The following is a 1128794-nucleotide window of genomic DNA, read 5'->3' as shown; positions in this document are numbered from 1 at the left end:
TCCTGTATCCCTTCCCCACTCCCCAACCTGGCCAGAAGCTGCATCCTTAACCCGGTCCATCTTTATTTGAATGTAGTTCCCCTACCCCCATGGGAAAGAGAAGCTTTGTCAGGTCACGGTGGCTGCTATAAGTCGGGAGGGGGCGGTTTCTTTGTTTTGTTTTGTTCTTTTAAAATTTCCAGCCAAAACCAAAGATTTCCTAATGATTGTATAAACTCAAAACAAACAAACAAACCAAAGACAAAGGGCGTCTTCAGCACCAAGCCCACCTGTGAGGCCGGCCTGGCCTGGGGCTCCAGAACGGCCCGGGCAGCATCTCCCGGCCCCAGGCTGAGATCTGGGGCGCAGGCTGGGAAGGGAGGCCGCGGCTTCGCAGGTGGGTTGAGGAGCTGAAGACTTGGGTGCAGGATTGGCTGCTCTGCTGGGTGCTTTAACCCTCTGGGGGCTGGGTGATGTTGATTAATACACGCTGAGGTGCACTTCTGAGCTTCCCCCCCCTTCACTGCTTGGAAGAGGCTGTCCTGTTGTGAGAAATCTCTGAAAGAAGAAGAAGCAGCTTTTCATTTCTCCTCTAGTTCCTTTTTTCTAGATTTCTTTTATTTTTGCAGCACCACTGTGCAACTATGCATTGTATTTCTCAACCTTTTATGCTAGGTAGATGCCTGTGACTTTTTAACTTTTGGGGGGGATTGCAAATGGAGGAACTTTTTACATGGATCTTTTTAATCTCAGTTGATTGGGGGGTGTTTGGTTCTAGGGTCAGACAAGCTCTATCCCAAAGCAAAATCCAAATGTTAATATTATTAGCCTGATGCAGATACCAAAGATAATTTCTTTCCTGCAGAACCTTAGACTTGTGTATTAAGTACGATTACCCAGCACTTGCATTAGTCTAACCTCAGTAATTCCAAAGCTTAGATGTATATTTTGGTATATTTCTGGGATATTAAAAAATTGTCGTTTAAATTCTTGTTTGTTTCAGTGTAATGCTCTTAAAGTCATAGCATGGAGATAACTGAACTTGTCCTATTCTTAGTAGTTTGAAATAATAGTATTTTTGTATGTTTTGGGTGTGTCTATGTATGTATTAACATAACGGTTTTCACTGCCTAGGTGTTCATAAATAATAATAAAAGAAAAACCAACTACAAAGGGTTTTTAAACTGTACATAATATTCCGTGAGGAATTTCCACCAGACCGCCAATTTGGATTGCATTTTCACTGATGGCCGCTCCCAACTGGGATTCTTTCTTTCTTTTTAAAGAGACAGCATGTTCTTTTGTTTTCCCCACTGACCTGAGGTTCTTTCTCAGTGCAAAGGGGGTTTCACTGTTTTTAAGGGGTGGGCCAAAGAGGAAGTAGCTCAAATTTTGTTTTAAAAACGTATTTGCAGTGTTAGTTTGAAAACTACCCCTTTGTATGAAGAATTGGGAGTGGAAAACCGAGCCCTTTCTTCTAAATCTGATCATAATTTTCAAAATGAGGATTTGTGAATGTTTGTAGTGTCTGGGCAGTCCTTTTTTGCTTTGTTTTCTAAATAAGACAAGTTTTTGGTCCTAATGGTTTCACTGGTCTGTGCAACTGCCTGCTTACACTGGCTGGGAGGTTTTTTTTCCTTGGCCTTCCTCATACACTGCATTTATACACTTGAGGTCAGCAGAACACTTGAAATCAAGGGCCATTGTGGGAGTACCCTACCCAAACGCAACCCAAGCTTTTCTGGAGACTGAAATGTGAGAGTCCCACACATTTCAAAACCTTGCTGATCACACTAAGGGTGAGGAGGAAGGCGAAATGCTGTCTCTTTAAAGATGTCCTTTATTATTATTATTATTATTATTATATTATTATTATTTTCCCAGTGGTTGCCTACAGATAGCTGTAGGCATTGAGAGATTGTGTAGATTACAGTAAATCAGAATGAAAAGGTAGATTTTGTGTAGATGCATTTGTCTGCTGTAATTTTTTATATATATTAAACTTACTGTAATTGTACAGTTCATTTCTGTTGTAAACATCATTAAACCATTTTCCAAGTGTTTTAACATGTATGCACTTGTTTGTAGTTTTTAAATGTGTCAAGGGAAGCTGATTGCCCTTCCCCTATGCATCACACTGGGCCAGAAGATTGATCTGGTGCCCTTTGTCTTGTTAAACTGGAGGAGAGCCTGGGTTTTATGCACTCTGCTTGAAGCTTTTGTTCTAATTCTGTATTTATCAGCTCCTCTCCCAAAAGCAGAAACAGCTTCAGTCGCTTCCTGAAGGCAAAGAGAGGACTCAGCTCAGCCCCACAGGGAGTGGCCCCAAAACCAGCGTTGGATGCTTTTTGAAATCAAGGTATCCATTGATATATAAAGAGGATAAAGTTGATTTTTTTTATCCCCCCACAAAGAATTTCATTCCTGTTGTTTGGTGGTTGGTATTTCACACTGCTAAAGCATGTGACTTTTACATCTTGCAGATACAGTTATGGTGATTTAAAAAGAGAAAGCTGTTTTCAGCACTCTTTATTCTTGCATAGAGTGCTTTGCAGCATAACTTTACTGTAATTTTCAGCTCAGCTGTCTCAGTTATCACCCAGTTCTCTCAATTTTTCTTGTCACTGCAGAGGACAGTAAAGGATCTAAGAATTTTTTTTTTTTGCGAGAAGCATTCATTACCACGTCTCAGTTTACTTTTTTTTTTCTTTAGTTTATTGCAAATATTCTTTAAAAGCTAAAAGCACCTACTGCAGATACAGTTTTACTGCTTAAAGAAGTAAAACTGCCTTGGAACTTGCATAGCACCCATTTCGGCAAGTTTTTCTGCTGCTAACCCACCCAATCCCTGGAAAGAAGACATAACCTCATTTGGCCAGCACCCAGAACAGCAGCTCTTGTTCCCACAGCCTTCTTCTGTGAGGATTGGTGAGATGGCTTAGTCAGCTCCTGAGTCGAGGTGAAGCACCCCTGATGTTGCTGGGCTGGATTTGTCCTTGCTGAATTCCTCCAGCCTTCCCTGTGCAGTGAGGCACAGGCAAAACTGAGGCTGCAGCAGCAGGAGGTGAGTGTCCCTTTGATACCTGGCTTTGGGGCATTTTCCCAACAGCCCATCCCAGCTTCTGGGATGTGTGTAGGAGCTCCAGCTGGAATCCTGTCCTCCTCAGCTTCCCTGGGAGATGGTGCTGCTGGGTGCAGGCTGCTGCAGACAGGCTGAATACCTCAGGTAAGGAGTTTGTGCCATTCCCACTGCTGCTCCCTACACACACATGGGACTGTGGCACTGTTTTATTAATTCATCAAAAACACATGACACTATTGAGCTGGTTCCTCCTTGGAGTGATACCTGCACCTTTTAGAGGCAGCCTCATGAGAGACTGGGCTGGAAATTGCATTTATGTTGGCTCTTGTACAGTTTGTTGTCTGGAAGTGGTAATAGGGGAACCCATCTGCTTGTTTTCTTTGTTTTTCTGCCTTCAGAGGAGTCTCTCACTCAGCTTACCTGGCTCATATTTATGGATGAGTGGCAGTGCTATTGCTTGATCTTTTTTTGGATATTGGTGCTCATACTCTTCCTTCTGGAAAGTTGGCATTCAGCCTCTCTGCTTCACTATGGTAACATCATGTCACTCTTTATAATTAAAGAAAAAAAGTTGCCCTCCACTGAGGCAGTTTTTTAAAGGCAAATTTAAAGCAAAAGGGGTGAAATAGTCTTAAGATAAATACTACAGGAAGTAAATACAGTAAATCTTTGCAAATTATTTAAATGCACTAAAGCCATAATTCCATGTCTTAATACTCTGGAAGACAAGGAAGACTTATGGAAATAGCTGTGATTATTAGAAGGTGTGGTCTGGTCCCCACAACACAAACCTGACCAAAAAAAATCAGCCTAATACCCCTATAATTGGAAACAACTTTACAGATATGTACATTCTAATAGCAGAAGCAGTTAGATAATTCAGGAGCAGAGAGAGAAGGAAAGGCCAGGTCCAGGTCCTGTGCACCAACCCAAGGAGGTTCTTGCACACAGGAAACACACAGTGCTTGTTCTGGATGAAAAAGGCTTTCCCCCCTCTCCTCCCCAAAGCAGGTGGGCATCTCTCACTCTTGCCCATCCCCTCTGAGGCTCCCACCTAGCGAGGGGGCAAAGGTTGCATTTGGAGAGCATCATAGGTGTCCTTGGTTGCTGCACTGAGCCCCTGGAAAAGAGAAAACCAGAGAAGCAGGTGAGGGATGAGTGTGAGTGCTTACTTATTTCTTCCTGGCTGACTGGCAGGGGCTCACTCAGGAGCAGGAGTCTGATCTTTTTGCCTCTACAGAGGTTTTTTACTCCTGAGTGATTCTTTAGTCTTTGTGTGGTACAAATAGCTATTACTTACCTGAAAGCAAGGTACATCCTGAATAATGGTTATAAAAATATGATTACAGCAAATGATCCTAACTGGTTCTGCAGATCTTTGGAGTACATTTTATTTGTGTATTATTAAGAGCTAACTGATGCTAGAATGAGCATCAATAATTAAATGAACAGACATAAAATCATCATAAAATCCCTTCTCTGTGCCTCCCTGACATTGCCATTGGATATCCAACTACAGGTGAGGGGAGCAGCTGTGGGAGGTGGTGCTTACCTGGTAGAGACCTTCATTGCCTTTGCCTCGCCGCCTCTGCTGCTTTGGGAAAATAAAACAAGCACAGACTGATTAATGGGTGCTTTCCTGATTATGCAAAAAGAAAGAAGCCTCTGAGTTCCCCCATGCTGTGCTGAGGGTGTCCAGGATGTACCAGCTGTGCATGGCCTGGACTCTGCTCTGCACAGGAAAGGGCCTGATAGGTCTGGACCAGCCCTGACATGCTGCTAGTGCTGTTAAGGAGAAAATAGAGAGGATAGGAAATAAAAACAAATTGTTTTCATTTGCTGACATATTTTCCTGTCATATTGTTAGAATGTTGCTATTTCTTTGGTTCACTGTATATATAGAGATTTGGCAGCATTTCTGTAGACACTGATTATTTAGTATTAGATTGTATCACAAATGTGTCAAGGAGTAGTGCTTGTTACAGTTAAAATTGCAGCAAGCTATTAAATGATCATATATTTGGAATGGGACAAGGGCTTTGGTGTTCTTGTCCCTCCAGAAACAGAAACATTCAAAAAACACAGTGCAACTTCATAACCCCATAGCTCATAGACACAGCTTGACTCTGGCTGAGGAGTATTAGAATAAAAAAGGGGAAGATACTAAATGTTGGTGTTGCTTCAGCATTTCTCAACACTAAACTTTGTTTTGAAATGCCCCTTTTTTCATGTGTCAGAAGGAAATGAAAGGTTATATATATATATATATATATATATATATATATATATATATGACACTTTGACACAAAATAGAACCTGTGTAGGTCAGAGCAATTTTTCATTTTGCCATAAACAAGTGTCCCCAGATGGTTTGTTTCTGACACAAGCCCTCCTCCCCCAGCAGAGTGTGCACAGTGCTAAAAGCTCTCCCTCTGCTGTGACTGATGTGTGCCTTCTTAAGCATTTGAGAGCAGAGCTGTGGGAAGGAGGACATTTCCCCTGTTCCTTGTCTGAAGTCAGGCACAAGGAGGGGCTGGCACTTGCTCTCCTGACCCTGGAACACCAGCCAGCCTCAGCAGCCCATGGAGGGGAAACCATAAACCTGCAGCTCTGAGCTGTTCTGGAGAAACATGCCCCAAAATCTTCCAGTGCTGCTGGACCATTGCAGCATTTGACACCAGACCTTTCTTCAGCCCCTCCAGCCAGGGCAACTTTTAGGGGTTTTCTGGCCAAAAGCTGAAAGGTTTTCTGTTGCCATGTTTTCAGTAGGAAGGAAAGTAAGACTCACCTCTCCCTTCATTCCAATCTCACTGTATGCCTCACCCATCTTGTCCTTCTGCAGTGACTGCAGGCAGAGAGGGGGAAAAGAGTCAGTGTGACAATGGAAAAGCCAAGGCAGCCCCTGGGTAGCCACATTCAAAACCAGCTGAACTTAGAGTGTCTCATTCAATAGCAGTAAAGGTCTGGGAAACAGGCTCATTCCTCAAGCACCAAAGACCCAAGTTAAGACATGAGAATCAACTTTCCTGTGTCTGTGCTTTGGAGCATAGACCACACATTTAGCCAGAGTCAAATCAATTCCATCAAGAGGTTCCTAAGCAGCCCCTCTTTGATGCACTGGTATTTGGCCTTTGCCAGAGAGCAGGCACAGTGGCTGGAAATGCACAGGAATACCTGGAAATGCCCAGGAAATACTGCAGCAGCAATCACACGGGGTCTAGGTTGGTTAGTCACTAGCATTAGGCATTAGCAGATATCTTGCTCCAAGTTCTTTTCCACATCTCCCCAGTGTTTTGCTCCTGTCACTCAGAAGTAAGCAGAAATTTTCTAGCAAAAACAGAGGGTCTGCTGGGAAGAGTTGGGTAGAAGGGAAGAGAAGTCTTGAAAAGCAGCTGTTGAGTTTTCAACCAGAGCTGAAATTGGGTGGCAGGGGGGAAGTCTCCTATGAAACAGAATCTCCTGTTCCCAGCCATCCCTCCCTCTGTGCTCCCTCCAGAGTGCTCTACTCACAGTGTAGACAGTGTCCTGAGGGTTCTTTCTCCTCTGCTGTAAAACAGAAGAAAGAAGTTGCCCATACATTGCACTACCAGCATCCCCCAGCACCTTTTATGTGCTTATGCATTTGCTGCATGGCACAGCTGCAGCTCTATGGACCTTCCCTGCCCATTCCAGTCCATCCAGCCTCCACCCAGGCTCTGTTCAGATAACTTGTTCTGGGGAAAATTAATTTCACTTTAGCAATTGGTAGAACTTAGTTCTTCTCTGCTCAGCCACTACAGCTGTCACCTGCTGATGCAGGAGGTTTTCCCTCCCTTTTCCTTTGAAAGCGCTGGGCCCTGCAGCGAGCACAAAGAGTTGTTTTGGCTGCTGCTCTGCTTTGTGGGCGCTTGTTTGATGGCATCAGAGCAGCGAGCTCTGTGAAACACCCACCGCTGCCGGGCCTCCTCCGCATCCGCCCCGGGCCCGGGTGTCACTTCCCACCCCGCTGGCTGCGAGCTCCGGCCCGGCGAGGGGCAGACATCAAAGGGGAGGGGGAGCTTCGCTGCTGCCGCCCGGGTTACGACACAGATCGCGTCCTTCCCTGCCCAGGAAGGCGCTGGGGTGGCTGGCTGTGTGAGCAGCGCCGTGACACGGCGTGGGAGGAGGCACCAGATCAAAGGAGAGGCGCACATGTGCCTGGAGGTTACCTGGTGTCTCCCGCCCAGCTCGGGGTCTGCTCCTCGCTTTCCTCCCAGAACATCGTAATCGTCTCTGTGCCCGCGGGAGAGTTTCTGAAACGGGAGAGAGAAAGCTCTGGATGGACACCGTGATCATGAGATAACAACAGATCTTAGAAAAGAAAGGGAACCCAGCTCAGCTCACAAGGACTATCACTGAACTAGAAATTCCTTTTATGCCCCAATGCAAGTGTCAACAACGATGTCTACATTTAAGCCATGGGAATGACACAAAGCTGCAAGCTGTTGCATCAAGGACCTTTCCTAAGTGGAAATGAGCTGAAAACCAGAGAGCATGAGGGGGAGGGACTCTGACTTTCACACTTTCTTTCCCACTGGAGAGTGAAGATCCACAAGCTTCATTTTTCTTGCAGAGCTGCTCATCTAAATTTGCATTAAGGAGCTACAGAAATTTTATGCCCAACACAATTCTTAGCTGGAAAAGATTACCTTGGACAAGGGCAAAGGAGAGATTTCAGGTCAAAATAACACAGCTGACAGAGCACTACTTGAAAGGTTATGGGCTACACTTAAACTCAAAAGAAATTGCATTAGTGTTCAGACATTGCGGAGTTAAACAGAACTCATCACAGGATGTGGCTATGGTCAAAAGCGTGAGAAAAAAAATTAAAAGACATCTAGACATAGCAAAAATAGCTAGAGTTTAATGCTGCCATGAGTGGGCAATTTAGTGAGGAGGCTCAGGCAGGATCTTGTCTCTGTCCTCTTTCACTGCCTAAAGATGCTGCCCTTGGTAAGGGCACAGGACAAGGCATTTCTCTGGTATGATCAGGTACATCAGGGCTTGCTGTGGGGCAACAGGAAAGCTTGGGAATGGAGGCACAGGGCCTGTGGTGGCTCAGGCCCCACACACTTGAGAGTGCACGAGCTGCAAGTGCAAAGGCAGCTCCACAGCATTCCTTGGCATCTGCCCTTGGCCCAGCCCACATCAAACAGCAACAGGGGCAGTGCCTGCACACACACCCAGAGCTCTCACAAACCTGTTTGTTCCATGGGGCAGCACAGCAAACAGCCTGGGCTCCTGCCAACCTAGGGCTCAGTGGGCCAAATCAGGAACCAACAGGCCAAAGAGCTCTCCAGGATCTGGCCCGAGTGGTGACACCAGAAGCTGTCCCTGTGAGGTTTTACCTTTCCTCCCTACAGCTGCCATGCTGCACACATCTACAGCCTTGCTCATCAGCTGGCTCATCCAAAGCTTTTGTGACCAGCAGCCAGTTCAGTGTCCCTGTGCCCCAAAGGTCTGTCTGGATGGTGGATTAGGGAACAAGGAGCAGCAGTTACTCACGTTGTACACGTCATCCTGGCCTGCTCGCAGCTGGGGCTCAGAGGCCTGGCTGAGCTGCAAGAGAGACCATAGAAACCGTTCCATGAGCAGAGACACAGTGGCTGCTCTCAGTCCCTTCATTCCCTCTCTCCTGCCAGTTACCCTCATCAGAAACAGGGCAACCCACAAGCAGCTCCCTGTGTGGCTACAGGTAGTGCAAACCCCTGCTGCAGCAGCACTTTTATCCACACAGCAGCCTGCCCTCAGCAGCCAAGTCATTCTATTTCACATAACACCAGCTCACAAACTTCTGAGTTTGTTCCCTACACACCTGCCCTCCTCAGATTTTGTCTCTCCATTCTCTTCCTGTCCTAATCTTGTGCCTCCCTGAGACTTTGGCTCTCCAGCTGCCTGCAAAGCTGTTGGGCATCCTGCAGGGAATCCCTGCACCCCTCAGGAGCAGCACTTGGCTTGCAGGACTCCGGTGCCACCCCAATAAGTTGATGTGAGTGGCAGTTAGCAAAGAGGTAAAGGATTATCCCTTCTGTAGCTGCTCTTTGGCTCAGCTGCTCACAATACTTATGAGAAATCAATTGGTAAGCCAAAACTTGTGGTAAAGAGGGGCAGTTTTGGATCAATGAGAGCAGCTGCTTTGTATTGTAGTGTTTAAACAAAAACCCTGTCAAACTACATTCTGTATTGATTTACTCCTTTTGAGTTATTATCACATCCAATTCTTTATTAAAAGTAACCTTCTAGCTCAGTCTATATTTAGGCATAGAACCATGTTTGTAACAATTACACAAGTCCTCTCCTGTGGTTGGCTTGTTGCATCATCACACTCATAGTATCAAACATGTCTGATTTGTTGAGACATTTAGTACATCCTTCACAAGCTTGCCATTTCCCCTGTATGTTCTGTGTATCCCTTCCTCTCTTTCCAATGACAAAGCAGGAGAAAGAAATCCACATTACTCCTGATCAGTCACTTCCCATCTACAAAATCCAGAATCTCTGATGTATCCATAAGTCTAACATCAAAACACTCTCATATACTCTTTGGAAAGAACTGCTTTAGGTTGCTCAAGTAGACACCAGAAACAGAGGAGAAAAAATAAAGGAAAAGAGAGAAAGAAAGCAAAAGAACAGAAAGGTCTCATTCCAAGCGATGGTTCCCCTCCACTCCCACTTTCCAGCCCAGCTTACACCACCAAATCCAAATGGATCTGTGTTGGGTTAGACTGACCTTTGCCTTCACAAAAAGGGCTGTCATGACCACTGCATAAATGAAGAGGAATCCATCCAGCATGTAGCAGAGCCTGGGATCTGTGAGGCCGAGAATTGATGCAGCATCTGTACAAAAAGATCAGACACATCAGCAAACAAAGTCACTGGGTGCTTGGCAGCATAAATGTGGCAGTGCTGCCAAGCACTCCATGGAAAAATAATAGCCAGTGTGAGGGCAACACTGCCCCTTGGCAAAGGAGATGGAATTCTGAATAGAAGAATTATAGGATTAATCTGGTCAAAAAGGAAAATGGCAAGTCCAGCCTTCTCTCTGAACAGGTTCAGTTAAACCAGACTGTCAGGACCTCAGCCAGCTGAGAGTACCTCCATGGACAGAAATGTTGCAAGCTCCCCCAGCCAATACAGGACATTAATTTTCTGGGAAAACCCAGCAACATCTCCTGCAGGGATTCATGACTGGGCCTGGTTAAGGCTTCCTTCATCAAGTGTGTGAGAAATACATTGTTTGGACAAAATTTTAGGGGAGGTCTTCTCAATTCTGCACTAAATGTAAAGAAAGATTGATACCATCACATTCACTTGAACCCATTGTCCCTCATGTTTTCCATGTGACTCCTAAAAAGGGAGTTTCCATCTTTTCAGCCACCATTTAAATATTTATACACTGACCACATCCAATCTTAATCCAACCTTAAAATTGTTGGGTTTCAGCAGATAAAGCTGATAAAACTGCCCCTGTATCAGTTAATAAAGATATAGAAAGTTCACAAAGTATAGCTAAAAAAGTCAAAGGCTAAGTAACCATAGATCCAATATGCATCTCCATGGCCATCCCCCAAGAAAAGCTGTATTGCACAGTTATATAAAAAACCAAAGAAACAAACACTTTAAAATTAATCTGAGTTGTGCTTTGTGCAGATTTGGAGTGAGTTCAAAAAGGAAAGACAAGAATTATCAATAACCTGAAAAGCCCTTTGATGAAGATAAACAATCCCTCTGACAGCCTCACACACCCAGAAAAAATACCACAGAGTAGATTTGTTTGTTTGTCTGAGCTAGGAGCCTGCATTCATTTTTTCCCTAAATCATTCATTTGGAAACAAATCCATGGAAATAAATTGAAATCCTAGAAGGTTTTCCTTCTTTTCCCTCTTTTTCTGTCATTTAAAAAATATGGTTCAAGCACTTTATGAAAAATACCCTTCACCACATTTCCTCAGGACTATAAAATTTTATTTATATGGGGTAAACAGAGACAGAGAGATTACATTATTTTCCCAACATTGTATATAAAACCAACAGACGAGCTGAGATTGCCTTCCCAGAGATTTTCTTCTAAACAGTTCACAGGACAATATTTTACACCAGCCTGGAGGCATCTGAGATGCTGCTGAAGGCAGCATTTTTGTGTACTCTTTGGGTATCCTGGCCCTGAATCCCTCTTTTTGTACCAAAGCCAGGCACATTCATACAATCATCTCAAGTCCAATATTTCTCCAGCACTAACAAAATCCCCAGACCAGGAGGAGACATTGAGGACTGTGGAGGAGATGTCAAGAGTGCAGGGGATTTAGCTGTGGCCCTGTGCCAACCATTGTCAACCTTGGCTGACTCTGCAGAGCCAACCAAGTGCCCACACGGTGCCTGTGTGGGGCTCCAGCATCCCAGGCAATGGATTAAAGCTGTTCAGTGAGGGAAGGCCTGGTGCTCTGCCTGTGATTGTCCCTGGAAAAACATGTTTTGAGACTATGACAAAGTCCAATGTTTTGGAAAAAACCCAATAAAATGAATAGAATTATTAGGGTCGGAAAAGAACTCCGATATCAAGTTCAACCTTCAGCCAAATACCACCATGCTCACTAAAGCATATTGTGAGGTGTCACATCTATTGATTTTTTAACATTTCCAGGGATGGTGACTCCACCATTTCCCTGGGGAGCTTGTTGCAATGCCTAACCACTCTTTCAGTGCAGAAAAATTTCCTCATATCCAGTCTAGTGCAGTTTGAAGCTACTTGCCCTTGTCCTGTCTGTTAGGTTGTGTTATTTCCTTCCTTAATATGTTTGATTTCTGTATGCTTAAACAAAGCAAAATGTACAGAGCACTTTCTAAATAATAACCTTTGAAACAGGGTTCTGGATTAGAACGTGAGAAAGAGAAAAAGACAGAAGGTAAAAAGCCTATTGAAAGAAAGGTCAAAGAGATAGGAAGCACAATGAACAAGTGGCAGTTGAAACAGTTACCATCCATTCAGGTGAACAGGACCAGTTTGGGTTTTTACATCACCAGAGGAGGGGTTACTGGCTCTTCAAAACACAAGGCCAGTCCTGTAGGCACCACCAAAATGTGCTTTGTGTCCCTCATCAGCCATGGTCTGGGGCTGAGGCCAAGGTCACAGCAGATGAACTGATCATGGGAGCTGGGCAGAGCAAAACCTGCCGGGCCTGAGGGAGCAGCCAGACTCAGCTGTCTCACACAGAGCAAAACACAAACAGCAAATATTTCACTGATGATTCCCACTCTGTTAACCTCACAGTGCCTTTCCAATACTCACATACCAGAACTGAGAGGAGACAGTCACTGAGTAGAGCACTGCCCAGGTTTCCAGCCCTCCTCAATCCCAATTGCCTACAGCTGGAGCTCTGTCAGCACCTGTGCTTCTGCCCCTGAGAAGTTTCTTCCCAGCACCTCCTCCTTCCAAAGCCTGGATTTTGTTCCCCCCTTTTCTCCTCTGTGCCTGGGCACTCTCTCCTGCTGCTGCATCTGGACGTGAGGCTGGCATCTCCCCAAAGCAGCTCTGCAACAACCCCCTGTGGCCTTTTACTTTCTGAAGCACGGGTGAAGAAAAAAGAAAAAAAGAAAGGAAGAAAAAAGGCAATTCAGAGGTGCTGCGGACAGCAAGTGAGAAAAAGGCAGTGGTGAGAGGCCGAGAGCAGCCCCAGGGCCCGGCAGGGGAAGCCTGGGGCCGGCAGGGAGGCTGCGCTGCAGCGCCCGCCTCGAGAGCCCTGCGTGGTTTCACAGCTTCAAACCCCGGCTCAGGCCCAGCTCCAGCTCTCCTGCACAGGGCAGCAAACTCAGCTTCAGCCTCCTGCCCACACTGCCTGCTGCTCCCGTCCTGGAGAGACACAGGAGTCCCAGAACCACATCCAGACACTGCTCCAAATCATGACATGAGGGAGGGAGGCTGCACCCCAAAGCTGGCTGGGGTCCAATCCACAGGGCTGGCCCAATGCAGCCAGTACCAATGGGGACCAGCTGAACTGAATCACTGGAACGTGGCCTGGGCCCTTGAAGCGTGCCAGAACATTTCTTTTTAATAGGATTTTTCTCCTCCAATGTTTTTAGTGTGCATCTGGATTGGGTTAGACCATGATTCCTGATAATAGTTTGAGAAATACAGACCGTAAAAGCTGAATTACTTGTAAATCCAGATCACATCTGTCTACCATAAATTTTTTTCTCTCTCTCATGGGCCTTATTCAGTGATTAATTTAAGGATTTTACTTTTAGGGGTTACCAAAATTCAGTAACACAGCTGTAAATGAAGCGTTTTATCTTCCTGGAAACCGAGTTTCTCAGTGAAGCCCAGGAAAACCAATCCCAGCACAAGAGATTTATTGATGCAACTGTGGTTACATACAAAGGTGTTTAAAGGCAGATCCTGCAGGGCCTTCTCCCAACAGCCCAGAGCTGCCAGAGCTGCTTGCTGGGCAGCTTTTCTCAGACGCCACCATCTTCCACCAGCAGTGATCCCTGTGACTCTGGATGATGCTGGGTGTGATGGTCTTGCCCCACTGCTGCTGCCTAAGAGCAAAATTCTGAACCCAAGAGAGCTCCCTGGGCTCAGAGGAGAGAGATGAGTACCCTGCATGGTGCTTCACTTCAAGTGTACGCAGGCCTGCAGCTGAAAGGACAGCCCAGACTAAATGCCTACAAGTTAGCCAGCTAAAATTATTACAGATAATCCTGTTCATGAAGAATGTATCTATCTTATATTTATATTTTTCTATGGGTTTTACTCATAGATAGAAGCAACAAACAAACCTGTGACCCTTCAGGGATGAAGAAGCAGAGGCCAAATTCTCCTTCACTTGCAGAAGGCAGAGGCTCAATTAATTTGTCATCAATATTCCATCACATATTTGTGAAACACAGCATGGCCCAAAGCAAAGCTGTGCCCTTCAAGTTCAGCATTAGAGTTCGTTGTTGTTGTTGTTGTTGTTGGAGGAAACTGCTGATACGATCAGGATTCAGGTTACAAGACCAAATGTTGGGCAGCCCAAATAATTACATTTAAAAAGGAAAGTATTTTAGGCCATTAGCTTCCAATTTTTTACACCAATGAATTTTAGCCCTATGGAAAGTCAAGGTAAAGCTCTTTGGGATTCCTGTGAGCCCTTCCTACTCCTTTTACAATCCCTTCCAGGGAGGCACTAACAAAAAGTTCAAATCATTCAAGTTTGCCTCTGATTTGTTTGGAAGAAATAGAGTCAAAAGAAGGAAAATATAATGCCACATGGGATTAAACATTGTTGTTCCTGCCCATGGCAAAGGGTTTGGAACTAGATGATCTTTAAGGTCCTTTGCAAGCCAGATTTTTCTATGATTTTATGATCTTCTAGCACATCATGGAATAAAGACTCGAATAAAAAAGTCCAGGGTACTGTAACAAGAGCAAGAGAAGTAGATCTCCAGTTGCTGTCTGACCTGTGGGAAGAGGAAACCTATCTACCTTTTCAGTCTGAAGGTGGAGAAGATTAACTTTGAATATATAATTAAACAAGGCAGCCTTTCACCCTCCAAATCCTTCTAGAGCCTCATCAGAAACAGAAAGGAGGGGAGTGCCTTGCTCATCTCTGGAAGGGGACTCCTTGCTTCATCAAAACAGTCAGTCATTCTCAGAAAAAGCAACTGCTTTCACTTCTCACTTGGGCAAGGCCTCGGTGCAAAGGGCTTTCCTGAAGCAAGCCTGGTGTTGCCTCCTAGAGAAAGGAAACCATGCACAGGGCAGCTGCAGACATGGATATCCAGCAAGCTGCAAGCTCTGCAGCTCTGTCAGCTTTTGTAGGGGATTTAGATTAGGCACAAGTGCTTTTACTAGACCCATCTGCATCAGGGACAGCAAAAGTTTAATCCAGTTAATGCAAAAGGTGTTCCCCGCTGTAAATTTTCTAGTGTTTAATTCAATCTGGTGTTGAGTGTACAAAGAGGCAAGAATTATTATTCAAATGCTTCTAGGTCACTTAACCTTTCCCTTGCCCTACCAACTCTGCCCCACAGCAGTAACTCATCCCAGAGTGATTTACTATCAGGTGCCCTTTTCATTCCAGCTCCTACAACCCTGTGCACATGATGGAGGACCACATAAGAGAATTGAGTCTCCTTGTCCCCCTGGGAATCCCAAAGAGACTTCACAGCTGCAAGGCTGGAGGAAGAGACCCCGAGCCAGGCACAAGATGCTGCTGATCACAATCAGATGTGTTCCTCTGTTCAGTGAGCACTTCTCAGAGTGGCAGACATTTCCCTAAGTACTTTAAATTGGCATTTTTAAGTTGGACTTTACAGCTAGCCCATGGCTCCAGTAATCAAATATACTGATACCAAGAAGAACAATTCCCAAGCAGGAGATTTATTCCCACTCACTTTTATTTTTATTTTATAGTTTCAAACTTCCAAAAGTCATTCAGCCCAGGTGGGCTGTCCCACCTGGTGGGAAATGGTGGGAACTAAATGCAGAGATGCACAGGCCCAGCAAGAGCCTCACCAGGACTGGTGTCCAGCCTGAGCTTGATTGCAGCTGCCTTGATTGGCTGCGAGCAGAGCAGTGAAAAATCTCTCACAAGAGCACAAGCTAAAGGTGGAGGTGCTGGAGGGAGAATTGCAGCTACAAGGAGCCCATTTCCAGAGAGCAGTCAGCCCATGAGCCATTCCTTCCCCTGCAGCCAACATGCACCAAAGCTGGGACAGTGACAGGAGCCATCCCTGAAGTATGCTCAAAGCCATGCCTGGACACTCATCACTGCTAATCCTACTGGAATCTCATCAGGGTTTTTTTTTTCCTTTTTCTGGGATCAATTTTCACCTGAACTCACTGACAGCGCCAGATCTAACCAGTGCCAAAAGAGCCAGAGTAAGGAAGGACACCAAACACCCAGCAATGAAACCATCCACTTTTCTAGGTTAAGTTCATAGGAACACTTTTCAAAACCCAGGTAGCTGTCACTCAAGTCTTGCAAAACATTTCTCATATTTTTTTCAGCAGATAAATGACTGAATCACAGGGCAGGCAGACATACAAGGTGGGAAAATGGTGAAAGGCTAGCAGGACAACTAGGAGCAGACTGTTTTAAGGCTAGCAAAATGTCAAGATGTTTTCACTGCAACATCCACTTGCAATGAGGCTTCTGAGGGTGAAGAAATTCCTGGTGAAGCTCGATGTCAAGGAGGGAAATGGTTAAATCATCTGCAGATGCAGTGGGCAGGAAGGAGGTTGCACCAACGGCTGAGGCTCTAACCCCTGCAGGAGCTGCACACACCGAGAGGGAGAGGTTTCAGAGCAGTGCCCTGCCACTGACCCACTTAGTGCACGATGTTTGTGCCATGTCCTGCCCCTGCCTGAGGATGCACAGGCCAAAAAACCTCCCCTGTGCAACAGCAAGTTATGTACAGAGTAGAGAGAAAGGGTGATTAAAGATTTGGGTTCATATCAGTTCCCTGCATAGTTTTCCTGCAGCATTGCTCAGCAAAACTTAGCAATAATAATATTAAGACCACTGGGGGATATTCCTCTCTGAAAGGAGCACATGAAGTGTTTCACGGGCCTCATAAAAAAGAGCCAATGGATGAGCTCTCACAAAATGGAAATATCACAACAAACTTTGCCTGGGTTCTCGATGGACTCCTTCAGCAAAGGGGCTCAAACAAACCCTAACTCCTTGGAGTCACGCATTCCACTTGGGGAAAAAAAAAAAGGAATTGCTTCTTCCACCTCTGAAATACCCTTCCTCTGATTTGGGAGCATTCACATTTCCATATCATCCAGCAACTGTGCAGCTAAAATTTTATGGCAGAGCAAAGCGCTGCTGAAGAGAAAGGGCTCTGTCATGGATCTGCAAGTGGGGCAGGGATTAATTTATCACTGTTAACACCTCACTGCTGAGGCTGTGCTCCTCTCTCAGGTGACAAAACTATAGCTGGTGCATCTCCTCTGCTGCATTTTGTTAAGAGACACCTGAGGAACTACACCCAACTTTAGAAAACCTTATCTCAGATGGCATTACAGGATAAGGGGAAAGCAAAGTGCTGTATTTTGGGACACACCTTCTCACACATAGGTAAGAAATGGCAAGAATGAAGAGCTTATATATAAATTTTGACTGGAATAAAGACTGTTAGAAAGCAATACATTCTGGTGTGGGGTGGGAGAAATAGGAGGAAAGAATTTCCTTATCATTAATGACTTTATGTAACACCTTTATTTCACTAACTATAAGATAAAACTAATGCATTAACTGTCAAAAATACTGAAGTGCTCTCAAAAGCTCAGGCACTGGAAGCTGGTACCTACTTAATTCCTTCTCTATGGAAACAGACTTGTAGGAAAAAAAATTCAAAACCCAAGGAAGAGGACCCCAATCTCTCATCACAAAGAAAATTTCCTATTTATTTATACTACAAGTTCAAACCATTCTATGGCAGTATTTGTTGTAATCTTCACTGCAGTGTTGTTCCTGCCTCTCTGCTGGGGCTCTTCTCCATTCTCTGCAGCACAGTCCTTCCTGTCTTCTCAGGGGCTCCTCCTGGGCTCTCAACCCACCCCTGTTCATTCCAGTTACCTTCACGACTAACTAAGGACTTTGCAGCTGTAGCTCGTTTGGAGCAACTCGCACCCACACAGATCTTACAATACATAGATCTTAACAGGGACTCTCTCCATAACAATACATATATTCAGGCCCCCACAAGTATTTGGAACTCAGATGAAGTAATTATGATTTACCCATTGTGTGCAACTAATATTAAAATTTGTCCAGTTAATTCCAATAACTACTTAGGAATACACTGAAAATCTGGAAATGTGAGCTACCATGAGTAATTTAAATTCATTTCATCCACAGCACTAAATTTACCCTATTGGTTTATCTTCAAGATTTTTTGTTAAAAGATTTTCCAGAAATTTAGCAAAGAGAAATGCTATTCTGTTGCTTATGACTAGATTTAGTTTAGTTTTTTGTTTTCCTGGAGTGGTGGCACAGCCATTTCAGAAGATTTAGATCCCTTGTATTTATTTTTTCCGTCTTAACATAGACAAGCAGCTCTCAGCCACTTACCAGATGTATTTTACAGAATAATTCTGTTCATACCTTCAGGTTTCAGAGCACCTATCTGCAGCAGCCACTTGAGATGGGATATTATGTTGTCTCTGATTTTTCTCATTCCAACTAATTTTGTAAGTGTAGAATCAAGCACTTGTACTGCCACTGCATTTATCTAATTGCTTGTCAGCCTCATAAAACATATTCCTTTTAAGATCTTTAATGCTGCTTCTAAAATGGATGAAAATTTGGAAATTATGTTTACTTTAAACCGCCTCTCCCACAAAAAGCCAGATTGGGAAGCCTCTGGGATGTGGAGAGAGATAAAAAGGCTGTGTAGAAACTGTATTTGTTTGCTTTCTGTGTGCAGCTGAGATGGATTTAGAATGCAAAGGAAATTTATATGAGCTCCATTTTTCATAGCACTGGGAGCTTAGGTCAGCTTTATTGAAAGCACAGTTTGGGAAAGTGCAGTCACAGAACTGCTGGATGGAGTGAAAAATTGCCAAGTGATCAAATGCCCACAGAAAATAAATTTTCTCCTAAAAGGATCCTTAGTGTTTAATTTACTTTTTGTACTCTGTAAGAAAAATCTTTCTTCTACTTCTATCCATTACAAGTTTTTCTTACACAGAACCCTTTATTGTGTATCGCACTATCTAAAATACCTAACCAAAAAATGGGTAGCCAGAAAATGCATGGGCTTGTAGAGGACAAAACACTGTCCTCCCTTAATACAAATGCTTTTCTGAGATTAGTTGTGATGAATCCATTGTTCATTCACATCTGGACTTGGTGTGTATTGCTAATAGGACAGAGGGGAAGAGGGAAGGTACCAGGGACCCTGCTTGAGGTGCTTTGCAGTGGCCTCATCTGTGCCACCGGGAGTTTCTGCCGTGTGCAAGCCTGGAATTAATCCCATTAAGCAAAGTGTTATCCTACAGAATTAGCCATTAGATGTGCATTAATTATTTCAATCGACCCCCTGAAATCCATTTGGAGAAGCTGCCCTGTTCTTACGGACAAAAGAAGTGAAGCTGTGGGAGCCAATGGCACCGACGAGGATTGTGCTGGGGTTTATCGCATTCAAACGGAGGAAGAAACTCAAGTGAATGTAAAATGTCCTGGTTTTTTTCCCAGTAGAGAGCAGATTCCAAAATGGGTGGATTTATTCCCCACACCACTGATTTCAAATTAGCAAAGGCCATTTAATTCAATGAGAACAGGTTTTGCCACAGAGCAGACACGCACACCTTCAAAGATGCACAAGAAACAGGCAGTGTGCATCTATAATTCAAATATAAATACAAATGTTTTTCTAACACACTACATTTCATTATACAAAAAATATTTACTCAATCTAACAAATTTAAATTTGGAGAGTATACTCTACACAATTTTTATCTGGAAAATAAACTTTTTCATTACTCTTTAAATTCTCTGTATTCTACCCTGATTTCGAAGTAACCTGACAGTTTGTTCTTCTGCAATTGATTTTCACATGCCTACACATTAGAAGTCAGAAAAAAAAAAAAAGGAAAAAATTGCCTCTGAACCCTTTAATTTAAAAGTATTCTTTTTCTAGAAATATATCCTAAAGCAAAAGGACAGGAAAGACTGGATGGTTCAGCTAATTGCACAGCACCAAATATACATATTTAATTCTCCAAACATTTCTGCATTTCCACTGAAAAAGAGCACAGCACATGCACAAAGTCTGTGCACATAAAACAAAAGAAATCTGGCTTTGTAACCTGCTCTACCTAATAGTGTTTAGGATATAAAATTGGTTCACCAAAAATGATGGAAAAATAAAATCACTATGTATTTCTGCTGCCAGTCGATTTTCTGCTTGGACAGGACAAAAAAAGTAATTTCCTAACAGATTCCATGCACCTGAAATTTATTGAACACAATGGCATCCACTGTCACATAGTGAGTTTTTATCTAAATTAAATTATATAGGGATGTAGATACAGCTACAGAGCAAACATTATCTTAATTAATTCATTTCATTTCATAAAGATGCATTTAATTAGATATGCTGGGAAAAAACAATGAAACCTAAACAGTGAAATCATAGGCAAATCTGCATAGACCTTAGACAGTATTATTTCACCAAACTAGTGCCACAGCCCCCTGAAGACAAATTTTCCTGCTAGCAAGACCCATCCTCCTCCAGTGTCCCACTGACTCTTAAATATCTCACTCTTGTAAGTTTATGATCAGAAAAAAGTCCCAAAATGAGAAGTCTGACCAGCTGCGACAGAGAAAATCTGTTCAGTTATTTTATTACCATGCTAACAATTGGTGATCCAAACACTACAGTTTTCAGACATAGTTTACAGCAATAAAAGTAATTTCTTCTCTTTTCCCTGTAACATTTCTAACACTGTCATAATGGTGGCAGCATAAAAAATACTTGTAAAATCCTATGCAGAATTATTATGTACTCTTTAGAAGCAGCAATTGAGTGACAGTTTTGTGCTGCTATTTATAATCTAGGTAAAGCTAAATAAACTATAACACTGAACATACTGCTTCACTTAAAATTCTCAGCTGACTACAACACAGAAATACCCTCCTGGTGGGCTGTTCAGAGATTAGAATTTCTGCAGCTTTTAAGAGATTAAATTCTGCAGCTGGTTAAGCTGTCTGCAGAATAACCCGATATCAGATATTGTGCATAGTTAGAATTCATGCACAACCAATTTGTAATTCAAGACACACCTGTATAATTAAGATTTTTCAAAAATCATATTTCAAAAGTAGTTGTACTTTCAGCTTTTTGGGAAGTGTCACTTAATCATGTTTTAAAAACAAAATAAACTCTGCCATTTCAATTTCTCTTAGCAGAATACTGCATCTGGAGTGAAGAGGGCACATTTGTCTGTTTGCATAGACTTGCTTCCCATCAGAAACATCTTCTGCAGACTCAGAAAGATCAAGCTCTACTGGCAGATGGACAGCTTAAATTTTACCATCTAGAAAGGTATGCAGCAGTGCTGAAATCAATAATGAAAACTCTAAATAATGTTATTAATACATGTGGACCAACTTGTGAACTTTTGATTCCCAGAAACCCTACTGACTACTGATTTCCACAGAAATGTTTTGTGCTTATTCTGTTGTGGGGGAGTCTGATGGCACCAACATTTTTATGGAAATAATGCATAGTCATTGTGCTCAATGACTACTCACTTTACAACTGAAGAAGCAAAATTGATATCCTTATCTTCAGTCAAGATTTGTATTTTATTTTTATTACTGACCAAAAGTGTAAAAGTGAAAAAGCCAGTTCCATATACTGCTTGCAATATTATAGAGAATTTAGCATTACACTCCCAGTTGTTTTTGTCCAAGTTCCTCAATTCACAAATGCACCACTAGGTCCAAAGAGAACACCAGCAGTTTCTGCAAAACTATGCCCAACTTTATTTTAAAATATCCTTTTTAACCTTATTAGGTCACATAGGAATCAAAATCTAGAGCACAAACATGGAGATGATTATAAGATGTTGAATTCAAATGATCTCACTCAAACAACTGCTGCACAAACTTCCTGGGTACTTGTCAAAAGGCCAAGAAAGTGCATTTTATGCAGACAATCTTAATGGTGGGAAATGACAGAAAACAAAGTGATGTCATCAAATTATTTTCTATAGTTACCAGAGTGTTCCATGCTGTCCCATTTGTAAAATCACTTGGTGCTGTGAAAAGTTATACAAAATAGGGCTTGGAGCACGAACAAGTACTTGCAGTGTAATGGTGTTCTCAATGCTTGTCAGGAAAGCCCAGGGAGGAACAGAAAACCCAGAGCCATGACATCAGCCAAGGACACTCTTTTATTTGCTGCCCCCCTGGGCATTGCACACCAGACACTCTCCAGGCTGGTTTTAATAATAGCTTTATAGCCATAGTTAAGGAGAGACTGACTGCTTTATTATCCTTTGCAGACAGATAAATCACATTTCTTACACCTACCCAACTGGCTCACCTCTGTGTTACAGCTTTCCATCCTGAGTACTAATTGTCCTTTGATCAGCTTTTGTTAATGATGCACTCCTCTTGGTACAGACCATACCAGAGATACCATGACTTACCTTTGCCTTTCTTTTACATTCTAGATGTGCTGCACTTTGGTCAGAAAAGATCAGGTCTGTGTTTCAGTGTGGACCATACAAATCAGGGCTTGATGCCACACTCTCAGAAAAACAAATGAATTTTCTTGCTCCAGCACCTTGCTGCTGCATCCTGGTGCAGCCCCAGAAAATCCCCCATCATTTACCACAGAGAAGCTGCACAAACCAGCCAGGCCATTTCAGGAACTGCTCAGGAGCTGCTTGCCCAGCAGCTCACCTGTGATTTTTCTGGTTTATTCTGGCCTGCCAAGGGGCAGGACATGGGCTCAGTGAAGGAGGAAGCCTTCTCCATGTATGCTCCCCTCCAGCACTGCACAAGCTGGCTCTGGCCCCCATTGCCACAACACAGGCTGGCTCCTTCTGTCAGAAATCTCCATCCTTTTTGTCTCTTCAGTCAGGTTAACATCACTAATCGTGGGGTTTTTTTCCTATTCCTTTACTTCAGCCTTTCTTCCTTGTTCAAAACACCTGATTTCTGGGAGCCCTTTGAGTATTTTGAAGATCTGGCTACGAAGCTGATTATGAAATGGCTCGAATATTTTATACAGATTTGTTTCCTTGCTGAGACACTCTTGGGGTCTGTGCTCGCCTGCCTGCCAGCAACCACAAGATCCATGCCCACGGAGTCCCTTTCACTTATAAACTGTGGCAACAAAGCCAAGCTCCAGGTCCCTCACTCATGCACACCCTGGCCCCCTCAAACCTCAAAGCGTGACATGACGCTTCCCTTCGGCAGATACGGATCTACCCCCCACACACCGCCCCGGCAAAAACACATCTGAGACTCTCCTCTGCTCAGACAGCCAACCCAGGTGTGGCTGGGAAAGCACTTGCTCAGAGCAGCTGAAAACTCCTCTAACTGAGGTAGAAATTGTTACCTCAAAATAAAGTAAGTGTGGGAGCAGGGTTTATAATTTCAGGGCTCTTCAGCCTCTCTTTTTTTACAGCAGGAATAAAAAAACCCAACCAAATGAACAAGCACAGCACCTTCAGGCTGGGTCACAGGTATGGTTTTCCCAAACTTGGGACCTTAAGCAAGCAATCCTCTGAGAAACACACAGGCAGCCCTGGGGACAGGTGACCCCACAGAGGCAGGAAGCAGCAGCAACATCTGGGATCAGTGTGCCAGCTCTGCTCCAAGGCAGACCCTGCGGAAAGACAACCCACCAAAGAGGCGTCACACCAACCCCACTACGCAGCAAGAGCAGGGACTGCTTTTCCTTTGAAGTACCTGGCTCCAAAGAAAGCCCTTTTGACACCCTCCAGGCAGTATGTGTATGACACCATCTTACACAGCAACACTTTTTTTTAAATTAAAGAGTGGTGGAAAAGGTTGTTTGTTTGTTTTCAAAACATGACTCTCTTTGTGGGAGTTACTGTGTTCACCCATGAAATGGAACTTGTCTGCAGAGCTCAGCAGAGAGGACCCAATGCCTCAACACACAATGTCCTGCACCTCTGCTGCCTGAGCTGGAAAATTTGGCTCTCAGCATATCCTGGGAGCTTGGAGAAAAAAGAAGAGGACAACACCCAATGATCTTGTGTTGTAGTGCCAGACTAAGGCTGCAACAGGGCAGTGTGAGTCCAAATGCTGCCAGACAGGCTAAGGCAGAAAGGGAAGGTGACAAGTTGTTTTTGCTTCTTCCATTTTTTTTTAAAGGCAAAACACTTTTCTGGGTTTGTTTTTTTTTTTTTTTTTCAGAAGACAGCTTTGACTCTGGATTCAAAATTGCCAGACACAAAACCAAATTCACATCCATATGGAACAACCATGGATACACAAACTCTCCTCTTTTATGCACAGGACCATGAATTACAGCATGAATTTTCTGAATATTTCTTGCCAACTCCCACTTCTTCATAATGAGCAACTGGAAAGTTTCAATCTGAATAACTGACTTTATAGATTTAGGGAAAAACAAGTCAATTTATTATGACAAAGGGCAAAAAAAGCCCTGTTTGTCCTCTCCGGAATATACTGTATTGGCTCCTGTGAGCAAGCAACAAAACAGGTTGTCATTCAGAAGTTTAAACCCAAGTCTTATGATGTTAGGCTATATCTTTCTCATAAGAAATACAAATTCTAGGTAATCACAAAATACCGGCAGAGATGCAAAAGCATCAAAATATCTGTATTTGAAGGCTTTCTTCTTATTCAAGAACATTTCACCCCTGCATTCCAAACACGTGCTGGAGTTGGAATAATCAAAATCAAAATCTATACTGAACTTTCGATAAGCATCTTCAATTTGACAACGCTGGTATTGCCTTTGCCCCATTATTTTGCATTTATGTAGCCTCAGAGCATTCTCCTCTTGAAGTGACTATTGATAAGCCAGTGACAGATACACTGAAAGAAATACAGAGATATAACAGGATTCCCTTCCTGCCATCTTCCAGAGCTGCAGGACTTGGCTGAATCAGTGATGCTCTTCAGTTTAAGTGAGTGCCTCAAACTTTTGGGTTCACCCATTGCCATTTTCTCTCACTTAGGTGCAACGTGCTCACTGTCTTTCCCTTCCACAGAAACATAGGTGCAATACCATAGACCAAGGGTGTATGTACATATGTTCATGGATGCACCACATAACCCTCACACATATTTTTATATGTGTGCCTATGTCTACATGCACTCACCCCAGCCATTTCTTCTGTCTGTGGAAAAGAAGAGTAAGCAGCTTCGAATGGATTCATAAAAACAGACAATAACATATTTTCCACTCAAGCAGGGAGGAACTACAGATTCATTTGTAATTTTACTCCTCTATGTAAAGGAAGAGACCTAAACAATACAGACAAAACAGTGGAAAATTAAAGCACTTCGTCTGTTCAGCATTTTCTGTCCTGTTCTTGCTAGTGGTAAACAGCCCTACCAGTGGGCAAGCCCTGCTTCAGCTCAGGGAGCATCCCTAAACACACTGGTACAGCCAGGGAACAGCTGATGCCCCAGGCACAGCAAGGATACATCATACAAAGACAGACAGGCCTGTTCTCCCTGGCCAAAATCTTTTTCTGGATGAGAATGTAATGTTTTCCTGCATACAGCCTGGGCTTTGCCAGCACTCATAAGGTGCCAACTCAACTACATCAGGGACAGTGCAGAACCTCAAAACTACATGCACTTGTTAGTACTCACATCCACGTGCTAGCTCTACCTAAGTCACTATCATCTATTTCAACACTATTATCTGGGACATCTGTTATCACAGGCAATCAAAAGGGCTGCAGGCCACATTCATTCACACCTCACATCCCAAGATCATGACAAAAGAGTTGCATCCTCTCTTTTTTTTTTCTAATCAGGGTCTTTGCCATACACACATCCACATTTTTCTATCATTGAGAAGTTAAGAAAGGGGTGTATTTATTTTTTGAAGAAAAATCTCTAAAGACCTGGTCAACCACATGAACCCCAGCAGTTGAGGTTTGAAGAAAAATTATCACTTTTTTGAGAAAGGTGAGAAATTAAGGACAGGTCAGAGTTGTAGTTTTTGGAGGATAAAAAATCAGGGTAATAAATGAATTCAGCACAAGGTATCTTAGGTTATTGCAGAATTTGTGTGGTGCTTTACAGTGTGTCCTTAACTGCATGGACAAAAGAGCCATGAAATCAGATGTTTGCTTCTTTCTCTCTTTATTTACAGTGTTCCTAGCTACTGGGTACTTGTCAAAGCCCAGCCACCAGTCACAGAAGCTAAATAGTTAATCAGTAAGCTGAAGGAAAAGTCTGTGGGAGAGCATGTTGTGTGTCTCCTTCAAAGTACTGCACTGGAGAGCCTAAAAGATAGCAGAGCCTCAACTATCAAAAGTTACAGGGCGCCAGAAAGTAAGATGATAAAGTACAAAAACTACATTAAGTAGAGCCTGTTAATGTTTGTACTAAAAAGGACTAAATTGTTAACAGAAGTAGAAAGAAAGGACTTCAAAATAATAGTATTTTTTAAAAATCAACACATTATTTCTTGCTTGCTTTTGACCATAAAATCTTTAATTGTGAGAACATATTATGTTGCATTTGGTATTTAGACCACGTTACAGGAACATTTTTCTTTGCAAAAGTAAGAACACATTAAATTTCATGCTTGACGCGTTCATTTGTGCTAAAGGAGAAGTAACTGCCCAGGGCCCAGATTACATCCGCCTCAAAGCAGCAAACCAAAGCTTTAACTTCAGCTGCTAGGTTAATTGCCTGCTTGAACATCCTTTTCAACCTTGAGATGAACCTGATAACCCAAAAAAGCTGAAAAGCTCGATTTATTTTTGTCCCAGTGCAGAAAATGGTATGTGTGCTCTAAGACAGTCCAGTGATGGAAATTCATATCTTCTGGTGCCCCAGACTGTTAGCTGAGTTAGCACGCTAAAAAGTTCAAGTTACGTTCATCAACTTGCTATAAATAAAAGTGGTGCTCTCATTGCAAACACTCTTGTTGGTTTTCTTCTTTAAAAAAACCAAAATCTTGTGGCACTAAAGAGTGGCAAAAATGCAGTTTTAATACTTCATGCTGCTGACTTGCGTCCATTGTAATATTAAAAAAGAAGGAGCACTCTGTCTTTGCTGAAAGGTCCATAATGGAACGCCACAGCTCAGAGCACCCCTTTGGAAGAGATTACAATTTACAAATATTTTCTTTCTGAAAAATGGAAACTTTGAATTTTTGGGGTTGTTTTTATAAAATATCAAAGGAAATATAACACCATGTACACTTTCATGCGATATTTCATTTTTAATTCTCATGAAGTCTCATTTTTAAATATCAAACAATACATCTTTTCTAAATCAAAGAATCTTCTGGTTGTTATGAGAAAACTCTTTAAAAAGCTCACAATTAAACAGATAAAAGCTTTTTACTTGACTCTGGAAAAGAGTTTTTAAGTCTCTCTGTTTTGGGATCTAAGTTCTGGTATGATTTAGTAATGTCTCTTTGCTGTGCTGGTATTGAAAAGTCGTAATTTATCTATTTAATTTACTACAATTGTACAAGAAACTTTGTAGTATCCTGAATTTTAATTTAGTCTACACCATTTCAGATAGAGAAAATTCAACAGCTCTATGGCCAAAACCCATTTATTTAAAACATTCTCTTTTTCAGTGCCTCAGGATCTCCTCTAGGATATTTCCCACCTTCATCTCTATTGCAGTGACCAATAGCCCCAGCCTGCAACCCAAAGGGTGAGTGGCACAGACCCCCCAGAGTGCAATTTGGTTCAGGACAAAGTCAGCAGAGAGCTGTGTGTGGCTCAGCTCTGCTGGGCAAGCCCCAGCCCAGCTGCTCGCCGCTGTTTACGATAAAAGGTGACCCCACGGGAGGCAGCCTCACCCACGGAAACACCCCAGTTCACAGAAGTCATTGTCTTTCTGACTCTCTGTGGGGTTTTCTGCTGCTTGTTTCAGTCCCCACAGTGCCAGGATGATTTTCCAGCTGTGCCCCAGAGTCACAGCTGGGGGATTCTCTGGCTCTTGGTGGAGTTTACAGAACCTTCTCCCACCCAAGTCCACCTCCTTGCCCCTACATCCCTTCCCACTGCAGAAACCTTTCCAGTTCATCTCCGCATGTGCAAATTTCAGATGGATATCCACGAGGTGCAGCGAGGGCAAAAATATGAGACAGACCACTGAGAAGCATTCAGCAACTCCCAAAGCTACAAACACAGCAAGGGCTCCTGTGCCAGCCACAGAAGGACAGAGGAAAACGTGTAGAGGCAAGCAAGCACATGACTACTGAAAAGGTAACAGCAAATTTAGATAGGATGTGGTGGAAACAGCAGAGGCACTGAACTGCCAACCCTACATGCTTAAAAAAAAAAAAGCCAGGGTTCTATAAATAATTAGTTTGCATTCAAATGTAAATTAAAACAAAAGCACAGGATACTTGAGAAAAATATGATACATTAGCAGTTCTGTAACAGACAGAACTGAGCAAATGTTTAATGGGACTGTTTAGTTATGCAGCAAGGCAGGCATTAATGCCCATTTTGGATACTTTCAAAAAAGCCAAGCCACCATTTTTGGTCTACCACCTTCCTTCCAAGTGCCACATTTCCCTGCAAACTTGTTATGCTTTCAGCACTGACTAAAAACACAGAAAAAAAAATGGATTAGACTAAGATTCTCATCCTGCTCCCTCCAAATTTCACAGTACACTCAAGGAACAGGATCCAATGTTGATATATTAATGACCAATTAAGTATTTAATATTTGATACTGAGTTTCTTTTGATAGACACTGAAACACATTGAAGGTAAATACATGTGTGATACCCCAAATAAAAATCACCAGGGGAAACACTGAGCAGGGCACGGAAATCCAGGTTAAACTGGCAGCAGGCTTGAAGTGGGGGAAACACTACAACACATTTCTCTGTTTTTGTTTTATAGAGGAAACAGTGATCTCCTCTTGTTTACTGAGGCAGAAGGCAGCACAGCAGCAAACATGAGTTTTCTGACATATCTGAATCACACTGATGCCTTTTTATTGAGTAAAACATAGCTAAGGATAAAAAGCACTGCAATACTTGTATCCAATTTTAAAAAATGTTTAAGAATTATGTAATTCACACAGCAGTCAGTGAATTAAAAGCTGGTGCAAACCATCATTAAAGTTGGTGCAAACTTTGGCTGAACTTCTGATACCAACTTACATCTAATTTTTCCTGGTATTCTGACAGGAGGGAAGGGAACCCATGAGCTAAGCAGTTTACCTCTGTTTGGTTAGCTCTAAAGACATAATCTGCAGTGAAGTAAAGTGGTCATATTCTGGAATTTTTAAAACAAAGATAAATGGCACACATTGGATGAGTTATTGCATGCCTATCATATGTCCATGAAATTCTGTCTGATATTGTAGACTGCTTCCGAGTTAAATACGTGTTCCAAACCTGTGTCATCTATAAGTTTTATTCATATACTCCTATATTTCTCTGCCATTGTTGTTAAACATGATATTAAATAGTAATATCCATATCAGATCTTACAGATCCTCACTAATCATCTCTTCAGACCCAAATTTTCACCTGCATATCATACTGGACCAATATTATAATATCTACAGGACGAATATTCCATCAGGTACAATACCTCCCACCTCTCTGTTCTGTGTAGCACCAGAAAAAATGATTCAGATAAATCCATCATCCATTCCTTTGTGGAGATAATTAATAACAATTCACCAAGTAATCAGTTTAGTTATCCTCATAATCTTTGGTAAACCTACTTTGCATTTTATCTTTCTGCATTCTTCTCTTGTGTATTTCCCAAAGATTTTATCCTGAAACATTTCAGCCCAGTGAGGTGCAGCATGAACAGATTTGTTGCTTGTCCCTGCCCTTCTTGTTCCTGGGGAATTAGCAGCACATTTGCTGGTTTTGTGTCATGCACAGAACTGACCCTGTAATGGTTCAATCCCCATTTTACCAGCCAGTGGAGGAACAGTAAGGATTACTTATGTGCAAACAATGAATAACAGAAATACCTGAGGACACAAAGTGTTAAAAGGTAGGAATGCAAACTCTGGTGTGGACAGTTCTGATGGACAGCATATATGTTTATCCAAACCTATGTGCTCACCTGCAAGGAAGGTACCACTGTCACAGCTTAATGCTATGTGAGATTCAACCCCACAACCCTCATGAGATGAATCCAGAGCTCTCTCTGGGGTTCTGTGCTCATCCTCATCTGTGTAAGCAAAACTTTAGGAAGGTCATTTCTACCTTTGCCTTAGGGGTCACCATCAAAGCAGTGTTTGAATCTCATCTTGCCTCTGAACCACAGCTTGGCTTCCCAGGATCATTTCTAACATGAAAAGGATGATATAAAGGTAAGTTACTGGGCTATCATCCCTACAATTCTCCCATTAACCCTATCCTCTGCTGCTTACCCTCTGATGCTTCCCCTTTTGTTCTCACCTCGGCTGTCTCTGCAAGAAGCCTAACCCTGACAGAACATTTGCCTCGTTCTCTCCTCCCTTCCTTTTAATCTTACCCTTTCTCCCCACTCCACATGCATCCCACAGTTCCAATTTTAAATCACCCAGTAAAAAATTCCAACCAAACTCAAACCATCTGCAGCCACATAATCCCAGGTAAGAGCAGAGGGCCTGGCTCTGTGCAAGCTTTGAGGTCCCACTTATCCATCCCAAATGGAAGGTCTAGGTCTGTGTCCCTCACTGTGTCAGGCCAAAAGATTCACCTGCTCTGCCTTATCAACAAAAGACCTGAACAAATCAGGTACTTGACTGAAAAATTTTTAGGAAGTTCCTAAAAACTACCCCAGGCTGCTTTTGCAGCATTTTAGCCAGCAGAGAGAAACTCCACTGATAAAATCCCTTTTGTTCAGAGTGCTGAGGGAAAGATGCAGGTCAGATGACTGATGTTGCTTTTCTGTATGAAAAAACCTCCTTATTTTAATGGCCATAGTAATAAAATCTTGCCCCAGAGCCCAACGTGAGACACAAGCTGTATATTCTCTTGGAAAACCTCAGCATTATTAGAATACACTTATTTTTAGCATGCAGCATATTGAGGTATTTTATATATCAATGCTGTGTTAAAAATAACATAAAATAGATGTAACACATAATTATATATTTATCTTAAATGCTTCTTTATCTATATTGGGTTGATTAAACCAGGAGGATATAAGAAAACAGGCTATAATAGGTTATATTGGATTAAAGCTTGAGTTACTGAAATTGCTTAGGATATTTGGTTCATTTAAAGTTATCCAGTAGCAATGAATAGTTGTAGTATTGCCAGAATTTAGGTAGCTTAAGTTATAAAAAAATACACATGCACTATTCCCAGTACTTGAACACACTATGAAAATTAAATCAAAGTTTTAATGCACCTGTAAATGTTATCATATAAAAAAATCTATCATAGAATACTTACTCAAAATAACTCAAATGCAGTCATTTTCTTTCCTGGGACAAAAATAAATCTAAAAAATTTTCCTGGCTGGGAGAAAAATAAATCTAAATCTAATTATTCTATTTTCCCTTAGCTATTCAGGGAGCAGCTGTCTCCCAGGAGTCCAGGTTGGCTTTTTACAAATAATAGCACAGTACATAATGAAAAATTAAAATATTTAAAAATACTCTTTATTTCCACTTAGCTGTAGTAAGTGGTAGGCAAAGCTTGCCATTGTCATACTCAAAGCAAGATTCCCACTTCCAAGAGATAAGGCACTGAACAGGGTCAAGATAAAGAAAAATATGTTTATAATCCAGAAATATAATATGACAAAAACAAAACCAAATTTATTTGGAGTTATATTGTTCCAGTGTGAAATAGGTTACACTAGCTGAGTCCATATCACCTCTTCTTATACATTTGTCTTTTTTAATCAAAAGCCTGGAGTATAAATTTGTAACAAATTTTGTTGAATATATTCCAATTAAAACATCAAGGACTCTTAACAAAAACAAACAAACAAAAAATAGAAAACAAAACCCCAGCAATACTAAAAAGCAGTTTCATGTGAGAGAAGGATATACAAAAGAAAACCAAAGTTTCCAGACAAGTCCAAAATTAGGGTATACAGGAAGCAGAAGGAGATGAGAACTGCTGTATAATTTCATTTAAACAAACTCTTAATTTGACAAAACACATTATCCCTGTGAACTGCAGGCCTACTAATTTGTGTCCCCATTTGTTTTGTCTTTCAGCTGAGTCTGCAGCTCCCAGAATAAAGCTGTCACTTGAGGCAGCAGGTGCCTCCATCCCCGCCTCCAACCTACAACAGTTATGACACGAGATTAAGAAAAACAGCCACCCCTGGCAGCCGGACTGGCATGTAATGAACAGTTTAACCCTGGATAAACCTAATGACAAGTGTGGGTGGCTTTGATTGAAATGACAAGGCAGTTTGTCACCCGTTGCTCTGTCACAGAGATCAGCAGTGCTAGCTGAGTTTTCTGCTGAGTTGAGGGGAAAGCAGCCCGGCACTTGCGCATTTCAGAAGGAGCGCACAAAAACACTGAAAACAAAAGGAGTCACGGTCTCGGTGTTGAAGCAGCTCTCTGACCCTAAACGAGTCAGCAGTGGAAGAGATGCAGCCTCTAAGATGCTCTTGTGAGAAAACAGCACTGTCTCTGGAGACTGATGGAAAATTTTGAACAAAAACCCAACCAAACCCACAAAGCTCTTAGTTTAAATTACCCAGAGGCTTTTGACAGAGGTACTCAGCTATCCAGTTAACCTCCACGTGAAACTCCCAACAGCAACCTGCCTTGCTGTAGGCTTGTATTTCTCATTGATGAATGTTCAGTGCCCATAAAACGATAACAGCAAGAGTTGATTGCCGTTGTAAATCATTAAATAGTCTTGAGGCCCAGCCATCAATCACTGCAGTTTTAGATGATACTGTTTATGATGTTACACATGCACCTGCTTAAATACAGCAGCTGTCCGCAAAAGACTGCATGTGCCTCAGCCCTGCCAAGACTTGTGTTTCTGGTTAACCCTAGCTTCAATTAGTGCATTAATTAATACACTATGAGGTGCAACACAATCAGAACCCAAGGGGTATGGCACAGAAACAGGCAACGGCCATTTGACATTCATGTGGCAGATCAGCGACAGTCCTGGATCCAAAAGGACCACAAATGGGAAAGGCATGTGCCACACCAAGTGACAACCAGCACTGTGAGAGGCACTGGGGTTTCCTGTACAAGAGGAAAATGAATACCACAACTTCAGACCCTGTGACATTATTGAACTGATTCTCTGTATTAATTTGAAGACTGTAGCCTTACCATGCTTTCGTTTTCTACACCCACACATGGCTTTCCTGAAAGCCCCTCTGATTCTGGTCCTCAACTTAAGGCAAGCCCGAAGGGGAAGAATTCAAAACATTTTCAGCCTCTGTATCTGAAGAAAATTTATGATAGCTCTTCCGCCACCTACTCTCCCCATTCCCTTTCAACACCTTGGAAAACCCCTGCTGTTTTAAATTTAGAAACCTTTCCAGTTACAGATGCCAGCGTTTTGAGGCAGTCAAATGTTCATCATCCTGCTGCTCTGCTCAGATCAGTAGCAGTCCACCTGAGGGTTGGCTACCCAGCCATAATCCTTGGACAGACATCTGGGTTAATGCAGACACACAATCCAGTCTCACAGCAATCCCCTGGGAACTCAAGATTTTATTCCTGCTTTCCACATGTATTTTGCTTGGAAACAACAAAGTACTTCTCTATTTACATGTTGCTAGAAATAAGAAACAAATCAAGAAGGTTGAAGGATGCACTTTCTCCACTGAAGCCTCTAATTTAATGCAGCAGTTGCAGTATTGCCTTTTCAAGAGAAAAACAGACTCATAGCAAGATTTCCCTCCTGGACATAACACCCTTCTGCCAGCTCACTGCAGAACAACACATCCATGGCGAGTTTTTTGGAGGTTGTTTTCATCTTAATCCCCTTCAAATGTCAGCTGCTGATGTCCAGCTCCTCCAAGGTAAAGCCAGCTTCACTGTTTCCATCCAACAGATGGTTGCTTAAGCTGAATCCTGCTGCCTTGTGGTTTTCAGCACATCTTTAGCATTGCCAGTAACAGGGTGGTATCACAGAGAGTACCTCTTTAACAACCACACTCAAACCTTGTATCTAATATCAGTTAAGGCTTTTCCAATGCCCTTTCTATCTTAACCTAAATCCTCACTGAAGTATCTCATTTACTCCTTATCTTCTTTGCACATGTCCTTTTGGGCTCTACTATTTAGTAAAATTTCAGCATCCTCAGAATCCTCTTATGAGTCACCAAATGGATCTTAATCATATTCTGTGTCATACTGCTATGTCTGGGCTTTTCCATACTGGACATGACACTTAGATATATCTAAATGCTGTCAATCAGGTTGGCTTTGGTTGATCATTTTAAAATTTCTTCCAATTTGGTGGTTGTAAAGGTATGCAGAGTATCTTACAACTCACCTACTACATGCATTTATCTTCCATTCCTTTTCATTCTTGCTGCAACAGCTTTTATGGAGATACTTTTCTTATCTTGAATTTCTACTTATATAGCAGTTTTTGTGCAGAACCAGCAACATGAAACAACTTCCCCTTGCTTCAGCTGAAAGCTCATGAGCGAAGCTCCTGAGATATACTTTTACATAAAAAGTTTCTTTCCAGCTTTAGTCTGGTTTTCCATTCTATTAGTTCACCATGAATTCAAGCACAGAAAGATTAAATATGGTTATTTAATGGATAAAGCAAGTGGGAGTTCTGCTGCTGACTTTGACAGAGACTTTCTGAAAAACAATTAATCATTTTGCACTTTGATTTACCACATTAGAATAGAAATTATAAGACCATACTACTTCAGGAGAGGAAGGTGAGGACCTGTTATGGGTTACGAAGTACTTCCAATTCCTAAGGAATTCTTAGGTTAATGAAAGCAATGAGATGAGTAGCAAGTGCTGATTCATTAAAAGATTAAAAATAGTCTTCAGTGCTGGAGGAGAAGGTGCTCATCAGATAATTGCTCAGACATGCTGGGAACATCATTTATTCTGCAGGTAGGTGGTGTCAAGCCACATTCCAAAATCACGTTACAGCCCAGCCAAAACCAAAGGCTATCACATAATTCAGGGATGAGGTGAAGACACAAATCACAGTCCTGTCTGCCTTGCAAGACGAAAACGTGTTAGATTCACTATAATGTCAACTACCAAGAAGCTAATTTTAGCATAGCTTGACTAATTTGCACCATAGCTTGTCTCTGTCTGCTTTCACAAGAGTCCATTTGTGGTGATGCTTTTAAAAGATGTTCCATTCATACTGCAACACTGATACCTGCTGAGGTGCTGATAAGGGCCAGCAGTCTGGTGTAGCCAACCTAGACTACCTTCAGCACCCACACAGCCACTTTTTGATGCACAATGCTGGGCATGGAGGTGACATGTCACATATTGAACAGGGCACTGAGGCCTCTGTCCTTCCATAAGTCCACACACCCCACCCACCAGCAGCGGCTCTCTTGGAGAAGAGGGAATGTGACCACAACAATGACCTACACCTGGGGATAAACAACATGAGCAGGCCTCTCTGACCAAAAAAGACACAGCAAAGGAGTATTTCCTTATAGGAGAGCATCACCCCTACTCTTCCCTTATGGGAGGGCACAGACACCTAGACTTGTTTGCTCCTTGCACTCCAGTAGGGCTCACACTCACATACACAGCCACCTAGATGTACGGTGCTGGTTTAATGGTTTGCTCTCCTGGCTTATTTCTCCCCTAAGAGAACAAGCCATCAATACCTTTCTGGAGCTGACAGAACTGCCATGGCTATGATCAGCTCTCTAGGTGTCTCCTGTCATGAACTCAGACATTTGATTGAAGAAGAATCTAAATAAAACATTATGTTATTTCTTAAATTTCAAGTTCAACAGGCAAGCTGTCTGTATTTAATGGTAACTGCACAGGCAGTTACTGCCACACCAGAAGCTTCAGACCTGTTATTCAGAAAACTGGGGCTTGATGTAAATTTTAGAACCTGCATGTCACAGAACTGCATTATGTTCATATGAAAGCTGGCTAAGAGGGTCATCAGCAACAAAATTTCAGGAATTAAACATATTCATGTCCATCATTGTTTGATGAACCCAAGCAAGAAGGCTGCTGAAAAGCCCTTTCTTTAAACTTAGTTGCAGCAACCATTGCTCTTCCAGCACTGCTGACAGTTCAGAGACCCTCTGTATGAAAGGATTATACAGGGGGGAAAAAACAACTTGTGTCTCACAATTCCATCAAAAGGATCTGTACTATTCCTTTTTCCACTCACAGTTTTAAATTCTCTTGAAGCAGCAGGAGTTTTAATCAAATCTTTCTTGCAGCAGGGAGGTTATACATCTCTCAAATACTATCAAAGGTGTTACTCCTGTCATTCAACAAATTCAGTATTTTAAAGACAGGAAATTTGCCAGCCCTAAAGTTCCAATAATGTAATTCTAAAAGATGACAGGCACACACACAGAGCCTTTTTTTCTTATACAGGAAATATGTGTGTAGGAGAACATCCAGGGATACACATGTAGTATGGTCAGAGAAAGACAAATGGAACAAAAGTGAAATTATATTAATGAATTTACATTTCTGGATTTTTCAAGTTCTGTTTGCATATTTCCAACCATTTACTGTTACAGAAATGATAATAAATCTCAGGTGGTGGGGAGGTAAATAACTAGGAAGACATACTCACACCATTTGATTACAGAACACAAAATCCAGGTAGTGAAAAGGAAAGAAGTAGGAGAAAAACAGAGGAGGTTTCAGCAGCAATAGCCCTCACTGCCTTTGAAACAGTAATGCAAAGTTTAAAAAAAAAGAAATATTCCATTTTTCCTGGCACCTGCTGAGAAAACATTATTCCCTCCACCTTGGGCTGCATGTATCTAATAGTAGAACTTCACTTACTCACAGGAAACTGCTGTTTATCTGATAAAAGATGAAAGGTGATCAATAGATTTTGCAATTTTAATACGTCTGCAGGCTGCAGTAAACAAATGCTAAAGATTTTCTTTGATCCTCTTGAAATCTACATTGAAAAATGGTTTTGATAATAGACATGGAACACATTTTCATGCTGATACACCAAAGAGCACATGTGAATTTAACCATTAAATTAACATAAATATCTCTGTAATGGGATTGATCAAACACTTGGCTTCTTATGCACCTCTCAAATGCATAAATTAGGACTGAGGAAGGTCTCCCTGGCAAACTTTGGCTCCTAGAGCCAATCTGAAAAAGTCCATTCTATCAACTCAGCCAGTGGTTCCCAAGTAAGGATTTGAGCTGTTTGGATAGTGTGAATCCTTCTTCTGGCCTCCTGAAGTAATTCAGCAATCAGTTTATAGCCTTTTTTTTTTGTTTAATAACACATATTCTCATTTTTATTTCATCTTCTCTCCCCCAGTGTATTTTAGGCAGCAGCCATCCCCTGCATGAACACTCAAGTGGGTGTTCCTTTACATGTTACATACAGATGTTGAAGAGGCAATATTTTGGCTAATTATAGGTAAACTCCATCCAGAGCGCCACTTGGCTTAAGGGCTCTATCACCAAATATTTCACACTTTTCCTTCTCAGCTCAGAAAGGCTGAAGGAAAAGACTGAAAGGCTTGGGAAAAAAACAAACCCCCTGAAGTAGCTTTCAGTCAAACTCACGCCTGTCTGGTTCACACTCATGCCACAGAAAATGGGGAAATGCCAGGTGTGGAGCAATTCCCAGCCCCTTACAGGTATTACCCTGGATAAGCCAAGCAGGCAGAACAAGAGCTCTGCTGAAATACAGCTCCCCTCGGGCGACTGCACTCCTCAGCAGCCCCAGCCCAGCGAGTTCAAGACCAAGGTGCTCTGTTTGGTGCCTGAGGCAACAGAGCTCTGCACACTCAGAGCAAATAAACTGCGGCCAATCCCCAAAGGAGGGCCTTGCCTTGATGCCTGGTTAATAGTTAATGCACAGGGCAAATCCTCGGCAGCCAGGGGCTACCTGGGGGAGAGCAGCATGCAGGGGGAGGCAGGCAGGCAGTGAGAGCTGAGCTTCAGCATCCACTGCAACAGCAACAACTACTCCCACCCAAAATACCACATTTTAACTAGCCTAAATAAGATATTTACACGTTACAATCGTCAGGTCTTAGCACAGATGCTCCTGCAGGAGTAAGCAGTAGGTAGCTAGAATAATTGGGTTTGTATTTTTGTGATCCCAGAAAGGCTGTCTCTACACAACAACACTTGGTTGCCAACCAGGCTAAACACCATCACGCCAAGAACTGTGACAGATGCACGGTTGTGTGGAGAGCAATAAATGTTCTTCAGCTCTCAAGCACATTCCCTAAAGAGCTCTAGCTTCTTTGTATCTGTGAAATAACACTGACATCATTTTTTTCTCTCTATCTCCACCTAAAGAAGACTAACAGCACATCCATAATTAATTTTTACTTTCTTAATCTTTATTTTACTTTTTACTCTCATCAGTTCAATTGAGTTTTGAATTACAAAGCCTTTTCAAAGAGTGGGAAGGGAAATAGTTGGCTGTTTTCCCAAGGCAGCTAAGGGCTGTCCTGTAAGCAGGACATGTCACTGTGTGTGTGAATGTAGCAGCAAATTAGATGCAGGCACTATTTAAATTTCCTATACATAATTTTCTTACTTAATTTCCTATATATATAGCACATTGCTCTGGAGGATCCAAAGGATGCTTGATAGATCTCAGCTTTCAAAACACCATCATTAAATAGGCAGATAAACCTCTGTGTTGGTTAATCAAATTCTAAAGTACCATATGGTCTTCAGGACCACATGCATTAACACTTTCTAAGTCTTCTTTGTGTATTGTCAACCAGATAAGTAATGTACAGTTAACAAAAAAGGCCAAAGTATTGCCCATTTTAGCTGGAATTTATTGTTCCAGTTTATTGGAAAGCCTACACACATTCCAGTGGATTTCTAAAGGTTGCAGAGTAAATCATCAACCACAAGTACAAAACCTGCAACCCCATTTTTCTATTTCCTTGCCTTATCTAAAAACCTGCACTGTTTCATTAAGGGGAGAAAGACCATTGGGGATGATTGGAATTGCCAGAATTATCTACAAATCCTTCCAAAAAGATTCCAAAGTTCAAACTGCCCGATTTAAAAATGTTACATTTAATTCATATTGATTTTTCTTAGTATCTTAATAGCTATCTTCCTAATCAGATGGATTAAAAAGCACCAGAAGAAACTTTCAAAATAATCAGAAGTACAACAAAACAAGATAATGAGGAATTAAAGATGAAAACCTCAAAACAAAACTGCCTTAAGTATTATACCTTTTTAAACTGCAGATCTCATTAAACTGCTTTGTATAATCATTTATACATGCAAATTTACAAAGAAATGCTAGATAATATAACTGTTTACAGGCACTCATTTCCTTGTGCATAAGATACCTTCTAAATGTGGATGAGGCTGAACACTATCCTGTTTTTATTATAGTGTGACCCTAAAGCTTCAAAAGAGGTGAAGACCCCACTGAAGCCAAAGGCACAGAATGAGAAACTTTCTCCTTCCCAAGTGGATGGCATATACTGCAGTCTTTATGGAGGTGGCAGCAGCTCACAAAAACATCACTAAATTGGTTTCCAGCTATCTGATAACAGCACCTTTTCTCCAGCACAGATCTTTGTGTGAGCTGCAAAAGTCTGGCTGAGCAGCTGGGTAAATGCCCAAGCAGTTTGTCTGAAGTAAAACCCCTGCTAACACCAGTGGGCAGCTGCCTAAGCAAGACAGCCAAATCAGTTTTAAATTAGCTATGCTGAAATAAGTGGCACTTACTAAAACACTGACATGAGCTAATTAGAAGGGGAAAGTTTGGCAGAAATTAATTACCAGCCCCACATTACAGTCACAGCACATCTAGAGGTGATACTGCTTGCCAGATCTTTTTAAATACCTGAAACCTCCAGATAATCGTTCTGTTCAGGAAAGGTCAGCACACGTGCTGGGCTTTCTCAGACTGCCTCTGCTGATCAAATTTCATGTTGCTGAATCCCTGAGACCCCTGCATATCTTTAAGATTTGCTAGCCACCTCCTAAATCTTTCAGTCCTGTATAATTTCATGTGCTTTCAGCAGTGGCAGAACCATCCACATATAAGCATGTACTATCAGTCCTCATAATAATGCTATTTTTATATTACCAGACATGAGGGACAGCCCCACCTCTGTGCACCATTTTGCAGAGTCTCTCACAGAGGAACCTGCTCAGTGATCCTGGTTTTGCTGGAATACAGATGCCACTAAAGGGAGCACAACAATTTTTGCCAGTGTGGATGGGAAAATAGAGACACATCCTCCATTAATTGACTGCAAAGGATTAAACTGATCCTGTAAAATACTACAGCTGAGGTTGAGACTTTTAGTAGGCTTGTCAAGTTCATCAGGAGCAAATTCTGATGACCCTTTAACTAAGGAATTTTTCTAGACTCTGTTGGAATTTCTCACCAAAATCAGCAAGAGTCTCTCAAATGGCTTAGGATGTGGGAGCCCCATTCAAGCTCCTGCTCCAAATCATTCAGAATAAAGAGCTGGATCTGCATTTCCCTCTTCCCAATGCAGAACACAAATTGCTCACTGACTTTTTGGTGTCTCACAAAAATACTTTGGAAGGATTCTGATTAACCTAATAGAAAATAGAAGGGGGTGGGAGGGGGGAAGTGCTAAGATATTTTGGAGTTTTGCAGAAATTGCTTCCCTTTTAGCTCTGTTTTAAACCTGATGTTTGTTCTACTACAACCATTATGTCTAACAAATAAACATTTGGTTCAGGATGTAAAAAGAAGAGCAAGAGAGAAAGGGGGCAAACTTGTTAGCTACTTCTTTGCAGCTGAGAAAGATAAAATCAGAGAAAAACACTTTGGAAAAGATGTTTCCACAAGATAGGGCTGAAGGTTCATATCTGTAACTTCTTTAAGAGAGTTATAAGAAGAAAAAAAGTTGTCTCAAACCTGAAAATAAGCAGTTCTCCTTTTCCATCAGGAGAGACATAGTTAACAGCAGAAACAAATGCATTATAGTGCAGCTGGGGTTTGAGTCAAGTAGTGAAATAATATCTGAATTACTAGGAAAAATTAGATTAATTTAGTTGCATGAATAGGAGAGGGAAAATAATACTTCTGCCTAGTTCACATTAATACTAGAGACATCTGAAATTTAGGAGACAATTCAAACCAAGATAAATTAAAACTGCTTCTTCTAGGAAGAAATAATTTTGTGAGAGAATTTGGGGGTTTTTAAACATTTGAGTCAAGGAGAAACACTTGGAGATGTGATCAGAATGGATTACATTGTGAAAATTAAAAAAAAAAGTCAATTAATTACTCCAGTTGGCACAACATTGAATATTTGATTATGTTTTAGGCAAACCACTTTGGAAAAAGAAAAGCAAAACTCTTGAAGTTGCCTAGTTCTTTCCAAACTTTTGGGAGCGGACCATAATTCTGAAGTTACAAACTTTCTTCATCAGAACTTTAGATCACATCAAGATAGCCTGAAAAAAATTACTCTCTCTGGCAAACTTGCTGTGTTTAAAAAAAAAAAAAAAAAAAAAAAAACCACAAAAAAACCCCAGCAGGCAATGGCATGCTATTTCCAATAAAATTAGGAATAATTTTCTGGAGAAAAAGAAATACGGAAATACGGATTGTCAGCAAACTGTACTGAGCCTGATGCAGAAAACTGGGGCCATCTGCCAAAACTGGGGATGGTTTGGGCTTTCAGATGAGGCCATTTTACAGCTCATCGGCAGTGAGCGGCCACCCATCTGTGCCCGACCCGGGTGGAGCAGGATGCAGCTCTGGGCCATGGGAATCAGCGCTCCCTGCCCCACCCTGCTCATCCAGAACACGGGGTGTGGGTAGGCAAAGCTTCCACCACCTCCCTGCTCCAATGAAAATGAGAACGGGTCCTATTGAAAGCATAATTAAAAGTAATTTTTTCCAAGAGATTTTAGAGATGTTTTTTTCCTTTTTAGATGCGTATTCGGAGAGGGTAAATTTTAGAAAACCTTTCTGGCATATAATAGAAGCTCATTTTTTAAAGTAACTGGAATGGTGTTTGACCTTCTGCTTGAAATCCAGATGAGTCAACCTTATTTATCTTCTCTGGCTTGCTGGCTATAGTTATGTTCATAAAATGTGAATGCTCAGCTTTACATTTAAAAGATCAATAGTTTCAAGAAGTTAAATATTAGGCAACAAGTGATGGGGTATAGTGATTCCTGTTCCCTTCTCTCCAAGGTTTTCTCATTTGCTTTCACTAATTCTCTTTCAGATTATCACCTACAAATATTGCGTTCTTCCGCATCACTCGCCAGAGAAACCCCTCAGAAAAATTTAGGCAGAGAATGTACATGTCCTGAAAGAACCAGAAGCCTCTTAGTAATGAAGATATCACTGATAAATAAGCAGGAAAAAATGCAGGTAACAAACAAGAATGAAGTCAAATCCTTTTCTAGTGTAAGCCTCCAGTTAATTATCACATAAGTTACTTTGGTTGTATTGCATTTGTATCTCTTCAAATTCCAACAGACTATTAAAAGCAAGATTTTTTAAAATTTCCTGAGAAATATGAAAATTAAAAGTCAAACAAAAATGTACACTTGCATTATTTCATACAGCACTGCTTCCATATATTTTTCTTGAAATTCTTTTTATTACAAATTGCCTTAAGAGTTTCTAGCCTAAAATGACTTTGACTTTCAGAATGAGTTCCCCTCTGGACATAAACTCAGGTATTTTACCTCTAGGCAACAAATCAAAAAATAACATAAAACAACAAATGAATCCTGAACATTAGGAGCAAGTTGTTTGAAAGAAATACATAGAATTTAAACAGCATTCTTCCAAAAATTATCCAAAGACACTAATTTGCTACACAGATAACATTTTATGAACGGAGCAACTCTTCTCATAGTAATTCATAAGAATTATTTGTTTGCTTCTTAGAAACTGTCTTTAGGTAGAGGTTTTTTACAACATACCAACAATATAGTATTCCTCTCAGTCTGTATTCCATCTTCCTTCCCTCAGAGGATGATTATTAATCCAACCTGTAAGACTTATTCTATTTTTGCCATCTCCAGAAATGCACCTGCACACATGCACAAAGTGCTGCTGAAATTACTTTACTTACATTAAAACCCAAAGTGATGACATTGTGCACATCTGCATCATGGAGAGAAAAAGGTCCATGAGAGAATGAGAGAAAGAAAGGACTCCAAATTCCAGTAACGCTTTCTTTCCTGGAGCTGGCTTTACATGGCTGGATGGGAAACTACATAAATGCCTACAACACATAGTGGATAAAAACCAGAATAATTTCTGCTCCCAAAGACTTGATGTGGGATTCCCTGCCTGAAGCTTGCTGGTATGCAACTGAAGAAATAACCTAAGTTGTAGCAATTTTATTTTACAACTCCATATAATACGATACGCGCCACAATTTTTTTTTGCAAAGGTTTAAAATTCTGCTGTATTAATTGTGAGCTGCAAGATCCCAGCTCAGGAATCCAATTTATATATTTTTTTTTAAAAGGAGTTATTAAAATTTTCAGCTATTTCTGAGTGACAAAATGAACGTTTGATACCTAGAAATGCACATTGTCCACCATTAGGAAGTTGAGTTTGCTGAGAGTATTTAAAAACTGACATTGTCGGATTATACCAAACTCTTCCTTCAGATTGATCTGCTCAGAAGTAAAATAGTGGATGTTCAATTTTAGTTAGAGCTGGATTTTTACATTAACTAATTCAAAATAAATGTTTTGAAAACAAAGTACCTCATTAGTTTGAGCCCTGGTCCAAAATCCGCATCGATTTGCTCCCACCCATCCAGTGGTCAGCATCTGGAGATTTTTCTGTTCTGCTTCCCCCAAGTTTCAGTTTGCTTTGTGAGGAGATGCACACCGTGGGAAATTGGAATGAATTTACAACACACACTGATGTGTTAAATATCTGGGAAGTGTTTTTATAAATATTTGGCTCTGTTTATTTCACGTTTGGCTGTGACGCAGACAACAGCAACACTCTTAAGTGAAATGAATGCAAAACACCCATGGCTCTTGTCTGGAACAAACTTATTATGAAATTTGGAAGAACAACCAGGAAAAAGGGTTTTTAGTTAGATTAGTCCTTATTCAATGACCAGTGTACACTTCCTTGAAGTAAAACACCACCCAAATTAATATTCCCTCATTCATTTCCTGGATATTGCACCTTATCCCATTATAAAAGTGTTTCAGACCATTACTCTGATGTAAATAATAAAATCTATTAATACATTTTTATTATACAAACTTGGAGGGGTATTAGGAAAGTTTCTCTAAGTGTTCTCTGGGTCAAAATGTTTCATGTGCTTTTTTTTTTTTACAGGGACACTATTTTTAGTGTTTGTAACCATGAGCACTGCAGCATGCTATCGCTCCCCCAAAAACAGCAATTGCCTTAAAAAAATTATAAGTGAGAAGTTCTATAGCTAGTTTTCTCTTTTATTTTTTCTGGAGCCATGCAGGCTGCATTTCAAGGTTAACTTACAAGCTAGAAAATGTTACCAGGAAACTAGAAAAGTTTATTTGCGGTGAAAGTTAAGATTTTCACCTAAGTCAGCAGCTTGAATTGTAGATAAATCATATACTGTGAGATTTCCTAAGAAAACCAAACCAAACAAAATAGCCCACAAGTATTTACAACTGGCCACCCTCCAGACTTATTTGGTGTGTTTTGCTGCTGTTTATTCTATCATTTGTTGAAAATTTTCCAATCTTTTCCCCCTGTCACCTTCCATTGAATTCTAATTCGGTATGTATTTCACCTCCACTCATTATCTGAGTTTTCAGAGAGTTGTGTTATCATTATGGCTTCTCCTTCACTTAAAAAAATACAACAAACTGAAAAGAATGGTCTGCTACTCAGAAAGAGTCAGGATAGAGGTGAAGTTTTCACTACAGATACATCTCACAAAAGAAATAGGCCAGATGGTACAAGCATTTCATCAGGCTCCACAAGCAGATATTTAACATACTGCCATATACCAAAAGCACAGAACGATGGAAAACTCCACAGTTGCTGTTCTTGTAAGGCTTAACAGATATATATCTAAGGATTAAGAACAAAATATGCAATGAGCTTCCAAAAGTTGATGGTTTACTCCTAGGGAACTTGTAGGACTTAAAATACTTCTAATCTGCATGGCTCAAAAATTGAGATGGCTTCTATCACTTAAGCAGAACTTGCACATACCAGTGCTTGTGACCTCTGAGGCTGAGGAACTAGCTGGTTTCTACTTCTATTTTTTATAGTTATATTGGCAAAGGAGTGAAAAAAGTGTAACTTCCACAAAGATGGATGTACCCACTTTTTGGGGCTGAACACAAGCATTTTGCTGTTTTCCAAGGCTTGTGTGTTTGGGTGAATGGATCGAAGAACTGCAAACCAAGATTTTCATTTGCCTGCACATTTTATCTGTTATATTTGAAGTTATAAGTCAAAGGACAGAATGGAGATAAATGTTTTCATTGCTTTCCTGAAAAAAACCCTGCTTTGGACTGTCATACTTTAAAAGCTAAAAATACTATATACTTCTTAAAGGACCAGAGCTTAAGTTAATTAAGAAAACAGTATTCAGTCCCAGTCTCAAAATATTACCTTAGACAACAAGACAAATCAGAAAAATCTGAAAAATTTCATCTTCTCACAGACTCTAGAAAAGCATAAATTGCTCTCTTAACACTAAAAAAACAATCAGCAGTGAAATTCAAATTTATCTATTGTCTAAAGTCAGCAGAAGAGTGAAAAGTCAACAATATGCTTACGAGTTTAACATGCACAGGGAGAAAGTAAATACCTTTAGCAGAGTACACGTTTTAAGTATTTTTTAAAAAGTTGCATCTTCCATTCATGCCATCTAAAAATACCCTCTATTTTCTTGCCAGAATAGCTGATGCATCTTACATTTCTATGTACAATACAGACACTCGGATGATTAGTTGGAAAAGGGGAGGAGGAGTCGATGGTTGTCTGCAATTGTGCAAAAAAAGCATTTTTCTCCTTTTTTAAAATTTTTTAAGGGACTTTGGTTAGAATTTGGAAAGAGTTAGGAAATAACTCATATTTCCTAATGGAAATATGCAAGAAAAAAAAATTAAAACTTTATTTTTCATGCTAGTCACCATTCAAAGTCTGTGTGAACAACAGAAAATGGTTGTCAAAAACATTTCTCACATGAACATTCATTTAGACATCAAATTCTTGTCCCCTTAAGCTGCTAGTGAACCTCCTTTTTTAACTCCATTTCAGCTTTTTATCTACATGGTCTTATTTAAGAAGGACACACAAAGGAAAAATATAAATATATTTCGCAGATAGACTTCTGTATTTTGTATATCCTTCCCATCTAGTGCACAAAAAAACCAAAAGGAATGTGGTCATTAATTTGTTACTTCACTGATTAGGAATTCTGCTTGGAAGGGTTAAGCTAGAAAGCACTTGCTCTGTAACAAGCATTACAGAATTGAACATAGCACTGCTAGGGCTCAACAAATGTCCCTTCACAAAGAAAGGCTACATTGCCTACATTTTGTTCCATGCTGCCAGTTCATAGGTTTTTTTCCATGAATTATTAATGAATCATTGTGAACAGGCAGCAGAAATAAAAGAAATAAAACATGTAAAATTAAGCCTTTAAATTTTTTTCCCCCCAGGTTTAACAAGAACTCAGCTCAGAGAACTTAAGACAGCGCATAAGGACACGAGGATGGTATAAAAAGAAAAAAAATCTGAATTTACTTGTTTGGATTCCTCAGACAAGCTTGTAAACAACTCCTGGTTTACAAATCTTGCCATTTGCAGACCAGCTAAATCATCTGATGAGAGAGAAGAAAAGAAGTAAGGTAAGACCTATTACCTGTCCCTGAACTGACTAAAAAATGCTGATGGCATCACCGTAACCCAATGGGCAGGAGATAGAGATATGCAGAGCAGAAAAACAGTGTGGAAATGAGCTGTGCAAGTAACATCTGCTAAAGACCAGCACTGCTGTAGTTTCCACAGAGTCAGCTGAAAACGGGGCACTGTCCAGTTCCACTTAGCAGACAATTCTGGGAAAAGTGGCTCTGTAAAGTGTAGAACAGGGAGGGCCATTCTTAAATTCTTGCACATACATTTATATACATGGATATGGCGTGTGTTGGTATAAATCAAAGCATCCTCTCATCAGCCTTCAAAAAAATAGGGGAGCAACTCTACAGTATTGCTCACAGGACTATTTTATTGCTATCAATGCCTATCATACTTCAGAACAAAAGCTGTGTCAACTGTATAAAGGTTTTTGCCATTTAGTTGTGATATTCAGGTACAAGTCTTCTAATATTCTTGTCACAACAAACAACAGGACTAACAAAGTCATCTGCTCATAATTAAAATTATTACTTTTCATGGACTTTTTAACAGAGGTGTTATAGGAAGACCTCAGCTAGATTTCCAGATGTACACTTCTGTGCCTTTGAAGAGGGAAAATAAAGAAAATTAAACCTGTATATATATATAAAAATGTGTAATTGAAAATGTGAGATGCCTTCCCTCTGTAATTGCTCAAAGGCCAAATTTGAGCATTCTGAAATTTGTGGTCTGGCGTCAAGAAATTCAAAGTCTGCATCAGAATTCATGGCCCATCTCTAGAATTACTTTAAAACATTTTTCCCTCATGCCTGGTGTATTTACTACAGACCTCAAAGATCAAAAAGAAAAGCTTTGCAAGTTCCTCAGTGCTAATCTTGGTGGCATCTTTCAGCTGCCCTTTTAAAGAATAGGCACAAACACTTTATAGTGAAGTGGAATTAACTCACTGTGAGGAGGTATGCAGCTTACTGAATCTGTACTGAATCTGTCTGAGATTATTTAATGAAAAAATTAAAAGTTCATTTCCCTACAAATCCTTCTAGAAGTGAACTCTGAGAAAGCTTGAAAACACTCTAGGCAGCAGAAAATCTTTCTGCTCACAGCTCTGAGCTGGAAAACCCAACTGTTTGGTCTCATCATTGAACTAAATTTCATGACAGATCTTACATTTTTGTTTTTGTCTATTCTGTACCCATAACACGGCAACAATTCCATGAGTTTTTATTTCTATTTCTTCTATTTTACCCACACTCTTTGGCTAAATGCTGCTATACTTCAAACTATTATAGGTATCCAATCAAAAATACTTCCCCTGCAATCCACAGGCAGTCACCTCCAAATCACTGACAACAGTACCCGGTTCACAACTTGAACCATTTATTCTTGGTGAGTGTGAATACCCCAAGAGCTTTGCACCAGAGACCTCTGCAAGCTGTATTACATATTTTTCAAAATTTTCTGCTGAAAATGCACAAATAGGAGCCTGAACTATAGACATTGCGTGACAGGTTAAAAAGGAGGAAATGTAAAAAGATGGTTTTGCAGATGGATTTTGACCCAAAGTAACTGCCATACTTTTGTAGCCTTACTTGCATCTGTGGATACAGAGCAAGGCACAGAGTATGAGAAGTATTCTAAAGTACAGGATCATATTTGGGTATCAGAAAGGGACAGAGGCCCCAGACATTGAAGGGAAGACAAACACAAATCATGGCCTGCCACAGAGCATAAATCCCCTCCAAACTCTCCTGAAAGAAAAACCCCAGAAATCACCAGGACTGGTTCCACAGCATTAGAAAGCAGCTGCAAAATCCTCCTCTCATCCCCAGAAAACTTTCCAATAAAATGTCTGTGGCAGTCATGCAAGCTCTTGAGGATGCTGGGTTTAAGTACAGCAAGGGTGTACATGGAGGGGGAAATCTTCCAGAGGATTTGGCTCGAACTCAAGCTCAGATATGGCCTATGGCACATTCAGACCTCACCTGAGGTCTTTTCCAGATGTAAATTTTGTTGTCCTTTTGATCTACTATGCTCCTAAAAAGTAAATGCCTCCTTCTCAAACTTTACATGGCTTTGGAAGATCTGTGCACACCGAAGCTGCTCCGTTCAGTGCCCAGGCAGGGCTGGCCTGTGCACCACACAAATAAATAACACAAAGGAAGAAATGGCTTCATTTTGTGCTGTGTCTGGTGGAGAGGAGCAGCCGGCAGGGACATGAGGGGAAGGGCCCTGCCCTTTTGTCACCACCTGTGCCCCATTTCCTGCCTGCCAGCTCTGCTGTGGGCCACAAACCCGCAGCCCAGCTCCATGAGAAACCTCTCCATGCAGTTTACTTCAAGTGACAACACTTCCATCACTGCCTTAAACCTCCCCTTTGGAATCGCAGGGCAAGCTGCCCAAGTGAGGCTTGGGAGCTTTGTTTAGTTACTGTTCAGCTGTGGCATCGCTCCAGCAGGAGAAGTGCCCCTCATCCCTTCCTTCCTCTTTATCCCAGGCCAGTTCAACACAGCAGATCCCCCTTCTCCTTCACAGCGGGCAGACATGGCCGAGGTGCTCACACAGACACCTCCTGCTGCCAAAATGGTGGTGAAACGCCGCAGCCTTTCCTCAAAAGAGCTTTACGGGAACCCCTGGCAAACCCAAAGCCCACCTTTACCTGTGGCTGGGAGCTGGGCCTGCAGGGTGGCAAGGATGGTGATCCTCCTCCACTTGTTCATCTTGCCAGGCCAGACAGTGCTGGGAACGGGAGAGAAGAGGAAGAAGAAGATGAAGAAGCTCCTCCACGGGCTGTGCTGGTGTGTGGCCACCACAGGAAGAGGCTCAGCTCCTATGAGAGCTTTCGGAGTCCACCTGCCGGCTTCCTCTGCCTTCACAGCCTCTGACTGAGGGCTGGGGTTTGCCTTCTTGGTACTGATGTTTGGGGTTTCCTTTGTTATTCATCCTTTTCCTCTCTGCAAGATGGTTTTTGCTGTGAGTTGGGGTTTTTCCACTTTGTCTAATGGTTCCTAGATCATCCCCACTCAGCGGCTGCTGGTCTCTGTTTCTGGTATCGAATTTGACCTGACTTCAAAAAGTGGTTTGTGCAACTATTCCCAGTGTGCAGCACAGGGCATAAATAGAAATTTAAAACTGTAAGTTATAGTCACTTTTGAACAATATAGTTGTCTAACCTCATAACGATATAAAACTCATTTCTAATTCACACTTTGTGAGTTTTTATTGCCTCTTTTTGAATGCGGGCAAATTTTCACTTTTTCATTAATAAATTAAAGTTCATTTTAGACAACTGTGAATTAGAAAAGCTTGAAAATGTAGCTTAGATAAACCTAATGGCTTAAAGCTCAGCCTCACTCCCATCAAAATACATCTGGCTCAACAGATCACTGAATGTTTAATGTTTACACCAGTAATACTAATAATGCACTTGAGGAGCAGAGCTTAGGCTGAGAGGAAGTACAAGCATCTCAATGCATATTTTTTTTTCTCCTGTCTGTAATTCTTAGAAAAGAAAGAGGAATGTGCATCCCTATGATGATAAAATTTCCCCACAGATGATAAAAATTTCTTTGAAGTATGGTGGGATGAGAATTATTGTGCCCGCAAAAAGGAAAGACTTTTGAAGGCAAAGTAAATTGAAGTTCTTGGAAGAAATTTGTCACCTTGCTGTCTGGAGTAATAAGGCTAATACATGGATAAAAGAGTCTCTTCCTTTAATTGATTAATTATGTGTTGTGCCAGTCAGTACCAAAAGTACTAGACACTAGTAGTAGTCTAGCACCAGGTGTAATAGTGCAGCACACCCTTCTGTGATATGGAGTCTGCTCTCTCCCAGCCCTGGAGAGGGTGTTCTTTGTGGATCTTCTGCCCCAAAAGTTCCAAGAAAAGGCTGGAGATGGGCTCTGGCACCCCCAGGCAGAAAGCAGAGCACAGCCCAGGAGAGCTGCCACGCACTGAACCTGAACAAGGTGTCATTAGCCCCAGAAATGCTGTGCTCAGGTACATGTTCTATATTCCAGTGCAAGCTGGATAAAGCCCTTTCTGTCCACATCTCTGTGTGACAGAAGATTGGCTGAAACAAGGAATTAGTGAGCAGAAAAAAGACCCCTGCTCTCACTGCTGGCTGCCTCAATCTCACTGATGCCTCTCCAAAAGCTGAAATATCATCCTAGTTATTGATATTTTTGGGTAACGGTGTTTCCAGAGAAGCAGATGGCACTGCTCATCACTATTCCACTGACCTCTGTCTCCTCCTGTTATTGATCATAGCTTCTCCCTCCGGCAGAAAGCCAGCAAATTATCACTTTGAATAAAGAGCTGAGGCCAAAGGTAAGGAAAAGAAATGAAGAGCTGTGTAAGAAAGAGAGATTAATAGCAACAGTAGGCACACTGGGAGAACAGCAGTTGGGCCAGTGTGTTTTGATGTCTAGATAGGGAAAGGTCAGAGAAATTGAGTATATGGACTTCACTTGGAAGTGTGGGTAGAGTCAGAAAAAGTCTTTGCATGACAGTGCCCCTAGAAATTCCCACCTCCCCATCCCTCAGCTTTTAAACTAAGGCAAGCTTATCATTATCCAAATATAATCAAAGTATACAGAAAAGCACTCATGCTTGCGTTATGAATTATTGTCACAACAAGCATGGTGTGGGAGAGATGCAAATCACATTCAGACAAGCAGTAGAAGAAAAGATAAAGGGGAAGTGGTCTCCTCTCTAGGAAAAAGTTCTTCAGTCTTCATAAGGCTTGCAATTCTACCACGAGGAATTGTTTGCTTAGAGTGTCACCTTCTTTTCAACCTTTCTAGTCTCTGCATCTCCAGGAGCTATAAAAACTTCAGCACCTCCTGCCCACATTGTGCATTGCCCCATCTTGCAAATGCACTTCTACCAACGGTTTAAACCATACTGATGTTTCAGTTTACTCACTTCAGTCAGATTGTAAGGACTTGGTTAACCCTGGACTAGAAATGAATGCCAACCCTTGTTCAGCTGAACCAGCAGCAATTTTTCTCAATGCAGACAAGGCCACAGTGGAAATATAAAACCCTTCCTGCTGTGTTAAGAAAAGCTCTCAGCTAAACTTGACTCTTCATCTAAACATATGGGTGGAGGGAAGTACATTCTCAAGAATTACCTGCACTGGGAAGACTGCAATATTTGATCTGTGGTTCCTGAAGCAGAATGGGTCAGGGAACTGAAGTGGTCCCCAAGTACAGCTCAGTGTGTTTAATGCTGGTTAAGGTGCAGCTCATTATCTGTAAGGATAAGATCTTTCATAAAGTAGTCAAGGCATACATTCAACTGGTTCTGTGCATCCATATGCCATCCTTTCTCTGAACACAAAAAATCCTGGAACAGCTCTAATGCAAGGGGCTGATTCATTCCCAGAAGCATTCCCTTTTCACGCTTACTGGTTATGCTTTGACTGTACTATAAAAAAAAAAAGCAGCAGGGTTTGCAGTTTTAACAGGAAATAAATGAAAACTAAAAAAAACAAACCCACACCACAGTCAAGCTGAGGATTAAAAAAATATATATAACTACACACTGCCCTCTGGCTCCTGCATTGCTACCACAGAGATATGCCTGTAATCATCACTGCAGACTGCTGGGATTGAGAACAGGTCGGTTATCAGGAGCTCTCCTAAGCCTATTTGATACAGTTAACACTTGCAGGCAAAATTAATTCCTACATCACCTGATGGAGGAGCTGGCCGACTTCAGAGATGTGAGAATCCAGACAGACTGCAGAGCCTTGCCCCTGGTCCAGCAGGGAGTGATGCTTGTAGTGCCATAATTAACTCAACAAGTATTAAAAACGTTTCTGAGATGTTCACACAAAGATAATGGGTGTTTAAAAAGCAACAATTTTCACTGGTGAGCAGGCTGTAGCTTCCAGCCAGGCATGCCACTCAGACTAAGACACTGAAAAGAAATGGTCTGCTGTTTATAGTGTATAAGCCCACAATTTTTATTGATAAAATGTTGGAGACTGACAGTCCTACACTGCTTCACTGCATCTCAATGCACTGTAGTGCCTTACAGTGCAGCTTCGATTTGCCATAATTGGGTTCAACTGTGCTAATCCCCTTGGAATGCAGCAATTAATACTTATTTAGTGGTAATGGCTGCATTCCAAGAGGATTAGTCCCTGCCCTGCACTTTTGCCAGCAAATGGAGAGCTGGAAAGAAGACAGTGTCTAACTACAGGTCTTGCTTTGCAGCTCCCAACAGGGAGACAGAAGGAGTTGCTCTTGCTACAACTGCTCCCCTTTGTGTATGAAAACACTGCTTTTCCAAGGAAAACCCACCTGACTGTCACTACTCCTTGCAGCTGCATCGAGCAAATAGAAACCCTGACACGTGCAGCAAGAAAAAGAGAAAAAATAAGCCAAACATAAAAAGGGACACCTGTGTAGGACCACAAAGACAAATATGGCCAGGACTGCATGTTTCCTGTGGGAGATTATAAACAGGCCCTGATGCAATGCAAAAATATATTGCTATTTGTTATTTCAGGGATTTTTGTGACTGGCAGTTTCCTTTTTCCTGCTATAGTCTTAAAAATCTTCAGTGCAACAGGGTTTGTGGAAACCTATAAAGGATTTGTTAGGAGAAAGTTAAAATGCACCCTCTTTGAATGCTCAATTTTGAGACTAGTGAATCTGTAATATCCAATTTTTCCCTCCCCAGTGACACCTTTATGATCTGCTCTGGATTTTGTTGTTGTTAATGCACTCAAGAGACCACTGCTTATATCATATTTTAAGGAGGAGGAACAGTGCTTCTTTTCTTTTCAGTTACTCAAGCTACTCTTCCTGGCATCATCAACAACCCTGTTAACTGCAGGTGAGTTTCCCCAATTACTTTGCAGTATATGTAGAAAAATTCTGTGACTTGATCACTACACACATGCTCAAAATGCTCTTTAATTATAGAACACCTTCAGTATTTTCTTGCATGGCTGTACAGAATATGACTTATCAGGTTATGCCTTTTATAAATCTAAAAATATTGAAAAGCCAGATTTTAAGGTCTGTGGCAAGCATCTACTTCTCCTTTATTCTCCTCCCCTCTTTACCCCTAAAATACACCTCTTCTCCATGTTTCAAATGTTTACCTGAGGAAAAACTCAATTAAATTAACTGAAATTCATTTAAGCATTTAAAACAAATAAAAAGTCCAATTCATACTTGATTAGACAACTGTTTTTTGGCTAAAAGACAACAGGAAATTAGTGTGCAATGTTCCTATAATCATGCCATTATAGGAATTGTATGATTTTGCAACTATTTTGCAACTAAGGGTTTGTGCAACTATTTCTCTGTCTTATCTCTAAACAATTGCCATCTTTCAGTCTAGAAACAGTTACTTGTTAACACTGGAAGATGTTTAACAGGTTCCATTGCCATAAAAACATTATAGGAACACAAATGATCTTCAATGTTTTCACATAAATATACATGCTTGGATATGCAATTACACAGTATTTCTTGACACCGTCTCCCCCTTTACACACACATCCCCTCTGTTCGGTTTTGTCAGCTTACTCTGTGCTTGTAACAATCACAGATTTATTTTAAAAGCTTTAAAATTAATTACTCACAGATTAAAAACAAGCCATCTTATTCTTCAAATAAAGCATTCCTGTCATCTAAGGGTATCAAGATGAGTTACAAGTATTTTACATGAGTGCTACAAACAGGTATCTACATTTTTATAGGTAAGGGGAAGGGAAAAGTAATCATGCAAAGTAAACTTACAATCTGAGTCAGTGACAGTAGCAAAAATAACATGAAGTGGTTCGAGACCTGTGGGGATACACTGACAATACTACTGAGGTCAAGGGAGAGACTCTCCTCTTTCCACAAGACCCACAGCAGCTGTTTGGCCCACCACCAGAAACGTGGCATCTCTTTTGTTTAAATTGGAGAAATTCTATGCAAACCTAAGCCTAGCAGCTGCAAGAATCAGAAGCAAATAGTAATGGGAAATTTCTGAGTCTTTTAAATGTAGGATATTAAGAGCTAGAGGAAGAAAATAACTCAAAATCATCATTACAGCTATCAGGTTCTTTGATTAAACCTAATATCCCCTGAACAATACAGAATTGCACCCTCTCTGGTACTAACTGCATTGAGTCACACTCAACCAGGGCGCTACAGCTCTACAATCAGCACAACTAATGAAACTCCAATTTTCAAAATATGACTTTTAAACCTTTAATATATGTGAACTAGGGTTTGTTTCCTCTCCCCAGCTCACAGTTGTCATGACATTTATAGGAGCTTGCCAGCTTTGAGGTCAGACTCCCCATTTCAAATCTGAATCCAACAAAGCAAAACCAAATCTGACAAAGGCAAGTACCCAGAAATGTTACCTAAGCTTTGTTTCCACAGAAAACCAATCTGTGAAGAACAATAATCTCTACACTCAGAATGAATACAGCCTAATCTTTTTACACACCAATTCAACTTAAAATCTCTGAGGAAGCCTCTAGACACAGAAGTTCTTAAGTCAAAGAGCCCTGAGAGTAACTGCAAGAGGCTTGCATGAGAAACTCAAGGGCTGAGCTCCCCAGCAGAGAAAATACAATTATTAAAGAGAACCAAGAAGAGGAGGGCAGGGCAGTGGTCTCAACCCCAAAAGAAGCAGTCCCACGGTACCTGGAGAAGAGCAGAGTTAGGGTGGCAGCAAGCAGGGTCAGCCACACTGAGTCAGGCTCAAGGCCAAGACAGCAGGAGTGAGCAAGCAGCAAGAGCCTGAGCCCGAACACAGCCCCCATGGAAAAAGGGGGAGCTTCAGGCTTTTCCCAGCTTGGCCTCATCACCCAAACACCTGCACATCATCAGGGCAACCCAAACCACCGGAGAGCAGCCTGGGAGCGCTTGAAAAGCCCGAGATTAATTAGCTGGTGGAAATTACAAATCAGAGTCAAGTGGTTTAATTCAGCTCTTAATAAGCCTAAACCAAAGCATGGTCACCCTCTCTCTGGATTTGACAGAAATAAACACTGTTGGGTCTGGAGCTGGCTGCTCCCAGCCGATGTTCCAAGGCATTCTATACCTGTCTCCATTTCCTTTACTAGAGTTACTTAATTTAAAAACCTTTAAATCATTTTCATGGATATTACTTCTGAGCTCTCCATAGCACAAAATGATTACAAAACAGAAAAAAATGATGAATGCTCCTTTTTTTTTTTTTGCAGCCAGCAGGCTGCTGTGTTTATGGAGGGAAGCATTCATAATGTAAAGCACTGTAGAAAAAGAATTTGTTCATATTATGCCCCCGTCGTTTGCTTTTCCAGCATCTTTGAGTTATGATGAATTCAATAACCACTTTTAAGTATTAAACATTTAACACTCCAGCCGAATGTGAGTCTGTGGCACCCTCTTGTGTTCAACAACAATATATCACTACATTGGATTTTCTCTCGATTCAATTTTTTGCTCAGGAAAAGCCTTTGGCAAACAAATTAATCCGTTAAGTTACGAGTAACACTTTTTGTGTTAGTCTGATACTCTGCCTGACCTACCTCTATTTTATTGTGAAGATCACAGGCACAATATTAAACAGCTTAGAAATTAATTCCAGAGAGAACTGAATAAAGGATTAAATGAATACTTGATATATTTAAGATCTATAGTGCAATGGTGTTGCATGTTGCAAGAGCCTACTGGGCACAAGTCCTCCATTTAAAACAGAAGAAGCAAATTGAAAATCAAGAAGTAGGAACACAAACATGTCAATAAGCAAGATCAATAGAAGGAAGAACATGTAGTAGGAAGCAGAACACAACAAGTTGTGATTACCCTTATTAGATTCCCAGCTAACAAACATCCTGTGGCTTAGTGAGGTGCCTGCAGTTATCCTGTGTCAGATTCCCATGAGTGCAGTGACTTCATTGCTGCTGAGAATATGCTCAGGTACTCCAAGCATGCCCTGGCAGAGGATACACACAGAAATCAAAACACTGATTCATTGCTTACAGCTGTATCAATTGATTATACTCAGCCTCTCCTGTTCTAAGTCACAGTATTACCCTGGATGGCAGGAAAAAAGAAAACATGCTCACAAATTCCTGAATGAGCTGAACAGAATGAAGGTGAGCACAGGGAAAAGAGGTAAGGAAAAATAGGACCAGCTAATGTCTTTCTTGGGTTGGTGATATAAACATTTACATACCTATTACTAAGGGAGAAGATTAATAGCCTAAACTGCTTTACATTCCACTTCTACATATAAAACACACACAAAAAATCAGGGAGATGAACAGATACAACTCCAGAGTTCTTCTCTATTGACTCTCAGATCCAGGTCTGTACATGTAGCTCAACCAGTCTGCTGCTCATCATTTTCCCCAAAAAACATCTGGTTGGGGTCTTCCCAGATTTCAAAAGTGAAGATATTTGGATGATTTACAGTTGTTGCAGTAGCATTACAAAACTGTTTTAAGATATTGCTATTAACAAAAAAGGCCCTTCCACTTCCAAAGAGAAAATACTTGGGAACTTATAGTAAAGGGAGAAGAAAACCAGAAACAAAGCCAGCCTTATTCTACACCAAACCCTCAAGTGAAAGCAATACTTTTGAAAGTGGTGTACTGGTTTTGGCTGGGATGGAGATTTGGGTTTTGTGGTTGGGGTTTTTTTGCCTTAGTTTGCTTGGGGCTATGTTTACAATTTGTGCTAAAAACAGCCCTGATAACACACCAATGTTTTACTGTTTATGCACTGCCAAGACCTTTCCTGCTTCTTTTCTTACATGCCATGGAATGTGGGGGTGCAGAAGCAGCTGGTAGAAGAAGGAAGTTGGAGATGTGTGGAATGATGGCATTTGTCTTTGCAATTTTTAATTTCAGAGCATTGGATGCAGGAAAGCATATGAAGTACAAAGACACAGACTTAACCCAAGGAGGGGAAGGCAAGTGTAAGTAGGAACATTTTCTCATTAGTTCTAGCAAGAATGAAAGATATCAAAGAAACAGTAAAACAAGAACACTGAAAAGAGAGTTATGAAAGACAGCAGGAGAGAGAGAATAATTCTTGGACATGCAATAAATAATGCTTGACACCACTTGTCAAAAAAATATTTTAATTTTAACAAAAGCCCAGCAACATCAGTCTCACACATCAGAAATTACAGGGTTACACATAATGCATTCAGATGTCCTCACAGAAAGTATTGAGTCCATGACAGAGATTCAGTTGAGTTTTCACAACTATCATACCCTATATAACTTTTTTTCAATTTCACATTAAAACCAGTGTTACCTATTCAACATAAATGTCTCTATATTATAAGTTTTTTAAATCCTAAATTAGTTTTAAAATAGTTGAACAGTACCAATAGCTTCCTTCCCCTTATGAAGAAAGAATTCTTAATAAGTTACATAAAAATACTTTCACAAATCACCCCAATATCTGAGAAAAGGAGTGATATAACAACAACATTAAGATATGGGGATCTTACATGACAAATCCCACTGTCCTATATATCAACCTCCTCTAAGGAGTCTAAATTCTTTACTCTAGGTCAACTAGGTAATATTTGCTCACTGTAAAATCAATTTGTTTGTTCATAAATACTTTTTAATGCTGGTGAACTCAGTGCACAACAGATTGGAGAGGATGTTAAAAAGGTTTTTTTTTGTGGTTGGGTGTAACTTAGTTAACACAGAATTAATTTAAGCACACCTTTCATTAATTTTCATTCTCTAGAAATCATGCATCATTTGTGTCAAACTGTATTGTGTCTTTTTCACTTCTGAGTTACTAATCCAAAATTGCTGTCTAAGGCTTCCAGACCCCAAAATCTGCTCAGTTCTGCTGTGGAGGGGAACAAAAGCTGATGAACTGCCATTTGATCAGATTAACAAAGGTGAGTATTTCAGAAAACATTTATCCTTCACACCATTCTCACTGAATTTACAAGACACTACTCTTCTTGAGTCAGATATTTTAGGTACTACAGATCTGCTATTACAGAGTCAGGGCACATAATCAGCTGAGGAATTACCAAGAACTCATCCTGAGGTATAAGTACAGCTGGCATGAACACAACTGTATTCTACAGCACATTCAATAAAACAGAAAAATGGCTCAAAAAAGTGAGTTTATCAATGTGCAGAGAAAATTCTTAACATGATTTGGAAACTCAGCACATCCTTTGTCACTGTAATACAGACAATGCTTTCTATTCCATCAGCGGAGCCATCCTGTAGAACTTCACCATAAAATTCTAAACTAAACTGCTACTAAAAATAATACTGGAAAGTGCTCAGAAACATTATTTAAATAAGGCACTTTAGAACTGGACTAATCCTTTAGATTCCAGTAAACACAACATTTCTGAATGCACACTGTCAGACACCTTTCCAAATTCACATCCAGTGGGTACAATTTAGTTATTGCTTATGCACAAAGGTTTTTCATTGTGACATGAATCAAGTTAGTGAGAAGTTCAATCTGCTTCATAAGAGTAATATATGCTCATTAACAATGCAAGGTGTTTGATTTATTATATTATTAATTCAGCTCTACACTACATAGAAAAAATAAATCTTCCACGAAACAGCCAAAGCCATTCATTTCCATATCAGCATCACCAAGGATCTTCTTCCACCTACAAGGAGTAAGAATAGGAGTGAAATTAATGCAGAATTCATGTTGACTGTGCTAAAATATATTTGAAAGTTTGGAAGACTTGGTTTTATGTAGACAATAGAAGACAATTTCTCTATACTTCAAAATCATAAGGACAGATTCAACAGCAATTTTGTTTTGGAAGTATCAGCAATATTGCCCCAATTCCATTAATACAGCTTCAGAAATGCTGAAGAGTCTCACTACTATTAATTATTGGACCAAAACATCATCAGTCTTGCAATTAATTCAAACAGAGGACAGTGACTGTGCCAACTCTACAGGAGTCACTCCTCCCTGTTACCAACAAGGAGTTCACAGGTGTGAAACAATGAGAGTTAGCCATGAAGAACTTGAGTACTTACTAAGGCTTGACACTGTAGTACTCTTCTGGTGTCACAATTTTCAATCCACCAAAGTAGTCCAGGACCCAAATATTGGTGATGTTGAATTTGGCAAAGAACCAATTGTGATCCTTGGGCCAACTTTCCATTTCAGGGTGGCGAGTGAATAATGCTTTTTTGGCTATGTCTGCTTCTGAATCATTCACCTACACAAAAGCCAGGAAACTGTTACAATAAGATAGTCATGTAAAGATGAGTTTCAGCTAAAAAACCTCTGCTGACTGCAGTGTGTTTTTTGAGTCCAGCCATGTCTTGTCCCAAGGGGCTCATTACTGTGGCTGAGGCTGCTCATCCTCAGTGTGGTGTGCAACTGTGTGAGACAGACAACACTTAAAAAGTAGTGGATTCAACATTAAATCAAAATGCTGCTTTTAGAGTCAGCATGAGCAAGAGTGTTTAATCAACATAAGAATTGATGATTAATTGATTGTTAAACAAACCACAAAACAGAGAAGTATGGATGGTAGGTGAATTATTATAATGTGATGTCTTAGGTGTAATTTCACCTCCTCTGCACCTACTCATTCAAACTGACAGAAACAGATACAACTGTGCTCAGACATCTGCAAACACTCAAACACAAATGGGATGGTATAACAGAATCTACAGAGAAGGGAAGCTGAAAAGTGTGATGGCACTTAATATACAATGTGCAGATGTTTAAAGGGTGAAATCAACCATTTAGAGCTCTGGGTATAGAATAAGAAAATAAATAAAACCCTACCTAAATGAAATCAACTCCATTATTAATGAGAAACTCAGTAAAGTAACTACAAGACTGCTGAGTGCAATGTGCAAATATCAGAGCTGTGAAAACACCAAATAAGAATGAGACTATCAAGTAAGAGAGTAGTGATGAGTAGTTCTCATCCTCAACCATTACCCCAATAACAGGATTAGGATCTTCAATGATTAACACATGCAGTTCTCAATTCCTCCTACAAGACACCAAAGTACTGGTGCACAAAAGAACACTGCCCTGGCAGCAATGCCACCAGATCACACAATGCACACTTTTTGTCTATAATATCTGCAACTTTGTAGCTCAGGTTAGTATTTACTTGAACAGTTTCAGAAGCAGGCATGTCACACTGTTTGAACCAAAGAATTTAACTGAACAAGAGAGATGTGAATGAAATATGAAGGTTTTTCCAAAATAATGGCCTCAGACTTAGTTTTGGAACACATGACAGCAATGAGGGAGATTCCCTGCATTACTGTATACCCAAATTCCTTGCTAAAGGTATGTCAAGAGAGCTCCTGCAAAAATCAAGGGTTAACTTTTTTTTTCCTCCCACAAACTGTGAGCTGGCCTTTGGGTATCACAGCACAGAACAGCTCAGCTTATGCTTCTGCACAGAATTTCTCACCTTTCTCCTCTCCCTCCACTAAACAAATCTGTATTTGATGCACACAACCCTGCCCAGTGCCAGCTTTCAGCTGCTCACCTTTACAATGCTCCCAACAAAGATGATGTGGGCACAGAGGGGGTTCTGGGGATCATATTTGTGCTTCCTGCAGTAAGGAGTCTGTGCCAAAGACACAGTCAAGGAGGCATTTGAATTGACCTGAAATGCAAGAAGCAAGGTAAGAGGTTTATGCTTACTTTTCTTATGTGAAAAAAATGTCATACCCACCACATTTTCAGCTCTTGGTACTTTATTCAGCTCAATAATACTGGCAGAAAGGAAAAGGTGGTGACAGCTCTGCTCTAGCTACATCTGAAAGGCTCCTTGGGTGAGCTCTGAATCTGAAATAAAGCCCAGTTCAGAGGCATGCTGAAGCTTGTTAACAAAAAATGCAAATCTCACAGAACACGACTCCTTAATGAATTCAGCCCACCTATTTCACTTGCAAATGATGATATATTACAATTTGCAGATACAAAGGACAGTAGACAAGGACATACAGTGAACGTCATCAGGTGAAAGGGCAAAGTGTTACCGAGAAAGCAACCAAGTGGGCTTCACAACTGTTGGTAAAATTACTTAAAACAAAAACAGCTCTTCCTAACAGCCTCCTAGCTCTCCCAAACAGCTCTTTTGCCATTTAAAGTGAACTTTAGAAGTTTTTTTTTTTTAATTCAGAGTATTTAAGTGAAACATCTAACTTGAAGGATTACAGAACCCATATCTGATTTTTTGTCTGAAAACTAATTTGGTGACCATGGCTTGAAAAGCACTGGTGCCAAACAGGATTGCAGAATGCCACCTACTAAGGGTCATTATTTCCCAGTAAGAGAAGTTCCCCTGCTTCGAGGGGGTTCATTAGAAGGGCTCATGTCCAAGAGAAACCCTCCACAGTCACTTGAAAACTGCGGAGAGCACAGGTGATCTCGTGAAACAGAAGCAGCCACTTGAGAGAGAGGAAGTTGCTCAACTCCCAAAGAGCTGACTCATGATTACTCGGCACCTTCTCCTTGCCTGTGACTATCACGTGTCAAGAGTTTCCGCCCCAAAGCAGCAAAATAAGGACCTGTTGAGGAGCTTTCTGAAGGAAATATTCATCATTAGTTTATACTAGTGGGTTTTATGTTCTTCTGAAAGCAAACAGCTGTATCTGGGATGGAAAGAAAGGTACTAGGCAAAACAAATTAGACTCTCTACAGTATTTAGACATATAATTCAACTATTTTAAGGTAACAAACTAAAACCTGACATGGAACAAACAAAAAAATGGTAAAACAATGTGAAAAACTACCATTATTTTGTGTTTACTAACATTGTAAGTTACTAAAACAAACAAATCCAATAAAGGAGGCATGACTGCTATTTCATTAAATTTTTAGCGAACTCTTGGCCACAAAACTCTGGGACAAGGCCAATTACACACTCAGAGTCTCTGCATGCCAAAGCTGCCTTTCCATGCGTGCTTCCCTTTACGGTATGCTCCAGAGACTGAATAACTATTCCTTCAGCAGGCTCTGTAAGAATTCTCTTTGCTTAGGTCCCACACTGACAAGTTCCACTCCTTTTGACTTTGTTGTGTGTGAAACTTCCTCTGTTCAGATATTCCATGGTGCCCCATTTCTTTCCTCAGTGCTTCTGGAGGCTGCAGACACTTGCTCTGCCTGGTGCTGCCTTTTCTTTCTCAAGACCACGATCAGCAGGAACTTCTCAGGAGCCTTACCGACTGCCACCACAGACAGCACTGCTCAAGGGCTAGTAATTGTCCCCAGGGCTGACAAACGGGGCGACATCCATGGAAGAGCCATAAACTAAAACACAGATGAGGAAGAATTTTACGCAGAGGGTGGCACGGCTCTGGAGGACCTGCACATGGAGATGGCAGTGTCTCCCTCTCTGAGGGCCCTACCTGGACACGTTCCCGTGTCACCTGCCCGAGGTGACCCTGAAGGATCTCCAGAGGCCCCTCTCAGCCCCAGCGATTCCGCGGCTCTGTGAACCAGCGCCGTCACACCGCCTTGCAATCACCGCCTGCTGCTGAGAGCCAGCCTGACTGACCCGGCTGCTTCCCGAGCGTCCTCCCCGGGGTCACTCCGCACCCCAGGCCCCGCTCACCTCCAGGTCCTGCACGGAGATCTCCATGTCGGTCAGGTACAAGTAGGGCACGCCGCTGCCGCCGCAGGGCCCGGGCGGGCCGTCGCTGAGGGAGAAGATGTTGGCGAAGGGGCGGCCGCGCAGCCCCTCCTGCGCCGACAGCGTGGCCAGCGCGCCCCAGTCGCAGCTGTGCAAGACGTAGCGCGCCATCCGCGCCGCCTCCTCGGGCGGCGGGATGGCCGCCACGGCCGCCAGCAGCAGCCCCGATGCGGCGCACAGGAGGAGCGGCAACCGCGCCATGGCTGAGGACACAGACATCGCTCCCCGCACAGCCGCGCACCAGGACACCCCACCCCGCACGGCGCCGGGCACCGACTGCCGGGCCCGCCTTTACCGCCTGCCCACCGGCCGGGAGGGGCGGAGCCTCGCCCTGCCTCACCAATGGGAGCGGCGCCGCCCACCCCCCCAAACCAATGAGCGACGACCTCGGGAATGAAGAGCCACCACCCCCGCTGTCAGCCAATAGACTTGCGAGATTGGCCGTCCTCAGCCAATGAGAGCCGCTGGAGGCGGGGCAATGAGCGCAGACGATGTAAACAACCGCGAGCGCGCGGCCCGGGAGGGGGCGGAGTCACCGGCGGCCCGGCAGCCAATGGGAGCCCAGCTCTGCGTCACCGAACTGATGGAAAAGACCCCAAAATCGCCGAGTCCGAGCTGCGACCCAGCACTGCCGAGTGCCCCGGAGCACGGCACCGAGTGACACCGCCAGCCCTTCCCTGGGCACCTCCAGCGAGCAGCCCATCCCAATGAATAATCACTCTTTCTGTGAAGAAATTTCTCTGAATGTCCAGCCTGAACCTCCTCGGCACAGCTTGAGGCCGTGTGCTCCCATCGTGTCCCTCGTTCCCTGGGAGCAGAGACCAAAGTCCCCCTGGGCACACCGTGCTTTCGGGGGGCTGTAGAGCAGTGAGGTCCCCCCGAGCCTCCTTCTCTCCAGATTCAACACCCCCAGCTCCCTCAGCGCTTTCTCACAGCACTCGCGCTCCAACCCCTCAAGGCCTTTTCCGAAGTGAGAGCCCAGAACTGGACACAGCGTTCGTGTACAGAGGGACAATCCCTGCCCTGCTCCTGCTGCCCACGCTACTCCTGCTCCAGGCAAGGGTGCCACTGTTGGCCTGCTTGGACCTTACCGCGCTGGCCCCGTCCCACAGAATCCCCTCACGATCCCGTTTCCCTGGAGCGCCGGCGCGGGAAGAAGGGAAGGTGGCGGCAGCGCTCCCGCTGGCCTGCGGGGGCCGCTGGCGGGACGCGGCTCCCGGAGATGTCCCGCGATGTCCCTGCTGTGTCCCGAAATGTCACGGACATGTCCCGACGGCTCCCGCCTGTGCCGAGCCAGGCCCCCCGCTCCGACACCTCCCGTTCTGCGTGGTCAGAGTGACACTGAACAGGCCATGGCAGCAGCCGGCCCCCGGCATCGCCCCTGCTTTGTGTGCCTGGGGAAGTCTGTCCCATCCTGCAAGTGTCCAAAACCCGCGTGGAGATGGCGCTTGAGGACAAGCTTTAATGGTGAGCACGGGGTGCCGGGTTAACAGGTGGGCTCGGGGATCCTGAAGTTCTTTTCCAGCCATAATAATTCTCTCATTCTACAGTCCTTCAGCCCCACTATCCCTGCCCACTGCTAAATCAGCCTCAAAGGCTGGTTCTGTGCCACCACAGGTGTTTGAGGCCCAGCCTTCCCTTGGGAAAACCTTATCCTTTAATCACAGGGATATATCACAGCAAGGACTATCTGTTTTGGGCCACAAAACCCCAGAATGATTTGCCACTGGGCAGAGCCCAGGTGTTACCTCTTGCACACTGCAGGGTGTATGTCAGAGCCCTTGCCTCTGTAAGGCTTGGGTTTGTCAGTTGAACACCATTCCACCTTCCAATGAAGGCTTTTTCCAATCATTACTTACCCAAATAAACACTTAGCTTATTTTATCACTCACTTTGTGCTCAGTAACCTTATAAAGGTTTGTATAAAGAGATGCTTTAAACTGGGGTAATACTGAGACTTGTTTCAAGTGGTCCTAAAAGATGGTGGGTTTTTGTATTTCCACCTGGATCCAAGTATGTCCACGCTATGTAAACAGCAGTGTAGCACTGAGAAAACCAAATTAACTTGCTCTGTGACCCCCAGGTGCCCCACAGCACCCACAGCTTATAGCAGCCCAGATGGATCATCCTGTTGGGCTGAATTCACCAAGGAAAATACACCACCCATCCATTCCCTGCTGTTTATCTGCTGTCCTGTACAGGCAGAACAAAATAATTTTTCCTCCAGTATACTCCTTGCCTGCAGAGCATGGTTAGAGATCCCTGCTGTCCTCCATGGTTAGAAATCCCTGCCTCCTCTCAAAGATACATGGAGCCTCCTGCTGCTGCCTTCTCCTGGAGATGCTCAGGAGAAACTGAAATTTTCATAGGGCAAAAAAAAAAAAAGAAAAAAATGATGCTCCAAACCCCTGATGTGCAGCCACTAGGCTCTCTCACTTCCTCAGTTAGATCTCAGAGAAAGGAGAAGGATTCTCTCTCTTGTGCTGCAATATTGTCTAGGGGCTCTCAGCATCCTTGCATAACAGGGTCAAGAAAGTATTGGTAGGCACTACTAGTTCTCCTTTCCAAATCATGTGCCTCACTGCATTTAAAAGCCAGTAAATAGACAGCAATATCTCACCATAAATGGAGATATCCTTCCTCCAAGGTGAGTTCATGGAATGATCTTAATTTCAGTGTGTTTTATATGTGATGGGCTTCAGGCTGTGTCCCTGGAGGAGATGTATTTTAGTCAGAAAGTGGGCAAGGTTTCCATCCTGCCTTGTGTCATGTTTTGTCGGCCCTCTTCAGAGCTGCTTTTCCCCAGCCAGCTCTCTCTGGTTGCTGCACGGGCTGGGCACGGTTTCTGCTCAGACACAGCCTGGCTGTGCTCTGGTCCAGGCTTCCTGTCTCGGTCAGGCAGTCTGTCCGTGCACAGGAACCTTTCTGTGCCCAGATAACCCTTGGGGGCTGTGCAGGCTCGCTGTGTGCAGCGCTCATTCCCCAGCCAGGGCAGCTCTCCCGTCCAAATGCCAGCCAGGGTGATTAAAGTCACTTGCCGGGGTGATTAAAGTCACTCGCCTGTGGCAGAGGAGACTGACCTGTGAGTCAGCTCTGGCAAAAGCTGAAGCACTCAGTGCTTTGAAGTGCCAGTGCTTGGTGCCACATGAGACCCACCATGCAAATTGTTTCTAAAAATGTTGGTTAGATTCTGTCCTGAAGAGGTGTCAGCCCTGCTGCTGCTACAGGTGGCACACAGCACAGACAAATAAGACATTTATTTGTTCTCACCCTCAAACTTCCTGAATTACCTTGCTTGGGAATTCAGCTTGTGACTCCTTCTTTGGTGTATTTTTTAGAAGATAGGTAAAGTTATTACAGCGCTGGCCTGGTGCTCAGCCAAAAGTACTTTTACATTTTTGACAGCCACCACACAGGCAGTGGCAAGGCAAGCTTCCTCTGAGCACGACCTGTTAGGGACAGAAATATTGGTCCATTGTCAGTCAGACAATCCTGTTCAGTCAGAGCTGGGGCTGCAGGCTGAGGAAGCTGCTGGTGATGGCCACTGCTTGGGGTGCTGCTTTCTGGGACACTGAGAGATGGGCAGTAGGACTGGCCTGAGAACATCAAAACCAGCACATACACCCAGAATTGTGTCAGCAGCCATGTTCTGATTGGTTTTGTTGGTTTATATTGAGCCTGGAGTACTAAAACTAGTAACCATAGAGGAATTGCTCAGTCTGGAAGCAAGCTGTCAGTGGCTCATGCTGATAATATTTGTCCCATCACTATATGAGTACAATGGGATGCAGCCATGCCTCTTAACACCCCAGCTCAGTTTGGTCTCTGAAGCCAAGCAGATCAGGAGAAAGAAGAGCTCTCCAAAAACATTCAGGTGCTGCAAGCGATGACACCAATTATCTGAACACCACCCCCCAGCCCCTGGTGGGCCCAGGGTGATCCACCTCGCTGTGATCTCATTATTACAAGGTGAAATTCTCCTTGTGCCATGCACCATTTTTTAACTTTACTCTGCTGAGGGACAGGCTTTTAGGAAGGCTTTTCCAGAACTGGCAATTAGGAAGCCCTAATTAAGAAGCCTGGTTAGTCTGAACCACGATGTTAGCACTTGGGCACCAGCTGACAGTCAGGAACATGTCAAGTTGATCAATTTTTCAGTTTGTCTCTACCGCCTACTTTTTTAGGTGGCCAGCACGAAAAAGACACAAACTCACATTCCAATTCAGCTTAGTGAGAGCCACTTTATAACCACATCCTTCGATTTAACTCCCTTTGGTACCGGGACTTTCCCGCTGACATCAGTTCCCAGGGGTGCAGAGAGCCTGGCACACGTGTGTGTGTGTCCGTGTGTCCGTGCTCTCAGCAGCGCTTCCCTGCAGCTGCAGACCCGAGCACAGCAATGTCAGTGGCACTGAGGAGTTCATTTCATTATCTGCTGATAAGCCCCCGAAGCAGAGGGCGAGGCTCCGCGGCCGCGGCGTTGTTTCAGCGCCGAGCGCCCCGGGCAGGCAGCTCGGGGCGCGTTCAGCAAAGGGGGGGCTCGAAAAGCGAGTTTCCCATAGAAAAACGCTGCTCACGTTCGCTTCCTGTCGGGCTGCCAAGTGACAGACCTGATGTGTAAAGGCAACCCAAAACAGGATGTTGGCTTTTCGAGCTGATTGATCTTTGAAATGCAAATGTTGTTTCTTTGGTGGTTATCTTATCCCTCCCCTTTTTTTTTATTTTTCAGTTGAGAATTGAGCTGCTTGAGTGGGAACAGAAAGGGTTGAAACCCCATTTTCAGGAGGTCAAAAGCCCAATATAGAAACAGCTGCTGGTTAGTGGTGTGAATTCCAGGAAAGGATGTGGGTAACAGCAGCCAAGGCCAGGCAGAGAGCTGGACAGAACAACCTCAGAAACTGGCACTGACAGGTGAGCTCTACTAAAACTCTCAACAAATGTCTTAACAAAGCACAGAATTGCAATCTGTCCTGCAGGAACCCACAGCTCCCTCCACCCTTTGCTCTCCCACCACCCTGACAAACATACCTTGCCGGATTTGGCAGACACACCCAAATGAGATAACTGCATGGACACCAATGCCAGAGACAAAATTTCAGATGCACTCCAGTGCACTTTTAACTAACTGATTTTTGAATAAAGCATTGCCATGTCTCTGCACATCCTTTTTGTTGCTCCCTCTGAGCACCTTGCAGAGGCTCCATTCTCCATCCTTAATAATGCAAGAAGCCAGCAAATGTTGCCCATGGTGTTTCCAAGCATGGCAGAACCCCTTACACCACCTGTTTTGAAGGAATGCCAGGATGAAGGAGTTCCTTGCACCTCTCCCCCATGTGCTGCCTGTAGCAGGAGTGCCATTCATTTCTTCTGAAGCAAACCTGCTGTGTTGGCCTCACATGTCTTGAAAAGAATCAGACAGGAAGCTGCAAAATCCAGGGGGCCACAACTGCAGCGTTTTCTCAGTCAAATGAAATTTCCCCCCAGAGCCTGTTTTAATGGCACTAGTGATGATTTTTTTTTTTTTCCTGCAGAGCAGAACAGATGTGGAACTTTTTTTTTTTGGATATAAGAACAAGTTAGTCTCATAGACACTGCTACATCCCAGGTTTGTAAGCAGGGATATACAGAAGGATGCAAAGAGTCATACTGGAAGATACCTCCAAATACTTGCAAATGCACATCATGTGCAACACCCAGTTTCTCTGTAGAACCTCCCTTAATAAGGTTTTTTTCAGAGGTCTTGCAGCTAAGGCATGTGGGTTGTTTGTTCAAATTTTCTAGTGGTTTTCAGTCCAGAAACAAGAGAGAGGAAAACAAATCCACACCTCATGTCTTCCTGTCTGGAGAAAAACAGACACCATATCTCTGTGCATTCATCCCTTGCTCCTTCAGGAAGGAAGATTTAGCATGGAAAAGTGTCAAAAGTACAGACAAAATTATAAAAACGCTCTGAGTACTGCATGCCATGCCCAGAGCAATGGGAATCCAGCAGGCAGAAAAGGTTTGCTTTGTGGCAAGATACTTAGAGGCAGAAATAAATGGAGTGAAGAATTGTGGTGGGGCAGCTGCAACAGCTTTTGCTTTACTAATATGGGTGAAGTGATACTGCCTCTCCCTAGCAGTTTCCTTTTCTGTACACCTAAGCAAATGGTTTCCTCTGCACAGCAGAGCCCCTGAATGCAGAAAGAAAATACTGAAAGAGCCTCTGAGCAGCAGGAAACAGTTATGGGAGGTGTCACTGACGGTGTGCTACATGGCAGATATCTAGAAAACAACACTTGTGACCCATGTCCAGTGAAATCCCTCAGCTTGAAATCCTCCTGCTGTCCCACAGCAGGCAAAGCATGGGCAGTAGAAGAATCCTGCCCTCCCTGCCTCAACCCTGTTTCTCAGTTCAGTTTCTATTACCTGTCCTAATGTATCATTGTCAGGACTTGAAGAAATCAATAGGATTTCCAAACAAGTGGTAGTTCCATTTTCATATTTATTTAAGATTTTAGTTTCTTATATCTACAGTTGGAGCATCTTGTGGTTGCTTACAGCAGAGGGGTTTCATCTAATCCAGTGTTTCAACAACAGAAGATTAATTAGTCCTCTTGCCCAATCTCCAGATTGTAACAACTCAGCCTATCATTCTTTTGGCCGAGGACAGAGTGACTATTGTATATTGAATCTAGGAGATAATTGGACCACAATTTCAATCTGCAAATTCCACAGGAGTCCTGCAGCATGCAGGACAGCAACAGTTAACTGCACTGGGAGAACCACTCTCAGTAACAGGGAGCTGGGGTATCATGATGCTCACATTTAAATCCTCGCTGGAGCGTTTTCAGCCACAGCCAGCAGGGACTTGTGAAACACTGCAAAGGAGAAGCATGCATCCCTTCTAGAAAACATGCTTTAGCTCTCCTCGGCCCCCGAGGTACCGTGCCAAAATGACGATATGACATTGTGTCACTTTGCAGCTGCACTCAGGGCGAGGAAGCCAGCAGAAGACAAAGGGAGCGTTTCCAAATTCCTCTGCACCGCCCTGCTCTCGAGAGGTGGGGACTGAAATTCTTTGAGAAGGAGCACATGAAAACAGTTGCTAAAAGAGATGTCCGGTTTACAACGCTGTGATCAGCGCGGAAAGGGAAACTGCAGCAAAAACATCCCGGAGCTTTGTTTTTCCCCATCTGAATTTCTCTACCACCACGGGAGCGTCTCACTTCAGTGCACAAGTCTGTCCATCCCTGTGAAGGGAGAGGAGAACAACCCGCACCTTCCGACCTGGTGGTGTGAGAGACAAATTCAAGGCAGAAAGAGCTGGTCCTGCTTTACAGCTGGACAGTGCCAGCCCTGCATGGGCACCCCCTGCCAGTGCCCACGATTCAGCCCTGTCCTCTCCCTGCGGGATCACCCAGCAGATATTTGTCCTTCCTGGGAGTCCCGGCCACACACCAGGACAACGCCTTAAATTCTACCCAAGCCCCATAATCACCCTTGCTCTCCTCCTGTTCTGCCTTTTAAATACAGTTCATTGCCGAGTGAAATTACTGAAAAGGAGGAAGAGAAAGGAAAGCTGCAGTTAGAAGGAAAGGGATTCTCCCCTCACAAACAAACAGGCAAGAGACCCTGGGAGAGGGAAGTGTGGACAGCAGAGATCAAAGCAGAGATAGCAGGGCAGGAACTGCAAGCAGTGAAGAGAAATAGAGACTAAACGGAGGGGTGGGAGGGGAGTAAAGATAAGGTGATAGAAAATAAGAAGGAGGAGACAAAAAAAGGGAGAGAGGAAATGCACACGCGGTGTCCCCCAGCTTGTTGCTTGTTGTCTCCCGAGCCCGGCGCTCCGGGAAGGACAGTATCTGTTTAGATTTGTGTCTAAATTTAAACCCTGATTGCCTTGCCTCCCCCTCCCCTCCCGTCCCTCCCTCCCTTCCTCTCACCCACCCGCCCTTCTTCCTTGTTCGCAGCGCAGGGCCACTGGCCGGGCTCTGTCTGTCCGTCTGTCCGCTCGGGCTGAGCAGCAGCTGGGATCTCCCAGCCCTCCGCGCTCTGCTCTGCCTCTCCTGAACTTTTCCCACAGATAACAGGGAAAGGGGTGGGGAAGAAGGATTGCCCCGAGGACACCTCTCTTCTTGCAGGACATGGAGGTAAAGAAAACTTTTTTTTATTTCCACTAGCTTGTGACTGGCTCCGCGATCTGCTTTAGCTCCACCTTGCAAAGCAATTTCTCCCTGAAGGCAGCTTCAAAATATCTTTTTGCTGGGGTTCAGATAAAGGTCTCTTTCCTCCCACCCCGACTCCTGTCGTGCACCTCAGACTCTTTTGCAGGTTTTAATCCAGATTTGGAAAGCAGGGGCGTGGTTTGGGAAGAAATTACCTCTGTGAAAGGGGAACGAGGAAAAGTTGCCATTTACTTATTGGTCTCTAAATGTGTTAGATCTCTAACATTATCTCTAGCTGTGTTAGATTTTAAAAGGTATTATTTTGAAAGGAGGTTTTAAGGAGTTATTAAAAATTGGGGCATAAGAGAACAAACTTTCCAAGCTCCTTGGGGTTGGTTCCTTTCCCACCCGTGCAGCAGCACTTGTGATTCACACCCCCAGCTGTGTGTGGCTCCTGTCCCAGGTGGATTGGGAGGTCTCATTTTGCTTTCAGTAGAACATTTTGGGACAGGGAAGGCGACCCGAGAGCCTGTGCTTGAGCGAGGTAGATGAGTAGCACACCCCCAGAGGGTTTTCTGTCCCTTTTTCTCTGTGTACCCTGGGCTCCAGGAGAGCTGGATCTCATGTCTCAGGGTGGGCACAGGACTGGGGTTTATGTTCAAGCCTTCTCCTGTATTACACCCTCCTGGGCAAGGCAGTTCACCTCCCTCTGCCTCCCCTCCCATTCATTTAAAATGGGAATGGTGGTGTTTGCTTTGCTCATGTCAGGCTGGATTTGTGAGCTTTTCAGTCTTTTAAAGTGGCAAGGGAAAAGGAATATTTGTTTTTAGGAGGGGCACAGGAAATAGAAAGGTGATTACAACATTGGCAAAACCTCAAATTATGAAAGGGGACATTTGGTATTTCTCTCTGCTGAACAGAGACCTTACTAAACACTTTATATTATCTTCCCAGATAAGCCTTTTTCTGCATGGATGCAGCCCCAATAGCAGGGGACACTCAGCAGAGCCAGGGAACAGTGTGCTTCAAGCACCACTTCAGTTTTTCTTTGAAGAATTCCAGTGCATAACTCAGCTGGGCAATTGTGATAACACCCAGGTGCTACCATCACCGTCCTGGTTATCTGTGCTGCCCTGCCCCACAGGCAAGGGTTAAACATTTGGCCTGTTCAGGTGTGTTTGTTACAAAAAATGTCCTCAGCTGAATTATCTAAACAGATTTTGGGGTGTAGAAGGATCAAGCAGTGGTGGAACCAGCTCAGCACAGGCTACTTACGTGACATGACAAATGTTTGGCTTTACAAGGGTTTTCAGGTTTGACAGAGCCTAGGTCAGTCACTGTTAACACTTGTTTTATTCTTTCTCACTGTAGTATCCTTTCATGTTTCAGAGGGGAGGGGGAATTGAGCTCCTAATTTGTTATAATTTAGGGCTGAAACAGGTATTTTGGCAAGCTGAGGACACTCTCCCTCACCCCCTCTTCTCTCTACACACAAAGGATTGCGCCCCTCAAGTATCTTCCGTTGTCTGTTGAGTAGAAAGTAACACACCTGCCATTTCCTTTTTGGTGACACATGTGGAAGGTCAGGTGGCCAGGAAGCTTCTCTGAAGTATTTGACCTAAGAGCTCCCTGCTCTTGATTCTGTCTCTTTACTTCTATTTCCCATCTTTTCCTTGTGTTACCTGGTTTATTTTTATCATCTGTAGATTGCTATTTCCCAACTTTCCTCCTGTTACTTGGGTTTTTTGGTCCTCTGTAGATTGCTGAATCCATTCTTATATTTAAAACATCTCAATGTCCAAGATATTTTATAAGTAGCGTGCTTGGTCTTGCCCCAAGCCTCCAAAAAGGTGTTTAATATCCCAAAGTTAAGAAGATATTAGATTAAAATAGAGCCAAGAGCAAGAGCTTGATTTCTCACCAGCTGATTCTCTTCTCTGCTTCTTCCTGAGGGCTTTTCCCAGGCAGGACACAGAGGCTCACCACAGACTTTTTGCTTTAAAACCAGATTTAATGATCCTGTGCAGCAGGAACAAGAGGGGTCCTGTCATTTCCCTGTTTGCTTCATCAGTGGCAGGCAGAGCTGCTCCCTGCTTTCCTGCTGGCACAACTGGCAAGCTCTTTGCTCTAATGGGACACATGAGGATTACCAGCATTAGGAGGAAAAGGGCAGAGGGCTGACCTAGCCAGCTGATTTCCATCACGTCCCTGGCAGGAAGACCCTAGTTTTGAAAAACCCACAGAAGCAAGATAGCTGGGATCTCTTTCTTAAAGGCAGCAAAACCCTGCCCTTGCAGTTCACGTAATTTTGTGTCTGTTGATCATCAGTGTTTTGTTTTGTTGTTTGGGGTTTTTTTTGGCCCATCTTCTTGATGCAAAATAGATTTGACAATCAATTTTCTTTCCAGTGTTATGGCAGATGAAAAGAAATAATGAAGTTTATACCACAGATTGTTAACATGAGGTCATATCTAAAATGTGTAAAACTGCAGTGGGGAAAGCTAAGCCACTTGTAAAGAAAAGCAGCCATGAAACATTCTTTGCACTTATGATACAGAAAGTATTAGAAATTTTTGTGTTGGTTTGTTAGTTTACATCTTCAGATTTGGCCCAAGCTAATTCCCATGGCTTGTGGGTTCCCAAACCTTGCTGCAGATGTTGTGAGTTGTGAGTTAAGGCATCCACTGAAAGTGCTTGTGGCTTTCTGCAGCCCATATTCCACAGCAGTCATGGCATTCCTCTTCCCAGCCTCTCTGTAGGGGCTTGGGAGCTTAGAGACTCTTGAACTTTGCTTGCACAGCAAAGGGAAACAATCCCAGAGTGAATTTCACTTGAGTGGCTCCCTGTAGTGTAATGGGTTCCTAAGGTGCAGGGGTGCAGCAGCCAGGTGTATTTTGGGAAGGCTCCCCCCTTCTTTATGCCTTCCAACAGATGTCATTTAATTCTGTGACATCTCCATTGTCTCTTTTCAGCACCTACTCCTGCTAGATCTCCATTTTTCCTGTTGGTGCACTGACCCAGCAGAGGGAAAGCTTTTCCAAGGCTGAGGGCAGTTCTCTGCTCACTTCACATTTCTGGGCAGCCTCCTGGGCAGCACTCACCCTGTCCTTAGGAAAACTGCACTGAGGAGATGTCACCCAAGGGACTGACCTGGAGGGGATGCAGGAATGGGTACTGTGCAGGTGAGGGGGCTGAAATCTGTGACCCTCCTGGTCCCCAGAGCAGCAGGACAGGAGGGGAGCTGGGCTGAGAGAGGTCTCTGCCCACCCTGCAGCTGTGGAGCTGAGATTATGAACAGGCATTACACCATGGTTAGCTCTGGCAGGAAGCAATATCCCTTTCTCAGGAAGCTCTGATGATTGGCTTTCATTCCAAAAGTTAAAGTGTTCTTTTTCCCATCTTCTATTTTTTTTTCTTTTTGCTTAATAGAATGGTTCAACCTCAAATACAGATTGTTTTCAGTGTTTCTTCCCAAACCCATCAAAATGACACATTTGTGCAGTGTGTCTGTAAAAGTAAAGCGAAGAGTATTTAAGTAAATTCGGAGAGGTATTATATGACCCCATTTTACCCCTCAGGTCTGGGCAGATTTGGGACCTGCTTGACAGTAAATGTCTGCAGCAGAGTCCTGGAAAGGATCTGGTTTGCCAGACTTCCACATCCCTGTGACTGGAGGCCTCCCTCTCAAAGGGCAGGAAACAGCTAAACCAAACCCCATGGGCTGTGCTGCAGCCCTTTCTTCCCCCTAGCAGAGACCCCAGAATAAATGGAATTAAGGCTTTTCCTGGTGTCACCAAGAGGGAGAATTCTTCTGAACCTTTCCCCACGCCCCAGTTTGGTTGCCTGAGTTTCCCAAGCCATGGTGACAGCATTTTGGAAACGCCTTCTGTCCTGTGCTCCACAGTGTAATTGGCAGGATGCTTTGCAGTTGGGCAGCATATCATGCATACCTTCCCATACATTCCCAGGAGCTGCTTATCTGGAGAACAGGGCAAAACATCAGCACTGCTTTATCAATAGATGCTGCTTGGAAACTTGCTGGCTTTTATCATGGAAATGAACCAGCCCTGTTCATTTCCACTTTGGTCGGTTAACAGAGGTGTTTTAGAGAGGTGGAGGCTCCTTTTCCTGAAACAGCAGCTCTACAGCCTGAATTTGGGATCTGAGCTGGCAGCTGAACCCAGCAGCAAGGAAACCTCTTTGGAGGACGTTGTTTGGTGCTTTGCTGACAGGGCAGCAGGCCCTGAATGTGGTCTAGGGACAGCAGAGCTGTTGTGTAAGGAGAAGTTGTTATTACACACTTACTGCAGAGTTGCTTCACATCTCATTGTGACAGAGGCATGGGGCACTCATTCCCACAGTCTCACCTAGGCATGGATTTCAGTTACTTCATGCAGGTCACAATTCATCCAGCTGTGCAATCTCATGCCAGAAATGCCTTTACATCAAATATGAGTTGTATCTTTATATCTTACCACCAGTATCTGTGTCCTGTAAGGCTTATCTGTAAGGATAAGCCTTATCTGCCCCATTAGTGCCACTTTTCTGAAAGACAGGAAAAGAGGCTACACCAAATTCTTGTCAGATTGACGCACATCACTTGCTGAAGGTGTTTTTGGAAGTCTTCTGCAAACAAAGACCCGCTCCTCCCTTGCCAGGTTTACAGCATATTCACACGCGTGGCTTTTCCTTCATTATTCATCACCAGATTTTAAAAGAGCTCAAACCCTATACGTAGTAGTTTGCCCTAAGTTCCCTCACCTATAGAAGAGGTAGAAAACTTGTAAGCTGTTATTTTTGCATATGCAAATACACCTGTTTACCCTTTCTGATGAGATGCACGCAGGGTTTTGGTCAGTGTGGATGACTGGTGCCTAATCTACAAAGGATATTGGTTTACTACTGCCAGCTTCAACAAAGCTCCTGTTCATCCCAGGCTTCTCAAATGCACAGAGAATTAATGTGTGTGGTTTGGAAAGCCTGTGGCAATTGTGATAACACCCAGGTGCTATCCAAGTCCAGACCAGTGACTTCTAGTGCATAAAAATGCAAAGGAGAGGGAATTCTGCCTCAGAAGTTTGGAGTTGAACAAGTCAGTGTGGCTTTGCAGGAAGACTGAGGACAATACTGTAACACTGTTAGCACAGAGGAAACAGAATTTGTTAGTGCATGAGAAAAAGCAGTATGCCTGGCAATAATGGGATCCAATTAAAGGAAAGATTTATATCTCACCAAATAGCAGGAAAGATTTCTAACAGTGAGGTCTGGCATGGTTTGGAGTAGCGTAGTGGAAACCAAATGTAGTAGAAAATCTTTTTCCCATGAATGATTCAAAAATAGACTGGACTGAGTGGCAGAAAGATAAGAAGCAATCTTCAGTTGTATTCAGTGGTACTGATAGGGCCACCAGAGGGACAGCACTGTGCTGTTTCTGCAGCACGTGTGGGCTGCTGGGAGAAACCAGTGGCTATTGAGCATCAGGCCCAAAAAGTGTTTATGATCCCTCCCTGCTGCAGTGCACTGTTCAAGCCCAGCAAACTTCTGCCTGTGGGAAGCTCAGGTCAAAATAAATTGGCATCACATCTGCTAGAGTCTAGGAATGGTAATTTTATTGCCTGTGTAAAACACAAAACCAATTTTATTTTTATTCTTTCTTCCTGTTTTTAGAATGGGTTTCTTTATCCTTTAAAACTGCATACTACCGCAGCAGTCATGGCTTACTCAAGTCAATCATCTTGAAATACTTTCTGCTGAAAGTGCCATGTTTCTCCTGATGTAAGTTCAGATGAAACTGTTGTGCCATGTTTCTCCTGATGTAAGTTCAGATGAAAACAGATGCCCTGTTTTCATAGACACACACTCGAGCTGGTGTGCCAGGCTTCCCAGGAATGTCACCCCTTGGGCCTTGCAGTGAGGGCACGTTTAACTTGTGAAATGTGCACAGTCTAATTTGGTTTCCCATTCAGTTTTTACAAGGGGCATGGAGTTGTTGACACTGTCCCTCTGTGAGAAGCCAGGGCTTGCATTCCCAGTTTGAAGGCGTTCATTCCCAGTTTGAAGGCGTTCATTCCCAGTTTGAAGGCGTTCATTCCCAGTTTGAAGGCGTTCATTCCCAGTTTGAAGGCGTTCATTCCCAGTTTGAAGGCGTTCATTCCCAGTTTGAAGGTGTTCATTCCCAGTTAGAGGCAGAGGGGCTCTCTGTGCAAGCAAACGTGATACTCCAGACAGTCTGTGAAGAGCACAGAGTGGAAGGAAAGGGATGGATTCCTGAACACACTGGTTAGTCCTACAAAAGAGAAACAATCCTAGCACTGTGTCTTTCATCTCCCAGCTCAATGCAAAGTTGCCTTTTCCACTCACATCAGGACTTTACTGATCATTCCAGTGATTCCAGAGATCAAAAATTGAATTTAATTTTTCTTCTCAACACCTGTGAATTCAGGGCCTTGCTGGCCAGAGCTTCCTAGTGCTGATTCACTCACTGAGCAAGAGTTGTGCAGGCACTGAGCCCACACTTCGTGGACACCTGGTTCCAGTGGCCCACCTTGAGCCTGGGGAAATTGTGCCTGAGGTTGAAGGAACTTTAATTTCTCTTCTTGCCAGAGAGAAAGAACATGTAGAGGGTCCAATCAGCCAGCAGGTAAAAGAAATGGAGCACTGATGTAGGGGTAGAGTGTTTCAAATCTCTTATGAACACTGGGTTTCTCTGTTAAAGCATTTTGGGAGAACTTTATGAGCAGTTTTAATCAGAAGCAGAGATCATTATCTTCTTCACATCACCAAAAAATAATCTATGTCAAAGGCCAAGCTGCAGCTCAGGAGTTGCTTGGTGCATTTTCCTTAGGGTATAGATGAGTTGTTGACCTGTGGAAAAGACTAAATTTCCAATGCATCATTATGGCCAATCCAGACTGGGCTGAAAACTCAGGCACGTTCAAACATAACAGCAAATTACAGCTGCCTGGGTTCATTTCCCCAGTGTTTGGGCCAGTTTTCAGGACTCTTGCAGGCTGGAGACTCTGGATGAAGCCAAGGGGTGGGAAAGCAGCCTTGCAGCCCCAGGTCCTCAGTGCCACTGGGGCCACTGAGCCCTCCAGGGTCCAGCTAACAAGGCATCTCTGTGGGTACAGCTCAGCACTCACACCTCAAGCTGGCTGCCAGCAGAGTGCTTGCTATCACTTTCCTCCACTCCATATCTGTGTACCTTTTTAGACTAAATTCCTGGCTTAGATAAATATGAACCTCCTTCTCTGTCCTGCCTGTATCCAGTGTAGACCTAATTTAATAGCAATGTGTTACAAAGATAGCACAGCCCTAACTGATGAGTCTGGAAGCCTCTGTAGTTGGAAGCTCTGTGTAGGCTCATTTACCCTTCTGATTTTCTGTTCCAAGCCTGATAAATTGAGAGGAGTTTGAATCCCTGTGCTGCTCCAGCTAGGCTGTCTCTAACTGAGTTTAAATGGCAGGTACCACACTCTACTTACAGCATTTATCAGAAGTATTTTGAACTGTCCCTGCATCTTGCATTCTCTGTGCACCTTCTCTGACAGTTCAGTGACTTCAGTTTCTAATTTAACCTTCTGAATAGCTTCGGATTAGATAATTTATGCCTTTTGTATATGCACTTGCTTAAAGTTCATCCTCTTTAACCACTTATTAGGCAAAGAGCAATCCCTCCCCCCATCCCATCTTGAGTCTGAGCCTCCTCGTGTTGAAAGTCATCTTTTTTTTTTTTTTCCTGACCCCTTGTGAGGCAACCAAGGGAGAAGATCCATTGGGTTGAGACCTTTTCTGCTGCAGGGACTGTTCCATTGGCTCAGCAATGGGACAGAGCAGCTGCCCAAGGGTCTCCCAAGGGTTTGCAGGTGAGAGCAGGGTGTAGCCTTCCCTCATGTCTGAAGCTACAGCAAGGCACTTAAAGGAGCACCATGGCTGAGATGGCATAAAATAATGATTTATTTCAAGGCACAATATGATAAACATGGTCTATGCTTTTCTTTCCCCACTGAAGTAATGCACATGCAAGTCCAGCCTTCCTGGCCATCTCTCCACTCTGTGTCTTAGCCTAGAGTTCCTTGCTCACGTGAGAGCAGAGCACTTGCCCTACAGACCACATTATTTTCTGTCTCCTGCCCTGTGGGCAGCCTGGGAGGTTTTGCTGGTTGCTCCTCCATTAGCTCACCCCTTACTCTCCTAGTGCAGCAAGAGCTCCCCAGAAGAAGGCCTGGAAGCACACACAGAGAGGCACCAATTAATTTGGGGGAGCTTGACAAGCTGTGTACAGTTCCCAGACCATTAAGAAAAACAGATGTCTGGAAGGGAAGCACTGGGAAGCTGAGAAGGATCCTGAGGGAAACCCTGGCCAGGAGCAGAGCTCTGTACAAGCAGCTGGTGAAGGCAGCTCACCAGGAAAGCAGCTACATCTCACAGTGGCCACCACTGCTCTTCATCAGAGCTGCCAGCACGCCCCTCCAGCCATGGAGCCTTTGGAAGCAGCCTTTGGAAGTCTCCAGGACACGTCCCAGAGGCTGCCTGGACAAGCTGCTGAAGACACAGGGGAAGCAATGCTCTCCAGGCCAGCCAGAGCAACATCTTGCTAACAGCTGTTGTCAGCTGTAAATCAGGACATCAGCATCACCCTGCCAGGGTACAGATCAGCCCTTGGCTCCAGCGGAGCAATTCCACATTGGGAGTGTCTGTGGATTCTTAAAACAACACAACCTCATCAACTTATTTATTCAATGAATGATTTCTGAGAAATAACCCATTCCCCCCCTTCAAGCATATTATGTGCAGTTTAGATATCTGCTATAGCTCATGTCTGTTGTATCACCAAGCTTTCAGACAGTATTTATTGCTACAGGGCTCCCATCAGATGGAGAGAAGGAATTCATGACAGGACTTTATATCCATATCCTGCCTGACATACCAGAAAACCCAGATGTCTTCCTGAACTAAGCTGAAAACTGTGTAGGTGTTCACCTAATTTAATTTTGGAGAAATTAAAAGAAGTGCTGCTTGAAGGAGAGGGGGATCTTCCATTACTTAAGGAAGTGGTGCATTAGCTCTCAGATGACACTGAAATCCTGCTGCCAGGTTAATCACAGAATCATCTAGATTGGAAAAGACCTGTAAGTTTATCAAGTCCAACCATTAACCCAGCCCTGCAAAGCCCACCACTAAAACAAATCCCTAAGTGCCACATATCCATGTCCTTAGGGATGGTGGCTCCATCACTTCCCTGGGAGCCTGTTCCAGTGCTTGATCAACCCTTTCAGTGAAGAAATGTTTCCTAACATCCTATCTAAACCTCTCCTGGGGGGCAGCTTGAGGCCATTTCCTCCTTCATTGTGGCCTCCTTTAAGTGAGGAGCTGAGGGCTGTATTTGACAGGGCATTCCAGAGCAAGGGACTTTATTTTCAGCATCCCAATCTGAATTTTCCTAACCTCAAATAATAGGAATGCTCAGTGTATCTGCTGCAAGCTTCTGGCTTACTGATAGCACTCCCATTTAAGCAGCACAAGCTGTTTCCCCCAAGAGACTTAGAGATGTGGTAAGCTTGATGGACAATTGCTTCAAATGTGTCCCTGTTGTTCACTTGAAGCAAGAGAAGAGCTCTGCAGCATCAACACCATTCTTTTACGGCCACATGAGAAAAAAAAAAACCTTTTTTTTAGAAACTGTTTGTTCCAGATAAATAAAACCAGTATTTTTAAAACAAGTATATTAACTTGAAGGAAATAGCAAGACACTGAGTTTCCAGGACTTCATAAAGGGAAGAGGTGTATTAATTTAGTCTCCTAGTGTAGTCAGTCAGCTGTGGAGATCTGTGTTCAGCTATTTGTTTTTTGTGTCTCAGTGCTTAAGGTTGCTGATGGCTGAGCTCCAGTTTGCAGTGGTAGAGCTGTAGTCTGATGGTTTGCAATGCATTTTCACCTACAGAAGCCACACAGTAAACTACCAACTTTTCAATAGTTCTGTACTTCTTTTTTATTCCTTGAAGCTGTATCGTCTTAAATAGTTCAGCCTCTGAACAGAGACAGCAGTGCACCCCCAAGAGTCAAACAGAGAGCCCTGTGTGCTGTGTCTGGGCTCAAAACCCAGCATAGTGCATTTCTGAAGCTGTGCTGCTTCAGGTGGCAGGAGAGCCCCCTTACATGGAGCCTCTCCAGGGAAAGGCTGCCATGCTCCCTGTGTGGGCACAGCCTCACAGATTTTCCCTCTTTTTCCACTTGTGTGGCTGGGTATGACCACATCCAGCCAGATATCAGCTTTATCCAGGATCCTTTTCCTGCTGCCTGGAATGATTTCCATGTTGCTGCTGGGCCTGGCTGTGAGCAGCTGTGCTGGGCTTGTTGTGAGGCAATTGCAGACGCAGGGCCCTGCGACAGGAAAGGCGGAGGCCGTTCCTCCTTGAATGCACTGCACTCCTTAGTGAGGCTTCTGTGTTTTCCCTGCTCTCTTGGACACCCTGGGCACCTTGTCTGTAGGCAGCTGGCCTGGCTGGCAATGTAGATTTTTGCTTCTCTGCTTAGCCCTCCTGTTTTTCCTTGTCACTGTCTGCAGGCAAATGTTGTTATGTATCTTACAAACCAAATAGTCCTGATGATGATGATCTCTTTTTACTGTATGTCCCACAGCCTCTCCCCCTCAGGTCTCACTGGTACTTAACAGCCTTTTATTTCACCTTCCTATCTCCCATCCCAACCTCCTGTCTTCTCCCTGCAATAGGAGTCACCTTGTCCTTTCTTGAGTACCTTTTGTGTCTTTCCTCTTGAGCATTCTGTCCTCTGGGACCCAATTTCATTTTAGCTGTTGCACTAAAATTCTTTCCTGGATTTTTGAGTAGCTGAGGGGAATTCTCAGGTCATAGATCAACTACAGGACAAATGCAGAATGGCAAGGCTGCAATCCATATCTTGCAGTCACTCCCTGATCCTGTAGGTTCCTCCAGTTCACTGGGCACCTGCTTGCTCTATATTAAAACTTAACCAGTGCCTGGGATGCTGCTTCTGGACAAGCCTGGATTTGCCTTGTTTGACCTGTCCTTGGGTCCCTGTTACATTCCCCCTGTCCCACGTCCTCATCTCTTCCCAGCACTCCTTTTCCCATTAGAATACTCTGAGCATGGCAAACAGGATCAGGCATCTCACAAAAAGCCCTTTTTGCAGAAAAGGAAACAGTGGCACCCGTGTTTTGCTGGAGGTTTCTGTGGTCACCTCAGTCACGGATTCCCAAAGGAACGCGCACAAAATAATTTATTTACATGATTGATTTTAACTGGTTTGCCATCCACTGCACAGAGAGCCATGGCTGAACAGGCAGGTGCCTTTTCCTGCTCAGGGCACAGCAGAGCCAAGAGCTGCCTGTGTCTCTGCAGGGCACAGGCTGAGGTTTCACACATGCTGCCCCTGCACAGGCACCCTGCCCACCAGGGACCAGGTGCTGCAGTTCACTGCCTCTTTTGGTCATGGTGGTGCTGGATCAAACCACTCTTGGCAGCCTTTGCCAGGAGCAATAAGACACTTGCTCAGGAAGCCTGGGCTCTGTGCTGTTCTTTGAGAGTCTGGGCTTCAAACCCTTTGGTCTGCCCAGCAAGGGATGGGTTTTAATCCAGGGTTTAGGGCAAGCACTTGGCAGCCTGCTTGTTTAAGCCATTCCAACATGTAGGAAAGAATTCAAGGTTTGCTGGGGCAGAGGAGACCTCACACACCTGCCTGGTCACCTGAGTGCTCTCCTGACAGGTGAAACCCTGCTTGCCTCAGGACCAGTTCTGGGGGTGTGCAGCAGTAGCTGTGCAGGCATTGGAGTGTACAAGCCATACATTGCCCTCTCAGCACATGCTCCTGACAGTGCTTTGAGGTAATGCTGCTGAGATTAATCAGCCCATGCAGTGTTGGGAACATGCAGGCACCAGGCAATTGCCAAATATTCTCAGTGCCAAAAGGGAGACTCAAGATCTCACTTGTGCCTTTCACAATGACTCTTGTTGCCTTTCCTAATCTCTCCAGACAGAGCTTGGCAAGCACAGGCCAGACACTCCTGAGAGGTACATACCTACCATGGCAAAAGGAAAGAGCAACTTGCTTAAAATAATGATTGTCTCATTTAATTTTCATTGTAGTCCCTCTCTGAAACAGAAGGTAGATTTTATTCACCTCATCAAATTTCCCAATGTCTGCAGATGTTTCCTCTAATTCAGTTGTGAGGGACACAGCTCCTCTCCTGCGTGTCTGGCACTGGCTGCTGTCCTCTGCCTGTGTCCTCCTGCCTGGCACTGCCTGGCTCTGCTGACACCACAGCATCTCACTCCAGCCACCACCCAGTGGTCCCCATGGCCCAGCACACCTGGGCTATTGGTACCACATAGGGACAAATAGACCTGGGTACATCAAACCCCTAAAGGATGGAAAGCCATCAGGAGTTTCCCCTCTCCTTTCAGTAGGCAAGGCTGGGAGTACACAAACCATTTATTTACAGTGTAGTGGATAAGTTCAACACAGTGCTTCATCCTTTGATAAACATTTGTCCCTTTACTAGTTTTGGGCTACTTACCAGCCTCTACCCAATCCCCAAATCTTGCTGTGGTTAGCCTTTAAATATGGCAGATCCAACCCTCTGTAATTTTCAAGTGAGGCATTTGAGAGATTTTCTTGCAGTCTTCTGGATGGAAGCTGCTGAGCTGGAATATCCTCACGTTACCCTTTGGGCAGTGCTTGACCCCGAGTGCCAAGATGGCAGCACTTCACAAGGGAACTCTCAGAATGAGAAAATCAAGACCAGATCACTGCAAGTCTTGAGAAGAATGTTGCCCTAAAGCAAACTCTTTCCAAACTCAGGGAAGTGTTACATATTTTTACATATTTTATGTAAAGTGGAATTTTTCTGCCCTTTCTCTTAAAACACAAACAATCCCTTGTAGTCCACATTCCTCATAGTGTTCTGCCCTGGGTTATGGTCAGAGCTCCTTCCTTGTTATCACCCTCATTATAGCTGTGCAATAGCCTTGCAGTTGAGGCCAGGCACACACTCATCCTATATTCACTTAGCTGTGGTGGGATAAGGTTGACCTGGGTGCCACTCTGAGAAGGAATGTCATACTTCTGTGTTGTTCTTGTGGCTGACTTATTCAATAGACTCTGAGAGAAAGGCCAGCAGTGATTTACCCTCAGGCAAGAAGCTTGCTCTCCACTGAAAATATTTCAAAAAGAAAGAATTCAAGAGAAAACCTGATGTGTTTTCCTGCCATTTGCATTTCAGGAGTTTTAGCTGAATCTTTGTTAGGGCTGCTGTGAGAGGTGCTGTTTTCAGAGGGAACTGAGGAGAGTTGCTAGGGATCTCTGGGTTCTAGCAACACTGACTGCCTTGAAGGACTCCTTACCTTCTCCTGACTGCCTCCAAAACTTCCATGTCCAATATTTCTTTACTTAGTTGACACTTCTCAATTAACGAGCAGTCCCTTGTCTCAGGAAACCACAATCTGCAGCTCTGTAGAGATATGTACAGAAGAGATGTGTGGCTGGGTCAGAGGAATCTAAAACCCAACTTTGGGGCCAGGAGCTCAGACTAATCCCAAACCTAATCTGAGGTCCTGTTGTTTTTTTAGAGTGTTCAGAAATCTGGAGCCCAAACTCCAGCATTCACAATATAATTCACAGATTGCTTTCCCCAAAGCTGCAGGAATGAATCTGTTGCATGTGACAACAACCAGATGTGGAGGCTTCCTCTGCCTTGGCTGAGGCTTCACAATGTAGATGAAGCTTTATCTTGGATGTGCAGTGGTCCTGCACGGTTGTGTACACTCTCATATGAGAAATTAACTCCTTTTGTTGTAAATCAAACTAGAAACCTGTTTGCACAACCTTCAAAATGCCAGTCCTGGCAAACAGCAGCCAAGAATTCTGCAGAGCCTGCTGGGGTCATCATTATACTCCTCAAAAAACCTTTACTCTCTTTCATAACCAGATTTTATGGCCAGGTATCAGTTCCTGAATTATGCTTGTATCTTTGAAGTAGAAATCTTACTTTCTTTGCCCAGTTTTCTATGATGTTTCACTCCTGCATTCTAGCAGTGAGAGGCCCATGGCACACTGAGACCAGTTATTGCTTTTTGCTCAGCCATCTGATGGCAGCTTGGGGGGAAAGGATGAGGACTCTGCATGCTGCCATTCATAAAGCTCACAAAATTCTCATTGGGATTGTGAAATGGAGGTGTTTAGCATCTGGTAAAGGCTGATCAAAGAAAATATTGCAGAAAGATAGAAGTAGAAAAGTATTGTTTTTTTGGTAGTGTTTAGGATACATTTGAAAGACCTGCAAGATATTCTTGGAATATCCTGGGAAGTAACTGTGGTAATGCTGTAAATGCTCATTGAGTTCTCAGGGCTAGCCTGGCCCCACCAGAGGAAGGTGCAGAGGTGGCTCACAGGGTACCTTTTGTTCTGGTGGAGCACAGCACAGTAAACATCACCCCTGCTGTACAGTAAATGGTAGGAAAGGCAGGTGGGAGCCTTGGCCTTGCTTCCCAAGGTGCTGCAGGCTGCACTGACACAGTGATGGACAGGGCTGGCTAGGAGGTATCACAGAGCCACAGCTGCAGCCACTTCCAGCTGGGGCTTCTGCCAATAATTAAAATTTACTACAATGAGACAAGGAGCAGCTTCCTTGCCAGATCAGATGCCAAGTGAGTAAATAAATCACACAAATCCCTCCTGAAACAGAGAGCTGGAAGGTCTCCAGTGAGAATGATTTGTGAAGAACAGTAAAGAGAGAGATGCAAAGAAGGATGCTTTGCTGGGCTGAAGAGGGGTCAGAGTAGCAAGAAGAGTTTTGTTTATTCAGGGCTTACAACTTGGGATGTGTTGCTTCTTGAGCCAGGGGCCCAGCGTGGTGCTGAGCTGCAGTCGGAACAAGCATCATGAGATTTCCTTCTAGGGATGTGGAACATGGGCCAAGGGCAGTGAGATCCCACCTACTTCCTGGGCCATCTGTGTTCAGCCTGTGTTTGTGCTTCTGTGGGTCACAGAGAACAGGCAGGCTCGGCCTGTGGGTAGCAGCACCTCCTGCTTTGTGCTGCCTGATTCCTCACGCTGTGATTCAGGTGTTTTCCCACCCTCTTGCCTTTCAGCTTGCTCTTTTGGGGGAGTTTGTGTTTTGAACATACCCTGCTTACTTGCCCCTCCCTTCCCAGTCCAAACAATGTTCCCCTTTCAGTATGATCCTGATGCCACTGATGTTCTCACTTGGGTACAGATAAACAAATGAGTTCAGGTTATGTTGGCAGGAGGGTGCAAGCTGGGATTCGTCTAAATGTCAGAGACAGAGACATTACTTTGAATGAAGCTACAAATTACAGAGGTTTTTCCATTCAGTAGCATGGGTCCTGTCCTAATTAAAAACTCCTCTTGAGCTTTTTTAGTCGATTTAAAGAGGACTTCCTTGTGAGCTGCCCATCTAATCTTATCTGCACTTAAAAAATGTGAGAGCCAAAATAACTGAAATGCATTTGTGGTGCATTTTCCAGAGCATGAGTTCATGTCCTCTGCAGATAAACAGGAAGCGTACCTTAGACAGTGCCTCAGTGACCTTTGCCTCCAGCTTGCCTCTGTGGCTGCATCAAAGATGGGTCAGGGAGAAGAGATTGGCTCTTGGTGATGGAAATGATCACCCCAAATTGGAGCTGTGCTGTCATCACTTCTCCATTGCTTGGTCTGAGATGTGCAGGACATCTCCAGTCCATCACACCCCAGCTCTGCAGGGGAACCTTTCTGGGGAAGAGGCAGCACCTCAGTGCAGGAATAGGAGACATTCACCCGCTCCAGCCCCTGGGGAACCCTGAAAGGAGCAGTATTCCCTGATGCAGCTTATGGTGTCATTCCCAAAATGTTGCTTTCTGTGTCAGAATCAGGCACTGGTGAGCTTGAGAACAGCTCCTTTCAGCCAATTTGCAAATGAGTTCAGTTAGGCAGAAAAGCAGCTCCTCGATCAGATTAAGGCTGTGTTTTGCCCTGCAAGCTGGGAGAGCTGGCTCAGTTTGGTGTAAGCTTTCCTGTGCAGACAAGGGCTGTGGCTGGCTGGCTCCTCGAGTCCTGGAGCTACCTCACTGAAAAATGAGAAGGGTCAGTCCTGGCAAGGCTTTGTGCAGAATGCTTTGCCTTGGGAGAGCTGAGCCAGGCAGGAAAGCAAGGGTCTGCAAGAGGCTCTGTTCCCTCCTGAAATCCAGCCTTGGTCAGGATTGATGCTTTAATCCCAGCAAAACCACAGCACTGCTTCCCAGTTCTGGCCTCCAGGCAGAGTGTGGTGATGGTTGATTTTTGACTTCAGGAGTTTCCTGCCCGCAGATGCATCCCCCTTCCCTTCCTTGGCTGAGCAGGTCCTACAGGTGTAGAGCTTGGCCTCTGCCATGCAGCAGAGAGAACCTGCTTGCACTTTGTGGCTGCTGTTATTTGATTTAGAGCTGCTGGGGTTGGCTGACACGGTATTTATGGGTGTTTTGTGGGTGCTCAATGGCAGCTTCTTACCAGTGATGTGCTCCCTGTGGTGGCTCGCAGGTCATGGCCTGGACTTGGCTGCACCTCATGAAACACCAGTGCTACAGACCAGCCCAGCCTCTACCAGCAGGCATGCAAAAATAAGATTTTTCTATCTTGTCAGAACAGGAGGACACACAGGGATGTAATTTCCTCTGGCTCTGGCTGGAGCAGTTAAAGCTCCAGCCCTCTCCTCTGTGCTTTAGGCTGGCCCTGTCACCTCTCCCTCCCTTTCCACTACAGCAGGGCAAGCACGTGGTGGGCCATGCTGTGAGCTCCAAGGCTGAAATGATCCGGGTTAAAAATAACCCTGTAAAGAGTTAAGGGGTGTATTTTAAGCCTGGATCATTTCAGTGCTCCAGTTTACAGCGCAGCCCCACAAACTCACACAGGTGCAGGGGAGGGGGGAAGGGGGGAAAGGAAAGGTCAGGGGAGAATGAGTGGTTGGAAACAGAAGCTGTCTGAAACCCAGGGCTTATGAAACTGTGCCCCAAAAACTGACACCTTCTTGTTTTCCTCTAGCACACTGACAACTCCCTTCTCATGGTGCAGCACTGGGTGCTGAATATCACCCTTTCTGAATCTGAAATCAAGACACTGGCCCTGAGCCTAGGATGCCTTATTGTATCTGCCTCTGAGACACTGTATTTAAAATTATTTTTGCCTTATTTGCTGTTGCTGAGGTAGATTGTGTGTGCAGCAATGAAAAGATCCCTATGAGAGTCACACTGGAGCTTTGTAGCACTTGTGTGAGCACAGGATCTGGCATGATGGGCTGGTGTGAGAACAGGCTGCAGGGAATCATTCCTGTGAAGCTTTTTGGAAAACAGGACGTTTTCAAACCATGGAGATCAGGGACTGGCCTCAAAATCATGTCTAGATGCAGTTGCATGAGAATTGGGCTGATAGTTGCACAGGACCAGTACCAAAATTTGTGTAACCATCACTGATTTCATAGCTGCTGAATACTCCAGCCTTACAAGGTGCTGTGGAGGTTTCTCTGATAAAAGGTGACCCATCTGGCCAAAATGTCCTACCTGCAAAAGCAGATGAGTGAGAGGATTTGTGGGGGAGGGAAGGAGGCTAGGGAAGTATGGATCTCTGCTGGTATTTAGCCAAAACTCTGCACTGAATGACAGCCAGTAGAACTTGCCTCTCTTCAGCAGTCAAACCAGGTACATGGTGGGACATTTCTGTGGGGACCTAGTGGAGCAGGTCATTTCTGTGAGGATCCAGTGGACCCAGGCAGCCTGTGAGAGGAGCAGGATCTGTGCTAAAAACAGTGGCCTCACTTCACACAATCTGCAGAGCCAGGGGTTGGTGGGCAGTTCTGCTCTCTGATGCATAAGGAGAAGTTTGGGAGGCTCAAACTGGCACATTTGTACCTCAGACACAGATAAAGGCAGAATTTTCTTCCCCAGTGCTAACAGGGACTAGGCTCAGTTTTAAAAGATGAAGAAACATGGTTCTGAAAACCATTTTCAAATTTACTCAGTTTTATAAATTTATTTGGAAGAGAAAAGTGAAACAAGTCCCTTACAGAGAACTTGGTAGTTGCACTTCCTTTTTTGCAGACAGTGCCATGCTTACATTGCTGGTATAATTAAATTCCCATTTACAGTTCTGTCTGACATTTCTCAGAACATACGATGCTTATTTTTATGGAACAGCAAAAGATCTCAGAATATCAGTCACCAAATTATTGATGGACTAAGGCTTTAACTTTAGCTCAGTGGTTTTAGCCCATGCAGGCTGACCATGCTTTTCTTGTGAAAAGGAAAAGAATTTTGACTGCAAAAGGACAAAAATCATTTGTGAGTAATTGCACCATTATAGCAAAAAAATGAACAGAGCTACTTCTCATAACCATTTAGAAAAGTAGTGGTGGGTTATTTCACCAAGGTGGGCAGCATGACCAGGAATAGGAAAGATTGCATAATTAATATTGTGGGGCAAGAGAGAGCCAGCACTGAGATCTGGGGTGAGAGAAGCAGATGTCTGAGTCTTAGGTGTGGAAGAGGCTGAGGGCTCTGGGTTGAAAGTGATAAAATGAGGCTTCCCACCTTCCTCACAGTGGTGGGAAGGAGGAGAGGGAGACTGCCAGCCCAGCTCCTGGAAATCAAAGGAATTATGTTCCTTGCAGTGCAAGGAAGGGAATTTTTTGCACACAAATACCCAAATACAACATCTTCCCTTGACCAGAAGACACTGAGCCTGGCACATCACCTGAGGCAGAGAAAAAAAGTTGTAAAAAATGCTGGATATAGCACAGCAGTGTAACTGCCAGAAGGGATCTGAGTAAGGATCCTTTCCTGCCTTTATTTTCCATAATGGGAGAGTGTGCAGCTGGCAGTTTGTGGAGGACACAGCCCCTGGGCTACTGGTGCTAATCTTAGAATGGCATGTTCAGAGCTTCCTGCGCCCGCAGGAGCCGCCTGCACAGGACACCCATGGAACCCTCCCAGCTCTGATCAAAGAAAGGCAGCTGTGTTTTCAGGCTGAAGTGAAAAGAAAGAGAAAGAAAGGAAAAATTCACCCCGAAAGCAAGAGGTCAGAGGGGCCAAGAGGAAGTTCAGTGTCTTTTCTGGGAAAAGGCAAAGGGCTGTGAAAGAAGCTCTTGGAGGAAAAATGGACTACGAGGGAGGCAGCCTTTCTGCCACAGACAGAGCACTTAGAGCTGCTCAGTTTCAACTGAGTCCTTACTTCAGGTGTCCATTCTGCCATGCCCAGAAGCTGATATGATGAGCCAAGCCTCCCAGTCCATTCTGTATTCTCCAAGTTCATTCTTTGCTTCTTACTCTTTCCAGCCTGCCCTCCCTTCACAGCAGGGAGACACAGCCTGCATCTTGGAACTGGTGTCCCTCCCCACTTAGCCCAGCCATCATTCTTCATGTGCAGCAGGTTGTCCTGCTGATCTGCTTACCTCACTCTTTCTTCCATTCCATTATCTGCCACTTTCCCTGCCTGTAATTACTCCAGTGAAAGGTGAAAAGATGGGGGGAAGGTGCGTGAAGGTCACTGGGACGAGACAGCTTGATATGATTCCTTGGATTCAGGAAAGCTATTCCAAAGTGTATGGGAAATTTAACAGGGAATGGCAAACACCTACGGGGCCCTGTGGGCCTGGGAAAAAGAAGATAACGTTTATTGGGAGTATTTATTTACAGCTCTCTGAGAAAGGGAAAGGCTTTTCTCCACCATGCAAACAAGAACTGAGAAACAGAAAGGGCTCTGAGGCAGTGGGGTGAGAAGTGTGGTGCTGGTCATGGGTTCATGGTGGTGGTACAGGGAGCTGTGAGGTGTGAGGTTCCTTACTGATGGTTTGTAGCCTGATTTCTTGTTCTGAGCTCTCCACCTCTAACAGAATCGGGGTTGTTATTCCTGGTTGGAAAAACAATTGTTGGTTGGTTATTCTCAGTTCCTCTGGTTTGGTTTCCCTGGCATCAGATACTGGAGATGAAGAACAAAGGTTTCCTTTAACAGCTTTGATTTCAAGGCGTTCTACTCACACTGCTCAATAGACACACAGCAAAGAAAACAAGGTGAATGTGGGATGACACCAGGGCAGTGTGGTGTGGGAAGAGCTGCATCATGCAGACTCCAGCACAAGCCTTCTGCTTCTCAGCCTGCTGCAGACCCAGGGGAGGGGAGGCTTCTCTCAGCCATGGTAATTCCTCCTTCCCCCCTCTCCCACCTGAATATTGCACTGAGAAAAAAGCAGAGCAACAAGGGATACATCTCCAAGCAGATGTTGGCTTGCTGTGAGGATTGGAATCACAGCAGAACCACTGGAAAAGCAAGGCTGATGGTGACCAGGGCAGTAACAAGGGTATGAGAGGGCTGAGGATGTGTGTGGGAATGTATATTACTGCCTGCTCCATCTGCTCACTGCAAGGATAAAAGGAGCAGACACGTGGCCTGAGACACCTGGTTTGCTTCCATTGAGAAGTACTGAGTGTGGGCTCTTCAGCTGGAGCTGAAAGGCTCTGCATGAATTACTGATTTTCTGGGATATTTGAAAATGCTGCTAAATCCTGTCTTCCAAAACCTCTTGCTCTCAGGCTGGCTGATTGATGCCAGATGTGAGAAACTCTGCTTCAAGTCCTTGCTTACTCTTGAACTTTGTAACACATACACAGGCTTGCTTTTTCCAGCCTTCACTCACAACTTGTTGTTCCTGGTTTGTCAGAACAGGCCAGCAGAGACCAACTCAGAGGTGGACAAGTCAGCATCGCCCTCGGTGGCTCAGCTAGCAGGGAAGTTCAAAGAGCAAGCAGCCAATATCCCTGGAAAAGAGGTAAGGTGTTCTGCAGCCGCCAGCAGGAAATGAGTGGGAAGTTAATCACTTGTCTCTTCCTGCTGGAACATCAGTGATCTGAGCATGAATCCACCCTGATTTTGGATCAGCACAAAGGATTCATCTCCTTGTGCAATGCAAGCTGGGGCTGTATCTTCCACGCATTGCTGATTGGTGGGTGAGTGTTTTGTCTTGGGAGAGACACTAACCAGGACATTGCAGAGCTTGGTAAGGTGCACAGATTTGCCCAACAGCAGCAGACAGCAGTGCAAGCATGTCCTGTTTGGGCTCCTTTTGTGGGCAGGCAGCAGCAGTGAATAATGCAATAGCCAATATTGATGGGAAAAGACACAAACAAGAGATGATGCTGTGTAGCAGCCAGTGGCATGTCATCAAAAGGGAATTTCCTCCGGGTTATTACTGCTGTGTAGGTCTGAGAGAAAGCTGCCTCTTTACTCACCTTCATTGCCTCTTCCCAATGATATTTCAGACTCTGTGCCTATCTCTATCATGCTGAACTTTATTTTAATGACATCCCACTATGCCAAGCACTGCCTCACACGCTGACTTTCTCCAGCTAAGCAAAATACTAGAATACCTCTCTTAGGAAGAAAAGAAAAGTCAGGGTTATTTATGAAAGGAGGACATTTTCAGAGAGCCTCCTATATCACTATGCCTTTTTCTTTTAGAAGCATAGATGTTTGCTGATGGCCCTTTTCAGGCACCTTTTGAAACTGAGCTGCTCCCTTCTGCCCCTCAGCTCTGGATCCCAGCCTGGCCTAAGGGCATCCTCCCTGTCACCCTCCTGTCCCTGGCTGGATGCAGTGGTGACCTCTGCCCTGCAGGCTGGCATGCCATCATCTGTCAGAGTTTAGCACTCTCAGGATGGGAATAGCCACTCTTTTCCCAAGCTCTGTTTTTTTCCCTCCTGTTGCCAGCACACACAGTCCATCCCATTACAGTAATTTCCTCTTATGAAGGTTTGGGATTTACTTGCACTAAGTCCCTCACCCTTCAGAAGGCAGAAAGTTCCCAGACCTCTCCTGTGTTATCTGCAGACCTCTGCTGCTCCCCAGCCAGGGCAGTGTGGAGGGGCCTCACAGTGCAGAGAAACTCATTTTCTCCAGAGACAGGGGAGCACAAAGTTTCCTGTCTTTTCTCTCCAAGCCATCTGTCACTTCCCCACCAGCTTTCTCAAGCTGGCTTCAGATTAATGACCCAAGGGATGGTCTTTAACCCTTGCTTGGCCCATGCCAGCACAGGGGAATCCTGTCAGCCAGGGAACCTCTGACACATCCACTGTGGCACAGTGCAGCATTTCATGGTTGCAGAATGGTGGGGTTTTCACAAGGCACATTTTTGCTTCCTGGCATGACACCAGGATAAGGGCAGGGCTGCCCTGGACTGCTTAGAGATGCAGCAGTGCCATGGCTGGGTGCAGCACCTCCAGAATTTAAGTGACATCAGGTCCACAGCTCCTCCAAGGCAGCCAACTGTAGAGAGGGCAAAGATGCCATAATCCAACTTTTCACATACCATCCTGTGAGAAGGTAACAAAATTATGCAAATATTTAATTGTGGATATTATCCAAGATTACAGATATTAGCCAGTTATTTTGGATTATTTTTTTTAACACATGAAAAGTGTGTTAACAGCTTGGCAGGACACTACAAGCCTGGCATAAAAATAGAGATAGCTTGGCTGCAAGAGCAGAGCAATGGTTATGTGCTATGCATCCCTCCTTCCTAAGGAGCTCTCTCTTAGTTCTGAGAGCCCAAGGATATTCAGAAGGAATCAGTGTCCCTGCCATTAAGTTGCCTTGCTCCTTCTCCTCTGGAGAATTTGTTTCTTAGTCAAATTTAAGGTTGCAGCTGAGGCCTTGTCCCTGTGCACTGCTTTATGTCATTCGAGAGAGATGAATGGGCTATAATTCTGAAAAAGTCAGAATTCTCCTTTTTGCCCCAAAATATATCAGACATAAAGGAGGAAATCTTGAACCAGGCAGCTGAGACTCAGTGAGAGGAGATCCTGGTAATGACAGGAAAGAGAACAGTAACAACCTCTCCAGTGTGAAGGGGTTTCCAGGAGGATGCTTTGCAGGCAAAGTTTCTGGGAAGGCTTCTCCACCCTCCACAGCTTAGAAGAGTGTGTGTTGCACAAAGAAAAAGATACAAACTGCTCTTCCAACACTAGGACTGGGCTCTACATGCCACAAGCACAGCCATGTGCCAATACCATCTTTTGCTGCCTTTGGATGACTCATTGGGCAGGCTGAGCCAGGTCACTCAGGAGCAGGTCACTCACACAGCATGCCCTTTGGTGCTTGAATTTCACTTCCTTTTTAAGAAACCTGATTTCCCTGCTGCTGAGTTGGTTGTTTTCTTCTCTTAGGTACCACCACATAAGCCAACTCGGAGGAAACCACCATGCTCCCTTCCCCTGTATTCCCACAAAACTGAGACAAGTGACAATGATGAGCAAGTGAGTATCAATTTAAGAGGGGGACAAGGTCTTTCCTCTCTGCAGCCTGTTCCCTCCTGAGACACAAGCTTGGAGGTGGCAGAGAGGTCAGGCTGCAGTCAGAGCCATCAATCAGGCAGCAGCAAACCTGCCCCTGCTCTCACACATGTCCTGACCCAGAGTCAGCCCCATGCTGTTCCCTGCATGGATGCACAGCCCATTCCTAGTGCTTTTGGCTGCTGATGGATCCATCCACTTACCACTGTTGAGGAACCACTGGTATTTATTAGATTTGAACAGGGAGCACCCATGCTGTTTGTTGAGCGTAATGAGGATAATAGTTGTGCTCATGAGATTTTTCCATCTTCAAGGAAAAGGAATAATTAATCCAGAGTGAAGAGAGGGCTTGTTGGCAATACCCACTGAATATTTCTTTAGGACCCTGGAATGAGCAGGTCTCAGTAAGCTGGCTGCTACTTATGAAATTTTACTCTCAGGCCCTCTTTGGTCATTTCTGTCCTTCAGTATTTCAGGGTATGAGGTCTACCCACCAAATTTCACATTGTCACCTGCCCTTAACAAGCAGGTAGTTCTTTGTCCTTCTTATCTGTGAGCTACAGGCTCTTGCTGCCAAAGGAACATTAAGTTTTAAAATGTTAGATTCCTTCCTTTTCTGAAAAAAGTAATATGCCCCTTCTCAAAGCAATGCTCTCTCTTTCTCAAACTGCTTCCAGCCTTTTCATAGCTCTACCTTTCCTGCCATTTAGGCCCTTCCTGCTTATACTAATTGGATATCCTTTAACTTGGTTACTCAAGTGGTGGCAGAAAGTCTTTCCCGTTACAGAAAGTTCACAATATTTGCCAACATTAAGGGTTTAAGAGGTAGAATTTTAATCTGCCTGGTCCTGAAATAATACTAGGAGAAACTGTGCCACAGGCTAGATACTTTAATGAAGGCAGTGTAGGAGCAGAGCCATCCCACATCACCTAACTCAGACACTTCAGACAGCAAGCAGCCCTTTTTGCCCAGAAGAGGGATTCATAAATCTAGCCCTAGGATGACTAGATAGCAAAAGGAGAACAGGGTCAGGAATGAAGAAAAAGAAACTTTAGTGTTGGAGCACTATATAAAGCTTCATTTGCTTCCCTACAAGCAGTTTCTGCTTATCTCTTCCAAGTTTTCTGACTTTATTATATTTCCTCTTTTCCACCTACCATGCTGTGATGTTCTGTTTCATTCTGTTTTGCAGAAGCGGTCGCCAAATGCTTGCCCCATTCCCAAGGTCAAGGTGAAAAGTTCACCCATGATTGAAAAGCTGCAGGTAGGTCCTGGCAGAGCCCACATGGCTTCCCCAGCAGATTAAAACTGATTTACACTGCTGACAGCTCCTTCCCTTGCAGAGGAGAAGGGGATGCAGGAGCCAGGGGTGACAGCCAGGGAAACAGGGCCTCACTGGGGAGGATCCAGCCCCACTACACACAAAGGGGAAGGCAGAGCAGGTCTGGTAATGGTACTGGGCACCAGAAGCAGTCCAGTGATCCCCAGCAGTCCACTGACCCCCATAAGCATGTCAGTGCATGGATCAGGATCATTTGGATTTTGGAGTACATGGCTGGGCATGGGCATGGCAGCAGCTCTGCCTGAGCAGGGGCAGGGCCTCAGTTTAGGTGCAGCTCTTGAGAGAAAGTGAGGGAAGCCCTGGCTGAGACTTCCTCCAGCTCTTTCCTCACAGCAGTGTCACTCACTTGAGTCCCCTGCTCTCCACTGGGGAGCTGGCCTCGAGCACAGGCAGTGACAATCGTGGCAGTGGGGTGTGTGCTCCAGGCAGTGACAATCGTGGCAGTGGGGTGTGTGCTCCAGGCAGTGACAATCGTGGCAGTGGGGTGTGTGCTCCAGGCAGTGACAATCCTGGCAGTGGGGTGTGTGCTCCAGGCAGTGACAATCGTGGCAGTGGGGTGTGTGCTCCAGGCTCTGGCTGTCCCCTGTGTGTGCCTGGGAGCTCTGCACTGCACTTCCCTCCTCTGGATTCCTGCAGCTACACACAGCACACCCAGCACTTCCTGCCCTTTTTTTGCTTCTCTGGTGCCTGATCTGTGCTGCTGAGGGCAGCTCAGCAGTCGATGGCCTGAAGACAGAGTGCCCTGCCCCTGTCAGCCGTCTGTCCCGGCAGCATGTGTCACTCCAGAGCCTCCTGGCCACCCTGACACAACCTGAGCCTATTCATAGCACTGTCCCTCCTGATGCACCCAAGGACATTTGCCTAGGGGAGCTTCCCAGTGAGAGGCCAGCAGGAAGTGTTTTGCCACAGTTAATCACAAGCTCGCTGCTTTCCATGATCTTCTCACAGCTGCACAGGTCAGTCTGCAAGATCAGGCTGGAAAATGCAAGCTCCTCTTGGGCACATGCAGGAAGGTTTAAATCTTGAACCATTGCTGGCTGCTTGTTCAGATTTTCTGCCAGCTCAGCCACTGCACTGTGGTGTATTGGCTGGGTCACTGGAAAATCCCAAAAGGCCTCAGGATGACAAAAGAACATGTCCTGAGTTCCAGCTGCCAGGGAAAGACAAATGTCCAGTCATAACTTCTCTGCCCAGGCTTGTTTGTTGACAGTGTCACCAGGAGGAACCCAGAGCCAGGAGGTCTGTGGCTTGTGACAGCTGAGAGCTGTGGCAGGGCAGGGGTTCCCCTGTGTGGCTGTCGTGTGTAGCACACGCTGCTGCCCCGCATGCCCCTGATGGGCGTTTTTCATTGCAGGCCAATCTGGCTTTTGCTCCAGCTGCTCTGCTGCCGGGAGTGTCTCCCAAAAGCCCTGGGGTGAAAGTCCTGGTTTCTCCATTCAGCACACCTCCCACAACGCCCACCAGCCCAGGGAGCCAGTGCCAGCCCAGCGAGACGCCAGTGAGCTTTGATCAGCCCCCAGAGAGCACGCAGTTGCAGTTCTACAACAAGGTAGGGGATACGTGCTGGGACTTCTCCATTCCACAAGGCTTGCTTATTGCTTGGGGATGAGGGGGAAGAGGAGGCTGAGCCCTCAGTCCTGCTGTAAGAGTGTGGCCAAGAGAGATTTGTGCAGCAGGTTCCAAAGAGCGTTTCAGTGTAGCTGTGTGGAGGCTCCTCTCTGCCAGTGTGTGGGAAGGAAGGGAAGGAGGGGCAGGACCCAGTCACCTCAGCTGGGCAATAATGGGGTGGCTGGTGCCAGGGGCTGCTGTGAGCAGGTGCCAGCAAATGTCTGAGGTGGCTGAGGCTCAGTTTGGAGAGCCACACAGAGTTTCTCAGTTTCTCAGGTGTCACCAGAGCACTCAGCACTTAAGTGAGGAGCTCTAACCTGCATTGACCATCACCAACTGGAGTACAGACTCCTTCCCCAACCTGCCTCATCTGCCTCATTTCAACTGGTGCATCCAGTGGCATTTTCCTGTGTTGTGCATTCCTGCTTTCCATTCCCCTCTCCTGACTGCTTTGCTGTCTGCTTTCCCTGCCCCCAGGTGCGGACGCGAGGATCCATAAAGCGCCGGCCCCCTTCCCGAAGGTTCCGGAGGTCTCTGTCCGAGTACGGAGATGGGGAAGATCTGGGGGTCAGCTTGTCCTCTCCAGAAAATGGTGCCAGGGAAGATGAGGTCTTTGGGCCCAATGGCAAGACAGAGGAGGTGGAAACGGGGAGCAAAGAGCAAAAGGAACGGGCAGGGTCTGATGAGAAGCCAGCCTCAAGGACGGGATCCAGCAGATCAGAGGAGGAAGAAAAAGGGAGCAAAGAGCAGAAGAAACAGGCAAAGTCTGGTGAGAAGCCCCCATCAAGGAGAGGATCCATTAGATCAGAAGATGGGGAAAAAGGGGAAAAGCAGGCAGAGGAAATTACTCCTTGCAAGAATAACACAGGGAATACAAAGGAGGAGGAAGTGTGTCATGATGGCCCAGGAGAGAACTCTCCTCAGCCTCCCTCTGGAAACAATGAGATGAGTGACAGTCCCCAGGGAGAAGAGCAGCAAAGCACTGCCTGTGAACAAGGAAAGGGAGACAAGGAGGAAGCTGAAGCTGAAACAAAGGAGAGCAGTGAGAGCACAGACACACAGAGAACATCAGACACCGAGGAAACAGCGCTGGCACCTGAACCACTGCAGGATGCAGTGGGATTAGGGACTGCCAGTGAGCCTTCAGTGCCTGTCACACAGGACCAGGGCACAGCTCAGCTGTGACACACAGGTAAGATGGGCCAGCGTGGTGGTGGCTCCTGAGGCACCTGAGGGTTTTGCTGTTAGCAGAAATGGCAACTGTGACAGAACACAACAATGATTTTGCTGCTCCCCACATGTCAAAGCCTCAGATCTCAGGCGTGCAGAGACTGTGAAGCAGGGTTCTCAAAACAAGCAGCTCTCCTGGGTGGTGTTACAGAGAGGATGGGAAAGAAGCAAAGCTGATTGTGCATTCAGTATAATGGAGAGGCTCTGCTCACCAGGCACCCTCCTGCATTGCTGTTTTGAAAGCAATCTGAAAGTACTTGCAGTAAAATGCACATTTCCCCAGCAGTAGCCATGTATACACTATATCAGTATGACTCCTTACATATCAATATTTATATGTGTGCACATGTATGTACACATGTGTACATATATATATATATATATTCCCTATGTGTTTAGCTTGTTAGCTTTGCCAGCAAACCCAGGGCACCCCAGTTTCATGATCAGCTCTGAAAGCATGCAAGCATGGCCCTTTGCCACTGTAATAAAAGAGGATTTCCCCTGGCTGAAGCAGGCCTTGTTCCATGCTCCTCCTTGTGTGTTCTGTAACCACTGATGACATAGCCACAGATGCCTGAGGATGTGTCTTGTCCCATCTCAGCCACCTCCTCTTCAAATGCTTCCTTGGTTTGGCCAGGAGCAGCTGAAGGAAGGATTCCCATGGTCAGGCTGCAGCTCACCTTTGCCTCCTAGCACAGCAACCACCAAAGCACCCCCAGCACTCCCCAGCACTGTTCTTCGCTTAGACCCATGATTATTTTTCATTATTTCCTTACTTATTTTCCCCTCTCAAAAGGACACACCCAATCAGGGCAGAGGAGACTTAACATGTGCATAGGAGCCACCCAACCCAGTCGAGATGGAAGGCACTGGAAAACCTTCAGTGGCAGGAGAGGAGCAGAATGCAGAAGTCCCCTGAGGTCCAGACTCATCACAGAGCTGAGTGGCCACTCTCTGGCTCTCTGCTTGGCACCATCATGTTGTGGGACAGCTGGGACAGGAGGCTGTTTGCAATCTCCTCAGGGTTCAAAACTCAGGTGTTGGCTGGAGTTCCTTGGTGATATTTGGGGACCTGATACCCACTGTCCTGGAGACAACAGCCACCACCACTGACAGTCCTTCTGCTTCTTCATCCTGCTCCAAAATGTCTTTTTCTTCTCCCCTGCAGTGGTCTTGGATGAAGTTCATCAGTTACATACATACATACATGTACAGTGCCTTTTTGGTAGCTTCTTTGGGTTTTAAAACTTCAGTAAATAATGTTTTAGCAATAGGAAACATAACTGTTTCTCCATATGTGTTCTATGGCAGACAATGTGAACCCTGATACAAGGAAAACTCCTAGAACATTGATCATAAAAATATATAAATATAAAATATAAAAATAAAATCCCTTTGAAGTGGGCTGATCTGTGAAACAGCCACCTGTGGTAGGCTGGTAGGTCCTGTGTGCTTCAGCTTTGGGGTGCTTTTAGTGTGGTGGAAAATGACAAGCAGCAGATTGTATGCAATGAAAAGACATGCTGAGTAGGTCAATAGGGCAGGTTCTCTTATCTGGCTCTGGGCTCCAGTCCAGATTTAGAAGGGCTGCTTGTCCCTCTGTCTTTCTCACTTCCAAACCCTACCCAGTCTGTTTTGAAACTTCTGGTGTGTGGCCACCAAGAGCCAGTCATTACAGAAAGCATCCCAGCTTCCTGGAACCAGCCAATTCATTGTGTGCAGGTCAAAGAAGAAGTCTTAGCTGGCTGAATTTCCAGTGGCATTGCCTGGCTGAGTTGGTGAAGCTCAGGCAGTCAGTCCCCCCAAAGTATTTATGCGCTGTACTAGATTTGTATTCACTCTTGGGCTACTGAAAGTCATGGGCTGGCAGTCACTGCAGTTTAAATCTGGAGGATATTTGGGGGAAGGTGGATGTCAGAGCCTTGCTTGACCAGTTTCCTGACAGCAGTGCCTGGAGCTGCGTTGGCCACACAGAAAATGTCCATACTGTGACGTGGACTGAGGTCACGCTTACTGGGACCTCAATTATCATGGGCTGGTTGGCAGACACGACCTCCACACCCTTTTGAGCCATGCTGTGGAGCCCTGTTGGCTTTGAATCCATTTTAATCTGCTTGCTGTAGCTTGTATTCCAGGCAGGCTGCAATCGCTGGCTGCCCCTGTTCCCTCTGTCAGCACAGTGGATGTGAGTGGTTGTGCCTTACTGGACATAGAGATACATGTGTGCCTGTGCAGAGAACGTGTGTGTGTGTCCCGAGCACGGGAATGGAAATTGAGGGAGAAACGGAATAAATAAATGGTGGAATAAAACCAAAGCAAAACAAAAATCTCTGTGTTTTTTTTCCTCCTGGAAAAATGAAGAAGCCTAAGGAAGAATGGACAGAACTGGTAGTAGCAGGCAAAAAAAGGGGTGAGATTTCCACTGGCATTAGGGCTTCAAAATTTAAATTTAATATGAGAGAGCAACTACTGAAGAACAGGGAGGAGTAGGACTTTTTGAAAAAAGTCTGGAATGCAGAGGCGTGGAAACACGAGGATGTCAGGAAGCATTAGCAGGACAGAGCACATCAGGGACACGCGGGATTCAAGCCAGGGGGGTGCTGTGTGCTCAGAGCCCCCGGGGTGGTGCTTGCGGCTCCCGTGGGCGCCTGTCCCGCCCGTGGGTCAGCCCGGGAGGCTCCGAGCGCACCGGGACACGCGGGGGGACCCACCCGGTGCGACCCCTCCGCGCCGCCAGGGGGCGCAGCGCAGGCGCGGCCCGGCACGAACCAAACCCGCTGGGGGCGGGGGGGATGGGGGGCGTTGGGTTGTCCCATTCCTCCGCCTCCCCTGGGAAGGAACTCGCCCGGCTTCCAGCGCCACCGCGCGTGGAACGGGAGCGGGAATGGGAGTGGAAGTGGGGATGGGAATGGGAAGGCTGCGTTCTTCCTGCGCCCCTCGGATGAGCGCGGAGCGGGGTGTGCGCGGGGGAAAGCGGCGGAGCGCCGCGCGGGCCGCTGCCCCCCCCGCGGACACGCGGACCCGTCGCTAACGAGCGGAGCCGTAGGGTCGGGGGAGGGCGATGCCAGGGATTACCCTGGGAAAGGTGACGGAGAGGGCGAGCAGGGAGAAATGGCCGCGGCCCCCGCAGTTCGGGAGAGCAGCAGTGTGCTCCGGAGCGCTGGGAAAAGCCGCCGGCGGTGGTCGGCAAGGACCGACCCACACTAACGCTGACGCGGGCAGCCTGGGCGGGAGGAGGTGGAATGACAGTGAAGTGCTGAGCTGGGAAAGTACCGACAGAGCGGCTCGTTGGTCTAGGGGTATGATTCTCGCTTCGGGTGCGAGAGGTCCCGGGTTCAAATCCCGGACGAGCCCGCCGGGAAAGGGATGCGCGAGCCCCCTTCCTATATTTTGCTGGCCCGGGGCCCTCCTGCGCTTTTGCGCCTCGGGGCCGCCACGAGCGGGACCGGGGGCGCGGGGACGGCGCTCGAGCCGCTACGGTGAGTCGAGCCTGAAGGGCGAGGAGCGGCCCCGCAGCGCTGGCTCCATGAGGAGGAATGCGGGGTCTGCCTGGGAAAAACTGGAGTAGCGACGCCCGGTGCCAGACGAGGAGGAGCGGCCTGTCCTTGGTGGGTTCTTTAAAGTTTTTCTTGCACTAGAAAAGAACGAGTGGGTGTCGTTGTCAGTCCCCTCCGTGCCCCTTCGCCGTGTGCGGGAGCCGCCGCTGCTGCGGAGAAGATTAAAAAAAAAAAAAAAAAAAAGAAAAACTCGGGCTCGTCCGGGATTTGAACCCGGGACCTCTCGCACCCTAAGCGAGAATCATACCCCTAGACCAACGAGCCGCCATGAAAAGGTGTTTCTCTGCCCTGTAGAGGAACGCTGCGGTGGCGTGGCGCCGCGCAGCCCCTGTCCAGGACAGCTCCGGCCCGTCCCAATTCCCGCGCTGCTCCTGGTTCGTGAGGGGGCACAGCCGCTTCCCTCCGGCTATAGCTCTGGCCTGTCCCAACTCCTGCAGTGCTCCCGGTCCCTGAGGGGGCACAGCCGCTTCCCTCCGGCTATAGCTCTGGCCTGTCCCAACTCCTGCAGTGCTCCCGGTCCCTGAGGGGGCACAGCCGCTTCCCTCCGGCCGCCGGCGCTCCCCGGGCCTCTGAGGGGCAGCCCCGTCTCCCTGTGGCTGTGGAAGCTGCTCGTAGGCGGCGAACCACGGACCGCGGCAGCCAGGCCACAAACTCCAGCGCGGCGAGGGGAAATCCGTGGTTCATTTCCATCATTTCAAACTGCACCACAGCCGGGTAGAGGTAACGTCACTTTCCTAACTTACAGATGATGATTTTATGCGGAGCTGTTTAAACAGAGAGTCTTGGAACGCGGATGTTGGCCAGGGTGGAGGTCACTGTTACCTTGGCCTTTGCCTCTCTACAGTAACAGCCTCTAAACTCATTTTGCCTACAGTCCAATATATTCCAAGAAGCTTGGGAAAAGGTAGGAGGAAGAGACAGGAAGACAAATTGCTTCTATTTTATGTGCTTTCTTACGTATCGAGGTTATCAGGAAAGGTTATCATGACTGAAATTGCTCCTTAGCATCTATTCAACACTGCAATAGCTCATCAATCCCGTCCTTTTCCATCCTAAGTTTTCCTGAGAACACTTATCCTTGCATAGTGGGTGATTCAAGACATTCTTCCCAATCAAAATATGAAAAAAGTCAACTAGTTGAAGATAAGACTGAGAGGGGATCTTGTCAATATTCATAAATACCTCAAGGGTGAGTGGCAAGAGGATGGTGCCAGGCCCTTTTCTGTGGTGCCAGTGCCAGGATGAGGAGCAGTGGCCACAAATTAAATCACAAAAAGTTCCACTCAACTTGAGGTAGAACTTCTTTGTGCTAATGGGCCAGAGCACTGGAACGGCTGCCCAGAGAGGCCATGGATTCTCTTTCTCTGGAGATATTTAAACCCCACCTGGACATTTCCTTGTGCAATCTGCTCAAGGTGACCCTGCCTTGGCAGAGGGTTGGGCTGGGTGATCTCCAGAGGTCCCTTCCAGCCTCAACAACACTGACTCTGTGAAAAATAGTTTCCCAACTCTTCAAAGTCTGTATGCAATAACTGTGCTGCTGCCAGCTCTTGAGTTTTGGAAAAAACCCTGTGTTTCTGTTTAACCAAAGTAAACATGAATGTGGCATTATCTGCTAGTCACAGTTTCTCCCAACTTGCAGAAGAAAAAATATTGCTGTGAGGGACACAAAATGCTTTCTTGTACAAATAGAGCCTGTTTTTTCCCCTTTTTCTCTCATGTTCTTCTATTACTAATTCAAAGTGAGTGTGTTGGGTGGGATATTTTTTGCAGGAGTGCATATCTTTGCACACTAAACAGTGTACACTGTACAATTCCTCTAGGACATACAGAGATGCAGGCTAAAGAAAAAACAGTCAAAACCATTAAAAATGTAAAATCAGTCTAAAATTTTCTTTTCCTCCTCCTAGAAATTAATTACCTCCTTTTTTTTAAACACCTAAATCCTCTAAGCTACTAGAAACCTCTCCAAAACAAAGGTTAATAAGGCTAACAAAGGTTTGAATTTCTAACACACACAGGAAGAAGAGGCAATATATGTTCCCAGGGACAAATTAAGTTGTTTGTACCCTGTTTCCTCTCTGGAAGTAGCAGAAGAGAATGATTTGATAATATCTATCTGGATAAAGAATTTTCTGCTGTAAGTAGACCAGATATTGTCCCAGGTGTTCTGTGTACTGAACACCTGTGTTACTACACAACAAACAGGGAAGTCAGGGCTGCTCCTGCAGCAATGTGATCCCAGCTCTCTCAGGGAAGGGACAGGGTAGGTGAGGGCTGTGTGTGGCCAAATCAGGTTTAGGACACAAAAAGGGAACATGTGAGCTCTGTGAATAAGAAAAATGCAATTTTTTAATTTTTATTTTTTTTTTTTTTTTTTTTTTAGGTTTACTATCTTGCAAAATTACCCAGAAGGGTGAAGCTTGGCCTCTTCAGAGGAGTGAACAGTTTTAAAGTGTGCAGTACTGAAGGAGCTGGAGGTGAGCAGGGATCTCTGATACTGAGGTGCTTCCATGCTGGTAAGAGCACTTCCAGCCTCCCAGGAGAGCAGTTAGGCTGGGTGGAGATTCCATGGAAAGGAAGAGCTCAGAGGAAGGATTGAGGAAAAAGGGCTTGGAATGAAAATGTTATCACTGCTTATCAGTTTCTGCCCCATTTGGAAAGCAGGGTATTGATGGATTGGCTGAAGACCCACCCACCAGGGAAGTCAAATGAGGTGCCAGCCAAACAATTTCCCTGTGATATTTCCCTGTAACACAAAGAGTTGCCTGTGCTGTTGATATTTATTCCCAAGAGGTGCCCTGGATTTCTGCTGGGCTGGGTTTCTGGAAAACACGTACAACAGTTAGATGAGGAATGTGCTCCAGAGCTTTCCCTTAGGGTATAAATAATGGATGCACAAGCTGTTACATTTTAAACCCCACGAGAATTTTAAGGTGGTGTCTGGCATCACAGCTGGAAAGAAAATAATCTGCCTGTGTTTTTGCAGGCTTGCTTTGTCACAGCTCAGCATGGCACAGAGTGACTTTTCCTGTGGCCTCTTTCACCTGCAGATGTGATGAGGTGTCCAGGGAGCGGCAGAGAAACTGGTGGCACAGGGATCTGGGTGAGGACCAGCATCCATGGAGCACTGGGATGAGCAGAGCACCCCCCAGGCTTGTGGAGCTCAGGGATGCAGTGAGCAACAGCCCTGAGATATGACTCAGCTTGTGCAACTTCTTTAAAATGCATGGTTGGGAAAGCATGCATGATGAAACCGCTGTGGTCCTTACGGGCCACAGTCACCCCACAGCTCCTGGCTGTTCTTGGCCACGGGAAGCACAGCTCCACTGGAGTGACTGTCACCTTTGTGGCTCTCAGTGATGCTCCAGACAGGTTCAGTGCCAGCTGGAATGGTTGGTACCGTGCCTCCAAAGGCACTTGGACAAGCTTCCTGCACTGCAGGGTGAGTGTTGGGCAGTGCCAGGGCTCGGGGCAGCCCCGTGAGGAGTGGCTGAGGGGATGTTCAGCCTGGAGAAAAGGAGGCTCAGGAATGACCTTATTGCCCTCTACAACCATCTGAAAGGGGCCAGGTGGGGTTTGACCTTTTCAGCCACAGGACAAGGAGGGCAGGGCCTCAAGCTGCACCAGGGGAGGTTCAGGTTGGACATTTGGAGGAATTTCTTCACAGAAAGGGTGATGAGACATTGGAATCGGCCACCCAGGGAGGTGCTGGAGAGGTGCTTAAGGAAAGGCGGGACGTGGCAGTCAGTGCCGTGGTGAAGTTGATATGGTGGCGTTGGGTCCTAGGTTGGGCTGGATGCTCTCACAGGTCTTTCCCAGCCTCGCCGACCCGGCGATCCTGTGATCCAGCGTTTCTGCGTCCCCCGGGATGCGCCGGCGGGAGCGGCCCCGCAGCGCCCGCGCCCTCCGCAGCACCGCCGGCCGGCCGCGGGGGGGCGCCAGCGGCGCGCCCGGCTGGGGGGCGGGACAGCGCCTTCCCTGCGTCCATAGGTCATCTGGGCTTGACTGATGGCTCTCTTGTCCAATCACTTTGGAGCAGCGGGGCAGGGCGCGGGCGGGGCGAGCGCGGCGCGGGGGGTGTGTGTGATTGACGGCATCAGCGGCCAATGGGCGGGCGGGGCAGGGGGCGGGGGCCGGGCCCCAGGGCCGGGGGCGGACAATGAGGGCGCCGCGGGGAGGCGGCGGCGGCTGGAAGATGGCGGCGGGCGGAGGCAGCGCGGGGCGGCCCTGCGCGGCGTGGCTGCTGATCGCCGCCGCCGCCGCCCTCACCGCCGGTGAGTCAGGGACCGAGGGAGGGCCGGCCGCCGGTTCGCCCTTCAGCGCCGCTGCCGGGGCCGAGGGCGGTTCCGCGGGCAGGGCACGGCTCGGCTGTGCCGCTCGCTGCCCGCCCGGTTCGGAGCCGGGCTGGCGGCGGCCGAGGACCCCCGTCCGCACCGGGGGAAGGGTCGGTGTGCCGGGACAAAGCCCTCGGAGCCGGCGTGGGCAGGGCAGGGGTGCCGCGATGCCGGGGCAGTGGTGCGCGGCGGCCCCGTGTCAGCGCTGGCTCCACAGAATCCGTGAGCTTGGGAAGGATCCCCGAGATGATGGAGCCCAGCCGGGAGCGGGCGCCGCCGTGGGTCCTTCCCCGGGGAAGCCGCGGCGTGACCGAGCCATGGGGACGCTGGCGTTGTGGTGAATGGCTTGGTTCGGTCAGCGGTGAGGAATTTGGGTGGAGGGGAATTGTGTCAGTCGGGTGATGCACTCATGACTCGTAGAGGTGGAAAGTGCAGAATCGCTGAACGGGTCGGGTTGGAAGGGAGCACAGCGGGGTCATCTGGGCCAGCCTCCCTGCTCGGGCAGGGTCATCTCGGAGCACATGGCACAGGATTGGATCCAGATGGTTCTGGAATATTTCCAGTGAGTACAAGGCTGTGGAGCAGTAGGAATTGCAAAAGTGATGCTTCATTCCTCTGGGGCTTATGTTCTCAAAGGGTTCCGTGCATCACTTGGGCTCGACAAGTTACACGCATTTCCCATGCTAGCACGCTGTGTGTGCGTGCTGGGCATGGACAGTGAGGGAATATCCAGTATTATATGCCCCAAATGATGGATATGTATCCAATGATGGATATTTTGGGTTGGCAGCACTTTCTTAGTGGATAAAACTTTGTGAAGTATCTCAGTAGGAGACATTAAGAAACCTGATGCCTCCTCAATTTGTCCAGAAAACTGTGTAAAACCATAAGTCTGTCTGGGAAGAGGTTTATTAAGAAACTGTGCTTAGTAAGGAGCTTAAAATTTATTTCCTAGAATTTTAGAATGGTTTGGGTTGGACCAAATCTTAAAGATAATCTTGTTCCAATCTCATTGCCATGGGCAGGGACATTGTCTACTAGACCAGATTGCTCACAGCCCCATCCAGCCTAACCCTGAACACTTCCAGCGATGGAGTGTCCAGAAGCTCCCTGGTCAACCTGTTCCAGTGTTTCCCTGCCCTTACAGCAAAGAACTTCCTCCTGATATCTAATTCCTATTATTATTCCTCTTCCTAAATATATTCCCAAAGGGCATTGTTTGCATTTGTTTAAGATGAGTGCATTTTGCAATAAAGAGGTAGAGATTGCTAAGGCTTCCTGTGTGTCTTCAGACAGACTTATCATTCAGGATTAAGTAGGTAGATGTGAAATATGCATGTATTACAGTAAAACTGAGATCTTTGGCAATATGTATGGAGGCAAGAGGAGAAGGAAGCATATTTTCCCCTGACCACAACAAAAGGTACAGCTACAGTAATGCTGTGGGTAGATGGGAGTATTAGATCATTGTAGCAGGTCTGAATTTAGTCCTGTGTTGGCTTCTTCCCTCCTTGCACATCCTTACTCCTCCTGTCTGCTGTGTAAAACAAGGTTTACATCTTTACATGGGAATAAGTGATCAGAGTGCAGGCTCTTCACCTGTTTTGCATACCCAGAGGAGTTTGGTGATGGAAGGAAAAGATGACCTTCCCCTGAGTTTGGGGTGCTAAGGAGTCCTGGGTAATCAGTGCTGTGCATTTCTTCTTGCCTGTGTCATTCAGGCCCCTGATGTTTTTTCAAGGGCCCTCTTCCCATTCCCTTTCCTCGTGCTGGGTTTTCCCCTCGTGAGAGGTTCAGAAATCCAGACCTGCCTTTTTGGCAGGGCCAGGAGTGGTGTTTGCAGAGGGCTGTGCTGCTCCCTGGCTCAGGTGTGGTGTGTGATGTGCTGCACACGTGGCTGCTCTGCTCCCTCTTCATCTGCTCCATGGCAGGTCTGCTCCTGTGGCCAGGAGCCTGCGCTGAGACAGGAGTATTGCTCAGGGTGCTCTGCTCTGCAGGCCCCTTTAAACACCACAGCCTGCTCTGCCAAGCCTGGTTGCTTCACAGCTAGGCACAGCTAACACAGTTGTGGGATTATTTTCATGTGTGCCCCTGCATGTGTGGGTTAGGAGTTGATCTTGCTTCTTTATGCTCAGTCATCTGAAAACCCCAATCCTTCAAGAGTGAAGGATCATTGTCAGATGTGCTGTCTGTGATTCTGGGGACATTTTGTAGCATAAATTGTTAATCTAGGTATAATCTCTTCTGTGCATGAGTGAGCCTGGAGCAAACAGCCAAGAGTATCAAGAAAATGGAGTATTTTGCAATTGTGCATTTGTAAGCCGTGTAATTATGACTTAAAGTGGTATCCTGCCTGTGTCTGACTTGAGGGTGGTGCCTCATTACTCCTGATAGTCTCAAAAATGTCTAGATATTACTGGAAAGAATAATTATGATATTTTTATTATTCTTTTTGATACCAACAAAGCTTGATCATTTTTGAAATTAATTTTCTCCTACCACCCCTTTTATACACACGCATACAAGTGCACGTGGGCACATCCACATGGGTCAGTAACAAGCAGAGCATTGAGATGTTAAACAGCTCAAGTGCCTGTTACTGCTTGGAGCTCATTTCAGTTGCTGCTTGAAATGTTTCCTGAAAATAACAGTGTAAGTCAGGGTTGCAATGCTCACTTGGTGCCTGTGCCAGCTTCAGTCAGAATTCCCGTAGTCACCCCCGTCAGAAGCTGTTAGTCCTTTTAAGCTCAGCCCACTGATGCTGCAGGTGGGAAAAATGCCTTGCCTGCTCTGCTCAGTGGGTTCTGCAAAGGCAAAAGCTGCATAAACTCTCAGCTCACCTTGCTGGCAGCAGCAGCAGCAAAAAGTTCTTGAATATGTTGAAAAGTCTGTACCTTAATGTTTGGGTGATAAAATGAGGTAAGATAGACAGATGCTCCTTGGCTCCAGCTACCCAGCAGACTGTCTCTGACAATTAATTGTGTAACTAATAGCATAGCTGTGTTGCTTGTTTAATGCAATTAATTAGAATGAATTGTATTAAACAGCAATTCCACTGCCTGTCTGTGGACCCATCTTGTCCTGACTAGTGCTGGATATCCTGTGTCCCATACAGACTTGAGATGGAAGACCAAAAAAATGAAACCTGTTATTGTCCTGTGCTGTTTGTCTCGGAAGATTTTAGTCTGAGTAGTTTCTAAAGGCTTACTGTTTTTCTGGAGAAGTGACCTATAGATCATCATCAGGCCATCTATCCAGAACTTATTATTAGCCCCTGTAGTGGGAGTTCTCCAAGTGTGCTGTGATGTGATGTGGTTTCATCATGTATGGCATACATTAATATACCTGCATGTAGATAACAAAATAAACAGCCTGGTATGAAAGAAAATACATTTTTGAACTATTGAATGCTAACTCAGGATATCCTAGGAATACATCAGAAAGCTGGAAGCTCTGTGTGTGAAAACACTAACATCCTTATGGCATCTATCCTTTTGTTTTCTGTTTGGTTTTGGTGTGTGTGGTTTGTTTGTCTGTATTATTTCAGTGGTCTGGGTTAGTGGCACCCCACAATAAGTGATTAGCACCATGGAGAGGATGTGAATGTCTTGTGTGAGAGAAGGCTGTGCCAGGAGAGGACAAGAAGTTTTGAACTGGCTTTATTGCCAGCAAAGGGACTTGGGGAGCTCTAACTGCAGTGATTCACTGTTATCTCCAACAGCAGTCATGTGGAAAAGCAAGTGTTTACTCAGATTAGGGTTTAACAGTAAGCAGTACCCACAGCACAGATGATGTGGCAATGCATCCTAAGGCAGGGTAAACACCAGTACTTTTTGCTGAGCAGGTTGAAAGAAAGTTTTTGCCTCACAATCTCTTTTATCTTTAAAGGGCTATTCTGTTACTTGTCCTGAATAAGCTTTTTTTTTTTTAAATGGAAAATGTTTATATCAAATGAATGTATTGGTACTAATCTGGGACAGAATTAATTTTGGATGGTGCTAAGTTTTGGACATCTGGTGAAAAGAGCCTCCATAACAATGTTTTGCATTGGCTTGCACACCCCAAGGCCTCTTTTGTCACCCCTCCCTGCCAGCAGATGGGCTGGGGGGGCACCACAGCAGTCATGGTCAGCAATTAAAGCTGGGAAAAGGAGGAAGGGGCTGTTTGGAATTACAGCATTTGTCTTCCCAGTCACTGTTATGCCTGACAGAGCCGTTCTTTCCTGGAGGTGGTGACCACCTGCCTGCTGATGGAAGCTGATGGGTGATGGCTTGTTCTTTCCCTGTTAGAGTTTTTATCTCAGCCCTCAAGTTTTTCACTTTTACAGTTCCAGTTCCCTCCCTGGTCTCGCTGGGGTGTGAGTGAGGGGCTGTGCAGAGCTGAGCTGCCTGCTGGGGTTAGCCCACAGTCCTTGTACATTGTTCCCTTTGGCTGCTGTGCCTCAGCTCCTGCATTTTTATGGATCTGTTGAGTTGGCACTTTCCACCTGGTGCTGCTGCTGGATTTTGGCTTTAAGTGCATGAGGAGAGCTGGAAGGCTGTGGTTGTTCTTGTGAGCTCCCTTTCCTCCTACCCTGCAGAGAAAGATGCTTTGTGGTACATTTACTGATGCTTTACATACTGGTGTTAAGGGGCATGAAGGGAGCTTGCCTGGAAACACTGGTTGTACCCTACCTTTTGTGTTTCAAAGCAGATTGAGATTCTGATCCTTAAGGGAGGGTTAAACTCTGGGCAGTGTAGCAGTTGCCAGTGCTTGGTGGTGCTTTCAGTTCATGAGGTGGAGGTAAATCAGGGCAGGTCATCTCCATCCAGGTGGGTGAAATGGCCATTGCTGGAGGCATTTACTGTTGGCTGCAAGCCACCTGTTATTCAGTAACTTGTTTTTGTAATGTGGGGAAGTGAAAGGTGGTGAACAACCCACTTGGCAGTAAATTCCATAAAGCTGCATGTGCAGCAGGAGTTTTAAAATCTGACTGGTTTCTGCGTCTGGAGGTGTTCAGATCAAGGTCTGGCAGGGTGGAAGGCACTGCTCCAATCCAAGGGATGGCTGTAGAAATCACCCCACGTGTAAACTGGGAAAGTGATGTAGTGTGCTATGAGGAAGGCCATAAATTCTTCACGAAGGAAATGTTCCTGGGAAAAACCAGCTGAATAGGCTCCTACTTGGTGCTTCCTAACCCTCCTCAGTTGTACAAAAGAGTGTACAGTGGACTGGGCTAGGGTGTTGGTCTGGTTTGAAAGAAAACAATGGTGAAAGGGCTGTTTTGAACACAGATGAGTTCCTGATCAGATTCATCTCATTCTGACTGTGCATGTGAGCTATTTAAATTGGCACCACCACTGACAAATTCTTGTGGAACAATGCTTTGAAATATTTAGCATGGGCTTTTCCTTCTGGTTTTGTGGTTGTGCTGCTGCAGGTTATAGCTGGTTATGAGTTTGCTCAGCAGTTCAGTAGCAAGTAAGTGTGAGATTGCTGCAAGCTTGGTGCCAGAGCTGGCTGCAGATGTTCAGCAGTCCATGGATCAGTAAGGAATCTGGTCCTCCAAGGGCTTTGGATTGGCTTGAACTGCTGAAGTAAGCTCTAGTCACACCAGAACAGATTGGCTGCATGAATACCCTGTCAGCTGAGGAGGGTGAGCACTTCAGTGATGTAATTTCATTTTTCTTACTGCTCAGTTAAATGGTAGCATTTTATTTAAGAGGTTTTAATTGAGTCTCTCTGTATACAGGGAAAAAAATTTGTGCTCACTTGGCAAGAGATGGGCATGATTCTGGTTCAGGAATGATGGCAGGTGGGAGTGAATGCTCATGGAATGCTAATGATACCTTGGATGGTGCAAAGTGCAGCTTTTGCAGATGTTTCTTGCTGTGTGTATGGGCTGAGCTGGTTGCAGCTTTGTGAATTGGTTACTGTAAAAGGGTCAGGAAAAGGGCAGCTCCCTATGTCTGATATGTAGGCTTTGCACTGTGTGTCCCCATGAACATACAGTGTATCCACATCCCTTGTGTATCCACTGCCTGGTTTGTTTTGGAAATTGGTAGTTCCCATGCTGCTAATGATGGATTTTGTGAAAAAGATGCTGCATGCCATCAGCAGTTGGCAACATGACTGGTGTTTTTAACATAATTTCACTTGAGATGGTATTAATAGCCCAAAAAAGAAAAAAGCCTGCAGGGAAGCTTTTGTCCCAGCCAGCAATATGTCAATCTCTACTGTCCACTCCATGGATTTGGGTTTTGCTGTTGTTTGGTTGTGGTTTTTTAGTCTACAACTTCTGATCCTTAATACTCTCATTTTCTTAGTAGTTGTGACAGTTTTAGTGGATTGCTATAGCAATTTTAGGAAATGCTTGTGATGGTGGGATGCTTTTTTTATTCTCTGTGCCGTGTGTTGAGATGTTTACCCAGTTCCTCTCAGTTCTTGAGCTAAGTAAGCTTTATTCCCTATTTGTGGGGAAAAATCTGGTGTATTTCAAGGAGACTTTTCTGTCCTTTCTGGCTTTCTGTAATCTGTGTTCCTATTTTCTGACATCTTTACTTGTGTCCAGAAAATAATGTGCTACGTTTTTAAGTGGCTCTGTTGGTTTTGCAGGCTTAGAGGTAGAAGAGCTGCCATCAGCTGTTCCAGGTACCCTTTGCACTTTGAACAGCTTTACTTAACTTGCCCCCTTTGGGTTCTCCACTCTTTTGGTTTGGCTTTGTCAACAAGAACTGTTTACTTGCATTTGAGGTCTTGTAAACTTACTTGGGCATGGAAGGAAAACCACTTCAGGGCTGTTGAGCAGAAAAGTGCAGTGTGTGGTTTGGAAAGTACCTGAGCTGCTGGTTGGTGTCCCAGCCTGCAGCACAGGCAGGGAAGTGTTGCTGAGTGATCCCCAGGGAAAAGCACTGGAAGTAACCAGAAGTTACTTGCCTCGAGACTGAGTATCTGCCCAAACCTGACGTGTGAGTGGTGCTGTAATAGGAGCATGAAGCCGTGCAGCTACACTGCTTGTTCATGGTTCTGAGCACCTTTACAAGCATCTCTGTTTTATGAGATGAGAGAGTTGAGAGAGTGATGTAGCAGTGAAATTATTTCCTCAGGACTGAACAAGAAATCTGTTGCCTGGCAAGGGAGCTCAGGCAATTTTTGCTGTTTCTCATTGTTCTAATTTCTGGTTAAAGCATGGGCTTTGAAGGTAAATCTCAGCCTAGTTTTTTTTGCCGCTCCCTGGCAGAACAATGAGCAGCTCTGCGTCATATGGAGGAGAACACGCCAAGAGCTGACCTTGAGGTGTGGGAGGAGAAGGAAGTACCAAAGTTTGGTGGCTCTGGAGATTTAAGTCCTGTCAGAGTAGGTGCATGGAGGTATGGAGGGCTGAGATACATAGATGTTATTGTCTGCTTTGACAGCTTAGCCACAGCCTGCTCAAGACTTCTCAGTGAAACTGCTTTCCTTTCACTTGGGGTGACAAGATGCTATTTTTTCCCTCATTGTTGAGTCAGGCAGTGCTTTGCTGCATGTGCAAAGAGGCCAGGAGAAAGTGAATGTTTCTTTAGCAGATGCTTGTCTCTGCTTGGGGGATGGTTTCCAGCAGCATGGTGACAGGAGGTGGTAGGTGTTCATGGGCTGGGTGTCACAGCTGTGCTTTCTGGTTCCTGGAGTTGCAGGAATGTGTTATTGGAGTCAGGAAGCTCTCTTTCCTCCAGCAGCCTGGGTTACTTGAGAAGATTGGCAACCTGGGAAGATGCTGTGGCAACAGCTAAAAGCCGTTCTGGTGAATTGGCATTTGAGAGTGAAATTTAACTCTTCTGTCCTCCTTCGAGGCAATGGAATTTAGTTTTTGTTGCTTTGAAACTTAGATGTCAGATTTGGTTGGTGTGACTCTGTCTAGTCACGGTTTCTGTAGCTGTTTTCCTTTGTGTCCTGTGTAAATGTAGGGAGTGCAGACATAGAGGTTGTGGTGACAGGGGGCTGCAGGGACAGTCTCTGTGAGGAGGAGCTGGACACATGTGGCCTCTCAGTACCTGTGTGGTGTTGTCCTTGTGAAGTACACCATGGTTTGCTCCTGGGTGGAAGGCATGGGTTCTACTTTTCTGTCAAGGCTAAATGATGTGAAGGAACTCTTTGTGTGGAAATTCTATCCAGCATCTGGGTGCTTTAACAGATCTTGTGCAGTTTCACGGGAACAATTTTGGCATGTCTGCCAAGGCAGGAAAGCCAAGGCTTCTCCACCAGGTGTTTTATCCACAGTGAAGAAATGGTCTGGGGGGACATAAGTGCTGGGGGCTGTAATTTTGTTCTGGCTTTCTGGGGTGTTTTCTAGGGGTCTGGCTGCTGTTGTTTCATGCTGACTGTACAGGGCAGCTGCTTTGTGGGGGAAAGGACTAAATGCCATGCAACCCTAGCTGAGAATGCTGTCAACAGGAGGTGTTTCACAAGACACTTGATATTGAGCAAGAGTATTTGTTAATGAAAGCACCGATTCTCAAGTGTGTATTGTTTTTGTGACTTTAGGCCCTTAGTTATTAGAAAAAACCACATTCTCTTTTCTGATGAAACTTCTGGGCTGCTGGGGAGACCAGAGTGAAGATAATGAAACCCTGAATTTTCTGTCATGTTGTCAAGACCTTGCCTCCATAAGCGACTTCATTTATAAATTGTATACATGGCTGTACTACCAGGTGCCTTTAAGATAAACAAAGCAAGTTGCTTGTATTAATTAATAAACTGATGATTGGCCATTTCAAAAAGAGGGGAGTAACACTCTTGCTGGAGTAGGATGGGAATGGTAGCAGCCATAAGCATCCTGTATTTAGCAGTGTGAGGAGAGTGTCCATGTGGGCTGTGTTTGTGCTGATGGAAATAACATGCCTGTGATTACAGGGTTAGCTGTTTGTGTTCTTGGTTTGTTAGGTCTCTTAGTGATCAAATTGAGTTGAATGCAGGGGAATTGAGTTTATTTTGGTGTGTTCACAGTATTAATTAAAAGAATGTTTTCATTAGATCCACGATCTCAGTAGAAACAGTGGTCTGCAAAGAAGTTTTAATTATCTACCTGTAAATTAGTGTAAAACTTTGGTGCACAGAAGAATTTCTTTGTGATATGCTACCAAACCAAATGGTGAACCATATTTCTACATAAAAATGTAGAATAAAAACAATTCTTGCCCAAAATATTTACAAAAAAAAATCACGGGGGCAAGCGCTAGCAACCAGGGAGTACAAGTAAAAGTAGGACAAGATGAGTTCAGTTTTAAAAGGTGTTGATCTCCAAGCACTGGCAGCTTAGGCACTGTTGGATTCATACAGATGGAGTTACCACTTGCTTTGGAGGGCTCAAAGGAAGTGAAAGGATTTTGCAGGTTTTGAGCAGATCCTCCCAAGCCTGAGGGACAGCGTTTAGGAGGAGCTGCCACAGTTTGGTTTTGAAAAGTTTTGGATGAGACCAATAATATAATGTGGTCTGGGACAAGAGTCTGTTCATACTGAAACAGGGATGTGTGCTTGGTGTCATTCCCACTAGCAGTGATCTTGCATATGTGATGTCACCCTTGGAGCAGCTTGGTTACCAGGAACTGCAGCACTTACTGCTCTGTCACTGTCTGTTGGGGCACCCAAGACAGAGTATTTTGCATCTGATTAGCATAAGAGATCTGATAATCAGGATGCCTTGGCAAGAACAGAGCTTTGAAGGCTGAATCAAGACTGGCTGACAGGAAAGAAGATTGAATCAACTTCTGCAAGCAAGAGATGTTGCAAAATGTATAAGTTTGTTTATGTGATGATCAACCCAATCATTGTAGTAAATCATTACTAGCCTTTCTAGCATAGTATATAAGCATATGTAGTCCACAGTAAATTTGGATTTTGATCACCAGTCAGTCTTTCTCATCATGACCAATAACTGTCCATCTGTCCAGAGCAAAAAGGACATCACAATAATGAAGGCCAAGGTACAAACTGGAGGTTTTAGTCTGGTGTCAGCTGAACAGGTGCCTGGAAACTCTGACAGACTCTGCCTTGAGCTGGGAAGAGTTCAAAGTCAGAGGTGCTGCACAGGTGTTGAATTGGAGAGACACATGGCAGGTCTGTTGTGGTAAAAGCAGCTGTGGAGGGCTCTGAGCTCTGCTTTAGTCCCATTTAGTGTGAGCTGACAACTTAGCATTGACAGAGATGTCAGACTGAGGCTGTGCTTAGAGCATAAGGAGACGGATCCTGAGCAGAGACACAGATCTGAGCAGTCAGTGCAGGGATGGGAGCTTGAACTTGTGCAGATGAGATCTCTGAGGCAAGATACTGAGGAAAGAGAGACCTGAGAGTAGAGAGAGCATTGGTGAAGAATGAAGATATGTGACGGAAAAATAAGAAAATATCATTAAGTTAGTAAGAATATGAGTGTCTTATCCTATTTCAAGAGCAGGAGGATTGTCTGGAAAGGAAGATGTGGATGGAAAGTTTTAATTGCAGTGTGGGGGTTGAAAAGGGAGCTGGAGGAAGTTATTATACTTGGAGTAAAACTGCTTGAACAACACTAGAGATTTAAAAGAAATGGCTGAAGAGGCACAGGGTGGTTTTTTCCAAATTATTTTGATGATAGGTGAGAAAATGAGAACCATTTTTCTGCTGAAAAGAATAAAAGCAGCTGAAGGCTAAATGAGATGTTCAGAAGGAAATACTGGAACTATGGGCAGTTGGACAGGGTGATGGGATCAAGGAGGATGCATGGGAGAAGAGCAAATATTTATTTTTGCCCTATGTACCTTGCTGACCTTCCCTTCCTAAAGCACTCTTCTCTCGCAGACAGTTTCCTGTGATCATTTTTTCCTCTTGAGAGGAACTAAGGCTGAGTAAGCTTGAGGAATAGAGCAGTAGCTAGGTGTGACTGAAATATGACTCAAAATTCAACTTTCTCCAACTGGAATATTTATATAGGTGTAGGAGCTGGAAGGTGGATATAATCCTGGTAAATGTGGAAAGAGGAGGAAAAGAGCTAGAGCTGGAGATGATCCATGTGGATTTTATTATGACAGAGGAGGCCAAAGAGTTCAAGGCAGTGGGAACAGCCACCATATCAGTAAAAGTATGTGATCAGAGGGCTGAGGGTGAACAACTGATAAATCTTGTGGTCTCTCTGCCAAATAGTCAGGTTATGATTTAAGGAGCCTCTGTCTCATGCTGTAAGGCAACAGAAGCAGGAAAACAATTTTTGAAGCCGTGAAAGAGGCAGAGGAGAGAAATCAGCAAAGAACATTGAATTGAGCCAGCAGTAGGACAGATGAAAATTAAACTTGATAACTTGATAGAAATTTCTGCACAGGATTACATAGTTCCTTCCTTCCCAGACTAGGGATGAAGTAGGGAAAAGTAGAGTCCTTTTTTTTTTTTTTTCTTTTCTTTTTTTTTTTTTTTTTTGCTTCACTACAGTTCTAGTGAGAACAGTGACTTCTTTAGATTAGGCAGATCTGTGCTACCCACTGCCTGTGTGTGGCAAGGAGTTCTCTGTACCATGTACAAGCAGACAATGTCTGTGCAGACTCTTTTCTTCCTACACGAATACTGAGGGCATCTTGCTTATTTTATGGTTGAAAGAGAGGTTTGTTCTGTGGTTTGGACTTACTACAATGGATTTTATTTTATTTTATTTTTCTTTTCTACACCATTAGCTGGAAAAAATACATAAAGCACAGCAGCTCTCAGTTCATTTGATTTGATTGCTAGAAGTCTTTGTATGTTCCAAATAAATGTTTGGTAGTTGTTTTATAAGAGAATATTTTTTGGCCCATAGTCAGAGTATGTACAAGAGAAAGGAAGCTCTGACAAACCCTCATGATGAAAATTCACCATCCCTACTCCCCACCCCCTTTGGGGCTCTTTTTCTCTTGGAAATGAGAGCAGTGATGAGAGGAGAATCTTGAGGTATCAAGAGATAACCTGATGGGACAGAAGAGTTAGTGAGTTTTGGAAGTGAACGGTGTGGGATCTGAGCAGCAGAATTAATGAATGGTTTCTTCTGGTTTTGGTTGTTGCAATTACTGTGATGTGCTCCTCCCAGCCCTGCTTGCATGCCAATTCTGTCAGGTGTTTGCTGTCCAACTTCTGAGGGATGCAGAGCTGGTTGCTCTCACTGACTGAAAACTCAGACTTCATGATTTGAGGACTAAGGTAGGTGAGTATTGGTGATAATGAGAGACAGGGGACTGAGTGGTGATCAGAATCCAAATTTATTGTGGACTACATATGCTTATATGCTATCTAGGAAGGCTAGTAATTTTTTACTAAAATGATTGGGTTAGTCATCCCATAAATAAACTTATACATCTTGCAACATTTCTTGCTTGCAGAAGTTGATTCAATCTTCCTGCCGGCCAGTCTTGATTCAATCTTCTGGTAGTCTTCAAAGCTCTGTTTGTTCTTGCCAAGGCATCTTGATTATCAAATATTTTATGCTAATCAGGCCCAACGTACAACAGGTGGGATTTTCTTTATTTTTTCTAAACAGTCTTCAACTTGCTTTTTTCTGTTTGGTCTGCCTGCTATGAGCTACTTTATTCAAAACTGAGAAGCAAATCAGCTGAGGTACTGATGGAGCAGGAAGGTTTGTTCTGCTGTTCTGACAAGGGGATTTAAGGTACTGAAGCCCAGAAACATAGACTCCTATGAACAGAAGTAGATTGCTGTTACCATCTCTGTGCTTAAAATCATGGCTTAATAAAAATCAAAACTTATATTTGAGGTACCAGGAACACACATTATATGTGCAGCCACCTGCACTGACCTGACATGATTTTTGCTTTCACGTGGATGTGACATGAGCACTGACATTCTCTTGTGATGTCACAAGACCATGCTTTGCTTTTCTACATAAATCTGAATGAATGTAGAGATGTATCTGCTTAAATCTAGATAGGGATAGTGCATTGGCAGTTTAGAAGGTGCTAGATAAAGCATATCTTCAACATGTTTTCCAAATTATGAATATAACTTATTAGGAAAACTAGCAGTACAAGCACAATATCAACATTGATTACTTTAAATCTGGGGGATGTTTGTGGTCTGCTTGCTGTTTTCACTGTGCAGAAGGTAGAAAAAAATTAAACTACTCTCATGCTTCTGAACTATAACAGAGATTATTTGTGAGGCCTTGCACACGCAGACCTGGGAGCATGGCAGAGAGCAGGAGTAGAGGCATAGCTGTAAGTGAGAGGAGTTTGCTCCTCAGCTTTCTGGAGGTGAGCCTTTGTTTTACCTACTGCTAGGAAAATCTGGAGATGTGAAACAAGATGTGTGCCAGAGAGGAAATTGAGTAATAGCTGGGCCAGGCTGTTAGTTCCTCTGATGAGGCTTAATTATTACAATGCCTGCTGTCAGCTGGTACGAAAAAACATTAAACTCATCCCTTGCACCATAGAATTGACTTCCACAAAGTGTTGTAGAGGAAACATCTGTGAGTGGAAAACATCCCGTCACAGATAATACAAGGAAGGAGAAGTGAATGTGCTTGGCCTGCTCTGTACTTGTTTGATTGCAGGTATAATGCAATGTCTGCGCAGTCACCCGACGCAGGAGTTACTGATGCCTCTTGTCTCCTGCCCCTGTAGGCAGTGTGATGTGAACTTGCTCATTCTCAAAGCAGCACTGATGTGTCTTGTTCTCCTCCTTTCTTCCCTTTGCCTTTGCCATGCAGTGCAAGTGTCAGCAGTAGAGGTGAACACCCCGGAGGAGATGTTTGTGGAGAACGGGACGGACGCGAAGCTCCCGTGCACGTTCACGTCCGTAGAGGTGATCAGCAGTGCAGCATCTGTGTCCTGGAGCTTCCAGCCAGAGGGAGCAGCCACTCGTATCTCAGTAAGCAATGGCTGGAGGGGAGCACACCTGGGAGGGGAGGCTGGCATAGCTGAGCTCTGGTCTTCTGGTTGGTGCTAAGGAGCAAGCAGATATGGATTGGACCCTCCTTCGTGTGCCTTATCTCCATCACTGTGATTTTAGGGGGCTTTTATAGTGCTGTATGAAAATATTGCTAGATCTCTGCCAAGACTGCAGTGGGCAGTGACCACAGAATATACTGGTTACTCTGTTAGTCTTAGAAGAGGGATGTTGGCATGGAAGCTGTATGTATGAGGTAGACGAGCATCTAGGAATCTTGTAAATCCTCCATCCTTTTGCATTTGACTGAACATAGCAGTCAGAGAATTTGAATTACCTCTGTAATTGCATCCTACATTGTGTATTGTTTGTTTTGCTTGTATACTGTATAGCCTCTGTTTGGGAGGGTTTAAAGTAAGACCAGTCTCCCTGGTTTCAGAAAAGAATTGAATAGCTCAAATCAGGAAGCAGTTATATCCTCATATTATAGTTACTTGACAAATGAAAAATCAGACTAGCAAGGAACTTAGGCAAATAATATTTGTCATGGCTCAGTTCCTGTATATTGGGCCCAAGGGGGCTCATATCCTTTGGATGTAAGTCTTCAAAGAAATGGCTTTGGTAGGTTGATAGCTGTCTTCTTCCTCTCCTTCCTCAGACACTTGTGCTTCTTTCTTGTTCCTTGTAGTGAATGAGAATTTAGAGGAAGCAGAACATGGAGCTCTGGGACACCTTTGAAGATGTGGGGACAGCAGGTTGCTCAGCCTGTTTGTGTTTGTCTCCCTCCCTCTGCTACAGACATGAGCTCATGTAAACTCTAGGAGCTCTTCAATGCTCAGAGATGGTCAAAACCAGTGTGTGAGCATCTTGTGTAGAGTTCTGAAGGACAAGCTTCTGAATTCTCAGTGAAATAAATATTTAGTTTTGAGGAGGGAGCTCTTCCCAGCTCCAAAGCAGGAGTTGGGGAGAAGTAAGGGAAGTAGGGCACATTTCCTGCCAGTGCTGAACAGGATGGGTGAAGAGAAGCCATCTGGTGGTGCATTTCCGCTCCCCGTATATCCTGTTCTGCCGTTCCCTTTCTGCACCACTGCTCACTTGTAGGAATACAGCTTCAGCACATAACATTGTTTTTGGAATTGAAGTCAGTTCTGTTCCACCTGGATGTAGCCATCAGCACAACTGAAAGAAAAGCAAATTTTCTTTGAGCTGCAGGGACCCAGCATAATTTGATGTCAATTCCCTGTTTCTTTTGAGGGTCTGGGGAGGTGTGGAGGGGATGTTTGTTTATGAGCCTGAGTGATGGCATTGCATAGCTTGGTATGTGTGAATTTGAAAGACCAATCTCATGCTCAGCTTATGTCTGAGGTAAGGCCATGCTTCTCTTTACAAGGATGGTCCTGTGTCCCTTTAGAATCACACTGGCAATCTTGTGGCCATGTGGTGAAGCTGACTCAACTGGGAGTTTCTCCTGCTTGTCCCCTTCCCTCACCACATGTTCCAGAGTCTCATCTCACTCCACCACAGGCAAAGGATGGCTTGAGGCACTTAACTTGTGTTTCAGGACATGTTTTACTTTGTGATTTCTCCTTCCCCAGGTCAGGACATCTAGAGAGCTGAGGAATCTGCTTTTGGCATTCTAGATTTCAGTGGGATGGCTTCCCCTGTGCACAGGGGTGTGGTAATGCAGTGCTGCTGTGTTAAAGGTTACAGTCCAGCTGGAAAAGCTGCAGACTGATGCAGGGTCCCTCCAAAATGTTGACAGCTGGCTGTGTGCTTGCCAGCTTTCCACCACATGAAATACTTCATTGAATTTATGGTAATCTGTAGACAACAAATAAGATTGCCTGCAAGTAGGACAGATGGCCATGATGTGCACATACCTGATCTGGACAAGATTTGTGCTGCCAAGTGATAAGGCCTGATATTCAGACTGCAGGTCTGATAGAGAGGGTGTTGGAGAAGCAAACCTGAGATCAAGGGCAGGAAAAAGAATAGGAGGTGACTTGAATGGAAATATGGGGCAGTAGGCAGGCTGTTCTGTGGCAGAGCCACTGCTTTGTAAATAAGGCAGGAGGAAGAGGAAGCTGGAATATTGTCCTGAATTTCTTTCATTATTCTCTGGAGACTGAACTGAAGGGAATTCGGCTTGATTCCTGATTAGATTTATCTTGCTGTGCTGTGGAACACCAATTAAGAAAGAATGTGCTCTTGCAGTTCTCCTGCAGCCTTGATGCCTCTCTTAGGGTATCCCATGTGTTTGAAGGCAAAGTTGTCCTGTAGAAGTCTATGCACTTCTGCTGCTGTAAATTCCAATTTTGGGCAGGTATGGTTAGGAAATACTCAGTTCCTCCTTAGCCTGTACTAAGGAGATTTATTCTTCAAAGGGTTTTGGTCATGTATAGGGAATGCAGAGCCAATGTGCAGCTTAGTCACTTAAAAACTGGGAAACAGTTATATTTAGTTACCTGAAGGTTTCTGGAAAACAGCTAGATATACTCTAAATTGGTCATGGGATTTTCTGAGGGGGTGGAAGGAAGGGAGAGTATTGCATGTTAATTTAGCTGTGCTTTAGTTGCAAGTAACACACAGCAAAACACAAGATGGGAAACTTGGTGTCCTTTTTCTGCTAGGATGCAGGCGGCTTCCTGTGCCTGAAAGACAGATGGCTGTGTTCCAGGAGTGTTCTGTCCTGTAATTATTATCAGGTTACCAGGTTGTTTTCTTTCCCCCACCTCCTTGTCTGCAAAACTCTGTCCTCTGCAAAACAGAAAAAAGCCCCAGCCAATCCAACCACAAAACAAATCAAAACCAGCAGAAAACCGAAACTTGCAGTCTCTTGTTCTGGTGTGGTTGAGGTACAAACATGGTTATGTTATCAAGAGGCAACAAGGCAGACTTGGTAGACCACAGAAGTGGTGAGGCAGGAGGAGAAAAACTTCAGCTACTGGCTGAGGTTTAGTAACACAGCTGGCTCTGGGAGAGTGCTGGAATAGTGGGAGAAGCACAGTGGCTCTGTACTTGCTAATTGGGTTGTTCTTGTATCCTCTTTTCCTTGACTGCAGTTTTTCTATTACTCTAATGGGAAGTCATACCCTGGAAAAGACATACCATTTAAAGACAGGATCACTTGGGCTGGAGATCTTAACAAGAAAGATGCTTCTATCACAATATCAAACATGCAGTTCCGGGACAACGGCACGTACATTTGTGATGTCAAGAACCCACCTGACATTGTTGTCAAACCAGGAGAAATCCGAGTTAGAGTTGTGGAGAAAGGTATTCATTCACCCTATATGATTTTTTTCCTTCTCACTTGTTTTTTTTTCCCCCTCCATTCCTTGTCTAAATCACTTTTATTGGGGGTGGGGGAGTGGCCTGGAGGGAACAATTGGTTTTTAATTCTCTTCTTCCAGGTCCTAATAATGGAGCCAGTATCTGTTAGCTGTTTTAAAATTTTATGTCATACCCTTTTCCTCTATGCCCACTAATTCCTGTGGTTTAAACAATTACTAGGAAAAGCTGATGGAAGGCTTAATGAAAACACATTTCTCATTTTGAAGTCCTGTGAATATATTTCCTGCATTATGCTGCTTCAAGGGTTAGGGTGACTTATGAAGTCTGGTGAGCAAGGAGAAAACCCTTGCTTGCTTGAAACCCTTCTGGTATACTTAATGGAGTGCAAAACTGTACATCTGATCTAAACATACAGAAAGTGAAATGCTACTGTGTTCCATGCAAAGGTGTTTGTGTTGAGTGTGCATTCAGTCTCTTTTACTCAGGTGTTCTTAAAGAATCCATGGTGGTTCATAAAAACCTCAGAGCCTGGCTACTTGTAGTTACACGAGGCTTCTGGTTAGCATTTGGCAACATTTGTCACAGTTGAAGAGCACAAAGATTCTGTTTGTCAGTTTGGCTCTTTATTTGCCTTTATCATCCAAAACATTTGATTGCTCAACTTGAGGTCAGCCAAAAGGTGATGTTTTGTACAATGAAATGAGTGTTACAGTAATTGCATTTCAAATTTATAATTCAGGAAGGACAAGAATAAATGTTGAATTCATAAATGGCAGTGCTGATGCAGCATTCCATTAGTTTTGATATGTTAGGGAAGATACCTGTCTGTGTGTCCTAATTGGAATGATTCTGCTGCTAGAGCAGGTGTGTACCCCTGCTCAGGAGGTCATTCCATGTCCGTATGTAAGAAAGATCTCTATCTAATTTTTCTCTTCATGGAACAGTTTGGGTTGAGCAGGATCTCTGGAGGTCCAGCTATCACTTAGAACTTTCTGTTTCTTGGAAGTTTGAGGCCTATATAAAATAGGATCTGTTTATTTTCTCATAATGATTGTCACTATGAAGAAGCAGTAAAGCAGCTGCTGGTTTGGCAAAGTCAGGCTGGCTTGGAAAAGCCTTTTCAGATTTTAGTCCAGGTTAAGTAGCTAAAGACTGACCTTAGTACACTAATTCAGCTGATATTTTTCAACACACTTGCATGCTGTCTTCTCCATAGGTGGGGCACCAGGAAGAGAATCTGATTCTGAATGGAGCCCTGTATTTGAAACACTTCTCACCATTGGAGAAAATGCTGCAACAGTTCTCTTCACATTTTTAGGATGACTGAAAATGTGTTTCCAAGCTCTTGCAGTAGGTTGTAACTCATCCTGAACTGAGCTGGAGCAATGTTTTCAATTGGAATAAATGCATGATGACATTTGTGCACATTTTTTTACTGTGTGTGCATCTAATGGTTCTGAATTGTACATCTGGTGGTATAAACTGTTCAAAGCCATATTCATTCTTTGCCCATTTCAATGAGCTGATAGATGATAGGTTAGCTTTAGGTTTTGCATTAAGCATTTAATAAGTTCCATGGTGGCCTCATTTTTAAAAATTGCCAAACTAACTGAGCTGCTTTTCACTGCAGTACCTACATGGTAGGTAGTGTATTGGTTTGGCACTGCCTGCTTGTATATACCAGGGGACCACTAAGATATCTCCTGTGAGAAGCTGCTGGAAGCTTCCCACCGTGTCAGCAGAGCCAGTGGCTGATGGCCCAGAAGATGGACATGCTGCTGGCCAAAATTGGGCCCATGAGAGGCTGGTAATGCCTCTGTGGTGACATATTTAAGAAGAAAATCAAAACAAGGTCACAGGGTTTTTTTGCTCGTAGACAGAGAAGAGGAGGAGGTGAGATTATATGAGGGGAAACAACATGAAGAGACCAAGGTGAGTGGAGAAGGAGGGGAAGGATGTGCTCAGGTGCCAGAGCCAGGATTCCTCCGCAGGCCTTGGTGAAGCAGCTGTGCCCCTGAAGCCCATGGATATCCACAGGGGAGGCAGAGATCCACCCACAGCCCCTGTAGGAGGTGCCCATGCCAGAGTGGGTGGATGCCTGGAGGAGGCTGTGATCCAGTGGAAGACCTGGTGCAGAGAAAGGGCCCTGCTTGCAGGCTGGAGCAGCCCATCCTTGGAGGACTGTACCCCAAGGAAAGAGAGATGTCACAGCAGTTTTGGGAGGACAGTCTGCCCGTGGGGGAATTCACGTTGCAGCAGGTGTGGTTTGGCTGCTGCTTGTGAGAGTGAGCCACTCTGGAGAAGCTCATGGGATCCCACAGCCTCACAGGAGAAGGACTCTCCCTGAGCAGTGGAAGAAAATCTTGGTGAGGGGCTGACCAAAACCCCCATGCTGTCTCTCTGTGCTGTGAGTGGGAAGGAGGGAGGGGCTGGGGAGGAGAAGGTATTTTGAGGGCTTATTTTACTTCTCATTATCCTTCTCTGAATCTATAACTAATACATTTCACTTTGCAACTAAAGTTGAGCCTGTTTTGCCCTTGAAATGCTTCTCCTGGTCCTTATCTCACTCATGAAACCTTTGTTAACTTTTTTTCCTTTTCCCTCCTTTGCCCAGCTGTGGCAGGGGAGGGTGAGCCTGTGACTCTTGTGGTGCCTGGTGTAGGGCCACTGTCAAGCCATGACAGCTAGGTTGCCTGAAGAGTCTCCTGTCCTTGGAGACAGTCAAATCCAAAGTGGACAGAGCATTGAGCAAACTGTGCTACTTGGCCCTGCTTAATTTAAGCAGGGGATTGGACTAGACAATCTCAAGACTTCCCTTCCATCTCAACAATTCTGTGATGATTAGATGGAGGTGTCTGAAACAGATTTTTCTATATAGGTGTAGGTTTTACTTGTTGGAGTTTTTGCTGATTCACTTGGTTTTGGTATAAGTAGCTAGAGCAGCATGGAGTCTTGTAAGAAACCCTCTGGACAGAGATGTTAACGTGATGTGGGGGGAAGGAAAGGACTTTCTCATTTGTAATGGTAGTCTGTGTATTCTTTGACTTGTAGGTATTTTGTACTCATTCTCTGATTGGCTTTTGTTTCTGGCTGCTCATTTTTGGCCTACTCTCCCCCAAAATAATATTAGGGAAAACGTGAGTAAAGCAACACTGTGTTCTTCTACATGTTTTCCTGGTATTGTACAATGATCCTGACTTAAGAAGGTTAAAAAATGAGTCTATAAAAATGTACAGGGCTGTGTTTGGAGACACCAGTCATGTATAAACACTGCTAAGGGTGATGCTGGGTGGGAGCTGTGCTGTGTGCTGCATGCTCCCTGGAGAACACCCAGCATTCAGCACTCCTGGTGGGTTAGCCATGTGCTGTGTCCCAATCCGCTTTCAAGTGTGCCTGCCTCTTCCTCTTGACCTCGCTGGGAATTGCCAGATGGCTGTAACCTGGTTTTTTTTTCCCCTTCAGATACAATATGAGACAGGGTTGTCCTCATTGTCACTTGTGTTCCCTGACATGTAAAAATTTTTGGTTGAACGTGAACTCTCTCCTGAAGGACGGTGACACTAAGAACACTCCTGGTGTGTGCTCTGTTGATGTTACTCTGCTGGCTGCCTGCTGCCACTGCCACTCAGGCTGCATGCTGTAATTTCTGGGTATTACATTACTGCCTCCTGCTCTAAATGAACCCAGACTCAGGGGCATTTGTGGTTTGCAGTTGTGTTGAGCAGGGATGCAGAAGAGTTGAATGTTTTCTCCCTTCTCTCCGCAGACAGCCTGCCTGCGTTCCCCATTGCCACCGTGGCGGGGATAGCCATCGGTACGGTTACGGGGCTCTCATCGCTCATCTCTATTGTCGTGTGTCTTGTCATCAGAAAGAACAACTCTAAAAAACGATACTCTGGGTAAGAGATCTCCCTCCTCACCCCTGGCTGATGTGTGGAACAGCAGCAGGCTCAGAGGGAGGGCTTAAAGGGGGGTAGGAGTTATTTCAGCCGAGCCTTGGTAATCACAGCTAGAGATTGCTATGGTCATGTGGAACTGTGATCATCTGCATTTAGTGGTTACCTCTGTACTGAGCTTGAAGAGACCTACTGACCATGAGTTGCACCTGAAAATCACTAGGTGTTGGAGCTGATCCCCAGACACAAGGATACATGCCCTCAGAGCATTTAATCCAAGACACTCTAGCTCTGATCTGTTCCCTCCAGCTCTCCTTACCCCTCCAAAGGAAAAGCACCACACATGCACTTTTAAGGAGTGCTGTGTGTTGAGATTAGGACTGGATTTTTCTGTTACCAATGTCTGCCTCCTAAGCCTGGACCAAAATACGTGCCAAAACCTCCTTCATCACCACACTTGAAAGTAAGGAAGGAGTAGCCACTCTGCATCCATTCTCACTCACTGCTTGTTTTTTGTTAACTGTTCGTATCCCTGCAGGGTTTTTAGTGTTAGGAGAATAACTCCAAAGTGAAGCACAGTTCTTTGAGTGGGCATGTGAAAAAGCAACAAGAACTGACAAAGGCAGATGAGAGTCCTGTGGTGATGAAACTTGCTGCTGGTGGAGGAGGTGCTTCCTTTTTTCTCCTCTCTAATTAGCTGGTAATTTGCTTCTCTAAGAAAGAATGAAAATTATGTATGTAGTCTTAGAAACAACCCTAAAACATACAAGTTTCTTCTGTTCTTTGCCCAACAAATATTCCTGCTTATTGCAGGTTCTTTGGGTTGCCTGTGGGATAAAAGAAAATAACTCCAAAAATAAGCTTGTGGGGATTTCCAAATTAAACTTTGCCCTGTCCTTTTCCCAGTTGGAGAGCTTAGACAAAGTGAGTTGGCTATTGCCCTATGGTAAGGCTAAATACAGCAAGGGTGGCTGTGTGTGCTCAGAGTTGTGTGGAAAGCCTGGTTTTCCCTTTCTGCATGTGTCCTTCCCCTAAGAACTGGACAGAACCCTGCAGTGTCATGCCCCAGCAGTGTGCCTGAGGTGGCCTGCTTGCCCTGCTTCCCACTGACCTGCTCTCCAGTGTCTTCCTGCTGGAGGACACATCTTGGTGCTGAGCCTGGAGCAGTAGTTGATGCACTGTGATTTCTTGTAGCAGATTAAACTACTCTCTTGGGAAAGTAATCTCTGAGGTTTAAATCCTGCTTTCACTGACCATGCCAGCTCTGCATGATGTGTAGAAAGAAACCAAGTGTGCTGTGACCCCCTCCAAACTTACGGACTGTCTTCCACATGATGCTAACCCGGTGTGTGGTGGTGGAGAGAAGCACTTACTCCTAGATAACCATTCTGCCTTGAACTGAGGTGGGCTGGGGCCCTGCGTGGCATCTGGAACCCCTGCATGGCCACAGTTTCCATTCATGCTCTGACTTGGGTGTTTTTTTGTTTTGTTTTCTTTCTGCCCTGGTGTGCTGGGATCGGATCCTGCTTACCTTCCTCTCCTTACAGAGATCCTGATATAGACGCCAGATTGGGAATGTAACAGGGCTGGGTCTTCTCTTCCAGTCCCACTAGACACCATGGTAACTAATCAAGTTGGTGGTTGCTGTTAATACCTGTGTGTGTGTACACATTTCCCCTTCCTTTGCTGACTAACCAGCTAGCTCTCTACTAACATCACTGTAATTTGTGCTGGAATCTGTTGGCAAAGGGATGCTGCATTTCACTGGGTGCTTGGGTTTCATTGTCTCGTGTCTGACTGGGGTGGAGTTGTTGTTTATCTCAGATGATGTCCCTCCATCTCTTCCAGCAGTGAATTTGCCAGTGCATTCACTAAAACATAGGAAATTCAGAGCTCTTTCTGTGTCAGAATAGAAGTAAAATCCCTGTAAGCATTCCTCTGGCTCATACAGCTTGGATATTGGAAAACTTGCAGGAATCTAAGTAGATCAGTTGCTTAAACCTGAATGATAACATTTAGACAGTGTAGATCTGAGGAGTTTTGTGAATAAAGCAATTATTGATTACATAATTTTGGTAACAGAGGGGATGCATTGTTTCTGAGACAGTCACGACCCCTTGCCAGGATGGCTGGGGTAGTATCTTATTTCTAGCTGCTGTATGTATGAGGAGCTAAATCTGCCATGGTAAGACCTACCAAAGGGTGAAAAATACTTGCCCTGTGAGGAGGTGGTCTGCTTAATGTCACTGTCCTTGTTTGTTTCTGTACTCAATTTATACACTGTCTACAAAGACTGAGAAAAAAGGATGCCCAGTGGTTAGGGGGTTGTAGCAGAGGGCACTCCTGTGATTCTTGCCAAGGAGAAGGCTACTTAACTCTGCTGGGTGCTTTGGTACAGGAAGGCACTGAGAGACCCATCACTGCATTGCCCAGAAGTCACCAACTTTAAGGGCATTTGCTCTGTGGTATTCATTTTTCTATCACACGCTTGTTTTCTTTTCAGTCCTGCTTTAAGCAGATGAAAAGAAGCAATCAGAGGGTGAAAACCAGCAGCCTTCTTTTAGGGGTGTTGGTTCCCACCACAAGACCATTCTTTTGTTTGAAAACCATGATTTGCATGATTAAATACTCAAGTAGCTATATGAGGGCACACAGCATAAATGTCCTGTGTGACTCTTAAAGTAGTTGCTCCACAGACTGGTGTCTGCTGGGAGAATTATTCTGGGCTCACAGACTAACTATGAAAGCAAGGGAACTAATGCAGAGTTGGGCAGGAAGTACCTTGCTTGTGTAGAGAGAGCTGGTGGCTCTTGCAAGTGTTGGCTCTAACTAGCACTGGTACAACACTTGCCTCAGTGACTGGCATTGTTTAGCTTCTAGGTAGAAGATAATTGCTGTTTACCACTGGTAACTGAGAAGAAAACACATGATTTTAGAGAGGCTGAGTTGAATGAGAGTATCTAAGGACCAGGGGTTGTGGAGGAGCTGCTGTCCTATGTTAATAGCTGCTCCTCCCAGTGAAGCTCAGAGGAAGGACAGAGAAATGTCTCGGGAGAGATGGAGAATTGTGTGTGTTTATTTCAGAGTCCATTATGTTCATTTTTTTTACTTTGGCGTAGCCTGCCACATTTCATCTTGCCATCATTCGTCTTTTGTTTCTTTTTTTCTTTTTTTTTTTTTTCTTTTTGTTTTGTTCTTTTTTGTTTTGTTTCTCGTGTGCCTCTTGAACATTGTCGTGCAAACTCTGCTCTGCCACCTCGTCAGCTGCAGTACCTCTGAGAGCTTGATGTCTCCGGTTAAGCAAGCTCCGCAGAAGGCGCCCTCCGACACAGAGGGCCTGGTAAACAGCGTGCCCGCCCGATCACACCAGGTAACTGCTCCTGCTGCTCCCCAGGCAGGATTCCCCCAGCCTGGGCCGGCTGCTGTGGAGAGCATCCAGGCAGGGTGGGATTCGTGCTGTAGGGGCTGTCTGCTGGTGAAAGTGTGTGTGCTGCACAAGGGGCGCGCAGGGAGCTGGGGCTGCTGAGCTCTGCTGTAGAAGGCTTGGTGCACTTCAAAGAGGAGCATCTTGGTATTAGCTGAGATGGAGTTTTAAGCACTTCTCATACTAAATGGTAAAAAACCATGGTTGTGTGTGACAGTGTTCACAGGGGTCTGAGGATGAGGGAAGAGACGAGGATCTGACTCTGTTTCAGAAGGTTTGATTTATTTTATGATATATATGATATTAAAGCGATACTAAAAGAATAGAAGAAGGATTTCATCAGAAGGTTAGCTAAGAATAGAAAAAGGAATGATAACAAAAGCTGTTGTCTTGGACGGAGAGTCTGAGCCAGCTGACTGTGGTTGGCCATTAACCAATCACAGATCTACCTGTTGCATTCCACAGCAGCAGATAACCATTGTTTACATTTTGGTTTTGAGGCTTCTCAGGAGAAAAAATCCTAAGGAAAAGATTTTTCAGAAAATATCATAGCCACAGTTGTGATCTTGTGCATTAACATGCACAGGTGGTAGTGAAGTGCAAGGATGGGGAGTGGTCAGTGAGTATCTGTTTAACACAGACACAGTCAATGTCTGTCAGGTATGGATCACCCCATAGAGCTGCCAAGTCTGTTCTGGGATGGTAATGGGGAGGAATTGCCTTGCACTCTCATGCTCCATGGCACTTAGTTCCTTCACAAGGGGAGGAGCTAAGTGCTGACCAGTTTGCAGATGATTTGTGCTGCTCAGAGCTCTCTTCTGCTGAGACTCCCAACTTTTGTGGGCTTGAAAGTGCCAGTCTTTGTGCTTGCTGTGTCTGGCAAAGTTCTGCTGACTTTGAAGGGAAAAAGTGGCTTTTATCCAGACTTAACATCCATGGAGGGGACAGAGCATGAGTCAGGCAGGGATTCTATGCAATGGATCATTACCTGTTAGTAGTACAGGATTTCCTTATTTGGAAATAGTTTCTTCCCTCGATTTGAGTGTTTCTAGCAATTTTCTTGTGTAGATACAGGTCCTGAGAGACTTTTAAGTTCAAAATGGACTTTTTCTTAATTAATCCCCTTTTAGCAAGTGGCAGCAGTGTAGTGTGTGGAAGCCAATACCTGGTTTGTTAATTTCTCCTGACACAATAATGGAGACGTGTGTTAATGTATTAACAATACAGGAAAAAATAAATGTGCTAATAGTCAGCTCAGTAAAGTCTAAGCTCCTACTCTGCTGGGCTACTGGTTTGGTTTTGAAATGCATTTTGTTCAGGGCTATGCAGTATTTCCAAAGTTCCAGCACACAGACCCACAAAGCTGCCTTCTGCCTTCAGAGATAAGTTATTCACAGAGGCTATAGAATCAGGGTTTAAAAATAGTCAGATTTTGATTGGACTAGGTCTTGTAACAGCATGCTGCCTATAAGGCCTGGATAAAAGTTGTCTTTTGTAGATCATGGGAGATGCTTCTGGAATGGGTGAGTGAGACAGATGATTCCCACCATCTCCCCTTCAAAAAAAATTTAGCAAAACCAGCACACTGAGATTTATGACACAGTAGCTGTTGGAGTCAACATCTATAGGTCAGAAACCCCCAAAGTTTAAGCTAATTATTGTCATGGCATGAAGGAGTACTTGCAAGTGCCCAGAGAGCTACACACAGATGCTGTTCTGTGCTTGCATCCTCACAGCAAAAATACTCCAATGTTTGGTGTGAAAACTTGCAGTGTCCTCACCTTTCCGTGTCCCCAGGGTTCTGAATCTCAGTGTGCTGGAAGGAGCAGCAGAGTAAATCTAAACTTTGTATTGTTAACTCAGAGTCAGGGTGCTTTTGCCCTTCTGTACTCACTGCAGTCTGTTTCTGTTTCTTCATTGACAGAGTTCTCCCTGCAGGTAAGTTCCTAAAGGAAAACACAAAGTGTGAGCACTGCTGACCTCAACTGAAAAATACTACAAATGGCTGTTGTTTCATTCAGTTTTAGTTTGGTTCTTAGAATTTTAATCTCTTTTGTCAGGCAAACAGAGTTTCTTTTTGTGGCAGACTTTTGTAGCAGCAAGTAGTTCCTCTACCTCCTTTTGAGCATTTGCCCCATCTTTACAGAACAACTAAACATATTTCCTTTTCTTTAAAAAGATCCACAGTGAAATCAGGGTAGATCAGATTTTGAACAGAATATTTCAACAAGTGAGGAAACTAAATTTCATTTGGTTGGACTTACATTGTTAGCTTCTAGCCATTGTTTGGTTGTTTCTTTAAGGGTCCTATCGGCATGCAAATCAACATATTTGAAATCTTTCATCACATATAAGTGTTTCTTGGTAATCAAGAAATGAGTTGTAGTATTCAAGCTTTTGAGGTGAAAGGCAGATAGTCATTCCTAGCAGTTCCCAGAGCTGTTGCAGGCTGTTTGCTGATTCAGGCACACTCTTGTCTCTTGGAATGCCTGGCAGTTTTAGACCAGTGGCTCCCACAGTCAGTGCTGTGGTCAAGCAGCAGAGGCCTGTGGTCTTCCTTGGAGCTTTTTTACAAGGTAGGGTGTGTAGGAAGTGAATGAATGCTTTGTACTTCACTGGTGGAGAAGAACTGTGAATACAAACAAAACTGCCTCTGCAAGTTAGAAGCAGTAGCAGAGGTGTTCGCTCTTAGAGTGGCATTTAAATGACTTAAATGAAGTTTATTCATTTTTTAATTTATGTATCAGTTCAAGAATCAGTGATTGAGTATTTTTCTGCATTACATCTCTGCTGAAAGTGCACTGAGCCTGCACTTTTTTGTTTTGAGTGCAAGTTACTTAGGTGTGTGCCTTGCTTTCTGGAGTTTGCATATCTGATTCCGTGAGTGTTCAGCTGCTCGAATCAGCTCTGCTTGTTTTCACTGTGCCCTCCTTCTCAGCAGGTTTGTTCTGTCCTGTCAGATTTCTCTGTGGTGGTTCTTGTCCCTGCCATCATTCTCTAGTGAGTGCTGTTCTACCAGGACTGTTATTTGTGTGGGTAAGAAATGATTTACAGTGAAAGCAAGAACTACATGGATTTCCCACATGGATGTCCTTGTTTGGATCCCAGGACCCTGAGAAGGAGCAGTTTGTAATGCCAAGAATCTGATTGAAATTTCAGCTAACTTTCCCAGAGCCTGAATCTGTAGTAGTTGCAACATCATTCAGAATCTGAGAAATTTGAATGTTCTGTAGATTCCTGTTGGACCATGGTGGTCTGACTTTGTAATTCCTTTTTCTTTTTTGTAACTTACAATTAATGACTGCTGTCAAACCCTTAGCAGGTACACCTGCTGCTTTTTTCCCTTCAATTCTGAATGGAAAAATTGCAAGGCTTCAGGAAATGCTGGTTTTATATAGCAGTGCTGATCTGTCTTCTGGTTCTGAAGAGTCAGGATGAGCTTACTTGGGATTAGATGAAAGTTCTGAATTGTTTAGACAGTTTTTAAAATGGCCCAGGTGATGCTTAGAGTGAGCTAGAGAATCAGTTGGCAGTGAATCAAATAGATGAACCCTGCAATGAATCCTTGGTCTGTCCTTTTCTCTGTATTGGCTATTTACCACTTTTTTTAGTTGACTGACAGTGAGCAAATTGAGACAATGATAGCTGGGTTTGGATCAGCTGATCACAGCAGTTAGTCTCTCCACAGCACTAACATGCTGCTGGCAGCACAGTGACTATATGTAAACTGGCAAAAATCCAGTACAGTGCTAACTGATACTGAGTGAACTCCACTGGTGGACAATTGACCCAGCAGAATTACTTGAACAAAATTTGGAATGTCACAGTGAGTACTTCCTGCAGATAGATTTATTATTTTTATAATTTTTTTAACTGAAAATGCTCTTAAGCTGAATTTATCATCCCCTTGACCTCTGGCCTCAGGCAGATGAGATTTCCAAAACTGCTTGCAATTAAACTTCAGAGTTACTTTGTCTTGAAGTTTATATAGACACTGTGATCTGATTGGAATTATTAATCTCAATACAGTGTTGGAGACCAGACCAACATGAAAGCAAATAGCAGAGGAGTTTTTTTACAAAGTGGCTGTAATGAGATTTGAAATCCAGGGTTTTCTAGGACATCAGTGTCTTTTTTTTTTTTCATTTTCTCAGTGTGTTGTTTATATTCAGGGTTTTATACCTACTTGCAAGTTTTCACCCTTCAGTCAAATCTTCTTCCTCTATTCTTTACAAGTTTGGAAATACTTTACCCAGAAGGAATAAAATGTGGATTTAAATCACTTCTCAAAGAGAACAAGGTATTTATCAGGAATGAGCCTTGCCACTGTACTGGGGGGAAAACAGCTGTGCAGGAAGGTATCTGTGGTCCTTCAACAGCTTAATTTTCTCTACAGAAGGTCTGTTTTCATCTCTGGCTCATAATTGCTTTGGACAATAGATGGAAAAATTTTTGCGTCAGGTCCATACAAATGTTTCCTAATTTGTCAGGATTCCAAAAGTACTGGCAAGAAGAGGGTAGAGGAGTTACCACTAGGAGTAGTGAAGGCTACTTCTTCCTGGGACATAAGGGACACCAGAACACTTAAATGGATGAAAGGTTTTGAAGGAAAAACTGCTGAAAAAGCCACAACTCAACTAAAAGCTCTGTATTTTCAATTCCCCCCAGTCATCCTGAGATAACACAGTCCCTTTGCCTCCTGCATGGGCTGTGTGGTGGCAGCCCTGTGCTTGTCTCAGCTGGAGGGTTCACCATGGGAGCTGCAGCTCCCTTGCCATCAAGGTCCCACCTGTCTTGCTGGAGCTCTGCTCCATGGAGGTTGCAGTCCTGTCATCAGTAGCTGCAGTTGGCTTTCCCTGGGCTATGTTTTAGAGGATGTGGTGTTTAAGGAAGTGTTCACACGTTCAGCTGAAAGCCAGGGCTGTAATGCACCCCAGCAAATGTCACAGGGTGTGAGGCCATGCCTGCCCAAGGTGTCTGTGAGCTGCTGCTGCCTGGGCTGGCTCGGAGGTCAGGTAAGAATTCTGTACTGCTGCACCATTTTAGCACTTCTGGCTCACTGCTGTGCAAGTCTTGGCCCCGTCACTGGCTTGGGCAGTGACTTGAGTCACAGGGTGGCTGCAGCTTCCTTTTCCAAGTGGCACAGCCATGCTGGGATTTACAGGACCTGAGCAGCAGTTTGGGAAGTACACTCTGCTGTTGACTGGTAACCTCTAGGACAGTTCCTCTAGAACGATATTAAATCTGGCATGCATCTGTCTAAGCCACGTCTTTGCTACATAGCACACGAGAATTGCTGCTTTTCAGAGCAAGGGATCCTGGATTTTGCTTTCTGTGGCAGCAGGCAGGTTTGGAGGGAGGCAAGGGTGCTGTTTGGCATGCTCCTGAGGGGAGAAAGGTGGCAGACTAGAGCTCACGTGCAGCTGAGGGTTCATTCCACCCGCTTCCCAGTGCCGTTCGCAGTCATTGAAGCTCCGTGGTGTTGCTTTAGCATTCATCTGGCTGCAGCCCCCGTGGCAGTGAGGGGCAGTGTGGGCAGCTCTGACAAAGCTGACTGTGCCTGTCGCTTGTGTCCGCAGGGCCCAGTCATTTACGCGCAGTTAGATCACTCCGGGGGACAGCACAGCGACAAGATCAACAAGTCAGAGTCTGTGGTCTACGCCGACATTCGGAAGAACTGAGATCCTCAGCTATCCAAAGGACAACACACATTCAGACTGGAATTGCTTGAGCAAGATTTGACCCAGAGAACTCTCACATGTGGCCTTTGATGCCTAGGCTAGGACCAATGCATGTGCATACAGAGGGAGAGATATATATGTATTGTGTGTAAATAGTCTATTTAATCGTACAGAAGTGAGACCAATGTTGCATGTTGAAATGCGGTAAGAATTTTGCTTATAAATTGCCAATATTCTTTTTTTTTTTTGTATCTTGTGTGACGAGAGAGAAAGTGAAAACTCGCATCACAATTTTAAAATATTTTTATCTTGATTATTAATGGAGAAACTGGAAGATGCCTAGATTGACCTGGAGATTCTTTTTTTCTTTGCTTATAGGGCTTAATTTCTTTTGTTGAGGTGACTATAAAGAAGACATTTTCTTTATATTCAGAATTCTTTATGTATGCAGGGTATTTATCTTTCCTTGGTCAGATTCTCAGTACAGGCTGCCTTCTCGTGTAAACTGGACCCTCTCACTTGGTCATGTAAGCCAAATTGTGACTCCTAGCTATCAGAAATGTATGTCTTAGCAGTGTGAGTGAAGGAAACCTTTAGGCCTACCTGACCTGTGTAACGTGGGTCACAAAACTGTTTACTTCTCAATGAGCCCCAGCTATTCAAGCTTAGTCCTTTAAGGGACAGGGATAGTGTTGATGTAATTTTGTGAAATGGTAGTTTACCTGTGAAAGCAAAGGAGAGGGTGAGTTAAAGGCATAGGAGGATGTAGCTGTAGGTGGTTACCTCAGACTCTGTTGAACCTTTCAGTGAAATATTTCTTCCTCAAAGCTCTGTCATTTCATGTGTTAAAAGGGCTCCAAGGGATCTGGAAGCTGTAGTACTCCCATACCACTCTCCCATGGCTCCATTATGCCACTGTCACCTCCTTGGAAGTGCTTTATCTGTTCTCAAAAGCCTGTAGTGGAGGCTGAACAACTTCTGGAGGAAATCTAGGGCTCTTTGGGTTTTTTGATGTGTGGTTTTTTTTGTGTGACCAATATTTGCACAGAAGATGCGGATGGACAGTTTATTTCCTTAATCTCTGCAAGTCTAGTGGTTGAATACAATTCTCCAGCCTCTTTTTTCTGGGTTAAACTCCTCCTAGATTATTAAAGGTCTCTGCTGATGAGGATTTCTTTTGCTGACCCATTGTATCCTGAAATCTGGTGCTCTAAACTAGAAGTGGCCTTCCAGCAGAGATCTTCTCAAAGCGGCATATAGAAGAAGGATTTCTGTTTTGTATATCCCAATGTGGTGGTTTTGTTTTGTGTTGGGGTTTTTTTTGGCAGCAAGTAGTTTTCAGTTTGGTCTATGGTAACTAACCCCTTTTCTCTGATTCTTGCCCATTTCCTAGTTCAGTCTGTTTCAGAATCCGTCCCAGAATGGTTGAGGTTGGAGGGAGCTCTGGAGATCATCCAGCCTTCCTCCAGCAGGGTCAGCCAGAGGAGGCTGCCCAGCACTGTGCCCAGTTTTGAGCATCTCCACAGGTGGGACCTCCACAGCATCTCTGGGCAACCTGCTCCAAACAAACTCAAGCCCACGTTTGACTCTTTACACTAAGCATATGCAGAATAGTTACAGGCCCATGGCAGACCCTTTCACAACCACATTAGGTAATCCTTTAATTATGACAGTGCAATTTAAATAATTATTTTGTGTTCAGTGGGGGTTTTTTCCCCAAGAAAATTAGGTATGCCAACACTATATTCTTTCATCAGGATCAGACTTCACTGGTTTCCTGACAACAGCTGCCTTTATTAGAAATCAACAGCTTTATTTTTGTACACGTGCATTGCGTAGATCTTAGGACATTGTCCTCAAAGCCAGAATCAGCTTCTTAAAACTGGGGCTCAAAAGGAAATCATAGATTAATTTTTTCTGCCATATGTCAGTTGCTAATCCTGCAATATCTGAATTTGTCTAATTCTTCTTCCAAGACTTGGCTGGTATCAAAAAAAGGGCATGTTTTGAGTTTTAAAGCATCAGTTTTCAGGTATTTGCCAAGTCTTGCAGGGAACTGAGCTGTGGCTAACTAACAACTCTGTAAATATTTTAGCATTTTATTTTTTGGCAATAACACATACAAGATGAAAAATGGAAAAATTTCTTCTTCACAGGAGACCTTTAAATATCTTCTTCTATATCATGGATTAAGCAGGGGTTTTTTAGCAGCATTCCACATCAAGGGCTGTGGTGCTTGTACCCAGTGCTGGCAGCTGACAGAGTGGGACCTGCTCACCCAAGAAATGCTCAGGGGTAGTTTGTCCACTCAAGCTTCCTTCTGTTGATAAGATCCACTGCTGTGGTTGCTGCAGTGCTGATGTTGGTGACTGTAGTGAGGAAATTCTTCACTCAGAAGCTGGTGAGGCCCTGGCACAGGTTACCCAGAGAAGCTGTGGATGCCCCATCCCTGGAGGTGTTCAGGGTCTGGTTGGATGAGAGTCTGAGCAACCTGTTCTGATGAAAGGTTCCCTGCCCATGGTGGGTGGGTTGGAACCAGGTGATCTTTAAGGTCCTTCCCAACCCAGTCCAGTCCAGTGTGTGGTTCTGTAGGATCGAGTTGGACTCAATGACCTGATGGGTCCCTTCCAACCCAGTATAAATTATGGTTAAGATCAGGAGGAGTCCTGCTGCTGCTGCTTTCCTTATCTATCAGGCTGTTACTTCCCAACATTTATTTTACACTTAATAAAACACTAATGCTTTGGATGTGGTTAATGGAGAAACTTGATTTTGATCTGCCTGTGTTCATCCCTGTGCATCACCATCTTGCTCCCCCAACATTTTTGAGTAAGAAGGAGAATTGTGATGAATGTGGCAATCAGAAACTTGCTGCTATGAGAAGATGGGGCTGGCCTTGCCTCTGAAGTCTGCTACTAATGTTTGCTTCTTTTCCTGCTGGAATGTACTGGAAAATCTGAGCACAATTCTGATGTGGTGCTAACTTTAGGAAGCACATGAATCTGGTGCTAACTTTAGGACTGATCTGGTGCTAACTTTAGGAGACACGCTGGTCTGGCTGATTTTAACTGACTTAAGGAGACATCTCCTTGCATGGCTCCTGTCTGGCTACAATATTGTTGATATTGCCTACACTGAGGAGGCTCCCTGCAAGGCTTCTTGGGTCCTCTTTAGGAACTTGGAAGTATTTTTAAAAAACACTAAACATCCTTTTGGAAAGAAACAAAAGTCTTCCCCCAGAAATGGCAGAAATCTGTGAATCCCATTCCAGTGCCAAGGCTGTTGATTTTTAAAAAAAATTTTTTTTTTTTTTTGGTAATGGAAAAGTGAGCAATATAATTATTAAGTAATGTATTCATGCTGAAGTCAGAAGAACTTCAGGCATTGTGAGACATCACTTGTGAACTTTCTGTTCCTCAGGTTATCTGAGCTGGTTTAATGATATGTTAACCTGTGCTGATGAAAGGGACTGATGCTGAGTTGGCTTACTTAGAAAAGCCTCAGGAGACAGAGGACTTCTCTTCCTTGATGGGTAGAGGAAGCAGATTTCAGTCAGACAAGGTTTGGTTCTGCTGTTCTGGTGACCAGCAGTTTAACTCTGATTGCTCTGCTGCTGTTGTTCTCTCAATTTGCTGATGCTGTTCCTTGCAGGAGGAAAAGAACAGCTTGGATTTTGAGGAACATGAAGGGTGGTTGTCCTTGTCCTGTTGTTGCACTGCTGCCAGCTCTTTTTAGGATCATCTATTATTAAAACAAGGGCTGCATGCCAGGCTTGCAGCAGCCCAGAGCAGGAACAGGCACCTCTCTTGAGGCAGTAGCCAGGGACTAAAACAGGGGGGGTCATTGCTCCTGGATAGTGGACATGGGAGGGCCTGTGTGATGAAAGACTTGCAATAAATTCTCTCTTATTCATCGTGCAAACAAAACTGGGATCAGTCTGGAATCTTCCTTATGGTTTTGTTTATCATAAATGAATTTCAAGAGGACTACAAATAGGTATCAAGCTAAGGAAATTGGTAACTGTACTCAGTCCATCAGGTTTCTGTGACCCTTTTTGACTTCAGCAGTTGTTCTGTGAGGAAGATGCTCATCATGTTCACAAAATGTTAGCATTAAGACCCTTTACAGGGGGGCAGATATGCCCCTGCAACTCATTTTCTAATGTGTCATTTATAACTGGAGACCTGTAGGGTTTTGTTTTCTCTCAAAGCTTTAGTGGTATTTCAGTTTGTGACAAGAGCTGTAATTAGGTTTTTAAACTCTTTAAACCTCTGAGAACTGTCTAGGTAACCATCTGTCTTGTAACTGCAGTAGAGGTGTGCATGCAGCTTAAAAGCTGCATCACCTTAGAGTGGATTCACTGAGGTCAGGTATGGAGTTTTTGATTTGTGACCAGAACACCTTCACTCTGTATTGGAATCTTGTCTTGGAATTCTACATCACTAGTGTATCTGCCAAGGACCTCAAATACAAAAAGTTACTGTATCACAGGTGATGGAAATACTTCCTCAATAAAACCACCGAGAGAGAAGGTGGGTGGGACTTCTGGGCTATGGCCACACCTCTGCAGTGTAACATTTTATATGGGAGACTACAAAATCATATTAACAAGGCTCAGCAATTATTCTGTTCTTTAGGTTTCTCTTTCCCTTCTCTTCACTGCCCTAAAGCTAATAAGCCCTTTCATTTACAGGTATTTTTGCACTCTAAAATCTAAGTTCAATGCCTTTGGAGATCAGTGTGCTGTGCAATGTTTTCTGTCTCCCTGCCAATGCCAACTATTCTTATGTGGTAAATGTAACTGAAAACATAGACTGGGTACTTTTCTTATATAAACCTCTGTCCTGGAGGTGTGCAAGACAACAAACACCTGTAAGACAGGTGTATAATCTGTGTGAGGGAGCTAGATATGCATTGCATGGCCTGATTACATGAAGAGCCAGTGTACCAACTGTTAGTGCTTTTGCAGACTCATCTGGAAACAGTTATCTTGGATATTTTTTCTTGAATGGACTTTAATGTTTTCTATTGTAATCTTGTGAATATTTTAATACACTTTTTTTTTCCCATTACTGGTTTGCTGGATGAGTCTTACCTGGCTGGGGACTGGGAAGGGAGGGGGACTGGAATACACCACCTCTCTTCCTAGCAGTATTCTTCTTCAGTCACTGTGTCCACTTGGTGACCAACACAGCTGCAGAACTTGCCACTGGAGACCCTGGGACCAAGGACCAAGCCACAAGGACCAAGACATGCCAGTGGAACTGTGGCAGAGCAGAGAACTGACTTAATGGTGGCACAGCCTTTGAAAAAGGGGAGCTGACAGACTCATCAGAACCTACCTTGCCTCAGTTATCTTTTCCCCTGCATGTGAATTCCTGACTCTAAGTCTGGTGCTTCAACACCCCCATCTTCTGCCTGGAGTTGTGAAGGAAGCTAAAACACCAGTGGCACATTTGTTTGCGGTTTTTTTTTTTTCAGGGCAGTGGTGGCTGGGAAACAAATGAAGACATGCAGCTGAAGCTGGAACAAATATCCTTATGCTACCAGGGAAGCAACAGCACCAGGAAATGAAATGCAAATACTACTGTTTGCTATTGAAATATGGCAAACCCCCAGCCAGGTGGTTTTCTGACTGTGACAGGAAACATCACTTCAGTCTGAGGCTCTGGCTGTCACCCAGTACTGTGTCACTCCCAGCACTGTTCAGTGGAGTCAGATAAGGTGAGGCTCAGCAATTCTTTCTAGACAAAATCCAGCCAGTTTCTTTAAAGAGACAAGACAAACAATTCTGCCTTCATTTTAAAAGGTTGCCCTTTATTCGTGTGGAGATACTTGGTTATTTGCACTTAGAAAACATTTGCTCTCTTTATTTTCCTCTTTTATTTTCTCAGAGAAAAAAACATTAAAATTAGTGAAGCTAGGTCCCATGGGGATGGGTTTGTGCGTTGCTAGATTTGACCTGTTGGGTTAAGCATCTCTTTATTGCATTTGCTTTTGTGCTTTTAGCTCCTGATTATACCTATAGGAATAAAAAAGAAAGAGCACAGGCTAAGAATAGAATAGAACACCAGTTACAATAACAGTGTTTTCCTGGCAGTCTGTTCACCAGAGGAGGTTTAAAATTACAATGGACTTGAGGGTGGAAACTCAGGATTGGATATCTTAATTCTTGTAGGAAGTCCCAAAGTAGCTAAGTTTGCCACATTTATGGCCAGTACTGAAGCCAGAAAACTCCTAAAATTTCCTTCAAGAAACAATTTTTTTAAAAAATGCTGCTCTGCTTAAAAGCCTTTTTGATCTAGCTGGAACTGACACAGATTCGATGCTGCTCTAGCTGGACTGAAAATATTTACAGCTTCACTCGATTTAACTGTAAAACTAACAATGTAGCAAAAACATTCTGTAACATTTCATGAATGGTTCAGTTCCTCTTGCCTGTTGCACTGACAGGCTGGCAGCATTTATAAATTCCTGGTTAATGCTTAGCTGTACTTGTACCCTTGTTAATGCATACCTCCATATTCGGAAAAGCTGGGAAGCACCAGCACAGCCAACAAAGAAGTTCACAGCAAACAGACTCCAGTTTTTAGGGATAATCACCAGGGAGTACCTTGACCAAATAAGGCCTGTTGAAAAAAATGGTGAATTTAAAGATAATTCAAATTAAATATTCAGCTATTTCCCTAAGTTTGGAGGCAGATTCATAGGCCAGTTGAAGTAAACAAATTTCATAACTTCATGTTAGACAACTGCTTTGCTTATAACTACCTTTTTCTCAGTGAAGAGTGCCAGTGTGACATCTACAGGTATGTACTGCATTGTTCTGAAATAGCTACAGTAAGGTCAGTCATGGTCTGAATATCAAAGATTCTCTGTAGTCTACAGCAGCCTAGACCTTAATGCTCTAGAAGAGTCAGGGTAATGGTATTTTGCTGTATATCTAGCTTGCTGCACTACATTGGAGATTGTGCAAAACTTGTGCAAAATGCACAGGACTGCATCAGATATCAGTCTGGAGAACCCTTTGAGACAGGAAAAGCATTGGAAAAAGCTGCCCAGGGAAGTGGTGCAGAACCATCCCTGGAGGTGTTTCTAAGAAGTCTATTTGGGTTACTTAGAAATGCATTTTAGTGGTGGACTTGGAAGTGCTGGGTTAATGGTTGGACTCTATGATCTTAAAAGCCTTTTCCAACTTAAATGATTCTAGGATTACAGAATATTGTTTCTGCCAGTGTGAGAATTCTTGGCAGACAGCAGTGCAGTAGTCTATGTGCCACTGCTTCCAATTTCTTGGAACACTTGGAAATTCTTTCCATTTATGTTAGTGTAATTACCCTACCATTCTTAAATCCCTTGAAGTCTTGTTCTAAAAAAGTCACTGTATCCTGGACTGATTTCAAAATTACTTGATCTGAAGGAAAAGAGGTCACTTACTGCAATGAATGGTATCATGGTAACTTAAGGGATGACACTCATGCCTAACTCGTAGCAACTTGTGCTGAACAATGCCAAATTAAGACAGGTAGAAAACTGTTACATAATTACAGAATGCTTACTGATTTAATGACAAGTACAGGTCTGGCCTAGAATCAGCATCCAACAGCAACAGTGACAGCTAGCATGTTGAAATTAAGGCTTTCTGTAGAAGTGTATTAGTAGTGATGGAAGATTCTGTGTGAAAACAGAGAGTTAAGTGTGGCTTTACCTGTGGCCATGAGAACTGCAGACTGTGCTGTGCTGAGCTTCTCTGCTGGTCTGGCCATGTCAGCCAGTCCAGCCCCCACCAAGCCCTGCAAAGAGAAATTCAGTGAGCACAGTCTGGGACTCCTGTAACAGATGAAGGCTTTACAAGGGGAAGCTGCTTCACAGCTCCTGCATTATGCAGGACACGGGATGCATTCTGTGAGCAATTAGACTCTGGGAGACGCCATCCATTTCCAGTCCTTTGTGGCAGGAAAAAGAACACACTTATGGCAGCTACAGCTGTGTGGAATAAAATCCCAGGCACTGGCAATTTTGTATTAATTCAAGAACAAGGTTAATTTGAACTTAGCTGCTTGAAAGCAGCTGAAAAAATCCACCCTTGTTTTCATGCAACAAGTAGAGGCTTATTTAAATAAGGGCCTTCTTTCCACAGGTCAGGCTAAGATACTGCTGGTAAACTTCACCCCATAGAGTCTTCACTCAGCTTTGTCTGAGGGGGTAAAAGTGCTTTTTTTAAAATATAATTTCAGTAGTAGTAGAAAATGTGCAGGCAAATTGAGGAATAGCTTGGCTGATCTAGTTGACATTAGCAGCAAACACTGCTTGCTTTGTTTGTTGTGTTATTGCCCTCTGCTGGAAATAGAATTTCATGTTCCTGTTACAGTTTCATGTTCCTGTAACACCAGCTCACAAAAACACCCAAAGAAACCCCTAAGTAAGATAGTCCTGACGCTTTCACCCAGGACTCCTTGGGCACAGAAGAGCTGCCTGTGTGCTCAGGCTCAGGAGGGTGTTTGCAGGGAGAACCTCTGAGGAAGGGAAGGTTAGCCATGGCTCCTGCAGCTCCAGTCCACACAACTGACAGAGAAACCAAGCTGGAGCTCAGAGCACAATGTTGCCTGTGGCCTGTAAAACCTTGGGGTTCACAATGGCAAAGTTACAAAGCAGCTGGCAGTGGCAAGAGCAGGTTACATCCTTGTTATCAGACAAGATCAAACCCTCGTGGGTTTGGAGAGCTCTTGTTTTATCTGTACCAATGCAACACCTCAGAGAGCACAGTGAATTAGGAGGTGGCATTTGCATCACCTGCAGGCAGTGGGAAGCAGAACCTCACAGGAGGCAGAGAACTGACCACAATGGCAATGTGGCTTTGTCTTTTAGGTCAAGACTACCTTGCACTCTGACATAGCTTCAAGCTACCAGCCTTAGGAATTGGCTTCCTTAAGATACTTCTCAAATTCCTCAATCTTAGAAGAGACACATGCTTTATGAGTTTGCATCATGCCTACCTTGAGCAACAGCTGGTGTTTCACAAGACAAAGCCTTTGTGAAACCCAGTGAAAAGCACAATTCTTCACAAAGCATTTTCCCCACGCTGTATCCCCTTCAGTGTGTGCTGTTATTAAGGCTAATTTCCTTCCTCCCCATATATTAACAATTAGAGCCTCTAATCTTTCTGCAGGCTCAAGTGTCTGCTGGGAAGCTCTTGCTTGCTCAGTGTGTTGCTGCAGATTGCCCTGGGCTTGACACCCAGACACCAGCTGGCATCTTGTACTTACCCATTTCATAATAGGTGCCCAGAAAAACACTGTTTTGGGACCTGAGGGAGGATGGAGAAAAAAGAAGTTAAATTATTTAGTAAATGTGGCTGTTTTTAATACCCATGGTAACTTTAAAATGGTTTATTTTGGTTTCTCTTTTTTTTTTTTTAATAATGAATTGTTTATATTTGCATTTTCTACTGCTGTACATTAGCTCTGGCACCTAATACTCATAATTCATCAACCCAATGCATCAGCCTTCAGTTGTGTAATCACTCCATACATTTCTGCAACAGCTGGACAGCATGTCCATGTTTAAGCAATTGAGGACACCAGAGGAGGCACAATGCATTTATAATTGAAGGAGTTAGGAAAAGGTCTAGGAATAGGGAAAACACCCCAAAAATCTACCAGGAGGCAAAGGAGGATTATGGGGAAGAGGATGAAATCTCCAGAAGGAAGGGAGAAAAATCCAGTGGCATGGGACCTGGGGAAAAAACAACTTTTTTATGAATACATATAATTTTCAGTGGTGCTAAAATAGCCAGTGGTTGGTTAAAAGAAAGCCCTGCAAACCCACACCTACAACCATGCCAGAAATCATTAATCTGGGACTTCTGCTCCAAGCCTTAAATGAGAAACCAAAATCCAAAGTACCACCCCCCCCCGTGAAACAGTCAGGACACTGTTCTAATTTTATCACAAAAAATTAATGTTTAGGGCACTGCTCAGCACTCTGATAAACATGCAAGATGAAGCCAGGTTTTCACTGTAATATATTACACAGGAGTAACCACCAGGACTTTGGTTGCCTGCTGTTTATGAGAGCTATTTCTTCACTAATAATTCAGCCTTTAAAATACTTGCACTAACTACTTGTACTTCCAGTTTTAGCCACCCTCAAGTTTAAAACTACGACTTGGGAAACAAAAACTGGCTTGGCAGCTTTGCATAAAGCCCTTTTTAACCCACCCTGCTTGTGATCAAGTTTCAAACTGCATCTAATAACTACAAGCATATTATCTTTTGTTTAATATTGTTGAATATTAGATAGCAGCAGCTTAATGTTCATCCTTTAAAGATACAAACTTCAGCTGCTGTTCTCTTAGGCACTTATTTGGTGTGTCAGTATCAGGCTGCAAATTCAGCTTGTTATAAATAAATCAGTCTTACAGAGTAACCTTAATTACTAATATTTATCTTATTCTAAAACACAAACTCAGATTTGGAGTACTAGAGGATGTGGGTATAAATTATTAAACTGACATTCCCTAAACATCTAGTAGAGTTTTCAATAAGAGTGACATTGGTTTTTATTAATAATAGAAAAGCCAACCATTTCAAACTGCTGACTGCAGAACTAAGAAACAGCTGGAGACAGGGAAGGTACCAAGTCAAGTCTGTAATTAGGTAAGACTGTCCAACACCTCTCCTTGGAGGCACTGCAGCAAGCACCCAGCCTGGCTGAGTTCTTCCCAGCTCCTGACATCCACAATTTTTTGAGGATGAATAGAACAGCAGCACAAGAGAGCAGGGGAACACCAGAGGCTAATCTGGATATCACATGTGTGACCAGTTCACAGAAGTTATGACTTCTATGAAATATAAGAAGCGTTTGTGCTGAAAACTTGAGTTTAGCCAGGCTAAGTGAACCAGAGAGGCCAAAGGGGAGGGAGCACAAGCTCAGCCCTTGCTTTCCCACGGCAGCCTGGGGAGCTGGTGTGCCAGGCCCTCCACTGTCCTCCAGCATTGCCAGCCAAAGAAACACTTTGTAACAGGCACCAATTATTGTGCTGGAAGCTTTCTTTATGCCAGAAAGTGCTTCATGCCTCACAAGTGACTTACAATGCTGCTTATATTCCTGAATTAGACTAGAGATTTAGATGTCACTGGAGATAATAGAAAGCCTTTCATTTTTAACCCACTTTTTTTTTTCTGCAGAGTGCCATCTATTGCATAACTTTGTCACAAACACACCTTCAAGGCTAAAATAGAAGTTGCAGGGGCTCAGTTTCTATAGTTGCTTGTGCTGTGACTTTTCTCACTTATACCATCAGTAACAGATCATGACTGATATGTGTGTGTATATATAACATACATATATACACAGAATCCCTAAAAATGGATTTATGAATTACAACATGATGGTGATGACTAAAAGCAGCCCACAGGCAGTTTTATGAAGTGAAAAGCACTGCAAGAGAACCTGCAAAACCACCTCCAATTCCCACTACAGCTCTGTTGAAGAAGGAACATGGATGTTCCTAGTACCTGCTGTGCCTTGCATCCACTGAGAGCATCTGGAAGCTGCCACATTTCCCACCATTGGAATGTGTCTCTCAGTGTTGGGCATATTGTCTCTTTGTGTATAAAAACAATACTTTAATGTTAAATACATTGGTCAAGTGAATTCAGTACAAATCAAACAGTTTGAGAACTGCACTTTTCACTCTTTGTGATCTCTTTAGAGCAACGATTTTCCTTCCAAGAAGGGGGCCATTGTAAGAGCATAGAGCAAACGACTGTAAACCAAAGTCCACTTTTACAGGGCATATTCCTGGTAGGTGAAGAGTCAAGGATGCCTGTGCCACTGACACAGCGCAGTGGGGACGGAGCCGATGGAATGCCAGGATTTTATCGGGAGCTCGTTTTAACAACCGACGCAATTTGTTTACATGCCAAACACCACGTAGACGGCTCTGAATGAGATCACTTCAAGGAGGTTTCTCCCTGATAGCACAAACCCCCGCGGAAAGGTAAACTGTGGGTCAGGTGAGGGGAGCTCAGTCTTTACCCACAGGAGTCCTCCAGCAAAGGGCACGAGTTGCTTTGCTAGAAGCTGGGATTCAGCAGAAAGGAAATAAAACCAAAAGCTGCCTGACTTGACTAGGGCACATTTCGTGATAAGAAATCCTGGAAGTGTCGAGGGCCAGGCTGGATGGGCTCGGAGTGCCTGCTCTGGATGAGGTGTGGAAGTGGATGATCTTTAATATCCCTTCCAACCCAAACCATTCCACCACTCTATGATTTTTCCAGCACATCCTTTTGAAAGGATCGGCTGCCGAGGCCTCCAGGTCCCTTTAAACCCACGACATCCCGTGGGCCAGGCTCTGGCATCCCCCGCGATCCCTGGACCCGCGACAGCGGCAGCAGCGCATCCCTCCCGGAGCCGCCCGATGATCCCATTCTCCCTTCGCAGACACAACCGATTCCCCGTTACGGAGCAGGACTGCGCTCCAGGGACGCTTTCCCGCTCCTACCCGCGTTACCGCGGCCCCGATCCCGCCCCGCACCCGTACGGAACGCATCCCCCGCTCCGCCCTTCCCGCCGCTCCAACCGGGAGCCAAGGTGACCCCCGCCCATTACCCGCCGGGTGGTTGTAGAAGGGCCGGAACCGCGGCGGCAGCATGAGCTCGATGCGGTCGAGCATGCGGTGGTAGGAGGCGCGGAGTCCCGCGGCGGCGGCGGCCATGGCGAGGGACGGGGCGAGCGGGCTCGGAGCGGGCAGCGAGGGGCGAGCGGGCACCGAGCGGGGGCCGCGTCCCGTCCGGGCGTCCTTCCTCCGCCCCGGCCCCGCCCCCCGGCCCTGCCCGCCGCCAGCCCGCGCTCTGATTGGCCACCGCCGCAGGGGGCGGAGAGCCGCGCGCCGCGCTATTGGCTGAGCGCGCTGGCCCGGGCGCCTGGGGAGAGCTGGCGCGCCCGCCCCCTCGCAAGGGCAAGGCGCCCGGCTCGGAGATGGCCTCCCCCGCTTCGCTCTCCCCTCAAGATGGCCGGCACGGGGGAACGCTGCGCCGCGAGTAATGCGCCCAAAGCCAAGATGGCCGCTGTGCGGCGTCACAGCGCTTCACTGCACAGGGCGGGTCTGTTCCCGGCGGAGCCGAGCGCGCTGACGCCATCGCCCACACCCATGACGCGCCCTCCTCTCAGTCGGGGCGGAGCGACGTCACCGGCTCGCGCGAGACGCCCATTAATCTCGGGCCCCCCGTGCCCCCCTCTTGCCCGGTGGGCGTGGTCCCCATCGCGGCCGGGGGTGGGCGTGGCCCCGAGCCCGGTGGGCGTGTCCCGGAGCCGCCGCGCCTGTGGCTCGCGGTCGGTGCCTCGGCGCGAGGCGGGCGCGGGGCGCGCGCGCGGGGGCCCGCTCGGCGGTTCCCATGGTGATCGCGCGCGCCCGGCCGGTCCCGGCGCACCCCCCCCGCTCGGCGCGCGCCGCTGCCGCCCGCGCGGGGCCATGTCCCGCGGGCGCTGCCCACACCTGCTGTGGGACGTGCGCAAGCGGACCCTGGGGCTGGAGGAGCCCGGATTGCTGCGCAGGCACTACCTCGGTAAGCACGGGCACCGCGGGGGCGGGGGGTGCCCGCGGGCTCCGGCCGTCCTTGGCGCCCACCAAGCCGGGAGGGGGTCCGGAGCCCCTTCCAGGCGCCGCCGCTCCCACGCTCGGCCGCGCTGTCCCGCAGCTCCGAACTTTCCCGTGCCCGGTGTGGGGCGGCGACACCTCCTCCAAACTCGCTCCCGGCCCCCTGCGCCCTCAGGGGTGCTCCGGGACACCCTGGCCCCATCCCTCCGCGCTGCCGGGTGTCCCGGGCCCGCCAGGAGCCCCCGGTGCCTCGGTGCGCGGCTCCGCTCGCCCGCCGCCCTCGCTGCCCAGAAGGAACTGTTGCACGCCGAGATCCAGCCGGGAAGTTGGGCGGCGGCTCCAAATAGCTCCGGTGTCGGCGTTCCGTGCCCGGCGCCGGGCAGGCTCCGGGTTTACCGGCGCTGAGCTGCCCGAGGCTGCGAACAAAGCACGGAGACGCCTCCGGGATCATGGCGCGGCCGCTGTCCCGGAGCCCGGGAGGTGTTCCCGGGGTCGGGGGAAGCCGATCCGCCGCCCTTTGTGTCCCCAAGCGCTCCGCGGGGTCCCCGCAGCCCCGGGCGGCCCTCGCCTCCGTGCCCCAGCCAGGAATTGTCACTTTCCAAGTTAAAGGCAGCGCCACTCTTAGTTCCCGAGGCCGCGGGGAGGTTTCCTTGTCGATATTCTTTGTCGTGGCGTAGATTCTGTAAAAAAAACGTTACCAAAAATATTTTTAAACACTGGTATTTATTCCCGTGTTTTCGGAGGTGGGGAGATCCATGGAGGTAGTGGCACTGTGCATTTGGAGGGTCTCTCCAGGGTAGATGGCTCGGAGGGTCGGGAACGCGTTCTTTGTGCTCGTGTGGCAGAACAATTCCTGCCTTGGAGTGCGAACCTCGAGTACTCGAGATGGAGCTTGATTTACAGCGTTGTAAAACGAGTGTCGATCTGTGCATCCCAGGCTTTCCCGGCTGTGCTCGGTGGTCATGGTCTGTCGTTTGGCTTTTTTCCTGGTGGAATTTAAGGTGGGATATCGCATTACCGAGCCTAACTCAGGAGTTTTCTGTCTCTGGTCCCTGAGCGCTCAGTAATCCACAAAAGGTTAATCGAGGAAATCAAGGTTATTGCTGGTAGGTTTCTACCGGTTACAGAGATGGATGTGTGTGTGTGCAGTGCACAAGTCCCTTGGAAAGAAATTTTGAGTCCTAGAATAAAAAGAAGGTTGAGAATTAACGATCTAGCTGCTTTTGATTTTGGTAATGTCTCAGGCTGTGCTTGGCCATGCCTTAAATGAGGATCGTTCTAAACTTTTAGTGATCAATCCTTCTGACTAGATTTTTTTGTTGTTGTTTTTGTGTGCTCTGGAGCAAAAAAGCTCAGTGTTAAATTTAGGACTGTAGCGTGCAGATTCTGAAGAAGTGCCTTTTTTGAAAAAGAAGACCTTTGTTAGTTTTTTTTTCTGCTTCTATGTGGTTGTGTCTCTGAGGGTCGAAGTACTAAGATTTGAACAGTAGAAATCTTCCCAGCCTTATCAAGATGTCTTTTCTGGATGCTGCTGCAATAAAATGCATGTAACTTTAGTTAAAAACAGAACTCTGGTGCCTTGGCTAAGGTCTCATATTTACTGTTCTTCCTTTCACCTAAACAAGTTCAGTTGCTTGAGAGGCTTGAAAGAGCAGGACCTGGGAGAGGCTTCCCACTGAACTGATGTTGGGATCTGTGTTGGTGGTGGCAGGACGTGCTCAGTCCTTACTGACTCCTGATTTTCACCAGGGGTTGGCACAGGGTGTGCTTGTCTTGAGGAACCACTGCACTTTTACCCCAAATGGCATTTATGGCCTTAATAAACCCACTGATTGGGCTGCTGGTCAGGTGTGCTTGTTCAAGCGCAGATTTCCCAGAGAAGAGGCCTGTTGCTATGCCTTTTTTTGTGCAGGGCAGTGTAGGTGTGGGTGTTTTCTCTTTCAGACTCCTGTGTAGGAGCTTTGTTCTCTGGCCCACAGGTCCAGACTGCAGTGGGCAGCTGGGTGCCACTGCTTGTTGGTCACTGCTGGTCTGATCTGCATGGGAAGTGAGGCTTCTTCCTATTTATAATTTATTTTTTTTAGTTGAGTTTCAACAATCTGGCAGACAGAACAAATGGAGGACAGGAATTTCATTGTAACTTAGGAGTAGTGGGAGACTCAAAGCATTGTCCATGTGCATCTTTTGGGTTTTGTTTGGGCAAAATTTCTTTGTAAATTTATCTAAACAGTTATGGGTTGAGGTACAAAATGAAGTAGTTTATATATATCTTTGCTTGCTGCACCTTTTCAGTCCCCAAATCAAAGGAAAAGCATTATAGCAAGTCCATGACTAACAACGCAGTTGGGAGGGAGATGTTTCTGTGTGAATGGTGTTTGCTTAATGAGCCCTTCACTGGGATGGTTGTGTTGTGCTACAGTGTAAAATATCAGAAATATCGACAGTGACCATGTTTTGAAGTAAGACATCTGAGAACTAATTGCTGTTTCCTATTTACTCAGTGTTTCAGCTTCATGTGAACTGGCAATCAAGTGGCACTCTATAAATAGCCTCTCTCAGCTTCTGAAAACAGCTGCTCCAGGAAGGATCTGTGTAATGTACCTTTCCATGCAGATAGCTCACCCCTGGAATTTATTTTGGAATTTATTTTGCCTTGTAAAAAAACTGTCTGATTTTGCAAGATCTCTAAGTAATTGCTCTGAAGCCTGGTCAGTTCTGGAGAGAGTTCCAGAGGAGCAGCTCATGGACACGGGGCCGTGGGTGCATCCCTGGGATGTGTCCTTCAGATGTTATCCCTTGGTGAGAGCTCCTGCTGTGCTGTCAGGGGGGAGATGTGGCTCTCAGCAATGTCTCTGTTGGCTCTGTTTCCTTCTGCATTTGTAGGCTAATTAGTCTCAATTTCAGACACTTCTTGTATTTGAGTTCTCCAGAGGAAGGCAGCCCTGGGGGAGGCAGTCAGTAACTCTCTTTAATTCAGTTTAGGCATCCTCTTACTGGTGTGAGGAGCCCTGCTGCTGGATCACAGGGGCTTTTACCCTGAAAAACACTGGTGCAAACTGTAGTATCCAAGTTAAATTCTGCCCTGAAGCTGGCAAGTGTAATTACTGAGGATACTTTCACGGGAATCTCCAAATCTTGCAATTTTGTATCATTGTGGCAATGTTTCGGCCACCAGCGAACAAACCTGTTCTGGTGGCAGTGAAGTGTTCTGGGCCAGCACAATAAAGGCCCCTGTGTGGATTAAATATAGCATATAATGATTTGGCTGGAAAAAAGGCAGCATGGGTTTCTTGCAGAAAGAGGGATCCATAATTCCTCTGAAGTATTTAATGTGATGGGTTTATTTGCTTTTCTGCGAAGGGTCCTGCTGCCAAGAATGGCTGTTTGGACAGCAGGAAGAATGAAGGCTTTTCCTTTTTATTTTTATTTGTTTGTTTTGGGGGTTTTTGTTTCATTGGTTTGTTTTTGCTGTCTGACATAGCAGGTTATCCAGAGAAAATCTCTCAGTTTAAAAGGAGAGGAACTGATGCTGTATTTTAGCTCAGAGTGGTTGTTGGAAGCTGTGGTGCTTGATACAACAGGAGCAAATATCAAAATAATCAGCTCTCCCCAATCTCTGGTATCTTCATGCAGATACTATTTTCTGAAATCTTGGTTCCTTCTTTTTCTTTTAAGCTTAGCATATATCTTAGAGATAACATTGTGATGCTTTCCCATGAGCTCACACTCCCCCTTCTTAAAAGATTGTTTCATATCTTACTAAGTTGTTATCATCCTGGTTTTTGAGATTTGGGAAAAGTTTGAAGTCTGTAAAAGACTCGCTGTAAGGAAACCAGTGATCAAATTTTGTAAAGCTTCAGCAGTTCCTACTAAAAAGAGATCTGTGAATATTTGTATGTAGGGAGAACTCACTGAGCTACTTAGGTGTCAATAGTTTCCTGTTTGTAGGGATGAACCACAGTAACCCCAGAGCTAATTACAGTTTTGAAGTTAGCTGATTGCCCTGCTCGTAAGTAGGGTTGAAAACCAGGCAAGAATTGCTATTATAACTGGTTAGTTTGGATACTGACTGCCTTCCATTCATGTCAGTTTATAAAAGCAGTAGTGGTTGGTTGAATGAACATAGAATTGGGTGTTGCTGTTGAACATTTGGTATTTCCTAAAACACGTTGCCCAGAGTGTGAGAGTGCAATTAACATACTTCCTTAAAATACTGTGAACTTTCATTCTCAGTTTTGCTTTCCTTGGACAAACAAACCAACCAAACCCAGCAGAAGGGAAACTTGAATGCTGGGGACAACAACCAAAAAGAAAGGCATTATTTTCCCCAGTTTTTGCTCCAGCTATATTTTAACATGTGGTATGTTGGTCTTTGAAAATAATGCAGAGTAAGAAGGGTCAGACAGCTTTAACATGATCAGCTTTGTAGTCAGTGCTCTTGCCAACTTGGAGATGGGCAGAGGATTTAATCAGCCTTTCTTCTTCAATTCTTTGCATTATATTTTTGATATTTAGGGTTTTTTTTCTGGTACACTGTTATATTTCATGTCCTAAACCTCTGGAATTAATTCTCTTTTCCACCACGAGTTAAAAACACACATCTGTCACGGCTAAACTCCAGATCTGGTAGAGGTGTTTTATGTTGTTTTTTCTTCAAGTCTAACAGATTAACTGCTGCTTGAAAAAGAAGCATTATAAATGTACCTGATGGTCTGATTATGAGAGCACAGTTCTGTAGTGATATATTCTATTACACATCAAATACTTTGTGAAACTTGACTTACTGAAGTGTATAGAAAGATGTAAGTGAACTCCTCAGATTTTTTTCATTAGAAATGATTTCTGAATAATAGAAATAGGCAGAGGCAGAATTGAAGTTCACTGTGTAATGAATGAGCTGGAGGAAAACGCATCTAGAACAATTTTTACACGCTCAATCTAATATTGGAAGGAGGCAGGAAGCATTAGCAAGGCAGGAAATTTGGTGTAGTCATTGGATCTTCACTGGTTGTGTAGAAAAGCTGAAGATGCCTAAGATCATTGCAGAAAAGAGATGTAGCTTTTTAATTGAAAAATCCACAAGACAGGACCACGATCAGGTATTGCCTTAAACTGGATATCTTTGGAGTTTTTCCCCTTGTTAATAAAATCAAGCCTTAGTGACTACAGTCCTTAAAAAATTACAGATGTGCTATTGAAAGAACAATGTGGCATTGAGACTTGTTGGTAACAAATTGAATTTGGAGGAGTTTAATCAAGAGACTGTGTCTGAAATGAATTCCCTGATACTATCTCATTAAATTGGTGCCAAGGAGCAGAAAGGCACTATATGTATGTCTAAATAGCTTGTAGGGAAAGATATGAGGGGTGGTCCTAGCATACAGGATTAATGATTTTTTTTCCTACTTCAAAGTAAATCAGCTCAGATAATAAAGACACCAATTTTAAAGCCTTTAATGTTGGTAAAGGATAATAAAAGCACAGTGTAACAGAATCATCTGGACAAAACAACAAATAAAAAAATGCTGCCTGGTAATAATTTAGTACATATCAGAAAACCAGAAAGAGATGTGAGCTGGGAGGAAGGATTAAGGTTAGATGAGTATTTCTGTGGCCTAAGTGCTGAATGCTTAGCTTTAATTTCAGTTTAATCAGCCTTCTGTTATCTTTGGGCTTATTTCAAGCTGTGGGAGTGGAGGACAGGAGCCCCTGGGACCTGCAAGGGGTACAGCCATGTAGCATTAATCTAGGTACATTTGGCAGCTTGTTTTGCTGTTGTCTTAGAAATCTTTGCATGTGGTTGAGATCATTGACCTTTTTTCAGTTTCATCTTCCTGTGTGTTTTGTGGTTTAATTGATATGGTTTGTTACTGCTTCTTTCTCCACAGTGTTGGCTCATTTTGCTTCCATTCAGTGATAACCTGTTGATGATATTTTTTTTTTTCTTTTTTTCTTTTTTTCTTTTTTTTTAAAGAAGGAAGAATTTAATGCAGGGTCTGGGATTACTTGGTGCCTTCTGTCACTCTGTCCTGAAATAAGAGAATTATTTCCAATGGCTGTTTTTAGGATGCTGGGGATTCAGAGTAGCACAGCTTCTGTTTGTGTAAAACTGAAGATCCTTATGGATCACGTTATTGTGTTCTTTGGTGGGATTACTTTGCAGAAACCTGCTTTTTGGGTTTTCTTTTTCTTTTTTAAAATTTTTTTATACTACTGCCTAGATCAGAACTTATCAATGAACCTACTTACTGAGTTTTGATGTTTTAATTTTCTAAACCACCAACTGCTTTGCTGCTGTTGCATTTTGACATATGAATTAAAATGGAAGGTGGATTTCTGGCATTATATTTGGCCAGAAAGAAATTATGAAAATAACTGTTTCAGACTGTTGATTTTCTGTCCTTCAGAAATTCAGGAGGCCTTTCTGGTTGTCTGCAGATTTGTCATTATTTCTTCAAATGGAGAGAACTCTGCAGATGTACTTTTTGATTTTAAGGGATTAACCTTATGTGTAATATCTGTGATTAACAGAACATTAATCATGTGTGTTAATGGCTGCCAGGTAGTAGGAGTGTGTGTAAGTGGGTTGTAGTCCCAAGGCTTTGCATGTATTATAATATTTGAAATATACCCAGTCTTAGGATGCAAATGTATTTGCTTTATATCCTTTGGAGCCTCAGTGTTCTTCTGCAGACAGCTGAAGACTGCAGACATTTGTGTGCACTTCTAATACATTTTCATTTTTGATTGCAATATTTCACTGCATTTACATTGTGTGCTGTTAAAGACTGTACAGGAAATGTGTTTGCTTTGTAAATAACTGCCTGCCTTGATGCTGAGTGTTTCAGACAGCCTCGTAGTTAAGTTGTACCTTGATCTTCTAATAATGAGCTTTGATACACGAAAGCTGTCTCTCACTGCAAAAACAAGTGGTGTACAGCATGTGCTGGATTTGTATTTCAGGATGAGGCAGTGATGTGAGAGATCCTTTAGATCTCTCTCCTTTATTTATTTATTTAAATTTTTTTCCTCCCATAGCTTTCTTCCAGTTGGATTGCTTCCATTAACTGCATTAGGGCAGAGCATTAAACCTGCCTGTGTTCAGTCCCTTCCAAGATGTTGCACTGCAGCTCTGTGAGTTCTTGTGACTTTGCATGTGATAGCTGATCTTCTATCCTTGAGTGTCCCCAGAATAGTCTGGTGGGGTATAACTGATCATGTATCAGGAACCTGTTGACACCTGAGACCAGTCCTGTCCTGGCACTAAGGAAAGGGATCAGTTCAGACACAAACTCTGCCAGCCTTTGAGCAAAGCTGCATTTTTCACTGTTTGAGTGCAAGTCTTGGCTTTTTTGTGTCTTTGGAGCTTTGTGAGCTGCTGATTCAGATGTGTCCCAAGTGCTCTAGTGTGTGTGAATCATTAAATATTGAATGTGAATATCGTGAGATGGAATCTGAGTCACATCAGTGAATTTTAATAACCCCTTATTTTCCTCCTCTTGTTCTTCAGGGATCTGCAGGCTTGTCTCTGGGAAGATTGAGCGTGTCATTAATGCTGACTGTTCTCTAGCAGATATCATGGGCAAGATGAGAATCTGTCCCTCTCTTCCCTGTGAACTTCATGTGTTCTGGGCCATCAGTGTTTGTCCAACCCTTTTTGAACTGCTGAAACTTCACCAAAATAAAAAACTGTTAAAATTAAACTGTTAAAATCCACCTCTGTATTTAGGTTGCATTGCTTTGTTACAGTTATTGTAGTCTGTTCCTGTTATTTATCTTTCTAGGAAATGAGGAAAAAATCTGGATCCTTTTTAATTTGGTTTTATTTTAAAAACACTTATGTCCTGAGAGTGCTCTTCAGTAAAAAAAAAGTCTTTGGAGTTAAACAGGTTGGTTTTTGTTGTCTAGGATGAATACATATAGTTTAATGCAACAGGCAATGTAATTTTTAAAGGGTTTTTTTTTCCTCATTTGTTTTTAAACAAAGGGAGTTTAAAAGGGTTTTTTTTCTCCCATTTGTACCCAGCTATAATTTAACCTATGTCAGTACACTGTTAATTTAACAGTCATCTACCATCAAGGCTCAACTTTCTACTTGAGCTCAATTTTTGATGTAATCTGTCTTTAATCCTGGTCAGTTTCCTGTTGTTTGCATTTGTAATCTCATGGGGTTATGACCCATATCTGTTATGGTCTCTATATATTTATTTCCCAAGTTCCCCCAAACAAACCCAGCAGTGTACAATTCCTATACTACCAGGATTAAATGGTGTGTTAAATTAGTCAGGTGTGCAGAATGTTAAATGCCTTAATTGAGTTCCATGCTGTCCAAGTTCTCAGTTTCACTTGAGGGAAAGGCAGGCCCTGGGGTGCTTTTTGCTGGAAGACATGGCTATAGATATGCTGGTAAGCCTCTGTATAATCACTTCTTAATCTGTTTAAAGATGAGTATTGAGTTAGCTTAAACAACTTTAAATAGTAGGCTTTAATTTTGCCCAGAGCCTTAGTCTGGAATTGCTGGGAGAGTGGGAGGAGCAGCAGGCACTGGCAGGTGATGGCAGGACTGGTGACAGTGGGGGCACACACCTCCTCAGCAGGAAAGAGGACATCCCTTAAAAGCAAATTCCACTTTTTCTTTCCTTCTCCTGGCCATTCCACGTGCTCCAGTGTTCATTTTGCCTGAGTGCTTGGAGGTGAGAGACCCTGGTTCTGCTAGGAGCAATTTTAACTCCTGCACTGGGGTGGAGCAGCATTTCAGCTTCCTGGCTATCATCTTTTCCTGCTGGAGATGGAGCTCCTAATGAACCTTGGGTGTCACCGTCGTCAGTAGCACCTGGGAACATAAAGCAGAGTTCCTGATGTGGATTTCTCCAAGTGGTGTTAAGCATTGGCTGGGTTATTACATTGATGGCATTTTTATAAGAAAGTATTCAACATTGCTGCCCACATAGTTTCAGATGAAGACTTGTAAAAGTCAAAGGAAAGCATTTCCAAAGGTGTATTGAAACCTACAGTAATACTTTTTACTCCAACCTGGAACAATCTGCATAATATTTATTTTTCTCTTCTGTTAATAGAAGCCTCCTTTGACTTTTCTTTGGAGAAGAAAGCAGGGCACAAGTGTATTTTTCTTGATCTGGTAACTATTGTTTTTGTGTTGATATCTGTTTTAGAATTTGGAGGAATTTCTTTGGGAGTCCTATTTTAGTGCTGGTGGAGAAAACAGCAAAAGCTTTTTCATGTAGTTAATCCTATGTCCAGTTAGTCACTTAAGCTATGCCAGATAGTTTTCTGTTGAGAGGAGTAAGGTGGTATGTGTTATCTTTTACATAGATAGAGCTTCTCTTAGTTTTGTCATATGAATTTTGTCCTCTGCTCTATAAAAATCAGAAATATTTGTGGCATAATATAAAAATTTCAAATGCCTTTTGTCTCAGTGAGTAGTTTATATTTGATCATCGGACTACTTTAAAGGACTGAATAAATACCAAAGTTGCTGAAAACTGGCATATTTTTCCTCCTGTCACAAAACCTCACTTGCAATCTGTGGCAAGAACAATACAGAAGACAAGTATGGGCAGTGAGGGGAAGTGTAGGATATCTGTCAGAATGTGGTGTACTTGTGAATGAAATCCACTTAGCACCAGTCAGTGCAGCACAGATAAAGTGCCTTCCCTGAGAAAGGTACTTGTACTTTAACCTTTTTTGTCTATTTTTGTCACTGAGAACACCTTAAATACTTTGTATTAATGCAGCTGAATTTTATGAAGTCTTTCAGGCATAAACCATGGTAAATATCAAACAGAAATCGAAGACATTGGTTTAAAGCCCAAATGCTTGTAACCTTCCCAGTTATGGAGCCCAGTGGAGGCTTATATTTGGGAGCGTATCCTTTCAGGGTCCAAAACTTGTTTCAAAGTGAATTACAGCCATTGGTACTAACCAAACACATCTTACCCGTGCTCTTACCTACAGTAACCTATTTTTGCAGATTCTATAATAGCAAACCTTAACAGAAGTATTTTCCAAAACGCTTATTTATTACCCTAAAATGTATAACATTGCTGAACTGCTTTTTTTTTTTTTTTGAGAACTTCAGCAGATCTCTTTTTTGGTTGGTTTTTTTTTTTTTTTTTTTTTTTGTTTGGTTTGGGTTTTGTTTTGTTTTTTCTTTGTTTGTCTTTGTGGTTGTTTGTGGGTTTTTTGAGATCAGGTTTTATATTAATATACTCACTGTAAGATATTACAGGTTGCTGATTTATAATTTAGGGCATAGTGTCCTGTCTTCTGTAGTTTCTGTCTTGGTGTTATAATATCTGAAAGTTTTGTGTTTCTTATTACCTAAAGCTCATTACTTGAGCCTATCTTAGGATTTGAGTACAGGCTTGATTAACACAATGTTGTTTGATGCTGGCTGGTTAGTAGCAAAGCTCTGACATAATAAAATGGCAAAGAAGTCTCTTTGTAGAAAATAAAAAAAATTTTGTGTTTTCTTCGTATTGTTCATTCTTTCAGGCTTTGTGATGTATCATTAAGAACAAAGAATAATTTGGGTTATCTGCTTTGAACTTAAACCATAGTGAAATGTTTGATCATAGTCTCTTGAAAGGTAGTCTTTTAAACATTGACAGAACCAGGAGTTGTATTTTTTGGCGTTTTTGCAGTTGTGCAGAAGAGTGAGGAAATATAACACAAAGCCTTGTTCAAAGGATTGGAGGTCACACCATGGATTTGGTTTCTGGCAGTATTGCTGGTTCACTCTTTTCCTTTGATAAATTGCTTGAGCCTTTGTCACAATGACTATAAAACAGGGCCAGTGTTGGCCTACATAGCTAACAAGTGATTTTTAAGGTTGTAATTAATCTTCACGAATTTAACTTACCTTGATGGAAGTTAATTCAGTTCTTGTTATGTGTAGTCCTGTTTGTTTTATGGTATATGGAGAATTCTGGTTGCTGGAAAAATTGTGTTTTGATGTGGATCAGAAGAGTTTGATGTAGTAATCCAGCAAAATAATCTATATACAAATGGGGTTACTTCAGAAATGCCTAAATGGTACCCTGAAAAACCAAGAGAAGTTTTGAAATGCACTCAGAGTGCAGGATACCATGTGCTGTGCATTGGGAACAGATGCTGGCTCCATTTCAGCTTTAAACTAGGGCATTCCAAATGTCACAGCGAGCCAGCGCTGAGGGACTTGGCCTTGCAAAGAGCCAGCTTGATATAAATGAGTGTTCATTTGATAAATGGGGTCTATTACTGAAAAAGGGTTGTCTTTTAACATCTTATACTGTGCTGGTGCTGCTTTGGATCAAAGTTTAGTTAAATTTCTGTGGAGCACAAGTGTGCTTTAAAGCTAAACTTTCATAATGAAATGATCTGTACTTCTTCAAGGGGAAACTTTGGAGCCCAGTTTTAAATATATGAAGGTTTTGCATGCTCAGAGCATCTAACTTGTCTGCTGTCATTAGTTCTGAAGCAGGTTTGACTTAAGTTACTTACAAAAGAAAGGTATGTGTCTCTCTCTGCCAAAACAGGCACGCAGGAAGCACCTGATGAGCAATTCTTAAACTGAGGACTGTGACCTAAACGGTGTTGTAAGGACTGTGAGTGGGGAGTACAAGGGATGCTGGTTTATTTTGGTATTGCTCCCTGAAGTGAGGTTAGGGCTCTGCCCAGACACGCAGGCTGGGTAATTCTCCAGCTGGGAATGGCAAGGCAGTGTTTGGTTTGACCTTGTGCACAGTGGGTGTTTTGAATACATAAAGTTACAAAGAAACAGTTGCAGCTTCTCTTTCGCCTGCTTTCTCATATTTAAATTTGTATCTTGAATGACTCAGGTTGAGGCTTCTTTCATACAAAGAATGATCCCTAAGTCTCCTGCTTAATATAAAATAAAAAATTGTTGATCACTGCACTGAGAGTTTCACTGTACCTTGAGGCTTCAGCAGTGCATAATGTTTGGTGAGAACAGGTGGATGGCTGAAAACTGAGAGTGTTATTGGTCATTGTACTGAGAGTAGCACTGAACCCTGAGGCTTCACTTGGTGCATAACTAGTGAAAGGGGGTGGGTGGAGCATTAGTTTGACAGCTTTCCAAATTTCAGCTATGTAAACACAGGGAGGTCATCACAGCCATTTGAAATTTACCAGGGCTTTTTTTTTTGTTTTGCTTTATCATGTTCTTGTTAGTAAATTCACCTTCGCAGTTTTGAACAAACCCCATGTGTCCAGTGAGATAATCTTGGTCATGACAGCTTGATCACTTGATCCATGTCCTAGGCCTTATTTGAATATAGGAAACAGTATATTGAAGCACCTTCACAGAATTAAATTATTGCCTTTCTAGGGGTACTACATGGTTAAGGGGAAAAAGTTTCTGGCTTGAGAGCCTGTTCTCAGTATTGGGTTGGGAAAAATCTAAACATGACAGAGGTCTTGATGCTGATATTGTAAGAGGAAAGTACTTTTGGGGTTTTGTTAGAAGGTTGGGTTTGATCCATCATTGTAGCTGAAAGGGGAGCCAGGAGAGCTGCCTTTGTAGGACAGTGGAGGGAGCAGGCAGCTTTTGGATTAGGTGAATGGGAATTAAGGATTGTGAAGATTCTGGTCACTTGGGAGAGCAGAGCCCTTGATGTGGAGCATCTGACTGTTAGGAAGTCCAGCAATTAGAGCTGAGATGCTGAAGAGTAAATACAAAACAAACCAAGAGGTATTGCTTCTTAATTTTTTTCAATGTCATAAAAGTGGATCAGTGACAAAAATATTCAGGTGACAAATTCTAATACTTACTGCTGAGCATTTTTATCCAACCAAGTGAACCTGTGGGAGTCATTGCTGAAGTACAAGGAGCACAGATTCACTGACTTTGCTCAGCTTTTAGCAACAGCAAAAGCAGAGGCAGTATTTTCTTCAGATCAGTTTATTCATGTTGTTCAGGTTTTTATTTAAGAGTAAAAGCACCACTTAAGACCTAGTGGTTCTAGTTTTGAATGATCAGATAAACTACAACCAATCCATTCAGTAGTCTTACTGCTTTTAGTACTTAATCAAAAAAGAGGGGGTTTGGAGGCAAAACATTTTAACTGATTTCTTCCTTGCTCCCTTTTTCCTTTAGGGAATATAGAAACTATTTAAGTTGTATTTTTTTTTTTGCATTTAATTCCTTTCTTAAATATTTAGATTAAAAAATGATCAAAGGATAAATAACTAAACACATATATAACAAATCATATATGCAATCCTAACAATTTTTAAATAATTTTTTAAATGGCCAAGTGTTGAGTATATGAGACACCTTATGCCTGCATCTCAGGTTTACTGAAACTTGTATGAATACTGTGTTCTTATTAAGATCAAAAAATCCTAATCTAACAGCAACAAATTGTTCATATCTTTTGTCAACAGATTTCTGTAAGGAAATAAAAATTGAAACTGAAAATGTGATTAGAACACAGTTGTTGTTTCTTACTTGCTGGTTTAAGTGATTTGGATTAAAACCAGAGCATGCAGGAAGGAGAAAAATCTGTTGTTCTGTTTGTTTTTAAAAATCAGTTTGAATCATCTTTGGTGTTTGTGTGTACAGAGGATTCTCAGCAAGCACCTGCCTGTTGCTCTGCAGACATCACCTTGTTCCACATGTATTTTATGCATGTGATGCAATGCCCAACAATCATCCACTGCTATCAGATTTTTTCTGTTCTTCAATGAAAGTGTGATGGCTCTGGCAAACACTGTATTTTTGTGTTGGTCTATGGAGTATACAGTTCTTAATGAAGTTATCCTATTGGAGGTCATGTATTACTGCTCTGTATTTTGCATTACAGGAGCACCCCAGAAGCAAATTTTAAAGTTTCTGTTGTGCAAAATGATACCCAAGCATGCAGCAGGTGATATTTCCCACCTTAACACTCACATTTACTTACAAGCAATTGAAGAAATCAAAATAATCTGATAGTAGGAATCTTCATTGAAAGCACAGAAATCATTTGATTTGAAAAAATAATAGGATTTCACAGAAAGGTACAATAAATCAACAATTAAGAATCTACAGCTGGAGTGTGTTCCTGGAGAGTGGAAAAAATGGATCAGGAGAAGTGGTAAAGAAAGCCTAGCGAACTAGGTAGATGTGTATTCCTAATCAAAGAATGCATTCTTGCTAATAGAGCATGGTGCTTAAGATGTCATTATTTTAATTTTTCTCTAATTATGGTTACTCCTGGTTAGCAGAAATTGTAGCACCTGAGATGTCACAAGTTCAGTGTTTATAAAATGGGGCATGAGGGAAGTCTGGCTTTTATATTTTTAAAGCTGGCTCAGACATGCTTTAAGTGCTAGCACTTTATAACCATTTCACCCACTAAGTACCTCCTCTTGAAACAGAAAAAATATTTTGCCCAAGTATGATCTTCATCTTCAATGTGGTGTTTAAGCAGTGTTATGAGCAATTCTGAATTGTGGAGGTGGCTTCTACTTCCAGCCAAACTGAGGTATCTAGCCCAGACTTTCTGATGGGGGAAGGCTGCCTGAGCATTGGATGGGCTGCAGGAGCTGGTGCTGCTGGAAGGGTGTTCTGGCCTGGGAGGAGGGAGAGGGGCAGGGATGCTCAGTGCCTGCTTCCAGACAGGTGTGGATAGCAGGTGTTCTTTTGCAGGGCTGGAGAGTGGATGGGACAAACTAAAAGCATTCAGAAGCAGCAAGAGGAGAGAGGAGAAACTACTTTTCCAAATATGTGCTACACTGCCAGAGACAGGACTGAGCTCTGACATGGCTCTGCCTTGAGCTGAACCAAAGCAAGTTCACAAATGTAGGATTTTTCAGATGTGGAGTCTCTTGCTGTTCTTTTCCTGATTCTAGGTTTTTAAGGTTCATTTTGAGTGCATTTCACAGTTACATATTTGGAAGCAGTGCAGCCTGGCAAAAGCCTACAGTCTGATGCTCTTACCTGGAATTTTGTTCTGAGAGATGTGCTAACTCAGAATTAAAAAGGGGAAATGGTCCTTGAGTTTAGAAGCTTTTGGGATTGAAGTTAAAAATATTAGGTTTACCAGTATTTTTCTTTTCTGAGAGTGTTTTCTGGGGAATATTAGATTCAGTATAACCTGAGAGTTGAAGCCATGTGTTGAAACATGTAGTTCAGGAAAAGACCACATTTTTGTCAATGTACTTTTGTTTTCCCTCTTCATGTGTTTAGTACAGTAGTGTTTTTGAGTGCAGTGATAAAATCAGTTTGTACATAGGGTATAAAGACATGAAAGTTCCTGAGGCTTTGTCTTCATATGTGTTGATAGATTTCACCTTTATCCTTCATCTCTTCTTTTCACATACTTGGTATGAAATGGAATGTTACTGGTCTTAAATGTTAATTTCCCAAATGCAAGGGTTGTACTGCTTGAACTATGTTATCATAGCTCCCTCTCAGCCAAGTGAACCAAATAACCACAGGATTAATTTCTGTTTTCTTGCTATTAGTTTTAGAGGGAGCATCAGCCTGTGAATCTGTGAAATGTTAGTTTTGCCATTTCTGCACCCTTCATAAAGGTGGTGGAAGAACCAGCAAATGTCATGTCTTAGGATTTGTAAAATGAGAACCATATGAATTGTTTCAAGATTTAAATCTATATTCTGGTTCTTTACCATTTAGGTTTTTACCTGTGAGTGGTCATTAGCAGGCTCTTAACTACTTCAGTTTTTAGAAGTTATGTAATTGGCATTTTTCTTCACAGGGAGAAGAGAATTCATCCAAAGATTAAAACTTGAAGCAACCTTGAATGTGCATGATGGATGTGTAAGTCACTTGTTGCTTTTTTGTTTGTTAAAAATTATTAAACTGTGATTTTGTTGCCATGGTAATAATCCCTCAACTTAAAAAGGCAAATATCTTCTATTTGTACATTAAAACTGAGCAGGACCACTCTGCTTGTTGACATCCACATCTGAATTCTCTTGCTATTTGTTTCTTCTTGAATATCTTGTGTCTGTGGCTGACTGAATTAATCTCTCCTGCCATTTAAACACATTCTTACATTTTCAGTTAGGACCCATCTTAAACCTTGAAATGAAGTTGTTTTTTTTTTTTTTTTTGCTATACTGTATTGAATTAAAAATTTATTAGTGTTTTGAGTGATTTATTTTCCAGTTTCAAAAAGCAAATCATCAGGTGCTATATGCTGACCAATAGGGAATGGAAACAAAATTAAGCCTTCCTGAAAGGCTTATTTGAATATTAATATTAATTTTTGAAAGGGGTCCAGATATTTTAAAACAAATCCTTTTAAAGAAAGCTTTTACCTAAACTAGGTTCAGGACAAAGAGGCTGCCATGTTACATTTGAGCATTAGAGCAGAAATTTATAGTTTTTGTTGTACAAGATATCTGAAAAATGAAATTATTCTATAAAAAAGAAAATGTAAGTCAAGCTTTTGTACTTTAATGTGTATTTCTAAAACTGTAAAAGCATAATGATTTTTTTAGCTTGAGTTGCTTGGACTTTTAATTAATTGAGGAGCAACATAATTTTAAACTAACACAGTCGTAATTTTAAGGAACAAGTGTTGTTAACATCCAGCCTTCTCAAGATCAGATGTATGATTTTGATGTGCCTGTGTTTTTGTGAGCCTGGGAAGTCTGGGAAAGGCCAGGATTAGAATTGCTCTGTATAAAATGTGAGCTACTTTTCCTGTGCTGACTACATTATAAGTTCAATGTTCTGGTTCAGATGCTGTTGGTGTAATGAAACAAATATATACATTTCTAGTTTTTTTCAAGAAATGTTACAAGAATGATTATATACAGTCTCTTCCAACCCAAACAATTCTATGATTCTATGTGTATTTATTCATTTTCATATTCAAGATTGTAACAGTGATACTTTGCTTCCAAATTTCTTCTCTTAGTAATTTTTCATCTCCTCAAATACTTAAGATTAAAATTTTCAAGTTTCTTTTCCTGAAGTTGGTTAGGGCATTTTATTTATTTTTTCTTTATTTCCTTGTAAAAAAAGTATTTTTTTCCTATTAAAATAGAATATAGGAAAATATTTCTTCACTACTTGTTAAATGTTAAGCAACTGATCTCTATTCAATTATCTGCCTCTGTGTCATGTAATAGAAATTGCAGATTTGGTGTTGGCTGTTGATGTTGCTTTAATCTACCTGATGGATATTTATTTGAAAACTAACTTTGATGTGCTTATGTTAGCTTTGAAAGTATGCTTTAACATATGGCCTAATTGTTTCAGTAGGTGGAAAATCCTTAAATTATAAACTTACAGCATTGTCTGCAGGTGTTTAAAATACTACAGTATTTAAATACAGTATTAAAATACTACAGTTTGAAAAAATGTCTTCAGAAGTTAAATTTGCTCAGAACTCTCCAGCTTTAAGGAATGGGATATTGGGAGTTACTACCTCATTTACTGTGTGTTTTTTTTTGCAAGGAATTATCTTTTAAGGCTAACAACCACTCAGTATAATTTCTTACTATTTGTTTTTAAAATATCTGTGGCATAGAAATCAATGAAATTACAATGCTTCTACTGATTAAGCTCCTTATTACCATCAATGGTAATTAGGCTTTTTTTTTTTTTTTTTTTTTTTCCCCATAACTGTTAACTTAGAGAGCATTTCAAATGTAGGCAATTAATGACATGTTGTCCTATTAAAAGGTGTTTCTGGATTTGGTTTTTGGGTGGTTGGGTTTTTTTAATGAAGGTTGGATGGCAGGGGTTTTGGGTTTTGTTTGGTTGCTTGGTATTTTTAAGAACTTTTTCATTGCTCTGTTGAATAAGCTGTGACTTGTATTTTCTGTATAAAGCATGCTGTGTAATTGGATACAGTGGACAACTTACTTAAGGCAAGAAATTTTTTTACTAATTGAGGATAAAAGTAAAGTCCAAGTTCCTACCTGTTAGACAGAAGCGAGATCCTGTGGGAGATAGAACTGTGTGTATAATCATACCCAGGCAGGATATCTGTGAAGAAGGAAATATTCCATGAATTACTTCACTTATCCACACTCTTGTAACAGTAATATTATCTTGTGTTTAAAATCTGAGTATTCTCACCTCAGAGTTCAGGGACAATTCTCTTTGAAACAGTCCCATTTTCCCCTTGGTTTGAAGACACAGTTTCTAGCAGCACCGTGTGAAGTAATTGAATTGGTTCTGCAGAATTATTGATGTCTGCCAGTAGCCTTATCTTCCTTCCAGGGCAGGAATTGCCTCTTTGAACAAGGTTCACATGGTCAAATTCAGTAAGATCATTTGTATGCCAGAACTTGCCATTTTCTGTGGTAGCTGTAAAGGGAGCTTAAGAAGATGAGGAAATGTACAGAGGTGAGCTGTTGTGTATAAAGTGATTAAATCCAAAGGAGAAATGTTGAAAGAGAAGCAATCTGGACCAGCAGCAATGAAGTGTGAGGAAAGTAGAGGATAAAGAAACTCTAAAACACATTGAATTGCAGTAAAAATACTGATTATTTTCTTCCTGGTTTGGTCCTGTGAAAGCTGAGGAAGGCTGAAATGCAGGATGTAGATGAAGCATTTGACATGAGTAAACACTACATTTTGAAATAAAGAATATTACCTGAAGCAGTAACTTCTCATTTCTATGTACAGTCTCATTTTCAGATCAATAACAAACCAGCATTCTTCATGGCATTCATCTCCTTCAGGATGGCACTTGGGAACAAGTCCTTTTCAGATGTACTCCTCAAAGCCAGACTTAACCCAGTATAGGGAGTTTGTGTTTTCTTAGAAACAATTTTCACCTTGTACTCCACAGATGAAAAGCACTGCCTTTTTTTACCCCTTCTTTGCCTGGGGGACATTCCTGATATTTTGGATATCTACAGCCATTTAAATTTCTTTTCTTCTATTTTGGTATTCTGTTAAATTCATTTAAATTTCTTTTCTTCTATTCTGGTATTCTCTTCTGTTCACAAAAGACTTGATTCTGAGGTCACTTTGCATGGAAGTGAGGACTTGGCTTTTTTGTTTTTTAAGGATTGCCTGCACTGCCTCCTGCACTGTCTTTGAGAGATAGTAAATTTATATCTGACTAATTGACTAATGAATCAGAAGTGCCCACTGACTCCTTGCAAGGCTAGATGAGTGACAAATAAAATTAGATACAATTAATAATGTGGAGTACTTAATAGAAAAAACTAATTTCACACCCTTCGGCTTTTCTTAGCTTGTTAGTAATTGTCTGTCATTGGTGTTTGATGTATCCTTTCTTCTGGGTCCAATACCTTTTCCAAGGTTTCCAAACTCAGAATAGTAACTGTTACATTATGCTTTTAGTTGGGTGTTGAGTGGCAGTGCAGGTAGTACAATATTTTTTCAAAATAAAAAGCAATTTTCTAACCCATTCTCATTTTAAATTATATTTCAGTAGTTTACTACCATGGAATGAGAACTTTTTTAAATTCTGGTTTTTTAGTGATCCATATGCAAATTTATTTGAGTTATTTGAGTTCAATGTTGCTGAGTAGGTTGTACTGAACACTGTGTATATTGACTGGAAAGTCTCTGAAAAACACTCCAAACAAGCTGATTTCACTGAAAAACTTCCTTACTTTTTGAGTTATTTATTGCCAGCAGTGCTGAGAAGGTGATTGGGTACAGAATAAAAAAGCCTGTTTAGTTACAGACCTCAAGTAATTTGGTTATGTCATTCAGGATTATTTTTTGAACCAACTTTGGTCTGGTCAGGCTATATTAAAATTGCTCAACTGAGGCAATAATTGCAATGAAATTGGAATTTTGGAGGAGAATGATTGATGTCTTGTGTAGACTTGTGATGCTGCAGTTTAGACAATCTCATCTCCCCTTTGCATCTTCAATGTTTCTCTGCTTTGCTGTCATTCAGATTTTGGGTTTATACATAAATATACACATCCACCCCCTCAATTTGTTTAATTGTTTGTGCTAACTTTTCTTTCTCATATCATGACTTAAAAATTTTCGGTAGCTTCCTTGTTTTTTCAGTGTTTCATTCTTGTTTCTATTCCTGTGTTCTTACATTAGCATTTTGGTTTCTTTAGGGCAATGATAATAATACTTTTCTGCCTGAGAGGAAATGCAGATGAAAATAAACATTGCTGGGTTGTGTTTGCCCTGGCTGTAGTGCTGTGCAATGTTTGACAACATTTTAGAGTACAGCCATTGTCAGGACAGGTTATTTCAATGATAGATGGTTCTGGGGGCTAGTTGAAATTGTGGTTCTTGGTGATTGACAGCCAGAGTTATAAAATCATAAGAGTAGCCATGCAAGGTCATCCCCAAGCTCAGTGGAGCCTGATAACCTGGCCCTGAAAGTGGCCAGCACATATTTTTGAAGGAAGTTGAGACAGGGCAAGCAGACAGTATTTGATGGATGTTCTAGAGAACACATCATGTTAAATGGGTAGATAGAGGTGGAAGCTGCACCTTTGTTTCTTATCATTTTTCATTTCTCTTTGATGAATATGTATATCCTTCCACTTCTGGTGTTTAGGGTGTTCTATAACAATGATTTCCAGCTTCATTAAAAAGCCACGTTTCATTGGATTGTTTATTTAAGGCCTTCCATTTCTTGTACTGTGAAGATCCACAAAAAATTATTTTTTACTTTTTCCATGTCATTCATGTTCTCATAAGCTTCTATCATTTCCCTTCCCTAGAGTAGTACAAAATATTTGCTTCTTGCCATAAAAAGTGTTAGATATCTGTGAGCACCCCAGTAATTCCTTGTCATGATTTCTCTTTCCAAGTGGGCAGTAATAGAAATGGAGAATGCAGGAGTGGGATGTGAACCAAACTGCATAGTGTGGGACATGTGGGATTGCCATGCATGGATGTATATCCTGCTCTTCTGTGCATTTCCTAATAAATCCTGACAATATCTGATTGTTTCTGAGCACTGAGCTAGCTCTGGCATAGGCATGTTTAACACCAAGATCTCTTCAAGTTCCTGCACCTGAGAATATCAAGGTGCTGTTGTCCCTGTGATCCACCTGAAACTGCTAACTCTGATTTTGCAACTAACCCCCACTCAACTTGTCATTAAAACAGCAACTAGAATGGGTGCATTTATTTTAAACAAAAATTATTTTTATTGAGGGGGGGCCTCAGAGTGAGACATTTGAATTTAAAAAAAAAAAAGCATAAGAAAATAATTAAGAAGGAAGTGGTTTTTTTACCAATTCTGTAATCCAGTCTGGTACATCACACTAAGGCAGCTGTTCTGCCAACAGAATCTAGCCAGCAGAAAATGGTGATGGCTGCAGTTTGACACTTAAAAGGTATTTTAGAGCCGTACTTGAAATAGTAATGGTCTTGCATGCAGTCTTTGGTGCTTGTGCATGAGCTGCTGCTTGGAGGATACCTCTTGAGCTTCCTGGATTTTGAGTACTTTCACAGCTTTGTTTCACTGACACATTATTAAGCACAGTCCTGTGACAAGGAGAATTGATAAGGAAATGTGTTGTAAAGCTCTCCCAGTACAATTCTGTACCTCACTGTAGGATTCTTCTTTCCCAGCCTACTCACACTTTTCAAAAGGGATCTGGGATGGATTCTGCAGTGCTTTTCCCTGAGAAGGTGTGGTCACTGAAAATGTGCAAAGCAGTGGATGGTCAGAATTTGGATATGGTGAAGATGCAGTAATGAGAGCACTGTGATGCCCTCCAGTTCAAATTCAGAGAACTCTCTGTGGAATAGATTTGGTTCATTAAAGCACCTGAGTGTGTAAAATTGTGGCTACTGTGGGAAGCTTAATTTACCTGATGAACTCTTGAGGAGCAGAGGGAGTAATTGAGATGCCATAGGTGAAGCAGGTGATTCCCTTATCAATTTGTTTAAAAACACTTTTTTTTTTTTTTTTTTTTAAATGCTAGCTGCTTAGAAATTACATCATTTCAGTTGAATTTGTTAACTCCTATTTCTGTAGTGTTGGATGAGTTTGATGTTTTAATATGGTGAAAATTGAATTAATATAAGTCTAAACAATATTTTTTTTAAATTCATGCAGGTGAATACAATTTGCTGGAATGATACAGGAGAATATATCTTATCTGGTTCAGATGACACCAACCTGGTCATTACTAATCCCTACAGCAGAAAGGTAGGTTTGTTTCTGGCTGCTTGTTAATTTTCAAATGGGATGCAATTTATTATTTTTCAAGGTATTAAAAGATATTTTTAAATATATCAGTTTTCAGATATAATTATGTAAAAAAGATAATATCATGCACTTCCTAGTGTATATAAATGGGAATAAAACCTCACAGTGCTTTAAAACTTGAGAGTTCTAATCCTTTGTGACATTGGTATTATCCCATTTTACGGTACATGGCCGGGCACAAAGGGAACATGGTCTCACCACAGATTAGTGTCAGGACCAGCAATAGGATTCAGTAATTCTCATGAAATCTTGTAGTCAGATAAACTGTTTTCCTCTCACTTTTAAAATACTGTATTCTCTGCTCTGTGTAATGTACTGTATGTAATGTCTTTCTGTGTAATGTTGTTGGAATGTCAATCTTGATTAAAATAGATCACTCCAATGTAAAATTACATTGCCTTGTGTGTGCCTGCAAGTGGATGGAGAATAACTTGTACTGAAATAAGGTGGAAGACTCCCAGCAGTGCCAGCTGGCATCCATCAGGTAGTGGCACTGTCCCACACCTTTCTCTTGAAGGAACTGCTGGTAGTTTGGTAGAACAGATGCTCTGAGCTGTGTCCTCTCAGAGGCTGACAACTAAACCCCGAGGATATGCTCAAAAATTAAATGTGTGGGAGAAACAGAAGGTATGGTGGAAGAGAGTTTGAGTAGAAAATAATAGTTTGCTTTCCTGAAGGGTTGTGGTGGTTTGGAGTGTTGCCTGGGCCTATAGGTAAGGTCCTTTTGCTCACCTCCCCAAATAAGCCAGAGCTTCCAAACTTCATCTCTTCCTTTCAGTTTTGGTGTCAGCCTGAAAGTTCAGATCAGTATCACTAGGTAGGGTTTCTCTTGGACTGGGAGTTCTGCTGGAAAAGTGATATCAAAGACAGCTGTGAAGAGGATGATGGATATATTCCAAAGTGAGTGTTGGTGGAGTGACTTGCAGAGTTAGAATTTTTCATGCAGATAAAGGATGTTCAATGTTATCTATTGTGCAGAGTTTATTTTAATATCCTACTAGGGATAGTTGCTCATTATATAGTTTTTACATTAAAATATTTTAATATTTTAAAAGGTGCTGCAATTTAAAGCTTTATGCTTTCATGGGACAGTTTCTCCCCCTGTTGTGTACTACTTCTCTACTTAAACATAATGAGGAATATGGGAGATGTTTTGTTTTCTTTTTTTATTTTTCACTCAGTTAGCTGAGTTATTTATTTTTTGTAACAGCAGAAAAGATGATTTTTGAATTACTTTTTTCTCCAGTACATGCAAATGTAATTATAAAACAGCAGGTACCAGCAAGAAGACTCAATAATCAGTGTTATTCCTGAAATGTACTAGAGATGTGATTTTTAATGAGTGTTACAGTTATGTTAGCTTAATTTTTTCTGGCTTGAATAAGAGAATCTATACAGGAAAAGGCAGCAAATTGGTATCATAATTGTGTTGTAATTCTGTCATATTGGCAAATATCCTTATTACCATATTTTCTGTTATTATCTAGGTAGAGTAGCAAAAATAGACTTCAGCCATCAATATTTTGTTCCTTTCAGAATATGCAGATAAACTGTTAAACTTTTTTAGTGGGAATTATTTAAAAGGTGTGAAATAGCACTTCTGAACTGTTAGTCATGAGCTGCTACTGACGGAAAAACTTCATTTGCAAAACACTTCCTTTGATTAAGTTAATTGAGTGGAAATTTGGAAGTAATTTTCATACTGTAAACAACTTGGTGAGTATTTCTTTCCTAATGGGAGTGGTGAAAATGCAGTTTGCTTCAAGTGCTGCAGATGGGAGAAATAAGAATATAATGTTTACTTGTTCACAGGAAAGCATGTGGAGGTTTTTTCAGTTTTGGTAAACTAAATATGTGAGGAAGGATAAAGAGTCACTAAAAAGTGTTTAAAATCAGCTGTGATGGTGAAGTAAATTGTATGTTTCTCTGCTTTAATGTTAATGAATGAGTCTAAGTCAAGTCCTGATTTATTTCCCTGTATAATCAAGTTCTTAAATGTTTATTTATTTTTGGCTAGTTTCAAAACATTCTTGCTTATAAACATCAGTTCTCCTTTTTTAGAGTGAGTTGAAGAGTAACATCAAATTTTAAAGTCTATAAAGTTGGCTTGGATTGCAGTACCTTATTCTTCTTGGCTTACAATGTCCCAGATCTTCTAAGTGTCTCCTCACAGATGTGCTGAGTGGCTGCACCATCACCCTGACTAATGTTTCACTTTGAGAAACCTGATGTGCTCTGGAACCAGCATTGCAAAACCAAAGGTGGCAGCTGCATTCCAGCCCTTGCATTTTGCAGACTGCTTCGTGCAAGTGCCTGAGCAAATCTCTCTTGTAGAACCACTTTGTTCTTAGAAGAAATTTGGTGTAAAGGCAGCTTGTGTGTTGTGTTGTACTGAACTGTAGGTCCCTGGCAGCCTGTGCATAACTGGTATTTCACAGTCTGAGTTTTTTCCATGCTTTATTTGCTTGGAAAACACTGACCTGCTGCAGCCTCCTTTTTGCTTTTGTTCTTCAGGTTCTCACAACGATTCGCTCAGGACACAGAGCCAATATTTTCAGTGCAAAGTTCCTGCCATGCACCAATGACAAACAGATTGTTTCTTGTTCCGGGGACGGAGTCATTTTCTACACGAATGTTGAACAGGATGCAGAGACCAACAGGCAATGCCAGTACACCTGCCACTATGGGACTACCTACGAGGTACCTCCTGAAATAAATCATAAGTTTAAGATCAGTAAAATATGTATTTTATTGTATTGTTGCCCAAGATTTCAACCAGACTGCTGAGAACTTTGTTGCAATACAGCGAGAGTTACAAATTTTCTTCTGTCTTTTTTGAATTGTTTTTTTATCCCATTTAAAAAGTAGACTTGAAGAGAGAAATGTGCTAAATTAAATTGAGAAATTTGCAAAAAGTGGTGCTATTAACATTACTTTGCACATATGAATTCACCTTCACTGAGCTGAGCAGAACAGATTAAAATTGAGCTCTGAATTTCTTCCTGAGGTAGGCTGGGGGGTGGGGGAAGTGACTGTTTTGCATTTTTATTTTTATTCTTCCCCCCTGCCCCTCCCCTCTTCCCTGAACTTTTCAGCAGTTTCATGCCTTTTTCACAATTTAGATTCTTCTAAGAAATGCTTAACTCAGCATGTGTAAATAACTTAATCTGAAAAATGTGTTAAGAATTGTAGATAATTTTTCTATTGTGTATTCTAGTTAACTCTTTAGGTGTAAATTTAGCCACAGTCTTTTCAGTCCTCCCTTGGAAGTTTTGTTCATATAAATTAGGCCAGTGAGAAAGCAAAGTATTACTTAAGTTAGGAAAATAGAAAGAGTTGTTGTTCTATCTGCCTCTTTTAAATAACAGCAAAAGATGCTGCTTGCAAAACTTATTATGCTTAAAACAGAAAAAATTGTAAATTTTTTGCTAGGTTATAAATATTCCTGTTACTTTCACTATTTGTTGGGGCTTTTTTAACACTACTGCAGTACACTCACGGGGGAAAAATCCCAAATGCATTGGTTTTTTATTTATCCAGCTCAGATTTCATAGCAAACTTTTAGATCACTTTCTTTGCATATTAAATGAATAAAATCTTTAAAACTTCTCATAAAAAGAATTAAGGTGTGTGAAAAAAGAAAGTGGCTGAAGTACTGCCAGAGTTAATTTTTGTTCCTGTAGTAAAAGTGTCCTTATGGTAGTAATTACACCAATTACATTTCCTTGCTGTATTGCACCATCCAAAATGGTCTTTATTGCTGAATAAAAATCATCCAAAATATGTTAACAAGAGGGCATTATTATTGTTTTGAATGACAGGAGTGTGATACAGTTTTGGTGGGTTTTGCTGCTTTTAAACACTGTTAATGGAAGGAATATCAAAACCTCTATATGACACTGGCTGTTTTAACAACTCTGTCCCTTTATGAGGTTGTTTTTCTTATCCTGTTTTGCACTGAGGCTGGGAGGTTCCTGGAGTGGAGAGATAATTTCTAAATATTGTGATGGTACTGCCCAGCTGTATGTAACCACATCACCATGTTAAATATAGAACTTTGACTCACTGGGTTCTCTAAATAACAAAAGCTAAAAGCTGCCCCTGAGGTACCAATTCTAAATTTGAATGTGGTTTGGATTTATACAGCCCTTGGAGTTTGTGGCAGTTCAAGACATTACAAAAACATGAAACAGAGGAGTGTGGAAATTGGTGTAGATTGTTGTAAACTGTGAGATACTTGTACAATTGTTTTCAGTTCTGAGTGAGAATAGATTAAGAGTGGGAGAGGCTCTTGAGACATGCTTCTGAAGAAATTATTGTTTGTACAAGACCTTGACAAGTTTGTTTTTTCTCAGCCAAATCTTTTCTTTATTGCCCTTCATGTGAATTACATTTCAGAAAGGGAATGTACTTTTATGAACACCTCTTACTTTCTTGTTTTAAGTACAGTGAAGTGATCATACAGCTATACACTTTTAAAGTTAAGTAGCAAACAAGTTTTTAGTTAGTAAAAAAACAATTTAATATTTATAATGTACTTGTTGAACTTAAATATAGTAATATTGACTCAATTATTGGGGCTTGCACTTCTCCATTTCTCTGGTTTAGTGCTTATAAAGAACTTAGGATGTTTGTGATCACTGGACATAAAAGTTGCCATGTGCAAGTTATATTACATGGATAGGGTGAAATTGCATCAGTGTGAACAAAAATAAAACACAGCTACTAAAAATAAGAGCTTTTCACGTTCAGCAACATTATTGGAGCAAAATGTTTTCACTGAAAGCTCTGCTAAATGCTTGAAGAATTTAGTGGATTGCTAACTTTTATAGCTATGCAAATGAAGTTAATTTGAATGAAATATGTAGTGAAAACCAGTCTTCAATATGTTACACTGTTACATTGAAGAATTGTGGTCATAGCTCAGCAGTTCTGTTGGTATTCAAACCTTGCCTTTGTTCTGCAAGTTACACTTCTTATTTGGCACAGCAAGCATTGTCTCAGTTACTGTGCTGAGCCTTAGGAGAGAGGCTGAAGCCTTCAGCAGTTACCTTTGTAACCCCTTTTCAGGTAGAGAGATTTGCAGATATCCATAAGTTACTTTTATTAAGAATTTTGGGAGGTGAGCGTGATAAATCATCTCATTTAAAATGTTAAAGAATCACTCATGCTCTATGCTCCATGAATGTATTACACTATTAACCATTGTTGTTGCATTATGAACTTCTACTGATAGTAGCAGGAGTGTAGGAAAATAAAAATAGTGCCACAACATTCTCTGTTTTCTGTTCTAAGAGACAGAGTGTGAGTAAACTGACATTTCCTGTGCATTCCCTGACCTGTGGAATTCAGGTCATATTTAACATTATGATCACTTGCCTTTTAATTTTGTCTTGAGGAGGCTTTGAGTGAAGCCATTCATGTGAGACTCCGTCTGAGTTGTCCCTAGCTGGAGAAGGGCTGAGCTTAGGAAAATGGTTCAGTACAGTGCTCTCTCAAAAAAAAAAAAAAAATTAAAATATTGCAGTGAGGAGGTAGCTTGGTAGCAGCCTTTAATGCAGACTTGCTGCAGGGAACTACCTAGGATGTAAAGGAATAACCCAATGGGAATAAAAGCCATTTAGTATTTTCAGGGCATTCAGACTTCTGAGGACTTTGTTTGTAATTGTCTTCTGTTACTTGACGGAGAATAAACAGAGCTTTTGTTGATTGTTGCAGCAAACTGATAAGTTATCTGAAAAGTGATTGCAGTAAATGTATGTTGTGTGTTCAAAGATAATGGAAACAACTGTAAGCCTTAACCTATGGATATTTAATCTTATGTGACATTTAAAAGTTTCCTTTGACTTGAACAGTTCAAACCTTTTCTTGAAAATGAAGAAACATCATCAGTTTTTCAGTTTTTCTCGTTACTTCACTGGAAAGCTTGAGTCCTTGAGCCTTACTGCTGCTGCAAATATTGATCCTTTTATTTTTAATTTAGTGTTATTTCTGGAGGCATTAATAATCTTTTTTTTTCTTTTGAGCAGATTATGACAGTACCAAATGATCCCTACACTTTCCTCTCTTGTGGTGAGGATGGCACTGTGAGATGGTTTGATACTCGCATCAAAACAAGTTGCACAAAGGAAGATTGTAAAGATGTAAGAATGAAACCTTTTAATAAAGATTTCAATAATAATAATAAGTAAAATAAAATAGCAATAAAAATCTTTTAATAAAGATTACCTGAATGTAGAGCTGTGCATCATACAAACACATGATATGAATTCTGGTAAAGCTTTTAGAAGTAATAGATTTCAGGGTCATTGGTGGAGATGACAGTATGTTTCTCAAGGAACAATAAAATTTGCAGAGGCTTTTTTTATTTTTCTTTTTAAAATTTATTATCTCTTTTGGCATTTTTTTAATTAAAACAAATATAAAAATGTTTGGTGTGAGGCTTCAGATATGGTAGAAAAAAATTGTTGAAATTGAATCTTTTAGTCTGGTTTACACTAAAACTGGAGGCAAAATATGAGCCTTGAGAATCGCCTGCAGCCTTGTATTCTTGAGCACCCTTTGTCCCTCTGTAATAAAAGATTTAGTAATGAATTTTATTAGATTACTGGTATTACCAGTGACCACTGGTTTTGAATTTTAGAAACAATTTTAATATTGAATTGGAACAAAATTATCTAAGTATGTATTGCTAGTCTTGATTAATTTTGCTCAGCCTTGTGCACATTGCACATTTACCAGTTCTAGGGGTTTCCTTCATTTTTTTCCCTTTTATCCAGTTAGTTATCTGCCTGTAGATGGAACCTGCTCTAATCCTTTAATTGATTTAAACTGTTTCTGCATATTTAGTGCTCTTCCACCTCCACAGTTAGTGTGTTTCCATAAGGAAATCCAAGATGCAAGGTAGTTTATAAGTCTGTTTACCTTATCTATTTTTCAATGTTCCTGTGTTTTTGTTTTGATTAGGTTTCTTTTTCAGTTGTTCTGGTAGCAGCTTGCTTTCTCTGATAGTTTTCCTTCTGTGCAGTGGCTTTTCTGATAACACATTTGTGATCTGTCTTCACAGGCCAGACCTATTTTATCAAAATTTCCTTGACTAAGGGAGGGCCCTGTGTAGTGAAACAAAACAAAACAAAGAATTATACTTCAAATGTTCAAGCTATTGTTTCAATGCTGTGTTTTTGTGTGTTCCAGGATATTTTAATAAACTGTCGTCGTGCTGCCACCTCTGTTGCTATCTGTCCACCCATCCCCTACTACCTGGCTGTGGGCTGTTCTGACAGCTCAGTGAGGATCTATGACAGGAGAATGCTTGGCACAAGGGCAACAGGTAGGAGCCACATGGTGCAGACACCATTTCTACCCACTAGCAGTGCCCAGTTCAGGTTATTTTCAAAACAGGTGGTGAATGGCTCAAGTGGAACACTGCAGAAGTGTAGCTTCCTTCTCTGGCAACTCTGCTTTGTAACAGTAGAGTCACTTCACTCTAATATTTGCTAATGTAGAAATCTTCAAAGTAAGTCTAATCTCTTCATGCATCTCAGAATGCATTGTGTACTGAGTGCAGAAAAGGACATTTTGTGATTTCTCTTATTTTGTCTTGAAACATGTGATTCCAGGATTCCAAAAAGCCAGGGATTGCAGCCTCCAGTGGTCCACCTGAAATTTAATTAAGTTCTTGTCTTGTACTCTACCATGGTGGAGCTTGATGCTTCTTATGGGAGATCTCATGAAATCCATAATATCCTGCACTGTGCTTGCCTTTGTAGTGCAAAGGCACTAAATTTCTTTCTAATTTGTGTGTAGATATAGATTTGCATAGTTGTTTTGTGGTTTTTCATTCTAAAAATTCCATTTGTGCCACATTTGACAGATAGCTTCCATACAACATCATGTAGTGGGTATGTGAGACATTTATATAAGCGAATGTGTTTTCATTTTTTATTTTTTGGAATGTATGTAGAATTTTTAAACAAAAATAATAAAGATTGTAAAATCTGATATGTCATTCTCCAGATCAAAATTATTGCAGAAACTACAGGATACATAGCTTTTCCCTGATTCTCTTTTGTTGGATCCCAAATAAGAGGTTTATTGAAGCTGTTGAAAATTTGCAATAGTAGATGTGTAATTCTTTTCTTCCTCCTCTCTTTCCCCTCTTTTATTTTTTTAATAAAGGGAATTATGCTGGCAGGGGCACTGTTGGAATGGTCGCACGTTTTGTCCCTCCTCATCTCAACAACAAATCCTGCAGGGTAACATCCCTGTGTTACAGTGAAGATGGCCAAGAAATCCTTGTGAGCTACTCCTCAGATTACATTTACTTGTTTGATCCCAAGGATGACACAGCACGAGAACTTAAAGTCCCTTCTGCAGAAGAGAGAAGGGAAGAGGCAAGTGGTTAAGATGACCTCCTTTCATCTTTTATGTTTTATAGCTTGCAGCACACAAGAAATACCATCAGTTGTGTTCCCCTTTAATCTGATAATAAAGTTGCTGGTCATAGACTGAGGTGTGACAAGTAGATTGTCACAAAAATTGTGTATTTTTAATACATATTTATTTATGTATTTATTTACCGTATTTTGTCACTCTGGTTTTCCTTCTCATCTGGTTTCCCTCTCTCTCAGAGATGAGAAGGCATCTGCCTGAACCTTGGGGCAAAAGGCCAGCAAGGCTGGCAGGTCACTCTGTGTTCTCTTACTTTTCATGCCATGAGAAGCATATTCCTTGAAATTAAATATTAATACTCCTTGGTAAAAGCTATCATTTCCTGGCAGATATGAGGGAGTACAGGTTGTTTAGAATAAGGAGGCAAGCCACGGTTACTGAGCAGTATTAAGATTTTCAAAACTCAAGCACTTGTCAATTATAAGCTCAGTTACGATGATACTGACCCTTCCAATCTAAATTTTCTGATTAATATTAAAAAAATGCCTTTAACTACAGTGAAGTTGTTTCTGTCTCTCCCTGCACTCTCCTAACCATCCCCTGCTTTTTTCACTGGTGTTTTGTTCAGCCTTTCACAAACTCTGTATCCTGAGTTCCTCGTCTTTAGTCTGAGCCCACAAGGGAGTTCTCAATGAGTTGTCAGCATCCTGCTGTCCTCAACTGCAGGATCAGTGTGATGATAATGATGATGATTCCTGTTTCCTTTTTGCTGTGAGAAGCGTGATGTTGACATTTCCTTCCTCCTTTTTCTTAGAATCTGTTTGGAACCATTTTTAAATGTTTTCAAACACATTTTACATTATGTGTTTTCTTAGTCAGGAATAGTCAGGAATTTTGCTTTTAAATGCTTATTCTTTGTCCTTGTTGTCCCTAAAAATGTTATTGCTTGAGTATTTTTATTTCAGCCTGGCTTAAAGTTATATACAGTAGAAGAAATGTAAAGACTTCTGAAATCTGCTAGTGGAGTTATGAAAATTAAAACTTTATGTGCTTACACCACAGGGGATTTAGTTTAAAATTGTCAGCAGTTTCTGGGTTGGCTGGTTGATTTGGTTTGGTTTGGTTTCTTTATTTTTGTTAAGGCCAGAAATATCCAGCCAATACACTTGACTTCAAACTCTGACCTGCCTTTCTAAATGAGCAAAGCACTCCCTGTTTCTCTTGAAGCTGCTGAAAATAACACCACCCATTTAGTGATTGTTTGATACTTCTTGATGTAAAAAAGGCATTATAAAAGCTAAAAGAAATTAGATTGAAAATAAACCAGAGTTTATTTGCATGAAATGTTCTCTTATTTTAATGTCTGATATTTTTCCTTTTACTTAATTACAGATCCACATTTTCTTAAGCTGAAACTCTTATATAATTTTTAATGTGAAGAGATGAATATTTCTGCAGAATTCAGGCTGAATTTAAGAAAACCTTAATTATTACTGGTCACTAAAGAAAGATTCAACATTATGAAGCTAGTTTAAAATAAAAGCTGCATTAGTTCTGAGAGTCATTTATTCAGACTGTTAAAGCTAAAACTCGTGCATTTTGTTGATAAGTGTTGTGCTTATTCATGGATAGCCTGAACATAAGGCTGACGTTCTGTGTTTTGGTGACAGATTTGAATTTAGGTGACTTAAAAAAATAGAGATTTATCTTTAGGCTCAGAATCCTGTACTGTAGAACATAAATAGCTGTGTGATGCTTTTCTCTCCTTTTTTCTCTCCCCCAGTTACGTCAGCCTCCCGTTAAACGTCTGCGGCTCAGAGGGGATTGGTCAGATACTGGGCCAAGAGCAAGGCCTGAGAGTGAGAGGGAGAGAGATGGTAAATGCATTTGCATTTGAAGGGGGCTGTTGTCTTTGCTCCTGTGTTTTGCTAGGTTTTTGTTTCATTTGGGGTTTTTTCTTGCTTTGATTTCGGGTTTTATTTTCCAGTTTTTCTGACGTATTCCCAAAATACGTGCTTCAGATTGTCCTTGAGTTAACAATCAGCCAAGCTTTAAGATGGAATTCTTAGAATTTAGCATAGAGCTGCTATTGTACAATGATTTTTAAAATTGAAAATATTGAAAATGTTCTTACCAGGAAAATGATATTGTTTCATTTAGGGTGCTGTAAGTAAAGGAGAGTTTTTGTTTTCATTGTCATTGCTCAGGGACTAACACTAGGGCTTATTTCTTTTTTTCCCAGTCACACCTCATATGCAATCACAATTATAAATTAAATGCTCTTTAATGGTTGCATTAGGGGACTGGAATTCAAAGCAATAGGATTTTTATGTTATACTTTTCATTTTTATAATGTCATTTAGTAACACAGCAAATTTTTATGCTTAAATTAAATATATTACTCAATTGCTTGAGAATTTAGTAAATAAAGCATTTTCAAAGAATGCTTGGATATCAAAAATTGGAATACCAAAGCAGGGCAGAGCCTTTTTTGTCACTCATCTTAATTTTCATCTATAATGTGTTCCTGTTTAAATCTGACAAGCTGTGGTGTTCCAAGTATTTGACTCTAGTTCCCTTTAATCTTCTTCCCTTTTCTGCCTACAGTTTCCCTTTCCAGATTATCTGTGTTGTTCTCATTTTCCTGCATCCCCAAACTAGAGTAGAAGTGTCTGGGATTCTGTACCTGACACAGGCAGTAGGAGATGCTGTTTAGGGAGAGAACATAAGCCTGTCCTCTTAGTCTGTCTTTTGCTCCTCCATTATTTGGAATTAGTGGATTAGAAACATTGGGGGATGTGATCCCATCTGCTCCTTTACAATCTGCATGTGGTTCTGTTGCCTATGGGCTTCTGAAACACATTTTTTAATATGTTGATAATATTCCTTATGGCATCTGTAACCACCTTTAGTATGTTTTCTTTGGCTGTTGCAATTCCATTTTTTAAGGTCAGAGCTGTACAGGAGGGGAATGAGGGATCCCAGCAGAGGGTCAGAGACCTGTACTGTGAAAATGAGGTTACACAGGGGCATTGGGAACAGGCTGAAGGGAATTGTTTCCTGTGGGAGAAGGGGGTGAGGGGTGGTCTCCATTCCTGGAAGAAATGTGGGGGGAGAGGCACTTTTTGGTAAACTTGCAGATAAAACTTCAGCACCACTTGTTGTACAGGGGAGCAGAGTCCCAATGTGTCTCTGATGCAGAGGATGTCAGACATGCTGTCAAGGTGGTTTGAAGAAGCCAGTGAAGTTGCACAGAGCAATCGAGGACGGGGAAGATCGCGGTCCAGAGGTGATTTCCTTCTTTTCAACTACAGAAATTGTGTTTATAGTGGCTGTGCAGGCTTGGAATATCAGCCTTTCCTAGGTGTAAGTAAAATTTTAGTGCACTGAAAAACTGAGCACATTTATTTGCTACAGGAATGATAGTGCACAGGGATCTTTAGAGACAGAGTAAGTTTACTTTTGAGCTCTTTTTCTTGCTTTTTTGTTCTGTTTTTAATCAAAGGTGGGACTAATCGGACTGATGCTCCTTCTACTAATAACATGGCACCTGGTAGACAATCAGAAACTGCAATGGAAGTAGATGGTTCTGAACAGCTTCCATCATCCTCCTCTTCTACCATGTCAGCTCAAGCTCCTTCAACATCATCTTCGACAGAAAGTCCCCCTTCAACTTCATTACTGTCCTCTCCTGATAATGAACAAAGGCCTTCTTTTGGGGCCTCAACCCAGCCTGTGCTGCATCAGTCTGGTGAGAAGAAATCCATCTTGTCATTGTTTGTGAAAAATAAGAAACAATTCTCTTTTAGGATATTTTGGGTAATAGATCTCCATCTGTTTTCTTCCTTGCACATCCTTAATGAGACTTAAGTGTTTTATAGTTACCTAGTGGTTACAGCGGTGGTTTAAAGAAAGAGTAAAACCATCAACTCTATAGCTTTGTCTGAAAAGGAAATTTGCAAGGGAATCACCAGTATTTTGAGGTAGAAATAAAAACTTTTTGCTTATTTTTCTAAACTTACTGTTGTTTTCTTCATGGAGTAGAGTGACATCTTGCCCTCTTCCACTGGGATTTGGCTGTAGCAGCACCAAATCTTCTGCAATGAATAGCAGAACCTGTGCATGTTAAAATCAGGGGAGGTAGGGGATGTCTCCTTCAGGAGGAACCTCCATCCTCAACATTTCAGAGTCAGAATCTACCATATTAAACACAATTGCTTCAAGCTATGTCATTGAAACTTTGTGAGTTTCAAAACTTTAATGCACCAGAGAGGATTTCTAGAATTGTGAGGCATTTTCTAGCCTGCATTTTAAGAAATCTGTGCTGACCAGAAAAATATTTTTCTCTGAATGTGCTTGAATTTCTATGCAAAAGTTTATTCTGCTAGCATGAAGCTGAAGTTATTTCTTAGTCTAGCTCTTTTCTAAGAGTATTTCTTCTTTTTCAGTGTTACTTTAGATTTCAGAATATATTTAGTTTTGAAAGGGGTAGTGATGTTTGGTTGACAGACAATAGATACTTTTTAATTTGCTATATAATATTTGTTAGATTCTTTGTCTAAATCTAAGCAGGGTGTCAGATTGGCAGCTTAAAATTGTCTACAGGACTCATGCAGGCATAAATGTAGTAGTGCAAGGTGTTTGCACACCTTATAAGCATCCTGTTTCAGAAGCAATGCAAAAGGGATACTAGAATGACTGTAAAACACGTTTTTGGGTAACATGGTGAGTTCAGGATGAGGGGAGGCTCCTGGGCAGAGGGGTAGCACTGGGTCTGTGAATGAGCAGGCTGCATTGGGAATGTCCATTTTGCAATGTTTATGCACCCTGGTATCCTGTGGCTGTGCTCAGATGTGAAATTTTATTTACTGACAGTCTGTGGTTTATAAATCTGCCTTCTGCATCAAGGACAGGATCCCCTGACCTTGTTCACCTGCATTTAAAGCTGAATAAAACCTGCTGCTTTTTTGGGCTGACAGGAGAGGGCAAGTGCTAATAGGAATAGTTTCAATACAGTGGGGCTGAGTAGGAAGGCCAGACAGAGGTGTGTTGTAAGAAGTGGGTGACTGGGGAGGCATTTTGGAAGGTGGAAGAAAGGAAAAAAGGTTTTCAGCCCCTATTTTGTGTAAAGTCATGGCAGATACAAGTTTGACTATTGTAGCAAAGAATCAGCAAATTAAGAACTTGTTTTCAGGAAATTACTTCATTAGAATCAGAGCATGAATTCCTAACCCAGGCCTGTAAACAGCTTTCCAGAAATCATTTCTACACTCAACACAGGCACTCATGGCAATCCTGTGTTTGAAATCCCAGTACCTTTGCATAAGTATACAGTTCCAATTTATTGTTGGTTTGGTGTTCCAGAATATTTGTGATGTGATGAGCGTTTGAGCCTCTATATTTGAATTACTTTTTAAAATATTAAGAGATGAAGTGCCTGTTCAAAATAGAGTTAGTACAGAAATGATTTGGTGCTGGGTCTTGGTGGGATAGATTTCTTTAGCAGAATATGTATTCTAGAAGTTGGAACATTTAAGTTACAATTAAACAACAAAATCAGTGCAAAATCTCAGTAGCTCTTTACTGCCAGAACATTTGAATAATTTTTAATATATGTATCTAATGAGAACACTTGCTGGAGATTGTCATGCTTGTCACGAAGGAAAAATACTACAAATTTATTTTTTTGCCCTGCTTATGCCATTCAGTGGAAACTTAATTTTTGTATATTAGTTTTAAGATGCTGATGTTTTAAACCACTAATAAACACTAGGTACAACAAACAGTAAAATATAATACAGTTTTTGTCATAAATAAAATTCCAGATACACATGGGGAGGCGATGCAGGGGGCCAGTTGGCTAATTAGTACAAAGCTTAACCCTAATATGTGTTCTGATGTAAGGTAACTGCTTTTAAATTTTGAATGGAAATGTGACAATAACTGAGTTTTTTTATTTATTTCTATTTCTTCACTCCATTTGCTGGCAAAATAAACATTTGCTTAGATATTCTGGAATATATTGAAAGGTGTTGTCACTGAGCATATCCAGGATAGCAGCTTTTATATTTAGTATTGTAGTTCTTGTTACATCTTAAATTGTGGCTGTCTCTCAACTCAGTGGAACTGAATCAGCAGCAAGTACTGAAAACTGCAATTTTAGGCATCACTGAAATTCCCATAAAAGTATTCCCTACGCTATTTGGAGTTTTTCTTTCCATAAATGGTTCTGGGACATGAAAATAATTCAGAGCAAATCTCCCTGATGCCATATTCCTTTTAGGAACTATATCTTTATTTTTGTTACACCTTATCAACCATAAACTGAGAGTATGTTTTTCCCAGAAATGATATTAGACTAAGTACATTAAACCTCATGACCATTCAGTATTAACTGGTGCTTGTCACTGACTTTCCAATTACTAAATTCTGGTTTTGGGTTTGTTTCTCTTTATAAAAGAAAATTTGTTTCACTGTATGGATAAGGGTTACAGAACATTTGTTAAGCTTTTGCCTGGCTGAAAGGCCCCATGCCAGTGTAATGCTCTCTACTATTTTAACATTGTGTGATTCAGGCACTGCTATTAAAGACACAATCTGTGTTATTTAAAGAGGAACACTTGCCACACAGCACTTGTGTAAGTGGAGGAAATCTGCAAAGAACATGGAAAGAATAAAAATTTGCTTGGTCACCTCATTTTATAGCAGTTTGCAAAAGTACTGGTCATCAGGCAATGAACTTAACATGCCAAAATAGTTTAACTGGCAAATGAATAAAGACAAAATTATGAAAACAGTGAAGCCTCTAAAGATGGGACTAAAAGAATAATCTATTAAGAGGATGCTACTAAGGATTGCTTCTGATCCTATAAATTACTTTGTCTGTAGGACCACTTAACAGTGATTTCAGACTGCAAATCCTCTACCGCAGGCAATGTCTGACATTAAAAATGAATTCATAGAGAAGTCTATTTTTTGGCTTAGCTGTTGTTTTGCCACCTCTTTCCATAGTTCCAGTTTACTTTTTGCACTGGTTTGATTTGATGAAAATGTACCTGTTTTTTTTTGAACCATCAGGAAGCTATTACATTTGTTTTGGAACACTGTCTGTAGACCACAGTTGCATAGTTTGACACCAAATATTCTCATTTATTCCGTGTGTTAGGGACATCAAAATGAATACATCTGTTGTGTGCTTTGTTTTGATGTAACCAGGCTGTATCTATTTTCCTTAACTAATTCTTTCTTTAATGGTTTCATTGCTGGAGATGGGGAGGGGGCTGTATTGTATGGCACAAATCCTGGATATTTAAGTCCTGTGATTGATGCCTTTAGGAAGAGAAAACCAATTTCATTATTTCTATTTGATGATTTCTGGCTGCTAGTAATTTTTTTTTCACTGTAATGACACTTAGTACCTGTTGCTTGTCTCTTTAGTCAGTCCCTCACCTCTCCTCTATATTCCACATATTGATTGCTCACTGCTTCTCTCTCCCCCGTGTGTCTCCCTCGCTGTGTGTCAGAGCTAATGGGACCCGAGTTAGCAATAATCCGTAGGGGCCTGCAGCGACTGAGGCTTAAGAAGGCAGAGCAGCAGAGACAGCGAGAGCTGGCTGAGGGCTCTGCACCACAGCCCTCCTCTTCTGAGCAGCCCACCCCTAAGGGCTCCCCTCAGGACCCTCAGGCAGCAGGTTGTCACTTGCCAAGGTTTCTCCAGCAGTGATGTAGCTGTAGTTTGTGCTGCTGTTGTTTGCTGAGATGCTTCTCCTCCAGAACAAGGCATTTCCTGCATTCGCTGCTTGTCTTGCCTTGCATGTGGTGGTGTTTATCATCACATGGGCAGGGAAACCTGGATGGACAGGTTTATTGATCTAACATGTTTGAGTTGAGTGACACTATGTGGAAATGGTTTTCTAGGTGCATGGTATCAGGCTTGTGCAATGGCTGTTAGAGCAGCTGAGCAAGAAATTGCTGTGTTCTGAGTAGAAGGAGAATTGCACACTGAAATTGCATTTTGGTGCTACGTGTATCCAACATTAACATTTACAACTTGGCTTTGGGGTAGCATGTGTTCTAAATCAGAGGAACAATTCAGTAAAACAGAGTTTTGGCACTCCTCAGTGCTGTGGTTTTACAATAAGTGTAGTGAAAATACCTGTACCTAGCCAAAGTCCCCAGATATGCTCTCATTTTTCGAACAGAGCAACTTTTCATTTCACCATCCTCTTTCTCTCTTGTCTTACTGAAATTAAAAATGATCACAAGAAAGCCTCAAATATGTTTGCAATAACGTATTTGAGAAAGTTAGGGCAGAAGCATGCATATGCATAAAGAGGCAAACCCTAAAGCATAAACTTGAAGCAAACTTTGTTGTGGCACCATGTAAAAATGAGTGAGCTGCATGCAGTGTGAGAATTCAGTGTATTTTGTGTTGCAAAGTCATGTCTAGCAGTGTCTCTTCTGTGGATGAAGCCTGTGACAGTTGAGATGTGGCTAAATTGCTTTTAAAGATTGTGTCACACATTTACAGCTATCTTGCCATGGTTCAGTCTGTTCCTTAATCTGGAGCTCCACAGAACAATTTAATGTAACAGTGGCTGATGTTCCAGTCACAACATGCAGTTACTGAATTTTGAATAACTTTTACACTAGAAAATACTGCAGTGAGGTTTTAGAGGGTTTTGGAAACCAGTCCATCCTGGGAGGGTGTGTGCCTATCTTAGGGATGCCACCCATGTGTGCCTGTTTACCTGTAGGAGAACAGGAAGAGCAGTGGTAGTGGTGGCGTTTTAGGGGGCTGCAGGCTTCTGCCAGGACAAAAAAAAAAACACCCCAAAAATCTACCAATTTTGGTTTTGTCTTTTTTTTTTTTTTCCCCAGCAAACTGAATATCAGAATTTATTAACTCAAATTTAAGTATTGATAGAGAAAAATTGTAGCACAGTCAATAAATCTTGATCTCCCATTTCCTTTTCGGAATGGCTTAATTTTAAATTTTTTTTTTTGCTGAATTGCTTCCCACTGAATTGAAGTAAGGAATAAAGTTTGTTTACAGCCATGTCTGGAGGTTTATCTGTGGGGATTTTGCTATTTTGCTACCTCTGAAGGGTGTGCTGGTCTGGGTTTCACTGGGTACATCTCTCCCATCTCTTCCTTAGTGCTCCTTCAAGGATGCCATGTCATTTTTTTACTCCCTGTTGCCTGTGGGGTTCCTACAGCACACTGTGTGATCCATAGTGCCACAAATGGAGAGGCTTAGCTGATGCTTTGACTGGGAGACAGAGGGGTCTTGTACATAATTTGGACCTCCCCAAGACTGCCTCTTGGAGTTTTTTAGTTCCCCCATGGTTAGAACTTTAGGAGAACTATTGGAAACATTCAGTCCTTTTGTTTGGGATCACCAGGAGCCACAGACACAGCCTTGGAGGAAACTAATATTCAAACATTTATCTCTTTCTGCATGTAAATTAATTTACATTTACATTTTACATTGTCATATCATGCATTACATGACAATGAATTTGCAAATTTAACCATTTTACTTACTAAATAATTGCTTTGAAAGACAGATTTACTCAGTGCTGTGGAAATATTTATTTCTGGGGAGACAAAAGAGGAGCCATTTTTCTCCCTGAGCTCCAGCTCATTGGGATGTATCTTCTTGAGGTTTGGTCTGGTGGGTGGAATTGTTGTCTTCAGCAGTATTGGCAGTGGAAGTTATAAAAAGAGAAATTTAAATTTGAAAATATTTAATATGTTTGGCCAATTCTAGAGAAATTTGATAATAGATTACATTGTCTTTTCCTTTCTATTTGTATGTGTAAAAATAATATATTCCTGTTGTGCTTTGCAGCTTCTTTCATTGCATTCCTCCTTCCTCTGCTCTGGGAGGGAACAAATGAAGCTCATTTCTTTTGACTCTGGATCTCCTTTGCACTTCTTATTTACTTCATAAGATTTCTGCAGTCTGGACATGGAGATATTCTCTGATATTCTCTGTACTTGCTCTTTTCTTTTTTTGAAAGTTTCTTTGTTTTGTTTTCCTTTTCTGACCTCCCAAAATATATTTTTGCAAGTTGCTTATTCACAATCTATTCCTTTGGAAAACCAGTGCTGCACATTTTTGGTCTCTAGCTTCTCCATAGACACAATTGTTTTCTAACCCTGTGCTTAGCTGGTTATTCAGAAATATGGTAGGAGAGAAATAAATGAGTAGTTTTGAATTGTTTGGAGTCTTTTTAAAGTAATAAATTCCTATACAGAGACAATCTCTATTTTTTTCCTGAAAGGTTGTCTTTGCTGCCCTGTCATGAAGCAGGTATTCTGGTTTCAGGCACATACTAGATGTAAATTTTCAAACAAAAAAATTACACCACAAAATGTGTCTGCAGGTTCTCAATCCCTGCTCTGATAAAACCTGTATAAATTGCAATTGCAGTTTTGGAGGGAATTCAGCGTGAGACCATGGCCACTTCTTCTGATTTGTGCTTTGTTATTACTCCTTATCTTTGCAGGCACAGAAGCTTGAGTAGGAAGACAAAACTATCCCAGCCATGTAAGAAATTACAAGTAGAAAATGTCAAGAGCTGAAAGCTTTTACAGGTTTAATAGAAAATTAGACTGTGTGGTAGTTATTCTGTCTCCCAGTTACATGAGGATTTGTAAGCTCAATCTGTAGCAGTTAACCTATTTAGAAAAATATGGTCAAAAGTTTATAGTTTTGAATGTGAAAGGGAGATGAGTTTTGACTCTGAGACAAAAGGTCTCAGATGAGAGAGATTTTGTTTTGGTGGATACTAAATTTGGAATTTGGCTGAATTTTAGAAGCAGTGTTTGCTGCATGGATCAGATCTATTTTGTCTTCAAGCCTTTGCTTTAGGTATTGAATGGATTCAGATTTTTTTGGTTGCAACTTTATTTAATTAGGGAAACTATAGTAAATATTTCAGTTTAGTTGGATTTTTATTTATTGAATGATTTCTCCCTCAAAAACCTAGCCTCTCCTTGCATTTTTGTGTTATTTTATAACATTTACATCCTGTGCAGTATTTAAACAACTGCATTTATGTGCTATATGCAAACAACAAAGAAAGTAAACCTTTTTAACCTGTTGTTATTGCTGCTATGCCACATATGCATCACCATTACTACATCACTTATCATTCTGAGAATTTCAGGGAGATGGAATCCAATTTGAAAAGTAACAGAAATGTGAACCAGCTGGTCATGAAGTGAAAAAGAAAAAACATATTATAGATCAAGGTTTCCTGCAGTGGTCATTGTACCTAATCTTACCCACAAAACCATGAATCAATATTAGCCTTTTTTTTCTAGAGGAAAAAAAATTTGATTTATACTGCATTTGCTGTTGAATGCAGATATATACATGTGCATGCTGGCATATTGCAGAACCTGTGCTGCAAATTGACTTTTTTTTTTAAGCTTTTGGTTGATCTATACATTGAGTCTCTAAAGCAGAGCAAACTGGACCTTAATTTCTGTGTTAAAGCTTTTGGAGGAGAACAAGGGAATGACAGCAGTTTTGATCATTACATTCTTTGCTAACACTCAAATGTAGGAATTTTATTTGAAGATGTAGAAATAATATTTGAAGTGCAAAATATATAAGTGAGAGCATATTCACTGTGCAAAGCAATTATTTACAGTAATTAAATCAAGTATTTAATTTCTTAGATTCCTCTACATGTATCATGTTTAGGACTTTAAAACAATTCTCACTGCTTTAGACCTCACCTTGAAGCTGGTCATACAAGGAAGATTTTTTTCAACCAAAACTGAGGTGGCATGCTAATATTTTGGTGAAGTCAGGTGCTGATTGCCCAAACCATAGGAAGATCCTTCAGCATATAACTGACCTTAAAATTATCTTCTATTTTCTGTTTGAGGTTCCCCAAATTTATGAATCTCCAGTTCCCTCTTTAAGTGGTGCTCCAGTTTAGAATGTACTGGTGACATTACAACCAGTGGTGAACTGCATTGGGATGTAGACCCAGCCTGTGAAGGCTCAGGTAAGAGTTTGGATTTTTGTTTGTTTTTTTAACTATATGGCACAGTTTTGGTAATGCTTTTTCTTCAAAAGCTTTATAAGAAATTATGAAAGTATATTTTTCAGATTTTTTTACAAAACAAAGCCATATATTAAAAAAAGAGGCATTTACCTGAACTTCTCTAGGCTGGTTTCATGGTCATGCTGATTCCCCTGCCTGAGGTGGGGGCTCCAGACTGCAGAGCCACTTGAAGGGGTGCTGGTGATCTGTGGCTTCAGGGTGCTTGGAAAAGGAAACAAGGAGGTTTCAAATTGCTACAAACAACTCTATTCTAAACCATGCTAATTCAGGTATTTCGGATGTTTCCTATTGTTGGTTAAATATTCATTTATTAAAGTGAAATGCATTCACAAAGTTGTATGGAGACTTGGGTGTAACAGTGAGATGTGGGAGGTTTAAGCCTCCTTTGGCATGGACTTCTACCTGGAAACCTTTTCATTTTCACTTACTGTGGTTGAATGATGCACATGGCAAAACATACCTACTTTTTTAATTACTGCTGTATAGAGTGAGGTCTTAATAAAATTAGAAATGCTGGAAAGGGTAGTAGAGGTAATTTCTTAATGTTTCTAATTAATATATGTTAATTCAATATTCTGATCATACAAGTCTGAATTACAGAGTTGATGAGATGAGCTTTTCCAGCCAAGTGAAATATTTGGCAGCACAAAATACCTTTTAAATAAGGGCATATGAACTTTTGGAAAGAATTGCAGTTCAGGAACAGAGCGTGGCTGGGATCACTGCATGCATTAGGTTTCTCCGCTTCTAGTCCAGGATCTGCCCTCCCTTTAGCCCTTCTGATACCAGTTAATCCCAGCCATGACCTTTGTGAATCCAAGATCAAAGCCAGCCCTTGAAAGAGGCACAGATTCCTGTACTGAGTCTGCTGGAACACAAGGAGATCATCTCATGACGTGGAGCATCTGTACACCAGCTTTTTGCTCTGGTTTACCTTATGAAAAGTGGCTTATTAGTCCATTGAAAAAACTCCCCTGTAAATCCTTCTCTTCTGATTTAGGTATTATATATAAAGCACACTTCAGTTTTGGAAAGTAAAATATATTAATGCTACAAATCTTCTACTTAATAGCTGCATGCCATAAATCTAGATGATAAATTCTGTGATCTAACTTAGGTGTGCTTGGTGCAAGGCATGGGCATGGTTGAGCAAGGAAGACAAACCAGAACCAATTTAATGTTCCTCAGTTATAGAAATAAGCTGTGCAAGTTCCCAAAGCAAGGTACCCTCCAGAGCACACTGCCTCAGATTTTCCTGGTCTCTCTCCTTTGCTCCTCCTCCCCTTCCCTGCTCTTGGATATCAGTGTGGCAAAGGAGCACACTGCCATGCTTCCACCAATGCCTGGGAGTGAACAACTGCTTGAGAATATGTGTATTTAAAGCAGCTTGGTCAATTCAGCAGGTCTAATGGCTGTACTGCAAAACAAGTCTCACTGGTGAGTCTGGCTCAAAGCTGGAAGGGAGCTTCCTGTAGGAGAGATATTATTTCATTGCTTTCCTGATATAGGATGTACATTTATGTTAAAAGTCACTTAGCATGCTGTGATGCTGGCAGACTGTGACTCAGTTTGTAATACAGGATATTAAATCCTTTCAGTTTAGGATGGATTTGTTTATAATAGATGGTTATCAAGTGGAACCAAGATATGATACTCTAGCCAATATCTTTAGAATGCTGCATTAATTTATGTACATCAGCTTATCTTCAAATAATAGAGAAGTAAGATCTGGTCTTCAGAGGTGACAAGGGAAATAGATTCACAGAAGATACTGAATACTGAATATTGCATCTGTTGTGTCTGTGCAGTGAATGAGTGCTGGTGATAGTTATTAACTGGTAGTGTCCAGGGGGAAAAAAGGCACTTATCTGCTGAGGGGGGTGATTATTCTACTTATTTGTTTATGTGATTGATGGGGATGCTTATAAGACTGATGGGTGTGGTACTGCGATAAACTGATCAAGACTTGCTCTCACTCATCAGCGGTGCAGCATCTAAGAATGCAGAACTACCAAAGTGTCATATAATTGGGATGTATTTTGGTGCTTTGATGTTCTAAAACATTATTATTAAAAGAGTGTTTAAGTATTGGAGGTACTGGTATGCCATGGATTATTTTATGCTGAACTATAAATATTCTGAAATTTACATTTTGCACATAGTGTGAAATACTGGTGTCATTTGGTAGCTGGAGCAAAGGCTTTAGGAGTCGTGACTCTTCAGTGTTTTTCCTGATATGTCAGAAGTGTGAAGAACACAGTAAAATATTTGGTAATGGACAGGCATTTTCATTATCAACATGTCAGCAAGCTTCAGGCTGTTCAGTGAATAAATAATGGTTTGAAACCAGTGGCTTTGCTTCTGTCATGCCTAGAAAACGCAATATGGCTGGCTGCTCATTAAACAAACCCAAAGCTTCCTTATGTTGCTGCTTTTTTATTTTAAACTAACATATGATCGTGACATTGCTGTGCAGTTCTCTGCTGCTTATGTTTTAAGTTGAAATCTCGTTTTTGTTTCAGATTCTCCTTCTTCAGTGGTTAACAAACAGCTTGGATCCATGTCACTTGATGAGCCACAGGGTGCGTGTGACAGGAAATGCGCTATACCCAGCCATAGCTGATTGCAATGCTTCTTTTAAAGTTGCTTTTCATGATGAGAAACAGTCTAAAAATGCTGTTCATCCACATATAGTAGAATTCTGTAAGCAGATCTGCTGGAAACTTGTTATTTAATGATCAATATGATTAACTGAGTGAGGTTAATTGTTGTTTTTGAAAACCATCCTAAGCTCAGTTCTTCATGCAATTACTACGGTTCAGTGTAGGTACAGTAAATGTCTCATGTGTTCTACCTACATTTGGAATATTTTTGTAAAATGCAAAGTAAAATTAATTATTTAAACAGGTTGGTTTTGTTTTTCTGAATGGTTCTTTTTGGATCAAAGGGCAGATAGCAAGATTGCAATAACCTTTAATTTCATAATGCCATATTATTTCTGTTATCCATGAGTGATATGCAGCTTTGTGATTCCTGCACAGTTTGAGTAACTCCAGAGCACCCATTGCACTGAGGTGCATCTTCCCTCTGTATCCCTTGTCCTTCCCCCCTCCTGCTGAACAGGTACTGGTGTCTCTTGTAGGATCCCTGTGGACTGGGGGTGGACAGAATGCTTGGGAGCTTTCTCTGTGCCCATTATGCATCAGTCTCCAAACTGTGAGCACTGCAGTGGGCCAGAGGTGACCCTATCCAGCTGCATCAATGTCAACTGTAGGGCATATTTATGCTGACTAATTAAAGAGTGAGAGATGCTAATTTAAAAATAGATTGCCATACACTCTGCATTATGCTTCCATGTCAAAGTGTCTGTAGAGATTTAATAGCTTAAACCCCACAAAACAGCTTTGTCTTCTTTTGCATTCCAAACTAGAAAGCCATTTTGAAATCCCACTTCCAAAAAACAGTGTTTGGCAACTATTGAGATTATGGTTTACTTTAGGATGCCAGAATGTTGGGGGGAAAATCAAGCTGTACCTTGACAAAATGAATTCTTTTAGTGGAAATACATTTTGTGATGAAATAACCTTCAACCTCCATGTGTAAATTTGTTAATTATTCATGGGTTAATAGTCTACATCATTTCAACAATCAGGTTTAGATGGAATCCTTGCTTATAACAAGTGGCCAAGTTATGATCTCAGTTCTAAACTCAGAATAAAACATTATTTGATCAGAGTAGAATAACTTAGAACTAACATAGAAAGTCTGTAAGTTTCCTAAGATTCTTACAACTAAAAATTTAGGAAAACTGGGGTTTTTTTTCCTCATTAAGTTACTTGAACTAAGAGATTTCCTCTCATAGAAGCACTTCAGGTTTTTTAATATGTAGAAAAAAACCAACCCAAAATACATTTGCTTTTCAGTACACCAATTCTCCAATTGTTTTAAGGCAATGTTTTTCTGCTTTGTTAGCAGACAATGTTACTTCTAATTTGTGAAACTAGGAGTTTGAAAAAGGAGCAAATTTATTAGGAAATCTTTTGTGCAAATGATATCCAAAAAGAATAGTTTGCTGAGATCCAGTTGAATTTCTGAAGTTTAACTGCATTAGTTTCACTTCCATTTGAAGTCTCAAAACAGTGTAAATAGTTAATGAAGGAGGTCTTAACAGTTCTTCTCATACAGAATTACCTTTCCTTCTTATTCCTGCCTTCTCTTAATTTGGAATTGAATCAGCCATCTTCTGTTGGACTTGTTTCTCTTGTTGGCATTCATGTTTTAAGAATGGTTTTGGGTTTAAAGATCTTTTTATTCTTTTGCAATCCCGTCCATTTATAATGCCAACATTCTGATAGCCCAGCAGAACCCAGAAGTCATTGCTGTGTGTACAAAATAGTTTGAAGTGGATCACAGTCATCTACACTTGATTTTTTAACAATGTTTTGGACTGAGATTGTCATAGTGGAGGGTTGGCCTTTAGATCTATTGCAGTGTTAGGATTTTAAGGTACTGCCTTAGTTGGAATGAGTAAAGAGGGAACTTGAGGCCTGATTAAATTTCATGTGTTAAATTCTCACAGAATTCCTGTTTTTATGAAATACACAACTTATTTTCTCTTCTTTGGGTCAATCTTTCTCCCTTCCAGAAGTATCTCTGTTAGGTCTTCACACAGAACATAGTGCTGGATGGGAATTATTTTGTGTTTTTTTTAAATGAGAAGTTATCTATCCTCTTTTCATGAGGTTGCTAATAGATGAGTGAACAGGGCAGCATTTGAGATGTGGCAAACTGGCCTGAAGTTCATTACAATGTTAGTTTAATTAGGAAATGCAATCTGTAAACTTGTCCTCATGCACTTAACTCTTTCTGGTTGAGAGCCCCAGTGTCTGTGAAGTTACACTTGCACAGGTTCATTTTCTAAGGGAAAAAGTGGGTATGAAGGTTGTTGCTGTCAGTTATGTAGTTTGGCTTGTGGATTTGTTTTTCATGTCAGGTTTTGTGAATGATATTTTATCTTCAGTTTTAAGAGTGATAGTTTAAAAGTGTCTCCTTGCTGTGGGCACCTGGAGAATGGACCATTTAATGGGAGTGTGCTTTAGACAGTGTTGTTAGTATCTTCAAAATATCTTGTGTTTGGCTGTAAAATTAAGTAAAGTTTCAAGGTATTTTTGAGGAATTTAGAATGAAATTTAGTAAGGTGTTGACAAGCTACAGCTTTCTCTTGTAGCAGTGATTACTCTGCTAGAGTTGGCAACCAGATTAATAAATTGAACTGCCTATATCGCAGAATTTGGACCATTTTCCTCTTCTTCCCTTCATTATCAGTGTGAAGTAGATCTGCCCTGATGGGATGAATTTAGTAGAAGAGAACAGAGCTTCATTCTAATCTGGGCAGTCTTTAGCCATCACATTTCTCCCAGAAAACAGAGTTCAAGATTTGTAGGGTTTATGTTATTTTTTCATAACTGAAAGAATGTTCAGTTATGTAGGAAGCAAAGCATTTTCTTCACAGATGCTCCAAGTCAACTTTCATTAGCAGTGTAAATTCAATATCAAATATTGAACCACACCACTAATTCTCTGCAGTTTATTATCAGATTCTTCTCTCATCTGTCTTTTAAAAGGTTTCTTGTTGTTATTAACATCTATGTTATGCCCTAAAGCTACTTGAAAGAAGAAACTGACCCCATCCGAATTCTAGTTGGTGTTATTGTAGATTTAGGAAAATGCTATTATCCAGTATGGTTTAACAGTTATCTATTCCCAGAAACTTGTAAAAATAATTTGTCAGTCAATGTCCTCTTTAGTGAAGTCTACAGCAATTCTTCCAAATTTTTGGGTGCGGACAAATACAAGCATTGCTTCCAGAGTAAGTGCAGCCAGTCCTTATGCATCTTGGTTGGATTTTCAGACCCTGAGATTTTAGGAAATGCAATCCTGGTATTCAGTTAGGCTCGTTGTAGATAGCCAGGTTTGGTTACTTTGATTGGCAGCATTAAGTGGTTTTGTGCTGAAGCCAACCTTGCACAGCAGTAGGAAGTCCATGAGTAAAGTCATTATTTGGGGGTTGTCTTGGATTATTCACAGCAGGAAATTGTCTGTCTTTAGCTGGGTTCCCAACTCAAAGATCTCTCTTGTCAGAGGCTGTTAAAAGGAAGCTGAAGAATTCTCCCACTCTCATTTTTGGCCTTCAGTGTCAGTTCCTGGTGACTTGTGCAATATGTGGGATCAATCAATATTTCTACTTGCTGAGGAAAGGATGTTTGAAGTCTGAACAGACATTTTTAAAAAGAGATTTTATAAATCATAGATTGTCAAAAAATAGAGGAAGAACCCATTTAGTTAAGGAAGAATGTCACTTTTGTTCAAACTGTCTACATAGCACTATAAAATATTTCCTTACATTTCATAGGTTTCCAGTTCCTTAAATAAACTTTCTTTTAATCAATTTTATCCTTGCTCCACTCTAACAAGAATGTAACTGGAACTTTTAATTTCAAGGGGCTATAAAATTTTCTTCCCATGGAGTGGGGCCCATACCTTGTGCATTATTGGGGTCATGGTTGTAATTGGTTAATTCTCTTTCATTTAAAAAAAAGTATTCTAATTTGTTCTTTCAGGGGTTTTGTGGTATGTTTTGGGTTTTTAAATTTTTCTTCAGAACATGTAGAAGTGCATATTTAAAGTTTTTTGGCACAGTTGATCAGTGCTCTGATCCTGTGAGTGGGCTTCTGCCTGTCAGCAGTTTAAAAATATGAGCATTGATTGTTAGCTTAAATTCTGATGTGCTATCTCATAGTTGCTATAATTTAATTGTATCTTTAAAATTAAGTATCCTGTGCCAATACTGTAGCCATTACTGTTATGACAACAACCTTTTTAGTTGGGAAATTTGTAGGCTTGTGTTTGAATGCAACATTAGGTTTTAACTGACTTCCAAAGATGATCTGCAGCTTTTCCTTTATTACACTTGTCAGTGTGCTGCCAATACTGCAAGGATATTTATAGTCCCATTTCTGTATTCTAGAAACTTAAAGAAAGGACAGAAGGTTTTGTCCAAATAATCCTGAGATAAAAAGCTCAGTAGTCAGGAAAAGCAAGACTATAGAGACTTTGAGTGGCCATTGGAACACACTAAATAAACCTTCCCTCTGAGAGAATGGCACCTGTCTAGTGAGGCTCCATCTGATGCTGCTTTCCATGAACTTTTTAGTATTGCCCAACTTTAGGACTGATGGCAAACTTGCCATTTGTGGATAGGTGGTGACCATGAACTTTACTCCAAGGGGATGGATGGATGGATGGATGGATGGATGGATGGATGGATGGATGGATGGCACTGAGCAGTTCTCTTCTGAAGGAGCCCATTAACATCCTTAGAACCATCTCTGCAGCAGAGGAGTGACCAGTATGCTGTGGTTTTCAGTTCCATTCACTTCTGTTGCTTTTGGAAATTGTGAATGAGCCCATTTTACAAGTGATCCCTTCTGCTTGCAGTTATCATAATTTAAAAAAGGGTTTTGAGCACAAAATTCTTGAAACATGAATTTACAGTATTTTTATGACAAGTGACTGACAATTTACAGCAGGCTAAGGGTACTGGTAGTTGTCTGGGTTCTAAGTAGGCAACAAAGTACAGGATGGTGATTTTTCTAGGCTGATTATGTCTAGATCTCATAATCTTTTTTTCATGTGTATTTACTAAGGCAAAAAGACTGAATACCACTTAAAAATAATCCTATTAATATAGTTGCTATAAAATGGATCTGCTTATTAATGATTATATTGTGTGTACACATACCTATCTGAAATTTTATTTACTTGCATGTTGAAGGACAGCATCTCCTTTGTTTGCTCTTATAATTACATACAATATTAGGCCATTTTACAAGCATTGCAAATTTGGTGTGTTTACTCTGGAACTTTTTAACTTTGTGCTTGGGCTGTAAGAGATCTTAAACAGACAAGATATATGTTACTGCCACATTTGATAATTAAATTAATCTTCAGAATTCTAGCAACTTTATGTACATTTCTAATGCCTGTTCAAACTTTATCAACCCCATATTTACAGAGAGTGATAAGCCACGAACAGGAACAGGTGAACCAGTTTTAAGTTTGCACTACAGTACAGAAGGAACAACTACAAGCACAATAAAACTGGACTTCACTGATGAGTGGTAAGAACAAGTTAATTTTGGCTTTGACTAGCTCATGATTAGTACATATCAATAACACTTGTCTGGCATAGCTATTAATTATTTTTCCTGTGGTTTATGTCTGTTTTTAGATGTATCTACACAATTTGAAATGTCTGTAGTCTTAATGCATTCAGAACATAAGATAGATGCACTCTAATGTGAAATTTATACAAGAGACTTGTTTTTGTGTATTTACTGTGAATCTCTATAATGCAAACATAATTATTCTGCAAGTGAGTCTTTCTGTGACTCAGATCCTGAGTTGTAAACACTGAAATTGCCACATTTAGCCACTCTTAAGTGCTGTGGCTTTAGACGCAACACATGCACCTTGCTCACAGTTTGGAAACTTGAAACATTGATTTTTCCTCCAATATCCAGCAAACTTTGAAAAAAGTAGTTTTGCTGTGATGCTTTTATGTAATTCTGCAGTTAGTCAGCAAATTCCATGGAGTTTGGTGGTGGGTAGTGTGGTGTGGGTAGTGAGAGGAAGAAGCATTTTCTGGTAGGACAAAGTTGCAAGTCATTGTCAGTTCAGAGGCTGACTAAAAACATTGTGCTGAGCTGAAGAGTGGAGCAACAGGAGCAAGATGCAATTCCATCTGACAAAATGATGCAGTTGAGAACAAATAACTCTCTAATCTGAGAATTGGAAGTTGTGAAAATGAAATAGAGGAAGACATGTAAATCCTACAAGTCAAAAAAATATTTTACTGCTTAGGCTGTGGTAAGGTTTATAGAGAGATGAGACATAACATAGCAAAAATCCTCCACCTGGTGTCTAGCAGCATCCTTCTTGTCTGGCCATTCAGAAGCAATGCTGAAAATTCTGGATTTAGAAGAAATACTGAAAAGGTTAACAAAATTTTGCCTACAGCTTCCAAATCCAGTGCAGCAATGAATACACAGAATATTGCTCATCAAAAGGAGTAAAAGCTCTGATTTAACATAAGACATAAAATTCCTGAAGTCTAGACTGAATTCTCAAGAATCTCAACTAAGCATGATCTGTGCTGCTTCTAGCAATGTAGCATATTAAATATTTGCTAATAACATCCACAAGTCAGAAGATATTTGTAAAGAGACACTAAATTATTGAGAATCATGCTTATAATTCTGCTTTAGTGCAAAGATTTGCCTGAGTTTTAGGCCACATCACATTAGAAAGCTCAGCAACAAGACTGCATTTCCTGAAAGTCTTTGATAGAGAGTCTAAAAACATGAATTTCAGTGACATTCAGGACAACATTTTACATATTTCCTGAGGATTTGTTTTCCATATTGTAAAGAGAAAATGGTGTCCCACAATAATTATCTAAACATGAATGGGAGTAAATGTCAAATACCAGCTTATAGTGAATCTTGAGAAATAACAAAACTTTGAGAACTGAAAGTCCATACTTTGAAAGGTACAGGAATGATAATTAGAGTTGAAGGGCCTGGAGACTTTTATCTGGATCAAATTTTTATTTGAATGGGATAACTTTTATTAGTGCTCAATTGATAGCTTGTTATACCTCTAATAAGATGATCTCTGATTATTTATACATCTAAAAAGTGTGCAAATAGTGAAATAAACCAAATCCTTACAATATTTGGAAAAGCAATGACAATATTCTTTAAAGGTAAAAAAAAAAAAATATAGGAAAGAGAGAACCAGGTTCTGTGATGCAGAGGAATTGTGTGGGATGAGTGGCAATGGACACAATAAAAGAGAATTTTGAAATTGCTGAGAATTGGTTGTAGCTGCTGCCAGGAGCTCTCACTTTACTGCAGTGAGATAGACAATGTTGGTCAGGCTGTGCTGTTGAAATGATCTTATTTATTCATTTGTGTATTTACATGATCCTAAATGGTTTTCTTTTTCCATGTTATGTTGCCAGGAGCAGCATAAATTCAAGCTCTAGAGGGAGTGGAAGTCATTGCAAAACTGAAGGCCAAGAAGACTCTGTAAAAACAAAAGCTTTGGATGAATCAGAGCCTGATGGGGAAGAAACAAGTAAGAAACATTGAGATTTCTAACGCTAAGGCAAAAATTCTGCCCTCCTATGTCCCTGACTCCCATTGCCATAATAAAGCATGAATTTTTTAGGAAAGAAGACATTAACCTGAGATAGCTGTAATAAATATAAACATTAACTTACCTTGTCTTTAGTTGTAAAAACATTATTCTTCTTAGGGGATATTGTGCCTCGATTTGTATAGGAAAATAGAACAACTGCACTTTGCAGTCATAAATGATTACTTGGAATTCTGTTACATTTCCTTCAAGCTTTCACTGTGTTTTATTAAATGTGTTGTCTTGCTCAGTTCATTGCCAAAAGTGCAGTGAAGTCAAATGGCTACCTCCAGAAAAATACCAAAAAAAAAAATCCCTTTTAATAGACTGATAACTTCATTTGTCTTCAGAAATAATAGTTAGTGTCTGTATTAAGAGTACAAATGCTATTTTTGCTGCTTAAATTCTCATAGTATAGGCTGTTAAATACATTAAGGAATAAGAAATGACTACATTTTTCTTAGTGTGTTGACCTGGTCAACTAGATAGGTTTATATATACTGATTTTTATGTGACTGATAGCTGAGATTTCAGTAGAGACATTGACTTAGTAGTGGATTGCTTGGATTGGTTTCTTCTAGGAGTGCTGGTGTCATTTAGACTTGCTTACATTACAAGCGTGCATCTAATTGAAATCATGTGGTTTTCCATTAAATTGCTTAATTTAGGGGGTTCTGATGAATCTCTCAAGGAAGATGCAAGTGCTGAAGAGCTGAAAGATACAGATGAAGCTGCAGAGACAACAGAAGCAAGTAGGTATCTGTACATAGCAAGTATGTATCTGTACTCTTTCAAATAGTTATAAGAAGAAGTAGAGAATGAAATATGAACTCAGTTTGCATAATTTAACTTTGCTGACCATTTCTAAAATAGACTCTAGTTGTTATTGAGACTTGTTTTCCCCAATATTTGCTTTTCAGCAGTATCAGATCAAGCTGCTCCTGAGCACTCTGGAATTCAAGCAGAAAAACCCGACGCCGTCTCTGGGAGCACAGAGGAAGAAGCCTCCGGTGAGCAGGGGGCGCGCCAAGCCCTGTGCAGGCAGAGCAGTGACCCCAGTGCCCGCAGCCCCGTGGCCAGCGAGGAGCCCCAGGCGCAGCCGGAGCCCTCGGGGCCGGCGGCTCCGGACGACGCCTCCACGCGGAGCTCGGCGCTGCAGGAAACCGACGACAGCGACGACGACCCCGTCCTCATCCCCGGGGCCAGGTATCGGGGAGGCCCTGGCCACAGGTGAGGCCAACACCTGCTCCGCTTGGCAAATGCTTCTTGCTTTTTGTTTTCCTTTCTCTTTTCTTGTTTACTGCTTTGAATGAAAGATGGAGAAACTCAGCCCTCATATCCTCAAAGTTGTTCTTTGACAGCTGGCCAAGAGCTTGATGGCTGAGTGTAATTTGCCTATGTGTGAGAGTTGTACAGCTGCATTTGCCCTGCAAGCCAGGAAGGCTCTTGCAGATCTAATACCTGCTTATGCTGATCTCTTGCCTGCTGAATACCTCTGTGCTAAGTATTTGCATATCTAGTCATATGTATAGAAAGTTCGTAGATTTGGGGACAGGGACCATCATCTTCTTCCAGTTGTACTTTAGGTGTTCTTATTCTGGCAAAGCGAGAGCTTTTAACTGCTCTTGTGCATCAATGGTTTGTTTGTAGTACATATATTAAACTGGATGTGTTCAATTTTTCATTCTTCTTTTTCTCTGAAAGAGAAACTGTAATCCTTTTCCTTTTGTTGGTTATTAAATATTACTATGTATGTCAGTTAAAAAAAGGTAGACTAGCTGTTACCATGAATAAAACATGCATTTAGTAAGCTTTGTGCTTTTTTTCTATGAAGAGCTGTACATACTTGCTTGATCATTCAGTAAACTGAACCCTCAATTTGCTATTTTTGGTTTAATACCTTTCTTCACTAATTTCAAAACTATAAAATTATTTAAGCAACATTTCTGCTGTTAGACTTCATACAATACCTCTTTACTAGCTGTAGATGTAATTTAACCTCATGTCACATACCTTTGCTGTACTCCTGTTCAAAGACAGTGCTATTAATTTCTTATGCTAGCAATGAAGATTGAAGATTCTTCACAGGAATTTACAATATATATTCATTAGGAAATCAGGAAGAATTTAATAGCTGTTTCTAGAGAAGGTTTTGAATAATTTGCAATTAAAATAGAAATAGTAAGCCAGCACATTGTCAGTAGTGGCAAAAAGAACAGTCAGTGGTTGTTTATTACAAAGCACAAGTAATTCTGCTCACTAAATGACAGTTTTTGTGAAGAAGCCAATATACACAGATTCTGTCTTAACCCATTAACTTTCCATGCAGTACTAAGTTTTTGTAGGCAGGTATGGAATGGCAGAAATATTTTCCCCTGCAGAGCCAATGTTCATTATGATCCAGTGATTGAAGAGCAAGCTGTGAAAAGCCCTGCAATTTTAATCCCATCTCCATTTTCAAGCAGGATTCATAGCTTCCCTCCATGCACCATGTTGTCTCTACAATGTAATAGTTTCTGTAGCAATGTGAAAAGAATTACACTTGCAGGTATCACACAGCTGTTACAATTTCCTACTAGTGGGGACATCCTAAATGAAGTTACACTTTATCTGACAAGCTTCCTTTCCTCTCTGCGCAGTGAGATCTTTTCCTGTAACAGTTTAAATGTATCTCCTAGGAAAGATCATTCAGCCAAATGAATGATATCATTAAAATCCTTTATGCAGTCCCCTGCTCCCTTATTCTCCCCCCAAATAAAATGTGAAAAAAAGTTGCTTCATAGTCAGTTGGTTTAGGATTTTCTGTAGGCTTTCATTGCTCAGGTTTAATGCCTGACCAGATCATTTTGTTCTGCTTTTGTGTGTGTGTGCAAGCAGTGAAGGTTTCCAGTTTAGCTACTGAGCATTATATTCCCTCCTATTCTTCAGGTTTCAGGAGTTTTCAAATGCACTCTGATACACTAAGGAAAAGTAAGACATTCTGTGTGTGCTCAAAGGAATTTGGATTTTCAGAAGGGAAGCAGACACTGATGGTCCTAAAAGCCATAGCTCTAAGCCCTCTTAGTATTTATATCTCATAGTAGAGTGAAAGGAACTGGAAGTTCTCTCTAGTAGTACCATGGCAGTTGTTATAACCTAAAATACCTTTCACAAATTGATCAAATTTATATAAAATCCCCCATGTCCCTTAATGAGTAGGAAGCTAACTTAAAGCATTGCTGCCACCTTGGGTGTACATGAACTAAAATTGGTCATTTTGTTTTGTGCTAACATTCTGTTTTGATTGAAATAATTTTTTACACCCAGTGCTCATCATTGAATGATGCTCATCCTGTCCATTTTCAGGTTTTGTCTCCTCAGACTGAGTACCAAGTTTTTCTCACTCTTAGCAGTAAAAATTCATGGGTTTCCTGCCATTTTGCTGGTTTCTGTCTCCTCTTCATGTTTCACTTTTTGCCTGAATGTGGCAGCCCAGCCCCCTGCGCTGTTTGGGTTTTGCTGGAGTAATTCTGTGGTTGTTGCTCTTGGTCTAGGGAGGATTCTGTGAGCACAATGAGCTGGGGCTGAGTCCTCCTCCTCTCTTGCCTGTCTCTGCTCCAATGGGGGCTCGTGGTCAGGCACACCCTGCACTCTTCCCAACTTTGTCATTCCCAATGAATGAGTGTTCCCTTTCACCAGAAGGAAGCTCAGAGGTGTATAACTCAATTTTATGCTGCTGATTTTCTCAAGGCCCTACAGTCCCCTCTGTTAATAAGTTGCCCACCCTCAATGTGCTGCATGATTCCATTCCTACGCCCTGCTCAAGGACCAGTAGCAATACAGGGCACACAATTGCCTGCAAGTCTGGGGCTCCACTCCTGCAGGATGCTTTCTGTAGGCTTCTTTTCTCTTTCCTCACTCAGTAAATTGTGTTATCTAACAATTCCTTTACTAAATCTCTTTTTTCTTTTTTTTTTTTTTTGAGTTTATCTAATACTTTACTTTCCAATGTGTCATCTTATAAGATAATTAATGGCATTAATATCTGAGTAATAAAGTAGATTTTTTTTTTCTCAGTACAATACTTAGGGGGAGCTGCTTTGGTCTTTTTTGTTGTGGGTTTGGTTTGGTTTTGCTGTGTTTTATTTTTTTTTTCCTGAAGAAGAAAGACTAGGCTGCAATAATCTACCTTTTGTGAACATTTTTATGTAATGAAGAAAAATGTTTTCATTTTTCTATAGGACAAAAAATTTTAAAAAGGCTGTTGTAGCCTTCTGAGACAGAATGCAAAAAAATGTTTGACTAATAAGCCTTTTCCAATATGTAGCATTATTGGTTTTGTCTGCAATCAATTTGTTTTTCTTTAGGCTGTGTTTTCTCATAAACCAAATAGCTCTTGCTTACATTGAGCAGAATATTCTACAGGTAGAGAAATTCAGATAAAGGAATCTGTCTGAGTAATTTTCCCACTGTGAAGTACAGTTTTCTCCACTGAAACAGGAGGCTAGATTTCTGATTCTGTACTCTGAAATTATGATCTGTAGCTTCCTCTTAAGGAAAGAAGTGGCAGAATTACCCTTCTGATAGCTCTGTTAAACAGAGCTCTAATTAAATGAGAAATTCTTGCTGCATCTCACCTTATTTTTACTAAGATGGATGTAGAGTTCAGATTTATTTAAAAATATTGTTTATTTTGCAAATCTAATTGTACAAGACTTCCATTATTTGAATATTATTTGTAGTTGTAATGTTTTCAAGCTGAGGGTTTGATCTTTTTCTCAAATAATCTCATATTGTGGATACTTATAAATCTCAAACCATAATGAGAATACGTGGTTTCTCACCAAATAACCTGAAACTGAGCTATCAGGAAGGACTGGGCAAAGTCTGCACCTGCTTTAATATTTTGAAATGGACTTTAAGTAGTAGCAGCAAAATGTGGAGAAATACCATGATCCTTAGATTGATTGGCTAAGTCAGCTGCAGGTTTACTAGGAGTCAGCTAGGAAGAGTTTTGACACAGAAGGACATTTCTTTAAAAGAAATAATTGAGAATGTGACATCTTTCTATTTTTCAGCAGCATTTCTGTAACCACTGATATCACTGTAGGAATGGTCTTCACAAGTGACTAGAAGAAGCTAAGCAGTTATTTCATTTTTTCATGTTGTTGGGCCAGTCAATGCATGCTCTTTTTAACAAAATGGATAAGGAAGTGCACAGAGTATTTTAAAATGAAAAAAAATTAAAACTCTTTCTGTACAGCAGAGCAGTTTAGCCAGATACTCACCAGAGTAAATAACCTCCTGTGTATTTTAGGGAATCCCCAGGAAAAGGTGCCTTCTCTGACAAATAAGACAACATGTGCAGGTCTTTCAGTCTGGACATATGCAAGGGCATTTGTCATTTAAAACTTTCTGGATCCACTAAGTTTAGTTCAAACAGAGGGTGGTACCTTGTAATCTGTGGGAGAGGGGAAAAAAAATATGTGCAAAATGTTCTTCATACACAGAGAGTGCAGTTTTTAATTGATTGATCTTAATTTTTACAAATTAGTCAAAACAGCTCTCTGAGGGCTGATTTCCTACTTAAATGACTGAATTAATTTTGTCTGGACTTTGAAGTTGATCTGGGGGTGGAGGCTAAGCCTGGAAAAAGCTACAACTAGCTTTAACTAAGGTTAAAATTAAAGAAATACAAATGTAAAATGGAAATGATGATACATCTGCTGTGATCTATGAAGAATTGCTGCATTTTATACCTTTACTTTGTGTACCGTTATATAATCTGAATACTATTTTTGCTGAAATACAAATAGTCTCATGTACTGACTCACACACTGGGAAGGAGCCTTCTCAGTTGGAATTCATAGAGCACATTTTGTAAGAGATGCTAACCTTTGAAAAACATGGTGCCTAGCATTTGTGAATGACTTCAGTTGTTATTCCCTTTACTAGATATAATATCAGAGGAACAGCGATAGGTGATAGAATAATGAGGTAATTAATTATTTTATTCCTCCCCCCCTCCTTTTTCTTGCCATATATTGGATTTATCAGGTTCTGGTTTTTCATATCTAACTGGCATTTTAAGAATTGCTGTACTTCAAATGCTATGAATTACAGAGCATATTGCTTGAGTTATATTTAGCTGCATGTGTTGCATGGAAATTGAAAAGAAATGGCAGTGTATACATTTTACAACCTATTAACATTTTTATCGTGTGCCATAGAAATTAATGGAATTTGAGAAGTGTGTAGTTTGTGAAAAGAAATATTCCTTTTATTTTTTTTTAATTGAGCTGCTGAGGAACGAGTTCTATTTGCATGGGCTACTGCTGACTTGCTTTGTCTGGTAGTAGAGAACATCCAGTTCTGGACAAAAATATAAGACTACATGGATCAAAAACCATTTATATTTTTTGCCTGAACAAGATTATGGAACTAAGCATAATTATTAGAGCTATACTGGGTAATACATATTTAGAAAGAAAGATGCTAAATTTTATACTATATTGCTTTTAATGAAGTTAAATGAAAAAAAAATCACTTGATCTCATATTCTTAATTGAAATACTTGAGGGAAGCAGTTGTAAGAACATATAAGGCAATTTGGGTAATTATGTTTGGCCACATGCTGTAAGAGGGAGAAACTTTCTGCTGTGATTGCAGCCAGAGGCCATCTAGAGGGGAAATGGCCCAAAGTTGTTACAATGATGAAAATTAACATCTTGGCTTTCTGTGGCTGAAAAGGCAAAGGTGCAGGATAAGGCTCCATAAAATACTTAGCCTGAGTTCTCTATTTTAAATGCCTCCAGGAAAATGGTGCAGATCTGTATTTCTTTGTCTTATATTTTCATCTTAGCTGCAATTGGAATACCTGGATTTAACTCGTCAGCTTTCTTAGAGGTTCAGGAATCTTTGCTGTTTGTACTGGCAGTTTTACAATAGGCATTCTTTCTATATTCAGCATGCTTACCAAGGAGTTCTTTAGCTCTTCAGCACAGCCCAGGGGAATTAGTTTCATATTGCTATAAATTTAATTTAAAATAAATGATGCATTCAGCATAGAATGTTTTATCAGTCTTTTTTTCCTCTGCTTTTCATCATCATTCATCAGCATATCAGGTGAAAATTTTTAAATGTGTTGTAACTGAGAATAGTTTAAACATTGATTGTGTTTGAAAGCTGGGGAATTACCTAGGAGGGCATTACAGTAAACATTTGGTTTTGTATGATCAACAGTGAAATAACTTGGGCTTTAGGGGTAGTGTCAGTGTGCTGTTAACAGGATGGTCTTGCCTTTGGTGTTGAGCTGTCTTAATGCTTGCAATTTGACAGCAGCAGTAAATCTCTTCCACAGGTTCAGAGGCTCCTAAAGGAAGTCATCAATATCAAAAATATAATCAAATGTTGGCATTTAGTCAAGGAATCTATTTTAATATGGTGGTTAAGACAAGCCTTTGGAGTTCTTGGGCAGATCAGTGGTAGCTGGCAACTGGATTCCTTTACAGGATCAATGAAGAAATGCCAGACCTGGATCAAGGTTTGCTGCAGTAGTTTAGATACACACACAAATAATATCAGGATCATGGAATGCCCTGAGTTAGAAAGGACCCAGAAGTGAGTCCAACTCAACTGGACACCCCCAGGAATCCCACCGTGTGCCTGACAGCATTGTCCAGATGACCATAAGGCGCTGGAGAAATAAGATCTAAGTTAATGGTTATAAGCCTTAGGTTCTCTGCAATTGTTTTGGGTAGGGAAAACAGTGCAAAGGAGAAGGTGGCAACAAGAGTGGATAAAAAAATAAGATGTTAACATCAGAGAGCTCAAGAGAAGGAATCAGGGTTTGTGGTCCTCAGCACTGGTCCAGTGGAAAATCTCTCTGTCCCTGGCAGGGGCTTGGGGGATGATCTTTAAGGTCCCTTCCAGCCCAAAGCTGTCTACTATGAAAAATAGACCATGTTTGTCTCTGTGTGAGTACATTTGGAAACTTGGGAAATGAAAAAAATCCTCAGTACTGAAGGAATCAATACTGAGCTCAATACTCAGTGCAGAGCTGAGACAAGAGGGATGGAGCAAGGAAGCAGGGAGACGTGAGCTGAGCTCAGGAGACTGACCATTATCAGCCTGGATAATGGTGTTTGGAAGAAGCAGGGTTATCTCAGGTACCAGATGAGTTTTATGGCAGCCACTACATTATTGTCCTTTAACATACAAGCCAGGTATATAATTGTGCAAATTGTACAGATTCTTGTTTTTAAAAAACAGAATTTTTTTTCAGAACTTCTAAATATACAGAAAACACCCTATGTGACAACTTATATATTTTAAGACATAGCTTATGTGTATACATATTTTCCATTTCTCTCCATTTATAATATATAGATGCGGATCAGTTTGCATCAAAGAATTTTTGTGGGTTTGTTTTTTTGTTTGCCTATCTTGAACCTATGTTTAAGTAAAAAAATATGGCCTCACTTCTGAATCCCTACTCCATTAATCTCGGGCTTAATGTAAATGGACTTTGGATAATTAATTACAACTATTAACTTTGAGGGCTTTAAACCTGGCTGATCATAAGGGGAAAAGCAGTGCTCTGTGAATACTTCCTAGAGCTGTACCCATTGATGGGGTTGCCTGAGGAGAGCCAACTCAGTGTGTTAAATTCCATTGTCTGGCATTTTGTGCTTGGAAGAGCAGTGTGGAAGGGAAGCAGCCGCTCTCAGCCAGGCTCAGCTCAAGCTGACCTCAGAGCAGTTCAAATTGCACAGCACACTTCTGTACCCACTGATGCTCCAAGTGATGAGGCTGCTTCTGTGTTTGTGTTGGCAAAGGCAGGAATTGCTCATCACAAATACAAATGAAAACAGCTATGTCAGATTTTTAAAATTCTTGCACGTGTATTACTTAAAAATAATTCTAGAAAATCTGTAGTTATCTCAGAGAGAGGGTTTTTTCCTGTAATGTTTTTTGCTGTAATGATCTTTCTTCTGAAATGTCACTAAATTGGGCTCATGTTAATGTTTTCTGGAGCAGACTAGCCTCTGCCATGTTCTTGCTTTCTGCAAGGCTCAATCCCAGTATGACAGCTGTGTGTGCTTGGCTGCCTTCTCCCTGGTGAAGGTAATCATTGGCTTCCAAGGAAACTTAATAGAAATCCACTCCTGCCTTTTGAAATGAGGCCCCAGATGAGGAGGTTAAATTCAGAGCTCCATTTAGTTGAAAGACAGTTTTAACCAAAAATTGCTTCTGTGCTTCTGCTCTTATTTAAAAATGCATGATTCTGATTGCTGAGTCGTATTGAGTTTTTTTTGTAATGTCTGCATATTTCAGCCTAGGGAAATGGAGAGGAGGAGATCAATTTTCATAGAGATGTTTGGATGAAAAATTGTGCAAGAAACTACTTTGCTTTACCAATTAGCTACTTTAATATCATCTTCTAATCCCAAGACTTGTTACTGCTGTCCAGCAAGTAACCCTTCTGAAACAGCTGGACAAGTCTACTGCTCTCTCAGTCCTAATGATGTTTAACTCCCCAGCCTCTTCACTGCACATCTTTAATTAATTTAGGTAAATAAATGCACCAAAATTACCAAAAGGAATCACAGTAAATGATAGATGCTTTTACTTTCTCACAGAAACCCCATCTTTTTTTAAAAGCAAGTAAAACCCAAATCTGCACAAAGAGTGAAGTTTCTGTAAGTGTTTGATGCAGCCTATCATGTGTCTGTCACCTTTTTTCCTTTATGTAGAAGCAAACTGGTGAGGAGAATAACTCAGTGATCTTTAAAGCACAGTAGATAAAGAACATAGACTTCTTTTTTTACTCCTCCGTTGTATGAACATGTGAAGAACTCTCTTAAATCTGTTGAAGAATAAAGTTGAAAGTTGGCATATTATAAGGAATAACTAAAAAATACAGTGTGTTTATTTACTGTAGTATAAGAAAGATGAACCAGGAAATTGTCTGGGGATTGAAAGGATAGAAAACTCTCACCAAGAAAGTAGTAGTAGTCTACTTTTTCTGGTGCTGTTTGCTAGGCAAACATCTGAGAAGTGTATTATAATCAATAACACACTGTTAAGTGGATCTATTGGCTGGTGCTTTCAAAACTCTTCTGGTTTCTACTAAAGAAGTATTAAAATTTATTTTAAAAGCTTAGCTGTATTAGGTGATCTGTCTTAGTAAAACAGTGTGTGGTTTGTTGGTTTATTTGTTTTTATAGTAAATAAATTTGCATGAATAGACTTACATTCCTTCTTCTTTGCTTAGCTGTAGCATAATATTTATTTCACCTTAACTTTTTGGTGCAACTTTCTCCTGTGGCAAAAACTGGACAAAAGTGTAAGCAGATCAGTGGCTGAGAGAAGTAGTTATGGGATAAATCTGGTAGGGCTTTTTTCTGGAGTAGAGGACTTGTTGCTGGATCTCCAGGATCAGTGACTAAAACACTGGAAAACATGACTTAAAAACAAATTCAGGTTACTTTTTGGCAGCAGTGTAGTGAGGTTCCTAGGTCAGTTGAATTTTTAGGATCATATAAATTGCTGTAATAGTTTCACTCCTTGCATTCTGCTAAAATCTGTACCTGCTTCTTCTTGAGAGTGGCAGTCCCCTTGGACTTTGTTCAGGACCTTAAAGCTAATAATGACAAGGAATGACAGAAGAAAAAGAACTGAGATGTGACTATCTGGTCATAGCTGGAATTATGGGGATCTGCAAACTGAACAGCTAAACAGGAAAAATTTGACACCAAGGTCTGTTCACAGATTAATAAAAAATTAAGTTCCTGGAATTAAACATTCACAAAACAAATTACATAATTTGGCTTTTGTTTTTTCCTCTGTTATTTTAGGAAATCTCCAGTTGTAAATCTTACTGCTGCCATATAGGATAGGTGCTCCAATAATTGGTCTCAAATCATCTTTTCCTTAGTAGGAACTTCTTAAAAGCTGTCTAAACCTTGAATCTTTTCATAGAGGAATACTGACAAGAAATACATTGGACAAAATCTTATGAAAAACCAAATCACACTGAGACACACATTAGGTCGTTAATGGCTTTTTAAAAACTTCTGTTCTGGCATAGATTTTTTTGAAAAAAATTTTTGATCTTATAAAACACCAAATCAGACTGAGAGACACGTTAGATCATTAATGGCTTTTTAAAAGCTTTTGTTCTGGCATAGATTTTTTGAAAAAAAGTTTTGATCTTACGAAAAACCAAATCATACTGAAAGACACATTAGATCCTTAATGGCTTTTTAAAATTTAAAAACTTCTGTTCTGGCATAGATTTTTTTTTTCCCATTACAGAATTTTGCTACCTCAGTACGGGTGGAGGATGAAAATAAAATAGCATGTGAATTTTGCCAGCAGCTGAAGTTTGTTCTATGGAGGGGGAACAAAACCTGGCATCACTTGCCATTCCACTGTCATGCATGCTATTCTTGTTGTAAGCCAGGATGGGAAACATTCACGTCTGTAATTTTACAGTTGGGATGATGCTGATGTCTGTGTCAGGCTCATGGAGAATGCGGTGGAGTGCCTAATGCTGGTGTTTGGGAGCCCCTGGCAGTGCCTGGGCTCTCAGTGCTGCTCTCTCTGGCTCACAGACGCTCCGCTGTGGCGCGCATCCAGGAGCTCTTCAGGAGGAGGAAGGAGAGGAAGGAGATGGAGGAGCTGGAGACGCTGAACATCCGGCGGCCGCTGATAAAGATGGTTTACAAAGGGCACCGCAACTCCCGCACCATGGTACGGCCTCGGGGCTGGGGCTTCGTGGGCTCACCCAGGGCACTGCCCCTGCTGGCCCTGCCAACAGGGATCTGGGGGTGCTCTGGAAGCACTGGGCCTTCTGTGTCACTTGGAAGGCACAGAATTGCTCTGTGAAAATTAAAATTAATGTGACGCGTGTCACTGTGAACGGCAGTGAAATACTCCTGAGTTTAAGACTCTCTCCTCTTAACATCCATTAAAATTTAGGGTATTTTTCTTCTTTTTCATTTTTTCTTCTTTTTCATTTTTTCTTCTTTTTCATTTTTTCTTCTTTTTCATTTTTTCTTCTTTTTCATTTTTTCTTCTTTTTCATTTTTTCTTCTTTTTCACTTTTTCTTCTTTGTCATTTTCTCTCTCAGCTTATGTGGCATAAAATGTGCCTACTTCCCAAATTATGATTTAATCCTCACTTTCTTTTCCAAGCTGTTCAAAATGATTATTTAATCTTTCAATTTGAAGAGCTTGGAAGGGAAAGTGAGGATCAAATCAGAGTTTTGAAGAACCTTAACATCTCTGAATTACAAAAAGGAAGGAGTGCTAGTTATTAAATTACAATTTAGCTACTAGATGCCTCAACTTCTCACACAAAATCCTGTATTTTAAGAAAAATGCAGTTACTGTGTTTGTAAAGCAATGGTGCATGAAAAACAGATGCTGCTTTCCTTGCTATTTCTTCTTTTTGGTTTTTGCAATATTTTGAAGATGTGAAGTTCTGAGTTCTAGGTGGTATTTTGCAGAAATAGCTGGTGTGTTATTTTGCAGCTGATGAGAGGAGTAGTCCCTTAACCCCCAAAAAACCATTTTCTAGGGTTTGTGTGAATAGCTTTGATTACACTGGGGAAAATGCTTGACTAAATTCATGTTTCAGTCTACATAAGCAACAGGGTTTAGAATACACTTTGATTAATGACAAAGAGTTCTGCACTGTATTTCAGAAATGCATTTGAATTGATCAAACCCTGATTAGTTTAAAATTCCTGGCATCAGGCACTTTGTGGTTAAAAGATACTAAAAGTGAGTTCATAAAGCTTAATTCAATCTCTGTCTGCATAGCTGTTATTATATAGATTATTTAACAGATTTTGTTGTTTGGTTTCTTGGGGATGTGGGTTGGTCTTTTTGCCCTTGTTTCACACCAGCACCTATGGCAAGGAATGCACAGAATGAAAGAAAATATCATTTTGTTTTCCCTGTTGGTCTCGATGGTTGCAAACTTCTTTTTGTTCTGCTGCTTTGAGTAATGCCCTCATTCCTGCAAGGCAAGAGCTAATGATTTTCCCCTTTCAAATTTATGAAGGAGAGAGCTTAAAAAAGCTTTGTTTCCTACACACCTGAGCAGCCCAGGGATAAAGTTGTGTTGTCAATTACATGAACCATTTATATATGTATGTATATAATTTTTACATGTACATACACACATATGAGTGTGTGTATATGCATATATAGTGAATTCAAGTTATGCAAGCAAATGGAATAATTCTGGTTCTTCCTTACTTTTAAAAACTTAATTTGGCAATCTTATATTTTTTTATAGTCCTGCTTTTAAAAAAAAATGACTTTTAGAAATGTTTGAAAACCAAAATTTTTAAATGTGAATTTCTGTTCTGTTCATTTCTGGGGTGCTAAAATTAGGTTTTATGAGTATTGAGAAGTATGAGTAAGAGAATACACATGACACAGGAAGAGGTCATGATTGAAAATTAAAATAGAAAATTAATTTTCTTTTATTATTGGGGATAATCTAGATGTAACAGGATAATGAAAATATGTATTAAAAGGAGCTATAAGACAAAAGCTGCTGAAAGATTAATACATCAGAATTCATTACAGGAATGCAGCTTCTCTGGTTTATTTTTAGACATCAGGAAGACTTTATTGCACTGACTGCAGTCATTGGGACATATTCTATAGACAAAGATCTACCAAGCCTGAAATTTAAACCTGGGCATTATTTATGCTGGAAATAAACCACATATTTCTAACAGCATAAGGGTGCAACTTCCCAAGGAATCTGTACCAAGGTAGCTGAGGCAATGCACAGAGCAAGACAACGTCTCTGCCCGTCTCTTCAGGGCATTTTCTGAGGGATGTCTGCAAAAAGAAAGATAAGGATCCAGGCATGGCCCTCTTTAGAGCCTTAGCTGGAAAACAATTCATAGCAGGATTCTGTGTAAATAGTCTCAAACTCAAAATTCTCTCCCTTCTGCTGGAGTTACTCCTAAATGCCAAACTGAACTTGCAGCATTGCAAAGGCTCTGTGTGAATCCAAGCTGCTGCCCAGGCAGCTCCTGCTTGCACAGGCACCTCCCTTGCCCCTTGGATGTCGAGGAAAAGAGTTTGTAGGAGGTACTGCTGGCTCTCAAAATAACAGTTCTACACACAAGGCTACAACTCAGCCTTCCAGGCTTGTTCCTGCAGCACAAACACCAGAGTGTTGGGGAGCTCTCAGCTCACTTCTTGTGACTGGATTTTCTGGCTGTTGTTGAATCAATGTCCCTTCTCCCTCTGCCAGCCCATCAAGCCTCTCTCCTGTAGAGGACACAGGATAGCAAATTTATATCATTTCACAATGGTTATTTTGAGGTCCTATGCTGAGTAAAATCGGAAGGGATTTCTGAGGAAGGTTTCACAAGTTTCTGTCTTGTCTCCTGTTTCTCTGTAGTGGAAAATCTCCCCCAGGAATTAGCCTTTCACAAACTTTAACTTGGCCAAACTTTTCTTAAAAACTCCTTTGCATACCCCTGTCTCCAGTATAATTTCTGTGACTTCAGAAAGTGGCAGATCTACTGACATTTATTTTTATACTGTTCAGTCTGCCCCAACTCCTCTCTCTTTTTTTTTTTTTTCTTCCTGTTTGCAGCTATTTTGCTCTGGAAATCTAAAACTTTCTGAACTCTCATTTTTAAAATCACTCTTCTTTAAATGTTTCCTTTAAAATTTCTTCCATCTCATTTCTGCATGGGCTGAGCTTTGCTTCAGCAGCACTGTTAGTACAGACACAGGAGTGTGCTCTTTTCACTGGCTGGGTCTTACAAAGTTTTGCTTTTCTTGCAGATAAAGGAAGCCAACTTTTGGGGATCCAACTTTGTCATGAGTGGCTCAGACTGTGGCCACATTTTCATCTGGGACCGCCACACTGCTGAGCACCTGATGCTGCTGGAGGCTGACAACCACGTGGTGAACTGCCTGCAGCCTCACCCCTTTGACCCCAGTAAGGGCAGCATTCTCACTCTCTGCACATCCAGCTTATCTGCACTAGAGCATTTCAGTCCTAAACTCTGTCTCAGCAGAGCAATGCAATGATCAGTGAGATGTTGTTCATATTTCCCTTTATAATATTCAGATAATAGTGCTTTTAATTTTGCCTCTTACTAATGACCTTTGGCCCTTAAATCCCTCCTTACTCAAAAATTTATTGAAATCAAATACTCCTGGCACAGAATTTATAGAAATACTGTCAGATGTAATAAGAAGAATCTCAATTTTTTGCTGCCCTCAACACATAAAATGTTTTCTATAACACTAATGAGAGAAATATGGAATCTGGTCTCTTCTTGGCTCTATTCAAAAAATGCAGTGGAAGTGGGTGTCTCCCTCTCACTGGCATTGTGAGATTAGAGTAATTAATAAAATTCACAGAAATCCTAATAATTTGTGTTTAGAGGAAATCCTTCATAGAAAAGATGGACCAAAGCAGTAGAAGGAATCACATGTAGCTGGGAAATCTGAACCATCCTCCAGCCTCTGACACAGTCAGGGAAAGTATTTGTGAGGTTTGTTTTTTTTCACAGCTTACCTGGCTGTGTAGTAAGAGTCAGCTATTAGTAAATTAGCAAGTAAAGTTGTTATAATAATGCTAAAAAAGGCTGGAGGTTTTTCAAATAGTTTAGGGGAACATAGAATATTGTCCTACAAGCCTTGAACTTGTAACTTTTTTTTTGAAATTGAGTTCTTGTAAATGTCCTGAGTTGGATAGTCCCTTTAGAAGCACCTTTCAAAGTGCCCTGTAGCTTTGCTGATGTCTTGTTGGAGTGTGTCACACTCTGAAGGTGTCACCACTAAGAGAGTTCATCCTTCCTCCTTCCAGGACAGTTACTCTTGTTCAGCTTCCCAGTTACTGAGAGCTTTCCATGGAATTTTAATTCTTACAGTGGCTGTTGTGCAATGATCTAGAGAATGTTCTGCAATTTTTCATATTTTTCATACTTTATTTATAACAACATCCATTGCATATTTATATTTAAATATCAAATAAATTTATATTAAATTCACTGAAATTATCAAAGGTACATTTGAAATTATCTTGGTTCTGCCTTTGTACTGGATCTACAAATTCTAAAGCTTTGTTATTAATGCATATACTTATCAGCAGAAATGGATCTGTAGTGGCTGGGTTTGCTCTTTTTGCTTCTATCTTTTGTATATTTCAGTGATTTTTTTCAAATTTAAAACAAGGAGTCTTGATGTTTGCATTTGTTTTCTTCATATCTATATAGACAGATTCAAAAACAATCTATGGAGCAGACCTCATGTGGAGACTTGGTAATTACAAGCTCTGTTCAGCATGAGATCTGACATTTGCAAATAAATGCTTCAAATGAAATATTTTTAAGAGCAGAAAATACCAATAAACATAACACATTTAATTTAGAATTACTGTTATTCACTTCCAGTTCTGGCCTCTTCGGGTATTGATTATGATATAAAAATTTGGTCACCACTGGAAGAATCCAAGATTTTTAACAGAAAACTTGCAGATGAGGTAAGAACCTTTCCTCCTTTTTCATGGTAATGTTGTGTCTTTAATTCTATAAAAGCCTTGGGTACAAATTACTGATATTGAATTAGCAGAGTTATTTAATGTTCCACAAATGAGCTACAAATAAAAAGCTGCCCTTCAGAACAGCTGACTTTCATATCCTTGGCACTTTGCATTTCCTCAGCTCTCCTAGAAATTATATAACATGATCTGCTATTATGTACATGAAAGGAGTTGGAAGAAGTGTGAACACTCAGATATAGAAGGAAAACTGGCAGGAATTAATAAATGAACATAGTGCCTGTCTCTAAACTAATAAATGAAGGGAAAATGAGGGAAGTAAACTGAAGGTAATACAAGGATATAAAGAAAAGCACAGAGTACAAAAATCAATGCTATTAAATATTCAGTGGCATAAAATAGACTTAAAGTTTAAGATTGCACATGGGAACCTCATGGAATAAAGCAAACATTGCAAGCCCAATCAGTTATCAAAGTCCAATGTGAAGTTATGTAACTCATTATTTTCATATTGCCCTCAGAGCAATAACTGGATATAGCAACTGGCCTGGGGTGACCATATAGCTGACTGCTGAATAATCATATTTGAGTGATTTATATAACACAATGTATCAAAATGTTATATGGTTTTCTGTAAATAATATTATAGGACAGATTTGGTTATGGGGTGGTCAGGTTGAGGGCTTTTTTGTGAAATCTCTTGGGCACTACAGATAGAGAAGACTGGGCATTTTAAAATAATTTAATTACTCTGTAGTAGTGCTAAATATATTTTAAACAAAGAGAAACACACAACCCTTATCCCTTGAAAAAAACCCCAAACCATCCACTTGTGAGTTTTGAACCTTTCCCATTATTTTAGCACTGAGTGAAGAGACCCTTCCTTGCATATTGTGTGACAGCTTTAGTCGTGACATGTTTTGGAGCCTTTGGGGTTTAGAAGTATTGCTTGTGTGCTAAAATTAATCATTGTACTTTAGTTCCCTTCCTTTATTTCTAATAATTGCAAATTATTTAGACAGTTATGTTTTCTTTAATAAAAATGCAGAACTCTCAGAAGAATTGACTGCAGTGCTGTTTGTAATTTTACATGGGTTTTGTTTTTTAACTTATTCCCTGTATTGACATACCTATGTAGGGGACAGGAGATGTTCATAGCAATAAAGTAATTCTCACCATGTTAAGTTTGGCTGGAACAAGTGTCCAACATACCTGAACTGGATTTTCCAGAGAAGGGGGGAAGTCTGAGAAGAAAACACTGTGTTTGAGGAAAGTTCCATATAGATACAGAAATGTATTTAAAATTGAGAGAGGCCATGACCTCAGTGAATAGGGAAAGACAGTGGGGATGAGGACAAACCTCTGAATGGAGAAAAAGCCTCAGCACCAGGTTGTCAGGGGGGGTTATTGATGATGCACTGCAGAAATATGGGGTGAAATATGGGGTGCCTTCTCAATTTGCTCCTGTTAGGGAGGGATCAGCTGTACCAAGTGCCTGGCAAACAGGTGGGAATGACAGAAAAGAGGTGCTTGGATTGGGAAGGGAGGAGAAACTGCAAACATTTGCAAGAACATGTTCCTCACACGAGGAACAGGCTTGAAGACTCTCAGAGAGAACAAGAATTTCATTATTTTCCTGTCTTAGAGCAGCTGATCTGGGAGCAAAGACTGAAAATGGTCATAACTTATCTCCATCTAAAGAAATTCCTGTGCTTAATGATAATAAAAGAATATAGTCTAAAAGCTGGGACAACCTACAGTGTGGGATTAAAATTTATGGAGGAAGAAAGAAGGATGGCAAGGAAGTACCATGAGGAAGGAATGAGGAAGAGAAATTAAAGTATTCATTAGTGGATTTTTTTTCCCTTGAAAATGAGATGGTAGGAGCTGGCTCTTTCAAGTCATTTAGAGGCAAGCTGTAGCTCTGTTTACAAAGAATTATGGAGCTAAAGAATGTTCCTGAAGTGGGATAGAAATGGCTTGTGTTCCTTGGATTTTCTCCAAAAGTTTGAAGCAGCATGAAGGTAGGAGTTGAGGGTAACCTCATCTCTTTTCCTTCCCACATTCTTGGCCAGCACTGGTGCTAGAACTTTGTTCTCTACAACAGTTGCCATTTGGAAACAGCTTTTTCTATCATCAATCTGCTTTACTTCGTGAAAGATTTCCAAAGTTTTTCTTAGTCACTCATCTCAGTATCTGCCATGCATGTGGACAATGGAACCATGATCTCACTGGAATATTCTTTAGACAGAGAATTGGACACCTGCAAGCAGAGTCCACTGGCTGATTTTCCTTACCAGAGACAACAGCATTCAACAGCAATTATTAAAATATTCCTCCCTTATGGTAATTTTGGGTTCTGTAAAATAGCTTTTGCACAGAAACTTTGTATCTACAAGCCCCTATCAATGCAGTATAATTGTATACTGCTGTATGCAGTATACCCCCATCAATGCAGTATAATTCTGTGTTTATTTCTGATGCTGGTCTTCTCCTTTCCCTGCCTGCAGGTTATAACTCGTAATGAATTAATGCTGGAAGAGACCAGAAACACCATCACTGTTCCAGCTTCCTTCATGCTCCGAATGCTGGCTTCATTGAATCACATAAGAGCAGGTGAGAGACTTCTGAAGAGCTTGTCCACAGCACTGGTCTGTGAAAGAGCAGCTTGGCTGGGAAATCATCAAGACCTTCAGTTGCTGTGGCTGTACTTGGGGTTGGTGAGGAGATTCAAGGGTTGTTCAAGGTTCTCTTAATACTTAGGAATTGCTTCTTTGCTGTGAGACTTGCAACACCTTTGCAGCTGTTTTTTTTCATCTCAAAAAAAGAGCAAAATATATTTTTAGATGTTGAAAAATGCTCTCTTCAGGAGTGATCTTTCTAGTGAGTATGATGGGAAAACTATTGGGGAGGAGTGGAATGAACTGTAAGACAAACTGGCTGTGAGTGTGGGAGTTGTCTAGGGGCGAAGGAAGGTGTGAGGATTCAGGAGTGTGGGAGGCATTGCTGAGGCTGTGGCAGCTGTTCCCAGGGCTGCAGGATGTCCCTCCAGTTCCCATGGGGCTGAAACTGGAGATAAGAGGGTTGCATGGAAGAATCATCACTGGGAACTGGATGTTGGTGCTGGAGAAGCTGAGTGCAGTGGATTGACCCTAAGATGGAGGACAGCGGAGAGACATCACACACTGTGTAGGAAGAAAGGAGATGAAGTTTTGGGAGGCTGGCATGGCATATGGGGTAAAAACCTAACAGACCTGTAGATGAAGGTGAAAGTGATGGGAAGTAGTGAATTTGGGGGCTCTGGCTGAGCAGAGCAGTGGCTGGCAGGGGTGAGGTGTGAAGGAAGCTGTGCCTGGTGGCAGCAGCTGCTCCTCTCACCTCTGGCTGCTCTGTGAGCCTTGGGAGCCAGGAGGGTGCCATGTGTCCAGCCCAGTGCTGCACCTCCATGCCCCTGTATTTCCTTAGTTGTCATTATCTCTTCTGAGTGAAATGCTAAAAGAACTGCCCAACAACACTTCAGCTACAACAATTTCAGCAAAAATCTATTATGGCTGGGTGGAGAGTTTCTAAACCTGACTGGCATGTTGCTTGAGTGATTGCTCTTGAGCCAGCCATGTTCCCTCACACATTTCTGTATTTGCCTTTCTCTAAATATTTACATCAAAGGCACTTTTTCTGATGTATTGTAGTGACAGGCAGTGATCCCCCAGTTTCTGGACTATCCACATTTCTAACTGTAGCTATTGTAGTTTCAGCTCCCCAGCACAGCATTTCTGTCCTTTGTAGTCACCATCTCATTTTAATGTTATACTTGCATTCATCTTTTCTGTGCTGACAGCCAGTCAGCAGCTACAAGGTTTTTCCTTTTGTACACAGATTTTGCTTTCATGCCTGGAAATCCTTAAGGGCATTTCTCCTTTTCTTCTTTCTTGTGGTAACATTTCTACCCACTCTCTGCTGTAAGTGCATACAGACTTTCTTCTACCCTAAAACCCACAGACATATCCCATTGTGTAATAGTCTAGGGAGACAACAGGTAATAAATATTTACCAGAAAAAGAAAATTTTGCAAGTTCTTTTTACTAAATCTGTGTTTTGCAGACCGATTGGAAGGTGACAGATCAGAAGGATCTGGCCAGGAGAATGAAAATGAAGATGAAGAGTAACGAACACTTGTGTGTGAGCACCTGGAAGTCAATGAAATTTGTATAAGACATTAATTATATTTTTCCTTACAGAGCTTTAGTGCAATTCTGAGGTATTGCTTTTGGATAACCTAACCTTTTGTTTTTTTTGAATGACTGTGTGCATGACTTGGGGAGAGTGTGCAAGTTAAAATAAACAAAAATGTTTTTAAAATGTTTTGCCATGTATGAGGGGTGCTAGATGATGCCAAGTGCAATATTTTCCTTAAACAGCAAATGTGAGAGCTTGGATCAATGTTTTAAAGTAACTTTCATTATAGTAAAAACGTTGGTTCAAATAAATTTCTATACCTGCTGTTTGCATGTTTGTTGCTTTCTAATTAAAAGATTTGGTTGTTTTAAATAGTTTTCTGGTTTTTCTTTGTGCAGCAAATGGTTTATCACCTTGTAACTACAACCCCATTGCTGCCTTTGCAGTATTTGCATTCTTTCTTACAGTGTTTGTGAAGTGACAAGCACAATTATTTCTTGCAGTGAGCACTGGGGACTTTTAAGATCCTGTATCTCTTGATTCTTGCATTTCCCACACTTATGTAGGCAAAAATTATCTCTCTGTGCTTGGGTCTGTAAAGCTGTGAAATAGTTGTATTTCACTGATAGATCTGTGAGTCTGCCTTTGCAACAGCAGCAGGCACATCTTCATTTCCACTGGATTTAGGGAACATGAATTCAAAAATTCCTGTGCATTGTTTCCTAGGAGCAATTATTTGGGAAGGCTGTTCAGTCTGTTTCATGGGCTTTACCTGCCTGCACAGATTTCTGGATGGCAATGGGGAAGAGCAAGTGAAGGAAGGAAGGTGGAGCAGTGGAAAGAACTGTTTGCTCAATGGCAGTTCTTGCCAAGGATGGCAGATGCTGAGAGGCTCCATTGGGGAATACAGAATGCTGGGAAGAATTCTAAATCAGGGGGATTGTGGGTGCTGGAGGCTTCATTACCCTGCTGACATTCAAATGCACATTCATCACACGAGCTGCACAAACTTTGCTGACATCAACAAAAGGAATTCCCCACACTAAATAAAAAAGAACATTAGCACAACATTCTGATGTCCTGATTCACAGCACAGGCAGGCTGAAGGGACATAAAGGGAAAACTAAAACAACTGAAAGAGATAAAGAGAAATTTGTGAGGGAGAAGAAGTGGGAATTATATGGAACTCAGCTGGCAGTAACAGTGAAGACATCCCCTTGGGCAAAGGAAAAATAACATTAGGGGAGAGGAAAAGTGTGAGGAGATGAATAAGGGTGGCTGGGTGGTTTCCTTGTTTGTTTTAAAGGAGCAGTTAAGAAATCATTGAAAGTGATGCAGTGAAGAGAATTTAGCAAAGGAGAAAATAACTGTTGGGGAAAGAGGTTTTTTGAGGCAGAGGATGTGAGAAGAATGGACACCTCAAACCCTGGAAACATCACATCCTGAGGAGGTCAGTGCCACAGAGAGAGAGGATGGAGATCTGCTCAGTGTTTGATGTTTACCTAACGTCAGCAGGAGAGAGGAGATAATGTCAAGGTAAGGTGTTTGTTAAGGAAATGGAGTGGGAGGAACAGCTAATATGGATATCTGTCTTTTCTGGTGGAGTAAGTGGCTCTTCTGTGGGAGAAGGGAGCATAACTGTAGGGTTTTTTTTTCTCATGAGATAACATTTTAATCATGTTTAGATCAGTAAGAAATGAAAGAATGTTTTATGACTTTGTGGTGGATCTGTTTGGAAAGGGAGGAACACAGGGGTTTAGCACTATTCAAACCTTGCTGCTCATAGCACTGCACTGAGCAATGTTTTTCTATCACATGTAAATATGGTTGAATTTTTATAACAGGGGTTCTACTCTCATTAGATTTAAAAGAGCTATACAGGAAATATCTAAGGTGTTAAGTGTACAGATAAAATCGGATTCTCTGCTTTACTGCTGGGGCTCCTGAGCAATTTTGTGAATCAAATAGAGTAACACACTGTTTGATGCAGTTGGGTTCTCTGTAGTTGATTTTTGAGGTAATTTCTTCCAAAATTAGCCCTGGGGTTTCTACAGAAGCCTGACTCTTCTTATTTAGAAATTATTAGTTTTCTGCCTTGAAAATAAATTCTTCCTCAAGTAAATATATGGAGAGGATAGCTTTTGTCTTCCTCAGAGAGGTTTAATAAATCACTGTGGATGTCTTTCTAAAAATAAAAAAGCTGCTTCTGCCACTTTTGCTTTAGCTATAGCAATTGCCAGCAAAGAGCATACCAACAGCAATAATCTTGTCTTTTTTTCCCCACAGTTCCCCAGTAGGAACATTATTCCCTAAATGTCTCTTATTTATTCAAAGGCTAAATATTAGCTTTAATTCCTGATGCACAGCTGCTGGCTTACTGATTAAAAGGAGGATTTAATCTCAATAAGGGAAAAAATGTAATATGTGGAGGGTTTTTCAAATTTCATTGAAGCTTTTCAGGCAGTTTTTCTAAAACAAACATATCTATAGTGTTTGGGTTGGCTTTTTTTTAATTAACATTTATGTAATGGGCTAAATCTGAGTTCCTAGAACTATACACTAATAGGAGCTGTTGGCAGAAATGGGGAATGCTGGCAATTCCAGAGTTTGCAGCTGCAAAAGAATATTGGAAAATGTTATCCAAATGTGCAGAGAAGTTAATCAAGGCAATAAGCCATCCCAAAGCCTCACACTTGAGAAGGAAATTTCTGCTCGGGGTCTGGTTTCAGGCTGGGGCTCGGAGGTGGGTGGTGCTGCTGGAGCTCCCTCTAGTGCCCCGTTCCTGCTGCTCTTGGACATATCCAAAACGTTTATTCCTAATGGCAGCCCAAATCTGATGGACAGGATGCTGATAAGGATACAGGGAGCACCCTCTCCTGCTGTGAGGAGTGCACATCCACTTCAGCACTGTCATTGCTTGTGTGCTGGGAAGAGCAAGGGTTCAGGTGTCACTTCTAGGAAGGATATTCTTACCACCACTGCAAAGATCAAAAGCAACTTCTCTGATATGTTGCTACAATTCCTGGTAAATAATTTGGTGTCCTGAAGCCTGGGCAGATGGTCCCTGTAGGACACAATCTCCTTTAAATGACAAAGATGCTGAGCTTGTATAAACCACTCTGAGTTCTGCTCTTGATGCCTCCCCTGATGGAGGCAGGACAAGGTTTGTTAAAGGCATCCTGCGTCACTTGGATTGTGAATTTTTCTTACCTAAGCAGTAGATAAATATTACAGTAGGCTACTGTGCTCACCTTTAGCTCTTTGAGAATATCCCAGACGATGTTTTTGAGGAAGAAATTCCAAAAGTAAATGTTCAATAAGAGTTTTACTGGCCTTGTACCAACAAAATAACCACTGAGTGTGTGTGGTTGTGTGCAGGGCATGAATATGCTCAGAGGGGCTGCCTGGGAGAGCTGAGCCACTCTTTTATGGAAAGCCAGTTTTTTATGGAAAGATCTCACTGAGCCAGGCTCAGGCCATCACTCACAATCCTTGGGAATAGTCCTGTTCCGTGGGCAGAGCTGGCAGCACTGTTAAGAAATGAGCTGCAATTAGCAGCAGTTGGATCCCAGCCCATATTCCTCCTGATCCAGTCACACACTCGACAAGAGACCACCCTCAAAAGCCTCAGCTGAAGCACAGGGAATGACACAGGAGGCATCTGTGAGGTCACTGCCTGCCTAAGGACAGATTGAACTAGTCTTCGAAATGTGGGGTGAAATCAATTTTAAGCTCTTTCCATGAATTATGAAGTGTAGAAATACCTTTATCTGTGTGAGTATCCAGTTTGTCTTCTCAGTGACATTCTGTACTGCTGAGCCTGAGTTATTTAAGGTAATAGAGATTTATTTTCCACAGGTTTAAATGTTCCTTTTAGTATTTGCATTTGCTTTGTTCTCTTTGATGAAAAGGCACCATCCACCTTCTCGGTGCCTTTTAAGAACTTTCTGTCAATGTTCCCCTCTAGATTAATTTCCCTTTAGTGGCAGAGCAAACTGAAGTTCAAAAAACAACTACTACTACAACCCACAGCAAGGTGTTTTGACAGGAAAAATAGGGATATGCTACTCTTCAAAGCAAGCTCCTTTTTTTCTGATTATTACTCTACCATATTATCATGCTGCCCTTTTTTTTTTTGCAGGAGAATGGCTGTACACTGGCATAGGCCATGGAATTTGACAGATTCACTATCCAAATAAGAACTGATGGCTACTAATTTAGGAAAATCTCACTTAAATAGAAAACCCTCTAAATAGAGTTTGTTAATGAGCTTTGTAACTAATTGGAGAACAAATCCCAGGGAATCTGCAGCTGTTCACAAACAGCACTGCAGTTCTTCTCCTTCCCCTCTGCAGCATGACTCCATGCTCAGACCCTGTTTCCAAGACTTTCCCCTTCCTCACCTCATTTCTTAAGAATTTTGGTTAAAAACCACATACCTGTAAAACAAACCTGTCACAGTTAAGTCATCTAAAGGAATGATAATTAACACTAGGTACTTTTAATGCTGGGTTGAATGTGACACTGGCCAAGTTGCAAGATGGAGTTTCTGTTCCTCAGAGAGTCATGACCATTCATAGTTGTGCAAGGTGAGTTGGGGGTTCAATTCTTGCTGACTTAATGTTGCCATAGTTGTCAGTAGACAGCTCTGAGGATGCTCATGCAGCACTTTGTTGATGGGAGAATGTTTGGGACTGTTACCTGTCTAATTCCATGAGCATTCAAAGGGGAAATACTGTGCTTTAAAATAATTTCTGGTTATTTTACCCAGGATTAGAAAGAGCAAGGAAGAGTTCTTTAAATGAACATAGCTTTAAAAATAGTGTCAGGCACTGTGACAAAACCTTTTGGCTTGGATGCTGGTTGCACTACAGCATCTTTCCAGGCACAAGGACGTGGAAGAGCTACTTCAAAATTCTTTCCAATTTTTCTCAGGTGTTTTTTTTCTTTCTAGATAAAATTATACCATGCACCTGGTGCCATTGCATGTAAAGATTGTGCAATGAGCACACTGAAGCTGGGGGTTCTCTCTGTGGCCCAAGAGCAGGGAGACTGGCACACCCCCAGATTTACAGTCAGCCTCTCCATCAGCACCCCCTCCCCGTGGCAGGAGCAATTCCCAGCCCCTCTCTCTTCCCAACCACGCTGTGCCTGCTCTGGGGCCTGGGTGCCACCAAGGGTGACAGTCACACACTCCCCCAGCACACTGAAAATCCATGTGATGGCTCAGAAACTCAGCTTCATTCACAGCACTTGAATGCCACGTCGCTGCGCTGAATGGATTTGATTGCCGTCTGGAGGCTCTAAATTTGGACTGTTACATACTCTTACAGAGGAGAGCTGGGCAAGAGATACAGAAATGAGAAACTAATTTAATTTCTGACACCCTGCTTCTCATGCTGTCTTTCCCCTCTGTTTGCTGGCATTCCATGAAGCAGTTTGGAGAAGTGACTCAAATGTTTAAGAGAGTGAACCCAAGATGCAGTTTTGGTCTGTCAGTGGACAGGCAGAGAGCAGACAGGAGGAGCAGAAGGGTCTCCACTTCCCTCTGCATATTCATTCCCTGGGAAGGAGAAAGCAGCTGAAAGCAAACAGTGTGAGGATAAATGAAAAGGTGAGTTAGACACAAAGAAGGGGGAAATTTTTCAATGCAGCAACGATATTGTGGTTCACTGAAAGACAGTCTAGAAGCAGAGGGATGTTACAGAGATGACTGAAGTGCAGCTGAGCTGCAGGGAAATGCTCCAATGCCACGTGCCTGCAATATGGCAGGGAGTGTTCTGCATTAAAAGCTGTCAGAGGGATGTGACCTCCTGTGTTGCTGGGCAGTGGCCACAGCTGTAACAAAGTGTTTCCAAGTTGCAGATCCATGCAGAAGAGAAATGGGCTTCTCCTTTCCATGAGAGGACAGCTGACATCTCAGTGAAACTACAGATTGAAAAATAAGGGACATCCACCAGGATATATACCTGAAGAAAGAGTAGATGGGAAATTGAGGCTGGGAATCTCTTCTGCCTGGCAGCAGAGCCCCAGATTTGTGCTCACCAAGGTTTTGAGCCATATCACCAAGGCTTCTGGCAGCCAGAGAGCAAACAGGGGATGCTGTAGCATCAAGACATGCGGCTGTGAGTCAAATGTTGCCATCCTCCTCTGACAGTGCTCAGCAATTGCCTCAGTGCTGATGTAAGTGGTGATCATATTTAGCTTTTATACAGCTTAGCTTTGAAATGGTGTTAGAGCCAGTTGACAGAGAGAGACAGCATCAAAAGTCCTCTTCAAAAGACTGAGAAATTGGGCATGAATGAGAAAACAATTTTCCTATCATCCCTTATCAGCCTAATAATAAAAGCAGGGTTTGGAGCCTCAACATTTCTGACGTGAGTCCCCTTCTACCAGCCTTTTAAAAATAGGAGGTGACTCAGTTTCTAACAAGTGCCTCCACACTGGCAGCTTCACATTAACCTCTGGGGGAGAGGGAGCACGTGTGTTTCTTGGTAAACCATTAGTGGCATTGCTGCTGCACTGCTTGGTGAGCTGTGTGAGGGCAAAGCTGAGTGCTTCATGGGCTTTCTCAAAACAGCAAACAGGCTGGTGCAAGAAATGCAATTACTTGTCACTGATAGGGGAATAACAGCTCTGAATGGGGTGGGTTTGTGCAGGTGTGCTCTGAGCTCTTTAACCACCTTAGGTCTTACAATAAAGACCATAAAATGGAGCTCTGGTGGTTGAGCTGTCTCTGACAGAAGCGGAGCTGCAGCAGGATCGGCATCTGCCAGTCGTCCCTCAGTTGCCATGGTAACCCCCTAGGATGGGGTGCACTTCACAAAAATGCAACTTCTGGGCTAAACTGTGGGCTGGAGGGTGCCAGATGGATGGGATTCAGCTGCCTCAGAGGGTGGTACTCCACAGCCAGACATTCAGGTTTAGGAATCTACCCAGGTGGTTCATTTGGCACATCAGAAGCAAAATTCAATTTAAACCATCAATTTGTTCCCAGATTTGTTCACTGAGCCGTGAAACATGCAGAGCTAGCTGAATCCCATGTAATCCAAGCTTCAGGCATTGCCCTGAGCAAGGGACTGGATGAAGCCACAGCCCTTTCTCATGAGCAGCCAGCAGAGACAGGGAGGGCTCCCCATTGTGCTGGGAAGTTGAGCTGTTTGGCAGCCTGGGACATGCCCAGAGCCAAGGACTGGGATCCAAACGCAGCTGCGAGCTGGAATTGATGTTGTTGGAGCCACTGCACCCCTCGCACAACACAGGCAGCGTATTTCCTTACAGAAATGTTTGGAAAACTGAATGTCCTTAGAATCTTCAGTTCACAAAACAACATGAAATGAAGGAAGGAGAGAAGAAACATGCTGTTCCAACATGGCACAGGACCATGTTTTAACAAAACATTTCTTGTAAGGGTTTGTCAGCCAGCTGGAGTGCACAGGACCTGAGGATCTCAGAATCTCCTGGATTTAACTGCAGAAATCAAGAGAAACACAAACAAACCAGCCAACCAACCAAAATACCCAGCACCACAGGTGTAGCAAAAGTCAACTTAATTTTTAACAATTACTGCTGTGGGTTGGGGGATTTTGTGAACCACATTTATTGTGCTTCCTTTATCCTGTGTGCAATGCTAAGTCCACTATAACAGATGTGCTGTTATATAAAATTAATTTTCCAAGATTGTTTTCAGAACATGATATGCCTTGGTATCCAAAATCTATGAACAGCTTGTGTGTGCCACTTTTTCCTGCACTTCTCAGCTACCCTGTTACTTTCTACATGCAGCATTTCCTAAACCTTTCCTGATTTGCTGGTATTTCAGGTTAAGTTCATTGGATAACAGATTCATCATCATTCAAAGGTAAAGAATTCATATCTGAATATACTTTTGATGAACTAACTAGATTATGAGCAATGCACTCCACACTGCCAAAAATGTAAATATTTTTTAGGCTGAGCAAACAAATATTTATTGCAGAGAGATATTTCAATTCTCACTCATATTTTCATTTCCTAAGGAAGAAGAGGAAGCGAAAACTTCTCCCACGCTTTTTTATTCTTTTTCGTCCCCAAAGAAATTTGACATTTCTAATTATGACAGAGCAAAGGGAAATGAAAATCTTTTTCAAGAGATGATTCTTCCTGTAAACAGTGCCTGGGCACTTCTGCCTCATCTCATTGCATTTGGGCTGTCAGATGAGCACAATAAATAACGCGTCCTCTAACCTCTGTTTTGTTGTTCTTTTTTCTGTTGAAATAATTGTCAGTTCCAGTCTTTGCCTGCACTGAAAGAGTTCCTAAATGACAAGTATGTGAGAGCCTTTGGTTTAGCTGGAGATAATTTTAGCCTCTCTCTTCTGACAAAAATTGCATGGGCTAAATTTGGACACTATTTTCTTGCAGAAGTATTATTTTATTTATCTTTGGCTTATTTTTAATTTGTTCAGCAGCCCTAGCTATTTGCTTAATAGTATTTATTCATGTGAGACAATCTGTGTGGGGCTTCTTTTTAACCAAAGTCTCTAACTATTCTACCAAGGAACATGATAAATGTTAGCAATTTCTAATACATTTTCCTGGCTTTACAAGAACATTAAAAACCCATCAGATTCAATCCACTTACTGAAAAATTTAGACTATGAAGAAAAATAATTTACTCTTCAGGGAAAAATTACTTTTTTTGTTTACTTGGAAAAAAACATAATGAACTTCAGAAACCTTTGAGTTGATTCCTCTTCCTTATATTCCATATGCAGTAGATGGATGAACACTGGAATTGTTTCAGCAGTGTCCTCTGGATTTGCCAGGTGTTACCTGAAATTCCTCATCTCCAAACTGGGATTTTAAGAATGCCAGCTCCAAAACGGCACAACCAGGAAGGTCCCTTTGCTAATGGACAAAGCAGAGAGAACACAGGAGAGGGCAGAGAAGGGAAGAGTTAAAAGCAGCTCTTCCTCCAGGTGAGTGAACAAAAATGATTCCATAATAGCAGCAGCACAGTAGTAGTTCTCTACTTAATTCACTGTGCATCACTTTGGGCTCTGCCATTGTGAACAACACATGGTCTTGTTATGGCCAAAAAAATGCAGTTGCCAGCTGAGAGATGCACTGCTGTTAAAGGCTGTGGGTTTGAGCTGTAAGGCATGGTGGGTTTTGGATGCTTCCATTTGTTCTGGGCTCCGTTTGATCTGTTTGTGCAGTACAACCTGAGAAGTCCAGGATAAATGTGCCAGGTTTTTTCATTTCTCAACATCCTTGCTTGAGGGATGAGCACAGGGATCTTGTGTAGCTGAATCTGCAGATTCATTAATCTGCACTGAGCGTGCAGTAATCAAATTCCAGGCCATTTTAACAGATTAATCAATAATTCTATAATCAATATACATTGAGGGCAGCTCTTAAAAAAATAGCAGTTGAAATGAGGAATCAGTATTTCCATGGAAAACACACTTGATTTCTTATTATATAACACAGAGGGGAAAAAAAGAATCCCCAAAAATACACATCTCACTGTTTGCATGAGATAAGGTTTTTTGCTAGTTCCACTTGAGAGATCATCAGCAGTATTTTTCTAGCCAGTGGGAAATTATGCAGCTTGATGGTTTTGCTAAGCTGCCAGCTTTTAAAGGCACAGGATAGAAATCCCACACCTAATCAAAAAAAGTTTGGATCCCTAATTTTTGGTCATTTTTGTGAGTATGATTTGTTCATCTCTTGGGCCTAGTAAGAGATGTGCTACTCTCTTGCATAAAAGGATCACTTGCCCTTATACTCTGAGCAAGCATTTCACTAAATCACTGAGAAACTGCAGATTTATTTTTATTTTTAATAATCTCTAATTTCTATTTGCTGCGCAATGATTTGCATAATCATAATGATCTATCATCAAGGAAGATAAATTCCTAGACACCATTTTCTCACACACTTCTACATTTATTGAAATTCTTCTACCTCAGCACCAAGCAAACTTGGATTTTAATCCAAAGGGGGGGATTATACTTATCAGTCATATTTTTATTTGTAAAGATGAATAATTATGGCCTTTTTCTACTAGGATATTTACAATAGCTGAATTCAGAGTTGTTTTCCCTCTTGTTCATGAGATGAGCCTGGCTGGTTCTTTCTGCTGTAAAATGCATGTTTATGGTACTGCATGCCTGTTAAACATTGTCTGCACATAAAATTCACTGTTAAATATCTGTACTGCTGATCTGCACCAAGACATTAATGTGGTACAAGACATTCAGCAGAGATTGATGTCAGCTGGGTTCCTAATGCATTTTGGCTGCTGGCCTCTTGCTGTTGTACCATCAGCTTGGGGCCATGGCAGTAGCAGAAGCAGCAGTAAGTGGCAGGTTGGTGTCCAAATTTAGTCTCCTAATGATTTCTTCTTGAAGAAAAAAACCAACAAAGCCCCCAACAAAGTCTGTGGAAATAACAATGGATAATTTGAGATACTGTTTCATGTTGCTTTCTTAGGACTTTCTTCATCCACTCCCAAGCAGAGTTGATACATTTTCTTTCACAGGGTTACATTTCAGTCAGAAAGCGTTTCAGCCCTTATCTTTGCTATCCTCATTCCCCATGGTGAGCAATGTTTCTTCTCACTTTCTTCTCCTGTCTCTGCAGTAGCTGCAAAGCCAAGGCTTGCTGAGTGAAGAGAGTTTCCAGGCCTGCTCTTCGATCAGAGCCTCTGGAGCAACCCCACTGCTGCCATCGGAGGTAACTCCTGTGCCATGAAATGTGGGCAGTGGAGCACCAAAAAATTACAAGTATGCAACCACTTGTGATTTGTTTCCCCTTCTCATTCTAGTTTCCTGTGGCTTGGAAGGAATGCTTGAAGAGATGTTAGTGTTTTCCTAACTTGAGTAGTGGCTCAAAGGATTTTAAAGCTTGAAGGTGCCAGGATAATCCTCCTGCTCCAGGCCACAAGATTTCTCTTCAGTTTTTAGCCACTGGATCTTGCATGCATTTTTCTCTCAGATACAGACCCATGATGAATGAAAATCACATCTGTGCTGGAATGGTCTCACTGCAATATTTGAATAGTTTTTTTTTCTTCCAACACCTTATGAAAGGGAGAAGTTGGTACTCTGAGGCTGGATGTGATACTCAGTGGTGATGATCATGAATTGGCACAGCAATGCAATTACCTTCCTATTTCCAAGGAGTAAAGGATCAACTCTAGATTTTTATATAGACAATTAGCTTTTAGAATTTCTCTTTCATTACTTGGATTGGATAATGCATGTGTTCTTGGGACAGCTGTAATAAGGTTTCAAAGAAAATGGAATGAGACAATGCAATTATCACCCCTGATTACTCCTTTTGTTCTTGTCTTAGCTCTTGGGGGGAGAGAGCTTCTTATTTAGTGTTTCATAAATTACCTCCTGTTGTAGTGGTTTTAATTTATTTTATGAATCAAAGTGGTGGAGATATCAGCCAAAAATAATTGCATTCCTAAAACAATGTATCAAACATAGAGGACAGCTAATATGAAATGTATTGTGAAAGCCAAAGCTGGTACACCCTGATAGGTAAGGAAATGCACACTCAAAAATGATAATTATGTACTGAAGGATGCAGATGAACACCAAGGAGAAAAGCAAGATGAAGCACATGTTGGGTTTATAGATATGTACACATAATGACTTTGCATTTTATACATGGTGCTCTTGGGAGACTCTTCAGTGCCTGTAGCATTTGATTCAAGCTTTCAGCAACTGCACTCTCAGATATCAAGAGTTTTACAGAGGCTGCCAAAAAAATTAGGAAATGGAAATGCTATGGTCATGGCTGGCCAGTGAGAAAAGGTACCAGATCACACCAAGACTTCTCAAGCTACTGACAGAATCAGCTGCATCAAGAGCAGGATTTTCTAAGCCTGTTCAATGATTCTTAGCCAACTGGTCACTCCCCATCTTTGCTTTCAGTAAAATGGGTCCCCAGAGGCAACACACAGCCCTTTCAGTCACAAATGTTTTCTCCAGGAAAAATATTTTCATTCTTAAAAAACCCCAATGGACTTTACTTACAATTTACAGAAATATTTTAACATAAAACTTTTATAATTATTGGTTTCAAAATGCTATCCCTTGTGTGGCTTGTTGTAAACCCTAATATTATTTTCTGGAGAAAATAATATTGTCTTATTATTTGTCTTATATTTGTCTAATATTGTCTTAATATTTGTCTTACTTGTCTTATTTCTCTCCAGATGAGTGAAGCTAGCAAGAGCTCATAAACCACAGGAAAGTAGACCTGAAGAATATTTAATAATATAAATTACCTTCTTCAAGAATAATTAGTGAAGAAAATATATTAGAAGCTTGCAAATATACTGAACAGTTCTGAATGAATTGGCAGCCAATTTTGAGGTTGGCTGTACAATAGAACAAAATAAACAGAATAGAAAGAAAACTTATCCAGTTAAAATTACTTGGATCTATTAATTACTGACAGGGTAAGAGCATTTTAAAAAACCAAACAAACAAACAAACAACACATTAAAACAGCTTTTTCAAATTATATTAGTCTTTCCAAACCAAACACTGGGAAAAGTGAGGTGGTTGTACAGTTTGTTTGGTTTTCTAATTTAAAGGAAAGAACTGATCCCCAGCATCTCTGCCTAGAAGATGTGAAACTTGAAGGAATGTCAAGAAGGTCATGATCTAGCCTTTTACTCTTTTTTGTTTGTAAAGAAGTTAGCAAATTCTGTGTTATACTGAGCTTCTGAGACAGTGAATCTGAAAATATTCTCTCCAGATTAAATCTGAGTTAAAGTAATACTTTTGATTAACTTCGTAATAAACAAGGTTTACTTCATGGTATTTAATGTGATTCAACACAGTGTACTTTAGTATTTCATATAATTAAGCACTCCTGAGAAAGAAACCTGTCTTGGTTAAACAAGAATTGCAAAAAAATTGTAAACCTTAGTGCAAATGGAATAAAATTATTTTTGACTTTATTTTAATATAACATCTTACCCACCAATGTACTTTGTATAATACAACCCTCAAATTCTGAAATCTCTGTCTTTGCCTAAACAAGGAGAAATCAGTTGAGTTCTGGATGATTTTGGGGACTTAAATCTAGGAGCAATGTGGGGCTTGAGAGTGGGAGCTGGGAAAGAGGCACACAGGGTTGTGCAAAGACAGTCTGGGCAGGGGAGAAAGGAGTGCACAAGGGCTGTGCCTTTGTGAGAGGGAAGCTGTGTGGTTAAGAATAAGGCAGAAGGAATGCAAATGTATTTTTAGTTGAAATTGGAGCCACCTTTCTAAGTCTATGGCCAAAGAATCCAGGCTCCCCTTGCGTGAGGCACCAGCCATCCTGGGGACTTAACCCCATGGTGACAAACGAGCCCAGCTAAAGATCTCAGTATTGTATTGCAGAATTTCAGTGCTGCACATGCAGGAGTTCTCTCTTGGTTTTACTGAAGAATCTCCAGAAGATTCACCTCAGCTTGCAAGGATAATAGTAAAACAGCGTGTTATTTCTAGATTTCCCAAACTGAGGAGCTGCAGGGGAATACTGAGATCTCTGTGGGCTGGGAATGTCAGCTGGGAGCAGGGAGCTATTTAAAGCATGAAGAAGCTGATAGCTGCACAGTGAGTGGCAGGGAATTCACAGGGTGGCTTGGGTGAGAATTCCCGTGCGTGTGGAGCAGGCAGAATGTTGCTAAGCTGATTGCACACAGAATTTTGAACAAGTTACAGTGTTTTCAGAAGAAAGGACATTCTAAAACCACTGGTAAAGTTGGGGTTTTTTTTACTTCTGTGGGATTAGAGGATTTATCCATAGGGGGTGAGGACACAGAACCTTGCTGGGTATGGCTCCTTTTCTAACTTTAATCAAAAGACTTTTTCAACCTGAATTTGCAGGGGCTGAGCATATCAACTCTGAAAAAACCTGCTTGTTCTCTGGTCTACAAGCAGACAGTACAAACTTTGTTTTCCCTGTCTCCACCAAAGTATCCCTCATTTTAGTCCAAGCTGCTTACTTGACATTAGTACTGGATTCCTGCTGTCTGCAGAAATAGAAACTCTATCCCTGTGGGTCAAAAAGTGACAAGGCAATTAATGAAACAGTTGATTAAGTTTTACAGGCCTCCCAAAGCCAAATGATTTCAGATTGTATTTCATTCATACTGCAGGCAGCTTGGGCTAATTAGCAGGAATTTTGGTAGTCTGCTCACCTTCCTATTTTCTAGATCCTGCTAGATAAGAGTATCCAGGCTATGATAATAACACTTTTTAAAACCCTCTTAAAATACAGGTTTGGCTGAAGAGCTGAACTTTAGGAATGGCTGCTCTTCTACCCTTACTGCAGATTTGTAGCCAGACACTTGCCTCTGTGAAGGGACAGTTAATGGCTATAAATGGTGAGAAGCAAGTAGGAGCACTGATACTGGCTGAAAAAACAATGAGGAGGTTGCAAAAGTTTAAATTGGTCAAATTATGAAGTGAATAGGATAAAAAGCCATCACTGATAGCCAGGGAAGCAAATGCTCATGAAAGTGGCAGAACAATCAGGTAAAGCAGCACCAGAACTGTCTCCTTTCACTCAGCAGTCACTGTTGGAGGGTTCTGCAGGAAAACCAGGACAGGAGCTGTCAGAGAAGACAAGGTCCCTCAAACCTGCCTGAGACATAAGGAGACAGCTTGAGGAGACATGATCTATTTTGTTGTCATGGAGTTCAGCAGCTAATTTATTGCAAGTCAGAAAGGCAGAGTGTGAGGAAGGGCAAATTTTCCAAGATTAGAGAAGTAGAGCACTTGTAAGCAAAGAAAATGAAGCAATTTAAAATAATGGAGGGCATATTAAGACATGAAAGGTAGAGGTACAGTTTAAGTGCAAAATGGATTACCTTCCCCTAAGCTGCTGAAAAAACCAAACTCTTAGCACAACTGACATCTTTGTAGAAAACTGACTCTCCTGAAAGCTGAGAACAACATACAAACATACAAATCATCCCTTTGTCTTGTGTAAGATCTTTAGAAAGTAGGATATTCCAATGTAATGAAAATGCATTCTTTTCAGCAATGACAAGGCAAATAATCCCACCCCTACCTAATCCTTTCTACACTTGGTAGGTTTGCTGAGAGTTACAGCCTTTACTTGAGTAACTCTGTTCTGGGCAGGAGAAGATGAAAGTGAGAAATTGTCTTGTAAAAACACATGTCCCCAAGAGAAAATTTAAGGCAAAGAGGATTTCCAAAGTGTAAACAGAAGTGTGAATCATTGCCAGAGGATGTTAAGCTTCATGACTGCTTTTTACTTCAATTTGCATAGTTGCACTTTCAGGCTGACTTTAGGTGATGTACAGTCTTTCTAAACCTTTTTTTTCCTCCTATGGATAAGGATTCATGTCAAAGCATAACTGATCTAGAGTTTAGTAAGGAAAAGTATTTAGCAGTAGTGATACAGCTGCCTTCCTCACTCCCTCTGTAGTAGTAATATTTGTGTTAATATATGTCTTTTTCACACTGGTTCTATACAGGCCGGAGTTAAGATCCTACAGGATCAGAGCACTGACAACAGAAGGGCTGGAAATTCTATGAACACCAAGCAGTGAATGTTTGCCAATGCTCTCAACTACAAATACCCTAAAAACACAAATTATGCATTTTCACTTAATGCTGCAGGAGAGAAAGTAGCTTTTCAAACAGCTTTCCTTACCCAGTGCTGAAAGCCCTGCAAGCTGGCCGATTTAATAATTGACCCTGTCTCTCTCTTGCACTGAAATTGTGATGTGCTGGACTCTCTACACTGCCCTTCTCTCAACTCCTGAACACCTTGATCTGCAGCCTGAAAAACAAAGAGGTAGAAGCAGCACTGTGAGAGGCAGAAAAGAGAGATTTTTTTTTTCCAGTGAGACAATCAGAATCTATTTCTATTTTCCCTGACATTTCACAAATTGCAATCCAGAGCCCTGAGCTTCCTGCCTCCTGCTCAGAGCGGAGACTGAGATGAGATGCAGATGATGCAGATGGGGATGCTCTCATCACGCATTTTCAGTGTGATTTTTTTTGTCCTAAACACATCCATGAATAAATCCCCTCGCTGTCACCACTGAGGGAGGCACCCACACCCGCGGTAATCCATCAGTGCAAGGAGTGTGCTTGTGAGACGCCGGCAGGGCTGGGAGTCACGGGGCGTGGATTGAAGCTGCTGATTTTAACTCGGGGTGTGTTGGAGGCTCTGCCTGCCCTGGGGCTGGGAGATATCTCCTGCTGCCTGGGGCAGAGATATCACTGCTGCCTGGGGCTGATCCAGTGAGGTGCACAGGGTGGGCACTGACAACAGCTGCACGTTGTCCTCCGTGTGCTGAGAGAAGCTCCTCTGTTACATGAAAAAAAAAATCCACTTCAGAAATACTGTAGAGGTTTCTTAGGTGCTGAATCCCTGAGTCTAATCAGCTCAGTGTTTATTCAAAAAGAGGCATAAAGCCTTTAAAAATTACCTTTATTTGTCACTAGGACTCAAGGTCAAGTCTCCATTAGCTCATACTCCTGGAAATGTCTCAGCCAGAGTTTGCACATGCATTCCTCCATGAGAACAGTATTAATCACACTCCTGCCATCTCAGGGTGCTGGAGTACCTCTGCATTTCCCAAGCATTTATTTTTCTTCTCTTCATATTCTCCAAGTCCACACACTATGGTGACTGCCACAGGAATACCTAGCAAATTTACCACCTTCCTTTCTGAGCTGTGGGTCTAGAACAGGCTATAATGTAATACTTCACAGACCCACTCTCTGTAAAACAAAACTTTGTTTACTCTTTTTTTTTCACTCTTCCACTCTAGTGGAAAATCTTAAACATGACCACTCAGGACTAACAAAGGAGGAGGCAAGCAAAATAGCATTTCTTACCTGAAGAATTTTTGCACTTGACAACTTCTGAAATTTGGGGGCAAAATGCCTACTATGTTTGCCCTCAAATTATTTCCACATCAGCAAATCTGCAGTGTTTATTTCCACCATATATATATATATGTCACTCCTGCTAGTATTGGTGACAGACAAAAGCCATTGCTGAGTTGCTAGGGATGCCTTGTGCTAAAGTGATCAGATTAAAAGTGAAAAAAAAAAACAACTTGTGCTGTAAGGAGCTTCCTCCCCTTCTTAACATGTGCTGCAGAGTGATGCCACCAGCAGCAGGTCACAGATGTCAGTGCAGATGGTGTCACCTTATGTAACCTGGCAGGGGCCTCACAGTACTAGGACACCGTGTCTGGGTCAGGTTATACAATTGTGGAGGATGTGTTTGAGCCTGATGGAACAAGACTCAGAGAAACTGGGACCTCTTGCAGTCAATAATTAAAATATGTAAGGTCTCCAATACAAGCAACCCCAAGTAAATAAGGATGAAAACAAGGCACAAAGAATGCCATAAGAGGAGGTGGAAGCAGTGTGCTCAGGACAAGCACAAGGAGGGAGGTGTTGATCCCTGCACTGGGTAAGGAGGCTCTGGAGCTCCAGCTGCAGGTTCCTATTATGGATGCTGCTGCTTCAGGCTGCAGCCAGGAGCACCATTCCTGAGCAGACTGTTCCTGCGTACTATGAACTTGTGAAAAATGTGTATTTTTTGCAAATATTAAAATTAATATCATATGTGTCATGTTAGAAACTTATGCTGTATTAGTTTTCTTAAGTAGTGTGTTAAATATAGTTTTAGGTTATAATATAAGGTTATAATAGGAACTATGTATGTGGGATATTTTTTAAAAGAAGGGAATGAGGTACTCGCACCAGATAGCAGCCACAGGACACCTAAATCTTTCAGAGAAAGAGAATTTATTGCTCCATTATCAGAAGAAACTAACTTCTTCCCACCTCACTCAGCCCTAAAGATGCTGTTAGGATTAAGAGGAAGAAGCTGACACTGACCAGACAGAATCCTGTGTTTGAATGGAATTTATGCATCATGTATGAGATGTATCAATATGCAACAGGCTGTTGTTTTTAAGGGTTAATCCTCTGTTTACATGGGTCCTTTTTTGGGCTTATTTCGAGAAAGAGGTACCTAGACCGTCTGTAGCTCTTTGTTTTTATTGTCTCATATTGTCCTAATCCAAATTGTCCAAATTTTTACTACTCTAATTATATTGCTATTTTTATAACCATTTTATTCCTATTAAACTTTTAAAAAATTTAAAAACAAGTGATTAGTGCCTTTCACAAACGGAAACATTCTTAATGTACATGAAGTAAACAGGCTATTTCCAATACTGAATTATCTGGGGAGAGGGTGTGTGTGTGCACTCATTTCTTACTAATGAACGCCTTTACGTTTTTCTAGTGGTCTCATTTCCAATAAATCCAACTAAACTCCAATGGCTTCCCTACCTTCTTCTCATACTTTACGAAGCTGCCAACTTTATTTCAATTTTACATGACTTCCAGTGGTCCCTCACACCATAAAATACAGTGAGGATTACTGAAGGAATTAAGATCACAGCCAGCAGAGCCGGTTTTATTCTTGTGCTGAGGGGCTGCAAGTCGGTCTGTGTAAGGAACAACACTGTGAAGAACAGCAGGCTGCTGGATATGGACTCGTGAAGTGGGAACCTCTTGGGTCATTTTGGATGTTTGGCCAGCCTCACAATCACTTTTCTTTCTCCCCCTTCGCTTTTATCATCTCACACTTGCTGCTCGCTGGCCTTTGCCAACACCGTCCTCCCTCAGGGGCGTGCGGGGCCGCTCTCACCTCCAGCGGCCCCTCCTGCGGTGTCACCAGCGGCGGCCATTTTCTCTCCTTCTCCCCTTCACCAGCCCTTCTCGCCCCTCTCCACCGTCCCCACCGGAGCCCCGGGCGGGTCAGCACCTCCCCTCCGCCCGCATCGTTCCCTCCGGAGGGCGCCCCGGGCCGCGGCTGCCGGCGGCGCTGGGGCTGGGGCGGCGGGCGCTGCCATCTCGCGGCCGCCATGTCGGCTGCCTAAGGGCGCTGCTGGCGGCGTCCGTGTGGAGACGCCCGCAGTTTTAGAGAAAAGTGCTGCAAAATGTGGAACACGTCAAAGTTTTTTTACGGAGGGATGCTCGTTGTTGTTCGATCTTTGCATGCTTTCAAGCCTACTCAACAAGAAATGAGATTTAATCCGTGAAACACAGCAGCCAGCAAGCGCCGAGCGATGCGCAGGTGTTAGTAGGACAAGTGAATTGTCGGTAGAGTTGCCTTGTTTAGCTTTAGGGCTTAGCAGGTTTTAATGCTCTGAGATGTAGGGGGAGGTTAACCAAGCTCGGGAAGAAGGATGTGCCGCTGATAGCGGATATTTTTCTGATAATTTATGAGGATATTATTCTGATAATGCAAAATTTACGGGCCACACGGACACTTGGCAGAACCCACAAGATAAGGAGGAAACCAATAAAGCCAAGTCAGCAATGAGCTCCAGCTGGGTAAAAGGTAATCCCGGCAGGGGCAGACCATGACCACCGACTCTGGGACCACCGACCCAAAGTAAGAGGAAGACTGAGCATATGGACTGATTAGCATTGGAAACGAGGGAATCATGAACCAAGAGATGACAGAATGCTAATTAATAAGAGAACTGTGTAACTTGTAGTCAGTAAACACTAATTCCTTTGTTTGATAATATGCGTAAATATTGAAAAGTTTTGATAGTCTGGGTGCTGGATTTGTGGAATACCTGGGAGCAGCCAGGTTTGTATAGCCCTGAGATGAACACCAATGTCTCTCAGTGTGTAATCACTGGTGTGGTGCACACCGGGTAGTGAATTTGATTTCTGTGGACAACAAAGAGGTTTGTGAACCAGTGAGCAGCCCTGGGGCTTTTCCCCCACAAAAATAAAAGGAGGGCAAAAGGGGAATGAGTCTGTCTTGAGTCCTTTGTTGGCCCCTAAGGGTGAGGGGGCAGAGCTGGAAGACTTTGTTTTTTTCTGGGTGATTTTTTTTTGTCTTACAGAAATCCATGTTGACACATTCCAGAATCATCCTCAACTCTTCCTGCATCTGAAGGTAATTAGCAGATCAGGATTTCTGCTCTGAAGGCATCACAGCTGGCTGATCTTGCAGCACAGGTGCTCCATTTTGTTGAGGATCTCAGCTGTACTTTATATATCTTTTAAGGATGGAACATGGCATAGCCAGCATGCCTGTATTGTATCTCCCAGCCCAGACATTTGTAGGGCATTATCTTAACAGGGAAATGATGAACAGGAGCACAAGAGTTTGGGTAAGTGCTAGAGCTTCAGGAAGAAATTCTTCCTGTGAGCATGGGGACCACACTAGAAGAGGCTGCTCAGAGAAACTGGGCTGATACCCCATCCCTGGAAGTGCTCAAGGCCAGGTTGGATGGAGTTTTGAAAACTTGTTCTAGTGGGAGGAGTCCCTGCCCATGGCAGGGGGGTTGGAATGAGATTGTCTTTAAGGTCACTTTCAACCCAAACCAGTCAGTGATTCTATGAGGAGATTTCCAACCAACCTTCTCTGCTGCTGTACCATCCCTTAGCTTCTCTCTCCTTCAAGATTTTAATGTGAATTGTTCAGATGTTTATTGATTTAGAACTACATTATCTTGTCAGCCCCTAGGAAAACAGAAGTTGTAAAGCCTTAGAAAACCCAAATGCACTTACCTCCTCTTAAGTCTCAAATATATGTAAACTTAAATATATATTTACTTAGGACTACAATTCACACAGTAAAAATTGGCTTCCACTTTGAAATGAGCACCTGCTCTGTGATGTTAACATATGTTTCTCTGGAAGATATCAATGGGAAAGAAAAGCCTGGAAAACAGCCCCTGAGAGTTGTGCCTGATGGCTTTTGAAGCTGTTCTGTGGCCTGTAGAGATCAGATTTTAATCAATAAATCTGTCTCTATTTTCACTGTAAGGTGAAAAATGTTTGCAGTGCCAAAGCTGAAAGGCACATTTTTTTTTTCCCACTATTCAACAATTTTTTTTCTCCTTATGTTCATTGGTGACAGAAAAGGAGCTTTGTAGAGATGCAGTACATTTCATAAATTAGTTCCCATCAGAGATGTGTTGTTGATTCCTGGACAGCAAACAGAGAATGCTGGAGGAAACACTTAATTCACATCAGCTTGGCATCAAGGAAAGAGTAAACACCCTTGCTGAATTGTTCTGGTTTTGTCTGTGGGGTGAAATGAGCCAAAAGAACTTCAGGTAGCTTCTGGTAAGCGCTGATGAGAGACTGTGCTGTTGACCAGACTGCCAAGGAAATAAAGGAATAAAAAATAATCCCATGCAGTGTATATTGCTTTTGGGATTGAAGCACAGTGTTGAGGCCATACATATGGCAAAGTAGCCTTCTTCTTGGGGATACAGTGTGCTGCTGCAAACACTTGCTTTCTGAGAATTGCTCAGGCTTAAGGGTCAGTCCCTTCATCCTCTCTGACTTGGTAAAGAGGCTAAAAGATTTTTTTTTTCTTTTTAAATCCTACAGAAATAAAGAAACAAACTCTAGAAACTGCTCCTGGGAAAAAATGGGCATACATGCAGGAGTAGGGTAGCTGTGTTCCATGCCTGTGCTCAGCATGAGGTGGCAGAAAGGGAAAATTTCTGCCACTGAGGCTGTGACAAATGTAAATCTGGGGAAGATGTGGCTGTTTGTTTTGTCAGAGATCACCCTCAATATGCAGATGTTCCTTAACCAGAGGCAGCAAAACTGATTGTTCCACTTTCAAGGTTGTTGCTGTAGAAGCTAAGTAAAGGGATTTAGGGATGAAATTAATTCAGTGATTGTTCTGTCCAGGGCAGAATGATGAAAGGGAAAGAATCCCTGATTTAGAGGCTCTGGAAATGGGGAATGCAAAGAGTTAGGGGGAATGTGTGGGTTTTCTTTGTTTTTCTTGTCACTCTTTCAAACCAAATGTCTGATTATACAAAAAAGTGTGTAGCCAACACAGCTCCAGAGCAAACAGAAGCCTGAGTTTTGTAAATTGAAGGAAAAGCAGAAAAGACCCTTATGCCAAACAGAGTCACCTGTTCAAGCCTGGAATTTAGAGGCTGTTTTATATGGGAAAATATATACCTGCCTTGGGTGGATTATGGTTTTGTGAGGATCCTGCAGTACAGTTTTAAAACATCCTTTGGATGAATAGGCAGTGGACAGAGACAGTAAGAAACTGGACTAGGCTCAGGAATGGAATTTGGTCTCCAGTCTGTGGCATTTTAGCCCAGCTCTGCTCTCAAAGCTGCAGACTTTGTACAGGTCCCTTGCCTTGTTTGTGACTGGATTCTTGGACACCCAAGGAGACCTCATATCACAGAACAGCTGTGTTCAGGAAAGTGTTTAGCTGACCTTTACTTTTTAATGAGCTGCCCTTTACCTTAGTGAAAAATAACAGCTGGTTGTTCTGTAATGAGCAGAAAAGGCACTTGCTCTGTTCTGAGAGCTGCAAACTGGAATCATAATTCCCAGCCTCTGCTTTCCTCCCACTTCATCCTGTTGGGAAATGTGAATGGATATCTTAATTCCTGAAACATGGTTTGTCATTTGTGTTAATATAAGCAGGACAAACTGTCCTTAGTTGTAACATTAATTTTGTAAGTCACCATGATATAAATGGTGAGTGCTCTGTTACCACAGAAAAGCAAAATGCTGCCTATTCCTGTGCTGCTGTATTGCATTCACACTCAGAGTCATGGATGTGGTTAATCTGCTTTCTGTGATTTGCTGGTTGGTTGTAAGAAGTGAGTGCCTCTTAGGAGACTTATTAATGTTTTCTTTCTTGTATTTCATTCTCTGATTAGGAGAGGAAAAAAATACTTGCCATGTAAACCTACACTCCCCATTCCACACTGCATCTCTTCTCACTGCAGCTAATTTATTTTTAATAGATGGAAAAGTGCTTGTGTGCTGTGGTCTTTCATCTCCATATGTTTAATATGGCCTTTAGGTGAGATCAGATTTTCTGCAAAATTCGAGCCTCTGAAGCATTTCTTCATCCCTGGTATTCTGTTCTTGTTTTTACAGTAGCTGTTGTCAATCTGCTGTGCTCTGTGATCTGTGGTGGAGAGGGGTCTGTAGCTCCAGATTGCAGTTACCAGAAGGAATGTTTTATTTTGCTGACTAAAAGCAGGCATCTCATTTTCTGAAACCAGGTGGTGTGTTCACCTTTGCTTCTTTTCCTTGCTGGCTTGTTTGCAAACTGTTCAATGAGCTGATGCACTGTTACCATGTGCCAGGTTTAGTCCCAGCAAAATAAGCATGGTAAACTTTTAATAGGCTACAGATCATTTTAAAGGAATAATTTTACTGATAGCAAAGAGACACTGCTCTGTGTCTAAAACATGAACTGATCAGCAACTTGCCCAATACAAGCAAAATGTGTTATCTTGTTTTTATTCTTCTCCAAAGAGAGATCTTTTTGGAATTTATTACTGACAAATGCTTAGGAGATTAACCTATTTTCTTAATGGTAATTTGTAGTGGTGGTATAATCTGCTGTGTGTAATGCTCCCTTCCCCAGAGGAAATGAAATCAGGTCCAGCATTAAGAAACCCTGTTGCTGTGGGTTTGCCCTCACTGATATTTGTGCCCATCAGTGAAGTGCTTTTGGTTCCCCTCTGCAGGAGAGGCTCCCCTCCATGTGTGTGGGCTGGACTGCTCCTGGAAATGTGCCACAGGACAGAGGGGCAGTGCTTGCATTTTCAGGGTGCTCAGGCAAGGCCTCCCAAGGTATGTTTACGACATTAGATGGGTGAAGGTGGGTGAATATGTCAGTGCATGCAGCCCTTTCTCCTTTTATTTATTTATTTAGTTAGTTTGTTGAATTAAAGCTGATTTTAGCAGGGATAGTCAAAGGAGCATTCAGCATGCTGTGGAAATTCCCCACGGAGCAGTCTTTTCAGCAGCACAGCTTAGTGTAAAGTTGCTGCTACAGCCAGGAGTAATAAAGCAGCAGGGTGCTGATGGCTCGATGAAAACAGCTCTAATTTCCTGTCTCTGTTAAAGACTCCCTCTTCTGGGGGAGGGACATCCCTGTGCAGCCTGGCCAGGGACATGCCAGTCGTTCTGCACAGCCACATCTCTGGAGCACCAGCACTTCTAGGCACTCCCCTTTCCAGCTGGAAAGTAAATCCACAAAGCCCTTTTGATTTATTTCTTTCTAATGGACTCCTTTGAGTTCCTTGAAGTCAGCACACAAAATCATCATGTTTCTACATTAGCATGACATGATGTACCCACAGGTACCCTGCAGAGCTGTTGGTGGATAAACCTCAGCACCCAGAACATCCCCTCTCTCCCCATTCCTAAATGTCTCCTGCTTACTGGGGATAACAGCCACTGCATTCAGCTAAGGATTATATTAACATCCAAAATATGGCTTTGTCCACAGTGTCTGGGAACAATGGGAACTAGAATTAGCAGGGAAGACAGGGTATAAATGTTGAATTCTTTTATAGCTGAGGAAAGTGGTTGGAAGTGAGTTCACTCTGATGGATGTGCAGGTAGCCAGACATGCAGAAATGTGCTAACATATTTACCACACAGCCTGCACTGTCATTTGCTTTTTATTTAATTTGCTGCCACTCTTGGGCCTGTGTTTGCGTGGGGAAAGAAGAGGATCCAAAGCCTCTTGGATCTTTTCTTACATGTAATTTAATTAGTGGGCTAATACTTAGATATGTGTAGGCTGGGTGACACTGGGGAACTTGACCAGACTGGCTCAGGCACTTGTATTTATCTCGACCTGGAATAAATTCTCATTAGAGTTATTGTCTTATTTTCCTTTTCCCGCCCAAATGATAGGAAATTAATGGAACCTGTTACAGGTTTTATTAACTGCAGCTCATGTTTACCATGTCTGGAAATTCCACCCTGGAATAACACCAGAAGCACTCTGTGACTGTCCCTGGGCCAGGCTGAAAATTCTCCTCCCTAAATTTGCTGAACAGGAAAGGATTAAACTATAAAACAGCTGAATGATGTGGATATTAAGGTTGGGAGCCTTTGATCTTAGACCCAGTTTAGGCTAACAGTGGGAATTAGCTGTCCATTAGTAACCTCCACCTGGAAATCACCCATACCTGAGAATTATTTCTTGGCCCAGGTGAAGTTAGTTGGAAATCTCTGGGAGCTTCTGAGGAGCAGCTGCCCACATGGCAGGATTATTGTCCCAGAGTGTGTGGGTGCTCACAGTTTCTGCAGACACAGTACTGGGATTGCTTTTATTCCTGGGTTTGTCTTAGTTAGGAAGAAGCCTCCAGCTAGGAGACCCAAATTACTCCTCCAGCTGCTAGACTGAGGTGGGATATTCCATTTCCTGATCTTTCAGTTTCAAATCTCTGATTTTTAGATAAAGAAAAAGAAATGTATGCTGTCGCTTTTAATAACCACTGAACTTGCTGATGGCTTGAAGAGGATAAATTTGACTGTATCAGCTGTGTCCCCAATATTGTCCAGTTTTATGAAATCTTACTGTCATTTCTAGCTGCCATGTACAAGTTATTGCCTAAGCAACATTTTGTTAATACCATGTTTTGCAATTCAACCTTCTGTTGAGCAGGTAGGGCAGGCTAAATGAAGTAAAGATAAAATTATCCAGGATACTGGATCTTAGACATGCACATACCTTGTAAATGTAGGGTGAATTAAATAGCTGCAGAGCTCAGTAAAAGAAGAAGAAAAGAGAGGGGGGGGAAATTGTGTTTTCTGGCATTGGGGAGTATCAAAACAGGAGTTCATTTTTAGTTTGGGCTTGTTCTGTGATATTGTTCTGTTCAGAAGGAAGTGTGTGTGTGTACTGACAAAGTGCTGGCAGTCGACAGAGCCAGAATTGATGCTAATGGCTGGGAAGAGAGGGCAATGTAGCCAGTTAACAAAAGGGCTTGATCTGTGCAGAAGATGATTTTGAGCAGATACACCCATCTTTAGAAAGCAAGATTAATTTAGAGACCTTTGTCATTAAAGCAGATTTTTGTATGGTTTTGTGTGGGATTTAAGGGGGATTAAATGTTTGACATCACTTTGCTGCACAGGCTATGTCCAGGAGGTTACTGAGCGGGTGATGGAGAATTTAAACCCGCGCCTTTGCTGAAAGAGAGGCAGCAATGGATCAGAGCAAGGCAGCCTGGCCAGGCAAACTGCCCTACCTTCCACAGTGCTGAAAACAAGGTGCTCCTGGCTGGACAGCAGATGCTGCAGGGATGTAGAGCTGAGGGAATGTTTATGATTTGCCAAAATACGAGGGGAGCTCGGCGAGGACATCAGAACTGGGATGCCCCGGTCTTCTCTCTTCAGAGATGCCTTGCTTCAGGTGCATCTTTTGTCTGCTATGCTGATTCTAAAGGGTAAAAACACTCACAAATAAGAAGTCAGCAAGGTGGATTGGGTGATCAGGCATTTCTCTTTTGGAAGAGATGGTCCTGGTCATGAAACTTCTGTTCCTCACCTGCCTGTGGCCAACAGCAGTGCTACACAGCTCTCACAGTCAGCATCACCGTCTTCATCGCCGGCAACAAATGTCATTCTCAAGGAAACATAACAGGTAAGAAATAAACTTTATCTGTCTCTGTTCAGCTGGTAAACTTCATGCTGTCAGCCACCTTTCAGCACACCCCTTTGGTTCACTGTCCTGTTTTTCCAGTTTCTGGGTTTATAGTATGCATGGTATTGATAGGATGTTCCCAAAGCAGAAATGGTGAAGTATTAATTAATTTTTCATAACCAGACCTTTCACATTGTGATTTTATGAATGTCTCAAAAATATGCAGTTATGTACCCACCCACACCCAGCTCTTTTACGTGGTGTGATGCAAGGCTACCAGATTCTTGCTGTGATGTTCCAAGTATTCTTGCCCTCTAACTCCCATCACAAGAAGCAGAAATGCCTTCCAAAGTCCTGTGCCAGTGTTACAAAGTGCATTCCATTACCTAAACAGCAGAGTAGCTACACTATAAAGCTACACAAGACTTTTTTATGTCACTAAATGAGGTGAATTGCACTTTATTTGTAGTGATGATGGAGTGTGTTCCCTTTCTGGAATATATTTAGTGCTTTTAGACATTGAAAATTGACTTTGTTCTTGGCCTTTCAGTCGAGTAGCTGGTTGAAAATGAATAATGATTGAGAGGTTTTTACCTGTATATTTCTGGGCAAAGTGTCAGTGCTTTTCCCCAGGAAGGCAGCTCACATCTGCCATGTGAAATCTCTCAACCTGTTTCCAGATTAATCTAATACTGTGTGAACAGACCAGTGGCTGCCAGTGATAATCCAAGAAAAATTCCTCTTTCTTGGGAGCTCATAGTTTATTTGTCCAATATCACATTTTGAAGAAAAGTAACATAATTGCACTCCTCTGATATGTTTAAGCTGCTTTTTCCCCCTCAAGTTTCATGCCTTGCAGCAGGTGTAGAGCTGTTAATATCCTGTATCATTTCTTATGCAATCATCCACTTGGAACCCTCCAATTCTTGATAAAATCCTGTTTAGCAATGCAAGTAAAGAGATGACACAACAGAGGTGCCCAGAGGTGCTGTGTCACTCAGGACTTCTGGGTTTCTGTTCAAAGTTATGGGTCCAAGTTTGGTGCAAGGCAGTTATTTTCTTCATGAAAAGAATCGCTGTTCAGCAGTCTGTTTATAACATTCTGAGTGCTGGTGCACAATTATTTGTAATAACAAAGGAAAATAAGCAGAACTAGCCCCAGTATCAACATAAGATTTCATCTGGTGCTTTGCCAGTCTCAGGAAGCAGTTGAGAATCAAATGGAAACAGAATAAAATACCTTGGTAGTGGCAGTGGCAGGGAGGTCTGTTTTAAGCTCAGCTGCTACACTTTTGTCTCTGGTAAGAGGGGAGCATGTGCTGCTGTTGTTTGCATTTATCCTGTTCTGCCTTAGCTGGGAGCAGTTGCTCCATGTTGGCATAAGAAATCACAAAGCAGGAGGCGACCTGGGGGTAGGAGACAGGAAATTTTGTGGCATCCTGATGGCAATCCTCTTGCAACACCAGAGTTAGCACGGTGTGCTCTGCATGGTCACAGGTCTTTACTGGCACGTGCACATGAATCCACATGACAGTCCTGGGAGACAGGCATGAGTGTGTTATCAGAAAAGGAGAAGAGGAACAAGGAGGAACCCATCTGCTGCTGCCTGGTGGGGCAGTTTTCTGTGTACCAGGCAAGCTTTGGCATCCCACATCCTCCTTTCCAAGGTCCTAGTGATTCTGAGCTGGGGAGAAGACTGGAAAATCTGATCCACAGAGGATCCCAAAGCTTAACAGCAGCAAATCAGCTTTTGTCTGCAAAGGATCCAAACGCGTTTAATTTCTCTTTGTTTCATTCTCTGCTTTTGTTCTAAAGGCTGCATTATCCTCCAGTACATTGCATCAGGGTCTGACTTTCCAGCAGCATCTTTTTCTTTCTGGGAACAATCTTTCAGCCAGTGCTAGAGTTATTAGGGACACAGCTGACAGATGGCCTTGGTTAAATGGGTGGCCTTTTAAAAAGAATCCCATGTGAAAATGTTACTTAACCTACAAGTTCCACTGTTTTAATAGAGTAACCCAATTCTCCCCCCAAAGCTGTTTGTCTGCATTCTCCTGTAAAGAAGATTTTGAAGCATTAACCAAAAGTACATGAGAAAGCGATTATTCCATAGTCCATTTCCTACAGCAAAGAACAAAACATTTGATTGTCAAAATATTGGGGTTTTTCTTAGTATATATTGCTGATGTTACTGAACAATTAGAAATGCATTTTCATGTGTATGAGAGAATGGTGCAATTTTGATTATTTCATTTATCTGGGCTTCAAGGCTTGATGTATTTAAACATTTAAGAGGTCACACTGGATTACCCCATGGACTCCCCTTGGAATAGGATTTCTGTAACTTCTACCTTTTGGATACCTTTGATTTAGGAGTAGCCAGAATATCCTGGGGACACAACAATGGAAAGAAACTTATGGCCATGACATCCAGTGTATTCTTTTCACAAAAGGCACCTTAATAGTATTCTTCTCGTGAACTTACTTAGTTTAATTCTGAATATGAAGGGATGGTAGGGGAAAAAACCCTTTCTCTAGTTTCCTACAAGAACTTTTACCATGTCATTAGCAGAACTCTGAAACAGAACAGCCAAGCAGGATCTTTCCAGGGATCCCTGTACTGTACTGAGTTTATAACAAGGGCTTGCAAGCACAACCTTGGGTAAATAAGATATTTCTCCCTAATATTCACAGCTGTACCAAGCCACCAAATTTCCTCCAGTACATCCTGTGTTGGGTGTAATTTCTTTAGATTTAGTGATCTTCAGTGGATTTCTTTTCCATGAACTTGTCCTATTTCTCCTTGAACCAGCATAAAATTTTGATAGCCTAGTAAGTTAAAGACAACCAGATGGGACACGAACCACTCATGCCATTGGTTTGTGGAGCTACACTGATGACATTAAGTGATTAAATGCTTTAACCAAACATGATCTTAGTGCCCTTGAGCAGACCTTTAGCCTTTCATTTGCTAATGGTTTTCAAGGCTAGGTAGGAGCAGCTAAATTTGTCTTTAAAAGCCTGACACATCTTTGTCCATTGTTAATTAATTCTGAATTAGCTGCTTTGGTTTTGTAGGCAGTGACTAATTGCTCTTTGAGATCTCTGGCAAATGCCAAGGTCCATGCAATAGTATTCAGCCAGAAAGTTACTGCCCCCAATTATTTAATATAGAAGTACCAGCAAGAGTGAATTCCCTATGTGATCTGAAACAGTTCAAGTGCTTTTTATGACCTCTTTTGGAATGTAATTATAGATTGCCATTTAATTTGCATAATATAAGCCCTTGTCTGAAATACAGCTGTGGGAGGCACAGCTATGAGTGGAAACAGTAGTTTCTTGAGCATGTGCCTCACTGAGACCAATAACTTTTTATCATTGCCCAGATCTACACCAATGCCAGGGTTATCTTTGTTGCTACTACTGCAGCTAGGTAAAGAGAGATTTCCTGTCCTTAGGTGCATCTCTCTGCTAATGGTTTCACAAAAATTTCTTCCTCAAAAGGGCTGTCAAGTTCTGGGACAGGCTGTCCATGGAAGGGATTGATTCACAAGGCATGAAAAGATTCCTTATTATTAGAAATCTACAGTTCTTATAGAAACAATGGTGGACCTAAGACCTGATTGGCCTTCAGGAATCTTCTCTCACACAGTTGGTGAACTGTGAATGGCACATTCTGGAGAACCATATCTATAAACAACAGTTACAGAAAGAGAGATATTAATTGTTTGAACCCTTCTCTCTAAGTTTCCCACAGCTTCTCACAGCTTCCCAGGAAAATCCTGGGAGAATGTCTCTCTCTGTTCAGAGAATATGTGGTTACCACAAGTTCCAGAATCCTGCTACCTACTGTCACAACAAAATGTGGTCTTTTATCTGGTGACATTTCCAGAGGAACCCCAAACTTTGGAATTAGATGATTGAGCAAAGCTTTCACTACTTCCCTTGCTGTGTTGGTGACTGGGGTGAGCTTCAGGCCATTCACTGAAGGGATTCACCAGTCTCAGTGTAGATTTCCATCCCTCCTTGTGGGGCATCTCAGCAAAATTTATTTGCCAGTAATTTCCTGGGAGAGCTCCTGTCTTCGTTACCCCTAGCACAACTTTGCTTGTGTCAGGGTTATTTTTACAACAGGTTTCACACTTGCTTGGTGTAGATTGTACAATATCAATCATTCTTCTCCCTATTATTACTTTCTCCAGATGTTCTAAAGGATTTTCTGCTCCCCAGTGGGTACTCTCATGCTCCTGCTGGGCTGTTTCTCGAAGGAGCAGGGGTGGAACTACAACCTGTCCTGCTGGGCAACAGCCCACCCACTTTCTTTGATCTCAGCCTCAAGAAACTTAATTAATTTGTGATCTCTCTGATCATATTTTGGGGTAAACTCTGACAAATCTGTTTCTGTCTGTGCTACCACTGCAAGAATGGCCTTTCTTGCAACCCCTCTTGCTGCTTTATCAGCAAAGTGATTTCCCAGCTTGGGGGCTGTTTTCCCTTTTTTATAACCTCTGCAATGCATGATAACTACTTCCATAGGCTTCCAAATACTTTGCAGGAGTGTAAGAATCTGTCCAGCATGCTTAAGCTCATTACCTTGAGCAGTTAGCAGGCCATGTTCCTTCCAAATAGCTTTGTAGTTTAAAATCCCAGAAAATCTCTTCCCAGTGGCTTATTAAATAGGAAATTCCTGCCCTGGTAGCTTATGTTTTGCCTCTCTTGTCCAGGGAAAGTCTTCCTCAGTCACAGACTTGCTTCCAGTGAGGAGTTGTAAAAGATGAATCAGTTCCAGCCTGCTTCTTCCAGTGAAATCCTTGGAGCATCAAACAGGCATTTTCCTTGGCACATCCGATGACAAATGACCTCATGCTTCCCAACTGTATTAGCTGTGCCATGGCATTCTGAACATAATTCATCATTTTCTCCTCTCCTGGATCCCAGGCAGCAGAATTTCCTCATGTAGAACATTGCAGCTGTCCAGTTCTGCTGCCCATTGTACCCTGCTGCAGGCTTGATCTGTGGTGATTTTAATTCTCTGAAGCATGGGCTTGCATTTCACCATCCACATGATTTTCATACTCCAGAAACCAAAGTCTGTATTTGAAATGCCTCATGGACCTTCTGATGGCCCTGGTAATTTGATTCAGACAGCACTGCCAGAGACATTCAAGAATACTGAGGTAAATGAATTTGTTCAAGCCCAGCAATTCTGAGTAGCCCAGCAGCCACCTCATCATTCCTGTAATGTAGAAGTAATTTCTTGGGCTTCTTTATCAAGAAAAATTGAGAGGGAGGACAAAAATAAGTAAATAGAGGCATACACCTTATCCTAAGGTGTTCCATACCTTGCCTTAAGCAGTGTTTGACTACAAGGCCAATCCTCAGAACACATTTCTATCCTTCAGTCAGAAGTAATAATTGCAGTTGCTTGCAGCAAAGTCCCAGAGAATCACAGAAGCCATGAAAGAAATTGTGTCTAGGGAGAGTCCCTTGCCTGTGGCAAAGCAGCTGCATTCAAGTCATTCCTGCAAATAAATATCTGACCTATTCTAAAATAGCCTGAGTGAAAGGAATCTCAAAACCTGCCAAAGCACTACATTCCCATGAGAACACTTCTGTGAGAAAGGTGTTCCTGATGTGTACAGTAGAATATAAAATCATGAGATCATCTCATTCCAACCCCCCTGCCATGGGCAGGGACACCTTCCACTAGACCAGGTTTCTCAAAACCCATCCAGCCTGGCCTTGAACACTTACAGGGATGGGCATCCACAGCTTCTCTGGGCAGCCTGTGCCTCACCACCCTCGCAGGAAAGAATTTCTTCCTGATATCCCATCTAAACCTACTCTCTTTCCACTTAAAGCCAGTCCCCCTGCAAGTCCCTAGATCCAGGATCACCCTTTCTCAGTCCTTCTAAAAAAATTATTGACTCATTTGAGCTCCTAGGAAAAAACCACATTTATAAAAAAAGGAATTATTGTCTCTGTAATATGGATAATGTATGAAGTGGTTAAATCATGGATATGTGGTGTTAGTTCCAAGTATGATTTGCAAGTGTTTATGTGAATAATAACTTTAAACAGCTCTATTCTCTTGTATAATGGTAGCTGCAATCTCTGAGGAGAACAGCAGAGGATCTAGTGTTCTTCCTGTGACTTCTTATAAACAATTGGTGTTCTTCATGGACCTGGGCACCCTCCTACCTCATTTCCCAACCCTTCCCAATATATCTTTCTCCAGCTTTATTAGCACAGTTCTTACCCTTAACATTCCAGATTCAGCTGCCCAGTATTCCCAGGTCCCTATTTCATTTGACTAGCACTGTCAATGTCAGGGCAGCAGAAATAAATTAAGTTTCTCACTTTGTTTTTATTTTTCTTTCAACATAGCAAACGAGAAATTAAAATGAGGAAACTTGACAGCACGAAGGTCCGACCACTCAAAACTGAGCAGCTCCTTCACATAGAGGACCATGACTTTGCTCTGAGACCTGGATTTGGAGGTAAGCAGCACCTGCCTGGGCTGGGTAAGAGTTTATCCTCTCTCTGGGAGTTTACTTCACCTTTGTCATTTCAAATGGAATGGCAGACTTAATGGCAGCACAGCTCAGTTGTTGTACTTCAGGAAATAAAGAAATACAGAAATAGTCAAAGACAAGGGGCTTCTCTGTGTTTAGTGTATCAATAGGAGGAACTGCTCAAAATGTCTGCTTTACAGAACTAAGTAAGAATAGTATTAGAATAAGGTTCTTTGAGAACAGTGATGAAGGTATCCCTGTAAATGGCACAGTCTAGTAGCAATTAGCAAATTACTTAGTCATCAGATTTGTTTTGAGAGATTGAAATGATCCATCAGTTCCTAAATCTGTTTGCTGTTTACAAAATTAAGAACAACAACTACCCACAGGCCTGCAGGTTATTATGATATTGTTTCTGTCTTGTTGGGCACTGTGAAGATTATTTGTTCATTTAACTAAATTGCATCTGGATCAAGGGAGTATTCAATGGGATGTTCACAGCTTGGATTCAGTTTTGACTCTCCTTCATGGGAGGGAAAATGAGAAAGCTGCCCCACTAATAAGCTTTGTCTGAGCCTTGGCATCACCACTTCCCTTGTCATGATTCATGAAAATTAGACTGGACTGCTCTGGATTATGAGGCCAAAAGGAAATATCTGAGGACCAATAATCAGTTGTGTAGACAAGCACAGATTTGGGAGGCCAGCTGAGGTCTGGGGAGCTGCTCTTGTTGACACCAGCTGCTGGGATCTGGGGCTGCTCATTGTGCCAGGAGGGAGAATGGGTAAGGAAAACATCTTGGGATGCACTGGGAGAATGGGAAAGGGTTTCTTGTTGCTATAGAAATGATGTCTTGTCAGACAGCAAAAACCTTGCCTGGTTTTGAATAATAGTTGATACAGTCTGTTTCTTGGCAACAGAAATTCAGATTTCCTCTTGCCTAATACCTGTCTTGTCTAATATCTGTTAATCTGGACATCTTCTTGTTACCTCGCAAGGAATTTAAATTTCTGAGAGTGTCACCTCAGAAAGAATGTAGCATTTCCATGTAAGCAGACAGAGGTTTGGGATGTCCTTTATCACTGAATCATGCCAGAAACCAGTATTGATGATGTACATAAAAGCAGCTTTGAGAGCATACCCTGTGACATGGCAGTTGTAATTTTCCAGGGGCAGTGAGGATTTTTCACACCCAGGCTTTTTCTCCTTGTCCTTTTCTTGTAGATGCCTCTTCACAGAGCCCATTCAGTTCCTCTTGAAGCCAGCTGTAGTTTTTCCACTGACTTCACTGCACAGGCCTCTCACTCATCACATTGCCCTGGCTGTGATTTCAGCTCTACTCCTGGCTTTCAGAAATAGCTTTTAGAAGGACAGTGCCTCAGCTCTGCTTCTCCTCTGTCACCCACATGCCACACTGGCATGGGAAGCACCTTTTTCTTCACACACTTCCAAATTTTCAGAACTCCCTTAAGATGTGGAATGTGAAACTCTTAGACTAGAACAGATCCACTGGCATTTTTACAGCACAGAGTGAAAAAAGTCCCAGTGAAATGAGTGTCAATCCCAAATTCATACCCCAGAGTTCCTGTTTTACCATTGATTCCAGTGGTGTTGCAGGAGTAAGGAGTGGTTTGGCATTCATAAGGCAGTAGCAGAGATTTAACACACCATTGTGACCTCCTCAGTGGACAGATTTCTCTACAGAAACATGAATCTGAATAACATCCTTGGGATTATTTTATGACAGCAGACATGGGGTGTGGGTTTCTCTGAAGAACAGTGATGATTAAGTGTGCAGCAGGAGCAGTCTTACCCAGAGGAGAGGGAGAAATTAGAGATATCATTGCTGCAGTCATTGCCACAGCAGTTACAACATAACCCTGAACTGCTCTGAGACTTACAGCACTGTGGCTTTGTGCAGTTACCACAGGTGAAATCCTGGGTTTGTTTTCATCAGATTTAATGAAGCAGCGCTGTACTGTGACTCATGAGGGGAAGAAAATTCATGCTGCTGCAGATTCCTCAGTTCAGGGAAATCTTAAATCTAAACCTGCCTTGCTTTGATTTCACTTAGCACAACACATGCCATGTAAATGAGCAGACCACAGGACCCAGAATTTGTAGTACCTACAGTTAAGTTGTACAAAACAAAAACAGAGGGAGCACATGCTGAGTTTGATTTGTAAACTGAGCAAACATGCACAGAGAAAAACGTGGGGGAAGTAAATGTTGAACTGTTGGGCACTGATGCTACTGGCAGCAGTGTTACTGGAAATAATTGTGGAGGTGAGAGATCAATTTTTTGACCAAATGAACACAACTCTGCTGCCATTTATATGAGTGTATTTTGGCATTCTTCTGTTGCTTGCAGTGCCACTGCAGCTGCACAATCAGAATTTGACACTCTGACTGTAAATTTTTTAATTTAGTCCTGACATTGTCTGTTTATTAGCAGATTAGAGATCAAAGCCAGAGAAACACAGAGCATTGAAATGAAGCAAACTCAGCAACTACTGGCAAGCTGATCCTACTCTTTAAAAATGTTACTTTGCAGTTCATGGTACAGTGAGGATAAGTGAAGCAAACCAACAATTCAGTGCACCCAAACTTTAACAATCTAAACTTGGCATTGTTGCATTGTATTTACTCTCTAAGCCAGGCTCTTGTTGATGGAAGCTGGTGGTGTTTTTTTCTTTCCTGAATTTTTTGTTGGGTTGTTGTTTGATTCTTGCCTTCTGTGTAATGTCATGGTCCTGTTTGGTTTGCAAGTGAGAAGGCAGCTTAAACTGGGAGTGGAGAAAAAGTCAGAAATGAAATTATGCTGCCAGCACTTCTTGGAATGCCCATCCCCAAGTTTTAAATTCAGCAAGAAAGGGTGAGCACAGACAATGAATGAGACTTCTCAGCATATCCTGACTTGTAACAGCTCAGATGTGAGGGCCACAATGCAAATTGCCATAGCAGCCAAAACTCCACGTTGAGAGAGGTCTGAGAGCAAATCCATAGAAATGCTTTAAATCTACTTTTTTTTCCTTATTATACATCTATTTATCTATATATTTTTATTTTCTGAACTATCTTATTTCAAAGTACTGGTGGAAGTAACACATGCATGTGTGTATAAATGTCTTTGTACTGTTTTTTTATATATATATTGTTTTTTCTTCTACCTTGTGTCTTAAGGACCTGTAGTTTCCTACATTACAAGTGTGTTAGTTAAAGTTTTAAAATTGATGATCTCTTCTTTTTTAACCAATATAGAAGATAATAACATAAGTAAGTATTAGAAATTATGAAAATAATTCACAAGCATTTAGTTGGTCAAGAGGTCTTTCCTGAAAATTTGCACCTCAATCTGCAATTAAACATAATCTTCATTCTGAATTTTCAGAGGATCAGAAATCCCATTATATCACCTCCCCCTTTATGCTTCCTCCCTCTTCAAAATATATGTATAATACATAAATATACATAATATATGTTATATAATATATAATAATATATTATATATGAAGGTAAAAGGGGGGAGGGAAGGAAAGAAAATATGGCCCAATGTATCTTCAAAAAGTGCTGCAATTCTAACAGCTCTTTGCCCCCAAGTTCTTTTCTGTTTTGCACCACAGCTCTCCCTGAAAGATGAGAAATGTCTTCTCCCTGTGGTGAAGACTCACATGGGTGAAAATAGAATTTTTGTCACCTCTTACTGGAAGGAATAACTGGGGATCCAGGACAGGAGAGGAGAGGAAATATATTGATTATTTGCAAGACCTCTAATAGTCTTCCTCTGGATTTTTTTCTTTCACATTGCTAAATCTTCCACTCCAAGGGCTGGTTACTGCTCATACCAGACCACCTTTGTTTCTTACTTAAAAAAGAAAGAAACACAGTAGTAACAAGAAGAAAATACTGTTGCCAGTAATTCTCCTGTTCCTGTCATTGCCAGAAGAAAATTTAAAAATCCACAAAGCTTCACCTCCCTTGAGCTTGTTTACATTTCTATCCAGTTTTCTTCCTCTGTTTTAGAACCAAGTCCACCTACAGATCTTAATTCTGCCTTAGTCTCTATCTCTTGCTGGTAGATTTTTGTAACATATACAAAGCCAGCTGGGTGCAGTTGTTTCTAAATTCAACATTTATCCCATAGATCTTCAGGTGCAATCTGTTGTGTGCCCAAAGGTCTGATTATTATAAAAATATTATAGCATTCACTAAACCAGTCATTATTACTGTAGAAATTGATCCTAAAAATGCTAAAAGGATAGATATCCTTTTTACATAATATCCCTTCTAGAAAGGGTATTACAGAATTAGCCTGATGTACTGTCTATTAATAAAATTCCATGCTCATCAAGGAATTCTTTTGCTATGCTTAAACCTTTAAAATAAAAGACTGGAAATGGCTTGCATAAAGTCAAACCTGTCTGAAAACAATGCTTTTTTTTTCTGTTGAGGAGTAATTATCCTGAACATCTGTGGAGCCACCATTGTGAAAATCACTAATCCCTCTAAAATAATGATTTGTAGTGACCCTCCAGAAGCAACTGAAGCTGCTCAATTTAATAACAAAATCCTCTCTGCCATCCCCAGTTTTGTCAAACTGGGAAATAAAAACCACAGCTTTGCTCTGGTTGCTTTTTTTAAAGGGAATTTGATGCTGTTGTCTGATGGTCAGCCAGAGATTGAAATTCTCAGTCTAGCAGGGAGAAAGCTTGGTGCAGACACAGAGGTAGGAAAAATTGCTTTCCTATTTTGGCTGGTTTAGGAACCTTTTCAATTCTTACTGTAATTATGTTTTTTTTTAATAAAAACAGCCTCTTGTGACAAAACAAATCCAAGGGATGAAGAAATTACAGTTCCTAGCAGCCTGTTCCCAATAGCTAATTGTCCCTCCTGTTTCTAGTGGAGGTGATTTTTAATCACACAGAGAAATGTTCCCAAAAACCATGATTAGACCAGACTGAGGCCATAGGTATCTTGTTGGGTGTGTTAGTGACAATGATATAGAAGTGCTCCAGATGAGAAAATTGAACAGCACAGTGATCATATCTGTGCAGTCTTTACTGTCTTTATTATCTACTTACATTTGTTGCCAAAGTAGAGTCAGAATGGGAAGGAAATATTTGCAGCTGCTCTGATCTGTTAGTAATGGATCAGGGCTGGGGTAATTCTGCTTTAATAATTCTCTGTGCTGAATGCTTGACTGGACAGTGTTTTCTCACTAAGCATCATGAGTAAGGTTGTTGTCTTTCTTCAGACAGAGAAGAGCAATCTCTTCTCAAGGAGTCTGTTTCACACTTCTCGCATTTCTACCTAATCAGGAATGAATTTAATTGTAACAGTTCCCTTTTTATTCAATTCACTTTGGAATTGTTCACTGTATTTCTCCTGGCCATAGGTTTTGATTTCTTTTATGCTATTCATTGTCACCACCAGCCTATTTTTATAGTAGTTCCCAGTGCAGTACAGGCTGTCCTTTCCAAGAATCAGGTGTCTCTGTGTGTATTTATGGATAAGGGGCACTTTGGTTTGTGTGCATGCAGCCAACATAACCATAAGCTGCACTGATTTCTAGTTCTGTGATCAGATCCTTTGTGTCTGCCCAGAGGAGCTGATGGAAATTTTGCTCACACTGGAATAATATTTGTTTGGGTAAGAAATTGTCTGTGATTTTTGAAATGACAAAAAATACTAGAACTGCTGTCATCACACTTGGAGCAGCAGTCACTAAGAAAAGCCTTTTCCTCACTACACAACACAGGCTTAGAAAGTCAGATGTCTGATTCTGGGATGTGATTTGTGCTGAGCTCCTTGTTTGCCTGAAGAATGCTGATGGGAGACATTTCACTTTATTTGCTTTAGATTTGTCCTTGCCTCAGGAACTGGTAAAACCTTTCTTGACATTGAGAGCTGTTCCCCCTCCCCTCCTGTTCCACCCACATAATTCAGTATAAATTGTTGTTTGCATTTAAATGATGTGTGAATGCCTTTTGTGAACGATGCTCACATCAGGTATAAATTCCACAATGACTTCTACTTTGGCTGAACCTGTTTTTAATTTACAAGATTTCAGTGGAATACAGAAAAGATGACTCAGATTACAACCAGGCACTTTTGTACCAGCGTTTGCTACAAGCTGGTATTTCGTGTAAATAAACTATTTTGGTGTCATGATCAAGACAAAGCAAGAAGTGGGCAAAACTAGTTTAGGAGAAGTTGAAAAATTTCTGTTGTTTTGTATGAAGGAGTCTGGCTGAATATATTCATTGATACTTTTGTGCATCAGCCTCTGGAGCAGCTGTCTTTTCCTGTCTCTATTCTCCAGAAGAAGCAGCATTTTTCCAAAGTACTGCTTGGTGTTTTATTAACAAACTTTGCTCTCTAGAGCCCTGAATCTTTGGGCTTTGGCCAAGAGGCTGAGGTAGGCATTCCTCTCAGAGAGGGACACGATTTCTGAGCCAAGGAGCCCAGCTCTTGTCAGTGCCTAAATATTTTCTGGTGTGCCCTGCTAACTCTGAGAACATCTCACTTTATTTCCCATGCACAGTGCATCTTCATCTGTTCTGTGCAGGGACAGACTCCCCATTAAAAAAAGACAAGTAAAATCAAGAGATTACAGAGCCAGATTTAAAAATACCTCTAAAATAGTTCAAGATCTTTACTGGTAAGAACTGGAGGCAGCTGTGTAATCCTCGAAGGCTGCTATTTTAAGGATAATTCCAAAAAGGGACACGGTATTGTGGCTGGTTATCACCAGAGTGATGTTCCTGGACTATTTTGGATTGACAGGGCTAAAAGGAAAAGACAAGAAAAAGATAAGTTAGAAAAGCTGTTGCTGTTCAGACTTCACTGTATTCATGCTTTTAACTGGTTATTTGAAATGTGTACTTAAAAAATATTTTAGCTGGCTATTTTTGAGATAAGTGATTGGAATCCTGTGCACAATAATTACTACTGATTTTCATGCTAAAAGCAGAATCTTCTTGGGGTGGTGGTGTGATATGCATATATACATGCTCCTCTCTTCCTCCCCTGTGGAATTGATTAATCAATTAGTGGAATGACACAGCCCATGAGGAACTACATCCTTCATTCTTGATATTTCACACTGAAAAGAGTGGAAATCATTTCAAATATGGCTGTAATTTTTAATTGGTTTGGGGTAACTTCATCCTAAAAATGCACTCAGTAAATACACAACACAGTGACAGACCATGATTAGCATGTGTACAGCTTTTCCCTTGAGAGGTGGTGAGCAAGCAGTGCTTTTTCATGACCAGCTATACCAAACCTTGAACAGCTCAGTAACTAAAGATAATAAGAGTCAGAATAAGTATGTTTTTTGTGAATGAGCATTGGAAGTGGTGAGAAAGCTTTGCAATCTTTGATGTATTCCATGTATTTACTCAGCGTTTTCCCATGGTGGTTCTGAATTGCACTCCAAGGGGTTCATTAATTTGCTGTGGCATCACAAGGACACTGCCACTGCTGGCCAAACTGCTGTGCCAAAACCAACTGCAAAAAGAGCACTGAACATCTTGTGCTTATTTTCACAACTGTTTTACTTTGTTGCCTTTCTTCATTGTTTTTTTAAGGTGGAGAGCCTGCAGTAAATTCTGGGATACAGTATTCTCTGTGTCCTGCTGGTGTTGCTGTCTCCCCTTTAAAAATATGGATTTTTGCTCCTCATGCGTCTTTCTGTTCCCATGCAGGGTCACCAATACCTGTGGGCATTGATGTGCAGGTGGAGAGCATTGACAGCATTTCTGAAGTGGACATGGTGAGCAGGACTGGAATAAAGGGTTTCAGTAAAAACACAAGGGGTTCAGAAACATGCAGATGGATGGTACAGAATAATGTAGGTAAAGAAAGCTAACCTTAAAGAGCACATCCTTGCCTTGAAGCATGCATTTACATTAGTAAGTGTTGAATTTCTCCCTGGGCCAGAGGAACAGCTCAGAGTGGGCAGTGCTCTGGTTTGAATGCTCCATTGCATGATGAGGCTTCATGTTCTTTGCTTCTTTTGCCTATGCAAATCTGAGTGTTCCATAATTGTGGCTTGGGTGGAGCTGTGATCATAACAAATGGAAAGAGGAACATGAGTTCCAGAAATGGTCCTGGGGAGGAGACACTGCACTTAGGGCCTGTGGTACTGGAATGCATTGAAGAATGTCCATTCTTCAGCCCAAATTGTCACTAATATTGTCAGTATGAGCTCCTGCACTCCTTTACAAACCTACTCAAATCACAAAATCATATTACAGGGGAAGATCAAACTCTCTTCACAGTATTCTTACCAGAAGCAAATGTTCTACAGAGATAAATGGTGTCTGCTTAATAAGACAAAATTTATATAGGTGAACACAGAGCAGTCAGGCTGTGCAGAAGCTCACACTGGCTTTGCAGCATCCTCTCCATCTCTTCCCACATGTAGATTTGCAGTCATAATGTTTCTCTAAATAGGATCATAAAATATTTGTAATAATGTTTTATAGTAAAAAAATAGTGTAGTTATTTTAATTATTGTAAAATCTAACTCCTTACTCTTATGATATTCATTGAATTGTTTCTTAATGATGCATTTGATTAATAAATGTATTAATTTAGCCCCTGTACAATATTTGTACAAAATGAACAGGCTTGTGGATTTTAAAAATTGACCTAGTGCTCATGAAGAACTCCAGTTAATGCCTTTGTAAAGGAACCTTAAGGGAACCACAGTCTATTCTTGGAGAAGGTTGTGAAGATTTCCAGAGGAAACATTTTTTCCATTTACCCTTGTCTGGTTTTAAAGCTTCTTTATCACTGCACAGCTGGCCCAATCCAGAAGACCACTGAAATATGTAGAAGTTTTATCTAAGGATAAATGAAGTCTTAGCCTCAGACACCAGGGACGAGACAAAATCTCATCAATATTCAAATTCAAACTCATTGAGTGATGCTTGGTTCTTCTTATTAAGGATCTTTCAGATAATGTGCAAAGAAGAAATTGATCCTTTGCATATGTAATTTGTGTGTTTTCTATTGCACATGACTAAACCAAGTATTGTCTCCTTTTATTTTTAATGAAACAAAGGACTTCACCATGACTTTGTATCTCAGACACTACTGGAAGGACGAGAGGCTCTCATTCCGTAGCGACAAAAACAAAAGCATGACTTTTGATGGACGACTGATAAAGAAGATCTGGGTGCCTGATGTGTTTTTTGTGCACTCCAAAAGATCTTTCATCCATGATACAACTGTGGAAAACATCATGCTCCGAGTGTACCCTGATGGCAATGTGCTCTTCAGCCTGAGGTGAGGAAATACCCTTCCCTGAGAACATCCATGGCTGCAGTTGTCATGTAATTAAAATGACTGGAAATGCTTGCAGGTAAGATTCTGGCATTAATCCCCTGGTAGCACATCATGAGAAACTGGTATGCCAGTGGGAAAATTAAATGAGGATTGAAAACATATTTTTTCTATCATTCAGGTATTGTTTCCCATCAGGTGTTAGTTCCTTACCAGTGGCTCCAGCAGTATTGCTACTGAGTACAGTAAAGCAAATAATTATTAACAAATAACCATCATTTTGGTAGTTTTGTTTGTTTTATTCTTTTTCCTGAGTCTTTTGAAACTGTCTCAGCTATTTTCACCCAGTTAACATGCCAGTGATACAAACCAGGGCTCTAGATAGGCACAGATTTTTGGTGCTGATACCACCAGTGTTCTGGGACTAAAAGGAACTGGAAAGTGAAACAGCAATTCCAGAACTGGAACAGCAAGGTCATTAATGTGTCTCCCTTCCCTGTGTATGTTACTGCTTTGCTTTCTGAAGGAGATTTGGATGATGTGGCAGAAATAGTTTCAATGCAGCAATTTTCCCCCTAGGGTAAGGAATCTGAGGCCTGTGCATTGCAGAAATTCAGTTTGGTACTAATTAGCTCTGAGCACAGAAGTGATAGTTCATCCAATCTGGACAGTTTGAAGATTTATGGAAGCATTTGAGGTTGTGGCTGTGTAATTATTGTTGCAGCAATTAATGAATTTATCTCCTCTGTCATGAGGACAGGCAGAAATCCTCACAACAACAGCTGTACACTATTTTTAAGTAGTGTATGTTCAAGTAAGGAACGATGAGGTGAAGTGTGCTTTTTATTGCTGTATTAATTTCCATAATTGTTGAGAAGGAGGGATCAGAGGAACTATACCCCTCCACTAAGGCTTGCATCAGTGATTTTCCAAGTGAGAAGCAGGAATTGTTCCTTAGATGTGCTTTAAAATACCCTTTTTTATTGCTAGTTTTACATGTAGTAAGTAAATTAAATTCCAAATACTTACATGCAATAAATCTGCATATTTCACAGTTTTTCTTCAGTGGCTGGCATCCAGGGTTTCATTGAAGCAAAGTGAACCCAAAATCCAGATCTGTTGCTAAAACAGACTTTCTTTTCCTCTTGTTCCCATGTCCTTTAGCCAATAGCTGAAGGATGGAAACAACATCCATAGTTAGAAGTCCTATGCATGTCTTCACTCTTAGAATCTGATTTCAAGCCAGTAAAGTCTTAGATTTGTAAAACTTCAGCTACAGTGTGGTTACTGAGCCCAGGTTTTCAAAGGGCACTTGTATAACCCTCACTGAAATCCCTGTGGGATTCCATTTGTGCAAAACTGAAAAATTGAACTTAACCATCAAATGACATGCAAGCTGTGACAGGAAAGGGAAATGTGGCAATATTTACCATATTTAATTTGCTGCCCCTAGCAGGTTCATTTTTTTTTTGTTTGTTCTTTATTAAATACAAAGGGGTATTTGTCCTCTAAACATTTGTGGAAAAGCAGGTGGAATGTGAAATAGGCTTTGCCTAGATTTCCTTAAGCTTTTTACAATACAAAGCATTCCATTTAAGAGGAGAGTAAGCTTCCAGAAATTGCAGCTAATCTCTTTTTACAATTAAATATTATAATCATTCTAGCTAGGAAAACATCCCTTGGAATAATATTTGCTCTAATCTGTAATATTATCTACTTCAGTCTATGAGAAATCAAGTGAAGAAATGTGAACTCCCTTTGTTAATCTTTGTAATTGTAAACCTTCAAACCAAAATGTGTGAAAGGCTAATGAAGAATCAGGCCAAATATAGGGTTTAAAAATCAAAGGTAATGTATTTAATAATAAAGACTATTTATGGGGCTTTAAAAAAAAAATAGGATCTCTCACTGATTTAACTTTATTTCACCATCTTGAAGCTATTTTAGAGGCATCTAAAATGTCAGAAAACCTCAATCAATAGGATCCTAAACAGCAGATTGGTACTAAGGTGTGTGCACAGCTAAGTGTGAAATTATTCATTTTATTTCTGTTTTTCTCTTCTTTTCTGCAGAATAACAGTTTCTGCTATGTGCTTCATGGATTTCAGCAGGTTTCCTCTGGACACACAGAACTGTTCTTTGGAACTGGAAAGCTGTAAGTTTAATTCCTAATTTTTCTTCACATGTGCATTCTTACCAGCACTCCCTCTTGTGCATTATACCTCTTTCACTTGCTTTGAGGTGTCACCTGAACCCTTCAGCATGTACATATTGAACTGTAAGCAATTTAGGATCTTTCAGTGAGCTTTGGCAAGGTGGAAAAACAATGATGCACCCTGCTTTATTCCCACTGGTATGTATTCCAAGGCCTAAATCTAAAAATCTCTCAAAAATCATGAGAGTTTTTTTCTCTGAGAAAAAAGATGTACAGATTAAAAGTAAAATAAAATGTCAGTTTTTGACTTGTTGGAAAAATGAAGATGGGTGCTTGTGTTAGTGTGAAACATCTGCTTTTTCACCCCTGCCTCAGCTGGAAGCTGCTGGCAGGGCACAGGGCTGCACTTGGAACAAGATGGAACATGCTCTTTTGCCATGCCAACTGACAAATTGGTGTGAAAAATGTTTCTTTGGGGTTTTCCCAGATTGCTTGAGTGGCCTCCTGTCCCTAAGAAAGGGAAGAGGAAGTGATCAGGAACTCTATAACCTCACTTTCTGCTCTCTCACAGATGCATACAATGAGGATGATCTGATGCTGTACTGGAAACATGGCAACAAGTCCCTGAGCACAGATGAGCACATCTCCCTCTCCCAGTTCTTCATTGAGGAATTCAGTGCTTCCAGTGGACTTGCTTTTTACAGCAGTACTGGTACAGTAAGCCCCTCTCCTCAGCAGAGAGCAGCACAGGATAAATTCATGCAGAATGTCCTTCACATTCAAATCTTTGCTAGTAAATGACAGTGGCTGCTGAGAGATCAGTTCAAATGAGGTCTTGTCAGTCTGGGGCCTTGGTTCTCTTTGCATTATCAATATAAAACTTTATTTTAGGGAAAAAAGGCCATAATAATACTTGTAAATTCATATCTGGCATTAAGAGCCTGGAAAAAAAAGCACAACCACCAAAAATGTGCTGTTCTGAGCTCTTGCAAAATCATGGTGCCTCTCTGAAAGCCACTGGAATATTGAATTTACAGGAATCTTTATGTCCTGGCTATACAGAAAAGCTTGAAAATGGAAATCCTAAAGGGTCAGATACTAGAAAGCAAACGAGGAATTCCAGTGTGTTTTACTGGCTAAAATATCCTCACTTTTGGAGCTGTGTAACATCACTAAAAGTCTGCTAACTTGAGGATTTTCATATGAGATTATTACCTGTTCAGGTCTAATTCATGATTTGCTTAATTTTCCTTGTTTATACATAAAGTTGCAGGAAAAAAAATACTTTATGTCAGTGCAACATAGTTTAAATTCAGGTTGATCTGCCTCAGACAGGTTTTATTTCTCCCTGTAGATCTTGCTATATACTTTCTGGCAAACTGCACAAAGCTTTAGGGGTTCATGGTTTGATTTCATGCAGGGTGAGCATTTGTCTTCCTTGTGTTTTACATGAAATTATAAATTTTGAAACACTTCTCTATGTAAGTAGTCTAACCATAGATATTTAACCAAAGAAAACAGCACTCTTGCTATTGTACTTTGCAGTCTGAGTCAATTTATTTCAGTTTGGTTAATGCCCTTTATATCAAAACAGATGAATAAAAGAGAAATTGCTGCATTTAATACAATGAAGTGCACAAGTCTTTGGAAAAAAGCCTTTAAAGAAAGCAGATATATTTATTTAGTGTATTTTATTTACAGGTTATTTTCTTTTTGTTTTCAAAAGAGGGCCATCCAAAATTGTGGTGGCTACTACTGAATGCAGAAATCCCAGTTTAAATTGTGATGCAGCCTCAGCAGTGAGGAATTCACAGCTTGATAAGGTTCTTCACCCTTATCTCCTGCTCCTGTGTGAGCCAAGAACAGAGCTCCATCTTTCAAGGGCCACTGTCATGTGGATACCCTGCTATGATAACTCTGCCTTGCTGAGAGCTGCATCCAATTTGTCCTTGTTGCCAGAAGGAGACTGGAATATTTTCCACCACACTGGGTCCCAGGACCTCAGCTGGCTTCTTTCTGCCTTGCTATTCTTATCAAAAACCACTCAAGGCAAGCAGAGAGAGCCTTGAGCACAGCAGGGCACCCTCACAAGGGCCCTGCACCCAGGGCTTTGCAGCACCTCACAGCATCTTGGACTTTGCAGAGTGTAACTTTACACTTAACATGCAGAGATTCTGTGGGTGAGCTTATTCAGCAGCATAAAGGTGAAAGCAAAGATTTTTTTAAGTCCCAGGGACCACTGGGATAGTACTTGTAGCATATCTGGTAATCAGAATTTAGACTTACACTTGGCTTTGAGGTTTTGTTTTGTTCAGGAGGTTCCACTTTGTCTTGTTTTTTTTGTTTCTTGTTGGAGGCAAATTTACCCTCCAAGTAAATGATAGTGGAGAACAAACAGCAGCATCTAATGAGAGTCATCATTCCCATAAAGCAGCTTTCTGCATTTCAGGTTCTGCATCTCCTGTCCTGTGAATCTCAGTGAACAGCAGCTGTGGTGTTTAGGCTTTTGGAGTTCCCAGGCCTCCAGAGGAGCAACAATTTAAATCCATTTTAGAGACAATAATCTTTTAAGCAAAAAGCCTTCTCCACAAAACTGAAAACACAATAGAACATTTAATATTATTTGGGGTTCATTTTGATATGTTCTTCTCTACAGAGTCCCTCTTTGTGATGGCAGGAGTGCTCCAGCACAGGCTCACAGATGGCTCTGTCAGTCCTGGACAGGCAGATGCTGTGCAGGCACCCACTTCTGCCTTTTTCCCTCCCTGAAACCTGGTTTCCCTGCCGTGGCAGGAGGTGCAGCAGGGATGCAGTGCTGCTCAGGCAGAGCACTCCCTAAATTCACTAGATGGCACCCTGTCCTCTCAAGTGAGTGCTGGGCCGGCAGGCAGCTTCCACCAAAAACACCCAAAAAAACCTGGAAGGAAGGGCTGCTTCTTGTCAGGTAATTCAGGGAAGGCAGGGTGTTGGCATCTCTGCACAATTGTATCCTGTCTGTATTCTCCTGGCAGTTTCATTTCAAGTCTATTTGATTTTTTTTCAATTTCCCAGCCTCAGTTATAACAGAGTGTTTTAGACATGCTCCCATAAATGAGGGAGGATGGACAGTTTGTAAAGCACTGTGTATAACTAAGGTGCTGGCAAGGTTTCTGAGGCATTTACTGCTCCTGCCAGAAGGAGGGGCCAGCAAACAGAGCTCACAAATAACACAGCTCTCTTCTCTTCTCCCCAACCTGTTCCTCTCCTTTTTTTCCCCAATAGGTTGGTACAACAGACTGTTTATCAACTTTGCACTCCGCAGACACATTTTCTTTTTTGTGCTACAATCCTATTTCCCAGCCATGCTGATGGTGATGCTGTCTTGGGTTTCCTTTTGGATTGACAGAAGAGCTGTTCCTGCCAGGGTGTCACTAGGTAAATCTTTGCTGTATATTCTTTGGGAGGTATAGAATTGAGAGGGGAGGGTTTGGAGTTACCTTATTTACACAGGATGTGAGCAAAAATATCAGATAACTGCCTGAACAACACTGTTATTACCTCTGTTGTCATTACCTGTAGTCAGTCTCTGCATTTGGAAAGGGGATGTTTGTTCAGACTGGCTTTGCTATTTTTGGAAACAGCTCACACAAAAGCAAAAAGGGATGATTCTGCAGATTTCCTGATAGAATTTTACTTAATTGCAAAACCTGGGTTTTCCTTCCCTCTTCCCTGCAAAGTAACAGGTAGGAACAGGCAGTCAGATCCCTCCCCAGATCCATGGATCATTAGGTGTAGCCCAGTCTGTGGAAAAGCTCTGCAGCTCTTCTTTTTCTCAAGAAACATTCACTATCTTCCTACCAACTTGGAAACAGCTGCCTGTGTGGCAAAGCCTTTCATTGTGGGGCACCTTAGGAATGTTTGCTTTGGTGTCTTAGCTGTGCAAGACACACAATCTTTGTGGAAGCCAAAAAGTAGGTTGTGAACTCCTCAGCTCAGGAGAAGAGGACCTATTATGGTTTTTTATAGAAACTTATTTTTTTCTCACTGGTGTATCATTGGATGCCACTTCAAGGCTGTCTTTGTTGGGAATATAATACTGATGGCCCTGGAGTGAGTAGATTTTTTCAAAAATTAGGATCTCTGAAGATCTGATGGAAATTTGTTAAGATATCTAATGCAACCATAATGCACCTGAGTCCTGCAACTGTCAGGTTAAAATAAAGAAGTTCCTGTTCTTTCTTCTCACTGATGCTGGTCCCAGAAGCCAACTGTGTGTTGCCATATTTCTTAGGCAAGAGAAAAAGCCCTCATTTTTCTCTGTAACTATATAAATCTAGAAAAAATAGGACTGTAGCCACTCAGATTCCTTTCTATTAGCAGAGTCTAAAGCTATTAATACATGAGATATAAATCTCTTTGTTAATCTGTAAACAAATTATAGTACCTCCTACCTACTTTTATTCATGCATCTATGAATTCCTTTTATTTAGAAGAAATTTAACTTCATCTTTACAAATAACCTTTTAATTCTCAGTAGGCAGTTTTTAATGTTGTCAAGATGGTTTTTCTGATCATGTTTTTTATGTATGGATTTCTGCAGAAGGTTATGCATCAGGAGTTCCATGAATAAAGCACATTTCATTAGCATAATCATACATAATTTATAGGAAACCTTAACAACAAAGTTTAATAAGCCTAGCTCCTTGGCCTAGAGTATATGTACATTAAATAAATTGATTTCCTCTAACATGGTGTATTTCAAGCTCCATCCCTCCATCCTTCAAACTAAAAAAAGCTGCAGAGAGGTAGGGGGAGAGTTCTTGTATGTTCCAGTGGACTTGAACTGGGGTAGAACTGGAGAAGGGCTGCAGAGACTCAGCTGACAGTGCTGTCTGACAGAGTTACACTGATTTCTTTAAAAGCAGAGCCTGAGTTGAGTGTTGTTTTTTTGATTTTTTTTTTCCCCTGAGCTGGAGCAAACCAAAATGAAGTGAATAGCTGATGTAAGAGCAGAGATTGAAAAGATGAGGGTGAAATTTTGGTCACGCTGAGGCAAATAATTTTTTCTTAGTTTCAGTGGCTGTAGCATTTTTATGCTAGATTGCTTTTAGAGAGCTGTGGAGTTATATTTGTTCTCAAGAAGTACAATTTGAGAAAGGCTTGGGAGGGAAAATGATTCTTTAGTGATTTTCCTGGACAAGAAAATACGCAGCGGCAGCCCTGGCTCTGGGAAGTGAAGAAAGGCCACAGCTTTGCCCTGTGTGTGGCAGGGCCCAGAGCTGCCACAGAAACCTGCTCCTAGTGCTGCCCAGTGACCACTGTGAGCAGAGAGATGGTTCAGTGCTCTCAGCATGGTGTGTGATGGGTCCTTCATGGTGCACTCCACTTGCCAGAGCCTGTGTGAGGGAGTTAAAGGGGGTGTCAGTCACTCTCCCTCACAGAGCTCTGCAGTGGGGATGGGCTAAACAGAACCTGGGCCAGAACTGTGCTAACCTCTCTCTTCTCTCTGGCAGGTATAACTACAGTGCTGACAATGTCCACCATCATGACAGGAGTAAGTGCCTCAATGCCTCAAGTGTCTTACATAAAGGCTGTGGATGTGTATTTATGGATCAGCTTCCTTTTTGTCTTCCTGTCAGTCATCGAGTACGCAGCAGTGAACTATCTCACCACCATTGAAGAGAGAAAACAACTCAAAAAAAGGGGCAAGGTACAACCCTCTGTGTTTTGTTGCCTTCTGAAAGTGTCATGCAAGCCACAGAGTAATCATAATACACCCCTGTGATAACAGAACAGTAACAATCTCGGTCTCCACTCTCTATCTCACTTTTTTTTCACTTGGTGAAGGGAGACACAGTGTCCTCCTCTCTGAGATCCCGAAAGGTCTGTGCTTTCTCTCCTTTCCCTTGTGGCAGAGGTTAGGGATATTTTTTCCCCCCTCAGAGGAATATATCTTTCCTTCTATTTTCAAATACCTATCAATCAAGGTATTTCTCCTGTCTCTGAAATAGACCTCAGCATGCCCTTGTATGATATTCCTCCCTGTTTCCTGGTTTGTTTGTTTTTTTTTTTTTTTTGTCCCAAGACCAGATGAATGACAAGGTAATTTTAGAAAAGTGTACCTGAAGTAGAAATAGCCACAAGTTAAACATCTGCTTTCTGTGAAGCTCTCACTTAGAAAACATTTGCTTGAAGAATATCCCCTCTGTGAACTCATTTGCTGGAATATCATGAGGGGAGGAGCACAGAAAGAATGCATATGTTGCTCACATGATTGGATAATCCCATCAAAAACCTACTCCCAGCAATGTTTGAAGTAATTTCCCACAAGACCTACAGGAGAGAGTTAGGTTGCTCTATTTCAGGAGCTGAGGCATGAATGGGCAGCCAGCAGCTGGCAATGATCAGACAGACAAGAGTGGTTTATGACATTTGATGAATCCTTGCTCATGTCCTGCTCAGGAGGGCAGGCCCCACAGAGAGCCATACTGTGGGACAGCCCTGTTCTCCACATGCTCAGCACTGAGGGGAAAGCTTTCTTTATCTTCTGGTTTATTCATTTCTGCTTTGCCACCATGGCTCCTGCTGGTAACTCTCCCTTGTTTCCAGGCCTCAGGGATGTACAGCATGGACGCCGTGCAAGCGATGGCTTTCGACGGCTGCTACCACGACGCAGACGAGGACATGGACCTGAGCCCCTTCCCAGAGCCCTGTGAGGACAGTGAGACCAGGGCAAGTCAAACCAACATCTCCAATGCTGACACACCTCGCCTGAAGAGGAAGAGATCTCTGAAGGGCAACGTGGGCAGGATTATTTTGCAGAACAATCATGTTATTGACACCTATTCCAGGATTATATTTCCCAGTGTATATATTGTGTTCAACTTTTTTTACTGGGGTTTGTACATATGAACAAAAATGCTTATAAGCTAGGCTTTATTTTGTGTATGAGGGTTGCATCATACTTCAAAAATAATGCAACAGCAGTAGAGGAAAAGGTTACAGTTTTCCAAAAGAGACTTCTGCATCAAACCTGGTTTGGTCAGCAGCAAAACTCTTCATGAAAAACTCTCACATGTCTGGGCTCTTTTCCAGCTGGACTACACAGAGCTTCACTGGGGTGATCCCGTGCACAGGCTCCACTGCAGTAGCACAGGAGCTGTGTGCTCACTAAGGGAGCCCTTTGTCACCCCCTGAACAGACAGCAGCTCCCTCCTGAGCCATTGCCCTGTCTGTGTCTGCACTCCAACCCTTCCTGTCAGATCAGCCTCTCTGTTCCTCATCTATGCTCCCGTTTTGTTCAGCAGTCAGCACCAACGGCTTTGGGACAGCTTGGGACAGCTCCTGTCCTTGTTTCACTTCCTGCATTCCAGTTTTCCTGGGCAGCCCCTGTGCACCTCTGCCCTCGGATGGCAACCAGGGGGAAATGATGGCTTAGCAGTGCAGGAAGCCAGGCTGATGGGGCTTTGTAGATTGTGCATCAGCAACACTTGAAGAAAACCCTTCACCCTTGTCAGCTGTCCATGACTCTCCATGGGACCTCTGTTTTGAAGAATCTGGCTCAGCAGTCCCTGAGGCAGCACAGGAATAACAAAGGTATTTATGGATCCTGTGCACTTGCAGCCACTTCCCAGGTGGATGAGCAGCATCCCCAGCAGGAGCTGTGTTCTTCATGAGTCACCCCACCTCTGCCTCACCTCAACCTGCTGTAATCCCCTGCTTCCTGCAGAACCTTTGGCTTAGAAACACAGGCTTGGAGACAGAGATTTTAGACCATTTTCTCAAGAGAACAATCCAACCACGCCTTTGGTTCTTCTGCTTTCTGTTGCACGTGAACTTGGGGTTTTGCCTCCCTCCCTCTCACTCTGGCATTTGAGATTGAATGTTCCAGTGAGGAGAAGCTGCATCTGCCCCTTGCAGCAGTGATGCCCAGCATAGTTCCAGGAAATGAAAGGAAACAGCTGTGCCAAAACAGAGACACATACAGGAAACCTGTCAGTCTCAGATGAATCCTGCATGGAAATATCCTTAGGTTCAGGCTAAGGAGGCTGAATTAAGGATGTTCAGGGATAAACACAGAAAGTTTTTACAGCTCCAGAAAATAATCAAGATTACTTTGGCAACTTTCCCAAATAAGGAGCATTTTCCACTAAATTCCTTGGGTTTGTCTGTCATCTAATGAGCTGAGTTTATATTTACAAAGTCAGATCAAAATTATCATTTTGAAGTTCCAAATGATCATTTGGTGACAAAAAGTGTCACAAGGTAAATTCTTGGTCAAGTTTATTGGTCAAGGAAGTGGGAATAAATTTGGAAGTCTAAACTACTCTCTGATTTCTTTATTTATGTTATTTTATTTTCTTACTCTTTTTTTCTTCTTCAATTTACTTATTTTCTTGCTCCCATCTTGTTTGCTCAGAGCATGGTGACGTCTCTTAACTTTTTCAAAGAGCTGCATTTATCAGGCTCCCAGTTCCAGAGCTGGAGAAGTGGTGACACGGTGCCTGCTGAGTGACTGAGATCTCACCGAATGAGTGGGACAGATTGCTGCCAAACAAATGTATCAGAGCTGAGCCAGCTTTGATACTTTCCAGGAAATCCTGTCATGGAAAGCAGAGCCATACCAGGAATGACAATTCTGGGAATGCAAAGCCAAAGGACACAGAGGCTTTGGCAACGGTGAGAGCACAGCAGAGCTCCAGCTGAGCAGATGTATAGTGTAGCTGTGTATAAAAATAAACCATCACAGCCTTGCTCCTGCACTGCCTTTGTGAGGCATCCTCACAGATGTTCCACATTGCCTCAGAAGATCCCATCTAGTTGCTCCAGATGTGTAATGTGTCTTCTAAACTTTTCACAAGAACTAACATCATTGCTGTCATATTTTTTTTATCTGCCCTGCGAGAAGAAGTATTTGTTGTGTAGCCAACAGTGAAGCCTGAGCCTCCAATGGAGAAAAGAGTCCAAATCAGTTCCCTTTTCTAAATTCCTTGTAGGATTTGCAGCAGCAGAAGCCCTGCAGCACAGCATGCCCAAGCCCTGTGTAGGCTGCAGCAACCTGGTCCTCATGTCCGGGTGTGGAGGAAATTCCTGCCTGCTTTTACCTTCCAGGCACATCTGTACAGGTGCCAGAGAGCTGCAGGGTTTGCTTCAGGTGGAGAAAGCTGGTTTTACTTTCAGCTGTGAGTGAAACCATTGGCCAGGGGTTCTCCCCACCCAGAGTACTGGGCAGGGACACCTCATATTAAACCAGGATGCTCAGACCTGTCCCTGAACACTTTCAGGGATGGGACATCCACAGCTCCTCTGGACAGCCTGTGCCAGGGCCTTGCCAGCCTCACAGTAAAGAATTTTTTTTCTAATATCCAATCTGATCCCCCTCTCTTTAAGTCTGAAGCCATTCCCCCTTGTCCTGTTCTTGTAAATGATGATGACATTTAACTGCACACTTTTACAGCAAAGCTTATAATATTTATTATATTAATAACAGGGATAATATCAGGATAAATAATGCTTAAAAATTCTATTGCTTGTATAAATAGTAAAAGGTAACAAACAGTATTTCAACAAACTGTTTCTTGTCTCGAGGGTGCTAGAGGGCTGGCTAAGCTCCCATGACCCTGAGAGGTGTGTGTTAACTTGGTGACAGGTATGGTAATAAATACTTTCAATTTGTCTCTGCAGACCAGCACGAAGTCTTTAAGAAGGTGTTCACGAGTATTTCCCGTTCCTGCTGGTGCTGCAGCCAGTCCCATGTGTGGGTTTTAGATCCCACAGTATTTACTGTGAGTTAAAGCACCACAGGCACGATGTAAATACACATTGGTGAGTGTTCATCCCGATGGCACTCAGGCAGTTATGCTGAGGCTACTTTGTGGATTTCTGGAGCAGAAATAACAGCTTGTCACCATTTCTGTCACCAGCTGAGGTGCAGGATGTGGCCTCACTGTTTTTAAACATCTGCAGCTACACCCATCTGTAATAAGAAAACATCCTGTGGGTGTTAGCGTAGGTGATGCAAGCTTTTAAGTCCGGACAACTTCATTCTTAAAGGTTTTATAGTTCTTCAAACTATGAGCACACAAGAATAAAGCTTTAGCAAAGCCTACCTAACATCTTTTCCTGATGTCATTAGGCAATATAAACTAAACCATTAACAGGCCTCTTTAGTAAAGGTAATTAACAACAATTAACAACACTTATGGAACTTTTCATGTGCTCGGTAAGGATCCTGAAGATTTGAGGGAGCGTCAGAGGGACTCTGGAATTTTGGTCCAGAAAAAGATCGCGCAGCTAAAGCCCAGACACTGTTGTGTGTACGAAGCAAAATTTAATCCTGTGAATAACTCCAGCACAGAGAGCGCTGCGTTCCCGTTGTAATACACCCAGGAATTACACGGGAGCTGCATTTCCTCCCGGCCGCCCGGAAGCGCCTCCTCCCGTGACACCCAGCGCGGCAGCGGCACATCCTGACCGGGGGCAGCCCGGCCCATCCCGGTCCGACCCGATCCGGTCCGGTCCGGTCCTTTCCCTCCCTCCGCCCGCAGGGTGAGTGCGGGGCTGCGGGAATGGGGAAGGCAAGGAAGGGCAGCGCAAGGAAGGGGAGGGGTGGCGGCGGGGCTGCGTGTGTCCGGAGCCGCCGCGTGTGCCCGGAGCCGCCGTGCCCGCCTCTATTCCCGCTGCTTCCCACGGAACGAGCCCCTTCTGCTGCTCGGTTCCTGCCCCCGCCCTGCCGAGAGGGACCCGGCGGTGTGGGGAGGTGAAGGACGGGCACGCAGCCGGCCATGCGGAGCCTGCCCTGGGTCGTGTCCCGGGCTGCACCCGAAGCAGCGTGGCCTGAGGGAGGGAAGGAGGGAGGGGATCCTGCCCCGTGAGACCCCAGCCGGAGGCTGCACCCAGCTCCGGGGTCCCCAGCACCGGGAGCTGTTGGAGACAATCCCGAGGGTGCCACCAAAATGATCGGAGAGCTGCAGCTCCTGTGCTGCGAGCACAGGCTGAAAGGGCTGGGCTGCTTCAGCATGGAGAAGGCTCTCTAGGGATATTTTTGCAGCCTTTCAGTACTTCAGTGCTGTAAGAGAGACAGAGACAGGACTTTTTACCGGGGTCTGTAGCAACAGGACAGGAGGGAATGGTTTTACGTTGTAAGGGGGTAGGTTTAGATTAGATATAAGGAAGGATTTTTTCTGGTGAGGGTAGTGAGGCCCTGACACTTGTCCAGAGAAGTTGCGGCTGCCCCGTCCCTGGAGGTGTTCAAGGCCAGGTTGAATAAGGCATTGACCAAACAGATCGAGTGGGAGATGTCCCTGCCCGTGGCAGGGGTTTGTGCCAGGTGATCTCTTCCAACACAAAGCAATCCTGGGTTTGCAGCTGTAATAAATAACAAAGCACTACAGAGAAGCACATGGTGTAAATGAAGCAGAGTTCTGTGAACAGCACCTATGTGAATTTAACTTCATTGGATCAATCTGAGCAAGCTGAGAGGTTGAAATGGTGGCTTTAGGTCTGGAATTCAAACCCATCAATTCAGGGGTGGTTGCATTTTGTGTTCCTGACATTTGGGGAGTACCAGTTTTAGATCCTGGTGCCAGCAGCATCTTCAGATCTTGCTACCAACCAAGGACGAATTTTCAGTCTTTATTTTTTTTAAGCATTCCCTAGCCTCATGTAGAACAGTGGCTTTCTGCAGCTGGGAATGTCCATCCCGCTGGGAAGGTGGTGATGTGAATTCCCTCCTGCAGCACTGAGGAGACCACAGGGACAGGCTGCTCCAGGAGCTGCTGATGGAGCACAGCCCAGGAGCTGGGGCATCTGCAGGGTGTCCTGCTGCACGGGAGAACTTCCTGCTGCTTGGAAATACCAACCACAGCTGGAGTTTGGGTTTCAGGATAAGGCAAAAGCATCTCAGTACATTGATAGCACTTGCTTTTGGGAGGAAAGGTGCCATTGTTACTTGGCAGTGAAAGCATCAGCATGTTCTCACTCCTGGGTTGGCTTCTCAGACTCACCCAGACGTGCCCAGAGTCACTTTGGGTTTGGCTGCCAGGCTCTGCTGCTCCAGGGATGGGGCTGGCTCATCCTCAGGATGCTTAGCTCAGCTCCCCAGGCTGCTGCTGCTGCTGCTCTGGGGGAGGAAATGCAGGAGCAGACTCCAGGCAAGTCTGTGTGCACATGGTTCAGACCTACTGCTAACTCAGTTTGTGCCTTAACTTTCCTGAGAACTTGGCAGCTAAACCATTTGTGAATTGACTTTTTTATTCTTGCATAGTTCTACACAACATACTGTGGAAAAACAAAGTAAATTACTTTCAGCTTTAAAGTCAAATATCTGTGCTTGTATTAAAGAATTATTTTTATTCTACATAATCCACAAAGTTTGACAGCTTGGCAGAAATCAAAGCAGAATCTTGGCATTTTGGTTTTTAAGTGGTACATTTTACAAGTTTTAAGCTTGTAGATTTAGTAAATACATAGCATCAGCAGAAAGGCCTAAATGTTCCCTCTTTTGTAAACTGCTACTGTTGAAGGAAGTGTAATAAGAATACAAGTTTCTGATCCTGCCCCCTCTCTCCACCTTGTTCTTCATATTGCCACTCAATATTTTAAAGCTGAGGTGATTTTATTTTTAATAATTTGCAGCTCTTGCTACATGTCCCCTTGCCCACAGGTTCTTTGTATGGGTGGGTTCCTGCATTGGTAATGATCCACTGGGTTCCATCACACGCTCTTTAGTACAAACCCAGCTGTGGGGTGTGAGCTCCTGTGAGCTCCCAGCAGAGCCCTTTGGAGTTTGCTGGGATTTGGGAGAGGGCTGGGAGCAGTTAGTGAGCTCCTGAACTGGGATATCCCCCTGGATGGGGCAAGGGCTGCTGCCCTGGGCCTGTGACCTCTTGAGGTTGTGTTTTGCTGATTGTTCTGGGTTTCTCTCCCCTTGGACAGGAAGATGCCTAAGAAGGGAGGGAAGATTGCAGACGTGGCAAAGCAAACACAGGCTCAGTGCAAAAAGCCCAGGTTGGACACAGCTGCTTCTCCATCAGTCCTGAGTTTTGAGAGCCCAGAGAGCCTCTTCAGGAGCCTGATCTCTCCCATTGAGGAAGAGGAGTTCTTCAGGGACTACTGGGAGCAGAAGCCACTGCTTGTTGAGAGGAATGATGTGCTGGTGGCTGCTTACTACCAGTCCCTGTTCCAGCTGTGCCAGCTGCAGGAGCTGTGCAGCCAGGGCCTGCACTATGGGCGAGACGTCAATGTCTGCAGGTGTGTCAGTGGGAAAAAGAAGGTTTTGAACAAAGAAGGCAGAGTGAATTACATGCAGCTCAAGAAGGATTTTGAGCAGAAGAAGGCAACAATACAGTTTCATCAACCTCAGAGATTTAAGGTGGGATTGTTTCATTGTAATGAAGGCTTGGTTTGTAATGTGGTGTGGCTTTTGCTGAGTGGCACTAGACATGGCTTCATATCTGCCCCAGGGGAGGTTGGCATCGGTGACCTGCTGGAATCTTTACATGAACTGTATTAGAACACAGCTTATATTTCTGCACTGCCATCATGTTTCAGTGCTCTGCAGTAACAAAGTCTGATTCATGCTATAATGATTCTCTGTCATATTAGTGTGCTTTTTAAATGCATATATGATGATTAGGCATCTGTGCTTAAATTATCTCTTCTTCCCCACTTTTCCTTGTGCAAACAGGGGTTTTGTACCACTTCCCTTTAATCAAGGATGAGGTGTGAAACCATGTCAGGTATTTCTAGGACACTCCACCGTTCCTGCCAATGGATTAGCATTGAATTGCACCATGGAAGTGACCACCCCATTTTAGCTGAGTGTCCTCAGTCTTTGTGCATGGGAGGAGACAGTGGTGCTGCACTGTTGTAAAGGACTTGGATACTTGTAGGTGCTTTGATTTAGGCAGTCCTTCTTTGTCCCAAGGTGTCAGCACAGTCCAAGGCCCAAATAAGGACCCAAATACCCAGCTGAGTCCCACGTGTGGTGTCACTGACTGATCTCAGTTGTTGGCGTCTCCTGATGCTTCCCTGTCACATCTTGGGTACGAATGAGTAAAGCTTGTGCTTGAGCACAAACAGTTGGAGTCACTTGTAAAATGTGTCTGATTTTTGTGTTATTCTCTGATGCAGATGGGATGAGGGTGGTTTATTCTGTTTATCCTCGTTTTTGACTGGTTTTGCAGCCTGAAGTGGTACAGGGAAGACAGCAAACATCAGTGTTCTGTTGAGGCACCAGAGTTTTTGGCTTACCCATTACTTTCATGGCAGATCTCCTTTGCTAGTGCAGTGCTTGCCTTGAGGAGAAGCTGCTTCCCAGCTGTGTGTTGCTGTGGGGATGTCACCATTCTTCCCCAGTGATGGGCTGGTGGCACACAGGCTTGCCTGAGCTTTTCAGTACTAACAGCATCTTTTTTTTTCTTTTTTTTTTTTTTTTTTTTTTTTAATAGGAGGAGCTGTGGAAGATTCAGGAGAAGCTGGAGTGTTACTTTGGGTCTCTGGTGGGCTCCAATGTTTACATCACTCCCCAGGGCTCTCAGGGCCTTCCCCCTCACTACGATGATGTCGAGGTAGGACAGCACCCCCTTGTCTGTGGGACCCTTTGTGGGCTCCCCTGTGTGTGCTTCCACCTCTCCCCCTCAATAAACATTCCAGGAAGAGTTCTGGTTTTCCACTGAAAACTTGTAAATAACTACAAGTGTTTCCTGATATATTTTTGTACTAATAGTAATGGCTAAGTTTAAGTGACTGGAGAGGAACAGGGATTTTAAAATTCAGGATAAAGCAGATCACACTTCACAACTCTCTGTTGTCTCTAAATAGAGTACGAGAATTAGTTCAAATGCAAATTTGTGCATTTAGATATCGACAAGATGATGTGAAAGGAATTGTATTTGCTGTGCTGTGGAGTAGCTGAGGACAGGGAAGAGAAAATCTGTATTTGTCAGAAAAGCAACCTGTGCCAGTATTTCTGTCCCTGGTGCTGGCTTGGTTCCTCAGAGGATAAATAAAATACCTGGTGAGCTGGGTGTGTGAGGGGCAGCAGGGCTTCCTTAGGCCCCCAGAAAGTTTGGACTCATGGTCTTTTGCAGGTGTTCATCCTCCAGCTGGAAGGAGAGAAGCACTGGAGGCTCTACAAACCAACGGTGCCTTTGGCTCGGGAGTACAACGTGGAGCCAGAGGACAGGATTGGGAGTCCCACACATGAATTCACATTAAAGGTATTGTAATCTAACTGCTTCAGGTGGGCTGGGATGTGGTAGCAAGAAAAGTAATCATGCTTGGTAGGCTCTTAGAAGTAGCTGATGTGACCAAGTTTAAGGACCGTAAGGTTAAAATGGAATCAGATTTCATCACTGTTGCTTTATGACCCTTCTCTTTGTGCTGGTGTTTATAGGAAAAGCCATGAGTAAACTGATTTTTCCTTTGTGGAGGCAATTTCTTGTGCTTTGCAGTTCTTTCTTGTCTCAACTTCCCCAATCTCTACTTTCTCTGTGGAGATATTTAATTTACATAGGTGAGAAGATAGGGGAGGAGGAAGGTTCTATTTGGTTTTTTAAGTGTTTTAACTAAAATTTTCAGACTAGTTGACTTTTCTTGTGAAACACTGGCCTTTTCTTTTTGATATGACCTGACCAAATTCCCAGGGCACTGAATTACCAGCAGATTCATCTCAGCTGATTCTTTGTCCCCTTCCTGCAGCTCAGCAGGACTGTGCATGTTCTAGCATGCTAAAAGCTCGTGTTTGCAGACAGGTGTAGAGCAAATATCGACAGCAGGTTGGAAAATTTGAGGTGTTGGACTTCAGGCTTAGAGTGCTTTATGTTATTAAAGTGTACTTTGGAGAATTGCTCAGTTTTGTGATTTTTAAGGAATATATATTGTCAGTCTGTCTGCTCAGAGTTATTTTCTCTGCACTACAGTAAGGTTTGTCCAAGTGGCCTAAATGTATCAATTCTCTTTGATTTTCCTGCAGCCAGGTGACTTGCTGTACTTCCCAAGAGGGACTATTCACCAGGCTGACACTCCTCAGGGGATCTCCCATTCAACACATGTGACCATCAGCACCTACCAAAACAAGTAATTCCTCTTTATTTCTGCTTTTGTATGGCTTTCCTCTGCCAGGTGATGTCTGTGAGTAGTAGAGACCTAAAGCTGGTATTTCAAAGAAGTGATGTCCTGTTTCTTAAAAAAATAACCTTGTAATGCGCTCTGCTTGGGTCTTTCCTGTGTTCATCCCATTCAGGCCTTGTGTGGTTTGTTTTCCTGTGGGTACCACAGGGATAGGCTATGCCAGCTTCCCCCCATGGAATATAGGGAGATACTCCACTATTACATAGGAGCCCTGCTGTTAGGGACAGAATCTAAGTGTTGAGGTAGCAGTAATTGAAGTTTTGGGGTTTGGGAGAAGGAGGGGAGTGAGACCATTATTGTTTGAAGTAGCCTCTTTGCCAGGTTTTCATGCAGCAAGCTTGATTGCTTTTTAATTGCTGTATTTATTATTTACCAGCTGGAGACTTTAATGTGGAAGATAATGTTACATCTGCAAACTCACTGCTGTCTTTAAAAAAAAAACCCTCACCAGTGGCTGAAGTTGCTGTTCATTTCATAATCCAGATAAAGAGCCATGGGTTATTTCTTTCAGCAGGTTTCCTCCTGTATTTGATGGTCACCCACACCTCTTCAGACAAATTCTTCCATGCAAATATCCTCTGCTGATCTGTGTTTTTCATTTTCTACCCCATAAATGAGAGTCAGATTTCTTTTGACACAGGTCGGGTCCTTGTCCTTCCAGTGAAACATTGTTATCACACAGGAAAATGCTGTTATTGCCACCTTATCAGCTCTCAGGTGCTGGGCTTGGAGTTATTGGCCTGATTTAGGAATTGGGAAGGATTTCTGTCAGCTGCAGAACAGGGCAGAAAAGTCTGGGCATATTTTAGGTGAGATGAATCTCTAACCACCAGCTGTGCTGCTGTGGAAGCCCAGGGTGTCAGTGCTGCTGCTCATTCTTCCTGTGGCACAGCAGGGTTTGTCCAGCTGGATCTGTAGGAATTTATTGGGTGCTGGGAAGGCAAGGATTCAGCTCCTTGTCATGGGATTGCTGGAGATTTGAGGAGTCAGTGCAGTTTCTCCATGGCTGCACCAGCCCAGGGCCAGTCCAGTGCGTGGCTTGTCAGGAGCACATTCCCTGGGGATGTCTCCAGGGCTGAGCAGAGAGCAGCAAAAGCTTCAAAACTGCTCTTCTTCCCAAGGTAAAAAGTGGAATCATCATGCATTAAGGTTATTGGCAGTGAAGTGTAAGAGCTTTCCTCTGGCCCTGCTGTCAGCAAGTGTAGGTAAAATAAGCAGCAGTCCTGGTGGTTTGATTTGGCTTGTACATGGAAGTACGATGTGGAAACATTTCCTTGGAAAATTGAAGAGAATTTGAAAATAGCTGTGGAGGTGGCACTTGCAGGTATTTTTAGGCACCAAGACAAAAGGGACATCTCTGTGTAAGCAGAGTTTGTCTGGACCAGATCCCAGCAGGCAGAGAGATGTGCACGTGTGGGATAAGCAGGGCAGTTTGGAAAAGGAGTAGCTGAAGACATTTGGAAATCGGGGGCAAAAGAACCACTAAGAAGTAAATGTCCAATTCCTTTTATTGGCCAGAGCTCTTTCTTCCCACTGGGTGGCAGACAATGAATCATTTGAGTAGACATGATAAAAAAAAAACAGGAGACTTTAATGATTGTTCTATATATTAACACTAGTTAGGAACAAAAAGTAGGATGTGTGTTTTGTTTCAGTGAACTATTTCAGTAATGTTTTTTCTTCTTCCTGTCCTTCAGCTCTTGGGGAGATTTCTTACTGGATGCAATTCCTGGCCTGGTGTTTGATACAGCAAAAGAGGACATGGCACTGAGGACAAGCATTCCAAGGCAACTGCTCATGGTTAGTGTAGGTGGGACTCAGGGAATAATGGTGCATGCAGATGATCTGTCAGGCAGAAAAAGTTCTGTCAGGCCAAGCTTCTCAATCTTGAAGTCACTGAATTGTTGTGGAACTTGGTGGTCCTGTCCTGCTGCTTCAGCTTTGATGAACAGCTCATGGGGAATGTCTAAAAGCAACAAAACTTGGTTTGGGACTGAGCAAAGATAAGAGAGGAGTGTGCAGATTTTCACTGCTTTAGGCCTGGTGTGTTCAGCTCGAATCCTTTGTGGCCGTTCAGCAGGTGAACACAGCTGAGTGCACCAAAAAGCTGAGCAGCCTCCTGAGAAGGCTTGCAGACAGCCTGGAGAGCTCCAGGGAGCTGAGGTCGTCCGACATGAGGAAGGATTTCATCACGCACCGCCTGCCGCCGTGCCTGGGATGTGACTCTGATCCTTTCACCCCAGGTAGAGTTTGAGCTTCCCAAAGCTGATGTGATGGTGGTGCCTGAGTCTGCCTCTTAAAACTTGGAGCATTTCCTGGCAGGCCAAGATCACAGTCTGGGCCCAGCTTTTTGTGGTGCTTGGCTCTGTGTGTGTTTGCACACCTCTCTTGGTCAATTCCCAGCGTCTGCTAGGACAGATGACCTGTTTCCCTTAGACTGAAATAAAGGTTATCCTAGAATTAAAAAGTCTTTCTCATTTCTCTTTCCAACACAAGTTTGAGAACTTGTGGCTGTGGAAACACAGGTTAACAAAAAAATACAGCTACGAGAGAATGGGTAGTGCACGGGGGGCTCAATTTGTATTATGTCTGGTTTTCTTCCTTTTCTAAGGGAGAATTTATTGTTTTTAGGTGGGAAATTGCCAAAAATAGATAGCAAAATCAGACTGCAGTTTAGAGACCATGCTATCATCACTGTGGAACCAGATCAAGAGAATGCTGTAAGTATGAGGAGCCCCCCTTGTATGCCTGGGGTGGGGAGTGGGGGGCTGTCAATTGTTGCTCTGTTGTGCTAAAAGGGTTGTGCAGTTCTGGATCCTGCATCCCTTTATTGCTGTTAGGAGATCCTGGGGCTGTTTGCTGAGCACATTCCAGCCTCTGGAGGGAGGCACAGAATTATATTGGCTGTGATTCTCAATCACGTGGGCTAGGTCATTACAGCAGCTCAAATGGCCTCTATAGCTCTGGATAATAGATTAAAAAAAAATTTAAAACATGAAAAAGTTATAAAATTACGGTTCCTGAAGAAAGGGAATTCTCTTGGTTACATTTAGTCTTCACTACTGAGTTATGTCTGTACCTAGTGGGTGACAGTGGCACTTATTAAATGTTCCACAACATAGATCCTGGCATTTTGCATCATTCTGTGTTTACTCTGCTGCTTAACTGTGAGGGTTTATTAGTATGAAATTATAGAAGTGCTTTTTTGTCATCTTAATTTAAAAAAAATTGAGAGGGGGAGCACACACAGGATGAGTTATCTTGTAGAAGTTTTTTTGGGTTTTTTTGTGCTTGCTTTTTTTTGTTTTCTTTATGAGTGGAGTGTGTCCCTTCAAGAAAACACACCAGAACTTTTTCATTTTTCTCTTCCATTTTATTTGTGTCCACATTGCTGTGAGACTGTGTAGGGTTTGGAAACTTTTTTTCCAATTTTATTACACAGCCTTGACCAAGGATTGATAATGTGCATGTGATTTTTAAGAGACAGATCAGCCTCAGACTGGAGATTTATTGATGCATACCTGTTCATGAAGACTTTTCAGGAGAGGTGCCTTGAATGGCATTTTTTCTACACAGCATCAGTCCTGTGACTCCAGCAGGGTCAGTTTTATGGCAGAAGGTTGTAAATAAATTTTCAGAGGTGTTTTGGAGAGTCCCTTCTTGCTGTGGGAGGTGGCTCTTGGGTCATTCACTTAGAAGGTGACTTCCTTTCCTTGCTGTAGCAGTGGCCTCTGGAATGAAGGAGCTGGCATGGAGTGAAGTGAGTGTGAGGAGCACCTGTGACCATTTTCCTCCTGCTGTCTTTTAGGATGAAATTCGGAGGGACATGGTTTATGTGTATCATTCCTTAAAGAACAGGAGAGAAACTCACATGATGGGGACAGAGGATGACACTGCCAGTGAGGATGGCCTGGCACAGGTTTGTTCCTGCAAACACACCCCAAAATGTATCTTGCCACTGTGGGTTTGGCTGTGTTCTTCAGCACCCAGTTTTTCAGCCCATTCCCAGAGTACTGGGATGAGCTGAAACTGCAACCTAGGCAGTGAATAGTAGAACTAAGTAATGTGATCTCATGCTTCATTAAACATTTGAGATGCTAATGGGATATCTTGTGCATGCCCTGTGGCCCAGTTAGCAAAGCTGCTGGAGCAACTTAAAGCTTCTCTTACTCGTGTGTCCTTCAGCAGGTCCTGTTGGAGGCTGCTGCAAATGTAGCACACATTCCATGGGGATCACTGCACCTCATTTCTGTCATGTTAAACCTGTGTCAGCTCCTGTATCCCCTGGAGCACCCTGTGTAGGGCTGCTCATTTCAGCCAGGGGCAGGTCAGCACTGGAGTGAAGAACTCCCTCTTCTAAAATGTAATTCAGGTCTGCAGAGCAGAGCACAGCCTGGCCTTGGCTTGCTGCAAGGCTGTTATTTTCATTTGAGGTAAATCTCACTGCTCCTTTAGAGCTGAGGCTGGACACTGGTACCTGGGCTGCACGTAGATATCCCAGGACCTTCCTTCCTGCCCTTAAAAAAGAGAAGAGGGTAAATTTAATTTTTTTTTCCTTCTGTGTGGAAACCACAGGAAGATATCACATGTGCCATAAACATCCCTACCTTGTAAAATGTGCTAGAGCATGGAAGAGTTACCTCCAAGTAAAATAGCTCTGGATAAAACTCTATCTTTTGGGGGCTGCTGCCATGCACAGGAGTGTGCTGTGGGAATTGAGCACATTCCTGCTGCTCCCTCCCTTGGTGTATAACAAAGTCACTGCACTTTGCTGAGGGCATTTTCTGTCTCTTTTTCCCCTGCAGACTCACGGGCTGCGGTTCCCTCTGTCACACTTGGAGGCACTGAAGCAGATCTGGAGCAGCAGCACTGTTGCTGTTAAAGAGCTTAACCTTACCTCAGATGCAGAGAAAGAAAACCTTGCCTTGTCACTCTGGACTGAATGTCTGATTGAAGTTCTTTGATGCTTTTGTGAATTAGCTGCTCCTGGCTATTAGGCATCTCTTGAGACCAAGAGATTATTAAATTAGTTTTTTTTTTAATCCACCCAGCCTCTGGTGTGTAGTGCTAACAGAGCATTGCAATATCTTGGCTGCTTTCTGGTGCCAAACGTTACCTGGGAAACTGGGCATGGGGAAAAACAGGTAAGTGAGCCACAGCTCCAGGTGTGTGGCTGGATGAGGTCACTCCTCAGTACCCCCAGTGCTGTGGTGTCCCCTTCCCTCTGGAAAGCTGCTGGGATGTGGAGGACGTCTAAAGCTATACATGGAACAGGCATCAAAACCTCGGCAGCAGGACGGGGGTCCCTGTGCCACCCCACGGGTCCCAGAGAGAAGCTGCTCCTGTGGCCGAGGAACAGCGGGGAAACTGAACAGTCCTGAGGGAAACCGATGGAAAAACAACTTTGGTTTGGTTTTGGACTTGACATTTTCCCCCTGGCCCCCGCCTGATCCGGGTGTTTTGCCTTAGGGAACAGGAGGCAGAAGGGGGAATGGGGAAACAGATAATTTGTTACCCCAAAAGGGACCAACTTATTTCTGTTAATTCCCGAAATACCTGGAATGATTTGGGTCTGGGAAGCACCTGGGAGCCTCGCTTTGAATCCTGGGTGGAGCCGTGGTTATAAAAGGAGGAAAGGATGGAGGCAGGGGGGGTTCGGGGGGGAGAGGAGCAGCGCTGCCTTGGGGATTTGCATCTGGAAGCGGCCACCAGTTTCCTGCTGGGAATCCTGGAAAGAGAACTCGGTGAGAAATGCGAATGCTGCAGCTGGAGCGCTGAGAGGGGAGAGCCTGCAGGGAATGTGTCTGGTGAGTCTCCTCATGCCCCATATCTGATGCTGGGCTGGCACCAGAGCACCTCATTCCATTGAAACTCTCTTGAAATGCAGTTCAATTACAAACTGGACTGCAAAAGGCACGTGGGAAGCTTTGTGTCCCTAAGGGAATGCTCTGGGGCTGTGCAGCCTCTGACCTGCACAAATAACTCCTGCTCCCACAGAAACCTGCTGGCTGCAGGGCAGGAGTGCCAGCAAAGTGGCAGCTCCAGCGCCACCCCAATGAGTGACTGTCCTTGCGGCTCTGGGGGCCGGGAGGGAATGCTGTCCCTGCCCCTCTGGGAAAGCAGGAGCAGGATCAGTGCTGCAGCCGGGTCTGTTCCTGCTCTCTGTCTCCAGGGTGCCCCGGAGGGCTCTGGCTCGGGATAATCTGTGTGTGAGAGCTTCCCGTGCCCGTGCCAAACCCCTCTGGGGACAGAACGTGCCCAAAAGCTCCATTAACCCTTTCTCTGTGTGTGAGAGCTTCCCGTGCCTGTGCCAAACCCCTCTGGGGACAGAACGTGCCCAAAAGCTCCATTAACCCTTTCTCTGTGTGTGAGAGCTTCCCGTGCCTGTGCCAAACCCTCTGGGGACAGAACGTGCCCAAAAGCTCCATTAACCCTTTCCCTTCTGCTGGCAGGGCAGCGTGTGAGCCCAGGCCCTCCTCCCTGGAGCAGGGACAGCTGAGGATGAGCCCCAGGGACTCAGCCATCAGGGCAGGTGAGGATGGATCTCTTTGTGCTTGGCAATTGCTCTGCTGGTTTAATGTCACACTGCAGGGCTCCTCCAGCCCCTGTGCCCTGCAGCAGCACCCACAGCCCCTGGGCTGGGCAAGGAACAGCTCTGGGAGGGAAATGGATGTGCAGGAAATTTCCAGAGTTTGACAGAAGGCTCACATAGTGTGGATCTGTATGGAAATTCTGAGATAAGAAATGCTGACTTAGAAATGCCACGGAATAGGACAGACATTGCTGAGAGAGAACTGGAGCTAGAAACAAGTTTTAAAGGGTGACTTTGTAAATAAGACTGGATACCTTAGAGAAACAGAACTATGTAAGATGCATTGTAATAAGATTCACAAGGGGTAATTTTAGATGATTGGCTTTAAGGCATTTACAGCATGGTGTGACAAAAGCTGATAGGCCAAGAAACACTTACAGTGTATTGGAATCTGGAAATGGTTGGCTGCTGATTGTGATGGTGAATTGTAACATCTGCATTGTCTCACGCTTCACATGAGACTGAACATGGAATCCAAGTTTTTAAAATGCCTCTCAGTTGCCCCATGTCTGGGTCAGAAAAGAGCATAATCTGATAAACTGGAGCTTTGTGTGAGGAAGATTTATCAGATTCCTCCCAACCTTCTCTGGGGTGTTTGTGCCAAAGGGGCTCTGACCCCAGAGCCACACAGGGTGTCTGTGCCTGCATAAGTGTCAGTGACATTTGCCAAGTCTGGCAGGAAAGCAGAAACATCCTGGGGCTGTTTGGCCAGAGATGGAACATGGAGATGTCTGTGCTGGCAGGGTGTGAGTGCTGCCAGCCTGGCTCTGTGGTGCCTCTGTCCCTCAGCAGTCAGGGCAAGGGGGGAAGCTGCAGCTGAGGCAATTTTGGCTGTTTCACACTGCTTGGGCCAGACCTGGCAGCACTGGAAGAACAGCTTTCCTCCTCCTTTCTGTCCATCCCTGAGCAGAACAGTGAGATGGTGCTGCACTGAGCCCTCTCTTTTGTGGCTGTTGTTTGGTTGGTTTGTTTGGGTTTTTTCTGTTCTTAATGTATTTCTAAGAGGTGCAGTGAGGAGCAAGGTGCTGGTGACATGGTTTCTGACTGACACATGACAGAAATGGGCACAGGTGAGTGCATGTGCTTCCTGGCACATCCAGTGTGCAATCCCGAGTGAGGATTCCCAGCCCCAGCTGCCCGTGGCACAGCTCCTCACTGCTCAGTCACTGTGAACAGCCCCCTCCTTTCCTGGGCACATCCCTGGAGTGGGAGCAGAGTCCCCTGACCCTGCAGGAATTCCCTGCTCCTCTGGAGGGGGTGAGGCCAGAGCTTGGGGGCAAAGGACAACAGCCAAACCAGGCCATTGTGTCCCTGATGCATCCAGGACAGCGTGTTCTCCTTGTTCCCAGCACTGGTGAATCTAAACAAGATTTATTTTTGACAAGATTGCCTGTTCTTCACTTCTCCAGCTCTCCCCCACACCTGGCCCTGCCGCTGTAGCTCACCTTGCCCTGGCTGTGGCTGATAAAATGTCATTTTTGTAGCAGCAATCCATTCTTTTAAAGAGCACAAAGAGTGTACAGTGCAGAAGAGACTGGGAAATCCATCCAAATGAGGGACTCTGCCTTCCTGCTGTTCCTGTAGCTCTCCTTCCTGCTTTCATCTGGGCTGCCAGGATGGGCAGGGCCCATATTTATCACATGAAAGTGCTGTTACTGAATTTGTCCAGAAGCTCTGATTACAGACACTCATTTTCTGACAGTAAACATTTTCATTTTGCCTTTGCCCTGTTGTTCCCAGGTGCTGCCCAGGCTGTCTCTCTGTTCCCTGGGAGGAAGGGCAGCCCCTGCCTGGCTGCCCAGCCCAGCTGGATGGGACAGGGTTGTGTGGCCTGGCAGGGCAGGAACAGCTGGCTGTGCTCTGGAGTGCCTTGGAACCTTGCCCTGGCAGCTTTGGAGGGGTTTCTCTTTGGGATTGCTTGTGATGCACCCTCCGTTGGTACAAAGCCCAGTGCTAAAGGACTGACAAGTGAGATGGGAGATAAAAATGGTTCTCTTAAAATGAGGCAAAGAATGCAACAAGAAAAGTGAGCTTGCTTTTAATGTCTGAAATAGTTAGGAATAGAAATGCTGGCAAAGGGCACTGTTATGTTTGCATTGGTGTCACCTCCCATGGATAAAACCCCACAGTGAGCCCTCAGAGCACAAGTGTGAAAACTGCATCCTTGGACTTCCACAGTGCAATAATTTTCTTTTCCTCCTCTCTTTCAGGCCAGGAAAAATCACCAGACTCCTGCCCCCTTTGCCAAAAGCTTTGGTGTTTGAGCAGCCACAGGCAAGAGGCCCCAGCACAGGCTCTGCCCTGCAGGGCTCAGGCCCTGCCCTGCTGTGGGTGAGTCAGAGGCACACAGGGCTCCTCTTGTCCCCTGTGCTGCATTCCCTGCCTGGGGATGCCACTGCTGCCAGCCCAGCCTGGGGCTGCTCACAGGGGCCAGGGGGAGGGAAGGGACCAGGGTCTGACTCCAAGGGTCACAGGGCTGATTTATTATTTTATTGTATATATTACATTAAATCTATACTGAAAGAACAGAAGAAAGGATTTAATCAGCAGGCCAGCTAAGAATAGAAAAGGAAGGAATGAATAACAAAGGCTTGTGGGTGGCACAGAGAGTGTGAGCCAGCTGGGTGTGATTGGCCATTAATTAGAAACAAACACATGAGACCAATCGCAGATGCTCCTGTTTTATGTATAATTTCTCTGTTAATGCCTGTGTGTTGTATTTTCACATCAATCCAAGCTTCTTCCCAGGCTGCATATTAAATCTTTTGGTGTCTCTGGAGGTTTCTGGTTTTCCAATTCCACATCTCCCCTCTCTCTCTGTATTAAGAGATTTTTATTAATAGATTTTTATGGATAATTTGTAATTGGTATATTGATTAGGTTAGTAAAGAATGGATTTTTTTGAGTAGTGACAGATGAATACAAAGTATTTAAACTTGAAAGTTTAGTTGAAGTTATTTAAATGTTTGGTTTAGGTTGGTTCATTGGTAAAGTTGTATAATTAAAAGTAAACAAACTAAATAGAGGCATAATATTTGATTGAATTTTATATTTTTAAGTTATTATTTAATAAGAATTTTATACTATTGCTTTTTATATTTATAAAGACAGTTTTTGGTGGGTGTAATACAAGATGTTAGGTGTAAGCTGGAATTTTTGTGTAATTTCCATTTGTATTTACATTGATTTTTTAGTGCTGGAGTGGTCAGTGTGGTTGTTTGTGTGATGTGGTTTTGTGTTTTTTATTGAAACTTACCTGGGTTTTTGTACCTGCTGAGATGTAAGTAAACTTTATGTTTTCATATGACAAATAAACTATTGATACATCTTGGTTTATAAAAAAGCATGGAGATTTGTGACATACTTATTTCAGATATTATTCTAATTATTTTTGTTATAAGTATGGAGAAATATTAGATTAAAATAATGTATGCAGTAAAGAAAAAAATGAAATTAATTAGAAATTATTTCGATTATATACAATTAGTAACATGTTAAATGATATTTTTATTAAGTATTAAATATTGTATATTATTTTAGAGTTTGGAACAGTTGATAAATTTTAAATTAGTGGAAGGTTCCATAATTGTTAAAAATAAGTTTAGTTGTTATATTGATAAAATCAGTGTGTTAAGTTAAAACTATTTGAAATTTATTTTTGATATAGTAAATATTTGGGATTGTTGGTAATTATTTTGTTAGGGTTTGATTATAGTTTAAATTGTAATCAGTGCAGTGCATGTTACATAATACATTTTTATGCAATGTTTTTAAAAATAGCAGTTATGAGTAAAAATTTTGGGATTAAAGATTAATTAAATTATTTAGTAATTGGTTTTTTTAAAGTATTTTTAGAATAGAGATATTTTGAATAAATAAACTTATTTTTTAAAGATTTGAAAGTGGTTACAGACAGGATTGTGAATTTGGATTTGGATATTGAGAGTGTGAGGGTGCAGGAAGTGTAGGAGAGACTGAATACTTAGTATGAAACTTAGAAAAATAAATCAATGTTGTAGTTGGATTTTTCATTGAAGTGTTTTTGTAATAATAACTGAGGCAAATTATAGGATTAATAGTTTGGAGGAGGTTTTTAATGAAGTTTTTTTTAACTTTGGAAAATAGGTTAAATGATGAGATAATATTAGGTTAAATTACAGAGGTAGTGTAGAGATTAGTTAGAGTTAACTTGGTTTAAGAGATGTCTAAGTGGTTAGAGAATAAAAAAGTGGGAATGCGAAATTATGTGCTTTTGGTAATAATATAAAGAGAGGGTAAAGGATGTGAAAGTCAGTTGTAACTATTATAATGATGTTTTATAAATAGTGTTTATTATATAATTAATAATTTTCTCTAATTAGTCTGTTAGTAGTAAGTGTTTGGAGAAGTTAAGGTTACTTTTTGAAAATACTTATATATTAGGGAAATAAAGTAAAATTTTTAAAATAGTATGATATTAATAGTAATTGCTGTTTTTTGGGGTTATTTATACAAGATAACTCGAGATGGTAATGAAGAATACATTTTTTAATGAAATGGATGATGTAATAAACTGTATTTTTTTTAGGTGTTTGTTAGAGTTTTATTTTAGTTGTTTTAATTGGAGCTGTTTTACTTTTTTAAGAAAATTAATTTTATACTTTTTAGTTTGGAAAAATGATTTTTAGTAAAATTTATTATAAGTTCTATTAAATAACATTTAAAATTATAAATAATTAATTCTGATAGTAAGCAATAGTAAACCTAATTTTGATAGGTCATTACAGTGATAAAATTAAGGACTATTTAGACTTAAATGTAGTGAAATTTAATTTTGTTGGACTTTATTAATACTCAAGTTATTGAAGGTTGTTATTTATAAATATTGAAGTTTTTAAAGCATTTTGGTTTTGGAGAAACTTTAGTTTGTTGAATTATTATTATTATTACCTATATCTTTACATTGTAGTTTTATTTTTTGGGAGCTATGTGTCCTAGTAAGATATTTTCATTTATGTTATATTTAGAATGGTAATGATTTGAATAATTGTGTTTTCCTGTATTTAGGATATTGATTAGATTGTTTTGTAATTTTTTTTTTGGTGGGCTTTGAGTAATATTTACTTACGGGTTCAGATTTTTTATATTAGAAGATTTTTTTAAGGTTTTGTTACTTTTTAAAGAGTTTTTGATTTAGAATTTGAAGAGTAGTTTGTGTTTGGAGGAAATAAATGTGGAGTTACTTATGGATATGGTTGAGTTGTACTTTTGATGTTATTAAGGTCTACTTTTGGTACATTGGTTTGAGTTTTTTGGTTATGGGGAGGATCTCTTGTGTAAGCCTGAGACTGGTGTTAGGACTTTTTGTCTAATGTTTGATGACTCTGTTAAGGAGGAGGTGTTGTTTTAAGTCTGATAAAATATACTGAGAATCAGTTAAAATCATGGAAGAAACATTATGGTAATTGAAGGGTGTTATGTTAAAAAAGTTATGTCTTTTGTAATAACTTGAAATAAGGTGAGCCCAATCAACTTTTTCTGCCCCCACAAATGGCATGACCTGTGCCCACTGCTCACAATTCACCCAACCAAAATCAAGAGCAAATATTGGCTGGGCTCTAAGAACCTGAAATAACTCAGGAGCAAAATAACTCACATTTTTCTCCTATGTGGATTTTTTTGTTTCAGATGCTGGACTTACCTCTGTGGACGTGTGCTGAGCTCTCACTGCAGGAACCTGTCCGGCCTCGGTGGCTGTGACTTCATGTTCTTCTCACTGGGGAGTTGGAATTAATTAATTAATTAATTAATTGCAGAATTAATTGAATTAATGACCCCTTTCCCCTTTTGTGCCCCGCCGTGTGGGACAGGGGCAGAGAGAGCGAGCAGAGGAGCGGCCGGGGCTGGAGAGGGGCAGCAGAAAGGCAGAGGGACCTCCCTGGTGTCCCCAGGGCACTGTGGGGAACAGAAGGGACACCGTGAGGGCAAGGGCAGGTGAGCAGGGGACAGCTTGGGGCAAAACCCGGGGTCACCTGCAGGGAAATGAGTCAGGGGTGTTTTGGAGGGAAGAGCTGAGGGGATGAGTCCGCCCAGCTCGGCCCAAGGGGGAGCAGAGGTGAAGGCCAATCCAAAGCCAGCCCTGCTCAACCTCAGAGTCCCAGAATAAATTCTATGAGCTGCCCAGTGAGGGATTGAAAATACATAAAAACAGACCCAGGAGCAAACCAGAAGGTTCCTGGGAATCCCATTACAGTGTTGTCACAGCCTTTTTAACAGATTCTTTATTACAACACTGCATTTCTGTGTTGGGATCATTCACTCTGTGGGCTGTGGGGTTTTTGGGTCTGAGCTCCCTCACGGCAGCCCTGACACCCTCAGGAGCTGGGAGGGAAAGCAGAGTCAGGGCTGCTGGCAGGGCAGGGGGCTCTACCCCAGAGCAGACCCAGCAGCTGCCCCCCAGCCTGGCCAGGAGGGATCTGCTCTGGTTCCTGCAGGGAAGGAATGTTCCCAGCCGGCATTCCAGCGGCCTCATCTCCCGGTACTTTCCCCATCCCCACTCCCACCCGTTCTGAGGGGAATTTGTCCCACCAGCAGCAGGGCAAGGACACCAGCTGCCACCGTGGAACTTGGACTGTCCCTCTGGGGAATGCTGGCTGTTGGAATTTAGATTGTTCCATGTATTTGACTGCTGAAATTTCCCAGCCCAGGTGTTTTAGCTGACAGGGCAGCACAGAGACCGTTCTCTATGTGGTACCTGGATTTGGGAATAGGTATTAACCTGGCTATTTCAGATGAGTTACACCCACAGCCCCACATTCCCTGATGAATTCCTGCTGGAATAACCTGAGAGCAACTCATGGAGAGTGAAATTCCCATGCAGAGCTACCACATTTACACCAGCTGTGTCAGGAGCCAGCAGAGGTTCCAGGGAAGCTCAGCGGGATAAAGACAGGTCTATATTCCATAGAACTTGCTATTTAAAACCCTCATTCCCCGGCTCCCCTGACGTCCCTGGGGTCGCTGGACAGAGTTCCCTGGAACCTAGCTGATTTCACACCCCACCAGAGCTCAGGCTCCAGTTGATATTTTAAAGCAGGACAAGGTAGTGGCTGGATGCACTCCCAGCCTGTGCTGAGGCAGCACACCTCTCCCTGAAGAAGCCCAGCTCCTTTCAGAGCTTCAGCAGCAGCCTCTGCACATTTTTTCCCCTCAGGAAAGGGATGCACATCCCTGCCTTCAGCACACCTCCAGTGGGACCCACCTGCAAAAGTTCTCCTTCACTTCTGCACTTCCAGCTGGCTCCCTGGGAAGTTCCAAACTTCGTCCTGCTTGGCTCTCTGATTTTAAGGCATCTCTGAGGCATATTGCTTGGGATCCAATATCTGTGAGGGAAGATGGCCTTGGCTTTAATACTGCTGAGAGATGATACCTCAGACAGGAAAGGAGAGAGGAGATTTGGGGTGACTGAGACATACCTGGGAACTGTGTGGGAGCTCTGGGAGGTCAGAAACAGGAACTGCTGTCTGAGCTCCTCTGCAAACGGTCCGTGCCTCCATTCCCGGCAATGCCCGCTGCTCCTTGGGGTCCTTCTGGGCTGTCGGTGGTGTCTGTCCGGGCTGAGGTATCTCCGTGTGCCTGCTCAGAGCAGGCCCAGTCTGAGGGGCCACAGGCAGCGCTTCAGCCGTGTCTGTGCCAGCGCTGTCCCGGTACCCCGGTGCCCACACCGGGACGTGTGTTCGTCACGCTGCAGGCACAGCTCCTCCCGCAGATCCCAAGGACGTGAGGGCTGCCAGCGCTTCGGGGGCTTCTGGTCTTCTCCGGGCCCACACCGGGCACAGCCGCAGCGGGAGCAGCGGCCCCAGCCCCGCTCGTTCGGCGGGGATCCCCCGGGTATGCGGACACGGAGTGGGGAGATGTGGACGCTGTGGCTCTCACAGGGGAGCGCGGTGGCCGCGGCGCTGCCGGGCCGTGAGGGGGGCTCGGTGTCCCCGCAGGGCTGAGGAGCGGCGCCGTGTCCGCCAGGGGGCGCCCCGCGGGACGGGCGGCGGCGCTGAGGGAGCGGCGACGCCGATTCGGTCCCGGGGCTGCCACAGGCGATTCCCCTACCTTTCCCGTTTCTAGCCGTGAACCAGTGGCTGCTCCAGGGAAGCGCCGTCATCCTGGCGGCCCAGCACCATCATGGCCCCGGCTCCCCACGGCCCGAGAGCCCCGGCGGGACCCCAGCCCCGCACCGGCCGGAGCAGGAGCGGCGGCTCAGTCCCAGCACCCGTCCCGGAGCGGCTCTTCCTACCTGTAACGATGCCGGTCCGGTCCTGGTCCCAGTCCTACCTCGATCATCCGGCCCCGGCGGGACCCCAGTCCCGCACTAGCCGCAGCGGGAGGAGCAGCACCAGGCTCGGTCCCAGCGCCCATGCCGGAGTGGCTCTTCCCACTTGCAACGACACCGGTCCCGATCCTGCCGCAACCATCCAGCCCTAGCAACCATACCCTACCCGCCTCCCACAGCAGACACCGGCGGGACCAGGACCCGAATCTCCAGGCCTAGATCCCGATCTTACCTGAGCACCTCGGGCTCCACGCAGCACCAGCCCCCGATCCGGATCTCCTCGCAGCGCTCCGACCGACACTCCCGCAGCATCCCGAGCCGAGCATCCCCCGAAGAAAGCGGGACGGACGCGGATTGGCCGGCTTTTATGGGCGGGAGGGGGGGCGGAGAGGAGGTGTGTCCCCGGGGGCGGGGCCGGCACAGGTGCGAGGGGCGGGGTCTGCACAGGTGTGAGCGATCCCAGTGCGGCTGCGCGGGGCGGGGCCTTGGGGGATTTAAGGCGCGGGGAGGGCCCGGCGGAGCCATTTGCTCCTCGGAGGTCGGCGGGGTAGGTTGCTGTCGGTCGGGGCTCTATATCTCTGTTCCTCTATATTTTCTTCTGCGTTTCTTTTCGTTTGTGTTTCTGTTTCTCTACACCTCTCCTTTCACCCCTCCCTTCCTCCCCTCCCCCACCCCCCACACCCACCCCCCCCCAAACCCCCCCCCTCCCTCTCCCCCCTAGCCCTCCCCTCCCTCCCCCCCAACGGCCGCCCCCCGCCCCTCGCTCCCATCCCACCTCACTATTCCTTTACTCACCCCTACCCTATTCATCCCTGCCTTACCCTACCCTATTCCTCCATCCTCCCCCTTCACTGCCCCGCCCCCTGCCCCGCCCCCTGCCCCGCCCCCTGCCCCGCCCCCTGCCCCGCCCCCTGCCCCGCCCCCTGCCCCGCCCCCTGCACACCCCGCCTTCCCCTCACGTACCCCCCCGCTCCCCTATTCTCGTTCTGTGTTCCTCCCTTTCCTCCTTTCCTCGCAGCCGCGGGGCGCGGGGTGCCGGGCAATAATAAAGCCCAGAGGGCCGGAGCCCGGCGCCCCCGCCCCGCTGGGGTCCCCACACGGGGCCGGAGCCGCTCTGCGGGTCCCCCCATTGCAGTTCCAAGCACCGCCCCACACCGCCGGGGTTCCGGCTGTCCCTACATCACACTGGGGGGTCCCGGGGTGGGGGGTTACAGCGGCCCCCTCGTTAGGAGGGGGTCGGGGGGGTGGTGGGGGGTTAGGAAGGGCCCCCTCATTAGGAGGGGGTCCTTGGGGGGGGGGGGGGGGGGGGTAGGTAGGGCCCCCTCCGGAGGAGGGGGTCCCGGGGGGGGGCGGGGCGGGCCCCCTCCGGGGGAGGGGGCCCCGGGGGAGGGGGGCGGGGCGGAGGGGGGCATTCCCCCCTCCTGGCCCCGCCCCCCTCCCTCGGGACCCCTCCTCCGGACGGGGTCCCGGCCCGGCCCCCTCCCGGGGACCCCCTCCTCCGGACCGGGGCCCGGGGGGGAGGGAGGGGGGCGGGTGGGGTGGGGGGGCCGGACGGGGAGGGCCGTTCGTGTGTGTTTTTTTTTTTTACACGTGTACACATGTGTTTCACGGCGCAGAGTGACGTGCCCCCCTCTGCTTCCCCCCCACCCCTCCCGCCCCCCCTCCCCCCCCCGGGCCCCGGTCCGGAGGAGGGGGTCCCCGGGAGGGGGCCGGGCCGGGACCCCGTCCGGGGGAGGGGGCCCGGAGGAGGGGGGCGGGGCCAGGAGGGGGGAAGCCCCCCCTCCGCCCCGCCCCCCTCCCCCGGAGGGGGCCCGCCCCGCCCCCCCCGGGACCCCCTCCTCCGGAGGGGGCCCTACCTACCCCCCCCCCCCCCCAAGGACCCCCTCCTAACGAGGGGGCCCCTTCCTAACCCCCCCTCAGGACCCCCTCCTAATGAGGGTGTCCCCCACCCCGGGACCCCCGCCAAACAAGGGGGTCCCCAAACCCGACCCCCCATCCCGGGACCCCCTCCAAACGAGGGGCCCCCGTGGGATGGGGGAAGCGGAGCCCCGGCGGCGCCCCCTGCGTTCAACCGTGGAACTGCACGGGGACACCAGCGGGGCTCCAGCGGGGCCGGGGGCGCCGGACTCCGGCCCTCTGGGCTTTATTATTGTCCGGCACCCCCAGCCCCGCGGCTGAGGGGAAAGAAGGAACGGAGAGAACGGGAAGAGAGGAGGGACAGCAGGGAGGAAAGGGAAAGGCAAGGGAAAGGAAAGGCGGTGAAGGGACAGAGGGACAGCGGACAGAGAAGGGAGAGAGGGAATAGAAAGGACAAGGGGGAAGAGGAGGGGAAGGTCTGGGGGACAAAGAAGAATACGGGGAGGAGAAGCAAGAGTAGAGGAGGGGACAGGAGGGGAGGCCGAAAGGGGAGGAGAGGAAAGGGGGAAGAGAGAGGAGAATACAGAGAGGAAAAGGAACGGCAGAGGGGGAGACAGGAGGGGAGGCCGAAGGACGAGGGAAAAGGAGGAGAGAGGAGGAGAGAAAAGGGGGGAGAGAGAAAAGCAGAGAAAGAAGGGGAATACAAGCAGGAGAAAGGAAAGGTAGAGGGGGGGAACAGGAGAGGAGAAAAAGCTGCGGAGGGGGGACAGAAGCCACCCGTCCGCAGCGTGCTCAGAGTGAGCAAATGGCGGTTAACGAGATTTCCGGATCTTAAATAACCTCGGCCCCGCCCCGCGCAGCCGCGCTGGGGTCCCGCACACCTGAGCGGGTCCCGCGCCCCAACCACGCACACCTGAGCCGGAGGCGGGACCCGCCCCTGAAGCTCCGCCCCGGCCCCGCCTCACGTAGTCGCGGCCCCGCCTTCACGTAGCTCTGGCCCCGCCCCCGAGCCCCGCCTTCACGTAGCTCTGGCCCCGCCCTGGCTCCGCCTCACGCAACTCTGGCCCCGCCCCCAGCCCCGCCTCACGTAGTCCCGGCCCCGCCTTCACGTAGCTCTGGCCCCGCCCCCGAGCCCCGCCTTCACGTAGCTCTGGCCCCGCCCTGGCTCCGCCTCACGCAACTTTGGCCCCGCCCCCGGCCCCGCCTCACGGAGCCCCGGGCCCGCCCCGAGTCCGCCCCGCCCTACCAGGGATGGGGGCGGGGTCATCGCTCGCGGTCCCGCTCGTGTCCCCCACACCGGCCTCGCCCATGTCCCTCACACCGACCTGGCCCGTTTCCCCCATACCGGCCCCGTCCGTGTCCCCCACACCGGCCTCGCCCATGTCCCTCATACCGACCCGGCCCGTGTCCCCCATACCGGCCCCGTCCGTGTCCCCCACACCGGCCTCGCCCATGTCCCTCACACCGACCTGGCCCGTTTCCCCATACCGGCCCCGTCCGTGTCCCCCACACCGGCCTCGCCCATGTCCCTCACACCGACCTGGCCCGTTTCCCCATACCGGCCCCGTCCGTGTCCCCCACACCGGCCCGGCCCCTGTCCCCCAGACCGGCCCCGCCCATGTCCCTCACACCAGCCCCGCCCGTGTCCCCCACACCGGCCCAGCCCGTCGCACCGGGCCGAACCGGGGCTGCTCCCGGCGCTGCGCGGAGCCCCGAGCGCTGAGGCGGGGCCGGGATGGGCCGGGGTTCTGGCTCGGCTCCTGTCGCTGTCGGCTGCCGGGGGGTCCCGAGCGGTGCCGCCTCTCCCGCGGCGGGCGCGGTGTGGGGCGGGGATCGGGACCGGGACGGCCGCGGGCGGCGGGAGCTCCAGAACGGAGAGGCTCCACACGGACGGAACCGGGAACCGGCCGGGGCAGGGGGAGCCCCGTGCCGTCCCCAGGACCCCCAGACCCCGCCGCTCCCCCGGTGCCACGGAATCATTTCCCAGTGTAGGCCGAGGATTGCTTATGAGAAAACTCAAAACTCAAGGATACGGGATCTGAGGGGAGGGGAGAGATTCTGGTATAAATTCAGAACACATTGTGAAAAATAAATCTGTGGAACAGCCCGTGTCCTCTCCCAGCCTGGTTTCTGTGTGCTCGTCTGTGATTCCAACTGCTCCGATGGGATTTGCAGCCTGCGGGGCTGTAATGCCTTGCCCGGTGCTAAGCACGCCAGGAAGCAATGGGAAAACCCTCGGGATCAGGCCGTGGAGCCTCTCAGTCACCGTGTCCCAAAAGGCTGCAGTGCCCACCGCCTCTGGCTGCAATTTGAGGGGTCCCAGCACAGGCCCCCGGCACAGGGCCCCTTGCTTCCCCAAGTTCCTTTAGCCAGGATGATTTTTGGGCTAGGAGCACCCAAAGCCAGCAGAACTGGCCTTAACCACTTTTTGTGGGACCTCTCCTCTCTCTTCCTCACCAAATTCCCACTGTCAAAAGCCATCCCCTCAATCTCTGCAAGGAATTGGGCTTGGATTTCCCAATCCAGCAGGGCAGAAATGCTGCTGTCCTTATTGTATATCCTAACTGCAGTAATTGCTTAAGAAATTATTGAAAGGACTTAAAGGAATGAAGAGAAAATAAAGAAGAGCTGCCAGCTCCAACTAAGGGATGCTCAAACCCCTTATCAATAACGTGCTTTAATTAACCAACTCAAACAAACTCATTCACACCACATCGATACAGTATGACTCTTTTTAATGCAGTTACAGATTAATACTGCAGAATGTAAAAACCTTTATAAAGCCAGAAACTCTTTTAAGAGATAGACAGTGTACAGCTGCAGAGAGTCTTGGGATTCAGGAGAGAAATCCCCAAGTTTTCAGTCTTTAGCATCTTCCACTCTGTGGTCACTGACAGCAAACGTGGCTTCAGCCTCAGGAAGGCACGGGGAGTCAGGGATGTCACGGATCCTGGTGTCACCTCAGCCTTTCAGCAGGCACAGTCTGCAGGGAGAGGGAACAAACGAGTCAGAATGGACAGCCTAATTCCAGAAAATCATCCCAATCCATACAGCACTGGGCAGAGCTGTAAGAACTTCTCAAAGGTTCATTTCCCTGAGGACTGAGGGCTCCGAGCTAAAGGCACAGGCTGGACCTGCCATGGACAGACTACGGGAAGCCCAGAAGGAAAAGCTACTGGGCCAATTCCATCAAACATTCCAAAATCAGGCTCCTCACCTGGTGGTGGAAGCACATCTTCCCTCCTGTGGGAAGGAAGGGGAAAAAGGATGGAGGGGCAGCTCCTGGGGTGAATAACTGGGATCCAACCCCTCCAAAGCAATGGAAGCAGAGGCTGAGGGACAGAGCCCTTGGGCCCAGTTTGGGATTCACAGGAAAACTGCTGGCTTTGACTTTGGCAGCAAAGCCCAGCTGGTTATCACCTCACCACCAGGTACAGCAGCAGCACCCACAGGGACCTGGCCAGGTGTGTGTGCCTGGCACAGGGCTCCCCACTGCCTGGGAACTCTGTGCCACAGGGCACTGGCCATTAAAGCAGTTTCTACAAGGCAGATGGTTTTTCCATACAGCAAATGTTTTTTGAATTAAGAAGATAACACTACACTCAACTGGAGAAGAAAAAGTGAGATCTGTTAAATTTTCCTAAGCCAGGCAAAAAAGAAAATCAAATTAAAAAAAAAAAAAAAAACCACAAAAAAACCACCCCACCAACAACAATAACAATGAAAAAACCCAACATATTAAGCATATTTCAAGAGAGCTTTAATCAGAATGAGGCAACTTGGAAAGCTTGAAAAGCTGCAATGCTGCAAAAATCTAATGCTGCAAAAAAAGCCTTTTCTTACATCACATTTTAGCCCTGTACCTGCACAAAACCCCTGCCAAACTCACAATTCACCACATATAGTTATTGAGCCATTCCTGTCTTTGAGCACGAGTCAAGCTAAAGCTATGGAGACAAGAAAAACTCAGTGCTGTTCCTTTGGAAATCACAGAACCACAGGCAGGTTTTTCATTAGCTTTGGAAAATGCCCACCCAGTTCAGTACATACTGAATAGCAGGGAAGTTAGGAGATCAATGCTTTGCTTCCAGAGACAAAAATTTAAATAAGTATTTACACGAAACCAGCAGTCTGCAGATTGCCTGATCCAGAAGTGTTTATTAGGCAAAAACCCCTGGGGTTTGCTCCTGAGGGACACAAGAGGAGCTCCTTGGCTGGGACACAGCCTCGGTCAGCCCTGCTCCCCCACCACACAGGGCACCCACGCTCCCAGCTCTTCCACAGCCTGTGCAAAGCTGCCAGGGATCCCAGGGGATGGCAGGGCTCCCCTGTGCCTGCTTCACCTGTGCCCTGCTCCTGCAGCTCAGCAGGCTCCCGTCAGACCTGCCTGTGCAGGGCAGCCACACGCGACTGCAGCGTGCCCAGCCTTGTCTCCAGAGCCTCGAGCAGCATTCCACCTGCAAAAGGACAGCTGTGGGTCACACACACACACAGAGCACGTGTGGGTGTCAGAAAGGGCTCCGGTCTCATCTCACATCACCAATTCTCTTCATTTGACTCTTTCCCTGCTCATTTCATCCTGTGAAAGCTCACCCAGCTCTAACACTCACTGTTCACTTTTTCCAGCCCTGGTGTCAGAGCCACACACTCAGCTTCTGCTGGACACCCTTCAGTTTCCAACTTCCTTACACTATTTGCTCCCAGCTCTTCCTACCTGCAATCACCTGGTATGGCACAGATTTTAGTAGAGCAAAACATCAACCTGATTTATGATGTTATATTTCAATGCAAAGCTACAGCAAAAGCATTCAGTCCATTTGCACAAAAGGCAGAAGAAACATGGCTAAAGGTTAAGTGAAGATCTGGAGAAGTGAATCAGAACTAACTAGAAACAACACATCAAATTACTGAGACATAAATAGGAACCTAATGCTGTGCTTGATAAAGAAAAAATGCTCATTACCGTGAAAGTTGAAGGAAAGTTACAGGAAATCTTGCATAACACAAGATTCCAATGACATGAAGCAGACCAGCACATGCTACAATGCACTGAATTACTCTGGGTGAAATAAGCTGTTCTGCAGAAACTATTGGAGCACATTAAGGTTTCACAGAGGTGAATTAAACAAATTATTAATTGTAAGGTTAAATCTCACCCTTTCCAGCACCTCTTCCAAGACAGCTTGACTTTGCAGAGTGAGTGGTTGCTCATGGATGACAGCTTGCTTTCCTGGGGTGCCTAGGATATAGCTGAGATGGCACAGGTCAGATCAGGCACAGATTCCCACCCTGAAGGCAAAATCCAAACCCAGCACTCCTCCAGAGCCCTGAGAGACAGCCATGGATTCTGGGGCTGCAGTGAAAACTGCACAGACACCGAGAGCAGGGCAGGGCTGGCTGGGAGGCAGAAGCAGCATTACTCTCCAGGAAAAGTGCCATTCCACAGCTAGGTCAGTGCTTCAGGGAATTTTACTGCCAAAAAATAAAGGTATCATAGCTGTGGAATTAAGAAATAAACCAAAAAGCACTGTCCAGAGCATGAGGGTGAACATCCACAGCAATACAACAAAATGAATGGGAACTTCAAAAATAAACAGAGACATTGAAACTAGTTCAGGTGAACACTGTCCATCAGAACAATGCTTGCATAAAGGAACTCTGGCACAAAGCCTTGATTCACTATATGGTTATTGAACAATACCTTAAGACCACTTTTAAGTGCTATAAACCAACTAAGCCCACTTCCTTTTTCTAGACAGATTTTAAACGGCTGAGTGAGAGTCTCAGGCACATCCTCAGCTGTCACATTTGCCTTTGCCCACCCTAGAGACAGAGCAGATGTGGCCAGCACAGGTCAGACCTGCCCTGAGTCCTGCCTGAGCCCCTCTGGCCATGCTGCCTGCTGGCAATGCTGACCCCAAAGGGGCTCCAGACAGGCCTGTCTGGTGCTTGGCTTGTGTACTCCTCAGAGAAAATGAGAAGGAACCCTCCCGTGCCCTGCACCTGCTGGTATCTGCTTGGCAGGAATGCAATTTCTCTACAAAAGGCAGACCTAGCTGGTTTGGGTTTGGTTTTTTCTCCTAGGATTTGCCTTACACAGTGATGTTCCTCACAACTGAGCACTGTGATGCCAACAGCAGCAACACAGAAAACCACTCTGGGGCAGAGCAGCAGAAAAAGCTACCTCTGCACTTCCCAGAGATATAACAGGAGAGCCCTCCGTGCAATCCTGGGGCTGGCACACAAACATTCTGTACTCACCTTTCAATGGAGTCAATAGTGAAACAGAACAAATCTCTCTTGGAGTCCAGGCTCCTTGAGGTGCACCTGTAGATGCTGCCGAGGGTCTTTGAGCAGCCACAGCAGAATAAGGTTTCTACTAAGCTGTGAGAAATAACATTGATTCAGGAGAAAAGGAGGCAGCTCGCCCCATCCCTTTCCTTAAAAAAACCCCAACAAACAAAAACCAAAAAAAACCCCAAACAATCATGCATTATCATTTTTCAGGCATTCATTCTTGCTTTACACGGTGTAAATTATGAGCACTCATCTTTCAGCCTGAATTTGCAGCAGCTCCTCAGGCTGACTGACCTCAGCAAGCCCAGATCAGAATCACTAAAGATCAGAATCACTAAAGATCAGAATCACTAAAGATCAGAATCACTAAATTGTGGAAGGGACCTCAAAGCCCATCCCATCCCACCCCTGCCATGGCAGGGACACTGCCACTGTCCCAGCTGCTCCCAGCCCCAGTGCCCAGCCTGGCCTTGGGCACTGCCAGGGATCCAGGGCAGCCACAGCTGTGCCAAGGCCTGCCCACCCTCACAGGGAAAACTTCTTCTGATACCAAATCTAAACCTGCCTTCCTTCATGCTGAGGCCATTCCCCTTGTCCAGCCCTGCCTGTCCCTGGGAGGAATCCCTGTCCCTCAGGCCACACAGCACACCCCACACAAATGAGAGTTCCAGGCCCACACCGGCACTGCGGGCCCGGCACCGGGGCTGTCCCGGGATCCCCGCCCGCCGCGGAGCTGTGTGAGCAGCAAAGGCTGGGTGTGTGGTGTGAGGGACAGGGACAGGCTCTGGTGTGCGTGTGAGGGACAGGGACAGGCTCTGGTGTCCGTGTGAGGCACAGGACAGGCTCTGGTGTCCGTGTGGGGCACAGGACAGGCTCTGTGTCCGTGTGAGGCACAGGGACAGGCTCTGGTGTCCGTATGAGGCACAGGGACAGGCTCTGTTGTCCGTGTGAGGCACAGGGACAGGCTCTGGTGTCCGTGTGAGGCACAGGGACAGGCTCTGGTGTCCGTGTGAGGCACAGGGACAGGCTCTGGTGTCCGTGTGAGGCACAGGACAGGTTCTGGAGTCCGTGTGAGGCACAGGACAGGCTCTGGTGTCCGTGTGAGGCACAGGACAGGCTGTGCTGTATGGCACAGGGACCGCTTTTTGTGTACCCTGTAAGAGATAATGTGTCACCAAAGCCTGGCCCAGTGGTGCTGCCCTTCAAAGCACCCCCCAGAACAAATCCTGCTGCTGAGGGAAGTTTTCTGAGGTGCAGTTTTAACCAAACACAGTCTGAGTATCAATGAACACCTCACACAGCTCCCTTCAGCACCCCCTCTCCTTTAAACATCTCTCTTCATTCCAACAACACCAAAACACTGAGGGCTCGCAGCAATTTCAGTGACAAACCTAACACCTCAGTGCAAAAACACCCTTCAAAAGCAGCAAACTCACGTGTTCCCTGGAGCAGCCACAGCAAGGGCATGAATTCTGTTCCCCATTCCTGCTGAAGGGCCTGAACCCTCTCAGGTGCCCTGAATTGCCAGAGGTGATGAGCCCAGCAGCACCAGGGACTGGCAGGGCAATGCTTTTCCAGCCTGAATGGTTCTGGGGTTCCAAGAGGTTCCTGGGGAGCAGAGGCACGGTGCAGGTGCCCAGATGTGAGTGCTGCTGCCCCAGGATGGCTCCAGCAGCTTTCATTGCACTCCCCAGCTTTGTGCACGTCTCTTGAAGCAGCCAAGGGCAGGGATGGGCCTGCAGCCACCAGGAAATGGAGTTTGTGGGGCAGGGGATGTGTGCAGGGCCATGAAGTGCTGCCTCTGCAGGGATGGGCCTGCACCCATCAGGAAATGGAGTTTGTGGGGCAGGGGATGTGTGCAGGGCCATGAAGCACTGCCTGTGCAGGGATTGCCTGGCACCCATCAGGAAATGGAGTTTGTGGAACAAGGGATGTGTGCAGGGCCATGAAGCGCTGCCTGCCCAGCCCTGCCTCAGGGATTTCCTCTGCTGGGCTCCCCACAGCCAGCAGGGCTTGTGTGACACCCCAAACCTGTTTGCATGTTTGGAAACCCTCCCCTGGCAGCAGGAAGCACTCAGGGATCCCATGGCAAACTGGCTGAGCTCTGTGCCCCCCTGCCTTCACGTGGCACTGCAGGCCAGTGCCATTCACACACACAGGGCCCAAACATCCCTGCAGCCCTGGGATGGCACAGAGCCACAGGGATGGCAGGGCTGGCACAGAAATGCTCTGGCTGTCCCCCTACACCCCGAGGAGGGTGAAGGTCAGGGGTTACTGCAGCCCCTGCAAAGGTCCTTGCTGTCACCAGCTCATCTTTAAGGTGACAAGTGTCAGCCCCAGTTGGAGTTACCCTGGGGCAGCTGCCAGGAGCCCTGGGGATGTTGGGCTGCTTGTGAGGGGATGGACAATGCCCTGCAGCCCTGGGGATGTTTGTGAGGGGATGGACAAAGCCCTGCAGCCCTGGAGGTGTTTGGGCACAGACAGAGCAAAAAGGCAACATTGCTTACCATGTGAAATGCCAGCCAGAGGGGCTGAAAATCAGGTATAAATCCAGGGAACCCAGACAGGGAAAGCAGCTTGGCACAGCAGAATTAAGCTTCCCTAACATGTCCTAGACATAAAATCCCTTAGAGGTGGGGGGTGCAGAATGAAGTTTTGTGCCTCTGAAACAACTATTCCTGCTTAGGGTGGATGTTTCCCAGTTAAAACATTGGTGGGTGCAGGTTTTTCCCAGTGAAACCAGTGACTGGAGGAGCCAGACCTTTTCCAGGGTGGGCAGGGATTAGGTTCAGGTACTCTGTAGCACTCTCCCACAGGTGACTTGCCCAGCCTGTGACAATGACATCAGGTGTAAGGGGATAGGGATGGCAGGGGCCAACTTCACTATGTGGAAAAAAACCGACTTTGATTATGACAATGTGAATTTTGATGCTTTAAAAAGCACCACCCAAAATCAATTGCATCTCCCCCAGTTTTTATGAGTGTAAGTGGAATAAGCCCCTCCTCTTACCTTCCCCAAATACTGTCCTTCTCCATGGTACTCTCCAGTCCCTGAAATGCAGCGTGTCTTGTTCTGCAGAACTGCAAGATTTGGTGCATTTGAAGGTATTTTGAGAATGAAGTTGCTTCTCTCTTTGATGTGATGCTGTTCTGAACCATTCCTGGTGGATTGTCATTGCCAAGTGAGAGATGCTGTTAAACCTCAGCATCTGTTGGTGATCACCTGCATGTTCTGTTTCTATCCTTGGAGATGACTTGATTGAAAGGTTCAGTGCTTGAAAGCTTGGAAGTGATAAAAGCAAACCAACAAAGAGTTGTTTTTACAATTAACTTTCTTTCTTTTTTTTTTTTTTAACAAGACCCAAATTTCATGCATAATGCACTGACTGTTATTGTCCTGAATATTTGCTACCTTTTTTTTTTTTTTGAAAAAAAGCAGAGGAAGATACTTTTTAGATAAGACTAGAACTAGATCAAAATAAACTCTACATTGCTCTGTGAAATAAACTGTCAGTATTCCCCTCCAGTCTGTCATTGTTTTGTGTCATGGCACTACACAGAGGCTCCCACTGCCCAGTCCAGAGAGTTCTCCCATGATTTTCTGTCATGCTCAGCAGCTCATTTTAATCCCAGAGGTTTAAAATCCCTGGGAGCAGTTGGAATCAAGAGCAAATCACACAAAAACCAGGCTGGGAGAGAATATGAAACCTTCCAGGGATTTACTTTTCCTAGTGCTTTTTTAATTTAACACAGAACCCCTCTCTTCCCCTTAGACCCCATATCTTTTGATTCGGGTTTTTTTTTTTCCTCAAAAGGAATTCTCTGCCTAGGCTGGGAAAAAACCCCTCCAAATTATTCAGGGGGTTTGGGATGGGTTCAGTTGGTCAGGAGCAAAAAATTGGCAAGAAATTCCTTATCTCTTGGGTTCAGCGAGAGGCTCAATGTGAACACGAGTGAAAACACATTAAAAATAAAAATAAGAATAAAACAAAAAAAATAAAAGCAATAATAATATAAACAATAATCATATAAAATAAATTTTAAAATAAAAATAAAAATAAATGCTACTTCTGGAAGCCCCAGTCGCGCTGCAGTCCCGCCGCCGCCCACCGGAGGGCGCTGCTCTGCACCGCCGCGCTGTGTCCGCCAGGCGGCGCCCGCGGGGCTTGGCGGGTCCCGGGGCCTCGCCCGTTCCCAGCCGCGATCCCGGTCCCGATATCCCGGTTCTGATGCCGGTCCCGGTTCTGATGCCGGTCCCGATATCCCAGTTCTGATGCCGGTCCCGGTTCTGATGCCGGTCCCGATATCCCAGTTCTGATGCCGGTCCCGGTTCTGATCCCGGTGACAGGTGAGCACGGCACAGGAGGGGACATGGCCGGGCGCCATCCCTGTCCCTGCAGCGTCCAAGCCCCGGCCCTGCCCACCCTCACACAACGTCCCGTGCCACCCCGTGGCCGCCTTCGGCGCCGGGTTCCGAGCCACGGCGGTGGCGTCGCCGGCGGACGTGGTGAAGACGCGGTCCATGAACGGCAGCCCCGGGCAGCCCCGCACTGCCCTGAGCTGCCTGCTGGCCCTGCTCATGCAGGACGGCCCCGCCGGCCTCTACAAGGGGTGAGTTCAGCTCCTGCGGACCGGCTGCCAGGAACAATGTTCCCTCTGCTGTCACTCCATCTTCAGCACCCTCATTTGTCACAGACACTCAGCTCTATTTCAGGGACTCCCGTCAGACACCTGCTGGCTGTGATCAGAAGCAATTCCCCAGTTGGGTTTTACCCCCGGGAGCAGCAGGAATGACCGAGGACAGCTGCTGTCCCGGGACAAGGCGGCCGGGCTGCGGTTCCGTGCCCAGCCCCGTGCCCGCCCTGCGGAACGCGGGGTCGCTCTCTCCGCCCTGTCCCTGTGCCGGGATCGGGACAATTCCCCTGGCTCGGGCAGGGGACGGTGCCCTCGGGTGCCGCCGGAGGGGACAGGGGCGCGCAGGGGCCACCCGGGCGGGTGGCACCCCCAGGGCCGCGTGTGCTGTGGCGCTGCTGCCGGAGCCGCTGCCGGGCGGGACGGGTCTGTGCCGGCACTCGCGGCTCGCTGCGATCCCGTTCCATGGAGCGAAACCCGCGCCGCGCCCCAGCTGCGGTTTGATGGGATGGGCTCCGCTCTCGGGAGGCAGCGGCACGGGGGTCCCTGTGCCACCCCACGGGTCCCAGAGAGAAGCTGCTCCTGTGGCCGAGGAACAGCGGGGAAACTGAACAGTCCTGAGGGAAACCGATGGAAAAACAACTTTGGTTTGGTTTTGGACTTGACATTTTCCCCCTGGCCCCCGCCTGATCCGGGTGTTTTGCCTTAGGGAACAGGAGGCAGAAGGGGGAATGGGGAAAGACATAATTTGTTACCCCAAAAGGGACCAACTTATTTCTGTTAATTCCTGAAACACCTGGAAAGATTTGGGTCTGGGAAGCACCTGGGAGCCTCGCTTTGAATCCTGGGTGGAGCCGTGGTTATAAAAGGAGGAAAGGATGGAGGCAGGGGGGGTTCGGGGGGGAGAGGAGCAGCGCTGCCTTGGGGATTTACATCTGGAAGCGGCCACCAGTTTCCTGCTGGGAATCCTGGAAAGAGAACTCGGTGAGAAATGCGAATGCTGCAGCTGGAGCGCTGAGAGGGGAGAGCCTGCAGGGAATGTGTCTGGTGAGTCTCCTCATGCCCCATATCTGATGCTGGGCTGGCACCAGAGCACCTCATTCCATTGAAACTCTCTTGAAATGCACTTCAATTACAAACTGGACTGCAAAAGGCACGTGGGAAGCTTTGTGTCCCTAAGGGAATGCTCTGGGGCTGTGCAGCCTCTGACCTGCACAAATAACTCCTGCTCCCACAGAAACCTGCTGGCTGCAGGGCAGGAGTGCCAGCAAAGTGGCAGCTCCAGCGCCACCCCAATGAGTGACTGTCCTTGGGGCTCTGGGGGCCGGGAGGAAATGCTGTCCCTGCCCCTCTGGGAAAGCAGGAGCAGGATCAGTGCTGCAGCCGGGTCTGTTCCTGCTCTCTGTCTCCAGGGTGCCCCGGAGGGCTCTGGCTCGGGATAGTCTGTGTGTGAGAGCTTCCCGTGCCCGTGCCAAACCCCTCTGGGGACAGAACGTGCCCAAAAGCTCCATTAACCCTTTCTCTGTGTGTGAGAGCTTCCCGTGCCTGTGCCAAACCCCTCTGGGGACAGAACGTGCCCAAAAGCTCCATTAACCCTTTCTCTCCTGCTGGCAGGGCAGCGTGTGAGCCCAGGCCCTCCTCCCTGGAGCAGGGACAGCTGAGGATGAGCCCCAGGGACTCAGCCATCAGGGCAGGTGAGGATGGGTCTGTTTGTGCTTGGCAATTGCTCTGCTGGTTTAATGTCACACTGCAGGGCTCCTCCAGCCCCTGTGCCCTGCAGCAGCACTCACAGCCCCTGGGCTGGGTAGGGAACAGCTCTGGGAGGGAAATGGATATACAGGAGATTTCCAGAGTTTGACAGAAGGCTCACATAGTGTGGATCTGTATGGAAATTCTGAGATAAGAAATGCTGACTTAGAAATGCCACGGAATAGGACAGACATTGCTGAGAGAGAACTGGAGCTAGAAACAAGTTTTAAAGGGTGACTTTGTAAATAAGACTGGATACCTTAGAGAAACAGAACTATGTAAGATGCATTGTAATAAGATTCACAAGGGGTAATTTTAGATGATTGGCTTTAAGGCATTTATACAGGGTGTGACAAAAGCTGATAGGCCAAGAAACACTTACAGTGTATTGGAATCTGGAAATGGTTGGCTGCTGATTGTGATGGTGAATTGTAACATCTGTATTGTCTCACCCTTCACATGAGACTGAACATGGAATCCAAGTTTTTAAAATGCCTCTCAGTTGCCCCATGTCTGGGTCAGAAAAGAGCATAATCTGATAAACTGGTGCTTTGTGTGAGGAAGATTTATCAGATTCCTCCCAACCTTCTCTGGGGTGTTTGTGCCAAAGGGGCTCTGACCCCAGAGCCACACAGGGTGTCTATGCCTGCATAAGTGTCAGTGACATTTGCCAAGTCTGGCAGGAAAGCAGAAACATCCTGGGGCTGTTTGGCCAGAGATGGAACATGGAGATGTCTGTGCTGGCAGGGTGTGAGTGCTGCCAGCCTGGCTCTGTGGTGCCTCTGTCCCTCAGCAGTCAGGGCAAGGGGGGAAGCTGCAGGTGGGGCAATTTTGGCTGTTTCACACTGCTTGGGCCAGACCTGGCAGCACTGGAAGAACAGCTTTCCTCCTCCTTTCTGTCCAACCCTGAGCAGAACAGTGAGATGGTGCTGCACTGAGCCCTCTCTTTTGTGGCTGTTGTTTGGTTGGTTTGTTTGGGTTTTTTCTGTTCTTAATGTATTTCTAAGAGGTGCAGTGAGGAGCAAGGTGCTGGTGACATGGTTTCTGACTGACACATGACAGAAATGGGCACAGGTGAGTGCATGTGCTTCCTGGCACATCCAGTGTGCAATCCCGAGTGAGGATTCCCAGCCCCAGCTGCCCGTGGCACAGCTCCTCACTGCTCAGTCACTGTGAACAGCCCCCTCCTTTCCTGGGCACATCCCTGGAGTGGGAGCAGAGTCCCCTGACCCTGCAGGAATTCCCTGCTCCTCTGGAGGGGGTGAGGCCAGAGCTTGGGGGCAAAGGGCAACAACCAAACCAGGCCATTGTGTCCCTGATGCATCCAGGACAGCGTGTTCTCCTTGTTCCCAGCACTGGTGAATCTAAACAAGATTTATTTTTGACAATTCTTCACTTCTCCAGCTCTCCCCCACACCTGGCCCTGCAGCTGTAGCTCACCTTGCCCTGGCTGTGCCTGATAAAATGTCATTTTTGTAGCAGCAATCCATTCTTTTAAAGAGCACAAAGAGTGTACAGTGCAGAAGAGACTTTGGGAAATCCATCCAAATGAGGGACTCTGCCTTCCTGCTGTTCCTGTAGCTCTCCTTCCTGCTTTCATCTGGGCTGCCAGGATGGGCAGGGCCCATATTTATCACATGAAAGTGCTGTTACTGAATTTGTCCAGAAGCTCTGATTACAGACACTCATTTTCTGACAGTAAACATTTTCATTTTGCCTTTCCCCTGTTGTTCCCAGGTGCTGCCCAGGCTGTCTCTCTGTTCCCTGGGAGGAAGGGCAGCCCCTGCCTGGCTGCCCAGCCCAGCTGGATGGGACAGGGTTGTGTGGCCTGGCAGGGCAGGAACAGCTGGCTGTGCTCTGGAGTGCCTTGGAACCTTGCCCTGGCAGCTTTGGAGGGGTTTCTCTTTGGGATTGCTTGTGATGCACCCTCCGTTGGTACAAAGCCCAGTGCTAAAGGACTGACAAGTGAGATGGGAGATAAAAATGGTTCTCTTAAAATGAGGCAAAGAATGCAATATGAAAAATGAGCTTGCTTTTAATGTCTGAAATAGTTAGGAATAGAAATGCTGGCAAAGGGCACTTTTATGTTTGCATTGGTGTCACCTCCCATGGATAAAACCCCACAGTGAGCCCTCAGAGCACAAGTGTGAAAACTGCATCCTTGGACTTCCACAGTGGAATTAATTTTCTTTTCCTCTTCTCTTTCAGGCCAGGAAAAATCACCAAACTCCTGCCCCCTTTGCCAAAAGCTTTGGTGTTTGAGCAGCCACAGGCAAGAGGCCCCAGCACAGGCTCTGCCCTGCAGGGCTCAGGCCCTGCCCTGCTGTGGGTGAGTCAGAGGCACACAGGGCTCCTCTTGTCCCCTGTGCTGCATTCCCTGCCTGGGGATGCCATTGCTGCCAGCCCAGCCTGGGGCTGCTCACAGGGGCCAGGGGGAGGGAAGGGACCAGGGTCTGACTCCAAGGTTCACAAGGCTGATTTACTGTTTTATTGTATATATTACATTAAGCTATACTAAAGAATAGAAGAAAGGATCTCATCAGAAAGACAGCTAAGAATAGAATAGCAAAGAATGGTAACAAAGGCTTGTGGGTGGCACAGAGAGTGTGAGCCAGCTGGGTGTGATTGGTCATTAATTAGAAACAAGCACATGAGACCAATCCCAGATGCCCCTGCTGCATCCCACAGCAGCAGATAATCAATGTTTGCATTTTGTCCTTGAGGCCTCTGAGCTTCTCAGGAGGAAAACTCCTAAGGAAAGGATTTTCCATAAAAGATGTCTGTGACACAGCCCCAGCCCTGTGTGCAGGCAGAGACACAGGGACAGCCCTGCCCAGAGCCACCACTGTCAGCAACCAGGGGATGGGGCTGGCTCTGGTGAGAAGGGTTTATTGCTCAACCAACACCAGCCCCAGTGCCCTGGCTCTGGTGAGAAGGGTTTATTGCTCACACCAACACCAGCCCTGTGCCCTGGCTCTGGTGAGAAGGGTTTATTGCTCACACAAACAGCCCCTGTGCCCTGGCTCTGGTGAGAAGGGTTTATTGCTCACACAAACAGCCCCAGTGCCCTGGCTCTGGTGAGAAGGGTTTATTGCTCACACCAACACCAGCCCTGTGCCCTGGCTCTGGTGAGAAGTGTTTATTGCTCAACCAACACCAGCCCCAGTGCCCTGGCTCTGGTGAGAAGGGTTTATTGCTCACACAAACAGCCCCAGTGCCCTGGCTCTGGTGAGAAGGGTTTATTGCTCACACAAACAGCCCCAGTGCCCTGGCTCTGGTGAGAAGGGTTTATTGCTCAGGTAAAGATCAGCCTCAGTGCCCTGGCTCTGGTGAGAAGGGTTTATTGCTCAGGTAAGGATCAGCCTCAGAGGCCAGCAGACTTTACAGAGTAAGTAGTTCCTACAGTTCCAGAGCACTCACAGTTCTTTGTTCCAGGCAATGTAGACCTTTCTAACCCACACACAGCTGCCACAGGGTTCATTTTGCTTTTCTCACCCATCACCTTTCCTTAACTCTGCTGCACTGTGCTCACTTCTGTCCTGTGGCTCCTCACTTGCACACAGATGCTTCTGTAACAATTCTAAACTCTGACTTTACACAGCCCCACCCTCACATTATCAACCCTGCACCACCTCACCTTTACAGTTCCTCACTCACTCAAGGCACGCTCTTACTCACAGCCACAGAAACATCATTATTTTCTGTATTATTTTGCTGCTAATGCATCTGTGTTGTATTTTCACATCAATCCAAGCTTCTTCCCAGGCTGCAGATCAAATCTTTTGGTGTCTCTGGAGGATTCTGGTTTTCCAGTTCCCACATCTCCCCTCTCTCTCTGTATTAAGAAATTTTTAATAATAGATTGGTTAAGTATTGGTTGTATATATTAATGTAAATAAGGTGTTATTCTTATTAGTAGTAGTATTATAATAATTAAAATGTATTTAAAATATAACATTTGGTTATATTTGTTAATTATGGTGTTAAATTTTATTTATTAAATTTTTAGTTAGGTTTTATTATTTATCTTATTTTTGATATTTTTCAAAGCTGTATATTTTTATAAATAGATTTCGAGTTATTAGATAAATTTCTAGAATATATTTCATGAAATTTTTGTGTTTATATTTGTGTCAACAAAAGAAAATTGATTGTTGTTTTGTAAAACTGTGTGTTTAATATTTTTGATATCTGTTTAAAAGCTACTTCATGCAAAGGAAGTAGTGTTGGATTGCTTATTTAGGTAAGATTTTAATTTATTTAATAATTTTAGTGTTGTTGAAGTAATAGGTGGCATAAAAACTGATGTGTTTTTTTAAGTTTCAAGGTTTAAAATTATTTTTATAATTTGATTTGTATTGCTGGATAAATGATTTTTTGTTATATATTAGTAATTATCTTTATATTAATGGTTAATAATGTACTTTTTTCATGATATGGATTATTTGTAATTGGTATATGGATTAGGTAAGTAAAGAATATATTTTTTTGAGCAATGATAGATTAATACAAAGTATTTAAACTTGAAACTTTAGTTGAAGTTATGTAAATGTTTGGTTTAGGTTGGTTCATTGGTAAAGTTGTATAACTAAAAGTAAATAAACTAAATAGAGGCATAATATTTGATTGAATTTTATATTTTAAGTTATTATTTAATAAGAAATTGATACTATTGATTTTTATATTTATAAAGAAACTTCAAGTTTATCGTTTTTGGTGAGTACAATACAAGGTGCTAGGTGTAAGTTGGAAATTTTGTGTAATTTGCATTTGTACTTACCTTGTCTAATTTTGTTTTTTTAGTGCTGGAGTGGTCAGTGTGGTTTTTGTGTGATGTCGTTTTACGATTTCATTGAAATTTACCTGGGTTTTTCTACTTGCTGAGATGTAAGTAAACTTTATGTTGTCATATGATCAATAAACTATTGATACATTTTGGTTTATAAAATTGCATACAGATTTGTGACATACTTATTTCAGATATTATTATAATTTTTTTGTTATAAGTATGAAGAAATATTAAAGTAATGTATGCAGTAAAGAAAACACTAAATTAATTAGGAATTATTTAGATTATATACAATTAGTAACATGTGAAATTATATATTTATTAAGTATTAAAATATTGTATATTATTTTAGAGCTTGGAACAGTTGATAAATTTTAAATTAGTGGAAGGTTCCATAATTGTTACAAATAGGTTCAGTTGTGATATTGATAAAGTCAAATGGTTAAGTTAAAATTATTTGAATTTTATTTTTGATGTAGCAAATATTTGGGATTATTAATTATTTTATTTTGGTAGAGCTAGGGTTTGATTATAGTTTAAATTGTAATTGGTGGATGTTACTTAATACATTTTCAGGTAAGGTTTTTAAAAATAGTTATGAGTAACAATTTTAGGATTAAAGATTAATTAAATTATTTAGTAATTGGGCTTTTAAAGTATTTTTAGAATAGAGATGTTTTGAATATAGTAAACTTATTTTTTAAATATTTGAAAGTGGTTACAGACAGGGTTGTGAATTTGGATTTGGATATTGAGAGTGTGAGGGTGCAGGAAATGTAGGAGAGACTGAATACTTAGTATGAAACTTAGAAAAATAAATCAATGTTGTAGTTGGATTTTTTATTAAAGTGTTTTTGTAATAATACCTGAGGAAAGTTATAAGATTAATAGTTTGGAGGAGGTTTTTAATAAAGTCTAATTTTTTTAACATTGAAAAATATTTAAAATGATGAGATAATATTAGGTTAAATGACAGAGTTAGTGTAGAGATTAGTCAGGGAGTTAACTTGGTTTAAGAGATGTATACAGTAGTTAGAGAATAAAAAAGTGGGATTTGGAAATTATGTGGTTGTGGTGATTATATAAAGAGATGTTAAAGTATGTGAAAGTCAGTTGTAACTATTAAAATAATATTTTATAAATAATGTTTATTATTAAATTAATAATTCTCTATAATTAGTATGTTAGTAGTAAGTGTTTGGAGAAGTTGAGATAGCTTTTTAAAAATATTTATATATTAGGGAAATAAACTAAAAATTTTAAAATAGTATGATATTAATAGTAATTGCTATTTTTTGGTGTTATTTATAAAAGATAAAAACTCGAGATTGTAATGAAGAATAGAATTTTTGATTAAATGGATGATGTAATAAACTGTATTGTTTTACTTATGAAGAGGTGTTGCTTAGTGTTTTATTTTAGTTGCTTTAATTTGACTTGTTTTACTTTTTAAAGACAATTAACTATATACTTTATAGTTTAGATAAATGATTTCTAATACAATCCAGGATAAGTTACATTAAATAAGACTTAGAATTAATTAATTCTGATTGTAAGGAATAACAAAACAAATTTTAATAGATTATTACAGTGATGAAATTGAAGACTATTTAGGCTTAAATGTAGCGAAATTTGATTTTGTTTCATTTTATTAATACTTGAGTTATTGAAGGTTGTTATTTATAAATATTGAAGTTTTGAAAGTGTTGGGGAGAAACTTTAGGTTGTTGGCTTACTATTACTACCTATATCTGTACATGGTGGTTTTATTCATTGGGAGCTATCTTTCTTGGCAAAAGATTTTTATTTATGTTCTATTTAGAATTGTACTAACTTGTATAGTGGTTTTTTTTGTATTTAGGATATTGATTAGATTGTTCTCTATTTTTGGGGGTTTTGAGTAATATTTACATATAGGTTTTTGATACTTGAAGAATTTTTTAATGGTTTTGATTTACAATTTGGAGAGTATTTGGTGTTTGGAGGAAATAAATTTGGAGTTATTTTTGATATGGTTGAGTTGTATTTTTAGTGATAATAAGGTCTACTTTTGGCACATTAGTTTGGTTTTTTTGTTTGGTAGTGGGGAGGGTCTCTTGTCTAAGCCTGAGACTGGTATTAGGATTTTTGTCTAATGTTTTATGAGTCTGCTAAGGAGGAGGTGTTGTTTTAAGTTTTATAAAATCTACTGAGAATCAGTTAAAATCATGGAAGAAACATTATGGTAATTGCAGAGTGTTGTGTTTAAGGAGTTCTAAATCTTTTTTAATAAATTGAAATAAGGTGAGCTCAATCTACTTTTTCTGCCCCCACGAATGGCATGACCTGTGCCCACTGCTCACTATTCACCCAACCAAAATCAAGAGCAAATGTTGGCTGGGCTCTAAGAACCTGAAATAACTTAGAAGCAAAATAAATCACATTTTTCTCCTGCGTTTTTTTTTTTTTTTTTTGTTTCAGATGCTGGACTTACCTCTGTGGACATGCACTGAGCTCTCACTGCAGGAACCTGTCCGGCCTCTGTGGCTGTGAGTTCATGTTCTTCTCACTGGGGAGTCGGAATTAATTAATTAATTAATTGCAGAATTAATTGAATTAATGACCCCTTTCCCCTTTTGTGCCTCGCCGTGTGGGACAGGGGCAGAGAGAGCGAGCAGAGGAGCGGCCGGGGCTGGAGAGGGGCAGCAGAAAGGCAGAGGGACCTCCCTGGTGTCCCCAGGGCACTGTGGGGAACAGAAGGGACACCGTGAGGGCAAGGGCAGGTGAGGAGGGGACAGCTTGGGGCAAAACCCGGGGTCACCTGCAGGGAAATGAGTCAGGGGTGTTTTGGAGGGAAGAGCTGAGGGGATGAGTCCGCCCAGCTCGGCCCAAGGGGGAGCAGAGGTGAAGGCCAATCCAAAGCCAGCCCTGCTCAACCTCAGAGTCCCAGAATAAATTCTATGAGCTGCCCAGTGAGGGACTGAAAATACATAAAAACAGACCCAGGAGCAAACCAGAAGGTTCCTGGGAATCCCATTACAGTGTTGTCACAGCCTTTTTAACAGATTTTTTATCTCAACACTGCATTTCTGTGTTGGGATCGTTCACTCTGTGGGCTGTGGGGTTTTTGGGTCTGAGCTCCCTCACGGCAGCCCTGACACCCTCAGGAGCGGGGAGGGAAAGCAGAGTCAGGGCTGCTGGCAGGGCAGGGGTTCTACCCCAGAGCAGACCCAGCAGCTGCCCCCCAGCCTGGCCAGGAGGGATCTGCTCTGGTTCCTGCAGGGAAGGAATGTTCCCAGCTGAATCAGCCGGCATTGCAGCGGCCTCATCTCCCGATCCAGGTGACATTCCAGCAGCCTCATCTCCCAGCACTTCCCCATGCTGCTCCTGCCCCTCCTGCTCCCAGCTCCTGCCCGTTCTGAGGGGAATTTGTCCCACCAGCACCAGGGGAAGGACACCAGCTGCCACCCTGGAACTTGGATTGTCCCCCTGGGGAATGCTGGCTGCTGGGATTTAGAGCATTCCATGTATTTGGCTGCTAAAATTTCCCAGCCCAGGGGTTTTAGCTGACAGGGCAGCACAGAGACTGTTCTCTATGTGGTGTCTGGATTTGGGGTTTGGTATCAGCTTTGCTAGTTCAGGTGAGTTACACCCACAGCCCCACATTCCCTGATGAATTCCTGCTGGAATAACATGAGAGCAACTCATTGAGAGTAGAAATTCCCATGCAGAGCTACCACTTTTACACCAGCTGTATTAGGAGCCAGCAGAGGTTCCAGGGAAGCTGAGTGGGATCAGGAGAAGGACAAGTCTATATTCTATAGAACTTGCTGTTTAAAACCCTCATCCCCCAGCTCCACTGATGTCCCTGGGGTCACTTGGCAGAGTTCCCTGGAACCCAGCTGATTTCACCGCCCATCCCTGGAGCTCGGGCTCCAGTGGGTATTTTAAAGCAGGACAAGGCAGTGGCTGGATGCACTCCCAGCCTGTGCTGATGCAGCACACCTCTCCCTGAAGAAGCCCAGCTCCTTTCAGAGCCTCAGCAGTAGCCTCTGCACGTTTTTTCCCCTCAGGAAAGTGATGCACATCCCTGCCTTCAGCACACCTCCAGTGAGACCCACCTGCAAAAGTTCTCCTTCACTTCTGCACTTCAGCTGGCTCCCTGGGAAGTTCCAAACTTCATCCCACTTGAACCTCTGAGTTTGAGGCATCTCCCAGGTATACTGCTTGGGATTCAATATCTGTGAGGAAAGATGGCTTTGGTGTTAGTGCTGCTGAGGAACAATGGCCTCAGGCTGGAAAGGCAAGAGAAGATTTGGGGTGGCTGACACATACCTGGGAGCTGTGTGGGAGTTCTGGGAAGTCAGAAACGGGAGCTGCTGTCTGAGCCCCTCTGCAAACGGTCCGTGCCTCCATTCCAGGCAATGCCCGCTGCTCCTTGGGGCCCTTTCTGGGCTGTCGGTGGCCGCGGCGCTGCCGGGCCGGGCTCGGTGTCCCCGCGGGGCTGAGGAGCGGCGCCGTGTCCGCCAGGGGGCGCCCCGCGGGACGGGCGGCGGCGCTGAGGGAGCGGCGGGGTCCGGGGGGTCCCGGGGCTGCCACAGGCGCTTCCCCTACCTTTCCCGTTTCCAGCCGTGATCCAGGGGCTGCTCCAGGGAAGCGCCGTCTTCCTGGCGGCCCAGCACCATCAGAGCCCCGGCTCCCCGCGGCCCGAGAGCCCCGGCGGGACCCCAGCCCCGCACCGGCCGGAGCAGGAGCGGCGGCTCAGTCCCAGCACCCGTCCCGGAGCAGCTCTTCCTACCTGTAGCGATGCCGGTCCGGTCCTGGTCCCCATCCTACCTCGATCATCCGGCCCCGGCGGGATCCCAGTCCCGCACTAGCCGCAGCCGGAGGAGCAGCACCAGGCTCGGTCGCAGCGCCCATGCCGGAGTGGCTCTTCCCACCTGCAACGACACCGGTCCCGATCCCAGCCCCAATCCCGCCTCGACCATCCAGCCCCGGCGGGACCCCAGCCTCACACTGGCCGGGACAAGAGCAGCAGCGCCCAGCTCGGTCCCAGCACCCGTCCCGGAGCGGCTCTTCCTACCTGCAGCGATGTCGGTCCGATCCCGGTCTCAGTCGCGCCTCGACCATCCAACACCAGAACCCACACCCTGCCCGCCTCCCACAGCAGACCCCAGCAGGACCAGGACCCGAGCCCCCAGACCCAGATCCCGATTCCGGTCTCACCTAGCACCCACACCTTGCACACCTCCCACAGCAGACACCGGCAGGACCAGGACCCGGAGCCCCCAGACCCAGAGCCCAATCCCGGTCTTACCTGAGCACCTCGGGCCCTACGCAGCACCAGCAGAAACCCCCGATCCGGATCCTCTTGCAGCATCCCGAGCCGAGCATCCCCCGAAGAAAGCGGGACGGACGCGGATTCGCCGGCTTTTATGGGCGGGAGGGGGGGCGGAGAGGAGGTGTGTCCCCGGGGGCGGGGCCGGCACAGGTGCGAGGGGCGGGGTCTGCACAGGTGTGAGCGATCCCAGTGCGGCTGCGCGGGGCGGGGTCTTGGGGGATTTAAGGCGCGGGGAGGGCCCGGCGGAGCCATTTGCTCCTCGGAGGTCGGCGGGGTAGGTTGCTGTCGGTCGGGGCTCTATATTTCTGTTTCTCTATATTTTCTTCTGCATTTCTTTTCGTTTGTGTTTCTGTTTCTCTACACCTCTCCTTTCACCCCTCCCTTCCTCCCCTCCCCCACCCCCCACACCCACCCCCCCCCCCAAACCCCCCCCCCTCCCTCTCCCCCCTAGCCCTCCCCTCCCTCCCCCCCAACGGCCGCCCCCCGCCCCTCGCTCCCATCCCACCTCACTATTCCTTTACTCACCCCTACCCTATTCATCTCTACCTTGCCCTACCCTATTCCTCCATCCTCTCCCTTCACTGCCCCGCCCCCTGCCCCGCCCCCTGCCCCGCCCCTGCCCCGCCCTCTGCCCCGCCCCTGCCCCGCCCCCTGCCCCGCCCTGCACACCCCGACCTCTCCCCGCCTTCCCCTCACGTACCCCCCCGCTCCCCTATTCTCGTTCTGTGTTCCTCCCTTTCCTCCTTTCCTCGCAGCCGCGGGGCGCGGGGTGCCGGGCAATAATAAAGCCCAGAGGGCCGGAGCCCGGCGCCCCCGCCCCGCTGGGGTCCCCACACGGGGCCGGAGCCGCTCTGCGGGTCCCCCCATTGCAGTTCCAAGCACCGCCCCACACCGCCGGGGTTCCGGCTGTCCCTACATCACACTGGGGGGTCCCGGGGTGGGGGGTTACAGCGGCCCCCTCGTTAGGAGGGGGTCGGGGGGGTGGTGGGGGGTTAGGAAGGGCCCCCTCATTAGGAGGGGGTCCTTGGGGGGGGGGGGGGGGGTAGGTAGGGCCCCCTCCGGAGGAGGGGGTCCCGGGGGGGGGGGCGGGGCGGGCCCCCTCCGGGGGAGGGGGCCCGGGGGAGGGGGGGCGGGGCGGAGGGGGGCATTCCCCCCTCCTGGCCCCGCCCCCCTCCCCCGGGACCCCTCCTCCGGACGGGGTCCCGGCCCGGCCCCCTCCCGGGGACCCCCTCCTCCGGACCGGGGCCCGGGGGGGAGGGAGGGGGGCGGGTGGGGTGGGGGGGCCGGACGGGGAGGGCCGTCCGTGTGTGTTTTTTTTTTACACGTGTACACATGTGTTTCACGGCGCAGAGTGACGTGCCCCCCTCTGCTTCCCCCCCACCCCTCCCGCCCCCCCTCCCCCCCCCCCGGGCCCCGGTCCGGAGGAGGGGGTCCCCGGGAGGGGGCCGGGCCGGGACCCCGTCCGGGGGAGGGGGCCCGGAGGAGGGGGGCGGGGCCAGGAGGGGGGAAAGCCCCCCCTCCGCCCCGCCCCCCTCCCCCGGGGGCCCCCTCCCCCGGAGGGGGCCCGCCCCGCCCCCCCCGGGACCCCCTCCTCCGGAGGGGGCCCTACCTACCCCCCCCCCCCCCCCAAGGACCCCCTCCTAATGAGGGGGCCCTTCCTAACCCCCCCACCAAGGACCCCCTCCTAACGAGGGGGCCCCTTCCTAACCCCCCCTCAGGACCCCCTCCTAATGAGGGTGTCCCCCACCCCGGGACCCCCGCCAAACAAGGGGGTCCCCAAACCCGACCCCCCATCCCGGGACCCCCTCCAAACGAGGGGCCCCCGTGGGATGGGGGAAGCGGAGCCCCGGCGGCGCCCCCTGCGTTCAACCGTGGAACTGCACGGGGACACCAGCGGGGCTCCAGCGGGGCCGGGGGCGCCGGACTCCGGCCCTCTGGGCTTTATTATTGTCCGGCACCCCCAGCCCCGCGGCTGAGGGGAAAGAAGGAACGGAGAGAACGGGAAGAGAGGAGGGATAGCAGGGAGGAACGCGAAAGGGAAGGGAAAGGAAAGGCGGTGAAGGGACAGAGGGACAGCGGACAGAGAAGGGAGAGAGGGAATAGAAAGGACAAGGGGGAAGAGGAGGGGAAGGTCTGGGGGACAAAGAAGAATACGGGGAGGAGAAGCAAGAGTAGAGGAGGGGACAGGAGGGGAGGCCGAAAGGGGAGGAGAGGAAAGGGGGAAGAGAGAGGAGAATACAGAGAGGAAAAGGAACGGCAGAGGGGGAGACAGGAGAGCAGGCCGAAAGAGGAGGGAAAAGGAGGAGAGAGGAGGAGAGAAAAGGGGGGAGAGAGAAAAGCAGAGAAAGAAGGGGAATACAAGCAGGAGAAAGGAAAGGTAGAGGGGGGGGAACAGGAGAGGAGAAAAAGCTGCGGAGCGGGGACAAGAGCCACCCGTCCGCAGCGTGCTCAGAGTGAGCAAATGGCGGTTAACGAGATTTCCGGATCTTAAATAACCTCGGCCCCGCCCCGCGCAGCTGCGCTGGGGTCCCGCACACCTGAGCGGGTCCCGCGCCCCAACCACGCACACCTGAGCCGGAGGCGGGACCCGCCCCTGAAGCTCCGCCCCGGCCCCGCCTCACGTAGTCGCGGCCCCGCCTTCACGTAGCTCTGGCCCCGCCCCCGAGCCCCGCCTTCACGTAGCTCTGGCCCCGCCCTGGCTCCGCCTCACGCAACTCTGGCCCCGCCCCCAGCCCCGCCTCACGTAGTCCCGGCCCCGCCTTCACGTAGCTCTGGCCCCGCCCCCGAGCCCCGCCTTCACGTAGCTCTGGCCCCGCCCTGGCTCCGCCTCACGCAACTTTGGCCCCGCCCCCGGCCCCGCCTCACGGAGCCCCGGGCCCGCCCCGAGTCCGCCCCGCCCTACCCGGGATGGGGGCGGGGTCATCGCTCGCGGTCCCGCTCGTGTCCCCCACACCGGCCTCGCCCATGTCCCTTACACCGACTCGACCCGTGTCCCCCATACCGGCCCGGCCCGTGTCCCCCACACCGGCCCGGCCCCTGTCCCCCAGACCGGCCCCGCCCGTGTCCCCCACACCGGCCCCGCCCGTGTCACCCAGGCCAGTCCCGCCCGTCGCACCGGGCCGAACCGGGGCTGCTCCCGGCGCTGCGCGGAGCCCCGAGCGCTGAGGCGGGGCCGGGATGGGCCGGGGTTCTGGCTCGGCTCCTGTCGGTGTCGGCTGCCGGGGGGTCCCGAGCGGTGCCGCCTCTCCCGCGGCGGGCGCGGTGTGGGGCGGGGATCGGGACCGGGACGGCCGCGGGCGGCGGGAGCTCCAGAACGGAGAGGCTCCACACGGACCGAACCGGGAACCGGCCGGGGCAGGGGGAGCCCCGTGCCGTCCCCAGGACCCCCAGACCCCGCCGCTCCCCCGGTGCCACGGAATCATTTCCCAGTGTAGGCCGAGGATTGCTTATGAGAAAACTCAAAACTCAAGGATACGGGATCTGAGGGGAGGGGAGAGATTCTGGTATAAATTCAGAACACATTGTGAAAAGTAAATCTGTGGAACAGCCCGTGTCCTCTCCCAGCCTGGTTTCTGTGTGCTCGTCTGTGATTCCAACTGCTCCGATGGGATTTGCAGCCTGCGGGGCTGTAATGCCTTGCCCGGTGCTAAGCACGACAGGAAACAATGGGAAAACCCTCGGGATCAGGCCGTGGAGCCTCTCAGTCACCGTGTCCCAAAAGGCTGCAGTGCCCAGCGCCTCTGGCTGCAATTTGAGGGGTCCCAGCACAGGCCCCCGGCACAGGGCCCCTTGCTTCCCCAAGTTCCTTTAGCCAGGATGATTTTTGGGCTAGGAGCACCCAAAGCCAGCAGAACTGGCCTTCACCACTTTTTGTGGGACCTCTCCTCTCTCTTCCTCACCAAATTCCCACTGTCAAAAGCCATCCCCTCAGTCTCTGCAAGGAATTGGGCTTGGATTTCCCAATCCAGCAGGGCAGAAATGCTGCTGTCCTTATTGTATATCCTAATTGCAGTAGTTGCTTAAGAAATTATTGAAAGGACTTAAAGGAATGAAGAGAAAATAAAGAAGAGTTACCAGCTCCAACTAAGGGATGCTCAAACCCCTTATCAATAATGTGCTTTAATTAACCAACTCAAACAAACTCATTCACACCACATCGATACAGTATGACTCTTTTTAATGCAGTTACAGATTAATATTGCAGAATGTAAAAACCTTTATAAAGCCAGAAACTCTTTTAAGAGATAGACAGTGCACAGCTGCAGAGAGTCTTGGGATTCAGGAGAGAAATCCCCAAGTTTTCAGTCTTTAGCATCTTCCACTCTGTGGTCACTGACAGCAAACGTGGCTTCAGCCTCAGGAAGGCACGGGGAGTCAGGGATGTCACGGATCCTGGTGTCACCTCAGCCTTTCAGCAGGTACAGTCTGTAGGGAGAGAGAACAAACGGGTCAGAATGGACAGCCTAATTCCAGAAAATCATCCCAATCCATACAGCACTGGGCAGAGCTGTAAGAACTTGCCAAAGGTTCATTTCCCTGAGGACTGAGGGCTCCAAGCTAAAGGCACAGGCTGGACCTGCCATGGACAGACTACGGGAAGCCCAGAAGGAAAAGCTACTGGGCCAATTCCATCAAACATTCCAAAATCAGGCTCCTCACCAGCAATACCAAAAACCCCTCTGGGGCAGAGCAGCAGAAAAAGCCACCTCTGCACTGCCCAGAGATATAACAGGAGAGCCCTCCGTGCAATCCTGGGGCTGGCACACAAACATTCTGTACTCACCTTTCAATGGAGTCAATAGTGAAACAGAACAAATCTCTCTTGGAGTCCAGGCTCCTTGAGGTGCACCTGTAGATGCTGCCGAGGGTCTTTGAGCAGCCACAGCAGAATAAGGTTTCTACTAAGCTGTGAGAAATAACATTGATTCAGGAGAAAAGAAAAGGAGGCAGCTCGCCCCATCCCTTTCCTTAAAAAAACCCCAATAAACAAAAACCAAAAAAAAACCCCAAACAATCATGCATTATCATTTTTCAGGCATTCATTCTTGCTTTACACGGTGTAAATTATGAGCACTCATCTTTCAGCCTGAATTTGCAGCAGCTCCTCAGGCTGACTGACCTCAGCAAGCCCAGATCAGAACCACTAAAGATCAGAATCACTAAATTGTGGAAGGGACCTCAAAGCCCATCCCATCCCACCCCTGCCATGGCAGGGACACTGCCACTGTCCCAGCTGCTCCCAGCCCCAGTGCCCAGCCTGGCCTTGGGCACTGCCAGGGATCCAGGGCAGCCACAGCTGTGCCAGGGCCTGCCCACCCTCACAGGGAAAACTTCTTCTGACACTGAATCTAAACCTGCCCTCCTTCATGCTGAGGCCATTCCCCTTGTCCAGCCCTGCCTGTCCCTGGGAGGAATCCCTGTCCCTCAGGCCACACAGCACACCCCACACAAATGAGAGTTCCAGGCCCACACCGGCACTGCGGGCCCGGCACCGGGGCTGTCCCGGGATCCCCGCCCGCCGCGGGGCTGTGTGAGCAGCAAAGGCTGGGTGTGCGGTGTGAGGGACAGGGACAGGCTCTGGTGTCCGTGTGAGGGACAGGGACAGGCTCTGTGTCCGTGTGAGGCACAGGGACAGGCTCTGGTGTCCGTGTGAGGGACAGGGACAGGCTCTGTGTCCGTGTGAGGCACAGGGACAGGCTCTGGTGTCCGTGTGAGGGACAGGACAGGCCCTGTGTCTGTGTGAGGCACAGGACAGGCCTTGTGTCCATGTGAGGTACAGGGACAGGCTCTGGTGTCCGTGTGAGGCACAGGGACAGGCTGTGCCATGTGGCACAGGGACCAGTTTTGTGTGCCCTGTAAGAGATAATGTGTCACCGAAGCCTGGCCTGACACACAAAGGGTCTCCAGGCCTGCCTGCAGCTGGAGCTGACAGCTGTGGGCGCAGCTCTGTCACCCACAGCCCTGGGCTGCTGAAACAGCTTGGACACAATACACTGCATTTTGGAGAGCTGCCTGGGGCCCTGCATCCCTTATTGCAGCTCTTGCAGCACTCATCAGTGAGATTTGCCAAAACCCTTCCTGCCTTTCCCTCAGTGCCCGCTCTGGACATGCATGTGCTCCTTTCTGTGCCTGCCCCTGGCGCCCATGTCCCCTCTCCTGTGTCCTGGCAGCCTCAGGTGCCCCGTGCACCTCCAGGTGCCAGCAGCACCCAGGGGAGCTGGGCCCAAACTGGGGGCACCAAACTGGGCCAGGCACCCCCAGCCCCTCCGGCCACGAGCTGGAGCTGGGCCGTGCCAGGGTCCCAGACAATTCCCCACCTGCCAGGAAATGCCACAGCTTTGTCCCAGAAAGGAGAGAGTCCTGCAGCTTTAGTCCAGTAAAGGGAGAGGCACTGGGGAACGTGCCCAAGGGGTTTTTCCTTCTTCTTTTCTTTCTCTCCCTCTCTCTCCTGGTTTTTTCTCTCATTCTCTCTCCCATTTTTTCTCTTTCTCTCTTTCTCTCCCTCCCTCCCTCTCTGTCCCTTCCTGTCTCCCTCTTCTATTTTTTCTCTCTTTCTGTCTCTCTCTCCCATTTTTTCCTCTCTCTCCCATTTGATTCTCTTTCCCTCTCTCCCTCCATCTCCCTCAGTTTTTTTCTTTTCCCCTCCCTTCTTCTCTCTCCTCTCCTATTTTATTCTCTCTTTCTCTTTCTCTTTCTCTCTTCCCCCTCCTGGTTTTTTTTTTCTCTCTCTCCCTCCCTTCCTCTCTCCCTCTCCCTTTTTTTTCTCTCTTTCTCTCCCTCCTTCCCTCATTTTTTTCTCTCTTTTTCTCTCTCTCCCTCATTCTCTCCCTCTCTTTCTCTCTCTCTCCCGTTTTTCTTTCTCTCTCTTGTTCTCTCTCTTTTTCTTCCTTCCTTTCTCTTTCTCTCCCTCTCTCCGTTTCTCTCAGGGCTGCAGCCTCGTTTAATCCCAAACTCGCAAACCACCTGCCCCATTTCCCCCCTGACTCCTCTCAGGTGCCCTGAATTGCCAGAGGTGATGAGCCCGGCAGCACCAGGGACAGGCAGGGCAATGCTGCTGCATCTGGACTTTCCAAAGGCTGCTGGGGGCAGGAATCACCTCCAGAGCCCAGCAAACACTGCCTCACACACTGGCACATCCAGTGGGGTCCAGCAAGAGCTGCCAACACAAACTCCATGTGTGGAGGCCAAGGATGCCTGTGACTGAGTGCCTCGTGCAGGGCCAGGCTGCCCTGAGCCTTTTGGGACACCCAAAATCCCCCATGGGGGATCGGGCACAGCCTGCACTCCCTGATCCTCCAGGTCTTTTCCAGCCTGAATGGTTCTGGGGTTCCAAGAGGTTCCTGGGGAGCAGAGGCACAGTGCAGGTGCCCAGATGTGAGTGCTGCTGCCCCAGGATGGCTCCAGCAGCTTTCACTGCACTCCCCAGCTTTGTGCACGTCTCTTGAACAGCCAAGGGCAGGGATGGTCCTGCACCCATCAGGAGATGGAGTTTGTGGGGCAGGGGATGTGTGCAGGGCCATGAAGCGATGCCTGTGCAGGGATGGGCCTGGCACCCATCAGGAAATGGAGTTTGTGGGGCAGGGGATGTGTGCAGGGCCATGAAGCACTGCCTGTGCAGGGATTGCCTGGCACCCATCAGGAAATCGAGTTTGTGCACCAAGGGATGTGTGCAGGGCCACGAAGCGCTGCCTGCCCAGCCCTGCCTCAGGGATTTCCTCTGCTGGGCTCCCCACAGCCAGCAGGGCTTGTGTGACACCCCAAACCTGTTTGCACATTTGGAAACCCTCCCCTGGCAGCAGGAAGCACTCAGGGATCCCATGGCAAACTGGCTGAGCTCTGTGCCCCCCTGCCTTCACGTGGCACTGCAGGCCAGTGCCATTCACACACACAGGGCCCAAACATCCCTGCAGCCCTGGGATGGCACAGAGCCACAGGGATGGCAGGGCTGGCACAGAAATGCTCTGGCTGTTCCCCTACACCCCAAGGAGGGTGAAGGTCAGGGGTTACTGCAGCCCCTGCAAAGGTCCTTGCTGTCACCAGCTGATCTTTAAGGTGACAAGTGTCAGCCCCAGTTGGAGTTACCCTGGAGCAGCTGCCAGGAGCCCTGGGGATGTTGGGCTGCTTGTGAGGGGATGGACAATGCCCTGCAGCCCTGGAGATGTTTGTGAGGGGATGAACACTGCCCTGCAGCCCTGGGGATGTTTGTGAGGGGATGGACACTGCCCTGCAGCCCTGGAGATGTTTGGTTGGGGTAGACCTGGAAATTCAGGGGCATTCCTGATATCCTCATGTTCCTCCCAGAGTTCATTTCTGTTGGAACACATTGGCAATGTGTCCATCACACTCCACCTCTAAGAAAGATAGCAAAACTGTGAGCAAAGATGGAAATGTTTAGCTTTAAAAGGTTAAATGTGGTGCATGAAGCTGGAAAGCTCGCCTTTGAAGGAATGTGAATATAATCCCCCCACCCCCTGAGCTTTGTTATGGGTTTTCTTTTGTTGTATTTAGGGTGTGGAGATGCCCAGCAGGGATCAGGGTTTAGTGCTCTGGGCACAGACAGAGCAAAAAGGCAACATTGCTTGCTGTGTGAAATGCCAGCCAGAGGGGCTGAAAATCAGGTATAAATCCAAGGAACCCAGACAGGGAAAGCAGCTTGGCACAGCAGAATTAAGCTTCCCTATCATGTCCTGGACATAAATCCCTTAGAGGTGGGGGGTGCAGAATGAAGTTTTGTGCCTCTGAAACAACTATTCCTGCTTAGGGTGGATGTTTCCCAATTAAAACATTGGTGGGTGCAGGTTTTTCCCAGTGAAACCAGTGACTGGAGGAGCCAGACCTTTTCCAGGGTGGGCAGGGATTAGGTTCAGGTGCTTTGTAGCACTCTCCCACAGGTGACTTGCCCAGCCTGTGACAATGACATCAGGTGTAGGGGATGGAGTGGGGATGGCAGGGGACATCCAGCTCTGTTTGGTGGTGGCTGGGTTTTGAAAGGCTGAAATGTAGAGCTGAGCTCCAAACTGGAGGCAGAGCATGTTCAGAACAGGATGTAAATGAGAGCAGCGTCTTTAATTTAATAGGATCAGAGGGATGCCCTGTGCTGGCATTGCTCAGCACCTCAGCAAATTTCCAATGCAAAAGGCTTTAATCCAAAATTTTAGACCAGAAGTTAAAAGTGAAAATAAAAAAAGTAAAAAATGAAAAAAAAAATAGAGGAGAATGCAGTCTGGGGAATGCTGATGTACATCACATTCCACACCCAAAGCCACCAGAGAAACAGTCCTGAGCAGTTTCTTCTTGTTTTGGAACTGCTCTGTCCTTTTAAGCTGAAATCCAGTGGCATTTTGAAACCCTGAAGTTTGGGCTTAGTGTCTAAGAGTTGGGGGCAAAAGTGGCCAACTCAACCAAGTGAAAAGAACATGTTGATAATGACAGTGTGAATTTTGGTGCTCTAACTTGTTTTTTTCATTTGTAAAGTTCATCAGCAGGAAAATCTGTCTGATTGCCCTGACAGAACAAAAGCTTCCTGGTAAAAGCTGCATGTGCTGTTCCCACAGGGAACTTTGCCCAAGAAAACCCCTTTTCCCTCAGATGCTGCCATCCCTGGAATAAACAAAGAATAATATTTATCCTCTACCTTCCCCCAGCACCAATTTCAAGTGAAAGTAACCCAAAAGCCTGTAGCTGGAATCTATATCTTCAAGAAAACTGAACAATCTTCAGTATTCTCTTGAGTGAGTTTTGATGAGTGTGGTGCAGTTACTTTAATACTTCATTGATTTTTAATACGCAATCTCACGTAACAGCCACACACTCAATATACTTATCCCCCTTTTTTGGCCATTGGAAAAGAAATATTTTACAGGAATGTGCTCAACATCTGCTGAAAACTATTATTTATTTTGTTTAAAAAGAATCCAACCAGCAAAATGTTTCTCCTGAAAAGTTTTATACAGTTAAAATATACATGCTTTAGCAATTTACATTCAAGGTCTCTTAAGTACAAAAGCCTGCTTTACTTTGTTATGTAACACTGAGACACCAAGTATGATTAAGTCATTCTTCACTTAAAAAACTACAACTTTTTACACAGGCTTGTAAAATTTCATATGGAAAGTCACATGCAGAACACTTGATGTACTGACTTATATGGAAAAAAGCTTAACAAGTGCTTCAGTTGAAAAAATATATACATACATTTGAGGATCTTACTCAAACAGCAGATTTATGATAATTTTAGAATGTAAAATAGTAAGTGCAAGTAGATTTTTCTTTTTTAAATAGTACTATATAGAACTCCATTTCATACAAAAATAGACATCCATATATTTTATTTCTGTGGCAAACTTAGAGTTATGTCTTTGTTTGGGGATGATCCTGTTTGAGTGGCCAGCAGGCACAGCTTTTGCAATCTCAAATATCTGTCTTCAGCTAACCTGAACTCTTTAAATAGTCCTAGAAATACATACCCTGAATGTACAAATGCTGGAAAAAATATATTTTCAATGAAGATTAATTTAGTGCTGCTGCTGAAGCCAGGGAGCTCAGGGGCTTCTCTTCCCCATCAGGAGTTCACAGCCTTCCAAGGGGCTGTGGCTGAGCCAGGAAGAAACTTTTCAAGCACCACCTGCAGTCAGTGAGGTCTGGCTCTGCTGGAGCAATGGCTGTGGCTGCACAGTGTGGAAATGGAGGAGAGCCCTGGCACTCCAAGCTCTGCCCATCAGTTGTCCTTGGTGCCACCACGGTGCCCCTGATGTCCCCAAGCCGCTCTGGCACCGTGAAGCCAGCCCTGGAGTGCAGCTGCTGGCACCTTTGGCAACACATGCCAAGGTGAGCTGGTTTTGGTGCTGCTAAAAGCAGAGCAGACAAAGGCTTACCAGTGTCACTTAGGGGGTGAAAGGCCCCTGTATTGCCTCATCTCACATGCTGAGCTGGAATTCCAGCTCAAATGAACTTTTTGAACAAAACTAATTGCATTTTGATGAGAGACGTGATTCAGGATCACTTGGAGCCTGAACAGTTTCACTTGGGACACAAAAGCCCAACTCAAGTTCCTTGAAGCTCACCAGTGCATTCACTGCTCAGTGAGCTTCCAGCAGGGTGAGAGGAAGGCAAAGACAGCATTTCTGAAGAGCCCTTCCCCTCTTATCTCCTGCACTTCCCATGCTGCAGATCCTCTGCCTGCTGTTTTGCATTTACCTTTCATACTTCAGAGGAAGAGGAATGGTGACTTTCACAGGAGCAGCCCCTGCAGAATCAGCTTTCCTGCATTGGATCAACCTCCCATCTTCCAGATTTGTGCAAAATTCAGTTCTTTTAGGAGCCGGTGCTTGGCACGAAGGAAAATAGAGAGGAGTTGCTGCTTATGGTTCCAGTGGTGTGTGACTTCAGTAGTTGGGTTCTTTTTTCCCCTCTACTTGTTGGTAGCCCACCAAAAAGTCCATCTGTGGGGTGGATTTTACTCACAATATTTCAATATCCCATTTCTGTGAAGGTCTGTTTTCTATTGGCTGATTCATAATGATGTGATTCTTGTCATAGTAATTTCCTCCTTAAAAACAAAAGAAAGTCATGAAGGAAAAGCTTTTGAAAGAAATACTCATAAAAATGATACACAAGCTTTGAGAAGTGTGACTAAGTTGGAAAATCAGCTGAAAAATAGGAATTCCATGAGGTAGGGGGCCAGTTTCTGCAACTGAGCAATGACAATTTTAACCAGCCTTCTTTTTTCAACTCCTTTTCCCTTTCTGAGCTGTTTTGTGGTTGATTTTCCTTCACCACTTTGTCTTCTGTAACTTGCACTCCTTGCCATCGGCACTCCTTAACTCCCCAAAGCACAACAATTCATCTGATCAAAATAAACCTCTGGAATCCAAAGAGAAAGTTCCTCCCTGCCCTGCTGTTTCTCGTCCCACTGTCAAGCAACTGGGCAGGAAATGTAGGATTCAGTTTCTGACCTTAAGTACAAAGGGGAAAAAAAAAGCTGGACTATGGAAGTTAACCTTAATCAAAAAACACACTTAAAACCTGTGAGCTTCAGAGTTTTTGTTTTAAAATACCTTTAATATCAAGCACCAGTTGCTCGCTGAGGTATGAACTGATGGTTCCATCCTCGTTGAGTCTCCACTTTTGCCTGTCCCTCCCATGTTCTGTCCACAGGGCAACTTTGGCTCCAGGCAGGTCTCTGCCCCCAATGACATCCAGACAGGTATTGTTGGCCTAAGAAACAAGGAGAGCAGTGAGATCCAGGCCACAGAGCCTCACTTTTGTGCCCGACTTCTCTCAGGCACGGAGCATATGGCAGCACATCATGGGAAGCAAGCCAAGCACAGATTATTCAACACCCGACCAGCTGCTCGATCAAAGGTGGTGATCTTTGTCACTTCATTTTGTAATGTTAAACCATCAGCTTTTTAAAAAAAATTAATGACAGACCATGAAGAAGGGCAGCATTAGCAGAGAAGCACTGTGAAGCTCACCTTGGACTTGAGGAGGCCGCGGCAGTAGAGCCAGAGCTGGGCGTCGCTGCGGCCGCGCGGGGCCGCGCACACCGAGGCCGCCCGCACGTCCGCCAGGCTCCCAGCCACGCTCAGGTACTTGCCCTGCGCCCTGTTCCTCACCCGCAGGTACACTGCTGGCTGCAGGGGGTGAGGGAAGACATTTACACACAGGGATCAAGCAAACTGATGTGAGAGGGCCTCCCCTGCACCATCCTCCCTCCATCTATGTTCAGTCTTTGTTCTCCGTTGAGGACGTTCAGTGATTTTTTGGTTGGAAACAAACGAGCATGTGAAGCACAGTAAGTGGTTTTTCACATGCAGATGGGCAGCTATAAACAGCAATGGCAGATAGGTCTTTTCTCAAAGAATGTAATTATGGCTATAGAACTAATTCCTGTGATCTGCAAATATGCCCAGTTCAGCACATTTCACTCGTTCCAAGGGCAGTAAAGGGGCTGTACTCCACAAGCTTTTAATTCTCGGGACACAAAACTTGCTGAGTTACATATCCAGCAACTTCAGCCCTCACTGACTGGAATAAATGGCAGAGAAATGCACCACTGTTTTTGAACATACATAGAAAACAGGGCACTGACCTGGTATCCCTGTTTATTGGTTTACTCCAAAAATAAAGATGATTTTGCAGGGCTACTGCAGGGTTTGAGCTTTTGCTCTGTTATTCACTGATTTCAGTGCAAATAAAGAGCAGGAAGTTACAAAGAGCAGCTCTGTTGGAACCCTAACTCCAGCACAGCTTTTTTTCCGGGAGCTTTACATCTCCTTTTTTTTTTCCATATTAAAACAAACCCTGAGCTATAGACAATAAAGCCTCTCTCCCACCAAGCAGCCGTAAACAAAACCTGTATCAGTACAATGTTTAGTTACTTTTTGTGGTTTAGAGACCTGAATCTTTGAATGAGAATGAAATTGGAATTACCTGAGGTGAGACACAGAAGGAAAACCTGATGGGAACTGCATGAGCTTTGCCTCTTTTGGAAATCCAGGCTACAGCACAATAAAATTTGCTCTTGTTTCCATTTATGTTAATTATGAAACAAGCCAGTGTGGAATTGATTTCCTCATGATATTGTTATATGGCAAAAATGTAAAAATAGAGCATCCACAGAACATGCAATTCAGAAAAACAACACTTGGCACCAAGAAACTGGAAATTATTTCCCTTTAGGAACCTAACACACATCTCAGTAACTGCTACAAGAGGCATTTTCTGGTTCAGCAATCTTCAGTGGGTCCTTCTGGCTGTCACCATTAGGCCTGATTTAAGGAGTACAACACACCCCAATGTGCTGAGACCTGTGCACAAACCCCTGTCCATAAAAACCCGTTTTCCTCCCTCAGTCTTACAGTACCTGCTTCACAGGACGAAGGGAGCCAATCACTTTCCAGCCACTGTGTTCACTCCAGTTTGAAATCTCCCTGGGCTCCAGCAGAATCTGCTTGCCTAAAAAATTGCATCCCTCGTAGGCAATCCACCTGGATACACAAAACAGAATGTGAAAGGGCACTTGCTATCCACAGCAAAGCTAAGCTGGGCTCTTGGAAGCCCCCAAAGCTCTCCACAGTGAGCCTCTCTTTGTGTGCTGCAAAATGCCATCCATTTCAGTGGGATAACTGCCTTCTGTTGAAATTCAGACCTGTTTTCTGTCTGCCTAAAATTTATAAACTACACTTCCCATCTCCCCTTTCCCCCTCCATTTTTTTCCCCCACAAAAAGGAGAACCTCTGCATGAGTCCAGATGAGAATAATGCTGATTTCAGCACGCCTGTGTTAGGAAACTAGGGAGCCACACTTACAGCTTTGCATTAATTATGAGAGGATCTCATCTCATGTTTTTGTTAGCTTTTCATACAGTTCCACTTGTCTGAAAACACATTACAGGTATTCACTCCAAGCCCCACACCCTGCTGCAGCAGATTTTCCTGTCATGAACACACCATGGATGTGGCTGAGTCCCGTAACACCCAGTTAAAGCAGTGGCTCATACAGACCCCTTGTTATCTGGGCATCTGCTCAGTAAATGCTGCTCACAAAGGCAGCCTCAGGAGCACAGATCCCTTCTGTTTGTACCAACAGCACATTGCTGTGTGGACAGTGACTCCTGAATGCCTGACTCATTAACTGCTCTGAGCACAAAGCAAGTGCTGGTTTCCCAGGTTACCTGCAGTACAGGTCAGCTGCCAGGAGCATGAGGGATGGCTGTGCTCTGAGTCAGTGAGAAACACCCACAGCCTCACAGCACCTGGAACTGCCTGTGTGTGCCCAGTGCCCACAGCTCAGGCAAACTGAGAGCCAGCCCTGCTCAGGGCTCCATGGAAGCTCAGCTGTGCCAGCTGTGAGCTGCCTGGCAATGAGGCTGGGCCCCTGTTTCTTCAAAGTCCACCCCTCCTGACTTACAGGTATTCAGAGCAGCCTGAGCACCCCTGTGTCTTCCTTATACTTTGAACACATTCCTGCCTTTTTTCCCCTTGAAATGATTTCTGTCAAGTCACTGAGAATTCACTGTTAACATTACTCTTGGAGCATGAACAGTCTCAGGTGGAATGCAGTTTCAAAGTAGACATTTATAGGGAACAGAGTGGAAAGACTTCCAGAGATGACCATCTGAAGCCAGGCTGGGCTCCTGGCATTCAGTGACACAGACAGAACCCATCTCTGCTCTCACACAGGCTGTGCCACCTCTCCCACACCTCTGAGAACCCCAGCACCCTTTGCCAGGGCAGATTCCAGGTTTGTGCCTTACTGAGGTGGCTAGTTGGTTCAGGAAGGCGCCTTTTTCCTAAGCCTGGCAACAACATACCATAGGAGTATTTACATAAATCTTTGCTATTTGCCCAAAGCTGACAGCAGGCTTTGGGAACAGGAGCCAAAAAAGCCTCTAATTCTGCCTTCCTGAACTCTGAATCCCAGAAAAGGCAAACAAATCCTCCAGAACATCCCACAATCACCTGACACCCTCTGCCTTTAGGCTACCTGAGTGCTTGTGGGATGGGGACAGGCTGTGGAAGTCTCCTGTGAACTGTTAAATACACTGATATACTTTACTTAACAGGTGTGGTGTTCTGTGGCTAACAGAGCACATGGGGCAATGAAAATGACACAGGTAAACCATGGAAAATCAACACTAAAAATCAACACACCAAAAATCTCTTGCACAGTTCAACTCAGCTCAGACTTCCCCCTCAATGATTTTCACTTTGCTTCTAGTGAAGCTGTGCAATACAATTTTTCACAATTCAGAACAGATTTTTATGCTTCACCAATTCAGGAAAAAACCCACAAGACAAGAATGAAGTGTGTGAGCTGAAACAAGGATCAGTGCAAGATGAGCTTCCCCAGTAGTGTACAGACATAAAGAAGATGACCAGAGGGCACTAGAACTGAAACCCAAGTGCACAGGTGGATTTGCACACAGGCTTAGAGCAAAAAGCACAATTTTAGCTATGGATGATTTTTCCATTATGAAAGTTGTGAGAATTTTTACTAATAAAACCCTTTTGAAAAGGGCCCATCCCAAAACATATTTTCTGTCATACTTTTTTTTTTTCCCAACTTAGGTTTTGCAAACTTTGATGGGAAAGCCTACGAAAGGCAAAGGGAGAAATGCAAAAGGCCAGAGCAAAGGCTGAGTGTAACCCAGCCATGGCAAGGGATGGTGCTGTGCCCATTGGTGCTGAGCTGCTGCTTTGTAAAAAGCACTGCCCAGAGTCTGAATTTGGGGAGCCTCCAGAGCTGTGTTACACCATCCTTGGGAAAACCTTTACTCTCTTTCCTAGGAAGCATTGAAAAAATCTCAGAGGAAACCCAGCCTTTCTGCCCTGAACCTATCCCAGAGACAGGGAGGCAGCTAACCTGCTTGGACACCCAAAAATGAGCACAAAGATGCAGGAGGGGCTGCCCTGTTGCACTCACTCTCCTGAGCTTTCTTGCCACGTGGTCCCAAAGCCATCACCCTTCCTTCAGCCAACTGCTGGGGCAAAGGGATTGAATTTCCAGACAACACACACTGCTGTATTTTCAGCAAAGGTTCAGGCTGGAAGTGGCACAAATGGTGGGAACTGCTGTGAACTGGCAAAGCTTTGTGGGGAAGCTCATGTTCACTATTCTCTCAAGAAAATTACAGCCTTGCCCATGTGGAAAAGGTGGGGAAAGGTCAAACATAAACATAGGAAATGTGTGTCCCATTAGGAGAACAGCACTTCCCAGCCACTCTCAGCTGCAGGATGAGCCTCTGCAAGTTATTTGTTGCTGCTGAGGGTGTGGAGGCTGAAAACCTGGCTGAAAGCAGAACACTTGGGAGCTCTTCCAAAAGGTGAAAGGGAGAGACATGGAAGAGGTTAGAAGGTCACTGCTGCAGATGTAAAATGTTTTCACAGAAGAACCTGGGTGTACATTCACACTCCTGGAGAAGGGTTAAAACTAATAACAGAAGCAAATAACCGTTCCAGCTGTCAGATCCACCCTGAGCTCCTCTCAGGAGCTGCTGCTTCTCTGGCAGCCAGTCAGCACATCAAGCTTCCCTGAGCCACTGCAGTAGTTTAAATCACTGCAGTTTATAGCTGGCATTTTACAGCCTGTTAATAAAGGCACTCCACGTTTACACTACCTGCCTTGTAAAGTCTGTGCCTCAGAACAGAAGTTAAGAATGTAAACCATGCTATGAACAAGGCAATAACCATGAGACAATGCTAGCTCCTACAGTGCAAAACTGACAGGGGTATTTCTTCCATACTTACAATCCACTTCTCACCCACACAGACTGGGTGTAAAAATGGAGGTCCTCGTTCAGAACAGAGCTGACTGCTTCACTGAAGTGCAGCTCTCTGCCCTTGCAGCATTCCAGGCTGAACAGGGTGATGGAAGGCTCAGCAAAAACCTGAGGAAGGAGGAAAGAAAAGCACAAAGTTTCAGTGGGAATAGTACAATTGCAGTTGTTAGATATGATGCACACATTGGCCCACTTCAGCTGAATTTCCTGCAATGCTTGTGCTCCCTCAGCAAATGGAACAACAAAGGGAAACCCCACAGCACACAGAGCTGAAACAAACTGCATTTATCAGTGGCTTTGTCATCAGTGCAGTGCCCCACTGACACAGGCAGGCACCGAGTCACCAAGTGATGCAGGGGCCTCTGTTTGGAAAAACTCATTTTGATCTGATTTGTATCATCAGGGCCTTGATTCCTTTTCAAAAATCCACCTTATTTACTTATTGATGGAACACGCATCTAAAATAGTGAGTCAAATCAAAGTCTACTGTCCACAGACTTCAATTAGCTGTAGTTCACTGCAAACATTTTAAGTAGATACAAATTGTAAAAGGTCAGAAATGTCAACTAAAAAGTTCACAATGTTTTTAACAGACATTCCTATTTTTTTCTGTCAATGTTGAAGGAAGAGCATAATAAGTCAATCCTGTAATCTTGTGTAGAATTGAAACATTTTTCACTTAATGCCCTTTTCTACAGCTGACAGATTGCCTGTGAAAGCAAATAAAAAGATCAGTTTGCATAAAAATGTGGTGCAGCTATAAGGCCAGCAAAAAAACAGAGGAAGCAGATTTGAATACACAAATTCTGTGCCCTAGTACAAGAAACACTTGTACAATGCTTCAGCATTTTTAACCTAAAACCAGAAGCAAAAGGACCTGCAGTTTGCACCTGGAAAGGAAGAGGGAACAGGTCTGACTAACTCAGTGAGCTGCCTCTCCAGGAAAGGCACCTTCTTTTAGGAGATGTTACCCTGAGATAGCTGGCACAGGCAAAATCTGGGATTCCTCTTGCAGCAAAGCCATGGCCTCAGGTGAAATAAATGAAACAACATCTTGAATTAAAGTTGACACAGGCACTGAGCAATTAAGGGAAATTAATTTTTATGTTTGAAGAGGCACATGGAGTGTAGGGAAGTGTCTCTGAAAAGCTCAGGGGTGTGTCAGGACACATGAATGTGCTTGACACTGACTCAGTGCAGGGACAGCCCCAGTCATGCAGCACTGCAGGGACAGAGAGATCACTGAGACATTCTGAACCAGAGCTGGGATCATCCACTCAGAGAGATTTTTAAATCCTACTGTGCTCCCAAAATCTAATGCTACACACCAGAAAAGGGATCAAAACCTGTCATGTTTTTATTTTGGAATGTCAGCTCTTCCCAAGTGCCTTCTGCTGGATGGGTGGATGAGATTTCCAGTGGGTGGCTGAAGGCTCACTTTGAAAGCCAGAGCAGCAGGCCTAGGGCAGGCAGCTACTCCTGGGGCTGCTCTGCTCAGCCAGGCAGAATCACCACACTCCTGTTTGCAAGAGCCCTGGCACTGCCTTTCACCTGAGTGGACACCACAAGCCATGTCCAGGACAGGCCCTGCAATTTTCACAAGTGCATTGCTGGCCATGAGAAACACCATTTGTGGTGTTGGACATTACTGCCCAAACCTAAATATTGATCCTGCTGTTGCAACACTGAGGATGTTAAGAGACAGGGCTGCTGTACCAGATGGACAAGTCACCTGAGCCAGGATATCCATTTATACACCAGGAACCACAACAGCAAACTGCTGGAGTCAACTGAAGCGATTCCAGCTCTGCTGTGCTTGTGGCTGTTTGCACTGAGGGCTCTGAGAACTCCCTGTCCAGCTGCTCAGAGTCCTGACACACACCAGAGATGGCTCTGATCCCTCTGTCCCAGGGGGATCTCAGCAGAGATGAAGTCCAGAGAGAAACCAGGCTGCTGTGCCAAGCCCTGAGCTCTCCTGTTCCACAGCCATATATAGAGCACTGCACTGATTCCCCACCTTCTGTATTCCCTTCTGGGCCAACAGCTGGCAGCAGTGACTTTGGCCTGGCTTTTTTCTCTGACTTTGTTTTCACAGCTCCATGGAAACTGGGAACAGGGAAAAACAAGGTTTGGGGCTATGCAGTTAGGCTGGGAGGCATCTTGTTCCCAGCCTTTCTGGCAGAATGCTGAGGAACATTTTCACCTGAAAGGTGAGCCAAAAACATCTATATTTACCCATTCCCATGTCTAGGTCAGCATCACTTTAGCTTCTTTTCACAGTTATTTCAAGGAAAATGCCTGAAATGCCATGCTTTGGGAAAAGCTTGCCAACTGTGACAATAACAAAGCACTTAGAATTTCTTGACATGACATTTCTTAACAGTTTTTATGTACAAAGGAACTGACTGCCTTTGCTTAAACCAGCACCAATAACATTTTAAGAGGTTTTGCTTGTCCTGTTTTTTCATGTAACTATCCAGAGAGAAACCTGAAGGAGCTTATTATATTCAAGAGGCCAGTGATTAAGGAAAGCTATATTTACATAGCATTTCAAGATATGAGCAGCCTTGTAAACTGTTAAATACACTGATATACTTTACTTAACAGGTGTGGTGTTCTGTGGCTAACAGAGCACATGGGGCAATGAAAATGACACAGGTAAACCATGGAAAATCAACACTAAAAATCAACACACCAGAAATCTCTTGCACAGTTCAACTCAGCTCAGACTTCCCCCTCAATGATTTTCACTTTGCTTTTAGTGAAGCTGTGCAATACAATTTTTCACAATTCAGAACAGAACTTTTCCTTCACTGGTACAGGAAAAATGCCACAAGACAAGCATGAAGTGTGTGAGCTGAAACAAGGATCAGTGCAAGATGAGCTTCCCCAGTAGTGTACAGAGATAAAGAAGATGACCAGAGGGCACTAGAACTGAAACCCAAGTGCACAGGTGGATTTGCACACAGGCTTAGAGCAAAAGCATAATTTTAGCTATGGATGATTTTTCCATTATGAAAGTTATGAGAATTTTTACTAATAAGACCCTTTTGAAAAGGGCCCATCCCTTTTTAAAAAACCATATTTTCCCTTACATTATTTTTTTTCCCCAACTTAGGTTTTGCAAACTTTGATGGGAAAGCCTACGAAAGGCAAAGGGAGAAATGCAAAGGGCCAGAGCAAAGGCTGAGTGTAACCCAGCCTGGCAAGGGATAGTGCTGTGCCCATTGGTGCTGAGCTGCTGCTTTGTAAAAAGCACTGCCCAGAGTCTGAATTTGGGGAGCCTCCAGAGCTGTGTTACACCATCCTTGGGAAAACCTTTGCTCTCCAGGCTTGGCCAGCTCATCACTCCCAAGTGCCTTTACAGGAGCTGCTCCCTTCAGTGTGGGATGGGTGCCTGGACAGTGCAATGTCCACGGTCCAGTCCCAGCCACACAGGGTGACTCAGTGCCTGGCCCTAGGAAACTGCAGGTAGTTCCTGTATCTGATTGCTTTATTTGCCTCACAGGAATACTGGGGAGATTAGTTAAACCCTGTATTTAACTTAGAGGAGATAATATAGAAATACAAGGATTATCACGATTGATCAGAGCAAGAATAAAGAAAAAACCCAACCAAAGAAAAAAAGCATTGCACAACCTACAACCTGGATCTCATTTTTGGTTTTAGGAAACTAGGAGACTATTAATTTACAGGTTGAACGTAACACTTCAGAAGGAAAGCTAATTGCCTATTGCAAGCATCCTGGGCATTCTTGTCCATGTAAATCACACCAAATATGACAGGGAATTTGTCAAAACAACACACCTGAGAAAAGGCAGCACCAGAGCTAAACTCCCCATTGCAAATTATCTATCCCAAAAGATGAACCTCCTCAAGCAGCAAACACTGGAGAAATGCCCCAATAAGCAACCACGGCCCTATAAATGGCCCAGCTGCCTTCACGGGCTCTCCTGCAGCTGGGCAAGGCCCACATTGCCTTTCCATGAATCCATGGCAGTGCAAAAGGCAAGTCCTTGCTGGTGCAGGCACAGAAACCTGCACCTCTGCAGCAGCTCTGAACCTGTGCTAGGCTTTCACCTGCCTGCAGGAGGGCTGTTAACAACAATGCAACAGCACATTTCATCAGCAAGCTTTGCTGCAAGAGTGCTTTGGGATTTTTAGAGGAAAGGAGATGATGAGAGGCAAATGGCATCAGTGTCAGTTGTTCCTTCTTTGTGCCCTCCTGTTACTCCATAGCTTTTCCTGAATGCTCTAAGGATGATGAAACAGTCCAACCTGTACTTGAGCAAAATGGAACAGCAGGAAAAAAGCACAGCTAGGGCCTCCTAAAGACTTGGTTTGAGTATTACACACTTTGGAGAATAAGGTATGATGGGAGAGAGGAAGCTTCATCAGGAACAGAAGAAATTGGTTGCAAAGATGTGCTGAATTCCTCCATGATGCCAGTGCACAATATATGGGGAAATAACCAAGGTGGAACCATATTAACTTGAATTTCTTGTGAAATGGGAGACTGTGTGTGCAGAGGATGTGGGAGCAGCATGCCATACTTAAAAAATGTACTTAAATGCTGACAACTTCACTTTTCACTAGACAACACATAAAACATTCTTCCAAGAGCTAAGAGCTAGAATAAAAATTAGCCAACCTAAAATAGTGTCTCTGCAGTGAAATCATCTAAGTATCGCCAGTGTTAGCCTATTTTCTTATCCAAATAATTTTGTGTAGCTCTGAAAGTTGGGGTTTTGTTTTTGTGTGGTTTTTTTTGGTTTTTTTTTTTTTTTTTCTATTTTAGTTGGACTAACGCAGTGATTTAGGAGGAAAATTTTCATTTTGTTATGCAATTAAGGTCTTAGACAAACAAATTACATTGATGGGAGTTTTCAAACTAAAAATCAAAAGTTTTACTTTCTTCAATAGAAAAAAATTTAACTTTTGTTTTCATTTAGTGCAGTTGGTACATCTGTCTCCAAATAGTTTGTTTCCATCAAAGCTGCGTTTCTATAGAACAAATGGAATGTTCCCAGCGTGGGACTCCTCCACAGTTCCACTTGCAGCAATTACATCTCCCTGAAAGGAGAGCAGGAGACAATGCACATCCAGGGCTTGGTGTCAGGGTTAAAAGTTCTCCTTCTCACCCATGAGCTACCAGGGGACACACCTTAGCTCTGAAATGAGGCTGGTATTCAAAGCTCAAGAATGGAAGGGGTTCCCAACACCACAAATGAATTCAATACAGCCACACAACAATTCCACTTGGGAACAGGCTTGCTCCTCTCTGGAATGAGCTAACAGAAATATGCTGTAATACAAGGGGCTCTGTTCCAAGAGCTGCGGACAATGCTGGGAATTAACTGTGGCTGCTCCTGGCTGTGACCTGCTGCGTGCTCTGGGTCACGTCTGTGCCACACCAGGGTCCCCAGCACTGCCCCGGTGGCTCTGGGGACAAACAGGTACAGATCAGTGGCATTTTATGGTATTTAGTGCCCTGTATTTGTGAAATACAAGGGCTACTATTGGCAAGAGAAGAGCCAAACTAAGAGGTGCAAAAGCAGGGGAAGATGTGTGTGAGCTCCCCACACACAGCCTGCCAAGTAAACTTCTTCCAGGGCCTGGCCCTTGGGAAACAGGGGCTGCCAGCAGTCTCCTACCATGCCAAACTTCATATTTCCTTCCCTGTGAGATTACAGGCAGGGGGATTGGGATGAGGCCTACTATTATTTGATGTTAAAACTTCACTTGGATTTGGCACAGCAGAATCCAAAAGCCTAACTTGAAAAGGAGAACTTTAAGCTAAAACCCAGGCTCTCAGCAGGTGGGAAGTCTCTGTATCTGTACAGTCTACAGAAGTCCAGCTCTCAAATTTGGGTTGTACATCCTTCCCACCACACCCATGGGTTTGGTGTTTGCATTTGCTTGGGGTTTGGGGGCTTTTTGAGGGGACTTTTTTTCATTTGGTTGGTTGGGTTTTTTTGCTTTTCTTTTTAAAAGCTGTTCACAAATGGTAAAAAGCTGAGCTGAGTAAGCCCAGAAGTCTAGCTCCATAGGAGCTGCATTGAAGGACACACACCACATGAGCTGAGTTTGTGCCCTGTGATCAGGGAAGGAGGAAGAGTTCTGGAGAAACTGGTGGCCAGTGCCAGAGAAGAGGGGACAGAGAAACCACTTGCTTCTCTTTTACCAAGTGTTTCAAGCTCATCTTGATGCTCCTGCATAAGAGCACACCAAGATGTGGAAGAAAGGCACAGACATCACATCAAGATTGCAGGTTTTTGTGTTCTGTGTGCAGGATTACAATGGGATGTATAAAAGGTTGTATCTGTTGTTCTGGAGGGCAAAATGCATTCCTGTCCAACCCCTGGCCATAGAGGATCTTGTTTCTTACTTGTAAAAAAGGGAACAACTTTAAACCCAGAACACCCAAGAGCAGCTACAAGCGACCTCGTGCAAGAGTGCACACAGCCTGACCTGTTCCCAACCCAAAGAACCCTGTGAGCCAAGAAAACAAACCTCACTCTTTTCCCTGACTGGGAGATTGTTTAGGGCAAGCACTCACTTCAGACATCTGACAGGGAAAAGAGCTCAGAAATGTTATTTTTCTCCCCCCAGTAAAGTCTTACATATTGAATAGGCTTGAGGCATTTGATTGCAGCAGTTGGGCAGCCACAGGAACTGAGGTCAACATAGAGGCCTTCTTCCAGCACACAGTGATTGTCAGTGGTTTCCCCTTTGTAACACAGGAGCCAACTGCAAGAATAATGGAACAAAAAAGATAAACTGCTCTAGCTGCTTATTTACAGCATGCTTTTTTCAAGATTAATACTTGCTGAGGACAAAAGGAATAAAAAATTCTCTTTGTTCTTGACAAGCTTTAAGTAAGGTGACTTGAAAGGCTATGCAGCAAAATCAAAATTGTGTGGTACAGACACCTCAGTTCCAGAGTCAAACGACGTTGAGTGGAATTCAGGTACTTCCACTGTACCAAAGTTCTCAAAATCTGGAATAAATTCTAACTGGAGTTAAAAAAAAGAGTCATGGTAACTGTGCAAGCCTTCCCCAGGGAGAGCAAAATGCACAGTACCCAAACCAGGGGCAGGATGGGAGTTACTGAGATGCCTTGCAGGACAAAGGGTCTAAGACATGATGGAAGATGATGGGCATGTGTTATGTGCTTTCTGCTGCCTGAAATTTTGTAACATTTGAAAAAAAAAATTCATAATACTGAAAATGATGGCATGTAAAACAACAGACACTTACCATCCCCGGAGAACCTTAAAAGAACATGGTATGAATGATGTAAAATCAGAAACTTCTGCTGTGAAATCTACACATGCTCCTTGGAAATGTGTATTACTGAAAGCTTTGAGCTACAAGAACAAAACAAAACAAAAACAATGACTGGAAGGAAAATGAATGCATTATCATTAATGTCAACAGAGAAAAGCTGTACTCTCAGAGAAGTATCCATTCCATTCACAAAGATACAATTAACTGAATGAATTGTCATTCAAAGGATCTATTTCATTTTATTTACAGCTGCTTTATTTTTAGAAATATATCAAGTATTTTGTCATCTCTGGGCTGGCACAAGAGGCTTCCCAGTGGTGCTAAGGCAGGCAGAGCTAGCAAGTGTAAGTTCAACTGCAGCAGGAGAGGCACAAATAAGAAGAGCAGGACTCAAGGCTGTTATCATCCACCCAAAGGCCCCCTGAACTGCAGCTTAACTCTCCCTACAGCTCAGCAATCCAGTGCTCAAAGCAGGATGGGGAAATGCTGGTCAAAGACACAGAGCTGCTAATGACAAAGTGCCCTGAAATCTTCTGTGACCACAGTGGCTGCAGGTGGCTTTTCGTTTCAGAACTAGCAGGAGGATTTCTGAGGGAACTGGGGAACCCTGAGGTTCAGCCAAGCTGCTTTTTTATGTCATGGTAAAGAACTGCAAGTCACAGTGAACCACAGCCCATCAGTGAGATGTGATCAGTTCATCCCTAAAAAGCAAGAAGGCTCAAAATGTTGCAGCAAAAGTAAAATAGAAAAAGCCGAACAAACAGAAAAAAAAACCCCAATCAACCTCCCAAAAAACCAACCTCCTCCAAACAAATACACAAAAAGCCCAAATGAACAAACCCATGCCCCCCAAAAAACCCCAAAACAAACCTAAACTAAAAAACCACACACAAAAAACCCCAAAAGCTCCCACCAAAACAAAAAGAAACCCTGGTATGACGTAGGCTATGATCTATAGCAAAGACACCCTGAATTCTGTACCCTTGGGCTGCCACTGTATAACTGAGATGGATTTCACTTGAAAGCCTGAAAGAGAGGCTGGAAAAAAATAAAAAATTGAAGTGTATCAAGAGAACAGCTCATATTCTGTAATGGAAGAAAAACACGATGGCTGTTGCAAGAGCTACTTCCCCCTTCATGCCCCAAATTGGCCAAGCTTCCTGCCAAAGAAAAGAAATCAAGTGCTTTTGCCAGCACAGAGTGAGAAGGCCAAACACAAGTGTCAGCAAATGATTTTATGGAAAAGTTCAGTCTCTGTTTTTAAAAGAAATGAATGTTTCCTGTTAGAAAGAACAAGAAAGGCTTAAGCTGGCCTTGCAGGCTGTGAGCACTAACTGGAGCGCAGGGATCAGCTACAATAAAACAAATAAAGTGTAACTGACTTTTCTGTAAATACAACTGCACTGCTATGTCACAAAGCACCTATTTAAGCTGTAATTACATTGTATTTTCTACCCACTCATCTCCAAGCTCTTAACAAAAGGGAATATATATACATACACACTGCCTTTCTTTCAGAGGCCACGTGCTATGCAAGGCTTTTAAAAAAGATTCACAAACTCATTTTAACACAGAATTTATCTGGTAATGAATGAAGGTCTCAATTTGACAGGAGTAGGGGTGGAGCAGTGATTCCTCAGTGCAAACACTCCAACTGCAGCCATCTCCAGTTTGTCAGGGTCTGACATTAATGTGTGAGGTTTTGCTTCCCAAGAAGCCAAAGGACAGAATATTAAAGTACAAATGCAGGGTTGCACAGCAATTATCTCTGTTTTCTACATCATCTCTGCAAGTCACCTGCTGTTGAAAGAGGCTTTGTTCTTGCTGAGCAAAGCTTTATTTTAATAAATGAAATGAATGGTTTTGCAGAGTTGGTGATTTCTTACACTCTATGTAGTTCGTTTATTAGGAAGCTTGGCAGGCAGAAAAGGTCAGGGGAGTCATTCAGAGATGTAAGAAAATTTTGCTGCTTTTCAATTTCTGATAAGAACACAAATGAAAAAAAGACACACTCTTACAGACAGTGCAAACAGCTCCCTTAGTTCAGACATATGCTTATTAAAGGTGGGAGAATGTATAATGGTTCAAAATACTCAATATATGACTTACTCAAGGGTCAAACATCAGGATGTTTAAGGATTTTCAAGCTCATATGCAACATTCTTATAAGTTCCAAACTAAGAGACTGGTTTTCATGCAGAAAACTTTTATTTTACTCTGAATGTGAAATTCTTGATATTTATCTAAGGGCCTGTCTTTTACTTATCCTAAGTGACTAAATGTTTTCCCATTAAAAATTACTCAAAATATGTCCCCTCCTGTAAGAACTGTAGTGATATGAAATATGTTATTTCTTCCCTAGCCCCAAGGCAGAATCCTGTGAAAACCAGGATTGTGGTAAGTCAGGATAGTAATTTTTTTCACAAATGGTGTTAAGATTGTTATTAAAGACCACAAGAGGCAAAATTCAATTCAATACATGTCAATATTTAAAGGTGTCTGTGCATACATACACACACACACACAGAGGTTTTTTCATGTTTCTGGAAATAAAAAAACCTGTAAAGCACAACTTATTGAAACTTCAAAGGTTTGAACTGATCTTAAAGGTCTGCAACACTGGAATAACACTGCAACACTCAATAGATTTTGGGGAATCCTGAAAAAATATAAGAATTTGAGATGAAAGAAAAATTATCTTCAATGGTTTAGACCCCACCAGTTTTATCTGAGTCAGTTATTTTACCTGGTATCATTTACCAAGGCCCTCTGGTGAGCATACTTGCAAGTCTTTGGATTTGGCTGCAAACTGCCATGTGAATAGGCTGGGCAGGAAGTCAGTGTTTAAGGCTAAAATAATACACCAATTATGTCTTCAGACAGGAAACACTTCCTGTAGTGCTGGGTTAATCATAAAATGGTAGAACTGGAGAAAAAGGAGGGTGTGGTCCACCTGCTAAGTAACACAATGCACAACATTTCCCATCCAAGCAAGCAAGAGAGAAATTGTGTCCAGATGACAAAATACTTAAGTGTGCTGAAACAGAACCGCAGAGCTCTGAAATATCTTTTGTCTGAAAATAAGTCATGTTTCTTGAAATAAATGTTCCCAAATTTGCTTAATTAAAAGCATGTCAGAGAGAGCAATAAAATCACTCAGATCACTACCCAAGCTGGCAGGACAGAAAAAGATCAATCAAACAACTCATGCTGGACAAGGGAAGAGCCCTGCAGGGACAGAACACTGCAGGGAACACAGAGCACACATGGTGATGAACACAGAGCAGGGATGTGTTTCAGAAAGATAATTCAAAGGTCCATTAATGGAATATAACCTTGTAAGGTAAGGACCAGAGTGTAAGACTCTAAACTAACTCATTTTTGAGACTCAGAGTGAATTATAGGGACTGCTTTCTCTTAGTAAGGACAGAACTTTCAGGGAAACTTTCAGAATATATCATAGATTTATCACAGATTTATCATGATCAGGATGTGTCCAATTAAGCTCTGATGTTACTGTTACAAATAGGGAACCTTAAGGAGGAGTTCTACCTGCTTGGAAGACTTTGGAAAGCAGAACTACCAGTATCTAAAATAAAAACCCCAACTTCCAGGTGTTGATACATTTGAAGGTTTGAAATGTGCAGTTCAGTTTTCTGCAGTTCATATTTTCATCTTCACTTCACACATAAACACAGGAGTGATAAACTGGATGCAATGCAAAATAATGGAAAGAAAATCTGCCATAAAGAGAAGGATGAATGGATGGGATGGTGAGTTTCCAGTAACAAGAGGGAAAGAAGAGGAAAATCAATAGCTCTAGAGATCCAAAGCAATATAGGATTGCTTGCATTTTTGGGGCTAGAATACTAAAGGGTATGATCCAGAATAAAGCAAAGAGCAGAACACTTAGCAGACTTTACTTTTATCTATCTACCAGTTTCCTCCATCACTACTCTGCTGTAGCAAGGTGACAATATTCAAGTATCACCTGAAATTACTGAGATATCACCTGAAGCAAGGCATTCAACATTAATTGTTAAGGGTAGTTTAGTACTAGACACTGTTACGTAATGCCAACTTACCAAATGTGGAGGCTCATTTGTCCCAAGGGGCTCCTGCAACAATAAATATATATACACACATTAGAAAACCCCAACATTAATTACAATTAACTTCCTAGGAGACATGCCAAGTTGCCTGAAATTTGTAAAGTATGAACTCAGGAGCAGAGGTAAAAAAAAGCTTCCCAGGCTCCTGGCACAATTCTGTTCCCCAGTTTCTGCCATGAGCTGCCTCTAAGCTCACAATTACCTGCCTGACTGTTCAATGCCTTTCACACAGAGAACTTGCATCAGCATTAATTACTTCCCATAATGTGCATTACAGTCCATGTAAATGTCTCTGCATTTACTTTTGAGGCTGTTTCTTGAATAAAAGACAGAACTGAAACCAACAGAAGACATCTCTCTCAACATGTGCTCTTGAAAATAAGGTTAAGTATTCCTTTTGCGTTCCTATAATTTATTACTTATTAATAATTTATTACTTATTATCATTTAATACATATGGCTGTAGATTGCCTTTGTTTTGCATTAGGGTTTTGACAGCGCTGGCACTAATCTGCTTGGGTGAGCTGGCACTACCTTGGATTGAATAATGGATTAAAAATATTTCCTGTCTTTATTCACTGTATCTAGTACAAATATTTTAGAAGAAAAGTAAGGAAAAAAAAAACCCAACAGAATTCTGTTATGTAACAATACAGGCCAGATAAATTCTCAAGCATTTTTAAATACATTATCAATTACTATGTTTAAAGGCAAATTAATCTTTCCAGGCCAGGCTATTTTCTCCATGTATACAGTCTGCCAAAGGGAAATTCTTCTTATGAAATTTCCCTGACAATTTTCTCAAAAGACAAGAAAGTTCTGCAGTGTCCAGTCTCCATCCTGAACAGACTCACTATGCCTTCCTTGAGGGGCTTTAAATTGTTTCCAAACAGACAGGTTGTTACAATGTGGGCTCTCCTGTTTAATTATTATGGTAAGCTCTGAACTCCAAAGGTCTCATTTCTTTTAAGGTTTTCCCTTAAATTCTGGTAACTCACCAACTTAACAGGTCGAATTGACATGATGGTTTTACTAGATCCTCCCCAGTCAAGGAAGCATTTATATTTTCCTTTCTCCAGTACATATTGTTCTCCACAGAAATATTTCTGCTGATAAGCCACCCACCTGGAGAATGACACAAAAATTAAACTGAAAAAAAACATGGCATTTTTCTGCGTGGTTTGATGACAATAACAGCAAGTCAGGCACAAAACTGTCACACACTTGATTTTCTGCTTTTCCCTACTTCAACAAACACAAGATTTTGGGTTCCTGCCTTCCCACCAAATTCATTGTGAGATGATGCTCTGCTCAGAAATTCAGAGGAAACAGACTGAACTGATAACTTTTTGAAACTCTCTTAATTGAATCTTTGCCTGTTTGGCATCCCCCACACAGGGCTTTCTTGTAGCTTTTCCAGTTGGATTTAGGAAAATAGTGCAAGAAGAAAGAGAAGTAACTGAGGAAGGCTGGATGAGATCAAGCAAAAGCCTACAACAGCTGGCAGTTCAAGTTTCTCCCAGCCTGCTTTCTGTCTTGCAATTTAAGAAGAAAGAAACCCCCAACTAGAGGGTCCTTCTATCCCTACCCAGTGGCAGAAGCAGATGGGGGCTGGTTAGAAAGACACCTCTAAAGAAAGACACCTCACCCACTTTTGGAGGTGCATTCCTCTCTTACTCACCCAGCACTGGGACTGTTTTACTATGGATGTAACAGGACATGTCTTTACTCATTTTAATTCTGTCATCCACTGACTAATCTGTTTGCTACTAATTTATCTAATGTGGTTTTAACCTCCTGGTGCTACCACAGTCCCTTTAGCACAAGTTCCAGAAACTCACTGCCTCTGGTGTAGGAAAAGCTTTTTTCCTTCCACATCAAAATCTGCTTTAAAGCAATCTCCAGTTCTGTAAAGCATTTCCCCCAACTGTTGTCATGCAAGATTCTGTGAACTGCATTAATCTTGTCTTACCACCTTCAGGATTTTGCAGCTCTCATTTGTATCCCCCCTCCCCAAACAGAGTCTCAGCCTTTCATTCTTGCACCTAATCCTCATGAGACACTAATCACCCATCCCCAGATAAGTAGTTCAGGTCCCTCTTCAGATTTCCTGATCCCCATCACCCTTAGGGTAGTTATGACAATGTTAATACTGCATTTTAAAAACTACTACTAAATGTCTGAAACCGACATGATTTCACAGTGCTCTTTTCTCTTAATGTCTTTTATGTTTTAGTTTTTATAGTTCTATAAAAATTGTTTTAATTTTCAGTCCCAGCAGTCTGACTTTCATACAAATACAGCACATTTCATCCTTTCTGGACAGGCTCTACCTGTCCCAAAAATTATACCAGGTCTTGATATATCTAAAATATCTTTTCATGGAAAAATGTGACTCTGGGGGATCATCACAAGCTTCTTCTATGAACAAGAACACTTAGACCCAAATCAAGGTGCAAGCACGAGAGCCACAGAAAACTAAAATTACTATTTCCCTTCCACTCCCCAAGGAAATGGAAAGAAACACTTTTCTCCTCCAAATATTTACCATGTGGATTATACAAGAGATGCACCCAAAGGTGCACAGAAATGTTTAACAGTTCCATGTATCTGAACAGACTTACACTCCACTTTTCACAAGAATCGACCTCGTCTCGGGGCCAAATCCAGCCTGCTCCAAATCAGGGATTTCTTCATTGATGATGTCAAATGCTTTCCCATCTTCATCATCAGACTGGAAAAGTGCCACTGAAGACTCTATGAAATCCTAAGGGGCAGCATAGGAGTTAGAGGACAGTCACAGCTCAATGACTCTTCACAAGATTAAACATTTTGGGACAGAATTATAGCCAGAAAGGCAGCATTTTACAGAGCTTGAAGGGACCTGGCTCCCTGGTGTGGATCTTTATGGGATATTCTGGCATTGAAGTTCGGGAATAACTGGAAGCCTGGCAATCTGGTATGGCCTTCAGGGGTCTGCACTGAAGAGGGGAAGAGCCTGCTGGCCCTGAGCACCATCCTTTCCTCTTTGAGGATGGCTCAGAGTGCAAAGATGCCAGTGTGGGAAGGAGAAGGGTTAAGAAGAAAAGAGTTTAGCACTGATCTTCCAAAAGCCTCACAAATAACTACTCCAAGCATGACCGTGACTATATTTTTCACTAAACTTCTCCTTCCTCATCCTTTCCAGCAACATGGCAATAATTATGGAGAGGAAAAGCCTGGGCAGCATCACCTCTCCAGCACAAGGGGTTTGTACTTTTTGGATACATCCACTAAAGCTATAAATAAATCCTGCTTAACACTGTCACATTCTCTCTTACATAGCTGTGTGACACTGCTTTGTGCTTTCAGCCAGCTTCGTTTCTTGGCCACATTACTTGAACAGCCTCAGATAATTTGAATTTGGGTTTCAAATCTTCAGCTTTTTAACCACTTAGCAATTTTAAGCTCCCAGTTCAATCGCTGCTTGGGAAAACAGAAAACAACAATGCATTCACTTTACTCCTTTAACTTTGAACAGAAAGCAGGAACTCAATTTCAGTGTTTCTCAATCATTCAGCAGTGTTATAAATTGAAACTGAGTCCTGCAAATAAGAAACAATTGCTGTCAAGCAAATAACGTGGTTGTCAGAGACTCATGAACATATGAGGACTCCACCATGGGTATTATTACATTAAACACGGAGAAAACAAAGATTTAGAAAAGATTTATCAAAAAACACCTAGAAATTAAAGGCCAAAGTAAGCATGCAGTCAGATTATTTTGGCCAGGTGAACCTGATCAAACAGGCTCTTTGGAGGACACCATGTCTTTCTACAGGACACAGTCACCATGACTAATGAAAATCAAGTTTAGAATGAACACTTGATGTGGCTCAACTTCTCTGCACTGTTTACAGGACAGTAAAAGGTGATGGAACAAATTCTCGAGTAAAACTGGTTCCCTTACTGCGTTGACCACTTCCTTCCTTCATTTATTTAAACTGTTAAACTGTTGCAACTATTTCAGGTATTCACTAGAAATTAAAGTGCCAGGTCTGGAAGAATCATCATGAACAACTGCAGCTTCAGACTACTTTTTAGGAAAAAAAAAAGGAGGAAAGAACAACCAACTAATGCAGTATTAGTGCAAATGGAAACCAGCTACTCTTAAAAGTCCTAAAGCAAAAGAGTACCCTAAAAGTCATGTAGATCAAATCTACACGTCATTTCCTTAACTAAGTTTATAATATTGACATATATCCACAGTTGTAATTAAATTTAAAACATCTTTCAAATTCAGCCATCATTCTTTTCTGCCTGAACTTCCACTACAACTTCACTTACAACAAGTAATAGGAAAAATACTTTTTGAGAAAAGACTTTCAGAGCAAGGCAGATCATTTTAAACTTGAAAACATTAGAGGGAAAGCTCTGAAGGCAACATACAAAATTTGCTCTTTCACTGAGCCATGAGGAATACCAAGGGCAAACCCCAGCTTGAAATGCCTTTGCCACTGCAGAACAGAAGAAATGCCACTGTCCCCCCAGGCAGCTGACAGCCCAGACTGCTGCCTGCCCCCAGGAACGGGCTCTGCATTTGACTCAGGTGTGTTCAGCACAGATGCTGACGGGCAGCTGGCAGCAGCTGGATAAAACCATCCCATGAGATCTTTTTATCTCTGCTTCCCAAACACCCCCTGACCCCCCATCAGCCCTTGTGAGTGTTCACTGCAGGGTTATTCAAGCCAGCCAAAAGCTGAGAGCCCGCATTGAGCACACCCTCACCGTGCCTGGGGATGCGGATAACAATATCCCTGTGGATTCTGAGCCCATTGCAGCCTTTACCTTCTCCTGACAGAACTCCTGAGCTCAGGGAGCAGAGCCAAGACATTTGCTGTGCAGTGAGAGGCCTCAAGCACACAGAGTTTGGATTTACGCCCGGGTCCCCTTGAAACTGAACGTTTGGTACGAAAATATTTTTAAAATCCTGACCTTAGTATGGTATACAAAGTCACCACGGGAGCATATGGGCAGCCTGGGCACTGCCCTGTGTGCTGCACATTGCCCAGAGGGAGGCAATCTGCTGGTCAAGCCAAACAACACGGTGCCAGGGCCATTACTCATTCCATTGGCAAGCAGCTGGTTCCCTTCAGTTATGCAACAACTCGAGGGGAAATATTCCTTTTCACTTCTATTATCAATAGGTAAATATTTATACATATTGACAGGCCAAGTGGAATGATATATGTTGATATATGACTGTGAGTGATACATATTTTTAAAATGTTTAGGACTTGAGCCTTCTGACTGTTTTAGGTGCAAGTTAAATTAAATACATGACATGGAAGGTCATTCTTGCTACCCACATGCATGATTTTAACTTGTATTTATGTCCTTTGCCAAGAGAAAAATCTAAAAAGATCAACTTAAGTTGCTCAGGTACCCTATATACAGCTGGAAAAGAGAGGAAAACTAAGGATTATTCCATAATTGAACAGGATTCTGCAGATGCAAAATCCTATTGAGGTTTCTCAATCTGAAGGAACTTCTTACCTATTTTTTTCTCAGAAACCTAAAAATAAATTATTTAGAGAAGGATATTTTTCTTTAATTCAATTCATTCTCCTATCTTTATTTTGATAGATTCTGATTATAAATACAGCTTTTGCTAGGTGCCTTTCATGAAAAACAAACCTGCAAATTGTGAATTTAAGTATGGCCTTCTGGGGCTCATATTAACTTCTTATCTTAAAAAAAAAAAAAAAAAAAAAAAGACTGTTGAGACAGTGAGTTTGCTTTAAATCCCCATATTAAATTTCCACAAAATTCCTGGCTCAGGAATATCACAGCTCCTCAGATGAAGAGATGAATAATCTGACTTTACAAAACTGGGTAATATCAGAGTGAACAATCTTAGTCTCAGAAGAACTTATTCTTTGCAGCTGTATTTAATGTTCACAGAGTTGCCATTATAATAAAAATACCTTCAAACACTTATACAAACAAACAAAAAATCCAACTCAAAACAAAGGAAATTATAAAGAAGTTCTAACCCTATGTTTCCACATTGCTAAAAAGTCTAACTTTGCCTCCAATAGTAGACTCCTACAAATAGTTTTTACTATTATTTCATCCTTGCCTCCACTAAGCACATTTTAGTAGCAGGGATTTTTTTACCATGATTATTTTTGCTGCCATAATTTTCTGGCAGAAAAATCACAGACAGAGGGTAATGCTGTTTTAAGGCTTGCAACAGCTGCTGCATTGAAAAGCTATTTTTGTTTTAATCAAGAACTACTCTGTACACTCAGGCACATTATGCTTTTAAGAAAATTCCATTTGAGAGATTCAAATAGCTTGAGGTACGGGAGTGAGGTGCTTGGAAAATCTGGCAGGGTAGACAAGGAATTCTGCATGATACAATTTCTGTATGAGCTTCACAAAGACTCTTTAGAACCTGCTTCCTCCTTAGTGCAGTCTAGCTTTCAGCCAGTAGGAAGAGAATGAGGATGAACACAAAAGATGGAATGCCCAACCCAAGACAGCTGGATCACTACAAAGAATAACCTGGCTCTTTATGGACAGAGCTGGGATAATCTGTGAGAAAGGCATGTGAGTACTTACAGCCTGAAGGAAGCGGAAGGAGAGCAGGGCACTGTCACTTCCCCCCCAGGAGCATCTGTCCTCATACTCCCCCTCCTCCAGCAAGAACTGACGGCCTTTGTAACGTTCCTTGTCATAGGCAACCCATCTGTGGCAGCCCCACAACAAAAGAAAAGCCAAGTCAGTAAAGGCAAAACAACTGCACACATGATTTTCTCTAACAAAAAAAAAAAGGGAGAAGAGAACCCCCCAAAACCACTAAAATGAGTATGACAAACCCAGCCAATTAACAAAGCAATGCTTGTTTGGAGTCACAACAGGCACCCATGAAGTGTTCTTTGTGGATCAAAATCCTGCCATGTGATTCTTTATCCAACAATAGCCGATTTATGTAATGCCTCCTCTCAGCCAGCCACATTCCCAACAGCAGTATTTGGTACCACAGAGCCCAGGATGCAGCTGAATGCCCAAACTTTCAGTGATAAATACAGAAGCAGTGGATCTCTTCAGTGTGATAATAAATGATGAGACCCTACGCCTTTGCTGGAGATGGTGACAAAATTAACAGATTTCAGCAGAACGAGATTTTGCCTGTTTATATTTTTTTTGCTTTAATCTAAAACTGTATACATATAAACAGACAAGCAAATTGAAGATATAAACCATATTGTATATGAAATATGTTTTAGCAGTAAACAAATAGAAATTTTCAAAATATTTTGAATAAATAGATAAGGGTCTGTTAAAAGAAGGTGTTTCCATATCAACTTCAAATCTCTAATGGACATCAACTAAAAAATTTGCTTCCCCCACCTTTTTTCTTGTCAGCATTTCTTTCATAAAGCTCCCTTGTAAATATTAGAATTGCTGTACAAATTCTGTTGGCAGTGAAATTTGGCAGGCAGAGATAGCTTTACTTTTAGGACCATTTGGTTTACATTTATTCAGCTGTTTATGTTACCACAGCACTAAAAATAAAAGCTGCCACAACAGACAGAACAATGATTTTTAATAATCTGAGGCTTCCCAGATAGTGAACACACAATGCACTTCTGAATAGATTATCTGAGTGTGAACAATTAAGTTTGTTTTGAATTTAGTGCTCATAAAATTCTGACAGCAGCCTGAAAGGATCTATGTTATTCCATCCTTATGCTGAAGTGGAAAATCCCTTATGAAACAAAAGCAAGATTTTCTGAAAACTGTTTTATTACTGACATCTTTGGCAAAAGCAACCATCCTGCCTGCTCTCAGGCAGTCCTGTCCTGTTGGGAGAGGGTGAAAGAACAACATGAGGGGTTGGTGGGTGGTGCTGAGTTTACCTCAGAGCATCCACCTGTGACACAGGTGTGACACAGTCCTCTGTGTGTGTGAGTGTGACACAGGGAGAGGCAGGACAACACAGAATCCATCCAGTGCCTCAATTAATGGAAATAACAGCACATTCCCAATGCCAGATAACATGCAACAGCTGGCAGAGGAAAACCATTAAGACAATAAAACAGTTTGTAGGTTTCAGAGGTATTAAAATGTCAAACTGAAGACTGATCTACCCAAGGTCATTTCAGCAAATTAAGTAGAGACTATCAGAAATATAAATCAATACAAATTAAAGCTCTGTGTGAACAAAGCAGCCTAATTTATTGGCATCCAAATGGCAAACACTGACTTCACACCTTTCACTCATTTAGCTTTGGAGGCTGGTAACTAAAGAGCTGATAATAAAAGAAATATACACTCCCCTCTTTTCAAAAAGTTCTACCTGTGAAGACTACAATCATCCCTTAGTTAGCACTTTTAAGCATTTAGTTTATGCTTCCCTATTTTAAAATAAATAAATATAAAAGTGAAATATACTCACACTCCACCAATTACACGTAGTGATCCAATTTCCTGAAACTCCTCCTCACTACCAAACAGGGCTGGGACAGAAGAGATGTTTTCTGAAAACTCTTTGGACCATCCTCCAAAGTGGGTTTTCTCATATATTATTATCTAGAAAACATGATGTTGAGCTTAATCTTTCAAAAGCAGACAAGAAGCTTCTCCCTGTACTTTGCTGAAGTTATTTTTCATGACTGCAGTTAACAGCCCCTTCAAGTTCCTTATCTGCTGAATCACACAGATCAGCTATTAACAATATTTGTATCTGTTGCAGCATTTATTAGAAAAACACCCAAGTCATGCATGTATTTGTATAATTAAAAGTTACCTAAAGCAAAAGCTTTTGTAGAAAAAGGAGGAGAAAAAAAAAAAAAAGCAGCAGTAGTTTTGGATCAGCTTTCAGCTCCTCAAATCACAGAAGGATCATGGTCTCACTCACAACTGTTGTACTGGAATAAGGGCTAGCATGGAAGGGAACTATTCCTGTTCTCTTCCTCCCTTCCTCTCCTTTTCTTTTTAAACTCAGTATGTTAAATGGGAAAATCACCCCCAATCCCTTTATCATTACAGTGACTAATGTGTCAAGTCAGAAAAACTCATTTTATAGTAAATTCACACTTTGCTAGTAAGTGAAAAACAAACTGCTGGTACTTTTACACCTCATCAAACACTAAGTGAACTTGACAGCATTAAGGAATTTTTCTTCACCAGCAAGCACTGAATAGTTATCAAAGATCACACACTAAACAAAAGGAAAGCAGCTTGTATGAAGATTTCATATTCCCAATGTGCTTATATTTCATTCTGAGTGCCCTCTGTGCTTACCTTGACATTCATTGGCATTTGCACCTTTAGTCCACCCTAAAAACAGATGAGAGGAAAATTAGTTATTTATATTAAACCTCAAGTTCCATTCTGACATGTGTTTTACAGTACTATCAGAGCATGAAGTCTTTGCAATTATATTCACCACTTTCAATGCTTACCATAGATTTCAAAAGGCCAGGCACACTATAAACCTGACCTACAAACAAATCAGTGCACTGACAAACCTCAGACTGCCAGCAATTTCAAAGTATCCCTTCATGGCCTAGAATTCTACAGCAAATGTTTTTAAACTAATTGATATTGACCAATTTTTGAAATTAACTTTTAAAGCTTTGTTGTATGCATTACAAATTTCTATAGCACAATGGTGCAACACTAGAAAAAAAGAGGAAACAGCAGGAGAGAGAGAAAATAGAGTCTGACATATTTATGTTTATGGTCAAAGAGCAAATACAACAAATGCATCTTCTGTGGAAATGTGAGTGAATGATGCTCTGTGAGGGAATAAGAGACTGACCTCACTTGAGTGACTAAAGAGAAACCATTAGGTCTTATTCCTTTATGGCTTTTAAACTGTCTCTCTGTAGGCTTGCTATGTACACAGTAAAATTTGTGTTATAACCCTTCCCATCTCTTCACATGCAGATCCAAGTGCTGTCTGTCAACACAAAAACCAGCTGCACCTCTCCAGATTTGTGTGCAGAGAAATACTACTGGGTAATAAAGTCCTTATCTGGTCTTCCATTCCCAGTAGACCCTAACTGAAAAAAATAAAATAAAAAACTTTAGAAGGGCTTTCTTGTTAATTAATTGGCGTTGGGCGCAATAAAATGAAGAGCCTTTCTGTATTATCAGGCCTCCTCCCAACAACAGGAGTTCCCAGGAAGATGCTGGGGGTGCAGAAGCCTGACAAGCCACGGTGACCAAAGCAAGCACACCACGGAGGATTAACCCAGAATGAACATCAGAGCCCAAGCTGTATTTAGGTCAAAACATCTGGGAAGCAACAATAAAAAAAGGAGGGCACACAGGGGATTATCAGGGAATTGTGAAGTCCTCACCATTCTTAAGGGACGCAGAGATTTTACATCTGCTGAAGGAATTTCAGGTGGTGAATCACATTCTTCCAAAATCGTCATCTCTCCCTTGTAACTCAAGTCTGAATAAGCAAGCCATCTACAACAGTAAGGACAAATGACTCAATCAGTTCATCAATTACATTCCAAATACAAAGATCTTATTAAAATTATTTTCCTTTTGTACTCATAAGAGCTAGATAATGTTTGAGATGGCACATCAAAACAAAACTGTATTTAAATATGCTGGCAACATCACTGCTAGGAAGATCTCAAATACTTTTTCTTAGTCCAAGCTAAATATAACTGAAAGAGAAGAAAATTACCAATTTGTTCACTCAAAAAAGCCAGCTTGCTACTCTATGTGTATACAAAAACAGTCAGTAGTGAGGATGAGATGTTTCCATTGAATTTTACCTAAGATTACCACCTTATGAATTAAAAGGCTTCTTATATCAGTCCCATATAATTTTTTTCAGTGGAAGTTATTAAAGTATGATTATTTACAATAATCTTTTGGAAAGCTATTGTAATTTTGACATGAGGATTCGAATTGCTGGGAGTCCTTCAGACTGCTCTAAATCAGATAAAAAAAAGTTGAATGTAGAAGCTGGACACAGGTTTAGGAGACCACACAAGGAATGGAGCAAGAGGCATAAAGCCACACAGAAAATTACTTTCTTAAAACACCCAAGTTTTGTCAAAACTAAGACAAGACTCTGTTTATAAGTCCTTCACAACCCCAGGCTTCACAGACTTACTGTGAGATAGTGGGAAGGAAGGCTTGGCTCATGTGGAAAGGCAAGACTTGTAATAGAAGAGCTGCTGTCATCCTGCAATTACTTATGGGAAGAGCCACACAACTCCCAGACTTCAGGAACTGTGATGTTTTGGCCCAGGGAACAACAGCCCATTCTGCTCAATACAGGAAGTTCTGGGCTGCCCAGGGGCCTGTGTCATACTGCATCACCTCCCTCCAGAATGTCAGGATCTGGCTGTAGCTTGAGAAATGCTTGGGCGATGTAACACTCATATTCTGGTGCTCAGCCACAGTATTATGGTTGTAACAGGGTGGGTGACTCAGGAGAAGTATCTGTTCTCCAATGAAATAAAAGCTAATTATAGCTGAGTTGCTTCCTTTATTTATAAAGCTACTCAAATATGGAATTACTGAAGAGGTCTGCCAGCAACTAGGAAAAAATGCCTTCAAACTAGGAGCCCACAGAACACAATGCTGACACATAGGGCTGGGAATATTAAATGTATGTTTACTAATTTCTGGCAAAACCCCCCAAATATTGTTCATGTTACTGACTGATTTTCATCCCCTGATATTACTCTTCTACCTGCTGGCAAAATGCTGCTAAAAAGGTTCAGTACTTACACTCCTGATCTGACTCTTATACAAGGGTTTTTCTCAACATCCAGCTCTTCTAAATTGGCAGCTGCTCCCTGTATGCAGATGGGAAATCCCTCTGTACTACCAGCTGCCAGGCAGAACTCCACCTCTGGAATGCCACAGTCCTGTGGAAACAAACCAAAGGGTAATGTTTATCCACACTTGCAGACTCTGCCTCCAAACATTCCCTTTTTTGCCCCATCTTCTCACCCTTCTCCAGCCTTCATATGATGGAAGGGTTTTATTCTTTTTAAAATGGAGGCTGGAATTTTTAGAAAAGCCAAGGGAGGTAAATTTCCAGCTCCCACTAATTTTCAAAGAAGAAATTTATTGCTGTCAGGCTACTTGCATAAAGGCCAGTTTAAATATTCTCCAACCAAAGGACTGAACAACTTCATAAGATTGACTTCTTTTCTAAAAGGCAAGGCTTCTATCACACACATGATGCTTCCATTACCTAAAACTTTCCAGAAATATCCATTACATTCCCACCTCTGCCCCTCCACAACAATTAAGTTCTGTAATGCAGAATGCAACTACAGTATCAAGCCATACGAGTTCAATGTTTTTGTTGTGCTAAATAAATCTGCAGCATTTTAGATGAAGAAGAAAAAAAAGATCAGTATTAAAAACATCTATTCTGTTAAGTAGGCACTTTAGCAATTTTCCTGTTACCACAGAGGTAACAGGAAATTTCATTGCTGGAGGTTTACTACTAAGAGATACTACAGGAGAGCAACCTGTTGACCACATGCTCCACTCTAGAATTTGCAGGGATTTTATTGAGCCACCCTCATTTTGCAGTATTTATATAACAAGCATTGCTAACACTTTGTTCCCCAGCACTCAAGCACACCCTGAACCAACGAGGATCTGCAAATCCCTGTTTCAGCAAGGTGTTCCAGACCAATGGAAGGCAGCTCACGCGCGCAGCTGGAAAACTTCACTTCTCAGCCACAACCTCCCAGAACACTTCCCCTTCTCCTCCTCACCCACAAGCCCATTTGCTTTAAAATAGAGGGCTTGAACAGCATATAAAGATTCCCAAAATCCTAACGTGGCTGGGGAAGATGCCCCTTTCATGTGTGCTAGAGAAGAGGGATGAGTGGTGGTCTCTGAAGGTGTCCCCAGGGAAGCACCCAATTTCTGGATGTGGGGAGGAGCCAGGAGGGGCACACTGTGACACAGATCCTGCAAGGACTGTGGTTTCTGAAAGGAAGAACACAAGAGCTTGCAGGGAAACCCAGCAACAGGGCACAAAAGCCCTGGAAGTTACAGCTCCTCATCTTGTGACAGCACCTGCAGTGCTCTCCTTTTGCACGTGGGTTTTTAGTGGGGTTTTCATGGGGCGACATCCCACTTCTTGTTCACGGCATTTTTCATTAGCTATTGAACTGTCAGCACTAAGTGTGGCAATTAGAATGGATGCACTTGAGGATATTGTTTCACTTTCCTCCCGAGACCTGAGGTAACACAGTAAGACTGCCTTGGCAACTCTCCCTCCTGCACAGTCACGTTTCCTCTGCATTGTACCTTACAAACAATGCTCACTCTTTGTTTTTAGAGCAGAAGCTGCAACACCGGAATTTTTGTTTTCAGATTAACAAACCCAGAGAAACCAGGAAAAAAGACTTTTAAGTACAATGCTGCTTTATGGGAACATGCTAAGGAACTCCATTCCTCAATTCTAAGCGCATTGCTAGACAAGATTAAAAAAAAAATAAAATCGCCCCATAGTTCTCACACGTGTATGTATCTTACTAAATCAAAGTTGAGAAATACTTGAAGTTTGTGGTTTTTTTTCTAAAAATATCTGATATGTAAGAAGGCTGAAATTCATAAATTCAGTAATAAAGCTTGATTCAAAAAATTGAAGTTGCACCTAGAAGAATTCCACAAATAATGATGCCAGACTCCTAATGGCTTCAGAGAAATTCTGAAACTAAGTATCTACAAGACTAGACAAGTAGCAAAATAAAAGTATCTGCCTGAGGGCCCAGACAGAAGAGGAGATGGAGTATGCTTAATTTTAATTGTTTTTCATTTAAGATTGGCAAGAGGCAGTCTGTAAGCTCTTTTCAAGTCTGCTCTCCTGACTCTGAAGCTCAAGAGGCAGTCTCCAGCTCAAGAGATGACAAATGTGCCAGGGGAGGTAAAGCACAAACACTCATATTAAAGTCTCTCCTATTTATCACCACCTCTCTCCAGTCAGATTTTGAAAGCAATAAAAAACCTCTACTCATAGTGATTGTATTTTTGTGTGTGTTCTACATTAAGTCCACAAATTTCTTTCATAAAGTGTCACACAATTAACTAAGGTTTTCATCAAAACCAATTAAAATATTTATTTTTAAAGGCGGTAACATGGTCGAGCAAGAAGTATATCATATTTTCTAAGCACATTTTTTAAAGTCACAAATACACATTTTGACTAAAATAAGGAGTTCAATTTACCTGTACTGATGCACAGACCGCAGAGAATGGTAACATTTATTATTACTGTGCCATGCCATTAATCTATACAATTAAAGCATGCAAATTTAGCTTGGTAAATATTGGCCCCCAGCATGTTCATATTTGCCCGAGCATATTTAACAGCCCTCATAACTTTCAGAGGCTCCTTTAACATTCCCAATGAAGCCACCATCTTTAGAAACAAAATGAAAACCATACAAATATGACAGCAGTCAGGTGGAGACCCTTCAGTCTGAAGCCCTGACATCTGCAAGGAGTCAAGATTTGGAAATAAGATACACACATGCACAACTATTATCATGCAAAACTGCTACCACAGTATTCCAGCCCAGATCCCAAACTGGAAGGTTTCTCCCTAAAGCCACCCCCCATCACAAGCAGTCCAAACTCACACACTCATTGTCCTACAGACACATCAGGCAGAACCAGAACCAAAAGCAGGGCAAACACATTAGGCAGCTGTGCTCATTTCCAGTGCTAACACACAACCAGCAAATGCTCAGGTAGATCACAGCCTCCAGGCATCCCTCTCTGCCTGCCTTACTCTGTGGTATCCTCCTGCAGCCTCCACGCAGTCATCCTGGAATGCCTGTGCTTCCCTCGTGGGCTTTAGGGAGCTGGGATGTCTACAAAGCAGTGGAACACCTACAGACACCTCCAGAAGAGTAACATGGCCCTCAGCAGAAAGGGGAAAGCTCCTTCTGAAGAGGATTAACACAACCCTTAAGCCTTTAGCACTACATATTCCTCTTCAGTGGCATCTCTGACATTTTTCTAGCCTGACCAAGAGGTCCAGCAGAAATGACAGACCAAAAAAAGCCTTTGACCCCCTCAAGGTGCTCTTGGTTGATTATCCTTCCTCTGGATTTAGGATTACAGCCCTAACAGCTCCAGCAGGGCTAAATAAACTCAGCACTGTTGAGACTTCTTGGATCTGTCAGCTGAGGTGATCAAATCAGCCTGTTTAACTGGGGTAGATCTGTGTCAACAGCAGGACAAAGAATGACTGAAGTCTGGCTTCTTAAGGGAAATGCCAAAACAAGGATGAGAGAAGAGACTATTGAAAACCAGGCCTAATTAGTTCTGGTATTAACATGATTGCTTTGTAATGTCTAGACACCATTTTACTTTAAATACACATTTTGTCTTTAGGATGCTATCTGCTTCTGGAGGTGGTTTTTTTTTGTTGTTGTTTTTTTGACCTGTTGGTCCTTCAGGCTTTTTTACCCATTCATAATTCTTGCTCCCAGTGCTCCAGCACTGTACCACTCTTGCTACCACTCACCACCACCAAACCCTGCTACAGAACTTAGCAGGGGTGGCAAATGAAATCATACAAAGGAAATAAATGATTACTGTCCTGTAAAGAACCAGCCAGCAAGTGAGACTATCTGAAGCTGCTGAGTGTCTTCCTGTGGCATCTGACAAAGTCCCTGCTTAAATTATTAGCTTCTTTTCACCAGAAAAACCACACAGCAAAAGAAACACACCCTTCCTGTAATAGTGTGAACAATCCCATTACAAAGAGCTTTGCTTAAGGAGACTCCACAAGGAATCCAGGTAATCCCTGCCTAACCATCTTGCTGACAGTGATTATAAAATGCTGTTTCAGATCCCTTGCCACCTTGCAAAATAATGGTTCACAAGACTATTCCAGAATGGAGGTGACAGGAACTCTTCTTAGCCCTTGTTTTTGGGAACAAAATATGTAGCACTCTGGGTTTCAGAAAGGAAAAAAGCCCAACGTGCAAAAAAGCAAAAATATGTGTTTACAGTAGGCCAGAGAAATGACCTGGCTGAACAGACTGTGCTGCAGGAGCTGCACCAACCTGGGCGTGCAGGCAGACTTTGAGGAGATCAATCTCCACATCATTTCAGACAGGTCTTCATTTTACTGGTTGCACAATCTGTTTCTTTGGAATCTCCTCCCCACAATTTTCTTGAAATTAAATACACATGGATACACCTAATGCACATCCATGGTTAGCCAGGCCACAAGCTAACCAAAAATTTAACAGAATCTCTGCTTTTTGGGGAGGCTTGAAGCCAAATCAAGAGCACAAAGCTACTGGCAGACTGTTCTTCAGACAATATGCTAGTAAAAAAAAAATGTACCTCCTACAGTTTCCTTAGTACAAAACTGTTTCTCCTCTTATTGGCAAGCTGTTTTCTTCTCAAATATTTAGTCCATGTTCAAATCTGTTAACTCACATCAACTGAGCAGCCATTAAACAAAGACCATTGAAAAACTACTTGAAAAATTGGAAGACAAGTCAAACAACCTGGACACAGAGCCAGTATGGCCAAACTACCCTGGAGAAAAGACACTGACAGCCTATGAAAAAGAAAAGGCAGTAAAACACACACACACGAGCTGCCTGAAAAAGAATCCGCTATTTGTCAAATAAAAACAAAGCCTATATTTTCCAGAAAAATAAATAAATAGGGTAGCACTTTGGGAAATGACCTTCCAAAAGCAGTTCCACAGCAGCTAAAAAACAACCTAAAAAAGTAGAGATGCCTTCATGAATCAAGGTGTAGAAGACAAAACCTGGCTGGTGAGGGCACTAAACTCACCAACCACACCTGCTAAAGGTTTCATTTACACGAGGAAAGTGTTGATTACTGAACAAGTGTAAAGTAACAAAGCTTTCCATCTGTGTTCTACATAAATGAACCACAGACTGGGAGAACAAAAGTCAAAGCTATTTAGCTGTACTGCAAAGGTTTTTATCAAGCATGATGAAGTTAAACAAGTATCTTTCCTATCCAAGAGTCTTCTTTCATAACCAAGACCCATCCAGCTTCCCTTGGCTGTTACTGTGGAATACTTTCATTTATTTAGTTGTCTTCCATATTATTGATCAACATTCATATTGCGTATTGATCAAAGGTTTTTAATATGTTTAGCTCAAATAATGTTAACTTAATTATTCTTGCCTTCAGTCAGCCTCTTTTGAATTAATTAATTTCTAAGTTTTTTAAGCGAATGAAAAAGCATTTCTAATTGTTATGACAATATGCCCCTGTACTGATGACAAAAAAGTTATCAATTTTAAAATGACCTCTATACCAGCAGAAAACAGAGAAACCACTTTACTGAAAATCTTTCACATTGTGATACAAATGATAATCCAGTCACAGCAAAGGCCACTGCCCTGTGAGCAACTGGAATGTTGCACTGAACAACGAGACCACTAAGTCTTCTTAAATCACAAGATCTGGAAAATATATTCCTCATTCAGTGAATAACAATGGATGCATTATATTTAGTTTTAGATATTTGATTCTTATCTCTTCAACAAAAAGCCTTCTAAACTGATGGCTGTAGGCAGAGCTACATGCTGTAGGTGTACACTGGTCTAAGTGCAGATTCTACAGATGGCACAAAAGCTGTAGAGGGAATGGCAGCAGTTTGTGGAGGCTACACTGTACAAACAGGATTGGAAACCCAACTACTACTGAAGCAGATGCCATACAGACACAGCAGACAGCTTAAGATAAAAACTTCTTCCAAAAAATGAATTGATTCAATTTAATTTCAAATAAGTGGATAGGTAAACATCTAAAAGCAGGGGAGCCTGTGTCACATGAGGGTGGTGGCAAAGAAAAATAATCCACCTGCTCAGTAACTCAGGAAGAAAGGGAAATTTAGCAGCAAAAGCCCTGGAATTTATCACCTAGAAAGTGAAAAAACTGAGTCACAGCAAATGTGGATAAAGTCAGGAACATGACACACACACTGTCATTGCTGGTAATACACCAGTGTGACCAACAAATCAATTATGCATGTGAGAATATTGTGGAGAAAGTCTGTACCTTTGTTACGTGTTTGATGGAACCAACTGTGAGGTTTCTTTGATGATGTTTTATGCCTGGGAGATCCCAAAGGTGATCCAGCACAGCTTCTCCTTCTTCTAGTACATGTCTTCGACCTTGGAACTTTGGTTTCTCATAAAAAATCCAACTGCAATTATGATAAAATTAACTGAGTCATTGCTGGTAGAGCATATCTGATGGAAAGCCCAGGAAAAAGCTCTTCTTACCAAAACAAATATCACATCTTTCTTATGCTGTCCCTCAGTATTCACTTTGGTATTGAAAAGTAAAATATACAGTTCTTCTCCAGAATAAAATATAAAATAAAAATGCAGCTAAACTACAATGTGAATGAGCAGCCTTATTTTACCAGGCCAAATATACTAACTGTCACATCAAAATGTGTCCTGTTCAGGCAGACACTATAAAAGGCAGAAAACATACTAATAATGGCATTCAGAATTCCTTAGGATGTGAAAGAAATGTATGCACAACCACACAAGGCTGCCTGAAAACTGCATAAATGTGACATACATGGCTGACAGTCAGAAACATTCCCTGTAAGGTTCACCAATTAAATCTGACACAGACCTGGCCCCAGCTTCCCAAAGCAAACTGAGGAACACTTGCAAACCTAAAGGTCCTTGTATATATCCTTCTGTAGCCACACTCCTTTCAATGCCACATTGAAACCAGCAGCTGAGAATGTTCATTTGATGGTCATTTTACAACAGCTACTGTATAATGAAACGGAACTGCAAAAATCCACCTTTTTTTTTTCAATTCACATATTTCTAGTCATGATTATGGCTGCACTGGCTCAGCACTTCAGGCAAGAGCTCTAAACTCACTTGAGGCTCTATTAGAAACGTCCTGTTTGAAGCTAGCTCCCAGGAGAAACAATATTTTTTTTTTTTTAGTGCAGCATTTAAAACTTTGTTTTATGATTTTTCACTGGTTTCAGTCTAATTATAAAGCAAGAAAAAGACACTACTGCAGATGGGACATGTGTCATAAATAAAAGAAATAAAAACACAAGAGGAACACACAGGCAGTCTTTTGGAAAGACTATTTAAATATGACCTGGATTTCTTACCATCCTCTAATTATCCTAAGTACTGTTCCAATGGGAAAGATCCATGATGAGGCATCTAGCACATCTGAATGAACTTCTTGTTTACTTTTGTTGCCACAAGTATCATAAATAATCATCTGAAACAATACACAATGCATGCAAATGAGGGCCCATTTCAACACAGAGCACAGTTATTTTTTTGCTTGCAATTTGTGCCCACCCAACTGAGAGGCTGCACAGTTTCTTCCTTTATGAAACACTCTATTCAATGAAAACAATTGCTGAGAAAGACAGTAAAATTACTAGTGGCAGGATTTTAAATAATATATTCTCACTGCTAGCATGGGGAAGTACATGCTATTAATACATAAAAATACATAAAATTAGACTAACAACTTCAGATGCTTTCTTTTCAAAAATTACAGTATGACAAATTGTTCCATGTATCATATTGATTTATGTGGCACAAACTCTGCTTACCTTCCCTGGTCTTGGGTTGTATTTGAGATTTGCTCTGTCAATGATGTTCTGAAATTAAAAGGACATGGCAAACAACTATTAACAGCTACAACAGTGGCACAAAGCACAGGCAGATTATTCTGGGTCCACTATTCCTATACATGTACACAACTGCCTTTAATAGAAAAAAAACCCCAAGATTTCTTTCACTGCCATTCAGAGCTGGTGCAAATTATTTAACAGGGTCAATCAGCAGAAAGCAGCATGTGCTAGAAAGGAAGAGCTGTTATGTAAGTTATAACCTTTACAAATGTATTAACCCCTTCCCAGCAAACAATAGACTGCATTTCTTAACAGAGGAAAGAACAAAAGACACATCTAACACAGGCTGGAGTATTCCCAACATGGTGGAAAGACTTCTTCAGTTACACACTTGGTCTGTGTGGCACTTTCAGATTCTAAACAGGAGAAGAACTCTTTCCATACCCTCATTTGCCATTGCTTTAAGCAAACTAAAAAAAGAAATCCTAATCTATGGAAGCAGCTATGTTACCTACTTGCTAACCGAGCTATAGTTTGTAGAAGACACTGTGATGAAACAATCAAAGAGCACAGTAAGCTGATATTTATACATTTTTTGGACAAGACAACTCTATTAATCTCAGAAGTGAAAGAAGTAAAAGAACAATTTTTATATAAAAGGCAATTCCATCACCTTCAGGTTGAAATGTCCTTAACATGGAGAAGTCTGTCTTGTGCTATTATAGAGACTTTTTATTATGTATATTTCCCTATTTTACCTTCTGTTCACATATTCTGTTTTACAGTTAAATCACTTTCACCTGTGCTGAACCAAGACTGTTATCTTTTAAAATTTATCAGAACACTTTTTTTTAAAACTATGAGAAAAAAGCCTAATAACTTCTGATAAAAACTTTTTATGACAAAAACTTAATTAAAAGGTAGCAAGGAGGATAGGGAGGCGGGAACTTTGAATCTGGGCTAATCACTTTGATTATAAATATCATGTGACATGACATCTTACCGCTGACAGTTCTCCCAGTTTTAGCACGGTGTTGTCTTGAAACCAGTGATTCTTTGGCTGCAGCATATCCTGAAGAAAGCTTCCAAACCTGGTCCCCTTTTCAGAAGAGCCTTTTCTGGCAGATTTCAAGTACTGGTAGTACACACTTGTAGGAGGCTGTGTTACAGCAGCATCAGCTTTCTCTGGAACTGGGTTACAAGGTGTCTGACTGGGAGAAGACACATCTGGAAACTGTTCTGTTTGCTCCTGTGAGTCAAGCTGCTCTTTTGAAAGAAGAAATGATTGTTCAAGAAAAAATCTACTTTGGTCATTTGATTGAGGGGTTGCGTTAAAATTCCCTCTGCACTGACTGGAAAGGCAGTTGTCTTCTCTCTCAACATCAAGAATATCTTCCTCATATGAAGGCTCTTCCTCCTCCTCTTCCTCCACCCCTTCCTCCTCATCCTCCTCCTCCTGGCTGAAGCGGGCAGTGAACTGCAAGCGCTCGGACACCGACTGGAGGAGGGAGAGCACAGAAGTGTGCCCAGAGCTGTCTTTGGAGGCTCCCCCAGCACGGCTCTCTGGGGACACGTCCGTGGACAGCACATCCTCCTGGGAGCTGTCATCCTCATAGATGGGGGACAGAGAGAAAGGATAAACCCTGTAGCGCTTGGCCTCCACGCTCAGGAAGGACTCGGAGCCGCGGCTCTCGGCTGCTGCGCTCACCTTGCTGTCCTGCCCAAACAGACACCCTGACTCCTGCCCGTTCCTTGCTCCAGCACGCCTTAGATCATCTGTGTTATCTGAAGGCAAATCAGAAGGAGAAAGAGAACCAGTTTGCATCTCATCAGTTGAGACAGATTTGTTGTCAGTTTGAAGAGCACCTTCGTAAATGATGGTAAAAGAACTGTTTTCCCACTGTTCAATTACGGGAGAAGAGGCCAAAAGTTCTGTTGGTTCCTTCATGCCATTGCTGCAGTCCAGGCCATTTTCTTCAAGCTGATCATTTCTCTCCATGTCTTGACCCTTGATTTGTGCCAGCTTCAGAGTCCCATTACTTTGAGCAAAGACTGTGTTGAAGCAGTGTTTCCCTTCACTGGCCTCTCCAGGAACAGACGATTCAGGCACCTTGGACTCAAATCTCAGTGTATCTAACTGTGTATCTAACCCAGCATTAACCTCTGCTCCAGTATTTGCCCCTTCTGCTAGTTCCTCTTCACTCTCCACTGCCTCGGAATTTTGTAAGGTTGCTTCTGCTTGTACAGGTACTTCCTCTGCAGCCTCTTTCCCACAGTGTTTGTGCAGACTGTCCTCTGCATTGCTTTCCAGAGACATCTGAGGGCTGCTTTTATCTTTGGAGTCACTCTGCAGGCTGATACATTCTTCACCACACATAAAAGATGACAAATTAACATTTGCAGCTGGCAGCAGTGTGGACTCTGGCATATTTGTATTATTGCTTGAACCTTTTAACTGCAATGGCAAAAGTGTTCCTTCAGCCACAGCAGCATCTCTATCTATAAAATGTAAAGTTCCATCAGATTTTCTACTTACTGCTGATACTTTGCCACACATTTCTGCTGCAGCCAGATGGTCACACACCCTTGCATTGTGCCTCTCTTTTGCTGGTGTCAGAAGATCTGATTCTGGCCTTGCAAAACTGCCAGAGGGAAGAAATCCATTTGTTTGAGGAGTAATTGCATTACTTGCTACATTTTCATCTTTCTGAGGCCAACTGATGCCATTTTCCATACAATGTGGAAGCAAAGGAGGACCTGAGCAATCTGCCTTTTCACAGTTTACAGCTACAGTCTGAGTTTCAACCATCTCTGTTGGTTCCTGAGCGTTGGCAGGAAGCCTCACATCCAGACTTAAAGCCTTTGGTATTTCAGCCTCAGGTTTGGGCTGAACATTTCCAGAAAGCCTTTTCCTCTCAGGGCGTTGCTGCTGACTGGAGGTCAGTTTTTGTATGGCTGAGTTAATGACCCCATCAACTGTTTCTTTTGCTTTTAGTTCTAGTGCCCTATGAAGGTCAATTTTACCAGGAATGGAAGAGAGTATCTTTTTATCTTGATTATTTGTATCCACTCTTTCATTTCCTGTAAATGAACACGAGCCTCCTCCACCGGGCTCATTAAAATCTTTTAATGACTGCACAGCTGACTGGATTTCTCCTGCTGCCAGCTGTACACTCTCAGCCTTCTGATAATTTGTAATATCCATATTTATTAAACCATCCTTGCTGCCACAAAACTGGCAGGCACCAAAGCCTTCTTTTGCTATTATTTCTTCTGTAGCCAAGTGTAAAACCAAGTCCACAATTTCTTCAGCTTTCTTCAGCAAAACAGCAGCATCTGGGAAAGAAGAACATTCTTGTCCTTTCCCAGAACAGAGACCATTTGCCTGGGCAGGTGCAGCAGCTTTTTGGCCAGAAGGGGCTTCCAAAGGAGCAGAAGCACCAAGAATTACCTGTCCCACAGCATCCCTGCAGACAGTCTCAGAATGGGCTGACTCAGATGCAGTTTCCAAAGGTATCAAGGGACAGATGGGTGATGGCACTGCCTCTGCCAGGACACTGCTGTCAGCCTGTTGTGTGCAGAAGGCCTCATCTGCCCCATCACTTGCTCTGTGACTGGAAGAATTACTGTTCCCCTGAGCAGTGCTGGATATCTGCAAGGCAGAAACAGGAAGGTTGGAGGCTTCTCTGGATACCAGAGGAGGAGAAGTGGGCCTGGAGATGCAAACAACCTCTGCACCTACTCCATCAGCACAGCTATCAAGCACAGGAGGAGTAATCTCAGGTTCCAGAGAATGTGCTGGGCACAAAGTTCTCAGGTCTCCTGAGCAAGGTGGCCTCTCTGTCATCCTGTTCACAGGGATTATTCTCCCAGACTCTGCAGCTGGAAAAATAGAGCTGTCTTTTTCAGAAGCAGCAATCTGGCCATTTTCAGAGCTAGTGGCAGAAGGCAGCATTTTTCCTTGTTTGGCAGATGAAGAATCAATTACTGTGGGTGATAGCCCAAGTTTATTGATGTTTTCCTTCTTGGAAGAAAAATTAATGCACCTGCTTTCAGAAGCAGGTGGAGATTCAGAAATTAGGTCTACATCATCATTTTCACAGGTGAAAGCAGAATGGCTGGTCAAAGGCTTTCCTTCAGATCTCAAGGCAGAATGAAGAGTGATCATAGAGGTAGACTCGTGGGTTGGAAGCACTGTCAGCTCATCAAAATGTGTTTTCACACTTTGACACCCATGTGCACAAGGTGACACACTGGCAAGGTTTTCCACTGCAGCCTCAGACAAAGCCTTCATTGTTTCCTCACTCTCCTTTCCTGGACAAGGAAAACCAGTCTGCTGCGTGGCAGTATCTTTGGAATTCTCCACGTGGATCAGCCCGTGACCATTTTGTATGAGCACTGCTTTCCCTGACCCACTCAGTTCTTCACTACAAGTCCCCCTGCCCATGGCTGTGTCTTCATCATGTCCAATAAATGACACTGAGGCAGTTAGATTGCCTGTGGCCAAGCACTTTCCTCCTTTGGATTCCATGCTGAGTGAAGTAGGTACTTGTTCATTAAAAGGGAAAAGAACAGTAGCAGGAGAGTTCTGTGGATTTTCCTCTCTGTCCACAGCTGTGACAATTTTCTGTGTATCACCATTTCCTGGATCACCATCCTTATTGTCACTCCTGGTGTGCTGATCTGCTTTCTGCTGAAATGTAGTGGTACTGAAATGAAGCCTCTGGACATCCAATGTTTGCTCTGAGTGATTATTCACTTGATGATTGCAGCAAAATTCTCCCTTCTCCTCCTGCAGTTCTTCATTAACTGTCTTTCTTTTTGACTTGGGTGAATGCAAACAATTATCCTGTATTTCTTTTGGGGACTTTTTATTACCTGCTTTACTACAATAATTTTCTTTATCAAAGTTAGAAGTAGCATTTTTGTCTGTCTGAAATAGAGTTTCTGCTTCTCCTCCAAACAAGTCATTTGCAGAACTGACTTGAAGGGAATGAGTACTCTGGGAAGTGGAATTGCTTAGGATCCCACTGTTCCTACCACTAAATGGCAATAATGAATCTAGTGAAAATGTCCTTTTAACTTTTGTTGCAGCTAACGCAGGTGCATTTCTTAAGTGTAACTCATGACATGATTCAGTGGATGAAGCTGTGGCCTTTGCAGTTCTTTCACGTTTACTTCTGCCCAAGCAATGCTGAGCTTTACCAAACTGTTTGCTTCCCACTCTAACTGCAGAAGAATTTAACACTGCATCATCCTGGTGATCGTTACCCTCATCTCTTCCATTTTCTTCTATTAGGCATCCTGATTTCACAGACAGAGTTGTCTGGACCTCTCCATTTCCTTTGACTGTTGAAGCATTTCTGTTCTCAGGACTTTTTTCTCCTTTTCCAGTTCCGGACTGGTTCCTGAGGAGCTGCCTGATCCTTGCAGAACCCCGATATGTTGCGTACGTGACTGCGGGCGCCTCTGGCTTCCGTCGTGTCTGCCTGGAACAAGGATCATCAATATCAGCAAGGACACACAATGAACTGCTGGCACAATAATAAAGTTTAGCACTAGCTGTAGATGATGCAAAACACTGCTTTACTCCACAGGTTAGCACAAAGTGTAAATTGCACTCAACACTATTTTCCTCCTGCTTCTGCTAAGCAGAGGTTTGTGTGACAAATGATATGGACACCACCTTGTACCAAAAAAGCCAGCTTAAAGTAAAAAAGTGGATGCTGGCTTAACCAACTTCTATCATTTATTTTGTACCAGGCAAGGGAATTCTGACAAGTGTCACTGCAAGGCAACATTTGCAGAGACAATCAATAATCGTGTTTTGAAGATGTTAGATCCTTCTAAAGCAGGCCTGCACATTAAAACTGAAGAAAATTTACTATACTAACATTCATTAAAATATGAATTGAAATTTAAACTTTTACCCAAGCTCTCAACATACTGTCAAAAAACAGGAGGAAGAGGAGGAGACACAAAACGTGGGGAAAAAAAGGAAGTATATAACAGGGGATGCTTTTTTGAACCACAGGGTAGTAAGGAAAGAGATTGAATGGGGAATGGATAACAATGAAGGCCCTTGGAATGCTGGAGGGAACACCAAAATGGGAAAACTAGAAATGTTACAAGGAATTGATAGATCTAGCTATTCATTAGTCTTAAATTAAGCAGAAAAAACAGTGAATGCAAAAACTAAGAATTGAAAGAAAGACCACAGAGGAACTGTGATCCTGCTCCTTCACTGCCCTTTCTCACAACACTAAAAATAAGTTCAGAGCCTGTCACTTCCAATTTTCTGAAGAAGCAGTTTTTCTCCTTTGTTAAAACTATGAGACATCACAAATACTCACCTTTCTTTCAAATGCTTTTCTCTTTCCCCCCTATTTTTCCGCCTGTTAAAGAATTCTTACAAAAATCAGTCACTGTCAGCTTTTCCATTCTTCACCTCAAGACAAAGTAGATGCTCAGACAAGACTTGAACTCCCTTCTGCCTCAAGCTCCACTAAAACTAAGAAGAAACCCTTTCAAAGTCTGCCCTATATCTGCTAACACAGGGAATGCTGGAATCAGCCATTCAGCTGTCTGCAAAATTGTCCTACTCATTTCAGGAGATTCTCTTGGGCAAAAAAAAACAACAACAAAAAGAGGTGTTGGCTAAGATTTTGATTTCTGATATAAAAGCATTGCAATATACAAAGATAGCTTAATAGGTTCTAAAAGATCTTTGCAACTTCCCTCATTTGTTCAATGTGTTTAGAAGTTGTTACAGCTCTAGAGTTGAGAACAAATAATTTAAGTGAGAAATAAAAAATGAATTTAATAAGGAAACTAAAACATCTGAGTATCGCTGAATAACTAACTTCAAATCTCATCTCTATGGATTCTGAGAATATATTCTCTCAAAAGATATATAAGAATATAAAAATGGAATGGATTCGCCAATCTAAAAATAGACTCTATTTTCTGGCAAAATTTTAGAGGCCAAGATTCTTACTTCACTATAAATTTTTTTTTTCTTTTTTTTCTTAATGCTATTTAAAATCACAAGTAAATAATACAAACAGAGTACAAGTGAACTAAATGTGGAATTATTCAAATTCACAAACATTAAAAGAGAGATATAAACAGTCATTTATATGCATGCTTTACATTGTCAAGTACCTTTAGGCTAATGCCAAAATATATTAATATGGGAATTCAGACTTTGTGAGAACTTGATTTGAATTGGGATTAAATTCACTGTAACTTCTGATGGAGCAAAAGCTCAATATAGGGTTTGTTGGTCGGGTACATTAAGTCACAGAGGAAACAAGAAAGTCCAGTATAAATAGCACATCTCCCAGCTTGCCAAGTTAGACGCCTACATTTGGTCTTCTATAGCACCAGTTTGGTTTATAGAGATACCAGCAGTGGTAGCTGCTAAACATCACACACTCCATTTGTAAAAATGGCTGACTTGAGGATTCACAACCCTCCAAAATATAAACATTTCTGAGCCAAAAAACCCCAAAGTACAGTGGAGAAAAAGGGTAGTAAAAAAAAATCATTATTGTTTCCCACAGAAAATTTTATTCTAATATTTTCTAAAACTCCAGAGATCATAAAAATGTGAGGGGAAGAATTGAGTTGAGTTCTGCAGTGCAGTATATTTACTCAGCATCAATCAGAGTCATACTAAAAATAAGTCTTAAGAATGTAAGACCTGATCATGCTCTTATTTAGAATTAAACCCTACTGAGTAACCTTTCCTGCTTTAAATAATCACGATTAAGCTTTTACAAACTCCAGCAGCTCCTCTATACTTTGGCCAACCTCAAAAATAAAAGTTGGCCAACAAGCGCCCTGAATCCAGATGAAATTTCCTTTAAGAAAACAAGCAGAACACATATTGGTACAATTTCTCCAAAAGAAAAAAATAATTATGGATTCTTGTACAGACCAACTGTAATGACACATGTTTGAAGTGAGCACGTAAATGGTATTGCAAGATGCCAAACACTCGTTTCCACCAAAACCAAGGCATGACTATGAATCAATAGCTTGCCAAGAACTAGCTTTTACTGAATGTCTTTTACTTCACGGTTGGTATTTTTGTATCATATGCAGTGGGGAGAATTCAGATTTATGTACAAACGTGGTGAGAACCAGTATTCCAGAAGAAACCCAGAACCAGTATTCCAGAAGAAACATACCTTGCCATTGTCTCCTGTACCCAACTTTGCCTTTGAATTTTTCATGTGAACTCAGAAATTCAGAAACCCAAAGCATCCAGATATGGGATGAATAGGTAAATTTTTCAGAAGGGATGCCAAGGAGAAGCCAGCATGATTGGGTTCTATATCCACACTGACTGGAGCTACATATCCCCCCAACCCAAAATTTATTGCAGAATGCCAGACAAAAAAAGTACTCAGAAGCTTTTTTTGCCTATGTGGCAACCTTTATAATTTCTCCCAATTCTTTTTGCTCTCCGTTGTCTTCTGAGGGAATTTTATGCTCCAATTGACCAATGTGAAGTCGGAAGACTCCAAGCCTTTTGCCCCTTGGAGAATTGTGCACAAACCCAAATGTGAGGAGCGCTGGCTCCGGCCCCTGTGCAGCTGCAGAGCCCCAGCCTGTGCCAGGGTCTCCCAACACACGGCTCTGCTCTCCTGCAGGCTTCACAAGACTTTTGTCAGTGAGCTTTATTTCAACCAGAACCAATCTATCCTCCACAGGCAAGGCAACTTCAGGGTCCCTGACCTTTGATAAATAATTTGCTCCTCAGCATGTTATAAAAAATTTTACCAGCAGACCTTTTAGTCCTAATGCAATTCCTTGCAGAGCACACAGAAGCATATTCACTCTGAATGCTCCCATGCAACAAGACATTTAAAAAATGAAAACCCATGTTCCTATGCAAGACCAGCAACTCAGCTGTAAGTCTTACGAAACAAATTTAGAAGCAGACTGTGCCACTAAAGAAAATCTTCCGAAAGTGTCACTGGAGACTTGTTTCATTTCTGATCACCAAAAAATGTCAGTTCAGAATTTACCTTAAAAACTCCTTGCAAAAATTTTTTTTGGCTCATGTGAGGATGTAGATGAAAGCCTGATTATACAAAGAACCCAGTGTGAATTTGTCACATATTCCAAATAGTAGGAGATTTCTTCTTTCCTGTCCTCACAGGAAGCTATTCAATTCCCTATAAAGCCTTAAATCAGTTTCACAAAAGACTTTGACAGCAACAAGAGAGGATGTCAACATGAGTTACGTTAGATTTGTCAAAAGTAGGTGCTTGTAGATATTTCTTCTATTGTGAAAAAGATATAAAAAGTTAAACGGGGACTAACTCAAGGAGGAGAGTGGAACATGTTCTGACATCTTATGTGACAGACATCTTGTGTAACTTGCCCAAGTGGCAGTGGTTATAAAACAGTGTTGTTGATTTGGAAGGCCAGAAGCAGGAAGAAACCTGCTACCTTAAATGCCTCATTCCAGTGCACCCATAAAGAACACACAGTTTGCATTTTTTCAGGTGTTTGCCATGGAGATGGCAATCCCTCCAAACCTGTTTGCACCACACAATAACACAGAAAGCAGAGAGCCCTATACATTTTCCAAAACGTGGAGGCAGACCTCACAGGCTGATGGAGCATCTCAGGCCCCAGCAGAACAGCTCATCTGCACAGCAGGGCACTGCTGCCCAGTCTGCCTCTCCCAAAACATGCCATGGTGAATTTTCCCCTCTTACCTCACTCTTCCAGATGTTTACTCTCCTGTGCAGCAGTCTGCTGCTTTAACAAGCATATCCATCCCTGATTCCCCCAATCTCTTCTCATAGATCTCACAGAGGGAGCTACCAGAGGGATCTGCAGGCTACAGGCTGAAAATCACTCATCTAGACTTGGTACTTGTGACTCCTGGCTACCCCTCTCTGACCATCTTAAAATTACACTGTTGTTTATTTTAATTTTATTCCACTTAGCTTTTATTCCACTGTATAGTTAACTGACAGCTTTTAAAAAAATTATGTTAGAGGTACTTCATCTGGAAACAAGTGTCCTAAAGTCACTTTGAAACACCTTCTGCTGGAACCCAGCTTACTCAGCCAGCTGGTTTCTATGCTCATTTAAGGTATTAATAAATGGGAAAAATGAAAGACTTGCTGAAAAAAAGACTCTGTGGGCTAACTGAATAGTTGCCATACACACCCTTAGATGACAGAAAATGTTTTAGCCACAGGGGATAGCTTCACGATATAAATCTGCAGTCTGAAATACTTAGTGTCCTGGCACGTCACAATGTATGTTTGAAAAGGTCAAAAGTTTGATTGAACAATGTGATTTACACGCAGTCGATTCTGCAGGAAATTTCAAAGCTAATGTTCCATAAGGGCAATTAAGAACCAACGACAATTTTAATAAAAGCAAACACAGTCTCTGTGACCTTGCAAGGAATGTTTTTCCTTCCCCTTGCCCTTTAGGGTAGAACTTCTTGATTATCTCCCACATCTGGGAAAACCCATTCTTTGAGTCTGAAGGAAGAGAGCACACATGAAGGCTGACCCAAACACCAGAGGTGTGAGACCGAGACCAGCACAAGGAGATCACTCCTGGCCCGTCCTTGCCCTATTTCCCCAGTACCCGGCAGCAGCCAGCCTCCCTACCCCACACCTGTGGGATCTGTCCTCACCTGCTGCCCCTCCCTTTTCCTCTGTGCCACTCTGGGACTCAGGTGCCAGGACTGGCCCCTCCCAGGGACAAGCAGAGCTGCTGCTGCTGCTTCTCACTGGGGTGCAAGAGCTGGGGACAGCAGTGAGGGCTCCCCCGAGTTTCTCATCTCAAGGCTGAAGAAAGCCACTCCCCTTGGCCTCCTCTGACATGTAATGAGGAATCAAAGCCAGGACATTCCTTTACACTCTTGAAGCAAGAGTGCAGCTTCAGGTGGGGTAGGAAAAGCAAAGGGTTTGACTCAGTTGAATGCATTGCACAGCTGAACAACTCTACCAAAAAAAAAAAAAAAAAAGTCACTGGAGGAAACAATCCAGTGAATTAGTTTTTGACTTAATTTATTCAGCTCAACTTTCCATCACACGTCTGCTAAGAATTACTCTTAAAATACAAAGTTTCCTTCTTCAGAAACACAAAAACCTTTGCTTTGGCACCAACAAGAACCTTTCCTTTGGACCACATCCCACTCTGGTAGGCACCCCTCTCTGGCAGGTAGAGAAATGCTTTGTGGCCTGCATTCCTCCCACAGCACAGCCCTGAGAGTGACCACTCTCCACAGCTCACCCAGGACATCAGGGCCAGGATGATCCCGCTCCTTCCCCAGCACAGCCTTCTAATTTTGGGTGGTATCTGGCTGGCCTAGAAGGGTGGAGCTGCCCAGGTAGTTCATGCCCCTCCCAAAGCGGCAGCAGGTCACTCTCAGCAATGACTCCCCAGCAACTGAACAACACTGCACTTCCACGGCCAGAAAGCCATCAAAACATCAACAAATCAACACCAACAAATGCAGGAGCAGCGGCTTCCCCACTTCTCCTCAGGAATTACCTGATGAGACCACTGCCTGGAACTAAGTGATGAATTTCTGTTCATTCACTCTTGATTTTCTGCCAAAGGCATCTATAGGGAAAGATGAATGTTGCTGCTACTGACTGAAATCAACACCACAATACACAACAATCCATCAGACAAATTAATGCTGTGTTTTGTTATCACCACAAGCCTGCCTCTGACAAGCGACACAAAGGAGAATTACAAGCTCTGAAACAAACCTATTAACCAGAATTATCTAAGCTTGAAGGACTTTATCAGATGTATTTCTATCAAAATAAAAGGGCAGGATTTGCTGACAGTAGCAAGGTGGGAAATACTAATTGCTAATACTAACATACATCAATTAAATGTGTAACAACAGGTTTACTAGACCTAAAAATAAAATAAATAATAATAAAAAATTCCCTCACAGAACCCACTAATGTATAACATAGTAGGACTGTAAACAGACTGATATTTCATTTTCCTTAGGGCTACCTCCCTTCTGAATGAAATTGCTTGCGATGCTCTCACTAAGTTATTCCTAGTACCTAGCTGTTAGTAGGGTGTGAAATTTAAATGCATGTTTTGAGCATCTGCTTTGGAAATCACCCCCACCCCCTTTTCTACCTACAGTAAGAAAATCCTTGCAGTTGTAGGATTCTTAGTTTTTTCTCACATCCATATCTACAAGGTTCATAACAGAAGGAAGAAGATGGGGTCTTAAAATACTTTGTTGAATTCAGGTATTACTGTCTTAAGCAGGACTTCTTAATCAAAACATTTAGAGTAAGGAAAATTTTGATTTTTTTCTCTTCAGCCATGTTCAGCAATGCAATAAAGCTCCTCCTTGCTGAAGTCCAGAACAAGCTGTGCAGTTCCACACGCGCCATTGTTCTGCACACCACTATTTGTAACGTCCACTTATTGTTACTGGATATTAAAAAAAACAAAATCTACTGGAAAATACAAATGGCAAGCAGTCAATGGAACAGATGTGGGTCATATATCTTTGGGGCAGGAGGAAAACACCAAAGTTCTGTCCTCAGTGACCTCACAAGGTACCACTCATTACCACCACAGGGATTCTTGAGAAGATGGCAGCTATTCACTGCAGGAACTCCATTCTCAATTTTGAAGAGAAATCACTGCTTTTTAGTGACAGGCAATATATATAAAAGTGCAAGACTTTTACATTATAGGAAAGAAAGATAATAGGGCAAATCTGTGTCTTCTATTTGTCACCTACTTCAGGAAATCATTATCTCTCTCATGTAGACTTTCAGCAATGAGAAATGAGGTGAAGTGCACCCCCACTGTTCCATGGTTTTATTTTTAGGGCTTATTTCATCAGCTAAAGGTTGTCTTTTAACATCATTAAGGAGTGCAGAGGCCAAGAGTAAACACAAAGTTTTCACTTTACACCTACCAGTCTGCCACAGGGAACTGTTCCACCCAGAAGCTGCCATCTTACCTAAGCAAGAGGGTTTTTCTACTCAAAGCAGCAAATATCCTACTTTACCATTGCTTGCTCCCTTTCACTTCAAGGCAAAGAAACCTTCAACCATCCCACAGAAATGGAAGACTGAGGGATGAAATAGCTGGAGACTGAGCCCAACTCTCCTCACCCATCTTCTGTGCTGCAATTACTGTTTGTAGTAATTGTTGTCTAGAGACTTTGCCAAATGTATCATGGTTTTGTCTTCTGTGCTCCTCCTTTGCCACTTGCCACTGTTGGGATTAAAGGAGCAAAGCCCTTTGAGGTACAGATTACCTCTGAGCCAACCAGCCAGGGTGATGGAGGAATAAATAATGTGACCTACACATTTTGTCCCTCAAAAACATGTACTTCCACAGACTGAGCTCATGAATTCCACTTTCCTTGGCCCAAGGCCTGGAAACTCAAGTCTTTACCAAGTGCCAGACCTCCCACTGAGGCCAAAATTAACCTCAGTTTACAGGTCAGAACACTCTGATATCCCTGAACTTCACCAAATATTGCTTTAAGGATATGAGGAGAATGAGGTTGTCTGAGTAGAGGCATCTGAAACCATCTGGTAGGTTTTTGAAATCTGAAAGGTTGTTTGGTTTAGGCTTTCTTTTTTTTATACAACTCTAATGGGGATTATGCAATCTAACAACCATCCCTCTTCCACTTATCATTACAACCTCCTCACTAACCAGAGACAGTCCCTAATGCAGTATTTCACTGCAGTGTGGAATTAACAAATTCATTTACATCTTCCTCAGGACAAAGGAAACTGCTGTCAGATTAATAATGCAGCGGTCACAAGGATTTGTAAAGCTCTCTGCTACATCCTGCCTCTACAGAAAATGCTGAAGCTGCAGTTTAATGCAACTATCAATGGAATCAGTACCTTTGGCTTTAAATGGTTCACTAGCACATCTCACACGACTTTTAGGACTCAACCACTCTTAGGTTCACATCTTGGCTCTTCATGGTTTCCACACCTTCCTGCTGCTTTGTGCTAAGTCTTTACCCCTTCTCCCCATCATTCCTCATGTGCTTGTAGCATCCACTCCCAAGAAAACTCTTCATCCAACTGGCAGCAACCAAGAACATTTTTACAGTTTAGACATGCTATTTACAGGTAGTTAATATTTAGTAAAAAACCCAGCTAGTACTGGAAAGAATAAACTACTCTGCATCCTATAAACTTTTATAAACTAAAAGAGAACAAATCCAGCACAACCACTTCCATAAAAGAAAAAAACAAAAACAGTTATCCTTAGTAAAAAACCAATTATTCAAACTTTTTAGAAAGGTAAACAACGCAAGCCTCTGCTTCCCTGCAGCCATTCCAATTTTTCTTTACTAATTGCTTCAGAAGAGCAGTTCACATTGTGTGGTCAGGCAGAGAAAAACATAATTAAAGTTACACAGAGATTGTCTAACTTGTTAGTATACAAAGCCAAAAAGGGCAGAATGTACACTGGACTTTTGAGAATGAGCTTAAAAGGACACAGACTGTTTTAATGTTTCCCCTAATTTACAACAGCTACAATGAAAAAAAACTACAATTTTTCTTCCGTTAAAAAAAGTTATTTTCCATGGAAAAGCTTCCTTCTGTATATAGGTCAACCCTTCCTTACCTCCAAACTAGCAACACATATTCTTTCATGCTTGCCTAGCCATGAGACAAACCCGCACTGAAAAAAACCTACACTGGTTTGCAAAGATTACCTAACAATACAGGACAATGCCAAAGGATGGCCAGTTGAAAAATCCAATTGTAACTTGGACTTCAGGAAAACAAAAATAACTCAAAAATTTCTGTACAGAGCAAAGAGGTCACATCAGCGAGTTAATAACCACACCTTCCAAACTCTTCAAACTTTGACAAATGCCTTATTTTATTAATCTACATTTTTATGAAGAATTCACGAGAAGAAAAAGGGGAATGAGATGCATCTTACCCTGTAAATTGTGCATAGACAGTGAAGGACATACTACAGAAACAGCAAATAGCAGCAAGAGACTGATGCAGCGACCCAGCCTGTCCAGCAGGTTTTAGGGAACACAGTTTGCTCAGGAACCAGACCAAATAACACCACGCTCCTGGGCTCTCCTGGGAACAGCTGAGGGGAGGAGACCTTTTCTCTTGCATTGATCAAAGCAGTGGTGCTGCTGAGCTGCAGCTTGGAAAAAGCACAGTCAGATGGGTGATACCATGATAAGAGGCTGGGATAAAAACCAGTCAACCACGTCACAGACCAAACCAGAGTGCTCATGAGAACACAACCAGTATTACTATTAATTACTGTATTTTGAAGGTGCAAATACAGTTTTAACTTCACTTAAATAAGTATCACATTGCCTATTCACATCCTGATCAGCCACTGCATGTATAATATAATGCTTCAAATAATTATTCTGCCAAATAACAGGTAAGGGCAGAGTGCTGGAGACATCCCCAGTATGGAAATGGAATTCAACAAGCAGCTATTTTGGCTGTCTCTGACCTCCTACATGGAGATGAAACATTTCACATGCCAATAAACAAACTGAGCACCACTCAAATTAATTTAAAAAAAATTAAAAGAAAAAAAGGTGTTTCTTCTGAGCCCATCCTCCCAATCTGCAGTCCAAGCAGGAGCACTCTGAGAGACTTACTGGTTACTCCCAATCACTACCTTCTGCTTAAATTTGAAATAAATATTCTGGGCCATACTGAAAGCCTGAGTCATCATCACTTGCAGATCCACTGCCCACAAACAAGTCCACGTTCCACACACCCATCAAAAACTGGACAGGTACCACAGGCACACATTCACACCTAACTCCAAATCCATGCTCTGCTGACCCACAGGCAGCCAAATTTCCAACATAACAGCTACAAATGATTCTGGAAAACTGGTATCTATGTTTATGACACTCATAAAAGGTTTTGTAATACACAGTGTTGACCACAGCCAGTGTTTTCAGTTTTCTACTCTCAAACACACAACAGCGCCTTTGCCACCCCTTTTTTTTTTAATCTTCTTTTAACATTCTATAAAGAATGTTCCATATTTTGGCTAATTGAAATTGAGTGCTTTACATAACCTTCTTTACATCACAGGAAAACCCGAAAGAACTAGGGGGGGAAAAAAAATCACACAAGCAAAAGTCACCCAGTCAAACAAACTAGGAAAGATGATTTAACAGTGAGAAAACCTTATTTGCAGAAGTAAAACTATTGAACTGCTGAGATATAAAAAGAACAAACATTCAAGCTTTTATATAGGCCAAAATATGGATGGAAATAAGTTCTTTACACTTCTTAACATATTTGTAAATGCCACATCTATTCAGGAGAAGTCGAAACAACCTTGAAGTTATATTTTGTTGCAGTTGACTTCTCCCCTGCTCATTTATTTAGGGCAGTTGCTACTGGACTTCTGCACAAAGTCAAGTCAGGGCCACTCCAAACACCCTTAGAAATGACAGACATTTCTCATACAGTCAGCTGAACTTGGTCAGCATAGTTCTGTACACACACACAAATATCAACATATTTAATAATAAATTCTAAAACTTACTTTTCTGTATCTGAGGACTGTTTCCAGCTTCCTTGAAGATCCCGTGTGTTATCTTTCCCAATATTATTTAAGATGGCATCATCTTTATTTACAGAATCCTCTTTTTTTCTAGCTGTAGGCTCTTCATTTTTTGGGTGCTTTGGCTGCATGTCCTTTGGAAAGGTGTTTGTGTTCTGTAAATCCTTTTCACATCTGTTGGGTTCATCTTGGAAGGTAGAGGATTTAGATTCTACCAGAGAAGATCTTGTTGCAATATTAAATAAGCTTCCAAGGAAATGAAAAAAGCCTTCTCGGGGTTGCTTGTCTTTATCTGCTGTTTTGCTTCCAGGAGTCAGACTAGGAAGGCTATTAGCCTTTTTCAGCTCCTCCTGGATTTCAGACTTGTTAAGCTCTTCTGTGGAATGGTTCTTCTCTTCATTTTGACAAGCCTAAGATAAATACAAAAAGCACACAAAGATGATGGTTCCTGTCATTTTCACACAGTCCCAAATTCCTTGATTTTAATTTGCACCTATGCATTGTATTCCTTTCAGGAGATCTGTCATTTAAAAAGGTTAAAGCCCACTGCTTGTTGTTTTCTCTTTTTGTACCAAAGAGGACCCTATTCCACAAAAAGTAAAAAGGACTAGCACAGGCTAGAATGTTCCCAAAGCAGCTGCAGTGGAACAAAAACACAAGACAGATGGTAACAATTGCTTCAACTGGCATCAAAAACATGGGGAAGAAGCAAGGAACAGTTATTTCACACTTCAGACTAATCCCCTCAGAAAGCACAGCTTCACAAACAAACCTCCATGTGCTTGTGAGAACAGCTTTCAGCTTGCAAATGCAGGCAAGAACACCAGAACCAAAGACAAACACCCCACAGCCTTCTGCACTTCTGAAAAACCGAAGAGAATCACGAACAGAACTGGGATAAAACAAACTCAACTCACACCCCAGAGGTGAATCCTTCCTATTATCCTTAGCAACTTGATGTTGAGCCCTCTGGTTGAGCCCTCTTGATGCTGAGCTCTCCTTCAGCTGCACAGCTGTTTCCAAATGGATCTGTTGCCTCCCACAGTCTCCAGCACTCTTCCCCTGGTCTCACAAGCCAAGGTCCTGCAGAGCAGCAGCCCTGCACCTCTGACCTTCTGAACTGCCTATCAGTGACCTGAAATGAATGAGCACCAAGCAGGGCTTCACCTCATTCAAACCACATGTTCATTTCTTCCCTCAGCCCAGCTGAGCATCTACACCCAGAGGCAAGGCAAGCTCTGCTCCTCACCAGCTCGTGCCCTTGAATTTCCCCCGTGTCAGCTCCTCTCAGAGATCCAAGGACTGCTGTCCAAGATCATGTTACTTCTGCCAAGACCATCTGCCCAAAAGGGTGATGCAACTTCACTGGAAGGCTTCACAAACACCACTCATAGCCATATTTTCAGCTTCACAATCTGCAAATGTGTTTTTTTCCCTGGACTAAAGCTTTCTGGGAAGGACCTCCCTCCCCCATCCCCACCCTTTGTAGTGGGTGCCATAGGCTACTGCTGCCTATTTTATCTTTACAGTACAACCCTGTAATTTCAATTCCTGATTCAACCCAGTTTATTAACGCAGATTAAAGTTACCCCAAGCTTTTCTCAGATGAAATCTATCCTGCTCAACAGGAGTAGGAAAGAACATGAACAAAAAGTCCTATGCAAATTTTAGTTGTGTCAACAATACATTTGGATAAGAGTAATTGTTTCAAATTGGGCAACACCTACACAGAAAACTACTATTTCCACTAGGTGACCAATCCTATTTCTACTCGAAGTAATCTTAAATAAACTAGCAGGCTTATTTGGTAATAGGCCACCTGGGATCATGTTAATGATGAAAAAAGTGTTTTAATGAACCCAGCTTCATCCTTGGGGAACAGCAATTTCTTAAGAACTTTCAAGATATATTTAGTGATACTGAAGCAGTGGTCTTTAAACTTCAAGCAATGCTTTTTTACCCTTTAAATACAGAGCAGATGCAATTGCTTAATATTAAAAGATGCATGTGTTGGAAATGGAATTGTTTATTGGAATTGTGAGGATAGAAATTGAACAGCACTAATTTGTCCTTGATAAATCCACACATCGTCCGTTTTCTATGTACAGGCAAGACACTTGCACAACCACACTGAACTTCTCTAAGTCAACTTTTAAAAGTGGGCTAAGTCAAACTCTGGCCTTTTTTCATCCCACCTGTGACAAACCTCACCACTCCCCCCACACTGCTCTGATCAACAGCTGATGCATCACAGAGGGGTGCACTCACCCCTGTGGGATCAGAAATTTACTATTTAGATGTCAACTCTACCCAAACCCAGCTCTGCAAATGAAGATGCCAACAGTGCAGCCTGGAGTTGTGCCACAGCTCTTGCTGCTGTCTTCAGTATTAGACAAGTAACACATGAGCCTGGAATGAACCTCTTGAATAATTTACTTTATCTCAGAGGAACTGAGTACTTTGCATAAGGAAATACAAAACAGAAACAAGAAAACAAAATTATTTCCAAAATTTGATGGGTGAATGATTCACCATGTCAGCTTCAAAGTTCTACTGTCATATTTTCTTCCTTCACTTTGCCTAACACCTAAGCATTCTTCAATGCCAGATTTTAATTTAACTTTAAGTGAAGGAGGGCGTTTCTCTACAGTTTTGTGGTCTGTACCATTCTCACAGATTTGTCTAGTCTAAAAGAGTACCTCAGTGCAGGAAATGCACACAAATCTTATTCTTTGCTCTGCACAGCCCTTTTAAGCCATAAACATTTATATTAACTATTAAAATATCTATGAAGTTAACAACTAAATGCAATAACTATAAAAGAAATAGTTACATTAAAAACTTGACAACAGTTTAGTCTTATTAGTGTTTTTGTTTGATGTTGTTTTGCTTGGTGCGGTTTTGTCCATTTTTTAAAACCATTTCTATTCAGAAACTAGTGGAGGGTTTGTTTTTTTTTTTCCCTTTTAGGAGCTGAGATATCAAATATAGTTAAATCTCTACATGTGAAAATCCTCTCTGAGCAGCTCTGAGACATAACACTTGTAAAGACTGTGCTGCTTATTTGTGAGCATAATTTATGCCCTGCTTGAAAAGCTGTTTTGTAGTCTCTGCTTCCAGAAACAGAAATCTATTTAGAATTTCCTTCCTCTTTAATTTTCCTTTCTTTACTTAACTTTTGGTTAATCAAAAGAACAGGAAGCTTTAATATGAAAGGGTCCTTCCATACCTTTAACCATAAATAGCGTCTTGCATGAAAAAAAGCCACAGAGAACATTTACACCGTGCTTATTTGAAGATAAATGTGGATATTAAGTCCTAACACAGAAACCATGCAAATCCTTCTTTCTTCCCTTCAAAAGAATCAATCCTACTCTCCATATATTCTCCCTCCCACTCCACTTTGCCATAACAGACAGCTCAAGCTATTGGTATTTCATCATTTGCACACAAAATCCCAATTCAAAGTCTGAAGCATTATACAACCAGCACTGCTCCTGCTGCAGATTTTGAAGTTGGTATTTTAAGATGGTGCCATATTCAAATGGCTGAGACGAAAGCACATGATTTTACTTTACGAGAGCCAGCAAGCCTCTAGCACAGCAGGAGCCTTCAGGCACCAGTGCCTGCTGAACATGCAGCACGGTGGCAATTCCACGAGCCAGCACCACAGAAACTTTCACTGAGCATTCCCCATGCCTCTCTCCCAGTCTGTCTCTGACAGAAGCCCCTAGTGAGCACTCAGGAAAAAGAAAAAAAGGTAAGGGTGTAGAGTTTATATAAAGTAATCCTTTCTATGGTACATCCCACCAGTTTTCAACAGTCAGAGCCTCTAGCAAACTTGACAGAGCATTTGATTCCCTGTCACAATTAAGCTTGAGCAGTTTGATATTCACAACATTGCAGGAATATCAGTGACTCTTGTTTTACCTACACTTCATGTCATCATTCAAAGAAAAATGAATTTTAAAAGTCCTCCAACAGTGTCACAGCAGTCCGAATAGTTTCTCCAGTTCACCAAGAAAACAGTGGTTTCTGGATGGAAACCTACCTGCCAGATCCCCTTTGAGATCCTTGCTGATCTCAGCAAGGAAAAGAATTTTCCTGCTATAGCGCTGTCTTTCTGCTCCTCTTGCAATGAACTGTCATCAGTCTTCCCCTTGCCTCCCCTTTCCCACTCTCTGTGAGCTTTCCTGCTTGTGACATGCTTCATGAAGCTTTAATTAGCTTTTAGTCCTTTGGCAACTCGTTCCTCTGAGTTTCACTGAGCAAGCCCTGCGTGACCTGGCCTGACCTTGTAGCTGAACTGAGGCTGGACTGGAGGACACTCTGGGGTCCCTTCAACCTGAATTATCCTATGGGCCTGTGCCCTCACATGCAACCAGGCCGGTGTGGCGGAGTGTGAAACAAGATTATGACTTCGATCAGATGACAGAGGAGACTGCAGCAATAAGCGACGCTGTGTCTGGGCACTGTGCTCTCACTTTGCTGCACTGAAAACTGCCAGCTGGGGCTCAGGGGACAAGCCCCACGCCATGTCCCAGGCAGGATAGTTATCCCAGCTGAATCACCCTCTCCAGCTGGCAGGATAGTTATCCCAGCTGATTTATCCTTTTTAGGCTGTAATCCACTCCAGGCCGCAGCACAGACACCCACCCTGGGCCAGCTGCACCTCAGCAGGCAGGCCCAGGTGAACAACCCCTGAGATGGCACAGCATCACCCTGCGGAGGGTAACCTGCCAGGTTATCTCAGTTTTCCTCACCTCCTGCCCAGCAGGGAACCCTTGTGACTACCAGGATACTTATCCCAGCTGATTTATCCTTTTCAGGCTGTAATCCACTCCAGGCCGCAGCACAGACACCCACCCTGGGCCAGCTGCACCTCGGCAGGCAGGCCCAGGTGAACAACCCCTGAGATGGCACAGCATCACCCTGCGGAGGGTAACCTGCCAGGTTACCTCAGTTTTCCTCACCTCCTGCCCAGCGGGAGGTAGGCACCCTTGTAAAGCATCTTGTGACCACCCTTGTAAAGCATCTTTTCTCAGCAGCTGGGTGGCTGAAGCTGGAACTGCCAGAGGTTCTCAATCAGCAAGGGCTACATCTGTCTGCCAAAAATACAATCTCTTTTATTGCCCTAACGAGGGAAATGAAAGCATTAGCAGCATTAAAACACAGATCTCCGTGAACAAAGCGTTAGCTTGCAGCCACAACTGCCAGACATTTGGGATTTCCCTCCCCATGAATGAATGCTCATTACCAAGCAGAAACGCCAGACAGCCGTGCAGGGATCTCAGGCCGCCTGTCCTGCGGCACTCAGAGCACATCCTGCCTCCTGCACAGACACCTTCTACCACCTCCTATCTCCCCCGCACTTCTGGGAGAAGATGGCCTGCCATCAGAAAGTTAGGATCATCACTAATCCACCCCAGGGACTTCCAACAAGTCATTTAACCTCAACACCCTGATCTGAGAACGGGCCACGGCGCTACTCCTGAGTTTCTGTTTGCTGGCATTTAGAAATTAATTAACAGCTTCAGGCTCAAGTGCTGGGTGCACAAAGTAGCACATGTAGGCATTGCCACATATAGTACAGGAAAATTAATCTTGTTCCTAGCCTTGGCTTTGACCTTTCGACACCACTGAGATGGCTGCATTTCATTTAACTGAATATTCATTTAATTATGATCATCTCATTCAGTCTGAACACTGACACAGTATATAAATTCTGTGTGCTAAGCAAAATCCACAGTGATAGAGCTAGGGCTGGTGGCAGGCTAGTTCATCCCCACAGTGCAGGTTTTTCAACAGATTTTCTTTCTCTGGGAAGTTAAAGCGTCTTTGGTGTCATCTCCCACTCTTTCTCAGTGAGTGGGACACACACTGAAGTGCCTTAAATCCACATGTGAAATAATATTTTGTTTTTTCAAGTACTGTGAGGAAAATCTTTTAGGCTTTTTAGCAACCAACAGGAGGCAATACATATGGAAGCCTAAAGAAAAACTGTTGGACACAGTGAGATACAGATTAAGAACAAAGCTTTTCTATGGAAATTAGAATGGCATTAAGAAAAATTCAGGCTAAAGTACTATCAGATAGTGAATTGCACAATAGGAACCCCTAAAAGTCCACTGTTGCTAATGGTCATGAGCCAAATGGATTGAAAAAACACATGGGTAAAGTGGGTTTTTCCTATTTAAGCCAGTAATTCAAGTGGTGGTGTAGAAGACGTAAAGGAAGTCCACCATTGTAAAAAACTATTTAGTCTTTCCTAAAACACACCTTTTAACTAATGAGAAAAAGCAAAAACCCCTCAAAAGAAACAAAGAGTGACTTGGGGTTTTGAGGGAATTTAAGTTAAAGTTATGAACTCAGTACCTCTACAAATACCCAATTAACCTGAATATTTTGGCTGTTTAATATTGTGAAGTTTTCCTTCCACATCCTCATTTCTCTGCTTGGTTTGAGATGCAAAAAATCAGGTCATGGCAACCCCAGAAGACAAAAGTAGCTAGAAAACTAATGAAATCATGGCATCACCATAATCAGAAGTAAAAATTAACAACAGGAAGAGACTTTTAGTTAAACTGTATCAGTTTTGCATTTTTAAAAATAAACCTATTTAAAGTCAATGACTATTTAACATTTGGAAAGACAACACCATCTGTTCAAAGTTCAGCACTGGGATTTTGAAAATTTGTTTGTCCATTTGAATTCTTGAAACCGCAAGGGGTCATTAATGCACATTTAATTTGTCAGATGAGGAAAGAAAAGATGAAACAAGCATTCTCTGAAACTCTATAGTATTCTCCTAAAATCTGAGGAAGTATCCAGAGATACATTCCCTGAGGAGAACAACAGATAAAGTGGTCGGGGTGAACATTTCAAATGAAAAGGTAGAAAAAAGGAGGTACAATTTGAAATAAAGTTTCTGCTGGGTCACCTTCACAGAGAATTTTAAACTCAGTGAAAGTCTCTAGAATGACCAAATTAACTTTTTAATTTAAAAGTTTCTCTTCACACCATTTGCAGAGCTGCTCGAAAATTTCCCCTTCTGAATTTTCTCATTAAATGATTTTAAAGCTCTGATTGAGGATTAAGAACTGGTACTCACTTCTGAGTATGCAACCATCACCTCATTACTACAAGGGCTACTGTAGAGCCAGAGAGAACAGAATTAAATTGTCTGTTTTACTTCTGTTCTTTCCCCCAAACTCTTCCAGTACTACAATTCCATTGCCTTTTAATAAATATGTTTTCACAAACATTAAACAATTTTTGCTGTGTTTGACATTTTCTTGAAGCTTTGGTTAAAAAAAAAAAAGGTGAAATTTACCTTTTCAAAGGAGAAGGTGACAGTACACTGGGAAAGGGATAAGACAGTGTGACTTCCACCTGCACTTACATTCTATTGGCAGATTATAGCACCTGGCATCACACTTCTGCTTCATCTGTCTGCTGGTTTTCTGAGTTAAACAGACCAAGATTTAAAACTTTTTTTCCCCCACCCATCCTGAAACAAAGTTTCCTCATGATCCCTTCTTTGAAGAACAAAAGTAGTAGAGAGGGAAGCATATTTCAAGATCATTCTTTCTAAAAATCTTCAATATTGCAAGGGAATTTACCAGAACTTTAGATGGGATGATCTTGAAATATCGCCCTCAACACATCCAGCTGTTAACATCAACCATCAATTCAACAAAGTATCCTGGGAAACTAAAAGGTGCCACCTATAAAATTCCATTTCAACAAAAGTCTGCATCATGGCTGAGGAAAAAAATGTCTGCTTTCAGCTTTCACAAGAGAAATACTGACGGTACAAACTCCAAAACAATTTGTGTTTTATCTTTCATTTGTTGCTGTAGACAGTGACAGCAGGAGTTTTTAAAAGTAACCCTCAGGTTTTTAAAAATTCATGGTTGGCAGAATAGTCCCTCTCCCTTGACTACCAAAAGAAAAAACATCCCTCTCTCTGATTTCTACTTATTAAGTCAGGAATTTAGCAGGAATTCACAGACAGCCTGAGCAGACATTACTTAGATAATTACTGATGAAATTTAAAATTATGAGATTTTTGAAATAAAATCAATATAAAATAGAACCATGACAACATAAATCCCCACCCCATGCTATATGGAAAACAGTATGCAGTTAACTAAGACTTTAGCTTTATTTTTGATTTCTAACTTTTTTGTAAAACTTAAAACAATATTCAGAATAAGGGACATTCAGTAGGAACAGCAACCTATATCCAGCAAGTTCATGGGACTTCTAAAAAAGTCTCGTGTAAATTGGCACACTGGATGAAAAATTTTGTGACAGAGAATTACAGCACAAATTAGGCTGAAAGGAATGTGGCTGGGGAGGTCATGCAGTCTGTGCTCCTGCACAAAGCAGCTCTGGTTCATCCAGCTTTGTTTTGAGTATTTCCAAGCATAAAGATTCTGCAACTCACTTGGGCAAACTGTTCCAATATGTGACCATTTTTACAGTAAAGGAAAAAAAAAACAAATAAAAAACCAAAGAAATAAATTCATATAGGTGACTGGAATTTCCCAGGTTCCAACTTGTACCCATTGCAACTCCTAAAAGAAGCTGGCTCCATCTTATCACATAATTGCAGTCCCTGCCATCAAAATTTAATATCATGTCTCCTGCTTAAATACAGCCATCTTTATGTTACCTTGAAATGAAATTCATGTGAGAAAGCAGAGCTACAGAATAATCTCTGTTTTCCATGTTCACAGTGTACAGGAGTACTTGTCAGAGGACAATTAGGTACAGGTTTAATTTGTAGCACAGAAGCTTTAGATGGCATGTTAAGAAAAAGGGTTTTTAATCATAAGGTCTATGAAATTGGTAGAACAGTTGTCTGATGAGGTTGGAGAGATCTTAAGAGATCTCCATCCCTGGAGGTCTTTGAGAACAAGTCAGACAAACTTTTATCAGGTATGACATAGATACAGAGATCTCACCTTGGGGCACAGGAGCAGACTTGATAATCTCTGCTGTACTTTCTGCCCCTGAGTTTTCTGTGAAGGTTGAGACTGTCTCAGGTTAATTCAGGCTGGAGCCTATGGGCCAAATGATGGAATGCTTGATGCTACTGAAATACTGTAACCTAAATTATACATTTGGTGTATCAAATTTGCACTTACTTTTTGGAACTTTTGGGTTTGCCTGACACAGCCCACATGGTGGTTTCTGTGTTGAGATGCTTAAGAATTCCTTCCTAATGGGTTATGGAAGAATGGACTATTTTCTCCATGCACTGCTACAGGAAAGATACCCAGTGACCATTAAACCCTTTTTCAGGGAGCATTGTTACAATATTCCCTCTGAAAACCAAGTCCCTGTAGCACTAAAAGTGAGGTTAATGATACACTAATGTGCACTGGACACTCTGTAGTGCAGACACTTAGCACGCTGAACATGAAGTTCGAGAGCTGTTTACATCCACACAACCATCTGTTCAGCAATCACGCTGCTCAAACGGAGCGTTTACTCAGAAAGGACACCCTTTACAGCCCTAATTGAAAGGAACAGAAGCACAGCAAAATCTGTAAATAAATATTGGGAGGGGGTGGTGTACTTTCTGCAATCAATTAACAGACACAGCAAATACATTTCAGTAATACTTTCTTGAAAGTGATCAAGTGATGACTGATAAAGTCCCCCTTGGCACACAGAAAAATTAGGCTTAATATTTTCAAAAGGAGCATATTAAAATATCTTTTCCTCCTTTACGAGTTAAATATTTCATTGTAGGGAAAAAATAACAGGGGTAAAGTACAGAAGGGGTGTCTAAAGTGCTCAGAAGAGTCAAAGAACCACCAAAGCTCAGCATAATTGCCACCTCCACTCACCCAGTCAGTTATAATTTAGACATTCGACCTTTGCTGCTAAATCAGAGACTTGCAGCTCCTCTGCTATTTTGCCCCTGGCCTCGTGCTGAGATGGCCAATGAATATACAAAATCACAGCATGGAAGTCTATCAGAAATAGGACGGCTCATTAACTTGGTGACAGCTAACACAGACACAACATGGGTTCACTTTTAGTTACCATCCACCTGAAATGCTCAGGTAGAAGCACAGCTCAGAGACGTGGGCATGCTTGGAAACCGGCCCAAAATTGATCCAAGTATAGATTCAGACATTCTTCACAAAAAACAGTTTCCATAACATTTTTTTTTTGTCAGCCTACAGTAACCTTGATGATTGGATGAAAAAACCTGAAGCATCTTTTAATAACACAGGTCATACCTTCCATAGAATCATTTAGGCTGGAAAAGACTCTTAAGATTATCCCAACACCACAATTAAGAAAGCATCAGTTCTCTCCAACTGCTCAAGTGCAGTCTGGTGATCTTTGCAGAAGACAGTTTATTTTGGCCAATGCGGTGCTACCAAATTTCAAGGGTACTGGAGACAGCAGTGAGAGGAAAAAACAGAAAAAACATTTTCTGCAGAAAATGTAGCGGGGGGAACATCAGAAAACCAATACTTTCTCTACTTCCTCTGAGTAAGTTTTTACTATCTAGCTGTAATTTCTGTGCACACAAGATAAAAAGTTAGACTGCTCAAAGTACTCACTACTCTGCATATGAAACTGTTCAAGTGTATCACGAGGTTTTTGATCAGCTTAAAAAACAGTAAAGTTAGACAGGAAGCTCTCAGCACAGCTGAAGAGCCAGCACATTCTGCTAGTATGAAAACCACACCTTCTTCCTAAAGCCTATACAAACACCAGTCATTATTTCTAAGATAATGTCACGGTTTTAGGCTTTTTAACATAGGTCTGAAACAATATAATTGAATAAAAGGTTATGGCAAGAAAAAGAGGAGATGAGATATGTTGGAAAAAAACTTTACAGCACTAATTTTGGCACCAGCTTTTAGTACAGTGTTATAAAAACATGAGTTCTGAGTAGAAGACTACTGAAACAGATTCAGCAAGAAAGATTCAGAATTGTGGCTTTTGTAAATTAAAAAAAAATTAATCAGATTTAGTTTTTGGCAAGAAAGAAATACTCTTAGGTAACTTCAACTTGCTATGCTTGCTTTGCTCCACCTACACATCCTGCTTCTTCCTTGAGACGTAGCCCTGTTCTTACTTCCTTTTAAGCAACTCCTAGTGCTGAATCCTGAATGCTTCCCCTTCCTCAGCCCTGCCCTGGGGTGGACCTGCCTCCAAAGGAAAATCTGATTTGGAATTTTTCACTGATCTGACACAGAAAAATGAGATTTTTTTAAAACTGAAAAAAATTTCTTGTATTATAGTAGATAGAGTCTTCTCTGGTTTATCAGAAATCTTTCTGCCTGCATTCCAAGGCATAACATCAATGATTTATGGTAATAGGAAGCCATGCAGTGGCATTTTCCACGAGCTCTGAACTGACAGAGTTGGCTTGGATCCCCCGGCTTCTGAACAAACATTGTTTCCCACTTTGCTGTAGACAAACCACAATCAAAATGGAATTTTATTGAGCAAATAACCCTGCTGGGGTCCTTACAGAGGCAACTGCAAAGCATCCAACTTTGGTGAAGCCCAAACAAATGGTCCCTAGATACTGAGGGTGCAAATACACAGGGACTGTGGGCCCTACAGAAGGTGAGCACTTCCTTTTCCATGCACCATGAGTGCTCAATAAATGCAACATGGGATAGAAATATCAGATTAAGTGTGCTAAGAAGCCTACAAATAAATCTGGCAGACGAGCCAAGCCCCTTTTGGGAAAGCAGCCATGATATTATCTGCACTGCACTGAGACAAATCAGAAAAGGAACAAAAATTCAAGCAAAATTGCTTAGTGACTGGATCATTACAACAGCTCAGTGCAGAGCAAGATGTGACAGCAGTTATCACCTGTCCTGTACATAGTTATTTATGGTATTTGGCTGAATCTAAGCACAACTTTAGAGGTGTGTCTAGTGCCACAGGAGAAAGCCCTGATCACAGAGGAACATGTCCTTTTCTTGCAGTACAACACTTACAGGACAAGACAAGCATGATTAACACGGGTAACTGGTGAGGAGCACCCGACGTACAGACAAATCTCAGCACAAAGATCTTACAGTGCTCTGGCTGCCAACCAGCAGGCCTTCAGGCAAGCACAGATTTGCTGGTTAGATATTCATAAATTATACAGAAATGGTACTTTAGAGCAATGCCTGAAAACTTGGTTCGATAAAAATATTAGTTTTCTTCTTCACTGGCAAACTTGCACTGAAGTCCCAGTTCTTTCCTGTACGTAAATACGTGGAATTTGTTTAAGGAATGTGAAGCACAAATAGTTTTTCTGTCTTCAGCATGTCCATTAGAACCCTGGCATAGTGGACCCTAACCCACACTATGGCAATCAGGTGCCACACTGCATCCAACATCCAGGAGTGCATCCGACATCAAAACTCCAACAAATAGTCACAAGCAGAGGGGACAGGTTTTACCTAAAATAAATATTAGTCAATAAAAATCTTACCTTCAAAAGTGCAGGCAGAGTTGTGCTTTCCTTTTGGCTGCTCTTCGAATTTATGGCTGCGCTCCCTTTGTTTTCAGAACTGAAAAACAAAAATATTTTGTAACGCTGAGTACTTGCATTATTCAAATCCTCTCAAGAGCCAAATATTTAATTTAAATACAAGAAAGGACAGAAAAGCATATTTTCCAAAACTGTAGTACATACTCTGCAGATATTGTAACTGAAAAAACCAAGACCCAAAAAGCTGAAGACAGAACCACAATGACTTTTTCACCTCATACAGAGGTTTTTGAGCTCAAGCACTCAGAAACCGCACACAGCATTTCAGCTCTTCCAACTGAAAAATAACAAATTTTCATGCCTGCGTATTATTTTTCAACTGTAATTGAACAATCCTCTACCACAGCAGCATTCATTGCCACAGGACCACCTGGCACAGGTGGCAGCTCCAAGGCACACCCCAATCTGAGGCCTGTGGACAAGAGGAATGCACTGCTGGGAGGCAGAATCAGCCCAAATCACAGCCACCACATCGAACAACTCTCCACTGAACATGCCCAGTGGGCCATGCAAATGCAGAAAGAATTTTAGAAAGGAAACGACAGGTATGTGTTTATTAACAAGGCAATGCCTGCTGTTCCATTTCAAAAGTCAGAAGGCCAAAATCACACGTGTCCTTATGGGAAATTCACTAAATTCATTCAAATTTTATTGAGAGTTCATCTTTGGAACGAAGGGAACCAACTCCCTGCCCTCAGCCCCAGTTCTCAGGACAATCTTTACACACAATCCAGCAGAGAACATTTAAATAAAACCTTTATGCTACAACCAATTTAAAAACTAATACATTATCAAAGAAAACATTAGGTGATGTTAATGATAGACATCAGTTCCTGCACTGTGTGCCATTACATGAAGTAAAATAACTTAATGCTAACATATCATATGAGTAAGTATTTCAGTTAATTAATAATCACTTTGAATATCCTTCTTCATCAGTCTTAAACATTTAACTTTGCTATTGAAAAATGCACAAGTGCTCATTTCTGAACTCATGTAAAGAGATGAATTGAAAGCTCTTTAAATAAAAAAAAAAAACAATTATTAGCAGTTTGGTGATATTCTGCCAGGATTTGGAGAAGGAATTAAGATGCTGCTGTACTCCTACTGCTCCTGAATGTAAACCACAGGTAAGCACATGTCAGTAAGACTCCCAAAATGAAAGGTTTTCTTCCTATTGCAGATTAGGCACCTACATTCAATATACAGTGATATACCCAGAAAATGCAAAAGTCACTTTGACTAAATGTAAGTTTCCTTCTCAGCTGCTCAGAAACATCATTCCCTGAACAAAAATGACAGTAGAACTCTCCTGCTATTAAGTTTTTCAAGATCTTTCACATCTTTTCAGATGCATCAAAGAAAAACTTCTTCCCATTTAGAGATCATCTCCAAGTCGAAAACCTTGTACTTTCACATCACCTTAGGTAATCTCCCATAATGCACTCATAAACACAAAGATGCTTTTTCAGGGACAGCATCAGACTGAGAGCCTTGGCTGTTCTTTGCCTCCCTGGAAGACAGAGCAGATGAATAAATATTCTGACCTGTTAATTTCTTCTGCTGCTAATGTGTTTCGTGAAGGAGATGTCACAATCACTCTGGGCTCTGGCACACTAATAAAAGTGTTTCTCTGTACACAATTTCTCTCTCCTAGTTTTTGTTTTGTTGTTGGTTTAAAAAAAAAAAAACAAATTAAAAACCAAAACATCCTTCTCAGGTCTACGTGGCTTTTCCTGATGTTGATACATTTGACATGAACCAAGGTTCCCTGGATTTAAGAGTGGAATAAGGAGGTTGATGTCTACCAGCCATTCTTCCTAAGTTTAATGTACCACTCTTTATGGAGCTGGTCTGCAGACCACAAATGAGATCCTTGCTTTCATTAAGTCCTGCCAGCATACTTTACACCAGCGTTGAATTGTTGCATCACTTTGTTTTGCTCATATTCTTCCCTTTATATCATGTGTTTTTTTTCCCCAAAACTTTTTTCATTTTCCTACTTCTTGTTTATATTTCAAATACATGTCTGAATTACTTTCTTCAAGCTAGCCATAGAAATTCCATAGCATACATACCAAAACTGAAAGAATGCAATTCAGCAGATAAGCATTTTAAAATCAACAAGTAAAAAAAAAGTATCAAAACTTTCCTTTCCACTATAAACCCTAACTCTGGAAGCATTTCCCCACACCCTTTCATGGTTTATATTCCAGCGTTTCTACATTCCTTAACCTTTTGCTTTAGGGTGTAGTTCCTCAAACATGCTGACTTTGTCAGCAAACCAGCTTTAGAAATCTCTGCTCCTTCCTCCTCAGCCTCAGTTATCTCTACATCCTTAACTCAGCCAAGAAGGGCTCTCAGTAGGGCGACATTTTCAACAAAATCAAGAGGTGGGCAGAAGTTTGCTAGAGGAGAAATCCAGCCTGTGATCCAGTTTAGAGCGCAGTGGTTTCCAACAGCACAGTGAGGGGCAACAAAAGTCACTCAGCAGGAACAGGAAGGACAAACCACTGCCCCTGACATCCCCACAGAGGCTGCTTGGCGTGAACCTCCTCTCCCCTTAGCCAGGGCTCAGTTCTAAATGGTTTCAGTTTTACAGCACAAAAGCTTCTCTGCTGCCCAAAGGCCTTGTGGGTTGTTGAGGATGAAATGGTTTTGTTTCTCTCCAAGAGGCAAGGTTGCCTTTTACAGTGTGAACACCACAGACACAGGGGCTGGGCCACACTCAGAGCCTGGACTGCAGAACCTGCTGGTTACTGCTCATTTCATTCACACACAATGCAACTTAGCAATCCCCACAACAACTCCCTACAAATTTTAGGGCTTTCCCTCTTCTCAGCATTGCATCCATGGCATCACTGTGACCTAGGGTTACAGCTGTTTGGCTCCACAGAGTTTTAAGCTTTTCCAGAGCAGTGGAAAAGCTGGAGCATGTTTTCCTGGAGCACTTGGCCACGGCAGGTACCACCAATGTTTTCTCCATCTAAAGCTAGGCTTGTGCTCAGCCACCCCCCTCTCAGGAGAGCACTTCACACTGGTCCAGTCAGGAAGACGAATTCATCTTCAACTCTGTGCTTCACAAACTACTGTTGTTACATTATACACCCAGAAATAGGCCTCTGTAACCCAGCAATCGACTCATCTTTGCTTTTAAGAAGTAAAAGAACAAAGTGTGGTCTTGGGAAGAAAGAAAACACCTCTACCAACTTGCTTCCATGGGCTTCTTACCTATCCAGGCAATCACAAATTGTCACAACCACTTGTTAACACATTTACATACACTACTCTAATTGAATAGATTTAAAGGGAGGAAAAAAAAAAAAGGCATGGAAATACTAAATAAAAAGACACTGTCACAATTAATTCTACAAACCCAAGCCTCTCAGACATGTAATCTACTGCCCTTCTGTTGCTATTTCTGCTAGACCTTGCTTTTTCTCTTACAAATTAGTGCATCCAACAGAGATGGATTAATCTTTAGCGAAGGTTTAGAGGAAGGTTAGAGGGATTTCTTCTCCTCAGCTGTCTGGCTGCTCTTTCTACTGTCTTGCCAGCATGCCTAACCTGATTAGCATCACTCTTATTCTCTAAATAATCAAGATTAAATTTAAGTTACAGAATGGTATCTTTTGTATCTCTCTCAACAAACCTTTCTTTGTGCCATTTTCTATTGCTTTTTGTTCCTCTGCTGCTGCCTCTGTTTGACCTTTCTGTATTACTTGGACAGGTGGTGTCTGAACCAGAAGCAGGTTTGTGGTCCAAGTTTTAAATCATTACACTTTGAAAAGAGAGGTAAGAGACTGTTATGAGTAAGACATGTTCAAATTCTGCATTGCTGCTCACACAAAGAGAGATTACATGAGAGATTACAGCCAGCAACAAAAAAAAAAAAAAAAAAAAAAAAAAAAAAAAAAAAAAAAAAGGCAATTTAATGGAGCATATTTAAGTACAAGCTTTCAAGGTCTTTTGCAACAGCCTCTAAAAACAGAACAAGACAATTACAAACAATCACATCTTCAAAAGGCCCTCACAGCATCTCTGTGTGGTGTGAGAAGTCTGCTTCCTGCACCCTTGTCCTTCATAACAATCCCTCAGAACTTGCAAATTAAAAGCCCATCCCCTTTTTCCTTTATTAATCCACCCCACCCATGTTATGCACGCAGCAGATTGTGAATGTGCTGTGACAGATAAAAAAAAATAAGCTACAGGAAACATACAAGGAATAAAGCACAAACACACAAGTTTGGATGAGACTGACCACACGCAGAGTTCTTCAAACTGAAAGTAATTACTGAGATATTTTAGGTTCCTTTTATGAGCAGAAGGCAGAGACTGCCTGTTGCTGTTTGGGAAGGGGGAAATTAATGGGCACTCCCTTAAGGAAACGGGGACAGCTGACTAAAGCTGAACCTCAGTTCAGCACCACCACAGCACCTGTGGATGCTGACATGTGGATTTACTTCTCCCAGGGCTTTGAATCAAATCCCTCCCAATGCAGCAGCTCCAGCACTTATTTTTCGTGCAGCTACATGGAACCAGCCAGGTGAGTGCTCCAGCATTTTGCCATCTCCTCTCTCCTGGGGACAGATGATTCCCTGAGTAGCCAAACCCACCCTGCTACCACATAAGGCTGGCACTGTTTGCTTGTAACCTGTCCTCTCAGATTGACTCAGGAACCATTTAATGTGAGACTCATAATGGCAATAGAATAAGCAATGCCCAACCTCAAAGATGTCTCTTAGGTTTACTTTCTTTATTTCAGCATTCTGGGGTGTAATTACAGCTCCTGAGCTCTGCCTCTCCTTCTCTGAACAAACCTAACATCTCTCTCTGGGAAATAGACCCCATGGGGTTCTGATCTCATCACTTCTTTCCAATTTTACTTTGTGCCAACAGTTACATGTGCAGTGCTGACCTTCCAGAAAGATATTTCAATGGAGAAACACTGAAACAAGAATTTCATCACCTAGTACTTAAAAATCCATTTGTGCAAGAGCCTCCATGAAGAATGTAAATGAGTGGAAATCCACAAGTCTAATAATAGCATCAAATATAGATGTGCAAGACCTCAATGAGGATCCAGCACATTACAGGAATTCTCACCCCATATCCACAAACCAGTAGTAGTAATGAAATTTTTATTATAAAACTGCAAAGAGCCATAGGTTGCTTAGTATTGGTTAATTCTTTGTCCCAGTTTCTGAGTGGAAATTAAACAGATGACGGCAAAAAATTCTGACTTTTAAATTTATATATATATATATATATATGCAACAGTTACCCTGCTTGCCATACAGACCCTTATGATTACTGCAGCTGGCCTCCTGCATAATCTGGATTATGCAATTTCACCAAGGGAGACCTGCATCAAGCCTTTAACACATGACAAAAAGTTATGAGCCTTGGTTGAAAACCAACAAACTTTGGAAAAATTATCACATCTGTAAAAAAGACCTTTCCCATCTAAGCTACTACTAAACTCACTACTTATGAGGCTTAGCTACTCAAGTCTCATCTCTCAATCAATCTGCATCTATGTGGGACAGATTATAAAGGTCTCAGATTCAAATAACCCCTTGAAGCCAGAGGTCTTCTATAACATAAAGCACTTAAATCTGACTTCCCTTCCAGTTACATTCCTTGAGGCAGAGTCATTCCTCAAAGTTTAACATTGCCATTTCTAAACTAAATGCCACTGAGCTACTCCACTTTAGTCTCTGAGGGAGTTTTTCCAGACATCAAATTGTTCTGGAGATCTTTTCAGAGCCCTTTTCAGTGTGCCAGCATCTTTTTCAAGATAAATAATGGACACCAAGACTGGACTTGGTGCTGCAGTAACCAAAGCATCCACAGAGTACACGTGGTTTGTTGTTTATACACCCAACAATCCTATTTTCTTCTCTGAGCCTCCACTTTGGCAGCTCGTGTTTAACTGGCTGCCAACCATGGTAACTTAGTTTGTTTCCAATGTCATCTACATGGTGATTTCCATACTCTTCACTAAAATCATCTGTAAACTTCACATGCTACAGTTTTTCCTCTTTTAAATTATATGTGAAGATATTAAATTGATTCAAAGATACATCCTTTTCATTTTCTTCACACAGATCAAGTACAAAATTATTTATTATGTCTGGTTTTTTTATAATCCTCTGTATGTTGAGCTTTAGCCTGCTGTTATTGCACTTGCAAATATTTTAAGTGGGGCATCAGTGCAAAGTCTTAAGCATCTAGGGATGATATTTCAGCAGCTTGTCAAGGAAGCTGTAATCTCATAAACAAAACTGAGCTTGACAATTCCCATCTTTCAGCGATGTTACAATCAATCCCATGGTTATTAACTTCTCAGGTCTCCTGGCAGACTTTGTAAATCAATTTTTCTATCCTCCTCCTTTAATCCAACTAAATAAAATAGACTTTAAAGGGAAACACCTTCCTCTAGGCACTATCATCACACTTGTGAAACCATTTGTATGCTGTGCAGCCAGGAGAAATATCAGAACCTAATCTAAAAAGTCCATTTTTTAAGAGTCAAACTTCCAGCATGTACCTTGAGGAATATGAGCAAAGGTACAGTAACCATTTGTTAAATTACCTGAAAGGAAAATATTCCTGTAAAGCTCAGTGGCAACAAGATATGAGAAAATCAACTGGAGGAAAAAAATTGGCTTGTGCATCAAGTGTCAGCTAAAATATATTAGTATTTAACAGAAAATAAAACTGCTAGCATTTTAGAAGAAAAATACCCCAACAAATTAAATGGGTTTAAAGGTCTTTCCTCTGTTTCCCTCCCCCCAAAACCACAATGTTGCCCTTTTTCTGAAAGGCTTTAAAATGAGAAATTTGCAATGAACTTCTCAGCAAGATTCCCAGGCTAACACACTTCTTGGGAGAGCAAACAGCAGCAGCAGTGACAAAATCTGCCTCTAGTCTCTGGCAAGGCTGTTGGGGCTTGTATTAAAGATAGAGGGAGAATTTTGCACAGAAATTTGAATGTGAAGTTTCTGGCTGATGCTTCTGTGCTTAAGCTAAGGCCACACACATAGGGGAGATGAATGAAGACATTAAGACAAATGGTAATTATAAAAACAATTTATTGAGTTTGAAATTAGAGGGTCAAAGGAAAGTAAAGCTGCTATTTCATTAAAAAAATACAGAAGGGAAACAGAGGAGAAGGAAAAGAAAGCAGAGAAAGATAAGGAAGGAGAAAAAAGAGCCAGGAGGAGAAAGCAGGAACTTAGGCAGAAGAAGTGTTACAATTGCTGATTAATGTAAGTGTTGAAATACACAAAATGTATTATATTCAATTAAACTACCCTCATTTCAAAACTGGTTTGATTACAGACAGCAATAAGCAATTTAGATTGTTTTAACTGAAACAATTTTTCCTCTCAAACCTGTTTCTGCTGCTGATTTACATACTGTTCTTTGCTTGTGCAGCAAAGCTGGGTCAGCTTCACATTCTGCAATAGCAGTGCTGCATTGCATGGTTTATATCAGCTACACAAAGTATGCTAGTACTAATGAACACTAAAACAAGCGACCAGAACTATAATGGAAAATAAATACATCAGAAAAATCACAGATAGAGCACATTTTACAATGAAAGTTGACATGAAAAAAATTCAAGAACCAAACCATGTCATGACACTGAACATGTACCTTTAAGTTTAAAGGCTAGAACTAAGAGAAATAAATATGATGACCCTTGCTAAATAACTTAATCTGTTTTTCATGTGAGGGAACTGAACAGCCCTACAAAGGCAGGAGAAAGAAATATAAATGTTTCTGAGCAGAGCTTACTCCACTGTTGGGCAGTGCGATTATACCAGATTACATCAAGGTTTTCCTTCTGGCATCTGTCAGGCATAGAAACCAACACTGCTCTGGGATCTGCTCCCTCTTTGCCAGCCTGACTGGTTAAACAGATCCCAGGATTTTTATGACATAGATATGTTACTGGTCACCAACACAAACACTTGGTACAACATCAGAAACAGATTTACAAACCATTCGTTAAGGTTAAATTTAATGGGGAATACAACTGTTTGCAAAGGGCGTGTTTGTGGTGTGGGGGATTGACAGTGGTACTTAAAAATAGCATAAAAATAGGAGATATTAAAAAAAAGTAATCCAGGGTAGCAGCAACTGGTGTTCTGACAAACAGAGCATACCAGAATTTCAAAAAGATTCATTAAGGACAATCACCCCAGAAAAAACAACAAGAGAGACTGGTGTCACCAGTAAAGTGCAGCGAGCTCTTCTAGTCAGGCTGGAGGAAAAAACTTTTGGTAGAGGTACAGGGCTGCTATTTCAAGAAAATACTCTCCAGAACTCAAGAATGCACTCTACAGAACTCCCATCTTTGCCCACAAAACATATACCAGGAAGCATCCTACAGACACCAAAGTTCCCTCTTTCATTTTGAAGGCATACATCTTCCATTCCTACCAAAATAAGTTCTATGGCCAAATTTGCAGCCTGTAACCGATGATTAAAATAAAAGTATGTTATCAATGCAATTCTTCCTGCCTTTTCTGTTCATGTGCTCACAAGAAATAACTTCTTCCTACACTTCCACACATTTTTCCCAACACAACACTGTAGGTGAAGTGCAGATCCCCAAGGTGTTTACACACTTAGGTCTCAAGACCTCCTTAAGCAGAAGGAAAAATATTTTATCAACTAACAAGCAGTGGAACATTCAGAAAAACAACATTCTATTTCAAAATAAGGCAAGTCATGAAATCACTACAACACTATTGGAGACTATTTCTTGTGTCTGGAAACTGACATGGGAAAGTGAAATGAGTGAGGAAGGCAACATTTCCGACCTTAAGTCTTCAAAAGTGATACTGCAAAGCCAGTTAGAACAGCTAAACATTATATTAGAAATGAAAATTAATATACCAGTAGAACTGAGTTAAAGCCTGAGCAACCCAATAGCAGACTAACTGAACTGTAGAAAATCCAAAAGTCCCTCAGAAATTAAAAGCAGTAGCTGGGTTTCCACCCTTTCAAGAACTTACAATAATTGGAAATACAAACCCCACAGCAACATGTTTCAGAATCTTAATTTTTTTCCACCTGGGAGCCTTTTGTTCACTAGAGGAGAAGTCCAAGGAGTTTTGATCTTTGCAAAACTCTTCCTTAAAACCACAGACCTGTAGCTGTTTTGGAAATATTTCTGCATTAACTCTGGCCCTTGTGCCAATAACTGGAAAAGGAGAGAACGCTGTTAACATTTAAAATAGTGGAGAAAACACTGCTTTGTTTCTTCCAAGGAGCTCTTCTATTATAATTAAGGCTCCAGTAACATTTCCTTCAGGAAATGTCTCTGACACACATGACCAGCTGCTGGCCCTGCTCCTCCTGGTCTCAGTCCCACAGACACCCAAGTACGAGTTCTGATCAAGCAGGCAGTCCCACTGCAGGGCACAGGACTATTTACCTGCTTTATTACAGGAACCCCTTTGGTACCCTGCTGAACCAGGGCCTTGCACACTATTTGGAATTATCCTGCAATGGAAGCCATAATAGAAAAATCTAGGAGGCAAAAAAGAAGAAAGAAACCCCAAATTAACAAATGTACAGAAAATTTTCATAATGCACCTTACTTAGGCAAGTCTAATTTGAATTCTTCTGTATGGTCGGAGTATTGCCCTTGCTGGTTCCACAAACCACCATCCCTCATGTAGACTCATAAATAAGCTAAATTTTAACAACACAAAGAATCCTGCTCTGGCTTTTGAAAGTAAAAGGTTCTTTACTAGAAAGCAGAGACTGATGTTTCCAGCAGATAATGGATTTCTTCAAAGATGCCAATGGCATCTGAATCAAACCCAGCCAGGAGGCAGCAATTTCAGAAGAGCTAGGTTTGAAATTTATTACTCCCTTTTCCATCAATTTCCAGCAGTCCCTCAAATGCAGTTTTTACAGCTACAAAAATACATGTTCTCTGTAAACAGGAACAATGACTGGCAGTCCCAAAGGAAGAAAAAGGCTCTCTAATCTCTCCTCAGGCAGAATAAACAAAGTTCTTCATCTCTGAAAGCTCTCAGTAAGATACTAATGGATTAATGGAACAACAACCTCAGCCCCCCAAAAAATCCCAGCAAACAAATCAGCCCCCCAAAATCCTTGTAAACCAGATAAAAGGTTGCTCCTCCCTGTTTGGTGTCTCAGGTATACTCCAGCACTGCAGACAAAATATCCTGACAAACCAAACTCGCACTGATAGCTCTGTGACCAGCCAACAGTGCTTGGAGAGAAACAGAGAAATCTGAAATGAACCTGCTAAACACTACTCAGAATATCTAATAAAATGCAGCTTGTTCAAAGGACATTTTGACGGTACCTCAGTAAAAAGTGTCACACCCCCCTGAGAGGTCACATTTATTTGCAAAATAACAATTGCTCGGCCACAGAAGCCACATATTTCTGAAAGAATCCACAGTGTAGGCTTACAGTGTAAAAGCTGTGTCCTCTTCCAGATGGACTAAAAATACATGCATTAGTAAAAAAAAATTAAAAATTATAAAACTCCTATTACAACAGTGAAAATGCAATTGGGGTTTGTCACCCTGGGGATTTGGATTGCTCCAGGACAAACACTGTGGTAACCAATAACCAAATGTGTATTATTGAAAATAGCAAATAGTCCAGTACAGGATAATGACTGCCTTTGATGGAAGTCAACGATAAAGACCTGGGACGAAGAGCACTGCAGCCATTCAAAGCAGCCCCAACTCTGAAGAACACACTTAAGCAGCAGGCAAGCGCTGGGTGGGAGATGCTTTCCATTTGGCTACATTTTATGTAAAAGCCAAGTGAACTCCTAAGGCATGTGCTGTGCTTTTTGCTGCCACAAAACTTACAACTAACCTGTGCAGCTTAATTTTTCCACAAGCAAGCAAGCAAGCCTCCAGCGAGTCTCGTGTTCATCAGAGCTATAAACTGCTGTAAGGGCAAGTTATTAACATAAGCTTTTTGTCAAATGAGGTTCTCAGAAGAGGCTAAGACACTGATTAACAAACTACGTAACTCCCCCATCCCCTTCCTCCCATTTTAAACCAGGGTCACGGTAGGTTTGGGTTTCGGTTCTTGTCGTTTTTACAGGTATATCTGAGCAGGGTCTGGAGCAAGAGGGGAGCTCTGCCCATGGGGGAAGGAGATCTGGCAGCTTCCAGCCACCCACCACTGCCTAATTTGCAGGAACAGATAGAGAATGACTTTTGGATGGACAGAGGCTCATTCCTGCATGCTTTTATAACTTAGGAAACCATCACATTCTGCAGAGGCTCCAAGTGTGATGCATGTCTCCAGAGGTCAGTGCGGGCACACAGGGTGTATGTGATGATATACTGCTCCCCCTCTACTTAGGTCTTCGACTTTATTGAAATCCATCAGTAAGCAAAACACCTCCACAGAAAAGTTTTATATACATATATAAAACTTGGTCTGGTTCCAACATATATCCTACCGATAACCTGAAGGGGATTCCATGCCGGTGCACACATTTCTCCCAGCCCTTTACAAGAGCTGCATTCCCCAGCTCGCCCACACACTCCACACCTTCACAACAAGCACGCAGGGCAGCCCTGGTGCCCCCTCCCCGCACTCGGGCTTTGTTCCATCCTGCTGCCCGGCCGAGCCCGCTGAATGAACGCGAGGAGGAACCTGCGGCACTCATCCCAGCCCGGCGCTGGCTAATGTATGCAATTACGCTAATCTGCGAACAAGGCTGCCACTGGAAACCAAATACGGGAACGTCAGCATTCCTGACGAACGTGCCACGCTGCAGCCCGGCACAACAAGGAAAAGCTCCTTAACATACCAAATGGGCCTTGGGATGGCGAGGGCTGCGGGAAGGAGTCACGGCCACGGCCCTCGTGAGGAGCTCAACAACCAGGCCGAGGGGCCAGAGCCTTTGCATATCTGCGCGGAATATCCCAGCTTCCGAATACAGAAAAGGCTCCTGGCTGCAGGAAAAGAAACTGCGATTGGGATAGAGATTAGAGTGCAGCCCGAGTTAAGTGGAGTAGGTCTGCCATGAGTGCTACCTGCGGATCGGCCACGCAGTGCACAAACCGGTCAATGGCATCGCTTTCCTCCTCACCGAGGTGACCGCCAGGCTTTTCTGTTCATCCCACACCACAGCTGGAGGGAGCTGGCAAGGCGTCATCCCATGAAACCTGTGCCATTGCCTCTCCAGATCCAAACCTTCGCCTTGTCCCATATCTTAACCATCCCCACCGGACAAAACAGCCAGGCTATTCCAGCAATTGCAAAGATGGCCTTGATTCAGCAGCCTTGCTCCCAATTTCTTTTTTCCATGAAATAAAAAAGCAACGTTTTCTGCTCATAAAAGACCAGTGGATTCTTGGTGGTGTACTGGCATGTCAAATGCTTACAGTGAAACAAACCCCGCAAAGTTAAAAATCCTCACGGTGCATTTACAAGACTATTGAAGATAGTCAGTGCAAAAGAGCAATAGGCTCTTCTATTTTCCATGATTGCTGAGAATATGCAACTCAATCCTACAGCTTTTCACTGAAAGAACTACTGCGATAGCCACTATCTATCTGATTAAACAGCATTTACTCTGTCAGTTTAAACACAAACCTATGCCCTATACCAAGAATGACTCAGATTAAAACCAACATGTTAAAAGCAAAGAATTAATACTACACCTGAGGAAGTAAGGCCCAGGCAGTTAACACCTTTTCACCACAGAAATATGCTCGTTAACTTGGACCAACAATGAGGCTGCCTGAGAAACTGAAGGAAACTTATCTGCGCTTCTTTCCTAGTTACAGACAGAAATCAGCCACCAGAATGAAAAAAAAGGAAAAAAAAAGGAAGAGGAACACATACACAAGAAGTTTCCAAACCTTTTCATCTTGTAAAGTCTCCCTGCGCTAAAAAAAAATTATTAATAACGAAATTTCCATAAACCACAAATTTTGCATTGAGACTTAAACACATCAGTAATATTTATGTTGCATTAACGCCTGATTTACACCAGTCCCAAAGAAAACTTCCAGCGTGAAAACTGAAAAGGGAAAACAAACAAACAAAGCGCTCAAAGCCCTCAGCGCCCTGCCCTGCTTTCAGTCCCCGAGGAAGGGGCTGCGACCCGGGCCACAGGACGCTGACCGCGGCTGTGCGCGATTCCCAGCAGGTTCCACCGGGGCTCCGCCGAGCCTGGCGGGGCCGGGGGTGCTCGATGCACCTTCCGGGGAGCCCCGGAGTCCCCCTGCCCGGCACCCAGCAGCAGCCGTGCCCGCACGGCAGCGCTGCCCCAGGACAGCCCGCCCTTGCCGGCCGTGGCAGCCGCTGTCAGCCGCGCTCCCAGCCCGCTCCGCAGCTCCCCCGGAGCCGCCGCCGCCCCGCCGCCGTCCCAGGAACCGCCCCCGGGACGCGGGACGCGCGGGCTCCCCGCGGGGAACGCTCGCTTCCTCCCGCTGCCCCGCCGCCCAGCAGTGTCGCAACACGGCCCGGGGCCCCGCTCAGCCCCGCGCCCCCCGTGGCCTCCGGTGTCCCCCGGCCGCGCAGGTGGCACCGCGCCGCCCCCGAGCCCCGCGTACCTGTTCGGCGCCCCCTCGCCGGGTGGGCTCCTAGAGAAGAAGCGAGTGAAAGTGCTGTGCCAGGAGGGGCCGGCCCGCCGCCGGCTGCCCCCGCCGGACATCCCCGGGACCGGACCGGACCGGACGGGACGGGAGACGCCGGCAGCAGCCGCCCGGCACCGAGTGCCGGCGGCGGCGGCAGGCGGGAGGCGGCGAGCGCGTCCCTCCGCCCCGGGGAGGAGCCGCCGCTCCGCGCCCCCGCCCCTGCCCTGCTGCCGGCGGGGCGGGCTGGGCCGGGAGAGCCGCGCTCGGAGGCAGGGGGTGGCTGTGGCAGCGGCGGAGGAGATGGGGGAGCCCCGTGCGCGCCCCGGCAGGCGGGAGGGCCCGGCCCCTGCTCTGCCGAGCGCCCAGGGCCGCCGAGGGGGAAGGCCCGCCGCCCCCGCGCCGGGAGGGTGGCGCGTTGTGTTTGGGTTTGTTGCTTCTTTCTTTTTTAAGTTAATGGGTTATAATAGTGTGAACAAAGAGAAAAGATCAGAGGTAAAAAAAAAAAACCCAAAACAAGACAACAACAAACATCTGAAGAAAAAGGTTAGGCAGCCTTGAAAACCTACAGTCCTGAGTGCAAACGCAGCGCCAGCCTGGTGCGTTGTGAGGGGGCCAGCTTGAAGATCCTGCACTCGTGTGTCCGTGCAAAGTCAGGAACCGGCTCGGCGCTGTCCCGGGCACAGCATCTGTCCCACAGCATCTTGCCCGCTGCCCGGCGCTGTGGATATTGGCATCGAGCGAAGGCACACGGCTGCGGCTGCAGCTCTCCTCTCTCTCTGTCACTTGAGGCTAAGATCAGACCACGCTTGCTGACGAAAAGTGGCTTGGAAGAAAGGAGTTCTCCTGTCTTTCAAAAACTTTACTTCCTAGAAAGGAGTTTGGTTTAGTTTCTTGTTTGGTTTTGTGCTTTTTAATACCAAACCCATCATTTTACTCCTTCCAAGAGTTGTGGCCATGCTTGATTTAACATCAAACTATACCTACAGATGACCTTGTCATTGCAACAGCACAGTGACAAATATGATCCTCATTTTATAGATCGAGGTGATGCACAAAACCTTAATGATTCACTGAGTGTGAGCTGCTGGTAAAATAGACCAGTCTTGACACAAGGATTTTAAATTCAGAACCACGCTTTCTCATCTTTGTGAGCACCTGTGCTGTTCTTTGTGACTGCCTCCACCTTACACCTATCAGCTCCTTTTTGCTTTGTGCCATCCCACAGAACTGTGGAATGGCTTTTGAATATCTCCAACTCCAAGGTCTCTGTGTAACCCATGCCAGTGATGTCCTCTCTTCTATAAGGTGTTTTCCATTTCTTCACCTTAATCCATACCCAAATCTCTTTATTAACCACAATGGTTAAGAGGCAGATATGAAGTTGGTACTCTAGGCCCATCTGCAGAGCAGCAGAAATAAAACAGCTTGGAAAAAAACTTACTGTCTGCTTTTCTGTCATCTTTTTCCTTCCTCAGCTATGAACAAATCTTTAAGAAATGTGCAAACAGCTCTGCTTTGTGTAGTTCAAGTCTCATATAACTTTGATGTGGAATTTAAAAACACAGACACTGCTGGATATTGGACATGCACTTAATTTTTTAAGTAGTCAGAAGAATTGGGACTAGCTGGTTTTATCACAGGTTACAAAAAGTAGCTTTCTCACAGAATAGAAACCAGTCACAAACCTTATTCAGGGGACCAGCACTCAGTACACAAGGCTCTGTCCAGTTTTCAGTGTCCAGACAAGGAGCAGACAGTTCTTTCTGTGATACAGATGCCCCAAGCTTTGCACACAGCCATGACATGTTTAATTCCAGAACAGTATAGAGGAAAACAAGAAGCCACATTTTTAGAGTACCTACACACAGTCGCCAGTTCTCACAGAAATGGCAATTGGGGTTAAAACTGCAAAATGTAACAGCAGCTCTTAATGAAACATCATAGAGGAGACACTCCTTCTGACATTCAAAATAGAAGTAATTAGGCTCCAAAACCAAATTAGAAAAGTGGCCATTTATTAGGACTGCACAAACAGGCTGCAGGGAGGCTTAGGCTCTCCCTGACTGTTTATTACTTTTAATTCTTCTTTGCCACACACAACTCACAGCTTCCCTACCTATTGCTTAAGCAAGATCTAATCCCTGAATAGCAAGGTAGCAAACCTGAATATAATAATTAGCACTTATAAAGCATCCGGTGTCTTCAAAGGATTGAAGCATTAATTAATCCTCTTAATCACCTCAGGATGTAGTTAAGCATAATATGGTGAGTGGTTTGCACACACAGAGGCAGTCAGAACACCTTGCTGCATCCCAAGGCTGTCCACATGTGCCCAGAGGGGCACCACAGGACAGCACGAAACATTCCCAGGGCTCTGCTTGTCCAAGAACAAAGAGCCAACTTAAACAGAAATGCTAATCCCAGACAGTAACGTTTTGTGCTCAAATCTGTTCCTCGTTTCTTCACTGCATCTAAAATCAGAAAATACAGGAACGTACCAAAGGACAGTTCTATTGCAGGCAAATAACAAAAATATCAAAAACTAATCAACATAGTAAAACAGTATCAATATAAAAGATGTACATGGCACAGGTTAGAGAATCCCCTTCTAGTTTTTTTTTGGTACCCTGGAGTAATTGAGTATCACATGACCTAAGAGTAAATAGCTTTGACACATTTAAAATAATAAAAGGGGAAATTTAGCCACCTACACTTCCAGCAAAGGGGGAAAGGGAAGCTTTTACCCAAAGCTGCAGTATCTGCCATGTGGCAGGTGGCCTCACACATTAGCACAGCTGCCAGCACTAACAGCAGCACCAACACGTGCAAGCCAAGACAGATGGGGCAAACAGGTTCCTTTCTGCCTCAGATTAAAGTGCTCACATGTGGCCCACATGAGGCAATAAGGCAACACCAAAGGCAGGCAGAAACCACTAAAACACAGTTGCAGAGGGATAGAATTGCACAGAAGAGGAAAATGTCAAGCAGGGGCTCTCAATACTTTTTTTCAAAATTCATCCTGCCCAGAGTGTCACTTGAATGTCGAGTAAGAGAGGGGAGAGTGCTGTGCCTATTCCACATCCACTTAATTTTTCTGCTGCAATTCTGATTATAATGGCTGTACAGAAGGAAAACCTCCCCCTTCTCCTTGCTGATTTAGAGTGAGCAGATGGTGAAATTTTAATTGTGCTTTTTGTATTTCCTCCTTTTTATGGGTTCTTAAAATCTTGAGTCAAATCTTTTGTTTTGTTTGGATTCCAAAAAGCAAAGCAAATTTCCATCATGCTGTTTTAGGAGGAGCCCTCCTTTCACACCCTTCTTTTAAAACTTTCCTGGTACATTAAAGTAGTAACTAGGGGAGAAATGTAGTCTTAAAACCTCCAAATGAAACATTTTGCCTGCAAGCACATTTCACACAACTATTAAATGAAAACAACATCCTCAGACTGTTTCCATTGCTGGACCACAACAATAATAAGTGCTCTTCTGTTCTGAGATGCAACTCTGTTATGCAAAAACAACTTCAGTTTTCCATTTCATACATGTTAATCCATTTATCTATCAAAATATTTTATAGAGCTGTGCTACTTTTTCTTGTTAATAAACTCTTCCATTTTTCAGGCTCTTACAGAACATGTCTGCAGGTAGATGTGGCATAAATAGCAACAGTATTTTAAAAATGAACAGGCCCTTAGCTATCTTTTTCCTTTTCAGTCTATAATCTATTATGGCAAGAATTTTAATAGGTGCCATGAGACCATGAATTAATAAATACACATAAAGGAGTCATGGTGTGTAATATTTCCTAGCCATTTTTCACAATGTTAGTTGTCCAGATGTTGAAAGAAATAGAGATGACTCAAATCTCTAATCTATACTTTAAAATGAAGGTGACCAACAGAATGGAAGAGTTGGGTGTTGGCTATTTTATTACACAGATGAAGGATGTCAGCAAGGATTTCTAGGATTATTTTCTATCTAGCCATGACCTCCCGCTGTAAAGTATGTGCTGTGCAGCTTCCAGCAATCCTCATCCTTGAACTGTAAACACACAGTTCCTCCATATGATTTACTGAAAATGGTTTAAAAGTCAGCCACGTGGTCAGCTGCTCCTGTTCAAATGCCTTCATGTCTGGAGAAGACAGCTGGAAATGACTCATGGGGTTAAACAGCAGCTTCTGAGACCCATAACTGTGTTCTTTATTTATCTAAATTTTTTTAAGATTTATCTAAATCTTTTGGGTAAGATTTATACACCGTGCTACCTATGATCAAAGTTCAGTCTAGGAATTAAAATCTTTAAATCATCTTTTTGGAAAGCTTCTCTTGTTTGTTTTCCACTCTGTTTTTCACTTGTAAATTTGTGACATCTACACCTACCCAGTAGCAAAAGTGCTAAAAGGGGAAACTAACTGTGAAGTACAAAAAAAGAAACCACCAACCCACCTACAGAATCTTTTTTAAAGCAGACTTTTGCTGCACCTGGGCATGGAACAAAAAGCACTCAGAAGGCTCATACTGTGCTGGGATGTATGTACATAATTCCAAAAGATTTGACAACTTTCAGCTGATTAGCACAGCTTGTCTGGGAGGCTCCCAAGATATTTTTGACAGCACCTCATATCAATTAAACTTGTGTGAATTGAAAATAAAGATTAAGCTCACTTGTCCTCTTACCAAGTTAATGCCTGCAAACCACCCTACCCTAACTAGAGCTGAGCAAAGTCTGCACTTCATGTAATGAGCTCTCTGTAAAACCATCCTGCTCCGAGTCTGCTCACCTGCTAAGACAATCTGTCTATTCACCATCAGCCTTCCACAAAAATTATGGTTAAATAAAGTGCTTCAGCTTAAAGCTGATTTCTTCCAAATTCTAACATATATTTTAAATAGTGTAAAAAGCAGAACAAATAATTCAATATTCATAAGAATGCAAGAATTTTCAAAAGAGGTATCTTACATGCAAATAAAAGAAATCCATGACATACATTACCAGCTGCTTATGCATTGTAATTAATTTAACACTTTTCCACCTAGAATGTCTTTTGAATATCAGATGTGTGGTTAAAAATGAATATACACCTTTCTAATACACCTTTTATACACCTTTTAACCTACAAATATACACACTTTCAAATATAAAATCAAATTACTATTCTAATGGGCTTACCGTATTTCCATGCACGTATATAAAAGTACATTTTTAAATTTGCAGCTTACTAGGCAGTTTTAAATTTTTGTGCAAGCCTATGTACAGTAAATTTAGGCCTCTGGAAAGCAGACTTGCCTTTCGTAACTGCCTTTCAAAGATTTCCTAAAATAAGTCCCTGGACCCCAAGGCTTCCTAGAACCACTGACTGCAGACACACCAATGCTGCCCCTTGTCTTTCCTGCTGGATTTCACAACACTGAATATTTTTTAACCCAATGTTCTGGACTCTTTATCAAAATATTATTTAAAATGTGTGAAAATTAGAATGTATATATGTAAAGTAATTCCTTAGCACATTCATACTGAGCATGTGTGTAAGCACATTCCAAAAGGAATAATCATCTTTAGTGTCTGGAGTGCAAAATATTCTGTTTATAAAAATGACTCTAAGTACACCAGTCTCTAACAAGGAGAATTCTTATGGATTCAGCCAAACAGGATCATAAAAGCTTTTGGCTGCTAATGTTGCAGAATCCCATCTGCTTTCATGGAACAACTTATTTTCCTCTCCATTTAAGCTCTCAGTAAGAAATTACAAAAAGAAAAAAAAGAAAAAAAAAGAGAGAGAGAAAAAAAAGAAGAGACCTATTCTTATGTATGCAAATTATATCCATAAGTTATTCCAAACAGGGAGAAAATACTTCAATCTTATTACAGAACAAACAGAAAAACAGAGTCTAATTCTTGGCACACAAGCTCCACATAACAGTAAACAGTCTGTGTAACACACAGCAAAATGGTAAAAAAGAAATGTCAAGGGCCAAGTTTGTAAGAATTCCAGTAATCATTGATCAGACTTTGCCAGGTTAGCTGGGTAAGTAACAGCATAACTGACCCCCCACACTCTCATTTATTTTATGGTTTTTTTTTTTTTTTTTCCTTTTTAAGCCCAACACAAGAAAACCTTTAACAGAGGAAAGAAGATTTCTTTTAATACCCCAGAACAAAAATTCTGAGTAATCCATGTTTCCTCACTCAAGCATTCATTGTTATTAAAGTCAAGGCAGAAAAGCTTTTCCAGCAAAGTAAATGCCATCACAAGGAAACATCTGGCTAATGGGCCTATAAGCCTGCAACAGTCTTTTTATCTGATGTTGTTCTTTAGAAATATTTTCTGTATTTAATGCACAGCTCCAGTCCAATAAAATATGACTAAGAAGACTAAAGGGGGTTTCCCTACAATGGAAGATGGTATTTAGAGAATGCATTTAGCATAGTTCATAAACAGTAGAGGTACTCTATGTTTTTCAATTTTCAGGGTGTGCTGAACTGCTGCTGAAAACAAAGACTCACATTATCTCTGTGGTAAATCAATTCTCTGGATAAAGCTGTCAATTTTTCTTTATATTAGGAACTCATTGAAGTATTTCTATTTAGTCTGATGCCAGTATCAGATCACCTGTCATTCCCTTCACAACTCAGGCATTGCTACAGCCTTTAAGAAGTCACACAGATGGTTTGTATTCTGCATAAATTAAGGACTTAAATGCATTACCTGACATGATGACAGAACACACACCTCAAGGAAAGCATGAGACTTATCATCCACAAAAAGAGGGGGTTTTAATGCTTTTTAAATCATTGCATGACAGAGTAGACAGAGAAATAAGTAGTACTTTAACATTTACGGAATGAGTGAAAAGGAAATTTGGTACTTAAAATTATTCCTACAACCTGAACGACTTGATTTTGCCTACATGTCTTAATTTCCAGGAACTGTAAAGTTACAACACAGCTTTATTATATTATATGTACCTATAATAATAGTGGTAAATCAGCATTGAAGTGGCTGTTCTACAATTGCTTTCTAACATAATAGTGATTGATCTTATTTTATAATGGTACCAATGAAAGAAATAGTAAGACTCAAATCTTACCTGCAAAATACAGCAATACTTCCTAACCACTAAGATTGGATTAGTTTGTAGATCAATTTGGCCTGCTTTGAAACTGCTGCCAAAATTTTTTAGAGCATGAACTTGCTCTTGATTTAAAGCTCAGCAGAGGACTTAAAAAACGATTATGCATGGGTTCTAGGCATCTCAGCACAGAGTAACACTTCCCTGTTGAAAACTCCCTAAGGATGTAAAAGACCACCTGAAAAGGGAATAAAACCAAGTATTACAAGAGAAAAGTAACAACTTTCCCAGCAGAAATATTCCGCCCTTGAAAAGAAACCCTTCACCAGTCCTTACTTCTCTAAAGAAAGAATTAATGACTTGCCAACAACATCACCTCACAGACAGAAAAGTTAAATTGGGTCCAAGATGCTTTTGTGTAATCCACTGATGATGTAATACATGATGAACAAAATCCTTGGAATATTGTTATCACTGAAAACAACACCCACTTTCTGGTTCATTGATTCCATTTGTTACTCATTACACCAATTTTTAAACACTTTTTTCCTTTTCACTTTATGCCAATAAATGTTGGTGGATAAGCTTAAAACAAAGAGAGATTTACTTGTAGAGTGATGGTTTAAGCAAAAAAAAAAACAAAAAAAGATTGCCAAGTTCTTTTCCTAGTAACACCTTTAAACCTGTGTGATCATAAATACAGATGATGGCAAGGACAGCAGTGACACCTGACAGACAAGTCTTTTATTATTGACATAAAGATTTTAATATTTATTATTATTTACTCATGAATGCCTGTTTTTTCAGAAGTGACATTATGCCATTTCCTTCAGGTTGGAAGTGTTACCCCTTAATCCCTGTCTAATAGTTATATCCTGTATTTGTGGAATTAGCTTTCCAAGTTTATTCTAAGTGAAGCACACTATAAACTTGTATTTTTCCTAAATATTTCCCTGGCATTATTCCTGGGGAACCTTGGCTTGTGGAGACCTCTTGCCAAGTTCTGCTATTCTTTCACATGGTTCCAACCCCATGGTTTGAAAACCTTGGGATTGTTTCCCTCTTAGCTTTGTACAGGCATGCCTCCACTCGTGCATTAATTCAGGTCAGGAGGGTATTTTAAAGATAATCCTCACCAGCAGTGCTTTTGTTTACACGGCAGAGTTGGCTGGGAGGTCACAAACTGATTCTTTCTGGATCAAACTGCATCTCAAAGTCAAGAGTGCACAGCGTGCTCCAAGCACTGAGAAGCCCTTGGAAAGGCTCAGGCTGAGGGAAACTGAGGCCACACACATTAGGACATCAGGCTCTCAGCACCAGCTCTCTCTGCTCTGTAAAAGCAGTTGGATGGGGCTGCTCTCATTAGTCTGTATCACCAAGCACCCACTTCAATCATTCGTCACGGTCACCTCACTGAGCATCATGAGGCTTGAGCTTCTTTAATATTCACTAGCATGATTCCAGCCCAAAGAAATTTCCTCCACACATCCCAATTTCCTTGATTTTTTAAATCTTTCCTTCCCTTTATTGAGAACTATTAGGCAACTCCTCAGCAAACTAAATTTGGTTCAGTAACTATTTTGCTAGGCCTTCAATCTACTTACTGATCTTCAAAGACAACATTGTTTGCCAAAAGCCTGCCTAGCATGAAGTTGCTAAATTTACACTTCCTTTACTACACAAGTTACTCTGTTCTTCAAAGGTGCTCCCTGAATCCCAGAGAAATTACAAACACCCCCTTTTGAGCTGGTGCCTGAGTAATATGATTGTAATACAATTAAATTCATCTCCTGGGAAACAGTTTGGAGAACACAACATCATTTAATGGTAGACAGACATTAAGAGCCTAGCTTTCATTTCAAGGATTTATTTTGAAAAACAGTAGTGGGAGGGGGCTTCATGCTGTCATTAAGAGAGTGGGAAAAGCAAACTCGGCTGATTTGCATGGTGAGATCCTGACATGCACTGAAGGAGAACAGTACATTATCACGTACATGCTGTACTTGTGAGAGCAAGAATTTCATATGGCCAGGAAAATTCCACCAATTAAGTGGTAAATCCAACTGGCTGAACAGTGGCAAATTAATTACAAAGTGCTGGTTCACACAAACACAGATGCTTCCCTGATGTAACTTACTGCGACAGGAGCTACAGAGCCTTGAACTAAAGGATGGTTACAAAATATTACAAAAACACTTGGCATTTGTTACAAGAGAGCATTTAAAGCTCTGAACTCTGATTAGCTATTACACACAATATTAGTTTTGCATAGTAACAGCGCATTTTTAAATTTAAGCAGTGAAAAATAAGAAAAAAGGATTAAGGCATATAAAATTAATCCTTGAAAGCAAACTTTCCTGACCCTTCTGAAAGAGGAGAGTTGTAGACTCTCTTGGTAGTACTGTTTTTTGCCTTTTTAGTGCTGTTTTCTGTGACCTTCTCTCATTATCTATTTTGTTAATCAAAAAAACCCACCCAAAACCAAAACAACAGGGAAAGGAGCTGCAAAGTTTCACTAGCAGAATACTTTTAAATAAATTTAAAAGAATCAGACCAAAAAGTTGAGGATCAAGATTTGTAAGGATTTCTGCAAAACGGGACAAGGCAGGTCAGAAAAAAACAAAATAAATGGACGACAAGAATTAATCATAAAAAGAGTCATTTTCCAACCAAGTAAAACTGTAAAAACAAGTAAAACTTGAGGTAAACAAACAAAAATTCCCCCCAGCCCTACCCCATTTGAGATTAAACACCATTTCTTGGCTTAATAAATGTTTGCTTTTAAGGACAAGCATTTTGAATCAGCATTACTTTTACTTCTTATTACCAACAAAATGATATTTCCTACTTAAAGCTCCTAAGAGATAAGCTGCTTTCCAAAACAGTTGCACAGCTGTTTTACAGAAGCTCTCAAGTGCAACGTTACCATTCCACGTATTACCACATCAGAATTCCTGTCTGCAGACAACTAAGCTGAGCTGTTATGTCTGGTCTTTTACAGCAGCTTATCTTTCATATTAGTAAATAAAACACCCCGAGGAAATTACAGTTAGAGGGCTGAGATTAAAAGGAGGCTCCATCACATTTACATGCTCACACTTAGAGCTGCACTTGCTTCATGTGGAATTGCCCAGGAGTGCTGAGGCCACGCAGGCTCCCAGCACAGCTGCAAGCAGTAGTTAAACACAAGGTTCCCATGGACTGGTGCTCTCAGAGAGGCACAGCTAGGAAAATCAGGATTTACACATTTACCTGATAGCCCCTTCCTCAGTAAAGAGACCTAGAAGGCAACACTTTGTATGTGAAAACAACTGCACCATATTTCAGCTAAAAATGCTAGTCTTCAGCCTGACCAGGCATCTTTAAGGGAAATTAATAAATATGTAGGTGGGCAGCATTCATAGAAGCAACAGCACAAAACACTGAGTGGGGTGTAAAGACCAAATTCCCTGAGTCACTTTTGGTCACTCTACTGCCCTTCAAGTTATCACATAATGCACACACCTACAGTAACATGGATCAAAAAAAATGAATATTCCCTTGTCTGCTTTGTTCCTCAGGCACAAAGAACTTGTCAATGCCAACTGTCTTGGAGCACCCAGAGAGAACTCATTCGTTACTCTAACATCCTACATGTAATGGGAGAATGGCATGGAAGTCTGACAGCCACAAAAACCAACTCCAAGGCAGCCTTTTTGCACACATCCACGAGGATTTTGTACAATATATGATCCTTGTACCAAATTCAGCATTTTTAGAGCAACTCGGGGCTCCAGCACCTGTGGATGTTAGTGACTTATGCCTGTACACCAAGGTGGGAAGGAGAGAGGAACATGCAGAGATGCCCTCAGGAGGTTTTACATTCACAGAATGATCACAAATGTTCTAAAAGTAAGACATAACTAATGGTTGAAGCAGTAATAAGGAGGGGGAAATAAAAATCCAGCATTTTTCTACTAGAACTGTTCCCATTTCCATTCCTTTCAACAAGTCTTCGTTCAGATCAGTGGCCCCTTAGGGGAGGAACAGAACTGTTTGTTCACTGCAGAACAAAATCAAACACCAAAAAATCAAGAAGGGAACAATAAAAAAGTACAAACCTAACTGCTGTTTTCAAAAAGCACTTCCTAACCAAATGAGAAAAAAAAAAAAATTAGAGTATTTCCCTTGGATTTGCAGATGGAACAACAAAGCAGTAGGTTCAAACAGCTTCCCATGACAGTAAAGGCAATCCACAAGATAAACATAGCACTTGATGTAATTTAAAATAAACAAAAATAATCAGAAAACCATCAAGATCCATACCATTCAAGGAAGTCAGAAATGCAGACAAATTCTATGTAAGAACTTAAATTTTCTTTGGTAGAAAAGAAACTGTTAACTTAAAACTAAATGTTTCATTTGAATAAGACATATAAGTGATCCACAATAATTACAAAATACTTACACACAGCAAAACAGTTTTACAAGTATTACTTTCAAGAGAATAGTTTTAGATTAGATATTGAGAAGAAATTCTTTGTGGAGAGCGTGGTGAGGCACTGGCAGTGATTGCCCAAGGAATTTGCAGTGTTCTCACCCCTGGAATTGTTCAAGGCCAGGCTGGATGGAGCTCTGAGCAACCTGGTCTGGTGGAAGATGTCCCTTGTCCAAGCAAGGCAGGAGCTGGAACTCAATGATGTTTAAGGTCCCTTCCAACCCTACTATATTATCCAAAGCAACGTAAACCCAAAAATTATCTGCCCACAAATCAGGGGAAAACTTCTCAGAATGATATATTACTACTGTTCCTCCTTTGTATTTGATTTTTGTATAGACACTTAGATTCAGAGTTGACAAAAGGCCAATAGTGTCACAGAAAGGGACATGAAAATACTTCCATGACAAACTGAACTGTAGGAGCCACAGTATCCTGTAAGAAAGATTTCTTACAGTGAGATTTTGTTTTGGCAAAGCAGGGGAGTTAAATTTAACTATTTAATAACTGAGAGCACATGACAGTTCTCCCATTTCAGCTCCCTTTGCTCCAAATACTCCTCTATGAGGTGAGGCCTAGAAGGCATGCTGACAGAACATTTATGTGTCTTTTATGCTAATGGGCGTGGGGGGAGCTTTTGCAAGAGCTGCACATTACATCTCCCACAGGAATCAGGGAATCACTGAGTGAAATGGAGTCTTCAGCACTGCCAGGGTCAGCCTGCTCCTTCCTGAAGTGGCAGAACAAAAATAAAGTTCATAATTTTTTACCTATGGTACACTTTGGAACCAGAAAGTTTATTAAATTTATTTTTGGAAGTAAAACAGTCTTTATACACAAGAGAATTATATAACACATTTCATAATAATGATCTAGTAAACCAGTGAGCTGTCCCTTAACTGTGTTTCTGACATGACATGACAACATGAAGTTCCACCTGGACATGAGAAGAGCTTTCCTGTGCAGTGACCATGCACTGGAACAGATTGTCCAGAGAGGCTGTGGAGTCCCCCTCACTGGGGATATTCCAGAGCCACCTGGATGCAATCCTGTGCCACGTGCTCTGGATGGTCCTGCCTGAGCAGGGAGGTTGGGCCCTTCCAGTGTAACCCATCCTGTGATTCACATGCTCCTCAAGTGTTGGTTTCTCGGCTGTTTAGGTGGCCTGGAAAGGCCCAGGGATGGCCTTGAAGAGCCGACACTTCAAAGGACGAGAAGAGACTTCAGATCTTTTCTCGGTCTCGGTGTTTATTAATTGTTTATCTAAAAGATTTTCTTTCGGCCCGACAGAGGTCTGCACAGCAAGTCAGCCATGGGCACACTGAGAGCCCCCGGGCGGTCACTTATCTTTATACCCGAAGTTACGTGTACAATATTTATCATTTTTCCCCAATACCTTTTACCCTTATTAACCAGTGCACTTTTAGTAATAACCAATCCCACAGTGCCACCATCACCACAGAAGATGGAGGCCAAGAAGAAGAAGAAGAAGAAGAGGACACGCCCCAATTCCTCCATCTTACTTCTTTAGACCCCCCTGTACCAAAATCCTAAACCCTGTGTCTCACACTCTAACTAACTTATCCCTTCACCATACACCCAGTGAAACCTTCCCAGTCCTCATACAGGCGTCGTCTCCTGTGCAGGATCAAAGTGCAGCCACCAGACACTTCTGGCAACATTCCAGGACTCCCGAGCCCCCCCAAGGGTGGTCTCGGTCACTCTGCACCTCCATCCTGAGGTGCTGAGATCCCACACTCAAGTATCTGGAAGAGAAGTCTAGTGGATTAGGTAGTGTAAAAAATATATGCAATTAATAAAAAAACCCCTTGGCAACAGAGATACCATTTTATTACATATACAGTGCTATATCCACTTGAATATGGATAAACAAATTCCAAATGAAATTAATAGAAAACCAGAAATCTCTAGGATGTAAAGACCATTAATGAGCATATTGAAGTTAAAAAACCCAATCAGGGCATGTCATATATTTGAAGTTTTATTGATGGGAATGCAAATATAACCATGGTATAATCACAAAAAAAACAAGTAGTAATATTTCATTAAAAGCAATTTCTTAAAAACATCTGCAATCATCTATAACAAATATACTGAACACTTGAATCCTTATATCTTTAATCAAAATACTCTTATAGAAGTATATTAGAGATGGATAATAAAAACCCAACATGAAACTTCAATATAAAAAAATTGCCAGTAATGCCTAAAACTGGGCATCTAAAATCAGTAGGTATCTTATGTAGATGGATTTCAGGAAGTGCTGATTACTCTTTCTCTAGAAAATAAATATTCCCATTTGCTCAAAACATGTCCCCCCAAAAAAACAGGGGCATTTACTGATGGCTAATTATCACCTAAACCTCAAATGAATGCAGATGTTTATTTTTAACACATATTTTTTTTGTATATGCTCTCCAGTCACAAGATTCAATTTAATTCATCAATGTGCATACCTGAGGTGCTAGGCTGCCTACATTCAGTTTTTGTGGAAGAGAAACTAAACTCAAACAAGTCAATACAGGATATTTTAGCTGAACTGTTCATCTTCTTCAAAGCATTCTTCCTTTCCAAGGAACTTGTTCTTCACCTACTGACAAAAGGTGTAAAAGAACCCCATAGATCCTTTATTTATCTCTCATGTCTTCATTGCTTGCATCTGACCTGTTAATAAAAAGAAACATCTAGTCTTAGCACAAGATCAATTCTTGCTGCATTTTGCTTTTTGAGAGCATAAATAGATGTAGATATTTTGGTGTAGTTGCAAGAATGGGAGACAACAAAGCATTTGTTTTCAACCTGCCTTCTCATCCACTTCTGAAATTCCTGTACAGCCAAGTTGTTTTCCCCAAATCTTGCATATTTAACAGGGAGACTTCACATCTAATACAATTTTTGTCTTCTTCAGGCTTATAAGATCACTTTGATGACCATAAGACCTGGAAGTTTGTTTTATGAAGTATGCATTTTAATTCCTTGTAGGCATTTTGGCTCCCACCTAACTGAACATGAACTACCCAACAGCAAAAGATTTAAAGTTTGGTTTCTAATAACTCACATGAAAACTTTGCAGTCTGTAGCCACACTTCTCCATATTGCTGCCTGATTGCCACTTCTCAACTCACTTCAAACGTTTTCTTGGTTACCAAAAGCATCCAGCATCCCATTACAAAATGTGGAAATCAGCACAATCTCTCCCACTAAGGGGGAATGCTGTGAGACAGGTTTGTTTTACCCTATGGAGGATGTGCTGTTGCAAAAGCAACCCCATTACAAAATAGGGGAATAGCAAACTCAGCCTTCACTATGGAGAAAAACTCACAAAGCTTTCTGCTCCTGCCACCCCAGCTGTGAAATGGGTCTGGAAGCGGTAACTAAGAAAAGCTTGGCTGCTGACAAGAACTGTGTACTCATTCACCAGGTGTCATTTCCTCCTCTGAATTTTATGGCATCCCCAGGCTGTGATTTAGGGACTACCATAACTACAGATTTGTTCCAAATATTTCCATCTGGTGCCCTAGGAACGATGAGAATCAAGAGTAAAAATTTGTCCTTGAAATATCAAAGTATTCAGCCTTTAAACATATAATTGCCAAACTACATGTGATTAGGTTAACAGTACCGTTTAAACTCAACCCCTCTTCAGCTTTTGGGTTCACTGAACCAGGGACCTAAAGGAAATTTTCAGATAGAGTCAGTCCCTTCATGAGGATTTTCAGCTCAAAAAATTAAGAATTTTAACACTCCATAAGAAATGAATAGCTGTAAGAGCTATGTGAGTGACAGCAGAAGCATCTGCTTGCTGTGCTTAAAAAAAAAATCTACATATATAACTTCAATATTTTGTCAGAAAATATTTACACAAGCATTTGAGATCCTTTTAAGTAGCATGAAGCTATGTAAAAACCCCAAATTTGGATTGAAACTCTTAAAAGGTTCTTCCAAGAGAAGTGGGGACTCCGAACATAGCATGAAAACATTACTAAGCCAGAACTGTGCCTGAAATTAGGAAAAATTATGATTTGGAATCTGCCTCTATGATGATAGAACACAGGAGAGGAGGAAACCCAGTACCAAAATCCTGGTGGAAGATACATCACTACTCCTCTGCAGGGCAGTAAATCCCTTTCCAAAGACTATTTTTGGCAAGCAGCCCTCCCCCTGAAAACATCACCCAGTGGTTTTGTACTCTACAATAACTGGGTAAAACAAACCATCTTTTTCTGGCCAGCAGGACGAGTCTCCGTCAAAAGGACATCCTGGTGTCCCCAGAGCAGTGGGGATGGGTTAGGCCGGGCCAGGGCTGGCTGTCACCCCTGTGGAAGGGGCTCTGTCCCCACTCCAGGGCTGGCTGTCACCCCTGTGGAAGGGGCTCTGTCCCCAGGCCAGGGCTGGCTGTCACCCCTGTGGTAGGGGCTGTGTCCCCACTCCAGGGCTGGCTGTCACCCCTGTGGAAGGGGCTCTGTCCCCAGGCCAGGGCTGGCTGTCACCCCTGTGGTAGGGGCTGTGTCCCCACTCCAGGGCTGGCTGTCACCCCTGTGGAAGGGGCTCTGTCCCCAGGCCAGGGCTGGCTGTCACCCCTGCGGAAGGGGCTGTGTCCCCACTCCAGGGCTGGCTGTCACCCCTGTGGTAGGGGCTGTGTCCCCACTCCAGGCCTGGCTGTCACCCCTGTGGAAGGGGCTCTGTCCCCGGGCCAGGGCTGGCTGTCACCCCTGTGGAAGGGGCTCTGTCCCCGGGCCAGGGCTGGCTGTCACCCCTGTGGAAGGGGCTCTGTCCCCAGGCCAGGGCTGGCTGTCACCCCTGTGGTAGGGGCTCTGTCCCCACTCCAGGGCTGGCTGTCACCCCTGTGGAAGGGGCTCTGTCCCCAGGCCAGGGCTGGCTGTCACCCCCGCGGAAGGGGCTCTGTCCCCGGGCCAGCGCTGACACCCCGTGGCCAGCAGGGCACAGCACAGCCGGGCGCAGCAGCCGAGCCCGCACCACCCCAAGCACTTCACAGCACAAGCAACACCAGCCAGGGAGCTAAAACTGGGACCAGCCTGCCAAAACTATGCCACACTTCACTAATCTAAACATTGAGCAGGAGGACAAGAGAGACCAGAGCCTTACCAACACACAACAGAACGAGACACGACATCTGTATCAAGTTGGCAATTACAGAACATCTGTATCAAGTTTGCAATTACACAACATGTGTATCAAGTTTGTAATTAAAGATGCTGGATGTCAGACATCATCCAAGCTGGATCTGATATTTTCCATGCAGTTATGAGTGTCTGAATGTCCCATAATCGTTATGGTGTAAGAAGTTCTTCTTTTGGCTCTGGATTAAAGAGCTGAAGGTGTATAATTAAAACCAGTGTATTTGTCTGTGTACTTGGCTTATTTTCTTTCACCATTTCTTGGTACATAACATCAAGTTATGCAAAACAGGGATAGGACATTAAGAATAAATGAAAGAAGAAACTGAACTACCACAATAAGAAATTGAAGTGTGGAAGCTGGTATTGTATAAATGAAAGTGCTGCACTGCTTGCCAGAGTGTGCATTAGTATTTCATAATACACACTTTGGTCAGGGAAGGCCACATGATGTTTTGTGTACATTAAGGAGGTTAAATAAAAGGCACATATGAGATAGAGCTTTAGTACTCACTGTGTAATTTGATCTGACAGCAGAAATGGACAGAAAGAAAACAAAGGAAATAATAAAGAAAAAACCTTACAAAATGAAAGAGTTAAACAGACTGAAAATACAGCAAGAGAATTACATATGATATACCTTGAAGCCAATCCACACCTTCTTGTAATCCTTCTCCTTTAAGAGCATCACTGGCACTGAAAAAAACAAATCAAATTTCAGAAACATTGTAAAAATACCAGTTTTAGCTGAGTCATCACCAAACTTGTAATTTACATAATTGCAAAGTAGCATCAGGTAGTTTCCTTAAGTTTTCTTCCTATGGAGAAGACTGCTCCTCAAATAATATAGGGTACCTTCCCCACAGGGAAACACCATTTCATGATATGATCTCTTTTAATTCCAGTTTCAAGGCACAAGGAATCACTGCTGGAACATGAGGGGCTCTGGGAGAGCTCCCACACGAGGCAGGCACCTTGTTCTGCAGCACCTCCCTCCTCAGACAATGCTGTGAAAGATGTTTACTCCCTCCAACAGCAGCCATGAATCATGGAATCATTTAGACTGGATAAGACTTTTAATATGATTAAGCCCAAATGTTCTCCACACAGTTTCTACACACAGTGAGAATGCTGGAGCACCAGAAGGAGGAACTATGTGTGTGTACACACTTCATTGTAACAGCAACCCCAGGAGTGTCTGTTAATGTATAAAACCGTTCTGCTACACTGAGAACAGTGTAAATCCACCTTCTGAATCACTGGGGGATAACTGTTTAAATGCTCTTCATTCTTCAATTTGTGAATCACAGCACAGCAGTGAATCTGGACTGTAACTCCAGTTCCCTATAAAACCATCTGCCAAGAAACTTGGGAATTCATGAGTGTGATTTCTGGACAAAAACAATGCCCAGGTAATCAAGTTTAACATGAAAGGGCCTAAAATGAACATTGTACCTTTCAGCAGCATTTAGCTGCTGATTTCACTTCTATTTATAACAGCTGAGGACTTTAATAGGACAAAACTTCTATAAAGCACTTCTGATAAAAGGAGAGTTTTTTCCATGTAAACACCAGCACTAAGTAAAGCTTACATCCTTCAGGAACAAAAGACTACCTCCCACAACTAAAAATCCCCCCAAACATGACTTGGTAGAAAGAGTACAGTGTCTCTCTGAATACAGGAGAGAACAGTTCACTAAATGGCCTTTCAACAACAGTGAAGTATCTGTAGAGTGGAAAAAACTCCAAAGATTTTATTATTGATATTCTCAAACCTGCAAGGTAATCTAGCAGAAGCACTCTGATAACAATTCTACTCAAATTCCCAGCAAAATATAATGTCAACTGTTCTCATAACAACTCTTTCCGATTTCACTGGAAATCCTCCATTCCATTACTTGGCTAACAGTTCTGCTGTGAAAACTTTACAGACACAGTCTAAATGAATGCATTGTACATTTAAAGTAAGTTTCACCATAAGTATTTTATTATTACTGTTTTAGTGTTTTATGTGTGGAACCTGTCTTTTAGCTACTCCCCTTATTTTATACAGCAGGGAGTGGCACGACAGGGCTAAAATAGGAACGCACAAAGTAATGCCAATAAAAGGATAGAAAAAGAGAACTTTACCAGATATGCCAGGGCTTGTCTTTGATGTTTTCTAAGGACAGCAGCTGAGACACTTTCACAGATGACACTGCATCCCTGAGGTCCATCTTGTTAGCAAAGAAGAGGATAGGCAGCCGGCGGTGCTTGATGTCTAGGCACGAGCAGAGACACAACTCTCAGGCCATGAGGCAGCCCCCAATAATCTCTGCAAGTAACAAGCTACAAACAACACAGCAAGGTGTTCTGCTCACCTGGAGCTGCAATCCTCTGAAGGTTGTATCCTACCAAAATGCACACACTGTTGGGTTCACCTGGCCTCTGCTACATTCTTCCAAAATGCTCACAAACTTCCTTGCAGGCTTTGGAATCTTCCACCCCCTCTCCCCCTACCTTATAACCACACTTCAAGCTTGGGTAGGGATTGCTGGTGAAGCTGAGGAACAAGAGATCAAAGCACTGCCTACAAACACTGCCTATCTCTGCCTGGTGAGGACTGGATGTATAAAATGGATGGAAAAAATAATTTGTGCTCATTCATAATATCACAACAATAGCTGAGAACGGTAGTCTCAATTGTCCTTTAGTGTCCTGGAAAGCATCCATTACTTCAGAGAATTCATAAAACTGGAAAAAATGCACATGTGGACATCCTTTATTCTCCCTTCCCTAGAAGGACTTCTCCAGAAGCTCTTTCAGCTAGCAGTGACAACTACAGACCAAAGTACTCTGGCAATTTCTGGGATACTTACACATAGGCAAGTTTAAACCTCACCGATTACCCCAAAAGACTGTATGGTGATTGAAAGGAAACAAAACATATTCTCTTCAAAGTTACAGATGTAACACTGCCAAGAAAATTACTAGCACCAAGACTAACTCTCAAATTTTTTCATATTATTTATACAAAGAATGATATACAATTCATATATACAATGATATACAATTCATGATTAGAGAAAATCTAGGTTTTAGTCTATCCATCAGTGCTTCATAGGAAAAGAACTTACACACTACCACCTCAATGAAAATTGCTACACAGGCTCTTTTTAAAATAGTAAAAATAAAAGGTTATTTCACACAGGAAACTAGGTGAAGATTTATTTTAAAATGTCAAACATAAGCCATCTGTCCCTGCTGATGGGCAGGAAGATGATAAAACCCCCCAAAATCCCAACGAACTGTCAATGCTGAAATGGTTTGAACTCTCCTAATTATGTTCTTTTCCACCTTCCTACTAAACCTTTCCACAGAATCAGTGGAGATAGCACTACTTCCCCATATTCATTCAGAGATGGTAAGTGCTGATCAAAACACTGACAATTTTCACAAACTATTTACCCGTCCTGGAGCTCTTTTGTCCTCTGATACCCATAAACACAAGTCAAAGGCCTCAAAATACAAGCAAATAATTAAATCTCTGTTTTGATTCCATAGTTGAACAGCTATTGAGTCCCCTGACTGAAATTTTTACAGTAATTTACAGTATAATTAAATGAACCCTGGTAGCCACAGTTTGCAGGCTATGAGTAAATTAAAGCCATATAAATTAGCTGACATCACATATGCAAACAGCCAAGTTAATCAAGGAGTTTCCAGTGTTTTCCTAAACAATTAGAAAGGGGCACAACCTTCCCAGCCAGACCCAAAGATATTTACTAAATAAAGTAATGGTCACAGAAATTTGTATTTCCTGCCACAATTTCCCTCCCACAATTTTCACAGTTACTAATGGAAAGCAAAATTTTTCTAGCTGCAAGGGGTTATGAATCAACACATTTAAAAACATTCCAGACACTAGATGTGTGATGTGCAATTTTACACAAAGAATTTCAAGTTTACAAGAATTTCAGTTTAGTTTAGAACCATGTGCTGGAGGTGAAGTGACCCAAGAGTCATCATCTAATCCAGGTAATCTACAATCTTTCAAAGTGCTGAAGAATGAAATTTGAGTAAAAAACCAAAATATGATACAGTTACCATTAAAAAAACTGTTATTTGAAGAGTGCATTGTCCATTAATGTCAGTAAAAATAATTTATAGCTCTCATTCACAAAAGACTCCCAGGTAGTACAACTTCTAACCCCAATAGTGCTTCACAGGACACGTTCCCTTCCCTTTCCCTCAGGCAAAGCCTGGTAAAAAGACAGGGAACTGTTTTACTGTGGGATTGCTAAGATTTTCAGAGACAGGAATTGATTTAATTCAATTTAAAACTTGGGTAAATACATACATTTAAAACACTCCAGGAGGATGACACTGACAGAAGCAGATTGGGACAAAGTAGGATATGCAGCAAGAAAGAATACTAACACAAATAAAAGTACTGATAGAGCAAACCTGTTGTATATTGATTCACCCAACAGCTACTTTTATTGAACATTATCCTAAAATAATTTTTTAAGCTCTTTGGTTCTCTTACATGTGATATATCAAAACTGATAAATCAGTGACACCGCTGCTGTCGGAGCTAAGCCACACCAAGGCAGAAATCCACAACTGCTGTCTCCTGGCTCTCAGGACTGCACTCAGTGGCCAGAGCCTGGTCTTTTGGTCTTTTGAACTTGCAGACACAAACTCATGAACAACTGAACAGCACTGACCTGCTAGGTCAGCATTAGTGACCAAGTAAAGCCTAAATGAAAAGCCTCACCTAAGGTTGCTTCTACTCTGTCTGAACATTTTTATTCTTCTGCCCTCTGTTAAACCAGTAACTTCTTCCAGCAGCTTTACCTCTCACCCTTGGCCCTGTGTGGGTCACTCCCCTAACAGAATTGGGTTAACTGCTGCAGTTAATTCCTGACTTGGGACAAAGTGCCCTGGCCTCTGTGTAATCCACCTGCAGCCTTTGGCTCACCTCATCCTCCCTGTGACTTTTGTAACACTGCCTTTTCAGTGCCTGCTTTTGAAGTAGCCCATACCCTTGAAAGAGAAATTAGACTATGAGAATCAGAAGGTCCAGTCAGCACCAGCATCTTTGTTGATGAATTAAAGTGTTGTATAAAGTCTTAATGGAAAATAAAGCCATGGGAACATATTTGTCCCTATCGCACATTGCTTTTCTTAAAATACAAGTCAGCTTTTCCCTTCTTATTTTCAGCATGGGAATCCCACAAGTTAAGACTCTATCAGTTTAATACATAGTTAAGGAATCACAGGATTATTTCACTTTTAAACTTCCTAGATGTAGTTTAATATTCTGGTTAGGCAGAGCAACTACCAAAACTGCTGAAAGTAAAAATTACATATTGCTTTCAGACACATCCCAGTAATGTTGAATACATGGAAAGGCAAAGAATTGACTGATATCAGAATTTAATTAAGCAGTCTCATGTAAAAAAACCCCAACCAAATCCCTAAAACCAAGACCCTGATCACAGATCCTCTCATATCCTCTTCCATTGGGAATTGAAACTGCCTGGTGTAATTATCCCTTTGGATTTCTGGCTAAAGCACAAAAAATTATAATGAAGATGACAAAAGAAAGTTAAATAATCTTTAAAGTTAAAGAAAGTTAAATAATCTTTAAATAATTAAAGGAATTAGCTGTCTTAATGGAAAAAACAGACATGGTGACACAGTTTTGTCTCTGCTGGTCATCACAAGAAGCCTGTCCTGCTTCTAACTCAAAGTCTATTCTTTCTCAAAACAATGTAACTTTTGATCTATATTGATTAATAAGAGACCAACCCAACTCAGTGTAGAAAGCTGTAGTGTGACCAATTTCCAAATGTGAATAGGTAAAAAAAAACCCCCCACGTTTTGGAAGGTTATTGTGCTAATATTCATGAAAGGTTAAAATACTTGCAAAGTACTCAGAATGTGTCAGATTTTCTTAAGCTTTTCTTAAGGCAACATAACAAATATGGACACAGAATGGGAAAAAAAGCCTCCTCACCTGGATGATTCAGAAGGGTGTCAAGTTCTTCTTTGGCCACAACCATTCTTAATTTGTCACTGCTATCAATGACAAAAATAATGGCTTGGCCTTCTCTGCATAACATAAAAAGAGCAAAGAGGCAAATTATAGGTTCTCAAAGAAATGAATATTCTGTGAATAAGAAAAGGCTTCAGAAGAAACACCAAGAAAAAAGTCCAAACAAACTTGATTTTTCCTCTAATTTTTGTCATTGTTATTTACCATTAACATTTGAATCCTGTCTTATTTCTGAAATTCAATCTTTTGGTAACATGCGTATTTTTTTTTTGGGATGAGGTTGTTACCTGCCCCTACAAGGTTCACTCTCCACACACCTAGAAAAGCTTGGTTTTACTACCCAGACTGAAAAATCAACTTCAAAATGTAACCAACTGCTATTTTGACATTGTGGTCAGGGAGGGAAAACCCCCATAAAGACAGATCTTCACAGAAATTCTGTATTTCCTGTACTAAATTTATTTAGAGAAAGGTCAAATATCTTTTTAGACAAAACCTGTGTCCACAGCTAGGCATATGCAGGTTATTTTAACCTTTACATATCCTGCATAAACAGGATCTTTCTTTTTTTGTTTTCTTTTTTCAAATAACAGGTAAAATCTTTCAACTATTTCAAATCATTTGGACATTTTGCTGCTAGTGTGACCACAGTCACAACATAAATGCAGCTACTCAGGTCATTATTTCAGGATGTTAATGACATTTTGACTTGACGTTCCATTTATTGAAACTTGTTTTGAAAACCAAATAAAATCTCACCAATTCATAATTCACCTGTTGTAAACACCCACAGAAATATATTTACATTTTAATGTAATCACTTCTTCATTTTAAATTTCTCTGAGACACTATTATGAATACATTGTTTACCCTCCAGCACCATCTACCTTTGTATTTTGATAAGAAACAGATCTATACCTGCTGGAAACCAGAAATAACCTGAGCAGCCCAAGATTGTATGAGAAGGCCCATTCTTTTATGGTGTACAGAACCTTTACTAGATAAAGCTTTTGCATATGAGCTGGAAATGCCTAAGCAATTTTCAAGAGCACAGAGTATTTTAGTAGAGGAATGAAGAATACTGGCATGTATTTATCACCAAAAAATAACTTCATAAAGAAGTATCAGGGATAGGGCTACAACATGACTTTGAGGTTATTTAAGATAAATGTACTTAGAGAATGAAGTAGAAGATACTTTCAAGATAAACAGAAGAAAAGTCCAGACTTGAACTTTATAAACTGAACAGCATATAATTATTTTTATTAATATTTTTATTTAATTAACAGGAATTTTTGTTTTTATATTATTCTTAAAAGTTAATCTACTGCACTTGTTCAGGACCAGAGGAGGATACAAGTGCATATTTCACTGTCAGCATAACCTAAAACACTCCCTTACTGTTAGGGAGTTATTGTTAAGATGAAAAAGCCATTTATGCCCCACAAGGGATAAGTTACTGCATTAAATACCGCAATCACAAAAATTATTTGCTTATGAAGCACTCTGCTAGCATTTTGAGAGCAGCCTGAGGGCATCAGTTACTGAAATGCAAATCTAACACTCTTGAACAATGAAGATCTGCTGGCCAAATGTTTTCAATGCTAACACAATTTGCACAGGAAGGAGAGGAAGCATTAATCCTCAATTAAAAAACAATTTAAGCTCTACCACAACTGATATTAATATTTAATCAATATTATAATCTTCAGAATTTATCCCTTCTACTTCTCCAAGCTACTTCTGCATGGTTTTGTATTGTTCATGTTATCTAGATCAGGATCAGGCATTGCAGAATTAGCAATGAGACAATGCAAATAAAGATTAACTAAACATGTGTAATAAATAACATAAATAATAAAGATTCACTAAAAGCTCTAAAACCAGAGAATGGAGTTGATCTATTACCAAAAGGCAATACCAGACTGTTATAAATACAGAAAATATCCTGTTTAATAAATGAAATTAAGAATGTGCATTCAGGTTCTTAGTTACATGTGCCTTATCCTCTGAGGTTCATTCCCCTCACCTCTAAAACTCTCAGCCATCAGCCAATATCTTGCAGGTTTTAAGTAACTGACCTACAGAAGAACTCAAAAGCTGGAAACCTGGATTTGTTTTCAGGTTTCAACATTTAAATCTCATTTCTAGTATGCTCCCCAAAGTTGTCCCTGAAAGCACAGAGTAACACCAGATAAAAATTTTCATTTGTTAGAATAGAAAGTTTTATTTATCCAGAGTAAACCTGCTGTCAAACACCAGGTAAAAGCCTTCTCTGAATCATTTCTAACCACTAGATATTATCACACCTCTGTTTAAATAACCTGCACAACAGTTCATAGGAACAGCAATGCTTTAATATAAATTATAGGCTTACTTGTAGTAGTGTTCCCAGAGGTCTCTGTATTTCCCTTGACCTGACATATCAAACACTGTGAAAGACAAACTGCAAAGAAAAGAAATGCATGAGGCCCAGGAAAAAAGAACAAAATTCAAACCATATCCATTTTCTTTGCTACCCTGACCCAAAAAAATAAAAAAAATATAAACCAGATCAGTTTGAATCCCAATCAACTGAGAAAAATTCCCAAAAGAACTCTGGTTGCATTATCTGCCTTCAAATGATCCTACTCAGCTTTGCAGCCTTATTATAGAAATATTTCACAATGGGAAATGTGTTTATTGTCTGAATAAAAGAACTAAACCAATTATTTGAAGTTGCATCAAAGGCAAAAAAAGCTCCCATTCAGTCTCTCTGTCATGCTGATATCAAATACTGTTTATGAGTAAATGAAATTCAGATGAACTTAAAATCCATGGCCTGTCTTAAATTCTGTCCCTAGACAAGTATAAATGTGAGCAAAAAAAAAAGGCTTAAAAATATAAAAATTTCACCTTTAGGGAAAAAATAAAGAGTACATTTTGGGAAAAATGGGTGAGTTCAGATGACCAAGCTACAACGAGCAGTCTTTTCCACTGTGAGATTTCACCCAAACACTACATAGAGCAAGGCAACTTACTGAACACTACAAAAAGTTCTCATCTGCTCCTGAAATGTTTACAGAGGCAACATTGAGTTCAGAACTAGGCTCTTCTTTTTTGGGCAGCCCCAAGTAGCTCCCCAAGTGGAGGGCACCAAAAAAAGGAGGTTAGGAAAAGGAAGCTCTCCAGACATCCTTCCCACTCCATGTCCAGACAGAGTTGTGGGTTTATCAGTTTGTAGAGTTTGAGGTTTGGGGTGGGTTTTAGTTAGAGGTTGTTTTTTTAAACATTCTACATGGTGTATTTACAAGTCATCATCTCCCCTACTACAGGATCAGAATAAAAAAAGCAATATAAATTTACATTCTCACATGTGAAGTCCCAAACTTGCCTGATGTACTTTATTTGCACAGAACTCAGTTGTGGAAGCTCTTAGAGAAATAAAAAAGCTATCACTATGACATATCAGGTCAAGGAATAAACAATTTTCTTGCAGATCTCCCACCCAGTGAGGCCATACTGCTTGGTTTGAAGACACACTAAAATATCCAATGAAGGCCACAAAATAACAAAATGATGCTGCCTCCTTCAAATATCCTCATGTCACGCCATTCTTTAGATAATCTAAATCTTAGTCTTCATTCAACTAATGACTTATGACTCTGCTTCCTGGCCTTTGCTCCTGCCACCTTTACATTGCTAATGCTGTAGCCATCCTTTTGCATTTAATGAGATTACACTGCAATCTGTTCAGAGTACCTCCAGTGAGAGTGCTTAATTTAGGTTACCAGATTGAGAGTGGAATTTAGGCTGCCACCTCAGCAGCTGTCTCTCCTCCAGTCTGTAACAGTGCCCTATTCTCAAACCCAACAGACAGGGATCAGATGTTTATACAGGCTACTGCAAAAAAACTAAAAAACTTTTAAAAATTTTTTAATAGTTTTATAGCAGCACAAAACACATATTATATTCTAACACAGTCCTGGATCATATTAAGTCTCATGGATAGTACATTTCAACAAACTGCAGTGTCATGTCATTACACCCCATACATGATACTCAGTTACAAACCCACTGAAAGAGATCATTAAGTCCAGCTACGGTGTAATAATCATTACTGCTACTGAAGAAAGAAAGTAGTACCTTGAAGTTTTGAATTTCTCTATACTGAATCCTATTGTTGGAACGATGTCCTGAGTTTGAGCCTTTGAAGGAAAGAAAGCACACATTTTACAACCAAATTAGAAAATGCAAATACTGAAATATATTTAAAACATTAATAAATTACAGATCTGTTTTTGCCCCAAACTGTGAAATATTAGGAAAGTTCCCAGAAAAGTAAAGTAATTCAGAATCAAGGGTTTTGTGTTTTCTGGGGAATAGAGTAAACACTACTGGAACTGCCAAAACACAGAGCATTATTAAGAGCTCTGTCTGATAACTGATTTACTACTGAGCTGGTCAAGGAACCTATCAGCTAAGTTGGTGGAAAAGAACAGCTCCTCTAAGAAGCATGGATATTGAGCAGGAAGAAAGGTCACACCCCATAGATTACAGAGCTGTCTGAGAAAGTGACATGCAATCCTTGCACAGACTCCTTGAGCCCCTTATTCCAAACACCATCCACAGGCAGGTCCAGCAGAAACAACTGCAGACAGATGGAAACACATTTGGATTTACCAAGCCCTAATATATTGCTCCTGGGGCAAGGCAGAAGTTCTTCAGAAGACCGAGGTGAGCCAGAGATCAGAATAACCTGTCCATTGAACTTACTAAAAATAAATAGTTTTATTAACTTTGTTCTAATGACATGTGTTACATGCTAGACTATTTGGCATGTCTTGCAAGGGCAGGACTTACACAAGTTGGATACAAAGTTATCCTCCCATAAATTCTTATTACAAACAAATTCTATTTCTTCTACTCATGTAATTCCACTGAGAGCTTCTCTAATGCCCATTATTGTGACAAATCTTCAAGTTGGAGTTCAACTGTAGTTAAGAATCCTTTACTGCTTAAGGAATGACATAAGAACCCTCTACAAAAAAGGTCTCAGTAATTACATAAAGTACAATTTGCCAGGTACACATTGTAGCCTTTCTCCCTAACAACTGGCAGCACATAGCAAGGAGTTTATAGTCTTTGTTTATAAATCTACTAAATTTTCAGTGGAAGAATAATTGCCAGGAATGGAAGAGTAGCAGACTCACCACTATGTCACATGTTTTAAACAATGTCCAGTGGACTCATCAGGTAAAATTTAATGAAAATTCATAATAATAATAAAAAAAGCTGTGTCCTGATATAAACAGCAAAAAGCAGTTTCCCAGGTGCAAATTACCAAGATGCACAACCTTTGGCTTTGAACATGCCTATCAAAATTAGTCCATTTCTAGTCCATAAACATATCTATAAACAAGAATCCTACTTTCAGAATATTAGGCACTCCTGGAGGCCTCAAACACTTTTCACTGGATGAATACACTGCAAATCGCAATGGTAATTATTTTGAAAATTATTCTGCTTTAAAAATAGTGAAGTCACCCTTAAACATGCATCTTCTTTTTATTTCTATTTTGTTATCTCTTATGCCCTTAGTATTTTCAAGGAAGTGATTAAAATAAACATGATAAGTTGTTGTACAACTGTATTAATCCTAAATGTTCAACATCACTTGTAACTGTAATCCTGTGACACTTATTTAAGTGATTTAAGTGACTGCTTCAGATCCTGATTTCAGCCATCACAAACCCTTCTTTGCTGGGTGATCTTAACAAAAGTGTGCCATGTTAACAGTGGGGTTTTTCTGGAAAATAGTGTGCATGTGAATGCTTACCCTCAGTTTCAGTTAGCTGGAAAATCTTAAAACATATTTGTTCCACTGTGCTAAATCACAAGCTCTGCACATCTTTTCCATGGATACCCTTTGTAACAGCATGCAAGCCCAGATCAGACAAACCCCCAGCAGTGAACCACGCAGGCTACTCACATTTGAAGGTTTAAGTTTATTGATGATCGTCGTTTTGCCGCTGTTGTCCAAGCCAAGGCACAAGACGTGAACCTCCTTCTTCTTCAGGCCAAGCCATCCTGCCAGCTTGTCAAACAATCCCATGGCTGTGGCTGCAAGTCACAGGGAGCCCAGGCTGTTGAGGCAATCAGAGCTGCTGGCAAAGGGCTACCTGCAGGGCAGCGCTGGCACCCGGGGCGGGCATGGGGCCGAGCAGCCTCACATCGCTGGTGTGAGCAGCACCCGCACAAACACGGCCCCAGGGCTGGCCCTGCACATCAGCCCGTGGAGGGTAAGCTGATTACAGCCAGGATACCAAAGCAGCCTGGCTGTTTATAGCCCTGTCTGTATCACACAGTGCCCTTGATTCACTGGGCAGGAAACCGGAGCAGCCCAAACGGGGGCACAACGCAGCGCCACCAGGGCGCCCACCAAAATGAGCAAAACCAAAAGGAGGGTCATGATATTTACCTCAAATTGCCAGCAGTACACCATTCCAACAACAAAACAGTATTTCCCTTCTGCAGCACCTGCTACAGAATTTACTGACCCCTGCATTAAATAAATTATTCAATTCAAACTCTAGTTTGCCAATATTGACATGTATAAATTAGGAACTCTTCATTCACCACAAATAGAAACTGATTAAAATACATCTAACAGACACCAAAACATTCACCCACACGTCAGGGAGATGCCAAACCTCTGCTGCTGCCCAGACCCTGGCTGAAGTTACCTGGCAGAGGCACATTCAAAGGAGATTACATCACGTGTTGCCCTGCAATACCTGGCTAAATGCTCTCTGCAAAGAGGATAACCCTTGTCTGCCCTGAATGAATTCCAATGGAAATAATTTCAGCAATCAGACTACTGAAACCTTCAAGATGCCTTGAATAATAAAGTATTTAATTCATGTCAGAGGATTTCTGGAGTGCTGAAGGCTGTTTTTTTCTTAATAAAGTAAAACACACACAGCACTGGATAACTCAGGTTGCAAGCTCAGGAAATCATAGCAGGAGGAGGGAAAGGTAAAAAAACCCCATCAATAACAAACCTTTGATCACACTTCTTCACTAACTGACTACAACATGATTGTTAACAGTTTTCAGTAATTTGAAACTTTGCATTTAATATAGTCACAAAAGTAATCATTCTGGCTAAAGGATGATTTTTCCTTTTTAAACACATATCTTTCTTAGAGCTTTCTATGGTGCATTTTGATTCAGAACTGGTCATGATCTACATTACAGCTACACAGAATTATTACCAGGTAAAAAAACCCCAACATTAGTTATAGCAAGTCTCTCATTCTAACTCCCTTTGTTTTACGCCCCACTCCTTTTCTAATCCATATATACAACTCACAGAGCAGATTAAAGCTGTTTATTATCAAATTAACCTGACAAAACCCTGCTCCAGCACACATTACTTTCTTATCTAATCAAGAGCTTCATCTATCTATTCTAGATGGTCAAAAAATAGAGGGTCAAAAAACACATTCTAGAGGGCCAAAAAAATACATTGTAGGCACTCCTAAAATGAAACAGGAAGAAATACAAGCGCTTAAAAATACGTCCAGGGCTTCGCTTTTAAATCCAATACCTTAAATACAACTTAAATAATTGTTCCTAGTAACATTTTAATTAATGCCATGTTTTTCTAGAAAATTTCCCACCAGTTATTATTTAAGAACAGTCCTTATTTAAGAACACATGGGAAAGAAACACACCCTTGGCTTCTTGCCCTGCCCCTATTGTCATGTTTTTTCTCAGCTGTGAAGAGTTACAGCAGTTACAGCTAACACAGGTGCCTTTTTCCCCCTCTTATTTGCCAGCTGATATTTTGCCTACAGTGACATACAACATACATCTCAAAAATGATTTAAGCCAGAGTCTGGTCCAGGAGCTTAACAGCAAATTCTCTACGCTTTTTTCTTAAGAAAGGATGTTCTTTCACATCTGATCCTTGTCTATTTCCAAACCTAATCAACAACACAGAAGATTTAATCAGAGAAATAGAGAGCAGCCAACAAACAAGCTCCAAGCGATGTCCAGGTGTTTGAAAAACAAACGAATTTTTTTCGGAAGAACTGCCTTGTTTAGGTTTAGGGCTGGATATATTGCAGTGGTCTGAGATCCAAAGAAGGGAAAGACTGAGCATGTGGGCTAATTAGCATGGGAAGCAAGATAGTCATTAGCCAACAGAAGGCAGGACACCAACTGATAAGAGCTGTAGCCAGTGAACATTAATGCCCTCGTTTGCTAAAATGTATAAACAGTGAAAAGCTTTGCTGGTGGCCGTGCTGGATTTGCCGCCCAGCTCCCCTTTCAGCGCAGAAGCAGAAATAAATCAAATACCTGGGCTCTGTGCGTGGCTCGCCTCCGGCACACGGGGTGCAAGGACCCAGTCCGGGACCAGGCCTGGTGCGGGGGATCGCAGCTCCCAGCGCCGGCCTTAACTCCCTCCCGTCCGCACCGCAGGGCCTCGGCAGCGGCCGCGGGTCCCTTCTCACAGGCCAGGACGCGGTCTCCTCTCCGTGAGCAGCACAGGGTCCCCGGGAAAGCCGCAACAGGGAAGGCCGGCCCCGGGCCCCCCTCCCCGGTGCGGCCCCGCGGCCGCAGCACCGACCTGGGCCCGGGACGCGCCCGCGGGGCCCGCGAGCCGCCGCCGCCGTTACCGAGGAAACCGGAGCCCCGCCCTCTCCCCGCTCCACCAATCGCGTCCCGCCGGCCCACCCGCTCCGCCTCTTCCGGCCACTGGCGGGAGGGCGTTGGGGCGGGGCCCGCCGGAGGCCACGCCCCCGGGCTGTGGGGCTGAGGGGGCCGGGGCAGGGTTGGGGAGCGTCCCCTTCATTCTCCGTGTGCAGCGCCTCGGGAATCGCTGGTTTCCAAGCGCTGCCTTTCCCGAGAGTGCCTGGATAAATCCTCGTGGGGATTGCGATGAGCACAGAAGGAAACCCCTGACTCAGAACGGCCACCCGAGGTGTTGCCAGCACCGCCCGTTCCCAAGCGGGCGCTTTGGCAGAATCTGGAAAATCTCAAATTCAGGCGGCACTGGGGCAGTGGCAGCAGCAGGGCTTGAGGGAAGGCAGCCTGGCCAGGCAGGCACAGGGGCTGAAAATACACTTAGGATTTTTAAAAAAATGATTTATTTCATTTTAATTTTTTTTCATTTTATTTTTATGCATAGCATAGTCCCCATAGGTTCAATGTCTGCTGTATTTCCTGTATCCGGAAGGTTCCGAATAAAATATGAGATTCCCTCGTAGTGGCATTATGAGTCACTGAAGGAACAGGCAGGTAGCATTAATCCCACAGTGAAACACTGTAATTAAGCCCTTCCTAGACTCTAATCAAGTTGTGAGGTATATCTGGTAGAGGAGGGTGTTTCTGTTTGAAATCAGCCCCTATCTGAGGAGTTCTGAACTCAGTGGAGAACACAGAATGGCAAAGGCATTTCTGTAACCAGATCTAAAATGAAATATTCATTCTTCATTATGTGCACTGTGTTAAACCTGACAATCCTCAGTGTGAAAGCTCTTCCCGTGTTAAATAAAGAGGATGTAATGGACCGTGGGCATCTGACACTCATTTCCTATTACTTTACAGCTACTTCTGTTCAGTCTTGCATTGCATGCATGTGATTTTATGCAACGAAAGGCTCATTATAGCTTTAAGCTTTTTGAGGTAGGGCCTGGTTATTGTATATGGCATTCACTTTTCTGTGAATTGTCGTGCATTGCCCTGGCATTATTTACATAATATGATCAGTTTTAAAACTGCTTTTGTCAGTGAAAGCTTTGACAAATACTAGAGGAGTTGCATGGCTCAGTGAATCACCATGAGGAGGGAGAACAGTACTGCAGAATCTTAATAGAGCATTAAAAGCCATTTAAAATTCAGATTCACAGTGTTTCCCAAGAAGGAGAGAGCACGGCTGTTTGCAGCTTTTAATGTGCAGTTTTTTTTCCCTGATGCTGTGAACTGTGTGTGCTTTTTGAGCATAAATGCTCAGTGGTAAGCACAGAAGAGCATTTTTTAGCTGAAGAAAACAACACCACCCCGAAGCATCTCAGGTGTTGAAGAGTATTGCCAGTCCATCTTTATTAGTACACCACCCCATGTTAAGCAGCTGGGGTTTTTTTGCATGATCATGTATGGCTTCACTGTGCATCATTATATTAGTAACTTAAGGCCAAACAAACACCATTAACTCAAAAATAACCACCAGTACTGTAACTTTTATTTGCTAATAAATATCTTAATAAACAGGCTTACCCCATCTGTAAGACCTGATAATGCCTCTTAGGAAATCATAGAAAAATAAAATACAATAATAATCAATAACTTGTACTTTGTACAAAAATCTCATTATGTTGCTCAGCAGGTAGTTTTGCCAAACCCCATATTCTTTCTGCAAAGAGATGGCATATGTGATGCAATTCACCTTAAAAACACTCTAATGTTGAGAGCTGAGCATTCTATTACACTATTAACTTGTAGGCATGCCAGCACATGAAAATTTACATGAAACATCATAGTATCATAGGAATAGAATCATAATAATAAAGAAAATAAGAGAACACCACTTTTCAGTAAATAATAACAACTTCACGTCTAATGTAAATTCCCCTTGGGACTGCAAATTAGTAGGGTAAGCTTTTTCTTCCATGGATATTCCTACAGTACCGTTATAAACAGGGGAAAAGAAAGCGCAGTGGGACGTGTATGGGAGATGTATTAGGTGAAGAAAAGGAATTTTGGGGAGCGAGGCAGTCCCAGGGGGAAGCACCGACACTGGCTGTGCAATGTTCAGCTCCCAGAAGGAGCAGCTCCAGAGGAGCTCAGGCCATGGAGCTGGAGCCCAGAGCCTCTGCAACTGCAGCACCAGGGCAGCTCTGCTGGGAGATGAGGGCTGAGGACTGAGCCACGGGTAGTTGTCATTATTCAAATATGTCTTGCTTAAAGAAGCAATGGCAAAACAAACCTTTAGCAGGGGTCCTTAAAGAAAAGGTGGGTTTCAGACTACTGATAGGGATATGAGATCTGTGCTGAGGCCATGGTTTGATTTTGTAAAATAATTTGCAAGTATTATGACTATACCATTGCTTTTGAAGCCATCTACCTCTGAAGTTTTGACATGGCTGCTTAAATATATAATCTAAAGTGTCTGTCATCAAATATTTATTCATATATACACATACATTGATACATTTTATGGCTATGCTAGAACAGCAAACTATGAAGAGCAGTCATATTTAGTTTTGTACAATCTAATTTCACAGAAGAGACAGAGATTAAAACCCCTTTTAATTCAGATACATTTAAAACCAACACACAGAAATAGATAGAGGCTATCCTGAGAAAACATACCAACCACGTTATCTTCCAAAAGTAAATCAAAGCTAATGTTTGGAAGGTAGCAAAATATTAGCTTTGTATTTTTTTTTCCTGAAAGTCCAAGTGATTTGTTTTTCTTTAAAAAAGTGATGACAAAATGAAAACTGTTAATTGCAGCTAAATCAATGAACGTTGCTTTGCTAGAAAATAAACTATTGCCTTTCAGTAAACAGGGTTTCACATGATCTTTTAAAGATTTATTTTTTCTTGCTAAACTGCAGGCGCAGTCCTGAGAAGTGCAGAGAAGTTCCCGAAGCCAGGAGGGTTTCCACCACCCCAGAGAAGAACGAGCCCTTTTTGTGCCTCTGGGTTTTCAGTCAGTCACGGCAGCGCTGGGTGTGATGTAACTGATACCACCAGAGAACGTTGATGTTGGCCTCGACAGAAGCAGATGGAAGGCTCTGGGTAAGAGCAACAAACACTGAATCCTGTCACCAGAGTTAACAAAGGAACAACTTTTCCCACTTTTAGTGTGAAACAGACATCTCAGCCTTACTTACAGGAGTTGGGAGAAGAAATTACTGCAGAAAAAATGGTAGTAAAAAACTACACTGCCAATTCAAAGCTCACTTGGGGAGAGGCAGATAGGGAATCATGGCCATAAAGATGTAAAATGCTTACAGATTTCCTTATGAGGAATCTTGGAGTGGGATGGCTTTCTCCAGATAGGAAATTAGTAAAAGAATCCAGAAAATGGAACCACTAACAGGGCATTTGTTATTTTATTTGCTATTGTGCCATTCATTAACTGGGCAAATCTGAAAACTTAGACTGCAGTGCACCAGGAGTATGAAGCAGCTTGTTCAAAGAGGCAAATCATCAGTCAGAACTTGTATTATGAAAGGGAGACCATACTGCATCCTGATTTATGTTTGGGAAAGAATAAAAACATAAAAGTCCCTTTTGTTTTAGAAGTTCTGTTTGTTTGATGGGGCTGGTGGTTTCATCCTGAATTTAAATCCAGAAGTCTGGGAAATTATCTGGGGAGAAAAACCCCACAAAGCCAAACAATTTCTGCTAGATACCCTATTAGATGTGTAGGTCATTTAGGTAACTAATTCCAAAGTCAGAGTTGACCATCCAAGCCAGAGAAAACAACAAACACTGCGGCACCCAACTTTTGTACCTTGCATTTTACTTTTTCCATGTTGAAAGTAATCACAGCTTACTTGATCACATCCCTGAGGTAGCAGCCTTTCTTTTAGGCTCAGTGCACTCTCTTCTCCCCATTAAATGAGGCCATCTGTTCCAGGAACATCTGTAGAAACCTTTGATTCAAAACCTGTTTCACTCACTTGACCTCCTCTTATGGATACAGCTGACTTTGGATCATGCCCTGAGGGACCAACTTACATCTCAACCTGAAATGCTTCAACAGAACAATTAAAACCAGCAAAAACTTGTAACAATCTATTTGAACAACAAGACAGCTCATGTCCCAATAAATGCTGGTTCTCTAACAAGAAATTAACCATGACAGTAGTGGGGTGCAGAAAAGGAGAATCTGTTTGCAGAGCTAGAGCCTACCTACAGAAAATATGGACATCGGGCTTATCCCACTGCCATGGAAGTCAGTAACAAACTCTCATGATTTTAGATCACAGCAACACTATTGCCTATTAACACAGGAACTTTTAATTCCTCACAGTCACATCACTCTCCCAGGAATTAATCGAGATGCTCATTAAAATCATTCAGCAGGATTTGGAAATACAAGGTGTGGTAGAGCAGAACTCGCCCAAAACAAAAATGGAACTTCCCAAATTGACAATTAGTGACAAATAATCTACAGATTTGGAACACTGGCTGCACTTTGTCTTTTTCAGCTAATCCTATTTTACACCAAGAGACTGTGATGATAAGTTATACAGCTCAGAGCACCCAGCTTCTAACAGGAGAAAATAATAATCCTATTATGCTTTTCATTTTTCCTATTAATAATTTTCAGTTAAAACCAATCTGAATGAGAGAAAACTGAAAACTCAGTTTCTAAGCCAGTATTAACTAGAGATTTCTATGTTTTATTATATATTTAGGTTCCTCTCAAGAAAGCCAGTATGTAGCTATAAGAACAACTAGTCATTCAGAATTCTGTCAGCTGGACTTTCCAATATTAATTATGACAACTGTACCTGTTCAGGACATTATGTGGTGATGATATTATGAAAATAGTCCCTAGACTGTTTCATTGGGCACTTTTCCATCATCCACAACCAGAAATGAATATTTGGGTTCCAAAGCAGATTTCTCCCAAACCTGATTTTCCAGATTATAGGTTCAAGGTTAGTTACTTTCTCTGGAGTCCTTTGACATCCCATAGTTCAGAATGCAGAGACCTGGATTTCTCTTTGATTTGTGGGTTTTCAGTCTCAGGGTTATACCACTCAACATACATGCTGCTGCTGACCAGCTCTTCACTGAATTGTCAGAAATGAAGAGGTGATAGTATAATAAGGCAAAATATCTTATCTCATGGTGTCTCACAGATATTTTATAGGGATTTTGATTTTTTATTATACCTAACTCTAGTCTTCTATAAAGTCCCATGTCAAATCAGCCTTTTTATATTAATTAAGCTGCACAAACTAGAACCATTTACAGATTCAGGAGTTTCTGAGGTGGCACTGAGATGTGTGCAGAACGAGTCAAAGTTCTCAGATAGATACAGGTAAAAATTTTGGACAAGAACAAAAGTAGAATAGATGTGAAAACTTTCAATTACTTTGAGACTGAACTTCATAATTCTATTGTTCCCCCCATATCTTCACTGCCAGAACTTGCATTTTTTAAATTCCAGTTTAATTATTCAGGTATGAAAATATCAGATAATATGCTAAACCTTTCTGGAAGAGATAGGTACTTGGGAAATCTCTTGCAGGAAAGGAAAGTAAGATATACTAATGCAGGATATTTAAAGAAATATACACACAAATAAATTCCACTGAACTGGTGTTATCTTATTTCACATTTAAAATATGGAAATATACTTTAAGCCATTTTTAACCTTAGGTTTTTCATCAACTGTTGTTGTTCTTTTTCCCTTCTAAAAGTCAGCTTATCTTTTTGTGCTATATGTTGGCTTATCCCTACTTACATGCCCTTGAAAATTTCCCTCATTTTAACCTCCTAGGTGTCCATAAATGGTCATGTAAAAGAAAATAATTTATATACTCTGCAAACATCTTTGGTGATTTCAGCAGAGGAACTGAAAACTCTTTATAGCGTGGACTCCATCTTGCATCTGCTGGCTCATGGGCACCTTGCTTCCCCTTGGGGATCACTAATTTCTACAGTAATTAGCTGAGTGGAAGAGAATCAGCAGGAAGGGGTTGGGTGAGATGGCAGCAGAAGGGTGAGCAGGCAGCTTTCTCTGAGCCAGTTTGAAAATGTTTTTTTCTACCAGTGGAGGAAAAGAGAGGCTGTCCATTTCCAGCTAACAAGCCAAGGAATTTTGGGAAGAACTATACACACACAGTGCATGCCATGAAAATTTTTAAAAGCAAATAAACCCCATTAGTGTTGATGGTAATTAATTCCATAGGTTTGAAACATCTGATTTTACGATATACATTCTATTTATAATTCTGTATGTACATAAAGACAAATATTTTATAACCACAACATGTTCACCATATCCTGGTCTATGATCTGAGGAATTATATACAACACTCATGGATGGGCAGTGTGCACTACTAAATATAGGATATGATGGTGGAAAATTTTGTCAGCTATAAGTACTTGGCACTGTATTATGCAACTTGAGTTTTTGTTAGAGCTCCTTGGCACAGTATGGACAGTTCTTCCCTTTTTACCTTATGTAGGTTTAAGAGAGTTATTAATTTCTCTCCCCAGGAGATTTCAAGATCATTATTGTACTACAAGTTAGCCCAGCCCATCACATCTTTCCCTCATTCTCAAGAAATAATTATAGTGCTATTATAAAAAAGAAATTATTTTTGCTGTTTATTCAGGAAAGATTCATTACAATTGGTGAACAAGGGTATTCTGGAAGAAAACTGCTTAACAGAATACAGAGTTCTCAACCATGTGCAAATGCCACAAGTGTCTCTATTTTTAGTGCTTTTCCTGGAAGATGCAATGGAAGACAGACCTTTTATAATTATTTTAGCTAAAGAAATGTTGGACTGGATTAGAGGCAAGTCCTGCTTTTCACTCTCTTTAGGAATATTCCAAGACAGAGTGAGCCCATGACAGGGGAGTTAGAGGAACCCTGTGTTCACAAGAGAATTCTGAGCTGCCAGAACGTGTCCCACAGAACCATTCCATCAGCTGAGGTAAAACAGTTCCCTAACTGCTGCAGTTCACAACAGGGACAGCTGGAAACGAGGAACTGCTCAATACAAGGTGAAAAATGTTCTGAGCTGCTTTACCTTGGTGGCTGATGTGTCCCATGGGGTCATTCTGAGATGGAAATTGCTGTGGGTAACGCAGTCTCACTAGGCACCTCCACAGTCCCTGCTATTCCTCATGGTATATCTCAGCTGATTCTGCATAAAGGGGGTCTGTTTGTTACTTATGACCCATCTTTGAATCCTGTAGGAATCTGCATTGAAAAAGAAATTAATGAAGCCTTATGTTGGGCTTATATTAAAGATAGCAAATGGATAGTCAGTCTTAAGTGATGTAAAAATCAAAGTACTGCAGTCTATGAGTTCTGTATCAGAATAATCCAAGTAGTACCTAATAACAGAATATTGGACACAATTTATTTGACTAATTTACTAACTAATTTATTTTATTGTTGAGTGCACTATTTGCAAGTAAAGGATTGCTTTATGCTGTCTGATGTCCTGAAGCATGGCATGTTTCTAAGCTTTTATTGGATAGACACTGGATTTAAGTTCACAGGAAACAAAAAGGGTAAATTTTGTTTGAGAAAGATTTAAATGATGTGGCTCAATTCTGTTCCTTTTGCCTCATGGCATCCCATTGTTTCTCAATAATTCTAATGTGCAAACACCTCATGATCAAATTCTATTAAACATTCTGCTGTGCCTTGTTCAGTTTTGACACCATGAACATCGTGAACAAGACCCTCTCTGTCTCACAGGTTCAGCCAAACAACTGGATACAATTAAGGCATGAAATTCATCTGACCAAGCACAGATACCTGAATGATGAGCTGTCACTGAATGCAGAGAAACAGGTAAGAATTATTTCTTTATACACATCCATGTTATAACACCTTTTTTTTGTTGCTTGCATATAGTTCACACTTTATATTGTGAACTTTCAATGGGTACTTTTAGTCATGAAGCACTCTGTAATGTGGGCCAGATTCTCAAAACCAGCCTATTAAATTTGCTTTAATTTATCAAATTTAAACTCCAGCTGCACTCTGCAGTATGCAGGATAATTAGAGCTAATTTTCTCCTGAAGAAAGAATTTCCTGTAACAAAGGAAGTTACTCTAATTTCACATATACATTTGTGGCCTGTACAGAATTAAGCTCACATTTGAAAAATAACACCTGTTAGCGTTGTTTTTTTGTTTTGTTTTTAAATTAAAAAATATGAAAAAATTGCTAAACTAAAGCAAGAACAGACTAGGAATCGGCACAAGAGCAAATAAAACATTTCCAAAATGGGGAAAATGTGAATTTCATCAAGATAACTATTAGAAAAGTGTCATACTGCACCACAACAGGAACAACAACAGAGAAAAACAAGCTGAATAAAGCCACAAAATCCTGGATTTACAATGTTATTAACAAATGTGCTCACTCAAAGAATCCCTTGTTCTTTCCTTTCTGGTCACCCAAACTCTTGTTTATATAAAAAATATATCTGATTAATAAATGTTTTACTTTTGTTATATTTTTTTCTATTGAAAAAATATTTTCAGTAGTATGATAAATTTAGAAATTATTTTTCATTAAATATATCCAGGTTGTGTGCATATAACTGTCAGTTCTGCATCCTCACTACCAGGAACAAAAAAAACTGGCAAAAGACAATCTAAAAGTGCACATAGATAGTTTGGGTCAGCTATAAATTATTTTGAAACCCCATTAACAAATAACAGACTCCTACCTCCTCAGTAATGGATTTAATTATGAGAAAGGCTCATTCCAGAGATGTCCTGTTGTTGGCCATGGAAACAATGATAGGCAAAATGGATAATAAAATGATGAACTAAAATCCACTTTTAAATTACTCTGTTGTATGTTGGTATTTTTCAAAAGGTTTCAGGTAAGTATGGTTTTCTTTCTGTAAGAGCACCTCTACCAAAAAATTATTCAGATGTGGAATTCAGGCAGAATTTTTTCAGTGACAGTCACAGAAAACAAATGTTTTTTTTTCCCCACTGAAGGGCTGTGATCCTGCAAAACTCACATCCTTGTGCTGGACTGATGACTTCAGTGGGAATACTCCTGCTGACAAAATTACCTTTGGAGCTACAACAGGATTGAAGCTGCCCTTCTTTAAACAAGCTCATCAAATTGGCATTGTAGAACACCAGTGGCTCCTAGTCTTCAGAAAACTCTTTCCTCAGTTACATCTGCCCTTTTTTTTTAATGAAAGAAAGAAAAAATTACTTAGTGCATTCCTGCTATCTCACCTAAATTAATGCAATTATTCCAACATTGACAACAGAAATCAGGCCTCGTGTCTTACTCTGTGATCTGGTTGGAAGCATAATTTTTTCTGAGTTGCTTTCTGATTTTCATTCTTTGTGACTGATATACAATGGCAGCCTTTTCCAAGACTTAGGAAACACCTTGTGATTTACAAGCTGTAAATGAAGCAGTAAACACCATTATGATTACACAAAGTAGTCAGTTCCTTTTGATATACACATAGATTATACTGATAGCCCAAATGCATGTTGTAACAGAGGAGCTGCAATGCTGGAGTACATTGGGATGCCACAGAACTCAAAGATACCCTCAAAGGACACAGGAATGAAGAGAAGCTTCTGCACAGGTTACATGTGACATGCAGTGCAGATCTGCGTGGGGTTCCACAGCACGGCCATGCGGTCCTGCCCCTGCTCCCAGGAGTGCACATCCCATGCAAGAGTTTGGAAATGTAGCCCAGCACGTCTGTGTCAGTTGTCTGAACAAAACATGGAAGCTGGAAGTCTTAGAGAGGTACAAATATTATGTTAGGCCTTTGCTGACGTTTCCTTGCATGTAAATATGGCTATTGAAGGGTTCTAAAGGTAATACCTCAGATGTCCTTTAGAGATCTGTACTAAATGAAGCTCTGGCCTGGAATGACCAGAGCCCCATTTCAGCAGAGTTTGCTTTTTAACCTCTAAAAGCAGTTAGAAGTAGGCTCAAGGCAACATGTTACCACACTGCTGTCCTGCATCTCCTTTTCTGCCTTTGTGCAAGGTCACTGCATCCTGCAGCCTGGAACTTCCAGCAGCAGTGGGGCTGCACTGCTGCCTTGGCTGGAAGAGGATATGGCCAGCCTGCTCCCATGGGAATGATCCCATCACCCCACCCATGGCTGGCCCTCTGAGCTCTGCTGCTGGAGATGATTCCCTATCCGACAGCAGAGACCTGCATGTTTGAAACAGAAAGCTCTTCTGAAATCTGTGTGTCTGCAGCAGAGCTGACAACTGTGTTTTACATGTGGTCAGTTTTCCAGTAGTAGAAGCAAATGCTGAGTATTACATTAAAAAAAAAAAAGGGTTGTAGGGTGGTGAGGAATCCCAAGGATAAACAAATTTTCCAACCTAATCTAAAATTTAAAGCATAAAAAGTGTCGAGTGCTAAAGTAATTGAAAATCAAGAACCTTCCTCAAGATTTCAAACAGATTACTCTCACTATGCTTCCAATTATTCACACAATTAAAACTTGCTACATAAAATCATCAGTCACTTCTGCAAACGATACTAATGTTTTGAGGCACCAGCTTACCAGCATTCAAACTATTAGAAAGTAATATAATGATAGGACACATACTTTTGGATTTAATTAAGAGATAAAATAAATATTTATGTTAAACTTCTTTTTGATTGCACATTTGGTGTTGGAAGTTACATGGTCACAGAACATGAAAGAAGTCAAATACTTTTTGATCTACCAGCAAATTCTAAATACATCGATAAAGAAGCCACACCAGGCCAAATAGATTACTACTTTCAAGTAAGTCCATGAAAGTTTCCCAAATACTGTTATACAAAGTTACACATCCATGCTGAGTTATTCATCAATGTGTAGCAAGAGTCTTGCACTAGGCCAGGATTTTATTGGCAGAGAACTGGTGGAGGAGCTGTGCAGTGTGATTAAAAATTCCGGTTTGGAAGCATTAACATAGAAGTACTTGTATAGTCTGAACTGGAGACTGCAGTTCTTGAAGTTGGGAAGAGCAGGAGGGAAGAATGAGAATATTTTTCCATTTTAGAAATGCTGAGGCACAAAACACAGTTGCTTCTATTACTTTCATACATGAAATCCTTTCTCCTGTATGTGCATCATGTGTAACCGCAAAGTCTGTAAACTGCTGACTATTCGTCTCTGGTGTCCAATGAGTGCAACTCCAATTCTTCTAATGTCACTGCAAGATAAAAAGTTTCATCTTGGATGCAAATATAATAAAGCCTCTGGTACACAAAAGAATATAATTATATGATGACTTCTTCTCCAGGACAGTCTACCTCCCTGGCCACGGCATATGAGAAAGCTGCAAATGTTCCAATTTTCTGCATCTGTCAATTTCAACTTTTGAAAACAGTCACTTAAGAAAAAGAATATAACAGAGAGATGTATTTAGATAACTGGGGCTTAGTGCTCTTAATTAGTGATACTGAGGCTTATTAGTGATAGTAATGGTCAATTAATCTTTCCAAATCTCAAGGACTAATTAGGTGAGTTCCAACAGCCCATTTTTAGTAATGGGTATTATAGGAACTCTTTCCCACTCATACTTGAAAATGATTGGGGCTTATACGCTCAGTATCACAGTTCTGAGGTAGAAATAACTGAGGTGGTGCTTCTGATGATTTGGGCAATGTGAGTGAGGCAGTGAGAGATGATTTAAAGATCAAATTAGCAATGAATCTTCCAGACTGACCCTGATTTCCCTGCCAGTTCCTCTCATCTAGCCCTGCACCCCAGAGTGGGTAGCTCTTGTCACCCACAGGCCTCGACTCTTTGGCAGGAATGAAGTCAAAAGCCACCAGAGCTCATCACAATTCACCAACTTTGTTTTTCTGTAAACATCCCCTGCTGCAAGAGCTGAGAAGGATCACAGAGGCTCTGAGGACAGGAAACTTCAGATATGCCAGATTTGTCCATTATGAAAATCCCACACTGGGACATAGACAGATATTGCCTGTTTATCCTCAAAAACTGTTTGATGATACAACCAGTAAAGGAGCTCATGGGATAAGGCATGGCCTTCATGAGTTTCAGATGTGCACTTCCAGATATTTGCATCTAATCTCCAGATCTGTATGCTCCAGCTGAGGAACCACTGCAGAGCTTGCAACTATTATGTGCTTAGGCTTAACATTCTCATGGGACATGATAGACAACACTTGAGGTCAGCAAAAATATTGAGCATCTGAGAAAATAAAAGGAGTCAGTGTAAAGAATAAAGCTTTACAGTGGAGAGTGCCCTTAGAAATGCAAGACCAATGGTTAGCATTTATCAGGAAGGAAGGCCTAGAAGCCAGCAGGTCTTGTGTAACACAAATTATTTGAAGAGAGAGGGAATCTCTCAAAATTTGAAATGGTATCTAAAGAAAGTGGAAAGGATGATAACCCTAGATTAGCTGTAAAAGCACAGTAAGGCAGACTAAAAAAGGCAGTTGAGGAGCAAACAGAAAAAACAACCTCAACAATAAAATAATAAATCTTTTTGCAAACTCACTGGGTACAAGAAACTTGCCATAAAATGTTTATAGTCTAATGATGATTTGGGCATAAGAGAGCACTGAAAGAATGGCCACTGTTGGAAGACTTAACCATTTGAGTTGACATTCACTGAGGAAGAAATTGAAATGACTCCCATGCCAGATCCTTTCTGGGGGACTTGCCAGAGTATCTGTCTGAAGTGACTGCAGGAGAGGTTATAGGAAAAACTGTAAAAACAAGCAGCAACCCATGTCCAGATTATGTTTAGGCAAAAGTACCAAAAGAAAGTGAAGATGAAATAATCAGGGCTGTGAGAGAGGGAGTTACCAGCTGTGCTCCACATGTTAAAAAATTTCTTGGTGCCTGAAGTATGGAGCATGGTGCCAGACAAAATGTTTCCAGGGAAGGTCTGGGGAACCACAGACCCGTAAGTCTGTGATCATTATAGGGAGTAAGAGAAACTACAGCAAAGTACAAAATTACTGGATGCTTGGATAAATGAGCTACTTGAATCACCATGGCTTTTGCAAATAAAAGTTCTGTTTTATAAAATTACTTGTTTCCAGTGGATGCAGATGACCCATCTGATAAATCTTGGATTTCCAAAAGCTTTAGAGAAGATTCCTCACAAAAACTTTATAATGAAATTGAGGAGCAACTTCTGTGTAATATAGGGTATAATATAATGTGGTCTTTGCATGACTAAATAACTGGCTTAAATATAGGATGTTAGCAGTAAATGGTCAGGTTTTACAAAGCAGTTATTGATATAAATCTGCAGGGACCTCTGCTGGGATAATGTTGAACATTATTGTTCAACAAATCAGTGAATAGTCTGGAAAGCAGGTGAGCAAGAGAGGAACAACTCAGCTGGTGAGGCTGAATTGTTCAGGGTAGGAAGGGAAAGGGGCAGCTGTGCAGAGTTTTGGAAGGATCTCACAAGACTGAGTGACTTTGCAATAATGAAGTAGATGGAATTCAGTGTAGGTGAATATGAAATGATGCACATGGGAGAAAATCAGTCCTAACTTTACATGTAAAATTCTTCACTCTGAACTGACAGCTACCATTAATACAGGCAGTCCCAGCATCAAATAAAAGATTGGGAATTCATGGGAAGGGAATAGAGAGCAAAACAGATCCCATCATCATGCTACTATATGAATCCATAGTTAGCCCAAACACTTCTGTATTGAGTGCAGGGTTTGCATTAAAAAACCACAGGGTGGTGTCAGAGATGGTCGGAACAATTTCATTATTAGGGCTGATAAAGTCTTGATGATATTAATAGCAACGTAAGAAAATATTTTTGCCACTGATTTCAGTGGTCTAGATCAAAACTGATTCCCCAAGAAACAGTCATCCCTGGCATTTGGTTGTGTTTGGTGTGGTCACAGAGTGGATCTATCAATTCTGGGTCTCCCCATCGTACATCTCTTGTGTTGTTTTGCTAAATAACTGTATTTGTCTTTTGTGAACTGAGGAAGGAAAGGAAATGAAAGCACTGTTCCATACTCTGCAATATTTGTGTGCCTGCAGCATCCAAATTCAAATTAATTAGTCACTGTAGGGATAATAAATTATATACTTACTCAATATTCATTCTTGAAACCATATCCAAAGTTGTGAAACCTGCTGCCATGAAGTTATTTTTATACTGACCCATTTTTATGGAATCCAGCCAGTCACTGACTGAAACAAACAAAGGATATTCTGGAACTTCACCAGGTGAATCTGGCATTCTGTAAACAAAACAAACAAACAAAAAAAGCAAATGTTACCAAGCAATACAAAATATGACACCCAATTTATCCTGGTTGCCATAGCTTTTACTAAAAGGCAGAAGGAATGAGAGAGGAGTCTGAGCTGTAAAGGTCAGACCTTAACTGAGCATCTCTTTAACCTCTTGTCTAAAACTTATAAATCACTTCAGTCTGCCAAGCTGCACTACTTAAACAATACATTTTATTAAAGAACTGCAGCTCAGTAACACACTGAGGAGTAGGCCTCTCCCACTGCACTTCTTTTTGTTCCCTAAAATGTTTCCCTGCAGATCGACATGTTCAGGATTATAATAATTTTTTGATACAGTATTCAATGTAGAGGACAATGAAAATTTAGCATAAGATGCAATTTAAGAAATTAAACCACCATGAGATAATTTTTACATTTACCTACAACCACCCCACCCCAGATGGCTCCTCATTGTGATACCATTATGCTACAGGAACACTTTGATTACAGTACTCAAAAGCTAAAACTCACCCTAAAAGAAGCCAAAAGAATAAAATGTCTTATCTTTGTTTTTACATAGAATTACATAAAGGAGCAAATAAAATGGAAGGAGCTAATTTAGTCACATTTATTTTTGAGCTCTCTCCCCTAATATTATCACAACTGAAACAGAAAGATGGGGAAAAAAAAAAGATTGTAATTTTGGGGCACTGATTTCCAGTCTTCTGTTGTGTGTCACATTTGGAGGGCTCACAACTTACACTTGCTTTATGCATTTTATGTAGAGAAATTGTATGAACAAAATGCAGAAAATGCACACTGCTGTTTGTAAAAGCTTTATGATAGACTTTAGAAGAAAGACACAATTTGTTGTAAATGAAAATTTAGACAGCAAAAGCCAGCCTACATTTACTGATAGAACATGAATTAATGTAGGAAGCAACACAGCCTCATATCTTAATGAACCAAGTTTCACCCACACATATCAAATGCAGTAAGTACAGTGATTTTCATTCATATTATCAGAATGAAAGAGGGAGAAGCTGAAGGACAGGAGAACACTGTTAAGTACAAACTGTAATTAAAGATCTACCATGGTCCCTTCCCATCTGAGTTACTCTATGATTCTATAGAAGGTTACCCAACAACTACACCAAGCATTCTCAAATGAATGGGAAAAAGCTTTCACAAGCAGGTGAAGTCAGTCATAGTTCAATAAAGCATAAGTATTTTAGACCCTAAGTTATGATTTAAATAAAGAGAGATAAAAATACATTACTCTGATGCTAAATAAAGTGATCCAGGTACGAATAGCAAGTCATACACATTTATATTTATATTCATACACCCATAGAGGATGCTAACTCTAGGGCATGGATATGTAGTCCCACAAGTTTCCCTGGTCTGTGTTGATGAAAACTCTCCAGGTTTTCCTACCAACTTCTCCATTCAGCCTTTCCCACAGCAAGGTACCAGCCCCAATTCTGCCTTGTTGCTCAGCCCTTGTCAAAAACATTTAAAGGTTCTCAGCAAGCCCCACTCAGGGCTTGGAAACCCTTTCAAAGCCCATGAAAGCACCTTTATCTTATCTTAAGGTGACTCTTAGTGACTGAAGAGAGTGAGGCCACCTGGACCTTTGCTGATTTCAGCTGATATATGCAGGGACAGCTTGGATCAATAAGCCTACAAATACTGACAAATTCTTCCACTGCAGCCTTGCTTATCTTGTGTTTGCATTCATTTCTGAAACATTATTAATGAAAAAGAAAAAAACCCTGGGCAACACTATCAAGAATTTGTTGTGGGATGGTAAAAGCATAGTTGCTTATTTGGTCACTGCTGCCATTCTGCTGCAGAAAATAAAGATTTAGCAAGCTAAGACACAGCTACTTTCTGCAGGATATTACTCCAAGGCAGTTCACAAATTGCTTGAGCACTGTCAGATGGAGAGACAGGCTGCTGAATGGAGAAAAAAAATTACAAAGAGAAAACAAGCACATAGGCAAAACACACACACACACACACACACAAAAAGAACAAAGAGACTCACAAAGATTAAGGATAGATAATGCACAAACAGAACTCAGACAAAAAATAATAATAAAAAAGCCTAATATAATCTGCATGGCTTGAGAAAAGAACCTCCTTGTATTAACAAAGAGGCAAACCTTCAAAGGGGCTTAAAATTATTTGAACCTGCGTGACTTTATGAACTCAGAACTTTGCGGTTCTCCCACCCCTGCCTAATGCCCTAAACCACATAATGATAGCCACCATGTGTTATGAAAAACCAGAATATAACAAAAGGATCTTACACAAGGACATCCTCCACCAGGGTGTGAAGGGTGCTGGGGTTGCGGATCAGCTTGTCCAGGAAGGTGACAATGTCACTGAACTTGGGACGGAGGTTCCTCTCCTTCTGCCAGCAGTGAAGCATCAGCTGGTGAAGTGATGCTGGGCAGCCCATGGGAGCTGGGAGCCTGTAGCCCTCTTCAATGGACAGGATAACCTACAGAAATACAGAAATCGGTACGGTTACCAGGCATTAAATGCTGAAAGGACAGTGCGACACTGACAATTAGGAACCAGGGATGATAAATTATCCATGGCACAGCCACCCTCACTTTACGCATTGCTGGGGCTTCATTTGGAGAATCAAGACTGGCAGGGGAAATATTTTGTAGGAGACAGGAAATATTTTGTAGGCATGTGAAACACAGTAGGAACTTTTTTAGGGTCACTGGTCATCCTCTTCAAACAGCTAAGAAAGCAGGAGGGGAATAAAGAATTCACCAATATTATTTTTCACTTCAGGAGGCCACAAACTTACCTGGTACGGCCACTGCATCCCACCATGCTCTAATATTTGCATTTTGACACAGTGTTTGTGTGTAGCAACACCCCAAGACAATCAAGCACCACAAATACACATCGCGGCACTTGACAATTTACTTGGTATTCACATGTTTCTGCTGATCCTTAGAGATTAATTCTGGCAATGTCCCCCACAGCAAGTTACAGCAATGTTATTTTGTGCAGTCTCCCTCAGAAACCTGGGTGTCTGAGATGTTTGTGACTGAACAAAAGTTAATAAAATGATGGTATTACCCTAAAGTGAGTGAGATCTTTAGGCTCAGCAGATACAGGAAGTGTGTTTGGTAAAGATTCAGAAAGAAGCAGATCTGCTGCCACACGTAAATCACATGTATGAACATCATGTAAATCACATGTTGATCCAAGTAGAAGGAAAGCTCATTTTTAGTAACATGGGTAGCAAAAAACATTGATTGAAAAGAAGAGTAGCAGCCTGGCTTCAGAGGAGTTAGCAAAACTAGCTAAGTTCCATGGAAAGCTTCATGGATTCATAACAGCTTACATGGATTCATCCTATGTAAGGTTTAAAAAACACAAAGGAAGATCAGGAGGTTCTGCAATGAGTGGTGGTAGCAGTGGGGATGATGTTACAAATTACACAGTCAGGATTCTTTTTGTATAAAAAGGAATGCAAACCTAGTCAGTGGCTGATCAAAAATGAAGCTAGGAAAATGACCAGCCTTAGCACACATGCAAAACCCTCCCACACAAAAATCCAGCCCATGCTAAATGTTTGCTAATGTAGAAATGATTGCACACAGTATTTATAACCACACACTGCACTTAGGAGGAACATACCTGCTGCACTGATACCCACTGGGCTGCAAGGAGACATCAATCGTTTTCACACAGATGTATGCACATGCTGCAGACACATTAATGCAGCTGGAAGGGGTTACATTAAACTGTTTACAGCAAATCAATGTTTTACAGCACCAGCTCTGCCTTCAATATATTCAATCTTATTATCCTGGAATATATCCCCGTTCTCTATTTGAATTCTGAATTAATGCTGGCTCTGCTCAGCAGTGCCTAATGCTTATGCTGCAAGCATTATGTAAATAAAATAGGAGTGAGGAAGCCACGTTAGGACCTGAGCTCCCCTTGATGGCATGGCAGGAAATGGAAGGAGCCCTTTGTAGCTGCTCACAGCTGCTTGTCTGTTTTATAAACACAGGAGACCCGGTCCTGTAATGCACATGCTGCTGTGACAGGAAAAAATGCCACCATCCCATTGCCAGGGAAATATTTCCTTCAGAACCTTGTCTCCCAGTGATAAAAATGCCCCCACGGACTCAAGACGGGCAAAACTCAACCACGTGCATGGAATTTTATTCACATTTATTTATTATTAATGTGTCTCAATTTCTCAATATTCAGTTTGTCAGAAGTAGGTTCATAAAACACTCCTGACACAGAGGGGCAGAGCTTAGTTGGTACTGGCCATCCTTAGCAGCCCAGAAATGCAGATTCTGAATTTTTTTTACATTTACCTGTGCCTGTTGCAAATGTGGAATTTATGAAATGTATTTTGTTTTTAAGGCAACAGGAAAGCTGCTCTACTTTTCAGGGATATACAGCATTTGCTCAACACAACAATAGAGGGCTGATGAGGTTTTGCTGAAGTAATTTATTCAGGAAAAACCCAGAATCAACCATAAATTTCCAGATATATTTTCTCTGCCACACTTTATTTTAACGTATCTCTGAAAATGAAGTCATAGTGCATTTTGTTTCCCCTCTTGTTCAAAAGGAACATTTCAGTATGAAGAGGAATGCCAGCTGGTACTGGGATAATTACAATTTCTCATTAATACCAGCACATTTAAAAAATAAACTAGAAATATTGCCTCATTAGTATCCCTTGTGAGGCAAGTATTATTTTTAGATTCTAAGAAGCAAGAGTAAAGATGTGATAAGTGTCTAATGTTGCAATGGGAATCAAGTCTCAAAGGAAAAATTAGAGCATTTTAATTCCTTATTTATTTATATACTTATTTTAGCTCTTGCTCTGCCACATGCATAGCACCCATCTCTCTCTGTTCAGAGAAATCAGATGTGCATGTACCTAAAAGGGAAGAAGTATTAAGTTTTTCCTTGTAAAAGACAATTGTATATTATAAAACATGTAAATATTTTGCATGTTAACTCCCCTCATATGCCTTTTCCCCTTGTCAGTGAAAGGCTGACAATGCACCACATCAATCATGAAATCTGCATCTACAGGAAGGCCACAGCAACAGCTTGTTTGATGTTAGACATAGCTGTGAAGTTTGAATTTAACAGAGTTAATATTACATATTGGTTATGATTGTCTGAGCAGTTTTTTATTCTTCTACTGTCTGAGCAATATTCTATTCTTCTGCTTCTACACAAAATTTATACATGCGCAATTTCAAATTAATTGGCAACTGGCAAAAATGCCATCTGAAAATGAAGCTGTAATCTTCCTGATAGTTTCATTATTGATAGTAACAGGGATTCTTGCTTGCAAAAGTTAACTGACAGCTTTTTTAATGAGACTGAGACAGAAGAGAGTCCAGAGGGACATTGTCCCTGTGTCCTCCTGACATCTGAAAAATCTACCAGGAGGGAGAGGCAGCTGCTGCTGCCTCATGGTGCAGAGCCAATCCCAGGCGCCTGCCAAGTGTTTGGATATCTCTCAGTTGAAAGAGCTATATTAGGATAAGTTGGGTTTTTTCAGTATAACAAGAAACTTTCAGGAGTGTAAGGAGTTTTATTCTGTTTGCTACAGTAGTTTCTTTGCATACCAATTACAACCCATTAAATATTCTTTTCATTTTTTGCCTTCTTTTTGAATACTGCAGCTCTGCAACATGCATTGATTTATACAGTGGCCTCTAACAGGTGTCCCAGAAGACTTCACTCACAGCTGTTCTACAAACCAAATGCATGGAATATAAATCTTCCTTCCCTCACATGAGCATTAGCAAGCCAGACTCTTAGCACAGTCTGTTCATCAGTACACTAGTTTCCTTGGAAAGTTCAATATCTTGGCTAATGTTTATTAATTAAGCAATAAGACACGACAGACCGTGCAGCAGCCCTAATTAATGGACACCTCTGGTGCCTGCCACACATCTAAGAAGTGCATTAATCAGCACCAACACAGTTTGGAAGTGACTTACCACAATAATAAAATGGTTATTTACTTAAACAAGAGCAATTCTCAAACTTAGCAACATTTTTAAGCCTCTGCATTATGCAGAGGCTTAAATTTATTATATGTACAGTATTAATTTTATGAGAAGCATTTTGCAACTCAGTTTCCTTAAGTTCAGCTTCCAAATCCTTGCTGGGGAATATAAATAGAGGATGCTGGATTTGCAGAGGTGTTGAGTCATTCTGGATACCTGTGAGCAGCTGTAGTCTTTGAACACCAGACTGGGTTTATTTAGGTGGCATGTACCAGTTTAACACTTCTCTCATCAGCTGTGATCATCACTTACTTAGCCATGGTCTAAAAAAAAGTGAGTTCATTTTCCAAAGCTGTATAATTTGAAAAGCAATTGGTAACATGGAATGAAAAAAAAATCCCAAACCAGACCCAGTTCTGCAGAGTTTATACTTGGAAAACTTTTGGTGATCTACCAAAATCCACCCAATTCAAGAAATATTTTAATTGCTATCTAGACAAGGGCTTTATTATGATCAAAACCCAGTAAGTGTCTTAATGGTACTGTCAGCAGACATTCTGATGTAGCAGAACCTCTGACTGTACCCATGCAAGACTTCATTGACTGTTGTTTGCATCCTGTGTCTTTTATGAATCTGTTTAGTGCACATCCCTCTCTGCTGTTTTCCCTGCCATCTGTACAGTATCACTGACCTTTGAAAGTCCTATTATTTCTGCAAAATAAGCCCAAGTGAATTCAGGGCGTTTTACTGTACTAAAGGAACGGTCCCAATATCCAGTAAAATAAACTTTACATTATGTCTAATAACTCAAAATTTCCCAATGACACTTGAAGTGACTAAATGCATGTAGAAGGTCACAGATGCTCACTGCTCACATTCTGGCACTGAAATCCTCTGGGTAGGAGAAAAGGAGTCCTTTGTGTTTGGAATTGCTGAACTGCAGGGAAAACCCCCAGCAAATGGCATCAGCAGGGCCTGCAGCATCATTTTGTATTAACAGACACTTTTATTTTGGATGTAGGAGTAATTAAACAATGCTATTTTCATGCTGTAGCTGATTATCTAATATATTCTAAATGGAGAGGTTTGTGATAGTATTTTTTTGTTTCTGACAGATTTGGTTGCTTCTTTCCTTTTCTTCCTGAAACAGTGAAATTATTTTTTAAAATTAAAACCTCTCTCAGATCCTTATCCCCAAATGACCGATCAGCCTTAACAAGCAACCAGACTTGAATAGCTGAATAACTTAGCAACAATGTAAAAACAGCCATCTGGGAATGTCTTGTCAATTCTTCAGAACCAATGCAGGAATATTCCAGGCAGATATATGAGAGAGGTGAAGGTGGCTTGGCTGATATTCCACATTTTGACACAGAGCTTGATGGCTGGTGTGAAGACCGAGTGTACCAGTTTGAGCTGTCACAGGGATCCATCAAACAAGAGAGTTTGTGAAAACTTAAATTGTGGTAGAGAAAAAAACCCTACCATTTCCCCTTTCCCATATTTTTTTTCTAGAACAAGCTTTCAATTATACTAGAAGAAAATTTGTTCTTTTTTAAAATTGAGATTCTAGCCTAGAAAGAGAACGAGACAGCGAAGCAGGGCAGGGAGTGGCAATAACTTTTAAAGCGCATTTGAAAGAGATGCAGATGAATTTTGGGCAGCACTCACATCCTGGTTGGACATCTCCCAGTAGGGCCTCTCCCCGTAGGACATCACCTCCCACATGACGATCCCGTAGCTCCAGGCGTCGCTGGCGGAGGAGAACTTGCGGTACGCGATGGCTTCGGGAGCCGTCCACCTGATGGGGATCTTCCCGCCCTGCAGACAGGATGGAAACTCGTCAGGGGATTAGGATACAGAATAGCACGCGTTTTAAAAGAAAAGGAAAAAAATACAACCCCTGGATTCTGATGTTCTACGTTCCGACTTCCATCAGTTTGCTGTAAGTGGAAAGGAAGAAATATGCCTTTTTTATGGAATTTGAAAAAAAAAAAAAGATTTCATATGTAGTCTAATTCACCAATACCGGCACCTTGCGGAAACAACCCAGTTCAAAGAGCAGAAAGCATTTGAGATGATTAATGTTTGTTCAGTCATATAAATAACCAGAACTTGCATTTTGATTGAAAACATCCCAAGCCTTAAATTCCTAGTTCATTGACATTTAAGCTTTTTCCCTAAATGAAACAGAAGCATCTACTGCAAAACTGAGCACTGAAAGCTCTTAATAAAATTGTATAATCAGGAAAGAAACTATACATGTTCATATACCTTCAGAGCATTACATTTGATGATATATTTTACTTTTTGTTGTGCCCTTTAAATATCCAGGTAGAAAACAAACCAATTGTGCTTCTAAATAGGCATTTCCTTAGGATATTCAACAGTGCTATTCTGCAGCCTACAACTTAAAATCCAAGCTCTCCCACCAAAAAAAAAAAAAAAAAGAAATCAATCAACAAACTTAAATTACCATTTACAAGACCACAGGATGCAGAATTTTTCTTTGACATAAGTACTTTATATCACTGAATCCTTTCTATTTCTCATAAACAGTTTCTGTGTGAAACCTACTTGTCCATCTCAAAAAAAAAAAAAAAAAAAGTTTTTCCTTTCCATGTACATTGCTCACTTCAAAAGTGTATTTTTTTCAAGAGTGTACATTTATTATCATTCTCACTGAATCCTTTGGAGAGAGAAAAGCAGTGTAGTGAAAGTGCCACTAGATGGTAGAAGGAGGCAGTCAGTAGAGCTGAGCTCACTCAGCAGTAGTTGCTTTCAACAAGCACTAATAGATTCTGCCCAGTGTTATAATTGTATTTCTGACTCAAACAAAAGAGGAAATGAACTAGAACATCCATTTGGCAATGAAGAGGGGCCACAGTTAAAAACAAGCATGTAAATCTCTGCTAATTTGCTTTGAATGTATGAAAAATTATCTGAGACCTGTTGAAGCCTGACTTTGGCTGTTGAGAAGCTGTTTGTTCTACCAATAAATGGTTCCAAATCCAGGCTCTGTGTCTGTGGGGCTGTGCCACTCAGCCACGCTCTCCTTGCTGATGGAAAATGCATGGTTAACATTTTTATTGTACGAAAGCGACCAAGATGTCCTTTGGACATTTTTACATCTTTTTGCAGCTGCTTTTTCAAAGCTTCTGCTTCCTCACATGTGGTAAATAATTTAGTGATTTAAGCACTAATAAGGTATTTTTTGTATTTTTGCCCAAGTACCTCCACTATCTGCCTTTTATTTATCCATTATCCTGGTGGTCAGATCACTCACCTGGCACATCAGAGGTGCAAAAGACTTTGTGCCTCACCTGCTGCCCCCTGCCCTCACCAGCACTGCCCTGTGTGATGCTCTTGGTCCCCTCCTGGTACAGCTGTTCCACTTCAGAAGCAATTAAAAATGCTTTTTGGGAATGTGAATGAAGAAACAGGGGGACAAAAGAGAGTTCTCACAGGAAATTCTCCAAGAAAAGGCCAGGCTGATTTCTTGTCTCTTCTCCAGGAAGTATTTATTTATACCTTCTAAAGAAATTGGGTAAGAGCACTTAGTGTTTGATCTCCCAGTCTGGTTTCAGTGGTCTTTTCATGGAACATGCAAGGCCAGGCTCCCTGAGGTAGTGGAAAAATCAGCTATTCAATACCACAAATGTGCACCTTACACAAACCAAAAGGATGCATCTGAGACACAGAGAGTTTTAGGGTCTAACTGTAAAAGACACTCCAAAAATATTTCATCACACCTCAGAGTTATGGGCCTAGTCCTTTCTACTGGATTGGGTTTAGTTCTTTACTTATAAACATTTTATCATCAAACTTATGTAATTCTATCCTCAGACAGATTCCTGTTTTGGAGAGTTTTATTAATATTTTTTAATTTTAATGAAATTCTTATGTTAATAATTAAATGTCTAGTTGTAGGTAAAAGACAAAGTTATACATGTGAATCAAAGGCAGTTGGATATTTATAGAATTTACTTTTAATGTATATATTAATGTAGTATGGATAACATAAAAGGAAAACTATCTTTACACTGTATCCTTTTCTTAAATTTGCTATTGTATTCTCAAATAATACTGAAAAGAGAGGGCACATCTCGAGCAGTGTTTGCAGCTAGATTTGTGACTCCTGGCTAAATAAAAATGAGTTTTAAAGAATCTTATCAGACTCTATAACTACTTTCATGACACAGCTTCACTGACTGATCCCTTTTGGACTGAAACAGTAGCGGCTCATTGAGTGTGAAAATGAGAATGAAGAACAGAATCTTAACAAAATTCAAGGCAGTTCACATTCAAGGGCATATGATGTGTTCAGAGTTGTAATGTAAAATAAAACACTGGCTCTAAAAACCTCTAAAATTTTTGCAATGGATTCATCTCATGTATGAAATAGTTATATTCATGAAAATGTGAATTTCAATACTTAATTACAGTTGCAGAATATACTTTTATGCAAAAGTTGTTTTATTTATTTGAAAGGCATTCAAAAGGTGGAGATTGCAATATGAGTACCATAAGGAACATGTATCACTGAACAGTAGTAATAGCTGCTCATGCATAATAAAAGAACACCTAAGGTTTAGACTAGCTGAAAATATATTTCCTGTTTCTGATTAGAGTAATAAACAGTGTTACTGATATTGGATATGCCTTTTTATACTTTAATCTAACTGGGGAAATAATAAATGCAATACTTACTGTTTGCACAACGCCTCACCTTCAAATTAGGATAATTGATAAATCATCTACATTTTGCTGCTATAGCAATGAGATCTCTCAGAGCTGCCTGTGTTAGAAAGCCCTTTTTGCTTTTAGGTTATTTTCTCCTTTTTTTTTTGTTTTTGGGGGAGGGGGTGGGGAGGAGGGGCAGAATGGGTGTTAGGAAACAAATTGTTTTTTTGCTTCATCTCATACATTAATAATGATATCAGCGATAACCTAATTTTGTTTTCACACAGTGAAATAACACTAACTCCACTGTTCAAATAATTAGAATTCAGCCTTTTTTTCCCTGTATGCTGCCAGCTGAACAGTGCCTACCTCCTGATTTTTTTTTTTGTGATTGTAATTTAATAAGCAATTTTACCACACAGCATAAGAGTCCCCTTGGAATTATAATATTAGGTTCACACTGCTTAGCTTGTAGAACTGTTCAGAGATGAGCCCTTGAAATGAAATTTACCCCCTCAGCCACACCTACACACACACTGGCTTTCCCTGCACAACTGGCACCAGCACAGTTTGCCACCCATTTAAAGGCAGGACTGGAACTCCGTGGTGCAGAACAACTCATTCTTTACCTCAGGCCATGCATGAGAGAGAGAGTTCTTCACCAAGTGCCATCTCTGAGCTCACACCACCAAAAAGTGCTTATGATATCCTTTGTGGCCACAGCTGTGTTTTTACTTTCTCCAGTTTCATTTTTTCCTATTCTACATGTTAGACATCTCTTTAAAAGCAGGAGGCATTAACAGTTCCTTTAATTAAAAATCTACCATATTTCCAAACTCCAGCAGAACAATGTAGCCGGCAGCTACAGCCTATGATTCTACCAAAAAAAAAGGTGGGGATGCATCAGCAAGCTCCAAATGTGTGATGTGAAGAAACAAAGAAGGAAACCTTTGTGATCTCAGAACTTCTGGCATCCCCTGGGAGCTGATTAAAGTGAGGAGTGGTAGCCCTGAGAGCCTGAGGTGAAAAACCGAAGGCAAGGTGTGTGTGAGCAGGCAGCAGCAAACCCAGTGAGTGCATCAGGCTGAGTGTGCCCCAGAGGTGTGAGAAATGCCTGTTCCTGTGGAAAAGCCCCTTCTGCATTCCCCTGGAGTGACAGACACTTCAGAGGGACTCTCACAGCGCTGGCTGCAGTGTCCCAAATGCTGAGGGGCAAACCCACCAGATCCAGATGCACAGGCATCTACAAGTGTCTGATTTTGGGAAAAGAGGTGCTGAACTGTGTGCACCATTAGTCTGATCTGGCACAGGAATTCCTGTGCATCTGTCAGCTACTGCTCCTTCATGTGCAGTGTCACTGAATCGTGCAGTCACTCTCCAAGACACGAGCAGAGTACCTGTCTTTACCTCAATGACAGAAACAGGGGGAAAAGAAGAGCTTCAGAGTGAAGAGAGACATGAGTAATGAAAGATACTAGTTTTAAATATTGGACATAATTCATCATTCTGTACAAAAACCTTCTGCCACTTCACTAGAGTGATGCTTTTATTTGATGCTCAAATTTTTTCATGTGCAATGCTACAAGTAGTCAGAATTTAACATCCTCAAATCATAATTTAGAACTATTCAGTACTATCAACAGTCTTCTGTTGTGCCTATTGAAAAGCGTCTATTGAAATACCAGAGGAACTACATGGCAAGATAACAAAACTGCTCTGCAAAAGCATTTCAGAATTTGAGCTCATTATGCCAATTCCAGTTAGTTCTACCAGTCCCATTTCACTCAGAACTGAAATGAATAAACCCCCCTGATTTTCAAAAAAGACTGAATTTGCTTTTAATCTCTGGGAAAATATTAATTTTCTTTCAAATGTCCTGATTAACAACGCTGAAGTTAAATATGTGGAACTTGATTTCCCCCCTAAGTTTGCTATTCAAATTTTCAGAACAAGTTATTTATGGTTTTGAGAGCATGTTAATTTTAGTGGCTGTTAACCCCTACACTGCACATCTATTTGTGTCTTCCAAAAGAGGGAAAGCTCTTGATGGATGGAAGGAATCAGCACTGAAGAGACTGGCAGAATTACAGCAGACAAGATAGAATGCCTGTCCACAGATCATCAGAAATACTTCACATTAACCAGCAGAGGTGAATCAGGGTGCTTCTCCAAAATACTCCACACCATCCTGTCATTTTGTCTTCCTGAAGGCCACGAGATGGATGGACTGAGTAGTGCTGCACACATATGCAAACCTCCATCAAGGCTGATACATCCTACCCAGTCACCTTTCAGCTCTGACTTTGCTAAAATTCAAAGAATTATGAAATCAAAAACACTCTCTAATACAGTGGAGATTCTCATTAGGAGTGGCAGCAGCATTCATTTCCTCTGAAACAAAGCCCTGCAGGAGCCCCTTGCCTGCTCTGAGGCACTGATCCTACCTTGGGCTGAGAAATAGTAAGAAGGCTGAGAAAAATGCATAGTTCTGACCCTCAAATTTCACATTAGTGAAATGGCATAGATTATTTTTGACCATTTACATCTATCCTGCCTTCTTATTTTCTTGACAGGGCAGTTTAAGGAACATTATACAGTGACAACTCCAAATACAAGTGGTTGATACCATTGCCTCTTGTCTGTGTAACTCACTGGATTATACATCTTTTCTTGTCAGGCAGGATGCCTTTATCTACAAGGTGCTCATTGAAAATAGATAGATTTTTTTTTGCCAGAAATATTAATTTTAAAATATTTGTTAGGTTTGAAAATTAATTCCAGGCCAGGCAGGCTAGTGAGGACTGGTGGTGTCCTCAGAGCCCTGGTGAGAGCCAGTCAAGTGTACAAAGACAAATAAACACAAGTATTGTGTAAAACCTCTTTGAGACTGCTCTTTTGAAAGGTAATGAGGAGTCTCACACTGTTTTAGAGTGGGACTTCACATTTCTTTAGGATTAAGAATGCATTTTACAGTATTGTGTGCTTGGATCACAGAGAAACCCTGTCCTCTTCTGAAATTAAATATCGGGAGCGTGTATCTCTACCAAACCCAGTTTAGAAACTACAGCGCTATTTGACAGTAAGGACAGGAAAAAATGTCATTTTTCCCTTGAAACTAATATTTCTGGCAAAGATGTATCTCTTTTGAAGAGCATCAATTTCAAGCTATCTGCCAGCTGTGTCAGCACAGCTCACATTACAGCCGTAACCAATTTCTTGAGAGTTTACTCCTCCAGAGTCCTTCAGTCTGCACATGCAGCCCATCCACTTTGCTTACACAAGGAGTCCTACCAAAGTCAAGGGATAAGGTGAAAAGGATTTTTTTTTGTTCTGAGATGCTTATTTGAAGGATGCCTTATGTTGCACAACTCTGCAACAAAGGAATTTGCTATGTGGTCCATTCTTCCAGCAGAAATGAGTTACCAAACACAAGTATTTCTCTAAACTCAAGTAATTTAAGTTGAAAACCAAAAAGAACTTACCAGGCACTATTTTTTCTTAAAAGCATCAAGGAAGGCTCCTCTCTGAAATTATGCCCCTGCCTTGCCCAGGGCTTCATGAAGTATTTATTATTGGATCAAAAATAAACTGTTACCATGCACTGCTTGATCACTGGATGTTATTATCCATCATTACCGATTTCACAGCTAGCGATTTCCACACTCGTATCCAGCTGACATGCACAGCAAACACTTCCCAAGTTTCAGGGATCAAGTGTCCTCTCTGCACTGCCATAGTGCCCAGATAATTCATTCCTCTGCCCTGCCCCTGAACTCTGCCATAATTCCTTCTATACCACACCGTTTGAAGTGGCCAATAAAAACTCAGAAGCATCTGGGAGCTTGGAAAGTGAGAACAAACTGAAATGGATCTAAATGTAAAATTATATAGGCTATAGTACTGTCTCCAGCAAACATTTTCATATTCTATTATTTGGAATGCTGTTCTAGAGAAAATGTAGGAACCTAGATGCTGAAGTAACAGACAGCTTGCTCTGGGGTACATGAGATTTTATCTAGGACTTCTTCAAAATTTATTCCAGAAACAAGTTGGAAACACCACGAAAATTAGGCTTTTCTTCTGAGAGTTGCAGTGCCACACATGGATGATGATCAGAATTATTATGAGGCTGAGCTACTCTGCAAGTATCACTGCTTTAGTTTTCATCCCAGCTGCATCAAGAAGTGCAGAGGAGAATTAATAGCTGAGTAATAGATGGATTACATTTTCTGCTCACATTTTTGTGAGGTCACTTCTCATTTTATCCTGAAGTAGTTGGCTGGTTATTTAAGTTTCAGTCAATTAATGGATAAGTAGCTGGCCAAAAGATGGGAAACAGTCAGGAAGAAAAGGTCAGTTTTCAGAGTGGCACCCCCCAGAGATCAATGCTCATGTCCTGCTGGCAGTGTATGCAGAATCTATAATACAGGCTGAACTGGGAACATCCAAAATTGTACTAGAAATCTAGAAATCCAAAGGTATTCATGGCAATAAAAATGATGAGGATTGACCAGAAAAATTTGCTGAAGAATCTTATGATATTGAATTGAAAACTGACAAAATGTCACAAAATTCAGTGTTATAGTGATGCACACAGATTAAAATGCTCCTGAGTTTACATAACAAATAACACAACTGTACTGAGCTGTCACAAGACAGATCTTGTAGTTACAGCACAGAGTTGTCTCTAACAATATCAACTCCCTGCTCAAAAGCAGAGTAAAGGGAAGAATGGAATGAAATTGTAAAAATAATCAAGAAAAGGAGGAAGCACAGCACTGCTGAAACCTAGGATATTCCTGCATATTGCTTACTGATCTCACTCTTGATCCCTCATTCCAAAAGGACACATTGCAACTAACAGACAGAATAGGTGATCAAAGGTACAGAATAAAAGAAAATAAGAATGGTCTATAAACCCCTGAAATAATGGATCAGATAATAGATGGAGAAAATAGACCCAAAGTACATCAAACATAAGTGGCAAGCAGCAGATTAAAAACGTTAACAAAACTATTATTTTAAAAAGACACGTTGCTACAGGATGTCACAGACTCTAAAAATTCAAACCTTTGCAAAAGCTACTAGGTAAACCTACAGGAGAAATATTTGTGAAGGGTATTACACACAAAGTCCTGCCTCTGATTGAAAGAAGTCTTTGAGCCACAGACTGCTGAAAGCTCAATAACCTGAACAGAGAATGCATCGTGTGCACAGCATGTGCACTTTCACAGAGAACCTGGAATTCCTCCTTGGAATCTCCTGCTTGTTTGTCTTTGGGAGTCATGCTTTGGAGCTCACAAGCATTGCAGCTGTCTCAGTTAGGCCTTTACTCTCTTCCCATCATCTCACTTTGTTTGCAGGTGAAACATAAGCACACTGTTAACAGTGTCACTGGAAAAAAAGTCAATGATGCACATGTCAACAGCATTCTGAGGGAAAATAAAGTTAAAAAAATATTTTAAAAGTTAATTTTAAAGGAAGTCATCAGAAGGGATGAGGATTTTGATGTGAAAGAATGTAACTAGAAGGGTATCTGAAGCATCACAAGTAATCTTTGTTGTTGGTTCTATGACTACACTCCTATGTCTCCACCATGTTTATGGGTATCTTTTGTGACCAAACCTTTTGCCAAAAGGAAAGAATCAATTCTACTCTTGGTAAGTTTTAACAAAGGAGAAAGCACTGGGTACTAAGGAGAAGAATCTGTAAAAGCATTGCCCTGAGAGTGGGGGCTGACTTCTGGATGAGTGGAAGTCTAATGTTTGCTCCACAGAGACATGACACTGTCTTGTAAAGATTTTAGTATCAAATCTTTCATCAGCAATAAATAATTGACTTGGGAGAAAAAAAAGGAATAAAAGTATTCACTTTTATTCCTTTTTTTCCTCCTAAGTCAATTATTCCCAGGCTGCTGGGAATCATGCAAGTTTCATGTCTAAATCAGCCCATGCTGCATAAAAATGTGGTTCATATGCCAAAGAAATGAATGTACAAGAGTAGTTTTCAGTCCAAGCAAGGGCTGCTTCACAACACAGCTTCTCTGATGTTTCTATCTGGTGTAGTGACACAGTGGCAGGGTCCATAGATCACTGCAGTGTGTCAGAATGCAAATTGTTGAATAATAGGATAACCATCTGCTGGATGATGAATGGTTTGGCACAGGAGTGTGGCCAAGCCTTCCTGCAGATACCCACACTCACCCAGATCTCTGCCAGCTGCCTGAGCAAAGGGCACTGAGCCCCAAGCTGGTTCCTATGTCACGCTCACTGCAGCTCACCAGAGCACAGCCCTGAGTGATGAGCCTGAGGGCAGCTCCAGTCGCACCAGTGCCAAGGCCGGTTTCATACTGGTGTTTATCATGTTGGCTTGCAGACACTGAGGAGCTGCTTCTGGCCTTTACAACAATCACCCCTTAGTATTGCACTTCCTAGACTTTTGTACTTTTTCCTGTATCTTGACATACTGTAATTTAGGCTGTTTGGGAATTGTGGCACTGCAATACCTTTTGTTCTGTAAGTCAGTTGGATTTACGCCTTGTAATCCCCAGATGACATAAAACTTTGAGTTTTTCTGACAGTGCATCATAATAAATCATCATCTGAATGGGAATTACATATTAACATAATTTATCATTCCTGTACCTTGCTCAGGGGATATTTTACTTTATCATATAATATGTCACTTCCATGACATATTACAGAACACATCATCAGAAGGAAACATTTTGATGAAGTAGCACTTGGATATCAAGGCCAGGTTGGATGGGCCTTGGAACAACCTGGGAGAGTGGAAGATGTCCCTGCCCATGGCAGGGGGAATTATAACTACAAGGTCTTTAAGGTCCCTTCCAATCCAAACCATTCTGTGATTCCATCACTATTCTATGAAATAAAACTTGCCACTGGTGCTAGACCACCTGTGGTTTATTTTATAATGACACCCTCTAAGCAGTTGGAAGGCTGGCATTGCCTTCATAAATTCACCACAAAACTTAATCAAAGTAGCTGAAAATTGACCTTTTCAAGTGTATCTACAAAAAAAAAAAAAAAAAAAAAAATCCAGCACATTTATGTCACTAAAAAGAAAAAAAATAAATCTACCTAGCTCAGAATCTTGGAAAACAAGTACGGGTTTTTTTTTAATCATTATTTTAAATTTAGAAACATTAATTTAGTAAAGGTAGATTTTCAAATTACAAAGCTTATTAAACCCCAAATTTGCTGAGAAACAGCTATTTTAATAATTTTCAGCATTCAGGCACAGGTGCATGGCAGTCATGCTTACATGGAAACTTGCATTATATGTGGGTGCAACTTCTGCAGGAAGCATCTTTTTGTGCTAAAAAATCATAAGTACTGACAGTTTCTTCTTTTTCTATCATCTGAGTTACATTTATATACTGAAAAATGAACATATGCATATATGAATATAAAGTTAGGAAATGGATTTCCAAATCTCTGGTGGACAAACAAAGAAATGCATTGCAACAGGAAGCTCCAGCACAGCTGTGCCTGCAGCATCTGAAGGCAAACTCTTTCAGGTAGAATAAATCCAAAACCTTCAGCAGAACTTAATGACATTTTAGGAAAATGCATTTTTCTACTCAGTCTCTAGATAGTTAACATCCCACTCTCTTGCTCCCACTTGATTTCTGCCTTATGACTTTGAATACTTAAGGAAATTAAAGCAAAATGGTTTTGATAGCAACAAAGTTATGGAATACTAATGCATAGTTTTGATTTCTTGTTGTTAAGGTATTTTGTGTAAAGTGCTAAAGTTCAATCTTATCTTCAAAATCTGTATCACTTGAAAAGAAACCAACCCAGAATGAACATCAAGACAATGCTTATTTTCACACTCACAGCAAAGCGGAGTGTATTTTATAACAAATGCATTCCTCAGTCGCTTGGTTTTGGTGCAGACTGGAAATTCTTGGAGCAGCCTGGTGATCATTCTCAGCAATTCCCCAAAAATCAACAAACAGTAAAAATCCAGTGAAAGAACTGAAGGAAAAACTTGAATCTTTCAGAGGATGGGGATCATACTTTCACCCAGTAAAACAGCTCAATCAGGATGAAAAACCTTCAGGTAAACTCAGTGTCCAGTGATTTAACACCACCACAAACAGCACTGGAAAGAAGCCACCACTCCTTATCAGCAACTCCCAGAACATTACTTGATTTATTCCAGGTACCAGAGAGCTGACTAATTACAGCCTTAAGAAAGTGCTCTGGGAAATTGATACAGATCAGTCCTCTATCCTTAAACTTCCACACCTTCTGGAATTCTCTCTCAGACTCTCCTCTCCCCATGACTGCAGCATCAATAGCTCTGGGCATGTATTCTTCTAACCAGTCAAAGGTAGATTAGGCTGCACTTTTGGCAAAACTCAGCTTAATTTAAAAAAACCCACAGCAAAGTAATGCCCTCTATCCCCAATCACAAAAGAGTTAATGAAAGCAATGAACAATCTTTTTTTCATGTGTATTGCTTTTTGCAATATACACAGTGTTTCCATGGACTAATGCCATAGCATTTTATTGCACATTTGATCTTTTTTAGTGCTTCAAAACCTTTCAGTTGTATAAGATTTCCAGCAGTAGAATACAGACAATTGCTGCTTCATTAAAAATGTATAGCAAAAATAAGCATGAGTACACTTAAATAATTTTGTTTATTTTGGCACTTGAGGGTTGAAAAGCTTAGTGTTGAAAATGCCTTCTTTAGATTCATGATAATCACAGCAAATGCACCATACAAAACCTCAAGTCAGATAAACAATCTTGTTTTTGTTTTGTTGCTCAATTGTCTTCACAATTCCCTAAAAGCCTATAAAGGTTTTTTTTCAGGTATGCTGACCAATAATGATTTTTCCAACAGTGTAACCAAATCTGCAGAGCTGTTTTTCACGCTTCCTATTTTATGTGCATTTCCAAAAACAAGAGGTGATTTTGCTGAAATGATTAAACATGAAAATGGTGCAGTAACACTGCTCAGGCATTTTGCTCCTCAGCATCTTTTACAGCTCCCAACTAACTACTCTCATGGCAAGCCTCTGAAGAACCTGCTGTCTCCATTTCACACTGGGAAAAACAGACAAAAGTTGAGTACCATCAAATTTTCTGAATAACTGCAACTCCCACTGGCAATAACTGGATTTCTGGATGCTCATTGTTACTGAAACCAGGCTGTAAATGATTTATATGGTTAAAACAGCAAGGTTTTAAAGGAGAATAATGTCTGAAATAAAGTTTCAGCTTATGCAGTTGCTGGGTTCCTGGGCTGTGCCTTCATCTCACATATGACTTAGGACAGATTTTTTACTTATAAAAATAGAACAAAATAATGGTCTACTACTATGAATGCTTATGTGGGCACCTTTCTCATTTGCAGTCTGTTCACTTCAGTAAAAAACCCACATACAGATTTTAAAGAGTGAAGTAGTTATAGGCAAAGTACTAATTTGGTATAGAAAATCACAATTATTCTCAGTATGCACCTCACCAGGAAAGGATAAACTATGTGACTCAACAAAAGGTATCACCTCTAACAATTCCACCTTGGAACAATCTTTATAATGCTTACCAGCCCTGCATTATATTCCACATGCAATGGAGAAATGTTGCTGAAATTATTAAGCCACAGAAACACATATAAACCTCTAGGCTGTTAAATAATTAATCATACTGACTGTAATAAATCGAACTTTCTCCTCAGTGCAACACTGTGTTGCATGGCCCAAAGTACAGCAGTGTTAATCTCCTACCTCAGATTCTGTAAACACTACAAAACCAGCAGCATAGTATTCAAGCTATAAAATCACACAATCGATTCTATTTCCTTAATTTATTTTTTTCTGTTATTCAGCTTGCAAGCTAACTTTCATAATGGAAGTTCAGTTTCATAATTTAGGCTTGGATTTGTTTTGATGTGGGTTTTTTGTGTGTGTGTTTTCTATTAAGTCTTATTCCTCTTACCATTAATTTGATTAAACACACATCAGCAATATTAAGCTGCAGGAGGGAAATGTTGGGTTTCTTGTGTTGCTCTGGGACTTGTCATCGAGCCAAACTCACAGATGTTCCAATGAACACACAGCATTTGGTCCATTTCTAGGATAAACATCAGAGTTTGCTTTATCCACACTGTCAAGACCCTGGATAAGTAAGCAGCAAGATCAGCTAAGTCCCCTCACCTACTCTGTACTTTTGATAAACTGACACAAAGCAGGAAGCAAAAGTGAAAGAGGCAGAATTAGGGAAAATGGAAAATCCATGTGATTTTCGTGCTTCATCCCAGAAGATTTCCTTCTTTGAAGATTTGTTTATTGTTTTCCCTGTTGTGACAAGACACATATTTTCTTACAAACAACAAGGCAAGTAGAAGGAGGAAAAACTGTGAAATTATATTTAGCAGCTGGGTAGAAATGTGATGGCTCATAAGTGCATGAATAACCCTCCCAGAACCCTCACGGGGTCTCACCAACTTCTGTTGTGCTCCTGAAAGATCCTGGCCTACAAAAACTGAGTAAGACAGAAACCTGGGAATTGACATTTTGAAGGACTCTGACATAAAGAAAACAACACATGTGCCTACAAGAAGGAATTGCTCATGAGCAATGAACAGCTTGGCCCATGGAGATGTCAGCAACACAGCAACAGCAAACAGAAGTGTGTGATGCCAATGGAACCTGCAGGAATCCTGAGCAGCTGGGAGGTGCCATTCACATGGGCTATAAAACTGGTGTTGCTCAGCCAGCAGCAAGAGTTGTGTGCATATTAGCCATGAAAAATAGCTTTTTTACCATCAAAAAATCTATCAAATTACACGTCTCTAGTGCCAGGGTAATATCTTGGGTGTAGAGAGGTAAGTTCTTCATAAATGCCTGTGCCAGACTAATCTCCCATGAAAAAACTAATGGCCCAACTGGAAAATGCTCATTGTATTTTGAATTTGTATTTTGAGCAAGTACTTTGAGGGGGAATTTTTAAGAGACACATCTTTAAGGTTTTTTGTGAAAAGCATCAGTATTTCAGTGCCATGATCACTCCAGCAGCTGAAGCTTCCCAAACAAAGATAACAGAATAAAATCACCATTCTGACAAGTGAGATGCCAGCAGTTTGTGGGGCCCAGCCTGTGTGTCTGCTGTAATTAAATCTGCACACAAATTGAAGCAAGCAATGAAGTAGCTATTTCTCTTAATGGAACAGACCTTCTGGACAGAACTTTCAGAGCCAGAGGTAGTCATCTCTATTTTGATGAATCTTTGGCATGCCACATCAATCTTTACTTAAAATTTTGTATGAGCTTTAGATATTTCTATTTTACTGCAGAGATTAGCAAAGAACATCCTATCATGTACAGCTGACTAATACAAATACTTTTTGCTACTTGTTATGTCAGTCATCCAGGCAGGAGATGGAGCAATAATAATAGGCTTTTTAGAACAGGAAAAAGGCAGCAATCCTGTAAGATGGATATTAACATTTTCCTTTGGGTTTTTAGGTGAAAGCCCTGGGGGAGGCTCCAGGTTTCCTGCAGCTTTGCTTCTGAGTCCCCTTTGCTTGGGCTGCCCCTGACCCTGCTCAGAAGGGACACAGAAGGGAAGATGTGGCAGGCAAGAGACAGCCTTGAGAAGTTTGTGATGATGTGGCAGCCAAACCTCAGAGAGGGGAGGAAGAACTTTCCTAGGGATGAGAAGGCACAAATCATAAAGTCCCTGACTAACCTTCAAGCAAGATCTGCATTTTTTTTCCCAAAGTTCTGGCTGGCTCAGGGTCCTGTCACAAACCTTTTGTCCTCAACTTCCAATAGGGACTTAAAGCCCTGATGAAATTAAAATATTTAACCCTGAAACCTGGAATCTTCTGCATGTCAAAATGATTCTGATTTAGATGATTCTGTCACATACTAATGGGATATTACTATTCTCTGGAATTAGTCATTGCGAAAAATATGTAGAAACTCCCTGACTCTTCTCTCCTAACTAAGAAGCACATGTTATTTATGGTCCTGTTTCTGACAGAGGCCAAATGTTCTATATGCAATTGTAAAAAAACCCCCACAAACATATTAAAACCCAACAAATACTGAAGCTATGGATCCAAGCATATTTCTTTCAAGAAGAGTGCAGCAGATCTGCTAAACAATTTATGAGCATGACAGTTTAATGAACTTTTGGCAGCTCCCATTTAGAACAGACTGAAAAGTAAGTCTGCACACACAATGTGTATTCATTTCATTGAATAATTTACAGTGTATTGTGGTGTGGGTTTTTTTCCCTTTTATTCTATAAACTGAGCAAATTTCAGAATAAATACTATGCAATGAAATAGACTCCTTTTGTTAGTCACAGCTGTTAGGTGTACCTTTGTATTTGCTCCCTTTTTTCTATACCTGCTCTTATTGTGACATTGCTGTACCATGAAAAAAACCAGAATTTGATCAAGAGACTAAAGAAATCCCAGAAAGTTTTTTCAATCTTTCTCATTAAAAAAAGAGCCTGGTCCAAGGAAGTTATTGCTCACAAGAAATAATCCATTTATATGGTACAAAGGACACCTTCCTGTTTCAGAGGCAATACCCAGCATCAGCCTGAATCCAGCACAAGGAACAAGGGGCAGAGATGAAATCTTGAGAAGCAGACAGGCAAATGCACAAGGCCAGACTCACTACAAAAACAAGAGCAGAAATGCTGCTGGCTTACTCTAGTCCAAGTATCAGAGAAAGCCCAGAGTTAATTCAATTAGCACATGGAATAAAATTGCCATTTTAACCTGGAAACTCAATGCCCATCTTTGATCCTAAAGCCAAGGGAGACTGTGGCAATCCTGCTTCCATTCTTACCCAGAAAAGCTGGCTACAGGAATATTTTTACATGACATATTAAACTGGAAATTCTGCAAAATAAAATTTCAAGGCTACATGGTTAAGCACAAAAAAATTAAATAGAATAATTAAATATGTGTAATTACACAGTGCTAATTAGAGATGCTGGAATAGGGTTCCTTGACTCCCCTGGATGATTTGTAGGGTGCTCTGTTGACTTCCTCCCCTTTTAACAACTCCAAATATTTACTGGGTAATTCTAGACCAATGTATGATATATTCTTTCAATTTAGAACAACACAACTGAATCATTGTTACTCAAGACAGATACACACCAGCTCTTTCAACTTCTGGGAATACATTTTCAGCCCTAATCAGCATCTGAACATTTGAAAAGTATCCTCAGTATACCACAGCCCCAGCACAGGAGCTGTTTACTTTTAAAACACATTTGAATTACTTCACTCCTGTAATGAAGTATACTAAACTTATTAGGAAAAGATTAGGCAGAGAACTATTCCTGAGAAAATTCTATCAAAAATCTGACCAAGGGAAAAAAGACCAAATTAAACTTTATATCAAGAACATTTACTTAAAGATGTTGTTGAATACATTATTTGGTAACTTGAATCAATTATTCTACCTTGTTAGAGAAAAAGCTGAAGAGAGTCTCTTCATCACAGGTACTTTCACTAAGCCAACAATTTCATCAATAGTTTGGTGAAAATTCAGCGATCAATTCTGAGAAATGTGTTTAAGTACATTAAGCATAATACAAAAGTGACACTGCCATGATTGTGCAAGGCTTATTCTCTGACACAGAATGAAACCAGGGCCAGGCTGGTGGACATCCCATGCTTCTCCAGGAAAAAATGACTATGAACAGCATGTCTGCCTACATATTTAATCAATAGTGCTCCTCCTGTAATTCTGGGAGTGTATCAGCACTGAAAAGCCTCTCTGTGTTTAAAAATAAAATAAATTAATCTATAATCATGACATTGCTAAAGAGGCTGAAATAAGAGGAATGGTTAAGTGTGGTGGTTGACTAGCAGGATTGGGGCATGAAATTAATATTTTCTTGGAGTTCACTCTGTGTGTTAAAACGATAAATTTAAGGGAGGCTGTGTAAAGAGAGGTGAATATTTTACAATTGTTCCCAGCTTCCTCACCTTGGAGAAATGGTTCTAGCATGTTTTTCTTAGGCTACAACTGGTTGTTTACCAAATGTTCTTTTAGTGAACAGTGTACACACTGTGACAGCTACAGTGGGAGAAAGATCTAAAGGTAATTGCTCATGCTGGTTAACACCTTATCCATGTTTAGGAGTATTCATTTCAGAAGTCCTGAAGACTTGGGAGTTATTCAGCCTGAGTAAGGATAAGCAAGCTTCTAAGGAGCTGTTCAACACATTTATGATGAGATTTACCCTAGAGCTTTTTTTTTAAATAAAGAGTAGGGTGACTGCATTTTTATTCAAAAGGGTTTGTAGTAAACCCTCAGATATGGATCTTCTGGGAAGAGGGAATTTAAATGAAAAGCAGAGTGCCTGATGGAAAAAAAGGAGATAGTTCCACTTCCAGAGGGTCTGATATAAAACAAGATGCAATGAAAAGAGGAAGCAGAGGAAGCACTAATAGGTAATGCACTGAGAGTGAAGACAGAGGGAGATAAAAATTAGGGCAGAAATGAAAGCACAGTCAGTGATCTGGTGTTATGGGGGAGGATGAGAAGTCTCATCTCAAAATGCACTTCAGCTAATTTTAGAAAAACAATGAAAAATCATAACATTAAGCATGCTGACATTACTAAGAAGAAAATTAGATCTTCCATGTGGATTCAAGTCTTTATATATCCTTCTTTATATCCAAATGCCACACATTTCTTTGTGAGGGCAGTTAAGCATGTTCATCTGATGCCTTACTTGCAAACAAAACTATTTCGAGATAGGAGTGAGTTTGAGTTTTTGAAAGACTCAGTTTGCCAAATCTTTTACTCCACAAAACTGACCCTGGTCCTCACTGAATGAATTTCTGACATTTGAACTACGAACCAAAAGCCTCATACGACACAGGCAATGATATGAACTGGTGAAATATTTTATAGGAGACAACAAAAAGCCATGCAATTTCTTAAGAGCAAAAATTATTCTTCTCCTCCCAAGCCCTCACAACTGAAAACAAAATTCTGCAGCTCTACAGCAGAAAAAAGTGGAACGAGGAGTCCAGAACACAAAAACATAATTTCCTTCTCATGCACTAATACACACAGTTACTGGACATAGATTTTGGAATTACTTTAAATATTGTAAATATGAAGTTGTGCAGTTCTGTTTTTTTGTTTTTTTTTTTTTTTAAATATTCTGTTAATGAAGAGATGCTTAATATTGGGAGGCACAAGAATCTGTGAGCCTTCAGGCTGAGGAGGATGCAGCCACAGTGAGGCAGCCAAGGACAAGACACCAGATTTGCCTCTAGAGCACTTCCAAAAGCGCAAGGAACAGATCAAATACTTTAGATACTAAGGGTAAAATCCCACAGTGCTTAGTCAGGCACAACTCCCATTGGCCTCAACAGGAGTTTTGCCTGAGTGGATACTGAGCAAGGACTGTGATGTCTGACCTAATTTTATCAGAGTCACACCAACCCAGCACGTTTTTCAGCCAGCCGAGCAGCGTGCCGCAATATTCCTGCGACATTCTGCTTAAAGGGAAAACCAGAAACCACAAACTGTGAATCATCCCCCCCTCCAAACCCCCCTTACAAAGAAGGGAAGAACTCACAGCTGGGCAAGAAGCTGCTATCCTCAAAGTCTGCCAAAGAGCAAGACTAAAAAAGAATGCAAGGAACTGAAAGTTTACCATTGCAAAGTTTTGAAAATCTGATCGATAAGGAAAGCACACAAGCGAGATTCCCAAGTGCTTGTGTATGACTGAAGATAATCTAGCTTTTATTCTTGTAAGCAAAAAGGCAACAGTGAAAAGCTTCTTTCTGTAGTTATCCTTCTGATTTAGGGCAAATCAAACTCCTACATGGTCACTGGAAACTCCTCTGGTTGATTTCACTGGGGATTAATTTAGGTGAATAACTAGGTCAGTCTTATTCCCAAGTTAACATTTCTATTACAGAAATATGAAAGTAGATTAAGTTTAACACATGTGTCTACCTTGCTTCAGAAACTTCCTTCTGTAATTACAGAATCCCATTTACAACAACTTTGATATCATGTACAGGAGAAATATTACAATTATTATCAAAGTGAGCAGAAAAATTCATCAGCATGTGAGACGTGCATTTTTTTTTACTTCCTTCTACTAGCTGAAGTGAATACCAAAATCTTGACACAACAGCAATCAGGCCACAGGTTCCCCCAGAAGAAATTATGAAATATCATTACTGCATCTAAACACAAAAGCAAAAATCATACTAGGCTAGAACTCTCCCATTTCATATTTTACTGGATCTACCCTTTGGCAGATTGTTTGTATAAAGAGTATCTGAGCAATATAGAAAAATACTCTTTTGTTATCTGTCAACTCTTCCATCACTAATGTATCCTAAACCCTCCCAGGTGTGCAATATTAGCCAGAGAAGCAGGCAGAATCACAGAATCATTTAGTTTGGAAAACACCTCTAAGTTCATCCAGTCCACTCATTCGTTACCCCATCACCACTAAAACACATCCACATGGTGACTCAACATATCCATAATGCTGATATTTGCCCCCAGAAAATCTCCCCTTGCTCTCTTTGCCTAAGTAAAAGAAGAAAAGGAATCTTGGTTTTCCCCAGACTTCTGTTTTGAAGATTGGATATCAGAATCCCAGGCTAAAATCAATTAGGGTCAAGTCCTTGCTAAATTAACAGAATTTGTTTTCTGTGTTACCATTTATTTGCATGGAACACGAACATAGATAGCATCTCTGAAATTTTAATGCTTCTTTCTCATTTGATAAATTGCCAATTGATGACAGTCATTAAGAAACAGGCCTAGCCAGTCACAAGCAAATACAATGCAAGGTAATTCCTCAGGAACGAGTTAGAAAACCCTTCACCCCTTAAAACACAGCGCAACCATATGTCAGATCTTTAGCACACAGGAATTCCCAACTCTGAAAAATAAACAGGATTTCATCACAATCTAGCAGCACTGCTGAGAATATTCCATCTCTTCCAGGGTCACAACTCTTTGCTGTCCAGCTGACACAGCCAGCTCAGAGCAACACTCAGCACAGCCGGGGAAACCAGACACAACCATCAATGACCTACAGCAGCTGAAGACACAGGATGAGTCTCCTCCTCTCCAAGCTCCTTCCACGTGAGCTTTGAAATCTACACCTGAACTGTGCCTGAACAACTGACTGCTTTTAAATAACCAAGTCCAACAGGTGGTTGGTTTTGCCTTTTTTTTTTTTTTTTTTTTTTTTTCACTAGAGTCAAGAATTCATTTAATTATACTCATGGACATAATACATCCTGCTGTGTAATATGTCAAGATTTAATTATGAAGCTTTACAAAAGCCTGGTGAAGTCAAGTGCTTCAAATTTTCAACCCAGAAATTTTATATGCCTGTATGCAGAGTAGTTACTTTTTACAGTGGTATTTAATGTGGCTCATAAATTCCCATTGAGAGTGGTACAACAAATGCAAACGAAAAATCATTCAGATCTTATTTCCTTTCACCTAGCAATAACTAAATAAAGGAGTTAGAGCTGAGCTGTTTGGCTCACTGGAGCTGAATGGTTTTCTTTTCCCAGTAAATTTCCTACCTCTTGTAAGCATTCAGTAAACAAATTTTATAATAGTTCCTTAACTCATCTTTGAAAGGTATCAGTAGTTTTTAATGAGAAGAAAAAAAAAAAAAACCACCTACATGAATAAGCTACATTCTTTTTCAAGGCTTTCAAGAGATTGTCCTGCTTTTTATATAGATCAAAATACCATAACCTATGGGAATTACTGTCAGCTGACAGCATCTGCTTTGACCTTAATGGACTGCCCTGAAGCTCATTAAACAGTGCATCAAGAGCTGTGCATAGTGCAGGTGGGTTCCAGCACAGGAAAGGTATTTTATGATTTACTGCACCTTGGTTGATACAATGAATACTAAAATCCTAAGTGAACTGTGATCCTTCATTTGCAATAAACAAAACAGGCATTCAAGATTACATTCATTCACAGAATAAGCAACAGAGCAATAACTTTGGTTTTATGCCAGTACTCTTACTTTTTTACTCCTAAGTGTGGACAGGATTGTTCTGAGTGAATAAAGATCTCACTAATTATGTATAAGCACGTTCTGCATGTTTACAATAGCTTCTTCAATTGTAGTTTGAAAATTACAATTCTCATTCAAAATTATAAATGCATGCAATCAAATCCCAGCTGTGTCTGAAATTAGATTAATATTCTGAAAATTGTTAGCTTTAAAAAAAATTCTATTAACAGTACGAGGAATTAACAACAAAATGACTGCTCGTAGTATGCAGTGCATGTACTCACACACATAGAAGTGTACTGCTTACATTCATTGGGCTGGTTTCCAAGGAGAACAGTGTGCCAGTGTGCACAGATAATTTTTCAAGGTTTTCATGCCTAGCTGAGAGATCAGTAATTTTGGGGCCTTGGTCAGCCTCATGTCTTTTCAAAAACAGCACCTGTAGCTTTCTGAGATTCACAATCCGCTTTTAACTCTTACTTCAGAAATTATTTGTGAGTGCATTGAATTTTTCCACCTCCTCTGGCCTTGCACAGCTACTTAAGATCTGCTCAGAGATGTAACACTGCATCTTTGTGTGGATTGAATACTGGCAAGTTTTGAATCTTACAACAAAGACAGACTTGACTATCTGTGAGAGGAAAAAATGCAACCACCTTCAGGGTTAAATGCCAGAAACAGATTCATCAATTATCTCCTAAGATGCAAAGATCCCAAAGAGCACCAGCACTACAGATTTCTAAGTAGTTCATTCTCAATCCCATGAAACATTTGTAAATAAAACCACTGAGAGATGTTCAGGGAGTCAAACTGAGAAATACCACAAGCACATACATGTAAGCTCAAAACTCAAATTTGAGAATATGAAAATGGGAGGAGGAGCCAGAGAGACAAAAAGCTGAAATCCAAGCTAAAACAAAGGCATAGCTTGCAAATCTTTAAAGGCAACATCCTTTAGAGTGATTACACTACAATATATTCTTCTGATTTGAAATTAAATTGGATTACAATGAATGATGGATGTTGCTTTGAAAGCCACATTGGGAATGAAGTATAAAATACCACTTTTTTTACAGCCAAACTTGTGTTGAATTCATCAACATCATAATTTTGGGAATGAAAAACTGAAATGCAAATTTCCAACTGTATTTCTCTGCCAAATCCATATTTGGAGTACCTACTTGGAGTAGTGTGGAAGAAAAAAGCAGGGATGAGATTAAGTTTTGTAATTGAATTCAATCATTAAGCTCCTTTTAAATTTCTGCAATCTAAATGCAATTTTGCATGCATTCTTAAAACTCAAATGACTGTGGAAGTGAGTACTCACAGAAATGCAAAGTTTGACAAAACATGGAGAGAGTTTAATTTTACATAAATGTTTCGTTCCTGTCCTGGGACCTTCTTCCTAAGGGTCTGTTTGTTTTGGTCTTTTATAGCCTATTTGTTTCTATTACTAAATTTAAGTAGGGTTAAATAAGCCAGAAAAACTCTTGGATGAACTTGGGATCACAGCCGGATAAAAGCTGAAGACAGAATTTGAAAATTAATATTTCCAAATGTTTAAATTTCGTCACATATTTTCATCTTCAGGGGCCGCAACACACAACAAAAATAAATAAAATAAACAGCAAGCACCACACCCTGCACTGAATGGCTCAGTTTGGGATTCCTGTTACTTTTAAACACACAGCTACTAATTAAAAGTCATCAACCTCACACTGGTACAGCTCAAGAGGCAAAAAGTCTTCTTCCAAGACACTCCATCCTTTGGCTACTCCTTCACCTGCTGGCTACTTGTCCTTGAGGATGCTCTGCCCAGGGCACCACAGCAGATGACAGAGGCTTGAAGAGGGCAGGTTCAGAGTCTCCAGCCCCAGGCATCCTCTGAGAGAAGGGAATGGATCCAGCTGGAGCTGGCACTCGTGGGCAGGTGGCTCATCTCAGCACCAGCGGACACAAGCCCCGTCACACACTTTAAAACCAACGACTGCAATTCTCACAACTGGACACATCAGCACAGCTCTTGTCAACTTGTTTCCTGCCCACATTCTGAGATATTTACTCTCTTCTTCAAAATATTGATGTGAGAGCCCCAGCAGAGGAATTCCTGCTGTTACACTGCAGTAAAAGCAAACCTCGGCCCAGCTAAGAGCAGGGACTGGCAGCAGAAGATGGATCCTGCCCAAGAGCACAAGAATCCTGATGAGACATGATGGCACCAAGTGACCTATCCAAAGACAACCCCTTTGGGATCCCACTGAGGTCTGTGGCTCTAGTCTGGCAAAAAATATTATAATCTCACACAGTACCCTTGGAAGGATATTTTATTTTTTTAACATTCAATCTAAACCTCCCCTGTAGCAACTTCCCCAGAAGCTGTTTCCTCTCATTCTGTCACTCATTAGCAGGAGCAGAGGCTGAACCCCACCTGGCTCCTTTCAGGGAGTTTTGGAGAGCCACAAGGTCCCCCCTGAGCCTCCTTTCCTCCAGGCTGAGCCCCCTCAGCCCCTCCTCATCAGACTGGTGCTCCACACCCTCCATGTTGTGTCACACAAGGAGCTAAAGAGTTGACACCATTTATGCTCAACCTTAGGTCACCAATGGGTTTTAAGAAAACATGCCAATGCAGACCTTTGCAGCTTCTTTTTCTCAATGGTTGCTAATAACCAATTTACTCTACAGTCCATGATTAATTCTAACCCTAAGCAAATACCCAGGCAACCTGCTTGCAATAGCACAGTTTGTTCAGAAACTATTGCTAACATCTCAAATTAATTGGAAAATCATTTGCATCTTGTTTTACTTTTCAGCAGATTAAACCTTCTCTCCCCAAACCTGTTACTTGTGTACCACTCAGGGAAATCCGAAATTGTCTTGCAAAGTGGAAAGTATATAACAAAGTCAAAAAATATTAATGTCTCATCCTGATTCCCTCAGAGTTTTGCTACTTGGTATTATTAATAAAGATTATTGGCATCAATCTTTGCTCCTCTAATGAATCTAATAAGTCTGAAATCTTCCTGGATGGGTTATTTCACCCAACTGGCTTGAGAAGAGTCAGACCCATAAAGTTTACAAAGTGATTCAGAAAATACAATGTAATAAATCAATTCTCTAACTACTATTATGGAAAGAAGAAAATATTTCATATGGTAAGGCTGAATGAATGAATTCAGAATGAATTCACAAATAAAGCTGATAGAAGAAATCTGGAATACATTTCTTTATCATATAATTCTGTTTGTAGCAGCTTTTTGTCTTGCTCAAAATCAGATTTAATGCAGACTATTAAGCTATCACCTGTAAGTGAAATACTAGTTTAGTCCTTTTTGCAGTAGTGCCACAAATTCTGTTCTGATTATAAATATTTTGCTGTATGTAAAGAGTTGTTCTGGGGCCATGTAGTTCCTTTTAAAGTACATGTGAATCCTAATCATATTTTAAACTAAATAAATCTACAACTACTAATAGAGTCTATTTAAAAGCAGGAATGCAAGCGCCTAGATGTTCTCTGTATGGACAGAAACGCTTGTTTATATACTAGAAATGTCCTTTTATGACAAAGTGTTGCCTTGGAAACCATTACTAAAAATGAAAGTTTTGTCTCCAAAGGCAAACCCACATAGTACTCAATTATCCCAAAGTTTGCTTTATATTTTCCTGATCAATCTGGAGCACAGAGATGTGCAGTCAAATTTTCCTGGCTTTTAATTCCTCCTTCCTATTCTAAAATGGTATCGTGCTGTATTTTTTTTTTTTATTCCAGGTAACAAACAGGAATCAGTATTTTATTTCCTAAAAACCCTGTAATCAAAATATATTTACAACCTTTGTCTCAATAGGCTGGAAGACAAAAAAAAAGTACATTCACACAATAATTGACCACTGCATCATAGATATAAAAGTCTATTTTTGGCTTACAGTCTATGGTAGATAATCTCCAAGGAAAACATCCAATTCTACCCTTCAGTTTCTGACACCAGGACTAAGACAAAAAGGGGAAGATAAAATAATCAGTTTTCTCCGAGCACTGACAGTGCTGTACAGGGAGATGTGAGGCTAAAATACTACTTTTCAAAATGCAGACCCACCCTGTGGATTTCTTACATTTACAGATACAGGGTTGTTATCAATAAAAATCTCTGTGGAGGGGAAACATGAATTCTAAAATCACCAGAATCTTTGAGAGAACATTGAGGGTTTAACCTTCACATGTTGGAAACACAGTATGGAACTAAAGAGTTGCTATAAAATCCTCTAGGAATACACGTGGCCTGCCGCTGGGAAGATGCTCATGAGGGGGAAAAGAGCCAGTGCCAAAATGCTGGGCAGTGAGAGCTGCAGGAGGATTTGGCACCCAGTGTGGGCTTCCTGTCCCTTCTGCTACCATGAAAGCCTGCCCTGAGTCCTCCCCAGGCATTGTGACAAATCCTTTCTTCTTTGTGTCCCCACCCAATTTTGGTCAGAGTTGTACTGAGTCCTTTTAAAACCTGACAGGGTTTTTGACTTCCTGCTGAGTGTTCCTAGAGAGAAATCTGCTGCACTTGCTCAAGGGGAACAAGACCCCAAGGATAGAGCTCATTGAAGGCAAGAGCATCCCACAGAAACCTGGCTGTCCCCAGCTCATACAGTGAGTGTGACACAAGATGGACTGCAGCTGTCAGTCTGTCCTCAGGAATGAGGGAAGGACACTTCCCAAGGACCACAGGTGACAGGAAGAACTGGGCAGGCTCTGCCACAATGACTAAAACAGTCAGCGTGTGAGGACACACTTGCAAGGACAGGAAAGCTGAAGGAATAAGTGATTAGAAATGCTTTCCATTTCCCTTATACTTCTTTGAACTCTTCCCATTTACAAAGTTTTTTGTTCATGTCATAATGGCATACAGCATTTCCCCACCTTAGTTTCAAAGCTTTTTGATCTTTGGTGGGGTTAATGGTGGAAACAGATTCCCCTTGGATGCCTGGCTGCCACAGGGAGCTGCCACTGCCATCAGCCTCTGTGACATCCCCTCCTGCTGGGCTTGCTCCAGGTACCAGCCCAGCAGCATTTGGCACTCCAGCACCTGGCTGCAGCCTTGGCAGCGTGGAGCAGTGGCTCTGAGGCACTCCTGAGTTCTACACCTACACCAGACTCTCATGTTAGGGTGAAAAGGAAAACAGAGAGCATTTCAACAAAGCCTGTTCTACAATTTCAAGGAAGTCCTTCAGCACAGATAAAGGAAAAAAGGAATATGTCATGGCACTGTTTGTGTTTTTCACAGCACAGCACATCCTGACTAAAAGCAGCTCTAGCCATGATGACCAGGACAGGCACTAACTATTCTGTAAAATGAACTGCTCTGTAGAAAATTACAGTATAAATAATAGCTGAAAGCCTCCAATTCTCATTTGGTGTCTTCCCTGGCCATTCCCAGTGCCTGGCACCAGCTGGGGCCATTATCCTGGGCTCAGAGCTGAGACTGTCCCTTGACTCCTGCCATGGGGCACTTGGCGCCAGCTGAGCTCCTCACCAGGGCCCTCAGCCAGCCCCTGCTCATGTGAGAACCTGCTCAGCTGCAGCCATCTTCATCTTCCCGTTCAAACCTCTTACTAAGAAGCAGTGGGAAGCAAAACAGGTTTTGAGAACTAAATGAAGGAAATCTCTGCTGTAAAGTAAAATCTGGGGTCTTTTTCCCCCCCTAGCTGGCATATTAAAACCAATAGAAAACCTTGTAAAGTGACTTGTTTTCCTCTAAGTCAGCTTGCAGTTTTGTATAGGACTTCTAAGAAATGGAAGTTGCAGCAAAATTATCATAACACCTCTATTTTAGGCCTAAACTAAAAGTAAATATATTATTCTACACATATAAATATATAAGATCTAAAATCCCATTACAATATCTTAATTGAATTCAGTAGATGCACCACAATACTTACTGCAGTACAGAGAAATTAGATGAGTTCCTTGTTTTGACCATACATCACTTTTTAAAGTGGAATAGAAAAAAAAAAGTGTAAAATAAATTATTTAATGTTCATTTATCTTCCCTATTACAATTCTGTCACTGTGCTCTACCATGGGAATATACAAATTCTGCACATTTTGTGAGAGTAGTAATGAGAATGCAATCTGCCTCTGAAACAGTTTTAGTTTAAATGATAGAGATGAAAATTACTCAAAAATCACTTTGCAATTAACTGTTGTGATAATAATTGCATCTGAAATGTAGTTTGGTATCAGGAAAAATGGTGTATTGGAACTTGTCATTTGTCACGTTCAAGAATTTTTCACTTCACTGGAACCCCCCTACAACACCACAAACCAAAATAACCCACCCCAACTCCCCTCACCCAAATCCCATTTTCCAAGGAATTAAGTATTAATAAACTGAGACTTAAACCATGCAAAGAAGATCCTAAATGTTCTGCTAGAAGACAAACTTCAGTGAAATAAAATTAAAATTCTAATTTATGAATGCCAGGCTTGCATTGGCAGTGTGCTTCCAAAAGTGAAGCTGGTAAGAGTCTCTCTTCTCCCATCTCTCTTTGACAAACACATCCTTGTAAAGGAACACAAATTGCCAGAAGAGGAAACAACATGGGAAGAGAGCCTCCACAGCCAGCAAAACCAGAAAGAATGAAAAAGGTCTCCCACTTATACTTGCACATTTGCTTAAAATAAACTTTTGCCAAAGTTTCTTAACACATCCCTTAGCCAAAAATCAAAACAACTTCCCTTAGCACCATGTTTGCTGAATCACATGACTGAGAAGGGAATAAAGCCAACTCCAACTGTTCTTCCTGTGGCACAGACAAACCTGAAACTGGAATACTGTCAGAAGCCAGGACATTCCTCTGGCTGCCCTGGAGGGCTCAGAGACCTTGGCATGGAGTCAAAGACACCTGTGCCTTCGATTTTGGCCCATGGAAACAATTACCAGCTTTGTGTGAAGATTTACAAGCCACAGGGGTTGAATAGAATGATAGAGAATTTACCACAGGGTGAAAAAGTAGAATTTTGGGGATTTAGAATGGGGGTTCAAGAGGCAAGATGGAGGAATCTGGGCATGTCCTGTCTTTCTTTTTTTCTTCTTGTCCTCCATCTCCTGCTGTGATGGTGACACTTCTGGACTGGTTTAAAGTAGAGACAGACTGTCTAACACAGGTGATAGGTATTGGGAAATTACTGTAAATAAAGTACACCTAGTTCTTAGTATAAAAAACTAACACTGCCCAGAGGGTGGCCAGTGTGCCTCAACCTGACCGGCCAGACAGACCTCCACAGAGAAAGAATGTATTAGAGAAGAGAAAACAAACAACCTTGAGAACCAGAGACCCAACTTCTTTTTTGACTGCAGGGCTGTGAAAAAAGACTTTCTAATATCTCAGGAACCATTCCAACAACACGAAACCCAAGAGAACAGAAGAGGCACCAGGCAATCAGCTGCTCAGATTAGATAAGAAACTCACGCTTGTGGTGTAGGCGGCCTCGGGGTCGTCCTCCAGCACCCGTGAGAGGCCGAAGTCGGAGACCTTGCACATGAGGTTGCTGTTGACCAGGATGTTGCGCGCCGCCAGGTCCCGGTGCACGTAGCCCATGTCCGACAGGTACTTCATGCCGGAGGCGATGCCCCGCAGCATTCCCACCAGCTGGATCACCGTGAAGTGCCCGTCGTGCTTCTGCAAGGGGACAGACGGCTCAGATTCCTCCCTTTGTTTCATCCCAGTGAGACCAACCTCAGCTCTGATTTAAAACACTTCTGCTTCACGGATTTTAGGAACTTATTGTGATTGCGTTCAAAAGCTGCCCACTTGCAAGCTTGTTTTTTTTCAAGGACTTAAGTTGCTTGGCAGTGCATCCCATCCCATCTCCCATTGTGCAGCTTCTCCCCCTTTCCTCCACATTTTCACACATTTCACAGTCTTCCTACTGACAACATTTAATAGCTTTCATACTTGGTTACTATGAACGCCTTCCCCCAACATTATTTTTAGTACAAGAATGAGAAAGGACACAAATTTCTTCACTGATGGCCTCAGGAAACAAAGAACCCCCTTTTTATTGTCTCTGCCTTGATTGTCTGCTGTTACCTCACTTTAACAGTATTTTTTTAGGGAGGGTTTTTTTGTTAAAAAAAAAGTCCCAAAATATCCTGAAAAAAATTTTGGGGCTTTAGCTCATGCTCTTGTGCACCTTATACCTAATCTCTGAACACTGGATCAAATGAGGTAGAATTCAGGAATTCCGCTTTGCCAAAATTTTCCTGGCAGATTAAGGTTAAGCTCAGACCCATGAATGCATCAAACTTCTTGACACCTTCTGAAATCTACTGTAAATAAGAGTTATGCTATTAACTGTGCTTTCCCAGGTGGGCAGCCTTGCTGGGCCTCAGTTTCTCCATCTGCAGCATTAAAGTTAACACTTCTCTATGTCCTGCTTCAGACAGCTCCTGAATTATGTGGCAGTGGGGACCTGCACAGAAGTGTGACTGCAGGCTCCCTGCCTTGTTTAGACCTGCCCTTTCTACCATTCACAGCAGACTGTTTTTAGGAATATTTTTATAGTGACCTCAACTGGCAGACATTTAGCTTCTCATGGATTATTCAGTGACCCAAGGCTTTTTATGTTCACAGGAACAGCCAAACAAAATCAACTCCTGCAAACAAGTTAACCTTCCATTTTCTCTTTCAACACTTGTAGCATTGGGCTACAGACAAATAACAAGTTCTGTTCAGCATTCAAGACACTTCTATTACTTAGCTCATGCATTTAAGCAAGATGATTTTTATAGGGGAGAAGCTTATAGGAAGTTCAGCAAATTCATTAGATTTAGCAAAGCAACAGGCTGAACTATGCTTAGCCTTATCCCTGGTCAGCAAAGTATTTCAGCATTCCCATAATGATTCAATGATTTGGGGCCTGCATAGAGCTAGTCAGGATAGGAACATTAAAGACTACACAAAAATCAGAAAGAAAATGGTAAAAGGAGGATACAAACGTACCTTGTCAGCTAGATGACCTCACTGCCTTACTATACTACTCAGCAACATTTGTATTGAAGGAGCAGTGCCAAACACCACAGCCACCTCCCATGAAAGCACATTTCATAACACCTCTTTAAAACCAGCTACTTAGAACTGATTTAGAGCAATTTTTCCCCCTTGAATGTGTCAGTGCTTTATGTCAGGGCAGTAAAGCTTCTCTGTCTCTAAAATCTCCTCCAAAGTGGAGGCAGCTCTCCCCAAGGAGGCCGCACCCTCCCTCATTGCCACCATCAAGGCCAGGGATGAGCACCTGGTCCTGCAGAGGACACTCAGCTGAGGCTCAAAACACAACTTCCATGAGTCCTACAGTACCAGGGACAGATAATTTCAATAAACTCATTCCACCCAGCAATTAAGCAAAGAGAGACAAAAGATTATATTGTTACTTACTTTAAGCTGCTTCCTGTAAAGGAAGGACAGGAATTCTAGCCAATATTTTTGTAATGAGGCCACATGGGATTTCTCGGTTTGCCTTTTATTTAATAATTCTAATTGTTCTATTGATTAAAAAAATTAGAAAGGTAGTTGCCAACAGTTAGTACTCTTCACACCTACCATGTACGGATTACTTTTTTCAGATAACTGTAGAATTAGGATTTGGAACAAAGTGCCACCTGAGTTTTGCAGAATGACCATTCATGCCCCTCTCTACCCCCACAACAAAGCACCAAACTAAACCAACCCCTCAAACCTCTAGATTTTACCTCCTCCTTAACAGCTCAATTTTTTTCAACAAACCTGAGTCATCTGTAGCACCTCCCTTAACCTTTTGTCTTCTTGGATTGCAAGCATTCACTCCTTCCTTTTTTAATTTCTGCTCTTTCGAAGTTACACCATGCTTGGCTGATTTTTCATAAAACATAACCTTTTGTCTGCTCTTTCCAAGTCTCAGTCCTTGCCTTACCAGTAGAGTTGCAATGCCTGACTTTAAAACAATCTCATGCTTTTGCTATTCTCTCCGTCGTTCTTTCAAGTTTTTTTGGGATTCTGCCTTGACACAAAAAGTTAAAGCTTCTTATCTTCACTGTTCAAGAAATGACAGACCTGCTAATGTACCAGCTGCAATTTTATTCTGTCCTCCTTCTCCCTCTGTATGTTTCTCAGAATTCTCTACTGCATCTGTTCGCCTCTCTCTTTTCTCATGCGTGGTTTTAAATTTTTTCACTGCCAGCCTTGCAGTTGGACCAACTACATTTTTACTGTCAGCAGAACAGTCTTTTCTCAATCAAGTCTCTTTGTAAGCACTTGTGCATCAGTTTCCATGCCAGCTGTATCCCCTTACAATCTATAAACTTATCATTCAATACATCAAAATTTTTTTGATGTAAGCTGATCGGGATACAGACTATGAGCTATATTTAACCTTTGGAAAATTCAGCTAGGTTGATGAAATTATAGCAGGTAGAATCTGACCTCATATTTTCAGCATTTTTTTGGCCCCCAGGTACAATCCTTTGGCAACTTTCCTCTATGTTGTTTCATCCACTTGGCATATAGGGAAATAAAATACTCATCTGACTGATAGCATGGTTGCTACCCAGGGCTTTATTCTGATTCCCACAGCTTAGATTTGAAGTATGTTTTTGATAGGATTCCCACTGGGCTCTTAAGGGTGTTAATCAATACTGGCAGCAATTCAGACCTCAGTGGACTCACCACATTTATCCTATCATCCCATTAAATTTTAATCAAGCTTTGATGGCTTTTCTAAATAAACTTTTCTCAACAGCTGGGTATAGATGCAATATCTGAGTAGCTGCTCTTGCATTTACGCAGTCCTTAAAAATGCCCTGAAAAAATTGTTTTTAGTCAGTACAGTTTGCTTTTAAGAACCTCATGTAAATGAAATATTCTCCTCATGTTACAGACCTTTCAAGAGCACTAACTTATAATGGGCTGCTGAAGAGGTTCAGTTAATGTAGGGGAAGAAGGAGGATATCCAGACTTTCTCCCATTGCATTTTTCCCTTCAGTTTTCAGCCCCAGTGCCCAGTTTAGTGCTTTTCTTCAAGCCTGTGGAATTTTTCGTCTTCAGAAGGTTTTTTCCATTTCACTATCCAGTAATCTTTTGGAGGTGCGGCCACTGGATTTTTCTGTATTGTTTCTGGAGTTCCATCAATTCCAAAATCCACTTCCTTATGTGCCAAATAACTAAGAAAAATTTTAGGCCTTTATCCTCTGTGCAGAATTTACTACAAATCTAAAAATTTTACTGCAGATTATTTAGATTTCATTTTAGATGGAGAACAGCACTGAAAATGGTGTGTCTGTGTCTAACTTAGATCATATTCACCACTGACACTTGCTACTGGTCACTGGGTGAAAAATGCAGCTTTTGCTATGCATTTATTGTTACAGTTTTACTGTGCAAAGTAAATGGTGGGACTTTGTCAAGATGAATCTTCCAAAATTCAAGTTGCAGCTTGGTATTTTTTGGAAGAGTAACTCATTCTTCAAACTATCATGTGTGTCACACTAAAGTTTATATTTTTGGTACTAAATGAGGTCAGCTGATAATTTCTTCTTCATTCAACTGTTGATAGAGTTCCATGCAGACTTAATTATTATTAATAGATTCTATTAATTCAATTTTTAATTACTTTAGCTCATTTTAAATGCTCATGAGTGATCCTACACAGAGTGCAGAACAGCCCTACCCCATACTTCTTTCTATCCAAATTCCATTCCTTCCACATAGGATGGAGCAGAAATTTCATGAAAATCATATTTCTTTAGCTGCTCACAAACATCTCATGTGGGAGAGTTTTAAAGCCTTACTGAAGCCAAAGTTTATGAGATCAACTGCTTCTCCCACAGCCACAAAGCCTGAGCCCTGCTACAAAAGGAAACCAGATCTGTTTGACAGAATTAGTTCTTGACAAATCCATGGTTGCTCACACTTATCTCGCTGTTATCATTAAGATGCTTAGACTTTGTTTGATAATTTGTACCAGAAATCTTACAGCAGTTGACATTAAGCTGACTGGCCTGTAATTTCTTGGCTTCTTTTCTCCTCTCTTCTAAAAGACATTAAAAATCCCTTCATTTAAAAGACACTGGCTCTGTTCTGATCTTCTGATTTCTCATTCTTGACAAATTCATAAAGAGCACATTACTGAGAGAGACCACATTACCTTTCAAATTCTTTTTGCCTTCAAATACAAGACCATTTCTTGTGAAAAATTTCTTGCTGCTCAGTACTAAGAATATCTACGGTATTTAATATCTAAGTAAAAATATCTACATATTAAAAATGCCCAGCATTTCTACAGTAAATTCCCACAACAGCATCAGAAACCTTGTTTCATACATCCTTTTAGGAGGGTAAAACATTGCTTGAGAAAAAATGCTGGCACTGGCACTGTAGCATCAGTGAGAGCTTCTCAGTGCAATCTTAGTTCACTTAAATACATGCTGCTTACAATTTCACTATTAAGCTAATGCAGTCTTTCAAATTCACTTTCTAATTGCTCAGTCCAATTTTAGTGTTAAAAAAAAAAAGAAAAAAAGTATCAGCAGCTTCCAGGTTCCCTGTACATGTTTTCTCTTTTACAGACTGATTTTTGAAAGCAAAATGCCACCTTTATCCTGCCAGGAAAGAAACATGCCTCCAATAAATTCAAGTGCACATGAATACTGTGTGGGAAAGCAAAAGAAGGAATATTAGTTATGAGCTCCAATGTTTTTGCCTCTTTGAATGCACATAAATAATAACAGGAACCATTAAACTTAGGGAAGGCCATCTGGCTTTCTTCCCCCCACAGCCTACTCTGTCTGGTGAGGCCATGTTAGATGGATATACAACATACACTTTACAACACTGTTCCACAGAATTTGCTGCAAGTGTTCATTTTTGTCTTCTCTCACTTTCCCCCCAAACTTGCTAAATTTGTCTGCCACAGCATCTAAACTGTAGCTGAAAAAAGGGTGAGTGTGATGGCAAAGCTGCTCTGAGAATAACTTCATAACGATTACTGCAAGACACAGCAATATATCACAATATTTTCTCTGTCTAGTAACACTTATCTTAGCCTCTGCTAGGCCAGCCTTGAGGGATTAAAGCTGAATTCCAGGCTTTCATTTGCTGTACAGTCTGATGCAGCTGGTGCTCTAAGGCAATTAAGCTTATTTCTTATAGACTCTTAGAAAAAAACAAAGAGTGTGGCAGCATTTTCACTTACTATGCTTGCCTGTATATAAATCTAACTTTTTTCTACAAGTATTTTAATTTTCTGAAGTGAGTGGAAATACATCAGCACCAGTTTTGAGTAGAAGAGGAGAATTACAATGGCAAATAGCAAAAATGAACAAAGCAAGGTGGTGCTGTGATTACCCAGGTAAAAACATCCCTTCCTTTACCAGCTCTGAGATTCACAAGACTGGAGCATCTTTCAAACCTAAATACCTCTGTCTATTCAGCACACCTTGGACACTGAGCAGGAAACTCCTCTGGTAGTCTTCAGCTGCAGAAAAATACTGAAAGAAGTTCAGTATTCTGGTCACACCCTTTTTAGTTCATTTTATGTGATTCTGTGTAGCCAAACACAAACCTCCTCCAAAAGGCAGCTTCCAGACATGTTCCTTTTCTGTGTTTAAATCCAGAAAAGGATTAAATAATTGCCTGGTGCATGAGGCAGACCACAGACCACAGCCAGCTCAGAGCTCTCCAGGAATCATTCTTCCTAAGAAGCCACCTCACCTTCTAACCTGTTCCTCTCCTTGTGATGCTAAATCCAATTTTTTTAGCCAGGAATGACCCCTTAAATGGAGCTGTGAAAACAAAATGGAGCACATGAGATTTTAATCTGAATAGCCTCATGAATCTGTGAGGCACAGGCTTGGAGAGTGGGCTGAGTGGGGGACGGTGCATTGGGGAAAAAAAAACCCCAACCTTTGGGAAAGGACTTTTGTAGGAATTATTGCAATCATCTCAAAGGCTTGGGTCCAACAGCCATCTCCAACCCACAGCAGGGCATACTGCCAAACTACTTGCTAAAAAGGTTTTGTGGGTTTTCAGCTTTTTTTCCTCTACTTTGTGGTTTTTCTGTATCTCTCCTGGTTGTCTTTCTTGTCTCTTCTGCAGCCTGCATCCACGAGCCTGAGCAAACTGCCCTGTCTAATCACTAACATCTTCCTATCAATACAGAGAGCTGCCCTTTCAACCCTTCTTGCCTTTATTATTTGCCCCATATGCCTACAGAAAAAAGGATTGGTGAGATCTCCGTGACACAGGCAGGTAAAACACAATGACAAAGAGCCCCATCCAAAATCTCTGTGTGAAGCTGCTAACAGGAAATTTACCTGTGTCTCCTCAATTCCCAAGGGTTAGCCACTTTCCTTCCAGGCACAGATTTCCTCTGTCTGGAAGCTGGAAGAGGCTTCTAGCCCCTGAGGAAATGCTTAGCTGGAAACCCACATCCTTTTTCAGAGAAATCTCTCCCAAGTGTTACCAGAAATGAAGCCACATGAACCTCATTTCTGGTCAAACAATTGTTTCATTGATGGCAAATTTCAGGTATACTTTTGTGGGATGATTAACCTGCATGCCTCAATCTTACGTGATAAAAAACTCCCAAACAACACTATAAAAAACTACGTTTCATCTTTTCTAAATGAGTTTTATATAATTACAAAAATAATGCAGTATTTCTGAGGAAAATTCAGTGTCAAGTGTATCCAGCAATTTAGGATGTCTGATGAAGCACAATCACTGCAATTAATTACCATCATCTCACAAAATTAGTTCTAATTAGCTGATGCCTTCCCACTTCAGAATATCTCTGAAGCAGTTTCATATTGCAAATCCATGCCGATTTTTTTTTACCCAAAAGCTCAATGTTAGCAGCCAGCAAACAGGATCCTTTGTGGGGTGGGGAAGACGTAATTCAGCTGAGCTTGCTGTTAAATCCATACAAATAGCAGAAAGTGGGCACTGCTGTCTCTAAAGCAAGGAGTAAAGGTTTTTTAGATTTTAGGGGTGAGAGATTAAAGGCTAGGCAGAGGCTTCTGATTTGTGGCACAACCTGTACTGGCATGAAAGCAAATATCCCACCATGGCTGTGGGGAGGGTGATGGCAAATGGAATTCTTCCTCTGGAATACCCTCACGTGGGTCACCACAGAATCTCACATTGAATTTGTAAGACTGACCCATTTTGCAGGCTTTTGGACAAAGACAGATGGAGGGATGTGCTGGGGAATTTTTGCTGGTTGTGGTATGCAGGGAAATATTTCTTAAGGTGAGAAATAGATTTTTTCCCCTCTGTGTAAAAACACTTTGCACTGGAACAATTGATTCCTTTAAATAACAAGAAAGACAGAACTATGTGATAAGCCCTTCCAAATCCCACAACATTTGTTATAGTCACTGAACGCCTCTCATTAGGATTGCTAAAGATAAAGCCTCTCTGCTGCTTTGTATCTTCACAAAAGCTTTTAAAAATGTGGATTTATATCTGCAGGAAACAAGTATTATTAATGAAGCAGCTGGATTTCTTTTTAAACAGGTTACTTTGCAGCCATTTGCTCTGCTAATTATAAACAGAAATGCTGACATATATCTTCAGCGCTTTGGGATGTTGAATATTATCTAAAGTACATTTAAAAAACCTTTTAGAAGAATAACCCATATCTGAAGTATGAATTGAAGCTGTAAAATAATATACATGAAAAACAGCTGCAGAAATTATTAGCTCACATTTCCCCCCAGCAGTTCTGCTTCCAAATATATCTGATGCAATGTGAGAATCATTGCTCCACAGTAACATCATAATTCTGCTGATGCCACTTTCTATTAAAGTATCCTAATAAGTAGTAACTGTTCTGATACATGAATGCATGTGAAATAAACCTGGAATATAGATATCAGACCAGAGCAGTTCAGAGAAAGGTAATTCTCTCTCATGAATTATTTCAGGACTTGGTTCTGTTCTCTGCTATGAAATTCTGCACGCACACACACTTGCACAGAACAATGCTTCAGGCCCAGACAAATCTTCCTGGGGCACTGCTGAAAAATCACAGAGCAGGAAAGCTGCAGGTGCTCAAATCATGGGCAGTTCCTGTGCTGCAGATGGACAGAGACATGAGCCAGAAAGGAAAGGGGAGCAATTTTGAAAAGCTACCCAGTGTCCAAGACATGGATGATATCAAACACTCCATAAAAATAACTTGGTTTTGAGAAATCATCAAATTATCACAGGAAACCACTGGTATGCGTCTGACAACATAACAGATATCTGTCATGTGTCTTGACAATGGAAAATAAAAATGATTTGGGGGAGTAGGTGAGGAGGACAACAAAGAAATATCAGAGAAAAATTACTAGGGAATAATCCAAACCAAACAGTAAAGAGAATCAGGGTCTGGAGGTATCTGTGGCAGTGGCTCTGCTGTACTCAGGGCTGTATCCCTTGCTCCAATTGCTCTTCTCTGGTGGCTTTCCCCCTTCCCAACAAGTACTGCCTCCATGGCTTTCTGAAATCCTGGCTGCTTGTCCCTCCTGCTTATTCACTTTTTACCCCTGAGCAGTTCCTTCCTCCTGCTACCACAGAGGAGCCTTCAATCACCCTCACCAAGGTTTTCATGCCAGTATTTCCACAGCTCCCTGTTGAATGTCTCTCCTTTAGGACACTCTTTCAAACAAGTTTCAAACCCACAGGCCCTGACTCCCCACATCCCAGATTTACCATTCTGCAGGATGGAAATGACAGAGGGCTACTGAGGGCTCGTGTTTACTTTTGTAAGACAAATCTGAAATACTTGACATTAAAATTATCCACACAGGTTCTTACGTCAGTGGGTCTCTGCAGCATTTCCAGGGGTTCTGTTTAAAAAGATCCTTTTTTAGGGTAAGTTTAGCTTACAGAGGGGGTCATCCTTTCCTTTTATATTTCTAAAAAGAATTAAATACAATTTAATTCTTTAGCCCTTCTTTAATGTTTACTAAGGACCTTTGGTGGTTAATTAATGCCAGGACAATTCACCCATGAACTGTTTTCTAATTCAATTTGTTAAATGCAAGTAGCCATAAATATTATAAATCAATTACAGAGTATATTCTACGCTTCACCAACCAAAAAAATCCTAACAGAGTATTTTTGAAGGTGATTGAGAAAAATGAACCATTTCCATAAGGCCAGGCATTTATGCTTCAATTTATCTTTTCTTTCATAAAAACAATTTGAAATACATTTTGCTAAATACAGGAACACTTTTGTGGAAGAAATCAATTATGCTCTGAAGTTTAAATCTTCTTTTTTTCCAGCTGTGCTCTAATGTATTACTGCACCTCAGAAACATAGCCTGGGGAAAAGGCTTCTATTCTTCACTGGAAATCCATGAATAACATTATGTAGAAATTAATTTATGATAAATGATTTAAAATCTTAACCTAGAATGGTTTCTGGTTCAAATGTCATCAGAAAATGGCACCTCACCCGCAGGAAGGAGTCAAGGGATCCGTTCTCCATGTATTCAACTACAATCATGACTGGTCTGCCTGCAAAATAGCAAAGAGACACATCAGCATTATGCACATATTATGGGGCTTTTGCAATTCTAGCTGCTCTGCACAGGTTATTCACAGTAGCTGAATATATTAAATATTTCCAAAATTCTCATTAATATCACAAGCAGAATTCCCTGTGTTACTCCTAAGCATTATTTTCTATGCACTTTTTTTTCCTTTTGTTCTTACTAGATTAGCTGAATGCACATCATTCACTTTGGTGTATTCTCCCTTAAAAAAATGATCAAAGAAGAGCCTGCTATCTCCAAATAGCAAAACTTGCCATTTGCCATGTACTATTTTGGAATGTATCTGAATTAAGGCAAATCCCAAATATTCATAAGCTGTGACTGAGTAATTACAAAGTGAGGATCATAATTTTCCTCCAAAAAAAAATCTCAGGGACTTAGGAGAACGATAGTATGGGGTGTCACAAAAAAAAGTTCCCCTAGATCTGCTGTGTGCATTTAGTGTGTATAATCCAGATAAACTCTGAATTCATATGTTTGTAAATACCTAAAATATACACAGTGTTACGCAAATCAAGGTTTGCTCAACCAGCACAGTCCCAGGGTGGCACCATATCCAAACTGAAGCAGAACAAGAGATTACATTTTTTTTTTTTTTGAAAGGATATCCAAATGTGAAGATACACTTTTGAAGTGTGTACTTAACTTAAACACCAGCTCACTGCTGGTACCCCTTAGAAAAAAGAACAACCCTCTAAAGGTGCTTGACAGGAGAGGGGCATTCAGGCTGCCAACCGGGCTGCACAGCACTTCTTAGAATTATTAATATCCCAAAGCAGCCATTCCATACTAAAAATTAATGAAGAAGAATGTTAATCAGATTAGGAAGAAGGTGAAAGAGCTTAAAATGGCATTATTTCCTGGGAATGCCCATCTCTTTTGGGGGTGGTGGGAAACCAGAGCTGTGCCAATGGTGACACTGAGTCCACCATTTCCCTTCCTCACTTCCATACTAGCTGGGCCAATACTTTTCAAGCCCAAAAGAAGACTCTTTCATCACATCACTTTTTTTTCTCTTCTGCTCAAATTATGTTTGTGATTTTTTGGATGAGGGGATGAGAAACAAACACAGTGTTGGGCTGATAAAACATAGAAAGGCATTTTGATTATCTCACCACAATTGTTCATTTCTGTTCAGTTTGGTTAATAGTGCAAGTGTTTATTAAATGTCCACAATGTACAACAGGCCTCAGCCAGGTATTTCTCTTGAGCTGTTACAGTTTACCTTCAATCTAAAAAACTGAATGATCCATTTCTGTGTTTGCCCCAGCATGTTGACCCAGAGAGTTTTGGTTTCCTTATAATGCCCATTCACAGAGCTTAGTCTGGTCTTTATGTAATTCCTATCAATATTCCCTCATTTCCTCTAATAAAATTTGTGATTATTTCTGCATTGATTCTCATGTTCACATTTTACATTAATAAAACATTTCATAGTGTCGTCACAGTACTAATTATTTGTGTGTATGTGTGTGAAAATGCCCAGATGCCTTGATAGTCTTTTTGGATAGCCCTTGGAAGTGAGAAGAATAACCAGCTTCTTTCTTTTTGACTGAATGTTTAGCCTCAGCTATTGATGTGCATCTGCCCCCAAATCAGTTATTTTCATCTGCACCCATCAGTTATACCCTGGTTTTGCAATATAAACTTAAAAGATACATCACTTTTAAGCTCTTAGAGATCAGAGGTTTTAAAAATTCATGTTTCCTTTACTTCAGTTTGCTAATGATGACTGGTTGTACAGCCCACTCTCTTTAGTTTCAAGCACACGAATGCCCCAGATTCCCTTCCCTTTATCATTTCCTTACTGTCACAGGGCTGACACCTCCACATGAAAGGAAAATCCTAAAACCCAGAGAAGTAAACAACCTGCAGCCTGATGCTAGAGAATCTTCCACAGTGCAAAATCCTCTTGAGCAAGTAGTAATTTTTCAATAAGTAGGGCTGTAAAGCTGGCTTTTAGATTGCACATTCAGTCAGAAATTTCTCTTTCTGGGTAAATCAACAACTAAAACACCTGTACAGATAATTTGCATTTGAAGGGAAGGACAAATGGAGCTTTAGAACAGCATCCCTGGTTTCCTGTGGGGAATCCTTTAGCACTCTACACTTTCCAGAAGCTGTAATTTTCTCTAGAGGTTCACAGGCCCTCATTGCAGCTTTTGTGCTCCTTAGTTTCACATCCTTCAACACAAATTATTTTCATACTTGCTAAACAGAACTATTAATTCTTCTACATTATCTCACAAAATATTCTTCCCTCCAAAAACCCCCACCTGTACTTCCTTTTGCTGAGACCCTATGCTCCTAGGTTAAAGTAACTATGAAATATATTTATATGCATTCATCTGTGGATTTAAAGAATACAGTCTGGTATTTTTTTTTTCACTGGAAAATGAGGTTTTAAAGCATTCAATTTGAATGACTTGAAATGACATGCCTTAACATAAAACCAGCTCTTCCAAGTGACAGCACAAGAATGGCACTAAATACACCAAAAAGTGCTGCATTTTCCTTCTAACAGCTTGCAGTATATCAGAAAATCACCAAATCATGAATAAATTCAGTCACTTAGGCTGATAGTTTCCCACTGACTCATTCTGTATCACTTGCCATGCTACCTAAATTTCAAATGAAATTGAGGTGGGATTGTGTCAAGACACCACAATGTGTCATGACACCATGAAATAAACCTGGCTCCATCACTTGATTATCTCAAGCAAAAATCTTTAATCTGGACACAAACCTAAATTCTCAAATAAACAGGTCTTTAGTGTGACAGCACTTGATAAAAGCCCCCTGATTTTGACCCAAGTCTAATGCATCCCTGGAGCTATTTATGTATTCCAAGCCAGACTGTGACAGTGACATTTTTAGTCAGCACAGAATTTGTCTTTGGAGCACCTATGGATTAAAAATGTCTCAGCTGTTGTTAGGGTGGCTTGAAGACTTAAAAAGTAAAAAACTCTGGTACACAGTAGAATCCAGTGGGAACTTTTGCCATCAAAGTGGCAACACTGGCTCTACTGCCAGTGTGTTATCCTTTACAGAGTAGTGCAATTTGAGTCCAGAAAAACTTGTATGTGCTGGACCCCTGTACAAACACAAAATACTGCTTTAGTTTTAAAGAGGACTACAAAACTGACTTGAAAAATAGTACTGGGAGATTTCTAAACTAGAGTAGTGTTTGCATCTAAATAAATTTTTTAAAAAGCCTATTACTTAGATTACAAAAATGCATGCTGTTCTCATGGCACGAAAAATTCTTCATCCTCAAAACAAGATCAAGAATGAATAAATGGGAGTGGAGCAGAGAAGTCTCTGAGACAGAGAAGCAAATTAATTTTACAGCCAAGAGCCACACAAGAAAAGGAATGGAAAAAGGACACTGAAAAAGGTGTCAGCTGAAGGTTTGGAACCAAGGAGCTAAAAACTGTGGGTGCTGCTGGAGGAGAGCACAGAGCTGGTTTGATCTGAGGGAGGATGAAATAAAACTGTTTGAAGCTGCCTCAATGATCAAATCAGTCAAACAAATCAGACTTGCAGCAGTTTTAGATGCTTAGCACTGCTGGAATGGGGAGTACTGGGAGAAAACAAACCTTTTAAAGCAGAGGAATTATTATGTGTCCTGAGGCAATAGGTTTGAACCCTAAATACAGATTTTACACACTACATATATCACATTTATAATCTGCAGCACATTATAACAGATGTATCATTTTACTACATATTTAAGATAACAAAAGGAAATAATAACTGTATTTATACATGGCACACACACTGATATCATCCTCACATTCTCTGTTCTCAGATTTTTTGTGAAAGTATAAATATTCCTGCCCCAGACACATGTGGGATATTGTCTGAAGCAGGTTTCCCTCCTTGCACATGGAGTAACTGTGGCTCTGGGAGATCCTTTCAGAGTTCCAGCATCTCAGAAAGCCACACTGAACACACAAGAGCAGCACTGGGACTTGGCATGATGCAGGAAAAAGACAGCCATCCAATTTATCCCAAAGGAGATGAATCTATAGAAGGGGCAGGCGCTGTTCACTGTTTTGAGGCAACTCCTGCCTTGTGACAAGAGGCTGTGACTGCTTTGGACCACTTTCCCTAAGAAAGTTGTTCACTGCAGTTCTCCCACTCAGCTGTACTGCAATGCCACTCAAACAAAACCAGAGAAAATGACAAACAACCTGTATTGATGTCATGCCACCCCAGAATATGCTGCAATCTTGTATTTTCCACTGATCAATCCGCTTGTCATTTTTCAATAAGCAGGAATGAAAAAAAAAAACAAAAAACAAAAAAAGGGAAACAACCCCATAAATTTCCAAATAATGTAAAATACTGATTAAATCTGAAATTCACATTGTATATATTTTTAAGCTTTTTTTTCCACAACACAAGATTTTGATAACATGCAATTTAACTGAGTGCCAGAGTGATGAATAAGGAGGAGAATCTGAAGTGTCATATCAATGACAAAATATTCAGCTTGTTGTCTCCTGTTGTCATTTTAAATAATACAGCAAAGCCTCCTTTAATGAATGTTTTATGTAAGATTAATCCTCCAAAAAGGATAGTTAGCATGTGTTCCTTTTCTGCAGACTTACAATGAAATCTCTAATAGCAATTATGGGGACAGATTTGTTAACATAAACACACAATCCTCATTCTTTCACTTAAAACAGCACAGGTTGGCACCTGTTCCCTGGTTCATATCAGAAAAAATTACTCCACCACCTCTGCAGATCAGAATCCACGTGGCTCAGGAAATCACCTCCCTATCAGTCATCTCTTCATTCCAGAGCCATGTTCTGCTGTTGGTTGCCAGGGATTTATCTCCTGCTAAAGCAGAGATAAGGCAGCCAAACACAGGGCACACCCTGGGTGAGGGCTGTGCCTCCCACACTGCCAGGGAAATCCAGGGGAATGCTTGGGAGGCACTCCTGGAGCTCACAGCTGCTCCATTCATTGCACACCCTTCAAATCAGAGCCACTGGCCACGGCACTGCAGCTGCCTCTCTTCTGTCATCACTAAAAATGCATTTGTATGCACCAGAAAAAATCCATTTCAGTGATTGTAAAAATATTTTTCCATTATACAAAACAGGTAGAGGAAAAAAGAAAGAAAACTAAACATTTAAAAAAAGCAAATAGAAATAATTCTGCCACTTTGCATTTTTGGTTTTGCATTGTTAGCCCACATCAATTTACATGAGGCCAATGTGAATTTTACTGCAAGCCACCACTGTCGGGAGTTTAGTTCAAGCATGGCTTAAAGAAAAAGGCCATGAAGCCATACAACTGAGAGAAAAGTAAAAGGTAATTGCAAAGCAGTTCCAAAAGTAGTTCCCAGCCTGATTTCTATAAACAATTAGACTCTCTCAGGCATCACTTTATAAACAATAAGGTTCTCAGGCAGTCTTCCCATAACAAGCGAAACACCCTCTCTGGGAAAAGATGGCACTCTGGGAACAGATGTGGAAGTTTTGGGAACCTTTCATATCACAGTGGGAACACTGGTTTTATTTTGTGTAAACAATTAACGGTATTGTAAAACAAAAGGAGTGGTTAGAGTTTTCTCTGTTAGCCTATCATAAACCTGGATTTTGGAATACGCATGAAGTTCGTTAACACTATTATTTAAACTGGCTGATCGATCAATAAACTTGAGTTCGATGCATCAAAGGATGGTCGTTCTCCCCTCACTTCAACACAGCACCTTGAATTATTGACTCACAGAAGGCCCCTGACTAAGACCTGAATCCAAGCAGCCTCAAAAAATACAAGTTGCCATTCCAAACTCCTTTTTGAGAGTTTAGAAGCCAGAGTTTACAAACAGGATGGGACAACATATTTACATCCTGCTACCGCAGGAATTCCCATAGATATAACCTATTTATCTTCTCCTAGTGCACTTTGGATTTTCTCATGTCTACATACCAAATATCATTAGTTAAGTTAGTTGAGTCAGGGGAAGATACTTCTGGAAAATCAATCATTAACACTTCAAAACACATCAATGACCATAACATACTGTTTGAATGGAAGGTATGGCCACACAGCTACCACTGCTACCTGAAGATTTATTTTATCCACATAATCTGAAAATATTTCATAACATAAACCTGTTTTCCTGTAATTATCCACTAAATGCTTTACCACTTATTACCCTGTAACCCACTGGCAAGAATTTATGCCTGTTGGTGTGTTTTGGAAAGCAGGAAAAGTCTGTATGTATAAAATATTTATATTAAATATTTGTAAAAACCAGAAGGTTTGAGAACCTGCAGCCTCATGTTGCAGGCAGCAGTGCACGTGGCTCTCCTGGTTCCTCACATGACAAAGGGAGAATGTGCTTTGGACAACAGAAATTTGAGGAGTCCTGCTCCTCCTGCAAGCCCTAATCCACATCAATCCCTCCAGTGTGCCTACAGAAGATATTCTGGAAGATTTTAAGGAAAGGAAAGTGGAACTGTAAAGACAAAGCAGCTATGTTGTTTCCATTATTTATTTTCTGATCCTTATCTTCCCATGAGAGAAGCAAGTGGAATGCAGGAGAGAGTAAAACCAGAAGAAATAGGCTTTTTTTTTGTCACTACTTGGAGGCTGGGTAGGTGAGAGAGAAATAAATGGCTAAAATTATATTAGAGAAATACAAAAAATGGCACTTTTGCTTTCGCACTGAAGCAAAGAATAAGAGAAAAAAATAGTAACAGATAATGCATTCTGTTCAGATTCAGTTTAAGAGAGACTTTTGCCCAGTTGGATTAACCAAAACAATTCACCTCAAGTATTTTATAACTGAAATTCAGCATATTTCACTTAATCTAGTGACACCTCACCCTGAGGCTCCTCAGGGTTCATACCAACCCACACCCTCCTGTGGAAGGAGCAAGGGATGTTCTTTGGTCCAGAATTAGACCACAGAGTCTGACTGCATCAATGATCATTGCCCTGCTGACCCCAGAGCACATCAAGGAGTTTAAACAATGTCAAATCTGTGCACAAATCTGGGCTTCTGCACTTCATATTCAGGCTGCCACGATTCACAACAAGTTATTAGGGAATACAAGAAGCAAATCCTACTTAACCTCTGTTGTGAATTCACCTATTAGCATGGGGAGATTATATTTAGAAGCTGTAAGCTACAACGTAAATTTGAAAAGGAGCAAATTTTTTAAAAAAGCTTACACAAAGTTACAATGAAGCAGGGTTTTGTGCTTTCATAAGCCTAATTACATGGTTAAGATATTATTTCAATCCTATTCTAAAATGTCATTTGTTGTTTATTTGATATTATGTCTAACTGAGAAGTTGATAAGATTCTGACATGACTTTAGAATATCCTTTGTGTATTTTTCCATTTACCATTTGAGCCATTTTGCCCCATTTCCCTTTAATCTACATAAAGATTAAACATCTGAGATATCACTGAGATATAAAAAACTCATGATCCACCATTCTTCCTTTATGAGCAAGGCATCATTTCTCATGTGCAGAAGTAGGGCAGGTCACACATCAACACTCCTGAAGGTTCTGGAACCCACAAAGGAACCTTTGGTTGTAACATGTGGGCTGCTAAATCCAACATTAAGAAAACAAAACGCCATGACTCAGAGCTCCAACAGATACATGATGCCCTGGACCTAACATTGATATTTTTGTGATCTCCTGGGGTTTTTCATCATTTCTCTTTGAGGGTTTTTACCTTCAGAACATGAAGGCACACACTGTCAAGCTTCTCTTTCCAACTCTGATTCTAACTGTGTGTCACAGACAGGTGACAAGAGTCTGTACAGGATTGTCTAGTCTTCACCAACTGCACAAGCCACCTAAAAAGGTTTTTTAAATACCACTATGTAAAATTCAGATTTAGGCAGATTATTTCCCACACTCAGTACTTGGGCCCAGGAATGCTACTTAAGCAAGTTGAATTTGGTAAAGGCTCACTGGTTTCCTACCTAAAACAGACCAAAAGTATTTAAACATTATTCATGTTAGCTGTTTCTCCTGCCTCCCATCTCACAAAAATGAACCAGTTCTGATTATGCTTTTACATCCAGTGTTCTATAACAGGCAAAAAAGGGAGTTCAGTTTTCCCTTAATCTTGAAACAAAGAAAATCTCTGTGCATCTCATTCACAAATATACTTCTGTGTATATCTGTCAAGCTCCTCCTGCTCTCTCCATATCTTTCTGCTTCTGTCACTAAGGAACAGCAACTTGCTTCACCATGCTTGCAACAATACATTTCCACATTTTCTGTAGTCAGATTTTTAAAATATGCAACAGTAGTGTATATTATGCAAAAATTACCACATATGCAAATATTTTTTTCTGAACTTCTAGGATTTAAATGTTTGGAATTGTTTACCATGAAATAAGGTATTTAGCAAGGGTGAAGAATGAAAACCTCCTTTTATCACATTCTACTCTCAGAGTTTAACCACAGTTTTACAGTTCAATCCTAACCCTAACTGACTAGCAGAAAATATGTTTCTTTCAGTATTAATGCTACTTGCTGCTCATCCTTATTTTGGTTCTGAAGTACTCCCTGCCTGCCTAATGGGAAAGTCCATCTACATTTGAACTTCTGCTCTCAGAAAATACATGCCGTTATGTATTAGTTATGGGGTTTATAAGGTAAACATTCCAGTGGAACAGCACCGAGGCTGGGAAGAATAAACTGGAAGAGCCATTTGGCTCAGGTACCCCAGGAAAGGCATATGCAATAGAAAAATCAATTTGTTACTCACTGGGAAAGGATTAGTTTTCATTTAACAACAAATATAAAAATATAAAAGTGTAAAAGTGTAGGTGCTGGAATTCAGAATAAAGAAAAATGCATTAACTGGGGGGGGGGGAAAGTTACTTTTCTCATTATTGAAGTACTATAATCATAGTTGAATTCAGTACGTACAATGCCCCTTGATGGATCTTGCTGAGTAATTTTGTTCAATAAGCGTCTGTCAATACAATTTGCTTTCAAATGTCAGTTTATACAATATCAAGAATAATGGGCTCACTCAGGTGCACTTGGAAATTGTAATAAAATATTAATTTTGGGAAAAAGAAAACTGTTAATCATCTAGTTTAGTACTCTACAATTATGCATGAATTTTTTGAGGAGCTCTGGAATAAATGTGAACATTGAAATGTGTGTTAGACAAAGAGCCATAAATAACTGGGCAGTAAAACACTGAAGAGGGGATATCCTCTGTAGAATGTGCTTTTTGGTGAAGAGGAGTCCAGGACAGCAGTGAGCAAACCATCCTGTATCACTTCCAGTTTCTGGAAAGTAAGTGCATTCTCAATTACTTGCATGCAATATATTTTTTTGAGGTTCACAAAGGTGGGTTGTTTCATCAAGCCAAATTTCTTTGCTTCTATTTTTCCTACAACGTCAAGGAGCTGGACAGGTAACACTGACAAATGAAGTGGCAGGAAATAACTGATGGCCACACTTCATTAAAAAAGCCACATCAGGATACTGCCACAGAAGCTCCAGAGAGGGGAACAGGGGCAATGATCCAGCTGCTGACCACAGCATGATGGGGAGATGATATCCACAGAGAGGAGTTCATGGCAAGAATAATTTTGATGGTTCTCTCCTGCTAATGCAGTTTGAAAGCTGAACAGTCTGAAGGAGAGGTTTGGCTAACAGAACCTTTCCATGGTCACTCATAGCCTGGCACCCATCTCCAGCTCTTGTTGACAGAAAAACTCAGTGGAGGAGTTTAGCTTGAAAGGAACAGTAGGAGAGGTATTTGTTTTCCCTTTTTTCCTTCCCAGCTCAGCAAGCTGAGCAACCTCTGGCTGTTCAAAGACAGCAGAGCACAGTGAATCTTCCTGCCTGTAACTTCTGTGGGCATTTACACAACAAACCCTTCACACAACACTTCAATCAGGAGCTGCAAGAGGAGCGAGCTCAGAGCTTCCCCAAAGTGGAGCAAAGAACAAACAGGGTGTGTAGCTTGGGAGAGAATGTGAAGAGAGAGATGCAGCTCTGGCAGTTTATAATCTGGCTTTTCACAAGGTGTGTGTGTGTGTCATGAAGGAAGCTTCCCCAGCTTGTGCCAGCGTCACTGTGATGAGGAGCGTAAATGCTAAGTGGTTTAAGAATTCTATTTAATATATGCAAGGCTATCACTTGACAAAAAGTACTTATTGCTCATGTGAATCCATCTGTCACTGCAGACCTACACCAGCTAAGTCATGTCAATTTGTGCTGCTAACAGGTGGAATAACAAGGAATGAAGTAATTTGTGACATAAATGATAGCTAAATAAAAAGGAAGCTGTTGTCTGCAAATGGACTTGTTTTTGCAAGAATCTAAGATAAGTTTTTCAGGCCTGCTTTAAGTTTTGCTTCTGGTGAAAGCAGTGACAGACTTCTGATGTAACTATCAAAGATAAGCACTATTGCGTTAGAAGTTATGTCTAGGCTTGAAAAACACCTATATTTGAGACAATCTATTTATGCAGAAAGACATAATGCCCTGTCCCAGCAGCATAAATTAATCTTTAAATTGGTTAAATGAGGATACCTTTTACATAAGAGAATCTCTGCACAGTCTAAAAGCTGAATTACACAAAACTGAACATTAGTTGTCAATGCAATGGTAAAAGAAATACACTCCTCTCAACTACTGAGATTAAAGTAGAAAGGGAAAAAAGGAAACCAACAGCTGCATGGCCGTGCCAAGCTGCTTTCCAGACACTTATTTATAGCAGCCTTTCTAGTTTAGTTCTGTGTTTCATTAAAACATCTGTGGCAAATTTTGTAGAAAAAGATCTAAAAGCATTTTGTCTTTAGTTAGAAATAAATTTTCTGAGTATTTGGAAGGGAATCTGCCACTTAGCTTGAGTTAAAGGTTTTGGTAAATAAAAAGCATCTCATTATCTTTGTTCCTAATGACCCTAATAGCAGAATAATGCTGGCATTTTAAGTTTCCCATGTAGTTAAATTAACTGAAATCTTACCCGTAACCAATATGTGAAACAATTAGGTTATAATTCTGCAGTTATTAAATGTTAAATACCTCTGTTAGGCTTATGAGAGCTACTGTCCAGCACAAGCCCAAACATCTCCACTTAATCATGCACAGCAAGGAAGTCAGTTCTCTTACATCCCACATCTGCACTACCTTGTCAAGATTTGTTTTCATGGCTTTTTTTTTTTCTCAAAAATGTTTGGGATTTTTTTTTTTCTCACATGTAAAGCAAAGCTGCTTTTAGCAATTTAGAAAAGGAAAGGACATCCCCTGGACATCTCTGATGAAAAAAGAGGCAATTCAGAATTTGTACTGTGCTTAATATAAATGTAAAAATGATAAGGTGAAAAAGGAAGAGTTAAATAGCAGCAGTACAGGTAAGATTGTTAAGATGCAACTGTTAGCAGCAATTTTTGACCTGCACTGCAGAGCTTCATGCCCCCTGATCCCCCACATGCATTCTTTCTCAAAGGAACACATCTCATCCATTGGATTTATCACAGTTCTTCATTGCCTCTCAACTACCTGAAAATCTTCCCTTTCTCTGGGGTTGCTGCTTTGCTCACCTTTTTTTTTGGTTGCTTTTGACATGATCAAACAACGGCATTTATCTCCATTAACTTGTGGGGATATCTGTTACACATCATGCCATTGCATTTCCGTATTCTCCCACTTTCAACGTTTCACCAGATTGACTCAGAATTCTTAGCAAAAGACATTTAACAGCAAGGAATTATGAATGAGCTTCATTCAACAAACTACATTTAAGAGTTTTAAGTCCATAAGACCAAAAGCTTTACAAGTACTCCAAAAAACAACAGTCCTGAGGATCTTGTAAAATTAACTTGTAGGCAGGGAGGAAGGTGAGAAGCCACTTCATGAATTTGAGGCCATTTGTAATTTAACAGAATCAGTGGGATGCTCTACATAACACTGTGTTCAAAACAGAGAATTTTATGGGGCCTGCAGTATTTCCTGCTCAATAGTTGTTTAGTTACAGGTACCACCTCCTTGTGATGCTGACTGCCACAATTCCTAAGGGCTGTTAAGCACTCTGAGATATCCCACAGAGAAAAAAAATATGGAAAGTATTTCACAAACTGTTGACAAAAGAAACCCAAACAGTCCTAAAAAAAGACATCAAAGCTGCTGAGACACTTCTATTCAAAGAAAGCAAAGAAAGAAATAATAGCACTTGAAAGAAAAAGAAAAGTAAGAATCATCTTGTAATTAGAATTACTGCAGTAGATAAAACAGGGCACAGAGAATTACAACAGTTTCTTTTGTATAGCAAGTCAGTAACATTATGTAATTTTCCAATTTTCTCCCTTTTTTTACCAGATTTGTTTTCTTTCAAGAAAAACTTGTAAGTAACACTACAGATAACACAGGATGTCCAGAAAAGATACCAGCCTGATATTAGCCCATGCACAGATTCATTTTTAAACAAAAATATGTAGTTTGGAAAGGAACTTTGATTCAGTTTTAACTATAGTTGTATGTATTTACTCTTCACTTATTACTTTTGATGCAAGATGGTGTTTAATGGCTTCAGAAGAGAACAGATAACACAAGTGGCCTGTCTTGGAAAGGAGCCCTCTAACGTGTCCTCACTTATTTAAAGAGAATTACAGAGTTCAAAACATGGTAAAAGTTACTAAAAAAAAAGAAAAAAAAAAGGTGGTTTTCATGAGATACAACTTGCAGCTACCAAAGCACACAAATGTTTCAAACACCAAATTAATATATTATTAAGTTTTCCCTTTCCAAATTTGTTTCTTTCCCATGTTTTAGCGATGGAATATAAATTTTTAGGGAAGAGTCAGAGTCACACACATTCCAAGATTTTAAAGTTCTCCTTCTTTGGTGCACATGGACATGCTTCAGGAAATGGATGATTAGAGGATAAATATTGGAAATATCTTCCAATATTTAGGTTGGCCACTTAACTGCAGGACAGTTTCCCTCACAATTTCTCCAATACATTAATTCAGGAAAATGACTTGTTCCCAAGAATTTATTGTCTTTTCCGTTTCCTTTTGGTTTGGCTTTTTATTGGAAGGGACACGTAATCTCCCTGTCTGACAAATACCAAATTTGATTTCCCTGAGAAGTGTGGAGAGATGGGGCAGAGAGTGAAGGAAAAAACAAAAACTGATGTGTGGGAAGAGGCTGGAATACCTACCAGAGGAAATGCTGGGGGGCAAAGATCCACCCCCTGCCACTGGATGAGAGGCCAGGATGCTATTTAAAAATCCCGCCCTCAGGAATCTGGAAAGAGACTTCACCCCAATGGTCGGGAAGGATCCTTTCAAAGAAATAGAAATGATCATTAATCAAATGGCTTGTTCTCTGGCTGACACAAGAAGTTGACTGTTTAAAGAAAGAACAACCAAATCTCTGCAGAGTTAACAGTGGTTTCATGGGAACAGATGTCATGAAAAGCAGTTAAAAGCTTTTGTTTGCTTTTTAACCAAGTCATACAATACACAGCTTTAACCAGAAAAAGGTTTTCTGCATAGTTTGCAAATGGAGAATTACAGCTAGAAAAATTTGGTGTTTCAACATCAAATTGCCCCTGTGGGATATTCATAATGCATTCCAAATGACTCCACCATAGAGGCACGTTACAATTTTGTGCTCAAATCAAAGACAGACCAGTAGAGGTGAGGCTATACCAGCAAAGCTGTTTTACACCAGTTTTTTAAAGCCACCTGACAAAAGTCACAAGGGGCAAAGGGGAACCAGAATTTGTAGCTAAAATACTGAATTCTGTGTCAAGGCAGCTCCAGCAGTCATAGCTTCTGTCACACCTCCCAAACCTGTCAATGTATTGATACAGGCAAAAACCAGGTGTATGGATAATGCCTAAAAATTTTTAGCTTTTTCATATATTTTTCACATAATTGCAACTTTTGATTTTAGGCAATGTGGACACGGCCCCTTTCTGCTTTGCTGTCACCAGAAGCTCAACACATTTTATGCTTTCACTACAATAAACTGTAAATTCTTCTCATTACCTACATGTATAGTTTTAATCATGGAAACAATGATTATCTCATCCACCTCTTCTAAAACAAATATTTGTGACAAAGCTACTGGTGAGAAATGAAGATGCCTTAGCATTTGATCCACTGTTTCAGCTTTCAGCATTTGTACAGAGATCTGCAGACATCATTTCAACTTCATGTTAGTGTTCAGTGAGTGCCAGCATCAAAGATGGATCTGAAATGACAGCTCTGCACATCTCACTGAAAAGCACAGGGTCAAGATTCTCCCACCTGGCAATAAATCTGACAATCAGAATAATCTGGGTGTTTTTGCAAGTGCATCAAGTAAGCATCCATCCAAAAAGTTAGGCAATGGCAAGTTTGTTTTCCTCACCTTGCAGGTACTTCATATTTGTTCTTTTAAGAGATAGAAAGCATCTTGATCTTTATAGACAATGAGAAAAATAAATGGCCTTCAACAGCTGAGATTTTTTTTCCCATTAATAAAAATACATTGAGGAAAATTTACCCTCAAAATGCACATGCACTTGCTGAATTTAAAGTAGCCTAGGAGAGCTTTGAGTTTTTTACTTTTGTTTTCAAGCAAGAATTCTGATGTTTTCCCTCAATCCATCTGTCCTTTAAATTTGTTAGTTAGTCATGCTGCAGTCTGTGGAAAAATAATTAATTTTAAATAATTAATTTAATTGATCTAGATGCAGTGCTTTTATATCTGATGGCTAAAGGTAAGTTTTCCCTCTGGAAACTCAAGAGAAGTCTTTGGCATTCCTCTACAAGTGTTTCCATATTCCATGGCTTTCACTTTAAAATATTTGCAGAAGCAATCCTGGACAGACAGTACAGAATGCAATACAAAAATACAATTTTAAAATGGAAATTGTTCCATTAACTCCAAGATGTTTGGTACTAAACAGCATCTTAAAACATAAAGTCTAAATAATGAACATATGAAGACTTCCCAAATAGAAAACTGCTCCTGTTTCAAAATATGAATTATACCAACCATAAGGTAAAGCCACTGAGTCACAAACCATATGTACAGACCTTCAGAAAAGCCAGCTTCAGCTTCACCAGTGACATTTTCCTCTATTTAAATGCTGTTAAATGGCAAATAACTCCAGTTTCCTAAGCCTTATAATAAGTTAGATTGTTACAGAAAGTCATGAAGACAACCCCAAATTTATTTCACTTATTGTACATATTCAGAAATAATAATAAAAAAAAAACAACAAGGAGCAGTGAATTTTAGAGCGAATGTCTATAAATACTATGAGAACTAGAGGGCTGAAATTATTGAGGTTTTATAAGCAGCAAATAACTAAAAGAATACATAAAAATACCACTTTTCTCTCACACTCAAAAGGCAGGGTTCAGTTGCTTAAGTGTAAATGGTTTGTGTCATTTGAGATGCTCTAAAAAATCTGAGACACCCCCAGCTGAGTGGCAGACATGACACGATCAGCAGGAGATTCCCACTCTGAAAGTGCCTGTGAGAGGCAAAGCAGCATTTGGATATTTAAGAGGAGGCACTGAGTGTCACTTCAGGCAACTGAATCCCATCCAGTCTCCTGTCACCTCAGAAATGTCTCTGACTAAGCAGAACTCAGAGTCACTAGATCAAGACCTCATTTGGTCTCTTTCAGAAGTCCACAAACACCTCCTGAAAAGGACAAGGCTGGTGACATTCAACCCTGACCCGTATCCATCAACAAAAAAATGCAGACAAATGAGAGATTAAAAGTTCATTCATCTTAAAACATGCACGGCTCTAAATTAAAACACAGCCCCAGGATGAACTTTTTTTCAGCCCCAGGTGTGCTTTTTCATCATGTGCACAATGTGAAAAGGGTTTGAGACTTGATTATGTGATTTTATGTTGGGAAGGTGATAATCACTGCAGATAAAGCAAATTAATTCTTGTTAAGCCACATCAATCACCACCATATGGACAGAGCTTTGATAGGAGCTTTGGGCATTTACAGTAGTTTAGAAGTTACTCAAACATTTACTTGTTAGCATAAACATTCATGAAATATTTGAATGAACGACAGAATCACAGAATGTGTAAGGTTGGAAAGGACCCCTGGAGTCAGCTAGTTAACCAGATTTCTTGAGAAATTATGTGAAATTATGCCATTCTGTCAGTCCACATCACACAGAGGCTCATGTTTCCCACCACTTCTGTTTTCTGCAAAAACTCATTTTTGCAGTGGGTGCACTCACACCGATGGCAAGATCTTTCAGTACAAGAGTCTAAACTGGGAAAAGGAGGCAAGAATATTAAGCCATGATTCCCCAGTGCCCTCAAACGCTGTTGTTATTTATCAGTTTACAGTCATGGATTTATTCAGGAGAAAACCCCAACGTCTCCCTGCTCCACAGTTACGCACTATGAACATTTTGTCACCTTAACATGGAAACTATGTAAGTTACAATATTAGCTGGAAAAGTGAATTGAAACTGCAGAAATACATGGAATAGCTGATAGTTCATAAAGTATCCACCACGTTCTGAGCCCTGTGATACCAGTTTAGAACTCAGTGTAAATTCTTCAGTTTCACAATAATTACAGCTAAGTGCCTGAGCTCAGAGGCAGTGGGGGAGTGCTGAATCAATTAGCCTGCCTTCCACCTTCAGCTGTTGTTCCTGGGGGAATATCATCCCACAAATTGTGGAATTTGATAGGGAAGTCACTGGTACAGCATCCTAAAGTGGCGTGGGTTTAAGTAGGATATTATCCCCCTGAGCAGAAGGGCAGGAGAAGGTGGCTGGCCACAGGAAATCCATATGCTTAGTTCAGCTACAGAGCACTGACATTAATTCACACCCATTTATTGGCACTGTGTGCTCACAGCATGGCCAGCCAGGAGGGACAGCCACTGCTCCCAGCCCACATCCCATGACCAGTGACAAAACTGTGCCCTGTTCTTTGTCACTGCTGCTTTTCCTTATTTATTACTATTATTTATTATTATTGAGTATTTATTCAATATTTTCTGCAGGTGGAATCGACCATTTCATGTGCTGTGTACTTCTGAGCATCCAACAGCCACAAATTGAAAAGCAGCTCTTTGGCTGCTTAATTTAACAAACTGGAATGAGAAGTTCTAGAGAGGTCACAATTGCCCTCTTCTATTTGTTTTTACAAGCACCATCTCTCTATTGGCACCAGCAAAAGAAGACTTCAGTCTGTTGTTCCCTTCCCACAGATTTGGTTTGGAAAAAAAAGAAAAAATGCATGGGTGGTATACTTAATGTAAAAAATACCATTGCTATTTGTTTCTATATAGTCAGTTCTCTTGATGCTTTCCATACAGGGATTGTTGAAACCCAACTAAGAGAAAGTTCTCAGGAACTCTGCAGATGAAGGCTTTGGGGAAGGGAGGGCTGTAAGGAGCTTTGGCATCCAGTTTGGCTGGAAGCAACTGGCTGTTTTCACTCCAAACTGCATTTTCAGGCAGGGTGGGCTGAACATTTAGTAAAAGAATTCTGGAGGACAGAATGCAGAAAGTTTTCCTGCTTCTGAATAGGGGAATTATTCAATTTTATCACCTAATGTCTGAGAGAAGACTGGCTTCTGTTTGGAGCATTTCCCATTCTAAAATAAAGCCTCATTTTTATTGTTACTAGTGTTTCCTTGGGGAACTCAGAAGCATTTTTTTCAAAATTGTTTGAAATATATCCATTATGGAAACTACTGAAAACCAGTTGACTTTTCTCTCACATGATTTTATTGATTTATCCTTGCTAGACCACCAGGAATGGCACATTACTTCATAATCTTTTATGAGGGAACATATGGAAGGTTTTTATAGGGAATGGCTTTATAAAACTTTGAAATTATGATGTCAGATTACAATTTTTAGAGCACTCAAAAGGCTTGACTTGCAATGAAAAAAAAAATCAGAAGCAGGGAAAAAATTTATCCCTGATGAATTTGTTGGATCATGTTTTCAGTACATTTAGAAAACATAAACTTTTTTCATTGAAATAATCTGGAGATTTAGAATATGCTCCTATTTTAGAGCTTTTTTCATGAAAGCAAAGACTGATAGAGTGGTATGCCTAAATTCTTACCTGAATAATTCATATATCTTAGAAAAAACTAATTTTCAAGATGACTAAATAGTATTTTGCAATAGACATCACAAAATATTAGAGCATAGCAAGAATTGACAAAAATTACTGTGCTTAACCCCTGCTGAAATCACAGAACACAGAATGGCTGAGGTTGGGAAGGAGCTCTGGAGGCCACCAAGTCCAAGTGAATCATTTCCATTACCTTGCAAATCACACAGTGAAACTCCTGAAGGCTGAACTCTGCTCCAGGGTACCTAAACCAGTAAAACCAAACCTGCATTGTGCTGTGCAGAGGGAAATTTATTCTCTCATGTTCAGCAGCAGATTTTTAAAGGAGTGATCTAATTTTGTTTCCCCAGATTCTACCAGAGCAGTTGACATCACACCCACAAATCATTTTCTCACAGCTCAAGAAACTTTCAAGAACTCATAGAGTCCTTCGACTGCCTTTTCCTGGTGTCTGGATTATTTATTTAAATGGTTTTTTTACTCTTCACTTAGATTTTAACTCTGAATTTCCTGCAGTTTACTGGTTTGGAAATAATTAAGCATTCATATGCTTTGGCTTCATTTCTGAGGAACAGACCTTTCTAGCCCAGCTCTTGGGGAACACATTTTCAAAGTCCTGCTTTTCTATATCAAGTTCCCTGATTTCTGCCCCAGATTTAAATTTACAGGGTCTGTCTGGAATCATGAAGAAGACAAACACTGGGCAGGGCAAAGCTGCTGATCTCCATCCCCGATGAGTTTAAGCCTGAGATCCTTGTGGAACACAATGCTTCCCTACAAACCTGCACTCTCATTTCTTGACAGGCAGATGGGAATAAGTCCAGAACCAGGAATATTTACACAGAGTGAGACTGTTTTAGAAAACCCCAATTATAACAACTTCTGGCTTTACTTATGACTTCTCTGGGACAAAAAGCAAATGCTGAAAGAATCTTTCAGTTCCTAAGGAGGAACTGATGTAAGTTACAGAATATTTGGGGAGAATATTAACATCTAATTTAATTTCCCTTGCTGCTTCTACACAAACAGGTGATTTGGGGGGGAAAGTGAGGAAATTGCCTGAAAAGAGTTCTACAAACACTACAGGCATTTATTTTGTGATGTGTTAAATGTCAATGCACACTGAAGTGGGAAGATTGGTGTGACAGCATTAATGTGATTAAGGCTTTTAACAGCCATAACAACTGCTGTGTTGAATCATCTTTGTAGCCTTAATGGAACAGAAATGGAAATACTGAGCTTCTATGGGATAAAACTGTGTATGCTTAAGCTGGCTACTAAATAAGTGTTTTTCAGTCCCTGCTAAACTGAAAATAGCTTTAGCACAATCCTAAATAAGAACCTGAAATCTTTATGTGTTTATAGGGATGTATGATACCCAGGACACTGCTACAAGCACTGTATGCTGTACATTTGGATTTCATTATCATGCATTCATTATTACGTGAAAATAAAATACTTTAAAATTACAGTTTTCATGATAAAAGAAAACAAAGCCTGTAATATTAGCTGAAAAATTTTTGATTCATTTTTATATGTCATTATTTTAGGGAATTATGAATCCATTAATAATTATCTAAATTATCTTTTCATCACCCACTTTTTGTTATTTTGGAAGGAAAAATCTAAGCATTCCTATAATTTGGAATTCTTTGTTCTTTTAAGGCAGGAAACTCTCATGAGAAATGTTGGTGGGGTAAATGGGATGGTTCAGAAGTTACAGGGGCTTTTTAAATTTTCAGTTGCCCATTTTCATGGTATTTCCATAAAAACAGAGATTTGGTTTTAATTTTGTACTTTATGTTTAGAAATTGCAGAGTGGTTTAATTTAATGAGTGAAATAGCTTTTCATGGGTGACATCTGAAGGTGGATGTGTTCATGAAGCTGCTGGGCACTCTGCAGCTCTGCAAATTAAGCTTTTTTCCTCTTTTAGCCTTGTTACCCTGTTACAGTATGAACCAGGGCTTGGAGATAAATACTCCCCACTTTTAGACAATAATCACTATCACTGAAAAAGCCTCATTGTGTTCAGCTGAAAAAAAAACCTTGGGGCTGAGTGATTTTCTGCTGAACAAATGTAGGGTACAAATTGAGGATTCCTTTTGCTATTTCACATCCATCCATTCACGATTCACTGAGCAGTAATATCAGTGAAATTAAGCCCAGAGGTTTGAATTCCTTCCTTGTAACAAACACCAAGTGACTTCCTCAAATAAAACATGCCAGGATTAGAAGTGGAAAATCGCTGTCATTACCAGAATTGTGTCTTGGAATGAACTGTTTGATTAGAAGTGGATTAAATGCTGGTTTAGATTTACAAATCTGTAAATTAGACAGAAAATCCTCTTTGCCTCTGCTCACTGAAGGTGTCCCAGCCCACACCTGGTAAACCAGGACAGGTTGTGTTTGCTCTCTCATGGCCGGAGGCACATGGACAGGAATTCTGCTTTCTTTTTTGAAAAATGCTGCTGACCAAAGAGAATTAGCTGTGATTAATTATCTCCTTGTTCATACCAGAGGATTTTCTCTGCAGCTCAAAGACCCCTTGGTGTTCAGTGAATGCCGTGTGGTAAAACCTCTCTCATTTCATCATCCTTGTGCTGTGTTTTTGGCAACAGTGACTCTGCCAGGACGATGTTGGGCAGCATTTGTTTACCTAGGCCACAAAGTCACATTTTTCAATGCTTATAAAGGCATTCATTGAAAACTGGAAGTAAATTGCCAGTCTTACCTGAAACACTTGTGTGCTGAAGAATGTGTTCAACTAGAGGGTAGAAGAAAAAAGCAGAGAAAGGAAAGAGAGGAGACTTTTCTAAAGCGGGTAAATTAATTATTGTCAGTCTAGAGAGATATTAACAAGTTTCTGTTGTTTCAGGAAGAAAATTAATCAATTATGTGAATTCTAGCAACAGTACAGTGGTTTGTTTCAGGTTTTTACTATTATAAAAATTCTGCACTATGCTTCTCTAGATAAAACATTGAAATGAAGTCATTATCAGCTAAACTTATTTGCTTTCAAATTTTATTCAGCAGAAATCACCTTGTTAAAGTTTAGTTGAAAAATGACAATATTTACAGATGGATGTTTTTATGAACCTATTTGAGAATGTCTGACAGAATACATTTCCTTCTGAAAATGTGTTTACAGGATTGTCATTAGTGTTTTGTGCTTATATTTAGAACATACTTGAACTGAATACTCTGTAACTTCACACCATCAATTATGATGTTTTAAAATCATATTCTTTTCTTTCCCACATTGCTTCTCTCTTTCAAGTGTGTCTCCCTTAACAGCTTTATCATTCTCTCCTGATTTACAAGCACTATGTTTATCTCTGAAGAAATGTAGCATTTAAGAAGGATTATTTTGTGCAAACTGAATTTCCAACCAGGAGTTTGGAAAGGATCCCAAACAGTTTGCATCTAAGTTATTTATTCTTCTGGAACCTGAACTATGTATGTATTAAAATCAGAAAGATAATTACAGTCAGTGAAGTAGTTTACTTTCCTCACATCTAACTCTCACATTTCTATAAAATGCAATATCAGATATTTATATGAGAAAATTACCAGTCCATTTCTCAATTCTTCTTGATATGAATCTGCTGTTAAAGACATCTTTGCTTGTTGCTTTGCATTAGAAATTTGGGTATGAGCCTTAAAGCTGTAGGAAATATCACAGTGCAAACTCTTGTAGCAGAGGTTTGTATGGAGAGCCTAGACCTGGAGGGTCTATGGGTCATAATAAACAAAAATATTAATAAATAATACTAAAACCCAATAATGGTTGCTATTGAAAAACCACACATATTTGAAGATGAGTAACACAGTTTACATTTAAAACAATTATTTCCTGCTTGTTACATCCTGCTTTCACCAGTGGAAGGTGCAGCAGGATGCTCTGCCTGGAATGAGGTGAAACAACTTGAACTGTGCCCTATGCAGATTTATCCCCAGCCTTTCCCCATGCTCAATCACACGTACATTTACTGGTGCGTTTTTGCCTCTACACAGAAGAACAAATGAATGTACACTTATCAAAATAAATCAACCAAATACAACTTGTGAATTGGGATTATTGATTGCTTCCTATACACTCTTTAACCCCCTCACTCCTTTGGCTGCCAGCTGCAGTTGCCATTGTCATTTATAATTGTTCTCATTGTTGCTTTTATGGTTTTCCTGCACAGGCAACAGATCAGCCATGTTGTGCAGCAAATCTGTCAGCACATGCAATATTGTCTCCCCCTGATATTCATTGATCTTCTGGTTGCTGTTGTTACAAAAGCCCCAACCCTTCATATATCTCCTGCACACTCTAAATATCTGGCCCCTTAACTTACTGCACCATTTCCTTCTTTACTTTCATGGTGGAGGAAGAAATTGCATATTGTATTCAGAAATTTCAGATGGAAAAGCAATCATTTGTGGTTAATAATGATGCTAATTATGAAAAATGATGACCATGCAATCCCTTCAAAAGAAAATGAAAAAGAATTAGTCTGGCCATATCTTATCTACAGGACTTTATCTTTTTAGTGCTGTTAGTAGGAATAATTTTTGTCACCTATTTTTGTACTACAACCACATCTCATGTCAAAGCATCTGAATATCTTTGAAAGTCAGGTCCTGTGTGCCTGAACACAGACATCTGAAGGCAAAGGATCCTGAAGAAACTGAAACCCTGTTTCTCAGCTGTTACCTTTGAAAGCAGAATTATGGAATTTAGTTATGTTAGATAGTGTACCCTGGTCAGATTAAGCTGCTGTTAACAGGGTGTTACTGCTTGACTGTTTGACAATGTGCTTTTTCTTCACTGCTTATCGTCCTGCAAAAGATGCAGCAGCAGAATTGACAGTCAAGATGTATGGCTTGCTAACTGCAAAAAGGGAAAAGCAGAACACAGAAATGTGCCTGATTTGAGTTGCAGGAAACCAAAATGGCCCCTTGATTTTTGGAACAAAATTTCCAGAATGTAATGCATGAAAGATAAATACAAATTTTCCCAGAGGGTTAAAAGCTCGTTTCTTCTAAGTACATGCCATTCAGGAGAACTGAGTATTGTGGATTTTTAACTTTTGCCAGCAACCTTCAACACATGGGTGCATGGTGGTTTGCATGTGTAAATTGAAATGTCCACACGGATGCATGCATGTGTAAAAATAGCTCAGGACTATCAACATTAATTACATTTCTTCCAGTACCAGTCAGGAAGGGGAACCTATTTGGCAAGAAGGCTACAGATACTTTGTGTGTCTGTGTTATGTGCACAGCTCTTTCAGCTCTGTATTTTGGATGATACTTCAATAATTTGAGCTCACAAATTTGGCTAACAATGCAGGTGGTTGGTGGCTGTGGGTTTTTGTGTTAATTTGATGGCCATGCCAACCCTGGATTCAATAATGTGTTGCAATATTTATCTATGAATAAGGATACAAAGCAAAATAAAGGGAGTGAGCCAAATTCAAATTTACAGCTCCACTTACTGAACAATTTATAACACAGCTGGGATCCTGCTGTTTTGTCTGTCATTATGTGCACAACTACAATAATATCAGAAAAATTCCACTTTATACTCAATGCCATAAAAAGTCCAGTGGCTAATATGACACACATACAGTCTCACCACAACAGTGGATTGTCCATAATCAACATTTAAACTTTGCAGAATCATGCTTCCTGGGAGTACCATTTCACCATCCATGACCAAGGTAGGAATATGGTCAATATTGCCTCAAAAGTGACTCAAACTTTTTGTGTACCAACAAAATATACAATATTATGTATACAATGTACTACAAAATGTATACATGTACTACAAAATATGGCACCTTCTAAAATGGATTCTGAATGTCATTTAACAGGTGGGAGAATAGGGTAACAATAAATTCATTACAATAAAGGCTCAAAGACCTAGAGCCAAATGTCTTGGCTGAAAAAAGAAGAATTCACTATGTACTGAATTTTTGAAAAATAAAAAGGAATTAAAAAAGAAAAAGAAAGTCAGATATTAAGAGCTTCATAAGGTAAATTACAGTGAAAGAGGATCAAGTTGGTGCTGTGCCTCCCTCATTGACAAGGTAAGGTGCACTGATTTTAGGGCTTTTGTTGCACTGAATGGGTTATATACAGTAATTTGAAAAGAAAATCAATGATTAAAGCTTTAAACTGATTTGAAAATGAGTGCCTGAAGATTTCAGAACTGCAATACTCTTTACAATTTGAAAGCCATGAAATCAAAACAGTGAGGAGACAATAAGGGCATCATAAGTGCCATTCCAAAGCCAGGCTTGATGTCTGAGCTTGTGAGTTTACACAGAACTAGAGGTCTAGCTGCTGTCTACATTTTTCCTCTTTTTGTGAAGGGACTATTTAAAAAATCCTTCTGGAGAATAGAAATGTACATGATGCTGTCAAAGAAAATGAATGCCTTAAAAAGATTCCCCTTGTACATGTGACGGGTACGAATCCTTCAGCAGTCAAAATGTGGAATGGAAGCAATTCCTTAGAACTAATTTGCTTAGAACTAATTCCTTAGAACTAATTTCGAAGATTTGGAAGTTATTTAGGGTAGAGTTTGTGGGGGAGAGGAATAAACAGATCATGAGTGTAATAACGCCCTTGCATGCATTCGTATTTTTACTGAACCAGTACTACACAGTAGTGACTAGGTTTTGCTTTAAACTATTGTGTAAGGCCCTGTAGAGCAAAACTAACTAAAGCTTCCAGTCTGGATTTCTTCCAGTACAATTACAATAGTCAGGGACCCTTCTTCATGCCTTTTGTAGATATAGTTACGCAGCCTGATTTTTTTCCTATAGGCATGGCTTTAATTTAATTTATAGACTTTCCATGGAAAGTCTTCAACATGATGTAGAAATGAAGACATCTTCCCTAGAGCCCAACTTTCAGTGTTGGTCACACGTGTTTGCACTGGAGAATGAAGTTATTGTTCTTATACCTGTTTATGAAATAGCAGCAGCTTGGCCACAGACATAAAACTTACCTGAGCATGCCCTTGCACACCCAAAAGAGTTCCCAAAATTATCACTGTGCTAACATGGCTTGAAAGGAAACATGGGTGATTTTATGAAGTGGCCAAGCATCTATGATAAATTAGTGAGCCAATCAAGCAGTCTTTTGTGGCAAACCATGCAAGGAATGGTGTTGCTGTAACAAAACCAAATAAGAATAAAGTTTCCCCTGTGATTTCTGGTTAGCAATACAAGTGGCACCAGATTCTGTGCCATGGTGTGTTTGCCTTGGCCCAGCAAATTGCCCTTGAAATGAACTCCCTGCTAACAGAGAGTTGTGCTACAGCAACTGTTCTGCTTACTGCCCTCTGTGATTAGGGATTGCAGCTAGGACAAATGAGAAATGAAGCAATAAGAAAAGGGAATTAAAACTCTTTTTCAGAGCTACTTTTGAGCAGGCTTAGTTTAGCATTTCTTTCCTCCCATACAGTACATATTCCACAGCAATTTTGAAAACAGTATAATTTAAAAGTTAACATTTGCTTAGCTGGTAGCAGCAGATAAAAGCTCTCATTTGCAGTGAGCAGGCGAATTTGTTATTGCCCCAGTCAATAGCTATTGACCTGGTACACCACTTCTGCTTATTACAACCAAATCCTTTTTCTTTTTTGTTCAATAGTCAATGACACTGTAATGGAAGGCACTGCTTACAAACTGATGCAATATCTATCAGCAAGAGCTAGAAGTTAATGACTAATGGTTACACAGAGGAAAGCATGTGCTAAGAACAGCAGTACACCTCTATTAATCAAATGTACTACATCTGATATGCCTTTATAGTTTAGTGGAACTGCACTGCACATCAGATAAATAGTTTCTGTTGTTATTAATCTAGGTCTCAGCACAAGACACCTTTTATTCATGCTATCAGTAAATAAATAATTTGGCTAGACAAAGTTTTGTCTGACTTTTAGAGCACACCTTTCAGTAATAAGAAATTTGGATTCTGCAGTCCTACACTTAGTACTTTGGCAAGGCAACTGCTCTCCTCCAAGCTGAAATCATATTATTCTCTAAATACCCCAGATGGGGCAATATAAATGCAAGGCAACGCTCTAAAGACAAAAAGGGAAGAGCAGAGTGCATTTGTCCATGGCTCAGCCTGCTTCAGGCTCCTGCCCTGTGGCAGAGCAGTGCTGCACAACCCTGTCCTTTACGATTTCTGTAACTTGCACTTACTGTGCTCGGGGGTGAACTTTGCTTGTAATTCATGTAGCCTATTTTAATTTCATAATTAGGGCTGCATAATTGTTTGTTTTTTTTTTTTTAATCCTGCCTGACACCAAAGTAAATTTTTTCAAAGTCCCACTACTTATTTTATATCTGAGAGATGTATATTTTTAGACAACAGTGTGACTGTAAGAGTAACAACCCATATTTTTATACTACCTTCAAACAAATATTACAAAACATTAATGAAGTTTGTTGACTCTTTGGTGAAAGCAGAACTGCTACTGATAAATTTTTGGCTTACAGTTCTCTACAATCCTTCCTGTAGAACACCTAATACTCTAATATTGGAGCACTGATTTATCTGTTTTTTCTCTTTTCTGAATGCCACCTTGATTTCTATCTACACTGATGATGAGACATTACAGAAAGAAAACTGACAAATATAAAGACTAAACAATCATGCCATTGTCAAGGACATTATTATACTGTACTCCCTAGGCACCATTTAATTGGATTGGACAATGCTCCTAAACCACATTATTTTGCCTTTTTCAGACGAGACACACCCTACAAGATCCACCATGTGGATCGCAACCAGACCTGTGATACTTATTCATAAACCACCCCTGCTGGTGAAGACTGGGGGAATTTAATTGCTGATATGCTCAGTGTGAAGCAAGAGCTAAATTCACTTAAGTTCCTACACTTTTACATCTCTTGACAAGACCTCCAGTGCTGCTCAGCCAGCATTTACTTGTGTTCCTGTTTGTTGTCACAGAGCTGTCACTGACAGGAGAGCACACTAAGCTCTGTCTTTCCTGTGATGCAATGGGCTTTGTTAGTCTACTAACCAAACATACCTAAAACCCAATAAATTTGTCCTTGCAATGCTGTGTGAGGAAAGAAAAAGATCATCTTAATTTAGAACCACAGAGACACAGATCTGAACATGGTCAAGTCATTCCACACACCTACTGAAATTCCATTCCAACAACACGAGTTCAGGAGCTAAACTTTCCTTTTTGTTCTTAATTTTACAAATATACATTTTCATGTTGCAATGAGGTAAAAACAAGAAATATTCACAACATATTTGTTGTGTTTGCTGTGATGATAAGAAGACAGTGCATTATACACACAACACTTCCCTTTAAAAGAAAAATGTAAGTTCTGCAAATTAGCAAACAACATGGCTTGGTTGAGACAAGGATTGATTTTGAAAAGAATATACCATGAGCTTTTTTATTCACTACTGAAAAAAGCTGTCATTGAGGAAATTACATACATGTTAATTAGACTTCTTACTAGTTAAGTGATAACTAGAGTTTTCAGCCTTTCAGAAAAGTCCATAAGACCACTAAACCTGCTGGATTTCAGATCTCTCTTGGCAGCTGCAACAATTATAAGGAGTAAAGCATTTCAAAGATTATTCTGGAATTTTAGTCAATCTTTGCAGTATACAACAAGCTACAGAGTTTATTTCTCCAAAATAGGAAATTCATCTCTTCTGGTACCAAAAACAGTAAATCTCAATCAAATAAATAATAAGCACAATAAATAATGAGCACTTTTGCAGAAATACGATATTTTACAAGATTACTTGACTTCACTGTCAGCTCAGTTACATTTGTGGTTTTCTCCACTTGCCCATAAGCAAACTCTCCATTCTATTTTATAAGAACCTGTAGAGACTTCTCTTGAATGAAGGTAATTGTTATTAAAAAATAATAATGAAACATTTTAAATTGCAAACAGACAGGCTATGCACTTCCTATTATGGTCCCAAACTTTGCAGTATTGACTGTCAATGACTTGGAAGATTTCTGAGAACTGTAACCCATACTGAATGAGGAAATAATGTTAATTTCAATACTAAATGAGACAGAATGGGAAAGGCATCATAAAACAATTAAGGGAAGGTATTAGTGACTTACTTTTTGTAACAACTCCTTCAAGGCGAATGATATTTGGGTGATCAAACTGTCCCATAATACTCGCCTCCCTCAGGAAATCTCTCCTCTGCCTGTCCATATAGCCACCCTTCAGAGTTTTTATGGCAACAGGGATCTCTCTTTTTCCTGGTGTCTTCAGACGTCCACTGCAAACTTCCCCAAACTCCCCTGAAACAGATCAAATATCTGTTAGTAACTCACAGTGCCTGTGAAGAAGAATATTCAAGGAACTCACACATCCCATAGAAGTGGACAGAGAAATAATGGGTTGAATGTTCAGATTTATATGTCATCACATGCCAGAAAATCAAAATATTCAGCAGCACTTCATAAGAAATGATGACCTTTCCTCTGTGCCACAGCAGAGATCATGGGAGCTTGCACTGCAAAAGGCAAACCTTCAGCCCTCCCCACTGAGACTGAACATTGGTATCAACAGGTTTGGGATATATAACTGAGGAAGGAATGCAATTACACTTGGGTTTTTATTCCAATGGTGACAAAATATCTATTGATAGAAATATTTATCTCTAGGGGTGAAATGCACTAAGACCTATATATTAAGAAAAGTCTTGAGACTATCAGAACACTTGACTATCATTCAGCTACAGAAAACATCTAAAAAGTACTTTATGCTGTTATGACCTAGAAAAGCACATGCATGTGGTTTATTTAAATGGAATTCCACACCTACTTGAAATTAATTATTTCCCTGTTCAGACGGCCAAAGGCCAACAGTCCCAGCAAAACTGGAGTTGTGCAGTGAGAGGAATCTCAAAACTTGTTTCCTCTGCTGTTTCCCTGTCTGTGTAAGGCCTGTGAAGGATGTGTGTCACCCTGAATTCTCCTTACACATTTAACAATTCAGTTTGTATGGAATCACAACTTTCCTTTGATCTTGAAGTCACACAGAAGTCATTTAGAGCCCCTACCAAACATACTTTGTCACTGCAGGTCAGTTTTCAATGGGTCATGATTCAGTAAATGAAACACAGAAATATTTCAAAGCATTTCTCAGTACAGGTTGCTTTCACAGCAAATCTAAATTTTTTACCCCATTCGTTTTGGAATCAGAACTGCTAAAAACCAAAAAGCAAGTAATGAACAGATATATATTTAACTGGGGATGTAACACTCCATTGAGTGCTGTCTGTATTATTTTTCCCTAAACTTTAAGGATAGAAGTAAACAAAATAAAGGAGATCTATTCTGTAACAGTGCATCTTCAGATATGAAGCAAATCTAGAAGAAAGGTACATTAAAGGCATAACCTTCACCTCAGAAAATTATAACTCCCTGATGTTACAGGATTAGAATGGATATTATCACAAGACTTTTATTTTATTAGGTTCTTTGGCTTCCACTAAAACAAAGTTTTACTATCTTTAGATCCAGGAAGAGTGAGATTAAAATAACAATTTCATAGCTTGTCTTTCATGTCAATGACAGAGGCATCATCAAGTGCAGGAGTACAATTAACACATGCTGAACATAACCTCTGAATAAATTAGCAGCTTCCTAAACAGCTAAAAAAAAATCAAGCGGTCCCAGGTCTTCTTTGTACAGTTCCTCTCACCTGTCGATTTCCATGTTTTTCTTTTCGCTGCTCTGCCGGCGCTGATTTACGTCCGGCTGATTTATTACCGGAGAGAGCTCAGGGACGCCACTTGTTAGGTTTTCTGTGCTGTTTAGGTGGCCTGGAAAGGCCCAGAGATGGCCTTGAAGAGCCCGGCGCTTCAAAGGACGAGGAGAGACTTCTGATCTTGTCTCGGTCTCGGTGTTTATTAATTGTTTATCTAAAAGATTTTCTTTCAGCCCGACAGAGGTCTGCACAGCAAGTCAGCCATGGGCACACTCCCCAAGCCCCCGGGCGGTCACTTATCTTTATACCCGAAGTTACGTGTACAATATTTATCATTTCTCCCCAATACCTTCTACCCTTATTAACCGGTGCACTTTTAGTAATAGCCAATCCCAAAGTGCCACCATCACCACAGAAGATGGAGGCCAAGAAGAAGAAGAAGAAGGACAGGACACGCCCCAATTCCTCCATCTTACTTCTTTAGACCCCCCTGTACCAAAATCCTAAACCCTGTGTTTTACACTTTAACTAACTTATCCCTTCACCATTCACCCAGTGAATTCCTCCCAGTCCTCATACAGGTCTCATCTCCTGTGTAGGATCAAAATCCTGCCACCAGACACTTCTGGCAACATTCCAGGACTCCCGAGCCCGCCAAGGGTGGTCTCGGTCACTCTGCACCTCCATCCTGAGGTGCTGAGATCCCACACTCACCAATTTATTTCTACTTAATAAAAAAAAAAAAAAAGTAAAGATCTGTGCAAATATAAGATTTGTGAAAATATAGGTCATTGGGGTGATGCTCTGGGAATCTTTTGACAAAAGGGAAGGTTGTGTGAGGATTTTCCTATATGATTTTGTCCCTTTCACCTTTAGAAGGCTCTCCTTAAAAGTTTTCTTGCCTGACTACTTGCACTGAAAAAGCAGTAGCTAATTTGGACTTGTAAAGTGCTCCCATAAAAGGAAGTGATGAAACCTGAATGTTTTTCAGGAGACATGGTCTATCAATCTTCTGTTCTGTGACATGTTCAGCAGGACCAGAACACTTCTCTAAAGCCATGACCTTATTGCATCTTGCTGGTTTTTCAAGCTTAAATGTCTAAAATGAGAATTATTTTCCAATTTCTTTCTCTTGGCGAAGCAAAATATACTAGAGCCTTAATATCCAGCGAAAAGCAAAAATACTAGAGCCTTAATATCCAGATTTTTAAAGAAATTCTGTGGTCAATAAATCTGCAGAATTGCAAAATCTCATTTTAAGACTAATTTGGAAAGCATAGGTTATAGAATAAACCATTTTGCTACTACAAGATTATACAAGAATATTACAGCTTCAGAATTTCATAAATAATGACATTCATCCCTCAGGGACTGTAAAAGGCTGTTACCAAGTGCTTTAAAATGAATTAAACTGAAGGAGGCAGCTGAACAACTTGCAGTTCCAAGCTTTATTATCTGTACAACATCCAAAGCAGGGGAAAGAACCCCTGTTTCTTTCACTTTTTTTGGATGCATGATTTGGAAAGCTAGAAAGAAATTTCCCTCCTCTTGGATATTGGGATTGATTAACTGGTGAACATAATGACTACCAGCAGTTTTTTTGTTACATGATGTCAAACTTGAGATCATCAGCTACAGAACAGACAGAAACCTAAGGTGTATAATAACTTGTGCTTTAGACTAGATGGAGATCAATGGTAAAATTTAAAGCATTGAATTATTTACACCGAGACTTTGACAAGATTTCATCCCACAGTAGCTTTTCTACACTTCTGTTCAGATAAAGAATTTTCAATGTTTTTAAAGTCAAAAGGGGAATGGGTTCGACCAAAGGGATTTTTCACATCTAAGAATCTCATTCTCAGTGCTCAGGTTTGAAGATAAACAGGATAAATGTTGACCTTGCAGCAGCTGACGTTCATGAATGCATGTGTAATAAGTTGAAGCTAAGAGCCAGATGTCAATGAAGTCAACATTTTACCTTGCTCCAGGGAAAAGGCTGATCACAACTAGAGAAAAAGATAGAGTCCACTGCCTGTTCAGTTTTAATAAAATGTAAATAATCTCTGGTTTAATAACAGAAACCTCACCCACCTTCCTGTATATTATACAAAAAGGAGCTAATTGAGCAGTCTAGAAATTTAATCTGTGCAAACCACACATCCCTTTCTGCATTCAGCAGGGCATATGTGATACTGAAAGTGAAACAGGAGTATTCAGTCACTTAAAATTCTGATGTGCAGCCTGGTATTACTGCGTGGGATCAGAACAAAGGTCTCACAGCACAGACAGAGGCTGCTGATAGAACTGAAAGGTCACAGCACCAAATACAGCTCGACTCAGTTCCCCATTTCAGTCTTTACGCTTGTGGGAGAACTTGCAGGAGATTTAGATCATGTAAAGAATATTATATGCTCTGGGAAAAACTGAAGAGTTGGTCTCTTCCTTGAGTTTCAACATTTTAACAAAGAATATAGGAGGATAATTGTAAATTTTAAGACAGACTTGATAAAGTAACTCTGGGAATTCATTCCTTGAAGAGGGGCTGAACCTTAAACCAAACAGCAAGAAGAGATGGAGCAGAAAAATGTGTATGGGTGAGATATAATTGCCAAATACTTTAAAGTATAACTTGGGTACAGAGTTAGGTTGGAGTTAAGCTGAGAAAAGAAACTAACTAAAAATAATTGCCTTGAATGTCACAGCCATCAGAACTGCAAGTAGTAAATTATCAAGAACTTTTGGACATGACTTTTTCCACTGCAAAAACAAACTGGAAACTGCTTTCAGGAGAAGAACAGTTTTAAAAATGTCATGACCAGAAATGCTGGGTTTTTTTTGTTTTTTCAAGTATTTGTGATTTTACTTTGGCAGTTTCAGATTGAAATATTTTGGTTCTTGAAAGAAAATAATTTTTGTTTAAAAATTTTAAGTTACAGAAATTAAAAATGAGAATTAATGTCCAAAATAAAATGTCAAAACAGAACAAATTTAGAAGTGAATTTATTAACTGACTTGTTAAAAGAGAAGATGTTGATTGTTGGTTTCACTTAGGTGAAAACTGTAAACATCTTTTAATAGTAATTCTCTTGTGATAAGAAACCCATGTTTTATCCAATTGAAATGTGTAGTACAGAATTAGAGAGAATGCACAGAGATCTTTAGGACTGCTGAGAATTATACTGATATGTTATGTCCCTGAGCAGTTACTGAAGAACTGTGTGGGAATTTGTACTCTCCCTGCCTCAGCCATGGTGCTTAAACTGTATCTTGTATGCATGGAAATGGGTTTAAATTTCATTGCAACCTGTTTGCAAGTCCTGTTAGGTGAATATTGTTGAAATTGACAAATTACCTATGTAATTTTATAAAATAAAAATCACAAAAATAAAACCCATAAAAGTAAAATATGTCAAAGCACACACTTCCATGCAAGAAAGCAGAGAAGCATGGAGAGAAGAGTTTTCATAAATGAATTAAACTCAGATTAAGGACACAATTTTAATCTGAGCTAAAACAATTAATCCTTGTCTGTTGTATTCAACTGAAACCAGCAGTTACACAGATGTGGAATGTGGCTCAATCTGCTTTATAATCTAAAACATCAATATCTATAGTGTGTCTGAAGCAAGGGAAGAAATAGAAGAAAGCAAACTGAATGTTCCCTGCAGAGCTCAGCCCTCTGGGGGCTCTCCCAGGCTCGTAATTCCAGAGGTGCACAGCTCCAGCTGCAGATGATGTGGCCCAAGCAATCAGGTAAACTGGGGCACTCCAGCACTATGGACAGCAATGTGAAACACAATTTTCTCTTTCACTTTCTCTCTCTCCTGTCTGCTACCACAACTGGTTTTATTTCTCTAGGATTATTCCACAACATTTTCTAGTGCATAAAACACTTAGCAACACTGGGGATATTTCCATGGTTATCAGTGCAGTAACATATCATTGAATGAGGGGTTTAAACTGTAAAATACCCTTCCTTTCTAGAGTGACTAAGATATATGAAACAATATAAAAAAAAGGATTGCAGGGCATCATCTTTCATACTGTCTACATCTTATCAACAGATCTTCCTCTTCTCCCTCTCTGCCAGTGATCCTCCTCCAGACAGAAAAGCCTATCCAAAGCCAGCCTCTCCTTTTCCTCCCTCATACTCCTCCAGTTTTCTATTTGAGAAAAAGTTTTTCTCAGTCTTCTCTATTCAGAAGTTATATGCCCATAGAAAGAGATTCTGATCTAATTTCACCCTCAGTGACTGAGAATCCATGACAATAACTATGGCACATGCTGAGTGACACAGTGTTTTGAATACATCTGAAACAAAACAAAAAAGCCCCAACAAACCAGGCAAAAAATCAATCCTACACAAAAACTGATAATGAATTGATTTCCTAAAACTTATGAAAAGCAGTATTGCCATGCCTAGAGATGTTTTTACAGTAGGGATAGTTTTACCTGCCCCAATGACTCTTTCAATACGAATTCTTGAAGGATCAATCTCCTTGGCAAACTCATGGACAGCAAGAGATGGATCTTCGTAAGTGTCTGGATCTATGTATGTTTTGAGTCCTGGGAAATGTACTGCAAGAAAGAGAGAACAAGAGGAATCAGGAACTCCTTGACATTCATGCATTGCAACAATAGTTTTCTTTACTTTTTTTTTACTAGATAATTGAAAGGACTGAAAATAATATCTTCCAGGTTTAAAATTTCAGAAGCCAACAGAAGAAGCTGGTCACTTGAAAAAGGCTCTGCAGAGACACCAAGTGGCGGCTCAATGATATGGGGAAAAGCACGGCCTCAAAACAACAGTGATTATTGCCAAAGCAATTCATCTTCCCCTTTGCTGCTCCTTGGGCAATTGAGGCAATCTGTCCTTTGCTTTGAAAACAGTTGTTTCTAGTTCTCCCCCTTCATTTAGGAGTAGATGGCTGAACATCCTGTTTTGCCAAACAGGTTGAATCTTTGAGTTCCCTTTCTCTAAGGATGAGTCCAGGAGGGCTGTGCTGCTTTGTTCTCTTCTGATCAGCTGGAACAGCCAGAGAGCCAGGTGCAAGACGACAACAAAAATATCCAAATCCATTTTCAAGATAATTTCTGTCTGTTTCCTTGGAGATGGCCATGGCAGTAGTGGGTTGGTGCCAGATTGCTTTGGCAGGCTCCAACAAGCTGTCATTTTCTGGCATGGCTGATATCCCTTGTGTTCCTGAGTGTAGCATGTTCAAGAACTTGTGCTGTTTCTTCTGGACTATTTGTGTGGGAATTCTTTTAGGCTGCTGCCATATTGTGATTAAGTTCTGGAAAACTCAAGTTGATCTAATAATCCATCAATTTATCAGGACAAAGAGAGGCATCTGCAGCTGGGTCCAGAAAATCCTTTTAAAAAGAATGAAGCATTTCTCAGCCTTCTTTCTCCTGTCAGTTAATAGCTGAGCCTAAAACAGTAATTCCTCTTTATTCTTGGTTCTGTGGAGCACATATATGAGTAGAGACTTGCCCCCTCCAGTGCGATGCTGAGATCACTACAAATGAATGGGAAGGCTCTGAGATGAAGCTTTGTGTCAACATGAAATACAGTCACCATTTACCCTGGCCTGAAAGACACTGAGTGAGGCTTTTTTCAAATTCAGTCACGGTCTCAAAGGCATATATCAAACTCTCCAGGAGGAGGGTTTTTGTCTTACATTATTTCTGACCATGCTTGGAAACAAATGACAAAACCATCTTTCTAGGCAGTATACTTTATGGGCAAATGTGCCCTCTTCCTTGACAGCAAGAGACACTTGGCTCGATATAGTGGTGTCACCTGAAAAAATATTTTACTTCTGGTAACTTCTGTGTTGATCATAGCATTTCCAGAGATGTTATCAAAATGATGAAAGAATAAAATCTGATACCCTTTGCGCAATACCCTTTGAATAAAAAAAAATACATTTAAATTGTTACTCTAACAGGAAACAGTGAAGCAACTAATTTAAAGTAGGCAGCTAAACTAAGCTATATAAACTAAGCTATAGAAACTAATTATTGCCCATGAGAGATCACCAGGATTTTATCTCACTGTACTGATCAGTGAGCAGGAACATGAGGGAAGACAACCCATTCCACTTCTTATTTCTTGGCTGGCTGGAAGTGTAGATCCCTAAATCCAAAGAGAACTAGAAACAAATAAGTCATACAGTCACCAGGAGAGGAATTTTGAGGCAGAAATCTCATGTCCAGAACAACTGAGAATTTAAAGAAATAAACCTGAAAATCTGCTAAATATTATAAGCTGAATACCAAAAATCCCTTCAATAACAGATTTAAGTGAAATTGCAAACAAAAATAAAGACCATTGATGATGCAGACAAGAAGGAACTACTCAAATAACCTGATTAAAACATCAAGGGCAAAATGTGTTCAGGAAACAGTGGGCTTTCTTCATTTAAAACATTATATAGACATTATATAGTGTTGAACTACTTACAGTGTCCATTTTGCAAATGAGCCCTTCTTTTCTCCTCAGATTTCATTTTGGCCTTTATGTACCACTGGCATCTTTCAAGAAAAACAAGCGAGGTTTTATATAAAATACTTGCCATGAATAAAACAGATGTACACCGAGTTTTATCTGCAATTTTATGAAAGCTAAGTTCTTTGCCTTTGGAAATATATTTACTTATGAATCTAAAGAGGGAAATATGCATGATGAAATACAAATAGATTATAAACAAAGAAAAACAAATCATGGTTGAATGATTAGCATGACAACGACTATCTGAGTTTAAGTTTGATGTAATACTTTTTTTTATGTTTGACTCCTCCAGGGAATTCTGATACTTCAATAAATTATTACTTTCCTGTGTTCCTGTTTGCATACATAGACCTGTAGTAATTAAACCTTATCCCACTAACTTTCATATACAGTGGGTAAAATACTCTCTCATTTTCTTCATACAGAATTATAATGACTTCCCCATGTTTCATGAGAAAAGAAAATATTTTTTCACATCAGGACCCCTTTTTTCTCTTTTGCTGAGTGGCTTTGTGTAGTTTGAGCTGCTGAACACTGCCTACCTGCAGGTCTGATAATGCTGATTTAGGAGGTCATAGGCAGGACCAACTGTTTCAGTCAAGAAAAAACAAAGTATTTGCTCTTGGTCCTAAAGCTCTTTGTCACTCACTGAGCAGCCTAAAAATTACTGTTTAGAGGGACATCTTTTGGTTTAAGGGATAGCAAAGGGTTGTTGAGGCTCTGATGCCTGTGGAGAACAGCAGTGCCTGTGGACGTGTGTGAACATTAACAGCATTATAAAATTAAACAAAAATAATTACAGTCAGTAAACCTATTTTAAGAGTGAAGATCTTGGAGGAATAGGTGAACACACCCACCTCATTTCAATGGTTTGTTTAAACTGCTAAAACACAGTAGGAACAGTCACAAGTTCATTCACTGCTACACAGGTGATGAGGAGGAAATTAAGGGCAGAAACTCCCAAAGCTGATGTGCCCTTGTGGGGGAATGCAAACCAGTGGATTCTCAGACCCTGTGGAAACCCTGAGATTGAACACCAGTTGCTGGGACTCCCTAAGGATGCCAGTGCCATTTTTAGGACCTGAACAAGTGGTCTGTAGGGTGCCACCTGTCCAGAGCCCTAAACACAAGTTCTTACACTCCAAGTGCTTGCCCAAGGGGACAGGCAAAGAAACAAGACTTCAAATTCACCCAATCCTCCTAAAATTCCATGTGGCCCCAAAGTTTGACTACAGAAGCCAGTGACTAATCACCAGTGGAGGAGTCTCCTCATTCTCTGCTCATGCTGGCTGCAGAACAATGGGAGATAAGGCTGAATCAGATTGAGCTTTAACATCCCATGTCCTGAAACTGAGCCAGGAGCCCAGTCCTGTGTGTTGAAGCCTCTGTTGCTTCCATATTCCTATCTGCAATTGACAGCCCTGCTTCCTGCTGGCTCCTGGTGGATAATGACCCAGCAGAGTGCAGAGGCAGGTGCTCATTTCACCCAGCCTCTCCACTCTGAATAGGCTCATCAGCAGCCCTGAGACTCGACAGCTCATCAAATTGGTAATTCTAAACAGTGAAGCAGAGCACATCTGTAGGGTACCAGTGCCATTTTTCATGCTGAAATTTGCCTCCAGTCCTAGAGTAAATTGAGTATTTATTCAAAATCTCCTTGCTCTGTCTTCTGTGGAACATGCTCTTATCACTGCATTTAAGCAGCACACCAAAATGAATTCCTATCTTACATAATTGAAATGGTCCCATTGAGTAAGGCAGTAGAAAGCTAAGAGAATCTCTGATATTCTTAACAGTAGAAAACAGGAGGAAGAAACAGAAAGAAAACAATTTCCATATTTTTTTTTTCATTCCCAAGTTTAGTGATTTTTTTTCTAAAGGAAGTGTTTGAGCTGTTTCAGGATTTCACATATAGATTCCACACAATCATTTTCTCTGGAAATTTGTCTCTGTCTAAATAATTCCTCTCTCTTCTGAAACATCCTACTCTTTGTCACCTTCTGTAGTAATTGCAGGAATATTTACTCAGCCTCTAAGATTATCTAAGGCCACAATATGTTCCAAGGTTAACTGCTCTCATTACCTTCACCAGAATGCTAGATTTAACTGGTTTTATTATTTAGCATAGAGAACATTAAGTCACATAATGGCAGCTACTGCAGTGCCATGTTTAGGCTATCGCAAAAAAATCTCTGGCCCGCACTGATAGAACTTCACTTTGTGTTCAAATTAGAGGTAATGCTATACCAACAAAACAGATGTGTAATTACAAATCTAAAAGTGCAGCACCCTCTGTTGATATCTGAGCAGTGCACTACCTAAAGTTTTGCAATTGATAGTTATGAGATTTTGTAAAATACACTGTGAGGATTTTTTCCTTATTTTTCTCCTTCTTTTTATTTTTCTCTTTTCCATGTAATGCCAGAGCCTTGAGGGCACAGCAGGTATACTGCATTTTTAAATGATCACTCTGAAGGCAAGAGGTCCAGAAACTTATTTCTAAATACCCATACTACTTCTTGATTTCACATAATTTCTTATCTTCCCAAACTGTGTCTTTATGAAAACCCACACTCACAAAAGAACTGTATGACCAGTGCTGAACAAAGAGGATATTCCACCTTGTCTAACCCTAATTGTAGCTCTTGAAAATGTGTTTTAATGACTTGAATATTATTCTTAAATTCTTAATTTTAGATGGGACTATATGAGAACAGTGTTTTCATTACCTGCCAGTGATGAGGAAGAATAAGGTGAGGATGACCAGCAGAGTGAATCCACCCACAGCAGCAGTGGCAATTACAAGAATCTGTCCCTGCTCTGCAGCCATATCAGAAGCTGAAAGAGAAGCACAGAGAAAAGGGGTTGATGCTCCATCCATCATCCAGGGATTTTGGAGAATGGCTGAAATAATTTCAATGGTCAAATGTTGCAATTTGTTTTTAATGTTTTCCTCAGTGTTCAGCAAGGGCATCAGATGCAAATGTGTCTGTGAAGTAAGAAACCATAATCCATATCCCAACTAGGATGGGGGGAGAAGATGTTTGCAGGTTTCTGAAAGGAGGATTTGTCATTATCAGACACTTGCAATTTACTAAAGTTTGAACATGACAGGATTTTGGACACAAAATTGTATTTTCTTCCTTAGCTTATCTCAATCCTGCACCTAATTCAGAAGTTGTCTCCATCCCCCTGTCCCAGTGAAGTCAGCAGCAGTGCTGGGTATGTGAAGATACTAAATTGGGTTCAGGAGAAAGGAAAAGCAAAACCCCCACACCTAATTTGTAGCTACACATTTTCTTCAGCATGTCTGCTGTTCAGTTTCATTGTCACAAAATACACATAATTTATCATAACATGCTTTGGTGATTAGCAACACTGTAGTTGACAAAAAAATAAATGCTTATGCCTCTTGTTTTTCTCTCTGTTTTTTTGTAGGATGTTTAGGAGCTAAAAAGATCACCTGAAATGATCCACTCACTTGCTAATTTTGTTAATTTGTAGTGTGTAATATTAAATTTTTACATGGAGTATTTACCTCCTTATAGTCCAGGTGGTCCTCACTGTCCAAATACTACATGAGCAGAAAAAGAATTAGGCTCCTTTTTTCTGTCTCCTGTCTTGTGACTCCAAAGTTTTATTTGTTAAACTCTGTTCCACTTGAACATTTACACCACATGACATTTACCCAATTCTTACTATTTCCATGGGAAATTAAACATTGTATTGAAAGAAGAATAAATAATTCAATTCAATGGCTTCTGAAAACAGGAGTAAATACAGGAGAAAAGGGAATAATTTTTACATAAGGGAAGCAACTTTGATTTGCTAAACTTGCAAACAATTCAATAAGTGAAATTTTCAGCTTTCTTCAGGCATCAGGTGATTAAAGCTTAAGGAAATCACCCAGGCTGCTGTCTAGAAAGCTCAGCAGGTGATATTGTGTCAATTTGTAGCTGATGCAGCTCAATGCAATGAACACATTGCTATCCAAAGCCTCATAAAACACTGTTTCCTAGAAAAGCATTTGGCTTCTAACAAGATTTGCGTGTGGCTTAAAAACTCATGGTGTAAACTGGCTTTGTAAGAGCAATTTTCAGCAAAACAAACTTTTTAGGTTTCTGCCATTAGCTTTCTGTCCAAATAATTTGATGGAAGCATGCACAGGCAGTAAATTACAAGGGATTCAGTGGCCAGAAAAGTTAAATATACACATCTTCCAAGAAATGATGGAGCAAATATTGACTGAACAGTTAAATGATATCTAGTGATGTTATGGCAGTGGATTCCAGCTCTGTGTTACCTTCCACTCAGGCTCAGGTTTAGTTGGAGAAATGCAACATAACAAATATCATGCCACACAAGTAACAATGCCAATGCTGAATACAATTTTCAGACTAGTGAGGGTTGTGCTAAATCTGGCAAAGATTATTAAAGTCAGGCAAGGTTTGAAGTTGCGCATGGAGAAGGTTTCAGAGAAATCTTTCCTGCCCATCTCTGAAGTGGAGAGGACAAACTGCAGCTCTCCTTTTGTTTTTAATAGGAAGAAGATGTGTGCAAAAATAGTGAATTTGGCAGGAGGAAAGCAAAACACAAGCACAAAATTAACAGCAAAATTTGTCAAAAGACAAATTAACTGTGATTTTTATCAACAGACATTCATTGCCAAAGCAACAACCCAGGAACCTTCCTGGTGCAAATGTAGGGGCTGATTCCATGGCCCAAAGAAGCAGCAGCACCTTTGTACCATAAGTACCAAGATGAAGATGTGTCCTGGATAATTTCTAGATGGAGCTGCTCTTTTTTTTTGTTCCAGCTAAAACAGAAACCAATCCACCATTTAATAACATACATTTTTCTATGAGGAACCAAAGTCACATTTATAGAGGGGAGAAATTCAGACTGATTTATGTTCTTTCTGCCTGTAAACAACACAGATTTTTAGCTGAGACTCTACCTACTTGAAAAGTGATAATTCTGTTTCTCTTGTTTGTATTTTACAGAGTTGAAGACATGAGGATTTCTTTTTTCATGTAGTTAAATCACTACAAGGAGTTTTCAAGCCTGAAACTTCCAGATGACCTTAATTTACCTGTCAGATAAAAATGTCAAATGACAGACAAGAATAATTGGAAAATGTGAATTTGTTAAAAACTGACAGAGAGGCTGGTAAGGCAAAATGATGTAAATATTTGTACACAGACTTATCACATACAAGTAAAAAGTTCCACAAAAAACTATTTAGGCATTGAGAAGACAGTAATCAGAGACTCTCAATACCTAGAATTTTTACAGAATTTTACCATTCTAAATTAAATTCTATGTGTCTCTCAACTCTCTGCTGTTTTCTCATTTCTCCAGCTTTGTCTTATGGTGAAGTTGTAAATACTAAGAGCATTATTTGTTTCTGTTGCGCACGCTCTTGAATATTTTCTGTCACTTCCTGGTTTTCCTTTCTTATTTTTTTCTGTGTATATTTGTCTGTGACCCTGTGTTTCTCCTCACAACTACTGGATCATACAAGACAGAAAAACAAAAAAAGAAATGAGTTCCTGCAACATCATTTCATATCTTTGTGTGTACACAGAGTGCTGCATCTAATCACAGAAGTACACAGCATTTTTTTCCAGAATCTCATGTTGGACAATATGGCCAGCATTCCTATAGCTAAAATCAATATTTTGTTGTCTCTGCACTGTCCAGGGCACCTGAACTTTATCATAAACCATGAGCAGAGCTCAGGGAGCTTAGCACCCCTCTAACTGGGCTGACGGCTTAGTCTGGTTCTATTTAGTCCACCTGTCTCCTAAGTGAGTTCACTTGGAAAGAAAACACTTAAAAATGAGTAGTTAAGACAAGAAAAAGGGAGAATATATGACTTATCCAAGATGTTTCAGTAGTTTACTGCAATGTTTGGGTGGCATAACTCTTCAAGCACATTTTACCTGCTACTGATGTGATTAGTCCAAGTGATTTTAAATCTACAGCATGGATTATATATGCACCCAGTAGCTTAGAGCCAGATAAACTCCTCACTGCCATTGCTCTCCATGCTTAACTCATGCTATATGCCTGAAATGATGCTTGAAGTTTCTAATTGCATTGTTTCAGCTTCCTTGCTCAACACCATGCCCAGAAATCCCCTCTGCATCCAGCCTGGTGTCAGTTCTGCCCCTACAATCCACTTTTTACATCCATGCCCTGTCTCACCTTCTCTCTACCTTCTTCATCCAAATGTAAGGAGGAGGAGCAGCTTCCCTCCCCTCTGGGCTGAAGGGAAATACCCTGAGGCTTCCTCTTTTCCTCACTGGGCACACTGGAAGAAATTGTGCAGATGTTTCAGTCCCAGTGCAAGAGGCTGAAAACCAGAGAGAATCTTTCAGCTCTGCTCTTTCTTTGAGCACATTTCTCCAAAACATTTTACAAGTTGGTGTATTTGGTATGAAAGAGCTGGAAGCCCCAATGACAGCTCACTTCTGTCTCCCAGCTACATCCCTTGGCCACTTCAATTTGACATCAATCAGGCATCAGACCCTCCAGCAGACTGGAAGATAAAAAAGTGACAGCAAGACAGCCAGACTGATAACAGTGAGCAGCTGCAAGACTGATAAGTGTGGACAGTGAGTGCTGGAGCTCTAACAGACAGGAACAGGCTGTCAGGGGGATTTACAAGGCACTGTAAACAACAGTGCTTAAGAACAACAGGTAAGAAAAACACAAAGTCTCATTAGGGCAACCTTTACATTTTCACAAGTGCAAATGTATTTCCTGTGCAGTTCCTGTGATACAGTGAGCTGATGGGCTCCAGCCAAAGGGGAAATGAGAAGGCAAAGGTGAACCTAAAAGGGACTGTCACTAGCATAAGAATGTAAAACTTTTTGGTGCCTATCCACTTGAAATACTTCTTCAAAGTGTTTCCCCCTAATATCCCTCCTGGCCAGTGGATACATGGAAAGCCTGTGCAGCCAGTTTGAGATCTCAGTGAGGATGTTGCTCTTGTTTAGGAAATGCAGAGGAGAAGTGAAGTCTGGGTTTTCTGGAGACATGCAGTGGTGCAACCAGATTTGATTCCCAAAATCAAATGTGAAGAAAAAATGGCTAAAAGTATTAAACACACCGAGGAAATCATTAAAGACTAAATGAGACATTCTTTGGTATCCAGAGCTGACTAATACTGAACGAACAGTAGGATTTGGCAGAGGTGGGGAGACATCTAACAAGAAGTTTCTAAATATGAGATATGTGTCATCTGATTTGTTTTTGTTTCAATAAGGAATTCAATTTACTATTGTCAAAACATTAAAAATCATAAAAAACCCAAGAAAACTCAATTTTGCATTGGTAATACTATAGATTTTTCTAAAAATCCTTAGGATAGCTTCTCTGTCATGGCATGAACCAGGGCATGTGCTTAAACCTGCACTGGAATCAATGATTCAGGACCCTTTTCTTGGGCTTTGGAGTTCTGGAAAGAATGGAGTCACATCAAGTGGCAAACCCAAAATAGCTTGATTTGAGGATGAAAAGTTAGAGATAGATTTTTTGGATGTAGGAAGACGGAGAAGAATGTGAAAATTCAGCAGAATTTTCTGGCAATACACAAAAATCACCACCTGAGACTATGGTAAAGAAATTAAAGTTATTGATCCATCAAGACTGCAGTTTCAGCCAATTATTTTTTCACAGTCTTCAACTTTATAAAACACCTAATCAGGTATTCCATTAGCATTTCTGAAATGTATTGTTAATAATTTAAAGTATACAAAGTCTGCACTGCTTTTGGATTAAATATCATAATTCACATTTCACATTCACAAATTCACATTTATTACTCTGTCCAGCCCAAGCAAAAGTACACAGTGCATAAATGTGCATGAATGCTACTTTGTCCCTTAGGTCCCTTTCAGAACAAGCCAACCATTCCACCTGCAGATTATTTTTTCCTAATGATGAGAAGGACAAGAAGCAAAATACCTTGATTTTAGAACAAGCCCTGCTTAGGCATGAAAACTGCCCAAAAGCTGTAAATTGTCCAATATTTTAAAAATTCCTCTGTGCAAAAGGACCTCTGAGGTAATGTAAATAAAAAACTTCTCTAGGAAAAAAATAAAAATAATCATTAATTAAAAAAAAGAACCCAACAAAATCAACCAACCCAAAAAAGATATTCCAAAACCAGCTGGTTAGAAGAGAGGAGAAAAAAAAAAACAGAGTGGTTACAGTCAGAGATTAAAGCATCTCTGCCCTAGGAAAAATGTTTTTCTTAATTGTCAGAACACATTTCATTCTCTGTTAGGAAGGAGCAGAGTGTTTCTGTGGTGATTCAGATAGCTGGTAATTCTGACAGATAAAAGCAGGAGCTACAAGTGAGGTTTGTGCTCCAATTTAAAGCCCCAGCAGTGGCAGCTGTGTGTGTGCTGGGGTGCATGAAAACCTGCCAGCTTTGCTACCAGTGCTTTGCCTGTAAGGTGCCGAAACAGAGACTGAATAAAATGGCAACAAGAAACAAAGTCACAAGTGGTGGTTGCTGTGCTTTGGAAAGGTTTCACATTTCCCAGGCACAGTTCTGGGCTTTAAAAAGGGGAGAAATGCCTGTTAGCATCCATTCATCCATTCCTGCTTCCTTGAGGAGAATTTTTATGACTATCCTAGGTAGCTCCATTTCCTATCAAAAAGAAAACACAAATTTTACTCTTATGGATGCTCCACTTATTTTTCTTTGCAGCAGGGAGAAGAGTTCACAGCAGAGCTCCCCAGGCTGTGGCTGCCTCAGTCTGTGGTACAGTAAGTGAGGGTGCTTCCCAAAAAGCACATAGGCATTAATAACTAACTTCTTCCACTACTACTGCAGATTGGCTCTTCTCTCCCTCATGCACCACCTTCAGCAATCCCACCAAAATGTTTTAGTGCTGCTGGTGATGATGTAGCTATTTTACCCTTTATAACTTTATAACTGAAGTGACCCAGGTAGTGTTTCACCCAGGACACTGTCCTGCCAAAGGACAATGTGTTTTAGGACATTGACATACACATGTCACAGCTAATGAATCATTAATTTTCTGTAATTAGGCTATCAAAGAAAAAACTTAATTTTGATTTCTTGCTATAGCACCATCTATTAACAAATTCTGATATTTCATTTGGCAGGGAGCTGAAGGATGCTACAATTTAAGGTTGATTAAAGAGGATTTTTATCAAATGCAGGACATATAATATTTTTTGTTATTTTCATGAGACTGCTGGTTGATAAATTCTCTTTTCATAACACAGACTTTTAAATCACTCTATTCTTCCCAGCCTTCTCATGAAAATGCTACTTTTGAGTTAATTCAAATATAATTCAAAGTCCACAAAAAGTAATTGCTAAAGTGGAATTTTCACCAAGTGACTTGTTTCTAGTGAGGAGGGTTGGAAAGAGTTGCAATAGACTGCCTTGGCCTAATATTATTTGCTTTCTTTCAGAAAAATTGAGAAAAATGTATATTAAAAAAATGAGAAAATTTTCAGCTGAGCCGCCCACTGCCAGAACAGTAAATGATGAAGAGAGATTTCTGCACAGCAGGAGTAGAACTGGTTTGTAAGACAGACGCAGGCCAGCAAGGGCAAACTAATATTTATGGGTAGTGACAGAACCAAGCAGCCCAAATCTCAACACAACTCTCCCAAATCTCTCTGTGTAAATGCTACTCAGTATCTTGAAATACTGACAAAACCATGGCTGAATTCTATTTATTCAGCTATGTGAAACCATGCACTAGTTTAGGAAGCAAGAACTTAGACACAAAAGTAAAAGAAACCAGAATTATTGAGAGATAAACTGTGTTAGGTCTGTTCATGGCATCATAAACAGATGTATTTTTCCAGTCTATTTCAGTACCAGGTTCAGCTTTGATGTTATACTCAAAAAGGATGTTAAAATTAAGCTTACCAGGCAGCCAGCTGCATCAGTGCACTGAGAAGGAGAGATGGGGCCAGGATGGAGTAAGGGGAATGTCACTCCCAGGAGATTCCCTCAATACCAATGAGGGAAATGTCACTGGAGCCACAGTTTTCCTGATTTAGATGGGCAAGTGACATTTTCACAATGCGAATCCTCACAGAGGTTTAAATACTATTTTCTTTTTACATGAATTAAGCCCTGTATTTATTGCACCAGAAGATACAGACAAGATCTACCGAAATTCTTGAAAGCACCCAAGTGCTCAACTCCTATTCAAACCAATTGGCTTAAGTACCCAGCAAATTTTAAAAAGTCCAATTAGGCATTAAGCACTTGGAAATCTATCCCTGATTGATTTTTGAAATAGAAGTTAAGAAGCAATAAAAATGGAACACAAATCCCTGGGTGCTCTTAGAAGCACTTATATAGTTCTGAGTCTGTACATTAGCTTAAACAACTTGAATTCTAAAACACTAATGAAAAACATGGTATACATAATTGGCTAATTAAAGTAATTTAATTAATGAGTGTTTTAATGTTTTAATCTACTACACTAATTTCCTTTCAAATACATGTAAATACCTTTTTCTATGTTTCTTTGAACATGAAGGGCAACACATGACAGATATAAAATTGTTCAGAGCATGAACATCACACATGAAGCCTTTTTGCATATTTTGTAGGAACGGGAAGGTTTCTTGCTTCTTAGTGCCAAATTTAGTAGGTTTACTGGTTGGTGGAAATGCATATACAAGTTTCCAGGTTTTTTTGTGGAGTCTGGGAGCACTGACAACTGCAGGGTGAAGAGTCCCTCACTGGGAGCTTGTGTGAAGCTGCGGGACTTAGGGAAAGCCTGGCTAAGGGTATTTCTAGATGTCAAGAGGCAAAACTTCTGCAAGGAAAGAAAGGATCAGAGAATCCTAGAGCATCTTAGCTTGGAAGGGACCCACAAAGAAATTTTATGGAAGAGAACATTCCTTCAGCTGCAGCATTGGGCTAACTTTTCTATGTGTTGTTGTAAATCCAGAACTGTGAGTCTGAGGCTTCTTTTTTATCACATAGCACTGGTCATTTTGTGATAAACAAATGGTATGGGTTCAGCCATTCAAACTCCCCATATCTCATTGGTTTAGAATTAGATGCTACTTCTGTTGTATTTATTTTTTTTTTCCCTTCAGCGAAACTTACTTTCATCTCCAGTTTCAAATTCAAACTTCTGGCTATAGCCGCTGTATCCTGCTGCCGTCCTGACTCTGATATGAAATATGTACTTGGTGGCTGGCTTGAGACCTGTGATGATAACACTTGGAGCCTTGGACCTTGTGGAGGAATAGCTGAGCTGCTCATGCTCCTGAGGGACAAAAGAGGGAAGAAATGATATCAAGTTCAGTTGAACAATCTTTGCAAAAATGGTATAACAGAACTGAAGCTCCATATTCTTCTCATGAATGCAAAATGTGTTTATAAAAGGAGGTGCAGGTATGGATTTCTGTACTTTGGTTCTGTGCTGTAGTCAGAATGTATGATATGGCCTTGACTTTTAGATTTCAGGATTTTTTGTCTTTAACCCTGCATACAGACATGTTTTTGTGACTTGGGTTAGCAACCAACCCAACCATAGTCAAACCAGCATGAATTACTACAAGACTACATTCACAGAAGAATGGCAACTAGAATGGAAGCTCATTATTTTTGCACAATGGACAAACTAGGAGGTCAGGAAACACTACCAAGCTGCAAAATAAAGATGTGGGAGTATTCAAATACCCGCTACTCACTTCTACCCGCAGGTAGTGCCAAAATGCCGGCGCTATCCGTGGGTAGACCTGTGGGTAAAAGAAAATAGGAATTAACTTTTTCTTTAAAGCCTGTCAACTTTGAGCACGGTTCAACTGCTTCACTGCTGCTGAGCTCAATGTCTCTTTCCAGGTAGCTGTAATGTGGTCATACATGAAATTCACTTTGAAACACTATAAGGAGAAATACTCTGTGCAAACTCCCCTGTTAATCTCCTGGCAGTTGTTCCCAGGCAGCTGCTGGGAGTTCCTGAGTCTCACGGAGATCCCTGAGAATTATGGGCTCTGGGAATTACCACTGCAGACCAGCTGCTCCAGTGTGGAGACCAGAAACATCAATTTCTGTGCTTTAACTGAGTGCTGCTTTGCTAGACAGGTCTTGGATGATGCTTTTACATGAGAGGATGACTTGGAAGAAGAACATTTATTCCCTGTCATTAGTTACTTGATAAACCAGTAATCTGTTATATTTTATGAGCTGCCTTAAGGCTAGGTTTGCTCCCTTGGAGCAGGATTTGTCTCCAAACTGAGCAGGAATGTCCTTGGCATGTGCTTAACAGTCCAACTGTGACACCCACAGGGCACCATATTATTATACCATGCAGTGATATTAGAGCAGTGTAAGTTATTCAAAGGGGGCTTCCAGCCTGTTCAGAAGGAAATCTAGTTCACAGAAGAGATATAACCAGAAGAGGATTAGGTTTCAGTCAGATTCTGTTGGACTTTTAACCTCTTCTCAGCAATATGCATGCACTTTTTATATAAAAACAACAGTATTTATAAAACACTCTGAGTTAACTTCAGCCATGCATAACAAATCACTTTAGCACAGGGCAGCAGGTGGATCACTATCCCCCAGCAGGAATACAGGGAGATTGAGAAAACCAGATTAAAAAACAAACACACAGAAGCAGCCTCATGATTCTGTTAAGGGAAGGAGCAGGAGGAAGGCAACAATGATCAATATTAAAAATAACTGCATTTAACTTACACTTCAAACAGTGGAAATAATTTGAGAAAATACAGTAAGAGGAAGTATTGATTTTTTTCTACAGTCTGTTACCAAAATTTGAAGCTGTGAGGAGCATGCATTTAAACTGAAATAGTAGGATAAAATGTACATGTAAACTTATGGGTGGAGACTATAATTAATACACCATCTAATTACTTCTTTAAATATAAGACTTCTCCCAATTACTTGAAATGTTGTAACTTCACTTTGAATAGATACAGTGGCTTTTAGACATGTTTTAATGCATTTCAGAAAATACTTATTTTTTTCTGACAGAAAGCCTACTTGTTTGAGTGATAGGGGTTGTTTTTTTATTTTTTTCTGATTAAGTTTACATGACTTCCTGTTAAGGAAGGATCTTGGAAAGATTCACTGCACATTACATAAACAGCAAAGGTTTGTTTTATACAGGTATTAGCATGATTCAGTCATGGCCCATAGAGGGGCAGTGACTTTATACTTTGGAATGCTCTGGAAATTTGTATTTAGATTCTGTAAGCTAAGGAAGAGAGCAGCACCAAAGGGATTTCACTGGAACTATTACTATCGCAAGCTGTTTCTTTTCCCTAGACTACCTTACTGCTTCAAAGCAAGTCCTACCATTTAAAAATGTACTGCTTCTTTTGACCTGCTAGAGAGATTGCAGAAAAAACTGATGGAATTGTAAAAAGCAATAGGGTCTTTAAAAGGAGGATGAAAACTGAATTAAAAAAAGAAAAATCAGTGGAGATTCCCCAAGATCCAATGACAAGATTTACTCCCTGAAGCCTGTGGAAAAAAGCCAGCAGCAGCAAAAACTGGGAATGACTTTTGGAAAAGAATCTGAGAAAGACACTTTCTTTTCCAAATAGTTTCTTTCCCAAATTGTTTTTCAAAATGACTTTTGGAAAAAAACCCAATCAATTATATGTTATTACAGGCTAAGTGCTGCTTGTGTAAAACATTCATTTGGGATACACTGCCTGCATAGCCAGGGGTGTGGACAGGCAGGCAGCAAATATAATTCATTATTTGTAGTTGGTCAAAGACAATGAGTGTGACAAGGGCTGTGATGGTGACATTTAATCAACAAAATGGGTCCTTCAAGCTCCTGAGGGGCATCCATCACTGCCTGTCCCTTCTGGAAGGTATTCTGGCCACCTCCAGGGGTTGTCTGGCTTGTTGGTTCCTCACCACCTGCCTGGGTTTGCAGGAAGCCCTGAATGGTCCCTTCTTCATGCCCTCCCCTGTCCTTTCCTTCTGCAGCCTCTCATGCCATCCATCCCACAGACTGAAAAATGATGTCTGGGAGTACCCAACCTTAAAAGTAATGGTGCTGTCATGTGGGGAAGGGGGCAAGATTTGTTACTGCATGTGAAATAGTGGAAAGGGAACCTATCACCTTGGCTTGAGAACCAGCTTGAGGAAAAATTTGCTCAAACTCAAGACAAAATGATTCATAGCTGGAAACTTCCCAGGGCTGGAATGTTTTGCACAAAGAATTCAGCCTTTTAGGACTGGATTCATACAGAGAATTCTCCAAAGAGTGAATGCTTTGCCATTATTCCATTCTCTTGACAACTGATTTGCAGCCTACCTGGAAAGCCAGAGCTTTCCACAGAGGTGCATGGAGGTGGCTCTCAAGGCTGGCCACTCCTTCTGCCATGATCTTTCCCAGGAAGGCTGAAGATGGACTCAGAACAAAAAAAACCCAAACAATTCTAGTCTGCACAGAAGTATGGGATGCTTTGTATTATTCCTGGTATAGACCATATGCACTCACTTCTGCAGGGATTCTGTGTTCAAAAAGTCAATTTTAAATGAAAGGATCTAACTGTACTTCTTGGATGTTAGTGCATGCTTTTCCCAGATCCTGCTTTCAGGTTGTGGCAAAATACAGATATATATCAACCCACTTATCATGCACTCTATTTTCCATCTAAAGGAAGCATGATTTTGTGTGCTAGGAGGATCTATCTCTTGTGATAGATTTCTGACCTAGACAGTGACAGGGCCAGAATCAATGAGAAAGGCCACTACATTTATGCTGTACTTGATAACTACAGACTGCAAAATCTGCAAAATAAAGCATGAGTTTAACTGATATGGCTGTACCTCCCACGGCACATAAAAGTAAGATAATATACAGTTGGCTACTATGCATGGTTCAGCATTCACAAAAAGAAAAAGGACACAAGAAATGCTCTCATGCTTTACATCAGTATCAGAGCAGCATTTGTGATCTTGAGGTGGCAAAGGACTCACAAGAATCAGCTCTGAGAACACAGGGGCTGAGGGGTTAAACATGAGTACAAGGAGTCTATCTAATATAATATACTCATATAAGTATGAGACACAATCTGATATGAGGAAAGTCATAAGACTTCTTCCATAGCCTACTGCAAAATTATCTTGGTGAAAATCTGTAATTAAAACATAAATATAACAAAAATGCAAGCCATGCCAATGTTATTACAGAATGTAATACTAACTCTATGACTACCTATCCAAGTTAAACAGAATTATATTATGAAATTTGAAAATGCTCTGTTTTTAAGGAAATTGTATTTTTCTTATTGTTTGTGTGATTCTTCTTGTAAATGGAGTCTGTTCTGATTATGAGGGACAGTGTTCACAAATCCTTGACAGTTTGCTCTGTGCATGAACAGGAAAACCTTTCAGAATGAAATTCTTTCCTGCAGCCACCTCTGCCCATCTGGATCTGTATCTATCCTAATTTTATACTTGGCTTTATAGATAAGGCATTTTTTTCATATCTAAAGAGACAGACTGGCTGAGTGGAAGGCACAATGGTGCTAATGGTCTAAGACTAGACAACCTCATTTAATGGAGTAGCACCATCAGAGGATAAATATTAATGAAACGCTTTCTGCTTCTGCAGTGCAGCAGAGTAGCAGCCAATATCCAGATGTTCTATTATTGTGATGATTAGCACCAGTTTTCTCATATACTTAAAAGAAAGGGGATTCCTCCAAAAACATTCACAATTTTAAATAAATAGATAACTACGTTAAATAGATTAACTATCACATGTCACACCTGTGTGAAAAAATTGCTCTCTGATTTTATCCCCACCTTTGTACAGAGGAAAAGAGCACAGAAATGAAGACTTTGTGGACACGTATACGAAAAATATTGATAAATGCTAACCAAAATGTGATGACCTTTTAATCACTTTAGACTCCTATAGCAATCAGAGAGTGCACATACTGATTTTATAGGTGAGAAAAAGATTATTTATCTCCAAATCTTTAGTGAAAAAAAAATCAATTGAAATTAAAGCTGAAATACTGAATTTTGCTTGTAGTGCTGAAATAACCTTTAAAAGATTAACTTTCCCAGTAAAGCACTGATAAAATCCTGGCACTTTCAGGCATACAATATTTGTCACCATTAATATTTGAGTGGCTGAAAGGGACATGGCTCTAATAAAAATAGTATCAGTATTTAGTTCATCAATTTAAAAAGATAACCAAATATAATTTGCTATGATTTAGAATATATAATGGGAGCTATATACTCTTATTCTAGCTTATTTTATGAATGACAATGGAGGTATTCAGCTCATTGAGTGTCATGAGTAACAAAAGTCTTCTTAGGCAGACTCTAGGGAAAGGGATTTCCACTTTCTGCCAGCTAAAGGAGACTTATTGTACCCACAGCTTACAAGTGTGTGTGTGTGTAGAAAGAATCCAGGGAGAGTAACTGAATTTACTATCAGCTGTTTGCAAACACATTTTCTAGTCTATATCTATTGTCCTGCAACATGAAAATTCTGTATTAAGCTACATAATCCTGCCTGGCCTTTTCAGAGCACTGTTATTTAACTGAAAGAAGAACTAATAGAGATTAAATCTATATACCACAGGGACCAGGTCTTGATGCTGTGCACTGAAGCACAATGTCAAAGCTGACTAAGTACCACATTAAAATAAAGCAGATTTGGAGTTTCATGATTCAGGTGCTATAAATGTTTAAATAAAAGCACCAATAATAAAAAGGAATTTTTTATGAGACCATTTGGTCACATCTTTCCTCTTTCCTAGGTACATCAGTCTGAGGAACACACACAATGTGACCTACAGAGGAAGCATCCTTATTTTAAAGGAATGACCACAATTCTGGAAGACAGAATGTTTACTGATCATAGCTCTAGTCCACTGTGCAATGAGATCTCCAAATTCTTCCTTACTTTTCCCATGGGATCAGCTATGCTGGCACTCCATAGTCACCTGAACTTTAATGCTGTGCCACCCATTAGGATAACACAGTAGTTAATTATTAGGTGTAGTCATTGATTGATTAATCAGTTCAAATATAATCTATTCAAGACAAATAACATCAAACTGTGGAGTTTGTACTTACTCTCTGTGATGAATAAAAACAGAATCCCCACAGCTCTAATTTATGGAAACTGCCTCTGATTGATAGAGCCTATACTCCTCTCACAACTAATTTTCCCCCAATGATTCTCAAAAAGTATTTTCTTTCTTTACAATAAAATATTTTCATAATACAACTTCTGAATGCCTGTTGCCTCTAGTCATAGCACCTTTGTCACCTTACACAGATTGTTGCAGATAAGGAGTAATTACACTGAAAGCAATAAAATTAACTATACCTGTGGAACTTGGTGTCTGCCTCTGAAAGTTTCTTTACATTTACTAATTTTGTGTGTGATTTTCTCCTAGAAAACTATTTTGACCTACAGTACGTCAATTAACAGGAATGCTGGCAGAAGATTTTAGAAAATACTTAAATGTTCAAAAATGTGCTTCTAACATTAATTACTGATTAAAATCTGATCAACAGGATTAGGGAAATTTTTAATGCAACACAGAGTGGTAGGAAAATTACAATAAGAGAACTAGAAGTAAACAATTCCATTAGGATTCTTAAAAAAAAGCTCTTCCTAAAAAAACCCTGTACCTCTGGTTTTCAGCTGAACCACAAACTTGAAGTAAATTTAGAAAAGTGATTGCAAAGATCTGAGGACCAATCTAAACTAAGCAGAAAACTGTGGCAGCAAAAAATCATGGCCAGATAGAAAATTGCCAATGGCTCTAGTGTTTGCTTCAGAGGAGAAATCTGCAGCACTTAAAGGCGTCAGCCCCTTCAGGATGTAACCCTGTCCCTTCCCTCCTTGGCCTCCCTCCTGATTAATCTGAGATGTAACAGTCTGGGGAGCTGAAACACTCAAGTGTCCTTTACCTGTTTGGCCATTCAATATTTTATATTTTGATTGCCTGTCAGTCAGCTCATCACTTTTTTTCCATACATAAAAGTGAAGCTGTCAACATGAAAAGGGGAAGAAGAGATAACCAATCATAAAGAAAATACAGAAAGGTCAAACCCCAGACAAAATGCATTTTAATTGGATTATATACTTGGAAAGGCAGAAACGAGTTGATGTGAGGTGAAGCATGAAAAGCAGAAAATTAAATGAGGAGAGAGATGAGGACAGGGAGGCTCTAAAACAATGTTAAATTCTCACCAGCACAGGGAGGTGAGGGCTGGGCAGAGCAAAAACTGAGTGGTTCACATCTGGGCCAAGTGGGACTGCCAGGTGTGAAGGCAGCAGGCAGGAGAGAGCTGATTGTCCCAACAAGGAGATCGAAGTGAAATAAAACCAGGCCTGAAGTTAGGGATGGAACAGGGAGCAATCCAGCATATAACAAAGGCAGCTGGGGAACATGGCCTGGGTTGTCAGATGAGCACATATATCAAATCCCATATTTCTGGCAGTAATAAGCTACTCTGAAAATGGTTGTTTGTTAACTAAAAGTATTTATCACAGAAAACCTCTGCACCAGGACCTCCAGAAGTCTCTCTAACTTCTGCATATAGAAGTGCCAGCTTCTCCAGATGCCTTGAAGATTTTTCTTATCTTTTCACTCATTTTAAGTTTCTTTTCCAGTTGGAAAGAAGCAGGAAGCTACTGCAAGCACAAACTAAATTTCTAATGTAAAAAATTCAACTCAAGTAGTACTCAAAATTCACCTTAGGACAGTAAAGCACATTTTCTCCTGGGATATCTAACGCTAAGGTTTACTTCAAAATGATGTAATAAACCTGCTGACAAATACAGTGCAACAGGAAACAGAAGCAATCCTGAAAATGTGAATATTGGAAAATTTCTTTGCTGTGAAACAAGCCCAGAGTACTATGGATATAGAGTGGGCTGATTCCAAGTCATTGCTTTGGTGTATGAGGTTCATGGTTCACAATTCTGAACAAGGTCCTGGTGCCACTGCAGGTTCCTTCCCCCCATTCTTACCCTTATCACTCCCCCAGAGCCCAGCAAACTGCAGATCAGTGGCTTTCTGAATTAACTAAATTGACTTCATTGTGTCTTACAGCTCATAGACTTTTCTTCCAGGAATTTCCTTAATTATTCCTTCAACAAAATTTGCTTGGGGCCTCCAAAACATCCCTAGGCAACATGTTTAATTACAAACTGTGTTTAAAAAATACTGTGGGGATTTTAAAAAAAATCCACTTTCTGACAATTTATTGAGTGTATTTTAGTTTCTTGACTCCAAGAAGTAGTGAATAATAATCAATATCAATAACATGTTCAGCCAATTTCAAAATATCTGTGTATATCATAGAAACACTATGTACTAGAAAACTAGTACTTCTAGTTACAGATGGGAAGTAGGTCACTGGATAATGAAATATTTAAATTGAAAATGCAATACCCTGGAAGAAAGATAAAAAGAGACAACTTGTATGTTGTGAAAAAAGTCACAGCCCAAACACCTGAAGTGTCAAAGTTGCTGAGCCATGGGCCAGGCAATGTTCTCACACCCAGCATTACCAGCACAGGTAACATCACAGCTGTGCACACAGAACTGCTCTGGCAGAACTCAAACTTTGGGGATCACATTTCCTACTGAAGTGTGAAGGCAACTGAAATTCAGAGAGGCATCTTACAAGGGAAGTGGAATTTCAATACAAGAGCAATCATCCAATTTTTCAGAAGACTTCTACAGTGAGGTGACTTGCTACAGTACAGCGCAGCCAGCACCCTACTTTAACAACTCCCCATCAAAAAACACTACAAAATAAATAAAAAAATCTCCTAAAACCCGCAAACAACTCTTCCCCCTTCCCTCCCAAAAAATCCCAACAGCCCACAACATATGTTCAAAGCTGTGAAAATCAAATTATTCTACCAATCCAAAAATATAGTACAGCACTGAGTCAGCTACACAGAACTCAGCTCTAATAGTGCTGCTGACAAATTGCCTTAATTCACTTCATTTCAGAATCCCTACAATATTCACAGGCAGAAAGGGCCAGGATTTGGATTAGGGCTTCCTTTCAGTGCTGAATATTTTTCAGGTTTGTAACACCTTGCTTGGAAATTTCAACTCCTGTGGGATGCTTGCAGCTCTACAAACATCCTCATAAAAACCACATTCTGTACTAAAATCACATTCTGTACTAAAAACCTCTTGTGGAATCATGCCTTTAAAACTCCTTTCTAAGATGTGTTGCAGCCTTTTAGGATGTAAGGACATGTAGAATCCCTGGGCTTATTTTAAGATTGGTTTCAGCTTAGTTTGAATCATCTACATAAATAACTTTCAATATCAGAAGAGCAGACTAATGCAGAATTTTCTCTTTTCATCTGCTACTGAATGTTTCCTGCCTGGCAAATCCAGGAAAGATCCCTATTGATATACAACAGCTTGAAAACAAATTCAATGGTATTAATAAAGCCATCACTTTTATTTAAGTAAGCAAAATATCTACTTTTATAGACTGAATTGAATCAGATTGCTATTCAGATTTTCTGTTCTGGAAAAAAAATGACTGAAGTCATTAAGATTCATTTCAGACCATATGAATGTTAAATGGTAACAAGTCTTTCATATGCTAACTGTGAATGTGTGTCTTTGGGACAAATACTTCCCTTTTCAAAGAAAATTGCATTTTTAAGCATAGAATAATGCTGACAATATTAAGACAGATTTCAACCATCCAACAAAAATCAATTTTGGAGGAAGAATTTTGGCCCTAAAACACAAAATCTGACACTAACTAATGTTTGACTTTAATCAGTGCAATACAAATAATAAATCAGAGGCAAGAGGGAACCTGCTGATCTCTATATAGAGATTGTGTATTGCTTTTCATTATGCAAGCCTCTTCTGATATAAACATATAATAGCTATTGAAAAGTCACTGAAATATCACGTTTTGGTGCATTTGTGAGCACATGCAAAAATCTTTTTGTGTTTCAATGCAGGCAAACAGCAAACATCTGTCTTGTAATGCTAACTCAGAAGGGCTGAATTCACCTCTGGTGTCATGACTGTAGTGCAGAACTTGGCAATACATCAACAATAAATACAGCATATTCCTTAAGTTTATGTTTTCTTCAAACACCTCGGTGAGTTAATGGGGTGTAAAGCAAAAACAGCAATCTTTTTTTCCAATTAATTGAACATGAATTTCAAGGGCAAAGTAAACAAACCAGCAAGTAAATCAAAAAGCTGATTTTGCACTTTCAAAACTGACACAGCAAGTTTTTGTTCAATTTTTTTGGGAAGTGCCCATTTCTGATGTAGCTAACTTGAGCAGAAATATAATTTCTAGTGGTGGCAAAAACAACAATCTGAAAAAATGTTAACAAAATTCACAGATGGATATCAATACCTTTTAAAAAGAGCTGCTCCAGCCACTAAAGACTTTTGTTACTATAATAGAGATACTTGTATAAGCATGAAAACCAGGTAGTTTGTACAAGGTCATTGCAAATACAAGATGCATCAACCTGGTGAATTTCCTAGAGCAACATAAATGTGTTTATGAGCAGCAGGTGAATTCCAGCAAAAGACACTAAAGCTATTAACAGCTCGGTAAGGAGTACATAATAATAGGTTGTTAACTCAGCCATCCCAACAAGCACATCAAGAAAGGGCACTTTGAAACTACTAATGCAAATACATTAAAAAACTATTGCTTGTTTCAATCAATCAAATAAATATATGTGGGTTTATTCAGGGACAACAACAAAACTACATGGAAGTTACTGAATGAGGTGCAATTTTTATGAATTCAAGTTGGCTGATGAAATTATTAATTTAAATTAAAAGCTCCTCTAATGTTCATTTTGATTCCAACAACCACATCCCCATGCCAAACCCACAGTTTTGTTTAATACATAGTAAAGTGATTATACTGATATTAAACAGGAAAGTAGTGGTTTAGTGCATTAAGATGGAGGGGCTCTCCCTAAAGGAGCTTCCTTTTTCCCTTTGGATATTTCTCCCTTATCCCAGAATGACTGCTTTGGGGACAGTGCTACTTAATAAAAAAGAGGTTGCTAATGTTACACAGTCACTGGCTTCATTTAATGTCAAAAGGACATTAAAAGAGGAAAACTAATATCTTGTCCTTTTCTGTGCTTAAAGTACAACTGAAATGCAGTCTTAGAAAAAAGAGAGAGAAAAAAAGGAATTTTTTTCAGTTTTACTCTCACACCTTTGAACCTCTCCAGGTATCTCTTGAATGCATTGAATATTGCAGGAAGAAACCGTAACAATATCTGAACTCCTTCATTTAGACAAAGATATAAACTCATGTCTCAAGGCATAGTTATGATTTAATCTATGAATCCACCTTTATGGCTGTAAATCATCCATGTATGGCAAAAATCACTGTGCTAGCTTCAGTTTTTAAGAGTTTGGGCTCACAGATGATTTTTTTTTAATTTTAAAGCTACTTTGTATTTTAAGAGGATCTAAAGGAAACATTCTGACTGATTTTAGAGATCTAGAGCTGTAGATACTGTATTTAATTATATATAAGTAAAATCACTTTCATTTAGATGATCATCATTTGGCAGGTATGCTTGTTATGTTTAGGTCATTGTTCACAAAACTTGCCATTTGTTTGCTAAAAATCTGTGAAAATTTCAAACCCAAATTTGGATTTCTGAATGGGTGTTAAAGTATCTGAGAGAACTCCAACTCTATTATCATATGCAACTAAAACTTAGTGCATCTAAACCCCAAGGTGAACACACTGCAGGCAATTGATAATAACAGACACAACAAAAATAAAATGCTTTGGGAGTACATTCTCTACTTTGTTAATTCAGACTAAACATGTTCAACTCCTTACCACTTCCTTTTGTGCAACTGATACATTATCTCTGATGAGAAAACATTTCCTTTTTACAGTATGTTCATCAAAATCATCTAAATGTTGCCTTATCTGAAACTTTCTGCTCTATAAAACAGCTGCTTCTGATTTTTGACCCCACCTAAACACATAAGATTAACACTGGTTCCTGTGGTTAACATTATTATTATTATTAGTAGTAGTAGTAGTAGTAGTAGTAGTAGTAGTGGTAGTATTGCTGTGTCAGTGCACAATTCTGGAAACTATTTTTCCTGAGGTTCAAAGGCTTTAGAGGATAGAAAAAAACAATTAATAAGTCATTTTACTAGCAACCAATCTTAGTCATCAATGGACTTAGCTTTCTTAGCTTTATTTGAGGTATGGAACTAGTTGTGTTTGTTGTTTTGTAATAGTTTGCATTATTCCTATGGCCTTGAAAGCATTTGAAAACCACTTATACAAAACCATTAATAGACTTTTTCTGCATTTGTGCAGCTCTTCTAGCAGTTACTGGAATTAGCAGTGTATATGTACTTTTCCTTGAAGAAAATGGTATTGGCTGCAGGCAAGAACACAAGATCAGCAGAGACTTAAGTATGGGGTTTTTTTTTAATATCAAATCCTCCAGGCTTGCTTCAACAGCATTATACTTCTCATTGAGAATTTCTGGTTCAGCAGGAACAACAGCAATACCTCTATAGGCTACTTTATTATTAAATAGAAAAGTTCAGAAGCTGTTTCTAAATAATTGACAACAATGATTAGTAGACAAGCCAAACCAGGCATCTAATAGAGGTCTAGCTTAGAACTTCTTTGATAAACCCTTTGCTGCATGTAATTGATATTTAGATGCCAGATTTCTTTTTCTCCTATATAGTAATTACATTGGTGTCATTAATAATGGCTGCTGCAAGGTCCTTAGGTTCCTTCCAGCAAGGCAAAAATTATATCTGGTCAGAGAGTCTGGTAATTAGTAACTCTCTTTTCAACAGTTCTAAAACCTATTTTTTTTCTCTTTTCAGAATCGGAGGCTTTTACATTTTTTCCCTTGGGAAACTGGGTTAATAACAGCAGAACAGAAAAACTGAGAAGCTTGTTTAACACCACTTACTATGCTAAAATAAGCTAGGAGATTTCATTTTAATGATTATATCCCAAAGCACATTTGTAGTGATTATTTTTAAAAAACATTCAGCAGACATGGTTCATTTCCCAGAAGCTACAAAGAGCTGAGAATGTCTGAGGTATTGCTCAGAGCCCTGGTGCCTCTCTGTGACATCCTATGAACAAACACTAAGAGCTGCCTAAAACTACTGTCCAAAACCTCTTGTACATTCCAAATACTCAGCACTTTTGTTTTGATGAGAATTGTTGAAAATGTAATGAAAATGTATTATTGCATGAGTCCTACATTTCTTGATTCCAGTCATATCAGAAACATTTTACTTGCAGGCAGCAGATTGCTACTTATGCCTTAAATAATTTGAATAATTTGAAAAATATTACAGAAGAAAACTGTGCATTAAAAAAATAATTATTAGCATGAAGTTAAAAATTCCCCAGTTGATCCTTGGAAGCAAACAGCTTTTTCTACTGGGTATACTCAATAAATGGCCAGATACCAGAAGTGCTCAGCTGCTTATCCCTACTGTTGTCAGTCTGTACCTGTTCCCCAATCTCATCACTGATACTGACTTTAAAATTTAGCAACAGGGATAGCAACAATAAAGGAACATGCCCAGAAGAAAGAACCAGCACATGCCAAGAACCCAGCCACAAACAAACAATACCAAACAAACTCCTCTGGCCACGGGTAATGTCACACAGCCCCCAGGCTCCCTTCAGCCTCATGCCACTGGGAGCTGCTGCATATATGGTTCTTCAGGATATAAAAATCCAACATAAAAGAAAAATCTGAACCAAAAAAGTAACAGCTGGTGCTTAAAGGAAACAGGATAGTTCTAACAGCCATGTTGGAAAGAATATGTTCCTTCTTAGTTAGACATTGTGCAAAGTGGTGACTTAAAGAAGTGGAGAGAATGGAGACTTGTGGCTCTTTAAGGAGTAGGGATGTTGAGAGTCAGTGAACTTCACACATGCCATGCAGACCTCACAGAAAGGCAGAGAAATTGACAAGAGAAATGGCTGATTTTACTGCACATTTCAAAATTGCACCCAGAAATTCTGAGGACTAAACGTGATCCACATGAGGTGGCTCCTTATGAGAAATGTCCTGATTTTATCTACTGAGAACAGTTTGGTTCCTGTTCACTGAGGCTGATTCCAGGCAAAATACTCAAGCAGGGTCAGGTTAATTAATTAGAGAAGATCATTATGCAATATCTCCTTGGCTGGAGAAGACACAGAGGAACATCTGGTGCTCTCTAAACCAGGATGAGTCTCATAGTGTTTATAATTTTCCATATTAATTCTTATAAAAATAATGCTGTCACTCAAAACATTATGCACTGAGAGTCGTAAATTTTCTCATTATTTTTATCATGTAATTTACCTAAAGGTCTGTCACTCAAATTGGGGATGTCTCATTTTAATTCATATTAATGATTACTCAAAGAAATAGCAGTCTTTGGTTTAATATTAGATTTTAAGACTGCACATAATTTCTTGTATAAATTAAGTGAAGACAGCTGTAGACTGATAGAAAAATTAACAAGGTCATGCTGCTTTCTAATTCTTTAAATCTGGTACTTTCCTCTATCATCTCTCTGCCTCATCAGCTCTTTATCTCTTTTTCAAATCTCATTGGAAAACTAATTTCCTCCTTGGCTCTACTGCTCAGTTATTTTCTCACTTCTATTTATTAATCCAATTCTAAATAATACTGGGATGAAGGAGAAGTAATATCTGATGTCCTACATATCCTGTCCACTCACTGTCCTATGGAACTGGGTTAATTTTTTAATTTGAAAACTGCCTGTGAACTGCAAATTGAATCTCCCAACAAAATGAAGTATTTGGCAAAGGGATTTGGCTTTAAATTTCATCAAAAGACAAGAAAGCAAAGAAGTATCATCCCTCTCCTCCAAATCCTGATTTTAAAGATATTCTCTACCTTCTCTATTTAGAGATTTCACTGCAATGCCTTAGGTTACTGCTTGGGTACATTCCATTAAAATCCCTTCTCTGCAGACAGGTTTCCTTAGCTAACTATATGTTATCCTGTGTGTAACAGGACATGTAATCAGGCTGCTGTGCTTGGGCCAGGTGGGAGAACAAATAACAACTTAATACAGTTGCTGATACGTGCACAGCTTGCTATGCCTAATGCAGGTCTTAGGGAACATTAATTTTTGATGATTAACTTTCTGGGTTTGGATGGAAAGGGGAGGAATGAGTGTTTTCCAGTTCAGCTGCACAACCTGGAGTGCAGCTGGTGGGATTTATATCCACTGTGTGTGTGCTCTCTTTCCCATGAGGGAATTCCTACAGAAGGAGGAATTGTCATTACAAGGCTCTAACAAGGCCCCACTACTTCATCTGCCTCAAACATGAAACACTTTTAATGAGAGGTAAAGAGATTATGATGTCCTGGAATCTTGCAAATAGTGCAAGCTTTGGTCAGTGTTTCAGTAATAGTTTAAAGTATAAAAGAAAAATTAATTGCAATTAGCAGTGGCAATGAGATTATATTAATGAGAATGATTTTTAAAGGGAAAGACACTATGGCACATGAGAGATATTTTCTTTTAGAAATGGTGTTTGTGGATGATATCAAGGGACCACAGAATATAATGGACAGAGTACAGAATAGGGCAGACACCCTGTACCAACAGAGATAATTTGCAATGTGTAGTATCTCAAGGCCCCAAAGAAGGTCTATGAAGAAATGCTTTTATGAGCATGTCTTAGAATCTCCAAGGGCAAACATTTAACTGATTTTCTGTGTGTTGCTGTAAAGACTCACTTATTATGCAAGGCACAGACTTCAGAATTATTAATAATCTACCTGAAATCAGGTATTTCAACTACCAAGCCTCAACAAGGCAGTTGTTTCAGGATCATGATATTCTCTGTCTGGTTATATCACACAACTATTCAAACAGTTGAAAACCCTTTCTCTTTGCTGTGACAGAACTTGGAGAATTTTGGACTGAAAGCTGAGAAATCTTTGTTCTCCCAGGCCAAATCAGCTAATTTTGTCCTACGTCAGATTTTGTTCACTGCATTTTTGGCTGAAAGGCTGCAGAACAAAATGACTTCTTGTCAGACAACCACATAAAAATGTACCAGTGCACTCCAAAATAAGAAACTACAAATCTGTACAACTGGCTCACAATGAAATTTCGTTATTAGCCCAAGATTTTCATTTTTAGAGACAGTATTTCCTGAAGTTCTGAATGTTTTACAGCAATTCCCTGGAGAAATGAAGGTCATATAGCAAAAGGTACTTTAAAGCAGAAAAATTATTGCTATATTGTACTTTGAAATTAATGTATGAATCCCTATTTGTAACTTATTGAGACCTCTGGGTAACTCTCCTTATCTACTTTATTTCTTTATAACTTGGTAATCTTTATCAGAAGAACATTTTTCACAGAGAGGACTTGATCTTTTGATAGTTCTCTGTGAGTAATTTGTATTTCACAAGAGTATAAATACAAGTTTCTTGCATAATTGGCACAGTGTAGCCTCCTTGTGCTTCTTCTGGAAATGCATGGAAAGATGCATCTTTATGCTCCATGCTCATAATCATTAATTTGCCTTCCTTATGAAATTGTTGGAAACTGTCCCATTTTGTGGTGTGCTTACAGTTTATTGGGCAGCTATTTGATTTCTGAAGTTTACTTATCTTCCCGAAAACTTTGGGAGCCCATGACAAGATACAACTTCCATTTGTGAGCCACAGAATTCCTACGGGTGATAATTAAAAGCAGGCTGCTCCCCTAATGTGCTCACCAATGATGTACTCACAATTTTTCAAATGACAACAAGGAACCTTAAAAGAAATAGCAGTAATAATTGCAAAAGTTTAGAGTATTGCATAATTCCTCAGAGCTTCAAGAAGTTAAGAAACTGATATAATTGGCTGAATTTGAGGGACTGAGTAGTTGTATTTGATGAAGATATTCAATTTCTTATATTGTTTATCAGAATAAAACCTTTCTTTATTAAATACAAATGACAGCTAGAAAGGGAGAAAGATGGACTGCAAAAGCTCTTCCATTTTTCTCCCTAGTTTATTAGTAGCTAAGACTACTGTTTTCTGCCTTTTTCTTGACTCCCTAAGACATTAATAAAATTTCTGACCTTTTCAAATTTAACACATTCTTCAACTTTACCTGCATTTTTTACTCTCTGTTAGAGGGATGTCTTTGTGATAAATTCATACTAGACGCAGTAGAAAATTATTTCACTCTTATCATATTTCATGTGACCATGCAACAATATCCCTATTTTGTCACTTCTGCTGAGAACAGGAATGCTGATACTCCCCTGTTTCAGAGTTCCTGGGAAGGCTGAGAGATTACAGTGTCACTGGCTACATCTAGCCCTGTCATAACACAAACTATGCTTTTTAATATACAGAGCTCCACAGTGAAGAAGAAAAAAACTAATTGAAACATAAAATTTATAGTGCATATTAATATTTTCTGGCTTTGAGGTAGGAACCATCCCTTTTTCTTTCTCAATATAAAATTTTATTTGCATTTGGTCACTACACTTAGCCAGTTTTGTAACGTATGCTTCTTGATATAAATATGATTAAAGCAAAATTTAAATACTAAAATGGCGTGAAATAACATTTTCCAATTTAATGCTGTAAATAAGCAGAATGACTTGCAGTAATGGGTTATTCATCTCTCTGATCTAGAACCTGATCTCCAAGACAGGTCTTGCAAATTACACACTGGAAGGTGCCAGCAGTGAATTTTATCTCCCCTGACCTCAGAAGAAACAGTTTATAAATAGAAGATGCTCCTTATATATTTTAAAAGGTGGACACAGAAAATTGTTCTCTTTTTCCTCATAAAAACAGATATGAGTGTTTTAAACTGTGTCTAGCCAAGGGTCTTAAAGCCTGTGCCTGTAGTCTTGCTGCACAATGGTCAAGGTTAAGGAGTAAGTGGACCTCCAAGAAAAATGTTTTGCCTTGTCATTCAGCACTGACTGGTCTTGGCACATAATCCATTGAGAAAGGATTTTATTAAATACATATCTAAAATTTATAATTTAACATACATACCAATGGCTACAGAACTGTTGGAACTGTTCCAATTCAGGTGAATAAAATCTCACAATTTGATGTGTTTAATTCACCTCTTCAATATAAATGAAGAAAAGAAGTTCAAGTTATAATGGGGCTTGCTATGATAATGGATTAGAACCTGAAGGACTTCCATTAGAGTAAGAAAATAGGGTTCTTGCTTTGGCTTACCAAATATTCTAAGGAATCTGTCTTCTCCTTCTAGCTGTCCTATTTAAACTGTTTGGATTTTTTTTCCCAGTTTACCCTCTCTTCTGCATCATTAAAGCTGCATAATCTCAACAGAGAAGTGCAGTCAAGGAATAAAATTCTCAGATATTTACAGAGCCTAATATCCCTAATACTTTCTTCCATGACTTGGTTTGTATTTCTGTTCTTTGTGATCTTCATACACATCAGTTCCACTGTCACTTCAGATGGGGGCAGGGAAACACAAGAACTCAGCAGGGAATTGTTTAAGGTACAGACATCAAAAATTTCCTGTCTTTGTTTACAGCACTGAAGGCACTGCTCAGCACAGAATTTTTTACTGGTACCAGGCCCTGTAGCAACTGGAAATTACCAAATATGTTTTGTGCTTATGGAGAAGGAGGCTTCAAATTATGCTTTTCCAATACATATTATGTGTGCACCTTGTACCTTTACTTGTAGTGCATGCTGTAGCTCTTTTATTTGTGAAATTGCCTAATTTTGATAAAGCACTAGAAATCCAACAGTTTCTCTGGTAACCTTTTGTAACCCTCTAAACAATGCTGGTGCACCTATCCTTTAAGCACATATTATTGCTTCATTTAGCAATAATAAATAAATAAATACATCTCTTGCCTCAAAATGAAATCATGCTCCCATTCACTTTAATTCTGTTGTGTCAGTGTCACTGTAATGTGAGTTTTTTGCAGCCTATGAATCAAAATATATTGAAGCATGTGATCAGTTTATCTATGTTTTTAAATGTAGTTACTATGAGATGAGTAAATGTACAATCTGCTTGCTGCTCCACTCAATTCTAGTGTGAAACAAGACAGTCATTAACAAGTTAGAAGCAAAACAACAAAAACTCAGCACAAAATAAAATGTCTGGCATATACACACAGCATTGTAGGTGGGGGTCAAGTGAAAAGATTTAAAAATTACTATTAAGAATACAAAACACATTGCTCTTTAGGATCTGAGTGTGGGTGATGCTGTAAGTGAGACCTACTTTCTCATAGTACTTGATCTCGTAGTCCAGAATTGCTCCATGGGGAAAGTCCGGCTCTTGCCAGGAGAGGGCAATGCTGTTTTGGGAAGCCCAGTCCTTCCTGACCATACCTATCAAGGTGGGTGCTGAAAGGGAAAAGGATAACTAAGGGTTAAAGACGAAGCACACGGTTTATCCTTCCAACCTCCTGTCTGAGGAAACCAACCCGAGGCAACTTGGAGTGACCTCCAGACAGAAAAGCACGACAGATGGCAATTCTCAGGAAAACCATATAACCTGGAATTAATGTCTCAAGCACACGCTGGTAACTCCTCTGCTGAGGTGCAGAGCAGCTTCTGGAAAACGGCTCTGTGCAAAAACACAGAAAGAAACAGGGCTGGGTGGGCTCTGCCCCAGCCAGGCAGCACTGCTGGCTCCAGGGACACCGTGTCCAGAGCAGAACCACACTGCAGAGGCAGCAAATTCTGCATTCAGCTTAAACTTCATTAAATGTTACGATTCAAATGTTTAGGATGTACATTCAGTTTACTCTCTGGGGTAAAATAAAGTGACACAGCTCAAACCAGATGCAATGAATCCCTTTTCTGGCAAGCCCTTTATGAGGGGTCTGTGTGCACCAAGAGCCAGCTCCTGCAGGAGCCCCTGGAAGGGATTGGGGTATGAGCAAAGGGAGAAAAATCAGCTCCTGGAAAGGGCCCAACATGCATGGATGCACCTAGGAGCCAAATTATCTCACTCTGGGGTTAGCCAATTTTAAGAACCAGTTTTTTTGCCTTTTTGGAAAAGAAGGTGCGTGGCATTCACATTCTCTGAAAAATCCCTTTGCCCACAATTTTTCTCCTGGGAAGCTGAGAAGCCTCCAATAAAACGGAAACCAATTATTATCTCATTTGCTTCTCCTGTGTTTTGCTCCTTTGGAATGTGTTTGGAGATTGTTTACCAACAGGTTATTGTTTCATTGGTTTCTGATGTGTTTTCATTCATTGGCCAATCATTGCCAAGCTGTGTCAGGACTCTGGAAAGAGTCACGAGTTTTCATTATTATCTTTTTAGCATTCTGTAAGTATCCTTTCTGTATTCTTTAGTATAGTATAGTTTAGTATTCTTTAATATAATATAGACCATAAAAGAATAAATTAGCCTTCTGAGAACATGGAGTCAGATTCATCATTCCTTCCTTCATCACTGCACCCCAGAAATACAATAAAGGTGCACGGTTATCTATGCAATGATTTCAAATGGTGCAAAGATTGTGTTCTAGAAAATAATCTTTGCTTGTTTTATTAATCTGGCCAAACATCTAAAAATATTCTCCAGACACTTATTGGTTTTAATATTATTGATGTGCAGCTTTCCCAAATGTTACAGCAAACCCAGTCATATTATTCAACAGTCCTGAACACAACTAAGATCAACAAGCCAGCTACCATAAGTGGTTCACAGATTTCATTATTTGTCTTTCCACTAAAATATATTAGTTTATTACACACCCTCCCCCATTCATCTCTCTTCTGAATCTTACTTAACTACTTCTAAGTTTCCATGGAGTTGTGTCCTAAAAATAACACATTTTTATGATTTCTTTTGAACGAAAGAATCTCCCTAGGAAAATGAAAAGAGAATCTGCTCCTAGTCACAAAATTTCATGCCTAAGTCTTCTTTCCTGTAAACATTTCAGGAGGTTTAAGAAATGAAAACAATAAATTCTAGAATGCAAACAAACACAAGAAAACAAAACCGTGTGTTTGTCTTTGAAAAAAGGGAAACTCTACACAGAGATGTGCACATTTTTCTCTGTGATAATACATTTATCTGAGAGAGAAAATTAAGTTCCATCCAGTCTTACCTTTGGATAACTATTCTGTGGGATAATAGTTTTGTCCTCTCTGATGTGAAAAAAATTCCCCAACTCAACACCTAACACCAGAAAACAAAACCCTACCAAAGTGTAAGAGCTGACACAGGAAACTTCTACACCTTTGCCACTTTAACCACAGGTCTGATGCAAGAGTGTCAGGAAGAAAAAACAAGAATTCCTGCCATGCAGAATAAAGGATTAACCTGGTTTTCAGGAAGCCCCTAAACAGCACAATGTAAATAACTGAACAGAATAAAACACAATAATAAATAAAAAGCATTCACAGGATTTGAAACAAAATTTTCCCTGGGCAGGTTAAACTACTCCCTTAGCCAAAAAGAAATTTTTACTCTTGAAACTGAGGGTGAAGTTGAGCTCTCACAATATCTCTCTGGGGTACAATCACTTCTCCAAGCAAGATACAAAGCCAGGTCTGTTAAAAGGAAAGCTGGAGCTAGCAAACATGGATTTGTAATTGCTAAACACTGATCATGGGCCCAGGAAGGCACTGCTCACATAAGTAGTTTTACTATTTGTCATTTTGAGTCATTCACTGGCATTGAGCTGCGATTTACGGGTGGGTCTGAGGGAGCCACAGCAACCTGTCAGATACATCTGGTACCCCCTGTGTGCCTGCTTAGAGGTGATGAGCCTCAGCACACTGCAGCTTCATCCCACAGCATCAGGGAGCTCACTCTTCAGACAACCCAACCCAAAATTACTAAGACTGGTGACAGAAAACAGGTTAAGCTGTAGATAAAATGATATTCCTGGTTCTTTTAGGCTTATAAAATATACACTGCTGATATAACATGTCTTCAAATCATAGCCTCAACTTTACAAGCTTTTCATATGTACTGCATAATGGGGATTTTTCTTTGTGTTCTAACTTCCTAATTTATACAGCAATTCATGCATGTTTTCAGCCAAACTCAACACAGTAATTCTTCCATTTGTTGAAGTGCATTTCAAAAGCACAGTCATGGTGCATTGGAAGATCCTCTCAAAACTTCAGTATATGAAATAATCCCAGTTGTCTTTCTGGGAAAGAACTCAGTCTGAAGTTAACAGAACAAAATTACTTTAGCTCTCCCCCAAACCATCTGTGCTTGACCTGCACTTGAAACCAAGAAGCTCAAACAGCAAGGCTCACATCACAACTGTGGCACTGCGCCAGCACTGAATCCTCTAAATCCAAATGCAGAGATGTGAACATAAAGCTGCGAATATGACAAAAAAACCCCAAAAACCAAAACAAAAAAAAAAATCAAACCACCCCCCCCCCCCCCAAAAAAAGTGTACTTTTTAATAAAAAGGCACAGAAGAATCACCATTGACCATTTCCTGTATGTGCAGAAGAATGATCCTATTTTTGCCAGATAGGATTCCAGTCAGATATTCATTGTAGGAAGAAACAAATAAAACCAAGTAATTAAAAGCACAGCTAGCTGAGATTCTATTCCTTTTGTTGTGAAGTGCTACTAAAGAGCATTCATTTCTGTGGAGAAATTTCAGCTCCTTATAACTGTTGCTCACCAGAGCAGAAGTCAATTAGACCTTAGAGATTCTATCCACTTATTGTTAAAGCTCTTTTTAAGCAGAAGATTGTAAAATAGGTAAATCCTATTTTCCCATTCCTAAAGGCAGCTGCTCTAATGTCCCTATGATGAAGCAATGGGAAGTTCTTTTAATTAGTTGTTTCAAATCCAGTAGCTGCAGGAGAACTCTTATATGGTTACCCAATGAAACCTTTTGAAAAAAAGAAATGCTTAGAAGAGCAGCATGGGTTTTAATCACTTTAAGGGCAGCATTTTCTGGCCATTGGTCCTAGGCTGAAGGGTGGTTTCTGGCTCTTGAGCTCAGCACTGATCTGTGTTTTGTACAGAGGATTCTTTGCACCATCTGTTACATCTTCTACACTGTTATAAATTTCTTGAATTACAATGAGTCATCTACAATGTGGTGAGCTCCTCATTTAATTTAGTCCCACAAGCTTCTTGGTCTTTTCAAATTTTTACTGAATAATGGAAGTGCATTCTTTCATTTAGAGTGAGCTGATTTTATTTCTAAATTTCTTTGGCTTCTCTTTTTCAGAATCCTTTTTTCCTCATGTGATACATACAGGACAGAAAATGTGTATATTAAACAATGACTGGACTAACTGTTCTTTCCCTAGAAAATTTCTTTTTCTGAGGCTGACTTCCATTATCCATAACTGTCTGATTTCAAAATAGGTTATCTTCATTCCATTGGATACCATCCTCATGAGAAGGCTGTGGGTGTCAGTATGTAAAATATTGTGGCTCTCAATATGTAAAATAACGCCTTTTGGGATCACGTGTTTAATTCAGTTTTTTGTTTCTATACCTCTGCCATTAGCAACAATTACAGAAATTGCATAATTAAATGTTATTCTCTCCTTGAGACCTCTGCCTGCTTCAAGGTACAGGAGAGATCACACTCACCATAATACAGGCCTTTGTCACCTGTTTTCTGAGCAGGGTTTCCCTTCAGAGGAGGGAATCCACCTCTCTCCCTGCCTCTTCCTCCTCTCTTATCTCCGTCACTTCTCAACTGCAGTTATGGGAAAATACTGAATAAACTCTACTCAAAGCCCTTACTTCTCTTTTAAAACTCATTAATCCCTCCTAGGTTCACCCTACAGAGGAGGAAACTGCTTTAACATCCTGCAGGGAGCCTGCACTCCTCCTGTTGGGGGAACTAGTGCTTTCAGTAAGAGAAGGGCAGTTGAGGGTGGAAGAGATACCAATGCTGTAAAGATTGCTTCACATTGACTGTGTTGGATCAGAAAACAAAAGAAAACTGTTTTCTTGGTCATGAAAAGGAAAGGGCTCTTCAGGCTTCATTTACAGATTAATGGCACAAATTAAACCAACAGTAAACTATGCTTAACACTATAGAACTTATAGTTATCTAATAATTTCAAGCCCATTAAACAAAAAATGTTAGGAAATCAATGAAAAAGAATAGAGATGTATCAAGGTCCAAATCTGAAGTGTTCTTCCAGGTGGTAAAAACACCCTTTGCACTTTTCCTATATGAGAAAATGCTATTATAATTTCACAGTGTTTCACCAGCCTACGTTCTGTAACTATATTACAATTCCTATACTACTGGACACTGAGTATGATTTAAAATTATAAATATCAATAAAAAGAGCACTGAGATTTCATTCACAATGCCACATCTAAAAAAAAGAAAAGACATTATTTCAGGGCACAATAAGAAAAAGATTCACTTCTGATTCTAGAAAGACGACTAGAAAGGCAATAAGCTGCTTATTATCTCTTAGAGAAGACATTTCACTCCAGTAACAGAACTGGAAGCAATGAAACATTTCCTGATCAATGATAGTGCCTCCAGTGCTTTACCCATTTAAGCTGTTTGCCAAGGATTTTCCAGGGAAGTGAAGAGGCCTGAAGCCTTGATCCTGCATTACTAATGCCATGTGTGAAGCATATGATCAGTCATCTGAAGGATGTGGCTGTGCTGTCTATAATCCAGAGCAGTCTTCACTCCTGCAGTATGGTTATTAATCCTCCAGCAGAGATGCAGTTCATCCTTTCTTTCTTTTGTGTTTGTTTGTTCATCTTTCTGTTGCTATCTTTCAGGATAAGGGAAGAAAGAGTATCTTATGAACAAGGGATGTGATAGGGATCCAGGAGACCTCTGTTTATATTCTTTTCTGGTTGTGCTCCAGAGATTTTCTTTAATCTTTTGACTGAGCTATCTTAACATACAATGTGAATGTCAGTAAGTTCCTTTATTTGCAATACGTGAGCACTTTTTCTTGTTAGGAGTGTGATTGTGGGAATATAAAAGACTAAAACCTAAGCACAAGCTGACATGGGAAACAAACCACTGAAATATGAACAGAAATTAAACTTCTGTTAAAAAATCCCCAGTTCATAACCCACCTCTGTATATTAAAGATGTTCACATGGATAAAACATCTTCAGGTTTGTAGTGAATTCAGCAAGAATTTGTTTTCTTACCATACAAGCTTGCTTTCAATTAGTACAGTGACTAGATAAGATATTTGATTCTTCCCATAATAGTCTCTTATCTTCCTAATCATTTCAGTAGTAATTCACAGTTACAATGCTTGGAGGGGATACTATTAGTGGCACTAACCTTGGAGTTCAAAGTTGAGTATGGTGTTTCCCTGACAAAGCATTACAGCTTGCAAATTAACAAGTTTTGGGTTTAAAAAGTAATTTTTACTTCATTTTCTTACACTAGTTCCCTAAAGGTTTGCACTCAAAAGACAGCAGAGCAGTGTGCTTCTTTTGAAGCACTTCATTTACTGAAAATAGGCCTCCAGCAAGTTATAATTATCATTTCTCCCTCCATCTTAAAATCTTTCCCCTTGCAGATCTCCTTTGCTTGCTCAGAAATGGTGGATGGAAGCCAAGTGAACCCGACACCCTTGTCAAAAACTGGATTCTGCTTACAGTGTTGTGGGCTAAAGGTCATGATAGACACAACCCCAGATTTCCTCCAGGGTAAATATAGATTCAACATGGCTTTTTTTTGTGATCCATAATGCAATTTTTTCCCCCTTGCTGCCTAATTTCTCTTTCATCTATTGTTGATCTTATGCAAAGAGACAGTAATTATTCATCCACATGATTTTGCAACACTACAGATTTACTTTCACTTGCAGAATGTGCTGCCATTCTCCATTTTTCAAGCTTCAGACAGAAGCACTCCTAAAGCTTTACTCCTTACAGGACCTACTCAGCTTCTGCTACTTCAAAGTGGATTTTAGTAGAAGATACTTAAAACGACAGTACAAAATAAAGCCTTCTCAGCTGTCAGTCAGATTGTGTGGCTGTTCTGCTCTCTCTGATGACATGTATGTGCAAAGCCTCAAAGGTAAAAAGTATTGCGAGATAGTTGACACAATTTATAGCACAATGAATGATTAAAAATATCTTGCTTACAAATTTTTTAAAAAATCCTATCCCTTAAAAAATATCACACAAATGCTTTACCTAAATCTATGTTTTAAGGAGTTTCTTTATATGTTCTGCATGTCTAAAGCAAGAGGAATAAATTCAGTTCAAAAAAACACAGAGGGAGGTTGTGAGTCCAGGAATCATATGCAAACAAAAAAGATTTGCAAAACTAAAGCAGGTTGCCTGTCACATAAATGGAAATAATGTCAAATCAACAGGTCTCTGGCAACCAAAGGGATTTGCATCAGAATCAGCAGATTCTTGGATCCTGTCAATTGCCTTTTAGGGCAGGAGGAAACGAGAGATCTAACAGGTCATGGGGATTCCTGAGGGAACAGATCCCTGTAAACCAGAGCTGCTCTCTGCTTGTTTGGCAGAAGGTTGTGTGGGACTAGTACATGGGCTCACAACATGTGGCAACAACTTCTATGGCTGAATGGCACAGTAAAAATGTGATTACTGGGGAAAAAAGGCCCTTCTCTTCATGTTGTTCTGGATCAAAAACCAGGGAAGGGTGTAAGAGGCCACTCCAGGCAAGTCCATTCCCTTCCTATCACTCATGATGATTATAAACCCTGCTGTGGTACCTAGAGGAGAAGTAACAGAACATTATGTCCCTAACCAGCAGATTTTCTGCTTTCCCACCCTCAAATGTTCTGTGTTGTGATGCTCAGTGTTACTCCTGACTCAGGCATTGTGGTGAGCCACAATGACTGTCGGCTGGTGGCACGCTTGAAATTGGTGTGCGTGCTTTCCTGGGCTACTATTCCTGACACACAGGAGTCCTCTAAAAAGGAAGAGAGAGTGGCTTTCCTTTTTAAGGAAAACTGTGTTAAAAAAGAAGGAGGCAGGAGAAACTGGTTTATCAGCAGATTCAGATTGCTACTATAATGATGTTAATCAGCGTGAAGAAAGATGTGTTCCAGCCCGTGTGATATATAAGTTAAAAACATCATTCCAGCACTGCTAGGTGCCCTGTGATGTGGGGACAACCTGTGGTGACACATTTCTTCAGAGAGCTTTGTTTTCAGCCTCCTGGTGTAACTTGGGTATTGCTATAAATTGACTGGAAACACAACTTGAGGTTAAGAAGGCGTCGCTCATTGCAGCGAGGCGTCATTACGGAAACAGAGCTGTAACTAAGTCTCATTCAGCAACAGCCCCTCCAGGGTCAGCTGCAACCAAATTGCTCTGCACAACTTCCTGCTGCTAAATTGATCTCAGAAGCTGGAAAGTGAAATAAGCAGGTTAAAAAGCACTAGGAAATCTGCCATCTTTTCACTCCATTAATTGCCACTCGTCCTGCGATGTAACAAAGGCAAACATAAAATGTACACTCATTTCAGCAAAACTTTCCTGCTCTTGTTTATATCCAAATACGAGGCTAGATCAGATTGTAGAGACATTTTCTGTCAAACAGTACTTTACAGGTCTGAAAGGGGTTTTTCTTTTAGCAAGAATATAATGAATATTTTATGTGAACATCTTCTGTGAACCTTCTGTAAAAGCTGTGTTTGTTGGCATGTGCAGAGAATGTCAGAGCTACTGTACTTCAATATTTAGAGTGAATGTGTGTAAGTGCATAGAGACACATCCAATACTGACTTCAAATGTACGTCTTCAAATGATTTCCCCAAAAATGTTGATTTTAACAAAGCACTCCATAAATCACAACAATGCTAAATTAATATGCCCTTATAAATTAATTCCCAGAATGATGTTACAAATAAAATTATGTAACTTATTATTTACTTCATAAATGCTAAAAATATTCCAAAGGTTTAGTCTAGCTCTGTTTCATTGAGGATCAAATATCTTTTAAATCTTTGATGTGGAAACCTATGCACAAAAAAGCAGACCCTTTTAAACTCTGGCATACAGACAAAAAACACTTCTAAGAGGCCAGGAAGTCAATGGTTTGTACTTGATGCACTCGAATCTTGTACTTTGAAAGCACTGCTGCTGTCAAATGTAGCTTAGGTGTTCAATTTCTAGGCAAGTAGGGTAGAATCTGACTTGACTCAAGTAAGTTAAAAACTGGGGTTTAATTTTGGCAAGTTGTCTTAAGTCCTTCTGTAGTCAGGAGATGATACTGAACCTGCTTTGGGAGCTGGTAGATCAAATGTATGCCCTAGTTTGACGCACAGCATTTAATACATTCATCACTACCATCAGCACAGAAGCTCACTGCAAAATCAGCCATGGATCTTCTTTAAAGGTGACCTCTACAGAAATGCAGGAGTAATTTTAGATATGTCAAGATCCTAAATAAATTTCTTCTCTTTTCTTTTTTTTAAGTTGGGTGTATCTATATAATACCTCTAGCATGTTTAAGCTATCAAAAAAACTGGACAAAATATCTAGGCACATGCTCTGCAGCCAAAGATAATTTATGTGTTCTTTTAGTTAGCTCATTGGGGATGTTTACACACCTCTGAGTCTGAGGGCAGGCTCTCAAGGTGATGGATAAATGCAATGACACCTGAAGGTATCAGGGCAAATCCACTCTAAAAGCAAAGAGCTGCTGGCCTTTAGCTTCTGTTATGTCTAAAACCTGAGCTTCAGAAAAGGCCAGTGGCTCCTTCTGGACTACAGTACTCATATTCTGAAAACATGTCACACTAATATTAAATGCATTTGAAAAATACATGCCTTCTTTTGTGTGTTTTTCAAGAAGATTGAGTTGCTTTTATTCACAAAGACAAAACTCCACAGAGTTGAAAATCCACTGGGATCTAAAAAGTTTTTATCTTGCTGACAAATTAAAACAGCAAGAAAGAAGGGTAGAAATTAGATCAGATGATAGGCAGTAAAATATATTTCCAAGAGAGGTTTGTGGAAGGCTGGTAATTATGGAATAACCTTTCAAAAGGGAAGCCTCTTCAACTATTTGCTGCTAGTTAGCTCATGCCCTGCAGCTTGTGGTTTAATACTTATTACACATATCCATGCTCAGGGAGAGGCAATCTCCTGACAGAGACTCATGTGAGAAGAAAACCTGAGCAACCACACCTCCAGGTCAGTACATCACTTAGCTTAAGGAGCCTGCCTTTTCATTCTGAGAAATTAACTATCCAAGGAATGCCCTCCTAGCAAGAGACTCTGAATCGTCAGAACTCTTCCATTTTGCCCCTTTGGTGTTTCTGTTGTTTTTCTTGACATTTAATGAGTTTTTTGTGTTCTTCAACATTCTGTGTGCTGAACTCTGCCCTTGGAGATTTTTACCCAGGTCTATTTTTCATCTCTAGTAGCACAACAAATGTGCTTCCTACAGAAAAAAAAGAAAAGGAAGGTTCAAGGTGGAAAGCTGAGCACTGCTGTCCTACACAATCTTTTTTTGTCCAAAGGATGAAGTCTAGGGGACCTACTGACACATGCAGAGTTTGCAGTGGTTGTTTTTTAAAAAGGACCATAAAAATTCTTTGGTGTCCAAAAAGTTAGGGAGTTGACAGACACTGAAGGAAGAAACAGAGAAAACATTCCTTATTAACTAAGATGGTAATGCTGCTGGGAACTGGAAGATCACATATGGAGAAGCATTATTTGACACTTTCCTGATCTTCTTCCATCAGTGCACCCCATAGCTTATTGTCAGAGGAAAAACAAAAAAAAAAAAAAAAAAAAAAAAAGGACTAGATGAGCCTTCTGAAATTCAGATACACTATTTGGTTACAAAGCTTTCTGTTTAGCTCAGTCCAAAGGCAAGCTGGCTACATACAGCTTCCTTCTGGAACAAGCTTTCATCTATCCCCAAAGAGCCTTCTGCACTGCAGAAATTTTACAGAGAGAAAACACCCTGCTCTTGCAGCTCTGGGAGCTGCTTGTAAGAACTAATGGCTCATATCCACACACTACATTAGTGACATGCAGCTGAGTGCTTTGGGGTCTAACTTTCAAGTGCCTGATCCTCAGAATGATATTCAAAGTTAAATTATGCTCTGTGTCCACCATGCACCAACCAGAAGAAATCACAGCATGCACAAAATCGGAGCTTGACAATTTAGACAACTTTCAGTTTGACAGCTCAAGTTAAACATCAAGGTTAGACACTGGAATTGCACTACTGCAATACTGTTACATTGGAAAAACCCACAAAATAATGACCTCAGTAGCAAAAGTTTGCTCAGCCTCTTTAACTCTTATAATGAAGAAAATCTTCCTTCTTTGAATCCTCCTTAGGTATTCTAAGTAATTCTCTTTCTCCAATATCATACTTTGATGTGTGATTCAGTTGTGAGTCTGTAGTTTGGAAGGTCTGAGAAATCCACAGACTGTGTCCACACAGGATAGTAAAAGTTTTTTGGCACACAAACAAAACCAAACAGTAAGACCTGCTAATTCAGACCCATGTCTCAGTATTTGGCAATGATCTCTGTTTCTGTGACCTTCATCTTAAAATTTCTGCAGCAGACAATCATCTCAAATCCCTGTGTACTCAAACATATGGTGAAACCTGGGTAAGGAAAACCCCACAAAAAAAACAGCAGCTAAGGAAATCTTTGATAGAGGAAAAAAAAAATCCTCCACACATGCAGCAATTCCTTGAATGCCATGTAGAGGACACTAACTTCCCATGGCTATGAATGGGTCCTGACATGCTCAAATATGTCAGTTCTGGATCTTCTAGCTCTTTATATGTACTGTTCAGAAAATAAGGGTTACTAAAATCTGGTCAAAAAGGAAAATACCAACAAAAATAAATAATACAGGATAGCTTTGTGATAGCTTCTAAAAATAATATTCTGCTTGCACAGATTAATACAGTGCCAATAAATTTGTGGAAAATAATTACTGGAAACAAAAGGACTATTTGTAACTTTTTGTTCTAAAATATACTGGTTATAATTTTGATGGTCCTGCATCAATATCATGAATTTGCTGAGCCATCATGCTAACTCTGCAATAAATCATAATTTTCCATATTTCATTAGTGATCATGATCACAAAGTATTTGTAGTGTTGACTTAACTACTCATGACATGGTTGGTCAGATATATCATGATTAGGTTTGCAACTTCTTATGTTATCCAAGGTGATCTTCCCCTGAAATGTCCTTCCAAAAAATTCCACATAAACTGAATGCATAAAGTTGTGAGGAAGAAAGGCTACATTGATAACTAATTCATTGGCTCTGGCTGACAAGATCTCTTCAAACTCTTTGAACTCTCTGAGTCTGTCAGTGTTTGTTTCAGTCTCCACTTGCTGATCAGGTCCCATTAACTTTACAACATCTACTCTCAGTTACTTTAAGCATCTAACTCCATGGGACCACCTAAAGTTAGGAGAATCAGGACCCATTTAGCAGAAGAAACGTAGCAATTCTATTTCTTCTGAAGTCTGTAAGATGGCACATCTTAAAAATATTATGACCTCCGCCTGTCTGGTCCATGCTCTGCATCTCTCCTCAGCGTCTACACTGAAAAGACACTGAGTTCTCTTTCCTCAACCAGTGAAATGTCTTACCTTTAATCTACACTCACAAAGACACCTTAATGGCTTTGTTTTTAAGATAACAATCACTCTAACCCTACTCCATTCTATAAACATTCATATCACCAAGAAAAATATTTTAAATTCTGTATTAAACACTTCATAATGCAATCTTTTGCATCTGAACCTCCCATCAGGTATAATCCTGCTATATTGCCAAGTTCAAAGATGCTGTTTGCTTCCTTTTAAAAGAGGCAGAAATACAAGCATGGAGTCTCAGATTCTGATATAATAGTAATAATAATAATCATCACCTGACATTTCAGTAAGCATTCAATCCTGAATATAAAATATAAAACAGCTCAGAGGGAGACATTTATTAGCACTCCCAAGTAATTGGAACTAGCAAGGAACACAACAGCTGACATATTTCAATGCTTACACATGTTGATTAAATAATTAAGAAAATTTCACCTGTTTAAGAATGATTTCTAGAAGGTTTATGATTCAGAATAATAATTTGTAAGACACAGTTGTAATGATAAATACATAATTGAAATATTGAGGTATAATAATTCTGTTTCAGGGGTCATATGTAGACTGTTCTCAGTGTCTGAAAAATATGTCCATATTCTACATTTGTTTTTTTGGTGGACCAAGTCTACCAAGACCCTTTTGCTGTACATTTTGCTTGTACTGTGCTGTTAGAGATGCTCATGAATGATCTCCTGAGATAAGAAAGTCTGCTAAATTTAATCAGAGTAGTAAAAAGGGAGGACTATGGAGAAATATGGAGGGGCTTCAAGAGATCAGCTGACTGGATAATAAAATGACAGATGAAATTCAGAGGAGAGTAACGCACACAAGAAAAGAACCCCTAATTTCATAAGCAAAACGAGCTCTGAGCTGACCATTTCCACCCAGGAACAAGATTTTTGAGTTCTAATAAATAGATCTATGAAAATTCCAGCTCTGTGCTCCAATGTAATAAGAAAAAGATTAAATTAAATGTTAGGGATTACAAAGGAAAAGAAAAGCCACCAGACCTTCACATTGAGGCAGCATATGTGCACATCTGAAACACATTTTGAATACTGTGTGTAATTTTGGTTTGTCATCTCAAGAATTGTATGTTAGAACAGGGAATACCTACAGTAATTAATAAATTAAAGTTGTGGAATGTCTTGCACACAGCTAACTCAAGAAAAGAAGTGTGTTCTGGAAAGGAGGATGCAATGAAAGGTTGAAGCAGGAATGACACAAAGAACAAGGTGTGAACATTTCTTCTTGCAGCACCAAAGCTGGACATGGCAAGTGAATTCAAAAGGATGTGATTCTTAATAAAATGTGAAATTAAGCTATGGAATTCCTTGCCAAGTGATGCTGTAGATTTTAACATGTATTTAGTAATAAATTGTTAATCTCTACTGGGCAATAACGTCCCCCCAAAGTACAACTTGTCAGCTGAGTACTCAGGAAATTCTTCTGTTCTCTCACCCAGCTCTAATCTTCACTTTTTGGCTACTGCCAGACAGGACATGAAGTCAGATGAGCCAACGGTGTGATCCAGTACAGCTGCTCTTTTGTATAATCAACAGCAGCAGAAAATGAATGTAAGAGGACAGCAAGGTTCCTGCCTGTTTTGGTATTTAGTGACTTGATGAAGAGTCTTAGCGCTGTTTTTGTTGTTGTTTGTTTGTTTTTTGGGGGTTTTTTGTGTTTTCATTTCTCTGTATCATGCATGGTGGTGAGAAGCTTGGAGTCTCCTCAATGAATCTGCTGCATGTTCATGGAGAAACTGCTTCCATCTTGCATACTGCAATGGATCTGTGCCATCTGTGGCACCTCTGCTGTATCTCAGACTCACTGCAGTCATTCATCCCCTGCACGTATTCTTTGTGAGGAGAGCAAGAGTTTATCACAAACTGGCAAGTGCTGACTGTGCCTGAAGTCAGAGGAGTGAAATACACAAGTAAACCTAAAATGCAGAGCACTTCCACAAGATCCTGTGGACCACACAGCAAGGATTTCTTGAGCTCATTTGAAGTCTGAGGCACTGGGTGCTACCCCCACAGCCAGGCAGTTCCCAAAACCCTGCACATCTGCTCTCTGGACAGCCAGCCAGTCTTCCAGAAGGGAATCTGTCAGGCAGACAGGCCAGAGAAATGTGGGAATTTCTTAACAACAGGTACATGCGTTTGGCTGACTCTGGGGGAGACAGATTTTGTGTCTTTGGCCTGGGGCAGACTCATCAGAGGACAAACTCCTCTGGGATGGTCAGGAATGGGAAGAATCCTCTCAGCACCATTTGTTATCCATGCATTGGGTCTGATGATGAGCAAAGGCTGCAGGATATGCACTGAGTGAAGAGAAATGCAGGAGCAAAGACACTTCAAGGCATCAGGCCTACTGCAGCAGCAGAGGAAGAAGAGCCTGTGCAGGGATGCACTGCAATGAACCTTCTGGAATATCTACAGGGAGTCAGTAGTACCAAAAATGGGGTAAGCTAAAATATTAGTCCATCTGTGAGTGGATTATCCAAGAGACATCTGCATTGCCTGTGGATTTTTATAACCACATGAAGTAGGTGCTGAAATTCACACACCACTGGATTGATCTTTTTTCATAAGCCTCAGAATGGCTGAGACATTAATTTCTTTAAAGTATGAGCTTTATTCCTTAACACGAATTTCTTGGTTTAAGAACTCAAGCACTGTCTTAAGTATCATCACTATCAAAATAGCAACCATTTAATACAGTAAAGATGGAAATGGATGGGGAAACTCATGTGGAGAGATTTATTACTTCATAAAGTTTGCATAGCACGTTTAGTCTGGATGTAATTCATAAAACCTTGGATGTTCACTGCTTATATCCTTCAGTACATGAAATAAGGAATATCTACTACCCTTCCACAGGTCAAAAAATAATAAGCACACTTTGGCTACTGATCAAACTGAACATATGTGGAGATTGAAGCTGCCCCATCTGTGTGCTGGCAGCAGAAGGGCTGAGGCACGTTGTGTCTGGATCAGAGATGTGAGCTGAGTCCTGCCCTGCCTGAGCCCTGTAAGCCCCCACAGCCCCTTCAGATGCAGGTGGAGGAGCATCTGCAGGCTCAGGGACCAGGGTGGCCCTTCAGGCTGTCAGTCACATCCTGATGGACATGTCACTGCCTACAGACATTGCTGTGCTGTGCCCACACCAGCCCAATGCATCACCAACACAGGAGCTGCCTTGTTATCTAAACTGCCCAGGAAGCAAGGCTCTGCAGGGATTGTTTTTAAGTCTGCCTGGCATGTGAACTTCAATATGTATAAAACCAGGCAGCTTCTGGGAGGCTTTAAAATGCATCACATTTTCTGTCTTTGTGTCTACATATGTATTCACTACAAACTGGTTTTACAAAGGAGAGATGCCTCAGCATGTGAAAAACCAAACCAAAACATCCCTTCTGCTCCTACATTTTCTACTCATGATTATGCTGTTATCATGCAATGAAAAATAAGGAAAGACACAAACTTCTTTGGAAGTTTAAACTGAGTTTTCTTCTCCTTCTGAACACAGAGATATGCCAGATGGCTTCTGTCAGGTTTTACTAATTTACTGAAAAGTTTTTAGGCAGAGAACATGTAACTTGAAGTACACTGCATACTTGTGAAAGTCTGTATGCATTACTTAGGAGGTGTGAAGAAATCACCGTGATGCAAGGAAAAAACACAAGATGAAAAACAGACTTTCCATGAAAAATATCAAACCTTACATGTTTTTAGACAGCATTTTTGTTGTCCATGCTAAGAATGTATTTTCACTTCAGTCTGCAGCACTACAGCAGGGTTTTTTTCAGCTTTTTCTTTCATTTTTATAAGTCATTTTGTATTAGAAGCATATCTATCCCTAACAATTATGGTAACTCAGTTACTCCTTCAAACTTTCTGTTAATTATTTTTGTTTAAAATAAAACAAAACAGGTAGAGATCAGAATCTGTAATTATGATCTAGTAACTGCACTAGACACTTTTTACTTGATAAATAAATGCATATAAATCTGAGTGGTTATTTATCTCAGTGTTTCCATCCACAGTACACAGCTGTATGTCTTAGCCTTGTGAGCAAACATATGCTACTTGGGATCAACTGGGTGAGCAACCAAAGGAAATAGAACTGATTTAGACATAAAACTCTAGTTATTTTTCTTTCCACATGGCTTACTTCTGCTCTTAGTGCATGCTGTTTTAAGAAGGCAAGCTGTCAAAGTGGTCAGTAAACACACAGAAAACATTTCTGTACTTTGGTTCCCTACTTAGAAGCCATCCTGCTTCCCTTTCTGCCTTATCACTGAAGAGAAGGGTGTTTTTCCAGCCAGAGAAAATCCTGGCAGAAAATAAAGATTGTTTATATTGTAATAATCCATTTCAGTATTTGTGTAAATAGAATGCAAAGGTCACATAATTCAGTCCCTAACTCTGAACGCTTTAATTTAGAAATGCCTGGAGTGTTGAATTTTGAATTTTTATTCAGGTACATCATGACTTTGTTCCTTTAGCTAATTTCCTATATGCACCATTCCTCTTCTAGCTGTAACTAGATCCTTGTTGTAACTAGATCTTTTTTTAGGCAACTGATCCTTGGGACATAAGGCCATTGTGATGGATGTGAGAAACTGCCTCAATGCAACAGAAGAAGATGGTGACATGAGCAAATTACAGCTCTGATCACAGCCAAACTTCAGTTTCCACATTTTTGTTTCTGAAAGCAAAACCTTTCCAATAAAAGCACACTTTGCACAATGAAAATTATAATTTTAAAGGAAAAAAAAAAAACTTTAACCAGTTGGTCTATATTTACATCTCTAAGCTTTTTGATTTCTCCCTGTAGGATATTCTTACATATTTAGATGTCAAAATGACAAAAAATTTGGATGCTAGTAAGCACATAGGTTCATCCTGGATCACACAGGACTCTTGGGAATACATATGTGAGACATAGGCAGAGTACATTTTTAAAAGGAATTAAAAGCTCCTCTGGTGAAAATGATGCACTAAAATCTTACAGAATTTACACACCACAATGATCAGGTGAATGCAAATTAATCCCAGAACTCCATGGGCTGGCTTCACCACAAGCATGGCAAATGAGACATTGAAGGAGAGAGGGGAATTTTCAACATCAGACCAGGCTAAGAATCATATTCCTGAGACAGAGTGAATCCAGTCTTGCACAATTTACAACGTGGTAAAAGCTCTTAAGATATGACAGATGGGAAAAGTGTACATCTGAATTCCTAGTCAATGAAATCATGCAGAGATAGGACTGCTACCAGGCTGAAGTCTCAGATTTACTGCATTTGGAAACACTGGAGTGTAGACAAGATAAATACTGGAGATGACACTGGCAGCCAATAAAAGTACTTCAAAGTGCTTGATTATGATCCATTATTTATGGTCTAACATGAAAACTGTGGGAAGGAGGGAAAGGTCCCTGTCCCAAAGGCTTCAGTATGAGAGATGAAGGATTAAAAACAGAAGGGGAAGTAAGAGATGATTTCCTAAATGAGGACATAAATTGTGTTTTCCTGACACTTCTAGCAGGCTGCCCCAACGTCTGGAATATGTAACAAATTTAGTAAAATTGCTTGAAATTATCTGAGAGCATTTGTATCCTAAATAATGCATAAGCAATGCTGGTTACTGTTGGAATCATTTTGGACTGACTCACTTTCAGAAATATTAAAGTGCCTGCATGGAGTCAGCTTTCTGTAAAACAACCTACAGAAAGAAATGCATATGATATTTAAATTAATTGTTTCAGAGCAGCTCACACAATTATATTAAGATTTCTAAGACTTCTGTTACAAAAGTGGACAATTTATCCTAACAGCCATTCTTTTGAAATATGACTTGCAATAGATCTTTTATTTGTACTTAAAATCTCCATGTTCTCCTACCACAATGAAGAAAATTATATGGACACAAAAATTTTGGTTTCATGCTTTGACCAAATATCAAGAACAAAAAACCCCATCCTGTAACAGCTTCAAATTTAGCAAACCACATTAAAACACACTAACGGACAAGATAATTTAAATTAAATTTTAATACAGTTCTTCACTACGCATTGTATTCAGCACAAGTATTTCACTCAATTGCATTTGTTTACTCACTGATCTAGAAGATGTCTCAATGTGTAAAGGCAAATGCAATAAAGCAACTCTGTTGCAGAGCAGAATCTGGCCTTCACTCAATCACAACGACCTACTTCACATTTTAAAAATTCTGAACACAGATGCTAAGCAGTATTTGTCTCAACAAAATGCTGAAACTAATCCTAAATTGAATCTTTAAAGATATTAACAATAACTTGGGAACCACCAGCATCCATTCCTTCCATCTCTCTTCAGCAGTAACTAAAAGCAGAGCATTGTCTAAATATTGTAGCGTGCAAAACTGGAATGAGTGTTTCTCCCCTATAACTAAAAGTAGAACCAAAACCTGTCAACCACATTCATTGTGGTTATCATTACCCTGACAAAGCAGCAATGTTTCTGCAGTCAAAATGGCAACGGGCATGAACATTTTTGTTCATGTTTTGCATTGCCTAGGATGGGGTGTTGAGGGAGGGGAGGGAAAGGGCAGTTTGCTCTTCATGCCCCAGCCCAGGTGGCCTCTTAGCAGCACGTGGGCTCAAGCAGGCATTCCAGCCTCAAATCGTTTTGTGAGTGCTTCTGTCCATGCTGAACAAAGCCTGCCATCCTCTCCAGCTCCATCACCCAGCATCTTTCAATCAACAAATTGCACTTTGGCAGGAACAAAAGGTTTAGGATGGACTTGTGCCACCCTCTCAGTCCCAAGCTAAATGGCTGTGAACATATGCAGAGATTGTGCTGCTCATTTTTAGGGCTTTATGATGGCACATTTAATTGTAATAAAAGTGCAATTGATGGAAAGTGAGTTACAGATTGAACAGGCAGTACAGCAGCTGTACAAGGTCATTCAACAAGGACTACTCATTACTTCAAATTACCACCCATGAGGAGAATCTACAGAATATGCCAGGATGGAGCTCTTTCTCTGACACCTCATCTTTCAGCTTCATCCCAAAGGCCATCTTTGTTTTCTTTACGGATAGCATTCCCCAATTAGAACCTGCTGCCTTAAGTTACAGTGACTCAATTGCCATCTCTAATGCAATTCACACACGTGAGGCTGCTCCTGCTGCTCCCATTCATTCTGGGAAAGGTGATTGCTACAAATTGCACACAACGTTTGTCTCCTCACAGACCTGTGTTTCTGCCCCATTTGACAGAGTGATGAAAGACAGATGCCTTGTTTAGTTTTAAATCACATTTGCATTCGATTTTCATTTATCTTTTACTTTCATAGCTCCTCACTGAACTACAGCCTGACAATATTTGTCAAGAAAAAAATATCCCATACCTTTCTTAACAGTTTTTAGGATTTGGCAGCATTGGAGCTTTTTCTTGATTATCTTTCCTGGCATTCACAAACAGAGACAAGTATTAGATGGAGACAGTTAAGTGCAGCACAACTTTGCTCATTCTTCTGGGAGTCAGCAATATTTTACTGGAGGTAGTTCATGATCTTTTTTATTGACTGCTGCCTCCCAAAGAGCCAACATCACAACTTTCACACTTTTCAAGTGATTTCCCAGAGCTGGAAGGGAAGTATTGCCTTGCCTATAGTGAAGGCATGGGTGAGATAGAGTTAACAAGGTATTCATTAAGGAATGCTTGTTCCAAGACCTCTTCAAATTTCATTTAATAGGAAGTCAGATTTCCTATCCAAAGAGTCCCTGCCTAAAGCAGAAGAAACTGTCAGCAATTAGCTCAGCTTTCTGCAAGGCTGCCTTGCACCATGGCCCTGTCTCAGTGAACTCTTACAGGGAGGAAGGGCCACGTGTCCTGCTGTCACCCCTTCAGAGGATGCTTTTCTGACACCTCCATGCCTCCCTTCCAAATTCTAGGCCTCTCTGCATGAAAAGTTACTGTCACAAGTTTTCAAAAATATTACTATAAATACATATATAAAAAAATATTAACTATATTTTACTGTATTGGTCAAGAAATATCTCAAAAAATAGGTATATTAGAGCCCTTCACCTTGTATTTTTGAGCTGGGATTTGGTGTAGAGTTGCTGATAAAGGAACTGAATAAATACCATATTTACATATAGAAAAAAAATGACTCCATATCACCTTCAATCTACAGCCTCAAAACTGCTAATCTAAAAAAATGCCATGCAATAAAAAAAGATAAAGCTGAACTGGAGATCAGTAGCAATGTTGTTATTTGCAAGCACTATAGCACTATCAGCAGAGAATATCAACCTTTTTGTCAGGAATACACCAAGAAAATTGATTCAAGTTGCTCTAGTTTGAAATATTGTCCAATAGGTTTTGTTCAAATATTGTTCAAATAGGTTTTAAACATGCTCATTAATTGTCCTGGTAAATAAAAAAAAAAAAAAAAAATAGGTAAGAAAATTATTTACTGGGTACAACTTACAAGGTAACTGATAACCCTTATTCTGAATGGCTGCAGAACATCCAGAACAGAGTAAATGCCTCTCGTTCATTTTCTTGTCTTTCTGTTTCTCCAAGATCTGCCAGAAAATATATTTATGAGTGGTCACCTATAAATCTAATGATAAGAATTGCTTCTTATAACCTAAAGTGCTGAGATAACATGTTTGTTTAACAAACTATTTTTATCGGTGTGCTGTGCACATCACTGGGCTGCCCCACCTTTACTAAATTCAAGTGCCACAGAGCCTTCAGGAGTATCAATCAGTCAGCAGAGACACTCACTGGAGGTTTTATTGTTTTTTCAAATGGCAAATAGTGCCACAGACTGCACAGCTGTCACAACTGATAAGAGCTCCTCAATGCTGGACAAATCCAAGCCTTATTTTGTTTTTCTACTCTCATTCTCTGTCATTGTTTATCTCTTTCTTGCAACACCTAGTTTTTGTAGTTGACAAATACAACTTCTAATATTCATGTTTTTCTGAAAAATGTTAATTTCACAGTGCAAAAGTACTTCTTGTTCCCCTCCCCAAAAATCCAACCTGCAATAATTTCAAAAGGCATCTGCTCCTGTGGCTCTCACAGCAGTACCACGGCTTTTGGGTTGTAAGAAGCACTCTGCTCAAGAAAAGTCTAGAAACAGCAGTAGCAAAATACTGCAAGAAGAAAGCATCTGAACGGGAAATATTTGGAACCTATGAGCATTGATAAGGTTCATGTACAAGACTTAGAATCATTTAAGAAGATAAAAAAAACTTCTGCTTTATTTTTCAGAGTACACCCCATGCATTTCACAAAAAGGCATTAAATATTTCTCAAATTAAAGGAAAGTTATGAAATTATTGCAAATTAAAAACAGACAGTAAAATTACAGATGTCAGTATTGTAATTTAATTTATTTTTAATATCCAGACACCCTAAGTGTTACCAATAGGGCACCAGGTCTTTCAGAAATCACAGAACCCAGAATGATTTGGGTTGAGGGACCTTAAAAGATCATTTAGCTCCTACCCAGGGACATCTGCCACAAGATTAGGTGGGATGCCATGGATGAAGACAAAACACTTCCAGAAATGGTCCACTGGCATTGAAGTCAAACTGTGCTGATGGATCAGTCAGAACTCCAAGTGCTGACCTTTGCACTGCCCTTGTTTTCCACCTTGATACGAGTTCATCCTCAAACTCTCATACCTCTAATCTTAAAAAGGCAATAAAGTAACTTAATTTTTATAAAGGGAAAACTGTCCTACATTAGCAAGTGAGTAAATGAAATATTATTTCTACTGGTTATTGATTATTGTTTTTTTTAAATGCTCTTGAATTTCCACACTCCCTTGTCAATTCCAGCTTAGGAAGATATCAATAGTTTATGAAAAAAATAAATCATGTTCTAAGTCTCACTTGGAATGGACTTGCTATTATCATCTACTCACAAGAGTTGGGGGAGGAAAGGCTTTTCTGGGATTTTACAAAGAAACATTTACTAATGCAGTGGTAGTACTACTACTGGATTGTCTTCAATAAAAATATTATTTTGCTTAAAAATGAATGTAGATGATTCAGTTATTTATAACTCGGTTTCCACTTTTACCCAAATAATACTCAGAATACTAGCAATATTAATGGAAAATTGACATGGGTAGCTCAATTTGTGTGGACAATCACTAAATAAATAGCTATACAGCTTGAATAAAATTAATGCAACTCTGAGTACAATGAAAGGGTTTTTCTACAAAGAATAGAGAAAAACATTCTGTACCCGTGAAACTCCAAGGTAAGAAACCCAATAACTCAGCAAAGGGCTGGATGTTAGGTGTACTGCAGCCCACAGTTCATAAGAACTTGTCTTAAATTTAGATTAACTTCTTTTACAGAATACCAAATTCTTATTTGCTTAGGGGCATCTCTTTAATATCATAAGAATGTTAGTTGGAGTTAATAGAAGAAATTTTGAATCACCAACACTGAAGAAAATTGGATCCTGGCAGGTGCATTGAATAATAAGATGATGAGGACATAGAATTGGACAAAGCTTTATGCCCAGGTAATGCTAAATTCATAAGAGACAAAGATCAGAGAAGTCTTTCAAAAATTAATTAATCAACCTTCACACAACTGAGATAATACCTTCTTTCAAATGTTTTAGCATGTTTTTTTTTTTTTTTTGACAGCTTGCACAAATCATCACCTTAATTTCAGCTACCCCACAGCACTTCACTGTTTCTTCAGAAGACATTTTCCAAACTCTGTTTTCATCGACCCTATATACATTCCACCAGGATATTTAAAACTCAGGACTGCTCTGCATGAGACACATTGCTCCTCCCTCACCAACCCCGAGGGGAAAGTTTCTGAGCAGTGTGAAAATGATGGCACCCATTAGGGAGGAGCACACTGGGAAAGAGAGTGAGACCAGCATGAGCCGTCTACACTGCTGGGATCTGTGATGTAAAGAGAGAGCAGACTAGGCAATTAAACTCTGTCAGATGGAGAAAAGTCAGTAAAAAGAGATGACAGAGGGAGTGGCAAAACTGAGAAATGAAAAGCACTCATTGGATCAGATTTGTACAGATAGAAAATTACCATGGGCCACTGATCAACCACAGCCTGTTACAGCTGGAGTGGCACCAGGGCAGCTGTGGTTTCCAGAGGAGTGACCAGTCCCTAAAGGGCTTTCAGGCCTTTTCAGAAAGCCAGAAATCATCTCCCCCATGGTTCATGTGCTGCTGCATCTCCAGCCTGGCAGCGGAGCGGGGCTACCACAAGGGCTGCTGGACAACATGGACCCACAGCAATGCAGACAAAACGAGACACCTACAGGTAATTTCCTTACACCTACAGGCTCTCCTGGCAACCAGGTGCCTTCTGATTCCAGTCCTGTGTCAAAACAGAATCCAAAACCTGCAGGGAGCCTCTGTAACTTCCTGGTGGCCAGCTTCTCTGCTCTCTGGAACGTGTGGCACACAATTTGTGCCTCCTGATCAGTCGCACAGCTTGGTCAGTAGCTCTCAGGGTTTCATGGGACACTGATGCAGTGAGCAAACATCCCAAGTTTTATTTTCAGCAGCCATTCAACACTTTAAATCTGTGTTCCAGCACCCATTAGAAGGACATTCGAGGCTGCACCGTGTTTTGGAGACTCTTTGGCTTTCAGTCAAGTGCTTTATCTGGAGAGCAAACAGGATTGAAGTGGAACCAGGCAGCTGCAGCACCTCCCTATCATCAAGTTCAAGTTCATGGTGCTGCTCAGAATTTTCTGTTCAGCTCAGACAGCTTCCATTCAGGTTCCCACTGCTCTCATGCCCCATGCAACTGGTGAGTATAAGTGTAATTATTAGGTGCTGAATAAATGTCACGAAATGTTATCTGATATTTCTGTAATATACACTGCATTAGTATGTGCCATGCTCGCTTTCTATTGCTTTCCCATCACACAGCGTGGTGTTGCATAAAGGCTTTTATCCCCAGAGAGCTTTCTCATGGAAAGTGCTGAGACACTGTAAATCTATCCAAAACAGTGCTGCTATCTTTGACTTTGATACAACCAGTGAAAAGGCACATTGGAATAAACTAGGAAAGAAAAAAACCCCAAACCATACCACTCAATTCTGAGTTGATTCAGTGCTGATGTGTCTGAAAAAAAGTTAGGCAGCAAAACACTTCAAAGATCACTCTTTCTAAACAATAAAAAAAAACGACCTTAAAACTTGACATTTCCAAAATGATGAATCTTGGATTGAATCATGTGAAATGTCAAAATGAAGAGAAAAAGAAAAATCAATAGCTGTGCAGATGAAGCACTGTGAGGTCAATCACACTGAAGTGCTAGTGCCAGCCACCCATGTCTTTTTAATAGCAGGATTTTCAAAGTCTACAATACCTGAAAGACACTAGAGATTAATTTTCAAGACTGAATTCCCTCTCAACAAAAAAGTTATTACACAGCTTGTTTTTAGAGACTGAAGCAGGGGAATAATGAAACAGCACATTTCCAAGAAGTTTTTACTGTATTCTTGGGATTACTTCAGCAACATTATCCTCAGAATTTCATGTTATATAAATTTTCCTTTGAATTTGATATATTTTTCCTGCCAGGTAGCTGGAAGTTTTAATCAGAGGAGGAAATAAAAGGCTCATCGTTGCTTTTGAAATGTGTCCTGAGCCAGCTGCCGACCCTTTTGTGACAAAACCCAGTATTTTCCTGTGAAATTCACAATTGTGGCATAAATATACGGGGCAGACATAACTTGGGCATGTCCTGATGGAGTTGGCCTCTCATTCCCAGGCTGTGTGGGAAGCTGACAGTGGCTGGCACAACAGAGGTGCCCAAAAGTAGAAAATATGAGTAGCCCCTGTATTACATTTCAGTGTGCATCACCATGAGGTAAACCTAGGGCACTTCATTTCCTCTCATGTACTGAATGTTAATTTTTTCCTGAACTTATTTCTGAAATGGAACACCTTGGACTAGCCAGTTGAATAGTGACAGGTAAGTATAACAGGACAATCTCCAAGTGGGAAACCCCTTGTTGTTCTAGTGAATACAATGATTTTCCTATTATCTATAATCACTGGTTTTATTTAGGTTTAAAAGTCTTTTTAATTAAAATAGAGCCTAACCATGGAATATTAGCACAACTGTTTTTACTGCAGCACTACTCAAATAAAAAGGTAAAACAAAGCGTGGTGGAACTGGATTACTCCTGGATAATTCTTCAAGAGAAGACTGAGAAGAAAGAAGATTTTGTTTCTTTTTTTAAAATCTCATCAGTGGAAAAGAAGGTTTATTTGAGGAGAAACAAAAAAGAAAGGCATTTCAGAGAAGGAGGATGTCTGAACTGATATTAGAAAGTAGACTTATAATGACTGATGTTAGAGATCAGCCTTGAAAGATTAATCGCATTAATTCATGAGACCATCCCTAAACCTCTCTAGTCCTTCTAGGACAGTATACAATCATATATTTTTACAGCCTGAGCTGTTTTAGAGCTTTAAGATGGAGACAAAATGGAGACTCAATCTATAAAATACAGTTAGTGCTAGTAAAAGAAAACTGTCTCTGAAGCTTTTCTTTTAGATTTTCCTACAATATTTATGATCTTCTATTGCTGTTTAAAGAGGAAGTTGGGGGAAAGCCTTACTTTGAAGAATATGAGTAGATTTTTTCATTGAAAGAATTTTTTCCAGCTAGGAAAAAGATCAGGTAGCCTTTGAAATGAGAATTTTTCACTCCAGCACCCAATGTAGAGCTAAGGTAAATGTGGTGTTGAACTGCACCAGCCTGTGTCAGTTCTCTCTGTAATTACTAAGCAGACAAGGGCATTTCAGAGCATGACTGATGTTTCTTGTCTCTCCAAATCTGGCAGCAATCTTATTCAACTGAATGTGATCAACAGAGGCAAATAATAGAATATTTACTGGTTTTGATGAGCTGCTGATTTTGATGAGCTTCTTCAAAAATCTTGGCTTTTTCCAAAACCTTAATCCCTTTGAAGAGGATTCAGAAATGCCCCAGTTTCTGTTTCTGTCATTAGTAAGTGCACAGAAAAACAATTATGAACTGCTTTTTTCAAAACGATGACAGCCACATGATAAAAATCTATGAACACAGTGCAATGCAGGAGAAAATACATAATTTAGCTCTGCCCTCATGTGAACACTGTTTGGAATCCACAAAGTGACCAAGGAGGGGGAATGATGCTTTCTTTCTGAGAGCTCAGAAGAATGCTTTAAAATCATGCTATACTTGCGTGACATTTTATTTCCTGTCTGAGCAGGAAATCATCTTTTCCTACCAAATCTAGAAAAGTGATGGTTTCAACAACCTCAGCTACAAAATACTCTCCTAGATGGGCTCTTCCTTTCTACATAAAGGATACAGAGCTCTTGTATTTATATAATGCACTTTTTTTTAGGTATGGAGCTTGAAATTGTTCTCAGGTTTACATTTGACCTACTTGGAAATCTTAACTTCTCTATTCAAACCAAAGTCTGAAAGCAAGAAACCTTTAGAAATGCTGTTACTAAGAACTACTCGTTCCTTTTCTACTTATAGACCAGAATGTTTTGGGACCCTCCTGCTTCTATAGTAAAAATATGTACCAGATGTTTGTAAAAAATCTGGTAATCAGTCTAATTAGGCCCATAGATTTTATTGCATATTTTAGCATTTCATCAGTGGTCTGTAAAATCAAATTGCAAATTCTATTTACATGAGCCACAAGTCAAACGCAAGCAAAATAGATCGTTCAAATAGGGTGTTCTTTCTTGTTTTATTGTAAAAATGTATCTGCAGATGCTTCCTACTTCTACCTAAATTTAGGGTATTTGGATAAGCCTGAATTAGAAAAAAATAAAGGCCTGCCTGGTCTGCCTTATAGATCTTGTCAGCCTCTCCTCCGGAACTTCTGACCTGATGGTCAATCCCAATCAAGCTGGAGACAGAAACTGGGAATCATTTGGGATGGAAAGGACTTTGGAGGGTACCTGGTCCAACCTTTGGCTCAAAGCAGGGCTCAGTTAGATTTGGGCTTTGTTCAACGAGTTTTGAGTATTTCCCAAGACAGGAGAGAAGTCTGCAGGGTGTCAAGTTTCCACAAGTATTAAGTATTTCACCAGATTAGAAAACATCTTTTACCATCCTTCACTGAACAAAAGACTGCTCTCAGCCCTTGTGAAGCACCGGACAATCCACACAGAAGTGTCTGAGACCTGAAACCACAGCACATGGGGCTTCTCTAGGTTTATTGTTCTCAGAACCAGGTGTTCTGCTGGACAGAAACTCACCTGACAGAACCTTCTGAAATCTACATCACATCCAATTGTAACAATGCATAAGTCCTCAAATATGCTAAATTATTTTAATTAATTTAGTAAATACAGAGGTGAATGGTTATTGATTGTGAATGAAAGTATAGCACAGACTTAGCAAATATGTGTAATGAGCTTAAGTTTTCCATCACTATACACAGAGAAAAGTTTTATAACAACTCAGTAGTTGAATCTATGAGGTTGAATTTTTTCATGTGATCTAGAGCTGGGCTCTTTGCCCATGTTTTGTTCATTCTGCTTCTCAGTATAAAGAAAAGTATTTAAACAAATGGGATTAACAGAAATCTTAGTCTCACTGAGAATATCAAGTGATCTAAAGATCCATTTCTCTCCAGAACTGCCACCCAACCATTTTTAATTTGGTCTAAAGTTTGCTGAGTGCTTGACAGCCCAGTTGAGTAAGTGAGTTAAGCACAGCTAAACCTATCAGCCCAGAAACCACAAATCAACCCTCTGGGAAAAAAGACTGATTAAGAATCATGCAATTTCTTAAAAAAACAACCCCAAATATTTAAGCAGCACTGCTAGGATTTGATTACATCTGTGGTCATTGATTCAGGTAAGCTTTTTGCACTGACTTTCACCTCCAAGTCTGTTAGCTGTTTTAGCCTCTCCCCAAAGTGCTCCTCATGCCAGGAGCTTTGCCTTTCTTTGACCTCACAGTGAGACAGTGAAAACATGAAGGCACAGCCTGGAGAGTTTCAAATTATGGTCATGTGTCATCCTGGATGTCACAGAGGTGCCTCAAACTCTTTACCCATGGCACATTTCTCACCACATACAGGTTTGCCTAGAATCAAGATTAAATCCTCAGGAGGGAGGAGATCTCTGGCTGATTAACTAGATAAGATTAAAAACCTCTACTGATTAGAAAATATGTCAGGAGCACTTTGGGAAAAAGATAAATTGTCTGAACAGTCCAGATTTAGGTTTAAGTCCACTGTAACAGGTCAGTAAACATGAAGCTGTCTGTGACAGCCTACACCTTGGGTTAAACTGAAAACACAGAGGTCTCTGGAGTCATCTCAACCCTTGGTGAGCTGTAACTAAAGCAGCTGAACACAGCAAGTACCTCAGGTGCACGTGACCAATCCTCTAATCTCTTTAGCTTTAGCTTGGCTCTGTGTGATGATGGGGTGTAGTGCACTCTTTTATACATACACAGCCTATTACTAACTGTTATTTTATTGCTTGGGCCCAATTTGACTCAATGTCTTCATCAACAATTCAGGTAATGGGATGAAATAAACTCTCACCAAATTTGTGGTCATTACCAAATCTGCAGGAGTGGCTGATACGTGGAGGGGAAGAGCTGCTAAAGCCTGGGATGGCTCAGGCAGGTGTTACTGCTGTCCATAAGCGCCACATAGGATGGCTTAGAGATGAAGCTGGACTGTTCTCAGAGGTGAACAGCAAAAGGACTACAAGTCAAAGTTGCAGCCCTTCAATTTTGGGAAGATATAAGGGAATATAGCTTTCCACCATTTAAATGGTCAAATAGTGCAATAGGCTGTCCAGAGGGGCTGTGGAGAATTCTTGGAGACATTCAAAACTCAAATAAGAAAGGCCCTGAGCAACCTGATCTTATTTCACAGGTTTTGATTTGAGCTTGAATCAGATGATTTATAGGTATCTAATCTGATCTATATTATCCTGTGATTATATTATTTGAACAATTATGATAGAACCTAATAAGTTGGTAATGTTATATATGTATTGCTATCACAGGTAACCATATATTTAATTATGTTTAGAAGGTAAGATTGCAGTGTAAAGCATTAAAAATTTAGAAGAGTTTAGAATTATGGCTGGCCATTAACCAATTAAACACTATGCATTTAAACAATGATATTATCCTTAATCACATGCATGAATCCACTATTCCACCACTTGTTACTGAATGGGATGAATCATATTCAGTGAATAGGAAGTAATTTAATATTTCTTATCTTGAACCAACACGGCCCCAGATCGAATTTGCTGTTGGCTCTAAAAAGCCACAATCCCACTCTAGGAACCCGTAAATGTAATACCAAGATAAAGTGTCAAAATTGTCTTCGTGAGGTAAATTACTTTCTACATTTAAGAGAAGGAAAGAAAAAGGTGAGGATTTAGAAGTTAAGTTTCTTGAAATGTATATACTGCATAGAGAAATCTGCACTGTGATAGTGTGTCCTAAAGTTTCCATTCAATAATATAGAACAAAAAGAAAAATCCCTGAGTTTATGGCATGCTAAACCAGTACCACACATTCTTCCCAAGTTGTGAAAATACCAGTTTTAACACCAGAGCCTTATTTCATGCCTCAATTTGTTCTTGCTGAAATGGGTGAAATTGCAATAGTTGATATGGGGAATTACAACAGAATACCCTGCTTTTTTCATACCCATTTGTGTGCCTTAATAACCTCCTTCCTTTGTTAAAAGAGAAACAGATCCAGTGCTCAGAAGCACAGATCTAAGAAAAGACCCAAACTGAGCCATGGCACACAGACTGTCTGGTGACCTAGGCACTGCGTGTGAAGGAAGGTTTGGGGCTAAAACACATGAAATGCTGACACACCACATGCTGAGATGAAAGGGGAAGAGTAGGGAAGCTCCAGACAGAGAAAATTAGCAGAAGACAACAAGCAGGGAAAGCACACAGCAGTACATCCAGCTGAGGGGGAGGACGGGGAATAGGTGCTCTGGCTGATTGGTAAGAAGAAGCTCAAAAACATCTGAAGATGGGAGTTTTTTATCATTTTTTATCAACTACAGGATGAGAAGGATAAAAAGCACTATTTTGATGACATGTCAGAATAGGACCTAGATTAAAAATGCACTTAAACATTTCTTTTGCTTCAGGTATTAAACAAAGATTAAGACTGTATAATTCAAGATAGAAAAACATATTCTGTAGATAGCACAAACCCCAAAGATAAAAAAAATTGTTTGCAAGTCAAGGAGGATATGGCCCTTTCATGTATCTCACCTTTGCATGGCATTTGGTGTGCATTTAATTAAGAACACATTTTAAACAGGAAGACTGCATCAAGAAAACAAATTTATAGAAATCAGAGATACTTCAAGTCATATCTTATGGAAGCAAAACCACAGGTATTTTCCTTCCCCTTTTTTTTTTAAAATTTAAAATTTTCTTCAGTTAGTGACATTCACACTGTAACAGCTCAATGAAGATCTTATACAAAATGTTAGCAAATGCCACTGCACTACCTGTAGAGAATAAGGGGCTTATTGACATAGCAGCTTCCAGCATAAAATGTCATGATTGCAGTATTGACTAACAGCATATCAAAATAAACATCTGAAAGTCAAGTTAATGGTTGAAGACAATCATCCTGAACCACCAGCTCTGCACTTAACAAAAAAGCCCCATGCCTTCCTCCTGGAGCATTTTAAGATATAAACTAGAAATTCTGTTCAAGTAGTTGAGGCATAACATAAAGACTCTATCAATTTAGCCTTCTGTCTTAGGCAATTTAGCTCTTGACATTTTTCTCATTATTTTTGCTCTGTATCTTCAGTATGTATCATTCTGTGGGCATGGCAGCAAAGATCTCATTTTACTTTATCAGAAATACTTGAGAAATTGTCTTGGGAACGGCTTTAACAGTGCAGCAATGTATAAAACAATAACTTGCCTCTGCTAGTGATTACTAAAACAGCACTGAAGTGTTTATAAAAATAAAGGTCATTTAGCAGCAGCAAAATCCACCCTATTTGCCTTATTTGTATTGCAGGTGACATACAAAAAAAAAAAAATTAAACAAGCCACATTAGAATGACTGCCTGATGTTCTTCTCTCATGAGGGTTTCAGTCCACTGATGCTCTTGCCCTGTCAGGCTTCCCACTGACACCAGGAGTGGAGTTCATCAGGAATTAATTTGTCCAGCAGAATAAAAATCCTAACCAGGAATAGGAGTCCTAAATCCTATACAGGAATAGAATTTGGCCAAAGTCTTCCACAGTAATATCGGGGCACATCTTGAGCAGATGATGGATGTCTGAAATTCCTTCCTGAAGTTAATCCTGGTCTCTCCATCCATTTTATTACTGAAGTAAAAGGAAATATGGATGGGAATGCAGAATTACTTATCAAGTCTTATTTCTTCAGGCAATGCCAAACAGTTCAATCTACGTTGCACACATGTATGTGACTATTTTCTATTATTTTTTTGGCTAATGCAATGTGGGGTTTTTTTGAACACCAAAATCCTAAAACGCATCTATATTTATAAAAATACTTAGCCTCATCATTTGTTAACTGTTTTAAATAGTTCTTAACATGTACTTTACTGGATTTAGAAAGAAACAGGAGTAAAATTGTAACTACTCCAGTCAAAGGTTTTAATTCAGCTCTGAAGTGCAGCCTCAGCTCCAGAGAGGGGGAAGGGAGCAAAATGCAGGCTCAGATTTTAAACAGGGTTCTGGAGGTTTGTGGTGTCATTGCAAGGGAAATCTCTCCTGCCTCATCCCTCTGACCCTCAGCTTTTCCACTAATCTGCAAAGCTGAGACAAGCACAGCTTGCAGCACAAGCATTCAGAGGTGAATGAAGACTGATCAGTGGCCAACACGGGGACATACCAACCGTATGGCAGCTGCTGCAGGTGCCTTCTCCAGGGAGCTGGGCAGAAAAAAGCCAGGGATGAAATCTTTTTTGGAAATGGGATCCACAGTTTTGGAAACTGGCTCTGACAATTTTAAAACTAAATAATTGAACGCTGTCTCCAAGTGAGGTGTATAAGCTTTCATTTTTACCTGAGGAGTTCACGGTGTCCTCTAAATAATCAGCTTTTTATAACTTCTGGGACACTCACAGGTACATGGATATTTGTGCAGGTTAAATATGGGCAGATTTTCATGCAGTCTGAAAGAACAGGAGCTCAGGGCAGCCCCAATTCTGTCTCCTGCCTATAAAAACACATTATTCAAGGTCAAGTAATATAAAATTGCTCAGCTGCTTGTGACAGACTGAAGCTGTCCAGTAAGTCTTCATCCTGCTTAAAGGAGAGAATTCTGCTCTTTGCATAGACTGGTCCATAACCCACAGCACATTTTAAAAGGAATAAATAACTTTCCACAAAGTAATGATTTTAAATGGTATCAGACATGCTCTAGAATTGGTGCCACACAAACCCTTTTTTTGTGGCCTGGCCTTTGCTTGTTGTGCCCTCTCCATTCCTGTTGCAGCTGACAGTAAATAAACTTCTCATTTTAGCTGCTGAAACACTGGGAACATGCCCTAATTTCCAGAAATCATTTGCTTTCTTTTCTGGCAGATGTATTTTGTGGCAGATACAGGCATGTTGGGTTGGGTCAAACAGTCAAGTATGAATTAAATTACTTATTTTTTTCCTTTCCCTGACATCAATAACTAACCCAGTTTTAATCTGAATAGAGACATCAGCAATTTTTCAGCTACTACACAGAAGAAACAGAAAACACTAATTCTTTCTTTTGGTTTTTTTTTTTTCAATAAGAGAGGTATGACTTTTTCATTGCCTAAAAGAAGATTCTCTATCAAAGCTACAGTTCTCTGACTGTGAAAGTACACAGAATTTTTTAGTTGGAATTTAATCTCAACTCAACTTGGACACTTCCTTGTAAATGATTACAAGAAACAAACCTAATTAGGTAAGAAGTAATAATGAAATAGGAAAGGTAGACTCTCAAACCAGAGTAAACAGCATCACAATTTATGCTCCTTTACATCCCTGAAGAAGATCAATAGTATAAATTGATATGGCAAGGAGGAAAAATGTTAAAAAGAGGATTTTTTAAAACCTATATTAAGTATGTTTTTGTATCTACATGGTACAGTTTCACCTGTTCAGAAACCTGAAACTATTAAAAAAAATATGCATTCTGGAAAAGATTCCAGGTACTTTCAAACTGGGGACCTAACATTTTTTCCCTCATCTCCTGGAAAAGAGCCTCTGTTGAAGAGTTTCCTGACTTTGCCTCGGTCTGATGACTTTTAATGCGCAAAGGGAAACTGCAAATCAGCTCCTTGTACAGAGGGCGAAAATTAACCAGCAGCAGTGAGAAAAGCAAACTCTGGCAACATGGCAATCTGCTGCCTTATGAAAACTAATAAACAAACCTCACACCTGCCATATGCCTGCAAGCTAAAGATTTTGTCAGCAGGGAGCTGAGGTGCCCAGAGAAACCCTCTGCATCCTCTGCCTGCTTTTATCTCCAAGGATGGAGACCCCACTTCTCTGGGTAACCTGTGCCTGTGCTTGGTCAGGCTCACAGCATTGTTTTCTCATGTTCAGGCAGCCCCTCCTGTGTGCTGGTGAGTGCTCATCAACTCTTTTCTTGTCACTGGGCAACACTGAAAAGAGCCTGGCTCTGTCTTCTTTCCACCCTCCCTTCAGATATTTCCAATCTGCATTTATTTTTCATCCTACACAACAGCCTCTCTTAACTTAGCAAATGCAGATAACAATTTGAGCATCATTATAGCACATCCTGAGGAAAACAGACTAGTAAATGAGAGCCAGAATGAGTTCTGATGACTCATTTGGCCCCCTACTACATTTCCCCAACGTATTTTTAAAGCCTCACATTTTAACTCACAAAAAAGAAGTAAGTTTGAATGCCAACATGATTAAACTTGAAAGAATTTTGCTTGTAAGTGATCTATTTAATTAATATGAATAGAAAAGAAGCAGAGGCAAGGATTTTGAACTAAATTACTAATAAATGAGAAGTACAGGTTAACTGGAAAGTAAACACTGGGAGACCAAAATTCTATCTCCATTTCAAGTTGCAGCTCAATTAACTCCATCAGTATTGCCCATGTAAAACAGAACTGGTGTGCAATTCCAAAGTAAGATACCACTTCCTCTTTTTCCTCCCACCCACAAACATGTGCTATAAGGGAAGAGATGAAATTAATTGCACAATTGAACAGGATGTCTATGATCTATTCATTGAGCACACAGCGTTAAATACACGTGGGCTTCATTTATATTTTATTCTGAATAACGCAGCGGTGTTGATCACAAAACATTTATTTCCTTGAACTGTCAACAGAAATTAAATCTCATGCAGTGCTGGATCACTAAATGAATGTGAAACTGGATCAGTATAATTTAGTGTGCCCTTTCACAAGAAGGTAAAAGTGAAACCTGTTCCTTCACTTGTAACACTGCTAGGAAGGCATCTGTCTAGTCACCTCGCAGGAATGATTACTAAAGAATTAGCTCTTTAACTCCCTGTGTAGTTATTCTACCTTTTTTCTTTGAAAAATTACTCACAAAATGCAAGAAATATATCACAATAATGCTTGTATAAGGTCAGCTACTGTAGAATATATTTTGCAACAGCTATTCAGATAATTTTCAATGTAGACAAGCTACTGCATGCTCTTCCCTTTAGGAGGACAAGGACACATGTTGCTTATCTCCCAAACCTTCCTGAGTCACCCACAAGAGGAAAGCTGAAGAACCTTGTGCCTGAGGAACCCTCACAGCAATTGATGGAGTAATTGCCATGGGTCCTCCTGGAATGTTTGGTTTCAGGGCCTTTAGAATGTGCTATTTGCTCAGAGATCAAACGGGGAAAGGATACACCAAGACAAATATTTACTCAGTTTTAAGGAAAAGGTGCCAGCTGTGTTGTGTTGGCCCTTTATTCCCTACCAGCTCTGTTCTGGTTTTTATTTTTAATTTATAGCCAGGGTTGGGTACAACCTCCACGGCAGATGTTTATTTTGAATATTTATGTAACTTGCATCATGTGTGGGAGGAAAGAAGGAAGTTGCCTCGCAAGCCCTTGCAGGGAGCTGCTTTTGTCTTGTTGCTTTCTTTCCTTCCTGTGAACTGCTCATTTGTTGCTGTACCTGAGAAGGATTTGTCAGCCTGGAGAGTTTCTCGTGATGCCAACTCTGAATGCGTCATTATCCGCGGCCGTGCCTCGCCAGGAAGGAATTTGTTTGCTGCACGTGAACTGGCAGCATCCTTCACATGTTCTGCACTATTCCCCACTGCTCTGCCAGCTCAAAGGCAGCCCCTCAGCTCTGATCGTGCCCTGACACTTCACCACATCTGGGAGCAACAAGGAGCAGAGCCCAGCACTGATTATTTAGTTGGCCAGATGAGACATCAAAAGGATTTCAGCACAGGAGAGACACCAGCTGCGGTCTTGGCAAACAAAGGGAGATTTTCCCAGCCTCAGCTCCTCTGCAAAGATTATAAACACTGAGATCTGAAATTTAGGATAATTTGAGCCTAAATGGCAGGAGAGAACATGCTGCTTTCAGTATTTACAAATCTACAGGTTGCTGCTGCTATTTTTCTCTTATAGGAGCAGAGCCTCTTTGCTTACCTGGTAAAGAGGAGCATGGAAACTTGTGACACAGAGCTACAGTAAGCATTTAAACAAGTAATGTTTGGTTTGAATCACAGATTTCCTTGAGCTCAGTCTAAATGAACATGTATATAAAGTTTAATGGAAATATTTAATATTTAAAGAGTTATGATTTCTGGACTAACGATTATATAATACTATTGGCATCCCGTTGTGTGAGGCTTTACAATTCGTATAATTAGAAGATTACTCTAGCAAGAACTTAGAGTAGAAATGCATTCATACAAATCCAACTAAAATAAAATTACAAATCTGGATAATTTTATACATTTTACCTCAGCATTTTTGTAAAATTTACATGGTTTAGACACATCTTCATAATATTGGAAAATCAAACTCAACAAGTTGTCATTGTAGCAGGGGCTACAATGACACAAAACCTCTCACCAACAAAATGCATCCCTCTTCTTTCTCATCATTCTCAGTCTACTGAAGTCCTCTACCATCCTCCCTTATCTTCCTCCCACTTTTTCAGCATTTAATATTACAGTTATTAATATAATTTTGATTTTTTTTCCCCAAAACCAGTCATGCTCAATTCACGATACACATACACTCTTGCATAATTGTAACATCACAGAAATATAAGAGGCAGAGGAGAAACCCTACTAGCAGAAGATTGCTCTGAGGGGGGCAATATCAGCCTACATTGTCTCTTGGGTTTCTTAGGACTGCTACAGCAGATCTATGAGCACACAGCCTGGAAATTGGAGCAGCATCCTCTGTGCTCACAGACCTCCGTGGCAATGTCCTGCAATGGACAAGGTGAGGGCTTCAGAGCTCTCATTCCACATCCTGCACCAATGCTCAATATTTCTGTGCATCTCATAGACTTTTAAAATCACTATTTCCTATCTTTCTGAAAGGATACTACAATCATCAGTCACACAGAGAGAAAGGAAAAGGGGAACAAGAGATCTCTCCAAACTCTCCAAGACTACAGATTTCCTGATTTTGCTCTACAATGAAATGTCAGTGTGGTACTGATTCCCCACAGCTCCTCAGCTGCTGAGGCAAAAGAGCTCTGAAGAGTCATGTGGTCCCAGAATAAACTCAGGCCTTTGGTAATATCCTCTATTTTTAGTCACAAGACCATTCTGTGTTAATGTTATTTTCCTGCTGTTGTGTTCTCAGTGCTTTGATGCAATACCTGTTCCAGGGGATGCTCACAAAGACATTTACCAAACTGAGGTCTCTGGAATTCAGCTTTGCTCTTGGTGGTGAACATCAACATCTCCTATTCTGTCAGTAAGGCTTTTATCCATTAAATGAACCCAAAGTATTTCACTTCATGCCTCCTTTCATCCCTTTGGACACACAGCTGAAATGCTGACTTATGAGGCTGGACCAGCATCCTGTTATCCTCAGAGGAAATCTGCTATTGACCAAGAATGGCAGGGGAACAGGTGAGCGAAGCTCATTTTCACTTCACTAAAGTATTCAGAATTATTTCTTTGCAGGTAGAGTTAATTTCTGTGCAAATGAAGTGGAATATGCAAAACTATTCATAATGAATCTGAGTAAGGCACCAGGAACTTATGAATAGATCTGTAGTTCTATGAAAGCCTTTATCTTTCTTGTCAAAGTTTAGGTGGTCCAGCACACTGGAAGCCTTCAGAAAAGTGCTCTGTTGATGCAGTTCTTTACCCTCCCTCTAAACAGCCACCTGGCAAAGATTTGGGGGTTTCTCTGCTGTTCAACCCTTTGACTTTATGCCTCTTCTAGATGGCTATTTCATGCCAGACTACCCCAAGGTTCTCACTACTAGAAAAGCAGTTTCTCAATAATTGTATTTTCATCTGCTACTTTCTAGCCTCAGACAATTTTGAATAATTTTTCACAGCAGACATCTCTGTTGTGATGACATACACATTTCATTTTTTTCTGTTCAAACAAAGAAAATTACTCTTCCCCACACTGTGGTGGGAATTTCACTGCTTTAGGAGTCCATTCAGCTTAGAGGATAGGACTTGCCTAGAAAGCCTTCTAACTGCATTTTTAAACATTAAAATAAATTCTTCTCCTAAACCAATTTCAAAACATTCTGTTTCTAGCCCATGCTCATAGATATAAAGGTCAGGAATAATTGCTTCAAAACTCCCTGAATTTGTCCAGATTTTATATGACCTATGTATTGCTTAAAAGGTGACTATTGTAGCACATTTTGTAATGAACAGTGAGCCAGGACTTTGTTCTTTACAGAATCTGAAATACAAAGTTCTTGATCTGACAGAAACATGATTTTTTGAACTAGGTTTTTCTCCACTGATCTTACTTAGATTTCACTAGAGGGAACAGTACAGTGCCACTGCTTTAAAATCAATTTAGTTTAATTTAAAATCTGCTAGGAATGATGAGATGTTTTCATAAAAATAACTCAGTAGTGATATTTTAATCTTTTGTTCTGCTTTCAGTACTTATGACTATGTTAAAATGAACAGCCATTTGCAAGACAGGTGCCACTTTAATAATGGCATAAAATTATGGAATAAAATTGCATAAAAATTCTAGAGAACATGAAAATATATGCACCAACTTCTGAGCTATTTTTAAAATTGCTTGGTCTTAGTGAATTTATTCTCCTGCCTAAGTCAGCAGAGGCAGTGGAAGAAAAAGATGAGTTTAATGCCACTGAGGTGGTTGGGGGCAGGATGTTTGGCCCCCAGAAGAGCTGGGAGCAATCACAGAAGCTGCTCAGGCTTGGCACAGGCTCAAATACCCTGTGCCTGCTCAGTGTGGCTGCCTGGCAAGGAGCAGTGTGGTCACAAGGCTTCCAGGACAAAACCCTTTGATAAAAAGGAGAGTCTCAGAGGAGTTGCTCTGCTTATAGCATACTGCAACAACATGGAGAACAGGAACGAGAGGAATCAGCCATCCTATATTTATATTCAACAGAGATATGCCACCTCTGTTGGTCACTTAAGCTATAAACCCTGTAGTAAAGTCACCCAAAATATCACTTTTATAAGATGATATTAATTTGTTACTAAATAAATTCTGCTCTGGTAATACAAACAGAAGATCCTCTGAACCACCTAGTAGCCTGCTCCATGCTATCAGTCCTAAAAAAAGTCTATTTATTTAGCAATTCTCAGCATCACTTTGCTTGAACAAAAGCTGCACACATGGACAGTCTGGAGAAATGTGTAGGGCTTTGCAGAGCCTTTATCAGCTATCTATAACATTTCTTTAAAGGATGGCATATTAGTGAGGCTGTTCCTTGAGGAGATACTGAGTCCTATTCATTGTTGAAATGTATCTTCTGTAAGTACTTGCATTCATACAGTATGAGGGATAAAAGATATCAGCTCAGAATAACAGCATTTCCCTTCTCTTTGCAAAACTGAGCACATCCACACAAGATGAAAGGTAGCAAAGGATCACACACAAATTTCCATGTGTTTTATTGCTACTTTTCCTTCTGGCTGAAACCAAGTGCAGGTGTAAGCACAGAACCTGAATAATTCTCTCTCAGCTGAGCATATCCAGCAGTAGCATTAGAGATAAATTAAACTATCCAAAATGACATTTTGAGCAGTATGACTCCATCTTATACCCAGAAATAAGTGGTTGCATTGAAGCTGTTTAGAGAATATGTATTCCTGTCTTAACATTGTATCCTTCCTTTAGCACTAAGCAACTTGCAGTTAAAAACTTGTTAATTCTGTCACTTAGAGAGCTGATAGGTCATGAAAACTTCTGCTGTCTCATCTAAGCTTAAACACCCAAATGTGGTAATTCTGATAATGGTGGTATACTGCATCAATCACAGATGTGGCTTTTTTTCTGACAATCCTTTCTGATGAGATGCTGAAATAGGGTTTTCACCTTTTCTCTTCTCTTCCCCCTTTCCCTTCATGCCTACAGCAATACCCCTCTGGCTACCCTTGCTTCACACGAGGCCAGTAAGGATCTGAACAAGATACCTCTATAACTAAGATACTGAAGGAATGTTTTTCTGATTGCTCAGTAGTTACAACTCTCTAATCAGTACTCAATCAATGCTCAAGTTTCTGTGGGCTGTTCATCACAGAATATTCTGAGCTGGGAGGGACCCACAAGAAACATCAAGTCCAACTTTTAAATAAATGGCCCGTACAAGGTTCAACTCCATGACCTTGGTGCCATTGGCATCATGTTCTCACCAACTGAGCTATAAACACTATATATATATATATATATTTAGGTATATAAAAAGAGATAAACAAATAGCTTAGACATCTAAAAAGATGCTCATCACCCAGGGTTGTTCAGTTCACAAAAATATTTGCCATTAGTATTGTCCAAAATAAATTTGAGAACGTGTGTTATTTCCATTTTGCTTCTTTAATTCTCCTGTATTTTCTAAAAGCAGTGGTGTGATAGTTCCTACTTGGACCCTGCTGCATGAACTTTGACTTATTTTAGGATCTTTTCCATGAGATCCCTGTTGTTCAATGCCATCCTCAGGGCTGAGAGCCAGCCTGTGTTGTCTGCTTGTCTCATTTGTGTGTGGACCATAGTCAGTGGTTCAGACTGAACGAGCACACAGAAGAGACTCAAACCTTTTTATATCCAGGCATAGTCTTAAAATCTTAATTCCTCTGGCAATCTGCCCAATGTCCTTCTCCACCCTACAGTTTTCTCAGCTTCTGGTTTTGTAACTCTATTTTCCAACTGTGCATGTGAGATGGATACACTCTCATGAGCTGGATTATGAAAAATTAAGCTCTGTATTGCAGAAATATTCATATGGAAAATGATGCCTTCTTGCTCATGAAAAGCAGTAAACAAATTAGCCTATAATACCTCATCATTTTGTCATATTCCCATGTCTGTAAAGACCATCAGTTGCACTAACAATTGCAATCTTTGCATTATTAGGTTTCCTTTATTAGCTATCATTTTAATTGAGAGGAAGTTTTCACAAACCCCTCTATTATTTCTCAAAGAGGATGGAGGCAGAAATAGCAACCTGTGGAATATTGCCCCTTCTCCAGGGAGGGCAGTATGAACTATTGTTCATTACAGTTTTCTATGAGCTTGACTTGATACACAAAAACACATCCTCAAAGGCCTGAAGCTCAAAATGCTCCCCCAACCTGATAGCATCTTAATGTGCTCTTGTAATGGGTTCTGGAACAGGTGGCTAATAAATTAACCAGAGGTATGCAATCTATTATTGACTGGCGTCATTCCAACCACACAGCCCTCAAATGGCAGCTTGTTTCATGTAAATTTTATTGTATTGAAGGTTCCATTTGTTACCAAGAGGCTTCCTTACAGGTGGAAAGAAAATGCAAATAATATTTTCTACTTTACATAGGATTGTGCTTTAAAAAAGGCAAGCAAGCAGGATTTTCCTCTAGGCTTTAACATCCTACTCGAGGATGTTAACTAGCAAAGTAAATCTATTAAAAACATAGCAGCTTGGAAACAGAACAGATAAAAATAATATATAAAGAGTTGTTTGGTGCTTTTCCACACTACCAAACAGAGCAACTCTGAAGCTGATTATGAAGCTCTGCACTAGCAGACCTCTGAACCCACAAATTTAGCTTAATTTTACAATGTAATACTGTATAGATAATTGAGTAAATTTTAATTTCCCTCTTATACTGAATCAAATGGCCTCTTAGAGATTTCTGATCTCTCATTACCCACTGATATCCATCCCTAAACAAGTACAGCAAAGGCATTTCTGCTAAGTCTCTGCTTTCCGTCCTTCCAGCTGGCTACTTATTTCCTCCTGGGTACGAAGCCATGAGAAGAATACTCTAAGGGGAGTTATTCCAGAAGGACAGTTTGTTATTCATGAAAGACTGCCAAAATCTCTCTCCCTCCTATTCCTACATCACCCTGCAGGATATTTTCTTGCAGAAATTCCTGCAGGACTGGAGGTGGGGCATGGGACAAACCACCAGGAGCTGTGTGTGTCCAAATCAGGCACAAGGACTGAACCACAGAGTTTGAGCCTGATATACAAAGCTTAAAAGGTAGGGCACTAAGAAAAGCTGTGTATTTTCATAAGTAGAAGAGATTTGAGTCTTCCCTTGAAAGTGATTAAATTTAGTCTGGAGAGAAAATGGATTAAAAATCAGTATTGCAAGCATACATTCTATTGCTCATGGATATTTGGAACGGGTGGCTTTACATGCTATGATTGACATATACATATGTCAATTTTCTAACTTTAATGTCAAAAGAGACAAGGGGATTGACACTTTTTCCTGTAATACAGCTGAATAAATACAATCTTCTGAATTGATGATTCCTTTTGTTAATCCTTTCCACCTAACAATCCCATCCCAATAAATATGAAGGAGACTGCACTAAAATCAATTCAAATATTTCCACAGATAGACCTATCTTGTCTTTTACCCATTATTTTCCTGTTTACCATTCTATGCTCTAATTCTGGAAAAAAATTACTTCTGCTATGAATTGTATTTATTGATTCTATATTTTTCTGTCTTTACTCACTGATGTTTATAAACTCATCCAATAAGTCTTTTAAGAGTTATTTTATTCTTCACCATAACCACAGCAGTTGAAGCATAACATTTAGTAATTTATAGAAAAGGAGGTTGTTTATAGAACAAACAAAACAGTTTGCTACTTTCTTTCTTGAAATCACTTACATGGAGAAGAAATATATTGATATTTATGATATTTTAAAACTTGAGCCTTCAATTACTATTTTCAAACTAAATAAATAATAAAAAATCAAGTACTGCAGTTGTGAGCTGGTGACTTCAAGAGTGGTTTGGTCACTTACAAGAAGGAAAGGACCCAGTGACATTTTCACTGAAATGTTGTGCTGAAGGCAACACCACAGAGAAACCCTAACCTGTCAAATACACTTTTAGGAGTTTCCCTAAGCAAGTATGTTCATAGCATATATAAAAACAAAAACAAACAAAAAACCCAAAACAAGCCCCCCAAAACCCCCTAATGTCAGTAAAGAAATTTGCCAGTATAGAGCCATTAAATAAAACGACTGCTGTAATGTAGCACAAATGAAATAAGGAATGTGGAAACACAGCACATTTATTCTCAAACACGTTTTATAGTTAATGAGTCCTGTTCTGTGAGAACGTGTTTTCTGTTTTAAGCTCTTTTTATCTCTATCTCTATCCCTACTGCCAGTTCTTTTTTACTTCTGCTCAATGTGCATACAAATTGCATAATCATAATGGTTCTTTATACATAAAAATAAAGGCCATAAAAATGAGCTGCCTTGATATTCCAACAAAGTTTATTAATAAAAGCCATGGTTTGTACCTATGGAAGCTGTAAGGAAATACCAATAAAGCATGGCAGGTTCCAGTGGCCTGGCTGAACTTCCATGTTAAAACAGGAATACATGGAGTGAAACACCTCCTTCCTAATTAGCACTCAAAAGTTTTAAATCATGTGTCAGTACATCCTTTTCTGTCCACACCTGGGATAATATCCCTGCAGATGTGGTGACAGTCACTCAAAACACCCCGCAGGACAGAGCACATAAAACAAGAGTGACAAAACTGTCGGGAACTCATCTGTTCTCCCTCACCAGATGAACTGCACTGGGGATCTGCTTCTCTGCTCCCCACAGCACAGATCCAGGGAAGCACAGGAAGTCCTGGGAAATCACACTCGGGCCGAGACATCCCAAATCTCTGAAAATCAGTCTCACTTTCTGTCTAACATGAAGCTGATGCTTTTTCAGATTTGTATCAATCACCTGATGCTGCCTGAGCAGGATCAGGGCACTGTCCTGCAGAGGAGTTTTGCACAGGCAGGCAGGGCTCCTTTTAACCCTCATAAATAATGTACAGAAAACATCAGCCAATCCTTTCCATTTTCCTGGCCTCCCTTGTATCTTTTTATTCTTCTGAATTCAGTTATATTCTAATTAAAGCTTACTTTTGCATTAGGTTGAGATGCAGCACATTCCCCATCATTTGTTTACAGGGTGGCATTAAGAAGTCAGGTACTAGGAATTATCAACTAAATAATGAGTTATTAATTCTATCAGTTTAACTCACATGTAGAAATTATTCTGATTGTGAGTTTAGGTTTATTCTGCAAAATTCCTGATAGTGTTACCTCACTTATCAACACTTTTTGTTTTACATAGACAAAAATAATCTTAAATTTCATTAAGGCATTTCATTTGAAATTTGTGGATTTAATTTCAGATTAAAAACTGCACCTTATTTTGGGACTTTTAGCTCTTTCCATATTTATAAAATTTACTATGACAAGTACTTTTGTCAGTAAGGATCCATATCAAATATCTTCCAACAGTATTTTGATGCAAAGATGTCATTATTGTACAGTTATATGCAAAGAGTATGATTTACTAAACAATATGTAATTATGTAATGTTTTTATCCCAAGGAAGATGGCTTTATTTCATCCTTGTTCTTAGATTCAGAAGACACAAGGGAAAGCTAAAATAGTTAGATGGTCAGTTTGATTTCATTATTCTGTTCTGTTCCATGTTTGTCCCTGTGTCTCCTTTTATTCTTATTCTGAGCCACTGGGTGCTACCAGGGTAAGAGCAGATTCACAAGCATTGTATAGAACACTTGATAAATCGATCAGATAGCATTATTGCCACATTCATCAGGCTGACATTTAAATTGTCTTAGGCTGTATCACTACAGTATCACCAGAAAATTTCAAACTGCAAACAGTACAGGTGAAAGGCAGAAAACAGCACAGAATACATTTGAGAAATAGGTAAAATAATAGGATGAAGTAAAAATATTTGCGTTATTATAATCCTAGGAAAGAGCTTATTGTTCTGAAAACTATTCTGAAAAATCAAATAGTGTCTTTTAGCTTGATAAATCACTTATAAAATAGTTTTGTGATTTTTCATTGTTTCTCTTGTCAATGGAAAGTGTGCTACTACCATGGGTATTTCTACTCCATTGTGACAAATTGGCATCTCAGGCAGCTGTTCTTTCCAGTGTAAAATATCAACAGTCAGACAAATATAGAAGAGCCATAATAAAAAAAAAGCTTTTTCTACAGATCGTGTATGATATGCTCCAATTCCATACCAAAAAATAATAATAAAAAAACCAATAAATAAGAAGGACATGATAAGTAAAGAGGCGGTGAAGGAGGTAGAAAAGTAAAACAAAAAATATTCTTAAATAGTCAAAAAACTGAAAACAGCCTTACAACCCTAGGGAGAATTTTGTGTTTCACTGTTATCATCCCACAGTGGTTTTACTCCATCTGCAGACACTCCTGGAACTGTCTGGGTTCGAGCTCTCCAAGACAAAAAGCAAAGCAAGACCTTCTCAGGGAGCTGCCTCCAGCCCTGCAAGTCACACACACCTTCTGTCCCCAAAGGACTGAGCTTCGTGTCAAATTTTTATGACACTGAGAAGATTCCTGGCTAAGCCTCTGAGAATCATAAATGTTGCAGCTTTTTTATTTACTTATTTATTTATTTTAAGTCTACTGCAACTAATAGAGGGCAATGTGAAGATCTTTGTAGCATAAATGAGTATTCGTCTTTCTAGAATAAAAAATCTAAAGTTTTGGTTCTGTGGCAGTGAGGATTTTGTGTTTTCTAAACCAAATATACCTAAACTGACTGGATATTGAGAGATAAACAACAAGAAGTTCTTTTAAAGCACATAAATATTTTGGAAGGGATAAAAGCTAACCAATACTGTGAAATACATGGCATTTCACTTCAGATTATTATCTTGTAACTAGTAAACGGTTCTCTAAATTTTACTCTGAATTCTATGGTATTGATAACTGTCAGAGAAATTTATTAATGGCTTAAGGGAATAATTGATCTGATCTGCTAAATCATGTTTTCCATGCTAAATTGAAAAAAGGTAAAAAATTATATTATTGCTACAATAATTATTATAATTCCCTCCATTGCCAACCAGAAAGGTCCTTGAAGTAATAAAGTTCAGAAACTTGAGTACAGAAATGACTGCTTTATAAATAAAATTATCTCTGCCCAGCATATTTACTGTCATTAGAGATTCACTTTTGTTAATCATCTAGACAGAGTATGTTTATCAGGAGAATTTTCCAGACAGAAATATAGGTTTCTTCATTTCTCAGTGTTGGCAGGACCTAACACCACTAAAAACTCAAACAAAATAAATTCTAGGATCAACTTCAAGGGAAGCAAAAGGCAAAATGCCCCCCAACTTTAGAAACCATTTATTTTCATTCTATGCTGCCAGTTATTTATTTCTATATTTCTAAAACCATTTCCAATGTTACTCTTTACGAATCAATCCATAATATTAAAAAGAAAAAACCTCCAAAGTAGCATAAATCAATCATCTTGTATCTTTGCTTAGTTAATGACTGACACTAAAAGATTTCATAATTGCTGAAAATGAGAGCTCTTTACCAGGGAATGATGCAAAATCTCTGTAAACAAAGAAGGGAACCATGACAGGGTATAGCTGTGGCTAACATTGCATTTTAACAGCAAACACTTCCAGCAATTTATTTATCAGTCAGAATTCTGAGTCCCTGTTATTGACATTTGACAGAATCATGGCTATGGTATAGACAGATTCTCAGACCTGTCATTTAAAACCCCTGCAATTCTAAATGGACCCTCCATCATGTCCAACACCTAATTATCTTGTCTAAGTGGTTTTGCCAGGCAAGGAAGATGAACAATTATCAAGGAGAGTAGTGAATTTACAATGTAAAAAATCTGATTGCATTTGAAGAAAGAACAGTTTGACCCCAAACATGCTTAACTTAAACCTGTGTTTCAGATTTTTTAAACACTCAATTAGTATCATTTTTTTCAATATTCATGATGGACAGTGAGATGAAAGATCAATTAGTCCCACAGTTTTGCTCAGGACACCTGATGAGCTGGGAAATTACAGAAACCATGAAAATGTTTTTGTTTACACTGGCAGAAACTTTGAAGGCTTTCCATATTTACTTGGGCTGTGAGGCACATTCTGAACTCACACATCCTGTTAAAATGAAGGGGTTTAATTTTTTAAATTTGACTACATTCCTTTTTCTGTATTCTATTTCCTATAAGCACCTAGAATCTTATGTGGTTTCAACTCTAAGATTGCTGCCTTTCTCAGCCCTCAACTCCCTGCTTTTTGTAAGAACTGGATGATCTTTAAGGTCCCTTCCAACCCAAACTATTCTGTGATTCTGTGAATTTTTGGTGCATGCTCAGGTCACCCCCTCACCCATATCTGGTTTCAAAGGTGGTGAGAAGTTCTTCCCTCTGGACTGCAATAAAGATCTCCATAGTTTAGTGAGGGGAGAAGAGAGAGAGAACCTCCTTGCATGGACACTATCACCAGCAGCACCAACAGATCCCATTTGCTTGTTCAGCACTTGGTTCATCCCAGAGTTCTGAAAGGGGACCTGAGAAGGTACCAAGAACTGCCACAGTTAATTATTTATTATTATTATTCCGTTATTATTTACAGAAGTCATAACCAGGACTTCAGAAAGCAACTAGTGCAAGTAAACTGACTTGTAAAAAAATACAGCAGATTTTCAGAAAATAATACATTTTCAGTTTGCACAGCAGAAACCAGTGAACTGCTGTGTAAATTTACATACAGCAGCTGGAACTGTAAAACCACTAAAAAAAGCTGCTTCTCATAAGATTCTTGCCAGACATATTTGGCATGTTGAGTAAAGCTAAATGAAGTATTTATGAAGAATTAAAAAGGTAGCAATTTGTACAGGATTATTTTCCTTATCCTCAATTGCTTTTTTGCCCTTTCATTGGCGAGGCAATTAAAATGTTAAATAAAAATTGAATGAATGCTCGTGAGCATTAATGCAGAACACATGAAGATGGAAACTGGTAGCAATCTGTTCTAGCAACCAAAATTATGTCTTCCAGGCAAGCAAAGGATTCTTTCTGAAGTGACCCAGTAATCCCTCTGAATTATATTGCTTGATACAAATAATTAGCTCAGCCAAATAAATAAATGCCTGTACAAGACATTCTCAAACTAGGGTTTAGCAACTGCAATAAAAATGGTTTTTTGAAACCTTGACTTGAAATGGAAATTGGGTTTCTTACATGAGCTGAAGAATTTCATAAAAAATAGGGTTAGCACCTTGCAGTCTGAAGGGAGAAGATACAACCCAACTCAGAATTCCTCCCTTTTCCTTTTACACTCAACCATCTGACTCTAGATAAGGACAACAGGATCCCTCCTGGCAATATTTAAAATAACAGTACCAGCAGCACTAACAGTAGGAGATAATAGAATTAACAAAGTAGGAACTGATGCACTGCATTCTGATTACTGAGGCTTTTGCTATTGAGCCATAATTTGGAGAGCTTCCTTACAACTGATCTGAACATTATGGGTCTAGAAATCACCATGAAAATGCCAGAACTGTCACCACCTTCATTCTGTAGCATATGGGAACAACCAAAATGTCCTAACCTCTTTACTCTTTGGAATATTTCTATTTCTGCTCTGTGTTTTTGAGTACTAAGATGTCATTCAGTGTCCTCCCTGGCTGCAGCCATTCTCACACATTGTTTCCAGAGCTTCAAGTTGCCCAGCAAGTGACTCCTTTGTAATTCAAGAGTATAGAAAATGGGTTTTGATAATTTCCAAGCAGATATGTTTTGGCTTTAATAATTTAATTTGCACAGTCACACATAAATCACATATGTGGAAAGCTTCAGAACTTAAGACAGGCATGGATTTGATGATGGGGAAAAGGACTGCCTTACCAGCTCTGCTTCATGAACTTGTCTATTTTTGTGAAGTCTAACAAAAAGATAGGATTTTCCTATTTGCAGTAGGGTGTTCTAAAGTCAGCTCATTCCTGGGGACTTAACTGCTTTCAAAACTTCTGTGGTTGTGGGATTTCACCTTATTTTTCCACTGGTGACAAGCAGAAAAGAGTATTTGTGTATCAAAACAGAAACTGAGATTCTTGCTGGGAAAAAAAAAGTAACCTAAACCAAAAATCTTAAAACAGAGCTTTCTGAAAATATGAACATATAGCAAATATAATCACAGAATCACAGAGTATGCTGAGTTGGAAGGGACCCACAAGGATCATCCAACTCCTGGCCCTGCACAGAACACCCCAGGAATCACACACACCCTGTGCCTGAGAGCATTGTCCAACTGCTTACTGAAGTCTGTCAGGCTTGGTGCTGTGACCACTTCCCTGGGAAGCCTCATCCACTCCCCAACTTCCCTCTGGGTGAAGAACCTTTCTCTAAAATCTAGCTAAAGTTCTGCATTAACTTAAGTAAGTGCAAACCAAGATCATTACCCAAGAAGTCATAATATCAGAAACCTAATTTTGGCAAAACAAAGGTTTTACTGAAGATGCCAGATCTTCCAGAAATGACCTTGTCCAATATTTCAGGGGACTTGTGAGTAAAATAGCAGCTGCTGCCCAGAGTACATGAGCGTGAGGCTTTGCCTGATAAAGGTCAGAGGGCAGGCAGAAATCTTGGCTTCCCAATCAATGCACAACCCTTTCCAACCCAGTGCTTGTGTGAGGGAGGGTCTCTCCCTTCCCATTTCCAGCGAGGTCTGACATGACAGATCTGTCACCTGCCTGTGAGGTGTGACATCCAGCAGGTTTGCTGTGATGCTGCTTTAACAGTGAATGAAGAGCAAAACTCGATTTGTAAAAGCTTTCACAATCCCTCCATACCCGTCAAACACAAGAAGAAAATCTGTCAGAAGCTGTTCTGTGCCAGAAAGGACTGAAGGCTGGCACCAGGGCATCAGATGAGGGGAAAAGGCAATGCCATCAGCTGGCAGAGGCACCAGCAGCCACCCTATGCACCTCAACTCCGAGCAGCAACAGGAGCTGGAGCTCGGCCCCTTCATTCAGTCCTGGGCTCAAACCCCTGCTCTCAGTGTCTTGCTGTGGCTCTGTGGGACAGCTCGGGGACAACAGGGCTCCCTGCTTATTCTCTGACATGGCTGTGCTGAGCCTGGCATGAGGAGCTTCAATGTGCTAAAGCCAAGAGCTCCATGGCAGAAATGTCTCTGTTTCCTGAGCTGGACTCCAGAAACAGCCAGGGTGCAGAGAAATGTGCAATGGCACCTGGCCACAGCTCAGAGAGCAAAGCTGGAGCTGGCCAAGAGCTGCCAGGAACAGAATGCACAACGGGTTGAAAGGTGTCAAAGTTTTAAACTTCTTTCTTTCTATCTCTCTGCATAAATATGCACACATGCAGTCATATATATACATATATTTATATATATGTACACTTCTATTCATATGTCTGTGCATAAAAGAATGCAGGCCTGACAAATGTGAAAAACCCTAATGAATTTACATTTACTCTGGCTTTGTCATTACTTCTCTTCAGCAAAGGAAAAAAAACCCAAAACAAAATTAAGTAAAATGAAATAGCGCCTTCTAAAATGAAACAAGATTTCCTCCTGCAAAAGCATTTCATGGGAGCGTGCTGTTAGCCCATCTTTTTGCTAGCTCTTCACAAACAACTTTGGAAAAAACTGGCAGTTTTTAGACAGATATAGAGAAGCCCAAAAGATCTATTTCTGTAACTTTCAAGAGAATCAATAGCTGCATGAAGATAGACCCAACAATAAATGTGTAACTGTGAGGAAATTGTGGTGATTTTTGCCCATATTCCAGCAAAATCAGTAGGAAACAGAAGAAATAGCCTCAAGCACCAACATGAAGAAAATGAAGTAGTGCCAATCCTGCTACTGATACTACAAATAATTCTTTAAGAGGAAAAAAAAATTTTTTTTACAAAAACACAGAGATAATATGTATTAAAAAGAAGCAAAAGGCTGAAATTTGCTAGGCATAACTTTGGAGAAAGACTTTATTCATGTCTTCATCTATTTATATCCTATATTCAGACAGAGATATCTCTGGATATGAGAAACTTTAGTTTCTAAAACTTTCTACCAAAGGAAACCAGAACTTATTAAATTAACCTAGTTCAAGTTAAGGACCTGTATTTATGAAAGCATGGTACAAGGATAATTAAAGTTTCCAGAGATTAATTAAATGGAACAAATTTTATTACGAGGCATCATGTTCTTTGGAATTGAGACTTCTGTTGCCACAAAAAAGAAAAAAAAAAGAAAGGATTTTTACATCAGTCTTTTAAGACATGACTCCAAGATGATGCCTCACTTCTAAATCACTGCAGTTAAAAAGCAAGTTTCTACATGGTTACACACAGACCCTCACTGAAAACGCCACAGCAGAATCTGTGATAACTTCAGATTATGTAAAAATAATCTATTCCTAAACATGTTTCTCCCAAAATATAGTAGTTTATATAGAACTGCACAGGCAGATCAGGAGAAAGAATAGAAGCAGCAAATGCCGGAAACCAACTCTTTTAAACAACAATTAAACACTTGTGAACTGCAAGGTATACTAACTACAATGCCCTTCTCACATTCTCTAATGAGATATTAGCAGATTGCATCTAAGTGTAGTTATAAAATTGAAATTATTGTATGAAAGATAAATTTCAAAAGGTGATTCTGAATGCAGCAAATGCAGGACTATTTTAGTTAATGCCTTTTTCTCAACAGAAAGTTTCACGTTTCTCTAGTGAGCCCATGCCCAGCTCTGTAAACCTGAGTGAGCTGCACAAGGATTTCAAACTCTGAATTTCAAGGTCTGAAGCTCCCTTCTTTCAGTGCTAACATTGGTGTTCAAGTAGCAGGCAGGTATTACAAAACACCAGAGTTTAAAAAGAATAGAAACCTCTGATTTTTGCATCTCCAGAATCCCATCAGAAGTTGTTGCCTTCTATGCAATCCATATAAAGTGCTTTGTGTTTTTAATTGTTAAAAACTTTCAGTTCTTCTGCATCAGTTGGTCTGTCTTTATCTAGTATCTTGCAACATTTTTTTCTGCTGCAAGTGAAGTTTAAAAGTTATGAAAGAAAAAGTTTCCAAACTACTAGGATCTTTTCCCTTGTCATGATACCAGCCTACCACGATTATTTTAACTGTTCACAAAATTTTAACTCCTGCTCTGATGCTCTACAATGAAACTGTAACTTGAAAAATAAATATTTATGGTGGAATCTTCAAGTTTTGAAAATATGCAAGGTAGGAATATTGGAAAACTCTAAACTGTATAAACAGAACCACACAGCACAGTAACAAAATTTGACTAAACTCTCCAAAATAAAGAGGGCTTGCATTTTTTGAGAGCACACAGCATTTATCTCACTTTATGATCAGCAAACTGGTGTAAGACTCAAAACTGCAGAGGAGACAAAGTCTGCTGTGCTTTCACTCATGGGTTAAAGCAACTTTTAACTTCCAAGCTGTGCCCTCTAAGAAGAAGCAACAAGTGGCAGAATTGCCAGGCCAGCTGGTAAGGTATGGATGGATGGATTTATGCATTACAAGTCACTCCAAGGCAGAAAAAAACCCAAAACTACTACACCATCAACTTTGCAGTGGCTAAAAAAATTAAGCAGGAGAGCATAAAGAAGTGAAGGGTGGAGAGGTGAGAACCAAGCAAGCTACTCAGTAATGAGGAAAACAGAGAGCTCATTTTAGTATTCTTATTTATACTTTCACACTTGCACTGGGAGCTCTGTCTTAACTCATGATAAATGTTTAACTTCAAACACTTCTGTCCTGGGTTTTGGAGGCAGACTCCCTTGCATTGATGCAGCATTTGTAGTTGGTTTGGGTTTTTTTATACTTTTTCACCTGAGGCAAACAGATAAATATTCCAACACTTTATGTACTATCAAGGGCCTTTTCCTGCTGCTAATAAGGAAGTAATGCATTGCTAGAAAGAACAAACAACTGATTAGTTGTGAAATAGTCCCGCTGATACTGAAACTAGCACTAAATCTGGAACTTCACAAAAAGGAAACTTGTCTGGTGAATCACTGAACATTGCTGTGTCTGCTTTTACAGCTGTGCATTTTCTGGACAGAGAGTAAAATAAATGAGAGACTATTTAAGATTAACAGCTTTGCTCGCTTTTTAAGGTCACACTCTCTTAATGAGTAATTGTTCATCCTGGCACTTGCTGCCACTAAAACAATTGATAGCAACTCTAATATCAAGTCAGCAGTGATAGAGATATATGTCCCTAACGCCCAACAACCTACAGCTGAGGGAGAACAATGTCTCCTGCGTCTTTCAGCCTTCTCTTACATTTTTAAGCTGCCAAATGCATTCTGAAGCGAAGTCACCTTCACACACATACAGCCATTGCCACACTTATTCCCACAACAAATGCCTATTTTTACAATCAGATTAATTTTTATTAGTATCGCTTTACTTTTGGTATGTCAGATGGCATTGCTGCAAAGAAAAAAATCGGTTTATGATGGCTTTTCCAATCAGCATCATCACTTTTATTCCAAGCTAGCAATTAACTTCCTGCCTAATTTGTAACAATTTAAAATGAAGCATGTAGCAATGTTTATAGTCAGAGCCATGACATTTGTGTTTGGCTGAGGCAGTGGTCACCAGCAGGCTCAATTTTTCACTTTTAATTTAAACTCCCATGCCAATGATTTTCATTCTTAAAGCTATGACTGGCGTTTATGGATTTCAAAATCAAAGGGAAAATAAGCTACAGTTAGGAATTCTACCACTCAGATCAATGAAAACTTGTTTTATAACTGAGAGTGCTCCAGTTAAATCCCCATCTGCCTGACAGAAGGAATTTAATGTTTCAAACAGTTCCTTTCCCACTTTAAACTGAGAAGAACTTTTTATTGCAGCACTAAGCCACCTCTTGCTGGACAGATGCTGACTATTGATGTTGTGTTCTCAGGAAATATTGTGAAGCAAATAAAGGTGAGTGCACCAACCTAAAGAACCATGAACTAACAACCCAATGTCGATCCCCGAACTGTCTGATTGTTGCTACTGTTCTCTTTTCAGACATTTGATGCACTATTTCCCTGCTGGAAGGTAGTAGCAAAAATTTGAGAGGAATTAGTAAATGGAAGGACATACTTCATAGGAATTTGTTGTGAAAATAAATGTTAGTTAAATTTCTGAACTACTTAGAAGGTAAAAAATCTGGCTTATGTGGTCCAATATCTCACAATTAGGAGTTAATTTATTTGTAAAAATATGTACTAAAATAAAGGGTGAATAGAGACATCTACATGTCTGTATATATTGGTGTCATAACAACACTCACCCACCCAGGTCAGAAAAATAGAGAGTGAAGGAGAGAAACAGAAGTCCACATATTATTCCATACAACTCTATATTATACAGCAATAAACAATCTTTTTCTATGGAAACTGGGAAGTAATCAAAAAATGTTAAAGTATACATTATGTGGATATTTGGATGAAAAGCTTTGTTTTGGTTTGTTTTTTAAATAACCTTTCCTTGGCCACAGTTTTCCATCCAGAAAAAGATACTACAATTTCCTAAATAATTCCTAATCTTTTAGTAAATCACTATTATTTTTTTTTTGTTTTGAGATCACTGGTGTCATCCAAACACCAAAGATTTTAGCTGTGAAACAGCCAAAGATGATTTGAGGGCCATTTTCTGTCTCATTAGTCTCCCTGTACATCCTTGACTTCACAGGATTATCTGCCCCCCACTCTACTGCTCTGAGTTGGTTCCCTTCCCAATTTATCATCCAGTAAAGCAGCCAAAAGGAACCTGCTGCACTTTGAAATGAAATGTCCTATACAGGAAATAAGTTTCAAGAAATAAAACCACATAGAAAATCAGTACCCATTAAAGGATTGATCATATATATTTTTTTTGCATAAAATGGCTGTGAAAGTCACCAGAAGTAAAATAATTGCAGTTTTTGAAATCTGGAGAATTTGTATTACTGCAGACAAATTTGTGCTATTCTTGTTTTCTGTTGCAAATATTGCAGTTTTTACAAGGACTATCAAATACTGCTGTAACTCAGAATAATGGAATATTTTCATACTTTAAATTCCATAGAGTATGCTCTAATAATATTTACCCTTATTAATTCTTTCTACCTGTAATTATTGCAAGGGTTTCTAAAACCCCCAATAGATATGCAGGAATATCTAAGAAGAAAGAACAAATAATCTAAAAAAGTTCCATGGAAAATATGTAAGTATTATGAAATATTTCCACAAAATTAAATATTCTTATAGCAAATAGAAAGTTGTTAACATATCAACCTGTATTTAGTTTTAGACTAACAAATCACTGATAAACTATTATTTCACACTATTTATACATACACTGAAAGATTTCTTTTTATAATATATAGATGCATGTAGAACCAAAACTACATATAGTATTATGCCTTTTTTATCCTTCAAATATCTTTAATTATAGAAAAAAATATCTTGATATTGTAATTAATTTTAATCTTCCATCAACTGAGACTAATAGTGATGTGCTCATAAAAACTGACATATATTCCACCCACTCCAGTTTTTTTGAAGATGTCAGCATTATCCTCCCTAAATTGCCTTAGAAAGCCACATTTTTAATGTCTGACAGTAAAACCATCATCTTGAAAGGCAAACAGATTTTATTCACCGTGCTGCTTAAAAGAGCTTAGCTTTATGATGTTTATGAGAATGTAAAGACTATCTAGGAAGTCTATCCAGAATTCTACTGTAGGTATGAATATGGAAGACCAGGGAAGGAAGTTAATACAGCTCTGCAGTCACATGTATTCTCTGAAAAGGTAAAGATTTTCATCTTAAATTATTACATTTTTTGTTTATTTTTCATACTATAAATTATTTCATTATCATGGCTCTGTCTTTCACTCAGGTTTGCCATGGGAATGGTTTTGTGTATCATCCTCATTCTCCTTTTGCCTATCCTGACTCTACACGGAGATGGCAAAATAAAACACTTGTATCTGATGCAATGTATGGAACTTTAGCAAGAGAAAACAACAACAAAATACCTCTGAAAAGCCAATCCTTCACAGAATTAGTTGCACTTGCTCTAGGTCAAGAAGTATGAAAAGGATTTGAAATGGTTTTATTGAAAAAGTCTACTTAAGAACCTCCTGAATATTCCTGCTTAAGTGAAGGGTTTAAAGAAAGCCTTAAAAAAAGAGAAGTAAAGAAAAATATGCATATTTAATGTGCAAGAATCAGTTCTTTCTGGAAATGAGACATTGCATGCTGGATGGAAATAAGATTTATGAGTGTGGCTTTTTTCCCCTTTTGCCCCTGGCCAAGAATGCATTCCCCAGTCCTGACGCTTGTCTCATCTCTGAAGATTCAGACTCAAGTATGAAGTCTGACTTCAAATAGGTTTTTAAAATACAAGAAAGGTTGCTTTTAAATGCAACATGCATTTCTAAATTAAATATTAGGCTTGCATACCCTGGCTACTATAAACTTTCCAGAGGAGTAATCTTTATTATTCATTCACAGGAGCACAGCATAAATTTTACTACAGTCGGAAAACATTTAAATATGCAACACAGATATGAAGACAGCAAACAGATGTCTCTCATTGTTAGCATGGGCAGAAAAGGTAAAAGTATGTTATTAGAAATATCTTGAAGCTAACAGAGATGTAAAATAAACTTCTAAAGCTTAGGAAATGATGTAAATTTGAGTCTGCTCTCATTCCAAAGTGCACAACTTAATGCCATTATCGTGTATAAGTTTAAACTATTTTCAAAATGTGAGCCTAAGGCAAATGCATATGGAAGAGTCAAGAGTTGTTGAGTGTAATGAAGAAACTGCTTTTAAGAAGTAAATTAATCAGGCAAACTGTTGAAACATTGTTGCTTTAAACACCCTGAACATCATCCGAATTGCCATGTAATTTCCTGTGTCTTTCATTTTGAACACACTCCCTCCTAATGATTTGTGTTAAAGTCATGAGGGGTATAAACATGAATTTTTTCAGACTGACCATTTAGGATGAATGTCTTCCTTTAGTAAACTTAACCAAAATCACTACTTTTACCATGAATGCAACAGAAATCATAATTTCACATATCATACACTGGAAACACCAGAGTTTCCTTTGGTTTTGTGTTGATCTTGTTTTATCTAGTTTGATTGGCTGGTTTTGTTTTTTAATGAAATATCTTTCAGAAATGCTTAGGTAAACTTTGAAAACAGAAGTTTCTTGGTGTAACTCTGAACATTTTCCTGAGCTGGTCAATTAACATTTGTTGTGGAAGTTTCCAATTCACTAATTCAGTTCATATCTGAAATACCTTGTTCCCTGTCCTGACTACAATACTCAATGGTGATCCTTTCCACTGTGAATCATTCATTGTGAGAGGTTCCAGATAACTGAAATGTGCTTAATTATCTTAACATGGTTCTTAGGCAAGTGTGGAGATAGCACCAGTGAGGTTATTTGACATTCTAGTTAAAATCACCAAAGTCAATAAATACACATTTCCTTCTTAGGGGTTTTATCATGTTCTGAATGCCCTTCACAGCTACTGACTACAACAGGAACAAACAAAATCAGGGCACATTTCTTATCTCAGTGCTGTGCGCCTGTCAATTTCTTTGTAATGACTATTTTACATATTTCTCCACAAATGCCCCTTTCACAAACTGAAATAAACTATTATTATTAAATATAAAATTGTTGCAGCACTTAGATGGTGCATTTTAGCGACTACAAGTGAAATCAGAAATCTGCTGAAAATGCATGTAATGGACAAATTGCTAATGGTTATAAATAATGGTACACTCTACAATGAAAGAAACTATTACAGAAGCTGAAAGAGCACACTGGTAAGTAAATTGAGGGAAAAAATATAGCATTGATTAACCTTTCCCCTTCTCATTCAAACTAGAATTTAATTTTGTTCTCCTGATATTGTGCAAGTTAGAGGAATGTATCTGAAAATACATGCATTGGCTGACTCACTTAGGCTAATTCTGGTGTATGAGAGATGAAAATAAATGCAACCAGGTTAAATTTTGCTACCTTAAGAAAAATGAGTGGCTATCCAAATTCTCCAGCAGAAAAAGAACATATCTGTTAAAAAATTTATAATAATTTAAAAAAAATTCAGGAAATAAATCAAGACTGTTTGAAAAGCCACTTCTCTCCTATGAATACTGTATAGTAATCAGGCATATGTGCAAAAAACCATCAGCTACAAGTAGTGTAGCTGTACAGAGGTGACCAGCAGATGAAAATCTGTGATTAACAACTATGTTGCACAAAGACCTTGGCTCTAAACTCTTAATTCTGGCAGACCCCAATGAGTCTGAGAACTGAGATGCAGAATTTCTCTCTTGTGGTTTTCTTTCCAATTGAAAATGCTTATTTATATACACTCTGCTATAAATATGCATACATATTCATATCACAAACACACTGAATACTGTTTACATAATGCTGAATCCCTTTTATAATGTATTGTTTAAATGTATCATCATGCATCTCGAGCTTTTTTTAAAAATTGTACTCTTTGCTGTTTTCCCATCACCTTCAGTATGGCTGTTTACAGACTGTCCCTAGTCAGTTACCAAGATGTTGATATTCTCTTAAAATTTTTCCCAAAACTAGCATCAGCAATGCTGACAACAGTGCAGTGTTGGGTGGAACTCTCAGTGCAGCTGTAGATGTCCAGTAAACAAATGCCATAAAATTCTTTTTATTGTCATCCATGAAAATGTCATGTTCTTTCTTTCATGTGGGCTGGAGCTTTGGCAATGTCTGATGGAGGGTTTTGTCAATGTTTTATAACTGGCTTTTATTATTTATGGAGCTTCTATTCCAACAATCAGCCATTTAGAATAGCTGTTCCTTTATATTTATAATATAAATATAAATTAACAAAAACAGTTTGGAAGATGGTTCAAAGGGGCTTCATCATTTCATTATGAAAAGAGGCCTTCTTGACTTTAAAGCCACAAATGACAATCTTTTCTGTAGAGATTTGAGACTCAGGGGGGAAAAAGGAAAGTTGACTCTTGATTAGGGTGAATGGTGGATGCTGCTTTGGGAATCAATTTAGGATGAATGAACAGGGAACTCCCCTGCCACACAGGTGAGGATCCTGAAACTCTACTGTCACCAGCCACAAGGATTAATCTTGATAAACTGTCCTGGTAGTGTTACTGAGACACAGAATGTCAGCCAGATGAGGCTCTTAACCACTTACACCATCTCCACAGTGATTATTATACTTCATGCCTTTAATTCGTGGTGATACAATCATGTTTATTCCTGGAGGAGACACTGAAATCCTTGCAGGTATTCATCAATTCCCACAGCAATGAGTAAAAGAGGTTCCTCTTTCTACAGACTGTCTCCACTGAACTATAAATATGTCTGAGGAAGCCACCTGTACTAGAAATATACCTTAACTTAGTTAGAAAAAGGAATTATATTAAACCCTTCCAAACACTGGCGAGATTTTACCATCAGATTAGGAAACATGGCCTAGGATGTATCTGCCAATGGCTCACATGAAATAAGATGTATTAGACAACAGAATCCTGACAGATTTGCACTTTTGGGGTCTGACTGGAACTCTCAGCTGTCAACACGAGACAGACACAGAAAAATGAGACAAGTGTTTAGTACAGTGGTAGGGTTGTGCCCTCAGAGTGAAGCTGTCCTGCTCAGATTCTGCCAGCAGGTCTTTGATGTCACAGAGACCAGAGTCACCCACAAACTGCAGAACTGAGCAAGGAGAAGACTTTGCAGGATTCAGTGGCAGAAAGGGAATTTCTCCAGTGTAAATTCTCCACCACTTGGGATATGTTTCATACTCCCATTCCTTGTAGTGTAAAGTTAAAGCCCCCTCTGTTCTAAAGGAATAGATTGTGTGACTGCAAAGTGAGTGAAAGCATACATGGACTGTTATTTGGAAATAGAGACTTCTGTTTTAAGGTCTGTTTTGCTTAATTATTCATTATTTACTACTTTAATTATGCATGAAAAACCTCCAGTGCTTCTGAATTTTCTTTAGGCAATGCAGACACTATGGCATGCTAAGAAAGTTATATATTGAGATGTCTCTTCCTTCCATTACTCATAAGAGAAATATAAATTACAACTCAGCACATAATTCTCTGCTTCTTCACACAATGGTTTAAAGTTGATTGAGCACAATTACTTTGTACTCAGCATATTTACTGCTGTATAAAACTTTCTCTCTCTCATAAAGAAAAGGCATCCAGGCACTTTTCTGAACAATAGCATTGTTAAACATTTTTTGATGAGGCTTTTTGTGAAAACATGTTTTATCTTTCAGTTGTTTACAAGTCACTTTAGCAGTGATTTGGGCAAGTGCTTTAATATGTACTAATGTTCCTTCTTGAGCATGAACTCTGCTTAAGTGCTTTTCTGAGCAGAACCCTGTTTATCTGTCCATTTATCTGAGTTTAAAGTGAGAATTTATTCTGGTATCTCAAAACACTTTGGAACAAAGCTATTGAAGGGTAGCATATAGATCACTTCCCTCATCTCTCCATCTGCAACATCTGTACTTCCTAACACACCCTGCCCTATCCTTGTTTGCCACACTGGCTGGACAAGACACAGCACATGCTGTGATTGTACAGGACCATAAATATATATATATATTTTCTTGGCAAGCCAGTTGACAGGCAGACTGAGTGGTCAGTCAGCTGGGGTCCAATACAGAAAGCAACCCTCAGGTAGCTGAAATTTGTTTTTCAACTTGCAGACCTAACCAAGGGCTTGGTGACTGAACGGCCATTTTACACAATTCTGTTGAATCTTTTTTGCTGTTATCAAACTCATATTGGCTAATGGGTTTATATTTCTTTGTGGCGCATGACAGAAAATGTGGCCACAGAAATCTTGTTTCCTAATGAAGCCAAGGGTTAAAAAACAAACCCATTGATGAGTCCTTGTATAAAATTAAAGGAAAAGATAATCAATATTACCAAGTGAATTTTACAACCCTTACTTATATTAATGTTAGTAATTTTTTTAATATTTGATCAGGTCTGGTAATGCTTTAGACATCAAATTACAGAGAGGTTTTAGGGATGCATATTGCAAAGCCTTTTTTCAAATATTACTTTCCTTCAGTCGTCTCCTTGTCACTGTTAAAACTGAGTACCACTCTTAATTTTGTTGATACTCGCAACTGCATGAGGAGGAAGTTAAGACTTTAATATTAGTTGTGGTAGGGCTCTGTGCATAAAAATCAGCTTTAATGACTTCTGAATTAGTTCACTTCTCCTGTCAGCAAATATTCCCCCTCTTTGATGCTCTCAGACTACTCTCTTCACTAATGTGGCAGAATACAATTCTTCAGGTCCTGTGGATGCCCACAGAACTCTGCACTGAATTACATTATTCAGCAACATTGCTCTCCAAAAAGAGAGAAAAACCCCTGAAGACCAAGCTAATAATTTTGCTGCTTAATGACAAATCTGTTAATTTCACACAAACCACTCAAAAAAAAAGGCCACTAGAGGGAAGTAAATCCAATATGCTCAAAGAAAATAAAATTTAAAAAAACCCTACTCTAAATGATGGTAGCTAACAGAATGATTTGGACTTACAACAGCAGAAGATTCTTAAAGATATGACAACTGAATAAAACAATTAATGTATTTATAAGAGGTCTTGCACTATATGCAATGTGCATACCAAAACTATTAAAACAGTATGTAGGAAAAGATTGCATATTAAAAGGTAGTATCAACATGGGATAAATATGTTGTGTGGGTAGAATTTATTGCACACCTGTATCTTTCACATTAGACACATATCAAATGCAAAAAAATGGATTTAAACCAAAATCTTTGGAGTTCTGGTAAAGCGGTTCTTGTAAAAACAAATATATTTTTGTTGCCATGTCATATGTTCAATCTTGGATCTTTGTTTCCTATGAATATGTGCACAAACCTACAATATATCATGCAATACCTACCACCTGTTTCATCAGCATAAAGATAATAAGGAAATACTACCAGCAGTGAGCTTATAATAATATCTCTTCAATGTTTCAAAGCTTTAGTTCTACAGCTTGCTTTTCTGAGGTTGGATTCCCTAGCTTTTTCTATATGCCTTATTTATGACTAAAAGTAACTTTAAAATGTCCATTTTTCTCTCCATACTTTCCATCAACAAAAACTCCATGAATTTTCTTGCACATTTCTTAGAACACTGCATTTCTTTCTTGTCCTTTTAAATATGTTGTCACCGTGCTTATAGTTTTATACAACTACACAGCCTGTAAGCCTAGAGAAATGTTTTTTCTTTTTAACTACATTTTATAAATGACTCAATTTCATTAGTACAGTGCTTTCTCACCCAAAGCTGTCTTTTTAGATGTAGATAAACTGACAGATATTCTGAAAATTTGGTCTTAAATCCTCTGAAGCCTTTCCAATAGTATTTTTAGTAATGTAAGAATTATTAAAGGGAATGCAAACAGTCTAGAGTTTACTGTCAGTGTGTCAAAAACTATCAAAGCATTGGTCTTTTCCCTGTTTTGAGTAAACCACAGAGAAAATCTATATCCTTAAACCAGGGACAGACAACAGCAAAAGACATTATTTTTTAAAATCCTGCCACTTAAACGCACATCACAAGCTGTGTTCACACAGCTGTTACCCACTTTAAAAATGAACTGTATTTCAGGTGACCTCCCCCTGGACAAGCTTAGTGACTGCATTTAATACCATGGAGCAAAACATCCAAAAGGAAGTTTGCACAGGGGAAGTTTACACAGGGGAAGTTTCTGGCACCTCACTTTCTGCCTTAGTGAGAAAGGGAAATAGAGATGCAGGCTTCCAACATGATACATTGCCTCAGTGCTTCAGGCAATTGTCAATGCAAGGCCTATATATCATTAGGTATCTTATATAATTAGCTCTTCTGTTACCATCATGGACAGCGAGCAAGTGGGTTTTGTGCTTTTTCAAATCAATTTTCATGAGTATTATTAGTATTACCATCACTGTCATTATTATCATCATCATCACAGCAAGCTGCTCATTTTTGTATGCCCAAAGGCAAACGAGTTGTTACTTACTCATCGACAAAACTACTCATCCCAGATACACAGGTAAGCAGATTTTTGCTAGGCTGATCAGTGAAAGAACCCAGGGCCTTCCCTACAAGTGGAACATAACAGGATGCTCCTGAACATTAGCACTTTTACTTAGCAGAAACATATCATCAAATGTGTTCTACTCCGAACAGCAGTTCTGCCAGCTCAGTTCCTGCTCTACATTAAACACTTCAGCTGCAGTTGCAATGTCACTGCACAGCAGGTGAAAAACATTTCTGGAACAAATGTCAGCAAGGGATAATTCTGAAATAACCTTCTTGTACACAGTTACACAAGCCAGAAGAGAGCAGTGCTACATGGATTGCATTGTTGCTAACCTATGATGCTGTTTCCTGGCACAGTAAGTATTTCTAAAGAAGAAAAAATTGCAGAAGTAAACAAAAAATAGAGAGCTCTTTTAGTTTCCCATGTTCCTCACAAAGATTCACCTTGGACATGAATTCAAACTGAAATGGGGGCAAGAAAAAGCTCAAAACAACAATGCAAAGTTTAAATAAAGGAATACAAAATAATCTATTATGATAGCTTGCCTGAGGAAATGGCTCATACAGATGCAGAAGCATCTTACAAACTGTATTATCTTTGCTATGAAACAAAGATACTAAAGAAAGTGAGTTCACTTTCACTCTGCCTTTGAATTGTGGAGCTGTAATGGATAACCTGTGGTGTTTTACTCTTGTAAAACTGAAGTTGCAAAAGCACCAGACAGACTCCAGTCCTGAAGAACCACTGACACAGCTCTCTTAGATGGATAAAGCCTGCACTTAATTTCAAAGAGAAAGGTATGGGTTTGTGCCCTGTGTAATGGGGTCAAGGGCCACCTGCCAAAAGCATCTAATGCCCTCATCAGCAGAAGCTCAAAATCCTCATGGAAGGCACTTAAAAGCATTCAGCAATCTGCAAAACCCCCTAACCACCGACCCAGGCTTCCGAGAAGCACAGGATCCCCCCACGAGCGCCCGGGCGGCAGGGGCACGGCGACAGACCCGCAGCGCTGGCACTTACCGTCCTGGTCCGTGGTGACCGTGATGGCCGTGAACTGCTTGGGCGAGAAGCTGAGCTCCGAGACGCCGTTGGTGGCCTCGATCTCGAAGGTGTAGTTGACGTGGGACACGAAGTCGAGCACGGTGACGGAGGAGTTGGTGAGGCCCGTGTGCCGCGGGACGAAGCGGATGCCGCCGCCGCACACCTCGCACTGGCTGGCGTCAGAGCCGCACTTCTTGCACACCACGCTGTAGGTGAGATCCTTCCTGCCCCCCGTGTCGCTCGGGGGGCTCCACTCCAGCATCAGAGCTGTCTCGTTGATGTTGAAAACCACATTCCTCGGGGCAGAGGGTGGCCCTGCAGAAAAGGAGGGGAAAGCCTGTTAAGCCAGTGTTATCTACTTTTGCCTGAAGGCGATTATTTGCAAATAAGAGCTACATTTCAGTGACAGATTTAACGTAAAAATTTAAAGTTGTCTACATACAGTCCTTGAAAAAAACGAACAATAAATTTGTGCTTTCATAAAAAGCTAAGTAATCAAAATAACTCAGAATTAATTCAGCAAGTGTGGCATTCGTATTCTCTGAAAAATCCTTTTGCCCAGGATTTTTCTCCTGGAAGCTGAGAAGCCTCAGAGAAAAAGAACAATAATAATTATCTGATTTGCTTCTCCTGTGTTGTGCTCACATGTGGAATGTATTTGGAGATTGTTTACCAACACGGGATTGTTACACTGGGTTCTGGGCTGAGTTGTTTTCACTCATTGGCCAATCAGTGCCAAGCTGTGTCAGGACTCTGGAAAGAGTAATGAGTTTTCATTATTATAATTTTTAGCATTCTGTAAGTATCCTTTCTGTATTCTTTAGTACAGTTTAGTTTAGTATTCTTTAATATCATACAATATCATCAAATAATAAATTAGCCTTCTGAGAACATGGAGTCAGACTCATCTTTCCTTCTTTCATCTGGGGGCAATGCAAATACAATAAGAAAGAGTTTAAGAAAACACAAAAATTACTTGGGAACATCAAACCTAGACTACATAATCCAAATTTTCAATAAATGGCTCTTGCTGCTGTGGGATACTGAGGGAGAGCTCTAACCACAAAATTTATATCCTTATTTTATGTCTAGTAATGTAGGCTTTTCTGAGACTTAAAATCTTTGACATTTTGTAAGAGACAAATCGAGTAATAAATAAACAACAGCTTTGGAATAAAGACAAAAGGTAAAATTGTTTGTATTAGTTTTGCACTGCCAGATATTTCTTTCTATCCTTCACTGCTTGTCCCCAGGGATTTCTTTGATGCTGTTCATTTACAGGGTTAGCTGGCAACAGGCCAAGACTATTAGGCATAAGAAACAGTTTACAAGTTTTCTTTCTTCCCCACCTGGCATCTCGTCAGGATCAGGATAACAGTGAAGACATCAACTTTTCAACTTAAGGTCTAAAAGGATGATCAGGAAGCAAGAGAAAAGAGAAAAGTTTAGGAGGAGGAATGTAAAGACAACAAGCAGGTGTTAGAGCTGTCTGCACTGCCAGAGAACCGCAAGGGACCCACTTCCAATTTCCCACTCTTCGCATAAGTCACAAACTGTTCAACAAGTTTTAAGCTGCTTGCTGACTTATTGTGTAGGATCACATGGAAATCATCTGAGGCTTTATATATACATATAAAATAAATATATAGAGTGATCTAGTGATCGCCCCCTGCACTGAGCACTGGTGTGGCACCTCGAGTCCTGTGTCCAGTTCTGGGCTCCTCACATAAAGAAAGGCATTGAGGGGCTGGAGAATGTCCAGAGAAGGGCAATGGAGCTGGAGAAGAGTCTGGAGCACAAGACTGATGAGGAGCAGCTGAGGGAGCTGGGGGTGTTCAGCCTGGAGAAAAGGAGGCTCAGCAATGACCTTACTGCTCTCCAAAACTCCCTGACAGAAGGGTGCAGCCAGATGGGGGCTGGTCTCTTCTCTCAGGCAAAAAGTGACAGAGAAAGGGAAATGGCCTCAAGCTGTGCCAGGGGAGAGGTTCAGGGTGGACATCGGGAAGAACTTCTTCACAGAAAGGGTAACCAGGCATTAGAATTTACTGCCCTCAAAGGCAGTGAAACCAAATTCCCTGGAGGTGTTCAAGAAACCACAAGATGTGGCACGCAGTGCTGTGGTCTGGTTTACAAGATTGTGATTGATATAAGGTTGGACTCGGTGATCTTGGAGGTCTTTCCAACCTTAATGACCCTATAATTCTATGATTCCGTATTAGGTTCCAGAGTCTAACAGAAGAACTTTACCACCTAATTATTTTTTAGATTGGTATTAATGAAGGGGTGACAGAAACGTATAAATTGTTACAGGATATCTGAATAATCTCAATTTCTTATTGTATTGCTCTTCTTCCGCTTAACATGTTTCAAGCAAACACTTACTGATGTATGATTTTCAAAACCAATTTGGATGTGATCCCATACTAAGCATTATTACAAGAAACATGGACTTGGAAAAATGTGAGGCCTTATACTCCCAGTGTTGATATATTTGAGGTAACCGTGGTAAACCCAACTGCTGACCTCTGGGATTTTTGGGCTGAACGAGTTGAATAAGCATTATATTCCAAGCTCTCAATAAAATCACAGTGCTTCACCAATGGCTAGCAGAACTTGGAAAACTTTCAGCTTACTTTGCAGCTTTTGATGATTTATAAAACTGCCAACAGGACTTAGGCATAACGTTTTGATTGAGACACTGGTAAAATTTTGAGTGAGCTTTTTCTTATTTCAGAGTTTCTTAAGCAGACTGAAAGGCTACAAGAAACATTTGCAAATGACACCAGCTAATTTTTACACAGAGTTTAACATTCATAATTTTTAAGTGATGCCTTTTATTTGTTTATGTGGCATAAGCATGGGTATAAAACTTGGAATGCTTGTAAATAAAAAGCTGCTATTGTGTGGGAGAGCTAATGTGAATAATAAACATTAAGCTTTTCTGTGAACTGTAATTCAGCCACTTTTTCATTTCTGGTATTTACTTGCAACTTGTAATAAGAGAGTAATTAACTCAGCCCTGAAATGAATGATGAGTTACCTGCTGGATTTCAAGCACTTGATATTTAAAATAGATGCAAGTGTTACACTGCTTTGCAAGTTTTTAGCGGATAAGAAAGTTTAAGATCTTTTGAATGGATGAGCATTTATTAGTACATTTACCTGTCCAGAGTTTATGGTTAATAGCTCACCAATCTTCCCACAAAATAGCTATGCGGAGTGACAGTTCTAGATACTCTGAGAAACTGTCTTGAGATTGGAATTGGATTGGAAGCTGAAACCAGCACTCATTACTTCAGCTTCAGTTCTTACTCTTTATGTTCAGAAGACAGGAATAGTTATGTTTCCTCTAAAACCATGCTGTGAGAATTAAATCTTAACAAATTCCCACTGTTAAAACCATGGAGGAGTTTTAAGAATATGGAGGATGAGCTGTAATCGCACTTCCATATGTGCATAACTTTAAGTAGATGAGTAATCCCCTTGAAATAATTGGTAATATTAATGCACGTAAAACTAAGCAGCTGTGTAATTGCTTGAAGGGTTGGAGTCAGTGTTCTAAAACTGGCTTAAATTTAATCTTACATAAACTACAGATAGTATGACAACAGGTCATCATTGCTCAAGTTTTTTTTTATATTATTTCATCAATTTTGGCAGGCTCCAACAGGAATGAATATGAATCTGGGAAATAGGAGAGTTTTGTCTGGCTTTGTAGATTTTGATTTTCTATCAGATTTTCCTTGTACTATATGGAATAGCATCTATTGAAGAACCAACACTTTAAAATAAGTATTGGTACTTTTAAAATACTAAAAAAAAGATATTTTTTCATTTGTACTAGGGAGTGAAGGTTCTTATGGTTTGTGACTTATTTCTCAGTTGTAAGAAAAATCACATATTATTGTGCATTCACATTTCAGTGAAAAGGAAAACTATCAATTATGTTAGAGGTGTCTTAAAGCATAAGACTGTCCTTTTGCAAATGCAGGAAAAACCCGCAAACACACTTCATACTCAAGGCCCCTCATGCCAATTTGCATGAGGATTAAATAGCTTTTTAATTGCTGTTAAATTATGCCAGTTAAACTGCGATTTCATGCAAATATTAAGCTGTAACGACATGCAGTGAATCATTTACTAAGATTTAGAACTTGGAACAAAGAGAGACAATTAATTGTAATCCTCAGATTCAGCTAAATTATGTGTCACTGGGCTTTTATGAATGTGGCCTGATTGCTTTGTTATCATTTATAAATTATACAAAGATTATTTGGCACATTGGAAAAAGCTGGCAGCAATAACCTTTCTGCAGACATCTGTATGCAAAGCTCTTGGGGTTTTCCTTATATTGATTTTTAAGAAAAACAAGTAGATTGGTGAAAATAAGAGATCCTTTCCTCGCAGCAAAATTCATGACTTTGAGTTTTATGCGCAAGAATAAAACACACTTCAGATGGATGAGCATTATAAAAACATGCAGCTCTTCTGCTGAGATGGAACTCAGCCAGAGTGTGAGTAATGGCTTTTGCTTCATTTACAAATTACAATGAGGAAGTATTTTGACACTTGCTGTGAAGGAGACTGGCGTGGATGGCTTATGGTGAAGCAGGTCTGCTCTGAAAGCAACCGAGCTGGGTTTGCGCCTCATGCAGTGCTTTGCGCCTCATCTCATTTCATGTATTCTCCTCCTCTCTGAAGGCAAAGTGCATCTTCCTGTGTATGGAAGGAAGAGGAGCAAATCCAGTACTGAGTCTGGTGAGGGCAATGCAGTATTCTACACTCTTGAGAGCGAAGACTGTCAGGAAAACAAATTGTTACTGTTTAAGTAAGAACTGTCCATTAGACACTATTGGGCTCTTAAAATTTCATGTCATTTGACTTCTGAAGGTACAGCAGAAGGGCAAAGATTAACCATCATCTTAGGATACTCAGAATCAGCATCTGGCTGTGCCCCTTGAGTTCAAAATTGTGTTTTGATATCTATATATGTAGTATAGATAAATAGCGTCACTTGATGTAGAATTACAATTTTCCCTTTTCACTTATTCTTTTCCTGTGAGACAGGCAGGAAGAATGGAAGCCGGCGACTGCAAACCAATATCCCAAGTCTGAGCATAATGTTAAGTTACAAAAAAGCGTATATATATAACAATAGATGCAGTAAAGACTTCAAGTGTGTTGCCTGATTTTGCTGCTGAAATTCAGTGTTGACTTAAAAATACAGGATATACTTTGTGGCAGAAGTTATTGAACAGAGCATAAGTTTGTCAGGTTCAAATTGTTTAAGCACAACACTAAAGAGAGGAATTCAGACAACTCACACAACCAACATAAGTCTGCCTGACCTTGAAAAGATGGATCAATTCATCCAATTACTTTATAGTGGGAAATGTTAGACATTATGTGCAGAGTAATCAGACAGGGGATTAGATATGATGCTATTTGTTGCTCACAGTGTATGCAGAGATTTCTGATAGAGTACTTGCATATGGCAAAGAAATACAATAAGAAGGAAGAGTAGCAGTGAGAGATTGATAAGAAGTGTAAGTCAAATGAAAAGAGCCTAGGAGAAGTAGATTAACAATATATTCTAATGTAATTTTAATTCCTCTTACTGAAATTAGATTTCTATTATGGTGTTCTGCAAAGTGAACACTCTCCTCCATGAAATGCAGCTACATAAAGTAAAAATGGGAGCTGTACAATTTTGTAAAAGCACACAGTTCTTTCAAAGAATTAATCAAAGTGAAGTTGAAGCTCATCTAGAAAGAAGTGGATGCCTGTCTTAAATCAAGGTGAGTTTTTTTCCCATAATGCCTTCCTTATCTTAGGGACAAATACAGGTTAGTCAAAAATCACAAAATTATGTATTCTAAAATTAATCAAAAAAAACCCTAATGAATTTTCATTATGACAATTGCATAAGAAGGAATAACTCTCTGTTAAAAGAAGGTGATGGTGCAAGAGGTTTAAATTATATCTCATCCTGATTTGTTACATTTTTTTTTCCTTTCTAAAAATTATTTTCTTGTCTTTTTTAGAGCATTTAGTTTTTATTTGATTGTTTGGGGATATTTGTCTTACACTTTTAATTTAAATCTGAGAAGACAGCAGAGCATGTTATATCAGTTTTTTTTTCTTTACATGACTCCAGCTTTTTCAAAGTCTTTGGACCAGCAAATTTTCAAGTATATAAAATGCACATTACTGGTAGTGAAAACACCATATTGCTATCTATATTACAACAATTACACCTCCTCCTATTACATCTCAGAATTACAAGTTCAAAAGTCACCAAACTAAGAAACCTGGGTATGTTTATGGTTATCTAGACACTAAGCAGAAACATGCTGTTTGAATTTTGATTTAAAAGTCTCTTTTGATTAACAGGAATGGAATTCCTCACAAAATAATAGTTTGGGTGGTTTTTTTTTTTTTTTTTTGGAAATCCAAACCAAATAAAGGAGGCAACAGAATTGCCAACACTGGTAATGATCAGACTTACTGGTACATGCCATAGTTGGTGGGTCCTTCTCAGCTCTGAAATAACCCTTCTCACACTGACAGACAGAAGTTGCTTCGATGTGAGTCAAACTGTGTGGAGGGCACTTGGAGCACTTCACATTTCCAGCAAATGCTTTATAGAATCCAGGCCTGCAGGCTGCAAAGTAAGAAGATAAGTTTCATTAATAGAAGAACATTTTGGTCATAAATAAAATCTGTTCCAAGCAGTAATAATGCTGCTGCTTTCCTTTCCAATCTAGATATAGATGCTTTGATAATACAATTCTTGACTTTTTCTTTTTTTTTTTTGGTATATGGACTTAAAAGAATAAAAAGAATCTGTTCTTGGTATATAATAGGGAGTTGTTAAGAAAGATAACTTCCCAACTTTTAGTCAGTCCTCAGTGCTGCTTGAAATTGTCTCTAAATGACTTCACTACTATCACTAAACATTATTTATGTTTTATCTACATGTATTAACCAAACAGAAGGAATATAACTTCTATATCTGCCAGAGCTGTTAATATGGCTTCCTTACTGAAGTAATGGACAACTTGCAATACCTAAAATATTTACCCCCACAAGTCCCTGATAAGACGGGGATGACATCCCCAAATATTTATGGCTGGTCTGACTTGCCTACAGCACCTCAAAAAACCTCTGAGAGCAGGGCCCCATCAGCTGGTCCCTGTTGGCACGAGAGGCTGGAGGATGAGGAAGGGGTGAAGGAAGAGATGAAGGAAGGAGATGCTGACACCCTCCAGCACAAACCTTCACAACCTTTCTGATTGGGTTAAAAAAGGAAAAACCCTGGAGAGCAGCCAGCTTTGGGAGAGAGAATGTTGGGATGCTCAGAGCTCATCACTTCCCCAGTTACTGGGAGCTGCCGTCCCAGCTGTTCCTAACCACAGCACAAGCTCACACGCCTTTTTTTGCTGGCCTTTCAAAGCAGAAACAAGTCATTAAAAAATCTTATCCCAGATCTCTTGGGCCTACATTCCGAGATATTATTTTAAAATCATCCTCAGACTTCATCACACACATTTAAACAGAGATTTCCTTCTTTTCCTGCCAGCTACCACATTTGCACATGCCAAGCATGTATTGCAGTTTCTGTCTTCTGGCTTCCCCACATGAAAACATTAAAAATTAAAGAGCAACTCAGACATGTGCAGATTTTACAGGCTCCTTTTCCTCTTAACTCCTCCAGCAGTACAATGGAAACCAGCACTATAAATATGATTTTGAGGTTCCATGTGGCTTTTTCTCACTTTGACATATTCAAGACTATTTTCTTCACACTGCTGGAGGAAATAGGCAGTACCTCCTTTTCTTGTAGTAAGATACAAAAAGATTTAAAATTAGGTGTTTCTAAAAAGTACCTCAAAGTATGCATTTAATGGATTCAGTGTCAGTTCATATTAATTGACTTATTAAAAAGTATCAACTCATAGATAACGTATACAGGATCAGTTTTTCTTCTGATTCCGAAGGCCTTTCTAGATATAAATGCAGTTTCAGTAGTAGCTGAATGAAAAGGAGTAAGACGACACTGAAAAAGATAACACTTGATTGCCTCTCACAACCTAAGAGCCAATTTTTCAAATGCAGTTTCAAGAGCTTAATTTTGACCCAGCAATTTCAGCAGTTCCCCCCCAGTGTGCTGTTCTGACTTTGCTGAATAGACATTAGAGAGGTATCCTGCCCTGCTGTCACTGACTGGGGAAAGAAAAAGGATTTCTGGTGTTAGACATAAAAGGGGTGGGAACAGCAGGGATTTTCCCCCTGGAAGTAGGCTACTGATGCAATTGTGATTATAGTGAGTGGCAATTTTCCCCTGATTGGAAAGGCAGCAGGTTTGGTGCAGGGAAGAACAGCACTGCAGACATGGTGCAGGCACTGACTCCTCTCAGCTGGGCTGGAAGGAAGAGGGGAGGTAAGGCAAAACTGGGGGAAGGGTGTTGTGCTTCCCTGCTCCCTCCTCATCTTCTCATGCTCAAATCCTGCCCTGATAAGTATTAAATCCTTGCTTTATTTCATATGCTACATTTGTGACTCAAGAGCTGACAATTCAAGATTACAGTTTCATTCAAAGCAAAATGAGTGCTCTTTAAAATCCTTATTACTTCTGCAAATCATGTCTCTCAGTTCTGAAATCATTCCTTCTTCCCTTCTGTCCCCCAAACAACAAATTACTTTGGATCAAAAGAAACACAGATTTCTCTTTCAAGAGCAATATTTTATATAAAATATAAGAACTCCACTATTTCAAGATAAAACTCAAGGAGAAGATTTTTTTTTTCCAATTAAAATAAAAACCAAATGTTTTATTCTGAAATAGTAGTCTAAATTGTATTTAAAGCAATTATGTTTTTGACATGGTAAGTCTTTTAAAAGAAAGCACATACATACTCATGGAAAAGATGGAGGGAAAAAATAAATGGATTAAGGTAGAACATTTTACTTCTGAAGTCAATTCAAGACAAGTATGCATCGCATTCTGTGGCAGAGAAGTTACAGGGATACCCGGGAAGCTTTCAATTGAGAGGTTTACAAAGGTATTAACAACCCACTCCTCACCCAAATGCAGAATCTCACAATCATGATGATTGATATTTCCAAATAAAAAACCAGCCTTTCATAAAAAAGATAAAATAACACAAGCTGAAAGCCCCAAAATGATCACAAGCTTGGGAAAACTCATCCCTCTGGATAACTCAGAGCTGACCACTAGCATTCATGGTGGAAGGAAATAAACTGTTACTGTGTCCAAGTCAAGCAATATGCAGTCTCAGTCTGAACTACAGCACTTCAGCTGCTGCACATATCTAAGCTAAGACTCTGAAAAGAATCATTGTGTTTCAGTGTTGGCAAATTAACCAAAATAATTACTAAATTTACCATTTTCCACAGAAAATCTCCAAATGATCTCTAATGATGATTACTCAAAAAACAAAAAAAAAAAAAAAAAAAAAAAGGGTTGTTTTTATCTGTGTTACCACAGAGTATTTTTTCTACCTTCCAAATCACTGGGTGGCATCTTGTTTCCCCTAATGTTTTCTACCAGAGGTGACTTTGTGAGTTACTGATTATAAGAACTGTATGAAATGTGACTTTTGTAAAGCCCGGGGAAAGACAGTATAATGTCTTAAAGGTTCAGTAATTAGAAGGGCATCTGAATGAACAATTTAAAGACACTACAGATTTCTCCAATGAAATATGAGCAACTAGGCAGAGAAGCACTGATAATTTAATTGGCTTAATAAAAGATAACACATCCATAAATGTGCTTTGCTGCACCTTCATCATGATTTGACCGTGAGTTTTGGAAATTACAGAAGTTTTCTAACTAATACAATTTTCCTTGTTTAATGATGAATAGATGGGATTTAGTTTTGTTTGATTACTGCATGGCCACCTGAGGGTTTTTTGAATTCCCCAGTCCAGTGAACAAAGCCATGGCTCCATCACTCCAAAACACAGCCGTGGGCTCTCCTGTGCAAGAGTCTTTACTGCTTGAGGCTGCTACAGCCATTAAGTGCTTCCCCAGCCTCAGGGGTGTATGATATAGAGACAAAAAACCCAGAAAATAAAAATACAGTCATCATCGGACTGGTAACAAAACCTTGTTCCCTAAAACAATCAAAAGCAGCAATTTCACTGCTCTTTGGGAGCACATCATGGTCTAAGATTCCAGTTTTTAGTAGTTTCAGTTTCATAACATCTGAATTGACCACTACAGTTTTAGTTGAAGAGGAGTCCAAAGGAAACTCAGGAACAACTTTTAGGCATGTCTGACACTGTTGGTCTGTGGGTGGGAAGGTATTTGTCATGAAAATGGATTTTTTATAGCTTGCTGAGGACTCATCAATCAAATTAAATCAAAGAAGACACTGTTGTCATTTACAATGAATGGCAGCCATCAGTAGCTGTGGAAGAGGTGTTTTAATCTTTCTGAATCACACAGTTTGTCATGCATTTCCAACTCATATTTTTTAACCTTGCTTTACTGGATCCCACTAATGCCCTGAGAGACTGGTATCTTTCATATTTGTTATATTCTGAATGATCTCAATTTTGAAGTCCTCTTATCCCTCTTCCATCTGCTCACTATAAAAAGGGCAATCCAATAAGGCCTGTTCCATTCTACCACTGTGCAGAAAGAACTGTGGTAATACTTTACCCAATTTATATTTTAGTAGAAGTGTCTAGAAAAGAACATGAAAGAATAATGCAATGAAAGTTGGATGCTCTATATTAAAAAAGGCAGAATACAATCACAAAATCAAGATTAGGACATTACAGGATTAGTACAATAAAGCTATGAGGAAAACCTTTGATTGTGAGCACTGTCTGGTTAAATAATCTCATCTTTCTCACATGATTCTTGTTTTATCCAGGTCATGAATGGACTGTGAAGGGGATTCACTTTGGGTCGTGTTCAAACTGATAGTGGGACTGTGCAGCATGAATTGCTAGAAACCTGAGGAAGAATCCAGTGGAGGAAGGCCAGCTGTCACAAGATTATAAATTATCAAACATGCTGGTTAGTACAAATTACAAAAATAAAAGACATCATGGTATTGAGAAAACAAAGATCTAGTTTGATTTAGTTCCTACACAGAGTAAGGATGGGACAAGTGACACCTCTAAAAAACTTAATGACAGAATGAAAAAACTTTGCGCAACAATTGGCTGATTTCCCTTTTTCATTTGCAATAAACTTGATAATTAATTAACAATTAAATGAATGTGTGTCCATATGCTGCAGTCAATCTCTTCCCTTGCCAGTATCTCTGCTCCCTAATATTTCTATTCTTAGATCTGGAGAACTTCTAGGAGCATTGCTCCAACCCTTGACTTCAGAGAGGAGCAAGGCAGAGGAGACCAAAAGAGGCAGGGATAAGGCTGCTTCTTCAAATATGACTACATAATGACAATAAGTAAATGAAATTAAACGTTCTTCCTCTTTGTGCTCTTTTTATCCCCCTAGTGACTCTTCTGTCATTCCCACATTTCAATATTCTGTGGAGTTTTTTTAATGAAAATTATTAGAAGAAATGACAAAGGAGATAATTGCCACCTATCAAACATTATTTTCAGTTCACATCAGTGCAGTTTTTCTCTGTATAAATCACTAGTTTCAATACAATAACTTGAACAATTATTCAGGTCGCACAGCATGGTTTAAAAGAATTTGAGGTTTATCAAAAAAATGCATACAGATAAGATATTAATTATATTCATTTCATCACTGCCTGTCATACTAGGTACAATCCAACAGCTCATCAAAGAGCTGGGAACTGTGCTACACAACCCAGGTAAATTCTCTTCTGCACAGACTCATTTTGTGCTACAAAAACAAACAAACAAAACCCCTAAACAAAAGAAAAATGAGCATCCTAAACACTAGAAGGGAATTTAAGAATATGATTCTAAATGCATAAGTACTACTCTAAGAAAGAGACAGAAAATGTTTTCAATCCTGATAAAACTCTTTTTCACTTAATTCTTAGAACAGGTGAAATATTTTTTTTCCAGACTAATATAGTAAATAAAATTTACTACTACAACAGGTAGATGGCATGTAAGGATGTTCCACTGAATACAGAATTAGCAAATTAGTGTTCCAAAATAATAAATCAATATGAAGTTAGCAAAATAGGCAGCTGAAAAGAGGTTTATTTCATTGAAATATCAAGCACTGAAATCCAAATGAAAACAATATCCACAAAAAAGCCCGAACAAAACAAACAAACCCCCCCCCCCCCCCCCCTGTTCCTAATACAGGCTACACAGTTGCAAAGAGGGGCTGCACCGATTTCAAAATACTCCTTAAAAATGTTTTATGAAATTTACTCATGAGTCAAAAGAGATTTTTCTTAAGAAAAAGTTGCTATTTTGCAACTTACAGCAATTTTGTGTATTTTTATTTCCATCCTAAAGTCTCACAACAGTGCCAAGTGACAAAAATGGCTGCAAGACTGAGGTGCTTTATCAGTGATGGAAGAAGAGAGAGAAAACCAACAGGATGCACCTTCACTGATTTGTGCTGCTGACTCTGAAGTCCAATAAATTGGTTGAGGTGGGAACTACAAATACTCAAATGCACTGTTCCACACCCAAATTAGTCTTTATCTCAGTTGATATTTTATGGACAGACCCCATAGAAAAACCAATTGCACAATTAAACAGATTTAATAAACCCTTAAAGGAGACAGTAAAAATACTATTTTCCACACTGCATAATTTTTAAAGGAGCATCACTGTGTTTTAGGAAGATAGTAAACGAAAGGAATCAGTCAGGCTAATTAGGGCACACAATAGAAATGGTAATCAAGGAACATGACAGCAAAGAAAAAGAAGGGCATTAATTTCCTGCAATATATCAGTGCATACTCCTGGGATCAGGAAGGAAAAGAATGGAAGGAAAAGATCATTACAGCTCCAAGCAGCCATCTCCAGCATCTCCACTAATCACCTTTAAACAGAAAAGGAGAAATGTAGCCCTGAGAACACTTCAGGGCAATGCAGAACTTACTCACTGAGTCCTCAAATCTGTCCACAGTAGCTGAGAAAACTCTCAGTTTTAAAGTATAATATCAGTAATACTTTATTTCATTGTTCTTTTTTACTTTTTAATCATTGTTCCATTGTTGAGATTAGCTGGAAGGACTTTTGGGGGGAAGGGATAAGGCAGGAGTGTGGTAAATTTCCGAACACTGTAGTGAATGCAGTAACAAGAAATATCATTTATTGTAACTACAGAAGGAACCTGAGTTTGTTAGAATTTCTCTGTATTATTTCAAGAGGAATTAGTGTCCAACTGCTCTTTTCATAGAAGCTTTCATGCTCCTGTGTACAGCTGAGGACTGACCTATCAGAAGACACTGCAAACAAGCAATAGACCATACCAAACACTTCCTTCTGCAAGAAAAAATGGTCTGAATAGATCAGATGCATTTTGTGGCTAACTCCTTTGCACATTATCTATCTCCTGTATCTGCTGCTGAGATCAGTTACAGAATCCTCTCCTGGCCTGAACATAATAACCAAACGCTAGAAAAGTCCCTCCCACTATTAAAAAACTTTAAAGTGCCTTCGTATCAGATACACGTACAAAAATTGCTCATCTATGGAGAGAAGTGGGTTAATCATACTATATACTTACTATATTTTATATCAAATGCTATCATAGATGTGTTATTCTCCCCTTTATTGGGACACAGAGGGAGAATAACTCATATTATTATATATCCCATAAACTGTAGTTTCTGTCGTCCCTCTCCCCATTTTTCCTCCTTCTTCCCCTTTGTATGCGAAAACTTTCTGTTTTCAGCTCTGAACAGATGATAAGTAGTAAGTCATGGCTTTCTCTTTTTCCTGTGCAGTAACAACTCCTTGGAATCTGCAGATGCACTTTTTTTCTATCCGTAACAAATTAATCTGCTAGCCTGGGTTAGTTAATTCCTATGATAACCATTACTCAATTTGCTTTGCATATGGGAATTTTTTGGTAACCATTTTTTTTTCTGAGGATGTTTCCACTTTTGCACAACGACCAAAACTTCCAGCCTGAGTGTTGTTGCAATGATGTTTTGTTGGCTGGCTTTATGTCAGATTGATTTTCTGTGTGAAAATAGTAATTTACCAGAGCTGTTCTCAAATAATTAATGCCACTTGGCTTCATGCCTCCAAAAACACTCAAGGTGTGCACTGAAATCCTACAAAAGCTCCCCCTGCCATGACTTACTACTGGATAAGCTTTCCAGAGAAGGCAGACCTTGAAGGAGTGGAATATCCTTACAGGCAGTTATTAACAATAAAAATCTGAACACCAGTGCAGTCTCCATTTACAAGGTTATAGTTTCTTGTTATGGCCTTATTATAACACTGCAGTTTTTAATGGCTTAAGATCTAAAACTAAACTTTCTTGGGTTCACTGCTTTCACTATAGCAATTATTTTGATAATAGATCAGCTAAAGTAATCCAGTTTTTTCTACTCTGTGCAATTATTAATGTAATTAGCAAGATTCAATAGCAATGAGAAAACTATCTAATCCCCTTTACAAATACTTTAAATAATCCAATATTTAAAAGGAGAGGCTTGAAATGATGCTTGCATTTTTAATTATGGTTACCAAAACTGCACATTCAGGTATAGATTTTGAATGTGGGAGTTATTTAAGGCCCTGCTTTATTTGCATGTTCAAGTCAGGAGTTTGGGCATACAGACAAAATTACTGTAATCATGGGGAACATTTAAATGCCCCAATCCAGACAGGTAATTGTAAAGCTGGGTAATTCACATGCAAAAAATGCTGAAATGTTCTTATAAAATCAGGCATTTGGCCTTTGAAATAGAGTCCTTTTGGACGTGTTTGCAGAAAAGCTCACAAGCTTGATTTTTAAAGACACCAAACATGATTAGTGACTCCCAGACTATTTCAGTTCTGACTTACCACTGAAAATAAAGTACTCATGCCTCTGTGAGAAGCAAATACAATTTTCTTTTGTATTATCTCTGAATACCCACAAGCTCACAGGCAAATAATTTTGATTATTAAAAATTATTTTCAAGCCATCTTTTTGCCTTCCACATGACTGTACTCAATTTTATGTAATCTCATTCTATTCTATCATTGTTTTAAGACATAAGAGTAACACAATGTGGTACTTGTGAATAAAAATTCTGTGACTTATGTCAGCAACTAACTCAGTATTCAAACACCTATTTTGCCACAGAATCAACACATAAAATTCTGTGATTAGTTCATTCAAGTTTTCCTTTTCATCACATCCATGTAGAATCACTTGCAGTACTTAGCCCCAAATTACAGCAACTATTTAATTGTATATACACAGGTACAGATGACACACACATTCCTGGGGTTTTTTGTGGGTTGTTTTGGTTTTTAGTTTGTTTGGTTTTTTTCAGTAAGTAAACATTGCCAACTTCTCCCAACCCATCATCACATTCCAATTAATGTGAATTTCAATTTATAGGCAATACCTTGGTAACCCAAGGGAAAGCTCTCACTACTGTCTCAAATATTCATCTACTGGCTTCCTATGACAGGAATAAATCCTTTTATGATGCAAATCCAACCCCATATAAATAAAGCAAAAATCAGGAAGGTGCCCTTTAGCTGAACATGTTTCTAATTTGTGTTTCACTGAAGTAGTTATGTGGGATAAATCTTCAATCCTTGTGTCTAGAATATTTCACATGATTGATGACAAGAATCAGTTAAGTATTTCCACTGAACACGCTGATATTTCACAGCAATCTCCCAGAGATGAACCATGACTTTAATATGAATTCTCAAATAATCAGGTTGATATGAAAAATGTTGCCTCCAAAAAGACTTCTAGTATTGATAGGGAAATTTGAGCTTAAGGACATGGGTAAATATTACAATAGAAACATATTAAATCTGCATAAAAGCTGAACCTTTCCTAAAAGAGCTGAAGAAGTACAGAGAGGCTTATTTCTAGTTTTCAGCTCTACTGGATGCACACTACAGTTTTTAAGTATTTTCCAAATGAAAAAAAATAACATTATCCCCATCTTGAAAAACCCAACCAAAGCCTTAAGCTTAGAGAGGCCAGTGGGACTTATTCAAGATTTTCTAGCAGTTAATCATCCTGACCACAGGTGCCAGGCCCTCACACGCCACAGGCCAGGTGGGGCTGTAGCTCTTTAAATGAGGAGCCAAACACCCCAAACCAGCACCATAAGGTCATCTTACAATTGATTTTACTTTATTTTTTTTGCCCTGCTTTTCTTCACAGCTGCAAACATACAATCAGAGATTTGGCATGAAACTGACCTCTTAACTACAGACTGTGCAGCTAAAAAGTTATTTTTTTAGAAGTTATTAGCATCATCTTAGTAGGACTGTGAATATGGTATCCTGCTATTTTTAAGCATGTAAATTCACATGACATTCTGAAAGAAAAATGTTTCAAGTTTTAAACAGGCATATGTGTTTTTAGTAACATTTCAGGGCAATCACGCAATTTGACCAATGATTAGACATGTCTGGAATAATCCCTCAATCAAAAGAAAAGTAAAATTCAGAATTAGGATTACACAGTCCACAGAAATGACAACTACTGATGCTGCTTTGCCATTCCTCATCAGATTGTGAATTTAATTCTGTAAAGTTTAACTCCTTTTCAGCTTTTAAGTACTTGTTAAGAAATGTTCAGGACAGAGAGCTTTTGAGTTGACAAATATCTCTGTCCTAGCTGAGGTGTGGACGCATGACAGGAACAAAGAGAGCTACAGCTCACTCACTGATCCATGGGCTCTGGTTGTGTCTAAGTCTTCCAGCAGTTAACATTACATTTATTTCACATCTGGGGGTGGCCCATTGCTTCTATGTGGTCAATTTTCACCTTTTTCCTTCACTTACATTCACGTTTCTCATACTGTGAGCAAAATGACTGCGAGACAAAGGTCAGGAGCTACAAATCTGACAGTAAATTAGACACTGGTGCCTTCATTCAGTATTTGGAACTGTAAAATCCAGGAATCTGTGTTCCTCTAAAGAGTAACAATGGACTGTACCATTTGGCATCTATTTTATTTTATAGGCTAATTTTTAAAAAGAAAACTCAAGCGAGACAAACAGCCACTCTGTTAAACTCAGCTACAATAATGTAACTACACTTGACATGAATATTTTCAAACAATAAAAAGCAACATAGCCACAGGTGTTTAGTTTTAGAAAACTAGATAGAAGATATATAAATACATACACAACATGACATTAATTTTATTTGGGAATAAAAAAGTGTTTCTAGAGATTCAGCCACATGAGAAGTGGCTGAGGGAACGGGGAATGTTCAGCCTGGAGAAAAGGAGGCTCAGGGGAGACCTTTTCACTCTCTACAATCCATGAAAGGAGGTTGTAGCAAGGTGGGGATCAGTCTCCCAGGTAAATGTGACAGGAAGATGAATTTGATAACTCAGAGACACCAAAAAAACTGAAATGGAGACCTTTCCATTAGATGATGTTTAATGCCATTTATGTGGTGCAAGAACTTTTGTTATGAAATGTAACACTGCTTAAAACAGAAAGATTACCTTATATTACCTAAGGACAGTAAATAATATTTTTGATTTGTAATTACTATAATGATAAATGTTTCAGGGTTCAATGGAAGCAGAAGCTTAGGTTGAAAATGGAAATCAATATTAAATTAATACATCTCACCTCAGTTATTAATTTGCATCTATACATTTCAAACCTATCACAGCTGATAAAGAGGGGCCTGACTAGCAGTCCAATTAAGAAAGGCACAGGACTGGAGCTACAAGTAATTTCATTTAGAGGTATCATTGGTCTGGGAAAACATATACATAATCTCTGGTATTATTCTTGATATCAGCTCAGGCTGAACACCTATAATAGTTCTAATAATTAGGAATTAATTACACCTTCTCTCCATCCTCATCTCCCTTTTCTCCATCATATATTATAAATTCTGCACTTGCAGAATGGATCCTAATCAGTTTCTTTATGTTCTCATAGAGAGGCCATTCATTCAAGGCATACAAACATCCAACAAAGAGGCCTGTCAGGTATATTCCCTGCCACTTTTGAGAATAGTTGAAAGAAATCAAAGGCTTCAGATACTTTTTTTGATAGAGGGATTTAAGACAGCAATCAAAAGCATAAAAACAAAAAAAAAGGTGAATACAAAGAGGATATCCATGAGTTACTGTGATACAATATTGCTGAAATATAAAATTGTTAACAACCTCTGTTCAGAGGTACATTAAGTGTTAGCCTTCATAGTACTTCTAGTATCTGCTTCATTATCCCAATTAAATCTTGAAAATTTCATCCCTAATATTACAAGTGCTCATTTGTAGACTGCTTTCTACTGCAAAACTGAAGTACACACAATCTTAAAGATGTTTGTGGAATAATGAGATTTGAATCAACTTTGAGACTCCTAATCTTAATTGGCAAGAGGTGTGGGAAGATGGAAAATCATCTTTCCCTATAATCTAATCAAACTCAGCAGTATCAGCTTCCAGAGTGCAACGTCAGCCCTTCCCCTGAGGGACTGAGCAGAAGGTTAGGAAAAAATTAATTGTAAACATTAATGTAAATACCAAAAGTTCATACTGGTCATGGTAAGTAAGCCACCTCAGCAACATTTGTGCTTTCTCTTGTACTCCCTCACTTGAATTTCTGGTACTGCTGTCAGCATCCCACCCCAGCAGGCTGAAGCAGGAGCTGTATTTTCCCAAGGGGTGAGCTGAAAATGGAAATGTTTTCATGGGAAGCTTACAAGAACTCAGAATCAGAACCACTACAAACTCATCTGGTCAAAGCCAAAAACAGGGGGAACTTTAAATTCTGTTCTTAATTCAGAATGAAAATATTTCTGCAAGTTTTTAGAAGATATTCTCTGATAGAAGGAAGAGGAAAGAACACCTGTGGTAGTCGTGACAAACTGGAGTTTAGGACTGTGCTGATATTGCATTACAATGCAGTATCAGCACAGCCCTCCTCTCCTTGATGCTGATGCTCATCAGGTGCATCAACACTCAGGACACTGGGAAAGACACAGATTGTCCCTGAGTCCTCATGAGCAGCAGTCACAACCCACCTCCAGCAAGATGGAAGCGAGCTCATCTGAATTCCTAAGCGCTCATTTTGACGTGTGCCATGAAGGTGAAGAGTGGGGTTCAGTACAATGTGGCAAATAAGAGGAATCATCCTGGATAATCCCCTCTCATAGCCAGTAACAAAGTGCTACAATTAAAGAAGAAACTTGACTTTTCAACAACAGATAAAAAGAAGGAGCTCTCTTCACACCACAAACAGCAGTAATCCCTTTATGGCTCCTTGAGTCTACATATGCAAGTTTGCCTAGATTTCTGAAAACAGCCTGAAACCATAAAAAAGATTAAGAGTTACCTTTTTGTGTTAATCTCCACATAGATAAGGTAAAATTCTAAAATCCCCAAGACAATCCCCAAGGCAGGGATCTCTGCCTACAAAAATTTTCAACGACTACTAACAGTACCTATCATCTGTCTCTCATCTTTTCTCTAAAACACACAGAAGCAAAGGTGAGGTGTTTGATACACAGTGGAGTAAGAAAGCAGCTGGAATTAATTTATGCATAACCAGCCAGACAAGCTGTTGCAGCTGATGGTTATGCATTTTAGCACAGCCTGCTGTTGGCACATTGTTTAAATAAAAAATATGATGCCCACACATTCAAAGCAATGATGGAGAGCTAATGATCAGTTTCACAGCAGTGGGCTGTTGCTTCCTCACTGTTATTTGGACTCATTTTTGATAAGTTAGCGCTGGGTTTTGTTTTATTAAGTATTATATTTTATGCAATATATCCTTCATTACATAATATCAAGCTGAAAGGAGGGATTTCAGCTAAAGTGCCAAATTGCCATTCCACTGGGCAAGGCTGGTATGCACTAACCAGAAACTTGGGATCAAACTGATGTTTCTAGAATATGATGGCCTCTCTAGTTAGCAAGGGTACCCTCAGGGTCAATGTTGGTAGTGCAGCAGCCAGGATATAAAATGCTGTAATAAATGGAACATTATTTCATCAGATGCAATGTACCATGGCTTCTGTCTTACTTTCACTCATCTCAGTGCACTAAAATAATTCAAGGGACATGGAGTTACTTTTCTTCTCCACTTCTCTGCCACATTAAGTTCAAGCAAAGCGCACAGAAATAGAACTGACCTGAACAAATGATTGGCGGTTTCTCCTGGGCTTCAGAAGCAAAAAGGTGTTACAGGAAAAATGCAGAGTTTTACTGACTGTAGGCTTTATCCAGAATAGAAAGAAATAGAAGTACTAAGAAATTCAAAATGGAGAAAAACACCTTCACAACTACCAGCATTTTCTTTGTATGAGACAATTTATAGGAACACTTATATGTACATTAAAATGCCCAGCTGTCAAATTGAAGAGGAGGTCCTTTCAGATGGTAATTCACTATTTACCAAATGAGAATTATCAAATATAAACAATAATAAATATATAATAAAATATTGACCCTCACCCTTAGGAAACCCTAGCCCTCAATTTTGCAATTAGATTGAAACTTGCTGACATTGACTAGGAATTGTTATCACTGATCTAGTAAATGATTGTTAATTTGAAAAGGTGCATCCTGTGCCTTAGGTATTCATGGGCAGGAAGGAGGGTGCAGTTGATGGAGTCTTGTACCAAAGGGCAGTGAAAACAGTAGAAAGGGAGATAATTTGGTGTTGTCAGTATAGACAGTGACTTAGAAACTTCATGTAAGCATTGCACAGACTATTAACTGGGCAGTGCTAAGAAAACAGCTAACTAGAATTTAATATGGTAAATTGGCAACCAGCAGGATTTTGTTTTCTTCACTGTATGCCATTATTTTTATTTTATTTTTATTACATAGCCTAGTGGGTTTTGGGGGGTTGTAACTCATATTTTTAAGCATTTCAGTCCAGTTCTGTCCACCTCAATTTGATAATTAGCTAGCCCATGGTATCCCAGAATTCCCTATGACTGAAGTCAGTGCAGGAGCCCTGGTGGCTCTTTGAGTGCTCTGTGCTGTTAAGAAAGGATCTTTTCTGAGACCTGCTCACAAACGAAGCAGAACTAATCAATCCCTCTTGGACAAGCTAATTACCTGGAAATCAATCAGTCAAGGAGCTTGTTCTGTTGGCCTACAGGATATGAGCAAAGACTAAATGCAATTTCCAGCAGAAGTAGCACAGAAAGCACATCTGTGAGGCAAATATCTGTAACACAGATACAGCAAGCACTGGAGCACAGAATTTCTTGTTACTGTCCCAAAATACTCTGCTGTGACATGGAAAGCACAGACATTCCCATTCCATCAGTCAGTGTCTCACAGCAACTAATTTTCCACCAGTGATCAGGAAGCTCAGAGCACTCTTTCAACAACACCCAGGGAACTGAACTAGGTCTTGGTGCAGAACACTTTGCCCTTCTGCTAATGCAGTTTGTGTTTCAGATTCTGTTTGTGACAAGCTTTGAATTCTGTTTGGGTTTAACATGGCACTACAACTGCTGGGTGCTTCCCTCTGTTACTGCCAGGTCCAGAGATAGCACAACCTGGGAAAGGAAAACAAGTGCCTGCAGCAACTGATTGACAGGCCTGAAACACCTGGGAGAAGACCATCACACAAGAAATAATGGCTTAGAGAAAAACAAATTAGGAGCTGATTTATATTCCAGGAGACATTTTATTGCCTGCCATTCTCCATCCCACTGAAATATTGTGATGGATTAGGGTGACAGAAGAGAATTGCTAGGTGCTGGTAGTGACAATTTGAACAAGGAGGTGAAGGAAACACACCATGCTCTGCCTCTCTCCAGAACATGGTGAGCTTATTGTGGAGGGAACACAGCCCATTAGTCACTGGAGGCACCTCAAGGTGTGCTGTTCCTCTGTACATTCACAACGTGGGCATCTCTCACACCCAATTCTGGTGAAGTTTAAGGTCTGTATTCTAAGGTCAAACACTAAGAGGGAACTGAAGACTGAAAGCATTCCAAATAGCACTAGGAAATAACCACAGTAAGATCTTTCATTTGATACCAACCCCCCCAAATTTACTGAAAACATCTAGAGCCACATGAGCAGAGCTGTTCTGCAAAGGGGTACCTGAAAAGGTAATTGGCCAGGCAGCCAGTGTAGGTACAAATTGAGTCATGGCTTTCCTAACGCAGCAGTGGCCATGATCCAGCCCGGCCTCAAGGTGGTGTGCTACCATGATAACTTGTCCAAAAAACCCAAAGGTGGAGAGGGGAAACAAAAAAGAGAAGAGAACCTTTGTTTCACCCCCCACTGTCATGAAGGGACATGATAAGAAGTGAGTCAGAATTCCCAAAGCAACAGAGCTGTCAGTGGTAGTCCTGAGATCTCAGATCTATCACAAGAGGTCCTAGGACTGTCATGGAAAGGGAGCCTTTCATCAGACTGGAAGATTTCCTCGGGATTCAGGGTGCTTCCATAGAAAGCCTGCATCCCCTCCATCAGCCTGGCCTTCTCACTGAGTCTCTGACTCCTGCTGGTTTGTCACTACAGGGGACAGAGGTTTTCTGTGCCCCTGCTGCTCAGCGTGCACTGAGATGGTTCTTCAAGCACAGGTGTTCTGAAGTGAGGTTCAAAATGTCACCCTTGAAAGAAATCCTCAAAAGAAGAGGATTCAAGAAGGAAGATGTGCTTGTCAAGTAAAACTGTGGCAGCTGCTGATGCACAGCAGCTGGAAAAATAAAGGGCAAGGTGTCTCACCCTCATCTGGGCCCAACCCCAGCACAGTCCAAGCACTGAGTTTGTTACACTTCATCCTACCAAAATCAGAGTGTGAAGAAGAAGAGGGAAAGAAATTCAGGGAGAAATCCAACAGCCTTTGGGCAACCCCTCAGGAAGCAGCTTTGTGCTAGGGAACTGCCTGTTATGTTTCCAGGGTTAGCCCAATAATTGTGTTTTACTCTCTAGAGTTACCTCAGTTGGGTCAAGCTACCAGTTTGCCTTATAATGCCCAGCAAAATACAGAAGCCTTTTGGAGGGGATTCTAATATTGGATTTGAAATCAAGTCAATGCCCCAAATACCTGGACAGTGGGGAAACACAAGGGATTTCTCATGTTTCACACCCATTTAAATCACAGTTCTCTATATGGTGCTTTACATGTCCACCATAGAAAGTTCATTACAGAATTTTCATTAGGAGATTTCATTTATACAAAAGCAAAAGATCCAAAAAGGTATTAAGTGAGTAGCAGGTGTGCTGTGAGGTGAGAGAGCAATTATCAAGATCATTATTGTAGTACATTAGTGTCTAATGGTGTGTGATAAGGATTGTAAAGTGCCTACTGTGTACTTAGATATCTTTCAGTTGGCACTCAGAGACAAAAAAAATTACCTGTACACTATGTGTAAGCTGAATGACTGGGAAAATAGACAGCAGTATCAAATGCTTACAGATGTAGAGCAGAAAACCAACACATAAACAGAAAAAAAAATTAAATGCTCCTTAATTTTTCTAAACAGCAGAGCCAACTTCGGAAAAAATTACCTATAAGCAGGTGCTGAGAGGGTGTCTTCAGCAAAAAAATTCTGTTTCCTAGGGTCTCTTAAATAAATACAAAAAAACAAGTGTGCGTGTCCATGTACACACATGCACAAAAGACTACCAATTTTATGTGCCATTTTCAAACAAAATGTGTTTCTCTCACCACAATTGACTTTTTGAGCCAAAGATGTTTGGCTGAATCAATTTAAACAGCAACATAGAGTTTGGCAGCAATCCATTTCTGCTGAGATTAAGCCAGCTGCTACTGAATCCATTGATCCTTTTAGCTATTGATTTCTTAATTTAATAAAAAAATGAAGTTTTAGAATGTGAACAAATTTACAGTGCTGAAGAGACAGGATTTTGATAAACTCTGCTGCCAGACTAAGCTGGTAACACTGTCAAACGAGAAAATCGCACATGATTTAAAATATTAAAGATTTCCAATGTGGCAGATTGCTTAAAAAAAGATTTAAATAGAAATGTGACTGGATAAAAAGAAAGCTCTCACAATTAAAACTGTATCATCTTAAAACAGCAGATCTGCTCTCTTTGCTTTCTATCTACTAATAATAGTGACTGAATCCATTTTACTACACTTAATGCTCCTATTTACTTTGAAAAGCCAAATTATCTTTAGGAAAAAAGAACAGATTATTCTTATTATATCTATTCTTATTACAAGGAAATTTGTAATAAGAAACCAAGGATCAGGTTCTCCCTGAGACAGCTCCATGCACACCTGCCCTTCACTGTGCAGCTCCCAGCTTTCATTCAGTCAAGAGCACTCCCAGTTAGGCTGAGAGTCCACAGCCCAAACACTCCATGCTCTGAGCAGATTCACAATCTGTATCCCTGGCACTGGGATCTGCTGCCTCGTTCCCTCCTTGAGACATTACTGCCATTAGGGTGCCCTCGTTCCCTCATTAATTCAATTCCCATAAATGAATGCTGGCGACTCAGAGGGCCACAGCAATGGCCGGGTGATGGGACTGCCAAAGTGACAGAGTGACCTTTCTGCCCATGGTGTTCAGAGCAGATCAGCAATTTACCACTGAAATAGATTTTCCCCTGGAAAAACGCTACTTGCAGAAAATTGATGTATTGGGGAGAAGGGGAAAGAAGTTGTAGTAACAAATCTGTATCAACGTGCCCTGTTTTCCTGCCAGCTGTCCTGAAAAACTTGCTGGGGATCAACAATTTCAGCTCCACGTGCTGCCAGGACAGAGGTACAGCAGCTTTAAGCCATTCAGAGGCAGAATTCTCTGTGGACTGCAATTGAGGTCCCATAATACCAAAATAAAATAATCAAAGTATGTGATAAATAGGAAATATTACTCTTGAGGAAAGCAGTGTCCTGCTTCCATTTTTTTTTCTTTCAAGAATTATCTACAACATCAGAGATTGCTCAGTTTAGCCTTCAGTGACACTCACAGATGGCCTCTGGCAGCTGCATCTGCACTTAACAAGGGTAGAGTAGCATTAGTAAACCTTGACAAAACAGAATAAGAAATGGAACAAAATCTAGCAATGCATGATGGACTCAAGGTTTATCATGGGCTTTCTGAGGAAAAGGTGAACAGAAGCCTTGACATTGCCAGGCTTTGGATGCTCAAACTCTTCTCCAAAAATCTGTAGTTGCCACAGTTGAAAAGTGTATTCCAAACACACCACTCTACCCATAAAAGCAGTTTCTATGGTTTTTAATTACTGATAAATGCTCCTAGGCACTAGATAGAACACACAAATTTCTGTTGAAATAGGTTTAATGACTTCACTGCAGTCTTTTCTGAACTTTCTTGCACTTCAACAAACAGGAGATGCACAAAGAATTGTAGGGGAAAATTAGCAAGGATATACATTTTCTCCTCCAAAAATAAAACTAGAAAGTGTGAAAACACAGGGAACAGCTCCTAGACAACTTCAACTCACAGAAGTTGGTTGCTTTCCACATAGCTTAACCATTGCCCTAGGACTTGGTATTATTCTTATTATACCTAATGTTTATACTCTTATATAATACATCTGTGTAGTATTGTTATAGGGTATGTAAGATATATAGAAAAGATTAACATCTTCCCATCCTACAACATGCTAATAGTGCCAGAATTCAAAGAGCTCTCTCCTGGGTGGCCAAGTGAACAGTTTGAAATAAAACATTTGCATGCCATGCCAGCAGATGAGGACACTATTTAATGAAAATAAAGAGCTAAAAAGAATACATCACTGTTGAGTCAAGAGCACCTTGATGAAGGAACTTGGCCCATTTTCCATTCCACATAGGTTTGCTCTAGTACTGCAAACATGAACATGGGTAAAGAGCACATCCAGGAAAGCTTCATGTTTGTAGAGGACGTGATGGGAATTATGGAAAATGCCAAAGCCCAGAAAATCTGGGTGAGTATTAATGGAAGTCTTGAGGAAATGCATGTACATACAAATATTCACTGGCCCTGGAGTTTCAGTCTCAAGAGAAGTAAACCCAAGGTCAAAGCTATGAATGGCATGCAGCCTGTGCAATAAAAATGTAAATATCCTTCATTCTATGGAACCACAAGTGTGTTTAGCTACACTGTGCAAGTGGCCATCAGCACAGCAAGGAAGAGAGGGATGAGCCTGCTTTTCACAGACAGGCACTGCAGACATTGATTACCAGAACTACAGAAAATCAGCTCTTGCTGTTAGAGTTTTTCTGTAGATGTGCACACACCACATCCACAGACAAATCTGCATGATCAAAGAGAACAAGGAAAAATAAAACTAAAAGTAGATAGCTTATTTATAGGCTTCAGTAGTGAATAGAGGATGGATGAAACACATGAAATTATTTTGAACTAATTAAAAAAAACATTTAAAAGCTATATGCTATTTCTATCTCAATTTATTTGTTATTTTGTATTGGCACAGTGACAAATTGGTAATGTGATCCTAGTCCGGTTTCCATTTTTGTCCTTTTATATTTATTTAAATATATTGTCCTTTTCAGTGGAAATCTACCTTAACATGAAGATAGCTAAATATGATAGTCATGCCAAATCCTAAATACTCCCAGACAAAAAGGTTTACATTTCAAGCTCTGCACTGCAGGAGCTGCTCTTTTTAGATATCTTTAAGGATCTTGAATGACATAACCCGATGCAAGACTGAGCCTTCCACACATCTGCCTTAGCAACTCCAACCATCAAACATCCAGTAAATTCTGCTGATGTGATTAAATCAGACAGAAGTTTATTTAGCTCCCTTCAACTTGATGATCCCAGAGCCATCAACAAGAAAATAAACAATGTGACTGTGAAATGAAGTAGTAGATGATGTACATTTAACATGCAGTTTTATGGCTCCTGGAACAGCAAACCTCAGGATAGGTTATAAACATGAGAATATTCCAATACTCCCCCCATTCTTTAAAAAAAGCCACTGGTGTCTTTTGTGTCTGAAAGAGATATAACATTAGGTTACCTTCTAAAGAAGAGTAAGTAAAATAATGTTTTATCTTCTAACACTTCATCCCAATAACAAAACTGAGTTCTGGTGTCATGCTAGATGACTAGGACAGGATGATTCCTGTACCTGATTCTTCAGCACATAAAAAAAAGTGTAGAAACTAAACCTGAAGCATAACAAATAATTAAAACTTTAGATATTTAAATTTAATACACAGTTTGCAGCAGAAGTGGTCAACAAATTTTCTTCCAATAGAAATTCGTAACTTCAATATATACTTTTCAGAATCAATCTGGCTAGTTCTGTTGTAATAGTTAATGCAATTACAATAATAGGTTTTAAATGGGTTTATATTTCAAGTGTGATTGTGCTGAATTGAATTATTCCCTACTTATCACACAAATATTGGATGAACATTCCTCATTTTCAACCCACACTTTTAAATTGATTTCCTTCCACTTCATCACGATTAAATTTCTAAAATAAAGCAGGCAGATACTTCACACTCTCAAGTGCTGTCACAAGTAGTGCAGTTATTTTTACATTCTAGAGAAGATTTACTAAGTCCAACCTCTCTATACTAATATCTAAATGCCACATAGCTGAGGAAGTTTACAGAAAATCATTTGTTCTCAAGACCAGAATATCACTTAAACAGAACAATGCAATCTATCTTTTTAGGCTTTCCAATTAGGGATATTTGATGGTTGATGAAATATTGTTAAGCATGTTCAAAGTGCTTAACAACATTAGCACTTTGAGGTGCTAATGGAAAAAATTAGGAATTCTTCTAGGAATAGAAGAGGTGCTATGGAAAAGAAAGTTAAAAAGGGGCATAAACCAAATAATGTGATTTTCTCCTCAGACAATATGCAATGACCAGTTTTAGGTTTTGATTCAAGCACAACTGGATGACTAGGGCTCAGAAATTAAGTAAGAGTCTGGTGGACGCTTAGCAATGACAGCTGGCAAGCAGCATCAAGGAAAAAAAAAAGTAACTTTTGATAAAGATGACCAAGGCCTTTGGCTCTGTAAACAGAGGTTTTCCTTAGGGCTTTGTTCATGGTTTGACAGAGGGGCAGCATCAGAAACTGGGGAAGGCCACAACCAACAACAACCTGTATGAATGCAACTGCCTGCATTCTCTGACAAATACTGCTGGACAATCTGACCTTGTAGGAAAATCGACAGAATCGTGTTTGGATCTGTTTTTAAATACTCTGCATGAGCAATTTCAATAATAACTCTTAGTAACAAATCAGAAATAAACAAGGTATATGTTTCCTATAATAAAATATACCTGTATGAGAAACCAAGAAAGGTCTGTAAATTATATCTTGTTTTACCATGCCCTGCCACCTTCCCAATGAGAACTAAAAACCCCTAAATCCAAGTTAATATATCTTCTTACTATATGCCAGAAACCAAAGCAAGAATCATTCCTAATTCTCTTTCTGAGTAGCACTGTAGTTCATTATCTTCACCTTGTTTTTCACAGTCAGCTGCTAGAGGTTACAGTTTTCCAATATTTTCATTTTTCTCTTACAGTGAATGTTTATAGGGCCAGAGGAAACAGTGGCTGCCCTGCTGTACTTTGAAAAGGAGCAGATGTGCTCCAGACCACAAAGATGAGTGGTCTTAGGGACAGAGGAGAGGGAGAATTAATGCTAAGACACCACAACCCCAGGGTTGAATACAGTTAAAGCTTTTATTAGTTCCACATCCTCCAGAAACTCATTATCTGAAATAACATTTGATATTTCAAAAGAGAGAGTCACAGGGAGCATACTTTCTGTACTTTTACATTTTCATAAAAGTTAAAGTATATTTAGTTAAAATAAATTTTAAATCTTGTTGTTTGTCCAAGGAAGATCGTTCAATTCAGTATTGTCTGCCAATAACTGGGAAAAAAATAGCCTTGATTCATAGATTCCCCAAATAATTCAAGCTGAAAGGAATCTATCAATCATTAATCAAGTTGATCAGATACAATTTTCCCTTGATAAATTTATGGGGGTTTTACCAAGCAACTTCTTGTTCTCATGTGCCTGGATGTGGTTTTCAGGGGGATTTCCCCCACAGTATTTATGGTGACTGAAGTGATACTGATTGGCCTGGGTGCACTTAACCATGTCTCTCTTGAAGATGGGTGTGACATTTGCTATTTTCCAGTCACCAGTAACCTCCATGGGGCACTGTGACCTTTAAAGGTGTCACCAGTTTCACCAGGGCTTTGCCCAGCTCCCCTGAGTGAGTGCCTCCACTCTGGTCCCATGGGCAGTCTCCAGTGAGTTTAAGGGCTTCCTAACTCCATTTTCCAGCACTTTGGATGATTCATTCCCACTGAGGCTCAGGGACTTGGGAGGATAAAGAGTAGATGGTGCCAGCTAAGACCAGTAAAATAAAAATCTGGCATTGTTTTCTTTCATCTTTATGTAATGATGATATTTTCAACTTCCTATCCCATCTGATTTCCAGAAGTTTGTCTGACTTACACTGGCACTCCCCAGGCACCTTAGATGCTTTACCGCTGTTAAGTTTTCCCCCTAATTTCTAATTCACTATGAATGGCAGAAAACAATTCCCTTCTACCCTATATAGAGACCTATTACTTGTTACCTAACCAAACACAGACTAACATAAGCAATCAGCTCATTCTTTTTCTTGATAACTTGTGTTTTTCAAGCCAGTTTGGACCATAAATATTTTGGTCACATCCTGCCATCTGCACTGGCAACAGCAGCAACCTCTGCTCAGCTGTCTGCATGCTCTGAACCCTCTGGACACATGGCTTTGTAAGTACTTGGAAGTATGTCACACATGCCAAGTTTGAGATTCTCTGAGCTACATTTTAATAATTTGCTTCACTACAAGCAAAAGAGAGCCCAGAGAAATCCCTATATCCAGTCTGGTAATTTTCTACTCTGTTCTTTCAGTGGAGAATGTGTGATTTTCTATGGCTGAGTTTCTTTGTCTAATCTTACAGAAAACCATCAACATCCATCTGTTTATGCCCCTCATTTAAGGGACTTTGCTGTTCATTGAATGTGAGCCATCTTCTGTGGGATGCAAAGCAGAACATTTTTTATTACCCAATTTTTTAAATGCTCACAAAGTTTCATGCTGATTCAAGAGACTGTAACAACTTCATTCTTCACTTTGGTTATTTGCAGCCACATTTTGAGAGAGCAACTGTTGTCATTTCAGTTTTGCTCCTCTAAGTGATATATATACATATATATGCAGTCTTCTATTATCAACTTCCTGAAGCGACACACTCAATACACTTCAGATTCATATAGATGGATTTGTGATTTCAACAGTTTTTCTTATTTTTAAAAATTACTTATTTAGATTTAGTTTCAGTAGCGTCACTTTTCCTAACAAATTGTGCATTTAATTCCTATAAATTCCCAGTCAAATTATTGCCTCCGGTAAAGCAGAGGTAACATCTGCCACCCAAAGATTCACTGTCCTGAAAATAGACACAGATTATCCCTTGCCCTTTATTTAAAGTGTAAATTTAAATTCAGAGATACAATTAAAATTCATACAATTGCCTCTTAGAATCAGAAAAAAAAAAACGTGAAGCAATAATGTTGGTGATGAAAACTCCCTAACAACTATGAATACTTTAACCCATGTTTTGCAAAACAAATTGAAATTTTGTGTCTAATTTGTTAACCTGCCTAACAAACATTTTGTGTTTTATGAGATGAGATGAGGTATGAGATGTTCTAAATAAAATATCAAAGTTAATAACACATGAAAAACTTTGATTCAGAAAATCAACCAAGCATAAAAAACAAAGTATATATAAAAACCAAACATGAAGATAACATAATAATTTAAAATCGTTTCAATTATTCCATAAATTGAGAAGTTATTTGAATATAACACATTTTTGTCTGTTATTATCTTGTAAAGAAATTTCAGAGATTTAACAAGGATCCATGGATCCACTTTGCACAGAAGAGTATTTTATGTACAGGCATCATGAATGAACTTATTCCTTTCCCACAGATTTCTGGTGAATTTGGATGTAGTTTTGAAACAGTTTCAAAGCATGCCAGTAGTGGAAAACACAGTAAAAAAAAAAAAAAATTAATAATGAAGTTATGTTCTTAGGAGCAACGGAAGTATTACTTTTATTTTTGCTTCCCAATAATGGGTGGGGAGTTGATTAAAAAAAAGCAGCAAAAAACAAAACCATAAAAACCCCCAAACAGCCTGCTCGTTTCTCCTGGAAAGGACAGCACTCTAACCCATGGCCAAATTGGCAATCTCAGGAGCTGTCTGGAGCTTTCTGCCACATTTCTCCTTTATTTATGCCACCTGCTGCTGTCCTGTTACAGCACAGGCACAGCAGGAAACACGAATGAAAGCAAGAGCCACAAACACAAGCCTGGCTGGATGGAGTTTTCCCAGAGGAGCAGCAGGAAGTAAAAATGATAGGGATTATATTGCCACTTGCCCTGAGGCAAAATGTTAATAATGGAGGAAACAGCCTTATGCTTTCCTCTCCCAAGGGGTAGGAAAAGGGATCTTTGATGTGGGGAAATTGAGCTGTTTCTGCCCCTAAAGGTGGCTTATAAACACATATTACTGCATGAGGTAGTTAAAATAGCAACATGTAATACAAGGACTAGATTTCTGTCTCCAAAGTGATGTGCTCCCGCCTTGCAAGGTGGCATCAAATATTTTTTCAGCTAATCCATAAGTGGGGGTTTTATTCCAGGACAGTTTTTTTTTTTTACTACAGCACGTTATTTTTAACCTTGATATTGCAAGATTTTCACATTAGAGAAGTACTTAGAAAATAAATATCGTCATCTGTTGCCTATGATTTTTAATCCACATACATATTCCTATGAAAGATAAGAATATAACTAATTTTTAGATGCCTAAAGTTGATAAGCTTAAATCTAGACACTGAGAAAAGAAACAGATTTGAGGCAGTCTTGATAACTTTCACTATAGCATTTCTTCAGTTTTCATTCAACTTTCCACAAATGGCACCGAGCTTGTGATCATGAATTTTGAAGGAGGTACAAATAAGCACTGTGAGTTCTTTTTTTGGTGCTAAAACCAGAAAACATGCAGCAGCAAAGGCATGTTCCTGATATCATCCCAAATCAAACAAAATTAATTTCCCTATTTCACTACAGTAAATCTTTGTCAAATATTAATCCTGAAATATTAATACATAAGAAAATGAATCTGATATTACAGAGGAATTTCTTCACCATGAGAGATTTAGACTGACTGTAGAACACGCTATGCTTTGCTGTCCCAAAAAATCATTGCTGTCTCCAGCAGATCTGTTGATAGGAAATAGTTTAGCACCTTTGCTACCACTTTCTGTACTCAGCAGGCCCTTCTGAAAATACAGAAATAAGAGAAGTTCCTAGGATCAATGCAGTTTATGGGATTTTTCATTTCCTCTGCACAGCTTTGGGTTATGGCAACTTGTTTCCTCATCGTAAAATTTTACTTCCAGTTTAAGAACATGTGTACATAATTCCCTAGCACTTTTAAATAGAATTATGAATGGTCATTGCTGAGAAGTAAGTTCCTTGACTATATTAATCCCAGTGAGAAATGCTACTGATTTGTGTCCAGCACATGGTCAAAGTTGATTGAAGTACAACAAGTTCATTTTCCCTACCAAGGAATCACAATGAATCTAAAACAACTCCACCTCCAAAATTACAGTAAAACATCCTTTCTAAATTCCCTAGCAAGATTCAAACTTACTGAGGGAAAAAGAAGAAAAAAAAAAACAAACAAGAAACCCAGAATACCTTTCCTTTATTTTTATTTGTTTTTCAATCTGTTTGTTTTCCAAAGAAAGAGATAAGAACTGTTCATTAAATTGAATCCAGGCTTGCCAAGAGTAAGTCTTGACACTGGCTTGACACCTGAGGATGCTACAGAAGCTTCAATTCTGTTCTCAGAGAATGAGGAAACACAGGCTGGAGAACTGGCAGTGACCCACATACAGAATTGGTAATTTTGCACGTTTTCCAATAGTGCTAATTACTTCAGTCCTTATAAATTATTAGAAAAACAAAGCAAGTCATGGACAAAATATCCGCTCTGCTTAGTCTAAAGTAATTAAGGTAAGCTAGCCAAATAATGTAGAAAAATAGAATATACACACACTCACACACATATATATATATTTGTATAAATATATAAAGAAAAACTTCTAAAACAAAACATACTGCCCTTGCACCAAGATCACCAATGTTTTCTACTAACTAGGAAGGCTCAGCTGCTGGTTCAGACACAGACATCTCAAGTCAGGTATGATGAATCTCACCCTGCTAGATTAGAAAGAAGAACTGGTCACTCAATTCACCCCCCTGATAAATGACTATTCCAGGAGCAGAAATAACACAGCACTCAGGAGCCAAATAACTACTGGCTACAGGCTCATGGCTATTGTTTAAGGGCCAGAATAATTTACTGCAGTGTCTGCACATGCCTCTGATCCTAATAGTGAAAAAACCCCAAAAATCCATTTTCCCTGATAGCAGCATTGTATTCTCTAATTCATTTCTAATACAGGTAGAGCCCACAGTGCTCTCTGTCTCCTACACTCCACACAGGTGGCTCGGCCCTGGGCTGCCACACCACCGAGCCCTCATCCAAAAACTTCCACTCCTGGGCATCCCTGGGGGTGCTCAAGGACAGGCTGGGGGAGCTCTGAGCAACCTGCTCTGGTAAAAGGTGTCTCTGCCCATGGCAACAGGATAATCTTCATGGTCCACTCCAACCCAACCTCTGCTACAATTCTGGGATCTCAGCAGTCACACCAGTAGAGATGGCTGAAAATTTGCAGCTGCCGAAATAAAGATCTCACTTTACTCTTCTGCCTTTCCCTGCATTACACGTGCTAGCAAAAAATCTTTCAGCAGCCAAACTTTGCTCATCCTTGAAAACCCACTTAAGTAAATATATGTTCTTTGATGCTCAGTGAAATCCATTACAAAGCTGCAGCACCATAAAGCTGAGGATTCTATTACATTCATCAGGAAATTTCAATTCTGAAGTGTGTATTTTTTTCTTATTCACATGGGAGAGGGGAAAAAAAAAACCTGGCAGAATCACTTCTTTCACTTATCCTCCTGTACAAGTCAGAAGAGGAACAGATAATAAAATGTATTTTAGAACATTAGAAAATGTAGTTTGAAAAACATTTTTCAGATCTATAGCTCATAATGAAGTGTGCAAAATGATGATAAGGATGAGCTACCCTGAATAAGTACTAATTTCATTTCTCCTTATCTGTCTCTTTTCCATGTCATGGCATCAATTTCAGGTTATGATTACCTAGATAAAACCCTGCCCTTAACACCCTTCAGCACTTTGTGTGTGTTTGTGCATGTGCAAATCAATTACAGAGAAGATTATTTGTTTCCTTCTGAGTACAATCTCCACGCCTAAGGCTCTGAACTAATGAATGAGAAAAAAAGTTCATAAAATGAAAAATTGTAAGAAATTATGTTGCTGACTTAATTTATTATGGGAAAAAAAAGAAAAGAAAAAATTGGGAAAGTAGAGAAGTAACAGGAAGAGTTTAGCATGTGTTGTAAGACATCCCAAGCAAAGAATCCTGGTTCTTCCCAGACAGAAATCGACAGAGAAAGGATTGCTCACTTTGATGAGAAACCAAATAATTGCATGAACACTGGAAAGCAGAAAAGGGAGGCAGGGGGGAAAGCTTGAAAACACAAGCTGTTGTTTGGTTGGTTTTTTTTTTTTACCAAGTAATTCTAATGGCACAAGCAAAGTGCTACAAAATTCAGGACTCTCTGGAAGAAAAAGTTGTTGCACATGGATGTAGAACAATCCTACTCAGGGCATTTGCAGCCACTCCAAATGCCTGCAGATAGGGTTTGCAAGGTGGGTGCTGCCGAAGAGCGAAAGTCCTTTTGTTCCTCTCTCAGCCTGGCCACTGGGAGCAGCCTCCTACCTTGTCTAAGATTAAATTATGAATGCACAGTGAATTGGATCAGCCTGAAGAGTTAAGAGAAAGCTCTGGGGTTTGAGAGGTTCATTTTGTGTCAGGCAATGGCAGGGCTGATCTGTTTTGCTGTGTGGTTGCCAAATTACCACTGCGGGTGGCTGTGAAGCTGGGACAGGAGCATGTGGCTGATCAGACAGGCCATGGCTTGGGGCAGACACACAGCTGGGCTGGAATAAGGGCACCGTGAAGTGCAGTTTGAATTTTTCTGACCTACACAGTTCCTGTGCACGAGTCACTACAGGTATCATCCCCAGGGAAGGCATCAACACGAGCCAGGCCAGGGGTTCAAGCCCAAAGCTGGATCCTCCTTGTACTGGCTGCACCCGGCTACAGCTGTGCCAAACATGTGAAATAAGAGCAAGGGGTCAGAACATCCCACCCAGGATATTTTTGGTGCTGGGTGGACTCAGATCCAATGTGTAGCTGAAGTAGAGAGGACACAGGGCTCAAAGGGCAAAGAAAAAAAACAGATCAGGAAAATGGAGGAGAATGTGGCTGAATAACAATTTACCTGTGGCTGGGAACCAGCGGAAAAGCAATGCAGAAACAGGGCAAAAACAAACAAGAAACCCAGAATACCTTCCCTTTATTTGCATTTGCTTTTCAATCTGTTTGTTTTCCAAAGAAAGCACTAAGAACTGTGTAAGGAAGGGAACTCTGATGGGGACAGAGGAGAACTGCTGGAGTGTGCAAAGAGGGATCTGAACCCAACAAACACAGCCTGAGATGGGAGATGGGCACTGGGAGCTCCTGCATGCAGACAGGGTTTGGGAATGAAGAGAGCCAAGGTCTCAGGTGGAAGGGCAGGATGGCAGCAGGTGCCAAAGAGATCCAGTCAGCAGAGCAGGTGGGAAGGGAATAAGGGATGCTACCCACATGTCCACCTCCTTATCCACAAACATGAGGATGCCACTCAGAAATCCAAACCCTCCTATTTTAGTTGCAGCAAACTGGTGGGAACCACTGAGCTGCTTGTTTTCATTTCAGCAGAAGATCCAAGAGATCCAAGCATTCCCCACTGCTCTCCCTTACTCCCAGAGGAGGTGGAGGGAGGACAGAGCAGAGCTGAGACAGAGGGGACAGCAGGTCATGGTGACATCAGGGACCTGAACAGCCAGATGGGCATTTTCCTCTCCTGATTTTGCATTCCACTAGAATCAGCTTCCTCCAAGGTATACATGGAAATAAGTGAGGAATAAACTTAAAATAGCAACAGCACTGTGATCTGGTGAAATGTGACTTAATAGGCTCAAAAAAAAAAAGTTCTTTATCCTGCTTGTATTTTTGACTATTAGCGGCAATGCAATCTGCCAAAGTTTGCCTTCTGTATATCTGTAAGTGTAGATAATGAGCCTCAGAGGGTCTTTTTGCTTGATATAAATTAAACTCCAATTAACTAGACATCTTTATTATTACATATAAAAGTTTTCTTCCATATATTGACATAAATTTAAATTCAATAATAAATATGCTTAATGCATTATTAATAGGAATCTGCATTGTGATAAAAAATGGACATACTTGAAGATTACAGATTCAGTAAGCAGAAAAAAAAAATCAAGTTTCTATATAAAATATAGCCAGATTTTCTCTCATTCTGAGATGAAACCAAATGTCACAGCCAGCCAGAAAAAAAAATTACTTGTAACAAGTTATACTCATCAATAGGAAGGCCAACATGAATGGAAGTTTTCTCACTGATTTTACATACTCTCTGAAATTTCATTAAGCAAACTGTGACTGCCAAAGTAATAAACCTAAGTATCCAGAACACTTTGTACACATAACATTTCTAGTTATACAAACCTAACAACACATCCAAGGGGTTTATTGGTCTCCTCTGTACATATTAAAGGGGAAAATTTGCTGTTCCCCATACACTCACTCCCCATGAAACTGTAAATGAGAACTGCAATTATCCAGCAATGCAATGTGCAAAACCATTCTCAGTTCAAATTCATTGAGCACAAATTGACATCAGCACATTCCCAAACACAGTCAGAAAGGAACGGGAAAAGATCTCCAGGCTGTTTGAATATTTAAATCCAGCAATATCTTCAGACACCTGAAGAATCCAGTGAGCCACGGGGATATTCTGCTCTACAGGGAACTCCGTCCCCTTGAGCTGTGCCTGGCACAGCCCATGGAGCAGCAGGAATTTCCACAGTCAGTGTGTGTAGTGAATGTAAGACCTTCCTCCAGCTATGAAACTTGTCCAAAATTAGTGCACTGGAGCTGTAAGCACCAGGTTTACAACACAGGACTGACCTCAAGCCTGTTGAAGGCAAAGAGAGCCCTTCCACTGATTTTCTATTAGCTTTGGTTTAGTCCCTTAAGTCACCTCATTGGCTACACAAGCTAGACAAAAGAAGCAGGGAACATGAAAATGTGTTAGATGTAGACTTCAAACAGATTTTGGGTTTGGTGTAAGTTTTGGATATAACAGAATGCTTAAGACAGACATAATTTTTTTAGAAAACCATTTTCTCACTTTCACTCATTTAAGAGATCAGTTGTGATGACACTATAGCTGTAACAAGCCCTGTACCTGCTTTGGCGTTTGCAGGAGTGAATGTAGTAAATGCTGAAGGAAACCAAGCAATAGGAAAGTATATTTACAATTGGCTTTTTCCCCTCCCCATCACAAATCCATGGGGCTGAGACTTATTTTAAAGTTCATGCTGGTATAGGCTCTGTGTTGATACTTTGCTAGGACTGGAAATTTCACCATCATAACCCATGGTTTACAAGAATTCAGAGAAGCCTGGTGATATTAAAAATGTGTTCAGAACAGATTTTCTGAAGACTTCTTTTCCTCTGATTTGAGTCTTGATTAAAAATGATCAGGTTCATGGCATGTTTATTTTCCCTCATTTCTTAAGCAGACAAATCCTTATTGGTGTCTGTGTATTCTTAAAGGATGTTATGAGGAAAGAAAATATTTCTGTGGCCTGCCTCTTGCTACAAAATCTTCGGGCCAATATGTCCAGCCCTGATCTCCAGGGCAACTGGCTTCAGTCTCCTTTCTGCAGGTGGCTTCAGCCAAATCACCTAGTCCTCTCAACTACAACATCTCCAAAGCATTTCATAATCATCTTGTAATTATCTCAATAATGGGATTTGCTCCTTGTATCAGATACATGTTTTTTTTGGTAAATAATCAGCCCAGGAGTGTGCCTGCACAGTCCTGATCTTTTCAGCTGCTCAGAGGTAAACACACAGATGGGAAGAAAGAACAGGCGGCTGTGATAATTAGCCTTGAAAATTCTGAGCAGGAAAAATACACCAGCAGCATGTACTGAAAATATAAACCTACAGGTTTCAGAGAAATTTCAGCTCCTCCTGAAAATTGTGTCAAGCATCAATCTGCACCTCTGAAAATCTGGCTACTCAAGAACTGCTTCCTGAAGATTTTTGGAAAGATATATATATATATATATGCATAGGAAAACAACTTCAGAAAACAGACTTGTGTGCTTTTGGCAATTTTACTCTGATCCTAATTTCTACACCCCAAAAATTGTATAAAATCCATATGGCAACTGCCTGCTTCATACAGATTTGCTACTTCTCTTTCTGCATGCTATAGACAGTAACTTCTCATGATGATGTGTGCTGTGAAATTGCAAAACCAGCAACAAAATTTTCAGAAATTATTTTAATTGGAAAATTGAAATTCTGAGCACTATGGGATGTTTCATTCAAAGCAACTGATTACCTTCTAAAATTGAACCACTTACTAACCCAATATTTGGCTTTTTACAGTTAATCACTGCTGTAGAAGTTTTTACACTCACAGTGCACTGAAATGGAAGAATATACATTTGTGTAGATATAAAATAACAATGGGATTCACTCCTGCTCTTTACCAAAATATACAAGATGTGCCAAAAGTGCAAAAAGCAAATGCTTTAAGTTTTGGATAAATTACGAATAGATGTGATGTTCTATACTGAATTTGGACTTAAACGAGAATCAAAGGAATTCCTCATTAAGGTCACAGTATAAAAGCTTATCAGAATCAGTCTTTGTTCACTGAGAGCCTCTGCAAACATTTATTTAGAGCCTCCAACCCTTTCCAGGGCACACCTGACCCCATACTGGCTGTTGCTCAAACACATCCCATTTACTGCAGCCCAACATTTATGCCAAGTCATTGAGCTACCTGGAAACTCCACTTTGCATCCTGTTCCTGACAAGAGAAGGATCCTTCTCCCGCTCTTCATAAGACTTGAAACTTGATTCCCCAAACACAAGTGCTTCTTGCACAGGTTGGACAACCTTTAATCTATTTGATATATGCCACAGTGATCTGCACTGCTCTAGTTACTCCATCAAAATTTTGTGCAGTGTTCAAGGCAACACAGAAGACCACAGTAAAGGTATGATAAAAATTAATGAGGTAAGGAACACTAAAGGGTGAGAGATCTTAGAGATTTAATTTCTTTCTATTTTGTAACCCAGTCACAGTCAGTGGATAATGGACATGAAGTGAATACAAAAAGTGAGATGCCTTATTTCCAAAAATTATATGGCATGCTTGCTGCTTTAAGAGCCAAAATAAGTACATTAGTCATACTTTAAGAAAATAATATCTTTATATCAAGAATTTTCAGAATCATTTAAAAGACAAAAATGTTGAGATATAGAATTTCATGTTCACAAAGCTCCTAGCAATTTACTTATTAGATATCCAGACAGCAGCTACTCTCTGGCTGATGATACCACATCTGTGTAGAACCTTAACTTCCCTCTGAAGTATTTGGTATTGGCTTTATCAAAGAAAGGAGGCTGGAATGGCTGGAAGTTGAATCAGGAGTGCAACACCTATTTTCCTATTAAGTGAAATGTTGCGACAAAGCTATTAAGAAAAGACGTGAACTGTAATATAAAAATCAAGTAAGTAAAGTATTACTATAGATAAAGACCATTTCCCACTAAAATGTTTTTCTAAAAAAATGAATGTGTAAGAAAGATTTTTTTCTCACCAAAAAAAAAAAAAAAAAGTGCTAAGAACTGTCACAATTTCCATAACAGACAAAACAGTCATCCACTAGAAAAAAATGGAAGAAATTTAAGAATTTAAGGCTTAGGTTTCTTCCTGCAAACAAATGCACTACTTTTTTTCTTAAAAGACCCCTTCAAGTATTAGGTTTTTATTTAATGACATCTTTTCATTAGTCATTTGTAGTCTGAAAAAACACTAATAGTAGCATTTACTGGATAAATAACTCTTCCTCGCTCTCTTAAAATTCTCAGTATTGATTTTCAGTTTCAGCTTCAATTGATGAAGTCCTTGTTGATTGAAGTTACTCTTTGTTCCATATTTTTTTTTTAAGGTTGACTGTTTTTAAAGCTTTTTAAAAATCTTTTTATCTAAGTGGTGGGAAGGCACTGAACTTACTGCAAGCAGACACATAAATCTTGTTTTTGAGAGAACTACTGTGAATTTTAGGAGACCCTTTAGAAGATGCTGTGGTTTAGACATGAGGGAAGCCTCCCTAAAGCTGTCTGTTGAATATCAGGGGAGGGGACCACATGTTAGAGGCTATGGAAAAGACAAGAAATTTTCATCTCTTCTAAGAATCCCTGAGGTTTAAATAGATCCTTTACATGTGGTGAAATTTGCCGCTGACCTCTGCACTCAGGAGCGAACACCTCTTCATAAAACACAGTGGTCACTTAGGGATTTAACAACTGTAATTACATCTTGATAGAAGAGGAAAAGGAGTCTCTTAAATCAAGGTAAGAAAGACCATAAAAATATCAAAATACATTTTTCCTTCTTAAGATGAACCCTCTTGCCTTCAGTCCTCACAGTAACATACACTGCTTTTTAAAATTCCATATGCTATGCCGCAAAGCATAGCATAAAACAGCCGCAAAGAGTGTGCTAAAAATCACGATTGCCCCTGATTTTTCTTTCATTTGGTAACAGCCTTCAAAATGCAGATGGACATGTTTATTAGATATTAGCTGAACTCCAGTTTGCAAACCCATCAGAACAGAAAATAAATTACATGCAGGCATCACACATTTACTTTGCAAGAGCAAAGAAGAGCTCTGAACATTCAGTAGTCAATTTATTACCTGCACATAAAAAAGTGAAGTTTAATCCTTGCTATGCAACTAGAAAAGGAATGATGGATGTAATGGATAGAATCTGCTTAACATGAACAATATTAGAGCACTAAAAAACCTCTCAGGACTCTTCAGCACAAAACAAATATGCTGCTACTAATATGGAATACTTCAGTCATATAAATTACAAAAAGCAGTAACATGTTTTACAACGTGACTACAAGATCATCTAATGTTAATCAAAAAGTTATTCTTAGTTTGCAGGTTATACATGAGCTTTTTGATTTTCACTTATTTAATTTTAGACTGTGAGGCTTTCTATTTTAAAATATGATGAAATTCAAATGACACTACACATTTTAGGCTGATGAAAATTGATACAGCTGAAAGAAAATCTGTGAGAAAAAATAATGTATGCAAGAGTATAGAATTGTTGATGTTATTCTAATAATACTATAATGCAGATGTTACAAACTAAACTTTGATATATTCACATCTCTGAATGTCAATCTCAGAATATTGATCAAAGCCATAAAGTCCTAAAAAAAAATCTAATGGTATGAAAAATCATCTAAAATGTATCAATCTAGCAGCTCAGCCTGAGTAGAAGCAACTCAAACAAACTGCTTGTCTAATACAACAGGTGAATGGATTTCAAAGAGTTTGCTACATATTCTTAAAAAAATACAATTATTCCTGCAATGTTCTATTTTGCAGTAGCATTCTACTGTAGCCCAGCTAATAAATGGGAGAGTTGATTTCATGCTTAATCAGGAAAATAATCCATCCTTCATAAGAATTCCACAGTCTCCCCATGTAATGGGTACATTTAGAAGATTTTAAAACCTAAAGTTACCTCAAACCAATGGAACATTTACTGCAGTGTTAACATGTGGTGCATCTGCTTAATATTCAGATGCAATAGCCCCAAATATGCCTGTTTATCCATAAATATATTCCACATTATTTCCTGTTGCCTTTCTCTATAACAACATTATCTTAGAGTTTCTTTCAGCTCATGGAGAGTAATTGATTAGAAGTGCTCAAGAAGAATATAGGAACTTTGCTTGTACTCACTTTATTTTGGTTGAGAGTTGTGCGACCAGAGCAGAATTTAACTAAAAATAAAGCTCAGTTTTCCCTTTTACATGCAGTTGACATATTCTCATTTCCAATGATTTTAGGGTTGCCTTTCTGTTTCAGTACAATGAAGTTCCTGAGAATGGTCTTTAGATAAAGTGTTGTTAATTCAAAACAAAGCTGCCTTAAGCACCAGTATAATTTCAAGCTATATAAACTGTTCTGCCCTTCCTTCTGTTCAGGCATCACAGTGTGGGAGGCTGGGAAATAGAGAGGAATCCAAAGAAGATGCATCAAATCTTCAAATAACTAAGAAAGGAAAACATCCATTACACAACAATCTGATGAATCCACTGTTATCAAATCTTCACCCATTAGGAAACATTCCTTCACCTGAAATGACTTATAAACCTTTGTCTCCTAGAGGGTAGAATCCAGAAATAAATGAGAATAAAAGAGATGTGCTCAGGCATGGTGAAAGGGTTGTGCTTTTACACTGAGCAGAAGTCTGAACAACCCTTACAAGACTAAACCAGTTTTCCAAAGAGAGCTGATATTGGATGCACAGCTGAGCACAGTGCAGAGAATTGACTACCATGGCAGAGAAAGGCAGAAATGACAGAACATGCTGTAGAAAACCCCAAAGGTGGGGCTGCTCTTGCTGGGCCACATTGACTGTGCAAGAAAAGCTCCCATTCTTGTGTCAGCCATCTACAGATGCCTGACTCTGTACTGAGTTTCCTTTATGCGAAATGACAAAAGAAAACACAGTTTGAGTGTAATTTGCCTAACTTCATCTCATGTCACAGAATAGTTTGAGGAAAAAAAAAAAACCCACCATGTCTATTTTAGTGAGGGAGCAATCAACCTCCAAGTGAATCAAAGCGTTGAGCAGCAAACAGACACAGATGGTTTCCTGTTGCCATGTTTTTATTCATGAATTCAATTTTGGATTCAAACACCGGCATAATTATTGGCAAGAAATGTTCAAATTTCATTCTACTAAACTGTCAGTTGTAACATAGCAATGTATTATGATATTCTCACCAGAATGAGTGAATGTCTTGCTAGCAAAGTTAAATTATCAGGAACAAAAACAGAGAAGCAAAGAACAGTCTCGTGTACTTAAGAGGAAGTCTGATTTATGCTAAGTGAAGACATGATCTTGCATGTGTCTTTATCTTTTTCATCCTCAAACAAAATCTACATCACCTATCTTTAAAAAATTCTTTACCTTCCTATTTAGGTTCTATCCTTCATAAAGCATAACTGGAATTAAGCTTATATCAAAACTGATAAAAATAAAGAGGGACAACTAGGAGTCACTTCATTGATTATTCAGTCAAAACTTCAGAAAAAGCCAGAATGTATTCTACGAGATGCACTCAAACCAAAGTTACTTCCTTTTTATAATTACTTTTAAATATAATTAATGCTCAGTGCCAGAGCAATTAAAGGATGACCTGATTCTGCAGAAGGTGACGACTATTCAATAAATGACACTGTCTAGAATCAGGACTAAATAATTATCTGGAATTAGCATTTATTAGTCAACACCATTTGATGAAAAGCATGCTGAGGGGCAGGAACTTTATTTTACAGCTAAGTGTTAAGGTAGCAGAAAACGCAATAAAATTGAGACAATAAAGGTAATGAACACTAGGTTCAGTTTAGGTTTAGGTTGTACTGACCCAGAGAATGCAGCTTCTTGCCCTAATCAAAAGAATATAAGTAGATCTCATGAAGGATATTTATTTTATTCTTAAGGTTAAAGTAATTTTATTTCTATATTCTGATAAATGGAGTAGTACAAAATGTCCATTCAAACATGGAATTTTCAGCTTAATTTCCACTTCTAAATTTGAACTTCAAGGCAGTTTACACAGCCCAGCATCCTAAAATGACAGAAATGCTTCAGTGAGTTGGCTTCAGATATTTTATGCTCCTACCAGAACTTATAACAATGAAAATGTTTTTATTTATCATTGAAGTATAAACTGAACTACCTTTTTTTTTCTTAGCAAGACTGCGAAGAGTTCTGCCTAAATATCAAAATTGAGTCTTGCTTTCTGTTTATAAATGTATAAATACAAATGGCAAGTTACAATTGCTTATCAGCGTGGAAACCAGGCTGTCACTATGTTTGTGATTCAAGCTATTTAGTCAATGGCAACTTGAGGGGTTTATTTTCTGCATCTTGAAAAATAACATCCTGACGCTTTGAAGTATTGCTTTGTAGGCTGTAAAAAAACATATGCTGCTATTTTGACAATGTAATGAAGCAGAGATGAAAAACACTCAGGAGTCCTTGGAATATTTATTGCAAATAAAAATGCAGGATTTTGTTATTATTCATTATTATTTTAGAAAGCCACATTGTAGTAACTTGTAAAGATAAAGATATAAAATGCCCATTCTTAGAGAGCTTTTGAAGCAATACAGGGCACATTAAATGACCTCAATGCTACAGGTTTAGGTTTCTGCTTCAGGGACCAGAAAGATGTTAGATATTAGAACTAACAAATATATTCATGTTTTGACAAATTGTAAAGCATAATGGAGAACAAATCCCATTTTCATTATTTAAATTTAGAAAGTTTGAGTTTTATCCTGTTATGGCCAGAAATTTAGCTGCTTACTAATCTTATAACAGCTATTGCAAAACCAGTAATAAAACTGAGTAGATACAGAAAATTTCTTTTGAGAGAAGGGAAAGCACAGGGAAATAGACTGTTCAGTGTTGTTTCAGAAAAACTGGTAACTGAGTAAGACAGCAAATCAAGTTTAAAGGCACTGTCTGTGGTTGTGTGAAGCAGCAAAGAGTGAACATCTTCAAAAGGAGAGAGAAAAGCTGCCTGTATGTAGAAAGGAAGATACTAACCTGGTTTTAAGAGAAGTATAGTAAAGAAGTCAAAAACAAAGGTAATGGAAAGTACTTGAGAAGACCTATACAGCCAAATTTGCCAACTGTGTGGGTGAAGATCAGTTAGTGAGCTCTGGAACAGCCTATGGAAGAGAAGACTCATCTTTGCGAGGAATTTCACAACACAAAAGGAACTGAAAAGAGTGAAGATTTATGTAAGAACCTAAGGCAGCAGAAGGGAAACAAGAACTGATTTTGTGTTAAGAACCTGACAAGAATCATCAAGGAAATCTAAATTGCCTGCCCTCTCCTGCACATGTGCTGCTCCAAAGGCAAGTTTGCTGAATGAGGAAAGTTTCAACCTTATCAGCACAATCATTCCGCAGCAGCACCTCCTCCTGTTCTTGCACCTCCACAGAGCTGGAATTGCCCTAAAAGCAATGACTGGGGCATAAAGCAGGGAGAAACCTCGCAGCAGCCTCGTGCCAAAATCAGAACACATTTATGAAGGCTACGACATTTATGCTGCCTTTTTTTTTTGTTGTTTTTTGAGGGGTGCCAGAATCTAGTATTGATGGTACTGTCTGAATTCTTGCCTCAAAACCAAGTCAGACATGCCAGAGCTGGGCTCTCCCCACTAATCCTCCAGTCCTTCACCTCACAACTAAAATGTTATAGCATTTTCTGCTACTGAGTTCACTGGTACTTGTTCAGTACTCCCAAGTGTGCATTTCACAAAGGTTTCTTTCTCCAAAGTTGTCCATCCTCACTTATCCTCAGACTTGCTTCTCCTTGCAGACCTGCGTGCTTAGAGGCTTCATGCTCCCAAAGCAAAACTTCTGCTCAAGACTTCCATATTTTCTTCCCTCAGATCACTTCCTATTATCTCCAACATGCTTTCTGTCCTTTTTAAACTTTATCCTTCTGCACCCCAGCCAAATCCCCTCTTGCTGACCCCACTGGTGCTGATCACTGCCCTTCCCTTGGCTGCCGTGTCTGGAAAACCCCAAAATGCACTTGGTGCTCTCCACCAGTGCAACTCCCTGTATCTGTTTCTGAGCTGGATTGCAAAGGTTTTAAAAGCAACCATCCTGGACAGGACAGAAGAAGGAAAGACAGCAGAAGGTGACTTTTTGGAAAATCCTCATCCAGCACTACTGGCATAAAACACCAATGGCTGTTATGCATTCATAGTCCCCCAAATGTGAGCTCCTACATTACTTATTTATTTTTTATATAAATATATATTCACTAGATATAAACAAAGTGGTCAAATGAATGTTTCAAACTGCTGATCTATTGCAGTAATTAGCCTGAGACTGAAGGAAAGCTGGAATTCTGTGCAACAGACTCCAATATTTTAGCCAGTTCCTAACATCATGTGACAGCAACAGCTACAAAGCTTACCAGAAGTGTGATGGCACTTTTGATGATTCACTAGCCATAAGTGCACAGGTGCAGCAACAAAATTAATTAATTTTTTAAAAAACTTATCTCAAAATGGTTTGCATTATTTCCTTGTGTTCTTCAGTGTTCTCCTTTTCAACATTGGGCAAGGAAAGAGGAAACACTTTTGGCTTCATCCAACAGCAAAGACCAGCAAATACCATGGGCTGCTACTGCAGAGTTGTTTTTTTATCTGATGCAGTTGTTTAGCAACTACAGAAGAAAAACAACCTGTCACTATGCTCACTTGCACACTTCACGTGGAATATATTGCTACCATTATTCAGGAGTGATTCTAAAGCCCACTAAATATGCCTACTTTGTATATAAAGAACCCAAAAAACCACTTGCTGCCTGACTGAATCAGAACAATCAGCAAAACAGGAGCTGCTCTGCTTTCCAAAGATCCCTGTTCCAATTATGTCTGTACACACACAACCACACTGCAGCATCAAAAACTGCCTAAAAAGAATTTGTCCTGACACTCAAACCAGAATTGAGTATCCTTGGATAATGCAAAATATACATTCACACATCAAGACACAATGTATTAAAAAATTTTGTCCTCTTACTGTGTAAAATAAGAACCTGCCTATCCTGGCCTGTTCCTTTTGCCTATAATATCCTAAATGAAAATGGAAATTGCCACTAATAGAAAAAAGGACACTGATGTTTTTTAAAGGACACTGATGTTCTCACCCTCTACAAAAGTATTTTTATTATTACTCACTTTATATTTATAGAATTATATAACTTGTTATTGCCATCCATCTGTATATTTAGAAAGTGTTACAGGAGCTGGATGAGGTGCACATATACTGTATGAAAGTATATAGCACAAAAAGAAGTTAAGAACTAAACTAACATAAGGTAGGTGCTTCATGCACAGCAGGAAATGAGAAATTAATTCAGAGTTGTTACACACAGAAATATTTTAGAAGTCTATTCATAAAGTATTTTATTTTTATATGATTAAATAAACTAAATAGAAAAATTCAGATTTAAAATAAAACTTGTCACACCCTTAAAATGCAGCTCTTGGATGTCATGCTTCTACATTGTTGACTTTTTGAGAGTCTTAACATCTCACAGACCCCAGAAACAGCGATGTGAACAGACTGGTGCTCAACATTACACATAAAAAGGCTCTAAAAACTGCCTTAATGGGACAAATAACAGACCTCTACTTCTTTAGGGAAAACACTGAATTATAAGGGCCATTTTTATCAAATTACACTCTGTTTAGGAGATGGAAGCTAAATAGTGTGATCAGAGTCACTGCTAAAACAAAAAGGAAAAGCTAAGTCCTGAAAAATTAGTTGGTCAATACTGTGAGATAACGTTCTTCTTGGAAACATAAAAATATGTTAATCCAAGATCATGCAGTTCCTTCAGGAGCTACATGTCAAATCATAAGGCACATTTCTTTTATATCAGTAACACACCAATAATTTGTAGCTTTAATAGTCAAATCCTCTCAGGGCTGAAATTCAGCATCAGAGAAATAAAAGACAATTTCCTTTTTCCTTTATTGTTTTGAATATTATTGCTTTTAGCTATGTGTGCATGTTTAGAATTTTACATACATGCTTAAACAAATCACTGACATAATATTTAAAATATGAACTTTTACAGGCAATTAACTCATTGTGTTGCTTACTTCCACCTCACTGTTCAGTTACAATTTCTCTACAGCTCCTTTCTCCCATTTCCCATTCAGACACATGACTGTGGGACAGCTGGGATCACACACTATTTCACTTATACAGCTGCTGGAAATGACCCAGGCCTCTTAGACAAGAAGAAACAGGGAAAAAACAAGAAAATATTTGTAGTTATGTTTAAAAACTCCCAAAACAACAATGCTCATAATGAACTTTTGGGGTATGGCATTCTTGAGTACCCTGCCTGGGATTCAAAAAACCACTGGAAAAGCAGATCTCCATCACACTCAGTTCCTGGTGACCTACTGGATCAAAGCTTACTTTAAAAATTCTGAGGTTCCATTTCAAGCACTTCAAAGCTAAACCTTTTGCTAATGAACAAATTATTTATATGGGGAATGCAGACCCATTTGCTGAATATGACTGGATTAGTTTTAAATTACAAGTTTTCTGAAACTTAAAAATAGAGATGCAGAGGGGGAAAAAAAAAAAAAAAAACAACCAAAAAACCCCAAACCAGTGGTCTGTTTTGTAGCTGATATATCATGATATATATACCATTATCCATCTGCCTCTTCAGGCCTTTTTTCTGGAATAATGCTGCCAGGGAGGGCTCTGCCAACTGCACTTGCAATTTTCTTTCTGTTTTAAATAGCAGGCAATTTCAGATCCTGCTTACATTACTCATATGATTTTCTCCAACTGAAAATCCTTCTGTTACTCTTTTCCACTGACAGAGAAAATGCTGTTTGATTTGCAGTCTGTTCCCTGCCTTCCAGATTTCAAATTTAGGGTCTCCTCATCAATCAGTTTGCTATTTTCTTTTAAGAAACAAACCCTCAATCTCAGGCACAGAAAAACAGAATGAGAAAAGTTACTAAGTTACTGCCATGCCAGCCCAGCATTCATACTGAATATCAGACAAACTGCACCCAAGAGAAGCTGCAGAGGGATGTAATCAAACAATGTTTAAGCAGATCACCTAAACATTAAAGAGAACAGTGATGAAAAAACAGTGCATTAAAATCCTCAGGAATGAAATACAGCAGACACAGAGCTAAACTTTGTTCCACTGTTACCATTTCCTTACTTGCAAAAGAAGCAATAGCTAAATTTTTATCTTAATTGCCACATTATTAATCTTTTTTTCTTTCTTGGCAATACTTTTGCAGACTACTGAGTAATATGTTATGATCTATAGGCTGAGAAACTTTTGGAAGATTTTTCTGACTTAGAGAAGCAAAAAGGTAGGAAAGATTGATTTTGCATCTACATGTGAAGGGATGGCTGCTGATTTCTGCCCAAAGGTCTTATTTCTTACTTTAAATTAAAAATATTTAGTTATGTGAATAAAACAAAGTAGTACAAAAATTTCAATGACTCCTAAATTACTCAAAGCTAGAAAATGAAGCAGGGATACTCAGGGGGAAAGTTTTAATATACCAATACAATAATCTGATAAATAATTAATAAAATATTTGTCTAATATAACTGGCACCGAGAAATGCATCTTTTGCAAATCTCACTAATAGAAAAGGGTGAATTTCCTGAAAATAGCTTTTTGCTGAATGAAAAAAAAACTCCTACCCTTGAAAATACAATACTAACCTTCAAAAAAATTTTGTACAATTTAGTAAAGTTTCATGTGATTTTTGTATTCATAACTAAGATAGCATTAGTTGCCCAGATGGACTATAACTTGGAACTTTTTCACTAATGAAGATGTAATCTTCAGGGACAAAAAGCCCACCGAATTTTAAAGCGACTTTATTACTCCAGGGAAAAAACAGGAAACATCTCAGGTTCATTATTTAAGACTGCAGAAGCTTAAAGGTCACCAATTCCAGCTGCTGCCACCGTGCTCAGAAGCCACCAAGTGACACAACACGAGCAGCTGGTGCAGTCCAGTGCAACCTTGAGCTCTCCATTTCAAAGAGTTTCACTGGAGAAGGATTTCTTTACTTTTTTAAACAGAAAACCAGTGGAAATACTGGCAAAGACGCCTCCCAAGTCCTTTACCCTCTCCAGGAATAGACTGAGGGACCTGCACCTCCTTCAGCCTCCCCCAGAGCGGGCACCCTGTGAGGAGCAACTGGAAACCAGGGCTGGAAATGAGCTCTGGGTGCCTGTGCCTGGCAGGGACTCTGGTCATGTCCCTGATTTATAATTTCAGTGGTTTCATTTCTCTGTTTAATCAAGGTGCAGCTCAGCTAGCAGCCAAAGGAGAAGCAAGACCCTGTTACTGCCCAGATGATGAGAAATGTTGGAAATGGGGGCTCTTCCTCATTCTACCCATCTGGGAAGCTGCTTATCTCAAAAGCAGATTAAAAAACTCCAAAAAACCAAAAAATCTAATAATTATGATAGCCTAAGATGTGCTAAATTTAGAGTTTAGAGAAAATTCACCATCCTATGTATAAAAATACTGCACATTTAAAACAAAAACTAACACCACAAGGCTGGCCATCAGAACTGATTTAATCTAGAGGAATAATATCCAGCTCCCTGGCTAAATTTAGAAGAATCAAAACAACCTTTTAGATAAACTGTACTTTAGAGATAATTTCAAAAATTGAGCTTCTAACTGCCTGGGATCATTGCAAATATTAATAAATACAATTTTATTAGTAAGTGTAAATGACAATTCAATTTGCATCTTTAATATAAATAGCTAAAATCTAAGGAGAAAATACATTTGTTCCAGTTTCTTTATAGACACAACCCTGATTTTGGATTCCTTAATGACAACTCCTGAACAACGAAGCTGGACAAAAACTTGTCATAAACAAACATAAAAGACATTGATGTGAGAAGACATTTAATGAGCTGTCCAACAGAATTACAAAGGGAAGTAGCTTATAAAAGAATAAACATAGTTTTAAAGTAATATAACCTGTTCCCATTACATTGACTGCAACAGAGGCACAGCCTTTTTCAGAAACAAATTCAATGACACTGCTCTTAATCTCAGTTCAAAATGCTTTAAAAAAAACCCTATTACTTTAGAAAAATGCCTTCAGCTGAGAATCCTAAAGTTAGTGTCAATAGAATAATGTTTATTTTAAGAAACATTCTCAAAAATGAACCTTTTATTTTGGCAAACAAGGACACTCTGTGGTGGTGTTCTGGAAATAGATATTTCCATATTAACAATGATTATTCTGAATTACAGATTACACCTGTTGACTTTTGCCTTCAATTCACTGGCATAATTTCTCTCCATTAACACGACAAATCAGCAATCAGAGTCCCTCTGAACAGCCACCTACTGAAAAAACTAAAAATGAATTCCATCTTAACAACAAGCACACAGCTCATTATATTTTAACCTGATTATTAGTTTTCCAATATTATTACTACATAAAAATCCTGGCCTGGTTTGCCATGCAGTCATCTGCTCTAACAACACCACCTTTAAAATAAACAAACAGAAATACCCCCAGGAAGGCAATTTTGTCAGAATGTGTTAAACTCTGATGCTAATGACAGAACAAAAACCCACACACATTTAAAAACACAAAGTATTTGGCCAGCACTAAGTGTTATTAGCTACTAATTTGCCTTTTGTTTATCTGTTTCTCTCAATTTGAGATGTTGATTCTCTATCAGACCACCATTATATGCCTTTCCTGAAACCACTTCCCATTGCTTTCACTGGAGATAAGCTTAGCATCCCAGTGTTTATACTCAGAAGTGTCCTTTGTGAAATGTAAAAAGCTCGCTATTCTCTGATCTAGAAAATAAACATACATGCAAATAAAACAAAATATAGGAACTCTCAGAGAATTTTTTTTAATGGGGTTTTACCTAAAAAAGATACTGTTTTTTTGAAATTAATTTTCACATCCTACCCAGACTGTTTCAAAAGTATAACTTGAAAAGAAATAGCCCCAGGCTGTTACTGCTGAAGATATACCTGCAACTGAAAGAGTATGTTTTAAATACTGACTTAGATTATCTGTTAACTTGAAAAATTATGTTTATTGCAAGATAAGTTTCAAGGAAGAAAAACCTATTAGTATGGAAATAAAAGCTTTGGGTTTTGCCTTGCAGAGGTTCATTCTCCTCTGGGAGCATGACCACAGTGGGATAATTAGTCTGACATTAAAACACCAGTTTAAATAATTTTGAATTGTTTATGCCCTTTAAGGGAAAAAAGCTGATTATGAACTTAAATACTTTTCCTCAGTCTGGGCAGAATCCTAGGTTTCCAATATGTAGATTAGTCACGAAAAGAGATCCAGCCATACTTAATTTGAATAAAACCTAATGAAATTTAAGTACTAGTAGATCTTTTTCCTTTGAGAAACCATTCCTTTATTGCTTCCAATTTATCTTGGAATTGTAGGGAATGCTCTGTCAGTGAAAGCTAAAGGAAAGGTAGTTTAATAGAACAACTTTAATTCAAATAAGCCTCCTGAATTTAAGTTGTGTGATATGCAGATTTTTGTCAAAGTGACAGAACGCTGGGTATGAAGGGAAAAAATACCCAAAATTGAGAAATACGTTGTTTCAAGAGGGAAATAAGTTATATCTGGTATGTGACTGGAGGGGTTGCTAGGTCTGGTCTTCAACATAACTTTTCAGCTCCCCCTGGTCCAGATGGCTCTGTGCTTGTCCTTACTCCAGCATGCAGCATTCCCTTCTGCAGCCAGCCCCACCAAGGGAAGCTGCATCTCCTCCTGCTGCTGCTGCAAAGCCTTGGAGACACTTGGAAAAGCAGAGGGGAAACACCCTGCACCTCAACCTTGCCAATTGCCAGCACTCCCCATCACTTGCTGGCCACCCCATAAAGCATAAAACAGAAGGGAGGATGCCTAATTAATGCAGCTCCTTCATTAGCCCTGTCCAGCTGCTCTGTGAGAGCTGCAGGTGCCTGCAGGTGCTTCTGAAAGCAGCTCCTCCAAGCCTCCAGGACCTGCAGAGCAGCTGGCAGGGAGGCACTGCTCTGACCTGACCTGCAGCAGCTGGGCAGTGACACCTTTGGAGCCAGCACAGCTGGCACGGCACTGCAGCCAAATTCCTGCGTCCTGAGAGGTGACATTTAATGTTGGCTTTTTATGCTGCCAGCTCAGAACTCAGCCATGTGCCATTTAAGCTCTTTTAAATCCAGGTTTTGCAGACACAGAAAGCAGCAAGGTTTCCCACTGCTGATATGCAAGGTGATGTGATTAACAGGGCTTTTTTCATCTCCGACTTCCACTATTTTCATGTACTCTGAGGTTAGATTGCCACTGTTCTAAGAGGTCCTGCATACTTTTACAGTCAAAACTTTTCTTAAAATGATATTATGTGAACTCTAAAAAAAAAAAAAAAAAGGGAAAAAATGCTGTATTCTGATATTCTAATATTAGTTTCTTTTAATTCAGAATTGTAGTGCATTGGTGAAGACACATGTACTTTACTTACTCTTATTCAGTAATACAGAACAGTTGTCACCTTTCTCATAATATGTCCTAGGCGTATTGCAAGATCAGACTAAAGTAAAAAAATAACAAAATCCCAATGTTATGCCTTGGCACTGAAAAAAAAAAAAAAAACAGTTCTCATTTTTGAGAACTTTTTCTTCCCCCATTCTCCTTTCTTCTACCCCTTCTTGCCTTGCAAATATCCCATGTGTCCTTTGGCAGAAGAGTGGGACACACATTGAGAGGAGCAGAACACTCTTGCCAGTCTGAGGACAATTCCTCAGCTCACAAAACCTAAGGACTACATTGCAGAAAATATCTTAATTCACAAAGATGCTTAAAAGTTATCAATAGGGCAATTTCAGAAAAATCATGCACAAAATCCCAGGGTTTTTAAAAAATTAATATAGCACAATAGACACAGTAAGCCCATCCCCATTACACTCATGTATCAATAACTGGGCTTTTATTTAAATAGGCACAATACCGAAACAAGTCTGAAAAACAGAATTAACTGAGAAATACAATTCTGAAAAGTGCTTTGTTTCTACAAGGTTGGGTTCATAGCATCACACCTACAGCTACACTGGTGAAAGCCCCAGACATGCAACTTTGGCCTGGAGGAGCACATTTGAGCCTGTCCTACACCCTCTGGCAACTGAAAGAGATTTTAACACCACCTTGGGAAGCCCTCCTCAAACTGGTCTAATACAGTGGGATTGTGGCTTATCCTAAACACTGACACAATGAACAACTGGGAGTTGCTAGGGCTAATGACTGTGTGACACAGCGAGGTGGATTCACTCACACATCCCTTAATTAACATTTTTATAAATATTCATAGGTCAACTAGATTTTTAATTATTCCCAGAAACTTAGAGTAGCTCAATTTCTATTAAAAAGTTAGCCTCTTATCTTTTTATCTAAGAAGGGGAGGTTTTTGGACCAAATGTTACATCTGTCACTTGGAAAAAAAAAAGTGTGAATCAGGGAGTGCTCATTAGGATTTGGAGAACTCATTTCAGTGAGAAGTTAATTTAATTAAAACAAGTGCGACATAAAAGTGTGGTGCAACGAGGTGAACAAGGAACAGTGAAAACAATTACTAAGTTGTCTTATTTGGGATGTAACACCAGGATTGGAACACAACTGCAGCATTTATGGCATATGGGCCCAGGCACCAGCACTGCTCTGGGTGTTTTAACTCTGCCCTCTCCCAGCTCATCCCTCACTCTTGATCTGTACTTGTGCAGGAATACATGTATGGAGATGAACTCTGATTAGAAAAAAAGAAAAAACATTCCAATTTCAGCCCAAGAACTTTCACAATCACACCTTCAAAGAGCAAAGATCTCTGAAACAGACTCATATTCATCTCCAATAACTACTGAATGCCCAGAAAGTAAAACCTGTTATCAACCTCCTCAGTTTCAATTATTCTGTCTCTTTCCTGTTAGATATTTTCCTTTGGCAGAAATGGCTTTGCAGTGCCACAGCAGAAATATCACCTACAAAGAACCCAGTTTCAGGAGATGAAAGATCTGTAACTGTTGAAATGCAAGTCCCAGCACCTTCTGTCCTTGGGAGGGATTACAAGTCCTAGGTGTCTGCCATAAAATTGCAGATTTTATTCTAAGAACCCAATGATGGAGGCAAGCTGGGCTGGCAGAGCCACTGGATACACATTGAAAGATCAACCATACACTGTGCAAATGACTGTTATAGTCATATCTACAGTGTAGGCAATTCCTGGATGTCAATGTGCAGATAACTTCTGCTCAAAGGTTAGAAAATAGACAAGAAGTAAGTAGAAGAACTAGGAAAATCCATAGCTGTTTCAAAAGTGGTAAAAACTACTTTTGTATCTCTTGTATAATCAGAGACTCTCAGGTCTCTTGTAGAATCAGGAAAAAAAGTAACTGAATTGTAAGTAATTTGAACTGGAAGAGATACTGCTGAGCAGAAAAGGTACTTCAAAAATCATACAAGAACTCCAGGAGATGCACTTGCAGTCAGATCAAAGTTCACAACACTGACACTTCAGAGTTGTTTTTAGTGAGGTAACTGGAACACAATTCAAAACTGAATTGCCTCTTTGTCTGGACAAAGACCTTACGCTGGAAAACAGAAGCAAAGTAATATAAGATGGGGGAGAAACATTTTAGGATAAAAGGAAAACATTTGACAAAGTATAATTTGATGTCTGTGTTTATACAACTTGCTGAGGAGAGAGTTCACTGTAATGCTATAATCAGAAACTGATAGCTTGTGCTCCTTCCAGTTTGTCATTAAGAGAACACTGAGAAAAAAAATTAATTATCAGTTTTTATGAGATTGGTATAACACCTAAAGAAATATACATTAAAAGCCCTCCTCAGCCTATATGCAGTTAGTGTCCTTTCTTTTGGAGTCCTGCATCTCAAAATTCCCATCCTGGAAAAGAGAAGTGTTTCCTACAACCCTCATTTTCTTTGAAGCCATGTCACCCATTTTTCCATTATATCCTGCTCCTAGTCTCACTCACTATGGTTTTCTTTCCACTTTTCCTCAGTTGTTTCCTTTTTAATAATGTCAAGACTATAAAAGAAATACATTATCAGCCTATATGCATTTGACCACAAAAAAAAAAAAAAAAAAAAAAAAAAAAAAAAAAAAAAAGGCATCCTTTGAAAATAAAATCAGCTTCCCAAATGTAACTTAGTTTGAAGACTTCAGGAATAACACTATGTAAAAATGACAGATAAATATAAATCCACAGAGAGCAATTACAGCTCCAGGTATGCAATTTGTAGCAATTATGTCTTTACAAAGAAACATAATCTCACATTGCCTATACTTAAGAATGAAAGTTACTGTTGAATGTTACACCCAATTTTATGCATGCAAACATAAATTAGATTTTGGTTCTGCACATAAACTCCGTTTGAACACTTTTGAACTCGACTAAAATATTCCAAACACAATGATAAATCCAGAAACCATGTCTAGACTCACACTGCTCAGCACATCCTCTCCATGCCAACAAACACAAAATGACACGTTCTGTATCTGTTGTGGCTGGTTCCCTCATTGCAAACTGGCCACGTTCCCATCACACAGCATTTGGTGCTCTGGTTTTAAAACACAACTGTTCTTTTCTCATGGTTCTTCAGTTCAGAATAGTTTAATTAGTACAAGGCTTGAGCAAATGAAACCAATCTTCCCCATTCTAGTTACTGATGAAGTACTAACATCAAACCATCATAAGGTTTGCAATGATGCTCCGTTTCATGGTTATTTGACTCACTTAATGGAAGAGCTGAAAATAAAATTAATATACTTGTGCACTTTCTTACATCTCAGATCCATCTGAAGCACAGTGAAGCACAAGCAACACTGCTGTGCAGCACAAGAAGGCAGCATTGTATGGACTGCCTTGCTTTAGCACAGCTTATTTCCATTTGTCATTCAGCTAGGCACACTTTCCTGCTGGATTTTAAAGTTTGGAAGTTTTAACACTATGTGTGAATATCCACTTGATTTTATGGTTTTCAGTCTCTCCACAAAAGACCTTGATCCCCCCCCCAAAGGAAGCTGTACCTACTATTTCGTTATCATGAACATCAAAGCGCAAAAGTCTGTGAATAATGAGCCAGTGCTGAATTTCAGTCACATCAAGCAACATGTCCTCCTATGAGTTTTCACTTTCTAAGAAGCAAATAACTCAGTTATGCCTATAGGCAAGCAAAAATCCAGTGACACCTCTGAATATTTAGTTAATGCTTTTTAAAGAGAAAACCAGTTTCCTTATATAGTGTGTGGAATATGAACATCATTGATATACGTCCCACTTCATAGGTTTTATGATAAAACATGGAACATCTGCTCTAACACCAGAAACAGTGAACATTATATCTTAATTGCCTGCTGTGGATACTGATTTAGCAAAAATCTTGGTGAATGTCACAAGTCAATCAGCGCAGACCATGTTTAATCACTGCTATAATTGCAATCATGAGTGTAATTGCTGATTCTTTTTTGAAGTGGTGGTGGGTGGGGGAGGATACTTCTTTGGATAAAATTTAAGACCAGAAACAGGAGTATCTGGTATCTGTTCCCAGTTCCTGGACTTCCATTTGCACAGGCCAAAAGGAAGAACCACAGACAGAGTTCTGAAAAGCTGATCTCAGTTTCCCACTGCAATGGACACGTATTGCAAATTATACTCCCCAAAAGAAGCAATCACTGGGACTGTTTGTCTCACAATCCACAGAACATTCCTATTAATTTCTCCCCTGCATGATGAGAACATAACAGTTCTGTGAATAAGACCCTTAACATCTTTCTATTAGGACAGGAGATATGAGTAGCAATTATGATAATTAAATGTAATTACATTAAAATAATTAGCACTTTAGCTATCAATTGCTGTGCACTGCATGGCAATTAAAAGCAGGCCAAATTTCAGCATAATTTTTATTACTCTCCTCTTCATTCAAAACAGCAAATGGTAGGGAGTATTTTCTTTTCATGTGTGCTGTGCTCTCATTTTAATGGGCACTATCATCATCTAAGTAGAGTAAGTACTACCGGAGGTGACATAATTGCCAAAACATTACAATTTGGACTTTTTCCCAAAAGACTCAAGTTACTTCATTTAATACATATACTTGTAAGACCATGAATGAAAGAGTGATCAGCCATCTCACTTTAATAGATCTCTCCTCATTAGAGACATTTGAGCACAATTAAAATGGCTGATAGAATCAAACTGCGTAAACAAACTTTTGAATAGGTTTTATCACTGATGCGCTGCAGCATTAGGAATCCTTCAGGGTGTCAGCATCTTGTGAGAATTCACTTGGGCTCTTTGCACATACCTAACAGGAAAACACCCTCCAGCACTTATAAAGTGTAGCCATTTGGTACAAACCTACACATTATTGTTACAGATCTGTGCAATTCTACTGACGAGTTATAGAGAACATGAGGGGTTCCTAAGAGTCTCTGAGCAAGTGAGTGGGGATTGAAGAGCTCAGAGCTGGGAGTGATGAGAGACCTCTCACACACTTGGCCAGAAGCAATTGTCAAAGCCAACTCAGTGACAGATGGTTTCTCCAGATTCGCTCAAGGAAAGACACCTCTCCCCCTCCTATTTTTTGGAGCAAATCCCTCTTTTCCTGCATAAAATCTTAGACTATTGATAGTGATTTGACTTTGAAAAGAGACTAACCTTTGGTTTTCCTTGTCTATCAAGTGACCAGGCCAAGACATGGACAATAGGCAAAACAAATTATTTACTTGCCAGTGCTCCAAATGCAGGTAATGATACACTCAAAATTCAAGTAGAGTCTTCTCTCAAATAATTCTATAAGAAATGGCAACAATCTTGCCAGATCCACATAGAGACATTGGACTGATTCAACTGGTGAATACAAATAAAACAATATATTTATGCAGCATTTCTGATTCAGATATGACTGGACAAAACAGAATAAATTAAAAATAATGTGGAAAAAAAAAGTTTCAACCATCACTGCTGAGATGGCTACACTGACAGAAATGAAGAAATTAGAAGTGGTTCCCTGGCCTCTTCACGAGGCATTTACTATCAGCATCATGGATTGTACAAGTAATTTTAAATCTACTCATTAATGATTAACATCTTCTGGTCTAGTAAGGCAAGTAGGAATCCAATGTGTTAAGAAAATCTCCTCTAAATAATGGCTAAATGCCTGTGTTATTCACGAGCTTGTGCCATACAAACAACCATTCCCACACTTGGCACTCTCATTCTGTTCCCTTCAGAGAGACCTTTGAGGCCAAAGCACCACCTGGGCCCACTCTGCATCTTTAAAAGCTCCAGCCCCATTAACCACAGGACTGTTTTAAGATGATTTACAGTTCATACCCCATTTCTAAAGGAGTACTTACAGATCTGTGCTGTTAAGGCTTGCAGTACTTAAAGGCATTTTAAGGAATATTAAACTTTTATCTGTTGCTTCTTCTGTGCATCACATTCAACTTCTGCCCTCCACAACCACATTCTTTAGAGGCATCCAGGGGAATTCTGACTGATTGGCATAATAGGGCACAGATGGAATTTAAATCATTTCATACAGACATATACACACACACATGATATTAAACACAGATGTGACTAAAATAAACAAAGTCAATCAGGTAGGATTTGCTTGGCAAGTCATGTTTTTACATGTCCCTGTCTATAGGTACCTATGAATCATATACTTGCAGGCTGTGCCATTAATCAAAACCTTTATATTGCTCTCCAAAATAAATCAAGCTATCTTAAATACCTTATGTATATGTGTATTTTTCAAATCCAAGTTCATTAAAAATAAAAAAGAGGGGGAACATTTTTCTAGAATGTTATAGTTGGGTAATGCTGCTTGACAACAGCATTTATTGCACATTTTTAATTCAACTTCTTCATTTGCCTGTGCAGTAACTGGAACAAAATATAAGGTGAATTAACTACTTAAAAATAATTCAGAATGTATAAATGTATGCTTCTAAAACTATGCAAAAAACTCAACAACAAAAAAACAACTACAGAAAAACCATAACCAAAAACTAACCTAAAAACCCCCCACAATAGTAGTCCTAGCTCAACTAAAACCCCAACCTGAAAGGAGGTAAGAAGAATGAGGTGAAATTAAAAAACTACAATGTGAAACTGAAGGAATGGGGTTAGCAGGAAAGAAAAAGGAGAGGGACAGAACAGAAATAAACCCCTCCATCCTGCTGTGTGATAAAGAGGGTGCTATGCTATAGATGATGATGTTTAAAACAAAACGCAGCTTAAACTGCAACAAAGGGGATTCAAGACAAATAACAGGGAAAGCTCTCCCAGTCTTGCAGTGATGAAAGGCAGTGACAGGAAGCTGGTTGTCTCCTTTAGTAAATTTTTTCAGAGCTTTTAAACACATCTTCCAGGGTGTGCATGAAGTACAGTACACCCTGCATTACTGCCAGCAGCTGAATTAAATAACCTCTGGAGGTCCCTGCAAGGCTCACATTTCCATGAGTGCTCTGATCACTGCAGGTAACACATTAGAATATGTTATTAATCCCACTTCATGTTCCACTTACAACACTGCCTGCAGGGCAGGGAAAAAGTAAATCTTAGATTATGGTGACAGTGAACAACTATAATATTCTTGAACAGAGTGGGAAGTGGAGAAAAAAAAATAACCACATAAGTGTTAACCCTGTAACCCACACCTGCAGCAAATAACACAGACTTACGGCTGAAATCATCAGCACTACTGACATTGGGTGTGCAGAGTAATATACAGATATTTTGTGGGGATGGGCCTCAAGTGGGAAGAAATCCAAATAAGCTGCAGGCTGAGGTGGCTGCAGGCCATGCACAAACAATCAGGGATGTGTCAGACTGTGCTGCTGAATGAGCAGCGGGTTTTCATGCATAGTTGCATATATTTACCAAGCCTTCCTCCTGCAGCAGCAGTAATAGCTGCTCTTTCAGAAATCGATAGTTCTGTCGCACATTTGTTACAAGGAGTGATTATAATGTCCCTTTTTTTCCAATCAGGAAAAAATAATTGATGCAAAAGGCCCATTTACTGCAGATAAAGGAGATTGAAGAGTTTGCAGTAATAGCCTGGACCAGAAAGGGCCTTTAAGGAACAGCTCTGCAGAGAGAAGGGAAAGCCTCAAGTTCCATCTTGCAGTGCTGCAGTGTTTGTGCAGGTGAATTGAACTGAACCTGCTTACTTCTGAAACTTGACTTTTCACAGGGACAGAATAAATAAGAGCATTTACAAAACTCTCAACCTGCTGTAGGCAGCCCACAAGACAATTTGTTCAGCTTAACTGTACTCACTGAAATAAAACTGAAATCACACCTCTTGCACTGAAATGAAAGCTGCAAGTTTCATAGCCCAGGACTTCACATTTCTTTTTTTATTAAAACTTGCATAGTAGTAAGCCTCACTAACACCATATTTATTAAAAAATAAACTAGAAACCACATTAACCAAGACAAGGTTTCCAAATATTGTCTTGCTCATAGGAGATAGCCTTCAGAGAGCTATTTCATCCTAAAGAAAAGCAGTTATTGCTATTCTTGAAACCTAAAAGTGCAAGTGAGCATATTTAGCTGCGACATTTGAATTTAGCTGACTACATAGCCATGAGAACAAGCCACCAGGTTGTCTGCTACCACTTTCAGCCAGCAGGGAACTCAGTGCTAACACCAGTCCAAGAATTCCTCTCCATTAAACAAATCTGTGATGGGGATAAACTCTATTTATTAAATTTCAAAGGAGTTTGAAATTACAGCAACAGGGCAATGACTTGATGAAATTCTGAGGACAACAGTAAATTTCAAAGGACTTTTTAAAAATTCAAAAGAAAAGATAAAAAAATACTCATTTCAGTCTGAGAAGTACATTTTTGACTCATGGCGAAGATTTGCTATTTTGTAATTGTACCAAACAAAAACAATATGTTTTTAAATGTTTAGTGTTCATTTAATATGTTTTTATTCTTTATTTTCAGAGACATTTTAGCCCAGAAAAATTAAGATTCACGTAATCCCATTCTGGCATCTGCAAATGCTAGCCAAACATTTTGGAACTGAATGTAACAAGCAAAAAAGAAAGACGATATAAATAATTTGGAACTAACATTTCTTAACCTTTTTCTAGTTAAAAGCTTAAGAATCCACTGCACTTGAGCAAACACATGACCATTTTATTGATTCTAGGATAATATATCACTGTCCTATATATTAACATCTACTCCTTACACCCAGTGCCATATTTGTAATTACAGTATCATCCTATTCATTACAAAATCTTCAGCAAAACTCTCAGGTGAGCTAGACAACAAAAACATGGAGTAGCTTTTAATCTTCATTTGACAAAAAAAAAAAATTCCTTTTCCAACCTGGCTGTGAATGTGGTTCCAAAAAATTAAAGTTGTTTTGATAATACATTAAAATTATATCTATTACGAAGTGCAAGCTGTGGAACTTGGTATGTGCAGTTTCCATTCACTGCAGGACTGTGCCTGCTCTAAGACAAGAAAGAAGTGACCTAAACAAGTTTGACCTTATTTTGTCTGGTAAATTAATCCATATACTTATTTCCTTTTAAATATATAAGAGCTATTTTTATAGACAGATTAGGAAATAATGTTTAAGATAATACACAGACAAGTGAATCACCACCTGTTTCATGTTAAAAACCATCACAAGGAGAGCAGCATCTTCTCAGATCTCCAACACTTTGCCCTCTTCAAACTGTGCTTTTGTGAGTGGATAGGAAAACAAGTAAAACTGACATTTTTCTGCATCTAAACATTGTGTGTATATGGCAACGGGCACATATGGTCATACAGCAAATATTCAAATGATCTTTTGGGCTTTATTCACACTTTGGAGTTTCACATAAACAAATGTGTGCTAATAGAAATGCAAGTGTATGCCAGAGAAAATAAGCATAACACACAGAGAGGAATGAATTCATCTTAGTATTGAGTTAGTGCTATTATCTTCTAAATATTACGGAATGTCTATACTGATACACGTTAAATACTTTATATTTATGAAGTATTACATTGCACCTGCTAATTTCCTTCTGAAATCATCTAGAATTCCTATCTCCATTTTTTTATCCGTCATCTTCCACAGCCAAACCTCTGGATTTTTTGCCAGTCAAGCAGCTGACAAGCTGATGTCACGTTCCTCCAAGGCCAGCCACGTACCATGAGCAGCAGACAGTATTTTTCAGCTCTCACTCAGGAAGCAGCTTGCCTCAAGGAAGGTCACACTCCGTCAGCGCATCAGAGATTCCTTCTGCATGAGCGTGGGCTGTGTGCTGTGTCACTTCACGTTTATAGCAGCATTACTCCAGCTCTGATGTAAATTTTATGACCCAGAAGGTTCTAATCGCTTAGGCACTCTGTCAGATAGCTTCAGCCCTATCAGTCAGGCCACTTCCTGACAGAACAAAGCAAAGCCTGCGTGCAGCAAGAAGACTGAAGGGTCTCTGCTGTTGTTTTGGTGTGGTTTGTCTCAGAAGGATGGAGCCCTCCAGCTGGTTTAGTTAAGGATTTACTGGAGCAGCGTGCACAGAACACTCAGTGACCTTCCTTGGGAAGTCACTTCCCAGAGTTAGGGCACATCTAAAGGCAGAGCATCACAGCAGCCAGGGTTTGAGATAATGCTAAATGACAAGCGTGCATCCTTTCTGCCGCATCCCTTCACGAGTCAGCTGTTGCAGAATCAGCAATCACTCCTGGTGCTGGCCCAGTGCTGCAGAAGCGCTGCTTTCCCAGCTCCCCCTGCCAGAGGGAGGCAGAAAATAAATCCATGTATACCTACAGACTCAGGCAGCCTTTCCCAGCTCACCAGTGCCATAAACTGGCACACAGGCTGATGGCAAAGATTCCCTACACAACTGGAGAGAAAGTTCACCCTACAGTTCATAGCAAGCACCCAATCACAAGAATATTAAGAATATTAAACTGTCACAAAAGCTTTTTCATGCATCTTTTACCTCATTTATGGTTCTGTATTTTTATCATTGGATATTAATTCCTCACCACATCTAAATTTACAGGTTTTTATGTCTCTGAGAGCCAGGGGATATTCAGGTATAACACAGGACATGACATTTCTGTGTGCACACCAGCACCACACAGGGGAGCAAGTTCTTTGTGTGTAACACAGCAGAGGAAAATACAGACTTGACCATTTGGGAGGAAACCACTGTGGAACACTGCACACACCTGCAAGATGAATCAGGGTTGGAAGCCCTTAAAACACAGAACAGTCACAAATTCTTTCTTTCTGAGTGAACTTCTGATGGATTTTCAATTCTGTGAGACCAACTACCCTGAAGAGCTGGCATGAGGATGTTAAATAAAATTAATAGTATGTGGCAGAGCTTTTGTCACAGGCTGAAAAACCTCAAATGGCCCTGATGATCTACTAAACACTAGAGAACAAAGATCATATTTCTGGGTAAAAGATGTTATTTTACAGATATTGAATGCATGAGCACTTACCCTTAGATCTGATTTTAAATAAAATTTATGGCTAGAAAAGATTGACACCAAGCAAAAAGCTGTGAAAGCTGTACTGATGCAACAAGGAATTCTATAAATTAAGATATTCTTTATGTGAAGCAGGTTTTCCTTACCCTGTGCAAGTGATCAGCCATTTTAAACAGACACCAAATAAAAAATGACCTGGCTGCACACAAACATGCTTTTGAAACAAGAACAGAACATATGCTTCTTTACAGGAGAAGCAGTGATCAAATTGATAAAAATGCTGGAAGCTACATCTCAATAGTTAACAAAAAATACTTGATTAATGTGTAGTAATTAAAATTCTGAAAGCACTCACAAATCCACCAGTATTTAAATATAGTTATACTTAAAAAAATAAAGGTTCCTCCCAAAATCCTTAAACCACAAACTTGAGGTGGTCCAAATAAATGTCTCCTGTTAGAGAACCACAGAATCACATTTAGTAAACTGTGTTTATGACACAGATATTTTTCTATTATGAACATATCTCATACAAACTTTTAAATGAAAATGGAGTTATATAGAAGTGCTTTTGATGAGTGCAGGTCCAACTACTCTGTTCATCTTCTCCCCTTTCCTTCCAATATTCCTGTCCTTCTTGAGCTATTTTCTTTCCACTTCATGAACAAGTGGCAGCAGACTCAAAATAATCTTTTTCCTGATATGCTGCTCAGCTGATTCATTTCCATTCATATTCATATTTAATCAAGATTCTGCCATTTGCAGTATCGGTATTAAACACTGCCCTTTTCCTTTCTGAGCACAATTATGGATGATTAATAAGACTTGCAGTTCATTCCAGACTTATATTACAAGCTATTTTTCCAGTGGTCTGTTTTGTACATTCAGCATTATGCGAGGCTGGTGTGGTACAAAACATTTTTGGTATTCCAACTTTGCTACTCCTTAAATGTCATCAATCATTGGAAAAGATGGCATTGATGAAGAAATATGTTCAAATAAGAGAGAGGATGTAAATTGGAATCTAAAGAGCTGGTGCTAATGACTTCTAGTTAAAAAAATCATAAATTTAACCATATAGCCTGATATATATAGAAGGACAAACATCATCTGGAGAGTGCACAGTTGGCATAATCAATGCTAGTTTCTGATGGCACTTAAAGGAAAAAAAAAACCCAAAACTGAAAGCCTGACAAATCCACATGAGCTCAGCCTCACATTCCCACTTGTCCACCACAGACAGCAGCTGTGTGAGGAATATTACAGCTCAGAGCACTATATGCTTCTTTTGGAAAATTTCAGTTGTGGCAGAGTTTCTTGCCATATTTGAAGCTATTCTGTGTTCTCAAAGCACTTGTACATTTAATACTTTGTGTGTGAGGTAAGAAGGGAGCAAAGTTGTACCTCTACAACAATTGTGGCCCCTTCCTTCATAAAAGTCAGGTTTGCTCTACTTAACTATGAAGTGTGGTGCATCTCCAGCAGCCTCAAAGCAGGACTGGTGATATGAATATGCATCAGTCAAGCTTTTGAAGAGATATCACAAATGTGCTTGGTTTCAATTATTCCTTGTAAATTCAGTAATAAGCAGTGATGAAGGAAAATCTTTTATCTCCCAGGTGCATGCAGACCATGACACAGAAGGGTCCTTAGCAGGAGGTAACTGAACAAAGGAAATAGAAATTTCACCTTGAAGCAGCTGTGCCCCTAGAAGAGAGGGAGCACCTGCAAAATGTCCCACCCAAGACAGCTCAAGCCTTTAAGAGTCATGTCCAATTAAGTACCTCTCAAAGAGAATTATGTCTTTTATCATGTGTAACACCTAAAATGCTAATGAATTAATGGCAAAAGATAAAAGTATTTGCCTCAAAAGAGTGTGAACTGGGAGGATGAGGCACTATCTGTAGCAGGGACGAGAAAGTGGGAGAGGAATAAAAAAGGCTGCTCTTCTGTAAAGGCTTCCAGGCACTCAAACTTCCCTTCAGAAACCCGTCAAGCATTCAGGACTAGGCTGTGCTTATCAAATATCACCTCTCATTTCTTTTACAAGCTCAGTTACTAGTTACACTCTTCAGAAGTGTCACAGCACTCTTCCCTGCCTGTTAACATTTAAGAAAAAAGAATGAGGTAGGGATTATGCAGGCACAGCATGGTTCACTCAGACACTGTCATATTCTACTTACAGCTACCACTGTGTAAATAATCTTGAACACTTGGGAAAAAACCACATACACTCATTCCAACTTTTTTTTCCTCTATGAAAAGACTTTTGAAATTTGATAACAAAAGTAATTATTAATGCCAAGAAAAGTAGCTCAGATCCTTACAGAACTATTTCATAAAACACTTCAGAAAAGGAAGAAATGAAAATAACAATCATTTGTGTAAAATTAATACTTCTTTTCTGGCTGATAGGATTACCTCCCTAAGGCATCTGAATCACTCCTGAGTGAGATTTAGCTCCATTTTCTAACAATCAAAGAGCCCTTCTGCAGGAATTAGCTAAACTGCTCAACATCTGCTAACATCTCCTGAACATCATCTAAACGGCTGCTAAACTTTACGACTCCTCCACTCCCACGGTCGTTTCTAAGCCCAGTCACAGCTCTGCCAATCTGCTCCAACAGATTGCTCTGCTATAAAACGAAACGTTGTGTAAAATAATGAAAGGGCTTCAGACACCAGGTTCCAGGCACTGCGAGTGGGGTGGTGTGGGTGTGCATCCTCATTTTACATAAAAAACACAGGAAGGAACAAGTTACCATTTACTGAACAGTTTCTGGCTCTGCACTACTGGGCTTTCCTAACCTGGGGGTAATTTGCTGGGTATGGCATTGACGGTGCTTGTGCTTGCAGTTTTTAAGCTCCCCTGTTGGTGTTATGTACTTAGGAGTGAAAGAGAGGTGAGAAAAAAGCATAAGAGAAACAAAACCTGTGCAGCTGTCAGCAAATTTCAAGCGCAAGATACTCAGATGCAATGCAAAATAAGACTTTTGTCATACGTTTTCTCTTACACAGCAATAATCACATCTATTTATTTATGGTACTTTTTAATTATGTCTCCATTTATTTTTAAATATAGACATGAAAATTTTTTTGAATGTTTGAGATTTTTTTAAGAATCCCTGCTAAATAATTCCTTTCTTAAAAGAAGTCCATCAAATACTCCAGATTAGATCCACTACCTCAAAACCATGAGAATATTCAGTTTAAGTGCATTATCACTAAAAAAAGAGATATGCCAGATCATTGGCATATTATGAGCAAAGACAAGTTCAGCCACCATATATCTCAGGAAATCTTCAAGCTGTTTGGAAAACCTGGTGTGACTTGGCAAGCACTAGCTGTACAATAGAATAAACAGCAGGATAATTCAGGTTTAGTATGAAGTACTAGTAGAGCAACAAGATTTTATTTCATTTGGATTAATTAACAAATTCTAGGAGTAGCTGGAGTTTATGTTAACAAAACACTTCCCATTCTAGCTTTTGGCTAAGTAGATGCTTCACAAGTAAAGAGTATAACAGAGGTAAGGCACTGCAAAAATGTAAAATTCTGGCATTTCAACTGTTGCTTCATCCCTAATGAGAGCACTAGGAATTCTCTAAGTGTTACAACTTTTTGACTGAAATCTCGATACCTTAAAAGTGTTACTCAGAAACTGGTCTAACTTTAGGCTCCTTTGCAGTTTAATTTAGTACTCCAAGCAGCATCAGCTTTTATTTATTCATCTGTTCTCTCTGCACAAACCTCAGGATGAACAGGGGAGTGTGAAGGGGGAAGCTGCACTCTGGAACTCTGACACACAAGAGTCAGAGTATATAAACAGATGAGAGATCAGAATCAGTGACCACTGCTGTTTTCATGAGGATGTTTCACTTCTTGAGAGCAGAAACCCCCCAAGTAATATCTGCCTCAGCATCTGAGCCAAAAATACAATCAGCTTATCTTTGCTTCCTGCCATCGTAATTCAAGTATATCCAACTAAAAGTGAGGAGTCCCCCAGTGATTTGACCGTGGAATCAAATTCCTGGAAGATTACAAATCTTTCCAAAACCTAATGTCCCAGTCAAAAAGTCTTTCTATAAACAAGATACTTGAGCTTGTGGATATTAATTGATGTAGACTATCAAATTCAAATGCATTACCTGTTTCTAAAAGCATCCTCTGTGTATCTTCTACAAAATCAGTAATTGTTGATGCATCTATAAGGTCTGCAACATTAGATATACCAGGAAATTTCTAGCAAAACTATAAAGAGTTTCTCAGCCTAGCTAGATTTTATTGAAGAGTACTAAAAGCTGATTTCTACTCTTTGGAAGTTGGAAAGAACCAAAAGATTAAAGTTTTACATTCAAACTAAGTATATTCAACTGCGTCAATAACAGTATCCATCCTTCTTTGACTGCTCTTTCTGAGCAAGTCAAGAAGTAAACTCCTACAATAAGTTGAAAGAGATTAATTTTACAAGAGTGTTAAGAGAAGTCAAGCCTGCTGTCTCAGCTTCAGAGAATTTCAGTACTCCTTCAAGCATTTGCACAGAATAAATGGCAGTTTCATGAACTAAAAATCCTGCTTACTGATTTTGGTCTTTTTAAATTCTGAAGTGCTCACAGAGTGTCAGCTATATAAAGAGAACAAACAAAAAGATGAACTTTGACTTTTAGATAGGACTCCATAACCTAATCAGAGAGAGACTATACTTCCCTGACCCTAAATTCATTGACCTCACAGTTGATTTTATCTCAATGATTTTTTCCTTTTCAATTCTTCTCCTACAGACGCCTAATTTTGAGGCAGCCTGCTTATTCAGAGCAGATATTCTCCTGATATTGTTGTAGTGCAAGTTGTACTTCCACAGTGCCCAGGTGTGCCAGCCTCAGGCCAAAATTTACCCCTCTGCAAAAGGGAACTCCTGCCACTGAGCTCTTCCCTTCAAAAAACAATAGTAAAAAAATAGGGAAAAAAAAAAAAAACCAAGAAAAAGATGTACACTAACTGTGCCTAAGATAAAGATGTGACCAAAATGAAGAGAAGAAAAATGATAAACACATGAAGGGATGAAAAAATGAAATAGAGGTTAAGTACTGGTGCAGGAGAACTAATAATAAGTTTAATATATTGAAAAATGTAATAAAGTAGATTTTTAAAGTTTCATGCAGAAATGAGATTTAGCAAAGACCTTTCCTGTCCTTCCCTGTGGAGACGATCACTGAATTTGTACAGCTGTACCTTACAGAAAACAGACTAAGTTTGGTAAAGGTATGAGAAGACCATCTTTATGATAAGAACTGGCAAGATTTGCTTGCTTTTTAAATTATTATATAGCTACAGGAAGAGAGTTTAACGTAAATGGTTCCTATGAAATAATTAAGTAAAAAAAACCCCAACATTTAACTGAAAAAATTACACACAACACTCAGCATCACAAGAGACTCATATACCTTTCCCACTGTTGTAAAGTAATAAAGATTTTAAAGCTTGCTCCCCAGAAGGATTATAATACTGTTATTCCTAGGCAATATAAAAATTAAAAAGAAGATAGAATAAAAAACTGTGCTCTCTCCTGCTGTAGTCTAACTCTGAAATAGAACTTTGAAACTGAAACAAAGTGGTGAATAATCAATGCAATCCCAATGGTAATTTTTCCCTATCTCAGGCAGCAGGTTTGTACTGAAATGTTCACTGAAGCATCCTTCTAACAAGATTTTGATAAAAAACACGCTCTAATTTTTTACCTTACCTCAAAGAATACACTTGTGAGTTAATTAATGGTTTTCAGAGCATTAAGGATTCAGACATACATCTCGGATTTTTTGAAAGGAAACTCAATTTTGAGGCACAGGGTTTGATGTTCCAAAGTATTTTCTCCATTATTTTCTGTCATCTGGAAATGCAGAAGCTGTGAGAGCACAGAAAATCCAGAATCTGCATTATTTTAGACATGATTTCACAGTTTTCTCATTAAGAAGGCACCCTAACAAAATTACTAACAACTTCTATATTTTGTGAAAGTAACATCAAGGTGTGTTATTAATGAGTACTCTCTAATTTTTGTTCCCATATGCCCACTCATGGTATGATTCTGTCATGCTTTAAATGAGATGTGTGGTATCTCCTGAATTCACCTTTTAGTTCATTCGTACAAAGAATAAAATGTGGAGCTGGACACTTCAAAAAACCTCTAACTTACTGCGTAAGCTTCTGTTGCTTACTGCTTCTTTTTTTGTTTGGTTTGGTATTTTCGAGCCACTCAGAGCCATTATTATGAATGGAAGTAATTTGGAGGTTTTAAATTAAAGTAATTTTGAGGTGAAAACATCCAAATGGTGCCAAGAAGAGGAATATGGTGACCACGCTGTGTTTGGATGTTGCACAGCAAAGGGGACACAGTTTGGAGCTTTACCCATGAAAACCCTGTTCTCTTTTCTGTTATACAGTGGGAAATGAAACATGATCAGCTCATTCACACATAGTGAAACAGCAAAGTGAAATCAGGATTGCTTGTTTTCCTTTTTTTTTCCTTTCAAGCTAAAAATTTCCTTTCCTTTAGATATCAACCCCTTTTCTATTTAGCAAGCAAAAGCAGCATTTAAGCTTCAGAATATTTTTACACAGGTAGATTACAACCATTCAATACAGCATGGATTTGAAATGTGCAGGAGATATTCAGAATACCTTAGAAAAAATAAGAAATCCTTATTTTTTAAATTTTGTCACAGTTCTGAAAATTCATTCCCATCTATCCCACAAGAAAGCTGAAGATAGATTTTTAACAGGACAAGGGGGAATAGTTTTAAACTGAAAGAGGAAGGAATAGATGGGATATTGGGAAGAAATTCTTTAGTGTGAGAGAGATGAGGTCCCGGCACAGGATGCCCAGAGCAGCTGTGGCTGCCCTGGATCCCTGGCAGTGCCCAAGGCCAGGCTGGACAGGGCTGGGAGCACCCTGGGATAGGGGAAGGTGTCCCTGCCCATGGCAGGGGGTGGCACTGGATGAGTTTTAAGGTCCCTTCCAACCCAACCATTCCACAAGTCTACAAAGTACGGTAATATTATCCTAATGCTACAGAAATAAATGCTCCCTTGTGGGCATTATAATGAAATAAAGTCTTCTGGTGGAATTAAATCTGAAAAAATTAAGTAAATATTAAGCAACATTGTCAAAAGCATCCTTCCTTTGCTTTAAAGAGAGCAGTATTAAGAGGCAGAAGAACATCAAATCAGTAAAAATAATAATTAAAAAAAAATCACTGCACACATCATAAAATTTGAGATTAATAAAAGCTCTGGAATACATCTGATAAAATCGCACTGATGTAAAACTTTTGATTCCAGTACAATAAAAATACTTCAAGCCTAGGACAGATATAATGACTACCCCATAAAGTACAAATCTTTTAAATTATTCTCTGGTTTTATTAAATATTTCTTCCTGAGAAGAATGGAGCAATGTGAGGTGTTCATACAAAAGTGCCGGCTCATATAGGTACATCAATATAGACAATGAGACATATATGGGCACACATTTAAATACATACTGGTGTTCTTAATTAGAGTAATTTCAGCCATACACAGGAAGTCCATATTGGAAATAAGGAATTAAGTCATCATGAGCAAATGAGGACCAAAGGGAAAGCTTTGGCACATCATTATCTACTACACTGTGCATGTTCTTAGCACAATAATGATCACGCTGTTATCTCAGCAAATCCTGAAAGTTCATGAATCAACACAATTCTGAAGCCAAAAATACACAATGCCCTGGGCAGCACAGGTTCCTTCCTGTAGGATACACATAGAAGAGGAAATGCTAAGCCCAAAATGAACATTTTTCTGGTAGCATGCAGGTAGTTCCTCCCTCCTGGGGATGAGGACAAGACACTGCAAATACAAAGCTTTTCTGATGTCCATTCAATTTTTTAGGCATTATCATAACTCTAAGTCTCTAAGCAATTTTGATGGTTTAAATACTATTACTTTTGAATTTCTCCATTCAATTACCAGTCTGTACTTTTAAACTTTATTTTTAATATAGTTTTAGTGTATATTTTGTAATTACTTTTTAACAAAATTAACATAATTTCTGTATTTTGTGAAAGTAGCATTATTGTGTTTTATTAGTGTGCATTCTCTAATTTTTGCTCCCATATGCCCACTCATGGTATAATTCTGTCACACTTTAAATGAGATATCTCACTGATATCACAAGTGTGATATCTCCTGAATTCACCTCTTTGTTAATTCCCAGAAGGAATAAAATGTGCAACTGGACACTTCAAAACCCTCTAAATTACTGTGGAAGGTACTTCCGTGCTCCTGTTTTTTTGGTGTGGGGTTTGGTGGGTTTTTTTGGGTTTTTTTGAGTTTTTCTCCTTATTTTAATTTTTTAACAAATAATTAATTTACATAGGGATGCTAAAAAACTCAGAGGAATAAAAGAACTGGGAAATAATTTAGAGGCATCATCAGTACTCACAAGCGGTAACCACAGTACAATAACTCACTAAGGGGGGCTCACAGCTGCTCTCTGTCATTAGTGGGATGCTAAACCACTTAAGTTTATTAATAAATACAGCACTTGATTTATAATCATCTAATTTGTCTGTCTAATTCAGCTGTTTAGGAGAAGAAGTAAGGGCAGAAATCAGGACAACAGATTTTCATTCCTGAGCTTCAATATCCCTTTTTACTGCTAAAAAGACGAGTCAAAGCCAGTCAGCCTCAGCCAGACCTTGCATTTTATGTTTATTCATATAATACTGGCAGTTTAGGAACAAAAGCCACATCAGCTGATAAAACTTTAACAAGTAAATCTGTTTAATGATTGAAGCCCAGAACAATATATGAGACTGGTTCAACAGTTAAAGAGTTAGGCAACAGGTGGATAAGGGAAGGTCATCAGTAAAATTATATAAGTGTATCTCCACAGCTGTATATGAAAGAGAGTTAAAACAGAATCAAAAGAGCACAGCATAGCTGGAATCTGGGTGTATCTGGTTAGCACCAGTTTTATTTATTGTTTCCCCTACTTTAATCCTCAACATCTCTCATTTAGCTTAATGGAATACAGATGGCAGTGCTGGAAAGTGTAACAGAAGTGAAAACCAAAAGATTTTCAAGATGCTCATCAGCATTTAATTCAATTACACTTTCTTGTTCTTCATGGTAAAGAAAAGCCTCTTTCTTCTAGAATAAGGTGAAAAATGACGATATTGTGACTGCAGGATCTGGCAAATACAATTAGATTAAATTATTCTCACTCCAGTGCCAGCACAACAGAAAAGAATGTGTGTATCTGGGTCACTACAAATTAGTTAAAATCAATTAGAATTGATAAGCGATAATATAATTTCCAAAGTTAGCAAAGAAGAAAACTGCAGTAAGTACAAGATACCAATATCCAGAATTTTCTGTCAAGCCCCTCTGATCCCAGGAATTCAAATCACTAAGTATCTCATTAGTTTACCCTTCGACTTCACTATATTGACTTTTACATGTCAAATTATGTACTGGTCAGGATGTTCCACACGATGCTTTAATTAATGCATCTATAGATGACTATTTTTCAAAAGTGTTACTCAAATTAAGGCTCAAATTAGTTATAGATTTTGTGCTCTGCTTGAAATATTAGTACCATTCCAGCTGGTACTTTGCAGCAAGGTCCGTTCATCAGACATTTGGTGGTTTTACAAGAAACCCCTAAACACTCTAACATCTTATTCTGTACTGAGGTGAATTCTGAGTCAGGCTATCAGATGGAAAACATGGAAATATTGTGACTCCAACCGTGCAGAGGTTGGAAGAGCACAAGTCACATCACAGTGACAATGAGGTCTGAAACTCGAGTCCCTTCTCCTTTCCTCTGTCTTCCCTTTTCCTCATGATCTCTAGTTAGCTGCAGGTAATTTTCCCCCCAAAACAATTCAAAATGGCAACACAAACATTCTTAGGCGTGGGGCTGGCTATAGCCAGCATGCAGCTTCCCTTCTTCACTTCACACCAGGTGCATAAAGACAACCTCTGGTCAAGGTAATCTCAGAGTTTCTGCAGGGCTTTAAGCACAAGGTATGTGGGACACAGTTCTGCAGAAAGTGTCACCTAAAGCTTCCAAGTATTGAAGGATTTGATGACGTGAGGCATTTTGAGAGCAAACATCTCCAATCCAGATCTGAGTGTACAGGTTTTTCTGGGGATACTGAAGGTCCTTTAAATAATTCAGTTCATGACACTTTAGGACATTACTGCTTTGATTTTCTATTTGGCTTTGGATCTCAAGTTGTTTAGAAGACAACCATGTGAAAAACACTTAACAAGGTAAGCAAATAAACTTACAGGTTTTATATGAATATCTTTCTATTTTGTACAGATTCATGATTAGTAAGACTTTGCAATCAAACCATTTGAGACTATGCAATCATTGAGACAAGATGAACCAGACTCTTATTTCTCATGCATGGAAGTAAATGTTACAGATTGCATGGATGCACCTGAGAAGAAAGCAAGTAGCAAAGCAAGACTGTGGTAGACTCAGTTCAAACTTTTCCAGGCTGCACTGAAGAACACAAAGTAGAGCAGCAGCTGAGCCTTCCTTTGGGGATATTGAAAATGCTGCCTTTGGATGATGCACTGGATTAACTTTGATAATCAGAGGAAAAATGGAAGAGGTTCCAGTAGCCTGGTGCCATAATTTATATGCTCTGAATCCTTGGAATTGGTGCCAATAAGAGCAGTAGTTTGAGCAACCTCAGGGCGACCAAAGACTGCAGTTTAACAAATATTGTGCTAAACCCAAGGGAGCATTGTGTGTGATCTGCTCTCCCCTGCACACCTGACTGGCAACAAGTAATTCTGGTGAAGATTACACTTGCAATCAAAGCTTTCCCAATCAAGCAGCCTTATTCCATTTCCATGAGAATCATCAGCAATGTCCCTGCGCACTGATTTAAAAATGGAAGGTGCTGAGGTACCAGATTGGTAACAGCACAAATGCTAAGGCAGACACCTCTGTGGCTCAGAGTTATTTATGTATGGCATCAGTCATCACCATCCTCGCACACTCATCTTTTAAAAACCTCAAAAATCTCATGATTTCTTGTTATAAAACAAATACTGGGGACTAAAATAGTCTACAGTCAATGGCCTCACTTATAGCTAGAGGTAAATAATGCCCTACAAATTCTTATGTGGTTTGCCAATGTGCCCTCAAGGGATTGAGTTCCTGTAGTTGCAGCCTGTCCTGAAAACAAAGGACAGCACACAGAAATCCTCTGTTAAAGGGGACTCTGTGTGTGCCTCGTTAGGTGCCACAATCATCCCTGGTGATGTGAGAGCAAAGGCTTCACTCATTTCATGTCTGTGTCATGTCATGCAGGACACAGACTGCACTCCCATAAAACATCCCACAAGGGTTACCCAGCATCAGAACACAGGCCATGGATGTCACTGCAGCACTGATCATTGCTGCACACAGGCAAGATGAAAAATTAATTCCTTAGGTCAAAAAAGGAAACTCTACCACAAAATGGACCATTTCAAGAACAGCTCTCATACTGAGATTTAAGTTCATCAAATTACAGGACATTTTGGGAGATGCAGATAGAAGCAGATGAAAAATCAAATGAAAAATCAAATGAAAAACCCCTGAAAGTGGGCAGCCTATTCCTGGAAAAACACAATTTCAAATAAAAGGCCAAGTGTTGTACATCAAAACTAAAATAGGAAATAATATTCTCTTCCTGATGTGTCTTTACTTTGAAATACTGTTCATTGTTCTCTCTATCCAAATCATATTTGTGTGGAACAACAGCTCTACCTTAGTCTACAAGAGAGATAAAAATTTTCTCAAAGTAAATTAATTCTCCTGAGTAAAAGTATGTAAAATACTAACAAAATAATAAACCCATATGTTAAATGCAGTATTCAATATTGCAATAACTTCTAGTAGAATAATTGATAATATTTCCTTTTTACCTTTATTCCAAGTAGCATGAAAGCAAAAGAAGTTTTATCTGCACAGAAAGTGACAAGTTCAATTGAAAAATAACTGGCAGTACAGCAATGCTTAATAGCCTCTAAAATTCACTAGACATTTTTCAAAATGAACAGTCTGGGCTTAAGAAAAAATGACAATGCTGGAGGTATTTGGAAAGCACTGGAGACTATAAGCATATGTTCTGAGAGCATTAAACAGTGAGAATGCTTCGGCAGAGGTTTCACAAATATTTGAAAATAGAATTATGCAAAAAAAAAGCCCCCAAACACAAGCCTCAGACTCAAACTCATGTCACTTTTCACTCGATCAATCTAAATCACCCAGCATCCCATGTGAAATGGAACCCCATCTCCTCATCTAATTGCTATGATAATTATCCTCAACCACTGGAAGAACAAGAACAGTCCATCTGTGAAGGAATTCAGAGCTGCATCACATAAAGTAATTCTGGAAAAAATAAAGAATAGCCTCAGTATGTGCGAGAGTGTGTGTTTTTCTAGCTGGGTGTGGGAAATGCATTTTTAATATACTGTAAGAGGATCATAAGAGGATCAAATTACTCAAAAATATGTGTCTAAAGAGAAAACATTAACTAATCCCATATTATATATTAATATATCATTATAATATATATATATATAATGGGTTTCAATAATATGTTGAAAAATAAATAAAAAGTAAAAGGAGAACAAAGTAACAAAACAAATTCATCTTGCTTTGGAGTTATATGCAAACAAATGAAAATCTACTATTTTGATTATATACAATGCATGTAAGGTTGGAAGTCCCTCTTTCTGGAAACTCCTGCTCTTACATGAAATATTCAATATATTCATAGTTTTCTATTTCGTACTTATCTCCATCAATTAAAAACAAAAAATTACCATCTTTTGGATGATCCAAGGAAGCATTTATTGATAAGCACAACCAGGCTTCTTTTCAAATGGACTTTGATCAACATAATTCAAGCAAAGCTTTATAAATATTATTCTTAGCCACTGGTGCAGTAGATTAAATGACCAGACTCCTATCAAAATGCTGCCTTCTCCTCCATGGAGACAGATATTGGCTGTGGTTTTTTAATTACATCCCCAAGACATTCAAGTTCATTTATTAATACTGAATTACTGCAACACCCTCTCTCTTGCCTTGACAACACATTTTGCTCTGCTCATCCCTGTTCAGAATATTACCGCAAAGATCACTTCTACAGGTTTTTGCATCCCATTTTTTTCTCCTTTTTTCTTCTTTATACTGTAAGATACAAGCCCCTTGTCTTCCTGAGAGCTGCTCGTGGTCTACCCAAGCTCACTTCCCTTGGCATTCTACCAGCTCCCCTCTCCCCAGCTGGCTTCAAACACCAACCCTCATTACCACCTTTCCAGTCAGGCATTTTTGTGCTTCCCTGCTTCATAAACATCTGAAGAATAATTTCATTATTCCTACTGAAAAGCTCCCTCACCTGCCATCAAGCCTGCACAAATGATTTTAAAAAGCCAATTCTGAGCTAAAGCTGTAGACATTGCACTGCCCAGCAACAGCTCATTTACTCTGCATTCACTTTTGGAAGCCAAAACAGGCTGTTACGTTTATTTTTAGGAAACTTCTCATAACAGCTTTTAAACACCACTTAGACATAACAGGTTTCTGTTCTACCATTTAGAGCATTTAGCTAATCTAAATAACACAAGGACAAAACACGGCATGGGTATTACCTTATAAAATATTTCCTTAGTATTGATATATCTCTAAAGAATATCACTGATTGAGTTTTTTTCCTGACAAACACAAAGCATCGGACTTCTTACTTTTGTTATGATTACTCCACCATGCTAACACAAGCCCTCATTCCTCCAGCACTGATCAGTTTGTATGACCTGAGCATCTTCTCAAAGAAATCCCCTGCTCAATATGAAATTTTCAATCCTTTTCCCCCCTTCAGCTGCTGTCTGAATCAATACTGCAATAGATGTACTCTCATTAAAGAAAAGCTTTCCACTTTTGACACTGCAATTGGCCAAACACACACAGGCAGCTTAAGGCAGTTTAGGCTCCTTCTTTGTCTAGCCCAGTTCCACAACAGTGCTGACCTTGTAAAGCCCAAGATTCCTGGAGCTATTTTATGATCTTCCCTCATTAACCTCCAGGCTATCAACTTATGTAAAGGTGAGTTCAGCCACAATAGATAAGATCAGTTTGAACTGTTTCATTGTTTGAACAATCCAGGCAGAGCTTTTTTACTTATTGCTACAATATCATTTCAATGTCTTCTGAGAGGCTAAAACAGCTTAAAGACTTTTTAATGTAAAATATGAAACTCCTTTAATTAAGATTTCAGCCTTTCCAGAGACTCTGTGGGCTTATCCTGCTGATATATGGAGGGATGTACAAAAATACTTTTGAAAAATCTTACCTTACAACTTAAAAGTAGCAACACTGACTGCATTTTAATCTAATTCATGTGAAACTGAGAAGAAAAAATAGATTTTGACTCTTCCATTACAAAGAAGGTATTTGATAAAATATCCCCCAAAGTTTAGCAAATGTACAAACAACTACTCATTCTTCTGCCTCAGCAAAGCATTTTAAATTTATCAATCATGTTGGAAGCTATTTATGTGCCATTAAATTTTATCAGAATTTGTTATGTTTTTCACAGCTCTGAAGTTGTTCAGACAACGTGTCTCTGTTTGCATAATGTTTCTTGGCTTTGCTGCCACCTGCAGCAAGACACAGAATCAAGGCCCAGTAAAGATATTTCTGTCTTAATTTGCATCATTTGTTTCCAGTCCCTCTTCATTACCCAAATGTATTCAAAGTTTAGAAGAAAGTAATAGCAAAGGATAACTTCTAAACTAATCCACCCCTTCCAAAATGTTAAAATGCCTTGTGGAAAAAAAACAGTATTGGGAGATTGATAAGCTCATTTATTTCATTAGACCAAAGAAAGACTTGAAATCATGTAAAATTGAAACCTCTACACCTACATATTTAGACTTTTCAAAGCATCATTTTCCCTTTCAAATTTATAACTGCTAATAAATAGAATGGGAAGTAGTTGTATTACATGCTTAAGTTTCTTTAGAGGTAGAAAACAAAAAATATCTAATTACTTTCTTTCTCGGGTGTTTTTGTGTGCAATGGATTTTTTTGTCTGTGCAATGTATTGTTATTTTTACAATAACAAATACAAACTTGCCATCACTACCTTTGAATATCCAGTTCAAAACTAAAAATAAATGCTTAGCTGGATGACCTATCAAAATATTGCTAATTAGAACAGATGGAAACTGCAACAATCATATAATCCAACTGCCATATATGTACTTCTGAAAAATGCCAATGATACATGTAGGTCTTTTTAACCACAAAGCCACAAGTAAAATCGTTATAATAATAGAGGATTTTAGATCTTAAGTCCAATTGGAACAAAAGATATGACCACAACAAATTAAAAACATGGTGCAAGCATTAGGGTGGTTTTCACTGGCATCAATTAGAAAGTAAGATTTGTTTCCTCCTTCTCAAAGACCATCATTTGTGGCTTTCAAAGGGCAAAGCAACCAGGTTAAAGTGAAAGAAAAGCAACATTTCAATTAATCACTGAAAGGGACAACAGCCTTGAAGAGCTTCCCAAAATTTCTCTCTTTTATGAAAAGTCTACTGGACTTATTGGGAATGATAAAAAAATCTCAGGTCTTTAAAAATTCTCTTTTTCAACTTGAATAGTAACTCAGTTTTTCAAGCACCCTTGTAAGAACTGGATGCCACTTTACATCACTGCCCTAATTTACAACACAATTTGTATGAAGAAATCTTCTTATTGGGTCACTTGTGTCCCCTTCAAGCAAAGCAGAGGACAAATTTCAAGTTATGGTATCCAAGATCAAAAATTCCAGTTATGAAACAGCTTCCTCTGCTTAGGAAATACAGGCATCTACTTTTTTAACAACAATCCCCTCTATTTCAAAATCCTACCATTAACAGGTCCATCAGAACAAAGCTCTACAAACTGAAGACTGGGAAAAGAAATGCCAGAAATTGAACATATTCTTCTAATTATTTCAGCACTGCTGTTGATGAGGAATGAGAAGCATAAATAAAGTGATGAAGGAAAGCAGTAAAATGTTTTAAGATACTTTCCTTGTGTGCATTCTGTTATATTAGAGCCTTATTTTTGACATATTTGTCTGGCACTTAAAGTTTGTTGTGTTGCATCCCCACATGAGAGAAGATAATTTAGTTCAGTAGCTATACCTGTTCACTGACTGAGCCCATGCAGTTGCACAGTGGTTCTTCCAGATTAATTTATCCTGTGAAACTTTTACTGAGGGGAAAAGGAAAACCTCCAGCTTCATTTAGAGGTCTTTCACAGCAATTTGTTGTTTTTACTGGACACAAAAGTTAATTGATTTAGTGAGTATTTTTTTTCCTACACTAACCTCTGTCAAAAAGATGACTTCTAAGGACAAGAGAGAGCGAGGCCTTTGGCTGCATCCAGCATTCTGAACTGCCAAGCAGATGCCTTAGAAGTTTATGGCTTTAAAATAATGCTCAAAGAACCCAGCAGAGGTTGTGACCCTACTGGGCTTGGTACTGTACAAGTTTAAGTGAAAATATGAGATCCACGCTCCAAAGAGTTTCTGAGCTCATCCTCTCCATCAAAGACAGTAAAATTCTTTGGCAGCAAATCCAGATTTGGTTTCAAGCTACAATAAATAGAAACTTCAGATGATTTTCTCTTTGGTCTCACACAATGAACTCCTGTCAAGTGATGAACAGCAGAGCTTCAGAAATAATGAAAAGGGAAAAGAGACTAGAAAACTCAGCACTGAATCTGGATTTCTCATTCTGAAAATTCCATGATGCACACTGAAGGGGGAAATCTATTGCTTCAATGGAAACACGCACTGAGATGGGAGAGAGCAGAGTCCCAGTAGTGTTTTCCCTGCTGAGCTTGTGGAGACTGTCCCAGAAGGGGTTAATAAGTAGAGGAATTGTTGCTCCCTTGGGATGCTCATGCAGCTGCTCCTCACACCAGTGACACCTTGCTTGAGATGGGCAGAGAGGTGGGCTGGGCGCTCACCCAAACTCCCTCTAAATGAATGAGTTCAGGTTTCAAAACAAACTTGAATGCACACACTTGGAATAATGGCACTTTGATCACTGCTGGGAACCTCTAACACAGCCCTAATGCTGGTTTATGAACAAGTTAATTCCTTGAAATCACAAAGAAAAATTTATATTGGGAACTAGTGCAAGAGAAGTGAGAAATGAAAACAAAACTGCTCTCATTTCTCATAGACACTGAAAAATTATGCTTGCTTTAGAAAACAGTATTAATAATATTTAATTAGCAAGAAGATAAAGATATGTAGAGTTCAAGTTCTATTACTGGGCAAAGACTGAAGATGTTCTGAGATGATTTCTTTTGTTTCTTTTTAAATATTATAAAATACAGAGTTAAGAAATGAAGAATAGTGTGGTTTTGTTGTTTTGGTTTTTTTTGTCTCCCAAGTGCCACTTTTCCAAGGAGTACTGATTTTATTTTTAGGGTAGCGTCAGTCAAGAGACCTTAATAGAAAGAAAAAACAGCTATGGAAAACTGAACCCAGGCATCTTTCATATTTCAAAGCAAAATGGTATAGAATTAAAAGAACAAAAAATTAAACCTCTTGCTCACTACACTGTTCTTATTTTGTGTCTCAATGGGAAGAGAATGACAGATGGAAGTATAAAGTGTGTTTACTCCTATCAGGCCTTTGATATGCAAATGCTTGTTCTGAAAGAATGAGAAATTCACTGACCAGCAGACATCCCCTCAGAAGAGGAGCATCACAACCTGAGGGAGAAGACAGAGATAAACACTCCTTGGCAAATGCATTATGAGCACTGACTACAGCAAGCTCTGCCACAACACTCTCCCAGGGGAATTTCTGTGTTTTCAAATGTAATGTCCTGACAGTATTTAAATGTAAAGAGCGAAATATCTCAGGGATGCTGCTAATAAATAAAATAGATTCACTCATTTGTCCCTGTTTTTAAATCTCACAAATATGCCTGCTGTAATTCTGCAGGGAAGCCAAAACAGTTTCAAATATACTCACAGCCTGTTTTCCATGCAAAAAGCCAGTTCTGCCCCCTTTCCACCCTGCTACAGCACAGTCTGGATGCAGAATGAATGCTCCAAGAAGGTCAGAGTACAGCAGTGTAATAACATTTCAGACCAAATAAAAACTACTTTAAGATACACAGCAAGGGTTAAACACTAATATTTTTAAGCTGCTCATTTTAACAGGATATTAAGCAAGTTTACGAAGATGGTAAAGCTCAAACAAAACACCACTGACCTCCAGTATATTCAATATATTCAAACTGCACAGTCTACTGATTTTTAAACATTTTTAAGGATTCAGTGCATTTTCCCACTGTCACTAGCACAGAAGACTAATGAAGAAAAATACTTGAAGGTTTCTTTCAAGTTATCCCCTTTTCAAGATACCTGCCACAGCTAATTGCTCACAGCAGAATTGAGATCATGCAACTCTCTCTGGCACAAGTTCTCTTTGAGAAAAAGAGCTACATATTATCATTGCAATAGCTTTATCATGGAATAAAGCTAATAATAGCTTTTCTCAGGAATGACAGACATTGTAACCATTCGATTATTCCTCAAAATGCCCATGGTTTGTATCTCTGCTGAAGTCCTCTTGATAAACAAACTAAGCCCCCAACAAACCAAAAAAACCCACAAAAGCAAACAAGAAAGCACAATCTCTGTCCCTTCAGAAACAGAAAAAGTAGCTGCAGAAAGACCCAGGAGAATCTATGTGGAAAAGTGAAAGTGCTGATGTACTCAAAGTTAAAGCAAAAAAATAAATACCACTTGAGTATCTTTACTGTTACTTCTCTACTGTTACACTTCTCCACTTCTACATTAACAGCAAAGTTCCATTGTGCCCTTGTCCTTGATTTTCAGGTTAAATTGCTCTGCTGCTATTTTTAACACTTAGATGAGGAGAAATAAGGTGTAGGTATAAAGAGCCAATCAAATAGCAATTACTTAAATTGCTTCCGTGGTAGCTACACTGTGGGCTTCTTTGGATGCAGGCAACTGTAAAAACTACTGAAGACAGAGATTTAGTCAAAAATCAATAGGTTGTTTTATAGCCACTGAGCTTTCAGCTCCAGGTTTACCTAATTTATTCCTCAAGTGTAGCAAGGTCCATAAATCAGAAGCAAAGATCAGTTTTACAGGTTTCTCTTGAAGGAAAATCTTTTATTATACAATTCCTCTTCTAACTAACTGTAAATATTACTGCCCAGTAGATTCCACCATTGCTCGTTATTTCTTACAAATTATATTACTTTTATGGCTAAGAAGACTGGATACTACTTCAAGAAAAAAAATCAACCAAAACCACCCAACCACAACTCATAAACAACAATAACTAAAAAAAACCCTTTGAAAACTTGAGAATTTTGAAATGAGAGCTTTCACACTGGGGATAAAATACTTTCTACACACAAAACTGCTGCTTTCCAAAAGACATTTACAATATATGCAAAAGAGTCAGTAGCACAGTTAGGATCCTTTCTTGGACACTGCAGCATTGGTTAGAAGAGATGAAAAGACTGGAAAATGTTTAAGAAGTATGTTGACAATGTAAGAAGACTTAGGCACTGGTACAAGAGTGCTAAGATATCAAACAGTATTTCATCTGTGGATCTTTTTCTCTTACAATACTGCCAGAAGGAAATTGATTCCAATTCAAGGCTCATGGGATAAGAGGAATCTCAAGGCTGCCTTTTAAAATGATTAGGTTAGTTTGGGATCATTAGACTCAGCAATGTATTTTATGAAATCATATCATTTTATCCATGGACAGTCTGCTCACATTTTTATTTTACAGTTAAAAAAAAAAGATTACTTCTCTCCATAGGCTATGTGTGATCTGTATTTTTAACACAACAAAATATGACCACAGAGAGCAATCTGAAAATTACTTGCAGATTTTTACATTTATATACATTTTCATTTATATTGTCATTACTTCTTCTGCAATAGCTACCTCAAGCAGGAGTGGATTGCTGTGAAATTTATTCTGATTTAGTTGGGCACTTCCTCTTTTCAAGAAAGAACTCAGTTTAAGCAAGGTTTCTCTACTCACAGGAATTTATGTTATGACATTTTTAGATTTAAATACATCACAAAGTTATGTCTAAGTTTAAAAATGCCACAATAATCCATCTGCACATGTCAGATTCGTAGCATGAAACAAGCTGAACTCTGAGTAGATTTTCCTGGCAACGTTTCTTCATATACTACACATTTATACTTAAGAAAAACCAACCAACAAACAAACCCCTAGAACAAAGCACCCAACAAACTTTTTGGAGAAGTGCTGCATAAGTATTAAATCACAATAGTGGAGGACTATGGAGCTATAAAGTTGATAACTAGATTTTTTTTCTTGATGTGTTATTAATTAGCCAAGCACTGACTGGTTTCTCATTTCCATGACGTTAACAGAAATTAGTCACTATTTTCCTTTGGAAACTACAGACCTTAGACTCACAATCCCCAAACTGCACCATCACCCCATCTCCAAATTCATTTAAGAAGTCTTATCAGGATCAGAACCCAGAGCTGTTGATGACTAAATGGTTTGGTATTGAAAATTCTGAGCTTAGTGTGCAGTGATTCCACAAATCAGCTTTTATCATTGGAAGTTCTGAACAGCCCCTTAAAAGTCCAGACCAGAAGAAATATATTTCAATAATTATCTGCAAGTCTACCTCATGCCTAACTTGAAAGAAATGTATGATTTGTTTCATATGGCCCATATAATCTCGCTCCTGCTATCAGATTAATCCTGATTAATAATGATTTTTTTGCCTCTTCTTGCATTTTTAAGTTGAAAATTGGTGCTGCCAGCTGACCAGACATGATTGCAAAATTTGGTGGTGGCTATGAACAGGTTGGGACACAACTGTTAATAAACAGTTCAACACACCAGTTGCATAGAAAAAAAGGGTGAAAATAACTTTTTTTTTCCAGCTAATCTGAGTCATTGATCAAAGGGCAAATCTCAGGAAGGCCAGCAGGAGAAGCACAGCCAGCCCCCCACAGACTGACAAGGAGCCATTCAGAGACATCCACAGTGCAAAGGGAAAAATCTCAGTAATGGGATTTTGTCAATATTGTGACCATTTCCTCTAGGATATTAACAATATATACAGACTTCATCCTCTTCTGCTATATTTGTTTAGCTGCTTTTCAGTTAAACATTGTAGATTATTTGGGGACTTTTCACTAGATATTTGGATTTTCACCAATTTTTATGAAGTTTAAAACATGAGCTTTGATTTCAAACTTTTAGTCACCTGATCAAGTAAAAAACCCAATATAGTTCATACAACACAAAAGAATATAAGTGAAATACTTAAAGAAACAAAACCACAAAAACTGAAACAAACATGAACACCTCAAACCCCAGATACTAAACCCTTGTGATTAGAATCTGATCTTCTGACAAAAGTTAAGCATTTCATGTGATTGCAGTAAAGACAAAAAAAAAAAAAAAAATCCAACACGTCCACATGTCCAAAAGCTTCTTAAAATGGAGTTAAAAAAAAAAAATCCAACACGTACACATGTCCAAAAGCTTCTTAAAATGGAGTTTTAAATTTTCTATACTGCAGTAAGAATTTGTAATTTTTTTCTTTTTGTACTATCAGTTTACTTAATGTTTTGTAAGGAAAGAACATAGAAGGCAAAAAAAATTCTGATCCTAAATTTTCCTCCAGAACTTTCTTCTGAAGAGAATTCAGGTCTTTCTTAAGAATTGAAAAAGACTTTTTGCAAAATGAAATTCCTTCACAGAATGTCTCTTATTAACACAGTGTAACATGATCTGCTAATTGCAATAACTGGGTATATAACATTAAACCAAGATAAATAGGCAAAATGGTAATAATTCCTAGTTTAAAATAAGAAATACACACAGAAGTAATTAAACCCATCATTAATTGACTGCATGTCAAAGAATCCCTATTCAGATCTTGAAAAGAAAAATACACATTTCCTCATAATCTGGGATTTGCCTTTCCTGGTATCCTAAATGGTACAAACCAACCCTGTCTCCAGGCATTCCCCTTGGACTCTGCTCAGAGTCTTTACCATCTCCTGACTTTTTACCTTCTTTTCTTTTTTCTGTTAAACGTTGTAGAAAATTTGTTCTGCCTTAAAATAAAAAAATACCCCTACATCTTTTATTCCAGTCTTTCGCCTCCCAATAATTCCATGCTTAAGTTCTTGCTATCCTTATGAAGGCATCTTGAACATACATGTGTGTAAGTATTAAATTACATTTAAAAAGAGTGGTTTATCAAATATTGATAAAAATAATTGAAAGAAAAATTTTAACAGGGAAGTATCACAAGGACTATTACCACCAGCATGACCTATAAATATTCACCAAGTGAAATATGTACTTCAGGACACTCTTTAAATTTGGGAAGGGTTGTTGCTTGCCTGTACTCCCCCCCCTCCCCCAATTCCTTTCTGAATTACCATGACACAGAGATACTGGTATGTAAAATTCTGCACATATTGAAATAACTCCTTAAAATAATTTTTCAGTTCTTCCATCTTGACTGCTCAGTTTCTCCTTGAAGATTAGTTTACAGTAAAACTGAAATCTACATTTTGATTCTGCATAAAAGATAGACTGCTATTAAATTCACTGTTCCACAGGGACTTTATTAGCGCTGCTACTGAACTGTGCATCATTTTAATTAGAATTAACACTTTCATCTTGTTTATGAATATATGTAAGATAAGCTTTGAAATATTTAACATCTGGGAATACAGTCAAGCTGTCACAGCAAAATTAAGACATTTCACATCCATAACTATTATTATATAATAGCCAGATACCAAATAGCTAAACATTCATTGTTAGCATTTGGAGTATAATCTCTCTATGCATACATTTCCATGTCCTTTGGGAATTTACTCATGCTTTGATCAGTATCCCTTTGAAGCAACTTTTCTCTAAAGAGAGACATTTCAAGTGCAGTCCTTGACTGTGTTAGATGTTTCCCTGGTAGGTACGAGACCTGTTTTACATAATTTATTCTGCTTTTAGTGCACACATCCCTGGACACACAGCTAGAACAGCACAAGCTCACTGCAGCAGGTTGGGTCCCAAGGATCACCTTCCCATGCTGGGATATTTACTTTGCAGGATGGAAGGATTCACAGTAATGAATCTTTCACTCCAGTCTCCTCAATAGGCCACCCTCTCCAGGTCAGCAAACTCAGTAAACTCAAGGCTCTTCCCAGCAGATTATTCTCCTGGGATCTGATGGGACTCCTAAAAGTTCCAATTAAGGTCCCAAAATTAAGAGGGCTGGAAGCTAATCCAAACAAAAAAATCCCACTAAACCCTTTAAGGGAGAACTTTTCAGCACATTTACTAAAACACTATGGGACTGTGAGACATGTCAAACAGTAAACCTTTGTTAATTTATGTCTAGAATGTCTTTCTCAGAATTTGCCATCCAAACCTAAGGTAGCTGACATTTTGGAGTTCCAGTTGCTGATCCTCTCCTCCTGCCAAGAGCCCTGCAAAAGTCTTCCAGCAGCAGTGCAGCTCAGAAGCCAATCCATCCTCATGACTTCTCTTGAAACTACTGAGGATGGAAAAATCTTAAAGTGGTGCCTCCCCTTTCACAGGAGTTTTTCTTCCTTTCCCTTTTCTCTTATACAAAGGTGTCAGTTATAAATTTTGTCATTAATACTACTGCCTTTGCCATCCAATTTTTTTTTCCCATTTAGCAAGAACTTAAGCTTGTGAGCAGCCTCCAAACTGCTCTGCCCAAAACAAGCTTCACACAAAAAATATTTTGATTGGTGCAGTTTCTGAGAACATTTTGAATATCACTGCCCTTAAAACCTATGTTATTCTGTGGCACAGAATGACCTTATAGTCTACATAAGTTTTTCTAATTTGATACTAATTTTTTATATTATTCTCCACTATAAGTTTCAGTAAGAAAAGGCAGAGGGTAGTGGCTAAAGGGAATCTTGTCTCATTTGCATTATTACTGAGACTTGCAAAAAGTAAATATAGTTCAAGTTTTTAAACCCCCACACACGTTCTTTTGTATTCAAGACAAACATCCTCAGAAATCTCTCTGTGCATTCACTCCTGCTTGTGATTCCTAGGCCACGCCAGAGAAAACCTCTTATTGATCACTTTTGAAATTATATTTCTCAGCACAAATGCTTTAATAATTGACTGAATAAAATGATTCTAAACCTCTACAGGAACAGTTTCGTTACAGAACATGCTTTATGGTTTATTTGTGAATGTGTTACTGATTAATAACCTGCCTCAGAGGAAATGCTGGTGATGATCTTCAGATTTTGAGTCTCTACTTTATGGGTTCTCGAAGGGGACATAACCTATATTGAAATAATAATGATATTCTAAAATGTTTCAATTATTTCAAAGCACAAATTTAAGTGCTTTTGCTAAGGAGCCTAAGGAAAAAAAATCTTCAAACAGAAAAAAAATCTCATTCCTCGATTTTGAGAATTTCTGAGCCATTATACTACATATAATTATATAATTAGATAGATGTATTCTACAAATTGAGTCAGATTTCTTATCATTATTGAAAATAATCTACTGTAGTGTAAAAATTTTGCAAACTTTCACTGAGCACTATGACTAAAATGTTTTCTCTTAGCTTTTATTTATTTTCAGAGCTCCAACACGAATAACAATTCTGGAAACTGAATTTCCGAAGACAAATATATCAAGCCCTTATTATTGCGCCAGAACTGTTATTCTCCTATAAGAAATGGCCATGGAAATCCTAAAACACAATTGTGCTGTGTACACAGCTGTGTTCCTTTGTAAATTCGGGGCCAAGGCTTGTCACAGCAACCTCACAAAGGATTTCTCTTTCACAAGTTTTAGCAACTTCCACGAGTAGCACAAGGCATTTTGTATTCCACAAGTGTTACCAGGCCTTTGTAAGTGAAGCATTATAGTTTTACTCTCCTCCATTTGTTGGTCACACAAGACCTCCTCCAAACTCAGATGTACATTTTCAGCACACTGAGGAAACTCAAGTGCTGAGGATATACTCAGTCATAAAAAACCCCCACCACACTTTTCTTCCAGCTGCAGGAAAACCTCAGCTGTAGGAAGATGCAAGCAAACAATGCTGAAATTCTACATTCAGTAAATACAGCAGAACAAGGGTTTCACAAAGTCACCTGCATTTGATACATTTGATTGTTGAAACAGTTAAGGTAGATCATGTGTGAAGTGCAATGAACATCCTTCCAAGGCAAATTAATGTGAAATGTTTGAGCTGAAGCTTTAGGCAATGTCTCACAGAAGAGGAAAAAACCCCAAAAACAAACATGGCAAGCAAGGGAAAGCTGCATTACCCAATAATGGAGGTCACAGTTTCTGATAGGCTCTGTAGGATGTGACACATTTTGAGGACAAATCCTATGACAGTGAGGGACACAGGACAAGAACACAGAGTCAGTGCATTCCTTCTTCCCCTCCTGCCACACTACAGCATCCAAGCTGTCAGTCCTGCTGTTTGGCTACTTCAAGTTCAAAAATAACAAACAGTTTTACACTGTACTTAGTCTATATATAGTTAAACAGATGTACAGACACGCTTGTATTTATACTTTCTGTAAAAGGTAAACACCTTGTTCCCATTAGTACCACAATTCTTCCATGTGGCCATCACCGCACTGCACTTTGTTCAGCAGAGTAAGAGCAAGTAACTAATTTACTGTGGGCTGCTGCTAATGTCAAATCATGCAGCTCTGTTACCAAGTCACACACAACAGCAAAATCAATCCCTGCAGTCCCTTGGACAATTTTTGTCTACTGTTTATCAAGGATAGCTGGTAGGATCAATATCCAGCAATATTCACTCACGCAAAACCTGAGGCAAGACACACTTGAGTTATCAGCAAGCTTTTGTTGCTGAAGTTTCATGTCTGTGTGTACAAACAGAAAATATTGAAGTTTTTCAGTTTCAAACTCGCTATTTAACCTCAGCTGGCTTCCCTGCTCTGCTATCAAAGCAGGTGTTGATTCAATGCACATTTGAGTATTGGAGTGAAAACCAGCAATTTCCAACATTAATTCAGTTTGCAAACAATAAGTTTTCTACTTATGCATAATTTATCTAGGTGCAATTATGAAATCAAAGCTTTGAATTTTTACAGTGAAATATTTTCAAAAGCAGGTTATAGTGACTAATGTAAGGTTCTTTATTTGCTCAAAATAATGCAAGTATGACGTGACAAGAATTTGCAAACAATTTATTATCATTGGAATTCCCTTACTATCTAAAATCAAATGTAAAGGGTTTTTTTTGTCCTTTAAATCCTTACTTCTGAAGCAGCATCCCTGTTCAGCTGTTTTATCAGAGTTTTTGTGTTTATCCAGCTGAACAATCTGAAGATGGCTAGAGATTAAGTAAAAAAAGGTTGGTTGTGAGCTACAACGTGAATTTATATGGCACTGAGATTTTCCTGGCTGTTAACTCAGGCAGTCATTGAAGACAGGGGCCTTTCGGTACTTATTTAATTCCTACAAATTTGTGACACTAAAAAACCCCAAAACCAAAAAGACTCACCCCCTCAAAATCTGTAACTAACTTAAATATCCCCATTTTTAAGGCACTGAAAAGATGATAAAAAAATGCTACAATTAAAACGTCCAAACAAATGAAAACACAACAAACTAACTCAAAACCAGAAACAGCCATCAAAACAACCTGAAAGTGTTGAAAAAAGGTGAAATTACTGAATCCAGCCAAGTCAGACCTCTCAAGATTAGTACAACTCACTAAAAATTCATCCTTTTGACAGTAAGTAATATCCCATCCATGCCACAGTTCACCATCCCTCATTTACCTCCTATTTCAGCCAGGTAACAATGTTAGCTTTAATTCACACTAATTGCAAGCCTTAAGGGCAAAATGGTTTTTGTTGTGCAAGTGGAAAAAGTACAAATGAGAGATACAGCCTGAAATAGTTTGGAACACGACCTGTCATTTAGAAATTAGAACTTGGATATGGGAACTTAAAAGTGCTGCCAGTAGCATCTGCAGTGTCCCCTCAGAACAGAGAGTAGTTTAAATTTTTGTCCACAGTAAATATTCTTTTTTTCCAATGTATACAGGCCTTGAGTTCAGAGTTTTTCCACATGCTAGCAGCTAAATGTGGTTAAATACATTCAGAAGCTTTGAATGGGTCATTATCAATTACTTTTCCATACTCTAACCTACACATTTGCAATTACCCGCAACTTCTATTTTTTTCCCTGTCCTTGTTTTAGCATTGTACTAAAACCAACTATTTAGCAGTTCCATCTAAGAATCTGAGATTGACAAATCATAATTCAACTTTATCCATATTCAGAATTTAAAGATAAAATTTGTGTTGAGTGTTCACAGGGATGTGCAGCCTCACAAAGGCCAAAGATGACATTTTTCAGTGAAAAATATATTTCACCAATAGTCACAAAGGTTTCAAGTACTACCATTGAAATGGTGAAATCTACAGCTCTGCAGACTCACAAATTACATCAAATAGACCATCCCTGCCTAAGCACAGGAAAGAAGTGTGAATTCCTTTCAGAGCAGTCACAAAGTTCAAGATCTGTTATAAATTTCAGTAAATAAATGGCTGTTTACTTGAAAAAAAAAATTAATGCAGCTTTTAAAAATTGATCTGATAAGTCACAGATACTTTTAAAAAGACAACCAATTAAAAGACTATTTAAATTATCTTTCTATGGTTTTCCTTTAAAGATGCTTCTGTCAGTGCCTGGTAAAGATCTGATCTCATGAGCAAATAAACATATAGAAGAAAACCTGAAAGGAACCTTACACAACACTGTATCTTGCAGTTCCAAAGTACTTTATTCCCTCCTTTTCCTGTTTTGATGCCAGCACACAGGTAACTAAAGCGTGACTGTAACATCAACTGCTTGGTTTCCCAAAAACAAAGCCACACTACAGGTATATACATACACATATATAAATATATACATATATATGAGGAGGGGATTAGTTAATTGAAAATGAGAGCAGTTTCCAGTTGGATCAGATGGAAGGGCTAAAGAACACAAAGATCAGCTGCCAAAGCAGAAATCCTAACACTGAAACATTACCACAAATTCAGGTGATGAATAATGGAAAGAACTGTTTGTTCAATTAAAAACTCCATGTGTTCAGGCATTAGTATCCCTAGGAAGTGTTGTTCAGTCAACTCAAGGTCAGAGAATTTGAATTTTACATTTTCATTTCTTACTCCATTTGTCTCAATTAAAATAAGCCAGGTGAGTCTGTCAGCGCCTGTTATTTTACATTCTTAACACTTAGCATTCCTTCAGCTATACCAAATATACCCCACTTTGGAAGTGGTGGCTTCCTAAGCATATTCCTCAAGAAGAATCAATTTTTTATGGCTGGCAATATACACTTCTGCACTGTGTTTGGTTGGTTAAGACTAAAACAAAACCTGAAATTACCATAATAATTAGTATTTGCTATATATAATTGAATTTTTCTTTGCAATTAACTCCTAACCTTGAATAATTCAGATAACTTTTGGTAAATCATTGAAAAGTCGAACTTCACTTAACAGTCAGCCAATTACTTCTATATCATGCCCTAACAGAACTGAACCATTATGATTCAATTTATAAAAGGTTCCTTGTCATGATTGTTTGCTCCTATGTGAAAAACCCCACCACAAAGTCCTGATATGACCTGTATATATTATACATTTGCTAAATTCAGCACAACTTGCATCTTGGGCTGACATTCAGAGAACACAGAGTATTGAACACGCCACGTTTAATTACTGTTTACCAGAACCCTGTGCAGCATTTCCTCCTTCTAACCTGAAACTTGGGGCTGATGTAAATGAATTAGCAAAGCCAGCAGTTCATATCAGAGACACTTCTGATCTGCATTGCCAATTTACTTGTTCTAATTTATTTATTATGCCTAAAGATAGAGAAGAACATGTGAATGATATCCAAATTTCAGGACTTTGAGGGGAAAAGCTTGAAAAGTAGACTCAAATCAAAGACTGATTGTTTACATAGTAAACTTAGAAAAGACTGGTATATTCCAGATTATTCCATTACAACAAGTACAGAACACACAAATACCTGGCAATCTCTTGCAGTCAATGCCACTTTTCCCCCCCACTGACTTCAGAAAAGGAAGGCAGTCCCAAATTACTGAAAAATTCCCTATTCATATGCCTCTGAACTAACTGGAGCTATTTGGGTATACATTTAACAGGTATGGATATTTTAAATCCAGTTGGGAATTCTTCTCAGACACTTTGGCTCTGAAATGATGCTTTTTAAAGAAAATGCAATGGATAGGGAATACTGAGAGATCCACAGAGACAGATGCATAAATCTGACATATATTGAAATAATTGAAATGTTGCCAGTTAGGAAAGCAGGTAAATGAGATTTAGGCAGCTGAAAATAACCTATGATTTTTAACAGCAGCACTAAAATTGATCAAAGACCAGTTTTATTCCCATTCTTGCTGCTTTGCAAAATGATGAGCAATGACAATGGCAGAATATCTTTCCTTATGCCATTTAGTGTTTTGTGAATAGAGAGTCTGTATCTCCACAAATATCAAAACAGAAATCTAAAGAATAAATTCCGTGACAGATCAGCCATATTTGCCATGAAGTGCTTATTCCCAACTGAGCCACAGGCTGGGGTATAAAAAGTTTGACACCATGGGCAAGTAGGAAAAATATATTAAAGTATCAACAAGTATTTCCCATCACCCAATTATTTTTCAGAACAGACTTCAAAATGCAAAATTACTATTCTGACTGTTTTCATGCAGAAAAAAAGAAATGGTTCTCCTGATTATGTCACAGATTATGCCTGTACAAAGCACTGACAGAATGGTGCAAAACACTTGCAAGATTCACATTTGCAACTCCAGCAGGGGACTGGGAGGGGCAAAAGGGCTTTGGTTGGGGTTTGGGGGAAGGACCCAAAAGATGTGAAAATTTTCTAAATATAGATCAGGTCTTATCAGGCTAAGATAGAGTGGCTTCTACTCTTCCCCACCTGGTCCCCCACTCTCTGCTTCTCTGAAAAGAAGCTCAATGTAAATTTTAAACATTTTCCCCTCAGAGTTAGCAATATTCAGGTATTTTTTTATTGAATGAGTATTAAAGAGTTTTCTCAGAATTTACTAACAAGCAACAACTCTTTTAAACTCAGAATTTGTTATTCATGTCTCATGCAAGAAGCAAAGTCTAAAATAGAACATTATGTCTGTCTGAAAGTGTGTCTATCAACACACACATCATGGTTCAGTTCACAACCCTCAACAGTCACACTGAAAAAATCCCACTGTACCAACGTGTTGCCAGCTGTCCAAACATGCATCTCCACCACGAGCTCTGGCACAAATGTGGCCACCCTGAACAGGAGGAGCCTTTCCACTCATGGTTTACACACTGCACAGTGAGAACTACAGAAATTAAATTGTGCTCTTTAGTTATGAAAGCATCTCCTGCAGTTGGGCTTGCCTTGGGCATGACATTCACAAAGCCATGTAAGACAAAAGTATTCTGAAAAACTGCCAGAAATAAAATATCATAAAAATTTAGATTAACTGTAGAAGATTAAATAGACAACAGCAACCTATGAAAATTATTTCAAAACACGCGGAAGCTCTATTAGATTAGAATTTTCTAAAGCAGTAATTTGTAATTCTTGGGGTAAATAAGTAGGAATATGCAAAAACTCGTGGCTTTGGGTACTCCATTTCACTTTGAAGGTCCTGCTCAGCAGATCAGATGACCAACTGAATAAACCAGTGGAGTCAATGTACTGCAGAAAACATTTCTGGTAGATTTTGGCTGCTGCCTATATTGCTCATGTACAGATCTAGTGTATGACTCACTTGCATAATGGACAGGAATTCACTCAGCATTAAAGTTTCAGAGAAAATCCTTATCCCATTAAGAGAGAAACCTTTTGACCTTATGTACAAAATTATGCTGGCTTCCAATAATGGCACTGTCAACACTGTATCTTTGCAATGAGTGTATTTTGATAATTAATGCCAGCAAGATCAGACAACAAAGAGAACTTCATTTTCTGATTAAAGTGCATAGTGCTTTTAATGCTCTCTATTATCCAAGGTTGCTGTGCAGCTTGCCTAACACCATTCAATCTGAGAAATTCTTGAGCAAAACAGCAGAGTCATTTTTGTAAAGGATGGGTACAGACGCTCTCTTCCCCTTTTTGCTACAAAGCCAGTGTTGAATCACAGCAGACAGCCTCAGCAGCCACTGAGATATCATTGTTCACAGCCACTACCACAGAAAAGCACCTTATTCTCAAGTAATTTCAAAACTATTATGGACAGTGGAAGAGAATATGACAGCATATGACTATTCTTAAAATTAAAAGAAAAGAAAAATTGAACAATGTTTACTCACCATGACAGGAACCCTCCAGCTCTTCGTATCCCACACTGCAGATGCACCGTCCCAGGGGCACCAGCCAATCCCCATCTGCCCCACAATACAATTTTGGGGTGTCGCGTTCCTCGGCGCTCTTCACGCAGGAGCCCCGCACTTCCACCAGCGAGGAAGAATCCACCCTTGGGATGGTGTCGGGAAACATGGCCAAATTACGGACCGTGAAAGGGCATTTCTTGTAATAGACACGGACTGACACCAAAGCAATGCACGCTCCAATGTCCTGGAAAGCCAGATAAAATCCCTTCTTGTTGATGGGCCCAACTTCACGAACCTCAGTGTTGAGCTTGAGGATGCGGTCGCCCAAGTCCATCTGGGTGAAGCTCTCGTCAGCAGCTATGGTATCAATTTTGGTGTACTGGTTGGGCTTGAATTTTACTCCGTGAGGCTCATCTGACTCCATGTAGTAGAGATTGAAGGTTTCCTTGCAGGTGCCCAGCACCCAGGGGATGCTGTTGCAGTCCCTCAGGGTGAACTTCATCTCCACGTAGATTTTCTGCGCGGCGTCGCGGGAGACCCAGTTGGTTTGCAGCCAGTTGTTCTGGTTGGGCTCCATCACGTTGCACACCTGGTAAGTGTGGATGGGACGGTTGTGTTCATCCATTTCAGTTATGGCATCCCACTGAAAAGAAAATAAAAGTGTTTCAAAACCAGGAAAAATATGTATTATGCATACACACACACATGCTCCATGCATATGCACCTATGGCTGAATTATGAATAATTAATTCAAGTTTAGTGGAAAGTCAGCGGTTCAAAGAAAATAACTACAGAACACCACACAAAATAACTACAGAACACCACACAAGTTGGATTTCAGAAACTCCAGAGAAGTTTCTATTATTAGAAACATTAAAAAATTACTGGCACGTAGCAAAGGACAACATACAGGTCACGTTTATATTTTTATGCTTATCTCCATGTACTTTATATGAAAGGCTCACCAAATGCTCAACTCATTATAAAACCTGCTACTTCAAAAGATTACCAATATCCCAAAAATAGCTACAATACAACTTGCTACTGAGCAGTCATGATATCAATATATCACTAGAGATATTTTTTTAATCAAAACACAGAACTACTTATAGTTCTGTATCCAAAAATATTGTATCCCACCAGAAGTTTTAGCTTAGCTTTTAGATGTACTGATCCATTGGGGTAGAAGCACCAGGAAAAAAAACTCAAAATAAGAACCAAAACCAACCAACGTTAAAAGCACATTAAAAGAAAGATGAGCTGCTCCAGAGAGGTCTCAAAAAAGAAAAGCAAACTAAAAAATCACCAAACTCCAGCACACCAAACAGAATTAAAAAGTAGTCAGCTGTTTAAAAAAAAATGTTGCTTTTAAAATAGAGAAGAGCTTTCCAAACTGGCATAGGCCAGCTTAATTTAAAAGCCTCAATATGATACTGTCTCTTAAAATTATTATGGAAGAAAAAATATCCAAAATATCCTGCTCTTACCATGGGATTCCCCTCAGAAATATTTATATATTCACTCTGAATCAATATGTCAATTTGAACTAAGAAAATAAAGCCCTAAAGTTAGCTGTTAACCATGCAGTTAACAGTACAAATCTGTTACTTCTGTAGGAAAGTAAAGGCTCAGCACTTCAATAAGTGGTTTCAAAGAATAAAACAAAATGGATTGATCAAACATGGACAGGGCTTTAGTCCATTCAAAGCAGATCTCACATGCTTTGGGCCTGTGCCTTTCCACTCTGTTCCCAGCCAGCCTGCTGAGGTCTCCTACTTCAGAGAAATTTACCTTTGGGCAAGAAAAATGTTGAAAATCTGCAAAAAATTTTAATAGGGCTAGTAGTCTAAACACCATACATATAAAATACTTGGGAAAAGGTTAACATTGAACATCTCAACCCAGCCATTGCACTGGGCCATGCTGGGTAATGCATGGTTACAAATACAGAACGTGCTCTTACGTACCAGTCCTAGATACTGAGTGGAAACAAGGTGACTTCCACCACCCCAAAATGTCACTTTCAGGGACTGAGAAGTCTGACAGAACTCACTCTGTGAGAGTGGACAGAGTCTCTCTCTGCATGAAATACAATCTGCTTTTAATTTTACCTGAGAGTTGCATTTCTCATCTGATAAAAACAGTGAGGAAAGCAGCAGCTGAATTCCGTGCAGTCAACAAAAAACCCAAAGGATTTATCAAACACACACTGGTTTTCTTTTGGGCGTATTTCATATTATAGTTCTAATTTAATCAAATTTTAATTTGTGCAAAACTTCAAAACCAAATGAACAGAAGCATCTCACTGGTGATGTTTGCACAGGAACAAGGTGGCATAACAATCCCTGACCTGACACTCACAAAAGCTGGCAGGAATTGTCTGGCTTAGACAAGCTGACAGCTTAGACCTCCTTCCAACTTCACCCATCCCAATGTGCTGCTCTACCTTCAAAACCTTTTGATTACAATCCTTTCAAATGAGGAAAACCTCTGCTAATATGGATGGAAGCAGTAGCAGCATAAAGCTAATTCTTACACCTGGAGTTGCAGGACTTAGGGAAAAGCATGTTAAAAGCATTATTTGGAGGAAAGACTACAAAGTTTTAGTTGAAAAATGAAATAAAAACCAACATGGCTAAGTGCTTACATTTTACATGCAGCATAAAGGAGGACTAAATCACTCAAATAGAGGAACATTCAATTTGAATATTGGGGGAGAGAAGAATCCAAGAATGCTCATCACATTCAAGTACAAAATATGAGATTAGGCTACAAGCCACACTAGGATTTTAGTTAGAAAAAGTCTCAGCTGTTTCCATACCTCTACAAACTACTTTACAGCCTCTCATTTTTAAATTTCACTAATATCCAACAGTTCTACAGAGAACACTATTAAGAAAAAATAATGCAACTTTAAGCTTGTATAAGCTATACAACACTGAAATCTTATCTTCATGGATCCCTAAATTTTTTATTCTATTTTAAAACATAACACTGGATATTAAAACAAAAAAAAAATCAGCAAGAACCTTTTAGTACACATCACTCCTGAAAGCTGTTCCAATTAGTAAGGGTAGATCTATCAAGCAGGTGAAAATATCTATTTCCTAATGAGCTGATACCAAGGTAAACTTCACATGTAGTGAAAGACACCTCTCCCACAAGCTGTCACACTGACTGATGGATTAATATTGGGCTCTTAATCTCAACAGTTATTGAGGCACTGAGCCCAGCAGCAGTTTGGTAACCTGGAATACCAGTTTTAGAATCCTGAACACCTCAAGATTCTTTATTGATATTTTTCATCATTTTAAGAAAAAAAGAGGGGACATGGGCATAAGTAACCAATGCCCTCGCTCACCAGTTTATGGAAGAAAACATCTGCTCTCACAAATGCAGCAAAATTTGTATTCTAAGCAAGAAATCCTTATTTTATTCTAAGGATGATTCTCTAAACTTGAAGGATTCTGGACCTGCACCTATCTAACCCATGTAACTGAGCTCATCCCAGAACAAGAGAAGGTTGTGGCTGACCTGACATGAACACATTTGGGTATCAGGCACACAATGGCACCCCTGGGTAAAATATTCTACACAAACCACTTGTTGAGCAAAACACACGAGGATAAGCACTGGCTTTCCATGCAGAGAACTGAAGGAAGAAGTAGTGCCTGAAAATAACATGAGATAGGAAACTGGGGAGCAAAACCTGTTGACTTCAGCCATTCTGCATTTTATGTTCTCCTAAGAAGACAACTGTTAAGGCAAATCCTCAGTGGTGATAAGTTTTATTCTTACCTGGCCACAAGAGGGTGGTTTCCATTCTAAACTGAGGAACAAATATATAAGGTTCATGCTAGAGAGATCTGGTTTACTCTCTTGGCATCAGCAAGTGAGGTAATTTCAGAAATGGAATTGTCAACTATTTCTTACAGGCAAACATAGGCTGACATTTGAAAATTCAGTGAACCTGAACTGTAGAAATGCAATTTTCTGACATACATATCCCTCATTGCCCACAAACATCCACTTGAGAGAGCTCAGGTCACAGTTAAAAAGTCCATCCTATCAAAGGGATGGACTGTGTTTGTTGTACAGAACTGCTACTATCCTGAAAAAGAGTCTGAAGAAATTTGCAAGTGTCTTCATGTAAATCATGCACCCCAGAAGAGTTAAATAAAGTTTTCTGACTTACCACATCCAATGAGGACAAAAAGAATGCATATAGTGTTTTCTCTAAATTGGTCTTTTTTTTAACCCACTAAATGGTTTACTACTTATTTAGGTCATCCCAGATCTCAGCTGGGAGTCATCTAATGAAATCTACACATGTAGAACACTCAGCTGTTCACTCCTGACAATCTTATAGATTCCCATTTCCATGGAAACAGCAGAACAGTAAAAATAAAGAGTTTTAAAAGTTTTCTAAAATTCCCTTATACTAATCTCCAGTGAGATGATCTTCATAAAAATGAGATCAGAAAGGTCCAAATGAGGAAACACCAGAGGAGGACTTGCACTTGGCATGCAGCTGCCATCTGACAATGCACATTTACACATCTTGCTGCTGAAGTGACATTCAGGCAAAACCAGCTACACACTACATCATGGAACTGAAGGAAAAAAAATTATCTCCAAGTAATGTGCTTAGGAAATGAAAATTTTAAGGCACAGCTGGCATTTATGATGACATTGAAAACAGCAAGACTAAAGAATATTTAGAAGAGCTACAGAATTGCTCTAAGTTAAAGATATCAAGGTAGTATTTTTCCCCTTTCCCACAAACTCATTTTTCTTTGGCTTCACTTTTCCCAAGATCTAAAATTTTGTATGTGAAAACAGGTGCTCAGACCCCCAAAGATGAGTGACAAAAATGAACTTCCAAAATATGCCTATTTGCAACAAAAACAGACAAAATTCCCCAGCTATTTGTATACATCTTAGCAAGTACAAGTTGATGTAGCTGGCAAAAAAGAACAGCAACTGAACTACTTATGTTCTTACATTTAAAGTTGAGGTGGTTTAAAGTTGTTTAGGGAATGAATAGTGATATGTAGCAATTTTATTAGCTCCAGAGAACTAAAATGACAATCACAATGCAGGATTAGAGGAAATTGTGGCATCTGTTTTCTATTCATGCACAGAATATGAGAGTAAGAGGGTAAACCCCTCAAAATCTGTGGAAGTTGACATGATTAAAAGGAAATAAAATCAGAATTAAATAAGTAAAGAATAGTTAGGGCAACATAAACAAAAGAACACAGGAGAGAAAGTTGTTAATGCACTCAAAATAGAAATCCAAAAGTGAATTGGCCGTGGTCTGGATAGGAATACCCTTTGCTGGGTTCAGAACTGGCTGGATGGCCGGGCCCAGAGAGTGGTGGTGAATGGTGTCACATCCAGCTGGCAACCAGTCACCAGTGGTGTCCCTCAGGGGTCTGTGTTGGGGCCAGTTTTGTTCAACATTTTTATTGATGATATGGATGAGGGCTTAGAGTCTTTTATTAGTAAATTCGCTGATAACACTAAATTGGGAAAGAGTGTAGATCTGCTTGAGGGGTGTAGGGCTCTCCAGAGAGATTTGGAAAGGTTAGATGCATGGGCAGAATCAAACGGGATGAACTTCAATAAGTCCAAGTGCCGAGTACTGCACTTCGGCTACAATAACCCCCTGTACCAATATAAGCTGGGGACGGAGTGGCTGGATAGTGCCCAGGTGGAAAGGGACCTGGGGGTGCTGGTTGACAGTCGATTAAATATGAGCCAGCAGTGTGCCCAGGTAGCCAAGAGGGCCAATGCCATCCTGGCCAGTATCAGGAATGGAGTGACCAGCAGGAGCAGAGAGGTCATTCTTCCCCTGTACTCGGCACTGGTGAGGCCTCACCTGGAGTATTGTATCCAGTTCTGGGCCCCTCACTTTAGGAGGGACATTGAGTTACTTGAGCGTGTCCAGAGGAGGGCAATGAGACTAATAAGGGGCTTGGAACACAAGCCATACGAAGAGCGACTGAGGGAGCTGGGGTTGTTCAGCCTGGAGAAAAGGAGACTAAGGGGCGACCTCATCGCTCTCTACAACTTCCTGAAGGGTGGCTGTGGTGAGCTGGGGGTCGGTCTCTTTCTCCGGGCGATAACAGACAGAACAAGAGGACGCAGTCCCAAGTTGCGTCAAGCGAGATGTAAGTTAGAATTAAGAAGCAAATATTTCACAGTAAGAGTGGTCAGATACTGGAATCATTTACCCAGTGAGGTGGTGGAGTCATCATCCCTTGAAGAATTCAAAAAAAGACTGGATGTGGCACTTGCTGCCATGATCTAGTGAACAGTTAGAACATCGACTGGACTTGATGATCTTATAGGTCTCTTCCAGTCTTGAACTTCTGTGATTCTGTGATTCTGTGATTCTGTGAATTGCTTTTCTGTTATTTACATGAAGCACTGAACAACTGAGAAATGAGCTGTTCCAGGTGATCCAACTCTGCTCTGAAAACTCTTCTGGTTCATGTAAATGTTTTCTACAGGCAAGCAAGACCTGGTTTTGGTGGGATTTAGGGGATGAACCCTGGAATTCAAGCGAGACCAACTGCAGATACGTGAAACAACTGACTGTCACTTTGGGATTAGACAGTATAGGACTTTAGGATCTGCAGGCAGAAGAACACAGCCCTGCTCCAGCCTTGTAGTGTGAATTGGGACTGTTCCAGAAGCAAAGGGCATCAGAGGTCTTGAACAAAGAATTTTGTGCATCTACTAGAAAAGATCAAGATGATAAGAAATGTATTTACATCACAAAATACCTACTCTGACGTAGGGCTCAGGCTAGTGAGGCAATCCATTTGACTGACCAGAATTTGGAGAGGAGCATGATAATGCACCAATGACAAAGTTACACATAGAATGATATTCATACTGTCTGGGCAGGGCAGAGAATGTATAAAACGGAAGGCAGAGAGAATAATACATAATTCCTTCCATAACAGATAATGAAAAACTACATCCAGAAAAGAGATGTACAGAAAAACAGGAAGAAAACCCAAAAGAATTCACACACATATTCATACACAAAGGTTGTTTATTATAAACTGAAATATCATTGAAACCAGCCACTACTATGTAAAATCCTTCCTCCCCCCCAGCACTCTGGAACAAGACCATTGTTTCCCTGAATGCATTATTGACTATAAAAGACTCAATGACTTGCACCAAGGATCTCCAAGGATGGTGTGCAATGCTTTTGAAATGAGACACACCAGTAAAACCTCAGCAGGTGGTGAGAGATGCCACAATTCAGTTGTGAAAAGTGCTGCTGATCACCTTTCCAGGGGCATCTCATCCCTTTGTAATGCAACACTTCCAATGTATTCAGAATTGAATGGAAAGTGAGAGAAGAAAGTCTACACATTTTCAAGAGACTACAGCTCATAACACTCAACCCTGCTGTGTGCCCTTCAAAAATCTGGCAGTGCACTGTCCCTGGGACCTGTGACAGAGACCTTCCCTGCTGGCCTCTGTCTTACAAAAGAAATAATAATAAAAAATACATAACCCTGTGGTTTTACAGCTATCTTTCACTAGAATAGAGCTGGGTCTGGCTCATCACAATACTTGTGTGCTACATCTGGCTGCCAGCAGCTGCAGAGTCCACTGTGATAAAACACAGAATAATGCTGATAATGCTGGTGCTGGCAGGGCAAGGGGAACAAGAGCCCAGCCACCTTCACATGATTGAGATTTATGGGATTAACCAGGAATACCTGAAGAATAGGACTGCCCTAAACATCAGCACACATGTGTTGAAACACAGGGGTCTGCTGTGGAATAACAGATGTGTGGATCAAAGGAACAAATTTGGTCACTCAACAGAACCACAGACTGGCTTGGGTTGAAAGGGACTTAAAAGATCACCCAAGGGCAGGGACTCCTTCCATTATGCCAGGCTGCAGCACCCACAACTTCTCTGGGCAACCTGTTCTGGTTCCTAAACCCCTTCACAGGAAATAATTTTCTCCTAATACCTAACCTATAGCTGCCCTCTTCCCATTTAAAGCCATTCTCCCTTGTCCTATCCCTACATTATTAAATTTAGGAAAAAAATAGTAAATATAATTAGCAAATGAGATATATCATGACTTAAAATACATAAGTGTTAATGCTTGTACTTCCTTTTAATTGGAATAAGACAAACAAGGACTGAGAAATAAATTACAACTACAAAATAACCAAATCAAACTGTAGGTATAATCCAGTCAAGCTCCATCAGGTATTAGCTGTTTAACAGCAGAAGACTTATTTGCTTCTGTGTTGCTTGACTTCCTAAATATGGGGAGCTGCAGCAATCCTGGCTCTGCCTCTCCCAGCACCTGGTACACCTGGAGTAACTGGATCAGAATGTTACAACACCGCTCAGTGAAGCCACTGGGTCCTTGGGTAATGCTGCACAATAGCTGTCTGCATCCGCTACGTGGCCTGGGGGACCTTGCTGCAGCTCCAAAATAGCACAGATAATGTTGTGGCAAATGTTTGTGTGTCCTCAGGTATTTAGAAACACAGAAAAACAGTGTGGAGCAAGCTTTAAGAAAAAAACGAAAACAAATAACAAACCTTGAGCAAGATCTACGCTTCTAGTTAAGAAATTTCTACAAATAGAGAGTTTCCCTGTTAATCTTATTCAGGTGTTTGTGAGCAGCCCTGGGCTGTCACATCACCACTGCACTGGCTCTGACTCACTGAACCCCTTGGTAGCCACGCTGGGCCATAAACTCCCCTCCTGGCAGACCTGCACTTCCCATGAACTTTAATTGGGCTGGCCTGCTGGGAAGCCAGAACAACTTTAGGGCAGGCAGAGATCCTTGGTAGATTTCCTCAGCCCTCAGTTTGAGAGCTGACCTTGTCTGGCCCATGATACAATGCACATACTGAGTCAAATGACTGCTTTCACCACTTAAACTCCTCAGAAACTGTGCATTGCATCACATCACAAATCTGACTTGAGTGCACAAATTTTCAAATATCAGTTCTGTTTTACTTGCTTTCCCCTGCCTTGAATCTACAATTCTGATATTTGAAATTCCCCAGCAGCAGCAGGAAGATTTTTTTGCCTTTACCATTCCAAGCAGGGGAGTTTTAGTGAATAGCACAGAATCCCAGCACACCAGTGGTCCTGGCTACGTGCACCCACAATGAGGGCTGTGACTGAGAGTTTGCCAATTTCATTTCCTGACTACTCACTCTGGGAAAACAAGCATTTCAATACCACTGATGGCAGAAATTGTATAAATACCTCTTCAAGCTCCATGTTTTCCCACTGAAAAGCAGTGAATCTCAGAGGGTTTTGTTTTTATGTGGGCATTGGCATATTTAAATTCCTGCAATTAGCAAGCAATGAGGTTAATATGGACGAACTGAAACCCAGAAGAATATCTGTCCACTTCTTCCATCTCTCCCCAGTTTTTTCTCAAGTCTACTTTCTTTTAAATAAATGAAAGAAAAATCCTGCCATTTGTACCTCTTACTGAGTTCGTACTAGTCCATTAGTGATTCTAATTGAAATGATACAAATGGACACAATCAAAAATAATAATTACACAAAGCAGCTATGTAAGGTTTTCATCTCTGGAGTGCTTTATAAACACTAAGGCATTAATTTAGCCTACAGACATAAAACTAAAGAAGCAAAACTAAAGGTATGAAGAGGAAGGTGAAGCGACAGATCAGTGATTTTTACCAGCATGCTGTGTGTCAGAGCTCTATCAGTGTGGATGCCCTGATCTGACACTACCCACAGGAGCTGAACTGATGACACTGCAGAGCTCCCCTGCAGCACAGCTCTTCCTCTGGGCATTAACTAATGGGCTCCTTCAGAACCACTCTCCATTCCCCTCCAGCTGCTGTGCTGCCTGGTGAAGTGGAGCCCATTCCTGCAGCACACATCTGGCTGGAATCCCTGAGACCCAACTGCTGCTGGAGACCTGAACACTTGCATCTCTCATAACCTCCAGCCTCCCACCACCACCCTAACAAGCGTTATCGCTACCTACAAATAACAAATTCATGACTTCGTTTGTTCCCTGGCTACTTATCCCTTCCAGGCAGAGGATCAAAAGGGGGAAAATCAAGATTAGAGCTATGTGACTAATTAAAGGCACAAACTTATATTTATTGGCTTGCAAGGGATCATGTTGATATACTCCAGTGAAAGCCAAAAGCAATGCTATTATATCCTGCCATTTAACTGAGCCTAAAACCTCTGGAAATAAAATCTGAGAGGTGAACAGAAGAACCAATTATTACAAGTGGAGCAAACTGAATAACAACATCAGTAGCAGCTCAGTTTATTTGCATGTAAATGCATAGGATTGTGTATTTCAGCTACATACATTACAACCTTACTCATTTTCTAAGTTAAACAGAGCCATGCCAAAAAAACTCTAAGGAATAACTTCTATTACAGGTTGCAAACATCCTTAACAAAGCATCCAAAATGTGCTGAGAAATGAATACATAAAAATGAGAAGCCTACAGTATTTTTAAAAGGAAAAAAAAGATGAACCTTATCTATAGTCTGTGAACTCCATGGCAGGAACAGAGGAAAAAAAAAAAGGGAAGAGAAAGGAAAACAAAAAAAAAAACCAGTGTTTCCCAGAATATCAAGTTGTTGATCCTTCCTATGTAATTACTGATTTACTGAGGACTTGTAAAGCAGCACTGTCTCCTCAGGGAGCTCAGGCTCAGCCACACTTGTTAAAATGCCCGGGAAGAAAATAACTTGCTACCCTTCCCCAGTGCTCCTTCCTATCCTCCCATTTCTGAGAGCACAAATGGAGGGAGCATCAAGCTCTTAATTATCCTATACTATAAATAAGCTGGCATTAAACCCACTCCATTCCCTACAGTCGAGGAGTGCATCATCAAAACAAACTCGCAGACATCTCATTTCTACATGGTCCTGTGCGTGAAAAGAAGAGATGTGAACTATAATAATAACTCTCATGCTCTTTCAACCTCCCCCATCTCATTATTCGTATTTTCAGCTACATTAAAAGTAATTTTGTCAATCAACTTTTGGCAGAGATAATGAGAGAAAGGAGAAAATTTCATTTGATTGTATTTCAGTTTAGTTGGTAGGCAGGCCAGGATATCTAACATAGGTTTGCAATCCCATTGGGTTCACCCAAATTAGAAAACAGCTAAAAGGTATTTAACAAAGAACTACTTATGACAAGACATGGAGAGCTTCAGTAATTTATTTCACAGGTCTCCTGTTCAGGTTTCTGAAGGAAAGCAAACTATGGAGTTGTGGAGAGATTTATACATTTGCTTGCTCTATTTCCAGTTCACATTTTTCTTAGAACACCACAATCTCCCCAATATATATAAACAAGCTCTGGCTGCCCAAAAGAACCTTGTTCATAACACAAAGCAACAAGCACCATCTGTGCTTGGGGCATGTCCTGATCAAGGAGGTACCTAAATACATGCTGACAATTTTTAGCTTAATTTACTAGTGGCTTAATATTTTTCTTTTTATCTTTGGGAATTGATAATAATTATCCTTTTATTTTCCAGATACTGCAATTGCAACAGCTATACCTGACTTCAGTGTTTAAGTGCAGTAAGACTTTTTTCATCCCACTGAAACTTAGAGCTTTATTTGGAACCTACTGTAGATAAAAATCACTGCAGCTGGCAGGGGGTAGTCATGCAATGTCAGCTAGAGGTCAAATTACATGTCAGGTTCTTTCGTAATTTACCAAAAGATTACACTTCGCACATTTATCTTCCAGAACTTTCTCTGTTGTCAAAACCAACTTGACCCTAAGAGTGCAAAGCTTTATTAAGTTACAGCTGAACACAATCGTTGAGATGTTGGTCCAGTGCCTCCAGTTAATATATCACCTACCAGCAGGATGTCCTTTTAAAGGAAAAGCCATTCATGTTGGCCATTTCAGAGCAGTAAAAAGAGAAACATTTCTTGGCATATGTCCTCACAGGGTGTTTTTTGATGAAGGACAGTACAAACTGTTTGTTTGGGTTTTTTTTAAACCAAACTGTGCTACATCAGTGAAGCTCTTCACATATTTATTTAGAATAGTTCCATGACTTTTTAGTCTAAGAATGAAACACTGAAAAATGCTTTCATAAAAGTTGATTGGATATCATTGAAAAAACACACCAGAAGCAGGCCATAGTTAAAGAACATTACTAAAAACTTTGAGCCACTTTTCTGTAGAACGTGACACATTTCTGTTAGGAAACAACTACTCTTTAGTGGGCTTTTTTGCTATTAAAACCAAGCTTTTAACAGACCTGCCAGCTTTCTAAAATATAAATGTTGGAGTATTCATAGGGCCCAGGAAGATAGCAGCACAATTCAGCTTTGAGAGTTATAAAGACAATGTCAATGCAATGTCAAAATTAGGAGGTTAGACAAGAACCAAAACTCCAGGAAAAGGGAGGAAGAAGCCAACTTCACATTCAGATTTTATCTTCCTACTCCTCTCTTGTCCAAGAACTGTCTTGGGGACTACAGCAATGACTACATCTAACTACCATTTTTTAAAAGCAAAATATTTATCACACATATCAATTGCTGTAATCAAATGATTCACTGCATGATGACCATTTAGAAGTTTCCTCACATTTATAAATTACTTCCTTTTTGCTACTGCAGAATGTTAACGATGGAGAAACACAATACTCCCAATTCCCTGAAAATATCTTTACTAGCCTATCATCAAACCAGAACTCTGAGTTCTGCAACTCCCTCTTAACAACAGAATGCAGAAGTTATCAGGAGCAACACTTCTCCCTTTTTATGACATGACCTTGCAATCGTCAAAGCTTTGGCTCTTTCACATATTTGTATTTGGGGCAAAAACTTGGAATACATCATCCTCCTACTAACTCTGGTTATTCTGGAAAAAAAAAAAAAACAAGAGCATGTGAGAAATGAAGAAGCTGCAAGCTCCATGATCACACAACACAAAGGAACAGGGAACCTTATAATCACACATATCGACAATCGATCCCTCTTTCCTTAACTGCATTTTTGTCCTCTTCATCAATCCCAGCCATATAGTCGTAGTAGCCAGACAAAGAGCATGTATGACTGGCTGAAACAAGCCATTTCTATCAGTTTCATGTACAAATAGTTGTGTTATTTTTGCTGCATTGCATTTGTTATGTAGAACCACATGAAGGGTACATTTTTCTTACGTATCTGTTTTTCTGTACAAAGTTTTGACTCTGATGAAAACGTCTCTCAAGATATTCACCCTTATTTATCATGTTTGAGAGGCTTGCATATGAAAACCCATGAAATTCTATTATCTGCTAACCAGTCTCACAATCACTGAGATTACATGCCTGCAAAAATAAGGATTTTCCTAGACCACAGTGTGCTGAATTAAAGTCCTCTCCCACCCACCACTGCCCCAAACAGCGTAAAACTCTTCCGTAATTATTCTGCTCTTCAGCTGAGACATGAGATGAAGGATAGTTAGAAGCAAAATGCCTTTTGTAAACTGACATATGTAGAATATTGACCTGCAAACCTTTCTCCAATTTGCAGAGTCCTTTCTTGAAGCAGACATGTTAAAATAAGCAAGCAGAGTCTGCTGTGTGCATCCGTTTCCTAATGAGATCTGACACAATAATTAGTGTGCAGCAAGCTGGGGTAGTTTAATGTACTTCCCTTCTCGTTTCTATCCAACTTTATAAAAGTTTCATTAATCTTTGCCACCAACAACAGGAAAGCAATAAAATGGGCGTAACAGCACAAGTCACAGAACCTCACAATCTGCGCTTTTACTTCAGTCCCACTATTCAAGATTGGCTTCTGAAAATAACCAGGTGACTTTTCACAAAGGCCAACTAGTTCAGGTAATCTAGGCATGCTCAAGTTCACCTTTCAGAGTTGCTGGAGATTAGAAACATCAGATGGAGTTTTTGGGACAACCTGTGATTTTGATGTGGGAGGGAAGAGCAGCACAGTTGACAGCAATCAGTTTTTTCATGCTCTGATGAGTTGCTGCATTGCTCATTGTTCTGGCACAGCAAGAAATACTTAATCTTAGCATTGTAAATACAAAACCATGAGATCAGTAACCAAAACAAAAGACAGGCACAGAATGAACTGTCAGCTTTGATGTAACACTTGTGCCACTGAAACAGAAAAAGGAAAATAATACTAAAGGCTCAAGCTGACAAAATAACAATAAATATACGTGAAAGAATTTAAAAACTTCAAGAGAAGGGTCTAATATTTTTGTTTCCTTCACAGATCAAATAAAGTTTTACCCATGAATTGAGATCATTAAATCTCATTTTCTGTAGAAAGCATTTATTTAAATTCAACACAAATCCTCACTATAACTTCACATATTTCATCATTCTTTGCCCTACGTGCATATTCCTGCATCAACTTATATATGCAGGAGAGACACTTTGACCCAAGATTGGAAAAGAACAAAAAAAATTTACTAAAAATTTCAGATTAAAGTCACTTAAAGCAGCTTTTACCTAATAGGGGAGAGCATCTGCTATAGCCAAACATTTTTCTGCCAGGAAGAAAACCATGGAGTGCTAAAAATGTAGTGAATCTAAGAGTAAAATAAATACATGAGTCTGTTGCACATAAGACAACAGCTCTTGAGTCATCTTAGGTGATTCAGAGCTCTGGTTAGAAGCTTTAAAAAATGCAGGGCTAAAAAAGTGAGCAGAAAAAACCCCCATTTTATTGGGAACTGCATTTCCAGCATCTTTGAAATCAAGGACTTAAGTCTTCATTTTGCCTTTACCTATGGTTTTTTTCTCCCACAGCTTCACAAAACATCATTTAGATTTCAGTAGGTCATTTAGAAAGTAACCCTATAAGCTCTGGTGTGGGGTTTTTGTGAGGATTTTCTGTTGTCAGGACTTGCCTTGCTGAAATGAGCAAGTACTTATGCTATTGTAAATGCTGATATCAAATAAAGTTATGTTAGAAACTGTATAGATTCCTGCTTTTTCCTGCAATTTATTTTCCCAAAGAATATTTGGCCTTTAAAATTGCTGTTATGCTGAAAAGCTATACCAGAACACCAACAACTATGCTGTAGTGTCACGAATCAATAGCACTGCATGCAATATTTAATACAAACTAAGACCCATGGGCCTGCTCTTTTAGCTTTTAATATCAAGTTTTGCTTACTTGCAACATTTTATTTTAAAATGGCAGTTATGCTTAAAAGAAACAAAGTGCTCCAGTAATCTCTGGTAATATTGATGAGACAGGCTTCAGTCCAAATAAAGTCTTAAGAAAGTCACAGTATAAATAAAAATATACATCTAGGCAGCTCATCCATTTTTAACCTTTTTCATAAGAGTGTTTATGCCACTGAAGTTTCTTTACACCAAATGTAAAGTCTACTACATAACAGTATTTTAATCTTTGAGAGGTTTGTTAAACCCAAGTATTTTCTTCTTCCTATAATTATAGAAGAAAGAGCAAAACAACTGGGGGGTTGGATTGTGGAAAAAAGGCAGAAACAGAGAAAAGCTCCAGCTGCTTCAGCATCCTATCCCTAGCAGTGACCACAAAGAGTCATTGAAAAATTTAAGAACTAGGTCAGGCCACTAATCCAGAATACTCCACAAGCTGTATCTTCATAAATTTTTCCCAGGCTTCCCAAACCAAAATTACAACCTGAAAGCACAGTAAAGTTTGAGAGGAAAAGAGGAGAGAGACACCAGGGGAAAAAAAAAAAGGAAACAGGGAAAACAGAATACAAGAGCCTTGATTTGTCTGCATGGGAAAAATGGATAAATGCATAACTGCATCTCATGTTTTTCCAATTCTGCCCTCATCTACCTGGTTAAGCAAAGATGAAGAGCAGTGAACAACTGTCCCAGGAACATCCTGTCCACATGGTATTGTCATGGTATTCTTATGTATATTTCCAGAAAAAAACTCTTTACAAAAACAGCAAATACAACCAAAAAATGAATGGTCTAATTCAGAGTTCTTCCCCGGCATGGTGGGAAGTAAAACCAAGTCTGATCCATTCTGTCCTTCTGTCCTTATTTTTCTGTGCAAAACAACATACTCCATCATATTTTTGTTTTCTAGAATCCTCATATACAAGTTCCTGGCCAGAAGTGGCTTCAAAAGCATGTAATGTACCTAGAACTAATTAATATTTTCAGATTTCTGTAAGTGCTGCTTTTGCCTTCCCTTTCTCTAACATGTTTTGCACCATGCTGCCATAGCCACTCTGGGCATGGGTGTCAGAATAGAAAGCTTCTAGGCCTCTCCATGCACACAACACTAAGAACAACTACATTAAATGCTACATAGCATGTCCTGTATCATTTCATTGTTGATAAGGGTGAAAATAGCTGGCATGCATTTGTCCAAACAAGCACAGTTTGCATGAACAAACATTTGAACAAGAATTTCTAAATTCCAAGGATTAAACACTGTGCTTGTTTCAGCAGCAAATTCTTGCCCGTTTTCTACCCTCAATCCTCAAAAACCTCCAGAATTTCTGTCTGTAAGACCCTCTCAGTTGTGTCTGACATTATCCCTATCAAAAAAACCCCGAAAAAACCAAATCCAAAGAGTGGAGGACAAAGGGCCCTCACTCTGGCTGCACGGACTTGCACAGGCAGCGCCCACAGATGCTGAAAGGCAGCACCGCCCTGTGCTGAGCCAAGAGAGGCTACCTGGTGTTTTTAATTAAAATGCAGTCAGCTGAAAGTCATTAATATTGCCAGAGAAAGAAAAACAACCTTTACTCCGCTGGGCACGGGTAATAAAGTTTGGGGGGTTTTTAACTTGCTGAGCTCCATCTGTGAAGGTGAGGAGGAAGGTTAGTGACAAGAGCATTGCAGCTCTGTTTTGTGGGCCCTGTGGCTGCACATCCTTCCACCCTGAGCTCCACAAGCTCACAGATTTTATTACAGGATTACTTTTTTTTCCTCCCTCCTTAGAAATTAACATTACTTCCTTTCCATAATAGAAGCGTGCCTATAAAAATGTAAATTTAAGGCAGGCCATCTAAATAGAGCACACTGAACTTCAGCACACCAGGCAGGACTAATCTTGCAGACCTCTGGTAATTTAAATTCTGACACTGTAAGAAAACTGCAATTGATATTCTGCATAATAAAACTAAACAGAGGCATCAGTATTCTGATGCAGACTGGGAAAAAGACAAAGATACTTTTATTTAAAAGGTATATTTTTCAGTTCAGTCTTTTAGTAAAAATGCTTTATTCATATGTAAAACATACTAAGAGAAAAAAATAGAAATCATCTCACTGTTAGAAATCATTATTTACCACTCTTATTTGTAATGGATTTGCCTGGGCTATGGTGCTGTCAGTGCATACCTGCAGCTATTCCTTATGACTACAAGGAATAGGTCTCTCAATATAGAATTCACAGAAATTTTCTTTAGGGTTCAACAACCACACAATCTACTTGGATTTTCACCTATATCTCCCCTCAATTCAAAATTATGGCATCCTCTGCATTGCAACCTACAAACATCATAATTACCAGGTTTAAGAAACATTTAAAATTCAAGAAACATACAAATAAATGTTAGCTCTTGTATCAATCTTGCAGTTTAAAACTTTTTTATTACTAATGAAAAAAACTGATTTGCTCAAGTTTTGTAAAAACTGAGAGAGAAAGATAGAGGGTTTCAAGTAATAGAAACCCAAAACCTCTGCACTACAAGATAGAAAAGAAACACAAGAGTAACAAGAAAGCCAGAAAAATCCAAGCAATGTATATTTATGGGTGTTTTTCAAAGAAATCCTAGAATATTTAGGCATATCAGGCTTACAGATATCTACTAGAGTTCAATTTTTCTTAAGCATTGATATCACAAGAACAAACAGTAAATCTGAGAATCAGAAGACATCAATTATGCTGAATTCAGTACTTAAGTTTAATCACTACAGACAGACATATCCTTCTGCACCTATTGGTGTCTGTCTTCATGTCATAGTGTGCATGCACCTCCCCCAAATAAAAACACCCTACAGTCTCAAAGCCAACACCCTTCTGAGTTGGCCTTTTATTTCTGAAAGTCTGTTCTCCCTTTATCTTTTGAAGAAAAGGAGACTTCCTTCCAAATTCATCAGACTTTTCTTATGTTAATTAATTTCCGATTCATAATGGGGATCCTATTTTATTAGTCTTGGTGAAGAATATCCTGCATTTCTCACAGCCACAAAGATAAGGCTGCTTAGTAGAGCTGGCAACTATGGTGTGATCTAACAATCCAATTAATTTGGAATGTGTCTTACTGATTAATAAAGCCTTTTAAAGAATTGTGTGTTTCATCTGCATTTACAACCTGGCACTAATGACTTCCTTCATGCAGCAAGTTATGCAACACAGATGATTAAATATTTAAGATACATTTATTATTAAAATTTGATAGTGCTATCAAAGCTTTTTTCTCATATTCCAGTTTTATAATTAAATTCAACAAATATATAAGCTAAATAAACTGGGCAAGAGAAGCAGATCAAGGTCAGTACATTCTGAAACTGATGGGATGCATGAAAATGTACAGCACATGATTTATAGAAGACATTACTCTTGAGAGCATATCAAAATGCATTTGTGCCTAAAATTACAAAAACACACAATAACAGCAGTGTTCTAAAGTCTCACATTAGTCTGGGATAATATTCATACTTTCAGAGAGGTTTTCCAAAGATCCAAGTGAAGATCTCAAAAGGGTGGTGAAGCTCAACTCAAAACTTGAGCAGAACTTGCTCAAGCAGAGAGGTTTCAAGTCTCTCAGCAAACCTAACTCTTTCTGCCTTTAACAACATGAGGCCAAACTATTTTTTAGTATTTGTAGGTTTTGCTCTAAATTAAAGAGAAAACCCATATTCAAAGCAGCTTTGGGACTGCTGTAACAAGCCAAGCAGATAAAATACAGATAGCCTCATTGATTTTTCTACCACTCAAGTGGAAAACCAGAAAACAAACCAGAATTTTTTTTCATGGAGCAATACTTTCCCAGTGTTCATCAAGTGGTGCTTGTCCCACAACTCTGTCTTCAGTCACAAAGCTTTCACTAAAAACTACTCTTTTATTTGTTCTTTTACTGTGTTAACAAAAGCAGTGTGGTCAGCTCATGCCCAGCTTCATGACAAACATTACAATCCTTAATAAGAACTTAAAAAAAAAAAAAAAGGTTGGTTTTCATCTTTTGTAGAGATGCAGTTCACAACTGTGCCTTACTCTTCAAAAATGTATTTATTAAAATAGAAAAATCTTATTTCAATTGCTGGCCATAACCTGTCTCTTACCTCCTGCATCCCTACCACAAGTAAAATAGTCTCCAATATCAGGAGTAAGTATATTTGTTTCTTACTGTTCATTTTAAACAAAAATACCTTCAGATGTCAGCTACTTATTTATTTCTAGTCCATTCAAAAGGTACTTACCAGTGGCAAAACACAAATAGGACTTTCAAGGTACATTTAGTGTAGGATTTATATTACAAAGTAAGGCATCAACCACAGCTCCACAGAATGACAAAATGCTTGTACTGCTCCTTTATTGAAAATAAATGTTCCTGAACAGAATACAAAAGGAAAGATGAGCCACAAATAGAATTTCTCAATGGCTGTTTGAATTTCCCTGCTCCATTTCACGTCTCTCTACTCCCCAGTAATCATCTTCAGCTGCTGCTGCTAACAGAGAGCTACTGATTCTGGAATTACTTCCTCCAATTATGGAAATTTTCTAAGTAATGAAAACCAAAATATGTCTTTAGCAATGATAGTCAAATTGTAAAATGGTCACAGAAATACATTATTTGCATTTCTTATTCCCCAGTACAGGCAAATCCACAAGGGACGCCCTTAGGAAATAAATCTAGAACCATTTCCTTTTAGTTTATGAAATCCTACTTCAAGACTTTTCATTACTATTACAAGTCAATAGTGATTTATCTGCATAGAAAGGATAATGCCCAGCAAAAATACTGAAAACCATAATAGGAGTTAATAGTGCAAGTAATGTGGGATAGGGAAGAATGTGTGAAAGACACTATCCAAATATTTGTTGTATCACATAGCAGCTGAAAGCATCTGGATCTCTCCCACACAAAAAAAAAAACCAAAAAAAACAAAAAACAAAAAAACAACCCACCAAAAACAATCCAGTGCTTTTTAGTAGTTTATGTTATTTGCTAAGGAGTTATGGAATAGAGTTACTGTTTGGGACTAAACAATGGTTTATTCTGGTAACATTTTAAAAGCAAACATGTTGGTAAAAGCAGGAGAGTGAAGCTCATGGTTTAAAAGCAAACCTGCTCAAAACAAGTTAAAAAAAAGAGAACCAAACAAATCCCTTCTGTTCTTCTGACACTGAAGAACTGAATGGTCAAATACTTGAGTAAACACATTCCCCCCAAAGAAATAGATGTGGTACACTCTAAAGCTCATAGGAGTTCAGAGAAATCTCATTTTAGCAAGCTAATTCTATTTCAGTATTAACGACAGAAGGTATTTTAAGCTGCATTTATAAATGCAATGAAGTTTTAAAAAGGTGCAATTAGCAGTACCTTGTGATTGATTTCTTCGCACTAAAATAACCACAACTACAAGCAAACAGCTCATAAAACACTGTCAAAGCTACAGAAACACCTTACCCTCATTTTAAGATAGAACTGCAATCATCTTGTTACTCAAAATCCAGAGTTAAAACATGTTTCCCTTAATTTTCCATTTAATACACTGGGCTGCAGCTTTGCATGCATACGAGTCTACAGATAAATATATTTATCAATCTCTAGTTTTCCAGCTGAAAAGTACCTTCCTTTTTTGCTTGCCTAAAAGGCCTTACTCAGCATGAGTTCAGCAAGTCTCAAGCACTTTATTTATCACAGCAAACAGTCCTTTTAAGAGTTAGCCCCCCTCTACAACCTATCACAATACACTGAGCAACAGTTTTTCTACTTTTTAGGAAGTTCACCATGATGCAGAAAAGCAGTGGCTACATGGAGACAGTGAGAAGGGGAAGGAAAAAAAAAAAGAGCATAAAAAGGGACATGTGGAAGGTGTCTAGTACCACCTTATCTACCCAGCAGATATAACAGCAAATATGCAGCAACTACAGAAGAAGATGCCTGGAGCCTCTCTCAGCTCATCCCTGGGGATGGGCATCCAACTAACTCCCCTGACACCTGATTTAGAGTTTGACAGTGAAAAACTGCCATGCAATTAAAAATCCACTGTCACAGGCCTATATGGTCACTTTCCTGCTGCATCCGGGTCCCCTGAGGCTTTTCCTTTCCAGGCAGAGAGGAGCCGAACGAGCCCCACTCCAGTCCCCAGCTGGTCCTCACACATGAGCCCCTTTTCTTGGTGCTTGGGCTACTAATTGTCTAACCTGCTTCATGGATGCTCCAGGACAGCAAATTTTCCCCTGATCAATCAGAAATACAATCAGCTTAAAAGGCAGTTCATCATTTCTACACCCCAAAAAGCCAGCAAATGGGAAAATGAAGTGCCCAGGAAAAAGGCCAGGTACTGGTATATGATGGAGCCATTACTGTCTATTAATAGGTACTGGTATATGATGGAGCCATTACTGTCTATTAATGGTCCTAGACAAAGTTCTATTGTCCTATTGCAGAGCGAGGGAATGGTCCCTTGCACATTTATCACCAGCCTGGCAGAGCTCAAGCAGTGTTTGGGCAATGTCCTCAGGCACAGTGGTGATCCCTGGGGTGTTCTGTGCAGGGCCAGGAGCTGGACAGGATGATCCTTGTGGTTCCCTCCCAGCCCAGGATATTCTGTGATCTGAACAATTCCCCAGATATCTACCAGGCACAGTTTTCAGAGTTCAAAATCAAACCTTTCCACAGGTCCTTTTTAATATGCAGTGTGCACACAGTGACCCTCTTCCAGAGGCCAAGACACTCCAAAATAGCTGCAAGTTATTCCAATAAACATCCCCAGACCTATTTAATCTACTGATATCTCCTATGCTGCCATTACCTCTGAGGGACCTAAAGAGCCTGCTTGTCTCTCTCTAGTTAATATTAAATACACATTCATAGCTGATGTTTTGTGATAACCAAGAATAAAAATACTCCTTTTCTCTCATCAGCTGTGTAACATCCCTAACCACCTGAATCAATATCCAGTTAAATTGCACCAGGGAGGAGTGGAGAATCACACTAAAAGTCAAGCAGTGCCACTTTTGCCCTCTGCCATAACCACCAGGGAACTGACTTCCAGTGCCTGACTGTTGATCCTCAATACATCACACAGGAATAGCAAAATCCTATCTTTTATTGCAATCTCCCTTTCTGTAGCAGTTTTCAGGGAAAACACACATTTTTCCCTGTACAAGGGAAGTAAGACTATACTGAGAGCTGTGGTAAATACATGGCATATACAGCAAATAAACAAAGACAATGCAATTAACAAGAGATCCCGGTAAAATAGACTATTCTCGTTATGGCTATTGCAAGATCACTTCTCTTTTTGAAACTCCATCGTGAGAAAATTCAAAACTGAAATACCAGAAAAAAAATTAAGTGTAATTAAAAGTATATCCAAGACAAATTCTGTGTGGCAGTACTTCCTCCTCAATAGAAAGCCTTTCCGATGGCTTTGATTAGCAATACATAAATTTTTCAGTTTCTTGGGAAAAATAAACTCCCTAGCTGATTAATTTTGGATTATAATTTTTTTTTTTTCACAAAAAAGGTTAAAAACAAAGTAACTTTTTCACATCATTTTACCAAAGGACTACAGTTCAAATGCTCACATTAAGGTATCCAACAGCAAAAAGCCGTCCCTCAGAGGCCAAAAATTTAGGAGGTAAATATTCAAATAGGATTTTTCATTCCTGTAAAATATTACACTGCTGAATATCAATAAAGCTGTGGTTTTATTTTTAAAATTTAGCTTTCCTGAAACAGGTGTAATAGCAACATTAATTAAAGTGTAATTAGTACTGAAGCAACATGCTAATGCAGCCTTTTGTATCTTTACAACTATTCCAACTTTCTGCTGAATTCTTTTTCATTTGACTGAGATATCTGCACATTTAGAATCAACACATCTAAGAAATAGTTAGTAAGCACTGTCTTAGATGTCTACATTAATTTTAATTGTTTTACAGTAAAATATTTTCAATCAGTATTTATAGTCCAGACACAAGAAAGGCCAGTGTTTTAAATAAGTGCTTCAAGACCATTGTCCTTTTACAATACAGTCCATTCTTTTCCTAGCACTAGATTTTTTAAACTCTTTTGAACATCAATTGACATAATTAGTAAAATACTTCTCCATAAAAAATAACCCCAATAAAGTTAGAAGTACATGTTGGCTCATTTGGGAGGAGCTAAGTTATAATAGGACACAAAAACACAGAAAGTCAATTCATATGTTAAAGACAACCAGAAAGCTACAGCCCACATATTATCCTAATAGACCAAACAAAGAGATATGTTTAATAGAAATACAAAGGGGCTGAAAAACATTTCTTACAAGAAAGAAGTGTATTTGTAGTAACACAATAACACCAGAGATTGACCACAGATTGCTTTCCTCTCCAAAAAATCCTTGAGAATGCAATTTAGGCAGGTTTAAAGCAATACACAAATGCAACTGTCCTGAACAGACCTAATCCTTGCATTTTTTTACACTCAATCATCTTCTATCTCAACATTTCTTTTTAAGAAGATGGTCTCTTTACAAATAGCCCCACTGAAGACAACTCCAGTGACAAAGTCCTAAAAGAGCCAACTCTTGACAGCAGCATTTCATAAACGTCCCCAGCACATAAAGGATATTTTGATATTGTTTTGGGCCCCTCTTCCCTAATTTATTACTTGTTTTCAACAGCAGTCTCCCAAAGGAGCTTCACAGTTCTCCAGGTATCTTTAGAAGCCATTATGCATACTTAACTGCTAATTATAGGCATTAAATAGATGCACCAAATCAAATGGCTAATGAACAATATGGCAAGAAAACAACACAAAAAGGTTTGAATCCCTCAAGGAAATAACTATCTTCTAAGCCCTGCAGCTGCCCTGATATTCTCAATATTGATCATTTGCAGACAAAACAACACAAAAGCAAATTAAAGTTTATTAGGTGGTAAGAAACTGACATTGTGAATCGATGAATCACTCTGTTACATTTAATCCCAATTGATTTGAGTAGTTCAGTACATTTTCCAAGCTTGTCTTTATGTCATACTGTAAAGTGTAAGGCAAATGGAAATTTATTAAGCTATGAATCCTTTATAACTTAAACTCAATAAGCCCTAAATGGCTCATCGATAAATGGCAGCTCAACTTTTCCATGTTTAAATTTTTTAATACAACAGAAAGCAGTAGCAGGATTGGCACAGGGGTCAATCCTGCAGAAAATGGATCTGAACATTAAACTGCAGCTTGGATCCCAAGGGAGGGTGGGCACAATCCAACAGAGACTCAGTGTTGGAGTTTTGGGAAGTCACAGCCACCAGAGCATGCAACTCTCATTGAAATTGGGGACAACTGGTAACAGGAATTGCTGCCTCAGAAATCCTCATCCCAATCATTAACCAATGCAGAGGTGAAATCCTGATTATCAGAGTAGGTGATGAGGTTTGGCAGATAAAAGTGATTTGAGAAGCTGACAACACAGAAACTTTTCAAGAGGTGGTAGGAGAGCATCAAAATCCATACCAGGAACATTTACATGGCCTTTGTTATTTAGCTGCTGGACAGAGAAGATTTAGCTCCTGCAAGTCACCCAAATGCAAACACAGAAATGCTACGAGACAGTGTTAACATTCACTGCATTTTGGGGTCCAGTTCTAAATCAGTTTTCATATTTAAGATGTCTAAACAATACTGAAGTCATGGAATACATGGAAGTCATGGAATAACATGGAATAAGTTAACACTCTGAAACACTTAGCATTGTAATTCTGTAGAAAAATAGCATAGAACCCTCTGTGGAGAAGTATCCTAGACAGCACATTTGGGTAGAAAATAAAATACTAAATACTTTTAACTTCGCAGGAATTGAGTCACAGTACCAACACTGAGTGTATGTTCGTCAGCAAAAAAAAATGTAAAGTACTGACTAGAAAGTTTTAAACTCAATGCTGAGCCAATTTTCACTGTCAGAAATATCTATAAAGTTATTTATTTTCTCATTAGTCTGATATTACATCCATCTGTTGATGTTTATTTGAAATACAAGTTATGTTTCTGTAATAAGATGCAGCTCCCTAAAATTCTAAATGAAATAACACATCCTCACACCAGGAGAGTAAATGCAAATTTGGTCATAACTTCAACAGCACAAAAATTTGCCCCAAAGTGTGCTTTTTAGATTGGACTTGTCAAGTCTTCATATAAACATGGAGCAAATGTGAAATTCCAGATCAGCAAGTAGACGAAGGATAATTCCTTCAAGCAATCCTTCAGGGGATTCATAAACTGTTGTCTATTTTATCAACAAAAACCAGTTTTTTCTGATTATTCTGGCAGTGCATCCCAGAGCCAAGTAATTGGGAATACCTATTAATAGTATTATTGAGAACTCAATGTTCTGTGTTAAAGAGTAAATAATAGACAGTATTGAATACAGAGTTCCCTTGAACACTAGAAGTGTCCAAAACTTAAGAGTTTTTGGAGGTTTTATGCCTCACCCAGTTTCTTTAGGCTTTTGCTTTAACCTTCAGAAAGTTTCCCAAACTCTTATTCATGCAGACTAAAAAGAATAATAAATGGATACTCACACTTCAAATAAAAATGTGCTGATAAAAAATAAAAAACTTCAGTATTATTCATTGTGTTGAATGTCATTATAACACATAGAAGTCATCCCTAGGGAAATAAAAACCAAATTACATTTCTAAGAACACAAGATCCCTACTTGAACTGTCAGAAAAGTTGAGACAGAGGCAAAGACAGATAACTCTGATTTCATTGCCTACAACTGCATAAGGAGAAGTGTTTTATTTCAGGTTTTTTATTTTTTGGTTTCCTTCAAAAACTTGTCCCATAATTATTGGACCGTTAGCAGAAGGAGCTATTGGCACTGTATGTGTTAAAATAAGGATAGAAAGAGGACAAGAAAATCCTTAACCAAAAAAGTCACTTGCAGAAAATATTCAATTTGAACCTGCTTATTTAGGTTGATTCTGACAAAACTAAATTAGAAAAACATGAAGAATAATTTTAATTTAAAACTGCTGTTTCCACTACAGAAAATTATATTAATATGCAGAAACACTTAAATATTTAAAACACATAAATGCAAAGAGGTTTTTGCTGCATTTTTTGGGAAACTTCATTATGTGGAAACATTCACTACTCAGTCTTTTCATCCTTTATAGGATTTTAATGTGCTCGGGTAGCTCAACTATTCAAATTTCCCACTGGTTTTAAATTTTAGTTCTTAAATATCTCTATTCACACACTTCAGGACTGGAGTGTGATTTAGATTACCTGCATTTCTGCCAATTATCCACATATTCCTTTTTACTTCAGCTATCCAAGTATTGTAATGATGCATAAAAAATTTCTATTAATTTCTACACATTATTTTTCAGTTGCCACCGTGACAAAAAACCATCTCCACCCCCGTCAGAGCTTTTTAGTCAGTAAAACACAAAGAAAACACTTGAAATTCATTACTTCCTTGCAAAGAATCACCTTGCTGAAATACTGTTCACAAAACAAGATGGATTTTCCCAATTTCCCCAACTGGGCTTCTTCAGGACAGTAGGAGCACAGCTTTTGATGAGATTTGAAAAACAAAACCACTTACTACTGTGGCATATCAAAATTTTGCAAGCACTCTGAAGTTCGGACAGTTTCCAGAAAACAAAAGAACCTCTGGAACGGAACGCTCTGATGACAACAATTTTATGAGCACTTGACTTCACAAATAAAGAATTAAAAGCATGAGAATTGATTTTTCATTCTGGTATCCAATCCTACACCTGTGAATGCTCCTCAATGTGGTCATCTCAGGTCTTCCAAATGCAAAACTCTGCATTTCTACCCCTTCTTTCTCTCAGAACAGGCACACACCTTTCCTCAATTAACCCTGTACAGAAATTATTTTAATAATACATCGCTGAAAAGTACTTATTCACAACAGAGAAATGGGCATCCAAAGGAAATTTTTTGAGGGGCAGGAGGTGCTTTTACAAAGCTTTTCTTGTAGATTAAAGCCTACCAACATGGCTTGCCAGGAGGGAGTTGCTAAATTGTACAAGAAAACTTCAAACTGCAAGAAGAACTAGGTAGAACAGTGTTGTTTGACTGAATTAACAGCTGAATTTTCTACTCCAGCTAAAAGCCTTTTGACAATAGCTAAGGCAAACTATCTAGCTAAGAAAAACAAATTGCAAAGGCAAAATTATCAGAAAGCACTAATTAAATAGGGATAGTCACACAATTTCAGGAGCTTCAGCAACAGAGGTAATGCCTTCTTGTATTCACACACAACAGATGAACTACTCCAACATGAACTTCACACAGCCTTCCAGTCAAAGCAATTGCTTTAGGAATTCAGCCTTTCACATCAAAAAAGGGCTTTTTTAGCTCCCAGTCACTAAGTGACTGAGAAAAAAAATCTTCTCTATGGAGGTAGGATAGGAGAATTATGCCAGAACTAGACTGTAAACTCTATGAAGCAAGGACTGAACGCTACTAGGAATTTATTTAAGACGGATCCAGACTCTGATCTACTGAAGTGCAGTATACAGCCACTACTACAGCCTCAATAAAAACAAAAGTAGGAAAGGAAGGATTTAGATGCTGATATATCTTCCCAGGATATAAAAACACAAATTCTGAAGGCACCTGACCTTCAGTCAGGCTTTCCAGCAAAATTCTCATGTGACTCACAAGTGGGTCACGCAACACAACTGAAATTAAAATTCAAAGAAGCATCTTGAAAAACAGACTGGGAAGCTACCTACGCACTCAGAAAAGTTAAAGCATAGAGCACAACCTAGGAGAAAGATACCTTCAAACACAACATTCTGTAAACAACAATCATTGGACTTACCTGGACTGAAGAAATTCTCCAAGAAGAGAAGCTCAGCTGAGCCTCTTATAAAAATTATGTTCTAAATACACCTCTCACTAAATAAACTTCTCCCTGAATTCAACACACATCTTCAGTCTCCTTTGTTCCCTCACTTCTGTTCTTCCAGCCTGGCCAGGTGCAAGCAATGATCCTGATAGGGTCCCCCAGCTGCAGCTCGTCAGCAAATCAGCCCCATAAACGGGAGGAGTCACTGCAGCTGTGCCCTGGCTCTAACAACCTGCAGTGCTCCTCTATAATTCTCAGCTTGCAGGACACAGGAAACTGCAGATCCACAAGGCTGTTCTACTTTTGACAGGGGAAATAAGCCCCTTCTCTTTCTATGTGGTTTGTCTCCTCGCAGCAGCACAATTGCCATGGTGCTAAATGGAGCTGAAATCCTGACAAAATCAGTTCAGTTTATTCCATCAACCAAGTTCTGGAGGCTTACAGGTCTCAGGTAAACTACAGGACTGGCCAAACAATGCAAGCTACAAACTGAAAACAACTATTATTCTGTATACTCATAAATCCACAGTTCTGGAAAAGCTTGCCTCCAGTAATAATCCAATACTACCCTTGAAGTATGTGTCTGTTGATACCTGAAGTATTAGCATTTGCAAATCACTACAGATCCAATTAGAAAGTACAAAATAAGGTGTCATGGTAACAAGCCACTCTCCAAAAGTGAGACTCAAACAGGAAACAAGGAGAGAAATGAGGTCTGGAAAATACACAAGGCAAGGGTGTGAAGTTCAAACTCATCAGACAGGAAAAGTGCATACTGGATCTGTGACAGAAAGCAAAGCTCATCTCGGTGCGTACAGAGGGAGCCAGTCACAAGTTCTGTACTTCCAATATTTTATTAGAGAATAAAGAATTTTCAGGAGGCAGTAGTACCCAGATTACACACATCCAAATTGAGTTTCAATTACTTAAGACAGTAATGAAGAAGTGGAGTAGGTTAAAGCAGCCACAATAAACCTTCTTGTGAAGGATTTTCTTGAAGTCAGCAGGCAACTCCTGCTTCCTTACTGGGAAAGCACAAAAAACACAGACAATGAGAGGCCAGGAGCACAAAAAACACATCCTTCATTAGCAAAGGTACCAGAAAGGCAAAGGTTTGGATGCAACACAGAGAAATTGTGGACCTAATCCTGATCTTCATGTGCCTGACAGCTCAAGGCTTTGAAAGCAGAGCTTGTTCTGGGAACACAGCTAACAAATATTTGTGGCAGCAATTTGCCTTTAAAGCAGTGATTCCCAGAATCTGTGTCTGTAGGGCCTCTCATGGATCCTAAGGCATTTGTTAAATGGGAGCTCTTGGAAACCCTCCCCCAGGAGGATTATGCAATATCCTGGTGGCTTCAGCTCCAGGCTGAAGCCCCTTCCCTTGGTTCCTTTACCAAGATGACACAGAAGACAAAGCAACCTTTAAATTTACCTTTATAGCTGGCAGAAGCTATGATATTTTACCCAAAGGATACCATTTAGCTACTGGAATAGGACGAGATTCACCCATGTTAAACAGTTTTGATAATTATTTGAAATAAAAGACAATGGGAATAACAGTGAAACAATGAAGACAAGTATGTCAGCAAAGATGTATTATTTAATATTTTACTAATAAGATGAATAGATGGAATAAGTAAATAGAAAAATAAAACAGTAAGTTCTGTCTAAGCATAATATATAAATTTTTAGATAAAATATATTGTGTTATACAATTTTCTCTCTTTTTTTTTTTTAACAGCGAGAGGAAAGAGAAGAGAGAAAGATAAGGTAGGATAGCAATAACAGGACTGTCTTCTTAAGTTATTGTATAATTAAAATTCATTTCCTAGCATGAAGTTTTGGAATTAGTGACAGGAAGAACACCAGGGAAATGTATATCATCACAGTATGAATAAGAAAAGCCCATTCATTATTTCACACACACTGTATGCTAACTGGTCTAAATTATACATTAGTAAGTTCCACTGCATGTCTGTTAGTTCTTGGGAAAAAGCACTCAGTAATTAGGTTTGTATTGGGTATATGGAAGGTCACTGTGCTTGCAGGCTCTAGATACAGGGTCAGAGTAGGCTATCAAACATTTCAAGTATTTATAGTTTTCACATTTCAATTCAGAAAAAAAACAATCTAGAGACTCCTAAAAGAATTTTGCGAAGACCTGAACTGAACACTGTTGAAAGATCACAGGCTCCTCTTTCTACATCAGCTCCTTAAGACTTTAATACACTTTGCATATCTGCATGTATCAGAAATCATGGCCAGTACATTTAACAAATTACATCAGAGAAGAAAGTGCCTGAAATTCTAAAGATATAAACTCAGTGACCAACAGAAAGCTTTGCCTTTCTGAATAGCAATGAAGGATTGTGAGTTATTGATTATTTAAGGCAAAATATGATTTCCCTGCATCAAAGTAATTCACTTCCAAATATCTACATCCCTCCCCTTACCAACAAAAATTGTACTTCTCAGTGCAGTGAGTGCTGGTGATTTCAGTACTCCTTCCTACACTGATGAATAGGAAAATTAATGCAGGTCCACGTCATGAATTCAGAACTACTTCATGGCTTTGTTATGTTTATTACCAAGTAACTCCAGCCAAGTGGTGTATTATTTTAATCTCTGAATTGGCAACAGAATAACTAAGGAAATATTTAATGTGGATATCTCTGTTCAGACACTGCTGCCTACAGTCATACAACACCTTGTTTTCAGTCTTCAGAAGAACTTTTTCTGGAGTAAAGAAGACAAATCAATTTGCCTGTGACTCAGATCAAAGATGGACAACCATAAGCCAAGTGGGAAGGATGCCACAGTGTTTTTATCTTGAGATAATTGTGCACATTACAAAACCTGCATGAAGTAGTGGTAAATCCCCCTTTTTAGACAATGAAAACCAGAACTTTGTTACAGGGGCTCTTAGTGCAGCAGCTCTTACATAAACTCATACCCTGATGAGTGGAACGCATTCCCTCCCCACTGAAGAATGAAGTGCCCCCAACCTGTTTGGTTAGTTCATTTTTTCTTCATGATTTACATTCATATCAGGCAGAAATTTTAACTAACAACATCAGTAGGAAACACTCACCTCTTCCACTGAATATCTGAGCCCTAGCTTCAGCACCAATGATTAAATTAGCAAGTCAAACAAGGCAAATGTCAGAAGAGGAGACAAAGATATTTTTGCTGCACCTTGTCTTCCAAACTCATTATGCTGATGGCCACATTTTTAGATCCCTGATGTATCTGCCCAAACAATCCATTTGACATCATTTTCACAAATAAACCATTTCATCCTTGGCAATTTTTCCCAGAGTTAATCTGCTAACGTAATAAAAGAGGACATTTGGGGTACATACACAAACTAACATCAGTAACTTCCAGCCACTGGCAATTCGCCTGTACTTCACACCCCTAATGCATCCTTTGTTTATTAAGATGGACAAAGCATTCCCTACTTGTTCAGCCAGAGCTGTTGGCAAAACAGGGACATTTATTTTAACACCCTTAAATTGAAGGGCAATCCAATGAGAAAGGAACAGGAGAAGAGAGCATTAAAAAAATCCATCATACTGACAGAGCTCTCTTCTCCAAGGAGCACAGGATGCTGGAGACAACCTTACTCCCACATACCTGCATCATTCGGAACTGGACAATGAAACAGATTTTGGGTTTACTTGAATACACATTTCATTCACTCATTTGTTCATTTAGACAGTTCTTAGCTGGATTTTCAAAATCATCGACTTCCTTTGAGAAAAGGCACTGGCCAGACTATGCATTCTTATCCTCATTATCACTATTATCTTTTGTGTAAAGCCACTTCATGACTTCACTTCTGCTTTTCACTGAGAAACTTCCTTATTTCCTTAGTCAGTCACAGTATAATTAACAGTTAACAAAGATTATGGATAAAAGCAACTTTAGCTTACCAGAGAGGAATGAAGAAAATTATTTATTGTTTTATTTCTGGCCAGAAAATAAAACCTTTTCCAGAAGAGAAGCAGTTATTTCTTTGGACATCTCCTGGATGGATGCATTTGTGGTAACAGATGTGGGAGTGGTGGTCTTTCCCTGGTCTTTTTCCCAGCTATCTGCTTTATAAAGAGGCAAAGGCTTGTTCTGAGAAAGAATTTTTTCAGAGTGAATGTTGTTATTACATTGCAAGAGTTCTATTGTCATTACATTGCAAGGGCTCCATATTGCTAGAGCTTCCTACCTCCTTGATCTTTCCTGTAGGTAGCTCCTCTGGGCACTGACCCTTCCTTATCCTTACAGCAGCCAACTGACTCCAGAGCCCAACAACCAACCAATCCACTCTTTTAAAAATTCTTTTTATTGGCTACAGGTGTGGCCTGTTAAATCAGGCCTGCTCCTAATCTTTAGTAACTGGTTCAGCTGCAACTCTTTAGGGGACAAGATTACATTCTGTACCACCTTCATTTATCCACACTGTGTCCCCTACCAGTGAAAGCACTGAAACCATGGAGGAAGTTGTCCAGTGAGGTTGTACATGTCTCATCCCTGGAAAGGTGAGGCTTGGGCAGAGCTCTGAGACAGCTAGCAGAGCTGAAGATGTCCCTACACATTGCAGAGGGGCTGAACCAGAGGACCTTTAAAAGTCCCTTCTGACCCCAATGATTCTGGGATTCTATGATTCTTTCCTCTTTAAATCCTCCTCCTGCTTCTATCCCAGGAGAGTCCATTTGTTAAAAATGCCATGAAAAGCAAGATAAATAACAAGATTCACAGTTACCTGAATACTATTTCTTGACAAGGAAGGAAGGTTAATAAATTGCTAATAAAAGTTAATAAAATTGTTTTTTGTGTCTTAGATGCTTCCAGAAAGAACTCTCCCAGGCAGACACCAAATGAATAGCTCCTGTCCTGGACAGCTGCTCTTTTGATCATATACTCATTCCTAATAGATCATTTACAGGAATAAAACTGTGGCCACACCAGTCTGCTGCAATTCCAACATTGACAGGGTTGTTATACCATTAATTTCCACCCAGCTTTGTAAGTCTGGGCTGTGCACTGTGCCAGAGGATCAGCATCTCCTGCTAGAACACAGCTTTCAGATAACCTCCACTCTGAATCAAGCTTGTCTGCTGATGGCAAATCTGCTTGGTTTAATAAACTATTGCTTTGTTTAATAAACCTTGTTTGATAAACTATAAATAAACATTGTCTTCTCTGGAATGAGTTTGCATCCTCACACTATTACCTAGTCATACACCAAACAAATTTAGCATCAACTAGGCTGGTAGTAAGTGTTGTGACCCCAGTTTGTAGTGAATTAAATTATTGTAGAATCTTATATACAAGATGTGAAAAATTAAAATAATTCTATTTATATTTACCTACTAAAAAAATTTAAAAAGAAAAAGAGAACCATACATTTGCCTACATTTACTTCTAATATTTAGTTTCAGTAGAAGGGCTCAAACAAACTTGAATTCCAAAATTCCTCACTGTAGGAAGCAGAGAACACCTTGGTGCTCAGAAGCTCATCACATTTTCCATACAGCAACTTTTCACTGCAGAGCTCCAGAGCTCAGCCCATGGGGTATTTGAGCTGAAACATTTCTTATTAAATAAATTACTTTTTCATTTAATAATGGCAGTACAACATTGCCCATTGGCAGTGGTAACTCCTCAAGCTAAGTTCAAGGTTAATGAAACAAAGCTACTGATTTAAATATAATATTGTACAGTGAAACTTATTTTTATTTGGGACAGTTCCATTTTACATATTTAATAAGCATTAAAAAGTTGTGCCACACTGTAAATTTATGGCTACTAAATCAAAAGGAAAATTTGTCCAGATGGTATGAAAAAATAGAAAGCTAAATTTACTTTGTGGAAAAAGGGAAAAAATAATGGAAAGTACAGCAGCTCCAGTTTGAAATTTAGATCATGAAGGCAGATACAGTCATCAAAAATTTTTACCCTCTACTACTGAAGGGGTAACCACCAAAATATGTAACAGCTGTATACAGAACATAGTTCATATCATTTGTAGGAAATTTTTAATTAAAAATCCTGAGTGATTAATTACTTAGGCTAAAAGCAGTAAGCTATCAAGTTGGAATAGAAATATTAAAAAGAACAGGTTGAAGGACAGAAAATAATATAAGAAAAGAAAAATCTATATCCAGCCAAGGGAGGACACTTAGAGGAGCCCTACTGTACATGACAGCATTTGGGCAAGAGCAGAATTTTTGAAGATAAAAAAGAGTTATACTGACACATCCAAGGATTAAAAAGAGCAGAAATGTGGGCAGGTAAAGAAAAAAGATTCTTCATCAATGTAGCAGAAAAGACAGCTGTAGGGAAGGGCTGGAAGCATGTAAAAGAACAGAATATGTGCACTGCCTCACTTTGACTTACATTTGAAATAGAAAAATCAGACAAAATAATATAAAAAGAGATTAAAGAGAAACACAGCCAGGACTTCAAAAAGGCACTTTCTGAATTAAAAATACATCCAGTAGCTTTCATCTAAGATATAGAATTTGAAAAAGAGGAGAAAAAAGCCTGCATGGATGACGGGACGACGGGTTACAGAAGGAGAAGTACAAGTCTCTATAAATCAATGCTGCAAAGCACTTTAATGCACTTTTCCCTTTTATTTATATCTCATGTAATGTTGGCAGGATAAGAACAGAGGTTAGGGAGTGGAAAACATGCATTTAATCACTGTGTTTCTGCTTGTCTAGGAGAACACTGGGATGACTGTAATGAGGACTCTGCCCACGTTCACCATGAAAGAATATGAGGAAGGTTTTGCCTTTTTACACGAAACAGCATGTTTGCCCAAAGCAACAGATCCCTTAAAACAGCAAAAAGCTGCTTTGTTGCCAACAGTGCAAAAGATGGATTTCAGGGATTTTTCACTCCTGCTACATCGCTGTTGGCCATCACTGTATCTGATCTCAGCAAAAGGACCTATCCTGACACAATGTTTTCCTCAAGTATGTTTGATAACACATCTATTGGCACGGCATGGAGAGGTCAGTCACGAGGGCAGTTCATCAGAAAAGATGGAAGAGCACAGGGTCAGGAGGAGGTGGGATGATGGATCAGCCATGGCTGTGGGAAGGATTCTCCCACAAGCCTTCGAGTAGCTCTGATGTCTCACAAAAGGACAAGTGCTGCTCCAAAGGCTGAAATGCTGCTTAGAGTGGGCAGAGGAATTATCTCCTGAATAAATTCCAATCAAATGTGTTTCAAAAGGAAGGACTGTTCCTCACTAGATTTATTAGAGGGTATGGAAGGCAGTAAGCTAAAAGGCTCATATATTAACAGAGAGACATGGGAAATACAGTTGATGCAGGAAGATAAAATCCTTGTAAAGATATATTCCAGAGCAGCATCAAACGCAAGTCAGCTTGGGTTTTTATAAGGGTTTTTATCTGGAACATTATTTGGGCCTAATCAGCAAATGTTCTTCCAGTTTTTTGTTTATGTCCATTATTTTTTAAAAAAAGTTATAGCTGTGCTGTTCAACTTGGATGTAAAGATGAATAATTTTCAAGGTATTTTATCTAATCTATGGAGAATCTATGGAGAAAGAGTGATTAACTGCCTGAAAGGAAGGTACTACTTGCCTCAATACAACAACAGTAACAAGAAATATACAGCTGTCAATCTAAAATAGCAGAAACTGCTGCTTTTGTTATTAGTTAAGTATGGCACATAAAACTTCTGTCCATGACTTAATGTGATCCACTACCATAGCATTTCCTACTACCATACACATATATATACAATGAGGAGAAAATTCCTGAAACCACCTCTTCCCCACTCAGGTTTTCCAACAGGATTTATCTGATTACTTTCCAAAACAATGCTGATGCATCCCTGGAATGCTTGGTGGAGGCCCAGTGATTTATTTAGAATGCCGTTCAGTCTATCACTGCTTATATTGTGGGATTTTTTTTTTAATTATGATTCTAAGGATAACATGTCAGTAACCCTCTTTGTAGGGCTAAATTAAATATAGTGCTCCTGTGATTAATTTGACAGAAAATATGTCCTCGTGCATATTAAATACAACTTACAAAACAATCTGTCCTCTAATTAATTGATCGAATCCAATCAATCTTACTGATTTTTTACTTATAATATGTAGTTTATAAAAGATTCTATGATGATCTCTCTCTGAGGCACACAGAGTGAAAACAGTGTCTCAAATATTCTCATCCATCAAGCAGTATTTTGGATTTCATTAGACTTGTCACAGATGTTAAGGTCACAGAAGAAAGAAATCAAGATGTGAAAGAAGAAATTTTTGGTAATTTACATAAGGCAAACTACTGAAACAATTGCTGTTTAAAAAAGATGTTGTGATTGTTATTTCTAATTACAGCATTTGCAAACAGATAACCATTTGTCTAACCTTCCATGAAGTATACATTTGAAGATAAATTCTCAATATACAAGAAATCTACTTGATTTGTGGAAGATTTAAAAGAAACCAGTACTGTTTTTTCTGAACTATTACATTCTGTGAATTTATTGGCAGAAGAAGTGTAACAGTCAGAGGAAAAACTGTTGTGAGATCTTGGACAGTCTAAAACAACTGGTCTGTGATACAAAGGATCATCAATATGAAATTGCACTGAGGAATAAATTAAATAATTGTATCCTGAGGGGTGTACAGGATTGGATATTGATTTGGCTTAATCTACAGATGAAGCCAAAAATTCATCCACCTACAAAGAGGGAGATGTAGGCCCAGTATGTGTTGAAATGTTCAAATATACATTTATTGTTTTACTTCATTTACTTTCATGTCTTCTTTACAAATCACAGAACATATATGAAAAGAAATTCCATATTTCTTATAAACTCAGCATTCACCCCACTCCCACTTGTGCTGCTCTGTCACTTGGCCCTTTTATTTTTTTTTTCTGGTACTTTCAGAGTTTTTTTATTCCTTGTCCAAGGCTGTCTTTGCTCCATTAAACTGTGTGCAGCCAACTTTATTGATAGCTCTGCCATCTCACATCAGCATTTCAGAGGCACTGAAATGACTCCAATTCAGCTCCTGCAATGGTATTTAAATAGTAGTGCCTCATTTGCCTCTATTGGGGAAAAAAAAAGGTGAGACTTTAAAGTAAGAAGGAAAAAGCACCCAGAGTTACCCATCCTGTAAACTGTGCTTTATATCCTCTTACACACCTTTTTTTTTTTTTTTACTTTTCCCTTTTTTTTTTCTTTCCCTTTTCTTGCAGGAAAACAAGATGTAGCTATTCCTTTTACACATTTATGTACTTGAAAGAATCTTCATTCTGACAAGCTTATGCTGGGGACTATTAGTCATTATGTTTAGCCCAAAATCTCAGCATGTAACATTAAAAAAATAATAAAAGACCTTATTGCTGTACACAGAATTAACACGGTTTTCCTCATTTTGGAAATGAAAGCGTAGTCATCATTAGCCATGTCAATATTTCTCTAGAATCTAGTTTTGTAAAAAATAAAATACCTGCATTAGGTATTTTTGCTGTGATTTACAACATGGGCATTCATGCCTATGAATAATTAAACTGTCAAAGAACTGGGCGCCAAGACATACACTCTATTTTTCATGCTTAATGTTAAAAACCCGTAAAGACACATGAAAGGGGAGCCAGCAAATTGCTGAAAAAAATTTTCCTTTCTACTTTCTCATTAGCTTTTCTGATTAACTATTTGTGACTGGGTAGCTGAGCTCTCTTAGTGAGGTGATCTGATGCCCAACTGCAGCCTCCCAGTCAACATCAGACAGTGGAAATATTTCCAATTTCTTTAGGACTCAGAACAGATGCTCCAAGTTATCAGACAAATAAATAAACAGTGTGAGTAGTTATTGGCAGGGTATTGGACTGAACACAAACCCCAGGGAGAGTTTCCTACCACATTCTATCCTTCAGGGACAGGCAGCATTGCAAGAGACAAAAACCAATTTTCTGTCCTTGCAACTTCAGTATTATCTACTATTATGTACTAAAAGTCTTAAGCCAGTAAAATCATTGGCTTAATACAGTAATGGAAGCAAGTGATCTGTATTTTCCCCCCTAATATTAGCTGCTCCTTGCCCTGTGATTGATTACAAATACAATGTCTGTTTATTTACAGAGATTATAGTTCTCTGCATATACTTGTCTCGAACCTATTCTATTTTTCTTGCTGACTTAAATAGGAGCAGGATTAGATCTCTGATGGAAGCTTTACTGCATAGGAAGCATTGATTTGAGAGATTAGCAACAGACTGTGGTGACAAAAGATATTCCTCACCCCAGCTGAGTAGAGCAGGTTCCAACACAGTCTGTTGAGAGCCTGGTGTGTTTCCATCAGCCTCTGTCATTTTTTCCCCAAAGCAGAGTTGATTACAGAGCTTCATTTTATCAGTAACTGGAAGGGCATTAAGTAAGTGATTTGTTTGTGCCATGGAGTACTCCAAGGACAGGTAAGAAAGACATCTTCTTTATTTGGAAAAGAAAACAGTATCATTAAAGGCACATTCTCCTGATTTAGTGTAACACTGGCACGAAGAAAACTCAAATCCAGCTCTGGGGTTCCACTCTCAGGCACACACCTGGAGTGGTGTTCCAACCAGATTTAGGCATCAGATAGAAGGCTGCTGTCAGGAATTCCACTTTTCCTTTTGGGAGCAACTTCTGAAGAAATGCTGTGGCTGGAAATGGGAACTTTTCCCAAACCAATGGCCAGGCCCACTCTGCTCTAAGCTGACTATATACTGCAGCTTTTCTATTTTTAATAAACCATCAATTTGAGAAACAGAGACTAAACACTCTGTACTTTGCATGTATATCTTTTCATCTGTGCTGTTCTGAACATAAATCTCCTTCATAATAACTAAAACCTGGTACTGAGTCCATTCTAGAGAGCACTCTCAGAAAGACACAAAAAGAGCAACTTTTTTCCCGTCTCTTCCTTACTGTGTTACAAGTCTACAGAACAGCTTAACCTTACCATATTTTACTTCACAGTTACTTTACTCAGCCTATATGTGAGATACATAAAAACCACTTATCACTGAGAGGTCTAAGGATGATGCCCTGCACTGGGATATGAGCAGTATCAGTAAAATGTAACAGAAGGAGAACACAAATTCAAATTAAATTTTGGGCTAATTTATTATTTAAAGGGCTGTCCACAGAAAAATAGCTTAAACTCCTTGATTCTTTTAAATCCATATCTTTCAGTTTTTCTAGAAAAAAAAAAATCTTTTTTAAGCCTTTATATAGCAAACAATTAAGCATTTATGAAAATTTGTTTACAGGAATCTTTAAAGTGTAGCTATTTCTATAAAACCTCCATATATTTAAATGAACTTAGGCTAAAGATCTGATTATCTACAACTAGCCCTAGTAAATCCCCACAGAAATCTAGATTTTTATTATAAATGCGTATTTTATGCATTTAATTGCACATTGTTGAAACTTGCATTTTTATTTACTCCCATCAAAGTATGCAAATCTGGAAGATTCTATTAAATTCTGAATAAAAACACTGTTGAAAACAATTTTCATAATGCATTCCTAATTATCCAGTGCTTAACTAATTCCTCTAAATAAATATTTTAGTAGCTATTGTATTTTAAGGATTTGCCATAATTGAGATTTTAAATTTTTAAAATTTGCATCCTGTTTATTGTTTAGATGAGTGCAAGTTTAGATGTTGAAACAAACTATTTTATTCCATAGAAAACTAAAAATTTGTGGAGTGGTTGCTATAGTTTTTACTAGATGAATTGATCTAGTGGAAAAAGCAGAGAAATTTTCTAGTCTGTCTCAAGCAGACCAGAAGAAAAACTTTTGTGCATGGAAGATTGTGTGCTGAAGTAGTTTCATGAATTAAAGTAATTCTATTTACAAATTTTGTCTAATTTATGCCTACATAGGACCATCACCTTAATTACAGTGAAAAAATATGTTCATTATTTTACCTGCAACTGAGTATGGGACATTCAGATTTTGGTACTTACTGCATATTAATGCTACTGTTATTATCAATATTAAAAACACTCATTATGTAAAAAAACAAATCCAGTATTAACCCTCCCTTCAACGGGTCAGGAAGTACAAAATCAAAGGCAGCAGGAAAGCTCTGCACAATTTAAATTTTCACAGATCTTTAGTAACCTGCAGCCTTGCAGGAAGCTTTGTCCTTTACTGAACTCCATTTCCCACAACTCATCACAGAGCCCAACCTGAAACTATTTGGGTCATCATCTATAAAAACCAGAAAAGCTTTAAGCATGCTCTTCTTTGTGGAATAGTAGGCTTTTAATAAAGCCTTTTTTCCCCCATTTACATGTTTATCCATTTGTCATTCTTTAAATTATCTGGAAATAAAAAATGGAAATAAAATGAAAATATAGCAACTTACATTACGTTTCTAATCTATCTATTCCATCCAAAAAGCATTAAGCCAGCTTAAAAAAATTGTTACATACCCATGCTGAAGCACTATTTCTCATAAATTTTAATGTATATATTTCAAGAAGTTGAAACCTTTTTTCCTACATGGGCCAAATTACTTCCACATTTTCTTTCTGTCAGAAATATTCATGCAAAACATTAGTTTTAAAAAGACCCCCTGGTAAACAATCACATTTTACTCATGTTCATCTATTAAATATGTTTGGACTTGCAAGCATAAGATGAAGAGAGGAAATCTTAACAGAAAGGAATTCAAATTAATTCAGCACCTTTCCCTGCCAATGAGTTTCTTTTTCTTTGTGAGTAGAGCTGTGACTGCTCTTTGCTGTGGCTGAAGAAATTCTGGAAGCAGCTGCTGTAATTTAAAGCTGTTGTGATCTGCACATTTCCCTCTTGACCCATAATTCCTAAACGTCTCCATCCCAGTGCTCCAGTTTAGAGTTCCATGGGATATGCCCTTTGCTGTGGTCACTCCTGTCACCTCTCTGCAGATTTTCCTTCAGCTTCCTCAGCCTCAGATGAAACCAAGTAATTGCTGAGAGCTGCATCGAACAGTGTGCAGAGCTCTGTACTCGAGTGTAGGTTTCAGGTGAAGTATGGGGAAAAAAATAACTTTTGTGATGCTGTGAAATAGAGAACTTTTCACATGCCACTGAGCTAAGGGATAAAGCTATAAAGGAAAGGCTCTACTACCACAGATCACATGTTTTGATAAAATTTTCTAACTTCTTGCAGTAAAACCAGACTTCTTGTAGTTTTCCCTGAAAAAAAGGTCCCCATGTAAATTCTCACTACAGTAAGTCTTGGTTTTGAAATGCCAGATTAGAAACCCAAGTGTAGGATCAGAGATTGCAGATCTTGTGGAAAGGCAGATCACCAAATACAATGCAATGGTGTGAGAATGGAAGAGAAAGAAAAAGCTTTAACCAAGATTTAAGAGCTTAATTCCAAATGTAGGTCCACTACTGGCTGACCCTGAGGTAGCTTGGAGTGAGATAAGCCACTTCTTTTTTGTTGCACTTCCCAACTAAGATTTGATCTTTTTCATAGGAAGAATTGGCCATTATATCATAGACACTATCCTCAGTAAGCCTGAAAGGTTAAAACCTGTTTGCTTTACAGAAAGATCAGGTAAGCTGAACCTGTTTTTGCAGTCTCAGAGGAGAAATCCATGGAAGGCAGGAGGGGAATGCATCTCCCAGGACAACTACAGCTGCACCAAGGTTCTCCTCTTCCTGCTCTGGAGAACTGCCTGAGAAACTCAGTAAATTAATAAAGGCAATAATAATCCCACAGAAAATCTCCCTAACTGATGCTCTGATACAGAATCAAAGCCCACAGGATAAGTCTCACAGCCTCAAACTTGAGATTATGTTGCAGGGGAAAAAACCAGTCTTATGAGGTTATAGAGCATAGAGAGAAATTCACTGGATCTGGGATTCATTCTTGTCAGGATTTCCCTTCTGTGATGCAATTTACAATAAAAATGGCAAAAGCATCTTCACTTTATCAAGACTAAGCCACTACAGCTTTACCCCTCAGATTCAGTCGGGAAAAAAACCTTAGTGTCAGGTTTTATTTTTTTTTCCAGTGCTTGAACTTTGCATCTTTTGCCTTCCTTTTTATGACAGATAATGCATACAAGTTTTATATCAAGTCATTTTGAGAAGAAAAAAAGTCCAAAGAGGTCAATGATGCTAGCTAGAAAATGTTTTACAAAGAAGGGAAAAATAAGCAACTTGCCATTTGTTAAAATGAGCTGTTTGTTTCCAAATGCTGTTAGGTCGCCGGGTCAAAATATGTTTCAATCACTGTGTGTATTCATTCAGGTATCTGTGCACTTTTAAGCACTGCATGTCACTACATCACATAAATTCAATAACTCTTACAGTGGTAACACAAGGGCTGATAAAAAATGCTGTGCTTTCACCTATTATTTTTTTTTCTTGTTTTAAGTCTGGAGGCAAAAGAATAGAGAAGAAATGACAAGAAATGTAGAAATGTCCTTAAACAAATTAAAATGAGTTGATGTAGGCAGAAATATGTCGCAGACATTTTTCACAGAAATCCTTTCTTTCAGATTTCTGCATCTTCTGGGAAGCAGGGGCCCCAGAAGAAGAATGTAAACAATTATTATCAGCTGCTGTGGAATGCAATAGGATGCACCTGTGATTGGTTCATGTTCCATGTGTACCATTAAGAGCCAATCACAGGGCAACCTCTCTGGAACACAGGGACAGAGAATTCTCTTGTTTTTAGATTCTTTTCTATTCTTAGCTTAGCAAGCCTCTGCAACTTCTCTTCTTATTCTTTTTAGTATAGTAACAATGAATTATATATCATAGATCAATAAATCCAGCCTTCTGATCAAGAAACAAGATTCTCACCCTTCTCTCCCCAAGCGACCTCCTCAGGTCGCTGTAATACAGAAATATTTTTCTTTTTGATGTATTAATTATAGAATCATCCAAGATGGAAAGGACTTTGCAAAGTCACCTCTACATCAAACCAGGATCAACAGTGAATTCAAACTACACTGCTCCAGGTTTTGTCAAGTCAGGTCTCAACACCCTCCAAAGATGAAGAATCTTCAGATTAACTGAAATCGAGCATTCAGGTATCTTTATTTTATGTTAATAATGGCAATAAAAATTTCATATTTTACATGTAACTTATTCCTTTAATTGAAAAAAAGCCAAGCATTTCCAGGTGTTCCACTTGGTATTTTGGTAAAATGAAGTTCCAGCATCCATGTCCCTAAAGGAGTAATTTTAATTAGATATATTATTCCTGTTCCTTGACCATAAAACTTTGAGACGTTAATATTTATCTGGATGAACATTTCTTGATATCAGCTTTCTTTCCCCAAAAGGTAAACGGATCAAAATTCAGTTTCCTGAACACAGGTAACACAGGCAGTTAATTACTTCTTTGATGAAGTCACTTTTCAAAAGACAAAGAGAGTTTCTTTGGATGGGGATATAATCAAGAAACAGAAGATAGTGTCTTCCTTCTAGAGCACCCAGCTCATCAGCATTTATCCAAAAAGAACTTGCTGGTTTTTTCTCACTATTTCTAGTCACCTGGGAATATTTTAGTGTGCTCGCTGTCATCTTTTTTAATCTCTGTGTTGTACAGTTGGGATTTTTTTTTCATATTAAGGGTCTCAGGTGATATTTCATTTGTTGGCTCCCTTTTCTGCAGACCAGCAGAATAATTTGGAAAAGGCTCCTTATCCTCCAGTTCCTTACTGGTGTTTCCAGTGGAGCGTGACTGGTTTGATAAATGCTCCCAGTAATTTCATAGCTTCTAATGACTTTCTTAGGAGAGCAGCAGTGGTGAGGAGCAAATTGTATGAGTAAACATGAGTCATAATAGAGAGCACAGTGTTTCATAGATTAAAAATAATCCTTCTATTTTGGTTTCTTGAGAAGATTCAGCAACTAACTGATGTGGAATGGGCTGATCTTTTAATCTTTTGGAATTCTAATGCAGGCAATAATATGGAAAACTCTTGTTAAATGTGGAGAACAGAAGGATGTGAACTGAAAGTATGGCTAAATAGCTTTTGACTTGTGGCATAATCATGGGTATAAAGAGAAAAGATATCTATCACACGATTTCTTTCTGCTTGCCCTACAAAATGACTACAAAATCCGTTATGCTTAAGCAGTTTCTAAACAGGCAATAGTAATACAAAACATGATATTTCTATCAGTTAGCGCAAGTAAAACCACAAACATTTAATTCAGACTAAAATATTTAAAATTTCTCAAAAACTTAAATGCCAATATAATAAATTGAATGTTATCATAATTTGGAAAGATCCCACACCTACAAAGAGTCTGTAGTTGAAATTATGTTGGTTTATCACCAACTTTTCATGCATTTTTTTTACATCTGACCAGAGTTTTCATTGTTCACATACGCAAAATCTCCACCTGAACAATATCTTTTATATAAAAGCAGATTATTTCTTTCCTCACTTTTTGATCTACCCATTCTACACAGTTTACCTAAACTCTACTCTATACAGTTTACCTAAACACAATCCCACCTCTCCACAGAAATGGGAAATGTTTATAAATTAGGTATTAAGAAGGTTTTTCACCCAATAGACGCAAGATTGCTGTCAAAATCGCCATCATTCTCCTCTCTTTCCTTTCTGTGCTGTCAATTAACAGATTAAATCTATTATCATTCTCAATTCCATCCACTGATTCAACTTTTTATGTCTCAACAGTCTAAAATAAAGAATGTTTCATGACAGTAAAAGGCAGTTTGCCAAGATCCTGCCCTGTAAGGTACCTGCAGGCCTCTCAGCCTCTCACTTGCAGAATTAGTAGGCTTTTTTAATCTCATCACTCATTGTCCCTTGTAGAAATGCTCTGCATTCTTCTCTACTCCAAACACAAGGAAATTAGTCTTAAATCAATGGGACAGTATATTTCATATATCTGATATCATACCTTGTTAAAGAGTTGTTAGATTTCATCTAACTAGGAGAAAAAAAAAATAACATTACTCCAAAGTACTAAAGAAATTTTGCTGTTTGAATCCTGGAATTATGAAGTGATGGACACATGCCACATTGCTACTCTGGTTTTCTATGTAGACAGATAATGAAATTCATTTTCCGGCAGAAAATTAAAAATATTTTAGGTAACCACGACTATTTACAGCTTAATTAAAATACCGTATTAAATGCAGAGAGCATTTGTTTAATTAGTTGGGGACTTTTTAATAGCAGTAATTGTATCTAATATAAATATCTGTTGATCATTCTCTATGATTATGCATTCTTGAGCTCTGCTGCCTTTTAAAAATTATTATTTCCAAATTTTTTTATGTCTGGCTTTTATGTCCTCACTGTCTCACAAGTTTTCTGGCTGCATTTTCCAGTCCCTTTGGCTCCCTTCTGCTCCCTTCCAGGCTGTCTGCAGCCTTGCAGCATTTTCATCTCCTCTAGCTGCATTGCTCAGGTTCCCCTCAGTGCTCAATCTGTTCTGCATTCACTTTGCCATGTTCTGGGCTGCATTTGGAATCATGTCCTGAAACAGGAACTGACAGGTGGTCAGTTGGAAAATGGGACAGCCAAGAAATTGTGGTGACATCAGTTTAGTGGACTTTAAACTAACAAACAAACAAAAAAAGGACAAACCATATCAAGCATTACTTGATTACAAATTGCTGCATTAATTGCATTCAGATTGAGTTTTCTGAGTCAATAGTAAAATTTTGCCCTTTTAGAAAATGTTGATACCTGGTAATTAAATATGTAGCCTCTATCTCTAAACTTTCACTCTAAAATACTCTCAACTACAGCCAGCCTTTGAAGTGAAATGAAGCCATTTATCAAACACTGAGTGAAGATTTCCTCCAGTCTCCCAAATCATCAAAATTAAGCTAACTGGGAGGGGTTTTTATTGCCCATGTATGCTTATACATATACATATACATATATCTATAGCTATATCTATACTTATATCTATACCTATATGTATTATAATGCTTTATCACTTGGGGTTTTTTATTCTATCCATGTTCATAACATTGAAATCTTAAACATGTGCAATACCTAGAGTATCTTTAAACCATTGCATAGCCTTAAAAAAAAACAACCAACCAACCCTAATTCAAAACAATACCAAGCTGGCCAGGCTCCCTGAAACATAACTTTTGGCCTTCCTCTATGCAAGTACATGTTGAAAACAAATGTGCTCTTTTCCAAATAGCAACAATTTGCAAAGAGTGATGTTTGTCTTTTTAGCACAGTGACACTGTATGATAGCATCTACTTTTAAAATCTGAAGTGCTTTTTTGTTACAGCTATGCATTTGTGTTAAGAGGATGTCAGCAAATGGATGCTAAAATGTTCCCTAGGAAATTTCTGGGGAAAAAAAAAGAGATGCGTTTAGATTGTTATTTAGCAAGACCTTTTGCATGAAAGCTGTGCTGGAAATTATGGTAACTACTTCAAGGAACAGGACAGAGTAAGACAGTACATCCCTTTTTAGGCCATGTTGACCAGGTAATACTGCATGTGTCTCATGCAGGAATCATTGGGAACAACTGGATTTGGGTAGATGTTCAAGAACTGAGAATAAAGAACCAGAGATGTTGACAATTAGGCTGGCACTACTCTATTTAAATTATGAATTTTAAAGGTGTCATCATTTGAAAAGAAAAAGAAAACTAAGAAAAACCAGTCATAATGTAAAAGATTCTTGTCAACAGATAATAAAATAATTTCTTTAAAGTTATGAATGAAAAGGTCATCTTGTCTTGGTATATATTGCTATTACTTTTTGGTGTTATGTATGATTTTATTACCAAATAGTTCAGCACTCTTTTCATGTTCTATGCCGATATCCTTCCTTAAATTTAAACAGCTTTGATATAGTAGTGCAAAGTAAAAAAGATCAAAAATAACAATTAAATATTCAAATTTTGTACTGAAGTGAAATTTCATTAAATCAAAACACAGGGAAAAGAAAAGCCAAAAAATCTACCCAAAGTAACCGAAAACTGTATAAAATACACTCCAAATTGCACAGAAACAATTTTCACTAATCTCCAGAAATATCTGTGGTTTCTTTGATATCCTTAAGTCACAATTTAGAAGCTAATCCTTTTCCTCTTCACTAAAATCACAGAAAAGAGTGAACGAAGTGTTTTGCTTCTTGCCATGTGGTTTAACACTTATTGCACTTTTCTTTGAAAATATTTAAGTTCTGCATAGCAACTACAACAGTTGTATTTAAAATTACAGCTCCAAAAAAAGAATTAGCAAAGTAATTTCAAATGACTTCACTGAAGAAGTTCTGTCATTTTTCTGACTAACCTTAACTCTGTGGACATAAAACACGTGATGAGAATTTTAAAAAACCCTGCTATATACAAGAGTACTACCCAAAAAGGCATAAATATGGTAACAGTGAAAAACCTGCCTCAACACTCTATAAAGATTCAAGCTTTACTCTTACACAAAATTTATCTCATTGCTTGTGATTAATTTGATATTCCTTTACTATATTGTGTATTCATAACTTTAAAATACATGCAGGAAGTGACAGTACTCCAAGGGAATCTAGAGATATAAAATTTAATAATCACAGATTATAAATGATCTCTAGCTCAGGCAACCAGGCTGTAGATTCAGGATGATTCCTATGAGAAGGGAATATTCACATCAAAGCCACTGCAGTAACTCTTACCCTGTTATTCTGGCTCTTCTGCAGCAGTCAAAGCAAAAATCCTTCAATCTAATAAACAGTCTTCAGTATATAAAACAAAAAAAATTATGAAGAACAAAACATTTTCCCTCAGGAAATTTCCTGCACTGACCCAAGTGGGAAAGAAGTCTGATTGTTTTCATCTACATCAAGCACTGATTGTATACTGTGGATAAATCAGCAAGACTTGAGATGAAGCCAGATTTCTCATGGCACTGCTACCTGAAATACATTATATAGAATTAGATTTTTTACTGAGGTGGTTTGTTGTGTGCTTGTCTTAACATGCATCTATTCCATGAATGACTAAAGATATACATCATTCTGCATGAGTACTTCTGGAGGAACTTCTCCATTGCATTTATTCTTTTTTTTTTTCTTCTCTTCAAGAAATATGTAAAATTTCATAGAAGCTCAGCTTTCTTTTCCAATGCTTTTGATGTGTTTTATTTTTAGAAGCAAAGGGAAAAAACACCACAGCAAAAGAGCCTTGGAAATTTAAAGCTGAGGTAGGGCACTGAAGGGACAAATTCAAACCCTGGTTTTACTGAGCAGCATAAAGAGTGAAGTAAATTCCAGCATGTGCTGTAAGCTCAGAATAGGTGATTGCACAGCTCAAGTGGGCCAGACCTAAGCACACACAATGCTAGAGGAGAGTGGATCCATATGCACATCTCATGTTCATATACAGTCATGACTGTATATACAAAACTCAAGTGGCTGCACATTGTGGAACCAACCAGCTTGTGAGCTGACAGCTCAGAACTGCAGCTGCTGAAAGAGTCCTGCTATATTCCATCGCGGAGAACTGAAATACTGGAAAAACACCACATGTTTTTGGAAGGATTCTCTTCAGAATCCTGCTCCTAAGGCTACGTCTGTGCCAGCACAGTGCCAGGGCTGGGCAGTGGCTCACATCTGCTTTTTTTCCTAATTGCTGACATCTAGGATTATTCTGACACAAGATGGATACACAAGGCTGGTTCCTTGTAAAATTTAAACATTAAAATATTTTAAAATTAATTTGTTTTTTAACTTTAAGCTTCACTTCAAAAGAAATTGCTATACCTTAAAATATTGACATGTTTAAGTGTTTTATGTAAGTTTATGTAAAGTTTCAAGCACTTCCACTACACTAGTAAATAACAATAAAAACAAACAACCAACAACAACTACAAAAAAAAAAAAAAACCACAAAAAACCAACAATAAACCTACAAAAACCCACAAACCAACCAAACAAAAAAAAGCCCCACCTCAACATAAAATAAAAGGTTGCCAAAGGAAGAACCCCATTAGTTTTTAGATTTATAGACTAGAACCTGCTCATTCCCCAGTCAGAGACTCAGGTAAGAGCAAGTATTTAAAACAGCTTTGTGGAGACACCCATCTCCAAAGCCAGGGCACAGATCCTGATTTTTTAAATAGCTCAGACAAAACTTCATTAGCTGGGCATGAAGTGCCTGTTTTGAATTTACATGTAGGCATCTTATTTGCTTTTAAGTGGTTTGAAAATATTAATTTGTGCTGGCCGCACAATGCAATTTGGTACAAAGACCTCAGAGAGCTTTTTCTCCTGGGACTGGTGTATTCACAGGAGCAAGGCTGTGCAGAAACACGAGCAGAGTTTCTGACAGCACTCAGGCCTAGGGTTTTTTCTCCTTAGATAAATTCTGCCCTTACACAGTGCCTGTTGGTGTGGATTCGGTGCTGCACTGAGTTGGCTACACCATTTGTGGCTCAGGTGGTAGCTTTGTTGAATTTTGTAAAAAATATCCACAGTTTTGCACCAAATGGCAGCATAAAGAATCCCCCAAGACCTTTGCTTACAGGTGAAGCTCCTATTCATTGCCATAAATCAAATACTGCTTCATATTGAATAGCACTGTTAGCAGTTAGGGCAATTCCTACACTTCATTTTATCCAGAAGAGTTCTAACATTTGAGCTTCCATGAGGAAAAGAACAAAACACACGGGATTTCATCAGTCTCTTCAGTTTTCCTTACCAGATGCAAAGCTCAGTATGGGCAGTGGGCCTTCCATGAGGAGGGCAGAAAGCCTGAAGCCAAATGACTTTGGGCAGTAAGAGCAGAGGGAAAGGAACTAAAACAAGAACAGCAAAAGCAAGACAAATCTTGATGCAACCACATGGGCAGTGAAAGCAATTGCCCATAGTTATTTTGTCATGGAATGAAAAGCTAAAGCTAATCCCCTTAGCTTTCCCACGTGGAAGTGGAATCCAAAACTAATCCTTTTACAGTAGCTATACCACATGAAATGGGGTGTTTAAACAAATCCCCTTAATCATCATGGCAAGAATCAGGGAGCTAAAGTCAATCCCCTTAGTAGCCTACATGAAAAAGGGAACCAAAGCAATCTCCTTAGTTATGCTACTGTTAATAATGAACTCTATCAAGCCTTTAAATATTTTGATATAAAATCATTAGTAGCATTCTTCTGACATGCCAAGAACCAACAGGACAATGCAGTAATAGCTAGGATACAACATTTCTATCCAATTTTTATGGAATAAAAATTCTACTGCTCATCACTTCATGACCTGTTGGTCATAGGCATAATGCAAGAGTATCCATGTATCCATCAGCTGAGAGGGAAAACAAAATGTTGCAGTTCTTCCTTAAGAAAATTAAGAAATTGGGAGTATTCCTTATAGCATGGAAAGCTGATGAAAAGTACAGCAGACATGGAGAGAAATCACTGAAGAGGGCCATATTGAGCATATTATCACATTAATCAGCTGTTGTGTCTGCTAACTTAAACTCTAATTTATTTTTTTTTTTACTTCCTCTACAATATGCCCAGCTTTTAACACTAGTAGGAAATCTAAAAGAAACATTTATTTGACGTCTTAAAAGACAAAAGGTCAGGTAGAACACCTCTGCTCTTCAAATACTGCTCTACATCTCAACAATACTTGTGATCTTTCACTGTATTTCTGCAAGTCATGTATTATATTTTAAACTCCTAGGATAGGATTCTTTTGATTAAATACAATAGCAGAGGATTATCCTCTTAAATCTAAAATACAGTTACAAATTATTATTCATAAATACATAGATTTTATACTGGGCTCCTTTCGATTTGTTCTCCATGGAACTATGATTATTAAATAATTCTGTTTCCTTATTAGCAGCCAATAGACATATATACAAACTATCCATTTTCCATTTTTTGAAGTAGATTGGTAGGATTATGTGAAGAGTATCCAGTTCTGCTAGGATTGCTTACATAAATACATAATCCATGTGGTAAAGGCTCTGTACTCTCCTGGATGCCTTTGCAGGATATTAAATCGTGAAAATTATAATCTGAAGTGTATCTTCTTAAATCTGAAGTTTACAATTCTCTATATTTTGGACAAGCAATTGCTGCACTCTTTATTTAGATAACTGTTCTTCAGATAAGGGTTTTCAAGCTCAAATGCTGTACCAGGGGTTTGGACATCTACTGGCAGAGAGGGCAAAGCAGGGGAGAATTTCTTCAACTTTCAGTCTAGCTGGAGTATTTTTTTCTCACTTAGTGAGAATTCCAATGGAGCAGAAGAACTATTTGGATATGGTATTTTCATCCTGGCAATGGTTAAAACTCCTGGTACCCACAAACATCCTACAATCCTATCATTTAAAGCACCATCAGAACATAAATGATTTGTTGCAATTTGCAAAAGGGACTCTGTGTGCCTAAGTATGTAAAAGAGGCTTAGAAAATGTTTCCAGCTTGATAATCGGGTTACTTCTCTGTAATTTAAAAAACTCATTCCATGTATTTAAACATCTGTAAAAGGTTCAAAAGTAAAGTTGGCATGGTTTGGTGTTTTTTTTTAGCTTTCTCTTCTGTTAAGTCTCAGTTTAGACTTCCAATAGAAGGTCAGGCTACTACAAATTCTTAAGAATATATTAACTCTTTTGTTTTTCATTATACATAGGAGATCCACTTTTAGAATATAAATTATTCCTGGCAATAGAAATGATAAAAAGAAAGCAGAAGTTTGGTTAGAGTTTTGCAAAATTAATGAACACAGCATCTGAGTAAAAAGCAGCACCAGGTCATGAGACAGTGAAGCATCTTCTGTTGTGGCCAATTTTAGCTTTCCTCCTTGAAAAAAAAATTTTTTTTATGGCTTTGGAACAATTCAGAGATATTTCTTTTCAGAATACCTAGATATTTATCACCTACTTTAGCATTCATGAGACCATTTCCTAAGCACACAGGAATTTCAAAGGGTATTTCCCAAGAGTTCAGTGCAGCAGTTCTGAAGTCTCTGAAAATACAACGGTTCAGATAAAGAGGTGTTCAGTATGCACCTCATATTTCCATAAATATTGCTTTTCTTCCACTTTATTTTGTCCTGACTTTTCCTTGATTTTTTTTACTGAGGGCAGCACTCAGTTTGTCATGCTGTCTTGCCCCATGGGCCTGCACAGTGAAGGCTGAATTGTAACAGAAAATATTATATTTAATTTGGTATATACATATGAGGGAATTTTTTTGAATTTCAAAATATTTGCCTAACAGAAGCCATAAAATTCTGGAATTCAACACTGCTGAAAAGACACCAAACAGAAAATTAAATCAACCATTCTTCTTCCTTCGACCCACTGTGTTTTCCTTCTCAAACACAATTCTTTGTATACCAAAAAAAAAAAAAAGCAAGAATTATTTACTTTTCACTAAATTATACTTTCTTTTTTTTTCCTTACTGCCCACATTGGTAAGCCAAAATATTATAAACTTGTGAGTGTGAGAGATGAATGTGCAGCCTACACAAATTGAAAAGCTGGTTTTTGTGCACTGAGTGCATCAATGTGCAACCCATGCATGGTACTCTTATTTATTTAAATTTCCAACCAATCTATTTAAAAAAAAATAATACAGAATTAACATTCATCCTGTGAGGCTGCACAACTAAAAACTTATGTTTACTGTGTTCCACCAGTTAGAATGGTTCTCACACCTAAAATGAGAAACACAACAGAAAATAGAAATACTGCTATTTCCACTCTTTGCCTTCCTTTGCTATATAATATACAATAGACATTGAAAAATAATCAATATATACATTAAATTTTGCCTTTACTAGGGGTATATATGTACCTAGGAGTATTTAAATTAAAAAGAATGGAAAATTAATGCAAAAATATATGCAGCATTACTATCATCAAGTTGAGATTTATCACACAATAAGACTAAAATTACAATAATTTGCATTTGGTTGAGCGGTTCAGAGACTGCTTCTAATGCTGTACTATTACAGATTATATATGAGCTGTAAGTATATGGCTGTTCTGTACTGGAGCATACAAATTTGTTTATAATCCTCCTCCATTATATCTGCTTCCCTCTAAGTGGTTTGTAGGTTTGTACTTAACTTTTGTTTGCTTGGTGGGCTTTTTTCTGGGAGGTTGGGATTTTTGGGAGGTTTTTTGTTGTTTTGTTTTTAATTTATGACATGTCATTATTTAGGCTAGGAATGGTTTAGATCTGGCAAGTGGCAAGCACCAGTGGCCCAAAATGTGTTTGAAATGTCCAAATAAGAACACAACCATGTATTTAGTCAAGCCTCTGTGGAATCTGCAAATAGATCTTCCACACAAAAATAATCACGAGACTGCTTAAGTGTATGTGCACAAAAACTGAGGGTGACAAATATTATCACATTACAGTGCCTAGCAAATTTTTTTAATTTACCTATTTCTGATGGACCATGCTACCATAACCCTGCATCCATTCAGCAGACTCTCAAATTCCTAGCACAGCCACAGCTAATTCTGTGGCTCCAGGGTTTTCCAAGAAAATTAAGATTTTTGCCATTTTACCAGAAAATACAGGCAAACGCAAAAATTTAGACATGCACCAATCTATCTGGACACTGACAGTTTCTAGGATATTCAGTTTTCAAGGAAAAAAGCCTATATGGTCTAAGAGATGCTCCTAAAAAAACCAAGGAAACTGACTCTCACAAGCAAGTCATCTCATATGAGTATCTGCAACTCCTTTAAGAAAGTCATTTAACTAGATCTTGGATATACCTAATTGTTTAATCTCTGCAGATGAAAATTAATCCCAAAAAATTTACCCCTTGATCTAACCTTTTTCCTCAAAAAATTACTTGAGTGTCAAAAAGGATTTTAAATATGGCATTACAGAGGATGGTATCTGATTATGCCCAAATTACAGCTCAAATACATGACTACCAATATTTTTTCTTAATGTCATCTCTGTAAATTCCCCATATTGTGTGAAAATCTGATTAGCTTCCTTCCCTTCATCCCTGCTAAATGTTCTGACAGCTAAATCCCTACCTTCTATTAAAGTTCCTATTAAAACCACAGCCTCTGTAACACCTCTGAAATTCTGCTGATGAACTTTCACAGATGTAACTTTATCACAGCTGAACTGCTGTAGGGGTAAAAGAACTTAGACTTTTGGATGTTTTCTTTTTTTTTCCCCTCAGTCGTTCTTAGATAGAAGAACTTGCTACTTCTGCATCATCTCCCCACACAGATGTAACTTTACCACAGTTGAACTGCTGTAGGGGTAAAGGAACTTAGACTTTTGGATATTAGGATTTTTTTTTCATGGCAAAGGTTACCAAGCATTGGAACAGGCTGTCCAGGGATGCAGTTGAGTCCTCAGCCCTGGGGATGTGTGAAACAAGTCAATGTGGCCCTTACGGACATGGCCTAGCGAGGGACTCGGCAGTGTTATCTGCAGTCAGACTCAGTGATCCAAATAATTTCCTACCCAAATGATTCTACGATTGATGTGGAAGAAAAGTGAAATATTTTCAGACAGAAGTCTTTTTATGGTGTTGCTGTTTTATCCTGCTAACTTTCACACAACTTGAATTTTAGTTATGTTTAGTGTGTCTTTCTGGGACAGAGTTAATTTCTTTCCAGTTGCCCTTTGGTGGGATGTTTATACTGGTGACCAAAACAGTGCTGAGAAAACACCATTGTTTTATTTAGGAAATTGGTATTAAGAATATAAACTTCCTTACGTCTATAAATACAGTTAAAGACAGTCTACTTAAGGAAATGAATCGTTAAAAATGTTAAGTATTGTAGAAGAATGTTCCAAGAGATATTCCCCCCCATCACTTTCTGAGATATTTAAAAGATGAAGGTGAAAATGGATACAGCAGCATGGAAAGAAATGTTTACAGGCTGGCACAGGAAAACATCAGTGCCATCTGTGACAAACAACCAAGCCATTCAAAACTTCTGTTACCATAAACTACAAAAATGTCTCCTAATCAGGTAAAAATCAGCTAAAAAAATTGTTGATGAATGCATTTACTGTAAAACAATTATTTCAACAGAGAGGGTAATATAAACAGTCTGGTAAGGAGAAAAACATCATTGCTTTGACAAGATTAGTCTCAAAAAATTCATAACACAGTAAGATCAGTAATACTGTATATTAGCAATTGTTATTAAAAAAGAATTAAAATCCTCTATAGAAACAAGATATTCAAACCAGAATTATTTCCCTGGATAGATTAATTGGTAGATTACCAATTGACAAGAAAACTGTTTAAATAATTGTGGAAACTCAAGTAGTTTCAGTGACAGAGTCGTCAAACAATTTAGAGGACTTCTAGTAGGTTCTTTACTGCTGAGGCCATACATTGTGTCTACTATGACAAGTCAAGATAGCTTTTATAAGTCTTTTCCACATGTAAATGTCTCACAGCTTTGCGCTGAGAGTCACCTTACCCTCCTTTTAAACTGATCTTTGGAGTGGCTACACACAAGTTGGGCATGTTCAGCCTGGAGAAGAGATGGCTGGGGGGACATAAGAGCAGCTTCCAGTGCCTAAAGGGGGCCCCAGCAGAGCTGGAGAGGGGCTTTTCACAAGGGCATGGAGTGATATGGTGTCAGCTAACGGCTCTAAACTGAAAGAGAGGAGGTTTGGATTGTATATTGGGAAGAAATGCTTTCCTGTGAGGGTGCTGAGGCCCTGGCACAGGGTGCCCAGAAAAGCTGTGGCTGCCCCATCCCTGGAAGTGTTCAAGGGCAGACTGGATGGTCTGAGGTTTGAGCAGTGTGGTCCTGTGGCATCCTGCCCATGGTAGAGTGTTGAAACTGGACAATCTTTGAGTTTCATTACAATCCAAAGCATTTTACGATTTTATGGCAGAAATTTATCAGGAGTGGACATGCCTTTATGGCAACAGTCCCCAAACCACAGCTTCTGAGCAAACTTTGCTCACAAAATTGTGTTGCAATGATTAATGCAATGGGAAATAAATAATATATTTACATTGAAGACGTAAGGAAGATATCTCACCAACTGCAGTTGAATAAGGTGCCTTATTTTATTACTATTACTGCTAATATGTAAAGGAAGGTTATGGAACACTGCATTTCAGTTGGACTTTCAGATATTTTTCGTTTCTTTCCCAGTTCCTAACTGAGTCCCCAAGGTCAGCATATTGACTTGGGTTAGACTGCTGGATTTTACTTCATATGCCCTTGAGACTGCCCACTAAGCTCCCATCCACATCCTCTTCTGAAACACATGAACTTGTGTCTTCCCATTTTTTGTACCAACCAAAAAACCCCCAAACCTCTGTTCTATATTTTCAAGGTTATGGAGTGACAGTTTGGTGAGTAAAGATCTCCTTTCATAGCGCATGCTTTTTCATAAATCAATCGGTCATTTTGAACTACAGCCCAAAGAACAGAGGAAGTATCAGATGTGTCCATTATTAAGGCAGAAATTTTAGACAGCCCATCACTAAGAAGCTAAACTAGAACTCAGTCAACAACAGTTGATGCTATTGACCTCAGAGATATTAATGTTTTATGCTGCATTTTTGTAGCTCTAAGCACTAAATTTATTACCTGTTCAAAATACAAGGAAAAAAATCTGACACATAAAACACATTTTTAAGAAAAAAACATTGCATTGTCACGCTTCAGGAAGGATGCACAAAATAACTGGGAAGAAAATTTAAAAACAAAATCACATATTATATTCCCAAAACATGAATAACACAGTTATTATTGCAGCTCAATGAAGACTGAAAGTTTACAAATATTATGTAATGAACCTACTATAAATAAAAAGCCTGGGAGGCAAAGGTTAAGGTTCTACAAGTTGCAAAAGAATCTCCTGATTTTTTTATCCTACTTCACCCTGGCCTGTTAGTTTAAAATCTCTGAGGCACACTCAATATTACCCAAATCCCAAGCATTATTATTTCAGTTGCTCTTCAATTTAATGAAAACATTGCTCATGACTGAGTGTGCCAGTAAATTAATGACTTCTGCTAATGTCACAGGCTCAGGAAAACACATCATCCCATCCTCCTAACATCAAAAATGTTCAGCAGAGCAATAATCAAGGGTCAATGACATTTTTCTTACACACATAAACACTACACAAACACTTAAGGTTTGATTAAAGTAACACATTAGCTTTCAATAGTATCGGAACAAAAATTTCTTTCAAAAACCACCAACAATACAAAATTTGTTACGGTCCTTCAGGAAACAAGAAAATCCTAATGTGCCCATCATGGGACCAAACAGATTCTTATCTCTGCGGTGATCATCTCAGTTACACCAATGCTTGTGCCATATTCTGGATTGTATTAGGATACAAGAATAACTCCGATTAGGTAGCACTGTGGACATAAATCACCATCCCTGGAAATGTCCAACAAGTGTGTGACTGTGGCGTTTGGGGACGTGGTGAACACGGTGGTCTTGGGTTAACAGTGGGACTCAGCGATCTGAAAGGTCTTTTCCAATATAAATGATTCTACGATTTTATGCTAAAAAACACTTTTCTGCCCCATATTTACTCTAACTCCTTTTGTTTTTTCAAATCACTTTGTACATTTTTGGGAAACATTTTAAGGTCCTTACTGAAATGTAAACTCCTGTATGTATTCTAGTAAGTGCTGCCAGTTCTTAATATACAGCAGAGGTCCTAAGACACCCAACCCCTCACGTGGTTGCAAAACTATTGTTTAGGGTATGCATGAGGAGACAAAAAATACATGTTATAATAGCTGTGCTTTAAATTAACTTGGAATGCACATGTTTTTGTGTTTGCATACTGTGGCTATTTTGGAGTACCTAGAGCTTATACAAATTTACACAGTAACTGCAATTATATCTTTTGTGCTTTCCAAATGTACTGTGCACTTCAATGGAGCTCATCCCAGTGCTCAAGCAAAACATTCCTCACTGGATTTTCTCATCATGGTAGATGACAGTCCTTACTTTTTGCTAGAGCAAAAATTCCTTGATTCATTTCTCATTGTGGTATATGACAGTATGTACTTTGGGATTTTTAAAGGAAACAAAACTTTCAGAATTAGAACTCAGATTGCATGAGATTGCATACAGAATGTAAAACACAGAAGTATCTGCGAGAGATGGAAATTATGCCTAGGAATACAAAGAAAAAGAGTAATCCATAAAGTTGAAAACAGGCTGAGATTAAGAAATGTCATATGGCTTGAAATCCCTGAAGGCAAAGACACAGAAGGCATTTTACAAAAATGGATTATTAAGGTGCTGAGGGTAGACAGTTTCTACTTCCTTCTGGAACAGAACATGGCAAATAAAATGACTGAAAATGGAACAAGATGTTTCTCTCAGAAAAACAGTATTTTCTGAGCTCATTTCAGAGAAGGAAGTAATTATATGCCTCATCCACAAGAATCAGGAGATAATGCAAGCTAGTATAAAAATAACTGATACACAGTATGTACACTGATATCAGAACTACAAGTTGATGCAGAACATTAAATGCTCCAGAATAGTGCATCTTACTTTACAAGTGAAACTCCAAATGCCCCTGAAACTCTGTGACATGCATTAGCTGAGTGGAAAGAAAAAAAAACCAGGTTCTGAAAGTGCAGCCACTGGCAAAGCACTGATAGTTGAACTTTAGAGAGTAAAAATGCTGCTCTACCCCATGCTCACTGTCCCCAAGGATGACAGACACTATTAATGTTTTCATTTTTCTGATTTAGGCCATCTGATGCCATATTATCAAACGCTAAAGTCCATACTGGTTCTTACTTAAACCATAAAATTTTTGTTCCAATCTGCAAAACAGAAACTTATTTTTCCTTTTATTTCACAAAAAAAAAAGAGTTGTATTTTTTTTACATTCCTGCAGCATAGTAATTTTTTAATATGAAATTTTATTATGCATAACAGTTAGCATTGGATTTAAAGTTAGATAGATACTTAGTATTCAGAAAAGCAAAAGAGGAACATAATAATGTGTACTCATGTCATTCTTGCATCTTACTCACAACACAGGCAGCTCCAATCCCAAGAACAACTAAAATTTTTCAGACAAGTCTATATTGGAAGAATATCCACTTACAGAGTGTCAGAATGCCAAAATCCAGACCAAAACCAACAAAATGGTGAGAGACTTACCCCATTTAAGGGAAATGTTTTCCATCCTAGTTCTCCGAGGGCAGTTGTAGTATCAAGTAACACAACTGAAAATGGAAAAAGAAATGGTGTTTGTGGTATTCCTTGGATTAGACATAGCAAAATATTAAAACAGGAAGGACTGAACTTGCCATGTTAGCCAGGTTCACTTGGGCTTTCATTTCATACCTACAAAATTCTCAAAACTCATAAAAACCCCTAAATCTTTTGCACAAATCATTGCCAAACCACAGTACATGACTGATATTTAACCACTAAAAGATGCCTGATCAAACATGCACATTCCTGCCATCCCTTGCCTGGAAAACTGGAAAATCTGCAGCATTAAAGCCAATAAAATGCATAGTTTCAAAAGTAAGATTTTTTAAATGAAACCCATAAACTTCCCAGAAATAAAGTTATTCAATTTACAAATTGAGAACACAGAAAGACAAACAACTTCAGTTTCTCTCTTGGATGGAGTACTACAGTATCAGTATCTGCTGCCATGTATTTTGCATCACTTCTGTCATATTCATGTTGGGTTTTTTGATATAAGATAGAATGCGTGTTATTGTATATTACAAAATGTTTCTGCATTATTTTGATGTTAAATTACACTAACTTCCTTTTTCACTTCCATTCACTGATGCTAAACAAAATATACACAGCACATGAGACATTTTACCCACAGGTACTACTGCCCTCTAATGGAATTGTTTCATCCGACCCTCTAACTTCAGAAATCTGTATTAGGATTTAAACACAAAATTAAGTATTATACAGGGCAGTTTATTTTAATTATTGAGTGATGTGTTTTGATTGCTGAGTTCCTCCTTACAGCCCACTAATTTCAGCTCTTATTTGAATGGTTAAATGATGGAGAAAAATAATTAAGCAATTAATTTGAAATGTGACCTTACTATCCACACATTTGTGGGGTCTATATTGCTGTGTGCTACCTTCTACCTCTTGTCTGTCGAAATAATCAATGTACAGCTCTCTCTAATGTGTTTACAGCAGCAGCAGAAGTCAGGTCATGTTTTTCTGCCTTATGGAAAAGGCACCTTGGCATGGACACTGAACTTGGAACCGTATTAGAGAGAACCTGACCCAGCAACTTCCCTTCTCTTTTGAAATAGTGACACTTAGAGCTGCTCTGCGTTTGAATGGATGGTGACTTCTAACCTGAAACTGAAGTTTGCTGTCTCGTCAACAGACTTACAGGCAAGTAAAATACTCAACATAAACCACAGAAAAGCTTAATGTTTATGTGAAGAAGTAATATTTTAAAAATACATTCAACGAAGGGGAGTATTCTGCTCTCCACTTCTTCACCACTTCACTGTATGAAGCTTTGTGAATAATATGAGTAAAAATTAATAACTTTTTACAATCCCTATTTTACTTTAAAAAAGGGTCACTATTCTCATTGTGATTATTTGCTGTCTTTTATATGATTTACAGCTGTCATAGTATTTTCTATTTGTGTCAGGCTACCATGCTCTTGTGGAAGAGTCAAAAAAAGCATCTTCTCACTTGACATTCGATGCAGCAGTTTCCTGTGTAAAACTTGTAAGTTGATCATAACTGGGGATCTGTTACCTCCAAAGGAAAAAAAAAAACAAACCAAAAAAAGAGTTTACACATTTCTTTTTCATAGGGGACCAACTGCTCAGCATGTTTCTGAGAATATTTCATTTCATCCCAGGTGTTTGTTTTCTTCTTACAACCCCCCCCCCCATCTTCTCTCCCCCCAGAAAACAAGGCCTATTTGTTATGTGCTTTGTTTTCAGCTGAATTTCAAATTATATCTTGCTCTTTGTCAAGTGCTATTCCTACAGACCTGCAGGTAGAAATAAATTTTTCTCTGAGCAGCATTAATTAGGGTTTGAAGTGTCATTTCAGTTTTACAATTTTTGTGGTAGCAAAACTGCGATTTAATAAACATCATCCAGGTATTCAAAAATTAATACTTCTCTGGAACAAGATCCAAAATACAGAAAGGAAAACTAATTCATTTCTTCAGTGGAGTCTGAATTAATTAATTCCTTGCCTGAATTAATCAAGTACTACTTGAAGGCTCAAAGCTATACATTAAAAAAATTAAAAACCTAGAGTAAATTCATCACTGAAAGTATATTAAGTTTAGATTTAGTTGAGCCATGATCTAATAATATTCCTCATATACATTTACCAAATGATCCCCAATGAGTAATTGAGTTTTGTTAAAATACAGTTTTTGATACATTTGACATACCAAGGCTCTTGATTGCTCACATATTCTCACCTGTAGCTACCAAATCTGTAAGAACTGGAAAATTCAAACCAACTGAACTTCAAATCACCAAATAACTACTAACCAGAACTAGAATGGTATCACCTTCAGGGTCAGAAATAAAAGTCATAAAAATTAAAAGACTGTCCTTCCAACAGCACTTGTATTATAAGACATAAAATAATTATCAATCAAAAATGTGCAAATACTGAAATATCAAGTAAACCTTATACTTATGCCAAAGAAACACAAACTCCAGTGAAGCTGTGGATTCAACAGAGTCTGCTATTCAAATGAGGACACGGATAAAGCAATAAAATCCTCGAGCACTTCAGAGGTTTGGAGATATCTACATGCTAGACTTCAGTGTGGGACAGAGACACCCAAGCTATCTTTACATGAGGTGATGAAGAAGCAGCCTATGCCCAGCAGCACAGCCCTGGTGGCAGACAAATCTGCACTGCCAACTCACAGCTCTTAGGGCAGAAAACCCCTCTGCCAAAGAGCTCCAGGCTAAGAGGGACTGCCAGCATGCAAACATCTGAATTACACTGAATTACATACAGGAGTGGAGGCTTCCCTTCTGCCTGCTGGACAGGGAAAGTTTCAAAAGAACTGGAAATTCATATGCAAAGAGACTAAAAAAAGATGGTGGGCACCACTCCTATGATGCTTATAATGAGAAAGTTCCCTAAAAAGCTAATGGGATCACAAAGTCATATTTATTGACCCTTGTCCCTACATTTACTTATTTATGCTCCTTTGTATGCCATAAAAAGCTCCATCCTTCTTAAAAAGAAATGAAAAGTGTCCATTATGGATGAGCCATTAGCTGCCAGCAGAAACAGAAATGTGTCTGGAACCACTGCAGTGAGTATTTTACAGGAAAAGCTCTGAGTACACTGGTTGAGACTCAGCAATGTTATTGACATTTGTGACATCCAACCTCCACTTTTAGCAGGCACTTTTCTGAGGTGATGGCTCTAAAACTTGCACAGTGAACAAGAGTTTAGGTCTGCCAGTACAAAGTTTCACGATTCAAAATGAACTCAAAGACCCTTTTAAAAAAACTCTTTGGATAAAAAGAACTCAGATTTAGCACTTGGATGTCCTTTCTTAAATAACTGAACTGGGGATTCTAACACTTCCATAATAATATACAGACTTGAACATCCACCTGCAAGCCTATTGCTTAATTACGTGGACATTTCATTCTTAGAAGAGTTTAGGGTTTTTTTTCCAGCACATACTTTAATATATATTATTATTATTCATTATGTCTTATTGAGCTTCAGTTTCCTTTTTTCTGGACACTATCTTACACTGCTATTATTAGACTTTACAACTGAAATTAATCTTTTCAGAGGTTTTACCTGGTCCCAAGGAAACTGTTTTACCTAAAATTACGACGGGCAGAGCTCCAAGGACTGACAGGGTGGAATTTTAATTTTCATTCCAAAATACTCTTCTAAAGATGAACTCTGCCATTGTGTCTGTACAACCAAGGAAAAAAGCCCTCCAAATATTCATTTCACCAGTTTCTTTTCTTCTTCTTTTTGCACATCTCCAGACAGGGTATGTGTGAATTAACACAATTAATACAGGATTTTGGCCAACTTCATGGAATCACAGTCTGATATTGGTTTACCCAGCTTGATGTGCTCATTTTAAACATTTCACTGTTACCTCTAGAGTGGGTAAGCCAAAGATTTGCAAGGAAAGCAGAGCAATACACAGACATTCATTTCTGAAGACAGCACTAAAATTCAGGAACATCTCATCTGTACCACGTAAAAGTTTCAGTATCTTCCAGCAAGGTAGGGAGGCATTACAGATGACCCCCAGAAATGGGCAAAATTGGCAGCTTTTTTTGTCCCTGAGAACTTTATTATTGACTGCAAAGTTCATATTTATAAGGCAAACACAGAGAGCTTTTAAAGTCTCTCACTTCCAGCCCTCAAGAGAGTTGTTGCTGTCTTCTGAAGTGTCTGTATTTTTGTTCAGATTTTATGTTTTTTTTTTTTAATTTTTAAAAAGAGGATCACATGCAGTATTCTGAAATCATTCCTTTTAACAATATGTATTAAGAGTCCTGGCTATTTTTATATCCTATTTATATATCCAGGGTCACATTAGCCTATTTTTTTTTGCTGCAGCATTGTTCTTATAGGCTGTTACAACTCTACAACATCACTGTCCTGTACAGATTCACTCTTTTTCATCATTACATTTTTCAGTTTGGGTTAAATTTCTGCTCTTGAATGTACAAAGATCCATTGGTTTATACTAAAACAAATTTTATTTGCAAGGGCTGACCTTTACTAAGTGATAAAGGCTCCCCCCTGTCTGCACACCCTCCTTCCTTCTTTACTTAATGCTCTTTTGTCAGGTATTGAGTTTATATTTATTTTCATGTTACTAATTAAAAATGTTAGAATATCGAATGATGTATAATGAATATCGCAAATTCTGTGATTTAGCAGTCATTAAAACTACTTTAAGGCTTCTTAGACCTCAGGGGTTTTTCTTAAACCCATTTAGTAAAAAAAAAAAAAAAAAAAAAAAAGAAGCTTTTTACTGTCAGAAGACTCTATCATATTCGGTTATAATAGAAAAAAATCTCAACATATTACTGCTGGGGCTTGTCTGCCTGAGGAAGACAGAAAGAAGGGGATATGCAATATCCAAGTTACCTTGGTGATTAACATGCAATCAACTGGGAAAAAATATTTAAATGCTTGGTTTTATGACGAGGCCTGTTTTCCATAAACCAAATAAACTGGCATTCATTATACACATATCAATTGAATCCTTTTCCATAATTTTCATTATTTTGCATTCAACAGCTATCTGGTTTAGGCAAGATTAATGAGATGCAGTAATAAAGTATGAGGAGCACCTGTCTAGATAGCAATTCTGCCAGGCAAGTGTACAGGAGTCACAGCAAATCAGAGAGTAAACAAAGTATTGACAACGCTGTTTGCCTGAGATAAGCGGGATTAGAGCCAGCAAAATAGAGAGACTAATCCTCCCACTCTCCTCAACATTTCCAAGAGTTTTATGTCAGACTCCAAGAAAATCCTTGCTACCCCACAGTGGTAAAGGAGAGGGAGAGCTGTGACTAATTGGGAAGCTGGGGAATCTCCACTCCAGGAGGCTTTAAAGACACCTTGAACACTGTCAGGCCTGGTTTCTGCATAATCTCCTGTTGCCTTGGGGCACAGCAGAGGAGATAAATGACTTTCCAAATGTGAGTTTTATAAAAATCTAGTTACCTGGTTAATGGGGCTTCCTTTTTCTTTTCAAACCACAACTCTAACACCTACGCTTTTCCAGTATTCCTGAATTCCCTGAGTCCCCGAACTCATTAAATTTACCATCAATAGCCCAGAGATGTTCTCAGCCAAGTCTTTCAGGACTCTTGGAAGAGAACTATTTACACCAGATGGGGAGGACTTCATATTCGTCATATTTTATGAATAAATCACTAATTTCTGATTTTCACAATTTAAAACATTATTTTCTGCCTGTTTCTAAAAATAGTTCAATACCATTCACACAAACATTTTTATTCATAATGCAATAGATAAATTCCCATTATCATGAGTGTTGTGAGACTTGGGCATCTACCTAACACACTTTTTATTTTCAGTTTTCTACACTACATATTTTCTAACATGTGCTAATTTCCACATATATCCTCTCTTTTCTCTTAATGATGAGAAATATTTATATTTCTAGTTTCTGCTTTCATGTTACCTCCAATGTAGACTGAGCTGTTATCCACAACTGGCCTTTTTTTACTGATCAGTGATTTCCTAATCAAGAACTTTTAAAAGCAATTTCCCCTTTCACCTTTCTTATTCTCATATTTGCACACTCACACAGACACTTTTAAAATTCCCTTTTGATGAATGAGAACTGGCCAGAATAATTTTTCATGTACTAAACCCAACATCCCATTTATGGCACTTTCATCTTGTCAGTGCTAAGAAATTTGCAACATTATATTGGATTAATGCCTGTCATTTTCTTGGTACTGTTTTAGTCCATTACACAAGGTCTCCAGAGAGAATCTTCAAAACCCAATTCCCCCAAATCACCATTTTTCTTTCCATACATTACACAGAGATGCTTAAGGAATGACTTCCCCTCTTTTCTCATTTGATTCAGTTATGTGTTTCAGTCTTACTGTTTCCTACCAATTCGTGATAGATATAATTTGAGATCTTGTGGCTCTGAGAAAACAAGATTAAAACAAATAATAGCTCTTTTGGGGGAAAAAAGAAAAGCTACCACAGCTACCGCTCACCTTTCACATTCAACCTTTCTTCCTAGAACACATTCTTACCTATTTCTTAGGAAGTTCATTTTTTAAATTAAATGAAAATTTATCATATTACAGAGCCAATAAAAGGATCCTTTCCATATGCATGTTCTCCTCAGAGGAGAAGAAGAAGGCTGCTGTAACCCTACTGCTCCATCTCTCTCTGGAATGGAAACCAACATTCTCATACCCAATGCTTCTGTTTTACTGCACTCTTTTTTCATACTTTCTTCCATTCTCACGTTAAAAATCAACATGAACCCCTTTATTCTCACGTTGTATCATTATTAGCATTGCAGACCCCTCAGTTACATCACTTATACCTGTCTCTCTGAAAGCAGGATTTAGAAGCAGATGTTTTTTAACAATTGGCAAGCTCTAACTTCAGGGTTTAAAGTTTCCAACCACAAACATATTTTAACAAGAACATATTTTTTCTCCCTTATCAATGCTACTTCACGGTAAAATAAGCAACTTCAATACTTTAAACATCTATGAAAATATCTGATATTAAATAACTGTAACTTACAATTTATAAATACCTAAGACAGAGTTATTTTCAATAAACATGAATCCTTTTGCATCCAAAAGAAATAACAATAAAATTCTGCATTCTTTTTCTTTCCATTATTTTAATCCCTGTCTATAACTCCAGAAAAGATATCAAAGTGGGGAGAGAAATTCAAAAATTTAGCAGTTAAAAGCACGTAATAACAGTCAATAAAAGATTGAATCTTCCCCAGTAAGGTGGATTCCAAGTTTTATTTCACGAATACCAAATGAAGCCTTGGAAATCCACTTGATACATTCAGTGGCACCAAATGCATAGAGAAAAAATCTGTCAGTGCAGAAACATGTGACAATTTCTGCACTGAAATCTTTCTAGGATAACAGCTGCAATTCCAAATTGTATATGGCTAGATCTTAACTACTTATTCTGCCACCCAGCAGGTTATTTTGCTCTAGAACAGCTGTAAACATTTCCTATTTTGAGGTCTCACATAGGCACTCGCTTCTCCCATGTGAGTCTTACTCATCAGCACAAGGAAAAATAAAACTACTGAGATAAAAAGAAAGCATTCTCACATCCAAAATAAATGGGCTTACCTCAGAAAAAGATGAGGCCCCAAGTTTTCCTCAGGTAATTGTGGAATGGAAAATGAGTAGGTCATGTCCTGCCTCTCCTAGCCTGTAGCAGAGCTTTTTCCCCAAGAGCAGCCTCAAAGTGATCTCAAAGTGATTTTGTTGCTCAGTGCACTTTCAACGGGAAGGCAAGGCAGGAGAAGGTTGTGAAATGCTCAGCACAGACAGGAGGGAGAACTCCTAGTTTGCAATGCACCAGAGGGGCTGAGCTCTGCAATGTCAGCCCTGCAGGACAGGCAGGGAGCACAGAACCGAGGCAGGCAGAGGCAGATTGCTCTACTTTAATGTGCCCCTCACAAAGAATGAGATGGGGGAAAAGGAGTTTAGATACCAGGGAAACAATCTGTTCTTACCATTGACTCAGCTTTAAGGTACTTCTTTACAGCAGAGATTGCTCTTAAAATGGACTGAGATAAATTAATGCTGTTCACGGCTCCAGAAAACACCACCAGACCTGTATTATTTTTCTATGGTTTTGGTTTCACATGTGTAATACAAAAAGATCAAGAGCTAACTCTGATAAAAAGAGGCATCACAAAATGATGATAGGAGCCCAGCTGCCCTAGTTCATAATTTTCATTCTGCCTTGAAAATACTAATTGATATTCAATTCACCATCATGTTCGTGTCAACAGTAGATTACTGGGCAGCATTTCCTAAATGAACACGAATACCTGACAGTTTTGTCAGCCCTGTTTATTAACCTAAGTGTATCTTCATTAGGGAAATTAGAAACAACTGAAATTCAGACAAACATATTTATCCTTGCACTGGTAAATGACTTGTGTGTTGAAGCCAATTCTCTTAGGTCGGGACTAATGCTAAACTTAATATTCTTCACTTTGCTGTTAACCTGCATTCTTACAAGCAGTTTCTTTTATGTCTTTTACTGTAATACTTGTATTGGGTGGTGATAAAATGAACAAAATGTTAATGTCACAACATCCATAAGTGAAAAATAAAACCCCAACTTCCCAAAGCTTTAGGGAAATTATAACTATACCTATATGTAACAGTCAGCCAAACTAACATGAAGTTAATAACTCCATGGCTATTGCTCCTATGCTGCATATTTTTCAGGAATTCCTCTTCAAGGGGGATAGAAACTTCCCTCTGCAGTTCATGGGCATAATCAAACCCACCTTAGGCACCCATTCCTCCTTACCATGTTTTGATCCAAAGACACAGCCTCTCTAATAGTAAAGAATGAAATGACATTGCAAAGGTTTGTTCCCTTTTCCTAATGCATACCTGGAAAGGTTGATACAGAAATACCTTTCAACCTCATAATCTGTCTCTTCTTTTAAAAGGAGCCAGAAGTGTGGAGTGTTCCACAGCAGTCCCTTGAGAGAAAGAAGTTTTAAAAGAACATCTGATAATGTCACAAAGAGGGACTGAGAGGACAGATGGCCACTGCTTACTCAAGTAGTCACTTAATAACCACAATGAAAAATTAGCAGTTTGGTGACTCAGGGGAACAGAACAGACCAATCTTAGGAGAGGAACAAAAGCTGAAGCAACTGAAGTTTGTGCTTGACTGGCAGCACAGCCCTATGAAGAGTTGTTTGAGAATCTCTGGCTCAAGCACTAAGACAAAGGTCCAGTCCAGGATTTTTGGCAGAGAGGGTGGTGTGTTCAGAGCTGCAGAGCTGCTTCAGACAGGCTGAGGGCAAGAACTGGGAGTCAGAAACCCTCACCTAGACATGGAAACAACAGTCAGGGAAGTTCCAGACACGAAAGAGGAAGGAGATTTCTTCTGCACTGCACAGACCCACCAACTCACCCACCAAAGACTATTTACTATTTTCTCACCATCTTCTATTATTTCTGAAGTTCAGCCTAACTTTTTAACTCCAGCAACTAAATCCGAGTTTACCTACATCCAGTTCATATTTTTGCATCCTAAAAAATGAAATGGGGTCATCCTTATTTTGCAGGCAGAAAACTACAATGCAGAAAGCAAAGCAAACATCCAGCCCAGAATTGGCAGATCCTGACTTGCCTGATTTTCCCAGCCAACAGCAAAGTTCAACTTGTCTCTTAGAAGTGGTGCAGAGGGTGAGAAAGCACAGCTGCTTTCAGTGCCCATCTGTTGCAGAGCTGTACTCTCAAGTACCACTCAGAATTCATCCACAAGACATACAAATGGACTTACAGAAGCGACAGGACATTTATTATTATCCACTCTAGACCTATGGCATTGCCACACAAACAGGATGAAGTTAGTATTTCCTACTAAAACAATAAGACATGCTCCCTGATCTCCCTACTGCCCCAGTGTCTTGGTTTGGGCTGGGATAGAGTTTCTTTTCTTCTTAACACCTGGTGCTGGGCTTTGTTTTGGATTTAGTATGAGAATAATAAAGGTAAGACAGCAATGTTTGGGTTGTTGCTGGGTAATGCTCACCCCAAGTTCAGGATTTTTCAGCGTCTCATGCTGTGCCAGTGCACAAAAAGCTGGGAGGGAGCACGGCCAGGACAAGTGATCCAAACTGGCCAAAGGGATATTCCACACCCCAGAACACCATGCTCAGCGTGTTACCTGAAGGGTGTTGGCTGTGGGGGGCTCATCAGTGCTTGGGAATGGGCTGGGAATTGGACAGTCAGAGATGAGCAAGTGCCTTGTGCATCACTCGCTTTCCTTAGGTTTTATCTCTCTTTTTACTTCCAACTGCTGTTGTTCTTCTTCATCACCATTATTACTATTATTATTATTATTGTTATATTACATGTTACTTGGTTTCGATTATTAAACCGTTCTTAACTCAACCAACAAGATTTTTACTTTTTTTTGGTGCTCCTCCTCATCCCACCTGAGGGACTGACTAAGTGGCTGCCTTGTACTTGCAATTTACCAACAATGACACCCAAGAAAGCAAGTGACATACAAAGGATAGAAGAGGACTATTAAGGATACATTTGTGGTTTTTTTCCTGCTGGGTAGAGGTAATGACTTTAGCTGTCAGTAGATAAGGAAAGTCATCAGTAGAGCCACAAGCTGTGGGCATATCAAAGCAGAAGCAGCCACGACTTTCAAGTGTGCAAAATGCTCTCAAGCAAATGGGTCAGTTTTTCTCCTTTGCTACCTGAAGTGGTATCTCACCTGTTTGATAGGTTATCTGCCTAGGAAGGGAAATATTTAATACACTTGGCCTTATGTAGTTGGAAAGTGACCATGACGTACAGAGAAGGCCTTTAGCAGAAATTATACAGAAAAAACCTTCCAGGATAGAACATAAAGGCAACTCAGAAAATGAGGTTAACATTTGGCTATATTACGTTTTCTTTTATTTTAATGCAGAACCTCAAAAATATACCAAAATAAATGCAACTCTTAGAAAGCAGTTTTGTTACTTTCATGACAAATATTCCCAGACATATCTCCTAGTTTCATGTTCATGATGTTAAAACATTTCTTATCTCCTTTGATTAAATATCTACATGGCCAGTCAGTTTAATGTTTTTGAGCTTTGTAATTCTCTGTTTCACTTCGACAGCCTGTGCCTTCTTCCACTAGCTCTTCATTTATAATTTATTGTGTCAAGCACCAAGTTTTCACAGCATGAACATTTTACAGGTGCTAGGTCAGGCTGTAAAGTACATACCAATAATCAGTGGCTTTAAAAATTCTTGGTCTCTTTCCATACAGTGGAGCATCAACATGAAGGCTCAACTGTTTTTATCAATTAATCAGGTTTGCAATACTTTTAACATTATTAACAAATAAATATACAGTATCTTGGCACTTGACAGGAAATAAGTCTGACTATCTAACCAAAGATCAAATTACTTTAAAATATTGGACAGCATGGAGTACTCACCTCTACTATGCAGAGACTTTCAGCTTTGAATGATATGCTTTTAATACACATTCATAGAGATTTAAATTTCAAAGATAACTGAAGAGCATTAAATAGATCTGAGAATGCCATCATTCATGTAGTAAACTGTTGAGTAACTGGGATCCTATTTCACAGTATATAGTTACCCTCCTTTTTCCTTTTGTACGTGAAATAATCTAACTGGATAAAATAAACTATTTTTTCTGATTTCATGTCAAGAAGTGAAAGTAAAAAGACTGCTTTTCCATTTTTTTAAGGGTTCTTTTTCAGATTTTCTGCAGTGCAAGAGGTAATTTAGACAGGTACAGCATTGCATCAGTAGTCAAGTGCTGGAAAGGCAGCAGCTCCCTGGGACTTAGCTCAAAGCACCGCTTCAAAGGGCTACTTGAGACTTAAGTGCCTGTTACACAAGGCAGTGATGCAAGAGCAATGTCACTGAGGATGGCTGGAGCCCTGCCCAGGGACTCTGCAGGCAATGCCAAATATAGACTATACAGTAACACATGCACACTGCCAGCGAAGGAAACAGGAACCTTTATATTTCAATGATTACCGCAAAGAAAATGTTGGAATTAAAAAGTGCTCTACGACATTTTTCTTCAAAACTTCTTTTTTCCCCTCTTGTGCCATTCTGCCTGAAATATCTGAGCACAGAAAACGTGTGAAAGTCAGAAACAGCCCCATGACTGTGGAGATGAGTTACTCTATTAAGGAGAAAAAACCCAGGCATTAATTTTTTTAAAAAATATTCTTTTCTCCTATCTGAGGACTACAAGATGATGAAAATGCTCAGTTTGTCTGGGAAGGCTATCCAGCATATCACAGAATTACAGAATTCAGAGGGTGAGAGGGGCTCTCTACAGGTTATCTAGTCCAGCTGCATTGACAGGGACACCTTCCACTATCCCAGATTGCTGCAAACCCCATCCAACCTGGCCATGGACGCTTCCATGGATGGGGCAGCCACAGCTCCCATGGACACTCTGTGCCAGTCTTTCACCACCCTCACAGCAAGGAATCTCTTCTTCATATCCAATCCAAATCTACCCTCTTTCAATTTAAACCAGAGAGGAAGAGAGATGTTATGCTGAAAAGCCAAAAAAACTTCACAACAGAAGGCAGAACTGGAGTTGAAGGAAAGCAGGGACTGGAGAATGCTACACAGTCAGGAGGGGTACTGAGAAGCGCTAACATATTTAGGGGTTGTACAGGAAGACAATGAACACTGACTGTCAAAAAGAAACATGATTATCCTTTGCACATCAGAAATGAGGCAGGAGTTGGAGAATGGATGCAGCTAACAGGTTTTGCACAGATTTGCTTCCATTCAAACAACCTGTCACCACAGCTGCAGCTAGAATCCAAAATATATCATCAGCAACTGGTTAGTATAAAATTCTGAATCGCTGTAAGTAACTGATCTGTGTAAAAATATAAATCATTGTCTTTCAAAATGCAGCAATTTACCAGACACACTAAAAGTAAGACAACTGAAGCTGTCTTCACTTCTCATTTCAGACTGCATGGCAGAAGGCTGTCTGCAGGAAGCAAGGTTTCATTTTCAATAATGATAGAGCTATTCTGGAGTGAACAACATCCTTGAGAGAGTTAGCATAGATTTAATTGAGACTCTTGGATCTATGAATAGTTTCAGGCCAAGCATTTTCTTACCTCATGTATGGGGTTGATTTTTTTTGCCTACAAAAAGAATTACTGAGGTTTATAAGGAGTCAGATGGAGAAAATAAGAGTTAAAAGGAAATGTTTTATGGTTAAAATTAGGTATATGATTACATCTCTAGTTAAAAGAGCAACTATAAAGGGGGATAACATTTAAAAGTGAATATAAATTTATCACACAAAGTTCATGAATCCAGACTGATCCAAAGGCTCCTTTTTTTACAACCACCATACCTGAGCAATAGCAAATACTTATTGCTCTCACTTTCCACCTGTTCAAAATCATTCTCAGCCTATGAATAGAATATTTTGTCATGGCAGGTTTCTCTACACTCTCCATAATGCAATCAATTATTGTTTAGTGCTGTTTCCCACCACCAATAATGAATGCCTTGATCAGAACCTCAGAGTGCTTTTTTGATTGCCCACAGTCCCTTCATTTCCAGCGCTCGCTCTCAATCAGATCAAGTGATTTAAATCTCATACTTAATTTAAAACAGATGAAGGGGGAATTTAAGATGCTTCATTTGTGTAAATACCAAATTTATAACAATGAATATTATCTTTTATATTGCTACACAGCTTAATTTATTTCATCTAAGAGCAATAAAACAGAGTATGCACTGAGCAATCCTAATAGCCAAGCAGAATCAAATTATGGAAGAAAAAGCTGACATCTGAATTATAAAGCATTAAGGTAAAATTACAGCTGAATTTGAGGATAATTTCATTCAATGTACTTTCAGCAGTACTTCTTTCAGCATTAATTCAGAATTATACGAACCAAAAAGTGTTTTGAATCCATAAAAATTATTTATGTTTTCTTTTAAGAAGTAATGAAGTTACTGCTTGTGTGACAACACCATATTGGTAGCGAATATTTTAGTTTATCATATACATTTCATTGCATAAATGTCAGAAATAAGTCTGGGTTAGGAAACTAAAGCAAGTTGGTGAAAAGTTTTTAGTTGCTTTAAATACAGAGTTAAAAATGTGAGCAAGTTTATAAAAGACATGGTTTTGAGACAAATAGGTTTACCTGTGAAATTTGTGGTGCAATTACTCAAAAATAAGTCATGAGACTGATATTATTTGTTATTTAGGTAATTTCCTTGTCCAGGAAAGACTTGGTCTAATGGGGTTTTTTTTCCATGGAACAGTTGGGAGGCACTGGCAACTCAACTAAAGGCTGAAATGCTATGGGGGGGGGAGGCTATGGGAAGAGAAGGAGTAATAATTTTCTGGGACAATATGGAAAGAAGGAAGGACATTAAATATAAATTATCAGACAATCCAAAGGGAGCCAATCAGAATTCCTTCCATGAAATGGGAATCTAGAAGCAGCCAGAGAAAATAAGACATCTGCATATAATTGCTGACAAGCCAACGAAGGATCGATCCAACAACACAAGAATGAAAGAGACAAAAATCCCAGAAACTGTCCAATTCAGAATTATAAAAATACTGCTATTGCACAAAGTACCAGAGAAATCCCACCACCAAAGCTGTATGTGGTTCTAGCCACCTCATTTTTTCAAGAAATAGTGAATTAAACAGGATGAAGAATAAGCACAGGCAACTGTAACAGTCACAGAGATCAGAAATCTCTTGAGTGAAAGAGGAAAACCACTCACCAAAACCCAAAAGAAGAGATGTGACCTCTCCTACAACAGTGAGCAGGATAAAAAATGAGAATGGAAAGGTGTTCTTGAATTTTGAGACAAAGCCAGCACAGGCATAAACAAATAAGCACCACTCACTAATAAATGCAGCCCACAAATGCATTTGAATTTCACATCACTGAAGTTCAGGACAGGAACAATGAGGGAACATAGATTAACTAGACTGAAGATGAAAATTAATAATTTTATACAGCATCACTGGAGGCATTTGATTGTGGTAACAAAGCTCTTTCCCAATCCTGTGTTACAGAGCCCCTCAATGCAGTGTAAATAATCTTGGCAGATATAACTATAATGCAAATGCAATTCTTTCTCTCAAGAACAATTAAAAAAGGCTTTCAATGCCAGTAATGTTTCAGTGACCTATTTTCCTCACCTATATTGGAAATGAAGCCACCTCCTGAATGACAAACTGACCCTTCCACTGCTAATTTCATTTCCTATTGGAAGCCAAGGGTCACCTCTCCCTCCAACCCATTTACTTTTGGCTCACAGTAAAAAGAACTTTAAAAATAACGGAACCCTTTTCACAGAATTTCAATACAGATCTCTCCAAACTACTGCATTTATCTTCAACATAAGTGTCCAAAGGGCATAATCCACATTATGGACTAATAGCCTGTAAAACTGCATTTTATGAACTGTAGCAGTTTTCAGCAATAAAAATAGAATCAACGGACTCAAGTTGATAACATTTCTTTCCTACCCAACACTGGAATTAATTTAATTTTTTAATATTTTTTAAATTATGTACATTATTAAAAGCACTTGAACCTGTTTGGAGTCTACAAATCTCTATGCTTACAGCTATAGATTACATATTGTTATATAATTTTTTTTTACCAGACTAGACTCAACATTTTGTAAATTACAATATTCACATAAGAAAGTCAGGAAAATTAGATTATCTTTTATCTTCTCTTCCTTCTTTCTATTTTCTTTCCCTCCTCTCCCTTATCAGAAATGTACTGTTCCATCTCACCATCTGAATAAAGGATGGCTCACTGCTATTTTAGCTTTAGTCATAAAAATTCATTACTTTAGTGTAATGAAAATCATACTGATGTGCCTCACAACTGCATAAATGTTCTGCTCCAAGAACACTACCTTTGTGAAGCTCACCAAAAATAATTTACCTTTATTCATAAAGCATGTCATGGCAAGACTTATTTCTTCATTTCTTTTCAGAGTTTGCTCTTAGTTTAAACCAGATCAAAAAACTTCTAACATATGTCCCAGGCAATAAATGCCCCAAAACCCAAATATTCCAAGTAATTTTTTTTGTCCACACTGAATAACTGTGAAGTCAACGTGTGCTACTACCTGGCAGCTCAAATAATCAGGTAATTTGGATCATGCATTCACTGAATTCAGTGCAATCACATCCCATCTGGAGATAAGAACACCAGATATCACAAAAAGAATCACTTGGGCCAGAGAGAGACTCAAGAACACAAAATCACAGTTAAAGGCAAAATAAATGACTGCAAAAGACTGAGCAGCTCTTCAATTCCTCTTTCCACAGACTGAACATCAACTCATTAACTTTCTCCTTTCCTACAGACACCATAAAAAAGAAGACCCTTAACTAAGCAATGCTTAACTGAAGGGTATTATTTTATATAAACCAAACACTGCATCTTTGAACTACAGTGGTACCCTTGATTTTATTTACGCAGCTGAGTGCAGTTCCAGATGATTCACTTCAGCCATCCTTGTTTGCAAATGGACATACAGTAAATTATCTTTGTGCAGGGAAAATGGCTAATAGGGGATTATTTCATTAATTAATTCATTCATTTATTCCTACTTCTGAAATTTCAGATGAATTACTGGAACCGATTTAAAGGGTGAATCCCTTACAAAAATGAAGTCATTTGATTCCTCCAACACTGACACATGTAATTACTAACCACACTGAGGGGTGGTAAGGAAAGCTGTAGGGAACACTAATATAGATTATCTGCTAATGGAGCACATTGAAAACTCCTGTTTTGAGTTACGTGTACAAGTGAAGAAGATACTTAGACCAAATATCTTCACAGGGTTTTAAAAATTACATTTTTATCAAAAGGTCACATTTCACATTTACTCAAATAACATGGAAATAATACTCACAGCTTGGGAGAGAAAACAAAGACCAGGCCAAGATTTCTGTCAATGCAACCACACCATGACTTAGTGATTTTATCAAAGCTCGGAAGCTGTGGGGATGCACTCATCTAAACACTTAAGCAATTCAGAATTTCATAGAAAAAGAATTAAACAATTTCTATTTCACATAAACTAGATTATAAACCATCCAGCCCTCTAAGCTGAAACCTGAACAATCAGATGAGCTATATGGTAATTTATCCATTAACCTTTACAATGTGTGTCCCATGATCCACCTGAACCACAAATGGAGAGACAAATGCAAATCAAGGTGATCACTGTCTGTTGGCACTACATTTAACATAATCTATGTGCAGTTCTAAATGTCAACATCTAATCAAGCCTAATCTATTACTGATCATCTTTTTTGTTTTCAAAATATTCATCTACGACACAAATTTCCATCAGCTTTTATTTCTTCAGGCACGTCTCTCAAGTATAAAATGCATCTGTCAGATAAGAGCTATTGAAAATAATTTCCTAATTTGCTTTAAAGCAATGGAAACCTACTAATGATAAGGCCTCAGGGCATTACTTACAATCCAAACTACTCATTATAAAATTTGTAAGGAAAATTATTAGCGGTAAAGTGAAGAGGATGAGCATTACTGGAACTTTTACTCAGTGATGCTGAAGGGATGCCAGGAGAAAGGAACAGAGCAGCAAACTCCCTGCAAGTGGGACCTCCACTGGCCTCCTCTATGGTTTTGTCTCTTGTTAATTAACTTCCAACAGAGTTTTTTGCCTTCTAAACATGGAGTTTAAACATGGAGCATGCAAGTTTCAAAATTCCTTTGCTGCTTAATGTAAACTACATGTAAGGTGAAGTTTTTCATTCTCATCTAGTGCTGACACCCTGGAAGATGGCAGCTCTCTTCCCTTAAGTAATTCAGGTGATTTAGTAGAGGATTGCACTGTCAGTCTAAATAAAGCACCCTATGTGAATGATATGTGAAGGGGCAGATTAAAAAATGAACCTTTCAAAATACAGAATTGCTAGGAGGAAAGTTTGTATTACCTACATTTTTGCACTAATGGGATTATCAACTCCCACACCCAAAAGTCGAGACAAGGCAGAGCTGAAGTAGTCCCTGTGGCTCAGTCTCCATAAAGAGAGCTGGTTCCCATGACAGAGGGAGTCAAACAGCTCCCAGGGCCAGCTGGCCAAGGCTCCTGCTGGGAGGTTCCCTCAGGAAGGCTTTAAGAGACCAGGTACACAAAATAGCAAGAAGGTTTCAGGTCTTTCATTTGTGTGCTACAAACCTACTTCATCTGCAGTCAGCATTTTGAGAAACTGAATTTTGGAATATCACAGATTTTTAAAACAGGAAGACAGTGTTCCTAGCACAGAACAAATTAGTTACAGACACCAAGAAAAATAACAAGTTTCACTGAAGACTACACTGAAAGGCAAGGTGCTGTATCTACCTCTGCCACCTACATCTGAGCACAACAAAAACTAATTCTTTGGGATTTGCACTGGGTGTCATAGACTGGTCCCCTGAACTAAAAGCTTCGGCCTTCAACTCTTCTACTCAGATCATTGCTATACAGACATGAAGGCTTTCGCAAAAGAATAGTAGTTTTGAAGAGATCCAACACTGGAAAAAGAGCTCTGCATGCAGCCTAAAGTTTGCACAAAGCCTTGGATTAAACAACAGTGGCAAAAAATGCTGGATGCCTTCCAACCACCAGCATTCATCTTTCTATGCTAGATGAGATGCCCTTTAGATAATCAGTAGAAAAGTGGAGTATGTAATACCACTATATTTATTTACATCAAGAGCAACCACGGAAATGACAGGGAATAACATCTGATTTCCGGGTTGCCTTTTGTAATCCCAGATTTCTTCAGATTCAGCTTTTATTTGATACCTATCTCCAGTAGACCATTTTTCCCCTGTGTACTGCACCCAGTCACTCCTCTTTCTTTGACAACACCACCATTTTAAAAAGGCAAATTCTTACCCTTACCATGAAACGTGTCTTGATACTAAGAGAATTTGCTTAACTCTTTCTGAAATTCTGTGTCTGGAAATCCGTAACCTAATGACTTTTTTCTACAGACCAAAATCACAGGGTAAGCATTTCTACAGCTGTCTCAACAGCAACAGAGTTTGGGTTCCCATCGTATCTGATGGAGGCTGAGAGAGACTTTGGCTGAGAAGCTCTTGTGTGCCACAGCTCTCATAACATTTCTCCATTCCTAAATGCTAACAGTATCCATGTTTACCTAAATTAAATGGTCCTCTAAAAAATTAAGTCAGCTAAACTAAATTGTTAAATCTAAAATAAACCTCTAAGTGGGTATTTCTACTGTATCATTGTGGTGTGGAAGTGTTCAGCAACTTCTGCAATACAAACAAAAGCAATCTACCAGAGAAAAAGGTTTTACATTTCTCTTGCTTTCCTTTTCAAAAGTCTTCAGCAGCCACACACAACTGAGAGTAAAAGACTGTGCAATTTTGTATGGTCCCACTTTGTTCAGCAGAAAGTGCTGAATTCAAACCACAATTTGAAATTTGAATCCTTTGTCCAAATGCTTTCCATGCAATCAATTTCCAGCCACAAATACTGGAAGCACTACAGAAGAAAATTACTAGGTCCCCTTTGATTTTAATATGTCCTAAATATATTTGAAGAATTCTAAATTTTAGCAAAATTTTTTTCCTATAAAATTTTATTTCAGAACAGCAAGCGAAACCCACTGAAAAAATTAGCCTGGGGACATTCAGAAAGAATGTCACTTTTACTCAGATTAAAATGCTAGTGCATTATCTTATGGAATGCTTTCTAATTTGTTCTTTTATTCCTTTATTTTAAGCAAGAAGCAACCGGCAGTCAGAGAACACAAATTACAGCAGCAAGTGCACTCTTAACCAAGGGTCCCCAGCCAAAACAAATCACTCATTACATGCATCAATGATACTGTTTGCTGTATGTGACTTTTCCCCTTTTGTTCTAGGTGCAGAAGCCATTAAGTGGATTGAGGCAGTGGAGCTCCCAGCAAATTCACCTTTTAACTGTGTTCTCATTGCGTGTGTGTGCACCTCCTCAGGGGGTTGTTACACAAGGTGCTGCTGCCTACCTTTCCTCCTGCACCCAAGTGTCACAGCACTGCTTCAATCTAAACCCTGTGCAAAGTCAAAAACTTGTTGGCATCAAGGAAAGCTGTGCTATCAGTGCAGTTAACACACCCACAGATTAAAATGTTCCCTCTGGACTGCCGTGTTTATGTCACTGCTTCTCACCCAAGTACTGCTCGTGCTGTGCCACCCCCCCTCATTAACGGGATGCTGCTCCTCTTGGACAACCTGTCAGCAAGCACCAGACACCTTCAAAGAGTGTCTGCGACTCAGTCAACTGACAGCAAACAAAACCATCTCTCAGGAGGGAAAAAAAAATCTGTCAGCTTCTCAGAAATCCACCTAAACACAAACCAGGAATTTCTATTTAGAGACAAAATACATTTTAAAGTCTCTGACTGTTCTAGAGAAAGGAAATTTTATTTTCAAGATAATCTCCTCATGAATAAGTGCTTTTGAATTTGAAGGACCTGACCCTACTAGACTGTCAAAAGAAATGTCAATAATATTGCAGCATTTTTTAAAATCTAGTCTTATTTTAAAGATCAAAATACCCCTAACTGTCTTTAAAAACATTGATGCTTTATGTAGAAAGGGAACAGATCCATAAAAGAAAGTAATAGTAGCTGCTGGTTTGAAGGTGGAGGAGTACTATGACCTACTGTAAAACAATTCTTTAAAGAGCAGTAAACTGTATGTACAATATCATAAACCAGAGGGGGAGAAATATCCATGCATTGTTTAGGCAGAGGTTTTTTTATTATCTATAAAATTATCTACAGCCTCATCAAAATACTTTCATTTGTTAAAATTAGCAAATCTCTAATTATTAATTATCAAGTTATTCAGCACCTTTTTTTTTCTTTAACAGGATGACAGAATTTAGTCCAAACACAAGTATCAGTAAGTGAGAGAAATGCTGACTTCAAGAAGTATTATGCTGTATGAGTGAGACAAATCAGCTGACTACAAAAATCTTTAGGACGTTTTGGTTTGGGTTTTGTTGAGACAATTTTGTGTTTTGTTTTGGTTTGGCTTTTTGGGTTTTTTAATACAATGGATTAGCCAGCTTCAAATATAGAACATGCAGTTTATTTAAAGACAAGATTGGTCTCTAAGCTTTGCTCTGTACATTAAAATTAGTACTGAGGTCACAAATGGCTGCTGGATTAACTGAAGTGACTTCTCCTTAATGATTATTTGGAACTGACTGCTTCTTAGATGTGGGAATGATCAATAGCAGAGCTACACAAAAGATGTTCAAATATTGATAATGAAAGCATCCTTGGAACTAAAACAAGGATAGATGGAATAAGTCTTAGGAAGACTGAGAGGATTATGAGAAGCAAACAAGTTAATTTCACTGTTTAATCATTTTTGTATGGTTCAGGAAGAAATACTGCAAAAAAATTGTGTTTTTATCATGTGAGAGACATCTTTTCAGCAGTAATTCTCAGTTCTAACACCTTTTCATAAAGACTGACATATCATTTACAAGTTAAAAACCAGCTTCTGAAGGAAAATTGTTCACAACAGATAGTTTTTTGTTGACCTCTCCTGCATTATAACATGGCTTCTGGAGATCAGGATAGATTATGGACAAATAATTCATCCATTTTTTCATTCTCTCAGTCACAGAGTTCAGCATGTTAAGGGGCATATCAAACACGAGGCCAGCCTCATCTTTGTGTCATTGTCATGTTGGGGAAATCCAAGGATCCAAATGAAACATTCCACCTAACACACACAGCTGGAATAGGAATAGATCCTAACCCAGATATGCTATATTGGGATCTAAGAAAAATCAAATCCTTCTCATATTGTACACATGCATAATTTTCTCAATATCCCTAATCAGTTAAATGAGGTTTTTAAACATTAGACTTCTCATGGGAAAAAAAAAAGTCAACAAAATGGATATTGACTTCCTCTGTAACTTACTGACAAACAACTTGCTGAACTTTCTGACTTTTCTAAAATTCTCAAGTGAAAATTTTAACATCAGATACCCTAAACAAACCCTCAATCAGAGTTAAGATCTAAAAGTATCTATCTGGAAAGACAGAGGAGATTTTAAGAATAAAAACTCAATTTCTTATATGCTTTTTCCTCGGTAAACTTTTTGACCTCTCAGAGAAAATGATGTCTGACCAGAGTTAAATTGGTAAACTTCAGGAAATACTTTATTTCCTCTGTGGTGTTTCCACTCCTGCAAATTACATGAAAACTACTGCACTGATTTGGTTTTAAACTGCATCTGCTTAAGCTATGCATTTCTTAATATTTAGTATTTTCATACCAATCATCCTCATTTGTCAAAAACAAAAAAAATTAACAAAATATCCAGACAGCCCTCAGTACTGCCAAGTACAACACCAGGAATATATCCTGAACCATTAATTGCAAATCTGTTCATTTCATGGCATACAAATGGAGGCTCTTGGATAACAAGTAATTTCATGCATATCTACAACTGCAGAGGTTCCCAGGCCCTCATGAGCACACAAGTCCATATGGATGTGGGATTTTACACATGGCTAAAAATGTTAAAAGTTTCTTAAAAGCTTGAAACTAAAATATGATTTTGCTCATGATTTTATCTACATGCTGAAAAGCATGTAGATAAAAATGACACACATTTACTGCAATGTTTATTTAACTTTCTCATTTTGTTTATTTAACTTTCTCTTGTTTCTGTAATGATGTAAATGCTTATTAAAACATGCAGTGGACAAGTGAACATCAGAATTCCCCAGGACTAGCACAAAACAAACAGCAGCACAGCCTTTCCACAGTACTTTAAGTCCTCAAAGTAAGAGATATCTCCTAGCAGTAAAACATCAACTTCATTCAGAGAGAATTTCAATCTCTCCACACTTAGTCCTTGGTCTCCTTATTGCTACAGAAAAAATATCTGAATTCTGTATTCAGAAAGAGTGTCTAGATTGCACTTCTGTAAAAATAAATATGTGAATGAAAATGAGCCAACTTCTTTGAACTGATGAATACCTCAAGGCCATTAGTAATCTACCTGATATTTTACTAGCAGAATCAAAAAGCTTTATTATCTACTTTGAGCCGCCCAATTTACATCAAGTGTAATCATTGTGAAAATAAAGGCTGTATGAATTTCAGAACTGACATTTGACAGTATTTCTTACTTCAACTTCTTTTTTCTAAGAGTAAAAAAATGCATGCAGGTGCCTTTTAGAGGTATGAATAAAAAGGCCACACTTGCATAACCTGACAAGTAATGATACCTGGAAACTGAAAAAGCAGCAGCTTTTTTACACCTCACTGAAAGACATGACTCATTATAAACTCTGCAAGTTCTACAGTTGGCTTCAGGAATTAATTGTCTGGTGATACATAATAGCAGATACAACCTGAAAGGAGCCAGGGTACAGGAACTCTTTCTGGTTGACATATACATAGAAACAAACATTGTTTCTGATTTTTCTATAAGTAGAAACATGTATGAGTGCACGCTTAGCCCAGGAAACTGTTGAGCCATTACCTGGCGTGACCTTTACCTTTAAAGCTCCCACAAGTTTTGCACAAGGAGCTGCACAGGTAAGATGCCATTATCTGTAATTTTGGGTCTGACAGCAATTGCCCAATCCATGGCGTTGTGGCAAGCAAAGAACAAAGCTACACCACAGCACGCTGAAACCTTGCACAGCAGCCTGTTCATTCTGCACGGGAGGGACAACCACTGAAAATCTGCATGAACGTGCAAGCACTCAACCTCCACCATTAACCGAGCCCTCTGTTCCAAGCAGTTCTGCCACACACTGCAGTGGTTACTCCTCCTAGGCAATTCCAAACCCTGTAGGGTTTTTCTGAGCAGTAAAAATTAGCCCTTGGCATGGTCATAATATGTTTTTGAACTGACCATTCCATGAAGATAAATGAGCAAGCTTACTTCCCTGCCAATAGTATGGTTTGTGCCTGCCTTGCTACAAATTCTCTAAGACACCACACATTGATTTACTGGGTGAAGAATGACAACCTAAGAGCCTTACAGCTATATAAAAAAAAAAAATTTCTCTCTTTCTGTTTGACAAGACCAAAAAAGATTAATCCCAACATGGTTATAATAACAATTTATAAGACCAGAGTATATTATTTTTCTGAAAATCCCTCTTTAATAACAGGACACAAACCTTTAAGAATGAAGTGGAAGGGCTGTCTGTTTACCAAGTCAGATTAATAAACCTATTCCCTTTCCACCCAAACCATCAAGAGACAAAACAAGACACTCCTTTGCAATTTACTATTAATGCTGGTATGTTTCTACACACAAAATAGATGATGAAATATACCAGATTGCAAAGTTGATATATCATCCTAATAATTATTAGTGAAAATCCAACAGCAATTCTTGCAAAGATGTTTTCAAGACATGCATGCTGAAAATATCACTTCAGGAAAATTTAAAGAAGTTATGTTTCCTCACAAGATCTTAAAAAAATCTTTGCCACTGGGATTCCAAGTACTAGTAACTGGCATTTTAACCTTCCACATTTAAGTGTTTACACAATAGGCAACTTTTTTATTGCAGCAATTTCCTTTCCTTCAATTCCTGGATTTAGAGAAAGTTATCATTAAAAGCAGACTCTTTTTGCTAGCATTTTATTAACAAGGTGTGGGGGTGTGTATGAAAGCACCTGTATTAATTCAGTCCATTTTCAGTTCACTTGGGGTTTTTTGAGTTATAATTATTTGATTTCTATGGTGATATGGCAGTACCAAGGGTAAAAGGGTACTCATTTCACTAATGTTTGGAAGCAACATGCAGAAAAAGAAGTTCCTCAGAAGTTAGGAAATTCACCAGTACTCTCTGCAGCCAACACCACAACACCTGGACTTGTTAGGAAAAGTTACATCAACATCAAGAAACCATTTCATCCCTGACAGACTTTTGGAAACTGTCTTCCCCATCCTTTAAAAACACCATTAAAACACTTTTAAAACACTATTTAAACACTACTACTAATCTAATGCCAGAATACCAAATACTGGTTTAGAAACCTAAACTGAGTTGCATTAATTGATAAAACTCTTTGCCTTCGATGCTTTTATGCTACCTTAGCTATCCTACAACAGCAAGAATATATATTTTTTTTTAATTTTATGCATGTGTGGTGTTAGGCCTTGTGATAATGCAGCAGACATTAGCATTCACTGATGCCTGGGACATCAAAGGAAATCTGGGTTGTGCCACTGTGAGAGTCTGATGTCTTCCAAGACATAAGAAAGGGCAAAAACCAGCCTTGATATGATTGTAGGCTCTACAATTACCAACTGGAATTATTCATCACATTTAGCATGGGAGAGGTAAAGGAATCATACCAACTTGGAATGTCCTTGCCATAACTCATCCTGATGGCACAGGGGCTTTGTGGCCATACTACAGTTTTTTCCTGCTTTCTAGAGATCTTATTCTCTGATTTTACTGTTACTGAGGTCGATACAAAGAGCACTGAAAACAGACTGCAGAACAAAACTGAAAATACATGAACTGTATACTCGATAGTACTCCACGACTAAACGCAGTTTGTTTTCTTTCACTGTTACTTTCCACCATTGTCAATTTCAACGCTCCTTTCAACATAGCAGGTAAAGCAATTTCTGTCAGCAGCAACACTTAGAGCTACCCTTCAGATCCTGTAGTTTCAATCACATCACACTAAAACCTCAAAAAAGCCAAATTGTGCAAAAATAATGTTAAAGGTACCGAAGCCACTCATACTGTGGGAATAGATGCATCCTCTGCAACTGAAATAGACAGATGTACATAAAACAAGCAGTTCAGGAAATTCTCTGCTCTATCCAGATGCTTGATAACATGAAACATGATGTTTCATAATCAGGTCTGGGCTCTTTTTTTTTAGTTCTTCCTAACAAAATACTGTATCCTCTGGGCGTGCTATGCATTTTTATTCCTATTAACAGGATGCTTCCCTTCTTAATCCCGAGGTAATTTTCTAAAACGCACATCTTACAACCCGAAGAATTAAAATACCGTCTTCGGTGCGACCTGATGAGCATGCACCTGTTACAAAGCTTTTAAATGTGTGTTTTTCAGACAATCAGCGCGGAGTATGCAGAAATTAAGTGTTAAGGGCAGTCAGGCACCTTTGAACAGTTCGCTCACCAGCAGCATTTCCCCCCAAGGCGCGATGAGCCCTCTCAAACCCATTCTACAGGATCTGCGTTCCGCAGGACTGAAGCAAACCTTAAACCCACACTTCAAATAAAACGATGCTAGCGCTCCACCTCGCCGAGAGGCAACTTTCGCTTCCCTGCTCTCACTCGCACACCCCGGCGGCCGAGGGTGCCCGGGGCACAGCGCAGAGCTCCCGGCAGCCGCGGAGTTGTCGCCGGCGGGTCCCGGCAGCGCAGCGCCGCTGCTCCTCCGGCCGCAAACCCCCAACTTTGGGGGCGGCATGAAGGGCTGGCCGCCGGGAGGCGCCCGGTCCCGCTTCCCCGTGGTCCCGCATCCCCGTCCGCAGGTGCGGACCCCTCCCTCCATCCATGCCCTCACGGCCCTCGCCCGCCGGAAAGTTGCGGGCAGCCCGGCCCGCAGCGCACCCGCGGCCGCCCTCACTCACCGTGGTTGCTGGCGACGTGCCCGGCGGCGGCGGGGCGCGCTGTCAGCAGGGGAAGGAGGAGGCCGACTCTCCAGAGCAGTGCCCTCGCCTCACTACACCCCATGGCTGGTGCCCGCCGAGCGCCCCGCGACCTCGGCCCGCCGAGGCTGCCCGTGCTCCCTCAGGCCGCCGGGGTCCGCCGCCGCCCCGCCGGGCTGCGCTGCCGGCACTGCCGCCCGGGGCTGCGCGGGCCGGGCCGGGCGCATCCACCGCCGGGCTCCCGGGGCAGGCGGCAGCACGGAGGGCGCCGGGACCCCCGCTGCAGCCCTGCCGCGAGGGGCGGCGGCGCTGGGCACGGGGAGAGCTCCGGCAACTTCCAGGCGGTGGCGGCCGGAGGGTGGGGGTCGCGCCCCGCTCCCTCCGCCGGCTCGGGCCGGTGGCACCTTCAGCCCCGCAGGAGCGCCCCTGGCAGCCTCAGCAGCCTCCGGCGCGGCAGCAGCCTCCTCCCCCGGCCGCGCCTCACGGTGCCCCGCATCCCCGGCCGGAGGCAGCGCTGAGGGGCTTCAGGTTCCCCAGGTGGAGCGCGACGAGGGCGACAAGGGTCGGCGACTCCTCCTCACGCTCCCCAGTGCATCAAGGAAACTTGCGGGGCGGCATCCCCGACCCTCCGCCGCCGTGCCCGGCTCTGCCGCTCGCCCCTCTCAGTCAGTCTCTGTCTCTCCCCCTCTGCCGCGGAGCAATCAGAAACCAGGCGGCTCTGGTGTGATGCTCGCTGCTCCCTCCTGATTTGCGTGCCGCGCTGCCGGCTGCAGTTTTTTGGTGCCGCCGCTCCCCTGCCGCCCGCGGAGCGCTCGCTCGCCCCCTCCTCCGGCGCGGCCGCGGGGCCGCCCCGCTGAGCGCAGCCCGGCGGGTGCCGGGTCCGCCGGGAGCCAGCGCGGCCCCGCGCCGGGGGCGCTCCGGCACTCGCGCCCCGCCAGCCAGCGGGCGGCCCGGCGCGCCCGGGGGCAGCGGGGGAGGGAGCGAGAGAGGGAGGGCGAGAGGGAGGGATGGAAGGAGAGCGTCGGAGCGGCGGCCCCTCCTCAGCCGCCCGCCCGAGGGGAGCGCGGGGCGCGGTGCGGTGCGTGAGGCGGGCGCGGGAAGCGCCCCCTCGCCTCGGCGCTGCCGGCAGCACGGGCCGAGTGCGGCGGGCTCGGCGCTAGAGGGGGTGCGCGGACCAGGCACGGGCAGAGCGCTCGGGAAGGGCCGCGGCCGCCGCTCCGAGGGGTGCGGGCCCCACCCGCGGGTGGCAGCGCCGCTACCGGGACAGGGGGACGCGCCCGGGGCCGCGCTGCGCTGCTGCTGCTCCGGAAAGTTACGGCCGGGGCATGCAAGGGACAAACGAGTGTGAGCCGGCCGCGTCCGGGCATCCCCGGAGCCCTGGAACATTTACTCTTTTTTTTTTCTTTTTTTTTTTTTTTTTTTTCTTTCTTTTCCTTGAATTAATTTCTCCGCCGGCTACCAGGAGGTTGTGCAGAGCTGGGGAAGCCGCCTTCGGTGTGTGTGTGCTCATCTGATCAGATCAGATCAGATCTGCCGGCTGCTCACATCCCCCCTGCGCAGGTGCGCCGGCACCTGCGATGGGCACTGCCCTGTGGAAGTGCCGCACTCCCGCCACACTCCACATCCTGGCCTATGTCGCACTATTACTATTATTATTATTAGTAGTAGTAGTAGTAGTATTATTATTACTATTATTACCATTATTATTATTATCATCATCATTCTAATACAGAGGCAGGGAGGAAAAAAAAAACAAAAACAAAACCAATCCAAAGGAAGATACTGATACCCTTATTTCTGAATAGGAATCAAACCAGGTGTCTAAATCCACAAGCAAGAGGGGAAAAAAAAAAGTTAATTCCCAATGCTTTCCAGTGTTCAAAAATTCCATTGAAGTGAGTGGGTAATGCAGCTACAGGAGTCTGCACCAGAGAATAGCAAAGTTTCTGCTGAGGTGCCTAAATGGATGTTCAGAGAAGCTTTGTGTGAGAACACTTAGCTTTGTAATGCAAGAATAAATAATATTTTAAAAGTTATTAATTCAAGGATTATTTTTAGAGAAAGTTGTTCAATGTTTAGAGGAGTTGTTCAATGAGCAAAGGCAACACAGAAATACTTATTTGTGGGTATTTGGAAGGATCTTCAAAGAGTCCAGTGAGCCTCCAACACTGCAATATTTCGTATGTGTTTACAATGATCTATAAGGAAAACTTTTACTCATAAAGAAAGTCAACAAGAAAAGCTTGAGGATATATTTCAAAATAGTGAAAGAGTGATTAATATTTTGTCTTAGGTTCAAGGTCAGGTAAAAGGAGAAAGTTAAATTTATAGAGTTTGGGTGTTTAGGTGACCTTTGAAGATCCCTTCCAACACAAACTATTCTGACACCATGAGTCTCAACACTGTTCTGGTTTAGAATTAACACAGCCAAAAGGAAAGTAGCACAAACTACTTACCAAGGTTCACTTTTTGGGTAAGGGGTGAGAATTCAGACTTCAATTCTTTTGCAGCTCCTGGGTGAGTAGTAGGATGCTTCCCAGCCAGACTGCCATAAAATATTAATGCAGGATATCCTGTGGAAAGGGCCCCAGGTGAAGATGAGTCATTTGGAGCAGTCAAAACCTTTTCCCCCATCAGTGGGAAAGGCCCATTAATTAGCACAGCAAAAGTGAACTGAGGTTCCTTCCCTCACTTCTGCTGTTGCATGGTACAGATTTGGAGTTTTACACCAGGCTTTTCCCAGACAACCCCAACAGCACCTGTATTTACGTGTTTATGTGTGTATTTATGTGTTTATGTCTGTGCAGGCACTCCCCAGACACTTGTGAGCACTTGTGCATCCTCACGTACACCTGTGTGCGCATCAGGCAGGCAATTCCCTCTTCAAGGAGCTTGGAAGGTCTGGCTTCCCATTCCTGTTGCTTTTACAAGTTGTGCCAGACTACAGCTGAATACAAAAAGGAGGCAGGGAGAGATGTGACAGGAGCACAGACAAAATGAGTGTGTTTCCTCTCACAGCTTTGCCTTCTGCCAGCCTTGAACTCCACAAGTCACAGCAAACTGTTGGGGAACCAAACAGCTGAAAAGGATGGGTGGCATTCCCTCCACAGTGTCCTTGCACTAGCTTTTAATTTGAATTTTAACAGGATTGCCAGGGGAACAACTTTGTAAGAACAGTGCTCATTCATCTACACACAGATTAATTTTTATAACTTGGTGTATTATTCTGAATTCCAAATAAAATCTTAACCATTGTGCTTTTCTAGATGTATGCAAACATACTAAATGCAATAAAGGATGGCAAAATATTAAATATAAAAAAAAAAGATTCCTACTTTTACTTTTTTCCCCCTGAAACTTATGCCACTTTGTATAACAAACTTTGAAGTATTAAACAGGATGATTGCACCAGGTAAGATAAAGAAGGGGAACCACAGTTTGAATACCTTCATCCTCAGATTTCTGGAGAGCATGTCTTTGTAGAAGCAAGGAATTCCATATATTACCATTCTTAAAACAAGCCAAAATGTGATCTGCCCTGTGAACAGAAAAACATATGGTTTATTTTTATTATTTTCTTAAATAAAGGGATAATCTTTCTGTTAATAACAAAAACAAACAAACAGGAAATATAGGATATAAATTACACATAATGGGTTGCCCTTTTTTCTTTGTGTAATTAACTATGCATGATTTATGTTTAGTGCTGTTAATTACAATGAAACTCTGACTTTCTCAAAAAACAAAAACCAAAAAACCAAAAGCCGTTAAGTTTTCATTTACATTTCTCATAATGTTGTATTGTGTATTAGTCCTTTGAACCATCACCCTTTACTCTCTGTGTTTTAATGTGATCAAAGCAAACATTTTAATTAGAACACTGACCAAGAACAGATTTACACTAAACTTAAAACACCATTTCCATGCAGCACTCATTAGATTTGCTGATGTTAAAAATGCTGTGATGTTTGCACCAAGACACCTGCATTAGGGTTTTTTAAAGAGTAGCACTCACAGTTGCTGACTTTAACTACAACCTGTATCCTAAGGAAAACACAATGTATTATTGATCTCCTGGAGTCTGAGGCAAGAGCTTTTTTAGTGAATAGAACAAACTGCTGATTTGGCAGTGTAACAGAAATGAACCTTCCAATAGTATCTCTTTTTTTCAGTCATAAATGACACTTTCCCATAACATTGAAAGTGAATTCCATTTTGTTATACATTATATTCTTGTGTCTGTAGAATTGTTTTGTTGTTGTAAAAGACCTGCTCATTCAAACAACAACAACACATTTTGTTGTTGTTTGAATGAGCAGGTCTTTTACTTTATCAACATCTTATTTTTTAGTGTGTTTAATGACAGCCTGACACCAGATTGTTATCAATATTTGTTCTTCCTACAATAGTCCCCAAATATGCTCATGGTATGTGCAGCAATTCACATGAAGTGATTTTAAGTATTTGCAGATTTTGACAATTTTCTATCACACATCAAGGGAAGCAAAGTAGAAGTTTAGTAAGTTTTGAGGCTTATCTCCTCTCCTATTGTGGATACAGAAAAAAATAAAGAAAGAAAAGGTATGAGAATTATAAAGAAAATTTACTATCCCAACAAATCTTCTAGAAAGACAAGAATACCAAAAGTAGGCTAAATAGCTAATTGAATTCTGAATTTACAATATTATTTGAATTATAGAACCAATATCAACACTTCAGTTATGAATTTACAGTGCTGCAGAACACTTGTTGTAGGCAATGATTCCTACACATATAGGAAAGTCATTGGCCAAGTGTTGCCTGTTAATTATTTAAGTTCTCTCCCTAGATTACATTTTTCTTTTTAGTTGGCTTCTGTATGGTTTGCACCTTTTCTGACCTATTAGTGAGCACACTGCACTGTGCAATTTAATTAGGCAAAAATGAACCAATTAGACTAAACCATGTTTTGGGGAAATTACTGATAAAAAGGTGCAGTATGGTTTCATCCCCATCTTGTTACAGGCACAGGCTTAGAAATGCCTCAAATTATTTTTTCACTATAACAAGGTTAGATTATATAATGTACAAAAACTTGTAGGCATTTTTCAAACTTTACTTATTGATGTTGCAGAAATACCCACATGCCAACACTTCTTCAATTCCAGTATTTCCTTTTACCTTTCCTTATTAATTTATAAAATAAACAATATATCCAAATTCTAAAGCAGTGTTACAAACAAGTTAGTTTCCATGCTTTTCACTTGCAATTTCTTCAAATAAATCTGATTATTTCCATAAATAGGCAAAGCAGTAGATACAGTCTAAGTTCATGTTTTGAAGGAGGATTAATATTAATAAAATTGTCCTGGAAATCTTTCAAGAATAACAAATTGCTTGGCAGAGAATATTTTCAATATTTAAGTTTAGCAAGTGTAATCTTGCTGTGGCAAAGCACAGGGATTCCAGATAAAAACAGAAGAATTAATTAAATCACAGATTCTGGAGGAGAGGATTGGAACATCTAGACCACAAAAAGTAAATATTTTGGCCTTGTCGAGAGTGAAGGAGCCAAACTTTTCCTGATGGTGTTGGCAGAGGTATTTTCAGAGATGTAGATGTGAATGTGTAGCATCTGAATTAAAGTGCAAGAGAGACCAGAATTACAGACTAATCAAACTTTGAAGTCCAAAACAAGTAAACTTTTTATAGAAATGTTTTATCAATCTCACTAAATTAAATAATTCCAGCTCAGTGATTGCAAATTGAGTTAGGTCTCACAATTATAAAATAAACAAAATGTTCTGGAAAAAAGGAGGCAAAAGCCTTGTAGTTACTAGAGAGTAAACCAGATTCTACTCATTCTATCCAAAAGGTCCCTTTGGTATGGGGATGGTGAAGTCAGGACACACAACAAGGTTGTGTTATAACTCCTTATCTCCTGCAAATTAGAAAATTTAGGGTTAACAGCACCTAAATCCTCTTAGGTTCTGAGAACATGCATGTTCCATTTAATGATTGCAGTATGATATTTTTTTTGCCATTAGAAGTGGTAGTAAATACGACCATGACTGACAGTGAAATGATAATGCTGTTAACATTTTGGGTGACACTAAAAAGATTATAGGCCCAGTTTTAATTAACGGGTTAATAATTATACATTTGAGGTTTCCATTGAAATATTATTGCTAAAACTTAACACACTCCCCCCATATTTACAACTTTACAAGAGACTTAAATCTGGACCCTTTTGTGAGGAGGCAAGAACTTAAAACTTATACCATATCCATATAAATGGTGAAACCAAAAGTGAGTTCAGAAATAATAATTCCTCATGTAGGTTTTGATAAAACTGGAGTTTTGCTTTTGTATGGTGTTAGCTATGGACAAATTGGAGCTGTCTGTATCTAAATACCCTACTTGAGATTTATAATACTTTAGAAAAATGGAAACATTTCCACATTTAGTAGATATTGCTTCTGAAATCAAACCCTGTGGCTATATACTCTTTTACTTGAACTACTACTGTGTGTACTTAAAGATTCAAATCTCCCTGATTGTTTTTCCCTTTTGGTATTTCTGCCTTGTACATGAAAATGAGAAAGCACTGACACTGGCTCAGTACAAATAACAATAAAGGCAAACAACCAGGCATATAAAGATGGATCATTTTGCTCTTATCCAACTGCAGCTTAATGCAGGAATTGCTTCAGGCACCTGAGCAAATGTGTTTGCCATTACCACAGATTAATGTTGTGGTGGAACAGTGACTCCTGTACATATTTGCACGATTTTACCAACTGGTGTGATGTGAGTGATACATCCATTACTTTATGAGCTGATCTGACCTCCTCCACAAGAACCAGTTCTCATATAAAACTGGTAAAGGATGTAATAACTACATCATGTATGAGGCACAGGGGGAAGATTGTGTCAACAGAGGTGATATAATCTGAACAACTCCCAGAAATGATAAATCTAATTATTTTCAGTTATATGCAAAGGTCCTTCATCACACCACCTAACTAATCTGCTGCAATCATTTGGTGCTAAATTCTACACCAAATATTGTAACTAATTTGGGAAAAGTATCGGCATCAAACGGACTATCCCAGATCTGAAAACATCTGTCCTTGACACACACGCACACTGACATACAGGAAGCAGCCAGTCACTGTCACTTCAGTGAATTTGGATCTCTCAGGCAGCCTTTACTTTGCCCTCAAAACATGAAAAAGACATCTTGGAATGGAGATGCAAACTTTGCAAAATGGCAATATGTCATAAAATTTAATAATTTAAAATATCCACAAAATATCTAACGCTTTTAAACACAATGTTCATTAGTGTCAGAAGGTCTAAAAATTACCGTTTTGCTTGGACATCACATTGCCTTCCACCATCAATGACAACTAATTTATTGAATATTTGAGGAATGCATTTGGATGTCCCACAGAATTTTGCACATAACTGTAAGGAGACATGGGTTTATTCCTTCAGACAGACCATTAAATCCTTATTTATGTGTGTTTAAAGGTTTTTAGATTTTAGAGATTACAAAGTTGATAACAAATTGCATACTGATATGTACTACTGAAGGAACATCCTCAAAGTTTAGCTACTTCCATAATTTTCATATATGAATTTCCCAGCTTTTTGCATTCTTATGGTTTTTATAAATGAGGTATTTCCATTATTAGATGCTGGGTTGGGACATTGTGATCAACAGATATGTACAAGGATGAGGTTCCAAGAACTGTTCATGATAAAGAATTAAGGGAATTGTTAAAGAATGTTGCTATATGCCTGAAAGGCTATTTTATAAAACCTTGGAAATGCCATTTTTACTTTAATAAAATAATTTCAGTCAAAGCAACAAGAACTAAATTGTTAAAAATAAAGATTTGAGCATTAGTCTTGTAAATAAACATTTGTAAATTTATTATTTTGCTAGTATAAGTTTAGTGCCTGATCTCTGCCTCGTTCAATGCCCAGGATTAGAGTGTTCAGGGCTCTAAAATCAAGTGAGACAGCAAAGTATTGCCAGCATCACTTGCTGTGTGGGTTTCAGGAAGACAAACTCGATTCTGTCCTGACCCTTTGCTGTGACACTGTCACTGAAGTCAGTGATAATCACAGGTATCTGAAGAGATCATGTAGGCTGCAGTTGCCAGGAATGGATAAAACAGGGAGTGACCAAAGGTCAGAAAGTTTAAAAAAGGTCTGATCCCTTTCCTGGACTGTCAGTGTCTTTCTTCCCATCCATCTTTCTATAACCTTTCCTCTAAGTACTTTTTTTTCCTGTGAGAATACAGTTTTGGAATATATTTCTTGCTTGACTGATCACACACAACATTAAGGAAAAATGGGGCACGTTACTGCTGGGAAGTAAGAAACAAAAGACCTTCCAGAGTTTTTCAATGCCAAAGCCATTATGATTTTAGCTAAAACTTGGGTAAATGAGAAAGAAATGGCTACACATTTTCTAATTTGACCCACACTGATCAACTGTCTGTGGTACAGTGTCAGATTGCAGGTTTGCTTCCTTCAACTTCCACCAAATTAAAAGGACAGATCTGTAAGGGGTCTTTGGAACAGGAGGATTGCTCTGAATAAAAAGGAGATGCCATTTTCCATTGTAATATATTATTTTTTAGCTCTGTTCAGGTGTATGTGACAGTCAGAGCTAATTGGGAGCAGAAATAACAAAAAGAACCAATTACCCTGATGTTAAATCTGGTACAAAGGAGGTGAAATTTATCACATAGTATATCATTATAGAGGACAAATCCCCCAGAATTACTACAGCACATTCTTGTAAAGTCACAGATCTAAGAGGAAGTCAATCAAGAAAATGTATCTTCTATTAAAAATTTAGGTGAGAGAGCTTAGTTATCTTTTAGCAAAGAAGTCAATAATACTACTACTATTAATAAATTAAAATCTCAGTTATTTATGACAATTTTGTGATACCAACCCCTTGGAGGGCTTACTTCAAACTGTAAAACTTCTCTGCTTCCAATGATTTCCTCTACACAGGTGTCTGTGACTTCATCTTTGCTGTGATTCATTATTTCCTAAGAACTTAAGAACTTCTGCCTGACTTTGCCAAGATCCTTCCCTGCCACAACTTCATCTGGCTGCCTCTTTCTAATCCTTGCAGTGTTTGCTAATAACGTGGAACAGGATTTGGACACCTCCTTGCTAGATGGATGGTTGCTTCTATTCACCAGGGTTTATCCACAGTATAATTTACTGTGGTGCTGTGGAAGCTATATAAAAATCACCAATGTCCATGGGCTATTTGAAAATATCCTGTCAGGGCTCAGAGGGACTGGGGGTAAACAATGTTCTTCACAGTCTTTGAGGAACTTGTGTTTGTCAACATTTTGTTCTGTACATTTTATCTCCAATCCACAATTCTCAACAAAGCATATCAGTTGTGACCATCCTGTCCACTGAATTTAGGGAAAACTGCCAGCATTCCAGTAGGACAGTTGAGCTTGAAAAAGATAATTTATCTTTAAAAGATGATTAAAACCTCCCCCTAAGCCTCATATGTTCAACACAGAAGTTGTTGCACTTTGATTCCTGAAATCTCTTCATTTGAATCACCTTAAACACTTTGTCAGCTTTGTTAATAATTACTGTTCATAATCACGTAAGAATGAACATAAATTACAATGGCCTCTAAAAAAAGCCTTTTTTAAATGTCTGCCTAGATGCCAACACTATTTCTGTTACGAGTAAGATATTTCTGTAAATAAAAATTACTAAATATACTTACTGTAGTCATCAACTGCTGATGTAATAGGAGAAAACTACAATAATAAAGGGTAGGTGTTGCATCTGAGAACCTAGCAACTGAAGAAGTAGCTAAAATCTTACATTATTATTTAGCATTACACACTAAGAATAACCTCATCTTTTGATCTCTGATGTTTATTTAATTCCAGAATTTGAAAGACATCCATAATCACTGGAACTAAAAGGCAATAAACAGCAATTAAATAAGTATAAACTAGACATTTCAATTTGGAAATGTAGCTGCTTCTAAGAGAAAAAGACTCTTTGAAAGAGAGCAAATCTGTTTGAACTGCTGATCATGGGATAATCAGTCAGTCATAATAACTCAAGCAAGAATTTTAAATATCCTGGCACAGATGCTGTTAATATCTAAGCCTGAATTTTTAAAACATCTTTTCAAGGTGGATTGTTGTTAATTCTGAAATGTTTACTTAATGCTATATTGAAAGTTAACAGTAGGCAGAAGTTAATGGGTTTTGCCCTAAGGGCAAATGTTCTCATGGAGATGAGAAAGGTAAAATAAAATATTATCACTGATGCTGCTTTAAAAAAATCTATTACTTCTGACTGCTTCAAACAAGCAGTTTTCAAAATACAAAGTACAAAACCATTTCAAATTATTTTATAACCAGAAGGCAAAAACAGGTGAGAACAGAGTCCTTACCTTCCTAATATTCCAGAACTAATGGTGACCTGACACACCTTGTTCCAAATACTAAGCAATATCAACCAAGCTAATTTTTCAGGGAGACAAATTAATCTTAAAGATGCATCATGTGAATAATGTGAACAAAATCTGAACTGTTAGTGGGACTATGAAATGAGGTTAAAGCTCAGTACCGTTATGCTTGTTTAGTGGGCAGATTTTAACTTTTGTAGGGATTAGGAATGAGGAACAGGACTAAGCTTTTATGGCTCTCTGTTACATACGTGGTGCCACTAGAGGGACATGTACAGCCAAGAGTCACTCACATGGGCTTCAGAAAGAATTGGAGATAATTTATTAGCAAAAATGGAAATATTAATAAACTAATTATAATATATTAGTAATATATAATATTACTAATTATAATTAGTAATTATATCTATATGTTTTTAAACACACCTAAAAATGACTCAGCCTTTTCATCTCTGTCTTATTTTATGAGTATCTTAATTATTTTTTTTTGTAATGTTGACATCCTAAAAAACTTCAGGAACATAGCTTTATGATTATATCACGTGGCTCAAAATAGACTGTTTTGATTTCTGAATCTAAGTGCCTTTAATCCTCACTCCCCTTGATTAAAATTCAATTTTTTCAATTCCAAGGGTTTGTTTATTTCTGTGAGCAGGGTGATGTAAAAAAAAAACAGGATGCAAACAGAGAAGCTCATACATAGAGAGACCATGAATATTCCATGATGCAAAAGGATTGAAGGATTCTCAAATGAATTTTGAGAGGAAGTCTTTGCAGTGATCTGGCTGCACCACATAAATGAGCTGCTAAAATGGGACAAGGAATTTTCTACCCTGCATTTATAACGTGAACACTTGAACGGCACTAAAAAGGTATTTCTGTCCTTTTAAGCTTTTCAACACATCTGTTCCAGGTAGTAAAATATGCAACATTAGCCCAAGAAGAAAAATATTGTATTACTATAAAAAAGAAATAAATTGTGAAGTGAAGCAAAGTATGCAGCCAAACTATCAGAAAAAAGATATTTTTGCAAGTGCTGCTGTAAAACTCAAAGTGTGGTTAAAATGCATTTATAGTTGGCTTCCTGTTTATTCCAGACAGTTTATATTAACTAATAGAGAATTAAGTGGGACTGTTTCTTTTTATCTTTGAAAGGCTATAGACAATTGAATTTTAGCTATAATTTTAGACCTTATAAAATTTAAAACTTTCAAATCACTGCTCTGAAATTCCAGAAACAAATGAGTTGAGTCATTTAAGATAATGATAATTTCGCCCTACTGAAATGGTTGGATCTAATTCAAAGCAGAAAGTGTCATTATCTGTTCTATTACCTCTCTGGTTCATGCAAACTGTGTTTACTTTATCTAGGAAAATACCATTGGCAGAAAAAGAAACACCTTTAAATCTTTCCAACTTGAATTTTAAAGTATTGCACAAAATATTCTGCTTTCTAATGCCTTTAAAGAACATGTTCCTATTTCTGAATCCAATGGAAAACTTGATAAATCTGTATGCATTAGTGGGAGAGAAAATTATAGTAGATAAAATACTAGAATTGGTCTCCAAAATAGTATTAGTTTAAGAAGAGTGCAGAAAACTTTACCATGTGCTTCTTAAAATGGATCAAGAGTACTGAGAAAATATATTCCTAGTTTGACCAACAGTTTAATTTTATGATATTTCCTCTTCATATTTTTACAAATTTTATTTAAATTATTTTTACCCTTGAAATACCTAAGAACAGATGCAATATTTTCATGTGAGTGTGTGGCTTTTCTGTTAATTATTTTAAGGAGAACTACAAATTTGACAGCAGACCATTAAGTTAAGAAGATTATTCACCTTGCCTCCATGAAAACAAAAACAATGAAAAGAAAACTCCATTTAGAACACTTAGATTAAATCAGCAGCATAGGTAAAACTTTCCTGCAAGGAACTTTTTCCAGCCACCTCTGTTAATATTCAAGAAGAATAAAATATGGCAAATTCTGGACTTGGGTGATTTATTGGCTACTGGGCACTCCTTCTCTCTTTTTGTCCATGAAAAGTTGTCACACCCTTAATTTACATCTCATGTATTTCCTAAGTGTGTAACAGAGGCTTAGCCTGGAAAGATAAGTTGACTTTTCTGCCTCCAAAAGCTGCTCAAAAGTACTGAATTATTACTCTGCCTCTGATGGTTATCAAACATTCTGCTGTGTATTATCTTACTCTAGCACAAATAGCTGGACTTATTGAAAGAGGATTAGGGATGGGGTCTACACCGTGAGAAAATCAGATTTTTTTTCAAAGTTATGAGGTGTGGTGGTTACTTGTGTCTGTTGAAAGGTTACTTCAACCAACAATGTCCTGGAATATTTCCACTTCTATTACAGATTTTGGATTTGGATCTAATTATATGAAACAAAAGAGTATAAATCAATAATTTTTGAGTGACCAGGTAAGGAAGGACCAAATGTATATCTGGTTATTTTGGGGCTTCACTGACACCTTTGTGAAAGGGAATATTGGAGATGTGATTTTTTGGAGAGCTAAGCTCTCCAGACAGGAGCAGCGTCTGGGCACTGTGCAGGGAAAAACTGTTCAGGATGCACAAAATGCTGAGAGGCTGCAGCATGCAGCAGCTGTGCACTGTAAATTCAGAACCCAGACTGGCAAAGCTTGCAGCCAAGTTCTCCAGGCATTAGTAATGTGCACTGCTGCACTACATCTTTTTCAAGCTACTTAAAGGGATTTTTTTTTGCTATTCAGTCCAACTGCCCTTGACACAACAGCTAATTGCTAGAATGACACCAAAACAACCAAACCCAAACAAAAAGAAAAGAACAAAAATCCATAAGAAAGTTATTTGTACATCCAAAGTAAAATTTACCCCATCAGGCTACAAGAAAAATCAAAAGATAGAGCTGGACACTAACTTTTAAGGAGTTGCTGAAGCTTGTATTTCAGATACATTCATCCAAATATAGTTTTGTGGCGTTACAAAAACCTGAGGTTAGGAAGAGAGGACTTCCATAACAAAAGATTTTGATGGAAATCTTTAATTAAAAAAATCTTTACATTAAGTGGATTAAATGGAATAGTCTTGGTTTTTTTTGTTTTTTTTTTTTTTTTTTTTTTTTTTTTGGTTTTTTTTTTTTTTTTTTAACATTATCTGACACTATCTAAAGAGGCACTGTTACTAAAGGAGTGTGAAGTGGGAAAAATGAAAAACGTAAGAGAGGCGGTTCAATTTCTCCCCCATTCATTCTGTTTTAAATCTCTAAAAAGGTTAAAATTCACACATACCACAAAATACCAAAACAAAATTAAATAAGCAGTAACATTTAACAGTAATTGGAATATCAGAAAATCTTTTGCCATTAGGAATTTAGGAGCACATATTAAGGCAAACCACTTAATCTCATTTCTTCTCCCTTCATAGAGAAATGTGTTGGAGATGAAATTTCAGTACCAGAACTGGTCATCAAGTTATTCATCATTTTAGTACTGGTATTTCTGACACCAGAATTTGTGTTCTGGATTACTGTTGCCTCCATAAGGTTTTGGCATTAGATTTTAACTCAAATCTTGCCAAAGACAATATATAGATGGGACAGGCTTCTGAAAATTATTTCAACTGAGAAAACATTCTTACTCTTACTGATAATTTACTATCAGAATCAAAATTCTCATTTCTGAAGTCTTTTGTGGTGTGGTCATTCCATGGCTAGTAAATTGTTATTTTATTTGCTGGTTCCTCACATCTAAAAGGTCCTTCTCTTTTCAAATATATTCATTATTAGTATATTCTTATAGTTTTGCTTAAGGTTTTTGAGCACTTCTCTGATTCTAACGATTTGATATGAATGCTGGAAAGCACTTAAGCATCCTTTGGGGCAATAATTAAAAAAAATTAAAAAACTAAACCAGCTATTTCTAAGAGTATTGGGAGATGAATCCTTCTTATAAAAAACCATGAAATATGGAAGAGGTATTTGTGGGAAAGGATCTCTCCTTTAACAATATATTGCATAACAAAAGGTTTATATGGAGTTGTATTTGTACTAACTTCACCTTTCAGGGGTTCACAAGATTCTTATCAGTGTTTTCCAGTGTCTTCTAATCTTTGGACCCAAGTCATAAGTTTCATAGACTAAATGGGAAACTTAATGAACTGCATGAAAAATATAATTTTGACAGAAAACTTCTTCCTTTATGTTTATCCCTTTTGGAAACTGCCACACTCAGGAGCACTCTCTGCCTTGAGGCATCTCCAGCAGCACTTATCAAAGACATTCTCCATCAAAGCAGAGTCTGGTGCAGTCATGAACCCTCCCTGGGGTGCACAGCGACACCAACCCCCTCTTCACAAACCACCAGGGGCCACTTGCCTGCTGCTGTTTGAGCAAACAAAATCATCACAATTCCTGGGCATTCACAGCATTCCGGTTTTGACCTCCAGAGTCTCCTGGACACATCTCACTGGTGAGATCAGAGATGATTTGTTGTTAATGCCAGGCCCAACAGCCAGTTTTTATTCTGGGTACAGATCATAAAATGCATTTAGAAGCTTGAGCACTGAGTTATGAGCGCAATGTTTGAGCATAAAACTTTTAGAGGCTGGATTCTGTAGTTGAGTTTAGTCTCAGTTTACACATTTAAATTTTCTCCAATGCGTATGGGAATAATGAGAGTCTTTAGAATGGAATTCACAAAAGTAACACACCAAGGGATGTCTGAACTAGCAATGGGAAATGATCAGAATTTTTTTGTTGTTGTTGACTACTAAAATGCATTTTTTTCAGCTAGAGTTTTAGATTCCTAATGCCACAGATTTGTGGAGCAGGGTGGAAGAGAGGGCAAGGTTTGTGTTTTACACTACAGATGGGATAACTGCTTCCTACATCTGTAATTAGGGTTGCTTGTCCCTTGAATAATTTGCATGGTTTCTTTATTATATAATGAGGAATGTACAGGTTATTCTTGATATTATTTTTCTTGAGTTTGTTTTGGGGTAGATATTTTATTTAGCTGGTTATATTTTTGTTGTTTTGGGGGTTTTTTGCACATGATCTAAACAAGGAATTTCCATACCTGTATATTTGTGTTGTGGACAGGTTTCTATGGAAAGAGTCTAAGAGTGTGTGGGGTATTTGGGAGAATATTTTGCCTCCTCTTTTAGCTGCTCCCATCATCCCCATTAGGTTTTATCTCTTTAGCAGGTTGCACATAAAATTCAAAGAGGAAAAAAAATTAGTGTTTATCACAGCTGATACACTGGAAAATAACTTTTGAGCTGCAGACAGCTTGAAAGAACAATGTCAAATACTGAGATTTTTCTGAAATTTCCGAAGTTTACAGATGTAAACCACAACATCCCCTGTGTGGCAATGGTTAAAGCCTGTGTTATTGGAGGGAACAGTTATCAGCAATAGGAAACTCCTTGAACTTCTATCACAGTTAAGGAGCCTTGAAAGAGCCTTTGGGGAAAAAAAAATCTACATTTCCATATCTTAAAAATGGACCATGTTAAGCTTCATTTCTTTGATCACAGGTTGCTTAACTCCTGCAATGAGGATGTACAACTTTAATCACATCTTCTCACAGTGGAACCCAATGCACTTTTCCACAGGCACATGAGCTACAGTTTTGATATTGGTCAAAATTATTCCTTCTTAAAATTCCATTCAATTAATTTCCTGCTAATATTATCATTTGCCATGCATATAGACAATTTCTTTCCCTTAACACATCTAGTTTAAACACTTTTGTTTTAAATTTGCACAGTGTATATTCTATTGTTGGACAATTATATTTATGCATTGTATTCTTAGAAATACTAACTAATATTAAATTTATATAAAATCTTCAGAGTTTCAGAAAAAACTACTGTGAGGTTCAAAGGTCATGAAAATACCCAGTCATATATTCTCAGCGCTGTATTTCTCACTTTGTTATATTTATCTTTTTGTGACTTAAATGGAACTTAATAACTTATAAATTTGCAACTTCTTTCAGTAATAGGTAATATATTTCCTAATTTCTAAACACCGGAATTCTCTCGAGATCCACAGAAGTAATTTGTTTTATTAGATTTACTATCTTTTGAAAAACAAAATAAATTGCTGTGAGAATAACATTTATGAGCATAGTTTAATAACAGGCTTTGATTTCTTAAGTACACCATGATTAAGTATTGAAGATATACTGCAATGTTTTATTTTTTCTTCCATTAGAGATTGCCTATTACACCATTTTCAGGCCGTAAATTATTTACGCCTGTTGAGCATTCTGCCTTGAATAATTTATTTACTATGGAATTGTAAATTGCAATATTCTGTCAAATTTCAGGCTACCCAATAAAAACAATCCAATTTATTAAGCACTGATATTATTGGTTACATGGGATTCCCCAGTAACTCGTAGACAGCACTAAAGGATCTTTACTATAGAATGAGAAAGGGAAAGATTAAACTGGGCAAAAATTCAGGAAATTAATGAGTCTGAGAGGTTTCTAATTGAGACAGTGAAATCATTCAAAACCCAAAAAACTTTGCATATTTACTATTTGATTGGTTATAATGTGTCAGAGATTTTGATTACAGTCTAAAGCAGTTGTCATTTAATTGACTGTTTTATTTGCACAGCAGCAACTGACAGCAGTGGTTAGCTGTCTTCTGAAAATCAGTGTACAATTTGCATGAGCTAATAAAAAATATTGTATTCCAAAAGGAGAATGCGTGATTGCTTTTTCAAGTAAGAGATATGTTGGAAAAATAATTGTAATCTTTCTTTCTTGTTTCAGTCTTTGTGAAACCAGGAAAAACAAAGCTTGTGTGCTTTCCAACCCAACATGGAAAGTATTGCTTTATTAAGGTTAGTTCCATTAAACTTTATGGAAGCAAATTTTCTGAGTAAGGCAAATAAGACTTGGCCAATGAAAGAACAATTATGCATTCTTTGGAAAAATAAACTAACATGCTGTCTCCCATGACAGCCCAGAGTTGGATTCCTGCTGACCCATATGGGCTGTTCAGTAACATCCAGGGACACTGTTCTGGCATAATCCATTCCACAGTGAACAAAAAAGTGAAAAATAAAAAGTTCTCACAAGAGATAAACCCCCTGTTTGACACATGGTTGAACAGCTGTGAAGCTGTGAAGGCAATATAGTAATGGATATTTATTTGAACAATAGACATATTACAGGCCAGATTCTTTGTTCTGTGCTTTCTAGAATGTCATTAGCCATGATCCTTCCCAATCTTATGCTTGGTTCTAATTCTTCTGTTTGAGAGGTGTCTGCCATGCCCTAATTATCCTTTTAAACTGGGCCAGTGCAGAGTAGCCATCTCCAAATCCAATGGATTGCAGTAGTGCAGAGAGCAGAAATGAGCAGTTCCCAATTCCTGCCCTGATATACACAGATTGCACACCCAGAGGATGATTTACTTCTGTAAATGCTGGACTAGCCTCCTTTAAATGGCTCTCTATTAATGCTGCTTTATTTTATTTATTAAGCAATTTAGTTTTAAATGGAAGACAATAGATTTACATCAGACAGAGTCAGATATTCCTTACTGATTGCAAAGTGGATTATGCTGTCTATGAAATTATATCTGCCTTCTGCCTTTCCAGAAGAAAAGATTGGAAAAGTAAAACTCCTGCACATTACAGCAAGATATTCCTATCATTATGATGGCTACAAGTGCAACCAGCTTCAGTTTGTTCCAAAACCCAACTACCATTTAATTCCAAGCACTCTATCCACACTTTTTCTTTTCCTTCCAAGAAAAAATGAGTTCCAATACCAAGTGACCGTGTGGTTGCCTTTTTGCTTTCCAAGCTGAAAGCAAGGAAGATTTCAGTTATTCAAACCAGTTAAGATTCAAGATACAAGCAAAACTGACCTGGATGGATACTAATTAGTGAAAATCGGATTTATGGCTGTTTCCCAGTTTTCCAGCCACTAGAGGGCAAGGTTTTTCTGTGTCTTATTCCATGTGAGGAAAAATTTGGCTCCTAACAGGTAGATGTTATTTCCTTTTAATCATATATGGCCTTGAACATGCCAATCAATGAAGTAAATTTGGACTGGAAGCCTTTCACCACGGTGGAACAACACTAAAGGAACAAATAAAAGCTGAGATGCCTACAAGACGATTACAAGAGGATTTTCTTAGGTTGGCAGTCATAATAAACATCAGCCTACATTAATTCAATTCCTCACTAACTTAAAGTATGCAACCTGCACCTTTTTGTCAGTTGTGTTATTGAGTTCTTAAATGTACCAATGTCATTTGGAATAAGGAGGGCCAGTCCTTCAAACCTCTGGAATTTGAAAGGCAATGTTTATTCTCAGATCAAAACAGGTGAACTTCTATTTTTTATAAAGAGGTGTATGGAACCTTCTCTTTGCTTTTCTTCTGCTTGCGGTTATTCCTTTATTTTTCTTGGGAAAATGTATTTCCTCTTCCAAATGAGAACCTCTCAGTTTTTCCAACAGAAATTTAATCCCTTTATTTTTTTTTTTTTTTTTTGTATTCTACCACTGTGATACTGTGATTTTTAACACATTCTGATTTTTTGTGCATTATTTTTGTGGAGAAAGAAAAAAAAAAACCAACCAACTTTAAAATTGTATCTACTTCTAACCTCCAGAGATTTTAATTGATCCTCCTCCTGTGATTTTAGACAGGGGGAATATTACAAAGCTCAGTTGTGAATCAACACAGAAAAATTATTTGAAGGGCGCATTTTCATTTGCATAGATCCTCAGAATTACTGTGTAGTCCTCAAGAAAGTCCATCAAACAGATACAGGAAACAAAAATACAGCATGAATTTATGTAAGAAAGAATCCAGAAGCAGACTGAGTTGCACTATAGGAAAAGCTGTGTCTATAAGGACTGGAAAATAAAGGCCACAAGAATGTCTTAGTTTCTTTTATCTAAGTATATTATCTTTCCTGCCACATCATCTTTAACAGATAAGATAGGAAAAAGAACTGAAACCCTTCTGTACAGCTGAAATTCTACCCTGGAGAGGTGTTCAAGCTGTGAGAGCAGTAATATATCTGCAGTCAGAGATTCTGACTCTCAGTAGCCCCGTCAAGCCAGCAGAGCTTTACAGTGCCAGGGAGGGAAGCACTCAAAGTGGGAAGAGAGATAAAACATTTACAGCTGCCTCTCCGTTTGGAATATATTGCCTGCTACCACCCTGGGTAGTCTCTACTGTCAGAACTGTCGTTTCCCAACTGAAAAGAAATTTTAAATGCCATTTTCAAATATACATGGTTTTAAGTATTTCCAAACAAAAAATGTAATAATGCTTGCTGAGTAAAATCTCATTGTTCTATATAAAAATATGAGCAATGGGGGACCAAATTACAGGAAAGGTCTGTCATTGCTTTATTTTGTATTACACTCTAACATTTTAAATTGTGTAAAGACTCAGGAGAGAAACTGTAAACACTCCGCTGAATGCATTGCTAATACCACTCTAAGAATGCAGCAGCCTGTAACAGTCAATACAATAAAATATAGTATAATATGGTCTTTAAAATACCACATAGGAATATATATAAGCCACCAAGAAAACAAAGTTTGTTTTCCTTCAGCTGAGGCAGCTGAAGCCACTGGTGCCTTGGCATGAAGGCACCCTGTCCCCTGCCCCATCAGGTCACCACACGGCTCAGAAATTATTGTGACAATATCAAATGGCACAAAGTTATTTGGGATGTCTTTAGAAGGTGGATGGATGAGATGAGAAGTTTTCACTATAGCCCCTCCAGCTCTGTGCATCACAAAATACATTAAATCCTTGGCAAATAAGAGCTTACATGAATTTTATATAAATACAGGGGTTTCATTGTTGCACTTGTTAGCAGGCAGTATGAAATGGAGGAGGGAAAATCTGCACAGCTGTGCTCTGACATTTTTAAGTAGAACTTCTGTTCACCAGTCTCAGCTGCTTTCAGGGCACCATTAAGTTTATTCGTCCTCATGTTAGCAACAGACATGAATTGTTTGTAAGAAAAACTACTTTTGCTCCCATCCATTAGTCTGGTCATCTCATTATAGCAGAATAAAATCATCATTTTTGCTCATATAAAACGTGGAGTTTAGTAATTAATCATTTTAAATCTGCAGAAACTTTGGTGGCATTGCAGATATTTTTGTATACTAAATAATGTATAGGGAATAACATTAATTACAACTATTTGCTTTCTGGTGTATGAAGCAGTGTCAAAATTCACCATCTTTCAGTGTGTGTAGTTAGTATATTCTACATGACCAAGCAGATTAATTGTTTGTCTAGTAAAAGTAACAAGTGTAATTGCATGGGTTTGCTCATAGCATTTTGATTTGCAGCTTGAGTCACTCAAGGACAAAATTATGACTGTTTTCTTTATAAATAAAAAGGAAGTGATATGATGGCTTGTTTAATTCATATCTTCTAATTATTGCATTTTTTCCTTATGTGTTTATCAGAACCTAATATATTTGTGGCTTTTTCTTCCTAAAAGTCTTTTAAAAGATGCTTCTGCTTCTCCCAGGGACAGAGTCAAAAAATTAAAGATTCAAAATGTGGCATAATGAAAAAAGAAGGCCTTGCCTTAAACCTTTAATTTCTTTCCAAGGGTTTGCTCTTTGATTTTTTAAGACATAGGGTAATGACCTTCAACCAATTTGTCCCGATTTGTGAGCTGTCTCTCAGTGTTTTGTGTAGCTTTTTGTGTGTCTTTTCGTGAGCTTTTCACATACTCACACACAAGCCTGAGGTGACATGAACTGGAAAACACAGTTCACATATTAAATTAGCTTTCTCTAAGGACACATTTCTAAGAATTGCTTTATATCCCTAGCTATAAGTTATGGGTATGCAATTGCTTCATCTCACCAGAAATTCCAAAATCCTGCTTGTTTCTTAGACCAACCGTGTGAACCCAAATTCTCATGGGTGACTGGAAAGGCATGACTTGTTCTGAACAAAGTAAAAGAAAAGCAAGAAGGGACTCCAGATACTTCCAGCAAATCTATAACTCTTTATGATCCTTTGTAAAGCAAACTTCAAATCCAAAATTTTAGAAGTTTTACTGTTCAAAACAGTGTCCAACAAATTTTTCAAATAAAATTTGCAAAGAAAACAGCAACAAAAAATTCCAGCAGGTCAATGATTGGTGTTCCTATAACATACAACATCATGGACACATTTTGCAAGCTTTGTATTACCTGGCTTTGATCTCATTTACAATTTCTGATTTCAGGCCATTTAATGCCGCTGTGCCACCCCAAGATGCACAGTAGCTGTGTCACTGGTACAGCTGCCTGATTACTCTTAAATCCCAGTGGTAGCTGCTCTCCTAATGAGCCAGGATAAAATCATTGAGAAGTAATTGTGTGCAGGTTTTACAGATAACTCTCTGCTCTGCAACAAGGCAACCTTGACAGACAGTAAAATTTCTAAGGCAAGATACTCCTCCCTTCTTCTTTAATGAGCTATAGATTTTTTAATCTGGGGGTTTTGGTGATGGGCAGGATGAATGCACAAGAGGTTGATCTGGAGATATCTGGATGTTATACATGGCTGTATTTGCACAGACAATGGGAAGATGGGAGCCAAACCCAGCTCTCAGTCACAGCAGAAGTTCTGTGTTGCTGTTTCCTGTGTTAATTTTCAATACCAAATCCAAATGTATATTTGATTTCCAAGGACGGGCTATGTTTTCTACTAACCTTTTGTCTAAGTGAAAACATATAAACCCAGGACTTGAGTTACACAGCAAAACTGGAAGAAAATCTACTTTTTGTAGCAGCAGATTTTCCATCTCTTGAGGATGGAATGCAGCTATATAATGGATATTCAAAAACCAGCCAATGTCTCAAAAACAATAAGGACATTAAAGATAAAAATTACATAAAAGAATTGAAATTTTGTTAGTATACTACATTCACCATTAAACACACACTGTCTGACACTAATTTTGTAATAGCATCTATGAAAATAGGAAAACCCTCAGACTCTTAATCTAGGAAAGAAAAAGAAAGGAAAAAATACCAAACAAGGGAGACTCGCACATTTTAATACCAAGAGTGATAATGCTCATCTAGTCAAATCTACTGACTCAGTGGATTTTCTTTTATATAAAGAATCTAAATCAAGCTCAGTGTCATTTAAAATTCTCTGTCTGTAGTTTTAAATGCAAGCTGTGGTCTTCCAGCATAAATTAATTGGATGAGGTACTTAGTGTAGCTAATGCAGGAAGTCAGACTTAATAATCAGCGTGCTCCTGCCTGCCCTTAAAATCTATGAAATGCCAAACAAATACTTTAGCATGAGATCTACTATAGATGGCATTCCCAGGAGAAAAATCTGGCCTTTGATTTTATGTATCTATCAATACCTGAAGAGAAAGGTCTTTAATATATGGTTCTGGTCAAACTAAAGGGAATCTCTGATGTATGAAAGGCAAAGGTCAAATGACACTTAATAAAAATTTCAACACTGGAAAGTGAGGAAATTAACTTTGTTTTATAACTGGCTTCCTGCTATCCAAAAGAAGAGCTGGATTCTGCATGTTAAGTCTGTGCCTTTGCTTCACTGACCACAAATCCTCAATTTTCCTGGAATGGACACCCAACTAAGGCAACACAATTGTCTGCGTTCTGCAGTGAAAAACAATTTTATTTCCAATGTACCAAATGTTTAACGTGGAGCCCAATTAACCACATTTGAGCATTTAATCCAGGAAGATGAGATGGATGGGTTTGCACTTTGTGTGCCTAATGTGAGGACACTGGAGTAGCATCACCTGTGCACTCTTTGCCTCACCTCTCAAAATTCATCTCTGTTTAATTCAGCTCTCTGTCTTTCTGATGTTAAACAGCACAGGACTGGGAGACACCTTCTTCTACATAGCAAGAATAGCAGTGGGGGTTTTATTAAAATGAAAATAAACAATGTTTTTTCTAAGTGTAGTTTTGTGAGAAAGGCTTGGGGAAAGTAAAGGAGGGTCACAAAACACCCATAAATCCATCCATGCCCAAGTCCTAATATAAACTCATTGCTCGAGGACTAAACTAAAGAAAAATCTCCTTTCACATTCTACTCTGGGCAAGAAACTCCAAGAAAAAGACCACAATATTGTAATTCCCCTCACAGCAAAAGGGAAAGAAATGAAAAGGACTAAAGGACTAAAAGGGCCTTAAAGTTTGGGGGTTTATATCACAGAGTCAATGTTTAAAAATCTTTGATATCTAAGTTTTTGCAGAACTCTTAACAAATAATAGCTGGTTTTACGAAAGGAAGCTCTGTAACATTGTCTTAATTGGTATTTTAAAGATTTTTTACTGCTTATTTCCCTTGCAAAATTTTTTTTTCCTCCCTTTATAAAAATATGATTTTGGTAGTCATTTGGCTCACGATTGCAAGCAGAGAAAATTAAATCCTGAGCACCAGAGCAGCTTAGTGCCATGTTTTTCCTGGGTTCTGTTGGTAACTTGAATCAGTATTTCAGACATTAAACTCTTTAATCCTTAATCAAGCTGTGATAGAAGGCCAAGTCAGAGCAGTAAAATGAGGAAGAAAACACACCTGGTGTGTCATTCTCCTCTCTGAATGCAGCAAAACTTTCCTGCATGGACACTCAGCAGGCAGAACCTGCTTATTTGCAAGGTCATTAATTAATTAAGAAAACTGAGCTTAGGGGAATTTCTAGCTTTCTTTTCAATTCATGCAAATTTTCATGCAAGAGATATCCAGCGTTTCAGCATATGCAGAAGGAAGAGGTTTAGGGAAGGAACAAAGCTGTGTTCCATATTGAAGTTTGGGGTTGAATAAAAAAATCCCCACACCCCTTTCTTTCCACTATGGTAATTAATTACCCTTCACATGTCTTTAGTCAACAGAGGAGCAGCAGAAAATAATGAATGGATTTTATGTGCTGCCAACACCAGAATATTACAACCACGGCATCTTCTTAAAAATGCCAGCAGCAGCTTTGTCTCTGCCACTGGTAAACATTAAATGTGGGCTAATGTCACACTTGGTGGGCTGCTGGCTGCTTGGAGAATAATAAAATCATGTCATCTGAGCTGATACATTACACACAGACACACAGATACATCTTTGAAAAATTACAGTCCCATAATGAATTGCATGTTTAAAATAGTGAAGAGTAAATGTGATTATTAGAGTATCATTGTAGGCAATAATATTTTGTAAATGTCTGGTTTGAGTGCATGCATGGATAAGCTACTCAAATGTTTCTGGGAAAATCTTAACAGAGGAAAAGGAAGGCAAAAAATACTTTTTGAAGAGCGATTTAGAGAAAAGGAAAATTAGAGGTACTGCAGATTTTGAAAACTCATTTTGAGAGTAGGAATATCATCTGCAAGATAAAATAATCTCTAATATCTATATACACGTGATCAGATGAAAGATAACATTTCTCAATGTGAAAATATGCTTATTAAGTACAAAGGAAAGTCCTTGATTAAACAATGGAACATTTTAAAACCATTAAAACAGCTTTTCAGCCTTTGAATGCTGTCTTCATCTTTCCTCATTCCTGGCCCTTTATTTAAGGGTAACCCTCAGGAATGAACTGACTCAGTTCAGCTCAGACAATTCCTTGCACTGTTGCAGCTCTTGCACTCAGCTCAGGTAAAGGAGCTGCACACATTGACCAAATTCAGAGATATTAAATAAGTCCTGGTAACTTCTTCCTTGCAAAACAAAGTTTCTGTCTTTTTCACTGCTAGTAACCACATTGCATAGAGAGAGAATATAGTCACAAACCAGAATTCAGCAGATGTTTAGAACATAATTACCCTCCTATCAGCCAGAAAAATGCCCAAGCACATTGGAAAAATTCAGTTTGGAGGCAGTTCCAGCACTGTCAAAGCAGCTAAACAAAGTTTCAAGTAATTTCTAAATCTAAAGCCAACAACATGCCACACCAATTGATGCCTTAAGGAGCTGGCGCAGAGGCTGGATGGAGTTAAGGGGAATAAAGTGGATTTTTATTGAAGAGCCTTCAAAGGACCAGAGCCACAGTCCTGGCTCTGCCCAGGTGGCTCCAAGATGGAAGCAAAAGAGAGCTTGGTCATGAGATCGCACATTTTTATAAGTTTTAGTCCATTTTCATACAGGAGCCAACTGTCCAATAAATAGCTTCAAATGATGAAGTTTCCTCCTCATTGCTTGCTTGCCCACCCTCTCCTTTTCAGCTGTTCATGCTTTGGGCCTGAAGTTTGAAGAGATTGTCCCTGAGCCCCCAGCTAGAACAGGATTTTTTTGTCTCCATCACCCTGTGCAAAGATCCTAGTAACACTTAATATAAAGCTAAAAGCTGCACACCAAACAGAACAGAAAAACCTGAAACCCAAGTTATCATAATCCTGGAGGAGAATCGCTTCCCCTCTCTCATGCAGGTCTGCAGCTCTCAGAATTGCTTTCCCTCTGCTTTGCTCCAAGGCAAAGTGGGAGAAGCAAACGGGAGCCCATCTGCCTGTACACACGAAGGGCCTGCTCAATTCTGTACATTTCACTTGTATTTTTGACTGTAAAAGCAAGCAGCTGCAGCCAGTGACCTGTACCTTGCTATCAGCCCTCCTAAAACAGGCAGCTAACAATAAATACTCTTCAGGCAGTTTGCAGTAGTTCCTGAAACAGAAAGAAGCAGTTTCGTTTCAAATGCGACTCTGAGCTTGAAGTGTTGATTGTTGGAAACAAGGGGGTTTTTGACATGAATTTAATATGGATTTGAGGATAGCAAATAACCAGTGAAGAGAAAGATGCTGTTTTTCAGCATGACTTAACCAAAGTTTTGCAAGACTGATCTCCCTTTCATCATCTTGAGACTGAATCAGGTAAGGCAGAGCAGTGCCTTTCCTGAATAGAGCAGAACAGAATAGACTGAGGGTGGTAGTGTATTGTACCTTCATCTAAGGGTTCTCAAAAGAGAAATGGATCCCATTGTGTGCAGAAGTGTCTTTCAAACCAAACAAAGGCTATCCAGCTTGGTTTTAAGAGCACACATTCCAATTGTGTGTCCTGACAGGATCATTGCAAATACTTTGCTTGTATCTCCACAGCTTACAGTATCAGATTCTTGCTCATTGTCTTAAAACTATTCCAATAAACATGAGGACATTATTCCCTTTAAGTAATTATAGAAAAAAATGCATTTACTGTGCAATAAAACACTGACAAACTTTCATCACCACTGATGTATAAATGCTACACAATCACCCTTTCTCTGGAAAATACATACTCAGGTACACATGTGACCAGAACAGCACTGCACCTGCACAGCTTGAAATACAATTTACACCTTGGAAAAGAAGTTGTAAAATATGCAGCCTGTCCTTTGATTAATTACAAAGATTATTATATGTTCTTTCTGATGCAGTAAAGAAGCAGCATTCTTTCCCACTTGACATGGCCTTTGAGAACTTCAAAGTGGCACCTCTGAATAAATGGGAGGAGCTGCCCCTTTCTATTCCCTTGCACAGGTGAGGCCAACCCATGGCTCGTGAGGGGAGTGTGTGACACCACAACACCTACAGCTGAATTTGAATGAATAAGGACATGTCTGAAGTGACCAAGTAGAATCAGCCTAGGAAGCACATTGAAGCCAAACCGAACAAAACCTAAGATATTCTTTAGGTACAGGAGTATCCCACTGCACACAATTATATTCTCTTTGCCAGATATTTTAAAAAAACAGTTCCCATTGGAAGGGGATGGTAAGAGAAAGATAATTGCATATGGACTTAATTACACAGCATATATTAGAGACAAATGGCACTTTTGCTTTCCAAAGAAAATAATCATAATCACTACAGAGCCTTCAGAATCTTTAATTGCCTTTGAGTAATTATCCATTTCTCCTTACACTATGTTCAATTTAATTTGTGCAACAATTAACTGAAATAGAACACAAAAGTAAAAATAGTCAGGTTTTCTCTTGAATTATTTATTTAAGACTGGGAAGATAAATCATCCCAGATTTTAAAAGCTGGTTTCCTCATTCTAGTTATTAAATTCTGGATATTTATTTGCATTTCCTGTTGTTGGCACAGAATCACCTTGTGAGCTCACATATTAAGAAAGACAGCTATAACCATTTTAATGGTTTTAAAAATTAGTAAGGTAATAAACACAAAATAAAGATATTCTGCATCAGTGTGTTCTTCATTCATTTTTACGCTGCTGACACCAGTTGGGTTTTTAATTATGATACTGTTTTGTGATGCACTGGTAGCATCACTTGAAGATATAAAAATGAAGTCTTTTTCTAACAGGATATACGTAGAATAACAGGAGGTTTTGCCATGGTAATCCCTCTCTGAGAAGCAAGACAGAAACTGCCACTTGTGAGGGTGAGGAAGTCTATGTTTTATTACTATGTGGATTAGATACATTTTGGTATGGATTTTTTGGTTTTAGAAAAAGGGATGGAGCACATTCAGCAGAGGATTTTTCACAAAATCAGCTTCAGCTTTGTGTTTCCATTCCTTTCTCCATAAACTAAACTCATTGCAGATTTGGTTTTATGGAAAGTCAATTTTATGAACATAGTTTTGCACTGCCATAAAGTGGAAATTGTATTCATCAGTAGGGAGAGGAACCTTTCAACAGGATATAATAAAGAATTTTAAATAGAACTTTTTTTTTTCTCCCCAGTTCTGGGGGTGCAAGCAAAATTGGAATTCTTCCCAGTTACACCTCTTGTTAATATTGCATATTTTCTGAAGTCACCATTGTCTCTTATCCTGAGCCTGTATGTAGTGATGGGTGTTTTAAATCAGGCAGCTGCTGGTGGCTAAGCCAACACAAGGAATAACCTTTCCTCCCCTGTGTATGAAATTGGACTCAATACATTATTCAGTAAACTCATGCAAAATTTCTAGGTATTAATGACAACCCAGAGAAATGCTAAGCTTCATAATTAATTCCAAGTAAAAGAGATTAAATACATCCTAATGGTACACACTGTTTAAATGATCATCTGAGAAAGGTCACACACTGCATGTCTGCCCCATCCCACACTTAGGAGGGCCATGGCAGAAAAAATAATTTATTACCTGTTGCCTGTTCTATTAGCTGGTGGTAAAGTCCAAAAGTCTGAAGTCTAAAATTACAAGGGCAATTTTCTCTTCACATGTGAGCATTCAGTCCATGGTATCCTGGTTTCTGCTACTTCTACTAAGTACTTGTCTAATAACAAACACTATCTGCAAGTTTTAGTCTGATGCACAAGGTAAGGCAGAAGAAAATATCTATTTCCCCTTGATTCCTCAGTAAAATCACAGCATACAGCTGTTAAATTAGTGCAGGCACCAAAGAGCTCAATAAACAGAAATTGTCAGAAACCCTCCTAAAAGGTGGCATGAATAAAAATGAAAGGAATCAAATTCTGAATTCTCAGCTATCTTATCAGGGAAGGAGTCACAGATGGCCCATTGAGGAATCAATTATGGATGGAAGGTTCATGATCCAAAAGCTTTGTGCCAGTGAGATGAATCTTAAAGGTATAATAAATGATGATAATGTTAGGAGGGAGATACATAGCAGAGGAGAAAAGATAAATTGAAAATGGCCTGCAGGATGGAGCCTCACTCATTCGTCAGAGCTGGTACAGAGGACACAAAAATTGCCTTTTTATCACCTTTCCCACCCCAGTCACGTCCAGCAGCTTCTTTATTCTGAAACTCTCTCTCAAGTAGATATAATGTCAATATTCTGCTGGATAACAGCCACCAGCAGCTTTGGTACCTTGCACTTTCCAGGGAAATTTGGTCAGGCCCAGTCCCAGAATTAAAGAAATGCTCTCTGACACACAATTTCCCTGCATTTGAATATAACCAGAAGTGGGAAAGTGTTCTTTTTCAGGTGATTGAATCAGCTTAAAATTGTGTTTGAAATGTGTTGGCTGCCACCTGAGCTTCTGTTTGAATCTAAAGCTCAGTGCGGGACCTCACCCAGACACTGCATTGAGGGAGTAGCTCACAACAGAGGAATTCCCAGCAAAACTCTTCTCTTCCAACAGGTGGGACACAAAAATGTTTATTTTTCCAACAGTAATGGAGCAGGATCCATCCAAGGAGTAACAAATGCTTAATGTGGAAAGAGCTGTGTCCCATCCCTGGGTGAGAAATCTTTCCCTGTGAAGCTGGTGGGCTCCTGTAACATGGACCATTATTCAAACATGAGCAGAGAATGATGGCAATGAATATAAAACTAGAATAAACAACAAAGCTACATTTTTTTTATAGGCCACCTGGAGAAACTCTGTGAGTACAGTTTGAAAGGGCTAATATTAGCAAAACACATTTAGAGGCAAGTAGGGTTGACAAGGATAAAACATTATATGAATGTCTTCTCCAGAATGGAGAAAAGTGACTGTTAAAAATGTCATTCTATTCTGATTCATCATGTCTCCTTTGTATATTCATAAACTTCCACCTAAAGATGGTTACAAATTATTTTTTTAAATCAATTTCACTTTTTCCTGTATAAATCATGCTTTTCCATAGACTGGAAAACAATTTGAGCATTGCAATTTGATCTTTATTAAAAGGCGTAGTCATCATTCCAAGCCTTTATTGCACTTGTCTGCGAGCTTGAATTTTTTTAGTTTTAAACAGGATGATAAATAACACAGGGTCGACTTTTATGACTGGAATGTGTCTAGGAACATTAACACTGCCTTTGACATAATGGCCTTTATTTTTTCTCTTTTCACTGAGAGAAGTTACCCATTAATTATTCTCCTGCATCCGTGAAAACATTTTGGAGCCTCTTCATACAAAACAAAACAAAACAAAAACAAAACAAAACAAAACAGCCTCAACTAATGAGGATGTAGTCCAGGAATGCACAGAAGATTTTAATGCAGATTCTCCTTTACAAAGTCTGTCACAAGTTTATAGTAGCTCAATACTACAATAGAAATTAGCACCAGGTAAGAATGAGCCAAACCTTAAGAGTTCTAATCTTTACACAGAGTAAAAAATGAGAAGCAAGAGCACGCCCACATGTAACAGTGCAGGTTTCCCCGTTCACTAATTTTAAGGTTTCAGAAAAGCTGGAAATATTGCCTGTAAAAGATTCCAATAAATTTCAGCATTTGCTCATTTTTTCAGGCATTTTTACACTGTAGGATACTTTCTTTTCAGTCCACCTGAAGTTTTAAATTTTTCAGTAAATCTCGCCTGACCCGATCATCAATTCTAACAATTCTGAAACTGCACTTTCAATAAATGTATTATTTGCTGATTTTATTTTATTTTGGCTGCCCAGTACTGGGCATGCAAAATGACTGGGACTTGGAACAGACAGGACTGAAAAATAACAGAATATAGAACCTTTTTCTAGGAAACATTTCCTTATACAATAAAATCTGGGCAGGATTTTATTCTGGCAAAACTGCCTGTATACCATATTGCTTGTTTTATCCTCTCTGACAAAGGCAAGCATGGTTGTTTACAACTTATGAATAGCAACAGAACAGCAGAAAATATTTCAAAGTCTGTGCAACTTATTTCCTTCCAACTAAAAACCTGATGCATTGTAAAGCCCCAGCATCTGCTGCCATTCAGCCTGGGGTAACAATAGATAATTTCTGCTGCTGCTGCTCAGCAAGAAGAAAAAAAAATGTAATTTCTAGTGTCTTGCAACTGCCTTTCATAGCCTTTTTTCTTCTGTCACAGAAATCCCACATGTTCTGCAACTGAAAATTCCCCAGCATTAAAATCTGAGAATGTATGGACAGCGCTGAACAGGGACCTCCTGTCCTTTCTACAAGTCAGAAAATCTTTTTGTGAAAAAGTTGAGGGAGCCTCAGGCCAGCACAACAGAAAATAAGCCCCTGGAGCTGGTGGGAATCGTGCCAGGCTGGTGCCTGCATTCAGCCACTGGTCCCACCTCCTCTTTTGTACAGAAATTACCTGAATCTCTCAGGTTTAGGAAGAAATCTCCTAGAATTCAGCAGGTGCCTGGACAGTCAGTAAAAATAGGAATAACAAACAATAGCAGATGTGTGGGAGAGCAGAGAGGGGCTTGGTCTGCCCACTGCAGCCTTGCACAGGGGCTGGAGAAAGGAGGAGGAAAATCACAGGCTGAAAGGAGCAGGAAATACATTTTCCATTTAAAATGTCTTGTTCGTTCACAGCTCCTTCAAAACAGTAGTTCAGAGGATAAAACAACATTTCATTTTTAAATATATTGCAAGTAATGTAGAGATAGCAGCTCTTATACATAAGTTGCTGCCCGAAGCACACATGGTTTTGTCCCCCAGTTACATTATGAGAATAAAAACATCTCAAAGTCCTGCTAAGCTCTGCATCTTGCATCCAATTTATAGGAACACAGAACCAGACCAGCCCACAGAACTGTGGCTGTCAAATTTTAACCTAGATGTAAATAAACCTATAACCCAGCCAGACAATTTCCAGTGTAAGAGTTTTAAAAATTGCTGCAAGAATGTTTATTCTAGGGGGGGAAATCTCAAAATAAAAATATTTAATGAACATTTGTATAGGATAGAATAACAGGCAGGTGTTTTTTGATAGTACAGAGGCAGCCTTAGATCTATTGTCTTCTCAGTTCTGAACACCTTCCTGTAGCTTTCTTTGATATTTATAAAAAATCAGAGTACCTCTAACCTGGCTTCTTAAGAGTGCTGTGATATTTGCCTCCTCCCAGCAATGGGGAGCTGAACACTTTAGAATGGCACACTTCCTTCCTTGCTCATCTCCAGAAAAATCCACTCAGCATCATTCTCTCCCAAACTGTCTCAGCCCTGCCAGTCTTTCCTTGATTCTCATCTTATTGATGCCTCACTCTGTGACACTGTTGGAGCCTCAGAACCCAAAAAGTGACAGAATTCAGCACTGGAACAACACAGACTCATTGGGACAGGCTGTAAATCCTAAAGCCAACCCCTGAACTTTCAGGTACTGCCCTGTCCCAGCTGTGATGTGCCTGATTCACCTCCTGCCTGTGCCATGCTCAAGTGGCTCCATCCTCATTGAGGGCTCCCAAAAAGCCCCAAAATCCAGAGTGGCCATGCCTGGATTCCACACAGCTTCCCACATTAGTGGATTGATGGAAAAAAAAGCAGTTAAAACACAATAAAACAATTAATTCCACAAGTAGCATTAGTTGTCTCACAACATATCAACATACAGTTCCTGACTGCAGAATTAAGTCTAAACAAACTTACTTGTTTCTTGTGGGTTTTGTACAGGCCCCGTGGCTTTCTCTGGTCAGCAATACTCTCTTTAGGGTAATCTCTCAATGTTATATCAACCTTGCTGTGGCCCTGTTTATCCTTCCCACATACTCTGTACATACCACACTCTTTAATAGGTAAGTGCAGCCAGCCTGGTGGCCATAAATCTTCCTTAGCAAGCCTTGTAGCCTGCTCTGAAAATTATGAGGCAGAGCAAACAGGGGAATGTAGCTACAGGAGTTATCAGGAAGCAAACCAGGCTATAATTTCATAATTTGTCAGATATTCTGCTAAAAGCAGTGTCTGTGTTTTGTGCTCTTTCTATGTGGGGTAGGAGGGTTTGCTGCTCTAAATCTATTGAAATTCTTTGCATTATCCTAAATGATAAATATAAAAGCACACACAGAGAATACTGTCAAGTGTTTATACCTGTGCCTATACTGTATAAAGTAAATAAAATGGTTATAGGCAGTGAATCCTTGTCCTCAGTGAATCTCTGAACCAGCATTACCACAAAGTTATTCTGAGGTGACTGAGAGAATGTCCAAATTCCAAGGATTGGTGCATAGAACAAGAATAAATTGATTCAAAATTTACAGATTCATGTAGCAGTGATAAAGGGAGTGTAAGTACTTGGCACTTTTCCTCCAGACAAAACAACTCCGTGCCCACAGCATCCAGAGGAGGCAGCCAGGTCACATTTAACCTCAGATGGCAGGGCACACACAAGGGATAGAGATATTTGCTACCACGACCCCTTTTCAGTAATAATAAAACCAAGGCCTGTCTTTCTTGATAGAATTTTGAAAAAATTTTGAATTCAAGCATTCAAGTAATATTTTTTCCTTCAGCACCTTTACCATGTCAGTAGGCCTGAATTAGTCTTCTGCTAGCTGAGAGGCATTAACCCAACAAACAAAACTACTCTGTTTTTCCATCTCCACTTCCCTTCCAAGAAAAACTGGGTAGGAACAAGATCTAAGATGCAGGATGATGAAACAAGTGGCATTCCAGGGGGCTCAGAGGGGCTGCCAGCGCCCAGGCCTTGTCCTGCAGTGCTGCCAGCACAGCCTGGGGCTGGGCATTCCAGAAGGAGCCTGGCACACCTGGAGGGATGCTGCACCTTCTGCCACATGATGCAGATAAGGCTCGGGCTTTCTTATCCATGCTGCTGCAGTGCCCAATGAAAGCAGGAATAATCTCCCTCCAGACAAGCAATTCCATTTCAGAGCACACCTGCCCTTCAAGATGCATTTCTAGTGAGATCAGGCCAGGGGACTCATTGGCCTCCTGTGCCTGAGACAGCTGAAGAGAGAAACTCTCATAAATGCCATTTCAGAGTTGGGAACAGAAATCTTTCTTTCCTCACTGAGTACTGCCAGCACAGTATCTTTTTACTTTTCTTTATATATAATGTCATCTGCAAGGCCAGCTTCGAGTTACAATGCACAAAGCACTACACAAAAGAATGGACACTATCCAATACTTTATAGACTGCATAGGTAATAGAGAAAAGAGATATAACCACAAAAAGGAGTGTCTTGACTATGGCAGACCTTCATGGAGGAGTCAGGGATGACCATTATGTCATACCCTGGGGGAAACTGCATTTTCAGATATATTTCAATTATGGGTTAAAATAAATTGGTTGCTTTTTAAACTATACTGTAGGAGTGAGATATCTAAAATTACCCAAGTGATTTCCCTGGATTTATTTTTTCCTACTGAAAATAAGCAACATTTTTGTTCCTAAATCATTTTTGATTTTATAAAGAAGAGGTACAATAAAGGAAATTCGAGCAGTTTAGCTACACCACTGATCATTGCTGCAGGGCCAAATGCACAAACTCAGCCTGCAGGAAGCTGAAACAGACTGCATCCATTAAACAATCACACCAAGAAATACTCATAAATTTTCCCCAGATCACTGATTCTTCACCTACTCTATATGCAAATATTTTTCAACACACCGAGCAAAATCCTTCTGCTCACTGACAACTCTTAAGCAGCAAGAAAAACAATAATCCCAGGAAAGAAATAATGGGGAAAAAATTAACAATACTTATCTATAACATTACACTTTTCATTAGTAGCTATCACAGTAGTATCATGATCCCCTTTTTTATTTCTTTTCAGTTAAGAAACTGAGAAAAAGAGAGATGGTGTCATTTTGGAAAAGTCAGAAATTGATAAGCAACCTGACTTCCATGCCTGTTGCCCATCCAGGGAGACAAAACCTCATTGTTCCTTCCTGAAATGGCTAGAAATGTTTAAGGAAAAGAAAATCAAATTAGCACGCTATCTTGGATACCTTTTGTACTATAAAGTCCACAGGATGCTGAATAAAAATAACTGGGTGGTTTTATTTTTTCCTGCACACAAGCTTTAAATGATTGTATTATTTATCACAGTGATCATGAAGACTTTACTGAAAAACTTCATAACTATTTAAATATTCATCTTTTTATCCCCTGGAATATTTTTAGCAAAAAGTGCTGGCAGGATAGTGGGTACAGATAAAAGTGCATGAGTCATACTCCCATGACAGAAAAAAAAAAAAAGTACTTTAAGTGACTTCTCTCTTGTCTGCTTTTGAGTATGCAACTGATCACAAAGCAATAAATTAACTCACTTTTCAATATTGAAGGAGAACCATGAGACCACTCAGTATTCTGTGATGAGTAATAAGGGTTGAAAACAAACAAAAACCCCAAACATCTAAAGTAGCTAATTCTCTTCTTATAAACCACAATAACTGGTGGCCACAGATTTCTCTACAGACATTTTCTACTATTCATGGCACATTTTGAAATGTGCATTAAAAAATTTATGACACTGCTGGGCAACCAGAAGAAGACACAAGAGGTTCATTTACAGACAATTCCAGGGCTGAAATAAGAACTTTATGCATAATCCTCCAGTCCTAGAATGCATATGGAACAATTCTACAGTCCAAAACTTGCTTTCTTAAAACCAAATTTAAAGGTATTGATGGGGATAGGATGAGGTGATTCTGAGGACAGATTTGAAGACTTCTAAAAAGCATCTTTACCTGAGGATTTTATGCATGTTTAAAGAGAGGAAAATCCAAGTCCTGGTAAAAACCTTACAAAGCACAGATTTATTTCGAGTCCTCAACTCATCTACACCATCAGGAAAGGATACAAGCACATGGATCTTTTATATATTTTCAGTATGAAAGTTACAGCTAAGAGAGAAGTGTTCAATATGTTTCTGCCATCCAGAACAGTTCTGCTGGAGACTGAACTGAATTTGAAACTGATCTCAGTAAGCAGTCCCTACTATTTTAACTTCCATTTCTTCTTCACTTTATTTAAATTCTTTCAGGAGCTAAAGAGAATATTCTGGAAGCAAGAAAATCAATGTTGCTCCTCTCACAATCCAAGGCATATGCCCTGGGTGTGGGATTTGAAAAATTATTCTGACTGAATTTTGGGTCCTTTTATGCATCCATTTTGAATCTTTATAGCAAATCTCTGTCTAGGAATAGGACCAAAGAAAAGTCCAGTTAATACCCCAAAGAAGAAAATGTGTTATTTAGTCTTTCAAATGCCTGATGAACTCCTCTACATTTCTGATATGCACACAGAGGTGACAGCTCTCCCTGCTGTACCATACCTAAAAGTTTTAAAGCAATTATCCTCAAAAGACTTCCTAAAGATGGAAAATGTGGGAATGCTACTGTCTGCTTGAAGTGGAGGGATATCATCTATCCAAATTTACAATGGTGGACTAAGGTGCAGTGAGATTAAATAATTTACTCTAAAACACAGTAATTTGGTGAATTAGTAACATCAAGAAGTGATTTACAACTCTTCTTCAAAATCTATTTTCAATTTTATTTGAAAAAGTTATAAACTTGAAAACTAAATGTTCTAGTTCTCAATGAAAACTGTTTTAGGGGATTGTGAAGTTTAGCAGTTGTTGAATTTGACAAAAATAAACAGGCAGTCATAATTTTGGATTTATTGGTATAGGATTAAAATTGTTCAAGTTAGATATTGGTGGGGGAAAAAAAAGTTCTTTGCATGCTACCTTAGGCTTTAAATCCCCTTTGGATACTTTTAGTCCTGACAGATGAAGCTTCTGCTCTGTTCCTCATGACTTTGTGACTGCCAACCACACTTTTGAAGAGTTCCATTTTTCCACCAGCAGACACATGGATCTCAAGATGATTGTTTGAGAAAAAACATGTTCTTACCCTCTCCTCAAAACACATTTTAACCCCTCCATGACCTGATTTATTTTATCTGATTTATTCTTTCACATTACTAAAGAGAAGAGTCCAAGACTTTTTTTAGTGCAAAATTTACAGCTTCCATTAGAGCTTTAAATAAAAGCCTCTGAAGTAAATATGGTGGAGTGTTTATGGAAATTAATTCAGAGGAATCTCCTAGGAATGACAAGATTTTTCAGACAAAAATCTTTGTTAAATTTGGAGTCCCAGCTTTTATTGAAAATCTGCCTCTGTAAAAATACCATTTTTCTTCCTTCCAGGATATTAAGACATTTTAGGCAGCTGAACCATCAAACCAGTAGAGTTATGTGGCACTCATGGCTGAGCTGGGAGCTGAAATTCCCCCATTCATTCCCCTGTTCAGGCTATTTTTGAGGTCTTGTGAAAGTCAGGTACTTGTTTTCCCATCTCTTACTTGCTGGCTGGAATGCAGCAAGCATTTACTTATTTCTGACTTCTGCCCTTATTCCTGACTTCTTTACAGCAACCCTGTCCCAGGGACAGAACAAATCTGCCCAGACACAGATGACCAGCAGCCTTTTTGTGAAAAAATTAAGATAGATAAGCATTAGAGTCCTATGAAGCCTAAAAACATTAGGTTTAATGCCACTTTGTTTCAGTGATCTTATATTTTTGGGTTTTGTGTCATAACTTCCATTTGAAAGCCTGGTGCAGGACATCTTTTTCCTGTATGGGCAGTCCTGTTTCTATATTCTGTAGTTTAATTTAAAGCTTTCTCATTTTTTTTTTCTGTTATTTAGGAAGGCTATTCCATTTTAGCCTGCTATAGTAATATATTTGAGTGGGTCTGGCATGGTTCCTTTTGCACATTAGTTATTCCACAAAGAGGAAGAAGGAGGATAAAAGATGAATGTCAATAATGGAGGAGAAACGTGATGATATCTGGAAATTTCAGTTCAAGCATTGTTACATTGCTCTTCAAAGCTTTCCTGAAAATTCATTCCACTGAAATACAATGCTGGTTATCTCACACCAGACTTGCCCTCCTTCTCTTAAGGACATGATAATTCTTTTTTTTTTGCCCTACTTTGGCATGTGAGTACCACAACAGGCATTAAGTGATCTCTCTTCAAGCATTGTACACAACTTATATGGGGGTAAAAGACAGCAATAATTTCTAACAGCTGGATATTCTGGATTCCTTTGCTAGTTGCCAGTACTACTCCAGGCCTAATTATATTAATTAATTAATTATAACTCAAGCAGATTATACATATATTACATTTTCTATATAACAGATGCATGAAATGCTTTAACCTTAGCAAAAGGAAGGCATTTAACCCTTATTTTTGGACGCTGTTAGAGGCACTGAGGTGTTTCCAAAATCCATGCTCATATCAGAGTATGCATTTGAAGATTCCTTCTTAAATCTGACTAAAAACTGAAACAGCTTTGTTTAGAAATTTTTTCTTTTCGTCCAACTTCAGAGTGCACCTTGCTTGTTATCACTGGCAATAGGCATCCAAAATGGACCTCCAAAATTGGAGAAAACCAACAGTTCTAGGAATGTGAGCAAAAGGATTTCTGCACAGGCAAAACTCCTCATTTTTACAGCTCTGAACAGCTGCATGCTGTACTTGCATTCTCTGATCACATAATAAGTAGATTATCTTAGCTTCAGAGCTCTCAGAAGTGACAGACTCTCAAAATTAAGGAAAACAAAAGTTGGAAAGATAATACTTTGGTTTTAAAAATGCATTGCTTAAGCTGTTTCATCACAGAGGAAACCATTAGGTTACCTCATCTGAAGAAAGGTAAATGCCAAATCAGACAAATCAATGCTATTAATATTAAAACTATTTAATAATGTATTGCTTGGATCCTTCCCTGGGTTTTCTCCTTGCAGTGCCTGGAACTTCACAGTGGCAGCAATGCAGAACAGAGAGGCAAAGCAGTTTCCATGACAACAGAGCAGCAACTTGATGCATGGGATATAATTAAAGGTCCAGAACATCTGCCCTGCATCCCAGCTCTGTCCTCATTGGAACACTCCATGTCATGGAGCTCATGGGTGACCAGGCACCTCTGCTCTGCACAGTTTTGGCTTTCCCCAGTCCTGCTGAAGAGCAGAAGCAGAAACTGTTCCCCTAATCAGGGTGTTCACCCACCTTTTAAATAGCAGCCAAGCTGCTGAGGCAGAATCCGTTGTTTCAGAACTGCCTCTAAAGAGGAATGAGTGGGAAAATAACATGAAAAGACAGAGAGAAGTTGTAATTAAATATTTCCTGACATGTCCTGGCTTTTGGGGAATACAGCCTGAAATATGTTTTCCTAGATTCTAGAGGCTGAAAAAAATACATTGCTTTTCCCATCTGCCTCTGCTGCTTCTCACCTCTGCATGAAGAAGCAGAGGCTGGGGAAGTTCTGCACAGCTGCAGCAAACAAGGCTTGAGCAGCAGCACTTCCCTTCCAATTTAGTTGTTAAAGAATTTGGCTGCATCCTGACACCCACATTCCCATCCACACTGCAGGCATGGCACACTCTGCCACCCAATGGGGTTCTGTGCTTTACAGAGCATCTGCCACCCTTAATTGCGCACACCTTTAAATTCATTAAAATCGCAACAACAAAGGGAATTTCTCACTTCTATTGAACTTCTTTTCTTGTCCAAGCACGACAAGGTGTCTTATGAGGAGCAGTGAGGGATCTGGGGTTTTTCAGCCTGGAGAAAAGGAGGCTTAGGGGAGACCTTATTGCTCTACAGCTCCCTGAAAGGAGGCTGTGGGCAGGTGGGGGGTGAGCTGCTCTCCCAAGTGATGGGACAAGAGAAAACAGCCTCAAGATGCTGCAGGGGAAGTTGGATTGAATAGGAGCAAAAGATTCTTCACTGAAAGGGTGGCCAAGCACTGAAAGAGGCTGCTGAGCAAAGTATTGGAGCCACCATTCCTGGAAGTGTGCACAAACCATGGATATGTGTTATTTGTTAGCATTCCGAGCCTTTATTTTGCAATCTAAACAATGTTTATGACCACGGCTCTTTGCACATCAAGGCTTTCATTCATTCAAAGCAGACTTGACGAGTATAAATTTCTATTTCAGCACAGCTATAGTACTGCTGTGGTTACTGGACTGATTCAGTGAATGGCAAAGCAGGAGACAGTGGCTGCTTTCTCTCCCTGCTGTCTCCAGCAGATGCAGCATCATCTGCTGCTCTGCAGAAGACAGCAGAAAATGTGCTCTTTCAAAGGTGCCTCCCCAAACTGAATGGATTTCCTCTGTCTGACAGCAAAGGCTTTTTCCAAACACTGCATGGATTAATATTTTCCAAAGGAAAGGTCATGCAAATCCTTTCTAATGGGAGAAGAATTAAGAGACTTAACTGACCCAGCTGAGGAACAGCAGCTCCCACAGCGTCAGTCAGCAGTGGTTTCAGCTTAGTTATTGACAGTACCAGAATATCCATGGTATTTATACTCTGCCTTCTCCAGGGCCAAGCAGGGATAGTGGGATTCCTGACCAGAGACTGAGCACACACCTTCACCCTTTTAAAGCCTTACTTAGGCTTTAGGGTGAGAATAATGTATGCTGGACCCCTGAATATCTCTTAATATCATGTTTTCAGGTTAGAGGAAAGGTGTCATGTTCATCTTTTAAACAGAAGCTTCCTGACTTTTCTGCTCAAGCACACCGTAGCTCCAAGTTACATTCATCCTCCCTTTCTATCCATTACAACTATTTCCAATATATTAATTTCCTTCAAAACCAGAGAAACATTCCATTCCTGATTTATCTGTATCACTCTGTTAAAACAAAAGCATGGCAGGAACCAAAATCTGAATTAGTGTGCAGTAAACCCCTTAACTTGCATCTTAAAAATAAAATGCAAATATTAGTACAAATATCTGTCCCTAGACCAGTCCCTTTTGTCCTCACAGATGACACAGCAAATGCTACAGTGAGGTCTCCTTAGTAAGACTTCATTATCTTGACAATAAATGACCAATATTCATTAGCAATGGAATAAAATAATATACATAATACACTGTGATATTATATATAAAAAGTATATTAAAATTATAGCTTTTGTAGTAGAGAAACACTGTGGTGCAGTAAATTTGACTTTTCATAACGCCTGTCCATTTCTTTGTCAATTCACAGAATTCAATAAACCTCTAAGTGTCCAAGTGGGTGGGGAGGTTTGGTAAGATTTTAATGTACTGTAGTGACAGCCTTATTCACCATGTAATTAAGAAAAAAATTAATCAAGCATTACTTTAAATATATGGTCAGGCCCACTTACCAGCTCACAGTGGTCTGAGATGGATTTTTATTTCCATGCACAAACCAGCTTGCATTAGCACAATGTAAATCTGCTCATTTAATATCATTTGTAATAGTAATGATTTCCATTTTTAATGTCAAGAGAAAAATCACTGGTTGCCTGCTCCAAAGAGCACTTAATGTCCATTACTGCACAAGGCACAAATGAGTTTGCAAATTTAAGCAGACTTTTCAGCAATAGTTATCTTCAGTCTATCTGGGCAGTGCAGGTGTGGTAAGAGCCATTGTCTTTTTATTCACAGGCATAAAAGCACTTGGAAGTCTTTAAAATACCAAGATATTTGATATTTTTAAGACTGCAGGGCTATTTGAACACATAAAAATTAAAAATCCCCTCAATGCACTGTACTACAATTGCCATAAGTTGTGTTGATGCTGACTCTTATCATTAATTATGTGTCTACTGCTTCCCTGGAACTACCAAAGGAGTGTGAGAGTGTCCCACAGTGGATGATGAGAGCAGCACATCTGAAGTTTTCTAATGGCTCTGAGTACCTGTGTCTCCAGCAAAGCCAAAATTGCAAGACTTGCAAACTCAGAAAATGCTTAAAGAAAAGGTGGGAAAAAATATAAACAGCAAAGGCTACATCAAGAATTTACACAGGACCAGACATTAATACTGAGGATGAATGATTTGCTCTTCATCTTATATTAAAAAAAATCAAACCAACAAAACAACCAAACCAGCAAAAATGGGTTTGAGAACTAAGGAGCACTGAGTATCAACACTGCATTCTTTTATATGCTTATTATATCTGATCTTCAGTACATGTTCTTTTGGACATCAGAGATACCCCTGACATCTGAACACCTTGGTACCCTCACTGCGACCTGTGAATTGTCAAATTACTGGTAAAAAAGGGTTCAGACAGAGTTAAATGATCTGTAGTTCATCTCTGGAGGGCATCACCATAAATCTGTGTAACTTCCCAAAATCCCACAAACAAAACTGGGCTATTTTATCAGTCCAGGAGCCACACAAGTTTTTCTGTTACTAAGTCTAATAAAACTTATTTTGTAGTACCTGTGATCCTGGGATAATTCCTATTTTCAATTGAATTTGAATTACAACTGCACCGCTGTTGCAGCTGTGTGAGGCTCAGATTCCCACACCTCCTCCTGACTGGAACTCTTGCTGAGGATCAGATATTGAGAAAAATTAAATAACCCCTGCATCTCCCAAGGTCACTGCTGCATCTCTTGCCAAGGACTAAATATGCATCCAGCAATCAATAACATTATATTCCCAAGGTACACGCTGTTCTTCAATTATGGTATTTAGATGGAGGGCCTCTCAGTATCATCTAGCTCAATAATACTTTGCAGATCTCATTTTATACAAACCTCTCCTGCCAATTTAAGGTTGGGGAAAAGATCTGTATTTTCTGTAGGTTTCTTGTACAGCCTTCCTTCCCCAGAAGTCTTTTGTTAGGTCCTGATTTCTCATTCTTCCCAGAAAATAATTAATTTAATTTAAATTTGACATTATTGTGTCTATTTCACTTTCCCAAAGAGCTCTCCTCTTGATCTTTACAGCAGCCTTAGCAAAGAGCTGAGCCTCTGCCAACAGATGAACTTTGGTGGTGTTTTTACAGCACTATTATGTCCTCCATGCATGAAACATTAAAATTACGACAGGTTGCCAGTCTGGAGGCAACAGACTGGTTTAAATGCCTCAGAGGGGCCATGCCAATCAATTCTCCTGTCTCCCTCTTACTGGTCATAGAAATATGTATTAATGAAGGGTGAATAATTAAAGAGAGGGGATGAATTACAAGGGACAAGACAATGTCACAAGAATGGGAACTCAAAAGAGAGGAGTTAAAGGATCCAGTCTACTTAAAGACAGCAAAATTCACTGCGTGCCACTCGCTGCAGCCACACATTTCCTCCTCACCTGCCTCATTTTGGCAATTCGAAGTACCTGGCTGGATCTGAAGATGTCAGAAAGGCTGCAGAGAGATGAAAACCATTTCTCCATGCATGCCCTGCAATATTCAGGAGTATTTGCTGTTCACAACAGAGCAGCCCTCCCAGTCCTTCAGAAGCACCACAAAAGAAAGAGCTCTGTCCCCTACAAATGCCAGACTGAAGTTTCTAGGGGAGGCACATGAGGGAAGGGCCTCCTTCACCAGGTAAATTGCTTTAAGCACACTTTAAGTAAATAGCTTTAAGAGCTCCTCCTGTCTCTCAAGGGATGCTGGGGATGAAGGAAATGACAAGGAAATACTGTCAAGAAATTTTGGCCTTGAGAAAAGAGCAACTTCTACCTGCTCATCAGGGAATGTCTAGGTGTATGTCTAGAACCATGTGGATCCACCTGGAATACACATCTAGAAAGGATGATAATAATAATAATCACCATCATCTCTCAGACATCTAGCAAGCTCAGTAAAGCTCAATTTTATTTATTAATCCTTTTATCCAACCACTCCTTTAATCAGATATCCTGGATCTCCTTCCTTTTTAATTCTCTGAATTGCCCAGTGAAAAACAAAATAAATTCTGGAAGGATTCTCTGCCCTTATCACCCTGTCCAACTCTGTTTTGATGCCTCAGATTTTAGCCTTTATATTTTTCAGATTCTGTACTCTTTAGGTGTGCACTTCTGAGCTTCAGGTTATGGGATGGTAAGCACTCTTCACAGAATAGGGAGACAAAACAATTCCTTCTCTAGCTGGGGACTAAAGACAAATAATCTAAATTTCAGTCCCAAGAACATAAACAATGTGGACTGAAGAGAGAAAAACGAGAAGGATGGGACTTCATGGGCTAAAGCTGGAATTGGACAATGAACTCCAATATGCAAATGGGCCAGAACATATTAAAAAATAAGTGTGATACCTCATGACCAGTTGAACATTTTGTGACCATTTTGGTTCATCTTGGTTGTAGTCCTGGCTGGGCTCTTTTGCTGCCCAAGGTTGATCCATTGAGGAGATCCTTTTAATAAATCCCTGCTTTATTCTTTAACTCTGTCCAGCCTCTGTTCTCGGTCAGCCTTCACAAGGCATCATTTTTTCCACCTACCCCTCCCTCAAGCAATCCAGAAAGTCCCTCAGCCACATCTCAGAACAAAAAAAAAAAAAAAAAAAAAAAAGGTTTTTTTTCTCTCTTGGAGCACAGAAACACTCGTGGCAAAGCCCACAGAGGCTGAACCAGAGCCACTGCCATGGTCAGTGAGACACTCTCCTCAAGCACAGCTCCCTTCCATATTCATGGAGCCAAGCTTGGTTCTGACTTCCATGTACTTGCAAGGTAATTCTGTCTCCTGGAGAAAAGTCAATTATGGATAAAGTCAAGGGCAATACAAAATACAATACAAGGCTAATGCAATCACGGATTAGGTTCAGGTATTAAAACCAGCCTAATAAGCCAAATAGAAAGAGCTAAAGTCCAAACTAAGCATGTGTAAATTCTGTACTCCAAACCTATGGAGTTTATCACTATCAATTTTTATTTTTTTCACCTACTATGGAAACAAAACCAGCATGATATTCTAACATGTACCTTAGGAAACAAATTACATTTTTCTGTTGGGGCTTTTTTTTGTGATCAAAAACCTCCATATTTTCTATTGTATATCTAATAAGTAAAACATGTGTTTATGTCCTGACAGAAAACAAACATTTTATGCACGTGGAATGCAATGAATGGAGTAGATGAAACATGTAACAATGGATGCCACCGTACTGGTGGATATTGGGAAATAGGATTCTAAATAGGGTAGAAAAAGTGGAAGTATTAAATGTGGTGATTTAAAGTAAGATTATTTTACAGCCAAGAGAGCTAAATTTGCTAAGGCATTACACTGTGGCAGAACGGAAAACAAACTTTACTCTTCTTGAACAAACTTGCTCCTATTTCCAAGAAGTTTCCAAGTTAGAGGCCATCCCTGTGCCACTGAACTTGCTAAAAGTCTAGCACTGTTCTCAACTGCTATCCCAAGAGTGCCTTTTTATACAGAAAATCTTATTGTGTTCTGATGCATATTTAAATATTCATTTTTAAACACAAGTTAGTTGCAGGGATCTGAGATAATGGATTATTTCATTCACAACTGGGTAGAAGTCTTTAGTGGATGTTTATTTCCCCTGCAGATTGTTTTCCAGCATTTGTTTACAATTATATGGCACTGTTAGCAAAGAAATTATAATTTCCACAAAAAGCAGACAACTGAGTTTCTCAATAACTGAGGTCTTGGCACACTCAAGAGCGTGAGAGCCAGAGGGAAGTGCTATTGAACATTGAGTGAAATTCCTCTCTTTTGTGGTTAAAGTGAGCTTATGAAAAAACCTCCATCCTTTGGAAATGAGATGGCAGTAATCCTGCTTTGAACCTTAACATGGAGGGGGGGTTGCAGGTTTTGCTTCAGTTTCATTTGGAGCTCAGTGACATTTGTTGGATTACTCAGCCACACATTCCATTGCAATCCCAGAAGGACAGGCAGCAGCATTCCAAAACTTGTTTCCCAGCACTTTAACTTCTAGTGAGCTTCTTAGTGAAGACCCAGCAATTATTTATAAATTCCCTGTAAGTACCAGATTCTTTCTATTCCAAATCAACTTACAAGAATATGCTCAAATTCTAAGTTAAGAAAATAGAATTAAAATCCCAGCAGTCTGTAGATCATCCCCACTTTTCTAGAAAGTTTTCTCCCTTTCCTTATGTCTTTTTTGGAGAGGTGTCATGCAAGGTCCTTCACTAGAGCTTTGACCACTCTCAGTATAAATGCATAACAGAAAATGGAGCACAAAGATAAAAATCTCATTGGGATGGGATTCTGCAAGCACTTATTACACTAAACCAGAATTACAACTGTGTTCCCCAGGAATTACCACACCTGCAGGGTTGTAATCAGATTTAAAGGATCATTACTTTTACCTTCTCATTTACCAAGCTTCAGGCTCCTTTGGAGATACCAGATGAGTAACACTGCCTGAACAAATACTGCTCCTGGCTCTGCCACCTGAAGACTCTGAATCTTGAACACCTTCAGCCCTTCTTCCTGTCTCCACAAACCTTATTTACCTTTGGGTTTCTGAATTTATTGTACAAATAAAAAACAACAAACCAAAACCCATCATATTTGGTTATAATGACTTTCAGACTATCCATTTTCTGTCTCTTGACTTCCTTAGCATCCCACTGTTCTTAAAGACAAATATCTATAGATATATCTTTTTTAACCCCCTAGATACAATTTACTATGCAAACTATATGTTTAACATAGATGCAAACATATGGATGCAAACTATTTGTTTAACATACCACTTTTTATTGCTCCTGGGAATTTTATGCATATAACTAAGAATATTTGTTAAACCAATAATTAATTATAATTAGCTGCAGGCTATTTGTGTTCAAGCTGTAGTGTTATTTGTAACTCTTCTTCATGCCTGTGGAAACATAAACCTAAACTTTGTCTATTTATAAAGGGTTATTATTGAACAGCTTTACTTATGGTAGAGACCTTATTCAGTAAAGTTGAAGCAGGGAGTAAATGCACTTGAAAAGGGTGGTTTGGTTTCCTCAAAAGGAAAAATGGAGGACAGTGCTGTGCTAACAGCAATGATGTTCCTATGTACTAAAAAAATTTGAGGGAATCACTGTGTTTAACAGTTTTCTGATTATGCCACTGACTCTAAAATACAAAGGAAACGTGAAAAACCTTTGCAATGTAGCATTAAGTCAATCCCTGTAAGGAGGTAATGAAGCTGCTAATGTTTGGTTAAGTACCATCCTTAGCTAACAGCTCTGCAGGCACAAAAGAGCGAATGACTTCCCTCAGCCTCACACAAAACTGATCATTTATCACTGCAGGGCAGCAAGGCCAGGAGGAATATCAGTGAAATCACTCTGGTGAGGGCTGCCCTCAGAAAAGCCGAGCAGAAAACCAAAATATTGGCTCCAATTTACAGCAGAGGAGACACCTACACTCACAATGCAGCCCTTAGAACTGGTTTTCTGCCTGCTTGACCCTCTGAACTCTCCACTTAGCCACTTCAAGCGATTTCCTTTATTTAGGCTTGATTATTCATCATCCCATGGCCAGCCCTGGCAGGTGAATCAATAAATGTATATATGTTCTGAGTAAGTTCCCACACAAAACAAACTAAAGGAAAACAAGCTGGACACCTCAAAGTGAAAATACACTCATTGATTCTCTCCTGATTGCTATCAACTGCTGTTGCACACTTGGTAGGGATTGCCTCAAGCATCCTGCAGCCTTTAAAGACAGCAGGAGGCCACATAATGTAAGACATCAGGTAAATTAACTCAAAAAATGGGTTTAAAAGGTAGTCACAAGAAGAGGAGAGAGCAGTACAATTTTCAAGGATAAAAATGCAAAAGAATGACAGTGGGTAAGTTAAGATGCAAAAATGTATGGTGTCATAATACAAAATGCCCAGAAAACCAACTTAAAGACCTTTAAAGTCTGCCATTCATCTAAAATTAAATACTACATACAAACAAGCTAAGACACTGCTGTGAAAATGTGATTAGATCATATGAGTTCCTGCCCAGGGAACGAGGCCATCTTATTCAAGTTCTTTTTGCATGTTTGCCATTTCCTTTCAGAAACAAGCACTTGTTCAAGCCACGGGTTGGGCCAAAGTGACCACCAGTGATATCTGACTGTCATGAATGAGAAATAACAACTATTTAAAAACCTGACAATTTTCTTAAGATTCTTAGGCAATGCTGAAGATGGATGGGCTGTGATGGATGAATGCAGTCCTGCAGTGAAATCACTGTGAAATCAATGTAGACGTAGAATGGTTTGGATTGGGAGGAACCTTAAAGATTATAATCCTTGCTTCCACTGCCATGATCATCACATAATTACCATGGTTTCCATGAGGTTATGGGTTAGAAGGACCTTTCTTAGAAAGACCTGCTCTGGAGTAATCAAACAATAGAGCTGTGCACCTCTCAAATGTGATTTTTTTATTATCTATGAGGATTTTTAATGAAGAACCAGATCCTCATGTGTTCAGTTCTTCATCCTGTTTTACTCATTTAACAGCTTTTACAACCAGTGCAACCCCTGAAGAAAATCACCACTCATTTCTTCCCCATTCTCAGATCTTCCACAAGGTGACTCAGGACCTGTTTGGAATTTGGGGTGGGACTGGCATTGCTAGAAAGGATTTATCTCCTTTTCAGAAAGTAGTTCCAATGAGTTAATTTTTCTAGATGAAGTCAGCAAACTAGACACGTAATACCTATTATTATCTAATTGCTTATTAGAAAAATAAGTGAGGATAGGTAAAATATAAAAATAAAATTTAAAAAGATGATGCACCTACTTAAAAACCGCCAAAACCTTAAATGCAGGCTAAAAAGAGAAAAAGAAAAGCCAAACCAAATATGAAAACTCTGTGCAAAGCTTTGATTTATAATGTCCTTTCATAGAATCTTGAGAAAGTGCAGAACATAATAAAAATTGTCAATGCCATTACGGTACACTGTGGTGGAGAAGTCTATGACAAATCAAACAGAGCTATGGGGAAAAATAATTGTTGCCTTTCATTGGAGCAACATAAAACCTGTATCTCCTAAGTGATACAAGATATTGGAAGTGGTAATGGATAATTTATATCTTTGAGGAAGAAGTTTGACACAAGCAGAGACAAAAAGCCTCTAAAAATTTGGTTGGTAATAAGATTCTAGTAAAAAAAAAATTAAATAAGCTTTGGACGAATCAAGTATCAAAAGCCTTGCAGCCAGGCAGAATACCACTGCTAGTGCTCTGATGTGATCCTCATAAAATTAAAGTGATTTAATGCTCCATTTTTACTCAAATAGGAGATAAGAACACTAAATTATTAGAAAAGTGAACAGCAACCATGTTCTGTATTAAGTAGGCTGATAGGCTGTGTGCTATTTCTGCCTGTAACATCTGTGACTGGTGAGCATATGGATATTTCATTTTGGAAAGTTGAAGGAAAAATAGATGTTGCTATCTACTCCTTTCCACCGCAATTGCAAAAGCATCTCTTCTGACATTGAAAAAAAGGAAGTGTTTGGTTTGAAAATTTAATGGGTTTAAAAAAACTATTTTCTTCATAGCTAGTTTATTAGTTTTCTGCTTTATTTTGAAATTTAAAATAGAATGCAGGTGCAAAAAGCGGGTACAACAATAACACCAAATTTTATTTTCCTAAAATGTCCTAAAACGTTTCCAATATAATATTCTGATTGCCATCATGCTTCCATCTGTGGTTAATGTTTGGGGTTTTAATCTTAACTTTAGGTGCAAAATGGAGTGGACTAGACTGGGGATGATCTACAGTAGTGTCGGAGAGAGGTGAAAATATTTGCTTTGGGGGCCTGGCATCTTCAGCAAATCCCTGTTTCTCCTCAGGACTGAAATGACGTAAGAATTCTGATTTCTGAGTGCTCTGCCGACAGTCCCACCCTTCTTCTCTCAGGCCACATGTAAAGAGGTGACTTTAAACATCCATCTGAGACACAATTGGGGGGCAAACGCTGATTTCCTTTACTTCTGAAGTATATAAGTGCAGAGTTGGAGTGCCATGAGAACACCAACAGCTTATTTCAAGGGAGTGGATGCACTGGTACTTCCCTTTCAGTTCCAATTATGGACACCAGCACTGGGTTTCACTCATGCCAGGCTGATAATTATTTTCTCTGTCTGCATTGCTGCCCCTCTGCCCCTGAGCTGCATGGCCAGGAAACAGCTCCTGCCCTCATGGTTTAAAAGAAGACTGACATATTCCAAGTGTCAAAATTCCATTTTTTAGCACTTCACCTCTAATGCAAAGGATCTGTCCACTGACATGTTGGAACTCTTCATCAAAGCAGGAAGCACTTCTGAAAATCTGCCTTGGATTGTAAAACTCCTCCATAAAGCTGCTTTCAATAGCAAAATCTGCTACTTCAATCTTGCACTTGCTAATAAAATTCTCAGGTACAGCAAATAAAAACAAAGCAAGTCCATCAAAGTGACACTGTAACTCCAGACTGCAATTTGCACTCAATTGCCCTGTCATGAATTCTGAGGTTTTGTCCTAATCCCTTGATATAATATTGTGCCTTGATACAAAGTTCCAATAACAGAGCATGTTTGGAAGCTGCTTCTTTTATATCACTGTGTCATTTAAGGTAAAAGAAAACCTTTTTTTACCTTATTTAACCTGTTCATTTGTTTGCTTTCCTGAATTAGAATTAAAACAGCCACGAGTGACAAATAACTTAGAATGAAATTTAAGGCACATTAATTTCTGATGATTCTCCCACAGTTCATTTTAATTTGCCTGTATGCATTATTTGCCTTCTTATTTTTTCCATTTAGTGAATTTATAACTAAACAAACCTATAATGCTTCTTTTAAAGGGAAAAGATATTGAGCTGGTACTTTATTTCATGGAAATCATTGGTCGTTTACTTACAAGTAAAGCTGTAGATAGTGTTAAAGATGATTAACACAGAATGCACCCTGTGACATGGAAATACATGATTATTTTTGTCTCCTACAGCCTCTCTTCTTGCTGAAGGTAATTACTTTTGTGTCTACTATATGAACCATAATTGACATCTAATGTGTGGGAGCATGCATTTAATTTTTAATCAAATGGCGTTTACTGAGTCAAAACTAGTTAGTGTTTGAAGGAAAAGTTCCACTAAATCTGTGAGTTTAAGTTTTCAGTAATTATCCAATATTGTACTTGCTTTCCAAATTCTCTTTTTACAAGCTTTTGCTAAAACAAGCAGGTCTACAGTGGAAGAGTAAAAGATTTTGAGGATAAAAACCCTCATATGGTAAATATGAAAATTTCTTAAATGTCCTTTTTCCTTGAGTGCAAAATAAATAAAAATCAAACTATCAAGAGCATTTATCTAGCTGTACAAGAGTGACTTAGAAGAAGACTTCATTCCATTTGAGCCTATTCTTACAAAATTGCATCTGGCACTCAGCTGCCAGAATTTCTATTTGGACATCTTGAAAGTACATAATATCACATTGTTCTCAGTGTGAAAAAGTGTTTTCTAATCAGCAAATTTCCCTGTTACACATTCCTGCCTGCACTTGCCAGCCCTTTCCAATCCTTGCAGCCAATTTACTCTTAGACAGCTGTAGAATAATTTTAAATGCATTGGAGAGAAGAAAATCTGAGGGTCTCCAAAAATCAGTAATGTTGGTTTGGCTACACATCAGGTGATACCTGTGTGGTTCCTTTAGAGGCCTTTCTGTCAATGTTATTTTATTTAAAAGTTCCAGCCCTGCAAAACAAACCCCAAATCCTTCTTTCTTTTTTCTTTTTGTTCCTCTTCCTAAATTCCAAAGTGTAACAGATAATGAAAGCAGAAAGATTGTTCAAAGGAGCACTTTGATCTCGTAGCTAACATCCCTCAAACTCTTTCAGAGTCTTGTGTCAGCCTGATTTCCCCTCTCCTGCTCATGAGTTTCTGTGAAATAATTTCTTGAAGTGTGGTCTTGATGAAATGAGCCATGTACAACAGAGAATGGAAAAAACATGACATTTCTAAGAACCAAAAATAAAATTGTGTCTATTAGGAGAAGACTCAATTCTAAAACATTAACATTTTATCACCCCTTCACTGGAACTTCAAAATTAAATTCTGAGCAGGTAATTATTATCCATTTATTTTAAGTCTGCTGTAAGAAAGACAAGTAGTTTCTATAACTTTTGATACTTTTTTCCTAGAGGGAGAACATTTGTTCATGCTGACCTTTTCTTGAGGAAGGTTTTGATTTTTGATGAACCCAGTATTTTGTTTGGGGTTTTTTTGTTTCTGTTTTTTGTTTTTAACAGACAAGTACCTCACAAAAAATTTGAACCAGCTCAAATCTACAAGTTATCCCTGGCTGAGGTCAGTGCAGTTCTGTCTCCAGGCAGAGAATGGGAGGAGAGGTTTTTTCCACGCAGCCACAGAGGATCTGCCCCCTCCAAAATCTGGAATCGCTGCTAAGAGCTGCACGGAGGTTCAGCTCCACTGCACACTGAGGGATTATTTCCAACCTGCAGATTGATTTGTCATGTTCTGCAGCAGCACCTTTTGAACTCTCAAGACTGAGACGAAGGGCAAAATGTAATATTCTCATAAATCTTGAAGGTTACTCCTTTCTTAAAATTTTTCCGCTACGTACTTGGAATTCTCTGAATAAAACAGGGAAGAACACAGCACTGAACTTTGCTGATCCAATCTGCTCTGCATGGGTGGGCACAGAGCATTCATTAAAGTGGGTTCTCTGAAGTTTCCTTCAACCATGCCATTTGCAGCTTGGTTCTACACAGGAGAATCCACCTGAGATTGACTTTCTGACATTTACCCAAATACAAACTCTAAAAAACCTTTAAGGATTGTTTTTGTATTACAATTTAAACTGTAAAAAATCCATTTGAAGTTATTTCTAAAAGCAGATTTGCAGTACAAGTATGCAGAGCCATTGCCAATGGCACTAAGCAGTGTCAGAAATAATTCTAAACTGGAGTGTCAAGCTAACAGAAATAATTGACTTCAGGACAACCAAATGACATAAATACAAAATTCATATGCTCCTATAGGAGAAAGAGAGTGATGCATCACCAAACTCACTGAAACTTCTCACACTTCATAGATTGTACTGTACACTTAAAAATGAAACATATTTATGAATATTCATTAAAATGCACTAATTCAGAGACATCAGCATATTATTGCTGTATTTTTGAGTGGTTTTGTGTGTATATGGGTGCAACCACAGTTGAATTTTTGTGTGCATGTGTACATATGGACTTACATGTTTGACACGTGACAGATTGTCCTGCAGATTTTTACCAACTTCTCCTTATATCCACTTAACTTCCCTATGTTCCAAGCAACATCTGTTGTTTCTAGGTCACATTCCCCAGTGATTTCCATGGAATCATACAATTGTTAAACGTGGAAAGGGTCTCCAAGATCACCGAGTCCAAATGTCAACCCAACATGGCCAAGTCCTCCCCTCAGAGCCACATCCACAGGGGTTTTGGTGCCAGCCCTTCCCTGCACATCCTGTTCCAATAATGCCTGACCACTCTTTGAGGGAGGAAATCCCTTCCTAATATCCAACCTAAACCTCCCCTGGCACCCCTTGAGGGCATTTCCTCTCATCCTGTCCCTTGATTCCTGGGAGAAGAGACTGATGATCACCCTAGGCCCAGCCATCCAGCCGGTTTTCCACCCAGCGCACGGTACACCCACCCATATCATGGAAAGCCAGTTTTCCCAGGAAAATTCTGTGTCAAAAAAATCAGTGATAAAATCAGTGTCAAATCCTTTAATAAACTCTGGCCAGACAACATTCACAGCCTTTCCCTCCGCCCTCCTTGTCATAAAGGGAGCTCAGGTGGGGCAAGCAGCATCTGACTTTCATAAATCCATGCTGACCAGGCCTAAACCCCTTGTTGTCCTGCTAAAATAATATTTCTGGACAGTATTTCTATTTTCATCTGCTCCAGAACTGCGTAGGCTTCATGACCTAAGTGGAGAGCTAAGGTAAAATTATTTTGAGAGCCATCATGTCCACACTCTGAATGCAGAGTGAATGGTTATTAATGCCTGAAAATGAGGCCAGTACAGGAAAACATGTTTTTTATAGCACATTTCAAACCTAAATTCAAATTGAATGATATACTGAAAGATATAACAGTGTAAAAATGCCTATAAAGTAGCTATCATAAAGTCTTATATCACTGAATTCCTAATTAATCTCTCAATTGTAAAGTACAAAATGTGTTAAGTAGCTATTAAAGAGGAAAAAAAAAGATCCCAGCATAGTTCTCCCAACAAACTTGTGGCAGTTTTGTAAAGTAGCACTGTAGGGTGTCAAGGCAGCATGCTGAAGATTACTGGGATGGAGCAGAACTATGAGCCCTGGTGCAATCTGATGTATTTTGAGGGACTGGACTGGACTCAGTCCTGCAGACACTTTTATGACTTTACTGATCTCTGTATTGCTGCTGAAATCAAAGATCCAAACAAGATGCAAGCATCACCAGAGCAGGCTAGTAGGCAAGATGTAATTAAGCACCCTCATGAATTTTTCTTCAGCTTGGATGCCTAAATTTGGCTCCCACATCTATGCAAGTGACCTATTTTTTAAATTCGCTGAGTGCCTGCAATTCCCAACAATTTGTGCAATCAATCATCATTAAATTGTATGAAAATACTGATGAAACCTAAGTTGCCTACAGGCATTTATTTCTGCTCATTGCTACTATTAGAGAAATAGCATTTGTTCTGAGAAAAAGTTCTTTAAAACTAAAGAACAGAAATGCATTTTTAAATGTTGAAAAGTTGCATATCATGATTTTTGTTTCAGGAGGGAGGAAATACTCTTATGTTACTACACTGGAGTATATCACTGAATAGTGAAATGGATCATATCTCCAAAACTTGAAATGATGAAAATATAGAAGAGCATCAGCAGATTCTGAAATAAGATATTTTTGGACTGCATTGCTTGGATCAAAAGAGACATTTTTGGAACAGCAGGACAGACAGCCCTTCAGCTTCCTTAAAAATTGCCATCACTTTTGCTTTCCTGGACCTTGAGAGCACTAAATTTCCTTTCAGCCTTTGGTGAAACCAAGCAGAGAATTTATTCAAATGTGGATCATGGCAATGCAGGTGTTCAATTGATAGAAGAGCATTTCTTGACAGCAACTGAGCCAACCCAAGAGTTTTCTCACTTTTACCCTTCTGATTCTCTCCCCTTTCCCACAGGGGAGTGTGAGCAAACAGCTGCACGGGGCTTATTTGACACCAAACCATAAAACCACAAAATAAACACATTTCAACTAGGGAAACAAAAAATAGAAACTGGACTTCTTCAGGACTCTGGGAAAGCAGCTCTTCAAAATCTGATATGAATATATTTGATAGGTGCACTTTTAGAAATAAGACCTCACATGGGAATTTTGCATCCTAATTTTGCACAGGCCTGATAAGAGCACATTTCCTTGGAGATGTGAGACTCTGACATCCCTGAGACAGCCTGAGCACTCGGGTGAACAGGAAGGTTAATGAGGGGTTCACATGCCCTCCATTCAGGTGCCTGAGTACCAGCACATCTCGGTCCTCGTGGACATACTATGAATACAAAAACAAAATTAATGACATTTATTTACACCTATGCTGACATTTTTCTGTATGCAGAGGAAAATAATCAACATATTTTCTTAAAGGTCAAAAGCCTTTGCATAATATATTTCACTGCATGGAATGGATACCCTCTGATATAATTCAATTGCTGTGTTTACCCTAAAAAACTGATGCTTTACCCTTTTTAATATACTGGTGTGTTTTCTTATTTCCCATTTTAAAATAATATTTTTTATTCTCTCAGCATATGCTTACTGTTCAGTTTGAGTTGACATACTTTATTTTCATGGTTTCCCAATCCATTTTCTCTATCAACAGTTTTTATATTGTGATGAATATTAAAAGTAATGGATACACCTTCAAAAACAGCATCTTCCTTGTTTCCCTCTGCAGATTTCCTTGTACTTACACATTCTTAGATATTAAAGACATCACCATTTTTTCCTTTATCTGGATGAACTGACACTAAGGTTTTTTTAATTCATTCAGCATTTTTCTTTAGGGATCCCACTTTGTTTCTGAAAAAGTAAACTGCAGTGAGATGTTCTGTAGCAAGCAGAACATCAGGGGAAGACTTGACTGGTGTACGAGTACAAGGATGGAATGAGATATTTTTATTTTAATCAGGTATGTTGTGCAGGATGATGTTTCCCAATCTGCTATGATATCTGCTGCTCAGCCTCTAAGTCTGTCCTAATCAACTCTTGCATACAAAACAACAGGGAAAACCTTACTCCAGATGGCTGAGAGACAAAACTTAGCTGAGGTGAAAATTTAACAGAAAAGTGGAAAAAATATGTAGTAGAAATTGCACCATTTACAGTCTCTGTCACTCCCATCACTTTTAATTTAAATGCAGGGAATTAGTTTACAACAACATCAAACTTCTTGTTTATTCTTTTGCATTATTAGCCTTTGTCCTTTGATTAATCTTTCAATTCTATTTCATTTAATCTCTCCTGTTTCTTATTTTGATAATATGTTTAACATGTTATATTAATAAGGAGTAAATATTTAACACACCTATTCCAAAGCCTCTTTTCCAAAGCATCCTGAGAACTTGGTGACCTATACAGCCCTCCTCTCTACAAACCTAAGTACAATCAAGTCATATTTTCCATTTTCATGAAAACAAAGCAATAATCAATTCCTTCTGCCAGGGTATATTGCTGGGGAGACCATATCGTTATGGGAACAAAACCCAAATACAGTAATTAATTAGTGACTGAAGACCTTATTTAGGCCTAGAAATTAGGTATAGTTCTCAGGCTAGACTGGTCCCCCACAAATGCTTAAAATATTTGTGCTTAACACCACCAACTTCTCCCTTTGCCATTCCACAGGCTTTTTTTTTTTTTGCAAAGATCATTTCCATGCTTATTTTCAGTTGCAGAGATACATGACTTTAAACAAAACTTGCTCTTCTCCCCAATATTTTCCCTCCCCAGATTTCCTGCCACAGTGATTATGGCAATGGCTTTGGTATGAAGCAACAGTGAAAGTACATGTATTAAACTGGTATTATTTATAAGGGGTTAAGCTACCTGAGAATGGTTTAAAAAAGTGACAATATTTATGAAGACTTGAATGAATGAGTGGATTTGGTATATTTCTCATCTAAAGAGATTTCTTGATAAGGCAGCACCTAAGGATCCATCCTGTGCCAGAGCAAGAAAGATTTAAAGGTGCAAAACCAGAGTTTTGTTTTGGGATGGAATTTAGAAACAACGTGCAGTCCCCACCAAGCCTGAATACTCAGACAAAGAGCCAAGTCTTTGAGCTCCTCCATGCCAAGGCAGAATCAATCATCCAGACAGAGCAGCAGAGGGAATTTCTTTAGGGAACAGCAATCTCCCCACTCACAGACACAAGTGCACTTGAGGCAGGGTTTGAAGGAGACACAGAAAGCAGGAGCAGCTTTTTCTCTTTCAGAAAAACAAAAAGGGGGTCTGGGCTTGAATCATCCTTCAGGTTTCTGAGCAGTGGTTTGGGTAGAGATCTTTCTACAAAAGGGATCACAGAGGGGTGCCCCACTCAAAAATTTTGCTGTGAGCTAAAAACATACTAAAAACATACTTTGTAAATCAAGTTGAGAATTTACTGCTATTACATCTGGTATCTTCATAGCTGAAACAATGAACTAGGATTAATTCACATTTAATTACTGCAGAAACAGAAAGTGAGATACTAGGGAAAAATCTCCTAATTGCAGAGTTAAAATCATTATATGAACATTCTTGATATCTCTGGGTTATTTCTGGTGTCCTTCATTGTCCCTCTGCATATTAAAATTAATGACTGATGTGTGGGACAGAGGACACACAGTGACACCTCAGCATCCTGGGTCCCCTTCTCTGGGAGGAGTATGATGTTGGTGATTTCTTTCTCCTCCCCCCTATGCAATGTGCTTGTGGTTATGTTTGGATATCTTTTAAGATGTTTTTACACCCTTCTTTGTTGGTACACAAGGTGACATTGCATCCAAATATACCATAAAAGGCTGTACATGTATTGGATGGTCACCTTTGGTTTCTTTGCTGTCCTAATACTGTTTGTGCTCATTTCCAGGTCTATAATCTATTGGTGCCCCCTCCATTTCCCTTTTCCCAAACATTCATGTCTCTACACCTGTAAATACCCACTTGAGAGGAGCTGGCTGCAATCGCAGGACTGTCTCCCTCCACAGTGCATCCGTGTGACACAGCCAAAAATATCCCAGTTTGCACAAAGTAACTACTCATTGCCAATATCTGTGTCAAAGTCATGGCTAAACCCACTAAGAAAAGCAAAGAAAAGTGCAAAATACTGCACGTGGAGAGGAAAAAGTCTGGACACTGAGCACCTGGAAAGCAGGAGGTCCTGGTGCACACCCAGCTGACCATGAGCCAGCAGAACCCTCCTTGAAGGAGCAAAGAGTCAGAGAAAGATTCTTCTCAGAGGTATCCAGACAAGAGGCAACGGGAACAAAGCAAAACACATGAAATCCCATTTAAATGTAAACTAAAAATTATTTTTTACCAGAAGGGTGGTGAAACATTGCAGCAGGTTGTCCAAAGATTTCAATCCTTGGAGATATTCAAGATATTCTGTCTGAGCAGGGGTTTGGAGTACATAACCTCCACAGACCACTTCCAGCCTTTAGGAGTCTGTGATGCTGTGAGAAGTGAAATAAATCAGACACAGCCTCCTGGCAGGCAAAACAAAATCCTGGCAGTTCAAGACAAGTTAAGGCAAAGAAAACTTCACACCTTCCAGTTTGGGGGGTTTGCCACTTCAATATGTGTGTCTCTATTCTAGGAAATACTGCAAATACTGGGCTACTGAGGGGTTCTTCTGCTTTCATTAAAAAATAATTAAAAATCACAGGTGAAGATTAATAATATATGAAAATATTCTATTTAATTTCCTGTGTATTTCTCTTCACTGTACCTGTAGGATTCTACACAAAGTAACCTTTGCTCCCTTTTAATTAATTTTCTCAAGTGTCACACATTTATGCTGTAAATAATCCACTGATCGTGAATCTGTTTGCTTAGAATAAACTCTTCTTGGAGCAACATGAGAAGCATAACAGATTTGACATCAACATTTCAATATTTTTTTATTCACACTTGTTATTTAACATTTGGGCAATGCCCTCCTCTGGGGCCTTTTAACCATGTCCCACGTCCTCCAAATCAAATAAAAATTAGATTTCTGAATAAGGAAGAACTGCTGATCTGACCATGCTGTTGTGCACTAGGGCAGTGTCTTTCTCATTCTGTTTTACAGTAGAAAAAGAACAGATTACTTTAAAATTATTCAAAACATAAAATATTGAACCCAAAATGCTGAGTTGCACAGTCCTCAAGAATTTCACTGTGGTTTGCATTTCTTCTGGAAAGTTTACATTTCTTTCAGGGAATTTAAGCTCTGTTAAGTTACACAGAAAAAGTTAACAATGCATTTTTAATATGCACCTTCTAAATAGGAAATGGTCTAATTACATCTTTGCTCCCAAGCACCCACATCAAATAGCTTTTTGAAATCTTTGTGTATCCCTAGGAAATCCTAAATAAAAAATCCTGAGATGCATTTATTGAGTTAACTTCTAATTCTCCTCTGTGGTTAGAGGCAAAACAATGAAAAGATTGCAATGAGATTTGCCAGTTTGTTCTTTTTTACCCATCAGATCAAGATAAGGTGATATGAACATGTAGATAAAGAAAGTACTCCTTGCAATTTGTCACCATTAACTGAAAGAACATTCTAAACATACATTATTAAAATTTGTTGGTTTTGCACAAATCTTAATTTTCCTTTTTATTATTCTTACATTTTTCAGTTTAACCTACACATCCCCATTAGCTGACGCACATGCTGCCCGTCTAGAATGCACTTTTGTCTTTTTTTCTTTTTTCCCCCTCACAATATTTAATTTACACACAGGCTAAAAGATGCAAAAGGTAATAGACAAGCACCTACCAAATCTACTTGGAAAAACACGCTGACAGCCCTCTCATGACAATATTTTGTGTTTTCTTGGTTTTTTTTAATGAATTCTGTGTGCACCTGATAAGCAGTGGATCATAGAAACTGCTATCTTTCACCACAACAGGAGCATAACAGACTGCACCAAGTCCATATTTTGACTCGAGTACAGCAGCTGCTGGAGGTCATTGAGTATTTTTAAATGCAAACTTGTATTTTCTACCAGCAAATTCAGTATATCTACCATGCACCCTGTCTAAATATTCCCAGTCACTTCCTAATTATTTTCAGGATGTTTGCTGGCATGACAGATCATGCTAACAGCTTCATTAACTCAGCACCACTGCATGGACAGTGTGCACAGCCTCATCCAGGCAGGAAAAACTGCACCTCCCCAGCTTTAACAGAATAAGCATTGCACACTCTCAGGATACTGATGAGATTGGAAAGCTGTTTCAGGTGAAGAGAACCTGAAACATTAATACAAACTGCTCTGGTTCTGTGTGCAGTCATTTTTCAGCAGCTGTGCCTGTGCATAGCACTGCTGCTTCATTAAAGAAAACTGATAATGATGCCTTTGACATGATTCCTTCATTTACAGATTACACAATAATGGACCTTGGTGGTCTCTGTTGGTAATCATGAAAATTTCATTCAATTCATGTTTAGCTGTGAAAGACCTGATTTTTTTTCAGTAAATATTTACCTAGACACTTGCTCACTGAACACAGTAAATTTTTATCTAACCACTCACAAACTCTGAATATAATAGATGGTATAGAGATAGTACATTCTTTTCTTCCAGCAGTCTCCAAAATTTCAAGTTCATTCATTCACCTTCCCAAAGCTAAATTTCTGTAGCTATGGATTACTACTGGTAATAGTTGCTGGAAGGAGGAACACTTATCCTTCACTGCATGACCTAAATTAATTTGCCAGGAATTATTTTTTCTGTAAAATGACAATAAATAGCAGTAATCCATGTTTCAGCCTTTCTATCGTTAGTGGGCTCATCTGTGTTACAGCGTTTTAACCCAAGTGGTGAGTTGTACATGGTAAATAAAATTGGAAATTCAACAGGATATTTAAAAAGAAAAAAAAGCAACAAACAAAGGATTGAGACATTTGCTTTGACACCCCATTTAAAATATAAAATACAAGGGAAAGACTGGCACTAGACAAAGCTACCCTATTCATGAAAAGACACACAACTGACCCAAAGTATTTCATGTTTACATTCCAGCACCTTTTAAGAATCAAGTTGATGCCTGAGCTGATCTGTTCTCCAAAGCAGTGGGTTTTTTTACCTGCTGGCAAAGTGCTGTGTCAGACTCGATTATCCAGTCAGGTTTACACAGCCTTGTCTGGACTCAGTTAATTCTGTGTGAAGCCCGTGCATTGATGAACTGCACAATCAAACTGGGGCAGCATCAAAGGGGAATCACCCCCTGGCCAAGCCTGAGAGAGCTGTGCTCTGCCATCTCCAGCTGAAGTCACAGAGCCAAACTCAGCTCTGGCAGAAACAGGCAGGCTCCACTAAATCAATGAGATAATCAAAGCTTTAGAATTAGATCAATGCAGAGAACAGCAGCAAGGCCTGGCATAAATCTGCACTGGATCTAGGTCCAGGGATATCCAGAGCTGAGTTTTTCCTAGGAATCTTTCATGCCTTTGAATAGCTGTAATGAAGCAGAAATTCAGAGCATTTATGGATCCTGCTGTTCCCAGCCAAAGAATATCAGATTTCACTGTTACCTGATATTTCAGCTTTCTCCAGCTAACGAGGAGTACAGCAACCACAAATCCCATCTCAAACCCGACAAACTCACTGAGTATGGGCTGTACTTTTATTTGCAATGAGGTATAAAGTAATCAATTTAAAAATAATCAATAATCAAATAATAAAATTTGAGTCTATCAAGACATATCCAAAGGCAATCCTCAATATCTGCAGTCTGGGCACCCTTTTAGTGAAATAACAACTAAGAAGCTCAGGAAGAGCTTCTGAATTATAAAGTTTTGTGCAAAAATTCTGATACCTTTTAAGAGGATTGTAAGATGTTTTCTTATGTTTCTTTTCGTGACTGAGGGGGAGAAGGAAAATACTGACACATTATTTTAGCCCTGATTTAATTCCCTCAGAAGAAAAAGGAAAAAAACAACAAAACAGTCTGATTTGAGAAAAGTCTTAAAAAGCAGGGAATTGGATACAGAATTATGTATTCTGCACAGTGTATAATGTTCTCACATTCTATTTATCTGTCAGGAAATGTTCTTTGAACTCAAAGGCATCTTCTCAAGAATCAGAGTCCCATCATGCTGGGACTTGTGTATTGACAGAAAATTGCACTTCCCTTGACTGCAGAACTGTGTATGAGCATGTCGATTCATGTGTCACATTAAATGACTCTGAACAAATCCAGCATGATTTTGTCTGCTGTAACCAAATTTGAGTTCCACATTTCAGAAATCACCTGTGCCACAGCAGAGCAGTGCTCTGGTAGCCTTGTGGAAGGTTCTAGATTTTTACTTAAACCAGAACCTTTTTCTCTTTTGTTCTCCAGGTGTGAAAATATCAATGCTACTAATGTATTCCTCTAATACCAGGAAGAGACAAGACATAAAATTATCCACCTTGAGTGGAAACCTGAGTCAGTGCAGGGTATATGATTTTGCTGAGGTAAAGCAGAATTTGCAGCTTTCAAGGTTTGGCTTGAGAACTGTTGTTTGGAGGAAATGGAGACAAATGTGTTGCTCTGCCAATAGCATTAAGATAAAAGGAGGTTTGTATTAAACAAGAGTGCTCCACTTAGATCATGTCCCCAGTTAGAGCTGCCCATCTCAACCTCCCCATCGAGCAGAGAGGCCACCCTGATCCTTTCCTCAGCAGTCTGGCTGATTTGAGCTGTAGCAATTTCTGAACTACAAATGTTCTGAGCTGATTTGGGCTGGCTGCCCTTTAATCAAGGCCAGAAGCCATTAACTATTTCACTGCTGCGTCGTCGTGCAAAATTCATCTCAAGTGTCCCCTCCTGTGACAAGGTACGGACCCAAAATGCTGCCAAGAGTGGCCGGGGGGAATTGTACAAAAGCATCAGTTAAAGCCATCAGAAGAAAAGGCAAAAAACCCAACTACATGCATTATGTTTCCCCTTTTGAACAGACAAATATTTACATTTTTTTCAAAGTGCTAAGTCACACACTGAGGCGCATCACGCCAAGCCTTATAGAAGCCTTTTTATTTAGGATGCCTAAGTGACAATCCATGAGTCCCAGCGAGTGGCAGCCACTCATTTCACTGGGGCTCCTGACATGATTAAGAACTAATCAGCGAGCTCAGCTCTGCTCCCTGCTCCATGTCCCAGCCAAAGGAGATCAGAGAGGCACAAAGCTCTGGAGCAGCAGAGACTGCTCAGAGAGCAGCCTGAGGATCACACACTGCCAGGATTAAACTCTCCCAAAGGAGGGGCAGTGGCAGCCAGGCAGGGAGGGACACAGTGAGAAAGGAAGAAAGTTTCCTGAACAAACCAGGCAGGCTGGGAAGGGCAGGGTGAGAAACGAGGCTGCTTATTAAACTGGATAACTTAAGACGGTCTGTAACACCCAACCCAGACAGATCTTCAATCAACACTGTCAGCTTGTGCCTGCCCACATCCCCTTCTTTCTTCTCATCCTATTAAGGAAAAAGCTCCCCCACAACATCATAACATTCCCCAAAATGTATCTGGAATATAAAAAGACTCAAATTTCTACTCCTGGGAGTAGAGGAGTATACCGAATTCTGAATATTTTTGCCTTCTGACGAGATCTGAGCTTTTTCCTGGCTGTTATCCATGGAAAAAGAAACAGATCTTGTGCAGGCTGCCTGAGGAATTGAAAACTGTTAAGAAGCGGCTAGAAAAGGTGTCAAGCAAGGGATTACAGCAGATTAACCTCAAAAGATTTCATTCTTCTCAGGTCTGTCTATTCACAGTAAGGTACCAGGACTGGCTATAAATAGATGTGCAGTGGAGGCAGAGGTTCAAGATACATGGATATCCTTGGCCACCTATCTGGGAGGAGATCAATCCCCTTTTTGTACTAAGCTTCCTTTTAGCTCTCCTTTCCCAACTTGTTAAAAACAAACCACAGAAAAAGCACACAGCAAATCCCTTGGAACACCCATATGCACACACACAAATGTACAGGCACATTTATAGCCCCTTCCTGCTGGATTTCCACAGCATACATTGAATTTACTGCTGTACCTTCTAGAGCACTGACTACATAATTTAACACACCTGTAATTATCACCCTGCTCCTTTAGGAGATTGTCCAGCAAAGCACATCAGCAGATACAAAACAAAGCTTTTAAAAAAAATTTTTCTATAGCAGACATAATTTGGTCAGTTATTTCTAGAAAGACACTGTGGCTATACTCACAGGTTACACATAATTAACTTGTTTTACATATTCATCATCCAAAGCCAAACTTGCTTTGACAAGATACAGCAGAGAGGTTCCTGGAGATCTGAAATCCTCCCCAGAACCTGCAGACTGTTCACATTTCTGACATACATTTTAATTCACAATCTCCAGTGTTCAAATTCAAATATTTTGTTTACTGACACCCTTTTAAGCTTTACCAGCCAGCTTAAAACTTAAGCTGCTTCCAACAACTGGCACAACACAGAGATACATTTATTTTAAGACACATATTGCATATGCTTAAAAGAAAAGTGGAAAAGATAAAAATACTCTTCTCCCCTCCCCTCAGAGCAGATTGGTCCCCAAAAGAATTTAAAATCCAGTTAAGAGGAATTTATGCACAGAAAAAAAAATACTCCTGTGTGCAGTTTAATTAATCACATCCATAAAGCTCAAGGCCATCTGTTCAATGCATGGGGAGGAGACAAAGGATGAGACTGGAGAAGACAATTGTGGTGGGATTTAAGTGCACTTAGTGTGGCAATTGCAATACAAAGATACTCGGCCAGAAAATATGAGAGAATATTCTCATACTCAAAAGAAATGCTCACAGAGAATATCAAAATAACTTTAGGGGGAAAGAATTGCTAAAGCACTAGTAGGGCCTGGTACAGCAGCAATCAGTTTTCTATTTGAAATGCTGACAAAACCTTGAGTACAACATTCAGGCCTGACAGGGATCACCCAACCTGGCCTGCATTGCAGGACATGGAATGGGTGGGTTTCACTGGAAACTGCCTCTTGAAACCTTCCTTTTCTCCCAGTCTGGCAAATTCTTTGCAAGAACAAAATACAAAATGTCACCTTCAATCCCACCTCAAGCAATATCTCACCCATCTTTCCCATGGAAGTAACACATGGATTATAAAGTTGCATCTATTTCTGAAGACTACTGATCCCAGCAGCAATCAGGGACATATTAACTTTGGGATTTTTATTTGTTGGAGGAACAAAGCTACAGAAAACATTAAAAAATTGAGAATTCAGTCTCATCACATATTCTTCCAAAATGGGTAATTTATTCCCTGAATAATAAACGTCATAATTTCTCCACCAAAGTTATGTTTAGAGCCTTGTTATCTGATACCATTTCCCAAAAATAACTGTATACAGCCAAAGTACTATTCCCACTACGTAATTTGATATGGCAAAGCACATATTAACCTTTCTTTTATATCCTCCACAAAAAAAAAGACTGAGTGCTCCACTGCATTCTCTGGCAAAACTGTTAGTCAGTGTACATATTAATATAATTGACATGTTGAATTGATACTTGAAACAGCTCACAGCTGGTAGCTTGTTGAGTGAGATTTTATTATTTTTCACACCACAAAATGCTGTCTCAGAGAATCTTCCTTGTGTGCACATTTCTGCTTTGGAAAACCTAACAACTGGCAGGCTTTTGAAGTGTTCCACAGTAATTAATGACTCTGATGTACATGTCTACAGGACATTGCACAGACACGTGTCAGGCTGTAACTCTGAGGGCTTCAAAGCTGTGATTCCCCCACCACCAGGCCTGGATTTGCACACAACAAACACCAACAGCAAAAATTTTGACCCAGCTCAGTGATGGCAGGCAATGTGACAGACTTTCCCCCAAAATATTCTCTGCACGTGGCAGGGAATCAGCCAACCCACTGCTCCCAGGGGAAGTCAAGATGCGTTTTTGGGATGAACCGGAGCAGGCGGAGGGTGCTGATGGCAGCTCAGCACTCCTGAGCTGTGTGGCTGCAGCTCCTGTCCCTTGGCACCAGGAACACCAAAGCCAAACTACCTTTTTATTGAGCCACAGCCCAACTGCAGCTGGCAAAGCATTCCAACCCTGAAAATCTCCCCAAACTTCAATTTTTATGTAAATCTACAAATGCACTAAGCTTACTTTTACTTTTTCTGACTTTCTGGGGACTTCTGGATTTCTTTGTTTCAAGCCCTTCTTTACATGACCTTTACTCTTTTTTTAAACAAATAGAATGAACTTGGCACTTACCAGAACAGCCTGACAGACTTTTTCCCCTTGTGACAGTTTTTTCCCATCTTGCAGCAAATGCATCCCAGGCTGGAGCAGTCCTAAAGCTTCATTCAGCTTTCTTCTCTAAGACTTGAATACCTGTTACATGAAAAATAATGTAGAAAATATTAAAATAGGGCAGTCATCTTTAAGCTTGTATTCTAAAAATAACAATCATCATTGTGAGAATTTTGTGCTCTCTCCCTTCCCAGTAATGTCACATTTCTTTTTTTGCTTAAGGAAGCTTGGGAAGAACAGAGTGTGGTGGGTAAAGCCTCCCTGAGGCCTTGCACTTCTTCCACACAGCTACCTCATTTAGGAGTTCATTTTCTCATCTCTGCTATTAACAATATATGAGTTACAAATACCATTGTGAAATATTCATTTTTTGAAAAGAAAAATTATTCTCAAAGAAATCGGAGGAAAAGCACTCACTTTAAACATTGCATTTCAAGGAAGAATTTTTCCACCTGACAAATAAAATAGTTTTTCTAAAAGCACATAAACAAAAACCTGGTGGGTGAGTCACAAAGAGCTCACAAAAGTGCGTTTTTACAGGTTTATAGTTGAGACCTAGTTAAAATTGACAGTTTCCTTTAAATTAAATTACTAAGTTAGAGATCATAGCATAAATAGTGCTTGATAAAAAGAATAGCATTCTTGTTCTCTAAAAATGTTCAGAGTTACGGAAAGAGATCTTTCTTTTCAGCTGAATAAAATAGATCTATCAAGGAACAAAGAACAAGTGGATACAATATGAGAAAACAGCTCTGCATTCATTTAAACCATACTTTCTAGTGTGATAAAGGACGTTTCTCCTTGACTTTTTCTTGTGTTACACAGGCCAATTTTAAGGCTCTCTCCCACTGCATATGCCAATTTAATTTTTGTAACAACACGAGAAGGAAAAATGCATGCTTGATAAGGAAAGGGCAGCAAGGAAATTCTACTAAATCAACACATGTTTAGACCCAAGGACAAGAGGAAAATTATTGCCACAGACTCATGGCAGAATATCCTCAGCAAACACCTCCATCATCTCCTTGCTTAGAGCAAAACCGAGTTGTGCTTATCTCTTAAATTAATTATCAATTAATGAATAGTATGTATTTATAAGCTTCATTATTATTGTGATATCCATCATATTCACTCCTTTCCTAAAAATTAAAAGTCTGTGTGTGTCTCCAAAGCTATTAAAAAGATATCAACAAGAGTAATTATGAGGACATTCCAGTTCCTTTTACCTCAGAAGATATAGGAGCTTTTCATGAAAGTGTTTTCCCCCATTTCAGAGCTCACAGACTTTTTATTAAAATAATGATTTAAAATTATAACAGCTAAATGGTCATTCTAGATCTAGGAGGTTTAAGATTTTTAAAGATATGAAAGAGGAGGGAATAAATTCCTGTGGGAGAGAACACTTTAAAATCCAGGTGTCATGGTGAGAGGAAAGCTGAAATCCCTGGTTGTGAGCAGTCTGACTGTGACAAATGGAGCAGGACAGGCTGGGGGAACCATTTGGGAATGGGATTTGGGCTTGTTCCTCCTCAAAGACTGATTAACTCTGGAACTGAGGGAGGAAATTGAACCCCTTTCAGCAATTCTCCCTGTTCTACATCACTTGTCTGAGAGCTGGGAACTGTAATGTGTAATTTTGGGGCTGGAATTCTCCTTTAATTATACACTGAGGGGAAGGTGGAGAGCTCTGGAAGTGTAATGGTTTAACTGATCCTTGCTGTCCTACAAATGCCAGGGATCTGGGATGTTAGATTCTGGTGGCTTCCTTAGGGAAACAAATCCTTTTTATCTGAGCACCCATCAGCAAGGAGGCTGCTCACAACAGGCAGTGACAAGTGAGGTGTGCCAGACTTTTGTCCCCTCATGCTTCATTTTCTCTTCTCAGAACTTTCAGTCAAAACAGAGCCTGACTTCTTGAGATTACCACTGAAATGTAGCCCCCAAATATGCGCTGCTTTTTAAAAATATACCACTTACAGTTTTAATTTAATCAACTTATGTTTACAATTGGCCTCAATGATCTTAGAGGTCTTTTCCATCTTAAAAGATACCATGTTATTTACATTATATGTTCTTATATTCTGTTGTCTTTTCTGTACCACCCCAAGCTATGTAGGATGTGTGGTACCATATATAATGTGCTATATAAAACACAATTTCATATCAGTATAGGGAAGTAGCTACAAGTACTTCTACTTTTAAGAATGTGACTATCAGATTGTCCCATCAAAAATAACTATACAGGCAATGACATGAAAATTACATGAATCTAAGTAAAAGAGCAATAATGAATATTAGACAAATAAGGTATTTACATATCATAGTGAAGCAGAGGTAGAGAAATGTGTCAATTATTAAAAGCTTTCCAAGCAAAAGAGGATGTTGTTGTCATTGACTTTTGACTTTATACAGTCACAGTGCTGTGGTAAGATGTCACAAGGTCAAAAGAGCAAACACTTTGAATAACTGGTCTTCTCTGTGTTATTGAATATTTAGAGAATAAAACTCAAGGTTCATATTCAAGAATATTTCTATTTATCCAAGAAGGAAGACAAAAAAAAAAGCCATTATCAGACGCAATTATATTTCTTACTGAAAATCAATTAGTGAAGCAGTTACCTTGAGATTAGATAAAAAGCCAAGCTGAAATGTTCTGATTATAATCACATGGCCTGACTAAAGGCTGCCAGACAGGAGAGGTAAACCCCTTCTCCCCCTCTGTATCCCCTATATCTGAAGATCAACATTAAAACCATTTTTTAGGATCTTGTCCTTCACATTTGAACTTCTTCCTACCAAAAAATCTTATCAAAGTACTCCTCTGAACAGCTTTTCTCTGATTGTTTCTGCTTTCATTCACTTAGAATCAAATAAATAACAGAAAATTTCCCTTCTTCCTCCAAAAAAAAATTTAAGCAACAAAAATTGCATGTGATTTGTGATTCCCAAGTAAATGCATTTCTGATTAAAAGCAGAGCAACTCCATCTGCTCCATCTATGTGCTGCTCCAGCATTCAGGGGGAATATGTGAGAAACCTGTCAACACTCAGCAAGAGGAGGAGGAATATAGTATTATCACAGAATTTCATTGAGTTTCATAACTAGGCATAAACAACTGAGTCTAATGCCCATAGGAAAGAAAACATTGCACTTTTATTGGGTGATCTTTTTCAGCAGAGAAGCACCCAGAACAGGAAGTACAACAGGGTTGTTTTCTATTTCTGCCCCTCAGAACCAGAATATCAGACTTGGGCAAGGACAGTGGAAGATAACAGGGGGAGCGACACAGTAACTAAACAAAAAGTTGAAATAAAGCAGCAGGAATTCCCACTCTGAGTTATTCCCACACTGAGTTCTCTTTTTTCCTTAAACTGCCTCTTAAGAAAGATAATCAAAGGGCTGCCATATCCTTCAAAATTTTACCTCTTCTGAGAAAAAGCGTATGAAAGGTCAAGTCGTTGTTTACTTGGCAGTCCTTAAGTCAAGTACTTTTTTACACTTAATGGTGTAGGAAAAAAATATGGCTGGTTCTGTGTACAAAACACTTTATCTGTTTGAATAGGAGCAGGAAGGAGGGAGATGCTCACAGCTCCTGTCATTTCCACAGCATGGAAAAAACACATTTGACCTCCTGCTATTTTCTACATTGCACCTGTAAAATTTCTACTGAAAATACACAACGGCAGCAAAGGATTTGGATGCAATAGCAACCACTGGATGTGACAACAGAAAAGGCCAATTCTTGAGTGCATGTTAGAAAGGCCTCTGCTGGTTGAATGGTTTGATGGACCCTGGTCTGCTATACATTTTTCTCATGGTCTTTTAGAATGGTCAATATTGCTTTGAAACAAACTTCTTATTCTCAAGTCATCCTGATTAAAATTAGGCTTACAATATCAGTACTCAGATTGTAATTGGTTGTCAGAACCTCTCTCCTATTATTTGTGCAGATATTTAGGACATTATCCTTTTCCAGAAGTGTGATAATATGGCGTAATATGAACATTCTTTCCTTTATCTTTCTTTTGATGGGAAATATCTTAAAATAGACTAACAGACATATTAGACTGCACTAACCTCCACCATAGAAAGAATGAAACCATGCTGTACATCACCAGCCTTCAAGGACAAATCTTTAAGGGCTCCGTCCTGCTTTGAGCCCTCAACTCATCATTCCTAATGAACTTTTCTGCCAACAGGCACAACTGTCAACAAGTGACAAATCATTGCATCAAGTGGCAATTTTTCACTTTTGTTACTCCACTTTCCTCTCTGGCATCCTCTTATAGGATATGTATTTGCTGCAGAAACGAATGCATGATGTATTACCAGCCCTTAATTTCTCCAAATTCACTTTCCAAATGACACAATGAATTTTAGGTTTTGCTCTTACATGGGCAGAGTGTGACAGAACAATAGTTATAAACTAAAAGGGAAGGGATTTAGATTAAATGTTGAGAAGAAAACCTTTACTCAGAGGTTAGTGAGGCACTGGAAAAAGTTGTAAAGAGAAGTGGCTGAACCTGTTCACAGATCTTCACTTCAACAGAAAGCAGAAGTACAGAGGGTAGGAGATTTGGTTGTTGACACTTGCAGGGAACTTCCCCACACAACATGGGACACCCTGGAAGTATAGCAGATTCTGGGAGATAGAAATGCAAACCTGTGCTGCATGGATCCTGGGAAACAACCAAGGGAAACTTTGAGGAGAGAGAGAGAACAAAAAGGGAGAAGAACAAAAAGGGAGAAGAACAAAAAGGGAGAAGAACAAAAAGGGGAGAAGAACAAAAAGGGGAGAAGAACAAAAAGGGGAGAAGAACAAAAAGGGGAGAAGAACAAAAAAGGGAGAAGAAAAAGATGGATGCACACAAGGATCACAGTTTTAAAAGTAGTCTTGCTACATTTGCTGTTCACAGAATACTTGATTTTTAAAATAAGAAGTTACGCATTTTGTGTGGTCTAAAGAAAGCCAAACAAAACCTTTAGGAACCAAGTACTATCATGGCCAAGCACATAAGGACTCATCCTTTTGTGTCAGGGACTTTCACAGGTGTGGGACCTAAGTGCCATTGCCCTTTGAATTATTTTCAGCTGTCATTGATCTTGAACTGCTGTCATGAACATTCCCATGTTTCTCACTCCTGCAGTTCCATCAGTAGGCCTATTGGAGAGTTAAGGAGATCTGCTCCTCAAGAGCTGCACCTTTCTGCAGGCAACCATGCTGTAGTTCTGTTAGCATTGTTTCAGAAAACATGTAAGGAAAAAAACATGAGTTTCCTTCTGGAATATCAACTGTCATCATCCTAGAAGCCAGATCTGGCCTTTGTATAAGGAACACCAGAATTGTCCTTTTCCTGCCCAAACTCACAGCCTTCTCCAGGGCTCATTCTTCTGCAGAAATTAACCCTGTGCCCTTTAAAATGTGTACTTTTTTGAGCTCTTCCACTAAACCAGGTTGCTCAAAGCCCCATCCAACTTGACACATTCATTCAGCAAATATCTAAAATGCACACTTTGTTCCCAGAAATCAAATATCTAAAATGCACGCTTTGTTCCCAGAAATCAGCAAAGAAATGTGCACAAGCACCTTTTGATTATGTACCTGATCACACCTTCTCTTTCCACTGAAATTGCCACTAAATCCAAAACACAGCATTCTCTCAATATTTCCAACTTCCTGATCATACTACCAACATAATTTGAGGAAGAAAACCCAAATGACAGAGGCAGAGCTGTAAAAGATAGGACAAGGGATGCCATTAGCCCTCGTCACATCCAAAATAAAGAAAAAAGACCAAATTCAAAACTACCTGAGAGAACAGCAGTATTTGTACAGGTTATCTTAGACCATCATGAACAAACACACACAGGAGGGAGAGTTATTTGTGCTTGATTTTTATGTCTTGACATGAACAGTGCTTTTAGGTGGGATTTTCTTTTGTTGTTGGAAAGTTGAATAAATCAAGAAGCACACATGAGCAGTGCTGTAGCAGCTTTCACAGGCGCTGAGCAATTATACTCGTGGAGAAGACAAACAAGCAAACTGTTTGAGCAGGATGAAATACTGAATTTCCCACAATGAAGGATTTGCTGCTGCCTGGCAGTGAAGGCGAGTGAGAGAGCGATGGGGAAGGGGACCAGGAGGGAATTCCGCACGTGATTTACTGACGCACTCAGAGAGCATTTACAGCCATTAAAGAAATCCTTCCTGCAGAGGCACCCGGGGGATCCCTCTGATGCTTCCACTGGGATTGTCAGGGATGAATCCTCACAGCTCCACGGGACTATTGTGCTTTGACTGCTGGCATTGCTGTCCCTCTCTCCTGAACAAAAACGTAATTCTCATTACAGCTCAAAGGGTCGTGTAGAAGCAGTACAAGGAAAGAAAGATTGCAAATTAGGATAATTTGCAATTGCTAAGTAGCTCAGAAGATCATCCACACCTAGGAAATGCCAGCTGCCACCATGTGGAGCTGATGTGCACATTTGATTAAAAAAAATAGAATTAAAAAGGGAACTGAGTGGGCAGACCAGCAATGGCCCTTTCAGCTCCACCACTGATGGCAAATAGAGGCAGCCAAACAGTGAGTGCCTGGGTAAAGCAGTGTCTGACCCATTTCTTGTCTATTCCTGGCCCATTTCTTGCCTCTTTCTGTTCCACTGCAGGTTTTGGTATATGGATACACTCAAGCATCTACTCAATTTCTACAAACACACTGGAAGCACATTTTTAATTCCCAAACAGACTTGATCAAATAAAGCAATAAAATACATACTCTACTCACAACTAAGCCCTTCAAAACAGGGTAACACACAAGCTGATATTTAGGGCACATATTCCTCTAGACAGTAAAAAATGAAATTTGGGATTAATAAAACAAAGCAAATTACTCATTTCTCCCAAACTCTACTTAAAAGCTGTATTTTCCAGGCAAGACAAAGGATCTTTGTATGCACATGGATCACAAATGAAATATTCCTATATATAGAAGTCAAGGCTTTTTTCTGCATGCTGTTTCTGGAAGGAAAGCACATTTTTCAAATGAAAACAGAAAGAAAATGGAAGAAAAAAATTATAAAAGGAGACAGAATTTATTTGTTGAAAGATCATAATTGGTCACAGTATGCAGCATTCATTTAGAAACTGTCTTGGGCTTGCTAAATTATATATAAAGCTCACAAGGGATGAAATATTTGAAGAACACAGGTGTTTTTTATCCTCAGAAGCTGAAAAAAAACCCCTGGTTCACACTGCAGAAAGCCAAATGCACCATCAGTGTGGATGGAGCAGCTAAAACGAATGTCAGGCATTACAGCATATAAAAGAACAATCCACACTTCACAAAAAACAGGTGGATAAATGGATTTCCTCCCTTGGTTTGCCAGAGTCAGAGCTGGTTGCTTTTTAGAGTGTGTTGTAGAACTTCATAAATAGGATTTTTGCCCTCTCTTTCTCTCTGTCACACACACACAGAGGTCAGAGAAAAGCAGCACCTTGAGCAGCAGACAGGAGATATTTCCTATGACCAGCTGCAGTCATAAACCTAAAGTAAGGCATGGTTAAAAAATTCTGTTTAATAGCCACAGAATACTCTCTGATAGAGCAGTATATCACATTATAACACTGATTTAAGTAAATGTCATTGCAAGTGCTGAGGTAATAATGACCTAAACAATATTGATGCAGGAATTTAGTTTTCTGAACTCGAGATTTGGTCATACGGAGAGTTTTTTGTGGGTTTTGCTTTTTAAAAACTATTTTTATTTTTAAATTCTAATTTTTGTTCTAGAAGTGACGTGAGAAATGCCACTTAAAAGAAATTAATTAATGTGAAGCAAGGTAGTATCTTCATTATGTTTACAGTAGCCAAATGCTGATGTTTAACTAAAAAAACCCCAAAAAACCAAAACCAAGCAATGAAGATATGATTACTATCAGTTTTAAGAGAGAATCTACAGAAATTCCTGACTCTGCAGCTCAGATTAATGCCATATTTTCAGAGCTGTTTCCCTCTAATTCCTCATCTTTATAATGCAAAAATCACACATGGCTATATTTTAATCTACATGACAGTCAACAATTGAGGGGGGGAAAAAAAGTGAGAGAAAAAAGCATTATTTCTCAGATCTGAAATATCTTGACTTCAAATTCTGCTTTTCAACATAGAAGAAGTCCTTCCAATAATAAGGAAGAAGATTTAAAAAATTCTTTTCCATTTGGTGAGAAGGAAATATATATTTCTCTTCAAGATATAAAAAGCATGTTTTGCTCTGACTGAATTTATTTAAGTTATATAAAAATACTTAGCATACTTTATTTTATATACTCAATGGAAATTTAATAATATTTTATTTTTGTGAAGAGATTAAATTATTCTGATGGATATCTGAAATGTTTAAGAGTAGAATAAATTCTATTATGGCCTCTGCTCACAAAACTTTTCTTCCTTTTTTTTAGTGCCTGAGAAGGATTGCAATTTTGTTGAAGCAGTTTTTTAAGAAAAGTATTTTCCAAAAGTTGGGAGAGATTCAGCTGAGGCTCTGTTTCATATTAACCAGGGCTGATGTGGAATATTTTTGTCACACAGGCACAGGGATCAAGAGTAATGAAGTATATGGCAAATCATTAATACTTTTAGGTTTCATTGCAAAGATCAGAGGGACAGGTTATTGAGCAAAAATTATTGCAGCAACAATGACCGTTGCATTCTTGTTATATCAGTAGCAGATTATTTTTATGAACTCAACATTTATGCGTTTTCATCAGTAAACTCTACCCTGAGCTAACAGGTGTTTTACATTTTGATCTTTTGTAAACTTAAACACAGAAGTTAAGATAGAACACATTAATTCTAACAATTTTTTTCAAAGTCTAAAGAAAACATAGAAGTAACGATTTTTAAAAAGTACAATTTACTAGAGCTCCAGCAGTCTAAACATCATCTTAGATCAAAGACATCTCAAGATCAAGAGCTTCAACACCTTGAATGAATACACCACAATGAATATTTCTGATTCTGCTGCCGTGAACTTGAGGGGACAAAGATCAGATGTAGTTCAAGCAGGTGTCTGCCTCCCTGAGAGTAGAGCTCAGCACCCCAGTTTGGAAAGAAATTAAAACAACACGACTATTTTATACTGATTTTTGTTTTATCTGATTTCTCATCCAGGGGAAATACAGTTACAAAATGCAGATGTAAATGCTGCACTGTGAAAAATAATTTTACCTTGACATTAAAAATTATATCCAGAAGTTAAAATACAGAAATCTTATAATCAAAGATTTTCTACACACAAGGGAGTGAATTTAGGTCCAATAATAATTTCTGACTACTGAGAGGATTTCCATCTCAGCCATAACCATGTATTAGTAACAACACTTTTCTTTCTATGAATATGGATGCTTTAAGAAGTGAACCCAAGTCCTGAACCAAACATAAAGGTATTTTAAAGCTGTGGAGAAGCAGAGCTGATCTGTGAGCAAATTGTGAGCAGGAGCTGCAATTCAGGGACCACAATTCCCACCTGAAGGAGTTCCCCAGGCCCTGAGTGGGGGAAAAGCAGGAATGAGCTTTTCTGGATGAAGCTGAAGAGCAACAGCAGAAATACAGACTCAGCCCAGTAAATCCCTTTCCCTCCCCGGGGAAAGAAAAAGGAGAAACTCTCTCAGATCAGAGTCAAATGAAGGACATGGGCAAACTGCTAGTGCAGCCATCAACAACATCCAGAACACAATTCAAATTACAAGTGGTACCTGGTTATTAAATCTAAAAGGTCTCTCCCTGTGTCCAGCTCGTTTGCTGATATTGGCTATTTTCTCAGAACACATTTCCACAGGGATTCTGCCTTCCTCCTCTCTGTGCCTCAGCTTTCATTTGCTGGGAGGAAACCATTCCCAAGGGGAGCACCTGAGATTTGATAACTTGGCTTGTTCTGGGAGTAATGTAGGTAGAATTAATTTATCCTTAATTCTTTTACTGCAAAAGCATCTTGATTCTGGGCCTGTGTCTATGTAGGCCTTACATAGGCCTTACAGGTCTGCACTTAGAACAACTTCAACTAAAGTACTGTCAGTATAAAAACATCATTTTGCTGTTTTCTACACAAAAATTAAAAGTGAGCAGGTCTTCAGAGCCCTCCTCACTTGGACAACTCAGAGCTTCTGACATCTTGTGTGGGACAGGGATTCGACCACAGAGAAACCCACAAAGTCTTCCCCCAGAAAAAAAGATATTACTTCCTTCCAATACAATTCCTTTGAAACAACAAGAGCCATGTGAAAGCTTCCTAATGGGAGGGCTTTAAAGCTGATTAAGCCAGTTGGTTCCAAATACTCCTTCTGCAAATTCATTTCTTTGTAAGAAGGGAAGAAGTAAAAAATCCTACATTAATTCTCCAGAGCTGTTAAGAAAACAAAGCTAACCTTCTTAAATTACTCAATGAGTGTCTCTCAAAACATCTTCAATTAAGTAGTTTAGTTTTCTGAACCCAGCTACTATCATCCCACACAAATTTTACCTCAGCTTTTACATTTTTTTTCCTTTTATAATTAACAACATAATTATAAATTAAAATCTATGTTGGGCCAAAGGTTGAAAACATTGTGGTTGTGTACTGGTTCTGAAGTGGGAAGCTAGACTATTATTTTCAGCCAACAGGCTTTTTATGATCTTCAGAAAGTTAATTAAAGTCCAAACAATAAGAACCTTCCAGCTTTTTTCTTTTCACCCTTTGGTTTATTGATACATGTTAGGCTTTTGGACCAGAAATGTTTTCTTATTAATCCTACATTCTGAGCTAAATAAAACAGGCATTCTTTCCACAATACCTCATTTTATCTCAATACCCACACAATATAGCACCAATAGGAAAAAACTCCAAAAAAGTAGCCTGGAGGAGAGAACTAGGAAAACCCAGATGAGTAAAAAAAAAAATAATCTTTTTTAAAAGAAATAATTTTAGTTCCTTTTGTGTCATTTTAGTTACATTCATTCATCTTTCATTCATAACATCCATTCAACATTCAGTAACATTCATTCATCCACATGAAAGCTTCCTATTGTAAGGGGAAAATCCCAGTAAATAAAAGGCAAATGGCTCAGTTACTGCTTGCAATAATTTAATTTGTCAAAGGCACAGAAGGATATCGAGCACAATTTTAACTTCAGGTGCAAGGTAGGAAAGAGAGCCACGCTCTGGTCAGTGCCTCCAGGCAGGACAATTTAAGATGCAAAACCAGATATTTTTTGCTAGATAAAGTGCAGGTGGGCCTGGCAGTAGTAGATGTTTGCTTGGAATGAAGAAGGGGAAGGAAAAAACCTACTCAAAACAAAATAGTTTCCCCACTGACAGCTACACATATATTTACCCAGCATCCTTTCATTTAGGTGGAATCTGTCCCTCTTTTTGCTTGTGTCAACACAAAATTCTGTAGGCATTAGATTGCTGTTTGAGAATGTCACACTGTCAAGAAGTGAAACAGTGATGAAGGTTGCCAGAAAGGAAGGAGGAATATCTATCATGCTAAAGAAACCAGATAAATAATAGATGGCAGAATGTGTTCTGGGAAACCCTGTTAGGAGCATAATCTTCAGGAGGACATTGGATTTGGATCAGAAACAGAAATCAATTTAAATATTCTCATGTGCTCTTAATAGCAATTACAATAAAAATGCAGGAAATTTTGAAATTAATGTTACAAACATTCCTGGAAAAATTATTTGCAAAAAGTGACTACCAGCTTCAAATTCAATAGATTGATTGACTGTCTAAGAAGTGGCAAGGAAATCCCATAAAATTCCTAGTTATATCTTCACGGTTCATGCTTCACCACTGAAATTATTCTTGAATCTACTCCATTATTTCTAGCCTTACATAAAAATATTTCCCTTTCACCATCATTACATATTACATTAAACACATCCATAATTTTAGTCACAGGTGTAATGAGGAAAAAATAACCCCACAGCCTTAATCAAAGGCAGCTTATTTCCACAATCTAGAGCTAATCTGAAAGCAGACAGAGGGCTCTAAGAAACGCTGCTTTTATCACACAACTGACAGATGTTCCTGAATGGTTTTTTGGTAATTGTCAGATAACCTTGCCTGTCTTGCGTGTGAGCTCTCTCTTAGCTCCTCACTTTCACTGTTGCCATCTTTGTCTCAAAAAACTGAGGCTGACAGCTTGAAAATAGCAAAGTCATTCAGCTGGGGGAAGGAAAAGCAGCTCCAAGAAGGGATGTGAAGCTGCCTGATGTCAAGGAGGGAGGGCTGGAGCTGCTTTCAGGTAACACAGAGCAGCTAAGGCATAGTCCCCTGTCATAGACATATTTTCTGAAAAATTCTTTGCTAGATTTTTTCTCCTGAGAAGTTGAGAAGACTCAGAGGAAAAGAAAAACAAATAATTATCTGCTGCTGTGGAATGCAACAGGTGCATCTTTGATTGCTCCATGTGAGTGTTTCTACTTGATGACCAATCACAGGTCCAGCTGTGTTGGAACTCTGGTCAGTCACAAGATTTTATTATCATTCCATTCCATTCCTAGCCTTCTGATGTTTTCTTTTTCTTTCTTTAGTATGTTTTAATATGTAATTTTCTTTTAATATAATATATATCATAAAAAAATAAATCAGCCTCCTGAAACATGGAATCAAGATTCTCATCTCTTCCCTTGTCCTGGGACCCCCGTGAACACAACCACAATCCCCATCCTAAAGTCTGGAAATATATAAGCTCACTAAACTCTAACTAAATAAGCCCTAAATAAGCTCTGAACTTTTTTTTTTTTTACTGCTTGAAGGAAGCCAGAAATTACCACTGTAGTAACAGCCTCAAGTTGAGATCCTAAGTACAAACAGAAGATTAAGATTCCAAAGTTAAAAATCAAGTGAGGTGCAGCCGACCCTTAGGAAAACAGACAAATGTCATGCCTCACACAGATGTGTCAAACCTGACAGCAAACATTCAGGTGCCACAAATGTCAAAATGTGGGGGAAAAATAAGTGCTAGAATAAAAAAAGCACAGAACACTCGCTCAAGGACTGAAATGCAACAATCTGCATCTAAAGCTCATGCGGGCTCTGGAATTATACTGATAAAAAAAACTGAGATGATGGATTATGCAAAGTATATAAAAGTATAAATAAGTATAAAAAGATATTTGCAAAAAGTTACACAATTCTATGAACCATTAAATCAGTGAAAAAAATACAGATTTGCTCTTTTGATTAAGGTTTTGAGAGTTCACTTAAGTCCAGTCACATAGCAATTTTTGAAACATTAAAAATGTTTAATAATAATAATATTACTATATATGTAATAATAGTAATATGTATAATTTTTCATTATTATAGGCTTTTAAATATTTGTTTAGCACACCTCCTGCAGTAATCCTTATTCTCTCCTTTTAATCTTGTAAAATTATTTCACTTACTGTACACAAGACATATTTAGCATTATTTTTTCACACAGCTGTGAACTCTGAAATTAGAGTTTCTTTTAAAACCTCACCATTTAATAACCATGAACACCAGTGCATTTGAAAGATTTCAGTTATTTCACTGTGCATAGTGACATTTTGCATGCTGACAAATACTAAAGGCTAGTATGCAGCATTGACCCAGCCAGATTGACTTAAATAAAATATGTATATTCTTAAAAAAAGCATAAAATCAATACTGCTTTCCCCTGGTGAGAAAGAAGGTACTCTTGGGTCTTAGGATTTGAGGGAGGTCTCTAATAACCTAAACTGACAGCAATTTAATCTAGAGCCATATTCTGAATTCTGTCAACTGAGATTCCAGCCTGCTGACAACTGTGATTTCATTTCCAGCAATGCTTCTATTTCCACCTCAAGAAAGCTTCAAATTGAAGAGAACTTTGAACAGCTGGAATAAAAACCCCTCAAGTATGGACATTTTTTCCTCATTTAAAAAAAAATAAAGCCATAGATGCTTAATGAAAGCAGAAAAACATGTTTATAATTAGGATTTTGTTCTTTTTATCCACTCAGTCCAATGGAGATATTTATCCTAAAGCCTGTGGATATTTGAGCAGGTCTATAATCCACTTGATGCAATGGCTAGGTAATTACTTTGTTTATACAAAAGAAAACTATACACACAAAAATAAAAGTTTGTTTTTCCATGTGTATGTATTTTTTTTTTTTTTAATATTTCTTAGAATGGAAAGTTATTAGAAAAACCAGCTATCTCCTGGCAACAAGGTAATAGCAATGTGGATAAGAGAGAAGACAGAGTAATTATTTCCTGTGAAGAGAAGTTCACTAAATGGATGGGAGTGCAGTAATTGAGATGAAATTGAGCATTTACAAATGACACTGAAGAGCAGGAAAAGTTCACAAAGCTCTTCTGAGGAGGGCTCTTTCTACGCCTGTCGGCAGCAACAGCTCCAGAGGCATTGGATTGGGTGGGTTTCCACCTCAAGCACTGAGATTCTTTCCTTTGTGAGAGCCAAAAGTCTGGATCTTGTTCAAGGTTTGCAATGACAACCAAAATAAAAATTATCAGCCAGCTGTGGCTGCATTAATCCATCTGTAAATGACCCAGCTTTGAAATACTGGCATGTAATACTTGTAATCACCTTAGATCTCCTAGAATCAATATCTTAATCAGGTTTCTCTGCTATCCAGGGACTTCTGCATTTGTGCAATGTAACAGAAAATGGAAATGCATGAAATTTATACTTTTCATAGACTTCTTCCTAAAATCATAACTCTGAATCTGCAAGTTTAGATTAATAAGCAAGAGGCTTGAATTACATTGAGTCAATGAAAACCAAGCCCTGTAATTATCTGCTGAGTGTTGGAAATCCCCATGCAGACAAGCACAACTTTAGCTGCACTAACAAGCACAGAACCCAGACCCATAAAGTCTTAAATCAAAATAATTCCACGGGTTTCTCATTTCTTTAATACAATCATACAGAACTGAAATTATGTACATTTAGATTAAGGCAGAGTGATAGGACAGAATATAGAGTAATATTTTAAATGACATGGATAGATGAAAGCTTTAAAGTAAGGTCTTTTTCCTCTCAAGAATATTCATCCTTTAATTTTTTTTCCCAAAATGATACCAGTCACTCCATCATTGTCCTTCTTAATCAAATACAGAAATTAAATCAGTGGCACTGATGAGGAAAACCTCAGCAGAAATGTACTTAAACTTATTACATGCTACTTTCTGATTAGAGACCCAACATCACTTCACAGACTGAGATACATGATTATATTTTCAATTTGGTATGACTGATATGTTTTATTTTCATTTCAATTCCATGAAATGCCTATCTAAAATTTAGAACATAAACCAGATCTGAGCTGCACTCCTAGGACTGTAGTTTTACAGGAAACTATACAGGTATAGTGTTAAATTTTTGTGTTTGTGTGTTTCCTATTTATATATTTGGTTTTTTCATGGATTTCAAGAGTTCATAGAGAGAGAGGAAAAAATGATGCAGATTATTCACTGGAAAATAGCTTTTGGGAACAAAGAAGATCTTTAGAAATTACAGGGTCCACTGGTTTGTTCCACTTGTTATAAACGAAAGTCTCATTTTTAAATACAAAATAATAGTACAGTGACTTATGCCAGACTGCATTCATTTGACATATTTCTATAGCTCTATTTGCATCTTATTTTTGAACATCCAAAGAGATGGTCCCAATGAAGGTAAGAATTACTATGCTCCTAAACTTGAAACACTTACATTTAACTTTTCCAGAAACTGTCAATCATATAAGAGACTCTGTTGTTGTGAAAATACAGAATATTTGTAAGGTACTCTTCGACATTTATGTATATATGCAGGATATATGCAGAAATAAATACAGTTTTAGTATGATTTATGGCTTATGATTCCCTTATTAATCAGTTATTCTAAGAAAGGAGTTCTCCTCAGTGCATCATTGAAACAGCTTCATCCTAATATGGACATTGCAAAAGAAATACTTTACAAAAAATTCAGTGTGAAATGTTAATTACTTAAAAGGTTAATCAAACCTATTAGTTGATTAGCCACCAGTTAATTTTCACTGTGCTTTGCACAAGATTGACTTGTGGCATTTCACACCAAAAAACAACATACCTTATAAGAGCCCTTCCTGTACTCATTTGATCATTTGTCCTCTGTTGAAAATGTAAATACTTAAATCACTAAATATGTGAAACTGCAGGTTTTGAACTGCTAAATTTACCTTCTAATTCTGTAGGTGGAAGGAAAATACCCTAGGCAAAAAAGCTGGACAAGAAAGATGTTCTACACAGAAACAATCTGTCCTGATACGGGAAGAAAATCAAGCCTACTACTTTTAACCTGTGTAAAACTTAGGGAGACACAGCACTCAATCTTGCATGGTCACCTTGTTATCTTGACTAAGAGAAAGAGGGGAGAACATTTTGGGGGAGTGGAAGCTTCACTCTGCTGAATTCCTTCCATAATGCAAAGAGCCATCCCTGAGTGAACCTGCCTGGGCCTGTGGCACGGATTCATCCTGCTCAGAGGATGGGAGCCTCAGCTGCCAGGGAACAGGCTCAGCTGATCCAGGAGCAGCCATCTGCTGGTGCATTTGGCCCCCACTTGTTCTTTGCCTGGGTTTCAGTCCAGGCCTTGCCTGGTGAGGAGCATTTCTGCCCTGCCTTCCCCTGGAAGGCCTGGCATGGGGCTCAGAGAGGGAGCAGGCAATGCACGCAGCTGCTGTCTGGTTGGCATTTTGTGGGCTGTGCTTTTTGGCAAACAGCATGAAGGCAGCCCATGAGTGTAAAATTTAAGTCATCTCTTTGTAGGAGGACTAGGAACTGGCTCCAGCTACCATCTCAGTTATGTATTGACAGGCTGACTTCTGTGCTCCCCAGCAACACTCCCTTCCCACAGCTCCCACACCTTGGACGCACAGTGCCATAACTGGCTCTTCCTCACCTCTTTCTTTGCCCAAGATTTTCCCTTCAAAGCCAAATTCAGTGAGTTCTATGTACAGGACAGCTGGTCCACGGCTGCTGCCACACTGAGCCAAATCTGCCTTTTCCACAGCTCCTTCCAAGCAGGCAAATGACAGCAGCAGTAAATCCACTGGCATTGCTATCCACCTGGATACAATTAGTTGTGGTGGAAAGGACAAAACGCATTGCCCAGTTAGTTGCAAGGGTGCATCTGTGCCTGTGCATCAGATATTTCCAAGAGATAGAGAACCCAGGGCAGTACCAGCCTTGCCTTCTTCCTACCAGGTCAGAATTCCTTCATTAAACAGTATGCAAGAATAACTATTCAACTTATGTTAAACTCATCAATTGTAAAAATAGACCCTTGTGAGCCTGCTCCTCTAACTAATTCAAACATATCTCACATGGATCAAATTATTTAATATGGCTTTTTCATAAAATCCCGGGTACATCCTTGTAAAGAGACAATAATGAAACTGGAAGGAATTACCTGCAGTCAAGCGGTGATGAAATCAAGCCTTGGCTGTGACCCTACAAAGCATGACATGAAGTGTATGCCATTAAACCTTACATCTCAAGCCCCCACACTGTGGCACCATTCCAAGGCTGAAACCTTTGCAATTCTAAGAAGGAAACTGTATAGATACAAATGGAAGTGACCTACTTGCTGCCTTCTCAATAACAATAAACAATAAAACAAAAGCCACATTTAAAAAATACTGTATGAAAAGAAGAAATTGTCCAACACATTAAGTACTAAATTGGGCTTGAAGTGTTTTGAATGGTGAATCGCTACATGCAGTCCTGATTGCTACATTCCTTTTCATCAAAAGAGCTGACCCCCAGGGGTCACAACAAGGAAATCAATGGAGTCCAAAGTGCGTAGGGCTGAAGGAGCCACAGAAAGCTGCAAGGTGACCCTGCAGCCCTCAGCCACCTCTATAAAGGTCTGCCCATGGAAACGAGCCAAAAGCACTTTTTGCACCCGCTCTGCAGGCAAACAGCTTGGCTGGAAGATGAAACTCCCAACAAAAGAGCTGAAACTCCTAGGTGCCAGGTTGGAAGTGTAAAATGAGTGACACACAGCTGTGAGGCACTGAAATTCTTCCTGGGGGATTTCAAGGACAGGGAGAGGTGCTCACATGCCCATTCCCAGTGCCACCTCAGATGGTCTGTGGGTGGGAGTGACCCAAGGGGCTCCTGAGGAGCAGAGTGCTGCCCACCCCATGCTGAGCAGCCTCTGATCCACAAACACCCACAGGGCTTTGAAAGCTGTCTCAGTGTCATCTCACATCGTCCCTCAGAGCCTCTGGGCCCAGGCAGAAGGCAGCTGTAGGCAGGGAGGGTGCACACCTCCTTTTGCCAGTTCCTGCTCTGAAAAGCAGGTGCAAATACCCCAATAATGTCACCTACGTACTCATGCATTTTGGATTATTGCTATGCAGATAATTATACTCCTCAAGTGCTGGGAGAGGAAGGGTCAGAGCCTCTGGAGCAGTAGAGCAGGAGCCAGAGGAAGCTGGGGCTGCACCCAAGCAGGAACAGGCAGCAGAATGAACAGGTTTCCATAAGAATCCATAAATGCAACAGCTGCCCCGTGCATAACATTCCCTGGGCTGTGTAAAGCAAAAGAATCACAGGATCTTGCTGCCTTTATCCCTGCTCACCTCTAGCCATGAAGTAAAGGGAAAGAAAGTAAGGATGATTTTCAAGGAAGGGAGGTTGCAAAACATCTCCCACATCCTCTATTAGATAATTGCTGCATACATGCAGCAGTAGAAATGAGACCAGAATGCACAGCACACATGCTGTTAGCAGATCCACACCTTTGAGCATTCCCAATGGCAGCAATTCCAACTGAGACACTGAAGGCAAGATTTCACTGCTCATTTCCTTGCTGGCTTTGCTTTTTTAAAATATACACTTTGTTCTCATCAAGCCAGAGATATTATTTGCTTTGAGATAAACGCTTACCAGGCTGCTGTGGTTTAGAAATGTAACTCACTCCTCTAATATCATATCAGAAATTAAGCTTTTGTGACAATGGCCCGGCAGAACAACACTGCATTATTGGTCTGAAGAATGCAAAGCTGGATTGCATTCTTTTTGCTCATTGAAGCTGTCTGACACATGCAATACAGATGCTGTCAATACAATGATTAACTGCAATGACTAAAAGATAGCTAAGGATGTTTGCTGGTGCATGGATGGTATTTGTTGCTTTCGTAACACCCCCTGAAAAAAAATCAACTCATAAATGACAGACTCCTCTGATTAGAATCACAGAACACAAAACCCCTCTATATTAATATGGGTATAATTTGGAAAACATTGTTTTTTCATGGTTCAGTGATAATATGCTTTCACACATCCTGCATGTTAAATCTTTTTCAAAGTGCTTACCTACTTTCTCCTTGCGGCATTGGAATTCATGGCTTGATAAAAACAAACAAACCAACATAGCCCAGGGTGATAAACTTGAAAAAGCAGGGAATACACCACTACTAGAACTGCATCCAGATTTTGTGATAGAATTTGCTCCACTGGAATTTGAGTCAGGGCATTGAAATAAGATATAAGGTATAAGTCTTAATACTTGACATAAAAAAATCCTCTGACCTCTGGGAAGACAAGATTTTGATTGCATTTGAGTTCATCTGATCTGTTTCAGAAAAAAAAAAAAAAAACAAAACCAAAAAATCTCAAAACAGCTCACCCCAAAGCATTTTTTTTTTTTTTGCTATAGGAGAGATCAACAGCAAAAAAAAAAAAAGACTATAGTTACTTCAGGAGCATCTGAGCCATGTTTAAGTCCATTCTGGACAAGATGTTTGAAAACTGCAGTAGAAATAGTTTTATAGTAGAGTAGTCACCACTAAGAAGATCAAGATAAACCTGTGACTCAGTTTTTGATGTTCTGCAGTGTAAGATCAGACATAAAAAAAAAGTAGAGACTGCTTTGCAGAGAGCAGCAGGAGCCAGGAGGCAGCGAGCTGGCTCTCTCCTGGAGTGACTGAAATGAAAGCAAAAGGAGGAGCCCTACACACTGGGGGTGGGAATCCTTTTGTGCCACTAGAAACTGATGAAATTAAGTGATTCAAATGAGAAAAAATGTCCCATAAAACAAGAGAGGCCTGGAAGCATGACTCCTGAAAAGCCTTTACTTAGCTTCCCCAAGTCTCTAAGCTGATCCCCTGGGTTACAGCAAACCCCATTTAAACTGGGAAATTCAATCCAGACCATGCAACTATTTACTGTCTACCCTGAAATTGCAGCGTTGGGTTTCTTGGTTCTTTTAATCTGTTTCATTCTCATTACAGTTTTGTCTTCTTCATTTTTATAATTCAGGCAGACAGGATTACCTGGGCAGTGCCTGGCAAGGGGCTGCAATGTGGAGGGGAGCCAGGGAGCTCTGTGGGTTCTGCAGAAAACAGAAGGGCAGGAAGAAATGCCCTCAAGATTAGGGCAGACACAAAGCCAGAAAATGGCAATTTTTTTGCTGAAGTTTGAATAGTTTTCATTCTAAATGAGCGCATGAGACTTTAAAACCCCCCAAAAAAACCCCAAAAGAATCTGAAAACTCATTCTCAAGGAAAAATCTATTAATGAGTTAACCACCAGCTAAAGCAGAGACTGACTCTGTGACCTATCCTGTTAAATATGCCAGTGGCACGCTCTGATGCTGGCATTTCTTAACTTGATTCTTGACTTAAATGCCCTTTTAACGTGCTCATTAGTGAAATTTTCTAATTAAAAAATGCAGCGGCTAAAAAGACGCCCTCTCCTCCACAAGTCACATGGAACCAACCTGAACACCTCCACGGTTCATTAGCTGAACTGGCAATTGCAGATCCCTGAGCAGTTCTCCACCACTTCTGCTAATTGAAAAACTTGTAACAGAAGTAGGCTGCTATCTTTTTTATGCACCTGTCACAAAAGGCGGAGCGGAATTTATTCTACCGAAATAAAGTTTTTGCTGCCTAGAAAAGCTCAGGAAGCCAGAGGTTTGCAATAATTTGGCCATTTTTAAGAATTATGGAGGAAAGTGCTGTCATAAGATTATCTGCCCACTTCCAGACACCTTCTACCTCCTCCTTTTTTAACCCCTCAGCCACCCACCACGGTCCCCTGCACAAGTAGTGCATCATTTGGCTTTATACCCTCTTCTATCTCACTTGTGCCATTGTCTCACCCCGCTTCATTTAAATCCCTCTCTCCCTCTTCAGCAGAGATCCTCCAGACATCAACACCATTCCCTCATAGCACTTATTGCATGACCTACAAGCGTTACCCACATTTAAATGCATTACCCCCCCCACATCTGCCTCACACATTATTTCTATAATGTGCTCTTGTGCAGTTTTTCTGTTGTTTTTTGTTTGTTTAGGTTTTTACTTTGCATTCATCTTCAGCTTGCACCATGGCAATCTTTCACTGCTTGTAGACAGACATCAAGTTTTCCTTTTTCATAGCTCCAGTATCCAATCCCTATCACTCTTGCATCTCTCTTGCACATCACTCTGGGGCTGAGTTAAAGCTGATTTTCTTCACATTGACTGGTATGGGGCTGTTTTTTCTCACCATGCAAATTTATTTTAACTGACAATTTGAATCAAATCAGTTTTCCTCGAGTCTGTTTTGTCTGTGACAGTAATTTGTCAGTGATCTCTCTGCACTTATCTCCACCCATGAGCTTTTCTATTTGATTTTCTCAGTCTGAGCTGAGTGAGGAGCAGGAATGTGGCTGAGGGGCCTCCCACAGCCAGCCAAAGTCAAACCACCTCAATACCTTCAAAACCTGCAGAAATTCAGCCTCAGTGAGGGCTGGAGTCCCAGCAAGAACAGCCAGATCCTTCTTTTGCTTCCTCACATGCCTTGTGAGGCAAAGCACCAACACTAAATACCCAACAGAGATTGCACCTATTACCCAGAGACTGGAAAAGTAATATTCAAATTATTTACCAGCCATTTCAAAAAAGGATACTATGGGATTCATCTTCATATAATTTTATATTTTATTCACAAAATGATCAATTTAAAAAGCCAGTATTTCTTGTGATTTATGGATGCATTTCTAATTTAAGATGAAGTTTCTTAGCCCCTGGAGTTATGAAAAAATTCATCCCCATATGATAGAATTTGGTGCCATTTTATCAGTGCCACTTCTGGTTCAAGGTCTTTTTCTGCAGAAATGCAGGAACCCCATTTGAAATTGGATGTTGGCTTCCCTACTTCTGCCCACAGATTTGCTGTGTGGCCTAAGAACCATGTGAAGAGCACAAAACCTGCTCATTTATCACTAATAACCATCTTACTGAGCTCTCTGATAAATCTGAATGTCAGCCTTCTTTGTACCTCTGCCCAAAATAAAGCACTTATCAGATATATGGAATGGTGAGGTCTCAAAAAAGCTCTTCAAAGACTTAAGGATCATATTATTTCAAATGCCATGGGTAAAGATGGAAATCCCAATAGAGAGTTTTTCTTACCTACAATGTTGGCAATGTGAGATCTAAAATTGATGTACAGAGCAGCCTGAAGCTTGTTAGCAGCAGTTATTTTTTGTGTTCAATTCAGAAAGGTGTTCCCTTCCTGCAAGTGCAGGGATACTCCTGAGATCCTGCCTTCATCCACAGCTTAAACACAGACAGGGCTTCAGGAGAGCTACAACTGCACATGCAATGACAAAAGCCATAATAAAGCTATTTTTTGATTGCAACCTGAAAAAATAAAAACAATCCTTACTTAAATAATAGCTCACAACAAAGAGAATTTGTCCAGGCTGAGGTTTGTCTTTGTCTGAAGAAGATTAGACCAACATCTCTCAGCACATTTACTCTCCGGCAGTGCACTAAGTTGGAAGAGTCACCTACACTCCTCTCAGTGAAATGATGACATCTGGCTGAAAAAAACCGAAGAGGTGTGAAAAAAAGACAAGTCTGGGAATGCCAAAACTCCTTTCCTGGTTTGCATTCGAGGATGAAACACAAAAAACCTCCTCTCTCCTCCTGCTGTGGCCATCTCACACACAGCAGCCACAACGGCACACACCCGGCTCTCCCTGAAACCACTCCAGGACTTGTCAAGGGTCCCTGCAGAGTCCCACAGAGCTGCAGATTCTCGATTGGGCCTTAGGAGGATTTAGGTGTTGTCTGATCAGACTGGACTAACTACAGCCATAAAATGCAGCCAGTTTGAAACCTCCCACATCAAAAAGAGCTGCTGATGAACTTAGACTGACTCAAGAGTTCATTGACAACAGACTGGAGGCTTTCAGGAGCCAAAGCTCCAGTCCAGAAACTTCCATTTTGCCAAATTGTGCTGGATCCTAAGCTAAATCCATGTGTGCCATGCAGACACACCTGGAGGCAGAGTTGCTCATTCCCTGATGGCCACACAACCCCACGGAGCATTAAAGCCACCCACAGTGATGAGTGCTCACCTCCCAGTCTCTCCTGTAACGCTCCTATTTCTCCTAGTGAGACATGCTCAGAAAGCCCTCTGTGGCAGTGGCATCCCTTTAGGCAGCTGCTTTCTGATTTTCAGTGACATTCTCCAGGGAATTACAAGACATAGTCCAAACACAAGACAAGAACAAGGCTTAGATTGGAGCCCAAGTAACTCTTCTTTAGATCAAAGTGAGTCTTGGAAGGTTTATTTGATCCACAATAGGTTTATTGATCTACAAAAGGCTGATCTTCAAAGCCCATTGGAAAAAAAGGAGGAAGGACTTTCTAAGAAATAAGAATTGCTTTGGCCTCAGCTGTGTTTTTGCTCCAGTCCTTGCACATATTTTAATTAAAAAAACAAGATGTGTGGCTACAAATTAAAAGGAAAAGAGAATCTATCATACAGGACCCTCTGCTATCATTTCACCTCAAAGCTTTTCAAAATACATCCTGCTTAGCTCATCAGAAATGCAACTTTGTCCTTGGACGTTAACATTCATCTAACACTACAGCTAAACAGAAAGAGATTTTCTTCCTATTATTCAACCCATTTTTGCTTAGATTAAAAATATTAACTCGAAAAACACATGGTTTTTTTCTCTGAAAATACCCCAGAGGCTTTATGAATTAAGGTAACTCTGAGTGCCACAGTCAGTAAAGTGTTTAAAAACAACCATACTCTTCACCACAGTCAACACAAAATTCAAATCACCTGGAAAAGGAAGAGAAACTTTGCTTTTAACCCATCTTCCCACACTTCATTTAGCCTGCATTCTGAAAATTAATTCTATTCCCTGATGTGATTTTCCCTTGCCCATCCAACATTTCAAATCTACATGACTTAATCTATACACTAATGGACTCCTAATTTTCTGGGGTAGTCAACCACATAAGACACTAACACAGATCATTAAAAGAAGTGGAAAAATCTAAACAAAGACATAACAATTAATTCTGTGCAAGGAATAGCTCCACCGCAAACCTATGAAAAAATATTTATGGCATTGTTTTTCTAGGCAGGGTGTAATTTCAGTAGTTAATTCTTCCATCAAGTTTATTTTATGACTCTCACATCTTCAATGTTTGAAAAGAAACAGTCTCTAAATCTGTCCAAATTTCTAGATTTGTTTTTGTTCTCTTTTCGTTAACCGGAATTTAGGCAGATTATTCAATCAGTCATTTGGCCTTGCTTCATTTCTGCTCAGCCCTTCTGAAGTTTGTTCCCAGTGGTGCTTTCTTTGTCCTCAGAGGCAGAATTTCATTACACTGTACCATGCTGGTAAGGAATAGGGAAACTTCATCTATGCACAGTATCAAAATGTACAGGGAAAGTGACAAATTGCATTCAAACAATTCAGCCCACTCTTTGTTGAAGTGACTCACCAAAGAGCTAAGAGTGACTTCTTTAAACTGCTATTTTTGGTTTCTCTGTTAACAGGAAGCTGTAATTTATCAGCAGCCAATTAACTCAGAATTGTCTGTCTCTTCTCAGCCACCCTCACACAGTTGCACAAAGAACAGCAAAGGAGATTTGTCTGTGAGATCACCTGTTCAACATGAATGGCATCAGTAAAACCTTTTTTATGGGTGGCCATGAAGGAACCATAATATGGGAATAAAATTGCTTATCTAAGGCTCAATTGAAAGCTTAAAGCCACTGTTAAATCAGTGAGCAGAGAATGAACCACAGAAGCAGCAATAACTATAAAATGCAATTTTACTTGGAACAGAAAATGTGTATTTGATTAATTGTAATGCTCTAAAATATGCAGTACAAAAATGTCAGGAGTTTTCCATTTACCAGCTAAAATCCCAGGATGAGAAGCACTTCCTCTTTGATTTTTTTTATTTCTTTTTTTTTTTTTAATTTCTTTTTTTTTTACTACACAGATGTCTTGATTCGTTATCTCTGGCTGCTCTCTAACATTCACATTGGGTGAAAAATATTGCATTATCTACTCCTGGCAAGCAAGGTTCTTTCCTTCTGACAAACACTTCTAGATAACTAATGAAATGTTATTCCTGGCAAATGAATGAACTATTTGCTTTTTTATTACATTTCTTTGAGGCTGTCATGGTCTGGAAGGCACCATTAAGGCATGCATATAACTTAGCACCAAGGAATGTGAATTGTTCTCTTTTCATCTCACCAAGCTCAATGAATATCCTACATATTTACAGAGGTAAATAACATTCTTCATGAAGCACAGCATCAACTTCATCAACACAGAACTTCCAATACAAGCACATTGCTCCACTGAATTTTAATTTAAGATAAAGTGTGTTTCCTCAAAGAAATTTCCAAAGATTGCTGTTTTTTCCCCCCAAGGGCATATTTTCTTCTACCTTTCAAACAAATATATGTGTGGTACCTTCCAATTATTTTGTTCAGCACTCCTGTTTCTTACCTATGTTTTAATCAATTTCTCCCATAATTACCTACATTGTCAGAACACCCAAAATTAAAAGCCTGAATGAATGAGCCTTGTAGTTAAGCAACAGTTTTATTCAGAACCTACTTTTTTGGTGTTAAATGGATGTAGGATGGCAAAGTATAAGAGTAAAGCTGATGCCACTGTTCATTGCCCTCAAATGTGATGGTTTTTTTCAGCATGTGCCTCCTGGACTCTACAGTTTTCCACAAAAAATAAAATTGACCTTAAAAAACACATAATTTTGAGTTACAAACTAATGCCCAGGTCTTATGTCTATATCAGGTCAAATATTTGGTCTTTGCAGTGTGTTCTTTCAGGGTTTTACAAAAAACATGATTTCCAAACAGCACTGGGGAGAGGGAGGAATGTGCTGAAAGGTAAAACAAAAATGCCTTTTGTTCCTTTCAGAGTCCCTTCACTCATCTCCTTTGTTATGGTCCTTCCAGTGCCTGTTAATTAATTGCTGTGATTGAGGTCAAGTTTGAAGATGACACAGGGTTAATTTTAGACTCTCTGGAGGGCAGACTAAGAAACTCATTACTGCTCCTGATGCCGGAATGTCAAGCTAGGCAGACCTGTAATATCTCAGGCTCTCAAGGATGTTGACCTTTCTGCCAAGAGCTGCCTTGGCCTGGGTCGTGCAGGTCTGTGCTTACAGTACTTCTTAAATTTCTTTGCTTCTGTTGCCAGATTATAAATTACAAGTGAGAGCTCAGTGTTTCCAATTAGTTTGGTGTTCTCCAGGGGGGGCAGGTGAATATAATGCAGCAACACATGTAACTAACTACCACTCAACATGCTTTTAGCAGAAAGCCAATTAAAAAGAAAATTAAAAGAAAAATCGCTCTGTGCCTACTCCATTGCTCACTACTCGGAAATTACTCAGTGAGTCTGATTGTTGGCCGGCAAGAGTCTCACTGACTCTAAGCTAAGTTTATAATGAGGGAAGTTTGCAATTAATTTATATTTTATTATGAATTTTCTAGCAAATCTGAAATATTTATGATCTCCACTGCTTACAAACTGACAAGCAATGAGAGCAACCACTTCTGACATCTTTTGTACCAAGAGTCAGGATGCAATTTGTAAAAATGGGATGCACCCAGTTAAATCTATCAGTTCTTTTAGACACTGGTTTGGGTTAAAAGTGCTGCAGAAACACCAGGCCCTTGTCTCTCTTTCGGAAAACTTCTGTGGCCATTCAGGAAGAGATATAAAGCTCATAAAAAGCCAATTGTAAAAGAAAATCAATGGTGACAATGCAAGCTGAAGTTTATACTGTGTTCATGACAAACCCTTCACCACAGAGTATTTGCAGCTCAAGTCCTCTGTGGCTTATGTAAAAAAGGTCCCTCTTTGTACATGAATTTTCAATGAGCAATCAAGCCACTAGCCACTAAAACTGTAGGTGACACTCTCTCATTAACCTGAATTTTGTCAGAATTCAAGGTTATAAAGGCAGCCCCACTGTATTTTTATAGAAAGTCATCTGAAACAGCCAAACCTTAATCCCGTTAAATTCCTGTAGGGATGCTCAGCAAAATACCAAAAACAGGTGCCCAAAAGAAGCTTTTAAAAAAAATATTGCCTTAAATTAGTTTCACAAATATGTCTTTGTATTTAAATCAATATGCTTTATATTTATTTGTCTCAATGAGGGGATTCAATTTGAACTCAGCAAGAGCCAACGGACCTTAGAGTAGAGGTTTAAGTGTATTTACAATATAGTGATGGAAAAGACATAATCTAATATTACCGATAATAAAAGAAGTAAACTGAAATTAAGTTGGATTCTGGCAGTCATATTCACACCAACAACATATACATAGTATAATGAGGCTTCTCTTTTTAAGAATTTATGCTTGCATAATCAGACACAGAGAAATTATTTATGATTAATATAGTTGTGGTTATCCACTCAAAGTTCTGTCATTTCCTTTTCTGATGCATTAGCTACAGTTAAACAGCAAGAGGAAAAACAAAAAACATGGAAAGGAGATCCAATATCTATAAACCAAAACGATTTAAAGTCCCTGTGCTCCAACATGTGCGATCCACCTCCCCAGCAAGTTCATCTGGAGCGAGCTGTCAATCTGAGATGCAATAAAACAAGGCAAAGATATTCTCTGGCTTCATCTCAGCTGAATTTACAGACAAGCTGCCACATCAAGGCATCATCACTCCTCAGTCTGTCCATTTGTTAGTGCCACACAGGGGACAGGGCCTTCACTGCTGTGGGTGTGACAAGGAGCTCGATAGCTTCGCTCCTATTGTGTGGCAAGCAGGCAGGATTTCTTTCAGAGATAATCCACAGACAATATTTCTTTCAGAGATAATCCACCAGCACACTGCTCCCCTACTCTCAGCATTGCTTTTCTTCTCTGCCCACTCCAGACCCACTCTGCTGCCTGGTTTTGCATTTGTAATGTGGTTTAAGAGCAGCTGGGTGAGGTTTAAAGCCAGTTCTAAGCTCACCTTTACTTTTTTCTGTCCCTCTTCTCCCCACACTATTTGATTAATGAGGAAAGTTTGGGGAAAAAACCAAACAAACACAAAAAATGGGTTAAAATCAAAGGGTTTATAAACAGTGCATATCTTGAGCACTGTAAGACTGGCAAGTGAAATCACACCAGTCTTCAACCAGCATAAACTTGGAAAAGAAAAAAGCCTTATCAGTCTCTGCTGTAAGGTATCAGCACTGATAGATCTGCAATTATGCAATAAAGGACATCAAAGTATTATATTAAGGACAGAAAGCCTGAACTGTACTAACAGAGTTTGAATGTCCCATTTTCAGCCAGCCCAATGAGCCAGTTGCAGTTTGGGAGAGTGCTGAGAGCATCAAACCTGCTCTGGCTCCAGAGTCCCCTCTGGGGAATGTCTGATCCAGACAAATCTTGCTCTAAAGCAAGCTCTGCACTGCACAAGGAGGAGTTTCAGAGCTCTTGGCACAAACCACCTTGACCTACTGACCTTTGCCTACAGCGTGAACTAATTCTTAACACAAGCATTATGGCATTGAATTCCTACCAGAAATCCTTGGAAGTAATCACAAAGTTCAGTTTTTCTTGATAGTCTCACCAGAGTTACAAGGATACATCTTTTATTACACAAGAACAGCAGAAGTTCCATTCACTTTTACTGTTCTCCAACATTAAGGCGTGTGGAGCCAAGTTAAAGCATTTTTAGGGCTCCATTACACAATCTCTATCCCCAAAATCCATCCTTGTCCATGTGAGTAACAGGGAGCTCACACACAGGATTTGCCTGAATGAAGATCAGTTGCAGGAGTTAAAAAACGACTTGGGTTTACCACAGCTAACATCCAGGAATGTTACCTTTCTATTGAATTACTGTTTAAAATGCTAATTAGCTCCAGGATGCAAAGTCACCAGAGAAATGCAAAATTCTCATGCAAGCGTTTTTGCAGTCAGAAGAACCAATTTGGATCCCATTGGTTTCCATTTCAACAGTAATTACTCTGCAGGTTTATTGCAAATTGCTGCTTTGCAACAACAAAGCTGAGCATTTGCACTTCTTTTCAAGTGCAGTTGTGAAAACAGAACCGGGGAGAGACCCTTCACAGCTGCTCAGCTCTGTTTGCTCACCATTTTGAGGGGCAGCTGGAGTTCTACTCATAACCAGGCAGAGCAAGGAAGAATTTTTCTGTTCCCTCTTTGCTGACTCCTCCTGACAACAAAAAGTTGCATTCCATGCTTGTATTTGTATATTGAAAACAAACTTAAGCACAAAACTGCCTCTTACAGATTCAGATAGAGGATACCATCCAAAAAAAAACAAAGCTCAGGAATGTGAAATAAAGCATGGGTTTGACTTAATTTTTTTTTATTTTCAGCTTCAATACAATAATCTCACATAGAAACAAAAGCCACCTTTTATATTATACCCTGGAAAGATCAGGAAGCTGTCTGCACACTGATTGCAACAGAAATTCCTTCCCAGTCAGCATCTTTAGCTGTGACACCTTCCCTGGTGGCTGCTACCAAAAGGATTCATTCAGCCCTCAACCTGCTCTCTGACACAGAGGTGCAAGACAGAGTCACTCCCCTGCCATGGATCCCACAGGATGGAAATCTCTGCCTGAGAATAACTACTGCCCTAAAGAACATTGAAATGTGGAATTTGAAGTGCAAAGTGAAATTTGAAATGTGGACTGGAAGTGGGGCCAGGCACTACAATAAAAAAAGAGCCTTAAAATGGTCCTATAACCTGCTTTTATTGCACATCTTATGTCAATTGATTTTTTTTTTTTTGGACTATTTTGTAAATTGTCTTAAATATCTCATGACTGGCAAAATGCATTTACACTGTGTTTTTTCCGAGAAGACAAAATTAGGCCAAAGAAATTTGGCTAAAATAGAAAAGTCCATATCTGAACCTGAAAGCCTGCAAAACCATTTTTACATGTCCATCATCTGCTAGAAACTCCAAAGTTTACACTCCAACATTCTTATGGTCCAACGTAGTGAGGTTTAAGTGGGGAGGTGAGGCCCTGGGAACTGCAGCCAAACCAGCAGAGGTTTAAGGAAAAGGGGAGCAAGGATATCTGCTGGCCCCAGGACAATCCTGCCGTGCACCCCTGACAAGTTCTGCTTGGCCAAAGGGGCTGTGGAGTCTCCAACCTTGGAGATGCTCCCAAATCCCGTCTGGATATGGTTCTGGGCAACCCTGAACCTGGTGACCCTTCTTGGACAGGCTGGTTGGGCCCAAGGACCTCTAGAGGAACCTCCCAACCTCAGTCCTTCTGTGGAACACACAGAAGGCAAAGGCCTCAATTTGAGCATGTGCCAAATATGCAGATTGTGTGCCATGGCTTGGTTACAAACCACATCCATTGTCTTCATCATTTCCAGTCCTCTTAGTAGATTTCACTCATTCAATTTTTAGAATTTTTAAAGGGAAACCCAAGATGACAAAACACCTTGGGCAACAGGAGCTTACAACATCCCATGTTCAGAATTAAAAAGGCATGGAGGGAGGGGTTAATAGTGGGTATAGAACAAAAAATAGAATTTTAGTACACGTGGTATCAATAGCTGCCCAACTGTAATAATTTGGGTAATCATTCTATTACCACAGACAACAGTGTAAGATAATAGTTGTCCAGCTATGATCTTAGTTTGCTGTTAGTTATGAAGTACAAGTTACACTAAAAAAAAATGAAAAATAATTAACCTCAGCTGTACTAGAAAAATAATCACTATGGGTGATCTTGAGCATTATTTTCTGTCAGTGCAGCACAATCTCATTCTGATTTTTCAATCCCACAGGAAAATTCTTTGTACTGATTTCAGAGTGCTGAAATTTGGTCATTTTTTATACCTAGCTACTGATAAAGCTTTCCAAAAGGAAAGGGCTTATAATTAAAACTGTGATAAGAGAAAAAGTATTTTCCTAAACTGGGATATTTGGGGAGGTGAAGGGAGTGTGATCATTGATCAGCAATATTTCTAATGAATCTATAGTCTTTTCAGTCATTTCACTGTGTTGCTTTTATAAGTCTGTCGGCCCAGAAAAAGCCTCCTTAATGTTAAAGTAGAGGCTAGAAAAAGATCTTTTTAATGCTGCTCTATTAAATTCATTGCTAAGTTTTGGTTCCCTTCTATTACACTCCTTTCAAGGTACAAAGGGTTCACTGATGGATGGCAAAAACGATTAGAGGCACACCAAGGCTTTCCCCTTAAGAAATGAGCAGGCTAAGATTGAGATGTTTATGGATGAGACAAATAAGAGAGGACACTCCAGAACTTTACACAGTAATGAATGTTGTAAAAAAGACAAATGGAGTGGAGGTGCTCCTATTTGTCAAGTCTCATAATAGAAGAAGAATGGGTATTCAATGGCACAGAAGTGTAACATAAAGGATTTTTTTTTCCTCCCATAAACAACAGGTAAGAGTCAGGAGATTAAACTTTGCTCCATGAAATGCTTTGGAGTGTCAGATTTGAAATTGAAAATTAAAAGCATGAACCTTATAAAGTAACAGCTCAGAAAAATTAAATATTCTTCAGAGGAATTGAAAACTTCTATTTTCATTTAGCAGGGGAAAAAAGGAAGATTTTAAGAACGAGCATGTTTCTGAACAAAATTTTAAATGTTTCACTGAGAAGAAGCTGGAGCATTTTCATGAAAGAACTTATTTGGATTTTTCTGCAAAACATAATTTAAATTGTTAGCTCTTCCTATATAAAACTTGAGCCAACCAAGTTCTAGGTGAAATATTTGCCAAACATTTTTACTCTGAGCTAGGAAAAACTATTTCCACTACACATTTCTACAGTTAAAAGAAGAAATGCAAATGGAAGGGATACAGCTTTTTTGTATTAGTTAAATAAAAGCAGCTCTAGGTCAGAAAAACAACGAGGTTTCTTAAATCTTTTGTGGCTGTGTCTGGTAATCAGACTAATTAGAACACTGAACTCAAACTGCTGGCTGGTATTTTAGTTTATGCACTCCTGAATTCCCAGCTCCTACATGTTGTGCTCAAGTTATTTTCTTCCCCAGAGAATTAGAATTCATTTTCTAGGATGAAAAAAGGTGCAAGACACAGTGCAAGCTGCTACCTGGTGAGAAAGAAGGTAAAAATATGTAAAGGGTTATTAAAATTCAAGCTATATAACTCATTCACTAAACCTATTTTTCCATGCTTGTATCAAGTTTTCTATTTAATAAGAAAGTAACCTAAAAGATAGAAATGCAAAATAAGCTGTGGCAGCATGCAGATTCACAACTTTTGTCTGCATGAAAATTTTTGCTGTGAACAAAATTCAGAACAAAACAAAATAAAAAATAATACACACATTCACATCTATTTCTTATTTAGTGGAAAAAAGAAACTTATTTAAAACTGTCCAAGCAATGTACTTTGTTTTTTCAGCCTGAATAATTTACCAGCACTTTGCTGAAGATTATTTTAAGTGGTCAATATAAACCAGAATTGGTTTATTTTGTGTAACAGGAAAACCATTCACTTAGTTGGTAAAAAACAAACAATTTTTTACCAGCTGTTTGGGCTGACAACCGAGCACAGAAACAAGCACTATGCACCCAAGACTATAATTCTGCACAACAAATTTTTGAAGCTCTCTAGCCCCTGTTTAATGGTGTCATTAACAGCGTGTTATGGCTTTAACTAAGTGTGGCTCCACTTTGTTTTGACTACTCTGTCATTATTAATTCATTTAGAATCTGCTGTAGTAATGCTGATCATAATGAATTCATTTTTTATTAATGTGCATGTCATACTCATTATCATGGGGTTTTCCACTATAATTTTGCCTGAACGAGAATGAAACCAATTGCAAAAACAATTTGTTTGTTGTGACAATGTATTAGGAAAGAGTAACTTGCCTCCAGTTTTCACAGCACCAAGTGGCATGGGATGAGTGTCCCAACACAGGTTCCTTCAAAGGCATTTTTTCCTAATCACGTTTGAGCTACCACAGAAACCCACAGAATTGTGGGCTGCTCATGACTGCTGGCACACAAAATGTGGGCTTGCCTACAGGGTTCTCTTGTGTTTCCTAATGTTGCATCGCTGACATCATCTAAAAAATAAAATTCTGAAACCTTCCTGAGACATTTTCAGGCATTATGGAGCAGTAACAATTGAAGTTTTATTGAGGAGAGATCCAGCTAACAAGCTCTCTCATGAAAGTGCTTCAGCTTCTGCTGAATGAAACATTTAAAATTTTGTTCAGAAACAAGCTCAGTCTTAAAATTTTCCTTTTTTTCTTGCTAAACAAAACATGGAAATATAAGACAATTCTTCTGAAGAATATTGAATTTTTCTGAGCTGTTATTTAAGAAGGCTCTCTTCACACCTTGCAAACCCATGCTGCCATCACCAAGCACAGGGCACTCACTCTGCTCACACCTAATGCATCCATATTCATCACACAGAAATCCAGAAAGATTTTGGTTAGGAGGGATAAATGAAGACCTCCAGCCCTACCACCAGCAAATTTCAAAGCCTGACCACATCATTCAGCATCTTGCACAGTTTCACTCTGATCTTCCCCAAATACGGAGAACCCATGTCCTCCTGGCACTCCTGCTCATTCAATATCAAAATTCAGCACAAAATAACAGAAAGACCCATCTCTCCTTGGGCTCCAACTTGCCTTTTGACTTTTGTTTTTCAAAAATATAATCAGTAGAATCATTTCCTACAGTCCACAGCCTGTGAAGTCCAAACTACATCAAAAACCTCTCTAGCTAATAATGGCCAAACTTGATATTTTCCATGTCCAAAAAGTGGAGTTCTTCCAGATGGTCAGTGGCTCCTTCAGCCACTTCCTGGAAAAGATTTCTCTGAATCAACTCCTGTTTTTATGAACATGTTTAAAGTCCCAGGACTGGTGGATTCCTGAGGAGTCCACAGGAACTGTGCTTGGGAACATACAAGACTATCTTTTCAATGGAGAACTTCCTAACAACTGCAGTCCTTGTGAAGATTCTGAATCTCAGTTATGCTCATGAAAATGACATTTTTAAACAGCAGAGACAAAGTGGTTAGAATTTTAAGAGAAAAAGAGAGAGGCTACAATTTTCAGTCTTGTTCCATTTGATCAAGTGCATTTCAGCAACAGCTGTCCTTTGCAACAAATTATTTTTGTGCCAGTTATTTTTTGCCATGATCTTAAATTACTTGGATTGCTGCAATTTTTGCTCTCCCACAGAGCTTCCATTAGGACATGACTTCTTCTACATGGAGCTGTTACAACACACAATCACTGGAAGGGTGAATTTACAGATAAACAGGCCCCATTAACGTGGAAAATTTTCCTTCAAGATAAAAGGCACATACATTGTAACAAATTCTCATCATTAAACCACAGAGAATTAAACACATTTTAGAATCCAGCCCCTGTCCAAATTCACTGGAGAAGCTCTAGAAGTCTCCTATCACAAGTAATGGAAAAAATCTATTACAGCAGCAGTGTCCCAGTGTAGATGAAAACCAAGGTCTGCTGTCCCAAACATACAAGTGGAGGAGCACACACACACGCTCTGAATCCAAGAGTTTTGAAGACCAATCAACAACACTTCATACAAAAAATAAAATCATTATAAATCAGAGGTAGAGTGTAGCAGAAAAAAGGCAGGGGCATTTACATTTGAAATGTAAAATAAAAACTATGTCTTTGCTTTATCCTTAGTTTGGGCACATTTCTACAGAGTCATTTCACTTAGGGCAAAAACAAACTTTGCCTCTTGCTTCAAACTCACACTTTCATGTAAGGCTGGTGCTTATTTAACCTCTGGCTTATAAACCCATTTACTATCAATATAATCTTGATTATTTCCATTTTATTAGTTGAGGAGATGAACAAGTAAGTACCAACTTCCCAGACATACTCAACACTGCATTTCACACACAGCACGGGCGTGCTCTCAGCCTCCTCGGTTCTGCAGCAATTTTTAATCCTAATATAAACCAGCCTGTCCTGAACACAAGAATTACTCACACACAAGAGCCTGACCTCTCCTGTGTCACAGCAAGCATCTCTGATTGCAATTTTCTTAACAGGTTCAGAAGAACCTTAATATTCACAAAGTACAAACTAGGGTTAAACGGAAAAGAAAATTCTGCCTCTTGGAAGGTCTGGATGTTTTGTTTTCTGGCTTTTTTTTTTAATGTAGAAATCTAGGCCCAAACTTGCTGCCTTCACCCAGCACAGATTCTCAGGTAACTCAAGGAAAGGCTAAAGATTATCAATAAAAGTAAAATTCAAAATACCTTAACTCTTCCACCAGACAAGTTGCACCCACCCTGGTTTTGGGCTGTTTCTTGACCTCTGATGTTAGAATCCTTCAGCTGAGAAGGATTTGCCTTAAATTGCTCTGGTTCCCAGTTCAAGCCAATAGCAGCCCTGCAGTGAGTTACAGTGATGAGTAACAACACAGCTGTTTGCCATTCTCTGATAATTTAAGTATTTCCCCCCAGTTTTCAGCTTTTGCCTAGCCCAGGGCTACCCCAGCTGCCCTCCACACCCCAAAGGGCAGCTCCTGCTCCCCCTACAAGGCTGAGGTGTCTTGGGCTGTCAGCAGGTTTCAGAAAAAGAGCTATGAGATCATAAATCTACTGTCAGCCTTTGGCAACCACCTATATTCTTAATGCTTCAAAATAATAAGTCGCACAAATGAAATTATTTACTCTTCCAAAATACGCCTTCCTTCAATTTCAGAAAAAAACCAAGCAGCAAATAAACAATAAACTGAGGGTTTCAGCACAAACTCTGGGTATTTCAGGACACCAGAAAAGCTCTCCAGTTTCAGGTGGCCCCCACTGCTTCTCTAGACCCTGAAACTTGCACAAATAATTGCAGAAAGTTTCACGGTAGGGTTTGCTGCAACTCCTCAAAAATTAAGCATAATTGTTAGATCACTGTATCAAAGGTAATCAGTACCTGGATAATTTTCTTTACAAACTCTTGCAAAGCATAAGTTAAAGTTTTCCCACAAGTAACTCAGTCCAATAGAGAGGATGATTGCTCAATTTAAAGAGTGACTTTATTTGACTTACATTATGCAGAAGGTCAGACCAAATCTTGCAAGAGGTTTCTTTTTCTCTACAAAAATCAATAATTCTATTGGCCTCCGAGGCAAACAATAAATGTGTCTGAGAAAGGCAAACACCTCTTTAACTTTTGAATTATTTATTTAAAAATATTCTCTCTTCATGTGGATGCTTTTGTGAAGCTTTTAATGTGCAGTTTCTGAAGATGTATATTAAAAAGGGGGAAAGAAATAAGAAACTGTTGGGGAAACTGCAATTTTGAGATATTTCACAAGAAGATCCCAGTAATAACAACAACAACTAATAATAATAATAATGATAATAATAATGATGGTAATATAAAATCAACCCTGGGAAAGTGCTTGCATATTTCTTTTCAAGGAGGTCAGAAACCATTAATCCCCCTAATCAACTGTCAGGTTTCAATTTAACCCTCAGAGTTGATATCATAAAATGCTACAATACCAGTACTGAAATCTGTGTTGAATTAATAAATTAATACCTGGAAGCAGTGTTCAAAGTAAAATATACTGGATTAAGTAACAAAATCAACAGAGGGCCATTCCTACTGCATGTTTAAGGTACTTTAGTTTATATATGACCCCCAATGTCTTCCTTTTTTCCCTAACAGAAAGGATTGTAGAATTTCCTTCAGCACTGCAGAACTTGCAATTCAATTTAAGCCCAGCTTGTTAAGGCAGGCACAGAGCCATAATTACACCCTACACTGCTGCTTATTGTGCTGCAGCTGATTTCTGCTGGATAAATGCAGTCATAGAACCTGCAGCACACCCAATTAACATTCAAAAGACAGAACAAGAATGTTTAGTCATCAAATACATTCAGAAACAGTCCAGTTCACCAAGCTGGTGCACTGGACTTCACTGTTAAAATTCCTTTCTTGTCTTTTCTTGTTTTCCTCTCTTATCACTGTGTACCAAGGCTCCAAGGAAAATGCAGCAAAGTCTGATAAAGTCTAAAATTAAAAATAGTAAAAACATCATTTTCTCAGCTACATTGTATTTCCCAAGTCTTCCATGGCAAAGAGGGAACACAGCCCCCCAGCTGGGATGAAAGGATTATCTACTAGAATACCATGTATATTATATAACATATAATTTTGGAACTTTTTTGGTTGCTATGCATCCCAGCTAGATTACAGCAAAAGCATGGACTCCTGTCAGAGTTTTTTTATTATTTATTTTATTTTACATGGGGTTTTAAAATTTTTTTTTTGTGACTTAGACAGATAGCAGCGTGGTGACTGGAATCACAGAATAGTTCAAGATTTTTTTCCCAATAAAGAGAATGGTGACTTTTACTTTCGGTACCAGACAAAAGAGCATTTGGGTGTGACTGTGTGCCTCAGAGATCCCAATAAACACCATTTACAGTACTAAAGACATGTACAATGAGTTCCTGTTCCAATCCAGCCCTGGGAGTTTGTCTGAATCCCTCTGTCTCAACTCTAAGCCTTAGGAACTGAGATGAGCAGGTCTGCTACTACAGTATATATCTCCTCAAAACCTTCAATAAGTAGCTTCTTTTAGGATTTAAAGTTCATACAGTCTGTATTCTGGGTGGACTGTGAGGGAGAATTACATCTTTTTTTTCCCATTTCAATCTCTCAGTTCCTATAATGGAAAATTTGTGCTAAAGCTGCTATCCAGTGACAAAGGAAAAGGAGTCAAACACAAAGTGAAACATTCTGTAATTTGTTCCCTTCACCAAAAAAAAAATAATTGTCACTATATTCCATTTCAGACCACAAATGATTGCTTCATTCATTAGCATTGTGCTCCAGTTTGATTTTCCTGGGACTTAAGAACATAGTTAACAGAAAGTAAATTGAAAGGGACTATCTTTTACACATTGCTGACTGAGATGTTCTAATATGATGATGTGAATCAGGTAAAAATAATAAGATTAGGCTCAAGTGACTGACTAGGTCAAATAGTACACTTTATTTTCTACTTCTGCAATAATAATGGAATGGGCTGAGAAAACCTGAAATTCAAAAATAAAATAAAATAAAAGCACACCATGTTAATCACCAAAGCCTTAGAATAATCCCCAGGGCTGATTAGCTTTCAGTCACTTTCCGTATCATTTGACTCCTAATAAGATTAAACCAGACTTTTTTATTTCTCATCATCATTCAAAAGGTCCCATTGACTATTCACCTCTCTCACACTGTAATTCAAAAGTGACTTTAAATGAGTTGTGGACTCAGCTTTAGATAAATCTCACCAACCACATCTGAGCCACGTCCAAGCAGAGAATTATTGCAAACAGCACCAGTGCTCCTATTATTGTCACTTGATAGGAACAGCTCTAATCTCTTAGCCCTGTGAAATCACTCCTCCTCTAACTCATGGCTGAACCTTCATTCTAATGAATGAGAAGGGTTATTTAAAATATGTAAAACACAAACATTACTGTTTCCTCTCCCTTAATCTCATCATACCAGAATCAGCATTGCTTATTTCTGATCAGCTCAAACAGAGCACCTTGACTGTCAGTGAACAGAACTGAAAATCATCCAGGGGCTGTGGCTCCTGGTCAGTGTGATGCAGGTAACTCTGCTGAACATGAATTTCAACAGCTCACTAAGTGGCATTTCTACAAATGTCCCTCCAAATCATCATAGATAAGCACAGGGTATTAGATTCACCTGTTACTATTTCTGTAATTCATGATGTTATCGAAATTGTTTTCTCCTAGGAAAGCAACTGCATAAGACAGTTTTATATCCCATTTCTTCAGGCTCTTTATAGTTTTATTTTACTTTTTGTCATGAGCACCTGCTTAGGATATTCATTCACTCTCACAAAATAGGTAACTTCTGTATTATTGCTTGGTGTTTCAACACCATTCCTAAGAACAGAGAAGGCAATTTATAGTCTCATTATATCTGATATTAATATTCTTACTGTATGTCACACTGGGCACAAAAGAGAAAGCAAAACATTTAGTTTGTCACAAATCCATCCTTGAGAAAATAGCTTTGACCTAATGATAGCCAAGCTGAAAAAGGAAAAGTAGCAATAAATACACAAAGAGGCAGCATTAATACCACCACCTACTCTGCTGTGGTGGGCATCACCTTGCTCACATTTCTGAACAAATACCACAAATAGAACTTCATTTATTAATTTGTGTATTTCAGGTACTGCTTGTCTGAAAAATAAAGTATCATGGTTCTGTTGGGTGCCCAGCACTATTTTAAAAAATATTTTGACATTTTTAAACTTGTGCAAATTCTATAAATATTTTGGCTCCATGTTGAGAAGGGTTGTGCTTAATAGCACATTTTAAAAGAAATACTAACAAATGCAAAGCCATCTCAGCCTTTCCTTCTCTTCTGTTCCTGTGAGAGGGAACCTGGAGCCACTGGCATCCACAGCAGAATAAATCCATGTATTTTCCCATGTACAAACCATCGCCCCAGATCCCTGTGGCTGATCTTTGGATGAGGATCTAATCAAGGATTTGCTATTTTGAGCCAGCAGCAGAAAATTTGCAGCCAATCTGTAGGCAGCATTCTTTTGCTTCACTTCGTAAGACACAAAAGTGGCCTTTCTTATTTCATATTCTAATACTGCTCTGCAGTAATCCTGCCCCCAATCCCAGTGGGGATGCACTCATCCATTATCCCATGTATTTGAAAGTGCATCCATTTGTGTGCCTCAGAGTATCACTGCATTACTGTTAACAGCAGCTGTGTTAAAATCTAGGGTCTTTTTTGTTAGTCAGAAGCATTTACTTTATGGCACATTGGGAATTATACCAGGCAGCTTTTTTATTGCTATTTTTCCCTTATTTCCATGAGTGAAACTTCTTAAATCTGTAGGGTTTATATCCTGTAAAGTACAGTATTGTAGAGAGCATAGGAAACCTTCAATTAGTTATCAATAAAAATAATCAGTGTAAATAAAAAATCATAAGCACATAATTTTATGTAATTTAAAAAGTAAATTTAATTTTTTAAAAATGTAAAATTGTTATTATCTGGGGGACATAGGTCTCAGAAACACAGAAAATAGAAGTGCAGGGTTATTCCTGCAGTGTTTCCTTTCATGGATGCCACACAATGTTCCTTGTACACTACAGGAAAATATAACATGCAACCACAACAAAATGCTACTGCAGTATTAGAGCTTTCCAAAGAAGGTCAAGCACAAATGCCTTCTACCCAAAACAGATGGTTTTAATTATTAATCCTTATTCTGTGTTAAATATTTTAAAAACTATAGAGCTGGTGAAAAGCGTTATCTTACTGGTCTGGGTTCTGGGTTTGTTTGTTTTACTTTTTTTAATATCAGAAAAATACAGCTTTAAAATAGCCACAAATTCTAACCAGTGCTACTGCTTCTGAATGAACATAGGAGTTTTTTGTCTTTGAGAGAAATGTTCACAAAATTATGATATTTCAGCTACATTTTCCTGTTCCAGGGATGGCTTCCCATCCTGAGCTCTCAGCAGCACTCCCACCCAGGGGAGGACTTGTCACGCAACCACTTTAAAAAAAAAAAAGCTTTTCATTTCTCCTAAGATTGCAGCCATTCACTGGAACCCTGAACGCAAAACAAAGGTGTGATCAGAGTCCTGCCAAACAGCCAAGGGTGTGCTCAGCTGCCTCTCAAGTCAGATAAGTGGTCATCATCTCTGCCTGGAGGATTTTGTGAGGCTTCTGCAACATTGGGCTCTGCTAAAAGCTCACCAAGGCCACCTGGAAAGCAGCACATTCCCAATTACCCTGTTGGGATGGGAAAGGAAACAACCCATATCTGCTGCAGCAAAATTGCAGAATGTATCTCATTTTCTAGCATCACCTGGAGGGGTGGAAGCTTTGGAGCACAGCCTGGGGTGCAAAGCTTTGCTTCCCTGGGAGGTGTCGCACCTATGGAGCACAGCTGAATGCACCTCTGTGCCCTGAGACATTGCAGTTTCTATTTATAAAATGAAAAATGTTAATCATAACTTATATCCTGCCCACTCTGATTGGTGTAACCAAGTTGCAGAAACTCAAAAAAATATCTTTATCCTCTTGCCTTTCTATCCTCTGCCTCAAAAATGGAGAAAGAAAATAACTTTTTTCTGCAAGGATGAGGGCTGTCCCCTTGCCTGCTGCACCCTGCTTTCCTCAGGCTGCAGTGAAAATGATGCTCACAGCCTTGTTCCAAGCACATGCTCTGTTATTAGGGGAATACAAATGCCTAAGCATTATTTTAACTTGCAAATGAGAGGATATAAAATTCTGCAAAATGAATCAGCAAGGGTGGAGAGGACAGAGAAGTCACTGTGAAGCTCAGTGCTGCACACAGAAGTACAGACAGCTGAAGAATGCCACAACTGGGAACCATTACAGTTGTTTTACTACCAGTAGTGATAATTTTTCATGCTAAAGGCATCACAAAGCTCTGTGCTCTCCCTGCTAAGGGTTTTTAAATGCAGGATCTTTTCAGGGAGCAGAACAAATGCTACAGGAAGAGGAAACGGCTACAAAGAGCCTTTCTTTTAGCCAGACCCCATTGAAAACAGAATCTTTATTGCTCAATAAAACGTGGGGCTCCTTAGTTACATTCTTCCAGCGCTGACGAAAATATTGTCTGATCATTTCTTTGGGGAATGTGCATTAATCTGGGAGACAGCATCACATCTCTGAGTGAAAGCCTGGTGGTGGCAGGAAGACAACAGCTCCTAAAAGCCACAACTCCAGGTGACAGAGTTATCTCAAAGCCTAAATCTTGTCAGCAGCAAAGGAGACGCTGCAATTACCGCAAAGCAAACAAAGACAACTTTTAAGCCATGGAAGTGAACGTGGCTGTAAAAGTCAATATATTTACAAAGGGGAGAAGCAGAAAGAGATATAAAGGGAAGCCAGAGGGAGTACCAAACAAATTACACTTCAATTTTTATCCTGATGGTGATCAGTTACAGTAACACTGGGGTTATTTAGAGCTCTAAATACTGCTGTCACTTCCAATTGCCCTGACACATCCAGATTACACTCAATAAAATATTTTCCATGCCTTAATATTTCAGTTTAAGCTTGCTACAAGGTTAGAACAAGCTGCTCCTTGCCTCTATATGCTTTATTTCACTGCAGATGTCTACTGTAGCTGTGCATAACATTTCCCCCAAAACACTGGCATTACATATTCCAGGAATGAATAGAATTAACATGAGAAATCCTTTGTTACCACAGTATTGGGGGGAAAAAAAAGAATTGATGAAAGTCTTGTTTATCTAACCCAGCATGACCAAAAGAATTCAACATAAGTAAGCCAGCAGAAATTAGGAAAAAGATAGTGCTGGAGGTGAGCCAACTACCCTTATTTTGAAAGTATACAGATGTCTGAAGAGTTGTGGATATACTAATTGCCATTTAATCCCCATTTTTAAATTTACTTTATAACTAAAGTATTAGAAGCTGTTTGTTTTGAATAGGTTAAAATTAAATGCCATGAGTTTTTATCCATTTGTCAAGGAGATTTTAGCTTTGGAACTTGCCAGCTTGGTGGGCATGGCAATGTGATGGGAAAAGAATATCACTTAGGGTATGGAAAGGTACCTTTAGGGCCAGAGCAGCATCACTTCCAAAATTACTGAATAGTAGAACTGTAGAAAAATGAGAGAACTTTTACCAGGTCTTTCTGTAGTGATTCAGTTCATTCCTACGTGATTTTTGATGTTATTTTGAAGATAACAACCAGATATTTGCCAAATTTTTAAATCTTTCTCTCTGTATTTTCCCCCCTGCTCCCTGAGAAGTGTTGTTTGGGACACAATTCTACAACTATTAAAAAACACCTCTGAGTGTGCAGGTGAATTCCAGTGACATGAGGAAGGCTTCATTCCATTGGCAGATAAAATTGCATTTTCTTACTTGTCAGGGCATTTTCCTGCTTCACCTTTATTAACAACACTCACCTTCATTTAAAGCTTTAACTGCTTTATTTTCTAGAAACATGCAAAACTAAAGTATTTATGGAGGACTTTTTTTTGCTATTAATTTTGAGGGCAAAACAAATGCTCCTGTTCACACTGGTTTAATTTCATATTCATTCTGGGTGCACAGGAACCTTAGTGCATTGCCTGGGTATGGAGAAAAAGAGCAAATTAATTATTCTTTGTCCACTATATTCATTCACACTTCATTATCTGCCTTTCTTCTGACTCATAGGGAGGTATCTTGATGCGGTTTTGGGGTCTTTTAGTGGGGAGGGGATGTGACTGAACAAAAATGGTTTTGTTCCAACTGTGTCCACTGCCTGCAGCATGCCTTGATGCAGCCATGTACAAAATTAGATTGTTGTAACTATTTTTCTGTGTTTTATAAATATCTTTGTGCAGCAGCATGAAACACCTCCTCTACTAATAATCCAGTTTTAATGGAATTCTGCTCACCAGAGCTGACTGCAGCTGCTGATGTCCTGCTGAAAAGGAAACAACCCTGCAACAGCCCAACACCAGGAGAAGCTGCAGCACCAGACATCCCTTCAAATCAGACACCAGAGCATCCTCAGGAAGGGGAGTCACAGCAAATTCCAGATACAGGAATTCCTCAGGCAGCACTGAAACACCACAGTCCAGCTGTGAGCCAGGGAAAAGCATCATTTCCCTAATTCCACTGTGTGTATCAACATCCATTTCCATCAGTTATGTTTATACAGCCACACTTATCTAAATATTTTAAAAAATACTGCTTGTATAAATTTTGCATGTATTTTATACTTCTCAGATACCCGAGCTGCTACCTCAGCTGATGTAGATGATATTTTTCTATCAGCTGAGATGCTGATAGAAAAATGGATGCCATAAAATTCTTAAGATTTCCTATAATTTCACAGGTCATTTAATGTATACTTTTGATTATTCTGTTCAAAAGAATAAATGAGGAATCCCAGATATAGATATTCACTTGAGGTAAGATCAAAAATGCCTTTTTTCCTAGCTTTTCTAACCAAGCTGCAAGCAGAAGCAGCTCCAAGTTATATTTCTCACCATGCTAAGTGAGAGCTTTTATTCCAGAGGTGATACCAGAAGCAGGTTATTTTATATATATATATAGTATATTTTATATAAATATACAATTTTTGGTTAGGCTGGTTAAATTTGCTGGGATTATTTTGCTTAGAAAAACAGAAAACAATTTTTATCTTCTAATACCTCCTCTCAGGGAAATTCATGCTATTCATGCTTAAAATTATTACCAAAACATCTTGGCAGTAAACTGTCTGGATTGAAACAGTTTAGACAGGCATTATGCTGATAATTGTGATGCTAAACTAACTTTCTTTGGGGTGTTAAACTTACTTGGGGGTGCAGCCCAAAAGTTTAATTCCTTGAAAACTGATATACAAGAGACTACACCATGGTACTTTGTATATTTTCAGGAGGACTCTCTGGTCTGTCACAGTGAAATGTACCTGCTAATATGTTGCTTTAGTGACTCTAATTAAGTGTACATCGATCTATACATTGCCAAATTATCTTCCTACCTACATTATAGCCGTAAAATTAAAAAACCATTACAGCTCATTGCAAGTGACAGCATCTGCTTTTAAAACAAAAGATTTCATGCTAAATGAGGGGTTGTGCCAATTACCATCCACTTCTTTGCTAGTTTTTCTTTTCCAACATCTAGCTTGTCCCTTAACCACACCAGCTTCTCCCCTGCAGATTTTAATTGATGGTTCCAGCCTCTAATTACCTGACTTCAGTAGAGTCCAGCAGGGCTGGACTTGTAATATCCTTTCAGTATTTGCTTTTAATTAGCCCAATTATTGGCAATTGACCTCCACTTAACAGCTTCTAAATCAGATGCAGTTGTTTCCCCTGTCGGGCTGATGGGGCCAGAAGCTGAGAGCCTTTTGGTGCCTCCCTCCCTCCATCCTCAGCCCTGGACAGGGCTGAGATCACTGCAGGCAGGATTGCCTTGGATAAAATCCTCTGCCACATTTTCCTACCTCTCTCCTCCCCACGCTATTTGATTAATTAGTGAAGTTTGGAGAAAAACGCCAAACACACACAAAAAATGGGTTAAAACCCCCCCAAAAATGGCTTTATGAGTAATATATATTTAGAGACTGTAAGACTGGCAAATGAAATCACACCACTCTTTAACCAGCATAAGCATGGGAAAGAAAAGAGCCTTATCAATCTCTGCTGTAAAGTATCAGCACTAATAGATCTACAATTGTATCATAAAGGACATCAAATTATTATATTAATGACAGAAAGCCTGAACTGTATTAACAGAGTTTGAATGCCTCATATCCAACAAGCCCAATGACCCAAACATGAATAGTAAAATATATTTTAGGGCATACTAAACTATTCTACAAGTAAAGCCATGTTTCATTGTGTTTAATCCCTGTATTCTTGACATCTGAGATTTCCAAGTTGTCAAAATCTTTGCAATTGTGTTTCTTCCTATTGCCAGCCCTCTTTGAAAGTAGCCAGTAGCATGATCACAGGAATTCAACACATGTTCAGGAAAAAAAACCCACTTTATCCACTGGCTAAACCAACAGGCATAAACTAAGGCTTGACCTAAGACTTATTCATATTGATAAAGTAATTTCCGTTAAATCTTCTGGATTCTGACTAAAGTTACTGAAGAGCACAGAAGGCAGAGCATTGCACTGTCCCGATGTGATGCCCTGTTAGTTTACAGAAGCCACATCAGCCCTGACAAACCATCACTGGAAGACAGCTATTTCCCCCAAAGTTCCCCTTTAGAGCAAGTTTCCTATCTGGAAACATTTCCCCCAGTGTGCGGTGTTGCCGAGTCCTGCAGAGCTGCTCATTCCTGATCTCCAAGCACACACATCTGCGCTGAGCCCTGCAGGAGCAGCTGCCTCTGGAGTGTCCCCAGCCTCTCATCAGATGCCATTTCCTAATTTAGGGAAAGCTGGCAAGCAGGCTGGCCCCCGTGCATCAGAGGGGAGCCAATGTCAGCTCACGGAGAAAAGGGCTTGGAGGATTTGGGCAGCACAAAAGGGCAGGGTCCGCAGGAGCTGCTCAGGGCTGGGGGTTACACAGAGGTGACTGCAGAGCATTTTCCATGAGATTCCCCATCCTCTCTGAGGGGATGGGGTTTGTTCTGCTGGGCTGAGCCTCTCCCCATGGGCGGCTGGCATTTCCTGGGAAGCCCAGAGCACTGGGCTGGAACTAAAAGCAGTTAAAGCAGCACGAGAGGCTGCGTGCTGCACAGGAAAAAAACAACTTTTCACCCTCCATCCAATGGCAGAGAGCAAAGGCAGCAGAAATCCGAGGAGAGCAGGGAATTCACTGGTCATTTAATGTATACCTCTGATTATTTTGTTCAAAGGAATAAGTGAGGAGCCCCAGATGATACTCACTTTAGGTAAGATCACAAATGCCTTTTTTGCTAGCTTTTCTAACCAAGCTGCAAGCAGAAATAGCTCCAAGTTATATTTCTGACCACGCTGAGTGAGAGTTTTCACTCCAGAAGTGATACCAGAATCAGACTATTATTCTTGGCTACTTTCATCCTAGTCTTAACTTCTGAGGACAGACAAAATAGCTTAGGCATCAAAAGATGTGGATTGTTACTAACGTAATCCTAACACACTTCAGATTCTCCCATGGGGCAAACTGCAAAAGGCAGAAGAAAGAAACATCCACATTTATTGAGATTTCACAATTAAAACAAAGACATAGGGACAACCTCAGACCGTGAAATTCTTCTCTTCTGCCATGTATACTTCAAATACAACATACATAGCAGCAAATATATAACAGGAAAAACAAACATTATTTTAAGTAGCTACCAACTTAGTCATAAATAAAACAAATGTCCTAGTAATCCTGGTATTTATAATAATAATTTATTATTATGAAATTATTTATGATTTATTATTATGAAAATTTTATCATTATTATGTAATTCGTTAGATTCTAACAATTTCTTACAAAGAACTAAAAAAACCAATCTGGTCTTCTGCTGTGAAGTATTGCTTTGACCGATTTTTTACACAATGAAATGAAGAAAAAACAAAAGGGGAAAAGGAAAATATAGAAAAAATAAGGAGAGTTCAACTGGATCTTAAAATCATGAAATGAGAAAGCCATTTTGGCCCAGTTCCAATTGTCAGAAACCTTCGTAGCCTTTATGCAGACTAATAAATTTTAGAACATTAACTTATATTGCTCATTCATGCTCCCCAATAGTGAAGATTTTACTAATTATACCCACTAAAAATGCATTACATTACGTCTACCTTACACAACAGGATGTAGGTGTGCTCCAGTCTAATGCAAATATAGGGAAATGAGATATATATATAGATATATCTATATATATATCTATCTATCTCAAGGTACAATTTTATCTATAGGAGTGGAACTTCATAGGAACTTTAAGAGGAAAAGCAGTGAAAGCAGCTGCTGTTATTCAGAGCTGAATGAAAGTGCATCACTGAGGTTTTTTATCAGTGGTTGCTTTTGCATTTTCACAAGGTTTCCTCTCAAGCTGAAGTGGAGAAACGCTGAATTTCCTCAGCAAGGGGTGAGACTGGGAACAAATACTCAGGAAATTAAATGGGGGAGGAAATAGTATCTCCATGTTGCAAATGAAATTTTTTATTAGTTGTTTCATCTATTTCTAATTAAAAATGGGAATAAAATCAGTTCTGACACTGACTCTTTTTTGGGGAGTGTTCTAACTCGCAAAGAAGAAGAAATGTTGCCAGGAACTGCCAATGGCATGGTTTGTTTAAAGAGACATAGGACCCAAAGGAAACAGCAAACACACCAAGCTATTTCCAGCAGCTGGTAAATCTGTGCTATTCCACAGCAGCAATCTCATTGGCAAAGTACTGAATATCCCCATTCAAACAAAACAATTTGCAGGCAAGCATATGAGTAGTTTGTTTGTTTTTAACTCAAATAACATTAAAATGGAACAATTAAATGCTTAAAATCCAGTGCATGCAAAATCAGGGCACTTCTGGGAAGAAAACACATCCATGACAAAATCAAACCCCTTTTTATTGCTTGAGCTGCTCATCTCTAAAACCAAGTATTTCAGAAGAACAGGATTTCTCACCCTACTAAATTGATAACAGACCCAAATGCCAGTGCAAATGAAGAGAACAAATAAAACTGATCTCACTCCTGCAAAGACCTATAAAGTCCTGCTGAGATATGGCATTGAATTTTTTTATAAATGGGAAATCTAAGTAATCCATCTCAAAACATTTTTGGGAACACACTAGAACACCTTAGTCAATTCTGTGTAGTGGGAGTCCAACATAAAATCAGAGCAGTCTGTTCTCCTTAGAATGAAATAAATAGCATTTCTGCAGCTCCTGGGGGAAAATAATAATTTGACTCATTCAGAGCACACATTCCTTGTACAATAATGCAAAAGAACAAGAAAAATGAAAAGCAATTCAACAATTTAGTCCACTGGCTGTGAGCAGGGGAAAAGGTAGACAAATAAGTGCCCATTTTCTGTTGACTTTTAATAGAAGAATGCCTATTTCTACACATGCCTTGGAAAAATTTTTCCTCCAGATAATGCACAAAATCATACTAAATCAGTTCTGAAACTGGAAATAAATGGCAGCAAAAATGTCTCAAACATTTAATAATATAGCTGGTAAATGACAATATAGCCATCTCTCAGACAGTGGGAAATACAAAAATGGATACTCAACGACATTATTTTCAGGTCTGGATTCCAAAAAAAATGTGATTTTATTTTAAAAAGTTGATTCCTTTCCAGTGCACAGCTCAGATTAAATGCCAGGGGAAATTCAAGAACTCAAAGGCCTTGTGAACATATGAACAGCTTCACTGCCAGGCATAATTGTTTTCTGATGCATAGCTGGCTGCCATTTAGCACATGCCCTGGTAGAAAAGGTCACTACTTGCAGAAAAATAAATTCCTCACATCTTCCATTAAAGCAGCAGCCTTCATGCCAGGCAGCACAGCAACACAACAATGTATTAATACATTATTTTCTGAAGCAGGCTGCCTTCAGTTTCACCAGAGTTGCTCTTAAAATGGCTCCATATTAATTAACCAGAGCATGAGTGACAAGGAAAACCACACCAGAATGAACAGGTTTAAGTTATTCCTGAAGATTAATCAACCGTGCCTTTACTCAATTTCAGCAGTAGCTGATCAGCCAAATGTCAATTTATGAGGTAAGAACCTGCTTGCCTTGATACCTTTGGAAATTTTGACGGGTTGAAATTAATTGTGATTTGGTACCACAATGTGTGACAAGTTTAGGAAGAGGTTATATGTTGCCTAAAAACAAAAAGGTGAGCATTACCTCAGGTTATTGAGTGATTTACCTCAGGTTATTGAGTGAAAACTCAGCAGTAGCTACAACTGTGGTGTTTAGAAACTCATCACAAAGGTTTTGACACAGAGGCAGATATAAAGCGTAAGGTTTGCATGACAAAAGTATTTACTGAGGGATGGAAGGAAGTTTTAACCTCATTGAAGTGACAAGTTATTTATCAAGCAGTCAAATGGGAGAGAGGGCTGCTGGTGAAAACAAGCAGCACTCACACATTTACAGAAGGGAAACCAGCTGTACTTTAGGACAGAGAAAGTCACTGCCTTGTCTCTGCAAGGACAGAGCTTGAAGGACTCAGGTATGGAAAATTAGTTTTGCCAGTGCCCAAGCCTGCCTGTAATTCTGCCCAGAATTTTGTTCTGTCTCAGCTAAGTTGGCATGCCTGTTTTTTATCAAAGCCTTGGTGTGCTGGAGCCATCATTTAAAAGCAGCAGGTTACTGTGTTTCTGCTGATGCACTTGGAAGGCTCAAGCCACATGCACAATTTTTAGGTTTTGCCTCCCAGAGAATTCTGTTTGCTACAACCCAGAGTTTAGCCTGTATCACTGAGACTTATCACTCCTGTCAGCAGGTAATTGATTGACTACATGATTATATCTCTAATATGGCTCTTAGATAATCCCAGGATTCAGGACAATCTCAGGGTCAAGGGCATATCTGTGCCCTTCTTCTCCACAAGACATGCAATAATCTTTTGAAACTCTTCTAAAAAGCAAACATAAAATAACTTCCTATAAAACCTGTGTAAGAAAGCTTTGAATTACCACAGCCCCACTTTTTGTTTCCTTCCCCTTCCCTTGGTTTTCTGTGACCTTTTCTGAAGTCTTCCCAAATTCATTCTCGCTCCACACTCCTGACACCACCATGTGATGCTCATCACTTTCCTTAATGACCAAACAGATGAGAAGAATAGCAATGTGCTTAATGTTCAGCAGGAATTTATAACTACACCATCAAGTCAGTCATGACCTTAGAAATTTCCATCAGGAGCTCCCTGGGACTTGCAAAAGAATTCATATTCAAATACATGGTCTGTTATGTTGTCTCCTTCAAATATTATGGTACCCTTGCTTGGCTGCTGAATTTTACTGTTATTTAAGTAGCAAGTAAAAGACTACAAAGTTCAATATTGACTCAAAATGGAAGACAAAAGCACTAAGCACAATTACTGCTGGTTTCTGTGGATGCAATTTAGTAACACCACTGCCTTCAAACACTACATCACAGTTGTCATATTTGGATATGGCACTTCCATATGACAGAGACTCTCAGTTGCTTCAGTCAAAGCAGAACATAAGTGAATATGACAAAAGCCTTCTCTTTTCTTTATGCCTGAGCACAAGAAACTGAGACAAAGCAGAGCAGTCCTGAGTCCATCAGAATCAGGAGACAGCCAAAGAACAGCTAATTTCAATCCCAGGATTGTCCACATCCCTCTTCCCATTTCAGCAGAACGGTTCCTCTAAATCAAGGAGTCAGACTTGACTTCCCAAACAGCAGCAATGAGTCCCATTCCCCTTCCCTTCTTCCCTTTAAAAATCCCATTAATATACTGCTCTGAACATCAGCCACCCTATGTATGACGCCTGATAGGTTTACTGAATTTGTCAATTAAATCTAGCTGCAAACAGAAAAGTTGTGGCCTATGGACAGATAAATGCCATCTCAATAGCTTATTGCTGTAATGAAAGTGGACCAATTCTACTCTAAAAACTACAAAAAAAAAAAAAAAACAACCCAAAAAAACCAACAACAAAGACAAAGAAAAGCAGGTGCAGCTATACCAGGTCTCATTTCTCTCCTCCTCCTTTCAATCTCTTAAATCATTTCACCTGCCCAAAAGCATAGCAGGCTGACCAGCAGTCCACCACTTCACACTGCCTAATTGGTTTGTTTTAGTACCCATCCTCCAGAGGAAGATCCCAGCTTATTCCAACCAATTTAGCTGTCACGTTGTGTGCTGGAAGGGCTGAACCCTTTTTGTCCTTTGCCCTGGCTGACCTTGTGCATACAGTTCAACTTGAAACCTTTTCCCTTCTGAGGCTTTTGGGGCACTTCCTTCATTAAAATGCATCAGGCCTCCTTCCTCCCAGGGAGCAGCAGCCTTTTTTGCTTTCCCTGACTTACATGAGTCATCATGAGCAAAATCTCTGCTGTGTCCAGCAGCAGCCAGAGGTGTTTCCTCTCTGTGCACCGCTCCAGGGAGACAGGCAGGGGCTGTGAGGCAATGGCAAAGGGACATCCCCCAATGTCCCCCTGTGTGGTGTATGTTTCAAAAGATAAAACTATCTTTTGAAGCTTTTTAAAACTCTACTTCTCTCTCGACAATATTTATCCTATTCTATATTTCTAAATCAACATTTCTTATCTCAAAGTTTGCATAGAAATACATACTGTATAAACCTCCTATCAAAGGTTTATACAGTAAAATTCTCTACAAATCCATTTCCCACAAAGGAGGCTGCACGGGTCATGGATGTTTCTCTCCATGCTGCATCTTCAGAGAGTTTTATGGTATTTGCTCAGGAAGAAATCCTGCTGTGAGTGATGTGCTATTAGGCATGGATAGTTAAACAGAGCTCCTTCCATGTGAGAGGAGTGGAGCTCCCCTGAGCCCATCCTGGCACAAAGGAAAGGATGAAATCCCAGACAGCACAGGCAGGGTACCCTCAGCCGAGGGCAGCACATCACACACAGTCACAGTGACCAAGATGTGTCCCCAGGGAACTGCCACACTCACTGCAGGAGTGTTGGTGCCTGCCAGGGGATCTGACTGTCCCCAGGTACCCGTGACAGCCTCTGCCAGGCCTCATCCTCCGCATGACAAGGTTTCATTCCAGCTCTCCAGAGCTTGCTAAGCGAAATGCACCCCAGGAGAATTCCAGCTCCTCTTGGACCAGAGACAACAGGGCTGTGACTGCCACGGACTTGTTCACTAAGGGTTATCAACAACTGCTCTTTTTCCTATTAAGATGAAAAGTAGGTATTTTTGCCAGCTGAAACTGGTTTAAAAAATAAAGCATACTCCAAACACCAGTCCTCCATCATCCATCTCCCCATCTCAAAACAATTAATCTTTTAGACTTAGCTTTTCAAATTTAACACTGTTGTCATTACATTGCAAAGGTTCCATATTGCCAGTTTCCTACCTCCTTGATGTTTCTCATAGGCTGCTCCTCCAGGCACTGACTCTCCCTTGTCCTCACAGCAGCCAACTGACTCCAGTTCCCCCAATCCACTCTTTTATAACACTCTGCCTTTTGGCTACACCTGTGGCCTGTTAACATCAGGCCTGGTCCCAGTCTTGAATAATTAACCCAGCTGCAACTCCTTAAGGGGTAAGATTGCTTTCTATACAACCTTTATTTTCTTATATTGTATCCCCCTACATAACGTCTTCCTGACATTTTGGGGAGCTCATTATTGAAATTTTAGGCATTCTCATCTCAAATACCTATCCCTGTTACCTGTTTTTCCTTAGAGAGTTTACAACAGGACAGTTTCCCTTGAAACTAATATTCAATTAAAATTTGAATTAGAATATCAGTTCCTAGTATTCTGCAATAGAATTCTGTGTGTGTGCGGCCTGCATGGTCCAGACACCTTCTACCAGGATTTTGTTACCAATGTACTTAAGACAAAATGGATTCCCTATTGTCAGGTGAAAGGACACCCATCTTCCACACTGTGTCCTTTGGATGCTCTGTTTGCCATGATTGTGTACTCCTGCCTCAGGCATTTTCCCTTCCTGTCCCAAATCATTTTAACAGGATAACCGGAAGTTTATAAATGCCTTCTGTCATAACCACCCATGATTAAACATTTATTTTAGTCACAGGACATAAAAATACCCTCCCAAAAAAATAACACCTTTTCCTCACCAATCTGTAGAGTCTAAAGTTTTGTAACATAAACAAAAAAAGCTCAGAAAGCGTTGTCTTTGCTGGGTGACATTTAGTGCTGGGGAACCCCTTTGGGGTATCCCAAATATCCCATCAACTCTCTGTCACTATGTCATTATTCCTCTATAATAAAACATCCTCATTGATACACTCGTCTTTCAAGAGAAAATGCACTGTATTATAGAGAAGACTCATCTAGGTAAAAATTTACAGTGCACACGAACCTTCCTCCTCAAAATATCACTCTTCAGAATCCTCTCTATGAATTCAGTCTAGGAGTAAAGAAGACAATTCAAACAAGTGCTCTTTTTCATGACAGAGATAATTTAGAATTGTTATCAAGAGACTTGATATTTCATTAATGGTCTTCAGTGAGGTTTCTTAAACTACGTTATCATTACATAAAAAAGATTTTATGGAAGATAATCAGGTAATAAATATACCATCCCTTCCATTATTTCGTCTTTTCTGTGAAGTAGTTTGGTCATTTTGGCAAATGGGTTTTGTTAGGAAATTCCTGATGCCCATAAAATTGTTGCTTAAAAACCCAAGCAGAAGAAAATTATTTCATTTCAAGAAACAAGAAGAAAGAATCTTTCTAGAGCAACTACCCTGTTTTTTTCTAGGACATCCTCTTGCAGGCTTTACTTTGAGTATCAACAATTGCAGTGGGGTTTTCTAGTCCAAATTCCTCCTCAAGGATCCAGTGCAGCTGCCTCTATCTCCTCCTCACCTTCCAAATTCCCCTGGCCTGGTTATGGAAGAAATGTGTTATAAATCTGGGAAAAGGGATCACCTAATCAAGTTCTGACACCTGGAATGATGCTGACTTAAAAGTACCCAGCAAGATAATCTTTATCATGCTCCTGAAGGAAAAAAAGCTTCCAGATTTTAGCATCAAATAACACAGAATACATTTTGACTTTTAGCTGAAATAAAGTTACAAAGGCATAACTGGAGCCATGGTTTTCATTTTTTTCCAGAAAGTTTTCATTTGAAGAATCACATTTGTCCTTTTTCTAACAGGAGCAGTGTCCAAAATGCCAGATTTTTTTATCTCATTTCACCTCAAGCACTCTTCAGAGACATTGGAGAAAGGACACAAGGATGGCAAATGAAAAGAACCTAGGTCCTCCCATAGGTCATGCCAAAATGTTAGTGAACATCCACTGATTCAAGCTCAGAAAGGGGTCATTTTAAAATGTTCAAAACTGACTAAATTCCACTGTTCCACCTCCAAACAGCTTCAACCAGTTTTCCTTGTATTTCTCATTGTATCAGCAGTTTCCATCAATGAATATCATCCACTTTGCACGTTTTAATTGAGCTTCAACACACAACATTTGAGGAGAGTGAACTTCCTTATTTTCTCACAAGGCAAGCAGGAAAATTAAAATGCAACCACCAATTTGGCCATTTCCTGCACAGTCCTGGGGCTGTGCCAAGCAGCTCTGCCAGCCAGGAAATGCAGCTGAATTCTCTACCTGTTGGCACTGGGAAATGCCTGTCATTCTCACAGAAAGCATAAAAATCTTCCTCTCACTTCTATCATTCCGCAAGTTTTTCTAACTCTTCCCAACCAGGTGACACAACTGCAATTAGGTATGAAACTCCTGAAGGGGAAAAGAAAAAGCAAAGCAAACCCCAGTAGTAGCACATTAAATTCCGTGGTTAAAGAAATTTGAATTTAGGTAAGTGTGACTGAACCACCATGCACATGTCACATTATCACCTAACTCCTTCCACAAAGTCTGCTTTTACAGGGATTTTTTTTCTATCACTGAGCAGCAGTTTTACAGTGTTATTGACTTCAGGGCACTGCAAAAAAACTGAGTTTCTGCACCTTAACAGTGAAGTGGCGTTGATCCAGTGATGTATTACTGAAAAGGTGCAGCCTGCTCAGGGAGTCAACCTGTGCTTTTTAAATTAGGGTTTTTTCAGCTTGTAAAGATTGACAGTATTGACACCTCATAACTGGGGGTAGGCTGGGTGGATTTTACTAACAAAATGAATTTTACTTTCAGAATCAATGCTGTGATGGCAGGTTGAGCCTGAGGCATCCAGTCACCTTCTCCTCTGCCCTACATTCATTCCCTCCCTTAATTAACTACAGAGATTTGGTAACACTACAGATTTGGGGGTTTGTTTTAGGTATTTCCATCACTGCTATGCATTTAAAAAATGGCCCCTTAGGAAATAAACAGAAATGAATTGATAAGCATGATACAAAACTAAATACATTAAAAAACAGTCTGAGCTTTTTATAAGTAAGCACACAAGTTTCCAGCCAGTCACTTCATAACTGAACATAAATTACTGCCCTTCATGAATTTTCATTTCCAGAGCACCCCAAGATGTGGTAAAATTCATATAAACTTACAGCAATTCAATATCCAGATTCATTAGAAAGGTTTGGAAATGTTACAAAAATAATTTAATTTTAGCTCTTCCTTGACTTTTTTTCCCCCTCCCATCTTCCATGGTAATCCATGGGCCAGAACAGGGTGAGGGCAAAGTGTTGCATGGAATTGTTTGGGTATTTTTGGGCACAGATGGTTTATCTTGCTCTCATTCATAGACAAATTAATAATTACATTGAAGAGGTTGTGCCATAACTTGTTCCCAGGCTGGGAACAGATATAAGGGGGATGGTTTCCTGCTTTCCTCAGAAACCCAAAGCATGGGGAGTCCACAAGGCTTATCTGGGCTTCCTCTTACTCCTTAGACCCCTAGTGCAATCTGCCAGACATTTAGAAGATAAATCTTCCAAAACACAGAATATTTTGTTTGGATTTGTACACTGTATGTCTTACAAATTTATAAATACGCTATTTGTAGGAAACAAAAAGTCTAATATATCTAAAATGGACCTCAAATGCAATCAAAAAGTTCTGAAATGCCTCTCCTCCCTCTGTGACTGGCAGCAAATGGGAGTTTTGTCCAGCCTTCTGCTGCAAGACATTCTGTGCTGAAAAAGGGGATGGGGAAGAGAGACGGATCTTAATTTAAATGTAAACAATGGAAGCACATATATTATACATACACCTACTTAGAGTAAGAATGAAAACCCATTTGTAAAGCCCAAATCCAGCTTGTCAGATGGAGATGGAGCAGCCCTTAGAAATCACTCTGTCTCCCAGACAGAGTGACAGGGTGGCAGGAGGAAACGATTCCTGCAGTCTGACAACAGAAGTAATGAATAATCTGCTCCAAGTCGGGTTTTTTGCATTATTTATACTCAATACACTGTCTTTGTAAGGATGATTAGTGCACCATCTGCCTGGACCACAAACAGGCATAAAGAAGACAACCTCCTGATTAAAATCTCATTTCTTTTAAACAGAGAATATGAACTCACTATTCTTTCTGGACATGCAGACCTCCAGTCTCCTAATTAATCTACATCAGTCATTAGATATAGATAGCCTGGCTAGACCTCAAGTTATTGAAATGCATCTCTGAGCTAAAATGTAATAGAGCCAAGCCACAAAGATGAAGTTCTTTATCCTCTGCAACGCTGTGCACAAGACTCTGTGTCTCATTAGGGCAGAGCGTCAGGATTAATCAGGAGCTCTGAAGTGACTTCCTAATTTTTATCATCACAAGCCTCTGACTAATGCTGGGATTCAGCTGATAGATGGCAATGTCTGCCTCAGAGCTGCCACCCCAGCTTCTTCTGCAGAGACCTCTTCATCAGAGACCCCCCAGCACCTCAGGGGCAATTTGTCAAACAGCAGGATTAAAAAGGGGAACAAATGAGTTGCTGCCTAAACACACAGGATTCCCTGGCTCAAGAGAATACAAAGCAAGTAGGAGCGATCCCTCTGAAAATAAACACACATGCTTTTGAGGCCTAACCTAGATTAATTTCAGCATCTTGGCACACAATATCATTGCAAAGGGCTGAGGTTAGAGGAAATTCACAATTTTTATTAAATCTATTACAAACAGTACTAAAAAAAATTGAAGCACATACAATTTATTTTAATTATGTTTTTGGCTATAATTAATAACCATATCCTTGTCCTGACCCATTTATTAATTTCTGTCTTTATTTTGCATCTTCTTTCTGCTCTACCCCAACATTTACAAGTTGGAGTTAAAATCATTATGCCAAAAGTGTCTGTCCAGCCCAGGATGAGAGTATTTGATGCAATAGCCATTAAAACACACACATCACCATTTTTACTTTTGCAGCACAAATTAAGGGCAATTATTTTTGTCCAAAAACTCGTGTGAGAACCCACTTTGACATTTTCTGTCCTGAAAAACCACACATTTGCCATTGCTGAACTCATAAACTAGCAAAAATACAAACCCACTGTATAGATCTATATAGCAAATGAAAACAGGCTTTATGGGAAATAATATATTTCCTTGGGGATCTCCAAAGCATTTGACAAACATTTATTACATTTCAGATTCTCCCTGTGGGTGAGCTTTATTTGCAGAGTGCTTTACAAACTGATCATCCAAGGCGTAAACTAAGGCAAATCTCTCAGTTTTGAATTGAGAGAGTTTAAGAATCCCTGTGCTGAGATTTGTCTACTATTGAAAACCTCCTTCAGCTGCCAATAGGAGAAAGCCTAATAAATTTATAGACTTATGGAATAACTTATGTTGGAATAACCTCTGGTTCATCCACAGGATGGGTCCATTTCTTCCTAAGCCTTTCCTCTTCTCATGGATTTTATATAAACTGTTCTCTGGTTTTGTGACACACTTCCTTGCTGCTTACACATTAAGTTCTCATTAAAAGCATTTTAAACATTAATATTTCCCAGCAAAAATACACAGTTGACATAATTGCAAATTATAACAGTTTTTAATGCTGGCACTCAAGAGAATTTCTGAAGCCATCAGGGGGAATTACACAACAAGGTAACATTTATAAAACAATAACAAAGACCTTCCTTTCTTCTCCCTCTCTCAAGTATTAGGACATCCAGCTCTGGTTAACATGCACACTGGCACTCAGAGACCAAGGTGATGCTGCAGGAAGTGGGAGCATGAATAAAGAAAGACAAATTGCCTGTTTCGCGGGAGAAGAACGAAATTCTATACTTGCCTTCCTTTTTAACTTAAAACAAAACCATGCTGATAAAAGAACTTGGAATTTACAGCAGAACAGAACACAAAATGGCTTGAGGTGCTGTGTTGATTTTCTTTTTCTGCCCAGAGGAGCAATGTGAGCACAGGGTATCACAGTGGCTGCTCAGAACATGATTAACAACAAAAACCCTGCCCATGGAATTGTGGATCACTTGGAATAATGACTGAAAAAGAAACTGTGGCTACATCCAGTGAAGGATTCAGCACATGCTGGTAGGCAAATGCAGGCACATTTGGCTGGGATTTGTGTCCTAATGGGGACAGAAATGAGTATCATCATTCAGAATATGTTTTATTGAATTGCTGACTTGCTGTGAAACCTTTGGCATGTCGGTCAATGTCCATGTCTGCTCTCTTTCCATCTTTCACTAGCTGAGAATATAAAGAAGACATTCATGTAGAGTAAGGACCTAAAGCAACGAAATGGACCCTTAACTCAAATCTACATGCTCTATTAAAATAAAAATCAGCAATATACATAATTAACATGATTACCAATGGATAGACCTACACAGAGAAGCTTTAATAAGACTAGTCTAAAAGAAATACAATTTCTATTGCATTTTTATTTTCCATTTCTCCTCTATTTTGTCATACAATTGGAAACTGTACTTTCAGTGTCAAGCTCCTATATTTCATGTCTTAAAAGAGTTTATTCTTATTTATAAATTTTCCTGTAAACAAGGGAAATAATGTAAAAATAACTCTCCTCTATCCTTAAGAAAATTATTGTAGAATTTGCCTTTGTGAAGAATATTTTGGAACTTTCAGTTTCCTAGTTGAAAGAAGTTCTCAACATACCTTGAATAATTAGAAGCTCCCATCCTTTATGCATCTTTAGCTACATTTTTGGCCAAATCTACATTTTCTACAATTGGCTATTGGCCTGCAACTGCAAAGCAATTTTTTATCATTCCACTTTAAAAAATACTGTAGTATCTGAAAATGCAGTCTATACAGTCCTCTCAAGAAAGGTAAAAGATATTTTCAAATCCAAAACTGCAGTACAAATTTCATCACATCATATTGCATACATAAATAAGATGAAGAAAACTAATCCTGAGTCAAGAAAAATTCTATTACACTATCTATTTTTTTTGGATGCACACAAAAAATATTAGAGCTGTAACTTGTTTCTCGTGCTCACACAGCTACAGGAGTTAGGCTCCTTTTTAGAAACAAGGGTATTTAAGGCATTTACTCTGTTTCTGAATTTGGATAAAGTGGAGAATTGTTACAGTTTAGAAAGGACAGCTTCTTCCAAATGTCAGCAATATATTTATTATATTTATGGTTTTTTAATCAGAGAGTTTCTTAAAATCCCTTCTAACACAGTCCATTCTATGATTCTATTAAATCACACAAATTTGAGCTTTAATTTTACCTACAATAACAAGACTTCAAATGAAGCAAATAAAAGCAGTCAACACACAAACCACACAACCATTATTTGCCTAATTGTGAAACAGCACAAAAAACCCCTTAAATTTAAGAGAATGACACATGCACTCAGCATTTAACGTTACAATCTGTTAAAACTGGAAATAAAAATCAAGATCTTTAAGTCCTTAACTACTATTTCAATTGTCACCTGAGCTCTCTTACAAAACAAACTGGGGCAGAACAGAAGTTTTTATGTCTACTATATGAAGTATTGGAGTTATTTGTACTATAGGAGCTATCAAATCCCAATATTAGATGTATTTCAAGGATTCCAATATACCACTGAGAACCGTGTCCATAGCTGGGGGCTTCCAAGTTTTATGAATGTTTCTGAAGCACTTTGTGTTGCTTTATGAATCAATATTCAAGTGAAATAAAATATAATCTTATTAATAAACCATTATATGTACCTCTCTCCTGGAGACATCAGCTTACAGGAGAAAGAAGAACAGCAGTCACTAAATAGTAACAATCAATGAAAGGATAAATTCAAGCACATGTTCCCTGTTTGGGCAGCATTAACTATGAAATACTGTTTCACTTCTCTACGTCCAGTCCCACTTGGGAATTGATTCTCTGCTCACATTAGGACAGTGCAAGGTAACACTTGAGGTGCTGGACAGCTTGTCCCCATTACTGCTCCATTTTAGCAGACAAGATTTATTTGCCACAGAGGATAAACCATTCCTCCACTGCGTCTTCCAAAAAAACCCAATTCTGATGTGACCTACCAGGACATTTCTCACTTGCCAGTGCTCCATAGAAAAGTTCCTTCAGCAAATGTGGGGCACAACTCTCTTTCCATTCCATGCACAGGTTCACTAGCACTATGACACACCAATTTTGATAGGTGCACACCATTGTAACAGAAGAAACAAGTCTTAGCACTATCATTATTCCAATATTTCTCTAAGAAAATAAAATTTCCAAACACAGCATTAGAAGAACTGATGGTAGAAGTATGCAGAAAATAATATTTTTAGGTAAAAATTCCATCTCCCTTTGTGAATAATAAGCTATTGTTCAGTGCAGCACAGGTGGTGCTTTAACCAGGTTATGGACGCATAAATCTTGAAGGAAAATTAAAAATCCTCTACACACTTCAGTTACTTTGAGAAGCCAAAGGGAGGGGAGAGAACACCAGCAAGCTGAAACAATTCCCCCTGACCTCTCTTAACATGAGAAATTTGTTCTTCAACCGGTTTAATCAAAATGTCCTATCATTTCCCTGAAGAATTCTCTCCTGCTGCTTCAGCAGAATTTCCATTCTCCCTTTGCCCTTCAACACGAATCTGTCTCACAGGAGACCACGGCCACTCCTGCACTTCATCACCATCCAAATCCCCACAAGGTTTGTTTTCCAGACCTTGGAAGGTTTTCCTGTCTGTTAAATTAGAAAATGATGCAGCACTATGATCCTCAAGTATATTTTAAGCTCACAGAAAGCACAGAGCCCAGGTGAGTGGCTCCTTCTCCAGAGAACCAACTTAATTAAATAAAATCTACCAGGTAAGTAAGAGTTTGCAGGATTTGAGAAACTTCTGGAGTTTTAACTCATAGATACATACTGAAAAAAAAAAGAGATTAAACTCAACCTATTACAAAAAATCACTAACAGCAAAACCATCAAGACAACACACAAAGACAGGAAATATTTTTCACTTGAGTGAAACTGTTATAGTAAAGGTCAATATGAAAAGTTTTCATTATCTGTGAATGGGCGTTCTCATATTGATATTATTCAACATTTCTATATATTGATGAATATCTGTCATAAGGACCAAATTTGCAACTCATTTTCCCACTTATCCATGTGAAATCTTGTATAAACTTCCAACATATTTAATGCTTTTCACGTCAATGCAATGCAACACATCTAATCCATTTCATCAAAGGAACACCCATAAAACTCCAATTTATCTCATGTAATGTGGGACACAAAGTCATAAAGCAGTTAAGCACCCATTTTAAATTATTTGTATTTTTATTATTTTTGGAGACTGTATTTTATGTAAATATCTCGTTGCTGATTTACAAATCCATTACAACAACTGAGAGCCTCTGAAAGCATGCAGCATGGAAATTCAGAAACACAATAAAGACAGCTTAAAGGCAACTTATAAAACTCATTTTCTGGGCCCTAACAGCATTAGCATATAAACAAATACACATTTTCAAGGGAATGGTTATAAAAAATGACTTTCACACTGTACGACAACTTTAAAACCACCCTTTAAGCTTTTTTCTAATGCTATTATAGGTGTGATCAGCTTCTGAAGCACGGCCAGGGATTAGGCAAGGCATTACCTCCTTCACAGAGATTGGGAATCAGATGGGAGAGTGAAGGATGCAGATACAAGGAATCGTGATGCTCTCAGGGAATCTGTGTTCCAGTTGGAAATCCAGAGCCTGGTGGGCTTCTGGCAGGCATAAAACTTGCCACAAATCAGGTAGAAAATGTCCAACAAACTACCTGGCTGAGAGTTTAAATGCAATGGCAATACATCACTTTCTTTTTCTTTTCCAGATGGGGAATTACTGGAACAAATAAATTTTTCTGGTTGGGTTCAGTGCAAACCAGACTTTTCATATTCCCATCAAGAGCAGAAAAATACCTTTAAATTCCTCTCCTGAAGAGCCATACTGGGGCCAGGAGCGAGCAGAGAGAGCTGCTCTGCTTGAAGAACTACAGTCCCACTAAAAGAAAGTTCAAATCTCTTTTCCTCATTCTCAAGCTTTTGAAAGGATTTTCCCCCCTCTTCTAAGTCAAATATTTTCCCTTTAAGTCCTTCCAGTAACAAATCAAACCCAGTGGTTTCTTAAATGAAATCTACTGACCACCTATCACAGAGAGAGGGTTCATGAAAAGAAATGAGCAGGATTTTCCTGCTGCTGCATTTCAGCTTAAAATTGCAGGGGAGAATATTACAATAAGTGTAACTGCTTTATTAGCACCTCTGAGAATGCCTATTTTTCATTTTCCTAATGTTCTAAAATACAGAAGGCACTTGAGGCTGCAGATGTTCCTCTCTAAACTGCAGAGGGTCCATAAAATCGATCTGTAAATAACAAGGAAGGAATGGACCATGAGGAAATGTTTCAGTGTGGAAGAACTGAGCTCCCCCTTTCTCTTCCAGCACTTTTTTCTCCCCCTGCTATCCAACTCCATCCCCACAGGGATCAGGAACCATCAGCAGCAGGCTTGTGCCAGAAGGGTTTTTGTTTTTAATTGTAGCTAATCTGGCCTGGAATTGTAACTGTTTTAATTTCTTTGTAAAGAAAAGAGTACAGTGGAAAAACTCCAGTGTAATAGATTTTCATATCAGTACCTGACAGCTCTGCATTAAAAAATATTGCAGTATTTAGATGTTCTTTGCAGCTATTTAATTAAAGGTAATAGTAAATGCGCCAATATCTTTTTATATTGCAATATTAATATTAAGTGCCCTAGTTCTAGGGTCAAACATGAATTTATTGTATAAGAGTAAGAAGACTGAAAACTGCAGCAAGATATTAGACCAGGATATCTTTTCTTTTCCCTCCTCCTTGTGCATTCTACTGAATGATTAATATTACTGAAGATTACTGGGGCTCTACAACAGTAAAAACTATTTGTTCATTTCAATATCTGGAAGATTGGAAGGCATTATTACACAAGTCAATGTGGATTACACAATTCATTTTGGATTCTTCACAGAAATTGTAAATGTATGTCTATTAGAATTGTCTTAGAACTTGCTTTCCTTATTCTTTTAGTTCTTTAGTTCAGAAAAGTCTGAAAAATACTATTCTGAAGCTAATCAAGTGAAGACAGTGAAAAAGAAGCACTCAAGAGGGTCACAATTATAACACTAAGGCAGAGTAAATCACAGAAGATTCTTACATTTCCACTGTCCGCCTGGAAATTAGACATTATCAGCCCCCACTTGACATTAGAAGCGACACAACTGGATAATCAGCCACAAAAAGAGAGTAGCAGAAAAAACTTTAAACAAAGTGAAGAAATGTGGGGCAAGACAGACACTGTAGAGTGGCCACCCAACAGTTTGAACACATTTCTCAGATACTGTGGAATAAAAAATTATCTTAAATACCAGGAGAGTATTCAAGGAATAATTTGCTGCACCCTTGAGTGGAACAATTGAGACATTCCTTCTGCTGGTAGGCAGCAATTTTCCTCACTGCCTAAGTGTGTTTGTTTTCCTGTAAATGATTCTTGTAAGTGTTCAGAGCTCTTTCAAGCTGACTGTTCTTATCTAAATTGTCATGAGAAGGAAGGGAAGAAGAAAGCAAGGAGTGGCCTTGAGAAGGACTGCAACAAGTAAACTTCTAATGCTAAAAATTCTGAAGGCAGCTGTTGATCAGAGGAAAACAAGGAATTATCTGATAAAAATATGTGGTCCTTTCTTTAATTAACACCTAGAGTAGCCTTTCACTATTTCTGCAGATAAGTACAACAGTTCCCCAGCTTCTCTCAGCTTCAATTCTTCATTTCTATCACAGAATTCTACACCAGGCTGGAATTTTCAGGAAAATTATTACTTTCAAGGATTGCTGTTACAGCTTTCTACAGAACCTGCATTTTTGAAAAAATAATTTAGTTCATTAACTACTAGCAATACCAATACCTGATCACACTCACAAACCTTCCATGAAAGTGATGATATTTATCCTGTAATTAATGGTGGACAAAAACCAGGAGCCTCAAGCATTTGCAGAAGCAAAAACATGCTCAAATGAATGGGCCAGATGATATGGTATTTAAAAAAAAAGCAGCAAAGATGACTCCAAAGAAAAATATTCAAGTGTCTGTACTGAGGGAGCATTTCTGAGTCACAGCCACACATATGATCCCTGATCCCCTCACTCTTTTCCCATCCATAACTTTGGTACTGCTGCACCTTGGTGGGATTATGCAATAGTTTATTTCTTCATCCACTATATTATTTCTTTTTAATGCTTCATCATCGGTTTTACCTTCACAAGGAAAAACATGAATTCATTTTCTCTTGTAAAACAAGAAATTTCTGGTTCTTTCACAGCCACTAAAAATCTTTTTGTTTCCCTTTAAAATCACTTGGATTTAGAGCAGCGCTTCCACTTTTGACTCTTCCCTCATCTTTGTCCCTCTCAAATCCTGGTGATGACTTTTTGCACTCTCTCAGAGGGTGCATTTCCATTGCAAATATGAATGTCACTTGATGTCACTTGTACTTGCAACAAAGCCCCTCCAGCCTTAAATTAGCCAGGACTGATAGCTGACCTCCAGTATCCTTGACATCATCTTTGTACAAATAAAACTTACACAGAACCTGTGTAACCTGTGCCGCCTGCTGTAACTGCTACAACAGGCACCACAACAGGACACCACACATTGCAAATTTTTCACATTACTGGTCATATCGTGTTGTCTTTCAAAGGAATGCAAGGGAAGAAAAAGTGCAAAATTGGGGTGAACTTCCAAACTTGTTCTTTGCTAACTATTTGCAAGTCCTAAGTAAAAACGCAAAATTTGCCCCCCCCTTTTTTATTTTCTTTTTTTCTCCAGGGAATGTGAAAAGGGAACGTGGGAATTACATTGATACTGTATGCAACCTTGCCAAAATTAGGTAAATGTTATCTAATGCTGTAGGAAAAGCATTTTCTTCTGTGCAAAGTGCTGGGTTACTTTCCACTTGAGGAAACAGACCTGCCTGGGAGGTGGGGGAAGAAAATTCCCAGAACTCAAGCAGTCTTCATCATTTTCATTCCAGCGTCTGGCAGTGTTAATTACTGAGTAACCTCATCTCAGATCTGTGATATAAATGACAAAGATCTCACCAGCTCACCAGACCATGTGCCAAACAGGGATGGAAATGGGCTCCTACTCCATGCATCTTTCCTGTGCCTGATGCCCCTGGGTCTATTTAAAAACAAGAGCCCTTGTTTTTCAATAAATGAGATTGTCTACCTAAACATGTGTTGCACAAAAACTACTGACTCTAATACTTCAGGTTTTCTCCTCTTGTCTTATAAATAATCGCAAAAAGAGGGAAATAAATTCTCTTTCTTTCTTCTAAAAGCCTTTTTTGCCTGTGTACAACAGATGTTGTTTCCACAAATTAGCTCCTAATTTCTTTCATAACTGAGTCAGAACAACCCTTCAATTCCTAGTCAGGGAATAGATTTAGTGCCGCACATAATTCTTGTAATTATGCAAGAAAACTGCACTTTGCTAGGTGAAAACCTTGGCTATCAATCTCTGGGTTTAGTGTATGGGCAACTTAATCTTCTGTTTCACCAGCTGTGCAACACACTGAGGATTCCTTTCATTTCCACGGTGGGAAGGATAAATGATTCCTGGGACAGGGAATGGATAAGGAGACAGCACCGGGCCAGCTCCAGTGTTGGAGTCATTAAGAATGCCACTCACACCTCCTCCCCCACAGCAATCTGCAAACCCAGCAGTATTTAAATGTTTTCCAGTCATCAAAATGCACTTAGCCACAAAAAAGCAAATAATGTTCCTCCTGCTAAAAAAAAAAAAAAAAAATCTAGTATATTTTTAAATCTATTAGCTTGCCTGGCTCAGGTGAGCAGTGTGGACACCTGGTGGATCGCCAGCTTTGAAGTTCAAAAACTGCAAATTCCACAATAAAAATTGGCAGAGAACTGCACTGTGCAAGAGACTGTTCATGCAGTTGTACCACTAGGAAGAAAATAATTTTGAATAGCTTGCTGCTTATTGTTTTTTTTTTTTTTTTTTTAGGATATGATGTATTTGTTAAATGAAAATCGATTTTCATTTTTATTTAAAAGCTGTTCCATTGGCAGCCACTAAAGCTGAAGCTGCTGACATATTAACATGTGCAGAATACAGAACACATTGAAATTTCTCCAGGGGGTCACATCCAGGTACCTGAAGGCAAGTGAAACCCCAGGGGTTACTGAGAGGGTTTTAAAAGAACTGATTAGGCGGCCCTGCTTCCCCCATGAAACAGGCTCAGTGCCTGCCCTGAGTAATCCAGCTGGGATCATCATGCACTCTCAGGATACACTTAATGCAACTTTCATACAAAAATGCTGCAGGGATAAAAGGATCAGAATTTCTGAGAGAATGAGTACTTCAGAGGAAGTAGCACAATAAAGTCATCATAAAATGGTAGGGCTGTCTCTTCCCTTCCTTGTCTTATTTTATGTTTTTTTTAGTGTTTTTAGGGGGGAATGGTGTGATGAAGTGGTTTGTCCAAATTCTGTGTGTGTTAAATATTTTTCTTTGGAGATTTTGTGAATTTCTTTTTGGGGGGACGAGGTGTTTTGGGTATGTTGTAGGCATCTAGACTGTATCTACAAGAAGAATCCAGAGAATTAAACCTAATTAATGCTTACCAAAGAAAATTTGGCACAAGGCTTAAGCAGAATAATTTAGGTGACTGAAAGCCCAAAGGTTTGGTGAACCTCCTTTCATCCTTTTATATTTTCAGTTTTGAAACAAACAGGTTACAGTTAATTTGGACTGAACCTATGTTTGCAGAAGCAGGTTATGATCCATTCCCTTGACCTTTCCCATATTAGAAATCTTATGTTTGAATATTGTCAACTCTTACTCAGAAAAAGACACCACTTGTACAATTTCTTACAGAGTATGAGCATTAGAAGGCAATTATTCTGTGATTTTGGCTATTTTTCCTTTCCAGTGATGAGCTACCTCCTCTTTCTCAACTCTGCTCATTACACATTGAAAAAAAACCCCAACAAACAGAAAGGGGAATTAAATGAAACTTGCACTTCACGTCATGACCCTGAAGTCATAAATGGTCAAGTGTCAGTGACTTTAATAAGCCTGCTGCCAATTTTTTTTCACCCTAATGATTCACTAAATATTATGCTAATATTATTTCTAAGACTCCAAAACACAGGAGGAGGATTCTGGGTCTAACTGGGCAGAGAAGTTTGTTTAAAAATGTACGTGACAGGGGAGGCCTCAGAAATGGCAAGATGTCCTTGTATCCTTGCTAAGCCTCTGCCACAGTCTGTGGGCATGACTGGATTTTTCTTGTGTTAACCTAAAAGGGAGAATTTTCTTAAAAATATCAGCAAGATTAAATAAAAAACAACCCACAAAGGTGGAGATACTTTCAGCTGTGTAGGGAAAGTAAAAAGCTTGTTCTGAGAAGACCATTGAAAATCTGCTATCATTTGAATGCACTCTGTGGTTTAGCAACACCAGATTCAAATGAAATCTCAGAAGCACCAAGAAACGCAATTTATCTTCATCAACAAGATAAAGAAACCTCGAGGAGAAATCAGAGGTGGCAACCCGTTCTTACAAAGATTGCCACACTGTTCCAGGTATCAGGTACTTAAAACACAAAAGACAGGATTTCAGGCTGTTAGATGTATTCATTTTGCCACTAAATACTAAAAGCATGACAAAAGGATTTCACCAGAGAAATTCCCTGCTGCTGCTCAGGCATTTTGGGATTTTTCAACTAGTGCACACTGGAAGGCAATGTTCCCTCTTGCTCTCCCACTTACTTGGTTGCTTTTTTTCTTAAATAAATGCCTGTAATAAGGATGAAGATTGGAATTAAGGAAGAAGGTCAGAATTAAGGAAGAGAAAAAAAAAGCAGACAAGTTCTACATGCAAACCACACCACTGATGTCTGCACTCAGCTCACAGAGGTCTGACTTCTGTATTTCCAAAGGTGAAGGAACAAGAGGGTTTCAGTCAAAGTCCAGGAGCGAGAGACGACTTTGCACAGCAAAAAGCATTTCATTCCAGCCACTGAAAGAGGTGCTAAGCAACAATCACTCTTGTCTTCTCAGTCCATTGCCCTCAATGACTAAATACTTGTAAAAAGAACCCTCCATTTCCTCCATGAAACATTTTTTATGCTGAAATCAACCTACATTCAGTCAGGATGAAATCTAGTCTGCTGCTTGTTTCCTCATGAGCATTCTGTTTTTCAATTTAATTAATTACAATATCTACAGATTTCCTGAAGTCTATTTACTTGATTGTTGAGAAAAAGAACAACTTAAAAAACAGGGCACAATCTTTGTGTTTTCAAGATAGCTCTCATAAGACCCAAAACATTCAATATCTGATAGTAACGTAATGACTAAAATCCATCTTTTTAATTATTGTTGACATACCAGGACTTATAAAATGGAATTATAATGGCACACTTGGATATGCAGAGAGTTTATAAAGCAACAGAGGAATTCCTTACCAAGGAATATTATGTCTTCGAGATGAAGAAAATTACAAATAGAGCAAAAATTGCGCATAGGCAGACTAAGTTAAACACTGCATTAAAAATTAAGGCCAAAAAATTGTTCACCCATTTAAAAAAATGGTAAGCAAACATGCACAATGATGAGGCAGCAATAATTAAAGATAATGTATGGAAGCCACACAATAAAACACTCAGTACACAGCAGATGATGGTGAACATGGAGTATAGAAATAAGTAATCCCAAAACTGATGTGCAAGCAAAGCTTTAAAACACAACACACTGACCAGATAATTCCAAACCCACAAATTTGGACAAAACAACACATAAAACTGTAGCCCAAAGATTGGTACTTTAATTTATTAGGTGAAACAAGACATCATCCTAAAATAAAACCATTGCAAAAAAGCAAGTGGGAGGAGGGAAAGGAATGCAAGTCAGGCTGGCTGCTTTTAAGTAGCCTCAAAAGCTTTAAAATAAAAGTTTTCAAGAAAACTGGGGGATGGGGAACAAGTAAAAGTAGGAAAACACAAACAGCTTTATAAACAAAGCCTTTGCAGCTGAGAAAACAATCTCACCTATTTCTTCAGGAAAAAATATAAATTCTAAGGAAAAGCTCATCATTGAGATGAACATCATATAAATTAGAACAAGTTCCTTAAAGTGAGTAACAAATTCATCAAAGAAGGAATGGTGACGTGCTCCTTTGGAGGCTCACAATGCTGAATGCCACACAGTTCCTGAGATAATTTATATTATATTCACCCAGACATGTGGGACAAGGGCTGCAGTGAAGTCTCTTGGAAAACAAAACTGGGAGAAACACTCAAAGGAAAGGATTGGAATTTAAAACATGGAGATGAAGATTGGAATAATAAAGAATTCTATGCTCAAGTACTGAATCAAGCAAAGGTTACTTGGAGATTGAAAATGTGCATTTCAGTTATAACACCAAACATGAAGAAAAAAGTTTGTTTTAATCAAGAGCAAGGTTACTCCACAGCATAAACACACCATGCCTGATGCATCATTTAAATCACATCCAGAAGAAGAAAGGAATTTATTGCCTCTGTAGTATGCACTGATGTGAACAGTTTTCATGCAAGCTCTCACACACTCTGTGCAGAAAGAGGATTTATTCAAGTGGGAAGTGATAAAATAAGATCTACCAGAACTTCAAGAATATAAGCCCACTCCACAAGTCCACACAGGAAGACTACTTGTTTTCAAAATGAAGGCTGAGATATCACAGATCATATTCTGCATCAATCATAAATGAATTAAAATGCATCAATCCCCACTGGGAGAGTGAATCTGAAGCAATTCAACATGTCCACACTAACGCAAAACAAACTTTAATGCAGATGAAGTTTTGCAATGCTTAGTAGTTAAGTTTTATTTTGAAGCACCTCAGTTTAAAATGTTTTTTTACAAAAGGTTGCATTCCCATATAAATTTGCATGGTTTAATTACTGATATAGAAGAGGTTCTTTTGAATTACTTTATGTTTACACCCTTAACAGCATCTAACTAAGGTGATGCATTTGCTTGTCAGCATTGCTACTGAGCCAATCTCAGTGTTCAGTTGAAAACAGTCTCATATTTTTGTTTTATGCATTTTAGAATGGAATAAAACCTAAATATGAAAGATGTGTGACAAGCATTGAAGTATGCAATGCATTTGTTTTCCTTTAGTCTTCTTTTCCCTCATTTTGCACTTTGTGTTCCAGCTCAACATGTATCTCTAGCATTGGCCTAAATCCAAGCAATTTCCACCCAAATATGTCTTGGACTAAGAGACTCACAAATGCCAAAGCAGACATGGTGTAGAATTGTTCTGGTGAGGTTTCATCTGCCCACAGCTCTCCAGTAATGCCTTTGGAAAACCTCCAAGGAAACGTTGCTTCCATTTGCCTCATCAGAATCACTTTTCTCTTCCAAATGCCAATCACAGCCTGTGCTTAGCAAGAGCTACAAATGACCATTGCTGGAGATGCAAACCTTCATTCTGACATACAAAGCTCTGATAACACTGGCACACCCATCAAGGCAGACATGTTAGTATAAACCATTAATTAGGAATGATAATAATGCCACACTTTTCAACAAGTCACAAATCTGTTCCTTTCAATAGCTGCTTGCTGTGTGTTGAAAGGATAAAGATACTGGCTTGGCTTTTCTGCCACAGCAATACTATTTTGTTTGTATATTATGTTTTTCAACCCAGGGGTAATTTTTAATAGTCTACAACAGAGCCCACGTTGGCTTCAGCACCTGAATGAACTAACATGGATATGTGAATCAGAACAGCAAATTGTTACCCTTGCTTTTCAATAATGTGTCTAAATATTTCACTTTCTATCAAAAAGGTGTTTTTACCCTTGGTAAAACAACAAAGAAAAATTTTTTTGTAAGAGACTTGGAAAAACATCTTTACAGTGGGCAAAATATTCAATCAAATTTTTATTTACTTCCAGTACAAATGAGTTTCTTGAACAAACATCTTGACTGAAATGTCAGCTGTAGCACTGCAGGTCATTTTCCTGCACAGCTGAAATCAGTTTAGAACTAGAAGTGAGAGTACAAATACTCAGTTCAGGGTAGCAGCCATTAGTTTTGGATTTTGCTGTGTAGTTTCATATTCAATTACTTTGCTTTTGCACATATCTGAGATTCCCTATAGTCTCCCCATCTCAATTAAAAATCATAACCAAAAGAAGCACCTCCCCACCAACAAGGGAAAGGTTAAACTTCCTCCCTGTTCCCTCTTTTGCCTATGATAATCTGATCATGGAAATATCACAACTTTCAGCACAAAACCGCCTACATTTTCAAGAGGGCAGTGCAGGAGGTAAGGAGATAAATCAGCGGTGGACCTCAAATTTGGCACCGTGCATATTCCCTGAAAGATGAAGCATCTCAGTCCACAACTTAAAAATTCATGGGCTCATACTTTTGAATAGAAAAGCCTGAACAGAAAGCTTTAGTCATTACCACAAAAAAGAAAAAAACAGTGAAAACTTTAATTGTTTAAAATATGGGAAATTATTCTAATTCAGAAAATAAAATTATGCCAACTCCTTAAAGAAGTATTGAAAACCAGCCTACAATCCAAACTATTTTTGCAAGTTCTATTCAACCTGCCACAGATATGCTGAGGTATATAAATAAATAAACACTTCTCAGTCAGATGGACCTGTCAGCAAGAGTTAATTTCACCCAGATCAAAAATGAAACCCTTTATTCAATGTAGCTTCATGAGAATTATAGAAATTTCATATTCCACCTATTTTTGTTTAACACTTTGAACAATATTTAAAGGATACCATAGAGACAAGGTCTTATCTGCCTGCTCAGATTACACTGTACTTACACCGAACCTTACAGCATACATGATTAGCCCTAAAAGGTCTCTTTGGTGATTTTCTTTTTTAATGAACTGGTTGGAATTCATTATACAATAATTGTGAGGAGGTTTCACAGATAAGCCTCTGTCTTGAGGGGGCATGGTGCTGACAGACAGCAATTTTTCTCAAAAAGAAAGAAAATCCACACACCTTCCCTGCTAAATGAAGCGTAGATATTCATCTGAAACCTTCTGTGAGCAAGGAAAGACACAAACAGCAGAAAAGAAAGTCCAAGACAAATAGGGTAATGGGTTTCAATCAACTTCCAATTTACACCATTTTTGCCCAGGTGAAACTGTCAGTTTTCAGTGCTGACAAAAATTGCATTTGTCAAGACAAAAGTTCTGCACTGCAACTTTTGCAAAGGTCAGAGCCCAGGTATTTACATGCCAGAGAACAGGTGCTTGTGCAGGCTGTCCTCCTGCCTGGACAGCTACAAGATTTGGAAAGCAATCAGGTCCTGGAATTCAGCTTTGATGCAACAGAACTCCTCCAAATGTTACCATAAAGAAAAAATTATGGATTTTTTTTTCCAGCGGAGTCTAAATGCAGCATTGCTGAGGCCTTTCAACAGGCTGGCCTTAATCACCCTAGGAGAAAAGTGTGCCACTGAGTTATTTCACCTTGGGAATTTCAACTGCACAACCTTTCCTCATAGGCAGATCTTCCTCTTGTACCCCCCACATCACCTACAGCATTCCTGGGGTGAAGCTGAAGGCCAGGAAAGTGCTGTCACAGCTCCACTAAGAACAAGAGAATGATTGCACTGGCTCAGATACAGAGAGCCCAGCCCAAGATCCTGTGCCTGCTGGTAGATAACAGCAAGTGCTTAAAATAATAATTACGCAGACTTCAATGTAATTTTATATTTTTCCTGATCAGGAAATCCATAATTTCAGGACTTGCTCACTCCGACAGTACATTTCTGGGTTAGCTAACTCTGGATGCATTTTTTTTATCCGTGAGTCCACCTAAACATTCTTCACGCTTTTCCATACTTAAAACCACCAGAGGAACTTAAACTGTCCAGCTGATATGGGAACCAAGAGAACACCTCTCTGACACTGAGCAGAGTCACCTGAAAACCACCAAGGAAAGACTTGTGGGCTTTCCCAGCCGCAGTCATGTAGACATCACTCTTTGAAGATTCCTCTCCACTTGCAAGCTGCATATCCTGGGGCTTGAATTTTTATGCTTGCTTTTTGCTCTTGAATACCTGAAAGGTCCAGAGATACCTTCATTCTTGGACACATTATATATTTGAGAAAAATGGTTTCACAAGTACGCTGAACTGCAAATAAGTTGTTCATTAACCTTCTTCTCTGTTGAGGTTCTTACCTGAAGGAATCCACAGCTTCAACTGCAATATTTAGAAGGCAGAAAGCACAGGCTAAAGGCCCTTATTCTTCTCCTGCCTGACGCTCAAGCTCCCTTTTAACTACTGCAGACAAGATAAAAACTGCAATCCATTTCCCAGCTGCACCCATCATCAAACACCAAAAATTTGCCAGCTCCCAAAAAGCTCTTGGCCTCCCTGATACCTTGAGAAGGCTGACCTAGAACAGAGACTAGACAGGGCTAAGAGTAAAGTAGGGATTTATTAGAAGGCCTCAATGGATCCACTTTGGGCAGCACAAGAGTCCAGCCAAGACTGCACCAAAGATGAACCAAAATGGTCACAAAATGAATGACTGCTCACAGTGTCTCTCACTTCTATAATTTCTGCTCCATTTGCATCCTGGAGTTAATTAATTGTCCAATTCCAGCTTTAGGTTATGAAGTGCCATCCTTCTTGTTTTCTCTTCTCATTCTGCCATTGTTTGTGCTCCTGGGCTGAGATTTGGGTCATTTGTCCTTGGTGCCCAGCTGGAGCAGGAATTGTTTTGTCTCCCTTCTCTGTGCACAGAGCTCACCATCCCATAATGTGAACCCAGACCCACACACTAAAGCAGCACAGAATCTGAAAATATAAAAGCTAAACCTGAGGCATCATCCCCATCCCTGAACACCTGGTCCTTCTGCATTTGCTTTTAAGCTGCAAGAAGGTAAAATCACTGCATTAGGACTGCTGCTCAAGCACTGCACTCTGCACACAAGCCATCTCCAGGAGCACAAATACTCCCCAGAGGACAGCAATGGGTGAGCACACACGTACACCATAATTCCAAAACCAGGGATCGAAATATATCCAGAAATTCACTGATTTCATCTTTGAGACTCTTCTGTGAAGAATAAGCCCTGCTCTCCAGCCACAGGTAAAGAAGTTTTCTCTGCACTTGCAAGTGCACGGAGAGTTCTTTTTGTGGAAGCTGAAATCCACATGCTTTTCTGGTAAGTTTAAGGGTAACTAGAGTTCAAGTTAAATTTGAGACTGAAGATATAACATCTTCATTAAGAAGTTCTAGTAAAATGCACTTTATTCATCTATCAGAGAAAGTCCTCAAACCCCCTGCAGATTCTCCACATGCTGGTAAATGTGGGAAAATTTGCACTTGTCACAAATGTTTAAAATTTTAATCAAAGCATGTCAATGCTCATATAATGAGAGTTTTTTCCCCGTGGTGAAATTGTCATAATGAAGGTTGCAAAATTACCATATACTTTCAGATGAACTGCAAACAGCCTCTGTCTTTTAGCTGTTACATATTGCAGTACTCTTCCCTTAAGCCCAGATCCTTGACTAACTGCTTTCCAAAACATGCCAATCAGTAATTTCCACCCTGGATAACTGGCACAGGCTACAGAATGTTTATAATCACTTTTTTCAAATTTTCCCCCACTATGATCCCAACTTGCCAAGCCAGAGGTGCAAGTCTGAACAAGCAATGCTGAAAACAAACCCTGGACATGGCCAGATCCAGATGTTGGATGTCCACTGGCCCACCTCCACGTTCTTAAAAGCCTTTCTAGGATTCTACATTCATAGAAGCTATATAAACATATGCTTCACCCTTCGAAATTGTGAATTACTCTGGGAATAAAAACATTTTTCTCATATTTAGAAGCATGAGACAGATTTAGCAAAGACAACTACAGTAGGAGCAAGAAATATCTTGTGTCACTGGCATCCAAATGGAAAGTAATATTTTGTCATGACATTCACATATTGTGGATTAGCCCTACTGATAGATAATTATATAAAGTGATTTTATATTTTATATATATTGATATATAGTCAAATATCCCAAGATATATATTCCAAGAGATACAGATCCAAATATCAAAATATAGCATATAAATTATACCCAAAGAGAAAGAAACCCATCCTTTCTTTGTACGACCTTGCATCAAGCCTCCCAATTATTTGAGATGCATGGTGAAAACTATATTTGTTTATTGTTGTGGAGGATGTACATCTACACACAAAAACCCCATGGAAACACAGGAAGACAAGAAAAAGCCTAAGAAAAGTTTCCAAGTTGATTAATAACAAAGAAAGGATCTCTGTGGCACAGGTGACCATAAAATTTGAGCACTTTACTTATACCCCATCCACAACACAGCCCAATCTGACTTTGGACATGTGAAAAATAAAAATGGTCTGAACAGAAGTGAAAGCCCAGTTTGAAAATTAAAACTTTTTGCAGCCATGACAAACCTATTTAGGAAAATTACACCATGTCCTCCTTCATCCTGCTGCTTTTAAGAAATCAGTAAGCTTTAAAGAACTTGATGGGAAACCAACCCCACATTTCACAGACAGATGGTTTATAGTTTAAGTGCTCAAGTAAAACCTCCTACCATTCCTTGTATACACTTGAAAGCCACTTAGCTGAAATAAATCTGTGCAAAACAACAGCAAATGACCAGTAAAAAGCTTAATTATTCTGCTTTATATCTATGGTATGAAAGAAGGTTGGAAAGAGAAATAAATCTACTGATAAATCTTGGTTTTAAACTAAGTGATGAGAGGTGGATTGGAGCACAGAACATGATAGCTGGGCATAATTCCAGGGTTTAAACAGCACCTCAGGCTTTATATGCTTTCATGCAAGCCAGGCTTTTATCAACCAGCCAAGTGCTCTGAATCAGAATGTCCATGTGTTTTTGTCCATCACAGAGGACCCTTGCTTTTACATGGCTCTAGCTACAAAACTGAGCTGAGAAATCCTTGTACTGTGCAAGCTGAACACCCCCAAGAGAGCAGCCTGAACACAGCCCGGAGCTGCAGGCACTGAGTGCTCTGCCAGAGCTCTGCCTCAGGCTTTGCTGACCCCAGAACCCCTCAGTTCACCCCACAGAGTGCAAAAAGGCACAGGGTGAATTCCCAGCTGGCTGCTCTTTTCATCACATCAGCACCTCTGTGTGAAGCAGGGAGGAATCTGCTTCCAGGTCAGTTCATTTAAAGGAGGCTGTGCAAATCAGGACTCAGCAGCTTTTGTGTTCTCAAGCAGAAGGAGAATTTCCAACTGGGAATGGCTGCCATACGTTCAGTATGATCCTACCAACCAGGATCATCAGAGGTGCATCAGAGACCATCAAAGCAGGTGCCATAAACAGGTAACAAGAGGAGATAAGTGGTTCACTGCATTTCTTAAGGTGAACTTCAGGCTGTCAGCCTAAACTTTGTTACATGGACATCTGGTTTAGAGTATGAAGCTTTGACACTGCAAACTCTGAAAAAAAATTATATACATGCAATATGTAAAAGAAGCACAGGTGCTGATTTTGCCATTAAATTCATTATCCAGCACTCCATGTTCTATCTGGTGCTGGGTGAATTTTGTGATAAGGGTGCTTAGATAAAATGCAGTCCAATATTAAAACATTTACCAATAAGATTAATAGATCAGCAACCAGACAGCTTAGTACACACCCCCAAGGACAACAAGGATTATAGGAGAAATCTAAATTAATGTTTTAGACAAGCCTAAACCTGAAATCAGGGGGAGCATGCAAGAAAGGATTGAGGCAAACACATCACCCAAAACCAGCCTGAGAGCATTCAATCGGCACCAGCTGCCCAGCGCTCATGCACTGTCCCTCAAATGAGTGATTTTAGAGACTGGTGGTGCTCAAGATGTCCTAAAGCTGAGAAGGTTTCACCTGTTGGGTAAAACTACCCTTTCCATGCTCTAGGAAGACCCCAATGGACCAAAAAAGCCACCCCAAACAAACAAATCTTATGTGACAAAGTTGTGTGCGTACCATAAATTCACCTCTAGCTGCCTTTGCGAGATTACTCTGTATTACTAAACTTCAGTTAAACTTTCCAGCAGTGTAGTTTAGTTGGTGTTCAGAATATTTAAAAGTGAAGACTGAAACTGAGTAAGTAAAAGGTATTAGCAAGTTGCAGAGTTTGAAATATTAAAACAAATGACAGACTTTACCAGAAAGTGAAAACATTTTAAAAATAGTCCATAGATACTGCAACAAGTTAAAACTAAAACAAAGCAGAAAACCCACATAAATACACGCACAAACAGGTCTATGTTGATTCCTTTTTTTCGGTGATCAAACTCCTTGAAAGATTTTTCTTTCAGCAGCTGGGTGTCTGAATTAGAGAGTGGCAGTATCTGATCTTTTTTATGTATCTATCCATAAACAGGGCTTTGTTATAGCCACCATCAATCCTGTCCAATGCCTCCTCTGCAATTTACTATGTGTATTTATTACACCAAAACCTCATTATAATAAATTGAAACTATCCAGCACGTCCCTGGAAGTATTCCCTACAGAATGTTATATATTTCAAAGCTCTGCTTTGACTTCCCAACTCCCTTTCAGGATAAACATGGGCTACATGTAGAGAGTTTCATGTTCAGAAATGTAATTTATAAGAAATGTCATCTGTCAGTTTGCCTTCAGCAGCCAACACCTCACATCCTCCAAGCTAAATTATGTTCAGGCACGTTAGACAAAAGAACATATCTAACTCAAATACTTACACTTAAGGGATAATTGAGAACTGATCCACTAAATGAGCCCCTCTAATTACACATCCTATGTGGGGGAGGGGGAATTTCTTATCTCTAGAGCTCTCATTTTCACACACCACACGTGTCTTTTGTGAACTGAAGCGATGAATACACATCATTATAAAATTCTCTTTGCAAATTAATATAGTTAAGGCTGAAAAATCCAGTAATCAGAGGGTGTTTTTTGACTGACAGGATCAGCACTCTTCTCCCATTCCAAAGGCTGTAGAACAGCATCCAAAATTTCACTAATGTTTGGAGAACTAAGAAATCTTGTAAGAGGGTTAATATTCATCACACACAGATGTTTTGGAAAAGGAAGCCCAAGTTAATGCAAGAAATGATGACAAGAAGACCAGGAGAGGCAGTAAGGCCTTCCTTAGCTTTTGCTACTTAGTTTTTTCTTCCATGGAAATAAAATAAATGTCCCCCACATTTAAAGGATGTTGAATTTGAAATACAGAAGTTATATTTTGCATCAGTGTACCATCACATGCTTTTAAGTTACTTGCTGTCTTCATTCTCAGATATTTTGAAAAGTCACATCACATTGACTGGCGGAGAGCAGAGACCACACGTATCAAAAAAGTGCAAACCAGAACACACTGAACACAAAACTGAATTTGAACAATACAAGCAACTCTGTTCTTTTCCCGCTTTAAAGGGGAGAAAACTTTTTCCAGTAGAGGTGCCTGATAATCATCCTAAAGTCCTGCTCTTAGCCCAAAAAGAGGCAAGTCACTGTATCTCCTTTCCTCTGGCATTATCCGACTTCCAGAACTAATCCTCTTATTTGGCACACAATCATATTTTTAATCTAAAACCACCTTATCTAGACCCCCAAGATTTTGTTTCGTGTGTGTTTTCTGGGGAAAGCTGCTTTCCTTCATTGAGATAATGCATCACTGAATTATAAGCTCTGCGCAGCTGTCACTCTTTGCCAAACATTCAGAAACACAAATCAACTCTGACAAGTCATTTATCTGCTAATTCAGTGTCAAAGTGTAATAATATCACTGGGCTCTGTGCATTAGCAGTGTTAAAGCAGAGCTGAAGTTAAAATGCAAATTGAAAACACTTTTTGTCTATCAGAATAAAAAGTAATTCAGTTGGTGCCCATCCTGTTAATCCTTTAGATTCTCAGTTAGGCGAGAGTAGAAATGCATGGATAAACCCAAATGTTACACTCATTAAACCAGGAATGAAATGCTTAATGACTGCAGTGACACCTGTAGTTACCACACTGGTTTTAAGCCCTCAAGAAGGAATATCTGCAGTTTGCCATCCTGACTCACCCCCCTGTGGGGCTCACAGTCCCATCAGGAGAGCAGAGAGCACCACAGAGGAAAGCACAGTGTGCAGAAGAGAAATTCTGAGCACATCTACTGAATTTTCTAGGTTTGCTAAGCAAAGGCCACCCTGCAACAACTGCCACAATCCTTTCCTCTCTCAGTCCTTGCTCAGTCACAAAACTCATTGTCAGATGTGGGAGAGCAGTCTCTCATCTTCTGAATGTCCATCCAGCCAAGGAGTTGCCATCTTATTTTACCTCTTGCTGTTATAAACAAACACCAAAACATGATGGTTTGGTGTTATGTTTTTAGGGTTTTTTTTGGTGGTTCGTCTTTTTTCTTGGTTGGGGGTTTGATTGGTTGGGGATTTCTTTTCATGGATGTAAAGCCATAGGCAAAGATTTCCTTCTCTTCTCTCCCAAATGGGTAATAAATTGGAATAAAACAGCCAGATCTTCCTCTCTTGGCTGGTGTTACAAGCTGATCCACCTCAAGGAGACCAAGTGGAAACTTGTTTGATCACTCTGGTGCAGTTTCTATAACTACAATTATATACTTTTAATAAAGTAAATTTAGTTTATGGTACTAGCCCATATAGTAGTAAAAAATTATAGTTATATATATTTATTATATAACTACATATAATAATAAACTAAATTATATATATTTATTATATAACTATATATAATAAACGATATAATTTATATAACTATAATTATAGTTATATAATTATAGCTATATAAATTATATGGGTTATAAAATATAGTTTATAAAACTTTTATAAACTATATTTTATATTATACTTTATAAAATATGTGCCTGCCCCTCCTCTTCCCCTCCTGATGAGGCTGTGACTGAGTGAGGGCTCCCCTCAGTCTCCCCCAGCTCAACAGACCCAGTGGCCTCAGCCACTCCTTGTGTGACTTTCTCACCTTTCTTTCACCATCCTTTTCCTCCCTCCTTTGGATGCTCTCTAACAGCTTTACATCCTCTTTATACCATGGCACTCCAAACCACACACACAGTACTTCTGTCAGAAAAGGGCCAATTCTCATTTTACTGGTGGTAAACCAGACAGGCTAAACCTTACACACAAAAAATATAAAACAGGACAGTAAATATGATGCATTTTTCTGTCATGCAGTTGTCTAAGTTAAGCTCCAAGCTGAATGAGAGGTGATAGAGCAACAATCTTACTTCAGGCAAGATGAGATAGAAAGGATTTAAAAAAAACCCCAAACCAACAACAAAAACATCACAAACTGTAAGATTTCAGTTTTACATGCTACAGGTAAATCCTCTAGTCTTGCAGAAAGAACTCTTCCTGATGTGTCCCAACTCTTCCCTTATACATAGCTTATTAAAATAATCCAGATGTATCCTTTTATTTTTGTAAAACTAGAATCCTGCCCTGATATTTTGCTTTCTAATCACAAAGAACTTCTGCATGTTAAATCTGACAATTGCTGCTAAAGTTAACAGCTGACAGATGGATTATGTGGAGAAGGTAGAGAGAGTCTCACAAAAAGACAGTATGAACACAAAATTATTTTAGAAGGGAGTGTTATTACGAGAGGAAGCACATGAAATAACATGTAGAGGATGTAAATCCAAGGGGTCTCTTTCTCTTCCAGTCTTGACCACAAAAATGCCTGATAGGCCTCCTGATGATACCCCAAAACTGTTAGAGCAAAAAGCACCAGTCAAAAATCAAAGGTAATATCTAACTAACAAGTTCTTCCTCTCTTTTATTTTTATCTCTTCCTATTTCAGAAACACCTTCTATACATCACTACACCCCCATTTTTTGTGCCAGCCTTAAATAAAAGCATTAAGCACCATTTCCCTCCTCTCCTACTCACTTTTTAAGCACAGCCCACTCATGAACTTGGCTTTAGCTTTTTTTTTCCACCATGCCAAATCAATACCAATCTTCAATTTCTTTAACTCAGCTAATTATCATCTATGCAGTACTTAGTTCCAGACAGTTTAAAACCCCTGAGGATTTCCCATGTCTCAAAAAAGAAAAGGGGGGGCAGGACTGATTACATCCACTTTTCAGGTTCCTTTGCAAAGATTTGTGTTTAATAAACTCAGGCAGCTTTAAAACCCTTGTCCAATCCTCCTTCGAAAAAAGACTCTCAAGCCTTTCTTGCTACAGTTAACTAATGGCTATAATCACCTGAGGCAAATTTCCCAGATCCTTGAAAAATAAATAAAGTAAGGCCTGTATTTTTTTATTCTTGAGTTAAAATGAAAAAAAAAGCCTGACAACAATGGAAAGCTTAAAGTACACCAAACGTACAACTACACATTTCATGACCCAGAACTGTCCACAAGCAAGAAAACCCTCCCCTCCACACAGTATTTTTTGTCCAAAACCAGCAAAGCTTGCAGGGAGACACTGATGACCCTGTGTCACGTAAAGAACATTTTGGCTGCATCACATTTGCCACGTCAGTTAGAAGATGAGCTGTAAGAATGAAGCAAAACATTTGCATCAACAATTGGTCCAAGCCACCCCTTGGAAAGCATCCATTTCCTGATGCTTCCTCCTGCCCTGGGCCAGAAGTGGCCAACAACAACTTGAGCCTTGGGAAAACTTTACCAGAAGCAAAGCATGGCCTGGAATATGGTATTGATCAAGATACTAGCATAGGTTTGGTTTAAAGTCACCTGGAATTGTGATCAGCCACGTAAAACTCACATTGAAAGGTTGCTGGGGGATTTAATCCAAAATGCCAGTGCTTTCCAAAAACTAAAAATAAATTCTGACAGTCACTCTCTTGGGACACCATTGTGTCTTGGGTCTGCCTTTTGTTAGGCCAAGTAATTTCTAAACCCCTGGCATGATATAGATTTTTACCAAATGTATTATATTAAAAGTCACAGTAAAAAAATGGAAAGAAGTTGGTGGTTAAGATATTTATTTCCATGCAAGAAGTGGAACTGAGAAAATGGTGTCCACATAAAACCAAAATTCATAGACTGTATATCTCTTTCCTTTTAAACCTTTCTATCTCTCCTCTCAAGAGAACAGGAATGTTTAAAGTGTCTTTACTGACACTGATATTAGAAAATTCCACTGCATAAAGAATAGGGTTGATAATCTTTCCTGAAAGCTTCCTGGGCAGATCAGTGACACAGCTTTGTGGGGATGATTTTCTATTACACAAAAGACAAAGGAATGTTAGTAAATTCCCTCCTGAAATTTCCTCTCTGTCTCTAAGGATGACTCATTGAAATGCACATGCTGACTTCCCCAAATCCCTTCCTCTAACTTCTGGTATTCCACAGTAGTATCCTCAAACATGACAAGTTTGCTATGGAAATAAACTATTTCAAAGCTCCTGTGGGATCCCATATCCCAGGAGATGTTGATTTTTCTAGTCTGCTATCATTTCATGTGATTTCATTCCTTCCTCCCAAGAGACACCATTTTCCTGAAAAGTATTTTCCTCATAGTTTGAATATACTGCACTCCACAGGAATAAGATAAAAAAATCTTTGAAGCAGTAGTTTTCCTGGTTTTTTTTCCAAATTTACCATTCTGAAGCTTTGCACACAACCAGCAACAAGCACACACTGGGACATGTCTGAGATGGAAACTGATCCAAGTGATGCGCTGACTTGCTTCAGAAACAATGACAAAGCACATTTATTTTTAACTGACCACATATGTGAAATAACCTGTAACACAATTTCCTAACACACCCCAATAAAGGTTCAAATAACTGCATTTTGTAAATTTTAGAACAGCAACAACAACGATTTTTGCTTTAAATATTAACTGTGACTGCAAGGTAATATATTAACATCAGGTATCAAAAAACAGTACAGAACTAGACTAGAGCAATACATGCCTAGACAAACACTTGCAAGAAAGATGGACTAAACTGTAGCTTGAATTTGACAAACCAGACTATTTTTGATTAAAGACAAGCCTCAATATTACGTGATGCACGTAATATTGAGTAAGCTAAACATGTTACAGACTTTGTTACCCAAAAAAAAAAAACCAAAAATTGCTGATGATTATCACCTTAAAGGGATGCACGAAACCCAAGACTGTAATATTTCCGCAGGTCAGGCGCATAATCTCCATTTCACTCCTGAGAAGCACAAAAAGGCCTTGAACCTCCTGTTTGCCACTAGACTGCTGGAAACCCCTGCATTCTGCACTGATAATCATGACAGGCCCAGAGAGAAAGCAAATGCAGAAAGCAGACAAATAACAAAGGGCTTCTCTGGGTACTGCTCAGTGGAACTGCCTACGTACCTGCATCAAAGGGAAACAGAGAGATTAAAGGCAAAACCCAAGCAGGCAGCCAGGAAAAGGACTGAGAAAAGTCTTTCTACCTCTTCCCCTCCTCCCATGACTTTCCTGAGGGAGAGCTTTGAACAAAAGTACCGAGGAGCAAAGAGTTTGGAGCTCCTGTTTGATGGTAGCACTGCTCAGGGGTGCTGTGAGAATTCCCTGTGCATTCTCCACTGCTAAGGCCTTGCCCCTCCAAAGGATTTGCACTTCGTGCCTTCATGACAGGAAAAGCCATGATGGAAACAGCACAGTGTGGTCTCCAAAATGCACATCAGAGAACTTTTTCTCCTTTTAACACACTTAATTGCTTTTAAGAGTAATAGGAGCTAAGCACGAGCCAAAGGATACCACAATTCAAGACTTAACACAGTTTTGCCTCTGTGGATGCAGATGTTATAGGAAATAAGTAATTCAGCTCCTAAATTTGTTCCAGACTACAAATCTTTTCTGTTAGTATGCATAAGGCATAGCTAAATGTGTCTGCTCAAACAGAAAAGAACATGCCTAATCAGAGAGAGTGAGACGGTTTCTCATAAAATGCAAGGGAGCCTTTGTTTGCATTGTGGCAGCTATCTCAGACTGGAGCTTTTTCTAAAACAGGAAAGATGTAAGAATATTATTGACAACACATGCAAATGTTATCATGCTTTCTTTTCATTGATTTGAAGTTAAATAATAGGCTTTGGTTTTATCCTCACAGTACTTCTAAAAATAGTAACAGTCAAGAAAAGAAAACCAAATAATTTTATATTTTAACTAGTTTTGTTACACAGAACAAGAATGAGGCATTAACCTCTCAAGCACTAAAAAGGATCAGGGATCATGGATATATTTTCAAATTTGTTTTTGAAGTTTGACAGTGATTCTGAAACCCTCAATAACCCAACGCCAGTTTCATTCCCCACGCCCTAAATCCTTTACTGTGCAGAATGCGTCCAGGCATGAGCCAAGCCAAGTGGGGCACAGCTTTGGTCCTCACAGTCACACACAGTCTGCTGTGCCCATCTCCAGAGATAAGCACAGCCTATGGCTCTTGCTGCCTGAGACATTTTAGGAGTTTTTGCTCAGCAGTTCAGGTTATGCAAGATAAAATTTTCCTCACAGGGAGGCCGTTCTTTACCCCTGAGAGGTCTATTACCTTGCCTGCACTCTGCTCATTAGTTCTGCTATGTTATTTTGACATGGATTTATATCTTCATTCCTTAAAAGTATTTGGGTTGCATTTCCTTCAGTTGCTGTAGCTTCTTCCTCTATGTTACCTATGGCTCTCTGATCCTTACAGATCTACTTAGGACATTTTTCATTTAATCAAGTGCTGTGATCTAAATTTCACATAATTTCTTTGAGAGTAAATGATTTTTTCTTTATGTGTAGCCTCTTTAGTAGCAATTGATTGCTAGATGCAGCAACTTTAATAACCTAAAGACTTTAGTCTAAGTGGTCTCATATTGCACCATATGAATTAAGGAGATGGGCTCAAAATCTCTAAAAGCAAGTTAGTGCATATATGCAGAAATAACTTGATTTTATTTTGAAGGAAATGTTTCTATCAGGGAAGGCTTTTTAAAAGACAAACATATTATAGAGAAGCATAGAGATGGTGAACTGGGAACAAGCGCATACTCTCACCATACAGTTTCAGGCAACGTTGAAAATTTAAACCAGAGACTTGGATTTTCTCCTTTGCTCCTACCTAATGTAGCATGTGTCTAATAATCACTTGTTGATTATACTATAATTAAAAACTCTCAATAAACCACATGAAAACACAGACAAATTTTCCTTAAATAGAAAAACACTACGAACTTGGGCCATCAGAATGCCACTGGAACAAAAGCAAGCTAAAGTTACTATCATGACGATTTTCCAATTGTGCCTGTTATCTCAGGGAACATATTTGCACTGTGCTTCAGCCTGCTAGGATCTGGAATGGGTGTGAAATATAACCAGGCTGTATAATTAAAGCAGCAATTAACCTTGCTTTGAACAACTTGGGAATTACATTTTGATCAAGAGGCACACATCCAATATCTGTTTCCAGTATCTTTTTTCCCCATTGAGGAGATCATGCCAGTGTGATTGAAATTTTTGATAACCTGGTCCATTCTGTTTAGAAGCATCTACCTACCTACTAGAAATCCTACAAAAACCTGGGAAAAAAATTCTGTGGATCTGGGCACTGAACAGAGCAGGAGTAACCATAAATGTTTTAAGTCTGATCAATTTTGCAAAAAATCACAGTCACAAGAACCATTTGTGAGCAGATTACGTGCAGGGTACTTATTCATAACTCCTGATTGAACAGCATCAGTCAGCCAGTGACCGAGCAGACTCATCTGGAAATTCAACTGAGTGTTCAGCAGAACCCAACCACATGCTCTGAGTGAAAAAAAACCCCCAAAAAAACTCATGTGGGGCTGATTCTCAAACCAATGCATGCATCTTTGCAATAAATAAATAAATATGAACAAGAGAACAGGTTTCAAAGGTTTCTCTAAGCAAATGAAGGGACAAAGCCACAATGGCTTCACCAGGTGGGGAGCAACTTTAGATTCGCATCTCTGCTGTCATTCAGTAAGAACTTGAAACATTAGACAATTAAATCAGGAGTTTGTAATGAAATCTTGATTTTATTGCAAACTGAAATAAAATGTATCCATGGTAAGGATTAATTTGTGGCACAGCACTTAGCTGATAATTAGCAAAAGCAACTAAGCTACAGGAAAGCCTTTAGGCCCTGTTGTGAAGATTTTCCTCATTTCAATTAAACCTCAAAATGACCTTATTTTGCTATGCCATGTAATGTCTGCAAAGTATCTGGAAGTCAGAACTGATGGGGAGTAAAGAATGCTCAGGGAATAGCAAGATAATGGTTCAGACATAGATACCAGCATGTTAAACAACTTTCAGTAATGATCCTCATCGCAGAACTGGGCCCACAAGGCATCTGACAGAGACAGTGAGCACATGACATGTCCCCAAACTACTTTTGCACTTTTTCCATCACCCTTCTATTTTACTGTCATTTTCAGACAGAGCTACGGAGTCCTTTTGCTCTCATACTCCACTTTCTCAGACACGACCCGTAAAAAAGTTTCTATTTAACCCAAAAAGATTGCTTTCTTGGCCACCCTAAAACACATAACTAATAACATTAATGAACCTCAGAACAGCCTCCAGCCCCTTGCAGGCTGTACATGTTCCTCCCCGAGACATCTGCCTGGTGTGCAGCAGCGTGGCAGAGCTCAGTGGCCCGAGCCTCACCAGGTGGATAGCGTGCCAGGAACCCAAGTTAGGAGCTGATGGAGAAGAAAGCTTGCTCCACACAATTCCTGAGAGCCTGAAAAGCCAAAGTGCAGATGAAGGTTATCACTGAGGAGCAGCGTGCTGCAAGGACTAACAGCTATAAATAACACACAAAAGAAACTGTTTTACATTTGTTTGGTTTTGAGCACACATAAGAGAGATGGATTAGAGCTTTTTCTTGTGCAACACATCAGATTAATCCAACCAGCTCTTTGCCAAAGAACGCTCTTATGGGACTACATGTTCCTCTCCTTCCAGGACTCTTGTTTCCTTTGTTCAAAATAAGACTATTTAACACAAGTTTGACTTCTGAGATCACACCTTTTGCTGCCGACCCTTACTAAGTCTCTAGATGCTCCCTGAATCTTTGTTCTCTCTCAAAATCAACCCAAATCTCTTTACTCCTTCTTGCTCTCCACTCCCTGTAAGGCTTCACTCAACAAGCCATTCCCTGCAGAGCACAACACAAAACAGCTTCTCTCCTCTTTACTTTTCTATGCCCTTTCCTTGGCACTTTTTCTGCAGCTCTTTCTTCATGCTGTCCTTCAGAAAGAACAGGCAACCTTGAACCATCCCATGAATTTTAGCTCCATAACACCAACCATAACAACTTCAAGAGCAAACCCACAACTTCCACAGGAAATCAAACCATTTAAAAGCAACCCACTCAAACTGCAGCCCTGGCTGGAGTGCAAAGAAAAGGGGACCAAATCAGTGCCATTTTTCAGAGGGAACAAGAGCAGCAGCCTCCTTGCTGGCTGTGCTGGACCTGCACCAGCCACAACTTCAGCAAAGTGTGTGTCCACCAGAAACCTGGGACACTGAATCCCTGCAGTTTGCTCTCACCACAGCTCCATCCTCACACAAACCAGCTCCTAGTGCTCCTGCCTACTCAAACAAGTTTAAAACAAGCAATACGCAAACAGCTTTTTTCTTCCTTGCATATTATTAGTTCAACATTTTAATATGACCTGCAAGACCAGAGACTAACTCTGTTTCACTTCCCCAGTAACCCCCAACTATCTTGTGGCAATGTCCCATTTTTAGTACATATCTGATGCTCCTATTATCCAAGTAATAAACCTCATCCATGGCAAAAGCTTGATAGAGAAAAAGAATATGTATGGGTGAAATCTAATGGCAATGGATGCAGAATCCTGGCAGCAGGAACCAGCCATTTTTGCCAGTAATAGCAAATAATTTTACCCACAGCACCGCAAGAAAGGACAAACTCAGCATAGTCAGACTAACATGTTTTCTGTAGCACAGGATATGATGAGTGCCATTGCTAGACCATGATTAAAATTATCACCAAAGTATCACCGTGAGATTGAATTTAAATTTGGATTACATCGGAACACACAGTCTGCATACTGTTGGCTGGAGCAGCTATATCCAAAATTTATGCATAACATGTATTGTTAAGGTTGCTAGAAACTTCTAAAAGCACTACCAGGCTAAGCTCAAAACCATGCGAAAAAGCACCCACAATTTGTCCTTGTTTTTGAGATAACAGCTCTTACATTTGCAAATGTTAAGCTAGAATATGTTCCATCTCACCAACCAGCAGCCTTATGACTGTTTGTCTTCTGTTAAAAGGGAAAAAAATAATTTCCATATGCATATATTTCATGCAGATATCTTGTTATCCCAGCTGTCTAGGAGAGGAGTGGAAATCCTGAGTTTTCAGCACGTGTGGGTATCAGCCATCCCTGATCAGAAACCTGCTGGGGTACCAGCAGTAGCCAAGGGGCCTGTGTGATCTGCCCATATGCTCCCTCTTTACACAACAGATTGATGCCAAAGCAAAGCAGTTCAAATGTTTTCAGTGCTCCTTCATCACGGCCAGAAATCTGCAAACAATCTGAAACTGCTTTATTTAGTCACACTCTACAAGTGCAGGTTTCAGCTTGAAGCATAGGCTCCCCATTCAGACATAAAATGCCTCCACAGAGCTGAAAAATCTTCCTGGAAAGATGAAAATCCCCCTTTGAGGAAGTCTGGCTGGGAATCTGTGATTCAACTTTTCAACAATGTTTTAGCATTAAGGCAAAAAAATCAGGCAGTAGGAAAAGTGTCTAAAAACCAAATAGAGCTGCTGATTAGTTCTTATTTAGGGATGATATTAATTAAATATTATGTTTGTAATGATAGCAAGAAAGGATTGAACATGCTCTGGGGACCAAAACTAGATCCCAGTACCTGCATAATCCTGTAGCAGATGACATCTTGAAACTCCAGTTTTTGGTATACATGCTGCAATCAAACACCAAGTACTAAGAAAAACTTAAAAAAAAATCATAGCCTATTTCTGAGTATAAAACCCTGTACAGAAATGTATACAATACTCAAAAGCAGTAAAATGAAAAATAAAGTGTAGCTAGAGAAGAAAAAGAGCTCAAGAAAGACTTCAAACTTCACAGCCTGACCTAACTTTTCTTTGTCAGAGAACTACTGAAATGCTTCTCAGGCTAAGGAGAAGCATTTTAGTAGTCCTCTGACAAAGAAAAAAATATCTTCCTTAATTCAAGATAGTGTCTCCTTGTATTCAGACACTTCATGAAGAGTCTCATCACATCAAACACATCCCATTCCGTTCTTTGCTTCTAACATGTTGGATCTCAAACTTGCTCATGTTTGTAAAGTTAGTTTTTTCTTCCAGACTGCAGGCAGGTAAGTGAAGTCAGCAAGAATGCATTGAAAATTGGAAAATCCTCCAATCAATCATCAAACCAGCAATTTGTGGCTTTTACACCTACAGTTTAACATTATTTCAGAATAATGTTCCTAATATTATTCCAGTGTATGATAACATTATTTTAGTGTCAAAAGTGAGACTATTAAAGAGCAATATAAGGAAATTTTAAATCACTGAAATATCCCCAATATGAAAAATATTGCTGCCAAAAATAAATGTGGTGGTAGAAAGGACAATCTAACCATAGTCAATTATAAAGACTTTTTATGGCCTTATGTCCCATTTTAGCAATTTTCTGCTCAGCATGGAAGCAATCACTGATCTTGATCTACTTTTGGCTTAAAAAATAGCTAAAAAATACTGTGCTTCTCATTTGTTGTTTCTGCAGCAACATTTTACTGTAGCTCAATTGTGGGAATGAATTTATACAAGAGTTGTTTTTCTGGTTTTGAAACTTATTTATTATTGATAATTGACAATTGCTTCAGACTTCTCAAGGGCTGTATCACCTAGTGGGCTCTAACAGACAAAAAAAGAAAAATCTTTCTAAATGGAAGAAGCTGAGTTCAAAGAAAGAAAACTTCCACAAAGAACAGAAATTTTCAGTCCACACTGGAGGGGCCATTTCTGTAAGAAACACTGACTGAGAAGTCCTTTTTAATTTGATTTAAAATAAGCTGAGATGGCCTTACTTAAATTTCCATGGATTACAGTAAAAATCAAAATTATTGAAAACTAACAAAGCTGCCCCCAAACACAGTAAAGAACTATATTACACAAGATTTTCCCACAGCTGTTCTGGCAGCAACACTCATAAATCACAACCAGCAAATATAACTGATTGCAGAGATGAATGTTTCAACTTCTACAGGATTTTTTCCATGCAAGCCTTTCTGAAAACTTTTTGCTCCAAGAGACACGCTGTAATTAAAAAGTCAGCAATGAAATCCCAAACAATATAAAGAATTATAGCACCAATTAATTACAGGGCTTTCAAGCTGAAAAAAAGCAATTTGCTAATGAAAACCACCATCGCTTAACAGCAGCGTTAACAGCAAAAAAATTGTTGCAATAAATCACTCTTCATAAACATGGGCTTATATTGGAAGTCTCCCTAATCCAAATGTGTTACACTCAGCATATTAGCCAAGATGTTCACCCCTCCAGGACCCACTATCCATATCCAAAAAAAGAAAATTATCTATATCTGGGGATAAATGGATGCACAGTCAATGTAAGCCTTGAAACAGCCAAAGAACCCCTATCACATCTCACACATTAAATCAGCCACACAAAAAAACCAGTTTATTTCCTAGCTGCTCTGGTAAAGCAGACAACAGTGACACAATATAGCGATGTCCAGTGCCAGAAAATGCCAGACAAGTTACTGAAAACATCAACATTTACTCCTGATCATTTCTATCTTCTGGACAGTGGCTAAAGTTGATATCCTAACTGGTCAAATATCCCATGGAGCAAAAAACACACAATGCAAATAAAACGTTATAAACAACATGAAGAGTTGCAAGGAAAGAGAAGACCAACCACATCTTTTTGTTTAGAGGAAAATTATACAGGTACGTTTTACAAAATCTCAGGGAAAAGAAGAGATCACATGCCTAGATGACAAAAATCTACACAAAAACTGAGGTATCACCCCCTTTTAACTGAAAGTCACCTTGAAAGAGCCTTGAGGCAAGTTCAGTTTTTCTCACACAGAAACGTTTGTGGGATTGGTTTCAGTGAAGAGTTAAGGCAGTGTGTGTTTTTGTGCAAAGAACTATACATTTAACATAAAGCACAATTGAAATGATTCCTTTACACAGTAAAAGGTCCACAGATGGACCCCTTAAAAGGCTTCAGCTGCAGAACAGTTCTGCAGTTAAATTCTGATCTTGACCCTCTCTATTCAAGTATAAGCATGCATTGCTTTTATTACCTGCATTTAGCCCTTGTACATTTATTTAATTTTGCCCCTTTTTTTTGTCTTCTATTCCCAAAGCAAATTTAAAAATTTCTGGAGTTCAAGCTGCTTTTCTTCATGGAGTATTTTTCTATTCAAAGTTGCAGAAATGGCTGAAATTTCTGCTTCTATAGTTTTGTGAGCCTTTACCAAATTAAAAAGTCAAAATCACTGCTGAGGAGTGTCACAGTGGCTTTACCAGCCATGGATTTTGCTACAATAAAAAATTACTCCAGTAGTCCTGAATGTTTATCAACTGTTCTTCCCTCAGTAGTCCTGAATGTTTATCAACTGTTCTTCCCTCAAAAATACATGTTACAAAACCTTGAGACAGGATTCATGATGCAGATTAGAACATATTGTTTACAGCCCATAAACACTTTTTATTATAGTTTCATCATAAGGTAATTCCATTCTGTGGGGCAAATTAACATATATTCCAGGGCTCATTAATCCTCATTTAATCACTCAGTGAACATGAACCAAACCCATTAAAAGGAAAATCAAGACATGAACTCTTAATTTGCGCCACTATTTTACTAATTGCATTTATCTTTAGGAAATCCTTATATATAATACTAAAACTAGTTTTTCCCCTTCTTTATATTTAGTGCACAAAAAGGCCTTGGGATACAAACCATTCTCTAAAAGCTCTGTTCTCCCTGATCCTTGATTGCAACCAGTGCCAGTGCATTTCAAGGATGCAAAGCAGGATTGCTCTGTGTCCAGCAAAATTATTCTCTTATGGAACATCCACAGGGTACGTCAAAATATCCAAGCTATAAACTGGGCTCCCTTTTGTGAGTTTATTGTGCTGTTACAAACATATCCCACTGAGAAGTTCCAGGAGAATAAATGGACATGGGGCACAGGCAGGGTGATGCAGGGGAAGCACCAGGAAGGGACTCAGTGGTGGAGTCACCAGAGGAGCACAAAGACATCACAACCACTGACAAAATTCCTAGGCATCAAAAGAAAGGAGGTTTATGAGGAGCAGAGACTGAGGCGGACAAAGAGAAGGAATGGGAAGATGAATTGAAAAGTGACCAGATGAATTGAAAAGTGACCTGAAGTCCAGCACCTGACGAGCTGAGTTGCCTGACAAACCCTTGGCCTGATGAAGTTGTGCATTCCTCACTTTTGCCTCTCCTTCAGTCACTGGGACAAATTTGCAACCATTTTGAAGTCAGCCTGCCCCAAAACCCAAACAGCTATAATTCCCTCTGTAATTTAAAGAGAAAACAGAGAAGTTTAAGGATACCAGCTTGCCAGAGGCTCACACACCACCTTTCACAGGCTCTGCCCAATCTGCTTCTATCACAATTCCACTTTAAACTTTTTTCCAGGCTTAAAGATGAAATCTTACAAGAAACAATAAAGCAGCGAACAAGAAGTACCTTGAAACATGTACTGAGTAATAGAAAAGAAAGAGCAAATATTCTGGGACAGAGGACCAACTATTTCCAGCAATTCCCAAGGCAAATAAACTATTCCACTTCAGAGCTGCAGGAGGTGAGCACAGGCAACCCAGGATTTTCATTTATTTCAGTCCTAAACCCTTGCTTACATCTAGAAAACCCAGGATGGAAATCAAAGAAGCTCAACCAGATCCCTCTGACTTTTCCAGCTGTCCCACTAATTTCAAAAGTGTAAAAAGAAACACAAAGTGTTTGCTGCAGAAGGCTGCTTATTCTGATAATTCTGCAAGACTTCAAACACACCAAAGTTGCATGGCTAAGTGACTGGTTTACTCGTAAAACAAAAAGGAATTGGAGATTGCAGCTATCAGTTAAGAAGCTGCATGCCTGAAGTCTTTCTACAGCTGCTAATTATAAATTAGAAAAAAAAAAAAGGGAAAGCCACAAGCTGCTTCTGGAGAACTGAAAAGAAAGTAAATTAGTTTTTCACACACACTTAAAAAAATGTTTTAATATTTAAGGTCTCTGTGCTATTAAGAGGCCAGTACACAATGCAAAATAAGAGAACTAATTCACTCTCTTCTAGCCAAAGGCAAGTATAAATAACAACCAAATAATAAATTAAATGAGGTCTAAAATGGGATCTATAATTAATGACCTTTCTGCTGACCATTTCAGTGACAGTATTATTTTAAAAGCTACTTTCACAGAATGTCAGCTTCTAAGATGAGATGCCTTAAGTATGAAGTTAATTGCACAAGTATATAAATCCACCAGCATTTTTTACCCACAGAAAAGAAGCACTACCAGACAAAAAGCACTGAAATGCCTTTATTATGTCAATGTTGTTCTTTCCCATGAGTGTAAGGAACCAATTGCAAGCACTGTTACACAAATCCAGCAGATTTTTAGTTTAGAGTTAGACCTCTTTCTAGCATTTTCAAGCAACATTTGTCTGCTATCTATGGAAATTAAAGATCTCAAGGTGCTGACTGCCCTGAGCAAAAATGCATTTTCCCCACCCAGAGAAATGAGTTTAAAAGGTAACACTGAATATAGCAGGCTACTAAACTCAAATCTGAAACATGAATCATTCAACACTTCCACTGAAACAGTAATTGGTAAGTTCTTTCGGGAAGAGATCAGCTCGTGGTTCAATGTTTATATAACTTTCAACACACTCAACTTCTGATCCGTAGCACTCTAATTTAAACAATAACAATCCCTTTAAAATGGGCAAAGTGTGTACTCAGCTTATTTATGATCTAAAAGGAAAACACAGAAAAATGTCCACCTGAGGCTAATATAAAACATTCTCCTCTGGTCTTTGCACTTGACACAAGCCACAGTTTTGTTATCTTTGTGTTGAATATCATGGATCTCAAAAAGATACTAAGTAGGCAAGAGAAATGGAGGTTAAGAATTTCTATTTTTACCATACTGGTTTACTCAACTTAGAACAAATATATAAGGCAGTTGTATGACCTGATATTGCCTTTTGTTTTAATGAAGATAACTTTTGCCAGTTCTGCTTCACATTGCTGTTAATGCATTTTCTGGACATGCTGAAAATACCATCAACATATGGTTTGATAAAATTTAGGTTTGCCTTACGTAGTTCTCAAATTGGTCAACTCAACCTTTTTTCAAAATGGCAATCTTCTCAGTACATCAAATATATCTCAATAATGGATGAAGTACATCACCAGAAATACCTGATAAGTACAAGACAGAAATGTTTTCACCAATTTACATCAGCACTCGAAAGCAGCACCTTTCCATACCACTCTACAAAACAGAATTCTATCTGGGAAAGGGAGATTTTGTGCATTCAAACCCTTGTTCTGTCAACAGTGTGGAGAATGGGTAAGGGAAATTATCTGCCAGGTTTGGATGGTTTTATTTTCTGTATGTCTCTCTGCTGAATTAGCACTCAGAACTCCTTTTCCTTTAGCAAGTGATTATCACAAAGTGATTTTGGGGAAAAGAATCTTAAAAGCATAAAATATTTTAACTACAGAGGTAATAAAATAATAACAATATATATGAGGGTTTAGAATGATCAAAATACATCTTTGACCTGTAATGCAGTGTAATAGTGGAGAAAAGGACATTGCTCACATCCTAAGGAGCAAAGGCAAGGCAAGAGCTGTAGGACGCAGCACTGGGACTCTCTGTGTGCCCTGCTCCTTAAATGTGACCAGTTCCCCATCAGGAGTGCATCTGTTAATCTGTTATTCACAGCAGCTGCCTTTGAGAGGAGCCCTGAAGCTTTTAGGACACTCATCTGTCACTGCTCCACCCCACGCCTGCCCAGGAACACGAACATCCAACATCTACCAGGAGGTGCGAGCTGGAGCAGGGAGAACAAAAACCTGTGGATAATGCATTGGTGACTAACATGCCATCTCCTTGGAGCATAAAAGCCAAAATTAATACTTAATGTCATGAATTACAGATGCTGCTGGAAAGCTGTGCTGGAAGAGAGGCTGGGAAACCACTGTGGGGTTCCACGTTCAGGAGGCAGTGACAAAGCCTTGAAGGACAGGGTTTCTGTCTACACTTAAAAAACTTCTTTGGCCATTATATTAATCGTCATTGTGCCCATTTATTTTCAAATAAATAATTTCTCAGAGAAGCCGAACCACTAAGAAACCTTCAGATTTGGCAGGGAACAAACCTAAAAAGACAAAAAATGTTCTATTTCCAGGGACAAAGCATCCCGAATAAAAATAAATGTTCAGCATTCTTATGCTTCACTGACAATAAGCAATACACCATTATTATTCCTTCTTTTAGTTCACCTTCAGTACCTATTTTCATGTCTTTTTTTTTGTCAGGTGTTCAGAGCCCCCTTTTGTAATTCTGTGCTGCTAAACAGAGCTAGAAATGGATAATTCTGCCAGATTTCTGTGAAGGGTCACAGAAAACAAAACAGAATTAAAATATCTGCTTGGGTTTCTGGCAGACATCTGCAGATAAGAAAGATTGCTTTCTGGACAGTGCTACTGTTAAGTTGATGGTGCCTTTAAAAACTGTCTTGTGAGTTGATAAAATTGAAAAATAAGCTAAAAATGCATGAAGAAGATAGAAAAACTCAAACCTGTGCTTTTTGATGATCAAGCTCTCACTAATCCTTGAAGAATGTCACAATCCTGTTATTTCAAGAACAGTGTAACTCTTCCTCCAACACATTAAGCAAAACTGTTATTATTTTGGCTATTTCAAGTTTTACCTTATTCTTCCAATTTTTCTTTGATTATAAAATGAATTCACTGTTTGCAAAAAGTAAAAAAAATACCAACACAAACCTCACATCTGAAAAGTCAATTATACCCAGTTGTTTCAATTTTTCTTCAATTCAGCAAAAAATTAAATCAGAACAGAGGGTTTTTTTTCCTTTTTGTCCAAATTTCAGTCTTTGGAATAGGAATTAATCAAGTGTCAACCTTACCTAAACATACACTCACAGATTGGATATGGATTTCCAAAGTACAAAAAACTTATAAAAGCTGAATTTGTCTGTGTGATAGATGTCAGAGGACATCATAATGCTGAATAAACTGGGTAGCAAAAGGAGAATGAAATCCAAAATAAAAAACCAGAAGTAAAAGCAATTCAGAAAAAGAAATCATCCTAATTTCACATAGAAAGTAATGGGCTATACTGGACCATGCATGTGGTAGAACTTGTATATTTATGGTACACTATTATATCCACAGTATATCACCTCAGTGCCCAGTAGTAGCCAAAAAACACAAGTGGGAAATAACTAGAAATGAAGCTGAGACCAAAACAATTATTATCAGGTCAGGTGAATACCAAACTGGATTCAAGAGAGCCTGCACAAATACCTTTTGGAATTAAATAAATATATATGTGCTGATTCCAAATACATGTTGCTACAGACCAGGTTCAACAATTCTAAAATTTCAGCGGTTATTTGCTAAAATGTATTGAAAGCTTACTATATGGAAAAAAAAAATTTTTTGATCATTTTGAAGACAAATTGTTCCACCAAATAGTTATATCTTCCCCACATCCCTGGCACAAAGGACATCACCATGCTTAGACCTGAATGTTAACTTGTTAAAAAAGTTGGCAAGTTAATCCTTGAACATCCTAACAAAGCTGAGCTCATGAAGTTTTCTTTCACTTTGTGTTGTACTACTGTTGAAAATGAAAAAATACACATAGAGCCAGAAATGAACCCGAATTCCATATCTTAGCTTAAAGCTTCACTTCATTGGTTAAAACATAGGAAAGAGAAAAGGCACAAAAAGGATGAAAGCACCTCTTACACCAATAAATACTTCATGGCTTTACTGGTAGGTACCATAAGGGCAGACGTGGTGTAAGAAAACTGAGCCAAAGAGCAACTGGTGAAACTCACAAAGTGAATTTCACCTAATTAACAATCCACTTGCATGCTCGTTATGTCAGCCTTGTTCTGAAGGCGCTTTTCCTCAGCCCTCCCGTGCCACACTGCCCACACTGCAGGCTCAGATATCACAGCACACCCCAGATATGCACACAAACACTTCCCTCCTAAAACGTTCAGCTGCCACCACGGCTGTCTGTCTGTCTCACACTGGGGGGGCATGGAAACAAAAGAGCCCAGCTCCTCAGAAATTGCTGCCAACAGCACTGCATCCTCCTTCTGCTCTGTGCCTGTATCTGCTATTAGGGAGAGATGACAACTACAAACTCTGCGTGATTCCACTGGTTCAACAGCTGCTGTGGCCTTCTTTCCAAGCTCTCCAAAGTAATTTAATTTAAAAAGCAGAATGCTTCTGCTTATGATGAGAAAAACAGTTATTACTTAACTAAAAGTGAGCATAGCCGGTTCCTTGGAAATTTAAATTAAGAAATTACTTCACCGTTTGCAAAGGACTTTTTGCCTATATGTATCAGTTGAAACTCTCTGCCTAGAAACTTTGAATTGGAAATAAGTTAAAAAGGAAAAAAAAAAAGAAAAGAAAAATGCACTGGCAAAATCAGAACAATGAAAGACACCACCAAAACAGATACAATTACTTAAAAATAAATGAGCCTCATTGTTTTCTACCAAAAATTCAGCATGGTGAAATAATTTTCATCCTATTCTAAAACCCTTAAACCATCACTTCCAGTGGTGTCTCAAAGGTTGTGCACTTACTGGTGGCTCCCAAAAAGCAAAATATCCTTCTGCAAAGGCTCCCATGAAAGGTACAAGCACACTTCCAGGGCACCTGGGAAATTCCTTGTACATCCACTGAAATATTTTGCATATCCAAGGTTGGGTTTATGGAAAAGAAGCATTTACAACTGTAGGATGAACACCTGTTAGCATTGACAAATATTTTTCTCTGCATAGTTCCTTTAGTGGCCCCCATGCCAAGCAGAGAGGAATGCCCCAGGGAAATACACAGGACACTGCTCTTGGAACTGCCACAGACATTTCTGCCAGCCTAGGGAGGGCTGTGTTTCAATTTAAAGTCAGATTTCAAAGTCTTATTCTCTGTAGTACGACTGCTCAATACATTTCCATTTATTATTTAATTTGGGATGTATTTGCAACAAAGAAATTCTACAATCTGAATAATGTTTTGTACATTACTCTGGTACAGACTAGTTTTTCTTGTAATCTGATTTCATTCTTTCCAACTTGCAAATTGAAAAAGAAAAGCTGTCAGGGTAGATCATAGTTGGCTTGTCACTTTCCAAATATCATTTACATTTTTCTTTTACATACATCTTTAATAGCCAATTTCCTTTTTTCTATACATATTTTAGCGCGAAAATGTTTGCCATAAATATTAAAATAAGAATTATCTGCACAGCCATGTACATAGCTGACAGAATTACCTCAAATTCCATCTATTACTCTCGTATTTAATAGCCAACACCCCTTTTTGCTATTATATTTTAGTATGAAGTTGCTTCCTTATCTGTGCACAGAGAAATCTCAGTGCCTTCACATACATATATATATACACACACATACACATATCCTCCTAGAGCAGAAATTAAATTAAATCCTAGTAAGTTTTGGAATGCTTAAGTATTGATAAACTAAAATTGAAAACACAGTCTAAAACATAAATAGTTAAATTCAGCTGCATTCCAAAATTAAATATCTTGTAAGGTATTTTAGAAATACCCTTTAATGCTAAAAAAACAACATTGGGAAGTGGTGACCAAATAGTTGTAAATCACTTCATGCACATTTGCAACTTCTCAGCTTGGCAGCACAGCAGAAAACCCATACAAAAGGTTTAGTGTTGATCCAAGCTGCTGGTTGTGGTTCCATATCCTCATGGCTGAATTGGAGATGACAGAGAACTATCACAGGTGAAAAAACTCAACTTAGCCATTGTGACCAAGCTGTGAGACATACCCTTCATGAATTAATAAATTATGTTTGTTTGCCCTTAGTATCCTACCAGGCCATACACCAAGGAGTGTAACAAATCAGAAGACAAAAACAATGAAATTACACTAAGTTTTACATGCTAGGGAGCAATGACACTGCATTTGTGTCTTCTCCCATGCAGCCCAAAGGAAGAGTCATCACCCATGGCCTGGTTTGTGGACATGGGCTACTCCCAGCAATAACTGTTCATGCAGAGGCCTAGATCTAAAACTGAACTTGAAAGACAGAGCACTGCTTCACTGTCTGACATTTTAAGTTGTGCAGGGGGATTCTACCTAATTCACAGATTAAGCCAGGCACCAAAAAGGGAAATTAGAGAGATCACTACACTTGGCAGGTGGTTGCTTCAGCTTGAAGCCAAATGCTAAAAGAGTCTTTGAATAGAAATATTACACCTTAAATTACCAAGACTTGAAGAACACCCTCCATTTATGACACCCAGGTTGGAGCTTGCCCTAAAGATGGATGACAGATCCTTTAAAAAATAAGGGTGCTGGTTGCATTTTCAAGCTGAGATAATGTCAGTGCTGCTGTTGCTTCTGTTTCTGTCCCCGTTTGATTTTGTTCAGCAGCTCACTGGTTAGGTCAGGCAGTTTTATCCCTTGCAAATCCCAAAGCAAACCCAGCCCACAGGCAACAACTATTGCTGCATCCCACCCCTCAGATCAAAATGATGAAGCTTTCTGGTAATCAGGCTTATGAGCGCTCCAGTTCCCTGCAAAATCTAGTGGATTTTTAAAAAATGTGTGGTGTCTCCAAGAAGAGAGACAGTGAGCATCTCAACTTAATGCATAGGGTAATTAATTGGTCTCTACCAAAGGCCAGAGATGGATTTCAATGTCTGGGTTAGAGGATGGAAGAGCATGAGGAGCATTCCTCAACTGGGAAAGAAACCCAGAACACCTGACTACAAGAAAAAGCAAAATGCATCCATGCTGCTCCTTGAAGAATTATTCTCAGTGCTACATCTGCCCTTCCCTGGGGACCCCTGGGCAGTGGGAAAGATGCAAATGCTGAGCCTTTGTCACTGCCCAGGTTCCCTGGGCTTACAACAAACCCCAGAGTTTCAGTACTCAGGGGCCCTCCAGTTCAAATGCTGAGTGACCCCTCACTGTGCTGCCTGCGAGGCCGTGAAGGCGTTTGTGAGGATTTCACACCTGGAAAAACCTGCCTGCATCTTCACTCTTTGGGAATTTTTGGACCATAACAAGAGAACACAGGACAGAGTCACTTGAGGTCATTGATTCCAACCTCAAAAACGCAAAATTACACATAACAGATGCCAAGGCAAATAAACTCAGCAGGAATAATCACTGCTGTTGGCAGGATTAAACATTTCCCCCCAAACCTTGCAGGAAAGTTGACAACAGCGAAATACACCAAACCCCTCCATGTGAGCAAAACAGAGCCCTGGGAAAGAGCAGGATGAAGCCAAAAGTACAAAAGCTCATTGTGATAAAAGTGCTAAAACAATGAATTATTTTTCACATTGCTTAGTGATTCTCACTACATCAAAGGCGTTCTTTTGAGAAACTTCCACTGGGGAAATTTCCTCCAGGTCAGCTGCTTGCTTCAGGCAATTTTATCTCAGCCCTTTGCCCACTCCAGGACCTGGAAGGCATCTGGTCCCAGGGTTTTGTGCGCTGGTTCATCCAGTGTCTATATAGCAGGTACAGGAATTTGTCCAAGCAAAGAAGGAAGGGTCAAGAGTTTAAGAAGCCAGTGCTTATCAAGTTGCATCTCAGCAGTTTGCTGTGCACAAAGACAATTTTTAAGCATCAGCCTTGATAAAGATTTTGAGGGAAAGCTTTGAAAACCCACAAAAGAGCTACAACTTTAAAAAGGAGACTTGCAATCTTAATTTTGTTCAAATGCTTTTGAAAGACCTAGTTACCCACAAACCAATCTGAGTATTAATATATTATTTAAAGGTGAATAAGACAATACAGAAAACATATTAAAAAGCACACCATAAAGACTGAAGAAGTTGCGAATAGAGACATAGGACAAAACACACAAGATGCAACAAGGAGAGGAGGATGACACTGACCAAAAAAAAAAGTTAGGGAAGATATATATTCTTCATCCCTTATGCCTTTTCAGTGTTTAAACACACAGCTGAAAATGACTTACTAGGTTGGAAAAGCTCCAGCTTCTCTGGTGGCATGGCACTCAAAACAGCAGGTGGTTTATGGTCCATTGAGCAGAATGAGGGGCAATGCCCTTCTCCATTTCCCTGTATTCAGACTCTGCTTCCTGATTATGTGCACGTTCACTCTAGGAGTAAAATTCCACACGCTCCATAAATCTTGAATTAGCTGTTGTACTGGAGGGGCTTTTTTATTACTTTTAGAAAGCTCCCAACAAAGCTGTCAACAATAGCAGGCCACCGAAATATTTCTTGTTGTAAAAAAGGCAGGAGAAATCTAGAGGCATGACTGTCTGGCAATAATTTTGAGCTGTGGCTGTAAATTGCTCCGTTCATTACACTGAGTTGAAAATTGCACCGACTGGATGAGACCTCAAGAAGACTCCCATAGAACTTGCAGAGAAAAATGGGAATCTCATCAATGACTACCCAGTAACTTCCAGTGCAGGAGTGGGGGGGGAATATGTTTGCATAGAGATACATAGGAAAAAAAGAAAAAAGTATAAACTCAGGCATATATGCGCATATTTTATAATCTCAAATTGCTGGGCTTTCACAAGAATCTTATTATAGCATAGATGGCTCTGCTGGCTGCACTCAGATGTCAGATTCACAGCTAACAACCTAAATTAATTCAACACAAGTCATGCCTTGTCATTTTGTATTTATTAATTATCTCAGAACACTAAGAAAGGGTCTACTGAAATGTGGGAGAGTAGTAATTTGTTCTGTGAAATAGGAATGGTCATTTCCTGTGAAATTTGCTTGTAAGCTTTTCCAATGAACTTCACACAGACACACACAGGTCCTCTTGCACAACTGAGAACTGACAAACCCAGGGCAAAAGATTCTGCAGCATGAAACACAGCAAAGTAACCCAGACCCCATGAAGCAGTAGAAACCAAAGATTTAATCCACAAAGGGAGCAATGAAGTCAAAGATGGTGTCAAGTTTATGCAGAAACACAAAGTCTTTTGGATTTTTTCCGATGTGAAAATAAGACAGTTAACGTCATCTGATAGATTCAAGCCAAGGCAGAGAAAATTTCATTCCCTATTGGGTTTTGGGTGATTTACCAGTAGCACCTTCAAAAGCTGCACACTGTGTTATTAAAAAATAAAATCTTCATGGTCCACGTGCACTGTGCAAGAGTTCTGCTATAAAATAGCCTGCTATCCAAAAGGGAATGTTGCTGGGAGAGCAGAGAAGAGGCAGTGCTACAATATTTAATTTAACTGTCTGTGAACAAGCACTGAAGAGTCATGGGGAAGCATCAAGGAGCCCAACAGAAATCAGGGTTCACAGAGTAGGTGACCAATTCACAAAGCCCCAAGGAAACAAAGGGCACTGGGTTGCCCCAACCAGCAGAAAGCAGAGCACACACTGTCAGTGTCCCAAATGAAAAGCAATGAACCTGGCAGGTTTTTTTGTCCCAGTGTTACCTGGGACATCCCTGCAATCCTGGAAGCAGCACAGGAAGACGCAAGGAGTGGTCAGAGAAGCTTTTGTCACCACAAGATGTTCAAGGGAAATGCAGCAATTTGGGATTTGGAACTTTAAAAATGCCAGAGGATGAGAGGCCGCAGAACATTGCATCTTCATTCATTTCTCAAACATCCGTGACACTCAGTTTCTGGGGAGTTTCCACATAAAACTTCCCTTTATATAAGGTTTAAAGCAATGCAAGGAGTTAAATAATTTATAAACTTTAAGTCACAAAACACAAAAAGTAGGACAATGCTCGCCTTTGGTAGTCTTTCTCTTGACTTTATTTTTTTCCCCAATGGCACAACTCACAAAAGGTGGAAAACAGAAATTAATTTTCTGCTGAAATTTCCCCCACATTCTGACTACAGAAAAAAACATTTAAACTCAAATGTAAACAAGATTATTTACCAGTAAAGTCGCATTACCCATCACCACATACTGAATGCTAATCAGCCTAGGAAGCATCCTAGGGATTGCTTAAAAAGAGAAATCAAGACTTGAAACATTTTTAAGAATTTCCTGTGCATGCCAGAAACACAAAAATGTGATGAACAAAAGTCAGGCACAAAAGATGATAGCCTGTCCCCTCATATTTCAGTAGTGACAAGTCATGAGGATCAGTGACTGTCTCAGCCCTCTGGTCAGCTGAGTCCTTGCCCTAAAAGGCTTGGCATCTCAAAGGGCAACAAAGTGCAGCTGCTGAAAAGGAGATGGTTTTAACTTCATAGGTGATCAGCTGAAACATTTCAGACTAAAAGGGTTCACTGGGATTTCATTATCCAGTCTGCTGAATAGTGTTTCAAAAATCCAGTAAGTTTTTCACACTCCATTTTACAAATAATTATGACCCTCACAAAGGGAAGGCAACGATCCTCTTAGTTTTACTTGGGGGATACCTGCAAATCTTAAAATAGATTCAAGACATGCCATGATACCTTTCATAACAAATTTCTTTTGGTCACCTCAAAGCATGGCAACCTGAATACAGCAATCTGTTAAAAAATCCAGGTCCATAGGAAGGAGAAGACTTTGACATTATCTATAATTAAGTTACTTGCCTTGGCTCACTGCGTCTGGGTTCCCATAAAGAAAGATCTGAAACTCTTTAAACCATCACAGTTCAGAAGTTCCCCTCATACAGTCCAAGGCTTCAAGGTGGTTGGTCTGTGCCACCACAGAAATCTAACCCTGCCATTTGCTTTCCAATGCTGGAAAGTTCTTCAGGCAACTTTACCCATGTTAATAAAGCAAGCAGAAAGTGTTTAATGAGATGGTTTACCCATATAAGAAATTCAGGGCAAAGCTCTACCAAAATGATTTAAAATGTTCAAATATGCAGGACTATCATTTAGGCTTAGTCCTTTTTATAAAAAAAGTCATCTTAAGATGGTTGCTGTACATGTATAAAACTCTTAAGCGCTTAAATTTTAACTCCATTGTCTGAGCATGAGCTCTCTAAAATCAAGATCAGCTCTCAAGATGAGAATCTCAGTGCTCCTCGTTGTCCACAGCAATGGATTTAAAAAAGAACAACACTTGGGATTTAATTTACTGCAGCCCAGCTATCTCCAGTCATGCTCTGTTCACCGGCAAGTTTGGGCAGTGCCTCCATTCCATCTCCCAAATTACAGCACATTACACATTATGTAACTAACATTTCTCATCACATGAATAGAAGTTTCTCATTCATGTTTCTGTTAATTTGTTCCTTTTTTAAATACTTCATATGCTTGCACAGAACTAAAAATTAGGATCAGGAGAACCTGCCAACAGTTCAGTAAGGAGCTAGAAGGGGAAATGCAGAAGTGGGCTGCTTCCACAGGAAATCATCTGCCACCTGCATGAACACAAAGGAACAGACACAAATTCATGTTTATTCCTGTGCTCAGCACAGGTATCATCACTGAGGCAGCAGAGAGGTAAAACTCTCTATATAAGGAGTCATTTGAGCCACTCTTCTGCAATTTGAGGTAAAGTGGAACTGCAAACACAATTAAAACCATGTATGCAACAGCCATAGCATCAGTTAATTGATGCAGTGTCCTGGAATTTTCTTAGAAAAATAGGAAAGAGACCATAGAACTGCAGTCACGGTCTCATTCTACAAACAATGCTTTTGTTTTGGGGAGTCACATGTGCCTATTGTACCCGCTGCTATTTTGTAAGTTTGGAAAATGAAAATTAAAACAGTAATTGAATATTCTGCTACACTTTTAATATAAAAAGAATTAAAATAAAAGATCGCTAACAAATGGTGTTCCCTTCCTTGGAAATCACTGCTTCAAATTGAATCATTAAAAAGACTTTAACAGAAACCATTATTAGCCTCACTGTGGCAGAAATGTGCTTACCACTGGTTTTACTTATGCAGATAAATGATGGGCACTGACTCTGGAATTGAACAGCTCATGACAAAACAGCCTTGGCTATAACAATATAAAGGATGGTTATAAAACTGCTGGAATAACCATTGCTCCACCTAAATAAATGTGATGGATTGCTGCATTCCCCATGACAGTGTGGGAACAAGAAGGGTACACAGCACAAGGCACCTGCTACATCCTCAAACTCTTTAAGGTGTCAGCAAATGCTTCTAACCCATCTTTGACATGAAAGTGATCAGTTTTGGATTCATACATTGTAATTAACCACAGCAGAACTTCCACAGTCAAATAGTCTCCATTCCCCTTTATCAGACAATGTAGATGCATTCAAATGAAAAGGATTCATGTTTAGCACGTTGACATTTCAACAAGAAAATAAATTCCAAAGGCTTCTCTCCATTTACTCATAAAGCAAGGTGCAACAGAGAGGGGATTTCAACCCAGTGACACCAGCTCAAAGGTCAACAATGTGCTTGCAGAAGCTAAGTGAAAGAAGCCATATCCTCTACAAAATTACTCCTACAAATGCTGCCCCTACCACATTTTAGGAGTATATTTTTCCCTAAACACTTGGTTTTTCACTTCATGAAAAACCTCTATGAACTGGCATGTGCAAGAAACCCTACTGCCTAAGCCTGATGATGTTGACATCCTTAACTGGAAATGCATCATTTCTTCTGCCAGGGAAACCTCCCCATCTGCCTGGGGGCAATTTGCGTATGGAAATAAGTGCTCACTTTTTATTGAGCTCCATGTTCTTACACACATGAATTCCAATTATTAACAAGTCTGAGACACTAATAATGAAGTGACTCAAGAGAAGAAAATACAACACTGGAAAATCATCTCCTGCAGGAATTTGAGGTTTTAAATGAATATTGCTATTCATTTGGGCAATGGAGACAGCACCAACCACATTTTAATACTCACCAGCCTCCTTGTCCTCTATTACAATGTGAAATGGTGGGAGCTTAGTTATATTTGAGAACGAAATTGCCTAAAAATACCTAGAAGCAAAGTGTTTGCACACTTTCCTCTTGTATTATGCATTTTTCCATTGTGCCAAAAGCAGGATGCAATATTTTTCCTTCTGTAAAGCACACAGAATATAATGTTGATATCTCTGAATATCCACTGGCATTTCTGTTATTTTTGTATTCTACTGTCAAGTAACAGGACAGATTCATTTCAGAACTAGGGAACATTTTAGAGGTTCCTTCCTTTGACATGATATCACTCTTCTCCTTTTTCCCCTTCTGTGCCAGAGAGTGGGCAGAACCAGGACACTGCAGGGCATCCCTTGGATGCAGGACAGACATCCCTGTAAATACACTGTGCCCAGCCCTGGCTCATGACAGAAACCTGAACACACTCCAGAAGATTTCCTGTTACACCTCCACACTTGTTTCTCCCTTCTAAAACAGAAGGGACAAAGCAAACCCAACCAAAACTAAACAAAAACCCCAAGCACACACAAATAAACACCCTGATAAACAGAAAGGATTCAAATAAATAGTCAGCAAAAATAAGTGTTTCACAGACTGAGTCCTGTGAGGAAGCTTCAAATCCAAGTCAAGAGTTGAGAAGTCAATTGACTGAAAATTCTTAATTATGATATTTATCCCCTTTGAGTAACAACATACTAATTCTTCTAGGTAAGAAAGGCAGATGGAGGCACTCTCCCAGCTTAAGTTTTCTGCAGCTGTAACTCTGCATTCCAATTAGATCAATGGAGGCTCTTAATCAAGATACAGAGTAGAAAATTTTAATTACACACAGAAAACTCTAAAGAACGTGGCTGTTTAATCTACTATGTGGTACTTTAAGAACATGAACATGTGAGTTGATTTATCAGGTGCCAAGATGTGAACTTAATGAGCCAAAGCAGGCTATACCACATGCACATGATGCTATTTTCTGCTGTCTCACACAAATGCTTTCAGCTATTTTATATCAAATGCACACAGAGAAACACTCTTCTGAAAGCAATATGCCAATTCGAAGCTCAAAACTGCAGCATCTCCTGTGCACTGGACCTGAAGTAACACAGCTGACACCAAGAAAGGTATTTTTGCTTAGTGCTAACTTGCACACACCTGTATTCCGTTAACAGCATTTCAGTCCTGAATATATTTGTCACCCCTAAAGCAAAAATTTACTTCCAAAATCTGAATATCCTTGAATAGCCTATGGTCCAGCTGCAGAGGAAAAAGCTCAGTGTAGTTCTCAGGCTGGTCATATGGTTGTTAGCAGAACCCTGAAATTCAAACAAGCAGGGTGAGCATTAGCAGCAAAGCCTGTCTCCAATTTCACCTTTATTCTGCTTTGCAGATGTGCCAACTGACTCTAATGGGAAAACAGTAAACAAATGCTGGCTATGTCCAACAAAGAACCCCTTGATTCCCAGCACCTCTTGCAGTGACTCTGACATGATTAATGAACATAAAATTGTAAAACACAAAAAGCCAAGTTATTCTCAGAATTGAAAACAACAACAAGAAAATTACTGGAATAAGTAAAGAAGCAGAACTGAGGAAAATACATATAGCTCCTTGAATCTGTGATCAGCAAATAAATAATTACAAAGCCAAGATACCATTGTGAAAATTCACAGAAGCCCTGCGTAAAGGCCAGATTTGCAGAACAAATTCCAAGCCTGAGTAAGTCTCTACGTTGCTTAAACTTGGTGACTTCCTGGAAATTCTCTTCTCAATTATTTTCATTAGAGCCATTACTGCATACCTGTAACATCAGTCATTACCATTTTGCAATAGGTTGCAGAGGTGTCATGTGTACTTTGGGTGATGTTAACAGGTGCTCATTGGCACAAAGCAACAGAAAACAAATAGGAAGTTAATTTGTCCAAACTGAAGAGAGTACTGTGCTATGAACAGTAATATCTACAAATATATCAGTCTCTCGCTTTCTCAGGAGAGGTTATTTTCACTTTAGAGTCAGAGTATCTGCTACTTGATGTCAATCTGTTCAACAGTTAAAAATGCAAGAACATTTTATCTCAGCCCGGCTAACAAATTGGCAAATGAAACAAGGAATGAGGCGAAATATTCACACAGACCAGTCCATGAGATGCTGAGACAGCAAAATTCATGATAAAAAATAGTAACAACAGCAAAACTGCTGTTTTCTTTTGGATAAGAGAACAATGTCACCATGGACAATCCACAGCAGTGATAACAGGACATACAGGAAATCCCTGGAATAAATTAGTTATCTCAGATTTTTGGGTTCCCAAAAGATGCTACTAGAAAGCATGGGTAGAAAGCAGAGGATGTTACTTAACAGAGTTAGAATAAAATTAAGTGCAAACACTCCTTGCTCAGCATTTACCATGCATATATATACATACACATTTATATATGTGCTTTCTCTTAAAGAAATACATCCATTTCTGGAGTGGGGAAAAAGTACACAAAAAAAGGACAAGACCTCTTTCATCTCTTAAACAACACTAACACAAGCTTGGCAGTCACAATGTGCAGAGAAGAACCAAGCAGATTTATAACCCGTTCAATTCTGGCTTTTCAGACAAACACTGAAGTGAAATTGGTGTTTATTAAAACAAATGGACTATAAATGCATTAACAAATGTTATCCTTAAGAAGAAATGTCTGCAATTAATGTAATGGAACATGGGATGTTCACTAATTTACAGCCAGCAAACACATTTGATATCCACAACACATGGTAGCAATTTCTTGACAACATTTGAACAGCAGTTTTTATCAGGATCCCTGCATGGGAGGACTTGAGCATCATCATTTACATTCTGCACCACTCAGGGAAAGTTGCCACCATATTTCCACAGCAGAAAAACTTCAGCATGATAAAAGAAATGGGTGGTTAAATATTTTTTCCATTTCAGCTCCATTTTTCCAAGACGAAGAATGGATTGCAAAAGCACAGCAGGCCGATGAGTACTGTGTTAAAAGGCTGCTTGCTCTACAATTATCAATATTGTAAAACATTTGGGTTATCTTTTAAGGGTTTTCATATAAAATTACCATTGGATTTCTTATTTATGTTTGCTGTGCCAAAAAAAACTACATATAAACAAACCATGGGTTGCCTATCTTGCTTAGACAGATGATTAATCTCAAGCTCTAGAAGTAACTAAAAAACAAAATCAAAACCAGGCACCCGTTTAAGGAGAACTCAAACAACTCTCTATCTTCTCTCCTCTCAAAAAAAAATAACCCCCACAGAGTTGAAGAAAATGCTATCATTACATTTATCTACAGTATTTTATTTTATTGACTATGCAAAGAAACTCGTCATATCAGTTCAGTGAAATGCTTTGTGGATGCCTCTTACTGCAACTGGAGGAAATACCAACACATTCAAGTGTTCAGATTCTATTGACACCCTGAAACACTGGCCAAGTACTTAAAAACATTCAGCACACTTAAACACACCAAAGCACAGCTCTTGAAATTCAGCAACAAGTGCTCCCAAATAAACACCAGTCCTCTGGTTCTCTGGAAAACTGAAAATTAGGAAGACTCAAAAACATCCTTATAAAAGAAAGGCCATTACTCTGTATTGGTAGATGGGTACGACAGATCTGGATATTTCTGCTGTGCTCAGTACTAGAGATATTTTTGGGTCTGGCTGCAATAGCAAGTCCTTGCCTCCTTGGTGTTGGTCTTCTAAATTTTCAATATTTCAGCATTAAGGGTTTTTTAAAAATCTGGAATGTGGGAAATATAACAAATAGATGTACGGAGAATAAAACATATGACATATCCTGTCATATAAACCCAATGCACCTTAACACTCAGTCCTAGAAGCTCACAGGTGCTTGATGGTTACAAAGCCAAGAGATTAGTGACAGCAGTGAAAGACAAGGCAAAAAAATCATGAGTGTTCACTGAAACCAATGTAAGGAACAAACACTCCCCATCTTATTTCTTCAAGGAATGCTTCTTTTAATCTATGATCACGTTCTTCTTGGAGAATGCATTCAGTCTGCCATTTGAATGTCAGGTAGTGGAAAAAATACAGCTAATTATCATTTTCATCATCACTCTTCAAGTGATTAACTTTTACTTAATGAAAGTATTTCTGAAAAATCTCTTCCAGACTCCCATTTCATTCACCACATATGATCTGCTGGGCCTACTAAGGGTCCCAATTATCCCCTCTTTTATACAGGCATCCTTTTGGATTAAATCCACATTTTTAACTCAGTGACTAATTTCAGCTAAAACTGAGGCTTCTCCTTGCAGAAACATTCAGATGATTTGCTTTTATCCCAACTTCATTCACCTAAGGAAAAACAGGGCTCTAAAATAAATTACTGAGAATGGAACAGAACGTACTTGAAGACCAATATAGAGAATGAATCAGTCTGTATTAGGGGAAAGCACCATCAGAGTTCTGAATTTTCTTTGGGATCCCAGGCACTGATAGAAGCTCCAGTCACTTCTGCCATTAATTTTGCTAAGCCCCAGGACACACCAGATGAAGCAGGAGGCTAACTCAGGCTATTTTCCCCTGACTTAATTTTTACCATTTACCAATGGCTGCTCAGTGTAATTCTGCGAAGTCAAAATAAGTCATCTATGACAACCACTGCTCCAGAGATCCCTTTATTTTGGTCTAATTGCCATTCTACCTTTCAGAAGGGAACCTTCAATGTAGCTGTCCAAATAATACCAGCAAATGGTGCTCATTTTCCATCACACACAGAATTCCCACATAGATTTTAAAATGGAAAAAGTAGTTAGTAGTACTGCTGCTATCCAAGCACCTGACAAAGCACAGTGAATGGCACTGATTAAATACTCTCTTCAGCTATGGAAGTGAAAATTCACTTGGACATTGCTCTAACTGGTAGCACTAAGATAGCAGATCTTATGATTTTCCTATTCTTTACACTAACTGCACTAAAACAAAGTAAATTAGGAGTGTTTCTCTTTCTAATAGAGTTAAATAAAATCCAGGATCTTTCTCATCATGACAGCTGACAGACTACAACTCAAACCTTTAAAAAAGCTGGAATCAGAACCTTTATCCCACAATCACAATGAAACTTCCCATACTAAAGAGAAGGATGGTTTTTAAAGACAGATTTTCCTCTTTCAAGCTAAGCTCATGACGGTGACAAAACCCAGTGAGACCTGAAGCTCCCTGAAATTATCGGCATTCTGTTTCCAACAGCATAAACCCCCCTCATCTCACCTCTGTGTTCACAGAGCATCAACGCACTAAAATCATGCAAAATCACACAAACTTGCTCCCCCATCCTCCTAAGGGCCAAAGAGGCTGTGGTACCCAAGTCCAGCAGTAGTGATTCATGTCACATCACCTCCTGCACTCCTGAATGCTGCCTGCCCCTGGGATTTAACCCCATGGCAGCAGCAAAGCTTCAGCCCCACTGCAAAGGTGCCAAGGGCAGCCCCTCCACAGCCTACAGGCACAAGGAAGATCTCTCAACTTGTTTCTGAATAAGTTCTCTGTTTAGAACCTGTACTTCGAGCCCCATGGACTTGATTCTGTTTTCACTTCAACCCCAGGAAGCTTTTGCCACTGTTTGGGGGCAGAGGAAATGGCAAAGTGAGTGAAACTCTTCCAAGCTAACACAACATATAAATGTCAAATGACTGCATTTAGTGTCTCATATAATCTGCTGATTACTTTGAGGGTTTTAATGTGATTTGCTAACAGATTTTTCCTAACACCTGAGTAGTATTGAGAGCACCCAAACACCAGGTTTACATAAAAAATGAATTTAGCTTATTTACCCACCCCAGAGTCCATGGTGAAATTGTGTGCTGCTTCTCAAAAGTTCTCCAAGTCCATATCTACAGGGTGGTGTATGCACCTTCATTCTAATTGCTATCAGACTTTTACTTTGATTACTTTTCTCAAACTTACCCAACCCCAAGGTTGTTCAGTTCCACTTTAAATTAAGTGATTGAGATAAAGAATTAAATGCAATATAATTAGATACTTATAGTCAGTTAAATACTAATTGAAGGCCACACTTGAAACTAAATGCTTCTGATTTTTTCTAATGAAAAGGCAAACAAAAGTTTTAAATGTATCAGGCTTGTCATTATTTTTAAGCAGCTACTTTGTACATTTCTCTGTGATCTTCTTTCAAAAAACTTTTTTTGGTATTTTCTCACAGAAAATATCTACTCATTGAGCACTGCTGATTTAAATAACAGGTATCTTCAAGTTACAAAAATTGCCTCCAAGGAAAGCACTCGCCCTGAAGAACCTTATGAAAATTAGACAGTATTATGATAATGAACCAAAAAAGAAGAAAGTGCAGTCAAGGTCTTCTAAGAAATAACTATACACTATGTAATTTTCTCAGTGGAGCTTAACTGCTTAACTTTCATAACCAAGCAGATGCAAAGAAGCACATGAATGACTTTAAACTGAAGGAAGGTAGCTTTAAATTAGATATTACAAAGAAATTCTTCCCTGTGAGGGTGGGCAGGCCCTGCACAGGGTGCCCAGAGCAGCTGTGGCTGCCCCTGGATCCCTGGAAATGTCCAAGGCCAGGCTGGATGGAGCTCTGACCAATCTGGGACAGTGCAAAGTGTCCTGCCCATGGCAGGGGTGGCACTGGATCAGCTTTCAAGTCCCTTCCAACCAAGGCCATTTCTACGATTCTGTGCAAGAAAGGCAAAACATATTTACTGTATTAAAGAGTGAAGATTATTTCCTTTGGAATCGCTCATGAAGTCACTCAAAAATAATCAAGTTCTGTACCAAGTGTACCTCTGGCAGCATTTGTCTTTTTCACGTGTCAAAAATAAAATAAACCTATGCCATTCTGTTTGGCTTTTACGCCTGTGTAACAATAAAGCATGAGGTTATTATACATAACTAAAATATTTTTGTTTTAATTACTCTTCACAGGCAGTTATCAATGTATTTTTAAAAATATCTACCAAGATATTGTTACCACTTTTTAACAGGGAAAATGAGAATTTAAATTTTATTCAGCAGGCTAAGGATACATTAATTGAGAACAAAATGATTCTGAGAATTAATCTAGCATATTATTCTCTAATTTACTTCATCACATTTGAGTGAAAGGACACTCTAGATTTATTGGTTTATTGTGGTCCACAACCCAGCAACATATTTACACTCCTAAGTCCTTGTTATTTCTCTTGTCTATTTTGGAATCGAAAGCCCTTATTCACATGAAGCTTGCAGAAAGCAGATTGGTGCCAGAGCAGATCTCATCTGGGTCACAGTAATGAAGTCCCCAGCTCTGCTACAGAGTTAATTGCCTGCTGCATCTGCTATTTCTGATCTAAACCAAAACCAACCAGTTTGATCCATTCCAGGAGTCTTGGATTTTGTGCACATTATCAAGGCAATACTCCGCAGAAGGCACCTAGATTTGGGGTTTGGATTTCAACTTCTCTCTGACCCGATATAAATCCATAGTCTTTTAACAAAAAAAGGCTGTACACATCCATCAAATGGAGTGAGAATGTGGATCAATCAGGCATCAGGGGCTTGCTGGAGGCACCCAGCTGTGTGTCTGTCCCTGCCAGCAATGTGCACTGGGGAGTCAGAATTCCCAAAACCACAACTCCATCATCACACGGGGAAAGGCCAGGAGATCCACACTCTGCTGGCACCAAGAGCCTCCTGCTAGCAAGGCAACAATCTGCTCATGCCAAAGGTGAGGATGATCCAACTTGGAGGCAAAAAAAGAGGACTTCAATAACAGGTCCCAAGTCAGAAAAAAACTCCAAATATCTTAGGCCATCCAAGGGGGTGAAGGAAGTGCACAGTAATGTGATAGAGAACTTCAGAGGGTAGAATTTTTTTTTGGTCAAAAATACCTCTCCACCCCTTTCCAGATAACTTTCAGCACCAGACTGCAATTAAATTCTAAAGCCTTATTCTATTTCCCCACTCATAAAAGATGTAGATATGCCATTTGTCAAAAAAAAATCCAAATTTTTCTTTTTCCACATCAGTAGTGTTCAAGTACTAAAAAAATTCTGACTGCATGGTAGTAATTTTTTTTCCCAGATATGTCCAATATCAAATTAATAAAATTACTATTAACATATTTTTATAGCACTTCTCCAAATATAGAAAGACAAGAGACAAAGTGTAATGGAGCAAACATAATGCAAAACTCTTCACAGCACATTAATTACAAATTTTTAAAAGCAAAGAACAATGAAATTGGCTTTTGCCCTCTTCCCTCCCACAAAGCACTCCAGAAATAACCAAAGCAAGAGACAACTGAAAATTGTACAGATCCAAAAGGGAGAGAGAAAACACACACCACAAAACATGCATTAAAATCTGCCTATTTTTATATTCCCAGAATTGCAATTGTTGGGTGTTGCCTTGCAGCACTCTTTTAAAAGCAAGGCACTCACAAAAACCATGCTGTGGACTCCTCCATGCTCCTGACAAATGAACAATTACCCACAGGATAATTGTGTTCCAGATCACTACATCTGCACACACACCCAAGTCCAAGCTGACAGAAAAACTTCATTGGGAAATCCCAGGGTCAGTCCCTGATTTTAGTCAGTGTTTGTTCAATCAAGCTTTCAACAGCCTCTCAAAAATAAAGCTCAGGTCTTCAGGATCTGGTTCTGCCTGGGACCTAAATTTAAATCCTGGAGTCACCAGGATTCACCAAAGCCGCCTCAGGAACCAGAAAAATTCTGCTTCATTCACTCTTGTCCCTGAATCTGGGGTAATAGGGATCCCTATAAAGGATTCAAAGGACACCCTACTCTTTTAGTTTTTACATTCAACAGGAAACAAAACTGAAAATTAACCTCAGCTTTAAGTTGTCCCTTTTCCCTTCATTCAGTGGGAAAACGGAGCAAAAAACCCTGTACCCTTCCCTTCATTTTGTAAGATAAAAACAAGAAGTTGTACAGGTGGGCACAATCTGCAGAGAAACTGAGTCCCAGGCCAAGAAGTCAGACAAAAATGTGGCAACACCGTAAATGCAGCCCCCTTTGCTCTGGAAGAGATCTGAACCTTCCTCAGAAAGTCAAAGGGGCTGAGAAAATCCTCCAGGAGATCAAAGAGGCCAACAAAAGTTCTCTGCTGACCTTTGCAGACTTCTAGGAGACATCTGAAGCACGATGTTCATTCAGTACAAGTTATGATGAAACAGATGAAATGAGGAAATGAAGAAAAGCAGCTGATTGATGATCTGACTTAAGTGGCACAATCAGCTTGCAGAGGCTGAACTATTTCAGAGCTGAGCTTATTACAAAAGACTGACTTAATAACTGCACTTTGAAGATGCACAAAAATGATGTAAAATATCTCTTTTTTTCAATTAAATCAAGTGAGGAGCATCAGAGGCAGCGGTTTTGATTTTTGTTCCCCTTGAGGTATATCTTGATGGAAATCTAAAACCTGAAGGTTGCACTAAATTAAGCAAACAGGTTAAAGTTTCCTACTAGCTTGAAAATCAGCCAGCTCATCTGAGACTCTGTTTTCACCACTAGACTGAAATCTGGAGTTGCAAGAGGTGAGGATGACAGGACAGAACAAATACTGCTGCCTTTTTCCCCTTCCATTTGACCTAAGAGATTGCAGGGGGATGGGGTGTAGTATAAACCAAAAAAAACCCCAACAGGACAATAATGGCATTTTCCCAAAAATTGAGTTGAAGCATTCATTGCTGGGCAAACACAATAAAGGAGGGCTGAGGATGGAAAGAGTTAAAAAAAAGAGCAAAAACGCACTATTTCTCTGTTAAAATTGAATTGTACTTCAAAACTCTACCACAGTCAATGTTGTAGCAGTGATCAAGCTGACCAAAATGTAGATTAATAAACCACATGCTTCATCCTAGAATCCTTAAGGGAGGAACATTAAGCTATTATATGCATTAATTAGTTCATGATTGATGAAATTTAACTGTTCCTCCTAAGACAGGAATTGGGAGGGATAAAACTCTGTTGGTCCTTACACAGTGCTGTGCTAACTTGTGATTTAAACTTCCTACACCTGGCTAAAATCAGAAGTTCATCCAGCCCCCCACAGAATAAATACTAATTTCAAGATTTCAAAAGGGAAAAACCTTAAAGTGAGGAATCAGCTTGTTCAGTGACAGTTTTCTTATGTGAAAAAGGAGATCCACTACCAGCTACTCAGCTGTGTGCTCTTACAAGAACAATACATCCATCTCCACAAAAAGGAATTTAAATTCACTGACAATAAGCAACTTTGAGGTGAGGACAGGAAAAAAAAGAAATTAGTTCAGTGTGACTTTAGAAGCTGGCAAACATTATGCTCTTGTTCTGTCCACCAAGACAATTTTAATATCTCACTGACATTTGCCTAACCAAACATTTCCTATAGCTGACATTTTCTCAAACACCACGAACCCTACCTTGGTGGAGACACAGTTTCTCTGGCAGGATTGTAATAGGATGACACAGCTGTTGCCATTTACAGATATAAATACAATTGACTGTTATAAAGGAGTTGAAGCTCTCCTGAGCATGCAGAAAGAAAAGATGTTTTTTTTTAAAAAAACAGTAATTCCTTTTCAGAGGAACTTTCAATTTCAAGCATTTGTCACACTCTTACTTCAAACACACAATGCAGAGCTAAGGCACAGTAAGAAAATAGCATCTAATCCTTCTATGACTTACTCAGAAATGCAAATGGACTTAACAGGGGGTTAAGTTAAAATGTGATTAAAATGCATTTCTCAGTTTGTGAACTTCAGTTAAAAAAAACACTCTAAAAACTGAAAAACCAAACTGGTCACAAGTTAAAACACTGCACTCCCTCAAGGACCTTCTTCTCCAAAATCTTTCTGCAGTCCCAGGGGTTTGTGGGCAGTTCTCAAAGTCTCTGAAGTAGATCAAAAGACCCCATTAACTTGTAACGATTCCCAAAAACTCTGGGCCATGTGCAAGGGGAAACACTTCAGTCCTGGGCTCTGTGCATGGACACAGCAGAAGACAAACTTCACCCTAAGGAGCTTTAACAGAAATACAAATGAAAAGCCATCTAAATATAAGGGCTATGACATCAAGCTTTTCTTCAAGAAGGTTCCAGAGAAAGTTTCTGATCTCACAGCCACGTGATTCCTTCCAATACTACACCTCTTCTGGCTGACCACAATATGCAATAGCTCTCACCCACTTCAGTACAAACTGCATTTCATTTTCAGCTCAGATTTAAGGGAAGACTTCTGTAGAGTCTTTGTGCAGCTCCAAAGAGATTCCAAAACCAAATTGGAGCTGGGCAGCAAACAAAGTGAAAATCAAGGCAAAGAGCAAGAATTTCAGTTAAATTAGAAATAATACATAATACCTAGATGCACACCTTGTAATAGCTTCAGAAGTTGTGGGATTATTTTTGATTCAACCAGAATTACTAGTTTTTTTCTCATATTCTGTCTTTTGCTTTTTTCCATGGGTTTTTTTTTTTTTTTTTCCAGTAGGAAATAGGAAGCTGACAAAGTAACTAATTTATACAGCAGTCTGGGGAAAAGAGACTCTGTTCCAAGAAGGTAACAACCACAGAAATTACATTTTTGTAGATTTGGAGAACACAAACAGCTACTTCCTCTTCAAACTCTGTACAGACTCTGCCCTTGAGGTCAGAAAGCTGAGATCTTTCCCTTAAGTTTAGAGCCACCTCTTTGTATCAAACACCTTTTATGTCAAAGAGCATAAATTGTCAGGCTGAAAACACCCAGACTCCTCCTCTATTTCTTGTCCTCACTGTCACTGTCTCATGCAGCCTCTGCCAACGTCACAAGTGATACCTGATTCTGAGACAGCACATTTAGATCTTGGAGGTTGTCACTGAAGAGAGGGATGTCCACAAAAGAGATTTTTCTTTGTGCTCAAAAGAGATTTTTCTTTGTGCTCAAAGAAACTTACAGGCCTTCGAGCTCAACATGCCTAAAACCACACACAATGAATTTTCTAGAAAAAAGTTGCACGGTAACCTTATTCCTTGGAGTAGAAAGGATGGGAGAAGAAGAGAAGCTCCTTTTTCAGATACAATGACTAGTCAAGCAGAATGCTGGTGAAACAAGAGCAATTAAAGCCAAGGCAATCTTAAGAAATCTTCATAACAGGCATCTTAAAATATAAAATTTGATAAGTAAGACATTTGGAGACCATTGATCACCTCTGTTACAGACTATTTTACCATTAGATGCAGAAAACAACTTATCTGATGACATTATAATACTAGAGATAGTAGAAAAAATTTAATATATAAAGATTTAAATCTAAAATACCTCTCACTATTCAAAGTAATATTGCTCATTTTCATTTCAAAAGGCACATACCAAGTAGCTCTGGCTTTCTTGTATTACAGAAGACACCAAACTCACACATTTTTAGCACATGAAGTAGAAAAAATACCTTAACATACAGCTATTGAAGTTTATCACCCTCTCTGAAAAAATAAAAATCCCAAACTCTCTTTTTCTATGTAATTTGGAACAGCATTTTTAGCATTTAGTCACCAAACTGTTTATTCAGAGCAGACCTTACACAGACACACCCTTTCTCACATCACACCTACAGTCTGTATAAAGCTTTTGTTCCCCAAAAATTGCAGAAAAAGATGAAAGGTGATATTTAACTTGCTAAAACAAATCACACTGTTCCAGAGAACATCCCCTTTGCTGTGTGCATGTGTTCCAGAGCAATGTCAGGCTTACACAAAACTCCGCAGATAGTCTGGGCTTTGCTCTGAGCCCTGCCATGCCCTGACTGGACACAAATGGCCCAGAGCTGTGTCCTGCTCTGCCTGCTGAGGCACTGCTGCTTCCTTATGGTGCTCAATCCCACAAGGATCACAGTGCCCACACCGCAGCCCTCTGGCACAGGAACAGGGTGAGAAAGCAAGAGGAGAACACAGACACACGTGGAATTGTTCTCACTTTCTGACAGACGGGAGAGAAAAGTCCAGAACGTGACAGGCACACCCGTTAAGCTGCTCTAAAAGTCATAGCAGAGCAACAAAACCTCTTCAGACAAATCTTTCTCAACCCTTTCACCCTGTGCTTCAATTCTGACACCTCTTCATAAGCAGTGCCTTCTGGGGTCCCAAGTAATCCTTCACACTCCACTTGCTGTTTACAGACACTGCTTCAACTGGAGCTCCACATTTTAGTGAGTTGGCACCTCCATTATCAACTTAGCTTTTTTTTTTTTTGGTTCAGCTAATTGTACGGGGGGAAATCACTCCAGACTGAAATCAGGAACACACGCACAGAGTTCTCCTTCCCAGTATTTGAAACATTTACACATGATTAATCTTTGCTCAGCAGCACTGCTTTTTTGTCACGTATTCTTGTTTCACAGCAAATTAAACGTAGATCAGCAATTTCAAGTCCCCAAAAAGTACCAAAAGTCCCAAAAGATCAAAGCTGCCCTATCATGTGGTAGGGTGACGCACAAATTGCCATGATCATGTAAGCACAACGCACTCATTACTTTCTCATTCCCAATTATATTTCCTTAGGGATAAAATACATTTCTTTCATTCCCTGTATTTCAGACCAGAATGTGGAACACAGCAAAGTCTAAAGATAGATTGAAGTTACAAAAAACAAAACTGTCAATGCACAGTGGAACATACATTGAAGGATGTACAAAACACATTGGGAGAACATACAAAACATTTTTTGTCATGTTCCTGAAGTTTTTAAGTTTTCCATTGACTGAAGCAGTGCCTCTCAGTCATCAAAAAGAGAAAACAATTGGCATTTATGCAATAGGTATGTAATTTGTATGCATTGTTGGTTAAAAAAATGACAAAGGGTACAAAAATCCTACCCTAAAATTGTAGTTCAATGATTTCAAGATACAGTGTGACAACACCATTTTTTGCATGAAATCTCTGAATTCTGCATGTGTCAAGTGGACAACAAAGGAAAACATCCTGCATCTAAGAAATTTCAGTTGTTGTCCCTTACCTTCTTGGAGTTGTCAGTTTCATCTCATCTGCTCAATACTAACACTATTTAATTGAGATTTCTCAAAGGTCCACTTACTCAAAACTCTACTAGTGGTGTACTGTTTATTCCTGTACATAAATAAAAATTGATTAGTAGTAAATATCATCACTAGAATTTTTAGCTTTGTTATTAGGAACACATTACTTCAGGGAGTCTTTTCTAAGAGGAGCCTACTGTGCCACTGTCAGCAATTATGCGAAAGAATAATGAAATATCAAAGTCTCAAGCGATACTCAGGAAGTTAAAAGGTTTGGGCAGCAGTGGGAGTTAAAAAATCAAGTTCCTCACTAACTACCACCTTCAGACCTTAGGGAGGACAAACAAATGCAGATCAAACTCCACAGGACCCATGGGGAGTCAGGGTGATTTATCTTTGAACCTTTTCTTTTTTTCACTAAAAACATTTTTCATAATATATTATTCATTTATTCATATGATTTGGTCAAATAAGAGACCTGCCCCCTCATGGTTTTCTTGCTGCATCCTATGAACACAAGTCACAGGATCCCTGTATTTTCTGGAATGCAAGCCAGGGAGCATTTCCATACGGAGTAGCCTTCTACATGGTGGCAACTCTTTCCATTAAGTAATGCAACAGCAGAGACCAGGCTGCAAAGAACAAAAAAAGCAGATATTAACTTGATAGTCTGGGGTGGACACTCTACCAGCTCATGTCCTTAAGTGGGAAGCATTCCAGACTGGTGTTTTAATAATGATTTGTTTTCATTAAGCAACTCTGAGTTCAGGTCACACAAACCAGAAGAGAGCACAGTGAAAAGCAAACACAAATTTGCTGTCAGGCTGAAAGACTAAGGGAGAGCAGGACAAGGTCAAATGAAGATACGTTCATCAAAAATCTACATTCAAAAAAATCTGAATTGTTACATAAACAGCCCCTTCCTATCATGAAGGCATAACAGAGAAGGTCAAACCTTTGTCTTACTGGGCAATTGTCCTAACAATTTTATCTTGTATACAAAAACAAAAAACACCACGAGAAAAACACACAAATGTAAAATAACGTGCACAAAAAGCTTTTGACCAGTAGGGACTTAGATTATAAAAGATGATCCCGTTCACAGTAAATATTAAAAGCAACAAGAACACAAGCCCTCAACCTTTCCCCAAGACTACCTGAGCTCCAAGGAAGGAGCACTGCAATCCCCAGTCACTTACAAATGATGATCTGATCATCTGACAAAAGACTCCACTCAAATAATGCAGAGGTTTGGGTGATGATGGCAATCTTTACCCAGATCTCACATTTGTGGGCACCAAAAACTTCCAAGTTATTCCTCTGTGACAAAGCTACCTTTCTTGTGCTTGTTTCTGCATTAAAGATCTGACGGTAGTCAATTTAAGAATGTGTAAAGCCTCTTATCACTCAAAAAGCATACTGTAGAAATTACAGTATTTTAACTGTCCATTCCAGAATCTAACCAGTGAATTCCCCACCTTAGCAATGAAACACTTGCCAAGCACAGATTTAAGTAATTTGCAGGGAAAATAGTGGAGAAAAAAACAAAGGGGAAAAAAAAAGATTAATGAACAGGTAGAAATTGTGGCATCAGAACTCCAGAACAGTGAGGAGGAGATAGTTTTATTTAATCAAGAGAGCTCTTTGATGTGACACAGGGTAAGGAGGACTTGTACACTGACAGTAATTGTTTTTCCCTCATTTAATGTCAAGATAAAAAAAAATTAAGTCATGGACAATCTAATACTACATCAGATAATTTACAGACTTGATAAGGTCCTTGACAGCACCCAGGCCTTTCAGAGCATTCTTATTGCTACACATGCATTGAATGGATATTAAAGTTCAATGCGTAGAAAATGTAGCAAAACACTACAAATACAGAAGAACAAAGGCTAAGATAACCTTAAATAATTTATTTCTTGACCATATCAGAGATAGTTGAAATTGAGCCTGCAAAAAACCCAAATCAAGTTATTATGATGACAATTCAAAATTAGCAGTGAATTAAAAAGTGAGAAAAGAAATTACTTTTCATGAGTATTTTTAGACTAGAGTTTAAGTAACAGAACCTAAAATTCTAAAAATAAAGTTTTAACTCCTTTTCAATCTACCTCTCTCAGCTGTCACCCCTCTCTCACACACACCAAGGAAAACCATGATTTTCTCCTGTCTAATAAAACAAGTGTAACAAAACCTTATCTAAGGGGTAGAAAGAAGCTCTACAAACACTTTTCTCAAAATATTAAAAAGGTAGGGGAAGGGAAGTGAGGGTGGAAACAGAAAAGAAAAATTTACAGAAAAGAAAATGAACTTATTCCCAGAACTAGAAATCATTCCGCACGATGGACTCCCGCTATATTTTTAACCTTGACACTTTCATTAGTCTGTGACATACATTAACTAAGGATGAACAGCAGAGCATGACATGATTAAATACTTAGCAATGCAGCATTAAACTCATTAGGTTATACCTCCACTACCAGCAATACCACCCTCTGCAAGAACACCACTGACAGAAATGAACAACATTGACAAAAATGAAGGTATTTTCAAGCATTTCTCAATTTATCACACTTGAGCTTTAGCCCTCATGTTCAACATCACTATAGCAAGGGTAGGTGAGGCTACGCAACCTGCATTGTAAAAATGAGGATACATTCATCAAAAAGCCACATGCAAACAACCTGAATTTTTTGTTACATAAACTACACCTTGCTATCACGAAGACATAACAGGAACACTCATGGATTAATGAAACACTTGGCAGATGGGCACTGATACCAGGGACACCACCACCATATGCCATTTCCATGTCATCCCTGATGTTTTCAAGCCACGATTCTTCCCCTCTTGTCTGTTGCGTGAAGTAACAATAAATTTTCAAAGCCACAAAAAGGTGAAACCTGACATTTCCTGCTACAGCACCAAATCAGTTAAAACACACATTCAGCCCTTCTCTCTTAGAAGCCAAAAGGAAAAGAAGGTACAGATAAGGAAACAGCTCTTATCCATTTACTTGTTCAAATCTGATGGAAACAAACATTCTGTGTGCTGTATGTAGAGGCACCATCACCTTTTTCTTCATGAAGTCACCTGGAGAACAATTACATTGTTTTCTCCTGTGTCAAATGGAGCTACAGTAGAACAGGCTTGTGGCACTAGGAGAGCTCCTTTACAGTCCAAACAAATTTGGAGGACTGAAGACTACAAAAAATAATCATTTAAGGACATATTTATGAATATTTATTGTTTCTTTGTTAGTCAGCCATCTTTTACTTCCTTTCTCTTTCTCCTGGCCCTCATACAAATAAAGTCCACCAAAGAGCCACTTTTAAGACAGTAAGAAGAAAAAACAGATGTTTTTTATCATTTGGGACTTCTTTTATTTCCAAAGGAACCCTCTTCTGGTTTCTCCAGAGTTCTCCATTATTCTTTTAAAATTCCCAAACCTGTCACCTATTACATCTGCTATTCCATAATTAAACTCGGCACTTAACATCAGTAAATTCATGCTGCTAGGTCTCTTGGTCACAGTAATAAAGACCCCAAGTTTTGTTTTTTTCTAAGAAGTGCAGAAGTGGAAGAGAAGGCTTTTAAGGTGTGTCAGAGTGCAAAACAGGAAAGGAAGGCTTTGGAGATATTTTATTGAATAAGAACTTTATTCAATCTATACTTTAGAAATGGAATTGCAGAAGAAAATAGTTTTACAATAACTGCACGCTTTGATTCTGACTGAATTCTTTCTTCTTGCACATGATGTCTTTGTAAAAGATGTGAGTAAAATCTCATGCACTCTTTACCATAATATGCTTGCTTTATGTACACCAGCTTCCTAATGAGCTGGCACATTAGTCAAATGCAATCAAGGTAATAACCTAATTCAGGTTTAAAATATTATCAAGATGTTTTACAAATTGGCTCAGTATTTAGCTATTCAACATACATTTACAAAGTTCCTTTCATGATGAGAATAGCAAGGCACTGTAGAAAAAGTGGGGGAGAAAAAGGAAGCAGCAGCAACAGAAGAAATTTCACAGTTCTGCCAGGCTGCCTGAAACACCTGATATTGGCTGTGTACTCATCTGGTCTTTCAATGCATCCACAGAACTGCTGATCCAATACCCTGGGCAGAGAATTTTGAGGCCCAGGGAACAGATGCCAAGGGATCCAGCACCTGACATCTTCAATTTGCATTTGGGAGAGGATTAATAAATGACAATCTATTAAACCCATGGCACAGGATGATGTGGAGGAAATGAAAGATTAGCTCAGCAGGACTGAGGTTATGGAAGATCTTTGAGATTAGAAGTAAAATGTGAAGTGAAAAATTAAGCAAAAAGCAACATATTTAGGCAGTGACTGCAACACGCTCCTCAGCTGGGAATTAACCAGAAGCATTAATATGTTTAGACCTCAAACTATTAAAAAACTTGCTCGTTCCTAAGAGCGATCATTTATCCTTTCACGTACACCAAATAAATCCCCGCAACCTAGGAAACAGCAGCTACCCAACTGCCTGTGAAATCAATTGTTGTCCCCTTCAGACTCCCAGGGCAAAGTGCATGAAGTGCAGCAAAGAAGTGCACCGTTAAGATCATCAGCTGCCACTCTTAATTACTGAAGGTGTATGGAGAAAAAAACTCCCTTTTTTCAAGAAATGGCCCACGAGGCTCAGTTTTAGGCACATTGAAAGAAAAAATCCAGCCATCTACTTAAGAATGTGACTTTTATCCTGTAAATTAACACTCCTTGTAAAGCTAGATCAGTTACACACATCCAGCCACTCTGATTCAGCACCTCTGACACCTCCATTCAAACAATGCCATCAGAGGCTAAATTAAGCATCCCCTATATGTGACACCAGTGGAAAGGCACCCAAGTTTAACTTGGCTCTGGTGTCACTGAATTCTGAGTATTATCCTCCTCAGAATTTCCACTACTGCATTCTCTTCATGTCACAGGCACAATTCCCCACTTTATTTCTAACTACAAGATGTAATAAACACCAGACTGAGAAAAAAAATCCATTAGGTTACTCTACTAATTTACTTATCACATAGTATGAGAAAGGTTGTATTCGGTCAGGATTCTAAAGTCATCCCATCTCTTGCTTTAATCACAGAGACCATAAACACCTAGTTTGGAAATAAGATATTTAAGACAAGCAAACAATTTCACAACTCCTGAAGACTGAATTTTATGTCTGCTAAGTACCTTGTTGAGCAGAAAACGAAATGTTGCAACATGCTGGGACAAATAATATACCTGCACACATACCACTGGAATGAAAAGAAGTAGTTATTCACTGCCATCATTGCAACCTCAAATCTCTCAGACACCTTTCTTTTCACAGCATTCTCCCAGGAGATTTTTATAATGTTTAATGAAGCTATAAAAAATGGGGTTTTTTGATCTTAGGAGACCAAAATTTTACTTGCATATTTTTTTTTCCTGTTCATCTATTTTTTACTCTGCTTCCTGTTTCATATAAAATTATTTCATCCTCTGACTTGCGCAAGCAATATTAATATTTTCAATTTAGCATTTAACTGTGAACATTTGTAAAGACATATGGCTGTCATGAAACAGCACTAAAATATCCAGAGATTGGGTCAATATCCATGAATGGCTCCCATTGATCCTTGGATTCTTTTGGAGCAGAGATCCTCAGACTTGTTAAATTCCTGGTTTCATTCTAATGTTTCTCACACAGTGTATTTAGGATTCACATTGCCTCTGGGGGAACTGCTCTTTGCAATGCCTTCCAAGTCATGAAGCACTTCGAACTCCAGTAAAAATTATGGGTTTATTATAAAATAATTAGTCACAAAAAGAAGCAGAGCATTGGAAAAATAGGAAATTAAAATTTAAACTTATAAAGGTTTATCTCCAGAACTAAAGTTTAATAGAACAAATAATCCTCCTACCCGAGCAGGGAAAGTGACTACAATAGATTTTATGGGACTTCCCATAATAACGCTTCAACTAACTTTATTTCTGTTTTGTTACCAGTAAAAATGATGTATAAAAAATGCTGAATATATCTGGCTAGTAAAATTCAGAGTATTGCTCTTTTTTGTTTCACTTTTGTTTTAGAATTTTAGCACTAAAAGGCAAAGCTTAAGGAAAAAATAGGTCTGTGCTTTTAGAGGGCTACAGGTGCAGAAAACTGTGCCCTTGTTAATTTTCAGGTGTATCTACCTTTTGATCTGGTTCTCTTGTGCTGATGTTTCTTCAAATCTAGTTCTAATATAGAGGGAAATAAACTACACCTGAAGTTTTTTTCCCACCAAAGAAAGGGGTGGCAGGGCACTGTGGGAAGGGGAAGAATACTAAAATATCTTTGCAAAATTTTAAGGTATTCCTTGACACTACACCAAGATATTCACATTAATATCACTTGCGCTGCGTATATTTACTTTCAAGACCCTGTACTAAATCTTGGCTGTAGAGGGTCAACATTGACTTGAAATTTTGGGAAAACACTCTGCATTTCTCTAAGAACATGGCAATGTATTTGATAAAATTTACCATCATCCTCGCTTATAAAGATATGAAAGGTTAAATTTTTCCCAGACACATCAATTGGCAATTAAGTTGAAAAGACCAAGATTCCAAGTGCCTAAATATTAAAAATTAGGCTCAAAACCATGAGTTTGGAAGAATCCATTCCCAAGAGAAGATCTTGCATTCTTTGACTCCTGTTTTTATTACAAATTACATCTGAATGCCCCCCTTGAAGACACTGGCTGAGTGTTGCTAAAGCCCTCAAAATAATTGCACTGACCCTCTTGGGAGTTCATGTGATTTCCAAGTCAGGTAGAGATTAACAGTCCACTATTAACTGCACTATTTCAGCTCAGCAACAGCTGACTTTCATATACAGAATGACTGGACCGTCCATATGACTTAAAAAGTTCTATAAAATTCCCTGCTTTGAACATTTAGTCATTCTCCAAGACCATAAGCATTATCTGACTTCATTTATAGTATAAAATATGTATAATGAATGAAGTGTGAAGTTTCATACGTCCCATTATCACATGACTAATGTGACACTTCCTAGGTGTACTCTAAAACCCCTTTTTTGTAAATAACACTATTAAACCAGCCTAAATTAGCAGCTTGCTAATTAATTATCATCTGCCCAATGTTTCTGTTCTGCTTACAGTGAGTCATATATATTCCTGTCTTACAACTTGCTTCTGTATGAATAATGCATCACTCCAGCACATCAATCCATGGGGCAGCCTTCTTGTCATTGCCACACCTTTTTTTTTTTTAGTTTTTTGTTAATGGTGGTTTGGGCTGTTATCTTGGAGTCAGGACTCCTAGCTGTTTGTAAATAGAAAACAAGCATCTTCACAGATACTCACAGGACCTCACATTCAGGAATGTGATATTGAGTTTCATTCCTTTTCTCTTTTCAGTGCCATGCACCTAACACATGAAACATTACCTAAGTCAGTGTTATAAAACATTCTTCTGGTTTTACCCAAATTTTCCCCCATATCCTTCACAGTATCTGTCAAAAAGAAACTCCTTTTACCACACAGCATCTTCCTCTCCATCTGCCTACCTAACCCAACAAAATCCCTACTCAATGAACTGTGTACGTACCAGTTTTTTCTGAAGGGGGAGAAAAAAATATCCACACTCTATTCTAACTACTGGTTAATATTCTGGCCCTCCAATAACCACTAATTTTAGCAGCTCTGCTGCCAAAAACTTCCAGTATTGCCAGAGTTCCTGTTGGAGGAGACTTTTCTCCACTTTTCCTGTCACAGAAGTTGGATCTGCTCTGATGCCAAGAACCTGACTGGGACACAGCAGGTTTGCTATGAAGCCTTGCTCCATTCCACCTTTTTAGGCTGTTTCTTTCATGCTACTTAATACCTACACCTGTTTTTGAGAATTATCCATCCCTGGCACAGTAAACCCACAGCTCCCAAGGAGTTCAGAGCTGAGATCCCTCACTGTCCAAAACTCACTGACCCTAAAAGGGGCCTTACAGCATTTTCTGCACACCCACACATAACAGGGCTGAGCCCAAGACAAATGTGTGTCCGCGTTCAACCTGCTGACAGAGCAACTCAGGCAGTGCCAGGAAGGCTGCAGGATTCATGGATTCTGACAGCCACCACAGACCCAGCTCCAGTGGATGACATTTGGCAAATTCCAGAGGTCTCAGTCACAGGAAAGGATCTCTTTAGAACAAACACATCCTCAACTGAGAGCAGCACATCAGGGCTGTGCTACTGTGCAGCACAACACTCAATTGCCTTGTAACAGGTTGGGGAACCTCGATCCCAAACCAGAAGATGAACAAAAAAAAAAACCCCAACACAGGATGTTGTTTTACCTTTATAAATAAGGTGAGGTCTATGCTAAAAAACCTACATAAGAAAAGCCCTAGAAATTATTTTTCCAGCTGTGAATAGAGGGAAGTAATGAAAAATGCCTCTAAACTTTACATCCATACCATAAAGGCTAACCACTTTTTGAAGTTGCAAAACACCTACTTATTGAGAATTAGATGCAATTTCAGTTCTAAACTTAAATTACTGTGCAATCTGAACTCACATGAATTCAGAATGAACAATCTCATCACAGACATCATTTCCAAACAAAAAGTAAACAAAAAAAGAGGCAATACTCGACCAAAACCCAAAGAAGCACTCCAAGACTAGGCCACAATGACAGCTTCAAGAAAAATTGTCATGGAGCATGAATTAATTGCTAGGGCCAAATTTGTTTGCTCTAAAACACCCTTATCTCTCCCCTGTCCTATAAAAATGTAGGAGGCAGAACTGGTAGCAGGGTGTTACAAGAAATATTATCTTAGAAAACATTTGTCAAGGAAAATTAGTGTTTGCTGGTATAACACCAAAAAGGAAAGAAAGACCAAAACAAACTTCTGGGTTTATAATTAAAGTCTTCCTCAGTTCCTTTTTGTGTTAGAATTAATAGATTAAAAATTCAGCATTTGAAAGACTAAGCCTCTGTCAGATCTTTTTGAGTTCAAAGGGTTTCTTTATATAAATTTTGTTTGGCAAAATTGATCAAAAGGGAGTAGAAAATATGCAGCTATTTGATAATGCAAAGAAAACTCAAGGAAGGAGAAGAATATGTTAAGATTTTCTTGCCTGTATAAGGATTTTTATATTTGCAGCACTTTTTAGTATTGTTGCAAATAATTATGTACATATCAAAACTCCCTTTTATCTTTCATCATCAAGCCTTTCCAATCCTTACTCTCTCAAGCCAAACACTGATACTGAGGAGAAAACGAAAGTCTAAAATAAACTGGAAGCATTCCATGCTCTGCTCTTGGTGCCTTTTTTCAGCATCAGCCCCAAGGAAAACACCAAATAACAGAGGACATAATTCTTGTACACCACAATATTTTCAAGAAATGAATTTCTATGAGCACACAAATTTCTGGGTGTGCTGATTCTTTTTTGCTTTTGGATGGAAACAGAGCCTCACTTCCATCACTCTGCACTGTTGTCAAACCACAAATGCATTATATTGATATGTCTCTGTCATTTAAAAGTGATAATTTTAGGGTTTTTTCAGTTTAGTTGAGCTAAAAGATCCCACCGCTCAAATAGGTACACAGTCACAAGGTAAGCATGCACACCAATCCACAACTCATGTGCTTTTCCTCAGTGTTTTCAGAAGGACTTGACAGGAAATTTTCAACACCTCCTATCCTAAGTGAACTGCTTGATTCACCCTCACTTCTTCCAGTACAAAAAATGGACTGCAAGGTAAAATATAAAGAGGAATACCAGCAATCCATTTTCTTGCCTTGATATCAACAAAAAAAAAAAAATCTCCATTCAATAACTTATCCAGCATGAACCAATTATCACCATTGAGGGCTTAATAAAGTGCAATTAACACTCACAGGTATTTTTTTTCTTTTTTCCCCAGAAATTACTTCCTTCATGATGCTTCAAATGTATTTATCAAATTAGATGCTAATAATCAGCCTGTGCTATATAGAGCACACTTATCTTTCTATGTAAGGAAAATAAGCAGTTCCAAAAATTTTGTGCCTGCAGGAAGAATGAATTTCAAATTTTAAAAGGATAGTCACAGTATATAAAATACAGGAAAAACAGTTACCAAGCAAAAGTACATCATTAACATTTTTTGTATTTGGTTTACTGACAAGTCTGAGAAACAAAGCAAAACTCAATATTTATTATATCTTGACAATCTCTGTCCATGTAATAACTGTGCTTTCAATCTGTAAATGTGTAATTAGTCTGCATATATAGTACATTAGAAAAGCTCAAATACTATTTACAACTGCCTAATTTTCTCATTCATCAAATAGTTTCATCTCAGCATTTATTATTTTCCTGCCATTTAATCACTTTAGTGACAAGCTTATTTTAAAATACAATAACATGCTATTTTCTATTTTGCATTAACATCATCACCAATTAAATAGGTTTCATGCGACTGAAGTGAATGGGGCAGCAACATATAAGTTGCTTCTTGTCTATCATGGAAATATCCAGTGATTTATTATAAAATGAGCTTTTGAATTTGCAAAGCAGAACATAAAACCTGCCACAACTGGCCCTAATGCAGCAACAAGACAAAGGGCAGTACCCAAAAAAAAAAATCAAATATTTGAGGGAAAAAACTTGGTTCCCTTCTGCAACCTTGTCCCAAACTATACATTCTTATTAGCTGTACAGAAGTTAACAAGAATATATTTGTTTCCTCTCATATTTTCAAAAAGAAATTCATTTTGGCTGATAATGAAACAAACAAATTATCATTTGCCTTCCTGCTTAGAAGAGTAAAGGGAGTTTCACATTAACATATTGAATTCAGCCCAAGTTAGCACTAGTAGTTATTATCATGTGTTACTCAGGAAAAAAAAAAAATCAAATTACATATCATCAGCACACTTTTTAGTACAAATCTCAAACACAGCCCCATTCCAGCCACTGGGAAGGAAATTATTTCTACCCCAGCTCAAACTAGCACAGCCAGAGAAATATACTGTAGATGAGTATAGATGGTTGCACTTCTACCATTATTCTATTAATATGTTGTCTCGGTGGCATCTCTTTTTTTTTGGTTTTTCTCACCGCTGAAGGGACAGGACCCCGCAGATCCCTTCAGAAAAAGCCATTTGAGGTACTAGTGAAGAGATATTTATACCAACAGCCTAAACAGAACAGGTGACCTGAATTGTCCTGCAGAGGGACATATTTCATTTCCAGTCGCTTAAATTCACCTCCAGATATCAGCCTGCTAAACTAACTCAAGTAACTTCCTTTCCACAGGGACTCCTGTAAATGCTTGGGTTCTAAGCCTTTGTTTTGAATGTTGTAAATCTCATTTATTTTACCTATGAAATGATTTGCTCACTAATCAAAGGCAGCTTTTTCATCTCAAACTTGGGAATCTCAGTTAGCAACTTTTAAATAACACCAATCAGGTTCCCAAGGCTTTAGTCTGTAACTTAAAATGATCTGTTATTCAGACAACATTAACTACTATAACATTCAAAGTCATGTGCATCATACCTGCCTGTAAATCTATCAGACCACCCCCTCTGTATACATAAGCTTAATTTTTGTTGACAGGGCTAAATTGGAATTTAACTTGTAGCAGAAGAGCATTTAAATGTAAATTTACTTTTTTCCCAGCACCAGATTTTCCAAACTTTACATGAAAAACCTGAATTTAATCCAGATATTTGCACACACAGCTTCCTGTGAAAAACAATCATGCAGGCAAATTTAGCAAGTGAGTTATTTCCATTCGGTTGCAAGTGTCAGTGTACATCCAATCTGACTGGGTAAAGCTTTGGACATGCATTCAATCCAGCAGGAAAGCTGCATGGCAAGCTGCCCAAAAGATAAGGTTTCAAGTGCCGAAAGTGTTTGAAAGATTAGAATACTAAAGAAAATACTTAAGATATCAGTGCATTTCTTAAATACCTCATTACACATTTGTATCCACATTAAAAAGCAAAAGCCATGGGGCAAGAAGAGTAAAAAGCAAGAGAGCAAGGCTTTTGTTTCCCTTTGTTAAAGATATTATTGTGGTACTGTCAGTGTGGAAACTGGTATCAAAAAAAGAGAAAGAGGCTACAGAGAAAGCACCATTTTATGATTCAATGTCTCTTTGTAAAGTCTATTAAGCAGAGGAGATAAAAACCTGAGCAGATACAAGTTATTTGCTGTGAAAGTTCTGGTAATGTATTTGTTTTCTAAACCAATAAGCTACTCTGAGTTTAAAATAACGTTGAATTTAATACAGCGTTAAATGATTGTGAGCAGCAAGAAAATCATCTGGACAGAGAAGGAAAGGGGGCAGGGACAAATTTCGTTGCAGAGAACCACAGCAGCCCATGGCTCCCTTCACATCAGCATCCCAGAAAGAGCTTGACAGGCCTGACAGAAACTGCAGAGGAATGTTGATAAGGAGTGACAAAACTGTAATGGATCTTCAGATGTTTAGAGACATCAACTATTTCTCTCATTATCTCCTAAACAGGTGCTTACAAACAATGAAAATCATTAGCAACTGAAATGGAAATGAATCATGATGTTAAGTTTGTTACCTCCCTGCAACAGCCTCCTAGATTGAACTCCCAGGAAGATGATCTTTCTGGCAAATCTTTTACATCTTTTATTTGCTTTTATTTCCATATGAAGACTCTACCATAAATATTGGGAGTGGAAGCCTCAGTGGACTGAAAATTTGGTTGCAAGAGGGTCACAAAAAGGATGGTGGGCTTGCTTCTTACACCTGAGTCTGAGCCTGTAGTTCGGAATAAATATGTAGGTGCTTTATTATTAAAATAATGTCAGCACAAATCACTCCATACTCTCAGGTATAATTAAAGTACTTGGCATGCACTGTTGGGGGGTGAGGGGGGAAGTGTATATCAATATAATATTTTAGATATAAATTAAAATACCACAAATTCAAGTTTTACCAAAGAACAGCTCATCTCCACGGCTGCAGAGAATAACCTTATACCATCTATCACCTCATTAAATTTCAATGTACTGAGTATCTTCTTTTCTTTTTGGCTACTGAGTTATGGAAAGCCACTAAGTGTAAACTGTTAACTATTGTATTCCTTTATGGCCTTCCCTTATCTTCTTCCCTTTAGAGATTTTCAAATTTAAAACAAAAGATGCCTTAGGTTAATAATCCTTTTCATTCCCAAGGGTAACCAGTGATGGCACTGATTTTGCTATAATATTAGACCAATAGCAGGAGACCCTGTCATACAAGTCTGAAATTTTCAGGGTACTTTCACAGCACAAGAGGTGCTGTTTGCAAAAGAAAAAGTTTGAATTATTCTGGTTTCTTCCTTTCTTTTGGTACAGAAAATAATCCCCACATTACTTAAAACTTGACCAGTTTCTCCACCACCAGCAGTTTCAGTTCCTAAAGCTGAGTAACTTTCCTCCTTCCTCCCACAGCTCCACTTTTGCAGGAAACCTAAAGAGAATGAATAAAAGATAGGCCAGATTCTTGAGGCTCATGCTGCTCTGGAAGCCATAACACCCACAAAGTTACTGAAAAGTTGACTCAGCCAATGTAATGCACTCAAGTTAGGACAAAAAGCTGAAAGTTATTCCTTTCCTTATAAATAATGACAACTTTCATGCAGTCAGAGTGGCTGAGAACCCAATGGCAAAGGGTTCATGATATTGAGCTGTGTGTAGCTCTAGCAACAGTGGCCAGAAACAGAAGCTGGCAGCAAAAACCTTTGCAAAGAGGAAAAATAAAAATAGTGAACGTATGCAGACACAGGATGAAGATGTATTTGTTTAACCATGTTGTGAACATGACTGTGTTATTACCACAAAAGAGTGGTACACTTAAAGCAATAACATCCTCCCTAACTGTGCCATGGCACAGGAGATTTATTTATTACACTCCAGCTATAGTCAGTGAGCAACTGAGCTCAAGCCCTTAAGCATAACTACTAAACACACTCATCCAGCCATTACATACTCAAAAGACAACTCAGAAGGAACCTAATGTTTAAAGACCTATAATATAGATTAAATGAATCAAGACAGATGTGGGATGAGCTGCAGAAAATCTGAAAATTAGACAGCTACAGATTAATTACTCTTTGGAAGTAAATGGGAAAATACTAGGGCAGCATAGAGATCTCAAAGCTTTTGACACAATAATAGAACAGAATGAGGACAGAGGAGTGCCTTTTTTTTGTCATTTTGACCCAAGAGTCGAAAATAAGATGGCCCAATGCTGCCAGGAGGTGACACACAGAGGAAATGAAGCTCCAGCCCCAAATGATGGTGGCAAGGACAACACCAATTCCAAGCAACAATCACCAATGAGAGGATTGGGAAATTTTTCTTCCTCAAGGAAAACCAAACCAAAAACCACCACAAACTTGTCAAGCACTTAAAAGCTTTAAAACTCAGTCTTGTGAGCATTCACTGTCACATTTCATGCATTCCTAATTAAAGAAAGGTAGGGCAGCATCTGGACAAACTACAAAGAACATATGACAACTGTGTCTTACTGCACCTCAGGCTCCAAAATAACACTGAATATTTGGCACATAAATGGCGAGAGGAAGCAATGTCTTTGAGGAATATTGTAATTGTGACTACTGCCTGTTTAGACAAGGGAATACTAATAACTGAACATAAAAACATGCACTCAGAGCAAAAAATTAATTAGATAGTGATCTCTAATAACAGTGCCTAAAAAATTCACAGAAGGACTATCACTTGAAAAGCACCCTGCTTTAAAACAATTTTTAAATCTACTTTTTGCAGAAGAGAGAAGAACATGGTAAACACTTAAAAGTGCAATATAAAATTCTACTTTAACAACAGCAACAGGATTTATGTATTAGAATTGACCTGCACATAATTTCTTCCTCTGTACTTGCTTTCTCCTCATTGTTGATTTATCCTTAAAACATTTTTCAGCCTTTTTTCCCTCCCTCCAGGCTGCTATCCTCATTGTCTGCTTCAGCATTATATTCAACACATGTAAAACTTTGAAATCCTAGGCACAGGCAGTGCTTGTTCTATTACCTCACAAATGGGCTGAGGGATGACACCTCCTTCACAGCAGTATTTGCTACCCAGATGTCCCATGGCAAAGCAGGAACAGCATGAACTCAGACTCTGGGGTCTGGGATGATGCTCTATTTCCAACACTTCTCTGGTCCTGTTTTTTAATATTACTTGATCTTTTGGTGTTGATCATATTTTCCAAATACACATTTGCTCTGGTTGCAGGCATCTGGAAGTCCAGGATGCTTCTGGGTGCCCTAAGCACATCTCATCACCTGATTTATCCCCATATCACCTTTGTGATTTCTCATGGGCTCACAGCTGCAAGACTTTTACAACTGTGTATTTATTTTTCCCCTTACTGATGGACCTGAAGTAGAACTTGAACAGGGCACAGGCTGCCACAATGCAAATGGTGAGTGCTGTCAGAAAATATGTATTTGTTACCAGACAATATAACATGATTTAGAAAACTCTTATCCATACATTATAATGCAACCCATGGCTTGCTTAATATATAGGTATTAGATCCTGCACTGAAGGCCTAGAGACTAGATCTCTGCTCATTTATTCCTAATTTAACCCTGCAAGAAGGGAAAAAAAAAAACAAAACTAGGTGAACACACAAAGCAGAAATCCCCAGTACCCACAGGTAATGTACCTGGATAATGACAAGATTATCAGATCTTAATTACCAAGCTCTAAGAATAGCTGCTATTCACACAGCAGATAGGAACAGCAATTCAGATCTGCCCATCAATTCTAGGTTTCAACTCAACAGAAAAATATAGAGATATTTATACAGATATAGATACATATCCAGCCAAACACATATAGATAGATGGATATATATATTTATATTCAACTTAGGGCAACATTCACTTTCTAAATCAAAAGAAAACTGCCCAAGAGTTCATTGCATTTTGTGACTCCCTTTATTGCCTTTTTTCCCTGCCTTAGAAACTACCTGAGACTTATGCCTGGCAGCCAAAACTGAAGTGCAAATGGCTGTGGCCTGGCAAAGATCCAAAGATCTGAAAGCAGACTTTTACTTTTTTACTAGAGCAGGTGCTGAATTGGTTTGTCTGCACTCAATGATGGTAATGCCACCAACAATAATCACAAAGATGTATTAAGGTTTCAGAAAAAAATGGATAAACATTCAGGTGCACTACTACAAAACAGCAGTATAAATGGCAGAGTGCAAGAGCTCTGTTTAAATACTGGCAATTGTGTGAATAACACAATGCACAGCATTAAATTTGGTATTAGCAACATCAAATCTAAGAGCAGTTTTGAAAGAAATGGCTTTTTGTAATAAATACCTATCCTATAGAATATTTACTTTATCATAACCAGTTATAACTTCTACTTCAGCATTAAAAAGTATTTAAAGATTGCATTTCAAAGGGTCTTTTTTTCTCCTCATATTTTGGAGCTCCTCATGGGCTGGGTTGGAAGAGACCTTTAGCATCATTTATCACATCTGCCTGCTGTGGGCAGGGACATCTCACAGTAGATCAGGTTACCCCAAGTCCCATACAAACTGAGCTTGAACTCTTTCCATCATGAAGCACCCACAAATTTTCAGTGCAGTCTCTTCTAGTGTCCTGCACTATCTTTGCAGTACTTTTATCTATATTTGCAGTCTAAATCTACCCCTTTTTCAGTTATTAAACATGTGAGAGTGTAATTTAAATATACATTTAGATAACTCAGTGTTATGGGAAAATGCACATTTAAATTTCTGTATATTAAGGATCATTTTTTGTGGTTTTGCTTATCCTGAATCCTGACAATAAGAGAAGGGTTAAGTTAACTTATACATCAGTACAATAGAATGTTTTCATGTTATTACATAAACTATTGTCATTACACAGTATTTAACGATATACAATTTAAATATACATATAGAAAGACTTCCTAAGTAACATTTTTGCAATGAGGTATTAACCAAAATTCAAAGGTCCTCTTGATCTCTCAGGCCCTGTGAATGAACATTTTCAGTCCAGTGGTAATGAATAAGCACTTACTACACTGCTTTACTTCTTATATTACCTTTGTTAAAATCAAGTTGATAGAAGCCAAAATAACAGCAATTACTTATTTTTGTGTCCACCACTCTGCTTAAATATACATTTCATTTAAGTCTACTCATGCAGAGTTAGATTATTACATGTAACTATTACATGTTAGAATCACCTGGAAATCTGTAATAGTGGTATTTTCTTAATTTGTTCCTCTTGCAAAAGGGTTTATTTTGTGTCCTTGGAATTAGAGCCACTCTCCACTAGTAAGAAGAACCACCAGCCTACAGCAAATAACATTTCTTTCCTATTAACAATTCACAGGGGTAATTTTTGATTAAAAATTCCCTGCTGAAGACCAGAGATGAAGTGTATCACCATGCAGTAACATCAAATCTCACACTGTTACATCACAATCAAGATCTGGTTATTACCGTGCTAATCCTTCCTCAGTACACCTTATTTTGCATTTGACATCCCTGCAAATAAATTTCATTGGCTTGACCATTGTTAGATGTTAAAAGGCACCCTGCTTCCCAAAACAGTGGGTGCTTAGCCCTTTCCAAAAATTAAGCCATTTCAAAGCATTTCATGCAGAACAAGTAGTGCTGGACAAAAAAACCAACTTTTTCTGCTCTCAAGACTATAAATTACCATGAATTTTTCCTGAGAGAAGCTGCAAATAAGGAGGGGACTTGATTAGTAAGAGGACTGGACAGAGGGCGGAACCCCAGTGGAACTGAAGGTTTCTGGTGAAATTTTTTGGAAGTTGCCTTTTTTTTTCCCATCAAAGACAAAAGGACAGGGAAAATCTCTGGTGGGTACTCTTTAAATTGCACTTTTAATCCTTTAGGATGGGCACTCTGGACACAGAACACATGACTATGAAAAGTTATCACATTTTTTCCCCCACCCAAAATCCAGTTGTCCTAAAATAAAGAAATGCATGAGACAGACACGCTCTGGTCACTTCTGTACTTCCTTCTTAGATGCTTCTACCAGTATGCAAAAGGTCTGATAGAGATTTGAACAACTGTAGATGAGAAATGAACATACACAAAGTCTATTAATAGATTCTTGAGCCAAACTTCTTTCTCTGTGTATTTCTTGTTTTTGTTTTTTTTTTAAACTGTGAGCAAATTTTTAGAGTACATAGAAAAAACTTCCTTGCATATTTTAGGACCGTTCACAGAAAACAACCATTCATTAACAAAATCTGACAAAGCTATTTGGAATTTTACCTTCTTTCAACTTACACTATTTTAATTGTGAAGTTGGCAAGAGGATTCAGTATTATATGACCAAGAAGACAAATCACACAGGATCATAAACATAGAATAGCTGAAGACTGTTTGTGAAGATGCCAAATGTTTGTCATGCTATTTTTAATAATTGACAAATGCATTAAGCTGTAACAACAGATAATGTGCAATAAGAGAGAGAAGAAAGTACACTGAATAAATAGCTGACACAGTTTCACAGAAACTGAAGGAAATACCAAAGTCATTCATCCATCCAGGAATAATTCAGATTGGAGCCCCTCTGTTGTGAGGGCATCTCCACAGCCTAAGAGAATTTGGTTTCTTCAGCCTGAAGAAAAGGCCCTGAGGAAACCTTATCTGGAGAAGGCTTCAGGCAGTCTGGACTATTGGAAAGTGGGAAGTCGGAATAAATGGTCTTTAGAAGTACCTTCCAAGTCAAGCCTTTCTATAACTCTATGATACACATGGCATTCCTGAAGAAACAAGTTGAAGATGGAACAGACAAGTCTAAGAACATCATTTCTGCACCACATTCAGGTTTTAAAGGTGTTCATGCACGTGATACCAGTACATCTCCACACCTCTCCAGATGCATGGCATAAGCCAACACCTTTGGGGTTAAACTCATTGGTCCAGCTGAATTGACAAACACAAGCTACTGCACTCAGAGCCTAACATCACTGAGGCAGCTTTTCTGAGTACAAGACCACCGTGCTTGTTTGCATCTTACTGCTGATTTCCCCTCTTCTAAAGCAGATGCTGAATATGACCATGCTTACAAACGTACCTGAAGGACACATGATATCAAAAAGGGATGGATGTTGAGAGAATTTAGCAACCCCAGGCCTTTAGCCTGATTAGTCCGGAGGGCAGCAACGCCCAGCTTTATGTGATGTACTGCTTGAGTCAGAAAGCATCAGAAAGAGCAGTAAGAAGTGAATGGATCCCCCTGTGAACACTCTTTGCTGGTGTTCTTTTACGCTTGAGGACACTTGTGTCATAGGTTGTGACTAAAGCCACCTTGCTGGTTTAGACAACATCATAAAAGAGGAAAAAACAAACAAGTTGGGAATTCTATGGCAGCTCTATATTGCTTTTCATTGTTCCTAAGCAATCTATCTGAATAAAAAGGCATTGCATTGAAACTGCAACAGGAAAAAAAAGAATAAATCTCCAAAGATAGATACAGCACATTGTCATAGTCTAGACAGTTTTGATCCAGCTAAGGCTGCTGAGTGATAATCCCCAAGAGGTACTTGTTTAATATTCAAGACAAATAAACAAGGTGACTAGAGAGTATTTAAAAAAAAAGAAAAAAACAAGCTTAAAGATGAGAATGCCTCCCTGGGGATAACTGCCAGGATTCATACATCTCTGCAATCTCTGAATGGTAAAGAATAAAAGAAATCTTCCATACACTTCTTATATATAGGATGACACCTGTAGTTCATTTGGGTTTGTCTAATTAAAATATCAATTAGTCTTTGTGGTCCTATCAGCCTTCTGAAACACTTTAATCACAACACAAGCCCTGCTGTGATACTAGTTGCTGTGTTTCATAAGATACATATTGAGTTTTGCCTTTCCATATCCACTTTTTTTAATACCCTGGCATCCATTCCAACCACATATCACTTCCCAGAGAGCTGTAAATGGAGAAAGAAGTGACCTTTGGGTACTCTGAGAGAACTGCCCTTTAAAGCTAATCAGTTTGCTCTATCACTCACGGGAGTGCCACCTGGAAACTCCGTGAACTGAAGGGAGCACAATCATGCCCTGGTCACCAGGCTTGCTCATCAGAAACAAAGAGAGTGTGATATGCCAGGGGACTGCAGGCTGCAAGAATAGAAGTTATCAGATAGCTGACAATGAAACAAGATGGTTGAGTCTGAAAAAAGAAAAGTAAGTCATATCTCAAACTGAGAGACATTGACAGCTTTGATACACTTTTCATTTGCTTCAGAGAAAAAAAAAACTACATTTTCATAGTAAGGGACTGAATTAGTGAGGAAACACACTTGTCTGAGGAATTGTAATATTTCACACTCATCTCTCCCAATTTATATAGGAATTAATCTTCAGCTTATTGTCATCTTTCCATCCTTACAGAGCTCACTTTGGCCTACTTGCTGTGCCAGGGTTTCCTAGTAGGAAATACAAAGCTAACCCACTGACACCTATCACCACTGAGGAGTCACCCACTACAGATACAGCTGGCCCAGGCTTCACATATACCTCACAGGACATCACCCTGAAATTCCTTTTCAGGAAGCCCCTGCAGGATGTCACCTGCACCAGTTTGATTCACCTGCTGTCCCTATTCCATCCTTTCATCAAGTCTTCCAGCCTGGTTTCAGCAAACACAGAATCACAGAACGGTTTGGGTTGAAGAGACATTAGAGACCCTCCAGTTCCAACACCCCACCATCACTTCCAGTCCCTCTAGGGTGCCATCCACCAGATCAGGTTGCCCAGGGCTTCACCTAACCTGGCCTTGAACACATCCAGGGATGGGACACCCACAGCTTCTCTTCCACAGTTCACTCACCATCCTCTGAGTAACGAATTTATTCCTAACCTGTAATCTAAATCTCCCCTCTTTTAGCTTGAAACCATTCTCCTTTGTCCTATCATTATCTGTCCATGTAAAAAGTCACTTTCCAGCTTTTTTGTAAACCCCAAGCCTTTTATCCACTAGAACCACCAAGTCTTTCTGCACAGGGCTGCTCCCACTAAGTTCTTCTCCCAGTCTGTATTCATATCTAGGATTGCTACTAATTTTGGGGCAGCGGGCTCTGTTTTGCAGGGAATATTACTGTACTTGCTCAGATTCTATGAATTTTACCAGCCACTTCTGCCAGATTTCCAAGTGTTAAGAGAAATGTGAAAAATAAACAACACAAAGGCAACAATAAAAACAGATTCACAGCTTGATCTGACAGTGAGAAAGAAAAAATATTTTCCTAGATGGAGCTGGTATCTTCTCTCAGAAGCCCAGCTCTACTCCAAATTAAGGCGCTGAAGAAGACAGAGCACTCTCCTGTACCAAGCATAACCCTGGTTTAAAAATTTATAAGTGCACCACTGTCACAGAAGCCTCTACAATAAACCACTGCACTGTTTCATAAGACTTTTAAAGGAAGTACTCAGATACACACAGTCACCATGGCTGACTCTAAAAGGGCAAAGGAGAGAAGAGACTCTGCAAAACCTCCCTCTTCCACACACAAACTTGCTGTGGAAACAGGATGAGGGCAACCGAGCTGTGGATGCAGGGGGCTGTACTTTACTCCTGAGCCAACTTATGTAACACAGCCTCAGCTGTTAGCAGCTCTTCTGTTTTTCTTGTTTACCCTTGTTGCTGGCACCTGTGTGAAGAGTTTCTAGAAACATCAGGGTAAATCCACCTGTATCCCATGTTCTGAAATTTGCCATATGTTTCTTTTCAGATATTTTATGGCACCCAGACATCCCTACAGATGGTTATAAAGTACTCTCAGAAAGAACAAATTCCAGAAGAGGTGGGAGGTTTCCAAGAGCCCCCAGCAGCATATCTGTGCTTCACACATCATACTCAAGTGTACTGAACTGAAAGAACATGGAACATTTTTCAGGCAAAAGAATCTATTATTTCATGGAGAGAAGATCCTATGTGTGGTTAGTGATATAGATGCAGTTCAAATCCACTTTTTCTGAGGTATTTCACACCTTTTTTAGCAAGCTTTGTAATGTATCACTGAAAACCACATTTTTGTTCAGAAGACCTGCACCATGATATCAGATAAAAGTATTCTGTGAACCACATCCCTGTCTCTACATTATACAGTTCCCTCCAAACAGGCAAAGTTTCCAACAAATAGAAGCTGTGCCTATTATCCAAATTTAATGTGAACATTCTTCACAGCTCTGTACATAACAGAAATGCAAAGCAGCTATTCAAGTGAGGATCTGATAAAAGAACGGGTTCACTAAAATGTAGGCCAACAAGTCTCCCATTCTCTGTGAATTTTCAGCACTACTCCACAACCTGACATATTCTGAACTCACTGTCAGTGTTAGCTGCAGGCTAGGATGTTAGCAATGAGCAGCATCTGCCACTTAATAAGGTACTGTAAGTTTAAGGATTAATATATTCATTACTTTACTCCCCAAATCTTCACCTCCATCTAACTTGTACCACAGCACTGCCACACCATCACAGACCAAATACTCTTCCCATCCCTCAAGGGCAAAAGAATGAAAGGACTGATTTATAAAAGATACCTCTTCTGAGATCCCTGTTGAACGTGTGTAGCAAAGCTGGACTGCTCCATGCCAACCTACAGTGAGAGAACTACAGTTTCCATCCTCACCATCTTGTAAATCTTTCCTTTTTCTTCTTCTCAGCTACAGCAAACTGGGGCAAGGCTACAGTATATGTCTCAGCTTGCTTTGGCAAGTCCTGCTGTATAAAACCTACTACAGGATTTCAGATAAGAAAATTGCAGCTTCAAGTTTTGGGGTTTACATTGCAATGCATTATTTATTAACCTGTCCTCTTAGCAGCTTGCTGTACTGGGAATCCAGGCCTGGGGATATATCTGCTCAGCCTCCCACAAAGAAGGAAATGTAAGCATGCAGAGATTAACACTCTTCATTTTGCTTCTATATTAAACTTTCCATCACTTAATGTACCCTAATATTCGACTGATTTTCAAGATCATTAATTTACCACTGTTAAAAAATATTTGGGGAGAAAGGAAAATTTCCAGGAGTCTGAAGTTGCTGATTTAGAGGTGAAGAAAATAAAGGGAACTCTGCTGTTCCACTTTATCAGCTGTTCAAGCTTTTACCCTTCTAAAACACCACTTTACCAACACTTTCAATGTTAACTATGTACAACTTTTCAACTCACCTTTTCTCTTCAAAGTTCCCTAAGCCTAGACTGTAAGCCAATGCTTTCTCTTGGTGCCTTCTTGAAAACACTGATGTTTTTACCACATCAGGTCCCCCTCTCTTTTAAGATCAATGTGAGCTGCATTTTCATTCTCTCAAAAGCTCCTTTCATAGTGAGGAAGATCCAAGCACTGCAGGTGCACCAAGTAATACTGAGGGCTTTAGCAGTAGCCCAGGGCTTAACAGCCTCTGTCTCTCCCTGACCTACTTTTCACTCAACATGGAGTTTTTGAGTCAGTAAGACCACAAAGACTCACCTGAGTGAAAAGGAAAAGCCTGGTTAAGACAGGTGAATTCATGCTAGGGACAAAGGCACAAAACCTATGCTATGCAAGGAAAAAAACCAGCAATAAAATGGACAAACCCCAAACCAAACACACACACACTGTACACTTCACACGTGGCTGTCACACAGAACGCACGAGCCAACCAAGAGTCCAGCAAGTGACAGTGACATGGCCTGTCCCATGCATGTCATCTGGAGATGACCACCACTCCCTCTGTCCATCATAACAATCCCCCTGCATTACTTTTTACCCTAATCAACATGAAATCATCAAGTTCTGGGTACTTGTTTCATAACTCCCAATCAGAAAAATGAGATTTGATTGATTTGAGCTGTGTCACGTGGGGTTGATAGGGGCACATTAAATGAAGTATGATGTTTCCAGATTCATCCAGCTCTGAAAGTTAAAATAGTGCCAGGTACAAATATAACTGTATCATTCTGAGTTTTCTTTTGCATTTTGCTCATTTCTTTGATATGAAAAGCTGCTGCAATTCATTACCTTGACAAAAGGCAATACTCTAAGGATGAAACAAGTCGTGATTTGAGGTGAGCTAAATCAGGATGGAAATATTTTACAACAGGAGAGCTTCAAGGAGCAAAAAAAGAGTAATTCTGCTATTAAAAAGTTATTGCCAAAAACAATAACCTTTATGGAGTCATCATGCCTCTGATTTAGCAGAGTAGAGAACTGAGGCTTCAGTCTGAGATACCAGTGCAATACTTAACAAAGACAAACGATGCTTTGCATGAGAAGAGGCTTCTCTTATTACTTCACACATCAGCAGTCTAAACTTTTTCCAGTTACTTTGGTTTATTAGTTTTAAAGATAATGACATTTAGGGGCCACAGTTCTCACAGGTGTAGGTATGTTTGCTGAATTCTGTAGACCTGGAGGATTTAAAACAACAGAAAGCCAATTCTTACTGTTTGCCTAAAACAAACCTAACTCCTTTGAGAATAGCAGATGAATGGTGCCAGTGCTGTGCCCTTATGTTCTTAGCATAAAATGCAAACACAATCTTTTAATATTTGTCATACATACAGCTAAGTGAATTAGCATTGCAGTGCTAGATTACTTTTTCTTGAATACAAGAAAAGGTCAGAAGAATTCTTCTTATTGTACTACTTGATCTTTAATGAATAGATATTTTGTTCCTCTGAGGATCTAGCCCTAGGCTTTGACAAGAATGGAAACATGCACCATTTGCTGTCTGAGATAAATACTTAACATTTAATTGGTATTAATTGATATCATGCCAATAATAAGAAACAAAAGTCACACTCTTCATTGAGAAAGCTGAGAATTCTCAGTGAGATTTGCATTTGACCTCTATCTTTATAATTAGAAAGGATTAGAACTGTGGCAACCAAAGTACAATTTTTTTTGGCAACACTAACACACTGCTGGCTTTTCATTGCTGTCTGTTGCATTACAGGAAGTCAGTTAAGAAACTATTAAATTACTTTCTCCATCATAATAAGTCCTATCCCACTGCATTGCTTTCCATCTTTATTAATTGCCACATTTACATAGGCTGTACCTCAGTGGATATTGGGCAGGTCAGAGGGGCAGCAGGAAGAGGGAATACCTGTTATGATGAATATCAGAGCTCCTAGAACATCTGAAACAAGAAAGAACCTGGATTTATTAATTTATTTTTATCTTGGAAGATACTGTCTCCTTCAATCTTCATAGCCAATAAAGAAAAACCAATTACTTACCATGCAGTCACTCACAAAAATGAATAACATGAAAAATTTTTCCTTTATAACTTTCATAACCCCCTAAAATTATTTTCCCCAAATTAGTAGACTTCCTGATACTACTGTACATTAAAAGACTGTCTCACTTTGAAATCTATGATCTCCACTGGGGGTTGCTGACATTTACAAGGTTGCTACCACAACAAAAAAACAAGGTACGAACTCCTGTCATTTCAGACAATGAGGAGGCACTCATCTACCATGTGTCAATCCTCACTTACAAAGCAGCTGGCAGTGAAAACAGTGGCTAAAAGTGATTAATAGCTACCTGTCAGCAGCATGCTCTGCCTACACTGGCTGCACTTCTGAGCTCCTAAATATTCCACAGAAACCCACATATGAACCACTGAGCTATTCTGCTATCACTGCATCAACCACACAGATGGTAAAAAAGATTCTGGAGTTGACTGCCAAGAGACTGCTCTAAGTGCCCCAACAGTGATGGAAAAATCCTACTAACTCCATGTAGATTGGCATGAGAAGCACACCAGACTGACAGCTTTGCAGACCTAGCCCACAAAACAGGGAGGGCAACAGCTGTGCCATCCTCTCCATCCTGCCCCATCAACGCCTTCCCACTGTTCACCTGGACCACCAGCAGAAGCAAAGAAACATTTCATTTGTTTTGGCATCTCTGATGAGGCTGCAAGCAAGGGTGCCAATTAGCACCAGGCTTCATCATATTTGTAAGGTGGAAATGTGTTTACTCAGAACTGGGCTGAGACCATCAAATTAATTTTACACAGAGCACTCAGCCACTGGGTGGTAACAAGTTCCAACTGCTAATGATTTGGCTGGCTTTGAATCCTGGAGGTAAAATAGGAAAGGTTGCCTGTCCCACTGGTCCTTTGACATACCCTGACCTCCACTGAAATTTTATAATGAGGAGTGAAAGCTGTACAGCTGTTGGGCACACCAGGACATGAGGAATATACCTGTTCTCATACTACCTTGCTTTTCAAACTTGCTTAGGGCTACATAATTACCACATTTGAAAGAACCACTATGAACAGGTTGCAATTTCAGAGCAAAAGAAAAATCCCTTGTTTGTGTAGACCACAAGGATTTTTAGTGCTTTAACATGTATTCAACATGCATTTTGCACTGTTTCAGTAGCAGGAGAATCTGCTGGACTAATGCTTCCTGCCAAGGCCATGAGGGGCCCATTTTGTTCCATTGAACAAGATAAATATCTCCAAATAATTCCTATCACAAATGTGCAAATCGCACAGAGGCACACTTAAAACAATTTTATCTTACAGTTGAGAGTTCTACGCAAATTTTGAGGGAACAAACAGCACTACAACCACTCTTACATCTGGAGTACAAGTATCGTGAACTTGAAAAAAAAAAGGAAGCATTCTAAAATATGTCCTTTAAAACCATGCTCAATTCCTTATTAGGCACTACAGCCAAGAGATCCTCTTTGACTTCAAGAAAATAATCTAACTTCTCATAAATAACTCGAGCAATGCCATGTTTTTGTAGCCCTCTCAGACACCAGGCCACCAGAACTATACATGAGGCACTACAAAATTGCCTGGTACGGTGTTTAATGTCCTTTCTGCTCAGGTTTTCTTCACAGTGACCCTTTTTGTGTGCCTTTTTTTTGACTAGGATGTTCAAACCACTTTTGAAATGACTGGGAACCAATATAAAGTACTTCAGCTCACATTAGAAGGGGCATTAATATAGCAATCTGTCCAGCTGAAGTGTAATGACCTATATTTTTGAGTCTGGAATTTGTAGACCTAATCTACATTAAAATCTGCATTGAGAAACTCCACAGGCAGATACCATCCTTCAATTTTCATAAGGCTAAAGGAAAAAAAATCTTCCTGTACAAAATTTCATCTACCTACCCTACAAGCTTGCAAATGCACCTGCACTTTAGTTCAGTAGCTTGGGTTAGGACTTTCTTTGCTTCAAAAGCCCAGATGACAAGGGAAGGGAGTGAGAAGGACACACATACCCTTCCTAAAATAAATTTACATTACCTTGGCTTCCACAAGTAAAGCCTATGAACACCACTATTATAGGAGGAAGGTGCGCTGTTGGAAAAAAGACACAAGTTCAGAAAGCCCAAATGTAATCCTCCAAGCACAGCAGTTCACTGGGTCTACCTGAGATGGTTTAATTTTTGTCATAGCAATGCATGTGCTGGTGTGTTTTGAATACCTGACTGAGATAGTGCTGAGAACACATCAATGTTTTAGCTGTTGCTGAGAAGTATTTGCACAGCATAAAGGTTGTTTTGTTTTGGTAACTCCACTCTCTCTCTCTCCCTCCCAGCAAGAGGGCCAGGGTGGGAAAGAAGTTGGGATGAGACACAGCCAAGACTGCTGACCTCAACTGGCCAAAGGAACATCCCATGCCATATAACGTCATAGTCAACACTAAAATTCCTAAGCAGAAGGCACTTTTGGGAGGTGGTGAATCCTCAGAGACTGGCTGGACATCAGGCTGCTGATGGCCTTTGCACCACATCTGGGATTTTCTTGTTTGTTTCTCTTTCTCTTGCCCTGACTTATCAAATATCCTTAGCCTGAATTTCCTAAATTTTGCCTTTTTCTCTTCCACATACTGCTGAGGGGGGGGATAGGGAGTGAACAAGTCAGTGATGATGGCTTAGCTGATGACTGGGGTCAACCAAGCACAATCAACTAAAACAAAAAGGATTCTTTTAAGCAGTGTCCAAAGTACCATTGCAGCTATTTTCCTCTGATGAGTAAGGTTAAGGAGGAAATAAGGAAGCTGGCATAGCACAGATAGTGCTGAATTTAGATTCCAATTTTAATAAAATGTATTAGTCAAATTAATGAGATTTAAGACAGTCATTTAAATTCAAGTACAGAAGTAATAGCAGATGTTCAATGAACTCTGTTGTTGAAATGAGTTTGTGTGAAAGAGATGAGAGAAAAGTGGGAAAAGGATTCTGTATCATAGAGGTAACCTCTGACCTATTCAGCCATAAACCAGAAAATTTGCACACATATGGACACAGGTGAAAAATACAAATATACAGGCCTGCAGCTGTAATGAAAAGGAACATGCAAGGAAATGCCTTATCTTTCCCACAGACCTTACAAGCTCCTCACTTTGATATTTACAGAGAGCAAAACAGCAGAAGTTACAGAGCAGGGTGACCTTTTTGGGAGGTCCCACCTAAAGGTTCCAGTGGTTTCACACTGCCAGGGTCGCCACGGAACCACAGCTCCTGCAGGACCAGAAGCAGGCAGCAAAACCCATCCATGGTGCACTGATGATACCATGCCTATAGCCTGAAAAAAATACATTCAAAGCTCTTGGAGGGAGGTTTTGATTTTGAGCTTTTGTGTGTTTTTACTACACCTGTCACTATTACTCAAGCCCCGGTTTTATTATCAAGCCTTCTGATCCCATAGGCCTCTAAAAAGCCCAGAAACAAAGGTGGTCCTAATTGTCTTTACATTTCACCCCAATCAACCAACGTGAGGTCAAATTCCAGTAAAGCAAAACCTTCTGTAGCAACCAAACCTTGCCCCTGTGCTATGTCCTTTTTTTAAAGTAGGATTGTCTTTCAGATTATTAAGGATACTTTAGTAGTAAGGAAATAAATAACGCATGGGGTTACTGGGACAGATTACCCCACAGCTCGTGATGAGCATACATTGGAGAGATGGGGATGCTAAATTTTATGAGGAAATTGTCCAAAACCCGGAACCAATTAGGAGAACTGTGGTTTCATTGAGAAATAAGTAAGCTAATTGATTAAAGAAAAAGCCCAAGAAAAACAAAAAGATCACAAAACCCATTTAGTAAGAGTGTTGCAAAAAAAGCAGAATTCCTCCCAGAAAGAAACTGAAAAATTTAGTTGCAGTACACACAATAACTCTTCCTTTTTCTTCCCTAGCTTGCATTCTTCCTTCTGCCAGCTATATGGGGGTTTTAATCAATAACTTAATTGAATCTTCTATAATAATATTACCACATTCCATGCTAATTTTGCAAGGCCTCAACTATATCAAGGGCTGTGTGCAGTTATCACTGCCATCATTTGAGTTTATGCAGCCTACAGCATTAATAATAGACATAAACTTAACCAAGAGCCATAATTCCTTCCTTAACCAAGAGCCATAATCCACTGCACTAAAGCAAATGGTGTTTACAGTTTGTCTGGAGCATTAATACAGTAAAAATGTCAAGTGCAGAGTTTTCTTCCAATCAAAATAACAGGGGAAAAAAAAAACCCTCTATTTTTAATTACTCTTTTGTAGCTGATTTAAAAACAGAGCTAGAAATCCTTCTGGAAACAGCATCAGCCTAATAAAACAACCAAACACCCTTAACAGTCACTGCCTTCAATCCATCTCATTGTATCCAAACCAGCCTCTCCACCATTTTTCACTTTTACTTTGAATGTCAAAATAGGCCACTGATGAAAGAGAATTTATCCAGTTATTATAAGCAAAGTAGCTTAAACTTGCTTTAGATTTCCACTAACAAGATATAAAATGACACTTCCTGGACACATCACTAGCACAATAAGGCTTCTATTGATTTTCAGATCATGTTCTTTAGCCTGAGATGATTCTCCTGTGGATTCTGCTTCCCAGCAGGAAAAAAAATTGCCTTTTCTATGTTTGAATTCAATCTATTAATGCATCCCTTGCTGTAGACATTGTCTTTTTTCTTCTTTCCCTCTGTAGTTGATGTGTCTACACCTCGCTGGCATGGGGTCCTAATGGATCCCAGGGTTACAGGTCAAGGTACAGAAACCAAAAACTAAATTGTCCAGCTTGGGAATCAATAAAAAAGAGACTCTTAATCTTCCTGAGGGTGAAATGTGCAACCAATGAGGCACAATAAGCGTGTTCAACCTTATGCCAAAGCTATAAATAGAGTATCAAATTCAAAAGAAGTTACACACCTAAAAGAAGTTAATATTATTGTTCAGCTGGCATTAATGGCATCAGGAAATGCCATTAACGCCATCACAGCTGGAGGAACAGATACTGCTCCTCTTCTGTCATCAGGAAGGTTTCTCTGGTGCAATGCTGACATCATCTCTTTGCCATATGATTTAAAAGGCTAAGAGACATTCAAATTACTTCTGAGGTAAGGTTCACAGATCAGGGTAAATTAATTGGTCATATGTCTGCATTTAGCTGCAATTACACATTCAATCTGGGAAAAAGAAACAGTGATACAAACTCCTGGAGAAGGCAGGAAGAAGTTCCCACAGCCTTCACCTGGACTTGAAAGTACAGCAAATTATTCTGGTATTGTGCAGTCTATGACTTGCAAGAAAGGACGAACTTGAGGAAACATTTCAAGTTTCAAATATCAAAATAGCTGGATAAAAAATACTACACCTGATATCTTGTACCACCCAGTACAGAGTAATATGGTACTTAACAGCCAACAATTACAGAGCTTAGATCACTGGAAGATGAAAAAGGGAAACTTTAAAAGGCACAAAATAATTGCATGGATCAATTTTTGCCAATCTATCTTTGCACCAGACATAAAATAGAGCTGTGTGACAGTTCTGACAGGAGCTAACTCAGTGACAAAACAAGGAAATCACTTGACAGCTAAAGAAACACATTCTGATAACAGACATTACACACACTGACAACAAAGCTCTCAGCTGTGAGCCCTACAACATCCACCCATCTGTAAATTCACTCCTCTGAGCAAGGGTGTAGGAGAACATGCACACCTGGCCAGGAGGTTGAACCAACCTTCATTCCCCACAAAGAAGAGCTGTTTCAAGGCATGACATGCACACAATCCATGAGTTCATCTTTCTGGATCTTGGTCTCCAATTCTTCTGGCACACTGCAGCCCCAGGTAATGTACATGTTCCCCTTTGCCAGCTAGGGGACAAGATCTGCTGCAGCATCAATCATCACCTGCTACAGTCAGGTGTCACAGGCATAATTCTGGGGGGATACATGGAAGATAACATCCACATGGACACCCAGGAACAGTTTACAAGCATTCACAGAAATGAACGGACAGCTCTTGCAGTTATCTCAATGCTTAATAACACCAAATTTCATGTCAACCAATGGGAAATCTATGCATTGTTGTTTTTCTCAGAACATTTTAAACAGTACGCAACAGTGACCAAAACATTAGGTTTCATCTCTAGGGGTTGTGTCCCTACTTGCATTTTTAAAAAGAACAAGAAGTCAGGAGGACTCAACTCGCAATTTGGCAGATCTCAAGAATGTTTTGTGCACATTCCTGCCTCCCTGGCAAGTTTAGCAAAAGAGGTGATTAAAAACCACCCAGCAAGAAAAGCCAACCACCCTCTTACCTGCTTCTCTTGCTTCAATTATCAGTCACCAAGATGAGGAAGAAATCCAGCTCAAGGCCTTATCATACAGTTTCTACCTTATACCTGAACAGCTCTGCTTCCAAGCACCCCATCTACTCAAAATTTAAATGCAGTAAAAAATAAAGTCCTGAACAAACTTATTTGAGATTTTTTTTTCCTAGTGGACCACAATCATCTGGACAATTTTATTGTGAAACACCAAGTTTCTTAAAACAAATATCTTCATCACTTTGAATTTGCCTTCCTTACAAATATCTTATTTATAAGTGAATGCGGTGCACTGGTCTCTACATGGAATTCAGAGATTTATAAGGGCTTTAGATTCCTCAGCCCCCCACCTATCATTAGCAGTCCTTTACCACCTGCCAAACCTTGCATGGTATAACAGGGTATAACAGGTATAACACCTGCAAGGTGTCTATCTCTGGCTCTGGAGAGATAGCTTTGACTCCTCAAAGGTCTGCTTAGAGGGATCCTGTGCTTTAGGGCCCCAGAAGAGAAGGGGGTCCAAGAGGACTGGTCCTGGAAGCAGGAGATGCAGAGAAGGTGGAATTTCTGCACACCTTTTGCCCCAGTATTTACTGCTGAGAGTGGACCTCAGCAATCCCACACTTAGGAGGCAAGAGAAGAAAGCTGGACAAAAGAGTCTTTTCACAAAACCACATTTGCAGTAACTCAGTTGAAGTCTATTGTTTTATTAGCATCAGCTGATTAATTAACCATATCCACACATTAAATATTGTTGACACTAGGGGATCCATGACCTGCTAGAGGGGATATTTGCCATTCAGCTCTGCTGGCAAAGCAGCTGCTGAGCAGAGACAATCCCAGCTTTGGCTGGGACAGCGTAGGGAATGTGCACACAGCAGGAACCCTGCAACAATGACTCGGTCAATTGATTCAATCTGAGCTGTGACCAGCAGGTGTCTTTTCAGTGTGCTTTGAACAGCTCTCCGTGAAGCCCTGTGATTCACAGGAGCTGGATGCACATCAGTTTGGTCATACATCAGCTGTCAGGATTTTCTAATGCAAGAATTTCAAGCTCTCAGAAGTAAGCAGCTCCCCACATGCTTCAAATTCAGGTATCTCCTCGGGAGATCTCTCAAAAATTAACAAAATCAAAGACAAGAGGAATGTACTCATTTGAGTTGGCTTTGATGAGGCAAATGAAACCCGGTTTGATTTGTTGCTTTTCCTCCCTGTTTAACAAGTGAAGGATCAGAGGAGTGCTGTCATAGCAGCCAAGTCTTGCTGCAAACTGTCACTGGGCATCTGAAAAACAGATTCGATTCTGTTGTGCTTTCAAAGCAAAATACTGATATACTTCTCTCATATTCTTCTAACATGCAGTTTGTCACATTTGCTGAGAGGCTCAGAGTAAATACCTGACTGTGAAGAGGGCACATGGCATTTAACTTCATTCCTGGAGTTTACTGAAGATTTTCTAGATCCCCATGACACAGCCTTTCTATTCAAGCCTATATAAGACCTTTCAGTAACACTTAACATGCACCAACATAGAAAACACAGCTCTTCAGTGTACTGCCAGGAAATTCAAATGCACCAATTTGTTGTTTGTAGCAGTGCATTACAAAAAAAAAAATAAACTTTTAAAGCAACATGATTTAAAAAATACCAGCAATTTACATACCACCATTCCCATCAGAGTTTGGAATACCTGACTGAAATTGCTGTGCATAAAGAGGGGTTATTTGGAATTGGCATTAAAAAAATAATGACATGTTTAATCTCTGCAGATTTATAATGACAAGACATCCAGCAAAAAGAGCCATGGTATTGTCAGTCCCAAAGCAATACCAAAATCCTAGAGGCAAACCAGATTGACACTCCAACTCCAAATTCTTTCACTTACAAAATTACCTGTCCACACTTTAGTCTGATAAATTTGGTGCCTCTGTAAAGCCACCACTTAAAAATATTTGTTTTCTCTACACAAAAAAGAACTTGCATGTGATAAACTGACAGTTTTGTAAATGGCAAAACTCAGCAAATAGTTTGAAACAGAAACAAGAATGTACCATTATTTAACAAGGTAACAACACACAGAAGAAATGGCTCAACTATCCAGAGCCACAACTGATGTTAAACATCTTCTGTGGATAGACCAGTGAACACCTCCCACATCACATGCCTACTCATTAAAGATCCAAATGAGATCTAACCATAGACATAGCTTGATCTAATGAATTTTTTTTAAATTATTCTTGATAAATGCAATTTCACTAGCAGAAGCAAGCACTGCACCAAACTAAGTCTGACTGTTGCTCAAATGCAAATCACTATGGTCTGAGGTTCAGGGACACTCTCAAAGCATTTGAAAATATCTAACTCAGGTAAGAAGCCATCTCCCACAAAAAGTGAGGAAGCTGCCCAGGAAGAATTGACAGCCTCTCAGTAGCAATGTACACCTTTGCACAATCAGATATTTGGCCTTTTTTATTAAACTGCAAATGCTACAGTTGGCTTCACAAGAGGAACATGGCACTGGAGCAAATTCCAGCAGAAGGCAGCTGGAGCGAGGTAAAAAGTTTTAGTGATCAGGTTAAACCCTCTGAAGGGTTAGCATCAAAATACTTCACAAGAGAGCAAGTCTGGCAGTGTTTTATGAGCAAGGTACCACTGAACCTACAGCAGTAATTTACAGTACACACATGTCTAAGCACTGCCATCATCTGCAGGCTCAATAAACAACCCATTACTCAGGATCAGCTCCAGGCTTCTAGAGGCAGCTGTGTCCTTCTGAGCAAACTGTTCATCCTTGAGGAGCTCAGATTCAGCTTTGCCACAGAAAGAGGGGAAAGTCAGAGGGGCCTGGCAATATCCAGGGGCCACAGAGGAATTGGAAGTAGCTGAAGCCAGCAGGAGTACAAAACAAAAGCCCGCTGAGGCTTTTTGGAAACAAAAGCTGCAAAATACAAGACTGCTGCTCAAGGTATGAAGACCCTGGGGGTGCAGTGACCACTGATCCCCAGCAGCAGCAGTCCTATGCACTAAACAGGCATTCCAGACCCTGATATTGGCAAAGGTCACGCCAGAAGAAGTTGCAGGGTTTCTGTGCAACTCTGACCCTGCCCTTACTCTTCCCCTATTTAACCAGTAAGCATTTCCCCCCATTCTTTTCTCAAATGAGGATTATACCCAGGTGCACTTCAGATCTCCATTTTATGCAGCTCTTCAATTGCACTGGGGGAAGAAAATGCCAAAAATCTTTACCTTGACAAGCAAGAGCTTGTAATCTAGCAAGTAATAATTTCTTCTTCCATCTCAGACCCCAAGCACAAGCAGCACTGAACCACAGACACTGAAATAAACAAGCCTAAGGAAGCTGAGGGCTTTGGGGACACATTACTCATGAAATTGTCATCTTCAAGTCTAACTCCAACTGGCTCTAACTCCAACTTCCAGTTTAAGATCTCAGCAGTCTCACTACTCATTCAAAATACATCTGTGGCTTGATATGAGCCACTGCCCAAAAAAAGACTGAAAAGCACTATCTGGAGTATCACTATAAATACAGGCAGAAGTATTTCCACCAACACAAAAAGCTGAAAATATCCTCGAGGTTACAGTTTCCATAACTAACTGAATCACATCAGCAATCTTATTTATAAGCTGGGAAAGGATTTAGAAACACTTGACCTTCAGGAGTCAAACAAAGAGGCAGCTGTCCTCGTTACCATTTGAAACTTCACTGCCACTTGCTGAGGCAGATTTAATGCATCCTCCCAGCTTATCAGTAGAAATGGTAAATAGTCCTCATTAATCAGCACATAACCATCTCATCTTTTTGGAGATGACAGTCCATTAGGGAATCAAAAGCAGATAAAGCAGAACTTCAGTATCTTGAAGCTTCTACTCTGACTCTGCTTGAATTATCCTTGGTTTCCTCATAGAACAAGGGTGGAAGAAGTGATTTATTTTCCAAGATATTCCCATTAAGGAACAAGACAATAGATTTCCATTTTTTTATCCAGTTTTTTAAAGCACATAAGGACAGGCAGATGCAAATAGAACTGACAACTCAGTGTTTCCTGGATTTCCAGCAAGCAAACACTGCTCTACACTCTGCACTTTCAGATCAGAGCAGCTGAAGGTACTTTAAGGCAAGTTAAGTGAGGAAAAAAAATAATACACACCATCAGCTTTTACTCCATGTTCTTTTGAAATAATTTGACAACTGCTGTAATTCCCAATTCTCAAAATTAGCTGAGGTTTAGAACACAAGCAGCCTGGATGTGGTACACAAGCCATTATCAAAGCTGCAGTAATTCTTCCTGTAACAACTGGTGTGACTCTCAGACCTTGCACTGGGATCAGGGCAAACACTTGCAATGCAAACATGTTACAGTGGGGTTTTTTTCCCTGATTATATGACTTTTGGCATAAATAAGATTTCATCAACAACTACACTGCTTCAGCAAACTTGGTGCAGGCATAAAATGTTGATTTAGACAGCCAGGATACATCTGGACAACCATGGACTTCAGTTCCTTGTATCTCATAGGTTTTCATTGTCAAAGGACTACAGAACTCACCTTTCCACATTAAAAAATACCTTTAATATAGATTTTGGCTTCTCTCCCTGCACAAGATAACATGCTGTAATTCTTATTTATATCCCTGTCATCTCATGTAAGAAAAACCCAGATAAACTCAGATGAAACCCTTCAGACTGAAATATTTTTAAGGCACATAATGAAGCAGAAAAACATAGCAGAAAGCTCAAAAATAAAAATGCCAGCTGTGTATATTTTGTGTAGAACCATACTCTTACTTCAACCACCAGGCACTATTCCTGGGTTTTAAGCAAACTGCAAGGAGCCAAATTCCAAGGTTGTATTGAGTGAAATTGTGGAGCCACTCAGCATTCAGAGCAGCAGCATGTTCATTCCTTCCATGCAAGGAGATGTTAGAAATGCTTGCACAAAGTAGCTGCATTTGCTTACATTAAATTCAAAATAGCAAATTTTTTTTTCCACAGAGATTCACTACAACACATCACAACCATTGCAATGTTTCTTGACAGGAACAAGATGATTTTGTGTCTCCTCTGAGAGGGGAGGAACAGTTCCTGAAGAAGGTCACAGGGTAAGAAATTCTCTGAAAGCCTAACAGCATGTAGGGCTGGTTACCCAGCAGATCATAGGATTCTTCAAAAAGATACAATACACCTCTCTCAAAGTGGTCCTTTCTAACTGATGTTTCTGAAGAGCAAGAAGAAGACCTATGGCAAAAATAAAAAAAAAAAAATTAATAAATCACTAGAGTTTGCTCAGGTTGAATCTACTCTGAAGAGGCTGACATCATGCAAACCCATCCAGAGACACAGCAAAGCCACATGAACTACCACAGTGATCTTACAACATGTTGTACATGAGTATATACAGCACACATTGAGAAAAAAGTGTTTTATAAACACCTTTTTTCCTTCCAGTGGAACATAACCATGCTTTGCATAGAAAGCTTTTGTGGAAAAGACAAATGCAAGTTCTGTCATTTAGAAATCACTTTTTACTAGGGAAAAAAAATTGCCATCTCAATTTCCAGCTTGTAATGAGCAATTTCTATAGGCAAACTTATTTTGAAATCATAAACCTTCAGACTGATTACACCTGAGAAAAGACCTTTCCAATACCAACAGCTTCTCTCCACCACTGTGGATCTTATGAGAGGAAATAGGAACATAAGCCTGGGGCAAGCAGCATTTGTGGTGCTGCATGCACAAGCAGCTGGCACACTGGAAGGAAGCAGCACACAGGAGTGTGACAAATTCAGCCAGGTACATTCAGAAATTAAAACTGCTGCTCTTGGAAGAAAGCTAAGTTGCTTTCAGAGTTTGCTTTGGGCATTTGTGGGGATATTTCTTGGCTTTTGAGGGTTTTATCTGGCCACTGCTGGCAAAACAGAGCACATCAAGTAGAAAATTGGCTTGGTTTTACTTGCCTGTATTAAACAGCCTCAACACACAGAGAAGTCTGTCAATAATCAAATGGACTGGCGTAGAAGTCACTACTTTTCCTTCCTTCAAGCAGTGCTGCACAGCAGAACAGAGAAGTGGGACAGGGCAGAAACTGCATTCTCTTCCCCTTGGGAGGAATTCTGCCTCCTTGCAGAGCCTGCCAGAAGCATTCCAACACACAGTGTTCCATGCTCCTCATGAAGGGCTTTGCTTTAGACCCACCATCACCCAGTCTCCTGGCAGATGAAAAAAATTATCCATTGAAAGCAATTTATCCAAAAAATATTGATATTTACTCAAAATTCCTTTCAGCAGTTCATTATTTGACCAGCTCCACAGACTGTCCACAACCAGCAAATAACTCTATAAACAGTTTTTTCCCAGCTCCTGAACACCTGCTTAGGAATAATGATTTTTATTATTTGACAAGCACATCTGTCAAGGAGTAATTTGTCTCCACCTTCAGTGTAGTGGCACTACAAAAGCAGAGGAAAGAGGACACATGGTGGCATCTCTAGAGGAGATACAGGAAGGGCTACAAACCTTGTAAGGCAAACACCAGAACTCCTGATGCAGAAGAGTTCTAGCTGAAATGAAGATTGATGCAGCACCAATTAACCCTCTGCCATCCCTCACACAGAGCAAAGGAGCACAGCCACTAATTCTCCACTCAGAGATAACATGCTTGTGTTGCAAACCTGCAGCCTGCTCCCAGCCTGGAAGTGGATTTCACCACACACAACCACCTACAGGACTACTCAGATTGTACAGATCTAGGGCCTGAAACAAACATGACATCAATCTTTACCTCTGCTGGGAGGTACAGGATGAGTCTAATTCTACAGTCTGACCCTTTATGTCATCACTTATCATGGTGTGAGTAACAGGGAGGCAACAAGACCAAACAGCTTTTGAAAACAGTCTTGTAATAGCAAACAATTGCAAAAGCAGCAGGTGAATTAAGCATTTGCACTCCTATTTTAAACAGTGAACTCTTCTTGGCGTCACAAGGAGATACTATCAGGGTAAACAAGAAGGAAGATTTCCACCATGGATAGCCAAGAGCAACTATTCCATACTGTAGAGAAAAAAAAAAACCTCTAAAAATAAAAACCAAAAGGAAACTTACTGGGTTTCATTGCTCTGTTCTTTTGCCCCTCCACATTTACAATTTAAACATAAGGAACAACTGGAACTACAGAGATTTTTCTAAGTTGTTACTTCCTCTACCCCTCCTTGCAAGCAATCAGCAAAACAAACTGCTGTACCACCACACAAACTAAAGCTCTCCCTCCTTGTGCTTTCAAGTTCAGCCCTTTTTGCCTGAGGAATTCTCTTGGCTCACGGGTTTGATGTCAGCCCTTGATTGTGTTTTGATGTTTCCGCAGATCTACAATTGAGTTCAATTCTCAGCAGCCAAAACAGACATTTGTCATCCTGTATGCATCAAATTTCCTGTGTCACACTGCCCACTTAATCACGCAGGCGAGGGGAGCTTTGACAGAGCAAGGGGCCGTCTGCAAGCCCCCGTGACCCAGCATGTGCGGAGTCACTTGTAATTACCATTACTTAGAAGGATCACTCAAGGCTTCCCAGTGTTGCTGCACACCAGCTCAGCCACTCCAGAGTGTCTCAGTAAATATTTGCACGCAACGAGGAGCCGGTGAGAGGGTTCTGTCTGCAGCCACAGCCCCCAGCGCATGAAATATTCAGCACGTTAAATGTCTCCACTGATGCAGAGTGGTGGGTTTTCACTCTGATTTGATTAGCAGTGATGATTCTTTCATGAGGTGTGACTGTCCTTCCAGATTAGCATCAGCCCAGATTCCATGCAGCAGTCACGGAAAAAGGGAGAAGGAGGAGCCTGACACCTTACAGGGGTTACTGTGCAGAGAATGCCAGGTCTGAGATTCCTGGTTTACAAGAAAATGCTGGAACCTAAATCCTAATTTTATAAAAAGCATTGTTAAGTAGAACCCCAAATTTAAACACAAATGCAAAGCTCAAATGTCAAAATTAATAGTAATTAACTAGAAAAAAACCTAAACCAACACAGGTTTAACTGAAGGAATGTCTGAACAAACATGACAACAACTATTTATCCATAACAAGCTGGATGCATTTCACTGGATGACATGCTTCCGTATTAAGCATAATGATCATCTCCTAATGAACACTGTAGAACTTCTACCGATTTCAAATGTGGCTGCATCACTCCTAAAATTTTTTCACCTAAATACATCTCCTCACTACCCAAGCAATCAGCAATTTTCAATGGTGATGATGTGACATTGGCTGCACACTTTTAATGCCTATTTTAAACTATTCCCTTATGGTAACATTCCCATACTATTTCTATACCATAGCAGTGAAGTGAATCTAATGGAAGCCAGCAGATTCTGCAGGAAAAAGCAGTTTATTGAACTGAGTAATGTGGCTGGAACAGAGATAAAAAAGGGCTGGTACTCACAAAAGCTCCACTTGTTTGCCAGCCTGATCAGTTGCCTTGACCAACAGCAGTTTGGACACAGCTCTGACTTAGACAAATCTGATTTTGAAAATATTTGAAACTCTGCAGCAAGCATTCTGCCTTAGTATGAAAGGCTGACTATGCACCCACTTAAAAAGCTGAGCACTAACCTCCCTAGTTAAATCTTGGTATGTAAGTCAATACTGGCTGCACTGGGGACTAATGAAAAGTCTCTCCACAAATTCACAGGCACAGCAAAGAGAAAATCCAGGGTCTATCAGAGAGAAAATTTTCACAGTACATCAGCAGCAGTTCTTTAGCACAAGAGGATTCTGTAATTGCCACTGAACAGGAAAACTCAGAGTAGCCAATAAGCTTCTGTTCCCTGTGCAGGCTTATGTTAAAAAAGCCAAACAGAGAAGCATATCAATTTCTGGAGACAAGCTATCTTCCACAATAAAACTGGTTTAGAAACAGCATGTCTTACAATCTGCTTCAGACCATTAGAAAAGTTTTAAAACTATCAAAGCCCAGTGTTGAGCTTGGGAGGCTTCAATCCTCAGGAGCCAGTTCATCAGCACAGTACTAAAAAGGACAACAAGGGGTAGGAGCCCATGGAACTCCTTTTCCCTGCACCACAGGCCCCAGACACAATCCCAGCTTTCCATTTAGCTCTCATTTAAACTGAGGTGACAGCAGGCTGCAAGTTACACTCACAAGTGATGCTCTCACTTCCTAGGAGTCCAACCAGCAATTTTATTTTTCCTAATCAGACCAGCAAGGATGATGGGGGAAATTGAGCTACACAGGGTTAAACTTAAAAAATTGTAGCAGACATCCAGCGCTTTTTAAAAAAGCATTTTAAAACACTGTCACTGATGCACAGGAAACTCCAAGATGAGGAAGCCATAGTATTCCTTGTACTTTCCTAACTTGCAGTAATGTATGTTGTATAGGATTATAGTTGCCTACCTACAGACAACTGATGAGAATCCTATGATGCCCCCCCAGAAAATAAAGCTACATGCACTTGCTCCCAGCCACATGTAGATTTCACTACACTCCATTATATGTCATTTAGCTTTCTCTGTATTTTCAGCCAATTCTTCCAGGTAAGAAAAAGAACTAGGAGCCCTTATTCACCCTTTTCTCAACCTTCACAAAACAGTGGAGATTAGGATAAGTGCACACTTTGCTGGCACACCAGGTGAGGATTTGCTTGCCGCAGTGGCAGAGTCCATGGAAACTTTAAACTATCTGTGCCAGGAAAGGATCTTGACCCTTAATTACCTGAGGCACAATTTGAAGGGCTACTACAGCAGATTTTCTCTTTTACACATTCAGGTCAGGATAGTTAAAATTAAAATGTGTTTGTCAAGATGAAACTCATGTTTATGAACCCCACTTTCCTCTAAAGTGGCACCTGCAACCTGTGGTATTTGCAGAGCTATTGATTAAACTATTCTCAGGGTCAGCAGTTTACCTTGGAATAAATAAAATCCACAACTACTCCGTACAAACCAACACTTAGATGCGTCATCATTCACACAAGCAGCTCCCCAAATCACAAAACAGCACTAGGTCTGCTCTGCAGAAATAGCTACAGGAGTGCCAGCAACCTCAGGAATCACTAATGATGACAAATGGCAGGCCTGGAAATTCTACAAGAAGCCCATTTTCCATAAACTGCTGAATCTCTGCTTTCTGCTAAGTGAGGCCCCTTGTTCTGTCTCCAAAAAGCAATAAGCAAAGAAAAAGCTACTTAAAATTGCTGGAGTAGGAAGTAGAGAAGATAGGAACACAAAAATGCTGTCCAGCCAAATGAATCAGAAAATGCAAATAAACTGAGTGAATGCCCCAGGAAAAACTTCCCCAAAATTTCATGCACTGAAACAGACCAATCACTTGAATAGATTCTGTGACCTTTATTGACTTTTTGATCAAAGCTGCACCAATATTTAGAAGACTTTTGGCAACAATTTCTACAAATTTGTATGGGTCTTTTTTAGCTTTGTTAGAAAGGATGGAGTACCTGCAGAAACTTCTCATATCCCTCTTATTTCTTATGGTGCTTTGAAAATTCATTTATAGCTGATAGGCTGAATTCTCAATTTCTGTTGAGGTCCAAACCTTATCTCAAAGAGCTGTTTAATAAAAATGTAACACTTCAATAATAAAATGCTACTAAATAATTTGCATTCCAACATTATGCAAGCTTCAATACAGGGTTACATTTTATACAGACTGAATAGGGTGAGCCTATAGATCACAGAAATCTAAGACTCAATAAACCAGCACATTAATTCTTCACATATGCAGGGGTACATGTGAACTCAACAGCATTAAAGGCCACAAGAGACAAAAGTGCACTTCCTGGAAAACAATACCCAGATGCTGAAGTACTTAAAAAAAAACCCCCCAAAACCAACACCAACATTAACTACATCTGGAAAAGATCAAATGCTAACCTGATTTTGACGGAGTTGCTTTTGCTGTTGTCCTTTTGTGTCAAGTCAAAAATTCCCACGAAATCATAATAATCAAAATATTATTAATAATAATCAAATTATTATTAAACAAATTGTTATTAATATAATTAATGGGATATAGCAGTTTTCCCTGAAGCAGTAGGTAATCATCTTATAACCTTCCCCAGCCATAAAGTGCTCTTAAATTAAAAAAAAAAAACAACAAAAAACCAAACCAAAAACTAAAAGCACAAAAGCACACATATCAATAACCCAACTGTAAGAACTCTTAGTGTTCTGACACAATTTGGTTTTAAGACCTGGAGTTTCAAAAGGCAAAGGACAAACAAGCTCATCTCTACTCTCAGCCTCTCTGCCAAGTTTGAGAACCTGAACATCTCTTCTGTTTCTTCTTGAAATTTCTAATGTCAACATTAAAAATTAATTATGCTGGCATCATCTGAAAATGACATGAAGATTTAAAACTAATTTCTAAAAACCTTTAAAATACTTCAAACTAACTCTTTACAAACAGCATCACTAGATTTATAGTACATAGAAATAAAAAAGCGTTTTAGCTTAACTGGCATAAAGTTAAGAAGAGGAGTAGAAATGCCAGCATTAGTGATGAAAGAACTAAAATTCAAAAACAGGATTAAAAATTGAGAGGAACAAAATAAAACAAAAAGAAAAAGCACCGAAAAAATGTAACCAATCCAAGCTCCAGTTCCACCACACCACAAAAACCTCTCTGTTGGGTCAGCCCAAAGTCTGAGGCTTTTTAAATCTTAATCATTAAAACAGGCCTAAGACAAAATTTTACTTGATTTGGCATTGAACATTTACAGAGAAACTTAGTAAGTGGAGAACTATGAAAGCAGTTCTTCAAAAAATTATTTGGCTGCAAATCTCATAAAAACAAAGGTTGAAAACTCCTATAGTTCTCAGAACCCTCTGAACATGAAAGGTTTGATGTTTGCAAGATACCAGGCAACACGGGGCTGGCCTATTTCTCCGGCAGTTTACAGCAAATTTAACCTTATCAATATTCAGGACCAACCCTAATAGGGAGAAGAAAGATGTCACAGCAATAGAAGGAGCAGAGATAAAAGGAAAGCAGCGAGGAAGAAAAGCACATCACATCTTAATTGAACGGGGGATGAGATAGGGATGGCTGATACTGCCTGGAGCAATGGGAAAACGTTTCTGATGGTGCAGCCTGCGAGCCCAGCCAGGGTGGATCGGCCCCAGAACCCGTCACTTCTTGAGCACAGCAGCTGCTGAGTGCTTGTTAAAGCTGAATGAATAATTTGCCACGAACAATACGTTTGACAAACTTAGGCTCTCTCTTTTCATCGTGTTCCTAGAACACCGTGAATGGAATTGCATTATTCAGATAGAGCTGAATTTCTCCGCAGCTTTTCCCTACGTAGAGCTCAGCTGCCAGCATTCAGAGGGTTGCTGAGCTGCGTTCAAAAAAGACAATCTGGTACTTCTCCTTTTCCTGACTGGATGAACAAATGTAACCTACTTCTGAAAACAGACATGCACAAGTATTTAAAAATTGATTTCTGTCAGTAACTGGCTATGTGACACTTTCAGTGTGGAAAAAAAGGGATTTAGTAAACATGAGTAGGACTCTCTTGCACACTGATTGTGGTATTTTCTGAGGCCCCCATCAATACAAGGAATGAGTGAATCTGACTCCATGCTCTTAGGAGGCTAATTTATTATTTTATGATCTATATGATATTAAAGAATGCTATACTAAAGAATAGAGAAAGGATATTTATGGAAGGCTTAACAAAATACTAATGAAAAACTCGTGACTCCTTCCAGAGCCTCAACACAGCTGAGCAGTAATTGGTCATTAAGTTAAAACAATTCACATGAAACCAATCAAACAATCACCTGTTGGCAAGCAAAGTCCAAACCACATTCAAGAGCAGCAAAACACAGGAGAATTGAATCACATAATTATTGTTTTCATTTTTCTCTGAGGCTTCCCAACTTCCCAGGAGAAGAAATCCTGGCAGAGGGATTTTTCAGAAAACATGACCATGACACACCAATAGTTGAGTTTACTAAAAAATTTAACTACACCAAAACCAACACACACTACTGTATGCTGAAGGAAGACTTTTCTCATAAAAGTCACTTTTTCTGGCTGTTCATGAAATTCAAAATTAATAAAAGTTTAAACAACTTAAATATTTAAGTTAAGAGTTATGGCTGCTTACATCCATTTCATTGTACAATACTAGTCCAGACCCCACTACCATTATTAAATTGTGTTATCTTTCTAAAGCACTCAGTCATTTATAACTACCTAAAAAAAAAACCCCAACAATCCACAACTTGTATCTCACTGTCCCCAGGATCTGCTCCTCACACAGTACAGCAATGAGAGCACAATTACTGAAGTGAAGATGTTGGCAGCCATCCAGGTGCCAGTAAGAATACAACCGGTATCACTCACCAGTTCCTTGTGTGCTGTAATCTGCCAGCTCTAAAAACAGAACATTCCCAGCAGTGCCTGTTCCCTCCTTTTGATGCCAGATTCTTTTGTACAACGCTGTCATCTTAGCTTAGCAGGAGCATTACTTATTTTTTAATTCCCTGTTGGTATTTATTTTTCCCATTCTCTAATGTCAACCCTTGAGACAGCTGCCCTACCAAGAGCCCAAAACACAGCAAACGAGCACCTAAAATCGCTGCCACCTGAAATTTAGCTGAGTGCAAACAGGGCCTAAAAGCCAATCTTTGCCATTTCTTGACCTGTGGGTGATGTGGAAGGCTTTCAAAGCCCAATCTGAGCAATAACTTCAGAAAAAAAAAATCATTCTAGGCATTAGAAAACTACCACTTTGGATGATGATTTGCCTGCAGATACCAGTTTTGCACTCCTCAAGCCCAGAACAGCAAGGCAAAATGCAGAGGGGTTTTGGAGAAGCTGACAGGCATCAGCCAAAGGCAAATGAATCAGGGAAAGGCAAATAGAATGAGCATTCTGGGTTTAATTTAGGTGCCTAATTACATTTCCTGATCAACTCTCGAACACTTGGTTAACCTTAGCAGAAACACTTTTATTCCTTTGTAACCCGTCTTCTGTGAAGATATGCTTGGTCACCTGCCTTAAACATTGTGAATTTCAGAGTTATTTTGGAATAGCGCTAGTAAGTACAAGCAAGAAACTTTCACATGACCTCAAAAAAAGCTGTACTGGTAAAACCAGGCCGTTTTTAGAGCTGGATGTTCTCTTTTGTCCCCCTGACCCTTCCCCAGCTCCACTGTCCTTGTCTGGTCACACTCCAGCTCCTCACAAAAGCTGAGGGACCCATAACTGGGCACAGCACTTGGGGTGCCCCTCATCAGTGCCAAGTACAGGATAAGCTCCTGAGACAGGAGCTCATCTCCTGAAAAAATTTCCCTAATGCATTACAAGTACCAGCACAAAATCACACCATTGTTACATACCCTAAAGCATTCAGGGGTGCTCAGAAGCCACAACTACCCCCCAGCAACAGGCAGTATTGCACTCACCTCCACACCGGCCTCCAAAGGGGGTGCCCAGGAAGCAGAAATCAGCCTGGAGGAAGAGCCAGAATCAGAAAGATGGTGGAGGCACAACCAACACAAAAGACAGCTTCAAGCACAGTACAACCTTTTATACTCTTCATCCCAAATGCATTGCACCTGTGTGCCCTCTGTTCCCTTTGCTGGTTGGTCAGTGCCTCTGGGCACTCCATGGCACTCGTTATCTTTAATGCTTTTCACCTGTTTGGCTCATTATCTTTAATGCTCTTCACCTGTTTGGCTCATTATCTTTAATGCTCTTCACCTGTTTTTCACAGGTGTAGCCAATTAGCGATGAGGCAGGGCCACAGCTCCACTCCCAATCCCCACAAACTGTGTGCCTGCAACAGGCCAGGACCAGGCACAGTGGGCACCCACCCTCAGCTGTGGTGCTGACCCAGGTGTTGGACAAGATTAGATATTGAATTGTTTTTTTTTAAATGTATCTTTATTCAGTTTTCACAGAATTGTAGAATGAAAAGACTTCTGAGATCATTAAATCCAACCCCTGTTCACCCTTGCCCTATGGAAGGGAATTGAAGTTTCTTCCCAGGTGAAGCCTGGTGAGACCTTAACATCTCAACATGCTGGGAGTAGCACAGAAGATACACAAAAGGAAACAACCATGAGTGGCCATTAATTTAACTAATTCCAACATCTCTACTAACTCCAAACATCACCCCTGGCACTGTTGGAGACACCTGCTCTGGTAAAGGAGATATAAAAGAACCAAGGAATGAGGAATTCCTAATTATAGGAACCCAAATACTAAGAACTGTGTAACTTGGGTCCAATGAACACTGAACCAATGAATTTCTAATGGTTTTGACTATATAAGTATCTGAAAAATGTAGCAAAATTAATGGGTCATGGAATGATTTCCTCTGCACAGCTCAGGCCCTGTGTGGATGAAATGATTTCTATTGCACATCCTGGACAGCATAAAGTAATGCCTTGATTCTCCATTCTAAAAATGCTGTTGGAGGGTTTTTGTTTTTCCCTCAGTTTCAGTGACACAGGGGCTGTGAGGGATTGCAGGGGCAGCCTGGCCATGGGTGGGGTTCTGAATATTCATGGGGCCACCTCAGCTCACAGAACAGCACGACCAATTAGGCTGGAACAGTCCACCATTGAGTCTAACCCGTGACCCAACACTGCCATGGCACTGAGTGCCACCCTGAACACCTCCAGGGATGGTGACTCCAACACCTTCCTAGACAGCCATTCCAATGTCTCATCACCCTTCCTGTGGGTTCAATTCCTCCAAAATTCCCCCTGATGTCCAACCAAAACCGTCTGGGGTGCCTGTGCCCACATCAGAGCATGGCAGGGGGATCAGCACCAAGTCTGGCGTCCCAATGGGGTGCTGGGCATCAAAAAAATTAGTTGCTTATGCTTAGGAAATTGAGTTGGACACTGGGCTCGTTTTTTTGGCTTGTCCCTCTTATGTAAAAATCATCTCCTGCCTGATTAACATGCATGCTACAACCCTGAGCTGGGGAAATCCAGCATGCCTTGCTGTAATATTTTAATGGGTTTGGATCTGGATGCAAGGAAACAAGCTGGCATAGCACTAATACAGCACAGCCATGCACAGACTGATGTGTGCTGCTGCTAGTAAAATCCCAGCGGGTATAATGATAAAACAGTTGTGGCCACAACCCCAGCTACTGACAATGGCTCACACAGATATCATTCCCAAGCAAATTTCTTGTGTGTAATAATAAGTCTGATGGTAGCCTAGTGATTGCACATGAGCCTGAACGCCTTCCTTGGGAGGATGTTAACAGATAGGCATTGAGCCTTGCAGTTCCCACATGGCTCTGCAAACATCACCTCCTTCATCCTGGAGTCAGCTAAGCAGGCTGGATAATGTTACCTCATTTTATATTCAACAGCTACAGCAAGCAGATTTGGGAAAATAAGTCTGTAACTATGCCTAGAACTCAGGAAAGACTTTCAGGGCTGGTGCAGATCTCTGTGTTTTCTGACACCTGTGTTGTCTTATTGTGGTGTTGTGAGGTCCCCAGGATGAGGTGAGAGATGAGAATTTGACTCCATATTCTCAGAAGACTCATATTCTATTTATTCTATTTGTTATAAGAAAATTATATACTAAAACTATACTAAAGAAAGAGAAAGGATACATCAGAAAGCTAGAAAATAATAAATACTAAATAGTAAAAACCCATGACTGACTCAGAGAGTCCGACACAGCTGGCCGTGATTAATTAAAAACAATTCACATGTTTGGATAAATAATCTCTAGACCACATTCCAGAGGAGCAAAACATGGAAAAGCTGAGGCTTCTCATCTTCTCAGGAGAAGAAATCCTGGTGAAGGGATTTTTCAGAAAATATCACAGCGACATCTTTTAAGGGGAATTCTGACTCACAAAACAGAGTCATCTCAAGTATTTAATGCCATCCAGCTTTGCAATGTGCTGACATTACTTTGAAATGTGGCAAGGTAAAAAAAAAAATTTAAAAAAAGAGTGTATCACTTTAGACTGCAAGTTATTACAGCAAGCTCAAAATCCACCAAAAGCACCACCAAGCTTGTTCCTTTTTACATTTATAGTTACAAAAATAAACCAGAAATAATCCATGCAATAAAAATTGTTAATTTTTTCCTTTATTAAAAAATCTTCAAGAGAACAAGGTTTTTTTTCTCTCATCCACAAAGAAACAGGGAGTAGAAGCACATTCTGAGAAAAATGGTTAGTGAAGTAGAATTTAGAAGTTTCCCATGAAAGCAATTCAGTCAGCTCTACTCCAGTATATCTTCATCCACATGTCTCAAGTTATTATTTTCTTTTAGGAAGACCATAAAAATCTCTTCCTAAACATAAAGTGAAAAGACTGGCCCAAGCCTCTCACTAAGATACAAAAGCAGAAACTTTGGCTCCTGAGACCAAACCAAAATCTGACTAATAACTATTCAGTGCAAAAATTACTCATCTGGAGTGCAGCATGATTTTCCAGCCTTCAGTCAAGATCAAGTTCTTGATTATCACATGCGCAATTAACTTCTTGCAGCTGTGAATGAGGTTTTCTCCAAAATTTTCCTTGCTACATTGGAATAATGAAGGAAAGTAAGATAACTGATCTTTCCAGCTAAGTATAAAGACATTTTAAGTGCATAATGCACCCTAAAGCTGTGGAGGACAGCACTTTAGCAGACAGCTGAAGAACAGAAATTGTGCATGAAATTGCAAGTGGTTTCTGTTCATTTGTTAAGAGAATTACATCTAGAAAGGACCTGGCCACTTGTGACTTGCCTTCAGAATGTGAATTGATCCATCTATGGTCTTTTGGACCAAGCTTTGACTTTTTTATCCAACAATCAGGAACCTGTGCCCTTCAGACTTCATTATTCACATAGATGACTTCCAAAATAACGTGGTTTTTAGCCATAAATTCCAGTTTTGACAAATGAAACTGTTATGTCCCCTTTTTCCCCTTCTTAGTTTTCAAGATTTAGTTGAAATTCCCAAGTTGCTGTGAAACTATTGAATGAAAGTCATAAACAACTAAAAGCCATATCTTCTTTCAGGGGTTGGGTTAGCACACAAAATAGACTCTACCTTGAAAGAGTTTTTTCTCTGCATCAGTCCAGTGCAGGAGGATTGTGAGCCAGTTTTCCAGGCAACATTCCAAAATAGCCTCTTTCCTCTGACCACAGTGGACTTTAAATAGGCCATGTAGAGAAAGACATTGGCCATTCACAGGGATGTGGGTTTAGATGTGAGTTTTCTCAAACAATAATTTTGTATTTTGAAGGAAGCAGGAGTGGGGTTACTGAAAATAAGGTGTAAGACAAATGGTTTGGTTTACAATTTTTTTAGAAGACACTATTTGGAAGACCAGAGAACACTGAGTATTGAGCAAATTATATTTCATGAGTTTACAGATAAACTGATATACAATATTTAAATTATGGAGAAAAATCAAGAAAATATTTGCAGTCAATCTCCATCAATTACAGCTTGTTTTGTTCTATATTAAAAATCATGGCACTGAGCAATAAGAAAGAGCTCAAGTTTGTTATTCTGACAAGAGGAGTTTTTTCCCTGGAAAAACATCGAACTGACTATGTGCATATGGTCAAAACCCAACAAGATAAATCATTAGTGCTTCTATAGAGTATTTAGCCTCAGGATCTCATAGTGTTTTGCAAACTTTAATTAATTCTTACATTATTTTGGCAAAACAGGAAATAAAGTGCTACCTCCAGATTGCCACCTAATCAGTAATTAGAGTATCTCTTCCAAGGCTGCACACCAAACTGGTTCCCTCGTGAGACTGAACCCAGATTTTGTGAGTCCCTGCTCTGACAACTGCTGAGCTCTCACAGCTACTGCAAAGCAAAGTCCTGCAGGTTTCTGGTTGCTCCTTATTGAAAAAGAGCACAAAACCTACAAAAAACACAGTTCAAATAAACTGCTGTTAAGGCCACTGGCTTCTGCATTTGTAAATTCTGCCCCAGACTCTCTTTATCTAACATTGTAAAGCAATTTAAAACTCCCAGCTTTGATTTGGAATTCCTCTGTATAATACATAAACCCATCTATTTTGTGGGATGGTGATAAAGAAGATTGAATTGTTTTCACTGTCAGCTGCTAAGAACATTCTTAGCTGAGAGATCAGGCTAAAACTTAAGGGGTTTATTTTTTTATAAATGCTTTCAGAGCTCAAAGGAAACAGCTCAAACCCCTATTAGTTTAACAGTTTCCATTTCTATCACCCACTACTCCCTTTCAAATCGTCATGGGACCAGGCTCAAGAGAGGATTTCGCTTTTAGATTTATTTTTCTGATTACCATTGACATATTCCTTACATTTTAAGGCTGATTTCTGACAGTAGGTGCACTTGCTAAAATTATGAGCTGTGTTCTAATGAAGAATTGACTCCAGCTGCAATGCCTATGAAAAACTCCCAGCTCCTTACTCACCTTTGACAGAGCTGTGTTTCATGGGACTGAGATGTGTTCTTACTACACCAGGACCTATAAAGCAAAGCAGTCATGGTGAGGGCCCATATATTTCAGAGAAAGGTGCCAAAATCTATTCCCTTTATTCTATTTATTTATATTCACAGAAATTCCTGTGCTAATGCTAACCAATGTATGAAACAAAAAAAATGGCAATTTGACCTTTTAATACAGTAAGTAGGATTTTATAAGTTTTTCTTTGCCCTTATTTACACATTTATTTAATCTTTTTTTAAGATGTAATTTTACACATTTTTTCCCTTACTTACATGCATACTTACTGACGCAATCCTGTGAAATCTGTTTCAAGTGATCTGAATCTGATGGAACCTGGAAAGAAGCCCTGGAGTGCAACAGCGTTCTGGGCAATAACTAACAACATTTTAGCACAAAAATCTCAGTCAAATTAACTATTAACTATTTTTGGCCTGCTGAGTTTTCATTGTCCCACCCCATTTCATCCCCTGCAATCATTATTTTCTAGAATAATGCCTACAAACATAACCAACTAAAATCCAAGGACCTGACTCTTCTCTTGCTCCTTTTTCACCCTTCACAAATGTAGATGGGAGCAGAACTTACAGAAAGGAGCAGAGGAAGGCTAAATGTCCTCTCTGCATTAACTGTCTTCTTTATGATTTAAAACCTTCTGTATTGTTTGAAAAAGTGTGAGGAAAAAAAAGGGGTTTAGTTTCTATTTCTATCAAGTCCTGCTGCAGCACCATAGAAAAGTTGTGTGTCCTTTGACAGAACTCACGGTGTCCATTAAAAATGTCACTTCAGTCCTTTCCCAGGAAGGGGTTAGTGTCAAGTGCAGGTGTTGTTAGCCTGCAGTTAAAACCATATTTTTTGTAAAAAAATGGTGTAGTCAGTGGAGTTCAGACCTTTGTGAATGCTCAGGTAAAAGCACCTGGCAGCACCTTATCTCTTGCAAATCCCACAGTCTCTCTCTCTTTATGTTGACCCAGTTTGCAGAGGATTTGGGAAGCATTTAGAGCATTTCTTCCATGTGTAGGCAACTGGTATTGATTGCTTATACAAAAAACATCAAAGAGAGAGGTAAATTTTTAAATATTCAACATGGTTTTTGCTTAATCCTCTATTTTAAACCATGAATTCACTCAGGGAAGTTGTAATTTTCTTGACTCTAGCAGGCACCACGATCTATGTGAGACATTGTCTCAATTCTACATCAGCTTGTCAGTGCTTGATCATTAATTCTCTGATATCATATGAGTGGAAGGTGCCCAGCAATGTTTTATCATATTAGTGACATCTGCTGTCTCTCTCACTTGCATCTGTGTAGCCTGTGGTGTATTTTCACCTATTTCTTTCCACAAAATGCAATCCTTCAGCTGTGCTGCTTCAGGCAGAACACTTGAAAATGCGGAGGATATGCCAGTGGGCTGGCAGAATCAGGTATTTGCACAATGTTATTTTTATGTTAATCTGAAGTTTGACAAATATTCTATTTATATTCAGCAGTGCTTCTGTGTAATAAAATGTGTCTGTACATATGTGCATATTTTTGGATAAGCAGAATACAGAATAAAAGTATGATTTATGAATGGTGCCAGATTTCTTTCATGCAATGTGCAATAATCTCTAACTAACAAATATAAACATTTCCATTATAATGCATTAACCCTTAAATAATCTACCAGAAGGAGAAGCAGGTACATACAGGTGTATTAGATTATAGATACACCCCTTTGTCTCCTCTTTTTCAAGATGAAAATACAAACCAGTCTCCAAATTTCTGGCATGCAGACCCATAGCAATTGCTGCACCGAATCAGAGAATTAAATGACTTATTTAATATACATAGGTCATAGGTGGGTGCAGATGCTGGGAGACAGGTATTAAGTCTCATAAAGAACAAATTGCCCTGTTACATAATGCTGAGAACAGGGAGAGAGCAAACTTTTAGTCAGAAATTACTCCCCTAACTAAAGAGCATAAGCGCCTCTATGCCTGTAGTCATTTTCACTGATCACCCTTGGACCTGTGTCTATTTATAGTTTCTATAAGGAGGATAAATGAGGAGAATATTTGTGATGAGACTATCATTAATATGACACCATATTATATATTATTATTAGTAGTAGTAGTAGTAGTAGTACCAGACAGATAAAAGTATCCTGGGATGTTGTACTCTGCAAACTGGGCCCCTGCAAGAACCCAGGTTAAAATCTGAACATTAAGTGAACATTTAAAACTGCTGTTCAAGTGGTTGGTTGTTTTTTTTGGTTTTTTTTTTTTTTGTTTTGTTTTGTTTTGTTTTTTTTTTTTTAATCACAGTCATTTCTGCAGTTTGACTCACCCTGACTCACCATAACCTCATGGATGGGAAAAAGAACAGGAGTGACTGGCTGGAAGAAGCTGTAGGAGGTGGAACAATAAGTGGAAAGAACACAAAGGGAAGGTAGTTATTAAGCTGAAGAAACACTGAAAACCCCTGGAAAAAAGCTTAATTTCTGATTAAAGTTTTCATGAAATTAAGTTATTCATCTGGCTCTGAGAATGTCAGGGGTGATTCTTGATTTTTTAAATAATATCAGTTAAAGAAACACATTTCTGTGTATGAGGTGAAGGAGAGAAAGGAAAAGCATCTTGGAACAGACAGGTGGGGCCAGAATTCCTGCTCCTTGGGAAGTGGCTCTTCCTTAAGGCTCCTGGGAATGGAAACTTCCCTTCCCTGTGCATATTGGCTGTAATCCCAAATCAACCTTCATCCATTTGACAGATGCTCAGGCTTAGCTGCCACCTTCTTCTAGCAGCTGTCACCTGATCACAATTTGCAGCCCACACTCAAATTGTGTCCATACCCAGATTTTAGGCATCTCCAAACCATCATTCCCAAGGGATGTGGAGTTTATTACCCCTGCTGTACCTGGACCACCACTCAAATGCCTCCTCAAGGCTGGCGCAGGTGATGGTCCTAGCCTTTAGATCTGTCACCTCCATCATTTGTCAAATGCTGACAGCACTTCCACTCATCATTGGATCTCTCTCAGTAGATCCAGCATCATCTTTGGCCTTTTGGACAAAGTCAGTGCATTATAAATCTCCTCTGATCAATATTTTCACTGAGATTCTACCAGCAAGAGACAGGATTTTCATCTCCTCTCTGGTCTCAGAAAGCTCTGTGCCCTCTCAGTGGTGGTCGGGGTGCTGCTCTCTGCACGCACAATGAAAATAATTCCCTGAACAAAAATCCAAGTGTTAAAGATACCTCATCTTTAAAAATACATTTCTGTAGAGGGTTTTATTGTCTTTTTCTTTAAAAATACCCCAATTCTTGCATGACATAAGCACACAAGTCCTGGCCTGTCTGATCACATTTCCTAGCTGCTCAAAAAGGGAATGAGGAAAGGAATGGAATAAAAGATGAAAAGAGGTCTGAGTGTGCAATGAGAAGGAAGGGCAATGACTAACGTGCATTTAGGCATAGGAAAGGAAGGCTGTAGCAGAGTCAGGTCACTGTCACAGGGGAGAGAAGTTCCAGACTAAAAAAAGCCAGAAGTTTTCCTATGTGAGAGGGGAAATACATTAAAAATTGATGCTACTGCCCAGCTTCAGTTCCTGGATGATTTTTCTCTACCATCTTTGGTAAAGACATTAGGAAGCAGCCTCTTGTACAGATCTGCCCTGATTTTGGTATTGCTCTTGTACCTCCTAAATTGGCAGTCATGCATCTGGTTCCTTCCAGTTCTGATCCAGAGGCACCACCCTCCTTAAATTAGGCTTCCATTTATCTTAGTTATCTTGATTTATGCAGCGTTCTGTGCACCATTCATCATACAGCTAATCTCGAGTAACCTTGAGTAATATTTTAATCTTGCTGCCCCCAATTTTACCCTTTCTTTCTCAGCATTAGCCTTGAAGACTTCTCTTTCTGCCTTCAAAAATCACCTCTGAAATCTTAGCAGGTAGCTCATACTTTCCTGCTAAATTTTTCTCCCAAAGTCTTCCCTTCTTCTCAGCAGGTCTTGTTCCCCACCATGATTAAAACTGGTAAAAATCTGAAGTATTTAAAGGAGCACCTCACTGGTGTGATACTGACTGCCTACAAAATCTGGAAAATTTCATAGCATGAAGTGTTTAAGGCTTTGGTTCTTGCCAGTTCTTAAAATCTGGGTCATTTATTTGGGGTTGCAGAGGTACTTTTATTAGGAGTTTTTTCTTCTCTAGAAATTTGAGACTGTTTAAAACTTGGTCTGATAAACTTTGTGTGCCTCTAGACCAAGTTGCCAAGTGAGGCATCAAACAATATCTCCCAGGCATTCTATTTCAGAGTCCATTCTTCAGGGACTAGACCTTATTTATTTAAAGTTTAATGCTTTTTAAATCTCAGTCATGTCCTCTGTTCTCATTCTCCCACACTCCCATGATCTGGGAGCTTCTGAGGGCATGTCTTCAGCCCAGCTTCTTTTCTCATGGGGATCTCGAGCCTTCTTCTGATCTTGGTTCACCTAAGCCTGAAACCAAGCCTGCCTACCCCAGAAAGGGGTCACTCCACTCAACCTCACTGATTTACACTGATTTACTAGAAGAAAACTCTCAAATCTACCCAAAGGTTTGCACTCCTTCCTGTGTTTCCTTTCTCCTCCCTGTACAAGCTGATTTTTATTTAGGAAAAAAAAAAGGAACAATTAAAGGAATCGCTCTGTATTTTGTTGGCAAGTTTATGCAACTGTAGCATGAAAAATTTAGAGGCCATGATAAAGTTTTTTTCTGCAGCTCAATGTAAAGTGTGAGAATCTAAAAGGTCTCCAAACAGCAAGTAATTTCTCAAAGTGTATTCTATGCACAGTGATTCAGAGTGTACTAAGGACAGAATTGCAAGCTAAATGAGTTTTGTGCCTTGATTTCTGCATAGTTTAGTGCTTTAATCTGAAAAATTAGCCACAGACACCCAAATTGTGCAGTACTTACCATCTCTGTGAAGCTGTTTGATGAAAATTTGGAACCAGACCTGTTGCCTTTGCTTCCTCTAGAGCTCAATTCAGAGCACTTAATGAACCCAACTTGAACACAGCCAAGGCACAGTTTTGCTGCCTCTCCACCTTGATGAGTTCCTGCCGCTCTTTCTGCTGAAAACAAAAGGGGCAGGAAAGGTTTTACTGAGGGATTTCCCACAGGAGTGTGTTTTGTAGGCTGGGATTTTTTGCTAGTAGTATAATACACAACAACACTATTTGGTTAAATATGAATTTGAAATAAAAATAAATATGAATATGAATAGGTTGCATGGGGCCCTGAACAACCTGGTTTAATGGAAGGTGCCTCTGTCTATGGTAGTGGGGTTGGAACTGGATGATTTCTAAGATCCCTCCCAACCCAACCCATTCTTTGGTTCTATGATTTCAAAAGTTCTCTTAGCAGGAAGCAGGAACAATATCCCTGGAGACTTTCTGACAGTCATAAAAACCACCACAGCCCCAAAGTCTTGTTGCTCTAAAATCCAGCCACTGCACTCATTTGCCTTTCTCCTGATAGCATGGGAATTCTTGGAATTCCTTCCCATTGCATTAGTAGTCTGCAAAGTCCATTCTTAACTCTCAAATCCAAGTGGAAACAGTAGCTTGCAGGAATTTTCAAGTGTGTGTTGAAGGACACTCAAGTTTGTTCACTTTCCCCCCTCATTTACCAAATACTTTTCAAAAAAAAAAAAAAGCATTTTGGAAATCCTGAGTTTTACTTTTTATCTCCTTTTGGAGGAGGTAACAAAGAAGATGAACATACAAATAGAAAAACTCCCACACAAATACTGCTTGTGTTCCTCCTGGGATAAAGCAAGCAAACAACTTTTTTCTGTGGAACAAATTTTAGTATATTTTTAATAGAAAAATTTCTATCTGGGAAAGGTTATGTATTTAAGAAACATGCAGGTTAGGTCAAACAGTGTTTTGAACAACAATGTATCATTTTTTGGGGAGGAGATCCTCCTTTTTTATCAGGCAGTTCAGAAACAGTATTAAATATTAAGAGAATTGAAGTTCCTTTTTAGCAAACACAAACCTGGAGTAGAAAACATTACCAACCTTATAAATTAGATCAGTTTGAACAAGAAAAAACAGACTTAATATTCTTTGCAGAAGAGATGAAAGATATCTGAACTGTCCATCAATAATTAAAGTAGCACTGAATATGATAACAATACTTTGCTATCTCACTGTGTGGTAGATAGTTGGATGAATTCACCTTATTTTCATTTCTTTTTCACCCAACAAGAATTCTGCTATTTGTGTCCATAAAATGCTGCCACTTCCAAGCATTTCTGAATTATTGATGAATAATTCAGGCTGTGTCACAATGCCAATAGCATGGCATCTAACTAAAAACTGTTGAGCCTAAATAAATGTGTGCATTTAATGTAAACATAAAAAATTAGATTCATTTTGAGACTTATCTTGAGCCTAAATGCCTTTTCCAGAAAGTGAAATCATACAAGTGAAAATATCAATGCATAATTTGAAAACACGGCAAATTCTATATTCCTAAGGAGATTTTTTTGTGGAGATGCTGAGCACTGCTCACATGCAGTGAGTCAGGGAGACTGAGATTCCCTCCTGGCAGTTTCTGTCAGCTGTGAAAGGATGTAGTGAAAGGATGTGTCGGATGGGTGTCATGTGGGGACAGCCCTACTGAAGCATTCACTGCTTCAGCTCCATTGATTTTGGCAGGAATCTCCCTGACACAGAGCTTGATATTGAAAGGATGCTGACCTCCCTTATTACCCCAGGAGATGGGGTCTCAAGAGCTTCCCTGGCGACTATTTCCTATTGATTTTAAGTCTGCTTGTTGTGACATGGATCACATTAATCTTGCAGGATGAAGGCAGCAGAGCAGCACAGCACAGACAGGATGGCCTGGGCTGGCTGCCTCTGTGGTGCCATCCATTCCCAGCAGCTGGGTGCAATCCAGCTGGGAAATGTTTATGGCAAATGACCCAAACAACTGGCAATTTTCAAAAGCAGAATGTGCTCTGCTGAGGTTTGCAGGGTAATCTCCCAGAAGCTACAGGCTGGGGTTTGATCCACATAAGGGAGAAGCTGACCCTGTGGAGGTGGGATAGTGCTGTTGCCTGGAATAAAACATAAAACTTTTTTCCAAATGGTGTTAAAATAATATGAATAATATAAATATTATAAATAATATAAAACTAATCTAAATAGTATGTAAATAAATAAAAATAAAAAAATGGAAAAAATAATATAAAAGCAAATCTTTAACTGAAAGCCTTCAAAGTGCACAATATTGTGATATGCACACGTGGTACAATATTTCTACAATTTTATAAGTTAGTTGAAGTTTGTGTTTCATGGGTTTCCCTCATTCCAGATGGATCAAGGTGGGACCATCAATCAACGGACATCAAAATTAGAATAATCAAGTCCTATCTCTAATTTAATGGGTAGTGATCTCTTTCTATTCTTATCCTTTCTTTCACTTTCTTTTTCTTATACATTTTCTTCAGTGTTATTTTTGTGTTTTTATATTGCTGTATTTCCAGAGATAAGAACCCAAATCGCTACAAAACTCCTTTCCATTGCAGCCAACTTGTCCTATAATAAACCCATATATATATACACAGACGCACACAATTAGTTTGGAAAATAATTGAGCATGAAAAAAAGATTGAGGATTCCTAGACTGCTGCTCTTCTGTGGAGAAAACAAGAGCAAAAATCTTTATGACCCCAGCATGTTTCCATGGGAAGTAATGTTTTGTATCTCCATATTCTATTTTATGTCTTTAGAAAGCACTTTTAAGGTACTAAAACTAAAAATAATTCCTGAAACCAATTGCTAAAATTCAAGTAGCAACTTGGAAAGACCTATGGTTTGGAAAAATCATAGATATATGTGACATAAAATGTATTTTTGGTTTATATCTTTGCATACAACACTCCCATCAAGCCAATCTCAATTCTTTTGCACAAGTTTAGGTATTTCTGTATGTATAACCCTCACAGAACAAGATAAGTATTTACTAAATAAGGTCTTGCTAGATTTATATAGACAAAGATTAATTTCTATCATTTTCATTCTGTGATTACTTAGTTATCCCAAGATTTTTTTTTTTTACATCAGAATTTGATGTTCCTCTCTACAACTGCAAGTTATCTCTCACACTCACAGCAAATTGTATCTGTCTTTGTGGTCATACATCAGTGCTACTCTAACTCTTTAAAGTTGCTTTAGATCCCAGATGGTTTTTTAGTGTTCCAGTACTTTGGGATTCTAATGCAGTTTCCTGTAAGCATTTCAAGGGGAAAAGAAAAAAAAAAGGCAAAAAAAGAGAAATTAATTAATTAATTAAATTAATTCCATTACAGTCTCCTCTGTTGTTTCAATGCTCACATGTGTTAAAAATGTTTGGAAGGCAAACCTAAAACAGAGTGGCATTGTGGCACTGCCAGGGCAGAGACATGGGACAAGGGGATGTAGGATGCAGTGGGGTAGTGCTCACCCACCCCACAACACCTCCCTTAACACAAAAAAAACAAAATCATACATTCTCAAACTGGTATTAAATAAAAGCAATGTGAAAATGAAATTTTTGGTATAAAAAATTTAAATGACAACTGTACATTTCTTCCCCATAAAGTTTCAGCTGCCGTGCCATTTCTGATGAATATTAAATTATGTATCCACTGAAATGTTTAGAAAACCTTCCTTAACCTCAGTTAGAAAAAATAAACATTCTCCTTATCAAAAAGAAAAAAACAAGTGGACCAAAAGTGCACAGAGTAACATTTGGGAAAAAAGGAAGAATTATTAAAAGTCACTGAGTAAAATCTGTGACTGGATATGCTAAGCATGAAGTAAAGGAAGCATTTGGAGGGACAGCTCTGAACCTCTTCTACTGACACTGTTTTGCTGTGTGAGAATGAATATTAATTAGAGCAAGGAGTAAACACTGAGGGAGCAACACCTGGATCAGAAGATCAGAATTCCCCCGGCAGTGGGGAGGAGCAGTGGCTGGGACACTCACCTGGGACATTCTCCAAGTCTGGCAGCGTTGGCAGAAAGAGCTGGGAGTCCTGCTCAGAATCACCTCTCCATGGGGGCATCTCACAGGAGGAGGAGAGGCAGGCTGGAAGCACCGACAGATTTGGGATTGCCTACACCTTGGGGAACACCCCCACCTCCAAGCTCTTGAGGAAAAAGCTGAGCCCAAAGATGCCATCTCCTAACTCTGCATTTAATTAGCTCCAACCCCACAAGATCTTTGAGTTATCTTCCTGAATGTTTTAGGGGCAACTGAACCCACAGAGCTTGGCTAAGTATCATATGCCAAAGATATCAATCCATTTCACAGGTCTAATTGGCATAAGTTATTCCAGCTGGGTGTCTGGGGGATTGGATGTGTGCCAATTCCTCTTGAAGATTGTTTACTGATTTGATGTGTTAGAACCTTTTATCATATTAATTATTTATGCCATCAGTTGGAGGAAAAAATAATTGTAAGTAAATGCTTGTGGACTATGAGACAGCTTAAAAAAAAAGCCAAAACAACTCCATAAGCTTGGATCCAGACAAAAAAGACCCCAGTCTATCTTCAAAGTCTTCTACACATTTATTAGTGTGCTCAGAAAATTATTTTGTACAAACTGCTGGTGCATTTCTTTAATTAGATAAAAATACATGTCACCAGGAGCTTGCACCCTCCCAACTCCTTAATTCTGCTTACAGAGAACAAAACAACAAATCCATCTGGAATGCCCTTCCCATCACTAATAACATAAACCATGTTTGTTAGCTGATTAAAATAAAGAAATGAAAAGCAGATCTTACACACAAACACAGCCTGTGTAAACTCCTGCCTGTAGGCAGTACAACCATGGGAATGTTTGGAAAAAAAAAACACCACCTACTTTATTCTAATTAATTTGTGAGAAATTGAAAACCAAAGGAAGCATCTTTAACAAAAAGGGAAAAGCTCTAATAAATGTTAACAAAGTTAGAGCTTCATGGCCTTTTATGACTTAAATTATTGACTAAGAAGAGAATTTTCAAACCTGCTCATGAATTTTGAGGAAGTTTTTTCATGTTTCTTATTCCCATCAAATGATTTTTGAGGTTTTTTTTTATTTTGGGAAAAACAAATTATCTGACATGCTTAAATGCAGACTTGTCTAGCCAGATAAAAACTGTAAGTCAAAAGAGAGCATAATTCTTTACTGTTTTGACAGACAAAATACAGTTTCAAATTAAAAATAAATGGCACAAGTAACTTTTTGGTGGAGAGTTGGGAAAATAGGGGGAAATTAAACATAACATAATGTTTCCAATTAAACATAACACAACCCATCAGTTGAATAACAATGCCACTGTAAATGGAGAGTGTTCATCTCATGACATGCAAATTCAAACTTGAAGAGGAACAGTCAAAACCAGCAAAGTGCCCAGCTCTTCTTTCCTACAATGAAAATTCCACCAAAATACTGTGGACCCTAATTTTGTAGATAAAATTTCAAACACAGCATTGCTACTCTCAGAGGGAGGACCATTTTTTGGGGGCGTCCTGTGCAAGACCAGGAGTTGAACTTGACCTTGTGGGCCCCTTCCAACCCAGGATATTCCATGATTCTGTGATTCTGTGAACAGGAGCATGGGCTAAAGCAGTGCAGGAGAATGGTTAATTTGAAAGTTAAATTCCCACATTCAATAGGCAAAACTATTTTTTCCCCTGCCAGAGTACCTGGATATAAATTCCAATTTTGCACAGTAGATGAGAATAATGTATGAGAGAGGTGCCTTGATACCAATCTTCCAGCTGAGAGGGACGTCATTGCACAGCCAACTGTGACAGCTTCTTTTGAACAGAACAGCAAAAATCTTTTAGTACAGGACATCAGTTGTTTTTCTCCCCTTAGTTAAGAATGCTTTAGATGAGACAAATTAATTTGTTTCTTCGAATAAATTTTTGATTTCATATAAACTAAGTAGAAATTCTGTTTGTTAATGAATAATAACTTCACAAAAATCAACTAAGCAATACAAACCCACTCACACCTCAGTTATGTCTCCAAAGTTTGATGCTTTTAAAAATAATTTTAATTATACTGTTAAGTCTAAACCCCCTTGTTTCTAGGGAATCCATAACTTTTCCTCTCTGAGTCTACAGCAACAAACAAGTTTCTCTCTGTACTGATAAGAATTAGTTATGCTATTGCACATTAATGATGTAGAAAAATGAAGCTGTTGACAGTCAAAAGCTGACAGTGTTGACAATTTAAAAACTGCAGGGTTAATTTCAGATTAGTGCAAAACAAATCCTATTTACCAAATAAAAACTTATGACTTTTAAACCAAATAATATGGGCTTGAGGTTTTGTTTGTTTGTTCTCTGTTTTGTTTGGGTTGTTTTTCTTAAAGAACAAACAATGATATTCTGGATAAGAAATGTTCTAAGTAATGCTTAAATAAATATTCAGACTGAAAACTTTCTTCAATACTGCAATAAAAAACTGTATGAAACAAAGTAACTGAAGATAAAATGGGGATATTCCTGCTCTTTGATGATTGCTTTTGCCCTATTTCTCCACAGATTTTCAGGGTAGGTTTAATTAAACCTTGGTGAACAAAAAAGTAATCTAAACAAAGAATATAATTTTTTATGTTGTTAATTATACTGTGGAGCAGTGCTGAGTGCAGTATCTTAACATCTTTTAGAATTGTGTCTTTTAAACAAGACACTATCAGAGTTCACCAGTTTTTATTTGGTTTCATAATCCTGTTTTTCTGAAGAAAAATGCCCCAACCATTGGTATTTGCTGTCGCTAAGTGAATGGTTGGGATGAACTTTCAAAGAATGGTCTATGAGGTCTTACAGAACGTTCCTTGTGTAGGACCTCATTCTTGCTCTCTGCTTTCCTTTTCTCCTGGTGAGCATGGCCTTATCCCTTGAGAGTACTGGGGAATTTGATTTCTTCTACAGCCTTTGGCTGCGTTGGGGTCTAACTCAGATTTACTGTCAGGCTGCCCAGTCCCAGAAAAGGGAATTATGCACCAGGCCATGCTCCATGGGCTGTTTAGGGTCCATTGTGCACCAGGCCTTGCTCATTGGGATGTTTAGGGTCCATTGTGCACCAGGCCATGCTCATTGGGCTGTTTAGGGTCCATTGTGCACCAGGCCATGCTCATTGGGATGTTTAGGGTCCATTGTGCACCAGGCCATGCTCATTGGGCTGTTTAGGGTCCTCAGGACTTTTCCTGGACCGTGGATCTGGCAGCAGCATTGGGCTGACAGGAACTCTACTGGAAGTTTTTCTTCCTGGGGATCTCCTGAAGGTTTGGAATGCCAGGTTGGAGGCTGGCAGTCACTGCTGTGGCACCCTTTATGACAGTCTAGAGTGGCCCTTAAGAAGTAATCAGCTCCTATTAAGGAGCTTCACCAGGTTTTTTCCAAAACCTGACTCTTGGCCAAGGCAAGAAGAACTTTAACCAGCTGCTTCCCTCACTCAGAAATTTTCCATGACAGCAGCTCAATGCAGGCTGCAGGAAGCCTGAATGGCAAAGGTGCTTGGCCCTGAGGGCACATTAAAAACCACTAAGAGGAAATTCTGCAAGGTGACTCTTGTAGAGTCACTCTCAGACTATCACAGCTCAGAGGATTTGGTGCTCAAAGAGATCTTTTTTTTTGTATAAAAACCCACAGTGGATTTTCCTCTACTAAGGCCCTTTGGGAACAGCTAGTGCAAAGTTAGTCCTCCTGCAAGGTATGAAAGTTAACCCAAGCACTTCCAAGTCCTGTGGGAGGTTGGTTGAGGCACCAGCCCACTGAGGCAACTTCTCCCTGCCTCTGCAGATCCCTGTTTGAACACCAAGAAAGAGGCTGAGCAGGGCAGCTCTCAGGTGATGCCTGACACACAGTGCCCAAGAACAACATGAAGCCAAGAAAAAGGGACTCTCCAGATGAGCAAAGAGCAATTTCTACAGCCTGTTGATTGCTGTGTTCTTCCTAACCTCCTGTCAGCACACTATTCCCTAGGCTTGGGTTTTGCCTGTCCATGGAGAAAGCACAATCCCATGTTCTACACAAAAATTCTGTGTATTTTCTGCACCCTCTCTTGCTGACCTTGATCTAAGGCTGGCTCTTTATTCTCAACATACAACCAGGCAGCTGTACTGATTGCTTTGTGTGCCTGATACAGTGCATCTGAGATACCACATTTCAGCTGGAGGCTGATTTGACAAAGGGAATCCAGACAAACAGATTTGTTCACACTGTCAGGCTGGCAGCATGTGGACTGCTTGACTTCTGTTAAAAAAAAGAAAAAAAAAAGGCACTCTGTGAAGTGGTTTCCAAAGTACTGCTATCAAGATTCAGAAAGTTAGTCTTTTTCACCAGTGAAAAGTGTGGCATTTACAGCTCACTTGCTGAATATTTTTTTCTTTTTTTCCCTTGTGTATGAGTAGCTCTCAGCACATTGTAAATGGAAAACTTGAAACATCCATTAAAAATAATTGAAGCTGGGGAAAAATAAGTGAACAGATAAAATTACTAGTTTTTCACTTCCATAGAAAAAGGCCAAGAAGGATATTGCCTAACAAAAGCCAAAGGAAACTTTTTAAATATAAAACTTCTCAAGAGTTTGAGGCAAGTGCCCTGCAGTTCAGCAGATAACTAGATCACAGACACAAACACCTTTAGTTTGGAGCAACTACAGTGAGGTTCTGTGCTCCAACTCAATTTTCCTTGAGATTTTTATTACTGACCTATATACTAAAAAAATGGATAACATAATATTAGTTCAATTGCACTGCTGACTCTCTGCCTTCAGATTATTTTACTTCAATTTTTTTCCTGCATCTGTAAATTCAATTAGCAAACAATAAACTCTTCTGTAAGACTTCCTTGTCCTTTCCATACAGCGCTGGGTCATGTACAATCCTTCATGCTCCATACGCATAAAATGACTCCTCCCTTTGAAGGCCAGTGTTGTATTTCTTTCAATTTACTCAGAGTAGCTGCTACAAGCTCTGTAGGACAAGAGTGGCAGATCAGGAAAAGCTTCATGAAGATATGGCCAGCAAAGCCCTGGGAGAGATTCTCCAAGAAGGCTCAGCTGGAGACGTTCAGGGATAGATCAAAAAAGTCTCTGCGATGAGAGAGGATCCCCCCTGGGACCTCCTGGTGCTTGCTCTGTTCTTCTTCAGTGATTTCCTAGGACATCTTCTTCTTGTTCAGTGATTTCCTAGGAAAACTACCCTGTTTATGCCAACAAAGCAGAGGATAGAGACTGACACAAGCATGACATCCTGTTGTTCCTCCTGTCCCAAGGAACAAGAACTTCCTCCTCCACTTCCCATGACTGGTCTCCAGGTAAGTGTTTGAGCCCCAAATGCCAACTCCTCCCAATCCCTGCCTCTACAGATTCTCCCTTTCCATCCACACCTTCCTCCAGGCACATCCGCCCCTCTTTCTGCAGCCTCTGACTGTCCTTTCTCCTCAGCTCCATAAATCCCCTCTTAAATGCTCCCCCACAGCTCCCCACTGGGCATCTCCACGGATCTGGTCCTCAGGAAATACTTTTTGTCCTCCTTTCTACTGCTTCCCATGGCAGTGTGAACACACAGGGAACTCTAGAAGAAGAAATGAAGGAACAACAAACATGGGAAGTGGTTGTTTTTCTTCAGTTTTCCTGTGAATAGTGTCCCTCCTGCAAGTCCAGGTTGTCTTTTCATTTCCACTGAACACTCCTCTGAGAGATCTGTCTTGAAGGTGATTAATTTTTAATTGTTCATGGGATTTTGTTTCCTAATACTTTGCATTTTTATAGCCAGCACTGTGAAAGGATCTCAAAGCACTTTCCAAATGATAAATGATAAAGCACTTTAAAAACTCTATATTGTGGCAAAAAAAAAAACAAAAAAAAACCTATGAGGAAAGGAAAAGTAACTCACCTCTAGCTGAACATTTGGTCTTCAAAATACCCAAGACAAAGACCCCTCCTTTCACTGCTTATTCTTGTACTCTAATATCACTTAAACTACATTGGTGGGGAAAACTGCAATCAAATGTTTTCTCCATGATTATGGTTCCTGATATTATCATAGAGAAGCCTTCCTGCCTCCATCAGAGCAGGTCAATAAACCAAATTTTCTTTTCTAGACTTTTCTCTGCTACTTATTTCAAAAGAAATGCCTGCAATTGTATCTTAGTCTTATGAAATGTGTATGTTAATGAATAGATATGTATACCATAAATATAAAATAAAAACTACATCTTCTACTACTTCAGTGAGAATATATTCCAAAAAAAAGCTTTCATAAAATTTTGTTCTGCAGGAAAAATTCACAGGAGGAATAGGAAATATCAGCTGAGTTGTTTGCTAGGTGTTTTAGGCAGCAAATGTAGTAAAGACTCAGGTGTGCTCCCAAGTATTTCTGTTTGCTTTCCCTCTCTCAGTTCATTGATTTCATAAATGAAAAATTGCCTTTTAGTGTATTTGAGGGGCTTAGAAAAGCTTGGAAAGAGAAATTAGCCTGAGGACTATTAGAGATGCATTTTGACTTCTTTTGTATTTAACAAATTAATAAAGAAAAAGAGAATTAAACGTACTACTGAGTTTTAGGAAGAAGAGGAAAAGAAGCTCCACTGAAGGGAAGAAGTAACAAATATGTGACAGAGAAGCTAAAATGAGCATAATCCTCATCAGGGTGAATTCAGTCATGAATTCAGTTCAGGTCATCAGGCAGAGTCTTGTTAACTCTGCCCTGATGGCACCTCAGACAGGCTTGATCATCAAAGGATGCAAAATCTGCCCCAGCACCATGGTAGCACAGAAGGAAATTGGTCAGAGAGCACTGTTGGGGAAACAATTAATCCTCAGTCCTTGGCTGCCCACTCCCTGCTGATAACGCTCTGCAGAGGGAGGCTCCGGGCAGAGCCACAGTGTCCCTGCCATGGCACCCACGTCACCCAAGCTGCTCCAGTCCTGTCCAGCTCTCCAGACTCTCCTGGTGTTGAATCCCTTTTGCACCACGGTGGAGGGATTTCAAACTGCAGCCAAGCAGGATTTGGTGGTGGTCAGAGCACAGTCTCCCACCTGACAGTGTCCTTTTAGCTTTTTTTTTTTTTTCTCTGGGAAACCTCTGGTGCTCAGCTGCCACTTCAGAGTCCGTTGTTTATTGAGATGCTCCTGGCTTCCCTTGGGAGTTTTGTTCCAGGGAAAGCTCCTGATCAACAAGTAGCAGTTTGAACACAGATCTCTGCAGCTGAAGCACTGATCTGGCAAGACCTGTTGCAAGCTCAGGAGCACAATCTCAGGCTGTCACAAGTGTGACCCCCTTGCAATTCCTTCTGCTGTTCGCAGTGTTTATTCGACAATGTGAAAATGCACCCCTCCGTGGTACTGAAAGGCACTGCTTCATTATCCCACATACATTGGCATGAAATATATTAAACTTTTATGGTTGTTATTGCTAGCTTTGGGTCACAGTGAAACCTGTGCTTGGCTAAGGGTGTGAAGAGTAAATATAATGAAAAGCTGCATGACATTGATAGATCCAACTGATGGCAATCTATTGGCAATGTCAATAACACTCTTGAGAAACAGAGTTTGGAATTTCTGATCAGAAGAACCAGGCATGTTATGAGTAGGTTTTAATTTTTTAAGGATTTAAGGAGGTTTTTCATGCCATAATTAGGTAAAGATCTCCTTCTCAGAGGTGCCCCTTTACCACACAGCAGAGCAGATTCTCCATGTGGGTGATTTGCTGCAAGCCACCAGAGCTCGTGATGTGCTCTGCTGCACATCACCTGCCATTAGCACTTAACAGGAGTTCATTAACAGGGTAATTTCACTGTGATGCTGCAACAGCCACTGCTGAAGCATGTGCCAGAAACATAACTGTTTATCCATAAATATCCATTTTCTTTTATTTTGGTAATAGAGCAATGTGGGTTTTCTTCCAAAGCAGCTGGATGGTATTTTTGGTCCATGCATGGCTTGTGACTGAACTGAAGTGGAAAATGCTTGCTGGTTGCTGGAAATATAAGTCATCTTTAGCATCTGCTGCCAATCTGACCTGCCTGGGAAGGTGTATTCTGTAGGAAATTAGAAGCAGAAGTGGCATGGAGTGAAACAAAGTAAACACAGTCAAGCAAAAAAGGCAGATGCTGCACAAGTTCCTGTCTTCTGGAGTAAGGAGCAAGTGCCATGGGTGTAGGGAGGGTTTCTACAGGCTAGATAGAGTCAGCACAAGCTAATATAATATATAATCATATAATTAATATAATGCAATAATATAGCCTAACACAAACCACTGCTTTCCAATACTGAGAAATCTACCTCAAAATATTTAGCTAAAATACTATTTTCTCCTCTAAATGAACTGACAACAAATCTGAACTTCAGCAAGCAGTTTTGGGGGTCTTAGATGTTGGATGGGGAGTCAGGACCTCCAAGCTCTGCCAACAGAAATGCTCCTTGAGGAAGAGGCTCCTCCTTGTCAGACTCTCGTTCCCTTTGGCATTTTCATTGCAGTCCTTAGGGACAGGGCTGTCTTTTAGCAAGTAATATGAAGGCAGGTTTAGCAAAACAATCCCTCCTCTGCCACCCTCTTTCCCTCCTGCAATTCTACCCATCTTTAGCTATTATTTGTATCAATATTTCTGTTTCCAGGGGTTTTAGGCTCCTCTCAGGTTATTGCAGTGCCTCTTCCTCAGCTCTTCTGACGCAAGCAAAGATTCAGATGTAAATTACTGAAGAAACTAGGCAGGCATCTTTACCAAGAGGCATTTGTGTGGATTTGTGCTGGCAGAAGGATGCACCTGAAAGAGTGCTAATGGGAATTTGGCTCAGAGGATAGATAGAAACCCAGAGGAGGTTTGTTTTTGCAGTGAATAGTTCACCCTGTTGAAAGGCTGCAATGTGTATGAGGGTGTACGCATATATATTTATCACTCTTTTTTTTGCACTCACATTAAGATACTGTTCTAGTAGCTGTTTAAAATAAAAAAAAGCCTCTGTGACTGGTGTGTTGGTAAAGATTATTTGCAAAGAAAAGATCTTACTGTGCTGTGGATCTGTGTCCTATGCAGAACACTTGTTTTAGTTACAGCACTTCTGGATTGAAGGGTAGAGAAAATAAAGCACCACAATATATATTTTTTTAAAGTTTATTTGTTTGCTATTGGGAGTTTTGTTTGGTTTATTGGAAGAACTGAGCCAAATTTTTTAGAACTAAATAAAATAATGCTGAAAAAAGGAGCCTACCATCAGAAATTCTTGATGCTGAAAGCAGAACAGACTGAGGTTTAGATCCTGGTTGTGAACTTGGATTTGCATGTTTTCTTGTCAGAAGAGTATTTTTAGCTCAGAGACAGGCCAAAAACCAAAGAGATCGCTTCACTGAAATTTCATAAAATCAATTTCTAAGCCTTCTTGGACCTCAAAGTCAGTAAAATTCAATTTGCTTTAAGCCACAAACTGTATTTCTTAATGTATTTTGGTGGGCAGCCAACAGTTCACATTTGACAAAGGCTTTTGTTCTGTGTGCATTTTCTGAGCTTTTGACATTCTCTGGGGGGAGCCTTTTTCCTCTCTTCTGGATTATTTGAAAGAGATGCAGACTCCTGCCCCACTGCTGAAGGTCCAAAAGCAACATAGGCTCCTCCTTGCAGATGCAGAAATGATGGAAGAGGACAGAAAACTCCTCATTCTGCAGTGAGGCTTTAGACAGCTTCAGCTTTCCTGAGCTGAAAACATCTACAGCCTCTGGACTTTGAATTCATTCATCACATGATGAATTGGGAAAATTATGCTGATTTGAGTATTTATTTTCCAAAGGGTGTAACAGTGAGTATTTAACAAAACAAGCAGGATTTTTTCCATAATCTGCTTTAAAAAGCATCTGGCAAGAGGCAATACCAAGCTACATCAAACATTGTGGCTGCACTGACATTAAAAAGAGAGGCTTTTCCTCTTTGTATCAAAAAATGTGAAATACAAGAAATCCACTATTACAGCACTGAAAAGGATTTCTACTGAGCTACTCTAGAGTTACCCTGGTTTAACTTGAAGCAGAAATGGGAACAGAAGTTATCTTCCAATTATTGTCAGAAAATTCATGATGACTGAACTACGCAGAAAAATCCCACATAGCTGTGATGAACAAAAATCCTGCCAACTTGTGCTGCATCTAGAAGTGTAAACATGTCATGGCAGAGAGACAAAACTGCTTTGATTAGAACAGGTCACCGCTCATTTATTCCAAATAATTTCATTTCTCAGAATCCCGTTGTGCACGTTCAACCCACTTCACTACCTCTGTGGGAGCAGAGACAGATTCTGAAGCTCTTCAAGAATTTCTCTTCTTTTTCAAAACTCTGGGTGTAGTTTGAGGTGCTGTTTTCAAGTTTGTCAGCAGGCTGCTCTGAAAAGGATGAATGATAAAGCAGGCTCTGATTCCAGGGACATGTCTAGAGATGCGAGGCACGTAGAGAACGAGGGAGTGACTAAAAATCTTGGAAAGCAAGGAAAAGAGGATGTGGGGAAAACATTTAGGTCTTCAAGCTATTTCAAAAGATGTTTATCATGATTTTGGAGGTCTATCATACACGGCAGGTGTGGATTTATTGCACAGATGTGCCCTTTATTGACTCACAGAGTGCAGGCTTTGTGCCTGTGTTGTTCTACACACTCCTGAAGTTTTACAGCTTCACTGATTTCTGCACTAGAGCCTGGGTGGCTTAGAAAGCAAGAAACAAGCCCCCACTGAATAGAACTCATAATTTACCCAAAGATTAAAGAAAGGCAGGTGAGAGAGAAACATCAGGGCTTTGGGGTTACAAACTAAGCTGTTTTCATTTTTCTCTGAGATGCCGATATGTTCATCTAAGCCCTAATTTATTTTTGTCAAGTATTACAAATCTAGTTGCAAACAGCAATATATGAGTAGTCCACAAGATGTGAATATTTCAGTAAGGACTGGTAAAAGCTGAGATGTAATGATTGTCTTGAATTTTTTTTTCCTTTTGCCCCAGGAAGAGGCAGTTCCCTTTCACTCTGTACTGAGCAATGATAATCCAGCAAAATCCAAAAAAATTTTCCCAAAATCCACTGAAGCCAGAGAAAAAAACTGTTGATTTCAGTGAGTTGTGGACCCGGCACTTCTCAGACAAGAAGAGGAATGGCCAGAAAAGAATTCATATAGTAATTTGCCATTAAGACAAAATTTTAGAATAACATAACTTGAAACGATAAAGAGGTTTTTTTTTAAGATAATAAAATTACTAAAGCATGGAAAACACTGGTATGAATAGGCAGAGACCTCTTTTGCTGGAATTTATTCCATGCTATTATCCTTGTGGAAATGAATTTCTTCATGCAAATAAGATATGGTTTTGTTCCCATGGGAGTTAAATTATGTTTTAGAGAGAAGCTTCTTTTTTATTTTCTCACTGCTGCCTAATGATAAAACAAGTTGGACAATTTGTAAGGAATAGGGCACGTTGAAGAGAAAACAATGAAATTCAAAAAGAAGCAAAAAAACCCAAACAAACAACAACAAAAAAAAAAAAAAAAAAACAAAAAAAAAAAACCCCAAAAATACAAAAGAAAACCAAAAGAAAGAAAAATAAACTTAAGAGACTGCATCAGCTAGCACTGTACAGTGAAACACTGTCCTCTTGATGCTTTATCTCCACAAAGCTGGCCAGTTGTTACTGTTTTTAGTTGATAGGGTGATATTTCAGGCAGTCTCCCTAAACCCTGGGATGGGCTGAAGGAGAGCAAATTGAAATCTCATAAATGAATATATGAACCTATCTATAAGTAGGTTTGATATTTGAAATTGTCACTGACTTCAAAGCAATGCTGCTCTATCAGCACAAGAAGTTCAAAAGAAGAATCCCTTTTGAGCCACAGCAAAGGGCATATTATCATTTCTTCTAGAAATACTTACAATGGCTGATTTTACAAGCATTTTCATTAACATAAGACCTTTAATAAACCTCTCTTAATAACAAGAAAACATGCAAAGCATGTGGAAAGCTTTTCTCTGGGTCTCTAACCTAAACATTTTCCCTCCTTTTGTCTTCTCCTTTCCCAGAGGTGCCAGCAGCATTGTGAGGACCACATCTGCTTCAGAACAAGAAATCTTGACTAGAACAGCTGCCCAGAGCCAGATGTCTGAAATATGTGACACTTCTAGTTTAAAGTTGTCAGAAGAGTTGATGAAACTGGACAATTAAATCTAAAGAAACATCATTTACTGACTTTTTAACCATTTAATCAGCAGCACCCTCATGCTGACTTCTAGCAGAGGACCAGCCCCTGGTCAGGTTCAGGGCTCCTGGCTGTGAAAAAGGTTATTTTCTGCCCAACTACCAGAAGGATATCACAGTTTCTTAATGGGTGTCACAGTTTTTTAACAGGTTTCTCCCATTCAAATACAACAAAAGAAACCTACTGACTCAAAAACATTCAAACTCATCCTGGCAGAAGCTGTCACACTACTTAGAATGAAGAAGGAATTAAAACCCAATGATTGTGGAGTAAAAACAGGTGACTCAAACAAGGAGAGAGGAAATGAAAACTTCTCTAGCCCAGGGCTGCTGATGGAGCACTGAGGCAGAACCTTGCACCCCGCAACTGCTGGTGCTGCAGGGTTGCAGACATCTCTGGGTTTTGCTTTTAACTTCATATGTACTCTTGGTTTCCTCTTCCAATTCAGGAGCCAAACTGCTCCTCTCTTCCTGTTTTTGTCACAAATCCCACAATATCTGACTTACCGTGTGGGCAGATAAAGCAGATATTAATTTAATAAATTAATTTCGATAAATTATAATTCATTAAATAGAATTAAATAGAATCTAATTAAATAGAATCTTCAGTGAAAGGATGCAAAATACATGGAAATAATGTGAAATTAGATGAAAAGGGTTATGAGTTTAATGGAGAGCTATTTAAAATGCAGGATGAGAGTCTTAGACAAAAGATGGTTGCTGTCAGAATTCCAGGTTTTCCAATTCTCCTGAGAGACATGAGAAGCCTCCAGAAAATGGAAGACCAAAATAAAATCCAAATTTTAAAACAGGAACCATGACTCGATCCTCAAAACAAATTTATTTTCCTCAGAGCAGATTATAAATACTGTTTGAGCCTTTCCTAGCTGTTCCCATAAAAATTCAGTATTTCCCAGCAGGATTCTGAATTTATTTTCAGTTCCAGCAAGTAGATATTCAAGGATAAAAAGGAAGAGTACCCAACTTGCCTCCAGGCTATGTTTTTCACCAAAGTGCATTGCCTGGCTCTATTCATCACCATTTAGATGCTTAGGGCTACAAAACCCACTCTCAGCATTGCAATTCCTGCTTTCCACTGCTAAAACCCTACCCCAGGTTGCCTTTTTTTTCTTTTTTCTTTTTTTTTTTACACTTTTCCCAGTCCTCCTTTGAATCTTCATAATTTTAACTTTGTGATTCTTCCTCCACACCTCTTGTATGCCAGAGTCAGGGAAACTTCAGCTCATGTCCCAAGGCTCACTGGGAGGGTTTTATTTCAAGTTTCAGGTCCTAAGGGGGAGTCTTGTGGCTCCCTGACCTGTGTGTAATTCATACTCTGTGACTAGAAGGGAAGAGAAAGAAACTGGACTTATCCCCAACAAAATTCACTATTTTCAGTGAGGAATGAAAAGAACAATTTTGTACTCCTGGACAAGAAATTCAAAGATTTTTTTTTCAAGAAACTTTGTAAATTTCTGCAAGTTATTTTAATAATATTGAGGGTTTTTTTTCTTATCCAGGAAAATAATCCCAACCAGGTGTAATTTCTTAGTCTGCATCTTTTTTTCTCCCTGGTCTGATTAGCAATGAAGCTTTGTGTGGAAAGGTTTTATTTTTGGTTTTGAGGGAGGGGGATAGGGATGCTGGTGTTCATGTAGACTTCAAATAAAATTAAATGAGGTAATAATTTTAGCTGCTCTAAATTACAAAAACTTCTATGACTGGTATGATTAAATCTCCCAGGCAAGTCCATTTTATGTTGAGAATCATGATACATTATTGTTGCTTATTTTTGACAGCAAAAAAGTATCACCTTTGACCAACTTTTCCAGAAAGAGAAACCATAACAAACTGAGACCATGCAATGCTTTTTTTCTGTCACTCACTCCCAGGAGGTCACTGAAAATTAGAAAAGTAACCAGTCTGAAATACAGAAAATTATCATGCAGATCTAAACTGGACAACTAAAAATAACATTTGCCAAAGCTGAATGGCTTAGCAAGGCCAGTTACTTGAAGCTGGTAAAGAATAATGAAGAAAACTGAGAGATGGAAAGGAGAACTACTTTAAAAATAAGTGATTTGATGGCAGAAAGCAAATCCAGGCAATTATATGGGGAGTGCCTTTGTCAGTAAATAATTGCACATATGAAATAAAAAACTGCTTATCAAAGAAAGCACAAAACTTTATCCTAGAGTAGAAATAATGTGAGTACTGTACCTCCCCTAACCTTGAGTAATCTCCAAAATACACAGGGACTGCAATGCAAATTAAGGCCTTGAATTGGTGATGCCTTGGTTTAAGCATTAAGGTTCTGCTGCTAAAGGCTTGAGTAAATAGCAATCAATTTAGGCTGTGATTTTCAGTGTCTGTATTCCATGGGGACTGGGTACTGCAGGTCTCAAAGCAGATCTATTATCTCATACCCAAGATGATTTTTCATTAGTGCTTTTATTAATTTAAATCAGATATGTGCTGTGGAGGAAGCTTGTGCAATCCCCTTGCTCTCATAAAGCTGGTTCTATTACAATCTAAAGAGAGTGCTCAGTTTACAGCCTTGTTAACATGCTAACAAGCAAGATTTTATGTTCTACAAGCCCCTTAATAAAATGATAAATTAATTAGCTTGCCTGGACAATAAAGGTCTGAGACCATCAGCTAATATGAATTTAATTTTGCTTGTGTTCCAAACAGGGGCACTCACATTCCCACAACAAAGCTTCCAAGGTCAGGTCAGTGGTGTCAGGACTGAGTTTTTGCTTGGCCTCTCTTCAAAAAAGTAGAATTTGTCCTGTATCCCTTTCTCTGACAATGAAAAGCAGAATCCCCAGCCACCACTGGAGTCCTTCTTTGCTGCTCTAAATCCAACAGTAAATAATCTTTTTCTTCTGTGGAAAAGAAGTTTGGCTATAAGTATTATAAGTACTTGGCTTTCAGTACTCAGTGAATTTATTAATCTTTTTTTTTCTGCTCTCACATTTTTTATGCCAGTGGAGAGAAAGTTGTCCACCTCTAATTAGTGAAATGCAGGATTAATCTGCATTTCCTATTCCTGTTTGGAATTTCAAAAGTTTATCCTTGCTCCTGCTTCACCCATACCTATTAGTAGAATTTCATGTCGTCCTATGAAGTAAAATATTGTTTGGCTTTCTCTTCTGGCTCTATTCTCACACTCCTTTTCCTACCCTTCCTCACCCAACTCTTATTTCTTCATCTCTGCATTATTTTGGGGTTTTAAATCTGTTTTTAAGAACTTAAAACTTACAGCTCAGCCTGAACCTTGCGCTTGCAAACCGAGTCTGTTCATTTGCTTATTGGAAAACTAATATATTTTGTAGGGATGCAGGGAAACCAAGCAGCCATGCAGCCCAGGCTGGGAATGGCACACAGCTGGATTATTGGCAATTGGCAAAGAGAGAAGCAAAGGATTACAGAGGTTCAATCTATTCTGTGTGAAATAGAGGCATGAAATATTATAACCTTTTAGCATTAGCAGCAGCCATAAAGCTGAGAAAACTTATTGGAATCCTGCTTGTTTAAAATTTAATGGTGTTTTCTTGCACTGCAGATATTGTTATGGGCAGATCACAGTTAAACACATTATTCTGAACTGTAGACATTAGTGGAAACAGACACTAAAATCCAGAAGGGAGTATCATTTTCTAAGCGAGCATAAGAAGTGATCAATCCATGTCTTTCAAAAATCTCATTATTAAAGTCTAAATACTTTATGGATAAGAGATTCAGATAATTCCCAAGCTGTTTAGCAACTGCAAACAGGTGATGACTTTACTAATGGGTTTTCAGCTGCAAAGAGTTCACTTGTGGCTCCAAGGTTCTAGAATATTTTGTTTGTTTCTTTATTTATTTGTTTATTCAATGTTTGTTTCTTCAAGAAGAGAAAGAGTGGGGTAAAGTTATATTTGTTTTTTGAGTTTTTTGTGTAGTTTTTTTCCCTAGAGATGTTAAGGTGACACACAAAAATTTCCTCATCTTAAAGGCAGGCAAATAAATAAGACCTTTATAAACAAGAAGCCTCAACGATTTTTTTGCTAAGATTACTATGGATATCTAAGAATTGTCTGTCCAGAAGGATCTGCAGTGAGCAGCCTCTGTTTGGGTGACACAGAATCCTCACAGATCTTTGTACTGTCAGAAGAAGGGAAAGTGTCCCATAAATCAGAGGAACAGACATCAATGAAGACTGAGTTTTAATCTTCTTGCAACCCATTATTCTTAAATACTTTCTAAAAATTTATTAAATAATCAGTGGAGACATTAGAACTATGCTGAAAAGCAAAATGCAATCAAATGTTCAAACAGATGCCATGTTACATCTGAATGAGAACGAATTTATGTTGATAGTTCTGATTCATAGAGAAGGTTCAAAAAGAGGTTTTGCTATGTAAGAGGGAGAAAATTGTAGACTGAGTGGGTGGTAATGAATAGGTTTGGAAGAGTTTGGTTTCTCTACGGAAATAAACGCATTTGAACCTTGAATTATGAAAAGACAGAGGGCAAGAGCATGTGATTGAAAGATAACACTTCTTCAGCAAATAATTTAGAGGTAGGCTGAAAAAGGCTGGGAGAATATATCAACATGATTGCAACTGTAACATTAGGAAAAGAGGTTTAAGATTAGAATTATCTTTTAAGAAAAGAAATATCCTGCTTTTAAGGGAGGAATTAGCAATGAAACACTGTACAAGTGAAAAATGAGAAACCAAGGTCATGTCAAATTCTTACACTGAGTGCATGTTAACAAAGAATGCCATTCTTACACATTTTCCAAATCTCTCCTCTTTTGTCCTTCAATGTCAAATTAAGTACTTTTGAGGAGAATGGCAAGAGGTGAAATCCAGTACGGATTGGGTGCAGTGTGGTCTGTGATCAGCTCCTTTCAGCGAGAGCATTGGTTTCTTTACAATGCTGTACACATCTCCTGACACCACTTTGGTGATATACAATCCCCTAAGTTTAAGAAGGCCATTTCTGCATGAGTGTGTGCTCAACCTGTGATCTTCAGCAGAGCTGCACTTCTGTATTTTACTGTCACAGGTGTCTGTCCACCAGGAATTGGTGTAGGCACCGTAGGTCACTGACAGAGAGGAAGGAACAGCTGCTATCAGAGCAGAATTTATAAGGGATCTGAATGGATCTTTTCTTATTTCATCTGAGACATCCTTTCTTATCAACAGCAGTGAGATTATTTTTTAGTCTTTGCCTTGCTGGCAATCTTTCCAGTAGGATAGCAGCATTTTCACACTAAATTGTTATTCTTAAAGATTTCTAGTGATCTTTACATTCCCACACTCGGGGTGTTTCATTAAAACTTTACTGCAATTGTCAGGAATAGAGCATTCATTTCTCCCAAAAAAGTACCAGACTCCTCCTGATTTGGCCCAGGCTACTCTGGTACTGCCTGGGGACCCCAGTGAGATCAGATACTTGGGCAAAAGCTCAGACCTTGGCTCTGAATCTGGGGAGCACTTGTCAAACATGAGCAATTCCAAAGCAAGTGTTCTGGTGTTGGAGAACTGATGGTTCTCCACAAACAGAACTACCAAGTGTGCAGAAACATAAGGGCAAAAGGAACCACAACTACTTCAGAAGAAATGTTGGATTCCAACCCTGTTTCAATATATTATAGCTATGTTCTGAAAAATCGTATCAACTCATCCCAGAAAATCAACTTCTTATAGTCAAGGAGAAACAACCACAAAGACAAATGTAGTTGACTTAATTGCTTAATTGCAGCTCTACAGAAGTGTTTCACAAGCAATATTATAGCTAATAATGCCATGCTGCTGGGAAAAGGGAAAAAAAAAAAAAAAACTCAAAAAAAACCATTCTGGAAAACATAACCAGGCTAAGTAAGACACAGACCAGTTCTCTGCTCTGCCCAGCCCTAGAGAGACCTTGGCTGGATTAATGTCTCTGTAATGTGGGATATTTAAACAAGCACAATGGCCACTTCATATTCACAGAGAGACAGAAGTAATGATCCAAGCTCTAGAAAACTGATCTATGAGGCAAGATTGAGCCAATTGGCTTTGTTCAGCTAAAAGAAGAGACAGAAATAGGCTGTGTCTTCTCTTGGGGTGCACAAAGAGCTGCTGCTGAGTAAAAACACAAGGGAAACAGTTTGCATTTGAGCTAGATTTGAGCTAGGTAGAGGGAAGAGTGACAGGATACACTGAAGGAGATGTTATGGACTTTTCACTGCAGGAGCTAAAAAAAAAGCCAGGCTGGGCAAAAAACTGTTAGGAATTCGTATTTCTTACCATGCCCTGGGTATGAGCTGAACAGTTCCTGCCATCTTGTGCCTCATCCTTCCCAGCTTCTGATTCCCAACCAGCTCTCTGTGTAAGAGAAACAAATTTATTCATGGCTTCTGCAGAAAAATATTATTGCCCTTGATGGGGAGAGGTAGATAGGACATCATCAGTGTCACAAAGAGCAACCCCAGATAAAGGAAAAGGAAGGAGAGCTCCGTGCAGCCTGGCTGGCTGAGAAACCCTTCCTGCTTGTGCTGAGTAACCCAGAGATGTTTATTTGCCTCCCTCTCTTCCCCCTCCCCTCGTCTTAAAAGCAGTCTAGACAGTAAGATTTAGATTTTCTGGAAAATATTTGTTCCATTTTATCAGCACAGCGTAAGGTAAGAAGATTTAACGTGCTAAAATAGGACAAGTAATTGATGTTTTATCTAGGGATAATTATCTGTCTTTCACATTGCTTTATCCCACACAGAAGCTCAGCTAAAAACACTTTTACTTTTCAGTTATATTTCTTCTGGAAAACCTTTTGCTTGCTAAAGCTTCCGAAAATGTGGAACAGGTTCTACGTAGTACAGCTAATAAAAAAAGGCTCTATTAATCATAATCATAAATTGTGATCAAGTCCACTACAGGCGTAATTTCTCTCTCTCAAAATATGATAAAAGATAGGATTAATCATCTAATATGCTAGTTACAGCAGTATTTTTCTTTTAGACACATTCTGGATATACTGGATATGCTGAGTATCACAAAAAATATTTGGGAGAAAAAAATAAAAATATAATACTTTTTCAATGGAAATTACTGTTAAGAAATCTGGCAGTTCTGTTTTCCTCCTTAACTTATATCACAATTTAGCCTTATGCTAGAAAAGTCATAACCTCCAAATCTGCCTCTTGAAGTTCCCGACTTAGAGATGTTGAGATCACAGAAGGGGATTCTTAATAAAATATCAAATGCATTCATTTACAAATGTCATGAGGGCCATAAATCAAAATCAAGGTTTTCTGAAAAGCTTCTGTCTCTGTAAGACATGAAATCAAAGTTCAAGATTCACTGTAGATTTTTTAAACTGTGGCTAAAGCTCAGCAGTTTTGTAGAGTCCTCATTAAATTCTAATTTTATATCCATGATGGGCAAGAGTCATATAAAGGCACCCAGATTTCTGCCTGATTTGGCAGCCTAGGAGATGAACATGGCTCTAACAGTATTTCATCTGTGCTGTATAAATTTGTTATTAAAGCTATGAATACAACTTGTCCTCTTAAAATAAAACCCACCAGGCTAAATAGTCTACTTTATATCTCCACTGAACTCCAGCATTAGGGTGCTCTATGATCTTTTCACTTCTGTGTCAGCAGTTTTTCTGGCCCCAAGACCTTCAAGCTTCCTTTAAATGGAAACTTAACAATTTGCACCGATGTCTTGGAGAATAAAGTAAAAAATTCCTTGATTTGGGAGAAGAATCTAACAACAAATCCAAGTGGATGTTCAATGGAAGTTATGAATTTAGAAGTCCTAATGCTGAGTAAAAAAAGAACAAAGACGAAGGGATCACTCCTGTGCAGCATTTAAGTCATACCAGGAATATTTTGCTCAGTTTTGATCTTCCCAAGTTTGATAAAGACTTGTAAAAATTGCCAGTATAATGTCCTTGAGGAATTTCATAAGATTCTCAAGGGGGAAAATTCTCATCTCTATTTATCTTATTTATAAATCCTCAGTTCTATTTATTTATAACCGACAATAGGTATCTATTGCATCTATCGGGGATACCTACCTGTCTAGGCTCCTGCCTTGTTAAAATAGTACAAATAATTCCAGTTTAATTTCTGATTTCAAAGCTAAGCTCTTTTAATTTTTTAGGAGGACTATTACCTTAGTCAAAATTCAAAAATTTCAAATTTTGTGCCTGCACTCCAACTCTTCGAGCAGTAACTTAAAAGAAGCAGCCAAAAAAACCCCTCTAAATACTTTTTAAGAACTCAGGCCTAGAAATGTAAGAATTTATCAAGAAGAATTCATATAATTTCATACCTGACTCTCTACACAACAGCCTAGACACTGTCTGTGATTTTTTTTTCCTGCTTGGATGATTTGTTTTTCGTACTAAGTGTTGTTTTGCCCTCTGATGTTTTATGTCTACTTCACACTAAAATTGTCATACAAATGTGAGCCAATGTTTAAATCTGCAATCTCTGCACCCTGTTAAATGTGAATTCTATTTATACATATTTGTGCTGATAGACAGAATTCTACACTAGGACTGCATCCCTTGCAGAATTCTTTGCCACTGGAGATGAAAATTTTTGTCTTCCTTTTAGTTAAAGGAAGCTAAAGATAAATTAGTTCAGTTCAATCCTGTTCTTTTCCTGCATCTGAGTTATCTAAAGTGTCTGATAACATCTTGACCTGAAGATGTTGGGAAAAATGTATTATCTTTGCAAATTCAATTAATTTCAAAGACCTGATAATTAAAAATGCTGGAGAAAATTGTGCAGCATTGTTGTCTTCAGTTAATCAAAGAGAAGAGTAGGTGGCAGTTTCATAGGGTTCAAACAAAAAAAGTCTCTTGTTGGACCAGCTCCTAGGATAAGGTAGATACTACAGAATTTGCTTTCTTACCTCTTGTAAAATGTGCAGGCACAGTGAGAAGACAGGGGTTGAAATGAAGCCTAAAAATAAAGCAATTATTAGACACTTATGATCTTTTTTCAGGGTTTGGAGGTTCTTTTTCATAATTAGCATGTACAAACCACCAAATTTGTCAAACAGTGTAACAGATGCAAGCCATGCCTTTCTTACATTGCCCTTCTGGAACTGCTCCCTGACAGATGGCCTTGCTGTCAGCATTAAGGCTGATTTTTATTTTTCTTTTCAGGCATGCTGATGAATATTAAGGCCTTTTAAAAAGAATGAGTACGTAGGTGAAATCCACTACTGATTGTATTAATTGCCTGAAAGCTTGATTAAAAATTTAGGATTTTTAAAAAAGGGTCATTGCTCCACATTGGAAGGAGCAGGAGCAACATACTAGGCATTATTTCATATTATTTTGTTCAGCCCATTAGATCTATACATGCTTTAAGCTGCACAATAATTTATTTTGTAACTGGCAAATCAATATATACTTAAGAAAAAGTGCAGCTTCTGAGTTTCAGCACAAGCATAAAGAAAAGGGAGAGGCAAGGGCTGCAATACCCTTCCCAAAACCTTTCACTTTGAATTCCGTGGTTGGTTTTGGGGAGGTTTTTTTTTTCCTCTTCTTTTCTCTGTGTTATTTAAGCAAACAGTTATGAAACAGCCAAACAAATTACAAAACAGGCTCGAAGTTAAATTTAACCTCACTATATCTGAGACTTTGAGAAGGCAAGTCAAGCACAGGCAGCCTTCCAAAAAGAGCTCAGTCCAGCTCTGCCAGGGTCAGCAGCCAACACGAATCCTCAGGCTCTGACTTTATCAGGAGAGGAGATAGCTATGAAGGAAAAGCAGCATTTTCCCTCAAGGAATGTGATTATTTTTATGCTTCCTCCATCTGAGGTGTCAGATGACATCTTTACAACAGAGAAATAGATTTTCTTTTTTAACAGCCCTACAACTGACATGGGAAAAATTGGCTGTTATCTCCAGCTTGTAACTGGGTAGCAATGTGGAGAAATGTTAAAGGAAGTGACCTGAGGCAGAATCCCAAGTGAATGTGCAGTAGAGCCCCATCCCCTCTGCTCCAAAGAGCCCATCAGCACAACAGCATCACTGTTTCCAAACCTCCACACTCCTTACACTGCCACTGCTGCTGCTCACTCCACCACAGCCAGGAAATCTGTTCCTGCCCCTTACCTCACTCTCCCATCCATATGGGGACCCACACAGGTGACATTGGATGATTTTAAATGTTAACTCATCAAATTTCATCCAAGAAGCCCCACCTTCAAAGTCTTGTCTTCTCTTCCAACAGGATTCCCTGACCTGTCCATGTGAAGTGTCTCAGTGAGCTCTCTACCTGAGGGACACACTCTTGCCCCATAGAAATCAAAATTTAAAGTATTTAACATTGCATAGTTCTTCTGGCTTCAAAACTGGCACTCCCTGTGCATTGATTTTTGAGTGGAGTGCAGCTGCACCATTCCTTATGTAATCAATTCTCTTAGAGCATCACCCATTTTGGTTTTGAGCAAAAAATACCTCTTAGAAATTTCTTAACCAGTACTCTGCTCAGTAATTTGTCTTCTGGATGACAAATACATTAGTGACTTTGACACTTTTCTTCTATTTTGACATTTTTTCCTTGTGTTCCACTAGTGCTTGTGGAAATACAGGGAATCTCTTCTAGATCGATAAATCCTGTCAAAATATGGGGGAAAAAACCTCTTAATTTATTCATTGTCCTGAACACACAGAAATAATCCACAGAGCTAATGAGATCACCAGGTCAGAAACCTTAAACTGAAAAGGCAGATAAAAAACCTGTCAGTAGGGATCAGAGATCTAATTCCTTTTTTTTTCTCTTACTCAAGCCATTCTTCAATGCAGACAGGTTTATTCTCAGTCTCTGAGCTCTCATCTGCTGCAGTAAGGCAGTAAATGCATCTCCATGAATGAATCCACTAAAATTTAACTAAATATAAGAAATTATACTCAACAGAGAGGAAAGAACATGTTGTGTTATATGTGTGGTTATAATTGTCCACATAGGATTTTCTCATGGCTGGTGAAAATGAACAATAAAGATTAATGTTGGCACCCTGAAGACATTTTGTTTCATGCATATGTGAGTTCTTATAAAGTCTCATTACGCCTTTATCCAGACAGAAGTACCATGAATTATTCTTTTATGCAGCCTCACCTTCCTTTCCCCAGCCTCCTCTTTCTGTGCTTGAAACAGTCAAAGGCAACACTGCAAAGTCAGATTAGATAAAATGACTATATATGCAAAAAATATATTAAATATATTACATGAGTTAAATATTTGCTCAACATCTGTCAGGGCAGGTTGAGCATTCTCTTTAGGCAATCTGCAGTAAAACCCTGAGCAGATTAATTTTTCTGAAGCTTCCCAAAATCTTTCTCAACCTGTTCCCCAGCTTTGTCAGCACAAGTAACTACAGCTGCCCTGTCAAAACTACAGGGTTGTCCCCTGACATTGACACTCAGTTCATTGTTATTTACAGCCAGACATCCTAACAAGGTTTTCACTCAGCAGCAATGCACTGAGATCCAGAAAATCAGGTTTTCAGAAACAACAATGTGGTTCTGTTTAAGTCTTCCTCAAACTTCACACACTCTATAAAACACAATTGCAACTCATGGGATCTGGCTGTATAGAAATTATAGCTCTTAACAATTTTTGGAACTTATTTCCTGCCTGGTTTTCTCTATGAAATTCCACTTTACCACTCAGTGACATTAGAGAAGGGTCTACAGAGGGACTGTCAGGGTACTTTGGAGATGGTGAAATATGATGATGGAAATTTCCAATGCCTTGGGAACACGAGTAAGGTAAGATTTTTCTCTCTAATAAAACATATCTTTGCAAGAGCTCTCTTAACATACTTTTAAAACCTTCTTGCACTGGAAATATTAAACTTGACATTACATAAAAACTCAGAGGAAATGTCAGTCCTTTAGACATTACTGGAAATAGGGTTATCATTAAGTCTAATTACCCAGTTCTAGTTCAGAAATGCTATTTCATTTGTGGGCTAACCCCTCTCTCAGATATTTCAGGGGAAATTTCAGCTTCATGGGATCCTGTCCCCGAATTACCCTTAACAGCTTTTAACATTTTGGTATTTAATTTTTCTTAAGTTCATGACACTAGAAGTTGCATCTATAAAAAGACTTGTTAGGGTTTCCTGGGAGAGGGGAGATGTCAGTGGTGGTGATCTCTGTGCTGTTATCAATTCTTACATTTATCTCTGAAATTTTCCTACTGTTGGTCTGCAGATCCTTACAGCGACACCTAAAATCAAACGTGTGCCCATCAGGCCGTTCGTTTTTAGGACTAAAAGAAACCTAACAGCTCATACACTCAGAAACTCGTACACAAAGTTAATATCTTACCGAGTAGTCAGGCAAGCAGGCTTCAGGAAGCTCATGGAAGGCAGTGTTGATGAAAACATCAGGGAATTGAGTGACAAGTGAGTAAGTTAGTTTTTAACAGCTGGAGAGAATCAGACATCAATATATCTTAGTTGCAAATTACTGACTGTCAGTATTTGTTTTACGATTGTGATGTTTCTTTTGCTGTTGACAACTGCTTGCTGCTCAAAATTGCAGAGAAGCCTTTACATAAAATATGGTATAGTAATTTTTTCAAATCATCCTTTCTTTTTCTAGTAATAAATTTATTCAAAGTTATACAGAGATCACTCTATTTTCATAATAATGTGAGAAGTCCATTTTAGCATTGATCTGTTTGCCCCTTTTAGCTGTTTTTCCCTCTTTTAGGAGGAGTTTAGGATTAGCAGAATAATCCAAATATTAATAATATAATATAAAACTATAAAATAGTTTTCTTTTTGCATATTATATTAAACGAAAATTATATTTAATAATATTAAAATACATAATATAATATTAATATAGAATATTTTATAATATTAAACTATAAAATATTTTCCTTTTTGCTTTTCCTGTCATACATTTCCTGAAGAATCAACGTCTTCTGAACTGGTTGAACAATTAGATTTTGGTGTAATACAACAAAACACCTGATCAGCAGGGTCTGTTTTTAAATTTACTTCCCTCTTTATGTTTTTTTTCCCTATAAGCTGCACAGTGTGGGGTGTGAGGAACTCCTCCTTTTCCATTTAACCAGGAGGCAGCAGGTGCAGCACTCCCATGCCCTGACAGATGAAAATAATTTGGCAACAGGTAAAATCAGCAGTGCCTAGAAATCAAACAGTGGTTATCAAGGAAAACAGGTGGAGTTTCTTTGAACAGCTGCTCCTCTGCCCTGTCTCTGAGCCCTGCCTTGCCTGCAGTCACTGGAGGGGATCAGGGTGCAGAGCAGCTGCTTTTATCATGGTTTTTATCATGTTCTATAATGTTTTTTTATGTTTGGATATCTACCTGAGATATCTGTGCTCATCAATAAGTTCAATAGCACAGAAATAAAATGAGAATGGAGAGGGTGAGCCCCCTCAACATGCCACATATAAATGTGATGTAAGTTGTTCATGGCTGTCCCACTCCCAGGTAATTTATAATAGCCTCAAGTTCCAGTATAAAAAGCACAACTCAGCTTTCCTTACACTGGCTGTCATTCCCTTGGAAACATAATAATTAAGATGTCTGCTGTAACTGCTTCTGTCAGAAATATTTTTAGATTTCAACCCATTTCAAGAAACCCAGAACATAAGGGGGAAATTACTGTATGCTGAATGACAAACAGAGGAAAGTCTTCCTACTGTCAGGTGAAACATGGGAACAAATAGAGGCAAAATTCCATGTCAATAATGTGAAAGTTGAATTTTCCAAAGAATATATAAATGACAAAAAAAGCCATTAATGACAATAGCAAAGAAGCACATTAGTTTGGCAAGGAACAAGGGCAGCTGCAACGGAAGTGAAATGGTTGGTAGTGATGTGAGAAATGTCCATCTGCTTAGATGTGGAGTTTTCCAAGTTTTGCAAGTCTGGAGGTGCTGGTGTGAGGCAGCAGCTGCCCCTGCAGGGCTCTGGATGGATGTGGGATGATGGGGCTGAGCAGGAGCTCTGCTCCTCAGCTGGGCACTCAGAGGCTCTCACCTGCCTGAGAACAGCCCTCACGAGATGAAACAAATGCAGTGAGACAGGGACTCAATACTGAGGGTGCTGCTGGCCTGTCAGAAATAGTTAATTCTCATTTAGCATTAATCAACGAAATAAGACTCAATTAAACAAGCTGCAACCAGGATTAACAAGTGACATCAATTTGCCAGTTTGGAAAGGATGATTTTTCTGCCCAGTTACACACTTTTCATGTAAGTTTCCATCTGTGGAGCTATTTAAAGGGAGATAAGTCTGCTTGAGTTGTGTTCCCAGGCTTTTCTCTGTAAATATTGCCACTGAAAGTCTACTCAATTATTAATGCCTGTATTCTAATATACATTAAAGGCCAGGGAAGAGCTCTGACTGCTCAGTGTGGAGGAGAGACCCCTTGGCTGCAAGTGCTCAAACATCACCTCCTTCTGAAGCTGATCAGAGAAAGCATCCAGCAAGGATCAGGCAGGAATGCCAATTCTCTGGTTTTAGGAATTGCTTCTGCAGTCACCCAGTAGGTTTGGGAGCTGGAGGAGCCACAGCAACAAGCTTGCCATGATTAAGCAGTAGACCTGGCAAATAAAGTAACAAAAGTTAGAGAACAAAAGGTTAGGAAAGGAGGAAGAAGAGGAAAACTGATCATGTTTTCAGTTTTCCACATCTTTCCAGGAAGGTGGACACTGAATTCCAGCTGAGGCTGAGGGTGTAGAAATAAGTGAAGCAAAAGGATTATTTTTCATGCCTTGCATAGGTGGGCCCACTTATGTACATCATTATATTGTCTGTTGTTCTTGCAAGGACACAGTGCTGTTAACACATGTTCACCTGATAATTGTGTGCCTTTTCCCTGCAAAATTGGCATTTTCCAATATACTGTCACAGGTCATTGTTTCCTTGCTCTTCCTTTCTACCTTGCTCTTATTGTATTGTGCATTTTGGTGCCTTCCTCTGCCTCAGCAAAGTCATCCTGAATCTGAATTTTGTTCTCCACTGTGTTTGATGCATCCCTAGTTACAGTTCACCCACAAATTCCATATTCCATATTCTCCTACCCAAGTCACTCAGAATTTTAAGCCATCATGAAGTCTGTTGAATCTCATTTTGGGCATCCATCCCTTTTGACAGCAAAGCTCAATTATTATCTCCTTCTGGAATTCTAAATACATTCACACAGAACTTACATTTTTTCCTATGTTATTTACTTTTCCCTATGTTGTGGATAAGAATATCATCTGAGAAAATGCCAAAAACTTTATCAGGTTCCTGACATCTATTTCTTCTCCCTTTTCCAATGAGTTATGATTCTGCCTTAGAATGAAATTAAGTAAGTCTCAAGCGACTTTTTTCTTGATAAATGAATATAGATTCTTATCTTCTCCTTGTCTTCTGGATGCAAACAAATATTTTGTTCAACCATGAATTTCAGCATATTACCAGGAAAGATAGGTCAATCAAGTTAACCTTTATGCTTTAACTGATTCTTCTTCTCCCTTATGAAAAATAGCTGCCTTTTTTCTTGTCTTTCAGGTTTTTCTTAGTGCAAGAATTGCCTGTGAAACTGCAAACTGTCTGTATTTTTTAAAATAATGATATCAGTAGATATGTTAAATTGCCAGTTCTTTATTTGCATTCAGTGCCCTAAACAATTTTTCTATGAAGAAATATTTATTTTCCAATGACAATTATAGGTCTGGGTGATGCTAAAAGTAGCATAAAATTCTCTAAATTCATTGTAAATCTTCATCTTAAAGATATTAATTCTACTTTTCCAAGCATGGCGAATCACTGATTATAAAAGTTTAGTTTTTATTTTCTTGATGGCTTTTTTTTCTGTTAAAGACTCACAAGATCAGTAATTTTCTGTATTAATGATCCAAATGGGTTTTTCCCCCCCACATCATAAGAAAACCTTGCAGAAAAAGGTGATTCATATTCACAGACTGCTGAAAAACTGTCCTGGCCTTAAAACCTGAAGTTTGACCCTAAAGTTTGGATCAGGGTTGTTGAGACTTATGAAATTACAACTGGACACACACATCCACACAGAGAGAAGTCCATAATAGGAATAACCTGAAATGATTGTAAGGATTGGAGACCTTTGAATGAGATGATGATAAAAACTTCCTCCTACAATCTGGGTGGAAAGAGCTCTTCCTTTTGCAAGAAAGAAAAAGAATTTAATTAACTGGATACCAAATTTTATCAAATTAATGGTTTATTATGTACCTTCTCCAGTCAAGGATCTCCATAATTGAAGCATTCTTTTGAAAGGGCTGATGTATTCAGTTTATTTTTGTCCTCAATCACTCCATCTACTTTTTAAAAAATTTTTAATTTAACCTTCTGTACTCTCATCTGCCCTTATATGATTATTCCAGCTAAAAAAATCCAATTCCCTAAGCTGTCCATAAATAAATATTTTGTTGGCTTTATTTTACAGCTGCCAAAAGATACTGAACAACAGAGATTAATCTTGTAGATGTACTAATTCGATCTCCAACTATCTTTCAATTTTTCAGTTTTAACTACTGAAAGGAATTCCCCAAACTTTGCATTTTTAAACTAAACATGCACTAAATTGTATTTATCTAAAGCTTCATTTCAACCATATAGCCTGACACACTTTTTTTGCAGTTCTCAAGGTTGCTTAGTTTGTTGGTGATCTGACCTTGTCACTTGAAGTTCATGTCCAAAATTGGAGTAATTCCCACAGTATCTTGCATTTTCTCCCTTATGAATCGTCCTGGCTACTTCAGAGATTCCCAGTCCTCTGAATAATGAATGAATAATTTAAGATTCAATTTCTTAATCTGTTGCATTCATTCATTTTGCAATGACTTTGATGAGAAATGAAGGCACTGACCATCTTGCAGGAATGAATGTATCAGATGTGATTTTCTTTTTAATGACTTGTTCTCAGAAAAAAAGAAAGCCACACAAAAAATTTAGATAGAATTTAAAGGAATAATTGAAATCCATGGGCATACAGACATTAATTAACCCCCCATTCTTCCTAACCCCAGCAAATGGAGCCTGTAGCTGCAGTTTAATGGATAAATTTCACTTTCATCACCTCAACAGGACAACGCTGTGGTGTGCAAGGACAGCATCAGCCATGTAAACAATTTTCCACTCATTCCCACTCCTTGAGGAAATTAATAGATTGCAAAAAGATGTTTTTAAAATCACCTATACATATCTCTAAGAATTCTCCAGATTTATTTGAAAAAATCACCTGCATAATATCTTCAACTACAGAGGCACTTCTTTGCTCTGCTGTCTTGATGATTAAATTATTTTTAATAGAAAGCATGGGAATTTTAATATGTCATTAATAATTAATATTTCAAGGATAAATCTCTTAGAAGTTCTTGTTTTAATTCTGCTCTTTGGAGTTTCACAGAAAATCTAAAAGACAACTCAGAGTAGTTAATACGCATAAATGTTGGAGGTGAGACTCACCGGAATCCAACTTTTTTGGACTCTTTAATTAAAACAGTGTTTATTAAAAGGTTTATTTTATTTCCTACCTTTGTCTATAGAGACCTGAGTTTAGTTAAGAGAAGTTAGAGAGAGCAAGGGAATTGTGATGGAAAAAATAAATAAGCAAAATAAATTTGGAACAGGAAGGAGTGGTTGATTTTAACCCATGAGATACTTGCAAGTGCTTAAAGCTGAAGGAAGAACTGGTCTCTAGTGGGGGACAAGGTAAGAAAAAACAGTTTTTAGGGTACCCAAACAATTCTTATCAACAAGAGATTTCATAGTTGGTGTAGGTTTTGTTAATATCTCTCATTTATGTGCCCCTCCTGAGGGCCAGCACATCTCAAGTGTCCCTTGTTTTGACACACAAATGATATAATCAGCAATGATTGCAGAGACTGAACCAGTGCTAAGAGTTTCTGCACAGGAGAGGCTCTGGGGATGCATTTTATTACTTAGAGGAGTTTCAGTGCTAACTCCTGGAGAGAGAAGGATGGCAAACACAAAGTGAACATAGAGCTGAGCACTGTTGCTGACAATAAAACTCTCTGGCATAGAAGATTAAAGAGAGCACTGAGAGCCCCTGCACACAGGGTGATGAGGACAAGAACCTGTATTTATCAATGGTGATGGATAACTGGGTGATTGTCATTAGCTCTCCTGAACCTTGGGCCTAAAAATATGTCTGGTGTGTTCATCTGCTTAATGAGACTCTGGTACCTCTTTACACTCTCACTGTGGGTATATTGAGCTTCCACCTACCAAAAAAGCATCTCATTACTTGTCTTTTCCTTCCCCAAAATGTCCTCTTTGCTACACATAAACATGATCCAAAGCTAGTGGGCTGCAGTCTCCTGGTTTGGGCCTTTTGGATAGATATGAAGGACTGAACCAGGAAATCAAGAGTGCTATGGGACTGTTCACTCAATTCCTGCTGGCATTTTGGCTACCTTAGCTCTTGCTGAGCCCTGATGTGGGCTGGGAGCAGCAGCATTAGGTCAAATCTGGGCTTGGCAGGCAGGGCAGGAAGGGCTAAAGGGCATTTCTGCAGCCATGGTCATCTGCAAATCCCTGTCATGTTTGTTTATTTTATTTCTTAATGAGCTCATGAAATAAAGTTTAAGTCAGAGTATAGGTTGTCCTGCCAATTTGAGAGATCTAAATGGCCCTTGACATGCTGTTCGATTTAAATGCCTTAAGTAGTGTTCCTTACAGGAACTGCAAAAAGAACAAAAATAAAAGAACCTGAACTAAAAAAAAAAAATTGAATGCAACTGCTCTGAGGTGTACTCTTTCTACAAGCAGCAAATCTTGAGCTTTGCTGAATAAAGCTCTGAGTGCTTTTCTTGTCACAGTGTTTAGAGAGAACAAACATTCATTGTTACACAAGTTTCACCTAATTAACCTGACAGGCACACCACGCTCTAAACCAGCCTTCCAAAAAATTAAAATGTTTCCAATGTAATCTTGGCATTTGTGTCCAAATAGGATCAATTCCCTTTTGTGACTTTTCCTTAAAATATAAGAAAGGTGTTTTTTTTACCTGTACTCATGCTCCAGTGACTTAATTCCTTTTCTCATTAGGAAAAATGCTGCAGTTAGCAGGTGGATTTGTACTCCTGAGAGCCCAGAGTTCTCCACAACCAACCCTAGGAGAAAAAAAGCAAAAACACCTTTATGAACATGTAACTCTTATTTACCCACTGGCCTAAACCAGTACCTTTTTCACTACAGCTTTTGCAGTAGATTTCTCTTTTTTTTTTTTTTTTTTTCTATGGCTGAATATTGCAAAAAGTGCCTCAGATGAGCTGTTTGAGAGTACAAAGAGTTTGAGCTCAGTATGGCTTTTCCAGACTTTAGATATTTAAAAAATACACCTCTTGTTAAGAAGAAAATACTTATGTGATTCATTTACAACAATTCCTCGTGGATTTTGCCCACTTTGCAAAAGAAAGCATCAGCAATGTGCAAAAAAAGCAAATAACAAAGGTTTTGCTGAATTGAACTTAAAATTTCTGCTAGGATGTAAAACATCAAAGCCAGATGCAAATCAGAAAGAGATTCCTTTCAGGCTCATCATAATTTCCTTGAAAATTCTCAGATCTGTCCAAGTGTTGCAAATCTGCTTTCAAGAGACCCATTGCATGAAGTTTTTTTTTTTTCCCTGATCACATCACACATCATCAGCTCATCTTCTCTCTCTGATACAATTTTGTCAATTCTTTAACAATCCTTTCACAAACCTGGAATATGACAGCTTGAAAGAATTCACATCTTACTCTTTTTCATGCAGCTGATCCTTGCTAAATCATAATTGATCTTTTCACTTTAGCAAGATGATATTCTTACTAAATATAAAATACTGCACCTGAAAACAACAGTGTGCCACACTTCAAAAATCTCATCCTAAACTTTAAAAGTGTTTGGGAGAAAAAAATCCTAGAAGGGTGTTTATTTCCAGCCTCCATGTTCTTCTCAGTATTAACTGCTCCAACAGTAAAATTAATGAGGCACTGTCAGTAGGGCACATGCTATTACACCCAGGAAAAAGAATGCAAAATCTGTACTTGCACCTAATCCAAATTTATGCTCAAGGCAGAAAAGACCCCAAATTTTGCAGAAACAGAATTGCACCATTCTACCTCTTTTAGTGTCTACTTCTCCTGGAAATTAACAGGTGTTGCACATTTCAGATCAAGGAATTGTTTCACATAAATTGCTTTTCAGAAGAAGAATGAAAATATTGAACTCAAACTCTTGGATTAAATTTTTGTTCATATATATATATTTTAAAGCAGGAAGGAAAAGATTTTTCTATAAGGTTAATGACAAACTCACATGGTTATACTTACTTAGTTCAATATTTTCAGTTGCTAGAATAAAAAATAACCTTGAGAGTTTATTCTAACAAGTTTTTTCTTCTGCAACACCACGTTTTGCAATCAACCCATACTCCAACTTTCCAAGTTATGCAAATTTGTATTTGCTCACCTAATGCTTGGTTACAGAAAGTACAGACATTTATTTGCATTTCACAGCTAATAAAATATCATGAAGCTCCAATTTTAATCAATTTAACTTAGCCCCCATGCCAGTCCTGGAGGAAATATGAGGGGAAACAGGGTGTTTTGTTCCTATTAAAAATAGCTGATTGATGGACTGATTGACAGATAGATAAATAGATGATGTGTCACTCATAAAAGAAGATCACAAGCCTCCACCATAATAAGAATACCATTAAAGGCAATAGTTCTAAATGTGAGATAAACTGCTGTGAGAAAAGCAGGTGCATTGTCAATACATCTTCAGTTTTTCCCTCAGTGTTTTACACTGTCCTGCTTGGATTGATGTCCCCCACATGCAGAAGTCTCTCACTAATAGATTTTATTACTTAAATTCAACAATGAGGTAATAATTTGTCTATTTTGAGCAGACGGATTTGCCACATAGCAGTAAATGGAAATACTGAAAAGGCAAATGCCAGGCACTTGTTGGTTTGGCATTATGAGTTTTTGCTTTTATTTTTCTGGAGAGTTAGGTAAAGGAATACCAGCATTCTCAAGTCCAAGGAAAGAGCTGGAATAAACCTACCTACTCAGAACTAATTGGTATTCAAATGAATAATTACTGGCTTTGTCAAATAGATCTATTCTGATTATTTCCCTATATTAGGTCTGTCACTCCTTCTAAATTCAAACACTGTGTTTACATCAACCTGTCTTTAGCAATTTACCAGAGCTACACATTTGCACACGTAGCAATTTGAGTGACCTGGGCACCAAAAGCAGCTCCTAATAGAACTGTGGATCAGTACATTCATTCATTAGGTTATTATCACTGATAACATAATGACAAATGGACACATTAATTAAGGTATTTCTTTTCTAGATAATGATTGTTATGTTCAAAACTGCTTAAGGAGATATTTCCATTTATATCTTCTTGAATACTATATGGAAATAGTAGTTAAGTCACTTATAAATCTGTCAGATTTTCTAATATTCATGTGAATTATTTAGACAACAAACTTCCAGCTGTGTACACAGCACACATTTTCCCCCATTATGTGTGATTTTACCTTTTCAATGTGGTATCTAAATTCACTGCCTACATTATATGTAGAAGCAGGGACTTTGAAGTTCATGTCTTCACAAGTACTTCTGAAACCTCAGGTGCAGCACAGATTAACATATGGCAGATGTGGGAGCCTGTAAACAAAAAGATTCAGCTTAGCTCCAGACAGTGACAGCCCAGAGCTCTCAGCTCTGCCCTGGCGCTGCCTCAGTTTCCCCCTCCCAGCCCTCAAAGGGGGAGCACCAAGAGGCACAGGTTACTCCTGTGCTTAAAGCATCATTCATGCAGCCCACAGCCCACTCTGCCTGGCTGGCAACAAGCTGCAGATGTGTGACAAGAGCATGGCTACAGAACAATTTGGTTCACAAAAGCATGCTACAAACCCAGATCTTATTAATAGGTGTGAAAAGGTTCCCTACACTCATTTGCCCAGAGCCACCACAACAAGATGAAACCCATTTCCCCTCCTAATTGTGTTCCTCAGGAGTAATGTTTTGTCATAAACTCATCCTCTGGAAAACTTCTCTCAGGGACATTCAAGCACTCCCTGGTTTTTGTGGCCCATTTCCCACCACACTGTGGGCACATGCAAGGTAGATGAGTGCACATAACTCTGGGAGCTCTCTAGAAGACATTTTTGAATATATAAACAAGTCCCTAAGCATGAACACTAAAAGCCTCTTAGGCTTTAGGTCTTACAGGAGAATTCATATTCATGACCAGGACACAGGCTGAGATTCAACTCCTCTGATTTTATGTGTCAGGAGCTGAATGTCAGATGTTATGTGTCAGATTCAAATGTGATTTGGTTGCTGTTGATCCCTTTTACAATTTATTTACAATGTCTCCCAGAATGACACGCATATGACGTTTTTCCATGACTTGTCAAGGATTTTTGCTGACTCCTTGAACCAGGTAACCCCACAAGTGCTCACAGTAGAACAGCACTGGCCAACATGCAGGATTCCCAGTGACAAACACATCCTGGCAATGTCCAAGGAATAGACAGGAATTCCAAAGAATTCCATCCTTGGAATTCACCAAGAACAAATACTAAAGCAGAAGGGCTGTAAGAGAATATCAAATGTAGGGTTTAGGTGTGACCTGGATGCCAAATTCTCAGCCCTATGGACGTAAAAGTGATTTCAAGTGGCCCCATGAGACAAAGATCCTTGTGATTTTCTTTTTCTCTCCCTTGATTTTACACTCAGCTTGGGCCCAGCAGAACAGTGGTGCTGCACATTTGAAACAGTTTTCCTTGTAACTCAGACAGATTGCAGCTCAACCACCTTTTTTCTCTTTCCCTGAAATCGGCAATGCTTGTGGAGTTACCTCTCTGAGCTTAGAAACCCAAAGTAACACTTACTTCCATGAGTGCAATTTCAATAAAATCACACTTCCTACACAAAATCCCACCTTCAATCACAGAAGGTAAGGTCTGTCAAAGCCCTAGACAAGTGAAACCTGTTCCCATTTGCACAATTTAGACATATTTTGTATTGTGTTTTACGATATTAGCTTGATTTAAAATAACCAGCCACCCCAACAGGAGAAAAATATGGTGTTATATAGGAAATCCATAGAATTTCCATGTTGATCAATAACTACTGAGCAGAAAGAAGTACAAAAAACAAAATGATATGACGGGTTCATTTGTAGACAAAGCATGGTGTTTTGTATTAATAAAAAACATTCTCACTCTAAGGCTAGTATTAATGAGAAATTTATTGATTCATTCAAACTTCTTTAGTTTTTCTCTAATCCATATTGAGCTGAATTTAAAACTCACTGAGCTGTCTATAAATATTTTGCATAGGAATAGCAATGTGCTGATCTGTGAAATATGTGGGCTTTTCTGCATAAAATGTTGCTTTTTATTTTGAGTGCAGAATGGATGGGTGTACACATCTTTTAAATTGCTTTGTTTTTATTAATGCTTAGATCTGTAATAGCTTAATTTTTTTAAGTGCTGGCCATTTCACAGATGATATAATTCTTCAAGTTACCATCAAAAACAATTAAACAACAAATAAAAACCCCAAACAAACAAACAAAGAAAAAAAAGAAATTGAAGTAAAGAAAACAGTATATTTAAGATCATCTATAAAAGAGAAGTTCTTCAGCTCAATGCTAAGATCAACTGTGCCAGCTGCACTACTGGTGACAATCCAGTGCAGACAGAAAAATGAGGTTATGTTGGAAAAGGATGTATCCAAAAAAGGTGAACAAAAAATTTTGCTTTGATCATTTTCTTTGTGGGGTTCTTTTTTCTGTTATCCTGTTTTGTTTTTAATGAAAATCCAGACTACTTCCCAGAGTACTGGGAATTTAATATATGTGAGGTCAGAAAAAAATCAGTGGCATGATTTATATTAACAAAACACATTTAAAAGTTGCAAACATATGGAAAAATGTCCTCTTAAAAATTAAACCCCTCAAGTTCAGGCTAAATCAGATGCCAGCACACCACCAATCCAGCACCAAACCAATCTGTTTTTCTGGCTGTGTGCAAGAACAGGCACTTACAAGCCTTGCTTGTGAATCAGAACATTCCATAAATAGGCCAGTGGCTTCACTCCATGATTTCCCTCCCCACTCCTCCACCACAGTCACAGAGAAAAAATTGGAATACTTGTGGGCACAAGGCCACAGAAGGTTTCAGTTCAGGAATTTATTTCTGCAAACAGAGTGCAAGTGTGCATCTCTGTTTTCCTTCAATTTGTGCTGTGTTGTTAGCACTAAATCAGTCTTCAGCTACATCTTTGGTCATTGAAGTCTGCACAACTTGTGCAGAGATAAAACCGAGTATTATTTGCCATTTCCTCATTCAGGGATATATTGTTACTTGTTTACCTGTAAATAGACACTTTTAGGTGTTGCTTTGTCTCCCAAATACACTTCCTTTCTTGCAGGCCACTTCAAACTCAATATACTGTAAAATGCACCACCAATGTTTTAAGTACACAAAGAAAAGCACTGAACACTTCAGAGATCCTCACTGCCCTTCTCCACATTGCTACCCTAAGGGAATAAAAATGAATATTCACAAAATCCTTACAAATTTGCAGATTATTCCAGGACTGGTGCTAATAGCTACATCATCTAAGCACCCAAGAGAAACACTTTAAAAGGGAGAAATAAAGAAGAGGTCACATTTCTCTAATTTTCACAATCTCTGGGTATAGTCAAGTGCCTGATAATTTCCAATGTGGGCACTTCATGGAGACAAGTGTGGGGAGTGGTGGCCACTGGAAGATTTCTTCCCAAAGCCCACTTCTGATCTGAAATACAAAGTTTGAAAATGCTACTAAAACCAAATACATCTCACCTTCTGAACATCTGTATCCACAGTGCACCACAACAACAACAGGGACGTAACTTTGGCAGTTTATGGAAGTTCATCAGTGAAAAAACACCTCTGGAAAGCAAAGGCAGCTCTGTCTGTGAGAAGTAGGGCCTGTTTTTCCTCTTCTGCTGCTCACCCAACAACTTGTACCTTGCAGTGGGATCAGCAAATTCAGCATGAACATTTTCCACCGTCACACTGGCAGCTGCTCAGCTTGAGTCAGCAGGCAGCACACTGAGCCTGCAGCTTCCCTAGATCAGGAAGATAGTACACAAGTAATGCAAATTAGTTACTATCAAGCCCTCTGTTCACATAATAAGCAACTGATCAAAATTTTCTAGTCAGAAAACAGTCAGCAGAGTAAAGTAGTAAATTTCCTTAGCATCTGTTGTGATGGACATGGAGAAATGGTTCACAAGCAGGAGCTGGAGTTCTCAATCAGCTTAGTGCAGTTATGGGAATAATCACTGTGGACAGGAGTTTTTCAGGGAAAATAGAGTTCTGGGTTAACAAATTGGCTGTGAATCATTAAGGGATAGGGCATGAAATGATATTAAGCCACAGCAACAAAGGACTTTCAATTATTTATGAAAAAAGTCAACTGAAACAAACTGCTGTAGCATTCATTAAACTAATGAGGGGAAGCACCATGGACTGCAGTTGAAGGATAATACCTTGAGGTCAGAATGCAATTTGATGCAACTCTGGTTTGATCTCTCTGCTGAGAACTATGACACTGTTTAAAAATTAAATTTTATAAAGATCTGAAGCTGTAGATGCGGCTGCCCTTCCTTTGGAGAACAAAAGGGAGAAAAAAACATGAAAAGTGCCTCTATGCGGTAAGAATGTTGGAACCTGAAGGACTGCATTTGGGTTTGATATCCATATACTTGAGAAATAAAATCTGGAAAAAGGATGAAGTGGCAGAACTGGCCTGGGTTTTCGTCTATCCCCCAGCACAAGCACAGCAGTACCCTCAGACTCCTACAGTCTCCTGGCTAAATTCTGGCAGGGGCAGAAGGACTTCCAAAGTCAACACAACAACATGTCACTCACAATTCTGTCTTATTGCTAAGTTTAAAGAACAAAGTATCAGGTCAGAGCCCTAAATATATATTATGGTTGTGTAAACTCTGGTATGAGGCATTCAAAATCTGGGGAGGAGGTTTTAGTGCCATACACACTGTATGAGCCATGGCAAGCTGGAAGCCCTGCTTCACATTCTGTATTTCATCCAAGAGATATATGAGCAAGTCCTCACTGCTCACAACTGCTTATTCAATAAGTAATTTTCTAATACCAAAAACTTATCATGAGAGACACAACCAGAGGCAACAACAAGTTTAGAGGTTGATCTAGGCAAAATTAGACAAAAAAATTGGGAGCAGTTTTACCCAGTGCTTAGACTATAAGCATTGAAATTAGAATGGCAGGAGGGAGACAGGCTTGGAAAAGAAAAGGTGCATTTTCCAGAGATTACTTTCATTCTGAAAAACAAACAGAAATAAAATTGAAAAAAGCATATTTAAGTTCCGAAAAAAAATTATGTTGTTGCTATTGAAATCAGGATCTTCTATTTTAAAAGGTTTTGCCATCCAGGAGATCAGACTAGGCAATATCAGTAACCCAGTTTGGATTTTAAAATCTTTACACACACAGGACAGGAAAATTATCATAACACCTGGGCAAGCCTAGAGCAGGAGTTTGCTGAGACATTATGCACGTCAGCTCTGAAATCAGCCTGGCCTGCTGTCTAACAATCAGCTGCAGCACTGGGATCCCTGACAAGAGGGCTTTTCATTCAGCCCCACTCTGCCATCACTTCTGATTTTCTAAAAGTAACAAAGCTGGTATTATTTCAAACAACAGAGAAGGAGACAAGATAACTGAGTTTCAAAACTCCTGCAGAAGCAAAGCAATCCTCCTGGATTCAGGTGGAACCATTTTATTTGAACACCAAGATATTGCATCTCTCAAACTTCTGTTGAGCCAGGGAAGTGGAGTCACTTTAACAAAAGTTTGAAATAGATGCATGTGCTTGATCTTTTCTGGGTATAATTCATATTGAATATTCTAAATAATATTTATTATCTATGCAAGAACTGCATAAGTAATATTTCTACAAAGCAAATGCCATCACAAACAGTTAAAGTCTTCTGAGGCTGTAGGCAGCTATAAATTGCTGGAAATAATAAATAAAGAGAAATAAAGAAAGAATGGGATTTCCAAAATGGTTCAGAATATTCATTAGTCCAGTCTGGTGTCCTGTCTCTGTCCTCTACCATGCAACTCACAAAACGAAAGTCCTTCAACACACCTGCTAATCTGCAGGAAAAAATTATTCCCCTCAGCTGCTCAAAATAAGAAACCAGCCTTGACAAATGAGATTTGATTACTTCTGATTCAGCCTGAAAACTAATAAAGTCATCACAAGATTATCCACACACACTTTCAATTCAGAAATTATATTTGGACCAATTTTCACTACTGACGTATGTTTTAGTATCTCCACATGTTATGGTAGTTTTAGATCAGCATCGAGTTTGTCCCTTAAACCTTTAATTTTCTCCTTCATGAGCTCACAATAATAATCTGGCCATGTTTTAAATTATTCAGTTATAATTTGCAAGAAAGTCTCATTTTCTGTGCATCCTCTGGTATCAGTGAAAGATTAAAATAAAGTGTGTTGTGCTGCAGCTGAAATGTGCTGCAGTGTGCTTCAACAGAGTTGCTTGAAAGAGCAAAAAATAGTATTAAAAATGAATATAACTGCTTGTTACTGATTGACAGGATCAGCACTGCAGAAAAAACATACAGAATTGGATCATGCTCCAAAAAGAAATGAAGGGAAGGAACCAACACTTTCCAAACAAGGACAAACTGAGAGCAAAAGGAAATGGACTTATGCATGCCAGAAATCATGATTTTTTAAAAAACCACTGAGAAGTAAAACAAAACCAAACCCACAGCAGAATTCTTGACCATTTCCCTTTGAATGCCCAAGGTACCTCTACAGCTTGGATTTTGATCCCAGCTATTCCCGCTGGAGCAGGTGTCCTTCACATTCTGGGCTCACAGTCCTCAATCATTCATCGAAGGGGAGAGCTGCAGAAAATGCAGGGAGACCATTGGAAGTCTGGGCATTGGATACATTTTGTATTTCTGTGCATTTTCAGTAGTCAAAAAAGAAAACCCCTCATCCATCACTTTGATAAAAGTCCATGGGGCATCCATTTATTCTCTTCCCAATATGAACTGACGAGTTTGGATCCTTATTCATGTTCTTTCAATTCTCAGATGTTACATTTTTTTGGCAATTATCTGAGCATTACTATTTATTATTGGTCCACAATGGAGATCCTATTGTAATGAACTGTGATGCACTGACATTTTTCATGTTTGCTGGTTATGCCAGATTTATTGCAATTACTCTTGAAAGGGATGGAGTAATTTACTGAAATCTCATTGTGGGAAAAGAAACTCCTGCAGGAGGTTCTCACTGAATTTTCTATGAAGCTCTGCTAAGATCTTCTGTTCCAAGAGCCTGAATGATTGCCAGCCTGCCTAAGACTCATGCTTTACAGAATAGAAAGTTTTAATTAAAAATGAGCATTAAGTTCATGATAGATCTGTCTCATATCAATAGCAGGAGCACACAATTCTAGTATTTTTAAAGGTATTGTTTAAAGATGTGTTACAATGAAATTCCAAGAAAGATGATGAGAAAACACTTTAAAATTAAGCCTTTCTTATGAAATCAGGCTGTCTGTGGAAATGCTTGGTTTCCAAGGAGGTGCTTGGTTTTGAGAGGTTCAGTTGCTTCTTGGAAGTGTCTGAGAATTTCGCATTTCAGCCCTTAACAATCTACACCATGAACTGAGCCCTGCCCCTTGCTGAGGTCAGCAAGGTGTGTGTGACACGAATGTGCTGGCACAGATTTTCAATAGATGGGCTCTTTTTCCAGGCTGAGCTTTTGGATAAATATTGCAAGATTTCATGTAAACAGGTAACGTGCTTGAAATTTAAAAAATGTTTTCAATCAAAATGATCAGACAGACATCTCTCAGTGACATAGGCAGTTTTCTTTCAGTCATTACTGTTGTATTATTGATTTTGTTGGTGGTACACTTGGGATGAATGTGACTGCTTCTTCCAAAAGAAAAACCACTTGAAGTCTTATTGATAGTAACCAAGTGAGCATCTCATTATATTATCTCCTAGATTCTTAACAATAGGAGGGAATAACCACCAGGGAAGGAGGAAAAGGCTAATCCATGAATTTCTCATTAACTGAAAGAGAGAGAAACATTTGCTTGAATAATGGAATATGTTTAGCATCACAGCCTGCAGTTAATCATGTTTACTCGCCCTAACTTTTCCAATATTCACAGAATGAGAATGCATGGATTTTAGCACAAAATCATCAGCTATCAATATGTAAACTGATGGTTTACATATCAATATGTAAACTGATCTAAAGATGCACATTTTGAAAACAATGATAGAATACTTGTGTTCAGAGCAATAATAAAATATTGAAATTTGCATATTGCACCATTATTCTTCTTAAACACCAATAATAAGCAAAACTTAGAGATCAAGCTAAGGTGAATAATTCACAGCAAATAAATTACCCAAATAATTTTCCCTAGTTTTCTGCTTAGGAAGATTAGGATTTTTTTTTAATCCACTCATTGACTTGAATTTTTTTTTTTTTATATAGACTATTAGATTCACCAAAATCCAAGGTGTCCTCCATTTCTAAAGTTTTATAAACTATTTGGAATAAAAAAACCTTTGGCAAGACAAATCCAAAGGATCACTGGAAATAATTTGTGACTTGAGAATAGCTTGGGAACGAGAGAGCCAAAGGTGACTACAGCATTGAAAAATTTTAGGAATTTTTTTGTTAAAATCTGCTCTTGTTGTTTTTGCTGTGTGTGGGGAGAACAGGTTATTCTCTTGCTCTTAATGGAGAAGCTTACTTCAATACTGAATTTCTTTTTCCAGGATTGAAGCTGACTCAAACTTTCCTTGCAGCCATTGCTTTCTACGTTTTCTGGGTTAGCCAACTTGTTTCCCTGGCCACGTTAGTGGTGATGATTTACATTAATTTTATTATATTGCACAGAGAATTGGTACAAAGTCTGTTTCTCAGCCTGTATTTGTGTTTTTGAGCTTTTATACCTCAGCAAAACCTCCATTTCAAAGTCCACAGCTCCTATATGTCAAGATCACCTAACTTCTAATGCCATCTGCAAATTTTCTACTGTCTCATCCACATGAAGGTCTAAGCCAATTTTAGTCAGCAAATTTTCACCTAAATGTACCAAAAAATGGATACTTACAGGCCCAAGAGAAACCTTCAGCTGAACACAACACATTCTTTCATTTTCACACATACGTGAATAAGAAGTCACTTGCACTTGATTTTGGTTTTTTTCTTCAGTCATATTTTATATCATACAAAAATGATATCCTGTCATAATATATCCTTCATAAGAAATGGAGCTCTAGTATCATGATAGAAAGGTTCATGTCATTTCTATGATTACAGCTGATTTTCTTTTACTTTTTTTTTTGGCAGTTCCCCAGCTAAGATATCAAAGTGCAACTTAAATTTTCAGCATACAGAAATGTAATTGTTTAAATACCAGTTGCAAACTTAAAATTTCTTCAGTGTCTTCATTTGGCAAATGGCCTCATATTTCCTTCTAAATACTTTAATTTCTATTGGACAAGAGAACCATTTTTCTAAGACATAATTCCCACTGCAAGAGAGATAAGTTGGCAAAAACATTCCCTAAGAGAGCTCCAAGCAAACAGAAAATGGCAGTCCATGGCATTTAACCCCTTCACCAAGCAGTGCCTTACTTGCCAAGGTAATTGCAATTGCCTCACCCTTCCCTCTATATGCCTTCAGTAAAATATTGGGTTTAAATGCCTTCAAATTCCAATTCCATGGCTGACAGCAGGAGCATCATAATTAGCAGGTAATACAGGTGTACTGATACTAAGTATACCCAAAGCACTCAACCACAGACAGGTGTGACACACCTCTCTGACAGATTTGCACAATTTCTGTGCCAAAACACCAATAGGTGCCCACAACAGCACAGGACTAAGACCAAACAGAGCTGGCAACATGAGACATCTTCTCAGAACCAAAACAAGGGAGTTGCTTGCCAAAACTAAGATGCAAGACGAAAATGCACTCAAAAAACCCCAAGCAATAGTGGTTCTCTGGATCTTCAAAAGCAGATTTCTGATGCCATCATTTTGTGCATTTTTTTAATTTAAATGTAATAAACTGACAAGGTGTAGACAAGTGGTGGCCCTTAAAGTACATTCTATGGAGAGTTTAATGCATTTTAAATATTTTTTGTGCCAAAATGATGTTATTGGTATCATCTAAGTAGTTTACATGAATCCTGCTGTACCAGTCTTTCATGGAAATGTAGCTAAACATCACAGCTTCTTGTTTAATGGGAAAAACCAAGACCTTCAGGTCATTAGAATATATATGTGAGACACAGAAACTATCTGTACATCTAGAGGATGGATATTTTCAGTGAATTTAGCAAGATTATTGAAACTATTAGTCTTAACAGGATTATTGAGACTAATAACTGGGTGGGTATGCTAGAAACCATGCATTTAGTTTGACCTATTCACAGATAAAAACAATTCATTTTCTTTGCAATCCAGACCACAGTTAGTTCTACCTTTGTTTTAAAAATTTAACCAAAAATCCTCATCACTCATTCTGTGCCTTCAGAGCTGCATTTGAAAACAGGGATATCTTATCTTAAAAAAGTTTTTTTAGTAGCCCTTCAATATTTTTTCCTAGCAAAGTTATATGCTAAAGACAACCTGTTCTCAAGAACAGAGACCTGGAATATGTCTCCTGCCTCAGCAGTCTCCCTGCTCTATTTTAGTGCCTTTACCCTCTTTACATCATCCCACTTATCAAGCTATCAAAAGCTATTTGGGAAGTGTCAGCTTTCTTACCTCCTCCAGTATCCCCACATCCACACAGCTCTATTGAGAAAAAACCTTGCAAAGATGATCCTTTCAATTCTTGCCAGAGCTGAACTGAAGATCAGGCCCTTTCTCTCTCTTTGGGCAAGAGAGTCTCACTGCTCCACTGATCTTTCCTGAATTTAGGTCAGTTTGAAACCTGTTGTGGAGCAAAGCTGGTCAGAGCTGAACAAAATCCTTCCATGTGTCAAGATGACCCAGAAAATTCTGATAAACCTAAACATCTTGGTTTATCCTGCTGCATAAGGAAGAACTCCAATTTTAATTGGCCAGCTTAGCTGGGAGCTTCCAGAACAGCTGAGAAATCCACGTGTATGTGCTAAATCACTGGCCTACATTTCTAATGTGCAGGAGGTCACCAGGCAGTGATCACAAGTTTCACAAATACATTGAGAACTTGATGTGGGATGCACTTGTCCATCACACTGAACTGACTTTGCTGTGTCTGTGTTCAGGATGGTTTTTCAAAGCTGGTCTGGCAGTGCTGCAGATGGAAATGAGGTAGCAGGCACAAATAGAACAGCATTTATCCAGAATTTCAGAGTAATGGCTTTTAAAACCATCAGAGTTGGTTAGTTTACATTTCAGTGATTTTAACAAGTTCCCTGCTTTGAATCCCAAAGCTGCTAAAGTTCCATATTTATTTTCCATAAAAATCGAAACAGGCTGTCCTAGAGTCTGTAATTTTCTTAGTTTGGCTTTCCACTGTAGTTTGAGCTACAGAGAAATATCCCTGAAAAGAAAGCAAGTCTTTAGAGATCACAAATAACCAATTTCACAGTACAAGCAGTTGTAAATAGAGCTAAATTCCCTTTAGTAATAAACTATTCATCTTTGTGCTTCATTGAGTTCAAAGAAAAGCATTTTTCAAGTTTAAGCAATTAAGTTTACATTTTATTTTCTCCTCTTGAAAGGAAGTTATCACAAAAGCAAGGGATTGAGAAGCCACTGTGGTATTGCAGGTATTCTCTGCGTATGAAATTTCAATTTAGCAAAGCATGTAAAACTCCAGACAGTTAAGGTTCAATACACTAAACCCACTTTTTTTCACACTGTGTTTGTTTTGAATCATCACTGACCCAGCTGATTAGCTGCTGAATTAGGATATCTGAACATCAGAACCATAGAATTGCTGAGGTCGTAAGAAAACCCTTAAGAGCATCAAGTCCACCTCTCAGCCATGTCCCTCAGGGCCATGCCCACCAGTTTTTGAAATGCCTTCAGGGATGGAGTATCCACCACTTCCATTTTGCTTTCAGCACAGCTGGGTGACTCAAAATTCACGTTCAGCCTACACAGTCTGATTCCCAGGATGCAAAATACCTGCACTCCTCCTGAGTCCTATGACAGTGAGCGAAGCACAGGAGACAGAGGGGCCTGGGAGCTCAATTTCTTTTGTGTCAGTGGGGATATAACATCATTTCCCTCTGAAGAAGAAACACAAGGTGAAAAACCAAGATCCCAGCCATTTATGGATGCTGGTAATGTCCCCATGGCTGTCCTGTTAAGTGCAAAATTGTTCATCCCAGTGTTGTGGCCAGATTCAACCCCAGGTAATTACAGTTTGTCAACCTAAACTTCCCATGCACTCCAAGTGGGTTTCTGTGTAGCTGAGCAGTCCCTTTGTTTCACAGCTTTTCAGCAGAGCATGAAATGATTTCTGCACAAGATTTGAATACCTTTAAAGTTTGCCTTCAGCTGCACAGAGGTAGGACCAGCATTATTGACACCGTATAGCTGCATGCTAGATTTTGTGACCAGTTTTTCACTGGTTCCAAGTGTAGAGCTGTATTGACAGTCCATCCCATAGAAAATGTCTTTGTACTGAAAAACAAGTTTAAATTGTGCCTTGCAGAGGCCAGGTAAAATCCCTTCAGATTTTATTCCCTTTATTCATGTCATGGTAATTGTTTTCTTTGGCTCAGTAATAGATGAAATGCAGCTCAGCCAGTAGACTCATTTGTCTAATTTTGTCCCTTTTCCCAAGTGGCTGAAACATGCGTGGCACACCATGATTGTTTGTTCGCACGTTGATTCAGCAAGAAACTGAACCAATAGATTGGAGAAATTACTGGACAAAATCTCCTCATAAAAAGGTGAATGAAGACAAGGTGCTGTGATATAGGTGCAGCCGACTGAAAATCTTGTTTTAAAACAAGCTAAAATTTGGAAACAAGGGAAGAAGTGGTGAAGCATGTGACCTTGGTGCTATAAAATCAGATGTGGGAACCTAGCAACAATTGAAAGAAATTCAATCTGTCAGGGAGAAACCTGTGAAAAAACAACACCCCCAGCGAGCTTTTTCCATGAGGAAATATGAAATCTAAATATTCTGATGCTAGAATCCAGGCAAGGAATGTTGGAGCAGCTGAATTCTTGAAAACAGAAGAACAAGTTACCTAAGGAATATTATCTTTTGATGCAGAACTCAAACCAATATCATTCAGTCATTCATTCCATCTTCTTTCCACATATGAGACAGATGTCACATGAATGAAACCTCTGCCAATTGACTGTTGGATTCCAGTAAATCTCCTCTTTACCCAAGCCAAACCAGTTGCTCAAGCCTACAAAACTCTGAAGAAAATATGCATTGCTTATATAGTATTTTTTGGATTCAAAAGATTATAAAATTTAACAAGCAAGACATTTCATGCAAGTATGGCAGGTATATTTAGGATAAAAACCCTGACATGGTTAAGATGATTTACTGCAGTTAAAGGATATCACAGCAGTTGTGAATGCCATTCACAGCATTTATGAGGTGCCAGCAATACACAGCCCATATTTTCTTTACAAGCCAAATTCGGAGAGACTGGACATTCCTACAACAGCAAAGGAGGCTGTTTCTGAGGGTGAATTTACCAGGCTCCTCTATCTGGATGCTTAATACACTTGCCTGGAGTTGTCTTTATCTCCCACACACCCTTTCCTTTAAAAGGGAAGATACAATCCTTTTAGCAAGTTACTTATCAGCAGTAAACCTTCCATGACCAGACCACAACCACCACCCCAGCCTAAGCTTTCAATTAAAATAGATTACCATAGGTTTTCTATATTCTTTTTTCCTTCACACACATAACAAATCCTCCAAATCCAAGCTTTCTATTTTCAGACTATTTAAAACTATTACAGCTTTAAATCACCATACTGTCATTAGTGGCCTCGCTGCCAGTCACATATTGTTGTGCCACTCTATTTTGAAGGGCCTAAGATTTCTTGTTAGCTTTCTGAAAGCACAAGTTTTTTGTTTGAAATAAGTTTCTTAGACCATTGTGTGCAGCTTACAGCACAAAAATAAACACAGGGAAATGCTGGAAATAAATTGCTGTAGAAATACTGACATTGAGCATGGCCTTTTGAAAAGAAAAGAAATCTGGATATGGTAGTTACTGTCAGCATTATCCTTCCTCTAGGAGAGGAATTCAAAAGCAGACACACAGTTACACCATTTATAGCAAAACCTACTAGTCCATGAAATCAGAAGCTGTAAGAAAAGAATCTTTTTTTATTGTATCAAAATAGCAGAGAATAGAGCTTGGCTCTTACAGCTCCTGGAGAGCCTTGAGGCCTTGACTCATGACTGTTTAATAAGCAGGTCTAATTCTGTAGCAAGTGCAAACAACACAAAACCCCTTTGAATGGGTTTGGAACCTCTTGTGGTAGATGCAAAGACCTTCAAAACAGACCTGCCTCTGTTTTCCATGTTATGCACATTGGGAAAACCTACCTAAAGTGGGAATAAAATAAATGAAAATGTCTATGACATGCAGGAAAATTTAAATCTATCCTTTAATATTGCCTAATCTAATTTTTTTTTATGCAACACTTAAACAAGAGCAGGGAAATGAGAGAACCAAACTATTTAAATACCTACCCAGTCCAAAGAAACTAAAAGCCCACTGTATTTTTTTTGTCTTTTTTACCAAGCAAATAACAAGCAAAACCTGTTGTCAGATTTAGGTTTAGATGGTTACAAATTCAGGCAGAAAAAGATGCCTTGTGCCCTTAAAAGTTTTGCTCAATATTTAGTTCCATGTAATTTGTTTTCTGAAGTTAGAAGAAACAACTAAGTTATTTCTGAACTTAAAAGTACTGTCAGTGTTTCACATGCTCTTAAACAAAAGACATCTGACTATATTTAGATATGGAACAATACATTATCTCAAAAATATTTGCCCAGTGACTGGGGAAGGACTTCAGCAAACATATAGAAAAGTACAAGTTAGAGGGATTTTGAGCTTTTCCATTTTTCTTATCCCTGTGGAAATGAATTGTTACTAGACTTTAAAAAAAAAATTTAAAAATAGTAGGGGGAAGAAAAGAAGATAAAGTACATATTAAAAAGCAGCTTCACTGTATTCATTAATAACACACAGCTACTGTATCATTGTGTGCATAAAAACATACAAAGACTTATTAAATAGAATTGTAAATGACTCACTGGTCTTTGCAGGCTGTCTTGTTTCCAAATTTCACAACAGCAAGGCTGGAATAGTAAAACAAGTTCTACTTGAAATGCCTTTTTTTTTCTGTACTCTAATTGGGATAGTGACTAGAATTAAATGAAAAATACATTAAATGATCTATTGTAGCAGCTATGGGCTCTATTTGCTGTACTCTGTCTTCTTTCAATACAAACTCTGAAAATAGAAGATAGCCAGAATCTAAATCTGTTTCAAGTCTGAAGAAATGTTTCTAATAATTAGTGCCTACCAAAAATAAATTTTAATCATAGATTACTCTCTGTTTACTGACACCATTGACAAACAACCCAAGTGTGAAACGTACACCTTGTCATGTGTCCTTCATTTGAGAGCTGACCAAGTTTTCATGCACTGTAGCTTAAAGAAATACTGGACTAAATACATATTTCCCTCATAAAAGTCACCTGAAGACTGGGAACTTGAGAAGCTGCAGAAACACAATTTCCATAATTGTCTTCTGCTTTTATCACCTAGAACAATATTTTAATCCACACACTTGCCAAAGCTTTATAACAGACAAGACAGTGATATTTTGAACATACTATTTTAGAAAAAAACCGAATTAAATAAAAGATTTGTTAGCAGCAGAGATGCATATTCTTTTTAAAACAGCACTTGTTAAAAAATTATTGTGCACCAAGAGGCAGAGTAAATATATTTTACTCTTCTTCTTGCTGTAAGTGATAAACACCAAAGAGGAACAGAAAGCTGTTATTACTCATTAAAAACTCACTATATTTTACCAAGGATGCTTTGGACTTGTTATGGAGTCCCAAGATCTGTATGAGACCCACAAATAAATCTCAACCCACAAAAATGTTAGGAAGTGTGGGAGAACACTCCTAAGGATTAAGAATGTTTATCAACTTTTGATGACATATCAGGACTCAGAAGACTTGGGTTTGATCCATTAAGCCTCACCTAGTTTACAGAGCATTTTAAAGGGATATAGTTTGCATATTGAGTTTTCTGAAAATATAAACATTCATTAAAATTTATTAGCATTTGTAAAAATAAATAAATTATAATATACAATCTGATGCCTGTTCACAGAGAAGAAAAACCCAGGGACCTGTCTTAAAACTAGAGAGAATACTTTGTTGGCAAAGTGCTATAAAAAACTATGTGTGGATGAAGTACTGAAACACAGGAAGATGTGACAACGATTTTTTTCTTTATTCCATGTAAAAAAATTGCATATGTAGTGCATATCTGACCTTTCTAGACTCATCATTGTTTAAAAGCTTGTAAATTTGCTTAGAATGCTTTGTATTAATTTCATTTTTTAAAAAAAATCTGTCCTCTGTAGAAACAGAGGACGCTCTGGGTCCTTTGTGTGCTTCCTGTCCTTCTAGAGCTATCTTCATCCTGAACTGCAGCAAAAAGAAAATATCAACCCACACAAACACTTTGAAAAACACCTTTCAGAAAACCTTGATCACCAGCTTACCAGACTGGTTTGTATTTTCTTAAATGATAATCTCAAAAACAGCTGTTAATCAAGGTGGTATTTTCTACAGGTTTGTCACCTTGAACAGCTCCTTCCCTAGGAAGAGTTTGAACAAAGTTCTGCACCAAAGACCAGATTTTTTTCAGTTCTCCATCATAGCCCCAGGCAGAGTCCCAGTCCCCCTGGAGCAACATCTTTTAGGTTTGAAGACTTTGACTTACATGCAGAAACAAATTTAAATCTGACATTTACGGAAGTTGCTGAACACACATCTTGGTGCTTTTAATCTTCTCCCCACAGATGCTGTCCCCACCATAGCAGCTGCTGCTACTCTAAGGTGATGCCTGGTATCTTGGAACAGGAATCTCAGGAACAAAGAAGAGAAAAAAATAAACAGGGCAATGGCTTCAAACGTGCTAACATTTGCAAAACAGAGTTCCAGTTGATATGAAGGCAAAATAGAAACAAGACCTTTAGGATGAACTTTGTATTTTTAGCATATGGCCTTTTTGTGTGCAAAAAACTCAAAGCCTTTTCTGCTGGCACAAATGTAATTTAATGAGAAGTAAGAAATAGTTTTGCCATTAGGCTAATTACTACCTTTTGTACAAAACAAGGATGATAAGGAATGAGGATATTTTGTTTCTTCTCAGTTCAGTGGGACCTCAGCATTTGGATCCCTTAGGCAGCTCCAAAAGTCTTTATTTAAGTGCTCATGTTGATGACTCAGAAATGCATTTCAACCTCTGAACTTACTTTGCAGTACAGGCATAACACTAAGTAAGCACAAAAACTAAATAAAAAAGAAAAAAAAATCTATATATCTAAGTATTCCCTATAGAACTTACTGAGACACAGGAAAGAATTTTCTAACAAATCTGAGAAACAGATATTGGCTCAATCTATCCTGAAAGGTTTTTACAGCACAGTAGAAGATTGGGCAGACAAAGGAAGACAGTGTGAATTCATCTGGATTTTAGCAGAAAGCTCAGGGAACCTGGCAAAAAAAGACCATGGTAAAATAAGAAGTAAGTGGTGATGGAAAGCAACACCAATTACTACAAAAGATGTAAAATCTCAGCAGCATTTTCAAAGCAGCAGCAAGATATAACTAGACATAATCAAGTTCAGTATGGATTTATATTCCTAATCTTATGGTTTTACCTAGAATTTTGTGAAATGCTTGTCTAATAAAGATGAGGGAGAAAATGAAAGGATCAGTTCAGAGCAAAAAGAAGCATTTAAAGATTACCTCCATGTCATTTTCTATAGTCATATGATTTCCGGTGTACTCTTAAATAAAGGCAATACTGTCTTTAATGCTTGATTGTTCATCATAAGTAAATGTGAGGTGAATATGGCAGTAGAGATTAAAGTAATTTCTATTCCTGTTTACTAACCTTATGTCAGTGATTTAAAGATTATCACTTCAGGCCCTCACCATAGAGAAGAAAATATTTTTCCAACAATTCTTTGCCACTTTGCTCATGTCTACAAGGAGTGTGAACATCTCTCTTCACCCTGCCCTGCAGTTCTCACTGCTGCATTCAGACTTCTTGACAATTCACAGGCATTTCAGTGGCACTGCTGTTTGCAGCAGGAATATTCACTGATCTCATGCAAGGAGCAGAAAGCTGATGTAAGGGGAGCTGGCTGGAAGAGAGGTGATGAATGTGATCAGCAGAGTTCAGCTCTTGGGGTCAGGGCTCCGCAGCAGAGGGCCCAATAAACTCCTCTGGAACCCTGCAAGGCACAGAGTGCCCCAGGGCAGGATAAAATGCAGTGCCCCACTGCCAGGGATGGCCTGGAGGCTGGCAAAAGGCATCTGAGAGGAAGTCCCTGAGAAGCTGCTGGAGTTATTTAGCAGGAGCAGAGGTTGGGTGAGGCTGCTGGAGAGGAACAGAACCATCCATCACCCGAGGTGCCCAGAGCTATCAGTCATTTGTTGCTGAATGACAGTGACAGGACAAAGGGAATTCCTCCTTGCCATACTCATCTCCAGGGTAGCAGCCATAGGATGTACAGATGTTACCAGGGTCTCAGCATTTTGGAGCACCCACTGCTGGCCTGCCAGGCATGGCAAGGATCCTTGACCTCCCAAGGCTGACCAGGACAGAGCCATTTCACTACTCTCAGATGCCTGAGGGGGCTCCTGAGTGAGGGAGAACAGGACTTGGACAGCTCACTGTAGGACAGAAACATCTCACTTGGACAGGCCCACAGCCTGTCTTCTACCTGGTCTTCTACCAGGCTCAAGAACATCTGAGGAACTAAAGGTGCACAAATCCATAAATCCATGGGTCCTGATGAGATAGATCCACAGGTCCTGAGGAAACAGCCTGAGGAAGTGGCTAAGGCACTATGCAGCACATTTGAGAAGCCTCAGCATTCCAATGAAGTTCCCACTGACTGGAAACATTGATCAGAGAGCTGGAACACTTCTCCTACAACAACAGGCCGAGACAGCTGGGGTCACAGCCTGGAAAAGAGAATGCTCTGGGGACACTTTATATCAGCCTTCCAGTACCCAAAGGAGGCTACAAGAAAGATGGGAGTTTTCACCAGGGTGTCACTGGGAGGAAAGGGTTAAAAGCAGAAGATTTGAAGAAGAGGGAGTAGCTTTGCTCAAAGTTACCCTGCAGCTGAGAATGCTGACAAGTGTTGCTGTGGGAATCCTTCCCTTCATTATACCTATTGTTGTTCATCCTCTGCCTGCTTTGAGAGGAGGAATTCCTGTGTGGAGATAACACATTCTGAAACACAGGCTTGAGTGTCCTGCTGGGAGACAGAAATCATAAAGGCAAAACCTGGTGATAAACCATGTGTGCACAAAGCTCTTTGGTATTTTGGGGCAGGCAGCAGCCCATGGATGAACTGAGACTGAGTCCCTGTGAGTCTCTGCTGCCCAGCACTGTCAGAGAGATAATAAATAAATCTCCTTTGCATTTCAGCTGTGCTTTGATGGCCACCCTGGCTACCTGCATGTGCCCATTCCCACACACATATTTGTAAGTGATAAGAAAAGGAGAAATGGCTTCAGCTGGAGGAGGACAGGTTTAGATTAGAATTTAGGAAGAGATTCTTTCCTGTGAGGGTGGTGAGGCTCTGGAGCAGGCTGCCCAAGAGAAGCTGTGGATGCCTCATCCCTGCAAGTGTTAAAGGCCAGGCTGGATGGGGCTTTGAGCAACCTGGGACAGTGGAATGATTCCATGTCTATGTTGGAATGAGGTGATCTCTAAGATTCCTTCCAACTCAAACTGCTTTACAAAATACTTACTCAATGAGAGCTCATTTTATCACCATCATATTTTCTGAAAAAATCCTATTTGCCCAGTATTCTTCTCCTGGGAAGCTGAAAAGCCTCAGAGAAAAAGGAAAACAGTATCATCTCATTTGCTTCTCCTGTGTTTTGCTGCTTTGGAATGTGTTTGGAGGTTGTTTATCCAACAGGTGGTTGTTTCATTGGCTTCATGTGAATTGTTTTAACTTAGTGTCCAATCACAATCCAGCTGCGTTAGCATTCTGGCAAGAGTCACAAGTTTTTCATCAGTGTCTTATTAAGCCTTATGTAAGTATCCTTTCTCTATTCTTTAGTGTAGCTTTAGTATAGCATTCTATAATATAATATAATATCATATCATATAAAATAATAAATTAGCCTTCTAAGAACATGGAGTCAAATTCATTCCTTCCTGCCACAGGGGACCCCAGGAAAAACCACACTTATTGGTTGATACATCTAAGAAATTTTTGCTGACATACACAGACCATTTAGGGTTTGTAGTCCTTTTAGTTTTTGCAGCTAACAATCTTACCTCTGCCCCACACTTCAGGAGAACAGTGTAGTATGTGCTTACACAGCTAAATTAACTTCAGAGTTAACAATCCCACCCACTGAACTGAAGATAAAAAAGTAATAAAAGAGGAACCATATTGCTAAAAGAAATAAAAAGTCATCTTTAGTACGAAACAAAAATCAAAACCATCAAAATATAAACTACAGCAAAATCTTATTAAATGACATCTGAACAGACACACAGGTTTATATTAATAACGAAAATGATGAATATTGGGTGTGGAAGAGGAGGCAATCAAATAACCCAGTCCTGTATACTGCCACCACGAAGAGTCATGAAATTACAGTGTTTTCTCCCCCATCTATATATTTTCAGAGCACTGTGATCTTCAGTTCATGCTGCACTATTTTACAAGAGCTTCATTATAGCAATATTTTGCTGTTGAGGAAACAGCTTTGAAAATACTTTTCATTTAGAGCATGCCAAGAAAATCAAGTTAATGTGCATGAAGCAAGTTTAAAGCTTAGGCAGCCACTCATTATTATCCAGTGTAAAGGTTCCTATTCTCCAACAAGTATTACTCATTGCAAATTAAGTTAACTCATTTTATTAAACATGTTTTAAATAAGTCACCAACTGCAACAACAAATTTTAAAAATAATAAAACACAAAAACCCAAACATTCATGCTTCTTTCTCTGGTTTTCCTTCCTTTGCATCTTGCTGCCTCATGTTATAATATTTACAAATACTTTTGGTCAGCCTGTAATACAGTCAGAGGAGCACATAGACTTTTGTTTTTTGGCATAAGAATGTCTCAATTAACATGATCTAGAGAATAACATCATCTTATACCCTAGAAGCATTCAATAATACTTGCTTGCTTCAAAAGAAGGTTCATTTTTAGGCTTTACTGCTTTAACCTGTCCAAAGGCAATAAAAATCCAAAGGGGGAAAATAGTCAATTCTGAACAGCTGAGGATTTTTGAAGCACTGTTTTTCAGAGCTTGAGAGCTCAAAAAAAAAAAAATCTTAGCTTTTAGGTATTTTGCCAAAAAGCTTTATTAATTCACAAGTCCTGCAGAATTATAGTCATGAGTTTACATAAAGGTGGAGAGGAAAGTAAAAGGAAATGGTGAAAGAGAAGCATATGCATCTCATAATGCATATAACCACATGACTTTACATATTTTCAGCAGAACTTCATGCTCTTGGTACTTTCAGCCTTATGGGTAGGCTGAAAAAAAATAAAAGCTGTTTCTTTTTAGAATTATATTTAAGGTAACTTATTCTCCTTCCACCCTGCTTTTACATATTTTATTGCCTGCAGCAAATTTAGAATATGTGGTTGAGTTCCACAGAGAGCTCTCTGATATGGCACCTAACACAGAAACAAATTTTAGCTAAAATATTTACAAAAAAAATCCTGAAGAAATTATAGAAAAACTGACTGGATACAAAGGAACCCTTCCAAAAAAAAATACATTTATAAGTATGACATTTCCCAGAGATGTGGAAGACTTGATTTACGGATGCTGTTACGTAAAATAAAATGAGCAACCTGAAAAGTTTCTAGAGATCTGCTGGTCACTGTGATCCATCTTATAGGGCCTAGATTTGATAGGCATAAAAAACACTCTGATCATCTAATCTGGTGATTTGGCTTTTGCCCCATGATCTAATTCCAAGTATAATAAGTAGGTTTCACTTAAAGATAAATTGTGTTTTACAATTCCAACAGAGATCTTATTCTTACAACCTATGCATGCAATAGGTGTATTTGAGCTTCATTAAGCTCAGTTTCAGGATTCTTCATTTTAATGTCAAGGTTTTTTAACGTAAATTCAACCACTGGCCATTGAGCTTTCTTGCAATTTTGTGTGAAATACCAAATCTAACAATGTAATTACATTTATTTTAAAGTTCTGATGTTCTTTAATGAATTGAATAGAAGACATTTCTGAAGACTCATTATGAAAAACTCAAATTCTGTTAGATTCTGTTAATGCTAGATTATTTTAGTGGCTTGCCTTCTTACACTGCCCAGTATTTTCCCCCAGCCATTGAATGGATTACCAAAAGTCCTCCTAGTGATGACTTGTCCACATGATAAGGGAAAACACAAGAAATGCAAAAACAAAAAATTCATTTAAGGAGAAGCTGGGGCATTTTTTCCCCTCTGTCCCATTGACTTTGCATGGAAAACACCTGATTATTTCAGAGAAATTACACAAGAAGTGAACTCAACACTTATTTTCCTTCTGCTCCAGGCTAACCCTGTCAAAATTGTAAGTGATTACAAAATATGCCCAGAACTGCAATGTTCTGCTTTGAGTCTACAAATTAGGGCTCTTTTCAGCACACACAGCAGTTTTTTTTAAGAACCAGGCATAGTCATAGAACTGTTTTTGTTCTCTCCAGCACGCCATTAGTGAAATGATGAAATGGGGATTTTTCAATGAGTATTGGCATATTTATATTAAGTCTTCCTGTTGGCTTTCCCCAAAACACCTCTCAGTACAAAACATAAAAATATAAAAATACAGAAGGAGAGAAATACCCTCAGATTTAGTTCTATCTTCAAGTTTCTTTTCCCACAGGAACATAGTCTTAAAGCTTGCTTGTCCCCTTTTAATTTCTAGCCTGTAATTCCACATGCACAACTTTGACACTCATCCCCTAATACTGAGGTAGTTTATTTCATGCTAATAGTGGCAGAGAAAATAACCCAGTTCATAATACACTAGAAGTATATAAGAGAGGCATCCTTATTGTTGTATGCAACTCCCATAATACAAGTTCTAGAGAAGCCCAAAGACATGCAAATGTTCAACAAATGTAATTTTCTGTTCTGTGTTTCTCTTTCTGAACCACTGGAAGACTTATATTAAATAAGACTCAGTTTTAAAACTGTTTTTAAAACTTACCTCAATTTGGTTTTTTTTTTTAAAAGCATTTCCCTCAAATCCAAGGTACAATGGAACAAATCTCTGGTTCCCCATTGTTATGCAGGCAGGCAGATTGCAAACTGACCTGAAATTAATTAAATTCTGCAAAGGCAAAAAAATACGTATCTGTATAGGTTTGGGGTGCAGGAGTACAACTAACATAGGATTTCCCTTAATAAAACTATGTTTAAAAACCCCAAACTCATACAACCAGTTATACATAAAGATCCCAGTTTTAAAGCCTCATGACATTAAAGCTCAACATTTAGGTCTAGGAGTGCTGGGATAGATGCTAAATAAATTTGAAATGGACTTATGTGCAAAATTATTCATATAGGTTTTGACTGGAATGGCAGGATGTTATACTCAGGCTGAAGTGGCAGCAACAGTGTTGGAACTGTCCTCCAAGCAGCCAGCTGTTCCTGCCATTAACTAACAAGGATGGGTGGATTACTGGGTGATCCATGGTAACATAAATGAATCTCATTTCCATGGAAAGCAGGAGTCCAGGGAGGTGTCAGGGACATACAACTTGCATAGAAGGGAGTGTGGAGTGGACATATTCTGTACAAAAGTGAAGCTATTTACATTTTAGATGTCAGCAGTATCTTGCCTGGCATTTCTCTGGCTGAGACAATTCATATTTTAAACTGTATTGACATGACCAGAGCAAGCCTTGCTTTATCCTGAATCGATCCCAGCTCAGACCAACATTATCATTCATCAAGTTTTAGACAGGTGAAACCTGTTTATGGACCCAGGACTGCTCACAGGCAACAGAAGGACTTTGCTTGTTTCAGCACTGTGCAAAATTCTTATAATCCAGGATTTGTCTTACCCACAGAAAGAGGGAGATTTGCTCTATAAGTCTTGATTTACAAATACGTCATGGTAATGCAAGTCCGAAAGAGCAGATTCACAAAGTTATGTATACAAAACCCTACCAGTTATTTCCATTCTTTATCCTTCACACCCAAATAGTGACGGAAATATATGATCTTCCCTCTATTTTTTTGCAAATCAGGAAAAGATTGGCTTACTACCACTTTGATAACATCTTTCAAGCAATTTCTCAAAATATTCTCTAGAACATCCAACTATTAATGACTCTTCAAAAACGGAGAAACTGAAATTTCAGGTGCTGGAGATCTGAGCACTCCAAATGAAAATGTAATTCAGGACAGGCCAGAGAAAAGCCTCCTTAGCTATGACCATAGTGAGAGACCACAAAACAGCATTTCTCCCTCTGTTCCTCTTTTCTCTGCCAAGTGACTTCAAAGACCCAAATGATACAGTGTTTCAGAGGGGGGAAAACCAACCAAACAAAAAAACAACACAAACAAAAGGGAAACAGCACTTCTAAAAAGGCAAACAGCAGCTAGTGTGACATCTTGAGACGGCTCTTGTTTGGGCCTGTAGGAGTGGCACACACAGTGTTACTTCAGTGCAGTAGTGGGCAGCTGCAAGCAATCCCAAACACTTTGTAGTTAAAGGGAATGCTTTTTTATTTAGGATAAACTTGTTAGCCACACATCTCAGATCTCATATATTAAAAATTTTACCACCACTCAAGGCAAAGCAGAATAAACCAGTGAAAGTGAAAAATGACACCTTGCCCAAGTCTGCTAAGCACTCTCCTGTTTGTCATAATAGTTCTCCCATGAAAATAATCGTGATCAAAGAGGGACGGGGCAGATAATCTTTAAAAAATAAGAAAAGAGCTTAAACCAAGAATATGAAAGGGGAAATTCTCTTGTTTGAAACATTAAAATTTGACAGAGATTATTTTGAAACCCGCAGAAAACAGAGAAAGTAAGAATATTCTATGAAAACCTGAGTTGGAAGGGACCAACAAAGAGCATCAAGTCCAAATCTTAAGTGAATGGTCCATACAGGGACTGAACCCATAACCTCAGCATTATTAGCACCATGCTCTGACCAATTGAGTTAAGTCTTGCAGTCCTAGGTTTTCTGTCAAAAATGGCTCACTAAGCAGTGTGATAACATTCAGTTTATCCACAGGGTGATTCTCAGAAAATCCAGAGAAGAACATTGGTATCAGTCCGATTCCTGACTCCAAACATTTTAGTGGAAATCAAGCCCTTAACCAAGGGCATTTATGGCATTTGGGACAGAAATAGAAATTGACAAAAATCACAGTGTTGGATTAGAAAAGCAGAGTCTGAGAAACAATATTCTGCAAATATTTAGGACACAGCATTTGCTGAGGGTTCTCCTCCATTCAGGGCTTCACTCTGAAGTATTTAAGTGGAAAACCCAACTAACAGTACTTTCTCAAGAAACAAATATTGGTCAGACTACACTTCTCCTACCTGGCATTCAATTCCTGGATATAGTTTAGCAAATCTAAGCCCACTCTACATCAGTGGAGTTTTAAGCTCCATGAATAAACACTGGCATGGAGTTTTTGTGGAGAGAACTGCCTGCAGCAGGGACAGCCAAAGGGAAGAGAGCCAGGATTTTGAGAAGGCACATGAGTGATGCTGCCATGGAAATGGGATCACACACACCTCTCTCTCAGGAAAACGTGTTTGAGGGAGGAGGAAGGAAGCATCTGCTGATCAAAGCCTCCAGGGAGCAAGGATCACTTGGTACATCAGCAGTCACACAGCTCTCCCTGAGAAGTGAGGGAAAAGGTTCCCTCCCACTCGTCAGCTTCGAGTGCGCCTTCCCACTTGCAGCAGCTCCTTGGAGCGCCATAACTCTTAAAAGCTCAGGTCTAAGAAATTCTCAGAAAGAACTAATGGAAATAAATGCATTTTCAGCTGAACTCTTCCAATCTCGGCTCAATTTTGTCATCTACATGACAGTTCCAGTAAGTAAATAATTTCAGATGGGAAATCACAGGTGGATTAGTGTAAGCTTATCGATTGTCAAGATAATCATTCTGCAGCAGAGAAATCTGAGACCTCTTGACCAGAAAGGGAATAGAACACACATCTTACAGAAGCAGGCTTTTATGAAAAGATAATTTAGAGGCTTCAGGGCAATAAAGACAAGTTTGAGAGCAGTTACAATCCACTTTTAGATTGCATTACCTCTCCATCCTTTGCTCCTGAAATAACCTGCTTCTCCACCTGCCTCTACCTCAATCTTCCTTCTTTCTTTGCCTTTCTTCAGAGCAGCAAGGGAATGAACATTATGAATTATTGATGTGAGAAATACAGAAACCTCATCAGGAGAGGATTTTTTTTCTTTCCCCCCCCCCCCCCAAAAAAAAGCTCAGGAGAAAGTTTGGACAGGAGCAGAAAGCCTACACAGCAGCGGAAGGCATGTGCATAACCATCTGCAGCAGCTCCACACTTCCTACTGCTTTTCAGAAATCACTGAGACAAGTGACTTAAGTAGACAAATTCCACCAGAAAAACAAACAAATAAACAATCCCATAAGACCCAGAAAGCACAACACTAACACTCCACACCAAAAAAGTACCTAAACCAATACCTAAACAGCAGCCCACCATCCTATCCAGAATATTCATGACAGGCATTTGTGATTGCTATGCTGATTTAGACTTTTTGAGACCTAGTCAGTCCCACCTGAGAGTGTCAGTGAAATAACTTACATTCTTTCAATTTTCTTATCAATATCAGAGACATTCTTACCAGTCTTTGGAGTTTTATATTAGCAGGGGAATCTCCTCCTTGTGTTGCTACAAATGGAAGGAGGTTTTGCTCCCCGTTTTTCCCTTGAGTGACCAAACCTGCATCAAACATCCAATGCTTCCTGCCTCAAGGCTTTCACATTTCATTTCTGCCTCACAAGGTGACAGTTACAAAGGGCCATGTGTGTGCCTGTACCCGAATGGACCTTCAGGAG

At 40.1% G+C, this 1128794-nt stretch overlaps 11 protein-coding genes, 3 long non-coding RNA genes and 2 other non-coding genes across 35 annotated transcripts; 6 read left to right on the top strand and 10 right to left on the bottom strand.

Annotated features, from left to right (window-relative positions):
- Positions 1 to 2792: 2792 nt before the first annotated feature.
- On the bottom strand, positions 2793 to 49642 carry CD247 (CD247 molecule). The gene is given in 9 exon segments (XM_058824805.1): positions 2793 to 4181; positions 4614 to 4655; positions 5850 to 5906; positions 6572 to 6607; positions 7249 to 7332; positions 8585 to 8638; positions 9810 to 9916; positions 49359 to 49587; positions 49589 to 49642. Coding segments are annotated over 9 exon segments (729 nt in total). The 3' UTR covers positions 2793 to 4115.
- Positions 49643 to 57776: 8134 nt separating this feature from the next.
- On the bottom strand, positions 57777 to 63634 carry CREG1 (cellular repressor of E1A stimulated genes 1). 2 transcript variants are annotated; one of them, XM_058800193.1, is made up of 4 exons: positions 63269 to 63627; positions 61196 to 61315; positions 59709 to 59893; positions 57777 to 59323 (listed from the first exon to the last, which is right to left on the bottom strand). In XM_058800193.1, coding segments are annotated over exons 1-4 (603 nt in total). In that variant the 5' UTR covers positions 63566 to 63627; the 3' UTR covers positions 57777 to 59322. The 2 variants fall into 2 exon arrangements, with proteins under 2 accessions (XP_058656176.1, XP_058656177.1); XM_058800194.1 differs by lacking the exon at positions 57777 to 59323 and having other exon boundaries at positions 59708 to 59893; positions 63269 to 63634.
- Positions 63635 to 63879: 245 nt separating this feature from the next.
- On the top strand, positions 63880 to 101315 carry RCSD1 (RCSD domain containing 1). 4 transcript variants are annotated; one of them, XM_058800188.1, is made up of 9 exons: positions 63880 to 64813; positions 68076 to 68257; positions 70312 to 71478; positions 92213 to 92320; positions 94713 to 94802; positions 96032 to 96103; positions 97536 to 97730; positions 98267 to 98981; positions 99816 to 101315. In XM_058800188.1, the coding sequence occupies exons 3-8, from the start codon at positions 71473 to 71475 to the stop codon at positions 98972 to 98974; spliced, it is 1179 nt and encodes a 392-aa protein (XP_058656171.1). In that variant the 5' UTR covers positions 63880 to 64813; positions 68076 to 68257; positions 70312 to 71472; the 3' UTR covers positions 98975 to 98981; positions 99816 to 101315. The 4 variants fall into 4 exon arrangements, with proteins under 4 accessions (XP_058656171.1, XP_058656172.1, XP_058656175.1 ...); XM_058800189.1 differs by lacking the exons at positions 68076 to 68257; positions 70312 to 71478 and having other exon boundaries at positions 98267 to 101315; XM_058800192.1 differs by lacking the exons at positions 68076 to 68257; positions 70312 to 71478; positions 94713 to 94802 and having other exon boundaries at positions 63882 to 64813; positions 98267 to 101315.
- A 986-nt stretch (positions 101316 to 102301) lies between these two features.
- Positions 102302 to 102373, top strand: TRNAP-CGG (transfer RNA proline (anticodon CGG)). The gene has a single exon. It is a non-coding gene; the product is annotated as a tRNA-Pro (tRNA).
- Positions 102374 to 102768: 395 nt separating this feature from the next.
- TRNAP-AGG (transfer RNA proline (anticodon AGG)) lies at positions 102769 to 102840 on the bottom strand. The gene has a single exon. It is a non-coding gene; the product is annotated as a tRNA-Pro (tRNA).
- A 3873-nt stretch (positions 102841 to 106713) lies between these two features.
- MPZL1 (myelin protein zero like 1) lies at positions 106714 to 142336 on the top strand. Of its 5 annotated transcripts, XR_009276022.1 has the most exons (7): positions 106714 to 106853; positions 120583 to 120743; positions 123824 to 124037; positions 127822 to 127954; positions 129499 to 129572; positions 131216 to 131321; positions 136955 to 137023. XR_009276022.1 is itself a non-coding variant. In XM_058825470.1 (6 exons), exons 1-5 carry the CDS (start codon positions 106739 to 106741, stop codon positions 129530 to 129532), a joined length of 657 nt encoding a protein of 218 aa, XP_058681453.1. In that variant the 5' UTR covers positions 106714 to 106738; the 3' UTR covers positions 129533 to 129572; positions 136955 to 142336. The 5 variants fall into 5 exon arrangements, 4 of the variants coding, with proteins under 4 accessions (XP_058681453.1, XP_058681452.1, XP_058681454.1 ...); XM_058825470.1 differs by lacking the exon at positions 131216 to 131321 and having other exon boundaries at positions 136955 to 142336; XM_058825469.1 differs by lacking the exon at positions 129499 to 129572 and having other exon boundaries at positions 136955 to 142335.
- Positions 142337 to 142852: 516 nt separating this feature from the next.
- MPC2 (mitochondrial pyruvate carrier 2) lies at positions 142853 to 149907 on the bottom strand. Its single transcript, XM_058799997.1, has 5 exons — positions 149672 to 149907; positions 146323 to 146363; positions 144765 to 144849; positions 143574 to 143685; positions 142853 to 143078 (listed from the first exon to the last, which is right to left on the bottom strand). The coding sequence occupies exons 1-5, from the start codon at positions 149775 to 149777 to the stop codon at positions 143039 to 143041; spliced, it is 384 nt and encodes a 127-aa protein (XP_058655980.1). The 5' UTR covers positions 149778 to 149907; the 3' UTR covers positions 142853 to 143038.
- A 510-nt stretch (positions 149908 to 150417) lies between these two features.
- DCAF6 (DDB1 and CUL4 associated factor 6) lies at positions 150418 to 224602 on the top strand. 7 transcript variants are annotated; one of them, XM_058822236.1, is made up of 22 exons: positions 150418 to 150627; positions 166385 to 166446; positions 172673 to 172765; positions 175340 to 175525; positions 178855 to 178968; positions 180020 to 180155; positions 181004 to 181218; positions 183000 to 183093; positions 184386 to 184505; positions 184722 to 184967; positions 188740 to 188907; positions 195828 to 195887; positions 201380 to 201485; positions 203390 to 203505; positions 204234 to 204317; positions 204489 to 204795; positions 209500 to 209541; positions 215163 to 215301; positions 218377 to 218533; positions 219996 to 220084; positions 222613 to 222718; positions 224204 to 224602. In XM_058822236.1, the coding sequence occupies exons 1-22, from the start codon at positions 150534 to 150536 to the stop codon at positions 224266 to 224268; spliced, it is 2799 nt and encodes a 932-aa protein (XP_058678219.1). In that variant the 5' UTR covers positions 150418 to 150533; the 3' UTR covers positions 224269 to 224602. The 7 variants fall into 7 exon arrangements, with proteins under 7 accessions (XP_058678219.1, XP_058678249.1, XP_058678210.1 ...); XM_058822227.1 differs by having other exon boundaries at positions 150421 to 150627; positions 204486 to 204795; XM_058822251.1 differs by lacking the exon at positions 188740 to 188907 and having other exon boundaries at positions 150423 to 150627; positions 204486 to 204795.
- A 19850-nt stretch (positions 224603 to 244452) lies between these two features.
- On the top strand, positions 244453 to 275614 carry GABRR3 (gamma-aminobutyric acid type A receptor subunit rho3). The gene is made up of 11 exons (XM_058799922.1): positions 244453 to 244478; positions 247842 to 247947; positions 250630 to 250759; positions 257147 to 257259; positions 264984 to 265051; positions 266348 to 266571; positions 268641 to 268723; positions 269295 to 269435; positions 271985 to 272137; positions 274216 to 274412; positions 275312 to 275614. The coding sequence occupies exons 1-11, from the start codon at positions 244455 to 244457 to the stop codon at positions 275612 to 275614; spliced, it is 1542 nt and encodes a 513-aa protein (XP_058655905.1). The 5' UTR covers positions 244453 to 244454.
- A 3553-nt stretch (positions 275615 to 279167) lies between these two features.
- Positions 279168 to 289882, top strand: RIOX2 (ribosomal oxygenase 2). Its single transcript, XM_058800033.1, has 10 exons — positions 279168 to 279250; positions 281639 to 282074; positions 283153 to 283272; positions 283795 to 283923; positions 284679 to 284782; positions 286534 to 286636; positions 286914 to 287079; positions 287468 to 287556; positions 288645 to 288755; positions 289642 to 289882. Exons 2-10 carry the CDS (start codon positions 281643 to 281645, stop codon positions 289798 to 289800), a joined length of 1413 nt encoding a protein of 470 aa, XP_058656016.1. The 5' UTR covers positions 279168 to 279250; positions 281639 to 281642; the 3' UTR covers positions 289801 to 289882.
- A 4006-nt stretch (positions 289883 to 293888) lies between these two features.
- LOC131554761 (uncharacterized) lies at positions 293889 to 299833 on the bottom strand. Its single transcript, XR_009274423.1, has 4 exons — positions 298883 to 299833; positions 298669 to 298789; positions 297109 to 297183; positions 293889 to 294245 (listed from the first exon to the last, which is right to left on the bottom strand). It is a non-coding gene; the product is annotated as an uncharacterized LOC131554761 (long non-coding RNA).
- Positions 299834 to 317581: 17748 nt separating this feature from the next.
- Positions 317582 to 323973, bottom strand: LOC131554837 (uncharacterized). Of its 2 annotated transcripts, XR_009274441.1 has the most exons (5): positions 323835 to 323973; positions 323372 to 323703; positions 323158 to 323277; positions 321531 to 321605; positions 317582 to 318103 (listed from the first exon to the last, which is right to left on the bottom strand). It is a non-coding gene; the product is annotated as an uncharacterized LOC131554837 (long non-coding RNA). The 2 variants fall into 2 exon arrangements; XR_009274440.1 differs by having other exon boundaries at positions 323372 to 323894.
- Positions 323974 to 334304: 10331 nt separating this feature from the next.
- On the bottom strand, positions 334305 to 415580 carry CRYBG3 (crystallin beta-gamma domain containing 3). Of its 2 annotated transcripts, XM_058825710.1 has the most exons (22): positions 415423 to 415580; positions 401771 to 401849; positions 389275 to 389702; positions 373709 to 378194; positions 372685 to 372732; positions 372226 to 372341; positions 371130 to 371277; positions 364821 to 364960; positions 363422 to 363536; positions 362358 to 362393; positions 361510 to 361643; positions 359670 to 359796; positions 355688 to 355830; positions 354062 to 354188; positions 353037 to 353069; positions 348922 to 349031; positions 348285 to 348411; positions 341630 to 341769; positions 338245 to 338368; positions 336854 to 337012; positions 336434 to 336593; positions 334305 to 335925 (listed from the first exon to the last, which is right to left on the bottom strand). In XM_058825710.1, the coding sequence occupies exons 1-22, from the start codon at positions 415521 to 415523 to the stop codon at positions 335837 to 335839; spliced, it is 7170 nt and encodes a 2389-aa protein (XP_058681693.1). In that variant the 5' UTR covers positions 415524 to 415580; the 3' UTR covers positions 334305 to 335836. The 2 variants fall into 2 exon arrangements, with proteins under 2 accessions (XP_058681693.1, XP_058681694.1); XM_058825711.1 differs by lacking the exon at positions 336854 to 337012.
- Positions 415581 to 428970: 13390 nt separating this feature from the next.
- ARL6 (ADP ribosylation factor like GTPase 6) lies at positions 428971 to 446805 on the bottom strand. Of its 2 annotated transcripts, none has more exons than XM_058825152.1 (8): positions 446543 to 446805; positions 444168 to 444321; positions 442322 to 442383; positions 440574 to 440642; positions 438158 to 438252; positions 434284 to 434413; positions 432794 to 432849; positions 428971 to 429679 (listed from the first exon to the last, which is right to left on the bottom strand). In XM_058825152.1, exons 2-8 carry the CDS (start codon positions 444288 to 444290, stop codon positions 429654 to 429656), a joined length of 561 nt encoding a protein of 186 aa, XP_058681135.1. In that variant the 5' UTR covers positions 444291 to 444321; positions 446543 to 446805; the 3' UTR covers positions 428971 to 429653. The 2 variants fall into 2 exon arrangements, with proteins under 2 accessions (XP_058681135.1, XP_058681136.1); XM_058825153.1 differs by having other exon boundaries at positions 444168 to 444298; positions 446543 to 446804.
- A 10845-nt stretch (positions 446806 to 457650) lies between these two features.
- Positions 457651 to 820597, bottom strand: EPHA6 (EPH receptor A6). 3 transcript variants are annotated; one of them, XM_058825149.1, is made up of 19 exons: positions 820416 to 820597; positions 793611 to 793675; positions 734374 to 735037; positions 644674 to 644829; positions 638145 to 638480; positions 574153 to 574277; positions 555559 to 555606; positions 554969 to 555131; positions 546570 to 546678; positions 543793 to 543863; positions 541779 to 541904; positions 535724 to 535909; positions 520667 to 520789; positions 507381 to 507442; positions 497370 to 497579; positions 468856 to 469005; positions 463467 to 463660; positions 461010 to 461159; positions 457651 to 458116 (listed from the first exon to the last, which is right to left on the bottom strand). In XM_058825149.1, the coding sequence occupies exons 1-19, from the start codon at positions 820516 to 820518 to the stop codon at positions 458002 to 458004; spliced, it is 3156 nt and encodes a 1051-aa protein (XP_058681132.1). In that variant the 5' UTR covers positions 820519 to 820597; the 3' UTR covers positions 457651 to 458001. The 3 variants fall into 3 exon arrangements, with proteins under 3 accessions (XP_058681132.1, XP_058681133.1, XP_058681134.1); XM_058825150.1 differs by lacking the exon at positions 555559 to 555606; XM_058825151.1 differs by lacking the exon at positions 555559 to 555606 and having other exon boundaries at positions 554969 to 555128.
- Positions 820598 to 1044229: 223632 nt separating this feature from the next.
- On the bottom strand, positions 1044230 to 1054109 carry LOC131554892 (uncharacterized). Its single transcript, XR_009274467.1, has 3 exons — positions 1054032 to 1054109; positions 1045531 to 1045786; positions 1044230 to 1044815 (listed from the first exon to the last, which is right to left on the bottom strand). It is a non-coding gene; the product is annotated as an uncharacterized LOC131554892 (long non-coding RNA).
- Positions 1054110 to 1128794: the final 74685 nt, after the last annotated feature.

This window comes from Ammospiza caudacuta, chromosome 2, assembly GCF_027887145.1.
Source record: "Ammospiza caudacuta isolate bAmmCau1 chromosome 2, bAmmCau1.pri, whole genome shotgun sequence".
NCBI classification, from domain to species: Eukaryota; Metazoa; Chordata; class Aves; order Passeriformes; family Passerellidae; genus Ammospiza; species Ammospiza caudacuta.
Note: the sequence above shows the minus strand (reverse complement) of the source record. Positions and strands in the feature narration are given on the sequence as shown.

Coding starts and splice junctions, on each gene's coding strand:
- CRYBG3 (XM_058825710.1), bottom strand. CDS start 415,523: ATGTCCGGCGGGGGCAGCCGGCGGCGGGCCGGCCCCTCCTGGCACAGC. Junction 401,850..415,422: donor GGCGAGGGGGCGCCGAACAG/GTACGCGGGGCT, acceptor TTTGTTTTTCAG/TTCTGAAAACAAAGGGAGCG. Junction 336,594..336,853: donor GCGGCCTCCTCAAGTCCAAG/GTGAGCTTCACA, acceptor CTTGTTTCTTAG/GCCAACAATACCTGTCTGGA.
- CREG1 (XM_058800194.1), bottom strand. CDS start 63,565: ATGTCTGTGTCCTCAGCCATGGCGCGGTTGCCGCTCCTCCTGTGCGCC. Junction 61,316..63,268: donor TCTCCGTGCAGGACCTGGAG/GTGAGCGGGGCC, acceptor CTTGCATTTCAG/GTCAATTCAAATGCCTCCTT. Junction 59,894..61,195: donor TTGTTGGGAGCATTGTAAAG/GTGAGCAGCTGA, acceptor GCTTTTGTGTAG/GTGAATGATTCAGAAGCAGA.
- MPC2 (XM_058799997.1), bottom strand. CDS start 149,777: ATGGCCGCCGCCGCCGCGGGACTCCGCGCCTCCTACCACCGCATGCTC. Junction 146,364..149,671: donor CTTCTACAACCACCCGGCGG/GTAATGGGCGGG, acceptor ATCCTCCCTCAG/GTCCCAAAACAGTGTTTTTC. Junction 144,850..146,322: donor GGGCACCTATTATGAAATGG/GTAAGTACAAGA, acceptor TTCTCTTTGCAG/GGCTTGGTGGGGGCTGGACT.
- ARL6 (XM_058825152.1), bottom strand. CDS start 444,290: ATGGGATTGTTTGACAAGCTGGCAGGATGGCTTGGCCTGAAGAAGAAG. Junction 440,643..442,321: donor GAGAAATTCAAAACTTCAAG/GTACTACTTTCT, acceptor TTTTCTTTGCAG/TTTGTCTTTCACAGTGTTTG. Junction 438,253..440,573: donor CTCTGGGAACACTACTACAA/GTAAGCCTATAA, acceptor TATGTTATGCAG/AGAAGGCCAAGCCATTATTT.
- EPHA6 (XM_058825149.1), bottom strand. CDS start 820,518: ATGGGGTGTAGTGAGGCGAGGGCACTGCTCTGGAGAGTCGGCCTCCTC. Junction 507,443..520,666: donor GCCCCCCAGCATTTCCTCTG/GTAGGTATTCCA, acceptor GCTATTTTGCAG/GCAGACCAGTCATGATTGTA. Junction 469,006..497,369: donor AGGCCGCCTACACCACAAGC/GTGAGTTTCTTA, acceptor TCCTGTCTGCAG/GGCGGGAAGATCCCCATCAG.
- RCSD1 (XM_058800188.1), top strand. Junction 92,321..94,712: donor CCAATATCCCTGGAAAAGAG/GTAAGGTGTTCT, acceptor TTCTTCTCTTAG/GTACCACCACATAAGCCAAC. Junction 94,803..96,031: donor CAAGTGACAATGATGAGCAA/GTGAGTATCAAT, acceptor TCTGTTTTGCAG/AAGCGGTCGCCAAATGCTTG.
- MPZL1 (XM_058825468.1), top strand. CDS start 120,432: ATGCAATGTCTGCGCAGTCACCCGACGCAGGAGTTACTGATGCCTCTT. Junction 124,038..127,821: donor AGTTAGAGTTGTGGAGAAAG/GTATTCATTCAC, acceptor TTCTCTCCGCAG/ACAGCCTGCCTGCGTTCCCC. Junction 127,955..131,215: donor TCTAAAAAACGATACTCTGG/GTAAGAGATCTC, acceptor CCACCTCGTCAG/CTGCAGTACCTCTGAGAGCT.
- RIOX2 (XM_058800033.1), top strand. CDS start 281,643: ATGCCTAAGAAGGGAGGGAAGATTGCAGACGTGGCAAAGCAAACACAG. Junction 283,273..283,794: donor CTCACTACGATGATGTCGAG/GTAGGACAGCAC, acceptor GGTCTTTTGCAG/GTGTTCATCCTCCAGCTGGA. Junction 286,637..286,913: donor TTCCAAGGCAACTGCTCATG/GTTAGTGTAGGT, acceptor GTGGCCGTTCAG/CAGGTGAACACAGCTGAGTG.
- GABRR3 (XM_058799922.1), top strand. CDS start 244,455: ATGAACAGGAGCACAAGAGTTTGG. Junction 247,948..250,629: donor CTCAGGCAAGGCCTCCCAAG/GTATGTTTACGA, acceptor CTCTTTTGGAAG/AGATGGTCCTGGTCATGAAA. Junction 257,260..264,983: donor TCTGAGACCTGGATTTGGAG/GTAAGCAGCACC, acceptor GTTCCCATGCAG/GGTCACCAATACCTGTGGGC.
- DCAF6 (XM_058822227.1), top strand. CDS start 150,534: ATGTCCCGCGGGCGCTGCCCACACCTGCTGTGGGACGTGCGCAAGCGG. Junction 184,506..184,721: donor GGGAAGATCGCGGTCCAGAG/GTGATTTCCTTC, acceptor TTTTAATCAAAG/GTGGGACTAATCGGACTGAT. Junction 188,908..195,827: donor TCAGGACCCTCAGGCAGCAG/GTTGTCACTTGC, acceptor TTTTTGTTTCAG/ATTCTCCTTCTTCAGTGGTT.